The following is an 889,762-nucleotide window of genomic DNA, read 5'->3' as shown; positions in this document are numbered from 1 at the left end:
CTGGTCCAGCTTGAGCAGCTCCTCCGGGGTGTCGGGCAGCTGGCCGAGCGTCAGCGGCGGCTTGATGTTCACCTCCTTGCCTAGAGAGCGCAACACCTCCTCGCGGTGGTCGACCAGGGAACTGATGTGTGTGCACGAGACACTCACCTGGTCCAGCTTGAGCAGCTCCTCCGGGATGTCGGGCAGCTGGCCGAGCGTCAGCGGCGGGTTGATGTTCACCTCCTTGCCGAGAGAGCGCACCACCTCCTCGCGGTGGTCGACCAGGGAACTGATGTGTGTGCACGAGACACTAACCTGGTCCAGCTTGAGCAGCTCCTCCGGGGTGTCGGGTAGCTGGCCGAGCGTCAGCGGCGGGTTGATGTTCACCTCCTTGCCGAGAGAGCGCACCACCTCCTCGTGGTTTTCGACCAAGGAACTGATGTGTGTGCACGAGACACTCACCTGGTCCAGCTTGAGCAGCTCCTCCGGGGTGTCGAGCAGCTGGCCGAGCATCAGCGGCGGGTTGATGTTCACCTCCTTGCCGAGAGAGCGCACCACCTCCTCGCGGTTGTCGACCAGGGAACTGATGTGTGTGCACGAGACACTCACCTGGTCCAGCTTGAGCAGCTCCTCCGGGGTGTCGGGCAGCTGGCCGAGCGTCAGCGGCGGGTTGATGTTCACCTCCTTGCCGAGAGAGCGCACCACCTCCTCGTGGTTGTCGACCAAGGAACTGATGTATGTGCACGAGACACTCACCTGGTCCAGCTTGAGCAGCTCCTCCGGGGTGTCGGGCAGCTGGCCGAGCGTCAGCGGCGGGTTGATGTTCACCTCCTTGCCGAGAGAGCGCACCACCTCCTCGTGGTTGTCGACCAGGGAACTGATGTGTGTGCACGAGACACTCACCTGGTCCAGCTTGAGCAGCTCCTCCGGGGTGTCGAGCAGCTGGCCGAGCATCAGCGGCGGGTTGATGTTCACCTCCTTGCCGAGAGAGCGCACCACCTCCTCGCGGTGGTCGACCAGGGAACTGATGTGTGTGCACGAGACACTCACCTGGTCCAGCTTGAGCAGCTCCTCCGGGGTGTCGGGCAGCTGGCCGAGCGACAGCGGCGGGTTGATGTTCACCTCCTTGAATAGAGAGCGCAACACCTCTCCGCGGTGGTCGACCAGGGAACTGATGTGTGTGCACGAGACACTCACCTGGTCCAGCTTGAGCAGCTCCTCCGGGGTGTCGGGCAGCTGGCCGAGCGTCAGCGGCGGGTTGATGTTCACCTCCTTGCCGAGAGAGCGCACCACCTCCTCGCGGTGGTCGACCAGGGAACTGATGTGTGTGCACGAGACACTAACCTGGTCCAGCTTGAGCAGCTCCTCCGGGGTGTCGGGTAGCTGGCCGAGCGTCAGCGGCGGGTTGATGTTCACCTCCTTGCCGAGAGAGCGCACCACCTCCTCGTGGTTGTCGACCAAGGAACTGATGTGTGTGCACGAGACACTCACCTGGTCCAGCTTGAGCAGCTCCTCCGGGGTGTCGAGCAGCTGGCCGAGCATCAGCGGCGGGTTGATGTTCACCTCCTTGCCGAGAGAGCGCACCACCTCCTCGCGGTTGTCGACCAGGGAACTGATGTGTGTGCACGAGACACTCACCTGGTCCAGCTTGAGCAGCTCCTCCGGGGTGTCGGGCAGCTGGCCGAGCGTCAGCGGCGGGTTGATGTTCACCTCCTTGCCGAGAGAGCGCACCACCTCCTCGAGGTTGTCGACCAAGGAACTGATGTGTGTGCACGAGACACTCACCTGGTCCAGCTTGAGCAGCTCCTCCGGGGTGTCGGGCAGCTGGCCGAGCGTCAGCGGCGGGTTGATGTTCACCTCCTTGCCGAGAGAGCGCACCACCTCCTCGTGGTTGTCGACCAGGGAACTGATGTGTGTGCACGAGACACTCACCTGGTCCAGCTTGAGCAGCTCCTCCGGAGTGTCGAGCAGCTGGCCGAGCATCAGCGGCGGGTTGATGTTCACCTCCTTGCCGAGAGAGCGCACCACCTCCTCGCGGTGGTCGACCAGGGAACTGATGTGTGTGCACGAGACACTCACCTGGTCCAGCTTGAGCAGCTCCCCTGGGGTGTCGGGCAGCTGGCCGAGCGTCAGCGGCGGGTTGATGTTCACCTCCTTGCCGAGAGAGCGCACCACCTCCTCGTAGTGGTCGACCAGGGAACTTATGTGTGCACGAGACATTCACCTGGTTTAGCTTGAGCAGCTCCTCCGGGGTGTCGGGCAGCTGGCCGAGCGTCAGCGGTGGGTTGATGTTCACCTCCTTGCCTAGAGAGCGCACCACCTCCTCGCGGTGGTCGACCAGGGAACTGATGTGTGCACGAGACACTCACCTGGTCCAGCTTGAGCAGCTCCTCCGGGGTGTCGGACAGCTGGCCGAGCGTCAGCGGCGGGTTGATGTTCACCTCCTTGCCGAGAGAGCGCACCACCTCCTTGTAGTGGTCGACCAGGGAACTGATGTGTGCACGAGACACTCACCTGGTCCAGCTAGAGCAGCTCCTCCGGGGTGTCGGGCAGCTGGCCGAGCGTCAGCGGCGGGTTGATGTTCACTTCCTTGCCGAGAGAGCGAACCACCTCCTCGCGGTGGTCAACCAGGGAACTGATGTGTGCACGAGACACTAACCTGGTCTAGCTTGAGCAGCTCCTCCGGGGTGTCGGGCAGCAGGCCGAGAGTCAGCGGCGGGTTGATGTTCACCTCCTTGCCGAGAGAGCGATCCACCTCCTCGCGGTTGTCAACCAAAAAACTGATGTGTGCACGAGACACTCACCTGGTCCAGCTTGAGCAGCTCCTCCGGGGTGTCGGGCAGCTGGCCGAGCGTCAGCGGCGGGTTGATGCTCACCTCCTTGCCGAGAGAGCGCACCACCTCCTCGCGGTTGTCGACCAAGGAACTGATGTGTGTGGACGAGACACTCACCTGGTCCAGCTTGAGCAGCTCCTCCGGGGTGTCGGGCAGCTGGCCGAGCGTCAGCGGTGGGTTGATGTTCACCTCCTTGCCGAGAGAGCGCACCACCTCCTCGCGGTGGTCGACCAGGGAACTGATGTGTGCACGAGACACTCACCTGGTCCAGCTTGAGCAGCTCCTCCGGGGTGTCGGGCAGCTGGCCGAGCGTCAGCGGCGGGTTGATGTTCACCTCCTTGCCGAGAAAGCCCACCACCTCCTCGCGGTGGACGACCAGGGAACTGATGTGTGCACGAGACACTCACCTGGTCCAGCTTGAGCAACTCCACCGGGGTGTCGGGCAGCTGGCCGAGCGTCAGCGGCGGGTTGATGTTCACCTCCTTGCCGATAGAGCGCACCACCTCCTCGCGGTGGTCGACCAGGGAATTGATGTGTGCACGATACACTCACCTGGTCCAGCTTGAGCAACTCCTTCGGGGTTGTGGACCAGGGAACTGATGTGTGTGCACGAGACACTCACCTGGTCCAGCTTGAGCAGCTCCTCCGGGGTGTCGGGCAGCTGGCCGAGCGTCAGCGGCGGGTTGATGTTCACCTCCTTGCCTAGAGAGCGCACCACCTCCTCGCGGTGGTCGACCAGGGAACTGATGTGTGTGCACGAGACACTCACCTGGTCCAGCTTGAGCAGCTCCTCCGGGGTGTCGGGCAGCTGGCCGAGCGTCAGCGGCGGGTTGATGTTCACCTCCTTGCCGAGAGAGTGCACCACCTCCTCGCGGTGGTCGACCAGGGAACTGATGTGTGTGCACGAGACACTCACCTGGTCCAGCTTGAGCAGCTCCTCCGGGGGGTCGGGTAGCTGGCCGAGCGTCAGCGGCGGGTTGATGTTCACCTCCTTGCCGAGAGAGCGCACCACCTCCTCGCGGTGGTCGACCAGGGAACTGATGTGTGTGCACGAGACACTCACCTGGTCCAGCTTGAGCAGCTCCTCCGGGGTGTCGGGTAGCTGGCCGAGCGTCAGCGGCGGGTTGATGTTCACCTCCTTGCCGAGAGAGCGCACCACCTCCTCGCGGTGGTCGACCAGGGAACTGATGTGTGTGGACGAGACACTCACCTGGTCCAGCTTGAGCAGCTCCTCCGGGGTGTCGGGCAGCTGGCCGAGCGTCAGCGGTGGGTTGATGTTCACCTCCTTGCCGAGAGAGCGCAACACCTCCTCGCGGTGGTCGACCAGGGAACTGATGTGTGCACGAGACACTCACCTGGTCCAGCTTGAGCAACTCCTCCGGGGTGTCGGGCAGCTGGCCGAGCGTAAGCGGCGGGTTGATGTTCACCTCCTTGCCAAGAGAGCGCACCACCTCCTCGCGGTGGTCGACCAGGGAACTGATGTGTGTGCACGAGACACTCACCTGGTCCAGCTTGAGCAGCTCCTCCGGGGTGTCGGGCAGCTGGCCGAGCGTCAGCGGCGGGTTGATGTTCACCTCCTTGCCGAGAGAGCGCACCACCTCCTCGCGGTGGTCGACCAGGGAACTGATGTGTGTGCACGAGACACTCACCTGGTCCAGCTTGAGCAGCTCCTCCGGGGTGTCTGGCAGCTGGCCGAGCGTCAGCGGCAGGTTGATGTTCACCTCCTTGCCGATAGTGCGCACCACCTCCTCGCGGTGGTCGACCAGGGAACTGATGTAAGCACGAGACACTCAACTGGTTTAGCTTGAGCATCTCCTCCGGGGTGTAGGACAGCTGGCCGATCGTCAGCGTTGGGTTGATGTTCACCTCCTTGCCGAGAGAGCGCACCACCTCCTCGCGGTGGTCGACCAGGGAACTGATGTGTGTGCGAGAGACACTGACCTGGTCCAGCTTGAGCAGCTCCTCCGGGGTGTCGGGCAGCTGGCCAAGCGTCAGCGGCGGGTTGATGTTCACCTCCTTGCCGAGAGAGCGCACCACCTCCTCGCGGTGGTCGACCAGGGAACTGATGTGTGTGCACGAGACACTCACCTGGTCCAGCTTGAGCAGCTCCTCCGGGGTGTCGGGCAGCTGGCCGAGCGTCAGCGGCGGGTTGATGTTCACCTCCTTGCCGAGAGAGCGCACCACCTCCTCGCGGTGGTCGACCAGGGAACTGATGTGTGCACGAGACACTCACCTGGTACAGCTTGAGCAGCTCCTCCGGGGTGTCGGGCAGCTGGCCGAGCGTCAGCGGCGGGTTGATGTTCACCTCCTTGCCGAGAGAGCGCACCACCTCCTCGCGGTGGTCGACCAGGGAACTGATGTGTGCACGAGACACTCACCTGGTCCAGCTGAAGCAGCTCCTCCGGGGTGTCGGGCAGCTGGCCGAGCATCAGCGGCGGGTTGATGTTTACCTCCTTGCCGAGAGAGCGCACCACCTCCTCGTGGTTGTCGACCAAGGAACTGATGTGTGTGCACGAGACACTCACCTGGTTTAGCTTGGGCAGCTCCTCCGGGGTGTCGGGCAGCTGGCCGAGCATCAGCGGCGGGTTGATGTTCACCTCCTTGCCGAGAGAGCGCACCACCTCCTCGCGGTGGTCGACCAGGGAACTGATGTGTGTGCACGAGACACTCACCTGGTTTAGCTTGAGCAGCTCCTCCGGGGTGTCGGGCAGCTTGCCGAGCATCAGCGGCGGGTTGATGTTCACCTCCTTGCCGAGAGAGCGCACCACCTCCTCGCGGTGGTCGACCAGGGAACTGATGTGTGCACGAGACACTCACCTGGTCCAGCTTGAGCAGCTCCTCCGGGGTGTCGGGCAGCTGGCCGAGCGTCAGCGGCGGGTTGATGTTCACCTCCTTGCCGAGAGAGCGCACCACCTCCTCGTGGTTGTCGACCAAGGAACTGATGTGTGCACGAGACACTCACCTGGTCCAGCTTGAGCAACTCCTCCGGGGTGTCGGGCAGCTGGCCGAGCGTAAGCGGCGGGTTGATGTTCACCTCCTTGCCAAGAGAGCGCACCACCTCCTCGCGGTGGTCGACCAGGGAACTGATGTGTGTGCACGAGACACTCACCTGGTCCAGCTTGAGCAGCTCCTCCGGGGTGTCGGGCAGCTGGCCGAGCGTCAGCGGCGGGTTGATGTTCACCTCCTTGCCGAGAGAGCGCACCACCTCCTCGCGGTGGTCGACCAGGGAACTGATGTGTGTGCACGAGACACTCACCTGGTCCAGCTTGAGCAGCTCCTCCGGGGTGTCTGGCAGCTGGCCGAGCGTCAGCGGCAGGTTGATGTTCACCTCCTTGCCGATAGTGCGCACCACCTCCTCGCGGTGGTCGACCAGGGAACTGATGTAAGCACGAGACACTCAACTGGTTTAGCTTGAGCATCTCCTCCGGGGTGTAGGACAGCTGGCCGATCGTCAGCGTTGGGTTGATGTTCACCTCCTTGCCGAGAGAGCGCACCACCTCCTCGCGGTGGTCGACCAGGGAACTGATGTGTGTGCGAGAGACACTGACCTGGTCCAGCTTGAGCAGCTCCTCCGGGGTGTCGGGCAGCTGGCCAAGCGTCAGCGGCGGGTTGATGTTCACCTCCTTGCCGAGAGAGCGCACCACCTCCTCGCGGTGGTCGACCAGGGAACTGATGTGTGTGCACGAGACACTCACCTGGTCCAGCTTGAGCAGCTCCTCCGGGGTGTCGGGCAGCTGGCCGAGCGTCAGCGGCGGGTTGATGTTCACCTCCTTGCCGAGAGAGCGCACCACCTCTTCGCGGTGGTCGACCAGGGAACTGATGTGTGTGGACGAGACACTCACCTGGTCCAGTTTGAGCAGCTCCTCCGGGGTGTCGGGCAGCTAGCCGATCGTCAGCGGCTGTTTGATGTGCACCTCCTTGCCGAGAGAGCGCACCACCTCCTCGTGGTTGTCGACCAAGGAACTGATGTGTGTGGACGAGGAACTCACCTGGTCCAGCTTGAGCAGCTCCTCCGGGGTGTCGGGCAGCTGGCCGAGCGTCAGCGGCGGGTTGATGTTCACCTCCTTGCCGAGAGAGCGCACCACCTCCTCGTGGTGGTCGACCAGGGAACTGATGTGTGCACGAGACACTCACCTGGTCCAGCTTGAGCAGCTCCTCCGGGGTGTCGGGCAGCTGGCCGAGCGTCAGCGGCGGGTTGATGTTCACCTCCTTGCCGAGAGAGCGCACCACCTCCTCGCGGTGGTCGACCAGGGAACTGATGTGTGCACGAGACACTCACCTGGTACAGCTTGAGCAGCTCCTCCGGGGTGTCGGGCAGCTGGCCGAGCGTCAGCGGCGGGTTGATGTTCACCTCCTTGCCGAGAGAGCGCACCACCTCCTCGCGGTGGTCGACCAGGGAACTGATGTGTGCACGAGACACTCACCTGGTCCAGCTGAAGCAGCTCCTCCGGGGTGTCGGGCAGCTGGCCGAGCATCAGCGGCGGGTTGATGTTTACCTCCTTGCCGAGAGAGCGCACCACCTCCTCGTGGTTGTCGACCAAGGAACTGATGTGTGTGCACGAGACACTCACCTGGTTTAGCTTGGGCAGCTCCTCCGGGGTGTCGGGCAGCTGGCCGAGCATCAGCGGCGGGTTGATGTTCACCTCCTTGCCGAGAGAGCGCACCACCTCCTCGCGGTGGTCGACCAGGGAACTGATGTGTGTGCACGAGACACTCACCTGGTTTAGCTTGAGCAGCTCCTCCGGGGTGTCGGGCAGCTTGCCGAGCATCAGCGGCGGGTTGATGTTCACCTCCTTGCCGAGAGAGCGCACCACCTCCTCGCGGTGGTCGACCAGGGAACTGATGTGTGCACGAGACACTCACCTGGTCCAGCTTGAGCAGCTCCTCCGGGGTGTCGGGCAGCTGGCCGAGCGTCAGCGGCGGGTTGATGTTCACCTCCTTGCCGAGAGAGCGCACCACCTCCTCGTGGTTGTCGACCAAGGAACTGATGTGTGTGCACGAGACACTCACCTGGTCCGGCTTGAGCAGCTCCTCCGGGGTGTCGGGCAGCTGGCCGAGCGTCAGCGGCGGGTTGATGTTCACCTCCTTGCCGAGAGAGCGCACCACCTCCTCGCGGTTGTCGACCAGGGAACTGATGTGTGTGCACGAGACACTCACCTGGTCCAGCTTGAGCAGCTCCTCCGGGGTGTCGGGCAGCTGGCCGAGCGTCAGCGGCGGGTTGATGTTCACCTCCTTGCCGAGAGAGCGCACCACCTCCTCGTGGTTGTCGACTAAGGAACTGATGTGTGTGCACGAGACACTCACCTGGTCCAGCTTGAGCAGCTCCTCCGGGGTGTCGGGCAGCTGGCCGAGCGTCAGCGGCGGGTTGATGTTCACCTCCTTGCCGAGAGAGCGCACCAACTGCTCGTGGTTGTCGACCAGGGAACTGATGTGTGTGCACGAGACACTCACCTGGTCCAGCTTGAGCAGCTCCTCCGGGGTGTCGAGCAGCTGGCCGAGCATCAGCGGCGGGTTGATGTTCACCTCCTTGCCGAGAGAGCGCACCACCTCCTCGCGGTGGTCGACCAGGGAACTGATGTGTGTGCACGAGACACTCACCTGGTCCAGCTTGAGCAGCTCCTCCGGTGTGTCGGGCAGCTGGCCGAGCGTCAGCGGCGGGTTGATGTTCACCTCCTTGCCGAGAGAGCGCACCACCTCCTCGCGGTTGTCGACCAAGGAACTGACGTGTGTGGACGAGACACTCACCTTGTCCAGCTTGAGCAGCTCCTCCGGGGTGTCGGGCAGCTGGCCGAGCGTCAGCGGCGGGTTGATGTTCACCTCCTTGCCGAGAGAGCGCACCACTTCCTCGTAGTGGTCGACCAGGGAACTGATGTGTGCACGAGACACTCACCTGGTTTAGCTTGAGCAGCTCCTCCGGGGTGTCGGGCAGCTGGCCGAGCGTCAGCGGCGGGTTGATGTTTACCTCCTTGCCGAGAGAGCGCACCACCTCCTCGCGGTGGTCGACCAGGGAACTGATGTGTGCACGAGACACTCACCTGGTCCAGCTTGAGCAGCTCCTCCCCGGTGTCGGGCAGCTGGCCGAGCGTCAGCGGCGGGTTGATGTTCACCTCCTTGCCGAGAGAGCGCACCACCTCCTTGCAGTGGTCGACCAGGGAACTGATGTGTGCACGAGACACTCACCTGGTCCAGCTAGAGCAGCTCCTCCGGGGTGTCGGGCAGCTGGCCGAGCGTCAGCGGCGGGTTGATGTTCACTTCCTTGCCGAGAAAGCGAACCACCTCCTCGCGGTGGTAAACCAGGGAACTGATGTGTGCACGAGACACTCACCTGGTCCAGCTTGAGCAGCTCCTCCGGGGTGTCGGGCAGCAGGCCGAGAGTCAGCGGCGGGTTGATGTTCACCTCCTTGCCGAGAGAGCGAACCACCTCCTCGCGGTTGTCAACCAAAAAACTGATGTATGCAAGAGACACTCACCTAGACCAGCTTGAGCAGCTCCTCCGGGGTGTCGGGCAGCTGGCCGAGCGTCAGCGGCAGGTTGATGTTCACCTCCTTGCCGAGAGAGCGCACCACCTCCTCGCGGTTGTCAACCAGGGAACTGATGTGTGTGCACGAGACACTGACCTGGTCCAGCTTGAGCAGCTCCTCCGGGGTGTCGGGCAGCTGGCCGAGCGTCAGCGGCGGGTTGATGCTCACCTCCTTGCCGAGAGAGCGCACCACCTCCTCGCGGTTGTCGACCAAGGAACTGATGTGTGTGGACGAGACACTCACCTGGTCCAGCTTGAGTAGCTCCTCCGGGGTGTCGGGCAGCTGGCCGAGCGTCAGCGGTGGGTTGATGTTCACCTCCTTGCCGAGAGAGCGCACCACCTCCTCGCGGTGGTCGACCAGGGAACTGATGTGTGCACGAGACACTCACCTGGTCCAGCTTGAGCAGCTCCACCGGGGTGTCGGGCAGCTGGCCGAGCGTCAGCGGCGGGTTGATGTTCACCTCCTTGCCGAGAAAGCCCACCACCTCCTCGCGGTGGTCGACCAGGGAACTGATGTGTGCACGAGACACTCACCTGGTCCAGCTTGAGCAACTCCTCCGGGGTGTCGGGCAGCTGGCCGAGCGTCAGCGGCGGGTTGATGTTCACCTCCTTGCCGAGAAAGAGCACCACCTCCTCGCGGTGGTCAACCAGGGAACTAATGTGTGTGCACGATACACTGACCTGGTCCAGCTTGAGCAGCTCCTCCGGGGTGTCGGGCAGCAGGCCATTGTCAACGGCGGGTTGATGTTTACCTCCTAGCCGAGAGAGCGCACCACCTCCTCGCGGTGGTCGACCAGGGAACTGATGTGTGTGCACGAGACACTCACCTGGTCCAGCTTGAGCAGCTCCTCCGGGGTGTCGGGCAGCTGGCCGAGCGTCAGCGGCGGGTTGATGTTCACCTCCTTGCCGAGAGAGCGCACCACCTCCTCGCGGTGGTCGACCAGGGAACTGATGTGTGTGCACGAGACACTCACCTGGTCCAGCTTGAGCAGCTCCTCCGGGGTGTCGGGCAGCTGTCCGAGCGTCAGCGGCGGGTTGATGTTCACCTTCTTGCCGAGAGAGCGCACCACCTCCTCGCGGTGGTCGACCAGGGAACTGATGTGTGTGCACGAGACACTCACCTGGTCCAGCTTGAGCAGCTCCTCCGGGGTGTCGGGCAGCTGGCCGAGCGTCAGCGGCGGGTTGATGTTCACCTCCTTGCCGAGAGAGCGCACCACCTCCTCGCGGTGGTCGACCAGGGAACTGATGTGTGTGCACGAGACACTCACCTGGTCCAGCTTGAGCATCTCCTCCGGGGTGTCGGGCAGCTGTCCGAGCGTCAGCGGCGGGTTGATGTTCACCTTCTTGCCGAGAGAGCGCACCACCTCCTCGCGGTGGTCGACCAGGGAACTGATGTGTGTGCACGAGACACTCACCTGGTCCAGCTTGAGCAGCTCCTCCGGGGTGTCGGGCAGCTGGCCGAGCATCAGCGGCGGGTTATAGTTCACCTCCTTGCCGAGAGAGCGCAACACCTCTTCGCGGTGGTCGACCAGGGCACTGATGTGTGTGCACGAGACACTCACCTGGTCCAGCTTGAGCAGCTCCTCCGGGGTGTCGGGCAGCTGGCCGAGCGTCAGCGGCGGGTTGATGTTCACCTCCTTGCCGAGAGAGCGCACCACATCCTCGCGGTGGTCGACCAGGGAACTGATGTGTGTGCACGAGACACTCACCTGGTCCAGCTTGAGCAGCTCCTCCGGGGTGTCGGGCAGCAGGCCGAGCGTCAGCGGCGGGTTGATGTTCACCTCCTTGCCGAGAGAGCGCACCACCTCCTTGCGGTGGTCGACCAGGGAACTGATGTGTGCACGAGACACTCACCTGGTCCAGCTTGAGCAGCTCCTCCGGGGTGTCGGGCAGCAGGCCGAGCGTCAGCGGCGGGTTGATGTTCACCTCCTTGCCGAGAGAGCGCACCACCTCCTTGCGGTGGTCGACCAGGGAACTGATGTGTGCACGAGACACTCACCTGGTCCAGCTTGAGCAGCTCCTCCGGGGTGTCGGGCAGTTGGCTGAGCGTCAGCAGCGGGTTGATGTTCACCTCCTTGCCGAGAGAGCGCACCACCTCCTTGCGGTGGTCGACCAGGGAACTGATGTGTGCACGAGACACTCACCTGGTTTAGCTTGAGCAGCTCCTCCGGGGTGTCGGGCAGCTGGCCGAGCGTCAGCGGTGGGTTGATGTTCACCTCCTTGCCGAGAGAGCGCACTACCTCCTCGCGGTGGTCGACCAGGGAACTGATGTGTGTGCACGAGACACTGACCTGGTCCAGCTTGAGCAGCTCCTACGGGGTGTCGGGCAGCTGGCCGAGCGTCAGCGGCGGGTTGATGTTCACCTCCTTGCCGAGAGAGCGCACCACCTCCTTGCGGTGGTCGACCAGGGAACTGATGTGTGCACGAGACACTCACCTGGTTTAGCTTGAGCAGCTCCTCCGGGGTGTCGGGCAGCTGGCCGAGCGTCAGCGGCGGGTTGATGTTCACCTCCTTGCCGAGAGAGCGCACCACCTCCTTGCGGTGGTCGACCAGGGAACTGATGTGTGCACGAGACACTCACCTGGTTTAGCTTGAGCAGCTCCTCCGGGGTGTCGGGCAGCTGGCCGAGCGTCAGCGGTGGGTTGATGTTCACCTCCTTGCCGAGAGAGCGCACTACCTCCTCGCGGTGGTCGACCAGGGAACTGATGTGTGCACGAGACACTCACCTGGTCCAGCTTGAGCAGCTCCTCCGGGGTGTCGGGCAGCTGGCCGAGCGTCAGCGGCGGGTTGATGTTCACCTCCTTGCCGAGAGAGCGCACCACCTCCTTGCGGTGGTCGACCAGGGAACTGATGTGTGCACGAGACACTCACCTGGTTTAGCTTGAGCAGCTCCTCCGGGGTGTCGGGCAGCTGGCCGAGCGTCAGCGGCGGGTTGATGTTCACCTCCTTGCCGAGAGAGCGCAACACCTCCTCGCGGTGGTCGACCAGGGAACTGATGTGAGCACGAGACACTCACCTGGTCCAGCTTGAGCAACTCCTCCGAGGTGTCGGACAGCTGGCCGAGCGTCAGCGGCGGGTTGATGTTCACCTCCTTGCCGAGAGAGCGCACCACCTCCTCGCGGTGGTCGACCAGGGAACTGATGTGTGTGGACGAGACACTCACCTGGTCCAGCTTGAGCAGCTCCTCCGGGGTGTCGGGCAGCTGGCCGAGCGTCAGCGGTGGGTTGATGTTCACCTCCTTGCCGAGAGAGCGCAACACCTCCTCGCGGTGGTCGACCAGGGAACTGATGTGTGCACGAGACACTCACCTGGTCCAGCTTGAGCAACTCCTCCGGGGTGTCGGGCAGCTGGCCGAGCGTAAGCGGCGGGTTGATGTTCACCTCCTTGCCAAGAGAGCGCACCACCTCCTCGCGGTGGTCGACCAGGGAACTGATGTGTGTGCACGAGACACTCACCTGGTCCAGCTTGAGCAGCTCCTCCGGGGTGTCGGGCAGCTGGCCGAGCGTCAGCGGCGGGATGATGTTCACCTCCTTGCCGAGAGAGCGCACCACCTCCTCGCGGTGGTCGACCAGGGAACTGATGTGTGTGCACGAGACACTCACCTGGTCCAGCTTGAGCAGCTCCTCCGGGGTGTCTGGCAGCTGGCCGAGCGTCAGCGGCAGGTTGATGTTCACCTCCTTGCCGATAGTGCGCACCACCTCCTCGCGGTGGTCGACCAGGGAACTGATGTAAGCACGAGACACTCAACTGGTTTAGCTTGAGCATCTCCTCCGGGGTGTAGGACAGCTGGCCGATCGTCAGCGTTGGGTTGATGTTCACCTCCTTGCCGAGAGAGCGCACCACCTCCTCGCGGTGGTCGACCAGGGAACTGATGTGTGTGCGAGAGACACTGACCTGGTCCAGCTTGAGCAGCTCCTCCGGGGTGTCGGGCAGCTGGCCAAGCGTCAGCGGCGGGTTGATGTTCACCTCCTTGCCGAGAGAGCGCACCACCTCCTCGCGGTGGTCGACCAGGGAACTGATGTGTGTGCACGAGACACTCACCTGGTCCAGCTTGAGCAGCTCCTCCGGGGTGTCGGGCAGCTGGCCGAGCGTCAGCGGCGGGTTGATGTTCACCTCCTTGCCGAGAGAGCGCACCACCTCTTCGCGGTGGTCGACCAGGGAACTGATGTGTGTGGACGAGACACTCACCTGGTCCAGCTTGAGCAGCTCCTCCGGGGTGTCGGGCAGCTAGCCGATCGTCAGCGGCTGTTTGATGTGCACCTCCTTGCCGAGAGAGCGCACCACCTCCTCGTGGTTGTCGACCAAGGAACTGATGTGTGTGGACGAGGAACTCACCTGGTCCAGCTTGAGCAGCTCCTCCGGGGTGTCGGGCAGCTGGCCGAGCGTCAGCGGCGGGTTGATGTTCACCTCCTTGCCGAGAGAGCGCACCACCTCCTCGTGGTGGTCGACCAGGGAACTGATGTGTGCACGAGACACTCACCTGGTCCAGCTTGAGCAGCTCCTCCGGGGTGTCGGGCAGCTGGCCGAGCGTCAGCGGCGGGTTGATGTTCACCTCCTTGCCGAGAGAGCGCACCACCTCCTCGCGGTGGTCGACCAGGGAACTGATGTGTGCACGAGACACTCACCTGGTCCAGCTTGAGCAGCTCCTCCGGGGTGTCGGGCAGCTGGCCGAGCGTCAGCGGCGGGTTGATGTTCACCTCCTTGCCGAGAGAGCGCACCACCTCCTCGCGGTGGTCGACCAGGGAACTGATGTGTGCACGAGACACTCACCTGGTCCAGCTGAAGCAGCTCCTCCGGGGTGTCGGGCAGCTGGCCGAGCATCAGCGGCGGGTTGATGTTTACCTCCTTGCCGAGAGAGCGCACCACCTCCTCGTGGTTGTCGACCAAGGAACTGATGTGTGTGCACGAGACACTCACCTGGTTTAGCTTGGGCAGCTCCTCCGGGGTGTCGGGCAGCTGGCCGAGCATCAGCGGCGGGTTGATGTTCACCTCCTTGCCGAGAGAGCGCACCACCTCCTCGCGGTGGTCGACCAGGGAACTGATGTGTGTGCACGAGACACTCACCTGGTTTAGCTTGAGCAGCTCCTCCGGGGTGTCGGGCAGCTTGCCGAGCATCAGCGGCGGGTTGATGTTCACCTCCTTGCCGAGAGAGCGCACCACCTCCTCGCGGTGGTCGACCAGGGAACTGATGTGTGCACGAGACACTCACCTGGTCCAGCTTGAGCAGCTCCTCCGGGGTGTCGGGCAGCTGGCCGAGCGTCAGCGGCGGGTTGATGTTCACCTCCTTGCCGAGAGAGCGCACCACCTCCTCGCGGTGGTCGACCAGGGAACTGATGTGTGTGGACGAGACACTCACCTGGTCCAGCTTGAGCAGCTCCTCCGGGGTGTCGGGCAGCTGGCCGAGCGTCAGCGGTGGGTTGATGTTCACCTCCTTGCCGAGAGAGCGCAACACCTCCTCGCGGTGGTCGACCAGGGAACTGATGTGTGCACGAGACACTCACCTGGTCCAGCTTGAGCAACTCCTCCGGGGTGTCGGGCAGCTGGCCGAGCGTAAGCGGCGGGTTGATGTTCACCTCCTTGCCAAGAGAGCGCACCACCTCCTCGCGGTGGTCGACCAGGGAACTGATGTGTGTGCACGAGACACTCACCTGGTCCAGCTTGAGCAGCTCCTCCGGGGTGTCGGGCAGCTGGCCGAGCGTCAGCGGCGGGTTGATGTTCACCTCCTTGCCGAGAGAGCGCACCACCTCCTCGCGGTGGTCGACCAGGGAACTGATGTGTGTGCACGAGACACTCACCTGGTCCAGCTTGAGCAGCTCCTCCGGGGTGTCTGGCAGCTGGCCGAGCGTCAGCGGCAGGTTGATGTTCACCTCCTTGCCGATAGTGCGCACCACCTCCTCGCGGTGGTCGACCAGGGAACTGATGTAAGCACGAGACACTCAACTGGTTTAGCTTGAGCATCTCCTCCGGGGTGTAGGACAGCTGGCCGATCGTCAGCGTTGGGTTGATGTTCACCTCCTTGCCGAGAGAGCGCACCACCTCCTCGCGGTGGTCGACCAGGGAACTGATGTGTGTGCGAGAGACACTGACCTGGTCCAGCTTGAGCAGCTCCTCCGGGGTGTCGGGCAGCTGGCCAAGCGTCAGCGGCGGGTTGATGTTCACCTCCTTGCCGAGAGAGCGCACCACCTCCTCGCGGTGGTCGACCAGGGAACTGATGTGTGTTCACGAGACACTCACCTGGTCCAGCTTGAGCAGCTCCTCCGGGGTGTTGGGCAGCTGGCCGAGCGTCAGCGGCGGGTTGATGTTCACCTCCTTGCCGAGAGAGCGCACCACCTCTTCGCGGTGGTCGACCAGGGAACTGATGTGTGTGGACGAGACACTCACCTGGTCCAGCTTGAGCAGCTCCTCCGGGGTGTCGGGCAGCTAGCCGATCGTCAGCGGCTGTTTGATGTGCACCTCCTTGCCGAGAGAGCGCACCACCTCCTCGTGGTTGTCGACCAAGGAACTGATGTGTGTGGACGAGGAACTCACCTGGTCCAGCTTGAGCAGCTCCTCCGGGGTGTCGGGCAGCTGGCCGAGCGTCAGCGGCGGGTTGATGTTCACCTCCTTGCCGAGAGAGCGCACCACCTCCTCGTGGTGGTCGACCAGGGAACTGATGTGTGCACGAGACACTCACCTGGTCCAGCTTGAGCAGCTCCTCCGGGGTGTCGGGCAGCTGGCCGAGCGTCAGCGGCGGGTTGATGTTCACCTCCTTGCCGAGAGAGCGCACCACCTCCTCGCGGTGGTCGACCAGGGAACTGATGTGTGCACGAGACACTCACCTGGTCCAGCTTGAGCAGCTCCTCCGGGGTGTCGGGCAGCTGGCCGAGCGTCAGCGGCGGGTTGATGTTCACCTCCTTGCCGAGAGAGCGCACCACCTCCTCGCGGTGGTCGACCAGGGAACTGATGTGTGCACGAGACACTCACCTGGTCCAGCTGAAGCAGCTCCTCCGGGGTGTCGGGCAGCTGGCCGAGCATCAGCGGCGGGTTGATGTTTACCTCCTTGCCGAGAGAGCGCACCACCTCCTCGTGGTTGTCGACCAAGGAACTGATGTGTGTGCACGAGACACTCACCTGGTTTAGCTTGGGCAGCTCCTCCGGGGTGTCGGGCAGCTGGCCGAGCATCAGCGGCGGGTTGATGTTCACCTCCTTGCCGAGAGAGCGCACCACCTCCTCGCGGTGGTCGACCAGGGAACTGATGTGTGTGCACGAGACACTCACCTGGTTTAGCTTGAGCAGCTCCTCCGGGGTGTCGGGCAGCTTGCCGAGCATCAGCGGCGGGTTGATGTTCACCTCCTTGCCGAGAGAGCGCACCACCTCCTCGCGGTGGTCGACCAGGGAACTGATGTGTGCACGAGACACTCACCTGGTCCAGCTTGAGCAGCTCCTCCGGGGTGTCGGGCAGCTGGCCGAGCGTCAGCGGCGGGTTGATGTTCACCTCCTTGCCGAGAGAGCGCACCACCTCCTCGTGGTTGTCGACCAAGGAACTGATGTGTGTGCACGAGACACTCACCTGGTCCGGCTTGAGCAGCTCCTCCGGGGTGTCGGGCAGCTGGCCGAGCGTCAGCGGCGGGTTGATGTTCACCTCTTTGCCGAGAGAGCGCACCACCTCCTCGCGGTTGTCGACCAGGGAACTGATGTGTGTGCACGAGACACTCACCTGGTCCAGCTTGAGCAGCTCCTCCGGGGTGTCGGGCAGCTGGCCGAGCGTCAGCGGCGGGTTGATGTTCACCTCCTTGCCGAGAGAGCGCACCACCTCCTCGTGGTTGTCGACCAAGGAACTGATGTGTGTGCACGAGACACTCACCTGGTCCAGCTTGAGCAGCTCCTCCGGGGTGTCGGGCAGCTGGCCGAGCGTCAGCGGCGGGTTGATGTTCACCTCCTTGCCGAGAGAGCGCACCAACTGCTCGTGGTTGTCGACCAGGGAACTGATGTGTGTGCACGAGACACTCACCTGGTCCAGCTTGAGCAGCTCCTCCGGGGTGTCGAGCAGCTGGCCGAGCATCAGCGGCGGGTTGATGTTCACCTCCTTGCCGAGAGAGCGCACCACCTCCTCGCGGTGGTCGACCAGGGAACTGATGTGTGTGCACGAGACACTCACCTGGTCCAGCTTGAGCAGCTCCTCCGGTGTGTCGGGCAGCTGGCCGAGCGTCAGCGGCGGGTTGATGTTCACCTCCTTGCCGAGAGAGCGCACCACCTCCTCGCGGTTGTCGACCAAGGAACTGACGTGTGTGGACGAGACACTCACCTTGTCCAGCTTGAGCAGCTCCTCCGGGGTGTCGGGCAGCTGGCCGAGCGTCAGCGGCGGGTTGATGTTCACCTCCTTGCCGAGAGAGCGCACCACTTCCTCGTAGTGGTCGACCAGGGAACTGATGTGTGCACGAGACACTCACCTGGTTTAGCTTGAGCAGCTCCTCCGGGGTGTCGGGCAGCTGGCCGAGCGTCAGCGGCGGGTTGATGTTTACCTCCTTGCCGAGAGAGCGCACCACCTCCTCGCGGTGGTCGACCAGGGAACTGATGTGTGCACGAGACACTCACCTGGTCCAGCTTGAGCAGCTCCTCCGGGGTGTCGGGCAGCTGGCCGAGCGTCAGCGGCGGGTTGATGTTCACCTCCTTGCCGAGAGAGCGCACCACCTCCTTGCAGTGGTCGACCAGGGAACTGATGTGTGCACGAGACACTCACCTGGTCCAGCTAGAGCAGCTCCTCCGGGGTGTCGGGCAGCTGGCCGAGCGTCAGCGGCGGGTTGATGTTCACTTCCTTGCCGAGAAAGCGAACCACCTCCTCGCGGTGGTAAACCAGGGAACTGATGTGTGCACGAGACACTCACCTGGTCCAGCTTGAGCAGCTCCTCCGGGGTGTCGGGCAGCAGGCCGAGAGTCAGCGGCGGGTTGATGTTCACCTCCTTGCCGAGAGAGCGCACCACCTCCTCGTGGTTGTCGACTAAGGAACTGATGTGTGTGCACGAGACACTCACCTGGTCCAGCTTGAGCAGCTCCTCCGGGGTGTCGGGCAGCTGGCCGAGCGTCAGCGGCGGGTTGATGTTCACCTCCTTGCCGAGAGAGCGCACCAACTGCTCGTGGTTGTCGACCAGGGAACTGATGTGTGTGCACGAGACACTCACCTGGTCCAGCTTGAGCAGCTCCTCCGGGGTGTCGAGCAGCTGGCCGAGCATCAGCGGCGGGTTGATGTTCACCTCCTTGCCGAGAGAGCGCACCACCTCCTCGCGGTGGTCGACCAGGGAACTGATGTGTGTGCACGAGACACTCACCTGGTCCAGCTTGAGCAGCTCCTCCGGTGTGTCGGGCAGCTGGCCGAGCGTCAGCGGCGGGTTGATGTTCACCTCCTTGCCGAGAGAGCGCACCACCTCCTCGCGGTTGTCGACCAAGGAACTGACGTGTGTGGACGAGACACTCACCTTGTCCAGCTTGAGCAGCTCCTCCGGGGTGTCGGGCAGCTGGCCGAGCGTCAGCGGCGGGTTGATGTTCACCTCCTTGCCGAGAGAGCGCACCACTTCCTCGTAGTGGTCGACCAGGGAACTGATGTGTGCACGAGACACTCACCTGGTTTAGCTTGAGCAGCTCCTCCGGGGTGTCGGGCAGCTGGCCGAGCGTCAGCGGCGGGTTGATGTTTACCTCCTTGCCGAGAGAGCGCACCACCTCCTCGCGGTGGTCGACCAGGGAACTGATGTGTGCACGAGACACTCACCTGGTCCAGCTTGAGCAGCTCCTCCCCGGTGTCGGGCAGCTGGCCGAGCGTCAGCGGCGGGTTGATGTTCACCTCCTTGCCGAGAGAGCGCACCACCTCCTTGCAGTGGTCGACCAGGGAACTGATGTGTGCACGAGACACTCACCTGGTCCAGCTAGAGCAGCTCCTCCGGGGTGTCGGGCAGCTGGCCGAGCGTCAGCGGCGGGTTGATGTTCACTTCCTTGCCGAGAAAGCGAACCACCTCCTCGCGGTGGTAAACCAGGGAACTGATGTGTGCACGAGACACTCACCTGGTCCAGCTTGAGCAGCTCCTCCGGGGTGTCGGGCAGCAGGCCGAGAGTCAGCGGCGGGTTGATGTTCACCTCCTTGCCGAGAGAGCGAACCACCTCCTCGCGGTTGTCAACCAAAAAACTGATGTATGCAAGAGACACTCACCTAGACCAGCTTGAGCAGCTCCTCCGGGGTGTCGGGCAGCTGGCCGAGCGTCAGCGGCAGGTTGATGTTCACCTCCTTGCCGAGAGAGCGCACCACCTCCTCGCGGTTGTCAACCAGGGAACTGATGTGTGTGCACGAGACACTGACCTGGTCCAGCTTGAGCAGCTCCTCCGGGGTGTCGGGCAGCTGGCCGAGCGTCAGCGGCGGGTTGATGCTCACCTCCTTGCCGAGAGAGCGCACCACCTCCTCGCGGTTGTCGACCAAGGAACTGATGTGTGTGGACGAGACACTCACCTGGTCCAGCTTGAGTAGCTCCTCCGGGGTGTCGGGCAGCTGGCCGAGCGTCAGCGGTGGGTTGATGTTCACCTCCTTGCCGAGAGAGCGCACCACCTCCTCGCGGTGGTCGACCAGGGAACTGATGTGTGCACGAGACACTCACCTGGTCCAGCTTGAGCAGCTCCACCGGGGTGTCGGGCAGCTGGCCGAGCGTCAGCGGCGGGTTGATGTTCACCTCCTTGCCGAGAAAGCCCACCACCTCCTCGCGGTGGTCGACCAGGGAACTGATGTGTGCACGAGACACTCACCTGGTCCAGCTTGAGCAACTCCTCCGGGGTGTCGGGCAGCTGGCCGAGCGTCAGCGGCGGGTTGATGTTCACCTCCTTGCCGAGAAAGAGCACCACCTCCTCGCGGTGGTCAACCAGGGAACTAATGTGTGTGCACGATACACTGACCTGGTCCAGCTTGAGCAGCTCCTCCGGGGTGTCGGGCAGCAGGCCATTGTCAACGGCGGGTTGATGTTTACCTCCTAGCCGAGAGAGCGCACCACCTCCTCGCGGTGGTCGACCAGGGAACTGATGTGTGTGCACGAGACACTCACCTGGTCCAGCTTGAGCAGCTCCTCCGGGGTGTCGGGCAGCTGGCCGAGCGTCAGCGGCGGGTTGATGTTCACCTCCTTGCCGAGAGAGCGCACCACCTCCTCGCGGTGGTCGACCAGGGAACTGATGTGTGTGCACGAGACACTCACCTGGTCCAGCTTGAGCAGCTCCTCCGGGGTGTCGGGCAGCTGTCCGAGCGTCAGCGGCGGGTTGATGTTCACCTTCTTGCCGAGAGAGCGCACCACCTCCTCGCGGTGGTCGACCAGGGAACTGATGTGTGTGCACGAGACACTCACCTGGTCCAGCTTGAGCAGCTCCTCCGGGGTGTCGGGCAGCTGGCCGAGCGTCAGCGGCGGGTTGATGTTCACCTCCTTGCCGAGAGAGCGCACCACCTCCTCGCGGTGGTCGACCAGGGAACTGATGTGTGTGCACGAGACACTCACCTGGTCCAGCTTGAGCATCTCCTCCGGGGTGTCGGGCAGCTGTCCGAGCGTCAGCGGCGGGTTGATGTTCACCTTCTTGCCGAGAGAGCGCACCACCTCCTCGCGGTGGTCGACCAGGGAACTGATGTGTGTGCACGAGACACTCACCTGGTCCAGCTTGAGCAGCTCCTCCGGGGTGTCGGGCAGCTGGCCGAGCATCAGCGGCGGGTTATAGTTCACCTCCTTGCCGAGAGAGCGCAACACCTCTTCGCGGTGGTCGACCAGGGCACTGATGTGTGTGCACGAGACACTCACCTGGTCCAGCTTGAGCAGCTCCTCCGGGGTGTCGGGCAGCTGGCCGAGCGTCAGCGGCGGGTTGATGTTCACCTCCTTGCCGAGAGAGCGCACCACATCCTCGCGGTGGTCGACCAGGGAACTGATGTGTGTGCACGAGACACTCACCTGGTCCAGCTTGAGCAGCTCCTCCGGGGTGTCGGGCAGCAGGCCGAGCGTCAGCGGCGGGTTGATGTTCACCTCCTTGCCGAGAGAGCGCACCACCTCCTTGCGGTGGTCGACCAGGGAACTGATGTGTGCACGAGACACTCACCTGGTCCAGCTTGAGCAGCTCCTCCGGGGTGTCGGGCAGCAGGCCGAGCGTCAGCGGCGGGTTGATGTTCACCTCCTTGCCGAGAGAGCGCACCACCTCCTTGCGGTGGTCGACCAGGGAACTGATGTGTGCACGAGACACTCACCTGGTCCAGCTTGAGCAGCTCCTCCGGGGTGTCGGGCAGTTGGCTGAGCGTCAGCAGCGGGTTGATGTTCACCTCCTTGCCGAGAGAGCGCACCACCTCCTTGCGGTGGTCGACCAGGGAACTGATGTGTGCACGAGACACTCACCTGGTTTAGCTTGAGCAGCTCCTCCGGGGTGTCGGGCAGCTGGCCGAGCGTCAGCGGTGGGTTGATGTTCACCTCCTTGCCGAGAGAGCGCACTACCTCCTCGCGGTGGTCGACCAGGGAACTGATGTGTGTGCACGAGACACTGACCTGGTCCAGCTTGAGCAGCTCCTACGGGGTGTCGGGCAGCTGGCCGAGCGTCAGCGGCGGGTTGATGTTCACCTCCTTGCCGAGAGAGCGCACCACCTCCTTGCGGTGGTCGACCAGGGAACTGATGTGTGCACGAGACACTCACCTGGTTTAGCTTGAGCAGCTCCTCCGGGGTGTCGGGCAGCTGGCCGAGCGTCAGCGGCGGGTTGATGTTCACCTCCTTGCCGAGAGAGCGCACCACCTCCTTGCGGTGGTCGACCAGGGAACTGATGTGTGCACGAGACACTCACCTGGTTTAGCTTGAGCAGCTCCTCCGGGGTGTCGGGCAGCTGGCCGAGCGTCAGCGGTGGGTTGATGTTCACCTCCTTGCCGAGAGAGCGCACTACCTCCTCGCGGTGGTCGACCAGGGAACTGATGTGTGCACGAGACACTCACCTGGTCCAGCTTGAGCAGCTCCTCCGGGGTGTCGGGCAGCTGGCCGAGCGTCAGCGGCGGGTTGATGTTCACCTCCTTGCCGAGAGAGCGCACCACCTCCTTGCGGTGGTCGACCAGGGAACTGATGTGTGCACGAGACACTCACCTGGTTTAGCTTGAGCAGCTCCTCCGGGGTGTCGGGCAGCTGGCCGAGCGTCAGCGGCGGGTTGATGTTCACCTCCTTGCCGAGAGAGCGCAACACCTCCTCGCGGTGGTCGACCAGGGAACTGATGTGAGCACGAGACACTCACCTGGTCCAGCTTGAGCAACTCCTCCGAGGTGTCGGACAGCTGGCCGAGCGTCAGCGGCGGGTTGATGTTCACCTCCTTGCCGAGAGAGCGCACCACCTCCTCGCGGTGGTCGACCAGGGAACTGATGTGTGTGGACGAGACACTCACCTGGTCCAGCTTGAGCAGCTCCTCCGGGGTGTCGGGCAGCTGGCCGAGCGTCAGCGGTGGGTTGATGTTCACCTCCTTGCCGAGAGAGCGCAACACCTCCTCGCGGTGGTCGACCAGGGAACTGATGTGTGCACGAGACACTCACCTGGTCCAGCTTGAGCAACTCCTCCGGGGTGTCGGGCAGCTGGCCGAGCGTAAGCGGCGGGTTGATGTTCACCTCCTTGCCTAGAGAGCGCACCACCTCCTCGCGGTGGTCGACCAGGGAACTGATGTGTGTGCACGAGACACTCACCTGGTCCAGCTTGAGCAGCTCCTCCGGGGTGTCGGGCAGCTGGCCGAGCGTCAGCGGCGGGATGATGTTCACCTCCTTGCCGAGAGAGCGCACCACCTCCTCGCGGTGGTCGACCAGGGAACTGATGTGTGTGCACGAGACACTCACCTGGTCCAGCTTGAGCAGCTCCTCCGGGGTGTCTGGCAGCTGGCCGAGCGTCAGCGGCAGGTTGATGTTCACCTCCTTGCCGATAGTGCGCACCACCTCCTCGCGGTGGTCGACCAGGGAACTGATGTAAGCACGAGACACTCAACTGGTTTAGCTTGAGCATCTCCTCCGGGGTGTAGGACAGCTGGCCGATCGTCAGCGTTGGGTTGATGTTCACCTCCTTGCCGAGAGAGCGCACCACCTCCTCGCGGTGGTCGACCAGGGAACTGATGTGTGTGCGAGAGACACTGACCTGGTCCAGCTTGAGCAGCTCCTCCGGGGTGTCGGGCAGCTGGCCAAGCGTCAGCGGCGGGTTGATGTTCACCTCCTTGCCGAGAGAGCGCACCACCTCCTCGCGGTGGTCGACCAGGGAACTGATGTGTGTGCACGAGACACTCACCTGGTCCAGCTTGAGCAGCTCCTCCGGGGTGTCGGGCAGCTGGCCGAGCGTCAGCGGCGGGTTGATGTTCACCTCCTTGCCGAGAGAGCGCACCACCTCTTCGCGGTGGTCGACCAGGGAACTGATGTGTGTGGACGAGACACTCACCTGGTCCAGCTTGAGCAGCTCCTCCGGGGTGTCGGGCAGCTAGCCGATCGTCAGCGGCTGTTTGATGTGCACCTCCTTGCCGAGAGAGCGCACCACCTCCTCGTGGTTGTCGACCAAGGAACTGATGTGTGTGGACGAGGAACTCACCTGGTCCAGCTTGAGCAGCTCCTCCGGGGTGTCGGGCAGCTGGCCGAGCGTCAGCGGCGGGTTGATGTTCACCTCCTTGCCGAGAGAGCGCACCACCTCCTCGTGGTGGTCGACCAGGGAACTGATGTGTGCACGAGACACTCACCTGGTCCAGCTTGAGCAGCTCCTCCGGGGTGTCGGGCAGCTGGCCGAGCGTCAGCGGCGGGTTGATGTTCACCTCCTTGCCGAGAGAGCGCACCACCTCCTCGCGGTGGTCGACCAGGGAACTGATGTGTGCACGAGACACTCACCTGGTCCAGCTTGAGCAGCTCCTCCGGGGTGTCGGGCAGCTGGCCGAGCGTCAGCGGCGGGTTGATGTTCACCTCCTTGCCGAGAGAGCGCACCACCTCCTCGCGGTGGTCGACCAGGGAACTGATGTGTGCACGAGACACTCACCTGGTCCAGCTGAAGCAGCTCCTCCGGGGTGTCGGGCAGCTGGCCGAGCATCAGCGGCGGGTTGATGTTTACCTCCTTGCCGAGAGAGCGCACCACCTCCTCGTGGTTGTCGACCAAGGAACTGATGTGTGTGCACGAGACACTCACCTGGTTTAGCTTGGGCAGCTCCTCCGGGGTGTCGGGCAGCTGGCCGAGCATCAGCGGCGGGTTGATGTTCACCTCCTTGCCGAGAGAGCGCACCACCTCCTCGCGGTGGTCGACCAGGGAACTGATGTGTGTGCACGAGACACTCACCTGGTTTAGCTTGAGCAGCTCCTCCGGGGTGTCGGGCAGCTTGCCGAGCATCAGCGGCGGGTTGATGTTCACCTCCTTGCCGAGAGAGCGCACCACCTCCTCGCGGTGGTCGACCAGGGAACTGATGTGTGCACGAGACACTCACCTGGTCCAGCTTGAGCAGCTCCTCCGGGGTGTCGGGCAGCTGGCCGAGCGTCAGCGGCGGGTTGATGTTCACCTCCTTGCCGAGAGAGCGCACCACCTCCTCGCGGTGGTCGACCAGGGAACTGATGTGTGTGGACGAGACACTCACCTGGTCCAGCTTGAGCAGCTCCTCCGGGGTGTCGGGCAGCTGGCCGAGCGTCAGCGGTGGGTTGATGTTCACCTCCTTGCCGAGAGAGCGCAACACCTCCTCGCGGTGGTCGACCAGGGAACTGATGTGTGCACGAGACACTCACCTGGTCCAGCTTGAGCAACTCCTCCGGGGTGTCGGGCAGCTGGCCGAGCGTAAGCGGCGGGTTGATGTTCACCTCCTTGCCAAGAGAGCGCACCACCTCCTCGCGGTGGTCGACCAGGGAACTGATGTGTGTGCACGAGACACTCACCTGGTCCAGCTTGAGCAGCTCCTCCGGGGTGTCGGGCAGCTGGCCGAGCGTCAGCGGCGGGTTGATGTTCACCTCCTTGCCGAGAGAGCGCACCACCTCCTCGCGGTGGTCGACCAGGGAACTGATGTGTGTGCACGAGACACTCACCTGGTCCAGCTTGAGCAGCTCCTCCGGGGTGTCTGGCAGCTGGCCGAGCGTCAGCGGCAGGTTGATGTTCACCTCCTTGCCGATAGTGCGCACCACCTCCTCGCGGTGGTCGACCAGGGAACTGATGTAAGCACGAGACACTCAACTGGTTTAGCTTGAGCATCTCCTCCGGGGTGTAGGACAGCTGGCCGATCGTCAGCGTTGGGTTGATGTTCACCTCCTTGCCGAGAGAGCGCACCACCTCCTCGCGGTGGTCGACCAGGGAACTGATGTGTGTGCGAGAGACACTGACCTGGTCCAGCTTGAGCAGCTCCTCCGGGGTGTCGGGCAGCTGGCCAAGCGTCAGCGGCGGGTTGATGTTCACCTCCTTGCCGAGAGAGCGCACCACCTCCTCGCGGTGGTCGACCAGGGAACTGATGTGTGTTCACGAGACACTCACCTGGTCCAGCTTGAGCAGCTCCTCCGGGGTGTTGGGCAGCTGGCCGAGCGTCAGCGGCGGGTTGATGTTCACCTCCTTGCCGAGAGAGCGCACCACCTCTTCGCGGTGGTCGACCAGGGAACTGATGTGTGTGGACGAGACACTCACCTGGTCCAGCTTGAGCAGCTCCTCCGGGGTGTCGGGCAGCTAGCCGATCGTCAGCGGCTGTTTGATGTGCACCTCCTTGCCGAGAGAGCGCACCACCTCCTCGTGGTTGTCGACCAAGGAACTGATGTGTGTGGACGAGGAACTCACCTGGTCCAGCTTGAGCAGCTCCTCCGGGGTGTCGGGCAGCTGGCCGAGCGTCAGCGGCGGGTTGATGTTCACCTCCTTGCCGAGAGAGCGCACCACCTCCTCGTGGTGGTCGACCAGGGAACTGATGTGTGCACGAGACACTCACCTGGTCCAGCTTGAGCAGCTCCTCCGGGGTGTCGGGCAGCTGGCCGAGCGTCAGCGGCGGGTTGATGTTCACCTCCTTGCCGAGAGAGCGCACCACCTCCTCGCGGTGGTCGACCAGGGAACTGATGTGTGCACGAGACACTCACCTGGTCCAGCTTGAGCAGCTCCTCCGGGGTGTCGGGCAGCTGGCCGAGCGTCAGCGGCGGGTTGATGTTCACCTCCTTGCCGAGAGAGCGCACCACCTCCTCGCGGTGGTCGACCAGGGAACTGATGTGTGCACGAGACACTCACCTGGTCCAGCTGAAGCAGCTCCTCCGGGGTGTCGGGCAGCTGGCCGAGCATCAGCGGCGGGTTGATGTTTACCTCCTTGCCGAGAGAGCGCACCACTTCCTCGTGGTTGTCGACCAAGGAACTGATGTGTGTGCACGAGACACTCACCTGGTTTAGCTTGGGCAGCTCCTCCGGGGTGTCGGGCAGCTGGCCGAGCATCAGCGGCGGGTTGATGTTCACCTCCTTGCCGAGAGAGCGCACCACCTCCTCGCGGTGGTCGACCAGGGAACTGATGTGTGTGCACGAGACACTCACCTGGTTTAGCTTGAGCAGCTCCTCCGGGGTGTCGGGCAGCTTGCCGAGCATCAGCGGCGGGTTGATGTTCACCTCCTTGCCGAGAGAGCGCACCACCTCCTCGCGGTGGTCGACCAGGGAACTGATGTGTGCACGAGACACTCACCTGGTCCAGCTTGAGCAGCTCCTCCGGGGTGTCGGGCAGCTGGCCGAGCGTCAGCGGCGGGTTGATGTTCACCTCCTTGCCGAGAGAGCGCACCACCTCCTCGTGGTTGTCGACCAAGGAACTGATGTGTGTGCACGAGACACTCACCTGGTCCGGCTTGAGCAGCTCCTCCGGGGTGTCGGGCAGCTGGCCGAGCGTCAGCGGCGGGTTGATGTTCACCTCTTTGCCGAGAGAGCGCACCACCTCCTCGCGGTTGTCGACCAGGGAACTGATGTGTGTGCACGAGACACTCACCTGGTCCAGCTTGAGCAGCTCCTCCGGGGTGTCGGGCAGCTGGCCGAGCGTCAGCGGCGGGTTGATGTTCACCTCCTTGCCGAGAGAGCGCACCACCTCCTCGTGGTTGTCGACCAAGGAACTGATGTGTGTGCACGAGACACTCACCTGGTCCAGCTTGAGCAGCTCCTCCGGGGTGTCGGGCAGCTGGCCGAGCGTCAGCGGCGGGTTGATGTTCACCTCCTTGCCGAGAGAGCGCACCAACTGCTCGTGGTTGTCGACCAGGGAACTGATGTGTGTGCACGAGACACTCACCTGGTCCAGCTTGAGCAGCTCCTCCGGGGTGTCGAGCAGCTGGCCGAGCATCAGCGGCGGGTTGATGTTCACCTCCTTGCCGAGAGAGCGCACCACCTCCTCGCGGTGGTCGACCAGGGAACTGATGTGTGTGCACGAGACACTCACCTGGTCCAGCTTGAGCAGCTCCTCCGGTGTGTCGGGCAGCTGGCCGAGCGTCAGCGGCGGGTTGATGTTCACCTCCTTGCCGAGAGAGCGCACCACCTCCTCGCGGTTGTCGACCAAGGAACTGACGTGTGTGGACGAGACACTCACCTTGTCCAGCTTGAGCAGCTCCTCCGGGGTGTCGGGCAGCTGGCCGAGCGTCAGCGGCGGGTTGATGTTCACCTCCTTGCCGAGAGAGCGCACCACTTCCTCGTAGTGGTCGACCAGGGAACTGATGTGTGCACGAGACACTCACCTGGTTTAGCTTGAGCAGCTCCTCCGGGGTGTCGGGCAGCTGGCCGAGCGTCAGCGGCGGGTTGATGTTTACCTCCTTGCCGAGAGAGCGCACCACCTCCTCGCGGTGGTCGACCAGGGAACTGATGTGTGCACGAGACACTCACCTGGTCCAGCTTGAGCAGCTCCTCCGGGGTGTCGGGCAGCTGGCCGAGCGTCAGCGGCGGGTTGATGTTCACCTCCTTGCCGAGAGAGCGCACCACCTCCTTGCAGTGGTCGACCAGGGAACTGATGTGTGCACGAGACACTCACCTGGTCCAGCTAGAGCAGCTCCTCCGGGGTGTCGGGCAGCTGGCCGAGCGTCAGCGGCGGGTTGATGTTCACTTCCTTGCCGAGAAAGCGAACCACCTCCTCGCGGTGGTAAACCAGGGAACTGATGTGTGCACGAGACACTCACCTGGTCCAGCTTGAGCAGCTCCTCCGGGGTGTCGGGCAGCAGGCCGAGAGTCAGCGGCGGGTTGATGTTTACCTCCTTGCCGAGAGAGCGAACCACCTCCTCGCGGTTGTCAACCAAAAAACTGATGTATGCACGAGACACTCACCTAGACCAGCTTGAGCAGCTCCTCCGGGGTGTCGGGCAGCTGGCCGAGCGTCAGCGGCAGGTTGATGTTCACCTCCTTGCCGAGAGAGCGCACCACCTCCTCGCGGTTGTCAACCAGGGAACTGATGTGTGTGCACGAGACACTGACCTGGTCCAGCTTGAGCAGCTCCTCCGGGGTGTCGGGCAGCTGGCCGAGCGTCAGCGGCGGGTTGATGCTCACCTCCTTGCCGAGAGAGCGCACCACCTCCTCGCGGTTGTCGACCAAGGAACTGATGTGTGTGGACGAGACACTCACCTGGTCCAGCTTGAGTAGCTCCTCCGGGGTGTCGGGCAGCTGGCCGAGCGTCAGCGGTGGGTTGATGTTCACCTCCTTGCCGAGAGAGCGCACCACCTCCTCGCGGTGGTCGACCAGGGAACTGATGTGTGCACGAGACACTCACCTGGTCCAGCTTGAGCAGCTCCACCGGGGTGTCGGGCAGCTGGCCGAGCGTCAGCGGCGGGTTGATGTTCACCTCCTTGCCGAGAAAGCCCACCACCTCCTCGCGGTGGTCGATTAGGGAACTGATGTGTGCACGAGACACTCACCTGGTCCAGCTTGAGCAACTCCTCCGGGGTGTCGGGCAGCTGGCCGAGCGTCAGCGGCGGGTTGATGTTCACCTCCTTGCCGAGAAAGAGCACCACCTCCTCGCGGTGGTCAACCAGGGAACTAATGTGTGTGCACGATACACTGACCTGGTCCAGCTTGAGCAGCTCCTCCGGGGTGTCGGGCAGCAGGCCATTGTCAACGGCGGGTTGATGTTTACCTCCTAGCCGAGAGAGCGCACCACCTCCTCGCGGTGGTCGACCAGGGAACTGATGTGTGTGCACGAGACACTCACCTGGTCCAGCTTGAGCAGCTCCTCCGGGGTGTCGGGCAGCTGGCCGAGCGTCAGCGGCGGGTTGATGTTCACCTCCTTGCCGAGAGAGCGCACCACCTCCTCGCGGTGGTCGACCAGGGAACTGATGTGTGTGCACGAGACACTCACCTGGTCCAGCTTGAGCAGCTCCTCCGGGGTGTCGGGCAGCTGTCCGAGCGTCAGCGGCGGGTTGATGTTCACCTTCTTGCCGAGAGAGCGCACCACCTCCTCGCGGTGGTCGACCAGGGAACTGATGTGTGTGCACGAGACACTCACCTGGTCCAGCTTGAGCAGCTCCTCCGGGGTGTCGGGCAGCTGGCCGAGCGTCAGCGGCGGGTTGATGTTCACCTCCTTGCCGAGAGAGCGCACCACCTCCTCGCGGTGGTCGACCAGGGAACTGATGTGTGTGCACGAGACACTCACCTGGTCCAGCTTGAGCATCTCCTCCGGGGTGTCGGGCAGCTGTCCGAGCGTCAGCGGCGGGTTGATGTTCACCTTCTTGCCGAGAGAGCGCACCACCTCCTCGCGGTGGTCGACCAGGGAACTGATGTGTGTGCACGAGACACTCACCTGGTCCAGCTTGAGCAGCTCCTCCGGGGTGTCGGGCAGCTGGCCGAGCATCAGCGGCGGGTTATAGTTCACCTCCTTGCCGAGAGAGCGCAACACCTCTTCGCGGTGGTCGACCAGGGCACTGATGTGTGTGCACGAGACACTCACCTGGTCCAGCTTGAGCAGCTCCTCCGGGGTGTCGGGCAGCTGGCCGAGCGTCAGCGGCGGGTTGATGTTCACCTCCTTGCCGAGAGAGCGCACCACATCCTCGCGGTGGTCGACCAGGGAACTGATGTGTGTGCACGAGACACTCACCTGGTCCAGCTTGAGCAGCTCCTCCGGGGTGTCGGGCAGCAGGCCGAGCGTCAGCGGCGGGTTGATGTTCACCTCCTTGCCGAGAGAGCGCACTACCTCCTTGCGGTGGTCGACCAGGGAACTGATGTGTGCACGAGACACTCACCTGGTCCAGCTTGAGCAGCTCCTCCGGGGTGTCGGGCAGCAGGCCGAGCGTCAGCGGCGGGTTGATGTTCACCTCCTTGCCGAGAGAGCGCACCACCTCCTTGCGGTGGTCGACCAGGGAACTGATGTGTGCACGAGACACTCACCTGGTCCAGCTTGAGCAGCTCCTCCGGGGTGTCGGGCAGTTGGCTGAGCGTCAGCAGCGGGTTGATGTTCACCTCCTTGCCGAGAGAGCGCACCACCTCCTTGCGGTGGTCGACCAGGGAACTGATGTGTGCACGAGACACTCACCTGGTTTAGCTTGAGCAGCTCCTCCGGGGTGTCGGGCAGCTGGCCGAGCGTCAGCGGTGGGTTGATGTTCACCTCCTTGCCGAGAGAGCGCACTACCTCCTCGCGGTGGTCGACCAGGGAACTGATGTGTGTGCACGAGACACTGACCTGGTCCAGCTTGAGCAGCTCCTCCGGGGTGTCGGGCAGCTGGCCGAGCGTCAGCGGCGGGTTGATGTTCACCTCCTTGCCGAGAGAGCGCACCACCTCCTTGCGGTGGTCGACCAGGGAACTGATGTGTGCACGAGACACTCACCTGGTTTAGCTTGAGCAGCTCCTCCGGGGTGTCGGGCAGCTGGCCGAGCGTCAGCGGCGGGTTGATGTTCACCTCCTTGCCGAGAGAGCGCACCACCTCCTTGCGGTGGTCGACCAGGGAACTGATGTGTGCACGAGACACTCACCTGGTTTAGCTTGAGCAGCTCCTCCGGGGTGTCGGGCAGCTGGCCGAGCGTCAGCGGTGGGTTGATGTTCACCTCCTTGCCGAGAGAGCGCACTACCTCCTCGCGGTGGTCGACCAGGGAACTGATGTGTGCACGAGACACTCACCTGGTCCAGCTTGAGCAGCTCCTCCGGGGTGTCGGGCAGCTGGCCGAGCGTCAGCGGCGGGTTGATGTTCACCTCCTTGCCGAGAGAGCGCACCACCTCCTTGCGGTGGTCGACCAGGGAACTGATGTGTGCACGAGACACTCACCTGGTTTAGCTTGAGCAGCTCCTCCGGGGTGTCGGGCAGCTGGCCGATCGTCAGCGGTGGGTTGATGTTCACCTCCTTGCCGAGAGAGCGCACTACCTCCTCGCGGTGGTCGACCAGGGAACTGATGTGTGTGCACGAGACACTGACCTGGTCCAGCTTGAGCAGCTCCTCCGGGGTGTCGGGCAGCAGGCCAAGCGTCAGCGGCGGGTTGATGTTTACCTCCTTGCCGAGAGAGCGCACAACCTCCTCGCGGTGGTCGACCAGGGAACTGATGTGTGTGCACGAGACACTCACCTGGTCCAGCTTGAGCAGCTCCTCCGGGGTGTCGGGCAGCTGGCCGAGCGTCAGCGGCGGGTTGATGTTCACCTCCTTGCCGAGAGAGCGCACCACATCCTCGCGGTGGTCGACCAGGGAACTGATGTGTGTGCACGAGACACTCACCTGGTCCAGCTTGAGCAGCTCCTCCGGGGTGTCGGGCAGCTGGCCGAGCATCAGCGGCGGGTTGATGTTCACCTGCTTGCCGAGAGAGCGCACCACCTCCTCGCGGTGGTCGACCAGGGAACTGATGTGTGTGCACGAGACACTCACCTGGTCCAGCTTGAGCAGCTCCTCCGGGGTGTCGGGCAGCTGGCCGAGCGTCAGCGGCGGGTTGATGTTCACCTCCTTGCCGATAGAGCACACCACCTCCTCGCGGTGGTCGACCAGGGAATTGATGTGTGCACGATACACTCACCTGGTCCAGCTTGAGCAACTCCTTCGGGGTTGTGGACCAGGGAACTGATGTGTGTGCACGAGACACTCACCTGGTCCAGCTTGAGCAGCTCCTCCGGGGTGTCGGGCAGCTGGCCGAGCGTCAGCGGCGGGTTGATGTTCACCTCCTTGCCTAGAGAGCGCAACACCTCCTCGCGGTGGTCGACCAGGGAACTGATGTGTGTGCACGAGACACTCACCTGGTCCAGCTTGAGCAGCTCCTCCGGGATGTCGGGCAGCTGGCCGAGCGTCAGCGGCGGGTTGATGTTCACCTCCTTGCCGAGAGAGCGCACCACCTCCTCGCGGTGGTCGACCAGGGAACTGATGTGTGTGCACGAGACACTAACCTGGTCCAGCTTGAGCAGCTCCTCCGGGGTGTCGGGTAGCTGGCCGAGCGTCAGCGGCGGGTTGATGTTCACCTCCTTGCCGAGAGAGCACACCACCTCCTCGTGGTTGTCGACCAAGGAACTGATGTGTGTGCACGAGACACTCACCTGGTCCAGCTTGAGCAGCTCCTCCGGGGTGTCGAGCAGCTGGCCGAGCATCAGCGGCGGGTTGATGTTCACCTCCTTGCCGAGAGAGCGCACCACCTCCTCGCGGTTGTCGACCAGGGAACTGATGTGTGTGCACGAGACACTCACCTGGTCCAGCTTGAGCAGCTCCTCCGGGGTGTCGGGCAGCTGGCCGAGCGTCAGCGGCGGGTTGATGTTCACCTCCTTGCCGAGAGAGCGCACCACCTCCTCGTGGTTGTCGACCAAGGAACTGATGTATGTGCACGAGACACTCACCTGGTCCAGCTTGAGCAGCTCCTCCGGGGTGTCGGGCAGCTGGCCGAGCGTCAGCGGCGGGTTGATGTTCACCTCCTTGCCGAGAGAGCGCACCACCTCCTCGTGGTTGTCGACCAGGGAACTGATGTGTGTGCACGAGACACTCACCTGGTCCAGCTTGAGCAGCTCCTCCGGGGTGTCGAGCAGCTGGCCGAGCATCAGCGGCGGGTTGATGTTCACCTCCTTGCCGAGAGAGCGCACCACCTCCTCGCGGTGGTCGACCAGGGAACTGATGTGTGTGCACGAGACACTCACCTGGTCCAGCTTGAGCAGCTCCTCCGGGGTGTCGGGCAGCTGGCCGAGCGACAGCGGCGGGTTGATGTTCACCTCCTTGCCTAGAGAGCGCAACACCTCTCCGCGGTGGTCGACCAGGGAACTGATGTGTGTGCACGAGACACTCACCTGGTCCAGCTTGAGCAGCTCCTCCGGGGTGTCGGGCAGCTGGCCGAGCGTCAGCGGCGGGTTGATGTTCACCTCCTTGCCGAGAGAGCGCACCACCTCCTCGCGGTGGTCGACCAGGGAACTGATGTGTGTGCACGAGACACTAACCTGGTCCAGCTTGAGCAGCTCCTCCGGGGTGTCGGGTAGCTGGCCGAGCGTCAGCGGCGGGTTGATGTTCACCTCCTTGCCGAGAGAGCGCACCACCTCCTCGTGGTTGTCGACCAAGGAACTGATGTGTGTGCACGAGACACTCACCTGGTCCAGCTTGAGCAGCTCCTCCGGGGTGTCGAGCAGCTGGCCGAGCATCAGCGGCGGGTTGATGTTCACCTCCATGCCGAGAGAGCGCACCACCTCCTCGCGGTTGTCGACCAGGGAACTGATGTGTGTGCACGAGACACTCACCTGGTCCAGCTTGAGCAGCTCCTCCGGGGTGTCGGGCAGCTGGCCGAGCGTCAGCGGCGGGTTGATGTTCACCTCCTTGCCGAGAGAGCGCACCACCTCCTCGAGGTTGTCGACCAAGGAACTGATGTGTGTGCACGAGACACTCACCTGGTCCAGCTTGAGCAGCTCCTCCGGGGTGTCGGGCAGCTGGCCGAGCGTCAGCGGCGGGTTGATGTTCACCTCCTTGCCGAGAGAGCGCACCACCTCCTCGTGGTTGTCGACCAGGGAACTGATGTGTGTGCACGAGACACTCACCTGGTCCAGCTTGAGCAGCTCCTCCGGAGTGTCGAGCAGCTGGCCGAGCATCAGCGGCGGGTTGATGTTCACCTCCTTGCCGAGAGAGCGCACCACCTCCTCGCGGTGGTCGACCAGGGAACTGATGTGTGTGCACGAGACACTCACCTGGTCCAGCTTGAGCAGCTCCTCCGGGGTGTCGGGCAGCTGGCCGAGCGTCAGCGGCGGGTTGATGTTCACCTCCTTGCCGAGAGAGCGCACCACCTCCTCGTAGTGGTCGACCAGGGAACTTATGTGTGCACGAGACATTCACCTGGTTTAGCTTGAGCAGCTCCTCCGGGGTGTCGGGCAGCTGGCCGAGCGTCAGCGGTGGGTTGATGTTCACCTCCTTGCCTAGAGAGCGCACCACCTCCTCGCGGTGGTCGACCAGGGAACTGATGTGTGCACGAGACACTCACCTGGTCCAGCTTGAGCAGCTCCTCCGGGGTGTCGGACAGCTGGCCGAGCGTCAGCGGCGGGTTGATGTTCACCTCCTTGCCGAGAGAGCGCACCACCTCCTTGCAGTGGTCGACCAGGGAACTGATGTGTGCACGAGACACTCACCTGGTCCAGCTAGAGCAGCTCCTCCGGGGTGTCGGGCAGCTGGCCGAGCGTCAGCGGCGGGTTGATGTTCACTTCCTTGCCGAGAGAGCGAACCACCTCCTCGCGGTGGTCAACCAGGGAACTGATGTGTGCACGAGACACTAACCTGGTCTAGCTTGAGCAGCTCCTCCGGGGTGTCGGGCAGCAGGCCGAGAGTCAGCGGCGGGTTGATGTTCACCTCCTTGCCGAGAGAGCGATCCACCTCCTCGCGGTTGTCAACCAAAAAACTGATGTGTGCACGAGACACTCACCTGGTCCAGCTTGAGCAGCTCCTCCGGGGTGTCGGGCAGCTGGCCGAGCGTCAGCGGCGGGTTGATGCTCACCTCCTTGCCGAGAGAGCGCACCACCTCCTCGCGGTTGTCGACCAAGGAACTGATGTGTGTGGACGAGACACTCACCTGGTCCAGCTTGAGCAGCTCCTCCGGGGTGTCGGGCAGCTGGCCGAGCGTCAGCGGTGGGTTGATGTTCACCTCCTTGCCGAGAGAGCGCACCACCTCCTCGCGGTGGTCGACCAGGGAACTGATGTGTGCACGAGACACTCACCTGGTCCAGCTTGAGCAGCTCCTCCGGGGTGTCGGGCAGCTGGCCGAGCGTCAGCGGCGGGTTGATGTTCACCTCCTTGCCGAGAAAGCCCACCACCTCCTCGCGGTGGACGACCAGGGAACTGATGTGTGCACGAGACACTCACCTGGTCCAGCTTGAGCAACTCCACCGGGGTGTCGGGCAGCTGGCCGAGCGTCAGCGGCGGGTTGATGTTCACCTCCTTGCCGAGAAAGAGCACCACCTCCTCGCGGTGGTCAACCAGGTAACTGATGTGTGCACGATACAATCACCTGGTCCAGCTTGAGCAACTCCTCCGGGGTGTCGGGCAGCTGGCCGAGCGTCAGCGGCGGGTTGATGTTCACCTCCTTGCCGAGAGAGCGCACCACCTCTTCGCGGTGGTCGACCAGGGAACTGATGTGTGTGCACGAGACACTCACCTGGTCCAGCTTGAGCAGCTCCTCCGGGGTGTCGGGCAGCTGGCCGAGCGTCAGCGGCGGGTTGATGTTCACCTCCTTGCCGAGAAAGCGCACCACCTCCTCGCGGTGGTCGACCAGGGAACTGATGTGTGCACGATACACTCACCTGGTCCAGCTTGAGCAACTCCTCCGGGGTGTCGGGCAGCTGGCCGAGCGTCAGCGGCGGGTTGATGTTCACCTCCTTGCCGAGAGAGCGCACCACCTCCTCGCGGTGGTCGACCAGGGAACTGATGTGTGTGCACGAGACACTCACCTGGTCCAGCTTGAGCAGCTCCTCCGGGGTGTCGGGCAGCTGGCCGAGCGTCAGCGGCGGGTTGATGTTCACCTCCTTGCCGAGAGAGCGCACCACCTCCTCGCGGTGGTCGACCAAGGAACTGATGTGTGTGCACGAGACACACACCTGGTCCAGCTTGAGCAGCTCCTCCGGGGTGTCGGGCAGCTGGCCGAGCGTCAGCGGCGGGTTGATGTTCACCTCCTTGCCGAGAGAGCGCACCACCTCCTCGCGGTGGTCGACCAGGGAACTGATGTGTGTGCACGAGACACTCACCTGGTCCAGCTTGAGCAGCTCCTTCGGGGTGTCGGGCAGCTGGCTGAGCGTCAGCGGCGGGTTGATGTTCACCTCCTTGCCGAGAGAGCGCACCACCTCCTCGCGGTGGTCGACCAGGGAACTGATGTGTGCACGAGACACTCACCTGGATTAGCTTGAGCAGCTCCTCCGGGGTGTCGGGCAGCTGGCCGATCGTCAGCGGTGGGTTGATGTTCACCTCCTTGCCGAGAGAGCGCACCACCTCCTCGCGGTGGTCAACCAGGGAACTGATGTGTGTGCACGAGACACTGACCTGGTCCATCTTGAGCAGCTCCTCCGGGGTGTCGGGCAGCTGGCCGAGCGTCAGCGGCGGGTTGATGTTCACCTCCTTGCCGAGAGAGCGCACCACCTCCTCGCGGTGGTCGACCAGGGAACTGATGTGTGTGGACGAGACACTCACCTGGTCCAGCTTGAGCAGCACCTCCGGGGTGTCGGGAAGCTGGCCGATCGTCAGCGGTGGGTTGATGTTCACCTCCTTGCCGAGAGAGCGCACCACCTCCTCGCGGTGGTCAACCAGGGAACTGATGTGTGTGCACGAGACACTGACCTGGTCCATCTTGAGCAGCTCCTCCGGGGTGTCGGGCAGCTGGCCGAGCGTCAGCGGCGGGTTGATGTTCACCTCCTTGCCGAGAGAGCGCACCACCTCCTCGCGGTGGTCGACCAGGGCACTGATGTGTGTGCACGAGACACTCACCTGGTCCAGCTTGAGCAGCTCCTCCGGGGTGTCGGGCAGCTGGCAGAGCGTCAGCGGCGGGTTGATGTTCACCACCTTGCCGAGAGAGCGCACCACCTCCTCGCGGTGGTCGACCAGGGAACTGATGTGTGTGCACGAGACACTCACCTGGTCCAGCTTGAGCAGTTCCTCCGGGGTGTCGGGCAGCTGGCCGAGCGTCAGCGGCAGGTTGATGTTCACCTCCTTGCCGAGAGAGCGCACCACCTCCTCGCGGTGGTCGACCAGGGAACTGATGTGTGCACGAGACACTCACCTGGTCCAGCTTGAGCAGCTCCTCCGGGGTGTCGGGCAGCAGGCCATTGTCAGCGGCGGGTTGATGTTCACCTCCTTGCCGAGAGAGCGCACCACCTCCTCGCGGTGGTCGACCAGGGAACTGATGTGTGTGCACGAGACACTCACCTGGTCCAGCTTGAGCAGCTCCTCCGGGGTGTCGGGCAGCAGGCCGAGCGTCAGCGGCGGGTTGATGTTCACCTCCTTGCCGAGAGAGCGCACCACCTCCTCGCGGTGGATCGACCAGGGAACTGATGTGTGTGCACGAGACACTCACCTGGTCCAGCTTGAGCAGCTCCTCCGGGGTGTCGGGCAGCTGGCCGAGCGTCAGCGGCGGGTTGATGTTCACCTCCTTGCCGAGAGAGCGCACCACCTCCTCGCGGTGGTCGACCAGGGAACTGATGTGTGTGCACGAGACACTCACCTGGTCCAGCTTGAGCAGCTCCTCCGGGGTGTCGGGCAGCTGGCCGAGCGTCAGCGGCGGGTTGATGTTCACCTCCTTGCCGAGAGAGCGCACCACCTCCTCGCGGTGGTCGACCAGGGAACTGATGTGTGTGCACGAGACACTCACCTGGTCCAGCTTGAGCAGCTCCTCCGGGGTGTCGGACAGCAGGCCATTGTCAGCGGCGGGTTGATGTTCACCTCCTTGCCGAGAGAGCGCACCACCTCCTCGTGGTGGTCGACCAGGGAACTGATGTGTGTGCACGAGACACTCACCTGGTCCAGCTTGAGCAGCTCCTCCGGGGTGTCGGGCAGCTGGCCGAGCGTCAGCGGCGGGTTGATGTTCACCTCCTTGCCGAGAGAGCGCACCACCTCCTCGCGGTGGTCGACCAGGGAACTGATGTGTGTGCACGAGACACTCACCTGGTCCAGCTTGAGCAGCTCCTCCGGGGTGTCGGGCAGCTGGCCGAGCGTCAGCGGCGGGTGATGTTCACCTCCTTGCCGAGAGAGCGCACCACCTCCTCGCGGTGGTCGACCAGGGAACTGATGTGTGCACGAGACACTCACCTGGTCCAGCTTGAGCAGCTCCTCCGGGGTGTCGGGCAGCAGGCCGAGCGTCAGCGGCGGGTTGATGTTCACCTCCTTGCCGAGAGAGCGCACCACCTCCTCGCGGTGGTCGACCAGGGAACTGATGTGTGTGCACGAGACACTCACCTGGTCCAGCTTGAGCAGCTCCTCCGGGGTGTCGGGCAGCAGGCCTATTCAGCGGCGGGTTGATGTTCACCTCCTTGCCGAGAGAGCGCACCACCTCCTCGCGGTGGTCGACCAGGGAACTGATGTGTGTGCACGAGACACTCACCTGGTCCAGCTTGAGCAGCTCCTCCGGGGTGTCGGGCAGCTGGCCGAGCGTCAGCGGCGGGTTGATGTTCACCTCCTTGCCGAGAGAGCGCACCACCTCCTCGCGGTGGTCGACCAGGGAACTGATGTGTGCACGAGACACTCACCTGGTCCAGCTTGAGCAGCTCCTCCGGGGTGTCGGGCAGCTGGCCGAGCGTCAGCGGCAGGTTGATGTTCACCTCCTTGCCGAGAGAGCGCACCACCTCCTCGCGGTGGTCGACCAGGGAACTGATGTGTGTGCACGAGACACTCACCTGGTCCAGCTTGAGCAGCTCCTCCGGGGTGTCGGGCAGCTGGCCGAGCGTCAGCGGCAGGTTGATGTTCACCTCCTTGCCGAGAGAGCGCACCACCTCCTCGCGGTGGTCGACCAGGGAACTAATGTGTGCACGAGACACTCACCTGGTCCAGCTTGAGCAGCTCCTCCGGGGTGTCGGGCAGCAGGCCATTGTCAGCGGCGGGTTGATGTTCACCTCCTTGCCGAGAGAGCGCACCACCTCCTCGCGGTGGTCGACCAGGGAACTGATGTGTGTGCACGAGACACTCACCTGGTCCAGCTTGAGCAGCTCCTCCGGGGTGTCGGGCAGCTGGCCGAGCGTCAGCGGCGGGTTGATGTTCATCTCCTTGCCGAGAGAGCGCACCACCTCCTCGCGGTGGTCGACCAGGGAACTGATGTGTGTGCACGAGACACTCACCTGGTCCAGCTTGAGCAGCTCCTCCGGGGTGTCGGGCAGCTGGCCGAGCGTCAGCGGCAGGTTGATGTTCACCTCCTTGCCGAGAGAGCGCACCACCTCCTCGCGGTGGTCGACCAGGGAACTGATGTGTGCACGAGACACTCACCTGGTCCAGCTTGAGCAGCTCCTCTGGGGTGTCGGGCAGCTGGCCGAGCGTCAGCGGCAGGTTGAAGTTCACCTCCTTGCCGAGAGAGCGCACCACCTCCTCGCGGTGGTCGACCAGGGAACTGATGTGTGCACGAGACACTCACCTGGTCCAGCTTGAGCAGCTCCTCCGGGGTGTCGGGCAGCAGGCCATTGTCAGCGGCGGGTTGATGTTCACCTCCTTGCCGAGAGAGCGCACCACCTCCTCGCGGTGGTCGACCAGGGAACTGATGTGTGTGCACGAGACACTCACATGGTCCAGCTTGAGCAGCTCCTCCGGGGTGTCGGGCAGCTGGCCGAGCGTCAGCGGCGGGTTGATGTTCACCTCCTTGCCGAGAGAGCGCACCACCTCCTCGCGGTGGTCGACCAGGGAACTGATGTGTGTGCACGAGACACTCACCTGGTCCAGCTTGAGCAGCTCCTCCGGGGTGTCGGGCAGCTGGCCGAGCGTCAGCGGCGGGTTGATGTTCACCTCCTTGCCGAGAGAGCGCACCACCTCCTCGCGGTGGTCGACCAGGGAACTGATGTGTGCACGAGACACTCACCTGGTCCAGCTTGAGCAGCTCCTCCGGGGTGTCGGGCAGCAGGCCATTGTCAGCGGCGGGTTGATGTTCACCTCCTTGCCGAGAGAGCGCACCACCTCCTCGCGGTGGTCGACCAGGGAACTGATGTGTGTGCACGAGACACTCACCTGGTCCAGCTTGAGCAGCTCCTCCGGGGTGTCGGGCAGCTGGCCGAGCGTCAGCGGCGGGTTGATGTTCACCTCCTTGCCGAGAGAGCGCACCACCTCCTCGCGGTGGTCGACCAGGGAACTGATGTGTGCACGAGACACTCACCTGGTCCAGCTTGAGCAGCTCCTCCGGGGTGTCGGGCAGCAGGCCATTGTCAGCGGCAGGTTGATGTTCACCTCCTTGCCGAGAGAGCGCACCACCTCCTCGCGGTGGTCGACCAGGGAACTGATGTGTGCACGAGACACTCACCTGGTCCAGCTTGAGCAGCTCCTCCGGGGTGTCGGGCAGCAGGCCATTGTCAGCGGCGGGTTGATGTTCACCTCCTTGCCGAGAGAGCGCACCACCTCCTCGCGGTGGTCGACCAGGGAACTGATGTGTGCACGAGACACTCACCTGGTCCAGCTTGAGCAGCTCCTCCGGGGTGTCGGGCAGCTGGCCGAGAGTCAGCGGCAGGTTGATGTTCACCTCCTTGCCGAGAGAGCGCACCACCTCCTCGCGGTGGTCGACCAGGGAACTGATGTGTGCACGAGACACTCACCTGGTCCAGCTTGAGCAGCTCCTCCGGGGTGTCGAGCAGCTGGCCGAGCGTCAGCGGCGGGTTGATGTTCACCTCCTTGCCGAGAGAGCGCACCACCTCCTCGCGGTGGTCGACCAAGGAACTGATGTGTGTGCACGAGACACACACCTTGTCCAGCTTGAGCAGCTCCTCCGGGGTGTCGGGCATCTGGCCGAGCGTCAGCGGCGGGTTGATGTTCACCTCCTTGCCGAGAGAGCGCACCACCTCCTCGCGGTGGTCGACAAGGGAACTGATGTGTGTGCACGAGACACTCACCTGGTCCAGCTTGAGCAGCTCCTCCGGGGTGTCGGGCAGCTGGCCGAGCGTCAGCAGCGGGTTGATGTTCACCTCCTTGCTGAGAGAGCGCACCACCTCCTCGCGGTGGTCGACCAGGGAACTGATGTGTGCACGAGACACTCACCTGGATTAGCTTGAGCAGCTCCTCCGGGGTGTCGGGCAGCTGGCCGATCGTCAGCGGTGGGTTGATGTTCACCTCCTTGCCGAGAGAGCGCACCACCTCCTCGCGGTGGTCAACCAGGGAACTGATGTGTGTGCACGAGACACTGACCTGGTCCATCTTGAGCAGCTCCTCCGGGGTGTCGGGCAGCTGGCCGAGCGTCAGCGGCGGGTTGATGTTCACCTCCTTTCCGAGAGAGCGCACCACCTTCTCGCGGTGGTCGACCAGGGAATAGATGTGTGTGGACGAGACACTCACCTGGTCCAGCTTGAGCAGCTCCTCCGGGGTGTCGGGAAGCTGGCCGATCGTCAGCGGTGGGTTGATGTTCACCTCCTTGCCGAGAGAGCGCACCACCTCCTCGCGGTGGTCAACCAGGGAACTGATGTGTGTGCACGAGACACTGACCTGGTCCATCTTTAGCAGCTCCTCCGGGGTGTCGGGCAGCTGGCCGAGCGTCAGCGGCGGGTTGATGTTCACCTCCTTGCCGAGAGAGCGCACCACCTCCTCGCGGTGGTCGACCAGGGCACTGATGTGTGTGCACGAGACACTCACCTGGTCCAGCTTGAGCAGCTCCTCCGGGGTGTCGGGCAGCTGGCCGAGCGTCAGCGGCGGGTTGATGTTCACCTCCTTGCCGAGAGAGCGCACCACCTCCTCGCGGTTGTCGACCAGGGAACTGATGTGTGTGCACGAGACACTCACCTGGTCCAGCTTGAGCAGTTCCTCCGGGGTGTCGGGCAGCTGGCCGAGCGTCAGCGGCAGGTTGATGTTCACCTCCTTGCCGAGAGAGCGCACCACCTCCTCGCGGTGGTCGACCAGGGAACTGATGTGTGCACGAGACACTCACCTGGTCCAGCTTGAGCAGCTCCTCCGGGGTGTCGGGCAGCAGGCCATTGTCAGCGGCGGGTTGATGTTCACCTCCTTGCCGAGAGAGCGCACCACCTCCTCGCGGTGGTCGACCAGGGAACTGATGTGTGTGCACGAGACACTCACCTGGTCCAGCTTGAGCAGCTCCTCCGGGGTGTCGGGCAGCAGGCCGAGCGTCAGCGGCGGGTTGATGTTCACCTCCTTGCCGAGAGAGCGCACCACATCCTCGCGGTGGTCGACCAGGGAACTGATGTGTGTGCACGAGACACTCACCTGGTCCAGCTTGAGCAGCTCCTCCGGGGTGTCGGGCAGCTGGCCGAGCGTCAGCGGCGGGTTGATGTTCACCTCCTTGCCGAGAGAGCGCACCACCTCCTCGCGGTGGTCGACCAGGGAACTGATGTGTGTGCACGAGACACTCACCTGGTCCAGCTTGAGCAGCTCCTCCGGGGTGTCGGGCAGCAGGCCATTGTCAGCGGCGGGTTGATGTTCACCTCCTTGCCGAGAGAGCGCACCACCTCCTCGCGGTGGTCGACCAGGAACTGATGTGTGTGCACGAGACACTCACCTGGTCCAGCTTGAGCAGCTCCTCCGGGGTGTCGGGCAGCTGGCCGAGCATCAGCGGCGGGTTGATGTTCACCTCCTTGCCGAGAGAGCGCACCACCTCCTCGCGGTGGTCGACCAGGGAACTGATGTGTGCACGAGACACTCACCTGGTCCAGCTTGAGCAGCTCCTCCGGGGTGTCGGGCAGCTGGCCGAGCGTCAGCGGCAGGTTGATGTTCACCTCCTTGCCGAGAGAGCGCACCACCTCCTCGCGGTGGTCGACCAGGGAACTGATGTGTGCACGAGACACTCACCTGGTCCAGCTTGAGCAGCTCCTCCGGGGTGTCGGGCAGCTGGCCGAGCGTCAGCGGCGGGTTGATGTTCACCTCCTTGCCGAGAGAGCGCACCTCCTCCTCGCGGTGGTCGACCAGGGAACTGATGTGTGCACGAGACACTCACCTGGTCCAGCTTGAGCAGCTCCTCCGGGGTGTCGGGCAGCTGGACGAGTATCAGCGGCGGGTTGATGTTCACCTCCTTGCCGAAAGAGCGCACCACCTCCTCGCGGTGGTCGACCAGGGAACTGATGTGTGTGCACGAGACACTCACCTGGTCCAGCTTGAGCAGCTCCGCCGGGGTGTCGGGCAGCTGGCCGAGCGTCAGCGGCAGGTTGATGTTCACCTCCTTGCCGAGAGAGCGCACCACCTCCTCGCGGTGGTCGACCAGGGAACTGATGTGTGCACGAGACACTCACCTGGTCCAGCTTGAGCAGCTCCTCCGGGGTGTCGGGCAGCAGGCCATTGTCAGCGGCGGTTTGATGTTCACCTCCTTGCCGAGAGAGCGCACCACCTCCTCGCGGTGGTCGACCAGGGAACTGATGTGTGTGCACGAGACACTCACCTGGTCCAGCTTGAGCAGCTCCTCCGGGGTGTCGGGCAGCTGGCCGAGCGTCACCGGCGGGTTGATGTTCATCTCCTTGCCGAGAGAGCGCACCACCTCCTCGCGGTGGTCGACCAGGGAACTGATGTGTGTGCACGAGACACTCACCTGGTCCAGCTTGAGCAGCTCCTCCGGGGTGTCGGGCAGCTGACCGAGCGTCAGCGGCAGGTTGATGTTCACCTCCTTGCCGAGAGAGCGCACCACCTCCTCGCGGTGGTCGACCAGGGAACTGATGTGTGCACGAGACACTCACCTGGTCCAGCTTCAGCAGCTCCTCTGGGGTGTCGGGCAGCTGGCCGAGCGTCAGCGGCAGGTTGATGTTCACCTCCTTGCCGAGAGAGCGCACCACCTCCTCGCGGTGGTCGACCAGGGAACTGATGTGTGCACGAGACACTCACCTGGTCCAGCTTGAGCAGCTCCTCCGGGGTGTCGGGCAGCAGGCCATTGTCAGCGGCGGGTTGATGTTCACCTCCTTGCCGAGAGAGCGCACCACCTCCTCGCGGTGGTCGACCAGGGAACTGATGTGTGTGCACGAGACACTCACCTGGTCCAGCTTGAGCAGCTCCTCCGGGGTGTCGGGCAGCTGGCCGAGCGTCAGCGGCGGGTTGATGTACACCTCCTTGCCGAGAAAGAGCGCACCACCTCCTCGCGTTGGTCGACCAGGGAACTGATGTGTGTGCACGAGACACTCACCTGGTCCAGCTTGAGCTGCTCCTCCGGGGTGTCGGGCAGCTGGCCGAGCGTCAGCGGCGGGTTGATGTTCACCTCCTTGCCGAGAGAGCGCACCACCTCCTCGCAGTGGTCGACCAGGGAACTGATGTGTGCACGAGACACTCACCTGGTCCAGCTTGAGCAGCTCCTCCGGGGTGTCGGGCAGCAGGCCATTGTCAGCGGCGGGTTGATGTTCACCTCCTTGCCGAGAGAGCGCACCACCTCCTCGCGGTGGTCGACCAGGGAACTGATGTGTGTGCACGAGACACTCACCTGGTCCAGCTTGAGCAGCTCCTCCGGGGTGTCGGGCAGCTGGCCGAGCGTCAGCGGCGGGTTGATGTTCACCTCCTTGCCGAGAGAGCGCACCACCTCCTCGCGGTGGTCGACCAGGGAACTGATGTGTGCACGAGACACTCACCTGGTCCAGCTTGAGCAGCTCCTCCGGGGTGTCGGGCAGCAGGCCATTGTCAGCGGCGGGTTGATGTTCACCTCCTTGCCGAGAGAGCGCACCACCTCCTCGCGGTGGTCGACCAGGGAACTGATGTGTGTGCACGAGACACTCACCTGGTCCAGCTTGAGCCGCTTCCCCGGGGTGTCGGGCAGCTGGCCGAGCGTCAGCGGCGGGTTGATGTTCACCTCCTTGCCGAGAGAGCGCACCACCTCCTCGCGGTGGTCGACCAGGGAACTGATGTGTGTGCACGAGACACTCACCTGGTCCAGCTTGAGCAGCTCCTCCGGGGTGTCGGGCAGCAGGCCATTGTCAGCGGCGGGTTGATGTTCACCTCCTTGCCAAGAGAGCGCACCACCTCCTCGCGGTGGTCGACCAGGGAACTGATGTGTGTGCACGAGACACTCACCTGGTCCAGCTTGAGCAGCTCCTCCGGGGTGTCGGGCAGCAGGCCATTGTCAGCGGCGGGTTGATGTTCACCTCCTTGCCGAGAGAGCGCACAACCTCCTCGCGGTGGTCGACCAGGGAACTGATGTGTGTGCACGAGACACTGACCTGGTCCAGCTTGAGCAGCTCCTCCGGGGTGTCGGGCAGCTGGCCGAGCGTCAGCGGCGGGTTGATGTTCACCTCCTTGCCGAGAGAGCGCACCACCTCCTCGCGGTGTACGACCAGGGAACTGATGTGTGTGCACGAGACACTAACCTGGTCCAGCTTGAGCAGCTCCTCCGGGGTGTCGTGCAGCTGGCCGAGCATCAGCGGCAGGTTGATGTTCACCTCCTTGCCGAGAGAGCGCACCACCTCCTCGCGGTGGTCGACCAGGGAACTGATGTGTGTGCACGAGACACTGACCTGGTCCAGCTTGAGCAGCTCCTCCGTGGTGTCGGGCAGCTGGCCGAGCGTCAGCGGCGGGTTGATGTTCACCTCCTTGCCGAGAGAGCGCACCACCTCCTCGCGGTGGTCGACCAGGGAACTGATGTGTGTGCACGAGACACTCACCTGGTCCAGCTTGAGCAGCTCCTCCGGGGTGTCGGGCAGCTGGCCGAGCGTCAGCGGCGGGTTGATGTTCACCTCCTTGCCGAGAGAGCGCACCACCACCTCGCGGTGGTCGACCAGGGAACTGATGTGTGTGCACGAGACACTCACCTGGTCCAGCTTGAGCAGCTCCTCCGGGGTGTCGGGCAGCAGGCCATTGTCAGCGGCGGGTTGATGTTCACCTCCTTGCCGAGAGAGCGCACCACCTCCTTGCGGTGGTCGACCAGGGAACTGATGTGTGTGCACGAGACACTCACCTGGTCCAGCTTGAGCAGCTCCTCCGGGGTGTCGGGCAGCAGGCCATTGTCAGCGGCGGGTTGATGTTCACCTCCTTGCCAAGAGAGCGCACTACCTCCTCGCGGTGGTCGACCAGGGAACTGATGTGTGTGCACGAGACACTGACCTGGTCCAGCTTGAGCAGCTCCTCCGGGGTGTCGTGCAGCTGGCCGAGCATCAGCGGCAGGTTGATGTTCACCTCCTTGCCGAGAGAGCGCACCACCTCCTCACGGTGGTCGACCAGGGAACTGATGTGTGTGCACGAGACACTGACCTGGTCCAGCTTGAGCAGCTCCTCCGGGGTGTCGGGCAGCTGGCCGAGCGTCAGCGGCGGGTTGATGTTCACCTCCTTGCCGAGAGAGCGCACCACCTCCTCGCGGTGGTCGACCAGGGAACTGATGTGTGTGTACGAGACACTGACCTGGTCCAGCTTGAGCAGCTCCTCCGGGGTGTCGGGCAGCTGGCCGAGCGTCAGCGTCGGGTTGATGTTCACCTCCTTGCCGAGAGAGCGCACCACCTCCTCGCGGTGGTCGACCAGGGAACTGATGTGTGTGCACGAGACACTCACCTGGTCCAGCTTGAGCAGCTCCTCCGGGGTGTCGGGCAGCAGGCCATTGTCAGCGGCGGGTTGATGTTCACCTCCTTGCCGAGAGAGCGCACCACCTCCTCGCGGTGGTCGACCAGGGAACTGATGTGTGTGCACGAGACACTGACCTGGTCCAGCTTGAGCAGCTCCTCCGGGGTGTCGGGCAGCTGGCCGAGCGTCAGCGGCGGGTTGATGTTCACCTCCTTGCCGAGAGAGCGCACCACCTCCTCGCGGTGGTCGACCAGGGAACTGATGTGTGTGCACGAGACACTCACCTGGTCCAGCTTGAGCAGCTCCTCCGGGGTGTCGGGCAGCTGGCCGAGCGTCAGCGGCGGGTTGATGTTCACCTCCTTGCCGAGAGAGCGCACCACCTCCTCGCGGTGGTCGACCAGGGAACTGATGTGTGTGCACGAGACACTCACCTGGTCCAGCTTGAGCAGTTCCTCCGGGGTGTCGGGCAGCTGGCCGAGCGTCAGCGGCGGGTTGATGTTCACCTCCTTGCCGAGAGAGCGCACCACCTCCTCGCGGTGGTCGACCAGGGAACTGATGTGTGTGCACGAGACACTCACCTGGTCCAGCTTGAGCAGCTCCTCCGGGGTGTCGGGCAGCAGGCCATTGTCAGCGGCAGGTTGATGTTCACCTCCTTGCCGAGAGAGCGCACCTCCTCCTCGCGGTGGTCGACCAGGGAACTGATGTGTGTGGACGAGACACTCACCTGGTCCAGCTTGAGCAGCTCCTCCGGGGTGTCGGGCAGCTGGCCGAGCGTCAGCGGCGGGTTGATGTTCACCTCCTTGCCGAGAGAGCGCACCACCTCCTCGCGGTGGTCGACCAGGGAACTGATGTGTGTGGACGAGACACTCACCTGGTCCAGCTTGAGCAGCTCCTCCGGGGTGTCGGGCAGCTGGCCGAGCGTCAGCGGCGGGTTGATGTTCACCTCCTTGCCGAGAGAGCGCACCACCTCCTCGCGGTGGTCGACCAGGGAACTGATGTGTGCACGAGACACTCACCTGGTCCAGCTTGAGCAGCTCCTCCGGGGTATCGGGCAGCTGGCCGAGCGTCAGCGGCGGGTTGATGTTCACCTACTTGCCGAGAGAGCGCACCACCTCCTCGCGGTGGTCGACCAGGGAACTGATGTGTGCACGAGACACTCACCTGGTCCAGCTTGAGCAGCTCCTCCGGGGTGTCGGGCAGCTGGCCGAGCGTCAGCGGCCAGTTGATGTTCACCTCCTTGCCGAGAAAGCGCACCACCTCCTCGCGGTGGTCGACCAGGGAACTGATGTGTGTGCACGAGACACTCACCTGGTCCAGCTTGAGCAGCTCTTCCGGGGTGTCGGGCAGCTGGCCTAGCGTCAGCGGCGGGTTGATGTTCACCTCCTTGCCGAGAGAGCGCACCACCTCCTCGTGGTGGTCGACCAGGGAACTGATGTGTGTGCACGAGACACTCACCTGGTCCAGCTTGAGCAGCTCCTCCGGGGTGTCGGGCAGCTGGCCGAGCGTCAGCGGCGGGTTGATGTTCACCTCCTTGCCGAGAGAGCGCACCACCTCCTCGCGGTTGTCGACCAGGGAACTGATGTGTGCACGAGACAATCACCTGGTCCAGCTTGAGCAGCTCCTCCGGGGTTGTGGACCAGGGAACTGATGTGTGTGCACGAGACACTCACCTGGTCCAGCTTGAGCAGCTCCTCCGGGGTGTCGGGCAGCTGGCCGAGCGTCAGCGGCGGGTTGATTTTCACCTCCTTGACGAGAGAGCGCACCACCTCCTCGCGGTGGTCGACCAGGGAACTGATGTGTGTGCACGAGACACTCACCTGTTCCAGCTTGAGCAGCTCCTCCGGGGTGTCGGGCAGCAGGCCGAGCGTCAGCGGCGGGTTGATTTTCACCTCCTTGACGAGAGAGCGCACCACCTCCTCGCGGTGGTCGACCAGGGAACTGATGTGTGTGCACGAGACACTCACCTGGTCCAGCTTGAGCAGCTCCTCCGGGGTGTCGGGCAGCTGGCCGAGCGTCAGCGGCGGGTTGATTTTCACCTCCTTGACGAGAGAGCGCACCACCTCCTCGCGGTGGTCGACCAGGGAACTGATGTGTGTGCACGAGACACTCACCTGTTCCAGCTTGAGCAGCTCCTCCGGGGTGTCGGGCAGCTGGCCGAGCGTCAGCGGCGGGTTGATGTTCACCTCCTTGCCGAGAGAGCGCACCACCTCCTCGCGGTTGTCGACCAAGGAACTGATGTGTGTGCACGAGACACTCACCTGGTCCAGCTTGAGCAGCTCCTCCGGGGTGTCGGGCAGCTGGCCGAGCGTCAGCGGCGGGTTGATGTTCACCTCCTTGCCGAGAGAGCGCAACACCTCCTCGCGGTGGTCGACCAGGGAACTGATGTGTGTGCACGAGACACTCACCTGGTCCAGCTTGAGCAGCTCCTCCGGGGTGTCGGGCAGCAGGCCGAGCGTCAGCGGCGGGTTGATGTTCACCTCCTTGCCGAGAGAGCGCAACACCTCCTCGCGGTGGTCGACCAGGGAACTGATGTGTGTGCACGAGACACTCACCTGGTCCAGCTTGAGCAGCTCCTCCGGGGTGTCGGGCAGCTGGCCGAGCGTCAGCGGCGGGTTGATGTTCACCTCCTTGCCGAGAGAGCGCACCACCTCCTCGCGATGGTCGATCAGGGAACTGATGTGTGTGCACGAGACACTCACCTGGTCCAGCTTGAGCAGCTCCTCCGGGGTGTCGGGCAGCTGGCCGAGCGTCAGCGGCAGGTTGAAGTTCACCTCCTTGCCGATAGAGCGCACCACCTCCTCGCGGTGGTCGACCAGGGAACTGATGTGTGCACGAGACACTCACCTGGTTTAGCTTGAGCATCTCCTCCGGGGTGTCGGGCAGCTGGCCGAGCGTCAGCGGCGGGTTGATGTTCATCTCCTTGCCGAGAGAGCGCACCACCTCCTCGTGGTTGTCGACCAAGGAACTGATGTGTGTGCACGAGACACTCACCTGGTCCAGCTTGAGCAGCTCCTCCGGGGTGTCGGGCAGCTGGCCGAGCGTCAGCGGCGGGTTGATGTTCACCTCCTTGCCGAGAGAGCGCAACACCTCCTCGCGGTGGTCGACCAGGGAACTGATGTGTGTGCACGAGACACTCACCTGGTCCAGCTTGAGCAGCTCCTCCGGGGTGTCGGGCAGCAGGCCGGGCGTCAGCGGCGGGTTGATGTTCACCTCCTTGCCGAGAGAGCGCAACACCTCCTCGCGATGGTCGACCAGGGAACTGATGTGTGTGCACGAGACACTCACCTGGTCCAGCTTGAGCAGCTCCTCCGGGGTGTCGGGCAGCTGGCCGAGCGTCAGCGGCGGGTTGATGTTCACCTCCTTGCCGAGAGAGCGCACCACCTCCTCGCGATGGTCGATCAGGGAACTGATGTGTGTGCACGAGACACTCACCTGGTCCAGCTTGAGCAGCTCCTCCGGGGTGTCGGGCAGCTGGCCGAGCGTCAGCGGCAGGTTGATGTTCACCTCCTTGCCGAGAGAGCGCACCACCTCCTCGAGGTGGTCGACCAGGGAACTGATGTGTGTGTGAGAGACACTGACCTGGTCCAGCTTGAGCAGCTCCTCCGGGGTGTCGGGCAGCTGGCCAAGCGTCAGCGGCGGGTTGATGTTCACCTCCTTGCCGAGAGAGCGCACCACCTCCTCGCGGTGGTCGACCAGGGAACTGATGTGTGTGCACGAGACACTCACCTGGTCCAGCTTGAGCAGCTCCTCCGGGGTGTCGGGCAGCTGGCCGAGCGTCATCGGCGGGTTGATGTTCACCTCCTTGCCGAGAGAGCGCACCACCTCCTCGCGGTGGTCGACCAGGGAACTGATGTGTGTGGACGAGACACTCACCTGGTCCAGCTTGAGCAGCTCCTCCGGGGTGTCGGGCAGCTGGCCGAGCGTCAGCGGCGGGTTGATGTTCATCTCCTTGCCGAGAGAGCGCACCACCTCCTCGTGGTTGTCGACCAAGGAACTGATGTGTGTGGACGAGACACTCACCTGGTCCAGCTTGAGCAGCTCCTCCGGGGTGTCGGGCAGCTGGCCGAGCATCAGCGGCGGGTTGATGTTCACCTCCTTGCCGAGAGAGCGCACCACCTCCTCGTGGTTGTCGACCAAGGAACTGATGTGTGTGCACGAGACACTCACCTGGTCCAGCTTGAGCAGCTCCTCCGGGATGTCGGTCAGCTGGCCGAGCATCAGCGGCGGGTTGATGTTCACCTCCTTGCCGAGAGAGCGCACCACCTCCTCGCGGTGGTCGACCAGGGAACTGATGTGTTTGCACGAGACACTCACCTGGTCCAGCTTGAGCAGCTCCTCCGGGGTGTCGGGCAGCTGGCCGAGCGTCAGCGGCGGGTTGATGTTCACCTCCTTGCCGAGAGAGCGCACCACCTCCTCGCGGTTGTCGACCAAGGAACTGATGTGTGTGGACGAGACACTCACCTTGTCCAGCTTGAGCAGCTCCTCCGGGGTGTCGGGCAGCTGGCCGAGCGTCAGCGGCGGGTTGATGTTCACCTCCTTGCCGAGAGAGCGCACCACCTCCTCGCGGTGGTCGACCAGGGAACTGATGTGTGCACGAGACACTCACCTGGTCCAGCTTGAGCAGCTTCTCCGGGTGTCGGGCAGCTGGCTGAGCGTCAGCGGCGGGTTGATGTTCACCTCCTTGCCGAGAAAGCGCACAATCTCCTCGCGCTGGTCGACCAGGGAACTGATGTGTGTGCACGAGACACTCACCAGGTCCAGCTTGAGCAGCTCCTCCGGGGTGTCGGGCAGCTGGCCAAGCGTCAGCGGCGGGTTGATGTTCACCTCCTTGCCGAGAGAGCGCACCACCTCCTCGCGCTGGTCGACCAGGGAACTGATGTGTGTGCACGAGACACTCACCTGGTCCAGCTTGAGCAGCTCCTCCGGGGTGTCGGGCAGCTGGCCAAGCGTCAGCGGCGGGTTGATGTTCACCTCCTTGCCGAGAGAGCGCACCACCTCCTTGCGGTGGTCGAGCAGGGAACTGATGTGTGTGCACGAGACACTGACCTGGTCCAGCTTGAGCAGCTCCTCCGGGGTGTCGGGCAGCTGGCCGAGCGTCAGCGGCGGGTTGATGTTCACCTCCTTGCCGAGAGAGCGCACCACCTCCTCGCGCTGGTCGACCAGGGAACTGATGTGTGTGCACGAGACACTCACCAGGTCCAGCTTGAGCAGCTCCTCCGGGGTGTCGGGCAGCTGGCCAAGCGTCAGCGGCGGGTTGATGTTCACCTCCTTGCCGAGAGAGCGCACCACCTCCTCGCGCTGGTCGACCAGGGAACTGATGTGTGTGCACGAGACACTCACCTGGTCCAGCTTGAGCAGCTCCTCCGGGGTGTCGGGCAGCTGGCCGAGCGTCAGCGGCGGGTTGATGTTCACCTCCTTGCCGAGAGAGCGCACCACCTCCTCGCGGTGGTCGACCAGGGAACTGATGTGTGTGCACGAGACACTCACCTGGTCCAGCTTGAGCAGCTCCTCCGGGGTGTCGGGCAGCTGGCCAAGCGTCAGCGGCGGGTTGATGTTCACCTCCTTGCCGAGAGAGCGCACCACCTCCTCGCGCTGGTCGACCAGGGAACTGATGTGTTTGCACGAGACACTCACCTGGTCCAGCTTGAGCAGCTCCTCCGGGGTGTCGGGCAGCTGGCCAAGCGTCAGCGGCGGGTTGATGTTCACCTCCTTGCCGAGAGAGCGCACAACCTCCTCGCGGTGGTCGACCAGGGAACTGATGTGTGCACGAGACACTCACCTGGTCCAGCTTGAGCAGCTCCTCCGGGGTGTCGGGCAGCTGGCCGAGCGTCAGCGGCGGGTTGATGTTCACCTCCTTGCCGAGAGAGCGCACAACCTCCTCGCGGTGGTCGACCAGGGAACTGATGTGTGCACGAGACACTCACCTGGTCCAGCTTGAGCAGCTCCTCCGGGGTGTCGGGCAGCTGGCCGAGCGTCAGCGGCGGGTTGATGTTCACCTCCTTGCCGAGAGAGCGCACAACCTCCTCGCGGTGGTCGACCAGGGAACTGATGTGTGAACGAGACACTCACCTGGTCCAGCTTGAGCAGCTCCTCCGGGGTGTCGGGCAGCTGGCCAAGCGTCAGCGGCGGGTTGATGTTCACCTCCTTGCCGAGAGAGCGCACCACCTCCTCGCGCTGGTCGACCAGGGAACTGATGTGTTTGCACGAGACACTCACCTGGTCCAGCTTGAGCAGCTCCTCCGGGGTGTCGGGCAGCTGGCCAAGCGTCAGCGGCGGGTTGATGTTCACCTCCTTGCCGAGAGAGCGCACAACCTCCTCGCGGTGGTCGACCAGGGAACTGATGTGTGCACGAGACACTCACCTGGTCCAGCTTGAGCAGCTCCTCCGGGGTGTCGGGCAGCTGGCCGAGCGTCAGCGGCGGGTTGATGTTCACCTCCTTGCCGAGAGAGCGCACAACCTCCTCGCGGTGGTCGACCAGGGAACTGATGTGTGCACGAGACACTCACCTGGTCCAGCTTGAGCAGCTCCTCCGGGGTGTCGGGCAGCTGGCCGAGCGTCAGCGGCGGGTTGATGTTTACCTCCTTGCCGAGAGAGCGCACAACTTCCTCGCGGTGGTCGACCAGGGAACTGATGTGTGCACGAGACACTCACCTGGTCCAGCTTGAGCAGCTCCTCCGGGGTGTCGGGCAGCTGGCCAAGCGTCAGCGGCGGGTTGATGTTCACCTCCTTGCCGAGAGAGCTCACCACCTCCTCGCGGTGGTCGACCAGGGAACTGATGTGTTTGCACGAGACACTCACCTGGTCCAGCTTGAGCAGCTCCTCCGGGGTGTCGGGCAGCTGGCCAAGCGTCAGCGGCGGGTTGATGTTCACCTCCTTGCCGAGAGAGCGCACCACCTCCTCGCGCTGGTCGACCAGGGAACTGATGTGTTTGCACGAGACACTCACCTGGTCCAGCTTGAGCAGCTCCTCCGGGGTGTCGGGCAGCTGGCCAAGCGTCAGCGGCGGGTTGATGTTTACCTCTTTGCCGAGAGAGCGCACAACCTCCTCGCGGTGGTCGACCAGGGATCTGATGTGTGTGCACGAGACACTCACCTGGTCCAGCTTGAGCAGCTCCTCCGGGGTGTCGGGCAGCTGGCCAAGCGTCAGCGGCGGGTTGATGTTCACCTCCTTGCCGAGAGAGTGCACCACCTCCTCGTATTGTCGACCAGGGAACTGATGTGTGTGCACGAGACACTGACCTGGTCCAGCTTGAGCAGCTCCTCCGGGGTGTCGGGCAGCTGGCCGAGCGTCAGCGGCGGGTTGATGTTCACCTCCTTGCCGAGAGAGCGCACAACCTCCTCGCGGTGGTCGACCAGGGAACTGATGTGTGCACGAGACACTCACCTGGTCCAGCTTGAGCAGCTCCTCCGGGGTGTCGGGCAGCTGGCCGAGCGTCAGCGGCGGGTTGATGTTCACCTCCTTGCCGAGAGAGCGCACCACCTCCTCGCGGTTGTAGCGGTCGGCGAACACGCAGGACGCCGGGATCAGGCCGTGCACCGTGTAGCTGATGGCACGCACCAGGATCCTGCAACACAGCCCTTCAGGGTTCTTGTGCAGCACGAATCAAATTCCTGCAAAAATACTTCTTTAATTGCTTTTCTCGGAATAGCAGACTTTCGCTCATCTAGGTGATCGTAACTTAAATTTAAGTTTGGATACAATTTTTCAGCTTCATGAAAGAAATAAACACAAATAATCGTAAATAATTAATAATTCACTTTATTTTTTCATGTGTTAACATCTCAGATGTACGCATATGGCATTTAGGAGGAGTCTTTTCGTGAAATGAGCGGAAGTTTTTTGGAACGGAAATGAGTAATCACGGGGCTGCCATCCATGGTGTTCTGAGAAATTTCGAAAAGAAGGTGGCCCGGCGTAATATATAATAGGGGCAGCTAGAACAGGCTTTAAGGCTTTGTGCCGATGGTACTGACTACCATCTTCAATTGTGACGCCATGGTGGCCATCTTGGACTCAAAATGACTCAAAAATAACTCAAAATTTCCCATATTCGAGGGAACAATTTCCGTTATGAGGGAAAATTTCCGTTGTATCCCTCGAACATTCGAAAAATTAGGAATTCAAAAAATCACAAAATATTTTCTTTTCCTTAGAAAGAACACAAATTCCTAAAAAAAAAAAAAAAGTCTTAAGACTCCTAAAAGCAAGCCGTCATAAGCCGCTATGATCAGAACTTTGACCTTGCCCTTATTAAACGAATTATTAAATTTTTGACCAAAATATTCCGAAAAAATTCCATAAAACTATAAAAAATTGCCTTCTTCTAATGTTTAGTACTTTATAGATTTCTGTCCTTGGTTTGATTCCAGGCGGGAGTGAAAAGTTAATTATTAATAATATACTAACAATTATAATTTAAAAATAAAAAATAATAATAAGTATTTCTTACTCACACCCGCCATTTTCAATATTGACCTAACTGCTGCAATTATTATGCCCGCCATCTTGTAAATTCGTAATTATTTAGCTATAAATTTGAGAAAAATATAAAAAAAATAAAAAATAAATTAATACATTTGTATAATAAAATAATATTTTAAAACTCAGTTGCACATTTCGTTACGGTCGCCATTTTGGATTCTAGAAACGTTGCACATTTTGTTACGCCCGCCATCTTGGACGTGTATGACATAATCGTTGCACGTTTCGTTACGGACACCATAATGGTTTCTAGATAGTTGCACTTTTGGATACGACCGCCATCTTGAAAACCTGCAATTATTATGCTAGCAAATAAGTAAAAATTTTAAAAATTGTAAAAAAATTAATAAAAATTATTATGAAAACTCTCCACTCTCTTGGATTATGACGTCACGGCCACCATATTGAAAATCAGTAATTATCATCAGAAAATTTTGCAATGATTTTTTTTTAAATATATATAAAAAATAAACTTAATTTTTTTTAATAAAACACACAATTAATTTCTCGGTTCAAACCCGGCGAGGGCACAAATAAAAAAGATGACAAGTCTTTCCTCCATGGAAGCCGCCGGCAGACTGACCTCCCACCACTAATGCCAAGGTATATTCATATCGCCAGCTAGTATGACGTCATGAGCCTCATCTTGTTTTCGTCTGCAAGAGTGCACTACTGCCATGTTAGTTTAATTTTTACATGCTAGAGTGCAGTATTCACATATTATTACTGTGCTACCCGCCAACTTGAAATTTGGGTGCCATCTAGGAAATTCGTAATAATGTAGCTCGAAATTCTGGAAAAAATCCAAAAATCATAAAAAAAAAAAATCACCTATTAATATATTGATTTAATAGATCAATTCCTGTCCTTGTTTCGATCCTTGGTCAATGCAAAACATGTAGGTTCAGGCAAAAGCATACTAATTTAATTAAAATAATCAATAATGTTACAGGTTCGAGAAATAAAGCAAAGCAATTTCAAATTTAAAAAAATGGGTGTGTGTACTTAGGTACGCGCGTGAGAAGTTATATACTTCTTTGGCATCATTAAAAATAGTTCTTAATTGCATGCATAAATAGTGCATGGAGTCCCTCCACGCGGAAGAAGTGAAACTTCGTAATATGGAAATGAAAATAGGAAAGGGTAAAAAATAGATTTTTAGTGAAATCGTATTGTATCAAATCAAAGTATAAAAAAATAGTGCGTGGAGTCCCTCCACGCGGAAGAAGTGAAACTTCGTAATGTGGAAATGAAAATAGGAAGGGGTAGAAATTGATTTTTAGTGATATCATATTGTTTCTTTAAGACAAACTTTATTAACATTGCTTACAATGCATAGCAAGAATACCACGCGCATGTGCTTGGGATCTACCGACTCACTCTCTTTCTCTCCTACTTTCTACCTTAGTGTATCATTCTCTCTCTCTCCCTCTTGCGTTGGAATATTGGACGCTACTCGTTGCTAATGCTCGCGCATGCGTTCGAGTGCCACGCATTCACTCTCACTCTGTCTCTTTCTATTCCCCCTCGTTAAACGTTTAACGCAACCTTGTTGGAAGTTGCATTAGAAGTATAACTTCAAAAAAATTATTTCATAAATTCTACAAATACAAGCAAGTAAATTACTACCGTTTCTCGATTTCTACAGTCTTCTTAGAAGGCAAACAGAGTCCTTTGCATACCTTGACATGTGTTTTCTAGTCAGTTATACATAACAGTTGATTAACTAGGCATGTCTGTTCAGTAGCTAGGCACGTAACATGCGGCCAGGCACATCCAGTCGGTGGTTAGTCACATTCAGTCCGTGGCCAGGCACGTATTTGACGGTCAGGTACGTCCAGTAGGTGGCAAGGCGCTTCTAGTCTGTGGCCAGGCATGTATATTTAGTGGCCAGAAAAGCACATCCAGTAGGTGAAAAGACGTATCCAGTTGGTATTTAAGGCTTTCTATTCAGTAGCTACGCACGTAATCGGCGTCCAGGTGCATTCAGTTTGTGGCCAACATGTTCAGTTATCAGCTAGACACTTCCAGTTAGCAACAAGGCACGGCCAGTTGGTGGCAAGGCATGTATTCGGTTGTTAGGCACGTCCAGTTGGTGGGAATATGCGCCCAGTCAGTAGACAGGAATATATTTTCAGGGTTCAGGAACGTACCACTATTAGGTGTGTAAGTAGTATCTCGTTGGTATCCAGGCACATCCAGTAGGTGGTCAAACACGTCCAATCAGTATTCAAGAGGTATTTTTTCGTCGATACGCGACGAACATTTTAAACAGTTTATGTACTCAATCATAAGCATAGGACCAGGGTCTTCGAACCAAGAGGATTCATTCACTGATATCCGACCATCATTTTAAACAGGTCATGTTCAATGTCACGACAATATACCAGTCGTCTCCAAAACATGAGGCCAATCATTTCATAAGTACAGACTTATCTATTCTCATTCATCGACAAATGGGCAGCAGTTTCTAAAAAGAAAGCACACAATTAAAATAGGAAATGCATTACAGAAGCAAGCACATTAAAAAAGGAAGCACATCTGGACGAAAATTCGATGTGGTGTTATAAGATCTCGTCATAGGAATACGTTCTCGCCTATGTACAGTAGGCGCCATCTGCACCAATGCTACAAGACCTCCAAATCTCTAATTTCTCCAACAGCTCCAAATGCTGCAATTGCTCCGAAAACTCCAAATGCTCCAATTGCCCCAAAATTTTAAGTGCTCCAATGCTTCAATTACTCCAAGTGCTTCAAAGTAACATTTGCTCCAAGAGATTCAATGCTCCAAATGCTCAAATTGGCCAAAAGATTTAAATGCTCCAAAGCTCCAAATGCTCAAATTGCTGAAACAGCTCCAACTGCTTCAGTGGCTCTATCAGCTGCAATTGATCCAATTGCTCCAATTGCTACAATTTCTCTAATTGGTTACAGTGTTCTAATTGCTCTAAGTGCTCCAACTGCTCCATCTTCATTTGGCTCCAACTGATATCATTTGCATGTTTGATCAAATTTCACCAGAAGCATATTTGAAAAAAAGAAGCGCATTTGGAAGCACAGTCAAAATAAAATATATAAAAAAAATATTTAAAGAATAAGATGAATATTTGGACGAAAATTAAACTTGGTAAAATACGATATCATCAGAATGACTCTGTCCCATCTGTCGGATATGATACTACAGCCTTGTCTATGCGCATTTAACGAAAAAAAAGTACATGTTCAGGAACATACAAATCAGTAGGGAGCGTCCGTCAATTTTACGATCGGATATAATGACTCAAAAAGTCATTGGCTCAAACGATCATTGGCTCCAACAGTCATTGGCTCCAGCAGTCTTATATCAGTTCCGGCCACCACGATGATAGGCGCACATCAGGTGTAGTCCTTGCCTCCGAAATGATGAAAGCACACCAGGTACTATAGTCCCATGAACCATGCTGTTGTGCACGTACCAGGTATACTCTGGGCCTCCACATTGATGAAAGCACACTAGGTATAGTTCCAAGCACCATGCTGATGGGCACGTACAAAGTATATTCCAAGCCTCCACATTGATGAAAGCGCACCAGGTATAGTTCCGGGCACCACGATAATGTGCGCGCAACAGGTATAGACCCGGCCTCCAGACTGATGAAGGCGCATAAGGTATAGTACCGGCCACCAAGCTAATGCGCGCTCACTAGTTATAGACCCGGCCAACACACAGATGAGCCCGCACCAGATATAGTACAGGCCTCCATGCTGATTGGCGCACACTAGGTATTGTCCCAACCACCATGCTGATGGGCGCGTATCAGGTATAGTCTCTTTAATACGCTGATGAGTGAGCGCAAGGTTTTTTCTCGGTCTCCACGCTGATGGGTGCACTACAGGTAAAGTCCCGGCCAAAACGCCGATTGGCGCGGACTAGGTGTAGACCCGACCATAACCAAGATAGGCGCCTACCAGTATTAGTTCTGCTACTATGTTAATGAAAACACACCAGGTATAGTCCCAGCCACCAAACTGATAAGCGCGCAACAGTTATATTCCCGGCCACAACACTAATGGGCACGCACCAGTTATAGAACCGTCATTACGCTATGGCCGCGCACCAGTAATAGTTCCTTTCCAACTCCATGATGTGCACGCACCAGGTATAGTCACAGCAAACACTATGATGGTGGGCAACAAGTAATTTCCAATCCACCACGCTGGTTGCCACACACCAGGTAAAGTCCCGTCCTAAACACTGATGTCTGTTCACCAGTTATAGTCTCAGCCACGACATTCATGGGCGCGCACCAGGTATAGACTCAGGCCCAACGCTGAAGGGCACCCACTTTGTATAGTCCCAGCCACGACATTCATGGGCACGCACTAGGTATAGTCCCAGCCACCACGATGATGGCTGCGCACCAGGTATAGTTCCAGCCACCAAGCTGATATGCGTGCACCAGGTATTGTCTGAGCACCAATATGATGGGCGCGCATTATGTATAGTCCCAGCCACCAAACTGATGCGTGCGCACATCTTTATAGTCTCAGCCTAGATGCCTATGGGTGCGCACCAAGTATAGTCCCAGCTTCCAGACGATGGGCACGCATCAATTATAGTCCCTGCCACAACACTGGTGGGTGCGCACCTTGTATAGTTCCACCCACTAACCAGATGCGCGCACAACAGGTATAGTCTCAGGCACCACAATGATGGGCGCGCACCAGGTATTGTCCCATCAACCACGTTTATCGGCGTGCACCAGGTATAGTCAAGCCAATACGATGATGGTTGCGCACCAGGTATAGTCTTAGCCACCTCGCTGACGGGCGTACCCCAGGTATAGACTGAGACACAATGCTGATGGAAGGTTACCATGTATAGTCTCATCAACCGCGCTGATAGGCGTGCACCAGGTTTAGTCTGAGCCAACAGGCTAATGGGTGCGCTCCAGGTATAGTCTCTGAGACCACGCTGATGGTTGCGCACCAGGTATAGTCTCAGGCACCACACTAATGGGCATATTCCAGGTAAGGTCTCAGCCACACGCCGATGGGTGTGCACCAGGTATAATCCCGGCTATCATGTTGATAAGGTAGCACCAATTATAATACCAGAACCACGCAGATAAGGCGCAACATGTATAGTTCCAGCCACCAAGCTGATGTGCGAGCACCAGATATTGTCTCGGCAACAAGCTGATGTGCAAGCACCAGTTATTGTCTCAGTCACCATGCTGTTAGTCGCGCAACCAGGTAAAGTCCCAGTCACCCCGATGATATGCCCACACCAGTTATAGTCTCAGCCACCACGCTGATGGGCCCGTGCCATGTATAGTCCCAGACACCACATTGATGGGCGAAAATCTAGTATAGTCTCAGGCACCACGCAGATGGGCGCGTAAGAGGTATAGTCTCGTCAACCACGCTGATAGGCGCACACCAGGTATATTTTGAGTTATCACGCTGATGGGCACGCACCATGTATAGTTGAAGCCACCACGCTGATGGGAGAAGCACCAGGTATAGTCTCGTCAACCACGCTGATGGGTTTGCGCCAGGTATAGTCTCAGCCACCACGCTTATCTGAAAATATTTTACCTTCTTCCTTTAAAATAAAAATACTTTGTGTATATTGTTCACGCTTCACGATTTTAAAGGAATTATGTTATATTTCGTCCAACTTAGTTTTATAATTTTATTATATTGCTGGTTACCGAGGTTAGATGTTCCACATCACTTTTAAGACTTATTTTTGACGAGGGGATGATATGTCATGTAATAGGTGGACCGGGCCGGGCGGCGGTGCCCTGGCTGGTCACGTGGCAAGTAGCGACATGTGCTCGCGTGCGCTCTGGAAGTGCGCTGTGTCTCGGCCAGGGTTCAGGCCACGCGGGGAGCCAGTGGCGGGCTCTGGGTCCGGCAGTCAACATCCCGATTCAACAGAGTGCTTGCCTCAAGTAGGATGACCAGATAATATCAGGAAACGAGTAATGGCATTTTACGCGTGTTCTCTAACAAAATTTCTTATTTTTAAAATATATATTTTGCAACGTATATTGGTAACAGTTAAAATTCATAATAATCGTTATAATTATTGTTATCTTACTTTTCACGCCTGATTACCTAAACTTTGTTGTTGTACGATTCTTACCGTAAACGCTGGAGATTGCTACGTTTACTTTTTTTGGGCTTTAAAGTTTTAATGCGATTTTTTACGCATGTTTTAAGGAGCCTCTAATTAAATGGTAATGGTTATTCCAACTTATAATTGTGTGTTAATTCTCAATTGTTTTAACATTCTTTTACATAATATTTTTAATAATCTATATGCCTGAATATAATCGTAACGATTTGTAAGTTCACAGCCGGGATGTAACAGTACAGTTAAAGTAAACATACATTATGTTATGAATTAACTTGAACGTATTTTACTCAGCCGTTTAGTTTTACAGTAACCAGCATATATTAGAACTTGAGAAAACTATGTGACTGGCCAAAATTAAGTAAACGTTAAGTATTTTTACCTTATGTGTAAGTTTAATGCTGAGAGAATAATAAACAATCAGTAATCACAAAATGGGACCTAAAAACAAAATTGTTTTGAGAAAAAATTACATAGAGTTTAAAACATAATATTATTTAAAGCGCAGTTATATAAACCGCTTAATTTACAAACGAGTTTTATTTAACTTAAGTCATGAGTTTCATTATCAAAGAAAACAAAAATATTTTGGAAATAACGTTGGATTAAGCAACTTAGTCCTGTACAACAAGAAAAATATAATAGCCGCTAAGTGAAACTCGGAGCGGCTAGCAAACTAGCAGTTTTAGTAGTTAGACACACCCAGTATTCACAGTATGTTAAATGGGCACTTTGGATGTAATTTAATATTGAATACGTCCTGTTTGAAATATTTACCATCGATCTTACATGATGAGGCCCTGTCTGTCACCTAAATACTTCATGAGCATTCTCAGCAGAGAAAAGATTACTAAGAGAAGACCTTAGCAGAGCTGACTGGGGCTTCTTGCTCCGCCCAGGCCCCAGCCGTTGGTAAGCGATACAGTCCGATTTCACCCGTCATCTAAAGACACCTTACATCTTCACAAGTTTCCCGTTCAAAGTTACAAATATCCGTGGTATTTACAGTTGGATATTTAACTAGTATATGCCGAACAAAATATAAACCAACGTTAGGCCAATTCAGCTTCATTTTATTTCAAATCTTTATCACGACAAAGGAAGTCACGTGCGAGAGTCTGATAAAGCACGTTACCAAAAGTAGGACCGTACATTAAGAGGGCTAGTAAGAAAATTTGGCACGGGGGGGGGGGGGGGGGGGGGGGGGAGGTATACTTGTGACCCGAGCACCAAGAAGGACCCAGACGAGTCTCGATTTTTTTGCCTAAATTCCCCTCGGCAGGGTAACGAAAATTACAAGTCTATTGCTAATAAAATAGGAAAATTTTCAAGTTATTTGATATGCAGAGATCACGTTTAGTGTTAAGGTGGGTCTACACTATATAACAAAAACATGTTATATTTGTAACATGTTATACAACAAGTTATACAACTTGTTTCATAACATGTTACATAACAAGTTATATAATAAGTTATATAACAAGTAATAAAACTTGTTTCATAACATGTTACATGTTTTTAAATATGTATACCAGTGTGGACAAACGGCCAACATGTTATACAACAAGTTATTTAACTTCCTTTGATCTTTACCGACACTACATGGGAAACATATAGCTTGTTTTATAACACTTATTTTGTTATAAAACATGGCGTTATATAACATTTTTCTTCGCGTTTTCATAACAAGTTATATAACTTTGTTGTGTAACTTGTAATATAATTTTCATTCTTTTCATTTTGTAACATGTTGTATAACTTTGTAATATAACATTTTATAACTTGTTTTGTTACACAGTGTAGACCCACCTTAATGGTCACTTCAACGTTTATAGTTTTTGTTTATTCTTTTAAATTTCGGGGTTTTATGAAATGGGTAGTGGCCCGAAAAAACTGTACGCTCCCGGGCCCTTTGTTTCCATGGAAGACCCAGGGCTGAAGTGTGTGATGCTGCAGGAAATGTTACAAATGCGCGTCACGAGCCTTGCTCACACAGCCTCGCAGACAGCCCTCGGTCCAGCAGGGTGCCTCGCAAACAAGCAGTGGTTGTTTCGAGTGTGATCAGTCGAATCGTCATCCACTGCCAAAGGCTAACAACGTTGTGTGTGTATGTACGGGGAGATGGTCGTAGAATTGTGGGGCGGGGGGCACACAAGTATAAATCAATGGGATTTAGGTCAAGCAATCAGACGGGCCGTTTAATTGGTCCCTTGCCACGGGGTCACTGTCTGTGATTGGACCTAAGCAGGGTCCCGGATCATGTCTGTCTTTTCTGCTAACTGGTGCGCCGTTTCACTGCACACGTTCTTCAGCTGAGCAACAACTCGGAGGCATAAGACACTATGTCCACTTTTGGACAAAATGCACTTTCTATATTAAACTTGACCACCGTTTACGTTATTTCTAGTGACACACAAAATTAAGATATACTATTTGCCAAAAATGCACATATTTTGGGTATAAAATATTTGAATAAATAAGTGAGGAACTATTTTTGTGACATAGTGTCTTATGCCTCCGAGGTATAGATACATTACATTAACTTCGGCGAATGAATCGTTATTGTCGGCTCTCTGCTGAGGCATATTCCATCCGCAGCGAGTAGACCCGCTGTTTGTGTAAGTCAATAAATTGAAGAGGAAGCTAAATTGGCGACACATATGTTATATTATAAGCAATTTATTACTTTTATACAACACAATAACGGTTTACTATTTTGTTTCCTGGAGTTAACATCGTTGCAAAACGAAGTATTCCGATGCGGAAACACAACACATGCGGACAAACGTATTAAAAAATAAATAAAATGTTCCTGGAATGAATACAAAAAATCGCAGGAAAACAAAATCAAGAAAATCTGACTGGGATTGGACCCCTGGTGCTACGAAGTGCGAGTTCAGTGTATCATTACTAAACCATATCATTCCGTCTCCATTTTTATATTTTGTTAAAGAAAAAAAATTATTAATTCGATAGAGTACATGCTAGGGATATTTTATTAATTTTCTTATTTAAACCCTAGGTTTTTTCAACCACTTGCAGTAATGGTTTGTATGACCAAAAATTGTTTCAGACAAAATTGTTAGATAAAAATTATAAAACTAACACACAATTCAAACGAATTTGACGTCGTGCCTACGAAGGGAGTTATTATTTTTTTCTTCCTCCAACCCTTGTTTTTTCAACCTCTTGCAGTTATGGTAAGTCGTATTAAAAACTTATTCAGACAAAAGACTTTGGTATTACTCCTAAGAGTTATAATATGTTCAGACGTATGTGATATGTTTCATATTTTGGGAGTTTGAGCGATTTTTCTGTTTTTCAAAAACCCTTTTCCCAATTCTACCCATTTAGTTGGATATTGCCCATTAACGAAATTGACCGAGATTTTCAATTACTGGATACTATGTATGAGTTTGGCAGTGATTTGTGAAAAATTGCGACAGTTATCGTGTCTACAAAATTGTTGACGATGGTTTTGGGGTCTATGAACCATAAAACGAAAAACTATATAAAAAAATTCCTGATGTCACATCATGGTAACGGCTACATTATGTAGTATTTCTTTAAAATCGACAAAATAATATTAATATAAAATCTATTAATTAAAATTAGTAACAATAATTTTTTAAATTTCATTAACTACTTTACCAATTTAATTGTGTTTACTTTTAATTTTTTTACTGTTGAGCATCGATCATTGATGACAGCGTAAGAGTATTTTTAAAATACTTAAAGCATTGAATAAATCTAGCACATCCAAAATAAAACTTATTACTTGCAAAAGAGAATTTCCATCCTCTTCCTGAAAACATTATAAAAGTAATCTTAAATTCTTGAAATCATTACCATTAATGAAAAGTATGACTTAAATTAAATTTAGATTTGTTTTATTTATTTGATGGTGTTTATAGTCAAAATACATTAGTTTTAATAACAGACCTACTATTAGTATAAAATTTCCAGCATTCTGTAAGAAGTCCACTTAACAGAGGTGGCTGGTCTTCTCATACGTTAGGCATAAATGGGCCTCACAAACCAACATACTCCACAGCTGGCCCAAACACAGTTTGCTGACATTATAAACTAATAGGCTCGTAGCTAATATACGTAAACTAATTCCCCAAATTCTAATACAATATGTTAAATAATTCCCATCTCTGAAAAGCATTTTCACGTCCCATTAAACAATCCAAAATCGCACGTTTCCAGTCTCTACAAATTCCAAGGCTACTCAAGTCTTGATCTAGCCCAGTCGGGTGACCTAATAACACCGTATAAGTTACTTGCCGTCCTAAGCTAATTATGCTATGCAGTGCATATGTGTAACACAATGTAAAATAACACACCTTTTTTTGAGAAAAATTAAGCTATGGCATATGTGTTTCTATCATTCATAAAATAATAACCAATTATGCAGTTTATATGTCATCATGGAAGACCCTGTAGTTCGCTGCTAGGTGTCGCTAGTTTGCCTTCTTGTAGATATATATTTATGAAATCCTCAGTGCGGTGGAGTGGGGTAGAATCATTATTACAGATGCTATCTAGTGATCCTAAAGCAACCACCTTCAGCGTTTGGCTACATAATAAGCTAAAAATTTCAGAATTTTTAAAGTAAATGAATTAAGAATACTTGTTTCAATTACACACAATAACATTACATAACTTATTATACTTGCGTGTGAAAATACACATTCTCCGAAGGTGAAAAATCGCTTTTTCATAGCGTAACCACCCGGGAAAATAATAAAAACACTTGATAGTGTTTTAAATGGCATACTGTTTGGTTAAAATTGCAAACATCAGGTTGGCATATTATTATCATAATAAATTGTTTTATGATACTTCATGTTGGTGTATTTTAAGAGGATAACCTGGGATTAAAATATTCAGAAAGAACGATAATTTACATGGAGCCTGTGTATTTTTACACCAATGCTAAATATTTAAAATCAAGACCTTTTGTTGTAAAATTGCGTGACATTGTTATGACTTTACGAAAGGAATGTGTAAAGAACACAAAATGTAGTTTTTTCCCGAATTTCATGTCGACAGTGTGAAAAAAAGCTAACGCTAAATGTGTAAATTTTACCTTTTATTACAGTGTCGCATTGTTTGGATTAAAATGTGTAATTCCACAGGGTGCATAAAGTATTTGAAATTTTAGTTAGTGAAATTCCTGGGTTTAGTTTTCCTACGTGGTTTATGTTAACCATAAATATAGGCCTACTTTTATCGCTGGCAGTTTACTTCGATCGAATAGCTCACCGTGATGCCAGTGTGTTATGTGTGACCACTAGCAGTGTACTTCATTCAAACTGCTAGCCGCGATGCCAGTGTGTGATATGTGAACACTTGTTGTGTACTTCGTTCAAACTGCTTGTCACAATGCCAGTGTGTGATATGTAATGGGTGATAGCTGGCTCGTTGCAAACCCAAGTCTTCGATAAAATAAATTAGTTACATCATTTCTAGGGTTTATAATTATGAAAGATGGAAAATATCATTAAAAAAACATTAAAATCTTTACGAGTCTGGACTTTTGTAAAAATAGAAAATTTAAATTTTACTGATATATTAATATAAACGTAATTTAGGAAATGCAGAAATTTTGCATTTATTTTTAGACTCAAAATTTATAACTTTTGGGTAACTTTGTGGCAAATTTCTAAAAAAAAAATAATGTCAACTTACAATTTTAATGAAAGACCTATATTAATTGGAAAAACAAGCTACATGTGTATATATTATGCGTATTAGATACCACACTCTCTGACATAGATGTATACAGAATGTTCAAAAATGAATCATTTAAATAAAAATTAATACATTTATTTACAGTCTCCGTTTCTTTCAAATGCTTTAAAAAAATTGATGTCTTGAAATATGTCTAACCAGTCAATCACATATTTAAACTAACATCATCAACTAAAACTCTTTCTTCGTCAGCATAGTGAAGTACATTAATTTAAAAGTAATAAAGACGTGAAAGCAACTGCACGCGAAGCAGTTGGGCCGCGGCTGTTGGCCGGCTGTAGTGACGTCACGGCCGGGACCTGCCGAGCAGCTCGCTCCACTTGAAATACTGCCCGCCACTACCGCCAACACGGACAGCACATGTCATTCAGCGGAAGGAATGATGACAGGAGAGATGGACACAGCAGGCTAATAGCGGCGGTGGACCTCACGCCTATGCTAAACACCGCTGGCGGGCGCCTGCAATGGACTAGGCCGCGTGGTCGCGTGGTCGTGGATCAATACCCGCGGGCCTTGCTCGTACGCTACTCGCCCTCCTCGCTGGCTGGTCAGCGGGCCTTGCTCGTGCGCTACTCGCCCTCCTCGCTGGCTGGTCAGCGGGCCTTGCTCGTGCGCTACTCGCCCTCCTCGCTGGCTGGTCATCGGGCCTTGCTCGTGCGCTACTCGCCCTCCTCGCTGGCTGGTCAGCGGGCCTTGCTCGTGCGCTACTCGCCCTCCTCGCTGGCTGGTCAGCGGGCCTTGCTCGTGCGCTACTCGCCCTCCTCGCTGGCTGGTCAGCGGGCCTTGCTCGTGCGCTACTCGCCCTCCTCGCTGGCGGGTCAGCGGGCCTTGCTCGTGCGCTACTCGCCCTCCTCGCTGGCTGGTCAGCGGGCCTTGCTCGTGCGCTACTCGCCCTCCTCGCTGGCTGGTCAGCGGGCCTTGCTCGTGCGCTACTCGCCCTCCTCGCTGGCTGGTCAGCGGGCCTTGCTCGTACGCTACTCGCCCTCCTCGCTGGCTGGTCAGCGGGCCTTGCTCGTACGCTACTCGCCCTCCTCGCTGGCTGGTCAGCGGGCCTTGCTCGTGCGCTACTCGCCCTCCTCGCTGGCTGGTCAGCGGGCCTTGCTCGTGCGCTACTCGCCCTCCTCGCTGGCTGGTCAGCGGGCCTTGCTCGTGCGCTACTCGCCCTCCTCGCTGGCTGGTCAGCGGGCCTTGCTCGTGCGCTACTCGCCCTCCTCGCTGGCTGGTCAGCGGGCCTTGCTCGTACGCTACTCGCCCTCCTCGCTGGCTGGTCAGCGGGCCTTGCTCGTACGCTACTCGCCCTCCTCGCTGGCTGGTCAGCGGGCCTTGCTCGTACGCTACTCGCCCTCCTCGCTGGCTGGTCAGCGGGCCTTGCTCGTGCGCTACTCGCCCTCCTCGCTGGCTGGTCAGCGGGCCTTGCTCGTACGCTACTCGCCCTCCTCGCTGGCTGGTCAGCGGGCCTTGCTCGTACGCTACTCGCCCTCCTCGCTGGCTGGTCAGCGGGCCTTGCTCGTACGCTACTCGCCCTCCTCGCTGGCTGGTCAGCGGGCCTTGCTCGTACGCTACTCGCCCTCCTCGCTGGCTGGTCAGCGGGCCTTGCTCGTACGCTACTCGCCCTCCTCGCTGGCTGGTCAGCAGGCCTTGCTCGTGCGCTACTCGCCCTCCTCGCTGGCTGGTCAGCGGGCCTTGCTCGTGCGCTACTCGCCCTCCTCGCTGGCTGGTCAGCGGGCCTTGCTCGTGCGCTACTCGCCCTCCTCGCTGGCTGGTCAGCGGGCCTTGCTCGTGCGCTACTCGCCCTCCTCGCTGGCTGGTCAGCGGGCCTTGCTCGTGCGCTACTCGCCCTCCTCGCTGGCTGGTCAGCGGGCCTTGCTCGTACGCTACTCGCCCTCCTCGCTGGCTGGTCAGCGGGCCTTGCTCGTGCGCTACTCGCCCTCCTCGCTGGCTGGTCAGCGGGCCTTGCTCGTGCGCTACTCGCCCTCCTCGCTGGCTGGTCAGCGGGCCTTGCTCGTGCGCTACTCGCCCTCCTCGCTGGCTGGTCAGCGGGCCTTGCTCGTGCGCTACTCGCCCTCCTCGCTGGCTGGTCAGCGGGCCTTGCTCGTGCGCTACTCGCCCTCCTCGCTGGCTGGTCAGCGGGCCTTGCTCGTGCGCTACTCGCCCTCCTCGCTGGCTGGTCAGCGGGCCTTGCTCGTACGCTACTCGCCCTCCTCGCTGGCTGGTCAGCGGGCCCATTGACCCCCGAGGAGACCTGCCGCTCACTTTGCCGTCTCACGCACCATGGCCGGACTGTACCGCTGTTTGCTTGCGTAGCTGGACACATGTTTATACCAAGCTTAAATATTCCCCGCCCGAAAGTACAGGTACAGGTCATTGCAGTCCATCCGAAAGAAAAGGCTCTCTACAGAATCCGGGTGGTACATGAAACTACAATGTAGTAACAGAAGGTTTTGAATGCTGAGCAAGCAAGGTAAACTGTAGAATCTTAGGTAACACAATGAAAATAAGTGTTATTCACGCCCAAGTGACAGGATCGAACCAAGAGGAGGATCACCACAGCCGTAGACCGCTACGTGTGCTTGGTGTGTGCGCGTGTTTTTGGCGATATGAAATTTATATTTATGCTAAGATTTTGGCCTTTCGTATGAATAAAGAAGTGTTTGCATACTCATTATGACTTTAAAATCAAGGAAGAACTCGTTCTGTCCAAGGAATTATGTGCTGAGACACTTCTGGTGTCTCATGTTAGTTTGTCTGATGTTTAACTATGTTTAATTTTAATGTTAACTTAATATTTTAGTAAATGCTTTCATATTTATTTTTATTTATGTCTTCAAAAGTCTCAGTTAAAATTAATCAAAGACTTTGGTTTTCCGTACGGCCATTTACCTCTGTTGAATGGACTTGTCCGCGTATGAAAGAGAGGAATTAGCGGAGGGAGGTGGATGACATCACGGGTGTGTGACGATTGCGGGGGAGAGACTGTTTGGACTCTGGCGAAGACAGTGGCTCGCGGGCGTTGACCGAAGACGGAACAGCTGATAGTTCCATGAATATGGGGTGTCGGTGTAGCTACGTCCACGGGAGTATGGACGCGACCCACACGGCCGTTGTTAGCTGTTAACCCTGGAGACTGCTATGTGTAACTATCGTGGCCGCGGCCTGTATCAGCTGATTTTTATTTATAATTTGGAAGGAACGGCCACGTATTTACCGTAAGCGATTTTAAACTTTTCGTGAGACGCGAGTGTTAATGCACCTCGTCCCGAAGTGCGAAGCCCGCTGCCGTTTGACTGTGCTACATGTGTCACCTACGCCGAGTCTACAGCCCGGGTACCCGGAGGCGCCACAGTTTCGGTAAATTCCTACTACACGGCGAGAATTACTGTAAGTAAAAATTTAATTTGTTATTGGTGGAATAAGAAGTTGGTTTGGGACGGTAGGCAAGCTTTGGTGTGGACTCCCCCTCTCCCCCGTGTCTTTCAAGTACGGACTTAGACTTATGCGAACGCCAGGCCTTGGTGTTGTAGGTAACGTGATCGCTACGGCCAGGCATCACGTCAGGATTGTAATTTTTTATATTTTTTTTATGTATTTTATGCCACTTGTAAGTAGTCCGTGTATCATAATTTTTTTTTTTTTTTATGTGTCAGAATAAATTTACGAATGCTGCAATAATCTACTCAACACATAAGCAAGCATTTTATTTTAGTTTTTGCATCCCTACCGTGTCTACGCGACTATCCATGGTAAAGTCAGTCAGCGGGGTTCAAACAGAATGAGTGTAACTGGGTGTGCTGGTAGGGACGGACGTGGGCTGCTCGCCCCGGCACGGGGTAGCAGGCTACAGTGCAGTGTTCAGTGTCAGCATGAATCGAGGCGTAACATTTATGGAATTCTTGATTTTCTTTGCAACTGTTTGAATTGACACTTGTTGACTGCATATGATTGGTCGTAGAGCCTACCATTCTTTATAATAGGAATTAAATATTTATTAACTGGAATAGTTGGTAACGATTTTCACGATCAGATAAGGAACACTGTGGTATCAATGTATTAATGGCTTAATAAAGTGGTTCAAAGTTTCCTAGTCTTCAGCACGTATATACAATCCTTCACCAAATGCCAACTCACCTTGGACTGACTCGTAGTTGATACAAATAGCAGAAGTCATCTTAATACATGAACATCAGCCAACTTTTCTAAATTGTAAATATGGATGAGGCTACTCTTAGCAGCAGCTCTTATGTCAATAATCTCTTGTTTTTATTTGATTTTTATGATGGTGCAGAAAACTCTTAGTGTTTCACGTACTTTTGCGCCAGCTTGCCTTCAGAACAACGCTTCACTAGACAGAAAATCATTATTGCTTAAAAGTCCTAAAATAAATATTATCATAAGAATTCTGAAACATCTCTTATAATTCCCAAACCGTCGTGGCAATAACACAAAAACACCACGCAACTTCAGTCAAGTAATCAGAAGGCGAGACCTGGAAAATATGAAAATAAGGCACGTTCAAATTATACCGTGTTGTTGTTAAATCCCAGTTAAATGCTTACGCGTATTTTTATAAAATTAAGCGGGGAAATATCTGTTTATTTTTATTAAAAATATTTTAAATAATGGTTGTATTAATGATTTGATTTGAGGCATACATTAGATTTAATTCTAACAGGCATTATGTAACAATAACTACGGCTGCATACAAATCCTATAGAGAAATAATTATTTATAAAATTGTATTAAAATATGCTAGCGATAATTAATTTTTGAGTATTTTTATGCTGCCGTAGTTAGTGTTAAATAACTCCCGTAGTTGATTAGTAAAAAATAATGTTTTATTTTGTATAGTAATGACGTAACAAATTATTTTAAACTGATAAAAAATAATGTGTCGGGTAATTCAATGTTGCATTACTCACGCGACAGAGAATGCAAGAGAATAAACACTACAAAGATAACATCTTGCAGTTCGCCACCCTGAATGAGTGCCTATGCTATCACGCATGCTTTGCTAATTACCAAGAAGCACGCTTCCACTCAGAGTTCTAAATTACCGACCAGCAACAAGCGGGTGGATGATTAATGAGGTGGGGAATTGGGATATTCATTGCATAATGGCCCACCTGCGGCTAATAGGACTTGAATTTCCTGACGGGTAAACGCCAGCGCAGAGTGTGTCGAGCGCGTGCCTGACTGTTCGCCTGCACCAGCTCCACGCCTGTGCGTTAATACTTCAACGTGCTTGCAACCTGTTTATCAATGAAGATACAGCCCATTCCACGCTATTCATAAACGAAATTCAAAACACTACACAAACTTGAAACACTATTTGAAAGTTTCACATTACGAAAAACCAATTTTTAAATGCCATGTGTATAAATGTATAAAACTAGTGTAACAAAAAACAAGGTCTGGCTTGAGCTTTTGTATGCTAATTATATGTAATCTTATATATTTATTAAAAAACATAATTAACTATAAATTACTTACCATACCGAAAATATTTTAAGGTGTGCGTGTCTTAAATTTAACACTTCTCAAAAGTAGTAGGCCTACTAGTAATGTCAATTTACATAATGTCACTCAAAATTCTTTTAAACTGGGTAGATTGAGTTGTGGCTTGTTCAGCAGGGATTCGTTATTAGCTGAACGACTTAAAACGTCTTAAATAACGTTACAGTAAGTACCCGTGCCTTGCATTAACTTAAAAAATTCGGGTTTTGAGGAGGGTGGAAATTAATAGATATACTCAAGCTTTCTTTACCATTTACAATTTTTTATGTATGCCTGCAATAAAATGCTAAAGTTTAAAAGTACACTATTGCACCCAAACGCAATTTTATATCCGTATATTATGATTAAAACATTATTCTTTATATCATGAAATGCAGAAAGCACCATAAATAAAAGTAGAGCATCCAGGCTGTACTAACATGTGTCTTGCTAAATCATCAGGAATGTTATGTAGTAGTATATATTGGGGGCTCCGGAAACAGGCTTCAGGCTGTGGATTAAAGATTGTTTACATTGTGACGTCACGGTGGCCATCTTGGATGAGCGTAACGGGACACAGCGTAACGGGACAAGTTGTACCGTGACCTTGACATTTGACCTTGACCCCGGCGGCCATTTTGGATCCGCCATCTTGGATCCTCCATTTTAGATGACATCATTTTGTTTTCCCGAACTTTCCGGCGTTGTGTTATCCGCCATTTTGAAGTATGACGTCATAGTTGCAATTATCGTTACGGCCACCATCTTTAACTTTTTTTATTTACTATCAGATTTTAATGAAAAAAAATTAAAATTTATAAAACAATTAAATAATAAAATTTTAATATAAATATTTCAAAAAACAAACATTTACGACACGGAGCTCGGAGTCCTCGGTTCGAACCCGGTGAGGGCAAAAAAAATTAAAAATGGCGACCGATCCTTCCCCCGTGGTGAGTGCTGGCAGACTGATCCCCACCACTTTTTTCAAAGCATATATATCGCCAGTGAGCATGACGTCATGTCCGCCATCTTGAAAATCCGTAATTTTACTGCTAGAGATTCGGGAAAAAATTTAAAAATCATTAAAAAAATTAATCAACCGAATTAAATAATAAAAATCCTTAAAACCACCGTTGCACTTTTCGTGACGGCCGCCATCTTGAAAATACATAATTTTAGTGCTACAGATTCGAGAAAAATTCCAAAATTCATCAAAAAATGTACTTATTAGAATACTGATCGATTATTTCGATTCCTGTCCTTGGTTCTAAACCGCTAAGAGCAAAAAACTAAAAAAAACATCAGATCCTTCCTCCACATAAGCCACCTTTAGACGAACCTACCACCACCAATAACAAGGTATATATCGTCAACTAGTATGACATCATGTCCGCCATCTTGTTTATATCTGCTTGAGTGTGCTGATGACATGTTAGTACATATAATTTTCTAGTCACCATACCTTAAACCTCGACTGTTGGCATTGACCTTTGACCCTGACCTTGAAATTGACCTTGGCCTTGAAATTTGACCTTGGCCTTGAAATTTGACCTTGACCTTGAAATTTGACCTTGACCTTGAAATTTGACCTTGACCTTGAACTTTGACCTTGACCTTGAAATTTGACCTTGATGTTGAACTTTGACTTTAACCTTATCTGTGTGAGAAGGGCAGTGTAATATGTTGCAAAATTATGAACATGAGAATGCCATGGAGCGATAAAATAAAATTGTCGAGGAATCATTGTTTTTTTTTTCATGGCTAGAAATAGAAATTACATTTTCTTGAGGAGAATCAGAGGACCTTTCTAAATCTCCTGCTATGGGTTTAAATAATGATCTTGTTGATAATTCTTATGACATTTTGAGTAGTGTATCAGTCAGTTTGTTATCCAGGACCAGCCTTAGAACATGTACAATCTGGTAGCGAGCGGTTTTCCAATGAACAACACGCCCTTGAAGGTGGTTAGAGAACGGGGTAATGGAGAGATCGTATCGTTGACAAATTTGGAACGTGGAGAAAATGTAACAGCAGTTGTATATTGCAGTGAGCATTTCCGGAACACATTAAAAAAACAAGACATAATAAGAATTTGACTTTTAACAAGTCGGTACTGATAAGAAACAAGCCAACAAATCCTTATGCAAAGTTTGATAGAAAACAGAAGCGTCAGTGCAGAATGAGTAAAGAAAGTGAGACCTATATAAACGAAATTTTGTCAGAAACATCACATAACGACAATATACCATGTGACTTCTGTGGTGTTATATATTTGGAAGAAAAGTTACAGAGTAGAGGTTACTGTATAAGTTTTCAAAGGTTTGTACTTTTGCACCGCAGGGGAGGGGGGATTTATTCGTGGTATATAAGTTTTAAAAATTTGGAAGATGGTTTCATTACTTATAATTGTTTTAGTATGTGCACTTTTTCGCAACAAAATACGTGGTTAAAATAGCCCTACGATTTCGTTAATATTTTTTTTTACCAGAAAATTAGGTAACTAAAAAAGTTTGTTTTCATTTCATATGTTGCAGAAATTGTCACACTAATTGCTCTCTTTTTTGTATCGGATCCCATTCAAAGTTAAATTATTGTAAGTATTCACTATCGTAACTTGACAACAGCTAGATCACTGGTAGCCCATAGACTACTTATAACGAACATGCTATATTAACATAAACGCACTGACTTATTAACAATAAATGCTTAAGGAATTCCTTATTTATCGATTGAGAATCCTTGGGGAAAATGTAACACTTGTGCGACCATGAATTCACGTTAAAAATACTCAGGCAATAATTTATTAATAAAGTTTGGACTTAAAATGAAGTAAATAATTAAATACTTCCTTAAAGAGCTATGGATTACAAACCGCGCTTGTTTCAAGAAATTATGAACACGGGTAAATTGCTGTAAGTGAAAAGTAAAACAAATGTTGAATATTAAATTATCTGTTAGCATATGGAAACATTTAGATGCTTTTAATGAAGCAATTAATAAAAGGTTTTGCTTGTAAATGAACTTTTCTAGTGAATGTTGGCGAAATTCTGTTGCTGATACTGTCTTCAGAATCTGGGCAGCAGTTGTGTTTATTCGTAGACATGTTTACTGCTATACGTAGGAGACTACTACCCCGACAATGGCAACTGTAATGTCAAATAAAGCGTTGTTGAACACTTCACGTTTGAAGTGGCTAAAACAAACACGACAAGCCGCCTCAGACAATGGCGGCGAAAGCCGGACACCCTTATTATCAATAATTAATAATTTACTTGTTACTTTATTTTTAATGTAAATTTTAGTAATTAAAAAAAATGTTTTAATAAATAATAAGGCACGTGCACATTTCTAAAAAAAAAAAGGTTTTCACAACAATCTGTGAATAATTTCGTGAATTATATTTCGAAATATAAAACAAATGTACAAAAATATCCTTTCCATAACACTTTATGAAGGTTTTTTCAAATTTAAATAAATATAAATATCATAAGCTATTAATTAACCTTAAAAGCATAAGTATCGATTGAGCTAGCGCAACAAACCAATAATTCTGTTGTTTTTTTTTATTTTGTTGGTATTTAATATTATTCGTGTTTTATAAAACAAAAGAAAATATTTCTTTGCCAGTGCGTAATCGTTTATTCTTCACGATGTATTTAAGAAAATATGCTGTCTACTTGAATGAAAATTTTAAGATATCGGTTAAGGTCGACACCGTCGCACATATCAAAAAGATTCACGCTCCTTCGTGTAGGATCAGCTGGTGCGCTTTCCTTAGGTCAAACTCAGATTGCGGTCATGATAGAACTGCTACGAGACTAAAAGTGGTGGCCTTGGTATTTTAGTACATTATATATATTATGTACATGTTAATGTGCCTTTCGCCCAAATAATACGTGATTTTTTAAAGCATTTTAATAAACGTATAAAATTAATCATTTATTTGTTTTACTTAGAAATAAATTAATTTTTGCAGCAAAAAAAAACATACTAATAATTTTCCTTAATGTTTAAAGTCTTTAGTATCCTATAAGGGTAGACTTTGAGAATGAGGTGATGTTACGTTAATGCTAGTTTTATGTCTTGAAAATCAAAGGTTACTTTTTACCATACACACTGTGACTAATGTAGCATGTACTACGCGTCAGTATACTTCTTTTAGTGCGCCCTTTTAAACTATCATTTTCCATTATGGAATAATGTCGCACCACAGTACAACCCTCGACTCTCGAAAACGTCTTCCCTGCCATCCGTCGCTCTTACGAGACCACACACACATTTGTAACAGTAGAAACTGTGCAGAACTAATCCAGCTCTTCTGACACTCACTTCCAGGCAAAGTTATAGGGAGAAAAGCCTCACAAAGGTTCCACGAATACAAAAAATAACTTTTTATTAGAAAGTTTATAATAGTTTAAAATAGTTCTTGGTTCGATGCAACACTAGTGTAAAAATTACGGAGTCCTTTAAATTATTTATAAAATATAATTTTATTCAATATAATTTATCTTGGTAAAAATATAGGCCTATTAAAATAATAGAAGTCTGTGTCATGGGTGAACAACCATAACATAATGAAGGCTAAATAAAATATACTTAAATTCTATTAATAAAAATGTAATATGAGAAGTATTTTTGATATCAAAAACAATCTTTCTTTATTTCTCATAATTTATTTAATTTAGTTTGTTTATTTTTTGATAGATCATTAGTGCAAGAAGCTGAGAATTTCTCGTATATCAGTTAAGTTACATCTCTCCCTTTTGAAATATAAAACTATAATATTTAATTTGATATAAATTCAGCTTAGCAAATAGCAACCAAAAAATGCTTTTCAGTTCGTGTAGCAGGCCTCTTACGTGGCAGTATGCTAAGAACCACTTAACTGCTGTGTAATAAGTAACCTCTAGTCTAAGTCTAGAAGAGATAACAAAAAAAAAAATAGTACATTCTTCCACCACCACATCAACATAACCACACTATCATCCCTGCTTCCAGCAAGGACAACATACAATACAAACTAAGCAATAACCGATCACTACCATTAAGACTTAAATGCAATACTCTCTTCATTATTGTTCATTTAGTGCCATTTAATGCGCAGTTAATATAATTTTGGGTATACCAAGAGTCTGAAAACCATAAATATTGCAGTGACCATACTAGGTATGTCTCAAGCCTACCAAAGAGCCATATTTGGTATGTTTTGTGCTTACTAAAGAGTCAATTACGAGCACGTGGGCCAAGCATTCCCGGTGAAGAAGGACTACCGTAACCAACTCAGGACTGTGTTAGTATAATTTGCGATTAAAATGCAATGTAGGCAAATAACAAGCTTATGAGACGTGGTCTCAAAATCAGGAGGCCATTAGATATACCATCATCCTCTTCCAGTATGACAGCCTACCAAAAAAATAATTATATTAAACACATCAGCAGGCATTATTGCTTTATAAGTCTTGATACATCAGAAACAAGAAATCAAAACATACTTTAACAAACATAATTATATTATTTATATTTTCCTACCAAATCACATAAAACTTAATGGAGCAAGAAGTGACACGAAGCGCTGTATTTGCCACTCGCCAATGAATGCGAGGACGGGTGGATGTACACTGTTGACATTTCCAAACATTCTTTCTTTTAAGAATTTTCTTCAACGAAGACAATATGGATTTGTTAAGGGCTTGATCTTAAACGCTACCGCGAATCGATGAACGCTTCAAATATTCAAGATAGAGGGACCTACACTGCGATTCACGAACATTGGTCTACAAAAAATTTGGGAACTCTACTTCATAGTGGCCATGCCTATAAACCCGGATATTCACTTTCTCAGGTTATGCTCAGTCAGTTACCAAGCCACTAAAGCATTTGTTATGAACAAACAAGTGAGCAAACTGTGTTTCGTGAATTCTTTCAGAGAAGAGGACCAGCTGCCTTATCAGGTGCAGTGGATCCGTGCGTGTAGTCTGGGTGGTCTTCCCGTGCCGCAGACACGTCCGCATCGAACAAATGCAAGACAATGTTGACCTCGTGAATGCTCTTTTGCGAGTCTCTTCATGCGTGCACATCGCACTCAACAACGTTTCTTTAAAGATTTTTATATTACTACAAGACAAACTTTAAATAGATTTTCTAACCATTAACTACCACCAAGCGTTTCACCAAAATGTTTCACTTCTACTGCGCATGTCTACACATGTTTTCCCCCCTTAAGTAAGACACAAACATTTAAGTAAAAAAGTTTAAGATTCACACATGTTTTACTTAAGCATTAATGTTACAGTGTGGGTGTTTCTAAAACTTTAGTTCACTGCAAGAAGCCTTCATTTTCTGGATTTCTCTGTTAAGGAACCGGCATAAGCTATAAAATTTCCTGTCAACTAAGTTAAATCTACGTCTCATAGTTTAGATTAGTCATCGTTTAGACCTAGCCACACGCTGGTTTCTAATCTAAATCGATAATATTTAGTTCCAAGAGAAAAAAAAAACATTACAGGTGTAATTGTTTAAATTAAAAACGGGTGAAGAAAACCTATACTTCGATCGCTTATTGAGTGACGGGCCCAAATCCGTAAAAAATATCAAACCGTAACAAAAATTAAAAAAAAAACAACCAAGATTTAAGGCTAACCTTGTCTAAAAATAGTTATACTGATAAGACTCATAGCCTGAAATGAGTTGACAGTTGCCAAAGTGTTTGTTTTTTTAATTTTATTTGTGAGGTAACACTTACAGGTGGTAGACTAAGTCAAGGAAATGACTCATCAGGGCGTAACGAAAAAGGAAAGTGCAAAGCTCAGAAGTGGGGCGCTGGATTGCAGTGAGGGTTAGGGTGGGAGGGGTGGGGGGGGGGGCAATAACTAATGATGCAGATAGTCAGTCAACTGTAAGACTTCTTGCAGGTTTACCGCCATCATGTTTCATATGTCACTGCAGTGATCCTCCGTTGTGGGCGTTTTTGTTTTGCTTTTCATACTAAATATTTGCCTTCATCGTACTATTGGATTATTGAAGTGTGAAGATTTCCTTCTAACGCTCATGGTGATCATGCTTTGTATTAGCCCAGTTATCAGAAACATTTTAGGCGATAAATTGTTGTAGGTCAATAATTGTTTTCAGCTAGCCATGTTAATATTGCTAATAAATTCTTATTATTTAATGAAAGCTTTTTCTAAACAAAAAAAGTAAAATAGGTTTTAATTCTATGAGCCATCCTTTTATTAGAAAACTTCACAAAGGTGCGGATGTAACCGAACAATAATAAAAAAATTCCCAAAAGACAATAGCGCGGCCCCCGAACCAGTTCCTCCAGCTTGTGACTTGCTAACAAAACCAATATCGTAATTGTTATTTACTGGGTAGATTTTCCTTCTAAGTGCATCCTCTGGGATGCCGCCTGAGCGCGCGCCATCTTTATACAATAACTTATAGTCCGCCAGCCGGTCACAGAAATTCCAGACTATAGTGTCTCTCGTCTTTATATTGCAGTGTGCAGCCACTAGCGCTGTCCTTGTTTCAGTGTGCTCTGTTGCCAGATATAAACCGTAGAGCCCAAACGTTTAAGACACGCTTTGTGACGTAAATAAATTATTTTAATATAAATGTTTAGTTGTAATTAGATAAACGAGATTTTGAATTATGATTTTGGAAATACGTTATACTGTTGTATTAAATCAAGAGCATCATCTATAATGATAATTTTTTTTCTAGGGAGACGTAACTGAAAACTTAGTCTAAAATGTTTTGTAAACATTTTATATAATTTGATACTAAATTTTATGTTCTTATGAGAGTATCATATAATTTTACAAAATACCTGATAATATATAGGAATTGACTACTATGAATAGTTTATCCTGTAAAAAAATTGGTATTTATCAATAATAATAATTTTTAAAATAGACTTAAATAAAAGATGATAATTTTGTCAATACACACTAATTTGTGGTCTTATAAAAATCAGCAAGTAGTTAAAATATAATCAATTAAATCTTATAGTTAGCGATGATATACAAAACAATATTTTTAATGTTAAGAAGCCAGGTAGTATCTATCTGGCAACAGTAGTTGCCGGTTATTCTGTACTGCAAAAAAAGCATGACAGACTATAAAAGCTAGCTTGTGCTGTTTTGTCCCATCTAACCATGAGTGAACAAAATGCGGAGCTATTTCCGAGGAAGAACAACACATATGACACTAGCTTGACAGCTCGTTTTTGTTGAACGTCAGATTAAATTATTAAAGTATTTATTTCAGTACTTAAACCAATATAGACTTGATTCTATTTTTATTTTAAATAATTTTTTCTGATAAGATTGTTAAAAAAAAGTTCATTAAATTTTAGTTCCTAGGATTTGATTGTAAGAATGGAGCCTTGAATATAATTGCATAGAATGTTTTTACAGTAAGTGTAGCCCAAAATCGAATTAAAAAATAAAAATGCTTTTCAATAAAATTCCTTTTGTTTTTGCTTTGTTACAATACTTTTAGAAACAAAGGAATTAATATTTTTCGTGGTCATAGTACACACTGTAAAATAATATACAAACTAAAATTGTAATTGTATGCAGTACATATAAAAAATAATACAAAATAAAATTGACTGCATATGCAAATTGTTAACTGCCATGAAGTAATAAGTTTGTCAATTGAAAATATAAACTAATATATAAAATTGCATACTTTAGCCATTTATTTTTTTGTATACAATTTTCCATTCTTATATATTATATTTGAAGAAAAAAATGAGCGAGTCTTTCACTACTCGGCAGTGATGTGTAAACATCTGACCTCGGGAACAAGCAAATTCATGTGTTCTCGTGTCACCTAATAAACGTAAAATATGAAACTTAAACGTGAAATTTAACTTAGAATCAAATAATCTGGAGCGTGATAAATAAACGAAAATTGTGTATTCAACTACATTTCTTAACGCGAATCATTCATAGTTTCCGCACCAATCACTAGAATTCGCTGCCGGAGCAGCTACGTTGACTATCGAATCATTCTATTTCCAGACTGAAAAGTTAAACTATATTTTGAAACGGCTCCGATAAAAGAAAAAAAAACTGATTATTGAAAGCCCATATTGTTAATATTGTTAAAATTCACTAAAGAGTTGATACTTTAACGTTTCTTTTTGCCTGTGTGAACTTTGGTTTGCGCCATCCGCCACAGATGGCAGCACTGTGATTACACGTTTCTGAATCCATGCGACTTCCATTCCATTCAAGAAATTACTCCTACCAAATGCCGTTTACTGAGAGCTGATATGTTTACACACAAGAAGGAAAATAAAGAGCACGACTGCTTCCACGATGCACAGGTGACTTGACGTGACTCGACAACTCGGTGCAGGGAAAGCGGCGCTCACAGACTCGTGTTAGTTCGCTGGCGCCGGTGTTGACTACCAGTGGCATGTGTTCCCTGGAGTGGCGTAACTTCAACCGCCCGCATCACTCAGCACACATACCTTCCTGGTGAGAGAACACCAGGCATAGCGGCATACACTTAGCACAGGCCTGTTGTCTTCTGTGCATTAAGCTAACTGTTAAAGATTTTGTCAGATATATTAAAATATAATGCTGTAAAAATTGAGATCTATATCATCAATTTGTTAAAATATATATGAAGCAGTTACTGTGCAAAGAACATATTAAAGTTCACCACCTATGATATATCGAACACTAACTGCATCAATACGTGAACGTATAAAGAGAAGCCGACCTGGAAGGAGGGTCCAGCCTCAACGATACAGATCCCGACAGCAGCAACGCAAGCGACAGCGGAGATCCCAATGGAATGTGTGCCACTAGCTACAGAGGTATTGGTAGCAGCTATACCTCCTGTCTCATCACTGCAAGAGACGCGTGCAGTATCATAATCAGCAGAGGAGACTTCAAAAGGTTCTGTTACATCATCTGAAGTTACGTCAGTGTTTCTAGCAACCTCAGAGACATCAAAGACAGACTGATTTTAATTGGCATGTTGGACAAGCCAGTGCAAACATTGTGGTAGGTTTTTTCACAACAAATTCAAGTGCTTGTTGGCATGAAAGAAGTGGATGCCAGAATAATGCACAAAAACACTAGTAGTATGTAAAGGTTGGTCCGGGAACAGGGTTCTGGGTGAAAATTGAAGGTTGTCGACGGTAGTATAGAAAAGTATTATCTGGGACAGGCTTCAAGGCTGAGGTACCAAGGCATCGACCGCCATCTTAAATTTTGACGTCATATTGGATGACCTTGACCTTGAATTTAAAAATTTGCAAAAAAAAAAAATTCAAAATTTACTCAAAATAGCCAAAATATGCCAACATTTCCCTTTTTTGTTGTTGAAAAAACTACGCCTAAAAATTTCAAAACTTTTTAAAAATAACAAATTTCTCTACGTCTACGTCGACTGGATGTACCTGGCCATCGATTGCATGTCCAACTGTTTTTTCTTAGCTGTCAACTCGATGTGCCTTGCCACATACTGTATGTGCGTTCCTGGTCACTGAATAGTCGTGTCTGGCCACAGACTGGGCGTATCTTGCCACCAACTAGATACATCTGGCCACGGACTGGACGTACCTTGCCACCAACTAGATACATCTGGCCACCAACTAGTCGTGAAAGCTTGAACTCAAACTGAAAGTGCCTAACAACCAACTGGACGTGTCTAGCAGACAACTGGTCGTGCGCTACTGGTCACTGAATATATGTGCCTGGCCACCAACTAGGGGTGACTAACCACCGTCTGGTTGTGTCTAGCCGACAACTTAACATGTTAGCCGGAACAACCGAATGGATGCACGTGTCTGGTAAAACTAGACAACCTAGTTAACCAAATCAACCAACTGGACGTGGCTGGCCACCTACTGCTTGTTATCTGGCCACTGATTGTACGTTGCATTAAATCAACTGTCGTGTAGAACTTCCCTGAAAACACATGCAAAGGAATCGCTTCGCCTTCTAAAAAGACTGTAGAAATTGAAAAAAAAAAAAATAGTAATTTCCTTATTTCTACCTGATGAGCATATATAATAAGAAGTATATTTTGGGGGCTCCGGGGACAGGCGCAGGCGCGTGGAGCACAGAGCCGAACCACCATCCTGGATTGTGACGTCACGGCGGCCATCTTGGATGTCCGTGACCTTGACCTTTGACCTTACCTTTAACTTTGAACTTGACCTTTACCTTTGAACTTGACCTTGACCCCGGTGGCCAAAATGGATCCGCCATATTTAAATCGAGCGCCCCATTCATTATGATGAAATTTTCGTCTCTGTCGCCATATTGATTTTTTTCTGTTCCACTGGAGGCCACCATCTTGGATAACGTCGACTTTCTTTCTGCTGTTTGTTCCTAGAGAGCGCCAGCATCGCTATTTTTAAGATGGCGACCGTAACGATGATTGCAACAGTTACGTCTTAATACAAGATGGTGGTTCTGTCTCGAACAGGTGATGATATTATTTCAAATTAAAAAAATTACAAGTCCGAATATGCATGTTATTTTTATATATACCATATTTAATTCTCAGTCTGGTAAATGTCTCGATGGCCGTGCGGTTAAGGGCTTATGTTTTCCAACCTAGAGACCAGAGCTGCGATGGTTCGAATCACAGCGCTTCCAATGTATTTTGCATAAAAAATTAAATTTAATATGTCGATAAGGACAATAATAGCTATGGTAGGTAATGGAACATCGACCTTATGTGATGAGACAGAGAGACGCTGGCGCTCTCTAGGAACAAACAGCAGAAACAAAGTCGACGGTATCCAAGATGGCGACCTCCAGTGGAACAGAATAAAAAATCAAGAATGACGCTGGTGCTCTCTAGCAGAAACTAAATCGACGGTATCCAAGATGGTGGCCTCCAGTGAAACAGAAAAAAAATCAATATGGCGACAGAGAAGACAATTTCATCACAATGAGTGGGGCACTCAATTTAAAGATGGCGGATCCAATATGGCCGCCCGGGTCAAGGTCAAGTTCAAATGTTAAGGTCAAGGGCAAAGGTTAAGGTCACGGACATCCAAGATAGCCGCCGTGACATCACAATAGAGGATGGTGATTCGGCTCTCGGCTCCACGCGCCTGCGCCTGTCCCCGGAGCCCCCAAACTATACTACTGTAATAAGTTTTTATTTGTAATTTTGTGGATTTTTTCCATGAACCTCTCACTTCAATGTTAAATTAAAATAAATAATTTTATAATGGAAATTATTAGTATATTTTGGCATTGATTAAGTATCGAACCAAGGATAGTAATCGATTGAATCAATAATTTAATTAATTGCTGATTTTCTTTCTTAAATTATAGGTTAATAATTACGAATTTCCAATATGGTAGCCAAGGTGGCAACGGCTTCTAACTGGTGGCTGGTGAATGAGGAATTTAATCCTCTTTTTGAATTTTTCACCATGTTTAATTAAAAAATGTTTTTCCAAAAATAAACATCTTTGCATTTACCAAGGATTCAATCAAAGACAGGAATCGATCGAATTAATTGGAGGCTGGTAAATGAAAAATTAATGACTCTTAAAGGGTTTTTCGCCATATTTAATTTAATTAGTAATTTTTCTTCAAGAAAGTATAAACCAAGGATGGAATTAAATTTAATAAACCAGTAAATTAAAAAGTTACTTTTTGATGAATTCTTTTCTTTTTTTTTCTTCAGATTTTCTAGTTTAATAATTACTTATTTTCCCAAAAGTGGCTTCAAAGATTGTGGATGTGGAGTAATCTAAAATTTCCGGTGAGGTCCCGATCATAGCCATCGAGAGGTGAATACGCCCGAACATAACCGATTACTCGCGATTGGCAAGCCATCACAAGAATCCACCATAAAATTGTATTCCCATAAGAATAACATTAGGCTCATATCGCCATTTATATTATACTGACATTTATTTCAGGTAAAAAGTTAATATACATTTTTTTTTAAATTACTGTGTTTTATTATTTTAAACTAAAGTTTAAAAAATCTAAAGCCTCATTAGTTTGAAATAACACAACAAACGGCCATACATTTGCATTAAAGGTTGTAACAGCAATGAGAGGAAAAACTGAAATTATAACAACTTTTTCCTAAGGTAAATTATATATTATGCAATATCAAAGTACCTCATAAATGTAATGTAATTCTAGTGTGACAAAAACGTTTTTGAGTATAGATTATTTTAAAATATAATTATTTAGGTATACAAAGTATATTCCAGGGTAGTTTTACTATGAAATAGTTCATTTGACACACCAAAATTTTTGGTACATTTCTCGATGATCAAAAACGTGAACATATACGGAAGAATGCTGTCACACGTGCGAGTCCAGCATTTCGACCGTTTCGACTCGTCGGTATTCAGGTAAGATAATGTAATCCCCAGCATTCAACACTAGAGGTACCGCCTAGTAGTCCGCAGTGCTCGGAGGCTGCGACAAGTACCTGTGTTTTTAGAATTTGAGAATACCGGTACTGGGGGAACGCGGGTTGTCGCGAGCGGGAGTCATGACAAGACGAAACAAGTGCATTTAAGAATCGAGCCACTGGTCAGCTGGAGGCAGCGCGAGTCCACGTAACCTTGTAATGGGGTGTGCTGCCGCAACAAGCAACACTCTTCCACAGACAGAACCAGGAAGTGATCAGCTTTTCTCTCGTGCTTCCCTCCAGAACATTTTCTATGACCATTAGGTTTTGACCTCGCAGAGAAAACTATAATCAGAACGCTTGAAATGAAATAATTTTTACCTACGTTTTACTATGTGATGGTGTAAAAATTGTTTGGTAATGAAACATGTGAGATTTTAATAAAACAGTGAAAACATTTTTTTTGAATAATTCATTCAATGGGAAAAATAATTTACCAAATTTGTATGTAGATGCGCTATTGGCGGTTTTACTGTATGCCGTAAAAAACCACAAGACATGACAAGAAAGAAGAATACATCTATTTACAAGATGATACATAGTATTTGGCACATAGGAATACCCCATTTGCCTAGCAAGAACAGAAGCTGGAGCTCTCAATAATGACTTGTAAATCTCGCGGCTGAACTGGCCTGCAAAGAGACTCAAGGGCCGCTGGCGGGTCGATATGGCGGGGGCGACCCAGATAATGCGTGGGCGGCGACTGCTGGCGGCCAGGTGCACCTGCCCAGGTCACGCGAACCCGCGCCTTCTAGGCCCTCTGCACTCTCGTCCTGGTGCAATCTCACCCTCAGTAACACTAAACACCCTGCACTTTCACCATGAGTGCCACTCACCACCCTGCACTCACACCTTGAGTGTCACTAACCACCCTGAACAATCGCCCTGAGTGCCGCTAAACCCCCAGCACTCTCGCCGTGGTGTACGATCGTCCTGATGCAATATCGTCCTACTAACCACCCTGCTCTCATCCCCTGAGTAGGACTAACCACCCAGCATGCAAACCCTGACTGCCAAAAACACCCTGCACATTCAACCAGGTGCAATATCATCCTGTTACAATAAAGCTCTGAATGCCACTAACCACCCTGCATTCTCCCTCTGGGTGCCATTAAACATTCTAAACACTCACCCACTGCACTCTCACCCTGGGCACTATCGTCCTGGTGGAATCCCATTCTGAGCGCCACCAACCACCCTGGACTCAGGTCCTCCTGAACTCTTGAACATGTGCAATTCCGTCCTGAATATCAGTAAACACCCCGCACTCTCACCCTGGTTGTCACTACCACCCTGCAATGTCTACCTGAGTGCCACTTATCAACCTGAACACTCGGCCTGAGTACAGCTAAATAACCTGCACTCCCACCCAGGGTGCTGCTATCCATACTGCACTCCTGCCCTGGGTGTAACTAAATACTCTGCACTCTCATCCTGGTGCATTCTCGCTCCAAGTGCCAATAACTACACTGCACACTCACCCTGTGCTACACTAACCAATCTGTACTCTCGTACATGTGCATTAACATCCTGGTGTAATCCCAAACTCCTGCACAATAACCCTGGTGAAATTTCGCACTGATTGTCATTAACCACCCTGCACTCTCACTCTGGGTTCCAATTAATAGCCTGCTCTCTCACCCTGGGTAAAGCTAACTGCCGTTACTCTCACCCTGGGTGCCGCTAATTACACTGCAATCTCAACCTCAACCTATGGGCTGCTAACCACACTACACTCCCCCTGGGTATCACTTAATATCCTGCACTCTAACCCTATTGTACTCTCGACCTCCTGCACTCTCGTCTTGTTGCCATGTCGACTTGAGTGCCACTAACCACCCTACATTTTCGCCCTGGTTGCCTATTGTCCTGGGTTATTCTCGGCCTCCTACCCACTAGTCATGGTGCAATCTCGCCCTGAGTACCACTAACACACTGCCCTATCACCCTGGGCGCCGCTAACGACCCTGCACTCATGCAATATCATCGGGTGCAGTATAGCTCTTCGTGCCCCTTACCACCCTTCACTCTTGCCCTCCTTAAGCCTCGTCCTGGTGAAATATTAACCTTAAGTGCCTCTAACAAAGCTGCACTCTCACTTGTTTGCCGCTAGCCACCCTGCTTCTTCATCCTGTTCTTTCGTCCTGGTGTAATCTCGCCTTGATGCGCACTAGTAATAATTTACTCTCACCCTGGGTGCCGCTAACCACCCTGCACTCTCGCCCTGGGTGCTGCTAACCACCATTAATTCTCGCCCTGAGTACCACTAACAACATTGATGTTTTGCTCTGGGACATCGCACCTCCGGGCCAGAGAGTCATAAACCCCTTCACGTGCACTACGCGTGCTTGCAGCGGGGTGGGAACATATTTCCTTTATTTTTTTTCTCTCTGATACGAATATTGTCAAAGTTTCCAGTAAATAACCACGATATCTCACTATTAATGTTAAATTAATTTTATATTAAATTATATACTTTCAAGTGTTTCTGAAAATATTTAAAATTATTTTTTATATACTCCATTGCGGGTTACACTGTGTGCCATAAGAAACATCGATAACGAATAAAATCGATAATTATTCAGACTTTTTGGCTGTAAACAAGACAAAATAAGCCAATGTCAAAATTTTAATGCATATAAGCACAAAGAATTCCGTGGAAGCAATTAGCCAGGAAATTATCATCGCACAGATGAACACTTTGGGCTGAAAACGACGAGATAATAGCGAAAATAACAGTTTATAAGACAAAAAAGACATCACACAAAACAGCGACGAAGCGAACTGTGTTAGCCCCTTGTGTTTGTCTGTGCAATGACGGTTTTATGATAACTTACACGGATTTCTCGATGCAGTCTATGGATTTAAATTAGGAAATAACTGAGTATAGCTAGTTTCCTGTATGTTCGCATTTCAATTTCTTTTCGCCTGTTATTGGTGGTTCTTGTGACAAACAGTGTATCTAAATGGAGTTTGTAAAAAAAACATACAATATCGATCTTCCCTATTTCAAATACCATTCCAATAAAGCTTCTGAAATTGTTATGAACAGTGCGGTTTTGGGTTTATTGATGTCTGGAAAATTTTTATGATTTGGAGTAAACACAAATACCTTTAGATAGACCATTGTTCCTTTGGGTTTATAATTGGTTAGTTCTATAGCAGTATTCTGGGTTTGATTTAACGATCTCTAATTTAATGCACCGCAGAGTTGCTGGCGTGCGGTGCGGTCTCTCAACTTGCAATCAAAATTCCATGGTTGCAGGCAGCGAACACAAACAAATCACGGAGTTGGACGTAGCTGAAGCCCTGGGAGACTAAAGCTCTCCATCGCTGGTTTCAGAACTTCTGCTAACGCTTCGTTTCCTTCAAGGCGAGTCATTGATCAGAAGATTAATGGATCAGTTTCCGCATTCTCTCCCTCGCTGGATAAGGGGTACTTCCCGCTGTGACCGAATTATGTACCGTACCTTCGTAAGCATACAACGGAAGGTATAGAAACCCTCTTCAGAATGTCTGTGTCTAGTATGGCCAGCTCATTCATTTCCGCAGTGAGGACTGCAAACACCTTCCTCGCAAACCAGCCGTTTAAAAGATCCACCTAACATTAACATAATCAACTGATACCAAATGTCCTTTAAGTGAAAATCTTTTCTAAAATAATAAACGTATAAAGATAACAGCTTCAATATTGCTATAAAAACTCTACCAAATAATAAATACGATTACAACTGAGAATGTAATATTTGCATGGAAAAAACCTGTATTGAAGCCAAGAATAGCAGCAATATGCGTGTCTTCACACATAACGTACAAATTCGCGCCCGCACTGCAGTTCCTATGAACTTGCTCTCAGTATTCTCGATGTTATCTTTAAAAGATTTGTGCAATGGGAGTGCAAGACTTGATGTAAGTTTTTGGACATACGCCATTGCTAAGAACTTTTTCTGTTGAAGAAAAACTAAAAACTAAAATAAATAAATAATTAAATATACCCAAAAAATACAAAAAACACACAAAATTAAGCAAACAATTGCTTTTGTCAACAAGGATATAAACACCACAAAATATTCCGTAACAGGAATATGGTCAACAAACAAAGAAAAACAAAGAAAAATGTACTAAGAGAACGAAAAAAAAAAAAAAAAACACAAATGATGACAACACAAAAAAAAGAACCCAAGGCTAAATTGGAAGCTGATCCAACCCTAAAGGACAGAACTATAATACCAATCCCATCCATCATGGAAATGATTACCCTCTGTGTCACCACAACATATTTACAGTTCAAGGATATTTTCTACAAACAGACCGATGGCATGGCAATGAGCTCTTCACTTTCACAATTTATGGCCCATATATTTATGGAAAACTTTGAGCAAGAAGCACTTAGCAAAAGTAATAGCCCTCCTAAAATCTGGCTCCGTTATGTGGATGACACATTCACTGTCGGGCAACATGGACCTGAAACTTTGGAGGAATTTGTGAACCACCTCAACTCTCTGAGGCCATCAATAAAATTCACATATGAAAAAGAAACCAAAGGTAGCATTCCTTTCCTGGATGTACTAGTCAGCAGAAAAAAACAACAGCCTGGAAACTAAAGTATACAGGAAACCTATGCACACAGGCCAATATCTTAATTTTGCATCCAACCATACCAAAACAACAAAAACTGGCATAATTCACACACTAACCAACCGAGCTGAGATTATTTGTTCTGATGAGAAATCTATTGCGGTTGAACACAATCATATAAAAAAAGAACTCATAGCCAATGGTTACCCTGTCAACACCATCAAACAGCATATGAAATCCAACAAAACACTAAAATCCACAGAAACTGAGAAACCTGCAGGAACCCTAGTCATTCCGTATGTTCAAGGGCTTTCAGAAAAAATAAGACGACTGGGAAACAAATATGGACTTCAAACAGCATTCCGTTTTATATCTACAATTAAAAGTATTGTTACCAAGGTGAAACCAGCAACAGAAAAATTACAAACTGACAACTGTGTGTATCAGATCCCCTGTGAATGTGGCCACATGTACATAGGTGAAACTGGCAGAGCTGTATCCACCCGAATCAAAGAACACAAAAACAACTGCAAGAAGGGTGAAACCCTAAAATCCAGACTTGCTGATCATACATGGGAAAATAGCCACAAAATTCTCTGGAAGACTCCTTACCACTCATACAGGAATCCGATAAAATAAAAAGGAAAATCAAAGAATCAGCCTTCATTATAAGCAATAAAAATATTTTCAGCCAGCAGAGCATTGAATGAAAAAATATGTGGATCCCTTTGATAAAGAGAGAAACATCCCTGCAGCACAAAACAATAGCCAATACTCAACCTACCATAACCAATCCGCTTTAACTCCATGGTGCACAGCCAATGGGGAGACAGCTCGTCTGCCATTGGCTGAGCAAGATGTAGCCCTTTCTCTTATAAATACCCTCATTTTCCAGCCCCTTCGCGTGCTGGTCGGAGAAGGGTCAGCCTCTCTCTTTGCCTAGCCTGGCGTTCCTAAAAAGGAAGCTCAGGTCAGTGGCCAGTGCGTAAGGTGCTAGGTTCGATAGGTAGCTAGGACGCGGCGAACAGATAGGAATACCACGCTAGTTAGGTCGGACGATACGCCTGTTGTGTGCCCTGCTTTTTTCAAGGCGGGGCACCTACTTGCGATGAGTAGTAGCGACGAGGAGATGGAGGTCGGCACCGCGACGAAGCGCACGCATGAGGGCAGCGACTCAGAGACTGTTCAGTCTAAAAAACCGTCAGGGCTCCAGCCCACCACAACCGAGGACGACAACAGTGGCTTCACCACTGTTGAGCGTAGACAACGCAGGCGTAATAGCGATGCGTCACAAGCGGTACCGACACCGCAACAACGGACACCGACTGACGAGGCTCCGCGCTACAAACGCGTACCATTCGTAATCCGCAACAGTCAGGCAATCGGCAGCTTGGGCCCTGCCTTCGCGCGACTCGGCATCAAAAACCGAATGACGCTGACGAAGCGTCAAGAAGTGCGCATAACTTTTGATGGCAAATTGGACCAAGACAAAGCGACCGCTTGGTTTAAGGCAAACGATGTGCCTTTCCACACTTTCTCCCAGCCCAGCGAGCGAGGGGAAAAAGTGGTGATAAAGAATTTGAGTAAATTCACGCCGGTTGATGCGATTTCTGAGGAGCTCACCGCGCTCGGGTTTAAAGTAAATTTCATCAAACAGTTCAGTCGGCGGCTAACAGACCGCAACTCAGGGCAAGAGTTTTTCGAGCCAACACCGTCATTCGTGGTGTGCGTGGCACCTAGCGCGCACGACATCTACGCCGTCAAAAAACTATACTACACAAGTGGTATAAAGATTGAGCGGTACACGACTCGCGCGGAAGACGTCCCGCTCTGTAAGAGGTGTAGTTCCTTCGGACACACCACCGGAAACTGTTCAGAAGTACCTAAATGCATCAGGTGCGCGGGTTCGCATCCCCGCAGCGAATGCCCAGTCCCAGAGGAGGCACCAAAGGTGTGCTCGAACTGTAAAGAGACAGGCCACACCGCGGCCTGGCGACAGTGCCCCGCGTTTTTGAAGATCGTAGAGTCGCGGAGACAGGCCGCCGCGGAACAGGCAGCACAGAAAGCTGCGCGCACAGCCTCGCGAGCACAGCCGGCCGCACCGACGCGGGAAAGTTTCCCCCCTCCCCCCGCGCCAACCAGGGAACACGTGCACCGAACAACAACAACAACAACAGAGCGCAGTCCGCGAAACGCACGGCCCAGCGAGCAGGCCAGCCAACCGGGCATAAATCAAACACAGGCAGTAGCTTCCACGTCATACGCGGCAGCTACGTCAGGCGTAAGCGCACCGCGGCGCACGGCAACGGAAATCGTGCAGGCTCGCGTCGAGAAGAGCCAGCAGCATAGAACAGAAACCGCGCCAGAAGCACAGCCAAATAATAATATCACTAGCCTCGCGGAACTCGCAGAGATCTTGCGCATGTGCGATTATTGGAATTTAGTGAAGGCACTCGAACCGTATTACGCACACATCCGCTCCACCGAGAGCATTAAATACCGCCAAACCATTCTATTGGAAGCACTCGCGACAGTGCTCCAGTAAATGGCAGTAAACATGGGGAAAACACTACAACTCCTAAACTTTAATGCATGTGGTCTCCGCCTTCGGTCGTACGAGTTGGAACAGTGCCTTGTAATATATGGGATTGATGTGGCATTCATTACCGAGACTCACCTATCACCGCATCATCGATTTAATATTTGTGGTTACACCACTTACCGCACTGACCGCGCCACTCGTGGGGGCGGCACAGCTATATTAATTAAACACGGGATTCATCACCATCCGATAGAAATAACTGGCTTAGAGCACCTAGAGGCCACCAGCATAAATATCCGTAATAAAAATGCGCATGTCTGCATGTCGGCAGTATATAAACCCCCAGATAAGCCACTACTTTCTAGGGATTTAAATAAATTAATTAATCCACAGCAACACTTTTTCATCGCAGGCGATTTAAACAGCAAAAACGAAGACTGGGGATGCAAAAATACTAACCCAGCAGGCAGAAAATTATTAGATCATTCGGTAGCAAATAATTACGAAATTTTTGCTCCAGGCTCGCCAACTTGCTATCCAACGAATGGCGGCATGCCTGACATATTAGATATAGCTCTTACAAACATACCAGGTGCGCAGGTTATTTCAGAAAAATTAGATGAGCTTGACTCAGACCATTTTCCGGTACTAATTCAATTAACTTTTAATGCTCAATTTTGCGCAGCGATATTTAGCCGCACTTTTGGTATTCCCGACTGGGACAAATTTCGCGAAGACCTGGAATTAACTTTTACAGAAACTCCAGCGATAGACACAGCAGATGAGCTCGAAACTCACGTAAAACTTTTCACCGACACAATTACAGACGTGCGCAAAAAACACACGAAAATCGTGAATAAAAGAGAATTTACGCGAATAAATTACCCAGATGTAGACATGCTAATCGTTTTAAAACGGCAGGCGCGCAACACTTATCAACGAACGAGAACACCGCAAGATAGGACTGAATACAATCGCCTTAAAGCTCAAGTCTCGCGAAAACTTAAAGATTTAAAAATAGAAAAATACGGAAACTTAATAACAGAGTGCGCAACTCAACCTCGGCAAATGTGGCGACTCACACGCAATTTACGAGGGAAAAATAAATTTATCTCCACACCGGCCATTGTTACAAACGCGGGCATTAAATATGACGCGATAGATAAAGCAAATGCTATAGCAGACATTTTTGAAAAACAATTTTCACCAAACGAGGACATAAACGAGCCTCAGTTTACTAGGACCACGACAGTAGCTGTTAATAACTATTTACAAATCGTTCCACAAGCCGAGCCGGAACTCGTAACAATTAAAGAGCTCTTAGAAGCTATTCACTCGCGACCAAAAAATAAAGCAGGCGGACCTGACGGAATAAATTTTGATACTTTAAAGAAATTATCATTTCAGGCTATACAATACTTTCTTAAAATAATAAATGCTATTTTTATTCTTAAATCCTACCCAGCGTCATGGAAACTAGCTAAAGTTATCACCATTCCGAAACCGGGAAAAAATGCGTCACTACCACAAAACAGGCGACCTATTAGCCTCCTAAATAGCATGAGTAAAATTTTCGAAAAAATTATACTCAAACGACTTCAACACCATTCGGACGAACACGAAGTCATTCCAGATAACCAATTTGGTTTTAGAAGGGGCCACTCTACCTCTCACCCCCTAATTAAGCTCATTGAAGAGGCCACTGACGGTTTTAATTCACGAGCGAAATTTACTGTCGCAACGATGCTAGACGCGGAAAAAGCTTTCGACAAAGTTTGGATACCTGGCTTAATTCAAAAATTAATTACATTTAACTTTCCAGACACGTATATTCATCTGGTGGCCCACTATTTATGGCGTCGAAAATTTTTTGTATCAATAGAGGGGGCGAAATCATCCACTCGGGAGCTGACAGCAGGTGTGCCGCAGGGGTCCCCACTCTCACCCTTTTTCTATAATGTTTACACAGCCGACATCCCGCGGGAACATGCCCACGTGCAATTATATGCAGACGACACTGCAATAATATATCAATCCCCGAATTTGAAGTTTGCTTTAACCAAAGTTCAGAGGCAGCTTACCTCACTCGAACAATGGTACACTCGCTGGCGCATTAAAATAAATGGAGCCAAGTCCACAACTTTAATTTTAACTAAAAAATACACCGCCCCCGACCGCGAATTAAAAATTTTTAATCAAGCCATACCATTTGTTAAATCGGCTAGATATTTAGGTTTAACTCTAGATACCAGGCTCACCTGGAAAGTTCACACCACTAAGGTGACACAGTTTGCGCGAGGCACTTTGCGCAGCCTATACTCAATGTTTAAGGCCCCCCAATTTCCTAGAAAGAAAAAATTACAGCTGTATTTACAAATAGTTCGCCCTCAATTATTATATGCTTGCGAAATCTGGGGCTATGCAGCAAAATGCCATATCGATAAAGTACAGGTCACTCAAAATAAATTTCTTAGAGCCATTGCAGATTGCGGCTGGTACACCAGCACACTAGAAGTACACCAGCTACTCAAAGTAGAATATGTAGAGGAATATATAAAACGGCAAAACAGGTCTTTTTATGGCCAGCTCCCTGAACATGCCAATACTTATATGAATTCACTTCCGGACTACGACCCAGCTGCACAGCGACAGTTTAAATAACCGCGACTTGCCTAAGCCAGGTTATACTAGAATCCACACATCCCATGTACGCAGGGCAACTTAGCAAACATAGCAGACGTTTCTCTCTGGCCCCGATGTGCCTGTCTACGTCCTGCGGTGCAAATAATCAACATTGGACTAGCCAATGATTGACATGCCCAGGACTCGTAAATATTGCGTCAACACTACTTTTGGCCCAGCGGGGCTCTATTTTATTGCGTCAACACTACCTTTGACCCAGCGGGGCTCTAATTATAAACCAGCGACAACTCGACCGCAGGCCCAAATTCCTTTAATTACCAAATCTTTCCTTCCCCCACCTCCTCCACTAGTCCTAGCTAGTTGTTTTCCCCAGCCATTATTAATTAATTCATTATTGTAACTTTCATTTTCTTGCTAATTCGAAATGGTCCGAAGCATGCAGGTGTAGGTTTTGACCCATGCAGCGGTCCACTGCCTGTGTGTTAGGGCTGACTCCGTATGCCTGAAGGGCGAGACCCGCCTGGCAGGCTTCACCTCCAGTGCCGGCCGCGTTTCGGAAGGCATGGGTTTTTGAATTGCGACCAAAAAAAAAAAAAAAAAAAAAAAAAAAACTGGACGAGGGCATCTCTCTGCTCGAACAATAATAGAATAGGATGACATTCATTTACTAATTTCACTCTCTATTTTTCAGGTTAAGACGACAACAGCCGGGGGGCTAACTACAGCAATACTGGTTTAGCCTAACTTTGACCGAACTATACTGGAACGCAATAGTTCGGTCCTTAAGGCGGCCAGGTGTTTACTAATCTATGTAATTTCTCCTACACATCGGTAAACTTACACGATGATATGCCTGCTTGGTCAGCCCGGTATGTGCGGCCTTGGAGCTATACACTACACTCACACAACGAGATTAATTAGGCCATTTTTGCGCACACTCCACACGCCTCTAAATACAGACATCACGACACTCTCATGCATCAGTTAGCCAACTAACTGAGGGGAAAGGGTGACCTCCCCCCGCCTGACACCTACACTATTAAAAATAGAGCCAAGCAACATGCGACAGCTATTTTACTTCTTCTGGACCGTGAGCCACCTTTAATCTTAAAATCACACACATCGCGCCCCGCCGACGTTTCCAATGATTCGATCAGTGACGGGGTTGCACTATTTATATTGGCGACCACATAGCGAGTTATGGGAACGTAATAGTTCCCGGTATCGCTGTCACACGCTCCCGGCCGAGCATATGAGGAAACGGCGGAGCCCCTTCTCAGTCGCACCTGTGTTTCCGTACCATGTGCGTCTCTGCCTGAGGACGGGAGCAGATAGCAGTTCCCGAAACGTCGTTTGTTTCTGTTTTGGTAAAACTATTCTGTTCGTTTGTCTTGTCGTTTTGTCGTGTTTTTGTCTCGTTTCAACTGTTGTGCTGAATTATTTTGGGTTCTATTTTTTTGTGTTGTCATCATTTGTGTTTTTTTTTTCGTTCTCTTAGTACATTTTTCTTTGTTTTTCTTTGTTTGTTGACCATATTCCTGATACGGAATATTTTGTGGTGTTCATATCCTTGTTGACAACAGCAATTGTTTGCTTAATTTTGTGTGTTTTTTGTCATTTTTGGGTATTTTTATTTCTCTATTTCTTTATTTTATTTTTTATTTTTTCTTCAACAGAAAAAGTTCTTAGCAATGGCGTATGTCCAAAAACTTACATCAAGTCCAGTATTCTCGATGTCGATCCGCCCCTTAGAGTCCAATGACTACTATATGGTTACGATAGTGGGAAATGCTATACCTTGCTGTGTTTGTTAACCACAATCTATATATATAAAAATTTAGCTTCCGTATGTATTTGGCCGCAAAACTCGGAAAGTATACGATGGTTTGGATTGAAATTTTTACAGAACATTGCATCTTAACAGAAGAGTGTTTATATGAAATAAAAGTTTGGGAAAATCCACCGGAAAAGTCGGAAAAAAAAGTTTCTATAACTAAATATCATGGTCACCCAACTTAGTTGTGACCACGCTCGACGATGCTGTACCATATTGTCGAAGTTCAAGCACATCAGGCTACTCGACCATTGTGCTTTGACGACTATAATTTACACAAATATGTATATATATATATATATATATATATATATATTTCAAGAAAGAATAAAAAACTTTATTTAATTTGAAAGTATATTCTTTCGACTCTATTGATATAAATACGTTTAAATTAAAAAATACATTTCGTACAATACATTTGAAAATTAAATAATTATTATCTTATAGCTTATATCTTATATATTGCTATTATAATTTGTTATAATCACGTACGTTGTTATGATAATTGTTGATATATCAAAACCGGTTGTCATATCAACCCTGTTGTCATAGCAAAATGTGTTTGTTGATTTTTCCAACAATAATCTTTTAACACTTTTGTTTTGTTTTCTAATAAGCCAAATATTGATTAAGCACAAAATGTGTCACTGTGACCAGTTTATGTGTATGGTATCATTTATAAATGTTTAATTAAAGAATGGAATTGGTTGGATTTCATCTGTAAAGTGAGTAAACTTATGTTTTATAAAAAAATTGTGATTTAATGAAACACTATTTTCAGAATTTTGTATTTTGTATCCAACAGCAGTCATATTTTCAAGACAATTAATTGAAGTTGGTAACGGCACTGTACCTACAAATCCAGAAACAGGAAAAATCAGCTTATCATCTGATTTATGCAACATCGTAGATTCAAAAGAGGAATTAGTAGACAAGGTATTCCAAAACATCGAAACAAAATTCAAAAATCATGCATGGTTGAGCGAAAGAGCCATTCTAGCGGCTAAAAATGTTGACGTACACGATATGAACAATAGTATTATAAACAGAATCGAAGGTGAAACAATGACATACAAATCTATTGATTCAGTAGTGCACCAAAATGAAGCAGTGAACTTTCCAACGGAATTTCTCAATTCACTCGATGTTCCAGGATTACCACCACATATTTTGAATTTGAAAATTGGTGTGCCAATTATATTGCTTCGAAATATCTGTCAGCCTAAATTATGTAATGGTACACGATTAGTAGTTAAAAAATTAATGGATAATCTTATTGAAGCAACAATTTTGATTGGACTTCATAAAGGTGAAGACGTATTACTTCCACGAATGCCACTTATTCCGACAGATATGGCGTTCGAGTTCAAACGACTTCAATTTCCAATACGCCTTGCGTTCGCTATGACCATCAATAAAGCACAAGGACAATCTTTGCAAGTGTGCGGTTTGAATTTAGAAAATGAATGCTTCTCTCATGGACAGTTATATGTCGGGTGCTCCAGAGTAGGTAAACCATCTGATCTATATGTTTATGCAAAAAATTGGAAAACAAGGAATGTAGTCCTTCCATTAGCTTTACAATAAAAATATTTAAGCTAAACACATTTTTATTTCTTCTATTACATTCCACAGCCATGCACAGTAAAATATTAAATTAAACAATGAATTAATATTAAACTGTGCCACAGCAAAGCGTGGCCGGGTTTAGCTAGTATGTTATAAAATGGTTTTGGCAGACTAGCATAAAACTAAATAGCAATCAAGCAGGATATATATATACATACATACATTCGGCTACTTGAACCGATTCTTAAAATATATATAATATATGTTTAATTAACTGCATTAAATTGTAAAATTCCGTTTAGTAGTATATAATAGGGCATTCTGCGGCAGGCGTCAGGCTGTGGAGCCTGTGGAGCCGACCGACATCTTGGATTTGTGACGACACGGCGGCAAAAATTCCTCAAAATTGACTCAAAATGACCCAAAAATTCCCGTTTAAAGAAAAAATTTCCCGTTTTCGAGGGAAAAATTCCTGTTTCGAGGAAAAATTTCCCGTTTTATTCCGTAAAAATCCCAGAGGCTAGAAATGTCCTGATATAGGCTTAAGCATCCTTAACTCAAGCCTCAGTTAAGCCTCTATCAGGATGTGACCTTGACCTTGACCTTGACCCCGACGGCCATTTTGGATCCGCCATCTTGGATGACGTAATTTTGTTTTCTCGAACATTCCGGCCTTGTGTTTTCCGCCATTTTGGATGATGACGTCACCGTTGCATTTTCCGTTACGCCCGCCATCTTGAAAATCCGCAATTTTTATGTTAGAAAATCGGGAAATTTTTTAAAAATCATTAAAAAAATTATTTAATCGAATAAATAATAAAAATCTTAAAAACCACTGTTGCAGTTATCGTTACGGTCGCCATCTTAGATTATATAAATGTTGCATATTTCGTTACACCCGCCATCTTGGTTGAGTACCATGTCATTCTTACACTTTACGTTACGACCGCCATATTGGATCCTATTAATGTTGCAATTATAGTTATGGTCGCCATCTTAAAATTTAGATGCATTCTTGGAAATCCGTAATTTTTATGTTAGAAAATAGGGAAAAAATCCAAAATTCATCAAAAAATTATCTTAATATAATTATGATTGATTATATCAATTCCCGTCCTTGGTTCGAAACCGGTGAGGTCAAAAATTAAAAAAAAACATCACATTCTTCCTCCACAGAAGCCACCTACAGACTGACCTACCATCACCAATAACAAGGTATTTACCATAAGCTGGTATGACGTCATGTCCGCCATCTTGTCTTTGTCCGCTGGAGGCAGCCATCTTGTTTTCGTCTGCTAGTGTGTGCTAGCGACATGTTAGTATAATTTTCTCTTCTCCATACCTTTAACCTCGACTGCTGGCATTAAACTTTGACCTTGACCTTGAACTTTGACCTTGACCTTGAAATTTGACATAGGCCTTAAAATTTTTACCGTGACCTTGATCTTTGACCTTAAACTTGAAATTTGACCTAGGCCTTAAAAATTTTACCGTGACCTTGATCTTTGACCTTGATGAACATCATGGATCCGTCATTGTATGTTCAGTTCCTGATACCAGGAGCTACCACATGCTAGTGGTCATTGCTACCATCATGTTTTCGTCTGCTGGAGGACACCATATTGTGTACTCGTCTTACCATCATGCTAGTTTTGTTCTAACCTGCTACAGTGCAGTAATATTTTATTACTACTGAGGTGCCCGCCATCTTGAAATTTGACCGACTACTTGAAATCATGTAATTATTTAGCTAGAAATGCGGGAAAAATTCCAAAAGATTCCGAAAAAATAAATTATTAATTTACAAATTGAATCGATGGATTCCTGTCCACGGTTCGATTCTTGACCAGTGGCAGTTGTAACTAATTATTAAATAAATTTTAGATTCTGTTTTCCATTACCTTTCGAGGAGTTTGTTAATCATTCACTCTACGAAAAACAACTCAAGTCAATATACCTGACCAACGAATTAATACAGTGCCGATTAGCCTATAATGAAAGTCTAATTTTTCAATAATCTGAATAACATATAAGCCGTTCATGTACAAAGCCACACATACAGGCCAATTGTCTTCAGACCATGAGACCGAGTCATGTCATTATCAGACGTATAGGCTAGTCATTTCAGGACCGCATGACCTTCGTCGTTAACTAATTATATTCAATTAATCCATCGTGACATTTTTATACATTCTAAAGGACCAAGTAACCTTGAAAAATATTTAAGTAACACCAAGAGGTTTTAAACTAGGACATATTCAATCACAACATATTGTACTACGCGCAATCATCAAAAAGGAAGCACCAACAACGAAAAGGTAGCACCCCCAACAAAATGACAGATCATTTGGAAGCACCGACAACGTAAAGGCAGCACCGCCAACGAAAAGGCAGCACATTTGTCATTGGCTACAGGAATTCGCTCGCTCCAATATTCATTGGCTCCAATATTCATTGGCTCCAATATTCATTGGCTCCAATTGCTCCAAATGCTTCAATATTCATTGTCTCCAATACTCATCGGCTCCAATATTCATTGGCTCCAATACTCATCGGCTCCAATATTCATTGGATCCAATATTCATGGGCTCCAATATCAATTTGCTCCAAATGCTCCAATATTCATCGGCTCCAATATTTATCGGCTCCAATATTCATCGGCTCCAATATTCATCGGCTCCTATATTCATCGGCTCCAATATTCATCGGCTCCAATATTCATCGGCTCCAATATTCATCGGCTCAAATATTTATCGGCTCCAATATTCATCGGCTCCAATATTCATCGGCTCCAATATTCATCGGCTCCAATATTCATGGGCTCCAATATCAATTGGCTCCATTTGCTCCAAATGCTCCAATATTCATTGACTCCAATATTTATTGGCTCCAATATTCATTGGCTCCAATTGCTCCAAATGCTTCAATATTCATTGTCTCCAATACTCATCGGCTCCAATATTTATTGGCTCCAATATTCATTGGCTCCAATATTCATGGGCTCCAATATCAAACGGCTCCAATTGCTCCAAATGCTCCAATACTTATTGACTCCAATATTCATCGGTTCCAATATTCATGGGCTCCAATATTCATCGGCTCCAATATTCATCGGCTCCAATATTCATCGGCTCCAATATTCATCGGCTCCAATATTCATCGGCTCCAATATTCATCGGCTCCAATATCAATTGGCTCCATTTGCTCCAAATGCTCCAATATTCATTGACTCCAATATTTATTGGCTCCAATATTCATTGGCTCCAATTGCTCCAAATGCTTCAATATTCATTGTCTCCAATACTCATCGGCTCCAATATTCATTGGCTCCAATATTCATTGGCTCCAATATTCATGGGCTCCAATATCAAACGGCTCCAATTGCTCCAAATGCTCCAATATTCATCGGCTCCAATATTCATCGGCTCCAATATTCATCGGCTCCAATATTCATCGGCTCCAATATTCATCGGCTCCAATATTCATCGGCTCCAATATTCATCGGCTCCAATATTCATCGGCTCCAATATTCATCGGCTCCAATATTCATTGACTCCAATATTCATTGGCTCCAATATTCATTGACTCCAATATTCATTGACTCCAATATTCATTGGCTCCAATATTCATTGGCTACAATATTTATTGGCTCCAATATTCATTGGCTACAATATCAATTGGCTACAATTGCTCCAAATGCTCCAATATTCATCGGCTCCAATTTTCATTGGCTCCAATATTCATCGGCTCCAATATTCATCGGCTCCAATATTCATCGGCTCCAATATTCATCGGCTCCAATATTCATCGGCTTCAATATTCATCGGCTCCAATATTCATCGGCTCCAATATTCATCGGCTCAAATATTCATTGACTCAAATATTCATGTGCTCCAATATTCATCGGCTCCAATAGTCATCGGCTCCAATATTCATGGGCTACAATATCAATTGGCTCCAATTGCTACAAATGCTCCAATATTCATTGGCTCCAATATTCATTGGCTCCATTAATTTGCTCGCTCCAGTTTTCAATGGCTCCAATATTCATTGGCTCCAATATAAATTGGCTCCAATTGCTCCAAATGCTCCAACAGACTCCAAAAGGCTCCACCAGTCTTTTGACTCCACCATTCTTTTTGCTCCTATATTCATTGGCTCCATTATTAATTGACTTCAATATTCGTTGGCTCCAATATTCATTGGATACAATATTCATTGTCTCCATCAGTCATTGACACCAACAGTCTTTTGGTTCCAAAAGTCTTTTGACTTCAAATATATTTGCCTAGAATTCTTCGAGTCTAAGAGACTATGAGGCCACATGGCTACGAGTCTAAAATGATCTAGCTGGTAACAAGTTATACATGGCTCGTGAGGCTACAGAGCTACGAAGCCTCTAGAAAACGAGTTAACGTGACTGTGTGGATACAGGAATACAAGTCTACATGACTACTTGACTACGAAGCTACCAAGCTACTCGTCTACAAGGCTCCAATTGTCACATCTGTCTTCGACGGAATTTTCTCTTTTGCTCCAACTGCACCATCAGCATTATTTTATAAGATTATAAGGCTACTTGCTTACGTAGGTTCAAGTCTACGAGGCTCCAATGCATCATGACTACGAGACTACGACTCATGTGGTTACGAGACTATGCGATTGCAAGTCTTCAAGGTTACGTGATCGCGAGGCTATAGGACTACGAAGCTTCCAGAACTCATGGTTACGAGACTGCGTGTCTAATTGGCCGCGCGGCTACGAAACTTCATGTCTCTAACTGTCTACAATAGCACTATTCAGTGGTGACAGTTAACTTATCTCATGCAAAATATCCTGTTTAAAGTAGTGTCGATTATTGTCATCAGATGTCATCACGTGTTGCTAGCAGGTAAATAATATTTATTTTATGTGGGATGCAGGATGCTCACTATCGATCGCAATAGAACGATGGCTTCGCTAGACTCTATGGAAAAGGAATTTTGTTCTTCCAGTCAGTGTTTCACAGATTTCTCAAAGCATATTATTAATTTGACTGAGTAATAATATTCTTTTAAATTCCACCTGATAAAAATATTGCAAGTTTTGATTTAGTAGCAGAAAGTAACGAATAAAATGTAACTCCAAATAAAATGTCATGTCTCATTAGACAAAAAAAAATCCATGCAGAGAGTGGTTTCTCAGAATAGTCAGAAGCACTTGAAGAAACCACAGGAATAATTGCAAAAACACGGGAAAAATTATCAAAATATTGACAATAATAATCAGGAGCACACAGAGAAAACCATCATAATATTGGCAAGAATTATCAGGACCTCACGGAGATAACCACCATAATATTAACCAGATTAATCAGAAGCACTCAGAGAAAACCGCCACACGTTTTCTTTGTTATCATAAAATAAAAAATAAAAAAATTAAAAATAAAATAAATTAAAAATTTAAAACAAAAAAAAATTACAAAAAATACATAAAATTCTGGCTTGTACAAGAAATCTATCTTTGCTCAACAATGATAAGTTTACAAGCTAGCAGAATCTATTTATGTATTTTTTGTAAATTTTTTTTTGTTTTAAATTTTTAGTTTATTTTATTTTTAAATTTTTTATTTTTTTATTTTATGATAACAAAGATAACGTGTGGCGGTTTTCTCTGAGTGCTTCTGATTAATCTGGTTACTATTATTGTGGTTATCTCCTTGAGGTCCTGATAATTCTTGCCAATATTATGATGGTTTTCTCTGTGTGCTCCTGATTATTATTGTCAATATTTTGATAATTATTCCCTTGTTTTTGCAATTATTCCTGTGGTTTCTTCAAGTGCTTCTGACTATTCTGAGAAACCGCTCTCTGCATGGATTTTTTTTTGTCTAATGAGACATGACATTTTATTTGGAGTTACATTTTATTCGTTACTTTTGCTACTAAATCAAAACTTGCAATATTTTTATCAGGTGGAATTTAAAAAAAAATATTATTACTCAGTCAAATTAATAATATGCTTTGAGAAATCTGTGAAACACTGACTGGAAGAACAAAATTCCTTTTCCATAGAGTCTAGCGAAGCCATCGTTCTATTGCGATCGATAGTGAGCATCCCGCATCCCACATAAAATAAATATTATTTACCTGCAAGCAACACGTGATGACATCTGATGACATAATCGACACTACTTTAAACAGGATATTTTGCATGAGATAAATTTACTTTCACCACTGAATAGTGCTATTGTAGACAGTTAGAGACATGAAGTTTCGTAGCCGCGCGGCCAATTAGAAATGGAGTCTCGAAACCATGCGTTCTGGAAGCTTCGTAGTCCTATAGCCTCGCGATCACGTAACCTTGAAGACTTGCAATCGCATAGTCTCGTAACCTCATGAGTCGTAGTCTCATAGTCATGATGCATTGGAGCCTCGTAGACTTGAAAATACGTAAGCAAGTAGCCTTATAATCTTATAAAATAATGCTGATGGTGCAGTTGGAGCAAAAGAGAAAATTCCGTCGAAGACAGATGTGACAATTGGAGCCTTGTAGACGAGTAGCTTTGTAGCTTCGTAGTCAAGTAGTCATGTAGACTTGTATTCCTGTATTCACACAGTCACGTAAACTCGTTTTCTAGAGGCTTCGTAGCTCTGTAGCCTCACGAGCCATGTATAACTTGTAACCAGCTAGATAATTTTAGACTCATAGCCATGTGGCCTCATAGTCTCTTAGACACGAAGATTTCTAGCCAAATATATTTGGAGTCAAAAGACTTTTGGAACCAAAAGACTGTTCGTGTCAATGACTGATGGAGACAATGAATATTTTATCCAATGAATATTAGAGTCAACGAATATTGAAGTCAATTAATAATGGAGCCAATGAATATAGGAGCAAAAAGACAAGTGGAGTCAAAAGACTGGTGGAGCCTTTTGGAGTCTGTTGGAGCATTTGGAGCAATTGGAGCCAATTTATATTGGAGCCAATGAATATTGGAGCCAATGAAAATTGGAGCGAGCGAATTAATGGAGCCAATGAATAATGGAGCCAATGAATATTGGAGCATTTGGAGAAATTGGAGCCAATTGATATTGTAGCCCATGAATATTGGAGCCGATGAATATTGGAGCCGATGAATATTGGAGCCGATGAATATTGGAGCCCATGAATATTTGAGTCAATAAATATTTGAGCCGATAAATATTGGAGCCGATGAATATTGGAGCCGATGAATAATGGAGCCGATGAATATTGGAGCCGATGAAAATTGGAGCCGATGAATATTGGAGCCGATGAATATTGGAGCATTTGGAGCAATTGGAGCCTATTGATATTATAGCCAATGAATATTGGAGCCAATGAATATAGCAGCTAATGAATATTGGAGCCAATGAATATAGCAGCCAATGAATATTGGAGCCAATGAATATTGAAGTCAATGAATATTGGAGCCAATGAATATTGGAGTCAATGAATATTGGAGCCAATGAATATTGGAGCGAGCAATTTAATGGAGCCAATGAATATTGGAGCCAATGAATATTGGAGCCAATGAATATTGGAGCCAATGAATTTTGAAGCATTTGGAGCAATTGGAGCCAATTGATATTGGAGCCGATGAATATTGGAGCCGATGAATATTGGAGCCGATGAATATTGGAGCCGATGAATATTGGAGCCGATGAATATTGGAGCCGATGAATATTGGAGCCGATGAATATTGGAGCCGATGATTATTGGAGCCGATGAATATTGGAGCCGATGAATAATGGAGCCGATGAATATTGGAGCCGATGAATATTGGAGCCGATGAATATTGGAGCCGATGAATATTGGAGCATTTGGAGCATTTGGAGCAAATTGATATTGGAGCCCATGAATATTGGAGCCAATGAATATTGGAGCCGATGAGTATTGGAGCCAATGAATATTGGAGCCGATGAGTATTGGAGACAATGAATATTGAAGCATTCGGAGCAATTGGAGCCAATGAATATTGGAGCCAATGAATATTGGAGCCAATGAATATTGGAGCGAAGGATTCCTGTAGCCAATGACAAATGTGCTGCCTTTTCGTTGGCGGTGCTGCCTTTACGTTGTCGGTGCTTCCAAATGATCTGTCATTTTGTTGGGGGTGCTACCTTTTCGTTGTTGGTGCTTCCTTTTTGATGATTGCGCGTAGTACAAAATGTTGTGATTGAATATGTCCTAGTTTAAAACCTCTTGGTGTTACTTAAATATTTTTCAAGGTTACTTGGTCCTTTAGAATGTATAAAAATGTCACGATGGATTAATTGAATATAATTAGTTAACGACGAAGGTCATGCGGTCCTGAAATGACTAGCCTATACGTCTGATAATGACATGACTCGGTCTCATGGTCTGAAGACAATTGGCCTGTATGTGTGGCTTTGTACATGAACGGCTTATATGTTATTCAGATTATTGAAAAATTAGACTTTCATTATAGGCTAATCGGCACTGTATTAATTCGTTGGTCAGGTATATTGACTTGAGTTGTTTTTCGTAGAGTGAATGATTAACAAACTCCTCGAAAGGTAATGGAAAACAGAATCTAAAATTTATTTAATAATTAGTTACAACTGCCACTGGTCAAGAATCGAACCGTGGACAGGAATCCATCGATTCAATTTGTAAATTAATAATTTATTTTTTCGGAATCTTTTGGAATTTTTCCCGCATTTCTAGCTAAATAATTACATGATTTCAAGTAGTCGGTCAAATTTCAAGATGGCGGGCACCTCAGTAGTAATAAAATATTACTGCACTGTAGCAGGTTAGAACAAAACTAGCATGATGGTAAGACGAGTACACAATATGGTGTCCTCCAGCAGACGAAAACATGATGGTAGCAATGACCACTAGCATGTGGTAGCTCCTGGTATCAGGAACTGAACATACAATGACGGATCCATGATGTTCATCAAGGTCAAAGATCAAGGTCACGGTAAAATTTTTAAGGCCTAGGTCAAATTTCAAGTTTAAGGTCAAAGATCAAGGTCACGGTAAAAATTTTAAGGCCTATGTCAAATTTTAAGGCCTATGTCAAATTTCAAGGTCAAGGTCAAAGTTCAAGGTCAAGGTCAAAGTTTAATGCCAGCAGTCGAGGTTAAAGGTATGGAGAAGAGAAAATTATACTAACATGTCGCTAGCACACACTAGCAGACGAAAACAAGATGGCTGCCTCCAGCGGACAAAGACAAGATGGCGGACATGACGTCATACCAGCTTATGGTAAATACCTTGTTATTGGTGATGGTAGGTCAGTCTGTAGGTGGCTTCTGTGGAGGAAGCATGTGATGTTTTTTTTTTTAATTTTTGACCTCACCGGTTACGAACCAAGGACGGGAATCGATATAATCAATCATAATTATATTAAGATAATTTTTTGATGAATTTTGGATTTTTTCCCTATTTTCTAACATAAAAATTACGGATTTCCAAGAATGCATCTAAATTTTAAGATGGCGACCATAACTATAATTGCAACATTAATAGGATCCAATATGGCGGTCGTAACGTAAAGTGTAAGAGTGACATGGTACTCAACCAAGATGGCGGGTGTAACGAAATATGCAACATTTATATAATCTAAGATGGCGACCGTAACGATAACTGCAACAGTGGTTTTTAAGATTTTTATTATTTATTCGATTAAATAATTTTTTTAATGATTTTTAAAAAAATTCCCGATTTTCTAACATAAAAATTGCGGATTTTCAAGATGGCGGGCGTAACGGAAAATGCAACGGTGACGTCATCATCAAAAATGGCGGAAAACACAAGGCCGGAATGTTCGAGAAAACAAAATTACGTCATCCAAGATGGCGGATCCAAAATGGCCATCGGGGTCAAGGTCAAGGTCACATCCTGATAGAGGCTTAACTGAGGCTTGAGTTAAGGATGCTTAAGCCTCTATCAGGACATTTCTAGCCTCTGGGATTTTTAAGGAATAAAACGGGAAATTTTCCATCGAAACGGGAATTTTTCCCTCGAAAACAGGAAATTTTTTTTAAAACGGGAATTTTTGGGTCATTTTGAGTCAATTTTGAGGAATTTTGAGGAATTTTTTGCCGCCGTTACGTCACAAATCCAAGATGTCGGTCGGCTCCACAGGCTCCACAGCCTGACGCCTGCCGCAGAATGCCCTATTATATACAACTCCGTTTAATCTCGGCCATTATTTTGAGACATACACAACCAGAAGCATTTACATTAATCATATTTTATACCTACCGGTTCTTATACTATCATAAGACTCTTCGTGGACAGGGCATAAACTAACATAGTTAAAGAGTTTAAATAGGCATGAAGACCATCCTTATGATTAAATAATATGTTTAATTTTCATTATTTGCTTCAATAAACTTTAGTAATTGGTTTGTAAACACTTTATATAAGATGGAATGTATAAATAAAAAAGAGCACATGTAACTCAGTACACGATAGAAGTGAAATTTTTTTTTTGACAATTTAAACCTTGACTCCTAACTATATCGTAAAGGGTAAAACGGCAGATAGAGAAAGAGAGAGAGAGAGAGAGAGAGAGAGAGAGAGAGAGAAAAGAGAAGACAATTTTCTAAATAAAAATTAATCAACAAAATTATTACTCACTTCAATAATGATAAGCTACTCCATCTAATATTATAAATGTAAAAGTTTGTAAGTGATTGAGTGTGTATGTTTGTATCTCAATAACGCCAGAACCACTGAATGGATTTGCATGAAATTTAACATACGGCTAGCTCATAAACAGGATTTAAAAAAAGGCCACAAATTACTGTGAAATTCCATCCCTAATGGATTAAATAAGGGGTTAATTCAGTTTTATAGCGGAAAAAAATGCCATAGACATACAAAAAGTAACTGTATGTCATTCCTGTCATGCCCGCCACACATCATACACACAGTAAGATTTGGCAACTTCCTCTACTTCTCCTTGTTGAGAACGTCCGCTTAGTGGAGCTCGCGGCGGCTAGCGAACAAACGGCGCTAATAACAGTTTAGTTCTGAACTTCTTCAATAGATGGCGTTGCCTTGAATATTAAATGCGTTATCGTTTGGTGCGTCCGTCACGTGTTGCATGGGGTTTGCGAAAGTTTGTGAGAGAGAGTGTATGTTTGTTATTTCTTCACGCTGTATTAACACATAGGCTACGTTTTATCCCGAAAAATTTCGCTGTTCCTGTTGGAACGTGACTGCCTAACATTTGATGTAGAGGTTCTTTCTAACCCGTTTTTACAAACTAAATACCGTAAACCAGGAAAAAAAGAAGGTTTTTGCAGGATAGTATTATTATTAAACTATGTAACAACATAGACCATGGAGTTTTTATATATAAAAAATATATATGAGCAATAAAAAATTAATAACTAGTGAAACATATTTTTAATTTAAAATTACAAACCAAGAAAGGTTTGCGAAAAAATAACAAAATAACGAATAAATACAATTTATTACGTAAAATATGCAAGTACAAAAAAACCAAGAAAAAACAAGCGTTTTTCAATTTCTACAGGCTAGAAAGCAAAGCGAGTCCCTCAATATGTTATCAGGTAAGTTCTACATGACAGTCGATTAACCAGACACATCCAGGCAACAACAAGGCACGTCCAGTTAAATGACCATACCAAACCAGCCTATATACCAGATGACTTTAAATAACGAGGCCAATCATGACCTGACTACAGGCCTAACTATCCAGAATCAACAAAAAGACGAACGTGCTCCAATTGCACCAAGCTCCAACTGCTCCAATTGTTCTAAGTTCCCCAATATCCGATTTCTCTAAATGTCGAAATGTTCCAAAGCTACAAGTGCTGCACATGCTCCAACTGTTCCAATAGTTTCAAGTGCTCCATCAGATCCTAGTGTTTGAACTGCACCATGCTCAATCAGCTCCAAGTGCTCCAAGTGCTCCAAGTTATCCCAAGCTCCAAGTGTTTCAAATGCTCCAAAGCTTCAAATGCTCCCTGCACTCCAACAGCTCCAAGTGCTCCATGTTATTAAATGCTCAAATGCTCCAATTGTTCCCAGTGCAGCAAATGCTCCAATTGCTCCAAAGCTCTAATTTCTCCAAAGCTATAATTGCTCCAAGTGCTTCAAAGCTCCAAATTACCAGTTGCTTTAATGCAACAAGTGTTATAAGTGCTACAATGACCCAAGTGTTCCAATGCTCCAAGTGCTACAAGTTCTCCAACTGATCCAACAGCCCAATTCTCCAACAGCACAAAATGCATTAACTGTTTCCATGCTCCAACTTCTTCAGAGCTCCATCTTCTTCAAAGCTCCAAATTCTTAAAGTGCTTATTCTGCACCAATTGCTCAAAAATTTCCAAAATTCCGATGCTCCAAGTGCTCCACTGGTTCAGGTGCACTAATTTCATCAAAAGCTCCAATGCTCCAAGTTCTCCAGTGCTCCAAGTGTTGCAATTGCTCCAAGTGCTCTAAATGAACCAAGTACTCCAAATTATTTAATGATACGGGTGCTCTAATGCCCCTATTTCTTTAATGACCTTATTATCACTCTCCATTTTGTTATTCTTTGATGCAACTTTTTACATTAAGTTAGAAGTTGTATTACGAGAACTGTCTTAGTAAGTAATTATACTTCGAGAAATAAAATAATCACTTTTTAAATCCAAAATATTATTAATTTTTAAATTTTATACACATGCAGGTAAAACAAGTAATTACTGTATGTAGCCAGTTTCCCTCAGTTCATTGAGTATGGTGACTACTTCGTTGGGGTATAAATAGTTTCCTGCACTAAGCAAAGCAAAAATAAGTCTTTACATATAGACTTATATGTTATAATCTTCCCATGACGTGTCATCATCTCTTCCACCACTGTCATTTTCCATGCTTGTTTATTGCTAATAATTGTAAGATATCTGGAAAATTCCGTTTCAACTCCGGTCTCAAAGTCACTATCATCATCCCAGTGATCATAACAAGCTTGATCAGAATAATTTATTTTAACACGTCGTTTCCATCGATTCAGTCTCAGTTCTTCATCACAATCTTTGATCTTGTAAGCTTCAGGCACTTTATCACAGTCTTCGATCGGTTCAGCCTCAGATGCTTCATCATAGTCTTAGATCATGTCAGCTTCTGGTGTTTGATCGCAATCTTCGATAATGTGAGCATCAGGTCGATTTCTATTTTTCGCAACTTCATGGAGTTGACAAGAATTTGTGTCAATATTAGTTCATTTTCTATGAATATGCCACTTTCTTCGTTTATTTTACATTTCAAATCATTTGCATGATCTGAGATTGTATTGATAGAATTAGCATTTTTCATTATACGCGATACTTATAGTCATAAAAAATGTTGTCATTCCACATCCTTGGTGATGTTGACCCGTCCACGTTTTCTTTAGTCAGCTTGTTTGTATGGATCTTACGAAGTTTATTCAATGAATATCTTCAACCAAATGATTTCTTATACAGACTGCAACTAAATGGTTTTTGGCAAGGACTCAAAATACACATGGTCCTTTCATGATGTTCTGTATTTTTTTCCTCATGGTAAAGCCCTTGCTGCAGAAATTACACCTGTATCCTTTCGATAACGCCACAGTCATTGAACCGAGATCCATATAAGCTTCTGCAACTAATAATAACACATAAAAATTAAAGTTTTAAATTGTAAAAATTACTTAAAGAGAATTTTGAATATTTCGCCAGGGAGATTTAATTTAACTCATACAAGAAACATGTCGCAAGTAGTTACTATACTTGCCAACATATGCCCCGTATCATGTTGAGGTAAATATAGGCCTATTGTATGTTCAATGCGGGATACTCACAATCGCAAAAGAACAAGGGCTTCGCAAGACCTCAAGGTGAAGGAAATTAGCCTTACATCATAGTGTTTCTCAGTGGTTTAAAGCATTTCATTTGACTGAGTACTGGATATTTTTGTTTTAATTCCACCTGATTAAAATATTATAAGTGCTGATTTAGTTACAGGAATTCACTTACTAAACGAAACTATGAATGCAACTAAATGATACATTATGAAAAATTATATATATATATATATATAACGAAGAAATGTCTTGCAATTTTAGTTCAGTGACTGCATTTAGAAATATTTATTTGCATGTTTTATATAATAATTACCTAGCATAGCTATATTCATTTTATGCATGTGCATATATGTAACAGATATATGCTTAGCATATTAATATGCCAACCATAGTATGTATATATAATCGTCTAAATTTAACATTAAATGAGATAGATTTTCAAAAATTCTCTTGGTTTTCACCGTGCTCCCTATTACACCTGCCAAGATTGCTGTTTGTGTTCTCCATGTGCTGTTGATTATTTCTGAGAAGAAAATCTCTCTCTCTCTCTAATATATATATCTTGGCAGGTGTAATAGGGAGCACGGTGAAAACCAAGAGAATTTTTGAAAATCTAGCTCATTTAATGTTAAATTTAGACGATTATATATACATACTATGGTTGGCATATTAATATGTTAAGCATATATCTGTTACATATATGCACATGCATAAAATGAATATAGCTATGCTAGGTAATTATTATATAAAAAATGCAAGCGTATTTCTAAATGAAGTCACTGAACTAAAATTGCAAGACATTTCTTCGTTTTTTCCGAGTGCTCCTGATTACTATTGACATGACTGCTGTTGGTTTACTCCGTGTGCTCCTGATTTTTCCTAAAAAATTGGTTGTCTGTAAAGTTGGTTTACGGACGATAGTTTAATGTGACAACGTCATAACAAAACATTGATGAAATGATTGCATACTTTTATGAATAAAATTTAATCATTTTAATTGAATTATCACTATTATGTATGGATACAAAGAAGGAGTGAAATGAAATCTACAATTTAATTGATAAATTTTCTGTTTTTTCACTCATTAATTCAAATATGTTTATTACTTTAACGAAGAGATTATATTAACTATAACTTTTATACATGTTTGCTATTTAACTTCAAGATCGTCGAGAATGTTTTACGCTTTTTCGCAATTACACATTTAACGACGAAGTTTCCTCGTCGTAAAATTAAACGTAGAATTTAACAAAAATGCCGTTGCAGTTAATAAAATAAGTATTAGTAAGTTTAAGAAAGAATTTCGGCTTTAATCTCCAACCCAGACGCTCGTGGTGTGTTGGGGCTAGAGATTAAAATTCGTCAAGAATATTTTACGTTTTTATGTCTTCCAGTGCTCAAAATGGTATGCAATTGTGGCCCCGGGCACGATATAATTCATAAATAATAACACTTCTTGCGATAAACAAAGGAAAATATGTATTAACGAGTGCCTGGTTGCCGCAGAAGCGGTTAGATAGCACGATTCGTTCGGTTCGCGTCCGTCACCGTAGATGACAGCACCGTAGGGCAATAATATTATTTCATTTTTTTAATACGATTTTATAACAAATACGCATCCCAAATACACCAAACATATTTATAATGTGTTACATTATTTTTTAAAACATTGTGCAAAAGATCCCGGGTGTAATTTGAAATTATTATGTGTAACTGTAAAACACCATTGTTCAGTTTTAAAAAAACTTAAAAACACGCTTTATATAGAAAATCAAACTAAAAAAAAAATAGAAAATTTTTTTTTATAAATTTGAATTAAAAATAGTGTTTAATATTTTAATAAATATAAATTAATTATATTGTATATAAAAAAATGTGTTTTATTTCAAAAAAAACGTGGGGTGCTTTTTAAGTTATTATCGAAATGATAATCCTTCTACTCATATATGGCAATAACTTATTTACAACTGTTGACACCATGCACCCCACGCTTTTTTTAATAAAATACATTTTTTTCTTATATATACTATTATTAAATTATACTTATTAAAATCTTTTACACTGTTCTTAATTCAAATTTATTTAATTTATTTTCTATTTTTTAGTTTGGTTTTCTATATAAAACGTGTTTTTTTAGTTTTTTAAACTGTTATTTATTTTCTACTTTTTAGTTTGGTTTATTTAAAATTTAAAGTGATAATTCTTTATCAATGTATCAAAGAAATTTTATAACATTGTAAAAAAACTTGATAGTTATTTCATCATTTTTCTATTAAAGTAGATTTTGAATAGATACTTGCTGCAGTTAAAATAATATCGATAAATATTGTTTTATCTCAGAAGTGTCTTTAGATGTGGCTCAATTTTTTATTTATTACATGACTTTACTATTAAATTGAATTTGAGTAGATATTGGCTGCTTCTAAAATATATATCCAATATAGCGTATGGAAGAACTACAGTAGGTACTCGATAATTTCAATATCCTGCTATGAAAATCAATATATTCGGGAAGTCATTGATGTTTATTTTAAGTCAGCATATCTTATGGGTAACCATCCTTTATTTGCAAATGTCTCACAAAAATTTTTCTCCCATTCGTTCCAGTCCGATTCCACTGTAAGTTCATTTGCATGCAGTTGTACCAAACTGCACTGAGTAGACTATTCTAAGAAATGTTTTAAAATTTCTATTTTATTTTTGTCTTATTTCATTAGGAAATGTTCACATTCTTTGTTGAATTCTTTAATCCACTTGTAAGCATTTGAGTTTCTGCCCGTGAATGACTCAATCATGAAATCTTTTGCTATTTTCCCTAAATTTTGAGTTTAAGATATAGTTTTTTTTTCTTCAAGAAATTTTTCTAACAGTTTTTCAAATTTTTTATTTGATCCACTAGGTATAGATTCAGCACTTTTCGTGTTTTTTCCTCAATTTCTTCCAAGTAAAAATCCTTAAACTGTAAGTTTTTCTCTCTATCCAAATATGTTTTTGATATATCATCTGTCAAACTTATCCATATTGTCCGTGTTTGATGTCTTTTATTTAATGTTTTACTGACCTTGGCATAGTTTTGAGTATTTGTAACTGCTTGGTGTAGATTTGCAGTTTGGTGTTCAAGTGGAATTTTAAAAATCTGCCCATAAGGTGTAGCTATTGAGGTTATGCGAAAGGTGTTTGATTTCCCATCTGCTGTTGGTTTCACAGCAAAATCAAACCTCAATTTTTTCATGTTTCGTGAAATATTTGCAGAAAATGTTGTTTTATAATAATGTTTCACTCTTGGTTAATTGATAAAATGAAACAAAGACGTAATTTTGTTTCTCTATTTAACTAAAGAAACAACATTGAAAGCCCTTATTTCAGGTTTTTTTCATATATTTACAAATATAGATAATATTCTCTTCAAGAAAGTATATTGTTTACAATAATCATAACCAACTCTCACTTTTCATTTAATTAAATGTCACAATATTTAGTAGGCTTTGTTTATATCGTGCCAAAGACAAACTGAAAGAAAAGAGTTCGCACATGAGCGAAATGGTTTTCTTTACAATGTGCGAACTCTTTTCTTTCAGTTTGTCTTTGGCGCGATATAAACAAAGCATACTAAATATTGTGAAATTATATAAATTGACAAAAATCTTATATTGCAAATTGAATAATGTAATAATCTTATCAAATTAGTGTATTGTCATCGGTGCTCGATAAATATACAAAGTTTGAATGAAATCTGGCCTTTTAAAGTGGGTCAAAATCGCACCCAAATGAATCAGTTACAAACATACAAACAAACATACAGGTGAAGCTAATATAAAGCGTGTAAAAACGTATTTGCAAATTAAACATTACTTTTAAATAACCGTACCCATTGTGCTGAAAATCGGTGGACGATCGTTAAATTACATAATATTAATAATTAAAACAACGAAAACATGATTGAAAAGTTAAATCGATGGTTGCTCCAATCGAGTGGAAGAGAGATGCGGCGCAAGCGTACAATGAGCGTAACGGGACACATCGTAGTGGGACAATGTGCGTTACGGGACACTTTTTCGTGCGTGCAGCGGCGTTCATGATTTATTTGACGTTGTAACGTCAAAAAGTAATAATTATTTTGCCCTTAAGATATTTTTGGCAAACGTACTGGATTAAAAAAAACAGTAACTTTCCTTTTGACGTGACAACGTCTAATAAATCGATGAACGCCGGCTGCACGCACGAAAAAGTGTCCCGTTACGCAATTTGTCTCGTTTCGCTGTGTCCCGTTACACTGATTTTATATTGCTCTTTGCTAACCTGAACATCCTAGCATTGCGACCGAGTCCGTGGCGTGATTATGTTTTCATGCATTTCAATGTAACATTTTCATTGCTCTTTGCTAACCCGTTCCTCCTAGCATTGCTGCAGAGTCCGTGGCGCAAATATATTATTTTTGACTGCATCTTGGTGTTGGGTAAGCCATTTTCCTTCACATCATCCTTGAAACACTCCCATTCGTTTCCTACTTTTCCTATCATCGTCCTATCCTTAACAGAATAACACAGATTGGAAGAAGTTAAATAGCAAACATGTACAAAAGTTATAGTTAAAATCATCTCTTCGTTAAAGTAATAAACATATTTGAATAAATGAGTGCAGATAAAAGTAAATTTATCAATAAGTTGTATATTTCATTTCACTCCTTTTTTGTATCCATACAAAATAGTGATAATTCTATAAAAATGATTAAATTTTATTCATAAAAGTATGCAATCATTACATCAATGTTTTGTTATGACGTTGTCACGTTAAACTATCGTCCGTAAACCGACTTTACAGACAACCAATTTTTTTGAAGTTATTATAGTTATACTACTAATGCGACTTCCAACAAGGTTGCGTTAAACGTTTAACGCTACCATGGAGGGGGTATGAAAGCACTGTCTGTTGTACGCGGTGTTCTACAAAACTACTATACAAATTTTAATGGGGTTTTCAAGTTAATTAAGCGTAGCAGAGAAAGAAATAGAAGATTTATTTCTTAAAAATCGGCTCAAGGAAAGAAAAGAAATCTTAATTTTATGACATACAATATAATTATTATAAGAAGCCATTAAGTTTCGCTATTGTAAGGAACTAAGTAGAGAGTAAGAAAAACATAAAGATCCTGACAGTTTGTAGTGTCGCCATATTTGTTTCAATTTTCAATACCCTTTTTTGCATAATACAATTTAAATTGCAGAAAAATATCATGTTTCATAGACACATAGTAAATAGTGAGTGTGCGTCATTTCTCTATGTCCACGAGGTCTCGCCACGTCAATTTTCTCCTTGGAGCGAACCCGTCCGCTTGATTAAATAAACAGGTTTTATCGTTGAATGATTTCATGGTTTGTTTCATGAAAATCTGCTCTCATAAAAAAGTTTTATAGACATTCAATAGGTCTCTCTCTTTCTCTCTCTCTCTCTCTCTCTCTCTCTGAAAATCAATCTATGAATCGTTGCAAATTTATTTACTTTATTTTTTGACGTGACAACGTCTAATAAATCGATGAACGCCAGCTGCACGCACGAAAAAGTGTCCCACTACGGATGTCCTACTACGGATCGCTCATTGTACGCATATGTGGCATCTCTCTTCCACTCGATTGGAACAACCATCGATTTGACTTTTCAATAATATTTTCGTCGTTTGAATTATTAATATTATGTAATTTAACGATCGTCCACCGATTTTCAGCACAATCGGTACGGATATTTAAAAGTAATGTTGAATATTCAAATACGCTTTGAACCAACGATGGTGTTTTACAGTTACACATAATAGGTAATTCAAATTACAACCGGGATCTTTTGCACAATGTTTTAAAAAATATTGTAACACATTATAAATAAGTTTGTTGTATTTGGGATGCGTATTTGTTATCAAATCGTGTTATAAAAACGAAATAATATTATTCTCCTACCGTGAAAAAAGTTTATAAATATGTATATAACATTTGAAACTACTAATTTTCATGTATATCCTCGTGTTCGAGCAGTCAGCGCAGCGTCGTAAACTTTTGATTCTAAGGTTGTCGGTTCGAATCCTGGCAGGTGCAATAATTTTTTGTACTTGTAAAAATAAATACGGCGCACGCAACATTTCAATATTAATAAATATATTTGAATAAATGAATGCAAATAAAAGTAAATTTATTAATTAAATTGTACATTTCATTTCACTCCTTTGTATCCATAGAAGATAGTGATAATTCAATAAAAATAATTCAAATAAAAAAATTCTTCCTCAAAGAATATAATATTTTTAATGCCTAAATGGTTTGGTTGCAAAAACCTATTAGATACGGCTCAGTCTCAGGCCGAATATATTTCCTTTTCTTCTGGATCAATCATTTAATCAATGTTTTATGACGTTGTCACGTTAAACTATCGTCCGTAAACCGACTTTACAGACAACCAATTTTTTTAGTTTGATTTGATACAATATGATTTCACCAAAAATCGATTTATACCCCTTCCTATTTTCATTTCCACATTACGAAGTTTCACTTCTTCCGCGCGGAGGGACTCCACGCACTATTTTTGCATGCAATTAAAAACTATTTTTTAATGATGCCATAGAAGTATAACTTCTCACGCGCGTACCTAAGTACACGCGCTCATTTTTTTAATGGTTTTTGCAGTGGGGATGAATGACCTAAGATGTTCAGGACACATCCCTTTGCTGGTTACACTGTGTATCAAAAGAAACCTCAATAGTAAAAGTAAGATAAATATGTAAATACTTACAAACAGAAATATATATATACTAGCTGTACCCTGCCACGTTTCGCTGTGGCACATTGTGATTGAATATTTTTTTTTGTTTTTCCACTGTATGCGTAGATATAAAGACTATCTGGTTTTCCGACTTGGGAACACGCAACATACAGTTGTCCATGTAAAAAGCAATCCGCATCTAAATCTAAACCACACAATTCTAAAGATTGACCTTGAGCTTCATTGATTGTGATTGCAAATGCCAATCGAATTGGGAATTGCAATCTTTTAAATTGAAATGGTGTATCGGTCGGGATCATGGGTATTCGAGGGATGAGGACATATTCACCTTTGAAAGGCCCCGTTAAAATCGTTGCTTCCACTACGTTATTAATTAATCTCTTAACTGAAAGTCGCGTGCCGTTGCAGAGTTTTGGCTGATTGATATTCCGCAAGAGGGTAATTGGCACACATATTTTCAATTTAAGTATGTGTGGTGGTATCCCTGGCTGATCAAGTGATTTTAAAAATTCCGTAGAACATATTAATTAAATTTAAAATTTAAATAAAAGGTATAGGGTCTAAGGAGTTCAAAAAATGAATAGCCTAGAACCATCTACATGCAATCCCACATCAAGTGGTGATAGACCCATACAAAACATAACCTCTACTTACGATTTGGATAACGGCGCAGCTCAATCGAGACACGATCACACTAAAGTACCTCATTCATATTGTATATATAGTCCCATACCGGTAAGCTTAGTCATTTTTTAATTATTGCACCTCACAATAAAATCATTCTCATTGTATATTGCCATTTCCCGCTCGCTTCACTTGACATAGTTTTTTCCATTGCTAAGAGAAATCCTTTGGCATGGAGAAACGTTTCCATAACAGAAAATTTGTGTTTTTTGTTTTTATTGGTGAGAAAACACATTAATAAAATGGCGCAGTTACTTTTTCGTGGTTGCGGGTATGTTGCTGACGTGAAAAGTAGATAAAACAATCCTTGATGCGGGTTGTATATAATGGTAAAATTTCAGCTCGATCGGTGCAGAACTTTTTGAGTTTTTGAAGCGTACACAAACCAACATAACATTTTTATAGATATAGATTATAATAGCAATATATAAGATATAAGCTATAAGATAATAATTATTTAATTTTCAAATGTATTGTACGAAATGTATTTTTTAATTTAAACGTATTTTTATCAATAGAGTCGAAAGAATATACTTTCAAATTAAATAAAGTTTTTTATTCTTTCTTGAAATATATATATATATATATATATATATATATATATATATATATATACATATTTGTGTAAATTATAGTCGTCAAGGCACAATGGTCGAGTAGCCTGATGTGCTTGAACTTCGACAATATGGTACAGTATCGTCGAGCGTGGTCACAACTAAGTTGGTTGACCATGATATTTAGTTATAGAAACTTTTTTTTCCGACTTTTCCGGTGGATTTTCCCAAACTTTTATTTCATATAAAAACTCTTCTGTTAAGATGCAATGTTCTGTAAAAATTTCAATCCAAACCATCGTATACTTTCCGAGTTTTGCGGCCAAATACATACGGAAGCTAAATTTTTATATATATAGATAAATAAAAAACGGAAACAAACCACAATCAGGCAATGTGAAAACAATACAAAAAAAATAGACAGCACAGAGAATTCCGTGGAAAAAATTATTAAATCACAGACTGACACATATGGCTAACAACGTCGATACATTGGCTAAAAGAACAGTAAATAAAGACAAAAATACTTTGGACAACTCAAAAAGAGAAAGTATGTATGTATGTTTACTAAAGATTCTTTTGGAAACCAGTTGCCAAGAAATATTTTGTAATACTACAAAAAAGATATTATAACTTTGTACATCACATGGCTGTGGTTACTTCTGTGTAAAATAAATATTTTTTCGAGATTATACTGGGTTTTTATTACGTAAATTTGCGCGTAATATTTAATTTTCATTGAAGTTTTATACAAGCATATATATATATTTAAACTATGGAAAACATAATGGAATATTTAACAACTAGACTCGATTTTGATTAACCGTGTTATTTATATGCGCAGGTAATACAGGACAGCTATTAAAATAACTGTTTACAAATAACTTTAACTATTGGAGTTATTTGGGCAACATAAAGCAAAAATGCACGAAAAGAATTCGAAGCCATTATTACTGTTGTTTTCATGTAAATGTACAAATTTACAGAAAATCGATAGGTTTACTGTAAATATTTCTGTTCCATTTACAAATAAAATTTACTGTGCACAACGACAAACCGAATAACAAAACAATGAAGAAGAGATACAATTGAAAACACAAAGACGCACAGGGGAACAAGGAGATGTGAGAAACAGATATTCGGACAACACAGCGACGACAGAATAGACGAACACCGAAGGCAACAGTTGCGCGATAAAACATACATACGGTGATAGCACAGACTAACACAGTACAGGCTTCCTAAGACAACAGTTACAACGTTTCGGGAGAGAGATGTGTTCCTGTCCTCAGGCACAGACAGACTGAGGTTTCTCATGACATATTGTGTAAACTGTAATGGTCTATGCCAAAGCTACATTTAGAATTAATTTTCTTAGTTTTTTAAAGGCTGTTTTTGTTAAATCAAACTTTATTTATTGAATTACATTGGATTTCAAACAAACATAACTACAAACTTTTCATTTAACAACATTAGTTATTTATTTATAGTTTTTATTTTTTGTTTTATGGGTGTATCTGTTCACACTTCTGTTAATAATAAACAAAAAACCAAGCACTCATGTAGAAAAGCTTACATAAATAAGTATCCAACTTGTTTAATGAATTTTTTTAACAGTAAGTGTCAAGGGCGTAATAAAATAAAGTTGGGAGGTAGGGATTTGCAAGATTTGTTTGGACAAAATTTTTAATAATGTATTATTTTATGAAAATTATCATGACAGGAATTTCAAAAAGCACTTGGGACATCATAAAATGCCTAAAAATGTATTTCCAACCATTATCACAAAATATGTGGGGCAAATTTTTGTGACTGTAATTTTTGAAAATTATTAGTTATATATATAAAATATTAAATGTCACAAATGTTCAAACATGTGAATAAACAGAGTACTCTAGTCTGCACTATGTATTTGTACTGATATGCAATGATATTAAATTCACGCCTTTAGCATGGGGCATCAATACAAAGCAATTATCTGGAGTGCAGTCTTAAGACACTGGCCTCGCAGTCCAGAGAACACAGGTTCAAATCCCAGCTGTCCACTGTAATTTCGGGTTTCTACGAATTCCTGAAATCACTCCATAAATATTTTAATTTTGGTTCCTTACTGTATGTCATGACTAATTCCTTTCACATTGCCGCTCATCTGTGGCTTTGTAATTGTCGTCTGCAATGACCTGTTTGTGGTAAAATAAGCATTTCCGTATGATATAAAAAATTAAATTGGTAATAGGCTATTCTTTTCTAGTAAACATACTTAAAAATGATTTCAAGAATTTCTTTAGTTAATATTCTGAAATGTATTCACTGTAACAGCTCATTATAATATTTCTAAAAGATTTAGTAGTCATTAATGCAGTTAAAACGTAGGCCTAAGTTCACAACTACTTAATGAAACTTACAGCAAAGTGAATGGTTCTCAAATAACAAAACAAACTAATATTCAGTAGGCCTATTCACGGTTCACAGATGGGAAATTCTGTCAATATTTTTATCTATTCTTAATGAGGGAAATTTTTTTTCTGTACATCAGTATGTAAAAATACTCTTCTAATGGTTTTCGCCGCACATTACTGAAAACATGCTGGAATCACAATACCCTGTGACAACCCTGACACGACCACAACAAAACCACAGCCCGTTATATGTAAGGTCGTAGTGACGTCATCCCACGAAGACTGACCACGACAGTTCATCAGAAACATAATGTAGGTATAAATGATGTAGTAATGTAGCCTAAACATATATTTTTTGGTAAGTAATTCATACTACATTTTACTTTAACGATCTTTTTATGTCGGTTTATTTGATAACCAGAAAGTAAAATAAACTAAATCATCTGCCACCTGATGGTGACAATCTCTCCTAGTATTTTTAACATATGTTATAAATCATGCAATATTTTACTTCATTGACCATCGGTTTTCAGAAAATTGAGATTTTCGGTCACAGGGCTAAGATCAAACCACTGGATTGCATTTCATTTCAACTAGTGGCCAGGAGTTAACACATGCATTAGAATCTGAAATATTTGTATGCTTATTTCCATATATTTTTTTATGTAACAGCCATAATTTACTTATGTTGTTAGAGATTAAGGACTATATGGTTGCATATAATTATTTAAGACCATACAACGATTCATATAAACTTTTTTGTAGTAATAATTTACACTAGTTATTAAAATAATTATTCAAATAAAACAAGGTAAACAAAATATGAGAGAAAAAAATTATTTAGAAAATTTTATTAGCTATTATTATTATAATAATTAAACCAAAGAACACCTTCATTGACACGTTCAAATATATAACAGTTATAGACAGAAAATATATTTGTCAATGTTTTTAACTATTACTGCAAATGTGATACGTGTTCATATTAGAATCATGTTCGAGGACCAACGGTAGTCCACCACAGAAGAAGGTGATTGATCTCAATCATCAACCGTCTGCAATCTTCTTAACCAAATACGACTATCTCTATGCCATTTCAAAAGAATATCTCAATATTATTCTTTAAAATGTACTAATACTTTTAAGATTTTAGGAATTATTTATTTTAGAGCGGCAATAGTTGAAGACAATGTTTTGCAAATCTCTGAGTTTTTTGATGCCAGTAAAATGTTTTGCTTTCTGCTTGACGTGATATATACCTACTGTAGATAACTACCAAATATTATGGTGAAAAACAAAACAAAGCCACAAATGAAAGGAGTGCGGGTATGCTACAAGCCACGGTGGCTGGCCAGGTTACACTAAACTCCAAGAATGGCTGAGAGACTGACATTCCTCGAAGCGTCTACAAGGGAACGATATAAACTACCATTTATAACTCGTCTAGATTCAGGGGGCAATTGGTTACAAAAGTATACGGACAACATTGAAAAGCAATTTTTTTTTCGGGATGTTAATATAGATACTGTATTATTTTTTGAAATTGGAATATATTTTTTTAAGTACTGCAGAGCTTATTTTTTTTTTAGCTGTAATTCATATTTACTAACAAAAATAATACTGTCAGTGCTGAACAAGAAATTACTATCAGCACTCGTTAGTGAAAACACAAAGGCTGACAACTATAGCCCAAAGTATGCTTTAAGTACGTTAACTTTGTTTATGAAATATCCACATGTATTTCAAACTCATTGCATTGGCCACATAATTGAAACCACGCCGGTAGTATTATAATTGCACGAAAGCCTACAGACAGGTAATGAGCAACAAATTATTAATTATACATTTGAACCTTCCCAGGGTTTTCTGGAGCGAAAGTAAAGGTAAAAATTTACGCCGCACGATTGTGAGTCGATGTTTAGGACGTCGATACCTAATGGGTTCCAAACCACACGGAACCGACTCTGTGCTCATAAAAATGATTCATGGCGGCGTCTCGTATAGAAATCACTAACCTCACCATATGAATGTCTTGCTAGTGTTAATAAAGGAAATATAGGGCTAAAACACCCTTTCAGCCTTCCAGCCAAAGAATTTTGTATTTCAGTTTTCAATTTTCACATGCATTATAATTCTTTAACAAAAATAGTCTTTTTTCACTGTTTTTTAATAGTAATATTAACACAATTATAAGTGGTTGTAGTGTATAGATTTACCATTCATAAGTGGTAATATTACCCGAAGAATTTCAGGTTTCAAATAGGCTCTTAAGCATCCTCAGATAGACTTAAATACATTTTAAAGCACTAAATGTCTAGTTGATTACCACCCTTCTCCTCAGAAATATGCGTAAAAAAATATATATTTCTATGTGTCTCTTAACACCCTTCTCAATTTTAAGCTTAAAATTCTGGCTACATCAATGATTACAAGTGTTGTGCTGTAACACTTTAATTGCTATAAGCTGTACACTGAATATTATGGCAATTATAAATAAGCAGTTAAAAACTATAAATGAATACATTTAAATTAAGGTGTTGAATTAAAAACGGTAACTTAAGGCGTACAAATCTGATTCAGCATTTAATGGGATTTATGAATGTAAGCTTGGACACTTACAAATGAAATATTATTTTGGGTTTTATTTTTATTGCAATAACATATTTAAGTAAATAGTGCATGGTCCATTTGAATATAAATTAAACTCCCTTACTGTAAGATTAAACTGAGCAAAACATGTAACTTCTTACAAAGTTCCTCAGTACTTAGATTATAAGAAATTATGGTTTACCTCCTCCTGGTATTATTCCTTACAGCATTTTCCCTCCACCCCGTAGGCTGCACCAACGAGCACGGGCGAAGCCTAGATTTACTACATTCATTCGTACACACATTAAAAAAACCTTAATGTATCGAATTCCGTTATACAGATACATAATTAAATAAAAAACCGGAAATATATTGATTTCAAAATTGATTTGTTACGTCACTTGATTCCTGTCACTATTGTACAGATTATGATTTTAAGTGGCCGAGTCATTATTGAAGAAAACTGTTTGCAAACATGGCACGTGACGGCCCGCATTATTGTACAGGTATTAAAACGGTAAATTCGTGTGAAGTTAAAAAGAAATCCCGAAGGTGCACTAAGTAATCTGGTATCCAGGCGTGTACGAAATAATTTGTGAATGTTAGGTTTTCCTTGAGCGTGGCGAGAAGGTGAAGGATGCGAGCACAATTTGAAGCACATTGCTCCCGGGGCGGCGATTGTTAAGGAAGGGGGGGGGGGGGGGGGAGGCTGCCACCCCTTCCTCGCTGCGCCCTAGTAGTGGCCCAGTGCGGCAAGCGGCGTCTGCTCGGGTGTTTAAGACCGTATTTCACAGATTTTTTTTATTTTTCCATGTAAAAGAGTTGTGCATGGACACTTTAAAAATGTAGTTATTTTTGGTTTAAAAATAATAATTCTCAAAATATTTCAATTCAAAGTTGATAATTCAGTGGTTTGGGGTACTACTTTTTATTAACTATCCATTTTTTTCCCCTAAAGAATTGTATTTCATGTGACCTGTACAAAATGCCCAACAAAATAACTTATTATGGAAGAGATAAAACAATTACCGAATGTTTTCTGTAAACATAAGTGTCTCTTGAATTACACAATAATATTTTGATAAAAACCACCATTAATCCCTCAATAGAAAAATTTCAGATTTTGTAAAGTTCTAGTTTGAAACTTAATCTGTAAAATAAATCAATTTTTAATGTTTTAAGTAATTTGCAACACTCAAAAAATATCCACTTTTGCAACACTGTTTTTAATAAATGTCAGTTGCCTAAAAAACTCTTCTCTTGGACTGTACAGTAGTTGTGCCTGTGTTGCACGCACCCCACTGGCACCCCCTGCTGTTAGGCCGCGCGGAATAGTCCCCCCTCCCTTCCGGGCAGCACTTGGTTGCTGTCTGACCTTGAAGATTAGTCGCACAAAATAAATACTTGTCCAAGTTGAAGGGACAGAGTGAGCATTACTAGTAAAAAGTAAGGTGAAGTGAAGTTTGTGGAAATAAATGCAATTTTTATTTTATTTGGTATTCAATTTTCTCTTCGAGTTTATTTCTTTAACATCAAAGAATTAATGGGTAAACAAGCCTCGGGATTTTCGTCCACGATCGAAATAAAATTACATCAATTTTCTGTGAAACAATACAGTTTATATTGTAGTAATACATTTCTATTTTATGTGTTTGAATTGTGTCGAAGTAAGAATTTGAAATATGTTTAAGTATATCTTTCCGAATGTGAATTGAATTTGAAAATTTAAAATTAAACTCTTTTTTTAACGCAATCTAAATATTACAATGTGTTTTTACAAACATATAGGTGAAGGTTTATTTCCACATACGGATTTAACAAAATATTACATTCTAATTTAGAGTCGGTATTTTACTTTGTTTTTTGTTGTAGCTATGTATGTTCAGCTTTACTTTTAATAATGAAATTTATCTGAGTCTTGGAGTTGGCCATTACTGTGTACTCGGTTGAACGTCAGTTTATGGTGCAAGAGGTGCGGGTTCGAATACCAGCCACGTCTCTTTTTTTTTTTGCGCTCATGAGTTTTAGTCAATAAGAAAGCCGTTTCCATAAGCAATGCAACTTATAAACCCAACAGAGCTAGATAACTTAATGGTCCGCTGAAACTTGATTTAACTCCTGCTTAAACAAGTTAGCTATAAATGGTAGTACATATCGCGGGAAGTTTTCTTGACGTTTTCTTGGATTCTAACATAGGATCAACAAATTTCCCATTTATTCGTTCATTATTTGCTGTTTACTGTGTGCGACGCTTTTTCCCATTTGTATTGACAACAAGAATTCTGAGAAAGGGAGTAGTAGACAGGAAGATAATTAAAGTAGAGTATTTTAAAACATAAATGTATTAAGCAAATGTGTTTATTGAATCTCATGATCACTAATGTTACGGAGGCATGTCAACGAAATTCACTAGGAAGGTGGGTGTTGGACCCTACATATCTAGGTCTTTCCTCATTTTTCAGTTTTTTTTTTATGTTTCATATTTCTAAACATGTTTTGCCAGCTTTTCTAACACTATGTTATCTACGTGCATGCTTACAGTGTGTGTATGTGATTAATCTTCATCCATCTAATCTAAGTCATAAGTATCTATGTGCCCAATCCAATCGAAAAAAGTAGCACATCGTTACATTGTTTTGAAAACGTGTTGATACAAATTATATTAGTGCTATGCCACCATCTGTAATTGTAGCTGTTATTCTGATGACGATGTCGCCTCGAACTCAGTAAGCTGTATGCACCGATCATTTCTAAATAATTTTTCTTACTGAGATATGCAGAGAAGCATTTATCTGTCATTTGTTTAATAGTCTATACTTTGAGAATTAAATATAAATGAGTAAATGCTTAGTTAATTTTTACACTTAATCATAGCGTGCATATAATTATTAATTACAAAACTGAGACTGTATTTAGAAGTATAAAAATACTATAGCATCAAGCTCCTGCTGTGAATACATTCAAGCAATACCAAGTACTTGTTTAATCGTTATTACAAAAAAAACTGCAACACATATTTAAACAACGTAATAAATTCTGTTCTGAAAAGAAACGCATATTAAACAGTCTTTGTTTAAGAAAATAACACTAAACCAGCCATTAACAACACTAAGACAGTTCATATTGTTTTTTATAAACTAAAATTTTTTATACAGGTATTATTAAAGACTGTAATTATTGACATGAATACTAAAATCTATTTTGCATTGAGTTATGAAACAGCACAGTTTCTATTACCAAATTTAGGAGCAACTTAACATTTCAAACCAGCAATATTGCGATTTCTTGGCGTACAGCAGTAATTAAGTTTTTTTGAAAGAATTTTTAAAGATGAACAGTTTTGGCTGAACACGATGCTACCAAAGCTTACACGTTCTACTTAAAATGTGGTCTGCCTGAAATAATAGATAACTGCATGAAAAAAGTAAGATAGAGACCAAAAATATATTTTATAAGCAAAAGAAAAGAATCGCAAGTAAAATAACATTAAAAAGGATTTGTATGTAAATAAGTGAGAGTAAGACACTGCTACAAAACGTTTATGCTATATTAGGCCTAGGACTTAACAAATAAAAATAATTATAACTATATGCAACTGTTTTTCCTGAAATTTTTATAAATTTTTAGAGCAAAGAACGGTTTTTTTTACATGTGCTGAGAGCAATGGCATAAATTGTGTGTATCTTTTTCTTTACTGCTATGAACATTCCAGTTAGGTATATATTTTTGGCAAATAGTAAATTTTCCTTAATACTATTTTTTTGTTTGTATATTTACATTTTCTTGAATGAATTACGTTTCTTACAGAAAGGGTTTTTATTAACGAAAATGTTCGAACTTACGTTAAATTTTTCATTAATTTATCTTGTATATTTACTTCATGTTAAAACATGTATTAGATGATAATTACAGTAAATATTTGATAAAGTGTGCTTGATCTGTCTCAGTATACCTATGTTGATACATGTCTCGTTTTGGGTTTTATGTTTTGCAGGCAGTCAACATTTAATTTAATTAAAAAGTTGTGCTGAATTTGCAGAAAACATTTTTGTGTCTTAGTAAATCTTAGACGACATTTATTTTATGTTGGAATCTTGACTGTTTAGGCACTTATCATTAAAGTTTCTTACAAATATATACGAAATTGGTAGGGAAACGTTACTGTTTGCTTGCGAGGATAAAAAAATTAAGCTGGAAAGTATTCTGAAGTATTTGTACTGCATACACAATAAAAATAATCGCGTTTTTTTTTTACAAAAATCGTGTTTGATATCTAGTTCTTAAAGATCGTGAAAAATTTAATATTATAGAACACACTTTGATAGCATATATAAAATTCATGTTGAGTTCTCTAAATATAGAAATCTCATAAATAATTTTAAAATGAACATAATTATGTTTGTCTACTACAAAAAAAATATTTTTGGCATCTAGTTCCCAAAAAATGTTTACTGTGTATAGCTGTATACATTACTTTAGAGTTTGTGCGTTCTCTTAATTTGAAATCTTGCATTTCCTGAAATATTTCAAAAGCATAAAATTCCTTGCATGTACTGAAACATGTACTGTAGGGACCACGAAAGTAGCGAGCTGCATCCCATAGTTCCGACAACAAACATTGCTCGGCACGGATCGGCAGAACGAAGCGGCGGCGGGGCGGCGCGCACAGAACTAGGCACGGCCCGGCTATATATTAGGCATTATAAAAACATGCAGCGCAGTAATGAAAGCGCAACACTTAATTGTGTATCTGTAAAAACGTAATGGCATTTTGTTACACTGAACACATATAAATAGACACATGACATGACTGTAAAAAAAAAATTGACTAAAGTTTCGAAACTCACCACAGTGAAGGCAGTGTTGGTTAGATACGCCGCTCATGTAAGCCAAGAGTGGCAAAATTGCACCTCTTAGTTATGTGAAACGAGGCGATATGGAAAAATTAAAACAGTACCAGAGCTCTATAAGTCAAAGAATAAATACTAGTTCTTACAAAGGCTGAGCCAAACAATTTTTCCTCAAAACGGAAATTTTTGAGTTATTTTTGAGGAATTTTGAGGAATTTTTGAGTCCAAAATGGCCGCCGTGACGTCACAATCCAAGCTGGCGGACCGACAATCAGAATCCACAGCCAGAAGCCAGGGCTCGTAGCCCCTTTTACATAATACTTTCATCTTTTAAAATTCTTACAAAAAAATTCATTACTGCTGTACGACAAGAAATAGAAATATTGCTTGTTTGAAATGTTAAGTTGTCCCTAAATTTGGTAATAGAAACTGTGCTGTTTCATACCTCAATGTAAAATAGACTAATATTCATGTCAATATTTACAGTTTAAAAAAATAATGTAAGTATAAAAAATGTGTTCGTGTACTTATGTACGCGCGTGAGAAGTTATATTTCTTTGGCATCATTAAAAAATAGTTTTTAATTGCATGAAAATAATTAATAACATTAAAATCATAAAAGGCCTGGAAGAAAGATAGTCAACACAGTAAATAAAGTTCAGTTTAAATTTGAAAAATTAAAAAAATAAGAATTTAGAGAATAAAAAATACCTATATATGACATTATTTGTACTAAATATTAAAATATTTTAAATTTTAAATATTTATTATTGATTATATAATATATGAAAATAAAATAAATATATTTAATAATAAATTCAAAAATGTAATTTTAGTTTATTCATTTTTTAAATATTTATTATTTTCTTAAATGAATATTCACTTTTAAATTTTATCAAAACGTTTTCATTAAATTTGTTCATTTATTTTTAATAATATTTATTATATATTCAATTTAATAATAAATATTAAAAATTAATATTTTAATTTGATTTTCGATTTTAATTTTTAGCACAAATTTTTTATTATAAGTTCTATTAAATTTATTTCTTTATTTTGTAAATATCAAATAACTAATAATAAATATTTAACATTAATTATTTTATAATATTCAGTAATAATTATATTAAATAATAATATTTTAATTTATATCAATAAATAATACATACGGATAGTTAACCTCAATTATATTGGAGCACTTCAAAAAGTATGTAAGCACATTTTTTTACTAATATTTACGAATAGTAAACAATATTAATCAAAATATTCTATTCAAATCACTACTGAATATATTTTATTAGCATATATATATATATATACTTGTATGAAACTAAAACACGCGTTTTTTCATAACGCGCCTAAAGAAGTATAAATTCAAAAAAAAGTTAAAAAAAAGTTCCCACTACCGAGCTTTGAACCACGGCCCTTCGAAATACTGACCGCGCAGTATAACCACTGCTCTGACAGAAGGTTACGAGGAAAATGTGTATTATATTTGATGAAATACCAAAATAATGTGTTTTTTAAACTTTGGTATTTATTCTTTACTATGACTATTTTAAATTTCCAAAATAAATTCCATGGTAATTTCACTATCATAAAATTTTATTTGGCACACCAATACGTTTGGTATGTCCCATAATGTGGGTTTATGTTCATACACGTGGGTCCACCATCTTCCTGTGAAAATGTCGTCACATGGTGTGCGCGCAGCTTCAACCTGTTAAATTTGTGTTACAGTGAGGCGCGCGCATATTAAAATTTCACTCTCATCATTTTTTCATAACGCGCCTAAAGAAGTATAACTTCAAAATTTGTATTTTATAATTTAAAATATAAACTGTCTTAGTGTTGTTAAATGATGGCTTAGTGTTATTCTTTTTAGAACAAATACTGTTTAATATGTGTTACTTTTCAGAACAGAATTTATTACGTTGTTTAAATGTGTTGCAGTTTTTTTTGTAATAACGATTAAACAAGTTCTTGGTATTGCTTTAATGTATTCACATCATGAGCTTGATGCTATAGTATTTTTATGCTTCTAAATACAGTCTCAGTTTTGTAATTAATAATTATATGCCCGCTATGATTGAGTGTAAAAATTAATTTAGCATTTACTCATTTATATTTAATTCTCAAAGTATAGACTATTAAACAAATGACAGATACATGATTCTCTGTATATCTCAGCAAGAAAAATTATTTAGAAATGATCGGTGCATACAGCTTACCGAGTTCGAGGCGACATCGTCATCAGAATAACAGCTACAATTACAGATGGTGGTATAGCACTAATATAATTTGTATCAACACGTTTTCAAAACAATGTAACGATGTGCTACTTTTTTCGATTGGATTGGGCACTTAGATACTTATGACTTAGATTAGATGGATGAAGATTAATCACATACACACACTGTAAGCATGGGCGTAGCTAACTTAGTGATAGAAAAGCTGGCAAAGCATGTTTAGAAATATGAAACATGAAAAAAAAAAAACTTAAAAAGGAGGAAAGACCTATATATGTGAGGTCCAACACCCACCTGCCTAGTGAATTTCGTTGACGTGCCTCAGAAAAATTTGTGATCTCGAGATTCAATAAACACGTTTGCTAAATACATTTATGTTTTAAAATACTATAGTTTAATTATCTTCCTGTCTACTACTCCCTTTCTCAGAATTCTTGTTGTCAATACAAATGGGAAAAAGCGTCGCACACAGTAAACAGCAAATAATGAACGAATAAATGGGAAATTTGTTGATCCTATGTTAGAATCCAAGAAAACGTCAAGAAAACTTCCCGTGATATGTACTACCATTTATAGCCAACTTGTTTAAGCAGGAGTTAAATCAAGTTTCAGCGGACCATTAAGTTATCTAGCTCTGTTGGGTTTATAAGTTGCATTGCTGATGGAAACGGCTTTCTTATTGACTAAAACCCATGAGCGCAAAAAAAAAAGATACGTGTCTGGTATTCGAACCCGCACCCTCTTGCACCATAAACTGACGTTTAACCGAGTACACAGTAATAGACAACTCCAAGACGCAGATAAATTGCATTGTTGCAGCAAAACACGTTCTGATTGCCATTTTTGTTTTTCTGGGTGGATCTTTAGGTTTCACAATGTTATTAAAATGAACAGACACAAGGTGTGATTCCGTCTGAAATATAATTACTCCATACTGAGTCAACTTATAGCAGATACAAGAGAATATTAACGTACAATATTAATTACATTCTTATACAGCTCTCAGATATATTCAGAAAGAAAAAAAAAATATGGGCCGGCTGTACATGAAATTATCAAAAGTTTCATTTACTAAAAATACATAAACCAATAAAAAAATATAAATATATTTAAACCATCCCAGTTGAGGTATGTACTTAAAGTACAGAAATTATGTTTGTATGATTAACTTTGTTTGACGGTGTAATTTAGGAAAGTTCAAAAAAGGTTGAACAATACAGTAGCGCCGGAGGTCGGGGCTTCGTTTCCTGGAGATCACGCGGCAACATGATGCCAGGGCGCCTGTGTGGTGTTGAGGAAGGGAGATGAAAGTGCCAATTCGGCATCCGGCTCTCGGACCGTGTCTGGAACAGTCCGAATCAAAACTGATCAGAACTATAACACAGACAGTATACGGGGTAGAAAATGCCCGGAAAAGTTAAGGGGAGGTTGAGGAAAGTCGCGGATCGTAGCTCACCAGACAGGGAAGTTGGCTTCTGTTTACAGATGCGTCGCCCGCCAGGAACTGGATCCCGCGAATGCGCGGATGGACGCGGACGATTTCTTCATTTCAAAATAAATAATTTAAAAGAAAAATAACTATTACTCTTGTACTAAGCAGACGGAGTAAACTATTTGAAAAAGATTATAGGGATAGCATCCCTTATTTAAGCGACTACATAGTCGGTTGCGGCCGGATGGAAGTCTTGCAGTGTCTCGTCGACTCGCCGATAATCGCAAAATGGTCCGTCTGCAGTCGCGACGCAAAGTGTCTCGCGAAGAACCGTGTCTCGTAATTAAAAGTAACTGTTCTATTAAAAGTGGAGGGGGGAGGGAACTGGGAGTCCGGACCGAAAGGTTCCGAAGTTCCCCGAGTGGGCATCATAAAAAAACTCTGACTGATGTCTCGAAGTTGGTAGCACTGGCCGACCTTAGCGCGACCTGTTGAGAGGTGTCTGAAATAAAAAAAGAATTGACTCGCCCAAGGCGTCTGCTTATACCAAGGGTTAAAGGGGCAGTCAGGTGCTACACTCTGGCGGCCAAGATAATAAGTTACTGTTTCTGCTGCGAGATGTCGTGGGGTGGTCCATCTTGGCACACACATTTTTTATGCGAGGTGTCCTTGGAGACGGTCGCTGTCTGCTGGGGTTTATGACCGGTCATTGGTCTTAGGCGAATTCTTAGAACCGAGAGGCAAGGGGGGTGGACAAAAGCGCAACGATGCTGGGAACGAGCGTCCATTACGTGACTCCAGGGTAGTGAACCTAATACGTATTCGTGACGGTAAAGGCTATGGTCAGCTCACCTCTGAGAAATGGTAACAGCTCGTCCAGAGCTGCTGTATGCAGTTTTAGTCATGAAGTGAAGTAACGTTACAGGCCTGGGACGTGCCTGTGAGCGAGGGAAATTTCAAACTGGCAGCCAACAAAGTCTTAGATCTGCAAAAGAACCTATAGGTCTCTGGGAAAGGTGCTTCAGACTACTGGCACAAAGTTTAACTAAGGGGTGTACACCAGCCTAACAAAGTGTAAATCGCCCTTTAGTAACCAAATTATAGAGCAAATAAAATTTCCAAAAATAATCTAAAATTATGTAAAATTAGAAAAAAAACTTGTCGAAATACCAAATTTCCGTCACAGCATTATTAAAAGTAAAGCTGAACATACATAACTACAACAAAAAACAAAGTAAAATACCGACTGAAAATTAGAATGTAATATTTTGTTAAATCTGTATGTGGAAATAAACTCTCACCTCTAAGTTTGTAGTAACACATTGTAATACTAAAATTGCATAAAAAAAGAGTTTAATTTTAAATTTTTAAATTCAATTCACATTCGGTAAGATATACTTAAACGTATTTCAAATTCTTACTTCGACGCAATTCAAACACACAAAATAGAAATGTATTATTACAATATAAACTGTATTGTTTCACGGAAAATTGATGTAATTTTATTTCGATCGTGGACGAAAATCTCGAGGCTTGTTTACCCATTAATTGTTTGATGTTAAAGAAATAAACTCGAAGAGAAAATTTGATACCTACATAAAATAAAAATTGCATTTATTTCCACAAACTTCACTTCACCTTACTTTTTACTAGTAATGCTCACTCTGTCCCTTCAACTTGGACAAGTGTTTATTTTGTGCGACTAATCTTCAATATCAGACAGCAACCTACTACTGCCCGAGGGGGGAGGGGGGACTATTCCGCGCGGCCTAACAGCAGGGGGTGCCAGTGGGGTGCGTGCAACACAGGCACAACTACTGTACAGTCCAAGAGAAGAGTGTTGTAGGCAATCGACATATAACAAAAAAAGTGTTGCAAAACTGGATATTTTTTTGGGTGTTGCAAATTACTTAAAACATAAAAATTGATTTATTTTACAGATTAAGATTCAAACTAGAACTTACAAAATCTGAAATTTTTCCATTGAGAGATTAATGGTGGATTTTATTAAAATAATAATGTCTAATTTAAGAGACACTTATGATTGCAGAAAATAATTGGGTAATTGATTTATCTCTTCCATAATAAGTTATTTTGTTGGGCATTTTGTACAGATCACATCAAATAGAATTCTTAAGGAAAAAATGTATAGTTTTTAAAAATAAAAGGACACAAAAACACTGAATTATCAACGTTGAAGTGAAATATTTTGAAATAATGCTTCATACACAAAAAATAACAATTTTAAAGTGTCCATGCACAACTCTTTTACATGGAAATAAATCTGTGAAATATGGTCTTAAGAGGCCACTCCAGTGTTTCAGGGGCACTACGCAACCCGCGTTAACCTCATAAGATTCAATGCTATTTTCATTTTTCTTATAACTAAATAACTAATATAGATTTAGAAATGATGCTTGCTTGATATGTAAGACAACGATGTTGTTATCAATGCCCCTTTCTTTAAAAACGTGCATAAATTATGATTTTATACTAATGTTTACTAATATGCATAAGTGTATTGTCTAGGTTTGAAATCTGGCCGGTTTTAAAGACATGCCAAATATTTTAGTAAAAAACGTTAACTGTCCGGGAATCTAAAGTAAATAATCTTTAAATCTAAATGTTTACGATGTGTGTGAATATTATAGAATGGTCATGAAAGAAAAAATAATGCAAAAATGTATAAGTGTATATACAGTATCTTGGATATAAGTCACTTTCGTCCTAATACGAGTAGCGAAATATTCAGGTAGGGGTTCTTATTGGTCCCAGCGGGATACCGGCGCCAGCGGTCAGCGGTCAGCGGGCCGGGCCAGGCCAGGGTGGGCGAGCAGCATTTGTCAACAAACAAATATTTGTGAACGAAGTGCAAGAGAAGGCATATCGCCAAAAGAGGCGTGCTTTTTACGATGCACATTACAGATACAACACAAGGTCATAAATGTAAAACCAGAAATTGGTATTTCAATACGATTTTTACTGGGACTGTTGGTGGTATCAAGAATTTAGCGTAGGAAAAATTCTGGAGGGAATAATTAAATTTCTAGCGGGAAATTGGGGGAAAAAATTAATTATATGCTCTAAAATATGTTACATGTTACATTATAAGCCCAAAACTTAGCTGTGGCAGTAACTACACATTAATTATTTTGGTTTCAAACAAATAAACCGCTTTATATTACATTAGTTAACACGTAAAATACATAAATTTATCCTGTATCTTTACGGGTACCTATTTGTTTTAAGCTTATTATCAAAAAGCCCACTAAACAAATATTATTCTTTTTTTTTTGTTTTGTCTTTGGCAGAGATTTTTTTAAATTCACAGCTACAGCTTGTTAGAACTTGTCATCTATTAAATTATTAACGCCTACAATTAATAAACTGAAAAATTAATACTCACCTAGTCCAACCATAACCAAGCGTAGTCGCATTGGGACAGTTTATAAAAGCAGTGTACTGCAACTTCCAACTCAAAAAAAAAAAAGACTTGTTCATTACATTCTACACAAGGGAAAGTTGCAAATAATATAATGAATGAAATGATCCCTACTGCTAATAATTATTGTTCTTATGCTCTAAATAATATCATCGTGGATAAGCATTTTTTATTTTTGCTATTACATAATATCCATTTACTTATAACTTAGTTTTTTCTTAATATTTTTACGCTGTACGACTTTATATTCAGTCACATCTGAATAGTATAACGTGTAATATAAGAAGGTTGTGTGTGGTGACAAAATGTTTATCATTGGGTTCAAAATTTTTGCTCTTGCTACAAATTCATTAAAAAAATAACATTTATAAATTGAAACATATGAAAACAAAATATCTGTAAATATGCTGAATAGTTACAACACCTATTCAATTTATTTGTTTTTTAAATTGAATAAATAAGATTATAAGAGTTTCAGTGTATCCCATGCGTTAACTGTATTTATGGTTAATACAAATTTTTTAAAACTAAACCATGATGTGCCTAAACTATTAAGTATTATCTCATAAATGTATTTTATGTTGAAGAAAAAAATATTTAAAAGAGAATAAATGAACAGGAATCCAGGTTTTTCACAAAAAAATATACTATTAGTATATATATATATATATATATATATATATATATATATATATATATATATTGCAACACTACATAAAGGACAATGTGTACGGAGTTAGGGCAAAAATTTGGGTTCGTACCCCATTTCAACGATAAAGGGGGATGATTTTTTTCATTTAAATGTATGTAAGACATTTTATATCGCTTATTCATTGTTCAGTGTTTCGTTACATAATATTGTAAACTTGTTAGTTAATATAATGGTAATCATTTTGACAATAGTTTTTAGGGTAGCATAATCACTTTACGGGCAAATTGAAAACACATTTTCAACGTTATTTTTTTTTAACCTGCCACCTCACAAACTATGTACAGAATGTTTGTTGGGGGAGGAGGTGAATAGTGAGCGTATTTATTTTAAGGGATTGTAGATAGGGTCATTCCTATTATGGTCACTTTTACTGTTGTACAAAGCTAATGATTCACACTTGTTCTACCATTTGGTCGGTTGTGCAACATTGCATAACGGTCTATACCGGTCAACGATAGCACACATGAAATGTTATTATGAATATCTCTTGTGTATTATTTACTTGATATTGCCCGACACCACTTTGACGCAAACATACGACAAGGTGGAAATAACGTTTGAACCAAGTATCGAATACAGCATGCAACAACTTGTGTTATAACAAAAGTTTTAATTATATTTAGAAATAAATATTTATGGGTTTTCTCCCTGAATTGTTATATTTCTTACTTAAGCATTTCAATTGCGTAAAATGTTCCAAATATCGACATTTAAATGTAATTATTACACCTGTGCCTGAGAATTGATTTATCATAGCATGTAGTTAATCGTACAAAATTATTGATTTTCACATCATATATATTTACACGTATGTATATACACATTTTGTATGAATATATGTATATATTTTAATGTAACTAAGTAATTATTTTTGCTATTTTTTTCTGGATATTATAAATGAAAACCTCGTGTGTGTTGAACTGTAGATGATTTATGTACTATTTGAATAAAATTAGGCTGTTTTGAATGGGCACGTCATCATTTTACCTATTATAAAAACATATATTTTATTGAGACGTATTTACAATTTCGCTTACTTTCTTTATATGAAATATTACGGTTTGTTAAAATTTCGAAATATTTTTATATGCTGTGTAAAATACAGTTTCGGGGAACGAACAATTAAGGTTTTTGCATAGTGTATAACTATTATCTATTTTCATGTAGCCAAGACGTTGTGCGCCAATTCCTGTAATATAACATACAGTTTATTTTAATTGAATAACAAGTTATGTAAAATAAGCCCCACGCTTGGAAGTCAAATTCGGAATTATTAATCTTCTTAAAATAATTCTGTAATAGGACCTTTCAACAATATTAAAAAGTACCTACTCCTCGAATGAGAGATATTTCAATGAAAAGGTGGTTTAAAATAATTACGAATTTTATGAAATAATATGTTTCATAATTGAAGAATGAAGTTAGAATGAGTGCTAAAATCTATTACGAGTTGCAACGAACTATCTTCAACTTCAATGTGAAATACCGTCCATTACGTTATTATGTCCTATCAGAATACTATATGATTTGATTCGTAAATTATATTAAATTTAATAGTTTCAAACTAGCTCAGTTCTTTACCTAAAATATTTCAGGGGTACCTACTCTTTGGGAAATCTTGAACACAATAAATATTTGAAAACTTGTACACCTAGTTTTACGCCCCTCGTCATATAACTTTATACTCATACCAATATACCTTTTGATTGCTCTAATTGCAGTGAAGTTCATGCATCCGATATGTGTCCCACTTGATCAACCTTGGCAAAATCAATCAATCGGAATTTACTTGAAAGATAATTTCTTCATATTTTCTTGCTCACGACGATTTTGAATGTCGATCTGCGATGAATGAATATTCACGGGAATCGAATCACAGTATCACTTGAGTAGTTCAGTTTTCTGCTTCGTCCGTTCGCTTTTCAAGGTATCTTCTTGTCCTCAGGAAATGATATCTTCTGTCCTGGTCAATCAAGGAATGATATTTCGATAGTTAATTAGCTGAAGAGACTTTAGTTCCTGTAGTATATATTTCTCGTAAACTTTTGATGTTCATTCAAATTCATTCTTTTGGCGATGTGTAGAGTAACGTAATTCTATTTACCCCGAATTATCCAGAGGCCTATTGAAGTCAAAACGATCAACTTTCTATAGGACTTACTCGTAGTGGACGATTTTTAACCAGTTATATTTTACAAATATATATTCAACGTTCTGGGAACTCAAGACGAACTTCTTAATCACTATAATTGTTCACGAATGATCAAATCTGTTCTTCATGTAAACTCGCTCTTTCGCAATTAGCTGATTTACGTCCCAATTATACACAAATATTTAGCTTGAAACGTTCAGTTTGTGGGACATTTCTAAAACACATCTGTCATTGAGCATGTCTTGGTACAGAATGTTCTAAAATTTGTTCCAAACGAAACTTAGTTATTCCCTAACTAATTTTCCCTACTTTTGTTTCTCTACAAGTGAGTATCTATACTTACCATTTACCCTCACTACACTACAAACGTAGATAAAATAATATGTTTTAATTGATACCCACATAGGGCTTGATAATTTAAAAAAAAATTACATTACCTAGTCTTTTCATACAATATTAAATTTAATTAAAATTAGCACTCACTCTGTTTACTTATTCTGCAATAACATTCGCAAAGTAAAATAACATTAATTTCGGCAACATGTTAATTGCTATACACAAATATGACATGTTACAGCTGTACATATATGTTTCCACTATACCAAAATAAGTTTACGAAACAATTTTAGTTTGCCTTCGTACTTCACACACAGAACCTCTGCCGTTTTTTCCCTTTACAATTAGTTTTGTCCACAATGTCATTAATGCGGCGTATTCAATTTCTACATTATTTCGTCTTTATTTGGCGCAATTAAGGCGTGTACGCCTTTTCTTTGAAATACTTGAAATAAGTAATGATCCAATCCTATGATATGCAAGTTTTATTAATGCCATATTGGGTATTGTTATACGGAAAAAGCCTGAGCGCCAAAGAGCACGTTTTTTTTGTCTCATAAAAGTGAACATTTTATAACATAAAATTATCCAGCGCAAAAATCGACATTCATCCGTGAGTCACATTGGAAATATTAGAAATAATTACTTTAAAAAACCACGAGAGACTGTACCCCGGCAGACTTTGACTTGAATCATTGAGCCGGTAGCAGGGTGCTGTGTATATGTTTTAGCAAGGACACAGATACGTATTTAGGTAGTGCCGCATTTGTAGTCATTTTAATAATTTACGTGTAGGTGTATCGGCGGGGGAGCAGGAGTGTTGTCGTGTCGTGATGTCTGTCTAAGGCCCAGTGCACACGGAGCAACTGTTTGAGATGAAGGTTGCAACGCAACTGCGACGCGGGATCCACGGTTGCATGCAACTGGTTTGAGACTGGTCTCAAACCGATCGCCTCGTGTGCGGTTCCGCACCCCCGTGCGATGCCAAGGTCACAAAACCGTTGTGAGCTCAACCGTTTTGCGACTGTTGTCACAAAACAGTTGCTCCGTGTGCGCTGAGCCTAAGATGTGGAAGAAGGACGGGTTGGGTGTGAGGGTTCCCTTCCTATACTAATCCGAGGAATCCGAGGAATCCGAGGAACTCGAGCTTAATGCTATAAGGAACTAAACGCCAGGCCACTACCTGCTCCCTTTCCAGATGCCAACTTGAAATGCCTCCTGGACTGGAGTGGCCTCTTAAGTCCCTTGGCCCAGCTAGCGCGGCGGTCAGCCGGGACTACTGACGGACGTACAAACGAATGGAGAGGCGAGACCCCTAACTGGACTTGAAAATGTCACAGCTGTAATATTCATGTTGAAGGGTTTTGATCCTTGTTAGGATACTTCTTTTTTTGAGCACACGATTAATTTTTATGAGAAACAAAATAATATATTTTTGATAGTTTTAAATATAAAATGTATCCGATGAAACCATCAAAAGTATTCCCGTAACACTGGATAAAGTGCGTAACCAGCGGCTCGACTCTGACATGCGCACTGCAGCAGGCGGCAGGCGCCTGCGGGGCGGATAGTACTACCAGCCACGGGCGCATCTACAACAATCTCCCCAGTGGCGAGGCGCTTTGACTAGTTCATTCGTGTGGCCAGTGATTGTAGCCTCGTTCATGATGAAGACATCAGTTATATTTAACTTTGCTCGTTTCTAGGTTATTACTTAAAAAAAATACGGATTATTATAATTACTCAAAACTTAATGAATTACACAACACAGTAATAAACTTACCCAAAATAACCCATCATAAAGACACGACTCGTTGGCAATATGAACTATTAATATAAACACATTTATTACTGTGGACGTGGAATATCCTTATGAATAAAATTAATTTTATTTTACGATTACGTATAGGTACATTTCAAGTTTCCTACGTTAAATGAATCACAACTTCTCTTGCATATTTCTTAAAATAATATTAGATATATAATTTTTTTTTAATTAGCCCATCAAGAAGGAAAAATTAATCTCATTTAGTCCAGAAATGAATATAATTTTTTTTTTAAATCGAAAATACTTAAGTTGCATTATTTTTTGCAAGTGACGTAAAGAAGAAAATTATTTAAAATAAATTCCGCTGATAAAATTCTTTTAGAATCAATTACTTACAATTTTGGTGTATTTCCATAATTTGTTTAAATTTACAGAAATTTCTTCCCAGTTATACTGCCACTGTACAACATCATATTTACCAAGGAAAAAAAAATAATTTATATGAAAATCAAACAAAACATTTTCTCACTGTGGCTTTGGGTGCATAATAACTTCCTTATCTGAGTAAAATTTTAAATTGCTGCGTCAAAAATATAATTTTATGTAAAAAAATTTTAATATGCTTTATTCTTGTGAAGCTCTATTAGTGGTACAGCATCTATGAATGAAAAGATGCAGTGCACACTTATGTAGCGTTGTCTAAATGGTTTTAAGAACATGGAAGCTTAAAATAAAATTTAAAATAAAATATTTTGAGACTCAAACTAATTCAATTTTTTATTTCAAAATTTAGTTATTCCAGGTCGCACCACATATACAAACCTTCATTAAACAAAATAATATAATTCTAATAAAATTAATTACCGACCATATTCATAAGTACACTTTAAAGAATTATATTTGTATTTAAATAAATTTTCTGACATATTGACCGGCTGACACACTTTATATTGCGAATAAGCCCACTTTACACGATTTTTTATTTCGACCATGTTGTCTGTCACCACTATAGCTATAAAAGTAAGCAAGACAGTTTGTGTATCAGCAGAGAAGAATGAATTTGGTTCTTCATAAACACGATACCAACAGACAAACAGTCACTATAGTTGCCGACCAAACAGCTACATATATGAGTAGAAATAAACGCACTGCTGTAATTAGACCAATTTCTGAAAGGACACGAACGTTTCAGCTGTGGAATCTAAAATTATGTAACCTGGGGAATGGATATTTATTTTTCTTTTAAACTATTTTGCCTATAATAAAAGAAAGGTGTCTTAGTATACTTTATATAGAATATATTGTGTGCAATTATTAATTTAAAAAAATTACTTTTTTGCTAATGTGAAAATCCTTTAATATAAAGTAAAAAATAATATACTGTAAATAGGGTCTGATTTAATATAGATTTTTAATAATATAACTATAACATTACATGCAATTAGTAACTTCAACGAAAAGATTCACTGAAATAATGTGCTTATTAATGTAACAAGTTTGAAATGCTAAAGCCCCGTTTAAAAAAAAAAGATTAATTATTTCCCTTTTAAAATTGACTTTATGTAAGTTTTTGGACATACGCCATTGCTTAGCAATGGCGTATGTCCAAAAACTTACATCAAGTCATGCAATCCCATTGCACAAATCTTTCAAAGATAATAAACTTGTTTGAAATATTGTAAACAAAAATTAATCTTATTACAAATATAAAGGAATGAGCACATTTTAACGTAATAGTAATGCCGAACATTCTAAAATTGTTAGTGAAAAATTTATAGTTAAAAAAATCTAAAAAAATTCGCATTTATCGTAGAAACTACTAATAAAAAATTGAAATTGAAATTTAAGTTTTTCGGTCCAACAGCTAAATAATGCACCACAACACTGTTTAAATAAAAAATAAAAAAACATGGAGTGCTTGATATCATATGTCTTAAATTTTCTACCAGTAATAATATGATTTGTAATAGATTTTGTAACACTAATTTTAAGATATAGTCAAAACAAAATTTTAGGATATAGTCATTACGAAAATGAATATATGAACTAAATAAAAATAATGAACCTAAAATTAGTAATAACGTTCTTCCGGGAGCAAATTTGTAATATAAGCAACAGATGTTTTGCAAATCTAACTCAGTAAATATATTAAGACGATTTATGTAAATATATAGAATGCCTTTTATAGCAATAGATATGCTTAGAATATATCTGTTACAAATATGCCAGCCAGCCAGATCCTTTACTGACATAGTCTTCCTCTTTTTGACAGAGTTTCTGGACACCGAGTTAAACAGCCTGCTTCACATCGTGCGACCTGTAAATTACAGCAGCCGATGTCTTGAAAGCAGACTTCTTCACTTTGTCCTCGAACGGATACGGCTTACCATATACACAATCCAACCACAAGTTATATTTCAAAGGTCCGTTTGATGCTACGTCATCAGTAAGCTGATTGATAATTTTTGTTAGAATTTCTGTGTATGAATGTTGCAAGTGTCACACAAATACTGCTACTGACAGTCAGCAGATTTCCTTCACAAGCATTTGAAGACCATTTAGGATAGTTAAATTTGCCAACGAATTATTCAGGTGGAGTCAGGAGGTGGTCTCGTTAGAACCAAGCCCCTTCCAACACCAAATGAGTAAATCCGAGTTGATTGAATTGTAAACCATTAAGCGGTGAGTATTCAGCTGTTGTATTATCTGAGCTTTTACTTGCTGCGCAGAGAGCAGCTCACAAGCAGATCAATCAACGGCTAATGCGTTAGTCACGTTGCAATCCAATCGCACACAGCCTGTACAAGTAGTATTAGGACTTCGATATCCGTGTCATTACCGTCGGAATAAGCTCATCCATAGTGTGTATTTTTATAAGAGTGAATTAAACCATGTAGGATTTTTAATTTCGACCGAAGGTTATAGGCGCAAAAGTCAAAAAAGCACTTCTTTGGTTCTATGTAGACTGAGGCCTGTCTGAGAATTTAATAATGTGCTCGATGTTTCGACTTGGTTATTGCAGCTTTTATAAATAACATTTAACAATCACAATACAAGTGTTATAAACAATGTATAGTAATGGATGTGGTTGGTCTACTTAAGTGGCCATAACTGAAGTTTTACCAGTTAGGGATAGTTTAATTCATGCAGCAACTTACAGTGGCTAAGGCTGGTATTCCTAGACACAAATATAAGGGTTTAGGTGTAGACAATGCTTCACCTGTATCCTAACCGTATTCTTACCACACGGTCTTTCCTTTATTTTTATGGGTCGGATTTTTGTTTCCTAACCACGGCCCAAATTCCGCACGTGCGCAGAGCTCACGTTTTGGTGGATTTCGTCTGGATGGCGGACCCACTTCTGGCGCCATTATCACTTATAATGTAGTTTTTTGATCATCTGGGGACGTACCACGCGTTTTAATGAGCCAAATGAAACTTTAAGATAGCGAAACTAATCTTGAATACATTTTGAACATATAGCGGTCATAACAAGAAACAATCCCATTTAAAATAAAGAACTTGGAATAAATGTGAAAGGTGGTTCTATTTTTGTGAGCTGGTGCTGTAATCTCTATTATTTTGCCTTAAAAATTGTATCAATGGTTGCAAAACGTCCGCTAGAACGCGTTGAAACCAGTTACTTGCCTCGCGCAGAGCCGATTAGTTTCCTAATTTGAGATAAGGTTTGGACACGATCTGGAATACGGCCCGCCAGTTAGGTTACGGTTGAATCCCAACAAGGCAGTGCTTGTTCGCTAACTAACAGGGAAGTTTTGGAATACCGCTCGCTCTTAGTGTTGAATAGACGGCCGTTTTTGTTATGTGAAATAAAGAAATTATGAGTCCACTTAAATTAATATAGCAACCCAATAACTTTGCTTTAAATTTAATTTTTTTAAATCTTTGTTAAATAAATATTTCTAATGTCAAAATGTCTACAGTATGTTTTAGCTCGTAAAAGTTTAATGCATACATTTTTTCTTGCATTACATCTGAACAATTTATGTAGAAATTTATTTTTGCAGTACGTTCCTATACAACGGTGTTAATGCTTCTGTCAGTCTGTCCTTACACAATATATTTTTTAACGGACATCGCACTCTCGGGAGTTAGTAAGCATAATTAATTTACAGAGAATTTAAATAATTTAATATTTTACTCTATTCTTAAAAGAACTTTGAGATTTTTTATTAAAGTTATTTGGAAATTCTTGGTTTCTTTAATAATTATTAGTTCTCCAAAATGTTATCGGAAAAGTATATCCTTGACATCAAAAAAATGCTACCTATTTTAGCCGCTACGATGGCGATACTTTCGGAAAATTTTATATATATATATATATATGTGTGTATGTATGTATGTATGTATGTATGTATGTATGTATGTATGTATGTATGTATGTATGTATGTATGTATGTATGTATATATATATATATAGTTTTTCGTTTCATGATCCATATACATCAAAACCATAGTTCACTCAAAGGTTTATCAATATTCTATATAAATTATATACATTATATAATTTATATATATTATATTGTTACGAAAGCGAGAGACCCGACCGCGATGCCAGGTTCGGAGCTGGCTGGCGGCCCCGCACGGTCACTGACGTCATGCGCCATCCACTGACGTAAGACATTCCACGCGTGCCTGCCCGGATTACAAGGGTCGTCGCAACCCCCTCCCCCTCCGCCACCACACCATACCGCTCACCCCGCGGCGCCCTGCCCCGGCGCCGGACAGTCCGTGGAAATTCCTCGGGCCATCGCGCGAGCTGCCGACGCCCTTCTCGACGCTTCGGGCGTCAGGTCGGCGCGGGATGACGTGACTCTTCATCCCGGGCCGTCAAGTGGGCTAACAGTGCGCTTCTCGACGCTTCGGGTGTCGGGTCGGCACAGGATTACGCGACTGGCCCCAGCCGCGCTCGTCACTTCTAGAAGAGCGCCAGGGTCTATATAAGCCTGGACGCCGGCCTCCGAGAGTGGCTCGGCGAAGGGAAGTGCGAGGGCGGTGACGGAGTACGACGAGAGTTCGGCGACGGAGGTCCAGGAGGAGTGCTGCGGCGAGAGTTGCGCGAGGAGTGCGGCCCAGCGAGGTGTGCGGTGCGTAAGGACTTGTGATACTGAGTGCGAGTCATTTATTAGTTGGCATTTTTTGTAAGATTATATATTAGTGTTGTTAATATTAGCAGTCTATAAAAATGTGCAAAAAATTAATAAATATTTGGGCTATCCGTATACGACCCCAGTTCTTCCCACGCAACAATTATTAAAATCGTAACAATATATATATAATTTATATATTATATATATAAAAATATCAAAATTTAGTGGACACGACAACTGTAGGAATTTTTCACAAATCACTTCCAAACTGATACATAAAATCAAGTATTGGAAAATCTCGGTCAAGGTCGTTAATGAGCAATATCCGACTAAAGGGGTAAAAATGGCGAAGGCTTTATTAAAAACAGAAACTCCCATAATATTGAAAATATCACATCTGTTTGAACCTACTATTACTCGTCGGAGAATAACAAAATATTTTGCCTCAATATTTTTTTTATACTACCTACCATACATTATCAAATAAAAATGGTTGGAGGAAAAAAAATTCATAACGCTCTACAAAGTTTTTACACTATCAAATCCATTTGGATTTTTTGTAAATGTTATAATTTTTATCTACAAAAATAGTTTGAAATATTTTTTCATACGACGAACCATTATTGCAAGGGGTAGAATAAACAAGGGTTGGAGGGCCAAAAAAAATCTCAGTAGTAGAGGAGAAGGTCCAAAAACGGGCTAGGGTCTAAATACAGGCTACCTGCTGAAAGTGGGGGAAGAGAGTTGTGCGCATGCGCGGGAATGGCACTAAAAGAAACAGTAAGAAGCGGGAAAACAGTAGTGAGCAAATGGCCGCGGCCCTTGGCCCACGTGGTTTGTAGCGAATTGTTTAATCAAAAAACCTACTTTTGAGGAACTCCAAACTTTTCAAGGTAGGTATTTCTATTTTTCTTAATTATTCAGTTAGGTATATTAATTCAAACTCATCTGAAAGTAGATGATCTAAGCTTCTTGTAGAGCAGCTGCTGTGCTTGATATGTTTGTTTTTTAATGGCTGCCATTAATGCCAACTTGAAGTAGTGGATGATCTAAAAACGGGCTATCATTGATGGTCTAAAATCAGGCTAGCCCATTTTTGGACCAACAATGTTAGCCCGTTTTTAGACCTTGCAGTCGCAAATTTTAAATGAATTCGAAGGCAAAAAAAAATATTGACTTGAATTAATATAAAAATATTAACTTCGATTCTGAGCAAATATAGACAAATCTGTGTTTTAAAAAATGTTTTGTTACAATCAATTTATAGCACAAAGTAGGAGAATTAATTTTTTTAATTTTTGTTTTAAATCTGTTTTTAGGATGCCCAGAACGAAGGACAAATATGAAAAAAAAGAATGTGAGGTTGAAATGGGATGCACACAACATGGAGGAAGCCATCATAGCTGTTCGTGAATGCAAGATGGGAACTTTGAAGGCAAGTAAAATTTTTAATTTTCCTAGAACTACTCTCCAAACTTTGAGTAAAAAAATTGATGTTGAGCCCGCCCAAGCTGCTCAAGTCAAGCTGGGCAGGAAAACTTTATTAGGGGAAGAGTTGGAACTTGAGATTGTGGATTACTTTCTCGACATGGAGAAACATTTTTTTGGATGCACTCTTAAAGATTTGATGCGTCTGGCTTCTGAATTAGCCATTCGGAATGGCCTGGAAACACCCTGGAAAGATTCTAAGGAAGCTGGTAGGTCATGGCTTGATTTGTTCATGAAAAGACACAGAGATCGTTTATCTCTACGAAAACCATGTGGGACCTCATTTGCTAGAGCCCTTGGCTTCAACCGAGAAAATGTTGAAGCCTTCTTCAATATGTTGGAAGAGCTCTATGACAAATTTAAGTTTCCCCCAGACAGAGTTTTCAATGTTGATGAAACCGGTTTGACAATAGTTCAGAGTAAAAATCCTTCAGTCATTTCAAGAAAAGGTAAAAAACAAGTGGCTGCCTTGACATCTGCTGAAAGAGGTAGCACCATCACAGTTATTGCTTGCATGAGTGATTCTGGGATTTTCATTCCTCCATATGTGATTTTCCCAAGGGTGAATATGGCCACAACACTTATGAAAGGTGCTCCTCCTGGGACTATTGGAAGGGCCCACCCATCTGGCTGGGTGCAAACTCATCTGTTCACCGAATGGCTGTCTTTATTTATTGAACGCACTAAACCAACTGAAAAATCCCCTGTGCTTCTTGTATTGGATGGCCATTACAGCCATGTGCGAAATATTGAAGTAATTGACTTGGCAAGGGCTAACTTTGTGACCATTGTGTGTCTACCTCCTCACTCAACCCATAAACTCCAACCACTGGACAAGAGTTTCATGGGTCCATTGAAGGCTCACTACAGTGAGGAAATTAGAAAATGGTTAAGGCATTCTAACCGCCCTGTCACACCAAATGACACAATGGAGCTCTTTGGCAAAGCCTACCTGAAAGTTCAGACTGGAGAGATTGCTGTGAATGGTTTCAGAGCAACGGGGATATACCCTCTTGATAAGCATATTTTCTCAGACAGTGAATTTTTGGCTGCTGCACAGGAAGCTGATAAAACTTGCAGCCCATCACTTTCTGCGGCAACTTCTGTCAATTTTCCTGACCCTTCCACTACACAAAAAGTGGATCAACGATCAATAAATAAGCATCAACTTTTTAGCACCCCGGATAAACAACCAAACCCTCAAGCTTCAACATCCAAACAGGTTAGTCCATATGAAGTAGCTCCGATTCCCATTGTCGCAAAGAAAAAGAGCAATCGAGGTCGTAAGAGTGTAAAGACTTGCATCATAACTGGATCTCCCTACAAAGAAGAAGTGAAGAAAAGTGTGGAGCGTGCAGCCTTGAACAACAGTCGAAAAATTGTGAACGTGGAATCAAGTGCTCAAGCAAAGAGAAAGAAGTCAAAAGCAACAAGCCAACCCAAAAGGTCAAAGAGGAAAGCTCAACAAGATGTGTCGGACTCGGAAGAAGACCACAGGCACCCTCCAATTGATGACAACAGTGGTGATGACCAGCTAGCGGTTCCTCTGGGGGATAAACCTGGCGACGACAATGCAGCATGTATTTTCTGTGATGGACTCTTTTCAGATGACGTTAGAGGGGAAGTGTGGATTCAGTGCTACAATTGTGAAGATTGGGCACATTCTGATTGTGCTGGAATGGAAAAAGACATATACATCTGTGACTTCTGCAAGTAAAAAAAATGAAAAATGTGCTTTTATTTTTAATTAAAATTTTTAGTGGTTTAAAGACAGTAGTTAATAGAGTTTCTGAACACAAATTGTGTTTTTTTAAATTTTTTATGTGATTATTTCTTCTTTCTTTAGGAGTAGCCCATATTTGGACCACCACTGAAAAAAAAAACCTTTTTACCTCTTTGTATAAACATGTGGTTTTGGATAAATAAAACTGTTAATTTGCATTTTTAACATTGATATCACTTTCAGGAATGTTTTAGAAGTAACTGACACTAAAATAATTCATTTTATTGAGCAGGTAAATCTGTAGGTAAAAAAATAAAAGTGGTAGCCCATTTTTGGACCTTCTCCTCTACGTATTGGCCGTTTTGGGCACAGTTTCTAGGTTGAGGTGTGAGGTGGGGTCAATAACTGACCGCTCTGATGTAATGGCAGCCTTCTTGGATTATTTTTACCTTGGATCTTGACGTTGACATTTGATCTTCAGCCTATTTCTGCCATTTTTAATTCCGCCATTATATTTTCTAAATTTTGGAATAGACCTTCCCACTCGCTTTGTGTTTCAATTTTCATTACGACAGCAATATTAGAAATCTGTAATTATTATCCAATAATGATGGGAAAATTTTTTAAATATAAAAACAATTTAATTAATCAAATCATAATTAAAATAAACTTGCATCTTTGGGTCGAACCCGGCGAGGCCATTCATTCCCCTGTGGTGGCGGCTAGCAAACTGAACCCAATACGTTTTTACAATGCATATATGAAATTAAACTTCCTCCCCCCCAATTTTTTCCACAGCCATCCCCCTACTCCTTCGTCAATAGTTTATGTATGCTATAAATACCTGCTCGATATTCCGGAACCACTTCAGTTTGCTACGGTTCCTCGCCCTGCACTAGTCATGTACCTGGACAAGCATATTAGTTGATAGTGACCTTGACCTTGAACTTTGACCATTTACTTTGACAATGACCTTAGTCGAAGACCTTTGACCTTGATATTTTACCTAAACAAGGCATTGACCTTGACCTTGAAATATTGACTTGACCTTTGAACTCGATTTCCATTATGTTTTCCGCCATATTGAATTCTACCATTACGACATAACATTCCGACTCTTTGGAATTTATATTTTGAATTATGATGTCACATCAACCATTTTGCTTTAACTGTAGGTCATCATCTAGGCATTTAATTTCACAGCCACCATCTTATTTTCGCCCATCATATTGGATTCCGGCATCACAGTCACTTTCTTTGATTATGACGTCATAGCCCACATATTGTTTTCGTTTGCTTGAGGTCACTTTCTTGAATGATGTAATTTCCACAGCCTTTGAGTTCAGTACCAGCTACAATGAGTGCTAGTGCTCACATCGTCTGCTAAAGTGCGCCGTCATGATTTTGTTTAATTTTTACCCATTAGTGTGCAATAGTATTACTTTTTGTAACAACCGCTATCTTGTCGCTCGTCTCGGCTGCGATATTAAAATTCTGAAAATATTTAGCAATATTTTCGTAAAAAGACTTAAAATAACTTACAAAAACCCTAATATTATATTGATTGTTTTGGTCAATTTTCGTCCTTGTTATGACCTTTGATTTATACAAAAACTAATTTATGCTCTTAAATATAAAATCTTCCTCACTGCAAACAAGGACTCCTACCGAATGAATGAATATGTAACACGATGTCACTATGCCTACAATGCAGGCTGTATCGATGTACCTTATTGTTAGTATCGCGAGAGACCGGACCGAGATGCCAGGTTCCGAGCTGGCTGGCGGCCCCGCACGGCCACTGACCAGTGTTTCTTTCAGGCACTTCCCCCCCCCCCCCCCCCCCCCCGGGGAATATTCAAAAAATAAAATTGGAATCCATTTTAATGTTACTTGTTAAGGAAAGAAATTCGTTACAGTCACAATCTTCATGTAAATTGATTAAAAACTGGTTCATGGCCATGTCTATTATGCAGTCCCTCTTTCAGTATGTTAAGTTTTTATAAATGATTGCAATAGGTTTGCCAGGCATCCTTTGTTATAGATGCAGTTAGCAGAGTCCAGCATGTGTGTCTCAAGTGCTCGCCCCCACGGTATTATGTTCCCGAACGCACCTCTTTATCTTTGCCCTTTAACTCACACATGTATGGTGGGAATACAATGACATGTTAATTTTTTTAAGTACTGTGAACTAGTTCCGTCACCAGACATTTCAGTATTTTTTTCATCGAACTCTACACATCCGCGTTTTAGCCATGCATTAATTGTCACATTACTCATGACTACGGAAGATGTTCGGAAAGTTTGGGATAACCTATTCGAATAGCAATTTCTTAAAATTCCTTTGCTTTGTGAAATGGAATCGAAAGGCATTTTCGCATGCTTCTTGATCACAGCTTTATATTACTTTAATAGTTATTTCTTTCTTTCTTGTGAATCACCTTATTACGTTTCCACCGCTTATCATTCGGATCGGCTCGGCCTGGACCAGACGGCAGTAATATGAACCCATGTTATCAAATGAAAGGCCGCGCGCTTTATCGGGTCGGCTCGACTTGTCTCGGCATTCTGCTATCGTACGGGGAAAAAAATCGTTTCGGCATCGGACCTGGTTATCTTTTGGAGAAACTCGTTCCGAAGGTAACAATGTACAGAGATGTGGATGCATAAGCATTTCTTTATCTTTCGATTTTCCACGGGGGCCAGAAGAGGGATATATTCTTTCACAAGTTCTTAACATTCTTTTTTCAGTAGACGCGGGTCATTTCCTCCCTGTGCGTCGTGCGTGTGCGTTGAGCTGGTGGTGCGTCAGACGGCTGTTGGTAACGGCAGACCTCGACGTGTAGGCTACTCATTGTTGGCGTGCTAGTGTAGTTTTCGTTTACAAGTGTGTAGTGCATATGGCTTTCTGCGTACTTTTCTGTAAACCTGTAAGTATACAAACACAATAATTAACCAATACAATGTAAAAATATGGCCGCAACAAAAACTTTTGGATACTAATTAAATTATTCTGTTATAAATCATCGCTTTAACGTTTTGAGTATCATCTTAACATTATCAAGTAATTTCTTTATAATGCATGTTAGTAAACTGTATGTAAAGTACTTAATGAATTCTGATGCCAAGAAACCTAGAAGTAGGTCAGTAGGTGGTTCACGGTTACGATGGACTAAGCCCAGGTTACGTATTTATAAAATAACATTTGGCACAGTGAAACAAATGTATTGTTAGGAGTTTAGAATTTTAAAACATTCAGTTTGGCATTGCACAAGTACTACCATCTTGGGCTTGGTCAAACAAAAGTGTTTCGCGCATTTATAAATTGCCGGAATTAAAATGATGACTATTAATGCCCCTGATTACAACCAAATCGTTTAACAATAGATAGTGATACTATGAATTATGTTTTTTTATATGTGCTGTTCATATTTAGTGTTTTTAGGTAGTACATGGTGATATTTTGACAGCCTAAAAGAGTGTTTTATTTTTTTTTTGTAGAAAAGTGTTTTCTCTCTTTTAGCTACTTCTTAAGTTTTGTCACCCCCAAAATTTTGCCACCCTGCTCATTTATCCACTTCTTTCTGAAAAGTAAAAATCAGTCAAAATGTGTGTGGATGCTGTGCGTGTTAGATTGATATTCTTCATATAATGCTGTTTTAATTAATAGTTTATACTGCCAGTCAGTACCAGACTATCTCCATTAAGAGTTACCTCTTTTGTTTTAGTGACTTCGACATGAAAAGAACAATAGACTCCTATTTTAATGTCGCAGCAGGGCCCAGTCAAAAACCGCGAACTGAAGCAGGCCCATCACCATCAGTCCAGCTGACTGAACAGAAATGCTTTGAAAATGAAAGTGCAGAATTATCCAGTCCGCATCCAGCGAAATCATCCGAAAAAAGTAGAACGTCACTACAACAAAAATTGGGAACAGAAATACAGTTGGCTGATCTACAATGAAGAAAAAGGAGGTGCATTTTGTAAACTATGTGAAAACTTCATGAAAAATGATGCAAAGGTTCTGCAAAAAACAGGTGGAGTGTTTATTACTACTCCATTTACATCTTTCAGAAAAGCTTTAGGAAAGAATGGAAAATTAGAGAAGCATGAACATTCTGCAGCTCACTCAATAAGTGTAGAAATGGAGAACCTCAGAAGACATGCTACGAAGAAACCTATTCATACTCAAATGATTCAACAGAGTGAAAATGAAAGAGACATAAATAGAAAAGGCTTAAAAACTCTCTTGCGCGGCTTGTACTTTTTAGTAAAGAAAGAAATAGCTCACACTACTACATATAACAGCTTGATTGAAGGTCTTCTCGACAAACTGAATGAAGATTTTAGTAAATGGAGAAATTCTCTAAGTGACAGATCGAATTATAGCAGCAAGGACACCGCCTGCGAGCTTTTGGTCTGTATGGGCGAAATTTTGAGAGAAGAATTAAAGGCAACATTAAAACACAAGAAATTCTCTGTTCTAGCTGATGAAAGTACTTCACTACGAAATGAAATGGAGCTCAGCATTATGTTTAGAGTTGTGGAAGATAAAGTACCAGTGGAAAAGTTCTTAGCAATAGTCAAAATCCCAAATGGAAAGGCAGAAACTATTGCAGATGCAATTGACAAGGAACTTGCTGCTCTTGATTTAAATTATGAAAATATTATTGCCTTTGGATTTGATGGTGCTTCTAATATGGCTGGAAACATTGGAGGTGTAAGAAGGAAGCTTTCAGAGAAGGCGAACAAGGAAGTTATTTACATACACTGTAGAGCACACATCTTGTCCCTGGCAGCAGCTTCCTGCAGGAATAAAAATCAGAAAGTCAAAAGGTTTTTCCATGTTTTGAAAGACATTTATAAGCTGTTTAGTAAGTCACCAAAAAAAGAAAACATTTTGCATGAAATTCAAGCAGTAGTAAATGATCAAGTTCTCAAGATTCCAGAATGTATTGAAGTGAGATGGTTGTCCCACTACAAGGTAGTGAATACTGTCTTAAGATGCTTGAAGTCTATTTTGATGGCTTGTGAGCACATTCATAAAGAAGGAGCAGACCTCGTGTCATTAGCTGGGGGAATTTTGCTGGAAATCAGAAATGAGAGTTTTCTCATAACTTGTCATGTGATGAATGAACTCCTATGTGCACTCTCTTACCTGAGTAATGTTTTGCAAAGAAAGGATTTGAGTTTAACCAAAGTCATTCCTCTAATTACTACAACAAAACTTCACTTACGAGATATTGCAGACCAGTGTGGAGACATCAACAGCGACTTGCAAAAAAATGTCCGAAGCGAAATAACAGAGAAGTTTGGATCTGAGGTGTGCCTAGTTGCTGATGAAGATTCAAAAAAAACATTCAAGGGTATGAAAGAATTCCATGAAAGTGTCCTCCAAGAAATTGAAGACAGGTTCAACGACAAATCGATAGATATCCTGGTATTTTCAAGCCACTTTGACACATTTAAATCATTATTAGAATTAAAAGACAATGATGCAAGTAAGTTTTGCGCACACTTTCCTATGCTCGATGTCGAAGGTGTACTTGCAGACTTGAAATCCTTCCAATTTTTTATACGATCCATGATTCATAGCGGGCAATTCGAATTGGACGAGAGTCCAGTGATAAAACTCCTTGAGGCTGATGTAGGCTACTGCGAGTTACAAAAACTTTGCGAAATTATTCTTACCATTCCTGTGACTACAGCTTCGGTGGAAAGATCTTTCAGTACAATGAACAGAATTTTGAATAAGACAAGATCTAGAATGCTACCGGGAACCCTATTTCATTGCATGATGATAAGTATCGAGGCTCCTGAGATTCCGACTGAGGAGTTTCTTGAAAAAAAACAGTTGATTTGTATGCAAGGAAAAAAGGTCGTCGGATACGATTTCTGTAAAAAAACAATCAAAGTAGGCTTTAGCATTTAAATATTTACTTTGTTTATTAACGTTCATTATTTTGTAATATGGTAATTTTTTTACATGAAATTGAAGTTTAAAGGTCTAATAATAATTGCTCGACCTAACAGACAAAATTTTTCTTCTCATTCCTTCCCCATCACTCTCCCCCCCCCCCCCACCTCGAAACTTTTAACTGCCCCCCTGGGGGAAAATGCCTGAAAGAAAGCCTGCCACTGACGTCACGCGCTATCCATTGATGTAAGGCAAGCCAAGCGTGCCTGGCCGGATCACAAGGGTCTCCCTCTCCACACCCAGCGTGTTGTCAGCGGCCTGGGAATGCGAGGTTACAGAGGCCACCGCATGGAGTGACGTCGGGTCGGCCCGGGTTAGCGCGACTAATCACAACCACTCTGGTCGGTTCGAGTAGAGCGCCAGAGACGCCGGTGTCTGCGGGAGTTTCACGACAGTTCCGAGCAAGAGTGAAGGGAATGCGGTATCGGCGAAGGCGGTGAGAGACCCTGTCAAGAATGGCGCGACGCTGTGACGGCATAAAGAGACTGCCACGGTGTGGCGCGAGACTGTGTGTGTCATCAGGCGCGAAGTAAGGGGCGAACCACTGTTGAGCCTAGCTCCAGTGAGGAGCACGAACTCTGCAACTTGACAGACATTAAATGATTTGAGAATAAATAATTTTTAATAAAATAATTTATTAGTAATGTAATTGGGCTATCCCTTACGAATCCAGTTTTACTCACATAAGTCGTAACATTATGACTACTATACTATCAAATTCAAGCATATCGGCTAAGTGTCTCCGAAACACGATACCATGTCATTAACGATGTTAGTAGTAGTATAGGATAGCCGGTCCTGAAACTGGCTTCTGGCTGTGGTTGTGGTGTCGGTGTCCGCCATCTAGGAATGTGACGTCACGGCGGCCATTTTTGACTAAAAATTCCTCAAAATTCCTCAAAAATGACTCAAAATGACTCAAAAATTCCCGTTTTAAGAAAAAATTTCCCGTTTTCGAGGGAAAAATTCCCGTTTCGAGGGAAAATTAGGATTTCGAAAAAAAAAACAAATGTCTTTTGCCTTAGAAAGAACACAAAATTCCTAAAATAGGCTTAAGCATCCTTAACTACAGCCTCCGATAAGCCTATTTTAGGATTATGACATCACCGTTGCAGTTTCTGTTACGCCCACCATCTTGAAAATCCGCAATTTTTATGTTAGAAAATCGGGAAAATTTTTAAAAATCATTAAAAAAATATTTTTAATCAAATAAATAGTAAAAATCTTAAAAAACACCGTTGCAATTTCCGTTACGCCCGCCATCTTGAAAATCCGCAATTTTTGTTAGAAAATCGGGAAAATTTTTTAAAATCATTAAAAAAATTAAATAACCGAATTCAATAAAAATCTTAAAAACCACTGTTGCAGTAATCGTTACAGTCGCCATCTTGGATTATATAAATGTTGCATATTTTGTTACACACGCCATCTTGGTTGAGTACCATGTCATTCTTACACTTTATGTTACAACCACCATATTGGAACCTATTAATGTTGCAATTACCGTTATGGTCGCCATCTTGTAATGTAGACGCCATCTTGGAAATCAGTAATTTTTATGTTAAAAATTCGGGAAAAATTCCTAAATTCATAAAAAAATTAACTTAATAGAATTCTGATTGATTATATCGATTCCCGTCCTTAGTTAGAAACCAGTGAGGGCAAAAAATAAAAAAAACAAACATAAGATCCTTCCTCCACAGAAGCCAACTACAGACTGACCTACCACCACCAATAACAAGGTATTTACCATCAGCTGGTATGACGACATGTCCGCCATCTTGTCTTCGTCTGCTGGAGATCACCATCTTGTTTTCGTCCACTAGAGTGTGCTGTTACCATGTTAGTATAATTATCTGGTCACCATCCCCTTTGACCTTGACCTTTAACTTTGACCTTGACCTTGAACTTTGATCTTGACCTTGAAATTTGACCTTGACCTTGAACTTTGACCTTGACCTTTAAATTTGACCTTGACCTTGAAATTTAACCTTTACCTTAAAATTTGACTTTGTCCTTGTTGACCATCATGGATCCGACATTTTATGTTCAGTACAAGCTACCATGAGCTATTACCTGCTGAAGTACGCCATATTGTGTGTGTGTACTTGTATTATAGAGTACATTTCCATCTGGACAATTTTATTCTAACCCGCTACAGTGTAGTGGCCAGTATAGAGGAGCCAACCCTGGGAGTGAAGCCCAGCGTGCAGACTTCTGGCATGTGCAACGATCCCAGCCAAGGTCACAGAGGGAGGGGGGCGAATTGTCATGTCCACCAGTTTGGCCTCGGCTGGTATAATAGCACAAGCCCCAAGTGCGCCACCCATTCTACATAATCTATGGGGAGGAAAGTTAGTTCGCCACCCGCCCCTAGATGGCAGACAAAGGGGAATGTAAATTAAGGAAACTTTGTCTACCTGCCCAGCCTAATTCAGGACAAATATGTAAATACCCAGTGTTGTAAAAAGAAGCCATTAAATTATACAAGTGAAGGTAAATAGTATTGTAATTCGAATATGTATGCACAGGAAGGGTACAGATGTGCCCTCCCTGATGAATGTGTACATACCTTGTATATTTACTCTGGCTGAGCTAAGCCAGGGAGAAAGCTCTTCCCAGTAATTCTGGGTAAATAAAAGTGGCAAGAATACTTGAGCAGTATAATTTAGGCAGCGACCTCTCTGGAGGACCGCTCCTCCTTCCTACCTCTCCCTGCTCTTGGGCAGCGACCCCTGTTCGGGGACCGCTCCCGCTCCTCCCCTCTGCCCGGGGCAAGTCAAAGCGTTTATCTTGAGAAAGAATAAAAGACAACACGAGAAGAATGACTGTGTTAAAAATCCACTGCGCAATATGATAAGTTGTGTTCGATGTAGCAATTCGTTTACGCGGAGAGAGAGCCTAAAAGACATGGCAGAAATTGTAACGCCAAGCCTGCGTGCAAGCTAGAGGACAACGATGAATCTACTAGCCTAAGGAAGAGTGATCTGCATTATGACAATAATTTTCTTGGCTCTTCCGATCCCGACAAAGACCTTAAATTGAAGGAGGTTGATGATTTACGGAAGAATTAAGACAATGGAAGAATCCTTAACGTGAAAAGTGAGAATATATTCCAGCCGAATTCAAGTAGATCTTTCCTACTTTGTAAAAATGATGGACTCCTAAAAAGGAAGCATGAAGACGATGAAGACACTTCAACATCATCAACATCGAATTATTACGGTAAATTGGGTGAAGACGATTCCTTCTACGGTGATTGTTACAGTGACTCTGAGGCTGTTGACAAAGACATAGACTATGATGAAGCACCTAAAGCTGCCAATATCGAAGAATGTGGCGGTGTCCTGAGACCGAAACGGTGAAAACGACGTGATATATTAAATAAATCTGATCAAGCTTGCGATGACCACTGTCTCAAACATGAAAGTTACCCTGAGCTTGGTGGTAAAACGGAAGACACCAGAGATCATAATATTTATTATAAAGGTGCAAGGAAGATGGTGGTAGAAGAGAATGATTACACATCATGAAAAGATCCAAACATGTTGGTTGACCGGCTAAGACTTCTACATGGTTCGCTTTGTGCAGGAAACTATTTGTCCATCAAAGAAATATCCTTCATACTCAAGGAACTGAGGAATGCTGGCTACATACAATAATGGCTTGTTTTACTTGCATTTGTGTAATGTAAAGCAGTAAAATAAATAATTTAAATTATAAGAATTTAATGTTTTTATTTCTTGTATTCTTATTTCTAACTAAGACTTAAATCTCGTAACTTGTGCTTCCTTTTTGCCTTTTTTTTGTTGATGGAGCTTCCAAATGTGCTTCCTTATTCGATGGTGCTTCCAAATGTGCTGCCTTTTGTTGTCGGTGCTTTCAAATGTGCTGCCTTTTCGTTGTCGGTGCTTTCAAATGTGCTGCCTTTTCGTTGTCGGTGCTTCCAAATGTGCTGCCTTTTCGTTGTCGGTGCTTCCAAATGTGCTGCCTTTTTGTAGTCGGTGCTTCCAAATGTGCTGCCTTTTCGTAGCCGGTGCTGCCAAATGTGCTGCCTTTTCGGAGTCGGTGCTTCCAAATGTGCTGCCTCTTCGTAGTAGGTGCTTCCAAACTTGCTGCCTTTTCGTAGTCGGTGCTTCCAAATGTGCTGCCATTTCGTTGTCCGTGATTCCAAATGTGCTGCCTTTTCGTTGTTGGTGCTGTCAAATGTGCTGCCTTTTCGTAGTCGGTGCTTCCAAATGTGCTGCCTTTTCGTTGTCGGTGCTTCCAAATGTGCTGCCTTTTCGTAGTCGGTGCTTCCAAATGTGCTGCCTTTTCGTTGTTGGTGCTGTCAAATGTGCTGCCTTTTCGTAGTCGGTGCTTCCAAATGTACTGCCTTTTCGTTGTCGGTCCTGCCAAATTTGCTGCCTTTTCGTTGTCGGTGCTGCCAAATGTGCTGCCTTTTTGTAGTCGGTGCTTCCAAATGTGCTGCCTTTTCGTAGCCGGTGCTGCCAAATGTGCTGCCTTTTCGGAGTCGGTGCTTCCAAATGTGCTGCCTCTTCGTAGTAGGTGCTTCCAAACGTGCTGCCTTTTCGTAGTCGGTGCTTCCAAATGTGCTGCCATTTCGTTGTCGGTGCTTCCAAATGTGCTGCCTTTTCGTTGTTGGTGCTGTCAAATGTGCTGCCTTTTCGTAGTCGGTGCTTCCAAATGTGCTGCCTTTTCGTTGTCGGTGCTTTCAAATGTGCTGCCTTTTCGTTGTCGGTGCTTCCAAATGTGCTGCCTTTTCGTTGTCGGTGGTGTCGAATGTGCTGCCTTTTCGTAGTCGGTGCTTCCAAATGTGCTTCCTTTTCGTTGTCGGTGCTGCCAAATGTGCTGCCTTTTCGTTGTCGGTGCTTCCAAATGTGCTGCCTTTTCGTAGTCGGTGCTTCCTATTGTTTTTTCTTTTTTGAAGTTGCTTCCAAATGTGCTTTCTTTTTTGTTGATGGTGCTTCTATTTTTTTAATGTTGTTTTGACTCTAGTATTTTAGTCAATTGTTCTTGATTTGACTAGCGTATTATTCAAACCGGTTAATGTATATAAACGAGTCCTAGACAGCAGGACGCTCAGTTTGTTACTGCCGTAGACGGTGTACGGATCACCTAGTTTGTTTCTTCTGGTGCATAAGTCGTATAATTGTCTGTTCTTGAGACTTCGATGGCATCTTTACCGACTTTAACGTCGTACTCGATGTAGGATGTACCATCGACTACGGGAACCATGACTTCGGCGCCGACGATGTTGGAGCAGATCCCGTTGGCAATGCCTCTGACAAGACTGGAGGAGACTTCGATATGTGCTGTTCCACCATCAGCTGAAGTTTCATCAGCATTGATTACTTTAATTAATAAAGAGCGTACTTCGCATCAGTGCAAATGCTGTGGTGCATCATTTACTATCACCTCAAATGCTTGCAGACATGAAAGAAGCGGTTGTTCTAATAATGTTCAAAGAATACAATTTCAGTGCAATAAGTGCAATAAACTAATTTCACTTCTCGATAGCTTACATCGTCATTATAAAAAATGCTCCGAGACGTATAGTGAACATGGTTATTGATTTGACTCATGTGTTGTACCGGCTAATGAGACTATATAAGTGCTATTAACTTCAGTCCGTCTCTGGCTGTGGTGATGAACGGATCGGATAGACATTTAAAGTCATGTAAAAGGCTTAGTCCGTACAATAAGAAGACTATTTGAATCGAGGAATCCAAAAGGCTTTGGTAATTTGTCAGTGTTTTTTTGTACTTGTAGTAGTGTATTGAATTTATGTAATAAAATTTTTTTAAAAGAACTTGTGGTGTTTTTATTTTCTCAAACCTAACACTTTTTTAGTATTTTTTTTAAATTAAAGTTGTTTTGTATCGGACAGGGATCGAATTAAGGACCTTAGTCGATCCAATCAATCATTATATGTATTACAAATTTATTTAATGAATTTTGGATTTTTGCCCGCTTTTCTAGCTACATTATTACATGATTTCAAGATGGCGGCCGAATTTCAAGATGGCGGGGGGCACCTTCATAATGATTACTGCACTGTAGCGCGTTAGAATAAAATTATCCAGATGGAAATTTACTCTATAATACAAGTACACACACACACTATGGCGTACTTCAGCAGGTGGTAGCTCCTGGTAGCATGTACTGAACATAAAATGTCGGATCCATGATGGTCGACAAGGACAAAGTCAAATTTCAAGGACAAATTCAAATTTCAAGGTCAAGGTCAAATTTAAAGGTCAAGGTCAAAGTTCAAGGTCAAGGTCAAATTTCAAGGTCAAGATCAAAGTTCAAGGTCAAGGTCAAAGTTAAAGGTCAAGGTCAAAGGGGATGGTGACCAGATAATTATACTAACATGGTAACAGCACACTCTAGTGGACGAAAACAAGACAGTGATCTCCAGCGGACGAAGACAAGATGGCGGACATGTCGTCATACCAGCTGATGGTAAATAACTTGTTTTTGGTGGTGGTAGGTCAGTCTGTAGGTGGCTTCTGTGGAAGAAGGATCTTATGTTTGTTTTTTTATTTTTTGCCCTCACTGGTTTCGAACCAAGGACGTGAATCGATATAATCAATCAGAATTCTACTAAGTTAATTTTTTTATGAATTTAGGAATTTTTCCCAATTTTCTAACATAAAAATTACGGATTTTCAAGATGGTGTCTAAATTTAAAGATGGCGAACATAACAGTTATTACAACATTAATAGTTTCCAATATGGTGGTCGTAACATAAAGTGTAAGAATGACATGGTACTCAACCAAGATGGCGTGTGTAACGAAATATGCAACATTTTTATAATCCCAGATGGCGACCGTAACGATAACTGCAAGAGTGGTTTTTATATTTTTATTTAATTCGATTACTTAATTTTTTTAATGATTTTTAAAAATTTTTCCGATTTTCTAACATGAAAATTGCGGATTTTCAAGATGGCGGGCGTAACGGAAATTGCAACGGTGGTTTTTAAGATTTTTATTATTTATTCGATTAAATAATTTTTTTAATGATTTTTAAAATTTTTCCCGATTTTCTAACATAAAAATTGCGGATTTTCAAGATGGCGGGCGTAACGGAAACTCCAACGGTGACGTCATAATCCTAAAAGAGGCTTATCGGAGGCTGTAGTTAAGGATGCTTAAGCCTATTTTAGGAATTTGTGTTCTTTCTAAGGCAAAATACATTTGTGGTTTTTCGAAATCCTAATTTTCCCTCGAAACGGGTATTTTTTCCTCGAAAACGGGAAATTTTTTTTAAAAAACGGGAATTTTTGAGTCATTTGAGTCATTTTTGAGGAATTTTGAGGAATTTTGAGTCAAAAATGGCCGCCGTGGCGTCACAATCCAAGATGTCGGACACCGACACCACAACCACAGCCAGAAGCCAGTTTCAGGACCGGCTATCCTATACTACTGTTAGTATTATAGACCAAGCATATCCGAAACACGAGTATGTCTCTTTCGATATTTTACATTCATTTAAAACAAACTATGAACAATGCGAGGCATATAGACCAAGAGTATCAAACACATGAGACCTTAGTCGAAACCTGTCATATCTTTCAAAACTATAATGACCTATTTAAAGGAGACAAGTGTCTCCGAACTACCATAACTATAGTGTGGATATAAACAATTACAAGCATAAAAACCAAATAAATAAGAACGTCTTACACTTACCATAGGACCAAGAATCCTTGAGAAATATTTTATATTGAACAAGAGGGTCTGAACCATAAAATGTTCAGTCCCGGCTGAAGACTGGACGAAACATATTTAACAAAAAAAAAAGAAAAAAATGGGTGCGTGTACTTAGGTACGCGCGTGAGAAGTTACACTTTTTTGGAATCATTAAAAAATAGTTTTTAATTGCATTCAAAAATAGTGCGTGGAGTCCCTCCGCGCAGGAGAAGTGAAACTTCGTAATGTGGAAATGAAAATAGGAAGGGGTAGAAATTGATTTTTAGTGAAAACATATTGTATCAAATCAAACTAAAAAAAAAATTAAGGAAATAAATTTGTAAGGATTCATAGATTGATTTTCAGAGAGAGAGAGAGAGAGAGAGAGACCTATTGAATGTCTATAAAACAAACTTTTGACGTGACAACGTCTAATAAATCGATGAACGCCGGCTGCACGCACGAAAATGTGTCCCACTACGGATGTGTCCTATTTGCTCATTGTACGCATGCGTGGCATCTCTCTTCATGCTCATTGTAGGGCCTACGCATGCGTGGCATCTCTCTTCCACTCGATTGGACTTTTCAACCATATTTTCGTCGTTTGAATTATTAATATTATGTAGTTTAACGATCGTCCACCGATTTTCAGCACAATCGGTACAGTTATTTAAAAATAATGCTGAATGTTCAAATACATTTTGAACCAACAATGGTGTTTTACAGTTACACATAATAATTCAAATTACAACCGGGATCTTTTGCACAATGTTTTAAAAAATATTGTAACACATTATAAATAAGTTTGGTGTATTTGGGATGCGTATTTGTTATAAAATCGAGTTATAAAAACGAAATAATATTATTCCCCTACCGTGAACAAAATTTTTATAAATGTATATATAACATCTGAAACTATTTATTATCAAATATGGCCTCGTGGCTGAGCGATCAGCGGCACATTCTTCTAGTTGTAAGGTTGTCGGTTCGAATCTCGGCAGGTGCGAATTTTTTTTTGTACTTGTAAAAATAAATACGGCGCACGTTACATTTTAAAAGTAATAAATATATTTGAATAATGAATGCAAATAAAAGTAAATTTATTAATTAAATTGTACATTTCATTTCACTCCTTTGTATCCATACAAAATAGTGATAATTAAATAAAAATGATTTAATTCTATTCAAAAAAGTATGAAGAGGTAGATTTTATTATACAAAAGATAGAAAAATTAAAAAAAAAAATTCTTCCTCAAAGAATATAATATTTTTAATGCCTAAATGGTTTGGTTGCAAAAACCTATTACGGCTCAGTCTCAAGCCGAATATGATATTTCCTTTTCTTCTGGATCAATCATTTCATCAATGTTTTGTTATGACGTTGTCACGTTCAACTATCGTCCGTAAACAGACTTTACAGACAACCAATTTTTTTTTACGAGGGCAGATTTTCATAAAATATATCATGAAATCAATCAACGATTAAAGCTGTTTATTTTATTAAGCGGACGGGTTCGCCCCAAGGAGAAAATTGACGCGGCGAGACCTCGTGGACATAGAGAAATGACACATACTCACTATTTATGTGTCTATGAAGCATGATATTTTTCTGCAATTTAAATTGTAATATACAAAAAGGGTATTGAAAATTGAAAAAAATATTGCGACATTACAAACTGTCAGGATCTTTATTTTTTTTCTTACTCTCTACTTAGTTCCTTACAATAGCATTCACTCTCGCTCTCTCTCTTTCTATTCCCCCTCCCCAGGAGCGTTAAACGTTTAACGCAACCTTGTTGGAAGTCGCATTAGAAATATAACTTCAAAAATTAAGATGCATTTGATCACTTGATAGTATATGATTGACATTCTACATTGGGTTACGAAAGGTTTTGATCGACTGATTACAATAGCATCAGACTCCAACATCTTTTACTGATCATTACAATTTTTTTTAACATCTAATTTAAACTGTAAAATGTTTACGTTAAATTTAAGGAACAGATATGTTAATGTGTTTTATACAACGAGGACGTTTTCGACTCCAAAAAGTTTTTATTTAGCTATGTAATAATGCTATTAAGTAAGTTATATTTATATCAACTGTAAAAGTGGTTTATCTACATAGTTTCTAAAAAAATATACATGATATCAAATAAATTAAAATTTTTATTCTACAAATCACGTTACGTCCTAGTCCACGTATCTTTGATGACAAAAAATTTTCTGCATTTTTGCGAATCAAATATACTTCTTAGCCTGTCGAGCAATCAATACGGATTGTCTCTCAATGTAGGATATGTCTTTTGCACTGCTGCCAAGTTATTTACAAATCTCCGAGTCTCATAACTATCACCAGGCTTCAAGCCATCATCATGAAATGTATCAACCTTGTAGCTAACAGAATCAATATCATGAACAGTTCAGTTTATTTTTTCGTGTCGTTTTCATATGTCTGTTTTCAGAGATATACCACAGTCTTGACAGTTTCACATTATTCGATATTGTCCTCAAGTCCATGACTGTTCCATTTTCATTTTCTGTAAAAGATAGAGTTATCAGTATTATTTAATTATTCAACCCGCATCACCAAAAATAGAAAAGATGAATTAAATAGGAAAAACACTTATTACCATTCAGTTAATATTAGGAAGCAAATCATATTGAATTAAATTTGTCTCATTAAACAACAAAAAAACAACCATTACATTGCATGATTTTAATTATCATATTGACCAAACCAACTACCAAATTTATAATATTTCTCAAAAGACACTCTGCTCAAGTTATTTTTTTATCATCTCCGAAATCACACATAATAATAATATAGATATAGAGAGATAACACACATACCAAGTGCTAGTACTCATATGCTAAGGGCCATGTGTTCGATGCCTTCCTCAGGCATAGAAGCAACTTTCTACGTAGAAAAATAACTTCCAATCCATGTGAAGTTAACATTTTTCAGCTACTACTAGTCAAAGAACCTAAATTAAAACTCGTTGAACAATACGGTTTTAAATATTTCTCAATGCTCGAGTCAAAGGCTGCTCGATCGAGGCACGCTACCCGCCTGCTAATGAACATTGACCGACGCCACACTCGTCCCAAATCCTAAAAAGCTGGTCAAATGTCAATGCCTTTATCAATTTCGATGAAAATTCGTATCTGTGGGTTTTAAAGATCACTGATTATAAATCCAAAGTAGAATTAAGAAAAAAAAATCAAAATGGCGACAATATCATACCTTAGAATTTGTTTCTCTCATATTAAACATACATATATAGATATTGTCAAAAGTCACTGACACGAATCATATATCAAAAAAATAAAAATAGCGAACGTTATATAGACAAAAAATTCGGGAAAACGTCACTCTCTGGATAAGAAATTCAGTGTGTAAGAGTTTCAAAAGTTGCTGATAACGAAAATTAACTTTAAAAAAATTGGTTGTCTGTAAAGTCGGTTTACGGACGATAGTTTAACGTGACAATGTCATTACAAAACATTAATGAAATGATTGCATACATTTATGAATAATATTGAATCATTTTTATTTTAATAATAAAAGAATAAAAACTTGAAATTATACTAGTAATCAGATCTTTAAAATGAAAGAATAATTAACCTTTATTGCCGAAATTGTTGTTGTAATAAGCAATGAAAACCTCATTAAATTTTCGTTTAGATATAATTATGAACAATTTTTCATATATGTAAATAAACTGTAATCAAATATCTAACACAACCTATTATTACTGCACTCGCCGACAGATGCTACTTTTTTTAATAATAAAAGAATAAATACTTGAAATTATACTAGTAACTGATTTTTAAAATGCAAAAATAATTAACCTTTATTGCCGAAATTGTTGTAATAAGCAATGAAAACCACATTAACTTTTCACTTTAGCTGATAGATAGCGCGATTCGTTCGGTTCGTGTCCGTCACCGTAGATGGCAACACCCTAGGCGAATAATATTATTTCGTTTTAATAATACGATTTTATAACAAATACGCATCCCAAATACAACAAACTTGTTTATTATATGTTACAATATTTTTAAAACATTGTGAAAAATATCCCGGGTGTAATTTGCATTATTATGTGTAACTGTAAAAGACCATTGTTCGTAGAAAAAAAAAACGTATTTGATAATTCAACATTATTTTAAATAACCGTACCGATTGTGCTGAAAATCGGTGGAGATCGTAAAATTACTTACTTTTAATAATTCAAACGACGAAAACATGATTGAATAGTCAATCGATGGTTGTTCCAATCGAGTGGAAGATAGATGCGGCGCATGTGTACAATGAGTGTAACGGGACACATCCGTAGTGGGACAATGTGCGTTACGGGACACGTTTTCGTGCATGCAGCCGGCGTTCATCGATTTATTAGACGTTGTCAAGTCAAAATAATAAAATGCATTTGATAACTATAATAATTAATCAAATAAATGCAAATTGCAATACTTGAGATATTAAGGTCGAGAAAAGAGATTACTAGAATAAAGTAATTAATAACTAATAACTATTACAATGATATAATTAACATTACTTCCATTAAAAGTTTACCTTTTCTCAGTCGCTATCCGACGAATGTTTTGAAGATTCATTATCACCACCACCATCATCGTCGCTTGAATCCATCGAAGAGGTATGAGTACTTGATTCTACAAATGATGGCGGATCTAAAATTTCAATTGCGTGAGGGAATAATGATTAAATTTTTTTGGAGGAAGTTTCCGCAAACTGGAGATCAGTGGATCTGACGTTACCAAAAGCCTGCAAAAAAAGTCTTCCATGTTTTTGATTCGGTCACATTTTCGCGCAAAATCTTCTCTGAATCTTTTTATGTACTTCTTACACGACTCTTGAGCTTCTTGTGACATTTGTCCGATAGGAATAATCAAAGAATCTATAATTTTGTGACTGTCAATAAGAATTTTATGGACTGTTGTAGGCATAAAATACCATGGATAGAGTTCGACAAATTTACGTGCAGTATCTTCAGTTAGTTATGAAACTTTTGTACATTGATTTCAAAACCACAAGAAATAGCTCGCAATATAACATAAAATCAGTTGATCAATTCTTCATCAATTCCCATTATTGAAGCTGAAATTTTAGAATTTTCGAAAAAACGCCGAGCTGTATTTCCGTCATTTGAATTTCCATATCCTTGTTTTGGTTGATCAACAATAAGCCCTAATTTGTCACGAAAACCTTGTTGTATGTATTTTTTTCTTCTCTCAACATTTTTCTTATCGTCCTTGCGCCCTTGCCAATTTTATATTTCTAATTTGTAACTCACGAGCAAACAACATTCAAAAAACCGTATCCAAGCATGCAGTGGCGATATTCCGACATCTAAGTGATCCTCATTGATGGGTTTTTGTAAAATACTGTCGATATCATTAAATTCTTTGGATGTAGCTTGACAAAGGTAGCAACGCATACTCGACGATGTATTCGTTATAGCATTACAATCTTTACTATCTACCATTGTTAACACAAGTTTGAAATTGATGTTAATTTGTTTTCCATCCATTACAGTTAGAAAGGGCGCAAGGTTTCTTTCTTGCATTTAGATACTATCAACTTCGTGAGTAGTATATAATAGGGGCGCCGGGCGCACGGGTTCTGGGTGTGGATTGTGATTGTCGGTCCGCCATATTGGATTGTAACGTCACGGCGGCCATCTTGGAGGAGTGTAACGGGACATAGCGTAACGGGACAAGTTTGACCTTGACCCCGACGGCCATTTTGGATCCGCCATTTTGGATCCGCCATTTTGGATGACGTCATTGTGTTCTCGAAAATTCCGGCATTGTGTTTTCCGCCATATTGGATTATGACGTCACCGTTGCAATTTCCGTTACTGCCGTCATCATTAACTTTTTTATTTATTATCCGATTTTAATGGAAAAAAAATTAAAATTTATTAAAAAATTCATTTAATAAAATTTTAATAAAAAATATTTAAAAAACATACATTTACGACACGGAGTTTGGAGTCCTCGGTTCGAACCCGGTGAGGGCAAAAAATAAAAAATGGCGACCGATCCTTCCTCAATGGTGGGTGCAGGCAGACTGACTCCCACCACTTTTTTTCAAAGCATATATATCGTCACCTAGTATGACGTCATGTCCGCCATCTTGTCTTCGATGCCGGAGACCACCATCTTGTTTTCGGCCGCTAGAGTGCGCTGACACCATGTTAGTTTAGTTCTTATCCGCTAGAGTGCAGTAATCATTTATTATTACTGTGACACCCGCCATCTTGTCATTTGGCCGCCATCTTGAAAATCCGTAATTATTTAGCTAGAAATTCGGGAAAAGTTCCAAAATTCATTAAATAAATCACTCATTAATTTACATATTGATTCGATGGATTCCTGTCCTCGGTTCGATACCCGATCGATGCAATAATGTTTAATTTTATGAAAAAATAATAATTTCAATAAACAATGTTAAACTTTCGTAAAGAGACTTTAAATCCTCTACTACCATCATCCTATAAGCCATGAAGACCAACATATTGGAAATTCGTAATTTTAATGCTAGAGATTCGGGAAAAAGTTCAAAATTCATTAAATAAATTTGTAATCTATATACAGATTGATTGGATCGACTAAGGTCCTTGGTTCGATCCCTTGTCGATACAAAACAACATTAATATTTTAAAAAAGTACCACTAAAGTGAAAGGTTTGAGAAAATAAAAAACACTGCAAGTTCTTTTAAAAAAACTTTTATTACATACATACTACATTACTACAAGTACAAAAACAAATACACAGACAAATTACTAAAGCCTTGTGGATTTCTCGATTGAAACAGTCTTCTTACTATACAGACTAAGTCCTTTACATGACTTTAAATGTCTATTCAGTTTATCAGGTCGACATATTGGTACACCACAATTTGCACACAAAGCAGAATTATCGACTTCATTAAAAGGACAGTGATATATTTCGTGTCGTTGTGCACTTTGAATATTTGCCAATGTTTTGTTACAAAATATACAGCTTGATTCCGATGAATGTACAGCCAGTCTATCACAATTCCTGAGGTGCCGTTTTAATCTTCCATATTGTACAAACTTGCTTAAACATCTGTTGCACTGATATTTAATGCGTTCAGAGTTATCACTACAATTGTGTATTACATAATCACGTAATTTCAAGTTTTTGATCTTCTCGCAGTACGTGCAGCCGGATGATGGAACACCGTTGGATGCACCTTCCTACATCAATGCCACTGGAACTGTTGACAACCATTGTAACACTGCTGACATGTTAACTTCTGAAGCCGTTGAGGTCTGCTCTGCAGAAGATGTTGCACGCGTCGAAATCTCCCGCTGTGCTGAGAGAGCAGGTGTAGCTGTAGACATCGTTGTCATCGGGCTCTGCACTGATGATGGTAGACCTTCGATCCAGGTTGGTGTTGATACTGGTAATGATGCCATCGAGTTCTCAAGAATAGATAGATACTGGTCCATTATGTTATACAAGTCTAACTATCCGAGCCGTTCATCACCGCAGCCAGAGACGGACTGAAGTCCATATCACCTGGGGTCTCACTTATATAGTCTCATTAGCCGGTACAACACATGAGTCAAATCAATAACCATGTTCAATATACATCTCGGAGCATTTTTTATAATGATGATGTAAGCTGTCGAGACGTGACATTAGTTTATTACATTTTATACACTGAAATTGTATTCTTTGAGCATTATTCTGACAGCTGCTTCTTTCATGTCTGCGCGCATTCGTAGGTTTAGTAAAAGATGCGTCACAATATTTGCATTGATGCGATGTATGCTCTTCATGAATTGAAGTCTGGAATGCAGATGGTGAAACTTCAGCTGATGATGGAACAGCACGTATCGTTGTCTCCTCTGCAGTCGGTATCGGGATCTCCACCGCTGTCGTGGTCTCCTCTGCAGTCGGTATCGGGATCTCCGACTCCATCATCGTTGCTGTCATCGATGTCCCAGCTGCTGTCGGTAAACAGTCTATTCCGGTCGACATAACTAAATCTCACGAAACTTAATGGAGAGAGCACGTCCGTACTGCACCGCGGCCAGAGGTGAACTGCGGGTCCAGTCGTCTGAACCTCGCTTATATACCTGTGGTCTTCTGGTATACTACATGAGTCAAAATATTGTCTGTATTTAAAATTTTTTTATTAGGTACCTAAAAATTGTAGAAATAAAAACACACGAGTTCAAGTTTTACACATTTATTTATAAAGAGTACACAAATACATATTAGGTTAAGGAATCAAGCATTTTCACAAGCAAAGACTTTAATGCCGCACGAACTGACACGTCAACTCCGGTCCCAACTGGTTCGTTGACTCCGGTTCCAACTGGTTCGCAGGCCACAGGATCAGGAACACAGGTTTCCAGCTGGTCATCTTCTGCGATGTCGACAACTCCGACAAGACATGGTCGATGACGTCTGTGACCACGTCTACGCCTGGGCTTTGGCTCAGTGCTAGTTGGGACAGATTCACTGCCTGAACTGCGATGACGAGACGCACACCGTTTGGACGTCTGCGTAGATGCATCACAGGTCGCAACAGGTTGCAACACGTCCATGTTTGGTGTTGCACATGCAGACGAGGCGACTACCTCAGCGATGCTAGCAGGAAGGATTGTGTATGGTCTCATGTGATAGACGGCCAGTTTGCAGGTTCGCAACAAGCTACCAGCTGCTGAGTCGGTTCGTAGGACACAGGAAAGTGCGCAAACCGCCAATGCTGAGCACCTCCATCACAGGTTTCTGTATATGTACGTAGATATCCGGAATCCCAGTAGCTGTACTCGACACTGCTGAAGCTAGGTCTTGCGCTCACGTACACGTTAGCAGGATGAAATGTAAACATCTTCTTGCAGGTCGAACGTCAACTGAAGGCACGTACGTATGTACACCATTTATATATGCAGGCTCCTACTAACATTGTGTGTGCCATTTCTGCATTAACTGCGAGTTTGTACAGGCACAGACACGTTCAAACTTGTCACATGGCTGCATGTCGTATATTGCACTAAGCTTGCGCAGGGAAGGACAGCCGTAGTCGGTCTGTATATCTACGATTTCAGCTGCTCCAACGTCGCACAGTTCTCGTAGCCATTTCTTCTGTTCGGGTCCGGCAACGTAGATTATTTCGTTTTGTAGTAGTAAATCTTGAAGTGTGTTTTTGACTTGGTGGTACGGAATTTTTCCTTCGTCCCACTCTAGTCCGTGATAATATTTACATAGCCATTCGTTCGACCGTTTGCTTTTTTCGTCTAGTAGTTTCCACGGATACGGGGGTCGGAAGCTGCGGGTTCGAGTCTTGTCTCCAGAGGTGACGCTAATTTCCTTGAGCACGAATCCATTTTGACTCTGGAAACCTTGCAGGTTGCAGTACATCTTGTCGCTAGCAATGCTCGGTCGTAACTAAATTATTATCGAAAACGAAACAGTATTTATGTCAGAATTTTCACAAGTTTGTCTCGACAATTGTACGAAGCAAGCCGATCGTGAAGTATCAGACAAAAAGCACAGGTGTTTGGTGGAATATTTCCGCTAGTCGTTATCTCGATCCTACAGTCGATGATGTTTGAATTTATTCGATCATCCTGTTTGGAAACGTCAAACACCATTAACGGTGCCTTGTTCTTGAAACTGTCGGGACTCAGTATCGGTGACTGTCTCCGCCCATAGTAAGCTTGCTGAAACTTGGCATACATTTGATATGCTAGAAGGAATCTTCCACTTTCAAAGTCCATGTTCATGTCAACGTACGGATAACTTTCGCTGTTTAAAAATATTTTTACATTACGTATTTGACAGTTATCGAATACGGAGCGACTTACTCCTGCATTGAGCTGTCTTCCGGTCTGAAGCCCGACGATGATGCATCTTGGTTTTTCCGTAGCGAAGCTGGACTTTACTATCCAATTGATACGCTGACTATGAGGCAAGCCAGGATAAGTTTCCAGGCTCCAGGATCGGAATGGCACATCGAAATTCTTGCCATTTTCTATGTTCTTCAACATCTTGACTCGTTCAACGGTGCTCACTTGGATGTGGGGCAGCATCCACTCGATAGACTGTAGTGTTAGCGAGACATCTTGAGGGTTTTCTGCAGCGGCGACAATTGCATTAATGTGCGTGTTGGCTAGAAGCAGTACGAGCTCTTGTTTCGAATTAATGATTATATGCTTGTAGTCCTCAGCGAATCCAAGAAGCATGGACAGAGGAACACAAACTTCGAACTTCCCTTCGGCATAAACCGGAAGCTTATATTCATCCTCGAGAGCCCAACCGGCCATCTTTGCAGCAGACAGTTCATTTGGCGTGAGCGAAAGGTAATTTTTCATAGCAGATGTTATGCCTACATCTCTCGTCTGGTCTACCTCGACATCATTGAGTACATAAGTAATGCGCTCGATTAGGTGAAGAATACCATTGCAGGATATTGACGTCGTTGTCGGATGCGTACCATCCGCTTTTGTAAGCGTGCCTCTTATACGTAGAAATGACTGCGAAGGTAAAGTACAAATATCTTGGTGCTGTACTGCAATGCGTACTTCCGATGGTAGTGCGTACGGTCCGAGCAGGAAAGGCTGGTACTCGTGCAATTCCATTTTCGTAATGCTGTCATCAAAAATGACTGGATCTTCCACGTTGAGGATTTCGTCTTCCATATTTATTCGGCACTTGTCCAATACTGAGAAGATACTTTATGTTGTCAGGTGTTAATGCACCGATGTCTGGTAGAGAACTGTTCTTGTTCACGCCAATACGATTTCTTTTATAACTGTTCGGTGTTACGAACTTTATGCCCATCGCTTCAAGTGCAGACGTAATGTAATTTCTTCGTCTTGAAAATTCACCAATCGTCCTCGCTGGTCAACGATTCGGACGACGACTTCGTGTGCGCACTTCACGACGACTGGAACGTAAATGATACTTTGCGGTACTTCTACCAGTTTATATCCTGGCGGGACCATCGGCGAAAACTCGTGCAGCATGTTGCTTAGTCTTCCATTGAGATACGTTCCACTTGCCAAATTACAGTTTATTCTTATGACATTCACAGGCAAAATGTTTACTGCGCGCGTAGATTCGTACGTTCTTCCCGTATCATAAACCTTTGATTCTAATCCGAGCATCGTACCTATGGTGCCAGGTTTCGTAAAGTCGACATTTTCACTGCATGTTAGAATGCTTTTTTGAGTGTTTGGATTTCCACGCAGTTGAAAGTCTACATCCTGTGGTAACATATCCCTGATGTAATTTGCAATGTCGTCAATTTCGTAAGAGCCAACAGGTAACCGTATTTCATGAGCGGTCCCATCACTTTTCAGGAAGCAGATCTTGCAATTTTCTTCGTCGATATTAGGTATGGCATTATACGTTTGAAAATCTACGAATCCGATACACCATTCTCCGTCTAAATCCAGAGGCGGGAAATGAACCGCCCGCAGCTCAGATGCGTGACCTGTCAGGGTAAGTGTTATCGACATGACTAATAAATTAACATCACTGCACAACCTTTAAGTAGCAATTTTTATTTGTCAGCTAATTTTTGTTTGTTAAAAAGCGAAGACACAAGTGTCCGCAGTTTGTTTGATTAGGCTTCTGTTCCGTTTCGTAATTGTAAAACAACGTAGTGGACCGGCCCAGGTACTGTCGCAGTTCGGGCGGAGGGCGTAAATTTCCAAAACTGTCGTAGTAAGTAGCTTTTTTTCCAGACTTTATGTACGCCACCCAGTGCGTGCCGCGACCCGCCGACGTGTCTAAATTAATTATGGCGCACTCACGTGTCTTTGGCTTGCTGGGCAAAGTGTCTCGCTAAACACGCCGCGGAAATTTGGTATTTTCAGTTTGCGTGCGTACTTTATTAAATCTACGTTGGTGAGCGGTCGTTTCGGTAGGGAACTTAGGATTTTCTCTTTACACGTTTCTTTCTCATGCCTCGTCCTGTCTTGTGAGGATACAAGTACAGTCCTGCGCCGTTTTTTTTACCGATGGCAATGGCTTCCATGCTGGCATTGTGTCGCTGTGCTTCTTTTAACTGCTTGCGTTCATTCTTCGAAGTGTTGACTGCCCGCACTATACCGCTCGTTGCACCGATAAGGCCTCCGAGAGCACCCAATGCAGGCAAAAGCAAAGGAAGAAATCCTCCTATAATCTTCTTGTCGAGAGTCTGTAGTTTTTGCTTGGCTTTTTGTACGCCTGCACCGATCTTGCGCTTCTTGGTCTTGCGTGAGTTAGTCTTTGACTTGATGTAGCTGGTTCGACGAGCACCCAGTCCTAATTTCGTCTTTGCCTTCATGATCTTAGATACGCCCCACGCTGCGATTTTCTCTCCTAGTCCCGCGTTCGACGATTTACTTATATCTTCGGCTTCCTGTGCCAATATCTCGTCGGCCCGTTGCCTGGATTCCAGATCCTTGCTTAATGAATATGCGATATCGTGCTGCTTGCACTTTTCGTCGAGAGAATTAATGCCCACGTCACCACGAGCTAACCTTTTCGCTAGTTTCGTGCCGGGGCCGCAAAATCTGTAGCCGGAAATGTGTAGCTCGAATGGTAGATTGTTTATCAGAGAGTTCACGAGTCCTGCGCCGATGTGTTTTTTGTTCTTACCTCTTCGAGTCATTACGCACAACTGACCAGAAAGTATAAATGTGTTTGATTTTATACAATTACTTTAGTACAATGCAGGTCGTCAAGCAAGACGTGTGTTTGCCCGTGCGCATTACGCAAGACGATGTATTTAGTGCGCGTGAATCACGACATGGCTTACTGTTGCCTTCTGCCGTACGTTGCATAATGGCGGGTCCGTCCAACTGCGGTAAAACGTGTGTTTTACTGAGTTTACTGGAGGAACCAAATGGTCTTCGGTTCGAGAACGTTTACTTGTATTCCAAGTCGTTGCAACAGCCAAAGTACCAGCGCCTAGCAACTGTTCTACGATCTGTGGATGGTCTGGAGTATTTTCCGTTTAGCGATAATACCGATGTTGTACCTCCAAGCGAAGCAAAAGCCAATTCCGTGTTTGTTTTCGACGATGTAATGTGCGAGAAACAAGGCATAATACAAGAGTACTTTTCCATGGGCAGACACGCCAAGGTAGACTGCGTTTACCTGTGTCAGACGTACAGTCGTATTCCAAAACATCTCCTACGAGACAACGCAAATGTCATAGTTTTGTTTCGCATGGACGAACTTAATTTACGCCACGCTTATGATGATCACGTAAACACCGACATGACATTCCAGGAATTCAAAGACATGTGCTCCTTGTGTTGGAAAGAAGAACACGGATTCCTAGTTATAGTCAAAGACTGGCCTCTATATAAGGGCAGGTACAGACGAGGTTTCGATCAGTTTATCACCAAACATGAGTCATAGCATTTCGAAATTCGGTCGTAGCAGTCGAGACTTACGTACTGCTCTCAAGTCTCATGACGACGTTATCCGCAAATACATTTCGCTACTGGCTCAAAAAATAGACGGGGTGAAAAAGGAATTACTTGAGTACCTCGTAGCCATAGACCAGCGCGTGGAAGCTTCGGATTCTCGCATTCGCGACATGATCGAAGTTTCGAATGCACAAAGACGGGACGATCTGAGGACTTTTCAAAGTAGTCTGAAAGCATCACTATCTCAATCGGCAACAAATTCAGATTTGGCCAAACACAAGAAAGAAGTTTCTGCGAACGAATAGAAAAGTATAAAAGGAGGTATTGCAATAAGTTTTCAGCCAGTACAATGTCGGACCTGGCCAGTGACCTTCATCGAGCTATACAGTCTGTTCGCGAAAAATATTTACTTGCTAGACGAACCAGACTTGCACGTGAGATGGAAAATGAGGAGATATTTAAACCAATCACTAGTCGCCTCGACGAACTTAAAAACAAGGAAGAACCAGCCTTCATTGTAAAGACAGAAGTTGAAGATGAAATGCCGACTGTAAAGAAGAGAAAGTATGAACCAGATCGAGAAGAAGAGGACTTAACAAGTACAGAGTCCATGCACAAGAAAAAAATACCGAAAAAGGGACATCAAGTTAATGCAATGGTCCGACCATACGTGATATCGTTTACGAGCCGGAATAATGACACGACCTACGGAGTGTACAGAAAACATAATAAATGGTTCCTCGGTGCTAAAGAAATAGACTTTCTACCAGGAAATATCGTGCGCGTAGCAGAGTTCAAAACGCACGGGACTCCGGGTCTGTACGAATTGCTGTTTCGCAGGGAGCCTAAAGGATATTCTCACAACGACTTACAAGAGTACAAGAAACTGCTAGAGCTAACCAATGCACATTTTCGCGATAACGATCCAGATAGTGGTGTATATAAAGACGTAGATCATGAAAAAATCGACATTCTCGCTAATCTCTTCAGTGAACTAACAATACATGGCGAAGGTTTAAAAAAGCTAGAAAGTGGTCAGACATTTGACTATGTATATTGGGACGACCCTAATGAATTAGTTGATCGCCTTAGAATTCTACATGCATCGCTTAGTGTAGGAAACTATTCGCACATCAACGAAATAGTCTCCATACTTGAAGAACTGAAGGAAGCCGGCTACATACAATGAGTCGAACCGGAATCGCTCGCGAACTTCATGCTCCTGCTAGACGGAAATACCTTCGTCGCAAAGTCATAGTTCGTGGAATTGATGATTTATTCCAGGCGGACCTTGTTGAGATGATACCGTATTCCCGATTGAATAAAGGTTTCAAGTACATGTTGACAGTCATCGATGTTTATAGCAAGTTCGCTTGGGCTAGACCTGTCAAATCAAAGACTGCAACTGACGTAGCCAAGGCCATGAACAATATTTTGCGTGATGGATGTGTACCGTCGCACCTGCAAACGGACCTCGGGAAAGAATTCTACAATGCGACCTTCAAGGCTTTGATGAAGAAGTATGGCATCAAACACTACTCTACATTTAGTAACGTCAAAGCCTCCGTTGTCGAAAGGTTTAACAGAACTTTGCGTTCCAAGATGTGGCGGCAGTTCACGGCTAACGGAAATTACAAGTGGCTTGACATCTTGTCGAAACTAATAAGCGAGTATAATTCCACTGTGCATTCTACCACAAAATAAAGCCAAAGGACGTAAAGGATAATCGCCTGCTTCAAACAGTTTTTCCCAACACGAAGAAGAAAGATCCACGAAAGCGTAAAGCTAACGTCGGCGACATTGTGCGAATCTCCAAGCAGAAAGGTATCTTCGAGAAAGGTTTCACTGCGAACTGGAGTCCCGAACTTTTCCGTGTGACACATGTTCGTGAATCAGAGCCTAGGACCTACTACCTCGAAGATTTGGACCACAAACCTATCCGTGGCGGCTTCTATGCCGAAGAGATTCAGCCTACGTTGTATCCTGATATGTACTTGGTGGAGAAGATTATAAAACGAAGAAATGGACTGTCCTACGTCAAGTGGTGGGGCTTTCCACCTCGCTTCAATTCGTGGGTGGCAGATGCAGACATCGAGAAATCCACAAGGCTTTAGTAATTTGTCTGTGTATTTTTTTTGTACTTGTAGTAATGTAGTATGTATGTAATAAAAGTTTTTTTAAAAGAACTTGCAGTGTTTTTTATTTTCTCAAACCTTTCACTTTAGTGGTACTTTTTTAAAATATTAATGTTGTTTTGTATCGACAAGGGATCGAACCAAGGACCTTAGTCGATCCAATCAATCTGTATATAGATTACAAATTTATTAAATGAATTTTGAACTTTTTCCCGAATCTCTAGCATTAAAATTACGAATTTCCAATATGTTGGTCTTCATGGCTTATAGGATGATGGTAGTAGAGGATTTAAAGTCTCTTTACGAAAGTTTAACATGGTTTATTGAAATTATTATTTTTTCATAAAACTAAACATTATTGCATCGATCGGGTATCGAACCGAGGACAGGAATCCATCGAATCAATATGTAAATTAATGAGTGATTTATTTAATGAATTTTGGAACTTTTCCCGAATTTCTAGCTAAATAATTACGGATTTTCAAGATGGCGGCCAAATGACAAGATGGCGGGTGTCACAGTAATAATAAATGATTACTGCACTCTAGCGGATAAGAACTAAACTAACATGGTGTCAGCGCACTCTAGCGGCCGAAAACTAGATGGTGGTCTCCGGCATCGAAGACAAGATGGCGGACATGACGTCATACTAGGTGACGATATATATGCTTTGAAAAAAAGTGGTGGGAGTCAGTCTGCCTGCACCCACCATTGAGGAAGGATCGGTCGCCATTTTTTATTTTTTGCCCTCACCGGGTTCGAACCGAGGACTCCAAACTCCGTGTCGTAAATGTATGTTTTTTAAATATTTTTTATTAAAATTTTATTAAATGAATTTTTTAATAAATTTTAATTTTTTTTCCATTAAAATCGGATAATAAATAAAAAAGTTAATGATGACGGCAGTAACGGAAATTGCAACGGTGACGTCATAATCCAATATGGCGGAAAACACAATGCCGGAATTTTCGAGAACACAATGACGTCATCCAAAATGGCGGATCCAAAATGGCGGATCCAAAATGGCCGTCGGGGTCAAGGTCAAACTTGTCCCGTTACGCTATGTCCCGTTACACTCCTCCAAGATGGCCGCCGTGACGTTACAATCCAATATGGCGGACCGACAATCACAATCCACACCCAGAACCCGTGCGCCCGGCGCCCCTATTATATACTACTTTCGTGTCTGGTAGCTTCGGCAGTTTCTTGGATAAATTGAATTTTAATTGGGCAGAAAAATCTTGGCGATGAAGGTCGAGAATTTTTCCAAATAATGACACGTGAACTGACTTTATCATATATTTTCAACGGAACGAGCGAAATAACGAAAATGTTGGCATCCGATTTATGGCCATCTTCAACGCTAAATGTTTTTTTGTAGGTGCTTTGACCAGAAGTGCCATCACATCCCCATTTGTATACTAATTCTAAATTAACAATTTCATTTTCAGGAACAATTTTAAGTACATCTGATTGTACCATTAAAATTCTTTCAACTGTATGTATGTATGTTTGAACAATGCTTGAAGTGTAACTATATCTCCACTTTGAGTTACAGAAATTTCTGAATTTTCAGGGTAACACTTCTTTTTAGAATCCAATACATATTTATAAGGCGAGTACAATTTACAATGTTTTTGTACGTTTAAAGAACGTATTCCTTGATACTGACTTTTGGACAGTTTTTTTTTCTATAACAAATGATAATGCTTCGTTGCCTGACAGTGTATTCTCTGTAACAAATTGCATAGCTTTCTGGTACTTTGATGCTTTTGATGGACTGCCTTCTGTGACATCGTTCATTAATTTCGAAGCATGTACATTTCCTGAAGCCCGGAGACCCATTTGTGTAGCGTAGGCCAGTGCTATGACGCTATGTTCTTCTCGAACCTTTTCTGTCTTTCTCCTTTTTGACCGTTCACTCTAATCGTCCCAAATTAACGAAAGAACGCCCTATTGTTTTGTTCACGGATGACTCCGCACCTTTATTTTCAACTGTGAAATGTACAGGAACGTTGAGCCAAATATCGTATTTTTCGAAGAACTTTCTTTCAATTCTATTAACCTGTTTCCACTTTTTTCTAAACTTCGATACCAATTTCGAAATTACATCTTTTAAATTTAGTGGCAAAATGTATTGATGTTTAAACTTTTTTGATACCTCTGTTTCAAAAATTTCATTCACAGTGTTAATATTTTCATTTAATACAGTTTTCACAAATATAAAAATTTCCGTTCTCGTGCAAGAAATGTCTGGTTTCGTTTGCAGATTCTGAAAATTAAGAATTAAAGGTGTTTAAAAATATGTTTTTACCAATTTATTGTAAATAATATTTCATAAAAAAAAACGCAAAATTGAATGTTAAAAATGCGGGTTTAAAAGCGAATCCATATCATCGAATAAAAATCATAACAGAAGCCAAAGCTGCAGCTAGCTGAAGCTAATTTTTGACATGATTTAAAAATATTAATGATCAACAATTGCCATTTGGTTTCAGAGTGGGATCTTGTGAGACTTTTAACTTATGGCTTTTATTACAAACTTATTCTTCAAAAGTCATATAGAAATCACGTCATCATTTATTATTAATTTGTTATTAAAATTATTAATAATATAAATTAAGGGCAACACATCTGAAATTCACTTACGTTCTGGAGAATAATACATTTTGCAGAATCCTAATCTGTTCACTTTTCACTTTTCTATACGTGTTTGAACTTGAGGAATGTTTTGGTGCGTCACACGCTAACAATGTGACACGTTCGACGCTTCGAAACAAACTGAATTCCTGAGCCAAGTAGGGACCCTTACCCATCCCTAACGGTGATGGTTTCATAGACTGATGGAGACTTTATATCCTAACTTAGCAATGACGATCGCATCCTAGCAAGTTGAATTTACCAGAGAATGTACCTCCTTTTCGTTAAATGAGCTTTCGTTTTGTATAATGTGCTTCCTTTTGATTGACGGTGCGTACAAAATATGCTTCCTTTTTGTTGTTTATGCTTCAGAAATGTGTTCCCTTTTTGATTGTGCTTCCAAAATGTGCTGTCTTTTTGATGATGGTGCTTCCAAAATGTGCTGCCTTTTTGTTGATGGTGCTTCGAAAATGTGCTGCCTTTTTGTTGCTTTTGCTTCCAAAATGTGCTGCCTTTTTGATGATGGTACTTCCAAAATGTGCTGGCTTTTTGTTGATGGTTCATCCAAAATTTTCTTCCTTTTTGTTGCTGGTGCTTCCAAAATGTGCTGCATTTTTGTTTGTGCTTCCAAAATGTGCTGACTTTTTGTTGATGGTGCTGCCTTTTTGATGGAATTCTTGGTCCTCTTGTAAGCGTAAAAACATTTTACGTTGTTTTAATTAAAAATATAATTAGCTGACGTCAAAGAAGGTCGTGAGGTTCGGAAATAACTGGACTATTGACATTGTTTATGACCCGGTCTCACGGTCCGAAGATGCTTGGTCTATATTTATGGATGGCTTTGTACACGAACGGATTATAGGTTATTCTAAGTATCGAAAAACTATACTTTCATGTTAGGCTTATCGGTAAAGTATTTAATTCGTCGAACATTGACGTATATTGACTTGAGTTGTTTTTCGTAGAGTGAATGATTAATAAACTCCATGAAAGGTAATGGAAACCAAAATATAAAATTTATTTAAAATTTAGTTACACCTGTCACTGGTCAAGAATCGAACCGAGGACAGGAATCCATCGATTCAAAATGTAAATTAATAAGTGATTTTCCCGAATCTCTAGCTAAATAATTACATAATTTCAATATGGTACCTACATTTCAAGATGTCGGGCACCTCAGTAATAATAAATGATTACTGCACTCTAGCGGGTTAGAATAAAACTAGCATGATGGTAATGTACTTTATAACACGAGTACACACACACAAGATGGTGTCCTCCAGCAGGCGAAAACAAGGTGGTGGCAATGTTCTCTAGCATGTGGTAGCTCTTGGTAGCATGTACTGAACATACAATGTTGGATACATGATGGTTGTCAAAGTCAAAGTCAAATTTCAAGGTCAAGTTCAAATTACAAGGTGTAGGTCAAATTTCAATATTAAGGTCAAAGTTCAAGGTCAAGGTCAAAGTTCAATGCCAACAGTCGAGGTCAAAGGTTTGGAGAACAGAAAATTATACTAACATGTCGCCAGCACACTCTAGCGGACGAAAACTAGATGGTGGCCTCCAGCGGACGAAGACAAGGTGACGGACATGACGTCACATTAGTTGACGATTTGCTTTTAAGTAATGTTTTATTAAATTTGTATTATTAAATTAGATTACTAATTTTTTTTTAATTTTTAAAAATTTTCCCGATTTTCTAGCATTAAAATTTTCAAGCTGTCGGGCATGACGTCATACGAGGTGACGATATATATACTTTGACATAAGTGGTGGGGTCCAGGCTGCCAGCGGCTTCCTTGGAGGAAGGATAAGACGCCATTTTTATTGTACTCGTCGGGTTCGAACCGAAGACTTTTTTATTGTAAGTCCTTTATATACAACAATTATGAAAATTTTATTAATTATTTTTTTATAAATTTAAAATTAATTTTTATTAAAATGGGATAATAAATAAAGATTTTCAAGATGGCGGGCGTAACGGAAATTGCAACGGTGACGTCATAATCCTATATGACGTCAGAGGCTTATCGGAGCCTGTAGACATGGATGCTTAAGCCTCTTTTAGGATTTTGTGTTCTTTCTAAGGCAAGAGTATTTTGAGGCTTTTCGAAATCTCAATTTTCTAAGTTTTGTGGACGAAGACGAGAAATGTTTCTTCAAAACAGGAATTTTTGAGACATTTTGAGACATTTTTGAGGAATTTTGAGGAATCTTTGGCTAAAATTTGGCAAATTTAGAGGTGAAAGGTCAAGGTCAAGTTCAAGGTCAAGGCTATTCAAGATGGCCGCCGTGACGTCAGAGCAATCGGTCATTGACCTGGCACAGGCACCACGCGCCTGCGCCTGTGCCAGTAGCCCCATTTACATCCTACTAAAGAAAATTGAACATTTATTAGAGTCAAACCCAGATACCATACTGAGAAAGTTGACACTATTTAAATTATAAACAGTAAAAATTTTACTGCAAGCCACTTTCCGGCATAACATATTTTTCATATACCCAATATTCTTGTTTCTAATAAGTGATGGAGTGAATATTTTTGACGAGAGACGCTTGTGAACTATGTTTAATTACACCGATAACAAGATACACAAACGATACTGGATAAAAGTAATCCAATGCCCATATTTCATAACCGAAACTCAATTCTACACTCATTTCCCATCATCGACACTCAATCTAAAGGTCATTTTTCATCATTATCAATTCAAAGCTAATTTTCCATTATCGTCACTCAATCCAGGACTCAACTCCTTGCAAAATTTCCATCATAGACACTTAATTCAAAACTAATTTCCCATTATTGACATACAATTACACGCTCATTTTCCATCATCGACAATCAATTCAACGATTAACCAGGCACATCCAGATGTTAGCTAGACACCTCCAGTAAGAGGTTAGGCATGAAATCAGCAACCAGGAACATTCAGTTTGTGGTCAGGCATGTCCAGTCAGCAGTAAATCATATCCATTTGGTGGTCAGACACAGCCAGATGTTCACTAAACATCTCCAGTCAGAAGACATGCACATGAGCTGGTTGGCTAGGCACATTCAGTCATTGGTCAGACAAATCCAGTTCTTGGATAGACACATCCAGTCTGAGACCAGAGACACATTATGATGTAAGCTATTTATGTCAAGATGGTGACCATTCACATGATTCGATTGGCCAGACACGCATGGTCAGTTGGTTGAAAGAGAAAATATCATGCGAAGCTGATGGCAAGTTACAGCAAATCGGTGACCAGACACGTATATTCAGTGGTCACGAATGCATGTCCAGAAGGTAGCCAGCAAGATCCAGTTGGTAGCCAGGTGCATCCTGCAGATGGTCAAACACATCCAGTCAATAGCCAAGATATATTTATTTCGATACTCAGCGAACATTTTAAACAGTTCGTGTAAAGAATTATGTGCATAGGCCACGCGTCTCCGAACAAAGAGGTACTACTGATCGATACGTGGCCAACATTTTAAACAGGTCATGTTCAATGTCATGCGTATAGAACAGTCGTCTCTGAAACACAAAGTCAATCATGTCCTGAGTACGGACTTAGCGATGAATTTTTTTGTTTAATGAGTCATGCAATTTTAATTTGAGTTACATTTTAAATGTGAATTTCTGCAATCAGGTGGAATTCAAACAAAAAAATAATTACTCAGTCAAATAATATGCTTTGAGACATCTCAGAAGCACTATCATGAAGAACGAACTTCCTTCTCCTCGGTTTCTAGCGAAGCCTTCCTTCTCGTGGGATCGTTAGTGACCATCCCGTATCCCACATAAAATAAATAAATAATTTTTACCTCAACACAACACGTGACGACATCTTTTGGCAAGAATCGGTACTAATTAAAACTAGTACTTTTGAATGAGTTAAATTAACTCTCGCCGCTAAATGATTCCAAAGACAGTTAAGAGCTATGTCGCCTCGTAGACTTGTATCCTTGTAGCTATATAGTCTCGTAGCCTCGTAGAATAATAGCCTCGTAGCCTGTTGAAGCTTTGTAGTCTTGTAGTTTCAAAGCTTCGTAGCCTCCTAGTCTAGTAACTAAGTAGCAGCTAGGCCTAAGACCATTTGAAGACAAATATTTTTGGCACCATTGACTGTTGGAGCCAAAGATTGTTGGAGCAAATGACTGTTGGAGTCAATGACTGTTGGAGCCAATTACTATTGGAGCAATGAATTTGGTGTCTAAAGACTGTAGGAGCTAATGACTGTTGGAGCCAATTACTTATGGAGTCATAAGACTGCTGGAGCCAATGACTGTTGGCGCCATAGACTGTTGGACTAATGACTGTTGGAGCCAATGATTGTTGGAGGCATTATATGCTATCATTATATTGACGAACGCATTCTACTGAGTGGAATGTTGGTGAAAATGTACTTCTTTTTCGTTAAATTTGTGTAGACAAGACTGTAGTAAGTAGTACATATAGGCCGGTACTAGCACCAGTTTCTGGGTGTGGATTGTGGATGGGGTCAATGACCGACCTGTCTGACCTCATGGCGGAATTTTTTGGTGTCAAAAATCCTCAAAAATGTCTCAAAATAACTCAAAATTCCTAAAAAAATTTTGATTTCATGGGGAAAATTCGCATTTTTTTTTGTACTAAAAAATGCCAAGCATTGAAATGTTCCGATAACGGCTTACGCAGCCATGTCTACAGCCTCCGATAAGCCTCTGACGTCATCTATGATTATGACGTCACCGTTTCACTATTCGTTACGGGCACCATCTTGAAAAAGTAAATTTACTATCCAATTTTAATGAAAAAAATTGAAAAAATTATAAAAAATAATTAATAAAATTTTAATAAAATATTACTTACAAACACCGTTGCACTTTTCGTTACGGCCGCCATCTTAGATTGTAGAAACATAGCTTGATTCGTTACGTCCGCTATCTTGGATAACTATGTCGTCATCGTTACACTTCACTTTTATGTCCGCCATATTGTATATTTTTATGATAGAAAATCGGGAAAAGTTAAAAAATATAAAAAAACAATTAAACAAATTAAAAAAAAACATTATTTTAAAAAACGCACTTACATCATGGAGTCCTCGGTTCGAACCCGGTGAGGCAAAAAATAAAAAATGGCGACAGATATTTCCTCTACTGAAGCTTCCGGCAGATCGCCACCACTAATGCCAAGGTACTGTCTGTGACTGATGGGAAGATCCCCGGCACGGGTATGGGGAGGTAGGGGTGGTGGTGTTCGGGTTTCCCGGAAAACAGGGGGGACGGCAGTTGTTTGCTTTGTATAGACAAGTAGATCTAAACGTTTGTTTTAGATACAACTAAACTGTGTTAATGTGGCCACTGTAAATTGCAATCTTTATTTCGGCAATGGCTTCTAGTGGAACTAAAAAGAGGAAAGTGATACACAGTGAAGGATGCGAAATTTTAAGTACGGTTGAGAAGTGTTACAATGAAGCTAAAGAAGGTGTCCTAGCATATCCTTTGATTCAAGCAACGCGTCGAGCCGCTCATTACGTAGGTGTAAGCGAACCAACGGTGAAACGAATAAGAAAGGAAAACAAAGTAAGCAGTGCAACTAATAGTAACAGTTCTTTATCAACACCTGGTAAAAACCGAAGTGACTGGCGAAAACACTACCATGGTTGTGGATGATTTCGATGATGCGTTATCAGAAATACAATACATGACTTATGTTCGCGAGAGGAAAATCCCAACTGTCCCGAAATTGTTGCCTATAGGGTAATTCGAGGAGAGATGCCGCGGCAGGTAAGATGCCGCACCCGTGATAGTTTCTACACTGCAACACATATCGCAGCACCGGTCGAGCAGGATGTGCGTTTTGTATCCACGAAGCGACGCCATGTTAGTACTTCCGGATAACTTCTTCGTATCGCTTGTGGTAGCCGATGTTTTACGCAAAGCAAGGCGTTTTTGTCCGAAATATTTAATGAAGGTACGTATAAAGTATTGTTTCTATTTGTATTTCATAGGTTTATTGCTTAGTATGGTTTAATTTAATTCTGTGTTGTGTTGTGAATCGTTTGACGTATAAGCATTGTAAAAGAACCGTTTCCTTACTGTAGTCCGTAAGTGCGACATCTCTCCTTCAACATTAGTAAAGATGCCGCGCAAAAATAAAGGAGAGATGCTGCAGTGGAAAAAAAAAAATATTTCTTATGATTATTTACTTACGAATAGCTTCAAATACTTTATTTAATATGTTTTACATATTTATTTGCCGAGTTTTAATGTATTTGCAATTATTATAATTATTTGAATTTTTATTTCCAAAAAATATAAATTTAATTATACCAAATTAAGTTTGCACTTCTGACCAGGAGATATGTTAGGTACAGAAAATTAGAAAAGACTGGTTCGTCATATCTAAAGTCATTCCAATGTTGGATTTGCTCCGGACAGACAAACAGTCCGTGTTTTAGCTTACAAGTTCACTGAAAAATAGAACATTGAACATCAATTTTCTAGGGAAGATGAAATGGCAGGGAATGCTTGGCTAAACTACTTTCTCTAGAGAAATCAATAACTAACGATAAGGCAAGCTGAAGGTCTTTCTATTTCTAGAGGTGTAGGGATGAATCGTGAAGATACATGCAATTTTTTCAGAATATTACAGTCAGTGTTAGAATACTTTAACCTGATCGACAAACCATGTCACATCTTTAATGTTGATGAATCGGTATTCGCTCTAATTAATAAGCTATTGAAAGTGTTAGCAAGCAAAAATTCTAGAAATGTCTAAATATTGAAACCTTAAGAAAGGGGAGAAATCATCACTTTAATAGGATGTTTTAATGCAGAAGGAAGATGCTTAACTCCTGTCCTTATAATGAAAGGTTTAAACAAAAAACAGGAATTCTGTGATGGACTACCTGCTGATTCAGATGTGTTAATGAGTCCAAAATCCTCCTACATAAGTGCTGAATTGTTTATTAGTTGGATTGAGGAACAGTTTCTACCAAGAAAACCAACAGGAAAAACACTGCTCATTCTTGATGGACATGCTTTGTCATGTAAGTGCCCTAGATTTTTGGAAATTGTTGAAAAGGATGATTTGCATATAGTTTGTTTGCGCAGCCATGCAACTCAATCACTCTAAGCACTAGATCGCTCGTTTTTGGGCCTTTGATGGGAAGCTACAACAAAGAGACTAGCACGTGGATGCGACAGCACCCAACCTGGAATATAACAATATATCAAGCAGGACAATCCATTGGTAAAGCATGAAAAAGGTTGCCACTGTTGGTAATGCTTTTTAAGGATTTGAGGAGACTAGAATCTTACCTTTATATCCTGATGCGATTCCTGACCATTTTTATTCAATTTCTGATGAATCTTTGGCTTCTGTAATAACGGATGTAATCATGCTGCTCCTGAAAATATTGAAGTACTTGATGGACATAGCCATACTAATGCTCATATTATCCCAAATAGTGCTCTTCAGTCTCCACAGTCCTCTACAGTTCCAATTGAAATCTCATCCCAGAGTACAATCCAGATTAAAACAGATCCTACACCATCCACATCTACATAAATAAACTCCAAAAAAGTATCTCCGTGATATAAGCCCACTCCCACAACTACCGCCTCATCAGAAACGAAGATTTAAACAATGTGCACATATTATTACCACAAGAGAGAATTAGAAAGATTGAAATAGAATAGAAACTAATACCAACATCAACCAAAATTACCGAACCTATGGCTTGTTCTATAGGAGTGAAGAGGAAGAAAACATCTCGTAAAGAATATTACAAGAAAAATGAAAGTGGTTCTATGACTCAAACAAGTATTAACACTGACAATATTTGTTGTGAATGATGGGAGAACTACCACAAAATTACTTCCAAAGTGGACTGGATTCAGTGCAGCATGTGTGCATAGTGGCTTCATTAAACATTTACATTGTACAGCACATTGTGTTATGAATGTGGAAAAAAAGAAAAGAGGAAACTTAGCTCTTAACAAAAAAGATAAAGTGCGGCATCTATCCTCATTACTGCGGCATCTCTCCTATAGGTAACTTTTTTCTGGGGAAAAACAAGACCTAGAAATTGTTTACTTATTTCGAGACATATTGATATTCTTGTAAGTATATGTATTTTTCTGATAAAGAACGAAATGTATTGTATGTAAAATTGTGTATGTCAATTTTTTATCGGATATTTATTTTTTTACAGATTATTTTAAAAATGTGCGGCATCTCTCCTCGAATTACCCTAACCAAGAACAAAATAGAGTTTCCATGGGGACCAAGATCGCTACATTGCTTGATCAGAAGCATGGGATTTAAGTGGAGGAAGTGCAGGTCCAAGAGAAAAATACTCGTTGAAAGAGCAGACATAGTGACACGGCGTAATGACTACCTTCGCAAAATACGACACTACCGCGAAGTTGGCAGAGATATTGTTTATTTAGATGCAAGTTGGATAGACAGTAATTTAACTGTTTCTAAATGCTGGCAGCATGAAGATGAATTCGGAGTTCAAACAAATGCTAGCGCAGGTAGAAGGCTAATTTTGTTGCAAGCTGGTACTGAGAATGGATTCATACCTAATGCATTGCTTATTTATAAAGCAGGAACTGCCACGGGAGATTAACATGGTCAAATGAATAATGTAAATTTTTAAAAATGGATAGACGAAATGTTATTGCCTAATCTTCCACCAAATGCCGTAGTTTTGATGAGTAACGCTCCAGAGATTAATAAAGTCCTATCCAAGTATGCAGTAAAAAACGACATTATGCTGTGGCTGAATAACAACGGGGTTGAAAATAACGAGAGCATGCGCAAAGTATATTTGTAAAAGCTTGAAGAACTGCATAAGCCTAAAGAAAAAGCATACAGAATAGATTGTAAAAACAATCTGTTTGGTCACACAGTACTCAGACTGCCTCCTTATATGTGTGATATAAATGCAATCGAGTTAGCATGGGGACTAGTTAGAGAGAAGAATGTCACTGGCGATTTATCACTTACGAAACTTAAAGACTTGACAGAAGCTTCAATTTTATCAGTGACGAAAAAAGACTGGGCGGGATTTTGTAGACACGTGCAGCTAGTCGAGGAAGAATATTGGAAGAAGGATGGAATTATTCCGGACGTGATAGACAGTTTTATTGTTAACTTGGATAATGACGACAGCGACTCTGAAACTGATAGTGACGAGTCATCATGTGCTGCAGTGCCGAGTGATAATACTGATTCGGAGTCAGAACTGGTGCGGCCGTTGGAAAAGTGTTAAGAAAAGAGTGAAGTGATATGTTTTATTTTGTCTGAAAAACCATAATTATGTAAAAACCGGTATACAATAACAAATATTACAAATATTACAATATAGACGTTTCGTCAACTGCATAAATTATATTAATACTTGCGGCCCTCAACACACGTTTTACATACTTCTGTCTGTGAAACTGAAATCGAGTATTAATGGTGAGTTCTTGTCTTACTATAACTTTCGTAGCTGTACTTTGAAACATGTGAAAAGTGTAGAAGCATGGCTTATTTTGTGTTATCGCTTTGTAGAAATGATTAGGAATTCCTTGTTAAGTAAACACACGTAGTGAATACCTTTTCGGAAACTTCTATACATATATTTCGTGGTGCTAAGAAACAACATTGTATTGTATTCGTTGAGTCGAGTTAATGTTTTCAATTTGCACAGTATCACACACTCCCTTGTCTCCGTGTCCCTCATGACGTGAGTACTCCTCTACGCAGCCGCATTCCTGGCAGGGATCTTCCCATCGGTCACGGACAGTATATTTACATCTATATATGTATATATATTGCCCGCTAGTATGATGTCATGTTCGCTATCTTGTATTCATCAGTCTGCCCAGGGGGGGGGGGGACACTTCATAAGCAAGGGAATCGCATTTTTCTAGTTGCTATACAGTTTTATCCAACATCTGAGCACGAAAATTATAATCAAAATACCACGTTGATTAAATAAATATTACATTTGTTTTAACATTTTATCAAATTTATGGCATAAATTGGTATTGTTGTTGAAATGAAAATAATATATTTACTTATAAGAAAATAAACAAATTTTCGTTGGCATGTTGAACCACTTGTTTATCCAACAACACCATAATTAATGGCGTCGGCGTTGAATTAAGCAATATTTAGTTTAATAAAAAACTTTCTAAGGAAATTTTGTTTCAATCATGTTGAAATAGTAATCTCGTTAAATAATATCAATGATTTCATGAACTAATTTATAAATCATTGTTATGAAACATGCCTGATTCGGCTACGTGTTGTGTTAACTACTGGTACAACAAGAGAAGAGATAATAATTAACTTTACTTTAAGTTTCCGCTTGACTAAACTAGGTATGTGTAAATTATTAAAACGAAACAAAATAAAATTTTTATGTAATTAAATAGTGATGAGCATTTTGTTTTCATGCCCTACAGAATTTACTCTTTTTAGGTAGTGTGTAGTCGCACATTGAGGACAAGCACACAGTACATTTATACTTAGGTACTGTTCTAAATGTCAATGAGTCTCAAATTCTGCTCAAACTTGCTACTTATGTACTTTAATTAGTCTAAATGTTTTGTATGAATTTTATTTTTTAGGTCGAGAGGGAGGTGTGGGTAAAAATTTTTTATTGCGTATCTAAGTCTATCCCTTGATACTAATAGCATTATCCTGTGGTAATGATTCTTGCTGTTTTAACATTAATTAAAACAGCAAGCATCATGTGCCATCGGATAAATCATATATGATCATGCCAACAGGATCAAGGGATAAACTTGGATACGTGATATGGAACAATTACCGAGGCGAGGGTTGCGATAAAATTAAGTGTCTTTTAAATTTTTTATGTTGAAATTAAGGTTTTTTTCCTTAACAATTGCTATACACCTGTCTTCAAAAAGTGAAGATACGAGAATGATTTGTACTTTCACCTAATCCATAAAGAATTGATGCCATTGGTAACAGCTTCATTTCAGTTTTTGTGGGAAAATTGTACAACTTAGGCAGTTAAATTTGCCAGCAATATACATTGCCCGTGTTAATGATTAAATACTTCTGCACGTTTTTATGCATTAGGTTTTTTTTTAATTTGTAATGCAATTCGGTAGGTACCTACGAAAATCCTAACCTTAACTTCAATCAACGTGATTCTACTAGAACAGAAATTGTTTCTTGGACATAAAAAAATGCAGCAATTTAATATAATCCAAAAATATGTTACATGTTATGCATTTTAACAAATGTTATGATACGTAAACAAAACATTTTTAACCGAAATCAGGTTAAGGCAAACACTGTCCCGAAGGTAAGAAATTTTCTTATTGTTTTAAAAATATTGCTCTCCTAAATCATTTTATGTTACGTTTACCGATATTTAGTTAAATGATTTGCTTATAAGGGAAAAAAAATCAATATTTTTATAAATATTAATGCATGCACGAAAAAAGTCACAAGCTCGCCAACATTCAGTTGAAGCTGCAAATTTCCCTACTATTAAAATTAGTGTTTTAAGTATATTAACTGCAAATTGTACTTTCTACGATCAATATTGTATTTAAATTAAAATTTACTTATAATTTGAAACGTAAGTCTTACTCCAGAAGGTACTTAATCTCAGTTTTAAGCCATTGCAACTTCGTTTTAATGTTTGTCAAGTTTGCGTTTTTGTATAGCAACTAGAGCATTTCTGAAGAAAAAAAACGTAGAACTGCAATAGCATTGAGTGTCCACTCTGTACTAGTACTTCATTTACTCTATGAGTCTGCCAACTGCCACCACAGGGGAAGGGATGCCCTTGCCGGGTTAGAACCGTAGACGCAAGTACATTTTTTATTAAAATTATATAATTAAATGTTTTATAATTTTAAAAACTTTTCAGATTAGAATTGAATTTTAATTACATATTTATTAGGTGGTGGATTTAACAATAATTGCAACACAAGGGAGTGGGGAGTTTGATTCCAAAATGTTGGAAAACAAAATGGAGGATTTCTAAATGGCGGAATAACAAAACGGCCGCTGGGGACAACGTGAAGTTCAAAGGTTATAGTCAAAGGTCAAGGTAATCAAAATTGGCCGCCTTGATGTCAGAGCGGTCGGTCATTGACCCCACCTAACACAAACCTACACCTGGAACCAATGCCCTGACCGGCCAATAGATACTACTTAACTTCCTTCGTAGGTACAACATCGAATTTTTTCAAATATTTTGTAAATCTTGTAATTTTTATCTAAAACTTTTGTCTGAAACAATTTTTGATTAGACCTACTATTACTGCATGGATTGAAAAAATATTGGGTAGAATTATATATATATATGTATCAAATCCATTAAAATTTTTGTAAATCTAATAACTCTTTTAAAACTTTTGTCTAAAATAAATGTTGATACGACGATCCATTGTTTTAGGTAGTTTAAAAAATAAAGGATTTAATAAAAAAATTAAGGTTGTAATAAAAATTATAATAATCCGTACCATGTACCCTATTAAATCATGTACGTTTTATTGTAAAACCTTAAATTGTTAAGAATAACTTTCGTCTGAAAGTTAAAATTATTTGTAAATATTAGAATTTTCATTTAAAATTTTGTCTGGAACAATTTTTGATTAACCAAACAGTTGCTGCAAGGGATTGAAAAACTAAGAGGTAAAAAAAAAAAATCATAATTACATTTGTATATGTGCACTATAAAATTCGTTCAAATGATCGTAAATCTTAAAATTTTTATCTGAATCTTCTCGCGAAAACAATTTTTGATAAGACGAATCCATCAAGGGGTTGCAAAAATAAAGGGGCAGAGTAAAAAAAAATCTCTGTACCATACCATGTACACTATTAAATTCGTTCTGTTTTATTGTAAAACTTAGAATTATTATTTATCACATTCGTCTAAAATAAGTTTTTATGCTACCAACCATTACTGCAAGGGGTGCAATAAACAAGAGTTGAATGACAAAAAGTTCTAAACTCCCTGCTTAGGTGCACCATCAAATTAGTTGAAATTGTTTTTAAATATTATAATATTTATCTAAAACTTTAGTCTAAAACAATTTATGATTAGACGAACCATTGCTGTCAGGGGTTGAAAAAATGAGGGGTTATCATTTTAATAAATCCATTACATCCTTATTAGGTACACTATTAAATCCGTTTAGATTGTTCATAAATCTTATAAATTTATCGAAATATTTTGCCTAAAACCATTTTTGTTAATACAAATCATTACTCCATTGGTTGAAAAAACATAAGCTTGAAATAAGAATATAAATAAAAATTCCCTATCATGTATTCTATCGAATTAATGTTTATTTTTGTTAAAATTTTAAAACATTGTTAGAAACTTTTATCTAAAGTAAATTTCAAGTAACAAATCATTACTGCAAGGGGTGAAAATAACAAGGGTAGAGAAACAAAAAAGGTCAATTAATTTTTTTAATAGATGTACTATCAAATTAATTATAATTTATTGTAAAACACCTTAAATGTTTTCTGAATCTTTTGGAATAAACGATTTTTGATGAAACAAACTATTTCCGTACAATATATGAAAAATAATATTCATATGACAAAAATAATTTCATAACTACCTTTGTAGGCATAAAATGAAACTCGACAAGACATGCAATGCTCGGTGCATCAAGTTAAAAATATTCAAAATATTTTTTCTGCATGGAATATGAGAAAATTTTAAATTGATATATTTTTTTTTTAATATTGGAGAACATATAGGTTGTTATGAACATCAAATTCTTAAAATTTTCCAGGAGTTAAAAGAAATTTTCAAAACATTTCCAGCAGAAAAATAGTTTCCTTGTAACCTACCTGCGCCTGTAGGCTGTGCTGAAAGGGATCTTCTTTCCTTAACGATATTTATCTCGTATACACTCAAAACCAGGAGGGGGGAAAGCATATTAAATTGATTAAAGTAGTATGTTTTGGCCGGTCCGAGATCAGGCTTCAGGATGTGGTGCTTGGTGCCGGGTCAATGACCGACCTCTGTGACGTCACGGCGGACATCTTGGACTCAAAACTTCCTCAAAATTCCTCAAAAATGACTGAAATGACTCAAAAATTCCCGTATTGAGGAAACATTTCCCGTTTTAGTCCTTAAAAATACCAGCGGCTAGAAATGTCCATATGTAGGCTTAAGCATCCATGTCTACAGCCTACGATAAGCCTCTGACGTCATCATGGATAATGACATCACCGTTTCAATTTCCGTTATGGCCGCCATCTTTAAAATCTTTATTTATTATACGAATATAATTAAAAAAATTAAAAGTTATAAAAAAATCAATAAATTTTAATAAAAAATAATAACAAAACATACATTTACGACATGGAGCTAGGAGTCCTCGGTTCGAACCCGGTGAGGGCAAAAAAAAATGGCGACCGTACCTTCCAAGGAAGCCACCGGCAGACTGACCCCCCACCAATTTTTTAATAGCATATTTATCATCAGGTAGTATGACGTCATGTCAGCCATATTGTCTTCGTTTGCTGGAAGTCACGATCTTGTTATCGTCTGCTAGAGTGCACTGATGTCACGTTAGTGTTTCTTACCTGATAGAGTGCAGTTATCATTATTATTACTGTGACATCCACCATCTTGAAATTTGGACGCCATCTTGAAATTGTGTAATTTTAATGCTAGAAATGCGGGAAAAATTTAAAAAAAAAATACAAAAATATACAAAAACTTATTCTGATAGCTTGTTAACTTCTCATTTTGAGCGAAGATAAAGTTCTCGGTCAAGCCAGAATCAGTTTTTGTATATTTTTGTATTTTTGTATTTTTAATTTTTAATTTTTTTTTTTAAATTTTATTTTATCAAAGAAAATGTGTGGTGGTTTTCTCCGTGTGCTCCCGATAATTCTTGCCAATATTATGTCGGTTTTCTCCGTGTGCTCCTGATTATTCTTGTCAATATTATGATGGTTTTTTTTCCGTGTGCTTGCGATCATTCCTGTGGTTTCTCCAAGTGCTTCTGGTTATTTTTGAGAAACCAATCTCTCCATGAGGAGTTTTACTCTTAATGAGACATGCCATTTTATTCAAAGTTACATTTAATTAATGATTTTCTGCTACTAAATCGACACTTGCAATATTTTTATGAGGTGGAAATAGAAAAAAAAAATTATTATTACTCAGTCTAGTAATATGCTCTGAGAAATCTGAGAAGCACTAACTGGAAGAACAAACTTCCTTCTCCTTGGAGTCTAGCAAAGCCGCCCCTATATTGCGATCGTTAGTGAGCATCCTGCATCCGGCATAAAATAAATAAATATTATTTACCTGTAAGCAACACGTGGCGTCATCTGTTGTTGAAAAGCGGAACTACTTGCAACAAGTACCTTTGCATGAGATAAATTAACTCTCACCACTGAATGGTGCTATTTTAGTCAGTTAGAGACATGATGTTTCGTAGCCACGTGGTCAATTAGTCAAGTAGTCTCGTAACCATGCGTTCTGTAAGCTTCATAGTCCTGTAGCCTCGAGATCACGTAACCTTGAAGATTTGCAATCGCATAGTCTCGTAGTCTCGCAGTCATGATGTATTGGAGCCTCGTAGACTTGAAGCTACGTAAGCAAGTAGCCTTGTAATCTTATAACATAAAGCTGATGGTGCAGTTGGAGCAAAAGAGAAAATTCCGTCGAAGAAAGATACGGTAATTGGAGCCTTGTAGACGAGTAGCTTCGTAGTCAAAAACTCATGCAGACTTGAAGTCCTGTATCCTCGCAGTCACGTAAACTTGTGTTCTAGAAGCTTCGTAGCTCTGTAGCCTTGCAGTCTCGTAAACTTGAAGATTCGTAGTCGTGTAGTCTCGTAATCCTCATGGCTCGTAGTCGCGTAGCGCGTAGTCATGATGTCTTGGGACCTCGTATAATTGTAGCTATGTAGCCAAGTAGCCTCGTAGACTTGTAGCTACGTAAACAAGTAGTCATGCAATATAATAACATAATGCTGCTGGAGTAGTTGGAGCCGAGTAGACTTGTATTCTTGTAGCCTCAAAGACATGTAGTTTCGTAGCCACGCGGTCTTTTAGCCATGCAGTCTCGTTGCCATGTATAACTCGTAACCAGCTAGATCCTTTAAGACTCGTAGCCTTGTGGCCTTGTAGACTCTTAGACTCGTAGAATTCTAGCCAAATATATTTGGAGTTGATGAGACAAAAGACAGTTGGAGCCAATGACTGTAGGAGCCAATGAATGATGGAGTCACTAGACTAATGGAACCAATTAATATTGGAGCCAATGAATATTGGAGCCAATGAATATTGGAGCCAATGAATGTTGGAGCCAATGAATGTTGGAGCCAATGAATATTGGAGCCAATGAATGTTGGAGCCAATGAATTTTGGAGCCAATGAATGTTGGAGCCAATGAATATTGGAGCCAATGAATATTGGAGCCAATGAATATTGGAGCCAATGACAAATGTGTGGCCTTTTTAATGATGGTGCTGCCTTTTCGTTGTCGGTGCTTCCAAATGTGCTGCCTTTTCGATAATGGTGCTTCCAAATGTGCTGTCATTTCGATGTCGGTGCTTCCAAATGTGCTGCCTTTTCGATGATGGTGCTGCCTTCTCGTTGTCGGTGCTTCCAAATGTGCTGCCTTTTCGTTGTCGGTGCTTCCAATTGTGCTGCCTTTTCGTTGTCGGTGCTTCCAATTGTGCTGCCTTTTCGTTGTCGGTGCTTCCAATTGTGCTGCCTTTTCGTTGTCGGTGCTTCCAAATGTGCTGCTTTTTCGTTGTCGGTGCTTCCTTTTTGTTGATTGTGATAGTGCTTCTATTTTTAATGTTGTTTTGACTTTAGTATTATAGTAAATAATTCTTGATTTGACTAGCGTATTATGCCTTCCGGTGCATGTATATAAGCGAGTCCTAGACAGCAGGTCGCTCAGTTTGTTAATGTCGTTGACGGTGAAGGATCACCTAGTTTGTATCTTCTGGTGCATAAGTCACGTAATTACCTGTTCTTGCGAACTCGATGGCATCTTTACCGACTTTAACGTCGAACTCGATGGAGGTTGTACCATCGTCTACGGGAACCTTGACGACAGCTACGACGGAGAAGGAGCAGATCCTGTTGGCAACGACGACGTCAACATTGGAGGAGATTTCAACAGTCGTGATACCACCAGCAAAAGAGACTTTAATGCCGGTAGTGCTGGCTGTACAGGAAACCTCGACGAACGCTGTTTCGCCCTAGATGGTGACTTCAATGGATGGTGAATCGTCAACAACTAACGAACATCGATGTTGTTACTGTGACAAAATTTTCTCAAACAACAGCAATGCTCGCCGACACGAGAAGAGAGAATGTGCTAAGAACCTTTATCGTAAAATGTTTGGTTGTGTTATTTGTCACAAGCAATTTACAAGAAATGCTAATTTGAAGCATCACTTGGAGACATTTAAAGGCCCTGCAGTGCGGCAGAAAGTAAAGGTTTCTGTACAACGATGCATTGATGTGCATAAGAGTATGCCTGGAAATGGTACACCTACAGTTACATCGACATCTGGTTCGGGTTTGTCTTCAACCAGGCATCCTTGTGGCTACTGCGATATGACCTTTGCATTTGCACATGATGTATGGAGACATAAGAGGAGTAGATGTACGAAGAATCCTTCTCGCATGAAGTTTCGTTGTGATAAGTGTCATAAATGGTTTACTCGAATTGATAATTTGCGCCAACATGCGAAAAGGTGAAGGTGAAGTCCGTGCTCCTACTTTTGAACTACCTGTAGAAAGTTCGACTCCTTGGTTTAGATTGGTGACTCGTGAGCGTACAAGCAAAAAAACAGATGTGCAGCAACCGATTGCTATGACGTCTGAACAGGAAAACAAACCTAAGACTGTGTTCGGTGCATTACAAGTAAACGATAATGGCTTCTACTTGGCACAGTCTGCATTTCGTGGTACGTTGAAAGACTACTATTATCTAAATACGTTAGGTGAGTCGAAGGACATTTGTACTTTTCTTGATGGTATCAGACAGGACATAATCAATCAGCTTACTGATGACATAGCAACAAACGTACCTTTGAAATATAACTTGTGGTTGGACTGTATATATGGAAAGCCGTATCCGTTCGATGACAAAGTGAAGAACTGTGCATTCAAGACATCGGCTGCAGATGTCACAATAATAATAATGATTACCGCACTCTATCGGGTAAGAGTCACACTAACGTGACGTCAGCGCACTCTAGCAGACGATAACAAGATCTTGACTTCCAGCAAACGAAGACAATATGGCTGACATGACGTCATACTACCTGATGATAAACATGCCATTAAAAAAGTGGTGGGAGGTCAGTCTGCCGGTGGCTTCCTTGGAAGGTACGGTCGCCATTTTTTTTGCCCTCACCGGGTTAGAACCGAGGACTCCTAGCTCCATGTCGTAAATGTATGTTTTTTCATTTATTTTTATTAAAATTTATTGATTTTTCTATAACTTTTAATTTTTTTTAAATTAAATTCGTATAGTAAATAAAGATTTTAAAGATGGTGGCCATAACGGAAATTGCAACGGTGGAGTCATTATCCATGATGACGTCAGAGGCTTATCGTAGGCTGTAGACATGGATGCTTAAGCCTACATTTGGACTTTTCTAGCCGCTGGTATTTTTAAGGACTAAAACGGGAAATTTTTCCTGAAAACGGGAATTTTTGAGTCATTTTTGAGGAATTTTGAGGCATTTTTGAGTCCAAGATGTCCGCCGTGACGTCACAGAGGTCGGTCATTGACCCGGCACCAAGCACCACATCCTGAAGCCTGATCTCGGACCGGCGAAAACATACTACTGATTAACGACGTCAAAATTGAAATCAAAATAGTGTAAATTATTGCATATAGGTGAATTACTACACAACAGTTATAAATTGCAAATTAATATTTCTGTTTCCAGCGAAATTTCATACAGAGCAAAATGTGTGTGCTATATTAGTTAAAATATTGTAAATATCTTTGATACCGGTTAAGGGTGTACAATTAAAAAATTATTCCTTTTAAAACTGTAAAAAAAAAACACCTCAAAAGAGTTAATGGAATGAGTTATATTTGTAATGAAACTTATTAGGCGAAGAAGAACACACTTTTCCAAAACCGAAAATAATTGGGAAATAGAACTATCTAAGATGGCACAGATTGTGTGCTGTTATAATTGGTTATTAAAATAAAACTAATTCAAGAGATTGCATTCACTACTTTATTGTTCAATGCTATTTTTCTAATATACTACACCACCAATTACCATTGAGATAAATCTGGAAAAACAAATGTAATTATAATGTATGGCTTCCTTCACACAATTTAAATTTAACATCATAAAAATGAGAGAGACATTTTTGCAAATAATAAGTGAAAATAAACTTTATTTATGAGGAGTATTTTTATATTATTATATTATTCATACATTTTTAACGAGCACCAAACATGTTACTGTGGCGTATACATGGGAATATGGTATCTTAAAAATTTAAAGTAGAAGTAAAGTTGTTAGTACACAAGACTGTGCACTGAAAGGTTTAATAACATGTGGACTCATAATATATATAATGTATTCAGAAGCTATAACTGGTCCTAGCTTCTCCTCCCGTGCGGGAGACGTATTGACACACACGAGCCCGCAATACTGCGAGTGTCTATCTCATCCAACCTTTATTACAGTGGAAACCATATCGTAAACGCTTATTTATAGTGCAAAAACATATGCTCATACTTGCTAAATTAGTATAATGTTACATTCCTTTGTAAGTGCGTAGTCTGTAAAAAAAATGGGTGCTTGTACTTATGTAGCCTACGCGCGTGAGAAGTTATTCTTCTTTGGCATAAAAAAAATAGTTATTTTTTGCATGCAAATAATTAATTACAATAAAATAATAAAACGTTTGGAAAAATATAGTCAACACAGTCAATAAAGTTGTTTAAATTTGAAAAAATAAATAAATAAAATTTAGAGAATAATAAATATATATGACATAATTTGTACTAAATATTATGAGATTCTTAATTTTAAATATTTATTATTGATCATTTAATATTTTGAAAGAAAATAAATAAATTTAATAATAAATTTAAAAATTTAATTTAAGTTTATTCATTTTTTAAATATTTATTACTTTCTTAATTTAATATTCACTTTTCATTTTTTTCAAAAGGTTATCATTAAATTTGTGCATTTATTTTTATAAATATTTATTATTTATTCAATTTAATTATAAATATTTAAAATTAATATTTAAATTTGATGTTCAATTTAAATTTTTATCACAAATGTTTTATTTAATGTTTTATTAAATGTATTTCTTTATTTTGTAAATATTAAATAACCAATAACAAATATATAACATTAATAATTTAATAATATTTAGTATTAATTAAATATAATAATATTTTAATTTATATAAATAAATAATACATACGGATAGTTAACCTCAATTATATTGGAGCACTTGAAAAAGTATATAAGCACAATTTTTACTAATATTTACGAATGGTAAATAATATTAATCAAAATATTCAATTTAAATCACTACTGAATATAATTTATTAGCACATAAATAATTCGCACTTGTATGAAACTAAAAAACGTGTTGTGAATGTAGAAACTAGAAACATGTGGATAAATATTATAAATATGAAAACAGTGATCAGAGGCGACGAGCGTGCCAAAATGCGCGACTAATAGAGGTTCTATTTCTATTTGTTGGTAGCTTTTTTTCGAGACTTAATGAGTGGTTTTGTGGGCAGCTTCAACCTGTTAATTTTGTGTTACAGTGATGCGCGCGCATCTTAAAATTTCACTCTCATCTTTTTTTCATAACGGGCCTAAAGAAGTTTAAATTCAAAAATATAAAATAAGTAGATTTTTGCTATTTCATTTTCCCCTTTTTCAAATCAGATATTTCACTTTGGTGTTGAAATGATTTTACTCATTAAAATTATATACGGAAATTAGGTAAATATTTTTTATTTTGCACAAAGAAAATATTTCTGTGTCATTTGTACTAGAGTTTGTGCGCAAAGATATGCTTACTTGTGACGTAAGTATAATTGATGTTCCTTAAGATGAACATTAAAACATGAGTAATAAAACGTGCATGATTAAGCCCACCTTTCGTACAGCTAATCAAAATGTTAAATAATTCAATCTATGACACAAACACGCAGTTTCAACTGACACAATATGTAAGACTATTGGAAAAGTACCGTTTGCAATATTTTGAAAAATAATAATTAATATTTCCTTGCTTATGATAAGTTTTTAAATTTATTTGTTGCGGTAATCAAGATGACCGTAGGAATAAAGTTTCATTTATACACGTAAAGGTGCGAAATTCGTTGAAAGTGTTACGTGAATCTGACGATGCACAAAAATACACTTTTTTGAAAGACTAATAACCAATTGCATAATTATATATACCTTTTAAAAGCTGGAAGGAACTTTTCAGTAATGCGTGATCCACAGAAAAAAATTATAGCTTTTAATGAAAAAAAATAAAGATTTATAGCGTCATCATTTAAAGTTCCATTTTCAAATTACACGGCATATAATAGGTGTTTCGCTTTATCGCTAATTAAATCAGTATCATCCAAGAACAAAACTCTTTATGACTCTGCAGAATTCTTCCTTATTCTATAGCAGCTGAGATAAAAAAAGACTCTACTCCTTTTAAAATATTTACCCACAGCGGATAAAATAAATGGCGAACTTGAAAACGAAGTATTTTCTTTCATGAAAGATGGAAATTTCAGTTTTCTCGGAGCAAACAGAAGTGCGTGTTCTTTTTCAAAAGTTTTGATTCTCTTCGAATTAAACACCAACTAAGAGAGCATTGCATTTAGTGAGAATTCAGAGGTTTTGTTATTTTTTGTCATTCTTTCCGTATTATAACTGCGAAAATAGCCACCACATTAAGTATACAGTATAATGATATCCTTAAACAAGTTTAGAAGAATCGTATGACTATTTAATGATCTTTTAATGATAGAATTTTTAAATCCTTAAGTGCTTTCTTTTTTTAAGGAATTATTTAGAATTTTTGAGGACTTTAAAATAATTCAAAACCTTTGGTTTAATAATGCCTCAAAATAAATATTTTACTTTTAAATGGTTGTTACCCTTATAAGATTTTATTTTTGTAAATACTCACTTCGCGAAGATTTAAAAAAAAAATTTCGGAAGGGGAATCTAGTATTTGTTAATTTCTTGATGACCGGGACTCAAAATTGTAAGTCTGATTTTCCCTTACAAGCACTATTCAGACATAAGAATTCTTAATCATTGCTTAATATATCTAATAGAATTGTGCATGCTGTTAAAAACCGAAATTTATATTATTTATTTGCATGCTATTAAATGCACATATAAAAATTTAATTTGCAAAGTCTTACTAGAAGTATAATTTTGTGGTTTTAAGGGAAATAATTTGTGCATTGTTGTGCCGTGGCGAGAGCAGTTCAGACATGAGCAGTTGCGCCCTCTGCCGCCGGGAGCGCTGATGCAGCCTGCGGGCAGTTCACCGCAGGGCCGCGAGAGAGTGCCTCGTGCTCCCAGGGCGAGCTCAGTGCATTGTTGTGCCGTGGCGAGAGCAGTTCAGACATGAGCAGTTGCGCCCTCTGCCGCCGGGAGCGCTGATGCAGCCTGCGGGCAGTTCACCGCAGGGCCGCGAGAGAGTGCCTCGTGCTCTCAGGGCGAGCTCAGTGCATTGTTGTGCCGTGGCGAGAGCAGTTCAGACATGAGCAGTTGCGGGCCTCTGCCGCCGGGAGCGCTGATGCAGCCTGCGGGCAGTTCACCGCAGGGCCGCGAGAGAGTGCCTCGTGCTCCCAGGGCGAGCTCAGTGCATTGTTGTGCCGTGGCGAGAGCAGTTCACACATGAGCAGTTGCGGGCCTCTGCCGCCGGGAGCGCTGATGCAGCCTGCGGGCAGTTCACCGCAGGGCCGCGAGAGAGTGCCTCGTGCTCCCAGGGCGAGCTCAGTGCATTGTTGTGCCGTGGCGAGAGCAGTTCACACATGAGCAGTTGCGGGCCTCTGCCGCCGGGAGCGCTGATGCAGCCTGCGGGCAGTTCACCGCAGGGCCGCGAGAGAGTGCCTCGTGCTCTCAGGGCGAGCTCAGTGCATTGTTGTGCCGTGGCGAGAGCAGTTCAGACATGAGCAGTTGCGGGCCTCTGCCGCCGGGAGCGCTGATGCAGCCTGCGGGCAGTTCACCGCAGGGCCGCGAGAGAGTGCCTCGTGCTCCCAGGGCGAGCTCAGTGCATTGTTGTGCCGTGGCGAGAGCAGTTCACACATGAGCAGTTGCGGGCCTCTGCCGCCGGGAGCGCTGATGCAGCCTGCGGGCAGTTCACCGCAGGGCCGCGAGAGAGTGCCTCGTGCTCTCAGGGCGAGCTCAGTGCATTGTTGTGCCGTGGCGAGAGCAGTTCAGACATGAGCAGTTGCGCCCTCTGCCGCCGGGAGCGCTGATGCAGCCTGCGGGCAGTTCACCGCAGGGCCGCGAGAGAGTGCCTCGTGCTCCCAGGGCGAGCTCAGTGCATTGTTGTGCCGTGGCGAGAGCAGTTCAGACATGAGCAGTTGCGGGCCTCTGCCGCCGGGAGCGCTGATGCAGCCTGCGGGCAGTTCACCGCAGGGCCGCGAGAGAGTGCCTCGTGCTCCCAGGGCGAGCTCAGTGCATTGTTGTGCCGTGGCGAGAGCAGTTCACACATGAGCAGTTGCGGGCCTCTGCCGCCGGGAGCGCTGATGCAGCCTGCGGGCAGTTCACCGCAGGGCCGCGAGAGAGTGCCTCGTGCTCCCAGGGCGAGCTCAGTGCATTGTTGTGCCGTGGCGAGAGCAGTTCACACATGAGCAGTTGCGGGCCTCTGCCGCCGGGAGCGCTGATGCAGCCTGCGGGCAGTTCACCGCAGGGCCGCGAGAGAGTGCCTCGTGCTCCCAGGGCGAGCTCAGTGCATTGTTGTGCCGTGGCGAGAGCAGTTCACACATGAGCAGTTGCGGGCCTCTGCCGCCGGGAGCGCTGATGCAGCCTGCGGGCAGTTCACCGCAGGGCCGCGAGAGAGTGCCTCGTGCTCTCAGGGCGAGCTCAGTGCATTGTTGTGCCGTGGCGAGAGCAGTTCAGACATGAGCAGTTGCGCCCTCTGCAGCCGGGAGCGCTGATGCAGCCTGCGGGCAGTTCACCGCAGGGCCGCGAGAGAGTGCCTCGTGCTCCCAGGGCGAGCTCAGTGCATTGTTGTGCCGTGGCGAGAGCAGTTCACACATGAGCAGTTGCGGGCCTCTGCCGCCGGGAGCGCTGATGCAGCCTGCGGGCAGTTCACCGCAGGGCCGCGAGAGAGTGCCTCGTGCTCTCAGGGCGAGCTCAGTGCATTGTTGTGCCGTGGCGAGAGCAGTTCAGACATGAGCAGTTGCGCCCTCTGCCGCCGGGAGCGCTGATGCAGCCTGCGGGCAGTTCACCGCAGGGCCGCGAGAGAGTGCCTCGTGCTCTCAGGGCGAGCTCAGTGCATTGTTGTGCCGTGGCGAGAGCAGTTCAGACTTGAGCAATTGCGGGCCTCTGCCGCCGGGAGCGCTGATGCAGCCTGCGGGCAGTTCACCGCAGGGCCGCGAGAGAGTGCCTCGTGCTCCCAGGGCGAGCTCAGTGCATTGTTGTGCCGTGGCGAGAGCAGTTCAGACATGAGCAGTTGCGGGCCTCTACCGCCGGGAGCGCTGATGCAGCCTGCGGGCAGTTCACCGCAGGGCCGCGAGAGAGTGCCTCGTGCTCTCAGGGCGAGCTCAGTGCATTGTTGTGCCGTGGCGAGAGCAGTTCAGACATGAGCAGTTGCGGGCCTCTGCCGCCGGGAGCGCTGATTCAGCCTGCGGGCAGTTCACCGCAGGGCCGCGAGAGAGTGCCTCGTGCTCCCAGGGCGAGCTCAGTGCATTGTTGTGCCGTGGCGAGAGCAGTTCAGACATGAGCAGTTGCGGGCCTCTGCCGCCGGGAGCGCTGATGCAGCCTGCGGGCAGTTCACCGCAGGGCCGCGAGAGAGTGCCTCGTGCTCCCAGGGCGAGCTCAGTGCATTGTTGTGCCGTGGCGAGAGCAGTTCAGACATGAGCAGTTGCGGGCCTCTACCGCCGGGAGCGCTGATGCAGCCTGCGGGCAGTTCACCGCAGGGCCGCGAGAGAGTGCCTCGTGCTCTCAGGGCGAGCTCAGTGCATTGTTGTGCCGTGGCGAGAGCAGTTCAGACATGAGCAGTTGCGGGCCTCTGCCGCCGGGAGCGCTGATGCAGCCTGCGGGCAGTTCACCGCAGGGCCGCGAGAGAGTGCCTCGTGCTCTCAGGGCGAGCTCAGTGCATTGTTGTGCCGTGGCGAGAGCAGTTCAGACATGAGCAGTTGCGGGCCTCTACCGCCGGGAGCGCTGATGCAGCCTGCGGGCAGTTCACCGCAGGGCCGCGAGAGAGTGGCTCGTGCTCTCAGGGCGAGCTCAGTGCATTGTTGTGCCGTGGCGAGAGCAGTTCAGACATGAGCAGTTGCGGGCCTCTGCCGCCGGGAGCGCTGATGCAGCCTGCGGGCAGTTCACCGCAGGGCCGCGAGAGAGTGCCTCGTGCTCTCAGGGCGAGCTCAGTGCATTGTTGTGCCGTGGCGAGAGCAGTTCAGACATGAGCAGTTGCGGGCCTCTGCCGCCGGGAGCGCTGATTCAGCCTGCGGGCAGTTCACCGCAGGGCCGCGAGAGAGTGCCTCGTGCTCTCAGGGCGAGCTCAGTGCATTGTTGTGCCGTGGCGAGAGCAGTTCAGACTTGAGCAATTGCGGGCCTCTGCCGCCGGGAGCGCTGATGCAGCCTGCGGGCAGTTCACCGCAGGGCCGCGAGAGAGTGCCTCGTGCTCCCAGGGCGAGCTCAGTGCATTGTTGTGCCGTGGCGAGAGCAGTTCAGACATGAGCAGTTGCGGGCCTCTGCCGCCGGGAGCGCTGATGCAGCCTGCGGGCAGTTCACCGCAGGGCCGCGAGAGAGTGCCTCGTGCTCCCAGGGCGAGCTCAGTGCATTGTTGTGCCGTGGCGAGAGCAGTTCAGACATGAGCAGTTGCGGGCCTCTACCGCCGGGAGCGCTGATGCAGCCAGCGGGCAGTTCACCGCAGGGCCGCGAGAGAGTGCCTCGTGCTCCCAGGGCGAGCTCAGTGCATTGTTGTGCCGTGGCGAGAGCAGTTCAGACATGAGCAGTTGCGGGCCTCTGCCGCCGGGAGCGCTGATGCAGCCTGCGGGCAGTTCACCGCAGGGCCGCGAGAGAGTGCCTCGTGCTCCCAGGGCGAGCTCAGTGCATTGTTGTGCCGTGGCGAGAGCAGTTCAGACATGAGCAGTTGCGGGCCTCTACCGCCGGGAGCGCTGATGCAGCCTGCGGGCAGTTCACCGCAGGGCCGCGAGAGAGTGCCTCGTGCTCCCAGGGCGAGCTCAGTGCATTGTTGTGCCGTGGCGAGAGCAGTTCAGACATGAGCAGTTGCGGGCCTCTGCCGCCGGGAGCGCTGATGCAGCCTGCGGGCAGTTCACCGCATGGGCCGCGAGAGAGTGCCTCATGCTCCCAGGGCGAGCTCAGTGCATTGTTGTGCCGTGGCGAGAGCAGTTCACACATGAGCAGTTGCGGGCCTCTGCCGCCGGGAGCGCTGATGCAGCCTGCGGGCAGTTCACCGCAGGGCCGCGAGAGAGTGCCTCGTGCTCCCAGGGCGAGCTCAGTGCATTGTTGTGCCGTGGCGAGAGCAGTTCAGACATGAGCAGTTGCGGGCCTCTGCCGCCGGGAGCGCTGATGCAGCCTGCGGGCAGTTCACCGCAGGGCCGCGAGAGAGTGCCTCGTGCTCCCAGGGCGAGCTCAGTGCATTGTTGTGCCGTGGCGAGAGCAGTTCAGACATGAGCAGTTGCGGGCCTCTGCCGCCGGGAGCGCTGATGCAGCCTGCGGGCAGTTCACCGCATGGGCCGCGTGAGAGTGCCTCATGCTCCCAGGGCGAGCTCAGTGCATTGTTGTGCCGTGGCGAGAGCAGTTCACACATGAGCAGTTGCGGGCCTCTGCCGCCGGGAGCGCTGATGCAGCCTGTGGGCAGTTCACCGCAGGGCCGCGAGAGAGTGCCTCGTGCTCTCAGGGCGAGCTCAGTGCATTGTTGTGCCGTGGCGAGAGCAGTTCACACATGAGCAGTTGCGGGCCTCTGCCGCCGGGAGCGCTGATGCAGCCTGCGGGCAGTTCACCGCATGGGCCGCGAGAGAGTGCCTCGTGCTCCCAAGGCGAGCTCAGTGCATTGTTGTGCCGTGGCGAGAGCAGTTCACACATGAGCAGTTGCGGGCCTCTGCCGCCGGGAGCGCTGATGCAGCCTGCGGGCAGTTCACCACATGGGCCGCGAGAGAGTGCCTCGTGCTCCCAGGGCGAGCTCAGTGCATTGTTGTGCCGTGGCGAGAGCAGTTCACACATGAGCAGTTGCGGGCCTCTGCCGCCGGGAGCGCTGATGCAGCCTGCGGGCAGTTCACCGCATGGGCCGCGAGAGAGTGCCTCGTGCTCCCAGGGCGAGCTCAGTGCATTGTTGTGCCGTTGCGAGAGCAGTTCACACATGAGCAGTTGCGGGCCTCTGCCGCCGGGAGCGCTGATGCAGCCTGCGGACAGTTCACCGCAGGGCCGCGAGAGAGTGCCTCGTGCTCCCAGGGCGAGCTCAGTGCATTGTTGTGCCGTGGCGAGAGCAGTTCACACATGAGCAGTTGCGGGCCTCTGCCGCCGGGAGCGCTGATGCAGCCTGCGGGCAGTTCACCGCATGGGCCGCGAGAGAGTGCCTCGTGCTCCCAGGGCGAGCTCAGTGCATTGTTGTGCCGTTGCGAGAGCAGTTCACACATGAGCAGTTGCGGGCCTCTGCCGCCGGGAGCGCTGATGCAGCCTGCGGACAGTTCACCGCAGGGCCGCGAGAGAGTGCCTCGTGCTCCCAGGGCGAGCTCAGTGCATTGTTGTGCCGTGGCGAGAGCAGTTCACACATGAGCAGTTGCGGGCCTCTGCCGCCGGGAGCGCTGATGCAGCCTGCGGGCAGTTCACCGCAGGGCCGCGAGAGAGTGCCTCGTGCTCTCAGGGCGAGCTCAGTGCATTGTTGTGCCGTGGCGAGAGCAGTTCACACATGAGCAGTTGCGGGCCTCTGCCGCCGGGAGCGCTGATGCAGCCTGCGGGCAGTTCACCGCAGGGCCGCGAGAGAGTGCCTCGTGCTCCCAGGGCGAGCTCAGTGCATTGTTGTGCCGTGGCGAGAGCAGTTTACACATGAGCAGTTGCGGGCCTCTGCCGCCGGGAGCGCTGATGCAGCCTGCGGGCAGTTCACCGCAGGGCCGCGAGAGAGAGCCTCGTGCTCTCAGGGCGAGCTCAGTGCATTGTTGTGCCGTGGCGAGAGCAGTTCAGACATGAGCAGTTGCAGGCCTCTGCCGCCGGGAGCGCTGATGCAGCCTGCGGGCAGTTCACCGCAGGGCCGCGAGAGAGTGCCTCGTGCTCCCAGGGCGAGCTCAGTGCATTGTTGTGCCGTGGCGAGAGCAGTTCACACATGAGCAGTTGCGGGCCTCTGCCGCCGGGAGCGCTGATGCAGCCTGCGGGCAGTTCACCGCAGGGCCGCGAGAGAGTGCCTCGTGCTCTCAGGGCGAGCTCAGTGCATTGTTGTGCCGTGGCGAGAGCAGTTCAGACATGAGCAGTTGCGGGCCTCTACCGCCGGGAGCGCTGATGCAGCCTGCGGGCAGTTCACCGCAGGGCCGCGAGAGAGTGCCTCGTGCTCTCAGGGCGAGCTCAGTGCATTGTTGTGCCGTGGCGAGAGCAGTTCAGACATGAGCAGTTGCGGGCCTCTGCCGCCGGGAGCGCTGATGCAGCCTGCGGGCAGTTCACCGCAGGGCCGCGAGAGAGTGCCTCGTGCTCTCAGGGCGAGCTCAGTGCATTGTTGTGCCGTGGCGAGAGCAGTTCAGACATGAGCAGTTGGGGGCCTCTACCGCCGGGAGCGCTGATGCAGCCTGCGGGCAGTTCACCGCAGGGCCGCGAGAGAGTGCCTCGTGCTCTCAGGGCGAGCTCAGTGCATTGTTGTGCCGTGGCGAGAGCAGTTCAGACATGAGCAGTTGCGGGCCTCTGCCGCCGGGAGCGCTGATGCAGCCTGCGGGCAGTTCACCGCAGGGCCGCGAGAGAGTGCCTCGTGCTCCCAGGGCGAGCTCAGTGCATTGTTGTGCCGTGGCGAGAGCAGTTCAGACATGAGCAGTTGCGGGCCTCTACCGCCGGGAGCGCTGATGCAGCCTGCGGGCAGTTCACCGCAGGGCCGCGAGAGAGTGCCTCGTGCTCCCAGGGCGAGCTCAGTGCATTGTTGTGCCGAGGCGAGAGCAGTTCAGACATGAGCAGTTGCGGGCCTCTACCGCCGGGAGCGCTGATGCAGCCTGCGGGCAGTTCACCGCAGGGCCGCGAGAGAGTGCCTCGTGCTCCCAGGGCGAGCTCAGTGCATTGTTGTGCCGTGGCGAGAGCAGTTCAGACATGAGCAGTTGCGGGCCTCTGCCGCCGGGAGCGCTGATGCAGCCTGCGGGCAGTTCACCGCAGGGCCGCGAGAGAGTGCCTCGTGCTCCCAGGGCGAGCTCAGTGCATTGTTGTGCCGTGGCGAGAGCAGTTCAGACATGAGCAGTTGCGGGCCTCTGCCGCCGGGAGCGCTGATGCAGCCTGCGGGCAGTTCACCGCAGGGCCGCGAGAGAGTGCCTCGTGCTCCCAGGGCGAGCTCAGTGCGTTGTTGTGCCGTGGCGAGAGCAGTTCAGACATGAGCAGTTGCGGGCCTCTGCCGCCGGGAGCGCTGATGCAGCCTGCGGGCAGTTCACCGCAGGGCCGCGAGAGAGTGCCTCGTGCTCCCAGGGCGAGCTCAGTGCATTGTTGTGCCGTGGCGAGAGCAGTTCAGACATGAGCAGTTGCGGGCCTCTGCCGCCGGGAGCGCTGATGCAGCCTGCGGGCAGTTCACCGCAGGGCCGCGAGAGAGTGCCTCGTGCTCCCAGGGCGAGCTCAGTGCATTGTTGTGCCGTGGCGAGAGCAGTTCAGACATGAGCAGTTGCGGGCCTCTGCCGCCGGGAGCGCTGATGCAGCCTGCGGGCAGTTCACCGCAGGGCCGCGAGAGAGTGCCTCGTGCTCCCAGGGCGAGCTCAGTGCATTGTTGTGCCGTGGCGAGAGCAGTTCACACATGAGCAGTTGCGGGCCTCTGCCGCCGGGAGCGCTGATGCAGCCTGCGGGCAGTTCACCGCAGGGCCGCGAGAGAGTGCCTCGTGCTCTCAGGGCGAGCTCAGTGCATTGTTGTGCCGTGGCGAGAGCAGTTCAGACATGAGCAGTTGCGCCCTCTGCCGCCGGGAGCGCTGATGCAGCCTGCGGGCAGTTCACCGCAGGGCCGCGAGAGTGTGCCTCGTGCTCCCAGGGCGAGCTCAGTGCATTGTTGTGCCGTGGCGAGAGCAGTTCAGACATGAGCAGTTGCGCCCTCTGCCGCCGGGAGCGCTGATGCAGCCTGCGGGCAGTTCACCGCAGGGCCGCGAGAGAGTGCCTCGTGCTCCCAGGGCGAGCTCAGTGCATTGTTGTGCCGTGGCGAGAGCAGTTCACACATGAGCAGTTGCGGGCCTCTGCCGCCGGGAGCGCTGATGCAGCCTGCGGGCAGTTCACCGCAGGGCCGCGAGAGAGTGCCTCGTGCTCTCAGGGCGAGCTCAGTGCATTGTTGTGCCGTGGCGAGAGCAGTTCAGACATGAGCAGTTGCGCCCTCTGCCGCCGGGAGCGCTGATGCAGCCTGCGGGCAGTTCACCGCAGGGCCGCGAGAGAGTGCCTCGTGCTCCCAGGGCGAGCTCAGTGCATTGTTGTGCCGTGGCGAGAGCAGTTCAGACATGAGCAGTTGCGCCCTCTGCCGCCGGGAGCGCTGATGCAGCCTGCGGGCAGTTCACCGCAGGGCCGCGAGAGAGTGCCTCGTGCTCTCAGGGCGAGCTCAGTGCATTGTTGTGCCGTGGCGAGAGCAGTTCAGACATGAGCAGTTGCGCCCTCTGCCGCCGGGAGCGCTGATGCAGCCTGCGGGCAGTTCACCGCAGGGCCGCGAGAGAGTGCCTCGTGCTCCCAGGGCGAGCTCAGTGCATTGTTGTGCCGTGGCGAGAGCAGTTCAGACATGAGCAGTTGCGGGCCTCTGCCGCCGGGAGCGCTGATGCAGCCTGCGGGCAGTTCACCGCAGGGCCGCGAGAGAGTGCCTCGTGCTCCCAGGGCGAGCTCAGTGCATTGTTGTGCCGTGGCGAGAGCAGTTCAGACATGAGCAGTTGCGGGCCTCTGCCGCCGGGAGCGCTGATGCAGCCTGCGGGCAGTTCACCGCAGGGCCGCGAGAGAGTGCCTCGTGCTCCCAGGGCGAGCTCAGTGCATTGTTGTGCCGTGGCGAGAGCAGTTCAGACATGAGCAGTTGCGGGCCTCTGCCGCCGGGAGCGCTGATGCAGCCTGCGGGCAGTTCACCGCAGGGCCGCGAGAGAGTGCCTCGTGCTCCCAGGGCGAGCTCAGTGCATTGTTGTGCCGTGGCGAGAGCAGTTCAGACATGAGCAGTTGCGGGCCTCTGCCGCCGGGAGCGCTGATGCAGCCTGCGGGCAGTTCACCGCAGGGCCGCGAGAGAGTGCCTCGTGCTCCCAGGGCGAGCTCAGTGGGTTGAAGCGAAGACGGGGGCAGATTGCACCAACACGCAGTTGGGCTACGAGTCAACAGAGTTCCTTAGCGAGAGTGAATTGCAGACCAGAAGGTCAGATCAAGTTGTCGCGAGCGCTGGAGGTCTACGGTTTGAAGCTAGACAAAATTAGATGAGAGTATGAGCACCCAGCGACGTCACGTACTGTAAAGTGTCGATAAGTAAAAGCTCATGGAAAGAAAAATCTTGAAGTAGTTATTGAGTTACACTTCCCGACGAAAATACCTGATCGATAAGCGCTAAGACAAAGAATGCCGAACAAAGCTGTCAATAACTTTTGTCACCACTACCCCTCTCTATCCTCCCCCAATTCCATTTACTTCCAGGGTTAAATCTTGTGGTGCCAGAAACAAAGATCCTAAATGTTAAGATGGTGTCTCAGAATGAGAATTCACATTCCCACTAAAGGCCAAAAGTAACAATAACAAGTTGTTCATAATAGTACAGTTAAATTAGTACCAAGAAAAAAAAATCCCTTTCGCCACAGCCTACAGGAGTACCTATTGCTTCTGGTAATATTTTGGAAACTTCTATAAACTCCTGGAACCTTTTATGAACTTAATAGAGGGTACATAACATCCTATATGTTCACGAATATTAAAAAATATCGATTTAACATTTTATCATTTTCCATGCAGATAAATTATTTGAATGATTTAACGTAATGCAACCAGCTTGAATGTCTCAACAAATTTCATATTAAGCCTACTTACGTAGTTGTGCAATTGTTTTTTTATTTTAAATAATTTTTTTTCATTACTTGCACTGATAGATCGTCTTATAATTTATTATTTTCGGACAAAGGTTGAAAGTAACATTAAGATGGTTATAATTAAATTCCAACAAATTTTATACTAAGGAATTTTTTAATTTTTTACAAATTCAACCCCTGTGTTTACAGTAATAGATCGTTTCATCAAAAGTTATTTTTGCCAAAGGTTTTTTATAAAACATTTAATCTTTTATAATAAATTACAAGAAATTTGATGGTTTATCTTAAAAAAAAAGTAATGATATTTTGTCTTTCTACCCATGTTATTTCCACCCCTTGCAGTAATGGTTAGTCGTATAAAATATTATTTCAGACTAAATTTGTAGAACATGATTTATGTTTTTTCAATAAAACCAAACGATTTAACAGTGTACATTATCCGTAAATTAAGAAATTTTTAATATTCAACCACTTTAATTCTTCAACCCCCTGCAACGATTGTTTGCCTTATCAAAATTTGTTTCAGACAACATTTTTGGTTACAAATTATTAGATTAATATACAATTCATACGAATTTGATATTCTGCTTACCGTTATAATTTGTATTGTCCTCCAACCTTTAATATTTCAACCCCTTGCAGTTATGGTTGTTCGTATCTAAAACTTACTTAGACAAAAGATTTTGGTATTTTTCTGACAAGTTATAATACGTTCAAACGGATGTGATGCCGCAACAATGAGACATCAAATAAGTAACGAGAAAAATTATAAAAAAAACCACGTACTGAAATATAAATAATATAAATTGCTGTGTTCTGTATATTTTAATTATTTCGTGTAGTATATATATATACTAACTTTTACCCCAAATAATTTAATATTTATTAATTTTAAAACCATTATTCCAAAGCTCTCTACTGTTTAAGAAGATTATTTTAGCTCGTTATTGATGTAAATGAAGAACTTGAACAAACCGTATTACCTAATTTTACTTCATCATCCGAACGTTATATCTAGTAATCAAATTAATTATGCCTAACTGATTTACAAAGATTAATTTTCTTAATTACAACGGAGATTGATGTTATTAATTTCTTATTAGTGTCATCTTTCATGCGAAGAAAATAAGCGGAATGTTGTTAGCGCCACTAGTTAACATTATTGAGATAAAATGAGGTGATCATGACTTTGCCTTTGTTGTAAATAAAAATATCATACTTGAAGACGATTTTTGTTAGTTCTAAAATTCAAATTTTTATAAATATTCTATTAATAGTTGATACTTAAAATATAAATAAATGGCATAGAAATGTTCCTTCGGGGACAATGTTATTCTTATGGGACTACGATTTTGTGGTGTATTCTTGTGGTGGCTTGTCTATCGTCAGGATTCGGCCATGTTTGGACATTTCTCTCGCTGGATGCCTTATATCGGTACCTCGTCGACAATCTTAGGGCGTCTTTTTTTTATCCGGAATCCTGCACAGTTTTGGCAGTTGTGCTAGTGCCGCCTGCTAGGTGCACTACCGTCGTGAATAATCATATTGTTATTTTTTTCTCGGTATTGACTACTTCTACTGTAAAAATCGTTGTATGTTAGTTTTTTTTAGGTGACAACTTTAAATATTCGAAGACGTTGAAAATATTTCGGAGGTGGGTGTATTCTAACCCACGACCCTGAGACCACTTACTTGCTCAGCGCTCTCACCACTCATTTTAAAAAGATTTATATACAATTAATGCATACAAAAACAAGTGTAAACATAAATATAGTATACATTTTTGACAAACACTACAAGCTTTACCTGTGTGCTAAAAAAATAACAGTGATTGTTTAAAAATGTTTAAAAAACATAAAAAATATATCAATAAGTTAAATACTTTCAGACCAAAAATATTATACAGAGGCTAAATAAAATAAATGACAATTCATCTGAGTTTCTTAGTAAAAAATAAAATATAAGAAAATGAAATATATCCATCGAAATATACAATACAATTTAATTATTAATTTTATGATGTAGTCAACCCAGATTGAACTACTTCCTTCCAAACGAAAATAAGAACCTTCCAAACCGTGTTCGGAGCGTGCCGCGGTGGGCCATGTTCCACCGCTCCTGTCGCAGGACTTGCACGAAGTCCTGCAGAGTCACCGGCCCCGTGACCTCCTTCAGGAAGTGGACAGCTTGCAGGATGAGCCACGCCGCCGCTCTTCTCTTCACTGACGGGAACACGAAGAAGTCGCAGTGTATTAGAAGCTGTTTGCTGACGTCACCTTGACCATCGTTGATTAGTCGTCGCACTCTTGTGCTACAACAGTGCCATATCGGCACCGCATACGTGCAGTCACTTATTCTGTGCAAGGCTGCATCAATACCACCACAGAGCGCGCATGTAGGGTTGTATGTTAGATGAATCCTGTACTTTCGTATTGTAGTGGCTGTTAGGTTATTGTAGAACCGGTATGCTGCCGATCGTAAATATGAAGAAATATTACTAAGGCTATACTTACTATGACTGGCACTGTTTCGCGGTTCTGTGATACAGATTTTTGACTGAGGCAGTTGAGTCTTCTAGCATGGCTTGTACGACAGTAACAAGCTCTTCTTGGGCTCTTCCATTTATGAGTGGCAGTCATCTTGCTTCAAACCAGACTGTCTTTTGAAGATACGCGTACATGTCCGTCTGTCGTAATACAGTGGCGATAGCTGTTGCGTGATAAATTGCTTCGCATTTTACGCCATGATCAACAAGTCACAGCCCCCCTTGCTTTGTAAGTTGTGGCCTGCCTAACTTAAAATTATGCGATTCCCACAGAAGATGACCGACGTAAGATAGAACACGAGCAATATACCCTCTTGGTAGAGGAATAATATATGACACTTGCAAGTATTTACTAGTTATACACTTTGCAATATGATCACACAGCAGTAGCTCATGCTTATATTTCAAGTGCGCAATTTATTTCTGACTGCATCCCAGATATGTTGAACAGTACGAACTATATCTGCCTGAAAAATCACACCTAGTATTTTAATCTTACTCATGGATCTAAAAGGGCGTACATCTTCCAAAATTTCTTCTGTGCCACCCAACTGCAACACCGCCGTTTTTGTATCATTTACTCTCAAATTTGATACCGACGGAAAAGTTCTAGACAATTTACAACTGTTTTGATTTCATTTACTGATCTAATGATGCATGCGATATCGTCGGCATATGAATTAATTTTAATTAAATGTGGTTTACATGAAAGCATTGCAATTTGGTGTCTAACATTCGACATAAAATTCGATGGCAAATGTAAATAAAACCACTGACAATGGATAACCTTGTATGACGGAGCTATCAATCGGTATAGGGTGCGTAGGAAGTCGATTTACAATCAGCCGAGTGGATATTCCGGTGCATAACATTTTTACCCAAGTAAATGTAGTGTCTGGGAATCCAAAGTGGGTCATTATTTGAAATTAATAATTGTGGTCAACCTGGTCGAAAGCTGGTTGATGCTTAAAAAGGCAGTTTTATTTTGTTCTAAGAATGAAAGTAATTGCACATCACGCAATGGATGTACTCCCTGCATATTGGATCTTCCTGGAACCGTACATGTCTGTCCAGGACCAATGATATCACTCAATCCTAACTTCAAACCTTGTGCGCATACCCGGGCTATTATTTTATAGTCCATACATAGAAGCGTTGTTGGCTTCACCGCATGTTGCTTTTTCGGAATTAGAACAATGATGCCTTCTTTATGGGACTTGCAGAGTTCCGCTCGTGCAAGAAAGTCACGTACAACCTCACAGAAGCCAGGGCCAATAATATCCCAGAGGACTTTGTAGAACTCATATGGTATCCCATCAATGCCTGGTGACCTTTTTTTGTTTGCAATTGCTGTATTATTTTATTAATTTCCGCGTACAAACATGTCGCCACGATCGCTTCCTTAACACCTGTACTGACTTTATTTTCACACTCCCACAGCACTTCTGGAATTAAATCTGGTTCTGTCTCTTGTTTCTTGTACAGCTGTGAAAAGTATTGTCTTGGTACACTCATTATCTCGAGGTGGTCATGCATTGTTATTCCACCTTCGTTCATAATCTGGTAAGGGCTTTACGACGAATTTGCTGTTGCTCTTTAATCGTGGAAAATAAGCTGATTTTCTAGACACCAAAAAGACTCCTATTTTGTAATACGTAGTACGTGACGGTTTTGCATTTTTTGAGTGTATAAACACAACATTTTTGGTTTGGTGGCTCGGATATAGTCAATTACATATTCCCCTTTGCATGTTTCATTAATTCATGCAGCATGGTTTCGTTTAAAGTAGGTCCACTGGGGTTCCTCCGGCAGTTGATAAGCATGCCGTTTGAAAAGCCCCTTAACGTTTGGTTTTACACACTTCTCCCTCCCAATGGCTACCGAAGGAAACAATGATGAAAGGGCTGCGTTTGTTGGATAAACGCCTCCCTGGTGGTAATCTGCTTGAGTAATGCATTTAAAATGGCCACCAAATACTATCTGGTTGCAATAAGGCTTAAAGTAAGGAACCAAATCTACTTCGAAAAATGTTCTTCTTTCCCGTCAGTCCTGAGTTGCGGAGGGCGCAGACATGTTAAGAAGCAGTACATCGTTGATACGTTCTGCCATCACCTGGCCAGATGGATGGTGATGTAGGTCTTGAATCTCCAGTCCAGCTCTGGTTATTATAGCTTTTCCCCGTCCCCGATCACCAAAATTGGTATAAACATTAAAACTTTGTAAGCCACAAAAGTAGTATATAATAGGGGCTCCGAGATCAGGCTCCAGGGTGTGGTGCCTGTGGTGCCGATCGCCATATTGGATTGTGACGTCACGGCGGCAAAAATTCCTCAAAATTCCTCAAAAATGACTCAAAATGACTCAAACTTTCCCATTTTAAGAAAAAAAAATCCCGTTTTCGAGGGAAAAATTCTCGTTTCGAGGGAAAATTTCCCGTTTTAGTCCGTAAAAATCCCAGCGGCTAGAAATGTCCTTAAAGAGGCTTAAGCATCCTTAACTCAAGCCTCAGTTAAGCCTCTATCAGGACTTGACCTTGGCCGTTGACCTTGACCTTGACCTCAGCGGCCATTTTGGATCCGCCATTTCGGATAACGTCATTGTGTTCTAGAACATTCCGGCATTGTGTTTTCCGCCATTTTGAATTATGACGTCACTGTTGCTAATTTTATTACGGTCGCCATCTTTAAAATCTTTATTTATTATCCGATTTTAACGAAAAAAATTTTAAAATTTATAAAAAAAATTTTAATAATAAAATTTTAATAAATTATTTATAAAAATTACATTTATTACACGGAGCTCGGAGTCCTCGGTTCGAACCCGGTGAGGGCAAAAAAATAAAAAATGGCGACCGATCCTTCCCCCGCGGTGGCTGCAGGCAGACTGACACCCACCACTTTTTATTCAAAGCATATATATCGTCAACTAGTATGACGTCATGTCCGCCATCTTGTCTTCGATGCTGAAAGCCATCATCATTGTATCGTCGGCGTGAGTGCGCTGATGACATGTTAGTTTAATTCTTATCCGCTAGAGTGCAGTAATCATTTATTATTGCTGTGACACCCGACATCTTGTCATTTGGCCGCCATCTTGAAAATCCATAATTATTTAGCTAGGAATTCGGGAAGAGTTCCAAAATTCATTAAATAAATCACTCATTAATTTACATATTGATTCGATCCGCTCCTTTCCTCGGTTCGATACCCGATCGATGCAATAATGTTTAATGTTACGTAAAAAATAACAATTTCAATAAACCATGTTCAACATTCGTAAAAAGACTCTAAATCCTCTACGACCATCATCCTATCAGACATCAAGACCACCAAATTGGAAATGCGTAATTTTAATGCTAGAGATTCGGGAAAAAGTTCAAAATTCATTAAATAAATTTGTAATCTATATACGGATTGATTAGATCGACTTAGGTCCTTGGTTCGATCCCTGGCCGATACAAAACAACTTTAATTTTAAAAAAGTACCAGAAAAGTTTAAGGTTCGAGAAATAAAACACCACAAAGTCTTTTACAAACATAATATTTATTACACAATTTCTATCCTACTACAGAATCACTTGCGAAAGCCAGAAATCTTATAAACATTTAGCCCTGCATAGACGTGCAACGACTACTTCTTAGCTCCAACAGCTCCGCATGAACGAAGACTGTGCTGCCACATCTAAGGCTGACATGATTGAGTACTGTGCTGAAGCACCAAAAGCATGCAAGAGTGAAGACTGTGATGGTGGTTTGAGACCAAAACGATGGAAACGTCGTAATAAAATAAATTATCCTGATCAAGCTTGTGATAATCACTGGCACGATGACGAAAGTGACCTTGTGGTTGGTGTTAAAACGATAGACACCAGAGATAATATTTATTATAAACATGCAAGGATGATGATGAACGCAGCAGAAGAGATTGATTATACCTCATGGGAAGATCCTAACATATTGGTTGACAGGCTACGACAACTACATGGATCGCTTTGTGCAGGAAACTATTCGAACATTAAAGAAATATCCTTCATACTCAAAGAACTGAGGGTAGCTGGCTACATACAATAATGGCTTAAATTAAATGTATGTGTATAAACCTGAAGATAAATTAATATATTTTCTTTCCAAATGGTATGAACCATTTATCGAAATCTGATTTCTAAATAAAACTTATAACTTAAAGCTGCAAAATACGTTACCACTGCCAGTCAAAATGTATACTAATAAAGACATGTTAGTAATCATGCCAAGTTCGATAAGAAAAGTAATTGGAATCAGTTGGAACCAATTGAAGATGGAGCTGTTGGAGCCATTTGGATCATTTCGAGCTGCTGGAGACATTTGGAGCTGTCAAGCATTTGGAGGCCGTTTGGAGCATTTGGAGACCGTTTGGAGCATTTGGAGCCATTTGGAGCCTTTTGAAGCATTTGGAGCTGTGTTAAGCGTTTGGAGGCTGTTGGAGCATTTGGAGCCTTTTTTGGAGCATTTGGAGCCTTTTGATGCATTTGGAGCTGCTGGAGCTGCTGGAGACATTTGGAGCTGTCAAGCATTTGGAGGCCGTTTGTAGAATTTGGAGCCATTTGGAGCTGTGTTAAGCATTTGGAGGCTGTTGGAGCTATTGGAGCCATTTGGACGCCATTTGGATCTGTTGGAGACATTTGGAGGCCATTTGGAGCCATTTGGAGCTGTGTAAAGCATTTGGAGGCTGTTGGAGCTGTTGGAGCCATTTGGAGGCCGTTTGGAGCTGTTGGAGCCATTTGGAGGCCGTTTGGAGCTTTTGGAGCCATTTGGAGCATTTGGAGCTGCTGGAGACATTTGGAGCTGTCAAGCATTTGGAGCCATTTGGAGCTGTGTTAAACATTTGGAGGCTGTTGGAGCTGTTGGAGCCATTTGGAGCCTTTTGGAGTCATTTGGAGCATTTGGAGCCTTTTGAAGCATTTGGAGCTGTCAAGCATTTGGAGCATTTGGAGCTGCTGGAGACATTTGGAGCTATCAAGCATTTGGAGGCCGTTTGGAGCATTTGGAGCCATTTGGAGCTGTGTAAAGCATTTGGAGGCATTTGGAGCTGTCAAGCATTTAGAGCTGTCAAGCATTTGGAGGCCGTTTGGAGCATTTGGAGCCATTTGGAGCTGTGTTAAGCATTTGGAGACATTTGGAGCTGTCAAGCATTTGGAGCTGTCAAGCATTTGGAGCTGTTAAAGCCATTTGGAGCATTTGGAGCTGTTGGAGCTAAGAAGTAGTCGTTGCACCTCTATGCAGGGCTAAATGTTTATAAGATTGCTGGCTTTCGCAAGTGATTCTGTAGTAGGATAGAAATTGTGTAATAAATATTATGTTTGTAAAAGACTTTGTGGTGTTTTATTTCTCGAACCTTAAACTTTTCTGGTACTTTTTTAAAATTAAATTGTTTTGTATCGGCCAGGGATCGAACCAAGGACCTAAGTCGATCTAATCAATCAGTATATAGATTACAAATTTATTTAATGAATTTTGAACTTTTTCCCGAATCTCTAGCATTAAAATTGCGCATTTCCAATATGGTGGTCTTGATGTCTGATAGGATGATGGTCGTAGAGGATTTAGAGTCTCTTTACGAATGTTGAACATGGTTTATTGAAATTATTATTTTTTTATGTAAAATTAAATATTATTGCATCGATCGGGTATCGAACCGAGGACAGGAGCGGATCGAATCAATATGTAAATTAATAAGTGAGTTATTTAATGAATTTTGGAACTTTTCCCGAATTCCTAGCTAAATAATTACGGATTTTCAAGATGGCGGCCAAATGACAAGATTTCGGGTGTCACGGCAATAATAAATGATAACTGCACTCTAGCGGATAAGAATTAAACTAACATGTCATCAGCGCACTCATGCCGACGATACAATGATGATGGCTTCCAGCATCGAAGACAAGATGGCGGACATGACGTCATACTAGGTGACGATATATATGCTTTGAAAAAAAAGTAGTGGGAGTCAGACTGCCTGCAGCCACCGCGGGGGAAGGATCGGTCGCCATTTTTTATTTTTTTGCCCTCACCGGGTTCGAACCGAGGACTCCGAGCTCCGTGTAATAAATATAATTTTTATAAATAATTTATTAAAATTTTATTATTTAAATTTTTTTTATAAATTTTAAAATTTTTTTCGTTAAAATCGGATAATAAATAAAGATTTTAAAGATGGCGACCGTAATAAAATTAGCAACAGTGACGTCATAATTCAAAATGGCGGAAAACACAATGCCGGAATGTTCTAGAACACAATGACGTCATCCGAAATGGCGGATCCAAAATGGCCGCCGAGGTCAAGGTCAAGGTCAACGGCCAAGGTCAAGTCCTGATAGAGGCTTAACTGAGGCTTGAGTTAAGGATGCTTAAGCCTCTTTAAGGACATTTCTAGCCGCTGGGATTTTTACGGACTAAAACGGGAAATTTTCCCTCGAAACGAGAATTTTTCCCTCGAAAACGGGAATTTTTTTTCTTAAAACGGGAAAGTTTGAGTCATTTTGAGTCATTTTTGAGGAATTTTGAGGAATTTTTGCCGCCGTGACGTCACAATCCAATATGGCGTTCGGCACCACAGGCATCACACCCTGGAGCCTGATCTCGGAGCCCCTTTATATACTACGCACAAAAATAACGTTTCACAACTTCTTGTATGAATGCAATAATGACTGCCTGGGTTATTATAAATGTTTCTAGACCCGATATTTGTGCAGAAACTGAGATCGCACAAATATGGTGAGGACTGGAATCATTAATGAAAGAGAAAATATACTAAATACACCAACACACATACACAAAAAAAAAACAACAACCGAGGAAAAATTAACCAGTCCGGCAGACTTGAGGAAAGAGATGTATTGTAATGTTTGCCTCCGAAATGGTTGTCATTCATGTCTGCTTGCAGCTAAATTTTCCGTACGATATTATCTTGTGAAATACGCATTTTCTCAATAACTTATTTGGCAATTACTTTATACTAGTACTAGCTGCAGTACCCGGCTTTGCCCGGGCTGAACACCGGGTGATATATTGTCCACGAGTTTCAGCAAAATGGATAGGGGTGGACATTAAGAAAACACACAATTACTGTTTGTGTATCTGTGACCTATAGTTATCTGTTTACCCATGGCGATCGGTTGAAAGGTTTAGAAGTTGATGCGCTACAGCGCCATCTAGCGGCGAGTTACAAAAAAATGGTTAGCATAACATTCATAGCATTTATAGTGGCAGATCACTTTGCAAAAATCAGTCAAATCTATGAAGACCTTCATCTAGCAAGTCATCCTGAGCGGATATACAAACATGGATGAGAAAGGTTGCGGCCTGACGATTCACCATCAACAGACAGTGCTGGCACAGAAAGGTGCCAAACGTGTACACTTAAAATCATCGGAACATGCAGAAAGTGTCACCATTGCGGGATGTGTAAACGCACTCGGTACTGCAATATCACATATGGTCATCACAAACTGTCGAAATTTTGTGGCTTTGTTCCCAGAGGGTGGCGGGGGTTCGAGGACCATGAATGGCTCGAAAACACTTAAAATCGAAAGAGATATATTTTTAAAATTATTTAAAATTTCGAGATTTTGGGTCACTAACCACCTGGAGGGGGGGGGGGGGGGTTATATTGAGGACTTTGAATGGCTCGGAAACACTCCAAATCGAAAGAGATATAAAGGAATACAAGAATGTAGGCATTTACTGTACTCCTATCTACCATAATAACAATATTGACAAATAGAAAGCTTAATACCTACGTATAAATAATGATCCAAATAAATTAATAATTAACTTTATATTTAAGAATTTACGTAAATACATAATATTAAACTTCAAACTATACACACCAAAAAAAACTAAGGATGTTTGTGAAACTATTTTTTATTTGACATAATGTTTAAAACATTTGTAGGATTTGTTTATATGTAAAACTGTGGTGGCAATATTCCGCTTATCCAAAGGAGTAAAGAAATCAATAGAGATATCACTCCCTGTGCACACCACAAATCTTTGAATTAAGTAAAAAAAAAAAAAAAAAACATAGTCCAAAATGAAACAAAAAGTATAAATAACAACTAATTTGGCAAAAAAATTATACAACTGTAATGACAATGTTAACATCCACCTGAAATTAAATAGAAGTAGGTAGGTAAGAATATATAAAAGAAATTAAATGAAATTAAAAGAAACATAAATAAAATTATCTCACAAACAACCAAACATAATGTTTAATATGAAATAAAGGAAGATGGTAATTACACGTAACTATTCTATTTAATAAAATAATCAACTTTCCTAAAATAGTAAAATTCAAATTTTTCAACAATATATTGCATAATTGATAAATATTTCTGGTCTTCGGTCTCAGCAGCCCTAAGACTCTTGATGCTCAGCAGATAAATTATAAACACTAAACCAAACTCCTTGCAAATAAGTAGGTACTGAAATAAAAATTGGTTGTCTGGAAAGTCGGTTTACGGACGATAGTTTAACGTGACAACGTCATAACAAAACATTGATGAAATGATTGATCCAGAAGAAAAGGAAATATCATATTCGGCCTGAGACTAAGCCGTAATAGGTTTTTGCAACCAAACCATTTAGGCATTAAAAATATTATATTCTTTGAGGAAGAATATTTTTTTAAATTTTTCTATCTTTTTAATGATAAAATCTACCTCTGCATACATTTATGAATAAAATTTAATCATTTTTATTGAATTATCACTATTTTGTATGGATACAAAGGAGTGAAATAAAATGTACAATTTAATTAATAAATTTACTTTTATTTGCATTCATTATTCAAATATATTTATTACTTTTGAAATGTTACGTGCGCCGTATTAATTTTTACAAGTAGAAAAAAAAATTTCTCACCTGCCGGGATTCGAACCGACAAGCTTACAATTATAAGTAAGCGCCGCTGATCGCTCACCCACCAGACCATATGCGATAATTAGTAGGTTCAGATGTTATATATACATTTATAAAAATTTGTTCACGGTAGGGGAATAATATTATTTCGTTTTTATAACTAGATTTTATAACAAATACGCATCCCAAATACACCAAACTTATTTATAATGTGTTACAATATTTTTTTAAAACATTTTGCAAAGATCCCGGTTGTAATTTGAATTATTATGTGTAACTGTAAAACACCATTGTTGGTTCAAAACGTATATGAATATTCAACATTACTTTTAAATAACTGTACCGGTTGTGCTGAAAATCGGTGGACAATCGTTAAATTACATAATATTAATAATTCAAACGATGAAAATATGATTGAAAAGTCAAATCGATGGTCGTTCCAATCGAGTGGAAGAGAGATGCCACGCATGCGTAGGCCCTACAATGAGCATGAAGAGAGATGCCACGCATGCGTACAATAAGCAAATAGGACACATCCGTAGTGGGACATCCGTAGTGGGACACTTTTTCGTGCGTGCAGCCGAAATTCATCGATTTATTAGACGTTGGCACGTCAAAAATAAAAATATTGACCAATAGAAAATATTAGTAGGCCCTAGCAACCTATGAATAAATTTTGAAGAAATATATAAGTTTAAGAATTTATGTAGGGTACCTACATAAAATTAAACTTGAAACTATCGACACAATAAAAACCTAAGAATGCTAGTGAAACTATTTTTTTTTATTTGTCATAATACCTGAAATACGTGTGTTTCCAAAATGAAACAAAGTATAAATAATGACCAATTCGACAAAAAAAAATTGTACTACTCGAATGACATTGAAAACATACACGTGAAATTGAAAAGAATTTTGAGTGGCCTAGGTAGGGAGGAAAAATATATATAGAAGAAATTAAATAAAAAAAATGGGTGCGTGTACTCAGGTACGCGCATGAGAAGTTATACTTCTTTGGCATCATTAAAAAATTGTTTTTAATTGCATGCAAAAATATTGCGTGGATTCCCTCCGTGCGGAAGAAGTGAAACTTCGAAATGTGGAAATGAAAATAGGAAGGGGTAGAAATTGATTTTTAGTGAAATCATATTGTATCAAATCAAACTAAAAAAATAAAGGAAATAAATTTGTAACGATTCATAGATTGGTCTTCAGAGAGAGAGAGAGACGCCTATTGAATGTCTATAAAACTATTTTTTTATGAGAGCAGATTTTCATGAAATAAATCATTATATCATTCAACGATAAAAGCTGTTTATTTAATTAAGCGGACGGGTTCGCCCCAAGGAGAAAATTGACGCGGCGAGACCTCGTGGACATAGAGAAATGACGCACACTCACTATTTATGTGTCTATGAAACATGATTTTTTTTCTGCAATTTAAATTGTAATATACAAAAACGGTATTGAAAATTGAAACAAATATGGCGACACTACAAACTGTCAATATCTTTATTTGTTTCTTACTCTCTACTTTGTTCCTTACAATAGCAAAACGTAACGTAATGGCTTGAAAGCTATTGTTTGGCAGACATAGAGGAATGACACTAACAGTTTGTATATCTATGACACAAATTACATAAAATTAAGATATATTTTTTAACCCATTTAAAATTATTTTTTTTAGACAAAAGATAGCCTATGTCCATCCCCAGATATAATTTATCTCCTTGCCAAATTTCATTACGATCCGTTCAGCCGTTCAGCCGGGAAAAGGTAACAAACAAACAGACAGACAGACAGACAGAGTTACTTTCACATTTATAATATTAGTAAGGCTTTCGTGCTACAAAACTCATCTTTCAAAGTTACAACACACGACCGTATCAACTAATTTGTTACGAATTTTATGATTTCTATTTCTATAGGCTGGTTAATGATTCTTACCATTTTTAGTTTTTAATAGCATGTTCAATGGTGATTCTGACCCGTTCTTGATGGCAATGATGAATGATGACAGTCCGTTGGTGCTACGCAAAATGGCTACACATTTTCCAGATGAAACAAATTTCAAGAATATACAGTAGTTTTGACGGTCAATTTGTAAAACCTGAATTTGGTCTAACCGTAACATTGAAAACTGTATCTCGTCATATATACGCCAAACATTGACGCGAACGTTTGACATTATTACCTTTGTCAGACGAGGGAACCGCGCCGCGCAATGAACACGATTAGCACTCGGTGGCGACCCGCGCGGAACTGCTCGGATACTGTATCAATCATGTCCAAAAAAAGTTTATAAGCGTGTACTAGACGTCATTTCAAACCTTGAGAGTTCGCAACTCTGGATAAAAAACATACACCTCTGTACGTACGATCATTGAGACTTTTACCAAACGGAAAATTAAATAAAGTACATAAAAAAATCCACACACATATTCAGTCATGTATTTTATTTATTTTTAATTTCAAGGCATTATAGCATTGTTTACAGAGGACGTTACCAACATATTAGTTTAAATTTAACCCACTAGAGTGCAGTATCACCATACAGTCAAAAATGTTACATCCGCCATTTTTTTAATTTTTTTAATAGCAAGAAATTATGGAAAATATATTTAAAAAAATTCTTGTTAAAAAAATTATTAAATCGATTGATATATATCCCTGATTCCATCCTTGATCGAAAAATAATTGTAATTTCAGGTAAAAAATATTTATTTAATACTTTATGGTGAATAAACCTAAAATAGGTATAAAATCCTCATCTCCTTGACGTCAATTGATTCGATCGATTATTGTCCATTGTTCCATCCTTGCTCGATACTAAAAAAAGGTATTTTTTATGTAAAAATCACTTATTAGAAAAACTAATTAATAAAATATATACTCTTAAATCGCGCGCCTACTGGCATCAAAAAAGGCGGTATGACCGCCAGTTTGTAAATTCGTGATATTTTACCTAGAAATTCGGAAAAGATTCTGACTTATATATTAAAAGATATAACTTATTTAAATAATGACTGAGTGAAAAAATTAATATCGATTGTCAGATTCCAGGTAGTGCAGAGTTATTAAATTTATATATATATATATATATTAAAAACAGTCAAAAGTCCAGGAGACAATACAAAAATCATCCATATTATATTAAACAGCAGGACAGTGTAGTTAGAACACATAGAGTGTTTGACACTCATGAGGTATGAACCGTGTGATCAATACCCAGCCGAAAACTTTGCTTTTTCTTGCCCCATGTAGAAAAATAACTTCCAATACATGTGACGTTAAAAGTATTTACGTACGACTAATCAAAGTACGTACCTAAATTCTAGCTCGTCAAACAAAAATGTAAAAGGACTCTCAAGGCTAGAGGTAGATGCAGGCCGAACGAGACTCGTCTGCTGGCGCGCGGGGGAGACTTGCAAGCTAGCAGAAGTGTTAGGTAACCAACCACCTGGCCTAAAGACACGCGGCGCGCAGGCCTCCGTCCCAGGCCGTGTCGCCTACAGTAAAAACCTCCGCTGAAATCATGGCCTTTACATGTAAAGTATTTGTTGGAATGGTTTCAAAGAACGAAAAACGGAACGAGAGTAAAAAATTACCAAACGAATATCAAGTTTGCGTCCCAAATATTTTGTAGTGCATTATAATAAGAAACAACAAGGCTTAATAGATACCAAGTGAATCGGAAGCCAGAGGTATTTATTAACAATATTTAGCGAACAACTTAAATAGGCTCTGTTTAACATCCGGAGAGTAGGGTATAACGGGGTACTTAGTATAAATCGCTTTAATTTATTGTTTTAATATTGCTGTATCTGTCTGAAACCATCAGCATGCGTAGATTAGAATGTGAGTTTAATTCTGCAACTAGTACCGTGTCTTCTGAAATATTATTATTGCAAAGATTTTTCATTATTTGAATGTATGCACACTACCCTGTTTTACCCAACTGGTTGGGTAAAACGGGGTACAGAAAGCAGATTTTTAAATTATTAAATATGTGCATTATAAAAAATTCTGAACAACATGTAGTATGACAAATAAATACAATTGTCAGTAAAAATATGATAATTAAAAAAATATTCAATTATAAGCCTTCACCTTACATGTTCCTATGTATTTTCAGTAAAACTTCACAAAAACATTGGTTTGCGGAAAATCACAAACATTGTTTGAACAACAATAACACAACACTGTTAATTTTGAGGAAGTGTAAGTCTAATAGCATAATCTAATTATGTATAATACAACCTTGCATATGCGGTTAACCCAAATATCTGACAAAACATATGATTGTTTAATTAGCCTAATATGGCATAGTAGGCCCATCAGAACACAAAATAAGGCCAGAGTCTATATTCCAAACTGGCAGAAATCACATTCAAATGGCCTACAGTCATCTGTGTCTACACCAACACATCCTTCATGGCTCCAAGAAAGACACTTTAAGCATTGCCCCCAAATTTTGGCTGATTTTGAAGTGGAGAACTGTTCAGCGCAATACATGCAAGGCACGTCATCATCATCAGACACACGCAAAGTTACTGTTGGTATGGATTTGTTGCTGTCTTCTTTATTATTATGTTTTTTAGAACTGTTTTGAGATTTAGACACACCATCATTTTTCCTTTTTTAAAGATTTTGGTGAAGCTGACTGAATAATAATTAGTTCGTTCTTATATGGCGAGTCGGTCAGCACAGCTGCCTTGCCACGTCGTCGTCCTCTTCCTTCTGCAGGATTTATTTTGGCATGGGGAATCGGCATAACTGTAGTCGATGGAATTGTGAAGCTACTGTTTGATGAAGCATTTCGATTGTTTTTATCAGATAGGCCTAAACGAGATGCCTGATTAAATGCCTGATTAAATCCTATTGCTCGCCCTAATGATGTTGCTTCGGGTTTTCTCAGTTTAATGTCTGGATGCCTTTGCAGAAAGGCATAAAGCCAATCCTTCCCAGCCATTTTTGAGTCTTTGTTAAAGTTATTGGTAATATTGTTCTTATCCGCTAGCTCGAAAGCAAGAGCACACAGTTCATTCATAGTAATACCAAACAATCGGTTTTCCATTTCCACAATATGATCGACAAGTTCTTTCTCTTGAGCTGATGTGAACACAGGCAACTCTCCCATTCCTGCAAACAAATACGTCCCATAACCGTAAGAAACATTCCTTAAAATATTAAGTAACTGCAATTTTTATAAATGTTTATGCTTTGTCAAAAATGTTGAATGCGTTAGCCCCTAGTTTTCTTCCCATGCTCTCAGAGAACCCTAATAAAAGTTTTGAATGTATAAATCTACAGCACCGGCGCCCTAGTCATCAATACCTACTACCCTTGTTAGTAAAACAATGATGTTATGCAAGAAGGTATTTAAAAAAACATTCATAAAGCTGCAATTATATGTATTTTATAATTGAATTTGTACCAAATTTTAACACACCTTTTTTCCCCGCATTGGTTAAAGAGCCTGAAATTCGGGCCTTTTTAACTCTTGTTTCCAGTGTACTTTGTGGAACACAATATGTCTTTGCAGCCTTCGTATATCCCATCATACCGCCTATGACTTCACTGACAGCTATTTCCATACTATCCTCTGGCCAGGACTGCCTCTTAGTCTTTCTGGTATAATTTCTACCCATCGTTAGAAAAGAAAATGTTTAATCTATTACAATGAAAACTCATGAACTTCATAAGTAATTTTATTAAGTTAATAATGTCTCTCAGCTAGTTTGTTCTTGTGTTTATCAAAAATATATATATATATATATTTATATATACATACTCTTTCAAGCGTTGCATTGCATTAATATTTAATAAATAGCATAAATCACTTTATTTATAAAAATAGAAAAAATTATAAAGTCAAATTACAATTTAATTACATGGGCCTACAACATTTTTACGTTTCCAATTTTTCTCTCACCCGATACAAGACTTTTGGGTGACTGTATAAATGTACTGTAGTTAACTCTGTATAACATTTAGTATGCATAACAAAACTGTTTTTAATTTTAAAAGTCATTTGCACAATTGATCGAAAAGATGGTTAAAACAGGAAACTGGTTGGGCAGAACGGGGTACTACCCCGTTTTACCCATTACCTGTGTACCCTGTTTTACCCTACATGCAGGTTCTCAAGAAAAAATGACAACAGAAAATCTTAACACCCGTCAATTACATCGGTTACTATGGCACAACATAGCAAATATAATACTTTACTTGAATACATCTTACCATAAAATATATCTGCAACCACTGATTAAATATTGTATAGCCAATACACGCTAAACATTTTAGTGAAACATCATAAATTTGTAAATTCCATTATTACGCACGAAAGAATACTGTGCGACACTTCATACTACCTCACTGTAGTGACGACGTCTAGAGAAGTAACTTACCAAACGTACACACAGATAACAGCACGTGTACGGAAAATAACAGTGGTACCCCGTTCTACCCAACTACCCTGTTTTACCCAACTCTCCCCTATATATAGTCGTATCCGAACCACAAGGTCAATCTTGATCTGACATTAGTATTGACTACGCACATTAAACGAAACGACACACATACAATAAAAGAAACAATCACTCAATACAGGCACTGGACATGTAATGGACACGCAAAACAAGCAATGAAAAAGCAATGCACTCACCGAACATGCAATACAAACGCTGGACACGCAATAAACTTGTAGTATACACACCGAAAATGCTATGATCATGCAATACACGCAATGAACATGCAATACACACACTGAAAATGCTTTAGACATTCAATACACTCAATGAACACGCAATACACACGCATTAAGCACACAATACAAGCAATGAACACACAATACAAGCAATGAACACACAATACATGCAAAGAACACACAATACCTGCAAAGAACACACAATACATGCACTGAATACGCAATACACACACGACACGCACAGGTATACGTCACAGGGATAAGATCTTGTCACAAGGATACGATATGGTCACAAGGATAGGATCCGGTCTCAATGATACGATTTCATCGCAGGAATGCTATCTTATCGAAGGGTTACGATCTAAATGTACAATGCGGTAGGATACAATGCCTCCCACAGTCTTTGGCTCCAACATTATTTGGCCCCAACAGTCTTTGGCTCCAGCAGTCTTTGGCTCCAAAAGTCATTGGTTCGAACAGTCTTTGTCTCGAACAGTTTTTGTCTCCAAAATAAATTGACTCCACAAGGCATTGACTCCAAAATTCATAGTCTCCAGCCATGTGAGCCTTAACTGCTTCAGCAACATTTGGCCACAAGATTACTTGGCTACGAAGCTTCAAAACTTCAAATCCACGAGGCTACGAGACTACGACTACAGGACTACAAGACTTCAAGGCAACAGAACTATGAGATGAGTTTACGAGGCACCAAAAAACTACAAAACTACAAAACAACGAGGCTACGAAACTACGAAGCTACTGTACTACAAAACTAGGTGGCAACAGGACTATGAGATTTTCGAGTCTTCGAGGTTCCAACTATATAATTATAATTTCGATTCTACGATGCTACGAGTTTGCGAAGCTACAGATATGTGGCAACAGGACTGAGATTTTCGAGTCTTCGAGGTTCCAACTATATAATCATAATTTCGATACTACGAGGCTACGAGTTTACGAAGCTAAATGACTACAAAACTAAGAGACAACAGGACTATGAGACTTCGACTCTACGCGGCTCTTACTAATTTCATGACTACGAGGCTACGAAGCTACAAGAGGCTACGATTCTACGAAGCTACATGACTACAAAACTAAGGGGCAACAGTACTAGAGACTTCTAGTCTACGAGAATCCAACTAGCTATTCAACCATGATGCAACAAAGCTACAATGACTTTGAGACTACGAGGCCACGAGACTACAAGGCTACAGGACTACAAAACTACTAGGCTTGAAGGACTATGAGACTACAAGGATTCATTTAGCTACGAGACTAAGAACGCTACAAAGTTATGAGACTGAGTCTACATGCCAAGTGGCTACGAGACAACACGGCTACGAGGATACAAGGCTACGAGGCTACGAGTGAGTATATAAGAAAGAGGGCAACTGGCTACAATATCTCGATTCAGCAGCGAGAGTGAATTCATCTCATGCAAATAACTTGTTGCAAGTAGACGCGATTCTTTAAACAGCAGGCACCATATGCTGTGTTGTACAATAAAAATAACAACTATAAAATTACAAAACAACTTCTGTTATTTGCTGGAGCTCTATCCTTGCTGAACGAAGGAGAAGATCAAAGGCTGACATAAACATTTTTTAATTTTCTTATGTTTTAATTTTTATTTTTTAATATTTTTTTTTAGTTTTACTGATCTTTATTTAGGAAATTTCCGTTAGTTTTCTCTTTTCTCTGCGTCTTATTGATTATTTATGTCAATATTGCGCTGGTTTTCTCCGTGTATTTCTGAAAGTTCCTGTTAATATTTTCATGGTTTTCTTCGTGTGCTCCAAATTATTCTTGCCAATATTTTGTTGGTTTCTACAAGTTCTTCTAGTCATTCCTATCCAGACTTCTGTTGGTGTTCTCTGTGTGGCCCTGGTTTTTCTTGGTGAGAATTCTGCTTCTATTCTTCTGCTACTATTCTCCGAATTATTTTGGTTATTCCAGAGCAAATATACCTGAATGAATCTTTTTCTTACTTATACAAGTCATTTTATTCACATTACATTTATTAGTAAATTTCTATTACGAAATCAGAACTTAAAATATTTTTTTTATATGTTGGATTTCAGGGGCGAAAAAGATTCATTATTCAGGCGATTACTATGTCTTGAGACCGTTGAGAAATTATATCGTGCAAGACGAACTTCATTCTCCTTGATGTCTAGCGAAGCCCTCCTCTTGCGATCGTAAGTGAGCATCCCACTAACTACAAGGAAGAGCGACTACCTGTATAACACTGTATGGGGCGTCAACACTGAAAATAATCGGGTCTACTTGCAAACAAGTTATTTGAATGAGATAAATTAACTCTCGCAGCTAAATGGAGCTATAGAAGCTAGTTGTGTCTTGTAGACTCATAGTCTCGTAGCCTTGTAATCTTCTAGTATATGTATATTATATACTATATTATGTATTGTGTTTGTATAATGTACATGGATGGTGGTAACGCCACTCTGTCTTGTAGACTCTATGTATCTATTTCTCGTATTATTTTCAAGTATTCTATGGGCATAACATAGCTAATTAAAAGTTATTATAATTTATTGGGCGCCGTTGCTATGTTAAGTGAGTGTCCGTTATATGTTGGACGTAGTGAATTAACTATGGAAACAAATGAATTAAAATAATAAAAGTAAAAAAATGTAATTGTGTAGAGTGAATGGGTATAACAATGTAAACACCACACAGTTTAATGACAAAAGACATGCAAACAACTATAACAAATACACACTGTTGGGGCCAATAACTGTTGTGGCCAATATTTGCTGGGGACAATGACTGTTGGGACAAGGTCTGTTGGGGCCAAGGACTGTTTGTAGCCAAAGAATGTTGGGGCCATGGACAGTTGGATCCAAAACAGATGGAACCATAAACTGTCGGCGCCATAGAATGTTGGGAGTCATAGTCTGTTGGAGCCAAAGTATGTTCGAGTCATAGTCTGTTGGAGCCAAAGTATGTTAGTGCCAAAGACTGTAGGTGCCCAAGACATTTGGAGCCAAAGACACTAGAAGCCAAGGAATTTTTGAACCAAAGCCGTTTCGAGCCAAAGACTCTTCGAGACAAAGCATATGCTAGCTGAAGACTTTCAAACCAAAGACTTTTGAGCCAAAGAACTTTCTAGCCAAATACTTTTCATATCAAAGTCTTTTTTAGCCGTTGATTTTTCAAAAGCCAAAGACTCTTCGAGCCACATTTTTCGCCAAATTATTTAAAGAGATAATTTTTTTCAAACCAAAGACTGTTCGGGCCAAAGAATTTTGGGGCAAAAGACTGTTGGAGCAAATGACTGTTGGATTAAATTATTATGTTTGATCGAATAAATGTTCGAACCAATACCTGTTCGAGCCAATAACTGGTCGAGCAAATGACTGTTCTTGCCAATGAATTTTGTAGACAATGGCTGTTGGAGCCAAAGACATTTTGAGCCAAAAACTATCGGAGGCATTGTATCGTACTGCATCTGGCGATCAGATCGTATCATTGTGACGAGATCGTATCCTTGGGGTGAGTCCCTGCGCGTGTCCTGTGTGTGTATTGCGTATTCATTGGGTGTATTGTGTGTTAATTGCGTGTTCGTTGTGTACATTGCATGTTCATGCTTGTGTATTATGTGTTTATTGAGTATATATTGCGTGTTCATTGGTGTATTGCATGTTGTAGCATTTTCGGTGTGTGTATTGCATTTCATTACGTGTCCAGCGTTTGTATTGTATGTTCGGTGAGTGCATTGCGTTTTCATTGCTTGTATTGCGTGTCCATTGCATGTCCAGTGCTTGTATTGCGTGATTGTTTCTTTTATTGTATGTGTGTCGTTTCGTTTAATGTGCGTAGTCAAGACTAATGTCAGATCAAGGTTGACCTTGTGGTTCGGATACGACTATATATACATCAGATGTTGAACAAAGCCTATTTAAGATGTTCGCTAAATATTGTTAATAAATACCTCTGGCTTCCGATTCACTTTGTATCTATTAAGCCTTGTTGTTTCTTATTATAATGCACTACAAATATATTGGGACGCAAACCTTACATTCGTAAGGTAATTTTTTACTCTCGTTCCGTTTTTCGTTCTTTGAAAGCATTCCAACAAATACTTTACATGTAAAGGCCATGATTTCAGCGGAGGTTTTTACTGTAGGCGACACGGCCTGGGACGGAGGCCTGCGCGCCGCGTGTCTTTAGGCCAGGTGGTTGGTTACCTAACACTTCTGCTAGCTTGCAAGTCTCCCCCGCGCGCCAGCAGACGAGTCTCGTTCGGCCTGCATCTACCTCTAGCCTTGAGAGTCCTTTTACATTTTTGTTTGACGAGCTAGAATTTAGGTACGTACTTTGATTAGTCGTACGTAAATACTTTTAACGTCACATGTATTGGAAGTTATTTTTCTACATGGGGCAAGAAAAAGCAAACTTTTGGCTGGGTATTGATCACACGGTTCATACCTCATGAGTGTCAAACACTCTATGTGTTCTAACTACACTGTCCTGCTGTTTAATATAATATGGTTGATTTTTTTATTGTCTCCTGGGCTTTTGACTGTTTTTAAAAAATATATAAATAAGTTTAATAACTCTGTACTACGTGGAATCTGACAATCGATATTAATTTTTTTACTCAGTCATTATTTAAATAAGTTATATTTTTTAATATATAAGTCAGAATCTTTTCCGAATTTCTAGGTAAAATATCACGAATTTACAAACTGGCGGTCATACCGCCTTTTTTGATGCCAGTAGGCGCGCGATTTAAGAGTATATATTTTATTAATTAGTTTTTCTAATAAGTGATTTTTACATAAAAAATACCTTTTTTTAGTTTCGAGCAAGGATGGAACAATGTACAATAATCGATCGAATCAATTGTCGTCAGGGAGATGAGGATTTTATACCTATTTTAGGTTTATTTACCATATAAGTAGTATTAAATAATTTTTTACCTGACATTACATTTTTTTTATCGTGCTAGGATCAAACTGAGGATATAAATCAATTAAATTAATAATTATCCTAACAATGATTTAATTTTTTAATTTTCCATAATTTCTTGCTAAAAAATAACAGAATTTGTTGATAGCGGCCAGGACGACTGACAAGATGAAGTAGGTCATGGATTGTCACTGTATGGTGATACTTCACTCTAGCGGGTTAAATTTAAACTAATTTGTTTTAAAACCCTCTATTAAGTAATGCAATATTTACTTAAAATAAAAAAAAATACAAGATGGTGTATGTGTGTTATTTTTTATATATGTTATTTAGTTATAGGTTTGTTTAAAGTTTCAATTGTGCGTACAAAGGCGTATGTTTTCCAGTTTAGTGTTCTGAGCGGTAAAGGTTTGAAGTGACTTTTCGTTTAAAGCTTATGAACTACCTTCGTACATTGTTGTCACAGTCCGTTTACTGAAACATCAGAAATATTTTTAACTTCTTTAAATATTAAAAGGAATCACCATAATAACTAACATAAACAATTTTTACAGTATAAATAGCCAATACCGTGAAAAACATAACAATATGACTATCCACGACAGTGGTGCGTCTAGCAGGCGGCACTAGCACAACTGCCAACACTGTGCAGGATTCCGGATAAAAAAAGACGAAAGTGCCCTAAGATTATCGACGAGGTACCGATCTTAGGCATCCAGCGACAGAAACGTCCGAACATAGCCGAATCGTGACGATAGTCAAGCCACCACAAGAATACTCCCCAAAAAAGTATTCGCATAAGAATAACATTGTCCCTGAAGAAACATTCCAATTCTAATTAATAATATATTTAAAAAAAATATTATTTTAAGTTTTGACAAGTATTTTTTAGTTAAAGTAACAGTAAAGAAAATTAACTCTTATTAAAAAGGTTTTTTGAAAAGTGTTTTCTTATTTGCCAAATTATTTAAGTGAATATTGCCCAGGAGGTGTTAGCTGAATGTTTATTCTATTTTTGACAAATGTTAGGTAAAGAAACCCTGATGAACAAATAAACAATTTGGATATTCTACCAGCAAATATAGATTGATTTCTAATTATCGATTAACCAATGTGAAAAGAGTACGAAAATAAACACTAAAGAATTTTTTTTGAAATATATGGCTCCTTAGAATTATAAAAAAAATTATAGGTTGAAAATTATTATTATTACATCGAAGCAACAGTTGTTTAACCACGCGTGTTTGTGGCGCAGTTATGCTAATGTTTCAAGAAAGAAATAATTTTACCTTCCTATCACTTCTTAGGAACACCAAAAATATTCCAAACTTTAACATACTTTGGTATCTTAGAAAAGTGAAACTCCAACCTTAAGTAGGTTATATTGCAAACAATACGTAGATAAATCTTATAGGCCATAATATTCTATTCAATTTTGTTTTTTTTTAATTATTTCTTTGTAGCGCTGATATTAAAATGATACTAAGATATATGGTTTTTATTGGCTTGCAAAACAATTTAATTTAATTAAAACAGTGTTATTATGAAGTGAATGTTGGTATTGCTACCACAAAAATGATTCACAATGTTAAAATAAGTGATGGCATATGCGTACAGTGAGAGCCAGCCAAGGCTTGGTTAAAAGCGAGAGAGACGTGAGCACACTCTCACCTGAACTGGTCCCGGCCGTTGATGGTCTCCTGCTTGATGCTCAGAATGACAGGGCCCAGATCCTCGTCGTTGGTGAAGTAGTTCCAGTGCTCCGTGCTGTAGAAGTACTTCTCGTAGGTCTCCTGCTCCACCGAGGTGAGCTCGAAGCCCTGGTGCTTCTCCCACTGCTCCTCTATGGCCGTCTTCTTGCGCGGCAGGTCCTCCTCCTCCTCGTCCTCCAGCAGGCAGAGGTCCTCCTCCAGGCGACCTGCCCGTGGGGGCGTGTCCGCGCGCGCCCCGCCCCCCTCCTCCTCCTCCTCCTCCTCCTCGTTCAACTCGTGCTCCGACTCCGACTCGTCCCAGATGGTGTCGCAGGTGATCTTCTGGCGCGAGCACTCGATCCAGTAGCCGGGCGTCGGGATCAGGTTGTGTGGGAACTCCTCGCAGAACTCGTCTGCAACACGGCATCCCAACACTCTCGGTGCCACTCTTGCCTGAACATGGGAACACATCAGGATACATCCTCCCTCAAATTATGAACAAGAATTTACTCTTTTTTTTTTAATCGTATTTCAATAACTTAATTTGTGTAAATCATATTTTAAAAAAATTACTTATATAATTGCAACTCTTACACTGACAACTAAAACCAGTTGTCTTAAACTGTATTAAGCGCAAATATCTTTCATTATCAGACAATACCAAATATTTCCTCCCGCGAAATGGAATGTTAAAGACGCGGCTGTTCCGAAGAAGTTACAGATGAGACCAGAGCCAGTTGACGTATGCTGCAAGATAACTAACTGTAAGTATTTCGGGGTGAAAGCTGGGAGAATGTTGTCTGAGCTGGGGCATGATAACCAGAGTGAAGGTTTGGTTAGGAGAGCCCCAGCACTGTGAAATGGGAGTTACATGCAGTCATTGATTAATTTATTACAAAGAAAGGTTTCGTTAAGGTTTTAACGCTTTTTTATTACCAATGATTTATGTATTTGGCATTTATAACTGTTCAAATGTTTTCATAGATTTACATTATTACCATAATTGTACATTTCATTTTTTAAATTATTATTTTAGCAGTAATTTTGTAGCTAAAACTTAAACTTTTTCCACTCACTACAAACTCCCACTTAATCTTTGTCAGGCTCGTCTCCCAATTCGTTCCCAGCGACGTATCTGATTTTTGCCAACGATCTCACGAGCCAGCATTCCGGCTAGTCTTATCCTTTCTTTGGCACACGCCCGTCGCCTGTAATTCTCCCTGCAGCCGTGACAATAACTGAAAGTTATATAAATTAATTTTCACACTTGACATTCAAATTAAGAAGACAATTACTAACTACATCTGATTTTGAAAAAGGTCCTTTTCACCCTGTGTTCAGCCCGGGCAACGCCGGGTATTGCAGCCAGTGTGTCCATAAACGTGACTCGATTACAGCCCATATGCAACATAATTAACAAAGAGAGCACAGCAACAGTTAACATTTAGAGCTCTCCGAATAGAATCAACCAAACTTACAATATTTTCTATACTCAACGTCCACAATTGGTGCAACATAAACTTAGAGTAAGGGGCTGGAGAACGGTATCAGAGGCCACACCACTGCCATCACACCACAGAGGTTTGTCAACATCAACTCAAACACTAAGTCACTGCTAGAATACACACCCTCCAAGTCCAAGATAAGAATTATGCCAGCATAACCATCTACACCCAATACCACAGTTGCCACTTTTTCTAATAACTTTACAGGTTCTTAGTGTAAATACAATATATATATATGTATATATATAAACCATGCATCATTTAATATTCCTTAAATATAAATCCTTAAATGCCCATATTTTAAATTTTCTCACTAGGAGCACTGTTCATTTCCAGTTGGCATGAAAAAGATATTTTATTACAGTACTAAATGATATATAACATTAAGCTACATCAAACCATTATAACTGCATATATCATTAGAGTACTCACAACGAAGGGACATTTCTAGGGGAATATCAAAACAAATTGATGAAAATAGTATATAATTGGCTTAGCCGCACCCTGTACTAAAAAAAAAAACAGTCTTGATTTATAAACGCCACTTGCTCTAAAGTGCTATCAATCAATAAATGCCTACAGTCAATTTCCTCATCACATCATAAATTGTGCAAGTTCATTTGCCAAACAAGTCAACCTGTGCTACCTCCAAAAATGCACATTTCTCCACATTTCTTCTATAATGTCACCGGCATGCACAAAGTCTAAACATTTCGGTTGAGTGCATTTACTTAATAGGAATTAGTGTCGTTTCGGCAGTGCACCAAAAATTTAATAAAATAATCACAGCCTTTCCAACAGTAAAATTTCAGTAACTCAACTTAACGAATAAAAGCGTCGAGGCTGTCTTCAAGGCATTAAACAGCTCGTTGAACATGGGACTTAAATCACTTTGTTATGTGTGCTCCTGCACTATGTACATGATGACGTCTACGCGGCGCATAAGCGCACGCCCGATGCTACCCGGTGAACAGGGATTGCCGCGCGCTGTGCGTCAAACATCGGAGCCGCTCGGAAGTGCTCGGCGAACTTTGTGTCGCGGGCTTTGAACCGGACATCGCCTGTGCGGCGTTTCCGGCCATGTAGGCCCAGAACAGTCTGCTATGTTTTATTCCTCAAGTTTCAGAGTATACAAGTCCCCAATTTGCCGAGGGGAGGAGAGACAGCTCCGAGTCGACCACCGAGGCGGGGAGTTGCTGCCGCCCGAAGCTGCACCGTCACGCTGCCCGGACACAGCTCGCCGCCTTCGTAAAAGTCGTAGCATAGTTAGGGAACTTGTGTGTCTAGCTGTCGTAGGGTGTCGCCGGGCGCAAACTCCAATCACCATCCCCGTCGCGCTCACGTCGTCTCCGCTGGGTGGCAGCTTCGGCCGCGCGCCGTGCTGCCGCCTATCGTGCTGCTGCTCACCTACTTCACCCTTGCTGGCATCCTGGATCTACGACTGCTGTTTTGCTGTTCCTATGCTGATTGTCTCTGCTTCTCGCTGTTTTCGCTGTTTGTCTGTGTGGTGTGCCAGTCCTTTTGCTGTTTGCGATGTCACTTGCGCTTCGTCTTTTCATTTTTGTTGGTTTTCCGCTTTGACTCCGATTTTTCGTCGCTGATGTCATTCTCCTCCTGCTGCTACTTCTACATGCGGGTTTGTGTGTTATGTATGTTACTGCCTAGGTGCTGCTTACTTTCGCCTCACTTGTGCAGTCCCTTGTTGCTTAGCGCCGCATGGTTTTTTTTCTTTTGCTGTGCATTGTGCTGCCTGTGCTTTTATGTTGCGAGTTTGTATAATTTTTCTGTTCTGCTGTTCGCTGCTTTTGTTTCGTGCTCCTGTTTTTGCTGTATGTTCAGCGCTGGGTCCTGTTGTGGTCTCTTGTTGTTTTTTGCTCTATTGTGTCTGTTGCTGATTGCGTTTTCTGTCGCCTGCTGTCTGTGCCACCTATTCCTGTTCGCTATTTACAGCTGTATTTTGTGCTTCAACTATGGCTGATCGCACATTCCGGAGGCAACCACATGCTTCTCATCCAGCTGAGTCCATCCCGGACTCTGCACCGTTCTTTTTGCTGCCCACAAGCAATCAATTTGCGGTGCTTGCTGACGATGCTGCCAGTCAAGGCTCCGATGCTGGGTCTGCGAAGTTCGCTGCTGCGCGCCGCGGGAGAGGACACAGGCGTACTCAGGCGCCCTCCACCCCCGACCAGTTCGATGCGGCTGGCTGTGGCCGCGTCCCCACACGCCCGATGTCGCTGCAGCCGCCATCGCGGTCTCAATCGAGCCGCACGTCGTGCAGCTCACCCGAATTTTCCCGTGCAGCTTCCTCGTCGTCCCTGGATGAATAGGATGGTACTGCCCTTTCCCAGGTGGCGAAGAGTGCTGCCCCTGGCCCACATCACATCTCCGTGTCACCATCTTCTGCAGCGGGGGACCTGCCAGTGCCGGCCTCGTCGCCCACGACTACACTGAAAACGAGCATTTACACGACCACTGTCTGCTCCACGCGCATGTCTGCTGCTGCGTCTCTATCTCAGCCGTCCACCAGGTCCTCTACTGTTTCCAACCAGTCTCCTTTCCTGTCGCAGATGTCTGTGTCGCTCTCGGTGTCTGCTCCGCACCCTTCTGCCGAGTCGCACAGCCTCCCTGACCCGTGTCTATGTTACCCATGCCAGTCGGCCGCCCCTTTCCTTCTGCCCTTGTCGCCATTAGAGGATATTGTCTCTGCCTCGCCTGCTGGTCTTGCTGTTCCGGCTGCTGCGCCGCTTAGTGTTGTGCTGCCCCAACCTGAGGCAGCTTCGACTACGATGTCTTCGTTGCCTGACCTCTCCTCTGCTGCGGCACTCTCTCCATTGCCCTTGCCACCTACGCAACAGGCTGGTGCTGTTATGGGCCCACCCGTGCCACCTGCTTACCGCTACACCAACTCATTGGTTCAGATGCCTAATCCTGACCACATGGATGTGGCCGAAGGGCAGCTTGGCAAGCACCCAGGCCCGACAGCTTGGTGTGACGATTCCGACGACTGGACTGCCTTTCAACCCAAGCACCAACGTGCCAAGTCTTCCCGCGCAGCTCGGGCGTCTACTCGTTCGTCTGCTGGGGCCCCTGGGGCCGGAAGTCGTGACGTCATGCCAGCACGTTCCGAATCTCCTGCTTCTCGCCGACCATCGGCCAGTCCTGCTGGGGCCCGTTCCACATCTGCCCGTGCTCCCGACCCGCACACAAGGGGTCATGCTGTCTATCCTTCTGCCCCTGTAGGCTCGCGCCCTTCTCCCCCTGGTACTCTTTCTGGACGTTCTCCGGCTGTCTATGCATCCGGTCTATCCTCTTCTGACTCCCGTCGGGTCGCTCCATCGCAACAGCCGCGCGCCCCGCCCGCAGACGAACGTTTGGCGCTGTCGCGCCAGCCGCCTCTTATTGTCTGTCGTGGTGGCTTACCACCAACTGCCACAAGAAAATGTCTGCCTTGCGCACCGAGTTTGGTGCCAATTTCGTTGCTGCGCACTACAACGATTCCTCGACCTTCCAGATGGCCAACAAAGCCGACCATGTCAAGATGACGGACCTCCTCCGGCAGCGCGGCATTCCTTATAACACGTGGACTTGCCCCAATGATAGGAATGCACGGTGGTCATTCGGAAGCTACATATTGAGACGCTGACGGATGATATCTCGGACAGTCTCCGCGAGGCAGGCATTCGGCACTCCCGAGTTCTGCGCCTTGAGAAGTTGGGGTCATATCACGAACCATATCCGCTGTTCCTGGTCATCTTGGAAGGCACTGACCAACATCAGGAAGTGCTGAAATTGTCCCACCTCGGCCAAGTGGCGGTGAAGATAGAGCTGTTTCGGGGAGGTGGCCGGCTGGTCCATTGTTACCGTTGCCAGTCCTTGGGACATACATCCCACAACTGTAACGAGCCTGTTCAGTGTGTGAGCTGTGCAGGAGGCCACATGGCGAAGAAATGCCCTCGGCCTTTGACTGAGAAGCCCACCTGTTGTCTCTGCGGTGGTAACCACCCGGCCAATTATGCCGGCTGCCCCAAGCGTCATGAATTGACTCAGTGGAAGGCCCGCTGTCAGCAGGCCGAGGCAGTATGGGCTCCTGCGCAGATTTCTGCTCCCGCTTGGCGTGACCCAACACGCTCCTTTGCTGCGGCCATTGCTGGTCTTCCCCGGTCTTCCGGACTCAGGGGTCCTGCGGCATCTGCCTCGACCGAAGATGTGCCGATTATGGAATCCTTACGGGAGCTCTTTGCCTTCTTCCATCAGCTGGACCTTTGTGCGTGGCTCAGTCGTCTCCGACATCTGCTGGCTTCTTTTCGAGCGGTGCGCTCTCTGGCGGACAAATAGGACGTGGTCCTCATGGACCTGTCCTCGCTGTAAGATGTGTGCGGCGATGCTCCTCCATCGTCCGATGATGTCGCCACTCGCCATGCCTGACAACCTCCTGTTGTGGAATGCCCGTTCGCTGGCCTGTCGCCGTGCAGAATTCTCGCTTTTGCTGGACACCTATCGCCCTCTGGTTGCTGGCGTCACCGAGACTTGGTTCATGCCCCTGATCACTTTCTCCCTGGCTGGCTATGTCATCCACCGTGCTAATCGCTTGGATGCGATGTGCAGCGGGGTTGCGCTTTTCGTTCACCGGGATGTGCGCCATTATCGATGTGTCCTGCCTCAAGACTTGCCTTTTGAAGCCGTTGCTGTTCGCATAACTGGCACAGCGCGCCCTTTCGCATTTGTGGTGGCCTACCTCCCGCCTCATAGGCCGTTTCCTTCTGCGGGCGTCTCGCTGCTGGCTCAATTGGATGCAGCTGTCATCATCGTTGGTGATTTCAACAGCAGGCATACCCGCTGGCACTGTGCCACCACGGACTGTCGGGGGCGAGGCCTCCTCTGTGTCGCTACGGCTGCTTGTCTCCGCATACTCGCTCTGCAGTCTGCCACTTATGTGCCTGCGCGTCGCGACCAGCGGCCTTCCATGCTGGACTTCTTCTTAACCACGCCTGGCGTTGCCCTACATGCCGTTCGCACTCATTTCGGCCTTGCCTCTGATCAACTGCCTGTGGTCGCCGAGTCCAGGTGGTGCTTGATCTCTCGGATGCCACTCTCTATTGGGACTTCCTTCGTGCCGACTGGCCTTCGTACAGGTGTTCTTTGGACGAGCAGCTCAATCTTGCCGCTTCGCCTCGATCGCCGGCCACTATCGACGCCGCTGTCTATGTGCTCTCAGCTGCTGTCTTCCGTGCTGCAGACATGGCCATTCCTAAATGCCGGCCGCGGAATGCTGGGTGGCCTTTCCCGCGCGCCATCAAAGACCTGATTCGCCGCCGGGACCGTGCTCGCTCCTGCTGGCAGTTGTTGCGCACAGAGGCCGGACTGGATGATTACCGTAGGGCCCGCCACGCTTCCAACTGGGCGGTCTCTCAATGGCAGGCGGCTGTCCAAGTCGCACGCCTCCGCTCGCTGTCCATCTCGTCGGGCTCGGTGTGGCGCCACGTCCGCAGCATGCGCGCCTGCCCTCGGGGCATTCCCCCCCTGCACGGTGCCGCGGCGGTCCTGAAGGATCCCCGCGACAAGGCTGAAGCTCTCGCTGCACGGTTCGAAGCTACGTTCCACTCTGTCATCTCTCCTGTTGGCGCCGTGGGTGCCGAGCTGGGTACCATACATTTTTCGCCAGCGGCTGACTCGGACCTACCGTACAGCTATCTGACTTCACCCAGGGAAGTGGCCCGTGCGATTGATAAGCTATCCATCCACAAGTCACCTGGTGTGGACCGGATTCCGACACACCTCATTCGCTCTTTTTCGCGCAAGGCTGTGATTTTCCTGGCGAACATCATTAATGGCATGCTCCTCCAGTCGCACTTCCCGTCGGCCTGGAAGTTGGCCATCGTTGTGCCAGTGCCCAAGCCTGGCGGCACGCCGCATCTGTTGACGTCATACCGACCCATCTCCTTCATCAACATCTTGGCCAAAGTGTCGGAACATATCATTTTGGGTCGCCTCGTCCTTGCTGCTGATGTCTTGGAACTCCTGCCCGATCACCAGTTCTGTTTTCGCCGTCGACACTTTGCCATCTATGCCGTCGCGACCCTTATCGACAAACTGACGGAGGGGTTTTGCTTGCACCAGCACTCCTCGCTCATTTCACTCGATTTGTCCCGGGCATTCGATTCTGTACATCATGATGGTCTTCTCTGTAAGCTTCGGTCGCGCAAATTTCCCGAACGCCTCTTGTCGCTGCTCTGTAGTTTCCTTCGTGGGCGCCAATTTCAGGTTCGAGTGGCAGACGCCCTCTCCCGGCCGCTGTCTGTTGCCGCTGGCGTGCCACAGGGCTCGCTCCTTAGCCCGTTGCTGTTTACCCTCTACGTGGCCGATCTCCCACGTCTGCCGGGCGCCACGGTGTACCAGTATGCTGACGACACTGCTGTCCACCTGGTCGGGGAGAATGCTCTGGAGCTTCAGACCTGTACGCAATGCTGCCTCCGTTCTCTGAGCACATTCTTTCAGCGGTGGGACGTCTTGCCCAATGTGACCAAGACCTCTGTCATGTTCCTTACCAAACGTCGCCGGCATCCCCCTGCACCGCCGACTCTGCTTGGTCACCCCCTGGCATGGCAGCCGCGCATCAAGTACCTGGGAGTCCACTTGGACTCCACGCTGTTGTGGACCCATCATCTTGCCACTATGGCTGCCAAGGCCCGTTCTGCTCTCCCTTCGGTGCGCCCTCTTCTTGTGCCCGCTTTCCCTCTGGACCAAGATACCCGTCTCCGGCTGTGGGAGTCGCTCATCCTGCCCATCTTGATGTACGGTGCCGTCGTCTGGGCGTACGTGCCGGAGTACTGTGAGCAGCCTGTTTACTCCGGCTACAACCATGGACTCCGCACCGTCCTCGGCTGGCCTCTACATTCTGCAGTCCGCCTTCTCTACCGACTGGGGAATGTGCCCTCCCCGCAGTAGCGGATTCGACTGCTTGTTGCCTCTTTCTTCCGGAAGCTCCGCCGGCATACCAACCCGGTGATTGCGGGTATCGGCGATTATGACATCGTGGCACCCAGTGCTCATCGCCGCATTCGTGATTTTCTGCTGCAAGATCCCCCTTGACCTTAGTGAACAACCAAGGCCTGTCCTCCCCGCATTGGCATGACTTTGCCTGCTTCCTTCTAACGTGAAGATTATTTCCCCTCGTGGCTTCTTGCTGACCGCCCTACCTGTTCATCAGCACCGGTTCTTCTTTTGCCCCGTGCCACTTTCTTTCTTTGTTAGCGAAATGTTATTTTGTTTGCTTTTGCTGCCCCTCCACCATGGCTGCGGGCTGCGTTTTCCAATTTTTCCCAGCATCTTATACCTTTGCTGGTTATACCTTATTTTCATTCTTTGCTTTATTTCCCCCCGCTTGTAGCAGTGTTTACGAAAGATCTCAGAGAGTTGGAGCGTTAGAACCCAACTGTTGGTGGTGGGATTGTGTAATTTACACAATTGAGTATCTTGCTTAATAGGTGACATTTGACTTGTCAAAGCTATTAAAAAAAAACTATTAAGCCGCCCGAAGCTACACCATCAGAATCTCGCCTGCCTGCCGTCACGCTGCCCGAAGAAACTCCGACCAGCTTGGTAAGACGCTTCATCATAAAACTGTTTGCCAGGGAACAAAGACACAGTTAAGGAAGCTTTACCAGTCGTAGTAAAACATAAAGAAGAGGGGCTAGCGGTCACAGAGGCAGGTTTGTAGCTGACGGTGTTTGAGCATTAAAAACCCACCGACAAGAGACATACTATTTTTTATAGTGCTTCGTCAGTAAATTCCGACAGCATTTTGAAGAAACATGTGAAGTTCAATATTGTCCATAAGTTCAATACTTGGTTAAGTCTTTTCTGTTCTCAAGCCAAGATTTATATACTCTTTCTTAATGCCAAAGACTTAATAGCAATAGTCACGCCACTACAGCATCTGAACTACGTGTTTTGAATTACGTGTTAAGACGTAACTTTAACTTGAAACATAAACGAAACCTTCGCCAATTGAGGGCATTAACTGGTGGTTAACGTATATATCACTAGTTTAGGTGTTGAATAATATGTAATAATTAAGTTGTTAAATGTAAATGGATTAATGTAATGTTCATATCTGTGAGTCTTAACCGAATCGCAAGTCATACAACGTATGTAATATTCTTTTGTGAAATAGCATTACAGCTAATATCTTTGCAGTATACGTATTTTCTTAATATATTCAAAAGTTCTGCTTGGAGCAGTGCAGTATGATTTATTTCGGCTTTGACAATGTAAATCAACACTTGGTCGTCGCGGTAGTTGGCGAGCCGCAAGGCCATTGCTTTTTGTTTAAGGCGGTGTCAATAAACCAATGGTATCTGCCAATAATTTGTATTGTCTGTTCGCAGTTACTGTCCAATTCTGTTAAGAGCGAAGCCTCCGAAAACGGATGTACCTCGATATATTATCCTATGTTGAATATTTGTATATGTGTCATTAAGAGTACGTGTCGGTAATGAATAAAAGTGTAACACATTGCACACGTCTGTCTTACATTTCACCTCTTGTGTCCCTCGTGTTTAACACGAAAGGTTACAACTTAATGCAATCACTTTCTTGCTCGCCCAGGAACACAGGTTTTAAGGCTCTATTCAGCCCTCCAGCACAGCAACAGGAAATCAAACCATACTCCTCCAACATGGCCGCTCATATTTCAAAGCAACACGAAACCCAGGAAAACAGTAGATACTATAGGCCGCCTCTCGCACGAAAACTTACAGTAATCCCACCTCTGAATTACTACCTTCGTCGAAGAAAAGTAAGTAATATAGTTTCATTCATATTACTCGTGAAACACGAAGTTTGTCTCGTAAATTGCACATCCATTACATTCCAAATATTCAAAAAACGGTAAAATCTTTGTCGTTGCCAAGATGAGTAAAATTGCATTAAAATTTCACTAAATAAATTTCAGGCTATACATCGCCTATCTCGTCCAGTTCACAACAACCTCGTATCCTCGCGTCTCAGTCATGTCTCTTGTTCAACACGATAAAAGAACATCGCGCCAGGTGCAAACCTGAAAAAAATTGCTCAACAATTCCAACCTCCAACAACCAAAATCCCTACTCCACAGACAGTCACAGTAGGCGCGCTGCGAGTGACATCCTCGCAGAGGCCTCCCACCGGAACACTAGGGACCGAGTCGTGCGGCAAGTAGGGCTACATCACCCCGCCACACTGCGTGCGAGATCCTTAATCCGCGTGGGCATGGAAAACTATCACACCAACTAATGTGACTCTTCAAAGGATTGTCACAGGGATTTACGCCCTCTCCCCCGTCCGAGGTTTAGAAAATACAACCCCGGACATGTTCTACTGTAACCGGACCTCGGAAACACGCTAAATAAAAAATAATATATATTTGAAATTTTCGGAATTTAGGGGCATTACGCCTGCCCCCTTCCCCTCCCCAAGGGGTCTTACCCGGGCACTTTTTCCACCATAACACGATCTTTTGGATCGGAAACACTCCAAATACAAAAAGCATTGAGTTCTAAAATTTTATTAATTTTGTATCTTTAACATCCACACCCCCCCCCCCTCCCCCCAACGGGTAACAATTTACCCCGGGGAAAATTTCCACTATACCCTGACCTCATATGTACACAGAAAGTCTGGTTATTACTTAAGATCGAAATTAGAGTTTATTAGACTCACTGACCCCTCCCCACAATTCTCTTATCAAATTGGTATTAAGTTATTAATTAATATTGTCAGAGGTTCCTTATATGTATGCAAAATTTCAAAACATTCGAAATTTGAAAAGTGGGTAAAAATTAATGGAATGTTTTTATTACATAGTATATTCATACATACGAACAGGTGAAGTTAATAAAAGCTTGGTAATATGGAAAACTCATAAAATAAAACAAAACTTCCAGAATCGTGACAGAATTTAAAATATAGTAAAATAAGTATGGGTAAATATTATTAAAATGGGAAATTTTTCACCATTTTAAGAATAACCCAATTTTACATTTTTTATCCCACAGTTTTTTAAATATAAATATACAAATTTTCTAAGAGGCTTTAACAAGGTAACATATTATTTAGCATCTTCTTGATGAAATAAAATATTTTCTTTCTTATCATTGCCAGAATCATTTTCTATATTAAAAAAGTCTTGCCAAACTTTGCACTTATAATTGTTAAATATTTGAAGTTGGATTAAAAATTTAATCAGTTAATATTAATAAAACAGCATTGTAAGATTTTACTACTATAAATAAACGTATAAATTATCATATTTAATATAAAAAACTAACTTAATTAAGTTCAAAATATTGTTTAAAAAATATCGATGAGTATTAATAATACAGTTAATGTATATACAACCGAAACATTGTGTAAAACAAACACAACACACACAGTGTTTGGTGTCATTAGGTTTTGGCAGAAGTTTCATTTTTTCGTTACTGTAAATAAACTTGATATAAGAACCCATGATGTTTTGGTCATTGTTAGCGATGTATAATTTTATGTGGTATAAATCATCTTACATAAAATATCTTTGTTTGAATTAAAAGAAACGTTTTTATGAAATTGATTTTTCAGTGTGATTCATTAATTTGTTATAGAGTTAGCACTATATTCTGGTAAACACTGCAAAACAGTAAATGAAAATAAATAATTAGTTAACTTTCTGAATTTTAATTTGGGCACGCAACATGCAATTTGTTTCTAGTAATTACCAAACCACTCAACCACCAAAACAAATTTAAAACAAAAGTTTACACAGAGTAAGGAGAAAAACAATTGCTCTAAAATCTCATATTCGGAAAAATTAAGTAATTAGAATGTTTATATTTTACAATACGAATTAAAATCTTAACATTGTTTTATAAGATCGGACAAAGGAATTAAATGCTTTGAATGTTCTAGCAGCAACAGATGTTAACAATTAAGTTTGAGAAAAACAAAATGTTTTTGGATATTAAAAAATAAGTTTACATATTTAAACTTATTTACAATGGAGGATTAAAGATAAGAATACTGAATATTCTATAAAACGTGAATGTCTTACTTTAAAATCTTTATCATACATTTATTAAAATATGACTCACAGTCAGGTTTCAAAATGTAGATCTTAAGCCAACATATAAACATTATAACCTTTTTTTATTTCTATGCATACGCGTACTTGTAACTATTTTACATAACTTTATTATATTAATATATCTATAACCTATATATTCTGACACATCAATCATATTTGGCACTAGCTGCAGTACCCGGCGTTGCCCGGTCTGAAAACAGGGTGAAGGGGACCTTTTTCGAAATCAGATGTAGTTAGTAATTGTATTCTTAATTTGAATGTCAAGTGTGCAAAATAATTGATATCACTTTCAGATCCCCACAGACGTTGTTCTGCCAGTGTATAGTTATTTACCTGTATATATCGAAAAATTGGTGGTCTGTATGTAATCTAGACTTTATAAAGCACTATAGAATAAAGATGAAAAATAAGATATTACTAATATTGAAATTATTCCATTATCTAGCTAATGCTCAGCATGCATTGCAATGCCTCATTCAATTTTGTTTTGTAATATGTTTAAAGTAGTTACACATTATACAAATCATCCATCCATATCTATAAATATATATTTATCTCTATTTACATCTATATATATGTATCTCGCTATCTCTATTTATCTATTTATATCTACATATATACATACTTCCCACTATCTCTATCTCTACTATATATAAATCTCTATAGGTATAGCGCTATAAATCTATATATCTCTTTATCTAACCCATTTCATTCTCTATACCTCGCTCTATCTCAACTTATCTCTCTGTCTCTCTCATTCTCACTCTGTATATATATATATATCACTCTATCTCTGTCTCTCTTTTAAATTTAGATAAATTGTCTCATGCGTGCGCACTTAGACAACAAAAATAGACGAAGTGCCGCTATATAATATGAAATATACACATTTTTTTGAAACGATTCGTGCTCAAACTATCGCAAAATAGTTATACCGTCTCAGAAACCTTCATGGGCATCCGAATTACAACTCACCAAAACTTAATCGCAATCGGATAAATGGTATAGGAACGCATACGGCACAAACAACCGAAAATTAAAGACATAACAAACGCATCGAACGAAGGTGTGTTTAAAATTCAAGGCAACTCTATCTATTGACGAAGTTAAGAACCAAACTGTTATTAGCACCTTTATTTTGCTAGCCCCTGCGAGCACCACTAAGCGGGCTGGTCTCACTAAGGAGAAAAATATTAATTAACAAGACCTTACTATGTGTATGATCGTGTGGTAGACATTGAGAAATGACACTCACTCACTATTTGTATTTCTATGACCTATGATTTTTTCTATTATAAAATGAAATGTTCACTTTTTCACTCCTTAAGGATGAAATTTCATATTAATATTTAGCCTATGTGTTATTCTGATGTATAAGCTATATTATTGTAAAGTTTAATTAAAATCCATTCAGTAGTTTTTACGTGAAAGAGTAACAAACATCCATACTTACAAACTTTCGCGTTTATAATATTAGTAGGATAAGTGTTTCATTCTGTTAAAATGCTTACATTACACACATACATGCACCTACACTCAGGGCCGTTTATGAGAATGCGAGTCCTGGGCAACAATATTCGGAGCCCCCCATTTTTTTATTGTAGTGATAATTTTCAGATATGAAAAACTCATATTTGCATTGACATGTATGTATGTAATAACTAACATTAAAAAGGACAAAATTACCATAATGAAATGCAGCCTGTATACGCAGAAATATGAAACATATTTATGCAGGGAAAACAAACTAATGTATAACAACAAATTTTCTAGTTGAAATGGAGTAATATTTCATAGCCAACACCCACCCCCAATATTTCTCTGCTTCATTTACGAAAGTCTTAAATCGTTCTCAAATATTTACACAATTTTATGAGTTGCAGATCCCGACAAATCAAAATTACATATTTATTAACTCACTTTGCAATAAACGTCTTCCTTGCCTTTTTAGCAGCAAACAAGTTAATGAGTCTATCAAATGAAATGCTGTTCACACGATCATGTTCTGTAGGAATCACCCCTAACGAGTTTAATCTCTCTTGTGACACTTTAGATCGGAATTGATTCTTCAGAACTGACAGTTTTGAAAATGATCTTTCACTTTCACAGTTTGTGATTGGTAGTGTCAAATAAAAGCGCAGTGCTATTGCTACATTTGTAAATACATCAATTATATCATTGTTATATAAGTGCTGCAAAACCTCTTGTGGATTGAATGATGTAACACTGTCTTCAACTTGTTGCTCTCTGAGAAATGATGATAAGTGTAATAATTCATTAGTAATAACAGGCTGCAGATCCTTTCTTTATTTTATGACCAACTCGGTAGCACTAGATTTGAGTTCATCTTCACTTGCTGTAGTTAAGTTACAAAGAAACCCAAATGTTGAGGCAATATATTTGTAGGAAGCAGCTCTTTTCTCCAGTTCCATGGGGAGCTTAACAGCAATGCATAAAAATGTGGAAATTTTGAATTTCTCGCGGGATGTTAAAACAGTTGAATGTTCGTCTTTTCCATCCAAAAACTTTTTATTTTTGGAAGATCTAGTATCTACTAAAGTTTGTAACACATGTTTGCTTAGTTGCGTTGCTTTAACTTCAATTTCATTAAAAATTTTTTGCATATCGGAAACAAAATCTTTCAAATAATTCACCAGTTGATGACCAGCACCCGTAGCGCCACAATCACTGTAGTGGTATGTAATGAATCCGCTCGCTTTGTCCGCACCACAGTAGTTATCGGCGACCGGCGTCGATGTCGGTACTTACTCAGTAGTTATAAATAAAACCATACAAGTTACAGCACGGTGTGCTTTTACAGTGGAATCATGTTTGCAAAACTAAATAAATAGGTATCTAAATATAAAGACAAGTTATTATTAGGCAGATATAAAATGGGAATTCACATTAAATAATATATTTTTTTAATAAAATTCGAGGCCCCCTAGAATGTGAGGCCCGGGGCAAATGCCCCTTTTGCCCTCCCCCCTCCCCTAGACGCGGCCCTGCCTACACTCATATATGTATATTAGGGTGGTCCTTATTTATAAGGGTGAAAAAAATCTTCGTAATTCCGGGTTGCCCACAATTCATTTATTTTCCTTTCCCTTTAAAATGACAATATACTAAATATCTTTTGAAAATTTTAACATTAACCCGTGCCGCATCGCCACTGAATATGGAAATGTGGGGTTAAAAGTTATAACTTGCTAATAAATTTAAAATGATGTTATATTTTTTATTATTTTTCAGTGAATATTTTATTAGTAAAAAAACTGATTCTGAATGTTTATAAAAAACGTCCTTATTAAAACTTAAACAAATTTACGTCTTAATGATTTTTTTTCTTGCATTCCAGGAATTTCTTCCTACAATCTTCGACACAGCCGTTGGGGGAAAATAAATAACCTTGTAGTTCTAGGTTCCCCACCCCTTATTTTTTCCCCTCTTCCCTTAACTGACAATATACAAAATTCCTTTAGTAAATTTAAATTTAGCCCTTGCAACATCGGCCTTGAATATGGGAAATAAAGGGTAAAAAATTACCTAAAACATGCAAATAAATTTAAAATGCTAAGAGATGTCATTTTATTTTCAAAAAAAAAAATTTTAAATGAACATTTAGGTGCTTAAAAATAATAATTTCAACATAAACAAATTTTCGTTTTAATGAATTTTTTTTTGCAATCAGGGAATTGCTTCCTGTGGTCTTCAACACTGTAAAAAAGGAATTGTCTCTAGTCTTCATTAGTGAACAGTCCATTAAAATCTTGTATTAATTTCACGCCCCTCTCTGCCGTGTCATTTACTACTCTTAAATTACTAATTACTTATTGTTTTTTGACTCTCTAAATAGTCATCGTCTGCGTCCCAAAAGTCTGGGCTATGATTCAAAAAGTTAGTGTTGATTTCAAATTTTTTCAGGAAATAAATTTTTTTTTTGAGAAATGAAGTCTTCAATATTTTTATCTGAAACAAAAAAAAAATCCCTAATAATTTTTTATTATACTCTATAATAATCATTTTTCTATATCCCATATAAAATGGTTTTTGAGCCAAGCATGGTTAATAATGACAGGTTTCCGTTATGTTTACAATATTTTCATAAATTTCATAAGAAAAAATACAAACAGAAATGATCTTACCTGTAAGGTGAAAAGTATTGCTTGGAGAAACGGAATACTTTCTTTCGGTGTTGAGATTTTCCCGTTTTAAGTTTTCAACCATTTATATTTTTGATGATACAGAAACATTTTCATCAAAAAGTTCTAAAATAGCCAAATCTTCTGATAAGTAACATTAGTGACTGCCAAATGTCTTCAGTGCAGCAGGCGAAATACCTTTATTTATCGTTTCATATTTTTTTCAATTGTTTTATAAATAGTAAGTCATTCAATGGCGCCTGTACAGCTAACGAACACTCCAGCCAGGCTTTTACATAAAGTTTCACTAAGAACACACATATATTTCTTAAACAGTTAACTTCAGACACATTCAAGGCTAACTGACGACTGAAAAAAAAAAAAAACATTTGAAAGGAATACAAAGCTTTCGCCATCCATCAGACATGATGGAGAGCTCCTGGAGGTTTAATTGTGTAGTTCTGTTCCGGATCCTTTCCAATAAAAACTATGCACAATTCAGTCAGTTCACGGTAATCATTTTTAAATTTTGGTTTTGCAGCGCATCAAACAAATAATTTGTGACGTTCGCATTTTCTTGTTCATCCAATATTTATTTTAGATAAGTTTGCCCCGTGATATAATTTTCGTGACCCAATGAATTCCATTGTTCTCTAATTTTTTTTTAAATAAACTATATCTGGACAGAACGAAGCCTTTGAAAACTCCTGTTCGAAGACACTTGCTAAACTAGCTCGTACACGTGATGTCTACAGGGGAAGTGTATCAGCTCTCTTTCGGCATATTGCTCTAAATACGTTACAGCGCCAATGAAATGTTCTGTATTAAGGTGGGTCTACACTATATAACAAAAACATGTTATATTTGTAACATGTTATACAAAAAGTTACACAACTTGTTTCATAACATGTTACATAACAAGTTAAATAATAAGTTATATAACAAGTAATACAACTTGTTTCATAACATGTTACATGTTTTTAAATATGTATACCAGTGTGGACAAACGGCCAACAATAACAACAATGGCATCATGTGAAGTACTGATTGCAGCAGCTGCTTGTGTGATTTTGGCTAAACATCGAAATAAGAAACGGAAGTTCTGGGTGCGACCATCATTACAAGCTAGGAATCGATATAGTGGTACTAACCTGCTAGCAGATCTTAAAAGGGATAGTGCAGATATGAGGGGGGAAATTAGATGTGATGGTAGTTTCAAAAATTTCGCAAGAATTACCAGTGCAGATTTTGAATACCCCATCAACCAAATTGGTCATACAATAGGAAGGAAAGACACATCATTTCGGGAGAGAGAGAGAATAGCAGAAACATTAAGGTTTTTAGCAAGCGGAGATTCTTATACGAGTTTAAGTTATTTAAGAGACGTCAACATTCTGGTATTAGAAGAAAACTGGTGTGTAAAATGACTATAATGATTTTAAATATTCCGGGTTTTTTTCTCTGAAAAGTTCGTAAGTTATATGAAATTCCTTAAGAAAGATACGACCGACCTGTAGTAATAGTTCAGGGTAATAGAACTATCTAGTACGGTTTCTGACTTCGTAATACTGGAACTCAGCATCGAATGATCTGCATCTTCATCCTGGGAACACCAGCGCAGTAGTTTTGCGACTTCGTCCTGGGAACGCCTCTCGGTGGTTCTGGATGGACTCGAACTGATGATTATTCCGTAGATTTTCTATAAGTCGTGCTTCTAAGATGGTTCGAATATTAATTCCCGTTTTCTTTTCTCCGTCAAAATTTCCAAACAAAACTTTTAATTGCGAGAAATAGTTTTTGTTAGACTGTCTTCGTCCAATACCAGAGTGTTTTACAAAATCTAGTTATTACGCATGAAACTTGAAAATACATTTCTTATTGGCTTAACAAAATATCTAATTACTTGAGCAAAGAAGTTTAATACTAAAAGATATACCTGCAAAATTATTAACTTATGGTTCATAGAGAAATAAAGACACGTACACTGAGGTGACAATATAAAATATAACATTAATTTTGTTCCTCCATCTTGTTCTATAAAGTTTCCAAGTTCAACCTTTATAATTGCGTGCACAATAAATATGGTTGCCTTGTTCAAATGAGACTCGTAAGTAGCCAGAGGCGATGTTTTTAAACATGTATACCAGTGTGGACAAACGGCCAACATGTTATACAACAAGTTATTTAACTTCCTTTGATCTTTACCGACACTGCATGGGAAACATATAACTTGTTTTATAACACTTATTTTGTTATAAAACATGGTGTTATATAACATTTTTCTTCATGTTTTCATAACAAGTTATATAACTTTGTTGTATAACTTGTATTATAATTTTCGTTCTTTTCATTTTATAACATGTTGTATAACTTTGTAATATAACATTTTATAACTTGTTTTGTTATACAGTGTAGACCCACCTTTAGACGCAGTAGTGTCGGAGCACAAAAAATTTAACTTTTTCTTGGAATCCCCAGTCTCCCAGAACAGTCCAAGCAGCTGAAGCCTGCTCTCTTCCTGAACTATTTTCTAATTTTGGTACCCCCAAAAAATTTTTTTATTTACCAACATAGGAAACTATAACTGACAGCCTTTCTTGCTTTGGATCTCGCACATTCAATGCTGGAAGTAGCTTACCGTCCCAATGCACAGTTACAAACTTAGGCACATCCTCTTGGAATAGTTGTTTAATTTTTAAATAGTTATTTTTCTGAAACCTTTCTCTATATATTTGTATAGAGGTCCTATTGTGAGCTATATCTGTTATGTTAAGGCCTTGTGCTTCAACTGCTGCTTCTAAAATGAATACTGTATTCTGTTGACTTATTTGGCAACGATCCAAGGCTGCCATTAACTTCGGTGTGAAAATGCATTTCCGACCGCACATTACTTTATCCGGTTCATCGGAATTTTTTTCGGCGGGTCCTGTTATTTGGGTGGGACAAGGTAGGGACAAACTAGATGAAGGTATGTCGGATGAATCAGACTCTTCAGAACTACTTTCTGCGTCAAATTGAAATTTAATATTACCCTCGCGGTGTGCCTGTTCTTTGGCCCTCCTTTAATCAAATCTAATGGCTCTTTTGATTGACCGTTCCTCCCGTTTTGTCGTATTATTGTCAATCCCGGCAAGACACCCTTTCCTTACAGGTTATCTTTGGAGCTGCAAAAATATTTTATCTTCTATTTTAATTAACTCCAAAGCATTTGCATGCGCGATATCGAATAAATTATTTCAATCTAATATTAATTCATTCTCACGCTCACGCTGCGTTTCCGATGACCGATGAGAACTCCTTTGTAGGTTAGGCCAATGAGAATGTAATTGAATGAGTTTTTCCTGGCAGTGTTGCAGTGATCTCGTAGGGATCCTTGCCTTCTCCCAATAAATTAAACACTCCCTTATCACTAAATTAGCACTTTCGGCAAGAGACAACTTCACTTCCCATAAATTATAAAATAAAACTGAAAGTACTTGTTTGTTTGAGGGTAGCTTGGTACCACGAATTTGGTGAGACACTGAACCCACTAAATAAACGTTTTAATCGGCACTTCTCAATTTGGAACACATACTTGCTTCATAGCGGGGACTTGTAGCACGCAAAACAGCTCGAGACAAACTGAGAAATAGATCCAAGAAGTGCGGGAGGACCTAGTCTCGGACAAGTCGAGGCTTGCACGGACAAGTCGAGGCTTTCACGGACAAGTCGAGGCTTGCACGGACAAGTCGAGGCTTTCACGGACAAGTCGAGGCTTGCACGGACAAGTCGAGGCTCGCACGGACAAGTCGAGGCTCGCACGGACAAGTCGAGGCTCGCACGGACAAGTCGAGGCTCGCACGGACAAGTCGAGGCTCGCACGGACAAGTCGAGGCTCGCACGGACAAGTCGAGGCTCGCACGGACAAGTCGAGGCTCGCACGGACAAGTCGAGGCTCGCACGGACAAGTCGAGGCTCGCACGGACAAGTCGAGGCTCGCACGGACAAGTCGAGGCTCGCACGGACAAGTCGAGGCTCGCACGGACAAGTCGAGGCTCGCACGGACAAGTCGAGGCTCGCACGGACAAGTCGAGGCTCTCACGGACAAGTCGAGGCTCGCACGGACAAGTCGAGGCTCGCACGGACAAGTCGAGGCTCGCACGGACAAGTCGAGGCTCGCACGGACAAGTCGAGGCTCGCACGGACAAGTCGAGGCTCGCACGGACATTTCGAGGCTCGCACGGACATTTCGAGGCTCGCACGGACAAGTCGAGGCTCGCACGGACAAGTCGAGGCTCGCACGGACAAGTCGAGGCTCGCACGGACAAGTCGAGGCTCGCACGGACAAGTCGAGGCTCGCACGGACAAGTCGAGGCTCGCACGGACAAGTCGAGGCTCGCACGGACAAGTCGAGGCTCGCACGGACAAGTCGAGGCTCGCACGGACAAGTCGAGGCTCGCACGGACTAGTCGAGGCTCGCACGGAAAAGTCGAGGCTCGCACGGACAAGTCGAGGCTCGCACGGACAAGTCGAGGCTCGCACGGACAAGTCGAGGCTCGCACGGACAAGTTGAGGCTCGCACGGACCCGCCCGCGCCGGGAAGCGCTTCGTCATCCCAACTTCAGGCTCGATGCGGCACGGGTTCCCGACCTCTGATCCTGATGTGTGAGGGCTCGTTTTTTATCTTTTAACAAAAGGAAAAATAATTGGGGGTGGGCGATTTGAAATTAAGAATTTGAAAAATAACGACCACCCTAATGTATATGTATATATAAACGCCACTAAAATAAATATAATATTTTGTTACTGTAAAAATATTTTTTTTTATTTTGGCCATATGAGTAATTTTGGAAAATAAATTTTGTCCTAGAAATTGTTAATGAGTTTTATTTCCTGTTATGTACTAGTTTTCATTTAGTATTCGTGTACAACCCTCCCTCCTCGTCCACGATGGCAACCAAGGCTGCTCGCTGCTCGCTACGTGGCTACGTGGCTACGGGGACCGACCTCGCGTCAGTGTTTTGCACAATGTTTTGGGCTCCTTGTTACTCCCTTGCAAATGTGCCCTGCATTACACAGCAGAACGCCCGCTGGAAATGGCGTGGAATAACAACTCTATGAGTGTCTGGAACTTGTACCATTAGCATTCCTGAACAGCTGAATCATTGTGGTCACGTAAGCAAGAAAGAGCCCACAGGGAAACATGAGTTCTTTCCGCACTACAATCTTGGTGTGCTTAAGGGTGACCTGTGGTTCATGTGGAGTAACGTATAGTGCAGTGACATCACACTTTTGTGACGTACGGATATCACACTTATACTTACCTTATATATTAAATTTACGGACTTATCCATCGAAGATTTCACCTCAAATAAACGAAGAGTTATTTGTAATCTCAGATAACGGGATTTCGAATTTCGAGTTCTGATTTTAGGGTGAGCACACACATTGAAGAGTGATTTTCAGTAGATTTAACAAGCATTAGAATATTTTTATAGCATATCAAAACTATTTTCGTAGATTCATGATAAAAGAAAATAAACCTTTTACCCGTAAATCTATGAACGTAACAGTAAATTTACAAAGATTCCTGGATAATCTGTAAACATAACTCTTCGTAAATTTTAAGTGAAAATTTTTAGCATTGTAAATAACAGAAAATTAATGGTAATTCATACCAAAGGTTTCCATTGCTAAAAATGAGGTATCATAATTAAAAAAATTACAGGACAACATATGAAACTAAAGATTAATGGGAGCACAGGCAAAATTATTTGAAACAAGTTTAAAAAAAGTTTTTTATCAATTTTCAGGCCCATTTCTTTTTTAAATTGTATTTTAAAAAATTTAACGCATTCAAAGTAATTTTAAGTCATCCTGACCTTTTGAAAAAGATATTTTTCACTTACTGTAAACAAATAATCAAGTTTAGTAAGTGCGTTCAGTTTAGTTTCACAAAAAATAAAAATGTTAATTTAGATTATATACAAATAAAAGAAATATAAATTTATTTAAAATTAAGTTCAAATATTAACCCAGAGAAGACAGGAAGTTATGGCAGTAAACATTTTTTCAAAATAATCACTCTGATATTAGTATCGTAAAATACTATAAAACCCCAAAAAATATCGGTATTCTGAAACCTTGTCGCAATAAATTTTGAAATACAAGCAAATAGTATTTTTTTTTTCTAAATTAAAATTTAGAAGCCTAAGTAGCATATATTATAGTTACTAAAATATTTATCATCAAAATGTAATCCATTACGAAAAATTTGTTTTAAATACTTGCGAAAATGATTTCTTGTAATTATTTAATACGATAACATGGTATCCGTAAATTTTGATTCCTACATTTTAAACGATTAAATTAAATAAATTAATTTAATTTTCCTTAAGTCATTCTAGCTATCAGATAGATTTTAATATTATGAGTTTATACACAAGCTCATTACTGCAGTACAATTTTGAGTAGAAGCTGAAGACACTAAAATTTTTTTTATTACATTTGCCACCTTTTAACATAAACTTCTTGCCTTAGCCCTCATTAGTTTGACAGCACTATGACATAAAAAGATTTTTTTATATTATCTCACCTCAAATTTAAACGGTTTGTAGATTTGGTGTTCAGATTGAAGCTTTTATTTCCAGTAAGGAGAATACTCACCGGGATGCCACTTATTAGCAGGTTCTATAGCCAAATATTTTATTTAATATTCTAACATACAATCATGTGGATATTCACAATTATAACAGTAATATTTAACTAGAAGGTATTAAATTACACGGTTATGCACATAAAGCTTAAGACGTCTGGATCTTCGAATTAAAGCCATTAGAAAACCGACTTGAGTCACCCCTCCGTGGGTTGAGCCATCACACTGTTATCGACCAATGAACAGGCCTCTTAGCACGCTTAACCACTGAATACTTGACATACGTTAAGGTTATAAAATTATTTATAAAAATTAGAACCATAAAATATAGATCAGAATTGTAATGTTGATGAATATTGGTAGCTGCTTTAATAAATTATTATTTTTTGTACAATATAGAACATCCACAAATTGTATTCCTCAAACTAAAAGAAAATTGACTTTAAACCACTATTAAAAAAAAAAGGGAAATTAAAATTTTGAAAATAGTGTAAAAGGAAATTCCTTAATATTTGTATAATTTTTTCATAAATATTTTCATGATTAGTAGTATGTATTGATTCACTGGTTCTGGCGATGGTTGCTGGGTGAGGACATGATGTAAAGAATAGGAGGTGAAACCGTCCGGCCGCCCAAACGCGCCATACACTGCGCACTACGTCACCTTGGTCTCACCGCCCGGTCTACACGCAGCGCGCTTACGGGAATACCACGCAAAGACAGTTCATTTACAATTGTTTGAATAGTAAGAGTTACCACGAAGCGTAACAATATTTTGCTATGTGCATTGTATAGCATGCATTTAGAACATACAGTTTAAATAAATGTATTAGCATCCAAACATGGGGTTTATATTAATAATATAATCAACGAAGCAATATTTTTTTGCTGTTTCATCACTTCAAAATGTTGATTGGGTCTTGTAAACACATAATGGTAATAGGGATTGGAATGAATATACTTCGAAAATATTTATTATGAATATTAATAAAATAGATATAATAAACATTCAGGATGCAGGCGACAAATAACAATACAAACATATTACAAAAAAAAAGCATCTGACACAAAGCAAAGTTTCTAAAAATACTGATTTGTAATTTACATAAACATAAACGCTTTAATTTATTTACTAAGTTTAATTTTATTTAGTTACAAACAATAAACAAAATAATGAATAATGATAGAAAGTATATTTAAAAATATATTTAAAACATATTATTAAACCAAATAGCTCTACAATATTCAGCGAAAAGAATATGACGACCAATCCTTCCCTCACAGTGGGTGCTGGCAGACTGGCCCCCACCACTTATGTCAAAGTATAATCGTCACCCAGTATGACGTCATGTCCGCCATCTTGTCTTCCTTTGCTGGAAGCCACCATCATGTTATCGTCTGCTAGAGTGCGCTGATGCCACGTTAGTTTAATTCTTACACGCTAGAGTGCAGTAATAATTTATTTCTGTGACATCCGCCATCTTGAAATTTGGGCGCCATCTTGAAAATCCGTAGTTTTAATGCTAGAAATGCGGGAAAAATTCCAAAATTCATTAAATAAATTGACATTAAATATACTGATTGATTCGATCGATTCCTGTCCTTCGTTCGATCCCAGGATTATGCAAAATATTTAATTTTATATAAAAAATAATAATTTTAATAAATATGATCAAAGTCCTAAAAGAAGCATAGTTTCCAAATCAACCATCATCCTATAAGCCAGTACGTCCGTCATCTTGGATATTTGTATTATTGACCCATAAATTTATAAAAAAATCATTAATCTACCTATAGAATCGATACTTGGTTCGATCCCTGACCCATACAAACTTTAATTTAAATATCAGAAAAGTGTCAGGTTTGAGAAATAAAAAACCGCAAGTTCTTTTACAAACATAATATTTATTACATAATTTATATTTCACTACACGAACATTTGCGAAAGCCAGCAATCTTATAATCATTTAGTTCCGCAGCGGTGTGAAATGATTATTTCTTAGCTCCAATCGGTTTATACTAGACAGAGACCAACCAGAACCTTTACTGACATAATTCTCCTCTTCTTGACAGAGTTTCTGGATACCGTGTATAACAGTTTGCTTCACATCGTCAGAACTGTAAATTACTGCAGCCGAAGTCTTGAATGCACACTTCTTCTCTTTGTCATCGAACGGATATGGCTTTCTATATATACAGTCCAACCACAAGTTATATTTCAAAGGTCCGTTTGTTGCTACATCATCAGTAAGCTGATTGATTATGTTCTGTCTGATATCATCAAGAAAATTACAAATGTCTTTCGACTCACCTAACGTACTTAGATAATAAGTCTTTCAATGTTCCACGAAATGCAGACTGCGCCAAGTAGAAGCCATTATCATTCACCTGTAGAGCACCGATCACAGTCTTAGGTTTAGTTCCATGTCCAGATGCCATAACAATCGGTTGCTGCGCATCTGTTCTCTTGCTTGTACGCTTACGAGTCTAATCTAAAGCGAGGAGTCGAAATTTCTGAAGGTAGTTCAGTAATAGCCGTACGGACTTCACCTTTACAGTTTTTCGCATGTCGACGCAAATTATCAATTCGAGTAATCCATTCATAACACTTATCGCAGCGAAACTTCATGCGAGAAGGATTCTTTGTACATTTACTCCACTCATGGCTCCGTACATCATGAGCAAATGCAAACGTCATATCACAGTAGCTGCAAGGATACCGCGGTGATGAAGACGAACCTTTCAGACTCGATCCAGATACTGACGATGCCGCCGACGTACCTTTTCCAGGCATACTCTTATGCACATAAAGCATTCGCTGTTGTATAGACACCTTTACTTTCTGCCGCGCAACAGGTCCTTTGCATGTCTCCAAGTGTTGCTGCAAATTAGCATTTCTTGTAAATTGCTTACGACATTTCTCAAAGCCAAACATTTTTCGATAAAGGTTCTTAGCACATTCTCTCGTCTCGTGTCGTCGAGCATTGCTGTTGTTTGAGAAAATCTTGTCGCAGTAACAGCACCGATGTTCGTTGTTTGTTGTCGAATCACCATCCATTGAAGTCACCATCGAGGGCGAAACAGCGTTCGTCGAGGTTTCCTATACAGCCAACACTACCGGCATTAAAGTATCTTCTGCTGGTGGTATCATGTCTGATGAAGTCTCCTCCAGTGTTGTCGTCGCCGTTGCCAACGGGATCTGCTCCTTCTCCGTGGTAGCTGTCGTCAAGTTTCCCGTAGACGATGGTACAACCTCCATCGAGTTCGTCGTTAAAGTCGGTAAAGATGCCATCGAGTTCGCAAGAACAGGTAATTACGTGATTAATGCACCAGAAGAAACAAACAAGGTGATACGTTCACCCTCGTTGTCAGTTACAAACTGAGCGACCTGCTGTCTTGGACTCGTTTATATACATGCACCGGATAGAATAATAGGCTAGTCAAATAAAGAACAATTTATTATAAAACTATAGTCAAAAAACATTAAAAATCGAAGCACCATCAACAAAAAGGAAGCACATTCTGGAAGCACAATAAAAAGGCAGCTCATTTGGAAGCACCGTCAACGAAAAGGAAGCACATTTGGAAGCACCACCAACAAAAAGGAAGCACCGACAACGAAAAGGCAGCACATTTGAAAGCACCATCAACAAAAAGGCAGCACATTTGAAAGCACAGACAACGAAAATGCAGCACATTTTGAAGCACCACCAACGAAAAGGCAGCACATTTGGAAGCTCCATCAAAAAAAAAAGGCAAAAAGGAAGCACAAGTTACGAGATCTAAGTTTAGTTAGTAATCAGAATACAAGAAATAAAAACATTAAATTCTTATAATTTAAATTATTTATTTTATTTCTTTACATTAATTAAATGCAAGTAAATAAAACCATTTTTGTATGTAGCCAGCTTTCCTCAGTTCCATGAGTATGAAGGATATTTCTTTGATGCACGAATAGTTTCCTGCACAAATCGAACGATGTAGAAGTCTTAGCCGGTCAACCAATATGTTTAGATCTTTCCATGATGTGTAATCATTCTCTTCTACCATCATCTTCCTTACACGTTTATAATAAATATTATGATCTCTGGTGTCTTCCGTTTTATCACCAACCTCAGGGTAACATTCATTTTTGAGACTGTGATCATCACAAGCTTGATCAGATTTATTTAATATATCACGTCGTTTCCATCGTTTGGTCTCAGGACACCGCCACATTCTTCGATCTTGTCAGCTTTAGGTGCTTCATCATAGTCTATGTCTTTGTCAACAGCCTCAGAGTCACTGTAACAATCACCGTAGAAGGAATCGTCTTCACCCAATTTACCGTAATAATTGGATGTTGATGATGTTGAAGTGTCTTCATCGTCTTCATGCTTCCTTTTTAGGAGTCCATCAATTTTTACAATTTAGGAAAGATCTACTTGTATTCGGCTGGAATATATTCTCACTTTTCACATTAAGGATTCTTCCATTGTCTTCATTCTTCCGTAAATCATCAACCTCCTTCAATTTAAGTTCTTTGTCGAGATCGGAAGAGCCAAGAATATTATTTTCATAATGCAGATCACTCTTCCTTAGTCAAGTAGATTCATCGTTGTCCTCTAGCTTGTACGCAAGCTTGGCGTTACAAGTTCTGCCATGTCTTTTTAGGCTCTCTCTCCGCGTAAACGACTTGCTTCATCGAACATAACTTATCATATTGCGCAGTGGATTTTTAACACAGATATTCGTCTCGTGTTGTCTTTTATTCTTTCTCAAGATAAACTCTTTGCTGCAAAACTTACACCTATGTTCTTTCGATACAGCGTCAGATCCCAAATCGGAATTCATATTAGTTACTGAGACTAATGCCAGATACCAATTGAGTGTTTTAAATTAGATCCATTACTTAAATAGAATTTTTTTCTTATTTCATCAGCGAGAATTAATATATCTCATGCAAAAGTACTTTATGCATGTATTTCTGCTTTTCAACAACAGATGTCGCCACATGTTGCTTACAGGTAAATAATATTTAGTTCTTTTATGCGGGATGCAGGATGCTCACTTACGATCGCAAAAGAAGGATGGCTTCGCTAGACTCCAAGGAGAAGGAAGTCCGTCCTTCATGTTAGTGCTTCTTAGATTTCTCAGAGATTATTATTATTTGACTAGTAATGGTATTTTTTTTTTAATTTCCACCTGATAAAAATATTACAGGTGTTAATTAAGTAGCAGAAATTCACTAATTAAATGTAATCTTAAATAAATTAACATGACTCATTAAATAAAAAAAAATCTATCATGAAGAGATCAATTGCTCATTTTTTACCAGAAGCACTTGCAGAAAATCATCAAAATATTGACAAGAATGTTCAGGAGCACACGGAGAAAACAATCATAATAATGTCAAGAATAATCAGGAGCACACGGAGAAAACCACCATAATATTGTCAAGAATAATCAGGAGCACACGGAGAAAACCACCATATTATTGACATGAATAATCGGAAGCACACGGAGAAAACCGCCACAAGTTTTATTTGTTATAAAATTACAGAAAAAAAATAATAAAAAATTAATAAAAAATCACAAAAATTCAAAAACTGATTATGCTAGATTGTGAAATTCTCATTGTTGAGCAAAGATAGAGTTCTAGTCCAAGCCAGAATAAGTTTTTTAATTTTTTGTGATTTTTTTATTAATTTGTTATTAATTTTTTTCTGTAATTTTATGATAACAAATAAAACTTGTGGCGGTTTTATCCGTGTGCTTCCGAATATTCATGTCAATAATATTGTGGTTTTCTCCGTGTGCTCCTGATTATTCTTGACAATATTATGGTGGTTTTCTCCGTGTGCTCCTGATTATTCTTGACATTATTATGGTTGTTTTCTCCGTGTGCTCCTGAACATTCTTGTCAATATTTTGATGATTTTCTGCAAGTGCTTCTGGTAAAAAATGAGCAATTGATCTCTTCATGATATATTTTTTTTTATTTAATGAGTCATGTTAATTTATTTAAGATTACATTTAATTAGTGAATTTCTGCTACTTAAATAACACTTGTAATATTTTTATCAGGTGGAAATTAAAAAAAAAATACCATTACTAGTCAAATAATAATAATCTCTGAGAAATCTAAGAAGCACTAACAGGAAGGACGGACTTCCTTCTCCTTGGAGTCTAGCGAAGCCATCCTTCTTTTGCGATCGTTAGTGAGCATCCTGCATCCCGCATAAAAGAACTAAATATTATTTACCTGTAAGCAACATGTGGCGACATCTGTTGTTGAAAAGCAGAAATACATGCATAAAGTACATTTGCATGAGATATATTAATTCTCGCTGATGAAATATGAAAAAAATTCTATTTAAGTAATGGATCTAATTTAAAACACTCAATTGGTATCTGGCATTAGTCTCAGTAACTAATATGAATTCCGATTTGGGATCTGACGCTGTATCGAAAGAACATAGGTGTAAGTTTTGCAGCAAAGAGTTTATCTTGAGAAAGAATAAAAGACAACACGAGACGAATATCTGTGTTAAAAATCCACTGCGCAATATGATAAGTTATGTTCGATGAAGCAAGTTGTTTACGCGGAGAGAGAGCCTAAAAAGACATGGCAGAACTTGTAACGCCAAGCTTGCGTACAAGCTAGAGGACAACGATGAATCTACTTGACTAAGGAAGAGTGATCTGCATTACGACAATAATTTTCTTGGCTCTTCCGATCTCGACAAAGAACTTAAATTGAAGGAGGTTGATGATTTACGGAAGAATGAAGACAATGGAAGAATCCTTAATGTGAAAAGTGAGAATATATTCCAGCCGAATACAAGTAGATCTTTCCTAAATTGTAAAAATTGATAGACTCCTAAAAAGGAAGCATGAAGACGATGAAGACACTTCAACATCATCAACATCCAATTATTACGGTAAATTGGGTGAAGACGATTCCTTCTACGGTGATTGTTACAGTGACTCTGAGGCTGTTGACAAAGACATAGACTATGATGAAGCACCTAAATCTGACAAGATCGAAGAATGTGGCAGTGTCCTGAGACCAAACGATGGAAACGACGTGATATATTAAATAAATCTGATCAAGCTTGTGATGATCACAGTCTCAAAAATGAATGTTACCCTGAGGTTGGTGATAAAACGGAAGGCACCAGAGATCATAATATTTATTATAAACGTGCAAGGATGATGATGGTAGAAGAGAATAATTACATATCATTGAAAGATCTAAACATATTGGTTGACCGGCTAAGACTTCTACATGGTTCGATTTGTGCAGGAAAAAGTTCGTGCATCAAAGAAATATCCTTCATACTCATGGAACTGAGGAAAGCTGGCTACATACAAAAATGGTTTTATTTACTTGCATTTGTATAATGTAAAGAAATAAAATAAATGATTTAAATTATAAGAATTTAATGTTTTTATTTTTTTGTATTCTGATTACTAACTAAACTTAGATCTCGTAACTTGTGCTTCCTTTTTGCTTTTTTTTTTTTGATGGAGCTTCCAAATGTGCTGCCTTTACGTTGGTGGTGCTTCCAAATGTGCTGCCTTTTCGTTGTCGGTGCTTCCAAATGTGCTGCCTTTTCGTTGTCGGTGCTTCCAAATGTGCTGCCTTTTCCTTGTCGGTGCTTCCAAATGTGCTGCCTTTTCGTTGTCGGTTATTCCAAATGTGGTGCCTTTTCGTTGTCGGTGCTTCCAAATGTGCCGCATTTTCGATGTCGGTGCTTCCAAATGTGCTGACTTTTCGTTGTTGGCGCTTCCAAATGTGATATCTTTTCGTTGTCGATGCTTCCAAATGTGCTGCCTTTTTGTTGATGGTGCTTCCAAATGTGCTTCCTTTTCGTTGTCGGTGCTTCCTTTTTGTTGACGGTGCTTCCAAATGTGCTTCCTTTTCATTGAGGGTGCTTCCAAATGAGCTGCCATTTTATTGTGCTTCCAGAATGTGCTTCCTATTTGTTGATGGTGCTTCTATTTTTAATGTTGTTTTGACTATAGTATTATAATAAATTGTTCTTGTTTTGACTAGCGTATTATTCCATCCGGTGCATGTATATAAACGAGTCCAAGACAGCTGTTCGCTCAGTTTGTAACTGACGACGACGGTGTACGGATCACCTTGTTTGTTTCTTCTGGTGCATTTATCACTAAATTATCTGTTCTTGCGAACTCGATGGCATCTTTACCGACTTTAACGACGAACTCGATGGAGGTTGTACCATCGTCTACGGGAAACTTGACGACAGCTACCACGGAGAAGGAGCAGATCCCGTTGGCAACGGCGACGACAACACTGGAGGAGACTTCATCAGACATGATACCACCAGCAGAAGATACTTTAATGCCGGTAGTGTTGGCTGTACAGGAAACCTCGACGAACGCTGTTTCGCCTTCGATGGTGACTTCAATGGATGGTGATTCGACAACAAACAACGAACATCGGTGCTGTTACTGCGACAAGATTTTCTCAAACAACAGCAATGCTCGACGACACGAGACGAGAGAATGTGCTAAGAACCTTTATCGAAAAATGTTTGGCTGTGAGAAATGTCGTAAGCAATTTACAAGAAATGCTAATTTGCAGCAACACTTGGAGACATGCAAAGGACCTGTTGCGCGGCAGAAAGTAAAGGTGTCTATACAACAGCGAATGCTTTATGTGCATAAGAGTATGCCTGGAAATGGTACGTCGGCGGCATCGTCAGTATCTGGATCGAGTCTGAAAGGTTCGTCTTCATCACCGCGGTATCCTTGCAGCTACTGTGATATGACGTTTGCATTTGCTCATGATGTACGGAGACATGAGCGGAGTAAATGTACAAAGAATCCTTCTCGCATGAAGTTTCGCTGCGATAAGTGTTATGAATGGATTACTCGAATTGATAATTTGCGTCCACATGCGAAAAACTGTAAAGGTGAAGTCCGTACGGCTATTACTGAACTACCTTCAGAAATTTCGACTCCTCACTTTAGATTAGACTCGTAAGCGTACAAGCAAGAGAACAGATGCGCAGCAACCGATTGTTATGGCATCTGGACATGGAACTAAACCTAAGACTGTGATCGGTGCTCTACAGGTGAATGATAATGGCTTCTACTTGGCGCAGTCTGCATTTCGTGGAACATTGAAAGACTGTTACTATCTAAATATGTTAGGTGAATCTAAAGACAATTGTAATTTTCTTGATGATATCAGACAGATCATAATCAATCAGCTTACTGATGATGTAGCAACAAACGGACCTTTGAAATATAACTTGTGGTTGGACTGTATATATGGAAAGCCATATCCGTTCGATGACGAAGTGAAGAAATGTGCATTCAAGACATCGGCTGCAGTAATTTACAGTTCTAACGATGTGAAGCAAACTGTTAAAAACGGTATCCAGAAACTCTGTCAAGAAGAGGTGGACTATGTCAGTAAATGTTCTGGTTGGTCTCTGTCTAGTATAAACCGATTGGAGCTAAGAATTAGTCATTTCACACCGCTGCGGAACTAAATGATTATAATATTGCTGGCTTTAGCACATGTTCGTGTAGTGAAATATAAATTATGTAATAAATATTATGTTTGTAAAAAAACTTGCGGTGTTTTATTTCTCAAACCTGACACTTTTCTGATATTTAAATTAAAGTTTGTATGGGTCAGGGATCGAACCAAGTATTGATTCTACAGGTAGATTAATGATTTTTTTTGATAAATTTATGGGTCAATAGATACAAATATCCAAGATGACAGACGTACTGGCTTATAGGATGATGGTTGATTTGGAAACTATGCTTCTTTTACGACTTTGATTATTATTTATTAAAATTATTATTTTTTATATAAAATTAATTATTTTGCATAACCTGGGATCAAACGAAGGACAGGAATCGATCGAATCAATCAGTATATTTAATGTCAATTTATTTAATGAATTTTGTAATTTTTCCCGTATTTCTAGCATTAAAAATACGGATTTTCAAGATGGAGCCCAAATTTCAAGATGGCAGATGTCACAGTAATAAATTATTACTGCACTCTAGCGGGTAAGAATTAAACTAACGTGGATCAGCGCACTCTAGCAGACGATAACATGATGGTGGCTTCCAGCAAACGAAGACAAGATGGCGGACATGACGTCATACTGGGTGACGATATATACTTTGACATAAGTGGTGGGGGCCAGTCTGCCAGCACCCACTGTGAGGGAAGGATCGGTCGTCATTTTTTTTCGCCCTCGTCGGGTTCGAACCGAGGACTCCGAGCTCCGTGCCGTAAATTTATGTTTTTTTAAATATTTTTTATTTAAAATTTTATTAAATGATTTTTTTTAATTTAAATTTTTTTCATTAAAATCGGATGATAAATTTAAAGATGGCGGGCGTAACGGAAATTGCAGCGTTGACGTCATAATTCATGATGACGTCAGAGGCTTATCTCAGGCTGTAGACATGGATGCTTAAGCCTCTATATGGACATTTCTAGCCGCTATGATTTTTAAGGACTAAAACGGGAAATTTTCTTTCGAAACGGGAATTTTTCACTCGAAAATGGGATTTTTTTTTTAAAACAGGAATTTTTGAGTCATTTTAAATCATTTTTGAGGAATTTTGGGGGATTTTTGCCGCCGTGATGTCACAGAGGTCGGTCATTGACCCCGGCTCCAGCTCCTCAACCCTGAACCTTGTGCCCGGACCGGCTATTTCATACTACTTTCTAGCGAAGACTTTTCCTCTTGCGATCGCGAGAGAGCATCCCGCATACCACATAAAAAGAATAAAAAAGAAAACTACGCAACACGTGGCGTCATCTGTTGTTGAAAAGCAGAATTACTTACAAGTTTTTTGTATGAGATAAATAACTCTCACTGATGAAAAAATACTAAGATTCTATTTCAGTAATTGTCCCAATTGATAACTCTCAATTTGCATTTAAAAATAGTCACAGAAACTACCATTGATTCTGGTTTGTTGTCTGCGGCTGAATCGGAAAGACTCCCATGTAGATACTGCAGCAAGGATTTTTACCTGAAAAGGAATTCTTGACGTCACGAGAAAAATGATTATGTTAAAAAACCAGAACGCAAAATGTTAAGCTGTAATCAGTGTAGCAGGTTGATAACACGAATAGACAGCTTAAAAAAACATGGTAGAACATGTAAAGTCAAGTCCACTTACGGGATAGAGAACATCTATAAAGATACTACACTAAGGAAGAGTGATGTTATTAGCTCTCCCGACCGCGACCAAGAACTTAAATTGAAGAATGCAGATAGTTTAAGAAAACATTAAACTAACGTATCATCACCGTATAAAGTGAGAATACAATGAAGGCCATATTCTGTAGATTCTCCATAAATTTGGAACAATGATGGATGCTTAAAACGGAATAGTTTAGACGATAAATAAGTTTCTACGTAAAATATTTTGTTATAAAAATTCAGGTGAAGCCGATGACTTCTATGGAAATGTCGACAGTGACTCTGAAGTTGGTGACGCGATCGAAGACTGTGCTGAAGGACCCAAAGAATGCAATATCGAAGACTGTAATGAAGCCATGAGACCAAAACGATAGCTACGTTGTAACGAAATAAATAATTCTGATCAGGCTTATGATGATCGCTGGAACAAAAGAAATATTAAAAGTATTTATAATAAAAATGCATGGAAGATAGCAAAATAGATTAATAATATATTGGTTGACAGGTTAAGACTTCTACATGCTTTGGCTTTGTGCAGGAAACTATTCGCACATAAAAGAAGTAGCCCTAATACTAAAAGAACTGAGGGAAGCTGGCTACATACTATAATAGTAGTTAGATTTAGTAGGTCCGGGGACAGAGGCTGGATGCAAAGGATTCAGGATTCATGACCTTTGACCCCTGACGTCACTTCCGGCCGCCATCTTGGATTACGTCACTTCCGGCCGCCATCTTGGATTACGTCATTTCCGGCCACCATCTTGGATTACGTCATTTCCGGCCACCATCTTGGATTACGTCATTTCCGACCACCATTTTGTCTAGAATGTTCTACCATCCTAGAACTTTCTATTACGTCACTACCAATGAGGCTTCGGATTTAGGATTTTAGCCATTTTGTTTTTCTAGAACTTTCTACCATTACAACATAACTACCAAGATTTAGGATTTTACCATTATGCAATCACCATCTTGGATTACGTAATTTCTGGCCGCTATTTTGAATTCTAGAACTTTCTACTATGTAATTTCCGGCTGCTTTTTTTTTTAATTCCAGAACTTTCTACTATGTAATCCATTTTGTTTTCTAGAACTTTCTACCATTACAACATAACTACCAAGATTTATATTTTTGCCATTTTGTATTCTAGAACATGCCCGCCATTTTAAATTCTAGAACTTTATACCATTACATCACAACCAATGAGGATTCAGTCACCATCTCTAATATTTTTTTTATGCTACTGGCAGCCATCTTGAAATATACTTTTATTACTGAATTTTTTTATATTTAATTTAATGCACTATATACAAGCATTTATATTAGTTTCCTTCTAGTGTTGAACATATTGTTCAATGTAATACTTATGTATACCTTAATAACAAACTTTAAAATATTTTATTGTTAACAAGACCATCCTTTTAGTTATTTTTTTTTACAACCATGCTACTTATATTTTTTTATTTATATATATTGGTACCAAGGAACTAAAACTACGAAATAACGTACACCATTTTTTGAACAATCACCATATTTATTAATATATGTGTACAAAATTATTTTCGAATCGTATTCTTTTCACGACAAATCACATCTTGGACATCTTCCACTTCTTCCCGAAGCCTCCTGAGTTCGTGCAGAACAGCAGTTATGTCCATGTTCCACGCATCTTGCATGGCTATTCTTTCCGCAGCAACTTCTCCCCGAAAGGCGCGCACCTCTTCAATGACATTTTGAAGAGACGGTCCATCTTCGGCGGCAGCGCCCTCCTCCTCATCTGTTGGTTCCTCCTGCATGTCAGGCGAATCGAGTGTGTACTCGCTCCAGAGCACCGGCGAAAGTTCTTCGTCGGACCAGCGACTTATACAAGCATAAGATGCAGCGGGTGATATCGAGCGTTGGTCCTCTTCCAACGTTGAATCTATTTGCGATGGTTGCCGATCAACCATTGACGATGTTTCCACTTCGATGACTGCATCAAATACAGCATTCAGTAACGACTCGGCACTGCTGCTCAATGTATCCATGTCGGCGTCTACGGTCAAAATGAAGTTAGTCCGGGATCGCATGCCTCTATTTATAGTGGGCAGATAATGTCGCTCATCAGAAGTAAACAAGTCTAGCGATAAGACAAGCAAGTCAAGACCAGCAGTTACTACTTGTCTGTAATGTCAGACATCGGTATCCACGAGTCGTGGCTTTTGTCAAAACCAAGCCAACGTACTAGAACCTTATTTCCTTTACGTCTCAAAACTTTTTCCACCAAATATGTATGCGGAAACTTTGTAGGTTGAATTTCTTCGGCATAAAATCCACCCCGAATAGGATTTCCTTTCATGTCTTCCAGGTAGTACATTCTCGGTTTATAATGACGAATATTTATAACTTTGTAGATTTCCGTGCTCCAATTAGGAGTGTAGCCTTTAACAAATATGCCTTTCTGCTTGGATATTCTGACATAGGATCCTACTCCTGCTTTTACTTTACGAGTATCCAACACTTTAGCATTTTTGAATATGGTCTGAAGTAATGAATTATCCTTGACATCAACAGGTCTCAATTTTGTAGTACGATGCTGCGTATTATTATAAGTATTTATAAGTCCAGGCAATATTCCTACCCATTTATAATTTCCATGAGACGAAAATTCGCGCCACATAAGTCCTTTTAAAGTTCGATTAAAACGCTCAATTATGCTAGCTTTGAGGTTGCTGTGAGTCGAGTAATGGTTAATTTTATGTTTCTTAATGAGTGCACTGAAGGAAGAGTTGTAGAATTCTTTACCCAAGTCGGTTTGCAGGTTTTTAGGCGGTCCTCCATCTTGCAAAACGATGCCCATGGCTTTTGTAACATCGACAGCATTCTTCGTTTTTACCGGCACTGCCCAAGCATACTTGCTAAAACAATCTATTACGGTCAACATGTACTTGTACCCTTTATTTTCACGCGAATACGGAATCATTTCGACGAGATCTGCTTGGAATAAATCGCGTAAACCAAAAAGAGTTACTTTGCGTCTTGGATAGTATCGCCTAGCAGGTTTGTGCAATTCAGCAGCTATATCCGAGCGACTCATTGTATGTAGCCTGCTTCCCTCAGTTCTTCGAGTATAGAACTTATTTCATTTGCGTGCGAATTATTTCCCGCTCTTTGAGAGGCAACTAGCAAACGCAGTCTGTCAACAAGTTCATTCACATCGTCCCAATAAACATAATCTACGCGTCGACCATTTTCGATTTTATTCGGTAGTCCTTTACCAAATTGACTACCACCTCCTACATTCGGAAACAAATGCGAAATGATATCGAATTTAGCATGGTGCTCATCCTTATATGCATTACTCGATGAGTTGTTATTCCTCAAATGCGCACTCGTGATTTTTAGTAAACGCTTATACTGCTTTAGTGCTTCCCTAGAATATGTGCCCGGCTCCATCTTGAAAAGCAGCTCATATAGACCAGGAGCTGCATGTATTACTTAGCTATCGACCTGTACTACGTCATTAGGGAGGAAAACAATTTCCTTTTTTCCCAAAAACCATTTTTTATTTTTTTTCTGTACGCCGTATGTCGTATCTTGATTCTGAGACGAATAAGAAGACAAATAGCCACGAACAGCCGAGCTCCGAGTGTTAGCCCTAGCCTTCTTAGGTTTTAATTCAGACAGAGGAATATCATCCTCGCCACTAGGTTTAAACTATTGCTTTTTCCGTTTCGGAAATTCATCAGCAGGCTCCTCCTTTACTTCTATGGGCACCACTACCGGTTTTAAATTTTCTAGTCGAGAAATAATTGGTTTAAAAGCTTCTTCATTAACCATATCACGCTCCAATCGTGCACGCTTAGCCAACATATATTTTGCACGCACACTCTGAATGACACGATGTAAGTCACTTACAGCTTCAGCCATTATACTGAATGCAAAAACAAAATGGAAAACGTTTATATATTCTTTCCATGATGAGGTTCCTTGTTCCTATCCTCCAGCAAGACAAGATCATCAGCAGAAGACACGCTGATGTAATTTTTCACAGTATTTTCGAGTTTCACTAAGCGATGTACTATCTGTCCCTGTACTTTTTCCAATCTTTCGTCAATATTACCATAAATATCCGATAATTTACTGTTAAATTTATTAAGTAGCTCATCTTCTATAATTTTAAGTATGTCATCTAATAAGGCAATGGTTTTGGGGGGAATTGCATCGATTTTATTGCTTAAAGATGTAATAATATTCTCCTTTGTGCTATTATTCAATGCTAATAATGCTGATATCTCTGAATCAACATAGGCCTTGTTAACTACATCCTCTTCATGTTTGGGTCTGCCTACATTTCTAATACGTTTCCCATCAGCGCTGCAGTGACCATCATCCGTAGGCATGAGACAAGTCTCTGCCCTGCGTTTTAGACCATTATGTCCAAATTTCGATATGATATAGCTCATTTCTCACTGATGTATTATTATGAACTGATCAAATCCTCGACGGTACCGTCCATTAAGTAGGGGGAAATCCTTGACTATGACCATAAAACCATGATCGATACTCCAGCTCAAGGAACACACATCTTTAAATTTTTCAAATGTCATGTCAGTATTAACATGATCGGAATAGACATGACGAAGATTCATATCATCCATTTTGAATAACACAATCATGTTTGCATTGTCGCGAATCAGCTGTTTTGGAATGCGCGAGTATGTTTGACACAGGTAAAAACAGTCTACGTTAACATGCCTTCCCATACTAAAGTAATATTGGATACATTGCTGCTTTTCACATGCTAAATCATCGAACACAAACACAGAATTAGGCAATGCATTTTCAGGCGGCACAACTTCTTCATTATTGCTGTATGGAAAATATCTTAGACCTTCTACGGCCCGCAGCACTTGCGCTAGGTGTTGATATTTTGGTTGCATTAGTGACTTTGAATATAGGTACACGTTTTCAAACCTAAGTCCATTGGGATCCTCCAATAAACTCAGTAACACACATGTTTTCCCACAGTTGGAAGGCCCAGCAATAATGCAACGTACAGTCGATGGAAGCAAACAGCTATGGCGTGACATGCGTGCTAGTGTTTCATCCTCAATGTTAATTCGCACCGGTAATTTTACATCTTGCTGAACTACATGTAAACCATGTGCAGTGTTAGGAATATCAGTTGTATCATTACATTTGAGATATAATGTATGAGGAGGAGGAGGAGGAGGAGGAGGGGCTTTAAGCTTACATTGTTGTGTATGACGTTTTAAGTTGTCACTGCGGGTAAATGTAGTTTGACAGATTTCACATTTGATCTCTGTGTGAACCATGACATCCAGCAAGCTAAGATGTTCACTCTTCGACATCCAAAACGCAACTAACACAAACTGCATTATATAAACCAGATGTAAATTTAGAATTTTGTTTTCGTAACAATAATGTTTAAACCACCAACATATATATTGTTGATACTTGTAGTTATTCTAGACCAGTCTGTCATTATGCCTCGTAGGGTAAAGACCAAATCAGGTCGTGGACTCGTAAATACACTTATAAACAAATTACCATTCGAACTTCATATTCCGGGATATCAGTTTTGTGGACCAGGCACCAAACTAGCTAAACGTTTGGCACGAGGCGACAAAGGTATAAATACTTTGGACAGAGCGTGCAGAGAACACGATATAGCATATGCCACCAGTAATAACTTGGAAGACAGGCATCGTGCAGACAACATCTTAAATGAAAAGCTAGGAAAATTTTGAAATCACCAGATACTAAATTTGGCGAAAAGGTAGCTGCTTGGGGAGTTTCTAAGATAATGAAGACTAAAGTTAAGCGTGGAATGGGTATAAAATTCAACAAGAAAAAGAAGTGTAAGAAGCAGTGTAAGAAAAAAAAACTGTCACAGAAACGAAAGAAGGCAGGAGGTTTTCTCCCACTAGTTCTTCCTGCTCTCGGTGCACTCGGCGGGCTTATTGGGGCCACAAGTGGTATTGTACGTGCAGTCAACTCATCAAAGAATCAAAACAAACAACTAGCAGAGGCATTACGACATAACAAGACCATGGAGGCTATTGCAATGGGCGCAAAAAACGGGAAAGGACTATACCTAAGACCATATCCGGCGGGTGGAGGTCGAAGGAAGAAAAGAAAAAAGAGGAAATCCTAAAATCTCTACCAAACAGACCGCTAACACTAGCTGACTTGAACATGTTTGCACGAAAATTAAAAATACCTTTTTTCCGTAATGTATACATGCGTGATGAACTACCACGCAAACCCAAGTTGAGGGAGTGCGCAATCGTAAATTTGGATGGTAAGCACGGGCGCGGAACACATTGGGTAGCATACCGAAAGGTTGGTAAGGCGGCAGAATACTATGACAGTTTCGGGAATCTTAGGCCACCTATGGAATTACGCAAGTATCTTCGCGACACTACATTAAAATATAATTATGAAGCAGAGCAGTTACCTAATCAGTGGAATTGCGGCCACTTGTGCCTCCGCTTCTTAGCTAACAAAGTTTAACTAACAAAAAATTACATTTTTTGCCTATTAAAAATTTTTTTCTTATAAAAGGGCATGTAATAAGTCAAAAAACTATCAGTCATGTCGATAACTCTTATCCTGTCGGGTAAAACCTCGGAGCTCCGATCTACTTATTTTCCGGCTCTGAATTTGGAAGGTACATGGAGTATCGCATTAGTCGATTTTCAAACATATTTCTCCGTCCCGAATGTCGATAGCGCAAACTGTAAAATACGATATATGAAAAATGATGTTTTTAAAGTAATATCTGTACCCATGGGATCATACGATATCGAGGATATCGCAGCATACATTAAGCGAGCATTGCAAGAAGATGATGTAGAGTTTTATCTTCGTGGTAACCCAAACACTCTGAAAAGCGAGATGATGTGTAGCACTAATGTCGATTTCAGCATGCCCGATACTCTAGCAGCAATGCTAGGGTTTCAAAATAAAATTTACGAAGGAGGTCAATTACATGTATCAACATTACCGATTAATATTCTTCCTGTAAATGTTATAAGAGTAAACTGCAATTTGGTCAGCGGATCATATCTTAATGGTAGACCAAACCATACACTGCATGAGTTTAGCGTGCTGGTCCCTCCCGGGTTCAAAGTTGTAGAAGTGCCTAAAACACTCATTTACTCACCGGTCATCGGAAAGAGCATACACGAAATTGTCGTTCGCATAGTCGACCAGGACGATAAGTTGATAAATTTTAGAGAGGAAGAAATCACATTGCGCTTACACTTGAAGAGAGATGGGTTTTAAGTTTATACGAAAAAACTATAAATTAACTCGCACTACCAAACCTACAGTCAGTATAACACAAACCTCGAGCGTGTTAACACGTGCTAACATTCGTTTCTTGAAACAACTCGGGTATAAAGTGATTAGGAATGGATACGGAAATCCTGAACGTGGAAGATGCTGTTAGTTACGAAGATATTATTACAAAGACCGAAATTCACTCGTACTTACCTTATCTTTCGGGACCATATCCTCTTTCGTCGGAAATACGAATTGCTGTACAAAACCAAGATATATATACAGTACCTTGCAACTCTTTTTTGCAATTTAGAGGCACACTTTTAAAAGATGACGGTGATATTCCTACAACTACCAAGATAGTACGTAATGGTATTCTTCACATGATCAGTAAAATATCTTACGAATTAAATGGTATCGAGCTCGACCAAACGCGAGATGTGGGAATTACTTGTACTTTAAAAAATTACTTGTCACTAACACATAATCAACTACCCGCGGCCAAAATGGCCGGATGGGGAATAGAACCAGATTACAAGTTGTCATTATATGCAGGCGGAAGATTTGAAATTTGCGTTCCTCTCGCGATGATGTTGGGATATGCAGAAGATTATAAGCACATCATAATTAATGCTAAGCAGGAGTTGGTGATACTTTTAGCCAACACCCAGGCAAATGCAATCCTGGATATAAGCAACCAACCGGAAAATGTAACTTTATCCATACACACTATCGAGTGGCTTCTTCCTCACGTTCAAGTGAATACGGCGGAACGCATCAGACTTTTGAAATTTGTCGAGAAAGGTACAAATATCGATGTTGCTTTTCGTTCTTGGAGTTTGGAAACCTACCCTAACCTTACCCAGTCTCAAAACATAAACTGGAATGTAAAATCTAGTTTTGCTGCAGAAAAGCCGCGCTACATTATAGTAGCATTTCAAACAAACAAACAAAATGATATAAGAGCAGACCGCTCTACATTTAATCATGCCAAGATAAAAAATATTAAAGTTTTGTTAAACTCTGAAAGTTACCCTTATCTGGATATGAATGCAGACTTTGAAAATGGAAGATATTTGCTCGCATACCAGATGTATGCACAATATCAACAATCGTATTATGGTCAATTACCATCCCCGATATTAGGTCCCAGTGAATTCAAAAATATTGCTCCTCTCTTTGTATTTGACGTGAGTAGACAGGACGACCGTATTAATACTGGAGTTATTGACTGTAAAATCGAGATTACAGCTGCAGAAAACGTGCCTGCAAACACTCAAGCATATGCTCTTATTATACACGATAGACTGGCTACATATAATGTCCGGGACAAAGTAGTTAAAATACTGGTGTAAATGCGGAAAAAGAGTTCAGTATAGTGGCGGCTGCCAACATGTTCGTTAATATCCAGGGGTTCATGTCGCAAGTAGGATTTATCATCAAGGAAATATGCATAGCATATGTCGACGGAAGCACTATATCTCGTCAATTCTTACCGCCATTCCCCTGGCATCTCCTCGACTGCAAAAACCAATCTACAAACAGATGGCTGACTAATCACTACCACGGCCTAACATGGCAAGATGGAGAAATGGAGTACGAAAATATTTATAGCTTTATTGAGGAAAGAGTTAAACACGAAATTGATAGGGTCGTCTTCGTAGCCGGACCAGAACAGAAACGTTGGTTGAGCATTTATTGTAAAGATAATGTTATAATATGCGACTTGCAAACAGAGTACGAGTGCCCGTCTTTGAAAAAATTAAATATCATGTACAAAAGCAAGCTAATCCATAGTTGCAATGCATGCGAGCAGGATTGGGCTTGTCCCCGCCGAAACGCATTGTTGTTGCGAATGTGGGCACTGGATGAGTCATCATCTGAATGACGTCATGCGGACAAGTTGAAACAGGATTTTACCGATAACACGAGGAGCATGTCAAATATAAGTCTCAGTTGCAGCCTGGCTTTCGTCGAGGAAGGTTGTTTTAAAATGTGCTCCGTGTTCAAGCCTGAAGATGTCGGCAAGTTTTATGGGGATGTCACCGTTGGATATCACAGAGTGCACTTCAAGCCGCCTGGGATGCCGGAAATGGTGGAAAACTGCGATGGTCTAGAGCACTGGATCAGCACTAATTATGAAGATTTTTTAAGTGTCGAACCAGTACCCTGCGATTTCAGAACCTGCTCTGTCTTCTTTCTGAGACCAGACAGCCAGCTTCCGGCTACTACTGAGGATCTCATCGTGCAAGCTGAGCAAGAAACAATTTACGAAGTACACGAATTCAGCACGATATCCTACAAGCTGTGTCGGCCATCCTGCAGGAGCGATCTGCGATGGATAGAATATTGTGATGGGTACAAGCACACCACGCTGTTAAATCATGGTAAAACAACTTGGTCAACCATGTGTTCGCCAATGACGTGTGCTGTGTTCCTATCGTCTCCATCATCGTCTTGGCAGCTATAACACCGATGAGAAGCCCGCATCAGTCTTCAGCCATGTTTCAACCAGGCATGATCGAAGAGCACTCTTCAAGACTGTTTCAAACATCGGTGGATGAAGACGGATCTCCTGAAGAAGAAGAGATGTTACATCTGCGCCCAGACCCAAGGAAAGAAGCATCTGCTCCGCGCACATTGTTTGAATTTGGTGCAAGTAATTACGATTGGGTATGCTTCAGTCTGCATTGTGTGAAATATACATTTAGTTTTAAAGATGAAGAAGAAGACATTCTCACCACAACATATTTCGAAATGTGTCGCGACGGCATTCATTTTCGTCTCTGCTGGAACTTATTTGCACCGTACGAAACAGTTAAACTGCTGACGAAATTCGTCTGTGAAGATGAAAATTGCATTATAAATCTCTGCCGACCAGATACGCACATGCAATGGAAACTTGAAGACTTGAAGATGCAAGCAGCAGCAGGAGTAGGTGATCCAGAATTCCAAGAAACATGCAATGGCAAGCAGCATTGTAGAAGTGGTAGTATCGCACCATTGAACACGCCTTGTGTCGACTATTTGTGCTCCGTGTATATAAATACATTAACTCAGGATGCAAAGTTTACTCCTGCTAATATTTTGGACATGCAAATAAGTATATAAATTTACCTCATGCATGCATGCGAGTTTTATTCTAAGTACTACCACCAACATAGAAGCATACCATGCAAAATGGAATCCAGCAGCAGCAGCAGCACCGACAGCACCGACAGTGCAACGATTGAGGGTGAAGTAATATGCCGAAGCAGATGTAAGTGCATGCAGGCACTTTGTGACTTTATTCGACGGATCCTGCTACTACTTGCAGAAAGTATTAAGTAAATAAATGTGGTCGCGCATATATAAGAAACAACCGGACCTTCACTCCATCATTCGGCTGTGAGCTGCCAAAGAAGACAGAAGACGATGGCTACGTTTCATCCGTCCAACCTCTACATTTCGGCAAAGCCTGGCCTGAGCAGAGTCACGTACAGCTACTGGAATGGAGGAAGATTACGTACATACACGGAAGAATGTGATTGAAATTACCATTCGCTCTATGTACATGAGCCTACATCTTTCGAACGCTGCCAGGAAATGATAGACTGTTCGACGTATGGGCAGTGTTATGTTCACTACATGAGAGAAGAAACCAAGCTGCCTTGCCTGCCAGAAGAAGTAATAGCACATGCAAAACGAAATGACAAGCCGAGTTTGCATGCACCGGACTGCTCCATCAACCAGCAAAAAAATCAAGATTTTACATCGCTTTTTGCTTCCACCAGCATTCCGGATTCCAGCTCATCTAAACGCAAGATTGAAGATGAGGGCTTTAGAGTACTGCCTTCGATGCCGGACATTTCAGACGATTGTGCTCTAATGTATTTTCAACTAACTTCAGTAAATGATGTTACCAAGGAGAGTATTCCTTTGAATATAGACTCTGAAATAATTACTTTGTGTGTCAAAAATGTACTAAAGAAAGTTCTTACAGACATGTTGAATTCTTTGTAAATGTAATCGAATGTGTATATGCTATTGAAAAAAGAATAAAATACAAATATTACCAACTGGTTTGTTTCATTTAATACCTATGGTGCAATAACTACTTTTTCTATAATTATTCAGGATATTAAAAATATTTTATTTTCTACTTAAAATAATTCAATGTAAGAATACTTATATACATGACTTTAAATCCGAGTAAGAATCAATAATGGTATAAATACATTGATATCAAAGTAATTAAGGTATATGAAAATACAGTAACATGAATCTGTTTAATAAAAGTCTGTTAAACACTGGAAAAAAAATTTTTTTTGTAGCTAGAACAAGTATACGTGGGTGGCCTGTTGAAACTGGTCTTTAGAAACGCGACATGCTGGCGCCTATCATGCTGGGCTTTTTTCCCTCCAGTACAGCCAGTCCTATGAGTCACAAAAGCTTGTTGCGACCAGTCATCATCGATGCGACATGCTGGCGCCCTGTAGTATCTGGAAGCAATGATAAATAATTCCCAGCAATCATGAGTCACTCTTAAGTTGTTTGTTGCAACTAGTCTTTATCAGGGCATATTGGAATTTTCCCCAGTACACAAGTCAGCCAGTCCTATGAGTCATCATCGATGCGACATGCTGGCGCCCTGTAGTATCTGGAAGAAATCATGAGTCACTCTTAAGTTGTTTGTTGCAACTAGTCTTTATCAGGGCATATTGGAATTTTCCCCAGTACACAAGTCAGCCAGTCCTATGAGTCATCATCGATGCGACATGCTGGCGCCTATTGTGTCAGGGGGATTCTTGGTAAACAGATAAGGCATCCAGCCCTGACTACCTCGTGACCTTTGCTCAGGCTCCCTCCGAAATTATCTCAGCCAATCAGATGCTTGGATTTTCTTCATGCCCATATATGGATTAGTGAGTCAACCACTGCTGCTGGGGCTATAAAAGCAGGCAAGCAAGGCCAACCCAGTTCATTCGCTGTTCATCTGCCGACCTGACTACAAGTTCTTCGCTGCTCGTGCGCTTCTGCCCATCGACTTCGAGAGCTTGTGGATTAGTGTTCCCAGTGACTTCGAGTGCTTTTCATCGTTACTACTTCATCATTCGTCATCTCTAAGGTTTCCTCCTCGTCTCTTTCAACGTCGAGCTGCCACCGCGTGTTCCGTTGGGAGATTCCTGTTGAGACGTCCTGCATCATCAACATCATCGACATCATCATCATGAACAGCAAGACATCCGGAGTTGCTGCTTCTTCTGCTTCTTCTTCTTCTGGGGTAAGTCCAATGCTTCCTCCAGGGTTACAGTGTGGATTCTGTAATAAGGTGTTCGCTACTCGTTCCAATGGATTACGCCACGAGCGCCAGTGCCCCCACAACCCACACAGAGACGACCAGCAGATTTGTGAGAAGTGTGGGGTAGCCATCACTCGCAAAGACAATATGGCTAAACATCTGAGATCATGCATTGGCGAAATTTGCAATGCAGCGAGCCTAAGTTGCAAGTATTGCAACAAACTATTTTCTCACATTGGAGATTCACGAAGACACGAGAAGGCGTGCAATTTCAATCCGGATCGCCAGCTTCTAAAGTGTGACAAGTGCGAGAAAGACTTCACCAGAGCAGACAACCTAGCCAGACATGCTACCAAGTGTAATGGCTCAACACCGGCCAAGAGAAGACGAGAAGCTTCGCCCCAGCCTGGACCATCGACTGCTCCTCAACCCAAATCATCTCGACCAAAGATAATAGCAGGAGCAGGAGTAGCCTCCCAGTTTGGGTTTGTGGAGGCCGAGACCGCATTTCGAGGCAACTTGAAGACCCTGGTAGCTGAAAATACATCCGAATGTGGCAGAGATATATGTACTTATCTGGAAGACATGAAAGCAAACATAATTGGCCAGCTCAAACAAGAAATAGAAGAAAATGGAGCCGTCAAGTTCAATTTATGGCTGGATTGTCTTTATGGAAAGCCAGAGCCTCATGAAGACCAAGAAGACTCGCGGTCATTCAAGACTAAGAACATCCCGCTCTACACAACCGATGGCATCGAAGAAGCAGTTACTGCCAGCATAGAGAAGATATGCCAGGAAGAAGAAGAGTACCAGGGCAAAGGAAGTGGCTGGACCCTCATTGCTGTACATCGTCTGCAGCTAAGGATCAATAAGCTTGATCCACTCCGTGCTTCCAGCTACATCGACTTACCAGCTTCCATCAAGGCTAGGGAAGCCATCATCAACCCAAAGAATGAAGATCAACAATGCTTCAAGTGGGCTATGCTGGCAAGATTCGTCGAAGGGGAGCATCCAGAACGTGTGAACCAGAGATATAAAGACTTGGAAAACAAATTTAATTTTAGTGGTCTTAAATTCCCCATGCCTCTCCGCCAAATAAACATATTCGAGAGAAACAATCCTGAAGTGACAGTCAATGTGTATGGACTCAATGAGGACACAATCATACCGCTACATGTAGCAAAAGAAGAGAAGAGTCGGCACTTTGATCTCTTGTACATATCCGAAGAAGACAATGCACATTATGCATATATCAAGAATTTTTCAAGACTGGTGAGACCACAGGTGACTGCTCATGAGACCAAGATCCATATTTGCAAGCGGTGTTTCCAGCATTACGATGACCAGTTTCGAGTGTCTGGGCTCACAGGGCAGCAGTGTTTAGAAGAGCATAAAAAGTTCTGCAATGAGTATGCACCTGTGAGAGCTGAAATGCCTCAGGCAGGAAGTGATGGCAAGCCTCCAGTTCTTAAATTCAAAAACTACCATCATGCAGACAAAATGCCTATTGTGGTATATGCTGATTTTGAGGCAATGTTAAAACCTGTTCAATCATGTCAGCCAAATCCAGACAAGTCTTATACTTCCAAGTACCAGAAACATGAGGCCTACAGCTATTGCTTGTATGTGCAAGTAGACAATGCAATGATTCCTACTTGTAAAACATCGAGTCTTCCATCAAAGCCAATTTTGTACAGAGGAGAGGATGCTGGTGAAAAGTTCATGGAGGACATTATTGATATTGGAGAGCAAGTCAAGGATATTTATTCCATCACTGAACCAATGCAACCGCTTACACCGCTGGAAATGCTTAGTTTTGAACTTGCAGATGTCTGTTTCTACTGCTCCTCTACCTTCACCAAATGTAATATTAAAGTTCACGACCACTGCCACTTCACTGGGAAATACCTAGGGCCTTCGTGCAATGAATGCAACAAACTTCGTCGTCGTCCGAAGAAACTTCCAGTCCTCTTCCACAATCTTGGTTACGATGAGCATTTCATTGTTAAGAACTTGGGTTATGATGACAAAGACATCTTCATTATTCCTCACAGTGAAGAAAAACTAATCACATTCTCCAAAAAACTCGATGACAGATTTTCTATACAGTTCATAGATACTTTCAGATTCATGTCTGCTAGCCTTGCTTCTCTAGCCGAAAATCTTCCTGCTTCTGAATTCCACAACACTTCTAAATATTTCTCTTCTGAACAACTAGAGCTGGTTACCAGAAAAGGTATTTTTCCCTACGATTATATCACACATCTTCAAAAACTTGACGAGCCTCAGTTACCTTCAGTAGATTCTTTCCACAACAGGCTGACAAACTCTGATATCACCCAAAAAGATTATGAGCATGCGCAAGCTGTATGGCAGAAATTCAACTGCACATCGTTGGGGGAGTACAGCGATATTTATTTGAAGACCGATGTACTCCTTCTGTCTGACATCTTTGAGAATTTCAGAAGACTGTGCCTAAGTACATATGGGTTGGATTGTGTCCACTATGTGAGTGCTCCAGGGTTTTCTTTCGATGCGATGCTGAAGAAAACCAATGTTGAACTTGAATTGATCATAGACTATGATACATACATGTTTCTTGAGGCAGGCATAAGGGGAGGAGTAGCCCAATGTATAAAGCGCCACTGCAAGGCGAATAATAAGTACATACGAGAAAATTATGATGAAAGCCAGCCGTCGACATATTTGGAGTATGTGGATGCCAATAATCTATATGGATGGGCAATGTCGCAACCTCTGCCCCTACGTGACTTCGAGTGGTCTGACACAGATATTGACATCATGGCTGTACCCGATCAAGATTCCACTGGTTACATCCTAGAGTGTGATATTGAATATCCTACAGAACTTCACAATGCCCACAAAGACTTGCCATTTTTACCAATAAATGAGTGTGCTCCTGGCTCCAGACAACCGAAACTGATGACGACTTTGGAAGACAAGAAGAATTATATTATACATTACAGAAATCTGAAGCAAGCTATTCAACATGGACTCAAAGTGACCAATGTTCATCGTGTGCTTCGGTTCAAGCAAGAAGCCTGGTTAAAACCTTATATTGATATGAACACTGAGAAGAGAACAGCCTCGACCAACGATTTCGAAAAAGATTTCTACAAATTAATGAATAATGCCACATTCGGTAAACTTATGGAGAATATGAGAAAAAGACAGAACATGGAGCTGGTGTGTAAGGAAAGACGGCTTAAGAGACTGGTAACAAAGCCTGTATTCAAGGACAGAACTGTATACACTGAAAATTTATCTCTGGTGAAGCTAGAAAAGGAAAAAATACTATTCAACAAACCCATATATGCAGGATTTGCTGTACTCGACTTGTCAAAGTGCTTGATGTATAGATTCCATTACGATATAATGAAGACAAGATACAAAGATAATATTGAGTTGGCATACATGGATACTGACTCTTTCATCTACGAGATAAAGACAGCCGACTTCTACATGAACCTGGTCTCAGACCCTGAATTAATGACTGAATTCGATACAAGTGCGTACCCCCATACTCATCCATGCTACTCCATCACTAACAAAAAGGTGGTGGGGAGATTTAAAGATGAGTGTGGGGGCAATGTAATGACTGAGTTCGTTGGGCTAAGAGCAAAAATGTATTCCTACAAGTCTGCAGGAAAAGAGACTAAGAGGGCAAAGGGAGTCCAGAAATGCGTCGTTGTAAATACAATAACATTTAATGATTACAAGGAAGTTCTAATGAAACAGAAGATAATGAGAGTGCATGTGAACAATATAACATCGCATCACCATGAAGTGTATACTGAAACAACAAACAAACTGGCACTTTCCTGGATGGACGATAAAAGGAAGATCATGGATGATGGTATACACACGCTCCCGCATGGATACAAAGGATGATGGTAATGAATATGATGATGACTCTGGCAATGAATATGATGATGACTCTGGCAATGAAAATGATGTTGACTCTGGCAATGAATATGATGATGACTCTGGCAATGAATGCACTGGCAAATGATAATGAAACGAACACCGAGTGAAAAATCTATATTACTTATATTTGTTTCGCGCAGGATATTTAATGGGCCTCTCGGGCTTTTGGGAGGAACCATTACTTATTCTGACCGGAATATGTATAGGCAATGTAGTTGCAGATACAACATAACTGTAACCACTGTAGGCAGTATTGGACATACTCTCTTTTCTTTCTCTTCTATCTTTCTTTCTCTTCTATCTTTCTCTTCTATCTTCTTCTTCTTTCTCTCTTTGCTGTCGTCTTTTTTTGTTGCTTAATTTTGTTCATATATGTGTGAGAATATAGTGTCTGCGCATTGTGTTCTGACATGTATATTTTGTTGTTTTTTTCTAATTTGGGAAGTTTTAATTTTCGGTGTTGTAATGCAGCCTGCGCATATTTAAATTTACGACATCGCTCTATGGTCGTAAGTCTAAATATGCGTTGATGGTTCCAAGCCCGTGAAAATGCAGAGGACGGCGCCTACCTAGAACAAAAGTGCAAGATTTTTAGTTCCAGGAACTTTCGCTGGTGTCCTGGAGCGAGTACACGCTCGATTCGCCTGACATGCAGGAGGAACCAACAGATGAGGAGGAGGGCGCTGCCGCCGAAGATGGACCGTCTCTTCAAAATGTCATTGAAGAGGTGCGCGCCTTTCGGGGAGAAGTTGCTGCGGAAAGAATAGCCATGCAAGATGCGTGGAACATGGACATAACTGCTGTTCTGCACGAACTCAGGAGGCTTCGGGAAGAAGTGGAAGATGTCCAAGATGTGATTTGTCGTGAAAAGAATACGATTCGAAAATAATTTTGTACATATATTAATAAATATGGTGATTGTTCAAAAAATGGTGTACGTTATTTCGTAGTTTTAGTTCCTTGGTACCAATATATATAAATAAAAAAATATAAGTAGCATGGTTGTAAAAAAAATAACTAAAAGGATGGTCTTGTTAACAATAAAATATTTTAAAGTTTGTTATTAAGGTATACATAAGTATTACATTGAACAATATGTTCAACACTAGAAGGAAACTAATATAAATGCTTGTATATAGTGCATTAAATTATATTAAAAAAATTCAGTAATAAAATTTTTTCAAGATGGCTGCCAGTAGCATAAAAAAATATTAGTGATGGTGACTGAATCCTCATTAGTTGTGATGTAATGGTATAAAGTTCTAGAATTCAAAATGGTGGGTATGTTCTAGAATATAAAATGGCGAAAATCTAAATCTTGGTAGTTATGTTGTAATAGTAGAAAGTTCTAGAATTAAAAATAGCGGCCAGAAATTACGTAATCCAAGATGGTGATTGCATAATGGTAAAATCCTAAATCTTGGTAGTTATGCTGTAATGGTAGAAAGTTCTAGAAAAACAAAATGGCTAAAATCCTAAATCCGAAGCCTCATTGGTAGTGACGTAATAGAAAGTTCTAGGATGGTAGAACATTCTAGACAAAATGGTGGCCGGAAATGACGTAATCCAAGATGGCGGCCGGGTCATCCAAGATGGTGATTGCATAATGGTAAATACCTAAATCTTGGTAGTTATGTTGTAATGGTAGAAAGTTCTAGAAAAACAAAATGGCTAAAATCCTAAATCCGAAGCCTCATTCGTAGTGACGTAATAGAAAGTTCTAGGATGGTAGAACATTCTAGACAAAATGGTGGTCGGAAATGACGTAATCCAAGATGGTGGCCGGAAATGACGTAATCCAAGATGGTGGCCGGAAATGACGTAATCCAAGATGGCGGCCGGAAGTGACGTAATCCAAGATGGCGGCCGGAAGTGACGTCAGGGGTCAAAGGTCAGGAATCCTGAATCCTTTGCCTCCAGCCTCTGTCCCCGGACCTACTAAATCTAACTACTTATAATGACTTGTTTTACCTGCAATTGTATAAATAAAAATAATAAATTCTATTGAAGATTTTAAAAGTGATGTTATTTCACGAATTATGATTTCTAGGCCTGAGTTCAAGATACTGCATAACATGCCCATTGCATGTTCTGTGTGTTGTTGTACTGTGTGTGCAATGTGTTCATTCCATTTCCTGTGGGTACTGTGTGTACCGTATGTTCAGTGTGTTCTTTTCTTTTGTTGAATGTGTGTCGTTTCGTTAAATGCGTGTAGTCAAACCTGTTTGTAGCTCTATAGTAGCTCTGAATATTTACTAGTCCATAACCTCTTTGTCTTGATAAAACATTTTTTAAGGATTCCTGGTACTCTTGTAAGCGTAAAACCATGATCCGTTGGTCTATAGCTTGTAATTATTTTTATCGATACTTTAGGTCTGACTGTTCGAAGACTTTGTCTTTACTGGCTGAAATATATTGTATTAGCTATAGACGAAGATGGTAATGAGGTTCGAAAATTCTTGTTATATACGATTGAAACTGTTTGTGTCCTGGTCTCGCGGTCCGAGGACACTTGGCCTATGCGTATAGCATTTTACACGAACTGGTAGAATAGGTATATTATAAGTATCGAATAATTTGTTTCCATGTTAGGCATATCGACAACATATTTAATTTGTTTGACAGGTATATGTCTAGAGTTATTATTATTATAGTAACTGACTAATAAACTCCACGAAAGGTAATGGGAAACATAGTATATAAAATTATTTGAAGCTTAATTATCCTTATCACTGGCCGAGACTCAAACCAAGGACGGGATCCTAACGCGCAAATAATTATATTAATAAATGAATTTTTTGATGAAACCTGGAAACGTTTTCTAAATTTCTAGGTCAATAAATACATATTTCCAAGATAGCAGCCTTATCGGCTTATGGGAGGCTGGTAGTAGAGGAATTTAAAAAGCTTTAGGATTTTGAACATGATTTATTTAATAAATATTGTTTACATAAAATTAAAATATTTTCATCGCCCAGGGATTGAACCATGGAAAGGTACTTATCTGATCAATCTATATATTAATTGCAAATTAATTTAATAAATTTTGTAATTTTTCCAGAATTTATTGCTAAATAATAATGAATTCACAAGATGGCGCCCAAATGTCAAGATGACGTGCCCCACAGAAATAATAAATTATTACTGCATTTTAGCAGGTAAAAATTAAACTAATATAATGGTAATGCACTCTAGCAGATGGCATGTGTAGCCTACTACATGACACTTGGCGCTCCTAGTATCGATTACCATACTGATAAAAAGATGGCAACGGCACTCTCTATCAGGTGTCGTGTGTGTTAACTGGCGCTTCTGGTAGCTAGTACTGAAAACAAGATGGTGGTTCTGTCTCGAACAGATGAAGATATTATTCTTAAAAAAAGTTCGAATTTGTATGCTATCTTTATATATATATATTTCTTGTGTGCGTGTGTATGTCACTGAACTCCTCCTAGACGGCTGGACCGATTTTGATGAAATTTTTTGTTTGAGTTCACGGGGATTCGAGGATGGTTTAGATTCACAATTGGATATTTTATCTCGATTCTGAGTTAAAAAAACTAAAAAATGTAATGTGTGTCATAGATATACAAACTGTTAGTGTCATTCCTCTATGTCTGCGAGCAATAGCTTTCTAGCCATTACGTTACGTTTTGCTATTGTAAGGAACTAAGTAGAGAGTAAGAAAAAAAAGCTCTTGACAGTTTGTAGTGTCGCCATATTTGTTTCAATTTTCAATACCGGTTTTCTATATTACAATTTAAATTGCAGAAAAAAATCATGTTTCATAGACACATAAATAGCGAGTGTGTAATTTCTCTATGTCCACGAGGTCTCGCCGCGTTATTTTCTCCTTGGGGCAAACCCGTCCGCTTGATTAAATAAACAGGTTTTATCGTTGAATGATTTCATGATATGTTTCATGAAAATCTGCTCTCATAAAAAAGTTAGTTTTATAGACATTCAATAGGTGTCTCGCTCTCTCTGAAGATAAATCTATGAATCGTTACAAATTTATTTCCTTTATTTTTTTAGTTTGATTTGATACAATAGATTTCACTAAAAATCAATTTCTACCCCTTCCTATTTTCATTTCCACATTACGAAGTTTCACTTCTTCCACGCGGAGGGACTCCACGCAATATTTTTGCATGCAATTAAAAACTATTTTTTAATGATGCCAAAGAAGTATAACTTCACATGCGCGTACCTAAGTACACGCACCCATTTTTTAAATTTAATTTCTTCTATATATATTTTTCCTCTCTACCTAGGGCACTCATAATTCTTTTAAATTTCACGTGTATGTTTTCAATGTCATTCGAGTTGTACAATTTTTTTTTTTGTCAAATTGCTCATTATTTATACTTTGTTTCATTTTGGAAACATATGTATTTTAGGTATTATGACAAATAAAAAAAAAGTTTACTAACATTCTTAGGTTTTTATTGTGTGGATAGTTTCAAGTTTAATATTATGTAGGTACATAAATTCTTAAACATCAATTTCTTCGAAATTTATTCATAGGTAGGTAGGGCCTACTAATATTTTCTATTTGTCAATATTGTTATATTTTTTTACATTACCTACTTATTTGCAAGGAGTTTGGTTTAGTGTTTATAATTTATCTGCTGAGCGTCAAGAGTCTTAGGGCTGCTGAGACCGAAGACCAGAAATATTTATCAATTATGTAATATATTGTTGAAAAATTTGAATTTTTCTATTTCAGGAAAGTTGATTTTTTTTATTAATTAGAATAGTTACGTATAATTGCCATCTTCCTATATTTCATATTAAACATTATGTTTGGTTGAGTGTGAGATAATTTTATTTATGTATGTTTTAATTTCATTTAATTTCTTATATATATATTCTTACCTACCTACTTCTATTAAATTTCAGGCGGATGTTAACATTGTCATTCCAGTTGTATAATTTTTTTGTCAAATTAGTTGTTATTTATACTTTTTGTTTCATTTTGGACTATGTTTTTTTTATACTTAATTCAAAGATTTGTGGTGTGTACAGGGAGTGATGTCTTTATTAATTTCTTTACTCCTTTGGATAAGCGGAATATTGCCACCACAGTTTTACATATAAAGAAATCCTACAAATGTTTTAAACATTATGACAAATAAATATAGTTTCAAAACATCCTTAGTTTTTTTTGGTGTGTATAGTTTGAAGTTTAATATTATGTATGTACATAAATTCTTAAATATACAGTTATTTATTAATTTATTTGGATCATTATTCATAGGTAGGTATTAAGCTTTCTATTTGTCAATATTGTTATTATGGTAGATAGGAGTACAGTAAATGCCTACATTCTTGTATTACTTTATATCTCTTTCGATTTGGAGTGTTTCCGAGCCATTCAGGGTCCTCGAACCCCCCGCCCCCCTCTGGGAGCAAAGCCCCAAAACTTCGACAATTTCAGGAATTTCAAATATTTATTCTTTCGAGTTGGAGTGTTCCAAACCATTCGAGGTCCTGAACATATACTTTCCGCAAAAGTGAAAGCCCCAAAATTTCGAAATATAAGAATATATATATAAATTGGATGTTGGCATGTATGTCGTCGATAAACTCTTACACCGTTTGACCGATCGCCATGAAAGTTGGCACATCGAAATGTTTTTATCATGGAGAAGGTTTTTATGCTAACAATTTTTTTTTTTTAACTCGTCGCTAGATGGCGCTGTAGCGCATCAACTTCTAAACCTTTCAACCGATCGCCATGGGTAAACAGAAAACCATAGGTCACAGATACACAAACAGTAATTATGTGTCATTTCTTAATGTCCACCACACTGGACATATCGGTATCCATTTTGCTGTAACTCGCGGACAATATATCACCCGGTGTTCAGCCCGGGCAAAGCCGGGTACTGCAGCTAGTTATATAGATATATTATTTTCTCCGACTGGTAAATGTCTCAATGGCGAAAGTCCGCCCCGAGCTCGCGAGGTGAGCGGACGTGTGCTACGCGACGGGTCTAGCGTTTGTCTCTCGTACTGTGAGTGCAAGGCCGGGTTAAGTGTCGTGCGACCGGACAGGTAGCATACGCTCTTAAACGTCACATATTTCAACGTGTAATCATGGACTCACGCAAGCCTACGCCGCGTACCAATACTCTACGGGTGAAGTGCCACACCAAGCCACTCGCGGTGGATCTGCTACGATGGTTGGACGAGGTTCTCGGCCTTCAAGACGACTAGTTAGTTGCTGTGCAAGTTGACGGGCGCCAACGATGCATCTTCGTCAAACTAACGTCTATGCTGCACTGTAAACAGATTATCAGAGACACTGGCGGAACGTCCCAGATCCACACTGCTTACAGTGAGTCCATAAATGTCGACATTGCTCTAGACAACTTGAAATTGATCCGCGTAGTCAACATTACGTTAGAAGTAGCTAACGAACAGATTGCATACTCTCTCACACCGTATGGGAAAATTCACTCGCTAACTGACGAACTGTGGAGTGTTTACCATAAGTTCAAAGTATAGACGGGGGTACGCATTGTGAAAATGGAACTCGATAAACACATCCCCTCTCATATGACATTCGATGGGCATCAAGGTTTTGTGGTCTACGATGGCCAAATATCAACGTGCAGCAACTGTTCTCAGGCGGGCCACCACCGCGCGGCCTGCCCCACTTTGCCGCGCGAGCGGGCGGCAGCACCGCTCACATAGGCACAGCGACTGCAGTTTAGTGCACAGATCAGTCACTCTACAGAGGCGCACGAGATACGGGACAGGCCCTCCACTTCTGGCGTCTCACTGAAGATACCGGTTCAAACATTGACTTTTGATGATAGGATGGAACGGACACACGAAACAGTAGTACTAAACAACTTAACTCCCGCAACCGCAACACAGCTTCCCGACCAAACAGAACACGAAAACGCCCCCATGACTCCCAAATAGGAACGCCCATAGAAGTAGGGGACGAAGACATGTCCGAGGGCTCCCAGGAGACTCACACAAGCAAGCCTAACACACGCAGGAAGGCAGGTGGAGGAGACAGGCCCTCGCGCGATCGCAAGGATAAGAAGGCTCGTGATGCGAGTCGCAGCCCCACAGGCCGCGAAAACATTACACCGGACAGTCCGCGGTCGCAACGTAAACATTCGCTCCGCATTACTAAACTAGCGATGGAGCAATGCAAAGAGAATTTTCACAGTGCTAGGGGACAGAGTGGGGGTGGAAGCACATCAACTAGTGGAAAGGCAAATTACCAGAGTTCTAACGATAGCGTCGGTTAATATTTGCGCAATGGAAGCTGCATATAAATTCCAGGTTCTACACTGCGTTGTACGTGCACAAGCTATCGACGTGTTATTTCTACAAGAATACGCCATAGCTCAGATTCCATATTTTGATCAATACTATGTCCACCCCAACATTGGCACTCATAGTCGAGGCACGATCATTGTCACGAATAAGTACTAAGAACTTACACACATCAGGGAGCATGCTTCCGGAAGAATAATCTCTGGCACGCTCGTAGCGCTGAATTCTTCAGGTGCGTCCGGACGGAGCATTATCGGCCAGTGCATCAACGTTTATGCTCCATCGGGTACCTAACACCAATCGGAGTGGCAGGAATTTTTTCAAAACGGAAATTCTTCCATTTATCCAGAATGACGGCACAGGTATTATTTTAGGCGGGTATTTCAATTGCATTATTAACCCCATTGGTGGCCACTATCCAATAAACACAGCACTGCAAGAATTGGTTACAGCTATAAAGGTGGTAGACATGGTAGATATACTCCACGTACCAACGCCGCATTACACGTTCCATACATATTCTTCTAGCTCCCGCTTGGACAGGTTTTATATGTCACGAACTCAGGGACACAATGCCAGAACTTATGATGTGGTACCGGTGGCAGTGACAGATCATGCCATTGTAGTATGCACAGTGGTGACCCCCGAAGTTTATCTAATACCAGGACGGAATTATTGGCGACTACAGACGCGATTAATGTGGCAGACAGAAGTGGACGATGATTTCCGAAGGCGATGGCAAAAATGGTTGCGGTACAAGCATAAATATGCGGACGCAGTGGAGTGGTGGGAAAACTGTCAAACCGGGCATCACCAGACTGTTTAAATACCACAGCGCACGATGCCATCGGGAACTAGACTGTTCTCTACTTGTACAAAAGGGCACTGAGAGAACTCAGTGCGCATTCAGCGTTGGATGCGTACGTGAGGGAGAAATCCCGCCGCCTGAAGGAAACAGTTTTGTCCATACACAGAGCTAACATGGAAAGTTGACTCAGCTTCAATAACACCCAGAGTGCCCTCCAACACGAAGGGCTTAGTATCCACTCCCTCATGCGGGAGTGGAAGATGCGGACCAAAAGGCACATAGCCGCTATAACGACTGGGGATGGTACAGTGATTATGGATTCAGTCACAATCCTAGACACATTTACGAGTACATACAGGTAGCTTTATGCCGAACATGCCATTGACCTTGATGCAGGAACTCGATTTCTCGACGTATACGACAGCGGCCTCGGTGACGTAGCACAAAATGGACTGGTGGCAGAACCAACAGCGGAAGAGATCACTCACATTGTTCGTCGAGCTCCGAAAACGAAGTCACCTGGTGTTGATGGTATACCGTATGAATTTTATCAGCATTATTGGCAGATAATTCAAGGTGAATTCTGCGAAATGGCTCGAAAAGTTGTCCGACGAGGGCGCCTGGGACGCACACAGGCAGAAGGAATTATTGTTCTCCTTTCTAAGGTGAAACAGCTGCATGAGATCACTCATTATCGGCCTGTCACTCTTCTTTGTGCTGGCTACAAACTAATTGCGCGGGTGTATGCTAATCGAATAAAAACAGTGCTCTCGGATGTCATTGGACCTGATCAACATTGTGCAGTGCTGGGTGCTTCCATTGTGCACGCTACCAGCACGCTTCGGGTAGTTCAGATGCTGGCACAGAAATCACAGGGTGCTGTAGCTCTCCTGAACATTGATCTCGAGAAGGCTTTTGACAGGGTGAATTGGACGTTCTTGGACAGGGTGCTTGAGCACCTACACTTCCCGCCAATGCTCTTGGCAACATTCCGTATGTTCCGTGGGGATCTAACTTCGAGGTTGTCTATCAAGGGCAGATTTGGTGACAAATTTCCGATCCTGTCGTGGGTGAGACAAGGGTGCCCAATCTCAATGGCGCTTTTAGTAATATACATCGAGCCCATTATAAGGATGTTCAATGCCACTCTCTCGGGCCTGAGAATTAATGGGCACCACTTAACATGCATTGGCTACGCCGAAGATGTCACGATCATTGTTCGCAATGAGGCGGAAATAGCATCTGTTTAAAATATTCTTTCCGGGTATCACAAAGCCGCGCAGGCGCGATGCAACTTCTCGAAAACACACGTCCTTAACTTGAAAGCAGAACCCGATGTATTCACTCCACCGCATCCCTTCCATTCCACGGATGCAATACGAACGCTGGGAATACTCCTTAACAGCAACGTACAGCAGACAATTAAGGGAATTGGGGTACAGTTTCTCAAAAAGTCCGTGGCAGCCTGTTCGAATCCCGCCTCCGTAATATGGACATTATTAAGAGAATATACATTATCAACACCTACTCACTGTCGAAACTATGGTACATGGCGTGGGTGTTACCACTGCCAGCATCAATTGCAGCTCGCATCAGGCAGTATGTAGGATGGTTCATTTGGAAAGGTTCCATTTTTAAGGTCAGCAGAGATCAGCTAACGATTCCTGCTGTCAAAGGAGGTCTAGGACTCATTGAACACGAGCAGAAAGTGAGAGCTCTATTCCAGAAGTCCATCATACGGCATGTTTAAATGGTGGACATTCATCGGCTTTGTACACAGAAGCGTGGGATGCTTTAGAGGGGCTTCCATGGCACTACAGGGCAGCCGCAGCGCATCTGAGGACCACCATCTCTGAGCTCCCAGATGGAACGAATGTGTCAACTCGTTTCCTCTATGATTTTCATCGACGAACAACAACCCACATACCGAAAATCCTGACGAAGATTCTCTCCTTGTAGTTGCTACAAATATGGAAAAATGTCATGGAGTCGGAATTACCCACTCATCTCCGTGCCGCAGCCTTTGCTTTCGTAAATGACCTGACTCCCACCAAATATAGCAGGAAACAAATTCCGCTGACCCCGGACGACCAGTGTGAACTCTGTGGCTATCGTTTCACCGCTATACATCGAATGTATGACTCCTCTTTCTCGCGCCCGTTGTGGGAGTGGTGTCAACGAACACTTGCCAGACTTCTCGGCATACCTCAGAGAGACGTGTGTGCGGACATTATGTGCTATCTCGACATAACGACGTTTCCGACAGTGAAGAGGAGGGCTGCTGTGTGGCACATTATGAACTTGATTGCTTTCGTGCTCCAAACGCCGGCACAGTATCTACTACGGGACTTCATCGCCAGTTACGACATGAAAGATGGTTGATGGTAAAAAACAATAGCTTACGACGACGATTTGGACGTTACCTTTTCCTGTTTTGATAACTGTAATGGCAATACATGTTGGTTCGTTAGTGTGAGAGTATGTAAACCTCTTGTATACCCTTCTGCCTAACATTGTCTGTTATGTGACTGTACCAGCACCTAACTTGTCAATAAACAATAAAAAAAATGGCTGTGCGGTTAAAGGCGTATGTTTACCAAACCTAGAGGTCAGAACTGCGACGGTTCGAATCACAGTACTTCCAATGTATTTTGTAAAAAAATCAATTTAATATGGCGAGGAGGACCATAATTACTCTGGTAGGTAATGGAACAGCGACCTTATGTGATGAGACAGAGCGATGCTGGCACTCTTTAAGAGTAAACAGCAGAAACAATGTTGTCAGTATCCAAGATGGCAGCTTCCATTGAAACAAAAAAAACCAAGATGGTGGATGTGTCGTCATCCATGATGGCGACCTTCAGCAGACGAAAAAAAGGACATGGTGTCAGAATAAAAAAAAATGACTTTGAAATCAAATCCAAGATGGCGGACATGTTATTAGAATTCAAGGTAGCGGCCTTAACAAAAAGTGCAATGGTGACATCATACACATTCAAGATGGCGGTCTTAACGAAAAATGCTACGGTGACCTTATACATTACAAAGATGGTGGGCGTAATGGAATTTGCAAAATTTCTAGAATCCAAGAAATCGACCTTAACGAAACATGCAATGGTGTTTTTAAATAATATTTCATTAAACTTTGATTAATTAATTTTTTTTATAAATTTTAGAATTTTTTTTATTAAAATCGGATAAAAATTACAGATTTATGGAGGATTGATCGGTCGCCATTTTTTTTTATTTTGACCTCACTGGGTTCGAACCGAGGACTCTGAGCTCCATGATGTAAGTATGTTTTTAATATTTTTATTAAAATTTGATTACTTAAATTCTTTTATGGATTTTAGATATTTTTCCAAATTTCTAGCATAAAAATTACGGATTTTAAATATGGTGGCCGTAACAAAAATGGCAATGGTGACACCATATTTAAAATGGTGGAAAGTTCTCGAAAAGAAAATGACGCAATTTAAAAGTGGCAGAAAGTTCGAGAAAATAAAATGACGGATCTTAGATGGTGTATCGAAGTTGGCGGATCCTAAATGGCCATCAGGCTCGAGGTCAAGGTAAAAAGTCAAGGTCAAGTTCATACATGATGGTCGCCGTGAAGTCAAAATATAAGATGGCGATTCGGCTCCTGGCTTCTCACCCTGAACCCTGGCGCCGGACTGCCATTTACACACTACTCCAACTGTCAACTTTTCGTAATATTTGGTCAGTATGTGGTCAATTTCGTATTATTTTACTTTAAACTGTTTTCTAGGCTTGTTTATTGGTTTGTTTTAATTTCTTTGTTAATATTGACGTCCTTACCTTTAAATGTTTTCTCTGGCTTGTAAATCTGTAAATTTTGTTTAGTATGTTGATAGTATTTTGCTTCTCTCTATTCCTTGTTTTCTTCTGATAATAAGTAGGTAGGTACTAACTCTGGCCAATACTTAGATACACTAGAAACCTAAAAGCTGGACGTCTTATCTCAGGGCGAGCAACTAGTGTAAAAATAAAATATCTGAAGCTAATCATAAGCAAGTAGCATGTACGAAATATAAAACACACATTAAACTAGTGCAGATTTTTAAAATAACACACATAATTTTACACATAACGGAGTGAAAAGAGGTAAATAAAGTTGTAAAAAAATTAGTTTCTCAAAAGCTCTTAAATACCATATTTGGTTATAAGGTATGTATAATAAGCATACAAAAACACCCTACTTCTTTAAGATACCTTATTATTTAGATGATTAAATTTGTGTCATTAAAGTTTTATGATAAAATATTAGCAATAACGTGTAGATAGTTTTTAAACAGTGCTCACGCTATTTAAATGTTTTTAAATTATTCGTCTTCTATGAAATTTCAATTAGGGTTTTGTTAAAAATATTCTTTTCGCAGAATAATCTCAAGCGCAGGTACAAAATTAAACAAAAACTAATATGTAAATATTAGGTACGCACTAAACGCTTTTTTCGTTAAAAATAGAGGTTACTAAAATTAAAAACTATACTTTTTATTTTCGTGGTTTTAACCGTAATTAAAGTTTAGTAAGTTAATTATATTGGCATCCCGAAACTAATAAAGCAGAAGAAAGTTTGTTTGGTCAAAAAATAATCAAACATACACTTAAACGTTTTCTATAAAATTTATATATTCAGGAGTGGGAAAAGGAAATTATAATTTTGTAATAAAAATAAATAATATCTACAAAACTGCTACAGCAGGATTAAAAAAAACTCATTTAAAATAACATAAATGAAATGTTAAGTGTGCCATGAGAACTTCGAAGAGGAAGGACATAGCAGTCCACAATTATGGCCTAAATACAATCCAAGAAAAAAAGAATTTGAAGAAAAAGAGTTTCAGCACTACCTAATGATACAGAAAGCCACGCGACTACATCGTACACACAAACAAAACGATACACTTGACGAGGAAGAAAAGACAGACGATGACGTGTGTGCAAAATGAAAGACGTCGGGCTCAAAGGACCCGCGGAAGGTTACAAGGGCGCTGAGAGCAAAGTAAATCTGGTATGAGCGTGAAGCTTCAGGTCTCGGGAAGCGCCAGAGAAAGAGTATGACATCGATGTGAATGCACACAGGAAGCACTGGCGCAGGGAGGTCTACAGGACACCGGCAGTCAGAGGAGCGGTGAGACGCGGGCTGGCGACATCAAGCTGTCTGCTGACAGGACAGAGGACTAAACTCTTATCACAGGGAGCACTGGCGCAGGGAGGTCTACAGGACACCGGGAGTCAGAGAAACGGTGAGACGCGGGCTGGCGACATCAAGCTGTCTGCTGACAGGCCAGAGGACTAAACTCTTCTCACAGGGAGCACTGGCGCAGGGAGGTCTACAGGACACTGGCAGTCAGAGGAGCGGTGATACGCGGGCTGGCGACATCAAGCTGTCTGCTGACAGGCCAGAGGACTAAACTCTTCTCACAGGGAGCACTGGCGCAGATAGGTCTACAGGACACCGACAGTCAGAACAGCGGTGAGACGCAGGCTAGCGACATCAAGCTGTCTGCTGACAGGCCAGAGGACTAAACTCTTCTCACAGGGAGCACTGGCGCAGGGAGGTCTACAGGACACTGGCAGTCAGAGGAGCGGTGATACGCGGGCTTGCGACATCAAGCTGTCTGCTGACAGGCCAGAGGACTAAACTCTTCTCACAGGGAGCACTGGCGCAGATAGGTCTACAGGACACCGGCAGTCAGAGGAGCGGTGAGACGCGGGCTGGCGACATCAAGCTTTCTGCTGACAGGCCAGAGGACTAAACTCTTCTCACAGGGAGCACTGGCGCAGGGAGGTCTACAGGACACCGGCAGTCAGAGGAGCGGTGAGACGCGTGCTGGCGACATCAAGCTGTCTGCTGACAGGCCAGAGGACTAAACTCTTCTCACAGGGAGCACTGGCGCAGGGAGGTCTACAGGACACCGGCAGTCAGAGGAGCGGTTAGACGCGGGCTGGCGACATCAAGCTGTCTGCTGACAGGCCAGAGGACTAAACTCTTCTCACAGGGAGCACTGGCGCAGGGAGGTCTGCAGGACACCGGGAGTCAGAGGAACGGTGAGACGCGGGTTGGCGACATCAAGCTGTCTGCTGACAGGCCAGAGGACTAAACTCTTTTCACAGGGAGCACTGGCGCAGAGAGGTCTCAAGACACCAGCAGTCAGATGAGCGGTGAGACGCGGGCTGGCGACATCAAGCTGTCTGCTGACAGGCCAGAGGACTAAACTCTTCTCACAGGGAGCACTGGCCAAGGGAGGTCTGCAGGACACCGGGAGTCAGAGGAACGGTGAGACGCGGCCTGGCGACATCAAGCTGTGTGCTGACAGGCCAGAGGACTAAACTCTTTTCACAGAGAGCACTGGCGCAGGGAAATCTACAGGACACCGGCAGTCAGAGGAGCGGTGAGACGCTGGCTGCCGACTTCAAGCTGTCTGCTGACAGGCCAGAGGACTAAACTCTTCTCACAGAGAGCACTGGCGCAGGGAAGTCTACAGGACACCGGCAGTCAGAGGAACGGTGAGACGCGGGCTGACGACATCAAGCTGATGCTGACAGGCCAGAGGACTAAACTCTTCTCACAGGGAGCACTGGCGCAGGGAGGTCTACAGGACACCGGCAGTCAGAGGAGCGGTGAGACGCGGGCTGGCGACATCAAGCTGTCTGCTGACAGGCCAGAGGACTTAACTCTTCTCACAGAGAGCACTGGCGCAGGGAAGTCTACAGGACACCGGCAGTCAGAGGATCGGTGAGACACGGGCTGGAGACATCAAGCTGTCTGCTGACAGGCAGGAGGACTAAACTCTTCTTACAGGAAGCACTGGCGCAGGGAGGTCTACGGGACACCGGCAGTCAGAGGAACGGTGAGACGCGGGATTGCGACATCAACCTGATGCTGACAGGCCAGAGGACTAAACTCTTATCACAGGGAGCACTGGCGCAGGGAGGTCTACAGGACACCGGCAGTCAGAGGAGCGGTGAGACGCGGGCTGGCGACATCAAGCTGTCTGCTGACAGGCCAGAAGACTAAACTCTTCTCACAGGGAGCAATGGCGCATGGAGGTCTACAGGACACCGGCAGTCAGAGGAGCGGTGAGACGTGGGCTGGCGACATCAAGCTGTCTGCTGACAGGCCAGAGGACTAAACTCTTCTCACAGGGAGCACTGGCGCAGGGAGGTCTACAGGACACCGGCAGTCAGAGGAACGGTGAGACGCCGGCTGGCGACATCAAGCTGTCTGCTGACAGGCCAGAAGACTAAACTCTTCTCACAGGGAGCAATGGCGCATGGAGGTCTACAGGACACCGGCAGTCAGAGGAGCGGTGAGACGTGGGCTGGCGACATCAAGCTGTCTGCTGACAGGCCAGAGGACTAAACTCTTCTCACAGGGAGCACTGGCGCAGGGAGGTCTACAGGACACCGGCAGTCAGAGGAGCGGTGAGACGCGTGCTGGCGACATCAAGCTGTCTGCTGACAGGCCAGAGGACTAAACTCTTCTCACAGGGAGCACTGGCCAAGGGAGGTCTGCAGGACACTGGGAGTCAGAGGAACGGTGAGACGCGGGCTGGCGACATCAAGCTGTGTGCTGACAGGCCAGAGGACTAAACTCTTTTCACAGAGAGCACTGGCGCAGGGAAATCTACAGGACACCGGCAGTCAGAGGAGCGGTGAGACGCTGGCTGGCGACTTCAAGCTGTCTGCTGACAGGTCAGAGGACTAAACTCTTCTCACAGAGAGTACTGGCGCAGGGAAGTCTACAGGACACCGGCAGTCAGAGGAACGGCAAGACGTGGGCTGACGACATCAAGCTGATGCTGACAGGCCAGAGAACTAAACTCTTCTCACAGGGAGCACTGGCGCAGGGAGGTCTACAGGACACCGGCAGTCAGAGGAGTGGTGAGACGCGGGCTGGCGACATCAAGCTGTCTGCTGACAGGCCAGAGGACTTAACTCTTCTCACAGAGAGCACTGGCGCAGGGAAATCTACAGGACACCGGCAGTCAGAGGAACGGTGAGACACGGGCTGGCGACATCAAGCTGTCTGCTGACAGGCAGGAGGACTAAACTCTTCTTACAGGAAGCACTGGTGCAAGGAGGTCTACGGGACACCGGCAGTCAGAGGAACGGTGAGACGCGGGATTGCGACATCAACCTGATGCTGACAGGCCAGAGGACTAAACTCTTCTCACAGGGAGCAATGGCGCAGGGAGGTCTGCAGGACACCAGGAGTCAGAGGAACAGTGAGACGCGGGCTGGCGACATCAAGCTGTCTGCTGACAGGCCAGAGGACTAAACTCTTCTCACAGGGAGCAATGGCGCAGGGAGGTCTACAGGACACCGGCAGTCAGAGGAGCGGTGAGACGCGTGCTGGCGACATCAAGCTGTCTGCTGACAGGCCAGAGGACTAAACTCTTCTCACAGGGAGCAATGGCGCAGGGAGGTCTGCAGGACACCAGGAGTCAGAGGAACGGTGAGACGCGGGCTGGCGACATCAAACTGTCTGCTGACAGGCCAGAGGAATAAACACTTCTCACAGGGAGCACTGGCGCAGAGAGGTCTACAGGACACCAGCAGTCAGAGGATTGGTGAGACGCGGGCTGGCGACATCAAGCTGTCTGCTGACAGGCCAGAGGACTAAACTCTTCTTACAGGGAGCACTGGCGCAGGGAGGTCTACAGGACACCGGGAGTCAGAGGAGCGGTGAGACGCGGGCTGGCGACATCAAGCTGTCTGCTGACAGGCCAGAGAACTAAACTCTTCTCACAGGGAGCACTGGCGCAGAGAGGTCTACAGGACACCAGCAGTCAGAGGAGTGGTGGGACGCGGGCTGGCGACATCAAGCTGTCTGCTGACAGGCCAGAGGACTAAACTCTTCTCACAGGGAGCACTGGCGCAGGGAGGTCTACAGGACACCGGGAGTCAGAGGAGCGGTGAGACGCGGGCTGGCGACATCAAGCTGTCTGCTGACAGGCCAGATGACTAAACTCTTCTCACAGGGAGCAATGGCGCAGGGAGGTCTACAGGACACCGGCAGGCAGAGCAGCGGTGAGACGCGGGCTGGCGACATCAAGCTGTCTGCATACAGGCCAGAGGACTAAACTCTTCTCACAGGGAGCACTAGCGCAGGGAGGTCTACAGGACACCGGGAGTCAGAGGAGCGGTTAAACGCGGGCTGGCGACATCAAGCTGTCTGCTGACAGGCCAGAAGACTTAACTCTTCTCACAGGGAGTACTGGCGCAGAGAGGTCTACAGGACACCAGCAGTCAGAGGAGTGGTGAGACGCGGGCTGGCGACATCAAGCTGTCTGCTGACAGGCCAGAGGACTAAACTCTTATCACAGGGAGCACTGGCGCAGGGAGGTCTACAGGACACCGGGAGTCAGAGGAGCGGTGAGATGCGTGCTGGCGACATCAAGCTGTCTGCTGACAGGCCAGAGGAATAAACTCTTCTCACAGGGAGCACTGGCGCAGGGAGGTCTACAGGACACCGGGAGTCAGAGGAACGGTGAGACGCGGGCTGGCGACATCAAGCTGTCTGCTGACAGGCCAGAGGAATAAACTCTTCTCACAGGGAGCACTGGCGCAGGGAGGTCTACAGGACACCGGGAGTCAGAGGAGTGGTGAGACGCGTGCTGGCGACATCAAGCTGTCTGCTGACAGGCCAGAGGAATAAACTCTTCTCACAGGGAGCACTGGCGCAGGGAGGTCTACAGGACACCGGGAGTCAGAAGAGCGGTGAGACGCGTGCTGGCGACATCAAGCTGTCTGCTGACAGGCCAGAGGAATAAACTGTTCTCACAGGGAGCACTGGCGCAGGGAGGTCTACAGGACACCGGGAGTTAGAGGAGTGGTGTGACGCGTGCTGGCGACATCAAGCTGTCTGCTGACAGGCCAGAGGAATAAACTCTTCTCACAGGGAGCACTGGCGCAGGGAGGTCTACAGGACACCGGGAGTCAGAGGAGCGGTGAGACGCGTGCTGCCGACATTAAGCTGTCTGCTGACAGGCCAGAGGAATAAGTTCTTCTCACAGGGAGCACTGGCGCAGGGAGGTCTACAGGACACCGGGTGTCAGAGGAGCGGTGAGACGCGTGCTGGCGACATCAAGCTGTCTGCTGACTGGCCAGAGGAATAAACTCTTCTCACAGGGAGCACTGGCGCAGGGAGGTCTACAGGACACCGGGAGTCAGAGGAGCGGTGAGACGCGTGCTGGCGACATCAAGCTGTCTGCTGACAGGCCAGAGGAATAAACTCTTCTTACAGGGAGCACTGGCGCAGGGAGGTCTACAGGACACCGGTAGTCAGAGGAACGGTGAGACGCGGGCTGGCGACATCAAGCTGTCTGCTGACAGGCCAGAGGACTAAACTCTTCTCACAGGGAGCACTGGCGCAGGGAGGTCTACAGGACACCGGCAGTCAGAGGAGCGGTGAGACGCGTGCTGGCGACATCAAGCTGTCTGCTGACAGGCCAGAGGACTAAACTCTTCTCACAGGGAGCACTGGCGCAGGGAGGTCTACAGGACACTGGCAGTCAGAGGAGCGGTGAGACGCGGGCTGGCGACATCAAGCTGTCTGCTGACAGGCCAGAGGACTAAACTCTTCTCACAGGGAGCACTGGCGCAGGGAGGTCTACAGGACACCGGCAGTCAGAGGAGCGGTGAGACGCGGGCTGGCGACATCAAGCTGTCTGCTGACAGGCCAGAGGACTAAACTCTTCTCACAGGGAGCACTGGCGCAGGGAGGTCTACAGGACACCGGCAGTCAGAGGAGTGGTGAGACGCGGGCTGGCGACATCAAGCTGTCTGCTGACAGGCCAGAGGACTAAACTCTTCTCACAGGGAGCACTGGCGCAGGGAGGTCTACAGGACACCGGCAGTCAGAGGAGCGGTGAGACGCGTGCTGGCGACATCAAGCTGTCTGCTGACAGGCCAGAGGACTAAACTCTTCTCACAGGGAGCACTGGCGCAGGGAGGTCTACAGGACACCGGCAGTCAGAGGAGCGGTGAGACGCGTGCTGGCGACATCAAGCTGTCTGCTGACAGGCCAGAAGACTAAACTCTTCTCACAGGGAGTACTGGCGCAGAGAGGTCTACAGGACACCAGCAGTCAGAGGAGTGGTGAGACGCGGGCTGGCGACATCAAGCTGTCTGCTGACAGGCCAGAGGACTAAACTCTTCTCACAGGGAGCACTGGCGCAGGGAGGTCTACAGGACACCGGCAGTCAGAGGAGCGGTGAGACGCGTGCTGGCGACATCAAGCTGTCTGCTGACAGGCCAGAGGACTAAACTCATCTCACAGGGAGCACTGGCGCAGGGAGGTCTACAGGACACCGGCAGTCAGAGGAGCGGTGAGACGCGTGCTGGCGACATCAAGCTGTCTGCTGACAGGCCAGAGGACTAAACTCTTCTCACAGGGAGCACTGGCGCAGGGAGGTCTACAGGACACCGGCAGTCAGAGGAGCGGTGAGACGCGTGCTGGCGATATCAAGCTGTCTGCTGACAGGCCAGAGGACTAAACTCTTCTCACAGGGAGCACTGGCGCAGGGAGGTCTACAGGACACCGGCAGTCAGAGGAGCGGTGAGACGCGTGCTGGCGACATCAAGCTGTCTGCTGACAGGCCAGAAGACTAAACTCTTCCCACAGTGAGTACTGGCGCAGAGAGGTCTACAGGACACCAGCAGTCAGAGGAGTGGTGAGACGCGGGCTGGCGACATCAAGCTGTCTGCTGACAGGCCAGAGGACTAAACTCTTCTCACAGGGAGCACTGGCGCAGGGAGGTCTACAGGACACTGGCAGTCAGAGGAGCGGTGAGACGCGGGCTGGCGACATCAAGCTGTCTGCTGACAGGCCAGAGGACTAAACTCTTCTCACAGGGAGCACTGGCGCAGGGAGGTCTACAGGACACCGGCAGTCAGAGGAGCGGTGAGACGCGGGCTGGCGACATCAAGCTGTCTGCTGACAGGCCAGAGGACTAAACTCTTCTCACAGGGAGCACTGGCGCAGGGAGGTCTACAGGACACCGGCAGTCAGAGGAGTGGTGAGACGCGGGCTGGCGACATCAAGCTGTCTGCTGACAGGCCAGAGGACTAAACTCTTCTCACAGGGAGCACTGGCGCAGGGAGGTCTACAGGACACCGGCAGTCAGAGGAGCGGTGAGACGCGTGCTGGCGACATCAAGCTGTCTGCTGACAGGCCAGAGGACTAAACTCTTCTCACAGGGAGCACTGGCGCAGGGAGGTCTACAGGACACCGGCAGTCAGAGGAGCGGTGAGACGCGTGCTGGCGACATCAAGCTGTCTGCTGACAGGCCAGAAGACTAAACTCTTCTCACAGGGAGTACTGGCGCAGAGAGGTCTACAGGACACCAGCAGTCAGAGGAGTGGTGAGACGCGGGCTGGCGACATCAAGCTGTCTGCTGACAGGCCAGAGGACTAAACTCTTCTCACAGGGAGCACTGGCGCAGGGAGGTCTACAGGACACCGGCAGTCAGAGGAGCGGTGAGACGCGTGCTGGCGACATCAAGCTGTCTGCTGACAGGCCAGAGGACTGAACTCTTCTCACAGGGAGCACTGGCGCAGGGAGGTCTACAGGACACCGGCAGTCAGAGGAGCGGTGAGACGCGTGCTGGCGACATCAAGCTGTCTGCTGACAGGCCAGAGGACTAAACTCTTCTCACAGGGAGCACTGGCGCAGGGAGGTCTACAGGACACCGGCAGTCAGAGGAGCGGTGAGACGCGTGCTGGCGACATCAAGCTGTCTGCTGACAGGCCAGAGGACTAAACTCTTCTCACAGGGAGCACTGGCGCAGGGAGGTCTACAGGACACCGGCAGTCAGAGGAGCGGTGAGACGCGGGCTGGCGACATCAAGCTGTCTGCTGACAGGCCAGAGGACTAAACTCTTCTCACAGGGAGCACTGGCGCAGGGAGGTCTACAGGACACCGGCAGTCAGAGGAGCGGTGAGACGCGTGCTGGCGACATCAAGCTGTCTGCTGACAGGCCAGAGGACTAAACTCTTCTCACAGGGAGCACTGGCGCAGGGAGGTCTACAGGACACCGGCAGTCAGAGGAGCGGTGAGACGCGGGCTGGCGACATCAAGCTGTCTGCTGACAGGCCAGAGGACTAAACTCTTCTCACAGGGAGCACTGGCGCAGGGAGGTCTACAGGACACCGGCAGTCAGAGGAGCGGTGAGACGCGTGCTGGCGACATCAAGCTGTCTGCTGACAGGCCAGAGGACTAAACTCTTCTCACAGGGAGCACTGGCGCAGGGAGGTCTACAGGACACCGGCAGTCAGAGGAGCGGTGAGACGCGTGCTGGCGACATCAAGCTGTCTGCTGACAGGCCAGAAGACTAAACTCTTCTCACAGGGAGTACTGGCGCAGAGAGGTCTACAGGACACCAGCAGTCAGAGGAGTGGTGAGACGCGGGCTGGCGACATCAAGCTGTCTGCTGACAGGCCAGAGGACTAAACTCTTCTCACAGGGAGCACTGGCGCAGGGAGGTCTACAGGACACCGGCAGTCAGAGGAGCGGTGAGACGCGTGCTGGCGACATCAAGCTGTCTGCTGACAGGCCAGAGGACTAAACTCTTCTCACAGGGAGCACTGGCGCAGGGAGGTCTACAGGACACCGGCAGTCAGAGGAGCGGTGAGACGCGGGCTGGCGACTTCAAGCTGTCTGCTGACAGGCCAGAGGACTAAACTCTGCCGGTAAAAAGGCTGATAGGAAGGGAAACGAAATCTGAAAAAGTAAACAGTCCCTTTCTTCGCGATAAATAAAAAATAAATTAAACTCCATAAACAAACATATGTACAAGTGTGCCATATAACTAACTAAAAGTGGCACAGTACTAATATTTTGAAATAGTCAATGTACTATTTTTAAGATGTTGATGTACGTATTGGAAATATGTGCAGGAATCTCATTACATAAACTCATTTAGGAAACGTTTTGTTTATGACTTATGCGTGTCTGTCTGCACCGTTCACTATCGCTTGTATAAATTCCATTCAAAAAATTTTTATAATAGGCAATAGGAAGCTTCCATTTATATTAATATGCTCTTATAGAAAACCTTATTATTCCTATTAAATATTAAAGGTTGTCTTGAGTATCGTTGAAAAAATTAAAAACACTGTACTTTTTATTTTGTAACTATACATACTAGGATAAATATGATTGTAAAATTTGATATTTAAGTTTTAATTTAAATTTTAAAATACTTACAGCTTCATGAACTAAACGTAAAGCTTAAACATCTTTCATTTAATTATTTTTTATGTATTTCTGCTTGCGTTTCTGTCCTCTTTATTAAAGTGTATCATCCGATACGCTAACATTTTAAGTAAAAGAGATTTTCCGTGATTCTATTTTCATCGCGCTGTTACATCCTACATGTTAGCAAAGTGAAGCGAGAAACCATATAATCTATTTACGTTATTGCCAGTTTTACTAATTTTCGGAGACACGAATCATTAAAGGAAAACGTAATTTCCAGTTGAAGTGTTAACAATGACTGGCACATTTGCGGGTTTTAATTAAATAACCGTATATTTATGGCGTTCGTTGCGTATTGCAGCCTTGCTTTATTGCATTATTTGCATTATGCACACTTGCACTATTGCGTTACTTGAGTAATTCACCCTTTCATGTTTGCGTTACTTGTGCATTGCACCCTTGCACTATTGCCTACTTTCATGTTGCACCCTTGTACTATAGCCTACTTGCATGTTGCACTCTTACAATTTTTCCTACATGCATGTTGCACTCTTACACTATTGCCTACATGCATGATGCACCCTTGCACTATTGCCTACTTGCAAGTTGCACCCTTACACTATTGTTTTACTTGCGTTTTTTACTCTTGCATTATTGCGTTAATGGCGAGTTGCATACTTGCACTATTGCGTTGCTTGCGTCACTCATTAACTATCAAGGCGTAGCCTAAAATACTTTAAAGTCTCTTGAAGACAGGTAGAAATTTCATTTTTGAAGACACATCATACTTGAACCTGCTTCACGGTCAAATAATCATTTTCTTGCCCTACTACATGTCTTTTAAGTAAATAAAACTTAAAAATTTTTACTGAAAATAACACGAAACAATAAAATTAATGAAAACGTAAATCAGTTTTCTTATATGTTCAACTACATTCGAATATAACGACAGATGAAAAGGAAAACACGTTACTGTTTTACGAAGGAAGAATTTGATTGGTAAAAAGGTACAGTATATTAATTATATTTTGCCGGTTTTGAGACCGGGAACTAGGCATTCTGAAATGAAATGATAGACAAGGAGAGGGCGGGTGGAACACGCTGAGGCGCGGTCGGGCGCGCACGTTAGCAAAGAGAAGTGAATGTTATTTGCTGCAGAGCGGCACTACTTGGATCGTAAAGAACTCTGAGAGCTCCCATGTGCTGTGTGCCGCGGCGTGTCTACGTGCGACATGCGGCTGCCAGAGCAGGGACCAGGGGAGAGCCGAGTCAGGAGCACTGGGGTTCACTTTTACACACAATTACAGAAGGGTAAAAACCAGACGTATTTAAGAGGAAAGGAATGGTTGCATCGCACATGAATGAAGAAAATATAAAAGCAGCAATGTAATCCGAACGACTTGGCATAATGATATGGGGTTGGTTTTGTCAGCTAGATAAATTCATTACGGAGACCTTAATTTATAGAAATAGTCAGTTCAGTGTAAAGTTAAAAATTAATTACAAATGATTTTTAAAAAATAAAGGCTTGAAACAAAAAAAAACTGTTAAAATATTAACATCACATAATAATTGCCTCTATATTAATAATATCTTCGAAACGAAATATTGTTCAATTATATATTAACTTTAAATGATTTAAATATTTTTTTTTTTTGCGCAATTGTAAAAAACAATATTATTTTAAGTATTTTATTAATGTTAAAAGCTTCATTTGAATGATAGATAAAAGGTAAAAATCCAGGTCCAATGGAATGTATTTTTTTTTTAAACAAAACTTAAGCTAATTTAAGATTTTTTTTTAAACTTCGAATTTTTCGCAAAATTACACAGGAAAATTATTTAGCAAAAAATTGCATATTTCCTTTAAAATGGGAACATTTATGGAAATTTTGATTAACTATTGGATATTGTAGGCGGTCGAAGGTCGCGAAAATCCCATTTGTCAGACCACAGGCTCCTCTCATTGACCCCTCGTATCCAAACCATGATACCAGCTCCACAACATGTAACGCCACATGGACCTGCACCTGTCAAAACCAGCTATAACTAACGACCTCTGTCAGAGGAATGTTAAGTAAATTAACTTGGATGATATGACATTAAATAATAGGATCAAATGTTATCAGTACCTTAAAAAAATATGATACATTTAATGTTAATTAAAATCATTGAAAATTTTGTTACTTTAGTTAATAAAAATATTACTTTCAGCATTTCCCACATTCATGGGTAAAATCCAAGTACGGCCTACCTATTGCTTTTGAAAATCTTGGAAAAGTTTGAAACAACTGTAACAATTTGAAATCTTTATGTTCATAAAATCCTGTATGTTCATCAATATTTGAAGATGTCCAATTAAAATTTTTATCATAATTCATGAAATGGAAATGTTCTGAATGTTTTTAATTCAGTGCAACCAGCAATGCATAACTAGGACGAATTTAATTATTTTCCAATTAAGATAGTTATAAAGGTTTTTTTTTAAAAAATTAATTAACATTATTTGTCTCCTTTCAATTATTAGTGATGGAATAAAATTTGTTTTGGACAAAGGATTAAGCTAAAATTTCGAAGGTTTTAATACGTATGAACGAATTTAAAAGTGAACATATTAAAAATATTTTTAGTTTTTTTTCCACTCCCGTATTATTCCTCCCCTTAGAGTATTGGTTAGCCGTATCACAATTTTTTTAGTATTACCCTGAAAATATAATATGATTTCATGCGGAACTTCTAGCGATTTTATTTTTAGTTTTTAAAAAAAAACTTTCCCATTTCTACATTTTTGGTTGGATATTACCCATTATCAATCTCGACCCAGTATTCCCATAACTATATTGTTACAATGGGTAAACATGTCCAGAAATTATAACTAATTTAATAAAAAAATATTGGCAGATGAGGTTGTTGACTAGTGTATCCGTCACAGAGATGGCTTCCTGATTTGAAAGAGCATAAGCCTCTGGTCGGTTACTGAAATAATTAATTACCAGCAGAATATACCAGTTAACATAATTAGTCTTGAGAAATGACTTTGCGAAGTCAATGGCTTACCTTTAAAATGGGGCTCCAGCATTGTAGGGCCTCACTTTTTCAAGACTACAATACTGTGGCTCTTTTCGGGCTGAACATTCACAATACTGTCACCGCAACCAGTAGTAGCACTGACGAATCTTGGCTAGAGTTTCATTTACTCCAGGATGGCCACCCAAGGTTCTATCATGCATTTCTTTAAGCATGTCTGTCAGTTATGCCAAAACACGAGGTTTAAGATTTATCTGAAACTCTGTGAAACAACCACGGCTGCCCAAAAACACGTATTTCAAGCATCTCAATGACATAGCTAACTTGAGTGCAGGTGCTTTAATATCCGGTATCCTGTGGTCACACCGCTGCTTTCCGTAATGCTTTAGTTGCTTTAAAACCTTTTTTTCAAATACGATTAAAAACAGTTTTGTGAGATACCTATGTCTTCAAAATACTCTTACAAGTTAAATTACCGTCTATAATGAACTAATTTTCTTGTGGATTATAGCAGGAATTATCACATACCAATTAGGTGATTATTAATCTAGATTGTAACAGATTCAAAAGATAAATGGGGTAAAATTTTTAAAAACTAATTTGGCAATTCAACTTTATTTTATGTTATTTATGAAAAGCATCAAAGACAATTTACTGAAAAATACAAAATTTTAATTATAAATCCTCAAAAGTTTAATTAAATTACAATAAATCTCTCCAGAAACATCACAATCATTGTATAAGTTATAATAATTTTATAATTTTTTTCACATAATGCTTACGTAAAATTTATACAAATACTTTTTCGGACAGTCAAGACAGCGTTTAATTTTTATGTCTCAGACAAAATTAGGAACACGCGTTTCATTTCAACGTGTTTTTGTTCCAAAACAGCTTAATGGTAAACAAAGAATTTCGTTAGCATGCAGATTGCCTATCTATTATAGGTATCTAAGGATGAAATTGATAACTAAAATGAAAAGAAAACACAAAGCCAATAAGAGCCGAGCTAATTCAAAACTCGCAATTAACGGGAAGTCATTATAAGTTTACGCTTCTTCGTGCTAATTCCCTGTTAAAAAAAAACCTCATTCAAACGCGCTTAAAACCTCAGTGTATTTAAACGAATTTTTCAGCGAAAATTTCTCCTACCGGATACTGATATAAAATGAATATATAAATACAAGTATTTAACTTAGTGTATTTTTAAAGGGATAACGTATTGGTTCATCAAATATTTTTTTTTATTTTACCCAAAATTTACATACTAGCTGACGTTTTATAAAAAAAATTATACTTTTTGATGACCATTAAAATATTAAATTTTACAAAACGATACAGAAAACACTGGAAATTTAATATTTCTTTGGAGAAAAAATGTCTGAGCCTTTTTAAAATCAATTAATAAATAAGGATTTTAAAAAATAAGTACTAAAAAAATTAATTCGGGATTTTAATATCCTATAAGACATTTATACTCACAAACACTATTGTTAATAGTTTATCGTCTCTATTTATCCACGACATGAAACAAAAAAGTAATTTTCAATAACGGAAGGTTTTATTTTATCTTATCTTTTCTTCAAATTATTTTTATTTGGCTGGTACATGTTTGACCTCATATGCAATGAACGTATTTTATCAGCACTTAATGGTTGTAGGGAGCTGCCTCTTGAGGTAACGATTCGAAACACGTATTTTTTTTGCGCTCACTAGGTTCGAACCGATTGCTGCATGACGCAAGTACGTTTTGTAAATAATATTATATTATCATTTTTTTAATTTTTCAATTTCCCTGTTAAAATCGACAACAATAACGTATTTCAAAGATGGTTGGTGTAACTAAAATTTCAAAGTTCTTAAATTCAAGATTGCGGCCGTAAAGAAAAGGGCAACGATGTCATACACATTAAATAATGCGGACGTAACGAAATGTGCAACGTTTCTAGAATACAAGATGGCAATCATAACGAGAAATTGAAATGTGAACTTTGAATTCAAGATGGCGGATGTTAATTGTTTATTCATTAAAAAATATTTATGTTAAAATCAGTTAATAATTACGGATTTCCAAGATGACTGCAGTAACGAAAATTGTACCTACTGATCTTGACTTAAGATAACGGCAGTAACATTAAGTGCAACGATGACATTATACACATTAAAGATGGCGGGCACAACGAAAAATGCAACGTTTTTAGAATCAAACATGTAACCATATCTAAAACTGCATCGGTGACGTAAGAAAATTTTAATTAGTTTTTTTAAATATTTCGAAATTTTTTGGTAATAAAATTAAATATATTGTGTTAATGGTTGATGGCAGTTTGCATTGTTTCTGCTTGCAGATATGCAGGAGTGAACATTGCTGAGAAATCATCTCTGGTAAGAGCTCTACCAGGATGATTTCTCATAAACCTCCTGCAGTTTTCTCTGTAAAAACTCTTGAGTGGCTTGAAAAATGTTCGGTCTAATGGCTGTGTCCAATGGGTAGTATGTGGAGGAAGGCACACCATTTCAATTTTGTTTTTGAATGCATACTGAAGAGTTTTGCTAGACTTGCAGTGGGATCCATGACCATCTAGCACCAGAAGTGCATGCTATTCATTGCTTGGACGATGTTTCTGGAAATGTTTCATCCACATAAGGAATGTAACCTTGTCCATGTATCCAATTTTTGTAATAGTTACAAAAGTACCATGAGGAAACCTGGTCTTGAGTTTTTCAGGAAGTCTCTTCCCCTTGAAAATTATAAAAGGTGGGATATAATGTCCACTAGCAGAGAAACATGGCACAAAAGTTGTTAAGAATACCCTTTCTGAACTTTGTATTTGGTAGGAAACACGTCTACCAGTTTTTCCGATGATTAGTTTTGTACTGGGCACAATAAACAAACCAGACTCGTCACAATTGTAAACTCGATACACATCTCTGTCAGCCCCTGTGATCTTTAGTGCAGTATTAAGACGTTTAAAATAACTTTTAATGGCTGTTCTGTTCATGGAGCTAGCTCTTGCCAAAGAAAGTCCAGTTGGTTTCCTTAATGTTATATCTGGGCGTCTATTACGAAATCCAGAGAACCAATCTTCATAAGCTAATTTATTCTCACTATCGAAATTGTTTGGTATCCCATTTTCTTTACAAAAATCAAAAGCTATCTCCCTCACTTCTCTTGGAGTCATTACAAACCCCATTTTCTATAAATTGTGCAGATGCAGCTTCATGCTTTCCTAGAACTGTATTCCTTTCTAAACACTTGAATCCTGGTTTGGTCACACTTTCAGTTAAATAGCGACATAGAGTTGTTCTTGGAACGTAAAATCGGAGAGCGACCGTCTTAATAGGAACTTTGTCTTCCTTAACTGATGCTATTGCCTTTTACATGGACTCTTCACTCCAGTGGTACCTCTCTGTCATCCTTGTATACGTTCGAACAATGAATCTGTAAGCAAAAAAAATTCAATCATAAATGTAATAGCTACAATGGATTATCTATTTTGTAAGAACATGTTCGTACTCTACACTACTACTCAGAGCCATATTGTATTTGTGTCTAATTTGATATGGTAAACTAGATACTTAATGACTCCAGATTATAACACTTGGCATTACTACATGTATTCGTAACTGTAAAACCATGTTGTAATTGCATCCCAGATTTTCTACTACATAGGTGTACAAAGGTTAAAGTGTATTCAAAAAATTAACCGATTATTCTATGTAGATAATATGGGGTCAACCCGGAATTTCACATGTCATACACTTGATGAACGCTGGCATTTAATAATGGTTTTTCTGAGGATTTTCCAGCATTCCTTACAAATGCATACCATTACTTACTGAAGAAAGCAGTAATTTCCTCTTGTGATCCTGCACGCTTCTTATGTTGTGCCAGTGCCACGATGACAGACAAAGCATGCGCACACAGCTCCGCCTCACCACTCAACAACTCACAATGAAGTACGGCGACACACTGGCGACTACACAGTTTTTAAGCTAGCCAGCTGTCCCAGACAAAGAAATGAGAAGCGCTAAAGCAGGACGCGCACTTGCTCGGCTCGCAGCAGACGGCAGTAATATGAACCCATGCTATCAAATGGATGGCCGCGCACTTGATCGGATCGGCTTGACTCGTCTCGGCTTTCTGCTATCGGCGCGTTTCGGTATCGGACCTGATTTTGATTTTACACGAAGATCGAATTAAAAAGTGCTCACATTACCACGATTGGACTAAATTCACCATGCGCAAAATATGTGTTATATCACAGAAATCATATTTTTAACATAACTACGAAACTAAATATATTATTGGAGGGGACGAAATTGAAGACTTTAATTATTGGGGGGGGGGACGTGTCCCCCCCCCCCCCGGTAGCGACGCCAATGGTTGGTCAATGGTAGCTTCGGCATTATTAAAAAATTGAAATGGAATGGACGCCACAGATGGATCAGTGATCCATTTACATCTCACTCCACCCCCACTGACACTAAAGACATCAGTTGTTACTCATTGTCAAAATTTTTCACAATCACAATCCCAATGTGTCATTTATGTTTTTATAGAGTAAACTGGTACTGTTTTATAAATTTATACTGAATACCGATATGAAGTGAGGCCAAAATTAAATTTTCAGTAATATTTTAATGGCCATAAAGAGTCAGAATTAAATTGCAGACTTAAACTTCATTCCGGGGTTAAATGGCCACTCCGGGGTAACATGGCCACTTATGTACACTGATTCAAAATCACTTAGTTGAAAAATACTAGGATACATTACGGACATAATATTGTTTTTTACTCTTAAACTAGACATGACAAACAACACGTAACAATGATTAGAGAGACTTCATGTTCTGCCAAAAATATACTAGAGATTTTGAAATACTTACCTCTCTGTTTGCTCTTCATTAAAATAAATACATAAAAAAGTCATGTTGTGCCACAGACGTGCGCACCGTCTAACGAAACATGAAAGACTGGCTGCTCGCTAAAGATAAAGTTTCGCCAAACCTTGCGCGACGCCCTGAAGGGCAGACAGGCACTCGGGGTTGCTGTGCCAACTGAACAAACTAAAAAACAGTTCAGGTGGCCTAGAAATTGGGACATTTAAAAATAAAGGCCATTTTTGAGTCATTTTGAGAAAGATGGCCGCCGTGACGTCACAATCTTAATATCTGTCGGCACAAAGCCTTAATGTCTGGCGCAAGAGTCCCTATTATATACTACTAAAATGAAATAAAAATAAAAATTAATAATTACCAAATAAAAAAAAGGGTGCGTGTACTTATGTACGTGTATGAGAAGTTATACTTCTTAGGCATCATTAAAAAATAGTTTTTACTGCACGCAAATAATTAATTACACTAAAATAATAAAAGGGCTGGAAGAAGATAGTCAACAAAGTCAATAAAGTTCAGTGTAAATTTCAAAAATTAAATTAAAAAAAATTATTTTCTTACAAGTAGCATATCAATGGGGCCCCGGCGCCTGGTGCTGGCACGTGGTGTCGGTATCGAGACACATCTCTGATTCTGACGTCATGGCGGCCATCTTGTATGAGCGTAATGGCACACAGCGTCACGGTACATAGCGTAACGGGACACAAAGTAACGGGACAAGTAGATCACGGCGGCCAGTTTTGAACCGCCATCTTTAAATCGAGCGCCCCACTCATGGTGAAATTTTCGACTCTGTCGACATATTTATTTTTTCTGTTCCTCTGGAATCCGCCATCTTGGATACCGTCGACTTTGTTTCTGTTGTTTGTTCCTAGACAGCGCCAGCGTCGCTCTTGATTTTTTTTCTGTTCCACTGGAAGCTGCCATCTTGGATACCGACGACTTTGTTTCTGTTGTTTGTTCCTAGATAGTGACAGCATCGCTCTTGATTTTTTTCTGTTCCACTGGAGGCCGCCATCTTGGATACGGACGACTTTGTTTCTGTTGTTTGTTCCTAGATAGCGACAGCGTCATTCTTGATTTTTTTCTGTTCCACTGAAAGCCGCCATCTTTGATACCGTAGATTTTTTTCTGCTGTTTGTTCCTAGAGAGAGCTAACTTCGCTCCGTCGCATCACATAAGGTCAATGTTCCATTACCTACAAGAGCTTTTATGGTCCTTATCGACATATTAATTTTAATTATTTATGCAAAATACATTAGAAGCGCTGTGATTCGAACCAGTTCAGCTCTGATCTCTAGGTTGGAAAACATACGCCACTAACCGCTCGGCCATCGAGACATTTACCAGACTAAGAATTAAATAATGTATATAAAGTAATAACATGCATATCAAGACTTGATTTTTTTTTAAATTTTAAGTAATAATAGCACTACCTGTTCGAGACCGAACCACCATATTGTATTAAGTCGTAACTGTTGCAATTATCGTAATTGCCCGCAATCATAAAAATCTTCAGTTTTTATGTTAGAAAATCGGGAAAATTTATAAAAATCATAAAAAAATTAAATTACCCAATTAAATAATAAAAATCTTAAAAACCACTGTTGCAGTTATCGTTACAGTTGACATCTTGGATTATATAAATGTTGCATGTTTCGTTATGCCCACCATCTTGGTTGAGTACTATGCCATAGTTACACTTTATGTTAAGACCGTCATGATAGTTGCTATTAATGTTGCAATTACCGTTATATTCACCAACTTGAAATTTAGACGCCATCTTGGAAATCCGTAATTTTGATGTTATAAAATCTGGAAAATTTCCAAAATTCATCAAAAAATTAACTAATTAGAATTCTGATTGATTAGATCGATTTCCGTCCTTGGTTCGAAACTGCTAAGAGCAAAAAATAACCATCAGATCCTTCTTCCACAGAAGCCACCTACAGACTGACCCACCACCAACCGATACCAACGTATTTACCATCAGCTGGTATGACATCATGTCCGCCATCTTGTCTTCGTCCACTGGAGACAGTCATCTTGTTTTCGTTTGCTAGAGTGTGCTGACGACATGTAAGTATAATATTCTGTTGACCATACCTTTAACCTCGACTGTTGGCATTGAACTTTAACATTGACCTTGAACTTTGTCTTTGACCTTGACTTTTACATTGACCTAGAACTTTGCACTTGACCTAGAACTTTGATCTTGACCTTTAACTTTGACCTTTAACTTTACCTTGACCTTATAATTTGACATTGACCTTGAAATCTGACCTTGACCTTGACCTTGAACTTTGACCTTGACCTCGAAACTCGACATTTACTTTGATCTTTGAATTTGCCTTCATGCCTTTCATGGATCCGTCATTTTATATTCAGTACATGCTACCAGGAGCTACCACCTGCTAGTGGTCATTGCCGCCATCATGTTTACGTCTGCTGGAGGACACCATATTGTGTGTACTCGTCTTACCATCATGCTAGTTTTATTCAAATCTGCTTCAGTGCAGTAATCATCTATTATTACTGAGGTGCGCGCCATCTTGAAATTTGGGCGCCATATTAAAATCATGTAATTATTTAGCTAGAAATGCGGGAAAAATTACAAAAGTCTCCGAAAAAATCAATTATAAAATACAAATTGAATCGATGGATTCATGTCCACGGTTTGATTCTTGACCAGTGACAGTTTTTACTAATTATTAAATACATTTTAGATTCTGTTTTCCATTACCTTTTGCGAAGTTTATTAATCATTCACTCTACGAAAAACAACTCAAGACAATATACCTGACCAACGAATTAATTCAGTGTCGATTAGCCTAACATAAAAGTCTAATATGAATAACCTATAAGCCGTTCATGTACAAAGCCACACATACAGACCAATTGTCTTCAGACCATGAAACCGAGTCATGACAATATCAGACCTATAGGCTAGTCATTTCAGGTCCGCATGACCTTCGCCGTTAGCTAATTAAAATCAATTAATCCATCGTAAAATTTTTTATACATACTAAAGAACAAAGTGATATTGAAAACCATTTTAGTAACACCAAGAGGTTTTAAACTAGTAAATATTTAATCACAATATTTTGTACTACGCGCAATCAACAAAAAGGAAGCACCGTCAACGAAAAGGCAGCACATTTGTAAGCACCGTGAACGAAAAGGCAGCACATTTGTAAGCACCGTGAACAAAAAGGCAGCACATTAGGAAGCACCGTCAACAAAAAGGAGGCACATTTTGGAAGCACCGACAACGAAAAGGCAGCACCGTCTTCGAAAAGGCTGCACATTTGTAAGCACCGCCAACGAAAAGGCAGCTCATTTGGAAGCACTGACAACGAAAAGGCAGCACCGTTAACGAAAAGGCAGCATATTTGGAAGCTCCGCCAACAAAAAGGCAGCTCATTTGGAAGCACCGACAACGAAAAGGCAGCACATTTGGAAGCACCGACAACGAAAAGGCAGCACCGCCTACATGTCTTTGAAGCTACAAGATTACAAGTATACTCGGCTGCAACTACTCCAGCATTATGTTATTAGATTACATGACTACTTGTTAACGTAGCTGCAAGTATACGAGGCTAAGCTACGAACCTTCTAGAACACGAATTTACGCGAATGCGAGGATAGAGAACTACAAGTCTGCATGAGTACTTGACTACGAAGATACTCGACTACAAGGCTCCAATTGACGCATTTGTCTTCGTCGGAATTTTCTCTTTTGCTCTAACTGCACCATCAGCATTATGTTATAAGATTACAAGGCTAATTGCTTACAAAGCTTCAAGTCTACGATGCTCCAATGCATCATGAATACGAGACTACGAGCCATGAGGTTACGAGACTATGCGATTGCAAGTCTTCAAGGTTACAGGATCGCGTGGCTATAGGACTACGATGTTTCCAGAACGCATGGTTACGAGACTGCATGAGTAATTGACCGCGTGGCTACGAAACTTCATGACTCTAACTGACTACAATAGCACTATTCAGTGGTGACAGTTAATTTATCTCATGCAAAGGTACATGTTGCAAGTAGTTCCTCTTTTCAACATTAGATGACGCCACATATTGCTTGCAGGTAAATAATATTTATTTCTTTTATGCGGGATGCGGGATGATCACTATCGATCGCATAAGAAGGAAGCTTCGATAGTCTTCAAGGAGAAGGAAGTTCGTCCTTCCTGTTAGTGCTTCTCAGATTTCTCACGGTCCGCCATCTTGGGTTGTGACGTCATGGCTGCCATCTTGTATGGGTGTGACCTTGACCTTTGACCGAAACCGCAGGAATGATCGCAAGCACACGGAATAAAACATCAAAATATTGATAAGAATAATCACGAGCACACGGAGAAAACCAACATAATATTGACAAGAATAATCAGGAGCACACGGATAAAACCATCATAATATTGACATGGATAATCGGGAGCACACGGAGAAAACCACCACACATTTCTTTCATAAAATAAAATAAAATTTAAAATTTAAAAATAAAATACAAAAAATACATAAATTTCTGGCTTGAGGACTTCTCGTTGATGAGCAAAGATAGTGTTATATTTTAAGCCAAAATTTTATGTATTTTTTGTAATTTTTTTATTTTTAATTTTTAAATTTTTATTTTATTTTATTTTATGAAAGAAATGTGTGGTGGTTTTCTCCGTGTGCTCCCGATTATCCATGTCAATATTATGATGGTTTTATCCGTGTGCTCCTGATTATTCTTGTCAATATTATGCTGGTTTTCTCCGTGAGCTCGTGATTATTCTTATAAATATTTTGATGTTATTTTCCGTGTGTTTGCGAATATTCCTGCGGTTTCGGTCAAAGGTCAAGGTCACACACATACAAGATGGCAGCCGTGACGTCACAATCCAAGATGGCGGACCGATAGAAATCTAAGAAGCACTAAAAGGAAGTACGAACTTCCTTCTCCTTGGAGACTATCGAAGCCATCCTTCTTATGCGATCGATAGTAATCATCCCGCATCCCGCATAAATGAAATAAATATTATTTACCTGCAAGCAATATGTGGCGTCATCTGATGTTGAAAAGAGGAACTACTTGCAACATGTACCTTTGCATGAGATAAATTAACTGTCACCACTGAATAGTGCTATTGTAGTCAGTTAGAGACATGAAGTTTCGTATCCCCGCGGCCAATTAGTCATGCAGTCTCGTATCCATGCGTTCTGGAAACTTCGTAGTCCTATAGCCTCGCGATCACATAACCTTGAAGACTTGCAATCGCATAGTCTCGTAACCTAATGCTCGTAGTCTCGTAGTCATGATGCATTGGAGCATCGTAGACTTGAAGCTTCGTAAGCAATTAGCCTTGTAAACTTATAACATAATGCTGATGGTGCAGTTGTAGCAAAAGAGAAAATTCCGTCGAAGACAGATGCGGCAATTGTAGACTTGAAGACGAGTAGCTTCGTAGTCAAGAACTCATGCAGACTTGTAGTCCTGTATCCACGCAGTCACGTAAACTTGTGTTCTAAAAGCTTCGTAGCTCTGTACCCTCACAGTCTCGTAAACCTGAAGATTCGTAGTCACGTAACCTCATGGCTCGTAGTCGCATAGTCGTGATGTCTTATGACCTCGTAGAATTGTAGCTACGTAAACAAGTAGTCATGTAATCTTTTAACATAATGCGGCTGGAGTAGTTGAAGCAAAAGAGAAAATTCCGACGCAGACAGATGCGGCAATTGGAGTCTTGTAGATGAGTAGCTTCGTAGTCAAGTACCCATGCAGACTTGTAGTCCTGTATCCTCACAGTCACGTAAACTCGTGTTATAGAAGCTTCGTTGCTCTGTAGCTTCGCAGTCTCGTAAACTTGAAGATTCTCAGTCACGTAGTCCACTAAATGGTGCTATTGTAGTCAGTTAGAGACATTAAGTTTCGTAGCCACGCGGCCAATTAGTCATGCAGCAAAGAAATAAATATTGTCGCGGGTTGAAATTTTGCAGGGTTGTTGAAATCAAATTTAGGGACTTTACTGACGGGACTCTGGGCTGGCTGCTCTGTTCACTCGTCAGCGCAAGTGGCGTGACCATGTAATTGGGGCACGGGGCCGGCGCGGCGCGCTGCGGGCTTGCAGAATTTTGTTTGTTTGTTTGGCCGCGCGCTGGCGCAGCCACGGGCCGCAGTTACTGGGGCGCGCTGTCGTAACAAGCCGCGCGGTGTGGCCTGCACATCGGGGTAGAGGGGGGGTAGTCTTCCCAGATGTTCTAGTTAGTTGTTTAGTAAATTTGACTTCAATAACGAGCTTTTGTTATGGTAGGCGCGGCAGGGCGCGCGAATTTAAGCGCAAGTGATTGGTGACTCGGGGCTCACTCAGGCGGAGGCTATGCGTCTCACCTGTGGTCACGAGTTGTTAGTTCGTTCGTGATGTAGGAATTCAAGCTTTCGGGCGGAAGCTATGGCCGACGCCAGAGGCCACGAGTCGTTTAATTTAAGTTAGGTCATAATGTAGTCATCTTCAAGCTTTCGGGCGGAGGCAATGGCCCTCGTCACTAGTCGTTTAGTCATAGTTTTTAAAATGTAATGTTCGTTCGGATTTTAAGGGCAGGAGAGGCCCCTACGTTAGTTTAAAGTAATCGATCAAGAAAGGCTTTTCGGAAAATGTGAGTATGGACTTATCTTTGTTTTAATTTTAAGTATTAATTATGATTTGAGGTATTCGGAAGGACTAGGGAAGTGTTTAGTGAAGTTCTCTCATTCTCTCTCTTGTAAGGTCGTTCAATCGTTAAGGAAGTAAAGAGATTATTGTTTTAAATTGTAATCCCGCTATTTAAATGTTCTTTAAAATGATGTTGAGTATTTGACTTTAAGAATAAAATAATTTTAATTAAGTATTATGTTATTTTGCAAAATCTCCTTAGTTCAGCTCTCACCAGACATCCTGTACGGGATGACGAACCTATGATCCTAGGTACAGTAAAGTATTTTATGAAGTTAAGACTAGTTGATGCCAAGCGAGTTGTTTCTATGTAAAGAGCTACGATTCTCTCCCCCCTCTGAAAGTGGATCGTGACAGAAATGGCGGTGGCACCGGCTAGGTGCACGTGACAGAAATGGTAGAGTTCGCCGGATAGGTTCTATTTCTGGAGAGAGAGAGAGGTAGATTTTTATGTTTATTATTAAGTTAGTTTCAGCTTCTGATAGCAGGTTATTAAGAGTTTACTTGAGGAGAGGATTACGGAATTTTAGTCTATAGTGGAGGAAGTCTTTGAGATTTTTTTTTTGACGTAACAGATGTTTATTTGAGGATACTTGTAAGGATAAAGTTTATAGTGATAAGTTGTTTTAAGTCGTTGAATTTATTGTAGATTTATATCGGGGATTATTACGTGAGGAGAATACGTTATAATTTAAATGATTAATAGAGATAATGCAAGTGGTTTAATTTAATTGAAGTTAATTTTAAGATTGTAGGTTAAGAGAGTTAAAATTTAAAATAAAGTTTTTTTCGTAAATAGGAATTATTTTCAAGAGAAGTTTGTTTAGTTGTCGTGCGCGTAGGAGACGAGACGTACGAATTAAATCAGTCGAGGGAAGGATAAACGTTAGAAAGGAATTAAAGAGAAAACGAGAGTTTATGTAAAAGAGAGTTATAGAATTTATAGTGATGTTTTGTTTTAATTAGAAAAATGTTGAGAGTTGTTTCAGAACGACACGTCAGTGGACGTGGCAGAGTGAACACGTGACGGGGAGGTGCTGAGACCTAGCGGAGAACGGAGGAACCGCAAGCGAGGGTTGGCGTACCTGATGGAATTCGGTGACGTCACGGGCTCATACGGAGACGTGGACAGGCCGTGACCTTGTTTTGATCAGCTGTACGGTAACTTAGCGATAAGAAAATAGACTATTGGTTAAATAAATTTAAATTTAAGTGTGTTTTAGGAGAAGAGGAACTTTCAGTATGTAAGTAATTTAATTTAAGAAGTGTATGATGTATAGGCTAGAAGTGTTTCGTTGTAAGTTGTTTATGTTTTTGTTAGTTAAATTCTACCTCGGTTTTAAAAATATTTTTTTGGGATTTGTAAACATTATTAAGGAGGTACACTATAAAATCGATAAGCATTGAGAAAACTGGGAAGGCTAGATTTTGTGTGTAGAGGGAATTTACTCCAAAAGAACAGAGAGACAAAATTAATGTTTTCATTAGGGCGAGGGACCCTAAGGTGAGGCGTTGTGTCCCTGGGAAGAAAGGGAATTGTAGCGCAGACCATAGGAGATGGGCTGACTACGGAATTAAGGGTCAGGAGAATCCTGAGAGTTGTGAGTAGTTTGGGGCAGGAGTTCCCCATGGTAGTACCGAAGTGGCTATCCTGTATGGGATAGGGTACCATTTCAATGAAGTTTGTTGGTGGGGTTAGAGTCCCTTGCTGTGTAGTGGGCCTATAGCAGATAGGCACTACAGTGAAATTTTTGGTTATTTTGTGAGGTAAATTCCCTGGAGGTTAAGTAAGATTGGATTCAGTTAGGAAGGAGGGAAATGAGAAACATTGCTGTAGAGAGTTAGTGTACTTGCCTAATGTGAAATTGAATTTTACTAAATTAATTTAGGAGAAAGTTTTGTTCGGTAAATAAATAATAATGGAAGATAGCTAGATAATTAATTAATTTTTTTTGAGTAAGGTGTTTTAAGTAATGAAATAAAATAAGGTGAAGTAATTTGAATAATTGGGGAGGAGTTTCTTTAAGAGTTTAGATAATTGTTTTTGAATTTATTGAGATATTCAGCCAGTGAAGTTTGAGTGTGAGAGATACAGTGAGATTTTAAGGAAATCGGTTGTTTATTAATTAGGACAAATGAGATTTTATGATTAAGAGTCAGTAAGCATAGTTAAAATTTACGACATGATATTTGTTGACAGTTTACAGTTATTAAGGAGAAAACAGAGTAATCTATTTATTTTTATTTTAATGGTTTGAAGATAAGATTATGAATTTTTTTTGGAAGTTTCTTTGGCATGTTGGAATAATTTTTTTTGATTTTTAGAATTTACAGAGAAAATTTAATTGATTTACATTAGTTTGGAAGTATGGAGGTTTAGTGTTCGATTAGCCCTAACTTGATGGTCGGATCTCAAAAGAATGCCGTAAAACCGATAGCCAATTGAGAGGAATGCGGTAGGCGCTTGTGTAGAGAGGGGTTGTGGGAAAACTCCTTGGGACTGATGGCAGATCAGGGGCCCTAAATAGTGTGTGATGCTGTAAAACCAGTGCAGAGAAAGCCTGGTATGCTTAAATTTTTGGGCACAGGTTATGTAAACCTGGGGTTCCATGGGATTTAGTCATGTTAGCTGCTGTGAGACATTAAGATTTCCAGGCTCCATAGTAAATTCAATGTAAATTTTTGTTTTCTTAAAATAATAAATTTGTTTTTAATTTATTTGAGATATTTGATTTGGAACAGTGAATACAGACCCCGAGGAATAAGAGTTGTCATGCTGTGAGAGGAGAAGGTGGTAGGCCTAAAGGGTACAGGCACCACAGAGGTTATTTGTATTGCATAATTTAAATATAAGGAAACTTGAGAATTTGAAATTTTGTTGTTGGGTTGGACACCCATAAGAAGAGTATAGGCAGAATTTTTATTGTTATGAGATGTCTAATTTAATTGAAAAGAAGAAAGTTTAAAGATGCAAGGTAACATTATTATTGTAATAATTGAAAGAGATTAAGAGGTAGAGAGAAATAGGCAGTTTTTGTTTGTAAGTACTAAAGTTTACATATAGAAATTTAGTAACTAAGAATGAATAATAAGTTAAGTCTAGTGTAAAAGTTTTTTTTAAGTTTGTTAAGTTAAGAGTCACAAGTAAATTTTTTTTTAGAGAGAATGTCTTTGATAGGAAGTATTAGAAACTTATGGGAATTTTAGGGTAACATAAATAATGTAGGTAATGAATAATAAATAGATGGTAGGTCTTAAGTTAGGATTAACATTTGAAGCAGAATTTAATTAAGAAGAAGGAAAATAAATAGGCCTAATGAAAAGAACAAAAAAGGATTTTATGGTAAAGCATTTTTTTAAGTAATAAACAATGAATAATAATGTTGTTTCAGGGTAATGTGTACTAATAATACAATTTTTTTTTAGGACCAAAGAACAGGAATTATGTAATTTAAATTAACATGTATTTTTGAAACTGTTACAGATTCCTTAAGATGAGCTGAGCAGCAGTCCAGTTTACAAGATGACAAGAGTTCGAGAGACAAGATACAAGATCACTGAAACAAGAGCCAAGACTGAAGATTCAAGAGAAGAGAAAGCTGGCAGCCATGGACTTACAAGTGGAGATTAATAAGGTCATGTAAAGTTTTATTTTTTTTTATGGAAGACAGTAACTGGAGTTTTTTTTTGTTATAAACATTATTTACAGAACTTTTTAGGTTATAGTAATGTAATGGAACTAGTGAGTTGTGGTAGCTGTCAAAAAGAACTAATACCTTAAGTTTAATTTTTAAAGTTAATTTTCTTAATTTACAGAGGGATTAGTAGTTTTTTTTAAAACCTTATTTAGGTTGGAATTTAAAGATAATAGTTTATTATAAATGTGTACGAACAGTTCAAGTTCACAGTACTGATAGGTAGGTCAGATGATCTTATTGATTTTGATGATTTGTTGTTTTGAGTTGATTTTTAAGTGTTGTGAATTAGACAATGAAATAGTTCTGAAAACTTAAATTATTTCAAGCTAAGAAATAGTAAATTTAATTGTAACTCAAAGGACACCAGAATTTAATTTTTTTTTTGAATTAGTAATGTTTGAAAATTTTATACTTTACAAGAAAGGTTATAAACAAACAGATCGGATGGAACAAGGATGCAGTAAATCACAATTTCATTTAGAATTATTGATTAGCTTTTGAGGTTATGAAGTAAAAGTAATTATAGTTTAAAAGTTTGAATAAAAAAAATGTTTTTTTTTTATTTGTTTGAAATAGAAAGTTTAAAAGTTAATTAGTCATGATCTAGGTGGGTGATGGGGTGGGAATTGGCCACTCTTTTTCCCTATAACCTCCCTAACATGGCCTTCTATTACAACTAACAGAAATAAAGAAGAAGAAAAATGAAGAATTATTAGTTAGAATGTTTCTTTCATGAAGATACCTGATGAACTTTTACTGTTTCGAAGAATAGAAGCAAGGTTAGTCAGATATTTTTACTCAGAAGAAGAAGAAGATAAAGCAGTTTTATGACTCGACAAGCCAGAGATTGGTGTTTCCCCTCTGCGCTTCTATTGACTACGTTGTTTACTCTCATGGGATAGCTGGTTCGGCACCATGGAGAGAGATTGGTGGGCATTGTGGTTGCCCCCAGAAGAAAAGAAGAGTAGAAGAGGTTATGGGTGGGTCATGTGAACTGACCTTCAACCCAGTTACTTCGTGGGGACTATTTGCTGTATAGAGAAGATCAAGACTCAAGAGTTAGGGAAAATCATTGGAGGTCATGTTTCCCTTCCTTAAGTTTTTCCTATCAAATTATTTGCCTGATTAGATTATGCTAAGGGTGGGATACTTTATGTTAGCAGTTGAATTAATTAATTTTATTTTTTTGTGTGTTTGCATCCTTGCCCATCGATTGCAGTTTAGTAGTTAGTTTTGTATTTGTCAGGCGTGATGGTAATGCCTGTTGATGATGTTTCAGAATTGTAATCTGTTCGTGATGAGGATGGCACAACTCCGAAGCAGATGTGGGGAGAAGTTGTGAGCTGCCCTGGAAGCCAGTCCAGTAGCTGTTGGAGTTGAGTGGTGTTTGCTGATGGCCAGCCCAGGGAGCTACTCTTCTCGACAACACTGACTTCGAGGAGTTGCACCAACCTTCACGAGATAAGAGTTTAATTAATTGAAACACTGTAAGGACACTTAATTTTTTTTTGAAGAACGAAAGAAGTATGGTAATAAACGGAAACCGAAAAAAAAAAATAATAATAATTATCAAGAATTTGCACATTGTTTAACGAATACTGAGAAACTAAGAACATTAATTTAATTTGTAAAGAGAGCTTCACTAACAGAACAATTTTTTTTAGAATTGAGAACTCGAGCCTCTGAAGGTTCCTGTGAGAACAAACCAGATAAAAGTTTTACATTTAATTTTATGAATACTTGTTGTTTTAAAATAAATATTATGCAGAATCTAGATGTATGTTTAGACAGCAAGGAACTAAGAAAATTATTATTTTTGTGTAATGAGGAATTTATAGTTATGGTTTAATGGAAAAAGACAATTTGTAATTTTGAGGTAGCTCGATGGGGCTCGAGCTCTGTGAGGGGAGGGTTATGTCGCGGGTTGAAATTTTGCAGGGTTGTTGAAATCAAATTTAGGGACTTTACTGACGGGACTCTGGGCTGGCTGCTCTGTTCACTCGTCAGCGCAAGTGGCGTGACCATGTAATTGGGGCACGGGGCCGGCGCGGCGCGCTGCGGGCTTGCAGAATTTTGTTTGTTTGTTTGGCCGCGCGCTGGCGCAGCCACGGGCCGCAGTTACTGGGGCGCGCTGTCGTAACAAGCCGCGCGGTGTGGCCTGCACATCGGGGTAGAGGGGGGGTAGTCTTCCCAGATGTTCTAGTTAGTTGTTTAGTAAATTTGACTTCAATAACGAGCTTTTGTTATGGTAGGCGCGGCAGGGCGCGCGAATTTAAGCGCAAGTGATTGGTGACTCGGGGCTCACTCAGGCGGAGGCTATGCGTCTCACCTGTGGTCACGAGTTGTTAGTTCGTTCGTGATGTAGGAATTCAAGCTTTCGGGCGGAAGCTATGGCCGACGCCAGAGGCCACGAGTCGTTTAATTTAAGTTAGGTCATAATGTAGTCATCTTCAAGCTTTCGGGCGGAGGCAATGGCCCTCGTCACTAGTCGTTTAGTCATAGTTTTTAAAATGTAATGTTCGTTCGGATTTTAAGGGCAGGAGAGGCCCCTACGTTAGTTTAAAGTAATCGATCAAGAAAGGCTTTTCGGAAAATGTGAGTATGGACTTATCTTTGTTTTAATTTTAAGTATTAATTATGATTTGAGGTATTCGGAAGGACTAGGGAAGTGTTTAGTGAAGTTCTCTCATTCTCTCTCTTGTAAGGTCGTTCAATCGTTAAGGAAGTAAAGAGATTATTGTTTTAAATTGTAATCCCGCTATTTAAATGTTCTTTAAAATGATGTTGAGTATTTGACTTTAAGAATAAAATAATTTTAATTAAGTATTATGTTATTTTGCAAAATCTCCTTAGTTCAGCTCTCACCAGACATCCTGTACGGGATGACGAACCTATGATCCTAGGTACAGTAAAGTATTTTATGAAGTTAAGACTAGTTGATGCCAAGCGAGTTGTTTCTATGTAAAGAGCTACGATTCTCTCCCCCCTCTGAAAGTGGATCGTGACAATATTATTTACCTGCAAGCAACACGTGGCGTCATCTGTTGATGAAAAGCGGAACTACTTGCAACAAGTAACTTTGCATGAGATAAATTTACTCTCACCACTGAATAGTGCTATTGTAGTCAGTTAGTCATGAAGTTTCGTAGCCATGCGGTAAATTTCTCATGCAGTCTCGTAACCATGCGTTCTGGAAACATCGTAGTCCTATAGCCTCGCGATCCTGTAACCTTGAAGACTTGCAATCGCTTAGTCTCGTAACCTCATGGCTCGTAGTCTCGTAGTCATGATGCATTGGAGCATCGTAGACTTGAAGCTTCGTAAGCAATTAGCCTTGTAATCTTATAACATAATGCTGATGGTGCAGTTTGAGCAAAAGAGAAAATTACGACGAAGACAGATGCGTCAATTGGTGCCTTGTAGTCGAGTAGCTTCGTAATCAAGTACTCATGCAGACTTGTAGTTCTCTATCCTCGCATTCGCGTAATCTCGTGTTCTAGAAGGTTCGTAGCTTAGCCTCGTATACTTGTAGCTACGTAAACAAGTAGTCATGTAATCTAATAACATAATGCTGGAGTAGTTGCAGCCGATTAGACTTGTATTATTGTAGCTTCAAAGACATGTAGAGGTGCTGTCATTTCGTTGACGGTGCTTCCAAATGTGCTGCCTTTTCGTTGTCGGTGCTTCCAAATGAGCTGCCTTTTTGTTGGTGGTGTTTCTAAATGTGCTGCCTTTTCGTTGACGGTGCTTCCTTTTTGTTGATTGCGCGTAGTACAAAATGTAGTGATTGATCATTTACTAGTTTAAAACCTCTTGGTGTTTCTAAAATATTTTTTATGATCATTTTGTCCTTTAGTATGTATAAAAAATGTCACGATAGATTAATTGATTTTAATTAGCTAATGGCGAAGGTCATGCGGACCAAAAATAACTAGCCTATACGTCTGATATTGTCATGATTCGGTCTCATGGACTGAAGACAATTGGTCTGTATGTGTGGCTTTGTGCTTGAACGGCCTATAGGTTATTCATATTAGACTTTTATGTTAGGCTAATCGACACTGTATTAATTCGTTGGTCAGGTATATTGCCTTGAGTTGTTTTTCGTAGAATGATTGATCAATAAACTTCGCGAAAGGTAATGGAAAACAGAATCTAAAATGTATTTAATAATTAGTTACAACTGTCACTGGTCAAGAATCGAACCGTGGACAGGAATCAATCGATTCAATTTGTATTTTATAATTGAGTTTTTCGGAGACTTTTGGAATTTTTCCCGCATTTCTAGCTAAATAATTACATTGATTTCAAGATGGCGCCTTAGTTTCAAGATGGCGCCTTAGTTTCAAGATGGCGGGCACCTCAGTACTAATAAATGATTACTGCACTAAAGCAGGTTAGAATAAAACTAGCATGATGGTAAGACGAGTACACACAATATGGTGTCCTCCAGCAGACGAAAACATGATGGCGGCAATGACCACTAGCAGGTGGTAGCTCCTGGTAGCATGTACTAAACATTAAATTTCGGATCCATGATGGTAATCAATGTTTAAAGTCAAAATTCAAGGTAAATGTCAAATTTCAAGGTCAAGGTAAAATTCAAGTTCAAGTTCAAATTTCAAGGTGAAGGTAAAAGTTCAAGGTCAAGGTCAAAGTTTAAAATCAAGGTCAAAGTTCAAGGTTAAGGTAAAAGTTAAAGGTCCAGGTAAAAGTTCAAGGTCAAGGTCAAAGTTCAAGGTCAGGGTAAAGTTCATAGACAATGACAAAGTTCAAGGTCAATGTCAAAGTTCAATGCCAACATTCGAGGTTAAAGGTATGGTGAACAGAATATTATACTAACATGTCATCAGCACACTCTAGCATACGAAAACAAGATGACTGTCTCCAGCGGACGAAGACAAGATGGCTGACATGATGTCATACCAGCTGATGGTAAATACGTTGGTATTGGTGGTGGTGGGTCAGTTTGTAGGTGGCTTCTGTAGAGGTAGGATCTGATGTTTTTTTTTTTGCTCTTAGCGTTTTTGAACCAAAGATGGAAATCGATCTTATCTAACAGAATTCTAATTAGTTAATTTTTTGATGAATTTTGGAATTTTTCCCGATTTTCTAACATAAAAATTACGGATTTCCAAGATAGCGTCTAAATTTCAAGTTGGTGAATATAATGGTAATGTAACATTAAAAGGAACCATAATGACGGTCTTAACATAAAGTGTAACGATGGCATAGTACTCAACAAAGATGGCGGGCATAATGAAACATGCAAAATTTATATAATACAAGATGACGACCGTAATAATAATTGCAACAGTGGTTTTTAAGGTTTTTAAGATTTTTTTATTTAATTGGGTAATTTAATTTTTTTATGATTTTTATAAATTTTTCCTGATTTTCTAACATAAAAACTGAAGATTTTTATGATTGCGGGCGTAACGATAATTCAAACAGTTACGACTTAATACAATATAGTGGTTCTGTCTCGAACAGGTAGTGCTATTATTACTTAAAATTTAAAAAAAATCAAGTCCTGATATGCATGTTTTTTTTATATACCTTATTTAATTCTCAGTCTGGTAAATGTCTCGATGGCTGAGCGGTTAAAGGCGTATGTTTTCCAATGTAGAGATCAGAGCTGAACTGGTTCGAATCACAGCGCTTCCAATGTATTTTGCATAAAAAATTAAAATTAATATGTCGGTAAGGACCATAATAGCTCTGGTAGTTAATGGGACATCGACCTTATGTGATTTGACACAGCGACGTTTGCGCTCTTTAGGAACAAACATCAGAAACAAAGTCGACGGTATCCAAGATGGCGGCCTCCAGTGGAACAGAAAAAAATCAAGTACTACGCTGTCGCTATCTAGGAACAAACAACAGAAACAGTCGTCGGTATCCAAGATGGCGGCCTCCAGTGGAACAGAAAAAAATCAAGAGCGACGCTGTCGCTATCTACGAACAAACAACAGAAACAAAGTCATCGTTATCCAAGATGGCAGCCTCCAGTGGAACAGAAAAAAATCAAGAGCGATGCTGGCGCTGTCTAGGAACAAACAACAGAAATAAAGTCGACGGTATCCAATATGGCTGCCTCCAGCGGAACAGAAAAAATAAATATGTCGACAGCGACGAAAATTTCATCATAATGAGTGGGGCGCTCGATTTAAAGATGACAGATCAAAGATGGCCGCCGTGATCTACTTGTCCCGTTACGTTGTGTCCCGTTTCGCTCATCCAAGATGGCCGCCGTTACGTCAGAAAAAGAGATGTGGCTCGATACTGACACCACGCGCCAGCGCCAAGCGCAGGGGCCCCATTTATATAGGTACTACTCTTACATTAAGTGTAACATAAATTCTCTCATTATTAGAATATTATTTTTAAATTATATCCACTGCCATAGAATTTTCCGGTTATGACTGAATCGGATTTTCAGTTATCAGTAGCTTATGATAACTAAAATATGATAGGAAATGTTTTGTATTAACAGCATTGAGATATCGTACAAATACAGCATCTATGGTAGTTCCATGTCGTGTTATCGAAATCAGAGTATTATTATTCATGGATAGATTCAAGTCATTTTGGAGGAAATCAATAAGTGGACCAACATCTTCACGGGAAAAATTGACGTTGAAGTCTCCACTTCAAATTACCGGTAACTTTTCTTCTCCTTTACCAAGATATTCTCCTCCACCTGTTGTATATGGCCATAATATTCTTTTCAGGAAATTAATGATGTCGTCCATTTTTTGATTTGGAGTAATGTAAATTACCAACAATATAATTTTGTTGCCATCTTCCATTTTGCATTCAGCTGCACAAAACTCACCAACTGATGTAACTGTTGAACTTGCCAATTCCGCCTGTCTTTTAGTCATATCAATGTTTGGAGTAATGATATTGGCAGTGTCGTCCATATTCTGATAAATGCCAACTCTTCCAGCTCAAACGTTTGATCGCTTATATTGTATTATGCAATTGCAATTTGGTATACTAATCGACACTTCATTGGCAAACCAGGTTTAATTTAAAAGTAAAACATTCGATTTTTGCATAATTGGATGAATGAGATCAATGGAATGAGCAAGGAGACTTTGAGAGTTAAAAGTATATGTCAACCCTCTTCTTCGATTAATAAAATCTACAGATCATTGGTGATAGTTTGTAAGCGATTAAGCGAGAGTTTATGGAATTCTTCTTGATGACTATTTATAGCTGTGGATGTTCTTCGGCTATGATTGAATGTTCTATCATTGTCTTTTGTTGTAATTTACAAACCTTGAAGACTAGTCACCCGCGTCAATGCAACGTACACTAATGACAGTTGAGGTTTTTTATCACATTCATAAACAATTTCAGGGTATGTACTTCCCTGAGATTTATGAATCGTAGTTGCGCAAGCGCAAACTAAAGGTAGTTGTGATCGTTTAACATTATTTGTTTTGTTGTTTTTAAGTGGAATAGTTGCAGATCTTCTTTCTATCGGTACAGCAGTTGTACTAATTTAATGAGAAGCTACATGTCCAGGGAATTTTTTCTTTATTTTTTGACCAATTTTTGGTGAGTCTGGGAAATCAAGTCATACAACATTCACAACTCCATCATTAAATTCAAGATGAACTAATTTTCCGACAGCTCCATTTGCTAAGCCATCTGACACATCGATATTTGTTGTAATAATTTAATAAACATTCGGCACAAATACGGTTTAATAAGGCAACCCTTCAGTATCAATGAAATACATTTTATATAATTTTTGACGTACAAAAGTTGTTTGTTCTGCTGAAGTACAACCAACAAATACGTCTTTAGCAATTGAAGTAGTTTTATTTTAAGCAGCACTTAAAATTCGGTTATTATATCTTGTGACAGCCTCGTTTGTATTGAATAATCTGAACCATGTGGACATTCTACTTCAGCCTCTTGAGTTGTTACAAATCGGATTCCAATAAAATTAATTCGCGATCGTCAAGTTGTTGACCATTCCCAATTTTTGTCAATATTGAAGAAAAATCTTGGTTTGCCTGCCACATAACATGATATAATTCATAAAATTTGAATCCACGCCATAAAATAGGTCCAATAATTTTCTGCTTCTGCTGTTTGTAAATTGGAGTAGCTCGTACTGGTGGTAATTGGCGTAGATCTCCAATCAAAATAACATCAAATCCACCAAAATTTGTTTTGAAATCTCCAGTAATCTGCTTTAATCTAGAGTCAATATGAATAAGTAATCCAGCACCAATCATACTTATTTCATCAATGATTAACACTTTGACGTATTTGTATAGTGCTCTATATTGATGTGCTACTTCATTGCTTAGTGGAAGTAATCTCAAAAAAGATATTTTTAGGGCATTTTGTACGGTAGTTCTGTCAATGGCAACAGCAGCTTTGCCTGTTGAAGCACAGGCGATGTACGAGTTACAGCATCCATCATTCTCATTATATCGATTATAAATTTCCATGATAAGTTTTATGACGAAAGTCTTACCACATCCAGCTGGACCCGTAAAAAATATTTGAAAGGGACTACGGTTTGGAGTTAATAGATTTGAAACGACATGTAGCAAGAGCTCTCTTTGCTTATCATTTGCCATTCTCATCAATTCGTAAAACTCTATATTTGGCATTAAATTTTCTCGTTTTTTAGCGATAGGTCCAAGTTTATTTAGTACAGTTAGACGAAGATCACTAGTCATATCGGAAAGAGGATTGTTACATAAATTTTGAAATTGATTTGGTTCAGATGTGATGTTAGCAACATATTGTACTTCAATTTCATCATTGAAACCATCTTCTCGGCATATATTTCGAGAAATTTCAATTATTTTCTGGATATCCAAATTAGATTCAAATTCTTTTCGATTATTTAAAATTTCATACCTTTTATATATATATACTAGCAAACCCGGCGAACTCCGTTTCGCCACCAAATGGCTTCGTTTTATGTAACATTTCGTTTGGTGATTAAAAGATGAAGAAATTTTTTTTTTTGTTTTATATTTGAAAAGGAAAAATTTTATTTCATTTCACAACAGTAATGAATTCATTTCGATTACAAAAATGAAGTGTTATTTAGTTGAACTTCTCTAAGTAAATGAAAGTGAATCCAAAGTAAATACTGAATCGAAGCGTTATACGTGTCCGCAAATTATCCGTTTCATTGAAGTGCTCTTTGGTAAACCACATTTTTTGTTTTTAGGTCTGACGTTAACACAAACAAAGCGGATGGTTTCCCAACTCGTGAACACGCAACGTATAACTGCCCATGTGAAAAACAATGATTTTCTAAATTTATTTCGCAAACACTAAGCGATTGGCCTTGCGACTTGTTAATTGTCATTGCGAACGCAAGGCGAACTGGAAATAGCAATCGTTTGAAGTCAAACGGAAGATCAGTCGGAATCATTGGTATTCGAGGAATACATACATTTTCACCTGCGTACTTTCCGTTAATAATGGTTGCCTCAATCAAATTCGGCATAAGTCTTTTTACAGAAAGTCGAGTACCGTTGCAAAGTCGCGGTGGATTCAAATTACGCAATATCATAATAACTGTACCAACTTTGAGTAGCAAGTTATGTGGTGGAAATCCTGGTAACTCCAGAGAGTTCAAAAACTCCGTTGAATAATTTACTACATCATCGAAATTTGTTATGGAATCAACGGATTTGTATGTCACCAAATCGCCAGAAATTTTTGATTGAATGGTGAAATTAATTGCTTGTACATCATTATTCTTTGCGGCAAGAATTGCTCGTTGACTTAACCAAGCATAATTCTGATAATTCGTACTAATATTTGGGAAAACATTTTCAATAAGAGCTAATTGAGAGTCTACAAATCGGCAAAAGTCGTTGGTAAGAGTAATTAATCCAGATGTCGCATCAACTGGGACTTTTCCATTTCCAACATCTAATAATTGTTTGGAAAATTGTGCAGCACTTTGATCATTTTGAAGTTGAACTCTCATATTAGTGGTTAGCGATAATGTTTTTACGTTATTCCATAAAGGTAATGCCTTCAGGCAAGCATTCAATTCATCTGCAGGCGTTCCACGGGGAATTACTGGCAACGTCTGCCTGAAATCGCCTGCCAACAATATCATCAAGCCGCCAAAGATGTTGTTATTTCGCCGAATATCCTTCAGTGTGAAGTTAAGTGCTTCAAGTGATTTCTTATGTGCCATTGTGCACTCATCCCAAACAATGAGCTTGCATTGCATCAACAATTTTCCCATTGCACTGGATCGGGAAATATTGCATGTTGGAGTATCAATTGTGTTTAAATTGAGTGGCAACTTAAGCGCAGAATGTGCAGTACGACCGCCATCTAGAAGAGTCGCCGCAATTCCAGATGATGCTAACGCCAAAGCTATGTCACATCTTGATCGAATAGTGGCCAAAATCAATGAAATGACAAATGTTTTCCCTGTTCCTCCAGGCGCGTCCAGGAAGAATAGACCACCAGTATTATTGTCCACCGCTTGCATTAATGATTCGTATACTTGTTTTTGCTGATAATTCAGCAACGGCACATTATTTCGAACGAATTCCTGCAATGTATCAACATTGTATTGCAGCTATCGATTTAATTCTTGGTTGAATGCATCGTGCATCGATCGATTTGGCGCAATCATTCCCACTTCAATCAGTAGCTTGTTTGCAATAGTCAAGCATTGATCCTCAATCAGAATCAATCCTTTATTGTAGATTTCATCGGTTATTTGGATGTCAGGATTATTCGTTTGAATGCGCAAGCGATGCAAGATATCTTCACATATGTCGTCTTTGTATTTGTTCCATAACTGAATTGGTTGTGAATGAAAACATGTGGTGATGATAATTGCGAACAGAGTTCGTATTTGGTACGCATTTGATGAAACAACTGAATCCGCAAGTGTTAAATCCCAATGAGAATCGTTCTCCAGCAAACCCAATAGTTGACATGAAAAACAATGAGTAGTTGATTTGATGGTTTCCAATTGAAATGTTAGGAAACGAATAACTTATTTTTTTTTTCTTTTTTTTTTCCACAATTTCACAGTGAACACAATACCAGTTTGTCATATGAAATTAACTGAGCAGAGAACAATGAGTAGCTGTCAATCAATATATCACGCACCGGCGCCATCTACTTAAAATGTTGGTTTGTCCTGAATTTTTCCTGAATTTTCTTTGCTATAAACCTCACGGAGCCCGAGACCTTTCCAACGACTGCAAAACCGTGGAAATCGGTTCGTGCGTTCTGGAGTTATAGCGTCAGGAAGGAAAACCCGACTTATTTTTATATAGTAGATATATATATATATATAAATAAATATATATATATATATATATATATATATATATAAATTTCATTTCAGCGAGTATATCCGCATCTTCATTTCGGAAAGGAAAATATAACGTAACCATTTCACGTTTATATTCATTAAGATCTTGTCCCATATCCAAATTTCGGTATCGGATAACACGTGGCACTTTTCTTTTTGTGTTGTACCATCTGCTTTAATGGTGTATTTAGCAACAAACTGGGCAAGAGTAATATTTTCCAAATCTTCGTGTCGGCATTCATATTAATTTGTCACACCAATTTTATTTCCAAATATTAGTTGAATCTTCTCCTATGCCTATCGCGTCTAATTCTTTTTGTGTTTTTCTTATACATTGACGATCACATGGCCACATAGTGGTAATAGTGGTGACAAAAGTAGAACACTTTGACATCGGTTCTCGCAAGAGATACCAAGCCGCCTCTTGACTTGCTATCTCAACACTATTGAGCATATTTACACCGATTTTCCTTGTAATATCAACGACGTCAAACTCTGGATGTTCATTCATAGTTTCAATAATCAATCGCTGAAGATAACTAATGCCTCTGTTATTTTATTGTCATACTCTGCGACATAACTAGCACATGAATATTCTTATGTAATGAATTGGGAAATCCATATTGGATTTAATAATGTTAAATATAAAGGGGTTTAACTTATTATGCCATTTTTAGCATGGTTGACGCTTGAGAAAAAATCTTGGCCTCTTAATTCAAGTATATTGTGATAATCATCATCTGAATTAATATTGTTACTCTTATAAAACGAATCAATATCATGATAATCATTATTTTCCAAATTAATCGGGATATCTTTGTAAAGTTAAGTATAATTCTTGAAAACAGGCTCCTCTTTCGGCATAGGTAATCAAATTGTAGTAGATCGACAAGGCATAAAAGGTGCTTCAAATCTGCAATGCTGAAGTTGATTCGCCACTATTTTCTTATAGCATGTGAATGTATGTTTATGTCTTTGTAATTGAATGTTACCTGATGCTTCTTGAGATGAAACAGATATCAAGTAATCAATTAATGCGTTAGAATCCAACTCATTTTTATCAAGTGCATCGATTGGAGCATTAGCTAGCCACAATAGTATATGTGCATGTGGACTACCACGATGCTGGAACTCAATACGTTTAAAATAATGAACAACATAATATTTCCCAAACGGACTGAATTTTGGTGATTGTAAAAGATTCATTAATGCATTAACCAATTTGTTAAAATATGTAGCACAATAACTGCATCCTCATTGACAAGAGTTGTTTTTTCAAGATAATAGAGAAGCTCGGCCATTTATTCTGAAATAATTTCACCGTTGTGTTTGAATTTGTAGAGCTTTTGGAGCATATCGTTCCTTCCAATTTCATTGGCACTGACAGTAAGAAGTATAGTTGGTTTTCCAAACTTGTCTGATCATAACAAAATGGTCTTTTTTGCGAACCATCCAATACCATGTTAAATTTGGAATTGCTTTTAGAAACGCAAGATTGGTTTCAATACAATTATGAACGTACTGATCATCATCTATTTGTTTCCGAGTAATTTTGGTATCTTACCAACGTCTTTGAACGCAACAGTGAGAGAATCATGAACTAGCATCCTCATAATCTTCATTGCCATATCTAATAAATGACACGGTGTAACTGCACGACGGTCAGATCGTCTTAGCTCACTAGAAGCCATTATGAAAGAGGTTACTTTAACATCATCCCTAAAATTACGGAACTGACCCAAGTAAATTTCGGGAAATGAAAGTTCCTCTGCATGTTCATCAAAAAATAAACTTTCAGGTTTTTTTGTCTTCCCCAGGTGCAATAAGTAAGTAAGTAGTATATAATAGGGCATCCGAGATCAGGCCTCAGGCGGTGGAGCCGAGAGCCGGCTCCGCCATCTTGGATTTGTGACGTCACGACGGCAAAAATTCCTCAAAATTCCTCAAAAATGATTCAAAATGACTCAAAATTTCCCGTTTTAAAAAAAAATTTCCCATTTTCGAGGGAAAAATTCCCGTTTCGAGGGAAAATTTCCCGATTTAGTCCTTAAAAATCCCAAAGGCTAGAAATGTCCTGATAGAGGCTTAAGCATCCTTAACTCAAGCCTCAGTTAAGCCTCTATCAGGATGTGACCTTGACCTTTGACCTTGACCCCGACGGCCGTCTTGGATCCGCCATCTTGGATGACGTCATTTCGTTTTCTAGAAAATTCCGGCATTGTGTTATCCGGCATTTTGAATTATGACGTCACCGTTGCAATTTCCGTTATGGCCGCCATCTTTAAATTTATTATCCGATTTTAATGAAAAAAATTAAAAAATTATAAAAAAAAATTTAAATAATATAAATTTAATAAAATATTTATAAAAAACAAACATTAACGACACGGAGCTCGGAGTCCTTGGTTCGAACCCGACAGAGGCAAAAAAATTAAAAAATGACGACCGATCCTTCCCCCGTGGTGGACGCAGGCATACTGACTCCCTCCACTTTTTTTTTCAAAGCATATATATATATCGTCAGGTAGTATGACGTCATGTCTGCCATCTTGTCCTCGTCTGCTGGAAGCCATCATCAGTGTATCGTCGACGAGAGTGCGCTGACGCCATGTTAGTTTAATTCTTATCCGCTAGAGTGCAGTAATCATTTATTATTGCTGTGACACCCAACATCTTGTCATTTGGCCGCCATCTTGAAAATCCATAATTATTTAGCTAGAAATTCGGGAAAAATTCCAAAATTCATTAAATAAATTTGTAATCTATATACTGATCGATTAGGTCGACTAAGGTCCTTGGTACGATCTAGGACGATGCAAAAAAATTAAATATAACATTAATTTAACATAATAGTAACAGGTTCGAGGAATTAAACACCACAAGTTCTTTTACAAACATAATATTTATTACATAATTTCTATTCTACTACATGATCATTTGCGAAAGCCAGCAATCTTATAATCATTTAGTTCCGCAGCGGTTTGAAATGACTAATTCTTAGCTCCAATCGGTTTATACTAGACAGAGTCCAGCCAGAACCTTTACAGACATAGTCCACCTCTTCTTGACAGAGTTTCTGGATACCGTTTTTAACAGTTTGCTTCACATCGTTAGAACTGTAAATTACTGCAGCCGATGTCTTGAATGCACACTTCTTCACTTTGTCATCGAACGGATATGGCTTTCCATATATACAGTCCAACCACAAGTTATATTTCAAAGGTCCGTTTGTTGCTACATCATCAGTAAGCTGATTGATTATGTCCTCTCTGATATCATCAAGAAAATTACAAATGTCCTTCGACTCACCGAACGTATTTAGATAATAGTAGTCTTTCAACGTTCCACGAAAGGCAGACTGCGCTAAGTAGAAGCCATTATCGTTCACTTGTAATGCGCCGAACACAGTCTTAGGTTTATTTTCCTGTTCAGACATCATACCAATCGGTTGCTGCACATCGGTTTTCTTGCTTGTACGCTCACGAGCCTTCAAACTAAACCGAGGAGTCGAAATTTCTGCAGGTAGTTCAGCAGTAGGCACACGGACTTCACCTTTACAGTTTTTCGCATGTCGTCGCAAATTATCAATTCGAGTAAACCATTTAAGGCACTCATCACATCGAAACTTCATGCGAGAAGGATTCTTCGTGCATTTGCTCCGCTCATGTCTTCGTGCATCATGGGAAAATGCGAACGACGTATCACAGTAGCTGCAAGGATACCGTGGTGATGAAGACGATCCTTTCAGACCCGATCCAGATACTGACGTTGCCGCAGTTGCACCATCTCCAGGCATACTCTTATGAACATCAATGCATCGTTGTTGCGCCGAAACCTTTACTTTCTGCCGAACAGCAGGACCTTTGCATGCCTTCATGTGCGTTTTCATATTATCTTTTCTGGCAAACTGCTTATGACATTTCTCACAAACAAACATTTTACGATATAGGTTCTTGGCACATTCGCTCCTCTCGTGTCGCCGAGCATTGCTGTTGTTTGAGAAAATCTTGTCGCAGTAACAGCACCGATGTTCGCTAGTTGTCAAATCAGCATCCATTGAAGTCTCCATTGATGGCGAACCAGCGTTCGCCGAGTTTCCCTGTGCAGACAGCACTAGCAGCATTAAAGTCTCTTCTGCTGGCGGTACCACGTCTGTTGAAGTCTCCTCCAGTGTTGACATCGACGTTGCCAACGGGATCTGCTCCACCATCGTCGACGCTGACGTCATGGTTCCCGCAGTCGATGGTACAACCTACATCGAGTTCGTCGTTAAAGTCGGTAAAGATGCCATCGAGTTCGCAAGAACAGGTAATTACGTGATTAATGCACCAGAAGAAACAAACTAGGTGATCCTTACACCGACGACCTCAGTAACAAACTAAGCATCCTGTTGTCTAGAGCTCGCTTATATATACATGCACCGTATGGAACAATACGCTAGTCAAATCAAGAACCATTTACAATAATACTAGAGTCAAAACAACATTAAAAATAGAAGGACCATCAACGAAAAGGCAGCACATTTGGAATCACCGACAACGAAAAGGCAGCACATTATGAAGCACCGACAACGAAAAGGCAGCACATTTGGAAGCACCGACAACGAAAAGGCAGCACATTTGGAAGCACCGACAACGAAATGGCAGCACATTTGGAAGCACCGACTACGAAAAGGCAGCACATTTGGAAGCACCGTCATCGAAAAGGCAGCACATTTGGAAGCACCGACAACGTAAAGGCAGCACATTTGGAAGCACCGACAACGTAAAGACAGCACATTTGGAAGCACCGACTACGAAAAGGCAGCACATTTGGAAGCACCGTCATCGAAAAGGCAGCACATTTGGAAGCATTGTCAACGTAAAGGCAGCACATTTGGAAGCACCCACAACGTAAAGGCAGCACATTTGGAAGCACCGACAACGAAAAGGCAGCACATTTGGAAGCACCGACAACGAAAAGGCAGCACATTTTGAAGCACTGACAACGAAAAGGCAGCACATTTGGAAGCACCGACAACGAAAAGGCAGCACATTTGGAAGCACCGACAACGAAAAGGCAGCACATTTGGAAGCACCGACAACGAAAAGGCAGCACATTTGGAAGCACCGACTACGAAAAGGCAGTACATTTGGAAGCACCGACTACGAAAAGGCAGCACATTTGGAAGCACCGACTACGAAAAGGCAGCACATTTGGAAGCACCGACTACGAAAAGGCAGCACATTTGGAAGCACCGACAACGAAAAGGCAGCACATTTGGAAGCACCGACAACGTAAAGGCAGCACATTTGGAAGCACCGACAACGAAAAGGCAGCACATTTGGAAGCACCGACAACGAAAAGGCAGCACATTTGGAAGCACCGACAGCGAAAAGGCAGCACATTTGGAAGCACCGACAACGAAAAGGCAGCACATTTGGAAGCACCGCCAACGAAAAGGCAGCACATTTTGGATGCATCATCGAATAAGGAAGCACATTTGGAAGCTCCATCAACTAAAAAAGGCAAAAAGGAAGCACAAGTTACGAGATCTAAGTCTTAGTAAGAAATCATAATACAAGAAATAAAAACATTACATTCTTATAATTTAAATTATTTTATTGCTTTACATTATACAAATGCAAGTAAAACAAGTCAATATTGTATGTAGCCAGCATTCCTCAGTTCCTTGAGTATGAAGGATATTTCTTTGATGCACGAATAGTTTCCTGCACAAAGCGAACCATGTAGAAGTCTTAGCCGGTCAACCAATATGTTTGGATCTTTCCATGATGTGTAATCATTCTCTTCTACCACCATCTTCCTTGCACCTTTATAATAAATATTATGATCTCTGGTGTCTTCCGTTTTACCACCAACCTCAGGGTTACTTTCATGTTGGAGACGGTGATCATCACAAGCTTGATCAGATTTATTTAATATATCACGTCGTTTCCATCGTTTCGGTCTCAGGACACCACCACATTCTTCGATCTTGGCAGCTTTAGGTTCTTCATCATAGTCTATGTCTTTGTCAACAGCCTCAGAGTCACTGTAACAATCACCGTAGAAGGAATCGTTTTCACCCAATTTACCGTAATAATTCGATGTTGATGATGTTGAAGTGTCTTCATCGTCTTCATCGTCTTCATGCTTCCTTTTTAGGAGTCCATCATTTTTACAAAGTAGGAAAGATCTACTTGAATTCGGCTGGAATATATTCTCACTTTTCACGTTAAGGATTCTTCCACTGTCTTCATTCTTCCGTAAATCATCAACCTTCTTCAATTTAAGTTCTTTGACGAGATCGGAAGAGCCAAGAAAATTATTGTCGTAATGCAGATCACTCTTCCTTAGGCTAGTATATTCATCGTTGTCCTCTAGCTTGTACGCAGGCTTGGCGCTACAAGTTCTGCCATGTCTTTTTAGGCTCTCTCTCCGCGTAAACGACTTGCTGCATCGAACACAACTTATCATATTGCGCAGTGGATTTTTAACACAGTCATTCTTCTCGTGTTGTCTTTTATTCTTTCTCAAGATAAACTCTTTACTGCAAAACTTACACCTATGTTCTTTCGATACAGCGTCAGATCCCAAATCGGAATTCATATTAGTTACTGAGACTAATGCCAGATACCAATTGAGTGTTTTAAATTAGATTCAATACTTAAATAGAAATTTTTTCATATTTCATCAGCGAGAATTAATATATCTCATGCAAAAGTACTTTATGCATGTAGTTCTGCTTTTCAACAACAGATGTCGCCACATGTTGCTTGCAGGTAAATAATATTTAGTTATTTTATGCGGGATGCGGGATGCTCACTATCGATCGCAAAAGAAGGATGGCTTCGTTAGACTCCAAGGAAAAGGAAGTTCGTCTTGCATGTTGGTGCTCCACAGATGTCTCATAGCGTAATATTAATTTGACTGAGTAATGATATTTGTTAATTCCACCTGATAAAAATATTGCAAGTTTTGATTTAGTAGCAGAAATTATCGAATTAAATGTAACTCCAAATAAAATGACATGTCTCATTAGAACAAAAAAAATCCATGCAGAGAGCGGTTTCTCAGAATAGTCAGAAACACTTGAAGAAACCACAGGAATGATTGCAAGAACACGGGAAAAACCATCAAAATATTGTCAAGAATAATCAGGAGCACACTGAGGAAACAACCATAATATTAACAATAATAATCGGAAGAACACGGAGAAAACCATCATAATATTGACCAGATTAATCGGAAGCACACAGAGAAAACCACCACATGTTTTCTTTGATATCATAAAATTACAAGAAAAAATATTTAAAAATAAAAATAAATTAATAAAAAATTTAAAAAAAATTAAAAAATGCATAAACAGTTTCTGCTAGTTTGTAAACTTATCATTGTTGAGCAAAGATAGAGTTCTTGTACAAGCCAGAAATTTATGCATTTTTTAATTTTTTTTTAATTTTTTATTAATTTATTTTTATTTTTAAATATTTTTTCTTGTAATTTTATGATATCAAAGAAAACATGTGGTAGTTTTCTCTGTGTGCTTCCGATTAATCTGGTCAATATTATGATGGTTTTCTCCGTGTTCTTCCGATTATTATTGTTAATATTATGGTTGTTTCCTCAGTGTGCTCCTGATTATTCTTGACAATATTTTGATGGTTTTTCCCGTGTTCTTGCAATCATTCCTGTGGTTTCTTCAAGTGTTTCTGACTATTCTGAGAAACCGCTCTCTGCATGGATTTTTTTTGTTCTAATGAGACATGTCATTTTATTTGGAGTTACATTTAATTCGATAATTTCTGCTACTAAATCAAAACTTGCAATATTTTTATCAGGTGGAATTAACAAATATCATTACTCAGTCAAATTAATATTACGCTATGAGACATCTGTGGAGCACCAACATGCAAGACGAACTTCCTTTTCCTTGGAGTCTAACGAAGCCATCCTTCTTTTGCGATCGATAGTGAGCATCCCGCATCCCGCATAAAATAACTAAATATTATTTACCTGCAAGCAACATGTGGCGACATCTGTTGTTGAAAAGCAGAACTACATGCATAAAGTACTTTTGCATGAGATATATTAATTCTCGCTGATGAAATATGAAAAAATTTCTATTTAAGTATTGGATCTAATTTAAAACACTCAATTGGTATCTGGCATTAGTCTCAGTAACTAATATGAATTCCGATTTGGGATCTGACGCTGTATCGAAAGAACATAGGTGTAAGTTTTGCAGTAAAGAGTTTATCTTGAGAAAGAATAAAAGACAACACGAGAAGAATGACTGTGTTAAAAATCCACTGCGCAATATGATAAGTTGTGTTCGATGCAGCAAGTCGTTTACGCGGAGAGAGAGCCTAAAAAGACATGGCAGAACTTGTAGCGCCAAGCCTGCGTACAAGCTAGAGGACAACGATGAATATACTAGCCTAAGGAAGAGTGATCTGCATTACGACAATAATTTTCTTGGCTCTTCCGATCTCGTCAAAGAACTTAAATTGAAGAAGGTTGATGATTTACGGAAGAATGAAGACAGTGGAAGAATCCTTAACGTGAAAAGTGAGAATATATTCCAGCCGAATTCAAGTAGATCTTTCCTACTTTGTAAAAATGATGGACTCCTAAAAAGGAAGCATGAAGACGATGAAGACGATGAAGACACTTCAACATCATCAACATCGAATTATTACGGTAAATTGGGTGAAAACGATTCCTTCTACGGTGATTGTTACAGTGACTCTGAGGCTGTTGACAAAGACATAGACTATGATGAAGCACCTAAAGCTGCCAAGATCGAAGAATGTGGTGGTGTCCTGAGACCGAAACGATGGAAACGACGTGATATATTAAATAAATCTGATCAAGCTTGTGATGATCACCGTCTCCAACATGAAAGTAACCCTGAGGTTGGTGGTAAAACGGAAGAAACCAGAGATCATAATATTTATTATAAAGGTGCAAGGAAGATGGTGGTAGAAGAGAATGATTACACATCATGGAAAGATCCAAACATATTGTTTGACCGGCTAAGACTTCTACATGGTTCGCTTTGTGCAGGAAACTATTCGTGCATCAAAGAAATATCCTTCATACTCAAGGAACTGAGGAATGCTGGCTACATACAATATTGACTTGTTTTACTTGCATTTGTATAATGTAAAGCAATAAAATAATTTAAATTATAAGAATGTAATGTTTTTATTTCTTGTATTATGATTTCTTACTAAGACTTAGATCTCGTAACTTGTGCTTCCTTTTTGCCTTTTTTAGTTGATGGAGCTTCCAAATGTGCTTCCTTATTCGATGATGCATCCAAAATGTGCTGCCTTTTCGTTGGCGGTGCTTCCAAATGTGCTGCCTTTTCGTTGTCGGTGCTTCCAAATGTGCTGCCTTTTCGCTGTCGGTGCTTCCAAATGTGCTGCCTTTTCGTTGTCGGTGCTTCCAAATGTGCTGCCTTTTCGTTGTCGGTGCTTCCAAATGTGCTGCCTTTACGTTGTCGGTGCTTCCAAATGTGCTGCCTTTTCGTTGTCGGTGCTTCCAAATGTGCTGCCTTTTCGTAGTCGGTGCTTCCAAATGTGCTGCCTTTTCGTAGTCGGTGCTTCCAAATGTGCTGCCTTTTCGTAGTCGGTGCTTCCAAATGTGCTGTCTTTTCGTAGTCGGTGCTTTCAAATGTGCTGCCTTTTCGTTGTCGGTGCTTCCAAATGTGCTGCCTTTTCGTTGTCGGTGCTTCCAAATGTGCTGCCTTTTCGTAGTCGGTGCTTCCAAATGTGCTGCCTTTTCGTTGTCGGTGCTTCCAAATGTGCTGCCTTTTCGTAGTCGGTGCTTCCAAATGTGCTGCCTTTACGTTGTCGGTGCTTCCAAATGTGCTGCCTTTTCGATGACGGTGCTTCCAAATGTGCTGCCTTTTCGTAGTCGGTGCTTCCAAATGTGCTGCCATTTCGTTGTCGGTGCTTCCAAATGTGCTGCCTTTTCGTTGTCGGTGCTTCCAAATGTGCTGCCTTTTCGTTGTCGGTGCTTCCAAATGTGCTGCCTTTTCGTTGTCGGTGCTTCCAAATGTGCTGCCTTTTCGTTGATGGTCCTTCTATTTTTAATGTTGTTTTGACTCTAGTATTATTGTAAATGGTTCTTGATTTGACTAGCGTATTGTTCCATACGGTGCATGTATATATAAGCGAGCTCTAGACAACAGGATGCTTAGTTTGTTACTGACGTCGTCGGTGTAAGGATCACCTAGTTGGTTTCTTCTGGTGCATTAATCACGTAATTACCTGTTCTTGCGAACTCGATGGCATGTTTACCGACTTTAACGACGAACTCGATGTAGGTTGTACCATCGACTGCGGGAACCATGACGTCAGCGTCGACGATGGTGGAGCAGATCCCGTTGGCAACGTCGATGTCAAAACTGGAGGAGACTTCAACAGACGTGGTACCGCCAGCAGAAGAGACTTTAATGCTGCTAGTGCTGTCTGCACAGGGAAACTCGGCGAACGCTGGTTCGCCATCAATGGAGACTTCAATGGATGCTGATTTGACAACTAGCGAACATCGGTGCTGTTACTGCGACAAGATTTTCTCAAACAACAGCAATGCTCGGCGACACGAGAGGAGCGAATGTGCCAAGAACCTATATCGTAAAATGTTTGTTTGTGAGAAATGTCATAAGCAGTTTGCCAGAAAAGATAATATGAAAACGCACATGAAGGCATGCAAAGGTCCTGCTGTTCGGCAGAAAGTAAAGGTTTCGGCGCAACAACGATGCATTGATGTTCATAAGAGTATGCCTGGAGATGGTGCAACTGCGGCAACGTCAGTATCTGGATCGGGTCTGAAAGGATCGTCTTCATCACCACGGTATCCTTGCAGCTACTGTGATACGTCGTTCGCATTTTCCCATGATGCACGAAGACATGAGCGGAGCAAATGCACGAAGAATCCTTCTCGCATGAAGTTTCGATGTGATGAGTGCCTTAAATGGTTTACTCGAATTGAAAGTTTGCGACATCATGCGAAAAAATGTAAAGGTGGAGTCTGTGCTCCTACTGCTGAACTACCTGCCGACATTTCGACTCCTCGCTTTAGATTGGAGACACGAAAGCGTACAACCAAAAACACAGATGCCCAGCAACCGATTGTTATGACGTCTGAACATGGAACTAAACCTAAGACTGTGTTCGGAGCATTACAAGTGAACGATAATGGCTTCTACTTGGCGCAGTCTGCATTTCGTGGAACATTGAAAGACTACTATTATCTAAATACGTTCGGTGAGTCAAAGGACATTTGTAATTTTCTTGACGATATCAGACAGAAGATAATCAATCAGCTTACTGATGATGTAGCAACAAACGGACCTTTGAAATATAACTTGTGGTTGGACTGTATATATGGAAAGCCATATCCGTTCGATGACAAAGTGAAGAAGTGTGCATTCAAGACATCGGCTGCAGTAATTTCCAGTTCTAACGATGTGAAGCAAACTGTTAAAAACGGTATCCAGAAACTCTGTCAAGAAGAGGTGGACTATGTCTGTAAAGGTTCTGGCTGGACTCTGTCTAGTATAAACCGATTGGAGCTAAGAATTAGTCATTTCACACCGCTGCGGAACTAAATGATTATAAGATTGCTGGCTTTCGCAAATGATCATGTAGTAGAATAGAAATTATGTAATAAATATTATGTTTGTAAAAGAACTTGTGGTGTTTAATTCCTTGAACCTGTTACTATTATGTTAAATTGATGTTATATTTAATTTTTTTGCATCGTCGTAGATCGTACCAAGGACCTTAGTCGACCTAATCGATCAGTATATAGATTACAATTTTTTTTTAATGAATTTTGGAATTTTTCCCGAATTTATAGCTAAATAATTATGGATTTTCAAGATGGCATCCAAATGACAAGATGTCGGGTGTCACAGCAATAATAAATGATTACTGCACTCTAGCGGATAAGAATTAAACTAACATGGCGTCAGCGCACTCTCGTCGACGATACACTGATGATGGCTTCCAGCAGACGAGGACAAGATGGCGGACATGACGTCATACTACCTGACGATATATATATGCTTTGAAAAAAAAGTAGAGGGAGTCAGTATGCCTGCGTCCACCACGGGGGAAGGATCGGTCGTCATTTTTTAATTTTTTTGCCTCTGTCGGGTTCGAACCAAGGACTCCGAGCTCCGTGTCGTTAATGTTTGTTTTTTATAAATATTTTATTAAATTTATATTATTTAAATTTTTTTTATAATTTTTTAATTTTTTTCATTAAAATCGGATAATAAATTTAAAGATGGCGGCCATAACGGAAATTGCAACAGTGACGTCATAATTCAAAATGCCGGATAACACAATGCCGGAATTTTCTAGAAAACGAAATGACGTCATCCAAGATGGCGGATCCAAGATGGCCGTCGGGGTCAAGGTCAAAGGTCAAGGTCACATCCTGATAGAGGCTTAACTGAGGCTTGAGTTAAGGATGCTTAAGCCTCTATCAGGACATTTCTAGCCGTTGGGATTTTTAAGGACTAAATCGGGAAATTTTCCCTCGAAACGGGAATTTTTCCCTCGAAAACGGGAAATTTTTTCTTAAAACGGGAAATTTTGAGTCATTTTGAATCATTTTTGAGGAATTTTGAGGAATTTTTGCCGTCGTGACGTCACAAATCCAAGATGGCGGAGCCGGCTCTCGGCTCCACCGCCTGAGGCCTGATCTCGGATGCCCTATTATATACTACTTAAGTATTGTTCTAAATTCCACAATAATGTCTGCTGTTGAGCTGTAAAATTTTCTTCTATAGGAATATGTTCGCTGAAATCATCTTGCTGAATTTCGTCAATTTTATTATCACTAAAGAATGACTCATAAACTTTAATATCGTACATAGTATACAATGGTGACGGAATTCAAAATCGTAGCCAACTTTTAATAGTATGCTTATTAACAATACTTTGTTAGTAGCTAGATCGATGAATTTTCTTACATTTGGTATGTTCATTTATACAATAGTTATCATCAGTATTCCTTGGAAAAGATTCAACCATATTATTAACTGAAACAGGAACATGAATTATTTCACCGAAAATACCGTACTGACCATTAACATGCCTCAATCTTCTGATTTGCATGAAAGTAATACGAGGTGAAATTAGTCATTCAGAAAAAAATCTAAAGGTGGTAGATGTTGAGGTACATCTGGATATTTAAAGCCATTGAATGTGGACATTAAATGAATATTTTTCTTGTTTAACGCTTACACGCATGTGTTGCAAAGCTTCGTATTTTTCGCTGGTATAATAGGTATAATTTTTGTTAGAAATTTCTTATGTTCAGGAGATGGCCTTTTCAAATCATCTTGGAACCACAACCTGTCACATACTGGACATGGATATCCAAAAGGATTGTCTAGAAACTTTTTTTTTAAATTCCTGATGAGCTCTTTCTAATCGTCGAAAGTTACTATACGGCAAAGAAGTATCTACGTCCATATCAATTTGTTCATCAATGGGAGTTTTAATAAACTGTTCCGGAGAATTGGAATGAATGGGTTGTCCGTCTGGTGGAGGTAATTCCTGATCCATAATCGTGTCTTGATGTAATAATTCACGCTCCTGATCGTGCACAATGTCTTGAGTGGATAAAATATGTACATTCGGGGCATCAGCTAATTGCTGAATAGTTTCTTGGACTTGAAGCAGTCGTTTTTGCTCCATGTCTGCTAGTAAAGTATTTTCTGAGGTACGGTGATTATACAGCACAGGAGAATTAGCCATATGTATCTCAGCTTGTACAAATATAGAGTTGCGATTGTCTTATGTTGAAGTAGATAAAAATGAATCGTGTAAATATCACCATCATGATACCAGTACTGGACACCGTTGAGACATCTGGTCGATTTGTACTAGCACTGGTGGTAGCTAACTGAAATAATGGTTCAAAAGTCCTTTTTCGTGAATTTGAAGTTGACGGAATGGATGAAATCTCAGTCACGGATGATTCGTTTACTTGTGAAAGCATTTTTTTTTCTTCGCAGTCTGCAAGAACGAGTACGTTCTGCTCCTGTTTTTCTTATTGTTTTATTTTTAACTTACAAGCCTTGCCGAATTTTTTCAGCTTCCTTGGCAGCTAGCTTTCGATTATAATATATTTTAAATATTTCCGCATTTGTTTTACCCATCTTCAAAACTGGAACAGAAATTGAATAGTACCAATAATAGTCATCAAATCTAAACTAAAATAATCTTAGATTCCTGAATAAGATTTATTGTATAGAATTAGATATTAGAAATTAATAATAAAAATAAAAAATTGAAAATTTATAATTTAATATCACATATATAATTATTAAAAATAAAATTGAGAGAATAATAAATATGTATGACAAAATTTGCACTTTATATTATAAGATTAATAATTTTATACATTTATTATTGGTTATGAATATTTTAAAAATAAATTAGATAGTTAAATTTAAATTTATTCATTTTTAAAATACGTATTTATTATTTTTTCCATGTAATAATCACTTTTTATTTTAGTCAAAGAATTTTTATTAAATTTGTTTATTAATTATAGAAGTGTTTATCATTTTATAAATTTAATATTTAATAATTCGTAATAAATTAAAAAAAAGTTAAATTATTAATTTAATAATATATATTAGTTAAAAATAAAATTTAGACAATAATAAATTTATATGACATAATTTGTACTAAATATTATAATATTCTTAATTTTAAATATTTATTATTGATTATTCAATATATTAAAATAAAATAAATAAATTTAATAATAAATTCAAAATTTTAATTTAAGTTTATTCATTTTTTTAATATTAATAAATTTTTTAATATAAATATTAACTTTGCATTTTTATAAAAAGGTTTTCATTAAATTTTGTTCATTTACTGTATTTTTATAAATATTTATTATTTATTATATTTAATAATAAATATTAAAAATCCATATTTTAATTTGATGGTCGATTTAAATTTTTATCACAAATTTGTTATTAAATATTTTAATAAATTTATTTCTTTATTTTGTAAATATTGAATAACCAATAAATATTTAACATAAAAACTTTAGAAACAATTTAGTATTAATTATATTAAATAATAATATTTAATAATAATATTTTAAACCTCAGTTATATTGGAGCACTTGAAAAAGTATATAAGGACAAATTTTTTACGAATATTTACGAATAGTAAATAATATTAATCAAAATATTCAATTTAAATCACTACTGAATATAATTTATTAGTACATATATAATTCGCACTTGTATGAAACTAAAACATGTGTTGTGAATGTAGAAACTAGAAACATGTGGATAAATATTATAAATATGAAAACAGTGACCAGAGGCGACGAGCGTGCCAACATGCGCGACTAATAGATGTTCTATTTCTATTTTGTTGGTAGCTTTTTTTCGAGACTTAATGAGTGGTTTAGTGGGCAGCTTCAACCTGTTAATTATGTGTTACAGTGATGCGCGCGCATCTTAAAATTTCACTCTCATCATTTTTTTCAAAACGCGTCTAAAGAAGTATAAATTTAAAAATAAATAACAAAAAATTTATAAAAATTTCAAAAACCGCTTTTGACAGCTTGTGAACTTAAACTTTATTAGGCAAAATTAGAGTTCTAGCAAAAGCCAGAATTTTTTGTAATTTGTTTTGCATTTTTTGTTATTATTTTTTTATTATGTAATTTTTTTAATTTGCAGATATAGAGAAAAAATGCTGTTTTTTTTCACGTGCTCCTGTTTATTAGTGCCAATATTTTGGTGGTATTCTTCGTGTACTCATTATTCCTGTGAGAGCTTCTGGTTATTTCTAATAAATAGATCTCAGCACGAAATATTATTTTTTTTATTTAGTTTTCAATTGTTAGTTTTTCTACCAAGATTATTAAAAATAATATTTTTATCAGGTGTTATTTAAACAAAAAACATCTATTATTCAGTCAAATAACATGCTATGAGACAGCTGTGAAACACCATCATGAATGTTGAACTTCCTTCTTTTTGATGTCCAGCGAAGCCTTCTTTTGCGATCGTTAGTGAGCAACCCGCATCCCACATAAAATAAATAAATAATTTTTACCTTAACACATAACGTGACGATATCTGTTGGAAAGAATCGGGTCTACTTGCAACAAGTTCTTTTGCATATGATAAAAATACTCTTGATGGTGAATGTAGCTAAAAGATAAGAGCCATGTAGCCTCGTAGACTTTTCGTCATGTAGTCTTGTCTCAGTTCTGTAGTCTCGTAGCTTTGTAGTCTCCTAGTCAAGAAGCAAAATAGCAGCTAGGCCTAACACTTTTAGAGCCAAATTCTTTTGGAGACCAAGACATTTTGGAGGCAAAGACTAATGGAGCCAAAATACTTATATTTTGGAGCCAAATACTTTTAGAGCCATTGTCTTTTGGAGCCAATGACTGTTGGAGCCAATGCATGATGAAGCCACAAGACTGTAGGAGCAAAAATAATGTTGGAGCCGATGACTGTTTGAGACAATGACTGATGGAGCCAAAATACTGTTGGAGGAATTATATCCTATCATAAATTGTCGATAGCATCCTTCTGAGTTGAATGTACGTGGTAATGTACGTCCTATTCGTTAAATGTCCGTAGTAAAGCCTGTATTAACGTTTGCTACTAATGAGATCGTACCCAACTGATGAGATAGTTTTACACTAAGTTTAGTTTAATTCCAAATATGCTTCCTTTTAGTCAAATGCGTCTCCTGTGTGAGTGTGTGTGTACTGTGCGTCCATTTTGAGTACTGTGTGTAGTTTGCGCCCTGTGTGTGTGTACTATGTGTGCTGTGTGTCCTTTGTTGTGTACTGTGTGTCCAGTGTGTGTACTGTGTGTTTTTGTGTGTGTACACTGTGTTCTTTTCTTGAATGTGTATTAGTTTCGTTAATTGCGCGTAGTCAAATCTGTAGTAATACTGAATATTTACTTCTTTAAAACCTCTTTGTCTTGATAAAACAATTTTAAGGGATTCTTGGTCCTCTTGTAAGCGTTAATCATTATCTGTTGATCTAAATGCTTGTAATTGTTTTTATAGATACTTAAGGTCTGACAGTTCGAAGACTTTGTTTTGACTGCTTGAAATATGTTATATTAGCTATCGACGAAAAAGCTCTTGAGGTTTGAAGACATCTCGTCTATACGTCTGACATTGTTCATGACCTGGTCTCGTAGTACGAAGACGCTTGGTCTATACATATACAATTATACATGAATTGTTTGGAAGGTATTTATTCTAAGTATAAAAATATTAGACTTCCATGTTAGGCAGTGCGACAACGTATTTATTTCTTTGAACAGGTATCCCACTTAGAATTGTTTTTCTTGGAGTGAATCATTAATAAACTACACGTGAAACAGAATTTAAAAAATCTTTATTTTAAGCTTTTGTTAATTTATCACTGGCCGAGAATCAAACCAAATTGGATATCTATTGCATAAATAGTTATTTAAATGGGTGATTTTTTATTCAATTATTTTCGAATTTTTTCCGAATTTTTCCGAATGTCTAGGTATATAATTACGAATTTCCACGTTGTCATCTAAATGTGAATATGGCGGGTATCACAGTAATAATAAATCATTACTCCACTATAGTGGCTAAGAATTAAAGTAATGTGACAGTAAAACACTTCATATATTGACATGTGTATTATGTGACACTAGTGCTGCTAGTAACAAGTAATGAAAACAAGATGGCAGCGATGTCCTCTAGCAGGCGATGTGTTTTAACTAGCGCTCCTGGTAGCGAGTACTGAAAACAAAATTGTGGATCCAAGATGTCACCGGGGTTAAGGTCAAGGTCAAAGGTTAAGGTCAAAGATATAGTACAGGGTAATTATAAAGTCCGTGAACCATTTCAAAAAATCAGTACAGTGAAATGGCTAAGAATTATGTAACAAATTATAAACCACGTGAAAGAAAAACTCTCAAAGTTTTTTTTTCACTAGTTATAAATGTTCCATGTGACCACATTGCGTCACACGACACACATCTAATCGATAGTCCAATTCTGCCCATACCCGACCCAGAATATCAGGAGTGATGGTAAGAGCAGCTGCTACGATGCGGTGTCTCAATTCGTTAAGGTTCTGTGGTAGAGATGGAACATAAACACTATCCTTGATGTATCCCCACAAGAAAAAATCGCAAGGTGTCAAGTCCGGTGATCGTGGTGGCCACGGGAGTAGCACTTGGTCAGCGGCCGCCCCACGACCCATCCAGCGATGTGGCAACGTCTCATTCAGATAATCTCGTACCACATAGTGGTAATGATGTGGAGCACCATCTTGTTGGAAAATGAAAGTCCCTGCTATCAGCTTCAAGTTGTGGCATAAGCCACAATTGCAGCATGTCGAGGTAGGTGATACCAGTGACAGTTCTCTCAGCGAAGAAGAAGGGGCCATAAACTGTCTTGTTTGACATGGCACAGAACACGTTAACTTTTGGCGAATATCGGACGTGTTCGAGAGTTGCATGTGGATTCTATGTCCCCCATATGCGTGTGTTGTGTCGGTTGACTCTTCCTGAGAGTTGGAAAGTGGCTTCGTCACTGAAGATTAATTTGCTTGCAAAGTCATCGTCTTCAATACGGTTCTGCATGGCAATGCAGAACTGCAGTCGGAGCAATTTGTCATCGTGGCTGATGGCTTGCAGAAGCCCTAATTTGTATGGCTTCACTCTTAATAGCATACGAAGAATTTTCCACACTGTTGGCTGAGGGATGTTCAATTCTGCACTAGCCCGATGAGTTAACTTCTTGGGACTCCGCACCATCAAATCCCGTACACAATCCACTGTCTGTTGTGACACGCCTGGCCGACCCGACCGTTTTGCGTCGCACAAACAGCCGTCTTCCTCGGATTTCTTGTACCACTTCATTATGCTATTGTAAACTGGTGGTGTTTTGTTCAACTTGCCACGGAAAGCTCTTTGGACGCTCACTACCGATTCGCTACGGGCGTATTCAAGCACACAAAAGGCTTTCTCTGCCTGGTTCGCAGCCATTTTCGGCAAGTACATGCACTAGCGCCCCTCTCGGTTGTTTTTTAAAATAGCTTTTTGGCGCTACATTTAAAAAAACTTTGAGAGTTGTTCTTTAACGCGAAATATAATTTGTTACGTTATTCTTTTCCATTTCGCTGTCCGATTTTATGAAATGTGTCACGGACTTTATATTTACCCTGTAGACAAATCTTAAACTAACATGTATATAGTGTACTCTAGCAGACGAAAACAAGATGGTGGCGTTCAATAAACGATAACATTATGCCTAAATTATGTCCTACTATCTGTCGATATACACCTTGGCATTAGTGGTGGGAGGTCAGTCTACCTGCGGCTTCCGTGGAAGAAGGATCATTTTTCATTTTTTTATATTGGCCGTCACTGGTTTTGAATTTAGAATGTAAGTGCGTTTTTAAATAATATTTTATTAAAATTTAATTAATTTTAAATTTTTCCCACTAAAATATATTAATAATAACTTATTTTTAAGATGGCGGTCGTGATGCCATAATGAAAGATGTTGGAGAGTTTTCATATTAATTTTTATTAGTTTTTTATAAATTTTAGTATTCTCTTAGATTTTCTAGCATAAAAAATATGAATTTTCAAGATGGCGACCGTAATGAAAATAGCAACGTTGTTTTTAAATTATAATTCAATAAAATTTAATTAATTACAATTTTCATTAATATCACAACTTTCCCGATTTTCTAGCATTAAAATAATGAATTTTTAAGATGGCAGCTGTAACGAAATGTGCAACATTAGGGAGTGAGGCATTCGATTCCTAGATGTAGGAAATTTCTAGAAAACAAATTGGCTGGTTGAGTCAAAGGCCAAGGTCATCCAAGATGGCCAATGTGACATCACAATCCAAGATGGCGGACGTTGGCTCGACAGCTGGAACCCTGGCACGTGGCACCACTGCCTGCAGTCTGGCACTGGAGCCCTTTTTGTGCATTTCTATTTTACTATGTTAACTGTAATTTTTATAAATTTATTCTCTACATCTTGTTTTATATACCTAATTATTAAATATGTTTTATTAGCATACTTTTAACATAAGAATTTATGACTTCAAAATTGTAGCTAAATACCAAAATAATGTGCATTTTCTATAATAAATTTTAAGTAAATAAAAAAACATTTCTTAAGGCACGTAAGAAAAAATTATTTATATTTCATAATAAAGCGTACAATTTTGAATGTCATTGAATGCAAATATATATTTATTCTGCGTAGGGAATTGTTATAATAAATTATTAACTTTTCAGAACATTAAATTAGACTTAATTTATTTTACAGGTTGTAACTATTTGTAACCAAGGATTTTGGCATTGTTTGTGAGAGGTAGTGTTTTTACATGTTTCCAAATATCTCTGGTAGAATATGCTTCCGTTTAAGAAACTGTTTTGCTCATCTACAATCTCTCCACTTTCACGGGAAGCCAATTAGACGGAGCGAAGACATGGACGTCCCAGGGACCGCATTCAGGAAGCAAATACAAGCGCTCTAATGACTCTGAATGTGAGGTCGATGCATTATTGACGGCTTGCCACCCGCGCACCCCCCCGTACCACCAGGCCTGCTCGTCCTCCAGAGGGCGCCTGGTCACCTGCGGTAATGTCATCGCCCGGTGCCCGTCCCGACCCTCCACAGGCGCTGTTAGGAGACTGCTCCCAGCCAGCTGCGCGGCGACACACTATCGCTGTTAGGAGACTGCTACTAGTCAGCTGCACGAGGAAACACTGTCGCTGTTAGGAGACTGCTCCCAGCCAGCTGCGCGGCGACACACTATCGCTGTTAGGAGACTGCTACTAGTCAGCTGCACGAGGAAACACTGTCGCTGTTAGGAGACTTCTCCCAGCCAGCTGCGCGGCGACACACTATCGCTGTTAGGAGACTGCTACTAGTCAGCTGCACGAGGAAACACTGTCCACACAACAGTGCCACTTTCTTGATCATATTCCATTGCAGTTTTACACTGTTTGTCAAGGTTAAAAATTTATAATTGCTAAATAAATGTGTCTATCCCTGATAACGGGAAAATATACTACACTGTTACATATTATCACCTTCTTTTTACGAAAAAAGCTGGTTTCAAATAATCCAAGGATATGCATAAATTTACGGTTATCTTCATTAAATTACGGACAACGAGTTCACTTACTTTGAACATGAATCCAAAAGAATATTCTACCTTTATAAAAAAAATTCAAATACTAGTTAAGTCTACAGCAAGACCATTCTTCTGTCCACGTGTGTGTTCGACTATGTTCAGAACAAAACGTACAATTCGGAAGTCGAATTACAGCGTAGTTTTTGCGAAGATTTATTTGTTTTAAATTATGAAGAAATCTTCCTTAATTTCAGTTAAATTCTTCTTTGAAAATTCCTTCAATTTATTTCTTTTCAGATTGCGCAGTCCTCAAAACGTCGCAATTGTTTTGTCGCAGGAAACCTACTGTGATAGTCGGTGTTATCATCGTTCTGTTATCCATAATATCCGTTTATCTTCATCGTTGTAATCGTATATTTGTTACGTTGACCAGGGTTTGTTATCTGTTGGCATTCTATGTTATTGTTGATACTGTCTCGTCGTTGTTAGCCTACTGTGTTCGTCTGTGCTGTTTGTATTTTTTCATCACCAAATTCTTTCCATGGAATTCTTGTGCTGCCTGATATTTAAGTTTGAAGATGTTCAACTGTGCTGTCGTCATTGTGATGTACATAATAGTTGCTTAAGTTCATGGTTCGGTTATCTGTTTGACACCAGCTGATTTAAGCTTGTTTTCGGTGGGTTTATGTTTTTATTTTCATTTATTATTTTTCATTTATGAATTTTTCCATTTCAAAACTGCAATGGCAGTAGTATATAAATAGAGGCAGGAGGAGCCCGCAGGAGCCAACCGCCATCTTGGATTGTGTCGTCCAGGCGGTAATATTGGATGACATTGGCCTTGACCTTTTACCATGAACTTTAGCCTTTACCTGCAAGAATTGCCTAAAATTCGCCCAAGTTTCCAGTTTTCAAAAAACATTCCACCAAAAAATTTCAAAGAATTTGAAAAAATAAAATATTCTCTACTTTGAGGTATAAAAACCCGTTTTACGGGAAAATTTTTTCGTTTTAGTCCTCAAAAATGTCCATGTCTTCAAAATTTCTCAAAGTGGCTTAAATTCACAGGCAACAAACTCTTCTAAAAACCGAGGTCATTATCTCGTCAATTAGAAGGTCATAACCGCCATTTTTAAATATGATATTGCCGTAGCAATTATCGTTAAGATCGCCATCTTGAAAATCCGTATTTTTTATGCTAGTAAATCGGGAAAAAACTTTTTAAATCTTAAAACAATTCAAATATTGCATTTTAATAAAAAATATTAAAAAAAAACACAGTTGCAAAGTTTGTTATGGTCACCATCTTCGATTCTGGAATGGTTGCACATTTCTTTACCCCGGCAATCTTGGTTGTCTATGATGTCATCGTTGCGCATTTGGTTACGGTCGCCATATTCAATTCTAGAACGTTAAATTTTCGTTACGACAGCCATTTAGAAAATCCTTATATTTATATTAGGAAATCGGAAAAAATAAAAAAATAAAAATATATAATACGCATTGTTTAAAAACGCTATTGCAATTTTCGTTAAGGGGCCTATTAGGAAAATCCATACTCATTATGAGATTTAAATGGGAAGAGATTTGAAATTTATAAAAAATCAATGATATTTAGAAAAATATTACTTAAAAAATCGCATTTACATCAATTTGTCTTCAGTTCGAACACGGTAGGGGCAAAATAGAAATAACGAAAGACATTTTCTTCATGGAAGCCACCAGCAGACTGATATCCCACCACTAATGCCAAGGTATATTAAACGCCAGCTAGTATGACGTCACGCCCTCCATCTTGTTTTCGTCTGCTGAAGGCCGCCATTTTGTTTTCGTTTACTAGAGTGCACTGCCGCTAAATTAGTATACTTTATACCTGCTAGTGTGCAGTAATATATACTAATATTATAGAGCTGAAGAGGTTGTTTGTTTGTTTGTTTGAACACGCTAATCTCAGGAACCACTGGTCCGATTTGAAACATTCTTTCATTGTTGGATAGTACATTTATCGAGGAAGGCTATATGCTATATTATATTATCAATAACATTAGGGATCCTTACTAAAAGTCCAATTTAAAATCAAATGCGTTGGAGGGGGTTAGATACAACATGCAGTACACGTACGAAGTGTGTGTTGACAATGCCGCAGGCGCTAGAAGTGTTTTTCCTATTGCATATTAACATTGTTGCCACGCACTAGATGCCTTATCATTCTTAAATTTCCCATACAAGTAAAAAACACCTGTGTGATATTAACAACAAAGCAATCAGTACCCTCATAAGAGTTCTATAAGTATTTAAATACTTTTTATCACTTTAAATCGCAAACCTAAACTAGTGTTTTTTTCCTCTCTCTGTGTTTAATTTGTTTTTTTATTGCCCGTTTTTTAAAGTATATATATTTTACAGACTTGAAACTTCACAGTAATGTTCCTTATGTTACGCAGGATGACATTTTCCGAAAATTAGATCCCATGGGTGGTTAAAACCAGGCAACAGTGGGTACTTTGTCTGCATGAGAACAGGATTTTGTACTGTTCATGCCTTCTGCGTCTCCTTGGCAACGGGCATCGCGCGGCAGTGGCGTACCCACAAGGAGGGGCATGTATAATGAGCGGCGCAAGAGTGATCTGCCTGTAGACTGCCGTAGCGAAGTACGGGTACATCAGTTGTACGTTGCGTGCACGAGTCGGTAAACCATCGGTGCTATTCATTTTCTCTCCGGTACATTATACAGCATTGTAATAAATTTTCACTGAGTTTTTTTTATTTACCATTACTGTAAATGGGAGATGTGGCTTAATTTTTTTCCATTAGTATAGCAGTGCGAAGCCGGGTCGGGCAGCTAGTCATTTATTAATACTGTGGCACCCACCACCTTAAAATTTGGACGCCATCTTGAAAATTCGTACTTATTTAGTTTTAAATCCGGGACAATTCCCAAAAATTCAATTAAATACCTGTAATTAATGTACTGATTGATGTATCTACTCATTACGATACTTTACCAATACAAAAACGTAATTTAAGGTAGTATATACTCTTATTTAATTAAATACGGTAAAAAGTCCTAAAAGCAACTTAGTTTCATAGCCAACCAGCCAGTAGTAAGTTCATGCCAAAATATTGACCACCATCTTGAAAATTCGATTTAGTTACATAGGAATTAGGGAAAAATTCCAAAAATCATCAATTTTATTCTCATTAATTTACTGATAGAATTGATGGATTCATGTCTTTTGTTATAACCTTGGTAAATGCAAAAAAAAATTAATTTAATTTAAGATCACATAAAATTTCACAAAAAAAGTGGTAGGTTAGAAAAAACACATATTTAACATATAAAATTTACTACATTATTTATATTCTACAACAGAAAAACTTGCCAAGTTTGCAATCTAATTAACATTTAGTTCTTCATTGGTTTTAACTATCTCATTCTAAGGTCCAATCGGTTTACTGAAGGCAGAGACCAGCCAGATCCTTTGCCTACCAATGTTTTTCTTCCCGACAGAGTTTCTTGATACTATGTTTAACAGACTACCTCACACCTTAGGAATTGTAAATGGGAGTATTCTTTATCTTTAATTCACACTTTTTCACTTTTTCCTCGAAAGAATATGGTTTGCCATATATGGAGTCCAAAAAAGGTTATCTTTATATATATATTTCTTGTGTGCGTGTGTATGTCACTGAACTCCTCCTAGACGGCTGGACCGATTTTGATGAAATTTTTTGTGTGAGTTCACGGGGATTCGAGGATGGTTTAGATTCACAATTGGATATTTTATCTCGATTCTGAGTTAATAAAAAACTAAAAAAATGTAATGTGTGTCATAGATATACAAACTGTTAGTGTCATTCCTCTATGTCTGCCGAGCAATAGCTTTCAAGCCATTTCGATACGTTTTGCTATTGTAAGGAACTAAGTAGAGAGTAAGAAAAAAAAAAGCTCTTGACAGTTTGTAGTGTCGCTATATTTGTTTCAATTTTCAATACCGTTTTTGTATATTACAATTTAAATTGCAGAAAAAAATCATGTTTCATAGACACATAAATAGTGAGTGTGTCATTTCTCTATGTCCACGAGGTCTCGCCGCGTTATTTTCTCCTTGGGGCGAACCCGTCCGCTTAATTAAATAAACAGCTTTTATCGTTGAATGATTTCATGGTTTATTTCATGAAAATCTGCTCTCATAAAAAAGTTAGTTTTATAGACATTCAATAGGTGTCTCGCTCTCTCTGAAGATCAATCTATGAATCGTTACAAATTTATTTCCTTTATTTTTTTAGTTTGATTTGATAAAATATGATTTCACTAAAAGTCAATTTCTACCCATTCCTATTTTCATTTCCACATTACGAAGTTTCACTTCTTCCGCGCGGAGGGACTCCACGCAATATTTTTGCATGCAATTAAAAACTATTTTTTAATGATGCCAAAGAAGTATAACTTCTCATGCGCGTACCTAAGTACACGCACCCATTTTTTTAAATTGAATATATTCTATATATATATATATTTTTTTTTTCCCTACCTAGGAAACTCATAATTCTTTTAAATTTCACGTGTATGTTTTCAATGTCATTCGAGTTGTACAATTTTTTTTTTGTCTAATTGGTCATTATTTATACTTTTGTTTCATTTTGGAAACATACGTATTTTAGGTATTATGACAAATAAAAAAAATTAGTTTCACTAACATTCTTAGGTTTTTATTGTGTGGATGGTTTCAAGTTTAATATTATGTAGGTACATAAATTCTTAAACTTATAAATTACTTCGAAATTTATTCATAGGTAGGTAGGGCCTACTAATATTTCTATTTGTCAATATTGTTATTTTTTTTACATTACCTACTTATTTGCAAGGAGTTTGGTTTAGTGTTTATAATTTATCTGCTGAGCGTCAAGAGTCTTAGGGCTGCTGAGACCGAAGACCAGAAATATTTATCAATTATGTAATATATTGTTGAAAAATTTGAATTTAACTATTTCAGGAAAGTTGATTTTTTTTATTAATTAGAATAGTTACGTGTAATTGCCATCTTCCTTTATTTCATATTAAACATTATGTTTGGTTGAGTGTGAGATAATTTTTTTATGTATGTTTTAATTTCATTTAATTTCTTATATATATATTCTTACCTACCTACTTCTATTAAATTTCAGGAGGATGTTAACATTGTCATTCCAGTTGTATTATTTTTTTGTCAAATTAGTTGTTATTTATACTTTTTGTTTCATTTTGGACTATGTTTTTTTTTATACTTAATTCAAAGATTTGTGGTGTGTACAGTGAAAGATGTCTCTATTAATTTCTATACTCCTTTGGATAAGCGGAATATTGCCACCACAGTTTTACATATAACGAAATCCTACAATTGTTTTAAACATTATGACAAATAAATATAGTTTCACAAACATCCTTAGTTTTTTTTATGGTGTGTATAGTTTGAAGTTTAATATTATGTATATACGTAAATTCTTAAACATAGAGTTATTTATTAATTTATTTAGATAATTATTAATAGGTAGGTTATAAGCTTTCTATTTGTCAATATTGTTATTATGGTAGATAGGAGTACAGTAAATGCCTACATTCTTATATTCCTTTATATCTCTTTCGATTTGGAGTGTTTCCGAGCCATTCGGGGTCCTCAGGTGGTTAAAGCCCCAAAATTTCGAAAGTTTAAAAAATTTGAAAAATCTATCTCTTTCGATTTTAAGTGTTTTCGAGCCATTCAGGGTCCTCGAACCCCCGCCCCCCTCTGGGAACAAAGCCCCAAAATTTCGACAGTTTCAGGAATTTCAAATATCTATTCTTTCGAGATGGAGTGTTCGAAACCATTCGAGGTCCTGAACATCCACTTTCCGCAAAAGTGAAAGCCCCAAAATTTCGAAATATAAGAATATATATATATATAAATTGGATGTTGGCATGTATGTCGTCGATAAACTCTTACACCGTTTGACCGATCGCCATGAAAGTTGGCACATCGAAGTGTTTTTTTTATCATGGAGAAGGTTTTTATGCTAACAATTTTTTTTGTAACTCGCCGCTAGATGGCGCTGTAGCGCATCAACTTCTAAACCTTTCAACCGATCGCCATGGGTAAACAGAAAACCATAGGTCACAGATACACAAACAGTAATTATGTGTCATTTCTTAATGTCCACCACACTGGACATATCGCTATCCATTTTGCTGTAACTCGCGGACAATATATCACCCGGTGTTCAGCCCGGGCAAAGCCGGGTACTGCAGCTTGTAGTTTATAAATCCGTATGAAGCTACTTCTTCGGTATGCTGATTGATAATGTTCTGCCTGATATCGTCAAGAAAAGTACAAATGTCTTTAGATTCACTAAACGTATTTAGATAATAGAAGTCTTTTACATTCCACAAAATGCAGTTTTCGCCAAGTGGAATCCTTTATCATTAACCTGAAAAGCACCTGCCACAGTCTGACGCTTAGATGTATGTCCAGGCCTCATCGCATTCGGTACTGAACATATTATTTTGTTCTTTTACGCATACTAGTCTCCAATGTAAAGCGAGGAGACGAAATGTCTGCAGGTACACACACGGACTTGACCTTTTCATTTTTTTTTCTTCGCAAACTGTCAATATGTGTAAACTAAATATAGGAATCATCGCAGCGAAACTTCATAAAAGATGGAATTTTTATGCATTTACTCCCCTCATGACTTCGTGCATCATGGATAAATGCAAACAACACATTACAGTAGCCGCAAGGATATCTAGTCGTCTAAAACGATAATTTAAGGCCAGAACAGAATATTGATGATGCTATAGTTGTACTAATTCCCGGTGTACTCTTAAGCGAATTAATCAACCGCTGTTGTAGCCAAACCTTTACTTTCTACCGCGCAGCAGGACCTTTGCATGTCTTCAAGTGTCTTATTACCTTATCATGCCTTGCAAATTGCTTACGACATTGTTTACAGCTTCACATTTTACGTGTGAGATTCTTAGCACATTCTTTCTTCTTGTGTCGCCGATCATTACGGTTGTTTGAGAAAAAGGAAGCACAATTGGAAGCACAATCATAGAAACGGAAGTACATTTGGAAGCAATGAAAAAATTATGAGTAGTATGTGAATGACGGAGCTGGCCCAGGCTTCAGGCTGTGGTGTCAGGTATCGAGCCACATCTCTGATTGTGACGTCACGGCGGCCATCTTGGATGAGCATAACGGGACAATTAGTACCATGACTTTGACCTTGAACCCGGGGGCCTTTTTGGATCCGCCATTTTGGATAACATCATTTTGTTTTCTCGAACTTTTCACTATTTTGTTTTCCGCCATCTTGGATAATGTCACCGTTGCAATTTCAGTTACGCCCTCCATCTTTATAATCCGCAATTTTTATGTTAGAAAATCGGGAAAAATTTTAAAAATCATAAAAAAAATAAAAATCCAATTAAATAATAAAAATCTTAAAAACCACTGCTGCAATTATCGTTACGGTCGCCATCTTGAATTATATAAACGATACATGTTTCGTTACACCCGCCATCTTGTTTGATTAATATGTCATCGTTACACTTTATATTACGACCATCATATTGGTTCCTATTAATATTGCATGTTTCGTTACGGCCGCCATCTTGAAAATCTTTATTTATTATCCGATTTTAATGAAAAAAAGTTCAAAATTCATCAAAAAATTAACTTATTAAAATTCTGGTTGATTATATCGATTCCCATCCTTAGTAAGAAACCGGTGAGGGCAAAAAAATAAATAAACAGATCCTTCCTCCACAAAAGCCACCTAAAGACTGACTCCCGCCACTTGTTTCATAGCATATTTATCATCACCTAGTATGACGTAATGTCAGCCATCTTGTAATTTAGTCGCCATCTTGGAAATCTTTATTTATTATCCGATTATAATGAAAAAGTTCAAAATTCATCAAAAAATTAACTTATTAGAATTCTGATTGATTAGATCGATTTCCGTCCTTGGTTCGAAACCGCTAAGAGCAAAAAAAAACATCTGATCCTTCCCCCACATAAGCCACCTACAGACTGACCTACCACCAATATCAAGGTATATATCGTCAGCTGGTATGACGTCATGTCCGCCATCTTGTCTTCGTCCGCTGGAGACCATCATCTTGTTTTCGTCTGCTAGAGTGTGCTAGCGACATGTTAGTATAATTTTCTGTTCACTATACCTTTAACCTCGTCTATTGGCATTGAACTTTGTCATTGACCTTGAAATTTGATCTTGACATTGAACTTTGACCTTGACCTTGAAATATGACATTGACCTTGAAATTTGACCTTGACCTTGAACTTTGACCTTGATGTCCATCATGGATCCGTCTTTTTATGTTCAGTACCTACATGCTACGAGGAGCTTCCACCTGCTAGTGGTGAACTAGAATGAACTAGTCAAAGCACCTCGCCACTGGGGAGATTGTTGTAGAGAGCGCCGGTGGCTGGTAGTTAGTATTAGAGAACACCACGATCCGCCCCGCAGTCGCCTGCCGCCTGCTTCAGTGCGCATGTCAGAGTCGAGCCGCTGCACCCATAAATCCCGGCAATAGGCACCTTACTGGCGCCGCATCCTATAAGTCGTGAAAATAATTTTTGTTAAACAGTACTATTCTTAATAATTTAAGAAAATTTAGGAATTTGTTTTAATTTTTTAGGGTAATTTTTAATGTAAGAAAAATGTTGTTCTACGAAAATAAAAAAATAATTTTAATTTGAAGTTTCATGAATGGTTGTAGATTTTTTTTATCATTTGATTTCTACGTTAGTGCAACATTTCATTCAAGAAAAAAACTTACAAAATATGTTTTTGAAATGAAATATTTTTAAGTCGGTAGAATAATATCAGAATCTCAGAGAAAGGGACGGTAGTGGATAACGGAGTTGACGAGCGTGAATTATGTGACATATGTCATGAAATATGCTCGAAGACGCAGCGTTTAAAAAAAATGGTTTTGATTTGAAACTACATTTAAAGCTGGTTACATATGACATCATCGGCACAAAAATCTCTATACATTCCAATACCTTTGTAAATGTTTACATATTGTATCATACTTCTGTATATGTACGTTATATACATTTACATAATTTTTATACGTTCACATACATTCATATACTTATGCATGAGTTTCCATAATTTCGCATGCTTTTGCATATTTTTCCAACTCGAAATTCGCGATTCTGAACTATCATCTGTGAAGTTGTATTCAATGTTATCATTAGAATCATGATAATTTCCAATGGTTTTATGTATCATAATTTAGATATCATAAACCAATTAATCCATTCTTCAGTTTCATATGAAGATGTGGACAGACACCAGTAAATAATCTATATTCAACTCATGATTACGCGTGTAAAAAATGTCAGAATAACTTAGAACTTTTCTATCCTTATCAGTGAAGTTTCACTTCTACACATGTGACGGCCTTGTAATCAATTTTTTTGGAATGATTCTTAAAATTAATGACTATTTTGTGCTCCTTTGTTTGTTACGGTTTAGTTTTCTAGTTAATTTGTGGAGAGAATCGTAAACATCGTAACATCTTGCATAGCTACCAGACCACAAATTACCAAAACACAAACATTACGTGCCAAAAACCATAGTTACTTGTAAAGTAGTAATTTTTTTCGCTGCCCATTATTTCCTCTAGTACACATTTGCAGCTAATCACTTGTATAATCCAGATAGTGTCTAGCAGGAAATGTTGTGATCCATGTTAACCTTTCCCAAAGAAGCCACAGTTTAAACAGTATTTTTAACGGCTCTTGGATGTTAAAACTGTGAGCGAAAGGTTAATCGATGTTTCGTTATTTTCTGAAATAATGGTGTTTTATCCTTAACAGCAAAAGAAGGGTTCTCATAAATTCGAATAACTTTCTGTCAGTAAGATCTCAATTTTGATATGCTCTTTTAATAAACCCACCTACCTCTATGGGCGCGTTACTTGAATGAAGCCTTCACAGATCTTAGCTGTTTGTAAGCTCTTTCGGGTGATTAAACACTATGAATGTGACATGTGAGACGTTCCTGTAGCACGCGCGAAACACATGGGCGTGTTGCTCGCAGAACACGGCTGACCTCAGTCGCGGGTTGCCGACAGCTGCCGGACAGCACAGCGCATCGGAGCAGCGGCGTTTCTTCAGTTAGCTAGATATTATCACACATTTCTCATGGACTCACGGTTAGGTTCTCTTTGAAAATATTTGCGGTAGCAGGTATTAACAAGAAAATACAAAAGACATACAACATGCAAACACTTGTGCCGGAAATTAGGAATTTCAAAACGTTTATTTTTAATTTTATATAATTTAAAATTATTTTTGGAAATTTTATTTGCTCTATAATTTAGTTACTAAAGGGCGATTTACACTTTGTTAGGCTGGTGTACTCCCCTAAGTTAAACTTTGTGCCAGTAGTCTGAAGCACCTTTCCCAGACACGTATCTGATATTATGCAGATCTAATACTTTGCTGGCAGCCAGTTTGACATTTCCCTCGCTTACAGGCACGTCCCAGGCCTGTAATGTTACTTCACTTCATGACTAAAACTGCATACAGCAGCTTAGGACGAGCTGTTACCATTTCTCAGAGACGAGCAGACCATAGACTTTACTGTCACGAATACGTATTAGGTTCTCTCCTCGAAAAGCACGCCATGGACGCTTGTTCCCAGCATCGTTGCGTCTTCCCCCCTCCTTTACTCCCCCCCTCTTTGTGTTCTTAGAATTCGTCTAAGGCCAATAACCGGTCAGAAACCCCAGCTACAGCGACCGTCTCCAAGGACGCCTTGCATTAAAAATTTTTGTGCCAAGATGGACCGCCCCACGACACCTAGCGGCAAATTCGCGAACCTTCCAGCCAACTTATCCAGTAGGCCGCCAGAGCGCAGCACTAGATGGTACCCTTTATTCACTTGGTAAAGCAGACGCCTTGGACGAGTCGATTCTTTTTTATCTCAGACACCTCTCAACAGGTAGCGCTAAAGTCGGCCAGTGATACCAACTTCGAGACATCAGTCAGAGTTTTTTTATGATGCCCACTCGGGGAACTTCGGGACCTTTCGGTATGGACTCCCAGTCTTCCCCCCCCCTCCACTTTTGATTCAAGATTTACTTTTAATTACGAGACGCGGTTCTCCGCGGGACACTTCGCGCCGCGACTGCAGACGGACCGTTTGATTATCGGCGAGTCGACGAGACACTGCAAGACTTCCGTCCGGCCGCAACCGACTATGTAGTCGCTTAAATAAGGGATGCTATCCATATATTCTTCTTTATGTAGTTTAGTCCGTCTGCATAGTACAAAGTGTGATAGTTTTGTGTTAAATTATTTTTTTTTTTTAAATGATGAAAACGACCGCGGCAGCCGCGTAATCGCGGGATCCAGTTCCTGGCTGGCGACGCATCTGTAAATAGAAGTCAACTTCCCTGTCTGGTGAGTTACGATCCGCGACTTTCCCCAACCTCCCCTTAACTTTCCCGGGTATTTTCTGCCCCGTATACTGTCTGTGTTCAAGTTCTGATCAGTTTTGATTCGGACTGTTCCAGACACGGTCCGAGAGCCGGACGCCGAATTGGCATTTTCATCTCCCTTCCTCAACACCACACAGGCGCCCTGGCATCATGTTGCCGCGTGATCTCCGGGAAACGAAGCCCCGACCTCCGGTGCTTCTGTATCTTTTGACCCTTTTCTGAACTTTCTTTAAATTACGTTGTCAGATGCAGTTAATTAGATAAACATAATTTCTGGACTTTAAGTTTATCCTGGGATCGTTAAACATATTTGTATTTTTTTTATTGGTTTATGTATTTTTAGTAAATAAAACTTTTGATAATTCCATGTACGGCCGGCCAATAATTTTTTTTTAATATACCTGAGAGCTGTTTAAGAATGTAACTAATACTGTACGTTAATATTTTCTTGTATCTGTTATAAGTTTCCTCAGTATGGAGTAATTATATTTCAGACGGAATCACACTTTGTTTTTGTTCGTTTCTAATAAACTGGTGAAACCTAAAGATCCACCCAGCAAGGCAAAGATGGGGGTCAGACCGTGGTTTGCTGCTACAAGAATGATGGCAGTTTGCATGGTTTGAACCTTGCTACAAAAATGGTAGCAGAGCTGGGGTTTATAGTTTATTAGTGTGATTTTGTCTCTAAACAATCTCAGTAAAAATAACGTAAAGTAAATTCAATTATAAATATATATTTAATATAAATATTTGAGCGGGAATCTTGTTATATTTTTTTAGCGCGAATATAAGTTACTTTAATTTTAATACCTTATAAGTAATATTAATCTGACTTTCACGCTAGACGTCACTCAGAAGTTCCAGCTGTCCCGACCGCACCGCGGCGCGTCCTAAGATATGACCTACGCAAGGTCACAGACCCCGCTGCCCCCCTTTCCCCTCGCCGGACGACCCGAGCCGCCGCGCGGAGCGACGACCGGCCTTATCTTGCCACGCGTGCGTGATAGCACGCAGCCTTCTTCTCCACCCTCTTCACCCCGTCCTTCACCAGAGAGGACATTACCATTTTCGTCGGCGGGAATGCAAAATGTTATAAGTACGCGACCCACTGATTATGCAGAGTCAGGGCGCAACCAAATAGTTTAAGTGTTAATCTAAGTTTAAGTTAAGAGTGTTTTGTGCATTGCATGTCAACGTATAGTAAGAGTTATAGGTTCTAAGAGTTTTTAAAATAAGTTAAACATGATCACTCCGGAGTATCTCCTTAAGGACGAGATAATTTATGAGCTCACACTCCGGGGACACCCTACATCAGGAGATGTCCAAGAGCTCAGGAAACGACTCAGAGCCGTTTGCCAGAAACAAGTACAGCCAATTGCCTGGAATGAACATTTGGACCCGCTAGAGGAGTTCAATATTGTCTGTGGTAAATTCCAAGACATAAGCGCTTATGCTAATGATGTGCACAACGAAACAAACAAAACGAACATATTAAGAACCATCACACGACTTAACCACGTCGCCACTAGATTCCACAACCTGTCCATATTATCAGGAGGTAAATTGAATAGGGTCTACACCAAAGAAATTGACAAATGCCGACAACAAATACCTGACCTCACATATAAGTTGAGTGCAAAACTCATCACCATACAGGACCCACTCTTCGAGAGTATTACTGACGTAATTCCCATCACTCAGGAACAGATGCCTGTTACAAGTACACAGCCTAAAGCAACACCGACAGAAATACCCGGACTACAGACCAAGGTCACTCTGGTGTCTCCATTACCAGTATCGCCCCCGCCTCCGCCTTCATCGCCGCCACCAGTATTCTTTATATCAATGCCGTTTCCGGCAATCACTACGATTGGCCACCCATCCACCCACATGTGGTTTCCCTCCGCCTCTATCGCGAGGCCGGTACCCCAGCCAGTCACCAAGGTCACCTACACTCGACCTATTTCCGAAGTCATTGCGCACCCCTCTCACCCCACCCAACCTATGTACCTTCCACCAAACATGGCGGGAATGTTTAACCCATACCTCCAGTTCCAGTCAGCATTTTCATCCTTCCAGACCACCCCAGAACACCACACTCCATCTGCGGTCGTTGGCACGCAAATCTCAACCCTACCTCAGGTAAGTGCATCTAGCACCGCGACTTCACTTGCACAGTCCACCGCCATGACAGCTATTCCCCAACCTGACCCACAAATTCCCCAAGTCAGCCCTTCAACCTCGTACCTCCCTCTGGCACCTGCAGCACCCCTCCCTCCACACAACCCTAATCCTGCACCAAATCACCCCCCACCACCACCTGGCCAAGATAAAACAACCCATTTCTACAGTAAAATCGCCCACCTAGCAGAAAGGCTACTCACCAATCTCCCGGAAACCAATGGATTGGATCCTAAAAAACTGATTGAGTTTTTGCGACAGTTACTGAAACTACACCAAAAATGCAATCTACCAGACAAAGAATTGTTTGAGATAGTTTTTCCCCTTACCCACCTACCTCTCAGCGAACGAACCTCATTGGCAATAGAAAACAACATAACCTTTGATCAGTACCATGCTGACATATTAGATTATTTTATTCCAGAGCGCATGCTCACAAACCTGCGACTTGATTGGTACAACAGACATCAACAGAAAGACAAGCCATTAAGCAAATACATTGCTGACATTAAGGAAGCCGCTCGATTCCTTCGATTAGGCGCCTCAGAGTGCGAAATCATTTCCAATATCCTAGATGGAATTAGCCCTGCAGAGCGATCGCGAGCAGTTTTTCAAAGCAGACCACATACATTTGCGGAGCTGGTCCGTTTGTGTATACATGCCACTAATGTAGAATTCGCCGACTACTAAAGGAATCGTTACCCGAGTTCCCTTGATCGACACCCCATTCTGTCAGTATCACAACCTCAACCGAGAAAAGAGAACATAAACACAATTCACAAAACAAAACAAAATGATTACAGTCACCATCAGAGTGGATATAATCATAACCAGCAACAGATGCAATTTTGTAAATTCTGTAAAAGAACCGGGCATGTGATTGAACAATGCCACACAAAGTACAGACAGAAAACTTATTACCACAATCACAACAACAACAACAACCAAAAAAACGAGTAACGAGGTGCCCAGAAAGCAATCCTTCTGTGCCACCTAAACAAAAATCATCTTCAGATAATTTCTGCAATACCGACACTACTCCACATGCACCGAGTAGATACAATAACAGATTTAATAACCATCCAAAGAGTAATCACGACATACAACAACAAAAATACACAAGAAATTCAAATAGGTCACAAAAGTCAAACAAGTCTCGTAAAAGGAAAAAAACGCAAAATGTACACAAATTCAAATAAGGTAAAAAATTCTACCGACCCTAAGACACATTGTGAAAATTGCATCAATCCTAAAAAATTCAGGCAAGAGGACATGTCATAGAATCTTTGCAGGTATACCTTATGCGAGCACTTTAATTGGCAAACACGAAATTCCAGGACTGATTGATACAGGCTCGGTCCGAAGTTTTATTTCAGCAAATCTTTTTCATGTTTTACAAAAGGAGAAATTGGTTCAGGAAATTAAACCAGTAAAAATACAATGTTTCACCGCATCAGAGCAACCATTAAAGTTTAACCAAGTAGCCGTCATTAAAGTTAAAATTGAGTTATTTACCTGGATGATTCCATTTTTAGTTGCACAGGATTTAGCTACTGACCTAATTTTTGGATCGGATTTCATCTCTAAAACAGGCTTAGTAATTGATTTGGGAGCAAGAAATTTCAAGTTCAAGTTTAATAAATCTGTTGTTATCCCATTTCTTTCATCTAAAATCCAGCATCAGAGTAATGTTAATGCAACACATACCGAAGCTGAGGATGAATGTGAGTTATCCTTGACACACCTCGACACATCGCAAAGAAAATCAGTGGAAAATCTATGTTATAACTTCCCAGATGTCTTGACAAAGAAACTAGGTCGCACTCACTTAGTGCAATATGATATAAAACTTTTGGATAAATCCCCAGTCAGGTGTCACCCATATCAATTATTGGGTCCCAAAATGGAAATCATGCGCGAACACATACAAGACATATTGGACAAGGATGTAATTGAACCATCGACTTCCAGTTTTTCTTCACCAGCATTTTTTGGTCCCCAAAGGTCCAGGTCCCCGCTTAGTTGTGGATTTTCGAAAAATTAACAAACAAATAGAAATAGAAATGGTACCATTACCTGATTTTAATTCAGCTTGCCATTGGTTTAGCAAAGCCAAATATTTTAGCGTTTTCGATCTTAATTCGGCTTACCATCAAATACCATTAACACCAAAATCAAAACACATCACCGGCTTTTGCGTGCCCTGGAATTTGTATCAATATAAAGTAGTTCCATTTGGACTAGCCACAGGTGCACAGGTACTGACTCGCCTCCTAGACCAAGTTTTTGGGGATTTAAAATTTAAATTTGTATTTAATTACCTGGATGACGTTGTTGTGTATCCCGAATCTTTTGAAGACCACCTAGCTCATTTGTCTGAAGTTATCACCCGGCTGCGTAAAGCAGGACTGACAGTAAACACGAAGAAGGTTAAATTCGCAGTTTCTGAAATTTCTTTCCTAGGACACATAATTTCCAGTAGAGGAGTAACAATTGACCCAAGCCGCACTCAAGCCAACGCAGGTTTTCAACCTCCAAAAGATCCAAAAGGAATTTTTAGATTTATTGGAATGGCTAATTTCTATGCCAAATTCATCCCAAATTTTGCAGAACATGCAGCCCCTTTAAATGCTCTTCGGAAGAAAAACACATCGTTCAATTGGGGTCCTGAACACGACAAAGCATTTAGTTATTTGAAACAAGCTATAGCCAGCCCACCTGTTCTTCGAATGGCGGATTTCACTAAACCATTCATACTACAGACAGATGCATCGAGTGTCGCCATTGGTGCAGTGCTATCACAAGAGTTAGATGGCCACAGGCAACCAATAGCTTTCGCCTCTCGTACCCTAACTCATCAAGAGAAAAAATCGTCCTCAGTTTATGATCTCGTGTGCCTAGCAGTTGTATTCGGAATCGACAAGTTTCGGCAATACCTTGAACACAGAGAATTTTTATTAAAGACCGACAATCAGGCCCTTGCTTGGCTTTTGGCTCACCCCAAGGTCAAATTTCAAGGTCAAAGTCAAGGTCAAGGTCAAAGGTCAAGGTCAAAGGTCAAGGTCAAGGTCAAAGGTCAAGGTCAAGGTCAAATTTCAAGGTCAAGGTCAAAGGTCAAGGTCAACAGTTGAGGACAAAAGTATTGTGACCAGATAATTATACTACATGGTATCGGCACACTCTAGCAGACGAAAACAAGATGGCGGTCTCCTGCAGATGAAGACAAGATGGCGGACATGACGTTATATCAGCTGACGATATATGAACCTTGGTACTGGTGGTGGTAGATCAGTCTAGGTAGCTTTCATGGAGGAAGGATCTGATGTTTGCACTCACCGGGAATCGAACCAAGGACGTACATCGATATAATCAAACAGAATTCGAATAAGTTAATTTTTTGATGAATTTTGGAATTTTTTTCATTAAAATCAGATAATAATTAAAGATTTTCAAGATGGCGGCCGTAACGAAAATTGCAACGGTGACGTCATCATCCAATATGGTGGAAAACACATCACCGGAATTTTCGAGAAAACCCACGACATCCAAGATGGCGGATCCAAGATGGTGGATCCAAAATGGCCGCCGTGATCTACGTGTCCCGTTATGTTATGTCCCGTTATGCTATGTCCCGTTATGCTATGTCCCGTTACACTGTGTCCCGTTACACTGTGTCCCGTTACACTGTGTCCCGTTACGCTCATCCAAGATGGCCGCCGTGACGTCAGAATCCAAGATGGCCGCCGTGACGTCAGAATCCAAGATGGCGGTCGGCACCAAGTACCACAGCCTGAAGCCTGATCTCGGAGCCCCTAAAGCATACTACTGCTCTACTCACGGATTTTCCTTTAGCGTTCTCAGACTTACAGTGTCACCAAAATGCAGATCCTAACATTTCAGATATTATTCAGCAAATATAATCAGGTACACCGCCAAAATATTGCAAAATTTCAAAAGGTCTCCTCTATCGACGAACAGCACAATGCAAAACTTACAGAATAGCCCTTCCTCAGAATTTAAGAGACATGGTTTTTAAATATTATCACAGCTCACCCATTGGAGCACACCTGGGCACATACTAAACCATTGACAGCATACGCCGCTATTTTATTAGGGATGGAATGCATAATGACATTGCTGAGAAGGTAAAATTATGTAAATTATGCGCCCTGAGTAAACTAGCACAGAAAACACAATTTGGATTTTTAACATCAGATGTGGCAGAAAGGCCTATGCAAAAATTATTTATAGATTTTGTTGGCCCCTTCCCCTGTTCCAAAACTGGACACACCATGCTTCTCGTAGCAATTGATGCATTTTCTAAATTTGTATGGCTCATTCCCCTCCGGCGAGCCACCGCAGAAACCAAAATACAGGCATTGCAAAATAATATTTTTAAAATATCAGGCTTACCTTCAATAATTGTGTCAGATAACGCATCACTATTTACATCCATACTTTTCAAGAATATGTGCTTTTTCCATGGTATTCAACATGTAACCACTTCTCCCTATTATCCACAGCCTTCACATGCGGAGCGTTTCAATAGGAACCTCCGATCCGCTTTAATAGCATATCATGCGAACTCGCAGGATAAATGGGACACTAATTTGGTCTGGTTACAAATGGCTTTCAACTATGCCCGACATGAGGGATACAAAACCACACCATTTGAAATCATGTTCACGTATAAACCCAATAATCCACTTTCTAATCTCTGGTCACTACAAGAGCTTCTCCCAAATAACCCTCGCAACATAAAAGAGGTATGGAGAAGAGCTCAGCATAACCTGAACTTAGCCCATGCGGCAAGCAGGCAGAGATATAATAAGAAACGTTCGCCTAATCCATATAGAGTAGGTGATATGGTGTTGTGCAGATCACACCCACTAAGTAAGGCGATCGACAAGCGATCAGCCAAACTTGCTTATCGCTGGAATGGCCCGTGGCAAATCCAGCGGTTTTTAACCCCAGTAACGGTCGCCCTAGCCGATCCAAGTTCTGGTGCGTACATAACGCACGCGCACATTTCGCATCTAAAGAAGGTGCACCCCAACTTAAATAAGGTGCAACCCTCTACTCCTATTCAAAGAGTCTTAAACAAAGCTTCAGCATGCCATCTGCAACACGCTGTGTTGAAATATATAAAAATCCTAGGTTCTAATTATAAGTAATAAAAATCCATGGTACTAGTTTGTAAGAGTGTTTACATTTCAGATGTTTAGAATTAAGAAGGTTTTAGGATAAGATATTATTTTTAAGTGGCGCCACTTAGCATGTAAGGTATACTTAGCCCATAAGAGCCACTTAGCATGTAAAATCCACTTAACATATAAGAGAGATGTAAATTAGTACATAAGATAAATATGTAACTTAGTTCGTAAGAGAATGATGATACCTAGTTATGTGTAAACAATAAATAATCATGTCACTTAGTTTTTAAAATTGTTTTGTATGGTCATGTTACCTAGTAAGTTCATCAGGTATTGTAAGTAGTTTAATTAAGTCGATTCTGGTACAGTGTAAGTATGCCAGATTTCAATCATTTTATCTTTAGTGTTGGTTGCTTACCCTGGCTCCGCCTTTCAGTGGGGGAGTATGTGCCGGAAATTAGGAATTTCGATACGTTTTTTTTTAATTTTATATAATTTAAAATTATTTTTGGAAATTTTATTTTGCTCTATAATTTGGTAACTAAAGGGCCATTTACACTTTGTTAGGCTGGTGTACTCCCCTAAGTTAAACTTTGTGCCAGTAGTCTGAAGCACCTTTCCCAGACACGTATCTGATATTCTGCAGATCTAATACTTTGCTGGCAGCCAGTTTGACATTTCCTACGCTTAAAGGCACGTCCCAGGCCTGTAACATTACTTCACTTCATGACTAAAACTGCATACAGCAGCTCTGGACGAGCTGTTACCATTTCTCAGAGACGAGCTGACCATAGCCTTTACTGTCACGAATACGTATTAGGTTCTCTCCTCGAAAAGCACGCCATGGACGCTTGTTCCCAGCATCGTTGCGTCTTCCCCCCTCCTTTACTCCCCCCCTCTTTATGTTCTAAGAATTCGTCTAAGGCCAATGACCGGTCAGAAACCCCAGCAGACAGCGACCGTCTCCAAGGACGACTTGCATAAAAAATGTGTGTGCCATAATGGACCACCCCACGACACCTAGCGGCATTTTCGCGAACCTCCCAGCCAACTTATCCAGTAGGCCGCCAGAGCGCAGCACTAGACGGCGTCCTTTATTCACTTGGTAAAGCAGACGCCTTGGACGAGACGATTCTTTTTTATCTCAGATACCTCTCAACAGGTAGCGCTAAAGTCGGCCAGTGCTACCAACTTCGAGACATCAGTCAGAGATTTTTTATGATGCCCACTCGGGGAACTTCGGGACCTTTCGGTACGGACTCCCAGTCCTCCCCCCCCCCCTCCACTTTTCATTCAAGATTTACTTTTAATTACGAGACGCGGTTCTCCACGGGACACTTCGCGCCGCGACTGCAGACGGACCGTTTGATTATCGGCGAGTCGACGAGACACTGCAAGACTTCCGTCCGGCCGCAACCGACTATGTAGTCGCTTAAATAAGGGATGCTATCCCTATAATCTTCTTTATGTAGTGTAGTCCGTCTGCATAGTACAAAGTGTGATGATAGTTAGTTTTCTGTTAAATTATTTTTTTTTTTAAATGATGAAAACGACCGCGGCAGCAGCGTAATCGCGGGATCCAGTTCCTGGCTGGCGACGCATCTGTAAATAGAAGTCAACTTCCCTGTCTGGTGAGTTACGATCCGCGACTTTCCCCAACCTCCCCTTAACTTTCCCGGGCATTTCCTGCCCCGTATACTGTCTGTGTTCAAGTTCTGATCAGTTTTGATTCGGACTGTTCCAGACAGGGTCCGACAGCCGGACGCCGAATTGGCATTTTCATCTCCCTTCCACAACTGGACACAAGCGCCCTGGCATCATGTCCCCGCATGATCTCCGGGAAACGTAGCCCCGACCTCCGGTGCTTCTGTATCTTTTGACCCTTTTCTGAACTTTCTTTAAATTTCGTCGTGAGATGCAGTTAATTAGATAAACATAATTTCTGGACTTTAAGTTTATCCTGGGATCGTTAAACATATTTGTATTTTTTTTATTGGTTTATGTATTTTTAGTATGTGAAACTTTTGATAATTCCATGTACGGCCGGCCATTTTTTTTTTAATATACCTGAGAGCTGTTTAAGAATGTAACTAATACTGTACGTTAATATTTATTGTATCTGTTATAAGCTTTCTCAGTATGGAGTGATTATATTTGAGACGGAATCACATCTTGTTTTTGTCCGTTTCTAATAAACTGGTGAAACCTAAAGATCCACCCAGCAAGGCAAAGATGGTGGTCAGACCGTGGTTTCTGCTACAAGAATGATGGCAGTTGTCATGGTTTGAACCTTGCTACACACTTTCTAAATTTAAATAGTGGTTTGTAGCCTTACGCCACATGCTATTCCGTTATATTTTAACAAATTTAACTTTTTTAAAAAGATTTGTTACTACCAATTTGACACAAGTAGATGACGGTCACATGAACAAACAGTTCTAATATTTGTTTCGCTTGAAATATTTATCACACACTGACAAAAAGTATAAATATAATTTAAAAAATTTATGTAGTTTTGTATGGCTGATAATTTTTAGAAAAGTGTATTTGCGATATAATGAACTTAGTGAATTTAAAAAGTATCCGTAAAGAATTTAAATTTGTTTATTTTTTTTTTTTAAGGTGTCATCTCTCTGACAACAATGCACTAAATTACTTTAACGTTTTTATCGATTTTTAAAACTTTAAATAGTTAAAAAAAAAAAATATTTTACAAATAAATATATTTATCAATGTTATGGAAAGCGAATACTGCCAGAAGGAAAAACAAATGTCAGTTCATGTTCTTAGGAATATTATTTAAACAATTTATAATATATCCACTTAGAAAATGCGTAGCTATCTTTCTAAGGTTTTCTATGTTTCTAAAGTGTTGTGTTAACCATCGAATCCCAGCCAGAAACCGTTTGTAGAATGTTTACAACGGTTTCAAATGGAACACTGCAAAAGTTACTGCTCCAAGAGACTTGTGCGTACTAAGGATTCCGCTATCTTCCGTGTCGTAATGCGCGTGTGAGAAAGGACCGTTGACAGTGTCGCTGTGCTTAGAAGGTGCTACAGTTATTTACCTCCGGCTTCACCGAGTGGCGCTGCAGTGCCACTTGCCTTGTCTCCCTGCTACACTGCTTTCCTCCCCTCCCTTCTCCATCCTAAACTAGTCACTTCCGCAAGCACAAGCCCCTTCGGCCATTTGCTCTCTGAATGAGATTTTAATTGGTATTGCTTTGCAATCAACAGAGGCGCAGAGGAGAATCCTAGGAATACGCGAAAATTTTCCGCGTCAGTCAGTTGTCAATGTCACATTCGGCTCGGCCGAGGAGAACGGTTTTCTGAAAAAAATGACCGGAAATAAATATGTGTTGGTCAGTGATTCACGAAACGTTTGTTTCCTGAAATTTATTTATTTTACGTGTAAATGTTTTAATTTTTTATTGTATATATTATATAAATTTCACAAACGGGTGCTTTTGACCGCTTAAACTGCTGTTCCCAGATTATCTCTGCGCTCTTCCACGGAGGCAAGGAACTAAGGACATGTTACACACAGATTTTTTATCATATATACATTTACAATTAAACAAGCAGTGCCACTAACGAATTTGGCTAGAATATAAATTTCTCAAGATATTAACCCGATATTCTCATACATTTCTTTCAGCACTTCTGGTACTAGGCTTGTAGAGAGGAGTCGCCGCATGGTGATCACTCTCCCATATCCTCTTCAATATTGCATCCATCATCTTAAGGAATTACAAACCTGACAAAACCCAATAACTTGACAATACCAACCTCCAACAACCAAACTTCCATACACAAAGACAGAGAAGGTGCACTGCGAGTACTAAGCATGCAGAGACCTCCCAACGGGACATAAGTAAACAAGTCCCGTGGCAAATTCCCCAATTCATCGCTAGAATGCATTCAGGTTCACTAATCCGCGAGAGCACGGAAAAAATACAACACACCACCAAATGTGGCGCTGGATGGAAGGAGGTTCTCTCGCAGAGAAGCATGTAGAGGCAGAGACTGTCGCAAGGAGGTATTCTCACAGAGAAGCACGTATAGGTCGCAAGGAGGTACTCTCGCAGAGAGGCGGGCAGAGGCCTACCAATAAAATAATTTGGGAAATACTGGTTTCGTAAGGGATGGACAAATTAAGTTTTATTACAATTTTATTAATCACAATTATTTACATTACAAATTAATAAATGTACTTGAAAATTTGCTGATCACCAATCACTTGCACTTAAAAATGTTTATTCGCAAGTCACTCAATGTCTGTCAAGTTCCACAGTTCGCACTCCTCACTGGAGCAAGACTCAACAGTAATTCACCCCTTACCTCACACCTGTCCTCACACACACAGCCTCGCGCCACTCAGTCGCACTCTTGCTGTCCCGTCGCTCCTCGTCACGCCACTCCTGAGGGGTCTCGCAGCCTCTTCGCCGATGTCGCACTTCCATTCATTCGCGGGACTCTCCGAACTCTCGCAACTCCCGCGGAGGCCGCTGTCGTCACTTATATCCCATTGGCGTCCTTCTCGAAGGGACTGAAGTAACTGTGACGTGTCGCGTCAATCCGACGTGATGTCCGAATAGTCCAGAAAGGCGGCATTTATTCGCACCACTCCGCGCGGTGGCCTCGGGAAACCCGCAGAATTCCCAGACCGCTTAAAGTGTCAGTGATAATATCAGGGGCGTGACAGAGAGCGGAGAGCGTAGGGGCATGGTCAGCCAGACGCTTGTAATCCGGCTGGGCACGCGTGGCATACGTGACGTCAGCGCCCGTGCGGGGCCGCTGGCCAGACTTGCTGGAAGACCTGCTCGGGTACCGGGCACGTGTCGCGGCCTTCACTCCTAGCACGCATGAAACAATATTTACAAACTATTTGAATGCATTTGATTATACGCTTGCTAAGAAATTTGTGAATTTTTATGTTCTCTAATACGTGTTTATTCCACCCTTTGCAGAAATGGTTAATTTTTAATAAAGTATTTTAGGCAAAATGTTTGAAGTATACCATTCAAAACTCATAAACAATTTTAACGGATTTAATAGCGTGTATTATAAGTAGGTTATACATTTTTCTTCAGTATTTGTTTTTTTCGGACAATAGTTGAAGTTAATATTTTAAATATCCACAATAAATAAGAACCTATAAGTAGATTTTTTTGTCCTTAAAGCCTTGTTTTATTTCACCCATTTTTTATAATGGATGATCGTAAAAATGTATTTCGAATAGAGTTGTAGATAATATTTTAAGGTTTTACAATAAATAAGAACTAACTTAATAGTGTACATGGTATGGAATTTATGTTTCTTTGTTCTACCTCTGATTTTTAATCCTTCTTCTGAAATGGTATTTTTTATAAAAAAATAGTTTTAAACAAAATTTTAAAATATTAATTAATTTACAAACAATATGAACTAAAACAATAGTGTTCTTACTAAGGGAGTTATGAATTTTTTGTCCTTGGCGCTTGTTTTTCCACCCCTTGCAGTTATGTTTGGTTGTATCAAAATGTATTTTCACAACAGTTTTTGGTATTACTCATGTGAGTTATAGTACGATCAAACTGGTGCGATTTTTGTTCATATTAAGAGAGTTATAGCGAATTTTCTGTTTTTCGAACAAACTTTCCCCTTTTAGTGGAATTTTTCCTATTAACAAACTCGATTATGATTTTCCATTACTTTATTTTATGTAACAGTTTTGTAGCTATTTGTGCAAAATTATGGCAGTTATAGTATCCATAAAAATTTTATAACAGTTTTACTATTTATGTGGGGAGAACTAATAGGTTCATGAGGGATAGCCAATTTAATAAATACAGTTTTATTTACTACCCTCTTTATAAGGTTTTGGTGTGCATGTCACAACTGTAATAAATAAATGAATAATACCTTATAAATTAAATTAAGGCACTATAGATTTCTGACAACAACAATTTGTCTTACATTGATAATTGAAACATTAACACTTTCCACTATATCTTGACTCGACAGTTGCTCGCTATTCTGTCCGCCTCTTTCCGCTTTCCTCGTATACTCACCCACGCCGCGCTGCAGTAAAGTCCATAAATATCGCTCGTTGCATCCGATTGGCTTGCCTAGTCTTCTCGCAGGTATCGCCTCCCGAATTGTCTGGTTGGCTCAGCAAGGGCCACATGCCATCTTCACCTCTTGCTTATCGCACGGGTATATCTAGTATCACCCCCGAGTGGAAGACTCTCTCCGCTGCTCCGCTCTTCGATCTTAGTTGGGAACTCTCCGAAACCTTGAAACTCCCTCGGAACTCCCACGGAGGCCGGCGTTATCGCTTATATACTCGTGACGTCGTTCTTGACGACTGTGACGTGTCACGTCATCCCGGGCTGAACCAACGCCCGAAACATCCAGAACAGCGACGTTTATTCACGCCATTCCTCGCGGCGGCCTTTAAGGCCGGAATTCCCAGGCCGCTAAATGTGACAATAGCTCATGGGGGGATGGGTAGAGCGGAGGAAATTAGGCAGCAAGGACCATTGTTATCTGGCCAGGCACGCGGGGAATGCCTTACGTCGATGGACGGCGCGTGACGAGAGTGGTCGTATGTGGCCACCAGCCCGTTACGAAACTGGCGCACATCGCGGTATTGTCTTTCGCGTTCGTAACAATATAAATAATTGTGTTTACGATTATTTTGGTGTCTATAGACATTTTCCGGAAGTCACACGATGGTAACGGCTACAAGGTAGTCTTTCTTTGAGCTCTACCTAAAAGGAAATAATTGGTTTGCCTTCGATACATTATAATATAATGAAGTACTGAAACCAGTTGATGACAAGATAACAAGGAACTACAAAGAAAGTACTTTATCTTATGTAAACATTGGAGAAAATGTACAGAATTAAAACCACAAAATACTATTCTCACAGTACTGAATAAACTATTTTTTACTAATTAGATAAAAAAATGGTTAATGACCACCTACTTTAAATCTGAAAGCATAATGGTTAACATGTATGTCTTTTTAAATTCAGACAAGTTAATCATTAATTTAGAAATTGCGTTTTTGGTCCACTGCTTTAACTGTGTTAATTAAGTCCGAAACTGTATCGTTTTAATGAGGTTGCGCAAATTTGAAGTCGTTTCACTACATAATAAAATTGCTATTACATTCCGTTTGGGGACCAACCTCACGAAGGCCAACTTCAATGCCCTCAAGGCCGGACAGTAGTTAACAGAAGGGGTCCCTGGGACACGGGTTCTGGTTGTAGAGCCATGGAGCCGATCGTGACGTCATGGCAGCCATCTTGGATGAACTTGACCTGACCTTCAACCTTGACATTGACATTCAAAATTTGCTAAAAGTAGTCTAAATATGCCTAATTTACCCAAAATTCACAAAATTTTCCAGTTTATTAAAAAAAATATTCCGCCAAAAAATCCAAAAATATACGACAATTCGAAAATTAGGATTTCGAAAATCTTAAAAGACATTTTGACTTAGAAAAAAAAAATCCTTAAAACGACATAAGCATCCATGTCTTCAGCCTCCGATAAGCCGTTTCTAGGAATTAGGATGTCATGACTGCCATTTGGATTAGTACGTCACTGTTGCAATTTCCGTTACGGCCACCATTCTGAAAATCTTTATTTATTATCCGATTTTTATTAAAAAATATTATTATTTAAAATAAAAAAATATAAATTGAATATAAAAATTAAATTTAATACAAAAATTATTTAAAAAAAATTAAACGCACACTTACGCCATGGAGCTCGAAGTACTCGGTTCAAACCCGGCAAGGACAAAGTTAAAAATAAAATGACATCAGGTAATTCCTCCATGGAAACCACCAGCAGACTGACCTCCAACCACATATGGCAAGGTATATATATATATATATATATATATATATATATATATATATATATATATCGTCAACTAGTAAGCCGTCATGTCCGCCATCTTGAAAGTCAGAAAATATTAACCGATGTTAATAAAAAAATTAAAATTTGAAAAAATTTGAAAAATTAAATAAAATATTACTTTGAAAACACCGTTGCTCATATTGTTAAGGTCGCCATCTTGGATTATATAAATTATGTATGTTTCATTATGCTTGCCATCCTGGTTTAGTATGATATCATCGTTACAATTTTCGTTATGCCCACCATATTGGATTCCATAAATGTTGCATGTTTCGTTACGGCCGCCATCTGGAAAATCTGTAATTTTAATGCTAGAAATTCCGAAAAAAATTCCAAAAAAATATTTTAAAAATTGCTTACTTCAAATGTTTAGTTACTTAAACGATTTCGGTCCTCGTTCGAGTCCCGACGAGAGTAAACAAATAACTTATTAATAAATTTAAAAAATTCTTAATAAAAAGTAATAAAAATGTCTTACATCACACCCGACATTTTGAATTATGTCACCACCGTATCAATTATCGTTACGGACGCCATCGTGTTAATTTTTTTTTACTATCCGAATTTAATGAAAAAGTTCAAAGTTCATAAAAAAAATAACATATTTATATACTGATTGATTAGATCGATTCCTGTCCTCGGTTAGAAACCGGTAAGAGCAAAAATAAAAAACAATAGATCCTTCGTCCACGGAAGTCACCTACAGACTGACCTCCCACCACCAATACCAAGGTATACATCGTCAGCCGGTATGATGTTATGTCCACCATCTTGTCTTCTCCCACTGGAGGCCACCATCTTGTTTTTGTCTGCTAGAGTTTGCTGGTGCCATGTTAGTGTAATATTTTGTTCACTATACCTTTGACCTTGACTGTCGGCATTGAACTTTGACCTGGAACTTGACCTTTGACATTGATCATGAACTTAAACTTTGACCTTGGCCTTTGACCTTAACCTTTACGACCATTTTATATCTGTCATATTGTATTCAGTACTCGTTACCAGGAGCGATAGTTAACATATATTACCTGCTAGAGGACATTGCCACCATCTTGTTTTCGTCTGCTGGAAGATGCCATATTGTGTGTGTACTTGTATTATAGAGTACATTACCATCATATTAGTTTAAGTTTTACCTTCTAGAGTGCAGTAATAATTTATTATTAATAAGTTGCCCGCCATCTTTAAATTTGGGTGCCATTTTGGAATTGTGTAATTATTGAGCTAGAAATTCAGGAAATTTCCAAAATTCATAAAAAAATAACCTATTAATTTACACATTGACTAGATGCTTGGTTTAATCCCTGGACGATATAAAATTAATTTACTTTACCGCAAAAGTGACAGGTACAAAAAATAAAACACAAGTTCTTTTACAAACGTAATATTTATTACTTAATTTTTAATTCTACTACAAGATCACCCTGCGAAGGTAAGCAATATTAAAAACATTTAGGTCTGCGAAGGCGTGAAAAGACTAATTCTTAGCTCCATTCAGTTTATACTAGACAGAGACCAGTCAGAACCTTTACTGACATAGTCCTCCTCTTATTGACAGAGTTTCTGGACACTGTGTTTAACAGTTTGCTTTACGTCATCAGAACTGTAAATTACTGCAGCCTATGTCTTGAATGCACACTTCTTGAATTTGTCATACAACGGATATGGCTTTCCATATATACAGTCAACCACAAGTTATATTTTAATGGACCGTTTGTTGCTACATCATCAGTAAGCTGATTGATTACAAGTAGTATACTTTGGTATGCCCTGGGACAAAGGGTTCAGGGTGTGGAGCCGGGAGACGACAGAAACCTTGGATTTTGACGACACGGTGGCCATCTTGTATGACCTTGAACTTGACCTTGACCTTGACCTTTAACCTTCAAAATTTACCAAAAATTGTCAAAATTCAAATTTTTTTTTGGAAAAAAATCCCAGAAAAAACTCTCAAAAAATTCTACAATTATAAAATTAGGATTTCGAAAACCTCAAAATACTTTTTGCCTAAGAAAAAACTCAATGTCCTAAAAACGGCTTTAGCATCCATGTCTAAAGCCTCCTATACGCCTCAGACGTCATATAGGATTATGACCACCATCTCGGATTATGACGTCACCCTTGCAATTTCTGTTACGGCCACCATCTTGAAAATCCGTATTTTTTATGTTAGAAAATCGGGAAAAATTTAAAATTTCAAGTAAATTAATGAATTGAATTAAATAATAAACATTTAAAAAGTTATTTTTTAAAATTTAATGTAATTTTACAACATTGAGCTCGGATTCCTCGGTTGAAACCCGGTGAGGTCAAAAAAAATAATGACGACCCATCCTTCCTCCACGGAAGACGCTGGCAGATTGACCTCCCACCACTTATGTCAAGGTATATATCGTCAGCTGGTATAATGTCACATCCGCCATCTTGTATTCATCTACTGGAGGCCACCATAATGTTTTTGACTGCTAGAGTGCACTGACGCCATGATAGTTTACATCTTACCTGCAAGAGTGCATTAATTATTTATTATTGTTACTGTGACACCCACCATCTTGTTATTTGGATACCATTTTGGAATTTTGGAATTATTTAGCTAGATATTCGGGAAAAAGTTTTAAATTAACCAAAAATTGGGTACCAGTCACAAGACCGAAAGTCATAAGACCGAAATTTCGGTCCTATGCCTTTCGGTCTTGTGCCTTTCGGTCTTGTGCCTTTCGGTCTTGTGCCTTTCGGTCTTGTGCCTTTCGGTCTAGTGCATTTCGGTCTAGTGCATTTCGGTGTAGTGCCTGACGCCAGAGTTAAGATATATTCCTAGCTAGAGAAATATTTTATTTTTCGGTCTTGTGCCTTTCGGTCTAGTGCCTTTCGGTCTTGTGCCTTTCGGTCTAGTGCATTTCGGTGTAGTGCCTGACGCCAGAGTTAAGATATATTCCTAGCTAGAGAAATATTTTATTTTTCGGTCTTGTGCCTTTCGGTCTAGTGCCTTTCGGTCTTGTGCCTTTCGGTCTAGTGCATTTCGGTGTAGTGCCTGACGCCAGAGTTAAGATATATTCCTAGCTAGAGAAATATTTTATTTTTCGGTCTTGTGCCTTTCGGTCTTGTGCCTTTCGGTCTAGTGCCTTTCGGTCTAGTGCCTAACGACAGAGTTAAGACATATTCCTAGCGAGAGAAATATTTTATTTTTCGGTCTTGTGCCTTTCGGTCTTGTGCCTTTCGGTCTTGTGCCTTTCGGTCTAGTGCATTTCGGTCTAGTGCCTAATGACAGAGTTAAGACATATTCCTAGCGAGAGAAATATTTTATTTTTCGGTCTTGTGCCTTTCGGTCTTGTGCCTTTCGGTCTTGTGCCTTTCGGTCTAGTGCATTTCGGTCTAGTGCCTAACGACAGAGTTAAGACATATTCCTAGCGAGAGAAATATTTTATTTTTCGGTCTTGTGCCTTTCGGTCTTGTGCCTTTCGGTCTTGTGCCTTTCGGTCTAGTGTATTTCGGTCTAGTGCCTAATGACAGAGTTAAGACATATTCCTAGCGAGAGAAATATTTTATTTTTCGGTCTTGTGCCTTTCGGTCTTGTGCCTTTCGGTCTTGTGCCTTTCGGTCTAGTGCATTTCGGTCTAGTGCCTAACGACAGAGTTAAGACATATTCCTAGCGAGAGAAATATTTTATTTTTCGGTCTTGTGCCTTTCGGTCTTGTGCCTTTCGGTCTTGTGCCTTTCGGTCTAGTGCATTTCGGTCTAGTGCCTAACGACAGAGTTAAGACATATTCCTAGCGAGAGAAATATTTTATTTTTCAGTCTTGTGCCTTTCGGTCTAGTGCCTTTCGGTCTTGTGCCTTTCAGTCTAGTGCATTTCGGTCTAGTGCCTAACGACAGAGTTAAGACATATTCCTAGCGAGAGAAATATTTTATTTTTCGGTCTTGTGCCTTTCGGTCTAGTGCCTTTCGGTCTTGTGCCTTTCGGTCTAGTGCATTTCGGTCTAGTGCCTAACGACAGAGTTAAGACATATTCCTAGCGAGAGAAATATTTTATTTTTCGGTCTTGTGCCTTTCGGTCTAGTGCCTTTCGGTCTTGTGCCTTTCGGTCTTGTGCCTTTCGGTCTAGTGCCTAACGACAGAGTTAAGACATATTCCTAGCGAGAGAAATATTTTATTTTTCGGTCTTGTGCCTTTCGGTCTTGTGCCTTTCGGTCTTGTGCCTTTCGGTCTAGTGCATTTCGGTCTAGTGCCTAACGACAGAGTTAAGACATATTCCTAGCGAGAGAAATATTTTATTTTTCGGTCTTGTGCCTTTCGGTCTAGTGCCTTTCGGTCTTGTGCCTTTCGGTCTAGTGCATTTCGGTCTAGTGCCTAACGACAGAGTTAAGACATATTCCTAGCGAGAGAAATATTTTATTTTTCGGTCTTGTGCCTTTCGGTCTAGTGCTTGTCGCCAGAGTTAAGACATTTTTTCAACGAGATATTTTACAAGTGTTCGATATAATTCCTGTTGGGTGCTTGGAATTTAAACACAGGCAATCGAGTTTGGTTGCCTTGTTCGTTTTGTCACACACGGATGGTGCTCGTGAAGCTTTTAGGTGATATAATACTTGTTCTGAAAACATTGCTTATTGAGATCACTTCAAAATAAGTCCTTAGAAGTAATTTAATATTTAAGTAATTATTGTTATAATGTAATATTATAATATTTATTTATTTTTATTTGTTGTTGGTGATTTTCAGTAGTTAGTTACAGTTTAACTGTGTTTAAATAAATATAATAGACACATCTATTAATAACTAGCTAATAACCCGTGACTTCGCTCGCGCATTTTCTGACTATTAATAAAATCTTGCCTTTGAAAAACTTACATCTAACATTATTTGCTATAGAGATATAACGTTTTATGATGAAAAACAACTTTTTTTTTCTAACGCTTAAAAGACGAACCATTATATAAATTAAACAAATTTTGTAATTCTGTGTGCTTGTTTTCATTCTTAACTTTTTTTCTTAAATCCAGAATATTATAAATTATACATATTATTACACTAAACCTTAGGTCTAATATTTTTTAGGGGTAAATCTTAAAATAAACTGAAATAAAAAATTTTAGTTTATTATTTCTATAAATTTAAATCTTATTTATGTCGTTTCAGAGATTAATTTTTTTAAAAATAAAAGCATTAACTGCCCCATTTGAAACCAATTAAAAGGATAATTTTAAAATATCTAAGATAAGCTTACTCTAAATTTAAATGCAAGTTTTTTATTATCTTTCTTCTAGTTCAAATTAATTTGGAATTGTAACAATTCGAAATTAAACATATTTATTTTTAAACTTGGTTCAACAGTTATTCACGCCTTTGGTCTGAAATATCACGAAATAATGCAATCAAAGTTGGTAGTAGATATATGTGTGTCTATTTTTTTCTCCAATAATATTTTAAAATGTTGGGTTTTTTTCTGAAATGCAACTAAAAACATTTAAACCACAATTATCTTACTTTTTGCCCTTAGTATTTGATCTTTACATAATATAAAATTTTTGTCGATAATTTTGTATTTTTTTATAGCTTCAAACAACTGTCATACTGTTTAATTAAATTCACAGATATTATCTATACTAATATTTAAAACAAACAAAACAGTTTTAATCTTAGAGGTAAAGTTTCACAACAAAATAATAATTGATGAATTAAGATTTTGTATGTTTATTGTTGATACCAAAAAATCATTCAAAACTCTTAATTTTATTTGAAGATATAATTATTCAAACAGCATAATTTGATATGTCTTTAAACAACACAACCTTTTTTCCATTTGTGTGTTGAATTTCGCAGAACATTAAAATTATTTATGTTCATTCCATATGATTATTATTGTTAACCGAATTCATTTTTTGCTCTGCATTTGATCCATACATATAATTATGAATATTTATAACTTACTTGCCCCTTTTTCACCCATTAGGAGATGAAATTCGCAAAAAATAAATATTGTTGTTCATGGATTTAATAGTTGCATTATTGTTACAAAAATCAATCAAAACATTGAAATTAATTCGGATATAATATTTTTTTAAATCATTTTTACACTCTTTTCACCCCTTAGCGTTTTAACTTTGCAAAATATAAAAACTGCGGTTCATAATTTTGGTATGTTTTTATAGCTACTTAATATCTTTTCCTATACTTAATTGGTTTCAGAGATATAATTATCTTAAAACCATATACCTCTTTCTTCACTCCTTAGGGGTGGAACATTATAATGGTATATTTTTTTTTGCTTTAAAACATACTTACCCCTTTTCATCCCTTAAAGTTTTAAAATCGCAAAAAAAAACCGTAGTTTATTGGTATCCATATGTTTATTATTTGTACCAAAATTCATTAATTTCGCTTCATACAATTTAGGAATATAAATATTAATACTTAAAACATAAGTAACCTCTTTCCCACCCCTTAGGGGATAAAACTCTCATAAATATTATAACTGTTGTTTGCTTTATAATATGCATTTTTGTTACAAAAATTAATTCAAAATATTTAATATATTCGGAGTCATAATATTTTTTTTATATCATACTTACCCAATTTCCACCTATAATGGGTTGAACTTCGCAAAATATAAAATTTGTGATTGCTAGTTTTAACATTTTTATTATTGCTACTTGATATCTTTTACAATTCTTGATAAGTTTGAGAAAAATTATCATTTTAACTCCATTTTACCCCTTTTTCGCGTCTCAGGGATTGAACTTCAAGAAAAAAATTAAAAAAATTTGTTGTTGGTATACATATGATTATTATTGGTACCAAAATTCGTTTACTGCACTCAGTAAAAAAAGAGAGATATAATTAATAAAATTTAGTACATACTTATACCTTTAACACCCCTTAGGGGATTAAATTTGCAAAAAAATAAAAATTGTTGTTAGATTTAATATGTTAGACATTGTTCCCCCAAATCATTCAAAACACTTTATTTAATTCGGAGATATAATTAATTATTTGTCCTTAAACATACTTACCCCCTTTTAACCCCTTTTTTTGATAGAATTTTATAAAATCATGTATTCCTTGCTTGATTCTTGGTTATAATATATCTGTGGGCCAATTTTATTCAAATCCGTTTGGTAGTTTTTGCTGGAAAGAGTAACAAACATCCATACATACATACATCCATCCATCCTCAAAAACATTCGCGTTTATATATTAGTAAAGATATAAAACCCCTGACTTTTATGTGGCAGTTGTGTTTAATTAGTATGGGACCAAAGTAGTAGAAATAACATTACTTTTATACTATTTTTTACATATTATTATTTTTGTAAAAATCATTTTTACAAAGGTTTGGTTTATTCGAAATTTCAAAAATGTATTCAACATTGTATTTTTTCCTTATCAATTGAGGATTTTCCACTGATATGAATACATTCATACATTAGTTGTGATTGTGGCGTAGTATTTAATTTTTTATATAGGTTTATTCAACTTGAATAAATGTACAGTGTTTCAGTTCCAACTTCAAAACATTTGCACAGCACTTTGACAATAAGTCATATGAATATTTTCAATTATTTCTTGTTTGTAAACTGGCAGCCAAGGTTTGGGAGTCAAATTAAAACATAATCTTTATAAAACGTTTAATTTACTTTATCTAACGCTGTCAGTCTAGTTTAATTGGTCAACTGGATAGTTGTAGAATACAATTTTGTATAGTAAAATTATTACAGTGTTAAAATCTTAATTAACATATAATGATATTTAGAAATAAACTCCAATTTAGAATATTTTCTTTTTATAAATACATATTTTTTTAGTGAGAGATCTATAGCTTGCAAGGTATTGCTGTTTTTTTTTAATTTAATGGGCTAAGTGGACGACGTGTGGATAGTGTTTGTAAACTACCTTCAACCAAATATACAAAAGACAAATGTGAAAACTTAAAACGTCTTGTTATAAATTTCCACTAGACTACAAAAAACGGAAGATAAGTTAATTAGGAGAAAGACACATACACGCTTAATGAAGCTTAGGTGCCTATTCTAGGTGTTTGTCTTCAGCCATGGTTCCATGGGCGAAACAGACACAACCAGAAAGACAGTTCCCAGGAACGCTACTTAAGACAATCCAATCAAAGAGCATATCAAACCAAAAGCGCCATGGTGACTAAATGAAATGCCGTTGGAATCAAGGCAGTTTTCAGAGTGAGCAGGTCTGGTTTCGAGTCCCGAGTAAGGCTTGGCTGTGAATTTGTAATTTTTGTCGTAATAAATCACCAACATTTATTTTGAAGAGTTGGTTCGTTGGTGATGAAAACTTACGAATCATTTTATTGAAACGTTTTTTTAAAATTACACTAATAATAACCTATGTTAACCAAACTTACTTGCCATCATTTAATAGGTCATAACAAAGATAAACCCTTTGTAAATATCCGACTGCATTCAGAAATATCGCAAGAAAATGTGTGTGTGATATTTTTAGTACTTGATACAAATGTTACATTTTGTACCACTTTAAAAGTGCCAAGCTAAAGTTTGGAACGCTATGGAAATAGTTTGTTAGTAAATTATTAGGCAACAGCATTTCACTGGGAACTATGATAACACTTTATTTTACTGACTGAAAACAGCAATAGGGATGCAAAACAAAATTTTGATCCCCTACAACCATTCTCTACTGTAATGCCTGTACTTCGTCCACCAGAAACAAATGTTGGTACTTTAGCTCCTTAACAATGTAATACATATGTTTATAAAAATTAGTTTAATAATGTAATGTGTGTTACCCAGCTGTAGAAAAACAGACAATAAACATTTGAGTGCCAACAACGCAATTAGTTAGGAAAATTATTTGATTACAAACATTTGCCTTGAATTATATTTCTATACTAAGCTCCGAAAAGGCGATTAACCATAATTAAATAAAGTGTATTAACTTTGCAGGTTTAGACTTTACCAAAAATTCAATCAAATGTGTTTTAGTGAGACTCGAGGAATTAGTTTGAGTAATTCAGTACTGTAAATCTCTCAATGTAAGTTTGTTAGATATGGATTAATGTGAAAACAGTTCCATGTAATTTTACAGTGTTCATTACAGCGTCAAGGAGGAGATGAGCTGACATGGTCATCGAAGTCAGTCAAATGCACGACGAGCTACTTCACGTGCAAATCGTACATATGATCAGCGATCGAAGGATACTGAAAATAGTCGTATTGGTTTGTCCAAATTAAGTTCGGGAGCGACTCAAAATGAACGACAAAAAATATATTCAGAATGCAACGAGCTCGTGCTCATCAAACACAACGCCAGCAAGCACGACACAATGAACATGGCCAATTGCGCCGACGTGGTGCTCCTGTGAACCTGAAACAATCGGAATTCCGTTACTATCCGGAACTCAATTACAGTGCGGACAGATCAGTTACGATTGTAGACATTTCAGTCGTTTGTCCGTTTTGTAAGGCGTTTAAATTCAGCGGCGAACCTCCTGGATTGTGTTGTGTGGGTGTTAAAGCGAAATTGCCAGGATTTGTTCCGCCACCAGAGCTATTAAACTTAGTTTCTGGAACTGGAAATGATTAAACTCATTTACTGGCCAACATCCAAAAATACAACAGTTATTTCGAAATGACGTTGTTTGGCACAACCTATACTGTACGGGACAAATTCATGCCCACTTTAGAATTTAAGGGCAAGTATGTTATTTAGTAGGGGCGCTGTTACCACCACTGGATGCGACCCATCAATTCTTACAAATTTATTTGAATAGACAATTCAGATACGGAAGTTAATCACCATTGTGCTCACAATGCGATAACGAAGCTATCCATTATCAGATAATTGCAAACTGTTATTCATCAGAACAATGAATTAAACTGTTCAAAATTGCTTTGAATCGGATGCCATCCGACATTCATTATATCGTCACCAGAGCTAACCAAACTCCTGCTGGTAAGGATGCAAAAAGGTTCAATTTGCCGATAATCGACGAAGTGGCTGTTTTTATTATCAGAGAAAATTTGCAGTCTTCAGGTATTGCGCTTCATCGTTGGAACAATGAACTTACCCAGGCCCGAAATGCACAGGAGCTACGATGCGCTACAATATCCATTGATATTTTGGCAGTACGAGGACGGATACCATTTCAACATCTAAATGGTTAGTCAAAATGTGATAAAACCAATAATAAAGTAAGTGCTATTAATTTTTATTTATGCAAACTTACGATAAAGAAGTGTCGCTCTCTTTTCCATTAGTTCGTGGTTGACATGGATGCCAACATTGAGGCTGAGCGATTGACATATATTGTTTGATCCAAAAGTAGCTCCGATCTGAAAAATAAATTCCTTTACGCGATTTTGTTAAGAGTGGTATATACCCCTTTGTAAAACCAGTTATACATGCGTCCACTACTAGCCTATTTTATCGAGAATTATGATAGCTACAGCTTCCAGATTATTAATCTGACGAGAAAAGTAATGCAGTTTTTCCAATATAGTTTTATATTTTGGAAATCGTGACGCAAAATATATTTTAAAAAATGGTAAAAACAAGCAATTCGTTGACGAATTTCTAGTTATTCGATGAGAAAAATGAAAATTTGAATCTATATTGGAAAGATTATATTTTTCTGAACAAAGTGGTATATTAAAAGTATAAGGTCACAGCATTAAATATCAGTGTATTTGGTTAGGAAAACTGGCTAATTTGGCATATTTTTAGTGTCTGCCTTATGCTGCTCGACGTGAAAGTTGACGCCAAGCTCCGGGAAGACGAGCAGGGTGGGGATGACACTGACACGCCTCAACGTCGCCCGCTGTAGGGGAAGTGCTGATCTGTAAGGGTGATAAACCTCCCTCCTCCCTCCACCCTCCTTCCACTACACAGCAACACCGTTTCTCTGAAGGATTCATGGGACAGACGATTTCCTTGGCGAGTAGCTTGATAGTCCAGGCATTTTATGAGAAAAAGGGGTCGATTTATGGACAAATTGCAAGAAAAGGTTTTATTATATCAAAATTTGCAGAAAAATCCGTAGAATAACATATCCAAAATCCACCGAAATCCACTTTATTTTGGCAACGTTTTATTCCGGGAATTTTCCCGGAAAAATGCGGAATAAATTAATAACTGGAAAACGGTGCGTTCTACGAAGAAAGGTATAAACACTAAAATTAAAGAGAGCCAAATTTACCATAACATATCAAAAATGTACAAAAATCTACCAATAACTACTATTTTGTTTTTTGGAATTCGTCCCGGAAAAACCTAAAATAATGAAATAAATTGAAAATGGCACATATTATAGCAAAATGTTTCAGGGCAAAGTTAAAGTACACCACGATTTTCATAATATATTACCAATTCACAAAAATCAACACTAAATAGGTTTTTGGTTTTTCAGAAAATTTCCTAAAAAAAAAAAAAAGACAAAACGAAAACGTTGTATCGTACGTCAAAGAAAGTCGTGACTTAAATTAATGACTTTTTTGTATTAAATATAATTTCAATTCACCAAAATCTGATCATATATATATATATATATATATATATATACATATATACATATGTATATAGTTTTTTTTGTGACTCGTACTGGAAAATCTTTAAAAATTCAATAAAACGAAAACGGAACATCGTATTGAAAAAGTTTCGGTGGGACAAACAGAAGCACGCAAGATTTATTATAGTAGATCCTAAATTCACTGAAATCTGGTCAATAGATTTTATTTTGTGATCGGCCACGGAAAAAGTATTGAATATGTAGACTAAATAACAGAAAGCATTTTATCCCATGTCAAATTATGTCAGATCCGAGCTATATTCATTTTCCATCATATATTTTAAAGTTACTTAACTTATATTCATTTTTCTGTTAGTGACGTGTTAAAACGTTTTTGAAATTTACCAAAATTATTTTCCAGAAAAAAAAAATCACTCATTTCAACTGCTTATCGTTTGAAAGAAAAATTCGACACGTCCATTCTCACAAAACATATCTACATACAATTAAATTTACACAAGATTTCCAGTGACCTGTTTCGAGAAGAAATAGAAAAATATACACATATTGGGATGCACTCTGCAACAAACAATACTGAATAAACATGCATGGATATGTAGGAACACCCTACCTTAAAAGCCATGACAGTAATTGCAGTCGTCGGGAGGTAATTCGCGCCGGTTTTACAGGTTGATCCATGACAGTTTCCACAAGCTGAAGAACATGAGATGCCATGTTTCCTACAACTGCAGTTGGATGCACCACAACCATCTTCCTTGCAAGTGCACCTGATTACCTTCAAAAGACATTCCGGAGCTGTTGGTTTGTCTGTCGAAATTGCCAGGAGAAGGTGGCCACATTTTCTCCATCCCCATTCTTATGGATTCATCTTAATTCCCTTCCATTATTGTATCTGATAAGAAACACTTAAGAAATGGAAACGAGCTGAAGCACTAGTTGGAGGTAACTGTTCTGGTTGTACACATTTGAAACTAGTAGCTGCTTTCTCACTAAACACTTTAAAACGAAAACTATCGAGTGTGTCACTTCTCGACCCATTGTACAGGCGTACTAGCAGCTGTTCTCCCGATTTTACAATGTCTTATTTTGACACACTGGGAATACTATCTGAAAATACTTTCGCAAGTTGCCTGAAGGCACAGCCATTCTGGATCAGATCAAATACTCCCCCCTATCCTATACCATAGATGTGTGATGTTGTGTCACATCCCATGAATACATGGAAGAAAAGCATATTACTACAAATTTCATCACCGAGCTTGGATACATAGAATCACTCAGTACAAGGGAATGGGAATTCAATCGTATAAATAGTAACTATACCAGGACAATAGTACATAAATTTTAAGCAAATTTTGATAAAGGTCAATTATATAATGAAATTTTTTTGCCCTTAATTTAATTCACGATTGATTTTGAAGTACGGTGCACAGTTTCCTTTTTTTATAATTTTTTTCCGGGACATTTCCTGGAAAACAAATAAAAAATAAGTTGATTTGTGTGAAATTCTAATATATTATGAAAAACATTGTTTACTTTATATTTTTCCTAAACCATTCTGCTGTAAAGTGCATAATTTTCCATTTATTTCATTTTAAATATTTTCCGGGACTAATCCCAGAAAAGAAGCAGAAGTTATAAGCGGATTTTCTTGAACTTTGAAAATGTTATGGAAAAGTTAATGTTCTTTAATTTTGGTCTCTACAGGTTTTGTCGTCAGATGCACCGTTTTTGAGGTATTTTTTCTCGCATTTTTTCGGGTCAAAACCCTGAAAAAAGTTACCAAAAGAAAGTGGATTTCGATGGATTTTGGATATGTATTGTACGAATTTTTCTGCGAATTTTGATGTAAAAAAAAACTTTTTCTTGCAATTTTTCCATGTTTTTTTTTTCATATCTTTCCTGGACTATGAAAAGAATCTTCACTCGGTAGCAACCTACATTGTACAAGATTTTTAAGTCTGTTGATTCGTTCAATGGTTCGTTAATGCTGTTTGTGAGCTTTCGCATAATATAAAAAAGACGCTATTATCTGTTAGTCGGTACGCATGTAAAAAAAAGCAAGACAAACGAATCGGTAAGTTAGGGCGACTTTATTTAAGTGCGAAACGGAAGAAAAGAAGTGCAACGGCTCTGATTGAGTACCAGAAACAAAGGTAAGATATAGCGATACCGATATTAATTTTTCTTTTATTAATGTAAAAGAACACCGGAGAATTCCAAACCCGGCTAAAAACTATTTTAAGAAACATATTTACAACTTAGTTTGTACAATGCATTTAATTTTTTAGAAAAATCCGAAGAGTTGAAGAATATGGTGCAGTTCAAGAGGAAGTCAACAGCACAGTAACTGATCCCCAAACGGCTAACTTGACAGCTCATTTTTCTTTACCAGGATCAAGCAACGCAGGGAATGAAAATATGGTTCTGAATCCTGATGAGTAAGTAGCCAGTGCTTTATATTACATAAACTGCGAACTGTATTTAACTATAACATTTAGAATTAGCATTTTATTACGTTCGGAGTCTAATGAAAGGCTTAAAATTTTCATATAAATAATTTTCAGTCCAGTAATTGAACTTCTATGGGTTTGTTCTTGGAAAAATATATATAGTGTTACGGACAGATTAAAGAGAAGTTAGATACTCGTTATTACTGTTGTATGTAAGTCATAGGAAGTTATTATGGCTTGAAGACCATACATACGTCATCGATTATAAATTTCAATTAGTAATTTTAAAAAGTGAACTAATATGGCATTAAATTAGTCCTAGAAGAGTCCATGTGATGTGAAAAATACTAGTGTTATAAAACAAGCCGAAAGATAGTTAAATAAATCAGTATGGGCGAAGTTATGAGGGTGGGGGAATAATTGCGAGAATGGAAGGCAAGCTAGTGATGACTCACTGTGTTCTGTTCCAAAAGACAGTTTCTTCATCCCCCACCTCATTTCCCTTGTTTGAGCGTGTCTTAGTTTACAAATGCGTTCGACTATCAACAAATTATTGTGTTACTTGTGGTAGCCGCTTGGCTGGAAAAACGCCAGGAATCCTTACTGCTGTATGTTGTAATATTCAAGTGCGTCATTGGGTGTTTGTCCATGATTCCTTATAATAAATATTGAGTGCGAAAAAGGAAGGTGAAATTAATTATGTCCCAGAACTTTCAAAAAGTGGTCTGTATTCTCAAATCAAAAATGCTGCTGTCTACTTGTCTACACAGGCACGTAGCTTGATATTTGATGTTGATAATAATGCTGCAGAACACTTCAATTCGGTCATTGCTAAGTTTTCTGGTGGTAAGCGTATAAACTATACCACCAGAAGGTCATACCAGGGAAGATGTGCTGCTGCTGTGGTAGCACACAATACGAGAATGCCACATTACATTCTTCACAAGACAATGCAAGATGGCATCAGCCCTAGCAAAGTTGCAAAAAAATTGTAACTTAAGCGCAAAGCTAGAATTAAGAAAATACGAAATAATAAAAAGTGCAGAAGAATCGATTTTAGGAAATCTCTAGCCCAAGCAATCAGTGACAAAGATTATGGGCCTCAGTGCCAGAAACCAGACATGCCAGTGGATGTATACCAACAAGAAGAAACCAGAATATTACAGTCCATCCAAAAAACTGACGAAGAACGCCGTCAAATAGAAAGAGAAAAGATACTACAAGCAGGAAGTGGAGAATGGCTGGAAATGAGCCGGAAACTATTGACAGCTTCAAAATTCGGGAGGGTGATATGTATGAAGCCAACAACAAGCTGCAAGAACCTAGTAAGAGCCATAATATACTCTCATGACATACTTAATGTTCCAGCAGTACAACATGGCAGGCAGTCCAAAGAAATAGCCATCAAACAGCTAGAAGACCAGGAAAAAGTTTATTTAAGTAAAGCTGGTCTTTTTATTGACCAAAATCACCCATTTCTTGCCGCAACACCCGATGGCCTTGTTGGCGAAGACCTTTTCGTAGAAATAAAGTGTCCTGCTTCGGCATATGGAATGGACATAAATGAAGCCATGCGAGAAGGCAAAATAAAGTATTTGAAATATTCTGAAGAAAGTCGTACTGTCATTTCGTTAAAAAAAAAGATCATGAATATTTCTACCAAGTCCAGGGTCAGCTTCACATAACCAGAAGAGATATTTGCTTGTTTGGCATCTGGACTTCAAGCCAAAAGAAAGTAAAAGTACGGTATTGGAAATTTTCAGAGACGACACATTCTGGAAAGAAAAAATGAAGCCAAAACTCGTTTTATTTTACACAAAATGCGTTCTTCCTGAATTAGTTGATCCTAGACATACAAGAAATATGGAAATTCGGGATCCACCGCACATAACAGAGGCTATCAGAAGCCATAAGATAAAATGCATGGGAAAACGAAGATCGTCCAAAACAAAACCGAATATTACATCCTGATTACATTAAACGTGAACATTTTTCAAGCTTTTGCAGAAATTTCAAGAAAATGTTGGTCTTGGATAATCATTCAAACAAATTTTTATAGTGACCTGTGATTTATCAGTCTACGTCGCCTGCTCAATTAGCTTCATAGACTATCACCTTTCATACTGGAAATTATTCTTGCTCATTGTTTCCCGAACGTTTAACCATGACAAGCATTTTCATGAACCTTCATTTTAAGTATGCCGGCACCTACATGTACATAAGAAAGTATAGCCCGTGTGGTCACGTTCAGTGCCTAGGTACCTAGAGAATCATTACCGTAATTATTTTGGATATGTAAAAAAAAAAAATGTCTTATCTATAATGTAAATTTTAAAGCTGAGTTAACCTTTCCAAAATGGTTCAATGCTAAAGTGAGCAATGGTGCTTTAAAATTATAGAAGTAATTGCTTGTTTAGGTGAATAAATACTGAGGTGGTCTTAACTGTTACTTAGTTTGAAAGAAATTAATTCATTTGGCAGTCAATTGAGAAATTTTGTAAAATTTGTAAATGAGAAATAAGAGAATTTCCTAAAAAGAATTTTCGGTGTGCATAAACTTCTTGTCTAGTATGTCCTAACAAAAAGGAACGAAATAAATTTCGTTAAATAATGTATAATAGCGACCATAAAAATATTTTGCTTCAGTGGTAAGCTGAATTAAATTCAGTGCTTTGTTGTTTTGAAATTGTGTGTGCATTAAATCAAATAGTATAAATGCCTGTCTAGTTAAAAATATAAAGCTTATGTACATTTTTTGTGCGTCACAGGTAAAACCAAATTGAGTGTTATTCTACTAAACATGTTTAAATAATATGTTGTCTTTTCCTGTATCGGATTTGTAAAACTATTTCTATTAAAGCATTTGTTTCTCTTAAATAACTCTCTAAAGGCCATCTACATACTTTTAAGATTGTTGGACTTTTCAGCAAACTGTTTTGAAAAAGGATTTTGTTATGTAAAAATATTTATGTTTGAAATGTCTATTATACCGTACAGTTTTTTTTTTTAATTTGTCTTTCTTGGAAGTAACTCGTGCGCACGTTGGTTTAATTTATAGTGCTATTTTTAAAATTCTTTGTCTTTTATAAAGTAATGAACATTGTCTATTGGTGTGAAAAAAAATGTATGAACTACATGTGAAATAAATACATGTTTTTAATGTGGAATTATGTAACGATTTTTTAAACAGTACATTTTTCTACCACGTCCAAATAAAATATATGCTACTTGCATGATAACTCATTGCCATGACACAAGTTAAACAATTACAAAGGAAATTATTCCATCTTATAAAAACGCGAACACTTTTTTTTAAAACATAATACATAATATTTATGTATTTCGAAACGCTTTTACAATTATCATTGACAGATGCGAGTTATATAAAATACATAACATCGATTCGGAAAATATATTTAACTTCGGCAAGATTTGTTTTCAGAATAAGGTCATTTCATGTTCCTTGGAGAAAATGTAACGTTTAATATCCACATGACTTCGAAAATTATGATGTAATGTCACTTTTCCCATTTCATGTAAAAGTTTGTGTTTTTAGCAAAAACATAGTAATACATTTATCTTTTTTTTACTTATGAACTACTACACACGCGTAAAAAAGATGCTACCATTACGATAAACATACTTTTCGCGTTATTTGACATTTGAGTTGAATGAAACGTTGTGTGTAGCCACTAGCTCGCGCGGCGCTCCGCTCGTACGGGGAAGGCAGGCAGGCAGGTAGCAATGCTGTCGAGACATCCCGACCCGTACCGCGCCGTCATGAGGGAATGACAGTGGAGTGAGGGAGGGTAAACCGAGTCTATCCCCTCCACCGACATCATTTCGCCAGGACGCGCTCCTAGTAGGCCACTCCTCCAAGGCTAAACTCCGCCCAAGCTTGAAGTATTTTGTGCTGCTCGCGCCGGATTCTGAGTAGCCGCTTCCATATATACCAGTCTGCAAACAACGTGGGACAATTTTGTCGGCCATTTACATTCGATGCCTGTGTTACATGCACGAGTGCATGCTAGATGCGATGTTGTAAGTTGGACTATATGGTCGCCCATACTTATTCATAACATTTTCATATTGGTGGTGAGAAGCAAAGATGTCGATAATCCCAATGTTCCATTCAAAATTTCATTCCGGAAAGGTTGTTTTCCTTAAACTCAATGGACACAGTTATCAACTAGGATAAGGTAGTCAACTATCTCACAGGATTTTTTAATTCGCTGAAATTGGCTGGATTACCACCTCAAAATTTGCACTGGAACGAGACTGGTAATTAAAAAGCTTATGAACAACGTCATTCAGGTGGTGATGATCTAGGTAAAGTACACAGGATAGGATGTTTTGATTCCACGCATACCGATGATTCCAACAAACTTGCCATTTGATTTTAAAACCCTGCAATTCCCCGTGCGTCTGGTCTTCGCGATGACTACCAACAAATCAGAAGGCCAGTCATTGGAAGTTTGTAAAATTGAATTGAAGTTGCCGTGTTTCACACATGGACAAATGTATGTCGAGTGTTCGCGTATCAGAAGGGCCATCATCTTTGTATATTTACGCGCCGGAAATAAAACTAAAAACATAGTTTACCAGAAAGCATTGCACTGAATTTTTACTGCATTTATCTTTCATGTAAATAAAAGACTTTGAATTAATTTCAATTACAAACGAGTTTAATCTAATAACTCACTAAAACTCGACCGTACCCGATGCTGTGAATATAATAGATTTTAATGAATTGGGGTTATAAGGTTGTTAAGGGTAGATAATTGCTTATGGAGAGTAACAATCAAATTAATTTGATGTGTTATGAAGTTCACCGGGTCATCTAGTACATAAATAGAAATGGCACGTTGACTTACACCGCTCCTTATCGTAAGAGGCTGTAGTTTGTTTTTGTAATTCATAAATTTTGCTTTGTTATCACTTTTACTTACTAAATAATCCAGTGAAACCGTAATAATGAAAGCTCAACCAACAGCCTTGTTAAACAAATTATCCAAGTAATAGTGGAACACATTGGTGATGAATTATAACCTAAAACATGTATATATATTTTATGTGTGGGCATTTCTCCACTAAATGGAAAATCGCTATCCCAAGCTAATTTTATGTAAAAAATCTTAAATTTTCTCAATTTTTTGTATCGATACCGACATAGTATTAGGTATTCTTGGCATGTAACAGCTTATACAGTAATTTAATAATGTAATATTCGAATAAATGAACCTCGAACGTCTTAAAACACAATCCGCTGGTACGTCCCTTTTCCAGAATTACACATCTTGTTAAAAATATTTTTTTTTGCCGTTGATAATTGAATAAAAAATGTCCAAATACATTAACCAAAACGATACGCATCTGTATACATCACAATTACATTTTTACAATAGAATTTTAATCAAGATATATATATTATATATATATAAGTATATGTGCAAATACTGTACTCAAATTATTAAAACAGTCCCCTGTTAACATTTTAAAACGGCGCTGAAGTCAAATTTAATTTTGGCGCGAAGCATTTAGATCGTGAAACGGAACGCATTCGGTGTGAAGTTCGTTTGGTTGTGTAGCTAAGCGGGCAACCGCCATTTTGTTTATTGCTACTACTGCGTCAACTGGTGAACCACGCGTCTCGGCCGTTATTGAAAAAAGTCCACTGGTAAGCAATGTTTTTTTACTATTTTAAGAGTTTTAATAACGAAAATATGTTTAAAATAATTGATCATCTAGTTTTTAGCCACATCTGTTTCGTTTATCTGAATGTTTTTAAATGATATTGTTTTATTAAGTATTCATGTAAATATGACAGTCACCTGGCCAACAGTCCCCGGTCATTTAATAGTATAGGGGATTGTTCATAGCACAGGGGACTGTTTTCTTAGGTTTTGACTATTAAAAGTATCGTTTCCTTCGCAGGTATTATCTCAAAATGCCACCGAAAAAGAAGCCACCAAAACAAAAGAAGAAATACTAGAACAAAAACGTATAGCTGAGCGTTTGAGATACAAGAACTGCACAAGGAATTGGATGCGTATTATAATCACGAAAGAAACCTATTGCATCAGTACAAAGCCTTTAGGAAGTTAAAAGAAAATCTTAATAACGACACTGCAATACTTACGAACTTTTCAGAGAATTACTGTACCAAGTATAATGAAGAAATACAGGCATGTCATTTTGGAGGGTCTAGGCTTCAGCTCAGTCTTTACAGTGTAGTAGTTTACACGAAATCCTATTGTACTGTTTCGCAAAACACCGCACTTTCACCAGTTTCTAAATGGGAACAATTGGAAGCCAATTTTCAAAACTTTATCGACGCATATTACCTGCATCCATTTTATAAGCGACGGACCCGTAAACAGTATCGGAACAAAACCATGTTCCATATATTGGCTACAAGGCTTCATAGAGAGGTTCCAAATATATAAAGGATTTCCTGAACTTTACTGAGAGTGGCCATGGCAAGGTTGCCGCAGGTGGTGTTGGAGCTACGTGCAAGAGGACCGCAGATGCCATCGTTGTTGCAGGAGGTGACATTGACAGTTTGGAATCTTTTATTGAATCTGTGCAACAAATATGTCCTGCAATTAAAATGTTTGCGACTGACGATGATGCAAATATTAATATGTCTAACGGTATTCAGAAAGACGCTAATAATTTGAAAAAGTTTCAATGGTACCCTCAAAATACATCAGATTATAGGGCCTTCGGGATTACCGAAAGGTGCTGAGAAGCTTATAATAAAAAGTTTAAGCTGCTCTTGTGAAGAAAGGTGTCACATTTTAATCTAGGGGTTATGAACTACCAAGTGACGAAACTTCACTTAAGGACGTTTATACAGACTCACAATCCGAAAGCGAAACCAGGCTAGCCCATAACCCGCCGGATAGTAACATTATTACAGAAACTGAAATTTCACGACCCTGTGACAATATTAATACTGATTTTGAGAATAGTGCAGGGCCCAGTACAATCAACCAACAGCAGTACAACAGTTGTGGTTACGTTCTAGTCAAGTTTAACGTTAGAAACACAGAATATTGTTGTGCTGCTGTTATCACTCAAGTTCATAATGAGGAAGGCGAACTTACATTATCTTTTATGAAAATTTGTGATAATAAGGGTCGCAAGTTAAGAATGGACGAAAATGATATTTCTGATGTCAGTTTTGACCAAATTTTTCAGAAGTTACCAGATCTATATCTACGTCTGAAAGGGAGAACATTATTTTATTATTTTCCTGTATCTGTACCAGTCTTAGAGAAAAATAAGTAGATTTAAATATTTTTCACTAAAGTACAACGTTAAGACTGATTTGTTTGTAAGGGGCTGTACAAGGAATGTTAAGAATCTTAGTTACTTCAAAAGTACAAATGTTTCAAATTATTATGTCAACATAAAATATCGGTTTTGATAATTAATTAGCAGTAGTAATGTTTTTTTCTGTTCGCAGGACACCATATTTTCATTATTATAAAGACTGACTTTAGTGTCATACAATTTAGTCTTAAAAATACTGTTAAACTAAGAAATTGATTTTGTTAAGTTCAATGCAACTGTTATTAGGCATAAGAAAAGTCACTATAATAAGCTAAATTTGTTTTAATACTGTTGATTTGTTTCAAAAAATTAAATATTTTAAGAATGGTAAAGAAAATTAGATACTTAAAATACATTAAATATTTAAAATTAAATAATTAAAATTAAATACTTAAGTACTTAAAAGTACTAATTGTTTTTGTACATAAAACATTCCCTTGGATGGATACAACAGTCCCCTGTCACGGCTATGCAAATAAATAACAGTTTAAAAAAATTAAAAACACGCTTTTTATAGAAATCCGAACTAAAAAAGAAAATAAATTTAATAAATTTAAATTCAGAATAAGGTTTAAAATTTTGATAAATATAAATTAATTATAACGTAAATAAGAAAATATATCTATTTTATTTTTAAAAAAGCGCGGGGTGCATGGTGTCAATAGTTATATACATTACACACCTAGAACAGTAAAGTAAGAAATGTCTCAAATCACAGGTAATTGTTGGCCGAGGCGAAACCGAGGTCAACAAACATGTGATCTGTGGCTTTCTTATTTGCTGCCCATGGTGGGTATACTATTTATCTCCTCGACGGAGACGGAAAGCGGCAACATCGTTTAGCGCAGCGGGGATAAAGTTGACGCTTTACGCCCGGAGGGGAGAAAAATATTTTATTGACAGATATGAGTAGGATTATCATTTGGATAATATCTTAAAAAGCACCCCACACTTTTTTAAATAAGATATATTTTTTCTTAATGACACTATTTTAATTCATATTTATCAAAATTTTTAACACTATTCTTAATTTAAATTTATGGAAATTTACTTTCTATTTTTATTTCGGTTTTCTATAAAAAGCGTGCTTTTAAGTTTTTTAAACTTTATTTATTTTCTATTTTTTAGTTCGGCTAGCTACAAATGCGTCTTTTTATTTATTTTAAACTATTATTTATTATACTATGATTTATTTGTTAAAGGTTTCTTAGGCTCTCTCTCCGGACTTTTGAGACCATGGAGTGTATAGTCTCTATACTCGGGACTAAAAAAAGTCGATACATTCGTAATATATATTACCAGTCTTCATGTTTTGCTATCCTGCCGATCCTGACCAGTATCCTGCACGGATTTATGAAATTATTGCATTGTCATCGGTTCTTGATAAGTCTACAAAATTTCTAATTAATCCGACGTTTTAAAGTGAATAAAAAGGATATGTAAGAAAATCATTAATTCTGACGATCCTAATTAAGATAATGAGATGATCTTATCAAATTATTTGAATTGTCATCGGTCCTCCATAAGTCTAAAAAGTTAAAATGAAATCTGACCGTTTGAAGTGGGTCAAAATCAAGTCCAAGTATCTGTGAAAAATCATTAATCCTGACGATCCTTATTAGGATAATGAGATTTTCTTATTAATATATTGTATTGGCATCGGTCCTCGATAAGTCTACTAAGTTTAAATTAAATCTGACCGTTTGAAGTGGGTTAATATCTAGTCCAAGGATTTGTGAGAAAATCATTAATCCTGACGATCATAATTCGGAAAAAGAGATGATATTATCAAATTAGTGTATTGTCATCAGTCCTCGATCAATCTACAAAGTTTGAACAAAATCTGGCCGTTTAAAGTGGTTCAAAATCGCGCTCAAAGGAGTCGGTTACAAACATACAAACATACAAACAAACAAACAAACAAACAAACAGGTGAAGCTAATAAAAAGCGTGTAAAAAAAAGCAAACCACCCTTTTTTAATTAAATTATTTTTTTTATATTTACACTATTATTAATTTATATTTATTAAAATTTTTACACAATTCTTAATTCAAATTTATTATTATTTTTTCTATTTTTTAGTTTGGTTTTCTTTAAAAGCATTATTTTTTTTTAATTATTGCATGTTATGTTGAATTAAAATGCTCTTGGTATTGAAAAATTTGTTAATATAAGATAAATCAGGTTTAAGACAATGATTAGAAATTATTATTAGAATCGATTCCTGCCTTATCGACTATAGATGAAATTTATATAAAATAATAAATTTCAATTCGAAAATTGAAAAATGGAATAATCTTTCCACTACACACTTATCGCTGCCTAGCAGCCACGGTACGTCTTTTCTATGCGAGAATCTCAACATGACTGCCACTTTGTCCGGTCTCAAGCGTGTAAAAAAGCATACAGGTGAAGCTAATAATAATATAAAAAGCATGTATAAAATCATTATTATTGACGATCCTTTTTAGGATAATGACTTTTTTCCAATCATTTTCAATTGATCATTCTCTAAAAGTTAATAACTAAGACATGCAAAATATACACAAAACTTTGTAACTTAAAGTGTAAGTATAAATATTTTTATCATAGTGACATAAATGCATAAACGTTTTCTAAAGAGATACCAATATTTTCAAATATGTTTTATAAAAATTGCGGTGTCAAACTGAACCTTGAGAAATCATTCATCACTTATAACAATAAAAAAACTGCACAATGTTATTGACTTGGTTATAGTAGCTCGAGAAAACACGGCTGCCATCTCTCGGTAAATAAAATTAACAATTCTCAATATCGATTTTTCAGTCGACTGCCTGTTTCCAGAGTGAGGAGATATTCCATTCGAGATAATTTTTCGGTCTAGTGCCTTTCGGTCTTGTGCCTTTCGGTCTTGTGCCTTTCGGTCTTGTGCCTTTCGGTGTTGTGCCTTTTCGGTCTAGTGCCTTTCGGTGTAGTGCCTGACGCCAGAGTTAAGATATATTCCTAGCTAGAGAAATACTCCATTTTTCGGTCTTGTGCCTTTCGGTCTTGTGCCTTTCGGTCTTGTGCCTTTCGGTGTTGTGCCTTTTCGGTCTAGTGCCTTTCGGTGTAGTGCCTGACGCCAGAGTTAAGATATATTCCTAGCTAGAGAAATACTCCATTTTTCGTTCTTGTGCCTTTCGGTCTTGTGCCTTTCGGTCTTGTGCCTTTCGGTCTTGTGCCTTTCGGTGTTGTGCCTTTTCGGTCTAGTGCCTTTCGGTGTAGTGCCTGACGCCAGAGTTAAGATATATTCCTAGCTAGAGAAATACTCCATTTTTCGGTCTTGTGCCTTTCGGTCTTGTGCCTTTCGGTCTTGTGCCTTTCGGTCTTGTGCCTTTCGGTGTTGTGCCTTTTCGGTCTAGTGCCTTTCGGTGTAGTGCCTGACGCCAGAGTTAAGATATATTCCTAGCTAGAGAAATACTCCATTTTTCGGTCTTGTGCCTTTCGGTCTTGTGCCTTTCGGTCTTGTGCCTTTCGGTCTTGTGACTTTCGGTCTTGTGCCTTTCGGTCTTGTGACTTTCGGTCTTGTGCCTGACGCCAGATTTAAGACATATTCCTAGCGAGAGAAATATTTAGTATTTCGGTCTTGTGCCATTCGGTCTTGTGCCTTTCGGTCTTGTGCCTTTCGGTCTTGTGCCTTTCGGTCTTGTGACTTTCGGTCTTGTGCCTTTCGGTCTTGTGCCTTTCGGTCTAGTAATTTTCGGTCTACTGCCGCGTCCCCAAAAAATTTACAATCAAAGTACAAATTGATTTGATTGGTTCCTGTCCTTCGTTCGATACTTGATGCAATAATGTTTTATTTTATGTAAAAAATATTAAATTACAATAAATTACGTTCAAAATCCTAAAGCTACTTAAAATCCTCTACTACCAGCCTTTCAGTAAGCTGTTATGACCACAATATTGGACATTTGTATTAGTTGACCCATAAATATGGAAAAAAATTCGAATATTCATCGAAAAAAATATTTCATTAACTAACTGATTGATTCGATGATTGGGCAATGCACAGAATGAAGTAATTTAATGTTCAATACCACAAAATAGACAGGTTCGAGAAATAAAACACCACAAGTTCTTTAACAAACTTAATTTTTTTTGCATAAATTCTAGAATACTACAAGTACAAAAAAACAGACAAATTACTTAAGTCACAAGGGATTCTCGATTTCTGCATCCGCTACCCACTAATTAAAGCTTGATGGAAAGCCCCACTACAAGACGTAGGATCGCCCATTTCTACATTTTATAATTTTCTCCACCAAGTACGTATCGGGATACAACATAGGCTGTATCTTTTCGGCATAGAAGTCACCACGAATACGTTTGTGGTCCAAATCTTCGAGGTAGTAGGTCTTATGCTCTGATTCACGAACATGTGTCACACGTAAAAGTTCATGACTCGAGTTCTCAGTGAAACCTTTCTCGAAGATGCCTTTCTGCTTAAAGTTTCGCACAATGTCACCGATGTTTGCTCTAACCTTTCGTGGATCTTTCTTCTTTGTGTTGGAAAACACTGTTCGAAACATACGATTGTTCGTTACGTCATTTGGCTTCATTTTCGTGGTTGAATGCACTGTATAATTATATTCACCTATTAGTTTCGGCAAGAGTCAAGCCACTTGTAATGTCCATTAAACGTGAACTGTCGCCACATCTTGGAATACAATGTTGTGTTATACCTTTCGACAACGGAGGCATTGATATTACTAAATGTAGAGTAGTGTTTGATGTCATACTTCTTCATAAAACCCTTGAAGGCTGCATTGTAGAATTATTTCCCGAAATCCATTTGCAGGTGCGACGGTACACGTCCATCACACAAAATATTGTTCAAGGCCTTGGCTACTATAGTTCCAGTCTTTGATTTTACAGGTCTAGCCCAAGCGAACTTGCAATAAACATCTATTACTGTCAACATGTACTTGAAACCTTTATTCAATCGGGAATATGGTATCATCACAACCAGGTCCGCCTGGAATAAATCATTAATTCCATGAACAATGACTTTGCGACGGAGAAATTTTCGTCTAGCAGGAGCATGAAGTTCGTGAGCGATTCCGGTTCTACTTATGGTACGTAGCCGGCTTCCCTCAGTTATTCAAGTATGGAGACTATTTCGTTGATGTGCGAATAGTTTCCTGCACCAAGCGAAGCGTGTAAAAGTCTTAGACGATCAACTAATTCATTGGGGTCGTCCCAATACAAATAGTAAAAGTTTTGACCACTTTATAGCATTTTTAAACCTTCACCATGTATTGTTAGTTCACTGAAGAGATAAGCGAGAATGTCGATTTTCTCGTGATCTTTGTCTGTATATACGCCAATATCTGTATCATTATGGCGAAAATGTGCATTGGTTAGCTCTAGCAGTTTTTTGTACTCTTATAAGTCTTTCTGAGAATATCCTTAAGGCTCCTTGCGAAATAGCAATTTGTACAGACCCTGAGTCCCGCTCGTTTTGAACTCTTCTACGCGAACAATATTTCCTGGTAGAAAGTCTATTTCTTTAGCACCGAGGAACCACTTATTATGTTTTCTGTACGTTCCATAGGTCGTGTCATTATTCCGATTCGTAAACGATATCAGGTATGGTCGGACCATTGCATTTACTTGGTGTCCATTTATCGGTATTTTTTTCTTGTGCATGGACTCTGTAATCGTAAAGTCCTTATCTTCTCGATCTGGTTCATACTTTCTCTTTTTCAAAGTTGGCATTTTATCTTCAACTTCCGTCTTCACATTGATGACTGGTTTTTCCTTATTTTTAAGTATGTCGAGGCGACAAGTGATTGGTTTAAATATCTCTTCATTTTCCATCTCACGTGCAAGTCTGGTTCGTCTAGCAAGTATATATTTTTCACGAATAGACTGTATAGCTCGATGAAGGTCACTGGCCAGGTCCGACATTGTACTGGCTGAAAACATATATCAAGACCTCATTTTATACATTTTTATTCGTTCGCAGAAACTTATTTCTTGTGTTTGGCCTAAAATTTGAATTTGTTGACAAGTGAGTTAGTGCTGCTTTCAGACTACTTTGAAAAGTCTTCAAATCGTCACGTCTTTGTGCATTCGATACTTCGATCATGTCGCGAATGCGAGAATCCAAGGCTTCCACGCACTGGTCGATGGCAACGAAATACGCTAGTAATTCGTGGTTCACACTTTCTAATTTTTGAGCCAGTAGTATAATGTATTTGAGGATATCGTTGTCGCGAGACTTGAGAGCAGTACGTAAGTCTCGACTACCACGGCCGAATTTTGAAATGCTATGACTCATGTTTGATGATAAACTGATCGAAACCTTGTCTGTACCTGCCATTATATAGAGGCCAGTTCTTGACTATAACTAGGAATCCGTGCGTGTTTTCCAACACAAGGAGCAAATGTCTTTGAATTCTTGGAATGTCATGTCGGTCTTTACGTGGTCGTCATTAGCGTGATGTAAATTAAATTCATCCATGCGAAAAAGTACTATGACGTTCGCGTGGTCACATACCAGATGCTTGGGAATACATACTGACATAGGTAAACACAGTCGACGTTTGCGTGCCTACCCATTGAAAAGTACTCTTGTATTATGCTTGCTTCTCGCACATGACATCGTCGAAAAAAAAAACACGGAATTGGCTGTTGCTTCTCCAGGAGGCACCACATCCGCATTATCATTAAACGGAAAGTACTGCAGACCGTCCACCGATCGTAAATTCGTTGCCAGGCACTGGTACTTCGGTTGTAGCAACGATTTGGAATAGAGGTACACATTTTCGAACCTTAGACCGTTTAGTTCCTCCAATAAACTCAGAAGAACACACTTTTTAGTGCAGTTAGACGGACCCGCCATTATTTATCGTACGGCAGAAGGCAACAGTAAGCCATTTCGTGATTCACGCGCACTTGTCTTGCCTAATGCGCACGGGCAAAAACACTTCTCGCTTGACGACTTGCATTGTACTGACAAAATTGTATAAAAGCAAACACATTTATAATTTCTGGTCAGTTGTGAGTAATGACTCAAAGAGGTAAGAACAAAAAACACATCGGTGCAGGACTCGTGAACTTGCTGATAAACAATCTGCCTTTCGAGCTACACATTCCCGGCTACAGATTCTGCGGCCCCGGCACTAAATTAGCAAAAAGGTTAGCTTGCGATGACTTGGGCAGTAATTCTCTCGACGAAAAGTGCAAGCAGCACGACATTGCATATTCACTCAGCAAGGATCTAGAATCCAGGCACCAAGCCGACGAGATATTGGCACAGGAAGCCGATGATATAAGTAAATCGACGAACGCGGGACTAGGAGAGAAAATCGCGACTTGGGGCATTTCCATTATCATGAAGGTCAAGAATAAATTAGGAATGGGTACTTGGCCAGCAAACTCCATCAAGGCAAAGACTAATTCACGCAAGATCAAACGCAAGGCCGGTTAAGGCGTACAAAAACCCAAGAAAAAATTACAGACTCTCGACAATAAGATTGTTAGATGATTTCTTCCGTTGCTTTTGCCGGCATTGGGTTCCCTCGGTGGCCTAATCGGTGCGACGAGTGGTATAGGGCGAGCAGTCAACTCTTCGAAGAATGAGCGCAAGCAGTTAAAAGAAGCACAACGACACAATGCCAGCATGGAAGCCATTGCCATGGGTAAACAAAAACGGCGTGGGACTCTACTTGCAACCTCACAAATCAGGACGAGGCATGAGAAAGAAACGAATGAAAAATTGCTAAGTTCTTTGCCGAAACGTCCGCTCACTAATATAGATTTAATTAAGTACGCTCGAAAACAGAAAATACCAAATTTCCGAGGCGTGTTTATGCGAGAAACTTTACCGAGTAAGCCAAAGACTCGCGAGTGCTCCATAAATAATGTAGATACATCGCGGGTTGTGGCACGCACTGGGTGGCGTACATAAAGTCTGCAAGTACTACGATAGCTTTGGTAATTTAAGACCTCCCCTAAAACTTAGGCAGTACCGGGACAGGACCACCACTCTGTTCTACAATTACAAAACCGACCAGTTACCTAATGAAACAAACTGCAGGCACTAGTGCCTTCGGTTTTTAGCTAAAAAGATATTAGCGAACAAATATTTTTTATTTAAAGGTTGTGCAGTGTTGATAATTTTTTTGTCATGTCAATAACACTTACCTTGACAGGTTACGCATCAGATCTGTGGGTGGTTCATTTCCCACCCCCGGATTTAGATGGTGAATGGTGTAGGCTATCAGACTCGTAGATTATCAAACCTATAATGCCATACCGAATTTTGACGAAGAAAATTGCAAGATCTGCTTCCTAAAAAATGATGGGACCGCTGATGAAATACAGTTACCTTTTGGTTCTTAAGAAATTGATGACATTGCAAACTACATTAGAGAAATGTTACCACATGATGTAGATTTTCAATTGCTGGAAATCCAAACACTCAAAAAAACTTTCTAACGTGAAGTGAAAAGGTTTATTTACGAAACATGGCACCATAGGTAAGATCCTCGGATTCGAACCAAATGTGTATGGTGAAGGAAGAATGTAGGAATCTGCGTGTGCAAAAAACATTTTGCCTGTGAATGTCATAAGAATAAACTGTAATTTGGCAAGTGGAATGTATCTGAACGGGAGTCTTAGCAACATGCTGCACGAGTTTTCGCCGATGGTCCCGCCAGGATATAAACTGGTCGAAGTACCGCGGAGCATCATTTACATTCCAGTCGTCGTGAAGTGCGCACAAGAAGTCGTCGTCAGAATCGTTGACCAGCGAGGATGCTTGGTGAATTTTCAAGACGAAGAAATTACATTACGTCTGCCCTTAAAGCGATGGGCATAAAGATTGAGACACTGTACAGATAAAAAAGAAATCGCATTGGTGTGAATAAGATCAGTTCTCTTCCAGACATCGGTGCATTAACACCTAACAGCATAAAGTATCTTCTTAGAATTCGACAAGTGCCGAATAAATATGGAAGACGAAATCCTCAACATGGAAGATCCGGTAATTTTTCATGACAGCATTACGAAAATGGAATTGCATGAGTACCAGCCTTTCCTGTTCGGACCGTACGCTCTACCATCAGAACTACGCATTGCTGTACAGCACCATGATATCTGTACTTTACCTTCGCAGACATTTCTGCGTATAGGAGGAACGCTGACAAAAGCGGATGGTACGCATCCAACAACGACGTCAATATCCTGCAATGGTATTCTTCAGATAATCGAACACATTACATATGCACTTACTCAATGATGTAGAGGTAGACCAGATGAGAGATGTAGGCATAACATATGCTATGAAAAATTATTTTTCGCTCACGCCAAATGAACTCTCTGCTGCAAAGACGGCCGGTTGGGCTCTCGAGGATGAATATAAGCTTCAGGTGTATGCCAAAGGGAAGTTCGATGTTTGTGTTCCTCTGTCCATGCTTCTTGAATTCGCTGAGTACTACAAGCATATAATCATAAATTCGAAACCAGAGCGTGTACTGCTTCTAGCCAACACGCACATTAATGGAATTGTCGCCACTGCAGAAAACCCTCAAGATGTCTTGCTAACACTACAGTCTATAGAGTGGATGCTGCCTCACAGCCAAGAAAGCACGGTTTAACAGTCAAGATGTTGAAGAACATAGAAAATGGCAAGAACTTCGATGTGCCATTCCGGTCCTGGAGCCTGGAAACTTTACCGGGCTTGCCTCATAGTCAGCGTATCAATTTCATAGTAAAGTCCAGCTTCGCTACGGATACATCATCGTCGGGCTTCAGACCGGAAGACAGCTCAATGCAGGAGTAAGTCGTTCTGTATTTTATTACTGTCAAATACGTTTAGTAAAAATATTTTTAAACAGTGAAAGCATGGACTATGAAAATGGAAGTTTTCTTCTCGCATATCAAATGTATGCCAAGTTTCAGCAAGCATACTATGGGCGGAGACAGCCACCTTTACTGAGTCCCGGGAGTTTCTCGAACAAGGCTCCGTTAAATGTGTTTGACGTTTCCAAACAGGATGATCGAATGAATTCAAACATCATCGACTGTAAGATTGAGATATCGACTAGCGGAAATATTCAACCAAACACCTATGTTTTTTGTCTGATACTTCACGATCGGCTTGCATCGTACAATTGTCGGGACAAACTTGTGAAAATTCTGACATAAATACTGATTCGTTTGCGATATTAATTTAGTTACGACCGATCATTGCTAGAGACAAGATGTACTACAACCTGCAAGGTTTTCAGAGCCAACACGGATTCGTGCTCAAGGAAATTTCCGTCACCTCCGGTGACAAGACTCGAACCCGCACATTTCGAACTCCGTATCCCTGGGTATTATTGGACGAAAATTAAAAAGCACAAACGAATGGTTATGTAAATACTACCATGGCCTGGAGTGGGACCAAGGTAAAATTTTTATACCACTAAGTGAAGAACACTATTGAAGATTTAATATTCCAAAACGAAATAATTTACGTTGCTGGACCTGAACAGAAAAAAATTTCTGAGCATGTTGTGTGATGCGCCAGATGAAATCGTAGACCTACAAATCGACTATGGCTGTCTTTCCCTGCGCAAGCTTAGTGCAATATATGACGTGCAGCCACTTGAAAAGTTTGAACGAGTATGTGCCGGTACAAACTCGCTGTTAATGCAGAAATGACACACACAGTGTTAATAGGAGTCTGCATATATAAGAGGCGTGCATCCGTTCTTGCCTTCAGTTGTCGTTCGACCTGCAAGAAGATGTTTGCGTTTCATCCTGCTAACGTGTATGTGAGCGTAAGACCTAGCTTTATCAGTGTCGAGAACAGCTACTGGGATGTCGGGTATATATACGTACATATACGGAAACCTGTGATGGAGGCGCTCAGCATTGGTTGTTTGCGCACTTTCCTGTGTCCTACGATCCGACTCAGCAGCTATTAGATTGTTGCGAACCTGGAAACTATGCCTTCTATCATATGAGACTGCACACAATCCTTCCTGCTAGCATCGCTGAGGCATTCGCCTCGTCTGCACGTGCAACGTCAAACATGGTCGTGTTGCAACCTGTTGCACCTGTGATGCTACTATGCAGACGTCCAAATGTCGTGCGTCTGGTCGTCGAAGTTCAGGCAGTGAATCTGTCCCAACTAGCACTGCAGTAAAGCCCAGGCGCAGACGTGGTTATGGACTTCATCGACCATGTCTCGCCAGTGTTGTCGCCGGCGCAGAAGATGGCCATCTGGAAACCTGTGTTCCTGATCCCGTGACATGCGAACCAGTTGGAACCGGAGTCGACGAGGCAGTTCGTGCAGCATTTAAGACTTTGCTTGCGAAAATACTTAATTCCTTAACCTAATATGCCTTTGTGTATTTTTTATAAATAAATGTGTAAAACATGAACTTGTATATTTTAATTATATAATTTAAAGGTATCTAATAAAAAGTTTACTTTGAATACAGTCAATATTTTGACTCACGTAGTAGACCAGTAGACGGCGGGTATATAAGCGAGGTTCAGACGACTGAGCCCTCAGACCACCTCTGGCCGCGGTGCAGTACGGACCGGCTCTCTTCAGTTAGTTTCGCAAGTTTAGTAACAGTTAGAATGTCAACCTGGATGGATGATCTACGATCAACATCGTGGACCCTGGTAACACCAACGTCAACAAAAGATATGACAGCGACAGCGGAGAGCTCAATGACAGCGGTATAGATCTAGCCGTGGAAATCTTGACGACATCGGCACCATCGACTGCAGAGGAGAGAACGAAATGTGCCGTTTCATCATGAGCTGAAGTTCCGCCGGCAACATTGCAGACTTCAATGAATGAAGAGCGTTCATCGCGTCAGTGCAAATACTGTGGCGCATCATTCACTAGAACTTGAAGTGCGCGCAGACATGAAAATAGTGGGTGTCAAAATAATTTACTAAAAAGCTCAGATTTTCAAAGTAACAAGTGTAATAAACAATCTGTATGACATGACAACTTGAAAATACATCTTATAACCTGCAGTAGGTGTTTGACAATCGCTCGAAAGGCATATAAGTGCGACAAATGCGAAAAGGTTTTTCGCATTGTAACAGTCTGGATAGTCACAAGATTATGTGCATAGGAAAAGAAACAAGTGCTAATATGCTTCCATACCATCGGACATCATTTTTTGCTTTACCTGAGGCAATAGTCAACAAAGAGCAGTAGCTAATTGCCTAAACTTGAAGGATCAGTTTTGTTTTAAATGGAGTATTTTGGCAATATTTGTGGAGGGAAAACATCAAAACCGTGTTGATAAGAGGTATTATGCTTTAGAAAATAAGTATAACTTTTATGGTCTGTACTATCCGCCACGATTAAATCAAATAAAAATATTTGAGAAAAATAAGCCTGAAGTTTCAGTCAATGTGTATGCAATATATGAGGATAATAAGGTGAGTCCGATTCGGGTGACTAAACAATAAAGAAAAGATTATTTCGATTTGTTGCTTCTGACAAATGAAAGTGATGCTGTACACTGCTGCTACATCAAAAACTTCTCCCGACTTGTGAGACCTCAGGTTATAAAACATAAATGTAAGATTTATGTGTGTAAGATGTGCTTTAAGTATTTCGATAGTCAACCTCGAAAATCGGACTAAAAGCTATTCAGTGTCTTGAACAACACAAAATTAAATGTGGAAAAAAATCTTGAACAGAATTTGATTAGGTTATCTCAGACTTTAGCAATTTGTCTGTGTTTTTTGTACTTGTAGTAGTGTAGAATTTATGTAATAATACTTATGTTTGTTAAAGAACTGGTGGTGTTTTATTTCTCGAACCTGTCATTTTTATGGTATTTTACATTTAATTACTTCATTTTGTGCATTACCTACCCAACCATCGATTCAATCATTTAATTAATAAGTGATTTTTTCGATGAATATTAGATTTTTTCCAAATTTATACATCAACAAATACAAATTTCCAAGATGGCGGTCATAACAGCTTACTAAAAAGGCTGGTAGTAGAGGATTTTAAGTCTCTTTTAGGATTTTGAACATGATTTATTGAAATTTTTTTTTTTACATAAAATTAAACATTATTGCATAGATCAAGTATCGAAACAAGGACAGAAACCAATCGAATCAATTTGTAAATTGATTGTAATTTTTTTGGTTAATTTAAAACATTTTACCGAATTTCTAGCTAAATAAATATGAAATTCCAAAATGGCATCCAAATGACAAGATGGCGGGTGTCACAGTAATAATAATAATTGATTAATGCATTCTAGCGGGTAAGAAGTAAACTAACATGATGTCAGCGCACTCTAGCAGACGAAAACAATATGGTGGCCTCCAGCAGACGAAGACTAGATGGCGAATGTGACATCATACCAGCTGACGATATATACCTTGACATAAGTGGTGGGAGGTCAGTCTGCCAGCGGCTTCCGTGGAGGATGGATCGTTCGTCTTTTTTTTTTTTGCACTCGCCGGGTTTGAGCCGAGGACTCCAAGCTCCATAGCGTAAGTGTACATTTCATTTTTTTTTAAATAAGTTTTCACTTCATTTGCATTATTCTATTCGATTCATAAATTTTTTTAATTTAAATTTTTTTCCTGATTTTCTATCATAAAAATTACGGATTTTTAAGATGGTTGCCGTAACAGAAATTGCAACGGTGACGTCATTATCCGAGATGGCGGTCATAATCCTAGATGATGTCAGAGGCTTATCGGAGGCTTTAGACATGGATGCTTAAGCCGTTTTTAGGACATTGTGTTCTTTCTAAGGCAAAAAGTATTTTGCGGTTTTCGAAATCCTAATTTTATAATTGTAAAATTTTTTGAGAATTTTTGGCAGTATTTTTTCCAAAAAAAAAAAAAATAATAATTTTGGCCAATTTTGGTAAATTTTGAAGGTCAAAAGGTCAAGGTCATACAAGATGGCCACCGTTACGTCAAAATCCAACATGTCCGTCGGCTCCCGGCTCCACATCCTGAACCCTTTGTCCCAGGGCATATCAATGTATACTACTATTACATCCTGTATTTTGTCATCACGAAAAGTATAAAAGTCTTTTGACTCATTTATTTTATTTAGATAAAAGTAGTCTTTCAATGTTCCACGAAATGCAGACTGCGCCAAGTAGAAGCTATTAAGATTCACCTGTAATGCACCGAACAAAGTCTTAGGTTTAGTTCCATATTCAGGCACCATTGTAATCGGTTGCTACACATCGGTTTTCTTGCTTGTACGCTTACGAGTCTCCAATCTAAAGCGAGGAGTCGAAATTTCTGCTGGTAGTACAGCAGTAGGCGCACGGACTTCATCTTTACGTTTTTAGCATGATTACGCAAACTGCCAATGCATGTAAACTAAACATGACACTCATCGCAGTGAGACTTTCTACGAGAAGGATACTTGTTGCATTTGCTCCGCTCATGTCTTCGTGCATCAGTGGAAAATGCGAACGACGTATCACAGTAGCTGCAAGGATACCGTGGTGATGAAGACGAGCCTTTCAGACCGGATCCAGATGCTGGCATTGCCACAATTGTACCATTTATAGGAATACTCTTATGAACATCAATGCATCGTTGTTGTATTGAACCCTTTACTTTCTGACTTACAGCAGGACCTTTACATTTCTTCGTGTGCGTTTTCATATTATCTTTTCTGGCAAACTGCTTATGACATTTCTCACAACCAAAAATGTTGCGAGGAGGATTCTTAGCACATTCTCTCTTCTCGTGTCGACGAGCAAGGCTGATGTTTGAGAAAATATTGTCACAGTAACGGCACCGATGTTCGTTAGTTTTTGGCGAATCACCTTCCATTGAAGTCTCCATCGAGGGCAAAACAGCTTTCGCTAAGGTTTCCTGTGCAGCTAGCACTGAAGTCATTAAGCTCTCTTCTGCGGGTGGTACCACGACTGTTGAAGTCTTCTCCAGTGTTGACGTCAGGTTTCCCGTAGTCAATGGTACAACCTCTTTCGAGTTCGATGTTAAAGACTGTAAAGGTGCCATCGAGTTCACAAGAACAGGTAATTACGCGACTTATGCACCAGATGAAAAAACTAGGTTATCCTTACACCGTCGACGTCAGTAACAAACTTAGCCACCTGCTGTCTAGAACTCGCTTATATACATGCACCCAATGGAATAATATGCTAGTCAAATCAAGAACCATTTACTACAATGCATGAGTCAAAACAACATTAAAAATAGAATCCCATATGATAGAAAAATTCGATGTTATGTGATATGTTCTCGTCACAGTAATTCAATCTCACCAATGTACATTAGGCTCCAAAAACTCCAATTCGTGCCATCAGGTTCATATACATTTGGCTCCAATACTCGAATTGCCCATCAGCATCAATTGCTCGAAGAGCTCCATTAGCTCCATATGTTCCAACACGCAATGCTTACGCAATATACACCGAATGAACGCACAGTACACACAGGAAACGGCATGAACACACAGTACAAACAAGAAACGGAATAAACACACAGTACACACAGTACACATAAAAAAAGGAACGAACACGCAATGTTCACGCAATTGATGCGCAACACACGCAATGTACACGCAATGTTCGCAATTACTACACAACGTTCATGCAGTTCAAGAATTTAGTGAAATTTAAGCATAATCGGAAGCACAATCATCGAAAAGGAAGCACATTTGGAAGCACAATCAATGAAAGGCAGCGTAATCGGAAGTACATTCATGAAAAAAGGAAGCACATTTAACGAAAAGGATGCTACTTTTTTTCAAACATTCAACTCAGCAGGATGCAATCACCAATTTAATGTAGGATATAATTTTTCCAATGTTAATTTGCTCCAACAGTTATTAGCTCCATCAATCATTGGCTCCAATAGTCATTAACTCTAGCAGTCATTCACTCTAACAGTCATTGGCTCCAGCATTCATTGGCTCCAATAATCTTTTGGTTCCGATAATCATTGGTTCCAACAGTCATTGTCTCCAAATGTCTTAGGTCCAGCAGTTATTTTGCTACTAGACTAGGAGGCTAAGAAGCTACGAGACTAAATGACTACAGGATTACATGGCTTCAACTGGCTACGAGGCAGCAAGTCTACAAGGCTACGAGACTATATAGCTACAAGTCTACGAGGCTACAAGTTTACGAAACTACATGACTCTTTACTGTCTTTGGCTCCATTCAGTGGTGAGAAATAATTTATCCCATGTGAAATATCATGTTTAAAGTAGTATCGATTCTTGTCAACAGATGTCGACACGTGTTGCTTGTAGGTAAATATTATTTAGTTCTTTTATGTGGGATGCGGGATGCTCACTTACGATCGCAAAAGAAGGATGGCTTCGCTAGACACCAAGGAGAAGGAAGTTCGTCATGCATGTTAGTGTTTCTCAGATGTATCAGAGTTTATTATTATTATTTGACTGAGTAATGATATTGTGTTATAATTTCATCTGGTAAAAAATATTTCAAGGGCTGATTTAGTAGCAGAAATTCAATAATTAAATGTAACCTTGAAAGAAATGACATGACTCATTAAGTAAACAAGCCTTCATGCAGAGAAAGGTTTCTCAGAAATAATCAGGAGCACACAGAGAAAACCATCAAAATATTGTTAAGAATAATCAGGAGCACACGGAGAAAACCATCATAAAATTGACAAGAATAATCAGGAGCACACGGAGAAAACCATCATAATATTCACAAGAATAATCGGAAGCACACGGAGAAAATAATCACACATATTGTTTGATATCATGAAATAACAGTAAACAAATTTTAAAAAATAAAAATATTTGAAAAATTAAAAAAAAAAAAAAAGATTGAAAAATTACTTAAACAGTTTCTGCTAGCTTGTGAACTTCTCATTGTTCCGAAAAGATAGAGTTATATTACAAACGAGAATTTATTACAATATGACATATATAAATTGGTCGTCAAGGTCAAGGTCAATGGTCAAGGTCATAGGTCAAAGTAAAATTTCAAAACAAAGTTCAAGGTCACATTCAAAGTTAAAGGTTACGGTCAAAGTTCATGTTCAAGGTAATAGTTAAATGCTGACAGTCAAGTTCAAACGTATAGTGAACAAAAAATTACACTAACATGGTATCAGCACACTCTAGCAGACGAAAACAAGATGGTGGCCTCCAGTGGCCGAAGACAAGATGGTGGATATGACTTCATACCAGCTGACGATATATACTTTGGAATTGGTGGTGGGAGGTCAGTCTGTAGGTAGCTTCCGTAGAGGAAGGATCTGTCGTTTTTTATTGTTTGCTCTTACCGGTTTCGAACCGAGGACAGGAATCGATCTAATCAGTCAGTACCTATATGAATATGTTGTATTTTTATGAACTTTGAACTTTTTTCATTAAAATCGGATAATAAATAAAGATTAACATGATGGCGTCCGTAACGATAATTGAACAGTAATGACATAATTTAAAATTTCGGGTGAGACAGAAGATGTTTTTTATTATTTTTTGTTGAGAATCTTTTAAATTTATTAATAAAATATTGGTTAACTCTTGTTGGAAATCTAACTGAGGACTGAAATCGATTAAGTGACTAAATATTTGAAGTAGGCAATTTTTAAAATATTTTTTGGAATTTTTTTTCGGAATTTCTAGCATTAAAAATACTGATTTTCAAGATGGCGGAAACATGCAACATTTATAGAATACAATAAGGTAGGCATAACGAAAAGTGTAACGATGACATCATACTCAACCAGGATGGCGAGCATAATGAAACATACAATATGTATATAATCCATGATGGCGACCGTAACGATATGTGCAACGGTGGATAAAAAATTATATTTTATTAAACTTAATTTTTTTTTTAATTTTAACTTTTTTAATAAAATCGGATAGTAATTACTGATTTTCAAGATGGCGGACATGACGGCATACTAGTTGACGATAATATACCTTGGCATAAGTGGTGGGAGGGGAGTCTGCCAGTGGTTTCCATGGAGGAATTACCTGACGTCATTTTATTTTTATTTTGGCTTCGGCGGGTTTGTACCGAGGCTCCGAGTTCCATGGCTAAGTGTACAATTTATTTTTTGAAAATAATTTTAATGAAATTTTTATTATTAAATTATATTTTTAATTTTTTTTTAATTATAGTATTTTTTATATAAAATCGGATATTCAATAACGATTTCAAGATGGTGGCCATAACAGAAATTGCAATGGTGATGTCATAATCCAAATGGCAGTCATGACATCCTAATTCCTAGAAATGGCTTATTGGAGGCCGTAGACATGGATACCAGTGACGGCTGAAAAGCCATTCGATGAGCCAAAAGTACAGGCTGCAGTAATTTAAGGTCCCTATAGCATCAGTCAGTTGGGTGTGACCACAAACACCCTGATGAGTGAACTTTTAAGTATCACTCCTGATAAGGACCTGGTGGACCCATAAGCGGCACTGGAGATCAACAAGAGAATACAGACGATGCAAATGATCATTCATCGGATGGTCCACACCAATCTCTTCCTGTCTGGTCGCCTCGAGAGCAGAAGTGAGGTTCAGGTTAGCACGCCAGTTGAGCAGCGGCCTACGTATGCGGAAGCTATTCAGACTGGGACCATGAAGCCTACCAGGCCAGTCCAGGTAGTTAGGATGCTGACCGGATCTATCCCGATCAGGCCGGCAAAGAAGGTAGTAGCAGTCTACACCATCGACATCCTGGCTCTCAGTGAAACAACCTAAAGCCACCTTGTTTGAGTGCCTCAAGAAGAGTGCCAAAGATTCTAAAATAAGAGCTATTAGATTGATTTCTAGGGTGGAGCCTTGGTGGAGGCAGGGGACGATGCTACGCTGGTCCAGACATGTTCTGCTCTAAGGGAGTCTGCAGTGGTTCATGTTCACGAGCCGAGGAAGTTGCTTCCATCGGTCTTGGTGTATGATGTGCCCCGCAACCTGGCTAACAAACAACTGGCAGACCAGGTATATGAGAATAACTTCGGTCCTGATCATATGTCTCTCGAGGAGTTTAGAACAGACTTTAAGATAAGGCGCGTGATCGGAGACAGGACACGAAATGAAGTACATATGGTCATCCCTTGTAATAGCAGGGTCAGGTGTCTCCTGGTTGGTACTGGGCATATTTATTTGGGCTTCACCTCTTGCAGTGTGATTGATCACCTGTCCCGGCTGAAGTGTTATAAATGCCAATGGTATGGTCACCAGTCTGGAATCTGTAAGCAGGTACTAACCTGTAGACATTGTGGAAAAGAAAGTCACTCGAACAAGCAGTGTGATCCCACAACCAAGGTCTGCTGTATCAGCTGTAAGAGGGATAACCTTGGGGATCTAGAACATGGGGTTACTGCGCGTACCTGCCCCACATTGGCGAATATAACTGTCATGGAGGCTTCACGGATCGATTATATTAAGTGTGTGCAGTTAAACATGCAGATATCTTCGGCGGTATCAGCTGAGCTAGAAGCCATATGCTGTGAAAATAAGATCGAAATACCCTTGGTGCAGGAACCTTACTCTGTTGGTGGCAGTCTCCCCGGAATATCTGGGTGTAAAGTGTCCTTTGAGGATCACCCTATGGCAGCGATTGTGGTTTGGAACCAGTGACTAAACTTGCTGGTGTGTGGCCACCTCTGTGGTCCACACCATATAGTAGTGCAAGTTTCGGGGTCTGGCCGTGATGATATATTCATTGTCTCCTCCTTCTTCCAGTTTGCGGATGATGTACGTGTACATCTGAAGCACTGGAGTAGAATTTTGCGAGAAATTGGCCATAACAGGTTACTCTTTTGTGCTGATATAAATGCCAAATCGGAACTGTGGCATTCACCCATTACAGATCATAAGGGTGAGAAGGTGGGCAGGTTTTTGCTCATTCATGGACTTCAGATCCTGAATCTTCCGGGGAATCTCCCGACTTATGTGTTGGCAGCACAAGTTGGTGAGTCTTTTTTGAATGTGACTCTCTGTACAATGAATGGAGTTGGTTTGGTCCGGGACTGGAAGGTAACAGAAGAGTCCTCGAGTGATCACCGACTTATTCGGTTCACAGTCAATGCCTTCAGGTTTAGGGTGACTGGTAATTACATAGTGACAACACCAAATACCTGTTTTATCCACAAAGGGACTGACTTGCGGAGGTTCGATGAGAAACTACAACAGTCCATAGCAGTGTATCAGAATCTTTTTATGGCTGACTCTGTTGAAGTACAAGCACAGGCGATCACGGAGGTGATTCAGGTCACGTCTGTAGCTGTGCTTAAGATGCGCGAAAGTGTTAAGAAAGTAAACATCTGTTGGATGGACGAGCTGGATGGTGCTCGTAAACGACTCATGGCGGCTCTGCATCGCGTATTCTCTCTGTGAGGTCCTGACCAGGCGTACGGGGCCTGGCTCTACCGAGTTCGGTATCGTGAGTACCACCAACGAGTTCGGGAAGTAAAGCTTGAATCGTGGAGGTGCTTCGTGGAGATCGAGGGTAACAGGGATCCTTGGGGTCTAGTATATATGATTACTGTTAAGAAACAGAGAGCGGTAACTCCCTTGCAATCCCTGAGCTTGGGTACGGGGTTCAGCATTGATGTGGTGGAAAGTGCATCTGAGCTGTTGAGAGTTCTTCTTCCCAACGACTCTCTTGTGGGAGAGGATCCTCTGCATGAGCACACAAGGATGAATGTGACCAATCCATACGATGCGGAGGACACTCAGCCCTTCAAGACGGAGGAGCTTGCGGACATTGTATACAATTTGAAGAACAGGAAACCCCATGGACATGATAAAATCACTGCTGAGGTGATGAAGCAAGTCTATCCCAGGATATCGGAGCACTTGCTGCACTTGTGCAACAAGGCCCACTCTGAGGGTACATTCCCTAAGATCTGGTAGAAATGGCTGCTTAGAACCCTTTACAAAGGGGAGGGTAGGGATCCCAGTGAGGTTAAGTCCTACCGACCCCTCACTCTCCTTCCAGACCTGGGAAAGGTATTGGAAAAGCTTATCAATACCAGACTTGTGGATCACATGTCCGTCAGTACGGCTTTCGGACTGGTGTTGGAACTGAAAATGCCCTGCACGATCTGCTCAGCAGTGTAGGAGTGGTTAGGGAAAAATACCTTGTGGGGATATTTCTGGATATCGCTGGTGCATTCGATAATGCCTGGTGGCCGGATATCCTCACCCAACTGCGCGAACTGGAGTATCCTCGGAACCTCTATTTACTGGTGCAGGATTACTTCCACTATCGCGAAGGTGTGCTGGAATTGCGAAATGTGGAAGTTGAAAAGATTTTGTCTTCGATGGATTTCTCCGAACTGAAATCCCAGAGGGATGTGTAACTTTTGGGTATGCTGACGATGGATTTATTCTGGTTCCGGGTAACACACACGCTGACTTAAAGCAGAAATGCGAGGTTATCACCCAGCGGATAAAATCTTAGGCTGCTTCGGTGAAGCTTCGGTTCTCATCAGCAAGTCTAGGTGTATAATGCTGAAGGTCTGGTTGAAGTGAGCCTGGGTACACTACCCACACATGTACCTGGGGGGTGAACGCCTTTAATTTGTCACCAGATCTAAGTACCTAGGTGTTCTTCTTGATGACCGGTTCCTTTTCCTTCGCCATTTGGAGTATGTGTCTCGGAAGGCAGTAGAATGGTTCTACCGATTACATGGACTCTCCCCGACCACCAGGAAATTATCTTCGGGCACCTTGCTAAGTCTCTATCGTGGAATGTTCAACCCGGTTATGACCTATGGTGCAGTGTCAAGGTATAATCGGTCTGGACTGGTGTATTTGATAAGAAAACTGCAGTCGACGCAGCATGCTGCCCTTCTTGCGGTGACCAAAGCTTATCGCACTGTGCCCAATGACGCTTTACAGGTTCTCGCTGGGGCCATACCTTTGGACTTGCTGGTTGCTGAAAAGAGATGGCTGGCAGCCCTCGAGGCTTCTGGCGGTCTCAGACCTGAGGACCATAAGTTGCAGAGGGAGCTAACCTTGGAGCAGTGGCCGCGTAATTGGGACTCCTCTGAAAAGGGGAAGTTAACTCACTTGGTATATCCGAGAGTGGAAGATCGGCTTCAGTACAAGCACATAAAGTTGATGCATGCCACAGTTCAGCTTCTCTCTGGTCATGGGAATTTCAAGGCCAAACTCCACCAATTTGGTCTAGTAGAGCATCTGGACTCTGGACGATGTGAATCATGTACTGTACCATTGTAACAAGGTTGAGGACCTTCCCGAACATCTGAGGTGGAAGGTGTGTCTGATCGGGTGTGACTTTACCCTCGCAAGCATGGTGTTTCGGAAGGAAAGCTGGCTACTCTTTCGAGAGTTTGCGAGGGGGGTCATAGGTCGGCTGGAGACAGCAGACCAACTGATTCCACCAGCTTAATCATGGACTTCCTCATGGTGGGATTGGCATTTTGCTCAGGGACCCCAGGTGCTTCTGCTGGTGTTGGAGTTGTGCCCGGCGATGGGCCTTGACTGGTACAGATGTTGCCTGGAACTCCAGTGAAAATCATCCTGATTGAAAGATCTTCCTGATCCTCTGCTATAAATGGTGAACTTGGAAGGGGTGTGTAGTTTCATTCATCTCTAGGGCACGGTTCTGGTTTTCCTACTCGGATTGACAAGTTAGTTGGTTGAAGCCTGCCTGGTGGCAGACCCTGGTGATCACCAGTTTCCGAAGTCAGTACGTACTGGTGGGGTATTGGCCTGCTGGACGGCGGAAACCTTTAACTAACTTCCTGTAAAACTCTGTCCACTGACTTGCGTAGGCAGTTGGCAGTCCGCTTGTCGGACAGAGCGGAGGGGACCTGTTTTCCAAGTCTAGTTCAGATGTTGGGCTCTGGATTGTAAGATCTGTAAGACGACTCCTATTCTACCCTAAAAGGTCGCAGACAAAGGAGGGGAGGTGGCGGGTGAGCCAGCTATTGGGCCAAAAAACAGTGCAGACATGGATGCTTAAATCGTTTTTAGGAATTTGTTTTCTTTCTAAGGCAAAATGACTTTTGAGGTTTTTCTAAATCCTAATTTTCGAATTGTCGTATTTTTTTGAATTTTTTGGCGGAATTTTTTTTCCCAATAAACTGGAAATTTTTGCGAATTTTGACGAATTTTGGGTAAATTTAGGCATATTTGGTCTAGTTTGGGCAAATATTGAAGGTGAAGGTTAAAGGTCAAGTTCAATGTTATCCAAGATGCTCGCCGTGATGTCACAATCCAAGATGGCGGTTGGCTCCATGGCTCCACACCCAAACCCGTGACCCAGGGACCCCATTTGTATACTACTCTGGAGCTGGTGCGCAGAGAAGCTCCCATGGCTCTGGATGCTCCGGATAGGATTCATCCAGAAGAATGGATTCGGGAAACTCCACTGCGAAAACAAATTATGTCGCAGTGATAAAGGTGAAAAGGGGTGCGAAAGGAGATGAAAAGAAAATGGGAAGAGCATAGTAATCTAAGAGAGAGATAGAAGTAAACATATTATTGTTTTCAGTAATTATTATTCATTTTGACATCCATTTCTGGAAATAAGAAGTTTAATGTTCTTCTTATGAAAACAGAGAAACTTAAGGACGTATCAAAATCAGCCTTTCTTACGAAAAAAATCGCTCATGTTTGTCTTGTAATAAAAAAGTAAAATTTATGTAAATATCTTCAAATTAAATATTATAACTGAAAATTTTTTGTTAGCTTTTTAATTAATAAGTGTTTTGCTAATCTGTGAAATATTGATTGATAGTTATCTCGTTATTATATATGGTTGTAGAGTTCAGTATCTAGCACAATTTTCAGAGCTTTTGTTTGGAGCATGTGGAATTCTATGCATAAATGGTATCACTGATGGGTGTGCCTAGAATGGGCAGCACTGCATTTACAAATGTGGATGTTAACCATAACTTGACGACATTGGGGTACAGAGACAGGCGCTAAACCGAAAGTAGAAGTGATAAGCCCGAAGACAAATAAATATAAAAGTTTAAAAAAAACTCTCACTACAAGATTAACTAAAGATAATGAGTAATAATTAGAGATAAACTCCCTATCCGCCAGGATTACCTCCCGCGAGAAAGGTTTCGCCGGAAACTGCGAACAAAGAGACTTGCACAAGGAAAGCCGAAGTTCGCCAGTAGTTTGCCGCGAGGGGAAGAGCCTAGATTATTTAAAGGCCCTGAGGGAAGCTAGGAGGCAAGAAACACTTAATGGCAGGCGTGGTGATAACTCATGTAAGAGCGGAGAGAGGTCGAGCAGAGCGCGAAACAGATGCATAAGCTGGCTGAGTTAGTACTAAAAAACTCTGCGAGAGGGTGGTTTGGACCGTGCGCCAGGCTTTAGGGCATCCTCCGAACATGAAATTGCAGGAGGGGTAAAGTTAGTACTTGGATTGACCAACAGGTGTCGTGGTGCTGCAGAGTGGCGGGAGAGTGCCGTGTCCGGGGGCTCTCCGCACTGTTGCAGGGAGGGAGCGGTATTCTCGCTACGACAGGTCCAGGAAGAGCCAAATGTCGATGAGAGACCGGGGGGCAGCATGGAGCCACGCCGGTGACGTATCGTGAAGGCAAGAAGCATGGCGCGAGGCACTGCTCTGCCTGCCGAAAGATAATTAGCAATTATCAAAAAATTTTAAAACATGAACCTTGAAAAAGAATAATTCAATTCTCATTAAAATATACTGGATAGCTTTTTAAATTTAGCTCTGCAAAGAAAATAACTAATTTACGGAAGATAACATTAAAACTCTTAAGCCCATGAAACAAAACTTTATAATATAACTTTCTGGCCCTGTGTATGCATTTATATGATTATGTGGTCCCTATTTAATTTTCAAGCTTAATTAGGAAAATATTTATATTTAGTTTTTATATATGTTTATTTTATTTTTTTGCAAGCACTTGTTTTTTTAATTAAAACTTAAATAACAAATTACATATTAAATAGTAAAAATCATTGCATGTAAGAATTGTATGTAAATTTTTACAAATTTAGTAAAAAATTATTTCATGCGGCAATTTTAAACTCAAAAAAATATTTGAATTAATGTTCAAGAACTTTGAAAAATTAAACATACAATTGAATTTAAATTTAAAAAAATTATTTATTGATTTTTAATTACATTGTACCCCTGGACAACTTGACAGGTATTCAGTCGATGATAACCAAACTCACACTTTTAAAACCATAATCAAAGGAGTTTAAATACAAAACTATTATCTTAAATAAGACTATAAGAGATAAAATTACAATAAAATTAAAAAGTTTGTGGAAAAATAGCTTACTAGTTGTAGGTGTTACTTCTTGACAGTTATTCATATATTAAATATATTGATAATGTCATTGCTCGCGCATCTTAATTACTGTTAAGACGCACTCTCCCTAATATTATATTACTATATTCTGAAAGTACTTTTAAACACTCCTTCGAACCAAGTGTGACAAAATATTCCTCATATATTCGTATAGATATTGGTTACCATAAGCAGTTAATATAATATTTGCGAAACAGCATTTACGCTGTCACTGTTCCCTGGTGGGACAACAGACGGTGACAGTCACCACATCATACCAGGAACAGTCTTATTTTTCCGCGGAGGCACAAATATCGCTAAAGAAATTCTTTAAAAAATACTTTAAATTCAACTCCGCAAATACCTGGACCACTACTCATATTTTAAGACCGTGAGCCTTAAACAATTGCAGTAACAAATTTAAGAATAACCTAGTAATAGTAATAGATGAAATAAGACAAATAAAAAAGATTAAAGTATAATTTTTTGGTGCAGTTACTTTTTGTTAGCTTCGGCATACAAAAGAAAATACCGCTGAAGTTGCATATATTAACATTTACAACATTTGAGATAACTAAAAAATATAAAAAATGAAAACCTTTTTTAACATTTACGAAAAATTATCAGCCCACATTTTTCTGATTATATAAATTACTAATATGACTACAACGTAAAATATGTATGCACAAATTCAAAAACATGTATATATTTTAAATTGAAAAATACATATTTTTACAATACTTATATACGACGTCTTTTTCCAAATATTCCTTTAAAAAGATCGAACTTAAAGTCAATCTCGTTGGGGCAGCCAACACACAAAAAAAATTAAACACAACTTTAAAAAAAAATGTAATTTGCAAAAAAACTACCAAAGTCTGTTCCACTACAGTTTGCGGCTCGGACTTCACATTTCTTAAGGTACTGACGGACCAGTCATCGTTAAATCACGCGCACAAAGAAATATTATTTCTTTAAATCGCCGTCACTAAAGTTCTACCAGCTTGTTACTTACATGGAAAATCGCTGGCCGGCGCGTGGGTGATGCATGAGGGCGTAAAATTGCATTACGCAATTGTACTACTGCAGGTTCCAAGCACCCAGTTGCTTGACTGCTACACAGACGAACCTCGTAGCAGTAGGAACACCGCACTTGCTATGTAGCGAGAACTTGGTGCTACAATTTACGAATTGCAGTCTGCTGACAAATTCAGTGACAATTTGCACACCACTTGCCATTACCGTGCGGTGAATTTTGCGTAAATATAAATTACGTCTTTAAAGGTGATTGTGAGTACGAATAAAAATGTGCATTAAAAGTCGATCCCTTCGAAAATGATTTTAAAAAATCTTTTAATATAGCCATTGTGAACTTTGTCCATAAAAATATACTCCATACAATAAGCAGCGTCCGTACATCAAACACCCGGTTAAACATACAGTACACCCAGACTTATACACATCATGTCGTTGATATTTTGAATGACGTTTTCTGCGCGAGCTCTGGCTTCACCACCGCCCGAGCCCAGTCTTTTTTCCCACTTTTTTTTGTTTATGGTTAACGGCTTTCGCCCACAACCAGCCCTAGATACATACGTGGTCAAAGATGCCAGAGGGAACTGCGGGGAAACGAGCATAAACAGCCAGGTCCTCATACGAGTACTGGCACTCACAGAGGAAAGTCACGACTGAGCCAAGTAATAGGCGGAGCATGCATTTTTGCTTTTATAATTTTGTTGTATTCGAAACACACATAGACGGGAAGTGTAAGGATACCCTACAGGAAATAAGAAATACCTATCTTGGGGGTCGATACCCACCGACCAATTGTAAAATGGGCCATGGATTGGGGTCATGGTATGTAATACCGCCCACCAGGATGGGAGTCTCAGGGGAAAAGTCAACAGTTAAATATGAATGTCATATTCTAAGAAAAAGGTAGCGAGCACCGTACAGACCTCATGTGTGTATGTGTATGGAGGGGTACCCATGTGGGAATTGCAAACCGAGAGCACCCAATTGTGTGTAGAGGTGAGACTAGGACGGGAAATCAGGACATTAAAACAACAGATGGTTAACATCAACCAGGGTGGTATCACAGCCGCAGGCATGCAGGGCCTGGAGGCCAAGTTTAAGCAAATGCCCAGGAGAGGCGTTGTGCGCAGACCTAAGGCGGAAGGATAAAACAGCAATAGCACGGGTCAGATGGTCAAGGAGAACATCTCAACTCACGGCACTATCCTGATACAGTTATGTATATATTCTGTCTTGCTGACGCACGTATCTGCGCCAGATAATTTCCCATTCCTACATGAGCAGGGCCCGTGCGTACGGCTTGAGAATGGTATAGGAAATTGCTGGCAGCACCGTGCCTGTACGGATAGCTAATTTGGGAAGACGATCGGTCATTTCATTTCCCACAATCCCTATATGTCTTGGTATCTATTTAAATTATACCACAGTATGAAAATTGGACATAGCGACACAAATAGCTTTAATAAGCCATACAACAGGTTCCACAAAGAGAGCAGATTAAGCTTTAGGAGTCAGTAATGAAGGTGGGGCGTGGAATATTTTCTCAATGAACATAAAACAAGGCCTGATACACCGCATAAGCCTCAGCATTGTAAACGGTGGCAATAGGAGGCAGCTGATATAACCCAGAAGTCTTAAGATAACTATAATAAAAGGCCGCCCCAACACCATATTCCTTCTTAGACGCGTCCGTGTATATTGTGGTACAAGAGGGTCGGATACTGGGGGGCTGCTCTTTATTACCCACAACCGTTATGTCCAACGGCTGATACGAGATTTCATATGCACAACAAAAGTGATTGAAACCAACGGTGGAATTAATAAGACTAGCTTGGTGGTATAATGAGTTCGACAAAGGCAATTCTAACTTATCAATGGCCCGCGCGTAGCCGGAAGCATAAAAGGTCCGCGATCGTACCCAAAGTTTACCTAAAACATATTTCATGTGTAGGGAGAGCCTTGGTAGTCCCAAACCCATCTGCATATACGGAATCGGTGTCGAAGGGAATGCCCCTAAAATAATACGCATACAACGATTTTGCAGCCGCTCAAGCGCAGTACTTCCCGTAGTTGCCAGGTTAAAGAGAATAGAACAACCATAATCCAATACCGACCGTATGGTGGTGATATAAAACAATTTTAAGGATTTAACCTACGCACCCCATTTGTGATTTATAATAACTTTAACGGGTCAATACATTTATGACACTTATGCGAGATATACCGAACCTGTGCACCCCCGGTCATCCTTCGATCTAAAACAACCCCCAAAATATTTTACCCCATGGACGACGGGGAGGGTAGTCCCATTGACATGAAGGGACAGAAGTTCACGGATGTTATATTTGCGCGTAAAAAACACAACCTTACTCTTCTCCAGTGACACTTTTAGGCTATTGACAGAGGACCACGTGTTGATCCTTTGTATAGTTCTCTGGAAGTACTCCAACGCTTCGGGGAAGGTCTGATGGTAGGACCAAAAAACAATATCGTCCGCGTATGTGATATTATATACCATAGGGCCAATATGATATACAAGATCTTGTGTATATAGGAGGTATAGTAAGGGGCTGAGGGGGCTCCCCTGCGCTAATCCAGAATAAACGAAACATGCATGGCTGTCATCCGCTGCGGAAACAGGGTAATACTGACGAACAGCAAAGAGGCCATGTATACACCGCACAACCTGCAGAGGAATTACTAAAAGTATAATTTCCCATACAGCACAGGCAAGTGAACATTGTCAAACGCGGAGACTAGGTCGAGAAAGAAAGTCGTACATTTTGATTTCCGTTGAAAAGCGGTGCGGATTTTAGACAAAAGGTATTAATAGCGACCTATGATCTCATGCCCAGTCGGAATCCAAATGTCTCTGGTCGTATCAGACGATGCCTCTCCAACCACCAGTGTAGTCTATTCTTCAACAGCGTTTCAAAAATCTTAGAAAAACATGATCGAAGGACTATAGGCCGGTAGAAGGAAGGCTCAAGCATGGATTTCTGTGGTTTGCGGATAGGAACCACATTGTATTTCCTCCAATAGATAGGGATGACACCAGTAAGCAGTATATCGTTATAAAATTTTAACAAGTAGGAGAGATATCAAGGAAATTGCGAATGAAACTGTATGGAATGAGATCAATGCCTGGCATCGTGTCAGATGGGGTTGATAAATAATTACGAAGCTCGTTCAAAAGAAACGGCGTGACTAAGAGAGTACAGTCATATGAACAGTTACTGAGGGCCAGCTCGGGATGTTCAAATGCATCGAGGGGAGGGGGTACATAATCCAGAGCGATATAACATATAAATTGCGGTAAGACACTGCTAGGCATTGGCGACACATGTGAATGTTCTTTGCTGTTACGAAAAATTTAAAATTGTCCTATAGACAGCACAGAGGAGTGGACATAGAAAAGAAGGAACAAAAACTTTGCCATTTCTTCCTTTTAACCCGCTCCATTTTCTTTTCGCAACTGCCTGAGCCTTCTGGAGAGCAATAAAATTAAGCAGCATGGAGTCCTGTTTGTAGGAATGCAAGGAAGCAACCCGTGCCTGATTCGTGACTTGAAAGTGATCGTCCCACCAGGATGGTTTACGTTTATGGGGAAGAGGGCGTTGTGACAAGGGTATGGCCCGGCAGGCCGCGTGTAAAACTGTGGCGTAAATATATTCATAACCATCCTCAATTGTCTCAAAATTAATGTCCACATCTGGCACACTATCACTAAGAATGCTCTGGTATTTGCCGAAATCAGCTTTGCGGACACAAAATTGTTGTAAAACAGGGGTGTGGGAAGGGGGGATATTATTGCGCCGGGAGGTTGTCAGTAAAATGGGAAAGTGATCACTGATCCAAGTATCGTCCAAGATTGCCTAAGTCCACTCCCCAGCTATATCAGAGGATATAAGAATGAAATCTACCGCTGTATACCGCTGGGCATAATTACCTAACAGAGTATGTCGTTTATCATTCAGGAGCACATAAGGCGAGAAAGTAAGAAATTTTAGGAGGTTTTTCCCAGCGGCATCACAATACGCATTCCCCCAACAAGTGTGGTGGCAGTTAAAATCCCCACAAATGATCACCGGGATCCGAAAATTGGAAAAAAAACATTCCAAGTATCAGCATTGAGAGTGGTATTGGGATGGACATACTAGGAAACCATAGAGGTGGGTTGTTACAGCAATTTTCAGTATCTGTCCCAACTTGTTACTGTTACAGTAATGTACTAATTACAAGTAGCTGATACTTTTGTATCAGCTACAGCAGTAGCGGTCCCAGGATGCAACAAGGTATCAGCATTCTCGTTACAGGTTACAAATTCTCCATGCCGTCATCACTAGCGTAAAAAGGTATCAGTTTTCTATTTACACATTTTTCGTAAAAAGGTATCAGTTTTCTCATTCTACATTCTTCGTAGTCAAAAAAAGGTATCGGTGTTCTCTTTACACGACTTTCGTAATCGGAGTCTTCAATCTTTGCAAGGAGCACGCACTGCGCACTGAGCGTACTTTGATGAGAAGCCTTAGATGTACATGAAGATCTGTCCCTGCCCGAACACGCCCGAATATTCACCTTCGGCCAACCTCGGGATTGGTTTTATTTTTGCGCAGGAAATATTAAAAGTGGTCGGTTAGGTTAGCTACATTAAAACACTTTAGAACACTATGGACGGTTAGTTAGGTTAGTATAGCTACATTAAAATAAACAGAGAAATATAAATATATATATAAACCCGAGGTTGGCCGAAGGTGAATATTCGGACATGTTCGGGCAGGGACAGAACTTGATGTACATCTTAGGCTTTCTCCTCCCCTACATTCTTTCCCTTCTTTATCCCTTATTCGTCGTGCCGCCCAAGTGACAGTCATCTGCGATCGGACCTTGCGCACATTGGCCGTGGTGTTGTTCCAGGTGAATTTTAAACTGGTACTATAGTACTTGATACTTGAATAGTGTACTCGTTTGCAGTACTTGATACAGATGTGTATCAGTTACAAAGTAGCTGATTGATACTCTGCAACCCACCTCTAGGAACCATGTTCCACACAAAATGTAAATAATGGATTTTGACAGCAACGACATCAAAATTAGCAGCCGCCAGCGGATAATATACATCAATCAGCTCGACACTAAACTTCCTATGAATGTAAATAGTTGTACCCCGGTCCACACTATCAGATCTGTACAGGACATAACCCAGAAGTCTAATCGTAAAATGCGGGGGAAGTCGAGTTTCACAAAGCATGACGATATCTACAGAATTTTGTCGTAAGTACTGTTCAAGGGGAATGCGATTAGCCACCAGAGATCTGGCATTCCATTGAATTATTGATATACTTGCGGATAGATGCATCGACTTAGCAGAGTTACTTTAAAATCTGGAGAAGCACATACAGCAATGTTTCTTTGTTGACCAAAGATGTGCGATCAGACTTTGCAGTATTCACTAACCCTTCAATCATTTCAACAATATTGTTGATTTGAGCCTGTTTGTTTGTGCTGTCGGACTCGGAGGAGACCCGTTCCGGTGGGGAATCATTCGACAGTGCGGTATGATGAGTAATAACAGACCACGTGATGTCTGGCACATCAGGACAGAATTGTGCATAATACTCACGTAGGCTACCATTGGTGTTATTGTCAAGTGGTATAATGGGAGAAATGGCTTTGTAACACACCGTATATCCATCCGGATGTATGTGTGAAGGGGCACGTGGGACTGGGTGGTGCAGGACCTGCGCATATGTCCTGCATGGGCGCGAGGCCACCCCACCCATGCCGGTGTGCATATGGGGGAGAGAATGTGTTTGTATCGTTGGTGCTACACTTGGAGGGGCGTTCATAGCCTGCAGGTCCCGACCAGCATGCACAGCAGTCACTTTTCTCTTTGCGTCTGCATAGAGTAAGGCATGATATGCCATCACCCTCTTGATTTCCCATTCCTGCTCCCAAACAGGACACAACTTCCTGTCCAAAACAGAAAAGGTTCCATTACAATTTACACACCGCAGATCGTGGTTGATCGTGGGCATTCAAACATGTGGCACATCGTCGGCAGCTGGCTCTGCAGGATTTGGCAGTGTGCCCAAATCGGTGGCATGCTTAACACAAAGTGACACTTTGCACTTTAGGTGTGATCTTGAAGAGTTCCTTGTATATAACTATTTCTGTAGGCAGGGATTGCTCTTCAAATGTGAGAGTGACAAGTTTGATGGGAACCCTCTAGTCCTGACCCTCCCGTCGTATGTGTTTGGTCATATGTTCGGCAGCGACCAGTTTGTGAGTAGCACATTCAGAACCCTCCATTACATCGTCCATACTGAAATCCAGGGGAATGCCATAAGTGATACCCTGATTTTGTACTAGTCCCACCGGAATGCTGGTGTTGAGGTTAATTTGACGAGGTACATCGGAATCAAGGAAATAGTTGGCAGCCTCAGCAGTACTAAAATGGATCTTAAGTCTTTTAAACCCAGCCTGTTTTATGTGGGTGGGATGTTAGTTGGGGTGTAGCTTATTACCGATCGCAATAGGATGGAGGTTCCCTATATTCTCATCGGTCGACTACGCTAACACCACATAAGGGCCACTAAAGGATACAGGATAACTCACGCTCCCGCCCACGACCTACCGTTTACCACATTGACTCAGTTCACGACGATCATCTGCTCCATTCACTTGTCATTCAAGACATGCACTCCATCTTCCCGACAGATTGACTTTTTCATACGCGCATCCAAATCACGAGTACCCGAATCGGTCTTCCCCTTATTGTTCGTTCTCTGTTCAATGTTCATATCAATGTTCTGATTATTTTACCACCTATCACTGCAATCGTAGAGCTTTCCATGCGACCGCGGGTGCGCTGACACATCCGCACACGCACGCAGTCGTCACCCGCCTAAGCTTCAATCTTTTTTTTTCCACCTGTATGCTGCTTAGCAGCCGCAGCATTCCACTGTCGCGCGCCAAAGAAAATAGTTCCAGTCTTTCGCTTTCTCACACTTCTTTAGGCATGCCCAAGTACGTGTGTGTGTATATATATGATGATCATGGAAAATTAATTATTAAATAATAGGTACTTAAAAGTGGTACAATTCAAAAATAACTTAAACTTAACAAATATATATATTAAATTCTCCGAGTCGATATAATGTCTTCGTTAGTATGGTGATTATGTTGCCAACCTGATAGTCTCAAAGATCCATAATACCATTAAATTAAATCGTAGCAAATACATAAAATAAATTATTATAAAACTTAACTTAAAAATTGACTTCAATTTCTTTTTATTTGCGTGTTCATTGACACTGGCCACAGTTCCAAGTACTAAAAATTAATTTAGAATAGTTATATTCCTGAAATTAATTAACAAACATATAACCAAAAAAAGTAAATTAAAAATGATCCACGAAATATGTTATGTTTACGTCTGTCTCATTACCTGCATTTCACTCTTTGTGCAGCCTTCAAAACCTACGCAAACTTACTTCGATAGTAGCGTCAGATTTTCATCAAATACGGAAACGAAGAACGTATTAGGATAAAGTTCAGAATCTTGGAAAGCAATCTAAACACTATTGTGACTTTGGCATGAATCATGATAGTGGTAAGTGGTACTTAGAGCTTGTAGCCCGACTTGCTGTCTGCTTCAGAGCTGGTAGCCCGTTTTTCTGTCTTCTGTCTGTTTCAGAGATTTAAGCCCGACTTTATGTCTGCTACAGAGCTTGCAGCCCAGCTTGCTCTCTGCTTCAAGAAATTGTTCGTGTGTGACACTTAGTAGAACGGCACGATCAAAGGTCAAATGGCTCTACGGTAGAGGGAATGGCTGGCGAACTGGGCATAGGCAACTTCCAGTTCTTACATACTCGCTTCTTTCACGCAGTCTCCTGTGATAAGCATTGAAGAACTTTCTATTCAAAATGGAAAGGTGTTCCACATTTAATCTTAAATTTAAACTTTTGTTATTTTTTTATTTGTTTATTCCACGCGTGATAAAAATCCCGAAAACCCAACATTAGAAATATTACTATTATAAATGACGTAAAACCAAAATTTCACAACAAGATTATAACTATTTGCAGAAATTACATAATTATCGTTTCATGTTTGTACAATGTGGACAACATGTTTGAAATGTAACGTAAAGCAGTAAAGATGTAATATTAAAATATTCTTTAAAGTCTTCTTTACAGGTTAACTTAATTATATTTCTAATAAATAAATACCATTTAAAATATTTCTTAGCAATAAATTTTTATATGATCTAAATCATTGATTAGTATACAAACACTTAATATGAATACATTCATTCTGCACGTTGTTATAATAGCATATATTATCATGTAGTTTGTATTTAGATCGTTTTCGAATTATATGTTTTTTGTGTCATATTGCATTACTATGTGTTTAAGAAAAGTGTAATAATTTTATAATAAAATGACTCTACTATTATTGTTTATGGTCCTAGAAAATGAAAGCGCGCGTATCCCCTTGTATTTACTCTTAAAGCAACTCAAAACAGGCTTTCACCACATGCACCAAGTTCTGTTCGAATCCACCATCATTTGCGAAAGTCCAACCCTGAAGTGTCCATTCTTCATCTTTAGACAGATGCTGTGTGGAACAGTACATGACATATCGCGCTGAAAATATATCAGTAATACAAACCTTTTGGACAATCTTTTACTACAAACTCGTAGCTTTGCTTAACGTATACGCCGTTTACATTGTCTGGCTGAAACCGGCGATAATACACTGCAAACAAAATTTAAAAATCTTTTGCAGCAGCATCAGGGTGTCTTTTTTTTTGTTCTTTACTCTTGCTTAAAACATGTGAGGATAGTTATTGCTGCAAAACATCTCTTCAGTATTAGTTTTATTAAACTAAACGAAATATTTTTTAATCATTTTACAATGTTTTAGTTCAAATTTTGTTTTCAGATTTTGCAATCACACTTGTTTGCACATGGACAAAATCAGTATTGTATTGCAGCAGAAAAATATTTTCCATAATTTTGAAATTAAGAAAACTGAAAAATATTTTTGTGTGCTTATTGTATCTGGTGGGTAATTGCTTTAGAGTATTCCTGGTAACCACTGATGCCTGCGATTACAAGAAATATCCGTGTGTATTTAGGCATGGGAGTGAAGGAGAAAAAGAGTGCAGAAATATGAACAACCCATTATCGCCTCCAGTGCTTTGACAACGTGGTGGGGAAAAATTAAAAATTTAGTCCTTCTGTTCACATGGAGCGACTTAAAATATACCTCAGTGGGGTAAGTCATGATGTTATATTGCTGAAAGGAGACAATTATATTTGAATATTTAATATTTTCAAATATAGTAAAAACGCTTCATATTTCCACAGCAATGAGACTTCTATACTTAAAAATTAAGTCCACATTTACCTTAAAAAGGTCGAAAAAATAAATAACTGTTAAACCAAAATAAATAATGGTGACATTGATATGTCTACAAATTCGCTATTATCGATGGTTATTTAAGATAATTCCTTATTAAACTAAAACTTTTTTATACAATAACATTTAAAGTAATGTAAGAAAACCAATGTTGTTAACTTGGAACAATTCTAAATTCTTGTTTCTGAATTTGGTCATATATATAGTATAATTGATTATACGTAGCAGATTTTGGTTTCGGTGTTGGCCGCCATCTTAGATCCTGACATCTTGAATGATCATAACGATTTAAAGTAAACTTTCCACTTTTAAATATAATTTCGTTTCTCAAATTTCTTAAAAATATCCCTTTCGAAAATATTTTTCGATAGGAGAAAACATTTCTCAAAAAAAAATTGGTTAGGTATTTTTTTCAGAGGCAAGCTTTCTTTTAAAAGTAAGGCCACTTAAATAATGTGTATGGACAATAAAAAAAATACATATATACTTACTGATAGTACCAAAATTACCTAACTTCTATGATTTTCTTTTATAAATCATTATTTATCTATTTTTCACTCCATTACGATGGAATTTCATAATTATATGTAGCCCTTGTCTTATTACAAAATATGAGCTAGCTGTGTGGCAAATTTCAATCAAATTTGTTAAGCGGTTCAGGCTTGAAAGATTAAAAAAAAAATTATTCAGAAGGTATATTTTGTATGTATGGGGACACGAGTGGGTGGTGGGGGAGCCAATGAACCACAGCGGCCATCTTGGATTACGTCTTTTCCGGCTACCATTTTGGATTACATCACTTCCGGCATGCAAAACACCTCAAAACACCTCAATTTGCAACAAAATTTCCCTTTTAAGATCAAATCACGTCCGACATTTAGATTTCTAGAATTTTTCGCTCTTTTAAATCTAATGCCCCACTCCTGTGTGTTGCGCTTTGTTAAATCATTGAACATTCCACTCACATGCGTTACATTTTTGTTATGTACACCAGCTTAAAAACATACTTACTACCAAAATAAATAATAACCAATAAAATAATACAGGCTCCATCTGCTAGATACAACTATCTAGTAAGTGAAAAACGCCATCTTGAAAACATCTTATTGATGTCGTCATTGGGTGTAGGTTTAAAAAGTACGTTAGTGTATGTAAGGTTGAGTTTATATTGTCGCGGTCTGAAAATTTTATTATTTTTTTTCTTATATTTATTTTACTTTTGTATCTCGTTAGGTTAACGTGTTGGTGTAAGTGCGCGTTTCCAGGCTCGGCCGGTTGATTTCGACACGCGGGTATTGGAATATAGGTTACTGCGATAGAAGTTTACTGGCACCGCGGCTTTTGCGAAGCTGCGTGGTTTGCGTTTTCTCGCGGGCCGCTGGCCAGGGCTCACCGAGGGATTGCACCACGTTGTTCCAAAAAAACCCCTGCGCTACGCTAGTCTCTTGTTTGTCGTTCTGTTTGTTCTGACACGCGAGGCTTTTGTGTACTCGTTTCGAGGACTCTGTCCTGATTAGTGTTGCCATCTGGCGTCCGAGTTTGGAAACGTAGACTGAAAAAAACTATCGAGCAGCGCCAGAGGGAGAGGGGGAAACTCGCTCGCGCCTGCGCAGAAGGAACAGCAGACTTCGCTTGTTTTCCATTTTTTCCTTGTGGGAAGGGGGGACAGCCAGTTTCCCCGTGGCAAAGTTTTCCCGGTGTTCGTGTTTTTTTTTTTCGGCATGGCCTAATTTTGTAGTTAAAACATCCTTCCAGGGAGGGGCCGAGGCTTTTTGCCTGGGGACCTCTCTGGAAGCCGGGTCCACGTCGGTTTGAAATAACTTTTCTCCGTCTCCAGTCAGAGGGTAAGTGATTTGGCAGTGATGGATAGGGAGACTAAGCTTCGGGCTGGACGATCTTCGTCCTATACTTAATCTTTTAAGAAATAATGTAGTATTATTCCATCCCTATTATTTATTATTATTTGTTTGGGGAAAAATCGACGTCTGGTTATAAGCATGTATGTAGTGGTAACTGGGAAGTATACTGTTCCTCAGCGGAGCTGCGGCGACGAGAGAACGGCCATGTTGTTGTAGCGATAATTGTTTGCTGGCTGACTTCACTTTAATGTGTATTTAATGTATTAATTTATTCGTGAATCTATTTGTTAACTTATTTATTAGTAATTCATTGGTTAACCGATCTATTATTAATTTGTTTATTAAATATTTGTTTAATTGTTGTTATCCTAGTAAATAAAATCTGTGCTTGAATGAACTAATCATGTCTCTTTTCAGTACATAAATTATACCCTACACTTCCTGTATAGGGAGAAGACTTGGTCTCGAGTACCATGCCTACCAACGAGCTACAGTACCCCCCCCCCCCCCAATGTTATAGGTTATTTATTGTTTTGTGTATAGGTGTATGCGGGACGTCTGACGGAGTCACGTCACAAGTGGTGGAGGCGCCGGGTAGTAGTCTCTTGTAGGGTTGTTTGTGCTTTATTTTTTTTTTTCTCTTCTCTTTTTCTTTCGAATTTAATCATGTTTTATTATAGAACAGTGGAAGCAGTGTCGTGTGGGAGCACGCGGCGGACGTGTTGCGTTGTGCTTCACGTATTTTTGTTAGTAATGTTACTGTTGTTTTGTTTAAATTTTATGAATAAAAAGTTTTTGGTTTAGTTAAGTTAGTCACTCACTCAGTCAGTTAGTCAGTCAGTCAGTCATGAGTTTCTTTTTTTTTGATCAGGTCACCTATCAAGGTTTATTAATTTTAATTACGTAAATTCTAATTCCGGTTTAATGATTATTTAATTACTTTTGAAAATTATCATAACTAAATTTTGGTTAAGAGTTTGTGTGGACTTTTGGTTTAGGAACGATGTTAAAACTTGTGTTAAGTAATGTTGTAGACAGTGCTTGTTGCGGACGAGGAAAGTCATGTGTCGTGGAGCTGGCTTGCTACCAACGACGAGAGCGTTGCCTAGTCATGACATCGCGTGCTATGTGACGAGCGCGACAGTCAGCTGTGCGCTGACCTTGAGCGGTTGCCGACCTGGCGCGGCCCGGCTCGGCACGGCGCGGCAAGAATCGTTCCGGCCCGGTGTTTACCGGCCGGCTGGTCTTCCAAGGATACAGATAAGAGTTTCACAGTTATTTTTTTTTAATGATTAATTTTATGTGCGTCATTGAATACACCGTTTTTTTTATGAGTTAATTTAATAATGTTGAGAGTAATAATTTTTAATAGCATTTATTTATTTGTCATAATTATTTTTGTTTTGATAATAATTAATTTTTTTTTGAACTTTTCTTTTCGAATTGTAGGAGGTACACAGTAGAATGGATTAGCTATAAGAAAAGTGTGAGGTTTGTTTATTTGTGTATGTTAAGGGAATGAACTCCAGGGGAACAGTAAGGTATAATTTGTGTTGTCTTTGAGATGAGAGAGTTGTTGTGATTGTCCAGCCAGTGGAGCTGAGCTGGGACAATTTGAGGTGTCCCTGGGAGAGTAGGGACTGTAGCACAGACCCATAGGAGATGGGCTGGCTACTGGTTAAGGGTCGGGAGAACCCTGTGTTGTTAGTAGTTTGGGGCAGGAGTTCCCCATGGTAGTACCGAAGTGGCTATCCCGTATGGGATAAGGGTACCACTTCAATTAATTTTGTTGGTGGGGTTAGAGTCCCCTGTTGTGTAGTGGGCCTATAGGAGATAGGCACTACATCGAAATTTTTGGTTGTCCTGGAGGTAAATTCTCTGGGTTAAGTTAATGGAATTGTGTTAAATGTTGGAAGGAGGGGTAATGAGAAACATAAGTGAGTTAGTGTACCTGCCTACGTATTAAATTAAATTTTATTGAATTAATTTATGAGAAAGTTTATTGTGTTAATGATAATGGAATTGAGTTAATTTTTCTTTTTGAGTAAAGTATTTTAAGTAATAAAGTTAAATAATAGAGTGAGTGGGGACAGTTATGATTGAGTATCTTTGAATTTATTTTGTTTGTCCTACTTGGAATGTAATGTTTTAATTTGTTCTCTCAACATAATTAAAAGTTAAATAATTTTTTTTTCAATACTGTGCCCCTTATACATTTGTTGACACAAGTAATAAAGCATTTTTATTTATTTACAATTTTATTTTAATTACAAAAAAATTTGTATTTAGCTTGTGATACAGAGAATTTTTTTTTTAATGAGTTGTTTTGTTTGTGCTTGATTCTTATCGGTTTTGTAAAAGTAGTGTTACAGTACTCAGTTCAGTGGTGACCTGTGACTGACCTCACGACTGAGAAGACTGGGCATGGTGTTGCTGGAGATTACACCAGAGTGAACCTGATGGCACCACCAGTAGCTGTTGTTTCGAGGTGTTGCTGTTTTCACCAGACGAGACCAACCAGCTGATTGCTGCCTACAGCCTAGCAGATGTTAAGGTGAAAGTATTTTTATTTTTCTTATCATGTTCATTAATTCTTTTTTTAATTTTTGTCTAGGATGTTTAATGCAATTTTTATTTCAGCTTTCGTGGTTTATTAATAACAGGCAGATTTTAAGTGAATAAAGAAAAGTAATTTTTTTTTGGGCAGTCTTATTTAATGATTGTTGATTTAGGAGTTTATTTTTTCTAAGAGAGCAAGTTAAACAGTTAATAACGGTTAAAAGTAACTTACCTAGTTTTTGCCTTGTTTTGATTGTTGATTTTGGCTATGGCCCTGGTTCGATTGGGTGGTTCTTGTGTTAATAAAATTTATTTGATGATGATGCCATTGTAGGAAGTTATGGAGTAATGTAATACAGACCCTGGAGGAATGGGCTGTAGCGTGAGGGCATGGAGGCCCTGGTTGTGACTGGGTTCGCAGGGTAGGCGACCCTTAGTAAATGAGGAATGAGCCTGGGGAATGTTGTGTCCTTTTGAAGTAGCAGTGGCTACCAATGTAAGAGGCAAGGATGGGTAGAAGTGGTGGGCCAGGGAATTGGCACCACAGGGATGATTGGTCGAGCCAATCCTGCCGCTGAGAATTTTTTTTTGTTGTTGTTGGGTTAGAGTCCCACAATGTGTGTCCACAGGAGGTGGATGTTAGGCATCTATTGGCTTTTGTCGTTTTGAAAAAGTTAGAAGCATGTTGCTAGTCATCGATTTCGGGTTGGAGTCATTCGTGAACCAGGTGCCAGAGGTCAGATCGTCAGAATAATTTAAATTTTGATTGATGAGATTATTTGTAAAATTATTTAGTTTTGGTATTGAGGTTTGTACCAGTGGGTATGTTTAATAAATTTTTTTAAGACTTTTCAAATAGTTAACCTATACCCATCTTTGTTTAGAATCGTTTAACTATTAGTGTTGCCCAAGTGCAAAAGTATTTTCATTTGCCTATTTGTCGCTGTCACATTTATCAGGAGATTTTGTATGTCAAACTTAAGATACCTATTGTTCATGTTAATTCCAATTGGAAACTATTTCAGTTTGTTGCGGTACCTTTCCGCTGGAAAAATAACACTTGCCACTTAGAGCACGAGCCCAACTTTTTAGCCGTAAATAATGAGCAACTGGTGACCATTCAGGGTAGAAATTTGTTGGATTGTCGTCCCTTCGAAGACAGTTTATGTTTTGTTCCCAGATTTTCAGGTGATGCCATGGGAAGTTCTCTATGTCCTAAAGCTTTATTTCAGGGAGTGACTGCAGAGAAACTTGGTGAACTGTGTGCTTACAGATGCCATTCGGGAACCCACCTCAAACTAACCCTGTTGGTAAACTAGAAGTACAGTGTTTAGTGAATAAGAACCAAACCTTGTTTTTAGCTGCTGCGGATCGACCTGGCACTGTGGACATTGAGGTCCCTTGCGATTGTCGCTTGTACATGAATGATGAACTTAAAATTAATGAACTTTATCCGTGTAATTTTCTTTCTAAAGCTAAATTCCAAATGATTCATGTGATTCCAGCTGCTTGGTCAAAATTAAAAAAATTAAAGATTTTACCTTTAACAGCATCTTCACACACAGTTTTTCCTTCATTAGAAGATTGTTTAGACGAGGACTGGCCTTCTGTTATTCCTCACTTGAATTTGGTCGTTTCACGTTCCTTTGCGAGGCCCGAAGAATTACAGCTGCGAGACCCGGTGGAAGTTGTAAGCTTTTTGTTAAAACATTTACAAAGTATTTCTTTATTTGTGATTGGTGGTACTTTATTACTAATTGTTGTAAGAAACCCTTATCTCGTGGGGATTGGTACCTTACCCCGTGTATCAGCTTTTAGTGAAAATGCCATGTTAACAATGGAGATAAGCATAACTGTATTTATACTTGGTGTCATAATGTGTATTTTTCTTTTTCTGCTATGGAAATGGTTGTCACTCAAGTGGAAATTACGGAAAACTGAGGAAATCTCACCTACTGTACAGACTGATGTTGCAACTACAAGTGAAACCTTTAACTTACGTGAGAAATTTTCTGAGAATTGTCGATTAAAATCTAAGTTGGTTAGTGAGTCAGGTGAGGAATTTCAGGTTTACCTCACCCTGTGTGATTAATTTTACAGAACTGTTGTTTATGTTTGATTTGTTCACCCCATGGAGGGCACATAGTTGTTAAACACTTTTGTGGTTAGGATTTATAATGTTTTTGTAATTACCTGTTCAGTTCAGAGGTTTTTCCTTTTTGTTTAAAGAACTAAAAAAAAAAAAAAAACCCCTTCAATCGAGGATGAATCTAGGGGTCCAAGCAATTATTAACCTAGGGTTAATTTTTTTTTAATTATTTGTTTACGCTCGACTATGATTTAACCTGGGTAGGGATACTTTGTTCCTGGACTATCCCCTCCCCTGTCCAAACCTGTGTGCTCTTGGGCCTCTAAAGACAGTGTAATTCATTTTCCACAGACTCAAGTGAGGCAGAGTTGTTAGCAACAAGTGTTTACGTTTTCTTTTTCTTTCATGAAGAAGAGACAGTGCATCGATGTACCACATCCAGAGACTCCAACAATTACGTAAGCTATGTGAAGAACTTTCCTTCGTCATGTATGTCCTCCTGACTGAGGACCATGTGTTGTGCAGCCATTGAACTTGGGTGGGAGATGGACTACTGTTTCCTCCCCTGTTGTGTGGTGGGCTGCTTATAACTCATGAGGAGTTATACTGTGGAAGCCCCTTCCCAAATCGGTTGCTGTGTGTATGTGAACTTTCTGTCTTAAAAGAATGAAGAAACGGATCAGCATGGGGCTCGTTTTCGTCGACTTGTGCCGAACGAAGAAATAAGTTACTCTCGGCCAACCAGTGACAATGCTATTTTTTTTTTCTGTTCTGTAGCTAGTAGCTGCAGAGGCGTGTTTTGAAGATCTTGGACTTCACCTAATCCTATGGACATTTCAGGTTCCTTTCCTGATGTTTATCCTTTGTTTTCCTGACTTGTATAGTCCATTCCTTTTCTCTTGGAGGCCAAGCTCCCATTTTAATTTAGCTGTGTTTGTTTCATTTTATTGACATATTTATGATCATCTTTGTTGTTGTTGTTGGAGAATAACATGCCCCTGGACTCATCCTTGGTTAGTTATACTGTTTGTGGAACTGATAAAGATAAAATGTGAGGTGGATATTATTTGCTACTCAGTCACTGTATTCGTAGGTAAAATATTTGACAACATTGTTTGATAATTATTCAATAGGGTTACTTCACAGTTTTACTTAATGGAATATTTCGAATTTTTTTTGTTGTTAATTGTTTAACATAATGTTTTGATATGACGTTAAAAATAAACCCTCCCCCCTAATTAACTTGTTGAAATAGGCTTGACAGTGTAGTGTATGTTCTTTGGTGAGATTTTGATACTGGTGTTGAAATGTTTGTTCAGTTTCACTGGGGAGACGTCCCCGATGACATGCTGCGAGGAAGGCAGGCTGAGGGCAGAACTGCTCTGAAGGCTGGATCCTGGGTGTGAGCTGCAGATCACACTTCAAGGACTCTTCTCTCCAGCTTCATCTAGGGCTGATCTGTCCACGGTTCATGCCTATCCTAGTTGTATTTCGTACGAGTAGTTTTACGATGTGCCAGCCACCAGCGATTCTTACAGGAAAGAATTGTTTCCTGGGCTATTTACTAAAATTGTATTATGTATTGGTTTAACTTTCTCAGTTTAGACTTTGAATTTAATTGTTGTGGTAAAACCTAACCTTCGTGCGCTGTCTTGTTCGAGTAGGCATTTAACTTGTAATTCTTTGCCCCTTGGTTTTATTCATTGTTAGGAATTTTTTTTTTATGGCTTGTGGGGCACAATCCCTTGTAGACCGGAGTAATGTCGCGGTCTGAAAATTTCATTATTTTTTTTCTTAAATTTATTTTACTTTTGTATCTCGTTAGGTTAACGTGTTGGTGTACGTGCGCGTTTCCAGGCTCGGCCGGTTGATTTCGACACGCGGGTTTTGGAATATAGGTTACTGCGATAGAAGTTTACTGGCACCGCGGCTTTTGCGAAGCTGCGTGGTTTGCGTTTTCTCGCGGGCCGCTGGCCAGGGCTCACCGAGGGATTGCACCACGTTGTTCCAAAAAAAACCCTGCGCTACGCTAGTCTCTTGTTTGTCGTTCTGTTTGTTCTGCCACGCGAGGCTTTTGTGTACTCGTTTCGAGGACTCTGTCCTGATTAGTGTTGCCATCTGGCGTCCGAGTTTGGAAACGTAGACTGAAAAAAACTATCGAGCAGCGCCAGAGGGAGAGGGGGAAACTCGCTCGCGCCTGCGCAGAAGGAACAGCAGACTTCGCTTGTTTTCCATTTTTTCCTTGTGGGAAGGGGGGACAGCCAGTTTCCCCGTGGCAAAGTTTTCCCGGTGTTCGTGTTTTTTTTCTTTTTCGGCATGGCCTAATTTTGTAGTTAAAACCTCCTTCCAGGGAGGACCCGAGGCTTTTTGCCTGGGGACCTCTCTGGAAGCCGGGTCCACGTCGGTTTGAAACAACTTTTTTCCGTCTCCAGTCAGAGGGTAAGTGATTTGGCAGTGATGGATAGGGAGACTAAGCTTCGGGCTGGACGATCTTCGTCCTATACTTAATCTTTTAAGAAATAATGTAGTATTATTCCATCCCTATTATTTATTATTATTTGTTTTGGGAAAAATCGACATCTGGTTATAAGCATGTATGTAGTGGTAACTGGGAAGTATACTGTTCCTCAGCGGAGCTGCGGCGACGAGAGAACGGCCATGTTGTTGTAGCGATAATTGTTTGCTGGCTGACTTCACTTTAATGTGTATTTAATGTATTAATTTATTCGTGAATCTATTTGTTAACTTATTTATTAGTAATTCATTGGTTAACCGATCTATTATTAATTTGTTTATTAAATATTTGTTTAATTGTTGTTATCCTAGTAAATAAAATCTGTGCTTGAATGAACTAATCATGTCTCTTTTCAGTACATAAATTATACCCTACACTTCCTGTATAGGGAGAAGACTTGGTCTCGAGTACCATGCCTACCAACGAGCTACAGTAAAAACCCCACCCCCCCAATGTTATAGGTTATTTATTGTTTTGTGTATAGGTGTATGCGGGACGTCTGACGGAGTAACGTCACAATATTTACTACCAGTGTTGTTATGCCTTTAATGGACAAAAAAAAATTCACAAATTTTGTAAAAAGAATCACAAAATCCAAAAAAATCAGCAGTCATTTGGTTCTTGTGACCACCCTTTATTCTTAAAGACATACAATGTTTGTAGGGGTTTGATTATATTGCCCAACAGCGTTTTTATGAGCCTGATAGACAAACAATTTAAAAAAATCCACAGTCATTTTTTTGAAGACCACCATTTTTCTTAAAGACATAATCATTTATGATATTTATATTTATAGACTTAGATAGATGAAATCATATATCAAAAGAATCTTCTCATTTTTGTGGATGCGATGTTTAAAGTAATCATATTTTATATATATATATGTATAATAACTACATTTAATTTTTTACTCCATCTTAGTCATCACAGGACAAGAAATTTTTCATAGTCCTCACTCACAAACAATATTTTTATTGACGTTACTTTTAGCAGTAACATGTTTGCGAACTCGTGTTTAAAAAGCTGCATTGAAGCAGATATTTTAATGTTTGCGTATATATATTTTCATTTTTTCAAAAAATTTCAATGGGATTACCTTGCGGGATGAGATTTTTAAGTTAAAAAAAAAAAAAAAAACAATATGTATGTAAAATCATATTCATTGAAAAAAAGACAGATTTTTTACGGCATAAAATCCTTAAGAAAAGAAAAAATCCTTAGAACAAAAATTGAAAATATACGATATAAACGGAAACTATTTATAACAAATGAAACTTTACATCAATAATCGATACAATACAACAAAATAGGAATCTATATACAACAAAGTCTCAGCATTGCGGATGCGATGGTTGCAGTAATAATACTTAATAACTTTTCTTCAATCAAATTTAATGTAATTATTTACTACATAAAAGTCGTCACAAGAACCAGAAATTTTTCAGAGTCCTAATCCACAAGTAAGTATATCTTCTAAGTACGAGCATGTTTGTGTATTCTTGCATAAAAGCTGCATGGACGCAGATATTTTAAGTTTATGTATGTAATAAAATTTCTCTTTTAAAAGCAGAAACATGGTCGCATATTCGTGTTTAAAAAGCTGCATGGAAGCAGATATTTTAAATGTTTCTGTATATATCCGCAGCCCTAAAATTAATAGGAAAAAAACATTAGCCTTAATAGTGCACGAGAATATTATGTTACAAAAAAAATGCCAATCACATTCAGACAGTATTAGATGTGCCCCTCTTCCCGAGAGAGACCATAAACAACACATAACGTTTTCCTTTCAACTTCATGTCTGATCGCTATAGTGTATATGATGCAGTTACAACACTCACCTCAGCCATTACTGCCGTTACGAGATGCACTGCATATCAAATGAAAATAGTATATTTTATGAAGTCGTGGCAAGAATTAGAAGTAAATAAAATATAAAAAAAATTTTTTTTAACTATTTAATAAAAACACACATGCACCCACACACCATCTTCTCCACTCGCAAGCACTATACCATTAAGAGGGCGTTACCGACCCCCTTTACAACAGCCTGCTCCGCAGTACTTTCCATACTAGCCATCAAATACTCTGTCCACAAACCTATTCGCGCACACAGCTCCTAAGTTGATAGTTCGGGATACGTGGATAATATTCCCCCATCACAGCAGCAAAATTCTCCCCAGTCATAGTGGAGCTGTTCGCAGATAAATCTGCGATGTCTTTCCTAGACTCTTCGTCTTCGTCCATCACAACAGCTTCTTCCTGGCCTCTTACCTTCTTCCAGCTTGGATAGAACTCCTCCTCAACAATCCTCTCATACCTGGCACAACACATCTTACTAGCTCTGTTGATAACTACGAATGATACATCCCAAGGGTGTCAACTGTCCCCACCCCTCTACCCATTCTATTGCAGTCCTGTTCATACATGCCAATCGCCCGCACCACTGACGCACGGCCAGCAGACTTTCAAACGTACACGAATAAATATTTTTTTTATTTATGTATTTTTGACTTTCATTCATTAATATATAAATTTACGACATTACAAAACATTAAAATTTATATGGCATCAGTAGATTATATCCAACAGATTTTCACATTTATCGAATCCTAGCCACTTCACAAACAAGGGATCATCTTTTTAATATATGAATTTGTCTACTTAATAATCGCTTGGGTACTTGGTAGGCTGAACTCCTTCCCTATACAAAACACAACGTAACCCCGAACCTCATTAATCTTCCGAATGATAAAATCTCGGGCGGGAATTACATATTTTACTAACACAGAATATTTTTGTCGACCAATTAATTATACGTACAAATTCTTCGATTTTAGCTGTAAGTTTTATTACGCCCAGTAATCAACTTATAACTACCATTTTTTTTTGCTGTGAACTCCCTTCACATTGCTTCCTTTAGAGTAGGATTAAAACATTCACCCACCCATCTTACTATCCCGGTGAACATAGATTAATTCTTAATTCCGAACATAGCTACAAGGATAAATGGCGACAAGGATACATTAAGCACACACAAAAAATATTTTTGTAAAAAATACCAAATAAGCAAATTTAATGCTTACTGTAGAGCCGAAACATCCCTGAAATATGTATTTTTGCTTACTACAAGACCAAGGGGGTTTTGAACCAGTATATATTCAGCCCTGGCTACAGACTTGACAACAAACATTCAATGAATCGGACACACATTTCGATAAAAGATTCAACTCAGTAGGATACGATCTCCAGGATACATTAGACAAAATACTAAAGGAAAAGATAGGATCCAGCTCAACTCGGCGACAACGTCTCCTTCCACATTTGGCTCCAAATGATTTCAGTGACAATGTTGCACGTACCCATCACAATTGCTGTAAATACGTTATTATTACTCTTAGCTTTGTTATAAATTAATTATGAATTTTGCATCTTTAAGTTAGAAGTTGTACTACGAAAATCCAACCTTAGGTAAAAATTTGATTACACTAAATAAAAAAACTCTTTGTTATTCAAAATAAAATATTGTTTTTCACTTTTATACACATGCAGACAAAACAATTTATTATTGTATATATCATGCATTTATTATTTCACGAACTATATAGCATGTTTGGAATTGGATACTTTTTCATAAATTTTGCGAGGTAAGTAGAAGGTTTAACCTATCTGCAAATATGTTAGAATATTTCCATGTGATGTAATAAATCTCTTCGGCTGCTAGCTTCTTACGTAAATTTTCATTACTAATACTTATCAGGCCTGTGAACTCTTCTGTTTTAATACCAACCATAAAGTCATTAAAATTGTAATCGACCCACTGACCAGCATAAGCCTAATCTGTATAATTTAGTTAAATATGTCGTTTCCATCATTTTGGTCTCAACGCTTTCGTACAGTCATTGATCTTGAGAGCTTCAAGTTATTCATTGTAGTCATCGTTCTTGTCAGCTGCAGGTGCTTCATCTTAATCTTTAACCTTTACAGTTCAAGACTCTTCTACAGTGTTCTTAATTTCATGGAGGTGAATAGAACTTGAATAAAATAATTTTTAATCCCTAATAAAATGCTGTTTTCAGTTCCAAATAACTAACCATCCTTGGGATAGTGTTGTAAGAATCAGCATCTTCACATTTCTTGTGATCATTATAATAAGCTAATAATTTGATATCACTTCCTTTCTTTTATAGACAAAGCTTTCTTATTACTAATAAGTCTTGTTTTGCAGATAAAAGACTTTGCTACACCTCAAAGGGGGAGAGAATCATCTTAAAAATAAGTGTTTCTCAGCTGTACTTAACATATTCTTCGAATGAGTAATGGATATTCTTTTCAAGTACACCAGATTAAAATATGGAAATTTCTTATTTGGTTTCAGGAATTCGGAATAAAATAAAATATCTCGAAATTTTCTTCGTCCAATATTTAAAAAAAAATTAATGAAAGATATATCACTAAAGGAAAACTGGAAACACATTATATTAAATTATTTTTAAACTCAGAATCATACTTCTACACCTATATAAATGTTGATTTTACTAATGACCACACACATATTTTCAACACAAATAAACATATTTTAAAAAATAATCTACCTATTTAGAAAATTAGCTTATTTTAAGACCAAGAGCATAATTTTGATGCGATGTTCTTTTATCTTCTAGAGCGACTCGTGATGGTACAATTATCTGGTTTTCGTCGATGCTGGAGCTGTTTATGAAGAGAAGAGTCTATTTCTCAAACAGAGGGATCTAACGAAGATGAGTAGGAAACTCGATGGTAGCAAAGTTGAAACACCCCCCCCCCCCCTTCTACAAAGTAATTGTAGCACTTATTAACATGATCTGATGCTCACTCTCATCTTACTTGACCAGGATAGAACACTTAAAACGTACGTGCACATCCATATTTTTTTAGATTGACATCCACATTTTTGTTGTTGTATGTTTAGTTCGACGCAGGAGCTAACTCAAAGTGGATCAAGCTTGTTAATGTGTAATTGTAGCCGCTTAACACCACACAATGATCATACAGACCCCTTCCACATGAAGTCTTCTTCCTCTATACAGTCTTAGAGATGTATTCAGTAATGACATCCTCCATCTCACGAACTGCAAAGAGTGGAACATTCGTAGTGTTGAAGGTCCTTTTGTCTTCACACATACCCATTGGCTTTTCATAATTGCACTCTAGCACGATTTAGTACTTGAGCGGACAATCCTCTTCGAATTCCTCTACGAGTTGGCTTATTAGTTTAACCTTGATAGAGTCCAAGTATGTACATATGTCCTTGGCATAACTGGTATTATTTTCTACCACACAAGTCTGCAAGTGATCCCAGAATCCCACTTCTGTAGTGATGAAGCCGTGGTTGTTGGCCAAAACGCGCTTCTGTCACCAGCTTTGTTCGGCTGGTGCTTGGCTTAGGTGTAACTGCAGGCTTAAGCGCGGTCATTCTCTGCTTCTTAGTTGATGGTGGAGCAGGACCCTAGCACACTTTGGTGTGTGCTTTCAACTTACCAGCCCTGGCGAACACTTTAGCATAGTTCTCACACGAATACATTTTATAGCCAGGGTTGAGACCGCAAGCCGTCTTCTCATGATGTGTGACATGGCTGGAGTTTTCGAAGGTTTTGGAGCAGAAGCTACTTCAGTTGTCTGAAGTCGTGAGGGCAGTACCAGTACATTTTTAAGACATTACCGCATTTTATCACTGCGAGCAACCATCTTTCCACGCAGATGACACTACTTGAGGTCATGCTGCAGGTTTGCCAGCACTCTGACGTTTATGCTGGTAGCAGTTATTAGCTGCATAAAGGTAGCAGGTCAAAAACGACATTTCTGCATGGTTGATGACATTACAACAATTGCTAGTATATGCACTCAATGCACGGAACACGCGAAGAAAGCCCGATGTACGGAGAACTATTACAAAAGACTTAAGTAAACAATGTAGTCAGCCATTGCATGAAAATCTTTGCATACATACCTCTAACCTACAAAATACAGCTTCAACAAACCACTAATTAAGTTCGTAATACCTTGCCCAAAAATAACCTAAAAAATCACTAAAATGTTAAAGTACTGTAACTGACAAGTTATACAGAAATAACAAAAAATATTCAAAGTCCGGTAACTTGTAACTTTTACAAATTTTTAAGTACAGAGAAGTATTAAGCTGAAAAAATTCAAAGCCCACATAGTTACATTTTTACACAAATGTTCAAGTACAGAAAAGCATTCAGCTTAAAAATATTACAATTTCTCATAGCTACAATTTCATACAAATTTTAAGTACACAGTAGAAGCTAGCAGAAAAAAATGTTCAAAGTTCTGAAAGCTAACAAAATTATTTAAAAGATCTTATAGATTGTTATCTACCAAAGGAAAAAAAAATGAATACATAGCCTTCAATCTACTCATTTACACGAAATTGAAAAATTAAACCCAAAAACTACAACCAAACTTAAAAATCGTTAAAATTTTAGCAAAAAACGTAGCTCATGTGCAGGTTTTAAAAAAAACTCGTGAGTTTTGGTATTTCTGTGATGTGTGAAGGCGTATGGGGTAATAATATGTTAGCAACCTTGCAACAAGTATGATTAACCTCTATAGCAAGGCCAAAGTACTACCACTATTGGCTTTGACATAAGATATAAGGTCGTGGGGTACTTTCAGAATCATGACTAATCTCTCAATAATGTCTGAGAACCTGAGTTAACCACAACAGACTCAACCAATTGACGACATCGTAGACCTAAGAGTCACTCAGCACACAGACATTATCTACTCACACAGTTAATCTTCTACATGGCAATACTTTACATGTTAAAGGCTATAGTTATGGAAGGAAATAGAAAAATTGAAATCTAATACTTTTTTGGATTCAGAAAAGACACATACATGTGTGAAACTAAGCATGGGACTTGAGCGAAAACATTAGTTGCTCACGAAACATTTTGATTAAATAATTTCATACCTACAAACCCACATTAAGTATATACAAATAAACCCACAACTCCATCAAATTTATCTGCGCATTAGCATATTGCAGCCACACCCACCACCCTTTGAATTCAATCTAACATTAAAATCACTCAAATATCACCAATGTAAAATTTGCAAGTCGAAAAATATGCATGAGTACAAGTATGGAGGTTATCTCATCCATTCTAGTATAGGCTCATACACAAAAAGAAAAAAATTAAATGTATCACCCTGGCAACCAAATCATTTAAATCATCCCAAGACATATGTAATATCTCTTATGCTGCCATTATTCTGAAAATCACAATAATCATTTGATTTAACACCAGCCGCATAGACATTATCCTCATCATCTTGTCAGCTATCATCAACACAGTTATCATCATAATCAATATACTCATCCAGATTACTAACATATTTCGTAATATTAGGCATCAAAGCTTCTTCTGTGTCTTGAAGCATCCTTTATAAGTGTCGATCAGGTTTCAAAGTTAGAAGGCTCTGGTAGAAAAGGGCTGAAACATATTCTCACTTTTTACAATAATGATATTCCCATCTTCTTCAGTCTTCCTTAAACCTTCAGCATACTTAATTTCAAGTTCTTTGTCGAGATCAGAAGAGCTACGAACATTCATGGTAAGGAATAACATTCATCAGTGAGCATAAGTTTTGCAATGTCTTTTTAAACCCTCTCAGTAGTATGTAATAGGGGCTCCGGGCACAGGATGCAGGATGTGGTGCCGGTGCCGAGCCACATCTCTGATGTCACGTCCATCTCTGACGTCACAGCGGCCATCTTGGATGAGTGTAACGGGACACAGCATAACGGGATACAGCGTAACGGGATAAACCGTAACGGGACACAGCATAACGGGACACAGTGTAACGGGACACAGTGTAACGGGACACAACGTAACGGGACAAGTAGATCACAGTGGACATTTTGGATCCGCCATTTTGGATGACGTCATTTGTTTTCTCGAACATACCGGCGTTGTGTTTTCCCCCATATTGGATGATGACGTCATAGTTGCAATTTCCGTTACTACCGCCATATTTAAATTTTTTATTTATTATCCGATTTTAATGGAAAAAAAATTAAAAATTATCAAAAAATTAAATAATAAAATTTTAATGATTTTTTATAAAAAATGTACTTTTACGACACGGAGCTCGGAGTCCTCGGTTCGAACCCGGCGAAGGCAAAAAAATTAAAAATGGCGACCGATCCTTCCCCCGTGGAGGGTGCTGGCAGAACGACCCCCCCCCCCCACTTTGTTCATAGCATATAAATCGCCAGGTAGCATGACGTCATGTCAGCCATCTTGCCCTCGTCTGCTGGAAGCCATCATCATTGTATCGTCGGCTAAAGTGTGCTGATGCCATGTTAGTTTAATTATAATCTGCTAGAGTGCAGTAATCATTTATTATTATTGCTGTGACACCCACCATCTTGTCATGTGGCCGCCATCTTGAAAATCCGTAATTATTTAACTAGAAATTCGGGAAATGTTTCAAAATTCATTAAATAAATCAATCATTAATTTACATACTGATTCGATCCGCTCCTGTCCTCGGTTCGATACTTGATCGATGCAATAATGTTTAATTTTATGAAAAAATAATAATTTCAATAAACCATGTTCAACATTCTTAAAGAGACTTTTAATCCTCGACTACCATCATCCTATAGGCCATCATGTCCACCATCTTGGAAATTCGTATTTTATTGACTTATTAATTCAGGAAAAAGTTCAAAATTCATTAAATAAATTTGCAAACAATAAAATGAGTAATAAGATCGACTAAGGTCCTTGGTTAGATCCCTGGCCGATAAAAAAAACAACTTTAATATTTAAAAAAAGTACCACTTAAGTGGCAGGTTTGAGAAAATAAAAACACCGCAAGTTCTTTAAAAAAAAACTTTTATTGCACAAATTCTACACTACTACAAGTAAAAAAAATACACAGACAAATTACTAAAGTTTTGTGGATTCCTTGATTCAAACAGTCTTCTTAATGGACGAAGTATGTCTTTTACATGTTCGTAAATGTCTATTCAGTTTGTCAGGTCGACATATTGGTACATCACAATTTTCACACAAAGTCGAATTATCGACTTCATTAAAAGGACAGTGATATATTTCGTGTTGTTTTGCACTTCGAATAGTTGCTAATGGTTTGTTACAAAATATACAGCTTGATTCTGATGAATGTACACCCAGTCTATCACAATTTCTGAGGTGTCATTTTAATCTTCCATAGTGTATAAACTTGCTTAAACACCTGTTGCACTGATATTTAATGCGTTCAGAGTTATTATTACAATTGAGTATTACATAATCACGTAATTTTAAGTTTTTGATCTTCTCACAGTACGTACAGTTGGGCGATGGAACACCGCTGGATGCTCCTGCCTTTATCAATGGCACTGGCACTGTTGACAACCATTGTAACACTGCTGACATATTAACTTCTGAAGCCTTTGAGGTCTGCTCTGCGGAAGATGTTGCACCCGTCGAAATCTCCTGCTGTGCTGAGAGAGCAGGTGTAGCTGTAGACGACGTTGACATCGGGCTCTGCATTGATGATGGTAGACCTTCGATCCAGGTTGGTGTTGATGCTGGTAATGATGCCATCGAGTTCTCAAGAATAGCTAGATACCGGTCTATTATTCAAGTCTGACTATCCGATCCATTCATCACCGCAGCCAGAGACGGACTGTATCACCAGGGCCTCACTTATATATTTTCATTAGCTTGTTCAACACATGATTTAAAACAATAACCATGTTCATTATACTTGCAATTAAATAACTCAGGGCACTTTATATAATGTCGATGTAAGCTGTCGAGACGTGAAATTAGTTTACCGCACTTATTGCACTGAAATTGTATTCGTTTCAGTATATTATTCGGACAACTGCTTCTTTCATGTCTGCGCGCGCTTGAAGTGATAGTAAATGATGCACCACAGTATTTGCACTGACGCAATGAATGCTCTTCATTAATTGAAGTCTCCTCTGCAGTCGGTATCGGGATCTCCGCAGCTGTCGGCACCGCAGCCATTGAGCTCTCCGCTGTCGTGGTCTCCTCTGCAGTCGGTATCGGGTATCTCCGACTCCATAATCGTTGCTGCCATCGAGGACCCCGCTGCTGACGGTAAACAGTCTATCTCGGTCGACATAACGAAACCTCACGAAACTACCTGAAGAGAGCAGGACCATACTGCACCGTGGTCAGAGGTGAACTGAGGGACCACTCGTCTGAACCTCGCTTATATACCCGCGGTCTACTGGTATACTACATGAGTCAAAATATTGTCTGTATTTAAAATTATTTTTTTTTATTATGTACCTAATAATAATAGAAATAAAAACGCATTATTTCAATTTTTTTTTACACATTTATTTATGAAATTTACACAGATACACATTAGGTTAAGGAATCAAGCTTTTTCACAAGCAAAGTCTTTAATGCCGCACGAACTGCCTCGTCGATTCCGGTTCTAACAGGTTCGTTGACTCCGGTTCCAACTGCCTCGTCGACTCCAGTTCAAACTGGTTCGCAGGTCACGGGACCAGGAACACAGGTTTCCAGCTGGTCATCTTCTGCGACGTCGACAAATCCGGCAAGACATGGTCGATGACGTCTGTGACCACGTCTACGCTTGGGCTTTGGCTCAGAGCTAGTTGGGACAGATTCACTGCCTGAACTTCGACGACGAGACACACGTCGTTTGGACGTCTGCGTAGTAGTATCACAGGTCGCAACATGTTGCAACACGCCCATGTTTGGTGTTGCACGTGCAGACGAGTCGACTACCTCAGCGATGCTAGCAGGAAGGATTGTGTGTGGTCTCATGTGATAGACGGCACAGTTTCCAGGTTCGCAACAATATACCAGCTGCTGAGTCGGTTCGTAGGACACAGGAAAGTGCGCAAACCGCCAATGCTGAGCGCCTCCATCACAGGTTTCTGTATATGTACGTAGATACCCGTAATCCCAGTAGCTGTACTCGACACTGCTGAAGCTAGGTCTTGCACTCACGTACACGTTAGCAGGATGAAACGTAAACATCTTCTTGCAGGTCGAACGACAACTAAAGGCACATACGTATGTACGCCATTTATATATGCAGGCTCCTACTAACACTGTGTGTGCCATTTCTGCAATAACTGCGAGTTTGTACAGGCACAGACACGTTCAAACTTGTCACTTGGCTGCACATCGTATATTGCACTAAGTTTGCGCAGGGAAGGACAGTCGTGGTCGGTTTGTAGGTCTACAATTTCAACAGGTGCATCACACAACTTTTTCAGCCATTTCTTCTGTTCAGGTCAGGCGACGTAGATTATTTCGTTTTGAAGTAGTAAATCTTAAATAGTGTTTTTCACTTGGTTGTACGGAATTTTACCTTCGTCCCACTCTAGTCCGTGTTAATATTTACATAGCCATTCATTCGACTGTTTACTTTTTTCGTCTAGTAGTTTCCAAGGATACGGAGGTCGGAAAGTGCGTCTTCGAGTCTTCTCGCCGGAGGTGACGCTAATTTTCTTGAGCACGAATCCATTTTGGCTCTGGAAACCTTGCAGGTTGCAGTACATCTTGTCGCTAGCAATGCTCGGTCGTAACTAAATTATCATCGAAAACGAAACGGTATTTATGTCAGAATTTGCACAAGTTTGTCTCGAAAATTGTACGATGCAAGCCGATCGTGAAGTATCAGACAAAAAGCATAGGTGTTTGGCGGAATATTTCCGCTAGTCGTTATCTCTATCCTACAGTCGATGATGTTTGAATTTATTCGATCATCCTGTTTGGAAAAGTCAAACACCATTAACGGAGCCTTGTTCATGAAACTGTCGGGACTCAGTATCGGTGACTGTCTCCGTCCATAGCAAGCTTGCTGAAACATGGCATTCATTTGATATGCGAGAAGAAATCTTCCAATTTCAAAGTCCATGTTCATGTCAACGTACGGATAATTTCGCTTTTTAAAAATATTTTTACATTGCATATTTGACAGTTATCGAATACGGAGCGACTCACTCCTGCACTGAGCTGTCTTCCGGTCTGAAGACCAACGATGATGTATCTTGGTTTTTCCGTAGCGAAGTTGGACTTTACTATACAATTAATATGCTGACTATGAGGCAAGACAGGTAAAATTTCCAGGCTCCAGTATCGGAATGGCACATCGAGGTTCTTGCCATTTTCTATGTTCTTCAACATCTTGACTCGTTCAACGGTGCACACTTGGATGTGGGGCAGCATCCATTTGATAGACTATAGTGTTAGCGCGACATCATGAGGGTTTTCTGCAGCGGCGATAATTGCATTAATGTGCGTGTTGGCTAGAAGCAGTACGAGCTCTTGTTTTGAATTAATGATTATATGCTTGTAGTCCTCGGCAAATCCAAGAAGCATTGAAAGAGGAACACAAACTTTGAACTTCCCTTCGGCATAAACAGGAAACTTATATTCATCCTCGAGAGCCCAACCAGCCATCTTTGCGGCAGACAGTTCATTTGGCGTAAGCGAAAGGTAATTTTTCATAGCAGATGTTATGTCTACATCTCTCGTCTGGTCTACCTCGACACCATTGAGTACATATGTAATGCGCTCGATTAGGTGAAGAATACCATTGCAGGATATTGATGTCGTTGTCGGGTGCGTACCATCCGCTTTTGCCAGCGTGCCTCTTATACGTAGAAATGACTGCGAAGGTAAAGTACAAATATCTTGGTGCTGTACTGCAATGCGTACTTCCGCTGGTAGTGCGTACGGTCCGAGCAGGAAAGGCTGGCACTCGTGCAATTCCATTTTCGTAATGCTGTCATCAAAAATGACCGGATCTTCTACGTTGAGGATTTTGTCTTTCATATTTACTCGGCACTTATCCAATACTAAGAATATACTTTATGCTGTCAGGTGTTAATGCACCGATGTCTGGTAGAGAACTGTTTTTTTTGACGCCAATGCGATTTCTTTTATAACTGTTCGGTGTTACGAACTTTATGCCCATCGCTTCAAGTGCAGACGTAATGTAATTTCTTCGTCTTGAAAATTCACCAATCATTCTCGCTGGTCAACGATTCTGACGACGACTTCGTGTGCGCACTTCACGACGACTGGAACGTAAATGATACTTTGCGGTACTTCGACCAGTATATATCCTGGCGGAACCATCGGCGAAAACTCGTGCAGCATGTTGCTTAGTTTTCCGTTGAGATACGTTCCACTTGCCAAATTACAGTTTATTCTTATGACATTCACAGGCAAAATGTTTACTGCGCGCGTAGATTCGTACGTTCTTCCTGTATCATACACCTTTGATTATAATCCGAGCATCGTACCTATGGTGCCAGGTTTCGTAAAGTCGACATTTTCACTGCATGTTAGAATACTTTTTTAAGTGTTTGGATTTCCACGCAGTTGAAAGTCTACATCCTGTGGTAACATATACCTGATGTAATTTGCAATGTCATCAATTTCGTAAGAGCCAACAGGTAACTGTATTTCATGAGCGGCCCCATCGCTTTTCAGGAAGCAGATCTTGCAATTTTCTTCGTCGATATTAGGTATGGCATTATACGTTTGAAAATCTACGAGTCCGATACACCATTCTCCTTCCAACTCCAGGGGCGGGAAATGGACCGCCCGCAGCTCAGATGCGTGACCTGTCAAGGTAAGTGTTATCGACATGACTAATAAATTATCATCATTGCACAGCCTTTAAGTAGCAATTCTTATTTGTCAGCTAATTTTTGTTTGTTAAAAAGCGAAGACACAAGTGTCCGCAGTTTGTTTGATTAGGCCTCTGTTCGTTTCGTAATTGTAAAACAACGTAATGGACCGGCCTAGGTACTGTCACAGTTCTGGCGGAGGTCGTAAATTTCCAAAACTATCGTAGTACTCGGCCATGTTTCCAGTCTTTACATAGGCCACCCAGTGCGTGCCGCGACCCGCCGACGTGTCTAAATTAATGATGGCGCGTTCGTGCGTTTTTCGCTTTCTGGGCAAAGTGTCAAGCATAAACACGCCGCTGAAATTTGGTATTTTCATTTTTCGAGCGTACCTGATCAAATCTATATTGGTAAGCGGACGTTTCGGTAGGGAACTTAGGATTTTCTCTTTACACGATTCTTTTTCATGCCTCGGCCTGCCATGTGAGGTTGCAAGTAGAGTCCTGCGCCGTTTTTTTACCCATGGCAATGGCTTCCATGCTGGCATTGTGTCGCTGTGCTTCTTTTAACTGCTTGCGCTCATTCTTCGAAGTGTTGACTGTCCGCACTATACCGCTCGTTGTTCCGATGATGCCGCCGAGAGCACCCAATGCAGGCAAAAGCAAAGGAAGAAATCCTCCTATAATCTTCTTGTCGAGAGTCTGTAATTTTTGCTTGGCTTTTTGCACGCCTGCACCAGTCTTGCGTTTGGTCTTGCGTGAGTTAGTCTTTGACTTGATGGAGCTGGCTTGACGAGCACCCAGTCCTAATTTCGTCTTTGCCTTCATGATTTTAGATACGCCCCACGCTGCGATTTTCTCTCCTAGTCCCGCGTTTGACGATTTACTTATATCTTCGGCTTCCTGTGCCAATATCTCGTCGGCCCGGTGTCTGGATTGCAGATCCTTGCTTAATGAATATGCGATATCATGCTGCTTGCACTTTTCGTCAAGAGAATTAATGCCCACGTCACCGCGAGCTAACCTTTTCGCTAGTTTAGTCCCGGGGCCGCAGAATCTGTAGCCGGGAATGTGTAGCTCGAATGGTAGATTGTTTATCAGCGAGTTCACGAGTCCTGCACCGATGTGTTTTTTGTTCTTACCTCTTCGAGTCATTGCGCACAACTGACCAGAAAGTATAAATACGCTCCTTTTATACAAATTTTTGTCAGTACAATGCAAGTCGTCAGGCAAGAAGTGTGTTTACCCGTGCGCATTACGCAAGACGATGTATTTAGTACGCGTGAATCACGACATGGCTTACAGTTGCCTTCTGCCGTACGTTGCATAATGGCGGGTCCGTCCAACTGCGGCAAAATGTGCGTTCTGCTGAGTTTACTGGAGGAACCAAACAGTCTTCGGTTCGAGAACGTTTACTTGTATTCCAAGTCGTTGCAACAGCCAAAGTACCAGCGCCTAGCTACTGTTTTACACTCGGTGGATGGTCTGGAGTATTTTCCGTTTAATGATAACGCGGACGTGGTACTCCAAGCGAAACAATAGCCAATTCCGTGTTTGTTTTCGACGATGTAATGTGCGAGTAACATGGCATAATACAAGAGTACTTTTCCATGTGCAGACACTCCAAGGTAGACTGCGTTTACCTGTGTCAGACGTACAGTCGTATTCCAAAACATCTCCTATGAGACAACGCAAATGTCATAGTACTTTTTCGCATGGACGAACTTAATTTACGTCACGCTTATGATGATCACGTAAACACCGACATAACATTCCAGGAATTAAAAGACATGTGCTCTTTGTGTTGGAAAGACAAACACGGATTCCTAGTTATAGTCAAAATCTGGCCTCTATATAAGGGCAGGTACAGGCGAGGTTTCGATCAGTTAATCGTCAAACATGAGTCATAGCATTTCGAAATTTTGACGCAGCAGTCGAGACTTACGTACTGCTCTCAAGACTCATGACGACGATATCCGCAAATACATTATACTACTAGCTCAAAAAGTATAAAGTGTGAAAAAGGAATTACTGGAGTATCTCGTTGCCATCGACCAGCGCATGGAAGCTTCGGATTCTCACATTCGCGACATGATAGAAGTATCGAATGCACAAAGACGTGACGATCTGAGGACTTTTCAAAGTAGTCTAAAAGCATCACTATCTCACTTGTCAACAAATTCAGATTTAGCCAAACACAAGAAAGAATTTTCTGCGAACGAATAAAAAAGTATAAAAGGAGGTCTTGCAATATGTTTCCAGCCAGTACAATGTCGGACCTGGCCAGTGACCTTCATCGAGCTATACAGTCTGTTCGTGAAAAATATTTACTTGCTAGACGAACCAGTCTTGCACGTGAGATGGAAAATGAAGCGATATTTAAACCAATCACTAGTCGTCTCGACGAACTTAAAAACAAGGAAGAACCAGCCATCAATGTGAAGACAGAAGTTGAAAATAAAATGCCGACTGTAAAGAAGAGAAAGTATGAACCAGATCGAGAAGAAGAGGACTAAACAAGTACAGAGTCCATGCACAAGAAGAAAATACCGAAAAAGGGACATCAAGTTAATGCAATGGTCCGACCATACCTGATATCGTTTACGAGCCGGAATAATGACACGACCTACGGAGTGTACAAAAAACATAATAATTGGTTCCTCGGTGCTAAAGAAATAGACTTTCTACCAGGAAATATCGTGCGCGTAGCAGAGTTCAAAACGCGCGGCACTCCGGGTCTGTACGAATTGCTGTTTCGCAGGGAGCCTAAAGGATATTCTCACAAAGACTTACAAGAGTACAAAAAACTGCTAGAGCTAACCAATGCACATTTTCGCGATAACGATCCAGATAGTGGTGTATATAAAGACGAATATCATGAAAAAATCGACATTCTCGCTAATCTCTTCAGTGAACTAATGATACATGGTGAAGGTTTAAAAAAGCTAGAAAGAGATCAGGTATTTGACTATGTATATTGGGACGACCCCAATGAATTAGTTGATCGTCTTAGAATTCTACATGCTTCGCTTAGTGTAGGAAACTATTCGCACATCAACGAAATAGTCTCCATACTTGAAGAACTGAGGGAAGCCGGCTACATACAATGAGTCGAACCGGAATCGCTCGCGAACTTCATGCTCCTGCTAGACGGAAATATCTTCGTCGCAAAGTCATAGTTCATGGAATTGATGATTTATTCCAGGCGGACCTGGTCGGGATGATACCGTATTCCCGATTGAATAAAGGTTTCAAGTACATGTTGACAGTCATCGATGTTTATAGCAAGTTCGCTTGAGCGAGACCTGTAAAATCAAAGACTACAACTGACATAGCCAAAGCCATGAACAATATTTTGCGTGATGGACGTGTACCGTCGCACCTGCAAACGGACCTCGGGAAAGAATTCTAAAATGCAACCTTCAAGGCTTTGATGAAGAAGTATGGCATCAAACACTACTCTACATTTAGTAACGTCAAAGCCTCCGTTGTCGAAAGATTTAACAGAACTTTGCGTTCCAAGATGTGGCGGCAGTTCACGGCTAACGGAAATTACAAGTGGCTTGACATCTTGCCGAAACTAATAAGCGAGTATAATTCCACGGTGCATTCTACCACAAAAATGAAGCCGAAGGACGTAACGGACAATCGCCTGCTTCAAACAGTGTTTTCCAACACGAAGAAGAAAGATCCACGAAAGCGTAAAGCTAACGTCGGTCACATTGTGCGAATCTCCAAGCAGAAAGGTTTCACTGCGAACTGGAGTCCCGAACTTTTCCGTATGACACATGTTCGTGAATCAGAGCCTAGGACCTACTACCTCGAAGATTTGGACCACAAACCAATCCATGGCAGCTTCTATGCCGAAGAGATTCAGCCTACGTTGTATCCCGATACGTACTTGGTGGAGAAGATTATAAAACGAAGAAAAGGACGGTACTACGTCAAGTGGTGGGGCTTTCCACCTCGCTTTAATTCGTGGGTGGCAGATGCAGACATCGAGAGGTCCACAAAACTTTAGTAATTTGTCTGTGTATTTTTTTTGTACTTCTAGTAGTGTAGAATTTGTGTAATAAATGTTTTTTTAAAAGAACTTGCGGTGATTTTATTTTCTCAAACCTGCCACTTTAGTGGTACTTTTTTAAAATATTAAAGTTTTTTTTATCGGCCAGGGATCGAACCAAGGACCTTAGTCGATCTAATTACTCATTTTATTGTTTGCAAATTTATTTAATGAATTTTGAACTTTTTCCCGTATTAATAAGTCAATAAAATACGAATTTCCAAGATGGTGGACATGATTACCTATAGGATGATGGGAGTGGAGGATTTATAGTCTCTTTAAGAATGTTGAACATTTTTAATTGAAATTATTATTTTTTCATAAAAGTAAACATTATTGCATCGATCATGTATCGAACCGAGGACAGGAGCGGATCGAATCAATATGTAAATTAATGATTGATTTATTTAATGAATTTTGGAACTTTTCCCGAATTTCTAGCTAAATAATTACGGATTTTCAAGATGGCAGCCAAATGACAAGATGGCGGGTGTCACAGCAATAATAATAAATGATTACTGCACTCTAGCAGATTATAATTAAACTAACATGGCATCAGCACACTTTAGCCGACGATACAATGATGATGGCTTCCAGCAGACGAGGGCAAGATGGCTGACATGACGTCATGCTACCTGGAGATATATATGCTATGAACAAAGTGGTGGGGGTCAGTCTGCCAGCACCCTGCACGGGGGAAGGATCGGTCGCCATTTTTATTTTTTTGCCTTCGCCGGGTTCGAACCGAGGACTCCGAGCTCAGTGTCGTAAAAGTACATTTTTTATAAAAAATTATTAAAATTTTATTATTAAATTTTTTATAATTTTTAATTTTTTTTCATTAAAATCGTATAATAAATAAATAAGTTAAAGTTGGCGGCAGTAACGGAAATTGCAACTATGACGTCATCATCCAATATGGCGGAAAACGCAACGCCGGTATGTTCGAGAAAACAAATGACGTCATCCAAAATGGCGGATCCAAAATGTCCGCCATGATCTACTTGTCCTGTTGCGTTGTGTTCCGTTACGGTCTGTCCCGTTACACTGTGTCCCATTACGCGGTGTCCCTTAACGCTGTGTCCCATTACACTCATCCAAGATGGCCGCCGTGACGTCAGAGATGGACGTGACATCAGAGATGTGGCTCGGCACCGGCACCACATCCTGCATCCTGTGCCCGGAGCCCCCATTACATACTACTCCTCTCTTAGAGCAAAATACATGTCACACCTATCACAACTGTACATTTTATGTAGTTGGCTTTTGACATAATTATTCTTTCTGAAAGTAAAAGAATGATTGTGTTAAAAACCTACTACGCAAAATGTTACGCTGTAATCGTTGTAGCAGGTTTTAAACACGAATTGACAGCTTAAAATGACATGGTAGAACATTTATAGCTAAGCCCGCTTACGGCATAGAGGACATCGATAAAGACACTACACAAAAGAAGAGTGTGCTAGTTGATGTAAATAACATTCCTTGTCCTGAGCGTGATGGTATTAGCTCACCCGATCGTAACGAAGAACATAAATTGAAGGATGCTGATGGCTTCGGGAAGACTGAAACTATTGGAAGTATCAACGCCATGAAAAGTGAGAATACATTCAAGCCCATAGATCCTCCATACTTTGTAAAAATTATGGACTCCTAAAAGGGAATCATGAAGAACATGAAGACATTTAGACAACGACATCGAATTCGTACGGTAATATGGGTGATGACAATGCTTTATGCGGTGATTGCTACAGTGACTCTGAAGCTGGCGACGTGATCGAAGACTGTGCTGAAGCACATAAAGCAGGCAAGATCGAAGACTGTGATGGTGTTCTGAGATCAAAACGATGGAAACGTCGTGTTTTAATTAATAAATCTGACCAAGCTTGTGATGATCACTGGCTTGATGATGAAAGTGAGCTTGTGGTTGGTGTTAAAACGGAAAACACCAGAGATCATAATATTTATTATAAACATGCAAGGAAGATGGTGGCAGAAGAGATTGATTACACATCATGGAAAGTTCCAAACATATTGGTTGACTGGCTAAGACTTTTACATGGCTCGCTTTGTGTAGGAAATTATTCGTGCATCAAAGAAATATCCTTTATACTCAAAGAACTGAAGGAGGCTGGCTACATACAATAATGACTTGTTTTACCTGCATTAGTATAATGTTGAGATATAAAATAAATAATTTAAAAAATAAAATTTAATTTTTTATTTACTGCTTTCTGATTTCCATCTAAGCCTGTGTTTCCGCTACTGTGTGTGTACGTTCCGTTTCCTGTGTGTACTGTGTGTTCATTCCGTTTCCTGTGTGTGTACTGTGTGTACGCTTTTTTACTGTGTTTCCTGTGTGTACTGTGTGTACTGTGTGTTCATTCCGTTTCCTGTGTGTACATTCCGTTTCCTGTGTGTACTGTGTGTTCATGGTTTATATGTCTGACATTGTTCATGACCCGGTCTCGCAGTCCGAAGACGCTTGGTGTATATGTATGGATGGCTTTGTACATGAACATTTTTAATTATATTTTAAGTATCAACAAATTGACTTTTTATATAAGGCATAGCGAAACTGTATTTATTTAGTTGATAAGGTATATTGTCTTGAGTTTTTTTGTAGAGTTAATGTTTAATAAATTCCACTAAAGGTAATGGAAAACCAAATATTTAATATATTTAATATTTAGTCACAGGTCAAGAATCGAACCAAGGATTGGAATCCATCGTATCAATATGTAAATTGAGTAATTTTTTTGGTGACTTTTGTAATTTTTCCCCAATCTCTATCTAAATAATTACATGATTTGGAATATGGTGCCAAAATTTCCAAATGGCGGGCTCCTCAGTAATAATAAATGATTACTGCACTCATGCAGGTTAGAAAAAAACTAGCATGATGGTAATGCATTCTATAAGACGAGTACACACACAAAATGGTGTTATCCAGATGACGAAAACCAGATTGTGGCAATATCTTCTAGCGGGTAATATATCTTAACTATCGTTCCTGGTAGCGAGTACTAGACACAAAATATCAGATCCATGATGGTCGTCAAGGTCAAAGTAAAATTCCAAACTCAAGGACAAAGTTCAAGGTCAAGAAATAATTTCAAGATCAAGGACACTTTTCAAGGTCAATGCCAAATTTCAAGGTCAAGGTTAAAGTAAAAGGTCACGGTCAAAGTTAAAGGTCAAGGTCAAAGTTAAAGGTCAAAGGTCAATGCCAACAGTCCAGGTCAAAGGTATTGTGCCGTAAATTAAGGTTTTAGGCACGTTTTATTTAAAATTTTGTAATCTTAAACATTTTTGGAATTTTTTTTTTACTCATCTTATTTCCTTACGGCCAGGCCATCAACCTCTGTCCTCAGAGGCAAGCTGATTTTCTTTCCCAGCCTCATGCTAGGCTAGCATTCTGGCTAATATTTCTCCCGCCTCCAGGCACGTCGGGGGCCGGTAACTTTATTTCTTCGCGTGTCTACTTTTGCCTACAGCAGCTTGTAAAGCAGTGCTGAGCCCTGCTAACTCTGTCACGAGTCGGTATAAGGTTCACTAGCAGCAAGACACGACAGGAGGATCCCATGGGCCTTGCGTCCCACAGACCATGCGTTTTTTGAAGCCCTCCCCCTCCTGCTCACCCACCCTTTCTTCTCAGAAGTGAAGCTAGGAGCAACGACTGCACGGGGACGATAACAGAATTCAAGGCCATCTCAGGCTTGACAGCCGCAGTTACGATTCTGGACTTTAACGACATCTAGCGATGGCTGTGGTCACTAACGCCACTTGTGGGCGTTGGCAGCGCCAAAACTACCGCGCTCGCGCGGAGGTAGCGGCAACCTTTCTCCCCCTTATGTCTGAGGCCGCTAGGTGGCACCTCTGGTTACTCCATTACCCCCCTAGCCTGACACTCTCGTCGGTCACTAGTCGATTTATTAGTACTTATTCTCGCCACCAAAAGATAGCGCCTCAGTCGCGCAGTCACTCCAGTAAGATCTAAATTTTTATGCCGGACACCTTCGGATGGGCTCGGTAATTTTCGGCTCAGAGCCTACCCCCCTCCCATTCTCTAGAGACCCCGCGCATATGATATACTGACGATACCCCGCGCTGAAGTTACTTCGGTGCGCGCCTCCTGACTGACTGGTACCGTTTGTATCTGCGATCTTCGGCGAATCATCGACATCGCATCTTATGTTATTAAGTCTTCTCAGACTAGAGGGATGAAGTCCCTATCTAAAATTAAGAGCAACCTGTCAGTAGTTTAGTTATGAGTAGAGAAACTTAGTATTTTTATATTTATATATTTCGTTTATCATGAAGACTTCCGTATCTACCGCGCATCGTGGTTCGGGTTTTCGGAGACGAGACGCCCTCTCCTGAGCACCAAGACCAACAACCTGTTTTGGTAAATCTTGACGTCATCCCCCCTTTAATTTCCCTGTATTGGCCTTTTGCGCCATTTAAGTATAATGTCTGGAAACAGGTCTAATTATTTGGAAATTGGACTTCTGTTTCAGACAGGGTTCCAAGTTTGGGGCAGCCAAATTCCTCTGCCAGAACCTCTGGAATCGGTTCCTGAGCATAATCCACCATCTTTAGGCCTACTACCTCGATCACCGTCTACCTACAGCCCCGGGTGAAACCCGCATAATTCTATCATTTTATTCACGAACTCAAAAATAGTGTAACCCAGTTAAGACAGCGGACAGTAAAAGCAGTTCGAGGAGACGAAATTAATATAATGTTTTGCAAGGACTATATGTACAACCTGTAAAGTTAGCGATGTTAATTTCATTCATGGTTTTAAATATTGTCATTTTTGTTAAACATTCAGGGCCGGCCCGATAATAAATAAGTTCAAAGAATATAATATAATATAATAAGTGTAATTGTGAGGAATTTAAGTAAGATCACTTATTAATGAAAAACAGATGTAACTAAGGAAAATTTAATCTATAAAAAAAAGAAAGAACAATGATTAATAAAATAAGGAAGTCTATAGACGTAACAATTGTTTTTATTTATTTAATATATAATAACAATCCTTTTTCTCCCAAGTGTTCGTAGGGAGTCTCTAAATTTTCTTTGTTTACTCCTAGTGTCGCCTCTGATGTTGATTTTTATAGCTATTAATTCTGGGCCCCAGTATTCACAGTTTCCAAATCTTTTAACCTACTTATTTAATTATTCTTTAAGACACTTGGGGTATTACAGTATGGTGAACATAAAATTATACTAACATGGTGCTAGCACACTCTAGCAGACGAAAACAAATGGCGGCCTCCAGCGGATGAAGACAAGGTGGCAGACTTGACTTCGTACCAGTTGACGATTTATACTTTGGTATTGGTGGTGTTAGGTCAGTCTAGGTAGCTTCCTTGAAGAAGGATCTTATTTATTTTTGCTCTTACCGGTTTCGAACCAAGGACGGGAATCGTTCTAATCAATCAGTATTCTAATAAGTTAATTTTTTGGTTAATTTTGAATTATTTTTCATTAAAATTTGGATAATAAATTATGATTTTCAAGATGGTGTCCATAACGATTATTGATACAGTGGTGACATAAATAAAATGTCGGGTTTGGTGTAAGATGTTTATATTCCTTTTTATTGAGAATTTTTTAAGTATATTAATAAATTATATGGCGGTCGGAACATAAAGTGTAACGATGACATCGTACTCAACCAAGATGGCGGGTGTAAAGAAACATGCAACATTTATATAATCCAAATGGCGACCATAACGATATGCGCAACAGTGGTTTTTAAGTAATATTTTATTAAATTTTTACAAGTATTCAATTCGAAAGAATATTTTTTTTATTAATTTTTAGAATTTTTCCCGAATTTCTAGCATTATAATGAAGTATTTTCAAGATCGCGGACATGACGTCATACTAGGTGACGATATATATACTTTGACATAAGTGTTGGGGTGAGTCAGTATGCCAGTGGCATCCTGGGAGTAAGGTTCCGTCGCCATTTTTATTTCCGGGTTCGAACCGAGGACTCCGAGAACCATGTCGTAAATGTATGTTTTAAAATAATTTTAATTAAAATTTTACTAATGAAATGTTTTATAAAATTAAATTTTTTCATATAAATCGGATAATAAATAAAGATGATCAATTTGGCGGCCGTAACGGAAATTGCAACGGTGACGTCATATGCCATGACATAATCCATAATGACGTCAGAGGCTTATCGGAGGCTGTAGACATGGATGATTAAGCCACTATATGGAGAAGGTGTTCTTTCTAAGCCTAAATGGGGCATGTGTCGTTTTGCCTAATTTTAGGCAAAATGCCGTTTAGCAAAACATCGTTATGCAAATTGCCTTTGGCCAAATAGGAGTTGGGCAAAACGCCGTTAGGCAAAACGCCGTGAAGCAAAATTCTGTTAGGCATAATGCCGTTAGGGAAAACTCCGTTAGGCTAATCGCCATTAGGCAATTCGCCCTTAGGCGACGGGCTTTTTCATCTCTTAGGCAAAACGCCATTAGGCAATTCGGCATTAAGCAAAATGCCGTTAGGCATATCGCAATTAGGCAAATCGCCGTTAGGCAAACCGCTGATAGGCAAAATGCCGACAGGCAAAATTCCGTTAGGTTAGGCTAAGTTAGGATAGGTTAGTTTAGGTTAGGTTAGGCAAAATGTCGTTAGGCAAATCGCCATCACGCAAAAAGCCGTTGGCCAAATCGTAGATAGGCAAAACGCCGTTAGGCAATTCGCCATTAGACTAAAATGCTGTTAGGCAATTCGCCGTTAGGCAATTCGCCATTAGACAAAACGCCGTTAGGCAAATCATCGTTAGGCAAAATTGCGTTTGGCAAATCGGATTTAGGCAAAACGTGGTTAGGCAAAGCCGTCATGCAGAACTCCATCAGGAAAAATGCCGTTAGGCAAATTGCCTTTTAGGCAAATCACCTTTAGGCAAATAGCTGTTAGGTAATTGGACTTTAGGCAAAACGCCTTTAGGCGAAATGATATTAGGCTAATCGCCGTAACGAATTCATGTTTAGGCAAACCACCTTTAGGCAAATCGCCTGTTACTCAATGGCCAAAAAGATATCTGAGGTTTTTAGAAATCCTAATTTTTGTATTTTTGAGGAAGAAATCGATAAAGTTTTCCTCGAAAAGAGACATTTTTTATTTTTCTAATTTTTTGAGAATTTTCGATGGTATTTTAAAAATAACTGGAAATTTTGCCGAATTTTGAGGATTTTTGGGGTATGTTTTGGTTAATTTTGGTTAATTTTGCCAAATTTTGAAGCTCAAAGGTCAAGGTCAAGTTCAAAGGTCAAGGTCACGGTCATCCAAGATGGCCGTCGTTATGTCACAAATCCAAGATGGCTCCTCCTGCGAGCGCTTATTCCCGGAGGAACCAAACTATAATGCTATTTTGTCTCATTATGTAAAAAATCTTTCACGTGGAGATCGTTTTCTCCAAAATAACTAAAAGCACTCGCATAATATCAGCAAAAGCCTCAACAGGAATAATGTGCACACACAGAATACCGTCAAAATATTGGCTGGATTAATCAGAAGCACACGGAGAAAACTAAAGCACATTTTTTCTTAATTATTTTATAAATTTTGAAAATTGTCTCCAAATTATATTATTAAAATTATGGACTTTCAAGATGGCCACCGTAACAAAATTTACAACGAACTAGAATCCAATATAGTGTCTAGCGAAACGCGCAACCATGACATCATACATATCCAAGTTGGCGGGCATAACGAAACATGCAACATTTCTAGAATCTAAGATGGCGAAATTAACGAAATTCAAAATGTTGTTTTTAAATAATATTCTATTAAGAATTGATCAATTAAATTTTATTTATAAAATTATATTTTTTCTCTATTTTCTAGCATACAAACTACGGATTATTAAGATGGCAGCCGTAACAAAAATTTGCAACGATCTAGAATTTAAGATGATGTCTGCAAAGAAACGCGCAACGATGACGACATAAACATCCAAAATGGCGGGCGTCACAAAACATTTGACACTTTTAGAATCCAAGATGGCGAACATAACAAAATGTGAAATGATGTTTTAAATAATATTTTTTAAAAATGTATTATTTCAATTATTTCATTATTTGTAAAAAATTCCGGATTTTCTAGAGTAAAAATTACGGGTTACTCAGATGGCAGCCGTAACGATATTTGCAACATTATGCAGTGGGGCATTCGATTACCAGAGGGCGAAATGTTCTAGAAAATGAAATGGCAGATCCACGACTCCTGATCCATATTGATCGCTGAGGTAAAGGTCAAGGTCAAATGTCAAGGCCAAAGGTCAAGCTAAAGGTCTTCCAAGATGGTCGCCGTGACGTCACAATCAACAGACTGTACTTCAATCATCAATCCACACATCGAAGCCTGGGCTCGGAGGAACGGTTTTATACTACTTCGTTGGTTTCAATATCAAATCTGCATCATAAAAGTCAATGGAATACTTTCTCCAAAGCAAACTATAAAAGGGAAATCTATGAAAATCCAGATTTGTACCCCATCATTCTGACATGTCAAAATACATGACTATTTACTTTTTATGTTAAAAGCAGTAATATATATATATGAGGGGAGAGAATTGTTTTTTGTAAGTTTTGCATAAATATTCTCCTCCCGAGAATGTTCACTGCGGTGTTTATGCTGTTCTACATCAGACTGGCATCGGGCGGGAAAAGGGCGCGAAGTGGAAATGCCCTGGCACTCTAAGATGACATGTAGCTTACCACCAAGACTGGCTTAGCTGTCGGCATGATGTATGTGTTTCATGCGAGTGTGCGAGAGTTCACTTACTGTTGATGGGAAAGTCGTGTCTGCTTGAAGCGCTATCAATGTTGGTACGTCGTCTTTCCCGGAAATTTAAATATTACAAAATTTGAAAGTCCAAACTTATATCAGTTTATGAAAGTAAAGTCAGTGAAACTTACAGACTGTTCTCCACGTATGGTATCCGTCCTAAAATATCTTAAAACATGAATGGTTAGCAATAACATACCAACAGTAAAATGTAAGAAACAAAGAAACAGTGTATTTGCTTTGCGGTTTTTGACAAACGAACATCACAAAAGAAAATAGAAGTAAATGTAACTTTAATAGAAAAAATAAGAGTAACCTTGTTTTGTAATAAATCTGTATACACGCTTACAATATATTTTTTTACATACGAGGGGGTTATAGACTAAAACAATTCAAATAAAATGTGTTATCAGTATGTCTGGTTATTAAATCTTTTTCTGTCTTTCCAATACTAAACAAAAAATTTAAATTAAAATATATATTTATTTATTGAATCACTAAGAATAAATAATATGGCAATATTTTACATGATTTTGTATTAAATATTGCGTAAGAAAAACCGAATAGGTACCAGATATTTTCATGTTCAAAGTTGCAAAAGCTGAATTTATAGCTGTCACTAGACTTTCATACTTTAAAGACATTTTTAACTAACTTATCAAACACACTCTAAAAAAACATTTTACTTTAAAAAATATTTTACAAAGAGGTTAATGTTTGCCAAATAGTCACATAAATTATCCAAACAACCCTGCCGACGATTGGCAGTGTGCTTACGATAAAATGAGACAAAAAAGGAATATACATAATTTCTTCTTAATAAAATATTAATGAAGGTTTGAACTAGAAATAAATTTGAAAAAGACCTTTCTCTAAGTAACACCAATGTCATGTCGAAACGCAATCAGGGAAGCACACACATTCATAATGGTCGCATCGTGCATGAATTGACAGAATATAAAAAACAATAATAAAATCTGGAAGATTTGACCGAATTTGATTGGGTTCGTTTCTACAGCTAGATATTTTCATTACGGCATTACGGGCGCACTACCATCGTAGATAGTCATATTAATATATTTTTCTCTATAGTAAATACTTATAAAATTGTTTTGTGTTAGTTATCATGGTGGTTCCTTAAAATATTAGAGAAGTAAGAAATATCTCGGGTGTGGGTAGAATAAAACCTACGACCTTTAAAATACCGACTCAGTGCTTTGATAGCTCTTTTTTTATTTAAAATATTTGGCTGGTTGGTGATATTCATTACCAACCAGCCAGTAATAATTTATTTATTTACTTATTATTTCTTATACTACGACAGTTAAGTGACACTATTCTATTGATTTAAAAAATCTATAAAAATTATAAAAATTTACAAACATTCCCCATGCTTTACCCGGGACTTGACCCCAGAACCACTCGCACCGTAAGCCAGTGTGCACTCGACTACACTATGAAAGTCGGTTACAGCTCGGCTTCTGGGTCGATCATATCTAAGAACACATTACAACAGTATACTAGCAGTAATTTCTAACTTTGATAGCTCGGACCTTTGGATAGGAAAACATGTGCCTTTGACCACACAGGCATCAAGAAATTTACCAGACCGAGAATTAAATAAGGTATATAAAAAACACACATATTCTGACTTGTATTTTTTTGAAGGTACAATAGCATCACCTGCTAGAAAGCTTAGTCCCCATTTTTATTTTCAATACTTGCTACCAGGAGCATTTGATAACACACATCGTCAGGTAGAGGGCGCTGCCAGAATTTGTTTTTTAGTTATTTGATACAAGAAGCGTTAGTGTCATATAGTACATACACTAATTTATAGGTTGTTCTGCAGTTATAGGGCAAGTGTACCGAATATGAGACCCTTTTTTTAAAATATTTATATTTTTTTATTAAAACCACTACTGGTAGATTTATTTATCTTAGATGATATATTATGAAATGCACTTTTACTTCAAAACAGGATTGAGCACTTGTATAAATACAGAAAATAATTAAACTAAGAAATAAAAAAAATGCGAAATTTTGTGAAAACAAAAATGTGTTCCTAATATGAGACACCCCCTACATTATGTTACAAATTCCATATTTGATATCATTTAGTCACTTTTTGCACTTTTGTTTGTTACACATAGGACACACAAAACATGGATCAGCTCCGCAATCTTCATGAGCCCACCCATAGCACTTGAGGCACTGCCGCCATTTCTCGCCATGTCTGTCCTCTGAGAAAAGGCAGCCGCATAACAAACACTCTGCATCATCATCACTTTCAGATCCATCACTTTCATTTGAACTGTCATGCAGCGAAATATTTTCGTCACTGGAGTCCTCAGAATCTACAGCGATGAATGATTTGGTAGTAATCCTTAATTTGTCCGTGTTGCGAGATCTGGTTTGTGTAGGTCTAGCTTCGTTTCCTTTCTGTTTCCCAAGAACCAATTTCTTACGAGCGTCAGCCTTTTTCTTCCTTGCGACATTTTCATCCAAGCTTGTTTTGTATGGCGATGATGTGATAACATTAGCACTGCCACATCTACTGGATATTTCTTTTGAAGGAAAATTTGGTAGTGGTGAAACATCCACAGGTCTGATAAAGGGCCTAACTGCACTGCTGCAACATGGCTGATCTGTCTGCATCGAAGTTTCTCTTGGGTGGCTCTGGTCTTTTCTACAAATGGCTGTATCTGAATTCTCTTGAGCTCCATTTTCTTCTCTAGTTTCTTGGCCATTTAATGATTTAGAGAAAGCACCAAATTCATAATCACGAAATATGTTTCGGTTAAATGGAAACAGGCCTGTTTTATTAAAAGAATTAACAGATATTTCCATTGTTGCTGCTCTTTGGTATGCAGCATTGAAAAGTTTAGCCACTGTAAAGTTTGTAACAACATGATTTGGGTTTTGGCGCAGCCAGTCTTCTTCTTCTTGAGCATAATATGTCTTGAGAGGGAACATAAAACCTACATACAACGGCTGCATCTTATGAGATGAGTGTGGAGGTAAGCAGATGATCGAAACGTGGCTTTCCCTGGCCTTCTCAAGAAGAGAAATATTCCTGGTATGAGAATTATGTCCATCCAAAACTAGCAGGACTGGATCTTCCTTGGATGGTTTCACAAATTTTAGGAAATGGTCGAACCACATCGTGAAAATGTCCGTCTGTATCCATCCTGATGGATGACATGCTGATATTGAACCTGTTGGAGCCCCACACATTAATTCATCCTTCATGTTTTTTCTCGGCCAGACAATTAAAGGTGGAACAAATGATCCCACTGCATTCATGCAAGCTACAACTGTAATTAAACATCCTCTCTCTGCTGATGTCAAGCATCCCACATTCCTTTTACCCTTCAAGGTGAGCACTTTGCTGTGCTTGTGCTGTACAACAGTTATTCCTGTTTCGTCTACATTGTAAAGACGGTGTGGCTGGTTATCAATTTTTTCCAATTCTCTTCCATATAAATCGAAAAATTTCGAAACACTGTCAGGATTGAAACCTTTCACTCTTGCAAACGATGTTCCCCGAGGACTGCGGACAGAGAGTTGTGGGTGACGCTTTAAAAATCCTTTTAGCCACTTCCTGCCAGCAGTTTTTTTGTCTTCTGAAAAAGGATGTTTAATGCCATTCCTTAATGCTAGCTGAAATGCTAAGCGCTTGATGTCTTTTCTCCTCAGTCCATAAAACCGGGAATCCATATCAACACAGTAACGCTCTAATTCCGATTCCAACTCATCTGTCAAAACTGGTCGTCTACCCAAATGAACGTTTACTAAAGCTTCAGGTTTTACGTACCGTTCAAGAGTTCCTTTTGGAACGCAAAAGTATTTTGCGGCCCGCTTGTAGCCCATTTCACCTGCTCTCACACTTCGAACAGCACCAATCATCATTTCTGGGTCCCATTTCTTGCGTTTTGGCGGGGTCATCTATGACAAAATAATTGTAAGGATTACTACTCACAGGGCCTACATATCTATGTTTTATTACAAAATTTTAAGAAATTTTATATATAATTAAACTTATTAGTTACTGTTCTTACAGCGACAGTATTATTTTAAATCTAAATCACCTAATATGAGACCCTTACTCCTAATATGAGACCCTATCTCAAATTAGGACACGAAAGTGGTCTCATATTAGGCACCTTATCATGGCCGCTAAAAAACACATAAACAAGGCTGAAATTTTAAACTGCCATAGTTCCTTATTTATACACATGGAAGCTTACTTCACTGCTAATAAGAAAGTATGAATGGATAATTAATATAAACGTACCTCTATGTTGATAATAAAGCTACAAGATGCCACTCACGAAAACTCAAAATGAAGAAAATCGTATAAACTGTTATTCTGGATCTCGCGCGCATCAGATAAATGTCTCACTCTCTCCGTGGTCGGGAAATGGAGGCTGCTAGTAGTTCCAAGAGTGGCTGATAGGTAGCAGCTCTTACTTGTCAAGATAACCAAGGGTCTCATATTAAGGCCGGGTCTCATATTTGGGTCACCTATTCGTTTAATTTTTACCTGCTAAAGTGCAGTATTATTTATTACCGTGGCGTCCACCACATTGTCAACCGTCTTGGGCGCCGTCTTGTAATTCGGTAATTTTAAACCAGAAATTGAAGGAACAAAGTCAAAATTCATTAAAAAAATCACTTGGAAAAATAATGACTGATTAGTTAGGTCCTTGGGTCGATTTTTGCTTGATACAAAAATATAATTCCAGATAAAAAATTACTAATTTAATTTAAATTTCCATAAAAGTGACAGGTTCGAGAAATAAAACAACAAAAGACAATAAAAATTATTATGTAAATTTACAAGAAAAATAAAGGAAATTATTAGCATTCCTCGATTTTTGCAATCTTCTTAGAAGGCAAAGCAAGTGTTTGCATGAGATTTCATGGCATATATACATGACTGACGATTAAGCAGGCAAGTCCTATCAGTGGCCAGGAACATTCAGTCGGTAGACAGGCACGTATATTCAGTGGCCAGGAACATTCAGTCGGTAGCAATGCACGTATATTCAGTGGCCAGGAACATTCAGTTGGTAGCAAGGCACGTATATTCAGTGGCCAGGAACATTCAGTCGGTAGCCAGGCACGTATATTCAGTGGCCAGGAACATTCAGTTGGTAGCAAGGCACGTATATTCAGTGGCCAGGAACATTCAGTCGGTAGCCAGGCACGTATATTCAGTGGCCAGGAACATTCAGTCGGTAGCAAGGCACGTATATTCAGTGGCCAGGAACATTCAGTCGGTAGCAAGGCACGTATATTCAGTGGCCAGGAACATTCAGTCGGTAGCAAGGCACGTATATTCAGTGGCCAGGAACATTCAGTCGGTAGCAAGGCACGTATATTCAGTGGCCAGGAACATTCAGTCGGTAGCCAGGCACGTATATTCAGTGGCCAGGAACATTCAGTCGGTAGCAAGGCACGTATATTCAGTGGCCAGGAACATTCAGTCGGTAGCAAGGCACGTATATTTAGTGGCCAGGAACATTCAGTCGGTAGCAAGGCACGTATATTCAGTGGCCAGGAACATTCAGTCGGTAGCAAGGCATGTATATTCAGTGGCCAGGAACATTCAGTCGGTAGCCAGGCACGTATATTCAGTGGCCAGGAACATTCAGTCGGTAGCAAGGCACGTATATTCAGTGGCCAGGAACGCATGACCAGTATTTTGCGAGTCACATCCAGTTTGGTAGCCAGACACAGTCAGTAAGCGGTCAAACACATCCATTCAGTGACTAAGAAGTATTTTTCGTCGAAACTCGGAGAACATTTTAAACAATTCATGTAAAAAATCATGCGCACAGAATAAGCGTCTCCGAACTACCAGGTCATGTACAATGTTAAGTGTATAGGCCATGTGTCACCTAACCAAGAGATATTTTTCGTCGATACGCGAATAAAATTTTAATTATTTCATGTTCACTGTTAGGCGTATAAACCAGTCGTCTACCAACCACATACCCAATCATGTACTTAACAACAGACTTGTCAATGCACATTCGTTTAGAAAGGAAGAACATTTAACGAAAAGGACGTAGCTGTGTATGATAATTCATCTCAGTAGGATCCAATATTATCGCAGAGATACTATCTCGCAACAGGGATACAATCTCATCAGTATGATACGTAATACAGGCTTGACTATGTATATTTAAAGATAACGCTGTACATTTTCACGAACATTTAATCAGTAGGATGATATCGGCTATTTCGTATGTTACAATGCCTCCAACAGTCATTGGCTCCAATATTATTTGACTCCAAAAGTTATTGGCTCCAAAAGTCTACAAAAGTCTTAGGGCGGAATTCGTAGTGGTGATATAAGCAATACTTAAAATGAGTACTGCTTATATGCATGCTTAAGTATGGCATCAAATTCATAGCGAACAAAAAGAACACTTCTTATTAGGACTACTTCAAGTAATACTTCACTAAGCACTGCGTCAAATAAGTACTGCTCAATACGAATTCACAGTCATGAAATAAGTTTGCCTTGTTTCACAAGTATTCATAATGAAATAAGCCATGCTTATTCATTGATATAGGTAATACTTCATGAAGTGGGTATCTAGGTAACTCAAGTACTGGTACGGATTTGTTTGTTGTAAGGAATAGGTTATTTAAGGTATTAATTCCCGTTAATTTTTCCATATATTGAATAAAAATTGAGAGAGTAAACAGTAGTATAGGAATGACGGTCCGGAAACAGGGTCCAGGGGGTGGAGCCAAGAGCCGAGCCACATCTCTGACGTCATGTCCATCTCTGACGTCACGGCGGCCATCTTGGATGGTTGTGACCTTGACCTTTGACCTTGAACTTGAATTTGATCCTCAAAAATCGCCAAAATCCGCAAAAATTGGGCAAAAATTTGCCCAAAATTCCTCAAAATTCGCCAAAATTTTCACTTCTGTGCAAAAAAGTTCCACCAAAAAATCTCAAATTCCACAAATTAAAAATTTCTCTTTTCGAGGGAAAAATTTCCGTTTTTATTCCTTAAAAATCCCAGCGGCTGAAAATTCCTAAAACTGGCTTAAGCATCCTTAACTCAAGCCTCAGTTAAGCCATTTATAGGAATAAGGATACCATGACCACCATATTGGATTTTGACGTCACGGCGGCCATTTCGGACGGTTGTGACCTTGACCTTTGACCTTGACCCCGGCGGCCATTTTGGATACGCCATCTTGGATGATGTCATTGTGTTCTCGAACATTCCGGCGATGTGTTTTCCGCCATATTGGATGATGACGTCACCGTTGCAGTTTCCGTTATGGCCGCCATCTTTAACTTTTTTATTTATTATCCGATTTTAATGGTAAAAATTTTAAAAATTATAAAAAAATTTAATTAATAAAATTTTAATAATATATTTATAAAAAAACATACATTAACGACATGGAACTCGGAGTCCTCGGTTCGAACCCGGTGAGGGCAAAAAAATAAAAATGGCAACCGATCCTTCCCCCGTGGTGACTGCTGGCAAACTGACTCCCACCACTTTTTTTCAAAACATATATATCGTCACCTAGCATGACGTCATGTCCGCCATCTTGAAAATCCGTAATTTCAATGCTAGAAATGCGGGAAAAATTTCTAAATAGTTTCCAAATAAACCATCATCCTATAAGACAGTACAACCGTCACGCTGTGCATGCTCTCTCTCCGCGTAAACGACTTGCTACATCGAACACAACTTATCATATTGCGCAGTGGATTTTTAACACAGTCATTCTTCTCGTGCTGTCTTTTATTCTTTCTCAAGATAAACTCTTTGCAGCAAAACTTACACCTATGTTCTTTCGATACAGCGTCATATCCCAAATTGGAATTCATATTAGTTACTGAGACTAATGTCAGATACCAATTGAGTGTTTTAAATTAGATCCATTACTTAAATAGAATTTTTTTCATATTTCATCAGCGAGAATTAATATATCTCATGCAAAAGTACTTTATGCATGTAGTTCTGCTTTTCAACAACAGATGTCGCCACATGTTGCTTGCAGGTAAATAATATTTAGTTCTTTTATGCGGGATGCGGGATGCTCACTAACGATCGCAAAAGAAGGATGGCTTCGCTAGACTCCAATGAGAAGGAAGTCCGTCCTTCCTGTTAGTGCTTCTTAGATTTCTCAGAGATTATTATTATTTGACTGAGAAATGATATTCTTTTTAATTTCCACCTGATAAAAATAATACAAGTGTTGATTAAGTAGCAGAAATTCACTAATTAAATATAACCTAAAATAAATTAACATGACTCATTGAATAAAAAAAATCCTTCATGAAGATATCAATTGCTCATCTATAACCAGAAGCACTTGCAGAAAACCATCAAAATATTGTCAAGTATAATCAGGAGCACACGGAGAAAACCATCAAAATATTGTCAAGTATAATCAGGAGCACACGGAGAAAACCATCAAAATATTGACAAGAATATTCAGGAGCACACGGAGAAAACCATCAAAATATTATAAAGTATAATCAGGAGCACACGGAGAAAACAATCAAAATATTGACAAGAATATTCAGGAGCACACGGAGAAAACCATCAAAATATTATAAAGAATATTCAGGAGCACACGGAGAAAACCACCATTTTATTGCCAAGAATAATCAGGAGCACACGGAGAAAACCGCCACAAGTTTTCTTTGTTATCATAAAATTATAGAAAAAAACTAATAAAAAAAGTAATTAAAAAACTGATTATGCTAGCTTGTGAACTTCTCATTGTTGAGCAAAGATAAAGTTCTAGTCCAAGCCAGAATCAGTTTATGAATTTGATCTGTTTTTTATTATGGAAAGCTGGCTACATACAATAATGGTTTGTTTTACTTGCATTTGTATAATCTAAAGAAATAAAATAAATAATTTAAATTATAATAATTTATTGTTTTTATTTCTTGTATTTTGATTTCTAACTAAGACTTAGATCTCGTAACTTGTGCTTCCTTTTTGTCTTTTTTTTTTTTGTTGATGGAGCTTCCAAATGTGCTTCCTTATTCGATGGTGCTTCCAAAATGTGCTGCCTTTTCGTTGTCGGTGCTTCCAAATGTGCTGCCTTTTCGTTGTCGGTGCTTCCAAATGTGCTGCCTTTTCGTTGTCGGTGCTTCCATTGTGCTGCCTTTTCGTTGCCGGTGCTTCCAAATGTGCTGCCGTTTCGTTGACGGTGCTTCCAAATGTGCTGCCTTTTCGTTGTCGGTGCTGCCAAATGTGCTGTCTTTTCGTTGTCGGTGCTTCCAAATGTGCTGCCTTTTCGTTGTCGGTGCTTCCAAATGTGCTGCCTTTTCGTTGACGGTGCTTCCAAATGTGCTGCCTTTTCGTTGACGGTGCTGCCAAATGTGCTGCCTTTTCGATGACGGTGCTTCCAAATGTGCTGCCTTTTCGTTGTCGGTGCTTCCAAATGTGTTGCCTTTTTCTAATGGTGCTTCTATTTTTAATGTTGTTTTGACTCTAGTATTATAGTAAATTGTTCTTGATTTGTCTTGTGTATTATTCCATCCGGTGCATGTATAAGCGAGTCCTAGACAGCAGGTCGCTCAGTTTGTTACTGTCGTCGACGGTGTAAGGATCACCTAGATTATTTCATCTGGTGCATTAGTCATGTAATTGCCTGTTCTTGAGACTTCGATGGCATCTTTACCGACTTTAACGTCGAACTCGATGGAGGATGTACCATCGACTACGGGAACCATGAAGACAACGCCGACGATGATGGAGCAGATACCGTTGGCAACGTCGATGTCAACATTGGAGGAGATTTCAACATTTGTGATACCACCGGCAGAAGATAGCTTAATGACTACAGAGCTGGATGTGCAGGAAACCACGACTTTCGACGATATGACCTCGATGGAGACTTCAATGGATGCTGATTTGACAACTAGCGAACACCGGTGCTGTTACTGCGACAAGATTTTCTCAAACAACGGCAATGCTCTACGACACGAGAGGAGCGAATGTGCCAAGAACCTATATCGTAAAATGTTTGTTTGTGAGAAATGTCATAAGCAGTTTTCCAGAAAAGATAATATGAAAACGCACATGAAGGCATGCAAAGGTCCTGCTGTGCGGCAGAAAGTAAAGGTTTCGGCGCAACAACGATGCATCGATTTGCATAAGAGAATGCCTGGAAATGATACTACTGTTGCAACGCCTGTATCTGGATCAGGTCTGAAAGGATCGTCTTCATCACCACCTTATCCTTGCAGCTACTGTGATACGTCGTTCGCATTTTCCCATGATGCACGAAGACATGAGCGGAGCAAATGCACGAAGAATCCTTCTCGCATGAAGTTTCGCTGTGATGAGTGTCTTAAATGGTTTACTCGAATTGACAGTTTGCGACATCATGCGAAAAAATGTAAAGGTGGAGTCTGTGCTCCTACTGCTGAACTACCTGCCGACATTTCGACTCCTCGGTTTAGGTTGAAGGCTCGTGAGCTTACAACCAAAAAAACAGATGCCCAGCAACCGATTGTTATGACGTCTGAACATGGAACTAAACCAAAGACTGTGTTCGGAGCATTACAAGTGAACGATAATGGCTTCTACTTGGAATAGTCTGCATTTCGTGGAACGTTGAAAGACTACTATTATCAAAATACGTTTAGTGAGACGAAAGACATTTGTAATTTTCTTGACGATATCAGACAGAAGCTAATCAATCAGCTTACTGATGATGTAGCAACAAACGGACCTTTGAAATATAACTTGTGGTTGGACTGTATATATGGAAAGCCATATCCGTTCGATGACAAAGGGAGGAAGTGTGCATTCAAGACATCGGCTGCAGTAATTTACATTTCTAACGATGTGAAGCAAACTGTTAAAAACGGTATCCAGAAACTCTGTCAAGAAGAGGTGGACTGTGTCTGTAAAGGTTCTGGCTGGACTCTGTCTAGTATAAACCGATTGGAGCTAAGTATTAGTCATTTCACACCGCTGCGGAACTAAATGATTATAAGATTGCTGGCTTTCGCAAATGATCCTGTAGTAGAATAGAAATTATGTAATTAATATTATGTTTGTAAAAGAACTTGCGGTGTTTAATTCCTCGAACCTGTTACTATTATGTTAAATTGATGTTATATTTTTTTTGCATTGTCCTAGATCGTACCGAGGACTGGAATCGATCGAATCAATATGTTAATTAATGAGTGAATTATTTAATGGAATTTAAATTTTTTTTCATTAAAATTGGATAATAAATACAAATATCTAAGATGACGGTTTTACTGTTCTATAGGATGATGGTTGGTTTGGAAACTATGCTTCTTTTAGGACTTTGATCATTATTTATTAAAATTATTATTTTTTACATAAAATCAAATGTTTTACATCGTCTTGGGATTAAACCAAGGAATGGAATCGATCGCATCAATCAGTAAATTTATTGCTAATTTATTTAACGAATTTAGAAATTTTTCCCGCATTTCTAGCATTGAAATTACGGATTTTCAAGATGGCGGACATGAAGTCACGCTAGGTGACGATATATATGCCTTGAAAAAAAATGGTGGGAGTCAGTCTGCCAGCAGTCACCACGGGGGAAGGATCGGTCGCCATTTTTATATTTTGCCCTCACCGGGTTCGAACCGAGGACTCCGAGTTCCATGTCGTTAATGTATTTTTTTATAAATATATTAATTTAAAATTTTATTATTTAAATTTTTTTATAATTTTTAAATTTGTTTTCGTTAAATTGGATAATAAATAAAAAAGTTAAAGATGGCGGCCGTAACGGAAACTGCTACGGTGACGTCATCATACAATATGGCGGAAAACACATCGCCGGAATGTTCGAGAACACAATGACGTCATCCAAGATGGCGGATCCAAAATGGCCGCCGTGATCTACATGTTCCGTTACGCTATGTCCCGTTACGCCGTGTCCTATTACGTTTGTACAAGATGGCGGATCCAAAATGGCCGCCGGGGTCAAGTTCAAGGTCAAGGGTCAAGGTCACAACCGTCCGAGATGGCCGGCGTGATGTCACAATTCAATATGGCGGTCATGGTATCCTTATTCCTAGAAATGGCTTAACTGAGGCTTGAGTTAAGGATGCTGAAGCCAGTTTTAGGAATTTTCAGCCGCTGGGATTTTTAAGGACTAAAAACGGGAATTTTTCCCTCGAAACGGGATATTTTTCCCTCGAAAAGAGAAATTTTTAATTTGTGGAATTTTTTGAGATTTTTTGGTGGAACTTTTTTCCACAGAAATGAAAATTTTGGCGAATTTTGAAGAATTTTGGGCAAATTTTGCTCAATTTTGGCGAATTTTGGCGATTTTTGAGGATCAAATTCAAGGTCAAGGTCAAAGGTCAAGGTCACAACCATCCAAGATGGCCGCCGTGACGTCAGAGATGGACGTGACGTCAGAGATGTGGCTCGGCTCTCGGCTCCACCCCCTGGACCCTGTTTCCGGACCGTCATTCCTATACTACTGTAAACAAATTCAATTTGGGGAAAAGAAAAGAAACAAATCGTTGCCGCTTAGTTTGTAAACAATACAGGCTACGTACATAACCTCTTCTGCAGCTAGTGGGTTGTTTTGCTACCACGTGGTTAACTTCACCCGCTTATAGATAGAGCTGTAGCAACCCGTATGTATTCGGTACTGAGTAACGGGTGCGCCATCTAGTAACGAGTAACTACACGTTACACACGAATGCATTTCGTTACTCGCATTTTTCGTATGTTTTACGCATGCGCGCGCATATTCGATGAATTTACGTTACAAAGAACGATGTTTGTTTATTTTAAGTAAAGTATAATTTGGAAATTCGTCGTCCAAGTTTTTTACTGTTTATTAAAGGTATTGTGTGTGTAGACAAAGTTTGAGATTGGAACAGAAACAACGTAAGAAAATATTTTTTACAAATTAGAAATATGTATGTTTTTGTTTTTAATCATCGCGTATTTTCACGTTTTTTTGGTTCTTATCTTAAAAGAGATAATAAAATAAAGCCGCTCTAAAGATATTTAATTGTTTCTTGGTTAACAAAAACTGTTAATTATCAAATATTGTTAATCGTTTATATTCTATTTATTATTATATACGCGACGTCATACTGATAATGTACGCGTATGCAATACGACTGTATTCGTTGCTGCAACGTAACATAGCATGTTATGCGGTATCAGAAGTAACGAGTAACGTAACCATACGATAGTAACGAGTAATAATTGTTATAGTAACGAATACATACGGGTACGCTTTTTTTCGTTACTTTTACACCTCTACGAGTTATAGATCACAGACACAAGATGGCCAACATAATTTAACAATACAAACATTCAAAACATAGTTATGTAGTTGTAAATTCTTTTTTAATACATGTTCATATTTATGTTATTCAAGTTCACTATCAAATAAAATATAGATATCATCTTACATATTAATTTCATTATTTTAATCGCATATATGGTTTGAAAAGTGGGCATTTTTATTTTCAAACAGGTAAATTATGTATTTACAGCGGGATATTTGCTTGCGTTACGTTGACACAAAATTCGTTCTTTACTTTTTTGAGATACCTTATCAAGTAGAGCATGACCAATATAAGTAGTGCTTGTTCAAGTATTACTTCGTCAAGTATAGGTTTATGAATTCATTGCTGGAATAAGTACTACTTGAAGAATAAGCACTACTTTATAAAGTATTACTTATTCGCCAAACAAGCCTTCGACTATGAATCCCGCCCTTAGTCACAAACTTTCTTTAGCTCCAAATAATGTCTTAGTCCACAAACGTCTTTGGCTCCGAATTTCATTGGATACAAACGTCTTTGGCTCCAACAGTCTGTGAAACCAAAGGTCATTATCTCCAAAAGTTATAAGATCCAAAATTCATTGTCTCGAACAGTCTTTTTATCCAAATTCAAAGGCTCCACAATTCATCTGCTCTAGTTGTCTTAGGCCTAACTGATCCAACCACATTTGGCTACAAGGCGACTAGGCTACAAAGCTAAAATACTACCAGGATACCAGACTACAGGACTATAAGACTACGAGGTAACAGGACTATGAGATTATGAGTCTAAGAGGCTTCAACTTGCTACGAGACTGCGAGGCTACTAAGGTACGAGACAAAAAGGCTACATGGCAAAAGGCTACGAGACTATGGGGCCCAAACGTTTTTGGCTGCAAAGCTTCAAGTCTATAAGACTACAAGCCTGCAAGACTACGAGGCTTCGAGAATACGAATCTACAAGGCTGGATCTGGCTGCAATAGCTCCATTCAGCAGCGAGAATAAATTTATCTCATGGAAATAACTTGGTGCAAGTAGTCTCGATTCTTGCAACAGTTGGCGCCACCTGCTTTGTTGTACAGGCAGTCACTCTTTCATGTGGTATGCGGGATGCTCACTCACGATTTCCATAGAAGGAAGTCCTCGCTAGACACCAAGTAGAAGGAAGTTCGTCTTGCTTGATAGTGATTCTCACCCATTTGAGGCATATTATTTGACTGATTAATTATTATTTTGTTTAAATTACAACTGATTAAATTATTTTAAGTGCTGATTAAGTAACAGAAATACACAAATTATATGTACCTCTGAATAAATGTGTATGTCTCATTAAGGAATATATTCCAATTAGAGATAGACTGTCAGAAATAACCAGAGACATCAGCTGAAGTTCGCCAGGAATAACCAAGAATACGCGGAGAAAACCAACAGAAGCGTCGCCTTGAACGACCAGAATAACTTGAAGAAACCCACAACATATTGGCAGGAATAATCAGGAGTAAACCAAGAAAAATAAAATACATTTTCCTAAATCAATATCAGTGAATCACAACATAAATAAAAACATTTAAAAAAAATGACAAACACAGTTTCTGCCCGCTGTTTAACCGACTTCAAAAAAAAGAGGAGGTTATCAATTCGACTGTATGTTTTTTTTTATGTTTGTTACCTCAGTACGTTCGACTGGGTGAACCGATTTTGATGATTATTTTTTCATTTGAAAGCTGGTGCTTCCCGTGTGGTCCCATTTAAATTTGGTCCAGTTCTGACAATGTGATCCATGAGAAAACCATATAAGTCTTAAATTATTATTAAATGTGTGCGCGACAAAAGGACGAATATCTTAATATCACGCCAACCGATTTCGATATTTTTTTTATTAATTGGAAAAGACGTACTTCAAGGGTATTTTAATGAGAGTTTGGTTAGGTTCTGATCATGGGATCCATGACAAAGTAACGGAACTCTTCAATTCTTAGGAGCCTGCCATGGCGCTAATTAGCAATAGCAACATTTTTTTTAAGTTTGTTATTTTAATTTCATTTAATTTGGTTAAACGTGACTTCAAGAGGTAGTTTAAAAAACATTTCATACCTGTATTTATATTTACGAACTTAAATTAAAAAGTATAAAATAAATAATACTTCAGAGTCCCTAAAAATGAAAAAAAAAAAAACATTTTAACAAAAAAAAACCGACTTCAAAATAAACAATTCCAACACAAAATAATATGCACTAAAAAGTAAAAAAATAATTGTGTATTCTTCTACAACTTAATAATCAAATTACTTTTTCTACTCATCAATATGTACATATGTACGATCTATGTGTTTACCACGCAAGAAGGTAGGTAGGTACCAACCCACTTCAAATATAACTCAACACATACCTATGAATAACAAACAATGATCAAAATGTTTTATAGAGTTCTCCTAAGTAAAATGAAATGAAAAATATTAGACTACTTAAAAGTCAATCAAATTATTACGATAATATAATGTAGTTACAATTATTGTTATTTTTGGAGTCGGTGTCAGCCAAGGAAACAAATAAACTAGCATACTTGGCTGACACCGACTGGCTAGCAACTGGAGGTGGTCTGGCCACCTACTAGACATGCGTTCCCTGGCTACTGCATAGAAGAGTCTGGCCACAGACTTGGCGTGTTAGCCTGACCAAAGTAATGGATGTGTATGTCTGGCCAAGCGACTGGCATGCACACCTTATATCAAGACATGGATGGTCACCGATTACGTGCCTGTTCACTGAAAAGACAAGCCTTACTACCAACTGAATGAGCCTTGCCACCTACTGGACGTGTGTTACTGGCCACTGAATAGGCGTGCATAGTTACCGATGGGATGTGACTGGATACCGATTGAGTGTACCTTGTCAACCTGCTAGATGTGTCTGTCCAACCGACTGGATGTGCGTGACTGACTAACCTATCTGACGTTCCTAGATAACCAACTGGATGTGATAACCTTTTTTACTGACTGGACGTGTGTGTTTGGCCACTGAATAGACGTGTCTAGCCACTGACTGGGCATAACTTGCCACCTACTTGAGGTGTTAGTCTGGCCAACTGGCTAGACGCGCGTGTCTGGCCAACCTATCTGACATTCCTAAATAACCTACTGAACGTTATAGTCTTTTCAACTGACTCATCATGCGTGTCTGTCCAACCGACTGATGTGCATGGTCACTGACTGGGCGTACCTTATCACCAACTTGACATGTTAGACTGACCAACCGACATATGTGTCTGTCCCACCTAAATTATGTTTCTAGACAACCAAATGGATGAGACTGGGTACCGCTTGTATGTGCCTGGCCTTTGATTGAACGTACTAGGTTAATCGTCTAACATGTAGATTTGCCCTAAAAACTCATGCAAAGACTTGCTTTGCCTTCTAAGAAGATTGCAATAATCGAGAAATGCTAGTTATTTCCTTTATTCTTTGTAGAAATTACATAATATTATATTTTATTTGTAATGTTGTTTTATTTCTCTAACTTAACACATTTATTGTAATTTTAATTAAATTAGTAATTTTTTACCTGAAATTATATTTTTTTGTTTCAGACAAAGATCTAACCAAGGTCCGATCGAATCAATCATTATTTTAACAAGGGATTTTTTTTTTACAAATTTTTGCTTTGTTCCTCGAATTTCTGGTTTAAAATTACCGAATTACAATATAGCGCCCAAGACGGCTGACAAGATAGTGGACGCCACGGTAATAAATAATACTGCACTCTAGCGGGTAAAAATTAAATTAATATGACTGTAACATAATCTAGAAAATAGTGTATGTACTATATGACACTAACGCTCCTTGTATCAAATAACTAAAAACCAAATTCTGGCAGCGCCGTCTACCTTACGATGTGTATTATCAAATGCTCCTGGTAGCAAGTATTGAAAATAAAAATGGGGACTAAGCTTTCTAGCAGGTGATGCTATTGTACCTTCAAAAAAATACAAGTCAGAATATGTGTGTTTTTTATATACCTTATTTAATTCTCGGTCTGGTAAATTTCTTGATGCCTATGTGGTCAAAGGCACATGTTTTCCTATCCAAAGGCCCGAGCTATCAAAGTTAGAAATTACTCTTAGTATACAGTTATAATGTGTTCTTAGATATGATCGACACAGTGGTCAAAGCACTGATTCAGTATTTTCAAGGTTGTGGGATCTAACCCACTCACCTCCGAAACATATTTTACTTCTCTAGTGTTTTAAGGAACCCCTATAAGAACTAACATAAAACTATTTTTACGGTTTAAGTAGCCAATACCGAGAAAAATATAACAATATGACTATCCCCGCCGGTTTAATGCCTAGCAGGCGGCACTAGCACAACTGCGAACCACTGTGCAGGATTGCGGATGAAAAAAAGTACCCGAGGATTGTCGACAATTTTACTATTATAGGCATCCCATGACGAAAGCACGCGAAATTGGCCGAATCCATACGACTGGCAAGCCACCTCAAGAATCCACCACAAAATCGTATTCCCATAAGAATAACATTGCACCCACATGCTCATTTATATACTATTGAAGAAATGTGATTTAAATATAATTTTAAATCGTGTGGCACAATAAAACTAAATAAAGATCGGAAGTTCAACTGTAAGGCTTGGCCTCACACATTATATATATTGTTAGATATATATTTATCTTATTCTAACTCGTTATCTCTCTAGCATTTTTAGTTTTGCTACAGATTTTTAAGCATATATTCACTGAGTGTTGTATAATGTCTATATAAAGTCACGCAAATTATGGTGATTGTGAATAATTGCGTGCCTCTTTACATTCATGATATTCCACTTTTAGGATTTCCGTTTGAAATATTTGCTGCAAAATCACTAACACACCGTGTTTTTTGAATTACAATTTCAGAAAGAACTCTTAATTACAATAAAGTAAGAAATACAAATATATCGAAAAGGCGTGTGAGACTGACTTGGATGTGGCATGTTGAAGCTCACTGACTACTTGCCTCAGGTCTTGCCCTGCCTCGAAGGTTTTGTGTGGGTAGAGTCTTCTCTGTCCTCAGTCGATAATGCTGTTAGAAGCCGGGGCTTTCAGTCACAAACCATCCATAACGACCTCTAATAAAGCTCTGGCTTCCAGCCAGTCTCCACAAAGCACAAATATTCTCTGCCCGGTGCCAGGAGTATCTGTTCTCTGCGGGCCCGATGGAGGAACTGATGGCACTGAAGAGATTCCTTGTACATTGAGCCAACGGTAAGAAAGGCACAAGAACCAATTCTAATACTTTTCTGTCGCTATAGAATTTTCAGGAATTTTCCATCAAAATGATTTGTAGAGTAAGTTTCGATACTTAACATATTAAATGTTAATAAACTACTCCTTCTGCAAACAGTCACCATCAGAAGTTTCCCACGATATTGTGAGTGTGCAAACAATGTTATAAACTTTTATTTTTAAATTGTCTTGTGTGTAAGCATCTTTGTAAAAATGTAGAAATGAAACGAACAAGTGCAGGTTAATGACGGAAGAAATATACCGCAAAATTTTTAAGCAATCTCATAGTTTTATTAACAATTTTTATGCGTGTACTGGAGTTTAATATTTCAAAAATTGTGTGCAAAAACTAAAATTAACTAAAATAATTTTTAATTGCCAAAAACACAGACAGTGAAAATCCAAGCTTCAGCGTTTGATTCAATCTATGCATATTCGTGATCTGTAAAGCACATACCGTCGGGACATTTTCCAGTCCTTTATGGTATAACTAGTTTTTAGTAAGTAAATAGTCAAGTTATTCCTCTTCAACCGTCAGAGTGTATGTTACACATCATGTTATGCGTACTTCACCTGGATAATTAAAACAACGGGCGTTATGTGTAATGCTGGCATCTTTTTTGCACTAGTCTTTAGATTAAAACTTGATCGCTGGGTTTACTGGTCGAAAACTTTTAATTTGATACATCGAGTCTATGATTAAGGTATGTTACCACGTCCCTCTGGTAGATACTTTCTTACCACAATGCTTTCCGAGACACTTGGCCTCAGTCGAGAAGCCAAAACATGTCCAATACCTATGGCCAAGTTGTCACTAAGATAATATTTATCTAACATATTGAGTTCATTTATATTTTTCTTAAAATCTTCCACCCGGAACTCGGGGACAACATTGGCTCTGGAACACCCACTAGGGGCTCATGAAGGCTTCCCAACAGGCCTTACATAAAAAAATACAGGATATTTGGGAACCGTTAAGCAAATATTTAATATGTGGCAAGGAATGCCTTTAAAGACCTATTGGTTGAGCAACTCTGCAAGCAACAGACACGAACAGTAAAGCGAAAATTTGAATTTTGCGGGCTTCAGGCAACCACTCCCTAGCTGAAAGCACGCGTAATCACAGCGCTGAGACTTCGGACACTCCGCAGGCAGCAGGCTACGAGACGGGTTCAAGCGTTCAGAGTTAGCCACGCCCCCAGCAACCAGTAGTTTCATATCCTTTCGTGGTACGAAATTCACCAGTCGTTCTATTCGGCACACGTCTGTTATAAAAGTGCCCTTGGTAAATGCGCACTGTTCCTGCCCGTATACGTATTATCTGAAACCTTTGGCTGAAATTTTTTTGATAGGACAAACTACAGAAGTTGAAATAAAAAACCTTCTTTACTATGAAATTTGTTCGAATTTATTATAAACCATTTTAATATTATCTTAAACTTGATCCAAAACTAATTTTTATGCAACCACGTATCTATTACTGCAAGGGATAAAATAGTGTTTGAAGTACGAAAATGCATTACTACCTCAGTAGGCATAATATTAAATTAATTCTTAGCTGTTCAATGCAGGATGTATTGAATTGATAACATGTTGCGGCTGCTAGTCGCTGCCCACACCGTGTTTTTAATTCCTAAATAAGACTTGTACCCCTGAATGGTTCTACTCCCGTCGAACACCTATGTGCTGGGGGTACCCAATCTTCCAGGCACGTTATTGCCGATGGTTCAAGATGGCGGCCGTAACGATTATTGAAACAGTTACGTCATAATCCAAAATGACTGCCATGTCATTCTTATTTTTAAGATCATGACCTTGGAGGCTTAGGGAGGCTTTAGATATGGATTCTTAAGCCTGACGTGCTTTTCAAGCCTTTGGTGTTTTTAAGGACTAAAACAGAAAATTTTCCCACAAAACGAAATTTTTTACTCGAAATAGAGAATTTTTATGAATTTTGAGGAAATTTTACACCATAATGGCCATCACAATGCAAGATGGCGGTCGGCATAAATCACCACAGCCAAAAGCTACACTACTCCAATATTTATAGTGGTAACCCAGACGTTCATATTTATATCCTTAACGAATGTTGTATACGTATCCTGGCAGATGTGGGCCTTTGTTTCTCTAGAGGAAACAACAGGCAGAACCCTCTCGCATTGCTCATTACTAGAGACAAGATTATATGGCGAGTTGCGATAAAATCGAAAGAACACTTAAAAAAACCTATTTAAAACACCACTTAACACCGAAATACAAGATACTACCTACATCATATAGCACAGAAATGCAAGTTATAGCATAGAATTAAGTAGCATTCAACAAAAAATAATTAAATTAATAAAAAAGTAACCTTTTAACATTAGAAATTGAAGGATTGTCGTTATTTCCGGAAGAATTTTTTTTTTTACCAAATTGCATGGATCAGAAATTTAATAAATTTATTTACTGTGCATCTCTTATGGAATCACTTTTAAACTACAAATGCTCGAAAATTTATTATTATTGTTCTGAATCTATCTGATTTAGACAAATATATTTCAAATTATTTTATGAATAAAACTAAGTATAAAAATTTACCACTATTATGGTGAAGTTAAGTCTCACAAAAGAGACTCTATTCAAACAGAAACTATATAACTAAATTCCTTTAAAAAAACGAAATTGGGCAAAAAAATATTACCAAAAAAGTATTTTCTCTACTCATTACATAAAATTAAACTCAATAGAAACTTAAAAATTCACTAACCCACAATAATTAAGATTCTTTGGAGTTGATTTCCGTAAATTCAATTCGTAGTTAATGCTAATAAAACATAAGTAACATACCTGAGAAAACTAATGTCTTTAATTCCTATCGTTCCGGAGAATTCGTATAATTGAGCCAGTGAGCGGTATTTCGCTTTCACATAGAAAGATGATTAAACCTTAATACTTTTAGTTGCGATAACTCTATAGGTGAAATTCAATTTAGAGGGACACAATTTTTTTGAAGCTTTCTTTTAAAATATTGACTTTTTTTAAAATTAACTCTAAACAATTTCAGTTAATTACATAGAACTATGTTAGTAAAATGAGTAAATCGTAAAGCATCTTAAACGCACGACGGATTATGTAAAATTAAACGTGTTATTGCATCAGCTGTTATTTAATTAAGATGGAGTTAATTTTTTAATTGTTTTAAACGACTCTTTTGGCACATGTGAAGGAATAAATGGTCTGAAAATCAGCAAAATATTAAAACTTTTTTAAGTACTCTAAAAAAAGGAAACATTAATTCATAATTGGACTAATGTCCATTCTTTTACTCAAGAATATTCCAAAAGAAAATACCTTTTATTTATATTTGAAGCTTTTTATAAGTGTCGTTCAATTGTGAAAAGATTTGCAAAAACCTATTTTAATAAAAAGATTTGTTTGTTTTAACAAAATAAAACAATCTATTTTACTTCTTAAAATAAATTTTTAATCTTAAATTTCATTTTTAAACACTTAAGTTGCCTAAAGAAGAAAAAAATAGAAACTAGCTTTTTTAATAAACTAGCATTTTTTTTATCATTACATTGTGATATTAAATGTTTTATTAAATATGTTGATTTTTCCACAGCTTTTACACAATCCAAGGAAAAAAAATTGTAATAAGTTTATGTAATATAACTAAAAACCGTAGTAAAGTTTATGATTGAAATGTGAACAAACAAACAACTTTTTTCTCATGGAAATAATTACGGAATGTATATCCACACACACACAAGTATATATATATATACATTTAAAAATAACTTAATATTGGTTGCTTATACTACCAAAAAAATCCTAAATTTGCATTTAAATCATACTTAACTAATAAAGTTACATATGACTCTAGACTAAACTGGTTAACATTAGTAAAATTATTAAAATATTATTGCAATTTTTAATATGTTATTTTATTTATGTTATTTAAAATTTGGTCTTCAAATAATAATAACTATATTTTTTTTTAGAAAAATGAGATTCAATTTAAAATAGTTTCAATACGAAGCGATGCAATATGAAAGTTATTATGTTAAAGAGTTTCGTTTTATAGCGAAACATCTTGGTGTTTGTAGGAAAAGGATTTTGTTTTATGAGTACTGCATTCGTTTTGCTACATTGATGAAAAAACTTGTTTCTTCGTGACCTTACAGCTCTCATGGAATAAACAATAATTAGGAGGAGACGGAAAGGACCTGACTAATTGGAATCGATTCCAGCTATTCCCAGATTTTTAACAAGCAACATTCTATAATTGGAAAGTAAGGTTCGTGACTTACACGACATTTGAGAGTTCTTCCAAAATTTCTCTAATTACATATTTTTTTGACAATACAGAATGCATTCAAACATTAACATACAAAACTAAATTACTTATCTGTAACTAAGCATAACGCTATTTGTTAACAAATAAAATATTATTAATCCAAGGGAAAATTTTAGTTTGCAAGCCCTTCGTTTTAAAATTTGTAAACTCTACATTTTAAAATAATGATTTGCCAAGGAAAACCTTTGAAAACAAAATACACAATTGGGTAACGTAATTCTTGAAACAAAAGTACTTAATGTCTTACAGAAATATAAAATAAACCAACATTCTTTCCAAGTTGTTTATAATCTTTTCCTTGAGGGATAAGCGTAAAAAGTGAATGTTTCCCATTCAAATTTCTATCCATAGAACACTGAAAAATTCGTTTGTAAAAATGTATTCAATGACTGCCATATTATAAAACTTAAACAAATGTATCATTCTAAGTTGTTTGAAAGAGAAAAAAGTATTTTTGTGTTGTGATAATAAATATATATGAGAAAAAGTAAATAATGTTGTAAAGTGTAATGAAATTGAAAAAAAAATTGATTCCCAAGTACATGTATCATCTACTTGCCAATGTGTGTGAAATGATAATAGTCAAAAATTGTAGTGCGTCATGTATGATTTTTGGTGGTTATTACAGATTGTTTATACCTCGTGAAGTTATTTAATACTAATTTATTACAGCGGCTTTGCTTATGCCCATTTCACAATAATGTTGATATTGTTTCTTTGTATGAAATTTATGTTATTAATTTCAAATATTATTTCTTATTAAATATAGTCATTAACCTGTTTAATAATAATTCATACATAACAGAGCTATTCAGGTTTGGAATTTTTGAAAACGGTGTTGTTTGCTGAATGAAGCGTATTTGTAGATATATTTTGCCTTGAGGAAATCATATTCATAATCTAAGAACGCATATTGCTATAACAAACTGACCCTATTTCCACACTCGTTTTGGTCGAATTAAAAACAAAAATATAAAAATATTTATGCAACAAAACTCATTAAGTAGTTTATTTGTTATTACTTTCAAATTACGGCTTCATTTGCTTTGGAGATAATATTTATTACTATTAAACGTAAAATTGATGTTACAATTTGAAAAATTGAAAAAAAAAAACATGCTATGTTTTGCGTGCTAGGAGTGAAGGCCGCGACACGTGCCCGGTACCCGAGCAGGTCTTCCAGCAAGTCTGGCCAGCGGCCCCGCACGGGCGCTGACGTCACGTATGCCACGCGTGCCCAGCCGAATTACAAGCGTCTGGCTGACCATGCCCCTACGCTCTCCGCTCTCTGTCACGCCCCTGATATTATCACTAAGCGGTCTGGGAATTCTGCGGGTTTCCCGAGGCAACCGCACGAATAAATGCCGCCTTTCTGGACTTTTGAGGCTCGGGTAGGCCCGGGATGATGCAACATGTATCAGCCGCTCTCGTCCCTTCGAGAAACACGCCGGCCTCCGCGAAAGTTCCGCGAGTTCGGGAGAGTTCCGCGAGCGAAGGGAAGTGCGACATCGGCGAAGAGGGTGAGATCCCCCCTCCTCAGCAGCGCGACGAGGAGTGACGGGACTGTGAGAGTGCAAGTGAGTGGCGCGTGACTTTGTGTGTAAGGATAGGTGCGGGGTAAGGGGCGAATCACTGTCGAGCCTAGCTCCAGTGAGGAGTGCGAACTGTGGAACTTGACAGACATTCAGTTACTGGCGAATAAACGTTTTTAAGTACAAGTGATTGGTGATCAGACATTTGTAAGTATAATTATTAATTTGTAATGTAAATATTAGTAATTAATTACACTGTAATGAAAATTAATTGGACTACCTTTTATGAACTTAGTTTCCCTCACATTATTTCTAACATATTTTGTGTCAGAAGTAGTATAGTGCAAATTAAAGGATTAATGATTAATTTAGAGTGAATTAAAAATAAGATTTATATTTTCGAGTTTGCAATTAGTGTTAGGAACTGCAGTTAATTTCGAGAGTAGTTTTAGTGTAGTTAGTTAAAGGTTAGATTAGCTTGTAGGTGAAATTACAGTTTAGTTCATACGACAGTAGTTATAGTGACCGGCGGGTAGTTTATGTGGACATGAAAGTTGGCTGCCGACGAAATTAAGAACGTAATGGCATTCTTGGTTGAGATGAAGAAAAAAATGAAGAGTAAACAAGAAAGAATGGAGAGTAGGCTGGATTAAAATAAGAGTAGCCACAATGAAAATAATTATAAAATGGAGAGTAACCAACAGGATATTAAGAATATAATGAAGAACAGTCAAGAAGAGGTGAAGAATGCCATGAAGACCGAGATAGAGAACTCCAAGGAGAACCAATAAGATTGAAACCGTCATCCAACTGAAAGGTTAAGTGCAGAGTTTGGAGAGGATCCACGCCAAACAAAAAAAAGAAACTTGCCAGGCATGAACAACAACTAATTCAGCTTAAACAGGCAACCTAACGATGTGTAGAAGCTGTGACCAAGGAGTGCCATAAGATGATCAAGGAATCTACAGCTACTGAAAAACAGAAAATTAACTCCAAGAGTGTTAAGGTGAAGGGCACTCACACCAGACACTCAAAATTCAAACCACCCAACTTTGATGGTCAATCTTCGAGGACAGTGTACAGAAAACAGTTAGAAGCAGTTGCAAAAATAAATGGTTGGGGGGGAAGTAAAGGCTATGGTGCTTGACTTGGCTATGAGAGAATCTCCAATAGAACTGCTGCATACCATACCAGTCCCAGACCAGAATGACTATAAAGAATTAGTAGAGGCCCTTGAAATGAGATATGGCAAACAACAATGGGGGAGGTGTATAAACAGCCCTTAAGACACCTCAAAAGCGATATTTAGAAACACTCCAAGAATTCGGAGCTGATGTTGAGCGACTCTTGCACCTCATCTACCCAGAAGCACCAACACAGTTCCGCCAGCAGCTAACCACCGGTTTGTTAATAGACTGACTCAGAGATGTGAAAGGTTCAGCAAACTCTTCGTTTGGCCCGGCACAAGAAGAGCTGCTAAGCCTTGGTCAATGCCCTAGCAATAGTGGCTGCATGCAGTGCCTCAAAGAACACAAACCTCAGGACATTGACAGTTGGACTGGAGCCTTACAATGGAGCAAATGCCAGAAACACCACTGATGGAGTAGATATTCTCAGGGCATTGAAGAAGCTGCTGATGACACTCCAGGTAATCAGACCTGAAGAACAGGAAGACATCCCCATGGTGTTTCCTCTGCAGTAAACAAGGACACATCCAGTGCGACTGTCCGACATGCAGGAAGACATCGCAGCAGGAAGAGAAACAGGAAGATCAACAGGGAAACGACCAGTAGCTGGTTTGAGGGAGCACATGCCAGCTCTACAGGAAATGGTATGCTCTAGGGATTTTCTTGTATCAGTACTTCGTAGATTTCATGAGAGTTTGTTGTTTAATGTATGGGCCAATGACAGAAAGTTATTACTTACTTTTGACACAGAGACTTTGTCCTTCATGGTTCGCATAGACTTTGTATGTAGGGAAAAGCTGAAGTGAACATCCATCCTATTCATATTCAAAACTGAAACTGGAGATACTTCACATAGCTATACATGCACAGCTGGATTTGGAGTTAGGGATTGGAACTTATATATTAGCACAGACCTTACTTATTTCTGATATTACCGATGAGGTAATTCTAGGATTGGACATCATGAATCGATACGGATTCACTATCGACAAGGAAGGAAAGGCACTGTGTATTAAAGATAAAGAGGTTAATTTGTTTACCCCCGGCCAATTAGAAGTTATTGTAAAGCAAGTGGTAGTTAGCGAATCTGTATCCATTTCTGCAAACCATTAGCAGATAATAGCAGCTAGTATTATGGGAGACCCTAGAGGCAACACAAGCTAACTTATTGATCCAGGTATGACATTCAGATTGAAGATGCTCCTGGTCGCTCGAAGCATTGCAAGGTTCGGCGTGGTTTTACCAGTCAGTTTGGCCAACCTCTATTCGTGAACAAGGGTTCTGAAACAGGGAGACCCAATAGATATCTGTGAACCAGTCACTTAGGTAAGCCAGTGTGAGACTTCCTCACCTATTAGATGTGATGCTCAAACACTAAACCCAAATCTAGAGCATCTACTAAGGCGATGCTAAACAATCTAACAGATGGAAAAATAGAAGAATTCGCAGCTCTTCTGGTAAATAACCAGGTTGCATTTTCCTTATGGTATACTGACCTTGGGAGAACAATCCTGGTCTACCATCGCAACAACATGGTGATGCAGAGACAATCCGAAAGGCACCACGATGGCTGCCTCTAGCAAAACAAGAAGAATCATTGAAGTTGATCGTGGGTACTATGGAGGGTGATGTAGTATAACCATAAGCGAGTTATTGTGTTTCCCTGGTGGTTTTAGTGTCGAAGAAGGATGTTCAACTGTTATTCTGTGTGGACTATTAGAAGCTGAAATACATCAAAGGACAGCTACCCCTTCCCACATATTGATGACACATTTTATATACTCTCTGGCACCAGATGGTATTCTTTTGGCAAGTGGAACTACACCTAGAGGATAAGGAGAAAAATCCTTTAATGGAAGGTAGTGGGCTGTTCCAATTCACTGTGTTACCATTCGGGATATGTAATGCTCCTGAAACTTTTGAGAGATTGAATGAACTTGTCCTTAATGGTTTGACTTAGAAAACATGCCTAGTATACCTGGACGAAATTATTGAGCTGGGAAATATTGTGAAGGAACATTTTCGATATCTTCAGATGTATTCCGCAAGCATCGCCATGCCCATCTTAAGTTAAGTCCTAAGAAATGCATTCTGTTCCAACATGAGGTAACATAACTGGGACACATAGTTTCGCAGGATGGAGTGCGAACAGATCCTGAGAAGATCCATTATATTAAGGAGTTGCTTCAACCTAAGGATAAGCATGAAGTAAGTTGTTCCTTGGGACTCTTAACCTTCTATATGCAATTTGTGCCTGGGTTCTAGAGAATAGCAAAATCATTGCATCAGCTGACCGAGACTAGATATAATTTATATGTACATCAGCATGTGAGACTACCATTCAAGGCCTCAAGAAATCCCTGTGTACTAGTTCCATACATGCCTACCCCCGAAAATATAAAGAGTTTATCCTCAAAACAGATGCAAACGAAGATTTGTTGGATGCTGAATTTTTCCAGGTTCAATATGGAAATGAATGAGTAATAGCATAGTACAATATAGGTTTGTTTTAGTCTGAATGGAACTTTTGCATCACAAGACAAGTATTTTTGGCTGTAGTGTAGTCTCTGCAACATTTCCACAAATATTTAAATGGGATACAAATCCTTTTGCACACTTACCATGCCACATTTAAGTAGCTACTACAGTTCCAGTATCCAGAAGGACTACTTGATAGGTGGACTGAACAGATACAGCAACATGATGTTCACGTAGAACACAGAAAAGGCCGAATTCACAGCAATTACGATGGCCTCTCCCGAAGACCTTGCAAAATAGACTGCAACCCTTGCAATAGGGCAGAGAATAGAGAGGTATTTGAAGATGTTCGGTGAACCACGATAACTAAAGGGTAGATAAATGGGATGCAAGCTGGGAAGCAGTGCAGCAGTAAGATCCTGACCTAGCACATATTATAAGCTGGCTAGTGTATAGTACTGGATGTCCTATATGGCATGAGATCTCCAGCTTTGAAAGCTTACTGGGCCCACAAGTATTCCTTGAGGATTGTGAATAGTCTTCTAACGAGGGCATGAGAGAGTCTAATTGGAAAGGTAGTTAACATGCAACTTCTTCTTCCATAGATACTAGTGGCAGAGGTGTTGAAAGAAATCCATGACTGGTAAATAGAATAAAAAAAGGGGCTCCGGGGACACGGCTTCTGGCTGTGGATTGTGTGGATTGAAGATTGTCGGTCCACCATCTTCGATTGTGACGTCACGTCGGCCATCTTGGAAGACCCTGTCCTTGACCTTTGACCTTGATCTCTAAATTGACCATCAAAGTTTGCAAAATTTTCCAAAATTTGCATTTTTTTGGGAAAAAAAATTCCAACCAAAAATTCTCAAAAATTCCACAATATTAAAATTAGGATTTCGAAAATCCACAAAAGTAGTTTTGCCTTATAAAGAACTCAAAATCCTAAAAACGGCTAGAGAATCCATGTCTACAGCCTCCGATAAGCCATTTAAAGGAATAAGGATATCATGACCGCCATCTTGGATTATGACATCACCGTTGCAATTTCCATTATGCCACCATCTTGAAAATCTTTATTTATTAACCGATTTCAATGAAAAAAATTTTAAAATTTATAACAAAATTCATTAAATAAAATTTTAATAAAAACAATTTAAAAACATACATTAACGGCACGGAGCTCGGAGTCCTCGGTTCGAACCTGGTGAGGGCAAAACAAAATGGCGACAGATCCTTACCTCACAGCAGATCTGGCAGACTGACCCCCACCACTTTTTTCATAGCATATATATCATCAGGTAGTATGACATCATGTCCACCATCTTGCAGATATGTAATTTTTATGTTATAATTTCGGGAAAAATTAACAAAATCATTAAAAAATTAATTAATTAATTAAATTATAAATATCTTTAAAAACACCGTTGCACTTTTCGTAAAGGCCACTCTAATGAAAATGCATAATTTCAATTATAGAAATTCAGGAAAAAATACAAAATTGATCAAAAAATTTACTCAATAAGGAAATGAATGATTCGATACTTTATTAGATCTCTGGGCGATACAAAAAAAATATTTTATGTATATATATCTCAAAAATGACAGGTTTGAAAATAAAACACCACAAGTTCTTTCACAGACATAGTATTTATTATATAATATATATTTTACTACACGAACTCTTGCAAAGCCAGCAGTCTTATAATCATTTAAGTCCGCATGGGCATTAAATGGCTAATTCTTAGCTCCGATCGACTTATACTAGACAGAGACCAACCAGAACCTTTACAGACATTGTCCTCCTCTTCTTGACACAGTTTCTGGATACCGTTTTTAACAGTTTGCTTCACATCGTCAGAACTTTAAATTACTGCAGCCGATGTCTTGAACTCCCACTTCTTCACTTTGTCATCGAATGGATATGGCTTTCCATATATACAGTCCAACCACAAGTTATACTTCAAAGGTCCATTTGTTGCTACATCATCAATCAGTAAGCTTATTGATTATGTTCTGTCTGATATCATAAAGGAAATAACAAATGTCTTTCGGCTCACTAAACGCAATTAGATAATAGAAGTCTTTCAATGTTCCATGAAATGCAGACTGCGCCAAGTAGTAGCCATTACCGTTAACATGTAATGCACCGAACACAGTCTTAGGTTTATTTTCATGTTCAGATGTCATAGCAATCAGTTGCTGCACATCAGTTTTATTGCTTGTACTCTTACGAGTCTCCAATCTAGAGCGAGGAGTCGTAATTTCTGCAGGTAGTTCAGCAGTAGGCACATGGACTTTACCGTGGCATTTGTTCGCATGATGTCGCAAATTCTCAATTCGAGTAAACCATTTATGACATTCATCACATCGAGATTTCACGCGAGAAGGCATCTTCTTGCTTTTTCTCCTCTCATGTCTTCATGCATCATGGGAAAATGCGAACGACATATCACAGTAGCTGCAAGGATACCGTAGTGATGAAGACGAACTTTTCAGACCCGATCCAGATACTGCGTTGCCGTAGTTGTACCATCTCCAGACATACTCTTATCAACATCAATGCATCGTTGTTGTAAAGAAAACTTTACTTTCTGCCGCACAGCAGGACCTTTACATGTCTTCATGTGCGTTTTCATATTATATTTTCTGGAAAACTGCTTTTGACATTTCTCACAACCAAACATGTTGCGAGGAGGTTTCTTAGCACTTTCTCTCTTCTCGTGTTGATGTACATTTCTGATGTTTGAGAAAATCTTGTCGCAGTAACAACATCGATGTCCGTTAGTGGTTGACGATTCTCCATCCATTGAAGTCTCCATCGAGGGCAAAACAGCGTTCGTCGAGGTTTCCTGTACAGCCAGTACTACCGGCATAAATGTATCTTCTGCTGGTGGTACCACAAGTGATGAAGTCTCCTCCTTTATTGACGTCGTCATTGCCAACAGGATCTACTCCTTCTTTGTCGTCCCTGACGTCAAGGTTCTCGTAGACGATGGTACAACGTCCATAAAGTTCGCCCTTTTAGAAGGTAAAGATGACATCGAGTTCCCAAGAACAAGTAATTACGCGACTTATGCGTCAGATGAAACAAACTAGGTGATCCTTACACCATCGAGGACAGTAACAAACTAAGTGACCTGCTTTTAAGGACTGGCTTATATACATTAACCCGATGGAATAATACGAGTCAAATCAAGAACCATTTACTCTAATGCACGAGTCAAAACGACATTTAAAAAAGAGGATCATATGATCGTAAAAATTCGTTGAAGTATGCTACGTTCTTGTTTCATGAATTAGATATCACCAATACATACTAGGCCCCAAGAGCTTCATTTCGAGCTATCATATGCATCTTCATTTGGCTTCAAGAGCTACAATTCACGCCATCAGATTTATCTTCATTTGTTTTCAAGAGCTACAATTCGCGCCATCAGATCCATTTACATTTGGCTCCTATGCATCAATTGCCCATCAGCTTCAAGTGCTCTAACAGCTCCAAAGTTCCATACCTTCAAACACGCAATGGACGCAATGCATGTGCAATACACGCAGTTTACGTGCAATAAATGTAATGATCACAAAGTACACATAGGAAACGAAATGAAGAAATAGTACGCACAGGAAAAAACGTAATGTACACACAGTAAACAAAGGAAACGTATCATACGCACAGTACACAGAGGAGACGGAACGTACACATAGTACACAGGAAACGGAACGAACACAAAGGAAACGGAATGAACACACATACATAGCAGAAACACCGGCTTAGTTGGAAATCAGAATACAAGAAATAAAACATACTTTTTTAAAATATAAATAATTCATTTATTTTACAATAGTACACACATGACTGTTAAACAAATGATTATTGTATGTAGCCAGCTTTCCGCAGTTCTTTAAATATGGACAATACTTCATCGATATGCGAGTAGTTTCCTCTACGAACAGATGCCACCAACAGTCTTAGCCAGTCAACCAATATGTTTGGATCTTTCCATAATGTGTAATCAATTTTTTCAGTAACCATTTTCTTTGCACGTTTATACTAAATATTATGATCTCTGGTGTCTTCCTTTTTAAGACCAACCTCAAGGTTACTTTCATCATTGAGCCAGTGATCATCACAAGCTTGATCAGGATTATTTAATTTATCACGACGTTTCCATCGTTTTGATCTCAGGTCACCATCACAGTCTTCGATATTGACTGCTTTAGCTGCTTCAGCACAGTCTTCGATCACGTCACCAGCTTTAGTGTCTCTGTAGCAATCGCCGTAGAAGGCATTGTCTTCACCCAGATTACCGTAAGAATTCGATATCATTGAGTTTGTAGTGTCTTCATCGTCTTCGTGTTTCCTTTTTAGGAGTCCGTCATTTTTACAAAGTATGGAGGATCTACTGAATATCGGATTGAATGTATTCTCACTTTTCACGGTGTTGTTACTTCCCGAAGCCATTAGTATCCTTCAATTTATGTTCTTCGTCACGATCGGGTGAGCTAATACCATCACGCTCAGGACAAGAAAAATTATTGTCGTAATGCAGATAACTTTTCATTAGCCTAGTAGATCCATCGATGTCCTCTATGCCGTAAGTAGGCATTATTAATTAAATTAAATATTCCTGATCAAGCTTGTGATTATCGCTGGCTCGATGATGAAAGTTACCCTGAGGTTGGTGTTAAAAAGGAAGACACCAGAGATCATAATATTTATTATAAACGTTCAAAGAAAATGTTTGCTGAAAAAATTGATTACACATCATGGAAAGATCCAAACATATTGGTTGACTGGCTAAGACTGTTGGTGGCATCTGTTCGTAGAGAAAACTACTCGCATATCGATGAAGTATTGTCCATATTTAAAGAACTGCGGAAAGCTGGCTACATACAATAATCATTTGTTTAACAGTCATGTGTGTACTATTGTAAAAAAAATGAATTATTTATATTTTAAAAAAGAATGTTTTATTTCTTGTATTCTGATTTACAACTAAGCCTGTGTTTCCGCTGCTGTATGTGTGATCTTTCTGTTTCCTGTGTGTACTGTGTGTACGTACTGTGTCATGTTGGTACTGTGTGTACATTCCGTTTCATATGTGTACTGTATGTACATTACGTTTTTTCCTGTTTGTACTTTTTCTTCATTTCATTTCCTGTGTGTACTGTGTGATCATTACATTTATTGCACGTAAAATGCGTGTATTGCGCTTACATTGCGTACATTGCGTGTTGGAGCTCTGGAGCTTTGGATCTGTTGGAGCACTTGAAGCTGATAGGCAATTGATGCATAGGAGCCAAATGTAAATGGATCTGATGGCGCGAATTGTAGCTCTTGAAACCAAAGTAGATAAATCTCACGGCGTGAATTGTAGCTCTTGAAGCCAAATGTAGATGCATATGATGGCTCGAATTAAAGCTCTTGGAGCCTAGCATTTATTGGTGATATCTAATTCATGAAACAAGAACGTACCATAAATCATCGAATTTTTACGATCATATGATCCTCTTTTATAAATGTCGTTTTGACTCGTGCATTAGAGTAAATGGTTCTTGATTTGACTCGTATTATTCCATCGGGTTAATGTATATAAGCCAGTCCTTAAAAGCAGGTCACTTAGTTTGTTACTGTCCTCGATGGTGTAAGGATCACCTAGTTTGTTTCATCTGACGCATAAGTCGCGTAATTACTTGTTCTTGGGAACTCGATGTCATCTTTACCTTCTAAAAGGGCGAACTTTATGTACGTTGTACCATCGTCTACGGGAACCTTGAAGTCAGGGACGACAAAGAAGGAGTAGATCCTGTTGGCAATGACGACGTCAACAAAGGAGGAGACTTCATCACTTGTGGTACCACCAGCAGAAGATACATTTATGCCGGTAGTACTGGCTGTACAGGAAACCTCGACGAACGCTGTTTTGCCCTCGATGGAGACTTCAATGAATGGAGAATCGTCAACAACTAACGAACATCGATGATGTTACTGCGACAAGATTTTCTCAAACATCAGTAATGTACGTCAACACGAGAAGAGAGAATGTGCTAAGAAACCTCCTCGCAACATGATTGGTTGTGAGAAATTTCAAAAGCAGTTTTACAAAAAAGATAATATGAAAACGCACATGAAGACATGTAAAGGTCCTGCTGTGCGGCAGAAATTAAAGGTTTCTATACAACAACGATGCATTGATGTTGATAAGAGTATGTCTGGAGATGGTACAACTGCGGCACCGCAGTATCTGGATCGGGTCTGAAAGGTTCGTCTTCATCACTACGGTATCCTGGCAGCTACTGTGATACGTCGTTCGCATTTTCCCATGATGCATGAAGACATGAGAGGAGCAAAAGCTAGAAGATTCCTTCTCGCGTAAAATCTCGATGTGGTGAATGTCATAAATGGTTTACTCGAATTGAGAGTTTGCGACATCATGCGAACAAATGCCACGATAATGTCCATGTACCTACTGCCGAACTACCTGCAGAAATTAAGACTCCTCGCTTTAGATTGGAGAATCATAAGCGTACAAGCAAGAAAACTGATGTGCAGCAACCGTTTGCTATGACGTCTGAACATGAAAGTAAACCTAAGACTGTGTTCGGTGCATTACATGTTAACGATAATGACTACTACTTGGCGCTGTCTTGATTTCATGGAACATTGAAAGACTTCTATTATCTAAATGCGTTTAGTGAGCCGAAAGACATTTGTTATTTTCTTTATGATATCAGACAGAACATAATCAATAAGCTTAATGATGATGTAGCAACAAACGGACCTTTGAAGTATAACTTGTGGTTGGACTGTATATATGGAAAGTCGTATACATTCGATGAATAAGTGGAGTATTGTGTATTCAAGACATCGGCTGCAGTAATTTAAAGTTCTGACGATGTGAAGCAAACTGTTAAAAATCGTATCCAGAAACTGTGTCAAGAAGAGGAGGACTATGTCAGTAAAGGTTCTGCTTGGTCTCTGTCTAGTATAAGCCGATTGGAGCTAAGAATTAGCCATTTCATGCCTATGCGGACCTAAATGTTTAAATATTTCTGGCTTTTGCAAGTGTTTGTGTAGTAAAATATATATTACATAATAAATACTATGTCTGTGAAAGAACTTGTTTTTTCTTTCGAACATGCTATTTTGAGATATTTTTACATAAAATTAATCTTTTTTGTGTCGCCTTGGGATCGAACCAAGTATCGAATTAATCATTTCCTTATTGAGTGAATTTTTTGATTAATTTAGATTTTTTCCCGAATATCTAGCATTGAAATTACGGATTTTTAAGAGAGTGGCTGTAACGAAAAGTGCAAAGGTGTTTTTTAAGTTTTTTATAATTTAATTCGATTAAATAATTTTTATAATGATTTTTGTAATTTTTTCCGAATTTATAACATAAAAATTACTGATTTACAAAATGATGGACATGATGTCATACTACCTGATGTTATATATGCTATGAAAAAAGTGGTGGGGGTCACACTGCCAGAAGCCAATGTGATGGAAGGATCGGTCGCTATTTTTATTTATTTTTTTGCCCTCATCGTGTTTGAACCGAGGACTTTTTGCTGCGTGCCGTAAATGTATTTTTTAAATAGTTTTTTTATAATTTTATTAATTGAATATATTTATAAATTTTAAAATTTTCTACATTAAAATCGGATGATAAATAAAGAATTTTAATATGGCAGCCATGATGGAAATTGCTATGGTGATACTATTATCCAAGATGGCCGTCATGATATCCTTATTCCTATAATTGGCTTATCAGAGGCTGTACAATTGGTTTGCTTAAGCTGTTTTTATGATTTTGAGTTCTTTCTAAGGCAAAACGAATTTTGAGGATATTTGAAATCCTAATTTTAGAATTCTGGTATTTATTTAGAATTTTTGGCCGAATTTTTTTTCCAAAAAATGGAAAATTTCGGTGAATTTTGAGGAATTTTGGGTAAATTTTCGAAAATTTTGGCAAACTTTTATGGTCAAACTCAAGGTCAATGTCAAAGGTCAAGGTCTCGGTCATACAGGATGGCCGCCATGACATCATAATCCAAGATGGCGGACCGACATTCTTCAATACACACAATCCACTGCCAGAAGCCGAGTCCCCGGAGCCCCTTTTCTGTTATACTCTGGTGGTAATCTAGGAGTGAACAAACATTTGGCATATATTCATCAATGCTATTATTGGTTCTGATGTCCTCAGTATGTACAGGCTTAGTGTAGATAATGCGAGCATGCTCGGTTAAGAAAGGACCAATACATCTGACAAATCGGAAAATGAGGGCCCACATTTAGGAGCCTCATTTGAGAAGATAGCCATCGACCCATCGACATCGCTGGAACATTTACCAAGACTTAAGATGGTAACCAGTATATTCTGGTAGCAATGGATTACTTCAGTAAGTTGTCAGAAGCTTATGCATTTCATAACCAAGAAGCCACTACCACTGCAGGTGCAATATTCAACCACTTCATTTGCAAATTTGGGGTATCATTGGAGCTCCACTCAGACGAAGCCCGCAATTTCTAGTTGACAATATTTCAGGATGTGTGTCGTTTCCTGTAAATAAATAAAACCAGAAATAAATCCCTACATCCTCAGTCCAATGGCATGGTAGGGAGGTTCAACAGAACTCTAGAGGAACACCTTGCCAAGGTTGTGGCCGAGAATCAATAGGATTGGTATCAACATATTCAGTTGTTCCTGATGGCATAAAGATCTGCCTTCCATGTCTCCAATGAGCAGACCCCTGCGAGTATTGTGTTTGGACAGAAGATGTGGCTGCCCTGTGATGTCAAGTTCGGTTGTCCTCGCAGGGAGCCGACCAGCACAACTGAATATGTGAATCGCCTAGGGAAACAAATGACACCTATTTACGAAGAAGCCCTCAAAAATCTTCGAATAGTGACGAATCGAATTAAGATAAGGTACGACCTGAAAAATAACTCATCCAGATTCCCGGAGGGCGTTTAGGTGTGGCCGGACAACCTGAAACGAATGAATGGAAGGTGCCCTATGCTTCAAGCGGCGTGGGAAGGTCCGTATGAAGTCTTGAATTGTTTAAATTATGTGGTCTTCAACACCCAGAGATAAAAGAGTTGACGGATAGAAGTGATACATTTTGACCGATTGAGAGAATATGCCGTAAGGGATGCGTTACCTGTTCAGTACGAACACGTTTAAGGAGGGAGCAGTGTAACATGCATTCTAGGAGGCAAGACTGCGAGGCGTGCCAGGTACCTAAGCAGGCCTTCCAGCCAGTCTGGCCAGTGGCCCAACACGGGCGCCGACATCACGCATGTTATGCTTGCCCAGCCAGATTTCCAGGGACTGACGAACCATCACCCTCCAATTCCTGCTCTTCTTTCCACCTCGGACTATTGTCTTTGACACTTTAATAGGCTTGGAAATTCTCCGCCACGCAGAGTGGTGCGAAAAAATGCCTTTATGTACTTTTCGGGTATTGGGTAGGCCAGGGATGATGAGACACGTCACAGCCACTCCCGTCCCTTCGAGAATGATACCACAGGTATATAAGCGACGATGGCCTCTGCGAGAGTTCCGAGCGAGTTCCGCGAGTTTGGAGCATTCCGCGAGTGAAGGAAGTGCGACATCGGCGAAGAGGGTGAGAGACCTCTCAAGAGCAGCGCACAGAGTAGCGATGGACTGTGTGAGTGCGACTGAATGGTGCGAGGTTGCGTGCGTGAAAACAGGTGCGAGGTAAGGGTCGAATCATTGTCGTGCCTAGCTACAGTGAGGGGTGCGAACTGTAGAACTTAACAGAACATGAAAGACTGGCGAATAAACATTTTTATTTGCAGTTGATTGGTGATCAGACATTTATGGGTACAAATATATTGGTAAAATAAAAGTTAGTAATTAATAAAACTTAATTAAAGAATATTTAGCTATTACTTACGAACCCAGTATTCCCCACATTATCTGTTACAATATTTATAAAATATATTTGTATTCAGTTTCTTACTTCTTGCTTGATTTGCTCCGGAGATTTTTTTTTTTTTTTTGGTTTTGTAAAACCTAACCGAATTTCGCCAAGTGTGATACATTCACATTTATCTGTAAAGCACCGAGCACAGTATTGTGTTTAGTTTCATGTCCATGTCATCACAATCATTTGCTTCCCATCTGCTTCTGTGCTTGTACGAATATAGGTCTCCAACCGAAACCAGGAGTTGAAATGTCGGCAAACAGTTACAGAGTAGGCCCATGGACTTCACCTTTACAGTTTTTCACATGTCATCTCAAACTTTCTATACATGTGATCCAAACATGACACTTATCGCAGCAAAATTTCATACGAGATAGCTTCTTTGTATACTTACTCCTGTCATTTCTTCGTGCAGTAGGGGAAAATGCGAATGACATATCGCAGTAGCTTCAAGTATGTCTAATGGACGAAGAAGAACCTTACAGACCCGAATAAGTTGCTGATATTGCTAAAGGTTTACCAATTTCCGATGTACTCTTATGCACATAGATTCATCGTTATTGAAGCGAAACATTTACTTTCTACCATGCAGCAAAACTTAAGCATGTCTTCAAGTGCATTTGTATATTACATTTTTTGTAGACTGCTTATGGCATATCTCACAGCCAATCATTTTGCGAGGAGGATACTAAGTAGATTCTCTCTTCTCTTGTCAACTATCTTTACTGTTGTTCGAGAATATCTTGTAGGAGTAACAGCATTGATGCTCGTTAGTTGTTAAAGAATCACCAAACATTAAAGTCTCCTTCGCTGACGAAACATCTCTCATTTAGGTTTCCTCTGAACCCGCGCTGCAGACATTAAATTTTCTTCATCTGGAGGAACCACGCCAGTTAAAGTCACCTCTAATATTGTCGGTGGTGATGATAAACATTCCACCGAGTTCTGCATAATCATCGGTATCGCTGCCATTGAAGTCCGTTGCCATCGGGGTCTCCACTGAATCGCTGCCATCGTGGTATCCACTGCCATCGGCGTTGCTGCTAGCGAGGTCTCTGCTACCGTGTACTTAGTTGTCATCGACAATGCCAAAGGGAACTGCGTCGCTTTTATCGCTGTCATCAGGTTCTGCTCCGTTGATGGTACAACTTCAATCGAGTTTGACTTTAAAGATGTCATCAAGTTCTCAAGAATAGTCAGATACCAGACTTATGTATCAGACGAGACCAACAAGGTGATTCTTACACCGTCGTAGCCAATAAAAAACTGAAATACCTGTAGTCTAATCGAATAATATGCTAATCAAAACAATAACCATTTTATATATACACCTGTCAAAAGCATTCAAAATTGAAACTCGTTAAAAGAGGTAGCACATTAGAAAAGGAAGTACATTTAACGAAAAGGACGCGTCATTAGACGAAAATTCGACAAAAAGGAAGCTAATTTAACATTTAACGAAAAAGATTTTCATATGTAAAAAAATTAAAATAAGTGAAGATACGTTCTCAACACAGGGATACATTATCGCCACAAGGCTATGTTCTCGCCACAGGGAAACGTTTTTGCCACAGGGATACGAACTGGTCACAGGGATGTGACCAGTCATAAGGATACAATCTCGTCACAGGGATAAGGAACAAGGATGCAATATCATCACAGGGATAAGGAACAGGGATGCAATATCATCACAGGGATACAATCTCGCCACAGGGATACATCTCGTCAAAGGTGATATCAAGCAGAACATTACCAATCAGGTTACTAATGAAGTAGCAGCTTACGGACCTTTAAAATATAACTTGTGGCTGGACTGCGTATATGGTAAACCATATCCATTCGAGAACTAAGAAAATAATTGCCCTTTAAAGACTATGCATAATGCTCTTTATCTATCACATGGCCTGGAAGAGTTTGTTTAATACAGTATCGAGATATTCTGTCGAGAAGAGGGAGACTGTTTCAGTAAAGAATCTCGCTGGTCTCTGTCTTCGAGTTAACCGATTGGAGGTTAGAATTACTTAGTTCAAGCCAATGTAGAAATAAATGTTTATTAGATTGCTTACATTCGTAAGTGTGACTGTAGTAAAATAGAATTTACATAAAAAAAATTCTTTGTAATTTTGTGTTTTTATTTCTCGCACCTGCCACTGCAATGTTAAATTTAAATATAAAAATAATTTTTGTATGAATTAAATATTTTTTTTTGCATCGAGCAAAGATCAAAGATCAAACCAAGGACAGGAAACGATTGAATCAATTATTATTTTAACAAGCTTTTTTTAAATATATTTTTGGAATTTTTTCCGTTCTTCTAGCTTAAAAATGATATATTTTCAAGATGGCGGCCAAATTTCATGATACTGGGTGTCCTGGCAATAAATGTTTACTGCACTATAGTGGGCAAAAATTAAACAAATATAGCAGCAGCGCATTCTACCAGACGAAAAGAAAATGGCTGCCTCCAGGCGACGTAAAAAAAGATGAGCACCATAACGTCAAAATTGATGATGTAATATTTGTCGTGGCATTAGTAGTTGTAGATCAGTCTGCCGGTGGCTTCCGTGAATGCAGTATACGTCGATATATTTTATAGATTGCCCTGGTCGGGTCGGATCTAGTACTTTTTATCAGTTTTACTATAAAAATTGAATTCAATGCAATATTTTATGAAGGTTTTTTGCAAATTTGTAGCTTAAAATAGGGATATTCAATATGGTGGACGATTTTAAAATGGCAGACGATTCTGTTTATTAAAATTTTAATAAGTACATTTTTTTTATTCATTTTAAAATGCTACCCGATTTTTTTCTGATTAAAATTATATATTTTCAAGTTGGCCACCATAACGAAAATTGCAACGATGGTGCCCAAGGTCAAAGTCAAGGTCAAAGGTTCCTATCAGAGGCTTATTGGAGGCTTGTAAATTATGAATTTTAAGCCTCAAAGGGGACATTTTAAGCCTAAGGCATTTTGGGGAATAAAATGGGAATTTGTTCATTAAAACGGAAAATTTTCCCAAAAAGTAGGGAAATTTTGAGGATTCTTGACACCAAAAATGGCCGCCATGACGTCATAACTCAAGATAGTGCCGACAGTTCTCAACCCTCGACCCGGACTCAGTTCCCGGAGGAACTACTCTAACCACACCCTTTTCAATACCTTTACAGACAAATTCCAAACAATTTAAAATTACGCTAGACAACTCATAACGTTTACGATTCATTCCCACAATCTTTCATTCCACTATGCTATCTTTTGAAATGGGCCTAAAATTTAATATAAAAAACTAATTCTATCTTTTTTTCTCCATTATGATTCAGTTTTTTAACAAAATGGGGAAAATACAGTTCCTTCTTATATCTATATGCATGTTGTTCCCGCTTTTCTTACCGCTGACTCTAGAAGGTTTAAAAATATAAATGTTTCTTTCTAAAACAAATCTTACCCCTTGTATGCCCTTCAGGGGTGGTATTTAAAAATTGTAATATACTATTTGGTTAATTTAGCATTTTTTTTATCCATGCAAAAAATCTCTACTTATACTTGTGTAGCTTCGGAGATATTAATTATTTTTAACCATATTTGTTCTTTTCGATTCCGTATGGTTGAGATATTGTAAGCATATAAAATCTAATGGATACATAGCCAAATAAATTATTCATCATATGTTTTCATAAAGTTAAGCGAAGTAGCTTTTGATTAATGCAGGAATACAAACGAACAAATCAAAATTTTTAAAACTATATTCTTGAGTTTTAAATAATGTTGAAAACCGTTTAAAAAAGGTTTTTTTAATAATTTCAACCAATGTGAAGACTTGTTACCTTTAAAACATTATTATTATCGAACTGATTACAAGTTTTCAAATTAAGACAATAGCAAGAAATATTTCTGCGCGTTCCTTAAAATTTGTAGAAATTTTCCATATGTCCATATCAAAAGTGTTTAAGTAGTTTGGTAATTTTTTTATTTGTACAATATATATGAAGTTCTCGTAAATTTACTGTTGTTAGCTCTTAGGTCAAATGTTATGCAAAAAAAATTTTCGATATGAAATTATTTTGGAAAATATGTAAATAGTTAATTTTTGCAAGCCAAATCCATTCTGTAGTTTGAAACCCATGATATGTGCAAATTTCTGACGTTGTCTACTAAAGTCGACATCTTTTGTCGTTAACTCAACCTCGGGTCCTAGAGTACCATAAAGTCCGCTGTATCTGAACAGGCCGTGCTGTAAACCACCTCTCCTGCTCGGAGAAAGAGATAAGCCAGTGATGCCAAGTCAGCTATTCGTCCACTGTGAGCAATTTGCATAGTGCGCCTATTACATTGGTATTACATCGCTAGGTCTCTGCCTATGGCGTTTTAACATTCAGATGTTTGCACGAAAAAATAAATCTCACTATGTTAATGGTCACGGTATCATAGCTTACATTATACCAAGTTCTTATAAAAATAGTATTTATTTTAAACACAGTGACTTTCTTAAAAATTAAGAATTTTACTTTTTACTTACAAATTTAAGAATATTTGTGTAGAATATTGTTATGCCATTTATCTTATAAATTACTTAAATTGCGTAATAGCGAATCTAATTTAAGTTTTGATATTCGCTTTGACCAAAGCCAAAATTTAATAGTACTTCATTTTTATTGCGAGGTTTCGGAAACGTTCAAGGCTAAACGATTGGGTTTTGTACTGAGTACGGCACGGATACGTAGAATCTACCTCCACGTGGATTACAAACACACCATAAAGCTTTGCCACCTCTAGCGTCTCCACATATTAAAACCCGCGGGAGAATAAATATTTATATTGTTTATTTACGCAACAAAAATGTTAACGGGAAATATACCGTGTTAAATATGCTGTATTATTAAAAAAGACATCTTATACTTGCACACAAAACTGTTTTATAGTGACATAAAATTCATCAGTCACACAATAACCACTTTTATTTCTTTATAACTTTTATTTAATGACGTAAACCGTTAAATTTATTACTTACATCGACACCTCGTTTAATTCAGTTACATTCCAAGATATGATTTATATTTGGAATTTTACATCGTTATCGCGTATCTTCTTCGTTAATCTGAAAGAAAAATCTTAAATTTGCATTGCGCAGTATTTTAAAGCTTTAATGCCAAATTTAAGGTAAGTTTGCATGGTTAAGGAAACATACATATGCAAACCTACTTCTCTATTTTATCAAGAAACTATTGGAAAACGAAGCATTAACACGTGGTATATCTATACTAATATTATAAAGCTGAAGAATTTGTTTGTTTGTTTGAACGCGCTAATCTCAAGAACCACGGGTCCGATTAGAAAAATTCTTTCAGTGTTGGATAGTACATTTATCGAGGAAGGCTATAGGCTATATTATATTATCAATAACATTAGGGATCCTTACTAAAAGTCCAATTTAGAATGAAATGCGTTGGAGGGGGTTAGATACAACATGCAGTACACGTACGAAGTGTGTGTTAAAAATGCCGCAGGCGCTAGAAGTTGCCACGCAATAGATGCCTTATCATTCTTAATTTTCACATACAAGTAAAAAAACACCCGTGTGATATTAACAACCAAGCAATCAGTACCCTCATAAAGAATACATAGAGATAGTTTGAGGTATATATGTAGATATAAAGAGATAAATACAGATAGAGAGATACATAGATATATAGGAATATACATGTAGATAGAGATAAATATATATTTAGAGACATGGATAGATTTTTTGTATATGTGTAACTACTTCAAACATACTACAAAACAAAACTGAATGAGGCACTGCAATGCATGCCGAGCATTAGCTAGATAATGGAATCTTTTCAATATTATTAATCCCTTATTTTTCAGTTTTTTTTTCTATATTGCTTTATAGAGTCTAGATTACAAACAGACCAGGTAAATAACTATAAACTGGCAGAACAACGTCTGTCGGGATCTGAAAGTGATATAAATTATTTTGCACACTTGACATTCAAATTAAGAAAACAATTACTAACTACATCTGATCTCTAAACAGTTCCTCTTCACCCTGTGTTCAGCCCGGGCAACGCTGGGTACTGGAGCTAGTTAATTCATAAAAATAAAATTTGTGTAAATGTTAGATGAAACGTTTCTTGCGTATTTTATTCTGAATTCAAATCGTTCAAGTAATTAATTATAAGTTTTGTTTTATGCATGCAACTATTTTTCTAACAAGTCTTATTGGCCCGCCTAAACTATGGGCCGCACTAAGCATATGGCATCCGTCCGTACTGGATATTTTAATGCGTGAAACTTAATACAAAAAAGCATATTCATTATGACGTTTGTTTTCTCTTAAGCTTGTTAAAGTTTAGATACTTTGGAAATAATTAAGCATCTTAAAAACAAGCAATTTAAATACATAATCAAAAGAAATGCTTAATATCAGAATACAGTAATGTTGATTCGTTGAACCAACATTTCTGATTTGTTACGTTAAAACAACACTTTAGGTTCTCACTTTGTAGTTCCGTTGCTGCACGGAGCACGATAACTGAGGCCCCATTCAGACTAGGCGAATTGGTTGAATACACTCTGTTGTCTGGTTGATTCTAAACTAGTTGACTGCCGTGTGAGGACCTTTTTCTGGGCTGGTTTCACACCACAAAACTTCTGAAATCAAATTTTCTTCCCAATGGGAGGTCAGTCGATGTTATAACCTGAGAAAGCAGGATTACTTATTGCGCTTGCTCTCCTGCAAGAAGAGAAGCAAATAAGGAGAGAACAAAGGCATAGAAAATTGTGGGTTCATTCGTTGTGTACCAAATGAGGAAACGGGCGCTTTCTCAGTTCTTTATCAACTACTTAGCCACGAGGATAACTTCTTCAATTATTTCCACATGTCACGATCATCCTTCGAAGAGCTTCTCGCCCTGATCCAACTCAAGATTCATAAAGAACACACGGACTGGTGGAACGCCCTTCATCACGACCACAATGGCCTCAGCTGGGCAACTGGTGTGAAGGACTAATGCCGAGTAGTGTCTGGTGTTGAGTGTACCGGTGAGCGGCACAGGCGCCTATTGGCTGCCCGCCAGAGCGGAGAGTTGACTGGGCGGTTCCCAGCCATTTGCTACGTCACTAAACTCCTCGGCTCCGTCCCTTCAACTAGTGGTCACCTGGAAAACTTGTAAAGTGCAAAATATGTGAATAAAAACTTTTGAATTGAATTGATGGTCGCCTCGTCGGCGTCCCCTGCGTGTAAATGAGACCAAGTGTCACACTTATGGCGCATTTACTCACGGCTCTATTTAAATCAAAACTACAAATGCAGGGGAGGTAATGAGATAAATTTTTTATAAATAGGCCTAGAATGACGAAAAACGAAAAAAAAAAATCAACATGGCGTATGAGATGGAGTTTCACTGTCCAGCCACCAGTCACAACATCACCTTAAAATAATCCGTTATAAGAATTGCGAAAAGCATAAAAGTACTACGCAGTAAAAATTAAAAAACACTATTCTAGGTTTTTGTTTTACATTTTTTAACGTTCTAAACTAAAAATTGACTCAGAAAAAATAACCAAATATTATTTTTTTTGTTTCAATAATTAATTATCGCCCGAGCCTGTTAAGGCGAGTTTTTCTAGAAACCAACTCTCTAAAAAGATGCTAACAAGTCCAGTTACGCCTGGGACTGCGTCACACACCCCGGCCCTTGACACGTCTGTGGTCCCACTCTTAGGTCGGTATTTCTAGATACTAAAATAATTGTTTATGTTTTGAATATTCTTCACCTGTACCCTAACCGTATTGCTAGTGCACGATAGGACACGGACAGTTCCTTATTTTTAGGCCATCGGTTTTCGGTTCCTATCCATTGCCTTTCTGTTGCCGAAATTACGCGCATGCACATAGCTTACTTTTTCGTTGATTTCGTCCAGATGGATGCGGCGCCATTAACTCTTATATAGTATTTTTTATGATCCTCGGGGGACGTACCAAGCGTGTTTGTCTGCCAAAGTGAATTTTTATGATAACGAAATTATCCTGGAATACATTTTTTACTCTTTAATTGTCATAACCAGAAATATTTTCAACTCTAAAAGTACTTGAGAAAATTAAAATTCCACAATTAAATTCGCACAATAGTGCTACTAAATGTAAGATATTTGGCGAAGCAAATTTATCGATGGTTGAAAAACGTCCGCTAGAATGCATTTAAATCAGTTTTTAGCCTCTTGCAGGGCCCAGTTTATTAAAACGGGTGCTTTTTCGTTACCTTACAAGGATTGGGTTTGGACACGTTCTGGAATACGGTCTGAGAGTTAGGTTACAGTTGTATCCCAACAAGGTAGTGTTTTTTCGCTGCCTTACCCAAGTGTCTTGGAAAACTGGCCTTCATACCAACCTTCCCGCACAACTAGCCGGCCGACTAGTGCTGCGGCATGTTGACCAGCTTGTAATACACGGCTCGCTCTCACACGCCATATTGATTTTATATTTCTTTTCAAGAGTTTCATTTTAATGGATTTTTTAATTTCAACTCCATACCTACCTTTCTCATTTTGATCTGCCACAAATATTTTCAACAGATATTCAATTATTTTAATGCCATGTGGATGTAAAAAGTCGACCAAGTAACGACAATTTCGAGGACCTGAGCACATTTTTATACCCTATTTTATACACTAAGTGTACATCTGATGAAAATATTTGTATCTTTAAGTGCAGGGGAGGTAATAAAATAAGATTTTATCAATAGCCCTTGAATAAAAGTAATGAAAAAAAAAATAATCATGGCGTATGAGACAGAGCTTTAACGTTCAGCAACCAGTCACAATATCAGTTCAAAATAGCCCGCTATGAAAATGGTGAAAAGCACAAAAATAATTCACAGAAAAAGTTCGAAAATGTAACTTGGTTTTAGATTTTTTAACGTTTTAAAACTAAAAATTGGCGGAGCTCTAGTAACTTAAAATTATTTAAATTTTTTGTTACAGTAAATTTCATTTCCTTAGTGCAGAGTACGGTTGTTGGCTGAATGCGATAATGTGGCAGGTGACTGGACAGCAGTGGTTGCCCGCGCGCCCCCGGTATGCGTGGCTGCGTGCGCGGCAGACATGTGCGCGCGTAATGACAGCGCCGCATACCGCGAGCAGGCGCAGATTCAAAATATAAACAACCAATACTCAGTCAAATAATATATTATGAAACATCTGTAAAGACGAACTTCCTTCTTCTTGGTTACTAGCGAAGCCATCCTTGTTTTGCGATCCTTAGTGAGCATCCCGCATCCCACATAAAAGAACTAAATCATATTTACCTGTAAGCAACAAGTGGTGTCATCTGTTGAAATTAATCGACACTGCTTTAAACAGGTTATTTCGCATGAGACGAATTAACTCTCACCACTGAATGGTGCTATTTTAGTCAGTTAGAGGCATGTAGTCTCGTAGCCACGTAGACTCGTGTCCTAAAGCTTCGTATTCCTGTAGCATCGCAGTCTCGTAACCTTGTGTTCTGGAAGCTTTGTAATCCTGTAGCCTCGTAATCGCGTAACCTTGTGTTCTGGAAGCCTCGTAGTCTTGTAGCATCGCGATCACGTAACAATGTAGACTCGCATTCGCATAGTCTCGTAACCACATGGTTCGTAGTCACGTAGGCATGATGTCTTGGAGCCTCGTAGATTTGTAGCTACGTAACCAAGTAACCTTGTAATCTTGTAACATAATGCTGTTGGAGCAGTTGGAGCAAAACAGAAAATTCCATCGAAGAGAGATGCGACAGTTGGAGCATTGTAGATGTGTATATTCATAGTGAAGTACATATGTAGGTATACATGCAGTTCTGAAGTATCGTAACTTCGTAGCCTCTTGGTCATGTAGTCAAATAGCGCAAGGGCTAAGACTATTTGGAGTCAAATACTTTTGACATCATTGATTGTTGGAGCCGTAGACAGTTGGAACATTTGAAGCTGATGGAACTTTGTAGCGTTGGAGCTGTTGGAGCTTAGGAACATTTGGATCTGTTGGAGCATTTGGAGCTGTTGGAGCTTTGGAGCATTTGGAGATGTTGGAGCATTGAAGCTTTTGGAGCATTTGGGGTGATTGGAGCTGTTGGAGCTTTGGAGCATTTGGAGCTGTTGGAGCTATTTGTGCTTTGAAGCTGTTGGAGCATTTGTAGCATTTAGAGCTGTAGGAGCATTAAAGCATTTGGAGCATTTGGTGTTGTTGTAGCATTTGGAGCTGTTGGAGATTTTGAAAATTTGGAGCGGTTTGGATCTGTTGGAGTCAATGACTGATAGAGCCAATGACTATTGGAGCCAATGACTTATGGAATTAAAAACTGATGGATTCTTAGACTGATGGAGACATTATATCCTAACTTAACATTGACGATCTCATCCTACCGAGTTTAAAGTACGTGAGAATGTACCTTATTTTCGTTTGATGAGCTTTCGTTTTGTAGAATGTGTTTATTTTTTAATTGACAGTGCATCCAAAATGTGCTTTTTTTTGTTGATTGTGCTTTCAAATGTGCTGCCTTTTTAATTGTGCTTCCAAATGTGCTGCCATTTTGTTGATGGTCTTTCCAAAATGTGCTTCCTTTTTGTTGATGGTGCTTCCAAAAGGTGCTGCCTTTTTGATTAAGCTTCTGAAATGTGCTGCCTTTTTGATTGTGCTTCCAAAATGTGTCGCCATTTTGATGATGGTGCTTCAAAATTGTGTTGCCTTATTGTCGAGGTGTTTCCAAAATGTGATGCCTTTTTGATTGTGCTTCCAAAATGTACTGCATTTTTGTTTGTTCTTCAAAAATTTGCTGCCTTTTTCCTGATGGTGCTTCCAAAATGTGTTGCCTTTTTTTGATGGTGCTTCGAAAATCTGCTGCCCTTTGATTGTACTTCCAAAATGTGCTGACTTTTTGATTGTGCTTCTAAAAGTGATTCATTTTTTGATTGTGCTTCCAAAATGTGCTTCCTTTTTTGATTGTACTTCCAAAATGCGCTGCCTTTTTGATTGTGCTTCCAAATGTGCCTTCTTTTTGTTGATGATGCTTCCTTTTGGTTGATGGTGCTTCCGATATGTGCTGCTTTTTTGATGGGATTCTTGGTCCTATTGTAAGGGTAAAAACATGTTATGTTGGTTTAATTGAATATAATTAGCTGACGACGAAGAAGGTCGTGAGGTTAGGAAATAACTGTTCTATACGTCTGACATTATTTATGACCCGGTCTCACAGTCCGAAGATGTTTAGTCTATATGTATGTATGGCTTTGTACATGAACCGATTAGAGGTTATTCTATGTATCGGAAAACTATACTGTCATGTTTCGGCAATGTATTTAATTCGTAGAACATTGTCGTACATTGTCTTGAGTTTTATTTTTGAAGAGATAATGATTAATAAATTCCATGAAAGGTAATGGAAACCAAAATATTAATTTTTTTAATATTATTTACACTTGTCACTGTTCAAGTATCGAACCAAGGACAGGAACTGATTGAATCAATTTGTAAATTGATTGTAAATTATTTGGTGAATTTTGGAATTTTTCCCGCATTTCTAGCAAAATAATTACACGATTCCCAAATGGCGCCCAAATTTCCAAGATGGCACTCAAATTTCAAGATAACGGGCACCTCAGTAATAAAATAATAAATGTTTACTGCACTCTGGCCGGTTAGAATAAAACTAGCATTATGGTAATGATAGTTATTATAGTAAGACGAGTACACACACAAGATTGTGTCCTCCAGCAGACGAAAACAAGATGGTGACAATGCCCTTTAGCAGGTGGTAGCTCCTGGTAGCATGTACTGAACATAAAATGTCGTATCGATGATGGTCGTCAAGGTCAAAGTCATATTTCAAGGTCAAGGTCAAAGTTCAGGTTCTAAATAAAATTTCAATGTAAAATTTCAAAGTCAAGGTCAAATTACAAGGTAAAGGTCAAATTCTAAGTTCAAGGTCAAATTTCAAGGTTAAGGTTAATGTTCAATGCCAACAGTCGAGGTCAAAGTTATGGTAAACAGAAAATTATACTAACAATTCTCCAGCACACTCTAGCAGACAAAAACAAAATGGTGGTCTCCAGCGGACGAAGACAAGGTGGCGGACATGACCACATACCTGTTGACGATATATATATATATATATACCTTGGTATTGGTTGTGGTAGTTCAGTCTAGGTAGCTTCCATGGAGGAAGGATCTGTTGCTTTTTTATTTTTTTGCTCTTACGGGTTTCGAATTAAGGACGGGAATCGATCTATTCTATAATTTTCTAAAAAGTGATTTTTTTGATGAATTATGAGTTTTTTTCATTTAAAACAGATAATAAATAACGATTTTCAAGATGGCGTCCGTAACGATAATTAAGACAGTGGTGAGATAATTCAAAATGTTGGGTGTGGTGTGAGACATTTTTATTACCTTTTAATGTGAATTTATTAAATATAGTAATAAATTACTGGTTTAATCTCATCGGGAATCGAACTAAGGACCGAAATCGTTTAAATAACTAAACATTTGAAGTAGGTAATTTTTAAAATATTTCTTGGGAAGTTTTCGGAATTTCTAGCATTGAAATTGCAGATTTTTAAGATGGCGGCCGTAACGAAACATGCAGCTTTAATAGGATCTAATATGGCTGTCGTAACGTAAAGTGTAACAATGACTTTGTACTCAACAAGATGGCGGGCATAACGAAACATGCAACATTTATATAATCCAAGATGGTGACCATAACCATGAGTGCAACAGTGGTTTTTTGTAATATTTTATTAAATTTTTATTATTCAATTCGATTTAATATTTTTGTTAATGATTTTTAAAATTTTTCCTGATTTTCTAACATAAAAATTAAGAATTTTCAAGATGGCGGACATGACGTTATACTAGGTAACGATATATATACTTTGACATAAGTGGTGGGGGAAGTCCGTCTGCCAGCGGCTTCCTTGGAAGATGGATCGGTCGACATTTAATTTTTATTGCCCTCACTGGGTTTGAACCAAGGACTCCGTGCTCCATGTCGTAAAATCATGTTTTTTTTTAAATAGTTTTAATAAAATTTTATTTTAATAAATTTTTGATTAATTTTAAATTTTTTTCATTAAAATCGGATTATAAATAATGATTTTCAAGATGGTTGCCGTAACAGAATGGAACCGTGACGTCATAATCCTAGATGACTTCAGCGGCTTAGAGCGGCTAGCTCTTAGGATCTTAAAGCCACTTTTAGGATTTTGAATTCTTTCTAAGGCAAAAGACTATTGAGGATTTTCGAAATCCTAATTTTTGAATTAACAAATTTTTTGAGGATTTTTGGCGGAAATATTTTCCAAACAAATAGAAATATTGGTGAATTTTGAGGAATTTTGGATAAATTTTGGAATATTTCGGCAAATTTTGTTTAATTTTGATGGTCAAAGGTCAAATTCAAAGTCACGGTCATCCAAGATGGCCGCCGTGACGTCACAATCCAAGATGGTGGACTGACAATCACTATCCACGCGCCGGCTCCTGTTTCCGGACCGGCTATACTACACTACTGTCAATGTTTTTAATTTTAAATTTTTTTTAGCTCGTCGGATTTTGGCTTATTTTCTTTGTATTTGTATATTTATCTTTCTTGTCTGTTATTGATATTTATTAAGACAAAGAGTGTTATCAGCAGTTGCAACTACATCTTGAATCAATGCACCAAAACCAATTATTGATTCGCAGTGGCCCCTTGCAGTGAAAGTGGAATGATTATACACAGCTGTAATTTAAATATTTTAAAATAAGCGCAAACTCTGGTTCAGTCGGTAGTTTTTTACGTGGTAATATTTCAGTGGCGAAATAAAATTCAGTTTCACGGAATATTAAAATGAGAATAAAATAGGAATATATTTTTCCAAGTTATAAATACTTGTGCTCAGCTTTAATTTAAGAATAGCGCCCTTTCATACCATTCGTATAGGGATATTAGTACGACACACAACAAGTCTAAAATGAAAGCCAACAAAAACAATAATAAACAATCTGTTTCAGTGAATGCAAGGAATATTGCCAATATTTAATGTAGCATTTAATATGTATACCTGTTATTTAAAAAAGTTTATAAATATCATTAAATTTAATTTTCATTTAAATATAATGTTTTTATATTGATAAAAAAAATTGATTCAAAGCTCTGACTCTTTGAGAGAGAGAGAAAGATGAATAACCATGTTACGCTTTAGGGACGAAATATGATTACAGTTACTTTGATTGTGTATTTATTATGTCATTCACAATTTTTAGGCTAACGTATAGATAAAAAAATTTGTGCAATTTTTAAGCATTGTACTGAAAGGCTGTACCAAGAATGGAAAGCTTTCTATTGGACACAAATTAGACAATAAAGGGAATATTGTTTCTGAAATGATGCAGTTTTCATGTTGTATTTAGTAATAGGTTATGCGTATGCCTAAATATTTCTGACAATATACAATAGCAGGGGAACCAACGATGTGACACGCACAAATGTGTGTGAAATACATGAAGTTGATGGTCAAGGCAAGCACGCCAAAGTTTCCTCACCCTTCTCTATGCTTCCAAAAAAAAAAAATACTCTCCGGCCCCAACTATCCCCAGCCACGAGTTCCTCCAGAAAAACACCCTCCAAGCAGTCCGTTGACATGCCCGAACCTCACTGCGCGCCCAATGATATTCACGGTCGGAATAAAACCCATTTTGCGAGGCATCAAAATTTTACACAAAATTTAATTTAATTTTTGGTTACGGTCACCAACAAATCTACACTACTGTTTGAAAAAAAAGTATAAAAATCACGAGAAATGGATTTTAATAACACGTTTAACCTAACATACATTTTTTATAATAAACCAAACAAATAAATCTGGAGATGCACGAACATGTATTATCCTGCCATGTGGCCTGAGTCAATGAAAACAGCAGTCCCTATCTGCGCGTCGTGCTGGGCGACTGCGATGGCTGGTGTCTGAAAGTGCGGATACGTACTCTCTGTTCCAGACTAGGCTGAACATTTCGACAAGTGCTTCAGCGAACATTCACACTTTCAGCTGAATTATGTGACGTAATATACAAAACAAATCACAACTCTTGAGCTAGTAGCCTAGCTTCTCATATACCAGAAGGCAATGATTTTGTGGGTTATAAAAGAATATCTTACATATTCCCAGAAGCAGCTTACAGTCTCACCTAGGTGAGACATAGGTGACAGGCGGTATGGATGTGGGGCTTCTCTCTGGCCCCAACTATCCCCAGTCACGCATGGGCTTCCATCCCAGGAACCTGGGTTCCATATCTAGTCCAGCCCATCTGCTATCTTTCCGAGCACAAGACGTTGGTGTCTAGTGGTAAAATGGGCTACCAATACAAATATAATAACACTTTAAGAAAATTAAAAATCTGTTCTTACATTCTTACATCATATTAAATTTAAGTTTTAATGGCACTTCGGGCTCTATTAAAATTATCATTTATATAGATTTCATATAGCAAAAACTGAATTAAGAGTAAAAAAATAGTGATCACCGTTTTTAACGTGATACTAGTAAAATAATAACGAGTTAAAAACCAACGCCCAACAACAGGACTATAGCCGATTCATAGACCTTCTTAATAATCTTCGAGTAGATGAGTTGAGGATACAGCTGTATAATATTGTGCTTGAATGAAGTCGTGTGCCCATGGCTGATGATTTTGGTGACGGCAAAGCTGTACGTATTTTCACACAGTGAAACTAGTTAATGGCTATAGTGAAAAATTTATAGAACTAACAAACAAAACATTAAATATGTTTGCTTTGAATGAGCTCGATAATCCAAGGAACATGCCACCTATGGTTAAAAACCCATTTAAGATCTGTTCTGCAAGATCCAATTTCTATGAGAGAATATCTAAATTCAATAAAATTGCAGTTGGTGCTAGTCATGTTGAGATTGAATTTGAAGATTTCGGAATGGTTGGTCAATGGTAGCTTGGGCATTATTAAAAAATTGGAATGGAATGGACGCCATAGAGATTAATTGGAAGAAGGAGAACCCCCCATAAAGGATATTTATAGAATTCGATGACAAATCGATTGGAGGAAATTTTAAAGACAAAAACAGTTGGATTCCAATACAGCCACAAAATTTGGTATTTAAAGGTCTTAGATGGTATGGCAACATGGAGAGAATAATGTTTCCCATTATTTTAAATTTGGCTGTTACTGTCCATAAGTTGCAACGGTTCACTGTAGGAAAAGCACGCGTTTATTTAGGCAAAAATACTTTTTCAAAAGGGCAAGCTTATGTTGCCTTAAGTCGCGTAAAAAGCTTATAGTGTGTTGCTATTTGTGAACTAAATCTAAGAAAGCTGTTTAATTATTCTCATGAAAGATCGGCTTAAGAATGATTGCAAAGACTGAAAGGAGTACTTGAATACTTTAATTACTAAGTGTCATACTTTATTATTTAGAATTGTTTTTACTTTAAATATATTTTGAAATTCTCAATTCACGATACTATTTGTAATTAAATTTCATTAAACACTATCATCGTATTTTACCATTGTTTTCTTTTTGTAGTCTGTACCGTTCTACATCATCCATACCATACTGCATCAGGTCAAGGTTAAAATATTCTTGCAATAACATTGATGCAACAGGATACCAATGTTAAAATAGATCAGACCCTTAGAAGTTGCTCACATCCTTTCATCAACTAGAAAAGAGCTGATGGTCTTCAAACAGCTGAACAAATTTTCTTTAATCATAGCTAAGAACACTCTCTATCAAGTCACATTTCAACACACAAAAAAAAAAAAACTAAATCAAAATCCGTTCATTCGTTTGGAAGCTACGATGCCAAAGGCAGATACACATGTTAAACTTATAAAAACATTCTGTTGCGTCGCGGGACTTAAATTAGGAAGGCTGTGGAATAAAATAATACTTGAACCGTTTGTAAAACTTTACAAAGCATTTCAAGAGTTGACGTGCAGTAGCCCAAGATGCCCGAAGTGAAGGCTGTCTCCGATGAGGTGACGGCAACACTGCATCGCACCGGCCCCGAGGGCGTCCCAGAAAGTTTTAAGAAAAGATTCCGAGTGCCTCGACTTCGACCGGGTAGGTAAATACATCCGAACCTTTCCCTCCCATCTCACTGGATGTCAATAAAGCCACACACGCTCTGTAATATCGAAGGAGACGCTGTATTTTTCCAGAAGACGAATAGGGCAAGCTGTATTAACTCAGATAGACCCATTACCCTATAGCGTTTTCTGTCTAAATCATGAAGCTGTGATACGTCAGAAACTATATTAACTGTGAGGCTATTTGTAGTGTTTAGTATTTTTCACTGTGTTTATTTTATGTGTTTTTATTGTAAACGTTTAAATGTTTAAGATCTCACACATATCAACATTAATAAAAGTATTTTATCAATACTTTAAGAGCTGTTTCCGTGTAAAAACGAATATATCGACAACTAGAGAAAGTACATAAAATGTGTAGCGTATAAAATATTTGAAAGAACTCAAAAAAATTGTAAGCAAAACGAGCATTACCACAATTAGGATACTGACGTAAACGAGTGGTGTATGATGTTACAAATGAACACACTCACATGCAACAAATGCCTGTTGTGTTTACCGATTTAAATTACAGCAATGTTACTAAAGTTTTAATAATTACTATCATCGATATATAATTGTACGGTTTTAAAACTTTTCATAGCAATGAAATATTAATATTAAAATTATAAATATTAAAAAATCAAGATATAAAAATTTTGAAAAAAATTGTTGCACGAGTTACTTTTAAAAGATTATATTCATCATGTCGTTAATGATACATAGGTTTAAAGAACAATCCCTGGACAAAGGTTGGTTAGCGACAATTGATATTTTTAAAATTATGATTATAACAGGGAATCCTATAATTGAAAAGGAATATTACGGGAATTATGTATATTGAACATATTTCTGTTTTCTGGTTAGTAAGAAACACGAATAAGTTATTTGGACCAGTGAAATTGCATGTTCCTTTCTTAACTTGATATACTCGCAGTGATATCAAAATCGTTAAACGCAATGGAAAACAGTGTCCGGCAAATTCACCATTTATTGACCGAACTTAACATCAAGTTAAAAGAAAATAACATAAAGTTTTTGTAATTAAACTAAGTTAGCCATTTCATTGTACAGATTTTTTTTAAATGTTTCACGGACTTTAAAATTATCCTGTATATCACCAGCTAGTATAATGTCATGTCCGCCATATTATTTCATCTGCTGGATGCCACCATCTTGTTTTTTCTGCGAGAGGGCGCTACCACCATGTTAATTTAATTCTTGTCTGCTAGACAGCAATATTCATTTATTATTACTGAGGCACCCACCATCTTGAAATTCAGGCACCATCTTGGAAATGTGTTATTATTCAGCTAAAATTCGGGAAAAATTTCAAAAACCATAAAAAATCAATCATTAAATTACGGATTGATTCGATCGATTCCTCTCCTTGGTTCGATCCCAGGGTGATGCAAAAATAATAATTTTATCTAAAAAATAATAATTTCAATAAATATTTGGGAATGTCCTAAAAGTAGCATAGTTTCCTTACCAACCAGCCTCCAGTAAGCCTTTATGACCATTATCTTGGAAATTTGTATTTATTGGCCTAGAAATTTGGGAAACATTCCAAAAATAATAAAAACAATAACTTATTAATAAAAGATTGATTTAATTGTCTTAGTCTAATAATTTATCAATAATTTAAATAAAAAATTGCAGGTTTAAAATTAAAACACCGTAAGTACTTTTACAATCATAATTGTATTAGGTACATAATTTCTTTTCCACTAGAGAAAAACTTGCTTAATCTAACAAACTAATAAACATTTAGTTCTGCATCGGCATGAAATGACTAATACTTAGCTCCAATTAGTTTATACTAAAAAGGGACCAGCAAGATTCTTTTACTGGCAATGTCCTCCTCTTCTTGACAGAGTTTCTGCACACCGTGTTTAACAGACTGCTTCAAATCGTCAGAACTGTAAATTGCAGCAGCCGATGTCTTAAAAACAAACTGCTTCACTTTGTTCTCGAACGGATACGGCTTACCATATACACAGTCCATCCACAGTTATATTTCAAAGGACCGTTTGTAACTACGTCATCAGTAAGTTTATTGATTATGTTCTGTATATCGTCAAGAGTAGTACAAATGTCTTTGGACACAATAAACGTATTAAGACAATTGTAATCTTTCAACGTTCAACGAAATGCATACTGTGACAAGTAGAACCCATTATCATTCACCTTTAATGCTCCGTAAACAGTCTTATGTTTAATTTCATTTCCAAACGTCATAGCAAACGGTTGTTGCACATCTGTTTTTTTTTGCTTTTATGTTCACGAATCTACGACCTAAACCGAGGAGTTTAAAAGTCTGCTGGTATTTCAACAGTAGGTTCACGGACTTCACCTTTACAGTTTTTCGCACGTCGTTGCAAATTATCAATTAGAGTAAAACAAACATGGCACTCATCGCAGCGAAACTTCATGCGAGAAGCATTCTTCGTACATTTACTTCTCTCGTGTCTCCGTACATCATGAGCAAATGTAAACGTCATATCGCAGTAGCCACAAGGATGTCTAGTCATTGAAGAAGAACCCGAACCAGACAATGATGTTACTGCAGTTGTACCAATTCCTGGTGTGCTCTGATGCACATCAATCATTCGCTGTTGGTTAGAAACCTTTACTTTCTGACGCGCAGCAGGACCTTTGCATGTCTTCAGGTGTCTTTTCAACATATCATTTCTTGCAAATTGCTTGGGACACATTTTACAGCCAAACATTTACGAGAAAGTTTCTTAGCACATACTCTCTTCTTGTGTCTTTGAGCATTGCTGTTGTTTGAGAATATCTTGTCATAGTAAAGGCATCGATGCTTGTTAATTGTTGTCGAATCACCAGCAATTGAAGACTCCATCGAGGATGAAACGACGTTCATCGTGGTTTCCTGTGCAGCCAGCACTGAAGTCATTAAGCTTTCTTCTGTTGGTGGTACCACGACTGATGAAGTCTCCTCTATTGTTGTATTCGTCTTTGTCAACTGGATCTGCGCTATCATCGTCGTTGCTGAGGTCAGGGTTCCCGTAGTCGATGGTACAACTTCCATCGAGATCGAAGTTAAAGACGGCAAAGATGCCATCGATTTCACAAAAATAGGTAATGACGTGATTCATGCACCAGATGTAGAAAACTAGGTGATCGTTACACTGCCGCAGTCAGTAACAAACAGAAATTCCTTTCATCTGGGACGCGCTTATATATAAGCAACCGATCAAATAGTATGCTAGTTAAAACGAGGTTCATTTACAATAAAAAAGTAGTCAAACCAACTGTAAAAAAAGAAGTACATATGGAAGCAAATTTGACACAAGAAATGGACACACAATGTTCGCACCGAACATGCAATGCCCACACCGAATACGCGATGTACACGCAATGACCACGCAATGTATACGCAATACACGCAATGGACAAACTGGACATTAAATGTTCACGCAATGACCACGCCAAACCCGAAATTCACACACCGAAAACGCAATGTATGCAGAGGACACGCATTTAACGAAAAGGACCCACATTTGGACGTAAATTCATCCAAAAGGAAGCAAATTTAACGAAAAGAACGAACATTGAGACGAAAATTCTACATAAAGGAAGCACATTCAACGAAAAGGACGCACCTTTGAACGTAAATTCGAGTACAAAGAACTAAATCTAAAGAAATGGATGTACATGTGCATACATTCTAATAAGTTTGATTCATTCGTCAATTTACGATATGATAAAATGCCTCCAACAATCATTCACTCTAACAGTCATTGGGTCCATCAGTCATTGGCCACATCAGTCATTGTCTCCATCAGTTATTGTATTTAACTGTTATTGTCTCCTTCAGTCATTGTCTCCATTAGTCATTGGCTACATCAGTCTTTTGGCTCCAACAGTTATTGGCTCAAAAAAGTCTTAGGTGTAACTGCTATTTGACTACTAGACTAGGAGGCTAAGAAGATACGAGACTACATGACATCATGTCTACGAGGCTACAAGACTACTAGGCTAAAAATCTACAAGTCTAAGTGGCTACGAGACTACTTGGCTGTTGACTGTCTTTTACTCCATTCAGCTGCGAGAGTTAATTTATCTCAAGATGGCGTACATGACGTCATACTAGCTGGCGATATGTAAGTACCTCGTTAATAGTAGTGTGAGGTCAGTTGGTCAGTGGCTTCCGTGGAGGAAAGGTTTTACGTCATTTTGATTTGACCTCACCAAGGACGAAAGTGCGTGTTTTAAATTTAATTTTATTAAATTTTTATTTAAAATTGAATCAATTGAATTAAACAATTTTTTCTGAATTTTATTTTTTTTACAAAAATCCAGCAAAATAATTACCGATTTTCAAGATGGTGGGGCGCAACGAAAAGTACAAGGATCTATAATCTAAGGTGTCTGTAACTAAACGCACCATGATATGTCATACACGTCCAAGATGGCCGACGTAACGAAATGTGCAATGATTCTAGAATTAAAGTGGCGACCGTAACGAAATGTGCAACGGTGTCTAAAAATATATATTTTTTATTTTATTAATAAATTTTTTATAAATTTAAAATTTTTCCGAATGAAATCTGATAAAATTTACGTATCTTCATGATGGCGGTTATAACGAAAATTGCAATAGTGACGTCATAATCCAAGATGTCGCCAAGGCTTATAGAGTCTTGTAGATGCGGAATTTATTCCACAATATGGACTTTTCCAGCCTCTGGAATTTTTGAGGACTAAAACAGGAAATTTTTCCTCAATATAGGAATTTTTCCCGCGAAATCTGGATATTTTAAGGTATTTTGAGTAATTTTGAGTAATTTTTGAGGAATTTTGAGGAAAGTTAACACTATAAATGACCACCGTGACGTCACAATCTAAGATGGCGGACCGGCATCTCAGTACATCAGCCTGAAGCCTGGCATCGGATGAACTATTCTACACTTATTATACATATTTTTAAAAGTAAATTAAATAAAATTGAATATACATGTAGGTCAAACTATCCTTAAATATAAATATTTGTAATAATCACTAACCCATTATCACCCATATTCAATTATATGTTGCTCACAACAAACCTGAACCTGCGTTTGTGAGTAAAGTAACTTAAAAATCTGAAAAATGTTTTGTAAAAACTTAAAAGGGAATTATGAATCTATTTTGACTTAAGTTTTTCCCAGCCTCTAGCAAAGATTTTGCATATGACGCTGGCATATTTTGAGGGACAAGCAAAGGTTAATTTCTGTGAGACTGTGTATCTGAGCCATTTCGGAACCTGAGGTATTAAAATATCTTCTGTAAGATCGGATGAGAACTTGTAGATAATGTTTTCTTAAGTAGCAAAAAAAAAAAAAAAAATGGTTGTCTGTAAAGTCGGTTTACGGACGATAGTTTAACGTGACAACGTCATAACAAAACATTGATGAAATGATTGATCCAGAAGAAAAGGAAATATCATATTCGGCCTGAGACTGAGTCGTAATAGGTTTTTGCAACCAAACCATTTAGGCATTAAAAATATTATATTCTTTGAGGAAGAAATTGTTTTTTAATTTAAATCAATTTTTATTGAATTATCACTATTTTGTATGGATACAAAGGAGTGAAATGAAATGTACAATTTAATTAATAAATTTACTTTTATTTGCATTCATTAATTCAAATATATTTATTACTTTTGAAATGTTGCGTGCGTCGTATTTATTTTTACAAGTACAAAAAAAATCCGCAGCTGCCGGGATTCGAACCGACAACCATTGAATTGGAAGTTAGCTACGCTGACCGTTCGGCCACGAGGCCATCCTTAACAATAATAGTTTCAGAAGATATAATAGCTGTATTTTAATTTTTTTGTTTACGGTAGGGGAATAATATTATTTAGTTTTTATAACACGATTTTATAACAAATACGCATCCTAAATACACCAAACTTATTTATAATGTGTTACACTATTTTTTAAAACATTGTGCAAAAGATCCCGGGTGTAATTGAATTATTATGTGTAACTGTAAAACACCATTGATGGTTCAAAACGTATTTGAATATTCAACATTATTAAAAAATAACCGTACCGATTGTGCTGAAAATCGGTGGACGATCGTTAAATTACACAATATTAATAATTCAAACGACGAAAATATGATTGAAAAGTCAAATCGATGGTTGTTCCAATCGAGTGGAAGAGATGCCATGCATGCGTACAATGAGCAAACAGGACACATCCGTAGTGAGACATCCGTAGTGGTACATCCGTAGTGGGACACTTTTTCGTGCGTGCAGCCGGCGTTCATTGATTTATTAGACGTTGGCACGTCAAAAACATAGTATCAGTGTATTTTTTTTAATCTTCGCCACGATAAAATAGTGATTATGGGGAAATAATCTCAACTATTTTAACAATAAACGAAACTGACTGACATTAATTGGACGTGTTAGGCCACGCACAGTGCTATACAGTGCTATACTGTGTTATACTGTGACGAACGCAGACAGGACTGTGATGCGCGCCGGGTTCGGAGAGGCTGGTGGTCCCGCGCGGCCATGTGCGGTCCACTGCCATAAGGCATGCCACGAGCACCTGGCCGGATTACAAGGGTCGTCATTACCCCTTGCCCCCTTATACTCCCAGCGCATCATCCTGCCTTGGCACCGTTATCTATTGCTGAGCCTCCTTGGGAATTCCACAGGCCGCCGCGCGGAGAAGCCTTCTGCACTGTCTGGGCGTCGGGTCGGCCCGAGGTGAAGCGACTCGCCACAGCCACTCTCGTCGGTTCGAGAAGGCCACCGAGCCAGCCTCCTCGACTGTTCGGCGACGGAGTTCCGTGGAGTGCCGCGTGAGTGCAGGGTTCTGAGCGGGTTCCGAGCGACGGGAAGTGCGACATCGGCGAAGAGGGTGAGAGACCCCCCGCCCTGAGAGTGGCCTGACGAGGAGTTTGACTGGATCGTGAGAGTGCGGCTACTGAGTGGCGCGTCACTGTGTGTGGACAGGCGCGAGGTAAGGAGCGAACCACTGTTGAGCCTAGCTCCAGTGAGGAGTGCTAACTGTGGAACTTGACAGATATTGAGTGACCTGAGAATAAACATTTTTAATTTGTACTGACTTGCTATCGGACATTTTAGTACAATTCTTTATTATTGATGTAAATATTAGTAATCAATAAAACTGTGATAAAACTAATAGAGCTTTCCCTTTCGAACCCAGTTCTCCCCACATTATAAATCGTAACAATACTTAAGAACTTTATATTCAGAGACCAGTTTATGAACTAGAAGGTGTACCGTTTTTCTTTTTAATTTTGTTTATAAATACATTATTTTTTGTTTTACATTAGGAAGATTAAGCACTTATATTGTTCAAAGTAAACATAACGACTGTTTTACACTAATTTATGCTCTTTTTGTAATGAAGTGGAAATGGTGCTGGTTTTGTTTTTGTTATGGTATTATTTATTATAACAGCTTTAATTAAATTAGTTAAACACAGAGCAGACATGATTAGTTTAAGGTCTGCAACATGAGTGACATACCTACGACTGTTTTTAAGTATGTACATGTCAAATAAATGATATGAGAAAAAAACTATGTATGAAAAAGAGTAAATAGTTATAAAAGATTTGTGATTTTATTTTGTACGTGTATTATAGATATTGAAATACAAATTTTAAACTTTGGGCAAATTTAAAACAGGTTTAAAATGAAATTTTTTTGACTACTACCAACGGACTTAATCAACATGCGTTTAGAAACTTTTTTTAAAGTAATAATTCACTTTGAAACTTTTAAAACCAGAATAATTTTAGTAACATTTTGTCAGATTTAGAGTAAATATTTGCCAACAATTTTTAATTACTGTCATTTCGGTGGTTGTAAAGCAAATGTAGGTGCTTCTAGACAGCTTTTTAATGTTTCATTTGTAGTGTATGGCAGAATGAAAAAATATTTGTAAAATTTACAATTATTTGTTCATATAGAATATTAGCAAGTCAAAAAATTAATTAATAAAACTGAATGTTCTTATTAGTAAGCGGGTGTTTCCTTTCATTCTCTTCTGTTTAAGAAAAGACGATAAATGAGAAAGCCAGTCGGTGCCGTTAATCGAAAACTATTTTTTTTTTGTTTCCAGATGGTTCGAACATTAAAAAAATGGCAAAACCATTTAGACTATTGAAAAACTATCTAAATGTATCGAATAGGAGAATCAAATAACAATTCAGTATTTCCATTTAAATCAGAATTTCGATTAAGATATTTCGGAAGTGGTAAATGTAGAAAATATTTTAAAAATCTCGTGCTAGATGGAAAAAAATATATAGTTGACAAGTTATTTAAAACAAAATGCAAAACTCGCAAATGGAATAAACATTTTACTTGTTGACATACACACTGTTGGCTCTGCAAACACGTTGAAAGTTTTGACTGTCAAAATTTTAAATGTTGGAATACATTTCTTTCTTTTTTTTTACTGGCCAAGGCTACAGGTTGAACATCTATTGTCACTTTATATTTTGAAACCAAAAGTAAAGTTTTTAAAATATATGTTTATCAAGCAATAGAACTGATGGCCAACTGTGCATTTTATTTCCTCTCGCCCGTGGTTTCATCTGTCATCTGGCCACAGTCAACACAGACGTCTGAAACGCATTTTCATTATGGAGACTTCGGAAAAACTATGTGCTTGATTTTTATAAAACTTCTGTGAAATATAAAATTTATTTGTCTGGAAAAGCTCACAAGCGAAAAATAGCACGAAAGGTTAAATAAATATATATTGTAATAGCAGAACCAGCTGATGTTGTCCTGCTATTGTTTATTTATTAACCTCTTTATATCTAAAATGGATGGTTTATATGGAATTTTGTCACAGTCACAATTACTATTTGTTTTTATTGAGACTTAAGGACAGTAAAAATCACAAAGTACCAATTTTCATGGCGATCGGTTGAATAGTGTAGAAGTTCATGCGCTGCAGCACCATTTAGAGGCGATTTATAGAAAAGTGGATTTCACGAAATAATCTCAATGGAAAATCTCACAGGTGCCATCTTTTATGGTGATCGATAATGGTATCAGAGTTTATATATATATATAATCCATGCATGAAAAACTAAGTAAATAACAACCTAAAGTAATTTCAGTATATTTAAATAAAGAATTCAAGTTGATGATTTCGGTAGTATCTTCCAGGTCCTAAGTGTATGAAAAGGGCGAGCATTATGACGCTATACCTTATAGGGCTTCAATAAAAAGACGTGTTTCTTGATATAAGGTCAGTCACAAGATGTGCGATGTTTCCTTTTTTTGCTTTATTTAAACCATATTCTTTTGCCAAAACCAATTAAAAAAACTTTCAGTTTACTTAAACGACATCGTCACTACTTAATAGTAGTGACAAGGTAGAGAAGAAGTAAAATGAGTGCCTCAAACAAAAAAATTTGCAGAAACCAAGTTAGTTCGAGTAAGTGTTACGTTTTGTCTACGAAACTACAGTAAGGTACTATCCGAGATACAGGCCTGCTTTTTAAGGCTTAGTCTCAACCACCAAGTTGATTTTTTTTGTTTTTGTCATAACTTTTATTTAAGGGCTATTTTGAAATTTTTAAACTCGATACCTCTAATGCAAATGTTGTTCTGTCGTTCAACAGATATTACAATACGACAACATTTTTGAAAATATTTGTGAAAGAACAAAAAATACGTTCCATTGTAATATTTAAATAATAAATTCAGGAAAAAAGTAAATAAATCATCAAGGAATTTGATTCAAGCCCTAAGATTCCCCCGCTAAAACCACGGATTATGTATAACGCTGTGTGTGTTTGAGTATTACTGCAGTGCAGAAGGCCCATGGCGAATGGACTGCAGACTACACTGGGAATCGAGCAGTAGCGATGGAATTCAAATTACATAGTTCTCCGAGCCGTAGTAACTGGACCTATGACTACACTGGTATCCAAGTCATGGCGATGGGACCTCAGACTACAATGTTATCCAAAGTCGTGGCGATGGGACCTAAAAATACACTGGTATCCATTCCATGTATTTGGATCCGAGACTACACTTATCTCCAAGTCGTGGAGGCGGGCAACTATCTGTTGGCTTTTAATTGTATTGGAAATAAATGTTACGTTTCAATGTTATGTAAAAAGTAAATTTATGTTTCGTACAAGCTAAAAATAAACGAAATTACACCTACTAGTGTGCTTGGTTCGAGTGTCTACTTGTTTATAGAGAGCAATAATGAGACCTTTTCCAAAAAAATTGCTAATAAATTTTTAATTTTATTTTACTACATTATTGTGTTACGATTGATAAACTTAAGCGAATACAATGATAAAGAAATATAACGTATTATATTCTGTGGCAATAATTTATGTAAGTAACTTTGTTTTAAAGAAATTATGCGTATATTTAAATAATAACGGTTATAAACCAAAGAATCGTTCAGGCCAATATCGTCGGAAGCTCAACATCTCAGAGCATCACAAAGCATCTCAGAAGAAACTTTAAATTAGTTCATGGACCTTCCAATACCATAAAAATCTTTCAAAAAAGGGAGTTGAAAAAAATGATGTATCCTATTATAATCAAATATTAACAACAGGTTTGGTAGGAATGCGTCAAACTCTTTAATAAAAGGACGCAATTTGTTTTAGTAATATTTGTACAGCTTAGTTACAAACATTAAAATATTTTTTAAATCTGTAAATCCAAAGAGATTTAAATGATTCCAAATATTTCCTTTCAGGTGGAAAAAATTCTCCCAAAACCTGTCACTCAAAATTTAAAAATTAATTTTTTTTTTGCACTGAGCACCCCAGTTGTAAATCATTTCAAACATTTACAAGTGAAAAAGCTGTGCAGAACTATATTTTAAGTACTTCCCAAATAACTAACACTAAAATATTACTGCCAGGCAAGAAGCTTTAATGAAGTATGTAAGGAATACTGTACAAAAAGTAAGTAATAATTTCCTTACCAAAACTACATAAGTGTAAGCAGAGGCCATTGTGGAATTGTATTATAAAAAAAAAACCTGTAACTTTGTCAGTTCCTTGTAAGTGTCCATCTTGTCCAATAAATATACAGTTATACTGTATATATAATTCTGGCTGAAACAAACTAGTTGTAAGTGATAGCTTACAAAACAGTTATTATGTGTATTATTTAATTTTTTTTAGAATTTTAGGATATTATTTTAAGCACTATTTCTGTTTGTAAAAATAATGCTCAGTGCTTACATATAAACTCAAATTACTTCATAAAATGAAAGTAATTTATATTGTTAGAACTATTAAGGCCTCGTCAATATTCTTATAGGAAAATCAGGGCTGCTAACGAAAAACATTAATATATATCAGTGTAATTAAAAGTACTCCACACTCATCCATGCCTTCCCAAGACTCGAACCCATATACCCTCACGTCGAAGCTAGCACTTATCCCACTATCACTATTTCAGCTTGAATGATTGTAGCTGGAAAATATTCGCAAATATAGTCTCCTTTAAGATGAAAATAAGGTTCTCATTCAAACAAAAGGTTTTTGAAGGTTTCCTAAAAAAAGGTAATACAAAGAGAAGGATTAAAAATAAAAACGTTTAAATTCGGTTTTAGTAAGGACATGAATTTGATGAAATAATTTCTTTAGGATACACATTTCATTACATAAATTTTTATGAGTTACTTCTTAAAAAAATCAATAAAAACAAAATTCGTTTTTTTATTGGTACATTGTAGGATTTACGAGTGTTGGAGTTCAATTTACATTGGATATTTTTCTAAAGTAATTTGTTATTAAAAACTTTAATTTTCTTGCATTAGCGAAGACAATTCCTTTCGCATATATGTTATTACACTGCTCATTTTTACAAATATAAATTTTTTTTTTGTTTACGGAGAACACTTTCGCCATTCTTCTTGGTTACTGAAGTCCATTTCAGAGACTTAAAAAGATTTGTACATTTCTAAATAACCTCTTTCTATAACTTATTTATTATTTTTAAATTAAAACAATCGATCAGTTTGGGGCCAGAGCTCAAACTGGTCATGGCCGCTCCTGTTCCTTAGACCTGGTCCTGGCCGCTCCTTTTCTTCAGACCTGGTCCTGGCCGCTCCTTTTCATCAGACCTGGTCCTGGCCGATCCTTTTCTTCACAACTGGTCCTGGCCGCTTCTGTTCCTCAGACCTGGTCCTGGCCGCTCCTGTTCCTCAGACCTGGTCCTGGCCGCTCCTGTTCCTCAGACCTGGTCTTGGCCGCTCCTGTTCCTCAGACCTGGTCCTGGCCGCTCCTGTTCCTCAGACCTGGTCCTGGCCGCTCCTGTTCCTCAGACCTGGTCCTGGCCGCTCCTGTTCCTCAGACCTGGTCCTGGCCGCTCCTGTTCCTCAGACCTGGTCCGGGTCGCTCCTGTTCCTCAGACCTGGTCCTGGCCGCTCCTGTTCCACAGACCTGGTCCTGGCCGCTTCTGTTACTCAGACCTAGTCCTGGCCGCACCTGTTCCTCAGACCTGGTCCTGGCCGCTCCTGTTACTCAGACCTAGTCCTGGCCGCTCCTGTTCCTCAGACCTGGTCCTGGCCACTCCTGTTCCTCAGACCTGGTCCTGGCCGCTCCTGTTCCTCAGACCTGGTCCTGGCCGCTCCTGTTCCTCAGACCTGGGCCTGACCGCTCCTGTTGGTCAGACCTAGTCCTGGCCGCTCCAGTTACTCATACCTAGTGTTGGCCACTCCTGTTCCTCAGACCTGGTCCTGGCCGCTCCTGTTCCTCAGACCTGGTCCTGGCCGCTCCTGTTCCTCAGACCTGGTCCTGCCGCTTCTGTTACTCAGACCTAGTCCTGGCCGCTCCTGTTCCTCAGACCTGGTTTTGGCCACTCCTGTTACTCAGACCTGGTCCTGGCCACTCCTGTTCCTCAGACCTGGTCCTGGCCGCTCCTTTTCCTCAGACCTGGTCCTGGCCGCTCCTGTTACTCAGACCTAGTCCTGGCCGCTCCTGTTCCTCAGACCTGGTCCTGGCCGCTCCTGTTCCTCAGACCTGGGCCTGGCCGCTCCTGTTCCTCAGACCTAGTCCTGGCCGCTCCAGTTACTCAGACCTAGTCCTGGCCGCTTCTGTTCCTCAGACCTGGTCCTGGCCGCTCCTGTTCCTCAGACCTGGTCCTGGCCGCTCCTGTTCCTCAGACCTGGTCCTGGCCGCTCCTGTTCCTCAGACCTAGTCCTGGCCGCTCCAGTTACTCAGACCTAGTCCTGGCCGCTCCTGTTCCTCAGACCTAGTCCTGGCCGCTCCTGTTCCTCAGACCTGGTCCTGGCCGCTCCTGTTCCTCAGACCTGGTCCTGGCCGCTCCTGTTCCTCAGACCTGGTCCTGGCCACTCCTGTTCCTCAGACCTCGTCCTGGCCGCTCTTTTTCCTCAGACCTGGTCCTGGCCGCTCCTGTTCCTCAGACTGGTCATGGCCTCTCCTGTTCCTCAGACCTGGTCCTGGTCGCTCCTGTTCCTCAGACCTGGTCCTGGCCGCTCCTGTTCCTCAGACCTGGTCCTGGCCGCTCCTGTTCCTCAGACCTGGTCCTGGCCGCTCCTGTTCCTCAGACCTGGTCCTGGCCGCTCCTGTTACTCAGACCTGGTCCTGGCCGCTCCTGTTACTCAGACCTGGTCCTGGCCGCTCCTGTTCCTTAGACCTTGTCTTGGCCACTCCTGTTCCTCAGACCTGGTCCTGGCCGCTCCTGTTCCTCAGACCAATTCCTGGCCACTCCTGTTCCTCAGACCTGGTCCTGGCCGCTCCTGTTCCTCAGACCTGGTCCTGGCCGCTCCTGTTCCTCAGACCTGGTCCTGGCCGCTCCTGTTACTCAGACCTGGTCCTGGCCGCTCCTGTTCCTTAGACCTAGTCCTGGCCGCTCCAGTTACTCATACCTAGTGTTGGCCACTCCTGTTCCTCAGACCTGGTCCTGGCCGCTCCTGTTCCGCAGACCTGGTCCTGGCCGCTCCTGTTCCTCAGACCTGGTCCTGCCGCTTCTGTTACTCAGACCTAGTCCTGGCCGCTCCTGTTCCTCAGACCTGGTTTTGGCCACTCCTGTTACTCAGACCTGGTCCTGGCCGCTCCTGTTCCTCAGACCTGGTCCTGGCCACTCCTGTTCCACAGACCTGGTCCTGGCCGCTCCTGTTACTCAGACCTAGTCCTGGCCGCTCCTGTTCCTCAGACCTGGTCCTGGCCGCTCCTGTTCCTCAGACCTGGGCCTGGCCGCTCCTGTTCCTCAGACCTAGTCCTGGCCGCTCCAGTTACTCAGACCTAGTCCTGGCCGCTCCTGTTCCTCAGACCTGGTCCTGGCCGCTCCTGTTCCTCAGACCTGGTCCTGGCCGCTCCTGTTCCTCAGACCTGGTCCTGGCCGCTCCTGTTCCTCAGACCTAGTCCTGGCCGCTCCAGTTACTCAGACCTAGTCCTGGCCGCTCCTGTTCCTCAGACCTAGTCCTGGCCGCTCCTGTTCCTCAGACCTGGTCCTGGCCGCTCCTGTTCCTCAGACCTGGTCCTGGCCGCTCCTGTTCCTCAGACCTGGTCCTGGCCACTCCTGTTCCTCAGACCTCGTCCTGGCCGCTCTTTTTCCTCAGACCTGGTCCTGGCCGCTCCTGTTCCTCAGACTGGTCATGGCCTCTCCTGTTCCTCAGACCTGGTCCTGGTCGCTCCTGTTCCTCAGACCTGGTCCTGGCCGCTCCTGTTCCTCAGACCTGGTCCTGGCCGCTCCTGTTCCTCAGACCTGGTCCTGGCCGCTCCTGTTCCTCAGACCTGGTCCTGGCCGCTCCTGTTACTCAGACCTGGTCCTGGCCGCTCCTGTTACTCAGACCTGGTCCTGGCCGCTCCTGTTCCTTAGACCTTGTCTTGGCCACTCCTGTTCCTCAGACCTGGTCCTGGCCGCTCCTGTTCCTCAGACCAATTCCTGGCCACTCCTGTTCCTCAGACCTGGTCCTGGCCGCTCCTGTTCCTCAGACCTGGTCCTGGCCGCTCCTGTTCCTCAGACCTGGTCCTGGCCGCTCCTGTTCCTCAGACCTGGTCCTGGCCGCTCCTGTTCCTCAGACCTGGTCCTGGCCGCTCCTGTTACTCAGACCTGGTCCTGGCCGCTCCTGTTACTCAGACCTGGTCCTGGCCGCTCCTGTTCCTTAGACCTTGTCTTGGCCACTCCTGTTCCTCAGACCTGGTCCTGGCCGCTCCTGTTCCTCAGACCAATTCCTGGCCGCTCCTGTTCCTCAGACCTGGTCCTGGCCGCTCCTGTTCCTCAGACCTGGTCCTGGCCGCTCCTGTTCCTCAGACCTGGTCCTGGCCGCTCCTGTTCCTCAGACCTGGTCCTCGCCGCTCCTTTTCCTCAGACCTGGTTTTGGCCACTCCTGATACTCAGACCTGGTCCTGGTTGCTCCTGTTCCTCACACCTGGTCCTGGCCGCTCCTGTTCCTCAGACCTGGTCCAGGACGCTCCTGTTCCTCAGACCTGGTCCTGGCCGCTCCTTTTCCTCAGACCTGGTCCTGGCCGCTCCTGTTCCTCAGACCTAGTCCTGGCCGCTCCTGTTACTCAGACCTAGTCCTGGCTACTTCTAATGCTCAGTCCTATTGCTCCCTGCTCTTCACAGAGGTACCACCTGTCCATCAAGCGAGAATCCAAAACAGGTCGAAACAAATTTCGAACAGGGAACTTTGTGATTATGTTAGTGAACTCAGAGAAAACACCGTAGGAAAAACTTGTCTTTTTTACATTGAAATGTGACAAACAAGAAAAAAATATTTAAAAAAATTATTTTTTGTGGTTTTTAACCGAATTCAAAAAAAAGAGGAGGTTATCAATTCGACTGTATGTTTTTTTTTTATGTTTGTTACCTCAGTACGTTCGACTGGGTAAACCGATTTTGATGATTCTTTTTTCATTTTAAAGCTGGTGCTTCCCGTGTGGTCACATTTAAATTGATTCAGTTCTGACAATGGCATCCATGAGAAAACCATATAAGTCTTAAATTTTCATTAAATGTGTGCGCGACAAAAGGACGAATAACTCAATATCACGCCAACCGATTTCCATTTTTTTTTATTAGAAAAGACGTACCTCAAGGGTATTTTAATGAGAGTTTGGTTAGGTTCTGATCATGGGATCCATGACAAAGTAACGGAACTCTTCAATTCTTAGGAGCCTGCCATGGCGCTAATTAGCAATAGCAACATTTTTTTTAAGTTTGTTATTTTAATTTCATTTAATTTGGTTAAACGTGACTTCAAGAGGTAGTTTAAAAAACATTTCATACCTGTATTTACATTTACGAACTTAAATTAAAAAGTATAAAATAAATAATACTTTAGAGTCCCTAAAAATGAAAAAAATAAACAAACATTTTAACAAAAAAAACCGACTTCAAAATAAACAATTCCAACACAAAATAATATGCACTAAAAAGTAAAAAAATAATTGTGTATTCTTCTACAACTTAATAATCAAATTACTTTTTCTACTCATCAATATGTATGTACGATCTATGTGTTTACCACGCAAGAAGGTAGGTAGGTACCAACCCACTTCAAATATAACTCAACGCATACCTATAAATAACAAACAATGATCAAAATGTTTTATAGAGTTCTCCTAAGTAAAATGAAATGAAAAATATTAGACTACTTAAAAGTCAATCAAATTATTACGATAATATAATGTAGTTACAATTATTGTTATTTTTGGAGTCGGTGTCAGCCAAGGAAACAAATAAACTAGCATACTTGGCTGACACCGACTCCAAAAATAACAATAATTGTAACTACTTTATATTATCGTAATAATTTGATAGACTTTTAAGTAGTCTAATATTTTTCATTTCATTTTACTTAGGAGAACTCTATAAAACATTTTGATCATTGTTTGTTATTCATAGGTATGTGTTGAGTTATATTTAAAGTGGGTTGGTACCTACCTACCTTTTTGCGTGGTAAACACATAGATCGTACATACATATTGATGAGTAGAAAAAGTAATTTGATTATTAAGTTGTAGAAGAATACACAATTATTTTTTTACTTTTTAGTGCATATTATTTTGTGTTGGAATTGATTATTTTGAAGTCGGTTTTTTTTTGTTAAAATGTTTGTTTATTAAACACCGGGCCAATTCAAGAAGTCACAGCTGACCTCTATGTCGAATATATCATTTTGTATAACTGTTTTATAACACTGCCACCGGTCTGATTTCAACAACGTTAACACAAGCAGCATTGTCCATGCGTAATAGTCAAGGAGATTATTGGTGAACTATGTGGAGTTATGTTTGCCCTCCGTAACTGACTTTAAAAATAATTTATTTTAAAACTGTACTTAAGCTTTTGCCCGTATCTAGTTAATTATAGAGTTTAAAACACACATCAGTGCATTTAAATGTATCGGGAAGAAATCCATGATGCCTACAGTACGGATCCATCCCTTATCTGCCTGGGTTGACATCTGGAAAACACGGTAAAACGATATCATGGTCGGCACGGGATACGAACGAACATCCTCTAAATCGCGAGTCAAGCGCCTAACATTTTGTTTTCTTTAAGTGAATTAAATTTTGCCGCAGAAAACACTGAATAAAGTAATAACGGATAGATGTTTTGATGTAAAACTTGTATTGCTAACTTTTCTATTCACTTAAACTAAAAATAAATGCTTAGAAATATATTATTAATTTTTTAAACTATTTAATGAAAAATTTGACTATTGCCCCCCATCCTATTATTTAACTAATTTTCGTAATTATTGTGGCCTCAATGATTTGTAATGTGGCTAGTTCTGTGCGTCATCCCTGGAAGGTAGGAAACTGACAAACCCTCAACAACAACAAAAAAAATACTACTGAAAGAAAAAAGCCTCGCTTACCGAAAAACGTATTTCTTGTGTCATGTGACCTGGAAATGGATTTCTTGCCACTCGGATACCTTGAATATATTTAATTACTGTGGAACTTAGTGCTCAAGACTGTGTGTGCCTCAGTTAAGTCCTGTCCGATGGTTAATTAGTTACCACGAGCTGTACAAGAGGCCGACTCGTGTTGAGCCGCCAAATGAGAAGATTTCCTTGGAGTGATTCTTCTAAGAAAACATCTCTTCGCCGAAACTGCTGGGAGCTGTGATTCCTGGGGTCACCGACTCTTGTCATCGTCACCAGCCAGTCAAAGCTTCGTGGCGTTTCCTTGCTTCTACTGTGGAGTCGAATTCTGAGGCCAGTTGGCTAATTTAAATAATTGCACTAGTACCTGGGTGCAGAGATAAACATTCACTTTTATATCCCTCTTTTCCTTGTATATTAATTGATATTATTAGTCAATATATATTTTGAAGCAGCCCTTTTAATAATTTTTATTGTCATTTTGCTAGCTGTTTTTTGCTAACTGTTTTCGTACAAATTATGTGTTCAAACATATACAAGTAATGTTGTCAAAATTAAATATAGTTTGCATTTAATGTTTTAGTATGGGCTTTAATTTCATAGTTATTAACTTTTTGATATATTATTTTTCCAAAGCCACTATTTCTGCCATTGTTTATATATTGCAGTATTTTTTGTCGTCAATATCCGAGGAACAAGCTTGCAGCGAAGCCCCTGGTTTATTTCCATGTTTTCTATGTTCATTACATTTATGTCATAATAAATGTACTCTATTGTTTACCCGCCCCGCTTTTTTTTTTTTACCCAGTTGCTTCACCACAAAATTATAATACGGTTAATACCTTTAGTTTGTAGATGACAGGAAAAAAAAGCCTGATGTCAACATTTTTTAGAATCATAGAGAAGATGATAGTCAACACAATTGCCTATTTATTTCCCTTGTTTGAGTTGTAGATACGCGCAATTGTTTTAGAAGCCATTATATATTTTTCATTGAAGAATGATAAAATAATAACTTTTTAATGCATTCAGTACATAATTCGTACCTCAGATTTCTAGTAAAATGTAGATGTGTAGATTTATAGACACCTCTACTATTAATCAAGCTTCTTAATACTTTCTGCTTAACAATATGTATGTATTGCATGGTAGGATTTGTCTGCACCGCACAGAAATAGCGTTTTTATATTTTCATATTAAACAAATAAATATTTGCGTCGGTATTACCTACATTTATAACCATTAATCTTTGGTCGAAGACTCGATTTACATATCGCACCCTGAGTACAAGACTATCGTAACTCAAAAATCAGTGCATTACTATCACAACTCATTTGCCATAGTCTTGCACATATTCTTATAATGTTTTCCAGAGTGCAACACTACATTATTTGCCATAAGTCCCGTAAAAGTAAATATAATATTGCGATAGTCTTGCAGTGCCTAGATAATGATATTTTCCTGCTTATGGTAAAAATATCTCACAAACTCAATTTTTTGAGTTACAATAGTATTGTACTCAGGTTGCGATATATGAGATGTTTTTGCTAGAATGTAAATTTGTCCATATATTACGTAAAAATAAAAACATTTTGCAAAATACAAATAAATTTAAGAATGCGATTATAAACACTGCCTCAACATATTATTCAAGCAAAATTAAGTTTTTAAAACACTCTTAGTGTTTATAAAAGTAGGTAACGAAATAATTTATTTAATTTTCTTTACCATATCGTCCCTAAAATAAATACCGTTTCAGAGCAAAAAATATGTCTTCAATATAATAGCTACAAACTGAAACATTGTTTTAATATTTCCATTGCAGGACTTGGACTTTCATCCCATAACAAAAGATTAAAATTTACAAGTGGCCGATGTGGTAAACCATAGGATGCTCGCATGTTGCCAGCACACAGCCCGTACTCGGCACCATCATCCCTGACCTGAAGCAATGGCAGCCCCCTTCTTGTAGGTCACGAACTTGCTTAGCAATGTTTCGACGAAGACATATTATAATGCATAGTGTCGTTATTAACCATTTTTCCCATATGTAGAATAATTTGTCAACATACACCATTATCAAGCTATGATATTCACACAGAACTATTGAAAAATATTTAGTTCCTTCTTAAATATTAATTTATTTTAAATACTCTCTCTAAGAGATTTTTCTTGTATCTTTATCACATGCCATGTTTTGCATTGATTGGTTACTCAACAAAATAATTAATTAACAGATTTAATATTAATTCAAGTACGTCTGGCCTTCCGATTAGTTTTAAATATGATGTCTGGCTCTCGGGATAGTTTAAAGAACGATACCTGTACCTAGCCATCACTGCCCTAGAGGTACGTGTGAGCTTCACTCTTGGATTGTTGGCAGGGTGGTGCCGGGTGGTGCCGGGTGGTGCCGGATGGTGCCGCTCACCGATGCTTCCTACTGGAGTCCGCTCACTGTAAGGTAGAACACCAAGCGATACAGAGCTCCAAGCTTGGTGTTCGAGCTTAGAGTGGACGGACCACAGAGCTTGTCCGGGCGCGGTCTGCGCCATCACGCACACCTCGGTGACGCTGTCAACCGCGCGTCTTCCCTTGCAGCAGCGCGGCCAGTGTGGTCTTCAGTTCAGCACTGGTTCAGTGCATACAAGTCTAGTTCAGACATATTGCAGTGGCGTATGCCTACAAATATGTTTTAAATAAATATTTACAATTGCCAGAATAATTTAAAAAAAGAAGTCCATTGAAAAGATTCATTATGCCATTTTCAATTTAATTTTTAGAAGAAACCTCAAGAAAAAGAAATTAACTTAATTAAAATTAATTTCATTTGTCACGTTTTTTAACCACTATAAATATAAAATTAAATACAACTTAATAATTACCTTTAATTACTCTTAAACGTTTATTACTATGACTCTATGACAAGTTTAAAGCGTCCTTAGAGCTTGGAACCAGATGTAAAATCACAAACCAACACATACACAGATATATTATTTTAAAAACAACAATTTGCTTAAAAAAAAACCAAATGAAAATTAAAGCTTGTATTACAAGTAAGTTTATAAATTTTTCAAATGTTTGAAAATGTTAATTTTTATAATAATTTTTATGGTGTCATACATCAGAGTTTAATTCAACTGGTTTAATTAATGAAATAAATATAGATATATTTGTTTCCTATACATCCCAAATTCAGTAAATCAAAATATTTAACAAATTAAGAACTTGATTGTGTCCGTAAATTGCAATTTTACTAGGAAAAAACTGACAATTTAGTAAATAAAATATCTTCTCTAATAAGAACAACTATTAAACTTACATAGGCAAAGTTAAGTATATAATATACTCAAGTATGCATAGCAAATAAAAATTAATTTTGTCAATTTGACCTGATTTTATATAATATTGTAATAAACGTCCATTAAGAGTTCACTATAATTAGTTATACTGTAAAGAATAAGAATATACAGTTTGTAATAAAATGATCATTTTTTACACCAAACATTTTATAATGTTTACAATTACTCAGTTTATAAACACTGTATACGTTTTCAACATTCCTATCCAAAATCATCATTGTATTTTGTACAAAATAATATTATGGTACGTATTAGCTTGGTAAAATATAAGAAAACAATAATTCACTAAAAATTATTTTCAAAACTCTACTCAATATGTGCGCAACAATTTCATGAAAGCCGAGACATTTTAAAAACATCCGTAAAACAAACCCATTATGGCTGTGCATTGTCCATTACATCGTCAACGCCATCACTGCCATTCTCACCACTGTGCTATGCGGTAACTGTGCTGCAAAACCTTTGAACGTCACGAGTAAATCCTGCGTTTAATATGAATTTAAGGTCCAATCTCTGCATTTAAACTAGTTTCCCATTTTCCCAATAGCATACCAAGAACGATGTTAGCTGTAAGCAGACAGTGGACAACCATGACTGCTCTTTCCTAAATAACATAAACAAAGATTTTAGCAAATTCTGAATTCTTAAGTACGTAGAAGATTTATTTGTTGCTGTGTTGTTCTGACGGGTTTGCAAAAAGTTCACTTTTTCGATGCGGGTGTCATGTTTCTCGTTGACCTTTCATTTCTCCGAGTTTATACTTTAAAAAACAGTAATTTTGCTTCATATTTTGTAGTTTAAATGAATTTGTTCTTATATATTTGTTCAAAACTTGTCCATAGGCCTAATCATATTCCACGTGTAGTTTTGCTGCATTTTAAGGTCACATTAATTTCAATAAAAAACAATAGTTAAGGATAAATAAATGGGCAAGAACTAAAGATTTATGTTGTAAAACGTGTCCGGACTTTTTAATAATTCGACTCAAATATAAAAGTATTTCATATTGTGAGTTGTACGTTTGTAACGTAACAGCGTTTTCAAATTTGAACTAAATTCTAAACATTTTAAAACATAGGCAGTCATTTAACTGGGTTAAATTATAGCCCAAAAAATACACAAATTCTCCCATAGAGGATAAAAATGCAATATATATTTCGTTTTATAGCTAAAAACATAACAAGAAATAAAAGAGGTATTAAAAGTAGAAGAAAACCCATAAGGTGTATTCTCTAAGTTCGCGAAGGAAAACATGTCAAGCCTGGGAGTTTCGCTCTTCTTCCTCCGGAAGTAAGCAATATGGTCGTTATAGGCGTCGAACATCGGGATCTCCATATGGAAATATAATTCAATAGCGCGACATTTTCATTTATATATTAGAAGGGTTTTACAATATCGTCTCCAATAATAAACAATAAATCATAACACATTTAGAAATATAACTTTTATAATGACCAAGCACACTAACGTGTAAGCCCGTATTTTTAATACTTTCAGACACAAAAAAGGGTATGTTTCCTCGGGCAAAATAAAATTATCATGAAATTTTTTGTTACAAAAAAATAAAATTATTGCATAATAATTTTATGTGCAAATAACACCCTATTCATTAAAAATCACACAGAACACAAGTGATAAAAACTGGATGTATTTGGTAACACATTGAAATATGAGTAATTTCTGAATATGGCATTTGGATTTACATTATCAAGATAATACTACACGTACACATGATCACGTATTTCATTACAAATAATGAACAGTTTAATACCAGGATAACAGTATACATCATGTTGGCATTTTGTAATCAGACCAATTTTATATAATATGGAAGACATATTTAAGAATATTTAACAAAAGGAAATTAAAACAAAATATATTTGTAAAAATTATTTGTTGACATACGTAACTGTGTTCAGAAGCCAAACCCCGTACCAGTATGTTTGGTACTTATTGTAATATCAGGTGAAATGTTAGAGTTGTGCAGTGAGTCAGTGGCACGTACTGCTACGATGGTCACAATGCCACCGCCGAGGTATCCTCACCTGTGCTGCCGAGAGTAGCAGTCTGTGGCCCGTCTCCATGCCACTGGTGTATGTGCCCTATTGGAAAAGTTAAATTTAACTTTAATAATTATCAAATTTTGTTTAACTTATTATTCATACTTAAGTTCTCAGATCTTTTTATAGAACTATGGTTTTTGAATATTTGAGATAATTTTATCTGTGAAAGTTGTTTTTAGCTGCTTACCTTTTGGAGTTTCAATTTTTGGAATCTTTAATTATTGTTTAGGCTAAGACTAAAAATGACAGTTAAGTATTAGCAGAATGTACAGTTATCTGGAGACTCTAGCTTGTAGCCAGCAGCGGGGTGCAGCTTGATCCGCGCCGAGCTTGCGTCAGCGTGGGTGGATGACGTTACAGCTCAGCTGTTCTCGGCTAGCGTGGCGAGCAGACCTGCTTCCATGTTCGCGTGGTGGAACATGACTGGTATACGCGTGGTGGAACATGATTGATGTTCGCGCTGTGTTACATGACTGATATTCTCACGGCGGAGCATTACTGATGTTCGTGTGGTGGAACATGACTGATTTACGCGTGGTGGAACATGACTGATGTTCGAGTGGTGGAATATGACTGATGTTCACGCATTAGAACATGACTTATGATCGCGCGGTGAAATCTGAGTGGGGCTGTTCTGTTCGAGGACACTTGAGCTGCCTGAAGCTTCGCCATGCATTTTTTCGGGGCTTTCTTAACGGGTGTGTAGAAGGGCCTTTCTGCAAGTATGTTGTTGCCGTTAACCGAAGTAAGTTTCACCCACCCATTTCAAAATGCTGCCAGTATTTTACGGGAAGATTGCCTTGTACTTTAACTTTTTGGTAATAAATGGTTAACAATTCAATAGAGAGCAACCAATAGTAATTTTCCGGTATTTAACGATTATTTCATAAATATGCATACCATAAAGGATAAAACATTATTGGGTATTTGTTGATAAATTTATAGTTTGCAACTTTAAGTATCCATGAAGGTTCTCGTCTGAGAATTTCGCTCTGCTACTTGGTTTTGATTTTTTTACTACTATAAAGTTTACTTTGGAATACCAATACGCTTAGAACATCCTCCGATGGTGGCGACAGTTATTTTATACTGGTACAATTGTCCACACGTGGGTCCGCCATCTTGAGGACTTCGGCTCGTGACTGCAGCAGTTTCTGCATGCATGGCATTGTTTACAGTCCCGTTGTGTAATGATTTCTTTAATTTTTTTTTTTTGCATTTCTGGTACATACGAAACTTAACGCTCAACGCGCCTAAGAAGTAAAACCTCAAAATGGCAGGCGATGATAATTCCGGTCTAGAGGAAAATGTCACACTTTCAGCATTGAGGCATTAATACGACACGTTAGGTATTCATGGGGTTTGGCCAGGCGTGAGAAATCAATAGTACTATCTAGTTCAACAAAATTATTGTTATGTTTTAAAAAAGGGAAATTGTTTTACAAAGGCTAATGTATAATACAAATAGCTAAATATACAAAAATACTTTAAACCTTATATTTTTTTATCTTAAATAGTAAGGTATGAAGTATTGATTTATAATTGTTCCCGTTATTCTTAAATATTTTTTTCCATAACATGGTTTCTAAATTTCACATAGGCTACTTATTTGTGGGGGGGGGGGGGGGGCAGAAGCAGCAGACATATGAAACGTGGCAGTGGCGAACTCACAAGTAGGGGCAGAGGTGGCGGTCACTCACTGACTGACCATGTTATATCTAAGTTAAAAACAGTTATTTAAAAGCTAACATAGGTAAATAGTCACTGTAACACACCTCTGGATATTTCACCCCATTCATGCATAATGAGCAGTGTGAGATTATTTTATCTGTACCCTTTCGTAGCGAAAACTGGTATTTTAGCTAGTAACAGTTAAAATAATGTATCATTTAAACATTTGTTGGTTTATTGAAAGTTTTTTTTTTAATATTTTATCGCCGTTTTTGTAAAGTACCTCGGAACACATGTGCCGTATTTACGTAAAGTAATTGGAATGGCAGTGTTACTATGGAAGCGAAACGATTCTAAAATGTTCATACTCAATGTTTACTTTAGCTACCAATCTGATATTCAGCGCGTGGCTTTTCCACAAACATAAATATTGGCATTTTAATTAATGGCTTAAAATAGCGCGCCCCTCCCACTTCCCAGCCTCGAGACTCCCATTTCAAGAGGAACGAGAAACATTGTCCGAGTATTGGCAAGTGCCATCTCCTGTTGAATATTCCTTCTTTCAAAACACGTTTATTGTTCTGTCCCTCGCAGCGCGACCACAATGGCGGGCACTCGCCCACTCGTCGACTCCCGCGCCTCCGCGCTTCGAGATAATCGATCCCGCGGGTCGACCGGCCCTCGACAGCGGGCGCCAAGCCGTGTTGTGCCAGCCGCGACACGCGCGCCTAATGCAATTACGGAACGCGCGCTGGCGGGAAAACAGCGCAGCAGCAACACGCACTCGACCTCAGCTGCAGCCGTCGCTGGGCTGCGCAGTCTGGCCAGCCCGCCACTCGCCCGCCACTCGCTCGCCACTCTCGCCATCGGCCAGTTCAATTACTTTACTTCAAACACAAACAAACATTACTTTTTTATCATCACATTTCTAAATTTGTTTGATTAAAAAATAACAGTCTATGATGTCAATTGCTCAACAAATTACTACCAGCTAATGAAAAGCCAAAATTGATAATTAAAAACGTTGTTTAGATTATAAAAACTTATTACTATTAATTGAAAAGGAATCGAAATCAAAATAAAATGATTAAAAAAAAAAAAAAGTGTGTATAATTCTTTTAGTACTCGCCCGAGATGTGTTAAATCTAACTTCGGTAATGAGCAAATTCACATGTTCTGATGTTGCAAATAAACTTATGATACGAAACTCAGACAAGGAATTTAGAGTATAATTCTTTAAAACAATGCCAAGCGTGATACATATAAACGCAAATTGTGTTTTCAACTACATTTCTTGACATTCATTGTATGTAATTTATAGACCCGCCACTAGAATTCATTGCCGGAGCAGCTACATCGACTATTAAATCATTAGACTGTTATTTAAATTACTAAATGAAACGGTTCAGATAAAAGCAAAAAAAAAACACTTTAAAATATTACTAAACCCCAGCTGCCGACCAAATTTTCTACACGGAACTTTATTAAAAAACTGCCCATATTTTGAAATTCACCAAACATTTAAAACTATAAAGTTACATTTTGTCTTCGTGATCTTGGTCCGCGCTATCCACCTCATATGGCAGCACGGTGATTACTCATTTCCGTTCCTTGCGTCTTCGTTCCATCCACGAAATTACTCCAACCAAATGCAGTATACCAAGAGCTGAGATCCTACAAATCAAAAATGCTAGAGTTTCCATTGATTTTAGACCATCTGCGCACGAATACGAAAACCAAAATTTTCTTAAACAAAATACAGCTACAGTACTAAAGTCACAAAAGCCACGTCTCAGTTTCCGAGAGAGCGCTGGACTGCGTCACACAGAACACTGTCCGCCTGCGAGGCACGCAGAGCGCACACACTCGAGGTCAAACACACATGAGTCCCACTGGGGTTCTTCTTGCCAGCTATTGCTCCGTATGTCAAGTCTACTCGAGGTTCAAACTCTGCTTTTCCTTCTGTTATACACATGTATGTATATGTGATCATGTAAGCTTGTTTATCTGAAGAGAACACAATACTTGAAACTTGTTTTAATGATATATTATTTCTGTGTCTTTTTAAATTGACCAAATATATTCCACGGTATTTTCACCATATTTAAGTATCATTTAACACACTAATACATTTGATACGTCCCCTAATGGTTACGAAAGTAAATAATGATAAGTTTAAGTTAGTACACGCGAGTCCGCCATCTTTACAATTTCAGCACGTGGTAAAGTAAAAAAAAAAGTACCTCATTCTTAAAAAGAAATAAAAAGTAAAAAATAATTTCTCCTATGCCCATTCATATTTATAACCCCATAAATATTTATAACTCCATAAAAATGTGCTGAAAATTTGTTTTTGTGAATTTTTAATACCTATGAAAATACTTGTAATATTTAAAACAAAAAAAAAGTGGGACGCATGCAACAGACAATAGTACGAAGTGTAGAGAGACTCGTTGAGAAAACTTACACAACAGTTCATATTATTTGCAGTGCAATAAAATTATTAGTGACTTAGGTGAACTATTTGTGCATAATTTATCTATTATTTATTGCATGCGTTTCACGTTTCTCGTTGTAAATATTACGAGTATTTTAATTAGTAGGTAATAAAAATTTACAGTTACCATTTTTCAGGACAATATGTATTTGGTTAGGAACCTGAGTAGAGTTAAAAAAAAAAAAATTTCATATTTTTTGTTGGTTTTCAAAACAAGTTGATTTTTTTTATTATGTGCCGTTTCAGTGCTAATTTTAAGCACAAATGTACGATTTACTTAATTTTACGAAATTTTAAACCTTTTTTACTTTATCTTCCATATGATGTCCCACTGTTTTTTTCCCCTCATCGAGATTTGTACAGTCGAGTGTACCGACATGTTAGTTTGTTTAGCAGTTAAGTGCTCCCAACGCAGTTCCCAGCGGTTAAGGCTAAGGTTTGCTGGCGACATGCTGGGCCAGCGATCGTCTCGTCTGTTGTAGATATAACTCATTTTAGTATTCCTTATTTTATTATATACATATTTTTATATATCAATCTTTTATGTTAGTATTTCTTTATCATTTTTATAATTAAAATTTATTTCTTTATCTAGTTCTCGCGTATTTTGGTAGCGATTTGCAGGAACATTCCACTTGTTTGGACTCGCTGCGCATGTTCCGGTGACGTCAGGAGGCGACGCTAGCGCTGGAGAGAGTGTGCGGCAGTGCCGTGAGTTGGGCGGACGGTCGTGAAGGGCAACTGTTTGAACGACGGCCGGAGCACGCAGTCAACTGCTACACTGACGAGCAGTGCCGCCACCCGCCGAACCAGTGCCATTACGAGTCGGCTGACGCAGTCGCCTTGAGTACCAGGAGCAGTGGAGCCGCAGGCAGGCACATCGAGCCACCAGTAGGGTCAACTGCTACACTGACGAGCAGTGCCGCCACCCGCCGAACCAGTGCCATTACGAGTAGGCTGACGCAGTCGCCTCGAGTACCAGGAGCAGTGGAGCCGCAGGCAGGCACATCAAGCCACCAGTAGGGTCAACTGCTACACTGACGAGCAGTGCCGCCACCCGCCGAACCAGTGCCATTACGAGTCGGCTGACGCAGTCGCCTCGAGTACCAGGAGCAGTGGAGCCGCGGGCAGGCGCATCGAGCCACCAGTAGGGTCATATGCTACACTGACGAGCAGTGCCGCCACCCGCCGAACCAGTGCCATTACGAGTCGGCTGACGCAGTCGCCTCGAGTACCAGGAGCAGTGGAGCCGCAGGCAGGCACATCGAGCCACCAGTAGGGTCAACTGCTACACTGACGAGCAGTGCCGCCACCCGCCGAACCAGTGCCATTACGAGTCGGCTGACGCAGTCGCCTCGAGTACCAGGAGCAGTGGAGCCGCGGGCAGGCGCATCGAGCCACCAGTAGGGTCATATGCTACACTGACGAGCAGTGCCGCCACCCGCCGAACCAGTGCCATTACGAGTCGGCTGACGCAGTCGCCTCGAGTACCAGGAGCAGTGGAGCCGCAGGCAGGCACATCGAGCCACCAGTAGGGTCAACTGCTACACTGACGAGCAGTGCCGCCACCCGCCGAACCAGTGCCATTACGAGTCGGCTGACGCAGTCGCCTCGAGTACCAGGAGCAGTGGAGCCGCAGGCAGGCACATCGAGCCACCAGTAGGGTCAACTGCTACACTGACGAGCAGTGCCGCCACCCGCCGAACCAGTGCCATTACGAGTCGGCTGACGCAGTCGCCTCGAGTACCAGGAGCAGTGGAGCCGCAGTCAGGCACATCGAGCCACCAGTAGGGTCAACTGCTACACTGACGAGCAGTGCCGCCACCCGCCGAACCAGTGCCATTACGAGTCAGTTGAGACGCAGTCGCCGCGAGTACCAGGAGCAGTGGAGCCGCGGGCAGGCACATCGAGCCACCAGTAGGGTCAACTGCTACACTGACGAGCAATGCCGCCACCCGCCGAACCAGTGCCATTACGAGTCGGCTGACGCAGTCGCCTCGAGTACCAGGAGCAGTGGAGCCGCAGGCAGGCACATCGAGCCACCAGTAGGGTCAACTGCTACACTGACGAGCAGTGCCGCCACCCGCCGAACCAGTGCCATTACGAGTCGGCTGACGCAGTCGCCTCGAGTACCAGGAGCAGTGGAGCCGCAGGCAGGCACATCGAGCCACCAGTAGGGTCAACTGCTACACTGACGAGCAGTGCCGCCACCCGCCGAACCAGTGCCATTACGAGTCAGTTGAGACGCAGTCGCCGCGAGTACCAGGAGCAGTGGAGCCGCGGGCAGGCACATCGAGCCACCAGTAGGGTCAACTGCTACACTGACGAGCAGTGCCGCCACCCGCCGAACCAGTGCCATTACGAGTCGGCTGACGCAGTCGCCGCGAGTACCAGGAGCAGTGGAGCCGCAGGCAGGCACATCGAGCCACCAGTAGGGTCAACTGCTACACTGACGAGCAGTGCCGCAACCCGCCGAACCAGTGCCATTACGAGTAGGCTGACGCAGTCGCCTCGAGTACCAGGAGCAGTGGAGCCGCAGGCAGGCACATCGAGCCACCAGTAGGGTCAACTGCTACACTGACGAGCAGTGCCGCCACCCGCCGAACCAGTGCCATTACGAGTCGGCTGACGCAGTCGCCTCGAGTACCAGGAGCAGTGGAGCCGCGGGCAGGCGCATCGAGCCACCAGTAGGGTCATATGCTACACTGACGAGCAGTGCCGCCACCCGCCGAACCAGTGCCATTACGAGTCGGCTGACGCAGTCGCCTCGAGTACCAGGAGCAGTGGAGCCGCAGGCAGGCACATCGAGCCACCAGTAGGGTCAACTGCTACACTGACGAGCAGTGCCGCCACCCGCCGAACCAGTGCCATTACGAGTCGGCTGACGCAGTCGCCTCGAGTACCAGGAGCAGTGGAGCCGCGGGCAGGCGCATCGAGCCACCAGTAGGGTCATATGCTACACTGACGAGCAGTGCCGCCACCCGCCGAACCAGTGCCATTACGAGTCGGCTGACGCAGTCGCCTCGAGTACCAGGAGCAGTGGAGCCGCAGGCAGGCACATCGAGCCACCAGTAGGGTCAACTGCTACACTGACGAGCAGTGCCGCCACCCGCCGAACCAGTGCCATTACGAGTCGGCTGACGCAGTCGCCTCGAGTACCAGGAGCAGTGGAGCCGCAGGCAGGCACATCGAGCCACCAGTAGGGTCAACTGCTACACTGACGAGCAGTGCCGCCACCCGCCGAACCAGTGCCATTACGAGTCGGCTGACGCAGTCGCCTCGAGTACCAGGAGCAGTGGAGCCGCAGTCAGGCACATCGAGCCACCAGTAGGGTCAACTGCTACACTGACGAGCAGTGCCGCCACCCGCCGAACCAGTGCCATTACGAGTCAGTTGAGACGCAGTCGCCGCGAGTACCAGGAGCAGTGGAGCCGCGGGCAGGCACATCGAGCCACCAGTAGGGTCAACTGCTACACTGACGAGCAATGCCGCCACCCACCGAACCAGTGCCATTACGAGTCGGCTGACGCAGTCGCCTCGAGTACCAGGAGCAGTGGAGCCGCAGGCAGGCACATCGAGCCACCAGTAGGGTCAACTGCTACACTGACGAGCAGTGCCGCCACCCGCCGAACCAGTGCCATTACGAGTAGGCTGACGCAGTCGCCTCGAGTACCAGGAGCAGTGGAGCCGCAGGCAGGCACATCGAGCCACCAGTAGGGTCAACTGCTACACTGACGAGCAGTGCCGCCACCCGCCGAACCAGTGCCATTACGAGTCGGCTGACGCAGTCGCCTCGAGTACCAGGAGCAGTGGAGCCGCGGGCAGGCGCATCGAGCCACCAGTAGGGTCATATGCTACACTGACGAGCAGTGCCGCCACCCGCCGAACCAGTGCCATTACGAGTCGGCTGACGCAGTCGCCTCGAGTACCAGGAGCAGTGGAGCCGCAGGCAGGCACATCGAGCCACCAGTAGGGTCAACTGCTACACTGACGAGCAGTGCCGCCACCCGCCGAACCAGTGCCATTACGAGTCGGCTGACGCAGTCGCCTCGAGTACCAGGAGCAGTGGAGCCGCGGGCAGGCGCATCGAGCCACCAGTAGGGTCATATGCTACACTGACGAGCAGTGCCGCCACCCGCCGAACCAGTGCCATTACGAGTCGGCTGACGCAGTCGCCTCGAGTACCAGGAGCAGTGGAGCCGCAGGCAGGCACATCGAGCCACCAGTAGGGTCAACTGCTACACTGACGAGCAGTGCCGCCACCCGCCGAACCAGTGCCATTACGAGTCGGCTGACGCAGTCGCCTCGAGTACCAGGAGCAGTGGAGCCGCAGGCAGGCACATCGAGCCACCAGTAGGGTCAACTGCTACACTGACGAGCAGTGCCGCCACCCGCCGAACCAGTGCCATTACGAGTCGGCTGACGCAGTCGCCTCGAGTACCAGGAGCAGTGGAGCCGCAGTCAGGCACATCGAGCCACCAGTAGGGTCAACTGCTACACTGACGAGCAGTGCCGCCACCCGCCGAACCAGTGCCATTACGAGTCAGTTGAGACGCAGTCGCCGCGAGTACCAGGAGCAGTGGAGCCGCGGGCAGGCACATCGAGCCACCAGTAGGGTCAACTGCTACACTGACGAGCAATGCCGCCACCCGCCGAACCAGTGCCATTACGAGTCGGCTGACGCAGTCGCCTCGAGTACCAGGAGCAGTGGAGCCGCAGGCAGGCACATCGAGCCACCAGTAGGGTCAACTGCTACACTGACGAGCAGTGCCGCCACCCGCCGAACCAGTGCCATTACGAGTCGGCTGACGCAGTCGCCTCGAGTACCAGGAGCAGTGGAGCCGCAGGCAGGCACATCGAGCCACCAGTAGGGTCAACTGCTACACTGACGAGCAGTGCCGCCACCCGCCGAACCAGTGCCATTACGAGTCAGTTGAGACGCAGTCGCCGCGAGTACCAGGAGCAGTGGAGCCGCGGGCAGGCACATCGAGCCACCAGTAGGGTCAACTGCTACACTGACGAGCAGTGCCGCCACCCGCCGAACCAGTGCCATTACGAGTCGGCTGACGCAGTCGCCGCGAGTACCAGGAGCAGTGGAGCCGCAGGCAGGCACATCGAGCCACCAGTAGGGTCAACTGCTACACTGACGAGCAGTGCCGCAACCCGCCGAACCAGTGCCATTACGAGTAGGCTGACGCAGTCGCCTCGAGTACCAGGAGCAGTGGAGCCGCAGGCAGGCACATCGAGCCACCAGTAGGGTCAACTGCTACACTGACGAGCAGTGCCGCCACCCGCCGAACCAGTGCCATTACGAGTCGGCTGACGCAGTCGCCTCGAGTACCAGGAGCAGTGGAGCCGCGGGCAGGCGCATCGAGCCACCAGTAGGGTCATATGCTACACTGACGAGCAGTGCCGCCACCCGCCGAACCAGTGCCATTACGAGTCGGCTGACGCAGTCGCCTCGAGTACCAGGAGCAGTGGAGCCGCGGGCAGGCGCATCGAGTCACCAGTAGGGTCATATGCTACACTGACGAGCAGTGCCGCCACCCGCCGAACCAGTGCCATTACGAGTCGGCTGACGCAGTCGCCTCGAGTACCAGGAGCAGTGGAGCCGCAGGCAGGCACATCGAGCCACCAGTAGGGTCAACTGCTACACTGACGAGCAGTGCCGCCACCCGCCGAACCAGTGCCATTACGAGTCGGCTGACGCAGTCGCCTCGAGTACCAGGAGCAGTGGAGCCGCAGGCAGGCACATCGAGCCACCAGTAGGGTCAACTGCTACACTGACGAGCAGTGCCGCCACCCGCCGAACCAGTGCCATTACGAGTCGGCTGACGCAGTCGCCTCGAGTACCAGGAGCAGTGGAGCCGCAGTCAGGCACATCGAGCCACCAGTAGGGTCAACTGCTACACTGACGAGCAGTGCCGCCACCCGCCGAACCAGTGCCATTACGAGTCAGTTGAGACGCAGTCGCCGCGAGTACCAGGAGCAGTGGAGCCGCGGGCAGGCACATCGAGCCACCAGTAGGGTCAACTGCTACACTGACGAGCAATGCCGCCACCCGCCGAACCAGTGCCATTACGAGTCGGCTGACGCAGTCGCCTCGAGTACCAGGAGCAGTGGAGCCGCAGGCAGGCACATCGAGCCACCAGTAGGGTCAACTGCTACACTGACGAGCAGTGCCGCCACCCGCCGAACCAGTGCCATTACGAGTCGGCTGACGCAGTCGCCTCGAGTACCAGGAGCAGTGGAGCCGCAGGCAGGCACATCGAGCCACCAGTAGGGTCAACTGCTACACTGACGAGCAGTGCCGCCACCCGCCGAACCAGTGCCATTACGAGTCAGTTGAGACGCAGTCGCCGCGAGTACCAGGAGCAGTGGAGCCGCGGGCAGGCACATCGAGCCACCAGTAGGGTCAACTGCTACACTGACGAGCAGTGCCGCCACCCGCCGAACCAGTGCCATTACGAGTCGGCTGACGCAGTCGCCGCGAGTACCAGGAGCAGTGGAGCCGCAGGCAGGCACATCGAGCCACCAGTAGGGTCAACTGCTACACTGACGAGCAGTGCCGCCACCCGCCGAACAAGTGCCATTACGAGTCGGTTGAGACGCAGTCGCCGCGAGTACCAGGAGCAGTGGAGCCGCAGGCAGGCACATCGAGCCACCAGAAGGGTCAACTGCTACACTGACGAGCAGTGCCGCCACCCGCCGAACCAGTGCCATAACGAGTCGGCTGACGCAGTCGCCGCGAGTACCAGGAGCAGTGGAGCCGCAGGCAGGCACATCGAGCCACCAGAAGGGTCAACTGCTACACTGACGAGCAGTGCCGCCACCCGCCGAACCAGTGCCATTACGAGTCGGCTGACGCAGTCGCCGCGAGTACCAGGAGCAGTGGAGCCGCAGGCAGGCACATCGAGCCACCAGAAGGGTCAACTGCTACACTGACGAGCAGTGCCGCCACCCGCCGAACAAGTGCCATTACGAGTCGGCTGACGCAGTCGCCTCGAGTACCAGGAGCAGTGGAGCCGCAGGCAGGCACATCGAGCCACCAGTAGGGTCAACTGCTACACTGACGAGCAGTGCCGCCACCCGCCGAACAAGTGCCATTACGAGTCGGTTGAGACGCAGTCGCCGCGAGTACCAGGAGCAGTGGAGCCGCAGGCAGGCACATCGAGCCACCAGAAGGGTCAACTGCTACACTGACGAGCAGTGCCGCCACCCGCCGAACCAGTGCCATTACGAGTCGGCTGACGCAGTCGCCGCGAGTACCAGGAGCAGTGGAGCCGCAGGCAGGCACATCGAGCCACCAGTAGGGTCAACTGCTACACTGACGAGCAGTGCCTCCACCCGCCGAACCAGTGCCATTACGAGTCGGCTGACGCAGTCGCCTCGAGTACCAGGAGCAGTGGAGCCGCAGGCAGGCACATCGAGCCACCAGTAGGGTCAACTGCTACACTGACGAGCAGTGCCGCCACCCGCCGAACCAGTGCCATTACGAATCGGTTAAAACGCAGTCACCGCGAGTACCAGGAGCAGTGGAGCCGCGGGCAGGCGCATCAAGCCACCAGAAGGGTCAACTGCTACACTGACGAGCAGTGCCGCCACCCGCCGAACCAGTGCCATTACGAATCGGTTAAAACGCAGTCACCGCGATTACCAGGAGCAGTGGAGCCGCAGGCAGGCACATCGAGCCACCAGTAGGGTCAACTGCTACACTGACGAGCAGTGCCGCCACCCGCCGAACCAGTGCCATTACGAATCGGTTAAAACGCAGTCACCGCGAGTACCAGGAGCAGTGGAGCCGCGGGCAGGCGCATCAAGCCACCAGAAGGGTCAACTGCTACACTGACGAGCAGTGCCGCCACCCGCCGAACCAGTGGCATTACGAGTCGGTTGAGACGCAGTCGCCGCGAGTACCAGGAGCAGTGGAGCCGCGGGCAGGCGCATCGAGCCACCAGTAGGGTCATATGCTACACTGACGAGCAGTGCCGCCACCCGCCGAACCAGTGCCATTACGAGTCGGTTGAGACGCAGTCACCGCGAGTACCAGGAGCAGTGGAGCCGCGGGCAGGCGCATCGAGCCACCAGTAGGGCCAACTGCTACACTGACGAGCAGTGCCGCCACCCGCCGAACCAGTGCCATTACGAGTCAGTTTGAGACGCAGTCGCCGCGAGTACCAGGAGCAGTGGAGCCGCGGGCAGGCGCACCGAGCCACCAGTAGGGCCAACTGCTACACTGACTAACAGTGCCGCCACCCGCCGAACCAGTGCCATTACGAGTCGGTTGAGACGCAGTTGCCGCGAGTACCAGGAGCAGTGGAGCCGCGGGCAGGCGCATCGAGCCACCAGTAGGGAAAACTGCTACACTGACGAGCAGTGCCTCCACCCGCCGAACCAGTGCCATTACGAGTCGGCTGACGCAGTCGCCGCGAGTACCAGGAGCAGTGGAGCCGCGGGCAGGCGCATCGAGCCACCAGTAGGGTCATATGCTACACTGACGAGCAGTGCCGCCACCCGCCGAACCAGTGCCATTACGAGTCGGCTGACGCAGTCGCCGCGAGTACCAGGGGCAGTGGAGCCGCGGGCAGGCACATCGAGCCACCAGTAGGGTCAACTGCTACACTGACGAGCAGTGCCGCCACCCGCCGAACCAGTGCCATTACGAGTCGGCTGAGACGCAGTCGCCGATAGTACCAGGAGCAGTGGAGCCGCGGGCTGGCGCATCGAGCCACCAGTAGGGCCAACTGCTACACTGAAGAGCAGTGCCGCCACCCGTTGAACCAGTGCCATTACGAGTCGGTTGAGACGCAGTCGCCGCGAGTACCAGGAGCAGTGGTGCCGCGGGCAGGCGCATCGAGCCACCAGATTGGTCAACTGCTACACTGACGAGCAGTGCCGCCACCCGCCGAACCAGTGCCATTACAAGTCGGTTGAGACGCAGTCACCGCGAGTACCAGGAGCAGTGGAGCCACGGGCAGGCGCATCGAGCCACCAGTAGGGTCAACTGCTACACTGACGAGCAGTGCCGCCACCCGCCGAACCAGTGCCATTACGAGTCGGCTGACGCAGTCGCTGCGAGTACCAGGAGCAGTGGAGCCGCGGGCAGGCGCATCGAGCCACCAGTAGGGCCAACTGCTACACTGACGAGCAGTGCCGCCACCCGTTGAACCAGTGCCATTACGAGTCGGTTGCAACGCAGTCGCCGCGAGTACCAGGAGCAGTGGTGCCGCGGGCAGGCGCATCAAGCCACCAGTAGGGTCAACTGCTACACTGGCAAGCAGTGCTGCCACCCGCCGAACCAGTGCCATTACGAGTCGGTTGAGACGTAGTCTCCGCGAGTACCAGGAGCAGTGGAGCCGCGGGCAGGCGCATCGAGCCCCCAGTAGGGCCAACTGCTACACTGACGAGCAGTGCCGCCACCCGCCGAACCAGTGCCATTACGAGTCGGTTGAGATGCAGTCACCGCGATTACCAGGAGCAGTGGAGCCACGGGCAGGCGCATCGAGCCCCCAGTAGGGTCAACTGCTACACTGACGAGCAGTGCCGCCACCCGCCGAACAAGTGCCATTACGAGTCGGTTGAGACGCAGTTGCTGCGAGTAATAGCAGCAGTGGAGCCGCGGGCAGGCGCATCGAGCCACCAGTAGGTTCAACTGCTACACTGACGAGCAGTGCCGCCACCCGCCGAACCAGTGCCATTACGAGTCGGTTGAGACGCAGTCACCGCGAGTACCAATAGCAGTGGAGCCGCGGGCAGGCGCATCGAGCCCCCAGTAGGGCCAACTGCTACACTGTCGAGCAGTGCCGCCACCCGCTGAACCAGTGCCATTACGAGTCGGTTGAGATGCAGTCACCGCGAGTACCAGGAGCAGTGGAGCCTCGGGTAGGCGCATCGAGCCCCCAGTAGGGTCAACTGCTACACTGACGAGCAGTGCCGCCACCCGCCGAACAAGTGCCATTACGAGTCGGTTGAGACGCAGTTGCTGCGAGTAATAGCAGCAGTGGAGCCGCGGGCAGGCGCATCGAGCCACCAGTAGGTTCAACTGCTTTACTGACGAGCAGTGCCGCCACCCGCCGAACCAGTGCCATTACGAGTCGGTTGAGACGCGGTTACGCGAGTACCAGGAGCAGTGGAGCCGCGGGCAGGCGCATCGAGCCACCAGTAGGGCCAACTGCTACACTGACGAGCAGTGCCGCCACCCGCCGAACCAGTGCCATTACGAGTCGTTTGACGCAGTCGCCGCGAGTACCAGGAGCAGTGGAGCCGCGGGCAGGCGCATCGAGCCCCCAGTAGGGCCAACTGCTACACTGACGAGCAGTGCCGCCACCCGCCGAACAAGTGCCATTACGAGTCGGTTGAGACGCAGTTGCTGCGAGTAATAGCAGCAGTGGAGCCGCGGGCAGGCGCATCGAGCCACCAGTAGGGCCAACTGCTACACTGACAAGCAGTGCCGCCACCCGCCGAACCATTGCCATTACGAGTCGGTTGACGCAGTCGCCGCGAGTACCAGGAGCAGTGGATCCGCGGGCAGGCGCATCGAGCCACCATTAGGGTCAACTGCTACACTGACGAGCAGTGCCGCCACCCGCCGAACCAGTGCCATTACGAGTCGGCTGACGCAGTCGCCGTGAGTACCAGGAGGAGTGGAACCGCGGGCAGGCACATCGAGCTTCCAGTAGGGCCAACTGCAACATGTGGTTCGCAAGACAGTGTCACAGCTCAAGTTTTACACCGATCATGTTCCACGCCCCAAACTTGTATTGCGATCCTCAAGATTGTATATTTTGTGAGTAGATGGAGTGATTTTATAATAATAATAAAAAAGCTCTAACAATTACCCCAAACAATTCAATACATCTTTAAGAGACTGCGCGCCATTAGAGTCTATTCTTAAAAAAATAATAAATATTACTTACCTTGCGTTTAGCTAGTATGCCAATTAATTTTAAATTACTATTTTTTTAACAAAGATTAAGTTTTGCAAATATTTTAATACTATATATATTTTATTTTTCTGTACCAGAGAGTTTCTTTATTAACGAACATCCCTTTGGCTAGTGTCAGTTGGAGAGTCTAAAAAATAAGGTCATCCATAGGATGGAGGTCCTCAACATTCAACGAACTGTAACTAACCGGGTGTTTCCTAGAGGAAGCAGGGATCAGGCTAAGGCGTCCGTAGTAAAGACGGACCTAGCTAAGGCGCCCGTAGTGAAGACGGATCGAGCTAAACCGCCCGTGTTGAAGACAGACAGATCTAAGGCATCCGTGGTGAAGACGAACCGAGCTAAGGCACTCGTGGTGAAGACAGACTGAGCTAATGCGCCCGTGGTGAAGACGGATCGAGCTAAGGCATCCGTGCTGAAGACACACCGATCTAAGGCGTCCGTGGTGAAGAACCATCGAGCTAAGGCACCAGTGGTGAAGACAGGCTGATCTAAGGCGTCCGTGGTGTAGAAGGATTGAACTAAGGCACTCTAGTGAAGATAATCCGAGCTAAGGCGTCTGTGGTGTAAACAGGCCGAGCTAAGGCGTCCGAGGTAAAAACGGACCAAGCTAAGGCACCCGTGGTGAAGATGGATTGAGCAAAGGCACCCGTGGTGAAGATGAACCAAGCTAAGGCGCTTGTGGTGAAGACAGATCGAGCTAAGGCACCCTTGGTGAAGACAGATCGAGCTAAGGCACCCTTGGGAAGACGAATCGAGCTAAGGCACCCGTGCTGAAGACAGACCGATCTAAGGCATCCGTGGTGAAAACAAACCGAGCTAAGGTATCCGTGGTGAAGATGAACTGAGCTAAGGCACCCATTGTGAAGGCAGACCAATCTAAGACGTCCGTGATGAAGACTTAATGAGCTATGCCTTTCGTGGTGAAGACGGACCGAGCTAAGTTGCCCGTGGTGGAGACGGATCGAGCTTAGGCCCCTGTGATAAAAACGGACCGAGCTATGGCGCCCGTGGTGAAAACGGGGCGAACAAGATTTTCATATGTCTGCGAGAGAGAGAAAGCACTGGAGATAGAAGAAACTGATATTCCCTAGCACTGTCTAACGTCCGTCGTGTTTCTATGAAACTTTAGTTGCAGCTTGAGGAAGATATGGATTTTTGGAGAGAAATTTTCTTTTCTGAGGAGGCTATAATTTTCGAGCATTATGAAAATTTCGATCGCATTAGCGTAATGTGGTGGGGGAACCGGTAGAGGAGGAGAGTGCTTCAGCGAGCACGCCACACCAATGCATGCACTAAAGGTCGGTGGGAAGATGTAAGGGGGTGGTATATGTACATAGCGTTGCATGCTATATGCTAGTTGTAATTGCCGGAAGGGGAGACAGCAGAGGAGAGGTAGAAATGTCGCCACATTCTTGCTTTGGAATTCTCGTTACGCTGCTATTGTTTCACTAATATTCAGTATTTGTAACTGCTAATGATTTACGCTACTATATTTCTGTTAATCTATTTAAAGTATCTACAATTTATTTATTTGTATGAAAAATGGTTATTTATTTGTGCAATTCACTTTATAAATATCATTTAGTTTTATATGAATAGTGTCATTTAAAATGTAAAAATGACGAATAGACTTAAGAGTTTAACTTTCAAGTGTAATTTATTTTTGGTTTGTGAACACTGTGATGTTAAATGTCAAATTGACTTATAAAATTGTGGGATAGATTTTATAAGTGTAATTTGTGTTCGATTGGAGTTTTTTTTTGGTTCTTTCACTTTTTAAACTAGATATCGTTATTTAACATCATGCCAAAAATTAAAGGCAGAAGCAGAAAAAAGGTATTATCAAAGGCAATGTGCGAATAAACCTCCCAAAGAGGCACCAAAATCAAACTTTTATTATTTATTATATCTTGTTGAATATAAATATTTGTAATTATATATCTATTTATACATTATAAGCAAAAAGATTCCTTTCTGTCATGCTTTGACACCACGTACAATTTGTCTATTTATTTATTTATTTTTTTAGATTTAGCAATGACGTACTTTTATCAATGCAAGTTCATGTTTAAAGGAAAAGGACATTACTGTAACATAAATATATTTTCAGTTTATTTTTCTAATTTGTATGTTTAATAACTCGCTTATACAAATATCCAACTAAAGACTGATTAAATAATTATACTAGATTTAAGATGCGTCTGAAATTATTATGATAGTGTTCTTAAAATGTTTAACTAAGAATAGATATAGTCTTCATTAAAAATTTTCTTGCATTATCATTATATGTTTGGTTTGTTTATCCACTAGAGAATGCCTAGTTTCAATCGAATAGGGCAATATTTCAAGAGATCGTGAAATAAATTGAATTAATTCTCTCGTGGAATGATGTTGAAATGCCCTCTCTCTCTCCCCTTTTCACTCTTTTCTTTTCTTTATCTCTCTTTTCTTGCTTCTTTATTCGGTGTATCCTTCTCTCCCTCTATTTTTCTCTCTGTATCTTTCCCCTTCCTTCTCCCTCTTTCACTATATTGAGAGAGAGATGTAGTAAAATACCAATTTCGCAGTACCAAAACATAGAAGGCATGGAACTTGCCACCCCAAGATTATCCAACTCAGCATTGAGAATGCTAGCAATTATTATGTGATTTATGGTGACAACAGTCTGAAAAAGTATTAAAAAACTAACAATTTAATGACAGTTTTTTTCATTTCTCGAGGGTAGACTCCCGGACACCCCTTACAAGTTGGGCCATTCCACACTCCGAAACCCCACGTACGTCTTGCCAACTCAGTTGAAGAGCTCAAATAACACCTCTGGGGAAAGCTATTGGTAAACTAGTTACAAGTTAGTCTAAAATAATGTTTTTTTTTTGTAATATTGTCGTGGATGGAAAATTCCCACGGTTCTTGAAATCAAGTGTGAGGACTTTGCTGCTGGGACTGGGCTGGCGGCTCAGCTCACTCATCACGCGGGGGGGCTGGGTTGCAGTCTGGACTCAGCCTGGCGCAGTCTCTGGCCGCGGCCACCGAGGCGCGCTGGCGCAGCAGGCCGCACGGTGTGCCCGCACCTTGGGGGGAGGGGAGAGCCTGCTCAGCTGTCCTGGCTAGTTGTTGGCTCAGCAGCCTGGCGCAGTCTCTTGCCGCGGCCACCGAGGCGCGCTGGCGCAGCAGGCCGCACGGTGTGGCCGCGCGTTGTGGGGAGGGGAGAGCCTGTTCAGCTGTCCTGGCTAGTTGTTGGCTCAGCAGCCTGGTGCAGTCTCTGGCCGCGGCCACCGAGGCGCGCTGGCGCAGCAGGCCGCATGGTGTGCCCGCATCTTGGGGGGAGGGGAGAGCCTGCTCAGCTGTCCTGGCTAGTTGTTGGCTCAGCAGCCTGGCGCAGTCTCTGGCCGCGGCCACCGAGGCACGCTGGCGCAGCAGGCCGCACGGTGTGCCCGCACCTTGGGGGGAGGGGAGAGCCTGCTCAGCTGTCCTGGCTAGTTGTTGGCTCAGCAGCCTGGCGCAGTCTCTTTCCGCGGCCACCGAGGCGCGCTGGCGTAGCAGGCCGCACGGTGTGCCCGCACCTTGGGGGGAGGGGAGAGCCTGCTCAGCTGTCCTGGCTAGTTGTTGGCTCAGCAGCCTGGCGCAGTCTCTTTCCGCGGCCACCGAGGCGCGCTGGCGTAGCAGGCCGCACGGTGTGCCCGCACCTTGGGGGGAGGGGAGAGCCCGCTCAGCTGTCCTAGCTAGTTGTTGGCTCAGCAGCCTGGTGCAGTCTCTGGCCGCGGCCACCGAGGCGCGCTGGCGCAGCAGGCCGCACGGTGTGCCCGCACCTTGGGGGGAGGGGAGAGCCTGCTCAGCTGTCCTGGCTAGTTGTTGGCTCAGCAGCCTGGCGCAGTCTCTGGCCGCGGCCACCGAGGCGCGCTGGCGCAGCAGGCCGCACGGCGTGGAGGGGAGAGCCTGCTCAGCTGTCCTAGCTAGTTGTTGGCTCAGCAGCCTGGCGCAGTCTCTGGCCGCGGCCACCGAGGCGCGCTGGCGCAGAAGGCCGCACGGTGTGGCCGCGCGTTGTAGGGAGGGGAGAGCCTGCTCAGCTGTCCTGGCTAGTTGTTGGCTCAGCAGCCTGGCGCAGTCTCTGGCCGCGGCCACCGAGGCGCGCTGGCGCAGCAGGCCGCACGGTATGGCCGCACGTTGTGGGGAGGGGAGAGCCTGCTGAGCTGTCCTAGCTAGTTGTTGGCTCAGCAGCCTGGCGCAGTCTCTGGCTGCGGCCACCGAGGTGCGCTGGCTCAGCAGGCCGCACGGTGTGCCCGCACCTTGGGGGGAGGGGAGAGCCTGCTCAGCTGTCCTGGCTAGTTGTTGGCTCAGCAGCCTGGTGCAGTCTCTGGCCGCGGCCACCGAGGCGCGCTGGCGCAGCAGGCCGCACGGTGTGCCCGCACCTTGGGGGGAGGGGAGAGCCTGCTCAGCTGTCCTGGCTAGTTGTTGGCTCAGCAGCCTGGTGCAGTCTCTGGCCGCGGCCACCGAGGCGCGCTGGCGCAGCAGGCCGCACGGCGTGGAGGGGAGAGCCTGCTCAGCTGTCCTAGGTAGTTGTTGGCTCAGCAGCCTGGCGCAGTCTCTGGCCGCGGCCACCGAGGCGCGCTGGCGCAGCAGGCCGCACGGTGTGGCCGCGCGTTGTGGGGAGGGGAGAGCCTGCTCAGCTGTCCTGGCTAGTTGTTGGCTCAGCAGCCTGGCGCAGTCTCTGGCGCGGCCACCGAGGCGCGCTGGCGCAGCAGGCCGCACGGTGTGCCCGCACCTTGGGGGGAGGGGAGAGCCTGCTCAGCTGTCCTGGCTAGTTGTTGGCTCAGCAGCCTGGCGCAGTCTCTGGCCGCGGCCACCGAGGCGCGCTGGCGCAGCAGGCCGCACGGCGTGGAGGGGAGAGCCTGCTCAGCTGTCCTAGGTAGTTGTTGGCTCAGCAGCCTGGCGCAGTCTCTGGCCGCGGCCACCGAGGCGCGCTGGCGCAGCAGGCCGCACGGTGTGGCCACGCGTTAGGGGGAGGGGAGAGCCTGCTCAGCTGTCCTGGCTAGTTGTTGGCTCAGCAGCCTGGCGCAGTCTCTGGCTGCGGCCACCGAGGCGCGCTGGCTCAGCAGGCCGCACGGTGTGGCCGCGTGTTGGGGGAGGGGAGAGCTCTTCAGCTGTCCTGGCTAGTTGTTGGCTCAGCAGCCTGAGTTAGTGGTCGGGGCTCACTCGGGCGGAGGGTATGTGTCAGGTCAGTGGTAACGAGTCACTTAGTTCGTGATGTAGTCGTGTTTAGGCTCACTGGTCGGGATGATGCCTGACTTGGTAGCGAGTCGGTGGAGTTCGGGATTGATAAAGTTAAAGTTAGTTTGGTTTACTAGGGCAGCAGAGACCTATATGTCAGTTTTGCATTGTTTAATCTGGAAATGTCCAGCTTGTGTAGAAATTTGAGTACAAAATTATATTTTCTTTGTTGTAATGATAAATAATGGGTTTTGGTAGTAAACTTGTTGGAAGAGACTACGGTATAGTTTAGTAAAGCTCTCTCTCTTTTTCTAATTAATTATCTTACAATAATTATAAATCCATAATTCGTTCCATGTAAATAATTATTGCAATACATTGTTGAAAGATTATTTTTTTATTTTGAACGACTGCCTTTTCAATAAGTTGAAGTTGACGACAACTAATTAATGATTTCGATTGATTATTTTTATTTAAATTATTTTATTTATAAACTTTTATACTGAGACAGACAATTTGCTAAATAGGCCTTTGTTACATTTTGTGTTCCAACCATTTGTCACATTATCAATAGTGATGCACCGATTCCGATACCGATTAACGATAATCGGCGATAATTACATTTTACCGATTAATCGTTATCACCGATTATTTAAATACCGATACCGATGTAAGTTGTATTTTACGCATCCTTTATTTTCTCGTCAGATTTCGTAGACATATTTCGCCGCATATCTTACGCCAGATTTTAAATAAAAAAAATTAGGCGCACACTCACTATTTTAATTTAGTATTCATTCCCGCCGCTATTTATTTTGTAAACACGCAACTAAGAACCATAGATACCTGCATACAGATAAAAGTTGTACTGCCAACTTTATAATAAGACAGCATTTAAGTGGTTACGATTACGATCAGGTTTAGCAGCGCTAGCGATCATAGTGAGAAATAATGAAAACGTCCGAAAGGAGAGAGCGGTTGCTTTAGCACCAAATGTTTGGGAACTTCAGTGTTGGCTAACTTTCCTGTTATTGGCGTCTTTGTTGACATCATATAATCTATGGAAGTATTCCGAAGGTGTTTTTTTTTTAAACGTAAATGTTTATTATTGCGAAAACGTATTTATGAAAACAAGACTGTTTTAAACAATGGCGACGCGGGAAAAGAGAAGTGAAGTGTGGAAACATTTTACTACAAGCCAAGAAGACGATAGTAAAGCAATATGTTTATATTGTGGTGCTGTAATATCACGTGGTGGTTCTTGCCGATCAAGCTACACAACCACCAACATGTTGCATCATGTTAAGACACGGCATCCTCAGCAATTTGCATTTGCAGAAAGTACAAGCCAGGCGTGTTCTACTGAGAGGGAACATTCGGTTGCTGGCCCTTCTCAGAAGAAAGTTAAAGTAAGTCTACTTCAACCAACACTGCAAGACGTAGTCGAAAAGAAATTACTTTACAATTCCAATGATCCACGAGCTCAGGAATTTACCACATTGATTGCTGAAATGATATGTGTAGACATGCAACCATATGACATTGTGAATAATGATGGTTTTAGGCGTCTCATGTCTAAAGCAGTTCCGAGATACAACATTCCTTCAAGGAAACACATGGCCGATACAGTAATTCCAAAAATGTATGAGAAAGTGAAAAATAAAGTTAGAGAGAAACTTTCTAATCTTGACAATGTTGCTGTCACAACAGATTTGTGGACAAGTGAGGCTTCGTCTCAGATGAATGATTTCATTAGTGTCACAGCCCATGGTGCAGAGCTGTCTCAGAAGGTACATTTCTGCCTTGACGTTTTACCTTTTGATGGTGATTTGCACACTGCAGTAAACATTGCAGACAATCTCTTGCACATATTTGAAGACTGGGATATAGGCAATAAAGTATGTGCAGTTGTTACTGATAATGCATCTAATATGAAATGTGCCGTAAGAGATCACCTCAAAATGCCTAATATTCCATGCTTAGCTCACAGTGTTCAGCTTGTACTCAAAGATGGGCTGCTGAATCAACGTCCAGTTCGTGAACTGCTTGCGGCATTCAGGAGCATTGTAGGGCATTTCAGTCATTCAACAGCAGCCAAAAAAATTCTTGTTGATGCACAGAAAAAGGTAAACGAACCTCAGCACGTACTTATTCAAGATATTGCGACACGATGGGACTCTACTCTTCATATGTTACGACGTCTTGTAGAACAGCGTCTTTCCATCACGGTTGCTCTCCAAAATTGCTCGAAGTTTAGGTGTCAGATTACAGCTGAAAATTGGTTGCTTGCCGAGCAATTAGTAGATCTTCTTACATACTTTGAAGATGTTACCAAGACAGTCAGCAGTGAAAAAGCATCTGTAGCAGATGCTATACCACTAGTCAACAGCCTAAATCACATGCTGGAAATGAATATAATGGAGGTTAAAGCCGTTAAAGGTGCCACTAAATCTTTTGCAGCCGATTTGAAACATTCACTCGGCTCACGTCTTGGTAAATTGGAAAAGACTGAGATTTTCCTAGTAGCTACGATGCTTGATCCTCGTTATAAACACCATCCATTCCAAAATCCTGACAGCATTGAAACAGTGAAAAATAGTTTGAATGATAGCATGACACTGCAAAAATGTGATCGGACTTCTGAGTCAACTGGCACTTCTAGATGTGCCATTTCTTCACCTGGTCCTTCTGCTACACAGAAGGGAATTTGGCAGATGTTCCAGAAAATGGTTGATAAGTCTATAGCTGCTACAACAGCTTCAACTAGGGGTAAGTACCACATACACTGTGCTACAGTCAACAAATCTTATTATTTAATTGCTAAACCAAATATTTGTCATTTTGTAATTTTATTATTTACAGGTAATGTAATTGAAGAACTGGACAGTTACATGAAGCAGCCAACACTCGACCTAGGGACAGACCCGATTGAATTCTGCTTAAAATATGTAAATTACCCACATCTGAAGAAGGCAGCACTGAAAAATCTTATAATACCCCTTGGATCTGTGTGCTCAGAGAGATTGTTTTCATCAGCAGGAAACATTCTCCAAGAGAAGCGCAACAGGATGTTGCCTGAGAACTTAAGAAAGCTTATTTTTTTAAATTCAAATTTGCCAGTGTTGAATTATGACTACTAAATGTCAACTGCGTGTTTCACATGATATATTTACTTTTAAAGATAAAAATAAATAATATAAGCCTGTGAATATATTTTAATTCTTTGTATTGCTTGATATATTATTATTTGTTTAATTTAGCTGTTGGAAAATGAAAATGTGATAAAATAATCGGTAATCGGTTTGTATCGGTATCGGCCGATGTTTATGTTGGTTATCTGTATCGTTTCGGTAATCGGTAAAGCCTTATCAGTGCATCACTAATTATCAATACCTATGTTTCTTCAAAATATTAAAAGTATATAATTTTAATCATTTTAATAAATTATTAATTGAATTTGAAAACCCTTACACAAGTTTAAGCCAAAAAATAGATATATTTAATATTTTATAAGAAATATAGAACTTCTTGCAGCTGGGCTGAGTATAAGTAGTAAAATACATTTTTTTACGTGCGGAAATTTTTACTTATTTTGCTAAAAAATGAATAAAAAATAGAAAAAATTAAAAAACACTGTAAAAATTAAATTAATCTTTAACTTAATGGAAAAAACCTAATAATTGTTGTATCTGTCTTTCAAGGAAGGAAAGATAAAATTTCATAAAATTTACTCAAATTTTTGTGAATGTATTTGTAGGGTAAATAAATAGGTATTTTTTTTATTTTATTTACTCCAAGCATGAAAGTATATCAAATGATTATTTATAAGGCAAGGTTACTTACAACTAACAGGAACCTCAGTAGTTAAAGTTTGTCCAAATTGAAATATTATATAAATATCGATGCCCTGCGTTTTACCGTGTGAATTATAACTTAAATTCGGGTATTGGTTACTGAAAAGTTAGTAAACTTTTCTGTACAAATATTTTTTGGATCTAGCATATCCTTTTATTTTTCAATTTAAAACCACACTGCTTCTGTAAACATAAATTAAAATATTAACATTTGGTTAGTAACATTTTATTTAAGCTAACTTAATTTTAAAATAATGCATATCAGAACGACACAAAAAATTCTTTATTGGTGAAAATAACTTTTTCCACTTAAAGTCGGTGACAATGTTTTTGGAAAATGGTTTTTAAAATTTTTAAGTTACAGCAAATACACTAGTAGAAAAATATATTATTAATACGACAATTACAAAAATATTTTCATGTTCTTAATTATTTTGGTTTTTATTAACACCGTTCAAAGAAAGAAAGTCAAGTAATTTGAAGTAATAATTATTTAATATCTTTGAATTCAAATAAAACTCAACTGTCAAAGACAAGTCAGCATCTGACAAGAAGTCTGAATTCTGAGATGTAGCATTGATTGCGTGGTCTGGAGTACAGATCAAGAACGATTTGCAAATAAGAATTAATCTCTTCAAGGGCTAGTGATTTATTCCTCGTTGACCTCTCTCTGAGCCTCTAGTTGGCTGAAGAGATGGCTGATGTTAACAGAGAAAACACGTGTTTGCTATGGAGATTCAGCAAGGAGTTATTATGCCTTTCAGCATGATAGGCGCAAAGGAAATTCAATATCATTTATAAAAATAATATTCTCGAATGCATTAATTATTTGATTTATTTTTTCCTTAATTAAAGAATCATAAATTTACTATATTAAAAGAAACATTTTGAAAAAAAAATAATGCTATAAAACGTTGAAAATTTTATTAATATATAGTTATGAAAAATTATTAGATATAGTAATACTATCAAAATAAGTATATTTACCTATTTAATAATAAATAATTAATTTGAAGTCCTACAATGCCTGTTTTACGTAAATAGAACAAAAATTTTGCAAACTTTTTATTTGGGTTGGTTTTTTTAAACTTATGTTTTATTAAAAATAAAAATATCAAAATTTAATTATTTTACTAATTCACTACTTAGCACAATCATTTTTATATAAATCGTTCGAATGGAACGAATACATTTTATTAAAAATAATTAAGATATATTTTTTCCATTTTAAATTATGTTTTGTAATTTATAAAATTGTCTTTTAAAGTAGGTTTTTTCCTTTTAGATTTTAAATTTAGCTAATAGTAAATTATTATATATGAAATTTAATTAATAATTTTTTAATGTTTCATTGCCTCTGGTTATTAAAATGGAGCACATTAAAATTTATCAACCGACAATTCCCCCCCCCCCCCCCCCCAAGAATAAAGAAAATCGCCCAAACAGAAAATAAAAATTTTGTATTACGAGAAACAAACTGATGTTAATTTGTAACTGATTAATTATAAAATGCAGCTCTTTCAACAAAATGTGTTATAATATCATGTAAACATAAACTTTACAATAATTTATTATTTATTATATAACTTATTCATTTAAAATATTAAAGAAGTTGGAAACGCTTCTTTCAATTATATGCGATATCGGAAAGTTTCTTCATGTAAAACAGCAATTAACATTAGTTTTATGTTTTAACAATATAAAATACAAACGAAGTGGTCAGTAAAACTTTTTATAGAATAAGAAATATGAATAAGGCTTTACCTAAATTGCCTTTATTATTTTGTTTATGTATTTATTTAAAAACCGATGAGTAATTTCAAAAATTTAAATACATCCTACGATTACATGGTAAAGTTACTGCAAATGAATGATATTGTTTTTATTTATAATGCATATAGAAGCATTATTTTGTAATATAATACCCTAAGAGAGTAGTATATATTTGTAGGACCCGTGCAATGATTCGGAGTTTGGAGGCTGTGGTGTCGACCGCCATCTTAAATTGTGATGTAACGGTGGCAATCTTGTATGACCTAAATAGAACATTGAACATGACCTTAACTTTGACCTTGAACATTGACCCTGACATGGCCACCATATTGGAAACAGAAATCTTGTTTTCCACCATTTTGAAATCCGCCATTTTCTTTTCTAGAACTTTAAACTATATTGGATGATGTAACGGTTCAATTTTCGTTAAGGCCGCCACCTTGAAAATCCATTCTTATTATTCAATTTTAATGAAAAAAATTAATAGAATATTAATTTTAAAAGTTCAGACATTTTGAATTAGGATGTAAATTTTGTACTTTTCGTTATAGCTGCCATCTTAAAAATCCATAGTTTTTTTGCTAGAAAAACGAGTACAATTTCAAAATTCATAAAAAATCATTTAATTAAATTTTGATTATAAAAACTGTAGGTACATTCATCAGATAGTCTTCAGTTCGAAAACAACGGGGGTAATCGATTAAAAGTGGCAACGCATATTTCCTCCTCGGAAGCCACCGGCAAACTGACTCCCATATATCGCCAGATAGAATTTCATGGCTGAAATATTTTTATCTTCTTCTGGAGGCTGTGATCTTCGATCCGACATATTGTTTTCATCTTCTATATTTCACAAACCAAATATTAATTTTAAATTTTTTTCCCTCAACTATGTAGGAACCATTTATTGCTATGCTGTCCGCCATCTCGATATTGAGCGCAATCTTGAAATTCTATAATTATTAAACTAGATATTCAGAAAAAATTTCTAAAAGGTAGTATATAAATGCTGGTCCGAGAACTGGCTTCTGGCTTAGGATGGAGGATGGGGTCAATTATCTTTGATTCTGATGTCATTGCAGCCATCTTGTATGATCATGAACTTAGACCTTGACCTTAAAAATTTGTTTAAATTGGTCAAATATGACTCAAAATTTGTTTAATTTTGCCCAATATCTGTAAAAATCTATAAAAATTTCCCATTTTTAATAAAAATATATCCACCAAGAAATCAAAAAGTATCTGGAAAATTACAAAAACTCTATTTCAAGGGAAAAAGTTTCCTTTTTGAAAAAAAATTCCATTTTAATAATTAAAAAACTCAACAGCATAAAAATCCCAAAAGAACAATTTAAGAGTCCTAAAATAATGTCACCATACGCCACTAAGGTAATGACTTTGACAATTAGGATTCCATGGCTGACATTTTGAATTATGCTGGAACCATAGCAACTATTTTAATGTTTGCCTTATTGAAAATCCGTATTTTTTATGCTAGAATATTGAGAAAATTTTTGAAATTATTAAATAAATTGCAATAACAAAAATTGTATTTAAAAAATTCCAGTTTCATGGATTATATCACACTGTCATATTGAAAATCCATAATTTTAATCCAAATAATTTGGAAAAATATGTTAAAGTTTTTAAAACAATTAAATAATCGAAATGAATAAATAATTAAGTAGTATATGATAGCCGGTCCTGAAACTGGCTTCTGGCTGTGGAGCGGGGAGCCGAGCCACATCTCTGACGTCACGTCCATCTCTGACGTCACGGCGGCCATCTTGGACTCAAAATTCCTCAAAATTGACTCAAAATTCCTCAAAATTGACTCAAAATTACTCAAAATTTCCCGTTTTAAGAAAAAATTTCCATTTTTCGAGGGAAAAATTCCCGTTTCGATGGAAAATTAGGATTTCGAAAAACCACAAATGTCTTTTGCCTTAGAAAGAACACAAATTCCTAAAACTGGCTTAAGCATCCTTAACTCAAGCCAGCGTTAAGCCATTTATAGGATTATGACGTCACCGTTGCAATTTTCGTTACGCCCGCCATCTTGAAAATCCGCAATTTTTATGTTAGAAAATCGGGAAAAATTTTAAAAATCATTAAAAAAATTATTTGATCGAATTAAATAAAAATCTTAAAAACCACTGTTGCAGTTATTGTTACGGTCGCCATCTTGGATTATATAAATGTTGCATATTTCGTTACACCCACGATCTTGGTTGAGTACCATGTCATTCTTACACTTTATGGTTCGACCGCCATATTGGATCCTATTAATGTTGCAATTATCGTTATGGTCGCCATCTTTAAATTTAGACGCCATCTTGGAAATCCGTAATTTTTATGTTAGAAAATCGGGAAAAATTCCAAAATTCATCAAAAATTAACTTAATAGAATTCTGATTATATCGATTCCCGTCCTTGGTTCGAAACCGGTGAGGGCAAAAAATATAAAATCAACAGATCCTTCCTCCACAGAAGCCACCTTCAGTCTGACCTACCTCCACCAATAACAAGGTATTTACCATCAGCTGGTATGACGTCATGTCCGCCATCTTGTCTTCGTCCACTGGAGACCGCCATCTTGTTTTCGTCTGCTAGAGTGTGCTGGCATCATGTTAATATATTGTTCTGTTCTCCATACCTTTAACCTTGTATATTGACATTAAACTTTGACCTTGACCTTGACCTTGAACTTTGACCTTGACCTTGAACTTTGACCTTGACCTTTGTTCTTGACCTTGAAATTTGACCTTGACCTTAAACTTTGACCTTGACCTTGAAAATTGACCTTAGCCTTTGACCTTGACCTTGAACTTTGACCTTGACCTTGAAATTTGACCTTGACCTTGATGTCCATCACGGATCCGTCATTTTATGTTCAGTACATGTTACCAGGAGCTACCACATGCTAGTGGTCATTGCCACCATCATGTTTTCGTCTGCTGGAGGACTCCATATTGTGTGTACTCGTCTTACCATCATGATAATTTTTTAATAACATGCTACAGTGCAGTAATCATTTATTATTACTCAGGTGCCCGACATCTTGAAATTCGGCCGACATCTTGAAATCATGTAATTATTTAGTTAGAAATGCGGGAAAAATTCCAATAGTCTCCGTAAAAATCAATTATTAATTTACAAATTGAATCGATGGATCCCTGTCCACGGTTCGATTCTTGACCAGAGACAGTTGTAACTAATTATTAAATAAATGTTAGGTTCTGTTTTCCATAACCTTTCGCGGAGTTAATTAATCATTCACTCTACGAAAAAAAAACTCAAGTCAATATACCGGACCAACGAATTAAATCAGTGCCGATTAGCCTATTATGAAAGTCTAATTTTTCAATAATCTGAATAACATATAAACCGTTCATGTACAAAGCCACACATATAGATCAATTGTCTTCAGTCCATGAGACCGAGTCATGTCATTATCAGACGTATAGGCTAGTCATTTCAGGACCACATGACCTTCGTAATCCATCGTGACATTTTAATACATTCTAAAGGACCAAGTGACCTTGAAAAATATTTTAGTAACACCAAGAGGTGATAAACTAGTATATATTCAATCACTACATTTTGTACTACGTGCAATCAACAAAAAAGGAAGCACCAACAACGAAAAGACAGCACCACCAACGAAAAGGAAGCACATTTGGAAGCACCAACAAAGAAAAGGCAGCACCGCCAACGAAAAGGAAGCACATTTGGAAGCACCGTCAACGAAAAGGCAGCACCGACAACGAAAAGGAAGCACATTTGGAAGCACTGACAACGAAAAGGCAGCACCGACAACGAAAAGGAAGCACATTTGGAAGCACTGACAACGAAAAGGCAGCACCGAAAACGAAAAGGAAGCACATTTGGAAGCACCGACAAAGAAAAGGCAGCACCGCCAACGAAAAGGAAGCACATTTGGAAGCACCGACAAAGAAAAGACAGCACTGACAACGAAAAGGAAGCACATTTGGAAGCACCGTCAACGAAAAGGCAGCACCGACAACGAAAAGGAAGCACATTTGGAAGCACCGACAACGAAAAGGCAGCACCGACAACGAAAAGGAAGCACATTTGGAAGCACTGACAACGAAAAAGCAGCACCGACAACGAAAAGGAAGCACATTTGGAAACACTGACAACGAAAAGGCAGCACCGACAACGAAAAGGAAGCACATTTGGAAGCACCAACAAAAGAAAAGTCAGCACCGCCAACGAAAAGGAAACACATTTGGAAGCACCGACAAAGAAAAGACAGCACTGACAACGAAAAGGAAGCACATTTGGAAGCACCGTCAACGAAAAGGCAGCACCGACAACGAAAAGTAAGCACATTTGGAAGCACTGACAACGAAAAGACAGCACCTACAACGAAAAGGCAGCACATTTGGAAGCACTGACAACGAAAAGGCAGCACAGGCATCGAAAAGGAAGCACATTTGGAAGCACCGACAACGAAAAGGCAGCACCGCCAACGAAAATGCAGCTCATTTGGAAGCACCGACATCGAAAAGGAAGCACCATCAACGAAAAGGCAGCACCATCAACGAAAAGGAAGCACATTTGGAAGCACAAGTTACGAGAACTTAGTCTTAGTTAGAAATCTGAATACAAGAAAAAAAAAACATTAAATTTTTATAATTGCAATTATTTATTTCTTTACATTATACAAATACAAGTAAAACAAGCCATTATTGTTTGTAGCCAGCTTTCCTCAGTTCTTTGAGTATGAATGATATTTCTTTGATGCACGAATAATTTCCTGCACAAAGCGAGTCATGTAGAAGTCTTAGCCGGTCAACCAATATGTTTGGATCGTTCCATGAAGTGTAATCAGTCTCTTCTACCACCATCTTACTTGTTTGATTATTATAAATATTATTTTCTCTGGTGTCTTCCGTTTTAACTCCATCCTCAGGGTTACTTTCATTATCGAGACAATGATCATCACAAGCTTGATCCGATTTATTTAATATATCACGTTGTTTCCATCGTTTCGGTCTCAGGACACCACCACAGTCTTCGATCTTGCCTGCTTTAGTTGCTTCATCACAGTCTATACCTTTGTCAACAGCCGCAGAGTCACTGTAGCAATCACCGTAGAAGGCATCATCTTCACCCAGATTACCGTAAGAATTCGATGTCGATGATGTCGAAGCGTCTTCATCGTCTTCATGCTTCCTTTTTAGGAGTCCATCATTTTTACAAAGTAGGAAAGATCTTTTTGAATTCGGCTGGAATGTATTCTCACTTTTTACGTGAAAGATTCTTCCATTGTCTTCATTCTTCCATAAATCATAATCGTCCTTCAATTTAAGTTCTTTGTCGAGATCGGAAGAACCGCGATCATAATCTCTCCCAAGACAAGGAATATTATTGTCGTAATGCAGATCACTCTTTCTTAGTCTAGTAGAGCCATCGTTGTCCTCTAGCTTGTACACAGGCTTGACGTTACAAGTTCTGTCATGTCTTTTTAAGCTCTCTCTCCGCGTAAACGACTTGCTACATCGAACACAACTTATCATATTACTAGTGGATTTTTATCACAGTCATTCTTCTCGTGTTGTCTTCCATTCTTTCTCAAGATAAATTCTTTGCTGCAAAACTTACACCTGTGTCCTTTCGTTACAGCATCAGTCACCGAATCAGGTTTCATATTAGTTACTGAGACTATGGTCAGATGCAAACTGAATTAATTAAATTAGATACATTACTTAAATATAATTTTTAATATTTCATCTGCAAGAATTAAGTTACATCATACAAAAGAAATTGTTACATGTGGTCTCGATTATTAGCATGTGATGTCGCCACGTGTTGTGTTGAGTCATAATTTATTTAGTTGTTTTATGTGGTATGCGGGAAGCTCACTAACGATCGCAAAACAAGGATGGCTTCGCTAGACATCTAGGAGAAGGAAGTTCATCTTACATGTTAGTGCTCCACGGATGTCTCATGACATATTATTTGACTGAGTAATGGTTGCTTAATTTTTATTTCCACCTGGTAAAAAAATTACAAGTGCTGATTTAGTAACAGATATTCTCGAATTAAATGTAACTCTAAATATCACGTCATGACTCATTAGGTAAAAAATCCGTCATGCAGAGAGCGGTTTCTCATAATAGACAGAAACACTTGAAGAATCCACAGGAATAATCAGGAGTTCATGGAGAAATACATCATAATATTGAAAAAATAATAGGGAGCACACGGAGAAAACCATCACACGTTTCTTTGTTATCATATAAATACAGAAAAAATATTTAATAATAAAATAAATTAATAAAAAAATTTAAATTGAAAAAAAAAATTAAATTGAAAGCAGGAATAATCAGGAGCACACGGAGAAAACCATCATAATATTGACATGGATAATCAGATGCACTCGGAGAAAACCACCACACGTTTTCTTTGATATCATAAAATTACAGGGAAAAATTTTTTAAAAAAAAAATAAAAAAAATTCAAAAAAGGAAAAAATTACCAAAATACATAAAATTCTGGCTTGTACTAGAACTCTATCTTTGTTACACAATGAGAAGTTCACAAGCTAGCAGAATCTATTTATGTATTTTGGCAATTTTTTCCTTTTTTGAATTTTTTTTATTTATTTTTAAAAAATTTTTTCCCTGTAATTTTATGATATCAAAGAAAACGTGTGGTGGTTTTCTCCGAGTGCATCTGATTATCCATGTCAATATTATGATGGTTTTCTCCGTGTGCTCCTGATTATTCCTGCTTTCAATTTAATTTTTTTTTTCAATTTAAATTTTTTTATTAATTTATTTTATTATTAAATATTTTTTCTGTATTTATATGATAACATAGAAACGTGTGATGGTTTTCTCCGTGTGCTCCCTATTATTTTTTCAATATTATGATGGATTTCTCCATGAACTCCTGATTATTCCTGTGGATTCTTCAAGTGTTTCTGTCTATTATGAGAAACCGCTCTCTGCATGACGGATTTTTTACCTAATGAGTCATGACGTGTTATTTAGAGTTACATTTAATTCGAGAATATCTGTTACTAAATCAGCACTTGTAATTTTTTTACCAGGTGGAAATAAAAATTAAGCAACCATTACTCAGTCAAATAATATGTCATGAGACATCCGTGGAGCACTAACATGTAAGATGAACTTCCTTCTCCTAGATGTCTAGCGAAGCCATCCTTGTTTTGCGATCGTTAGTGAGCTTCCCGCATACCACATAAAACAACTAAATAAATTATGACTCAACACAACACGTGGCGACATCACATGCTAATAATCGAGACCACATGTAACAATTTCTTTTGTATGATGTAACTTAATTCTTGCAGATGAAATATTAAAAATTATATTTAAGTAATGTATCTAATTTAATTAATTCAGTTTGCATCTGACCATAGTCTCAGTAACTAATATGAATCCTGATTCGGTGACTGATGCTGTAACGAAAGGACACAGGTGTAAGTTTTGCAGCAAAGAATTTATCTTGAGAAAGAATGGAAGACAACACGAGAAGAATGACTGTGATAAAAATCCACTACGTAATATGATAAGTTGTGTTCGATGTAGCAAGTCGTTTACGCGGAGAGAGAGCTTAAAAAGACATGACAGAACTTGTAACGTCAAGCCTGTGTACAAGCTAGAGGACAACGATGGCTCTACTAGACTAAGAAAGAGTGATCTGCATTACGACAATAATATTCCTTGTCTTGGGAGAGATTATGATCGCGGTTCTTCCGATCTCGACAAAGAACTTAAATTGAAGGACGATTATGATTTATGGAAGAATGAAGACAATGGAAGAATCTTTAACGTAAAAAGTGAGAATACATTCCAGCCGAATTCAAAAAGATCTTTCCTACTTTGTAAAAATGATGGACTCCTAAAAAGGAAGCATGAAGACGATGAAGACGCTTCGACATCATCGACATCGAATTCTTACGGTAATCTGGGTGAAGATGATGCCTTCTACGGTGATTGCTACAGTGACTCTGCGGCTGTTGACAAAGGTATAGACTGTGATGAAGCAACTAAAGCAGGCAAGATCGAAGACTGTGGTGGTGTCCTGAGACCGAAACGATGGAAACAACGTGATATATTAAATAAATCGGATCAAGCTTGTGATGATCATTGTCTCGATAATGAAAGTAACCCTGAGGATGGAGTTAAAAAGGAAGACACCAGAGAAAATAATATTTATAATAATCAAACAAGTAAGATGGTGGTAGAAGAGATTGATTACACTTCATGGAACGATCCAAACATATTGGTTGACCGGCTAAGACTTCTACATGACTCGCTTTGTGCAGGATATTATTCGTGTATCAAAGAAATATCATTCATACTCAAAGAACTGAGGAAAGCTGGCTACATATAATAATGGCTTGTTTTACTTGTATTTGTATAATGTAAAGAAATAAATAATTGCAATTATAAAAATTTAATGTTTTTTTTTCTTGTATTCAGATTTCTAACTAAGACTAAGTTCTCGTAACTTGTGCTTCCAAATGTGCTTACTTTTCGTTGATGGTGCTGCCTTTTCGTTGATGGTGCTTCCTTTTCGATGTCGGTGCTTCCAAATGAGCTGCATTTTCGTTGGCGGTGCTGCCTTTTCGTTGTCGGTGCTTCCAAATGTGCTTCCTTTTCGATGCCTGTGCTGCCTTTTCGTTGTCAGTGCTTCCAAATGTGCTGCCTTTTCGTTGTCGGTGCTGTCTTTTCGTTGTCAGTGCTTCCAAATGTGCTTACTTTTCGTTGTCGGTGCTGCCTTTTCGTTGACGGTGCTTCCAAATGTGCTTCCTTTTCGTTGTCAGTGCTGTCTTTTCTTTGTCGGTGCTTCCAAATGTGCTTCCTTTTCGTTGGCGGTGCTGACTTTTCTTTTGTCGGTGCTTCCAAATGTGCTTCCTTTTCGTTGTCGGTGCTGCCTTTTCGTTGTCAGTGCTTCCAAATGTGCTTCCTTTTCGTTGTCGGTGCTGCTTTTTCGTTGTCAGTGCTTCCAAATGTGCTTCCTTTTCGTTGTCGGTGCTGCCTTTTCGTTGTCGGTGCTTCCAAATGTGCTTCCTTTTCGTTGTCGGTGCTGCCTTTTCGTTGACGGTGCTTCCAAATGTGCTTCCTTTTCGTTGGCGGTGCTGCCTTTTCTTTGTCGGTGCTTCAAAATGTGCTTCCTTTTCGTTGTCGGTGCTGCCTTTTCGTTGTCAGTGCTTCCAAATGTGCTTCCTTTTCGTTGTCGGTGCTGCCTTTTCGTTGTCAGTGCTTCCAAATGTGCTTCCTTTTCGTTGTCGGTGCTGCCTTTTCGTTGACGGTGCTTCCAAATGTGCTTCCTTTTCGTTGGCGGTGCTGCCTTTTCTTTGTTGGTGCTTCCAAATGTGCTTCCTTTTCGTTGGTGGTGCTGTCTTTTCGTTGTTGGTGCTTCCTTTTTTGTTGATTGCACGTAGTACAAAATGTAGTGATTGAATATATACTAGTTTATCACCTCTTGGTGTTACTAAAATATTTTTCAAGGTCACTTGGTCCTTTAGAATGTATAAAAATGTCACGATGGATTACGAAGGTCATGTGGTCCTGAAATGACTAGCCTATACGTCTGATAATGACATGACTCGGTCTCATGGACTGAAGACAATTGATCTATATGTGTGGCTTTGTACATGAACGGTTTATATGTTATTCAGATTATTGAAAAATTAGACTTTCATAATAGGCTAATCGGCACTGATTTAATTCGTTGGTCCGGTATATTGACTTGAGTTTTTTTTTCGTAGAGTGAATGATTAATTAACTCCGCGAAAGGTTATGGAAAACAGAACCTAACATTTATTTAATAATTAGTTACAACTGTCTCTGGTCAAGAATCGAACCGTGGACAGGGATCCATCGATTCAATTTGTAAATTAATAATTGATTTTTACGGAGACTATTGGAATTTTTCCCGCATTTCTAACTAAATAATTACATGATTTCAAGATGTCGGCCGAATTTCAAGATGTCGGGCACCTGAGTAATAATAAATGATTACTGCACTGTAGCATGTTATTAAAAAATTATCATGATGGTAAGACGAGTACACACAATATGGAGTCCTCCAGCAGACGAAAACATGATGGTGGCAATGACCACTAGCATGTGGTAGCTCCTGGTAACATGTACTGAACATAAAATGACGGATCCGTGATGGACATCAAGGTCAAGGTCAAATTTCAAGGTCAAGGTCAAAGTTCAAGGTCAAGGTCAAAGGCTAAGGTCAATTTTCAAGGTCAAGGTCAAAGTTTAAGGTCAAGGTCAAATTTCAAGGTCAAGAACAAAGGTCAAGGTCAAAGTTCAAGGTCAAGGTCAAAGTTCAAGGTCAAGGTCAAGGTCAAAGTTTAATGTCAATATACAAGGTTAAAGGTATGGAGAACAGAACAATATATTAACATGATGCCAGCACACTCTAGCAGACGAAAACAAGATGGCGGTCTCCAGTGGACGAAGACAAGATGGCGGACATGACGTCATACCAGCTGATGGTAAATACCTTGTTATTGGTGGAGGTAGGTCAGACTGAAGGTGGCTTCTGTGGAGGAAGGATCTGTTGATTTTATATTTTTTGCCCTCACCGGTTTCGAACCAAGGACGGGAATCGATATAATCAGAATTCTATTAAGTTAATTTTTGATGAATTTTGGAATTTTTCCCGATTTTCTAACATAAAAATTACGGATTTCCAAGATGGCGTCTAAATTTAAAGATGGCGACCATAACGATAATTGCAACATTAATAGGATCCAATATGGCGGTCGAACCATAAAGTGTAAGAATGACATGGTACTCAACCAAGATCGTGGGTGTAACGAAATATGCAACATTTATATAATCCAAGATGGCGACCGTAACAATAACTGCAACAGTGGTTTTTAAGATTTTTATTTAATTCGATCAAATAATTTTTTTAATGATTTTTAAAATTTTTCCCGATTTTCTAACATAAAAATTGCGGATTTTCAAGATGGCGGGCGTAACGAAAATTGCAACGGTGACGTCATAATCCTATAAATGGCTTAACGCTGGCTTGAGTTAAGGATGCTTAAGCCAGTTTTAGGAATTTGTGTTCTTTCTAAGGCAAAAGACATTTGTGGTTTTTCGAAATCCTAATTTTCCATCGAAACGGGAATTTTTCCCTCGAAAAATGGAAATTTTTTCTTAAAACGGGAAATTTTGAGTAATTTTGAGTCAATTTTGAGGAATTTTGAGTCAATTTTGAGGAATTTTGAGTCCAAGATGGCCGCCGTGACGTCAGAGATGGACGTGACGTCAGAGATGTGGCTCGGCTCCCCGCTCCACAGCCAGAAGCCAGTTTCAGGACCGGCTATCATATACTACTTAATTATAATTTAAAAAACCTACTTACGTCATGAAGTCTTCAGTTCGAAACTGGTGAGAAAATAAATAAATTGATAACAGATCATTTCTCCACAGAAGCCAACGAAAGACTGAATTCCCAACAGTAATTCCTAGGTGTGTGTGTGTGTGTGTGTGTATATATATATACATATATATATGGCCGGCTAGTATGATGTCACGTCCGCATCTTGTTTTCATCAGCTGGAGACTGCCACGTTTTTTTCGTCAGTTGGAGGCAGCCTTTTGATTTTGTCTGCTGGAGGCCTCCATCTTGTCGTCTGGTAGAGTTTGCTGCCGGCATCCTGTTTTAGTCTGCTAGATTGCGCTGTCACCATATTAGTTTAATTTTCACCACATATATTGCAGTTATTATTTATTGTCAGTGCGCCCGCCATTTCTCGGCCACTTTGGATGATTCTAGGAAATACTAGAGACTCAAGAAAAATTATCAAATTCATCAAAAAAATTAGAAATTATTTAATTTATTGATTTTATCGATTACAGGGCATATTTTGATTTTTGCTCGTTTCAAAAAAAAATATTTTATCTTAAAAAATATTCATTTTAATAAATATGGTAAAAAGTCCTAAAATATGTTTAAACTCTTCAACTACCAGTCTCCAGTAAGCCAATAATGACATATTCACTACCACCTTGAAAATTTGTATTAATACCTAGAAAATCTGGGAAATATAGAAACAAATAAAAATATAATTAAAATAATGATTAAATCGATCTATTCCCGTTCATGGTTAATTTAATAAGTGGTTTAATAACTGAATCTTAAAATTAATTATAAATTCTGATACCCATTACCTTTTTTTGGCGTTCATTAATCATTCTCTCTACAAAAACCTGCTCTAAACAATATACAAAATACATTGTCGCTAAACAAACCATAGAAGACTAAAAATATTTTAATACTTGGAATAACTTCCAACCCGGTTTTGTACAATGCTACATGGCGTGTAGACCAAGCGTCTTCGAAACTATACATATTTTTCTATGACACTCAAAAAACGCAAAACAGAAGTGTCCAAAGCTAGACATTTAGACCCAACATCTACAAACCACGAGACCGATTATGTCCTCAGTACAGACTTAGTAATCCAAAAAAATAATGAAATACATTAAGCACATTTGGAAGAACAATCAAAAAAGAAGCACAATCGGAAGCACAATTAACGAAAAGAAAGTACAAACATTAAAAATGAGATTCTTTTGGAAGTATAGTTGGAAGAACATTGGACAAACATGAAGCACAATCATCAAAAAGGAAGAACAATTGAAAGCAAAATCATAAAAGGAAGCACAATCGGAAGAAGATTCAACAAAGAGGAAGAACAAGTAAAAAAATTTTTTCCTGTGATTTGCTTATATATTTAAGGAATACGTCCCTTAGTTTTCTACGTGTGCTCCTGATTATTTTTGCCCATATTTTGATGGTAATATTCATATTCTCCTTATTATTCCTGTCGAGACTTCTGCGATGTTCTTTGAGTGCTACTGGTTATTTATGAGAAATCGATATCTGTAACAATTTTTTTTAATGAGTCACGCAATTTTATTAAGAGTTACAATAATTTGAGAATTTTCGCTTCCAAATTATCACTAAAAATATTTTTACTAGATGGAATTCAAACAAAATAAACAATACTCCGTCAAATAACATATCTTGAGACAGTTGAGAAGTATTATCATGCAAGAAGAATTGCTTCCCTTGTGACCACTAGTGAGCACCCGCATCCCAAATTAAAAAATAATAATTTTTACCTAACACAACACGTGGCGAAATCTGTTGACAGAAATCTGAACAACTTGCAAGAAGCTCTTTTGCCTAATATAAATTAACTCACTTTCGAAATATTAAAATTTCAATTTAATTAAAGATTTAAATTTAAAACATTCAATAAACATATGTAATTGGTCTCAGTAACTAATATGGATCCCTGTTCGATGTCTGCAGCTGTTTCGAAAGGACATAGGTTTAAGTTCTCCAGAATAAATTTATCTTAAGAAAGTATGGTAGACAACACGAGAAGAATTACTAAGTTAATAATCCGCTACGCAAAATGATACGTTGCGTTCGTTGAGCAAGTTGTTTATGCGAAGAGATAGCTTAAAAAGACACGACAAAACTTGTAACGCCCAGCCTACTTACATTATAGAGGACAACTATGGAGCTACTATTCTAAAGAAGATTGTTCTGCACTACGTCAATAATTTTCCTTGTCTTGAACGAGATTATGTTCATAGCTCTTCTGATCTCGAAAAAAAAACTTAAAAATGAAGGATGTTGATGATTAATGGAAGATTGGAGACAATGGAAGTATCCTTAACATGAAAATTGAGAATTTAACTAAGCAAAATTCAGGTAGATCCACCGTACTTTGTAACAATGAGGGTCTCTTAAAAAAAGAATTTGAAGACTATGAAGAAGCTTCTTAGTTAACAATTTCGAATTCTTACAGTAGTATGGGTGAAGATGCTTACTTCTACGATGATGGCGACAGTGACACTGTAGCTGGTGACCAAACTGAAGACTGTGATGAAGCACCTCAAGCTGGAAAGATCGAAAACTGTGATGAAGCCCTGAGACAGAAACAATGAAAACAGCATAATGAAATTAATTTTTGTGATCAAGTTTACGACAAACACTGGGGCGATAGTGATTTAAAAAATTATAATAGCAGACATTCCATAAAGATGAAGATAGCAGAAGAGATTGATTATCTGTTATGGAAAGATCCTAACATTGTTGGTTGATGGCCTGAGATTGTTGGTGGCATTGGTTCGTGGAAGAAACTACACGCACATCGACAAAGTTGCTCCCATACTTAAAGAACTGAGGTAAACTGGCTACATACAATAATAACTTGTTTAACTTTTTTGTGTAAATACTAAAAATATATCAATTATTTAAATTTAAAAAAAAAATATTGTTTTATTTATTGTTTAATTTTGTAACAAATAATGAGTTTTCGTAATACAGCTTTCTTTTTTATTATGCTTCCAAATGTTCTTTGTTTTCGTTGATTGTGCTTCCAATTTTAATTCCTTAATACATATATGCAAATCACAAAACAAAATTGTGCTTCCTCTTTGTCAAATATGCTTCCAATTTTGCTTTCTTTTTTGATTGGCATTCCTTTTCGTTGATTGTGCGTTCAAGTGTGCTTCCTTTTTATTGATTGTTCTTCCGCTTGGCCGAATGTGATTCAGGTTAAGCTTCCTTTCAAATGATTGTACTTCCATTTTGCCGAATGTGATTCGAATTAAGCTTCCATTTAGATGCTTGTGCTACCTCTTTCGATTGTGCTCTTTCGTTGGTTGTGTTTCTAATTAAACTGTCATTTCGATGATTGTGCTTCCCATTGTGCTTCCGATTGTGCTATTTTTATTGTGCTTCCAAATGTGTTTCCTTTTCATTCATTGTGAATCATTATGTCTGTACTCAGGACAAAATAGGTCTCCTGGATAGGAGATGTCTGGTCTAAATACCTAACATTGTACATGGTCTGTATGAATTTTTTTTTCGATTTCATTTAAAATACATCTTGTTTCTGAGACGTTTGGTCTATACGCCTAAGATTTCACCACACCTGGTAGGAACGTATTCCAAGTATAAAAAAATTTGACTTTCATGGTAGCCTTAGCAGCAAACGTATTTATTTTATCAGTTAGGTATCTTGTTTAGAGTATTTTTCGTAAATAGAATAATTAATTAACTCCACATAAGGTAATGGCAAAAAAATTTTTATTTTATTTTAATATTTATTTACTCTTATAACTGACTGTGAATCTAACCAAGGATGGTAATAGATCAAATAAAACATTATTTAAAAATACAAATTTTTCATGAAGTTTAGAATTATTTCCGAATTTCTAAATTATTTATTACGAATTTTCAAGATGGTGGTAAATATGTCATCATTGGCTAACTGGAGACTGGTAGTAGATAGATTTAAGTTTTTTTTTTAGGAATTTTTAAGATATTTATTGAAATAAATATTATTTTTTACCTAAAATTACCTTTTTTATCTAGCAAGGATATAAACAAGCAGTGTACTAGATCTAACAAAACAATACATTTTTTCTTTTCTTTTTTATGAATTTGAGAAATTTTCCCGAATTTATATCTTAATGAGTACAGATTTCCAAAATGGCATCCAAAATGGCTAACAAATGACGACTCTGGTAATAAATAATTACTGCACTCTATCGTGAATATTAAACTAATATGATGGCAGCATAATCTAGCAAACCAAATCATAATGGTAGCCTCTGACAGACGAAAACAAGATGGCGGTCGTGACATAATATTAGCCAGTGATATATATATATATATATATATATATATATATATATAAATATCTTGGAATGAGTGGTGGGAGATCTGTGACTTCTGTGGAGGAAGGATCTGTTGTCAATTGATTTTGTCCTCACCAGGTTCGAACTATAGACTTAATGATGTAAGTGGGTTTTTAATTAAAAATATATTAAAATTTGATTATTCGATATTTTATTATTTTAAAAGTTTTTCCGGTATTTTTTTAAAATAATAATTACGGATTTTTTTAACATGGTGGCTGTTACATGTGGAGCTTGAAAAGAAGATTATTTGAAGTAGCTTGGCTTCTGGGTCGTAGCCGCGTCCTTGGCGAATAATTCAATTCAATAATTTGGCGAATTATTCACAAAGGACGCGGCTACAACCCAGAAGCCAAGCAACTTCAGACAATGGCCGTGAAAGCCTGCGGACATTATTAAGAAGAATATTTATCATAATGTTTACGAGTCCTGCGATGATGTGATTTTTGTCTTCACATCTTCGAGCCATTACTACGCAAAACTGACAGAGAGTATTAACGTGTTTGTTGTTATACAGTTTCGTCAGTACCATACAAGTCATCAAGCAAGAAGTACGTTTGCCTATACGCATCACGCGAGACGACGTATTAAGCGTGTGTGAATTGTGACATGGCTAGATATTGCCTTCTACCGTAAAATGCATTATGGCAGGGCCATACAACTGCAGCAAAACGTGCATCCTACTGAGTCTGTTGGAGGAAACAAACTAACTTCTGTTCAAAAACTTGTACCGCTATTCCAAGATTTTGCAACAGCCAAAGTACCAGCATCTAGCTTCGGTTCTACAACCGGTGGAAGGTCTGGAATAGTTTCTGTTCACTGATAATGAAAATGTGGTGTCTCCAAATGATGCAAGAGCCAATTCAGTGGTGATTTTCGACGATACCGTGTGTGAGAAGCAAGGTATAATACACGAACACTTTTCCATGGAAAGACAAGCAAAAGTAGACTGCATTTACCTGTGTGAATTGTATAGTCGAATTCCGAAACATTTGCTACGAGACAACACGAACCTCATAGTACTTATCCGCATGGACAAACTAAATTTACGTCATGATTACTACTAACACGTAAACAGCGACATGGAATTCATAAATTGAAAGACCTGTGATTCTTGTCCTGGAAAAAACGAGTTAAAGTCAAGGATTGGCCTCTATATAAAAGCAGGTACAGACAATGTTTTTATCAGTTTATCGTTAAAAATTTGAATGTCAAGTGTGCAAAATAATTTATATCACTTTCAGATCCCGACAGACGTTGTTCTACCAGTAAATAGTTATTTACCTTTATATATCTAAAAATTGGTGGTATGTATGTATTTTAGACTCTAAAAAGCACTATAGAAAAAAAGCTGAAAAATAAGAGATTACTTATATTGAAAATTTCAAAATTTCAAAATTTTGGTCTAGCAGTCGCTGAACCGAAATACATACTGTTCTCGAGTTTCACGACGTTAATATTCGCAAATACATTTCGCTACTGGGTCAAAAATAGAAAAAATGAAAAACGAATTAATGGAATACCTGTTAGCAATCGACCAGTGTGTGGAGGCCTCGGAATTTCAAATTCGTGACATTATCGAAATATCTAATTCACGAAGGCGAGAAGATTTGAGGGGCTTTCAAAGTAACCTGAATGTATCACTTACAAGCTTGACAACGAAAACAGATCTTGCAAACCACAGGGAAGAAATTTCTGCAGACGAATAAAATAATAGAAGGAAGTCTTGCGAAACGTTTTCAACCAATACAATATCGGACCTGGCCAGTAACCTTCATAGTGCTATACAGTCTGTTCGTGAAAACTATATATTTACTAGAAGAGCCAGACTTGCACGTGAAATGGAAAATGAAGATATATTTAAACCAAAAACTAATCACCTCGAAAACTTAAAAATAAGAAAAAACAAGAATCAGTGTTAAGACCAAAGTTATGTCGAAATGCCTGCTGAAAATAAGAGGAAATATGAACCTGCTACAGAAAAAGAGGACTTTACGAGTACAGAGTCTATGCACACGAAAAAATTTGGTTGTGTGTAAAGTCGGTTTACGGACGATAGTTTAACGTGACGTCATAAAAAACATTGATGAAATGATTGCATACTTTTATGACTAAAATTGAACTTTATTTTATTTCAATAATAATAGAATAAATACTTGAAATTAAACTAGTAATCAGATTTTTAAAATGCAAGAATAGTTAACCTTTATTGCCGAAATTGTTGTAGTAAGCAATGAAAACCACATTAACTTTTCGTTTTAATATAATTATCAACAAGTTTTCATATGAATAAACTGTAATCAAACATCTAACATAACCTATTATTAATGCACTCGCCGACAGATGCTACTTTTTTAATAATAAAAGAATAAATATTTGAAATTATACTAGTAATCAGATTTTGAAAATGCAAGAATAATTAACCTTTATTGCCGAAATTGTTGTTGTAATTAGCAATGAAAACCACATTAACTTTTCACTTCACTTTATAAACAGTCGACGAAACAGTTCACGTGTAGATGTAAGTTGTGTGCTGCCGCTGTCTTTCTTCTCCTCGGACGCATAGGCCAATCGAGTGGAAGAGAGATAGATGCGGCGCAAGCCTACAATTAGCGTAACGGGACACAGCGTAACGGAACAATGTGCGTAACGGGACACAGCGTAATGGATCAATGTGCGTAACGGGACACTTTTTCGTGCGTGCAGCCGGCGTTCATCGATTTATTAGACGTTGTCACGTCGAAATTACGCAAAAGCGGACACCAATTTATTGCAATTGTCCGCCATACTTAAGATATTTTACGAGTCGTAATAATGACACAAACAAAGGCGTGTAAAGAAAAAATAATAAGTGGTTCCTCGGTGCTAAAGAAATAGACTTTTTACCAGGAAATATCGTATTTGAAGAAGACTAAAAAACACATAGGACTTCAAATCTGTACGAAATGATGTTTCACAGGGAACCTAAAGCTAATATCACGATGATTGCAAGAGTGCAACAAACCTGCTAGAGCTAACCAAATCACATTTTCGCGATAACGATCCAGAAAGTGGCATATATAAAGACGAAGATCATGAAAAAATCTATATTCTCACCAATTTCATCAGTGAACTAAATACACGGCAAATGTTAAAAAAATCTAGAAATTGGTCAGAGCTTCATTAACGAAACAGTCCTTATACTCGAAGAACTCAGAGAAGCTGGGTACATACAATGAGTCGAACGGGAATCAATCGCAAACTTCGCGCTTCTGAAAGACGAAAGTACCTTCCGTGCAAAGTCGTAGTGCATGGACTTGATAATTTATTTCAGGCAGACCTTTTTAAGATGATACCATATTCCACAATGAATAAAGATTTCAATTTCATGTCGACAATCATCGATGTGTAAAGCAAGTTTGCTTGGGCCAGACCTGTAAAATTGAATAACGCATTCAAACGTAACCAAGGCCATAAGAGACATTTTGTGTGATGGACGTGTACCAAACTGATATCGGCGAAAATTCTACAATTCGACCTTCAAAGCTTTAATGAAGAAATTTGGCATAAAACACTGCTCTACATTAAGTATTGTCAAAGCCTCCATTGTCGAAAGGTTTAACAGAACTTTGCGCACCAAGATGTGGCGACAGTTCACAGCCAACGAAAATTAAAAATGGATTGATATCTTGCCAAAACTAATAAGCGAATACAATTCCACGGTGTATTCTACAAATAAAATGAAGCCTAAAGCCATGAAGGATGATCACCTCCTACGAACAGTGTTTTCCAGCATGAAAAAGAAGAAAGATCCATTGAAACGCAAAACTGTTGTCGGTGACATTGTGCGTATCTCCAAGCAGAATGCTGTCGTCGAGAAAGTTTTCACTGCGAACTGGAGTCCCAAATTTTTCCATGTGACCCATGTTCGCGAATCGGAGCCTAGGACCTACTACCTCTAATATTTGAACAACAAACCTATGCGTGGTGGCTTCTATGCCGAAAAGATTCCGCCTACAATGTATACTGACACGTACTTGGTGGAGAAGATTTTTAAATGAAGAAATTATCGATCCGAAATTAAGTTTGGGAAGGGGGGGGGGGGGGCGTATTTCCACATCGCTTTAAATCATGGGTAGAAAATGCAGAAATCCAGAAATGTTAGTAATCTACTTTTTTTCTTGCAGATTTTATGTAATAATTTTTATTTGTATTTATGTTGTTTTATTATTGAACTGTCATTTGTTTGGTAATATTAATTAAATTATATTTTTGCATTGAGTAAGGATAGAACTGAGGACAGGACTTTATAGTGTGCTGTTACTGTTTTCATAATGCACAGAAAGTTATGACTTATTTTAATGATACTATTATTTATAAAATCTTATTATTTTGATTGTTATTATTATTATTATGAAATTTTATTATTTAATTTGTATATTGTTCGCCCGCAAAAGTTATTTAAATATATTTTTATTAATTATGTATATCTACGAGAGCTATGCTCTATGACCTGAAATGGACTTATATGGACAGTCAATTGAGTATACCCCTCTAAGGACTAATGAACTTAACGAATAAACGATGATTTTATTCGGGGTATTACTTAAAGAAATTTTCATTGTTGGAAATTTTCGTTTTAAATTTACCGCATTTTTGTGTTTTCAATTGTATTAATAAGTGTTATTTACGGTATTTATATTGTAAATTACGCTAACCGATTTTGGTTTCGGCCAATGAGAGGCCGTGTTTTAGATGTGAGGCGTCTAGAACGTATTAATTAGGAGGTTGGTTGTATGAAGGCGTCTGATGCCGACGCAAAGGCGCGAGGCCTATTTTAAATTTGAAATATAGCTAGCTAGATTATGCCATCCGACACTCAGGATGAGCTTAAACGACGTATAAATAAATAATGTGTAAGATTATAAGGGCATATTCTGACGGATATGTTATTAGGAGTGAAAATATGTAAGTAAAGATCTTGTATTTTGTATCGCCCATAGACATACCCAGCTGTATGTAATTTCGTCGTAAATAACTCCGATTTGACTACAAACTGATTAGTTTTCACGTAAAAGGTGTCAATTATCCTGAACTACGTCATGAATTATTAGTTCCAAGATTTAAATTATTATTTTATTTTGTGATACCCAGAGGTGAAATGGGAGTACAAGTTTCGTGTCTCTACCATATAAACTGAGTTAAGCCAAGGCAAATACGAACCCAAATATAAACATAAACAGTAATCATACTAATTATTAATTGTGCTATGATTTCAAACATTTTCTGGTATGTAAGAATGCGTCCGTAAAAACATCATTTGATTTATTTTCTGAACATACACTAACGAACTTTTGTGAACGATTCATGTGTGCTACGTATTTTCCTGATGTTTTAATTTACATAAGCGCATATCCACGAGTCATGTTCAGTATCGTTAGGATTGTTTTTCTGTGATTTTTTTTATCTAATTATATTAATATTGATTTTTATCTCTACACATATGTTAGTTGTCCCTGATGAATAGCAATTTTTATTATTAATAAAAACCTGAATTCTATCCCTATGTGTTGATATATGTTACCTAGCTACCTGTGTCCAAGAGTGTGTGTTTTATGATAAATAACATTTTTTTTGCATGTTTCTAAGGGTCAGAGTACAAGAGCATAACAGTACCATTGACACATATATATATGTATATATATATATTTTGAAAAATAGTGACAGCCAGTGTATATCGTCCCGACAACACACACACAACAAAAGGGTCTATATATAAATAAACGAGTACTATTAATGGTACTGGCACCAGCAGTAAGAACACACCGAAGAAGTTTAGCAGCAGTATAGTATAGAAAGTGGCGCACATAAACGTGGGGCCCGAGTGTGTTGACACTGAGTTGTCGCACCCTAATTCAAGTTGTTATTTGATCCTGCATAGTGTATCTAATCCATTATAATAACATGGCACACAACCACCCCACATACTCGCTCAGGAGTAGGCATGACAGTATGTGTGAAGACTGCGATAACACAGGGAATTCAGGAAGTGACACGGCGACATCATCAGCAGGGGGTTCACCAGGGAACACTTGTGTGGAGGGGTCTAGTGATCACTCTACCACCGTGGCTGAGTGGTTAGGGCGGCCCACGTCACCAGCAACAGGGGAGCAGGAGGAAAGGGAGGCCACTGTCCCTAACATCACACCATTGCCAGATAATACTTCTACATCACCTGTGACACTGGAAGCACTCATGCAATTATTACGGCAGAGTAATACTCAACTAAATGCGAAATTAGAACAGAACAATACTCAAATGGAGCAGCATAATGCATCCCTAAATGCAAAATTAGAACAGAACAATACTCAAATGGGGAGGCTTATGACTGAGTTGGGAGCGCTGAGGGATCAGACCAACTCAGGATTAAAGAGCCTGGAACACAGCATTGAGGTTAGGCTGGCCCAGCAACACGAACAGGTCCAGCAGATATCTGAGCAGGTATCACAGAACAGTAGTCGTGTGGACAGTCTGGAGACTCATGTAACATCCATACGAAACATGATCTCAAATGAACACCAGGGACAAGCTAGTGCTAGGGAGGAGGTGCGAGGACATCTCCAGCATCTCGAACATAGACTGGAGGACATGGAGGTGGCTACTGCCACACTACGAGATAGAATCGAGCACCTTAGTGTACACCCCAGTCCCAGGAGTGAGTCAGCTGACCGCCAAGCTCATGTACCGTCACACACAGCCCCTGTGTCAACTGTACCGACTGCCCCAGTAGACAGGCAACCGTACCCCAGTGAGATGTACACAATTCCACTGCTACCCATCCACAATCATCCTACCGTTCAAATGGATCTGCCCAGAGAAACCCCTGTATTGAGCCCATCCAACATTGATGCGGCCACGCTCATGCACCATCCAGCTAAGCATTGGGCAGAAGCTATGCCCACGTTTGCTGGCAGAGCTACAGAGAACCCCATCCGTTTTCTGAAAAGATTTGAGGAATACACCTCAACCTTTCATTTGAGAGATACAGAGATACTGAAGTGTCTCAACAGCGCCCTGAAAGGACCGGCATTTTACTGGTGGGAGATGCTGAGTGCATCAACACATAGTTACGCCCAGTTCCAGTCCCTGTTCCACAACCAGTATTGGAATATCCGAATACAGAGTCACCTCCGTGCACAGCTTCACACGGAGAAGTATGACCCAAGGAAGTGCGCGTCCTTGGAAGCGCATCTATCAGCAATGTTTGAGAAGACACGCTACTTGGATCAGCCCATGACGGATGATGAATTCATCGCGGCCATCCTCACGCAGCTTCCACTCAAGTATCAGAAGCAGTTGTCAGGCCTGCCGTACCGTGATGTGACAGAGTTCCGCGAGCGCCTTCTCAATTATGATAAACTTGAGAAAATGGACAGAGCACCCAATACCAAGGAGGAGAGTGAGAGGGTATCACAGCCCCACCGACAACAGCCAGTCCACAACTACTGGCAGAATCGCGAGGGAAAACCCAAGGAGCTCAGACAGGCAGCGGTAAACACAATGAACTGGCAGCCAAGAGGAGGAGGACCTAGCCGGAACGATCAATACCAGACAGGCTACAGGAAGACCCCCTATTACAAGAGAAAGACGTGGTGGTCCAACTCCAGGAATTACCACAGCGATGACGAAGCAAACCACCGCCGGAGGCAGGGGGACTACCGACACAACAAGCGAAGATCATTCTCGCCAGAGTCACGGCCACCCAGGGAGTCAGCAGACCGCCGCCGGAGAGCAACGTCAGAAGACGAGCTGGAGTACTGCAAGAAGTACCGCCGTACCGACGAGCCCCGCTACAACGGCAAACCTGAGGACTACCGCCCGCCATACCACTATGCCCCCAGGACTCACGAGACGAGTGGCGGCCATGCCCAGAACAGCCACCTCTCGTACAACCGGAACACACAGATGACAACATTCCCACCACCATTTGCTGCACCGTCTACATCTCAGCAGACGACGTACTACAACCAGGGACCAGCAAATCAGTTGGCAGCAGAATTCAAAGCTGCTGTGTCTGAAGCAGCAGGGAACCGACAGTGGAATCGTCAAGAAGGAGCCAGATCACCAGCTCCAGGTGGACGTGCCAACACTGGCACATTAAACTATTAAGGATCTCTGTACGATCAACCCTGAATTTATACCCCATTGTGACAAGGAGCCCGAAAGGACAAGACTACCCACAGGAGAAGAAGTGGAAGCATTCGTAAGAATGAAGCTCACAGCAGAAGCTGATGTACGAAGAAGAAGGAAACCAGCATCCAAATTGTCTAAATTTAATATCGGCGACCTTGTGCTCAAGAAAACATCTCCTGTCAGCAAGGTATGGGAGAATGTCACCAGGAAATTATTTTTGCTTTTCGACGGACCATATGTCATAACTGACATAGTTCAAGAGAACTGTTATGCTCTGGAAGACCCATCTACAGGCCGACCAGTAGGCCGGTATAATATTTCGCAGTTGAGAGCCTACAAGAAACCTGTGTCCCAGTGAACAAGTTCGGCACAAGCTAGTGAAACACCTGTATAGTACGAGTATAGGTACTATAACAGCTGAGCGCAATCGGAATGTCTAGGTCAGAGCCAGGACCTGACCAGTATGAATGTGAAAGGTATTAAATGGTTACTGTGTAATTTGATACGCCATGTGAGGCGTATTGCAACCACTGACCGGTACCTAATGTGTAGCGGAAGTGTGATACCCGCTTGGTACATTATCGTCGCGTCGATGCGGAAGTGCAATTCCCGCTTATTATTGCCTGTAGTGAGGTGAAGTGAAATGCCACCCACACAGATGTAATGAATCTTCGAATTTAATAGTGTATTATGTGTATAATATTGTTTGTCAGTTGGTCTGCATTATTCTTCGTGTGAGTATAAGTTCACTAACAGTAATATCTGAATCTATGTAATGAGATGCGCCTATCTGTAAGTACTATCATACTAACTAGCAAAAAGAAATGTCAAGCTTATGTGTTGTCGACTAACTTGTGTGAGAGAAGTATGGCCTAGCTGTGTAAACATGGGTGAGCACTGTTCTACAAAGCATCTAAGAAGCACATGAACACTTTGCAACTACTAGCATAACAATAATAATAATAAGGTTACCTTGAATTACTGATGTGGTTACTCCATTTTTTCCGAAGCACAACACACCACTGAATTTATTAAGAATCGCCGAGATTTATCATTTTCTGTTATTAAACACTGCTGCAGAAGAAGATAAAAAAAAAAATATTCTTTTTTTTTTGCAAATGTAATACTTTTGTTTTACACGAATTCTATGATTGAAGTAGGGCTTTGCAAACGATCTCATAGGGTTGCATTCTGCCCTGAATGCAGAGTAGAAAAGTATGCATTCCTTTCGCATACAAATCCACTCAGTATTAGAAAGCTATTTCTTTAAATTAATTTGATTGGTTATTTTAAATAATGATATTTATGAAATGATAACAAGATATATACGAGCGACTTTGTGTTATTTATTGTAAAAAAAAAAAAAAACTATACAAAAGACTTGTAATTTCATTCAACGTGGCACTTGAGATTTTGTTTGTTTATGTTTGTAATCGTCGAGTAGGCGAATATGATGTCAAACGAAGACCTGAAAAACTCAATGTCTAACAACTATGTCGCGGACTTAGTACACTGTTGCAATAAATGTCAGCAGGCTGTATTATAAACAAGTACTAAGTTACTGCAAAATTGAGCCAGCCAGAAAAGAAAAAAAAGAATTTTTTTTTTTGCAAGCTATCGTGAAAGCATTTTTTTTTTGTTTCACTTGGCTTTGTCAGGATAGAATTATCCTTTGCATCGAGATCATGAATCTCAAGTGATTTTAACAAGAAACAATTCCTATCAGAGAAATTTCTGAATGATATGAATACACAGTCAGGATCCTGCGAAGCCCGCATCGGATGCCTGAAAATGAAACTAATGGTTGAGATGAGAGGAAAACTGCTATACACTTTCCAAACAGCTGTTTGCGTTATATGAGAACCCAGCTGATTACAGAAAAAAAAAAATACTAACTTGCTAGAAGTGGTAGAAATAAAAGTTCACCAGACACTCGAGTAAAATAAAAGAAAAGGAAAGGCCGTCTTCGCCGAGCGATAAGCTGCGATAAAAGAGAGATAAAAGAGAAGGAAACACTGTGCGTTCCCTTTCCAAGCACAAGTTACACATGATGCGTGTACTTAAACGAAATCAAAACTATTGTTGATTTGTTTGCTAACATAAACAAATGCTTTTAATTATGTAATATATGAAATGTTCCTTGAAGTGATATTGTAAATATGATGTTATGTATATTATATGAGATGTTAGTGAGAATTATTAATTTTATCAATTGTTGATATTATGAAGTTATGAAAGAGTGTGAGATGATGCTTATGGAAATGTACGAGATGCATAGTGAAATTGTACATAGAATAAAACAGGTACAACCTGAAGGCATAAGGATGCCTAACAATGATGTACACAAACCCTTTCATTAACATGAAAATCAGTTTAGTTAAAGTTATGCTTGAATGTTATCTAGCTAATAATACCTATTGTTAAGATGTAAAAATTTCACTTTGAAAGTTATTGAATGGTTAGCCTAAGTTACTATACTTATTATTTAATATCTGATGTTATTTGATCCCATTAGTTACTATTTGTTTAAATAGAGTTAGTTTATACTGAACTGGCTTGTGGATAGGCTACGTTAAGCACAGAAGATGTCTTAGCCTGCCGACATTCGTGCGTTACAAGTGCACGATTCACACATGAGTGAAGAGTTTTAAGACTGTTTAAAGACCGGGACACTTGTTAGTTAAAACGTACACAATACGGTTCGCAACGGCTGTGTACCTATCAGTGATGGGACCCGACGAGTGCGTCCTTGTGAGAAGGGGCGGTTCCGCCGACACGAGCAGCACCGCAGACGTCCCGACGCCGCCTCTCACGTGTTCGTGAGTTAGGGCGGCAGCTGCAGCCGCAGTCCGCCGCTGCAGATGTTCGCCGCGGAGCTAGGAGCCGTGGTGTCCGGTACTGCGAGCCGCCACACGCCAAACCCGCCGACGTCTGGTGTGGAGCAGGTGTTGGTGTTGGCCGCTTTGAGGTCGGGCGCTGTCCCGATGCCTCCTCAGCCGCCGCCGGGGATGTCGTTTGCACCGCGGGTGGACGTTGATCCACTGCCGTGACGTGTCCTGGAGAACGTCACATTGTTGACTCACATGTACATACACCCGTTACAGCCATATGAGATTGCTACTTACAGTAAGTATGTCCTCCCACGTCCCTCTCAACAGGAGCGGCTCAAGGGAGTAGACGCCGTCGGAGAGCTGCAGCAGGTCCAGCAGAGAAGATTTTGCGCGGGAAAACCCGTGGACCATTCGAGCGCAGGTCTGCTAGCGGCGACGACCCGATGCAAAGTGATTAAAATTGCGCGAATTGTCGGGTGTAACGGTCGAAAGGACGATAGAAAAAAGAAATAAAAAAAAGAGGAGAAGAAGGAGCTCCGTCGCTCCAAGTTTTTTTTTTATGTGTGGTGCGCGCGCCGCTAGGCGACAAGGCTATTCGTTGTACACAGTGCGAGAGAGACGGTAAACTGTCCAATCACATTGTACTGTTTTGAACAGGTCAACGATTGCAGTTCAATATGATTGACAAGGGCGGCAATTCTGTGCTGTTACTGTTTTCATAATGCACAGAAAGTTATGACTTATTTTAATGATACTATTATTTATAAAATCTTATTATTTTGATTGTTATTATTATTATTATGAAATTTTATTATTTAATTTGTATATTGTTCGCCCGCAAAAGTTATTTAAATATATTTTTATTAATTATGTATATCTACGAGAGCTATGCTCTATGACCTGAAATGGACTTATATGGACAGTCAATTGAGTATACCCCTCTAAGGACTAATGAACTTAACGAATAAACGATGATTTTATTCGGGGTATTACTTAAAGAAATTTTCATTGTTGGAAATTTTCGTTTTAAATTTACCGCATTTTTGTGTTTTCAATTGTATTAATAAGTGTTATTTACGGTATTTATATTGTAAATTACGCTAACCGATTTTGGTTTCGGCCAATGAGAGGCCGTGTTTTAGATGTGAGGCGTCTAGAACGTATTAATTAGGAGGTTGGTTGTATGAAGGCGTCTGATGCCGACGCAAAGGCGCGAGGCCTATTTTAAATTTGAAATATAGCTAGCTAGATTATGCCATCCGACACTCAGGATGAGCTTAAACGACGTATAAATAAATAATGTGTAAGATTATAAGGGCATATTCTGACGGATATGTTATTAGGAGTGAAAATCTGTAAGTAAAGATCTTGTATTTTGTATCGCCCATAGACATACCCAGCTGTATGTAATTTCGTCGTAAATAACTCCGATTTGACTACAAACTGATTAGTTTTCACGTAAAAGGTGTCAATTATCCTGAACTACGTCATGAATTATTAGTTCCAAGATTTAAATTATTATTTTATTTTGTGATACCCAGAGGTGAAATGGGAGTACAAGTTTCGTGTCTCTACCATATAAACTGAGTTAAGCCAAGGCAAATACGAACCCAAATATAAACATAAACAGTAATCATACTAATTATTAATTGTGCTATGATTTCAAACATTTTCTGGTATGTAAGAATGCGTCCGTAAAAACATCATTTGATTTATTTTCTGAACATACACTAACGAACTTTTGTGAACGATTCATGTGTGCTACGTATTTTCCTGATGTTTTAATTTACATAAGCGCATATCCACGAGTCATGTTCAGTATCGTTAGGATTGTTTTTCTGTGATTTTTTTTATCTAATTATATTAATATTGATTTTTATCTCTACACATATGTTAGTTGTCCCTGATGAATAGCAATTTTTATTATTAATAAAAACCTGAATTCTATCCCTATGTGTTGATATATGTTACCTAGCTACCTGTGTCCAAGAGTGTGTGTTTTATGATAAATAACATTTTTTTTGCATGTTTCTAAGGGTCAGAGTACAAGAGCATAACAGTACCATTGACACATATATATATGTCTATATATATATTTTGAAAAATAGTGACAGCCAGTGTATATCGTCCCGACAACACACACACAACAAAAGGGTCTATATATAAATAAACGAGTACTATTAATGGTACTGGCACCAGCAGTAAGAACACACCGAAGAAGTTTAGCAGCAGTATAGTATAATAGAATCTCTCAATATTTTTAAAAGTAAATTTTTTTATGATTTTAGGAATTTTTCCTAATTTCCAATTTAATATTTAATATGACAATTTCAAGATTGCACCCAAATGTCAAGATGGCTGCTGCCACAGTTATAAATGATTCCTGCACTAAAGCAGGCAAAAATTAAATTAATATGGTGGCAGTGCCCTTCAGCGGACGAAAACAAAATGGCCGCCATGACATACTATCTGGTGATATATCTACCTTTGTATTAGTGATAGAATGTCAGTTTACTGGTGGATTCTGTGGAGGAAGGTTCCGTCGCCATTTCTAATCGATTGTTCTGGTTGTGTATGAACTGAAGACTCAATTATGTATGTATGTTTTTACCATCACAATTTTATTAAATTATTTTTTATGAATTTTAAAAATTTCTAGTGGAATAATGATGGATTTTCAAGATGATGGCCATTACGAACAGTGCAACCATTACACCATAATTTAAAATGGCGAAAAAACAAAATGGTGGAACTTTTTAATTTTATATTTTATTCATTAGTTTTATATATATTTTTAAAAAATGCCATTAATATCGTATAATAATTATAGATTTGCAAGATGGCGGCCGTAATAATAATTGCAATGGTAACATCATTCATATGGTAGAAATTTCTAGAAAACAATATGTCGGAATTCCAAATGGTGAAAAACCAGGGGTGGCCGGGTCAAGATCAAAGGTCAAGTTTAAAGGTCAAGGTAATCCAATATGTCCACCGTGACGTCACAATAAATGATGATGGTCGACACCACGCTATCATATTCCGACTCCTGGCGCCGGACCTACCAATGCATACTATTTATAAGGTATTTTATAAAATACCTCAATTATTTATCAAAATATTATTTCTAATGTAATAATTTAACCCGGTGGCAAGGGGAACGACATATAGTTTAAATACAAAGTTAATCATAAATTACTTGTCTTGTAGTTGGTTGTTTGTTATGATATTAGCTGGAGCTTCAAAACTATTTTAAAAAAAACCTAATGACTCTTGTATTTGTTTTGATTGATATGTCAAAGAGAAACTTTAAATTTATGTTTGATAACATTTTATTCCTTAAAAAAAGAATGTATTTGAAAAATTAATTTTTTTTTTATAATTTTTCAGATTATAAGGATGTTTTTAACGAAATAATATTTTATACGTGTAAACAGACCCTTAAACCTTTTTACTTTCATAAATTATTTCTTAAAAATTAAATTAAAAATATAGTGTTTCAAAACTTTTAATGACTAATGTTAAACTTGCATTATATTTTACATGTCAAATAATTTGGAAAGTGCAGTATTAGCTAGATAAAAGAAATACACGGCTCCATCTCATGAAAAAAATTGCGCACTTTTAGAATCGTCTCTTCGACGTAACAAAACAATTGCATCACATTTATTTAAAAGTGTCTCATCAAAGCTTATAAAACATTTTTTTTTCTCGTGGTGGTGACTCAATTTAAGCTTGAGTTTCAATAACCCACATTAAAAATACAAGACCCAAAAACTATTCCAAGTACATAACAGGAATCCTCGAATTTACTTTAATCCTATCTAAGAAGAATTTATTCTGCTTGCGAAATAAGAAACAATATTGTGATAAAGGCCGACGTCACTAACGAGAAGTCTGAAGAGTCTTCTGAGAGGAGCCGAAGTTGTTGGAGTATGAGTCTTTACCTTCAACATGAGCGTGAAGCATGCGAGTAGATGTCTTAAGGAAAACTGTCTGTATATTTTAAGTGTTCTGCTTATTGCATGCATGTAGGAAACAATATGGACAATAAACAATATACAAGCACCGTATTCAGAGATGAGTGTCGGTTACCCCACGTGAATAACTCTTGGGACACGCGGTCTACCACCCCACTCATATTTTTCGAAATTTCCGCGGCCCCCTTGCTTATCCTACAGATTTGTGCCCCTGGCGTGAAACATTACTACTCACTGCCCTCGAGGTTAACATTGCTGACAGGGAATTAGTTCCATCAACTTCTTCGTTTCCCTCGCGGTTATATCGTGTCTACGTTCCGCCGCTATCTGATAGTTTGTCAGAGTTCAGACACAGAATTGAAGAGGCTATTGCTTCCATTACTCCGGTCGGCTTAGCCAAAGTGCGTGAGGAAATGGACATAAGGTTTGATGTGAGCCGTATAACTAAAGGTGCATACATTTGACATTTGTAAAAAAAAAAACCTGGTTAGTTTACCTCTATTTATATGTATGATTTGTTGTTAATAGTCTAAATTAAACTTTTGTAATATAGCCTACCAATGAAAATGGGAAACTATTTGTTGGATACCATGTACAGGCACCACCCACTTCCCTTATTGTGGGCGGGCGTAACTTCTTCCTACCCTCACGCGGAGGTTAAGGACGTGCCGCTCTTCTGAGAAGCTGTCGTGAAACTATAATCTCCTTCAGTTCATTTCGAGCAGCGACATAACAATTATGGCATTTCAATTTTCTTGTAATTACCATCATCTCTCCGCTATAGACTAGCCTCTTAAAAAAACATCAAATGTTGTTGTCGTAAGAAAACCTAGGAAAATGTTTAATTGCATGTGGAGATAATGATTCACATGACAGCAGTAAAAAATGCTCGAAAATGTAAGCAATTTCAATTAAATATAATTATATTAAGTGATTTATTTATATCCAGTTTAGTTAGAATCTATTTCTGCAATGAAATTGTGAAACTATTTTACTTTTTTAAGCCAGTCTAGTATAATTTACGCAATTGAAAACTGTGACATATGAATTAACATGTTGACTCTACAGTTTAGTTATAAGTAAGATACACTACTGGCTTGTCAAAGCAAAAGTTTGGTTTCGAAATGTTTAAACTTAAATTCAGAGTAAATTTGCCAGTTTTTTGAAAACCTAACTGATTACCGAGTTTCAAAGCACTGCCCTGCTTACTTGTCAACTATAATATGTAACTATAATATGTAAACAAAATATATTTATAAACTTTAAATAATTTAAAATAGATGTTAAATCTTCCCACAGTAGTTATGTTATGTTCAGAGTAAAGAAAAAATTATATTTTTCGATTCTTAAAGGCATAAAATACGGCAGGATTAAGAATACTTACCAATTTATTTATTTCTCGAAGTGTAGATTCTTTGACTCATACGTTTTTTTGGCAGAAGCCTTAAGACTCGACCCTTGGTCAATATTAAGTATCTTTGCACACTTGCCCGCCTGCAACACTTGTTCATAAGAAGGAACAATTTCACAAGCGAGCAACAGCAAACGTAAGCTATTCCTGCCACCTTTTATACGACAACTACGAGCATACGATTGAATTCTTTTCGTAATCTCATTACCATATCTTAACATATCTAAATATTACATTCTATATAGTTAAAACTATTATATTACCTGTACAAATTGCAGAATTATATTAGGAATCTTTGCTGTTCATTCTATTTGCTTCTTTCCCAACTCGCTTCAACACTACTAGCATGTCAAGTGCTGAACCAGTGTTACCAATTGCTGAAAAACGTTATAACGCACACTTTTCCGCCTGCGAAAACTTACCCTCCACTACTTTAAAAGAATTGCGGACATTTTTTTCGATAATTTTAGAAAATTTCCCTTTCATTTTCACGAATAACACTTTTCGAGACGTAGGTAAAAAGTTTCAAAGAATCAGAATCAAATGCTTTTATTTCATATATTTCGCAAGAAATGGGTACTAAAAGATTTGTATGTGTTTTCATGAGACTACAAAAGAAGCAAAAAATAAAAATCAGCCAGGCAGTAAACAGAAAAAAAGAGGAAAACCGGGCAACTTACTTCATTACAATTCTTCGTGGCTTAATGAAAAAATTGTTTTTGAAGTTGAACTTCAAATTGCAGCTGACACAGCAAAGGATTCTGTAAGTGGATTTGGCAAGCCAACAATATCATTGAATATTTGGGCTCCTTAATTAAAAGACAGAACGTTAGCAACTTCTGAAGTCTACCAGTGAACAGTTGAGTTTGACTGTAGGAAATTGACTAAGAAAGGAAGGTAAAAGGGGCATGATATTAATTGTAAAATAACTTTGCATTGCATCACCTATTAGGAGTTCTGTTATTAAGAAGGTCCGGGGGACCTTACCTGAAAAGCCAGAGTAGTTACGGTAACAAGCATTTGCATTCATGATAAACGTTCATTTGTCTAGTCGTCGACATAAACTACTACGAGAGCAAGCAGCCAACTTAAGCGCGTTTTAAAGTAAAACAAGTTAAACAGTTGTGTTATCCGCCAAATGTCGAAGCAACAAATGTCCGCGCGGTCGTCCTTCGTGGCACGTCATCTCGCTTGTGTCGACCTGAAGAGCTCCGCGGAAAATGCGTTCATCAGAAAGCTGCTTTAGTTTCAACATAACCATGCGATGAAATGGAATAGAATCCCAAAAAAGAAAAGTTTTCTCAGGGACATTTCAGTGATTAAAATATGCAAATGAACAACGGTCAATACGACAGATATAATTTGGATAAATCATATCCCATCTTCCACAAAGTCCTCTCAATCAGTTAAATGTATTTTCGCCAAAAAATCTGCCTACTAAAATATAAGATAAAGAAACAAGATTAATAAGATAAAGAAATTAAATAAAATCAGTTACACTTAAAAAATTATTCTTTACAGTGTATGTAACAAATAAATTGGTATTTTGCATGGTAGGCGGCAAAGTTTGTAAAGCCGTAGCTTCATGTTAGTCTGCTCAGGCGTGTTTTCTGTGTGGTGGAAAACCGAGTGAAATCAACAATTTAAGCGTTATATCAACAAAAGAAGAACTAAACGATGTATTTATTTCCTTTGGAATATTACCCTTTTACTTTTAGATAAGGCTGTTTGACTGCATCCTTCATATTTCATATTGGCGGGAAAATTTCATATAGGCTCTGAAAAATAACGAAAATATTTCTATGAATGATGTGTATGTCCAGGACAAATTCAGATGTAAGTAACGCATAGTAAATTGACAAGTGTAAGCAGCACAGTGTAAGTACAAGGATGGCAACTCTGCGCGCAAATTGTTTAGAAATCTCGAGAATGCTGCAGATATAACTGGAGTGAATCTTACTTGAACAAACGTTTAAGAATCATTTTTGAATACATAAAATGAAGACAAAAAATAATTTAAACAAATTAAAAAAATTACATATCCCTATCTACAAAATTATATTTGGTATCCAAAGCATGTAAGCCTTCAGAATTTTTTTTCACAGAAGAAACATTATTGGGACATGTATATTTCTTTCTGGACAATATTCAGAATAAGCTGAAGAAGCCAGGAATAAACACAAATATAGCATCTATAGAGATTTGTTTACAAAGAAGACCGTCAGAGTTAACAAAAAACAGACCTGCTGAACAGATTACTCATTACATCAGATCCATATATAGCCACTTTACATTTATAAAAAAATCAGTGAATTAAAAAAAATATGTATATCGAAAACGTTTTAAGGTCAATTTAAGTGTTTGGTCCAGAAGGTACTTCGTATGCATCAACGATATCTAAACAATGTAATAAAGCTATCCAAAAATAACTAATATCAAACATGTTCCTGCTCGACCAGTTAAATTACAGAATTTAGAAGCCTAAACGCAAACCGGGCCTCAATTTTCTTAGTCTCGTTTCTTTATTTGACAACACTAACGGATCATTATAACATTTGGTAAAGTTTGTAGAGAAATGTGATGTGGACGAATGTAAGTGGTCGTAACTTCAGAGGGAAGCATCTCAGAAAACTTTATATGCGACTGGAATCCAGGCAAAAAGAACTTATAATGCTCACGTTCATGTTTCACATTTGATTTGATATTTCGGTCTGATATCGCTCTACTTCGTCTTCTGTGTCAGAAAGCGTGCCGTTGGTTTCTCCACTGCGTGCTCGAGGGCGTATTAGGAGATGTAAATCTCGCAATCTATATTCGCGCGGGCTCCGCTACATGAGAATCGATTCTTCGTCCGCATTTTATCACGCGCCTCACCAGCCATGAAGAGCGTAGCTGGGGTTTGAGTCGCTTGCACTCTCTACTCGGAGCAAGGAGAGCTCGTCTATAGTAGGGCCGCGACGTCTTGGCGGGTCGACTCCCTAGAGCTCAGCGACCTTGTAATCGACACGTCCCTCCTTGTCTGCTCCGCAGATAACAACGGCCTGGAAGTCTCCATGCCGTTCCGAAAACATTGGTCGAGAACAATCTTACGTACGGTGAAACACAGCGCAGATCTTAATGATACAAAGATGCGATAATGCTTTACGGTAATTTATTATTTAAAGGTAGTGCACTATTTGCTCGACTGGGCAGCTTAGTTAAACATAGTTAAACATAGCTATACAATTCTTTAAAGTTAAGAACTAAATTTGTAATTGTGGTTTGCTGTAGGAAACACAATTAATTAAGACTTGCATGTAACTCCCTCGCTGATGCTTACTTTTCCATTTGGTTTGGCTGAAATGTGAAGACGATCGACATGACACTTTCACGCACTTCAAGAACCTTACCACTTTTATGCACACGGGTTGTTATTTTTTCCATAACAGCACTCTGAAAGAACCATTTTAGTAATTTCGAGGGGTCCGAAAACCATATTTATAACAAACCATCCTCGCGTATTTTATAGTCTCCTGTTGTTGTGCTTGCTTTATAAACAAGAGAGGCTCCAGGAAGGAAACCCTGCCTAGAACCAACGCTTAAAACTATCAGCCTGTGCGCTGCATTTCCTGTTGCCATTACCTACACCTTCAACGTCACCTTTCTTTTGCCAACATTTCTGAAAGGTTAAATTAGTGTCAACCCAGGATTCATCCATGTCAAATATATTCTTCCCAGTCTCCCTGCACTGTTTCATCTGAGTCAGCTACCGTTATCGCCAAGCAACAACGTCAGATCTTTCGAGAAGAAGCATTCGCTTATTTTGGCTTCTTCTCTACACAAAACCCATTTCTTTGAGTATTTTACGCAGCGATGTATTTCCCTAACTCCATCCGAATTTTTTCTTACAAAACTGGCAGTAGTTTCCTTGTCGTTTTTTTACTGTATAAAATTCGTGGCTGGTGTCTCTGATCACTCTTCTATCAAAGTCATCAACTGACAACAAACGTTTCCCAGTTTTTTTTTTTTTTGGCTTGAAATGAATAATTAAACATGAGAGGCTGTTTAACGGTCAAATAAAGGAGTGATATATATGTAAATATAAACATATAAATTGTAAATAAATAATGTATTAATATAATATACATTAATATATATCATAAAATCATATATATCATAAAATATATATTGCAATATATAATGTATATAATGTAATATAATATCATGTAATATAATGCAATATAATGTGTAGCAATATCGGCTACACTTGTAGATAAAAAATATTCTAACAAGCGGTGCAGAAAGTTTGGAAAATTGCCAAATGCAAAACAAACAAACCGCGGGTGAAATTACGGGGAATGCGTTGAAAAACTTATAATGTTGTTGTTTGTTTTTTATTTGGCGTCTCTCTGTTGTGTTTTCGGATGCGCGAAACTGATCTTTGGCTTATACCTGTGTATCGCGCAGCTCTTTCGGTTGCATTTGTTAGAGGTACTAGCAGACATATGTTGGCAGCTTCTTCATCACAACACTGGATTACACTACTTCTAATTTCCCGCTCCCCACTATGTATTACTTTATTGTATCTTGAACGTCCTGCGTCGGGCTCCATTGTTCACTTCAGACTGAGAGCGTGGCGCCTGATGTTTTTGCTATGAACCGCATAGCGGCTGATGTGCGCGCGCAGCTGCTTCCCCTCTCATTTACTCTTCCCCGCTTCCACGCAAAACGACACGCCAAGACGTCGCGGCCCTACAGTACGCGTCGTTCCTCTCGCTGCCAAGTAACTACATTTTCAGTTTCGCATGAATTACAAGCGTGACGATAGTTGGGTTGTTTTAGGAACACTTGTTTTTAGTGAATAAAGAAAGAAGATTATTGGTGTGTTAAAATGCAACAGCTTATTCACAACTGAATAGCGGTTTAAAAACTATTTCACACTGGCTATCTGTAGTCAACCATAAAATACAATCATGATACTTCTGAATCATTACAAACTTATATAATAATTAATAATATTAATATTTAATAATATAATAGTTATTTAACTTTAATATAATTTTAAATTAGGTACGTTTTATATGATATACAATAAAATTTGTCCAAGTGATTATTTGAATAAGCAGATTCCTACACACATTAGTGTAACCTTTACGTATATATTTTTAATGTTATGTAATTAATGTAATGTAATGTAATTAAAATATATATGCTACTATACACAAATAGTTTAGATTGATATATTTGTTAAAAAGACATATCTTTATTAAAATTTTTATTAACTGTTAATAAAACAATATAAGAGAAACCATGTTTCAAGAATATCATGATCTGATTAACAAAAACGAGTACCAAGAGTAGTTAGGGTTCCACTGGAAGTTTCACGGAAGTATAAATTTAAACCAACTTGTGTGATACACAAGTTAAAAATTATTTCAAAATACTGAAGTTTTCTTTCAGTATTTGGAAACAAATTGACGTTTTGAATTATTTTATATATGGTTTGAAAAGTATGCATTGAATTGTATTGTAAATGATATATAAATTATTGTGCATTAATGATTTACCTAACTTATGGTTATTATGTTAAAGGTCAAAGAAAATACGTATTTATCTGTTTGGCAAACGTAGGCCACCAGTGATGCGTGCTTAAAAACACACGCAATTGAAAATATGCTCCTGCTCCAGGTACTTGAGTGTTGTCTTTTAACAAAAAATATTTTAAACTTATACATTGCAATATTTTGTTTTTATATTGGCTATAAATTGTCTTTCAGTCTAGCATTTACGCGTGGATCTCCCGCTACAGTTTGATGATACGAGACTTTCATTTCACTTTCACCTTCATTTGTAGAGCATAAATGGTAGCTGTACATCATAAAGCCTGCAGGTGCCCTACGCACTACCAAAAGACTGTGCACTAACGTCCTTTCCATTCCCTCGTGCGTGGTTTCGCTCCACCGACCGCCGCGTGGTCGAACTACATCGGGCCACATGGAGTATGTTAATCGGGATGACGCGAGCTTCCAAACGGAGCGTTTTGTACACGGAAACACACGTGATTGTGTTGTGTGGTACTTTACTAACAGCACCGCGCACACACAGAGTTCCAACCAACCTTGTGACCTCCTGTAAGGTCACCGCCACAGTACCCGTTGTTTTTTTTGTGTGGACTTGACCTGCGACGTACGTCGGTGAGAAATGTTGAACGTTTAAGGCCCCTTCCACGCGGGCCACTCGGCACGCCACCGTGTAGCGCTGCTGAGTGTCGCCACTCGGTGGCCCGTGTGGATGAACGAGCTGCAGAGAAGCGCCACACAGGAAAGCAGTCAGGTCTGGACTCCGACGAGAAGCTCTTCCCCTTGTTCTCCTCGTGCGTCATCAACGTCGTCGCAGGCAACAGCGATCACTATACACGCAACCAATAACATCCGCCCGGCTGGCTGGCGGACAGCTCTACACTATAATGTGTACGCTTAAAGAAGACACTTCAAAGTTTTTTTAACTATTTTTTAATGAGGCAAGATTCTTTTGCACAGCTTCTTGCTTTTCTTAAAGTTGTAATCGTGAAGGCCGACACAACATGAAAAGAAGTAATCCTGCTGTGGAGAGACTTGCAATAACACTAAGGTCAGTATGAATTTTTTAATATTTTTTTTAAGAAAATAGGAAAAGTTTTATTTTAATTATAAGTGCTTTTTTTCAAAATTAACTATGTTGACAAAACGAAAAACCTCTATCTGATTTTTGTGACCAAACAAATGTTCACTAAAATACATTATCAAAACCGTTAAATAATAGTTATATATTATATACTAGTTATTGAATAAATAAACATAAAACTTCAGTCAGAAATGGATACATGAAAATCAATTACAATAAATGTATCGAACACTTCCAACTAGAAAAATATTAGTTTTACAAAATTTCTGTACTTATAGAGATACTGTAAAATTTAATTTAAAAATGTCTTCACATATATTAGAGTCATCAGACTCGACTTCGGATGCTGCTTTCGATGGTGGTCGAAATTGCAGAAGCGGATTTGTGCATGAAGAAATAGCTGCTGGATAAAAGGGTGTGCTGAACGAATTTTGACTGATTGAAATGACTGGTCGAGGTCGTCTGTCCATTGGTAGGTGCATGAATGACTGTGTGTTGGAGAGGAAAAGCATGTGGAGATACCATGGGTGTAAATGAGAAACTGGATAATGAGCAAGTGAATATGCAGCCTGTCTGTACCTTTTTAAGTATGCATGTTTTATACTTTTATAAATATTTTCAAAATCAAATATTTATTATTCGTAATTATGCAGCTTTGCATCACAGCCACATCGAATTCCTTTCATTATTTTAATATTTCATGTTAAAATAAAATTGCATACTTACACAAAAAGAAACAATTACCTGTTTTTCTTTAAAATACACATACAGAAATTCGAACGTACCTGCTTGGTTCTTCCTAGCATCTGATACAAAAATCCCACACATTTCTTCCCAAGCCTTCCCTCATAACATTTTATTGCTGTAGGCATCAGATCGTGTATCCCAAATTGCTGGTCGTGATTCTATCTGAATGATAAAACGGTTGCAATCTAAAGAAGCCATCGGGAAACAGGCCGCACGTGTCAGGTACCGGAGAGCGTCTGAGCGACAGGAAGTGGCCCGTGTGGACGGCTCCACGCCACTCTGTGGCTTCACCGAGACGCGGGGACCCGTGACTGCGCACGACTGTCGCCCGTGTGGAAGGGTCCCCGCGCAAACAATGGCAGTTTATGGTTCTACCCTCACTCGCGACTCAGTCGCGCCACGCGGTCACGCCACCGAGTGGCCCGTGTGGACGGCTCCACGCCACTCTGTGGCTTCACCGAGACGCGGGGACCCGTGACTGCGCGCGACTGTCGCCCGTGTGGAAGGGTCCCCACGCAAACAATGGCAGTTTATGGTTCTACCCTCACTCGCGACTCAGTCGCGCCACGCGGTCACGCCACCGAGTGGCCCGTGTGGACGGCTCCAAGCCACTCTGTGGCTTCACCGAGACGCGGGACCCGTGACTGCGCACGACTGTCGCCCGTGTGGAAGGGTCCCCACGCAAACAATGGCAGTTTATGGTTCTACCCTCACTCGCGACTCAGTCGCGCCACGCGGTCACGCCACCGAGTGGCCCGTGTGGACGGCTCCACGCCACTCTGTGGCTTCACCGAGACGCGGGGACCCGTGACTGCGCACGACTGTCGCCCGTGTGGAAGGGTCCCCACGCAAACAATGGCAGTTTATGGTTCTACCCTCACTCGCGACTCAGTCGCGCCACGCGGTCACGCCACCGAGTGGCCCGTGTGGAAGGGGCTTTATTGCCGAGATAAAACTGAAGCCTTGTGTTAGGAATGCGGCCTCTGAAAACTGTAAAAACAGATAGGCTAAGACACAACAATGGTTCGTGTAACTGAATTGGAAATATTACTACTAACGTGAGCATACAACTAAGGCGCCACAGATAATGGGTTGCAGTTAACTTGACCTGCATATCCTCTATGGACGCAGCGCCACTGCGACCAGACCGGAGACGACACGACTGCAGCGGAGCGACAGTACACAGGTCGGCTCTGTCTCGGGGGAAACGAACCGAACTCAGGAATAACCCCCCCCCCCCCCCCCTGTAACAATTCACTTTTCCACTGCCAGTTTCCTAGGTGTACGCAGGATTTGTGTGTGGCAACATGCATAGAACATCAATAGAATGACTTCTGACTGAAGCTGCATGTATTAATAAAGTGCTTTATGATACCGAAAAAAAAATTGTGCCACATTACAGAATAATTTAATAGAGGCCTGAGAATATAGCGGATTTAATTGAGCCAAGTTAGAAATTACTGTAAGATAAGTATACGTTTGTGTTAGCCTGGCGCTCCATGAATATGCATAATTTCGGGGCCCTTAATAATACCTTTATGTTTTGTAAGTTATGTAATATTTATTGCAGGTGATACGGCCAAAACAATGTGGATGAAGTTGTTGGATGTGAACTGAAGCAGTGTAAAGCGTTTGGAAGCTAATTTTATAAGTGGGAAGGAAGCATCTCCTTTCAAGCCGTGGGAACATTCACATTAAATGGCATTTCTACAGACAAACATGACAAATATACCCAGACACACAAAAGAGGATACATGCCGCCACTCTGAGGGGGATAACACAGTAGAAATAATAATTGAAGTTGGGAACTGAATGTAGCCACGGTCTGATGCTATATCTTAGCCTACCGAATATTCACAGAAGGAGCAAAAAGTAAAAGAAGCTAAAGTTTTCTGAATCGGCCCTTGATTTCTTCGAGAAAAAGTACGAATTAGAGAGACAAGGGCTAAATAAGAGACCATGGCGACGTGAATTAATGCAACCTCTTGATGGTCTCAAACCTTAGGCGGCAAAACTGCACAGGGTTGTTAAGGGTAAGTTGCTTGCTGCTGTCTCCGAAGCTGAAGACCAGATTAAGAGTATGTGTTCGTCTCTAGCTCCACAAGATGTAACATCCCCATGTATACGCAGCTGTAAAGTATTGTAAACGTCACTCCTACCAGTGAGTAACATATTTAGAAGTTACATGGAAACTGTACAGAGTAATGTTTTGCTTATGTCTTTCCCAACCCAAAATATCGTATATTATAATTACTTATTATTAATTACACTTGTTTTCATTGTTAAGTCATTTCAGAAGAGATTATTTCATAAATGAGTGCTTACATTTTAATTTGTATTATTAAACTCCTGTTTATTGTACTTAAGTTCATTGTATTTGTTTAGGATAACATTGTTCTTAATATTGACAGTTTTCGTACTCTCCTAGTTTTTTTTTCCTTTTATTTATCACTAGTAACGCACTAACAGAAAATTATTCGTATTCTGATTCGGATTCTGAACTGAGATCCAGAAGCACACTTCTGTCACAGTTCGCACCCCTGCCTCGGAATGAAGTGCCGTCTCCAGTCTCATGTTCGTCTAGTGGCTGTGGTGGAGAAGATTCGTACTTAGCAGTAGTATATAGTAGCTGGTTCGAGCCTGGCTTCTGGGCGTGGAGCCGGAGCCGATGTCCGCCAACTTGGATTGTGACGTCACCATGGCCATATTTGACACAAAATTACTCAATATTACCGTATATTTCCCTATTTCCATAGAAAAATTCCCATTTCGAAAGAAAATTTCACATTTTATTACTCAAAAATTAATAATTCGGTACTCGTCATGTCTCAAAAGACTCTTTGAAAGAATCCAAAGTCCACAAAGCTGCTGGACTTTAGTCCGCATCTACAAGCCATCATAAGCCGCCGAGATCATGACAACATTGACTTTAAACTTGAAATATTTAATTTTTCTCCAAATATTCCGAAAAAATTCTAAAAAAATATAAAAAAAATTACCTTACTTGAAATTTTTAGTTACGCAATTCATTCAAGTACTCGGTTAGATTCCCGGTGAAATAAAACAATTAATTTATGTATAAAAAATAAAAAAAATATTAATTCCAATTTAAATAACATTTTAATAAAAACAATTTGTCAAAAACGTCTTCTTAAATTCTAGAAACGAAGAAATTTTTCTTACAGCTAGTATCTTAAAAATCAATAAATTTTATGCTAAAAAATTGAGAAAAATTTAATATTCATAAGAAAAAAAATCAATAAAATTTTAATAAAAAGTTTTGCCAACTTAAATTAAGAAGTCAATGATGCACATATCGTTACGGTCGCCAATATACCTCTAGTTAGGTCCTAACACTTGCGAAAATATCAGCTTGTCTCTAATTTGTCCCGACATAAAACCTACTTTTCCTGGGCTAGAACCCAGGGCTCGGACCGGCTACAATAAATTACTGTTAACACTTTACCTTACTGAGCCATACTGCTTAAATTTATTTCCCAGTTCATTTAGGTTATGAAATATATTTTGTTAAAAACGATAGATGTATCTATGTGTAACATCTTAGCTTTTGGTATACGGAAATTTTTGGAAGTAATTTCGCAAACGCGATGGAAGTCAACAACGGAAATGTGTAACAGGCAGTAGAGAGCAGTGTGTGCCGTTCAATATTATTTTGAGAAATCAGTACTACCATTTTTATAAACGTTGTTATAGAAAGGTTTTAATAAGGGGAAAAGTTTTTATCTTTTTACCCTAAAATATTAACTTTAAAAGTTATAGCTATTTTAAGATCTTTAAATAACTTCTTTTCTCTAGTGTACAAAAAAGCAAAAAGGGTACAAGTAAATCAAGAAAATTAACGAACCAATTACTCCAGTGAAAAATTGATATAAAGCTAATTTTAAAAACCAATAATTCTATATCTTTAAACAGAAAATAGTTAATTTTTTAAAAATGGATAATATTTTCTCAGTTTTTCACTTAAACTTATTATTCAGAAGATATTTACAGGTACTATTATATTGTAATATAAATATTTGTTTTATATGAAACTATGTGTACTAATATAAAGGCTATACTAAAGATTTAACACACCAAAGTTAAGACCATTTATAGCTTGCGCCCAAGCATGGAGCCCTAAATTGCACGTTTAGAGTGTTAGCCCATCCTTTGTGTTTTAAAGTCGTGTTAGGTTTTATTTTTAATGTGAAACATCTTAGGTCACGGTAAACGGTATTTTGTGGGAGAAATTTTGGGAATGCGACGGAAAAAGTAAATGGAAGCAGGAAGAAGCGGTGTGGCCTACAGTTGGCGCTTGTGCTGCAGCAAGTCAGCGAGTGGAAACATTTCCATAGCGTTTGGAAAGAGTGTGAGAAAGGGAGGAAGGGATGTAAGACAGAGATTTACCCACATGATCCGCTAAGAGCAGTCTTGAACAGCGTGGAGCTTTGCCGTGTGGTTTTACTAATACATAATAAATACTTTGTGAAATAATGTATAATATATAATATAAATTCAATAATTATGTAAGTTCTCTATTAAAATATGTTGTGTTAATACATAGTCTGTAATACGATAGTTTAGATGTAAAACAACACTGGCTAGAACTGAAAGACTCACTCATTTTTCTGAGAATACTCTACATCGATGTGCATCTAATCCATCTACTCAAAATCCATATTTACTAAATAGATCTTAATCAAAACTTATACACAAAAATTTAACAGAGAACAGAGAGTATGATTACAGCTTATTTTTGCTATCACGTATAAGATTCTTAAAATATTTTGTAAAACTGAACTCTAAGGTGAAATAAACATTGTGATTGTTCTCAGTGAAATTTAGGATACTCTACATGACATAAAAACCACGCCCACAGGAGTCCTTACTATTGTACGCCCACCTCTGCCAGTACTGCATACAACATATGCGGTATCTGTGTTTCTTAACTGTGGCGTAGCTAGGTGAGAAGATAAATCACACCTTTCGCCATGTGCCCTATGGGACATAACACAAGTCCATAGTGCGCAGTGAAGTTTATATATTTCACAACTCACAGACGAAATGCACAGACGCGGTGGAAGAAACATGTTTATAACTACAACGGCACTTCAAATGTAAATATTACCGATATGCTTTTAAAATAATATTTCGTATTTTGGGTGTTCGCGTGCACTTGTGCTCTTCCGTACCAGCAGCTACTGAATAAATATACATTAAGTCAGGCAAAGCTACTTACTGATAAATTTAAAGGTTAGAAAAAACGCAAATTAGTTTCATTTAAAAAAAAAAGTTGTTTTATTTTGTCAATAAATTAACATTGAATAAGGCATAAATAAATGAAAACATATAAAATTTTAGAAATTAAAAATCATATTTTTTTAAAAATTTAGGCTCTCATGCAATCTAGATAAAAAAAAAGTTACATATATGAGTGCCAATGTCACTACAAGATATTTATTTTTCAAGCAATCATGAGCATTTTATTAGTAATGTCGGTAATATCTATATAGGCTATATAAAACAAAGTCGGGTTAGTTACACCATTTATAACTCAATAACAGCTGGACTGATTTTAATGATCTTTGATTTGTTGGATTCGTCTCCGCACCGAATTGCAGAATAACTATTAAAATATTGATAAAATGCACATGAAAAATAATTATTTTTTATTAAATAAATAAGGTTTGGAACCCCACCATATTCCGCAATTTACAACTCATGTTATGCAGGTTGGCCATCGACATACAAAGTTCCAGACGTACAAACTGAGAGTGTTATTTCTCTCTATGTCCGTCAAGAAATAGCCGCGAAGCTATTATAACGAATAAAGTACAGAGAGAGAGTGACAGAAACTAAAGCTCTAAACCGTTTGTCGTCGCCATGTTTGGGACAATTGTTTTTACCCAATTTTGAGATTTATTGGTTCCATTATTCATTTAAATTAATTTTAAATGAATCACCCAACAACATTAACACTATAGCAATTCCACAGAAAAAAGAAGATTTACAACACAGAATGTATGAGAAACTCTCGGAACATTCCAGTGCCACTGCCTGTCAGTATATAAACTGTAAGTCGCGAGAGTGTAAATTTTTTTGTTTCATGTTGTCTAAGATTTGTTTTGAAAAAAGCATATAAAGGTTACCTGTCAAGTTGTTTGTTTTGTGCGAGTGTTATTAATAAATCTTATTGTGGGAGGTTTATTATTAACAATACCGTGAAAAGAAGATTTTATTTTTCCTTACAAAGCCGTAATGCAATTAGGCTTCGGAACATTACGAATCAGTCCACTGAAGAATAACGAGAAATCACAAGAGAAGAGCACCGCGTTAGTATGGCCCGACTTCGTGCTTTTCAAACACAAGAGCGCATTGATTTCATTTCCTCTGAAATTTGCAATTTCGTCTCATCGAAAGACGAGCTCATCAACAAAGTGTTCCCGATCATCATTGCTAACTACAAAAATAACTAGTGGTTGAGTGAGCAAGCAATTTTGGCGGCTAAGAACAAATATGTGGATAACTTAAACTTCGTAATTCAGAAAAAAATCGTTGGTACTCTGCATTCATTCAAATCTATTGACTGTGTAACAAACGAAGACGCAGCCACCAACTATCCAACTGAATTTTTGAACTCCTTGGATGTGCCTGGCTTACCAACGCATAATTTAGGCTAGAACTGAAGGTTGGCTCGGTAGCCATCATGCTTTTAAATCTAATCCAACCAAAACTATGTAATGGAACGCGTTTGGTGATAGGAAAACTGGTGATCAATGTGATTCACGCGATGATACTCAAAAAAAAAAAAAAATCAAAGGTGAGGAAGTTCTCATTCCGAGGATTCCGATGATCCCATCCGATATGGCCTTTGAATTAAAACAAATTCAATTTCTGATTCGCCTTGCATTTGCCATGAAGATTAACAAATCACAAGTCTAATCCTTAAGAGTTCGTGGTCTGAATCTAGAAAATGCATGTTTATCACATAGTCAATTGTACGTGGCATTTTCACGTGTTGGCAAACCAACCGCTTTGTTTGTTCTTGCGCCTAATAACAAAACGAAAAATGTCGCATATAACACGGTGCTTCACTGAAGAGAATCAACCTGAGTGAAACCCATGCAGCAAAATACATAGCTTCAATAAATCAAATGTCTTGCCGACACGCCATTAAAATACTTGATCTTTGTACTTTTATTGAATTTTTAGTATTAATTTTATTACATTAATAAAATTCATATTAAGTTTAGCTAAAATTAACACGACATTCATTGACTGTTAGGTGGTACGAAGTTCGCCGGGTCAGTTAGTATTTTATATACTTTACTTTGAGAAATTATAACTAACAATTTTTGTAACCCAGTGAGGCAAAGAAACCTACATAGTTTGCATAATAAACTTAAATATAAAGTGACGGAAAAAAATCTCGCTTTTTCATTTAAGTTTACAGGTGTGGGTTTAAACGAAGTGTTAGTTTATTCATTCATAATTTATGGACAGTCGTTTCCTAATAAACGTTGGAAGATTAGTTATAGAATAAATGTTTTGTTTAAATTACTGGTGAACATATAATTTTGTTGTATTTTAAGAAAGAATAAATCCATCCAGTATGTGAATAAACCGGATACAACCAGGGACTCATTTTACCAATCATAGGAAAATAATTTTCCGTAAGTATGAAATACAAAACAAACTACATTAGAAGATCGTCTTGTGAATATAGAGTGTTGAAGTTATGTAAATTTTTATTAATGGGAAAAATTAAAATTAGTATTTTCGACGCACATCTATCCACACAGGACTGAGCGACGGGAACTCTGATATTATTTTGTATGGCAAACTGAAGTGCATTCAATTTTATTCTTGCATGCATTTGAAGTTGAATTTTGGCTGACGCGTCAAGCCTTACGCAGTAAAAAATCATGGCCACCGAAAATATGTCACATACTATCTACGGATTGTAATTAAAACTCAACAAAAAAACGGTCGCAATACGCTCCGTCGCAAAGAGGTAGCGTGTCTCTCCCGCGTGCCTGGCAGACTCGAGCTTTACCCGGCAGTAGAATCCCAGCAGACTGCTCTTCACAGCAGACGGGATAGCTCTGCCTTGACGAGACACCAGGCAAGCACTCACCGCGATTACACAGATAACCGGGCAGTAGCGGGCTATGTCTACTATTATACCGCATTACCGACCCACATTCTGGCGTCTTGGACTAAGTCTAACCAGGTCACTCATTCAATAATCACTGCGAACCATTAGCAAATGTACTGTTTCTATTTTATTAGTTATTACTGTCATTGCTGTTCAATAGCAATGGTGTTTCTGTGGCTAGGTTTAACTTAATTCAAATCTTTATTTTTCATTTCTGCGGGAATTTCTATTCCTTTTTTTCAACAGTAAAACAATCAGTAAGATAGCAAAATTATTTGTTAAGAAAGTGATTCCCACACATCGCAAACCAAATATTTTGTATAAAATCTTGGAAGTATAAAAAAAATATTTAAAACTTTTTTAGTATACACGTGCTACTAATTTATTTGCCTTACATTTTGCAAAGTCCTATTACCTGTTATATTTTACAGTCGATTGATTATATGTTATGTACTTGATTAAAATTATTTTGGCCACGATCATACACAATCCTAAAGTCGTAGCAATCACTGCAATATGCAAGATCACATAAAAATATACATAGTTTTTCTTTATCAAGATAAAATTAGTTTTAAAAGCACATCGCGAGTTTATTTATTGGCACTATTATTTTTGCTCCACACACATGTTTAAAAGCAGCCAAATGAACGGCATGTTGTCACCGAGGGAGCGGGCTACTGCGCGGCAGGATGGCTCGCGGGGCGACGTGGCCCGGCTCGGCTCAGGGTGCGGACACAGCCCCATCGCCACACTGGCAGTTCCCACTCAGCCTTTTTCTCAGCTGTTTTTCATTTCATCGATATTAATACATTTTTTAGTGCATTCTCGAGATTATTGAAATGTACTTTTTAAGAAAAGCATTTGAATTAATATTCAGCTAAATCTAAACCGCTCCGTAAGTTTTATCCATAGCGTCAAAAACGCATAGTTAGAAGCCTTAGCGACCTTGCATAACAACAACTGCGACGTAGAATATCTAACATACAAACTTCCTCTGTCAGTAAAGTAATTTCCTTTTCATCCTTAAAACCAAAATTTTTGCATATGTCTCGAGCATAAATTACACTGGTATATAAATGTATTGTATTACAAAGTTTGTTAGTTCAATACTTGTAAAAGATTTAATTCTAATATTTGTTGTTTGTAATAGGAGCTCACTGGGATCGAATTCTGGAAGATGCTTCCCTCTACGACTCTCCCAAGAAAAACCAGGAGCTGTTTGCGAATATGTTGGTTTTCCGTCAAGTTACGGTAAAAATACAAATACATAATTGCCGAAGGTGTTAAACGACAAATAAAGAGCGCTTGGAGATGTTAAGCTTGTTTAAAACATGTATTATACTGCTTAAAGGTACTGTCATCTCTATGTCGAGGAAAACGCTCCGAGCGTTCTGACTCCCACCATCTTCACGTGAGCGAAGGGCCATTATCAGCAACCTTCAGTACATGATTAAACTGTCTCATGATACCGCTGAGATGTCGGAACATTTATTTGTAAGTGCCCATAATAAACCAAGAAAAAAGGAGAGCATACGACTAAATCACGTTCAGTGTTACTTTTTATTGTGGGAAGATATGCCTTCTTGATTCTTCTGGTGGCAATGAAAAACAGATCGTAATCTATTTGTTATTGGAAAAAATCAGATGCGAAAAGAGGATAGCTGTTCCTGTTCCTTCCTCAGGTATCGCAAACACATTGTCCCACAGAAGTTTACAAGTTAGCTCTCAACTTAAACCATTTTCAGTCTACACTTTGTAGTATCTCTGGGCAGAGTAAAATGGCTTAGGTGCATCGAGCTGCCATGTTATCGCGTGGGATTAGTGTGCCATGGCTCAAAAGAGAAGTTTAAATTCTGTTAACAAGATGATTTAGAATATCGGAAGCTGCTATCATTTTATGGGCTGAGTTTTGGTGGTTTTAGCTGATGAATTCAGACAGGCCTTGCCAGATAAAGTCAAGCCCTATTCAGGTCACCTGCCTCGCATTAGAGCTTAAAATCAAAGTCCGTTCCTTAAAAGCTAACATTTATATTCACCTTCATCGTGACTTGGGAGCAGAAGAGTTTACTAAATTATTACAGGATATTGGCAATGACAAGCTTTTTGAAGCACAGAAGAAAATTAAATATTCAGAGTAACGCCTGTGATGGTACTTCTTGGATGAAGATAAGACTCGTCGAACAGCATAAAAAACTTTTTAACGGAGAGGTTTCCCACTATGCTTATGAAGTATGAATCTGTGGACCAGGTAACAGAAGTTGATGGTGCTGTACATTACCCCGCGGAGTTATTACATAAACTCGCTTCACTAGGATTACCGCTTCACGTCCTCTACCATAACTTTGGCGATCTAATCGTCTCTGAAACCTCCATAGCTGTGCAAAGGCACCAGGCTTCAGGTAAACAATTTGTACTAGCACGTTGTCGGAGCCACAATTTCCACGATTGTCAACCATGTAGCAACTGTCAATATTTCTCGTATTTCGTTGATCGTATCGGAATACCACTAAGAATTCAAACATTTCAAGTTTGCCGTTAAGGAGTATACAGCTATGACAATCGAAAAGGCACAGAGACAGATATTAGAAGTGGAAGTTGTGGATCTGACGAGTGATAGTTCCTCACATAAAAATGTGTATGGGGCGGGCTCAAGAGTTAGTTCACTTAACAGCCTAGTTACCCTTCAGTCAAAGAAGAAAACCAACAAGGTCGATTACAGGGAAGTTTTGAACAACTAAGAACTTTGCTTGGCTATACAGATGGTGGAGGCCATTCACCTATTTTATTGATGTAAGACTTTAAGCAAGTATGATACTCAGGTTTGTGTAGGCTACTGTCCATCGCTAACAAAATAAACTACTGCATACATTTTAACAATAAATTTAATTTTCAAGTTTAAATCATCGTTCAATCATACGTAAATTTTTACACATAGACAAAACTTAAGATTTTTTTCTCATTGTTCGTATACCGATATATATTAAATTTTAAAAGTTATTTTATTTTGCTATTTCATTTTAAATAAGTTCTTATCTGGAAATGACAGTGGAAAAGAACGGAAATTCAGTTATTTTATAACAAAACAGATTCATTTTATATTATATTTTGTTTACTATTGTTTGTAGATAAAACAACAACAATAAATTTGAAGCCAAATTCATGAACGTTTTGTGATGAAATTAAGACCAAACCCGTTAACGACGGTTATAACAGTTAGCTTTACATATCAGATAAAAATGCCAACAGCTATGTGCTAGAAAATTGCAAGAGTTCAATTACCTCTACATCAGGCTTGGGTGTTGACTTCACAAGTGAGCCTTAATTGTTTGTATGTTAGGCTGCTGATTATGATGTACATTTCTTGGTATTTCTGTTTTGACATAATCATTAGCTGATAACACGTGCGGGGATGTCGGACATCCTCTGGTGCCAATTACAGACACATTTAGTAGGTTTTTTGAGCTTTATTACCGCTTGGGAGATTAATTACCAATTTTTTTTAAGTTATACTTCTGAAAACGAGGTACGCGCGTTTATCTGTAGTGTTACTTGCTAACGCTGCCGTGGAGAGGGAATATGTATGTTATCGGTGCGTGACAGCTCGTTGGCACGGGCTTACTGATGGCAGCAACAGCTTATGATTTCATATTTTTCAAACACATTTGTAAACGTTTGCGTAGTTTTGCCTACTTTCACAACACTTAATTTTGTTTGGATCCGGTACTATCATTGAAATAGTGACAATATGTATAGACATTTACAAAAGGGTTATAAATCATAGTTTTAGCCACCACAAAACCATTGATTCATTCTTAGTTTCCATTGATGACATGGGCCCATACCAGTAAAAGTCTACTTTCAACGCATGATAACGAGTGTTTCAAATATTATAGTAACCTAGAAATGTCCTATTCCTCTTGTATGTGAAGTTTAACTTCTGACGTGTGTGGCGGTCAAAACCAATGTGTATGTTTTTTTTTTTTCAAAATTTATAACAAAGAAGGCAAACTTCACAAATTATCATATTGCCATGATAATATATACCAAAGTATTTTACATTTGGTCGGTAAACACACAAACAAGGGGAACTGTACATAATAATCAGAGGAACAATATATCACTTGGTAAACACACCTACTAGGTCCAGATAGTTGTACGCTGGGTTTATCTGGCGACGAGCATAGCAAATTGCAACAAAATGTCTAGTTAGCATTTAACATTAACTGCCATCTATCGGCATTAGGCGCAATGCTATTCAGAAAGTATTTGGCTACAGTTGTTTCGGGGTACTATTAAACTTTTAAATCAGGATTCGAACCCAAGTACTCTGAATTGTCTTTCAATGCATTCCCAGAGAACCCACTTACTTTATTACTATTGATGGTATTATTACATTTTAAACCTTTTTTGAATATAAATTTAATATTATTCGAAAATGGTTTTTATCTTGGAAAATATTTATTGCAGGCCATTACTAGAAAATTCAGACATGCGCATGGTATGCGCTGAAATCAGAATTTACAAAAATAAAGAACAGTATAATTTTATTACCTTCAAGTGTTACAAATGAAACAATGTTTTTTTTTCATTAGGTATCCATCATTTGCCATTGAACGATTATCGAAGTAATTGCATATTTAATTTAATGTACGATTTTGTGAATTTTGAAATGTTTAATGTGTTGATTTATTTGGGAAATTGTTTTTATTTATTTATGGTTGTTTTTGTTGTTTTATAAATGTCTGTTGACATCAACTTTTTCATAATTTTCAGTATTTTTTAATTTGATTTTTGGTTCAGAAAAAAAAATTAGGTTTTATATTTCTTTTCTTTTGTTGTTAAGAATTAAAGGGTCAATAACATATTTTCTTTTCTACTTTATCTTTGGCTTTTTATATTTTCGTTTGTACAGAGAAAATATAATTTTTTGGAACGGTTTTGTATGATTGTTTGATTAACAAGCGTTTTAATTTGTCTAGTTCAAGGGTTTAATGATTATATTTGTTTACAGTACATTTATTATTCACATTTTTGATAAGGCATCACGATTATTATACGTGTTAGCCACATATACAACTAGGGTGCTATAGCCTAAAGACATTCTGTGACTAACCGCAACACTGGGAACCTTTCCTGAAGGTAAAATTATATTTTTTCATTTATAGTCAACACAGGTTATGAAAGTACTGCAGTAGAATACTGGATGTAAAAAACAAATGAATAAAGATGGCGTGCAATGTGTCCTCTTGCCTACACACACTCTGCTTGAGTTCTGAATTAGTGATGGAGTGAGAATGTGGGAAAGGCTTACACCCTTCTTGCTCTACAGCTTGTAGAACGCAACTTAAACCAGGTTGCATGCAAAAATAATACTATTTATCTCGGTAAAGATAACGAAGAAAGGTGCACACGTGAACTCTCGTACAAGTTAAACCTTATAATATAAGCTCAAGTGTCATGAAATTCTTACCCTTACATTTAATTATATAAAAATATTTTTTTATATATTAAAAATAATTATTATAAACTCACTTTAGTTTTAAGCAGTAAATTTCCGAAAATTATGAATAATATACTCACAGCTCATAATAGTTTTAAAGAATAACTTTTTGTAGGTAATTTAAATAATTGACTTCTATACCAAAATACATTAAGACAATAAATTCATAAATTAATATTCTGAGATTATTTAAAAATTACAACAGATTTTAAAAAAATACTTTCTTGACAATGTTATTCAAGTCATTCAAAAATCCAAATTGTGACATTAATAGTATGTGACATCAATAAACGCTACAGATATACAATAAAGGTAACTCGGCAAGTTCTCAATCTATAAAAGAACATGGTTTTAAAGTTTGCTAGTTGAAAATGGGAAAAAAAAGAACATACATTTTAAGAAGTACAAAATAAATCTTAAATTTGGGATGACTGTAAAAATTTAAATAAAATAATACAGCTGGTAAAATAGCAAATAACCACTGACAACTTGCCTAGAGAACTAAATGCACACTCCTTTTTGATATTTTTATTTTCTTTATAAAGGCAGATTTAATTATTTTGAATTTTATTAAGTAATTCTGACAGAAAATACCATTAATTTTTCCATTTTGTTAAAACTATGCTAAGACGAAGTATTTATTACTAGACAAATCATAGATATTTCGCAACGCATCACTCGCATATTCTCATTCGCCCAGCCGAGAGAGGAGCAACATTGCATCGCCGGCTCTAGCACTCGGACATGAGCAGAGTGTTTCAGAAGAACTCGGGGAGTGACAGTGAGGAGCTGTCCCCGTCGTCACTACAGCGATCACATGTTCCCTTGCCACTCCTACAGCTCTGGTCATCCAAGTTAGACTTCATTAAAACAAGACCAAGCTAGGCGTCAATAAAAAATACATTTATGTCAATAATCCATTTGCCTAGACGTAGTCATATCGGTCCAACAGGAACTAGAAACTTACTCCCGAACTGGATAAGGGTACGGTATTGTCTTAAATCTGACTGAGGATAGTTTATCTATTACTATGCCTTTTTAATTTAGTATTTTAGTCATTTTTTTCATGGAACCAATTATCATACCATACATTAGATTTCGAAATAATTTTGAAAATTTTATGTTGGTTATTTCAAGGTTTATAAACTTTAGAGGTCAATTTTTATTTGAATACTATTATGAATTCTGAATATGATACCAAGGCTTTTACGAACTTGAAAAAACTAACTTGGTGCAACATTTGTCGTAATACTGTTTTTTAAGACATCATTTATTGATAAATACATTTTTTTTTTTCGTAATCCTGAAAATCTTTGTTTTATACACTTTTTTTTAGATAAAATATTCATTCATTTATTTACGAAAAGTATTTTCTAAAATAAAAGGTTTTGTAATAATGACTACTTTTAATTCAAAGTTAAAGCCACAAGATTACACATTCTGTACTTATCCTGGGACTGAAATATTAATTGGCATTTAGGTTCCACGAAAGCTTTATAGAAACACTCGCTGCAAAAGGCATGTACATACATTTACCCATATTTGTAATTATGAGTTTATTGAAAATCATGAGCAAAAAAATTATTTTTAGAAGCATGATGATTTTGGAGTATATTGTCATAAGCCATGTTTTCTTTGTTGCTTATAGTGGTAATTTATTTGTCTTTGTTAGCCCAGTGCTTTAACTGACATTTCCAGCGGGTTCTGTTGTTACTTGAGTTATTGGAACAGCGGTTTTACCTAATACAAAGAAGCGTCTAAATGAAAACAAATTGTCACTCTTCTATTTGTAACTAGCATTTATGACGTATTTATTTTGCCAGTAAGTTTTATACGAGAATTTTAAAAATAATTATGAGTATAAAGTAAGAAAAAAACACTATCTCTAGTTTCGTGGAAAAAAAGGGCTATGATTGTAAGTGCATTGTTTTGGACTACGCTATTTAAAGGAACTTGTTTGGAGCAGGTAGCAGCGAGGTTTGTGTCCCCCGTGAGATGGTCAGGCGAGCTTATCGCTGTCCCTATCAACGAGCATGGTTGTCCGCCCGAACGTCGCAGTCCAGCCGGCACAGAGAGAGGACGGACAGACAACAGACAGACATGCACAGAGAGAGGACGGACAGACAACAGACAGACATGCACAGAGAGAGGACGGACAGACAACAGACAGACATGCACAGAGAGAGGACGGACAGACAACAGACAGACATGCACAGAGAGAGGACGGACAGACAACAGACAGACATGCACAGAGAGAGGACGGACAGACAACAGACAGACATGCACAGAGAGAGGACGGACAGACAACAGACAGACATGCACAGAGAGAGGACGGACAGACAACAGACAGACATGCACAGAGAGAGGACGGACAGACAACAGACAGACATGCACAGAGAGAGGACGGACAGACAACAGACAGACATGCACAGAGAGAGGACGGACAGACAACAGACAGACATGCACAGAGAGAGGACGGACAGACAACAGACAGACATGCACAGAGAGAGGACGGACAGACAACAGACAGACATGCAAAGAGAGAGGACGGACAGACAACAGACAGACATGCACAGAGAGAGGACGGACAGACAACAGACAGAAATGCACAGAGAGAGGACGGACAGACAACAGACAGACATGCACAGGTGTCAATAACAACTGTATGAAAGCAATAGAATATCACAGTCTCAGTTACCAAATACGCAATAACGTGAAGTATCTTACCTGTTTAACTGATTACTGGTGCCTGCCTTTCACTATGTTTAGGTAATTATAAACGCATAAATTTTAATATGATCAAGCTATGCCAGTGTAACCCATATTTGTGTTTAAAATAATTAGGATCTCGTGTACCAATGACAAAAGTTTTATAAGCCATAGTTTTATTCAAACAGCCATGCGTAGCCCGCAACACAGAGGCTGACTGTACAGTTGATGTGTGGCGTGCGAGCAATCCGTAAGTCTCTACTCTCACGTTTCTGAAAGTCGGCTAGATAATAAATCTATACTAATAATAAAACTGTTCGAGGCAGAAAGGCTTTACATAGGATGAAATGATGAAAAAACTATTGCAATTGGCTATTTACAAAATTGATAAATTAAAACACGTATAGTTTTCAAATGTTTGCCTGTTTATTATTTGTTCGATCATTAAATGAAAACTTGTACACGGATTTAAATGATTTTTTTTTAAAAGGAAAGATCATTTGCTAATTTATAAACTAGGCTATGTCTAAATACAGAATTCCACCCCTAAGAAAGTGAATGAGTGGTAAGTAGGTTTTAAAGATAAATAATTATGACTTCGTCTTTAATTAAGGGTAATGAATAGTTTTTGGGTACCAATAAATAACATAAAAACCTAGTAAAAAAATTTTTTTTTGTCAAATTGAACCACTAAGAGGTAAAATAGGAGTAGGTATGTTTCAAAAGTTAATAATTACATCTTCGATTTTAATAAGGCGTAATGAATGTTTTTGTGTACTAATAAAGACCATACGAAAACTCCAAACCCAATTTTTTTATTTTGTGAAATCGTAATGAATGGTTTTGCGTACCAACAAGTGACATAAAAATCCGACCACTATATATATATATTTTTTTTTAATTCATCCGTAAAGGGTAAAATAGTTAGGTGTGTTTAAAAAAATTATTATTATTAGCACCAATTTAATTAACAATATTAAATGACTTTGGGTACCACTAGTGAACATACAAAAACTTACAAAAACAATTTTTTTAAATTGCATAATTAAACCCGTAAGGGTTAAAAAAAAGGGGAAATAATTTTTATATTATTATTAACTCCGTATTTAATTAAACGTAATGAATAATTTCAAGACTAATAATGACCATAAAAAACATTCTACATAAATTTTGTATTTCCAAAGTTCAACCCCTAAAGAATGAATAATGGGTAGGTATGTTAAAAATATTAATAATTATAACTCCGTATTTAATTATATACAAAATATTATTTTGAGTACCAATAATGAACATACAAAAATTACCCTCACAATGTTTGTATTTTTGAAATTAAACCCCTAAGGCGTGCAAAAGTAGTAAGTATATTTTAATGATTAATATTTTTATCTCCGATTTAAATAAATGTAATAAATGTTATTGCGTACTTATACTAAACACACAAAAACTACCAACCACAATTTTTACATTTGCAAAATTCAGCACTTAAGGTGTGAAAATGAAGTATGTTTTTAAGATTATTATTTATGTCTTATGGCCTAATTAAGCGTATTAAATAATTTTGGGTACAACAATAAACATACGACAAATACTAACAACAATATTTATATTTTTAAAATTCTACCGTTAAGGTGTGAAAAAGGATTAAGTATGTGTTAATATTAAAAATTATATCTCTATATTTAATAATGCGTTGTAAGTTATACTAGGTAGCCTACCAAAAATAAACATACAAACACTAACCACAATGTTTATATTTTGTGAAATACAACCCGTAATAAATAAAATAATGTTAAGTATATATTTATTTTAATAATCATATCTCCGAATTAAAGTAATAAGCATAGTAAAATATTTTGTCTACCAATGATAAACATACGAAAACTACTAACTATAATTTTACAATTTTGCTATAGGTTGTAAAAAAAAGGTAAATGCGGTTTTATAATAAATGGTTTAAACTATAATTCATTCTTAAACAATATAAAAAATTGTGTAATAATAATACATATATGAAAATTACCAAACACTGTTATACCATTTTGCTATATTCGAACTCAAAATTTGTTAAAAAGTTTAGGTGTGTTTTTAAAACAAAAAATAGAACACTTCCAATTCAATTAGCACTAGAAATAAGATACTATAAAAACCTGCATCTATAGTTACTCATTTCTTAGTTTTTGTGTTTATAAAAATTTGTCTTTTAATGGGGTGAAAAGGGGTAAGTGTTCATTTATTTAAAAAAAAAAAAAAATAGTATCTCCGAAACTAAATACGTTTATTGAAAATTAAATGTTAAAAATAATAAATTTAATAACATTACTTTATTTAATTGCAAGATTAATCCTCTAAGGGGTGTGTAGGGATAACGTTTAGGGTAAATAAAAATTCATATTTCCGAAATTAATATATCTAAGGCTTATAAATTAAGACTGAACAACAAGCACAATTGTTAACAATTGTATTATTAAATTTTTTCAGGATTTTGTCTGTTAAGGGTGGGAAAGGGTGTTATTTATGTTTTATCAAAAAAATTCATAGCTCCATAGTAAAGCTGGATGTAAGAAACTTAGCATAAATAACGTAAATAATAAATTATGTACTGTTCTTTCATATTTTTTCAATATTCAGCCCTAAAGTCTGTGAAACGGGGGCACGTTAATTTTTATAGAAGTAAATCATACAAATAAGATAGTTAAGAGTTTAAAAACTGAGCCATAATAAGGTAAAAATTATGATTTAATGTTAATTTAACCTTTACCATTTTTCTATCATTGATTTTAAAAGGGTGGAAAGGAAATGAACTTTTTTTATTGCTAAAATAGTATATTTAAAGATAATCAAGTGGTATGTAAGTTATGTGGTATTATTTACAGACATGCAACATTTACCAACTCTTTCTTACAACATGCTTAAGTTCCACTTTTTAAAAGGTGACATTTTGTAAATAGTTTTATAACATTAAAAAATAATATATTTAGATCATTTAAAACTTAATTTAAGAATAGAATTAGTTTAATAAACTTGTCTTAGCCTACGTTCTCTTATTCAACATTTTCCAAAATATCACATTAAGGTTGTAACACGGGTTAGTATTAATTAAAAAATAAAAAATTATGGTAACTATTAAATTATTACAGGCAAAATAAATTTTAACTCAATATAAATATAAGTTTATCTTAATTATTTTGTAGTTCACATGTACGGTCAAAAGAAAGAAGAAGGTGAGTTATTTTTACGTTAGTAAATATGGCCATATTTAGTTAGTTCATAAATTTTACATTAGCATCATTGTGGGAAAAGAGGTTAGGTGAATAAAATTTGGGGATTTTGTTTAAGTTTTACTAAGTAAACTAAAACATAAAATGTTGTATAATAAACTTTTTATCTATATTTTATATTTCAAATAATGATATGATTGTATCAAATATCGTTAAATAATGGGTGGTATTTGTAAAAAGGTAAAAATATTTAATAATTCTAAGAATATCTCTAACAATGTTAAATGAAAGTATCAGTATAAACGTTGGCATAAACGTTTTAAAAATAATTTAATTGCAAGTTGAAGAATTTTTTTTTTTAATTGCTACCTTATGAAATTAAGAGGTTAGTGTGATTTCATAAAGTTAAAATATGAAGGTAAAATATATCTTCGAACACTCTAAAACAGAAGTTTTAAAAACAGATAGTTGATTTATAGTTAAAAAAGTTGCCTACACAAAACTACTTAAATATATAATTCTTAAACTGTTACGTTATAAAATAAATATGTTATGCATTTGACAATTTATTTTATATGTATTTATTCCGCAAAAATGTTCGTAAATAATCACATAATTTGTTATAATGGTAATATTTTAGCAGTACTCACAAATCGTGTGAGTCAAGCCGCGGGTTATTGGGTAGTAAATAAATACGGAAGACGGACACGAGCGGCCGTCATCAGGGTCCAGGAGTCTTGGAGGAGGTTCAATATAAATGTGATCGTTCAGTAAGCATACCTCTGCAATGAGTCACTCTAAAGGTGGGTCTGAAACTGTGCTGTACGTAGCTTTCAGCCGGGCCGACACAGGGCAGTCTCCCAGGAGCGCCGCCTGTACGCGGGCAAGCGGCGAGGCTTGCACTGACGCCAGTCCTAACAACAGATTATAACGTCCTGGACCTTCCGACGTGGCAGTGGCTCCACCTACCCCACTGTGAGTTGGCCTAATCCACGACCTGCAGCCAATCACGGCCCTTCGCAACTCTCTCCCCTCCCTCGCCTCGTAGCGAGATCGCTCCTCTACTAGCCAGTACTGCTCACACGTTTCACATTTCTTTCATAAAAAATAAGTTGGATTTATCGTACCACAAAACGTTATCACTGAAATAGCTAAAAAGTCTCTATTATTCATTTAAATAATATATATTATTTTGATGTTTTTGCCAACATATAAATCATGTACCTAATGCAAATAACTATATTTAATAACTTCTTACAGAAAATAAGTGTAATGATAATCACATTTACTACGAACGATATTATTTATAACCTTTGCTTTTAATATATTTAATAAAAAAATATTTTTAAAATAATAGCTTTAATCAAAATCTTCTATAAGTAAAAAAAAAATACGTTCAGGTGTGGCTCTGATTCATTTTAAATGAAGGCTTCCCCAACTGACGTGTTCATTTGTTAGGAATTATAGACATATTAAGTGAGTATTTAAGTGGGTTCAAACCCAAGAATCCATAATTTAAAAAAATAATAATTACTGAATTGTAAGATAACTAATATAATTCAAAATGTTGTAGTTTGTATTTCATGTAATATTTAATACAATTATTATTTATTTTTAAAATCTAACATTTTCTCCTTTTTTTTTATAATCTTAACGGTTTTGCAAGATATTGTGGAATCTGTGTGTATCTAACAGGTAAATTTATTTTAATCAGAATTGAAAAAAGTATGTAAAATGTTAGCTCTCTAGTTCAAGCGGAAGTGGTTTGAATTGAACTAGCGAGATTTGAACTAAATAGACCAATAAAAAAACATGAAGTTAAATAGAATCTTGTAAAAGGGTAACATGAACAATCTGTGTAACTTAATAAAACACGGACGAGCATCGGTCTTGTACAGCAATATGCATATGGGAGTTGAAGAACGTGAAGCGAGAGTATCGATCTCGGCGGGAGCGGTATCGACGCTGCGTATCGACACTCGCGCCCCTCCTCTCTGAGAGGGCGAGTCGGCGAGACGGGCAGGGCTGCTCTCCGCTCTCCGGGTCATCACGTGCCAACAAACAAGGCAAGGAAAACATTTGGTATACAACCTTCACGTTGGAATTCGGTGTTGTTATATATATATATTTTTTTCAAACTACAAATAATTACGTTTAAATATATTCTCAAATAAAATTCAATACTTAGCATTAAAAATAATAAAAAATTATGTAATGTTATGTTTTTTTTTTGTAAATAAAACACCTAATCTCCAATTTAAGTTACTGGAATACTGCTTTATAGAGTAAAATAAATAGTAAATCGGTTATGTAAAAAAATAATAAGCTGCTTGGATCATAAAAACCTTTATATATTATTAAAATATTTAAAACTTAAAAAAAATTCTAAATTTATAATTTTAACCGTTTCATTGACTTTCTACTAATATATATTTGATAAATAATAAAATAAAAAAGAAAGGAAAACACATTTTGCAGGGACCATACAGTAGAAGCCAAAAATCTATGATAGTTATAAAAAAAATAGGCACAATAAGAAGAGATAACGAAAAAATATCGTTACTGGTAAAACTGAAACAAAATTAAATGGGAAACAACCAAAAATTATAACAATGTTAAAAAAAAATTGGGAAAAAGATTTTAACTCAAAAATCGAAATGGAAAAATTTCCTCGTTCCAAAAAGAAAGGGAAAAAAAACACAACTTAATCACTACTCGAAACCCGAGATAGTTCACTCAATTCAGACACCCAGCCAGGAGCAGTGTAGTCTCCAAAAGAATTTAATGAAATCTAAACATAACATTTAAAGCCCTGTTTCATTACAAGGATGTCTCGGCCAAGGAATCAAACAATTATTCTACACAAAGTGTGAGGGGAAGGTGAATCTAAGTCACTATCTTTAATTTTAATCATTTAAGTGTAATGCCAAAATGCTCAACAAATATAAAAATGTTGAATAAAGTTAACTATAGCAGTGCTGGTTCCACAATGAACTAATCATTAAAATAATTGACATTACAAACATTAAAATTTATTAGAATTTTATACCGTGCATGAATACTCTAGCTTGAACAAAAATAATAATAAAACATTGATAATAAAATATATTGACTAATAACATATGGCTACGTATGCAAAAAAAGACATTAAAAGTTATTGATAAAAACAGTTCTCAAAATCTTCAAACACCAGGGTATTTTTTTACTAACATTAACATTTCGTCTTTCAAGGGTCGAGCCAATATCAAAGAGATGTAAACACTGCGTTTGGGCTTGGAATAAATATCAAAGAAGGGGGTTTTCCAAACAAGTAGTTTTCTACAGTTCAGGTTTTATAATTTTAATGGACCATGACGTCACACGCTGACAGTTAAATATGGTGGCAGTCTCGTGTGGACGACAAACGTAGCATACGGAGACATACAGTCAATAAACGTGGTAACTTATTTGGTTAAGTAGAACTCGTAGAAAATGTCATAATGTTTTTCATCAAGCCAAACCTTTACACTTGACACTTTTGGCACACTTTGCAGAAAACAGGCATGCGCAACATAGCTGACCTGCGTGGCAAAACTGTGCACACTCATTGGGAATACGTAAAACATGAACGTGTACTCTTGTAGTCACGATGCACCGCACACGCCCATGTTACTGCAAAAGACACGAAAATTGCTGGCGGCGCGGACCACAGTTTGTCACCGCACGTCCTTCACACCACCGTTTCCCTTCTGACGTCACGAGTTTCCTCCTTCCCCGCTCCTAGCAGGCCTTAACGTATTCTCCGTTGCACCACAAATAAAGTCTGTATATTAGTTCTTTTTTAAACTTTAACTTGAATAAATACGTATAATTTATTTAAAAAAAACATTTCTTATTAATAAATACTTTTAAAGCCTATTAAACATATAAAACAGTTTGAAAATAAGTATACATAAAAACTAAATTAAAACGTCTAAATAACTTATACAACTAAATTTCCTGTAAGAGACTCACAACACCTGCTACCTATATTTTTACAAATAACTAACTTAAAACTATAAATACAGTTGCCACTTATTTAACAAAAACTATGTAAGCATTCTTTAAACAACTTGTAAACACTTCAGTTTAGAGGAAGCTCGTGGAGCGTGCTGCAACAAAAAAAAAAAAAAAAAAAAAACATAATTCGTAGCCCGGAAAGACGACATCAGACTTCGCAAAATTAAGGCTACTGGAATCAAAAAACAACTGCGGATAGCTAAAAATCTAGGCCGAGTAAAACTGCTGTTTATACAAGTGATTAGCAGAAATGTAAGCAGATCCATACATATGATTTATTCTGTGTCATAAATGAATCGATCTTTAAAGATAAATCAATTAAACCTAATTTAACCACCCTCTCCAACCATTATTACACGATAAAAGAAAGTAATTTAAGAATTCTTGGATGTTTATAAAGTTCGAGGTCAAGGATACGACGGAGCAGCAAATATGAGCGATGTTTATTCAGGCCTTCAAGCGAGAATCAAAGAAAAAAAATCCGTCAGCAAAATACGTGCACTGTTGTGCTCATGCACTTAACCTGGTAATTAATGATTGTGTAACAAGTATTCCTCATATTAGAAACTTTTTCGACAATGTTCAAAATCTCTCTGTATTTTTCAAAGCAATATCAAGATGGACATTGTTGAGAAAATCAGCGATGTTAGAAAATAATCTGAAAAAGGTGTGCCCAACTAGATGGTCTTCGAGAAATCAAGCCATCGACGCTTTTTGTAGTGGTTATTTTGGTATTATGAAAATACTAACTCTATTGAGCTTAGATGGTAAAGGCCAAGAATAAATGGACCAAGCGAAGTCACTTTCAAAACATTTTGAACAATTCCCTACAGTAATTTTGATTTTGATAAAAAGTGTTCTACTAGAATCAATTGACATCATCTCCAAAAAACTACAAAGTGTTGAAGGAGGTATATAATATGCAAGCAAGATGCTATCAAATCTCCAAAACCAAAATCAGTAAAGTCAGAAAAGGGTGGCAAACCGTAAAAATTATGAAACTGAACTTTGTTTAAAATGGAATGTTCCGCCCCACTTTCCCGTCTCACGAATAAGAAGGAAGAAAAGAATGTTTGATGAAGTGCAGGTTTATGACCCAATTATAGATGAAGAGAAGCATTTTCAAGTTAAAGTATTCAACCGAAGCTTGACATAATAAGTACCCAGGTTACAGTGCGTTTTATCGTGGTCAGTGAAATCTGTTCAACTTTTAAGTGCTTGGGCCCTCATTTTTAAAGGAATCAATGATGAACAAATATTATAATCATGCAAAGTTTTAGTTCAAACTACCCATAAGATCTCTCTTACAACCTAGGCCCACAGGCTGTTAGATTTAAAACTTGTTTTTTTACGTAAAATTTAAGAAATGAAAACAGTTAGGGACTTAGCGGATACTATAATAGTGCGTGCACAAGTTAGTTCCAGCTTTCCTGATCTGGTCAATGCGTGCTAATTTTTTTTTTGACAATACATGTTACAACTGCAAGTGCCGAGAGGTCATTTTTAAAACTGAAAATCATCAAGAACTATCTAAGAAGCACAATGTTGCAAGAGCGGTTCAGCTCCTTATTAACAATCTCTATTGAACGTGCTAGAGCCAGAACCATTGACTTAGATGACGCCATAACACAGTTTGCAAGTGCCAAATCACGAAAGAAGCTTCACTAAAAACCCTCTAAACTGTGACTAGTTAAGCAGGCCTCATATAAAGTATGTTTTATTTTGTTCCTAGTGTAAAAAATATTTTTCTTTTCTTTTGGATTATATCTTTTACAATGTAAAATGCTTTGATTTTTAATCATTATATGAGAAATTTTAATTATCATACTTTGATTTTGCAATTAAATGCAATGTGTTCTACCTTGTTTAGGCTACTTATGAAACTACGATTTTAAAAGAAGAATAGCTTAATTTATATTATTGATTCGATTTACCGGATTCGTAAAGGATAGCCCAATTAAAGATTTTATTACACATACAGTTTTATTTATTGCCATTATTAACATTACTAGCAAATAATATAAAAATGCCAATTAATCAATTGTACTTAAAAATGTTGCTTCCCCAGTCACTCTTTTTTACACACCGCACACCTCGCTGGGCCGCACCTCTGGCGCAACTCTCGTCGCAGCACCCCTCGTGGTCCTCCGCCGCAGGACTCCGTCGCCGCACTCCGCCGCCGCCGTCGCACTTCCATTCGCCGCGATCCCACTCCACGCCTCGCTCGGAACTCCACCGCGCCCACGACACTATCGCCCGGAACTGAACTCTTCGCCCTGGATCCTTCGTCCAGGGACTTCGCCGCTTTATCGCCCGGAAACTCCGCCGCGGGAAAACTCCCGACTCCACTGAACTCCTGCCCTGGAACCTTCGTCCAAGGACTTCGCCACTCTGCCACACCCGCAGCACTATCGCCCCGGAAACTCCGCCCCGGGAAAGCTCCCGTCTGAACTCTCTCTCTCAGGCCGGCGTCCTGGGCACATATATAGATAGGCCCAGATACCTTCCAGAACTCCCGAGCGTGGCTGGGGCCAGTCGCGTCATTCCGCGCCGACCCGACAGCAGATCTCTCTAAACGCGTATCGGCAGCTGCCAGGTGTTCCGTGGGACTCCGCAGCTGTGAGGTGAAATGTGTCTATCAGCGCCGCGCGGGGAGCGGAGGGCTGGAGGGAGGGGAAGCGGCGCTCCTTGTAATCTACCGCGTGTCTCATGTTGCGGCGGCCACATGATGTCAGCCAGCAGTGCACCTGCACGTGTCGCGGCCTTTCTCACGTTCGTAACAATATTATGCCTTCATATAAAAGCAGATTCCCTTTTGTTGCACAGAATTATTAATGAAAATTAAATAAAAATATACGTAGCCAAATATAGTATGCGGCACGAATTCTAAAGCTTGGTCGAGTATCTAATGTGGTATTAATCATTTTACAAACATTTCCCTAAACGGATGTCAAATCTGTCCAAGACCATTCAATCTCAAAAATGTTTATATTTACTTTAAAAGAAGTTAATAAAGATAAATGAGCATTAATTTCAGTTACGAAAGTGCCAAGTTTCAGAATTCGTGCCAGATACTATATAATACCTTGTAAACTTTTTACTAATGATCAACAATAAAAACACAATATAGTGACTAAAATATTGTAAAAATTGGGTGGGGCTATGGGAGTGAATGTTCCTTGCCGTAGAGTGATGTTCGTTGGTTTGGGGGGGGGGGGGCCCCTTGAGCCATTTCTGCTCCAGGGTGGGGGGGGGGGGGGGGCCTTGAGCCATTTCTGCTCCAGGGCGCTTCAAACCTTGCTACGCCACTGATATAGCATTTTAGAAAGAAAATTAATGACATTATTAAATGGATAAAAAAAATAAAAAAATATTATACATGTACTTATGTATGAATTAGTATTTATACTACTTTTGATGTGTAACACTTAATGATTTTGAGTAAATACTTACAAAACACTATCAATACTTGGTTACATAACTTTGTAACAGAAAACATATTTTACAGCACAACATATATAGAGTAAATTCTATGATTTAAACAAGAATACAGTAAATTAATGAGTGAGTTTTTGATGAATAGTGACCTTTTTTAGGATTGCTAGGTTAATATTACGAATTTTCAATATGGCGGACATATCTTCTTATAGGAGGGTGGTTGGCTAGGAGAAAAAAAAGCTTCTTTTAGGTCTTTTCACAGCATTTTATTGAATTTATTATTTTTTATATAAAATTAAATATTTGGCACTGTCCAGTGATCGAACCAAGGACAGGAACTAATCGAATCAATTAGTTTATAAATAAAAAATTTATTTAATGAATCTGGGATTTTTTTCCGTATTTACAGCTAAATAATTACAAATTTCCAAGATGGTGCCCAAACGACAAGATGGCGTGTGCCACAGTAATAATAAATGATAACTGCACTCTAGTGGGTAAAAACTATACCATCATGATGATAGTAATGTACTCTAGCAGATGGCATATGTAATACATAAAACTAGCACATCTTGTTTCGATTGCTGTAAACAAAATGGCACCAGCACTCTCTAGCATGTGATGTGCATTAACTAGAGCTCCTAGTAGTAAATATTGAAACTAAATATGGTGGCTTGGTCTTGAATAAGCGATGCTATTATTCCTGCAAATTAAAATAATTACAATTTCAAATATGTGTGGTTTTTTTATATACCTTAATTAATTCTCAGTTCAGTAAATGTATCGATGGCCGTGCGGTTAAAGGCATCTGTTATTCAACCTAGAGGTCAGAGCTGCGATGGTTTGAATCGCAGAACTTCCAATGTATTTTGTAGAAAGAAATTAAATTCAATATGTCGATAAGAACAATAATATCTCTGGTAGGTAATGGAATATCGACCTTATGGAATGAGACTGAGTGAAGCTGGTGCACTCTACGAGTAAACAGAGGAAACAAAGACGTCGATATTCAAGATAGCGGCCTCCAGCAGAACAGGAAAAAAACATGATGGTGAATGTGTCGTCATCCAAGATTGCAGCCTCCAGAAGACTAAAACAAAATGGCGGGCATAATATCAGAATTAAAAATATGGCTTGGAAACCAAATCCAAAATGGCGGACATGTTATTAGAATTTAATATGGCAACTGTAACGAAAATTCAATGTTATATAATCCAAGATGGTGGCCATAATGAGAAGTGCAACGGTGATGTCATACACATCCAAGGTGGCGGGCGTAACGTAAAGTGCAGCATTAGTGATGGGGTGCTCGTTTTAAAGATGACGGATCTAAAATGGCCACCGGGGTCAAAGTCAAAGGTCAACGTCAAGTTCATCCAAGGTAGCTGCCATGACATCAAATCCAAGATGGTGGTTGGCCCCTCCGACTCCTCCTGCGAATGCCTCGGCTCGGAGCCCATATTATAACTACTTATGTGAGATGCTTAGTAAATTCACCCTACATAGCTTCATCAAGAAATATAGTTAGCGTTATGAACGTATCCAAAGTTTGAAATTTCTAAAAGATGGTGTACGTATTCTCACGCTACTGCTGCTCAGTTGACAGTGTTTGTAAATAATGATACGGTGCTGTCAGTGCCCGGGAATCAACATCACACGATCCTCTGGTAGTGACTGCCGGGAAGTGTGTCCCGCTGGTGACACTTCTGATCAATGTCAGAACTGAGACCAGTCTCGCCGCCCCTATGACAGCCACAGCAACGGCAGGCGACCAAGATATCAGGCGCAGACAGCCTCCTGCCATCACTGCAAAGGCGCTGGCGAGTTCTTACAATAATCTATGCATTGGGGAATTTTGATTTAATACAATTTCTTCGACATTTACAATTGCATTTTTGCACTGTTTGTCACGTAGAAATGAATATATGCAAAATCTTTTATATAGGAAATCATGTTTGTGTTTTCGTCTTCTATACACACATGCATCGTTCATCCGATTGAATTGAAACTTTGCATACTTGACTTTCGAAAGAAGGGGAAGGTCACTGACTATGAGAGATTTCCATAAAACTAAACCATAAAGCATAATTTATTTATTCTTGGCGAAATCTCACCATTCCATCGTCATATTATGGACTAACGACGTAACAATGCAGGCAATTAAATGTATTTCACTTGGCACAGAATGTATGAGTAACTCTCGGAACATTCCAGTGCCGCTACCTGTCAGTGTATAAGCTGTAAGTCACGAAAGTGTATTTTTTTCATATTGTTTATGATTTGTTTTGAAAAAAGCATATGAAGGTTACTGGTCGATTTGTTTGTTTTGCGCGAGTGTTATTAATAAATCTTATTGTGCGAGTATCATTATTAACAATACCACGAAAAAGAATATCTAATCTTTCCCAACAAAGCCGTAATGCAATTAGGCTTCGGAATATTGCGAATCAATCCACTGAAGAAAAATGAGAAATCGCAAGAGAAGAGCGCCGCGTTTGTATGGCCCGACTTCGTGCTTCTCAATCAGAAGAGAAAAGAGAGGCAGCCGTGAAACGGCTCGGTTGGCAATGAGAATCCGTCGAGCTTATCGCACAGATCAACAACTAGATAATCTTCGACGTGCAACAAGAAATGCTTGAAGTGTTGATTTGAATCGAACAGCGTTTCTATACGATTGCACAATTGATTACAGCTCGCATCCTTTCGTTCGCATTGGTCCAATGGACTTTGTTCGCGAACATTGTGGCGCACTGAATTTTGCAATAGAAACGCCTGTATTGTGCTGCCTTAATGGTAAAGTGAAATTGCCATTATTGACTCCGCCACCTGAACCATTGCATTCATTGCTTCGTGGCGAAACACCAGAATCACGACATTTCCTAGCGAACACTCAAAAATAAATGGCTGTTTTCAAATGACTTCATTTGGGGCAGACATTATTGAAGAACTGGAATTTAAACCGGCATTCAAGGTACTTTATTTACTCTGTATTTGACTCTAAAATAAATAAGGCATGCTAACATTACAAAAAAAATTGTGATTATAAATCAGTAATACTGACTTCGCTTTTGACTTTACATATTCAAGGCCAGATTCACCAAAGTATTGGATCAATGCAACCGCTTAAAGATGCACAGCAAAAATTCTTAAAAATATACTTAATGGGCAATATGGAGGAACAAATAGATCGGTGTCAAGAGATCAACACAGCAATGAAAAGAGCAATTCTTCAAGATCTGCAGCAACTAGTTCATGAACATCATGCATTGGTCAGGCTGTTCAAGACTGCATTGGAGTGCATGCCAAATAATGAATACAAAGTCGTGATCAGAGCGGATAAACGACCAGCTGGAACATACGAACGCACATTTAACGCTCCAAGTAGATGAAGTTACAATACTGATTGTTGGTGAAAACTTGGAAACACGCGATGTTGTGCTTACATTTCGCGATACTGGGCAACTGCAACAAATATATGAAACACACCGTTCATATGACACGATGCAATACCAGCTGATATTTTGGCAAGGATACGATGGATATCATTTCAATATCGAGACGATAATATACATTTAATTTAGAGTATCAATATCATATTTTCATTTCAACATGACATAAATATTATTTAGTTCGGTTCTGGTTTCCAAAAAAAATCTAGAACCACTCTAATTTACCAGTAAGTATTAAGAGTCAACTAAGAAATTGAGGGCTGTTTGTTTGGAGGATATTGGGCAAAGGGCTGGTAACCAATCTTAAATTATTTAATTTAAACCCCTTTAAAATATGCTTAAAGTGACCTTCGGGGATTTAGTGATCACACGGTTCTGTCCACCCCTTCAGGGTATACTGACGTGAGCTTTACTTATAAGTTAATAATTTTTCTGTTTTTATTTCAGGTGAGGAAACTACCAAGAAGGTTAGCTCGATGAACTGTTACGTATATCGTTTGATGATTCGTCCTAATGCTGACAACTATTTGATGCATTTTCATCGATTGCTTCAGCAATATTGCGTCGACATGTACATCAAAATCAAAAAGGAGCATCTGACTTTTATTCGGTTAAACCAAACCAAACTGCTTTTGGATGAGTATAACTATTTACGCGGTGCATTTGGCACCGAAGGAGATAAGGCTAATGTTGGTCGATTGACGATTCTACCGGCGACATACACAAGTAGTCCGCATCATATGCATGAATATACGCAAGATGTAGTGACATACGTTCGTCATTACGGTCGGCCAGATATATTCATTACCTTTACGTGTAATCCGAAATGGATTGAAATTCTTCAAAAGCTGCTTTCCGGACAAACATCAAGTGATCGGCTCGTCATCGCCGCACGTGTCTACAAGCGAAAAATTCGGTCGCTAATGAACTACATTGATAAACAACGCGTCTTTAGGGATACTCGATGCTGTATGTATTCAATCGAATGGCAAAAACGAGTCTTGCCAAATGCACACATTTTTATTTCGTTAGTCGAAAAAATTTGACCAGACCAAATAGATGATATCATATGTGCCGAGATTCCTGATCCTGAAACCGATCCAGACCAAAATTATGTTGTAATTACGAATATGATTCATGGGCCATGTGGCCCCATTAACCCCCAATCACCGTTCATGGTCGACGGCAAGTGTTCCAAACATTGTCCACCAAAATTGACATCGGAGAACACCACTAGCAACGATGGTTATCCACTGTATCGGCGTCGATTGCCCGATGATAACGGTCCAACTATCACAACGAAAGCTGCATTATAGGGTCGCCGGCAAGAGACAGGGGCGTTGAAGGACTGACGGGCGGGGTGAACGGGAGAATCTGGAGAAAACCCTAAAACAGGTCATGGCAACGTCCGCCACGTTAGCGGAGTGAAAGAGATCACGGGTTCTCCTCCGTCGGAAACTGTGCTCGGACTCTATCGCCAGGTGGCGGGTGGTCTCCGCGAAGCAAAGCATTGAGGGCGTCACATATACCTTCCATCTAGTGGACCTAAGGTGAGTTGAGCCATGCTGAGAGTGGACCACAGGTGGGCTGTGTCAGAATGAGAGTGGACCTTAGGAAGGCTGTGCCAGGCTGAGAGTGGATCGCTGGTGGGATGTGCCAGGCTGAAAGTGGAACTCAGTTGGGAGGTGCCAGGCTGAGCGTGGAACTAAGGGAGGCTGTGCCAAGCGGAAAGTGGAACAAAGGTGGTCTGTGCCATGCAAAGAGTGGACCTCAGGTGGGCTGTGCAAGGCTAAGAGAGGGCCACAGTTTGGTTGTGCCAGGCAGAGAGGACCGAAAGGAGGCTGTGACAGGCTGAGAGAAGACCTGAGGTGGTGTGTGCCAGGATGAGAATAAACCTTGAGGTGGACTGTGTGACGCTTAAATTGGACCTTAGTTGGGCTGTACCAAAACGAGAGTGGACCTCAGGTGGGATGTGCTAGCCTGGAGGGATTCTATGGTGGGATTACCAGGCTGAAAGTTCCCCTCTTGGGGGGGGGGGGGGTGCCATGCTGCGAGTGGACCTCAGGGAGGTTGTGCCAGATAGAAAGTAAAACTCAGGTGAACTATGCCCGGATAAAGTGGATGTCGGGGGACTATGCCAGAATAAGAGTGGACTTCAGGGTGGCTGTTTTAGGCTGAGAGTGGGCCTCCTGAGGCTATGCCAGTCTGAGAGTGGTCCCCAGGTGGGCTGTAGCAGAATGAGAGTGGACCTAAGGGAGATTGTGCTAGACTAAGTGTGGTATTCATGTGGATTGCGCCAGGCTGAAAGTGGACCTCTGGTGGATGTGCCAGTTTCAGAGTGGAACTCAGGTGAGCTGTGCCATGCAAAGAGTGGATCTCAGGAGGCTATGTCAGTTTGAAACAAGAACATTAGATGGGCTGTGCAAGGATGAGAGTGAACCTTAGGTGGGTTGTGCCAGACTGAGAGTGGACCTCAGGTGGTCTGTTCCAGGCTGAGAGTGGACATTTGGGGGTCTGTGCCAGGCTTAGAGTATCCTCAGGTGGCCGGCTGAGAGTGGATCTCAGGTAAGCTGTGCCAGGCTAAGATTGGACCTAAGGGAGGCTTTCCCATGCTGAAAATTGAAATCAGGTTTGCTGTTCCAGGCTAGGAGTTGACTGAAGGGTATATTTTCCAGGCTGAGTGTGGACCTAAGGTTGGCTGTGCCGTAATTAGAGTGCATCTAAGGGAATCTTTGCCAGGCTTAGAGTAGACATCAGGTGGGCTGTGCCAGAATGAAAGTAAAAAATAGGTGGCCTGTACCAGGTTGTGAGTGGTACTCAGGTGTGCGGTGCCTGGCTGATAGTGGACCACAGGTGGTCTGCGACAGGCTGAGAGTTGTCCTCAGGTGGGCTATGCTATGTTAAGAGTGGACCTGAGTTGGGCTGTGCCAGACTGACAGTGGACCTTAGGTGGATTGTTCCAGGCTGAGAGAGGTCCTAAGGGGGGCTGTGCCAAGGCTGACAGTGGACTTAGGTGGTCTGTGCCAGGTAGAGTGTGGACCTCATGGACGCTGTACCACTTTAAGTGTGATCTCTTTTGGAATGTGCCAAGCTGAGATTGGACATCATGGGGGCTGTGAGTGGATCTCTAATTGGCTGAGATTGGATATCAGTTGGGATGTACCAGGCTGAGAGTTAACCTTAGGTGGGCTGTGCCAGGCTGAGGGTGGACCTAATGGAGGCTGTGCCATTTAGATAATGTACCTCAGGTGGTTTGTGTTAGGCCTTGAGTGGATCTCAGTTGGAATGTGCTAGGAGAGAGTGGACCTGAAGTGGGCTTTGCCCGAATTATATTAGACCTTCGGTGAGCTTTGCCAGGCTAAGAGGGAACTTCAGGTTGGCTGTGCCCGAATGAAAATGGACTTCAGTGAGGCTGTTCTTGGCGGTTATCGTACCGTAGTTTTACTATTTTTTTACGGGGCTTCTTCCATTACAAACCTATAAAATAGGTTTTTTTACGAACTTACAAATATTCATATATGATTTTATTAAATAATTGTATCAAATACTTTATCACATTATAAAACGTTTCGTTACATATAGTGGTTAAATTCTTTTTAACTCATAAAATATGTAAGATTCAGTTCAAGAAATTGTTATTGATCAACACACCGTACTAAAGTATTCATATTATTTAATAACATAAACCTATTAAGGGGATGAAATTTATAAAGGTACAAAACGCAGTCTTTTAATTTGTTACATTCTAGTTATTTTTGGTTTTATTTGTTATAAAACAAGTTTTTAACTTTACGTATAGTGACTCATGTTTATATGTAAATTTTTTCATTTGATTTTAACATTTGCTGAACAAAATTTGCAATTTGACTTATAAAACAGTTATTAATGGCTAATATCTTGATACACAAAATTGATTGAATAATGGCTAATTATCCTAGTGAGTTGAATACACATATTGCAAATAAAGGTGCCTCCAATGACGGGAGACGGAACGAAAAAAACTTACTTATTCCTCTTCTTTTTATGGTCCTACGAGACGGATGGAGAGGACGGAAGCCACTGATTATTGTGATTCCACCCTGGCTGTTAAAAATAAAATAACCAATTACGTTGCTTCCATGGTCAGCACCACTTCTTTAAATATTCACGTTGGGAGAATGTCCCAAACATTGCTGATTCTTGTCTCCTGATCGCCCGCGAGTGTAATTGCTATAGAATAACAGTAAATAAGCTTTATTTCGCAGGTTCGGCACAACGGCCATAACAGACTAGCAGTTTTGCTGGATTATCGAATGCCAATAATGTTTAAAACGAGAACACTGTAACAATAATTATTATTGTAGGCTACTATAAGCTGACTTCTGAACCGCCTTGGCAAGTATGAAGGTTTTACTAAAAACATAATGACATAACTAAAAGAAGGAGAAGGACCTCTGATATCATTGTAGCTCTTAACCGCTTTTACAAACTATAATTTCTGAACTGAGCCGTATATGTGCCACGTGTTGGGCTGGAAATATTCCTCCCTCCTCCACGAAAACACAGCGCACGTGACGCGCCGGCATTTACAGTCGCATGAATCCTTTTATAATACATAAACAAACGTTTTCTTTTGTTGCAACGAAAACAGCTATCAACCCATACAAAGAACGTAATTAAAATATCTATATACAACTTTTAAGCGCGGTTTGTTATTTGTTATGTATTTAACCCTTTCATCCTTCTTGTCATTTCCTAACATATAATTTTGACTCTTTTATTTTAAGTAAATATATTTTTTGATATTTTTTTTTATATTTTATGTAGTAATAATCTTAAGCTCCAGTTATATAAAACATAATGTTTATATTACTCATAATAACATTAATTTTATTTCATATCCCTTAAAAATAATCTCAACTAGTATGTAGGCTACAACATGATCCACACACACACTCCAATTAATCCATGTATCATTAAGATATAAACTGTCCAATTCAGTTAACGAATAGGCTGAAAATGTTAGGTATTTTGCAGCGGGGAAAACAATGTCCCGCGCCACAGGTGGTTGGTTGACGGTACAGTAGAGGCTGTGCCAGCGGCAATGAGCAGTGCAGTCGCTACTCTGAGCAGTGCAGTCGCTCCTCTGAGCAGTGCAGTCGCTCCTCTGAGCAGTGCAGTCGCTTATTGCTCTGCCTGCCTCGCGCGTGCTTCCTCGCAACTCTGCTTCCAGCCGATGTCTTGGGGGGGGGGGGGGGGAGTTAAATGTATTACCCCAGAAGAAGCCATTAATAATCTCTGATTCCCAACCAAAAAATTAAAAAGTAAACAGCAGAAAAAAATGGTTATATCCTCCGTGCCCAAGAAATGAGATTCCGCGCACGCTCTTGCTCACAAGATACCAGTAAAAATATTTATTATTTGATTTTGTTTGGAAATAGTTTAATTTATTATTTATAACATAGTGTAATACCTGTACGTGTTTTCGTTTTTGACACAGTTGTTTGACCAACAAAATGTTATGCAAGATTCTACATACCACCATTTCAATAGTATTGCATGACATAAGATGTTTTGCCTGCGTGTATTTTGAGTGTCAAGTAAGTACGAAACATGTTTTGATTAAACATTTATTACTTTAAATTAACAATGACTAGTTTTATTGAAGTATGAAATCTTGTTTTCTAGTTTTAAAAAATGCATATTTTCAATTAACATTGCCTTTGAATGAAAGCAGTAGCATAGCAGTAGATCAAAGTAAGTTATTTTTAAAAGTGTAATATGTGAACTTGTGTGTTACAAGCTGTAAAGAAAAGCCAAATTTTTGTAAGAGAAAGAATATGGCAGGAGTTCCAGATTCACACACTTGACATTTAAGTTATGCCGTTTATTCTATTACCTGTGCTCTGGCCTGTGCATGCACGGGTCGCCGCTGCTCCAGCAGGACCTGGATCACGAGCACCTGTCGCCCGGCGCATGTCTAGCCACTGCTCCTGGCCTGCTGGACTCTACTCGTGCCAGCCTGTTAGCAGGAGTGCTAGTAACTGGCCTGTCGCCCGGCGCATGTCTGGCCACTGCTCCTGGCCTGCTGGACTCTACTCGTGCCAGCCTGTTAGCAGGAGTGCTAGTAACTGGCCTGTCGCCCGGCGCATGTCTGGCCACTGCTCCTGGCCTGCTGGACGCTACTCGTGCCAGCCTGTTAGCAGGAGTGCTAGTACCTGGCCTGTCGCCCGGCGCATGTCTGGGCACTGCTCCTGGCCTGCTGGACGCTACTCGTGCCAGCCTGTTAGCAGGAGTGCTAGTACCTGGCCTGTCGCCCGGCGCATGTCTGGCCACTGCTCCTGGCCTGCTGGACGCTACTCGTGCCAGCCAGTTAGCAGGAGTGCTAGTACCTGGCCTGTCGCCCGGCGCATGTCTGGCCACTGCTCCTGGCCTGCTGGACTCTACTCGTGCCAGCCTGTTAGCAGGAGTGCTAGTAACTGGCCTGTCGCCCGGCGCATGTCTGGCCACTGCTCCTGGCCTGCTGGACGCTACTCGTGCCAGCCTGTTAGCAGGAGTGCTAGTACCTGGCCTGTCGCCCGGCGCATGTCTGGCCACTGCTCCTGGCCTGCTGGACGCTACTCGTGCCAGCCTGTTAGCAGGAGTGCTAGTAACTGGCCTGTCGCCCGGCGCATGTCTGGCCACTGCTCCTGGCCTGCTGGACTCTACTCGTGCCAGCCTGTTAGCAGGAGTGCTAGTAACTGGCCTGTCGCCCGGCGCATGTCTGGGCACTGCTCCTGGCCTGCTGGACGCTACTCGTGCCAGCCTGTTAGCAGGAGTGCTAGTACCTGGCCTGTCGCCCGGCGCATGTCTGGCCACTGCTCCTGGCCTGCTGGACGCTACTCGTGCCAGCCTGTTAGCAGGAGTGCTAGTACCTGGCCTGTCGCCCGGCGCATGTCTGGGCACTGCTCCTGGCCTGCTGGACGCTACTCGTGCCAGCCTGTTAGCAGGAGTGCTAGTACCTGGCCTGTCGCCCGGCGCATGTCTGGCCACTGCTCCTGGCCTGCTGGACTCTACTCGTGCCAGCCTGTTAGCAGGAGTGCTAGTAACTGGCCTGTCGCCCGGCGCATGTCTGGCCACTGCTCCTGGCCTGCTGGACGCTACTCGTGCCAGCCTGTTAGCAGGAGTGCTAGTACCTGGCCTGTCGCCCGGCGCATGTCTGGCCACTGCTCCTGGCCTGCTGGACGCTACTCGTGCCAGCCTGTTAGCAGGAGTGCTAGTACCTGGCCTGTCGCCCGGCGCATGTCTGGCCACTGCTCCTGGCCTGCTGGACGCTACTCGTGCCAGCCTGTTAGCAGGAGTGCTAGTAACTGGCCTGTCGCCCGGCGCATGTCTGGGCACTGCTCCTGGCCTGCTGGACGCTACTCGTGCCAGCCTGTTAGCAGGAGTGCTAGTAACTGGCCTGTCGCCCGGCGCATGTCTGGCCACTGCTCCTGGCCTGCTGGACGCTACTCGTGCCAGCCTGTTAGCAGGAGTGCTAGTACCTGGCCTGTCGCCCGGCGCATGTCTGGCCACTGCTCCTGGCCTGCTGGACGCTACTCGTGCCAGCCTGTTAGCAGGAGTGCTAGTACCTGGCCTGTCGCCCGGCGCATGTCTGGCCACTGCTCCTGGCCTGCTGGACGCTACTCGTGCCAGCCTGTTAGCAGGAGTGCTAGTAACTGGCCTGTCGACCGGCGCATGTCTGGCCACTGCTCCTGGCCTGCTGGACTCTACTCGTGCCAGCCTGTTAGCAGGAGTGCTAGTAACTGGCCTAACGCCGGCGCCGCAGCTGGCTCAAGACACTACGAACTCTACTGACCTTGGCGGAACTAGTGCTACTCGGCAGCAAGGACGCTCGCATGCGGCGCTACAGAGGAACCTGGGGAAATGCCAGTCCTCGTCTCTCCTCGTAGCAGGAGGGGGGGGGGGGGTGACAATTACACGCTCCGACGCCTTCCAAGAAATACGAAATAAATCTTCTAAACTTAATTTTTCTTAAACTACACTAATATTAGGATTATTTGTGAATAATGTTGATTTATTACGTTTGACCGTCGAAATAATGCAGTTGCTGAGAGCCCATGAGTTTGCACGGTACAAACCATTCAAATTTTCGCAATCAAAATTTTAATACATGGGAATATCACTCAGTCATGATATTACAAGATAAAAAGAAACGAATATCCTTAAAGTTATATGAAATAATTTTTTCAGTATTTTCATTTTCAATAAATAAAAAAATCTACGAAGATGTTTTCTTTTCTAAGGGTATTTTAAGCACAGTGTAGGAAAAAAAGTAAACATAAAATATGGCATTCTAAAGGACATTTTGACGATCTCTTACAATTGGAATTTCGGCTTATAACTCTATTGTAAAAATCCATAAAAAAAATTGTTTACGAGCTGTAGATCGGCGATGCCAGCCGCAAGGGTGAAGATGGTGGAGGGCGTGAACTTACCCTAATAGATTTTAAGTGTGTACTTACCTTAGCAGGCTTTAAGCGTGTGCCAATTTAGGTTATTTTATGACACTTTAAAATTAATTAATTTTTTTTAAATTTTTAAATTATCATGAAGTTTAATTTACTTGATTTATATTGTATACCGTATCTGTAAACTGTTCCCTAAATAGGTTTCCAGTATTAACTACGCATATACTAAGCATAATACAACAAAATTAAGTATAATGTTTGCATATTCGATTATATTTTAAATGGTTGAAAACATGTATGCGTGAAATAAATTTCAATTTAAATATACAAATATGCGCCAATTCGCGGAAGAAATACTCACTATTATTTCCAAAAAACGTATTTCGTAAATATGCTTAATCGGGTAACTCTAACATTTACACTTCCAAAAATTTATACTTAACTATCTTAGATAGTCATTTTCCTTAATTACCAGTCTTTTAAAGTAATTTGGTAAGTTAGCAAACAATATTTCTTTGTTTTGAATGACTAGTCCAATTGACCAAATTGAAATTTTTTTTGACACATAAGTCTTCGAAATAATATTTTCTCTTCAAATTGAAAAGTTTGATTTTATTTTCGTATGTTATGAACAGTAGGGTTATTTATGATTGGATATCAATAATTTTTGTCACGGTACATAATAATTTGTTGCAGGGTGGTACTATAAAATCTTAAAAAAAAAGGTCTATAACTGAAAAATACAATTCGTTATTATTTATTTATTTTGAATTGATGGTCGTAATAACCTGCTCGGCTCGACGCCGAGTGGAGGGAGCGGGGCACTCACCCGAGCAGGCCTGCGGCGGCAGCGGGAAGATGAGCGTGGTGGAGCTCTTGCGCCGCGCCACAGCGCACCCCAGGCTCTGCGGCTTGAAGCTGCGCAGCTGCTGCATGAAGTCGGAGCATTCCATGAGAGCCACGTCCGCGAAGTGGAGGTCACACAGGATCTGGTTCTTGAAGCGCCGCGCCCGCTTCTGATTGGGCCCGGTCAGGTTCAGGCCGCACGAGTTGCAGCGCAGGCATTCCTCGTGGTAGTGGTTGTTGTCGTACAGCGGCGACGGCTCTGCGACAAGACACACCCGCTCGCCCACACCCTCTCGAACAGCACACACAGTTTCACTGTCAACAACATCTGGCTCTGCGACAAGACACACCCGCTCGTCCACACCCTCTCGAACAGCACACACAGTTTCACTGTCAACAACATCTGGCTCTGCGACAAGACACACCCGCTCGTCCACACCCTCTCGAACAGCACACACAGTTTCACTGCCAACAACATCTGGCTCTGCGACAAGACACACCCGCTCGCCCACACCCTCTCGAACAGCACACACAGTTTCACTGTCAACAACATCTGGCTCTGCGACAAGACACACCCGCTCGCCCACACCCTCTCGAACAGCACACACAGTTTCACTGTCAACAACATCTGGCTCTGCGACAAGACACACCCGCTCGCCCACACCCTCTCGAACAGCACACACAGTTTCACTGTCAACAACATCTGGCTCTGCGACAAGACACACCCGCTCGCCCACACCCTCTCGAACAGCGCACACAGTTTCACTGCCAACAACATCTGGCTCTGCGACAAGACACACCCGCTCGCCCACACCCTCTCGAACCGCACACACAGTTTCACTGTCAACAACATCTGGCTTTGCGACAAGACACACCCGCTCGTCCACACGCTCTCGAACAGCACACACAGTTCCACTGTCAACAACATCTGGCTCTGCGACAAGACACACCCGCTCGCCCACACCCTCTCGAACAGCACACACAGTTTCACTGCCACCAACATCTTCGACCAGGAACTATATCGTAGCTCCCACAAACATGGGGTATTGTTACGAGGGCCAGCCAACCTGCTGGGTTACTAAGGAGTGGGCATGACACAAATAACGCCTTTCCCTCCCCCCTCCTCATACTCCTACACGGACCTCCCACTGGCAGTCCGGGCGCCTTGCTGTGTCTGGAGGTTATTGCTAGTTCTGAGAGCGGCCTCGCGTGAAGTTGCGCAAGTAGGACGCAATCTTTCTCGCAGCTTTGATCGTAGATGGTGCGGTACTTCGGACGGCTACCAGATATTCCAAAGGGTAACGCAGGCAGGTACATAAGGCGGGACCTATCTGTGGCAGGAGAGTGACAGGCGGCACTACCGCCGAATCCTCGGAGTGATAGAAAGAGTGAAGTGAAGAAGGCGATGAGCGACGGGCTACGAGTGTAAAGGTTGGTGAATCGGGGACCTTGTCACAGCGCGGAAGTGTGAGTAGCACAAAGGAGTGTGTTGGGAACCGAGGTGCGCGGTAAAGACGAGGAGTAGAGAGAGCCACTATCGAGCCGAGCTACAGTGGCGAGTGTGAATAGAGGACTTAATAAGGTGTTGTTGATTGGTAGGCAGTCATTCGAATTGTAGTAATTTAGGAAATTCTGTACACTTTATTTGACAAATTAAACTCCAATGATTATTTGGGCTCTCCTATTCGAATCTGTTTTCCCACTTGTTACAGTATTTTACAATTTTGGAGTTAATGTGTACATTTTCCTACAACATCGAATACTATTATACACTACAAGGGGCTCTGTGACTGGACAGAATGTTGGTTAAGGGAGAGCAGCGCTCAATGTTGTTCCCATGGAAACAGCTACGAGAGAACAGAGAAGATTTATCCTGTAAGTGTGTCGCGGGACGATAAGAAGTAGTGCAATGTGTGCCGCTATCTTCGCAACGCCCGCCAGTAGCGCCGTGTGTCACCGGAAACTACGCTGGGCTCTGTTCCAAACGAGTATTTTCGTATTTTATTTTTATTGTTGTCTTTATCTTTATTTCTGTCATTTTTAAAAAGATATAATTAAATATGTTAACACTGAAGTAAATTTCCTTAACCTAACCGCTCATTTAGAGCATGTTTTGATTTCGAAACAACTTATCCATTGCCTTTATTAACCATAGGAGTGCCAATAATGTTATTTTCTTGTAGCATGTGAACTTATAAATAATAATCAAGCCGTGGTACGTATTTTCCGTCAAGACACGATGCAAAGAACTGTAGATTTTGACAATTCCAATACATAAAAGTTAAAACTTTTGCCAGTGAATTTGATGTTCGCTGTGTGATGGTGATGTGCAAAAAAAATAATTAAAATCTAGAAAAGTGCTTAAGTTTAAAGCACAAATCTGTGATTAATTTTCCATAATCACCGGAAATACAGTTTGTAGAATATTTACTGAAATATGCTTAAAATTTCTTTGGCTTATTACTGGAATACAAGTGTGCAATGAGATCAATCGTGCCTGATATTTTACCATCTTGGCATACAAGCAAAACCACTAGCCAAGATAGGTTGTCTGGTTTTTGAAAACAAATCCTGAGCTTTTAATTAAGCCCCGGAATGATGTGTGTTAAAGACCCGCATTTTTAAATAACAATATTTGAGCACAGTATTAGGCACATACAAGTTTCAAATGTACGAAATCTACAATTTGAATGAGACTTTTTTTTACAAGTACTGAAATTTATATTAGTTGAAAAGAGGTAACAATCAGGTCTGAGCCATATAATCTGAACACGAGGCACGATAGTTACTGTGAACTGGCAGCAAACGCATTGGGAAATTGAGTTCATTTATTTTTTATAAAATAAATTACTAAAAATTACTATAGATATATATTTCTTTTTTTTATGGTTAACATTTTTAACTTTATTTAATATTCTTTAAATTCATCAAAAACTTAAACAATTGCTTTCATTTATTTATATATGCAACTAGGTAGGCATTTGAATTTTTTCAAACATAATTTTTATATGTTAATAATATTTAGATATATTTATGCATAGTCACATGATATAGATTTATATAATCGTGTAAATGCCACACCCACAGAGCTTGAGTTTACGAGCCTTCTGTTGATTTTCGAAGTGTGGTCAAAGGTATTATTGCTGAGCCAAATATCCTAATTATTATTATATTGATCTAAGTTGAGACATAGTGAGGATTTCGTTTGGTTCCTAGAATTCTTGTTAACAAATCTTTTTTAATATTTTAATCTGGTGGCAATCGAACCAAAAAAATTCATTGCCCTGTCAATTTCTCTGTCTTAGTGCAGCAGGGAAATTATACCTTGTGCAATTTACTACCTTCCTGACACCCAACGAAGCCCTTATCCACCTGCAAACACTCTAGTAGTTATTGAATACAAACAAGCATGATAGTCATGCCTCCATCTGGGGTGGTCAACTTTATTATAACTGCAGCATGTATTTTGTTAAAGACAACAATGCTCGAAGACATTAAGGAAATGACTGTGTAAAAAGCCCACTAAGAAAGGTGCTAACTTGTAACTGTGGCAGGTCGTTTGTGTTAAGAGAGAGAGAGATTTAAAATGTATGGCAGGACTTGTAAAGCTATGATCACTTACAAGATAGAGGACAACGATCGAGCTATTTGCTAAGGAATAGTATGCTATATGATGGATATCTTTTTCCTTCCTTTAAACGTCAATATATCTATAGCTGTTTTGATCACGATGTAGAATTTAACTTAAGTATGTTAATGGTTTAAGGAAGACAAAACAATACAAGTAGCATATCCACGGAAAGTAATAATACATTAAAGCCGATTTCTAGTAGAAACCAAAACTTTGGGGGAAAAAATATGGACACTAAAAAAGGGTGCTTGAAGGCGGTGAAGAAGCTTCAGCATCGAATATGTCGAAATCTAACCATAATAAAGATGAAGATGACAGTGTGTTTGTTGATGACGATGCTGATAGCGGCAAGTATGAAAATTATAATGACTTTGATGGTCATCATTAAAGAAAAGATTATACGGATTTACAGAATATTGACAGTAAAGGTCTAAATAAAATGGTAGCAGCAGAAGAGACATTACATATCGTGGGACGATACAAATGAATTCGCGGACAGGCTGAGACATTGTATTGCTTCTCAATGTATATGAAAATATTCTCGCACAGATGAGACAACATCCATAATAATTAAAGTCGTGAGAAACTAAGCATGTAATTCATAAAATATTAGTATTGTGGTCGAATAAATTTTTTATATATTTTCTGATATAAATAAAATAAAGTTTTTTTCGTAACTTAATTGAAAATATTGTCTGCTGATAATGGTATCCATTTGATTATATGTATATATGTATATGGTTGATGGATAAGTGATTTATGTGTGTTTTTATTATGAGTGTTTGAATGGAAAATCTATATGTCCATGAACGTCGTTTTATATGCTAATGATGATAATGTTCGTCGATGATGATTGTGCATCGTATTTTCCGTCAATTATGACGCATTTTTTTTCCAATTGTGAATAGATAAAATGGAATGTCTGGTAACTGTCCATTGATTTTGATTAATCAGTGTTGAAATAACCGTCGTTGATGATGAATTTGCTTCTTATCTTGCGTCGATGATGGTAAATATATATTTTCGGGTTGAGTACGACAACTACGGGAATGTTTTGAATAATCATTATAGGTATCTCTAGTTTTGGCTCTTTTAGTAGGATTTTTTATATGCTTATTATACAGCTTATAATATTCCTTAAGCTCGTGGGGTTATTCCCATACTGTTGGCCTGACATTTAGGAGACTTTCCTCCATTATTTTTGATATTGGACATGATTTGTGTAAAATGACTGTCAAGTTAAAAAAGGCCCCTTATTCCAGGCGATCTTCAAATGGGGTGAATAGAAACTGCCTGGTCAAGGAATAATTTCAATACAAATTCTGTAGTGAAATTCACTCTAAATTATGTTAGTAAATAAATTACAAAACAAAACCATATAACTAGAAATATCACACGTAAACTTTCTTTGGGTACATTGTTTCTTTTCACTCCGTTTTACCGTATATGTTTGTAGATGGCACTGTAGTTGTATTAACGTATACCGTCTCCGTGATAGGCGTAATGGCATATAGACATATTTATTTAGTTGGGCAGCTGATTCGATCAGAGTCTTTGTATGTAGTGAATATAATTAATTTGCTCATCGACTGCTTCGTACAGAGTCGTTGTATTTAGTGATTATAATTGATATGCTCATCGAATGCATCGCACAGAGTACTTATACGTAGAGAGTATAAATATTATGTTCATCAACTGCTTTGTACATAGTATTTAATGAAGTGAGTATAATTTACATGCTCATCGAAACGGACATGGGGAAGTTTGCTAAAAAAAATTTCTATCTCGTATGGCTTCAGATTCTTTTAAATTTAGAATAAATATACATAATTTGAAGTCGAACTTTAGATACCAGTTTCGATCAATTCAATCAAAAAATAAATGGGTAGGCTACATTTAATAAAAAAATATATATATACTATAATTTTTTATTCTGAATTTTCGAGTGATTGATAGGAAGACTTTTAACGTGGCTACCAAGATGGAAGACGAAATGCTTGGGGTTGACACTAGTGAATTATAGCAATTAAAAAATTAAATAATACTGCGATCGACACACATTTACACTAGACAACGACACGATAATCCAAAATGGCGGTCAACGTGGCTACAGTGATGGCAGACTGGTATGAGTAATATAGGTACCTATATCAGGAAGCGATCCAAGTACTACAATATCCGTATATATATTATATGTATAATGACATTTTAAATTTGTAGAGATTTCTTATATTCATTTTCCCCTTATTAAATAACTAGCTGCAGTACCCGGCGTTTCCCGGGCTGAACACAGGGTGAAGGGGACCTTGCTCGAAATCAGATGTAGTTAGTAATTGTCTTCTTAATTTGAATGTCAAGTGTGAAAAATAATTTATATCACTTTCAGATCCCGACAGACGTTGTTCTGCCGGTATAAAGTTATGTACCAGTATATATCTTAAAATTGGTGGTCTGTATATAATCAAAACTCTATAAAGCACTATAGAAAAAAGTTGAAAAAAAGAGATTACTAATATAGAAAAGATTTCATTATCTCGCTAATGCTCGGCATGAATTGCAATGCCTCATTCAGTTTTGTTTGGTAATATATTGAAGTAGCTACACATATACAATTCATCTATCTGAAGTGGTCGGTGCGCTGTGATTGAACTTCGCGCCACGCGGCGGGCTTTGGCACTCCTTCCCATCCTCCTTCCCCCCCCCCCCCCCCCCCCGTGAGACTAGTACTGTGCTTGACTTCCCCTCTTGAGGTGTCCGCGCATGCGCGTGGCGCCCTCTTTCTTACTTAAAACTGCGAGTATTGCCTTGAAGGCTCTTCTTGTTCGTTAGCTCTCATGTAGATTGGTCGTGATAACCAGTCGGTGCTGGTTTCGCACTGAATTAAGCATGTAGGTCAGATAGTTGATTGTAGAGAGAGTGTGACAGCGGGGAGACTGCACGTAAGTGTTTGTAAGGTGGTGACCCTTACAGTCATGTAACTCGTAATAGCTAAAATCTAAATTGTTTATTCGGCCGTCACCTTCTAAATTCCATTTGGCATTTTTACCCTATTGGTTTTTTTTTGATTAATTGCTCTCTTTGCTACGTGTAGTTTGTCTGACGTTTCTTCCCTTCATGTCTTCACCCTTCATTAGGACTTGTCTTTCGCTTTTACGTAATGTATGTAATGTGTTAATTTGTTACATTTGGTGGGTTTTCTTTTGATGCCATGCTTTAAAGTTAGTTTCATACTGCCTAGTGTAGGTTAGGCCGCGGTCGCCTGCATGTCCATTTACGGGTTTTGTATTGTCTAATGAGGCATTAGACTGTGCTAACGACATTCTTGGTCGCTGTGTGTTAACGTTAATTTAACTATAAATTATTCTTTATTATCCAATATTATGCAATACTATCTGTCTAAAGTAAATACTAAAGTATTTGTAATATAAAAATACGTTCACGTATTTTGCCGTGACATTTGTGTTAATGCTTTTCTTGCTAATTAATCAGTATTAATTTATATGTGAAAGAATGGTGTAATTGTATGAGGATTTACATGAGGCTTTTGCCCAGGATTAAACGAAATGAGTTAATTTAAATACTTGCTAATTCAACCTTTGCATCTATCCTTGGCTATAATAAATTGGAATACCCTTTTGAACACTGTTTACTCAGCTCATATTATTTTATTAATTTTTAAGGATTGTGTTACACGCGGTTGAAGGTTCTCGTGAAAGTACTTCACCTGCTGACACTTTCCTATGAAGCTTATGGAAGCCTTCATATCCATCGATCTCAATATACATTTATTTCTATCTACATCTATAAAATCTCTCTATCTCTATTTATCTCTTTATATCTTCATATATACAAATATACCTCCCACTATCTATATCACTTCTATATATAAATCTCTATATAGATAGATACATATATATATCTTTATCTAACCCATTTAATTATCTATTCCTCGCTCTATTTCACAATATCTCTCTGTCTATATCTCACTATATAAATTGTATATCACTCTATCTCTTTCTCTCATTTATATTTAAGTGAATAATGTCATGCGTGAGCACTTATACAACAAAAACCGACGAAGTGCCGATGTATAATATGAAATAAACACATGTTTTGAAACGATTCGTGCTCAAACTATTGCAAAATAGTTTTACCGTCTCAGAAACCTTCACGGGCATACGCATAAAAACTCACCAAAATTTCATCGCAATCGGATAAATGGTATAGGAACACGGCACAAACAAACGGAAATAAAAGACATGACAAACGCATTTAACGATGGGGCGTTTAAAATTCAAGGCAACTCTATCTATTGATGAAGTTAAGTACCAAACTGTTATTAGCGCCTTTATTTTGCTAGCCGCTGCGAGCTCCACCAAGGGGGCTGGTCTCACCAAGTAGAAAACTATGAATTTGCCAGACCTTACTATGTGTATGATCGTGTGTCACACGTAGGTAATGACACTCACTCACTATTTGTATGTCTACGACCTATGATTTTTTCTGTTATAAAATCAAATTATCACTTTTTTACTCCCTTAGGGATGGAATTTCATATTATTATGTGGTCTATGTGTTAATCCAGGTTATGAGCTCGCTGTAGCCCAAATTTCATCCAGGTCCGTTCAGCCGTTTTGGCGTGATTGAGTAACAAACATCCATACAAACTTTCACATTTATAATATTAGTGGGATTGCTCTTTGTTTTCGTCAAGACTTGAACAGAGGACACCATACTAGAAGACGTAAGCGCTTCTCTATTAAAAATGTTTTTTTTTTTTTTTTTTAAAATATATATTATTTCTCTATGTATTAAATTATATCGGTTTAGTTAGATTTTTATTAATTTTAATATTTGAATGTAGCGACCAAGATATTGTCGGTGACCAGCATATATTGAACCACTTTATGGAAAACAAATAATTTTTAAGGAAAAGTAGGGCTGTTTAAGTAATTTAGAATAGTTTGGTGTAAAATTTTAAATAAAAACAGAAATTTTCCTTCTAAAAAAAGGATAATGAAGTAATTTTGGGTAAATTTTCAAGACATTTTACGATAAAAGTTACCAAAGTGGCGGTAGTGACGTCACATACCCAAGTTGGTGGACCTCTAGTTTTGGCACAACCTACTTTCTCCGGAACATGAGAACTATGTATACACAATGAAAGTTTTAAAACACAAGTAAAAAAATAATTTTTAAATCTTTGATACCAGGAAACATGAAAAAAAATTATATGATTGCCAATTTTATCAAAATGTTGTTACTTGTCTGCTCAGGCCAAGCATTATTTCAACATAATGAACATTAGGTGGCCTATTGTGTTATTCTTTAAACATTACAAACCATTATGCGGAGATATATTCTCACAACTTTGTGTTATTTTTTAATTATTATTTTTTTCTTTCTTGTTGTAGCTCGTACAGTATTTCCAGGTTATATTATTGATATTTAATAGTTTTGGAGTATCCTTTCTCAATGAATACTAAATGAACATAATTTTTTTATTGAAATTGACTGGAATCAAACGATTTTTGTTGTTTGATTTCACTTTTATTACTTCACTTAAAAACAATTGACTGGGAGCGGGGTCAAACAATAGGGAACATTCTGTTTAGAAGGTTTTGTTGAATCCTAGCATATGGTAAACAAGAAGTTTTATCATTTTGATAGAGACTTCAAATAGTTCTTCATCATATTATGGTCTGTGCAAGAATTACAAAGAAAGAGGATGAACATTAATTTTGCGAAGGACCGTTAAAGAACCGTCGTTAATGGTAGAACAAACTTTTGAGTGAATTATTCTTCAAATAATGAGTTAGTCAAAGGTATAGACTCCAACAACGTAATCCACGGGATAATCATGTCAAGAGCCAAATTGTCAAACTAAGATTGAACTACGGTAAGAGATTCTGGAAAATTATGGAAACAATTAATCCTAGTGTTGTGAATTTTTCGAGGGTTTCTTCAAGAGGACTCTCGGTGTCTGCGGCGAGACACGGCTTCGAATAATCTTCAGCTGTGTGAGCAGAGCACACCTCGATCAACATGTGCTGCTACTGCCATATACATGGCCAACCGACAACCAGAGATTGCTTCATCCACAAGTCAGGGTTGTGGTTATTTCCGACAGTTGGAATCTCCACAAAATTAAAATTGTATTGGGGCAAAATAAGGTATGGTGGTACGTAAAACTTGTCAGTTTGTTACAAGGTAAATGTTTTCTTAAAGGCTAGAATATTTGGTTACTAGCATTGTTTTTCGAAAAGTTAGTCGGTTTAACTTAACTATTGCTGCTTCAATTTATCTCTTTACCTGAATTACTAAAATATGTTTGCGATCATAATTTAACGTTAACTCATTTACTGTTTCGCACTATTACAGAGGTGATCCCAGAGTATTAACATTGTGTTGCCTATATACTGTACTAACTAGTTGTGCAAAGTAAATGTAATATTTGTACAATATCAGACATATTTGATTAAGATATTTTTTTAGTTAACTTGAAAATATGAAGCCATCTGTTGTAATTATTTAATCGAAATTCGAATGCTTGTTTCGTCAGTGACACTGATATCAAGTGTATCTGATCAACAGATTGTTTAATTTGTCGTTGAGTTTTTTGTAACTAAGTTTTATTCGAATGAACTGGGAACAGAATATGCTGATATCTATTTGTCATTGTTATAGAGAATATATAATCAAACTACGCTTTTCTATTGGTTTAAATCGTCTCTTTGAGTAGAAGTCCGAAAGTAGTTTGATTTGAGTTTGGTGTTTACATATCAAGTATTCTACGATGCCCATGCTTAACCAATATTGCAGTTTGCTCTTTAGTGATGACAGTACCCGATCTTTTAGACGACTGATGACACTCATTCTTGAGATTTTGATTTAAATTAATTTTAGATAGTGGAATAAGTGTGAGGAGCTTTTCAAATAATATATAAGTATTTTAAGTTTATATGAAGTGACACTATTCAACTTGACGTGTGAAAGCGTTTATTTTGTTATAAAGAAAGCAAGTTCTACGACGAGTGGCATAAACAATAACGTTCTTACTTTAAAATTATTAAAAGAAGAGTAAATAAATCGGTACTAATGTTATATTTGTTAATTGTGAAGTCAAAATATTCAAAACAAGATTAGCTACACAGTAAGTTGTACTCAAACCGCTTGTAACCATTTTATTATAAGGCATATTGATGCTTTTAAATGGGACATACCCAGAAATATTAGACTTAATTTTATGAAACTTAGAAGCAAAATAAACCATGTTCGCTTTAAAGTATGTTTTGCAAGTAAATGGAAAGTGCCGTATGGATTTCCTCTTAGCGGCAAAACTTGTAAGCTGGTTGCTACCGCCTCATATTTCTTTCTCAAGAGTTGGACACTTTGTGCAAGAGGTTCACTTCTCATCCTTGCCTTGAAGTGTGAAGGGGGGGGGGGGGGAGAAGACAGAGATATCAATGATCCACATAGCACTGCTCACGTGTTATATTTAAGTCCTACAACCTGCCTTGCTAAATGAACGTGTCCTATTAAAAATAATTGTTCTTAAAAAATTAAAAGCAATAATTTTAATCTCAAAAATATACTTTAACATGTATAATGTTTAATTTTTTTAAATATATTCTTAATGACGTCCTGGTTATTAAAAGTAGTTCAAACCCTGATTATATATATAATTTAAATCAATAAATGTATATTCACGTTGGAATAATCTCATCAAGAACGTAGATATTATTATTTTTATTTTATTGCGGCAAGAGATTTTTGTAATAAATAATTGTTAACTGTAATTTCAAAAGTGGGGTAAAATGAAGTACCTTTACTTAAATTTTTAAATTGCTATCAATTTGTAAATTGTTCGTATATTTAAAAACAAGTTATTAGTAACTTCAAAATTTATTGTACTGATCCAGTATAATCAAAAATGTTAATGAAATTTACTTAATTTTTTACTAAGCAGTTTTTTTTGTTTTAATGATGGTTTTAAAGAGGGAGTGTTTTTAAAATAAAACAATTTTTAACCTTTTCTCTAATACACTGAAAACATTATTTGAAAAAAATAGTAAAACGAATAGAGAAAATTATATTTTAAAATAAATATTTATATAATGTATCATGTTTTCTTTGAAACTTTATTGATTGCATATATTATTATATCAATAAAATTTTTAACAAAATATTAAGAAAATATATAAAAGAAATATTAGCTATAATATCTGGACGCAATTTATATAGCAGTAATGATAATTAAATTTTAAAAGAAAATTTACATTTGAAAATACTTAAGCAAAAATTAAAATAATTGAAATTGGTTAAACATTCAAAAAATGGTTGACAATTTTAAAATAACATATATGTTGTTTTCAGATTATATTTTGTACAATATTTTTAAAATTACGATTATAAATTTTAAAATAATATGTTTAAATAAACCAAGGAAATACTTCTCTATAAAAATAATGTAAATCAATTAAAAAAGTAAAGTAAAGTAGTTCTAAATTCATAAAAATTATGATATATAAAGTTGATAAATATTATTTCTTAGAATGATATAACTAAAACTTATTTTCATGGTGAATACTTGTATTAAGTTCAATTTTAAGATATAAAATATCATCAAATATCGGATTAAGCAAAATGCAAGAAATTGTTTGTTGCTGATCATCAAAGTAACTTTTACCTTTTGTTTTATCAGATAATTTGGTTTATATAATTTCTGTATGACGTTAAGTGCAAGTGGTAGTTAAAAATTATACCTCCTTACACCAGTTCCTTAACTTAATATTTAATATAAGTATCAAGTATTCTTAAAGGAGCATTATATGTGTATATATATGCAAGTAAAATAGTAAATACTGTAAATAAATGTTTTTGTTTATTTTATTTATTTACATAAAAAAATTATTTCATGTTCGTATGCATATATATATCATATGGTTATTTCTGTAAATATTACAGTAATTGTGATATGTGCCCCGAAACTTCATTCACTTAATAAAAGTTAATAGTATTTATTACTTATTTATAAATTTGGTTAATTCATAAGCTTTAATATTATATTTTAATAAATACAGTTTATTATTATCATATATACCAAAAATATTCAATATTTTCTTCGTTAACAGTTTTTTTAAGGATTAATCGTAAATGAGGTATTTCATATCATGGGTATAAGGAGCCAAGCAAATGGATATGTTTATTGTCAAAAAAATCACAATTTTTTTTTATTGCGAGAAAGTTAAAAATGTTGTACTACATATTAACAAAACATTTTTGTTTAAATGTAACTCAATATTCAATGGCCACATTGTTTAAAACCTTTATAAACTATAATCTTTTTATTATCGACTGTCGCTGAAGATTTTTTTAAACTTTGTTTTTAAAGTAAATAAAATAGCAATAATAAAACCTCTCTAATTAAAGAAACATTATTTAATGAAACTAAAATGTTACGTATTAAATAAAGGCCAATTTATTTATTAGTATCATGGTAATAGGGACATGTATACTACACCTACACACATACATATAAACATATAAAAACATAGGGACGGTGATTTACGATAAAAAAATTTATAAAAAAATATTTTCTGTGTCGTAATAATTGCCAACTCGTCTTTCAAAAATTTAGATCATCAAATGATTTCAACTATTCTCTGCATGTTTACAAATAAACAGAACGCAATAAAATTATTTGCATTCTTTGTTAAAATTTAAATTTTTTACCTGATTTGTTATTATTTAAAAATAACTACCAGATCATAAATACTTTTATTAAAATTAAATTTTCTATTTATTTTACTAATTTTTTTAAATAAAACCTAAGTCTTAAACGATCATTTCCCTTGGCAAAAATGATTTTATTTAGTATGTTATAAAAATACACTTTTATATATTAGAATAACTAATTCAACGCCCCGTCGGGCAAATTTTTTATCGAATTTACCTTTTCATTACATTAAAAAATTCACATGTCTTATTCAGAGAAGATTATTGCGAAGACTTGTCTAATCAGTGCATACGGTTATCAAATTTACTCATCTAAGGAATTTACTTTAAAGTCGATATTTTTTAGGTTTTTGGGTGGAGGGGCTATATTCCCCCTTCTCCCTCCTTTCACGTGCTTTCACACTTGCCTCAATGTTTTTGAGATCTTCTTGCATTTTACCCATCGAGAATGCATTGTTCATGTTGGTGTTTGTGGCTAACAATAACAGGTTGCCTAACAAACCTGTAATGAAAAATTCCCTCACTTCTTAGAAAAAAATTAAAGGCCACTGGTATTATCAATTCGCCAATAACAAGCATAAATTAAAATAAAATATCGCCACCTTTAGGAATACCAAATTTTACTATTGCAGCAGGTAATTATAAATGATTGTACCTCTCCGCTGTCGGAAGCTCTGAAGTCAATGTGCCTGGTCCAAGTAGTGATATAGTTACTTATGAGCAAAAAAGGAATGAGGATAAAATCTTTGGAACACTTATAAACAGGTTCGGAAGGGGAAAAAAGAATGTCTACATGAAAATAATCAAAATAAGTCTCTGCTATAACTTTAATTTTTAAATAACCTCATTGTAAGGAATTGTTATTAAAATTGTCATTAAAATTATTCCCCAACTTCCTAAGTATTTATCTGATTTTCTCCGGAATTTTCCCTGTTGGTATCAATTCCCTGACTTATTCCAAGTTATCTATATTTTTCCTGTTGCTGGGCACCCTGAGTAAAGAGTCGTTCACGAATTATTTTTCAAAAATAAATAGGTTCTTCCGATGAACATAACCTGCATTGTCGACACTGAATAAGCTCCAGATATAGTTTCATCCGATCAAGTGACATTCACTCTAAAAATGTTTTTGTACTTTGACAATGATAGTCCTTGATAACACTGTGGTCAACGATATCACTTGTAGAATTGCAAGGCAAGGCTTTGCTTTATATGTAATTTTACAAATCTCTGCCTTGTAGCTTTAAAAGTGATATCGTTGGCAACAGGATTTCCAAGTATTTTCCTTGTAAAAAGTGCTAAATGTATTACAGTGTTGACGATGTCACAGCAACACAACATGCTTGCTTCAGACGAGACTGGTGGCAGCCCTGACAGCCGGTCTGGCCTCAGGTAGTCTGTCGCTTGTGCACACATGCAAGTACACAGAAGTGGTGCAGTGGTGCAGAGCGAATTGAAGTGAAGCTTCGACAGTTAGAAATAATTATTAGTGGATATTGTTTGAATTATTACCTGGAAAATGTACATATTTGATGATGTTTGTTAAAATAAAGTATTTGCTTTATTTTGGTTTTTTCTTAAACTTCGAAGGTCTTCGGGGTCGTGATTATTCGTGACATTTTGGCAAATAACTTATTTAGGAGTATCAAGATGGCACATATTTAAACCACGAGAGTTTTCATGACGAGGGCTGCAGTCATATGACTCAATAATCGTTTTCACACTTCTCTGAAGATTTTAAAAAACGAAGCCGTTAAAGCTTGTTACATGAGCTTACATTCATATGTTATTTGATCCATGAGAATTTTTTTTTACAAAACATATGGTATTAATTGGTTTTTCTTTGTAAAGACATTTCTTTCATTTTTTATACGCAATAAAGTGTTTCACATCCTAACAAAAAAACATAACATCGACGGAGATTGTTTCAAAGTGAACAGGTCAGTTGTAAACTAAAATATTCTTTCAGTGAAAGTTTCCTGTTTTACGTTATGTGACAAACTACTTTTAATAAACGTTAACCAAAATGAGCATCTTAATTCTTTAGAATTGGGCAAAATTTGTAAGAATTTAATATTTGATGTTAAATAGGTGGTTAAATATGGTTTAGATTTTATATTGACTTATTCTAGAGCTTAAGTACAGTCTTAACTTTCCTAACAGAGAATTACGGCTTAGAGTGCCATGCAAATACAATATAAATATGAGATTCCAAACATTACGGTATGATAATGGAAAAAAAACGGTAAGGCATTGGCGGCAAGTGTAATGCGTTGCAGACAAGCCGAAGGCACGCTGGATTTATTATTCTGAACAACTCCTAATGACATGCGGTGCGCTGTAAAGAAAATTGTGTAAACTGTTTGATGAAAAATAAAGCACTGAATAAATAAAGAGTGCATTTCCAACAACAAAAAGTTTTTCTCCTCACACTCCGCGCAGATTGGCGATGAAACTGCTGAGACAGGACAGCCACCTCAACGAATGCAAGAACGATTTGCTTAGAGAGGATCAACGTTGGTTGCCTCTCCTTCATAGAAAAAGTGTTGAAGATGCGATCTAACCGTGTGCCACAGGCTGTAAAACTTAGTTTTTGAAAATTGGTTAAATGAATAGTTGATATAAGTAGGAAGAGTTATTTGTGATCCCGGACAGTGGTGAATGTGACTTTTGGTACAAAACAGGTAATACAACTCTTTTAAGATACATTTCAGTAGCCGAGCTCAAAAACCAAGAAACTATACACAAATAGAGCCAGATTGAAATCCGTACCTAAAGTGGATTTAGATTGGCAATAGGCCAAAAGTAAAAGCAAATTAAAAATTTAATATTCATATCCAAACAAAAAAATTTACAACATATTTTCGGCATACAACCTCTAAGTATCTGTGAGAGATTGGTGAATGACTAGCCGTTTATTGATTATATAGCCTATATTTTTAACGACGCAGTTTTTATTTAATGCGTCAACTTATTCAATGTGTTTTTCTTAACATGCAGTTAAATTTTGTAATTTTTTCTCAGTTAATGACAACATTTAAACTTAAAATGCCTTAAGCAAGATCTGTTACATATTTCTTGATTATTATTGCAACAAGATTCCTATACAGTTATAATGTTTTGCAAGAAATCAAAGAGCTTCTGACTAAGCATGGGGAAAAATTAAATATAAAAGTCAATTTCTTTATTGTAGTAATTATTCAAAAAAATTTTGTCTTAAGAAGTGTTGGTGATTACAGTACGTATTATTAAAGATGATATTAAAACGGTATGGGTTGTGGAAACATTTTCCAATATTAAGAATTCATCATTCCTCAGAATTATTATTTTATGTAAAACAAATGTATACTCAATTAATATTAAAGTGTTCGTCAAAAATGTTATTTAATTGAAAAGGGAAAATGTTCAATACTCATCTGTGAAACTTAAAGACTTAGTATCGACTAAAGCTATTCCAGACTCATAGAACGGAGGCTTATCACAGCCGAGTACACTTTCGCGGAAAAATTTCTAAACAACTAATAAACCACCAAGGAATCAAACAAAACAGATGGTTGGCAGAAAGAGAAGAGCAACGAATGTGACCAAAATGAATTACCAAATTTATTCAATTAATGGTAACTTCGTTGAAAACTTAGTATTCATACCCAATAACAACATGTAGCATTTTGTACTGTAATGCGTTCAAAACATTCTTAATATTTGTGGTGTATGGAAAAATTGTGAATAAAATAAAAAAAATTAGCTTTTACGTGCTTTAAAATGCAGCAAGAACGATTTGCAAAATAACATATAACCTGAGATTTTAATAAAATGTGGTTTATAATGAGTTTAAGTGATCTGTGAGATTGGCCATATATTAACAAACGCTTCCGGTTTACTGCTCATACAAGATCAACGCGAAAGATATGACAATCGAAACCAACAATAAAATAATTTCATTTAATTTGTAGAAATATCTTCTTCGGCAGAATAATTTATTTCACCAGTTTGTTATTAAATTATCAGTACAGACACTGGAAATGAATTCGTAAGTGACATTTTTTCCTGCAAGCTGGAGAAACTTTAGCGATGGACTCACCAAACACGGACACTGATCACGTATTCCAGACACGAGGCGCATATCACGGCACTCGGCGGCTGGGAGATCGCATCTCCTTCAACATTGTTGTTTATCTGCTCACACGCTGTGACCCCCGCACGCACTTGCTCGTCGCGACCCGCGCACACCCGAGCAGCGGCTCGCCCGACATAACCTCAACCTGGCGGCGGCGCTGCGAGCCGTGCGACTGGCCGGGCGCGAGGCAACAGCTGAGCATCGCTCCGGGCGGCAGGGCTGCCAACCCCGCCGCGCGTCGCCCGAGCGCCAATCAGCGCCCTCAGCAGCCATGCACTCGCTCTCTCACCCTCACACGCTGTTAGACACTCGACAACAGTTCAACTTGCCAATGTGTTGCGTAAATATAGTTATTTGCTTGTATAAAAAATAACTGGTGGCTAGAAATTAAAATAAATGTGTTTTAAACCAAACATATATATTAGTACATAATTTATTCATAATTAAACTACATTCTACATAACTTTTATTGCGTTAATGGCTATTTTTTTTACTTATTCGCTATTAGGGGCGTAAGCAAAGCGGGAGTTGCTAACAACAAAAGTAAATAATTTTAAAGCACCCAGCGAGGAATTGGTACAATTTCCCTCTCCCCTCCCCTCCTCACCCAAGGAGTGCGTGGGAAATGAAATCCTACGTAGCTACTATACTTGTTATTATTAGCTCAGAAAAATAAGTAATTAAAATTTAACCATTTTTATAATCCCGACAGTAGTTTTCGCAAGTTACTATAAATGCGTGTTTTAATTTATTTATTAATAGTATGTATTATGTCCGCAAAATTATGCCAGCCACAGCAAAACATATCGCTCACAAGTGGTTGTCATTTCAGTTTTCATCAGTTATATAACCTATTATTTAAAATACTTAAATCTCTTTGAACATTTATGGATAGTTTCATCGCTAATATTATCAATGCGAAAATGTGATTTCCTGTTTGTTCTTCTTTCAAGCAATTACGGAGAAACGGATCGACATTATATGTTTGCAGATGGGTTGAAGAATGACATAGACTAAATATAAATATGAAATTCCAAACCCTAATAGAGTAAAAAAAGTGGGTAATTTTAGTTTCGTATTAGAAAAACATAGTTGGTATGTCAATGACCGCTAGCGAACTAAACGCGCTAATAAAAGTTTAGTTTACAACATTGTCAATAGATGGATTTGCCTTAAATTTGTGATAAGCGATTAGAGTTCAAGTTCTTTCAGCAGCTCATACTGGTTTCACAGCAAGACAACGCCTTCACAGCGTCAGCTACAAACTTGTATTGCCATCACTGCTGCAGGCCTCTCAGGCAGGCGCGGCAAACACAGACCCACGTACAGTCCCAGGAAAACATAATAATCTTGTATTGCCATCACTGCTGCTGCAGGCGACACTTGTTTCTTGACTAGCATTCGTTTAATTTTAGTGACTATCAATGACAATTATAGCTTACTTTTGAATTGAAACTTCTTTGAGCGCGATGAGATTAAAATTTAATTCCGATACTTAGTGCAACATTTTCGTTAGCCATTTTTGTGAAACTTATCTAACATGAACAGGGCAGAGAATAGGTATTTGGCCAAAGAGATATGAAGATAGCTCAAGTCTACTTAAATAGTTGAGGTTTGAAATGTCAGGCAATTTCACTTCTATCATTTATATTTAGTTACAAACGCTCTCTTTTTAGGTTTTAGCACCGACTTCAAAATTATCAAATAATTAATAATTACATAATACATTACATAAGTACATAATTAAAATAAACGATAAAAACAGTTAATTATTAATCCGGTGTATTAAATATATATTTTTTATTTTTAGGGAACTAATGTTACACTTGTGTACTTTGAAGTCGGTTATTTATTTTTTAAAAGGTTTTTAATCACTTTTAAAATTTCTCAGGTTGCAACTTATTGACGCTCGTGAGCGCCCGGGGGGGTTCACAAGCCAGCAACACAACTGTGTGTAGCGGGTCTGCGTACACTCCAGGAGTGCGCGAATAGTTTCCCCGAGTTGCCACTCACATTCACACACTCTAACGGCGAATTACTAATGGCTCACATCTCTTCCATTCCCGCAGCCATGGAATCACCATTTCCTGGCAGATCAGAAGCTAATACAGCGTATTGAGGTAATATATGGTAATAATGCGTGTACAAGGACAGTCGCAATATTATCTTCGCGACCAAGCCACTTGTGTTAAACGCAATTAACAAAAATCTTTTAAAACCAATTATATCATTCTTACAAAAATAACGTAAGTAAATATTTATTACTTAGAGTTGATAACGTAACGCAATAACTGCGAGTATGGTAATTATGAGTCATTTATAATATATTTCATATAATTTCTTTTTTTATTTTATGTTTTTAATATTAAATATGAAATTTACTCAATTAAATAGCTAAATCAGTTAAAAAGACTAAGACTAACACATATTAAAAATTCAGTAACGTAATAAAAACGTAAGTATGCAATACATTAAAAATCTATTAACTTCAAATGTGTTTAATCGGGTATCATGGTATTCACCTACAAAAAAAACTTTTGTGAAGTAATATCAAGCAGCTTTAGTTCATAAAAGATCTTAAAATGTTGTTTTTTTTATATTTAAAAAGTATGAAATTAATATTTTCAAAATTTGTCTACGATATATATATATATATATATATATAAATTGTGTTCAATATGTTCATGAAATATGATGCATGATTACTAGAGACGACAAATCCTCGCGTGCTGAGTGACTTGTAGGCCTATGCATTGATTTCGATGCCTCTTGCTACTGGCTTTGCCTTTTTTAAAAAATACATCTTTACGCTTCCTGGAGGTTATATGATTTTTTTCATTCTGTTTCCCTGGGTTATCGATAGGCGTTGGCCTCACCAAGGCGTGTCAAATTATCATTGGTTCAATAGCAAAAGTGATACTTACATATAAAATTCTTATAAATATTTTTGTCTTCAAACTAATTGACAAAATGTTCTTATCCATAGCGATGATTAGATATTTCAATTCTCTTTAACATTAATAGAAAGATACCAGTGGGGAATCAAATCTAGTGGCAAATATTAATTTTTTTATAATGTAGTGTTTAAATTGTATGAAAACTTAAATTTAAAGGTTTTTGGTTGATATTTATTTTTATTGCCTAGTAAAGAATATGTTCATTTTCAAAATAAACCTAGTATAGGAACTACTATCACGATTTCATTTATATTGATGTAAGTAATTTCTTCAGAAATTTCCGAACTTTTTGAGACATACGGGCAACTTCAAATAATACTGTGCATTTTCCAATTAAGATTTAATTTTTCCTGTTTGAAGCCAAGCACTCTGCGTACTTAAAATTATTGAATAAGAAATCCACTAAATATATTTATTCTACTCATTATTTTTTATTATTATTTATTTATTATTTTTAATTAACTTTAAATGTTTACGTTCTTTATTTAAATTCAAAATTCTATAATGGTGCATGTGTAACAAAAGTAGTAATTAGTCATTACTAAAAGGCTCCCCGTTATTTATTTAACTTTCATAACTATTACTTAATGGCTATTACTGTAAATTTAGCACATAAATATTTTTATTAGATCGCAAATTTTTTCAAAAATCAATTTTTTTTTGTAAACTGGAAAGTTCTCGTAAGTGACAAAAGATTCTGTATTCTTTGGACTTTGCCTTTAAACCTTGTAAGATCCCCATTGGTATATTCGCTCTCAAAATACGTCCTCAAGCCTGACATAGGAAAATTTTGCCATATTTGCGCTTTGACCCCAAAGAACCCCTTTTTAGGATATGCCTCCAAACTTTCATCTTGTGAGGGCCTTGCCCTCAAAATATCCTAAAGGTCTTGTATATAGGGTTATTTTATCTTAGTATTAACTTATTTAATGAACAGCTGTATTCTAAAAATTGGCAAGAACACTGCCACATACAACAATTATATCTATGCCTATATTAATGATTATAACTGTTCAGTAAATTGGAAAAATCTTTAAAGATAAGTTAATATGTGAAATAAATATTATAATTAAATATACAACCTTGTATAAGTTTAGCTATAAAGTTACGACAAATATAGAAGTAATATAGTTGTATGTTCTTGCCAATTATATAGACCTGTCACGTTTATCAAATAGAGAATTCCATTAATTGTACAAACAATTTGTGTCATGTTAATTAGTATATCTATTAGTTTAGATATAAATGTGATTTCTTAAACACTTGTAGAACAGTTAAAATTTGGTAGCAGTTTTAGCATATTCAACGGCCACGATCATGTAGAGAGTTATGTTTTTAACTTTCACACAAGTACAAAAACGCAAAATAATCTCCAAATATTTACACTCAGTTGATTTTTTTTAACAAAATCTAAAGAAAAACAATAAGAGATACGACCAATGTAACGAACATTAAATTGAAGATATTTTCAATATCGATAGGCCTGCCAATTTTTAAGACTGCGATTGTACATTAAGTGTGTAAAATCATAGAAAAATTACGTTGAAAACATTTCCACGCTTTAAAAATGTGGACCTCTATGAGGTTTAACAGATGGAAATACGACTTAATGTCACGGAACCAAAATTGTAGACAAGAAAAATACTATTATGCAGTTATATTTATTTTCAAAGCTAAAAGAGTTCGGCCAGAAAGAACCTATGAATAAAGGTCAGCAAAAATAAATAAAAAGTTCGGTTTTGGAAATTATTTGAGGGTTAAAAATTAAAAAGAAAATCCCTATTGTGGAATTTTTTCGTCAGTTACAAAATTCAATAGTACAATTTAAGAATTCTAATTCATCTATAAGTGGGTTAGAATACCAATAGATCAGCGATCAGTGACTGAGTGGCACGTGTTGTATATATTATTAGATTCGTATATTCGTATATTCTCTAAGTGAAAGATCTTGCAACGAAACACCAATTTAATGAAGGATGTCGTGTCGGAATTGAATTCAATTTATTTTATAAATGTAGAAAAAAAATTCAACTAGTTGGCGAAACCTTGCGTTTTTATATGCGTGAGATATTCGTGAATTTTTATTTTATAATGTGTTACCATTTTGCTTTTGTAAATATTAATATTTTATCATGATATATATATATATATATATATAAATGATTGAAACAAACTTACTGTTAACTATTGTAATCATATTATAACAGTTATCAGTTTTTAACTAAATATTCTCATTACTCCAAACAATCTAATAAGAAAGTACTTATAAGTATCAAGTTCTCGTAAGTGTCCAGTGGTTTCAAAAATTGTATGCATACTGACACGCACTACCCAAAATTAAAGAATGTCTCTGTAAACATTTTTGACGCTTTATTTCTCATGAGACAACACAAACAGATTTCATTTAGAGGTCTCAAGTGAAAGGGGTACATAAATTCCGTGTGAAAAGACCTTAGATATATTTTTTTTATGATGTATAATTCTGTTTAAATTTAATTCATGTATCATTCATGTATAAGTCAGCATAAGCTATGTAAGAGCCCTAAAAGCGTCTTTATACAAATTTATTTAAATACCTTGGGATTTCGCTTGTATATTTTGATTAAATATGAATATTTTATCACATAATCATTTCGGGAGAAATTCTCTAAATTATGGTGAAAATCTCATCAAAATTAATTTTGCAGTTTTGAAGAATTAAGAGAACACACAGACAAACGTGGATAGAGACTTTGTATTATACTATTTAGAGATATAATTTTAATACTTTTGCATGAAAAAAAATATTTTACCGTAGTTTCTAAATTTATTTTAGAAACAGAAAAAAAACAACTAAATTATTTTTTACTGTTCAGGATTGATCAAGTTTCAAAGTGTAATTTCCTTGCAGTGAGCAGGGCGAGAAAGGGCGATGACGTCAGAGCGTGACGAAGACAGCGCTCAGAGCAGAGACAAGTGCAGCAATCAGCGACTCGGTGGTGAAAGGACTGAGTCGACTCATGGCGTGATTGCACTGTAGAATACTTGCATACTTGACTACTTGCATACTTGAGCACTTGCGAACTTGCCCACAAGCTTGTCAATTCATAAACCTCTGGTAGTGAAGTTTCACTTTAAACTCGCGTGGCGTGGCACACCAATGAATTTTTTCTTAATGAGATCCAAAGTAAACAATTGATACGCAACCTTGCAGATGACAAATTTTTGTATCATACAATCTTAGTTCATCACGTTTTCTAAATAATATTCTTAGTCATGACACAATAATTAATTTCACAATTAAAATTTTTGATCTATAAAAAGATTAAAATTGTTTGTGATTAAAATAAATTGAAAAGAGTTTATGTTGTAAAGTTTTCTATACGTTTGGGGTTGCAGCATTATTAAAAATAATGATTTTTACATGGTAAGTAAAAGTAACTGCAGTAAGTAGATTTCTAGTTATTACATAACTCACAATGCGGATAGAGAGACAAAAATAATTTCTTGGAATATGTATTTACTTATAACTAATTTCGTTTATAAAACAATTATCATTTTGTTTGAGATTTAAACATTACATATAAAATGTACATAAAAGGATTTTACAAATTATAAAACAAAAACAAAAGTGAAAAATAAATTTTGTCACTGACTATAGATACTAAAATATTTGCCTGAATAAAGATACGTACGTTAAGCGCAAATTATATTTTCCAGTTAGATTAAAATAGGAAATAAATTTATAAACTTGTAGCAAATAGTTTCAGATAAATCAAGTAGCTTAGAAAATAACGGTGCTACAAAAAGGCGAAGAAGACTGTGTGGCACACTCAGTTGCGTGAAGAACTCTAGAACGGCTCAACGCAACTGAATGACGGCTGGTTATGGAAATAATTTTACAAACAAACGGTTTTTACAATCCTTGTCTTACGTTCCATCTTAACAAAATTTGGTTAACAAAACTGAATAAAATTCTTTGTTATTAATTTATCTTTATAAGCATAAAACAGCAGGGAAAAATACAATTCATGTTTGCATTAACATCTACATGGTTAACTTATGGGTTGACTGAAGGAGCCTTTCAGGAATGTTAAAGTTTAGAAACTACTGATGACGCTTCCTCCATGTTGCATCGTAGCCGCGTCCCGTCGAGGAAAGAACACGGCGAGCGACTGTGACTGGCGTGGAGTCGGGCCTCATGCGCGGGGGCGGTGCTAGCCGCCAGGCACGTGTCCCGCCGCCGTGGCCGCCAGAGGAGCGGCGCTTGTGACTGGCGTGGAGTCGGGCCTCATGCGCGGGGGCGGTGCTAGCCGCCAGGCACGTGTCCCGCCGCCGTGGCCGCCAGAGGAGCGGCGCCTGTGACTGGCGTGGAGTCGGGCCTCATGCGCGGGGGCGGTGCTAGCCGCCAGGCACGTGTCCCGCCGCCGTGGCCGCCAGAGGAGCGGCGCATGTGACTGGCGTGGAGTCGGGCCTCATGCGCGGGGGCTGTCCTAGCCGCCAGGCACGTGTCCCGCCGCCAGAGGAGCGTCGCATGTGACTGGCGTGGAGTCGGGCCTCATGCGCGGGGGCGGTCCTAGCCGCCAGGCACGTGTCCCGCCGCCAGAGGAGCGGCGCATGTGACTGGCGTGGAGTCGGGCCTCATGCGCGGGGGCGGTCCTAGCCGCCAGGCACGTGTCCCGCCGCCAGAGGAGCGGCGCATGTGACTGGCGTGGAGTCGGGCCTCATGCGCGGGGGCGGTCCTAGCCGCCAGGCACGTGTCACGCCGCCGTGGCCGCCAGAGGAGCGGCGCATGTGACTGGCGTGGAGTCGGGCCTCATGCGCGGGGGCGGTCCTAGCCGCCAGGCACGTGTCCCGCCGCCGTGGCCGCCAGAAGAGCGGCACCTGTGACTGGCGTGGAGTCGGGCTTCATGCGCGGGGGCTGTCCTAGCCGCCAGGCACGTGTCCCGCCGCCAGAGGAGCGGCGCATGTGACTGGCGTGGAGTCGGGCCTCATGCGCGGGGGCGGACCTAGCCGCCAGGCACGTGTCCCGCCGCCAGAGGAGCGGCGCATGTGACTGGCGTGGAGTCGGGCCTCATGCGCGGGGGCGGTCCTAGCCGCCAGGCACGTGTCCCGCCGCCAGAGGAGCGGCGCATGTGACTGGCGTGGAGTCGGGCCTCATGCGCGGGGGCGGTCCTAGCCGCCAGGCACGTGTCCCGCCGCCAGAGGAGCGGCGCATGTGACTGGCGTGGAGTCGGGCCTCATGCGCGGGGGCGGTCCTAGCCGCCAGGCACGTGTCCCGCCGCCAGAGGAGCGGCGCATGTGACTGGCGTGGAGTCGGGCCTCATGCGCGGGGGCGGTCCTAGCCGCCAGGCACGTGTCCCGCCGCCAGAGGAGCGGCGCATGTGACTGGCGTGGAGTCGGGCTTCATGCGCGGGGGCGGTCCTAGCCGCCAGGCACGTGTCCCGCCGCCAGAGGAGCGGCGCTTGTGACTGGCGTGGAGTCGGGCCTCATGCGCGGGGGCGGTCCTAGCCGCCAGGCACGTGTCCCGCCGCCGTGGCCGCCAGAGGAGCGGCGCTTGTAACTGGCGTGGAGTCGGGCCTCATGCGCGGGGGCGGTGCTAGCCGCCAGGCACGTGTCCCGCCGCCGTGGCCGCCAGAGGAGCGGCGCATGTGACTGGCGTGGAGTCGGGCCTCATGCGCGGGGGCTGTCCTAGCCGCCAGGCATGTGTCCCGCCGCCAGAGGAGCGGCGCATGTGACTGGCGTGGAGTCGTGCCTCATGCGCGGAGGCGGTCCTAGCCACCAGGCACGTGTCCCGCCGCCGTGGCCGCCAGAGGAGCGGCGCCTGTGACTGGCGTGGAGTCGGGCCTCATGCGCGGGGGCTGTCCTAGCCGCCAGGCATGTGTCCCGCCGCCAAAGGAGCGGCGCATGTGACTGGCGTGGAGTCGGGCCTCATGCGCGGGGGCGGTCCTAGCCACCAGGCACGTGTCCCGCCGCCGTGGCCGCCAGAGGAGCGGCGCCTGTGACTGGCGTGGAGTCGGGCCTCATGCGCGGGGGCGGTCCTAGCCGCCAGGCGCGTGTCCCGCCGCCGTGGCCGCCAGAGGAGCGGCGCATGTGACTGGCGTGGAGTCGGCCTCATGCGCGGGGGCGGTCCTAGCCACAGGGCACGTGTCCCGCCGCCGTGGCCGCCAGAGGAGCGGCGCCTGTTACTGGCGTGGAGTCGGGCCTCATGCGCGGGGGCTGTCCTAGCCGCCAGGCACGTGTCCCGCCGCCGTGGCCGCCAGAGGAGCGGCGCCTGTGACTGGCGTGGAGTCGGGCCTCATGCGCGGGGGCGGTCCTAGCCGCCAGGCGCGTGTCCCGCCGCCGTGGCCGCCAGAGGAGCGGCGCATGTGACTGGCGTGGAGTCGGCCTCATGCGCGGGGGCGGTCCTAGCCACAGGGCACGTGTCCCGCCGCCGTGGCCGCCAGAGGAGCGGCGCCTGTGACTGGCGTGGAGTCGGGCCTCATGCGCGGGGGCGGTCCTAGCCACCAGGCACGTGTCCCGCCGCCGTGGCCGCCAGAGGAGCGGCGCCTGTGACTGGCGTGGAGTCGGGCCTCATGCGCGGGGGCGGTCCTAGCCGCCAGGCGCGTGTCCCGCCGCCGTGGCCGCCAGAGGAGCGGCGCATGTGACTGGCGTGGAGTCGGCCTCATGCGCGGGGGCGGTCCTAGCCACAGGGCACGTGTCCCGCCGCCGTGGCCGCCAGAGGAGCGGCGCCTGTGACTGGCGTGGAGTCGGGCCTCATGCGCGGGGGCTGTCCTAGCCGCCAGGCACGTGTCCCGCCGCCGTGGCCGCCAGAGGAGCGGCGCCTGTGACTGGCGTGGAGTCGGGCCTCATGCGCGGGGGAGGTCCTAGCCACCAGGCACGAGTCCCGCCGCCAGAGGAGCGGCGCATGTGACTGGCGTGGAGTCGGGCCTCATGCGCGGGGGCGGTCCTAGCCACCAGGCACGTGTCCCGCCGCCGAGGCCGCCAGAGGAGCGGCGCCTGTGACTGGCGTGGAGTCGGGCCTCATGCGCGGGGGCAGTATTAGCCGCCCGGCACGAGTCCCGCCGCCGTGCCCGCCAGAGGAGCGGCGCCTGTGACTGGCGTGGAGTCGGGCCTAATGCGCGGGGGCGGTGATAGCCGCCAGGCACGTGTCCCGCCGCCGTGGCCGCCAGAGGAGCGGCGCCTGTGACTGGCGTGGTGTCGGGCCTAATGCGCGGGGGCGGTGCTAGCCGCCAGGCACGTGTCCCGCCGCCGTGGCCGCCAGAGGAGCGGCGCCTGTGACTAGCGTGGAGTCGGGCCTCATGCGCGGGGGCGGTCCTACCCGCCAGGCACGTGTCCCGCCGCCGTGTCCGCGGGCAGCAGCGGGACCGCCCCCGTCAAAGGAGTGGCGCCTGTGACTGGCGTGGAGTCGGGCCTCATGCGCGGGGACGGAGCTAGCCGCCAGGCACGTGTCCCGCCGCCGTGGCCGCCAGAGGAGCGGCGCATGTGACTGGCGTGGAGTCGGGTCTCATGCGCGGGGGTGGTCCTAGCCACCAGGCACGAGTCCCGCCGCCGTGGCCGCCAGAGGAGCGGCGCCTGTGACTGGCGTGGAGTCGGGCCTAATGCGCGGGGGCGGTGATAGCCGCCAGGCACGTGTCCCGCCGCCGTGGCCGCCAGAGGAGCGGCGCCTGTGACTGGCGTGGAGTCGGGCCTAATGCGCGGGGGCGGAGCTAGCCGCCAGGCACGTGTCCCGCCGCCGTGGCCGCCAGAGGAGCGGCGCCTGTGACTGGCGTGGAGTCGGGCCTAATGCGCGGGGGCGGTGATAGCCGCCAGGCACGTGTCCCGCCGCCGTTTCCGCGGGCAGCAGCGGGACCGCCCCCGTCAGAGGAGCGACGCCTGTGACTGGCGTGGAGTCGGGCCTCATGCGCGGGGGCGGAGCTAGCCGCCTGGCACGTGTCCCGCCGCCGTGGCCGCCAGAGGAGCGGCGCATGTGACTGGCGTGGAGTTGGGTCTCATGCGCGGGGGCGGTCCTAGCCACCAGGCACGTGTCCCGCCGCCGTGGCCGCGGGCAGCAGCGGGATCGCCCCCGTCAGAGGAGCGACGCCTGTGACTGGCGTGGAGTCGTGCCTCATGCGCGGGGGCGGAGCTAGCCGCCAGGCACGTGTCCCGCCGCCGTGGCCGCCAGAGGAGCGGCGCATGTGACTGGCGTGGAGTTGGGTCTCATGCGCGGGGGCGGTCCTAGCCACCAGGCACGTGTCCCGCCGCCGTGGCCGCCAGAGGAGCGGCGCCTGTGACTGGCGTGGAGTCGGGCCTAATGCGCGGGGGCGGTGATAGCCGCCAGGCACGTGTCCCGCCGCCGTTTCCGCGGGCAGCAGCGGGACCGCCCCCGTCAGAGGAGCGACGCCTGTGACTGGCGTGGAGTCGGGCCTCATGCGCGGGGGCGGAGCTAGCCGCCTGGCACGTGTCCCGCCGCCGTGGCCGCCAGAGGAGCGGCGCATGTGACTGGCGTGGAGTTGGGTCTCATGCGCGGGGGCGGTCCTAGCCACCAGGCACGTGTCCCGCCGCCGTGGCCGCGGGCAGCAGCGGGATCGCCCCCGTCAGAGGAGCGACGCCTGTGACTGGCGTGGAGTCGGGCCTCATGCGCGGGGGCGGAGCTAGCCGCCAGGCACGTGTCCCGCCGCCGTGGCCGCCAGAGGAGCGGCGCATGTGACTGGCGTGGAGTTGGGTCTCATGCGCGGGGGCGGTCCTAGCCACCAGGCACGTGTCCCGCCGCCGTGGCCGCCAGAGGAGCGGCGCCTGTGACTGGCGTGGAGTCGGGCCTAATGCGCGGGGGCGGTCCTAGCCGCCAGGCACGTGTCCCGCCGCCGAGGCCGCCAGAGGAGCGGCGCCTGTGACTGGCGTGGAGTCGGGCCTAATGCGCGGGGGCGGTGATAGCCGCCAGGCACGTGTCCCGCCGCCGTGTCCGCGGGCAGCAGCGGGACCGCCCCCGTCAGAGGAGCGGCGCCTGTGACTGGCGTGGAGTCGGGCCTCATGCGCGGGGGCGGAGCTAGCCGCCTGGCACGTGTCCCGCCGCCGTGGCCGCCAGAGGAGTGGCGCATGTGACTGGCGTGGAGTCGGGCCTCATGCGCGGGGTCGGTCCTAGCCGCCAGGCACGTGTCCCGCCGCCAGAGGAGCGGCGCATGTGACTGGCGTGGAGTCGGGCCTCATGCGCGGGGGCAGTCCTAGCCGCCAGGCACGTGTCCCGCCGCCAGAGGAGCGGCGCCTGTGACTGGCGTGGAGTCGGGCCTCATGCGCGGGGGCGGAGCTAGCCGCCAGGCACGTGTCCCGCCGCCGTGGCCGCCAGAGGAGCGGCGCATGTGACTGGCGTGGAGTCGGGCCTCATGCGCGGGGTCGGTCCTAGCCGCCAGGCACGTGTCCCGCCGCCAGAGGAGCGGCGCATGTGACTGGCGTGGAGTCGGGCCTCATGCGCGGGGGCGGTCCTAGCCGCCAGGCACGTGTCCCGCCGCCAGAGGAGCGGCGCATGTGACTGGCGTGGAGTCGGGCCTCATGCGCGGGGGCGGTCCTAGCCGCCAGGCACGTGTTCCGCCGCCGTGGCCGCCAGAGGAGCGGCGCCTGTGACTGGCGTGGAGTCGGGCCTAATGCGCGGGGGCGGTGATAGCCGCCAGGCACGTGTCCCGCCGCCAGAGGAGCGGCGCATGTGACTGGCGTGGAGTCGGGCCTAATGCGCGGGGGCGGTCCTAGCCGCCAGGCACGTGTCCCGCCGCCGTGGCCGCCAGAGGAGCGGCGCCTGTGACTGGCGTGGAGTCGGGCCTAATGCGCGGGGGCGGTGATAGCCGCCAGGCACGTGTCCCGCCGCCAGAGGAGCGGCGCATGTGACTGGCGTGGAGTCGGGCCTCATGCGCGGGGGCTGTCCTAGCCGCCAGGCACGTGTCCCGCCGCCGTGGCCGCCAGAGGAGCGGCGCCTGTGACTGGCGTGGAGTCGGGCCTAATGCGCGGGGGCGGTGATAGCCGCCAGGCACGTGTCCCGCCGCCGTGTCCGCGGGCAGCAGCGGGACCGCCCCCGTCAGAGGAGCGGCGCCTGTGCTGCGGTGCCTCAGGCCTCGCTGCCAGCCGTAGCTGCTCAGTGAGATTACTGGCTGATATCTCAAGCGATACCTCTCCAGGAGGGTTGAGTATGCAACCAAATGCACCCGCACCATGCAACGGGAATTCAACACGACGAACCCCAATGTGCATCCGCTTTTCATCCAATTTAATTTAAAAACAAGTTATACAATGTAGCACGTTTTTTTAATAAACTGGAAACAGATTTTTACGAAACAAAATGGAAACAAAAAAATAATTGCTGCTTAATATTTTAATGACTAAACCTATAAAAAAAATATTAAGTTTTTACTTTGAAATTGTGGAACTAGCGGTCAAGGTTTCTGTAATTTTAGTTTTTTCACGATAAATTTAAATTTATCTGCCGAGAAAGTTGTAATAGAAATGCACGCGGTTAATGATTTTAAAGACTTTATTGTGTCCCTCCAATTTTACGGACGCTGTGTTATATCTTAATTTTGATAATAATTACTTGCTTTATCTAACCACGTAAAAGAAGGAAATCTTCTAACACATACATTAGTCCATGCATTCTTATTTATTTAGCATTGTCGAGAAACTACATGCCTACAAATTAAAGTAACTTAACACTAATTAACTCACAAATATTTCGTAATTTTTTTTAACAAAAGTAACTTCCAAACTGATACATTAAATTAAGTAATATACAATCTGGGTCGGGTTCGTTATTAGGTTAAAACTAACCAAAGGGGTAGAAATGGGGGAAGTTTTTTGAAAAAACATAATCAGCAAAACTCCTTTAATATGACAAGTACCGCATCCGTGTGAACTCTCGTCAGAATAACACAAACCCATTTTGTCAAATAAACGATTATACGATTTATACGATTAACCATTACTTTAGTGGGAGTAAATAATTATGTTTGAAATGCATAAATAATCATTACTTATTTAAAGTTGAAAATTATTTTTGAAATACTAAATAATATCTTAAAAATTTTCGCTTGATAAATTTTTAATAATACTTTTTTATTACCACAAGTTATTGAATAATCATGGGCTGAAATTAAAAAAAATTTTTAGAACTTACATTATTTAATTCTTTCTAACTTGTTGTAAACCTTCTGAATATAGTTCTTGGTCCAAAAAATTAGTGCAAAGAATAAAATTTAATATTTAAAAGTCAATAAAATTCATATCTACCTTAGTAGGCTTAGTGTAAAATTCGTTCTAAAATATTCAATGCTGGGTGCGTTGAAATAAAAATATTCGATACAGATTCGCTACATGGAATAAACGAATCTTTTAAATCAACCATTTTGTAATATTGAAAAATATGAAAGAAGATATGAACATTTTTTTTTTCAAAATATTCCATAATTTATGCTTTCCGGATGTGACAGAATAAATAGGTAATCAAAAATCTACTTTGCTGAAAGGAAATTACTTTCCGTCTCTTTCAATTAATGTATCTTTTAATGGTAAATTACTTTAATTAAGACCCGTATTGTTATTGCAGAACCACAGTTTCCCATATATGACGCAAATAAACCAGTCGTCACGCGTCTCGACGGACGGTGAGAGTAGAAGTTTGAGCGGGACGTTCAGAGACTCAGAACACCTCGCCCTCAGACATGTCTGCCTTCCTTTATCTTGGCTGCACGTGATGCTGGGCACCAATGTCTACACGCTGACGCATCCCAAACACTTGCGCCTGGGTTGGCAGCGAGATGAGAAATAAATTCTCATATTTTACCCGTCTTATTTAGAATGTTTTAGAAGGGTTTATGTTGCAGAGTTTCGCACAAAGTGTAAAGGCCTTGAACCAAAGTTTGCCAACAGTCAGAAAATAAGTTTTACAATGAATTTGTTTAATTAGTGCCTTATTCTTATTTTTTGTATATAGAGCTCTTTACATTCTAGTAAACGTGGTAGAAATGTTCTGAAGCCATTTATTGTCTAAAAATTGTATTTTAGAAGGAAAAAATAAATAACTTTCACCTTAGGAAAAAAGTTCAGTTTTCTTTGCGTCCATCAGAAACTTATTATGTTGAATACATCAGATATAAAACATTTACAAACATATTTAATATTTTATTACGATAACCATTTTAAAATAACAATTTTCGCTACAAATGTTAATAACTCACCTCGTGAGCAGATACATCACGTCTATGACATATATGCTGCAAAAGAGTATATAAATGTTATATTATTTTTACTTATAAAATACTATGATAATATGTTACTAAAAATTCGAATGCCTTGCTTGTTAACAAAATAACGCACTAATCATAAATACAGAAATTATTTATTTTATGTATTATAAGTAGATACGTTTCATTATCGTCAGGTAAAAAAACGCTAAAAAGCCACTAAGTATAAATAATTAAGGATTCAGACAATATATGTTAAACAACAAGTTACTTTACACCAACATTCATTTGATGCACCGAGAGACACTGAAAAAGAGACACCGAAAAAAAATTTAATGATAGCCACGATGTTCGTAAAGAAACGGTAATTAATTTCGAGGAAAGTCTTGATAAAAAATCATACGGAGTGATAGTAGTCAGGTGCATAGACAAAATTAACTTTTACCATACAGTATATATATATATATACATATACATATACATATATATATATACATATACATATATATACATATATATATATGTATCAAAATCTTGAGCCAAAAGAGCTTTAATTAGTTGTAAGTTAAATGTTGCCCAAAAATTCAGGGAATGAATTTTGTATGTTACAGTGGTAGTTTGTTCAGGTTTTTTTAGTATAGCTCGAAATAAATTAGCAATGAGTTAATAAAATAAATTATTTTTGACATCTAATTTGTTCGAAATCGCTTCTAAGGGAACTTTTAAAAAATCATCCGATTCAGATAACTACAATTGAACCACAAATTAACAGGACTGTTAGTTTTAGCTCTGGTCTTATATGAAATATAATTCGTCGACAGTACAGCATATAAGTATGTTCTCAAAATCTCAGTTATGCACTTAAATAATTTTTTTTTTTTTAAGTAAATGTGAAAATAATGATTTTAAAATTTTTATTTTGTAGCACATGTGAGAGAAGTCCATACCATTTAACACGGATAGGCAGATTAAAAGAAGTCTTTGTGTAAGCATAACAAGTGATGAGATGAAGGCATATTCGAAATGGAGTGAGCTGATTTAAACACGCATGGAGGTAAATAGTGGGAAGTAAGCAGAAATCACGGCTAGTAATAGAATGTAAACCCAACACATCTAGGTCAGTGTTGGGAGTAAATACACATGGAGGAAGTGATGATATATTAACACACACTGAGGCCAGTGATGGAATGTAATCTTATATGGAGGTGAGTGCTATAATGAAACCACTCATGGAGGTGAGTAATGAGATGGATACACTGGCACAAATGAAAGCGAGTGATATGACGTAAATATAACGAATATAGGTAAGGATGTAAACACACATGAAGGCGAGTGATGATATGTTAACACTCATAGAGACGAGTAATTAGACATAAACCAATATGGATGCAAGTCATGAGGAGTTACCACACACAGATGCAAGTGGTAGGGAGTAAGCACACACGGAGGCGAGTTGTGAGACGCCAGCACACACAGATGCGAGTAATGGAATGTAATCTCATATGGAGGCGAGTGCTATGATGAAGACAAACATGGAGCTGAGTACTGAGTAATGAGACACTGTCACAAATGAAGGCGAGTGATATGACGTAAACACAAGGAATGTATGTAAGTGTACATGGAGGCGAGTGAACACATGGAGACGAGTGATGAGACGTCAGCACAAATGAAGGCGAGTGATGGGAAGTAAACACACACGGAGGCGGGTGGCGGTGCAGCTCAGGTGTAAGCCAGGGAGTCCGTCCTGCGCATGAGCCGGCCGTATCGACTGCGCAGTCCTCCCAACCTCGCGCCACTAACTACCCTAGGAGACACAGCTCCCGACGCCTTATCACCTGGTTTATAGACAAGTGCTCATTTCTTGGTATTGTAGTCCATTATTTCTCGCCAAGTTATATTTATGTTACAATTTCAATTAGATTATTTGCATAAGAATATAAATTTTTGTAATAATATTGCATTAAATAAAATTATTTTATCAGACAAACCCTTCTTTTTCATTACGATATTTACTTTTTTTATTGTTTATTAATTATTGGTAAACCTTTGCTCCCAGTACTAATAATAAACTTAATAATTTAAACATAATTAAACACATTTCACAATAATATGCACATACAGGTTATCAACCCAAAGCTTGAACAACATATAATATTGTATTAAGGTATAAGAGAACAAAATTGCAATTACTAATGTAACATTTATGCTTTAATTTTTATGTTTACTCCTTAATATTTTGTTTAATTTATTTACGATTTATGTTTTTTTTATTATTTCTCATTATGATCCCTAATGATCAATTCATTATCTTCTTAATTTAAAAAAAAACAATCCATTTATCACTTTATGTAAGTACATTTTTGGTGCCCATGTGGCACATCAAAAATAAACTTTTACTAGCTTCTTTCAGCTCATCAGTATGCCATTCCCCGAAATAATTTTATTCTGGAATTTAAAAAGGAAATAGATTAAAATGAATTGTATTTTATACCGCGTCATCAATCCATCATTGGCCAATGTCATTAATAACAAACATAAAATGAATCACCCTTAGGCCAATTTAATTCTCCTTTACAGTAGTAACAACGTTTTTGCTTTTATTGATTAGATACCGCTAACTCCTTAACAAATGGAAGTTGTATCACGTCAAAACGTGTCTTATGGATTCAACCAAAAAATAAGAAATAACTAAGAGGCCTGCCAGTAGGACAATGATCAAAGATACGATAGTTAAACAAGCATACTCTGCAGTGCTACCTCCCAAGAAGGTCCGTTTCCCATACAAAGCACATTTCAGAGCACAATCAAGTGTTCGAAATAAATTTTAGTAGCAGTATAAGTTTTGAGGATAGAAGTGTGCACTTGAAACAATTGAGACTCCATTGTTTTAAGTACCTAATTCGATGTAAGTTTTACTTGCATAATCAACACACACCAAAGTCATAAAAATAATGCTCTCAAAATTTAGATTACATTTGAAGCAGACCTGTAGCAGGTAAGAAACACTTCTATCATTGTACTATAAGGATTTAATATCACCAAATCATTTTCACCTGCAATGAGCCCACAGTATTCCATGAATATCCTGTCCGGTGGAAATTAAGATCATGCCCATGATTTAGCCACACAGTTAGAAGAATTCTCCTCAGTGCTTATAGCTCAAACAGTCTTGCCAGAATTTCTGTATTGCTAGAAATTTAAGACAACCAGAAATTATATGATCCTAAAGATTTCATTCTCATAAGGCCCATTTTTGAGAAAGGTGCAAACAAAAATGATTTGTAACGAAAGTTTGCCAGCATTATCATTTTGAGAACATAAATAAACCACAAATATCTCTTTATATCTCTTCCTCAGTCTCAATATCTGGCTAACCCTCACTTACAAAAGTTACCAGCGTCACATCGCCTGGTCCTGAAATGTCTCAGATATAACATATTTAATAACATCAGTGTGTTCGGACTACACCAATCCAATATAACTATCACAACTGGCTAAGTCTGTTACCAAATTTTCTGTGGGACTAACTGCCAACTGATGTATTTTTCTTTTTTATTATTTGAACATTCCTATCAACGGCTAATATAAAATTTTAAATAAAGATCGCAGAAGCCAAGAAAATATAAACTTTTTAAAGTTAACTTTCCACTCCAGAGGTACTGGTAAAATTTCTTAAGACTAATATAAAACAAATACCTTTTGGCACAGCCTACAGTCATAGGTGGATTTCTAAGCACTTATTTATTCGGAAAATGTTTCGGAAACTTCTATAAACTTCGGTAAAATTTTAAGAACTTAATGTACGTACATGTTTATGTTCTCCAATATTAAAAAAAAAATTGTTGTCTGTAAAGTTGGTTTATGGAAGATAGTTTAACGTGACGTTATAACAAAACATTGATGAAATGATTGCATACTTTTATGAATAAAATTGAATCATTTTTATTTTAATAATAAATGAATAAATACTTGTAATTATACTAGTAATAAGATTTTTACAATGCAAGAATAATTAACCTTTGTTGCCGAAATTGTTGTTGTAATAAGCAATGAAAACCACATTAACTTTTCACTTCACTTTATAAAGAGTCGACGAAACAGTTCCTGTGTAAATGACATGTAATAAATTTTAAAAACTGGGCTTTAGCTATAAAGTTTAAATATAATTATGAACAAGTTTTCATATAAATAAACTGTAATCAAATATCTATCATCAATTATATGAATAACAATAATTTTTTAGTAAATTATAACATAACCTACTATTACTGCACTCGCCGACAGACGCTACTTTTTTTAATAATAAAAGAATAAATACTTAAAATTATACTAGTATTACGATTCATTTTCTTACGTACATTTGACGTAGAAATTATTTTATATTACACATTTCTAAACAAAGTTTTAAGTTTTCACTTCTGTCGGTGCGGCGCAAGCGTACAAGGAGCATAACGGGACACTTTTTCGTGCGTGCAGCAGGCGTTCATCGATTTATTAGAGGTTGTTACGTCAAAAAGTTACTTTGCGTAGCATATTATTCTGCTTCTTTAAAACTGTCAGATAAAATTGAAATTCAGTTTTTTGTGACTTACAACACTTACAATCGAATTATGACATACATTAAAAAAAATATGTACCATATAATATATAACCATATAACACTGATACATATAAAACACGAAACAACACAGCACACAGATAAATATATATTAAAAAAGTTCATATTAACTAATTGGTTATAATGGGTTACTTTGGTTTTAAGAAAAACTTAAATAGAAACTAAAATAAAGTATACAAAATAAATATGAAATAAAAGTTTTAAATAACTTTTAACGTGACAACGTTTAATGAATCGATGAACGCCGGCTGCACGCCCGAAAAAGTGTCCCGTTACGCAAATTGTTTTGTTACGCTGTGTCCCGTTACGCTCATTGTACGCTTGCGCCGCATCTCTCTTCCACTCGACTGTTTATAAAGTGAATTTAAAAGTTAATGTGGTTTTCATTGCTTATTACAACAACAATTTCGGCAATAAAGGGTAATTATTCTTGCATTTTAAAAATCTGATTACTATTATAATTTTAAGTATTTATTCTTTTATTATTAAAATAAAAATGATACAATATTATTCATAAAGAATGCAATCATTTCATCAATGTTTTGATATGACATTGTCACGTTAAACTATCTTCCATAAACCCACTTTACAGACAACCAATTTTTTTTAGCTGAAGTTTTTTACAAATGAATGTTTCTAGTTTATTCAAAAAGAGTTATAATTTTTTACACATTTTATAGTTACTAATGGTTTTAAAAGTGTCACTATATCTATAATTGCAAGATGAAATTCTTAATCCAAACCAAGATATTATGTCTGAAGCATCAAAATGGTAATAAAATGTGTGTAGCATATAGGAATGTAGCATTTTTAAAAGGAACTTCAAAGCCTTAAATTTTAAAATATTAATTAAAGAATTTTTTTTCTGCATACTTTCAATTCTATTACAATCTAAATTAGTTATTTAATTACAATTTACGACACAATATTCTACTTCATAGCTAATCAATTTAAAGAACAAAGTATACAATCATGGTATTGATGCAGAGAAAGTTCTAAATTTATCTTCAAGTGCAACTAATAGTATTTTCTACATGTTGGTGAAAAATAAAAACTTTGCATCAACTAGGATAACTCGGAGGTATTAAAAGTGGACACCACGTTTAATGTCATTCCTTGCAATGTGATAATTCTTATTAATTGAATTAGTTTTTTTTTTACTAAATGTTGTACACTAAATGCAATCGTTATTCAGAGACGTTGAAAACAAGATCTAGACAGATGAAATATCTTGCTAAATAGTTTCACAAACATATTCCCTTTTTTTTTCCTTCAACATCTTTTCTTGATGAATTCAGATTACAGTTGGAATATCTAATACCATGAAATTGTATTTGCAAAATTGACTGCAAAGCGTCTATTAGTAAGATAATTAAAACAAATACAAACCAAGCATTGTTTGACGAGGCCTAAAATTGGTAATTTTTTAATAATAAGATTGGGTTGGAAAATTTAAAAGGCTTTGCTCAAATTAAAATAAATAGAATATTTTATTTACTTATAGGTATATGTTAGTTATACTGGCGCGCACGCACACACACATATGTATGTGTGTATATATATAAATTTCCGATGAAATTTGGAATAACATTTATTAAATTTTAAAGAGTAGTTGAGATAAACTACTACTTTAATGAACACCTAATATCATGAAATTGAAATTGCATTTGCAAATTTGACTGCACAGCGTAGATTTGTAAGATAATTAAAAAAATATATATGTTAAAGACGATCTTTCTGATTTAAAACTACTTATTTTTGAGAAATAATATTTTAAGGAATAAAATTTATGTGCCTATTAATATTTTTTTGTCCAAAAAATCTAAAATACTTGATAACAGAGGTATTATAGTTTGTTACTAAAATTTAACTTTCAATAATACTTGAAGAAAATATTTAAAGATAAATGGTTTAACACACAACATCGGTATACAACAACTCACTGACTGATACACACTTAAATCAAATGTATTATGTACAAAAGATTTATTTATAAAATGTTGGAATGATAATTCTGCAGTTACTAAAAACTAAAATGTTACAGAACAACAAAAAATAGTTTTGCAAAACTCCGTTCCCCCGGAGAAACCCCGGAATGGCCACCGCATGGGGAGACCAAGAAAAGAAACGGGCTCCCCATTTGGAAGCCACCTGGAAGGTTTTTTTCTGTTCCACCCACCGTTTCTTTGGTAGCCTGACTTGTTACAAGGGATTGCATTCCCAACAGAGAAAATGCCACCATTTTATCTGGGCTATCCGCCTTGGAGGAGCCGTGGTGCGAACCCGGGTCCTAGAAGTCACAAGGCAGGCGCTCTACCCCAGAACCAGAGTGGTAGAGCGGATACTTGCAGTCTTATAAACACTGACATGATGTTATTCCACGAGTTTACTGTAGTTTCGTGTGTCAATAATACGTGTAGTAACATCTAACCTCGTTAACGAACAAAATTATGTATTGTTATGTTCTTCGTTCAACATGAATTGTGTAATTTCATTACAGTGAAATATAATTTGTATAACTGGTGTGGAAATTTTTTAGTTGATTTTCTGCAAACAAACTTACAGTCCAGCTGTACAATAAATATATAGAACTATAGAGTACTAAAAAAAAATATGTAAAGAGCTTGCACTGTCGATGGTAAAGTTATTTTGAAATAAATGCTAGATATTAAAAAGAGTGTGTTTAGTTAAAATATGTGTGTGCTTAGAATCATGAAGTTATTGTATAAACATTTTATTTATTTTGTTTTAAAGCCACAGAAAAGTTAATTTTTTATATGACTTTTGGCTTTCTTTTGCTTTACCGTGCTTAGCTTGCGCACCTAATACTATAAAGCTATTCAAACAACTGTTTGCAAAATTCAATAATGGAGGTACTGTGACAACGAAGCATAAATGGTAACAATTTTTGTAGTGATATAGTTATTTTAATGTAAATGTACAAATATGTAAGTTTACACCAATATTTATGTTCCATTTACAAAGAAAATTTACGTGCACAACGATGAAACTTAACAGATAAAAATTGAAAAAACAACGGCTATACAGAGACGCACAGGTGAACCCAGCGATGTGAATAAACAGTGATGACAGCACAGGCGAACACCGTAAACAACAGTTGAGCGAAAAAAACAGATATTTTGAAAACTACAACGATGATAGCGCAGACTAACACAGTATATGATTCCTAAGAGAACATTTTCCGCGTTTCGGGAAAGCGATCTATTCCCTTCTTAAGACACAAACAGGCTGAGGTTTGTCATGACATACAGTTTAATGAGTAATGGCGTATGTCCGAAACTACATCATCTTGAATAACTTTACCTATTATTTAAAATGTTGTTTGTCAGTGGAAATTTTATTTAATGAACTACACTGAACTAGTTTATATTTACATAGATACTAACTTTCTTTAAACAGATTTGTGTTTTGTTTGTTTTATGTGTATATTTGTTTACACTTCTGTTAACAAGGCACAGGTATTAGTGCAGAGAAGCTTATTCAAAAGAGTAACCTGTTTCTGTAACAATAAGTGTCAAGAGCGTAATAAAAAAAGGGGGGAAAGTAGGGTAGCCAGATTTATTTAGACAAAGAATTTTATTTTACAAAAATTACAATGGCAGGAATTTCAAAAAGTACTTAAGGGATCGTCAACTAACCTAAAAATGTATTTTCAAACATTATATATGTAAAAGAATTTCCGGAGGAGGGACTGGCTTCTGCCCTCTCCTTTTACAAATACTGTCTACACCCATGGTGAATGTGTGAACAAAATCACATGTAGTTACACACACTAGTACACGTTATACTCAAAAGACGCGAATTAAAATTTTGGAGACAGTTTCTTTTGATAGTTTTACTTACAATATTAGATGTCAATAATTTTTCAAGACAAGTGATGATACTCTACATGGAGTACTATAGTCTGAAAATATGTATTAGTACTGTTATGCAATAATCGTAAACTCACACCTGTAGCGTAAGGAATCACTACAAGGCAATTGAAGTTTATGGACCGAGTCGTAAGACACTATATTCGTATTCCAGAGAACATAGTTTCAAATCCCGAATGGTAATTCCCATATCATTTTGACGTAAAACGTCTTAAAAATAACAGCCCAACATATGGGTACCAGAAAAAGTCTGACGAAAACGTTAACATTTTCCTAACTTTATAGGCTTTGCCCTGAGACGTAATTAAATCTTCCTTACCTAGGCCTCCCAAATACATTTAGTTTTAATTTAGGTTCGGAAAAAAAGTTTCTGTATAGTGTAGCTCACGACTCAGATATGAAAGCGCGTTGATTCGTGTGATTGTGTTTAGAGAACTGACAACACTGGGCAATACAACAATACATTAATTTTTATATTATGCCTTTGGTATCTCATTTATCATATCACAGGCCAATGTTAAACAGAATTTTCTTCGACTATTACTTGAAATGCTACCACTTAGTGTCTGTTTTGATTAAAAAATTTTGTACGTAGTCAATTTACGTTTTTATTGTAAACCATTACACTAAAAGCGACTCGCTGACAAAGAAGTTTCACGTATAACCATTAGCCGCGAGTATCGATACAGGCCCGCCGATTTTTTTCTAGAAAATTGGTTGGATGGTTCCGTACTGTAGGTCATGGCAAATTCCTTTCACATTGTCGTCTACATTGACCTCGCTGTTTATATGTTAACAGACAAGCAAGAATTTCAGAATAAGAAGAAAAATAATATCGGAAATAGGCTATTCCCCTGGTAAACACACAAAAAGATATTTTTAAGGTTTTCATAATTTAATACTTTGAAATATTTTCTCTAAACCAGCTCATTACAGTATTTCTAAAATATTTCTTAGTCATTGAGACAGTTGAAATATAGGTCTAAAATCACAACTACTTAATCAGTCAAACTTAAACAGCAAACGTAAATCGTTCTCAAGAAACGTATAACAAATATTCCATATTCACAGTTCACAGTTTGAAATGCTGTGATTGATTTTATTTATTATTAATAGGATTTTTTTCTGTACATCTATATGTTAAAATACTCTTCTAATGGTTTTCACAGCAAATGCTAAAAACATAATGCTTGAATCACAATACTCTGTAACTTCCCCAACATGACAAAACACCACAGCCATTATGAAGTAAGATAGTAGTGAAGTTAGCCCACGAAAAATTAACTCCAATAGCCCATCAGAAACATAACTTGGTAAGTATAAAAGTAAAAAATTTTTTTTTGTTCAATTATTAATGCTTAAGTTTATTTTATTGTTCTTTTGATAGTCATTACATAAAATAACCTCAATTGAATTGCCACCTCAATAGTATAGATGACTGTACACATGATGGTGATAATCTGTCGTGGCATTGTAAACATATGATATATATAATGCAATATTTTACTTACTTAACCGTTGGTTGTCAGGGGATTGTGATTTTCCGTCACTAGATTGCATTTAATTTCAAATAGTGGTCTGGAGTTAAAACATTAATTAGAATCACAAGACTTTATATGCTGCTTATTTATACAAATTATTTCTAACGTATATGACATAAATTAATAATGTCGTTCGAGTATTAGGACTGTATGGTCGCGTTTTATCTTATGATAGTTTTACATCATGGCACTTTACCTTCGCTCTACGGCGGAATTCTTCGGTTATGGTAGTCTTCCAGTAAGGCAGTCTTCCGTGGCCCGATCAAACTGGAGGAAAAGTGCCATAATTGAAAACAACAATATTTTTATTTTTACAGATCCCGGTTATAAGTATACAGTGCTCCTTCCTGTAAACTATTTTTGGAAACATTTGTTTCTATTAGTGCGCGATCTGTTGTGTTTATTTATGACTGGAACTACAGAAAGTAACCGCCAGAAGTGCTATCTGTTTTAAGTGAACCTAAGAAACATATAGGGGGGGGGGGGGGGGGGTTTACAGTGCTGCCTAGCGACGTACTCTTCTTCGAGAGCAAAGCAGACGCACTCATCCCATGGAGTGTATAAGGACATATGGTAGAATTTGCCTCGTACTTTGAACTTATGGCAGATTTCCGTTATCGTACTTTTCCGCCTTTTTGGAAGAGGCCAGGCGGAATACTTCCATTATGTTAGTCTTCCGATATGACAGTTTTCCATCACCCCGGTGTTTTGACGTGTCGTTTGCGAATATATATTGACTTAAGACTGAACAGAGATAGTAAAATTTTTAATTTTCACTTATGAATTATGAGAAGCACCAATCTGTGCATAGTACAATGTTTTCGTTGGGGTAAAATAATGTTTCCTTGGAGAAAGCAGGTATTATTAGCTTAATGCCAAGAAAAAAAATATTTAGAAGAAAATTTATTAAAATATTTAAAAAAAAAGCTCTGATTGTATACTTTATTTTCTTATATGATTTCGGAATTTCATCGTTCGGATATGTTTTTATTTTATTTTTATTACTATACGAGTCTGTAATAATTTATTTACAATTCATGAATTTGTTTTTGAACTGTAAAGCCATCTTATGGAGGCTTGGAATATGTGATATTAGAATTACAAAATAGAGTATTTATATATATTTATTGAAATTAAATAATTGGAATCTGATTTGTGTAAGAATTCTAGAATACGACCTGAAATGTTGCAATTCCAATTGTAGCAATGTGTCTGGTATTTAAAAAATGTAGGAATAGATGAACCAATTTCACCCTGGATAAACGTTGAAAACATTACTAATCGCCAACTCATGTCAACCGAAATACTTAAAAAAAATTTGTTGTCTGTAAAGTTGGATTACGCACGATAAGTTAACGTGACAACGTCATGACAAAACATTGGTGAAATGATTGCATACTTTTATGGATAAAATTGAATCGTTTTTTTTAATTATTACTATTTTGTATGGATACAAAGAAGGAGTGCAATGAAATCTACAATTTAATTGATAAATTTACTTTAATTTGCACTCATTAATTCAAATATGTTTATTACTTTAACGAAGAAAGTATTTTAACTAAACTTTTATACATGTTTGCTATTTAACTTCAAAATCGTCGAGAATGTTTTACGCTTTCACGCAATTACACATTTTAACGACGAAGTTTATTCGCCGTGAAAATAAACGTAAAATATAATAAACATGCCCTTGCAGTTAATTATTAAGTATTAGTAAGTTTAAGAAATAATTTCGGCTTTAATCTCCAACACAGACGCTCGTGGTGCGCTGGGGCCGAGATTAAAATTCGTCGAAAATATTTTACGTTTTTATGTCTTCCAGTGCTCAAAATGATATACAATTGTGGCCCCGGGCACGAAATTTTATTAATGATTCATTAATAATAACGTCCCTTGCGATAAACAAAAAAAAATATGTATTAACGAGTGCCTGGTTGCCGCGGAAGCGGTAGATATCGCGATTCGTTCAGTTCGCATCTGTCATCGTAGATGGCAGCGCCGTAGGGGAAAAATATTATTAGGTTTTTATAACAAATACGCATCCCAAATACACCAAACTAATTTATAATGTGTTACAATATTTTTTAAAACATTGTGCAAACAATCCCGGGTGTAATTTGAATTATTATGTGTAACTGTAAAACACCATTGTTCGTAGAAAAATGCATTTGAAAGTTCAACATTACTTTTAAATAACCGTACCGATTGTGCTGAAAATCGGTGGGCGCTCGTTAAATTACATAATATAAAAAAATAAAAAAGACGAAAACATGATTGAAAAGTCAAATCGATGGGTATTCCAATCAAGTGGAAGAGAGATGCGGCGCAAGCGTAGAATGAGCGTAACGGGACACATCGTAGTGGGACAATGTGCGTTACGGGACACTTTTTCGTGCGTGCAGCCGGCGTTCATCGATTTATTAGACGTCACGTAAAAAAAAGAATGATAAAATTTGACCTCATTTACCATGCATCGAAAATATTATAGATATTTTAAATTCAATTTATCCGGCATTGAATAATTTAAAACGCAGCAGTCAATAGCTTAGTACGAATTTTATATTATGTGTCAACTGAGGTAATCATTTTTTGAACCTTTCAATAATATTTTCATCCATTGCACTAATAACGTAGACGTATAAAAATTTTCTTTGCGCTATTCTTTAAGAAAATATTAATATAGTTTAAAAATAAATTTGAACGAATTTGATACTAAGAATGTTTTTGAATTTTAAGGTTAATATTTTGCGGTAACTAATTATTTTCATCAAAAATAATTATTTCAGACAAATGTTTTATATAAAAATTATAATATTTACAAACAATTTTAAAGGATTTGAAAGTGTGGCTACTAAGGGAGTACTGGAATTTTTGTCATTCAACCCTTGTTCATTCCACCCTTAGCAATCATGGTATGTCGCATAAGAAATATTGCAGACAAAAGTTGTAGACAATAAATTGGAAGAAATTTGTTATTGCACATGGTACAAAAAAAATAAGATTAATTTCTTTTAAATTTTACCCTTGTTTTTTTCAACCTCCTACGGAATTGGTTCACTTGATTGAAAATTGTTTCAGATAAAAGTAAAAAAAAAAAAAAACTGTAATATTTACAAACAATCTCAACGGATTCATTTGTGTCCATACTAAGGGGGTTATGAATTTTGTTTTGCTTCTCAACTATGGTTTGTTCACCCCTTGTATATATAGTACGTCGTATCCAAAATTATTTAAAAAATATAAATAATAATAGTGATACGGTTAACATTTAATTCAATTTGAAAGGATGAAATAGTGTTCATATTAAGGGAGTTATGAAAATTTTTGTATTATCATTAATTGGTTATATTTCATTTATAATTGGTCATATGAAAATAATTTCTGATTAAAGTTGTAGATAGTATTTTTAGGTTTTACAATAAAAAGGAATGGATTTAATAGTGTAAAAGTTACGGATATTCTAAATTTCTACCCAATCTTTTTTAACCCCTTGCAGCCTTGGTACGTCTTATCAAAAATATTTTTAGACAAAAATTTAAATAAAAATTATAAGATTTACAAATAATTTGAACTATTTGGATGGTGTGCATACGAACAGATTAACCGATTCATGAATTGTTTTGTCCTCGAAACCTTGCTTTTTCAACCCCTTGAAATTTTGGTTGTTGGTATGAAAAATATTTTTTATACAAAAGTTTTTTATGTTAGACATACGAGTTATAATACGTTCAAACGGATGTGATATTAATTTTAGTATGGGGATTATAGCGATATTTTCTGTTTTCGAAAAACTTCCCGATTTCTATATATTTGGTCGGATATTGCCCATTAACGATTTCGACCGAAATTTTCCATGTTCATATTTTATGTATCAGCGTGGATTTTTGATTGTGAATTGTGTCTGCACATCTTGGATTGTGACGTAATGACCTAATTATGAAGTCACGACGGTCATGTTGGTGTCCACATTTCCTTGAAATTTCTCACAATTGACTCAAAATTCCTAAACATTTCTCACAATTTACCTAGTTTCAGAGAAAAATTACCCTTTTGAAGGAAAATTTCCAGTTTTATTCCCCAAAAATGACAAAGGCTTGAAATGACACCAAGGCACCATAAGTTTTCAATTAAAAAGTCGCCCTAAGCCACTGTGATCATTTACCTTGACCTCAAATGTCATTGTTGCATTTTTTATTTGGATCACCATTATTAAAAAAATTTTCGAAGCTAGAAAATAAGGTAACATTTTGAAATATATATAATAATTAAATTTAAATATAAAAACCAGATAACGCCATATTGAATTAGGTTCAACCACTTAAAATCCGCAAATATTAAGCTAGAAATTTAAAAAAAAATTCTAATTTATAGAATAATTTATTTAACAAAATCTGTTTGATAGTGGTGAGATTATTCGATTTAAATTGGCTATGGATCCTTCCTTCATGGAAGTCACCAGCACACTAATCTTCCATCACTAATGCCAAGGTAGATAAAACAATAGCCAGTATGATGTCATGCAGCCATATTGGGTCCGGCATCTTGTTTACATTTTTTGGAGACCAAAATATCATTGTCATCTGCTTGACAGCACTGTCGCCATATTAGTTTCATTTTGACTACTAGAGTGCATAATATCAATAACTGTGGCATCCGTCTTGGCCGCCATCTTGAAAATATGTAATCATTAAGGTAGAAATACAGAAATTTTTTTTAAAATCTTAAATATTTCGCTTGTTAAAATAATCATCATTTGGTCGATTACGGTCCTTGTTTCGAGTCTTGCCTGATGCAAACAAAAAGTAATTTAATCAAATATCATACAAATGTACTAAAAAAAAGACTTGTTCGAAAAATAATACAACTTAATTACTGATTCAAAAGATTATAGAACCAAATTACAATTAAAAAAATTATTACACAATTTTTACTCTACTACAGGAACACTTGCGAAAGTTGGCAATATAATAAATATTTAGTTCTGTATTGGCTTGAACTGACTAATTCTCAGCTTCAATCGGTTTACTAAACACAGAGACCCACCAGATAATTTACTGACATAGTCTTCCCATTTCTGACATATTTTATCGATAATGAGTTTAACATACTGCTTTACATCGTAAGAACAGTAAATGAGAATATTCATAGTCATGAAAGCGCACTTATTATCTTGGTCCTCGAACGGATTTTGTTTACCATATACACAGTCCAGCCACAAGTTATATTTAAGGGTCTGTACGTTGCTACTTCATAAGTAAGCTGATTTATAATGTTTTGCTTGATATAATCAAGGAAAGTACAAAGTATATATATCTACATATACATAGTGTTAAAATATGTGTTTTTAAATGGATCATGTTAAATTTGTCGTAATATACATATTGACTACAACTTTTAGTTAAAAAATACATCACAGATAGCACCGCGTGTGTACTGCTTAAATAAACAAATAGAATATTTCAGCACCATTTTCCTGGCCAATACATTATAGGAGTAGTATATAGTAGTTATTTCCTGAAATTTTGACGTCTTGGTGGCCATCTTTGATGACCTTTACCTTAACCTTTGACCTTGACCTTCAATTTGGATAAATCTGACCCAAAATATGTCCAAAATCCGCCAACATTTCTAGTTTTTAAGGAAAAAGTTAGCCAAAAAATCTAAAAATATTCGAAAAGTTAAATTTTTTTCTAATTCATGAAAAAATTGTCCTTTTGAGGAAAAATTATTCGTTTTAGTCCTCAAAAATGCTAACAGCATGAAAAGTCCGCAAAGTGGCTTAAGAATACATATCTACAAGCCGCTCTAAGCCACCGAGGTAATGACCTTCACAGTTAGGTTGGCATGATCGACAGCTTGCATTATGAAGTTACTGTTGCAATTTTTGATACGGCCACCATCTTGAAAATCAATAATTTTTATGATAGAAACTCTTGAAACAGCCTAAAATGTATAAAAGAATTAATCAATAAAAAATTTAATAAAAGCACAACGCCATCTTGGATTATGACGTCACGGCCGCCACAATGAAAATCCACATTAATTATTATCAGATTTTAAGGGGGAAAAAATATGTAAAAAATTAAACAAATTTTAATAAAATATAGACTTACATCATAGATTCTTCAGTTCGAACCCAATGAGCGAAAAATAAAAAAATGACGACCAATTCTTCCTCCATGGAAACCACTGACAGATTGACCTCCCAACACTAATGCCAAGGTATACTGTATATCGCCAGCTAGTATGATGTAACGTCCGCCATATTGAGTACGTCTGCTAGAGGCCATCATTTTTTTGTCATTTAGATTGTGCTACTGCCATGTTAGTTAATTTTTACCTGCTTGAGCATAGTAATTATTTCTTACTATTGTGGCGCCCGCCATCTAGAAATTTGGACGCAATCTTGGAAATATGTATTAATTAAGCTATAATTTCTGGAAAAATTAAAAAATTCATCAATAAAATCACTCATTAATATACTGATTGGTTTCAATAATAATGTTCATAATCATAAAAATCAGCGTAGAATCCTTAAAAGCCAGCCTCAGAAAAAATTCCAATATTCATCAAAAACTCACTTATAAAAATAATGATTGACTCTATAGAAATCTTTTTTTGTGTGTGTGTGATTCTGGATCATAGATAAACGTAACTAAAGCTTTAAAAAATTTTTAATCCGGTTTTCCGTTACCTTTAATGGAGTTGATTAATCATCAACTCTACAAAAAAACAACTTTAGACAATTTTCCTGTCCGACGAAATAAATATTTTGACGCTGTTCCTACCATGGAAGTATAATTTTTCGATGCATGGAATGCCTTACAACCAGTTCATGTAGTATATAAGGCGTACGGTTCAAATGTCTCCGGACCACGAGACCAAGTCAGACGTATAGGCCAGACATTTTAGAACCACAAGAACCTCTTCATCGATAGCTAAGATAACATATTTCAAGCAGTCAAGATAAAGTCTACAAACATTTAGACCTAATTTATCGATAAAATTAATTAAAAACAATACGATCAACGGAACATTTTTAACGCTTCCTAAAGGACCAAGAATCCCTGGTAAATGTTGTATAAAAACCAAGATGTTTAGAACAAATAATTATTCAGAGCTACTACAGAATTGACTACGCACATTGAACAAAACGACCCAAATTCAAAAAAAGAAAAGAACACATGGCATACACACAATACACACACTGGACACTCAGTACACACACTGAACACACCGTACACAATGGACACATTCAACAAAATCACACAATACAAACAAAGAAGACACAGTACACGCAATGGACACAGTACACACACAGAACACACTGTAGACACACTGAACACACAGGACACACATTGGACACAAATTACAAATCAGGACACGCATTGAACACAGTACATACATGCATGGGACCCACGGTACACACACTGGACACAAAATTAACAAACAAGAACACACATTTAAGGAAATGGACGCACATTAAAAATGACAATCAAAAAAGGAAAAAATCAACGAAATGGAAGAACAATCGAAAGCACAATCAAAGAAAAGGAAGCACAATCATAGAAAAGGAAGCAAAATGGGATGCACAATCAACGGAAAGGAAGCACAATAAATGAAAATGAAGTCCAATCGACAAAAAGGAAGTACAATAAAAAATTGGTTGTCTGTAAAGTCGGTTTACGGACGATAGTTTAACGTGACGTCATAAAAAACATTGATGAAATGATTGATCCAGAAGAATATGAAATATTATATTCGGCCTGAGACTGAGCAGTAATAGGTTTTTGCAACCAAACCATTTAGGCATAAAAATATATATTCTTTGAGGAAGAATTTTTTTTTTCTATATTTTGTATGATAAAATCTACCTCTGCATAATTTTATGAATAAAATTGAATAATTTTTATTGAATTATCACTATTTTGTATGGATACAAAGAAGGAGTGAAACCAAATCTACAATTTAATTGATAAATTTACTTTTATTTGCATTCATTATTCCAAATATATTTATTACTTTTGTAGTGTCGCGCGCACCGTATTTATTTTTACAAGAACAAAAATGAAAGTTTGAAGCGGCCGGGATTCGATCCACCAACCTTTGGATTGATAATCAGCGATGCTAACGGCACGGCCACGAGGCCATATTGGACACAAATGTTTAAGATGTGTATATATATATATTTATAAAAAATTGTTTTGTGTTGTGGAAGTTAAAAAACGTATGTATTCCGCCATGTTTATTTCTTATAGTGGTAGGCGGGAAATTAATAACCGTACCGATTGTGCTGAAAATTGGTGGACGATCGTTAAATTACATAATATTAATAATTCAAACGACGAAAATATGATTGAAAGTCAAATCGATGGTTGTTCCAATCGAGTGGAAGAGATGCGACGCATGCATACAATGAGCATAACAGGACACATCCGTAGTGGGACATCCGTAGTCGGACAATGTGCGTTATGGGACACTTTTGCGTGCGTGCAGCCGGCGTTCATAGATATATTAGACGTCACGTCAAAAAGGGAGCACATTTGTAACCACAATAATAAAGGGAAGCCTTATTACGAGATCTTAGTCTTATTTATAAATGAGATAACAAGAAAGGAAACATTTTGATTTTGACATTTAAATTATTTATTTATTTATCAATATTATACAGATGCATGTTAAACAAGTGATTATTTAAGAAAGTTAGCTTCCCTCAGTTCTGTAAGTATAGAGGCTACTTCGTCAATGTGAGAGTAGTTTCCTCTACAAACCTATGCCACCAACAATTTCAGGCGATCAAACAATATGTTAGGTTCTACCAATGACATATAAGCAATTTCTTCTGCTATTTTCATATTCCTGGAATGTATGTTATAAATATTTTTTAGTTCACTATCGTCACAGTGATTGATCAGAATAATAAATTTTACTACATTGTTTCCTTCGTTTCAGTGTCAGGACTTAATCACAGTCTTCGATCTTGCCTGCTTTAGGTGCTTCATTACAATCTTTGATTTTGTCACAAGCCTCTGTGTCACTGTCGCCATCATCGTAGAAGTCAGCTTCTTAGCCTATATTAGGTACTGTAAGAATTCGAAATCGTTGACGTGGTAGCTTCTTTATCGTATTCAAGCTTCCTATTTAGAGTTCATCATATTGACAAAGTTCGGATGTTCTACTTGAATTAGGCTCGAAAGTATTTTCACTTTTCATGTTACGTATTCTTACATTTTCTTCATTCTTCCATATATCATCAACGTCCTTAAATATCTGTTTCTTTGTCGAGATATGAAGACCTGTAAACATAATCTCGTTCAAAACAAGGTAAATTATTGACGTAATGCAAAACACTCTTCTTTAGTTTAGTAGATCTATTGTTGTCCTCTGATTTGTAAGTAGGCTTGGCGTTACAAGTTCTGTCGAGTATTTTTAAGCTCTCTCTTTTCGTAAAGAACTTGCTATAACGAACACAAGCTATCATTGTGCGTAGCGGATTTTTAACTCAGTCATTATTCTCGTGTTGTCTTCCATTCTTTCTCAAGATAAACTCCTTTCTGAATAACTTACACCTGTTTATTTTCGATACAGTGGCAGACATCGAACAGGGATCCAGATATTTACTGAGAGTTTTAAATTGGAACATTATTTAAATTGATTTTTTAAAATATTTTATTTGTGAGGGTTGAATTTTCTCATACAGAATACTTGTTGCAAGTAGTTCGTATTCTTGTCAACAGATAGCACCACGTGTTATGTTGAGCTTAATATCATTTTTTATGCCGGATGCAGGATGTACACTCACGGTCACAAGAAAAGGAATGTTTCGCTAGACATCAAGGAGTAGTTCAAAGCTTGTCACTGTATTTTTTTTACTTTATTAATACAATAATATTGTTGAATCAGCTTATTTATGTTAAGGATTGTTTCAGGTAATTATTTTCAGTTTGACTACAGTCGTTTGAGCAAAAACCTAACATACAATGTTATATTATGTGTTTTAAATATTTCAGGATCACATTTTAGTAATGCCATAGTAGTATAACTTATAACGTGTGCAAAAAAGTTAAATTATTAACTGCTTGATTAATTTTAAGTGGAAAGACAGAATTTCAAAATATTCCTCGTAGAAAAGTTTATTTGCAACAAGAAAAACAAGAAAACACATTAATTTACTCGTTACCAAGGTTAGCTATTTATAAATTATTGGCGAGTATTGAAAGACTTGACGTCATTTAATTTTTTTAAGAGATCTGTGGGACGTTGTCGTGACCGATGCTTCCTTGGGCACCTCCCGCTATGCATCATGATACCCCATCACTTGCCACCGTCTCCCCCACGATGTCGATGACAGTTTAATCTTACACCATTTTATTTCAACTTCCATACAATTATCTAACGGGTAACATATGTAAGATCGGCATTAAACAAATATTTGCAGCTTAAAGAATGAAAATGTCTGCAATACAGGTTTTAATTTCTTTTGTATTTTGAAAGTGGATGTGAGACCTCATCACTTGAACAGTAATAAGTGGTGTATGTATATATAACTATTATTAGAGTCAATTATTAAAAAAACGTACAACGCATTTGAAAAATCTACTATATCAACTTTAATATGAAACAAATATTATTGGTAAAAAAATAAAATAAAAGTCAATAATTGCATTTTATTGATTAAATTTGTGTTGAAAAAAAGGAAAATAAATATTATTATTTTTATACTGACATTTGTAGAAGATATATTTAAGTTCACAGAAAACTTAAAAAGCATTTTCTTCCTTAAATTTGTTTGTTGTTTTGTGTTTTTATAAACACAGCAGGCAGCGTGCTGACCATTATAATGTTTAAAATATCTTTTCAAATATTTTTTATTTATATAATTTTCCTACATGTACACAAATATGCAAATATGGATACACACATTTAAATACAAGCGTAGGTATATAAGTTCATGCTTACACACATGCGCACTACATACATTAGGTTCACAAATTGTGGAACATAAATTTAATGGGTGACAGAGAATTTTAAAACAAGAACATTTTGTTAAGGAACATGTGTTCGGAAACAAAAACCATGCAAATTTATAGGCAATAACATTAGCTTGGCAATTTAGATTTGGCGGGATTCAGGGTGCAACTCCATTGGCTGAGAGGATGCGCGACCACTGCGCAGTGGCGGTAAATGCTTCGAGTTATTAACCACCAGACGTAAAACCCTATCAAATAAGGGAGATTGAAACACCACTACGCACTTCAATTCTGCACTAAGATGAAGTTACTCATGGACATTCGTATCTTAGATTACTTCAACTGTGCCAAAAAAAATCTAATGGCCGACTACGAAACATCTTGTGTTCTTAAGCTACAATGTCTTTTTTTTCCTTGAGCCATTCATTATGTTAGTCTGATGTTTCATCTTAACGTGAAAGTATGGTCCAGTTAAACTGAAGTTTTGAATTAATAACAAGTTAAAAGAGACAGCCTTAATTTTGCAGGAAATGAGTATTTCAATCTCTCGACTGGAGCACAGCCTGGCTCATGCCTCAGGGCTCATCCTGCGTCATAGCTGATTCACATGGAGTTTTCGTGCGCAACTATGTGAGCCTAAACAAGTCCTTAACACAGGGGTACCCAAACGTTTTCAGTTCACGGCGTTTTAGTCGAAATATGTGTGACAAAAAAGAATATTGAAATTTGTTTTGATAAAAATAGAGACAGAACTGAAAACAACCACAAACTGTGGCTCAATTAGTAAATATGTTAAAATTGAGACACAATGATATAATATTATTGAAGAAAAATACATACAAATTCAGTGGCAAGTTAATCAATGCAAAGTGTCAGCTTGGTGAACCCTACTTTTTTTTTTGAAAGCGAGGAATAAGACTTGAAACTCCACTCTCATTTCTTGCTCCTCATTGATCTCTGAGCGAATTAAGCTCTTTCTTGCAGCTAAAACTGTAAATCCAGCTTCTCATAAATATGATGTTGCTAATGGAATAATAATCCTATCTTTTGAACTTAAGAGTTGGACATTCAATTTATTGCCGTTATCAAAAACTCCACCGAATCGGAAGAAGAGAAATTTGTTTTAAGGCTATTGTCGCAAGAGAATTCAATGAGACTATTATTTTTGTGAAGTGAATTCTGGTGGAGCGTGAGAGTAGTTAGGTTATGCCGATCCGAGCGCACAGATGCCAGGTGCAGGATTCTGGATTCATGACCTCTGACCCCTGACGTCACTGTTATGACCTATGACCCCTGACGTCATCACCGATTTCCCGGAAATTTCCCGATTTTCGGCCAATTTTCCTCAAAAATTCCCGTTTTTCCCTCAAATTTTCCTCAAAATTTCCCATTTTCCTACAAAATTTCCCTACAAAAATTCCCCATTCCCGAAATTTTCCAAGTATCCGCAAATCCCCCCATAGAGGCTTGGTATCATCCTTACCTATCCGCAAATCTCCCCATTGCGGGTTGGTATCCCCCTTACCTACCCACCCATATCCGAATCTTGGATTACGTCATTTCCGGCCGCCATTTTAAATTCTAGAACTTTCAACCATTTGTTTTCCAGTATTTAATATTATGAAGTCATAGCCGCCATTTTAATCACACCTGTTGCAATTTTCGTTACGATCGCCATCTTTGTTTATGACATCACAACAATCATTTGTTTTCGTCTGCTGGAGGCCGCCATTTTGGATGTTGTTACTATCGCCATCTTGAATTTTTTTCTTCTGTGCTGGGGCCCGCCATCTTGATTTTACATTATGTTCCGCCATCTTGGATTTCCCAATCTTTGTTTCTGATGTTTGTTCCTAGAGAGCATCACCATCGCTCTATTCAGACACATAAGGCCGATATTTCATTACATACCAATGTTATCATGGTCCTTATCAATATATTTAAAATATTGTTTTTATACAAAATACATTCGGTACAACTGAGATTCGAACCATCGTCCACACAGCTCTGACCTTTAGGTTGGAAAACATACGCCTTTAACCGCTCGGCTATCAAGACAATTACCGATCTAAGAATTAAATAAGGTATATATATAAAACATTAACACACATATTTGGACTTGTAATATTTTTATTGAAAGTAATAATAGCATCATCTTTTCGAGAATTATACGACATATATTTTTATTATTGTTTCAATACTCGCTACCAGGAGCACTAGTGTCTAGCAGAGTGCGGCCGCCATCTTGTTTTCCGTATTCGCTACCAGGAGCGCTAGTGTCTAGCATAGTGTGCAGCGGCCATCTTGTTTTCAAAATTCGCTACCAGGAGCGCTAGTGTATAGCCGAGTACTGCACCAATCTTGTTTTCAATATTCGCAGCCAGGAGCGCTAATGTCTAGCCAAGTGCAGCCGCCATCTTGTTTTCAATATTCACTACTAGGAGCACTAGTATCACTTAGTACACACATAATTTGCCAGAGGGTGTTATATATTAGTTTAATTCTGCCCTGCTGGAGTGAAGTACTGTCTTGACCTATAACATCTTAAATATGTCCCTCACCTTGAACTTTCCACTATATTGGATTATAGCATTTATGTTCGCCATCTTGTCGCCAACACTATCTTGGCATCATCACATTACTGTCGACACCCTGAACTTCCCGCCATCTTGGACTATATCATCACATTTGACTTATAACACATCCACACCACCACCATCTTAGATTTTGTTATCACCCACTTTAATCTTGACCACCAACATATTGTATTATCACCTCATGTATGCACCCACCATACTTGATTATATAATCATACTAACTTTCATCCCCTGCTAGAGTATGTAGATTAATTATTCGTAATGAGCATCACGTGATCATCCCAAATACTAAGATAAAATATATATATTCCTAGTATTACTATTAAACTTATCACGAACCTTACACCAAAGTCATACTGCAGACTTGTGCACTGTAGCACTCTACTCAAACTGACTTACACAGCTTACATTTTCTTAACATGATTTCAATTGCGACTACAAGTTCTTTGAGGGCTTTCATTGGCGCCTACAATTTCTTTGAGGGCTTTCATTTGCGCTTACATTTTCCTTGAGGAATTTCATTTGCGCTTACGATTTCTTTGAGGGCTTTCATTTGTACTTACAATTTCTATGAGGGCTTTCATTTGCGACTACAATTTCTTTGAGGACTTTCCTTTACACTTATGTTTTCTTTGAGTGTTTTATGTTTCGCTTATGTTTTCTTTACATGCCTTCCTTTGCGATTACATTTTCTTTATATTGTAACTCAGTATCTCATGTTAACTATATTTAAGTATCCATATATATCATTAATCTTAATAGCAAATGTTATGGTCATGCATGCATCCTTATTTTTATAGTTGTCACCATAAATTAAGCAGGATAAAGTAAGGGAAATAAAAAAAAACATAGTATACATGAAACATTTATTTTATTTACAAAGTTTATTATATACACAGTCTTTACATAAAGAAATAAACATCTATTTATCTAGTGGGTCGAAATGACTAATTCTCAGCTCCAAACGGTTCACCGAATTCAGCGTCCAACCAGATCCTTTACCCATATATTCTTCTTCTTCCTTGCAGAGTTTTTCAATACTCTGTTTAACTGACTGCTTCACGTCGTTTGAAGTATAAATTGCAGCAGCCGATGTCTTGAAAGCACGCTTGCTCACTCGATTCTCGTGCGGTGGCGGTTTACCATATAGACAATCCAACCATAAGTTATATTTTAAAGGCCCATGCGATGCTGTATCATCCATAATTTGTTGTATTATATTCTGCTCAATATCACTCAGAAAAGTGCAGATATCTTTGGCCTCACTAAAAGTATTTATATAATAATAGTCTTTCAGAACTCCTCCAAATGCAGATTGCGCCAAGTAAAATCCATTATCAGTTGTCTGTAACTGACCAAGCATAGTGTTAGATTTATGTCCAGATGACGATGCGGGTGGGTGTTTCTGCTGATCTTCTTTAATGCTGGAGCCCGTGCGCATGGGTACCTCTAGTTTAAATTGAGGAGTCATGATGTTCACATGCTGCTGTTCTACAGGCAAGCGGTCTTCACCTCTGCATATCTTCAGGTGTCTTTTCAAATCATCGTTGCGAGTAAACTTCTTCTGGCATTCATTACAGAAAACTATAGTGCGAGAAAGATTCTTCAGGCAATTACTCTTCTCATGACGTCTCATATTAAAACTTGTTGAGAACATCTTATCACAGTGCGGACACCAATGCTTCAATGGAGATTCTTGCTTCATACTGGATTTCGAAGAACTAGGGGTAGGATCCATACTCTTCCCAGATTTCTTTGTTGTTAAACAAGGAAGAGAACTCCCAAGCGATGTTCACTCTTCGTAGTCAGGATGATAACTAAGCTACTAATTCCATCCACATCCCTACATATAAAGCCAACCCCTACCCCCACTACAACACTCTTCACATCATCATATGTTTACTTAGGACTCAGCTTACATAGGGTCTCTCTCTCTTCTACTCCATATCATTCAACTATCCTAGAATTCTTGAAACAATCTAGAAAAAGCAGATTCATAACCTAACCAATGTAATCACGAGATTATTTCTTTGTATGGTAAACACAACTAAAATACATCTCCTTCAGCTGACATGATTTATTATTAATATCATGCATCATATCCTCTTAAATATTAACATCTGTATAGGACTTTGCACGCCTCATTTAATTTCTAATCTCCCAGCCACTATAACTACGCAGAACCATAAATAATTAATACTATTCCAAATCACAGTCTTACACCAGCATGTTTGTGTAATATTATCCACTTTATTTTTCGTAAAGTTACCATTCCAACATAACCTACTAACATAATACTTTGATAATGTTATGTAGCATTCCATACCATTTTATCAGTCAGTCGTAATTATGCATAACTATATACTCTAGCCATTGTTCCAAAGCAGTTAAATTTAATACTATCAGTCCATCATTATCATACTACTTAATATAATTCCATAAATATTTACCACAAATAAACATTTACTACACCATATTAAATATGTACTAGGTCCACCCAACAATCCAACATGAACATCAGTCAAAAGACAGTTTTTAAATCTACAAACCATAACATACATTCCTATTCCTCAGCCTGCATTACCCAACATTCTTCAGCTTACAAACCCTTTAAATTAAACATTTAGTTATGTATTTCCTTTCATTCTTTTAATGTTTCTTGCAGTAAAGATTTTTTTTGAGTCAAATACTATTTACAGACAATACAATTCACCATCCTGCCATACAAAAAATAAGAGCACATCTCAACTTAACCATAGGATAAATCCATGCAGCATCTTAAAAATCAACTAAATAGATAATACTTAAGATATGAACAAAGTCCGATCTGACATTTTGGTCGAGTCATTGCATATGAATACAAATAAGAGGAGGGACCATAACATATGGATAAAAAATATGAGGAGGAGGAGGAGGAGGGATCGTAGCTTATGGATACAAATATGAGGAGGAGGGATCGTAGCATACATACATAAATCACACCAAACTTTACTTAAATACCAACTATATCAACCAGAAAAGTAAATTGATAGAGGTATGTTTCGAATTTTAATTACTTTCCGATCGATCATTCAGAAACCCAGGCATAAAACACATAAATATCGTCTAAGATCAAAAGAACTGCAAAGTCAACATATAATATCACAGTCTAAGGCATAAGATCTATGTCCATCGCATTTAAATCAACCATTTCCCTTATCCACCTAAAGTGTATGAAATGCAAGGCCAGCAAAAAGAAATACTCGATACATATTGTCCATTTTATTTGTCCTTTTCACGATGTAAATACTTGTAATTATTATGCTGTAGAGATTCCGAATAAAATTTCTTACTTAAATAACAACTACTATGCCACCAATTCATATTATAAGTACTGATAATAACTCTCCTTACCCACATAATATGTACGTAAAGACAAAAATTACTCAACATGTTAGTAGATCTACACAACAACAATATATAAAGTCATATGTATAAGCATTTACAAAACTTGCACGAATCAAGAAGTTAAACCATACAGGCTAAACATTACTTTAAACCTTAAATATGTAGATCATAAATATATTATTTTCCGAAGGATTGAAACTGTATTTGGTATAAGCTTTGCCGCTAAGCTACATACATACAAGTTAATGGCATTAGCACTCATACGATAATTGAGTAACAATTTTGAAGCAACATCTATAATGTAATGTCAGGAAAAAGGAGAAGTAAATGAAATGAGAAGGATCTAGAATTAACAACAAATGCTGGAATTTGGCACACACAGCTTTATTTTACTATATATATCACTGATACAGCTAGGTACAATATACCAGGAACAAGTTCTTACACTTTCAATTACGTCCAACAATATTCGGTGATTCTGGATTCAACTGCGAAAAACATATCATGAAAGAAAATGTTCTTTATCAGGTTCTTGTAGTCGGACATTACTTAATGTGCCAAGTTAAATCTCTTTAGGTGAATATCTATTACACACCATTAATGAACAATCATTTCCAACTGCTTCACTTGAAAATCACATGATCATCATCTGGAAGCCGGCGAGATCTTGTAAACTGGAGGCCAGTCTCATAGTAGTTTGTGCTGGGCTGGATGCTTTCATAAGAATGAAATTATATGTTGCAGCGACTCATGTGCACATTGAAAATATCACTTCATGAAAACAACTTTCCACATCTATCACACTGATGCGACTTGGAGGTAGGATTCACAAGACAATTATGTTCTTCATGTCGCCGAGCACTACTGCTGCTTGCAAACTTCTGCTTACAATATCTACACAAAATTTCGGATTTACACTTCACAATATGGAGGTTAAAATTTTCTCGTCTCATCAACAACTTTCCACATCTGTCACACAGAAGTATTATATCGGGGGAAGTCTTCATACACCCACGCTTTTCAGCATATGATGTTTCTGGCGGTACTATAGGTGATGTAGGCGTTGGTGATGACGGGTGCGATGACCTTGGCTTCATTTCCTGTGTAGTATAATGATTCACTGCTAGTGATCTACCACTAAAAGTTTGGCCCATTGCAGGAGAAAAAATACCCTGGAAGGCTATCCCAATGAGTCTTCGCTGTTTAAAGCCCAGAAACAAACTGATGGATTGCTATTTACATTGCGCCTTATATACTCTCGAAACCATGATCACATCATATTTACCAATCAAAAGAAGCCGAGTTCTCTTACATACATAAATATGTATTCACATGGACATGCATGTACATGCACTGCACTCACTGAATACACACAGTGGCCACACATGTGACTAAAGCTAGCTCCAAATGGATCCAAATACCTTCAGTAGCTATAATAGCTCCAACTGCTACCATAGCTCCAACTATCTTTAATAGCCCAAATAAGTTCATTAGCTTCAACTATCTCCAATAGCCCAAATAAGTTCATTAGCTCCAACTAGCTCCAATAGTCCAACTAACTTCATTAACTCCAACTAGCTCCAATAGTCCAACTAACTTCATTAGCTCCACCTAGCCCCAATAGTCCAACTATCTCCAACTAGCTCCAATATCAACAACTGCTACATTATCCCCAACTAACTTCATTAGCTCCAACTAGCTCAAACAACTCCAACTAGCTCCAATAGTTCCAACTAGCTCCAATAGTTCCAACTGCTATAATAGTCAAACTGATAAAATGACTTAAAATTAATCCAACTGCTAAAATAGCTCCAAACGGCTCCAACTATCCAAATAAATCCAATAGCTCCAACTAGCTCTAATAGCTACAATAGTGTTAACTAGCTTCAGTACTTACAATTAGCTCCAACCTCATCTGACTCTAGCGCCTCAATTGCCCCACAGACTCCAAAGCACCAACCGATTTCAGATATAAGATTACACGAAATAAAATAAAAAACGTTTATATTCATATTAAAATTTATTTCACAATTTTATACACGTTTCGGTAAAACACACTATTGTATGTAGCCTGCTCTCCTTAGTTAACGAAGTATAGTCAATGTTTCTTTGGTGATGGATACTTTTTCGGCATTTTGAAAAGCAACTAGAAGCCTTAACCTATCGACTAATATATTAGGATCAGCCCATGATGTTTAATCTATCTCGCCTGCTGCTACAATCTTCCTAACATGTTTGTTATTAATATTTTTAAGCTATCTGAAGTCTTCTGTTTTAGCAACCATCTCATTGTCTTCCACGCAGTGATCATCATAAGAATGACCAGGATTATTTATTTTAACACGACGTTTCCATCGTTTAGGTCTCACCGCTTCAACATATTCTTTAATAGTTTTATCTTCAGGTGCTTCATCAAAGTCTTTGATGTTTTCAGTAACTCAACACTTCCCTTGTTTAGATCTCACAACTTCATCACATTCTTCAATCTTGTCAGTTTCGGGCACTTCATCAAAATCTTCGATACCTACGGTTCCATCGTTTAGGTCTCAAAACTTCATCACAGTTCATAATCTTGTGAGCTTTAGGAGCCGCATTACAGTCTTCGATATTGCCAGCTTCGAGTGCTTCATCAAAATCTTTGAAGTTGTCAGCTTCAGCCTGTTCTATGTTGTTCATAATTTAGTAAAGGTAACTTGAATTTGGTGTAAATAATTTTTTTTTATTTCGAATGAAGACACTACTTTCATCATTAGATTTCAATTCTATTTCATTAGTGATATATAGTAAGAGTTGGTAGAACCAGCATTTTCAACTTCGAGTTCATAATAATTTTTTAATAATTTATCTTCTTTCCTCTTCTTTGCTGTTGTAGACCTGACATCGTTATCATTAGATAGCCTGGTTGCACATATCTTGTGATGTTTATTCAACAAATATCTTCGACCAAAGTATTTCTGACACAGATTGCAACTAAATGGCTTTTGGTAAGGACTTAATGTACACTCTGCTCTGTCATGTCGCTTCGCATTTTTTTCCCCCCTCAAGATGAATTCCTTGTCGGAATATACAAACCTGTGTCCTTTCGACTAATACCAGATGCATATTGGGAGTTTTAATTTGTAACAAATACTTAAATATTATTTTTTTAACATGCCATCAGCGGTAACTAATTTTCCTTTTTCAAAATATGTAGGTTGCAAGTAGTTTCGCTTCATGCTAACATATATCACCACATGCTGTGTCAAAGTAAAGTTTGTGTATAATTAGGTAGGATGCTCTCTCACAGTCACAAGAGATGGAGAGATTCGTTAGACCTCTAGGGAAAAGAATTATTTCTCAAGGAAAAGATCAGGTAACATACCGAACTGATGCTGGTAGCGATAAATAATCCATGTTAGATTTACAACCAATACAACTTATGTGTTATTTTAATAGTAGACTTATAAAATTCCAACACCAAGAATAAATGTTACTATTAAGATAAATAAAATAATAAATTGGAGAAGGAGATGTATCAATGTATTTGAATATTAGAATATGTCGTTGAGGATGAATGTGTGTTGACAGCTTTCTTAATATTTTTTTTTATAACAACTGCCTGCAGTCAGCTAAAGAAAAATCAAGCTATAATAAAATAAATTATCTCCCACGACGGACAATTTCTTTTCTGATGTAGGTGGGCACCATATCTTTTATGCTTGCATATTTGTATTATATATATATTTAAAACATATGCTGAAGCATATATATGTTAACATATCTAAAATTAAAATTTATTTATGCTTAAGCATATTATATGCTTTAGCATAAGTTATATACTATATATATATATGGTGCCCACCTACATCAGAAAAGAAATTGTCCGTCGTGGGAGATAATTTATTTTATTATAGCTTGATTTTTCTTTAGCTGACTGCAGGCAGTTGTTATAAAAAAAAAAAATTTAAGTAAGCTGTCAACACACATTCATCCGCAACGACATATTCTAATATTCAAATACATTGATACATCTCCTTCTCCAATTTATTATTTTATTTATCTTAATAGTAACATTTATTCTTGGTGTTGGAATTTTATAAGTCTACTATTAAAATAACACATAAGTTGTATTGGTTGTAGAAGCTAACATGGATTATTTATCGCTACCAGCATCAGTTCGGTATGTTACCTGATATTTTCCTTGAGAAATAATTCTTCCCCCTAGAGGTCTAACGAATCTCTCCATCTCTTGTGACTGTGAGAGAGCATCCTACCTAATTATACACAAACTTTACTTTGACACAGCATGTGGTGATATATGTTAGCATGAAGCGAAACTACTTGCAACCTACATATTTTAAAAAAGGAAAATTAGTTACCGCTGATGGCATGTTAAAAAAATAATATTTAAGTATTTGTTACAAATTAAAACTCCCAATATGCATCTGGTATTAGTCGAAAGGACACAGGTGTGTATATTCCGACAAGGAATTCACCTTGAGGGAAAAAAAAAATGCGAAGCGACATGACAGAGCAGAGTGTACATTAAGTCCTTACCAAAAGCCATTTAGTTGCAATCTGTGTCAGAAATACTTTGGTCGAAGATATTTGTTGAATAAACATCACAAGATATGTGCAACCAGGCTATCTAATGATAACGATGTCAGGTCTACAACAGCAAAGAAGAGGAAAGAAGATAAATTATTAAAAAATTATTATGAACTCGAAGTTGAAAATGCTGGTTCTACCAACTCTAACTAGATATCACTAATAAAATAGAATTGAAATCTATTGATAAAAGTAGTGTCTGCATTCGAAATAAAAAAAAAATTATTTACACCAAATTCAAGTTACCTTCACTAAATTATGAACAACATAGAACAGGCTGAAGCTGACAATTTCAAAGATTTTAATGAAGCACTCGAAGCTGGCAATATCGAAGACTGTAATGCGGCTCCTAAAGCTCACAAGATTATGAACTGTGATGAAGTTTTGAGACCTAAACGATGGAACCGTAGGTATCGAAGATTTTGATAAAGTGCCCGAAACTGACAAGATTGAAGAATGTGATAAAGTGTCCGAAACTGACAAGATTGAAGAATGTGATGAAGTTGTGAGATCTAAACAAGGGAAGTGTTGAGTTACTGAAAACATCAAAGACTTTGATGAAGCACCCGAAGATAAAACTATTAAAGAATATGTTGAAGCGGTGAGACCTAAACGATGGAAACGTCGTGGTTAAATAAATAAACCTGGTCATTCTTATGATGATCACTGCGTGGAAGACAATGAGATGGTTGCTAAAACAGAAGACTTCAGATAGCTTAAAAATATTAATAACAAACATGTTAGGAAGATTGTAGCAGCAGGCGAGATAGATTAAACATCATGGGCTGATCCTAATATATAAGTCGATAGGTTAAGGCTTCTAGTTGCTTTTCAAAATGCCGAAAAAGTATCCATCACCAAAGAAACATTGACTATGCTTCGTTAACTAAGGAGAGCAGGCTACATACAATAGTGTGTTTTACCGAAACGTGTATAAAATTGTGAAATAAATTTTAATATGAATATAAACTTTTTTTATTTTATTTCGTGTAATCTTATATCTGAAATCGGTTGGTGCTTTGGAGTCTGTGGGGCAATTGAGGCGCTAGAGTCAGATGAGGTTGGAGCTAATTGTAAGTACTGAAGCTAGTTAACGCTTTTGCAGCTATTAGAGCTATTAGAGCTAGTTGGAGCTATTGGATTTATTTGGATAGTTGGAGCCGTTTGGAGCTATTTTAGCAGTTGGATTAATTTTGAGTCATTTTATCAGTTTGACTATTATAGCAGTTGGAACTATTGGAGCTAGTTGGAGCTGTTGGAGCTAGTTGGAGCTGTTGGAGCTAGTTGGAGCTAATGAAGTTAGTTAGGGATAATGTAGCAGTTGTTGATATTAGAGCTAGTTGGAGATAGTTGGACTATTGGGGCTAGGTGGAGATAATGAAGTTAGTTGGACTATTGGAGCTAGTTGGAGTTAATGAAGTTAGTTAGACTATTGGAGCTAGTTAGAGTTAATGAAGTTAGTTGTACTATTGGAGCTAGTTGGAGTTAATGAAGTTAGTTGGACTATTGGAGCTAGTTGGAGCTAATGAACTTATTTGGGCTATTGGAGATAGTTGAAGCTAATGAACTTATTTGGGCTATTGGAGATAGTTGGAGCTATGGTAGCAGTTGGAGCTATTATAGCTACTGAAGGTATTTGGATCCATTTGGAGCTAGTTTTAGTCACATGTGTGGCCACTGTGAGTATTCAGTGAGTGCAGTGCATGTCCATGCATGTCCATGTGAATACATATTTATGTATGTAAGAGAACTCGGCTTCTTTGATTGGTAAATATGATGTGATCATGGTTTCGAGAGTATATAAGGCGCAATGTAAATAGCAATCCATCAGTTTGTTTCTGGGCTTTAAACAGCGGAGACTCATTGGGATAGCCTTCCAGGGTTATTTTTTCTCCTGCAATGGGCCAAACATTTAGTGGTAGATCACTAGCAGTGAATCATTATACTACACAGGAAATGAAGCCGAGGTCATCGCACCCGTCATCACCAACGCCTACATCACCTATAGTACCGCCAGAAACATCATATGCTGAAAAGCGTGGGTGTATGAAGACTTCCCCCGATATAATACTTCTGTGTGACAGATGTGGAAAGTTGTTGATGCGACGAGAAAATTTTAACCTCCATATTGTGAAGTGTAAATCCGAAATTTTGTGTAGATATTGTAAGCAGAAGTTTGCAAGCAGCAGTAGTGCTCGGCGACATGAAGAACATAATTGTCTTGTGAATCCTACCTCCAAGTCGCATCAGTGTGATAGATGTGGAAAGTTGTTTTCATGAAGTGATATTTTCAATGTGCACATTAGTCGCTGCAACATATAATTTCATTCTTATGAAAGCATCCAGCCCAGCACAAACTACTATGAGACTGGCCTCCAGTTTACAAGATCTCGCCGGCTTCCAGATGATGATCATGTGATTTTCAAGTGAAGCAGTTGGAAATGATTGTTCATTAATGGTGTGTAATAGATATTCACCTAAAGAGATTTAACTTGGCACATTAAGTAATGTCCGACTACAAGAACCTGATAAAGAACATTTTCTTTCATGATATGTTTTTCGCAGTTGAATCCAGAATCACCGAATATTGTTGGACGTAATTGAAAGTGTAAGAACTTGTTCCTGGTATATTGTACCTAGCTGTATCAGTGATATATATAGTAAAATAAAGCTGTGTGTGCCAAATTCCAGCATTTGTTGTTAATTCTAGATCCTTCTCATTTCATTTACTTCTCCTTTTTCCTGATATTACATTATAGATGTTGCTTCAAAATTGTTACTCAATTATCGTATGAGTGCTAATGCCATTAACTTGTATGTATGTAGCTTAGCGGCAAAGCTTATACTAAATACAGTTTCAATCCTTCGGAAAATAATATATTTATGATCTACATATTTAAGGTTTAAAGTAATGTTTAGCCTGTATGGTTTAACTTCTTGATTCGTGCAAGTTTTGTAAATGCTTATACATATGACTTTATATATTGTTGTTGTGTAGATCTACTAACATGTTGAGTAATTTTTGTCTTTACGTACATATTATGTGGGTAAGGAGAGTTATTATCAGTACTTATAATATGAATTGGTGGCATAGTAGTTGTTATTTAAGTAAGAAATTTTATTCGGAATCTCTACAGCATAATAATTACAAGTATTTACATCGTGAAAAGGACAATTAAAATGGACAATATGTATCGAGTATTTCTTTTTGCTGGCCTTGCATTTCATACACTTTAGGTGGATAAGGGAAATGGTTGATATAAATGCGATGGACATAGATCTTATGCCTTAGACTGTGATATTATATGTTGACTTTGCAGTTCTTTTGATCTTAGACGATATTTATGTGTTTTATGCCTGGGTTTCTGAATGATCGATCGGAAAGTAATTAAAATTGGAAAAATACCTCTTACAATTTACTTTTCTGGTTGATATAGTTGGTATTTGAGTAAAGTTTGGTGTGATTTATGTATGTATGCTACGATCCCTCCTCCTCATATTTGTATCCATAAGCTACGATCCCTCCTCCTCCTCCTCCTCATATTTGTATCCATATGTTATGGTCCCTCCTCCTATTTGTATTCATATGCAATGACTCGACCAAAATGTTAGATCGTACTTTGTTCATATCTTAAGTATTATCTATTTAGTTGATTTTTAAGATGCTGCATGGATTTATCCTATGGTTAAGTCGAGATGTGCTCTTATTTTTTGTATGGCAGGATGGTGAATTTTATTGTCTGTAAATAGTATTTGACTCAAAAAAAATCTTTACTGCAAGAAACATTAAAAGAATAAAAGGAAATACATAATTAAATGTTTAATTTAAAGGGTTTGTAAGCTGAAGAATGTTGGGTACTGCAGGCTGAGAAATAGGAATGTATGTTATGGTTTGTAGATTTAAAAACTGTCTTTTGACTGATGTTCATGTTGGATTGTTGGGTGGACCTAGTACATATTTAATATGGTGTAGTAAATGTTTATTTATGGTAAATATTTATGGATTTATATTAAGTAGTATGATTATGATGGACAGATAGTATTATATTTGGCTGCTTTGGAACAATGGCTAGAGTATAGTTATGCATGATTACGACTGACTGATAAAATGGTATGGAATGCTACATAACATTATCAAAGTATTATGTTAATAGGTTATGTTGGAATGGTAACTTTACGAAAAATAAAGTGGATAATATTACACAAACATGCTGGTGTAAGACTGTGATTTGGAAAAGTATTAATGATTTATGGTTCTGCGTAGATATAGTGGCTGGGAGTTTTGAAATTAAATGAGGCGTGCAAAGTCCTATACAGATGTTAATATTTAAGAGGATATGATACATGTGATTAATAATAGATCATGTCAGCTGGAGGAGATGTATTTTAGTTGTGTTTACCATACAAAGAAATAATCTCGTGATTACATTGGTTAGGTTATGAATCTGCTTTTTCTAGATTGTTTCAAGAATTCTAGGATAGTTGAATGATATGGAGTAGAAGAGAGAGAGACCCTATGTAAGCTGAGTCCTAAGAAAACATGTTGATGATGTGAAGAGTGTTGTAGGGGGGGTAGGGGTTGGCTTTATATGTAGGGATGTGGATGGAATTAGTAGCTTAGTTGTCATCCTGACTCCGATGAGTGAACATTGCTTGGGAGTTCTCTTCCTTGTTTAACAACAAAGAAATCTGGGGAGAGTATGGATCCTACCCCTAGTTCTTCGAAATCCAGTATGAAGCAAGAATCTCCATTGAAGCATTGGTGTCCGCACTGTGATATGATGTTCTCAACAAGTTTTAATATGAGACGTCATGAGAAGAGTAATTACCTGAAGAATCCGTCCCGCACTATTGTTTTCTGTAATGAATTCCAGAAGAAGTTTACTCGCAACGATGATTTGAAAAGACACCTGAAGATATGCAGAGGTGAAGACCGCTTGCCTGTAGAACAGCAGCATGTGAACATCATGACTCCTCAATTTAAACTAGAGGTACCCATGCGCACGGGCTCCAGCATTAAAGAAGATCAGCAGAAACAACCACCCGCATCGTCATCTGGACATAAATCTAACACTATGCTTGGTCAGTTACAGACAACTGATAATGGATTTTACTTGGCGCAATCTGCATTTGGAGGAGTTCTGAAAGACTATTATTATCTAAATACTTTTAGTGAGGCCAAAGATATCTGCACTTTTCTGAGTGATATTGAGCAGAATATAATACAACAGATTATGGATGATACAGCATCGCATGGGCCTTTAAAATATAACTTATGGTTGGATTGTCTATATGGTAAACCACCACCGCACGAGAATCGAGTGAGCAAGCGTGCTTTAAAGACATCGGCTGCTGTAATTTATACTTCAAACGACGTGAAGCAGTCAGTTAAACAGAGTATTGAAAAACTCTGCAAGGAAGAAGAAGAATATATGGGTAAAGGATCTGGTTGGACGCTGAATTCGGTGAACCGTTTGGATCTGAGAATTAGTCATTTCGACCCACTAGATAAATAGATGTATATTTCTTTATGTAAAGACTGTGTATATAATAATCTTTGTAAATAAAATAAATGTTTCATGTATACTATGTTTTTTTTATTTCCCTTACTTTATCCTGCTTAATTTATGGTGACAACTATAAAAATAAGGATGCATGCATGACCATAACATTTGCTATTAAGATTAATGATATATATGGATACTTAAATATAGTTTACATGAGATACTGAGTTACAATATAAAAAAAATGTAATCGCAAAGGAAGGCATGTAAAGAAAACATAAGCGAAACATAAAACACTCAAAGAAAACATAAGTGTAAAGGAAAGTCCTCAAAGAAATTGTAGTCGCAAATGAAAGCCCTCAAAGAAATTGTAGGCGCCAATGAAAACCCTTAAAGAAATTGTAGTCGCAATTGAAATCATGTTAAGAAAATGTAAGCTGTGTTGTAACGCCCCTCGTGCCTCAAAGTTGAATTATTTTAAATTAATTAAAAAGAGCCTTGGAAACTTGCTGGGTAAGAAAAATAAGAAAATTAAGTAATTGACCAGAGGTGGCACGAGGTGGAGAACAAGATAATTTGGATCTCCCTGACACAAGCAACTTGGGAGGAGTATGGATCTTTTAAGGGAAGAAGGTATATCATAAATAAATTAACACTACACAAGTAGCTTGGTCTATAGGTTCCCTGGTTTATTATTAAGGAATTTTGTGTTCGTATTATTCAAACCTGACAATAAAAATCTTAGTAAATAACAAAGTTAAAGGGGGCGCCCCAGGAGTAATTAAAACAGTACATGTTACACCTTAGCAAAAATTATTACATAATTAAAATTTAAAAATTGCACCAAATTTGAATGTCCCAACAATTACATCGATGATTAGTTTTATTGATTCAACATATTCTTGAGGAAAGCACTGTTCGCTGGTAGGCTATTCATTTGATTAATGAGGTTCGTAGCTAGAAAGTGGGGGGGGGGGGATGTTGATTTCACATTACCACCCGGGTCTTCAACAAATAATGTCGGGTCGCGGAAACCTCTCTTCTAACGTGACCCGCAGTGGAGGTGCAGGACCACGAGCTGGGAGCGATTTCTCTCTCCAGCACTTCGACCCTGTCAACCAGGGTGTAGAGTTCGGAGCTCACTAGGTGTCTCGCGCCGACATCAGGATGCCGCGGACCGAGAAATCAGGATGCGCGGACGAAACCGGAGTTTTTAGAATTAAATAAGAAGAAATAAAAATTTAACTACGCATGACTTTTCTAAAAACTACCTCTGCCTGGCTACTGTACAAACGGGATCACATCCCTTAAGCAAACTGACTACATTCTCGTGCACGCGAAAATCACCGTTCCCGCAAAAAGCCTCTTAGCGCAGAGGACGTAGATGAGACGAGGTCAGTAGCCGAGGTCAGAGGGCTGAGTGCCCCGCAATCGGCCAAAACCCCTAATTAAATCGGGCGGTAAGGCCCCGGGTCAAAGGAGGGGGTAGGTTCGGTTCTAAGCCGAAAATTTCCGAAGGAGTCCGAGGCGGTCGTGGCAACAAACGACATGCGCGCTCTCTACCGGACCGAAACGAAAACAAAGAACAATCGACTTCTCCGGGCCGCGAGAGGGAAGCATAGTGCCTTATGGCACCGCGACGCTGCCTTCTAGCGGCGTAAGGGGGAACTACTTGAGGTGGTGAGCAGACTTGCCACCAGGTGTCATGAGGGTAAGCTCTGCACGCTGGCGACCAGGCCCGCGGTTACTTTTTTTGCCGCTAGATGTCAGGGATGTGTCTGTCGGACCCGGGAGGAGGTTTTTGCATCAGGTCATCGTCCCGTCCGGTCACTGCTCTTAGCTTAATTTCTCAGAACTAAAGTGAGGAGGAGAGAGAGGAAGGGGGGGCAGAAATAGCCACTAAGGTGGGAACGCAGCTCCACTGGAGACTGCTTCGTGACGAGACATGCTTTTCTCAGCAGGCCTCTACAAGGTAGCAGCTTGCAGCCCAGGAGCTGCTCAAAGCAGTTTTGGTCATGCAGGGAATTAAAATTACAAACTCGGGACGTGACTGCAGGCGAGAGAAATTTCAACCGGGCTGACCATGTCCACATTAGACAGCAAAATATCAGATTGGCCCCCTGGGAAGGGGCTTCGGTCCACTGGCACCAAGTTTAAATCGGTGGCGTACACCGGCCTAACAAAAAGTAAATCACCCCCATTAACCACCAGATAAATTTAAAAAAATGGAAACCCCAAAAAATTTTAAAATTATAGAATAAATTAAAAAAAGTGACGAAATGCCTAATTTCCAGCACAGTGTAAGTCAGTTTGAGTAGAGTGCTACAGTGCACAAGTCTGCAGTATGAATTTGGTGTAAGGTTCGTGATAAGTTTAATAGTAATACTAGGAATATATATATTTTATCTTAGTATTTGGGATGATCACGTGATGCTCATTACGAATAATTAATCTACATACTCTAGCAGGGGATGAAAGTTAGTATGATTATATAATCAAGTATGGTGGGTGCATACATGAGGTGATAATACAATATGTTGGTGGTCAAGATTAAAGTGGGTGATAACAAAATCTAAGATGGTGGTGTTGTGGATGTGTTATAAGTCAAATGTGATGATATAGTCCAAGATGGCGGGAAGTTCAGGGTGTCGACAGTAATGTGATGATGCCAAGATAGTGTTGGCGACAAGATGGCGAACATAAATGCTATAATCCAATATAGTGGAAAGTTCAAGGTGAGGGACATATTTAAGATGTTATAGGTCAAGACAGTACTTCACTCCAGCAGGGCAGAATTAAACTAATATATAACACCCTCTGGCAAATTATGTGTGTACTAAGTGATACTAGTGCTCCTAGTAGTGAATATTGAAAACAATATGGCGGCTGCACTTGGCTAGACATTAGCGCTCCTGGCTGCGAATATTGAAAACAAGATTGGTGCAGTACTCGGCTATACACTAGCGCTCCTGGTAGCGAATTTCGAAAACAAGATGGCCGCTGCACACTATGCTAGACACTAGCGCTCCTGGTAGCGAATACGGAAAACAAGATGGCGGCCGCACTCTGCTAGACACTAGTGCTCCTGGTAGCGAGTATTGAAACAATAATAAAAATATATGTCGTATAATTCTCGAAAAGATGATGCTATTATTACTTTCAATAAAAATATTACAAGTCCGAATATGTGTGTTAATGTTTTATATATATACCTTATTTAATTCTTAGATCGGTAATTGTCTTGATAGCCGAGCGGTTAAAGGCGTATGTTTTCCAACCTAAAGGTCAGAGCTGTGTGAACGATGGTTCGAATCTCAGCTGTACCGAATGTATTTTGTATAAAAACAATATTTTAAATATATTGATAAGGACCATGATAACATTGGTATGTAATGAAATATCGGCCTTATGTGTCTGAATAGAGCGATGGTGATGCTCTCTAGGAACAAACATCAGAAACAAAGATTGGGAAATCCAAGATGGCGGAACATAATGTAAAATCAAGATGGCGGGCCCCAGCACAGAAGAAAAAAATTCAAGATGGCGATAGTAACAACATCCAAAATGGCGGCCTCCAGCAGACGAAAACAAATGATTGTTGTGATGTCATAAACAAAGATGGCGATCGTAACGAAAATTGCAACAGGTGTGATTAAAATGGCGGCTATGACTTCATAATATTAAATACTGGAAAACAAAATGGTTGAAAGTTCTAGAATTTAAAATGGCGGCCAGAAATGACGTAATCCAAGATCCGGATATGGGTGGGTAGGTAAGGGGGATACCAACCCGCAATGGGGAGATTTGCGGATAGGTAAGGATGATACCAAGCCTCTATGGGGGGATTTGCGGATACTTAGAAAATTTCGGGAATGGGGAATTTTTGTAGGGAAATTTTGTAGGAAAATGGGAAATTTTGAGGAAAATTGGCCGAAAATCGGGAAATTTCCGGGAAATCGGTGATGACGTCAGGGGTCATAGGTCATAACAGTGACGTCAGGGGTCAAAAGTCATGAATCCTGAATCCTGCACCTGGCACCTGTGCGCTCGGATCGGCATAACCTAACTACTCGTGAGCGACGATAGAATCTTGGATACACGAAAAATTTTCGTCATTGTCTTCCGCTAAGTATTTTGCAAACCATTTAGTAAGCTTAGAAAGGTGTTTTGTGAAAAGGGACAGCAAGCCTTTTGAGGCAACGATCTCATTAGAGATCGCGTATTTATGGAATTCCGGGGAACAATCTTGACCGTAATCCTCTTTAATTATTCTTATTCACGAGTGCAGATATTCTCCTAAATCCCGCAATTTTCTCCAATAGGTAAAATATGTGCATGTTATTGCTTGCCGAGACAGTTTCAATGCATTCAGTTTGTCAAAAGTCAAAAAGTCTGGTTTGGCAAAATATCTGGAGTTTTCACGAGTTTCCTCATGCAGAAAAAGGGGAATTTCTCGATGAAAATCGAATGCACGCAATGATATATTTACACGTGAAAGCTATCGTGAATTACAGTAGTATAGCAGGGGCATGTGCTCCGCTCCCATGTCCATGCATAGTTTATTTCAACAGTTTGGCTTTCAGCAGCCTAGTTTTCATGTAGTTTACTACGTGTACGACCCGTTATAATATCAAGTTCCATTCAGAGCTCATCGACTTCGATGTAAGTGCTTTCCTATGGATGATGCAATGGGTTCACATACCACGGGTTGCTTTACTGCGAATAAGCGCTTGTAATTCTCCATAGCGCCCAGACATTGTGGCCAACCCCCCTTATACCGGGGTAGTTGCACACGCCCGCACTCGCCACGCCAGTCCCGTGTACCCGTCGCCACTGACATACTGATACTGAGAGTGTAAAGAAATTAAGTTTAACAGACGCGCATCGACTGGTCTAACATTTAGCAAGTGCGCAAAAAAAATATTAGCATACTAAATTTACCGACAGTCCTGGAAACTCTATCGTGATAGGTATAATAATGAATTACCAAATGAAACATGCTCAAACTTAAATACTGTAAAAAGGCAAAGGGGCTTAAAAGGTAATTTATAGGTATCATTTAAATTGGTATAATTAAATGACATGTAGCCATATTGGTATACAGACACTCTTGAACTATAATTAATTTTAATCCAAAGTCACAAAAAAGTCTATTACCGAGGAGGGGGGGGGAGGAAATAATGACGTTCTTCAGCCTAGATAATCCAACCACTAAATCCCGTCGCCGCACTCTGTTTTCAAAACACATCTTCGGTAAGTCATACCAGCCGGGGAAAAAAGGTACAAAAAATCCAGTTCTCAAATTACTTGTTACTGAAGCATACCTCTGCAGCCGGTGACTGCCGGGGTCGGGTGTAAACCCGACTCACCTTTTTGCGCCTCCTGCATAGCACCGCTTCTATGGCCCGTGCACTAGGCGCACACTATCGCGCTCTCGTATACCACCACTTATTTCGCTTCGCCAAACGTGTCATGGCATTACCGTCGTATTGCCGTTATTCTTGTTCACATAACGTAACACAACTTGCCCGTTACTCGGAAGCGATTTCTACTCAGCACGAGCAGTTCCCGGCCGGCGGTCAAACACACACTCCCCTACGCAAACAGCTGGCAGCCGCCTCCCCTCGTCACGTCAGCTGACGTCACCCCCCTCCACTACTACCACCACTCACTCCGCTAGATCGTTCTGGTTCCTTCTTGTAGGTCCCACTACAGAATAAGAGTACTTAACGTAACATAAACCAAGTATACTATTAAAAAGTTACAATAAATAAATATTAACATACACCATTAAATAATATAAGCACATAAGTAGAGTTATAAAAAAAAATTAACTCATCTTAAAATTAACTTTACGCAAAATAAAAGTAATAATAATAACCAAGACGACTGAGGCCGCCACAAGTGGCCTCAACATTGATCCAGCCCCATCAGTTCATACACCGATAGATCTTCTCAATCTTAATAATTATTTATAAAAAATGTGTAAACAATTTCAAACAACTGTTGACTCTTCTTACTTTCAATGATACGTTTTCAGAAAAGAATGCCTTGAACAAGAATATTAAAATCCAGAAAGCGTACGTAACAAGATGTACCTATTAATAACTGTCAGTTGCCTCACCAAGCTGCAGACCAAATTCCTTGCCTTCTATTTTCTTTATTAATTAATCATTGAAATCCTCAGCTATTTGGTGGATTCTTCGACAAATAGTGTCTACAGAGAAAGGTATCTTGGAAATTGTTATACCACCGATTTTACGACCATAATAATACCATTTCGAAAGCAACCGGTAGATAAGCTCTTCTGCGATGGTGTGAGGTACTTTGCACTTCACCACCCTGTAAACCACTTTAAAAGATGCTAGAGACTGAGACTTGTTGAGTGAACATGCTTTTTGTTATTGTAATTCTTGTAACATTCTATTACAAATACGCGAGATTTTTCAACCATAATAGGGTTACTGGTCTCGAGATGTCACTTTAGCTTACTTGGGAGCATATTATAGGGCGCTGGAATTTTCGAACCGAGCACACACTGCGGTCTTTCATCACTGTTGACATCTACTGAAGTAAAGCCAAAGTTAAATAGCAATCATCGTATTTTCAATATTTCAACTTTTTTGCTCCCCGCCACTTGTCGATGCTTGATTGCTCTCCCTTGAATTAGCGACTTGCTTATTTGGAGAAAAAAAAGGTTGTCTGTAAAGTCAGTTAACGGACGATAATTTTACGTGATAACGACATAAGAAAACATTGATGAAAAATTGCATACCTTAACCTGTTTGATATTATAGAAAATTTTCTCGCACGGTGGTTGGCCGGTTCTTACACGCTCGACTCAGGCGGAACGTGACAATGAGTCATGATTTATGTGCGTGCAGTCATAAATTTATAAGACGTTATCACGTCAAAAAAATCCATTTTACAACTAACTTTTTTTTTGCAAACACAAAGCCTCACAAATAAAACAAAGAAACCGACATTCGCTATGTTCAGAAAAATATTTCCGTCAGCTCGTAGGTTGGCAGTCCTACTTAAGTAACAGCCCGTACGTTCAGCGATGTAAACATTGTAAATAGAAGATCACAAATCACATTTTTTAACACATTTTGGAGGCTCCACACATGTACCCAAATCAGTTTGCTGAACACACGGGCTGTTAGTTAAGTAGGTGGCACACCTACAAGCTAAGGTGAAATGTATTTTCCGAATACATCCCTAGCGCAGCAAGCGATGCATTTGAATTGTATATTCCTTATTGCGAATATAGGTAAGTTTATTTACCGGGGAAGAGAGAACAGGTGTGCCTCATGGTGCCACAGGGAGCTGCGTGCACACTTAGGAAACCTGGCATGACATTAACTTCATGGTCTCGCCTTAGGAAAATACATATGCTTTTAAAGTAGAAGTAAACTCTTAGTTTGTTAATCTATTAACCACAGTTCACTTGTATGAAAATTTGTTTAAAATACAATATGTTTCGATCGTAACAATATCAAATTTTAGAAATACACGATAATCCAGTAAAAAAATTGTGCGCGTGAAGTCAATGCACGACAGATGTGAAACTTCTTGCTTGTTATGTATTTATAGAGGTAAAATATTGTCATTTTCGATCAAACTATCCAAATAAAAAATGAAAGATAATTATAAACTCAATTGCACATATCGATAATTATTTTTCACGCGAATAAATAAATAGTATATTCTTTAAATAAAAAAAATACAAAATATGGCAAAGTCAATTGTAAGCTGTTACGAAAACTGAGGAGTTGACAAACACACGCAGTACTACGACGCAGCATTACTGCTGCGTTATTTCTATTTCTCCCCTGCCGTCTCTAACATCGGTCGTTACAACTAGTATAAAAGTAGAAGTAATGTAATGTATGTCTGGGGACTGGGCTCTGGGTAGGGAGCTGCAGCCGATGTCCACCAACTTTGATGACCTTGACCTTCTAAATTTTCCCAAAATTTATACAAAATTCGCTAAAATCCGTCGAAAATTCCAGTTTTTTTGAAAAAAATTTGTCAAAAATCACTAAAATAATAAAAATAAAAATTTCACATTTAAAGAAAAAAAAATGCCGTTTTAAAGGAAAAATTATTTTTCAGTCCTCATAAATATCAAAGATTTTAATTATCATAAAAATGGCTTAAGAGTTCTAAAAGCAAGCCGCCATAAACCCCGAGGGCCTGAGCTCGACCATTAGGATATCACGGCCGCCATATTAAATAATGATGTAACCGTTGCAATTATCGTTATGTCCACCATCTAGAAAACCCGTATTTTATATACTAGAAAATAGAGAAAAATTAAAAAAATTAAATGTATTAGTTAATAACAAATAAAAATAAAATCATTCCGCCATCTTGGATATTGAAGTCACGTCCTTTAAATTTATAATCAGTAATTATTACCCAAATAATTCGAAAATTATTTTTAAATTCATGAGAAAATTTATTAATCAATTATAATTAAAAAGACCACTTACACAATGGAGTGTTTGGTTAAAACCCAGTAAGGACAAAAAAAATGCTGACAGATACTTCCTCCATAGAAGCCACTGACAGTCAAACTTCCCACCACTATTGCCAAGGTATATATTGCCAGATAGCATGACGTCGCACCCGCCATCATTTTTCGTCTGCTGGAGGTCGCCATATTGTTTTCGTCTGCTAGAGGATGCTACCGCCATGTTAATTGAATTTTTACCCGCTAGAGAGCAGTAATTATTTATTGCCAGGGCGAACGCCATCTTGAAATTTTACCGCCATCATATAAATGTGTAATTTTTAAACTAGTTTTTCTGAAAAAGTCCGAAATATATTTTAAAAAAATTATTTGTGAAAAAAAAATGATTCGATTGATTTTCATACTTGGTTCGATACTTAATCGATGCAAAGAATATTTAAGACAAAAAATACTTACTTAAAATTCATGTTCAAAATCATAAAAGAGGAAATCCACATAAACCAACCTCCAGTAAGCCGATATGAATGCAAGCTTGGAAATATGTATTTATTAAACTACAATTTCGGAAAATTAATTAGAAAATTCATAAAAAACCATTATTAAAAATAAATTGATTCAAACGATATCCAACCTTGGTTCAATTCTTCACCAGTCAAAAGAGTAACTAAAACTTAAAATCAAATTAAATTCTGTTTTCTATTACACTTCGCGGAATATATTAATAATTCTCTCTACGAAATAAAGACTCTATACATGATACCTAACCGACGAATTAAATATGTTGTAGCATTGCCGAACATGGAAGTATATTTTCATTCATAAATTTCATTCAAACCAGTTCATGTAAAATGATATATGTATAGGCAAAGTGTCTTCGGACCACGAGACCAGGACATGTACAATGTCAGATGTAGAGTCAAGACGACTTCGAACCACAAGACCTTCTTAGTCGATAGCTAATGAAATATATTTTAAGGAGTCAAGTCCAAGTCTTCGAAATGTCCTAACGTAATTATCGGTAAAATAAATTACAAGCAATTAGACAAATCGAAACATGTGTTACGATTACTAAAGGACCAAGAATCCCTGAAAAATATTTTATCTAGTGCAGTAAATATTCAGAGTTACTACTTATTTAACTACGCACATTTTACACAACAAAATAACATTTAACTAAACACAACAAAAAATTGATCAAAAGAAAAGAACACACAATACACACACTGGACACACTATGGACAAACAGTACATATGCAGTACACACATTGGACACACAGTACATGTAATAAAAACACAATACACGCAATAAACACACAGTACACACAATGAACACACAAAACACTCAGTACACAAAATTGACTCACAGTATAGACACAGTACATGAAATGAAAACCCAGTACACACACTGGACACGCAATAAACAAAGTACAAACACAATGAATACACTATTAATACACATTACACACAGGACAGGCAATAGACACACATTGCACATACAGGACATGGAATGAATAAACAATACACTCATAATGTGCATACAATAGACACAAAGAAAACATACAGGACATTCAATAAACACACAATACACTACATGCAATGGATATGTAATGCGATCATTGAATATGCAGTCACGAAAATTCAGGCTTCGGTAGAAATCAGATTTCGTAAAGTAAAATCAATCACTTTTAAAATACAAACTATAGTTTTTTTTTAAATTTATACAATGGAGGTAAAACCAGTAATTTTTGTATTTGGCCAAGTCCCTTCAGTTCTTTGATAATGAAGGCTACTTGTTTAATATTCGAATAGTTTCCTGCACAAAGCGAAGCATGTAGAAGTCTTAACTTGTCGACCAATATGTTAGGATCTTCCCATGCAATTTTATTGAGTTACATTTAAATAGTAAATTTCTGTTACTAATAAACAATTAAAATATTTTTTAGGTGATATTAAAAAAAATCATTACTCAGTCCAAAAATATGTCTTATGATGGTTGAGAATCACAATCATGCAGGACAAATTTCTTTCTCCTAGAGGACTAGCGAAGCCCTCATTCTCTTGCGATTGAGAGTGAGCATCCCTCATCCCACATAAAAAAAAATTACCTTCACGCAATATGGGGCGGCATCTGTTGTTGATAAAAGAACTATTTGGTCACGAGTATTTTTAAATTTAAAATTAACACGCGTTGATGGATATATCTAAATCGTATTCAAGTATATGTTCCTAATTAAAAATTTCCATTTGCATCTATCTTTAGTCGCGAAAGTTAACATGGATTCAGGTTTGTTTTCTGCAGCTGAATCGAAAAGGACACCACTGTAGATACTGCAGCAAGGATTTTGTCCTGAGAAGGAATTCTAAACGTCACGAGAGGAATGATTGTGTTAAAAACCCATGACACAAAAATCTTAAGCTGTAATTGGTGTAGCAGGTTGTTCATACGAATTGATAGCTAAAAAAAGAAGCATGGCTGATCTTGTAAAGCCAAACCCATTTACGTTTTAGAGGACATCGATAAAGCTATATCACTAAGGAAGAGAGTACTGCTTGATGTAAATAATTTTCCTTGTCTTGAACGTGATGATGTTCTTAGCTTCTGATAACATCAAAGTTAAAAAATTGAAGGATGTTGACGGTTTAAGGGGGATTGAAACCAATGGAAGTATCATCAACGTGAAGGTGAGAATACATTCAACACACATCGAGTTGTGCCGTTTCAGTGCCACTTTCAGGCACAAATGTACGAAGTTAAATTTAATTTTTAATTTTTTAAAGAAGAAAACCAAATAATAAATTTGTAATTTTTATTTTATTAAATTTTGTTTCCATTACTGTACACACCGACGTAATCTTGTGCAACCCAGTGCACCTGCGCTTGTTCGCAGGCTTCAAATAGAGACTGTTTGCTGACGATTTGCGATCGCAGCATCCCGGCCGCGGTTCGCGTCACGCCTTCCCTATGTAACGGAACGACTTTCGCGTTAGCGAACGCTACCCCAACCCCACTGCTAGCAACTTTCATTTCTTGGAGGCAAGCATACGTTAGGGTTTTGCAAGCACGCCCCTGGACCAAGTTACAGCCAGCGGCGACGCCTCGAGGTAGTCCACATGACGCCTTTCCCAGGCGACTTAGCAAATTTAAACCCCCCTTCCCTCATCACACACCGGTGGCTTCACGGGAACTACAACCCGGAGCATCGACCCCCAGTGAACCCAGGCGGGGACATTGCCTCCCCGAGGACATTCCCACTTGTCAAACGGAGCCCTCAGCGAAGTCTAGCGGCGGGAAAAATCCCTAACCTTGCTCTGAGCGCTGGTCGCGAGCGCGCCCACTGCACTCTAGCGGACGTTTCTGTGACCCTCCAGACAGGTTCTCGTCTTGGCCACCAGAGCGCAATACTCATCCCTCCCATAAGATACAGCTTGTCACAATCGACCTTGGCAGCAGTCGCAGTGCGATTGCGATTTTAGTTCGCCTACGACTCGCGTGAGAGCGCAGCGAACAGGTTGCAGTCTGCTTCGCCCCTTCGGGCATCTCCGGACACCTTCGGGCAATCACCACCCCCCCCCCCCTTCTTTGTCTGGGGGCAGTTGCGTACTTTAATTAGGCGCCCCGACGCCATTTCTTGAAGATTCGGCGGGCAGCATCTGGTCTGTGTGGACCACGCGTCGCGATCCGCGAGAGTCAATCTCTGTTGTTCGACCAAGACTCAACACTACGTCATGTAATCGCCAACGTCAAGGCATAGAGGCCTCAATCTTCTTTGTTTTAAATTTTGCTGCCCGCAATAGTTTTTTTGTTAATCTAAATTTTATTTCATTTTCTCCAACCATGATTATCGAGAACTTCCGTGCCGCGAGCTGCTTTCCCTGCTCCTGGAGGCAGCCGACATGAACTTCACCCCGCTGTTTTGGGTAAGTGGTCATCATCCCTACCCCCCCTTTTTTTTTGCCTTTCACTGGGCATAGTCTTGCCCAGTCTTAGCCGCCTGTTAACCAGTCTAAGTAATTTGGGACTTTGGTTGCAGGCGGGGTCCAAGTTGAATTCCAAGTTGAGGTCCAATTTGAGGTCCAAATTCAGCCTCCAAGTTTAGCTCCAAAATCAGCCTCCAAGTCGAGCTCCAAGTTCCAAAATTAGCTGCAAGCTGCAAGCTCCACTCCAAGTTTAACTCCCAGTTTTTACTAAAAATGATTTCTTCTGGACGTTAATCAACCGAAACCTCGGGTGCCAGGACACAGGACATAATTAAATCTCAATGTAAATTTTTTTTTGAGCCTGCGAGCTAACTTAAAACCAGTATTAAATTCCAGAGGTATTATGGTGTTACTTATATATGTATTTTGTTGCCCCGGGGCTCCCTCCATTTTGTAGTCAAGATGTTTTAATACCAATGTAATTAAAAGATAAAATCAAAAGTAAATTAGTTAAGTAAAAGGGCACTTATATAAATCAAACCACCAGTGGTGTTATTTCATTAGTATTCATCCCCCGATCCACATAGCCTACTAGAGTTGCTAGGAGGTTATAAATAAAATTCTTTTATACGACGTCTGGGCACCTCTGTGATTATTGTTGTTATTGTTTTGTTTTCTGGGCTGATGCTTCCAAGGCCTTAATTTAATTATTCACTTTGAGAGTTTACCTGCAGCCCAGCGTTCGTAATAAAAATGGTAATCAGAGCATGGTTTCTTACTAAAAATGGTAGCAGTTAGCATGGTTTGATCTTTGCTACAAGTTGGTAGCATAGAGAAATTTTCTGCTTTATGTTGGAAGTTGGTAGTATTTAACGTGGTTTGGTTTTAATGCATACCCAAATAATAATTTTAATTTTTAATTTGAACTTTCAATTTTAAATTTGAAACATAATTTAATTAATAACTAAATGGTTTTTCGAGTTTATTTTGACTCAGATTGTATGACATATTGTTGTAAGTCCTAAAACTGGCACCCCCTTCTTTATTCTTAAATTCATTTAAGTTAAAATTCTGTTTTCCCTTTGACTGACGGTCGCGTATTCTTCTCCACGCGGCCCAAGGCGGGCTCCAGGCCTCGTCTGACAGCTGTTGGCCTTATCACTAGGACGTGCTCAACCGTTGTAAACAACACCCCCTCCCCCCTCCCCCCTCTGCACCTTATCTCTCACGGCGCGCGTTGTCGCGTCGAGTTCAGTTCACCGCCCTGTGCGTCCTGCACGACCTTCGCAGACCACTGTCCGCCCGCCGTGGCCTTGTTCTGTTCTTTTCTCGAGCAGCAGAAGTATCAAATTAATGTTGACTAAACTAATATATATTTCATTATTTTGGGCACATACTTCCCGACCTGCTGTGGTACTGATGATATTATTAAACTAAGCTAATTTAAGAGTGTCTTATGTATAGAGTTTAAGGTAATTTTAAACAATAAGTTTAAGTTCTACGTGGGTTAGTTTTGAACAACTCACACCAAAAATTTAGTTTATTTGTTTTGTATTTGTAAGATTGTACCAACTTCAAAGAAAAGTAATTGCAATCATGCCCACCCCGGAGTACCTCCTCCGTGACGAGCTAACATACGAACTCAAGTTTCGAGGCTTATCAGACCTCGGCAACGTGGCCACGCTCCGAAAAAGACTCCGAACTGCTTGCGCAGAGGAAATACAACCTCACATTACGCACCTCACAAACCTAGACCCGTTGAGTGAGTTTAATTGTGTTTGTAGCAAGTTCTATGACATACACAGCTACATCAATTATGTCGGAGAGGAAACAAACAGAAAAAACATTCTCCGTACGCTAACTCGCTTGACACATATCGGCACGAGGTTTACTTACCTCAAGATACTAGCCGCAAATAAATTAAATGGAATCTACCAAACCGAGATTGACAAATGTAGGCAGCAGATCCCTGCCCTATGTTTCAAACTGCGGAGTAAGTTGGACACACTTGATCAAACATCCCTAGAACCTGTAACTGCAGCTGCAGGAGCAGAGTTTCACACTCAAGTACCGCAACCTCCAAAACAAATGGAAACCGGAGGTAGCCCAGTCCCTACACCACCTCCTTGACCCTCCTCCCCTCCATCTACACCAGTAACACCACGCCGTGAGACATTTCCTGTCATCACCGCAACAGCCATTAACGAGCAGTTTTCTTCCGCGAGTGTCATGGCGACTGGTGATCACCAGAGCACCAAGGTCACCTACACCCATCCCAGCCAATCGTTCGAAGCTCACCCTTTCCATCGCCCCAAACCCATATACCTCCCCTCCACCTTACCCGCCATTTTCAACCCCTATCGGCAATTCAGGTCCACCTTTTCATCCCTTCAAACCTCCCCGGAAACCCACCCCATCTCCTGGGCCATTGGAAGGTCAGCTTCGCCGCTGCTAAATTTCACTTCCGACCTGGCAGTAACTTTGCCACATACCTTACCCGTGCCACCCGGTGACCAAGTAGAGTCACAACTGCCATACATCAGCCCCGCCACCTCATACCTGCCATTGGCCCCACAGGTATATCAGACTCAAAATCATCCACAACCTCAACCAGCTCCACCTCCACCCCCTAATCCAGCACCGAACCCGGTACCTGTATTCTCTAACTCAAATCAAGCAGTTGGAGGTAGTTTGTATGCTAAGATTCCACATCCCGTGGAAAGGCTCTTAGCTAATTTTAAGGAAACCACAGGATTGGAACCCAGAAATCTAATCGAGTTTCTCAAACATTTATTTAGGGTCAAACAAAAGGCTAATCTTCCGGACAGGGAACTGCTGGAAATCATTTTTCCCTTCACACAACCACCCTTGAGCGAGCGAGTTACGCTCGCGATTGAACAAAATTATTCATTTGATCAATTTCACGAAGATATCCTAAATTATTTTATTCCAGCCCGTTTGATGACCAACATCAGGTTGGAATGGTACAACAGGCTACAACAAAGAAATGAAGCCTTACCTAATTACATAGCAGACATCAAACTAGCCGCTCAAATTCTTCGGTTGCGAGTGTCTGAGAGTGAGATAGTCTCTAACATACTTGATGGAATTAACCCTCAAGAAAGTTCGCGGGCAGTTTTTCAGGCCCGACCACAAAATTTTGCCGAGCTTGATCGCTTGTGCATCTCCAACACAAATGTAGAATACGCAGACCACCAGCGAAATCGAGAAGCTTATGTCTACGCCCACAACAATACCAGAATAACAGAAAATAAACAGCAGTATTATAACAAAAATTCGCAACAAAAAAGCAGCAATGAACAAGTCGCTAAGCCTCAAAATAAAGATGAACGGATACCTGTCTGCAGGTACTGCAAAAAACCCGGGCACTACATTGAACAGTGTCGTGCAAAAAACTATCGCCCAAACTATCAAAATTCGCGAGACTCAAAAAACGTGTAAATCGCTGGCCAGAAAAAATTCTTTCTGAGCCAGCCGCCCAAACAACAGTTAGAAATTTTTCCCTTCACACCGGCCCTAATGCAAAATTCGACCAAAAACTTCAACAAAACATAGCTTCCCCACACAGAGAAAAAAATAAACTAAGAAAACAAAAACAAAGGCGAGCTAAGAAAAACAAAGCTCGTCAAGTCAATCAAATGGAACATTGCAACACTGTTAGGCCTATGTGCAAAAGATGTAATTGTCCGCGAACTACGGACAAAAGAACGTGTCATAATATTTTAGCTAATCTGCCGACAGTTCTACCCTATGCCAACACAACCGTAGGAAAACAAGAAATCCCAGGACTAATTGACACGGGATCAGTGCGCTCGTTCGTGTCGGGCAAGTTTTTCAGAAAATTACAACAAGATAATATCATTCACAAAACACAGCCCATAGATATACAGTGTTTCACAGCGGCGGATAAGCCTTTGAAAGTAAAGTTTGCAGTTATTTTTAAAAATAAAATTGATTTGTTTTCGTGGACTTTTCCATTTTTGGTAGCTGATGATTTGGCCACTGATTTAATATTTGGTTCTGATTTTATTGCAAAAACTGGCATGATAATTGATTTACAAGCACGTAAATTTCATTTCCAATTTAATAAGCAAATTTTAATTTCCTTTGTATCCCCCGACACGCAGAGTCAGACTCATGTCAACACCCTCCAGTCAGTTTCGAACGGGGAAAACAACGTTTCACTTGCCCATCTCAGTCACGGACAAAGAAAAGAAATAGAAAATTTGTGTCACAGTTTTTCAGACGTTTTAAGTGAGAAATTAGGACGCACTCACTTAACTCAATATGAAATAAATCTTTTGGACAAAACCCCAGTTCGGTGTCATCCGTACCCTCTGTTAGGACCAAAAATGCAGGTGATGCGTGAACACATACAAAAACTCTTAGAAAAAGACGTCATTGAGCCTTCAGCCTCAAATTTCGCTTCCCCAGCCTTCTTGGTACCTAAGGATCAAGGTCAAGGTCACCGCGTCGTTGTTGACTTTCGTAAGATGAACCAACAAATTGAAGTAGAAATGACGCCATTACCAGATCTAAATTCAGCATGTCACTGGTTCAGTAAAGCCAAATTTTTCAGTGTGTTTGACCTTAATTCGGCTTACCACCAAATACCACTAACCCCAGAGTCAAAACACGTCACCGGATTCTGCGTGCCGTGGAATCTCTACCAATACAAAGTAGTACCCTTTGGTCTAGCCACTGGCGCACAATTGTTAACACGGCTTCTAGATCAAATTTTCGGCGATCTTAAATTCAAGTCCGTTTTCAATTATTTGGACGATGTTGTCGTTTATTCAGAAACTTTTGAAGAGCACCTCGCTCATTTGCATGAAGTCGTTAAACGACTACGCCATGCCGGCTTAACGGTCAATACCAAAAAGGTAAAATTTGCGGTACAAGAAATTTCTTTCTTTAAGGACATCTAATATCTAATAGGGGAGTAACCATAGACCCAAGCCGAACACAGGCGATCAAGGATTTTCAGCCCCCTAAAGATGCTAAATGCATCGCCAGCTTTATCGGCATGACAAATTTTTATTCTAAATTCATACCTAATTTTGCTGAGCATGCAGCACCATTGAATGCTCTACGTAAGAAAAATTCAGTCTTCAATTGGGGTCCAGAACAAGATAAAGCATTTTCTTTCCTCAAACAAGCCATAATTAGCCCTTCAGTGCTCCGAATGGCAGATTTCAGTAAGCCGTTCATTCTTCAGACCGACGCCTCCAGCGTAGCCATAGGCGCAGTTCTCTCACAAGAGTTTGATGGTTGTAGGCAGCCTATAGCTTTCGCCTCCCGCACCTTAACGCACCAAGAGAGAAAAGCCTCTTCGGTGTATGAACTCGAGTGCCTTGCTGTAGTTTTCGGCATAGACAAGTTCCGGCCCTATTTGGAACATAAAGAATTTCTGCTGGAAACCGATAATCAGGCCCTTGCTTGGCTTTTGGCTCACCCCAAGCAATTAGGTAAATTAGGACGCTGGATTGTCAAGATTGCTTCTCTTAAATTTAAAATTCAACATATTAAAGGTTCACAAAACATCGTGGCCGACACCCTTTCTCGAATGTTCGAGTCACATTCCAATTTCTATATTCAGGAAGAAATTCCTATTGCCTGCCACGCATTGCTCACAAATTTTCCGCTAGCCTTTTCGGATTTACGATCCCACCAAAATTCGGACCCGCAACTGTCTGACATAATTGCGCAAATAAACTCAGGTTCACCCCTAAAATACCACAAACTATCTGAGGGAATTCTTTATCGAAGAACTCAGCAATGTAAGAATTTTAAAATAGCCTTACCTCAAAATCTCAGGGACATGATTTTTCAATATTATCACTCATCACCTTTAGGCGCACATTTAGGCATTTTCAAAACTATTGAAAACATCCGCAAGAATTTCATCTGGGACGGAATGCATAAAGACATAACCCAGAGGGTCAAATTATGCAAGTTGTGCAATTTGAGCAAACCTGCCCAGAAAACACAATTCGGATTTTTGAGTTCCGATGTGGCCGAAAGGCCCATGCAAAAACTTTTCATTGATTTTGTGGGACCCTTCCTAAGGTCAAAAGACGGAAATTCAATAATTCTAGTATGCGTAGATGCATTCTCAAAATTTGTGTGGCTAATCCCTGTTAGAAGAGCCACGGCCGAAATCACCATTCGAGCCCTCCAAAATTATATTTTCAAAATATCCGGGGTACCTTCCATCATTGTTTCCGATAACGCCACAAACTTCAAATCGACAATTTTCAAAAACATGTGCTTTTCACACAGGATTCAGCATGTGACCACGACTCCCTACTACCCCCAGCCTTCACATGCGGAGCGTTTCAACCGAAACCTCCGGTCTGCCTTAATAGCATTCCATGCGAACTCGCAGGATAGGTGGGATTCCAATCTCGTGTGGTTGCAAATGGCTTTCAATTCCGCCAGACATGAAAGTCACAAAACAACACCGTTTGAACTCATGTTTACATACCAGCCCAACACCCCACTCTCTAATCAATGGACGTTAAAAGAGTTACTACCAGAAGACCCCAGGAACATTAAGGAAGTCTGGAGTAGAGCTCGTAAAAACCTGAACTTGGCCCACGAGGCAAGCAGGCAACAATATAACAAAATACGTTATCCCAATCCCTACAGATTAGGCGATTTAGTGTTGTGCAGAGCACACACACTCAGCAAGGCGATCGACAAGAGATCAGCCAAGCTTTCATATCGTTGGAATGGCCCCTGGCAGATACAACGATACCTCACGCCAGTCACGGTCGCTTTAGCCGACCCCACCTCCGGCGAATATCGCGCGCGCGCGCACATATCTCAGCTGAAGAAAGGGCACCCGAACCTAAAGTAAGGGCACTCTTCACTGTTTTCCTTCTGCAAGGAACAGCGCCAATTCTTCGGCATGCCAAACTCAACACAGAGTGTTGTTATCAAAAACCCTAGGTCAAAATTATAAGTAATATAAAAAACCATGGTACTAGTTTATAAGATATTTAAGTTAAGAAGTGTTATATTAAGATGTCTAGTTTTAAGTGGCGCCACTTATTCAATAAGTTATCTGTAAGTTTTAGCTCTATTTAAACGTGTAAGAATTCTTATCGGTTCTAAGTAGTTTACTACAGTAGATCCTGGTACAGGGTAAGTCACTTAGGTTTTTGGTGGCTCAAATTGGCCACCCTGACTCCGTCCTTCAGGGGGGAAGTATGTGCCGTTTCAGTGCCACTTTCAGGCACAAATGTACGAAGTTAAATTTAATTTTTAATTTTTTAAAGAAGAAAACCAAATAATAAATTTGTAATTTTTATTTTATTTAATTTTGTTTCCATTACTGTACACTCCGACGTAAGCATGTGCAACCCAGTGCACCTGCGCTTGTTCGCAGGCTTCAAATAGAGACTGTTTGCTGACGATTTGCGATCGCAGCATCCCGGCCGCGGTTCGTGTCACGCCTTCCCTATGTAACGAAACGACTTTCGCGTCAGCGAACGCTACCCCAACCCCACTGCTAGCAACTTTCATTTCTGGGAGGCAAGCATACGTAAGGGTTTTGCAAGCACGCCTCTGGACCAAGTTACAGCCAGCGGCGACGCCTCGAGACAGTCCACATGACGCCTTTCCCAGGCGACTTAGCAAATTTAAACCCCCCTTCCCTCATCACACACCGGTGGCTTCACGGGAACTACAACCCGGAGCATCGACCCCCAGTGAACCCAGGCGGGGACATTGCCTCCCCGAGGACATTCCCACTTGTCAAACGGAGCCCTCAGCGAAGTCTAGCGGCGGGAAAAATCCCTAACCTTGCTCTGAGCGCTGGTCGCGAGCGCGCCCACTGCACTCTAGCGGACGTTTCTGTGACCCTTCAGACAGGTTCTCGTCTTGGCCACCAGAGCGCAATACTCATCCCTCCCATAAGATACAGCTTGTCACAATCGACCTTGGCAGCAGTCGCAGTGCGATTGCGATTTTAGTTCGCCTACGACTCGCGTGAGAGCGCAGCGAACAGGTTGCAGTCTGCTTCGCCCCTTCGGGCATCTCCGGACACCTTCGGGCAATCACCACCACCCCCCCTTCTTTGGCTGGGGGCAGTTGCTTACTTTAATTAGGCGCCCCGACGCCATTTCTTGAAGATTCGGCGGGCAGCATCTGGTCTGTGCGGACCACGCGTCGCGATCCGCGAGAGTCAATCTCTGTTGTTCGACCAAGACTTAACACTACGTCATGTCGCCAACGTCAAGGCATAGAGGCCTCAATCTTCTTTGTTTTAAATTTTGCTGCCCGCAATAGTTTTTTTGTTAATCTAAATTTTATTTCATTTTCTCCAACCATGATTATCGAGAACTTCCGTGCCGCGAGCTGCTTTCCCTGCTCCTGGAGGCAGCCGACATGAACTTCACCCCGCTGTTTTGGGTAAGTGGTCGTCATCCCTACCCCCCCTTTTTTTTTGCCTTTCACTGGGTATAGTCTTGCCCAATCTTAGCCGCCTGTTAACCAGTCTAAGTAATTTGGGACTTTGGTTGCAGGCGGGGTCCAAATTGAGTTCCAAGTTGAGGTCCAATTTGAGGTCTAAATTCAGCCTCCAAGTTTAGCTCCAAATTCAGCCTCCAAGTCGAGCTCCAAGTTCCAAAATTAGCTGCAAGCTGCAAGCTCCACTCCAAGTTTAACTCCGAGTTTCTACTAAAAAAGATTTCTTCTGGACGTTAATCAACCGAAACCTCGGGTGCCAGGACACAGGACATAATTAAATCTCAATGTAAATTTTTTTTGAGCCTGCGAGCTAACTTTAAACCAGTATTAAATTCCAGAGGTATTATGGTGTTACTTATATATGTATTTTGTTGCCCCGGGGCTCCCTCCATTTTGTAGTCAAGATGTTTTAATACCAATGTAATTAAAAGATAAAATCAAAAGTAAATTAGTTAAGTAAAAGGGCACGTATATAAATCAAACCACCAGTCTTGTTATTTCATTAGTATTCATCCCCCGATCCACATAGCCTACTAGAGTTGCTAGGAGGTTATAAAAAAAATTCTTTTATACGACGTCTGGGCACCTCTGTGATTATTGTTGTTATTGTTTTGTTTTCTGGGCTGACGCTTCCAATGCCTTAATTTAATTATTCACTTTGAGTGTTTACCTGCAGCCCAGCGTTTGTAATAGAGTAAATCCTCCATACTTTGGAAAAATAATGCAAAACATAAAATAGGAGATTGTGGCTGATTAAAAGCTTCCACGTCAACGATTTCGAGTTCTTTCAGTAATCCTGGTGAAGACACTGTATTCTATGGTAATAGTGACATTTAATCTGAAGCTAGTGAAGTGATCTAAGACTATGCTGAAGTACGTACAGCAGGCAAGATCGAAGACAGTGATGAAACCCTGAGACCAAAACAATGTAAACGTCATACTAAAATTAATTATTCTGAAAAAACATACGAAAATCACTGGAACGATAGTAATATTAAAAATATCCATTGGATGCATGCAAGGAAGAAGCAGAAAGGTTTGATTACACATCATGGGAATATTTGAACATATAAAGACAGGTTGAGACTTCTTCATGCTTCGTTTTGGGTACGAAAACATTCGCACACCCAAGAAGTAGTTTTTATGAACTGAGGGAAGATAGCTACATACTACAATGACTTGTATTACTTGCAGTTGTATAAATAAAAATTATAAATAAATTATATTTAATATTTTAGAAGTGACTGTAATTATTTCACGAAATATGATTTATAACTAAGCCTAAGTTCTCCCTACTGCATGTTTCATGGCTTCATTACATGTCCATTGTATGTCCTATGTGTGTATTGTGTGCTAATTGCTTGGAGTGTGTGTATTCTGTGTCCGTTGCATGTTCTGCGTATGTACTGTGTGTCAATTGTGTGTACTGTGTCTCCATTGTTTATCCAATATATGAACTGTGTGTTAATTGCTGCCCTGCTTGTGTACTGTGTGCTCAATGTGTATTCATTGTGTGTGTACTATGTTGTAATTGTGTGTACAGTGTGTGTACTGTGTGTGTTCTTGTGTTTTAATTGTAAGTGTTGTGTGTTCAATGAGTGTACTGTGTGTCCGTTGCATGTACATTATGTTCATTTGGTTTAATGTGTGTCCATTGTGTGTCACGTGTGTTTATTGTATGTAAATTGCATACTGTGTGTTCATTGTATGACCAGTAGTGTACTCTAAGTCCATTGCGTTATTTTTTGATAATAATATTCTAGCTTTCATTGCTGATCAATTAAATCTTTACAGCATTCAAAGAGATGCAAACAAGCCTCTAAATACAAATCCAAACGAAATTGAACAGTTTATAGGCCTTTGTATTTACATGTCAATTTATGGTCTTCCAAGGTCACGTTTGTATTGGTCTGCAAAAGCAAGTGTGGAAAATATTCTGAGTGTAATGCCACGAAATCTATGGGAACAATTGAAAAACTCACTCCATTTCAATGATAACTCTAATATTCCTCCAAGAGATGATCCCAATAGTGACAGGTTGTTTAAAATTCGTCCTCTGGTTGATTCTTTGAAACAATCTTTCAATGCCTTACCTCTGGATGATCAACAACTACCTTTCAAAGGTAAAAGCTCATTGAAGCAGTATACTCCCAAAAAACCGCATAAGTGGGGCTATAAGCTATTTGCTCTTTGTGATTCACATGGAATATTACACGATTTTGACATTTACACAGGTAAAATTTCGCCTGTGCCCAATCTTCCAGATTTGGGTGCAAGCTCAAATGTGGTACTAAAGTTGACTCAAATTATTCCAAGTAACCGTAAATACCTAGTGTACTTTGATAACTGGTTTGCTTCACCTGCACTTTTTGTTGCCTTAGGAAAAAAAAAGGAATCGGAGCACTAGGCACAGTCCGGCTAAATAGATTTCGCGGACTAATGTTTACTCCTGACAAGGAGTTGAAGAAAAAGGGAAGGGGAAGTTTTGAGGAGAAGGAGACAATAGAAGGAATCGACCTGAGAGCAGTCAAGTGGTTTGATAACAGAGCAGTTGCACTGGTTTCAACTTTTGACTCTGCTGAGCCTGTGGACATGGTGACACGATATGATGCAAAGATACAAAGTGAAACAACAGTTCCACGCCCCAGAATAGTCAAAACATACAACCAGTTCATGGGTGGTGAGGATCTTTTGGATTCCCTTATTGCGTACTACAGAATTAGGATCAGGTCAAAGAAATATTACTTGAGGTTTTTCTTTCACTTTGTGGATTTAGTTATTGTTACATCATGGCTGTTGTATCACAAAGACTGCAATGCACATGAGATTGACAAGAAGTTAGTACCAGACCTACTAGAATTCAAGGCATATGTGGCTGAATCGCTCTGTAAAGAAGGTAAAGACATGAAGAAGCGTGGAAGACCATCACCATCTGGCAATGAGGTTGACAAAATGTTTCACATCAAAAACAGGAGGGGACCAGCAGCTGCAATTCCAAACTTTGAAACAAGGCGGGATATCATTGGGCACTGGCCATCTTTCTCAGAAAAGAGGCAAAGATGTAAGCATCCGACATGTAAAAATTTGTATAGAGTTGTATGTACTAAGTGTAATGTAAATTTGTGTTTTTCACAGGGACTAAACTGCTTTCTGGAATTCCACATGTATTAATGTAGGCATAGTGTGTGTAATATTATGTAAATATAAACTTATTGACATATTATTTCAAATGTCAACATTGTAGGACTCCAACAATATTTTGTAATTCTTAGGAATTTGTAAACTTTATACAGATCTATAAAAAAAAAATTGAATACTAAGTTTGAGTAAATAATTAGTTTTGTAAGAATTTCATTTAATTCTACTGCCTGGTATTAGAAATTAGTGGTTACTTCTGATTGTATTTTTGCTAATATTTTACTATTCTCAGTAGGTAGTAAATGTGGTTGGCAATGTCGAGATGTTTGCAGGCTAATGAGAACTTACGGCGCCGAGAGGCTGCAGTACAGTCACGTAAAGCAGAGCATCGGTGTCGCTACAGGTGTGTGTCCTCCGGCGGCCCTCAAGCACACTCGTTGAAGGGCTGACTCCACGCGTGCCCCACTACCTGAGGTCTGCCCGCCTCAGGTCGAGCCATTTCAGCTGCCTGACGCGACCTGACGTTTGCGTGTTCTGGGCTTCGTGAGCCACGGTATGTTGCAGTGACGTCACGTCAGAAAGCAATCAGATAATATATTAATATTCTCTCAATATTTTTTTTTTTGGAAACCGAAATATACAATTGAAGAATATTTCTTTCTTATCGCATAGATTTTAAGATCTAGCTGTTTTATTTCGTGACTCTTTCATTTTAAAAAGTAGTTTTTCCATTTGAGTTTTAATTGTGGCTTAACCAATGTAGTGTGCTACAGAAGCTAAAAAAATCAAAATATTAATAATACTATATCATTATCATGAAAAAAAATATAATTTCATTGAACTAGAGGAATTTTTTTTTAATATTGTACCAAGACTAGATTATTGCTGATAATGGAAATTTGCGTATAAATAATATATTTTATAGAAACGCTCGCCTTTATTTAAAACTTACGGAGAAAATTATTTAAAAATGTCTGCTTAAAATCAAATTCTTGATATCAGATATATTGTTTAAACTATGTTATAACAAGGACTTAATATTAAATGTTCTCAAAAAAATTTTGGGATATGTAGTTTTGTAGAAACAAACAACATTTATTAAGGGAGGATTTGTTTTTATTTTTTAAAATGCGTATTATTTTACATTATATAAAAATAATAATATGATAATAAAATGTCTGAATATCGTAGAATGGTATGGATAAGTTTATTTGGCCTCTTACCTTCGATCATTTATTCCTCTTTGCTGGCTTACAATTCACGATTGTAATTTCAGTCTTGGCCATCTAGAATGGGACTGATGGGTTTTAAAACATTGTGTGAGTAGTATGTAAATGGTGGTCCTGCTGCTGGGTGATGGGTAGGAATTAAGAGGATGAGGTCAATGACCTACCGACATCTCTGACGTCATGGCGGCCAACGTGGATTACATTGAACTTTGACCTTTGTCTTTGACTTCGACATTTACTTTTGAACTTATATCTAAGTCGCCATCTTGTATTACGCCATAATGTAATCGAAACCCCAATTGCCGAATTATGAAATTTTAGTTACGGTCACCATCTTAAAGTTAAAGTGTCATTGCCGCTTCAAACTCCATGCGCGCACACCAAATTCCTATCTTTCTGGTGTTACCCCTCCCCATATTCGATGCCCGCTTGTTTTTTTCCCCTCCCTTCCTTGTACGTTTCAGGTGCCCCCTCCCTTTACTCGATTGCTGCTCATGTGTATAGGTGGGGACCTATGCCATCCATTTCATGATATACTCTGTTAAGGTCCTCTTCTACTTTAGATCGTCGTCGGGTATAGACATCGCGGTGTAGAGTTTATGTGATCGGTCTCTGCTGATAGCCAGCATGCGATTGGTTAATGTTAGATTTGTGCAACGAGTCCAGTGACTAAGCATGGTAAATTATTAAGTGTGACGTTTTGTAATTTGTTATACGCATGAAATTTGCGTACTTGATCAACGTAACGATAAATGTCAGTGCGGCAGTTTGAATTTTTTTCCCTTTTCATTTGCTTGCTAAAAAACTTAAAATTAATCACAAAAAATTTCTTTTGTGAATACTGGCCGCTGCGAGTTTCAACAGAGCGTGGTTACCATGCACTGAATTTAATTTATTACGACGTTTCCATTGTTTTGGTCTCAGGCCACCATCACAGTCTTCGATATTGCCTGCTTTAGGTGATTCAGCACTGTACTCAATAATGTCAGCCTTAGATGTGTCAGCACAGTCATCGATCATGTCAGCTTCAGATGTGTCACCAGAGTCTTCAATCATGTCAGCTTCAGATGATTCATCACAGTCTTCAGCCTTGTCAGCTTCAGGTGGTTCTCAATCTTTCACATTTTAATGGAGACGACTAGATGTTGGTGTTAATTTTTTTTCATTTCTAATGAGGTAGCTACTTTCTTCGTTTGTTTTAAATTTTAAATTATTATCGTGATCTAGATCAGTATTTTTAGCATTAGCTTTTTTATATTCTTCGTAATTATTATTGTCGTCTAATATTTCGCCTTCGTTCATCTTCCGCGATGTTGAAGCCCAGTCTTCGTTATCTTTATTATTATTATTGTACATGTCTTGCAATGTCTATTCAAGTAATATCTTCTACCAAAGGATTTCAGACACTGATTGCAATTAAATAGATTTTTGACAAGGACCCAAAATATACTCGCTTCTCTCATGACTTTAAGCATTCTTTCTCAAGGTAAACACCTTGATGCAGTTTTTAAAGTGATGTTTTGATATAGCTACAGACAACGGACCAGGGTACATGTTAACTTCTGCAACTAATGGCAGATGCAAACTAATTACTTAAATTACTTAAATAAATTTTTTTTTTTCAATATTTCGTCAGCGAGAGTTAAGAAATATAATGCAAAAGTACTTTTTGTAAGTAGTTCTGCTTTTCAACAACAGATGTCGCCTCGTGTTGCTTGCAGGTAAATATATATATTTTTTTATGTAAAATGCGGGATGCTCACTAACGATCGCAAAAGAAGGACGGCTTCGCTAGACTCCAAGGAGAAGGAAGTTCGTCCTTTCTGTTAGTGTTTCTCAGATTTCTCAGCGCTTATTATTATTTGACTGAGTAATGATATTTTTTTTTAATTCCACGTTATAAAAATATTACAAGTGATGATTTAGTAGCATAAATACACTAATTTAATGGAACCTTGAATATAATGACATGTCTCATTAAGTGTATAACTCCTTCATGGAGAGATCGGTTTCTCATAAATAACCGCAAGCACTTGGAGAAACCACAGGAATGATCGCAAGCACAAGGAAAAAACCATCCAAATATTGACAAGAATAATCGGGAGCACACGGAGAAAACCACAACACGTTTTCTTTGATATCATACAATTAAAAATTAAAAACATTTTAAAAAATTTAAATAAAAACAAAAAAAAATATTACGAAAAAGACGAAAACAGATTCTGCTAGCTTGTGAACTTCTCATTGTTGAGCAAAGATAGAGTTCTAGTCCAAGCCAAAAAAAAATTATATTTAATGTAATTTTTTTTAATTTTTAATATTTTAATTTTCTTAATTTATTTTAATTTTTTAAAATTGCGAGTTGAGGACGCAGTGACGACTGGAGGACGAATCTCTATTAACTATAAGGCTGAATGTAGTTAAAAGTCGGGCCAGAGGCCCGAAGGTTTAGGGAGTCGGGGAACTGGCCTCTGTTTGGCTGTACATAGTGCGCGAAGGGTTCGCTCCACCTACTAAAAAAATATCGAATGTTTATAGTGCTCTGAAAACAGTGAGCTCTGTCAGGAAACAGGCAGAACTGACTCGGTGATAGTACGTAGGAGTCCCGCGAGGAAGAACTAGCGTAAGACTGATCCTTAAGGGACTAACTGATGCGCGCTCTGACGGGCAGAAAATTAACTAGAGAGAGGGGAGGTGACGGCCGCTATAGTTAAGTAGTTGTCTTATTCACTACGAGATGGTGGAAGCAGTCATTTCGCCGGCAAGCTCGGTGTCCTCGAGAAGGCGAGGTTCATGGCCCAGGTCGAGACTCTGAGTGGTGATTCTGGAATTGATGGAGGGGTGGGGTATGCTAGCTCTTGAGAAATCTCTTATGATAGACGTCAATACGTGCCCGACGGCGATAGAACATTAGAATGGGGAGTGACTGAAGCTGACAACCTAAGCTGGGCTCTTGGAACTAGGCTGTTGTGGGAGGCAGCTGAGAGAAGCACTTCCTGTCAAGTAGTATGACACAGTTTCTGGTCGCGTTCGTGACTTGAGGCGGGGATAAAAATAAGGCGAATTTATAGCATAGGCGATATCACATCTGGGTATAGAGTGAAGCGTTAGGAAAGAGTCTCGGTACTCTAGTAGAAAAGATTTCATCAGTATTTACCACGGTCGAACAAAGTTTATGTTAGAGAATTAAGGTGAAAAATAAATTTGTGCCAAATATTTAAAATTTAAGGCAAACTATATAAAATATAATTGAATTTAAAATACTAGAAAAATAAATAAAACAAAAAAATATAAATAAAAAATTTATTACATTGTTTTTACACTTCTTAAAGTAAAAAATCAGTTTCTATCTTCAGAGTGTTTCAAATTGACCATCAAAGAGTTAGGTTGTCGGTATAACATACCACTTGTTTCACACTGTGAAAAATTTAACATGTTCATTGGACAGTTCCAGTTTTCATTAACTGTATAGCAAGCTGTGCTAGCATAAAATGTGTTACACTATTTGCAAACAGGTTCTTGCTTGTGCTCAACTGAACCAGTACATGTTTATAATGTAGATATAAGCTATCGTGATGGTTTAAAGGTTTATAACATTTATTGCATTGAAACACGGTTCTTTGAAATGCATTATTCGGGCACTTGCTTCTTTCATGTCTGCGAGTGTTTGCTGGTGTAGTAATGATGCACCACAGTATTTGCATTGGTGTGAAGAAAGTTCGTCATTCATAAAGTCTCTGATGTTCCTGGAAAATCTTCAATTGATGGAATAGAGCCTATCGATATCTCCTCTGCAGCTGGTATCACAGCTGCCACCGGGACTTCTGCAGTTGGCGGCATCGATGACGTTAGAATCTCTGCAGCTGCCAGCATCGCTGCCATCAGGGTCTGCACTGCTGATGGCAGGCTTTCATCAAGGTTGACATTAATTGGTAATGATGACATCGAGTTCACAGGACTAGGCAATTATGCGACTTATGCACCCTTAGTCAAACTATATATTCTCTACTACAATGTAGCAAAAGGTGGACTAGGGTCCTGTTTTATGGATCTCACTTATATACACAAAGGTGGTTAGTTCAATATGCGAGTCCAAACAACATCCAAAAATGGAAGAATATTTAAATCGGAACCACAATCAAAGAAAAGGTAGCAAAATTAGAAGCAAAATTGAAAAAGTAAAGGATACACAGTACAAAATGGACACAAATTAAACACAGGACATGCAATGAACACACAATACAAACAATGGACACTTATATCACAAACAGTACACACAATGGACTCTTAGAACACACACAGTACTCACAATGGACACACAATACACACATGACACACACTGAACACATAATACACATACTAGACACTGGACTGAAAGCACTGCCATCTGGACATGACATAAATATACATGGCTGTTGGAATACTACGGGAGTCAAGACCACAAATTTTAATTTCTTTAATATATAACTTGTATTTACATTGAGACGTTAAGCATTTTCGTAGGCAATGTTATAAACGCTACACGGAATACCTCGTCGAATCTGGGTGCTGTCCTATAGATTCCCGTTCCATATTGTTTGCTGGTCTCAGGCTCAGTAACACAGGTATTTGTCTGATCATCTTCATCGGCGAAGAAGACGAAGTCTGCAACCACAGCTGTTAATTGGCTTTGCCTCAGTTCTTGTTGAGGTAGGATCACTGCTACGAGACGCACGTCGTTTGGGCATCTGCGTAGATGCATCGCAGGTCGCAAAATATTACAACACACAAAGATTTTGTATTCTCCGTGCAGACTAAGCGACTACCTCTTCGATGCTGGCTGCAAGAATCGTGTGTGGTCTCATGTGATAGACGACACAGTTTCCAGGTTCGCAGGAATCTATCAGCTGCTGAGTCGGTTCGTAGGGCATTGGAAAGTGGGAAAACCACCAGTGCTGAATGCCTTAATCATATGTTTGTGTATATGTACGCAGATATTTGGTAGGACTTCAGCTCACGTAAAAGTTGGTGGGATGAACCGAAAACAACTTCTTGCAGGTCGAATGGAACTAAAAGCACGAACCATTGCACACCTTTTATATATGCAGGCTCAACTCTAGACACTAATCACACTGCGAGTGCCATTTCCGCATTATCTGCGAGTTTGTACAGGCACATATTTGTTAAAACTTGTCGTATGGCTGTCCGACATACATTTCACTAATACTGCACAGGAAGGACAGCCATAGTCGGTCTGCAATTCTTAAATTTCAGTGACTGCATCGCAAAAATTTGCTCAGCCATTTTTTCTGCATGGATGCAGCAACATTAATGATGCCACGCGGATTATGGAGTAGCAAATCATCAAGAGTGTTTTTCACTCAGTGGTACAGAATTTTACCTTAGTCCCACTCCAGGCCATGGTAGTATTTGAATAGACATTTATTTGAGCATTAACTTTTTTCATTCTGTCATTTTAAGGGATACAGAGGCTGTAAGGTGCGGGTTCTAGTACTGCTGTCGTTTTCGTACATGTCAGCAATCTCCTTGAGAATGAATCCATTTTGGCTCTGAAAACCTTGCAGGCTGCAGTACAGTTTAATAATAGCAGTGCTTGGCTGTAACTCAATTAATCTCGTAAACACACTAGTATTTGTGAGAGAATTTTCACAAGCTTGTCTTGGCAGTTTTACGATGCAAGTCGATCGTGAAGTATCAGACAAAAAACATAAGAGTTTGGTGGAATATTTCCACTCGTCCATATCTCGATTCTACAGTCGATGATGTTTTAATTTATTCGATCGTCCTTTTTGGAAAATTCAAACACGATTAACGGAGCCTTGTTCTTGAAACTGTCGGGACTCAGTATTGTTGACTGTCCATGATCATATATACTTGCTGAAACATGGCATATATTTAATATACGAGAACAATTTTATATTTTAAAGTCCATTTTCATGTCCACATACAGATAGCTTTCACTGTTAAAATTTTTTTCACATTATGTATTTGGTGGTCATCAAACATAGAACTGATAACTTTTGCATTGAGCTGTCATCCAAGTGCGACGATGTATCTTGGTTTTACCATAGCAAAGCTAGCCCTTATTATCCAGTTAATACTCTGACTTTGAGTCAAGCCAGGATAACTTTCCAGGATCCAGGATCGGAATGGTAAGTTAATGTTCTTGCCATTTTATACATTCTTCAGCATCTTGATACGTTCTATCGTTCTCATTTGGACATGAGGTAGCATCCACTCGATATACTGTAGTGTTAGCGAGAATCCTGTTAGTTTTCTGCAGCAGCGACAATTCTATTGATGTGTGAGTTGGCTACAAGCAGTACAAGCTCTTGTTTGAAAATTATTATATACTTGTAGTCTTCAACGAATCCAAGAAGCATGGACAGTGCGGAACACAAACTTCGAAATTTCCTTCGGCATAAACAATTAGCTGGTACTCATCCTCGAGGCCCCAACCTGCCATCTTTGAAGCAGACAGTTTGTTTCGCATCAGCGGAAGATAATTTTTTATAACACATGTTATGCCTAATTCTCTTGTCTGGTCTACCATGATGCCATTGAGTACATATGTAATGCATTCGATTAGGTGAAGAATATCATTACAGGATATTATCGATATTGTCGTATATGTGCCATCTGCCTTTGTTAGTGTACCTTTTATACATAGAAATGACTGCAACGGAAAATTACAGCTATCTTAGTGCTGTGAAGCGATGCATACTTAGGAAGGTAGCAGTACAGTCCAAAAAGTAAAGGCTGGTACTTGTGCAGTTCAATTTTCGTATTGCTGTCATTAAAAATGACAGGGTCTTCCAAATTGAGGATTTCGCCTTTCCATATTTATTTGTCACTTGTCCAATACTAAGAAAATTTTTTACACTATCAGCTGTTAATGCACCGATTACTGGTAAGGAACTGGTCTTTTGCTTGCAACTGCGATTTTTTTATAGCTGTCCGGTCTCACAAACTTTATGCTCATCAAGTGTAGACGTAATTTTATTTCTTCACTTGAACATTCAATAAGTGTAATCGCTGGTCAACGATTCTGACGATGACTAGGTGTGCGCTCAAGATGACTGAAAGGTAAATGATACCTTGCGGCAATTCAACTACCTTATATTCTGGCTGGAACATTGGCTAAACTCGTGTAGCATGTTGTTTAGTTTTTCATTGAATTATGTTCCTCTGGCCGAATTTCAGTTTATTTATATGACATTCATGGGCAACATGTTTACTGCTCGTGTAGATTCGTATGTGTTTCCTGCATCGTACGTGCCTATGGTCTCATCTTTCGTAAATTCGACATTTTTCAATAATGTTAGAATGCTTTTTTGGGTGTTTGGGTTACCAAGCTGTTGAAAATCTACACCATTTGGTAACTGTTCCTTAATTTAATTTGCTATGCAATCAATGTCGTAAGAGGCAACGGGTAACTGTATTTCTTAAGTAGTCAAGTTATTATTCAGGGAGGTGATCTTGCAGTTACCTTCGTCGATATTGGGTTTAGAATTATATGTTTGGAAATTGACGAGTCCGATACACCATTCACTTTCCAACTCCAGAGGTAGGAAATTGACTGCCAGAAGCTCCATACTATGAACTGTTAATGTATGTGTTATCGACATGACTGACTTATTTTCATGACTAAATAGTTATTTTATAGGGAAAATGAAATTATCTACAATTTTTATTAATTTTTAAATTAGAAAGCAAAGTCACAAGTGTTCGTAGTTTGTTTAGTTAGACAACTGTTCGGTTTTGTAGTAAAATGTAGTAGTCCAGCCCAAGTACCATGCAAGTTCTTTCGGAGGACTTAAATTACTTAAATTTTCGAATTACTCGATCTTTATTCCCGACTTCATGTATGCTACCAAGTGCGTGCCACGAGCTTTAGACGCATCTAAATTAGCAATGGTACACCCACAAGTCTTTAGTCCAATGTGGTGTCTTAGGCAAGCATTACGGTGTGTTTTATGGGTTGCACACTGCGCATGCGCGGAGACCTAAAGTTGAGTCGTCACTGTGCGGTGCATAAGGATTTCATTGTGAGACCTGAGTGTGAACACACGACCAAGAGTGGGGCGTGCGATATTTGCTATGGACTGGACTTCTAGTGCAGAGCTTTTGCATGACCACGAGAGCTGGCCCGATCACCTGGACACTGCCAGCACCTCCGTGCCGAATAAAGTAAGATCATTCTAGCATTTATCGGTTTGTCGGAACAGACTACCGGTTTATATTTTGCAAGGAACAAGTGTGTTTTCAGTTGGCGAGTGCCGAGACACGGAATGACTTTTTTTTTCCGTGGTGCGCATTTTTATTAGAAACCAGTTCAGTACTTTTGCATTTAACAGCTTGCACAAACTTTCATAGTAATTTGGAACTCACATTTTTGGTATAAAAGCTGTTATAGTATTGCACACTTCCTCCATGACACAGTTTGTGGGTAGTAGTACGAGGTATTGTGTGCTCAGTGTAAATGAGCCTCGCGCAACAAACGGGGAGCGATCTGCGCGCAGTGTAATCGTTGCCGCGGACTGCTGTGTGTCTGAAATTAGAAGGAGGTGGGCATAGTGCTGTAACAGGATATTTACACTAGATGTGCTGCACAAATAGGCTTTTACGAAATCTAAATCAGGAAAGTAATTGTTTTTTATGAGATCGCAGTTATAGCTTTGAACAGTAATGCATTTTCCTCTCGAACTTCTTGGTGTCAAACCTGCAAGTTCACAAATGTTAAACTAGATACAATTTTGAAATCTCTTCGTTTACGAGTCGTCCCGTGAGAAATCGTACAGACGTAAAAATAAGTAAATTAGTGGCACACCCAAATGAAAGAACACCGAAACTTTAGATATAAGGTCAACAAATGTTTATGGATTTTTGTCAAATGTTCACTTTTGTACAAAATATTGCAGTACTTTAAAATATAATTCAATAGAGTACAGTCAGAATTCATCCTGCACTCTTTTTTTTGAAGTGGTTTGAATTTTCCCCCTTTTACATTTGTCCCCTATTTATTCTGCAGTTTGCTACATTTATTTATGTTTAATAATTTTGAATTTTGACTGTTAGTTAACGTAGGCGTGGATATGACCCTGCGGGGAAGATGATTGTCACCTGAACTGTTGGAGCTGTTTCCAGCTATAGTTATCCGAGACATGATCCAACAGGTTCACAGAAGGAAGTGAATATGTAGATTCTCTGTACAAAATGGTAATCCTCCGCCTACACGTTGACACTGCTGTTGGGGGCAAATGGTGGTGGCTAAGCTGGGAAAGGTAGCCTCAGCCTCTGGTCATAGCCTCGCCTCAACTTAAGAGGACCATGCCGGGTGTAACCCTGCCTCATTGCATCCTCAATTGCATGTATGGGACCAGAAACAGTGATTGGGCTGAATCTGCGGGCAACAGCAGATGCGATTGAAACCTTTCTGGGGGGTTCGTCTGCCAAGCCCTTGTGTCTGGTCCCAAGGGCCTCTTTTAGTGAAGGAGGTTCAGGCAAATTGTAATAGTATGAACTGAGAATGGCAGCGGCCTATGCGGGGGCACCCGGGTTTATAAAAGAGCTGTAAACTGCTCGATTAGGTTTGATATGTCCCCTCTTGTTTAGCGATCAGGGGAGGGGTACCGAGGTAACCCTGAGGCCCTCTAACTCCTAGGCACGGTTTAAGCGTCATGTCTAGCTACGGCTTTCAAAGTCGCTATCGGAGGAGTCCAAGCACATCCGGACCATAATCAGCTGTAAGCCCACCGGTTCGAGGTATGGCAGGTCGGAGGGTCATCTGAGAAGACGAGGTTGACCCAGTGGAGTGACTGAAATGCGTCGGTATGCTTTATAGACACCGAAGTTGATAGTATTACGGGACGAATCCTTGAAAGTGAAAGGTTCTCCGTTGAGGTTTCTTTTAGGCTATCTAGTTCTATGCGAAGTCAATGCAGTGAGTGGCGATACAACTTTGGTTACTAAAATTGGTGATTGAGGGTCCCAGTAGATGGGGTAAAACGGGGTAGGCGCCAGCAATGCTGATAAAATTATAGAGCTTTGGACGCAGCCAATGGTCTGGTTAGCTGAGGGAGGCGGGGGGTTACGATGGTGACTAAGCTGGGATGGGTGGCCTCGGCCTCTAGCCATAGCTGGAACTCTAACACCTCTCCTGTTTCGCGTATACGGCGTATTTGTATACACACCCATGTGGGCCCTGGGACGAAAGGGCTAACGCCTATTAGAGCTGGGTTACCAAAGAAAAACCAGGGGAAACCCTGTGAACTTTTAATGTTATTAAATGTGATTTTGTGTTGTATCCCTGAAGGTAGGAAGGGGGCAGGGGCTACACAGTCACACTGCCCAACTTCATACTGTTCTCAATTCTTACGACAACAATATCCGAAAATAAATTTATGTTCTGGCTCAAAAATCAGAAAGTATGTTAAACGAATTGATAGAAAATCCGCTAGCCATCGAACAATGCGCGGAAGCCTCGGATTCTTGAATTCGTGACATGATCAATGCATCGAATGCGCAAAACCGCAACGATTTGAGAGCATTTAAAAGTAGCCCGAATGCATCTCATACTCATTTGGCAACGAAAATACATCTCTCTAACCACAGGGAAAACGTTTCTGTGGACGAATTGAAAAAGTATACAAGGAAGTCTTGCAAAATGTTGTCAGCCAGTAAAATGTCAGACTTGGCCAGTGACCTTCATCGTGCTGTACAGTCGGTTTGTGAAAAATATAAACTTGCTAGAAGAGCCAGACTTGAATTTGGAACGGAAAATGAGGAAATATTTTAACCAATCACTCAACGTCTCGACGAACTTAAAAATACAGAAGAATCAATCATCAGTGTGCAGACAGAAGGTGATGATGATACGCCAACAGCAAAAAAGAGGAAATATGAACTTGCTCCAGAAGAATAGGACTTAACAACAATTCAGAGTCTATGCACAAGATAAAATTACCGAAACGCGGACACCATGATTTTGCAATGGTTTGACCATACTTGAGATCTTTCACGAGTCGGAATAATGACACGATCTACAGAGTGTACAGAAAACATAATAAGTGGTTCCTCGGTGCTATAGAAATATACTTTTTTTACCAGGAAATACCTTATGTGTAGAAGAGTACAAAACATACGGGACTCCAGGTCTGTACAAGAGACATAAAAGCTATAATCAAGAGATTTTCAAGAGTACTAGAAACTTATCAAACAAACTCATTCGCTTTTTTGCGATAACGATCTGGAATGTGGGATATATAATGATAAAGATCATGAAAAAATTGACATTCTCACTAATCTCTTCAGGTGGTGAGGGTTTAAAAAATCTGGAAAGTGGTCAGAACCATGATTATATGTTTTAGGACGACCCAAAAGTATTGATCGACAGGTTAAGACTTTATCTTGCTTGTTTAGTGCAGAAAATTACCCGCTCATCAACGAATTAATCTCCATACTCGAGGAACGGTGGGAAGTTGGCTACATATGAGTCGAACTGGAATTTCACGATTACCATGCCTTTCGTCTTGAAAGAGTGTGATGTTCTCGAGCGATACCGATACAGAAAAAACCTTTGTTTCTCGATTTATGCATCTGATAAACATGAATTGAAGGGAGGTGGGAAGCCCCACAACTTGATGTAGGATCGTTCAATTGTAGGGTAGAAATTATGTTATATTTTTTATTTGTACCTTTAGGTTTTATTTTTGTAACCTGTATTTTTTCTAGTATTTTTAATTAAATTATCTTTTATGCATCAACCAAGGAATGAACTCTGTTTAACGAATTAATCATTAATTTAAGATGTAATTTTTTGTACATTTATAATTTATAAGTTATAATTTATAGTATTTCATTATGGTGGCCAAGATGGCCAGTAAGATGGCGGGTGCCCTAGCAATAAATGATTCCTGCACTCTAGTGGGTAAAAGTTAAACTAATATGGCGGCAGTGCCCTCTGGCAGACGATGTGTGCACTACATTACACTAGCACTCCTGGTATAGGTTACTGAAAAACAGACGGCAGCAGCGCTTTCTAGCAGGAGATGTGTGCTCCTGGTAGCAAGCATTGAAAAATAAAAGATCGCGGTTCCATCTCGAACATGAAGGGCTATTATTCCTTCGATTAAAAAAAAATTACTTTCCGAATATAAGCCTTAATTAATTCCCAGTCAGGTAAATGTGTCAATGGTGGTGCAGTTAAAGGCGATTGTTTTTCAACCCACAGGTCAGAGCTGTGATGGTTCGAGTCACAGTGCTACCATTATATATTACTTAAAAAAATCAATTTCATACGAAAATAAGGATTATAACATCTCTGGTAGTTAATGAAACAATGATCATATGTTTATGAGACTGAGTGATTCTGGCGCTCTCTAGGAACCAACACCAAAAACAACGATAATATAATCCAAGATGGTGGCCTCCAGCAGACAAAAAACAATATGGGTACAAGTTATTAGAATTCAAGATGACAATCATAAAAAAAATTACAATGTTTTGGGATTGAGGTGCTCGATTACCATATGGCGGAATCCAAGATGGCGACTGAAATCAAAGGTCAAAGTCAAATTTAAAGGTCAAGGTCATCCAAGATGGCCATTGTGATGTAAGAGGTATGTCGGTCATTGACCACATCCTCTCAATCATCACCATCTACCAGCAGCAGGACCGCCATTTACGTACTACTGGTGTGTTTCCTTGACAGTTCGTACGCGCAGAGTTAACACCGGGTCTTGAGAGGATAGGAAAGGTTTAATCGCGCATGTATGACGCGAATATAAAACCTATAGTAGAATTTTAACAACTTGGCAGAATTCTATGGTGTTTGTTATGTCAACTAGAGATTTTCATTTTGGTACCGTACCATAATGTACAGAAATATTCAATAAAGCGTATCTTTTTAGTTGCACGTGGTATTTTATTAAATAGACGAGTTTGTAACTAAAATATAAAATAAGACGAAAAGTATATTACAATTTTACGTATTTAAACATTCTAATTATTAATTGGAAAAGAATATCATAGAAATATTTTTCGTTCTAATATTTGATTATTTAAGAGATTTTTCTTATTTGATTTTAATAATTTTGCCGCAAAATGTTTTCATATTAATTATGTTAAATTTTAAAGACATTATTTTAAGATAAACTGCTTGCAATTAATTTTTTAAAACCATATGCTCTAGTGACTATTTTTGTAAATTTAGATCTGACAAATAGTCCAAGTCTAATTCTGTCAAGTCATTAGATTATATTTATTTATGCATGATGCGATCTTTACTTTATTTTTAAGTTAAGTGTGTAAGAGAAGTTAAAAATTTGCTATATAATTTTGGTGGCATCTTCTTATCTAACGACCACAAAACATTATGGACACTGTTATGTCTTAAACCTCTTTTAACATATTTTTTTCTTCTTCCCTACAATACGCCTACAGGGATATTAAAGACATAATAGAGCCCGCTATAAATTAAGAGACCCATAAATAAAAATAAATTATCCCAGTGATTTCAGTGCCTTCAACTGCTGTCGTTTTCTAAGGGAACTTAACCTGGGCTAAAGGATGGCATGTGATGATTTGATTCCAGAATGACCACATTTAAATTGCGTTTATAAGACACTTTCGTGCCTTGTTTCAAAAAGAATAAAATAATAATATAATAAAACAATGCAATAGTAAAATTAATATCTTGGGTTTGGGTAGAAAATTTAAAAAAAATTACTTAATTTGTGCTTTCACATGTTCTAAGCGAAGTAAATAATTTTTTAACACCCTTTTTTATTTAACGTGTTAAATTTACACCCTTTTTTCGCAATAGTTAGCTATCGCACATGCCGAAGCTAGAATAACAATAATTTTACCATTTTATTGCAGTATTTCAGCAACATAGAAACCTTACCAAGCCCACTTGTAAGCTTTAGATAAAGGAGGTGAATCAAACATTTCTAGCTAGGGCAATAATAATTTGTTTTTGCTCCACAAATGATAAAAATACTTAAATTGGATTTTTTTTGTCTATTCTTTGTTCGTAAAATATTGTAAATTATAATCCATTTTATTTTAATAAATTTAGTATTTATAAACGTTTTGTACGGATAAAATATTAGTGTTATAATCTAACTGCTACAGAAGTAATAGTTTATTTCAATGTTAAAATACTGTGGTTTTAGGCATGAAGGAATTGTAATTGTCAATATTTTATATTCAAATCAAATTTTTAATAGAACATTTATATGTTTATTCTATATGAAAGATTTGGGAATTGAACAGTATAAAATATAATATAAAGTAACGATTTTTCTAATTTTCTTGGAGTTTTAAATTTTCTAATAACATTTTTAATGCCTTCACATATTTATCTAACATAAGCAACGAGGCCAGTGTTATAACATTAAAAAAATTTGTTGTCTGTAAAGTCGGTTTACGGACGATAGTTTAACGTGAAACGTCATAACAAAACATTGATGAAATGATTGCATACTCTTTTATGAATAAAAATGAATCATTTTTATTGAATTATCACTGTTTTGTATGGATACAAAGAAGGAGTGAAATGAAATATACAATTTCATTGATTTTTTTTTGCACTCATTATTTCAAATAGGTTTATTACTTTAACAAAGAGATTATTTGAACTTTAACTGTTATACATGTTTGCTATTTAACTTCGAGATCGTCGAGAATGTTTAACGTTTTTTCGTAATTACACATTTAACGAAGAATTTTGTTCGTCGTGAAATTAAACGTAGAATTTAATAAAAATGCCCTTGCACTTAATAAAATAGGTATTAGTAAGTTTAAGAAAAAATTTCGGCTTTAATCTCCAACACAGACGCTCGTGGTGCGCTGGGGCCGAGATTAAAATTAGTCGAGAATATTTTACGTTTTTATGTCTTCCAGTGCTCAAAATGATATGCAATTGTGGCCCCGGGCACGAAATTTTATTTATAATTTATTTATAATAACGCCCCTCGCGATAAACCAAGGAACATATGTACGGTATATATCGCGATTCGTTCGGTTCGCATCCGTCACCTTAGATGACAGCACCGTAGGGGAATAATATTATTTCGTTTTTATAACAAATACGCATCCCAAATACACCAAACTTATTTATAATGTGTTACAATATTTTTTTAAAACATTGTGCAAACGATCCCGGGTGTAATTTGAATTATTATGTGTAACTGTAAAACACTTTTGTTCGTAGAAAAACGTATTTGAAAATTCAACATTACTTTTAAATAACCGTACCGATTGTGCTGAAAATCGGTGGACGATCGTTAAATTACATAATATTAATAATTCAAACGACGAAAACATGATTGAAAAGTTAAATCGATGGTTGTTCCAATGTAGTGGAAAAGAGATGCGGCGCAACCATACTAAGAGCGTAATGGGACATATCGTAGGGGGACAATGTGCGTTACGGGACAATTTTTCGTGCGTGCAGCCGGCGTTCATTAATTTATTAGACGTCACGTCAAAAAAATTGTTTATAAATATTCAAATAAAATACTTGTAAAATTATATTTGTATTAAAATTTCTATTAAGATTAAAAAACCATGATGTTCAGAAGTACTTAAAAGAATATAAATAATCTCACTACAATATAAAAAATAATCTTACATGCAAGAAAAAATAATCTATCCAAAACGAATTTTTTTTCCAACTAGTTATAGTTCATATTTTACAACAGTTATTATTAATTTGTAGTTAAAAAATATTTTCTAATTTCCATATTTATATTGTAAAGAAATGTTTATTATGTGTTACATATGTAATATTCACGGTACTTATTATAATCTGTATAGCAGTATGCCATTTACTTACGTAATTAATTTATTAACTTAAAATGTTCGGTGTTCATTTTACGTTTTGGTTATGTAAAACTAATATCGAAAATTTTAAAGCTGAAATACTGTGATTTGGTTAGTTTTCCATAGCTGTTTGTGTTTCATTTTCATTGTATGAAAGTTTACGTTTTAATGCACGTGTTAATTCATTACTTGTTACATAATCAAATTTTTTGAAAATCAACAAAAAACAAAAATTATGTTTCCATTGTACGTTTTGCAAAAAAATATTAATAAACTACTGTGAGTATATTAAATATAATGTTTTATTTTATTTGATATAAAGTAACTATTTAAAACATTCTGCTATTTAACAAACTCAGGAAACTTGCATAGTGTTCTTAATGAGTGTTAGATGCTTGTCTAACACATTTACATAAATATTTTTTGTATTTTCAAGAAACATATAGTTGTACTTCTGCAAACCAATTTTTTACTGTCTCATTTATTTTACCAACCTTTAACTACTGAGACCTAACCACTTCACAACAATGCCTTGCCCATGACTTGAACCGAGAAGCCCTCGTGCAGAAAGCCCTCGTGCACGCATCTGCACTACAGAACAATTTGTTTTGCTAATGGACAGGAAATATTCATGTAAAATTACAGATATTAATAAATATTGTTCATTCACATGAAAACAACTGTATCACTTCGAAAAATTGTTCTCAGTAATATTGGGTTCTTATTGTTACCCGGGATTTAATGATTTGTGTTGTCCCAGTTCTTCAAATAGTTGAAAGTTATTTGTAAACCGTTCCCTGAATACCTTTAAGGTATTAATGCGCATATTATTAAACATTATAAAACAAAATAAAGTGATTGTTGATTATTCAACAATCTGTTCCACTGTTTAAAAATTTATGCTTGAATGAAATATCGATTTAAATATAATATTACGCGCTAATTCTCTTAAGAAATACCTAGTGTTATTTCGAAAAAGTATTGAATGTATGCAAAGTTAAACATGGTCTTGTGTTGTACAAAGATACAATATATTTCTTGTACTACGGCAAACTATTTCTTGGCAACTTCTTTCCAAAGGAACCTTTTGTGAAAGTGGGGAGATAGGCGCCTACATGATAGATCATCAACTAACGGTGATATGTTTGTGTTGAAACAGTGAGCCACAATGACCACCGCCTCTGTGAGGACATGTAAGGACCGCCATATGCTCGAGTAGCGCCGCCCCCAAGGTCGCGGCGGCGGAGCTGCACGCCGCAGCCACTTCCTGGAGCGGCTGGAGGCAGACCTCGGCGCGGCAAGCTGTGCGACCTTCCAACTGTTCCTGAGCCAACAACACGTAGCGCCCGCGACACTGAGTGGCTGGTTCCTGGCAGGCGTGTTCAATAGAGGAGCATTTCATACTCTATAATACAATTCACAACCACTTTAAACGTTTCAATAATTATTACTAAATATTATAAGATTATAAAGCACTGCAGTTAAATAAAACTAAATTCCCCTTTCTCATTATTTCTTCGCAACATAGCCAAAAACCCTTCATTTCTTCCAAATTTAGGTTTATAATATTTTTTTAATAATACAATTTCAATCATAAATTATATTTTGTTAATTTTTTACTAATAAGTCTGTGTCGGAAATAAGGTATTTCAGCACATTTTTTTAAAATTTTTATCATGATTTTAAATTATTTTTGGAAATTTTATTTTCCATATTATTTGGTTAAAATTGGGTGATTTACACATTGTTAGGCTGGTTTACTCTACTTAGTTAAACTTTGCTGTAGTGGCCCGAGACACCTCTTCTCAGGGGCCAATCTGATCTTTTGCAAGTCCAAGACGACGTTAGCAGCCCGGAGGACATTTATCCCGCTTGCAGTCACGCCCGGGGTCTGTAACATTATTTCCCTGCTTAACTAAATTTGCACACAACAGCTCTGGACGAGTTGTTACCACTTCTCAGAGACCAGCATAGACCATCTCTTCCCGTCACAAATACGTCTTAGGTTCACTCATAGAAAGTCACGTAAGGACGCGTTTTCCTATGCCGAGTGGTGTCGTTTAGTCCCCCCTCTTACCATTCCCCCTAGCGAGTGTCATTGACAGTTCATGAACCTAGCAGGGCGAGTGGCCTGAGTCAAGGCCGTTCAGCCGCCAGAACCGCGGTGCGATTTGGAGACACCCACGCCATCTAACGAGCTCCTTTAGAACTAATGAGCATTACTCCTACGGAAAGAGTGGTAACTTCCATGTTAAATGCGTGTCACAATAAGCAGACTGCTATGGAGCGACCGCAGCGATACCATGTGTGTCGTGGCAAAACTTGAACTAACAAGCGTGCGGCACATGCTCATTAGGAGCCCTTTTTTTTTTAGCTGCCACGTGCTTGTTTTTCCCGCCATACAGAAAATTAACGATTTGTTTGTAAAAAAAGATGCAGAGAAGCAATACATTATTCACAAAGGATGTTACTTCATATTATTTTCTAAACTAAATTGGTCAATTACTTTGATATTGCCTTATAAAACACTTGTAATTAATTTTCTCGGCAAATAATTATGTACTAAATCTAAACAGGCGTAACTCGGACTTATTGCATCTCTGCATTTTTAATTCTAAAAGTTACACTCGTTAAATACTTAACATTCTTTAAGCTTTCAATTGCAAAGAAAGGCTAATATTCTTGTTAAGGTGCCTGATATCTGGTTTGTACCATATGAAACCCCGACATCTGTCATGTTAACCATAATAAATATATTGCCAGAATGGAATCACTTTCGTGAGCATTTTGTTTGGTTTAAGTTACCATGCACATGTATAAAACGTACCTATATTTTAAAAACATACAGGCCTCTAACCCAGGTGTGAATACATTTAATTACACTTTTAACACATAGGTCAGGAATGTTCTGTTATGAAATGAATCTAGTTATCATGTTAGTTACTAAAGTTTTTTTTTCTCCTGTAGGCCTGATTAAATCCTACTTTGTTACCATTAAAACCAATTTTACCACAACTGGGTTTACAGTTTCAACACCACCCCCCCCCCCCCCACCTTCAGTAGTTTTATACACAGTTAATCATTAATAACATATTACCTCAAAATGCTGAATTACATGGTACACAAATAGGCCAAAATTGCATTTTGTAATAGATTCTCACTTATAGAATGGGCCTTAAATGTTGGCCAGTGCATACAGCTGGCTTCGCAAGGAGGTGGGAGGGAGAGTTTCACCACAAACTATGTGGCGTTCCTACAGACCATGACATCTTTCTGCACACTGCAGGCCCGACCAAACCCCTGCTTGTCAGGTCCTCACAAGGCAGCAGTAGCTAGGTAGGTAAACTATCTTTCAGGCAGAGAAGCAGTATAGCCATACAGACTATACATTAACATATTAAGAAGCGAGAACATGTTTATACTTTACTAACTACTCAGTGAAATTGTGCTGTTGCACTGCATTGCCAGTCGCCACTTCTCAGAATATTTTTTTGCAGAATAAGAAGCATCTTGAAGGTGGGGATATAATGTGACGTCGTACCTCCTCTTTATTAAATAAAAAACCCGGGTCACAATCCTGTCCGCGGCGCAACACTGCAGCCATGGCCCTGGTAGTGCCAACACTCGCCACCAGATGGCAGTGTAAATATAAAGAGACAATGTATCATAGTTATTTTATAGATGTTATTATTGTAAATATTTAGGTAGATTATTAAGTGTATGCTGGAAGTATGTTTTGTAGATGTGGAAATAATATTGTAAAATGCAAAAGATCATCATCAGGCAAAAGAGATAGAAATATGTAAAACTTTAACACAGATGGTTCTAGAAGAAACTTGTATAAATTGTGCGGGCTAACAAGTCCTTGACAGCTATCTTCTCCCAGCCAATCTGGGAGTAAACCACTATTGTAAGCTTTCCTCTCTCCCAGCCAATCTAGGAGAATAAATATTACCTCAGTCAAAAGTGGTATCATTGGTTTGAATTCCTCATCTTCCTTTCCTCAGCTAGCGACTCTTCGTGAGACCGCGGGCTTTCCTTCTCTCTCCCCTTCTCTCTCTCTCATACTCTCGCACCTATCCGCTAGCGACTCCTTGTGAGACCGCGGGCAATCCTCTGCTAGCGACTCTTAGTGAGACCGCGGGCTTCCTTCTCTCTCTCTCTCATTCTACCTCTCTCCGCCCACCCATCCGCTAGCGACTCTTCGTGAGACCGCGGGCATCCCTATCTCCAACTTCCATCCTTTCCGCTAGCGACTCTTCGTGAGACCGCGGGCATCCTCTCTTCTACACCCAATCTTCCTGCTAGCTACTCCTTGTCAGCACGTCCTCGGTCAGCTGCACTGGGCCGAACGGTCCACTCCCGCCTCAGAGTGTGAGGCTGCTCTACCCAAGAGCTGGCGCCGGGCAAACAACACAACTGAACGACCGAGCGACGTCCACCCCGTCTCCACATCTTCACCAGAGACGAGGCCGCGACATTTGGCGCCCGAACGTGTGGCACTCCATCATCGAGACTACCAGAGTTCATGAACAGTCAGCAGGATTCGGCGACCCGAAGTGTGTATATTCACTAAACAAGTGTAGAAGAATGTGTGCAGGACAGTACTTGTAGAAATTCGTGACACAATGCTACCACACAGACTGACAACCACAGGCGAAACAGGTCAACCACCAAGGGACTTGGACCTAATGACAGGAGAGGAACAGTGGCACAACACATCTGAGTGCAAACCAGTGAGAGCAGATTTAGCAATGGGTACATTGGTTTGGGATACAATAGCAACACCAAGGCCCACACAGGCACCAACACAGAAGGCAGGGGCAAACCTCATAGACTGGGAGGTACTTGCAAGCCCAGCAGTGCAACCAAACGTGCATATGGGGCGGACAGCTACCGCAACAGGACGCATAGTGCTACCAGAGTTCAGTGGGCTAGCGCATGAGGACCCATGCGAGTTTGTGCAGTGGTGTCAGGGACGGTTTACACAATGCGGGGTGCAGATTGAAGAATGGACACAACGCACGAGTGAGCAATTACGTGGGCAAGCTCGTGAGTGGTGGAACCTGTGGGGACGCTACGACATGAAGTGGCAGGAGTTCGCTACCCGCTTAACACGGCGCTTTGACGACCGCATGGCAGTCATGAGCTGTAAGGCTCGCTTCTACGGCGAGTCCCAAAAGGACTCAGAGTCAGTAGAGAAGTTCGTCGCAAACAAGCTGAAGCTGTACCGGCGCATAGCCCCAGGAAAAGACCCCGAGCAAGCTTTGCCAGAAGTTACTGCATTAATGCGACAAGAATTGCAACCATTCCTCAGGCCATACTGCAATGGGACAGTAGAGGACTATGTACGACAGGCAACAGCTACAGAAGGCAACCTACGACACCTCCTGGTACGTCAGACCGGGACAACTATCCCCGAACGAGGACCCAGACATCAGGTTGGAGCACCTGCAGGGACAAGCAGGGCCATACCGCAGGAACGTCCATGGCGGACAGCAACACAGGCGATCGAGGGCCCACCTGGTGGGACAGACCAAAACACATCTCCAGGATGGCGGAATGCAGGCAATCGGCGCGATGGAGGCCGACCACAACAGTGCCGTCTTGGATGCCCACAGGGCACGTATCACTGGCATCAGGACTGCCAGAGACACCAACAGCAACAACAACCAGCGGGAAAATGGGCAGTAGGGGGTGTAGGACCTACAGACTTAACCCCCGTACCAGCCAATCCCCTGCCGCAAGACACAGAGAACAACATTGAACAACTGGGGCAGCTCACCACGCTAGAAAACCGACTGATGCGGATCCCCATCACCCTGAACGGGAGACAGACTGCCGCACTTATAGACACAGGGGCGAGCCATGTATTCGCCGCCCAGCACTGTGTACCACCCGCAGATATCACACCCAGACGCTGTGCCCTGCGCCTTGCTACGAACACTGGAACCGGGACAGCCATTGGAGATGCCATCATCACTGTGGGTATACGGGAGATGGTGACCCAAACTTCAGCAGTCGTGGTAGAAGGACTCAGAGAAGATTTGGTACTCGGACAGCCATGGTTGGTAGAGCAGGATGCCTTGATTTCACCAGCATCAGGCCTGGTAAATTTAGGTAAACGTGAGCGCCTGGCAGTAAATACACTAGGAAGCATACCACCTTCCCACAGGTCACACGACCACAGGCCAAGAGACATGACCTGTCACCTGCTCACTGTGGGAGATGATGACCCACCTCCAGTGGACCTGATCGAACTCAAACAACGAGTTCTCGACGCCCAACGCACCTCCTCAGATGCTGAGCATCGACGAGCAAAGCAAGCAGAAGGACTGGATGAGATACGGACCATGCACGGTGAATGGACGGCCCACGGAATGACAGATGAAGTGGAAGACCCCGAGGATCGCTGTCGATGGCAAGCGATTGAGATGACAACAGCGCGAGAACCCCAGAGGGCCTACACTCAGCAGATAACTCCGCAGACCACACGACAACCACCAGAGCTACAGCCAGGTGACCACGTGTATGTCCGCACACATCCCCTATCCAATGCAATTAGGAACTACTGCGCTGGACTGAGCCCCAGGTGGTCGGGACCACAACGCATCCTGAAGCAGCTAAGTCAAAGTACGTATTTGGTGCGCCGGGGTAGGCAAAGGCGAAAAGTACACCGTGACCACATCCGGAAAACAGCACTCCCAGAAGGGGGCAATACCGTGGAGGATCCTACGACAGATGTGACAGGAACAATGCCGGACAACCACCAATCTGTCTCACCCCAAGGAATGCAGCATCTGTTCCAGGGAACACCGAGCCCAAGGACAAGAATGGAGAGGCCTGCAGAAGCCCCTGCCACGACCCCGAGGCGACAGCACCGGAGGCACCCAGCACGAATTCAGATCCTTGATGTCACGGGGACACCAGAGGCAGGCGTAAACACCACAGAGGAGCAGCCCCTGGTGACAGAACCGGAAGACATTGAGACAACAGGACCACCCTCCCCTACCCGAGGTGGGTGGGGGCATGGAGCTTCCCTCGCCGATGCCGAATTCCGGGTCAATGTGGAGGAACCAGCTGAGGACAACCAGAGACACCGCCGACGACGACGGCGGCCCCCACTGTTCCTGGCAGATTATGTCACCGGCTGCGAACTGGCCACACTGGTGAATGGCGACCCAGGGAGTCCGGAACCGGCGGGCCCGCCCTGACGCTCGCAACTACGAGGAGAGAAGGCATCCTGCGCCTGCTGGAGGGCGCGCGGACGGCCTAGACCCGGGCCTTTCCAGGGGGGGGGGGGGCGTCTGACGTCGTACCTCCTCTTTATTAAATAAAAAACCCGGGTCACAGTCCTGTCCGCGGCGCAACACTGCAGCCATGGCCCTGGTAGTGCCACCACTCGCCACCAGATGGCAGTGTAAATATAAAGAGACAATGTATCATAGTTATTTTATAGATGTTATTATTGTAAATATTTAGGTAGATTATTAAGTGTATGCTGGAAGTATGTTTTGTAGATGTGGAAATAATATTGTAAAATGCAAAAGATCATCATCAGGCAAAAGAGATAGAAATATGTAAAACTTTAACACAGATGGTTCTAGAAGAAACTTGTATAAATTGTGCGGGCTAACAAGCCTAGACAGCTATCTTCTCCCAGCCAATCTGGGAGTAAACCACTATTGTAAGCTTTCCTCTCTCCCAGCCAATCTGGGAGAATAAATATTACCTCAGTCAAAAGTGGTATCATTGGCTTGAATTCCTCATCTTCCTTTCCTCAGCTAGCGACTCTTCGTGAGACCGCGGGCTTTCCTTCTCTCTCCCCTTCTCTCGCTCTCATACTCTCGCACCTATCCGCTAGCGACTCCTTGTGAGACCGCGGGCAATCCTCTGCTAGCGACTCTTCGTGACACCGCGGGCATCCCTCTCTCCAACTTCCATCCTTTCCGCTAGCGACTCTTCGTGAGACCGCGGGCATCCTCTCTTCTACACCCAATCTTCCTGCTAGCTACTCCTTGTCAGCACGTCCTCGGTCAGCTGCACTGGGCCGAACGGTCCACTCCCGCCTCAGAGTGTGAGGATGCTCTACCAAAGAGCTGGTGCCGGGCAAACAACACAACAACTGAACGACCGAGCGACGTCCACCCCGTCTCCACATCTTCACCAGAGACGAGGCCGCGACAAATGTAGGCTAACATTGACCCATAATCAACACTGTTAATATTTGTTGAACTATTCAGGTTTTTAATCAGAATATATAAAACTAAAGCAGAATAATTAAATATAGCAGTTTTTGCCTAAGTCATGAGCATACATTTATCCAGACGGATCAATAATGCTGTGTACTCTGTTTTGCAAAAATCTGGCTTCTGGGAGCCCTAGTAGATCAAGCTGTTAAAACAACTGTCCAATAGTTGGCAAAAACAGTTAACCATGATCACTCTGATGTTTGATATGAAACCTATTTCAATGAATGAATTAATGAATGTCTTATTTATGTGCCATACTTTCTGAAAAAAGGAAAGGGGAAATTGAATTTGCTGTAAATAAAAAATGTACCTTCAGACATGTTATACTAATCTATTTAAATTTCATTCAAGATAACAAATTAAAAGGTTCACTGTTCACAAGACACAAAACCTAAACCCATGTTTACTGGTGCCAATAAAATTTGTAAATATAGTTGTCTTGTTTTCCTATATTTACAAAATTAATGTTAAAATTATATTTCAACAATCAAAAACAACACTGTTACAACAAATTAATGCTGTATAATAGTGTAAATATGTACCAAGGTAATTTTTTCCAGTTGTTAGGGTTTCACCCACTCACTTTTGTGGTGCTGTAGTGCCATAACTGTCACAGGGTATACTGAAAGCTCCAAAGTCAGGGTATGACCTACTTGGGCCAGATTATTTTGAAATGCAGAATATATTTCATGCAAAGGTAACCTGAATAGGCTATTTATGTGTATTACTAGTTTACCTGAGTCAAACAACATAATTTACTCTACTAATTAGTTTATTACATCCGCTAGATCATTTCAAGTACATTTTTTTACAAATATATTGGACAAGTGAATTTTATAAATTAAATATCATGATGAGCAAAAAATCAACCAATATATGAAGAAATGTTTACACTCTTCAGCGGCGAGAATAAGAAAAGTTATTATTTTATTTATTTTTTAAAATGTCCAAGTCGACTACAAAAATATACAATTATATTGTACATGTAGTATAGGACTCGTCAAGAATATTAAACATTATAAATACACATTTAAGTACAATCATATACAAATAAACGTAAATAATAGTAAAAAACAAATAATGTACTGACGTCAGTCGTCGTACCCTCCCAGATACAGAGGCCGTACCTGGCCACCGACGCGGGCCTGAGGGGGCCTGTTTTCCCCCCCAGTGAACCCCAGTGTGTGCGACGGCCAGGGACGCACCCGCGTGCGCCCTAGCATGCCAACGAGTGTTTTTTCTATGTGACTTTATCTTTTATTTCAGTGTGTATATATTTGTAAACGATTAAGGGATTTGAATGTGTGTAATTAACTTATTTTATTTATTATTCATTGTGCAAGTTCGCTGTGTAATTAATGTCTCGTGTATGTCTTTGTAAATAATTCAATAACTTTTTCTGAAGTGTTTCGCCGTAGTATGTAATTGCAGCCTGGCGCGCCGCGGGACGGAGCTCTCTCCCACGCCGGCCGATTTTCCCCTCCCTCCCCGCCACCCGCGGGCGCCGGCCCGCGGGCGAGCGGGGAGAGGCAGTCGCGTCCTGGTCTCGAGCGGAGACAGACGTGATCGTTGCTCCGCGAGCCGCGCACGTTGCGCTCGGGATTGAACGTTCGCTCAGTCCGCAGTCGGTCACGGCAGCTGAGCTGCCACCGCGAATCAGCTTAGCATTGTTAACTTACGAGTCATCGGGAGACGTGTCTAGCGGGCAGTTTCTACAACGCGAACGTGGTGCTACGAGTCTCTGAACTTTTCGCCGTCCACGGAACATTACGTAACGGGCCGCGTATGTACAGCGCTCCGTCTTCGGGCCCTCTCTCACTGAGTCAGCCTAGCATTAATAAACTTTACGATTCGCGCCGAAACGTATTTGAGAACCGCCCCGTCATCAGGGAGTCCGTGTCGCCGTGGTAGGGCACTTGTTCCGCGACGGTTCCGCCAGGCTGCGGCAGGACTTTATAAGCGTTAATAAAAGACGGCTCGTGAAATTCGTTAATGCCGTGTTCTGCTTGCGACAACCTACCAACATTCCTCGCAATCACTTCACTCTCCCTCCAGGTCCCGCCTTTCCCGGTCCCGGCCACGTTGGCCTGGACCCACACCTCTCCGACGAGGGCAGTACGGGCATAACAGGACATTTATTTCAACGGGAAAACGGGGACCTGAAGCCGAGGGACGTCATTTGGTGCCCAACTAGCGTGGCCGTAAGCGCACGCAAGCGCACGCAAGCGCACGCAAGCGCGCAGGTGCAGGACAGAACGGAAGCAGGTGCGACCGCGCGGCGTGGGAGCGGCTCGAATTCGAGACGGCGCGCCGGCGCGCCGGCGGGAGATAACGCGGCGCGGGAACGTCACGAATACGAGTCGTTTTCGGCGAGAGATAACGTGTCGTGGGGGCGACAGAAATACAAGACGGCGGTGCAGCGGTATCCCGGACTGAAGATAACGCGCCGGGGAGGATCGTATTGTATTACTGGGGGAGATTGTATTCACGATCCGCGGATCAGTAGCACAGGAGGACAGGATGGCGTGGAAACAGGCGGGACAAGAAAGATACGAGCTAATCTGTTTCGAAACGGACTTGTGTGAGGAGGGAGACTCCGCGAAAATGGACGTAAAAAACGAGGTGTGCGGGTCCGGCGGCGCGGCCGAGGGCGCGAACAGCACAGACAGCACAGTTGAGGACAGTAAACGGGAACAGGGGGACAGGCACGCGGACGCAGATGGGCCGGTAGTGCGGTACGTGAGCACGCAGTTTGAGTTGCCAGAGTTTGCGGGGAGAGACAACGAGGACCCGCGGGAGTTTTTGCGGGAGTGTGAACACCTCCTAAAACTGTACGAAGTGCGACGGGCGGAGTGGACGCCGCGAGTGGCGGGACAGCTCCGCGGCGAGGCAAGTAACTGGTGGTCAATGGCCGGGAGTTTTGATACCGAGTGGGGACATTTTGTACGCCAAGTCAAAACTAGGTTTGATAACGATCAGGCGCGGGCAATGTGTTTGCGGACATTTTATTGCCGAAACCAGGAGGAGGACGAGAGTGCAGAGCAGTTCATTTACGAGAAGTTACGCATGTTCCGCCGATTGGGGACAAGTGGGGACGTGAGTGCGGCGTTGCCAACCATTGTCGAACAATTGCTGCCAGAGTTTCGCCCCTTCATGAGGACGGCTGCTGGTCGTGACACGGAGGAGTTCGTGGCCCTCGTCCGCGTGATCGAACGTGACATGTCGCAGTGGAGGACGGCACTCAGGGGCGCGAGAGCTCCCCGTGCTCGCTCGGGGCCGCGGGGGGTCACCGTCACAGAGGTCACGAACAGTGACTTGGCCGTGGTGAGCTACGCCGGCGGCGCGAGACAGCGCAGGACAACAGACCGCGGTGGCACCAGGGAACGCCCGGAACCAGCTGCGACAGGAGGAGGACGTCACGAGCGGACAGCTACGAGAGAGAGGGACGAACGTCCGCCGCGATGCCGTTTTTGCCCGGACGCGTACCATTGGCATCGCCTCTGCCCCACCAGAGCCGCGTGGGAGGAGGCGCGCGAAGGCAACACGTCGCAGGCGGGAAACGCAGGACCGGGGGCGGAGGGACAACTGGGTGCCGCTCCCCGGCCCGCCAGCCACCGGCAGTCCCAGTAACTGACAGAACACGTCGACCACCACCGGCGCCTACCGCACTAACGTCCTGTATGCCGCCGGGAAGCAGGGGACAACGGGACTGCTCCTCATCAGCTGTCCCCACGCCGGGGCAACTGCGGGGACAGCTGACTGCCGGCGCCACCACCGCGGCCCTGAGGCCGGGTATACCAGGGCCGGACCAGCCGCCTCGTCGACACGCCGTCGACGGGGTGGACAATCAGAGCATCAGCGCAGGCATCCCGCCGACCATCTCCGGGCAGGGACAGCTGACTGCCGGCGCCACCACCGCGGCCCTGAGGCCGGGTATACCAGGGCCGGACCAGCCGCCTCGTCGACACGCCGTCGACGGGGCGGACAACCAGAGCATCAGCGCAGGCATCCCGCCGGCCATCTCCGTGCAGGGACAGCTGACTGCCGGCGCCACCACCGCGGCCCTGAGGCCGGTTATACCAGGGCCGGACCAGCCGCCTCGTCGACCTGTCGTCGACGAGGTGGACCACCGGAACGTCAACACGTCGGCGCCGGAGCGAGCCGCGGACCTCGCCGCGAGTTCCCCACGCCCGGACGGCCAGGTGGCCGGGGGCGGTGGGGGACAGACGACTGCACAGCTGGGGCAGGTCGGCCCCGAGGAGCCGGAGCTGCTGCGAATTCCTGTCCGCGCTAACGGGCGGTAGATGCTGGCCCTGGTGGACACCGCCGCCAGCCGAACCTACATCGCGGCCCACCTAGTGGGAGCGGAGGCAGTGACACCGCGGAGGGAGCTGGTGCAGCTGGCCACCAGGGATGCCGTCGTTGCAGCAGGGGGCATCACTCAGGTAACAATGAGCATCGTTGGTCACGTTAGCCACGTCGAGGCCTGGGTGGTCCCCGAGCTCCGCGAGGGGCTGATTCTGGGGGTCCCATGGCTGCACGAGGTCGACGCCACCGTGGAAGTACGAGCTGGCCGGATGCACTTCGGCACCCAGGGGCGCTGGACGGTGTACGGCGTGCACCAGGTTCCCCCCAGTCCCCCTCAGTCAGTCATTCGCCTAGAAGACCTTCAGCACGGTGTTCCAGAGGAGTACGTCGATGTCATCAACCATGTCCTCACCTCTCAGGCACAGGTATTTGCGGCCGCGGACCGGCTACGACGGACAAACGTGACGGAGCACCGGATACCGATGGTACCGCACCGCCCTCCCTTTGAGAAGGTATACGGATTTGGCATCCGGGAACGGGAGGCCATACAGACTCAAATTGACGAGATGTTACGTGACGGGGTAGTGGAACCCAGCACCTCCCCGTATAACTCACGGGTGGTGCTGGCCACCAAGAAAGACGGAAGTCTACGCTTTTGCGTAAACTTCAAGGCGATAAACAAACTGACCATTCCCGCCCCGCCCCCGCAGATCAATATCACAGACGCACTGGCAGGACTGGGGGACGCCACTATTTTCACGACACTAGACTTAAAATCAGGCTACTGGCAGGTGCCGGTATGTCTGGAGGACCGCCCTAAGACGGCATTTACGGCACCAGACGGTCGACGTTACCAGTTCTGCGCCATGCCGTTTGGTCTCATGGACGCCCCCGCCACGTTCCAGGCCCTGATGGTACGTGTTCTGGATGGGTACATTGGTGAGTTCGCCAGTGCCTATCTGGACGACGTTATCATCTGGTCCAGGACGTGGGGGGAACACGCGCACCATCTGGCATTGGTGCTAGAACGTATGGCCAGACACGGACTGACGTGCGCCCCAAAGAAATGCCACATTGGGGCCACGGAAATAGAGTTCCTAGGACACATAGTGACGGCGGAGGGTTGCCGCCCCCGACCTGAGCAGTTGGAGCTAATAGAGGGAAAGGGGGCACCGAAGACCAGGAAGCAGCTCCAGAAGCTGCTGGGGCTGCTCAACTGGCTGCGGTCCTTCGTCCCCGACTTCGCCACGGTGACGGCCCCGATGACGGACCTACTGTCGCCGAAGACTAAGTTCCGGTGGACCCCCGCCGCGGACGAGGCCTTGCGACAGGTGAAGCGCCGGTTCAGGAACTGTCACACGCTCTCACGCCTGGTGCCCAGCCGCCCCATCTTCATCCAGACGGATGCGAGTCAGGAGGGGATGGGGGCGGTGTTGTACCAGATGGATGACCGGGGCGAGAGGCGCGTGATCGAGTACGCCAGCGCCAAGTTTGGGCAGGCTGAGCGGAAGTATCACGTGAATGAGCAAGAGTGCCTTGCGGTGGTCTGGGCCCTACAGAGGTACCGTCACCACGTCGAGGGCCGCTCATTCACGCTGAGAACCGACAGCCAATGCCTCCGCTGGTTGGACTCTGCTCAGGGCCGGAAGTCTAAGTTCACTCGGTGGGCCATGCTGATCCAGGAATTCTCGTTCACGGTCGAGCACATTCCTGGACGTGAAAATCAGCTGGCCGACGAGTTGTCCCGGAATCCGGACCCTGAGAATGAGTTCCACGACGACCAGGGCTGGGAGGAAGTGCTCCTCCCTGAGCGTGAGCGCGGGGTAGAGGACTCGGTGCCGCGACCGTGCGCGTTGTACGCGCTGACAAGCCCCACTGCTCCTGCACCCGACGCGCGACCCGAGACTATGACTGACCTGCTGGCGTGGGTCCACGCGGCGCAACTCCGGGACCCCGACACCCGGACCCGACTGACAGAGTGTGGGGAGGGGGTGATACCGGGCTGCCGGAGCCTGAACGGGGTGCTCCAGACCAGGGGGGCTCACAGGTCGAGCGGGTGGCGGACCCACGTGCCGCCCGAGGCCAGGCGCTGGGTCCTGAGCTACCTGCATGACCACCCCCTGGCGGGACACCCGGGCGCGGAGCAGACGCTGCGTGAGGTCAGACGGACGTTCCGCTGGCCTGGCGACGCGGCAGAAGTGAGACGCTACGTGCGGGCCTGCCTGCGTTGCCAGGAGCGGAAGTCCAGGCGACCCGACGGCAAGGAGCAGCAGGTCCCACGACGGCCCCGGAATCCCTTCCACACTGTGGCGGTGGATATTATGGGGCCGTATCCTCGCACGTCCCGTGGTCGGCGATTCATTGTTGTGGTCACGGATGTCTTCACCCGCTGGGCGGAGGCGTTCGCAGTACCGAACGTGAAAGCCGGCACCGTGATTGCCCTGCTCGAGCGCGAGTTCTTCCCGCGATACGGGTACCCCGCGGTCCTGCTGACGGACAACGGGGTGCAGTTCACGGGGAGAAGCTGGCGAGTGTCCTGCGCGTGTTGGGGGGTGGAGCATCACACGACGCCCACCTACCATCCGCGCGCGAATCCGACCGAAAGGCGGAATCAGGACATTAAAACTCAGCTGCGCATCCGGTTGGACGAGGACCACACCAAGTGGGACCTGCACCTGCCGACGCTGCTGTTTTGCCTGCGCCGTCGGACGAACGCGGTCACGGGCCATTCCCCCGCTGAACTGGTGCAGGGCCGGAACCTCGCCCTGCCCGGGGAAGCGCGAGCAACCCCCGACTTGCACGACATGACCACGGACGATCTGCGCGAAGACGCCCGACGTCGCCAAGCTGACTACCTGACTAGACGTACGCCGCAGACGCACCAGCCCCCAGCACGACTAGAGCCTGGCCAGCAGGTGTTTGTTAAGTGTCATCACCTGTCAGCTGGCGAGCGGGGCTTTTGCGCCAGTCTGGCTCCTAAGTGGGCGGGGCCACAGGAGATCGTAGACAGACTGGGCACCACCTCGTACCTCGTGCGTCGCGCCGACGGACGGACAACTAAGGTGCACAGGGACGACATTCGACTGATAGGCGACCCGCACGACGAGTACGACCACGACGACAGCGGACCAGTGGACGGTGACGAGGCCGAGGATGACGTCACCGAAGGTGTACTGGCCGACCTCGGCGCCCCTGTGGTGGTACCGCCGGAGCCGGACCTGGGACGTCGACGGGGACACGCCCACCCCAGGTCACTGCGGGGGGTTGGCAGGAACGTTGACAGGGACGACGACACACGGGACGGGACCGATGACAACGTCGCAGTAGGAGTCCTGGTCGACCTCGATGACCCCGTGGTGACGCCACCGGAGCCGGATCAGGGACGTCGACGAGGACATGCCCACCCCAGGTCACTGCGGGGGGTGGGCAGGAACGTTGACAGGGACGACGACACACGGGACAGGACCGATGACAACGTCGCAGTAGGAGTCCTGGTCGACCTCGGTGACCCCGTGGTGACGCCACCGGAGCCGGATCAGGGACGTCGACGAGGACACGCCCACCCCAGGTCACTGCGGGGGGTGGGCAGGAACGTTGACAGGGACGACGACACCTGGGGCACGACACATGGACGGGCCCCCACGACGACACCGACTCAGCCTCCTACGGGGGGACAGCAAAAGGGGAACGGTGGTTGGCAACTGGCAAGAGGGGGCGGGGAACGGACGCCCGTCAGAAGGGGCGTAAGGGGTCCGCGTGGCGCAAGCATGGCAGAGCTGGAGCGCTTCGTGGACCGGGTGCTCCCGCCTGATGACGTCAGCACCTACGCCAACGACACTGATGGACCACTCATCGAGGACGTAACACATGACAACACTGCTCAGGGCGACCTGGTCGACCTGAGTGAACCAGTGGTGACGTTGCCGGAGCCTACCCAGAGACGTGGACGGAGGTACGTCCACTCCTGGGAACGGCGGGTGACGGGGACGGACGTGAGCAAGGACGTGACAGACGGGGTAACGGTCCGGCTCCTCAGTGGGGAGGGCGATGTCGACAGGGCCCAGCAGGTGGTCCTGGACTTGCCTTCCGGGGAGCCGAGGATGACCGCTCACGCGGGGAGGGGACCGGCGTTGCGCCGGTCCACGCGTGAGAAGACGGCCCCCCACTACCTCCGGGACTACGAGTGGGGGAGTCAGCGCAAACCCCGCGACGTAAGACAAACGACCGACGGGGGGTTACGCTGCAGCGTGATGCAGCTCCTGCCCCAGTTTGCCCGACCCGGACGGAATGACGTGACGAGCTCCGACGACCAGACAAGTGGCCGGACGCGGACGCGGCTGCCGGTCTAGGTCGGCGTCGGGGGCCAGGACGGCCTCGGGAGAGGGGGGGCATATGACGACAGTCGTCGTACCCTCCCAGATACAGAGGCCGTACCTGGCCACCGACGCGGGCCTGAGGGGGCCTGTTTTCCCCCCCAGTGAACCCCAGTGTGTGCGACGGCCAGGGACGCACCCGCGTGCGCCCTAGCATGCCAACGAGTGTTTTTTCTATGTGACTTTATCTTTTATTTCAGTGTGTATATATTTGTAAACGATTAAGGGATTTGAATGTGTGTAATTAACTTATTTTATTTATTATTCATTGTGCAAGTTCGCTGTGTAATTAATGTCTCGTGTATGTCTTTGTAAATAATTCAATAACTTTTTCTGAAGTGTTTCGCCGTAGTATGTAATTGCAGCCTGGCGCGCCGCGGGACGGAGCTCTCTCCCACGCCGGCCGATTTTCCCCTCCCTCCCCGCCACCCGCGGGCGCCGGCCCGCGGGCGAGCGGGGAGAGGCAGTCGCGTCCTGGTCTCGAGCGGAGACAGACGTGTTCGTTGCTCCGCGAGCCGCGCACGTTGCGCTCGGGATTGAACGTTCGCTCAGTCCGCAGTCGGTCACGGCAGCTGAGCTGCCACCGCGAATCAGCTTAGCATTGTTAACTTACGAGTCATCGGGAGACGTGTCTAGCGGGCAGTTTCTACAACGCGAACGTGGTGCTACGAGTCTCTGAACTTTTCGCCGTCCACGGAACATTACGTAACGGGCCGCGTATGTACAGCGCTCCGTCTTCGGGCCCTCTCTCACTGAGTCAGCCTAGCATTAATAAACTTTACGATTCGCGCCAAAACGTATTTGAGAACCGCCCCGTCATCAGGGAGTCCGTGTCGCCGTGGTAGGGCACTTGTTCCGCGACGGTTCCGCCAGGCTGCGGCAGGACTTTATAAGCGTTAATAAAAGACGGCTCGTGAAATTCGTTAATGCCGTGTTCTGCTTGCGACAACCTACCAACATTCCTCGCAATCACTTCACTCTCCCTCCAGGTCCCGCCTTTCCCGGTCCCGGCCACGTTGGCCTGGACCCACACCTCTCCGACGAGGGCAGTACGGGCATAACAGGACATTTATTTCAACGGGAAAACGGGGACCTGAAGCCGAGGGACGTCAGTACATAATATAATAATAATAAAAATACATTTTTAGCATAGTTTTGCTTCCATAATATAATTAATAGAATAAAAACTGAATTCCAACAGCAAATCTTTCAGTTTTTTTTTTAAATACACAAAGTTGGTTTTCTGATTAAAAATGTGGTGGAAGTTTATTATAAAAACATATAGCAGAGTATCTCGGACTATTTGCAAAACATTTTGTACGATGTTGTAACATATGAAAATTATTTTTTGATCTAGTCGAATAATTATGTAAATTGAAATTCTGCAGTTCATTTAATTGTGAATGAGCAAATATATGTAATTCATAAATGTATAACGATGGTAATGTTAAGACACCTAAGCTTTTGAAAGTTGTCTGCATGAGGTACGATAATTTACATGCATTATTATACGTACAAATATTTTCTGTATTTGAAAAGTTTTAGATGAGTCCGTGGAATTACCCAAAAATATTATTCCATATCGTGAGGTTCAACATAACCAAAGTAAATAATTTTTAAAACATTTAGATTAGTCCATTTTGAAAATGTTCTCATAGCAAATAATATTGAACTCATTTTTTTAGTTAAATGAGCAATATGAGATTTCCAATTAGGGTTCTTCTCAATATATTTACCTAGTATTTTGGTTGAATTTGATTGAGATATATTATAACCATTAATCGATACAGTTGGGTCTTGCAAATTGTATAAGTTATTAAGTTTAAAATGCAGCCACGTTGTTTTTGTTTTATTAAGAATTAATTCATTAGCCTTAAACCAATCTATGATGTCCCTAGTTAAACTTTTAATATTTGCAATTAAACTTAAAGGGTTATCTCCATGTATAGATATTAGTGTCGTCAGCATAATATAATACTATATTTTTAGGCAAATCGTTAACGTATATAAGAAAAAGCTAAGGTCCTAGTACAGAACCCTGAGGAACACCAACAGATATGTTTTGCCTATCTGAATGAACATTATATTTTATGTTGGTTAAGGGATATATATGTTGCACTACAACTACTTGTAAATGCTGAGACAAGTGAGATGTTAACCAATTAAGCACTGTATCTCTTACACCATATGTGCTTAACTTTTTAATTAATATTTTATGGTTAACACTATCACAAGCCTTACTTAGGTCACAAAATAGCCCAACAGGATGATTCCTTCTGTGTAGGTCCATAGTTATAATGCTGATAAATTCATAAAGTGCAGTTATCGTAGATTTACAACGCCTGAATCCATGTTGACTGCGCACTAAAATTTTATTTTTCTCAAAAAATGACATTAATCTATTAATCATTAATAATTCTAATATTTTTGAGAATGAGGACAGAAGAGATATTGGACTGTAATTCTGACAGGCGTCACGAGGACCTATTTTATGCAAGGGAATAACTTTTGAACACTTCCATAAGGTAGGAAAATAACCTTGCATAAAAGATTCATTATAAAGATATAACAATGGGTCAACTATATAATCAATACAAGTCTTTAATAATAAAATCAGGTACAGCATCTAAACCTGATGAACGTTTACCTTTTGATTTATGAACTACTGAAAATAACTCAATTTTAGTTACAGGAAATATGAAAATAGAAGACGATGTATAGGTTGTGCCAGAAATGGAGGCTGTATTGTACACATTATTATTAATAATCTGATGAACAGTACACGGAGTTGGTTATGCACTATTTTATAAAAATATGCACTAAACTAATTAGAAAAAAATCTTTGCTCTTCTGGTTTTGAACGACAGCATCTTACAGCACATTTTCGCTCATAGGCATATCGTCCATACATTTTTATCTTTTCACGTTTTCTTGCTAACCAAATATTTTAAAATGATTTCTAATTTACCAGCTGCAAGTTGTTGTTTACCACTAAACACAACATGGCGCCAGCAAGTCAACCCTTGCGAGTCAAATAAATATCCTACTTATTTTAGCGGAGTATTTTCAATGCAAACTATTTTTATTATAATACTGAATAATTTTAAAAATTGATGTATAAACCTCGTTACAAGTACAAGTAGCTATGCTATACTTGTTGAAGTCTTTAGTGTGATTGTGTGATATTGCATTTAGCGCGGTCACCTGTATCATGGCGAATGACGAACTAACAAAAAAAAGGGTCCATCATGAAAAAAAGCCTGTGCAACAATAATTTCCTATTCCAGTTTCCTCCCCATGTTTAGAACTAAGCACCTCGTGGCTGACGAGAGAAAGGCCACCAGTGCTCCCTGTGCGCTTGTGATGAGTACTTCCATTCCCCCTCGCAGTTACGCCGCCAGAGCGCAGCACTGGCTACAGCATAAGGACACAGGCACCTCGACATGGCTAGAGTCGATAGGCGGTTGTTTTCGGAGTTGCCCTCTAGACAGCACTGTCATCGCGCGAAACTCGAATTGAACACTCGAGTCGTGTTTTGTTCTCGCTCCGCCCCTTCGGGCATCTTCGGCTATCTTCGGTACACCCCCACCCCCCAACCTTTGTTCCAGGGCGGAACACCGTTGTTAATTAAGAGACTTTCCGCGCGCACTGGCACTTGTCTCCGCCAAGAAGAACGCCGTCACTTGTACCATGTAGTCAACAGACTACGAGGGATGAACTCCCTAATTGAGATAGAATTGTTTAGCCAGCCGGTAGAGTTTCATAGTCAAAGTGTTAGAGTAGTTTTCTTTTTCTCGTTTTATTTAAATAATATATTAAATAATGGAATTATTGTTAAAAATCGCGTCGCGTGTGTCGGGACTCCAATGCGCGTCTTCTCCCTGAGTGACTGCATCAGCCACCCTACATTCTCTTCGCTAGATTCCCCCCCCCCCCCCCCCCCCTACCCCATTACAGGCCTGTTGGGCCAATATTTTTCGGGACTGTCTGCAAACAGGTCTTATTCGCAAGAATGGAACTCTGTTGCAGGCAGGGTCCACGAATCCACGAATCCACGAATCCGAGAGTCCAACAGCCGGATGTGGACCTAGCTGCATTTTCGCACTCTCCCTCTCCAACAAACAGGCGCCCTGACGCCATGTTGACTGCTGGACTCCGGCCAGCGAGCATCAGACCTCCGGTTCTACAATATTAATGAACCTTTGGAATATCATTTTAATTACCTACTACATTTGAAAAGATAAGAACTATATAAAACTTTCGTTCTGGACTTTAAGCGCTTACATTGGGATTGTTTGTGTCTCTTTTAATTTTTTTAAAATTGATTGCGTTCATTTAAATTAAATGAAACCTCTAATTATCTAATTAGGGCCAGCCCATATATATTTTTAACATGTGCGAGAGCTTTTTTTAATTATGTAATTGGAATTATATTTTAACATTACATTGGGATTGTTTGTGTCTCTTTTATTTTTTTTAAAATTGATTGCGTTCATTTAAATTAAATGAAACCTCTAATTATCTAATTAGGGCCAGCCCAAATATATTTTTAACATGTGCGAGAGCTTTTTTTAATTATGTAATTGGAATTATATTTTAACATTACATTGGGATTGTTTGTGTCTCTTTTATTTTTTTTTAAATTGATTGCGTTCATTTAAATTAAATGAAACCTCTAATTATCTAATTAGGGCCAGCCCATATATATTTTTAACATGTTCGAGAGCTTTTTTTAATTATGTAATTGGAATTATATTTTAACATATTTTATACCTCTTATATATTTGTCTCTCATTCAACTGTTATAAGTTTCATCATTTAAATAAATGAAATAAATGTAGAGAGTAATTACATTCATACGGAATCACACCTTGTTTCTGTTCATTCTTCATGTCCTTGTGAAACCAAAAGATGCACTGGTACAGCAGTGTGTAATGTCAATGGTATTTATGTATTTAAAATCTCTTATCATTATTCTTCTTCTTTTTCTGATATTAAGTTAAATATTTTAACACATGACAATTAAATAAGCTTTATATATGTTTAAATTAATTTTACTTGAAGTAATTATAATTAATGTATTTATATATTCACTACGAAAATTAAATGCACCAAATTCAAAAGGATGTGAATTGTAGACCATAAATTACTTTTATTTATACTAGCCAATGCCCGGCATGTGATGCAATTCCTTTTTCACATTTTTTAATTTTTTTTTAAGGAGATACACGTATACAAATTAACTTTCCAGCACTCACTAAATCTCTATCACTCTTATTTATCATTACTTTTCTATATAATTATCTCTGTTACTTTCATTATATATATTTATCTATACATCTATATATATTTATATATAATACTATCTATTACTACAACTCTATCTACATATATATATATATACATATAGATATATATACCTCTTTATATCTCTGTATATATATTCATCTTTATCTCCCACTTTCTCTTTATCCCTCTCATCTGGATAACTAGATATTTATATTGTTCAATAAATGTAATTCTATATAATCAATTTATCTATCTCTCAATCTCATTTTCTATCTATCTATCTCTTTATATCCCCCTCCCTCTATCACTCGCTATATCACTATCTTTATAATCCACTATTTCCCTCCATCTTTCGCTATCCCACTTTATCAATACTAATATTATAAATGCAAAAGTAACTCTGTCTGTCTGTCTGTTTGTTACCTTTTCCCGGCTGAACGGCTGAACGGATCGTAATAAAATTTGGCAAGGAGATAGATTATATCCTGGGGATGGACATAGGCTATCTTTTGTCTAAAAAAATAATCTTTAAATGGGTTAAAAAAATATATCTTAATTTTATGTAATGTGTGTCATAGAGATATACAAACTGTTAGTGTCATTCCTCTATGCCTGCCGTGCAATAGCTTTCAAGCCATTACGTTACGTTTTTCTGTAAGGAACTAAGTAGAGAGTAAGAAAAAAATAAAGATCTTGACAGTTTGTAGTGTCGCCATATTTGTTTCAATTTTCAATACCGTTTTTGTATATTACAATTTAAATTGCAGAAAAAAAATCATGTTTCATAAACACATAAATAGTGAGTGTGCGTCATTTCTCTATGTCCACGAGGTCTTGCCGCGTCAATTTTCTCCTTCGGGAGAACCCGTCCGCTTAGTTAAATAAACAGCTTTTATCGTTGAATGATTTCATGATTTATTTCATGAAAATCTGCTCTCATAAAAAGTTAGTTTTATAGACATTCATTAGGCCTCTCTCTCTCTCTCTGAAGATCAATCAATGAATCGTTACAAACAGGGCCGCAACTAGAGTCTCTAGCACCCGGGGCATGAATGGATTCGTGCCCCCCCCCCCCCCCACATCTTTTTTGCACATACCATACCACCCACGGAAAAATGGTCCATACCTACATGTAATAGTTTCTGTGCTACTGTAACTTCCATGCATGAACCCACTATGTACATAAAGTAGTCCGTATAATCACTAGACTTGTTCATTAAATTGTCGTCATAAATGTTTTTTAAAGATTAAAATTCAACTTGCGAGACCTTCTTGCAGCAAAGATTTTTATGATACCAGCATAGCAAATAGAGGATGGTCTCTTGTGTTCTATGGAAATAATGCTCAAATTCGACAGTCTGTCTTGCCTCATACTATTACTTTAACAATTTTTTACAATTTTCAATTTGCTGAAACTTCTTTCGCCTGAACACTGTTACAGGAAGAGTAAGAAATATCTTAAGGGCTGTAGTCAGGTTTGGATATCCATCTTCAATTCTGTGTTCGTGAATGAGCTTCAAGAGTGTCGCTGCAGATGCTGTTTTCATAGTGTCATCAACTGCCAAGGCGTGATGTTTAAAACTTTCCATTTCTTGAACTATTTATTCTCCATTGATGTCATCTTTGTATGTTTCAGAAAACCATTTGGCTGCAGTCTTCAAATCTTTAACTTCCATTTTGTAGATGTTATTCCCATTTAAAAAGCTAAACTTGTCATTAATTGCTTGAAGAGCCTGAAACCGGGATTTTAAGGCATTCACTATTCCATCGCCACTGCTTCCTCACAGCCAGTAGTACCACCCTCTCTGACAACATTGTACTGTATTCGTATAGAGGACGCATTAAAACGTTCTAACTTCTCCCTTTACAAATTTTTATGTTAATGGAGAACTTAACATTTTTCTCAGAGTATTTTAAAATACATATGTTAAGACATTATATTGTAAATCAGATTAGACATTCCTGGCATGCAAGTAAAAAAACTTTTTACCAGTTACCAGTTGTAGTAGGAATTACAATGCAAGCGATTTCGGCGCCCCCACAGCTTTGCGCCCGGGGCGCATGACCCGCTTGCTCCCCCCTAGTTGCGGCCCTGGTTACAAATTTATTTTCTTTATTTTTTTAGTTTGATTTGATACAATATGATTTCGCTAAAAATCAATTTCTACCCCTTCCTATTTTCATTTCCACATTACGAAGTTTCACTTCTTCCGCGCGGTGGGACTCCACGCAATATTTTTGCATGCAATTAAAAACTATTTTTTAATGATGCCAAATAAGTATAACTTCTCATGCGCGTACCTAAACACACGCACCCATTTTTTTTATTTAATTTCTTCTATATATATTTTTTTCTCTCTACCTAGGGCACTTATAATTCTTTTAAATTTCACGTGTATGTTTTCAATGTCATTCGAGTTGTACAATTTTTTTTTGTCAAATTGGTCATTATTTATACTTTGTTTCATTTTGTAAACATACGTATTTTAGGTATTATGACAAATAAAAAAATTGGTTACACTAACATTCTTAGGTTTTTATTGTGTGGATAGTTTGATGTTTAATATTATGTAAGTATATAAATTCTTAAACTCATAAATTTCTTCGAAATTTATTCATAGGTTGGCAGGGCCTACTAATATTTTCTATTTGTCAATATTGTAATTTTTTTACAGTACCTACTTATTTGCAAGGAGTTTGGTTTAGTGTTTATAATTTATCTGCTGAGCGTCAAGCGTCTCTTAGGGCTGCCGAGACCGAAGACCAGAAATATTTATCAATTATGTAATATATTGTTGAAAAATTTGAATTTTACTATATCAGGAAAGTTGATTTTTTTTATTTATTAGAATAGTTTCGTGTAATTGCCATCTTCCTTTATTTCATATTAAACATTATGTTTGGTTGAGTGTGAGATAATTTTATTTATGTATGTTTTAATTTAATTTAATTTCTTATATATATTCTTACCTACCTACTTATATTAAATTTCAGGCGGATGTTAACATTGTCATTCCAGTTGTATAAATTTTTTTGTCAAATTAGTTGTTATTTATACTTTTTGTTTCATTTTGGACTATGTTTTTTTTTTTTTTTACTTAATTCAAAGATTTGTGGTGTGTACAGGGAGTGATATCTCTATTAATTTCTATACTCCTTTGGATAAGCGAAATATTGCCACCACAGTTTTACATATAAAAAAATCCTACAAATGTTTTAAACATTATGACAAATAAAAAATAGTTTCAAAAACGTCCTTTTTTTTTTTTTGGTGTGTATAGTTTGAAGTTGAATATTATGTATGTACGTAAATTCTTAAACATAGAGTTATTTATTAATTTATTTAGAAAATTATTCATAGGTAGGTAATAAGTTTTTCTATTTGTCAATATTGTTATTATGGTAGATAGGAGTACAGTAAATGCCTACATTCTTATATTACTTTATATCTTGTTACGCAGGTTGGTACTGCGTAACGAGGAAACTCGCCCCTGCGGGCTAGTGGGATACCACCCGCCATACACTGCACGGACTCGGCGCGCGAATTTCAATTGAAGCGCGTTGGATAGCAGATCCTCGGGTCCACTCGTGCCGAATCGCCTTTGATCGGAGCACGTGGACGTGGTCGGAAGTTTCCGAGCCGCGTTTCCGATTCAGGATGTCCAGAATATTCCTCGCTGTTTTAGTATGGAGCGCAGCGAGTATATAAGCAGGCTGCAAGCACGAGTTCCAGAGAGTCTTCTCTCAACCGGCTGCGTGAATAATGCGGTGACCACGACCCGCACCTTCGATCATCGACGCCGAAAGGCTGCCCGCTGAGGTCTTCAAGCTGCGCACGGATGCCGAAAAAGGCGGTAAGAGAGGCCGCAAATTATACAAGTCAGTTACGGACTTGGTAATAATTCAGTGGTAGCCCAGTAACAATTTGCAAGTTGGCACGGGACTTCGGAAGTAAAAAGTATGTGTCGGACTTTGCAGTTAAATGACCAAGGGGAACATAGAAAATTCCGCCGAGGGTCATGAAGTGGTTTGCGACTAGGAGCATAACAGAGTTCTGCTCAGCAATACTTAAAAAAAATATATATATATTTTCTCGTTCTATTAATACGGTGAAAATAAAAGGTGCTACTACTTGATTAAAACGTTAAGGGCGTAGTGCAGTGGCATTAGCGGGACTATCAGTCGTGGCGTTTAAGACTACCTATGAACATAAACAAGGAGGTAAATTTTTAATGAAAAACTGTTTTAAAATAATTTCAAGCAACAGCATGTTAGGTGATTTGTCTCCAATTCTCTGCACTAGTATAGTGTTCGTTTTATTACCAAATAGTGTGAATTAAGAGCCGGCGAAAATGTGCAAGTATCAGGGAATCAGCACGGCGGCAGAGGTAGAATAAAGACATTCGCTCCGTCGATGTTTCCGGTCCGACTGGGGTGATCAGGTCAAGGATCAACGGAAATAAAAAAACACTCGCCGCTATCACTTAAACGACACTGAAGATTTTAGCCAATTTTATTTGGGGAGAAGTGTTGAAATTTAAATTGTGTTAGAAATATCTCGTTCCTAAGTCTCTGGTACTGTTAAAACATGTCTAATTTTGATCTGTAAGTAAAGGTTTAAGTATTTTGTATAAAAAAGAATTTGTAATTATAACTAAAAGAAAAGGGTCCAGTTAGAATTATTTATTGAGGAATAATTCGTGTAGTTATGAGAAAATGTTTAAAAAAGTAGTGAATGGTACGTAATTTTGTATAAGTTTATTTCAGGTGTTTTGTTGGTAATCGCTGGAACATGAATTGTAGCAGTAAGGTGTAAAAGCCAACATAATAAGAAAATTTATATTAATGTATGAGGATTATATGTGTTTGTATAATGTGTGAATAAATTTCTGTACATGCCGTACTAAATATGTGTTATACATTGCTCTGTGTTTCCTTAAGCTCTTGTTGCCATTCTAATTTCCAACGACTAGGTAACAATCTCTTTCGATTTGGAATGTTTCCGAGCCATTCGGGGTCCTCAACATCACCCCCTCCCACCGCCCCCACCACCCCACCAAGTGGTTAAAGCCCCAAAATTTCGAAAGTTTAAATTTTTTAAAAAATATTTCTCTTTCGATTTCAAGTGTTTTCGAGTCATTCAGGGTCCTCGAACCCCCCGCCACCCCTCTAGGAAAAAGCCCCAAAATTTCGATAACTTTAGGAATTTAAAATATCTATTCTTTTAGATGGAGTGCTTCGAAACATTCGAGGTCTTGAACCTCCACCCACCCCCTCCTCCCTTCCACAAAAGTGAAAGGCACAAAATTTCGAAAAATTGGAGAAAATTGTATTAAAATTAAGTCATTACGAACTTAAGTGTCCGGGGCATGGTGGAACTTTTACCCAAAGTCGACTTCCCACCCAATTTTGAGGGAGGGGGGAAATACAAAACCCCAAAATTTCGAAAAATTTCTTAAATTTAAGTATACTTTTTTTACTATTTGGAGTGTTTCCGAGCCATTCGGGGTCCTCAAACTACCCTCCCCCCACAAGGAGTCAAAGACCCAATAATAAAAAAATTTCCCAAAACTTCTAAAACCTATCCTCTTTCGATTTGGAGTGATTACGAGCCATTCGGGGTACTCAACATCACCCCCCCCCCCCTTCACAGGGGTCAAAGCCCCAAAATTTAGAGAATTTAAAAAATCATTCTCTTTCGATTTTTAGTGTTTCCCTGCTATTCAGGGTCCTCAAAATAACCCCTCCCCTTCTGGGGACAAAGCCCCAAAATCTCGATAATTTCAGGAATTTAAATATCATTTCCTTCGAGATGGAGTGTTCCGAACCATTCAAGGTCCTGAACCTCCACCCCCCCCCCCTCCTTTTTCTCAAAAGAGAAAGCCACAAAATTTCGAAAAATTTGAGTAAATTGTATTAAAAATAAGTCATTACGAACTAAAGAGTCCGGGGGATGGCGGAACGTTTACCCAAAGACGTCTTCTCCAAAAAATTTGTGGTAAGGGGATTGGGGGAATGCAAAACCCCAAAATTTCGAAAAATTTCTTAAATATAAGAATACTATTTTACTATTTGGAGTGTTTCCAAGCCATTCGGGGTCCTCAAACTACCCTCCCCCCACAAGGAGTGAAAGACCCAATAATTAAAAAATTTCCCAAAATTTCCAAAAACCTATTCTCTTTCGATTTTTAATGTTTCCCAGCCATTCAGGGTCCTCAAAATCACCACTCCCCCTCTGGGGACAAAGCCCCAAAATTTCGAAAATTTCAGGAATTTCAACTATCATTTCTTTCGAGATGGAGTGTTCCAAACCATTCGAGGTCCTGAACATCCACTTTCCGCAAAAGTGAAAGCCCTGAAATTTCGAAATATAAGAATATATATAAATTGGATGTTGGCATGTATGACGTCGATAAACTCTTACACCGTTTGACCGATCGCCATGAAATTTGGCACATCGGAGTGTTTTTATCATGAAGAAGGATTTTATGCTATCCATTTTTTTGTAGCTCGCCGCTAGATGGCGCTGTAGCGCATCAATTCTAAACCTTTCAACCGATCGCCATGGGTAAATAGAAAATCATAGGTCACAGATATACAAACAGTAATTATGTGTCATTTCTTAATGTCCAACACACTGGACATATCACTATCCATTTTGCTGTAACTCGCGGACAATATATCACCCGGTGTTCAGCCCGGGCAAAGCCGGGTACTGCAGCTAGTATTTCTATATATCTCCATCTATCACTCTGTATCTTCTTATAGCTCTTTTATTTATTATAAAATTCAATCCTGTCATGTGTGATCACTCATACAACTAAACCACAAGAACTTCTGCTAAATTACTTTAAATACACAAAATTGTTTAAACTAATCGAGTGCTACTATTGGAAAATGGTTATATTAATTCAGAAACCATCGTGGGCAAGCGCATAACAACAAAACAAAGTTTTATCGCAATCGGATGAATGGTATAGGTACGCACATTGGACAAACAAGCCAACATTCATTTATATAAAAATACTAGTAGAACCCGGCAGACGTTGTGCCGCCGGATGGGTGGTTTGTATGTAATATAGATACTATAAAGTGTTTTAAAAGGTATTCTTTTTCATTTTCACTCACAAATTAATAATCATAGTCACAATCACTTTTTTTTCAGGATCAGGGACAGTAAAATTATATATAACTTATATATATATATTAATTTTCATGGCGATCGGTGGAACAGAATATAAGTTGATGAGCTGCAGTGTTTTCTAGTGACGAGTTATAGCACAATGGATATTTAGAAAATATTCTCCTTGTTAAAATATCTATGTATACTAATTTGCATGGTAATCGGCTGAACGGTATAGAATTTTATGCGCTGCAGAGCTATCTAGTGGCTAGTTACAAAATCTATACTAATATTATAAAGCTGAAGAGTTTGTTTGTTTGTTTGTTTGAACGCGCTAATCTCAGGAACCACTGGTCCGATTTGAAAAATTCTTTCAGTGTTGGATAGTACATTTATCGAGGAAGGCTATAAGTTATATTATATTATCAATAACATTAGGGATTCTTACTAAAAGTCCAATTTAGAATCAAATGCGTTGGAGGGGGTTAGATACAACATGCAGTAGACGTACGAAGTGTGTTTTGACAATGCCGCAGGCGCTAGAAGTTTATTTCCTATTGCCTATTAACATTGTTGCCCCGCAGTAGATGCCATATCATTCTTAATTTTCCCAAACAAGTAAAAAACACCCGTGTGATATTAACAACGAAGCAATCAGTACCCGCATAAAAGTTCAATTAGTATTTAAATACTTTTTATCACTTTAAATCGCAAACCTAAACTATTGTTTTTTTTCCTCTCTCTGTGTTTAATTTGTTTTTTTATTGCCCTTTTTTCAAGCATATATATTTTACAGACTTGAAACTTCACAGTAAATGTTCATTATGTTACGCAGGATAACATTTTCCGAAAATTAGATCCCATGGGTGGTTAAAACCAGGCAACAGTGGGTACTTTGTCTGCATGAGAAAAGGATTTTGCATTGTTCATGCCTTCTGCGTCTCCATGGCAACGGGCATCGCGCGGCAGTGGCGTACCCACAAGGAGGGGCATGTATAATGTGCGGCGCAAGAGTTATCTGCCTGTAGACTGCCGTAGCGAAGTACGGGTACATCAGTTGTACGTTGCGTGCACGAGTCGGGAAACCATCGATGCTATTAATTTTCTCTCTGGTACATTATACAGCATTGTAATAAATTTTCATTGAATTTTTTATATTTACCTTAACTGTAAATGGAAGATGTGGCTTAACTTTTTTCCATTAGTATAGCCGTGCGAAGCCGGGTCGGGCAGCTAGTAATTAATAAAATAAAAGCCTCCATGAAAAAAACCCTTCGATGTGCCAACTTTTACTGCAATCGATCAAACGCTGTCAGAGTTTGTCGACCTCATAATACATATATACCAACATCCAATTTTATATTAATATATTTGATTCTCGGTCTGGTAAACAATTTCTTGGCGGTGAAGTCAAAGACGTTTGTTTTTCAACCCAGAAGTCTAAGCTGCCAGAATTCCAATTACCACGCTTCCTATATATATTTATAAAATTATTTAATTTAATTTGTAGATAAGGACAAAAACATTGGCAGGTAGTGAAACATAGACCTTTTGGCCCTAAGGCCAAAGACATCACTCCAGCATACCTTCGGGTATTAGAGCGGCCCGGCCCGGTTTCACCACCCCTGCCCCCATGTTCTCCTTTCTTGGTGCTGCTATATATCCCTCAACAGCCTGGGAATTCCACGGACTTACTGAGGCTACTGCAGGGAGTAGCGTGAATAAGCGCCGCTGTACTGGATGCTTCGAGCTTCGGGTCGGCCAGGAATGACACGACACCTCACAAACAGTCCAGTCGGGGCCAGAATAATGGCCAACGGCTATAAAAGCGGTGACGCGGCCTCTGTGGAAATTCCAACCGTCTCATTGAGCAAAGTGTGTGTTCTGCGACGGGACCGTGCGTGTGTGACCGAGTGCCGCGAGACTGTGTGTACAGATATGTGCGAGGTAAGGGGCGAACCACTGTTGAGCCTAGCTCCAGTGAGAAGTGTGATATGTGGACTTGACCCATACTTAGTGATTTGTGAAGACATTAAGTGTGACTATTTAATTAGAAATTTAACCGTAAGTGGCAAATAAAACAGTGTCAAATCCATTGGGGTATTATTAGGAACCCGTTTTCCGAATCGTAACACTTTTTGTCGAAAGTAGGATAGCCCTAATTAAATTATTTTAGAAATATTAATGGAGAATTATTTAATGATTATGAAAGTAAAGAAATAAAATTTCGAACTTAGAAATTAAAATTAGTGTTTGGAATAGTAGTTAGTTTTAATAGAAGTTTAGGTTAACTCATATTTGAAATTAAAGTTTAGTAAAATAATACAAGTGATAGTGACATATTAATTGTGTATGTGTAAAAGGAAGATGGCTGCTGACGAACCTAAAACATAACGGCTTTCTTGGTCAAAATGATAAAAAAATGGAGAATAACCAAGAAGAGATGTAGAATAAAATTGATACATAAAAATGACCTTAATACCGAGATTGTGGACATGAGTAGTATGTTTTGGGGGCTCCTGGCTCTGGCCCTGGCGCGTGGTGTCGGTGGCGGTGTCCGTCATCTTGGATTGTCACATCACGGCGGCCATTTATATGACCGTGACGCTGACCTTTAACCTTGACCTTAGACCCGACAGTCATTTTGGGTCTGCCATCTTTGATCCACCATCTTTAAATCCAGCGCCCCAATCACGGCTGCCATATTAATAACTTCTGTTCCGCTGGAGGCCGCCGTCTTGGATAACGACTTTGTTTCTACTGTTTGTTCATAGAGAGCGCCAAAGTCTCTCTGTCTCACCACATAAGGTTGATGTCCCATTACATACCATAGCTGTTATGCTCCTTATCTACGGATTTAACTTTTATTTTTTATGCAAAATACATTGGAAGCGCTGTGATTCGAAACATAGCAGCTCTGACCTGAAGGTTGGAAAACTTTCATACGCCTTTGATCGCATGGCCATCTAGACATTTAACAGTCTGAGAATTTAATAAGCTATATATAAAAATAACAAACATATTTGGAATTGTAATTTTTTAATTTGATGTAATAATAGCATCTCCTGTTTGAGACAGATCCACCATCATGTATTAAAACATAACTGTTGCAATTATCGTTACAGCCGCCATTTTTAAAATTCGTAATTTTAATGCTATAAATTCGGGAAAAATTCAACATTTCGTAAAATAAATAAGCAATTATTATACTTATTCATTCGATCAATTCCAGTTCTCGGTTCGATCCCTGGACGATGCAAAAAACCCAATTTAATTAAAAATAATACGAAAGTATTCCTCCACGATTGCCGCCGGCAGACTGACCTGCCACCACCAATGCCAAGGTAAATTTATCGACAGCTAGTATGATGTCAAGTCCGCCATCTGGTTTCCGTTTACTGGAGCGCAGAATCATCATAAAAGTTTATTTTTTGTTCACTATACATTTGACCTTGAGTGTTGGCACTGACATTTGACCCTGGACTTGACATTGAAGTTTGAACTTGAACTTTGAACTCTGCCCTTGACTTTGAACTCTGCCCTTAACTTTGAACTTTGACCTTGACTTTGAACTTTGACCTTGACTTTGAACTTTGACCTTGACTTTGAACTTTGACCTTTACATTGAATTTGGATTTGGCCATTGAACATGATCATGGTGACCATCTTGGAGACTCCATATTGTGTTCAGTACTCGCTACCAGGAGCGGTAGTTATCATACATCGCCTGATAGAGGACATCACCACTAAATTGTTTTCAGTAATCGATACAAGGAGCACTAGTTTCACATAGTACACACACCATCCGCTAGAGTGCGTTACCATTATGTTAGGTGAATCCTTAGCCACTAGAGTGCAGTAATCAATTATTATTATTACTGTGGCGCCCGACATCTTGAAACTTTGGACGTCACCTTGGAAATTCGTAATTATTTAGCTAGAAATTCAGGAAAAATTAGAAAATGTATTAATTAAACTTACAATTCTTATACTGGATTAGATATTTGGTTCGAAACTTGGTCAATGCAAAAAAAAAATATTAAAAATACCACACAACAGACAGGTTCAAGAAATAAAGCAACAGAAATTCAAATAAAAAAAATATTACATTTATTCTACAAATACAGGCAAGTAAGTTATTAGCGTTTCTCAATTCCTACACTCTTCTTAGAAGGCAAATCAAGGCCTTTGCATGTTTTGACATGTGTTTTCAAGTCAGTTATATATAACAGTTGAAAACAAGTAATGTATATTAAATAGCCAGGCTTGTAATAGACGGCCAGGCACATCCAGTCGGTGGTTAGTCACATTCAGTCCGTCGCCAGACACGTATTTGACGGTCAGACACGTTCAGTAGTTGGCAAGACGCGACCAGTCGGTGGTCTCTCAGGTATATTCAGTGGTCAGACATGTATTTCGCATACAACCATATTAAGTTTGTTGATTAGACATGTCCAGTTGGTGGTTAGGCACTACCAGAATGAGGTCAGGCTAACACGTTCAGTAATTGGTCAGGCATATCCAGTCGGTGGCCAAGCACAACCAGGAGTTGTTGGCTAAACACCTCTAGCCTGTGCTCGTTGGAAGTTAAGACTTTATTTTCAGTAGCTACGCACGTAATCGGCATCCAGATGCATTCAGTTTGTGGCCAACATGCCCAGTTATCAGCTAGGCATGACCAATCAGCATCAAGGCACGACCAGTTGGTGGCTATGCATTTATTCGACGGTCAGGCACGCCAAGTAGGTGTCAATACGCGCCCAGTCAGTAGCTAGGAATTTCTATTCAGCGTTTAGGAATATACAACCATTAGGTAGAAAGTCATCTATAGTTGGTAGTCAGTCGCATCCAGTAGGTGGTCAAACACAACCAATCAGCAGTTAAGAGGTATTTTTCGTCGATACTCAACGAACATTTTAAACAGTCCATGTACAAAATCATACGCATAGGCCAAGTGTCTCCGAAACAAGAGGTGTCATTCACTGATATGTAACCAATATTTTATACAAGTTATTTGCAATGTTAGACGTATAGGCTAGACATTTCCGAACCATGAGAACAATAATGTCCTGAGTACATACCTATCGATCCACAATCAAATAAAAGGAAGCACATATGTTCGCTAAATTCTATGTGGTATGATGCGATCAAGTCACAGGAATACGATCCCGTTCATATACAGCATTCTCCAATTAGGCAACAGCTCCAAGTGCTGCAACGTTACAAATGCTCCTTTTGCTGCAAAACATCCAATACTTCAATTGCCTACACCAAAGCTCTAATATCTCGAAATGCTCCACCAGCTCCAAAGTTCCAATTGGTGTTAATCTCCAACAGCTCCAAAGCTCCAACAGCTCCATTTACTATAACAACTCCCAATGCTCCAACAGCTCCAAATGCTACATGTGCTCCAAGAGCTCCAAAGCTACATTTGCGCCAAGAGCTCCAATGCAACAATTGCTCTAGTTGCTACATGAGCTCCAATTTCACATCAGCTACATGAGCTCTATCTGTTACAATTGATCCGAGTGCTCCAATTGCTCTAAGTGATCCGACTGCTCCATCTACATTCGACTCCAACTGATTTCAATTACATTTTTTGATCGAACTTGGACAGAAGCATATTCGAAAAAAAGGAAGTGTATTTGGAAGCACGTAAAAAAAGAAAGCACATTTAACGAAAAGGGCGTACATTTGGACGAAAATTCGACATGGTAAAAATACGATCTCATCAGAATGATTCTCTCCTATCAGTCAGATATGATACTACAATTATGTCTACGCACATTTAACATAAAATACATATATTTTCACATGAACATTAAACTCAGTAGAATACATTCGTCAATTTTCGATAGAATATAATGCCTACAATTGACATTTATCCAAAAGTAATTGGCTTCAAGGAACATTGGCTTCAACATTAATTGACTCCATTATGGATTAGCTCCACCAGTCATTAGCTCTTTCGGTCAACGATCATTGCTTCCAACAGTCTATGCCTCCAAAATTCATTGCCTCCATCAGTCATTGGCTCCAACAGTGTTTAGGCTCCAACAGTCATTGGCTCCATCAGTCTTTTTGCCTCCCAATAGTCTTAGACATAGCTGCTTTTTAGTTACGAGACTAGAAAGCTACAAGGATAGGAGACTATAAAGCTACAAGTCTACAAAGCTCCAATTGCTGCATCTGTCTTCGGCTGAATGATCTCTTTGGCTCCAACTGCTCCAGCACATTATGTTATAAGATTACAAGGCTGCTTGGTTACGTATCTACAAGCCTACGAGGCTCCAAGTCATCATTACTACGCGAATAAGAATCTTCAAGGTTACGAGACTACGAGACTACGAGCCTGCAAGGTTACGAGACTGCGAAGCTACAGGACTACGAAGCTTCCAGAACACAAGGTAACGAGACTAGGAGGTTACAGGACTTCGAAGCTTTCAGAATACTAGGTTACATCATTGTGAGGCTACAGTACTACGAAGCTTCCAGGACACAAGACTGCGTGGCTACGAGATTGCTAGGTTTTGAGTATACGTGGCTCCAACTGACTACAATAAAACCATTCAGTGGTGAGAGATAATTTATCTCATGCAAAATAACTTGTTTAAAGTTGTGTCGATTCTTGTCAACATATGACGCCATGTGTTGCTTGCTAGTAAATATTATTTGTTCTTTTATTTGGGATGCGTGATGCTCACTAACTATCGTAAAAGAAGGATGGCTTCGCTAGACACCAAGGAGAATGTAGTTCGTCTTGCATGTTAGTGTTTCTCAGACGTCTCAGAGCTTATTATTTGACTGAGTAATGCCATTTTTGTTTGAATTCTACCTGATAAAAATATTGCAAGTGCTAATTTAGTAGCCGAAATTCTCTAAATAAATGTAACCTTTAAAAAACTTAAATGAATCATTAAGTAAAAAATCGTTTATGTAGAGATTAGTTTCTCAGAAATAACCAGAAGTACTTGGAGAAACCACAGGAATAATCAGGAGCACACGGAAAAAACCATCAAAAAATTAACAAGATTAATCGAGAGCACATGGAAAAAAAACATCATAATATTGACAAGAATAATCAGGAGAACACGGAGAAAACCATTACACGCATTCTTTAATAACAGAAATTTGCAGAAAAAAATTTAAAATAAAAGAAAAAAATTATTTAGAAAAAACAGACTGCTTCTGACGGCTTGTGTACTACTCCTTTGCTCAAGGATGGAGTTCTAGTACAAGCAAGAATTTTTTGTAATTTTTTTATAAATCTTTTGTTTTTAATTTAAATTTTATCTTACTTGTATCTTAAGTGGTATTTTAATTTTTTTTTTTGGATTGACCAAGTATCGAACATATAATCTAATCAATCAGTATGATGTTTACAAGTTTAATTAATGAATATTGAAATTTTTCCTGAATTCCTAGTTAAATAATTACGAATTTCCAATGCTGACGTCAAAAATTTCAAGATGGCGGGCGCCACAGTAATAACAAATCATTACTGCATTATAGTGGCTAAGAAGCTGTTAGCCAATTGGAACAATTGAAGCATTGGAGCATTGACCTTTGGAGTCAATGCCTGTTGGAGCCAAAGACATTTGTACTTTTCTTGACGATATCATATACAACATTATAAATCAGTTTACTGATGAGGTAGCTACATACTGACCTTGAAATATAACTTGTGTTCCAGGACAAAGTGTAGAAGTGTAATTCATGACACTAAATACTTCCATTTACAATTCTGACGATGTGAAGCAGTCTGTTTTAACACGGTGTCCAGAAACTCTGTTAAGAAGAGGAATACAGTGTCAGTAAAGGATCTGGCTGGTCTCTGTCTAGTATAAACCGATTGGAGCTGAAAGTTATTTATTTCAATCTAATGCAGAACTAAATGTTTATTAGAGTGTAAATTTTCGCAAGTGTTTCTATAGTAGAGAAGAAATTACATAATAAATTATTATTTGTTATTTTGTGCTATTTTATTTCTCAAACCCGTCATTTTTTATGTAAATAATTTACCAAGGATCGAACCAAAGACAAGAACTAATCAAATCAATCACTGAAAATGAGTGATTTTTTTTATTAATTTTAAAATTTTTCCCGTATATCTAGGTTAATTATTACAGTTTTCCAAGTCGGCGATCACCACAGGAGTAATAAATGTATATTGCACTCTATCATAATAGTAGCGGACTCAAGCTGACGAAAACAAGATGGCTGACGTAATATCTAGCTCGGTATTCGTGATGGAGGTCATTCAACCCATGGCTTCTGTGGAGGTAGGAACTGTTGTAATTTTATATTTTTGTGTCATCGGGTTATATCCGAGGACGTTTTCATAATTATTAAATTAATTTCGATTAATTAAAAATTTTTTTATGAATTTTAACACTTTTCCAAATTTTTAGCATAAAAATTACGGGTTTTCAAGATGGTGGGTGTAACATAAATTGCAACGGTTACATCATAATCCAATATTACGGTCATATCATCCTAATTGACAAGGTGCGACATAGAGCAGCTAATCGCAAAGGAATTGGTGCCGTTTTCAGTAATTTCGAAGCCTATACCGTTTTTGAGGACTAAAACGGGATATTTTCCCTCAAAACGCGAAATTTTTCCGCGAAAATGGGAAATTTTTAGGAATTTTTAGATTCATTATGAGTCATTTTTGAGGTATTTTGAGTCCATAATGGCCGACGTGAAGTCCGAGAGGTCGGTCATTGACACGGTACCTTGCACCTCTGCCTGAAGCCTGGCGCCGGAGCCCCGTTTACACACTCCTCGTGACCTATTCCGAGTGGGTGTTGGAACTGTTATTCTCGTCTGTGACAAACAACTGTTAGTGTGTTGTGTCGTATTAATGACATGTTGGTACTAGTACTCAGGGCCTCATTGGTATAACTCGTCTTTGCATCAGATGTTGGCAAAACGAGTTGCGGATTTTTCATCCGCGTCAAGGTGGCGGGACGGCGTGAAGTAGTAAGACACTGCTAAACGTAATAGTAATTCTAGGTATTTGACATTAAACGCATTTTATATATAGTTATTTCATTTCATGTTTTAAATATACATTTTAAGGATTATGTATCAAAATAATTTTATGTGGTTTTTGCATTTTTCTGGCAATTTCCTTGTAATTTTGTAAATCATTTTCGGATGTGTGTATATATATAGTGATAATATAGCCTATTTGATTTTGGGCCCATATTGTATATTTTAGGGCACAAGTGTTTTAAATGTTTAAATGTTATTTAATTCTATATAATCAGAAGAGAATTGTTTTTCCTTGCAAGCCAAAGTATTCATGGAGGTGCTTAGATTACGGGCTTTGAAATGACGCCTTTTTCTGCCGCAATACTGTTATAATCTTGTGTTGCCATGTATCTCTTTGCAAATAATTTTGATTGGTTGTTCACAATGAATATTGGAGGCATTTTTAAAACTGCGGGTGATACCCGAAACCCATGAAGTTAGCTTTATTCTGTTATTAGGTAGCTACTACCCTATTTGTGTTGTGGTAATAGTGTGTAATAATTATTATTTTTTGACACAGCACGCCCCTTCTTTGTTTTTAAGTCGTTGAGTCACCCCCACGTGCCCCAACCAATTGGAATCCTTTTCATAAGGGGGAGGAAAGAGGGTAGGAACTCAATTATTAAAAATAAAATCTTATCACCGAAACTTATAAGGAAATATGTAATTTAAATTGAATAATAATAATAAACTCAAAACCATATTCCATTACTTTTCAAGATTCTCCCTTTAAGGGGAATATAAGAGTAAATTAGGGTTTAACAAAAAAATGCATATACCTTTATTCGAATCTAATGGATCTAAGGGATATTAATTAAGAATGAAAAGCATATAAAGTAAGAAATTGTATTTTTAAAAGTGAAATTATTTCGTATTTTAGGTTGTGAAAAAGGAGTAAGATTTGTTGTATCATAAATTCATAACTCCATCTAAGAAACTGAGCATTAATATCTTAAATTGTTTATTAACTATGATCCTTTTTCCATTTTTATAAATTTGACCATGAAGCCAGTGAAACGAGGGCACGTTTATTTTTATAGTAATAAACTTTATATAAAAGGTAATTAAGATGGCGATAATGAACTAAGCCATAATCACTTACAAAGTTATGTTTAAATAGCATATATTTAACATTTACCATTTTTCTATATTGTATTTACGTACAAATATGTGTCCTTTTCTTTAAATAGGCTTCATTTTTTATGTCCATCCATTTTTTATTATATTTATTTTGGACTAATGTGCTTTGTTTCTAGAATGTGTTTCATTAAAGACAATGAATGAGTAGCGATATGTTTGTATTCAGGACATGAATGGCCACGTGGTTCGGAGAAGACTTGTATATACACCTGACATTAAACATTAACTTTTTAAATGTTTGTCGCATATTCGTGAATTATCTTGGTTCGGAGACGCTTGGCCTATGCGCATAATTTTTACATGAACTAATTAAAATTTTTGTCGAGTATGGACACAAAATGTCTCTTGGCTAATGACTGTAGGGTGTTTGACCACCCACTGGATTCTTGCACCTACTAGACAAGCGTTCCTGGCCGCTGAATATACATGACTGGCCACAGACTGGACGCGCCTTGCCACCTACTGGACGTGTCTGATTGTCGAATACGCGCCTTGCCACCTACTGGACGTGTCTGATTGTCGAATACGCGCCTTGCCACCTACTGGACGTGTCTGATTGTCGAATACGCGCCTTGCCACCTACTGGACGTGTCTGATTGTCGAATACGCGCCTTGCCACCTACTGGACGTGTCTGATTGTCGAATACGCGCCTTGCCACCTACTGGACGTGTCTGATGGTCGAATACGCGCCTTGCCACCTACTGGACGTGTCTGATTGTCGAATACGCGCCTTGCCACCTACTGGACGTGTCTGATTGTCGAATACGCGCCTTGCCACCTACTGGACGTGTCTGATTGTCGAATACGCGCCTTGCCACCTACTGGACGTGTCTGATTGTCGAATACGCGCCTTGCCACCTACTGGACGTGTCTGATTGTCGAATACGCGCCTTGCCACCTACTGGACGTGTCTGATTGTCGAATACGTGCCTTGCCACCTACTGGACGTGTCTGATTGTCGAATACGCGCCTTGCCACCTACTGGACGTGTCTGATTGTCGAATACGCGCCTTGCCACCTACTGGACGTGTCTGATTGTCGAATACGCGCCTTGCCACCTACTGGACGTGTCTGATTGTCGAATACGCGCCTTGCCACCTACTGGACGTGTCTGATTGTCGAATACGCGCCTTGCCACCTACTGGACGTGTCTGATTGTCGAATACGCGCCTTGCCACCTACTGGACGTGTCTGATTGTCGAATACGCGCCTTGCCACCTACTGGACGTGTCTGATTGTCGAATACGTGCCTGGCCACGGACTGAATGTGCCTACTACTGACTGTATGTGGCTGACCGTTGTGTATAACTGACGTGAAATGCAAAGGACTCGCTTCGCCTTCCAAGAGGACTGTAGAAATCAAAAAACGCTAGTATTTTCGTTGTTTGTAATTGAAGAATTTATGTAATATTTTTTTATTTGAATTTTTGATAATTTATTTATTAAACCTGACACCTTAATGGTAATTTTTATTCAATAATTTTTTATATCTGAAATTCTATTTTTTGTTTCAAGTAAGGATCGACCCGAATACAAACACCTAAAGAATTAATAATTGTTTAAATAAATGTATTTTTTGATGAATTTTAGAGTATTCCCCGTATTTATAGTTTAATAATTACACAATTTTACAATGGTGGTAAAGAAGGTCGACAAGATGTCATATTACATGACGGAATGGTGATGACCACTGTAGCAGGTAAACATTATAATATTATAACTGCAGCACAATCTATAAAATCGATATATATATATATATATATCTATATATATGCTTTGTTAGAACGTAAATACACAGTTTTCTCAATCACCATCAACCTCAATCAACTTCCCGTTGGGGTGGTAAATACCCCTTGGTCTCCAGGTGGTAGTGAGGAGTTTAGTCGCGGTGGGTGGTTGTGGGTGGCGAAAATGTTAAAACATATATTTCTGTCCTTTTGTAACGAATGAGGACTTCTGAAAAGATTTAAAAATTTCTTGAATGATCTAGAAAGTTCCAAAATGTGTAAAACGGTTATAATTGATCTGGAATGTTCTAGAAAGTTCTAGAAATATCTGGAACGATCTAGAAAATTCTAGAATGAGTGCATACTATTATAATCGATATAGAATGTTTGAAAAAGTTTTACAAATTTCTGGCTACATCTAGAAAGTTACAAAATGTCCAAAACTGTTATTATCGAGTAAGAATATTCGAGAACGTTCTAGAAATTTCCCGAATGATCTGGAAAGTTCCAAAATGAGTGCAATTTATTATGATTGATTTAGTATGTTCGAGAAAGTTCTAGAAAATTCTAAAATGAGTGCAATTTATTATAAGCGATTTAAAATGTTAGAGTAAGTTCTAATGTTTTTTGGATTGATCTGGAAAGTTCCAAAATGTGTACGAGTGTTGTCATTGATCTAAAAGAACCAAATCGAAGTGATGTACATCTAAATATTCTAGAGTGATCTGGTACTGGAAATTTCGGTGTCTGATGGTATATAAACCGAAATTCAGTGACTTTTTGTCAGTTCAATCGTGTTTTTCAGTCGAGTAAAGATCAATTGGAACCACGAGTAAACAGTTACAAAAAAAAATTCAAGTGATTTTCACAAGTGAAAAATAACAACCTATTTGAATGTTCTGGACTGTTATAATACTAGAAATTTCGGTCTCTAATAGTATATAAACCGAAATGCAGTGACTTTTCGTCAGTGTTATCATTGTAACAATCAAGAGATTTATATTATGTAACTTTATTACGTCGTTGTTATGTATAAAAAATGCCAAAGCGGAAAAAAATATGCACCAAAGAAAAAGGAAAGATAGTATTTACACCACGGATACCTTTAATATCAAATGGATTGCCCTTTACTTTTAAACGCTTACAGTTCCCTGTGAAGTTGGCTTACAGCATGACTATTAACAAAGTACAGGGCCAACATTCCAGTACTGTGGTGTTGACTTAAGGGTGCCATGCTTTGCACACGGCCAATTATACGTCGCATGCTCACGAGTAGGATCACCTCGAAATTTGTTTATTTACAGTCCGAACAAGAAAACTATAAATGTAGTGTATAAGCAAGTGTTGTAAAAATTAATTCAAAACAAAAAAAAAATACTTAAAATAAAAAATGTTAATGTATAATATATGTCAATATATAAAGTAACATGTAATATTAATATGAATAATATATGGAAATATGTTAACAAAACATGAATTTTTCATTTACTAAACTTTTTCTTAAAATTATTTTAAGTCGTTAATTAGTTTACTCTATTAGATATACTCTATATACACCGCATGTTTAATGGCTGAATAAGTTTCTCAATATCGAAAATAGAAATCTATAATATCTATGTTAAAAAATGAACCTATCCTTATAAATTTTTTATACTATTAAACATGCGATGTATCTTAACCCGAGCAACGCCGGGTTTCGCTGCTAGTAGTGTATATATTGCATGAAACTAGCGCTAATTGAATCGTTTACTGAAAACAAGACAGTGGCTAAAGACGTGTGTTAAATAGCTCTCTTGGTAACAACTATTGAAAATAAAGATGGTGACAACGCCTTCTATTAGGCAATGCTGTTATAGCTTCAAATAAAAAAAGAAAACATGTCTAAATATGTGTTATGTATATATATACCATATTTAATTCTCTGTCTGGTAAATTTCTTGATGACCGTGCAGTAAAACGTGTATGTTTTCCAATCCAGTGGTCAGAGCTATTAAATTTGGAAATTAATTCTAGTACACACTATAATCTACTCTAATGTATGATCAACCCAGTAGCCGAGTGATCAAAGAAAAGATGTGATTATATGAAGATAGTTAGTTCGAATACGAACTGCTTTCGAAATTTTTTAAACATTTTTAAATATTTTACGGAACCACTATATTACTAACATGAAACGATTCATACAGTAGAATTCGCCAATACTGAGAAAAATATAAAAATATGTCTATCCACGACGGTAATTCGCCTAGCAGGCAACACTAGCACACCTGCGAACTACTATGCAGGATTGCAGATGAAAAAGTCGAATGTTACTGAAGATGGTCGATGCGGTCCCGATCATAGTCAACGAGCGGCGGACACGCCCGAACATGGCCGATTCCTCACGATTGTTAAGCCACTACTTAAGCTACCAAATTGAAGTCATATAATAATAAAATTTTGCCTGAAGAAACATTTTTATACTTTTAAGTGTCCACAATCTTAGATTTTCACGGATAGTGGCCATCTGGGATGACATTTATCTTTGAAATTGACCTTGAACTTCAAAATTTGCTATCATTTGCCAAAATGTCTCAAAATCCGCAAAAAACCAAAAACCGCTCCATATTTTAGGAAAAAAATCCAAAAATAACAAATTTCCTAGTTCAAGGGGAAAATTCCCGTATTGAGGGAAAATTTCCCGTTTCAGTCCTCAAAAAAGCCAGAAGCTTGAAAATTCCCCAAAGTGGCTTAAATTCATGGGCAACAGGCCCTAAGCCGCCTAGTTCATGACCTCGACAATAAGGATTACATTGCCACCATTTTGAATTGTGACATAATCGTTACAATTTTTGTAATTGGAGCCATCTTGTAAATCCGTACCCTTCTATTTATGTAAAAAAATCTGTAAAATATAGAAAATTAATAAAAATTTATATAATAAAAATTTAATTAAAACGTTCCGCTATTTTTTAATAATGACGTCTCGTTCACCAACTTAAAAGTTTGTAATTATTTAGCTTGAAATTCGCCAAAAGAATTTAAATTATTAAAAAATAATTTTAAATAATTTCAAGAAATTTTTATTTACTAAACACACCTGCGTTTTAGAGAATTCGGTTCTAACTCGTCCAGAGCAAAAAAAAATTAAAAAATAGAAAATAAATTTTAATAAATTTGAATTATGAATAGTGTAATTTTTTTTATAAATATAAATTAATAATAATGTAAATAAGAAAATAATGTATTTAATTTTAAAAAAATGCGTGGGGTGCATGGTGTCAATAGTTATAAATATTTTATTAACAGTTATGGGTAGGAGGATTATAATTTCGATAATATCTTAAAAAGCACCCCACGCTTTTATTTATATTTAATACATTATTTTCTTATTTACATTATTATTAATTTATATTTATAAAAAATTTACACTATTCTTAATTCAAATTTATTAACATTTATTTTCTATTTTTTAGTTTGGTTTTCTATATAAAGCGTGTTCTTTTAGTTTTTAAACTATTATTTATTTTCTACTTTTTAGTTTGGTTTATTTATAAAAGTGTTTTTTTCCTCAATTTCTTCCAGGTAAAAATCCTTAAACTGTAAGTTTTGCTCTCTATCCAAATATGTTTTTTGATATATCATCTGTCAAACTTATCCATATTTTCCGTGTTTGATGTCTTTTATTTAATGATTTACTGACCTTGGCATAGTTTGGAGTATTTGTAACTGCTTGGTGTAGATTTGCAGGATGGTGTTCGAGTGGAATTTCAAAAATCTGTTTATCAGGTGTAGCTATTGAGGTTATGCATATGGTGTTTTTTCAAATATAGATAATATTCCCTTCAAGAAAGTATATTGTTCACAATAATCATAACCCACTCTCACTGTTCATTTAATTAAATGTCACAATATTTAGAAGGCTTTGTTTAAATCGCGCCAAAGACAAACTGAAAGAAAAGAGTTCACACATGAGTGAAATTGTTTTCTTTACATATATATCTTTGTTTCATTTTACCAATAAATTGACAAAAAATTTTATTTTGCAAATAGATAAATGTAATCTTATCAAATTAGTGTATTGTCATCGGTCCTAAATAATTCTACAAAGTTTGAATGAAATCTGGCCGTTTAAAGTGGGTCAAAATCGCACCCAAAGGAGTAGGTTACGAACATACATACAAACAAACTAACAAACATACAAAAAAACATACAGGTGAAGCTAATATAAAGCGTGTAAAAACATGACGAATCCTTCCTCCACGGCTGCTAAAGGGAGATTGGCTTCCCACCACCGGTGGAATTTGTAGCACGAATACCGTTTATTTCAAGAGATATGTCCTTAACTATGAACGTTTTAATTTCCAGTAAGGTTGGCTTATATTTTGACTATCAGCAAACTATGATACACTGACTATAAATCTAAGATCATAATATATTCTCACCAACCTAACTAATCTTTGTAATAGCAGTGCTCAATACCTGGATATAAAATTCAAAGGAGCGACAGAATTGAAAAAAAAAAAAAGAGCAATTTAGCTTCAATATCGGTTAAACGTTTTTCATATTTAGGTGATGCCCATACGGTTGTATGCAGTAGCCAAGTTTTCTAATGTTTCAAGATAATTTTGTAAATTTACAAAGATTACCTATTGCAAGGCACTGAGACTTATTCTGTGGATGCTATTGTATACTCCAAAGGTAAACCTACTATAAGACACTCAGCTACACGCTTTACAAGACTACATTTTCAAACATGCTAGGAAAAGGTTTTGGAAAGCTATGAGTCATAATAATAATATAATTTGTATCCTGTCTCAAGTTAACTGTCTCGAACTCCAAAAACTTCGAACAATATTAGATTACAATAAACGTTATCCCCCATAGGACTTAATACTCTCGTAATGTTTCAGGACAAAGTTAAGTTTATTTTATGTTTGCACTATTTATGCTATTTAAATAAACTTTATAAAAAAGTTCAACAAGGAGACGTAAATTATTGTTAGATAGATTTTTTATCATTTTTATGTTTTTTGATTATGTTCAGTATGTAAACATTCATCTAGTGTTGTTATGTACTCAGTTGTTACCAATGTGATGTACATACAGATATAAAGTGTACAAGAAACTTCATTCTCATTCCATATAAAGGATAAGAACTATGCTATGGAAAATATTTTTTTTAAATATTCCTGATTATTTTTAGAATAATAGTTATTTTTCTTCTATTCATAAACATACTCGTTTTCCTATGTAACACATAAAATGTAATGATATGGCTGGAACATGTAATGATTCAAATTGTATTAAGGGTGGCCTCACATGCTAAGTACCATTTTATGTATATTTTCTGTGACAATAAATTACTTACTTACCTAACCACGCATTGCAGGATATTTCGGCTAGAACTCTGGAACTAAACGTCCTATACAGACTTTAAATTGGACAGGTATACCCCTTGTAGTATATAAACATCCAGTAAGAATGAATTTTACGGAATTAAACTACCAAGAGGGTAAACAGGGGTAGGATAAATTATTTTAAAAAATTTTTTCAGTTAAATTATAATAATACAAAGTTATAGAGAAGTGATAGAGTAGCTGTAGACTTCAGTAGCGAAGCACAGGTATATCAGCTATGGTATATGTGTGAGTGAATATTATATAGGTATATACAAGTGTTCTGGCAAGTAAAACACCTACTTACTTGGTGAGTAAATTATAAGATCTCAGGCATTGTTTTTTTACTATAGAACTGTTGCATTTTATATATAATCTATTTATAAAAATTTATGAAAACTGTTATATACATTTATTAAATATTTTTGATTTATTAGCATATTAATTTGTTTTTACAGATTATTGAAATACAGACATAAATAATTTAGAGTAGTGATTCCTTTAATCAATTTAGATATAAAATATACATATCACTTTATATAAATTCTGTTTTAATGCATATATTCATCTTTCAATGTGAGGTAAGTATATACTTTTCAAGAAATAAAGTAAAAACAATTGCAAAAAAACTAGGATGGTATTTAAAATATATTGTTTTATCAATTAAAAAAAACAGAACATCGTAAATTTAAATCATCCACCTTTCTTAAGATAGTAGAAACTCCTTACATTAAAAATTACATTATAGCTACAGCTTGATATTGAAAAACAATGCCTGGGATCTAACTAATACTTTACTCATCAAGTGAAAACGGGTGACACTCGCCAATTGAATTCGGCCAAAAAAAACAGCACAATTTTACATCTAACGTCCACTCACCTGGTACTTGCAGTGAACACAGAGCCAGCTCGGGCGCTAGGCAGTGCGCAGAGCAGGACACTCACCTGGTACTTGCAGTGAACACAGAGCCAGCTCGGGCGCCAGGACACTCACCTAGTACTTGCAGTGAACACATAGCCAGCTCGGGCGCCAGGACACTCACCTGGTACTTGCAGTGAGCACCAGAGCCAGCTCGGGCGCCAGGACACTCACCTGGTACTTGCAGTGAGCACCAGAGCCAGCTCGGGCGCCAGGACACTCACCTGGTACTTGCAGTGAGCACCAGATCCAGCTCGGGCGCCAGGACACTCACCTGGTACTTACAGTGAACACAGAGCCAGCTCGGGCGCCAGGACACTCACCTGGTACTTGCAGTGAGCACCAGAGCCAGCTCGGGCGCCAGGACACTCACCTGGTACTTGCAGTGAGCACCAGAGCCAGCTCGGGCGCCAGGACACTCACCTGGTACTTGCAGTGAGCACCAGAGCCAGCTCGGGCGCCAGGACACTCACCTGGTACTTGCAGTGAACACAGAGCCAGCTCGGGCGCCAGGACACTCACCTGGTACTTGCAGTGAGCACCAGAGCCAGCTCGGGCGCCAGGACACTCACCTGGTACTTGCAGTGAGCACCAGAGCCAGCTCGGGCGCCAGGACACTCGCCTGGTACTTGCAGTGAACACAGAGCCAGCTCGGGCGCCAGGACACTCGCCTGGTACTTGCAGTGAACACCAGAGCCAGCTCGGGCGCCAGGACACTCACCTGGTACTTGCAGTGAGCACCAGAGCCAGCTCGGGCGCCAGGACACTCGCCTGGTACTTGCAGTGAACACAAGAGCCAGCTCGGGCGCCAGGACACTCACCTGGTACTTGCAGTGAACACAGAGCCAGCTCGGGCGCCAGGACACTCGCCTGGTACTTGCAGTGAACACAGAGCCAGCTCGGGCGCCCGGACACTCGCCTGGTACTTGCAGTGAACACAGAGCCAGCTCGGGCGCCAGGACACTCGCCTGGTACTTGCAGTGAACACAGAGCCAGCTCGGGCGCCAGGACACTCGCCTGGTACTTGCAGTGAACACAGAGCCAGCTCGGGCGCCAGGACACTCACCTGGTACTTGCAGTGAACACAGAGCCAGCTCGGGCGCCAGGACACTCACCTGGTACTTGCAGTGAACACAGAGCCAGCTCGGGCGCCAGGACACTCACCTGGTACTTGCAGTGAGCACCAGAGCCAGCTCGGGCGCCAGGACACTCGCCTGGTACTTGCAGTGAACACAGAGCCAGCTCGGGCGCCAGGACACTCGCCTGGTACTTGCAGTGAACACAGAGCCAGCTCGGGCGCCAGGACACTCGCCTGGTACTTGCAGTGAACACAGAGCCAGCTCGGGCGCCAGGACACTCACCTGGTACTTGCAGTGAACACAGAGCCAGCTCGGGCGCCAGGACACTCACCTGGTACTTGCAGTGAACACAGAGCCAGCTCGGGCGCCAGGACACTCACCTGGTACTTGCAGTGAACACAGAGCCAGCTCGGGCGCCAGGACACTCACCTGGTACTTGCAGTGAACACAGAGCCAGCTCGGGCGCCAGGACACTCACCTGGTACTTGCAGTGAACACAGAGCCAGCTCGGGCGCCAGGACACTCACCTGGTACTTGCAGTGAACACAGAGCCAGCTCAGGCGCCAGGACACTCACCTAGTACTTGCAGTGAACACATAGCCAGCTCGGGCGCCAGGACACTCACCTGGTACTTGCAGTGAACACAGAGCCAGCTCGGGCGCCAGGACACTCACCTGGTACTTGCAGTGAACACAGAGCCAGCTCGGGCGCCAGGACACTCACCTGGTACTTGCAGTGAACACAGAGCCAGCTCGGGCGCCAGGACACTCACCTGGTACTTGCAGTGAACACAGAGCCAGCTCGGGCGCCAGGACACTCACCTGGTACTTGCAGTGAACACAGAGCCAGCTCGGGCGCCAGGACACTCACCTGGTACTTGCAGTGAACACAGAGCCAGCTCGGGCGCCAGGACACTCACCTGGTACTTGCAGTGAGCACCAGAGCCAGCTCGGGCGCCAGGACACTCACCTGGTACTTGCAGTGAACACAGAGCCAGCTCGGGCGCCAGGACACTCACCTGGTACTTGCAGTGAGCACCAGAGCCAGCTCGGGCGCCAGGACACTCACCTGGTACTTGCAGTGAACACAGAGCCAGCTCGGGCGCCAGGACACTCACCTGGTACTTGCAGTGAACACAGAGCCAGCTCGGGCGCCAGGACACTCACCTGGTACTTGCAGTGAGCACCAGAGCCAGCTCGGGCGCCAGGACACTTACCTGGTACTTGCAGTGAACACAGAGCCAGCTCGGGCGCCAGGACACTCACCTGGTACTTGCAGTGAACACAGAGCCAGCTCGGGCGCCAGGACACTCACCTGGTACTTGCAGTGAGCACCAGAGCCAGCTCGGGCGCCAGGACACTCACCTGGTACTTGCAGTGAACACAGAGCCAGCTCGGGCGCCAGGACACTCACCTGGTACTTGCAGTGAACACAGAGCCAGCTCGGGCGCCAGGACACTCACCTGGTACTTGCAGTGAGCACCAGAGCCAGCTCGGGCGCCAGGACACTCACCTGGTACTTGCAGTGAGCACCAGAGCCAGCTCGGGCGCCAGGACACTCACCTGGTACTTGCAGTGAACACAGAGCCAGCTCGGGCGCCAGGACACTCACCTGGTACTTGCAGTGAACACAGAGCCAGCTCGGGCGCCAGGACACTCACCTGGTACTTGCAGTGAACACAGAGCCAGCTCGGGCGCCAGGACACTCACCTGGTACTTGCAGTGAACACAGAGCCAGCTCGGGCGCCAGGACACTCACCTGGTACTTGCAGTGAACACAGAGCCAGCTCGGGCGCCAGGACACTCACCTGGTACTTGCAGTGAACACAGAGCCAGCTCGGGCGCCAGGACACTCACCTGGTACTTGCAGTGAACACAGAGCCAGCTCGGGCGCCAGGACACTCACCTGGTACTTGCAGTGAACACAGAGCCAGCTCGGGCGCCAGGACACTCACCTGGTACTTGCAGTGAACACAGAGCCAGCTCGGTCGCCAGGACACTCACCTGGTACTTGCAGTGAGCACCAGAGCCAGCTCGGGCGCCAGGACACTCACCTGGTACTTGCAGTGAGCACCAGAGCCAGCTCGGGCGCCAGGACACTCACCTGGTACTTGCAGTGAGCACCAGAGCCAGCTCGGGCGCCAGGACACTCACCTGGTACTTGCAGTGAACACAGAGCCAGCTCGGGCGCCAGGACACTCACCTGGTACTTGCAGTGAACACAGAGCCAGCTCGGGCGCCAGGACACTCACCTGGTACTTGCAGTGAACACAGAGCCAGCTCGGGCGCCAGGACACTCACCTGGTACTTGCAGTGAACACAGAGCCAGCTCGGGCGCCAGGACACTCACCTGGTACTTGCAGTGAACACAGAGCCAGCTCGGGCGCCAGGACACTCACCTGGTACTTGCAGTGAGCACCAGAGCCAGCTTGGGCGCCAGGACACTCACTTGGTACTTGCAGTGAGCACCAGAGCCAGCTCGGGCGCCAGGACACTCACCTGGTACTTGCAGTGAACACAGAGCCAGCTCGGGCGCCAGGACACTCACCTGGTACTTGCAGTGAACACAGAGCCAGCTCGGGCGCCAGGACACTCACCTGGTACTTGCAGTGAACACAGAGCCAGCTCGGGCGCCAGGACACTCACCTGGTACTTGCAGTGAACACAGATCCAGCTCGGGCGCCAGGGCACTCACCTGGTACTTGCAGTGAACACAGAGCCAGTTCGGGCGCCAGGACACTCACCTGGTACTTGCAGTGAACACAGAGCCAGCTCGGGCGCCAGGACACTCACCTGGTACTTGCAGTGAACACAGAGCCAGCTCGGGCGCCAGGACACTCACCTGGTACTTGCAGTGAACACAGAGCCAGCTCGGGTGCCAGGACACTCACCTGGTACTTGCAGTGAACACAGAGCCAGCTCGGGCGCCAGGACACTCACCTGGTACTTGCAGTGAGCACCAGAGCCAGCTCGGGCGCCAGGACACTCACCTGGTACTTGCAGTGAGCACCAGAGCCAGCTCGGGCGCCAGGACACTCACCTGGTACTTGCAGTGAGCACCAGAGCCAGCTCGGGCGCCAGGACACTCACCTGGTACTTGCAGTGAACACAGAGCCAGCTCGGGCGCCAGGACACTCACCTGGTACTTGCAGTGAACACAGAGCCAGCTCGGGCGCCAGGACACTCACCTGGTACTTGCAGTGAACACAGAGCCAGCTCGGGCGCCAGGACACTCACCTGGTACTTGCAGTGAACACAGAGCCAGCTCGGGCGCCAGGACACTCACCTGGTACTTGCAGTGAACACAGAGCCAGCTCGGGCGCCAGGACACTCACCTGGTACTTGCAGTGAACACAGAGCCAGCTCGGGCGCCAGGACACTCACCTGGTACTTGCAGTGAGCACCAGAGCCAGCTCGGGCACCAGGACACTCACCTGGTACTTGCAGTGAGCACCAGAGCCAGCTCGGGCGCCAGGACACTCACCTGGTACTTGCAGTGAACACAGAGCCAGCTCGGGCGCCAGGACACTCACCTGGTACTTGCAGTGAACACAGAGCCAGCTCGGGCGCCAGGACACTCACCTGGTACTTGCAGTGAACACAGAGCCAGCTCGGGCGCCAGGACACTCACCTGGTACTTGCAGTGAACACAGAGCCAGCTCGGGCGCCAGGACACTCACCTGGTACTTGCAGTGAACACAGAGCCAGCTCGGGCGCCAGGACACTCACCTGGTACTTGCAGTGAACACAGAGCCAGCTCGGGCGCCAGGACACTCACCTGGTACTTGCAGTGAACACAGAGCCAGCTCGGGCGCCAGGACACTCACCTGGTACTTGCAGTGAACACAGAGCCAGCTCGGGCGCCAGGACACTCACCTGGTACTTGCAGTGAACACAGAGCCAGCTCGGGCGCCAGGACACTCACCTGGTACTTGCAGTGAGCACCAGAGCCAGCTCGGGCGCTAGGACACTCACCTGGTACTTGCAGTGAACACAGAGCCAGCTCGGGCGCCAGGACACTCACTTGGTACTTGCCGTGAGCACCAGAGCCAGCTCGGGCGCCAGGACACTCACCTGGTACTTGCAGTGAGCACCAGAGCCAGCTCGGGCGCCAGGACACTCACCTGGTACTTGCAGTGAACACAGAGCCAGCTCGGGCGCCAGGACACTCACCTGGTACTTGCAGTGAACACAGAGCCAGCTCGGGCGCCAGGACACTCACCTGGTACTTGCAGTGAACACAGAGCCAGCTCGGGCGCCAGGACACTCACCTGGTACTTGCAGTGAACACAGAGCCAGCTCGGGCGCCAGGACACTCACCTGGTACTTGCAGTGAACACAGAGCCAGCTCGGGCGCCAGGACACTCACCTGGTACTTGCAGTGAACACAGAGCCAGCTCGGGCGCCAGGACACTCACCTGGTACTTGCAGTGAACACAGAGCCAGCTCGGGCGCCAGGACACTCACCTGGTACTTGCAGTGAACACAGAGCCAGCTCGGGCGCCAGGACACTCACCTGGTACTTGCAGTGAACACAGAGCCAGCTCGGGCGCCAGGACACTCACCTGGTACTTCAGTGAACACAGAGCCAGCTCGGGCGCCAGGACACTCACCTGTCTGCGTGCTCGTGTCGAAGAAGGTGCTGGTCGTCTCCACGGTCATGGACGCGATGGTGCCGTCAGTGATCTGCGCACTGGAGTCGCGGCGGCCGCGCGACCGCACCGTCTCGTCGGACTGCGACGACTGGCGGCGGAAGTTGCGGCAGCGGATCATCTCCTCGGTGGTGGACTGGCGCCGGAAGCCGCGCGCGATAAGGATCTCCTCGGTGGTGGACTGGCGGCGGATGGCGGGCGCGTGAGGCGGCGCGCAGGCGCGGCCGCAGGGCGACGGGTCGCGCGAGGAGCAGGTGGAGGACGACTCGGGCGAGCGCGGCGCGCCGCGGTAGCCGCCCGCGATGGACGTGGACTGGCGGCGCAGGCGGCGCGCGCGGCGCGACGGCGAGGGGTCGCGGTCCGGCGAGGGGCGGGGGCGCGCCGAGTCGGGCGACAGCGAGTCTCGCCGCGCCTTGCGGCCCGGTGTGTCCTCGGGGTCGGGCGAGAGGGTGGGCTGCGAGCCGCGGCGGCCCCAGGGCCCGGGCGGCAGGGCGTCGTCCACGGCTGTGGCCTGGCGCGGCAGGCGCGGGTACTTGCCCGGCGCGGGCTCCTTGCCGCTGGAGTCGCGCCGCGCCTTGTAGTACACCTGCAAGCACCGTCCCTTCCCTAGCGGCCGCGCACCAGGCCCGGGTGGTCCAGGAGAAGCTACTGTATCTTGGTGAAGTGGTTTAACTATTATCAGTAGGTCTGTTCAGTGAAACTCTGCACGTTACGTTATAAATATGACACGCATATTACTTAACTACTCAAATATGTTTTGTATTTTTTCTTAACCCTGGTTGCAAAACTTAGACGGTGTTCTTAAATATTTTCATAATGCTTTACTAGTTCATCGCTTAGAGGAAGTTACCTTATAAAACTACAAATCCATACATATTTAATCATTTAATTATTGAAGATTTTAATAGTGGAACTGACAAATTTACCACGTTTAATTTTTCACATGTTATTAAAGCTAAGTATTTATTTTTCTCCTTAATTTAAACTACTTACTTTCATTTCTCTTCCAAAGCAAAGCAATTACAAAACTTTAAAACAATTCACTATGGAAAAAGTTCTGAAATTGAATCGTGTTCAGTATCGTACCTCCTTTGTTTGTAAATATTTTTTTAAATATAATACTATCACCACTTACGTTTGAGGTTTCTGGAAACATCAAAATTAAGTTCGCAATTTTTGTATGCTTAATATTCACACATTATATCTTAATCATACTTCACAATCCATCTAGATTGATTTTTTTTTAATATGGAAACAAATTAACCTCATTTTAACCATCTTAGCAGTTAATCAAAAAATTCACAAACACCCTTTTTATCTACTTTTATGAATTAAAAAGTTCAGTTTCAACCCTCTTCTTAATTCGAATATGTAAAATTATTTTTATGCAGTAAAACAAACACACAATATGTTTTACTTATAATGGCATATTTTGGAATATTTTAAGATTGGGATGATAAGTTTTGAATGGATTCTATTTGTATCTAAAATATTATTGATGGAATTTTGAAAACATGAGGTACACAAAACCAAACATCTTATTTATTGTATATGCCTGGTTTATTAGCTAGTATCAGGTACTAAATTACGGTGGTTTTAAGTTTTATTTATTAAATCAATTATTCTACATTTTCACCCTTAACGGTTTTATTTAATTAAATGTTAGGGACGCTCTGTTTCATGAATATTCTGTAAAATATTTAACAGCAAACTTTTATCTCCAAAAAAATGCCAAGGGGAAATTTTTGAGTCCAACCTAAGTTTCAATTCTAACATTTAAGGTACCAAGAATGAACACAAAATATTCAAACGTTTTTTAAGCCAGTCAAAATATTAATTTTGAAGAAGCTACTGTGTGGTAATTTTTTAATTCATACTGTTATGATTTATTATGTGGAGAGGGATATCCCAATTAAGATTTGTTACACAGTTTTATTGCACAGTTTTATTGATTACCAATATTAACATAAAGAATTTTACTTCAAAGTGCCTAATCACTAAATACTCGCACTTAAATATGTTTATTCCCGAGTCACTCAGTTCTGTCAAATTCTTACAGATCGCACTCCTCACTGGGCCACTCTCCTCGCGCAACTCACGCCACTCTGTCATCCAACTCCGTCGCCGAAATTACCACGGATCTCCGTCGCCAAACTCCGTCACCGAATTCTTCGCCACACTCGCGGCATGTTAGCCACTGTCGCGGGACTCTCGCCGCTCCCAAGAACTCCGTCGCCGAATAACTGTGGCGGAGGCCAGCGTCCCAGATTAAATAGTCCTCTGGCGCCCTTATAGAACTGACGAGCGCAGCTGGGTCCAGTCGCGTCATCCCGCGCCGACCCGACGCCCGAAGCGTCGAGAATAGCGTCGCTCCTCATGTGACCACGCGGCAGCGCGGAATTCCCCAGGCCGCTCAGCGTTAGATAACGGCGCCGGTGCAGGACAGTGTTTTATGATCCGGGGGGAGGGGGAAGCGACGACCCTTGTAATCCGGCTAGGCTCGCGTGGCATATCTTATGTTAGTAGATGGCGCGTGACGTCAGTGGTCGTGCGGAGACGCCAGCCAGTTCTGAACCTAGCATCACGGTCTGGTTTCTTGCGTTATAGTCCGGTCAAAATAGACATATAAATAGTAATCAAATAACAAAAATTCCGACAGAGCTGAATTTTGGTAGAGACCTTGGATACACCAGCAGAAATAAAGTGCCGAAAGTCCCCATAGATCCCATATGTGCTAAAAATATTATTCAATGTGAAAGGTCTAAATGTTCTGTTTTTTTGGGATTTTTCTTAAAAACTGTAAGTTTTATAAAAAATATAGTTCCGAAAAAAATTTTAGATTATAAAATTATCTACAAAAATGTTCCTCATACATTTTTCCCCTAAGAATCACCATTCCTAAGATATTGCCATTATAAAGGTTGAAGGATGAAGGTTGAAGGTTGGTCTCTACCAAAACTCAGCTCCGTCGGAATTTTTGTTATTTGAAATGTCTATTTTGACCGGACTATTAGTAACAATACTTTATATTGCATGTACCATAAGTTTTGCAAAATGTCAGCCTTGGAGTGAAGAGAGCGAAGGAAGAGAGGTACCTTACTATAGTGTAGTAGAGGAAGTAGAGCTAGAAGCCTAAGTAAATCAGGGGAAGGGAATGCATATAAATGAAAATGGCATTCTACCTTCGTATACTACACATTTTTAAATATGTTGAGATAATATAGTTGAAACAGCAACAAAATAATTAACAGTATTAAATTGATTGTAATCAACTTTGAGGTAAAAAAGTGAAAAGAAGTGGATCAAAAAAGTTAAAACAATTACATAATATTTTAGGAAATAAAATTTATTTTTAAGATTAATAAACATAGAGGTCTGTTACTTTGTAAGTAATAATAATTCAACAAACTTCGGATCTAATACCAGCAATTTTGTATCTTTATTTCATTGATGTTACAGGTTTTATGTTTGACAAAAGTACGATTCTCTAAAATGCCTTTATTGTATTGATGATTCAAACTCTTTGCATTGGGTTAATTAACTAACCAACAAATTGTTGTCTTTGTAGGGGCGGTGATTAGTTCTGGTAACTAAATTTTCTATTAATCACACGCATCAGGTGTAGCAGCTTTTCGTACTTGTCTTGTGATTCTCTGTGACCCGCTAAATGGTAGGCCGTAAACTTTCCAGTGTTCAGCTGCGTTTTAACGATTTTAGTGGATGATTTTTACCGAGTGGACACGTTCTTATTTATTGCTCTTCGTTTTAAGTTATTTTCTAGAATTTTTAATGCAGTAGGTTAATTATAATTTTATAATCTTAAGTATTAATCCTCAAAATGTTTGTGTATTAACAAAGGTTTCTCTTGCTGCGACATACTCACATACGTTGTCAGTTGTGCTAACCAAAACCCCTAAGGACACTAGTGTTATGGCTCGGCAAAAACGTTTGTCTGCTGAAGAAGCATGCCGTTTGCTCTGTGAGATACCTTCCTACCATAACAGTGAAATAAATTCTAAAGATAGTAATGTTGATGATACTGTTAGTAATAACTCTGTGATTGCTACTGGCAAAGTAAATCGCACTTTAAACGAAGTATCAAGTAGTAGTAACGAAAGTGATGTTCAAACAACATCTTTCTTGTGCGACTCAATCGCCAGTGATAAATAAATGGAGTGAAAATAATGTTCCAGCCTTTACTTCAGAAAACTGTGTAGTTAAAATACTAAAAGACCAAAAACATGACCTAAATCTTTTTGGCTTTTTTCCATGAGTATTTAAATTAAACACTAATAAATAATTAAGTCTTTCAAAGTAATCTTTATGCTAGGCAGAAAGGTAAACCAATTGTTCCCACATATGCAGCTTAAATCAATACTTTCATAGGAACCATTCTTTTCATGGTCATCACTGTAAATCACAATTTCCAGAGATTATTGGAGCACAGAACCAGAACTGGATGATAGCTACGTGTCGAAACTTATGCTTGTAAAAGTATTAAGTTTCTTTCTGAATAATGCTTGAATGACAATGCTCAAAATCTTCACCGAAACAGTCCAAATAATGTAAAAATCTATAAACGTCGTCCATTTCTCGATCGTCTGCAAAGAAAGTTTATAAATTGTTACCAACCACACAAAAAACTTGCATTAGACGAGTCAACGGTGAACTAAAAAGGATGGTCTACCCTTTAACAATACATAAGTGACAAACCCATTAAAAGAGGATATTAAGAGTGGATGTTTTGTGATGTATCATCGCGTAACTTAAGATATTATTTTTATAATGGAATGAAACGAAATTCACCAGAAGCAGGATTGGGTTCACGAGTGGTTCAGATACTGACAGGTGACCTGGAGGGCAAGAAACATATCATGTATACTGATAAATATTTTACATCATACCATCTCTTCAGCAGCATTAAGTTAAACAAACATATTTATGCTTGAGGAATTATGAATACTAGAAGAAAATACTTGCCAAAACCAAGAGACGAAAGGCAGTAGAAAGTTATTTTAGGGTAAGTAACGATAATGTAGCTGTGTAAAGATGAAAATATAATAGGCCAGTAAATATGGTTACAACTTGCCATGATCTAACAAACGTTTCATCTGGAAATCGCTAAGCAAAGAACGGAGAGGCCATCTCGTTCTGAAAACCTACAACGAAAATATTAATTTCGTAGACAATATTGATAGACTGAAGGAAGACTATGCCATAAATTGGAAAAAAAATTGTGAATGCGGTTTTTTAATTATATAGACTGTTGCATGACCAACGCCTTTATTTTGCACAAATTGGATGAACTGACCAATGAAAACTTTCGAAAGAGTTCATACAAAAGTCTGTTTGCCCCAATGATAATTTCTGTAATTTCAGCATCTTCTTTCACTGCAAGAAAACGTTTCTCTCCTAGCAAGCTCACACAATCCATTTGTAGATGAAAGTATCCGCAACAAGCTCAGCATCTACATTCAAAATCTCGAAAATGCGATGTTTGCTGCACAAGAAAAAGTCTAGTGCGCACAGTGTGAATGTGCAGAGAATGTAAAGTGCCACTGTGTTTAAAAGCAGAAAAGGAATGATTAAAAAAAATATCATATCTGAGTGAAATTTAAATCTTAGTCGTTCTGTAAAAGATAGAAAATATTGCATTAATTCTTAATATATTTTTATTTTTGGTTTTTGTATTGTTACAGTCATTTTTTGTTTTAGCATTGTCACTGTCATTGTTTGTTTTTACTTGTTGCTGTCGCTTTCTCTCTGGAACAAAAATATTTTTTAAATGTCTACGTTTATTCAGGTGTCATGCTGATAGAATGATAATTTTTCTTACATCTGACGAGGGGAGGTCGGCTACTCGTCATCACCGACTTCGTGCGGATGCGAAGTGAAGCAGGGATAGACTAGACATGGGAGCTCCAGATAACCAAGCGTTTAAGAAATAAAATTTCTGTCGTGGATAGGTCAATACATAAGTATTTTATGTTAGCGTAATTTCCAAGCAGTTGTTGACACATCGGCAAGAGTTCGGATACGTAATGCGAGTACCTGTACGGAAGCATTTTTTTAATTTGATGACTTTTCAATTTGTACGATACTTATGCTACAAATGAACCGAATAATGCATGAATGATTTATTTATACTTTTACAAAATGCAGGTTCATAATAATGGAAAATTTGGAATAGTGAATAACTTTTCAACAAGAAATTGTGATTAAAGCTTTCACGAGAACTTCGTATTTCATTGGTTTCATTTGACCTTCGATCAGCCCTCGGCAGCTGTTCATGAACAATAGGTTCTCGGCAGTTTATATATCTACCGAGTAACATGAATATTGCAAGAATATTGCGAGAATATTGTGAACAATATCGTATCAACCAAAATTGTCAGATAGTAAAAGTGAAGATAATGACGTGCCACGCGGTGATAGTCTCCACAGCGAAGCGTCAAATAATCGATTGGAAGCGGTGCTGGATTAGAGTTTACATATTTTGGCCGAAGACAATGTGATCGCATCAGAATGTTCCGCGGTAATAACCAAACAAAAAATTCAAATTGCAAGTGAAAGTTGTAGAAGTTTTATCCCAGTATACGTTTGTGAACGACGATGATTTGATTTAGTCTGAAGATGTCAACGAAGGAGGTGCCCATGAAGCAGTGGAAGGTCAAACTATGACTATAAACCAGAGGAAAAAAAATTAATGAAGATATAGATTTCGTTCCAATCGATAACACAATAAAGGCGGTTAATCTTGCAAAAACAAATACAAAGTGGAATTGGAAGAGTCTGCAATCGAAATGAGCATCTTGCTTGAACTATATGCAAGAATTGGATATTTGGAAAGAACATTTTAAAAAGAACAGAAACCGGAAGCATAAATTCAACACAATAGACACCTGGACATATGACCACTTCGTAGAAGCGCATAGTTGTATCCAAAAGTCACAACACAAAATTTGCGTTAATGGGCACTTGCTGCAATGGGTTATTTTACAAATTTGAAATTTAAAGCCTCTGAAACGTGGGTTAAAGAGTTTAGAGGCATTATAGTTGTCAGATAAAAGTTACAAAATGTGTATTAAAGAGAGAGTTTTACTCTTGAGGAAACCCTCACTGCGGCAGAGAATGTTCGGAATCCCAGATTGTCCTCTTATCCCAAATCACGATCATTATATTGTTATCGACAATGAACAAACAGGAATCTGCTCCGGTACTAGCCTGGGTAATTGGCTTGTATTGGTTCCTTGGCCGGATCACGGGCAATCTGCAAGCACCGATCGGTACACCGGTGGGGGTTTGCAGAATGTGATAGGTTCAGATTGGTGCCAGATGCCAAGATATATGTCAGTGAGGACGCCGCTGGTTTGCTGGTGTTGTTGCTGGGTGGTACCGATGCTTGGATGGGTAGCCCTGGCTTCTCGACAAAGTCTTCTCCGATGCCTCTTGGCCGCGAATCCGTTTCCCTCAACATACGGGACCGCGCCCTGGTCCAGTGGATCAGCCACAAGTGGGAGTACATGCCAGCCCGCAAGATTTATGAACTTGCGCGTTATTAACTCTGCGGAGAAAAAGCTTTGATAATCACACATGAAACAGGTAAGTCAAGAATTCTTATTTGTTTACATCAATCGAAATACTATTTTTAATTTCACATAAAACTAAATATTTACTTTTCTGTTACCAGGTTTCCAGTATCAGTCAACTTATAATCGAACCCAGATCCACGGAGGGTCAAAAGTACTTTTCGTGAAACGAACATATATGAACAACGTAGCCCACTCGTATTCACCGCAATATTCAATGAACCTTTTTGGAAATCTATTGCCAACACTCTATGTGTGCCTACAATAAAGGTACAAGCACTTTTGACCACAGGTGGAAAATATAGGTAGATTAGTAGGTACGTGAAAAAAATATAGGAATGTCCTCATTACTTTTTTAAAATCTGATAAACTTACAACAGTCTTGTAACAAAATATTAAACCGATGTGATGAAGCCCTATGTGCAGGAGAACAAATGTATTTCGTTCATTAGCTCGTGGGGAGGACAAAAATCCACCAATTTACAACGAGGTTTTCCAAAATGAAGGAAGAATTGCCAACGTGCAGTATCAAAGTGATTCTCCCCAAATGCATTTCACTTTTGCAACCCTGCGATATGGTATTTTTATCGTCAGGGAATGAACTTTATCAAAATAATTCAAACCTGCTCTTATATCATAAAAAAAATCAGATGCCAAGAAGACTGTACCAAAAAACTTCATCATACACCACCATATATCCCCGCCAATATTTGGTAACATGATGCGTTCCGTGTGTTTCGCTGCCAAACTGTGCACTGAGAATGATATTTTATGATTTATATCAAGTTTGCATTAATATTTAAAATAATTAAATTCATTGAGTCTCTCTGACAATAAGAGAAATTTTCAATGATAATAGAATTTTTAAGAGCTATTCGCAGCAGATTCAATACAGTGATTTATGTTTTATAACATCTTCCGTTTACCCAGGCCTTTTCTAATTGCTGCAACTAATGTTTGATTCTGCTGGTCAGGTCCCGATAATTCCATTTATAGAAGATTTTTGGTTCTTAATAAAGTGTTGGTGCTTAATGAAGTAAAAATAAAAACATTAAAGGTGACTCAAATAATAACTAAACAAACTGTTATAATTAAATTAAATAAAGATTTAATAAAAAACTTTAAAATTTAATCCATTAATCACCATGTGGTTTATATTATTGATATCTTCATCACTAACATTAAAGTCACAATCATATTAATCCTTAGCTTATGAGTTCTTAGAAATTTTATATCATTACCCGAAGTTTTAATGAAAGATAATTTTAAAACTTAATTTATCTTCTTTATTAAATGCCGAGAAAATAATGATATTTAAAATGTTTAGAGGCAAAATTTGTTCTTATAACAGAGAGTTTTAGTATTTAAGAAATCGTATTGCATTTAACTCCAAATAAAATATTTTTATTTGTTAAAAAGAGTCCTTATAATATTATTATGACTGTGCTAAAAGCTGGGTTCGTAGCGGAGTGTGTCAGCCATGTCAGATGGTGACGCGCTTGACACTGACGTAAGGCAACCCACGCATACCTTTTCTGTTTATAACTACGCCTCAGGGTATTTTTACTGACCCTTCAAGCGGCCTGGGAATTATGCGGGCTTACAGAAGAGGCTGCCGAGCTTGGACTACGTGACTTCACGCCATTCTGGATGTTTCGGGCGTCCGTTTGGCTCGGGATAACGCGACACGTCATAACCACTCTCTTCCATCCTGTAAATACCAAAGCTGGACTCCGTGGCAGTTCCGAGAGTCTGGAGAGTTCCGAGAGTGAAACGCGAAATAGGCGATGAGGGTGACAGACACTCCTTCCCTCTGAGAGGGGTGTGACAAGGTGTGACGGGACCGTGCGAGTGCGCCTGAATAGCAAAAGACTGTGTGTGTGTGAACTGGTGTGAGTTAAGGGGCGAACCACTGTTGAGTATAGCTCCAGTGAGGAGTGTGAACTGTGGAACTTGATAAATATGCATTGAATTGTGAACATACATTTTTAAGTGGGAGTGATTTGTCATCAGACATATAAGTAATATTATTTCATTAGTAATGTAAATATAAATACTTAATAAAACTGTACAGCTACCCCCTCCCATGTATCAATGACACACGAGGTACACTCTCTGGCACCAGATGGTTCTCTACACTGAACCTGAAAATTGGTTACTGGCTGCACCCTAAGGATAAAGAGAAGACTGCTTTCACAATTGGGAGAGGGCTGTTCCAGTTCACTGTGTTACCATTCGGGTTATGCAATTCTCCTGAAGATCTTGAGGGATTCATAGAAATTGTGCTGCATAGCTTGACTTGGAAAGTATGCCTATAACTTGACGATAATATTGTGGTAAGAAATACAGTGAAGGAAAATTTGCGAAACCTTCATGATGTGTTCGACAGACTTTAACATGCACAAATTAATTCCTAAGATATGCTTCTTGCTTCAGCACAAGATAATATTACTAAGACATATTGTATCGTAGGATGGAGTGCGAACAGATCCTGAAAAGATCTGATCTATTAAGGAGTGGCCTCAAACTAAGAATAAGCATGAAGTGAAGACTTTCTAGGGACTCTGAACCTACTATAGGCAGTTTGTACCTTGGTTCTTAGCAATCGTAAAACCATGCAACAGCTGACCAAGAATAAAAGACCATTTATATGTACTTCAATGTGAGACTGCCTTTCAAAACCTCAAGTAATCCCTGTGTACTAGCCCCATACTTGCCTACCCCTATCAATATAGAGAGTATATCCTCGACACAGATGAAAGTGGAGATGGTTTGGGTGCTGTACTTTCCCAGGATAAAGATGTAAAGGAACGAGTAATAGCCTACTACAGTAAAGTTTTATCTAAGCCTGAATGCAACTATTCCATTACATGATAAGAACTCTTGGCTGTAGTGAAGTCTCTGCAACATTTCCACAAAATTTTATATGGCAGAAAATTCCTTTTACACACTAACCATGCCGCACTTATGTGGCTACTACAGTTCAAGAATCCAGAGGGACAATTTTCTAGGTGGATTGAACAGATACATCCAAATGACTGTCGTATATAACACTGGAAAAACAGAATTCTCAGCAATGCCGATGCCCTCTCCTAAATACCTCGCAAAAGGGCAAAAACATTAAGGGAATCGTAAACATTCGGCAGACAACCATAACTTACAAGGAGGGTAAATGGGACAATGCCAACTTGAAAGCAGCACAGCAACAAAATTCTGACCTGACACCTATTATAAGCTGCCTAACGAACAGTATTGGATGCCCATTATGGCATGAGAAATCCAGTAACCTAATGTCTGTGAAAGCTTATTGGGCACAGTGGGACTCCTTATGGGTGGTGAATGGGCTGCTAATGAGGAGAGTTTAAATAGAAAAGTAGTTACCATGCAATTACTCCTTCCAAAGAGTCCAAAAGCAGATGTGTTGAATGAAATCCATGATGGTATTTCTGGTAATCACCTAGGGGTGAATCAAACTCTAGCCAAGAAATGTCAATGCTAATATTGGATGAAGTGTCACCAGGATGTGGAGGCTTGTTGTAGACCATGCCAAGTATGATCGGCTAGAAGAGGTCAACAGCACTGGGGTTGTGAGAAAATGATGGCCTTCAATGTAGGAGCTCCCTTTGAGACGATAATAATCGATATCGCTGGACCATTTTTCAATGGTAGATTCTGGTTGAAATGTATTATTCCAGTAAATAGCCAAGGAGCCACTAAAATTAAGGATGCAATAGTCAAAAATTTCATTTGCAGATTCTGGGCACCAATGGAGCTCCATTCAGAACAAGGCATCAATTTCGTGTCGACAATATTTCAGGAGGTGTGTCGGTTGCTGGGAATAAATAAAACCAGGACTACAGCCCTACACCCTCAGTCTGATGGCAGAGGTTAAACAGAACCCTTGAGAAATAACTTGCCAAGGTTGTGGCCGACTATGAACAGGATTGGTATCAACATATCCAGTTATTTATGATGGCATTTAGGGCTACTATCCATGACTCCACTCGACAGACCCCTGCAAGTATTGTGTTTGGACAGGAGAGGAGGCTGCCCTGTTTGGCCATCCTGCCAAGAGCCGACCAGCACTAGCCATGTCAATCATCTGGAGGAGCATATGGCACTTATACACAATCATGCTCGTAAGAATCTTCGATTAGCAACCAACCGAATAAAGACGATCTATGATATGAAGGATAACTCGAATGGTTATCAGGAAGGCGATTTCATGTGGCTGTACAACCTGCAGCAAAGGGAGGGCAGGTGCCCTAAACTTCAAGCGGCATGGGAAGGCACATATTAAGAGTTGAAATGGATAAATGCTTTGGTCTATTGCTTCCAGAGGGGAAAGAGGCACGAATGAATGTTATACATTTGGAACGATTGAGAGAATATGCCAGAAGAAATTTGTTATCTGTTCGGGGCGAATAGAAGTAAGGTGGGGGCAGTGTTACGAAAGTGAGGGGTAAGGGCGCAACGTGCGCCCGGTGCGTGGTGGCCCCGCACCTCCACTGACGTCACGCGTGCATACCTTCTGTCATTATACTAGCCCGGCTTCGCCAATGTCCCCTTCCTCCGCTTCCTCCTTCCAGGGGCTCTCATCTATCCTTTAGCGGCCGGGCAATTTCGCGTGAAGTTGTGGTTATTCTGGATGCTTCGAGCATCGGGTCGGCCCAGGATGACGCGACACAGCACAACAACTCTAAAAGTTCCAGAAAGACGGTTCAATGGATATAAAATCTGTGACGCTGGCCTCTGCGGGAGTTCCAACAGACGAGATAGTGAAGTGCGAGTTCAATGAGTGGCGTGACGCAGCATGACGGAACTGTGCAAGTGTGAGTAACTGAAGTGAGACTATGTGTGTGGACAGGTGCCAGGTAAGGGGCGAACCACTGTTGAGCCTAGCTCCAGTGAGGAGTGCGAACTGGGAAACTGGAAAGATATTTAGTGACATGTGAACATGCATTTTTAAGTGCGAGTGATTTTTGGTTAGACATAAGTACGATTATTTAATTTGTAATGTAAATATTAGTTCTTATTTAATAAAACTGTACAAAACTTATTTGGATATCAGTAATTACCCGTTTTCACCATTCTTTCGTAACAATATAAATAAATGTGTACACACTAAAGATAAATAATTATAAAAAAGTTTTAAACGTCATGCATGTTGATTAACTGCTGCATGTCATAGATAAAATTTCAAGTTTATTTTAACTTTTGAAACAACGTGAGAACTCTATTTCAAAGCCATATATTTACTTTCATAATTTATTGCTATACGGATCATGTTCAAATACTCTTTCATTGTTTTAACCCCAGACAGTTAAAAAATGCATGGAATAAAGATGATGGTATTCAAACGTAAACTGTTCCTCTACCTAGGGAAGCAGGTATTGTTTGAGCCAGCTTGGAGAGTGGGTGAGGTGAGATGAATTAAGGGTGGAGTCGCAGTGGATGATTACAGGGAAGGAAACGTCTGTCCACATAAAGTATCGCCACCCACGCGATGGAACACACACAGCGAGTTTCCTCTGACTATGCAGCGAAAGATTTGAACAAGTGACGTGACACACTCTAGTGCTGGTGTATGCCATGATTTTTTACTTAATGAATGCCAAGTTCTGCAAAGGCTTGACTCCGTGCTAAAGCTCAGAGTCTTAAATGAAGAAGTCAGTGATGTGATATTTAAAATATTTTTTTTTCAAATGAGCCATTGTAAACAATATATTGTCATTTTTTTTATAAAGCATTAACTGTCAAAGTTACAAGTCGTACAGTTGTCTAAAAGAATACAAAGTTAGAATTATATTAAATGGTTAAAAATGGTAGGGGTACTAAAATTGTGTATAAAAAATTACAATAGTATAATCTGGAAAGTTGTATATTTACAGCGTTAAATAATTTGGTACAATTAATGAAAACATGCATACAACTCGAAGAATTAAGATACCTTTTTTTTTTAATTTAGGGCTTTTTGCATGTCTTTATTACCTGCATATCAACTATTATAGACTTCAGATTAGTTCTGAGGCATCTGTTTGAAATTTAAAATTTAAAATATGTAGAAGTTTTATATCACTACTTAAAGATAATCATACATATATATTATAACTAAGCAAATAAATTTGGATATGTAAACTTAGGGGAAAATGGGGCAAGATGGAGTCGTGATGCAAGATGGGGCAGGTGTTTAGTTGTCTGCATGGTGCTGCCATCTTGCGGAAAACGATTGAATCTCGAAGAGCAAGTCACGCTGGCTCGGCGTACAAGATTTTAGTAAGCTTGGAGTATTTCGTTGTGTTCGGTGGCCATTTTAATGTATCTCTCTGTTGTGATCTTATTTTAATTGGTTTTGGCAAGGTCAACAGGTAGGCCACGATTTAAAATGTTATATTTATTGGATTGTATTGAATAACATAGTGTTTGAGGTATTTAATACTGTAACCGCGGAAGTTGACGTGTCCCGGCAACAGCGTCGGGTGATGGAGTGGCATGAGGTGGGGCGATAGGCCCACTGGCAGTCTGGCAGCTGCTCCTTGACGCACAGATATTGGTCTAACCTGCCCTCTTGCTTGGCATGAGCGAAGATAGGGGAGAAGGGGGTAGTAACAGGAGCCTAGAGCGAAATCCCCGAAGGGCCGCTCCAAGGGGGGGAATGGAGTCTAGAGCGTAATCCCGAAGGCCGCTCCAGAGGAAGAGGAGGAAGAGGAGAGAGAGAGAGCGAGAGAGTAGGGAGAGGAGAGGAGAGGAGAGGAGAGGAGAGCAGTAAATAAACACCAATTCAATAATACTGCTATATTTCCCCAGATTTCTCTGGGGTAAGGATCTCTGGCTAGGCACATTTCGACCTAGCTTAAATACAGCTCCTTCAGACATTGGTCACTGACAAAGCGACAATCTTTCCCCAATACAGGAAAACAGGCCATCCTGTGCCCTCCCCAGTAATTCACACACTAGGATATTATTTACTTATAACATATATAGCACTGACACATTTTATATTATACAGTCATTAATAAATCCATATGCACTGCTATAACCGTTCAAAAGATGCGTGCTGCCATCTATGATATGTAAACGGCACCACTCGTAGCCTATATCCCACGGCTGATGTATAGAAGCCTGTTGGGATACGGCTTTCTTGGCGAAGCGGCCATGTTGGTTGCAGAGAGAGGCCGAGGACAAATATAGGACACAACAATTCGCTTCCTCCCTCTGTGACCTCGGCCTGGATCGTTGCACCTGCCAGAGGTCAGTAACCTGGGCTTCAGTCCCAGGGCTGACCTCCCTACACTGGCCACTGCACTATGCGGAGGCTAGTCGGTAGCGGGCCGGTCTGACCAGCTGGTCCCGTGGTCTGAGGATTCTGGAGGCACAATCTTGTCCCGGTGAGGAGGGACTAGCAGGTTCCTGGGGTTGCGGGGTATTGTGGACAGATCTGTTTTCTGTCTCCATGGCTGCAGGTGAATCTTGTTGTGGGGAATCCATAATCCTCGGTCTTGTAAGGACTCCCTATTCCAGTTGCACCCTGCTTTTAAGGAGGCATCGCTCAACGGCTGTCTCCACGACTGCATGGTTGATTTTCCCTTTGGGGTTCCTCCTTTCTGACGCCATTGAAAACCACTGCCTGACTTATTTTGGCTCAGCTTGGTTGTGGCCGAGCGTGGGGAAGGAGTTTCTTGGGGTCGCTGGTCTCCTTGCGTCAACACAACCATAGGTTGGTCTCTGTGTTGTTCAGTGCAGATTCCAGGATTAGGGTTAACACCACTTTGATTAGGGGCGTTCGGATCACCCATTCCTTTGGTGCCCCAGTTAAGAGTTCGGCGGGACGTTCGTCCGAAGTGTATAGTTTTATCTTCGAAGTCCAATGTCGCCTGCTGCTGGGTGAGCCAATCTTGGCCCAACACGAGTTCTTCTCGAAGGTCCTTCGCGACCAGACATGGGATCTCCATCTCCACATCGGCTATGCAGCATTGTACCACAGCATTGCCCAGTAAGGTCATGGTGGATCCCTGGGTGGCAAGCTGGGCCATTTGGGGTTGGGACTTAATAGGGGTCCCTGTTCTCTGCACAATACTCTCGTGCACAAAATTAGTGGTGGCGGCTGAGTCGATAAGAGCCTGAATGGGCTGTGAGTCCACTTGCACCTTGACTCTTGGCAGTTCTTGTTGTGGGTGGTGCTGTACGCACATAAGGCTCGGGGTCGGTCTACTTTCGAGCCGAGCTTGGGAGTTGAGGTTTTCTACCTTCGGTGTAGGGGTAGGGCTCGTTGGCACCACTCTTTCCCTCCAGGGGTCTACTGTGTTGAGGCTGTTCCTTTCAGACTGTTGGCAGCGGAGCACCGGGCAGTCTTGATGAAAGTGCTGTTCAGGACAGTGCCAACACTTAGGCAATCTTTTGTTGGGGGTAGCATATTCCTGTACCGGGGTTGGTGGTGACCACATTTTGCTGGTTACAGTGCCCCTAGTTTCGAGACAGTCTCGCTGCACAGTAGGGGCTCGAACCATAAGTTCGGATAAATTCTCGGGAGGTGGATGCCGCAGAAATGCCCGAAGGTTGGGCCGCACCAGCTCCAACAAGGTAGGAAGAAATTCATTTGGGTCTCTCCCTGGGTGTAGCCTCTTATAAAGTTTTCTTTTCTGTAGTAAGAAACTTTCGACATCCTCTCCTTCCTTTTGTTTGGTACCATATAATTGGGCAGTAAGATTTTCCAATCTTGATTGGTTTCCAAACTGGTTCAGGAAGCTCCCTGTGAACTCTTCCCAGGTGTCATACAGCCCTTCATGGTTATTCCACCATCTAGAGGCTTCCCCAAGTAGTAATGGACCTATCTGGTCCATCCATTCGGTGGGGTGGATTGCATGTGCCCGTAGGGTTTGCTCCCATTGGTGTACAGCTTGCACAGGGTCCTCATGATCCTGACCTCTAAAGGGCCGAGGTACACTTGCAGATCTTGTACTTGAAGGTAAAGTGGGATTCACTCTACACTGGGCGCAGGTAAACGACATCCCAGCAAGGTCCAGTGGTGTATCTTCCCAGCCTAGACAGGCGAGATGGTAGTCGCGCTGACAGGCCTGGCAGGTGACGAGGACTAGGGCTGTCCCAGGGCAGTTCGGCGCAAAGCAGCGCCGGGGAGCTGGAACTGTTGGCTTCTTCTCTACCAGAAGTTGTCTGCAGGGCTGGCATATGTGGATATACGCCTGTTCAATGACTTGTTCCACGATACCAAGGCATTGTAGGTGAAACTGGGCATTGCAGCATACACAGGGAATGCTGGGCCCATCCGGTACACTGCAGCGGGGTGCTGCACAGGATCCAGAAGACATCCTTCAGTTCAGTTGGGCGCCACCAGGTGTTTTCTGCACTCCTGGAAGTGGGTGTTGCTCTGGCTGTGATGAGAAGCTCTAGCGGTGGTAGGTGGTCCTCAGCCTATCTAGACTGACACAGGCCCCACGTTGGGCGCCAAATTGACGTGTCCCGGCAACAGCGTCGGGTGATGGAGTGGCATGAGGTGGGGCGATAGGCCCACTGGCAGGCTGGCAGCTGCTCCTTGACGCACAGATATTGGTCTAACCTGCCCTCTTGCTTGGCATGAGTGAAGATAGTGGAGAAGGGGGTAGTAACAGGAGCCTAGAGCGAAATCCCCGAAGGGCCGCTCCAAGGGGGGGAATGGAGTCTAGAGCGTAATCTCGAAGGCCGCTCCAGAGGAAGAGGAGGAAGAGGAGAGAGAGAGAGCGAGAGAGTAGGGAGAGGAGAGGAGAGGAGAGGAGAGGAGAGGAGAGCAGTAAATAAACACCAATTCAATAATACTGCTATATTTCCCCAGATTTCTCTGGGGTAAGGATCTCTGGCTAGGCACATTTCGACCTAGCTTAAATACAGCTCCTTCAGACATTGGTCACTGACAAAGCGACAATCTTTCCCCAATACAGGAAAACAGGCCATCCTGTGCCCTCCCCAGTAATTCACACACTAGGATATTATTTACTTATAACATATATAGCACTGACACACATTTTATATTATACAGTCATTAATAAATCCATATGCACTGCTATAACCGTTCAAAAGATGCGTGCTGCCATCTATGATATGTAAACGGCACCACTCGTAGCCTATATCCCACGGCTGGTGTATAGAAGCCTGTTGGGATACGGCTTTCTTGGCGAAGCGGCCATGTTGGTTGCAGAGAGAGGCCGAGGACAAATATAGGACACAACAAAGTGACTAAAAAAGCTGTGAAGTTATTATACTTCTTTTAAGTTTTATGCTACAGTTAAGGCAAGATGGGGACGTCCCCATCTGGCCCCTTAACATTGTTCGCATCTTGCCCCTTAAAAGCTCCTAAATATTGTCATGCCAAGAGTAATGCTTTTGATAAGTTTTAGTTATATTATAGGTTTAAAAACCATACCTGCTCGTTTGTAATAGTCTAGTAAAAAAGTAATAACGTACGGGTTTTGGGGAAGTAGGAGGCACATAAGCACAAGTCCACATTTCTCTAACAATATATTTTTTTATGGCAATGAAGCTTTTGTTTTTTGTATCTACCAGTATTTTAATAGATATAAGAATTGTTTTTAAAGCTAAATTATGCGGATGATAAATGATATAACTGAGTTAGATAAGCGCAGTTCTGTTTACTAAACTATTTTTTTGATAGAAAATGATTTGAACTAACTGTTAATTGAATTGTGGCCATATTTAATCTGGCTCAGAGAGGGCTCTGTCGTACTCGCGTTTACGTTACTCTCATGTCACAGAGAGCTTTCTCTGGCGGTTCCGATATGCTCAGAGAGAGTGCCATCCACCATGTTGGTTTTAAAACTTCAGATTTTGGCTCTCTCTCGACAGTAGCATCCTTTTAATTAAGAAAAGGCAACCAATTATAATATTGATAAAGTTAGACCATAATATTTTTAAGAAGAGCACATGTTACCAAATACATTTAAACAATTTATTCCACATGTCTTTGGTATTTTAATATTGTCCCTAATCGATGTATTTTTTTAAGACAAAATGGTACGGACCTATAAAAGAAAGACAGATCGACAGAAGTGGTCCGAAGAATCGATGAAAAAAGCAATTGACGACGTTTTGCAAAACAAAATGGGTTATCGTAAGGCATCTGCTGCCTTTAATGTTCCACAAACAACACTAGAAAGGAAGGTGGCTATATTTCGACAAAATTCTCATCAGCCACTCAAGGTCAGTTTGGAACCATTTGAAACCAGGTTTGGTCTTGGAAAGGAAGATGAGCTAGTAGTTAACTTCAAAGAAATGGAAGGCATGTTGTTTGGTCTAAACACTGCTGATCTGAGAAAACTAGCTTTTCAATTAGCTGTGAAGAATAACAAGAATCTTAACTTTGACGTTGCCAAAGAAGAGGCCAGTTTGGACTGGCTTAAATATTTTATGAAGCGACATCCGGATTTGTCTCTTCGAAAACCGGAATCTACTTCTGCAGCGACAGCAGTTGGGTTTAACAGAACTGTGGTTAACAAATTTTTTGAACTATTAGGACAGCTTTTATTACCAATACCAAATTACTCCAGACAGTGTACAACTGCGATGAAACAAGTGTGTCATCAGTGCCAAAGTTAAGATCGAAAATCATCTGTTCGAAAGGAAGAAAACAAGTTGGAACTCTAACATCAGCAGAGAGAGGACAAACAGTAACTGTAGAACTTTGTGTCATTGCATCAGGCGTTTACATGCCACCGATGATGATATTTCCTCCACAGAGGATGGAAGACGAACTGTTGGATGGGTCTGCACCTGGAACTTGGGCCGAATGTCATCCATCAGGCTGGATGCAGTCCGACATTTTCTTAAAATGGTTCAAGGGTTTATGCAATTTACTAACGCCTCCAAAGATAATCGCGTTTTATTACTGTTTGACGGCCATTCTATGCAAACAGTAATCTTGAACTAATTGATCTAGCAAGAGAAAACGGGGTTATCCTCCTCTGTTTCCCGCCCCACTGCCACTGGACGTTACATTCATGAAGTCACTCAGCACATATTATGAAGTTGCAGTAACCAATTGGTTGCGATGCCACCCAGGGCGTGTTGTCACAATGTATCAGATAGCCAGCTTGTTTGGAAGTGCTTTTCTACGAGCAGCCACAATGACGACAGCCATCAATGGTTTCCAAACCACGGGAATATGGCCAATACACACTAAGGTCTTTCAGGATAGTGATTTCTTGCCTTCCAAAACAACTGACAGACCAGCACCTAGTGTCGTTGAAGGAGCCAGCATACCAGAATCTTCGGGTTCTCAAGTATGCAAGGATAATTCTGTGCCTAGTTGTTCGTCGAAAACTACTGACATAATAATGCCTGATGATGTCACTGAAAAAGATAGCACACCAGAGTCCTAGAATCCTGTAGTAAATAAGATTTGCATATTTCCTAGCTGTTAGTTCTCCACTTTACAAAATAACACTGGTGCATTTAGTCGAGTATCCCCAAAAGATACAATGCCGTTTCCCCATGTCGGCAAAGAAAGGAAAAATTCTAGTGATTGGCGCTGTGGTAAAACTGCTATTTTAACTGAATCACCATATGGAAATGACCTGAAAGCTCAAACTGGAAAACGTCCTGTTTCTTGCAAAAAGAAGCTGAACCTTGAGTACAGAATGATGACAACAAAGAAGAGTAGGCCCACCATTAAACAGAAAAAGGACAAAAGTTCTGAAGTGAAAGAAACTGACGATGCTAAGTGTATTTTTTGTGGTCATTTGTTTTCTAAATCAACGGAAGCGTGGGTTAAGTGTATAGAATGTCAAGGGTGGGCTCACTGTGCATGTGCTGGAGAAGACGATGAGGACGAAACCACTGCTTATGTATGTAACATGTGTTAATAATGGCACCCCATCTTGCCCCATACATGGGGCAAGATGGGGTGTTATCGTGAGATCGTAAATGTTTTGCCATTGTTTTCAGTGAGTAATCTGTAACTATCATTTAAGTTTACATTGATAGCCTGACATTTTGTGCACCTGTATAAATATTTGTCGCCATTTTAGCAACAACCATTATTATTTTAAGGCAATTTCTTCTTAGCGTCCACATCTTGCCCCCTCTTCCCCTATATGTTTTCAAACAGAATATTTGTTTTTTGTATATTCACTTTGAGAATTTTGTTTTATTTTCTTATTGTAGTGGCTTCATATTTCTTTTGTCTATATTCTATGATTTGTTAAAATTTCTAATTATAATAAATAATTTTCACAGCAAAATTTGGTATGTACGTTGTCATAAGCAATTAAGAGAAGTTTGATTTTAATTAATTTTAATTTAATTTTTTATTGTTTAATTGTAAAATTTGGCATATGTTAAAAAGTAAAAAAAAACACAAGCATAAATGCAATGGTAAATTAGTCTTTCTCAATGTATAGGTTTGTAATCCTTTCATTTTAGTTCATTTGTCGTTGAGACACAATGCGTTGATTATACCCATATGCAAGTGCCCAGAATAATTTAATGCCAATTTGAAAAAAATTAAGAGATTTATTGGAAAATAATTCCCAGATTCATTACAAACGCTGGCTCATCTTGGAGTTCATGTAACGGAATTGTTGTGTTGCTTCAGAACAATGAGCGGAAACATACTTTTTTTTTCTATAAAATCTTCAAATGAACAAAAATGCAACTGTTAAAATTATTTAATATTTTTTTTTATTTCGATACAAGTTGAGTTCCAAAGACATTGCATTTAAATTTCTCAGTAATGATCCATGGTATGATTTTTTTATTTCATGACCTAAATATACTCCAAAATCCTGTTATATTTTGATTTATTGCTAAATATTTATTTTTTATTTTTTTATTTTTTATTAATTTAAATCATAATAAATCACTTTGGCCGAGATATACATTTTTTCACAAATCTTCACTACATTAATAGTTGAATTTGATTATAAATTCAAAATTCTACTCTACTCTGCTTCGGCAATGGTTTTGCTTGTTTTCTTTTATGAGCATGAGCGGCCCAGGAGTCAGTTGGATCTACCGGCTTCACCGCGACGAGCTGATTCGTTATCTCGAGGAGAACCAGCTGCCTGCCTCAGCGAGCGACACCGTGGCTGACATGCGCGCCCGGCTCGTTCATTTTATACGCGAGGTCAGTGACGTCTCGTCTGGTGTTCCGACGGTGCAGGCCACACTGGAAGTAAGTCCAACTCCCAATAATTCCTTTTCTCAAACATTGTTTTTCTCTGTTCTCAAATCCCTTCCTGTGTTGAGTGGTAGTGAGGCTAGGCCTATTCTAGATATGTTTTTACAGGCTGAGCGCCTCGCTAAATTAATTTTGGTGTCAGCTGGCGCCTTTATGAAAGCTCTGCTTAGCAAGTGTACTGGCATGTATGTGTCTAGGTTAAAAGAGGCTATTGTACAGAAGGTAGATTTTCATACTATTAAGATGTCGGTACTTCATGCTGTGTGTTCGCCGCGCGTCATGGACGCGTGTAAGTGCGATTTGATTTTCAGGTTTCAGTGTCCAAATGAGTCAGTCACTACATTGATGAGGTTGTTTCCTATGCCGATGTTTTGGAAATTGACATCGCTGAGCCTGAGTTAGTACAGCATATTTTAGGCAACTTTGCGCCCCATGTGCTCACCCACTGTGGTATGTTAGCTCCACCTACCACCTTTAATGCTTTGCGTGCTTGGGGTAGTGAGGTAGAGGCGCAGTTATTAGCGGTGTCTAAATACGAGGGTGAGTTCTCGCCTCCCTATAGGTCTACATCCGTTTCACGTGTTCGTGACAGGGGATTTCGCAGCTTACAGGTTACCTCAGACTTTCGTGGCAGTGACGCACACGATGCTGACGCTCGTGTTTTACACACGCATGAAGTCAGCATTCCTCCTTTTCGCCTCGCCTTCATGACAGCTCACGTGCGCGGCGTTCTCCACAACGTAAATTTTACAGCGGGTCGCGTGCGCGCTTCCCCGCCGGCAGCGCGGCTGGTGTCATTCCTCCCGGTGGCCGCCCGTCTGCCCCGCCTCTTGAGACTACCCAGCCGCGTCGGCATTTCACTGGTGGCACTGTTGCCACTTCTGCGCAGCAAGTACATGCTGTTCCAACATACACTCGCGCCCGTTGCGCAAACTGTTGCGTGTTTGGACATGTGACTCAGGACTGTGATCAAGCGTTGATGTTAACGCACGTAGATGTTATTCTTGTAAGGGATTGGGTCATTACCGGAGTAATTGTCCGGGAAACCGCCATTGACAGGACGGAAAAGAGGTCATTTCTGTCGCTTCTATAGGAAAGCCTCTAACTCTGTTTTTCTGAATTTCTTGCCCGTGTGTATTCACGAGCATTTCTTTTCGGCTCTTGTTGATACCGGTGCTACATGCTCGGCTATTAGTGAGACATTTGTCCAGACCTTAATTGAAACATTTCCTAAATATTCTTTTCGTGTATTTTCTGAAAGCCAGATTAAAATTTGTGTGGCGAATGGCGAGTGCCTTCGCACTAATACGTTCGTGGTTATTCACTTTAAGATTTAGCATTATTCCTGGAATTGGAATTTTATTGTTGTTCCTGGTCTTTCACCTAATTGTATTTTGGGTTTAGATTTTTTGAGCAAGACTCACTGCGTCCTGGATGTGGGCCAGCGTGAGCTCCGGTTTGACTTTGCCCCTTCTGTGAAAGTTCCCTTACGATCGCAGCCTAGTGATTCTGTTATTTTTGAGTGTCACGATGCTGATAGCATTGCGCAAGGGCAGGCTATTGCCGACCTAGTTTACGCCATTTCCGATGTTATCACCTCTAAATTAGGACATTGTTACATTTTGCCCTATAAATTCTATTTAAAGGATGAAGTTCCTGTCCGTGCTAACTATCTCAAGGTCTCTCCCTCTAAACTTCAGGCCATGCGTGACATCGTGGATAAGCTCTTAGCCTCTGGTGTAATTTCTCCTTCTACATCTGATTTTTGCACTCCTACTTTTTTAGTTCATAAAAAAGATGGTGCGAGCTGGCATATAGTACATAATTACATTCCTTTGAACCATAAAATTGCTAAAGACGATGTTTATCCGCTCCCCACTGTTGAGTCTGCTCTTCAGCATCTAGGTAAGGCTAGATATTTTTCGGTTATTGACTTGAATCAAAGTTTTCACCAGTGTCTCTTAGATCCTAGTTGCCGCAAATATACCGCATTTTCAAATACTTTTGGCCATTTTGAATTTAATTGTGTGCATATGGGTGTTAGTTTTGGCAGTCAGGCTATGAGCCGGATCCTGGATAATGTTTCTCCTTTACGAGGGACCAATCTCACTGTTAACCCGAAGAAGGTTACATTAGGAAAACCATCTGTTAAATTATTGGGTTATGTTATTTCACAAGGTACACTCCTTATGTATACTGACAAGATCGCCCCTATCATCCAGTTTCCTTATCCTGTAAATTTAAAGCGAGTTCAGCGCTTCTTGGGTATGTTAGGTTATTTTTCCAGGTTCATTAATAATTTTGCTTCCTTATTTGCACCCTTAAATATCTTACGTAAGAAGGATTCAGTTTTTGAGTGGGGCCCCGAACAAGAGAAATCTTTTCAGGCGCTGAAGTTATGTATGGCTTCACCCCCAGTGCTCATTCTACCCGATTTTAGTAAACAGTTTGCCGTTCAGGATGATGCCTCGCACAATGTGCTTGGAGCCATCCTAGGACACCTTGAGGAAGGCCAGATTAGGCCCATTGCCTATGCTAGTCGCTTACTATCGGAGTCTGAGCATCGATTAGGTGTCTATGAGAAGGAGGCCTTGGCTTGACTGTTCGGCTTAGAAAAATTCGAAAGTTATCTTGATAATCAGGAGTTTTATTTATTTACCGATAACCGAGCCCTTTGATGCTCTTTAATCATCCTCATCAGCTAGGTAAACTGGGTCGTTGGATTTTGAGGTTATCACGATTTCAGTTTGTCATCCATCATATTCCAGGTAAAGATAATGTTATAGCTGACTTTCTCTCTCGCATTTTTTGCACCGATGAATTCGAGCCTTTGAAACCCCGCTCTTATGATGCTACTAAATTTATCACTGCTTTTAAATTTTTTCCTGAATCCTACTTTATAATCAAGGAATGTCAGACTCAGGATCCTCTCTGCCAGCAGGTACTTAGAGATCTTCATGATAAGAAGGCTGTTCCCTATGTTGAGGAGAGTGGTATGCTGTATTTTACAGGAACTTCTGGCAGAGCCCAAAAGGCTGTTGTTCCAGCTGTCTTGAGGCCTATGGTGTTAACCTATTTTCATGCATCTCTCCTAGGTGGTCATCTAGGAATAGATAAAACTTTTCGCAGAATTTCAGCGCACCTGTTTTGGCCCGAGCTTCATGCTGATGTTCGGAGCTTTGTTCGATCTTGTCTCGACTGCCAGATTTCTAAGCCGCAGCATAATACTAAGGTGGGTTTGTATGCTGCTGATCCTCCTGTAGCGCCCTGGCATGTCTTACATATTGATATTTTTGGTCCTCTGACATGTTCTAAGAAGGGTTATGTATGTTTGCTTGTTGTTTTGAATATTTTTACAAAATTTGTTATTTTATTGCCTCTTAGAAACATGAAGGCTTCAAGTAGTTTGGTCCTCCAGGTATGATCGTTTCTGACAATGCCCCGTATTTTCAGTCTACTATCTATAAGAATTTTCGTTTTGAATGGGCCATTAAAACTATTTTTAGTTCAGATTATTTTCCGCAGGGCAACATGGTAGAGCGGTAAAATAAGGTTCTCAAAAGCATCCTGATTTCCTTCTACCGGTCTGATCAGACTCTTTGGGATTCAGATCTGGAGTATATTAATGTCTGACTTAATTCGGCTCTTCATTCAGCTATTGGTTTTCCACCCTCGATCCCATTCCAAGGCCGTGAATTTCCTATTCCTTTACTGAACCAGTGGGGCTTGCCGTCCCTCGGCGCCAGCCTCGACGCCCAGGCATTGAACGTGTACTCGACACGGTTACCTGTTACATTCATAAGGCGTTTAAATTGCCTAGGTTGGCTGATCAATTAAATGTGAAGTTACTTCTTCCTTATGAGGGACCTTATTGTGTCGACAAGTTTTTGGGTGCCAATACCCTTTTGTTTAGGTGCTGTAGGTGCAAGTTTAAATTTCTAAAGGCTCACGTAACCCAGGTGAAATCTTTCGTTCAATAGAGTTTTATGGGTTTGTTGTAAGCCTTTTTGCAGTATTGTATTATTATGAGATTAGCCTCTTGGCCTGTTGTTAAGTGTTTGTGTTTCTAGGAACTTGTGTTTGAAATTTGTATTTGCAGTTTGTCTTTGTTGGATTTGTGCGTGGTGTTGCGGCTCCTCTTCTTTTTTTTTAGTTTGGCGCGCCATCCTTTTTCCCTGTTACCCTTGCTTGCTGTGCCCGACTTCCACCAGCGATCTTCAGCTTCACCTCGCCGAGAGATGTCTCCGTGGGATCTTCCGTTCGTCGCCTCCTCCCTACTGGTGATACCTGCCTGTGAGAGCCGAGCGTGCTACTGCCCATCGTCCTACCATGAACTTGCCTGGCGGCTTCCTCGTCGTGTGGAGGCTCGATGCTGTCTCGCTGCTTCTGGGTCTTGGAGAGCGACCGTGTTGATTCCGGCTGAGTGCTTCCAGCACTGCCGTGAGTCCATGGCTGCCCCTAGCCCTTGCTTGATGGGTCCTGGACATCGTAGCTGACCCCTTCGTCAGCCTGCTTGGTTTTCCCTGCTGGAGTCCCCTCCCATGCCTGGGTGGTTGCGAATCGCGGTGCCGCCCTGCTCCGAGCCCTTGTTCTGGGCTGAACACCAACTTCATATCTGAAAGTTTTTATTTTATTATTTTTTTATAAGTTTTAAAATAATTTACGAATTTGTTTGTTATTAATAACGGATTTTCATGATGGCGGTCGTGATTATTAATCCGAGATGTCGGAGTGTCTTTGTATAATTATAATTTTTAATTTATTAAAGTCCAAATTTTTCCGTTTTTCTTATAATAATTAAGGATTTTCAAAATGGCGGCTGTTACGGTATTCCAAACTTTTTTAAAAATATTATAGTAAAATTTAATGAATTATTTTAATAGATTTTTAAAATTTTCCCGATTTTATAGGATAAAAATTACTGATTTTCAAGATGGATGCCGTAAAGAAAATTGCAACATTAGGGTGTGGGGCATTCGATTACAAAAGTGCGTAAAGTTTTAGAAAACCAAATGGCATAAATTTCTAGTAAATAAATATGCAGGTCCAAGATGGTGGAATCCAAGATGGCCACCTGGTCAAGGTCAAAGTTCAAGGTATTGCAAGATGGCCGCCATAACATTAGATAGGTCGGTCTTTTAACCGCTCTTGGTACCACACCTAGAAGCCAGGGCCAAAAGTAAATATATAGGTACTACTGGCATTTATGAAAAAATTATTTTTTAAATTTTTTTATAAAATCCATTATTATAGGCTCGTGAAACATTTATAAATATTTCTTAGATTGTGTCTAATATATTTCTTCTATTTTAATTTTTTTTGCTCGTTCTATTTCTTGTAAAATCTAAGAACATGTAAAATAATTGAATTATTCAATGACATTCTATAGCCTTAAATTATTTTTTTATTCGTTAACCCAAAACATATTTATAATTTTTTTCTGGAACTATTTATTTGTACCTAGAACAAAATGCTTGAGTTTTTTTTATTTGTGTAAAATTTCTAGCAGAAGTTAAATCTTGTAATAATAACTACGTTTGAGATTAGTAGACCAAGTTATACACTCAGGATTTATATAATGTTTTACATGAAGAAATGAGATCGAGAATATTTTTCTTAGTAAAGTTCCATTTTACCAGCATCAATAAGCTTTTACAATGCCTTAAAATTCAATCCGCCGATAGATTAATATTGTGAAAGCAAATCATTGACATTCAAATATCAGAACAAATTTGTAAGCTTTATCTCTATATATAATTATTTTTTTTTAATTCTGCTTGTTTTACTGAACATTAAGACTCACCAAATCAATATTCACCAATTTTGAATTAATCTGCATTTTTTTAATATAAGGGTAAACAATGTATTGTCAAAATGTATTTATTTTTGGAAAATTAAAGTTGTTCTCCCACTAGTTTAAATCTGTAATAGGAATCCATGCGCAAAAGACAGTGCTACATTAGTGTTGTGTTTGCAAGAGCTCGGTGGCCGGCAGTACCTGCGTGGTGGAGTCCCTCCGGGTGGACGCCAGCGCGTGGGGCGCGGTGCTGCCGGCGGCAGTGCTGCACGTGGACCCCCCGGCGGCCGGCACTGGCACCACCATGGCCGCAGAGCCTGAAGGCGACGTGGCCGGCGGCGTGGTGGAGCTCATCACTATGGTGGGCGGCGGCAGCGCCTGGTGGTTGGCCTCCCGGCCGGCCGACGGCCCGCTGTCCGACGCCGTAGACGAGGTCGAGGGTCGCTGCTCCTGCAGGTAGTAGGAGGGCGGCTCTGCCGTGCGCGAGTCCCGCCGCCTGCGATGGTGGTGGTGGTGGTGGTGGTGGTGATGGTGCAGCTTGGGCGGCGACGAGGTGGCTCCGGCAGTCAGCGAGTCCCGCCGCCCGCTACGGGCCGACTCGCCCGACCCGCGCCGCGACCCGCCCGCCGTCAGCGAGTCGCGCCGCCCGCTGCGGGCCGACTCGCCGGAGCTGCGTCGCTGGGACGGCTCCCTCGCGGTGATGATGGTCCCTATGACGGTGGACTCGCGCCGCGCCGACCAGAGGCGCGCCAGGTCGGAGCGCAGGTCGGAGATGGCGGTGGAGTCGCGCCGTCCCTTGGCGCTCTTGAGGCTCTGGTCGGCCGAGGACTCACGCCGCTTGCGCACCGTGGCGGCTGTGGAGGAGTCGGTGGTGGCGGCGCGGCCCCAGGGCAGGCTCTTGGCCAGGTCGGCGAGCGTTTCGCGCCGACACAGCTGCGAGCTCTTGCTACCGCGCGCGCCCTTGGAGCCGCCCCAGTCGCGCAGGATGTCCGTGAGCTGCGCGAGCGAGCTGCGGCGGCGGCGTGCGGTCGAGGGCGGCGAGGTCTCCTGCACCTCGGTGGGCGGCGAGATGCTGGTGATCTGCGCAGCCGAGTCGCGGCGCCCGGCGCCCAGGCGCTGCCGCAGCGTCGACTCCTCCACCTGCTCGCGCACCAGGTCGTCCCAGCCGTTGCCGCCCTGCCATACCAGCCCCACCTGGTGGCTCAGGATCGGCAGGTTGCACACGAAGCAGATGGCGGTCATGGTTCTGTAACAGAACAACCCATCTTCTTCTACTTACAATGTCACACCCGTTTGCTTTGGGCTCTGCTTCCCTTCAACTATCTGGTCAGTGGAATAGTCTATGCAATGAAAAACATTTAATTTATACAATCCACACATGAAACTAAATGCAACAAGTTTCGGGTGCGTGACCGCCAGCATACAAGAAGTGAAACATCACAGTCTGATCTTAGTTATAAATCAATTTTTTACAGCGCTAAAGGTAGCACTTTTCGCTGCAATCAATGCATTTGCCAAGTTAATTAATGGCTTAAATATGGTACAAAAGTTTAGTATCCTAGTGGATTTAGTGTTATAGCTAGTATGTTACAATAATGTGTATTGATTAAGTTAGGGCCATTAATCTAAAGGTTCAATTTCTGGTAATGTTAAGAGGCTTGTAAATAATGTGTCAAATTTGCAGTTGACATTTCCACAGGCATAAGGCCTCTCCACACTAAATTTTTTGGTGTCGCTACAAAAGTGCAATTGGACCAAACATGGCCATAACGCAATATGTTTAAACAATTATTTTACTGATCTTTACCTTACCCGTATCATTCTGAGTAATATACATTTCTATTTACACCATTTTTATTTTGCTCTAATAGCTTTATCACTTTGACTAACCCTACCGGCATTGAATACGTTTTTCTAAAATAAATATTTTAAAAGCTTTTACAATTAATTTGAGGAATGGCCAGATTCTTCCAGTCCATTCCTACCTCTCCTCCCTTCCTCCCCCTCCCTTCCTTGTTTGCCCCCCCCCCCTTCTTTCAGTCCATTCTTGCCTCTCCTCCCTACTTTCTCCTCCCTTCCTTGCCTCGCTTCCCCCCTCTTTTCCTTCCTCTCCCCATCCCCTCCCTCCTTCCTCCTCCTCCACCGACCATCCAGATTTTTCTGGCCTTCTATACCTTCCTTACCATCCCTTCCTCCATCTCTCCTTTCTTCCCCTCACCCTCCCACTTGTTTACGGTTAGTTAGCAGCCTGCTTCACTCGTCTGTCAACCGGCAGCGGTCCTGGTTCCCGTCGCCCCTGTGTCTGGTATAGGCATATTTGCAGGCGTGCTCGGCCATGCCCATTTCAGACTTACTTATTTCTCTTCCACTCCAGGCGCTGGTGCCTGTTGTCGGGCCTTGTTATAGCTTTTGAGTTTAATGTCCGTGTTAGCTGGTCATGCCCACTTGTCTTCCCGCTGTTCGCCCTACGGCCGAGCCTGCCGTGATTAATTATTGATGGTATGCGACGCATTGGCTGCATGATTCAGGCCTTCTGCCCTTTTTGATTTGCCATCTAGTTTTTTCTGGATTGTTACCAAGCCTTACCAGGTCCATAGGGGTGACTCATAATTATGATTTTGTCTTTTTTTAATGTTAAATTGTTATTGAGTTTACGACCTGTTTTAATTTGTTGTATTAATGTTATGTAAATCAATATTCTCTTATAGGGTAACCTTATATGATGTATGATGAATGTGCCATTTCAGTATTAACTAATGTAGCTAGTTAACAAATTTACTTATTAATGTTGTTCACATTATACAAATAGTTTTCTGTATTATTTATTTAATTACTTGTTCTCTTTTTTATATATAATTGTGTCTTGTGACGTTTGAGGCAGTCAGGTGGGTGACTCATGCCCCACCTAGTTCAACTCTACGCTACTCTGCTAAGGCAGCTAATCACTTTGTACTTGTGTTTCATGAACATCTGAACATCATGAGTAGCTGAACTGTTTCCTGGATCTACCGCTTCCACCGGGATGAACTGATCCGATATCCGGAGGAGAACCAGCTCCAGGTAGAAGATGGGGACACCGTGGCAGCGATGCATACCAGGCTCGTTAAATTCATGCACAGTTATGGTGAGCTCCCGGCTGGCGACGGCGCGGTGCACTCAACACTGGACGTGAGTGAAAGTTCGTCAGACCCCTTCGCTCAAAAATTGTTCTTTTCCATCCGGAAGTCCTTACCCACCCTCGATGGTACCGATCCCAAACACATCTTAGAAATTTTCTGTGCGGCCAATCGTGTCGCCAAGTTAGCCCTGGTACCCCCTGATGCCCTTTTAAAGGCCTTTCTGACGAAGTGTTGTGGTGTTTATGTGACAAAACTTACAGATATTATCGTTTAAAAGGGGGACTTGCGAGCCTTCAAACTAGCTGTTCTTTATGATGTGTGCCCTCCTCGCCTCATGGATGCTTGTAAGCGCGATCTAGTGTTTCGCTTCCAGCGACCTGACGAGTCAGTGTCTTAATTTATTTACAGCGTTTTGGCGTTTGCTACTGTGCTAGAGATTTACACTCCTGAAGCTGAGCTCGTGCAGCTTATTTTAGGAAATTTCGGTCCTCATGTTTTCAGTTCGTGTAGTATGCTTTCCCCGCCTACTACTTTCAAGTCTCTGTGTGTTTGGGGCAGCGAGGTCGAGGTGGGCCTCATGGCTATCAGTAAATATGAATCAGAATTTCCCTCCAAAGTAAGTACATGCTCAGGGACACGTACACACGAGTTGGGTAAATACAGAGTGAGCATGATTTCTGATCCTAGTGCTTCGATCACTCAGAGGCAGGTCCCTGCATTACATAAGGTTAATTAGGCCATCATCTTATAGCGCGCCTAGGCGTAGCTCCAGTAATTTAACTCCTCCTCGCAATAAGAAGCAGCCCTCGGTCATCCCTCAGTCCACCCATACACGTGCTCGGTGCGCGAACTGTTGTGTCTTTGGACACATTACGGAGGATTGCACCCAGACATGTGTAGACATTAATAGCCAGCAGTGCTTCTCCTGCAAAGCCTTGGGGCATTATAGAGTCAATTGCCCTTTAAACTCCGCATGACGGGGCGGAAAAGAGGCTGGCTCTGTCGTCTAAAAAGAAAAGCCTCTTCCTCTTCATGTTTACATTTATTGTCCATGTCTATCGGCGATCGGTTGTTTCCTGCCCTTGTGGATTCTGGTGCTTCCCGCTCAGTGATTAGTGAAACGTTTTTGCAACAATTGCTTAGTCTCTTTACTGCTCTTTCTTCCTGTGTCTCCTCAGAGGACTATGCTAATATTTGTGTTGCTAATGGTGAGTGTGTACGCTAGTGCAAATCAGTTATCATTCATTTCAAGATCAAGCATTTCTCATGGGATTCTAGATTCATAGTTGTTCCCGGTGTCTCGCCTAATTTTATTGTCGGCATTTATTTTTTGAGTAAAACCCGCCGCGATCTTTCATTTGCCTTTGTCCCTTCTTGTAAAATTGAGCTGAGAATTCAGAATAACAGTTCCATTGTCTTACAGTGTAGTGGGTCTTGTCAGCCCGATCGGGAGCAAGCTCTTTCAGCTCTTTGGCAGAAATTTGCGGATGTTATCACTCCCAAATTAGGAAAATGTGACATCCTTCCCTACAAGTTTTACTTAAATGATGAAAATCCTGTACGTTGCAGGTATCATAAGGTCTCTCCACCTAAGCTTCAGGCTATGCGAGACATTATTGGCAAGCTCTTGACAGCTGGAGTCATTTCACCCTCAACATCTGACTTAAGCACTCCAACTTTTTTGGTTCGCAAAAAAGACGGAATAAGCTGGAATTATATTCCTTTGAACCAGAAGATTGATAAGGACGATGTGTACCCACTCCCCACTGTTGAAAGCGCTCTTCAGCATTTAGGAAAAGCGAACTACTTTTCAGTTATTTATCTTAACCAGAGCTTCCATCAATGTCTCTTGGACCCTAGTTGTCGTAAGTATACTGCATTCTCAACCCCATTTGGACATTTTGAATTCAACCACATTTCTATGGGAGTCAGCTTCGGTTGTCAGGCGATGAGTAGAGTTTTGGATCATGTTCTCTCGGATCTTAAGTACAAATGTGTATTCAATTACATTGATGATATTATTATTTATAATACCAGCTTTGATGATAACCTTAATCACCTCTCAGAAGTTCTTACCTGTTTGCGTTCTGCTCACTTAACCGTTAATCCAGATAAAATTACCTTTGGTGAAACCTCTGTTAAATTTTTAGGCTATGTCATTTCGCAGGGTACCTTTCTCATGGACCCAGACAAAATTGCACCTATTGTACTTTTCCCTAAACCCATAAATGTCAAGGGAGTTCAACGATTTTTGGGCCTTCTCGGATATTTTTCAAGTTTAATTGATAATTTCGCTACTATTAGTCCACCCTTAAATTCCTTAAAAAAGAAAGGTTCCATCTTCGTTTGGGGTTCCGAACAGGAGCTGTCATTTCAGAATCTAAAGGCTTGCATGGCCAAACCCCTGGTCTTGATACTCCGCGATTTCGATAGACGTTTCGCCCTTCAGGTGGACGCCTCTTCAGTTGCCCTTGGCACAGTATTAGGTCATCTTGAGGAAGGAAATATCAGACCGATAGCCTACGCGAGTCGATCTTTGTCCGAATCCGAACTACGCCTTGACATCTACGGAAAGGAGGCTCTTGCCTGTCTTTTCGATATGGAGAAATTTGAAAGCAATTTGGAGTCTCGCCAGTTTGACCTCTATACTGACAATCGTGCTCTCAGTTGGCTTTTCAACCATCCCCATCAGCTCGGCAAGTTGGGATGCTGGATTTTAAGACTCTCGCGTTTTCAGTTCTGTATCCACCATGTATCTGGCAAGGACAACATCGTCGCCGACTCCCTCTACCGTATGTTTTGCACCGATGAGTTCGAGTCTGTAGATCCCCGTAACACCTTGCCTGCTGAACTTATGTCTTCCATTAAAATTTTTCCAGAGTCGTATATTAATATCAGGGATCAGCAGGCGCAAGACACATTTTGCCAACATATCCATAATGTTCTTCAGTCCAACAATGTCCTTATATGGAAGAACAAGGTCTTTTTTTACATGCTTTATATTAGCTTCACCTGTATGTTTGTTTGTCTGTCCGTCTGTAACTCTTTCGACTAAGAGTGAGTGGCTCATCACTGTAAAATGTCCCACCAATTTCATTACGTTCGTTAGCCGAGCGGTCTAAGGCGTGCGACTTCTGTGACGTCAGCTTTCGGATTCAGCGATCGTGGGTTCTACTCCTGGCCACGCCGAAAAAAAAATGTCTTTTTTTTTTCTGGTAAATTATAAGATTATATCCATACATCTAACTGTAAATGATTCGGAGAGACTTTATCATTTCTTTGTGACGTTGCAACTCCAAATAGTTATCTCAGATGGTAATAGGTAGTGTCTGTAACTCATTTCCAAAATAATTATACATAAATATAGTTTAAAAAACTAAAAAAAACATGCTTTTAAAGAATATCAAACTAAAAAGTTAAAAATAAATATAGTTTAAAAAACTAAAAAAACATGCTTTTAAAGAATATCAAACTAAAAAGTTAAAAATAAATATAGTTTAAAAAACTAAAGAAACGTTCTTTTAAAGATTATCAAACTAAAAAGTAAAAAATAATTTTAAAATTTAATTTATGACAATAGTATATAAGCAATACTAGTGTAAATAAGAAAAAAGCATGGGGCACTTAATATACAAAAAATATGGCACAAAGCGCCTCAAGCTTTTTTCTCATTTATACTAGTTTTGCTTATATACTATTGTCATAAATTAAATTTTAAATTTTTTTTACTTTTTAGTTTGATAATCTTTAAAAGCATGTTTCTTTAGTTTTTTAAACTATATTTATTTTACTGGATCCTCTCGTAGGGCATGTAAGGTCGTTGTACCACTTTCTCTTAGACCTATGGTAATTGCTTATTTCCATTCTTCCTTAGTAGGTGGTCACCTAGGTATTGATAAAACTCAGCGAAGAATATCAGCACATTTCTTTTGGCCTCAGCTTAATTCTGATGTTAGAGACTGTCAGGTCTTGTTTTGATTGTCAGGTTTAGAAACCAGCTCATAATTCTAAAATTGGACTTTATTCAACTGATCCTCCTGTGGCACCCTGGCACATTATTCACGTCGACATCTTTGGGCCCCTAACCCGCTCACGTAAAGGCAATGTGTGCCTTCTAGTTGTATTAGACATATTTTCTAAATTTGTTATTCTCTTACCTCTTAAAAACATGAAAACCGTTTCCAATGTTAATGCTCTAAAAACCCAGATGTTTAAGTTTTTTGGACCTCCTCATATCATTGCTTCCGATAATGCTCCCTACTTTCAATCTTCTGTGTACAAGGATTTTCTGTTTGAATGGGCCGTCAAAGCTGTCTACAGTTCGCCTTACTTCCCTCAGGGAAACCAGGTTGAACGTGTCAATAAGTTAATCAAGGGTATCCTTACATCATTTTACCGTGCCGATCAGACCCTGGGGACTCAGATCTGGAATTTATCAATGTGGCACTGAATTCCGCTGTCCATTCAGCTACTGGTTTCCCTCCATCCATTCCTTTTTTGGGTCGAGAACTCACTCACCCCTTATTAAACCAGTGGGGGCTGCCCCCCGTCGACGCCAGTCTGGACGCTCGAGATTTAGAACTTGTTTTGGATACTGTCTCTTGTAATCTTGAGAAGGCCCGTCAGGCCGTCGCCAACTCATACAATAGGGATAGGACCATTCATGATTTTCAGGTGGGCAGCAAGGTGCTGTGTAAGTCATTTACTCTCTCAAGCTTGTCAAACAAAATAAATTGCAAAATCTTGCCCTATTATGAAGGGCCATTTATTATTAATAAGGTTTTAGGACCTAACACGTTGTTGTTAAAGGATTTGCAATGTAAGAATAGGTTTAGGAAATCTCATGTATCGCATCTTAAGCCTTTTTTGGGATAATTTGTAAGGGCTATCCCTGTTTTTATGACTTTGTATTCATGATTTACACATCTTTTTATTATTGTAATTGTTATACTTGAGATCCTCAAGGATCATTGTGTGTTGCTAGTTATTTAAGTTGTTGTTGTGTTGTTTTTTTTGGATGGGTTTCTTTGTCTGGTTCCCTTCCCCTTCCCCTTATCAGGTCATTCTAGCCATGCACTGTCATCATCATCAGCACCTCGCCGGGAGACGTCTCTGCAGGGCGACATCTGCATCAACCACCCCTTTTTCCGTTTTCGTGGCTCCCTGCCTGGGACGATATCTTCGCTTCACCGCTTCTCTACTCCTGATGGCTGGTTGCCCTGAGGAGGCCTGAGTGCTCTTCCTCCTGCGTGTTTTTTGAGACTGTTTATAGTGGCTCTGACTGAGTGCCCCTGCACCGCTGTGAGCCGCCTGTGGTCTTGGAGCTCTTGGTGATGGAACTGTCTTCGGGCTTTACCTCGGACAGCCTCCCTCGGCTGCGTTCTTTGGTTCCGACTGGAGTCCCCCCCCTCCCTGGCCAGAAGTACGGGATTCGTTGGAGCTTCTCTGGACTTGAGGACTCCTTCTCTGGAATTCCAGCAAATCATGTAGAGGACGAATTCTTCTCGCCCACTCCATTGATGGCAGCTACTGCTCCTATGCTGAACCTCGCCGATCTTTCAAGCACACGATGTCTGTTCATCATGTTCTCCGCGTCCAGGCAGGGCCACTTTAGAAAAGGGGGTTGAAGAATGGCCAGATTATTCCAGTCCATTCCTACCTCTCCACCCTTCCTTCCCCTCCCTTCCTTGACTCCCCCCCCCTTCTTCCAGTCCATTCATGCCTCTCCTCCCTACTTTCTCCTCCCTTGCTTGCCACGATTCCCCCCTCTTTTTCTTCCTCTCCCCTTCTCATTCCTCCTTCCTCCTCCTCCTCCGACCTTCCAGATTGTTCCGGCCTTCTATACCTTCCTTACCATCCCTTCCACCTTCTCCTTTCTACCCCTCGCCCTCCCACTTGTTTACCATTAGTTAGCAGGCTGCTTCACTCGTCTGTCAACCGGCAGCGGTCCTGGTTCCCGTCGCCCCTGTGTCTGGTAAGGCGTATTTGCAGGCGTGCTCGGCCATGCCCATTTCAGACTTACTTATGTCTCTTCCACTCCAGGCGCTGGCGCCTGTTGTCGGGCCTTGTTATCGCTTTTGAGTTTAATGTCCGTGTTAGCTGGTCATGCCCACTTGTCTTCCCGCTGTTCGCCCTACGGCCGAGCCTGCCGTGATTAATTATTGATGGTATGCCACGCATTGGCTGCATGATTCAGGCCTTCTGCCCTTTTTGATTTGCCATCTCGTTTTTTCTGGATTGTTACCACGCTTTACCAGGTCCACAGGGGCGACTCATAATTATGATTTTGTCTTTTTTTTAATGTTAAGTTGTTATTGATTTTACGACCTGTTTTAATTTGTTGTATTAATATGTAAATCAATATTCTCTTATAGGGTAACCTTATATGATGTATGATGAATGTGCCATTTCAGTATTAACTAATGTAACTAGGTAACAAATTTACTTATTAATGTTGTTCACATTATACAAATAGTTTTCTGCATTATTTATTTAATTTCTTGTTCTCTTTTTTATATATAATTGTGTCTTGTGACGTTTGAGGCAGTCAGGTGGGTGACTTTTGCCCCACCTGGTTCAAATTTAACAAAAAAGATTTTAAACAAGAAAAATATTTATCTCTCTTTATATATATATATATATATATATATATATATATATATATATATATATATTAATTGCCGTGCATTAGTCTCGCAAAAACTCTAAAAAGGATCAATCTATTTTAATTTTTTTTGTTTGCCTCAATACTGGGGTGGTTTGAAAAAAAAAACATTAGGAAAAATCCAAAGTAATATGCGGAAAAACAAAAACAAACAATATAAATTTGTAATTTTTTATGGGAATTGCCACTTAGGATTACATTAAATATATGGCGTTCGTAGCGGACTTATTGTTTGACAGCTGCGCCATGCATAACCGTTATTTATTCCATGCGGTTGTATGAAATCTATTACATTAAAAAAAAAATTCGTATAAAAAGATACCGGATTTTAAAAATTGATTTGTTTAAAGTGTATTTAATTACATTTAGCGAACGTTCACTTTGATTAGCCATTCTATCAAAGTAAATTTGCTTTCCAGTCTTACACATAACCACAAATACATTTAAATGTATTTTAAAGAGACTCCAGGAATTAGTTTAAGATATTTCAATATTGTAAAGTTCTCAAGTTAAGTTCGACAAATCTGAGTGGCTGTGAAAACTGTTCCGTGTTGTTTAAAGTGTTCATTGCAGTATTATATAAAAGTTAGTCCAGCGCCTAGTTACTGGGTGAGAAGCCGAGGAGCTCACCACCATCTTGGATTGTGACATAACGGCGGCCATTTTGGTGACCTTGACGTTGACCTCAAAACTTGCCAAAAATTTCCGAAAATCCGCTAAAAGTCCATTTTTTTTTAAAATAATTCGGCCAATAAATCTCAAAACTTATTCAAAAAATATTTTTATTCTTATTTTTGCGGGATAAAATCCTGTTTTGAGGGAAAAAAAATTACCGATTTAATCCTTAAAAATGCAAACACCTACGAAATTACTAAAAACGGCTTAAATTCCATATCTACAGCCTCCGATAAGCCGCGCTTGGGATTATAACGTCACCTTTCCCATTTTTAGTTACGGCCGCCATCTTGAATTTGCGTAATTATTAACAAATATTAATGGAGAAATTTTTAAAATAATAAAATATTTATTTAATATTTTTTTTTTTAATATTATTTTATAACGTTCATACATAGTTCAAACCCGACGAGAGCAAAAATTAAATATATATATATGTGAGGTCCTTCCTCCAAGGAAGCCACCAAAAGACTGACCACCCACCACTAATGCCAATGTATATATGGACAGCTAATAAGACTTCATGTCCGCCATCTTAAAAATTTGTAATTATTATTCTAGAAAATCGGGAAATATTTTTAAAATGATAGAAAAAATAATTAATCAAAATTTAATATATTATTTAAAAACACTGTTGCACATTTCGTTGTGGTCAACATCTTGGATGTGTATGACATCATCGATGCACTTATTGTTACACCCGCCATCTTAGGTTTAGAATGTTACAGTTTTCGCTACAGCTGCCATTCTGAAAACCCGTAAATTGTATGTTTGAAAAGTGTAAAAGAGTTTAAAATTCATAAAAAATTCAAAAATCTAATTAAAATAGAATACTACGTTAAACACCGACTTACGTCCATAGTTCCAAGCCGATCAGATAAAAAAATCATGATATATCCTTTATCCACGGAAGCAACAGACCGACTGACCTACCACCACTAATGCCAAGGTATATATATATATCACCAGATAGTATGACGTCATGTCCCGAATCTTGTTTTCATCTACTGCAGGCCACAATTATGATTTCGTCTGTTAGAGTGCACTACTACCATGTTAATTTATTTTTTGTCTAATGGAGTGCAATTTTCAATTATTATAAGTGAGGGCCCGCCATCTTGAAATTAAGGTGCCCTCTTGGAAATGTGTAATCATTCAGATAGAAATTTGGGGAAGAATCAAAAATTCATTAAAAAATCGGCAATTAATATACTGATGCATTCGATCAGTTCCTGTCCTTGGTTTAATCCTGGGGTTATGCATTAATTTGAATTTTATGTGACATTTAATATTAATAAATCATGTTGAAAATTCTAGATGCAGCATAGGCTCCTAAAAGACGTTCATAAGTACTTTGCCTACATATGTGGTGTATACTTACTACATATGAAGGAAAGGTCTTGTGCGTGACTAGTCTGTTTAGCGGTGCCGGTCTCCAGCCCATACAAACCCAGAGAGCTTCGGTGCAAGCTTTTTGTTTAAGTGTCTAACATGATGTTTAATTATTTCGCAGGAGAGCAGTTGCTGAAATGATAAGCCGGCGTGAGGCGGGGAGCCGGTGAGATGGAGATAGACAGACGGTGGGACAAGCATTGCCGGCTGGAAGAGAGAGAAAGAGAAACCTCGAATCTACACACATATGAAAAATAAAAAGTAAATATTAAATATATATACTAACGAAAAAATATATACATACATATGTAAAATTTTTAAACTTTGAATTTTATTTATAGAATAATATTCCCCTTGTTTTATTTGCTGATTTAACTTTTTTAATGAAAAAAAAATTTTTTTTATTATTTATGCTTGAAATGATTAATTTTTACAATGCTGAAAAAGTAACATGATTATTTTACAATATTATATTTTAATTTTTTTTTCTGCACACACACTTTTGAAAGAGTCGAATTAATAAACTTTACATCACACAAAAAACTGCAATGAAATTAAGGTGATAAAGAACAACCAAATACATTGGTATAAAAAAATTTTATTTAGAAAAAAAATCATAATTCTACACACATCGGCCATTTACCGACTAATCTATATTTACAATTATAAGAAATCTAATTCAACATCACTGTAGTAATAAGGATGTTCATAGAGCCACAGCTTCAGTAACTGGCTATTACAATGTGCACAGTGTAAACCATTATAAAATTTATCACACTTTTAAATTCGGTCCCTATACCTACATATTTAGCAGTCTGTCGAAGAAAGGACAGTTTCCTTTTTTACGTAAATCAATAACTTTGGCACTGCACAGTTCAATCAAAATATATTTCTGTTGGCCTCCTAGGACGTAGGCTACATCGTCTTCAGGCTCGATGAGGTCCGACAGCACCGTTTTCACTTAGTCATAGTCTTCATCACCAACATTCCACGAGAGTCCGTTCACTTCATATGTCAGTTTACGATTCTCGCTTTGTGACTTTCTGTCTAGCTCAGCCCAGTCACACGGCGGTATATTCGTGAGATTTGGATTCGTCACCTCCGATGACGGACATGACGGACAGTCGCTTCACCACAGAACCTTTTGGGACGTAAGACACTGGACGTTGCACAGAAACAAGGTCACACTTAGTGCTCACAGTTACACACACGGTGAGGCTGGAGTGGCGAGACTACAAGGTTAGCGCTGCGAGGCTGGCCTAGACGGAGGCCGGGACGCCTGGATGCTTGCAGCTGTGACCCCTGGCACTGAGGAGCTTCTAGCTGTTCGGTGCTGCCTGCACCATGATCTCATGTGGGGCGTGTCGGGCACGGACGACATACCTCTGTCACACTCGGTTCATGGTAGACAGTCTCGTTTCTAGAATGTTTTCCTAATTTTTAGCTAAAAAATTACACATTTTAAAAATTGTGGATTCCAAGATGGTGAATGAGGAGTCATTTAAAATTTCCGATGTGATCTGGATAATAAGCATGGCCGATTCCTCACGATTGTAAGCCATATTTGAGTAAGCCACCAAGCCATAGTCACATAAGAAATACATTGCACCCGTATGTCTATTTATATACTACTTACATGGATAAGTACATAAAGAATTTATAATTTAGTGCCTGGAAGTCAGAAATAACTGTACTTTTCAGCCCATAACGCAGGCCTACGTAAAATCGTAAAATAACGTTAACGTCTCGTCTCTAAATTCGACTTGTGGATCATACCCGCACAAGGACTGTGCGGGTGTCGTGAGTGTGCACTCGCTGCCATCTCGCCCCTGGTGGGGGGAGGAAGGACGCCCAGATAGCTGCTCGCTCTAGTTCCTCGGGCCTAAAGCTAGATGGCGAGGCTTCACTCACCACTCGTCACGCCGACAACTGTAGTCCTCCCCCGCGAGCACTCCTTACTCGCCCTGCGGGTACGACGCCTTGCTTCAAACTAAGTGATATTGTTTGCTGTAAATGTAAATGTTTGCAGTGAAAACAGTGTATAACAATATTGTGAATGTTACTAATATTATAAACGTGAAAGTTTGTAAGTATGGATGGATGGATGTTTGTTACTCTTTCACGTAAAAACTACTGAATGGATTTGAACGAAATTTGGCCTACAGCTAGTTTATAACTTGGATTAACACATAGACTCAATATTAATATGAAATTACATCCCTAAGAGAGTGAAAAAGTGATAATTTCATTTTATAACAGACAAAATCATAGGTCATAGACATACAAATAGTGAGTGAGTGTCATTTCTCTATGTCTGACCCACGATCATACACATAGTAAGGTCTGGCAAATTAATATATTTTTTTTTCCTTGGTGAGACCAGTCCGCTTAGTTGAGCTCGCAGCGGCTAGCAAAATAAAGGCGCTAATAACAGTTTTGTTCTTAACTTCGTCAATAGATAGAGTTGCCTTGAATTTAAACATATAGAGTGAGAAAGAGACGGAGAGATAAGTTGAGATGGAGCGAGGTATAGAGAATGAAATGGGATGGATAAATAGATATACCTATAGATGTATAGAGCTATATAGAGACTTATATATAGAAGATACAGATATAGTGGGAAGTATATAATACGCAATAAAGAGATAAATAGAGATAGAGAGATACATATATGTAGGTATATAGATAGAGATAAATATATAGAGAGAGAAGGATAGATGAATTGTATATGTGGAACTACTTCAAACATATTACAAAACAAAACTGAATGAGGCATTGCAATGCAGGCCGAGCATTAGCTAGATAATGGAATCTTATCAATATTAGTAATCTCTTATTTTTCAGCTTTTTTCTATATTGCTTATAAAGTCTAAATTACATACAGACCAGGTAAATAACTATTAACTGGCAGAACAACGTCTGTCGGGATCTGAAAGTGATATAAATTAATTTTCACACTTGACATTCAAATTAAGAAGACAATTACTAACTACACCCTGTGTTCAGCCCGGGCAACGCTGGTTATTGCAGCTAGTACTTAATAAACTCCAAAAATAAGTTGAATTCAAGGGTGGCCAAATTACGGATTTAGTTTATGTTTATGATTAAAGTATAGCCTAAATAAGCATTTTAAAACATGTTTACTGTATGGACAATATAAAACGTTAGAGTTTTCAATTGGTATTTCGGAGATAACACAAATTGAATGGTTCTCCTTTAAATAACTAAAGTATAAACTTTGAAAAACTGGGATCATCCAAAAAATTGCTACTAGAACGATAGTTCTAAGCTGAGGTACTTCATCATGAACCTCCGCTAAACATTTATTATTCCAGCTGTCATCGGTCCGTAGGTAACGCTGTATATGAATTAATAAAAACTAAAACATAAACACTTGCAATGACCAGTTTTCCTTCATGTAAACATATGTTTTAGGTGACCGGAGATGAAAAACACATGTCAATAACTTATTATTTTTACGTTTTCCGTACGAATAAGTGTTATTTAATCTTGCGGTTACGTGGATTATTTTGATTTCAGCGTTAAAAAAATTCAGGATAACTAAACAGTAAACCTTAACCATAGCCGCCATAAATGGTTATTGAAACACAAATTATCTTCAATCTCTTTTCTCTTGATGTATGTTAATGACAAAATTTCTCACTGAGACAAAGCAGCTTTATAAGCTATGTTCATATTTTGGGGGGAAAAATTGCTTAAACAGGTGAAAACCATATACATTTATTAAAAATTACAAAAATCGTTCAGTCAATGTAAGTAGTACATAAATGGGGCTCTGGCGCCAGGCTTCAGGCTGAGGTGCCAATTTGCCGACCACAATATTGGATTGTGACGTCACGGCGGCCATATTGGTTGACCTTGAACTTGACCCTGGTGGCCATCTTGGATACACCATTTTGTTTTCAATAACTTTTCGCCATTTTGTTTTCTAATATTTCCGCAATTTCGAAACATAACGTCACCATTTCCATTTTCGTTATCGCCACCATCTTGTAAATGCGTATTTTTTTTAAAATACACAAATATCATGAAGCTAGAAGTTCTTGGTTTGGACCCTGAGTGGGCAAAATAAAAATTACGGCCATTCCTTCCCCATGGTGGATGCTGGAAAACTAACCTTCTGCGTATCTACCTCACTTGTCTAGGTATGCCTCGTAAAGGATACAACACAGATGCCCCGAAACCTTGGGCTCAATGCCATAGTGGTCTACACGTATAGAGAGATAATCAGAGGAGAAATCATGCACCCACTGGCTCATAACTTGAGTCTTACATCCGGTAGACAATAGCAAAAACAATGATCAAATAAATAATGAAAGGAACTTATTTCAGGTTTATATGAATGAATACATACTTCAGAGGTCATACCATCTTTTATTAAATATACTTTTACGCAGATACTTAACCGAACTTTCTTCACATTACGTTTTATCATAATTGAGTATTTTGAGTTACAAAATTTGCATTTAACATATATAAATAGACACGGGGCCACCACAAGACAAAAAAAGGGGTTAAAACAGTACTTCGTGCACAATAGTGGCAATTACAATTAATTATAAGTGAAACAAAATAATTAAATCATTTTATATAAATAATTAATTCAAGTATGGGCCCGGATGTCTCACACCACACAAGGACCGCTAAAATAAATTGCAAAAATTAAATATATATATATCAGACAACGGCCAACAATAAATACTTACAATGATTCCGGGGTAATCAACCATAAACTCACACAAATGGCGGTATGAAATTACAAATTTACCACATAATCAGGTGGATTAAACAACAACACAAACTACTACGATGTTCACATGATGACTGACCTCAAAAGATGAAGTGCAAAATAAAGGTGACCTTCCTCGAAGTAGGAGGATCATAGATATTGCAACAAGATGTCAAACTTGGTGGTCAAAATTATTCAAACGTAATTTCAGTTCCAAAATAATAAATAATACAGATAAAGTAATTTAAAAAGTTTAAACTATTTAAATTTTTGATTCAAAACGTTTACCGTCTATATATATTTTCTTATAGCCTATATGTTGAGGCCTTAACTTTAGGTTTAATAATAACCTACACTAATTTACATTGAGATATAATTATATATATATACATATATATATTTAGACAACCTTAATCTACCCAGAACATAAGAAAATTATTTTTACAAAATTTATTCTCATGATGTCAAGTTAGCCAACAAAAAAAAACAAAAGAAAAAAAACGTTGAGAACATGCCACACCACAAAGTGCAACGGCACACAATCCCCCCTCAAAGCCCACCACAGCCGGCAGATGGTAATAGTTCACAAACTAAAACTAAGGTAACTTCTCACAAGGGTAAAACTCCAATAAAATTAACAACATAATAAAATTTAACATGATACCATTACTCCTCGGTGAAGAATGAAGCTAAGAGAATCAAGATAGTACCTGCACGAATAGAAGAAGAAGGATTAGGAGTAGTGGTCACTTTAGACCGTAACTTGAACCATGGAACAAATTAGAGAATAAGGATGTCAAGGAATATAAGGCAAGATAAGGCTACAGCAACTAATTTAAAGTATTACAAGATTCAATATGCTGATGGGGATGTAAAATATTAACGACATCATGGAAAGGAACACCTCTAGGTCGTGAAATTAAAATGTTACTTTTAGCCTTAACATGGGAGTTATTCGAAGTCAAATTAGGGAATAGAGAAAACGCTTTCCAAAATAAAACTTAAATGAAATTTAGGGATATGAATGTTAAGTAAAGATATATTTAAAAGTAGGGATGCACTAACAGAAGCAAACATCTAAAATATATGCTTACAATATTGCAATGGGTTTGGTAAAAGGTAAAAGGTAAAAAGACTCAGTTATTGTTCGAAATAAGAAGGTAATATCAATGGATATATTACTTGCAAAGATCCGAAAGGAATTAGATTACAGAAAGGCTGTAAGTTGTAAAGAAACTATACATTTATTACAGAATTCCAAATAAGGTTTGCGATGTAGGTGATTAAATTCACAATTATTAACGAGAGAATCACTAATACAATTGTATATAGGTATGAATTTACCTCATTACCACCCATCAATCATTCATTCCCCCTTTCTCAATAATATATTTATTTTTTTATTTTTTTCCCTCCACCTCTTAACAAAACCCCTACCAACTATTTTCTTATTTTAAATTCCCTCTCCTTCCCCCACCATAATACTTAAAGTTTTTTATATTCTTACAATTAACTCCCACCACTACCCCCCTTTTAATTTTTTCAAGAAATGTTCAACCCTGCCCTTCCCACTGTTCTTTACGACATTCCCGCCCATTTTTCCGACCCCTCTTGCCACCTTACATCCCTTTTAGACTATTAATACCGAACCAATGTCCCAGGAGAATTCAGTTACCTGCAGTTCCTCTCCCGCACTAGTCGTCTACCGAGGAGTCAATGTTTGCTTGTTGTGCAAGTGGGGCGAAGATCATATCGGCGATCGTTGCGTACTGTAATGTCCGCACGCTAGCAGCTCTGGACAAGGAGATGGGGTTAGCATAATTGTCGAAAGAGTTTCTTCTTGTTTACACACTGCATGAAATTAGATATGTTTACAAATCCCTGCCAGTGTTCCTACAGAAGGATGAGAACATTCAAGACTGCCTGTCATGTACGAAGTGTAACAGTATTGTTACTTCCGTACTGGACACACCACACATGAGCTCGTGGTGCAGGATCACCGAAATGCTAGAAGCTCCTGAGCACCGTACCATCTCCGTCATAAGCATCTAGGCACCCTACTCCGTCATGGCCAGCCTCGCAGCCTCACAGCGCCAGCCTGGCAGTCAGCACCCCGGTCACGCAGCGCCAGCATGGCAGAGTCAGCACCCCGGTCACGCAACGCCAGCATGGCAGAGTCAGCACCCCTGTCACGCAGCGCCAGCCTGGCAGAGTCAGCAACCGGTCACGCAGCGCCAGCATGGCAGAGTCAGCACCCCGGTCACGCAGCGCTAGCCTGGCAGAGTCAGCACCCCGGTCACGCAGCGCCAGCCTGGCAGAGTCAGAACCCCGGTCACGCAGCGCCAGCATGGCAGAGTCAGCACCCCGGTCACGCAGCGCCAGCCTGGCAGAGTCAGCACCCCGGTCACGCAACGCCAGCATGGCAGAGTCAGCACCCCGGTCACGCAGCGCCAGCCTGGCAGAGTCAGCACCCCGGTCACGCAGCGCCAGCCTGGCAGAGTCAGCACCCGGTCACGCAGCGCCAGCCTGGCAGAGTCAGCACCCCAGTCACGCAGCGCCAGCCTGGCAGAGTCAGCACCCCGGTCACGCAGCGCCAGCATGGCAGAGTCAGCACCCCGGTCACGCAGCGCCAGCCTGGCAGAGTCAGCACCCCGGTCACGCAGCGCCAGCATGGCAGAGTCAGCACCCAGTCACGCAGCGCCAGCCTGGCAGAGTCTGCACACCAGCCTCGCAGTGCCAGCCTGGCAGAGTCAGCACCCCGGTCACGCAGCGCCAGCCTGGCAGAGTCAGCACCCCGGTCATGCAGCGCCAGCCTGGCAGAGTCAGCACCCCGGTCACGCAGCGCCAGCATGGCAGAGTCAGCACCCGGTCACGCAGCGCCAGCCTGGCAGAGTCAGCACCCCGGTCACGCAGCACCAGCCTGGCAGTCAGCACCTCGGTCACGCAGCACCAGCCTGGCAGAGTCAGCACCCCGGTCACGCAGCGCCAGCATGGCAGAGTCAGCACCCCGGTCACGGAGCGCCAGCCTGGCAGAGTCAGCACCCCGGTCACGCAGTGCCAGCCTGGCAGAGTCAGCACCCCGGTCACGCAACGCCAGCATGGCAGAGTCAGCACCCCGTTCACGCAGCGCCAGCCTGGCAGAGTCAGCACCCCGGTCACGCAACGCCAGCATGGCAAAGTCAGCACCCCGGTCACGCAGCGCCAGCCTGGCAGAGTCAGCACCCCGGTCACGCAGCGCCAGCCTTGCAGAGTCAGCACCCGGTGACGCAGCGCCAGCCTGGCAGAGTCAGCACCCCAGTCACGCAGCGCCAGCCTGGCAGAGTCAGCACCCCGGTCACGCAGCGCCAGCATGGCAGAGTCAGCACCCCGGTCACGCAGCGCCAGCCTGGCAGAGTCAGCACCCCGGTCACGCAGCGCCAGCATGGCAGAGTCAGCACCCGGTCACGCAGCGCCAGCCTGGCAGAGTCTGCACACCAGCCTCGCAGTGCCAGCCTGGCAGAGTCAGCACCCTGGTCACGCAACGCCAGCATGGCAGAGTCAGCACCCCGGTCACGCAGCGCCAGCCTGGCAGAATCAGCACCCGGTCACGCAGCGCCAGCCTGGCAGAGTCAGCACCCCAGTCACGCAGCGCCAGCCTGGCAGAGTCAGCACCCCGGTCACGCAGCGCCAGCATGGCAGAGTCAGCACCCCGGTCACGCAGCGCCAGCCTGGCAGAGTCAGCACCCTGGTCACGCAGCGCCAGCATGGCAGAGTCAGCACCCGGTCACGCAGCGCCAGCCTGGCAGAGTCTGCACACCAGCCTCGCAGTGCCAGCCTGGCAGAGTCAGCACCCTGGTCACGCAACGCCAGCATGGCAGAGTCAGCACCCCGGTCACGCAGCGCCAGCCTGGCAGAATCAGCACCCGGTCACGCAGCGCCAGCATGGCAGAATCAGCACCCCGGTCACGCAGCGCCAGCCTGGCAGAGTCAGCACCCCAGTCACGCAGCGCCAGCATGGCAGAGTCAGCACCCGGTCACGCAGCGCCAGCCTGGAAGTGTCAGCACCCGGTCACGCAGCGCCAGCCTGGCAGAGTCAGCACCCCAGTCACGCAGCGCCAGCCTGGCAGAGTCAGCACCCTGGTCACGCAGCGCCAGCATGGCAGAGTCAGCACCCCGGTCACGCAGCGCCAGCCTGGCAGAGTCAGCACCCCGGTCACGCAGCGCCAGCATGGCAGAGTCAGCACCCGGTCACGCAGCGCCAGCCTGGCAGAGTCTGCACACCAGCCTCGCAGTGCCAGCCTGGCAGAGTCAGCACCCCGGTCACGCAGCGCCAGCCTGGCAGAGTCAGCACCCCGGTCATGGAGCGCCAGCCTGTCACAGTCAGCACCCCGGTCACGCAGCGCCAGCCTCGTAGCCTTTTCACTCCAGCCTCACTATGTGTGTGTCTGTAACGGTGAGTACTAACAATGACCTTGTTTCTGTGCATCTTCTAGTGTCTTATGTCCCAAGAGGGCCCCAAGATGGCGGCCGTTACGAAAGTTGCAACGAAGATGTCATACAAAACAAAGATTGCAGGTGTAACGAAAAATGTAACGTTTCTAGTATCCAGGGTGGTGACCACAAAAAAATGTGAGACGATAATATAATCATTCAAGAATGCAGAATATTTTTTTAAAATTTAAAATTATATTTTTTAATATACAAAGTTTTATAGAATTCGTAGCAAAAAAACGATTTTTAAAATGGCGGCCACAATGATAATTGTAACGGTTACTTAACAAATCAATATAATCGGTGTGACGTAAGCAAGGATTTTTTAAAATTTTAATTGAATTTAAATTAAGAATTCTTTATTATTTTTATACTTACATTTACATGTTTACTTTCGCAGGGAATGGTAACGAGGACCACAATCGATCAACTAAACATTTGAAGTGAGATCACTTTATATTTTTATAAATTTTTTCGGAATTTGTTGTTGAAAAATTAAAGAATTATAAGTTTATGGTCTAGGGCGAGGCCATGCAAGATGGGCACCAGAGGATTTATGGTGGCTTTATTAGGGGAAATTATGTCTCAAATGGGTAATTTGGTTTATTTTTAAATCAAAAAAACTTTAAGGTTTTTCGAATTAAGAATTTTTAAATTTTTGAAGAACTAAACAGGAACTTTTCACTTATACCAGGAATTATTTTCTTAATAAAGGTTATATTAATCTTTTTTAATTGATAAATTTAATTTCATTAAGATAGCAACGACATAAATCGTTGTAAGCATACAATTACTTTAAATTTAAACTTTGAATTTAATCTTTTTTTATTTATTAAATGATTTAAAGATTAATTTTTAATATTTAACATTGAGTTTTAAATGGACCCATTTAATTATAAACGTTGTTTTAGGCCTTTAAGGTGTTACAGTCAAAGGTTATCTAATTAATTCTGCGTTTATTGTATGTAGTAGGATACAGGCGAACCTGGTAACTCGCCTCACTAGAGAGTATAAGTGTTGTATTTTTTTCTCTATGCTCCGTATTCAAGCGGGGAAGTATGTGCAGGAAATTAGGTATTTCGAAATATTTTTTTAATTTTTATTATATATTATTTTTTTTTATTAAATTATTTTTGGAAATTTTATTTTTCTTTATAATTTGGTTTCAAAAGGGTGATTTACACTTTTTTTAGGCTGCTGTACTCTACGTCGTTAAACTTTGTGCCAGTGGACCGAAGCACATTTTCTCACGGACCAATCTGATCTTTTGTAGTCTAATGAAGTCGTCGGCAGTCCGGTTGGCGTTTCTCCCACCTGCAGTCATGTCTGGGGTTTGTAATATTAATTCCCTACATGACTAAAATTGCATAGAGCAGCTTCTGGCCTGCAAGCTGTATTTCTTAGAGACCCGCTGAGACTAGCGAGCCTCAGGCACGACTGAGTATCCAGTGGATGCTTGTTTCCAGCCTTCTCTACGCTTTTCTGTCCACCCTACCCTCTCTCTCCACCCCCCCCCTTCTGGTTCACATAATTTACCCAGGATCATTGACCAAATATGAACTCACAAAGGCAGTAGCCTACTCCAAGGACATTTGCCCTTGCCCTACAGAGCCCTCCACGACACCTAGTAACAGAAAAAGTAACTTCAGCCCGGGTCGCCAGCGAGCAGAGCCAACGCCCGTGACACCTGGTGGCGAGTCAGCTCACCTCCTCCGTTAGTTTCCCTTTACGCCGTAAAGAGCACCTCCGCGGCGCCATAAGCCCCTATGCTTTCAAGACGCGTTCAGTTAAAGTAGATTCTTTGTAGCTTCCTGTTACCACCGGGAGAGAGAGCGTGTTTTGTGTTGTTGACACGCCCGCCTCGGACTCCTTCGGAGATTTTCGGCCTAGAACCGAACCTTCCCCCTCCTTTTCACTAAGGCCTTAGCGCCCATTTTAATAAGAAGCGTGTTCCGCCATCAAGGGACTTTGACATTGGCTACTAACCACGCTGCAGGTCGGGCTGACATTCTCGCCATCTCTTGTCGCAGCTACGACGGTATCACCTTCAATTAAAGATGTAGTCAGCTTTCATAGGGGGATGTGATCCCAGTTGAACAGTAGCCAGTCAGTAGTAGAAAACAAGTCATGTTTTAATTTAAAATTTTATGAAATTTTTTATTATCTAACTGATGATTTCTGCCGCATCATCCGCGAAATTTTCGGTCCACGCCTCCAGGTCTTCTGCGCGAGGATCTCGTGAGTCCTGGAGCCACACCCTGTTTGGTGAGTACTCCAGTCCCCTCCTCCCCAAATTCCCATTGGTTGGCCTCTTGCGCCAGCTACGTTTGTTGTCTGGAAGCAGGTCTAATTCGTCTGAATTGACTTTGTTTCAGGCAGGGTCCAAGTGTTGGGGGACGAATTGACTCCCAGCATGTTATTCGGGACCTCGAGCTCCGAGTCCCTTTAAGAGGCCACTCCAGTATTTCAGGGGCACTAAGCAACCCGCGTTAACCTCATAAGATTCAATGCTATTTTCTTTTTGCTTATAACTAATGAACTAATATAGATTTCTAAATGATGCTCTTATCAAAGCCCCTTTCTTCAAAAACGTGCATAAATTATGGTTCAAACCTAGACAATACACTTATTCATATTAGTAAAGATTAGTATAAAACCATAATTTATGCACATTTTTGAAGAAAGGGGCATTGATAAGTGCATCGTTGTCTTACATATCAAGCAAGCATCATTTCGAAATCTATATTAGTTAATTAGTTATAAGCAAAATGAAAATAGCATTGAATATTATGAGGTTAACGTGGGTTGTGTAGTGCCCCTGAAACACTGGAGTGGCCTCTTAAGAAGAGAATTTTTCCCGGCCCAACGTCATACTCTGAAGACCCGGGTGATATTAGAAATATATCTCTCCCTTTAAATGAACTAAATTTATTAAATACATACCAGCGAACAGTGACTTATTAACTTCATCCACGAGAATATGTGAAATAATTAGAAACGATAATCAATGTAATCAGTGAAAGAATATAATATGGTGAAATATTTCAAATTTTTTTGTTCTGTGATGATGTGTAATTAAAATTATATAAATTATCTTAATAATATCCCGGCCCACCGTTAAGTAAGCTTGAAATCTTGTCTATAACTTCCTTTGTGAAACTTAATTAATCCAAAACTATTGACAAACATGTTGAACTTAATATGGCTGAATAAACAGGGAACCTATAGACCAATATACTTATGCAGTGTTAATTTATTTATCATATACCTTATTATATTTAAACGATCCACTTGCTCCCAAGTTGCCTGAGTGCAGGGAATATAAATTTGTCTTGTTCGCCACCTCCTGCCCCCTCTGGTAATACTTGTTATTTTTTTTTAATTTTGCCCAGCTGTTTCCCAGGGCTTTTTTTATTAAATCTAAATAATATAACTTTAGGGCACAAGGGGCTTATCACCTTTGAGATTTACCTTGACCTTGACCCCGGCGGCCATATTGGATCAGCCATCTTGGATCCACCATATTGGATCCGCCATCTTTAAATCGAATGTTTCACTCACTCATGATCAAATTTTCGTCACGGCCACCATATCGATTTTTTTTCTGTTCCACTGGAGGCCACCATCTTGGATACCGTCGACTTTGTTTCTGCTGTTTGTTCCTAGAGAGCGCCAGCGTCGCTCTGTCTCATCACATAAGGTCGATGTTCCATTACCTACCATAGCTATTATGGTCCTTATCGACATATTAAATAAGAATATTTATGCAAAATAAATTGGAAGCGCTGTGATTTGAACCATTGCAGCTCTGATCTCTAGGTTGGAAAACATACGCCTTTGAACGCACAGCCATCGAGACATTTACCAGACAGAATTAAATAAGGTATATAAAAAAATAGCATCCATATTCGGACTTGTATTTTTCTTTTAATTTTAAGAAATGGCATTTTTACCTGTTCGAGACAGAACCGCCATATTGGTTCCTATTAATGTTGCATTTTTTGTTACGGTTGCCATCATGAAAATCTTTATTTTCCGATTTTAATGAAAAAAAGGTCAAAATGCATAAAAAAAGAACTTATAAAAACACTGATTTATTAAATAGATGTTTGTCCTTAGTTCGATCCCTGGACGATGCAAAAAATATAATTTTATGAAAAAATAATAATTTCAATAAATCATGTTTAAAATTTTTAAAGAGGCTTAAAATCCTCTACTACCAGATTCCAATAAGTCGTTATGTCCGCTATCTTGGAAATTTGTATTTTTTGATATAGAAATTCGGGGAAAATTCCATACTACACCATAAAAATCACTCATTAATTTACATATTGCATCGATACTTTGTTCTAACCCTGGGTGATACAAAACATTTTAAATTAAAAAACTACCACAAAAGTGACAGGTTTGAGAAAATAAAAACACCACAAATAATTTCAAATAACAAAAAAATATTGTGACATAAATTCTACACTACTACAAGTACAAAAATCAAACAAACAAATTACTAAAGTCTTGAGAATTTCTCGATTGCTACGTCTGCCACCCACGAATAAAAGCGAGGTGGAAAGCCCCACCATTTAACGTAGGATCGTCCATTTCTTTGTTTTATATTCTTCTCCACCAAGTACGTATCGGGATACAACATAGGCTGAATCTCTTCGGCATTGAAGACAACACGAATAGGTTTGTGGTCCAAATCTTCGAGGAAGTAGGTACTAGGCTTTGATTCATGTACATGTGTCACATGGAACAGTTCGGGATTCCAGTTCGCAGTGAAAACTTTCTCGAAGATACCTTTCTGCTTGGAGATTCGCACAATGTCGCCAACGTTAGCTTTAAGCTTTCGTGGATCTTTCTTATTCGTGTTGGAAAACACTGTTCGAAGTAGGCGATTGTCAGTTACGTCCGTCAACATGGCTACAATAAGTATCACTGTAATTTTGTTGTTGTTGTACATTTACAAGGAAAGTCCTTGAAAACTCAGTTGCTAACCACATCACTTGTAAAACTGAAAGTTAGAGCTTTGTGCAATTTGTAATTTTACAAAGCTCTGACTTGCAGTTTTACAAGTGATATCGTTGGAAACTTAATTTCCAAGAATCGTTATATTTTCTTTTAAAAGTTAAAACATTTTAACAGTGAGTCTTTCTTCGAAATATACAGATGGTGGTCACCATACTAGTTAAATGTAAAACTGCGCGGATGTAAAAGTAAAATTGTTTAATAATATATCCACGTATGCGAGTTCAGGAGCATAGAATTATGTAAGTGCGCAAAAAAGTAAGAGTTTTGTAATGCAAACATGCCAACTTGCACGGCCAAATTGCAGAGTAAACTTCCTGCAAGAAATGGTACTTAAGAATCTTAGGGCAATAGCATCTGTATTATGCTTAATAAGTTAAGGTTATCATCAACGTTTTCGTTAAAAATTACTATCCATGCTAAAGAAGCGCTCTCTTTTATAGCATTACAATTATATTACAGTTTCAAATATATGATAACTAAAAATTTTGTTATCATTTTTATGTAATTAACTTTCCAAGTTTTAGTAATTTGATAAATGATTTGGTATTAAAATTTTAATACTCATTTTGGTGTTATATCTTTTACCACAAAATGTCTATGTTTAGAGAGACATTTTCTTTTTACTCGAAAAATATTCGTCTCGTTTTTAAGGAAATGATTTAATTAAAATTTGTTATCCAATTTAATTCATTCACTTAATGAATTACAATTATTTAATTAAAATTTTTAAAATTCTTAGCTTATCAATAGCTATAAACTTTGATTTTGAAAGGAGGCAAAATCACAAAAATAACCTTGTTTATATATAAACGGTGATGTATTTAGTGCATTTATATAAATATATATAAATGTAGTAGCTTATGTTTAAGTGCATCTATGTTTATGTACTAGCTAATGTGCAAAACTTTACTACGAAAATATATAGGCAACACACAATGGCACTGCCCATTGTACACGACCCTTCTTACTGGGTACGCAATTGCTGCAGATCAAATAAAAAAATATATATATTTTTTAAATCAACTTATAAAATAATCATTATAACTAACCTAACGGGAAGAAATACATCCCAAAGACACCATTTTGGATTTAAGTTTTTTAAATTTAATTTTATTTTCACTTATTTAAATAGCAATACTGTGTCAATATGACGGCAAGATGATAACAGAGAGACTTCACAAAGATTCGAAAGTAAATAAGGCGTCCACAGTTGATTCAATAGTCGTTGCCAGGAGACATTGCGTGAAACATTCAATAGCCGCTGCACGGAGACAAAGGAAGCATCAACAATGCCACAGCCGTTGCCATTGGGTTCATTGGGACAACGTGATCCAAATACGTTTTAACAATTATAAACGAGTGTTTCAGTACTCGCCAGTAATGTAACATCCAACCTCGTTAAAGAGCAAACTCACGTGTTCTTATGTTGTTCATGTTGCAAAACTATCAATATATATAATAGGATGTTGTTATGTATGTATGACGTTGATAAACTCCTACACCGTTTCACCGATCGGCATGAAAGTTGGCTTAAAGATGTGTTTTTTTTATGGAGAAAATTTATAAGCTTTCCATTTGTTTTGCAGCTCGCTGCTAGATGGTGCTGCTGCACATTAACTTCTGAACCGCTCAACCGATCACCATAAATATTTGTACATTATAATTTTTACTGTCCTTAATCCTCAATAACAACAAATAGTGATAACGAATGTGATAAGTATTTGATTACATACAAACAATCCATTTTAGATATAAAGAGGTAAATAAATAATCATTGGCAGGACGTCTGCTGGGTTCTGCTAGTAAACTTATAATGTTATAATACGAAACTCGGACACGAAATTTAACATAGAATTTTTTAAAATATTGTCGTGTGCCGTGTGTTAGGGATTTAGGCACGTTTTATTTAAAATTTTGTAATCTTAAAAATATTTGGAAATATTTTTTTTTTCTCTCATCTTATTTTCTTTACGGCCAGGCCCTCAGCCTCTGTTCTCAGAGGCGAGCTGATTTTCTTTCCCAGCCTCATGCTAGGCTAGCATTCTGGCTAATATTTCTCCCGTCTCCAGGCACGTCGGGGGCCGGTAACTTTATTTCTTCGCGTGACTACTTTTGCCTAGAGCAGCTTGTGAAGCAGTGCTGAGCCCTGCTAACTCTGTCACGAATCGGTATAAGGTTCACTAGCAGCAAGACACGACAGGAGGATCCCGTGGGCCTTGCGTCCCACAGACCATGCGTAATTCTATCATTTTATTCACGAACTCAAAAATAGTGTAACCCAGTTAAGACAGCGGACAGTAAATGCAGTTCGAGAAGACGAAATTTATATAATGTTTTGCAAGGACTATATGTACAACCTGTAAAGTTAACGATGTTAATTTCATTCATGTTATTAAATATTGCAGTTTTTGTTAAGCATTCAGGGCCAGCCCGATAGTAAAACAGTTCAATTAGTAAATAAGTGTAATTGTGAGGAATTTAAAAAAGATCACTTATCAATGAAAAACAGATGTTACTAAGGAAAATTTTATCTATAAAAAAGAAAGAACAATGATTAATAAAATAAGGAAGTCTATAGACGTAACAGTTGTTTTTATTTATTTAATATATAATAACGATCCTTTTTCTCCCAAGTGTTCGTAGGGAGTCTCTAAATTTTCTTTGTTTACTCGTAGTGTCGCCTCTGTTGTTGACTTTTATAGCTATCAATTGAGGGCCCCAGTATTCAGAGTTTCCAAATCTTTTTATCTAATTACTTAATTATTCTTTAAGACACTTGGGGGATTACAGTCGAGAGTGACAAAAATGTATAAATACAAAAAAAAATCTTGATGCGAATCACACACGTACTTTCAGCACCCGCCGCTGGACTTGTATGCCTGAATCGTAAACGTTGCTTGTTACCATCAAACGCAGTTAGCAGCACAAAACAACCATAAATTTTAAACTAACAGAAACGGCTTCGGAAAAACCTTGGCTTTGGATCTCATTTTCGACAAGGGTTTTGATTAAAATAATCCCCATCGTCTTGTTGAAATTCTGTAAACAGTTAATAATTTAAAGTTTCAGCACGCATTACAAATTATACAGGTTGCCCATTAAATAATGTCCCAGATTCAGTCATATATTATAACAGTTTAATTGACACTTTTAACAACGAATCGTACAAAAAATTTAAGGTAAAATAACCAAGTTTTTTTTAATAAATATCCAATACATGCACCATTAGTTATATGGCACATATCCAACATTAAGTCCAATTATATGCACACTTGGGTTAACACTTCCCGAGAAATGTAAGCAATAGTCTCTTCCGATCTGCGCCTCATCTATGGGAAATAATTGAGTAGCATGCAGAACGTAGACACGATCTTTTATAGAGCCCTAAAAGAAAAAAAAATGGTCAGACTGCCGTTGGCTTGTGTGCATTAAGTATCTTTCAACTTTTCTAATTGATGACCTTGGATGGGTTTTAACCGAATTCTCCATGATGGAAGTAGTTTATTTTTTAATATTTTAATCTTATAACTAATTTTGTGACAATATTTTTAAGTTAAAATTGGATAATAATTACGGATTTTAAATATGGCAGATATAACGAAAATTGGAACGATTACTTCATAAACATCAAGATGCCGACCGTGTCGTAAATTGTAGCGTTCTATAAACCAAGATGGTGGAGTTTATTTAAATTATAAATTTATTATTTAATTTTTTTAATTTTACAATTTTTTCCGATAAATTAGGATAAAAATTACCGATTTACAAGATATCGGCCGTACCGTTAAGTGCTACGTTTATTTAATTCAAAATGGGGGATCGGATATTAGCAAGATTTTTATATTTTTTTGTATTTTTTCGGAATTGTTTGCGTCAAAAATTTTATGATTTAGAGTTTACCATCAAGGTCAATGTCATAACCTTGACTTCTTAGTGTGTGTTGCTTTTAGAACTCCTAGGCAGCTTTTAGGAATTTGTATTCTTTCAAAGGCAATTTTTTATGTTGCATTCCAATTTTCCAATTTTTAGATTTTTTTATGGAATAAAAATACGATATTATCTTTCAAAACAGTAATTTTTCCCTCAAAACAGTGATTTTTTTCGGTACATTTTGAATTTTTCCCGGATTTATAGGTCATTAAATACAAACTTCAGAAGTTACCGGTCATAATGGCATACTGGAGGCTGGTAGTAGAGGATTTTAAGCCTTTTTTTAGGATTTTGAACATAATTTATTAATATTATTAAT

General features: G+C 40.7%; 1 protein-coding gene across 1 annotated transcript; it reads right to left on the bottom strand.

Moving 5' to 3' along the window:
- Positions 1-53,935: 53,935 nt before the first annotated feature.
- LOC134532208 (uncharacterized) lies at positions 53,936-860,657 on the bottom strand. Its single transcript, XM_063368628.1, has 7 exons — positions 859,617-860,657; positions 857,801-858,010; positions 831,806-832,430; positions 667,742-668,017; positions 240,331-240,763; positions 54,179-54,352; positions 53,936-53,942 (listed from the first exon to the last, which is right to left on the bottom strand). Exons 1-7 carry the CDS (start codon positions 860,655-860,657, stop codon positions 53,936-53,938), a joined length of 2,766 nt encoding a protein of 921 aa, XP_063224698.1.
- Positions 860,658-889,762: the final 29,105 nt, after the last annotated feature.

The sequence above is a fragment of the Bacillus rossius genome, chromosome 5, assembly GCF_032445375.1.
Source record: "Bacillus rossius redtenbacheri isolate Brsri chromosome 5, Brsri_v3, whole genome shotgun sequence".
Classification (NCBI taxonomy): domain Eukaryota; kingdom Metazoa; phylum Arthropoda; class Insecta; order Phasmatodea; family Bacillidae; genus Bacillus; species Bacillus rossius.
Note: the sequence above shows the minus strand (reverse complement) of the source record. Positions and strands in the feature narration are given on the sequence as shown.

Bases quoted from the DNA above. Each gene is read 5' to 3' on its own strand.
- LOC134532208 (XM_063368628.1), bottom strand. From the start codon at position 860,657: ATGACCGCCATCTGCTTCGTGTGCAACCTGCCGATCCTGAGCCACCAG. The intron at 240,764-667,741 runs GTGAGTGCCCCG...GCCGTGTTGCAG, and splicing joins GCCGCCGCAGGCCTGCTCGG to ACGAGTTCTGCGAGGAGTTC. The intron at 54,353-240,330 runs GTGAGAGTGTGC...AGAACCCTGAAG, and splicing joins AACGGCCGGGACCAGTTCAG to GGCTGTGTTGCAGGATCCTG.